The 1153433-nt window shown below is 42.4% G+C and overlaps 22 protein-coding genes and 8 long non-coding RNA genes across 62 annotated transcripts in view; 19 read left to right on the forward strand and 11 right to left on the reverse strand.

Annotated features, from left to right (window-relative positions):
- LOC309351066 overlaps nt 1–9518 on the forward strand; it is an 11851-nt gene extending 2333 nt beyond the window's left edge. Inside the window, exons 2-4 of the long non-coding RNA XR_014160680.1 lie at nt 5586–6025; nt 6254–6971; nt 8637–9518. This is a non-coding gene — a long non-coding RNA (uncharacterized lncRNA). The remainder of the gene's footprint in view (nt 1–5585; nt 6026–6253; nt 6972–8636) is intronic.
- A 4717-nt stretch (nt 9519–14235) lies between these two features.
- Nucleotides 14236–67429, reverse strand: NUAK1 (NUAK family kinase 1). The gene is made up of 7 exons (XM_081878384.1): nt 66379–67429; nt 41665–41785; nt 29148–29299; nt 28509–28574; nt 21617–21736; nt 21126–21258; nt 14236–18602 (listed from the first exon to the last, which is right to left on the reverse strand). The coding sequence occupies exons 1-7, from the start codon at nt 66799–66801 to the stop codon at nt 17458–17460; spliced, it is 2160 nt and encodes a 719-aa protein (XP_081734510.1). The 5' UTR covers nt 66802–67429; the 3' UTR covers nt 14236–17457.
- Nucleotides 67430–87238: 19809 nt separating this feature from the next.
- CKAP4 (cytoskeleton associated protein 4) lies at nt 87239–94879 on the reverse strand. Its single transcript, XM_081878364.1, has 2 exons — nt 94305–94879; nt 87239–90034 (listed from the first exon to the last, which is right to left on the reverse strand). The coding sequence occupies exons 1-2, from the start codon at nt 94686–94688 to the stop codon at nt 88709–88711; spliced, it is 1710 nt and encodes a 569-aa protein (XP_081734490.1). The 5' UTR covers nt 94689–94879; the 3' UTR covers nt 87239–88708.
- A 2735-nt stretch (nt 94880–97614) lies between these two features.
- On the forward strand, nt 97615–119451 carry TCP11L2 (t-complex 11 like 2). Of its 5 annotated transcripts, none has more exons than XM_081878385.1 (12): nt 97615–97759; nt 102108–102210; nt 107277–107340; nt 108147–108320; nt 109326–109461; nt 110559–110679; nt 110877–111097; nt 112302–112438; nt 113805–113995; nt 114857–115038; nt 115165–115337; nt 116951–119451. In XM_081878385.1, exons 4-12 carry the CDS (start codon nt 108182–108184, stop codon nt 117187–117189), a joined length of 1539 nt encoding a protein of 512 aa, XP_081734511.1. In that variant the 5' UTR covers nt 97615–97759; nt 102108–102210; nt 107277–107340; nt 108147–108181; the 3' UTR covers nt 117190–119451. The 5 variants fall into 5 exon arrangements, with proteins under 5 accessions (XP_081734511.1, XP_081734513.1, XP_081734514.1 ...); XM_081878387.1 differs by having other exon boundaries at nt 107277–107336; XM_081878386.1 differs by lacking the exon at nt 97615–97759 and adding an exon at nt 99944–100043.
- On the reverse strand, nt 110464–120994 carry LOC309351065. Its single transcript, XR_014160679.1, has 2 exons — nt 120871–120994; nt 110464–110658 (listed from the first exon to the last, which is right to left on the reverse strand). It is a non-coding gene; the product is annotated as an uncharacterized lncRNA (long non-coding RNA).
- Nucleotides 120995–121116: 122 nt separating this feature from the next.
- On the forward strand, nt 121117–181782 carry POLR3B (RNA polymerase III subunit B). Its single transcript, XM_081878371.1, has 28 exons — nt 121117–121252; nt 122886–122918; nt 123286–123342; nt 123442–123506; nt 124260–124335; nt 124816–124916; nt 125413–125504; nt 126075–126192; nt 127338–127446; nt 133996–134118; nt 135149–135265; nt 136195–136329; nt 140758–140919; nt 141503–141703; nt 142448–142610; nt 142935–143088; nt 144432–144506; nt 145001–145099; nt 146076–146203; nt 153463–153672; nt 155956–156114; nt 157314–157431; nt 158113–158255; nt 170278–170381; nt 171553–171719; nt 173619–173732; nt 174510–174683; nt 181168–181782. The coding sequence occupies exons 1-28, from the start codon at nt 121181–121183 to the stop codon at nt 181295–181297; spliced, it is 3399 nt and encodes a 1132-aa protein (XP_081734497.1). The 5' UTR covers nt 121117–121180; the 3' UTR covers nt 181298–181782.
- Nucleotides 181783–191577: 9795 nt separating this feature from the next.
- RFX4 (regulatory factor X4) lies at nt 191578–255333 on the forward strand. Of its 4 annotated transcripts, none has more exons than XM_081878382.1 (18): nt 191578–191729; nt 215508–215594; nt 219537–219597; nt 224189–224312; nt 228150–228211; nt 231142–231355; nt 232686–232763; nt 234163–234326; nt 235650–235750; nt 238204–238262; nt 240710–240854; nt 242115–242209; nt 243190–243307; nt 244107–244226; nt 245732–245893; nt 248283–248445; nt 250208–250346; nt 253974–255333. In XM_081878382.1, exons 1-18 carry the CDS (start codon nt 191687–191689, stop codon nt 254244–254246), a joined length of 2208 nt encoding a protein of 735 aa, XP_081734508.1. In that variant the 5' UTR covers nt 191578–191686; the 3' UTR covers nt 254247–255333. The 4 variants fall into 4 exon arrangements, with proteins under 4 accessions (XP_081734508.1, XP_081734507.1, XP_081734506.1 ...); XM_081878381.1 differs by lacking the exon at nt 191578–191729 and adding an exon at nt 193913–194019 and having other exon boundaries at nt 248331–248445; XM_081878380.1 differs by lacking the exon at nt 191578–191729 and adding an exon at nt 193914–194019.
- A 7437-nt stretch (nt 255334–262770) lies between these two features.
- Nucleotides 262771–290347, forward strand: RIC8B (RIC8 guanine nucleotide exchange factor B). 2 transcript variants are annotated; one of them, XM_081878390.1, is made up of 10 exons: nt 262771–262973; nt 265726–265768; nt 270672–271280; nt 272714–272808; nt 280699–280861; nt 282399–282494; nt 283153–283297; nt 283938–284082; nt 284886–285005; nt 289117–290347. In XM_081878390.1, exons 1-10 carry the CDS (start codon nt 262966–262968, stop codon nt 289226–289228), a joined length of 1536 nt encoding a protein of 511 aa, XP_081734516.1. In that variant the 5' UTR covers nt 262771–262965; the 3' UTR covers nt 289229–290347. The 2 variants fall into 2 exon arrangements, with proteins under 2 accessions (XP_081734516.1, XP_081734517.1); XM_081878391.1 differs by having other exon boundaries at nt 262774–262973; nt 265721–265768.
- A 16253-nt stretch (nt 290348–306600) lies between these two features.
- TMEM263 (transmembrane protein 263) lies at nt 306601–319125 on the forward strand. 4 transcript variants are annotated; one of them, XM_081878398.1, is made up of 5 exons: nt 306601–306816; nt 309596–309644; nt 311616–311706; nt 315020–315089; nt 317836–319125. In XM_081878398.1, exons 4-5 carry the CDS (start codon nt 315026–315028, stop codon nt 318120–318122), a joined length of 351 nt encoding a protein of 116 aa, XP_081734524.1. In that variant the 5' UTR covers nt 306601–306816; nt 309596–309644; nt 311616–311706; nt 315020–315025; the 3' UTR covers nt 318123–319125. The 4 variants fall into 4 exon arrangements, with proteins under 4 accessions (XP_081734524.1, XP_081734522.1, XP_081734525.1 ...); XM_081878396.1 differs by having other exon boundaries at nt 311631–311706; XM_081878399.1 differs by lacking the exon at nt 306601–306816 and adding an exon at nt 306969–307364.
- Nucleotides 319126–320950: 1825 nt separating this feature from the next.
- Nucleotides 320951–325294, reverse strand: MTERF2 (mitochondrial transcription termination factor 2). Its single transcript, XM_081878395.1, has 2 exons — nt 325010–325294; nt 320951–322501 (listed from the first exon to the last, which is right to left on the reverse strand). The coding sequence occupies exon 2, from the start codon at nt 322464–322466 to the stop codon at nt 321300–321302; it is 1167 nt and encodes a 388-aa protein (XP_081734521.1). The 5' UTR covers nt 322467–322501; nt 325010–325294; the 3' UTR covers nt 320951–321299.
- Nucleotides 325295–332525: 7231 nt separating this feature from the next.
- On the forward strand, nt 332526–363836 carry CRY1 (cryptochrome circadian regulator 1). 4 transcript variants are annotated; one of them, XM_081878609.1, is made up of 14 exons: nt 332527–333278; nt 349039–349147; nt 350262–350404; nt 351325–351509; nt 353403–353491; nt 354174–354314; nt 354414–354725; nt 356145–356296; nt 356400–356602; nt 357235–357336; nt 358501–358596; nt 359766–359837; nt 359919–360026; nt 363153–363836. In XM_081878609.1, the coding sequence occupies exons 1-13, from the start codon at nt 333121–333123 to the stop codon at nt 360020–360022; spliced, it is 1866 nt and encodes a 621-aa protein (XP_081734735.1). In that variant the 5' UTR covers nt 332527–333120; the 3' UTR covers nt 360023–360026; nt 363153–363836. The 4 variants fall into 4 exon arrangements, with proteins under 4 accessions (XP_081734736.1, XP_081734737.1, XP_081734735.1 ...); XM_081878608.1 differs by having other exon boundaries at nt 332528–333278; nt 359763–359837; XM_081878610.1 differs by lacking the exon at nt 359919–360026 and having other exon boundaries at nt 332526–333278; nt 359763–359837.
- A 33044-nt stretch (nt 363837–396880) lies between these two features.
- Nucleotides 396881–633739, forward strand: ABTB3 (ankyrin repeat and BTB domain containing 3). Of its 7 annotated transcripts, XR_014160678.1 has the most exons (20): nt 396881–400504; nt 540760–540909; nt 551998–552202; nt 567683–567835; nt 584777–584942; nt 586006–586095; nt 590769–590870; nt 595293–595386; nt 595476–595611; nt 598962–599000; nt 599364–599584; nt 602429–602607; nt 604886–604957; nt 609946–610051; nt 611703–611805; nt 613811–613892; nt 615094–615162; nt 616843–616956; nt 618105–628204; nt 630297–633739. XR_014160678.1 is itself a non-coding variant. In XM_081878365.1 (19 exons), the coding sequence occupies exons 1-19, from the start codon at nt 399286–399288 to the stop codon at nt 618312–618314; spliced, it is 3510 nt and encodes a 1169-aa protein (XP_081734491.1). In that variant the 5' UTR covers nt 396881–399285; the 3' UTR covers nt 618315–633739. The 7 variants fall into 7 exon arrangements, 6 of the variants coding, with proteins under 6 accessions (XP_081734491.1, XP_081734493.1, XP_081734492.1 ...); XM_081878365.1 differs by having other exon boundaries at nt 618105–633739; XM_081878367.1 differs by lacking the exon at nt 604886–604957 and having other exon boundaries at nt 618105–633739.
- Nucleotides 633740–636125: 2386 nt separating this feature from the next.
- On the forward strand, nt 636126–652780 carry PWP1 (PWP1 homolog, endonuclein). 3 transcript variants are annotated; one of them, XM_081878393.1, is made up of 16 exons: nt 636126–636291; nt 637418–637476; nt 638851–639026; nt 640054–640139; nt 641818–641914; nt 643057–643167; nt 644254–644384; nt 645842–645915; nt 647079–647175; nt 648715–648776; nt 649185–649296; nt 649766–649856; nt 650326–650447; nt 651046–651151; nt 651535–651651; nt 652743–652780. In XM_081878393.1, the coding sequence occupies exons 1-15, from the start codon at nt 636226–636228 to the stop codon at nt 651645–651647; spliced, it is 1503 nt and encodes a 500-aa protein (XP_081734519.1). In that variant the 5' UTR covers nt 636126–636225; the 3' UTR covers nt 651648–651651; nt 652743–652780. The 3 variants fall into 3 exon arrangements, with proteins under 3 accessions (XP_081734519.1, XP_081734518.1, XP_081734520.1); XM_081878392.1 differs by lacking the exon at nt 652743–652780 and having other exon boundaries at nt 651535–652657; XM_081878394.1 differs by lacking the exons at nt 636126–636291; nt 652743–652780 and adding an exon at nt 636358–636745 and having other exon boundaries at nt 651535–652657.
- Nucleotides 652007–669428, reverse strand: PRDM4 (PR/SET domain 4). 6 transcript variants are annotated; one of them, XM_081878374.1, is made up of 12 exons: nt 669408–669428; nt 664068–664201; nt 663432–663608; nt 661829–662617; nt 660435–660584; nt 659720–659767; nt 658546–658664; nt 657654–657739; nt 655645–655772; nt 654850–655164; nt 653902–654070; nt 652007–653004 (listed from the first exon to the last, which is right to left on the reverse strand). In XM_081878374.1, the coding sequence occupies exons 2-12, from the start codon at nt 664198–664200 to the stop codon at nt 652692–652694; spliced, it is 2427 nt and encodes an 808-aa protein (XP_081734500.1). In that variant the 5' UTR covers nt 664201; nt 669408–669428; the 3' UTR covers nt 652007–652691. The 6 variants fall into 6 exon arrangements, with proteins under 6 accessions (XP_081734500.1, XP_081734503.1, XP_081734498.1 ...); XM_081878377.1 differs by lacking the exon at nt 669408–669428 and adding an exon at nt 668878–669128 and having other exon boundaries at nt 661829–662512; XM_081878372.1 differs by lacking the exon at nt 669408–669428 and adding an exon at nt 668878–669128.
- Nucleotides 654081–654485, forward strand: LOC309351067. Its single transcript, XR_014160681.1, has 2 exons — nt 654081–654311; nt 654380–654485. It is a non-coding gene; the product is annotated as an uncharacterized lncRNA (long non-coding RNA).
- A 5189-nt stretch (nt 669429–674617) lies between the features above and the next one.
- On the reverse strand, nt 674618–692939 carry LOC309351587. 3 transcript variants are annotated; one of them, XR_014160917.1, is made up of 4 exons: nt 692769–692939; nt 685608–685782; nt 677003–677050; nt 674618–674717 (listed from the first exon to the last, which is right to left on the reverse strand). It is a non-coding gene; the product is annotated as an uncharacterized lncRNA (long non-coding RNA). The 3 variants fall into 3 exon arrangements; XR_014160918.1 differs by lacking the exon at nt 692769–692939 and adding an exon at nt 686824–686884; XR_014160919.1 differs by lacking the exon at nt 692769–692939 and having other exon boundaries at nt 685608–685855.
- ASCL4 (achaete-scute family bHLH transcription factor 4) lies at nt 675258–677091 on the forward strand. Its single transcript, XM_081879355.1, has one exon. It carries the CDS (start codon nt 676174–676176, stop codon nt 676738–676740), a length of 567 nt encoding a protein of 188 aa, XP_081735481.1. The 5' UTR covers nt 675258–676173; the 3' UTR covers nt 676741–677091.
- Nucleotides 692940–694361: 1422 nt separating the features above from the next.
- On the reverse strand, nt 694362–705316 carry RTCB (RNA 2',3'-cyclic phosphate and 5'-OH ligase). Its single transcript, XM_081877713.1, has 12 exons — nt 705119–705316; nt 703739–703817; nt 703096–703163; nt 702535–702634; nt 701210–701366; nt 700631–700787; nt 699501–699660; nt 699079–699254; nt 698393–698581; nt 697886–697996; nt 697352–697471; nt 694362–696248 (listed from the first exon to the last, which is right to left on the reverse strand). Exons 1-12 carry the CDS (start codon nt 705209–705211, stop codon nt 696141–696143), a joined length of 1518 nt encoding a protein of 505 aa, XP_081733839.1. The 5' UTR covers nt 705212–705316; the 3' UTR covers nt 694362–696140.
- A 175-nt stretch (nt 705317–705491) lies between these two features.
- Nucleotides 705492–709197, forward strand: LOC309351725. Its single transcript, XR_014160949.1, has 2 exons — nt 705492–705620; nt 708423–709197. It is a non-coding gene; the product is annotated as an uncharacterized lncRNA (long non-coding RNA).
- On the forward strand, nt 706239–707778 carry LOC309351724. Its single transcript, XR_014160948.1, has 2 exons — nt 706239–707052; nt 707716–707778. It is a non-coding gene; the product is annotated as an uncharacterized lncRNA (long non-coding RNA).
- On the reverse strand, nt 707959–729346 carry BPIFC (BPI fold containing family C). The gene is made up of 18 exons (XM_081879487.1): nt 728004–729346; nt 727647–727743; nt 725407–725541; nt 723675–723786; nt 722325–722453; nt 721075–721230; nt 719588–719651; nt 719432–719492; nt 717754–717845; nt 716270–716443; nt 715200–715253; nt 714850–715020; nt 713670–713737; nt 712948–712990; nt 711131–711194; nt 709757–709833; nt 708391–708534; nt 707959–708012 (listed from the first exon to the last, which is right to left on the reverse strand). The coding sequence occupies exons 3-17, from the start codon at nt 725507–725509 to the stop codon at nt 708448–708450; spliced, it is 1455 nt and encodes a 484-aa protein (XP_081735613.1). The 5' UTR covers nt 725510–725541; nt 727647–727743; nt 728004–729346; the 3' UTR covers nt 707959–708012; nt 708391–708447.
- Nucleotides 718379–721690, forward strand: LOC309351729. Its single transcript, XR_014160954.1, has 3 exons — nt 718379–718820; nt 721126–721278; nt 721386–721690. It is a non-coding gene; the product is annotated as an uncharacterized lncRNA (long non-coding RNA).
- A 2787-nt stretch (nt 729347–732133) lies between the features above and the next one.
- Nucleotides 732134–745112, forward strand: FBXO7 (F-box protein 7). 2 transcript variants are annotated; one of them, XM_081879473.1, is made up of 9 exons: nt 732134–732455; nt 734656–734959; nt 735834–736061; nt 737439–737580; nt 738410–738493; nt 740773–740865; nt 743267–743443; nt 743763–743800; nt 744423–745112. In XM_081879473.1, the coding sequence occupies exons 1-9, from the start codon at nt 732334–732336 to the stop codon at nt 744783–744785; spliced, it is 1551 nt and encodes a 516-aa protein (XP_081735599.1). In that variant the 5' UTR covers nt 732134–732333; the 3' UTR covers nt 744786–745112. The 2 variants fall into 2 exon arrangements, with proteins under 2 accessions (XP_081735599.1, XP_081735600.1); XM_081879474.1 differs by lacking the exon at nt 732134–732455 and adding an exon at nt 732535–732659.
- Nucleotides 745113–745956: 844 nt separating this feature from the next.
- SYN3 (synapsin III) lies at nt 745957–927369 on the reverse strand. Of its 3 annotated transcripts, none has more exons than XM_081879476.1 (15): nt 927051–927369; nt 908708–909175; nt 897864–897914; nt 897341–897398; nt 895732–895823; nt 882721–882877; nt 875715–875804; nt 776931–776993; nt 763328–763470; nt 762252–762326; nt 759920–760022; nt 754808–754942; nt 751722–751794; nt 750498–750795; nt 745957–748863 (listed from the first exon to the last, which is right to left on the reverse strand). In XM_081879476.1, the coding sequence occupies exons 2-15, from the start codon at nt 909019–909021 to the stop codon at nt 748731–748733; spliced, it is 1785 nt and encodes a 594-aa protein (XP_081735602.1). In that variant the 5' UTR covers nt 909022–909175; nt 927051–927369; the 3' UTR covers nt 745957–748730. The 3 variants fall into 3 exon arrangements, with proteins under 3 accessions (XP_081735602.1, XP_081735603.1, XP_081735604.1); XM_081879477.1 differs by having other exon boundaries at nt 926988–927369; XM_081879478.1 differs by lacking the exon at nt 897864–897914 and having other exon boundaries at nt 927051–927367.
- On the forward strand, nt 825071–867914 carry TIMP3 (TIMP metallopeptidase inhibitor 3). Its single transcript, XM_081879543.1, has 5 exons — nt 825071–825545; nt 859782–859864; nt 864290–864401; nt 865209–865330; nt 866610–867914. Exons 1-5 carry the CDS (start codon nt 825422–825424, stop codon nt 866805–866807), a joined length of 639 nt encoding a protein of 212 aa, XP_081735669.1. The 5' UTR covers nt 825071–825421; the 3' UTR covers nt 866808–867914.
- On the reverse strand, nt 867274–868315 carry LOC309351719. The gene is made up of 2 exons (XR_014160943.1): nt 868200–868315; nt 867274–868154 (listed from the first exon to the last, which is right to left on the reverse strand). It is a non-coding gene; the product is annotated as an uncharacterized lncRNA (long non-coding RNA).
- On the forward strand, nt 921324–934607 carry LOC309351713 (uncharacterized protein). The gene is made up of 4 exons (XM_081879549.1): nt 921324–921443; nt 925664–925820; nt 926760–926970; nt 934402–934607. The coding sequence occupies exons 1-4, from the start codon at nt 921367–921369 to the stop codon at nt 934440–934442; spliced, it is 486 nt and encodes a 161-aa protein (XP_081735675.1). The 5' UTR covers nt 921324–921366; the 3' UTR covers nt 934443–934607.
- A 14659-nt stretch (nt 934608–949266) lies between these two features.
- On the forward strand, nt 949267–991597 carry LOC309351705 (putative CENPB DNA-binding domain-containing protein 1). The gene is made up of 4 exons (XM_081879534.1): nt 949267–949302; nt 949486–949985; nt 950061–950646; nt 991094–991597. The coding sequence occupies exons 2-3, from the start codon at nt 949503–949505 to the stop codon at nt 950352–950354; spliced, it is 777 nt and encodes a 258-aa protein (XP_081735660.1). The 5' UTR covers nt 949267–949302; nt 949486–949502; the 3' UTR covers nt 950355–950646; nt 991094–991597.
- On the forward strand, nt 959478–963702 carry LOC309351706 (protein HP-25 homolog 2-like). Its single transcript, XM_081879535.1, has 3 exons — nt 959478–959648; nt 960614–960817; nt 962836–963702. The coding sequence occupies exons 1-3, from the start codon at nt 959606–959608 to the stop codon at nt 963285–963287; spliced, it is 699 nt and encodes a 232-aa protein (XP_081735661.1). The 5' UTR covers nt 959478–959605; the 3' UTR covers nt 963288–963702.
- LARGE1 (LARGE xylosyl- and glucuronyltransferase 1) overlaps nt 988846–1153433 on the reverse strand; it is a 328203-nt gene continuing 163615 nt past the window's right edge. The window contains exons 5-15 of the mRNA XM_081879465.1: nt 1142270–1142393; nt 1127875–1128046; nt 1071110–1071214; nt 1058218–1058330; nt 1056014–1056139; nt 1042050–1042205; nt 1021775–1021938; nt 1014115–1014393; nt 1004441–1004587; nt 998010–998205; nt 988846–990550 (exon numbers count right to left, since the gene is read on the reverse strand). Of these exons, the coding sequence (XP_081735591.1) occupies nt 990353–990550; nt 998010–998205; nt 1004441–1004587; nt 1014115–1014393; nt 1021775–1021938; nt 1042050–1042205; nt 1056014–1056139; nt 1058218–1058330; nt 1071110–1071214; nt 1127875–1128046; nt 1142270–1142393 (1780 nt within the window). The 3' untranslated portion in view covers nt 988846–990352. The remainder of the gene's footprint in view (nt 990551–998009; nt 998206–1004440; nt 1004588–1014114; nt 1014394–1021774; nt 1021939–1042049; nt 1042206–1056013; nt 1056140–1058217; nt 1058331–1071109; nt 1071215–1127874; nt 1128047–1142269; nt 1142394–1153433) is intronic.

A 1153433-nucleotide genomic window follows, 5' to 3' on the forward strand; every position in this document is an offset into this window, starting at 1 on the left:
TAGCAATCAGGCTGGGGGGGGGAAACCCTTCTGTTGTGATGAACCTAAAAGGAACAGCAGCAGAACCATGGCAAGGGCAAAGCTGTTCAGACACACCAGAAAGAGCAAACCTGGTGGTCCTACCAGTGTGTCTGTACAGCGCCAATTTAACTGCTGAAATTTCCAGGTACTCTGCAGCAATGCTAGCATCAAGAAGGTGGTACCACCCAACCCTGCTATGCTGCTATTGCTCTCTGGTCCAGTGTTCAAAATTAGCCAGGTGCTGTCATTTTGTACTTGGCTTTCAACCGCTTGTGACCATGTGAAGATGCCTGGGTGCCAGGGTGGTACCTGACATCTTCATCATCTGGGGATCCTTGGATCTTGACTGTTTTCCCACACTAGCAACACACCCTGTAGAATTCTATTGGTTATATTTTATCTGCACAATCAGAATGAATTTCTGGAACCAAATGGCTTTTTCTGTGCAGCTGGAGCAGGAGCGAAAGCAGGCACCATTAAGAAAAAGAGGTCGGAACAGGACAATATATATGGGGACTGTCGCTGGATCAAGTGATTTTCCCTCTTTAGGTTCTCAAAACTCTTAACCTAGCTCAAGGTTGTCATCTGAACTAGCCAGATGTCTAATGGAGAATCAATCACAGCCATCATTTGAGAAAGAAGTATTTAGAACCATCTTGCCCCCAAAGGGTAACTAGATACAGTGGTACCTCGGGTTACAGACTCCGCTAACCCAGAAATAGTACCTCGGGTTAGGAACTTTGCTTCAGGATGAGAACAGAAATCACACAGCAGCAGCAGGAGGCCCCATTGGCTAAAGTGGTACCTCAGGTTAAGAACAGTTTCAGGTTAAGAACGGATCTCCAGAACAAATTAAGTTCTTAACCTGAGGTACCACTGTATTCCATTTTGGCAAATGTAACCTTGGTTTAAAGAGCCATTTGGGGCCTAGCTTTTTTATCTGAGTTTCTAAAACTGCTCCAGTCATAGTCTAACACTCCAGCCGCTACACCACATTGACACATGTTAAAAGTACTTGGACCTCTTGCATTGCACCTGAGACTAAATTCCTTCCTTTGGAGACTGAGAAGCTTACAGCCCTGAAACAATGGTTGAGGTCTAGAATCCCAGAAACTTAAGCTGGAGCTGTTCGGATAGATCCTGTATGGGGAAACAGCAGGTCTCACTTTAACAACAAAAGCAACCTTGCCGGCGTGTGGCAGATCCATGGGTTGGGAAAACCAAGCAGGATGTTGAATTGCACAGGGACCTTCTTAGGGCTCAGCACGGATGTTCATCAAGAATACCAGTTTGGAATCTCAAAGAGAAAAGTTGGTGCTTCCTGCTTCTTTAGAATCAGGAACAATTTTGGAGTGTGTTTGGATATACCAGAAGCTTTTGCTGCTGCACATTGCAGACCCTCCAAGTGTCCCTATTTTCCAGGCACGTCCCTGATTTAGAGACGCCGTCCTAGTTTCCGATTTGATCCCAGAATGTCCCACTTTTCCTTAGGATGCCCCTATTTTCATTGGAGAAATGCTGGAGGGTATGGAGTTATCTGACCCCCAAGTTGTGTGAAGAAAATCCTGTATAGGGAAGTTTGTTTAATGTTTTATTGTGTTTTTATATATGTTAGAAGCTGCTGAGAGTGACTGGGGCAACCCAGTGAGATGTGTGAGGTATAAATAGTAAAATTATCATTATGGAATGGGACGTCCCTATTTTCATCAGAGAAATGTTGGAGGGTATGACATTGATGACATTAGTATGGATATTTCCTCCTTCAGGGAAAAGTACGTTTCTGTTTATTTCTCTGCCAATCAAAGGTAAACGAAATGGATGGATTGCCTTGGCTCTGTTGAGCATGCCTCTCCAAACTGTCATGTAAGGTGATAGGGGAGTTGTGAAACACAGGGATCAAACACATACATGCTTAGAACTGCCATAAAGGAATCTCTTTAAACATTTTATACCTTCACTCCCTTCCCCACCTCTCCCCAGCTCCCAGCAATATTTAGAGGCTTCCTGTCAGTCAATTTGTGGTTTAAAAGGAAGCAACCCCCCCACCCCCATTCAGCAAGCAAACATCATGTAAACACTTTCCCTTAAAGCTTTAACTAGTAAAAGCCTGAGGACCATACCAGCAATTTCTTCATTTTTGTTTAAAAGAGAGACAGAGAGAAACTTGTGTTTTTGATTTAGAGAAGCCAATGTAAAAAAACACACACACAAAAATACCAACTCTCAGATTGAGCTGCAAATTATAATTCTTCAAACATGTTCTAAACAAAATAATCATTTTGCTAAAAAGCCAACGTTTTTGCTAAAATCCTGAAGAACTGATGTTAATTGTGTCACAACCTGTTTCTGGAAAAAGGAGCTGATAATAGGAAGGAAGGAAGGAAGGAAGGAAGGAAGGAAGGAAGGAAGGAAGGAAGGATCAGTCTATTTATTTACCCAGCCTTCATCGACACAGACACTGAGGTATAAATAAAAAGAAAGGAATTACACCACATTCCATTTTAGCAAGTAGAGGGGTATGGTGTCTACTGGCTCATCAGTTACAATTTGATCCATATGCTCACACTTAGTTAACCTTATGGGGTTGTCCAGATTTGAATATGGGCAGGGGCAGAGTTTCTTGTGCAAGAAATTGGTGGAACATGGGATATATACATTAGATCAATGTTTACAGAAATGCATACGTTAGAAGAAAGTGTGCATTAAAATGAATATATTAGTGAAAAAAGCATGTAAAAAGTAAATTACATTGAGAAAATTTGCTTGCAAAAATGTGAGCAAAGGAATCTTCCTTGGATTTCAGATCAGATGGAGAAGGTAAAAAAATAAAAAATCTTATCACTTGATAGTACCATACTGATACCTGAATTACCAAGTGGTAATCAGAATATTAGCAGAGACATCACATTGCCTTGCCAACAAAGGCCCGTATAGTTAAAGCTATGGTTTTCCCAGTAGTGATGTATGGAAGTAAGAGCTGGACCATAAAGAAGGCTGATCGCCGAAGAATTGATGCTTTTGAATTATGATGCTGGTGGAGACTCTTGAGAGTCCCATAGACTGCAAGAAGATCAAACCTATCTATTCTGAAGGAAATCAGCCCTGAGTGCTCACTGGAAGGACAGATCGTGAAGCTGTGACTCCAATACTTTGGTCACCTCATGAGAAGAGAAGACTCCCTGGAAAAGACCCTGGTGTTGGGAAAGATGGAGGGCACAAGGAGAAGGGGACAACAGAGGACGAGATGGTTGGACAGTGTTCTCGAAGCTACCAGCATGAGTTTGACCAAACTGCGGGAGGCAGTGGAAGACAGGAGTGCCTGGCGTGCTCTGGTCCATGGGGTCACGAAGAGTCGGACACGACTAAACGACTAAACAACAACAACAATCAGAATATTGTGGTAAATTACCATTTGGTAAATCCATTCTGCCAGAATCCAAAGCCATCAGGGGTTTAGGGAAGCACTTCTAGTTCATTCACTGGGCAGCCTTGATGCCTGGCATCTTTTCCACACACACACACACACACACACCCCCATGAAGCACTGGGCACTCCTGCCCCAAGTGCGGAAACTGCTGTCTGGACAAGTCCTTATTCCTACTTCCTTTAAGAGGGACATTATGTTCCATACAAGATGGCAAACTCCCCGAGTTATTTAAAAACAAAAAAACCTCTCCAATATAACATTAGACGGAAGCAAACTTTACACGGGAAAGCATCGATTCTAAATTATTACACTGGCTTGTACACTTCCAGTATTTCCTCTCTGCTGGATTGAAACTGACACATGTTCTCCAGACTTGTTTTTTTTTTTTAAGAACACCATTCTTTCAGCCTTAGATTTACGGTAAATCAGTGTTGCTCAGAGGAAACTAGCAGAGAAACCTCTGTTTCCTTTGATGCATTCCTAAGTCTCTTACTTGGAGAACAAAATTGGTCTGGTATGTGATTCAAGCCAGCTTCCTCTGGTTGCCAGCCAAAAGATAAAAGCAGCACAACCTTGCATCGTGGAGATGTTGTGCTTTATGTTACAAGATGAAGTCCATTTTTCTTGCTGCCCTCTGTACAGTCATTAGATCAAAATTAATTGGAATCTCTTATCAGGCACAAAAGTGAGGAAGAATCTCTGGCTTCCACGTTTCTGTTCTGTGGTGCCAAATCAAAGAGCATCAATGAGCTATTGGACCTGGAAAGTCTTCAAGCCACTCTTTTTCTCTCAGCCTATCCTACTGTCAGGGACACAGGTGGCGCTGTGGGTTAAACCACAGAGCCTAGGACTTGCCGACCAGAAGGTCGGCGGTTCGAATCCCAGTGACGGGGTGAGCTCCCTTTGCTCAGTCCCTGCTCCTGCCAACCTAGCAGTTCGAAAGCACAAAGTGCAAGTAGATAAATAGGTACCGCTCCAGCGGGAAGGTAAACGGTGTTTCCGTGCGCTGCTCTGGTTCGCCAGAAGTGGCTTAGTCATGCTGGACACATGACCTGGAAGCTGTACGCCAGCTCCCTCGGCCAATAAAGCAAGATGAGCGCTGCAACCCCAGAGTCGGCCACGACTGGACCTAACGGTCAGGGGTCCCTTTACCTTTACTATCCTACTGTCAGAAGGAATCTGTGTGTAGGGCGCACATGTGGTGAACCACTGAACTGCAGGTGGCAGCCTTCTCAGTGGTTCCTGGATTGTTTCCAGGCCCAATCCAGGTTTCATTTTATTTATATCCCACATTTTTAATGACTGCAATAGTAGCAAACAATACAAATTAGACCATGGCAATAAAATCTAAAACCATCCAATAAAACGTAAGTGGCTTTGATCTCCAAAGCCAGTTTTGAAATATTAGACTGAGCTGTCTGGTCTGGTCTGGTCTGGTCTGGTCTGGTCTGGTCTGGTCTTGGAGCCCACTAGGCAAGGCTGGTCTTGTTCCAGCACCAAGGATACCTCCTAGTGAGCCGCTTGCTCTGACAAAGGTTGGAAGTGAACAGATTACCTTTGAGCTTTTGTCACCTCTCCTACATTCTGCCCCTTTTGGAGAACTACGGTAGTCTCTTAAAGTGTTGGCCTGAAGACAAGCATCATCAAGCATCCAAGACAGGGAAATCCAGACATAATTGCTGAGGATCCATCTTATTATTGCCATTTCCCTCAAATTGTTAAAATTGCATGGTTGATTTCAAACAAATGACTTCAGGGCTGCACCTAAGCAACTAGAAATTATGCCTTGGCCACAGAACAAATGTCAGTAACCCAAACCTACAAGAGAATAGAAGCTGACTGGTTCTGTGTATTGACAACTTCCAGATATAACGATGTGGGTTTGGCTTCTAAAACAAGTTAACCACTGCAACACAGTCTTCTGACAATACAAGAGATATTTCAGAAAAAGTATATTTTAGGCACGTTCTTTAAGTAGATAGCAAAAAGAGAGAGGAGGGAGGCCTGCTGCATCAGACTTAACAGATTTATTGTGGCAAATGTTTCTGCGGCTTTCGTCTAGGAAGGTTGATGCCGCTATAAATCTGATAAATCTTTACAGTAACACAATATTTTTTTCCTGTGTTTGTTGTAATAGACTAACTCGGCTACATTTCTGGAATTCGTTGATTAAGTACATACTTACTCAGCAAGTGCAAGAAGCAAAGAATCTCAGTTATGGTGCCATGTCTTCTGTTTATCTCCCATGCGGAAGGCCTTCAATCTTCTGCTGTCATTGCAATTACAGATGAGTATGTTTTCTGAATATGATTTAGCTCCGTAACTTAGGCTGAAATGCCAGCCCACATATCTGTGAGTAGACCTTGTTGTATTCAGTGGGATTTGCTTCTACGCAGACATGGTTAGGACTGCAAGCATATGCACATCCAAACATTCTCAGTAATTAGTGTGCTTCTCCTTAAGCCAGCAGACTTAAGGGAGGAACAGCATTGCAGAGGCAGAGAAGGTGAAGTCATGTTGCATCTGCTGGCATGGCATTGCATCTAACCCATTATGTCTTATGATGAATGTACAGTGGTACCTCGGGTTACATATGCTTCAAGTTACAGACTCTGCTAACCCAGAAATAGTGCTTCAGGTTAAGAACTTTGCTTCAGGATGAGAACAGAAATCGTGCTCCGGCGGTGTGGTGGCCGCAGGAGGCCCCATTAGCTAAAGTGGTTCTTCAGGTTAAGAACAGTTTCAGGTTAAGAACAGACCTCCGGAATGAATTAAGTACTTAACCCGAGGTACCACTGTATACAGCATTATTTGAGTTTTCTTTTTTTTAATTATTTTAATTTTTTATTGGTTTTAATATAAGCAAGAAAAAACAGAAGTAGTTATCCCTTTCTGCAACATCCTTGTTAAGAAAAAGAAACATTTCTCCCAAGGTGGGCATGCATAGCGAGTGGATGCCAGTTCTCTGTGTCATCAATAGAAAAGGATGTGAATGGATCCTAAATTTCAATAACATTGTCCGAGTCCTGGGTGTTATTTAACACCTTTATGTGTTTAGTCAATTTCTCCATCAGGGCTGTCATCCAGACCTTTTGCCTCCTTTGTGTGAGATGAAGATGGTCCAAACTTTTCCCGTTCTGTGGAGCTGTCTGGCCACTACCAGTAGGAATGTTATGAGTCCTTTATGCTGTAAGTCAGGGGTAGGCAACCTAAGGCCCGGGGGCTGGATGTGGCCCAAGCGCCTTCTAAATCTGGCCCGCAGACGGTCCAGGAATCAGCGTGTTTTTACATGAGTAAAATGTGTCCTTTTATTTAAAATGTATCTCTGGGTTCTTTGTAGGGCCTGCCTGGTGTTTTTACATGAGTAGAATGTGTGCTTTTATTTAAAATGCATCTCTGGGTTATTTGTGGGGCATAGGAATTCGTTCATTTTTTAAAAAAATTCGAAATATAGTCCGGCCCACCACACGGTCTGAGGGACAGTGGACCGGCCCAAGGCTGAAAATGGTTGCTGACCCCTGCTGTAAATCATAGAACTGTAGAGTTGGAAGGGACCCAAGGGTCATCTAGTCCAACCCCCTGCAACGCAGATATCTCAGCTAAAGCATCCATGACAGACGACCATCTAACCTCTGCTTAAAAACCTCCAAGAAAGGAGAGTCCACAGCCATACGAACGAGTTAAAAAATATGTATATGATTGGTTGCACTATCTTCAAATAAATGAAATGTTTAAAAAGGATTTTAAAGAGAGGGGATATATCGAAGGAGAGTCCAGATTTCAAACAGAGATAATAAATAATGATTGTAAAATATTGTCAAAAATGTATAAAATGTTATTGGAGTGGCAAACAAAGGACGAAGAAGTTAAATTGGTCATGATACATTGGGCCAGGGATTTTGGTTACAATATACAATTAGCAGATTGGGAAAAAGTATGGAATGAAAATATGAAATTCACTGCATGTATGACGATAAAGGAAAACATTATGAAAATGGTATATTACCCCGGTTAAACTTGCAAAAATGTTTAAAACATGCAATAATTGTTGGAAATGTAAAGAAAAGGAAGGGTCATTTTATCATATGTGGTGGGAATGTAAGAAGGTGAAGGGCTTCTGGGAAATGATATACAATGAGTTGAAAAAGATGTTTAAATATACATTTGTGAAGAAACCAGAAGCTTTTCTGTTAGCAATTACAGGAAGAGAAATTAACAGAAGTGATTATAAACTTTTCCAATATGCAGTGACTGCGGCAAGAATCCTAATGGCCCAAAAATGGAAACAAGAGGAACTACCAACATTGGAAGAGTGGAGGCTGAAACTTATGCACTTTGCAGAATTAGATAAAATGACTGGAAAAATTAGATACCAGAAAGATCACAAGTTCACTCAGGACTGGAGAAAGTTTACGATTTATCTGGAAAATATTTGTGATGAACAGACAACGCTAGTTGGATTTAAAGAGGCTTTGTGATGAGAAAGGGTATTGTAAAGAGAAAATGAGATGTAAGGATATTATAAACTGGCAATATATTATAAAGGAAATGCGGAACAAATATAAAAATATGAGGATTGTGGGATGAGCTGGTGGAAGTCAAAAAATTTTAAATTGTTGAATATGGTTGTGTTTGAATAATTTGTAAAGAAAAATCTTTTAAAAAATTAATTAAAAAAAAAAGAAAGGAGAGTCCACAACCTCCTGAGGGAGACAGTTCCACTGTCAAACAGCTCTTACTGTCTGAAAGTTTTTCCATACGTTTAGTCAGAATCTCCTTCTTGTCCTCATGGGAAATGTTCAACTGTGGTGAGCTTTGAACTGTTAGTTGTATTATAAGACTTATATTATATTCTAAATATTATATTCCAAAATTCCTCTATTATATCCCAAGTCCACGACATATGATACATAGTACCCTCTCCAACAGAGAGGAGAGGAGGCTGAATTGACCCGGCTACATCCCAGAGATGTAAGGTGCCATTTTAGGCAACAAGTTAACGATACTTTCTTGATTTTTAATTGATGAATCGTTTTTTCTCAATCAAGTTAGTGGATGTAACCAGCAATTCTGAATGTGATATATATTTAATACTAAACTTCTAAAACTTAAAAGAAGAAAATGGCGTGTGACCATTTTACTCCAAGAATAGCTGGAAATAGGTGCTGCATTCGTTTATGTATTTCAGATGCCCCACAGGCACAGGAAAGAGATGAGGAAGAGAAAGCTCATCAGCACCAGCAGAGGAGCACCAGCAGCAAAGCAAACTACAAGAGGCCAGCCATGGATAACTGAATGAGAGCAGCGCCTCAGCTGCATTCACTGACAGGCATTGAAGGAAAGGAAGAGGTCACAAAGCTCAGCAGGGGGCAGATGGTGTGAATGAGGGAATAGGAAATTTAGAAAAGTTTGCCAGAATTTAAAGGGTGAGGGGGCTAAGCAGTGAGATTTGGGAACCCCAGGTTCGGGGCAGGTGGAAGGGCACACATGCATATAAATACGTTTTTTGTTCGAGATACCAAAACACTAATGAGTGCCTCTACTCTAGGAAGCCACATTTGAAAACGTTGTTTGATAACTGGTTAAAAATCCCCACAAAAAAACCTAAACTCTGCCTGTCTTTGAAAGCACTGTCTGCAATAACATCTAAAAAAAAGGGGGGCAGGGGGTGTTGGGTGGGTTTTTCTTCTTCCACTTCACCCCGCTGCAACTACCAAAGCAAACTGAGATGACCTTTAAACAATTGTTTGCTTTTGCTCCACTGGATCCAAACAAAAGCTTTCTATTTCATATGCAAGTCTATGCAGCTGTAGATACTTCTATGGGGAAAGGTTAAGACATTTAGTGACCTTTGCAATGGATGACCTAATTGAAGAATCACCACAGCCTCTTCCTTTCTTTCTTTCTCTCTCTCTCTTTTTTTTTATTTTGGTTATTCCAGAGAAGGAACCAAAAGGCAGCCCAACTTGCAAAATGCTAGCTTTGTGGAAATTACTGGGATGCACTAAGCAGCTCTGAACTATTTAACTAACAAAATCTAGTCATTAATTAAAGTAATTGCACAATGTAAGCCTTGGGTGTGTTCATTGCAAAGCTGATCAACTTAAAGTAAGCACAATCTTGGTCAATCCATCTTTCTTTTTAGAGGATATTTGCCTTGGGAGAAACCAGCAAGGTAATTTACAGGCACCCACCCTACCATTCTGCTTTCTGGGAATTGCATCTCTGTGGGCAATGGCTTAGGAATCTCAGTGGCCTCCCACACAGAAACTACCCAGCTTCTTTGGGGTGTGGGATGAGAAAGGGCACCATATTTCAAAAGGACTGTAGGTCTGTGGTAAAAGTGTAACGTACACATGCACACATACCCATTGGAAGCATAAGCTGTTCAGTTGCATGGATTTGTCACCAAGTTCACTATTCAGTTCTGTGTTCCTGATAATAATCTGGTAGATCTTCAGCTAGGCTCAGTGTCAGGGACTAGCATTGTTGGGTAGCTCCCAAGGGTCTCCAGAAGAGCCAACAGCTGACCCCAAATCGTGGTCACATCTGTTTAAACCTGGAGTTGCTCTCTGTGCCACTGTTTGTTTTCTCCAGGCAATGGCAGCTGCCATTTTGATTTCCCCACAACGCAATTTAAGCCCTGACGGAGCATCATATTAGAGCAATGCTACATTGAAACCCTGAGGCATTGTGGCAAGATTAGCTGATGGGTACCTCTACCTGAAACCCAATGCTAGTCAGAATGGACAATATCAGGTGAGATGGACCCATAGTCTGACCCAGGGGTAAGCAACCTAAGGCCCGGGGGCCGGATGAGGCCCAATCGCCTTCTCAATCAGGCCCACAGACGGTCCAGGAATCGGCGTGTTTTTACATGAGTAGAATGTGTCCTTTTATTTAAAATGCATCTCTGGGTTATTTGTGGGGCATAGGAATTTGTTCATTTCCCCCCAAAAATATATTCCGGACCACCACATGGTCTGTGGGACGGTGGACCGGCCCATGGCTGAGAAAGGTTGCTAAACCCTCTGACCCGATCCAGCAGCTTCCTAACACCCTCCCATCACACAGCTATCCTACCTTGGGTATATTTATTGCATTATACAAAACCATTCCAAGAGTTAAATCAACCAACTGTGGTCCCCATTTTCGGATCAAAGTTCTGCTCTTTTACTGTATAAAATGTGAATTGTGAAGAGTGAAGTCTTCCATATATCCAGTATTTGTTGGCAGAAAGGACAGAAGTAGTGTAGTTATAGGTAAAAACTATTGCATGGGGAAGGACAGTAGTTCAGTGGTAGAGCAACTGCTTTCCAGGCAAAAGGTATCCCTGGTATCTCTAGATAGGGCTAGAGATGTCAAGGCCTGGTGGGGAGGAGAGACTGGAAAAATTTGGGGGAAAGGTAAAGGATCCCTGACAGTTAAGTCCAGTTGTGAATAACTCTGGGGTTGCGGCACTCATCTTGCTTTACTGGCCAAGGGAGCCAACGTTTGTCTGCAGACAGTTTTCTGGGTCATGTGGCCAGCATGACTAAGCCGCTTCTGGTGAAACCAGAGCAGCACATGGAAACGCCATTTACCTTCCCACTGGAGTGGTACCTACCTATTTATCTACTTGCACTTTGATGTGCTTTCGAACTGCTAGGTTGGCAGGAGCTGAGACAGAGCAACTGGAGCTCACCCCGTCGCAGGGATTCAAACCGCCAACCTTCCGATCGGCAAGCCCAAGAGGCTCAGTGGTTTAGACTCAGCGCCACCCGCGTCCCTAAAAAACAGGAGGGTTTTTTCCCCATTTTCCCCATACCTTCACAACTCCCGGTAGGACTGGGAAAGAATTCTGTCTGAAACTCTGGACAGCCATTGCTAAGTCAGTGTAACCAATACTGAGCTGCATGGACCAACAGTCTGACTTGGTATAACGCAGCTTCTTGTGCTGACACATAATTCTTAGATTTGTTGCTGTTTTCTTCAGTTTCTCAGGAAAAGAAGTATGTAAAAGCTAGACTGGATTGAATGTAAATTCAATTTAAAAATGGCTCACTTCTCATGCCTATACAGCATTAACAAATAATGCATGCCAAACAAAGGGACATTCTAAATCACGCTTTCGTAAAATACGAAGTCTTTCCCCAGTTTAGCAGGCGATGCGACAGTAGCTCCCTTCCTCCATTTTGTCCCAAGAGTTGATCCCTCCCAGAGCTCAAATTCATGGTCTTTTCAATAATTTGAGATTAACTCACTCTTTCTTTGTACTGAGTTTTCTGCAATTGCTGTGAGCAGAGAGTTTCATTATTTTTGCCTCCTGCCATTTGCAAAAGGAATGTATGTGTGTGGCAGGGAGATTCTATTTTTGCATGCAGGAGAACGAGGTTTCCGGATGCTCGTCCGCCTCTCTTGTCAGCATTTAGGCAGGCAGCAGAGCGAAGTCTTGTCTTCCTGCTGTGTTAATAAGCACTGTCCCCTCCCAGACATAGCTATGGGTTTGTAGAGGCTCAGAGTCCCTGCTGCGTTAATAAGCAGTATCCCATTCTGCACAAAATACACTGAGTGCATTTTTGAATGTACGTTCTGTAATTTTCTGTCGTCACCAGAGACTCACACGGATGTTGCATGCCTGCCTTAAGATGAGGGCAGTATGTGCTGCTAGAAAACACAATGGGATGCCTTTTTTAAAAAAAAAATGAAGTGTGTCAGGCCAAATGTGATTAAAAGTTGCTAAGCCTAAATTAAAAATGAGGAATGTGGCCAAAAAGAGACACAGGGCCTGTAAGGGAAAGGCTCATTGGTTTTACAAGGCCCCATGCAACTTCAAATGAATGTAATAGATGTCAGATGCAGCTTTCAGATGCCAGAGCTTTCTGAAGGCAGTGAAACCCACCTTAAGTGAAGAGGCGCCCATTTTGGATACTTTTTGCAAGTCACTTTTATGACATGAAATCTGCAATCCTAAGCATTCTTAGTGGCAAGTAATTTCACCAAAATTAAGAGAACACACTTAAGATCAGGATGCAAATGAGTCAGTGTAGCACAGCAGCCTGGGTGTTGAGGAAGCCACGTAGCATAAATTATAGTCCTTGGCTACATTATAGTTACTATGGTTCTGTCCAAATTACATGACCTGGTTGTTCCAAGGATCAAGTAAGATAAGCTTTGAGTTCAGTGGAGAAAATTATGGGAAGCAACTGAAAAGAGTTATTGGCATAGGCAAATTCGGCCCTCCAGATGTTTTGGGACTACAACTCCCATCATCCCTGACCACTGGTCCTGTTAGCTAGGGATGATGGGAGTTGTAGTCCCAAAACATCTGGAGGACTGAGTTTGCCTATGCCTGGGTTATTGGCTCTAGGCTGCTCATTCACCCTTATCAGTGTAAGCTGTCACTTAATGCAGTCATAGCTGTGGAACTGCCTCCTTCATTATGCTCTATCAGAAACTTCAAAACTAAGGGCTCGTCCAGACTTCTGCTTCTCCCACTGCTTTCCCCTGGGAAACCCGTTCTTTACTGCTAAATCGAAACAAACGGCAATCAGGTTTTCCACGGCTTGTCATTTGCTCCAATTCAGCACTAAAGAGTAGGTTTCTCCAGGGGAAACAGTGGAGCAAACAGAAGACCACTGGGACCCATGCTTTCTAGGCAAGGGACAAGCGGATGTGGGAACGAGTCTTTTAAAGCCATTTTATAATCGCTTATGGAACTTATCACTTATGGAACTTGTAATTGCTTATGGAATTATGTGTGATTTATTTCTGAGTAAACATCCATAGGATTGGGCTGTAAACTCTCTGGAAATACTTTTGTGCAAACCCGGAGAATGGTATTAAAAATGTGTGGTCTATCTTATGTGAAGCCCAAGCTAGAAGCTTTTCCAGAAGCTCAGCCCATCCTGTTTGAATTGAAATTGTAGGGCAAGTGGGGGTTTATTTTAAATTACTGCATTTTACTTCTGTAGTTCCAGTCCTTTAAAAAAAAAATGTTACTGGCAAATTATTCTTTATAATATAGGGAAGAACCTCAACAAAGTACATTTTTGATGAAATTCTTCTATTTGGATATATGAACAAGCACAAAAAATGGCTTCTAGGAATCAAAGACTTGATAATGCTTGGCCTATCAAAGTATTCTGTGATGAATTTAATAAATTGGAGGTCCATGTATATTTTTGTCTTCTCCCAGGCAACCTATCTGCAAGCTAAAGCAATATTCCTTAAATCACGACACATCTGATCACAGCAGATGGTGAACAGTCTTTTGCCTAATTAGCATTCGGATTCACATTCAGCTTTTTAAAAAGGAAAATACAAACTATCATTCCTTCTTTGCCTGTTCAGAGGATATTAGGATGTCCCCTGACTACAAAAGTGATAGATAAGGTTGCTCCTAAAATAATCAGTTTGGCTCTTGTTAGTAGCACTGCTTGCCTCCAAATGAGGAACTGGAAGTCTCTTAAGTTATTTTTTTTTTAGAATTCTAATTCTTATTTTACTCTGCTGGTGGTGGTTTAGAATTTCATTTTGCTAAGCTGCTTTGAACTGTTCACTGCAAAAGATGGGATATATATCCCTTAAATAAAGATGAAAATATTGGATCTTTTAGTATGCCAAATTGCTCATAGCATTCAAGTTCCAACAATTACCCACATCATCTCTCAGTATAGCTAGAAGACAAAAGCTCTGACTCAACACCATAGCACCTTTTGTAAGGAAGTGTTGCAATCCTGTTTAAAATAGTCATTAAATGGATGCCCAAAAGCCGATTCTTTAAAAGGATGGGGAAATCAACACCATTCACATTTTATTGACTTTTTATTTAATAAAAAAGACAGTATCAGATTAAAAATACAAACACTTTGGGTGATTATCCAGCTTTTTCCCCTGCCTCGTAGAGATAAAACCAAACAATGAGCAAAAGAAAAACAACAAATTATTATTTTTAAAGGTAACATTTTGGCCAGAGCTGTAAAATAATGCTGCACCAATTAAATTACACCAAAATATATTATTATACCTTTGAAATGGCTTTCAGACCAATAAATTAAAAGAGACAAATTCAAATAAAAAGTCAACTTTGAAATACAAAAAAGTCCCAAATTAAATAAGAGGAAAAAAATACACAACGCTAATAATAACAACAATGTGCAGTCAAGTGTTCTGCTTCTTCTAGGAATGGTAACATGCCAGTAAGTCCCTACAGAACATTTTCCAGTTTGGCAGCAATCAGTCAATCATTCACATTTGTACACAAGACGGCAGGCCTGGGCAACAGCCTCGGGCAGACATGAGGAACCCGGGGCCCTCTGAACGTTGGTGGACTCCAACTCCAACTCCCATCAGCCCCAGACAGCATGGCCAATGGAAAGGGATGATGTGAGTTGTAATACAGCAACATATGGAGGGCCACAGTTCTCCCTGTGGGCTAAGTAGAGCTCAGATGTACGGGTGATTCTTAGTTCCTCTCCGGGGCAGTTGAGTTCCCTTTTCTTCACTACATACATCAATTAAACATTTAATTCAGCCAGATGGGCAGGCATTGTAAGTCAGTATTGTTCCACTGAAATCAAACTCCATTAGGTCAACTGAGACCAGTCACAGCTGCCAAGGGAGCAAGGCTTACACGCCCGGATTAAAACATGATCTTCATGCTAATACAAAGTTTTATCCAAATTACTGCAGTACTGTTTCAAAAAAAGGCACAGCAAATCTTTTAGACTTCTGCATCCTTCCAAGGCTGCAATTCTATGCTTAATTACTTGACTTGTTTACTTCTTAGTAAACATGATATAGGACTGGGCTGCACATCACACATGGCATGAATATTAGAGTTGCAATTCCAAAGAAGGTATATTCCTTTGCTTCATACTGTGACATATATCAAACAGTAAACAGAGAATCCTAACTCAGCCACAGGGGATGGGTGGGTCAGGGGAAGAGATTCCATTCTCATGCCTGGGTATATGGATTTTATAAGGAATCGATGTCATTTTGACCAAGACTGGTTAATTAATTTGGTTCATTGCCTTGTAGAGAGATGCAGCTGTTCTGAAGAATTAGGAAACCTTTTCAGGAAACTGGAACTAAATAATTCACCCATCTGAATGGGAAGTGAAAGTGTTCTTACACAACATATAGGCAGTTCAGGCATACTTATGAGAAATATAAAACATTTCCCACCAGCTCAGGTATTTTCTTGTCTTTTACTCTGGAATCTCTTCAGTTTGGCACTAGTTCCCTGAAACATTTGGAGCCCCAAGGTAGAGTATGATAGTTTCTGCTTTCAGCTAAAGTCTTGAAGTTGGCACTGGTTAAACGCAGGAAAAGAATCTTGGACTATTTCCTGTAGTTATGTGTGCATGTTGACTTTGTTTTAAAGCTGCAAACAATTTGGTATTGTAAGCTAATACAGTAATGCAACTCTGTTTGAACTAAGAGCTGCTTACTGGAATAACCGTGACCAGAAGTTATTCTGAATTGCCCAGGCCTGTCAAACACATAGTGCCTATTTAAAAAGAGGCTTACATTCACGTAATCCAGTAGACCCAAGTGGTACCTTTATGGGAGTTGAAGCCTTTAACTCAAGGGTGGCTAATCTGTGTCCCTCCATGATAACCCCCATCACCCTTGATTACTGACCATGCTGGCTGGGGCGGAGGGGAACTAGAGTCCAACAAAACCTGGAGAGCCACAGGTTAGCTACCCCTGCTTTAGCTGCAATATTTAAATTCAACCCATTGGAAATAAATCTTTTGTCTTCTCTGATTTGACCCCACTGTCTATGAAACATCAACCCAAATACATACACATTCTTAAACTGAATCCCTCAAGTCTACTTTCCTATTACTTTCTTCCTACTCATAAACCATTCCCCCATTGTATTACATACTGACAAGGGCTCTGGAATTCTGTAAAACTCTTTGAAGTTTATAACTACAAGACTCAATTCATCCAATTAAAATTCTACCAGTTTATGGTATCATAAGTTTTGTTGATCTTTGTAGTTCACCTAAGTTTGCATAGATGCACACATGTCCCCCGCCCTTAGAATTCCTTATTCCTTTAGTAATGGGAGACTGTATTGTCTCATTTCCAGACTGCTGCTGAAAAATCTTCAATGAATTAAAGCTTGCCTGCATACTGCTTTATTCATTCTAGTTTCTCAGTAGCCATACATACATACACACAGGTATGTAGAGAGGCTACTGGCAAGTAGCTACTTCTCAGTGTGCTTGTCTGGTCTTTCCTTGGCATTTTATGTAGCCTTACAGCGATTATGCAATTTCCAGAGCCCCTGATGGAATTTATTTCATATTATTCTTTTGCTTGGAAGAAGAAATCTTCCTTACTCCCAACACTTCATCCTTTTACTACATTGCTATCTCTTCCTAGACTAACTTTTCTATGAATTCAAATAACTTCCACTCAAATTACTAATCACATTTCAGCAGGCGACACTGTCAAATGATAACTGGCAGTGTCAATCATTGGTTGGGCAAATCTGTGTGCAGCTGGCAGCCCTCTTCTGAATGTGCATATTCCTTAGGGCATATAGATATTGACAAATCTACCAGCAAATGATTTCTTATACTTAACAGTTGACTTTCTTTTTTAAAAAAAAATGTTTTGTTTTACTTTTAGCATTATAGCTTTTCCAGTGGTTAGTTACCTTCTCTAATATAAATATATGTACCCTTTTTCCAGTTTACATTTTGTCTAGCTTCAACTTACAGCCACTGCAATATGATCCTTTTCTGTCTGCCAGATTCCAGAGTTTCTGCTTCATACTTTATTGTAACTTCTTTGGATACTAGGTAGTATTTTGACTGAATGAGCTATAAGGTTGCATAATGAGCATGAGATGAATTTTTCCTCAACATAACTTAAGTATTTCTGCTCAGTCTGTCTGCTCAACATCATTTCAATAACGCTACCACTGTCAACAAATTGATACTGGGCCAACTCCATCATAAAGGTACCCAAAACCCTTTCCTTCCAGCCCTGCTATCTTCCCTCTGCTAGTTAAGTTTGTTACAGATCTCCAGAGCTTTCTTGTAGACCTGAGTGACATCATCCATGTCTGTAAGCAGAGAAAAACTGCTATCGCCTGTCCGATTCCGATAGCGCTTCAGATACTGTGGCCGTGAGCGATTTTGAAGTCCTTGGAAATCTTGGATCTGGAGGAAGTTTTCAGCAGACACACAGCTCCTTATCCTAAGCCTGTTCTCTTGCAAATCCACCAAGTCAAAAGAGTCACTGGACAGGATGCTGTCATCACTAATCACGCTGGAAGGGCGGCTATAACTTCGAGATAATCCATCTCCAGGCAGGATAGCTTCCTCCATGGCTTCCAGCATCGGTGTGTCGGGGGTGATCAAAGCAGAATCCGTGCTACTGGTGGAATACTTGCTATTATGTTTTAAAATACCTTTGCGCCTGTAGGAATGACTGTGAGACTCTATCCTTAGTGTTTCAATAATGCCTGGGGACGTATCGCTATTTCCTGCCTCCTCATTACGGTCCAAGAGTTCTGAAGATTCGCTCCGTTCTGGAGATGAGTAGTAGCCAGATTCTCTTTGCTGCGTCTTCTTAAGGATTCCTTTTTTTGGCATTAAGGAAGACTGCTTAGTGCTGTATTTACCCATGACCTCCCCCTCCACAACGTTCTTACTGGACATCCCTGTCCTGCATAACTCCTGCTCCATTTTAAAAGTGGAGGGTAATACTGGATTGACTACTCCTTCTATATATCCTGCACTATGAGAGCGATGTTCACTGTTGCTCCTTTTCTTTAAGATGCCTTTTGGCCTCTTGGAGTTCGGCTTGCATGCATTTTCAACTCCTCCTTCCTGGATAGACTGTGCAATGTCATTTTCCTTCTTTGATTTTTTCAGGGATCTCTGTCTCTCTAGTGTGACTTCAGATCCTTTTGGTTTGGAAAGGCACTTCATTTTGGTGTCAGTCTCTGGCTGCAAGCCGCTAGAACGATGATGCCAATCTATGAACCGAGACAGCAGGGGGGACTCAGAGTCTTGCAGGGCATCACAGTCACAAACACTGCTCTTGTAGCCCCAGTTAACCCACCAGTGGTTGGCTATGTCTTCAATAGTTGCTCTGCGCTCAGGATTCACCATCAGCATCCACCTGATCAGGCCTCGAGCATCTACAGGAAAAGAAAACCAATTTCAACCATTCTACCATGACTTTTTTAAACTTTAATTTTAAATTGGAAGCATGACATAGAAACAAGTGCAACAAAGCACTGCAACAGGTTAGCGTTATAGCTCTTTTGACAGCTATCTGCCTTCAGATATTCCCTAGCTGAAGACTCATGATAGAAGTTGCCACTGTGTTTTAGTAATCTGAGTAGCAACTCAGCGACAACTCGGTTAATGTGCATGGCAGATTCTCAGCACACCCATGTTCACCTTCCTACACATGGGATAGAAGGTTTTTTGTGTAATAGAAAACTGTTACTATTATCCAAATGTTCTGGACAGGCAGAGCCTTCCTTATCTTCCTATTGCCATCTTCAGGCATATTGAAGACTTTATCCTGTGTGAGCCGTGGTCTGCCCATTCCTTCGAGCTACTACCAATGCAGAAACCATGCAAGTAGATGTGTTGTGCACCACTATGCCCATAATAAAGGTGTAAATGGTAAAGTATGTCATGCAAACTATCTAACCTTCATTTGTATAGGGTTTACACAAAACAAGATTTCCCTCCACATGGGGGGGACTTGTCTCATGCTGCAATATTTGTGTGCTTCCAAACTCCCAAAACACACAAAATATTACAGTGCTCAGACTGCATTTTGCTAGAAGACATTAATATTATAGGAATTTTATTTCATGAGATATTTTATAATTCGGCCTCAACATTCTTCCTACAACTTTGCTTGAAGATTCAAGCCCAGAGTTCTCCTCCAATTATTCTAAACTTCAAATTATTTTAAAAGTTTATTGTAACAAAATATAATTGTAACATAATAAATAATAAGTAGTAAATAACAGAAAATGAACACCACATACAAAGATTCCTTGTCCCTTCTCTATCTACCTCCCCTTTGTCTTTTATACTTTCCCCCTCTTCTAGATTGGGTACCCCTTTCTGATTGCCTCTCCAAACTGCTATTGATAACCTTTTGCCCAGTATTTTGCTATTCCTGTCAGGCCTATAACCAGGCTTGCCCCGCTCCACACCACTAGATTTTCTATCCCCCCCCCCTAAATTTCCTACAAACAAAAAATGAAACCAACAGGAAAGCCTTTGTCCCCCCTCCCTTCCTTTCTTAAAGGTCCTTTTGTCATGTTTTTTCTCTCTCAGAGGCAAAGCAAGCCCCAAGGCACAAAAAACAAGCTGGTGGGTGAGGGGCTACACCAATCAGAACCATGCATTCTTCAAGTGGCTGTTTGCTCTTTCAAGTCTGAATACTTCATCAGTATGTATGGAGGGGGGAGAAGAGGAGAGAGAGAGTGAGTCAATTTTATTTCATTTTTTCATTACAAAGCAAAGGACAGGACCCACGGGCTTCCCTTGAGCAAGGCATCTTGAGAACCTATTTTTCCCCATTTGGGATGGAGACTTGCAAGGAGAGGAAGAGAGAATTCTGGAGGCTTCTGTTGAAATGCTTGGGAAATCCTTTGCAGCTGGAATGACTAGCAATCCAATACATTCTGGGTTGTGTTCAATCCTACTGAAAAGAAGATCCACTGAAATTAATTGGTTCTGAACTAATAGCCATGTCTATTAAGTCCAATGGGTCTGTTTTGAGTAGGACTAGCACTGAATACCACCCACTTATGCAGGAATACATGGGTATTGATAATGCTAATGAAATGGGTGGGTTGGGAGAATTTTGGAAGCTTTTGTTGAAATGCAATGAGTTGTTGGAGAGAGGGGGGATATTTATTAAGCCCTTTTCTCTTGTTGGCCTCTTTTACTCCTCTCTTCAGCCCAACTCTCAATTCAACCCATGATAAACACTGCAGATTATCAAGTCAAAGGCTACCACTGTGATCAAATTGTCAGTCTAAAATTAGTAAATTTGCCGTCATGTCATCAGCCACCTCCTATATACTACAAAGCTGGAGAACCTGTGGTCCTCCAGATGTTTGACTAAAACTCCCATAAATCCCTGGCTGCACTAGCAGGGGCTGTTGGGAGTGGGAAGTTCAACATCTGGAGGAGCACAGGTTCCCCTTCTCTGGGATTCTAGAAGCCATGCAATTATTGTTATTGATGGTAGACATGGGACCAAATTCTTGGGATAATGATTTGCTCCTCCAGGGCTATTCATCGTTTCCTTGGTATTTTTTTATGTATACTGCTGTGCAAAGTTACCAGGACTGATATGAATCACTACTGTGTATCATTTTACAGCTTGTCCCACCAATTCCATTTGCAAAAACAAAAAGACTGTCTGCTGTCTTAGATGTAGCTGAAGAAAGGGGGCAAAGTTTCCTGAAAACAATAAAATCTACTAACATAGAATTCTCTACGTTTCCCAGTCTTTTTTTTAAAAAAAATAATACGCTGAAATTAGGAAGTAAATTGAGAATCACCTGCCCTTTGTCATTTATCTTACCATTATCCTAAGACTTCCATAAACCAAAGACTAGAAAATAGGTAAAACAAATCATTATTATATCATTTTAATTCACTGTGCCAGATCTTTTTGATACCTGAGGGCTGTGTTGGCTCACGATATTCTCCACTGCTGATCTGCCTGATTAGATTTTTGTGATCAAAGCCATCAAAGGGCATGGTTCCATAAACAAGGGTATAAAGCAGTACACCGAGAGCCCAGCTGTCAACCTAAAGCAAAGAGACAAGAAACATAACAGACAGAAAAGTGGTCACCTGAAGTCTATGACATTCGAAGAAGCATTGAACATCCAGCAATGCTTAATATCCTACAGATATGACAGGATAGCTGCAAGATAATCTGGCATTGTACTTTGTACACAAAACTAATGAAAGCAATATTTTAACAGTTCCTCACGCTAAAGATGAAGAATCTATTTGATTTATCAAGGCCAAGGCTGTGATCATTTAATCAAATTCCAAGCAGTCAAATGCCCCAGACAGGTACCACATTGCAACGTTTTGTTGCAGGGTCTCTCATGTGTGATAATATTTTCATTTCACTTCCTTTCTTCCTCATTCTGCTTACCTCTGGGCCTCGGTAGGGTCTTCCATTGACAATTTCTGGAGATGCGTACAGTGGGCTTCCACAGAAAGTCTGAAGAAATTTGTCTTTCTGATAAAGATTTGAAAGTCCAAAGTCTGCAATCTGTGAAGACAAATGCAACCAATTCCTGTAGTGTAACTTACCAAAATGTAAGACAGGGAGTGTGATTTATTGATCACACCAACCTGGGCATTGAGTACCAATCTGGGGCCCTGGCTAATTAATCACTTTTCACTCTGATAAAAGCTTTCTCCTCGTTGTTCAATGTGTTTGCTTCTGCCCTGTATTCCACTTATTCTAAATTCAGTTTTAACTAAGAGATTTTCTAAAATAAATTCCAAGTTTCCCACAGTTTTCAGTTCCTTCTGTTCACCTGCATCTTTTCCCAACTCTACATTACCAATCTGCACATACATTGGAAAAAACAATGTTGATGTGACTGTTCATCCAATATTATTCTATTTTATTTTTTTTACTGATGTGCACATGTGGTCCTGTGCATTGGTAAAACACAAAAGATTCTTGGCACGCCTATATGATCAGTCACATCAAGTTTGCTTTTCTCTGCTATTTATGAATGACTAAAATGAACACAAGTGTTGGTAAAACCCCCACCCCCACCCCCAAAAAACCTGATGCAAACTTCAATACCGCTTTAAATACAGTATTTCAACAATACATATGTGAACTTTGGTAATAGTGGAAGAGAGACATGCAGCAAACTATGGATTCATGATGTGCTGTACAAAATTCAGAAATAAAAAACCGGAATGTTGATGGCTATCTAATGCATCAGTTATACTTCAAAAACACAACCAAGTATATGGAACTCCGTATCTGGGGAGAAAAATCAGGAAAGCAAAAACAGAATTTCAGAAGCATCCTTAGTAAAAGAATATGAGAATTCACATGAGTTTATTTGCAATATGTAAAGTTCTAGGCCTTAATCGTTTAGAAAGGATTTATTTTTCCTTGTGGTCTTGGTCTTTTTTCCTTCTCTAGGTCATCAGAGGTTGGTACAGCCCAAGAATCGTTCCTGAATGAGGTGGACTTGTACTAAAGAACAGTTTTATTTTGTTTTATCTTGGGTAAGATTAGCACATGGCTTTTGTTCCATACCCAGGAGTCAGGATCCAAGTGATCCCTACATTTCGATGAGGAAGTAATTCTCTATCTTGTCAACTAGCCAATGACCCCAAGGAATGTTGCCTTTCTTCTGCAGCATGCGGATGGACTGACTCATTTGCTTGAGTGGCTTGCATTTTTTATGAAATGATTCCCTGAACCTAGAAGGAATTTCTGGATAATCATTACCTGCTGTTGGCATGCTATTATCAGGATATTACCTAATCTGGAGAGGGTGACTACATGGGTTAAGGTACTACTTTAGAGCAGAGAATTGTACTTGGTGGCCAGTGAGACCCTTTTCACTGCTGTGGTTTATGACTCTTCATTGCCCTGTGCTCCATTATATGCAGTGTACATTACTGCCATTTTGACTTACATCACCTTTAAATACTATCTACTGTATGTAATCCAGTTATACATCTATGTACCAGTTTGTTGGCTGTCACATCTATATTTGTGGTGTATCTGTGATGTATCATCTCAAGTTCATTTGCAACAGGACTTTAAAAACAAACCTGGTATCTCAACCCATATTGTAGTAATCCTTTAGAGGAAAACTATGGGAAAACTGTGTTCTGTAAAACCTTCACTGACCTAGAATCTCATTAGAAGCAGCTGGTGTACAATTGCAGTCTGCAAATGCATTCTTGGGGCTCAGGTTGCGGTTAATTGTCTTAAATAAATTCCACTTTCTTATCAAATCACTCTGATTGGCTGGCAGGAATTCAGTCTTGAGCTAAAGAACAGTGGTTTGGTCAATCTAAATTTAATCGTTTCAGCATTAGAGATTGTGGAGTAGTCAGTGGAACTGACTTTACTTGGAGAGCATGCCACAGCTCGTGCTAATTCTGATACTGCATGGTACACTCTGCTTAGGACAATCTGTCCCCTAGCATAGTTTACAAAATGCATGAATATCTACATGCATATATAAATATATACCATGGGGGGGGGGGAGAGAGAGAGCCAACTCCTAACAGGTATCCATGTTTTCAATTCAGTCATTCAGGAAACAGTGTTTCTATCACGGCTAACTGCCAAAATCACAGACTGATGTTTATCAGCTTTTCCCATTAGAGCTGTCATTTTCCCTCTCCCCCAATATGGGAAAAAAAAAAACATAGTAGCCAAGATTCCTTCATGTTCCTGGCACTTAAATGGAGCCAAAGTATTAATTCAAAAATGGTTTCCAAACAGGGAGGGGTTGCTGCAAAGCCAGGCTTTGAATTCCCTTACCTTCGAGGAAATGACTGTTTCCACTACTTACAAAAAACATGATGAAATTTACTCATTCAGTATGAATCCTGCACTCCCGTCAAGTATTTGGGCTCAGTGTAAACTGACATTGCTCCTTTACTTCAGTTTGCACCAGCTAAGAAACTGGATCTTTTTCTATTGACTCACAGTCTAGCAAACATAGCTGAATTATTGACAAGCGTGTACAATGTTGATGAAACCCAAGATTTGTCTATGGAGGGCACGGTTCTAAACAAATAAAACAATACTTATAAACACACAGTCAGAGCCCGGTTGATTTCCTTACCAGGTTGATACATTTATCTTGCTTCCCCTTTCATTTTCCAACTTCCCATTGTTTTAATTAAATCTGCATTTTTGTCTTCTGTGGTTATTTAGGAGAGAGAGGTGGTAACTTGGTCAGTTGTTTAATTTAGGAAAAGATTATCATCCTTTGCCTTTGCATCCTTGGGCTTGCTAGCTTCCTAAGTGCCCATTGTATGTTATTGTAAATAACACTTTCAAGGTGCTGTGAGAACTTGTGGGAAACTGTTTAGAGCAAAAAAAAAAAAAAAAAAAAAAAAGGGCAGTTTGCTGTGGTAAATTCTTGCTGACTTCAAGTTAATAAGAAGTGTAGGAGTGCATCATAACATAGGCAGCAGTCATTTTTTGCACTACTGAAATTGAGATTAGGAAGATATTCATACCACAGGATTTTGCAAAGTTTAGGTATTTGTATTCCGGTTCCTGGTAATGTGGGGACTTCCCTTGCATGTAAGCTGGCACTTCCTACAATTATAGAAAAACAATGACATACCCTGATGTCATTGTGCAGTGCAGGAGTGTGTCTGCAAGTGAAAGCTCAACAGCAGCAGCGGCAAAGGGCTGGAAAACTTCATTTCCAGAGAAGGTGATAAGAGTCCCGCTCTTTCCACCACTTCACAAAAGATAAACTGAAAACTAAATCCTGTAAAGGGTTATTTAAATATTTAAAGTTTGATTTTAAATATTTTCATTTGATATTAAACATTTTCATTTGATACTAAATATTTTCATTTCCATATCTGCTTCAACTAATTGGTTAATTCTATCCTAAACATTTCTAATATGCTTTGAAAATAACTGGATAAACTGTATCATTTAAAACAAGTGATCAGGGTTAAATCTTTTACAAAGACAAAAGCAGCGCTATTAACTTGCAAAACAGTGCATTTCTAGTCTCCTAGAAATGTACACTTGCAAATGTTTTCGGAAATGAGGTCTTCCAGATTTACTTAACTGCACATCAATAATTTACAATCCCAGATGTGTTTCCTTGCCAACAAATATTGTTTAGTGAAACAGCAGGGAGGGGAAAGTCCCTGCGATTAATACAGAAACCACAAAAGCAAGATCTAAGCCTACAGTATCAAGGCTGATAGTGGAAGCTTGTTTGATATCAAACGCAGCAGACATGCCTCAGCGGTATGAGAAGATGGAAAGAAGAAGAAAATGAAGCGTCATTTGAGAAAATCCAAATTCTGTCACTGTAATGGGCTCAGTATGACTTTTCAGAAGCAGTTAGTTCAAGTTCAGTTGTATGAACTTTCTTCTTCACCATCAGTTCTTTTATATATATTTCACTGGCATTGCTGTGAGCCACTGATCTCACAGATGATAATAATAATAATAATAATAATAATAATAATAATAATAATAATAATAATAATTTATTATTTATACCCCGCCCATCTGGCTGGGCCTCCCCAGCCACTCTGGGCGGCTTCCATAAAAACCAAAAATACAGTAAGATATCACACGTTAAAAACTTCCCTGAACAGGGCTGCCTTAAGATGTCTTCTGAATGTCAGGTAGTTGTTTATCGCTTTGACATCTGCTGGAAGGGCGTTCCACAGGGCGGGCGCCACTACCGAGAAGGCCCTCTGCCTGGTTCCCTGTAGCTTTGCTTCTCGCAATGAGGGAACCGCCAGAAGGCCCTCGGCGCTGGACCTCAGCGTCCGGGCAGAATGATGGGGGTGGAGACGCCCCTTCAGGTATACTGGACCGAGGCCGTTTAGGGCTTTAAAGGTCAGCACCAACACTTTGAATTGTGCTCGGAAACGTACTGGGAGCCAATGTAGGTCTTTCAAGACCGGTGTTATATGGTCTCGGCGGCCGCTCCCAGTCACCAGTCTAGCCGCCACATTCTGGATTAGTTGTAGTTTCCGAGTCACCTTCAAAGGTAGCCCCACGTAGAGTGCATTGCAGTAGTCCAAGCGGGAGATAACCAGAGCATGCACCACTCTGGCGAGACAGTCCGCAGGCAGATAGGGTCTCAGCCTACGTACCAGATGGAGCTGGTAAACAGCTGCCCTGGACACAGATTTAACCTGTGCTTCCATGGACAGCTGTGAGTCCAAAATGACTCCCAGGCTGCGCACCTAGTCCTTCAGGGGCACAGTTACCCCATTCAGGACCAGGGAATCCTCCACACCTGCCCGCCTCCTGTCCCCCCAAAACAGTACTTCTATCTTGTCAGGATTCAGCCTCAATCTGTTAGCCGCCATCCATCCTCCAACCGCCTCCAGACACTCACACAGGACCTTCACCGCCCTCACTGGTTCTGATTTAAAAGAGAGGTAGAGCTGGGTATCATCCGCATACTGATGAACACCCAGCCCAAACCTCCTGATGATCTCTCCCAGCGGCTGCATGTAAATGTTGAAAAGCATGGGGGAGGGGACAGAACCCTGAGGCACCCCACAAGTGAGAGCCCAGGGGTCTGAACACTCATTCCCCACACCACTTTCTGAACACGGCCCAGGAGGAAGGAGCGGAACCACTGTATGACAGTGCCCCCAGCTCCCAGCCCTCAAGACGGTCCAGAAGGATGTTATGGTCAATGGTATCAAATGCCGCTGAGAGATCCAGCAGAACTAGGAAACAGCTCTCACCTTTGTCCCTAGCCCGCCGGAGATCATCAACCAGTGCGACCAAGACAGTTTCAGTCCCATGATGAGGCCTGAATCCCGACTGGAAGGGATCCAAATGGTCCGCTTCTTCCAGGCATGCCTGGAGTTGTTCGGCAACCGCTCGCTCAATCACCTTGCCCAAGAATGGAAGATTTGAGACTGGGCGATAGTTGGCCATCGTGGCCGCATCTAAAGATGGTTTTTTAAGAAGCGGTTTAATAACCGCCTCTTTCAGCGGGTCTGGGAAGGCTCCCTCACGGAGGGAAGCATTCACCACCCCACGAAGCCCATCGCCCAGTCCTTCCCGGCTAGCTTTTATAAGCCAGGATGGGCAAGGATCCAGGAGACAGATGACAAACGAGCACATGCTTAGGACTGTGTTGTTAACTATAAATGCCCCAATTACGTTATATGTCAGGAGCAAAGAATACACCAGGTGTTCATAAACACGAATCAAGGCTAAAGCGTGTATGACATGTAAAGAACTTTCAATTCTTTATTTGTATCTCATCTTCTCTTCTGCAAAAGTCAAAGTGGTTCATGTGGGGTTTCCTGGTGGTCCCCCTGTCTAGGCACCAACCAAACCCAGATCTGCTTTGTGTCACCAAGGTCACTGCTTTTCAGACCATACCATGGAAAATTTGGTACAGTGGTGCCCCACAAGACGAATGCCTCACAAGACGAAAAACTCGCTAGACGAAAGAGTTTTCTGTTTTTTGAGGTGCTTCGCAAGACGAATTTCCCTATGGGCTTGCTTCGCAAGATGAAAACGTCTTTGCGGGTTTGCTTCCTTTTTCTTAAAGCCGTTAATACCCGGGGAATCCGCGCTCCGCAAGACGAAAAAATCGCAAGACGAAGCAACTCGTGGAACGAATTAATTTCGTCTTGCGAGGCACCACTGTACCGATATAAGAAATGCTTGTATCATATGATTAAACACCATTTGAGTTTTAAATAGCTGAAGGTGAAACTTGGGAACAGCACTAATTTCCCAGAACAGCATCACACATCTTGTATTCTAGCCATTTTTTTTTCCTGGCAGAAAGCATGAAAAGGTCATTCCCATGCTTTCGCTAAGGATTTTTGACATAGTTATGACATCACCGAAAGCAAATCTGAAAGCTATCATTGTGCCTGGAGTTCCAATGAAGTCCTAATGAAGGACATGTGCTTTGCTTGAGTTTATTTTGTTACAGGGTTTGCTTATTTGTTAGATGTGATCAAAAGGATGTTCAGAGTGCTCTAGAGGATGCACTTGAACCTTGCAGACCAAGAACGTTTGTATATTCCCAGCAGCCAGCAAAAATACCACCTGTAAAGTCAATTGTATTCTATGGCGATTCTCCTGTTTCTCCTGTTAATTGCTGTTACTCATCTTGAAGTGAAAGAAACCGTTCCCTTAACTCCCATTAATACAAAAATGTAATACTGAAGTAGTCAGGAAAAAAATAGTCTCTGCATCTCACTTTTGCAGACACTGAATGAGTTTAGAAATAGCTCCTGGGATTTTTTTAAAAAAAGTTTTCAGACAATACACAGAGAACAGAAATGACCTTTACCTTAATATTACAGTTGTCGTCAAGAAGAATATTTTCCAGTTTTAGATCCCTATGGACAACACCATTCTGAAACAAGAAAGTAAGGGAAAGAAGATGAGGAGGGACAGAAAGGAGAATACTGTGTGGATTAAAAAAGCAAGACACCGGGGTGGTCTTTGCATTTACACTTCAGTCATAACACTTGCAGTCTAGTAACTAGTGACAGGAGATGTATTAGTCACTTGCTGTGTGGTTAAGGGAAGAATGACTGGAATCTATCCTCCCACAAAGCCTGTAAAACAGCAGGGGAACTCTTTTCGGAACTCAGTTCCAACCTCAGTTCTTCCCTCCTCATTCTTCTCAGGCACCAGAAAACAATATATCTCAATACTATAAGTTAGTCCATACAGAAAGTCTAGTTCTTCCAGCTTCTGGCTTTTAGGCAGGGTGAGTTATATCCCTAAAAGTGTGCTCTAGCTTTCAAATATTAATGTCTCAATCTATTCCCACATCACAGTTTTTAAAGATTTGTTAAAGCACTGTGGATTTTAAGTTGTCATGCGGGATTGCATGAACCTCCCCACTTTAAAAACAAACTCAATTAAGGTATTTAAAAGGGAATAAATGGAAATTTACAAAATAAGTTAATCCTTTGCTCACCTTGTGGCAGTAATGCACAGCAGAAACAATTTGCCGGAAGAAGTGCCTTGTCTCCCGTTCATTCAGCCTTCGTCTCTCACTGATATAATCATACAATTCCCCTTTGCTTGCATACTCCATGATGATCACAATTTTATCTTTGTTCTCAAACACTAGAGATAAAAAACGACAACTGCATTTTTAATTTTTTAGATTTAAGCATTGAACACACAAAACACACATAATCAGCCTTGAAAAGGGAGGGAGCATTGCTCTTTTCTGCTGAATTCCCATCTGCTTCAGACCAGTTTCTTCCATCCTGCTACCCTGGGGTGCCTTTCACTGCCCTTTGAACCTGGGTTTGGCAAGAAGGGTTGCTTTACACTGATTTTGCTAGAAAAATAGTGCGGTATTGTGGCAGCTGGAACTTCTGCGCATGCACTCTCCCTTGCACAAAGCACACACACTTTCTTCAATCAATTATCCTTTTAGCTAGGAGAGAGGAAGCAAGAAAGCAATGTAGACCCAGTTACCAGGAAGACTGAAGAAACTGATTGTTATTTATCCAAGGCAACGATGCATTGGTTCCAGAAGGGTTAGAGGAATATAGTGAACTATCCGTATAATATTTAATGTACTTCCAGTGTTTGAACGTGGTCTGGTACAGTCAAGTACCGGGATTTCCAACTGAGAGCAGCAAATGAGTTATTTAACATAGGTCAACTACAAATTTAAACTACCCCATCTTTACTTGGTCATGCTGTTGCAACAGGGGAAAACCTAAGTATTACAAGCACAGGCATGTAGTCCATACATGCAAGACATTGATTGATTGCTGATGCATTCCAAGAGCGGAAAAAGGCAAATTTCAAAATAATGGGTTTTTGCGGGTAATGCATAACACTTGAAAGGTACTTTGTGGAAGATCACATAATAACTGAGAATAATTAAAGACATTTCTTGAAAAGAACCTTTCATTTCTGAGTTTTTACATACTGTTATAATCTGGCTTTTACTGTTTTCTGCAGCTCCCGTTTTATTTATATGTGACTGATTATGACGTTTCTTTGTTGGTTTACTAGCTTAAATTTATGTTAGCCACTCCAACAGACTTTTGCCTGAAAGGGGGGGGGGTATAAATTCCCCATATAAATAAGCAATCTCAGACAGTCTTGCTCTGATCCATTCTGAATTGCTATAGCTGCCATAGAATACTTTTTCTTCTCTGTTCTCAATTCATTGGGTACATGGGAAACATTGTTCCATGGCATAAAGAAAAGACTGTTTACTTCTTCAAAGATTTCTTATTGATTCATACAATATACAGAAACATCTCCTTGAACCAAGTTCTTCCATGCTAGAATAATAATCCTAAAGTGATAGAATTAGTGATGCAACCAGTGCACAGCTTTATGACAACTGCAGGAAGGCTCAGCCAATGAACATTTAAAGAATGTGAAACAAAAAGTTCTCAACAATGAGCCTGTAGCTTCATGGGCTTTGGGCATATGTCTCTTCACACTTGTAGAAGACAAAGGATTGTAGTTTTTTTCTGCCCCATTACAATGTTCAGTAAAATTCTCTCTCTCTCTCTCTCTCTCTCTCTCTGTGTGTGTGTGTGTGTGTGTGTGTGTGTGTGTGTTAGGAAGCAGACAGATCAACACTGGCTGCTGACTAGAGGATTGTCTAACAGCTTGTGAAGCACTGATTCATTCCAGTGATTACATCCTCATTAACAATGAACTTTGGAAGCTATATGAGGTGACTGTGGACGGATTAGACTGCAGCATCAAAATTGATAGGCTAAAGTAATTTTATCACCCTACTCCAGTCCTTACTGACAAAAATGACTAAGGAACAGTTTTTAACAAAATTTCAAAAGCACGGAAAAAGTATATCACCTTCTAGATTTAGAACACCACATTAGCCACAAGGGACGCGGGTGGCGCTGTGGGTTAAACCACAGAGCCTAGGACTTGCCAATCAGAAGGTTAGCGGTTCGAATCCCCGCAACGGGGTGAGCTTCCGTTGCTCGGTCCCAGCTCCTGCCAACCTAGCAGTTTGAAAGCACGTCAAAGTGCAAGTAGATAAATAGGTACCGCTCTGGCGGGAAGGTAAACGGCGTTTCCATGCGCTGCTCTGGTTTGCCAGAAGCGGCTTAGTCATGCTGGCCACATGACCTGGAAGCTGTACGCCCTTGGCCAATAAAGCGAGATGAGCGCCACAACCCCAGCCAGCCACGACTGGACCTAATGGTCAGGGGTCCCTTTACCTTTACCTTTAGTCACTATACTGTACAGTAGTGCAACTGGCATTAACAGAACAGACTAAATGTATTGGGGCCACACGCTGAAATCTTTGTTGCCACTGAAGTTTACATTCTTTTTATTTTACTGGAGTGAATTAATTACTCCAAGATGCAAATACTCCAATACTATATAAGAATATACTAGGCACTGCACATATATGCAAATACTATCTATGCTGACTGACAACAGCATTCCAAGATTTCTGGCGGAGCTGGCCCTGCTACTTGAAATACTTTAATTAGTGCTACCCCTGATTTAACTTATTTATTTCAACATGTAAAGCAAGAGTTGTGTCACACAGCTATGGTCTCTTCTCAACAGATCTATAAGTACCTGGAGAAGGGCTTTCATCATGCTAAACATTTGTTCCATAAAATTTGAGATATCACTGCAATGGTCATATAATGCCATACTGTAATTTATAACACTACAATGAGAGATGTTCTGGTATTCCCCTAACACTTACATGCATTTGTTTAGACACAGTATTATTTATTCCAAATAATCATGAGATAAATAAATGCTATGCCCTTTTAAGACCTAATATTTAAGCTGATGATAGACTAATTGCTTCAGTATAACTATTTGGAATGCTTCTTTCCCTCTGTATTTTTACTACATTTGATTTATGACCTGCCATTCTAATGCAGGTAATTCGAAAGCTGGGACAGATTCTAAAGTAGTTCTGTACAGTTGCTGCCACCACCTTGCTCACAGAAACAAATTTAATGAGGAACGGCTGCTTGGCTTTCTCCCGCTTTTTCATTTGCTAAAATGGAAACGCCAGACAAAGAAAAACTACCTTGAACCATTCCACAACTGGGAGTCAGCAACTATGATGCACAGCATGTTATTCAGAATGGTACTATGAACCTGCTCACCTGAAAGAGTCTAATCACACTTTTCCCCATAGGATCCTGCAAGTTCTGACTAAAATCTCTATGAGACCCCTAGAGGCTACTCCTCCTCCAGGGGGTTCACTATTGGACAAGACTGCATAGGAAGGTGTGCTATTATGTCATGTCTGGAACGTCTTCTCCCTAGAAATATGTTTTTTCCACTGGGGCTTAAAGCAGGAACTCTCAGCTCTGTATGCAGTTTCCCTGCGGAGTGTGTATATGTACCTTTCAATGCCATGATGCTTTCCAGTAGAAAGTTATGCCTTTATACAACTAGAAGAAAGTGTTTTATGTTCAAACAATCAATATATTAACTTCCTCCCCTTAATTCTAAGAACAAATGTGTTTGTTTATTCTGATATTGGTATTTTTTTATTTTTAAAAAAATCTTGTTTGTGGCCAGGTGGTTTTGACTTGGGATTTTATTATAGGATAAAGAATGTAAAACTGGGTTAGAATTTCCATGCTCATTACCAAAGATGTGTCTGAACCAAAGTACATTTTGTAACCTCTCAATCCATTATTCTCCATCACATCTCCTTGTACTATCATAACTCCTGAATGCATTTTGTCAGCTATATTTAGAAGGCTTGAAATGATGAGTTCAACTTCTATTCAGAGCTCCAAACTTCGAAGGAAACCTTGCTAGTACACAGACTTCTCTTCTTGTTCAGAACTTTGGAATTTTACTGCATCCAGTGAGGCATAATTTTCCTCTTAAAAACATACTTGCTCATGAAAAAGTAGAAACTCTGGTGAGGCAAGCTGAAAATAGAGTTTATAAGTGAAAAGGTAGAAACAGTATGTGTATACTGATGGGACAAGCACGGGCTAAGAAAAACAAATAAAAAAGCTATACATTATTTTGGCTACATCTTTTACACACTGGCTAGGTTTTTTACAACTGTTTGTTTGTATATGTTTAAAATGGGAGTAAAACTATTCCCATGTCCCCCTTTATTTCTGTTTCTGGAATCCGAAATTGAGAATAAAAGCTGTAGTTGTACGGTATTTTTCTAAACCGACATCCACCTTGAGGACTGAATGCTTTCCGTTTACATGTAACCCCAGGATAAGAATTTTAGTTTGTTGTTTTAAGAGAGGCAGCCAATCTCTTCACATTGGAACCATCTGAATTCTCCTCATGCCTTTGCTCTATATCAGAGCAATCTCCTAAATTAGTTCCAGTATGTTGACATTCCTTCCATCTGGTGTCTTTCCATAAAGTGGTATTTTTATTACCCTCCTTACAGCAGCAGACAGAAGTACCTTTGCAATGATACAAAGTGCTCTTTTATTAAAGGTCAGCCAAATCAGAGCAGCAAGTGAGTTGGTCTTTAATTTCAGGGACAGATAATAGAATAACCTTCTCATTCAATAAAATCATCTGAAAACTATTCAGTTTAAAGTATATTTTTTTAAAAAAAATACATCTGAATAATGGAAAACCATTCATAAGATCTAAAATCAGTTGTATGCCATCTACTCAGATCTAAGTGGAAAGCATTTCTAGGCCTTTGCTTTAAATTAAAGGTAAAGGTAAAGGGATCCCTGACCGTTAAGTCCAGTCATAAATGACTCTGGGGTTGCGGCGCTCATCTCGCCTTACTGGCCGAGGGAGCCGGCGTACAGCTTCCAGGTCATGTGGCCAGCATCACTAAGCCGCTTCCGGCGAACCAGAGCAGCGCACGGAATCGCCGTTTACCTTCCCGCTGGAACGGTACCTTTTTATCTACTTGCACTTTGACATGCTTTAGAACTGCTAGGTTGGCAGAAGCTGGGACTGAACAACAAGAGCTCACCCTGTCGCAGGGATTTGAACCGCCGTCCTGATTGGCAAGCCCTAGGCTCTGTGGTTTAGACCACATTGCCACCCACGTCCCTTTGCTTTAAATTACACTGACATAAAAACAACAACCAAAAAAAACTTTGTTAAGTAAGTGATTAAATTGCAGGAGTCTTAAGTTAAAGACACACAGACAAATATTTTCCCTGTTAACACATACTATCCAAATCCAATAAAACATATTAAGTTTAAGCATAATTTTAGGGGGGAAATGAGAATGGTGATATTTAGCCAACCAAATCAAGCACAACACACAAACACACTTTTTTGTACTAGCATGATCTTTACCAGTTTACCCAATCATATAATCCAGTTTACTAGATTTAAGCTGGAAGCTATTAAAATTGCATTGCATGTGAAGTCCACCCCACTAAATCAGAGGATACCTGAGCTACAGTGTGGCTATTCTAATCTTTAATTGTGGCCAGAAAGGATATTCTCCTTACTGTGAGAATCAGAGACTGCCTCAACTAAATGCAGAATACTGTACTGGGTTGTATGGATTTTCCTGCCTCCCACCGCCCCCCCAAAAAGGCAGTTGGGAATGTTCCAGTGATTTATTTGGCCTAGTGCTGCAAATATTTTGAATTAATAATTAATGATGGATCCCATCATTACCCAGATCCTGTCTGGGTAATAGAAAAGATACCTTCTGCATTCTGTTATACTGCTTATTTCAGAGATTCCTGAAGCAAGAGAAATATGTGAATGGAGCCTAGCTCTAGGAGGCCCATGCTGGGTCACAGTGTATAACATAAAAAGTATATTTAGAAAAGAACACAAATTCTTTTGTGTTAGCTGTGTGTTGTGCTAGCTCCCCCCCCCCCCCCCACTTTCATAGCCTGGCCTCCTTACAACAAGCAAGTATTATTTAGGTGTTAAAGTATATTGAATGCAAGGAAGTCAAGGACTATGGAGCATGAGACTCTGGAGGTTAGTTTAGTTTATATTACTTCAATTCCCAATTACTACCCTCTAGGAAAATCTATATTATAATCTTGGGTGTTATCAAATGTAAACAATGGAAATAATATAGTTAAAGCCAAAGGCTGAAATAAAAAGGAAGTGGGTTAGATAACTGTAGTTAGATGGTGTTGCTAATGATAAAGTAACAAAATCAAACAATTGGCATTGTGCATTGAATACACTGAGGACGACGTCAAAAGTTTCCACATCTTTGCTGTTTTTATATGCACATTTTAGTCAGTTAGAGAAAGGACACTTCTGTATCAGACCATGAGCATTCAGAGTGGAACGGTATATGGTTTTTTCATTTTAAAAATATAGAATGGCAATAGAAAGAATTACGTTCAACATGCCATCCCCATATAAATTAACGAGCCTGGTATTTTATACGTACATTCCATTTATGCAAAGTAGTCTTCAGTCTGTTAAATGATCTGTTTCCACAGAGCGGCACCGTGTGACTTCTGCTCAGTTCCCTGGCAGTGATGCTGCAGGGTCCCGCCATGTTGCCCCCATTGTTATTTGACATCTAAGCCACTGGGTATGGTAATCATAGAGTTTGGAGATCAGTGATATCAGTCCCTGCACTCTATGGAGGGCTTCCCTTGAAGATGGTAAAGAAACTGCAGCTAGTCCAGAATACCACCCCGGGGTATGAAGGAGTCCTCCAGTGCAGAGCCATCTTACACTGGTTTTACATTATCTGCACTGGCTGCCTATGTTACCATGCCCAATTTAAGTTGTTAGTATTAACATACCAAGCCCTGAAGAACTTAGGACCTAGGTATTTGATGGAGTGCCTCTCTCCATATCAACCTGCTCTGGTGGGAAAGGGTGTGTGTGTGTGTGTGTGTGTGTGTGTGTGTGTGTGTGTATGCGCGCGCACGCTTCTTGCAGTCCCATTTGTTGCATGTTGCATGCTGTATTGGGACCAAAGACAGGGCATTTTTATTATCATGCCCTGACTCTAGAATGTGCTCCCTGAGAATGAGTGGCAACACTATTGAGGGTCTTCCATTGTCTAATCAACACGTTTCTTTTCATTCAGCACTTTGGAGATTCTGGTTGGCTTGCTCTGGTGGTTGTAATTTGCTTGCATTGCGATATTGTTATTTTATGGCTTTTAGTTGTATTTTGTTTTAATGGTTGGTGTTGTTGGTATTATCATATTATAAACTGCTTTGGGAACATCTTAGCAAAAAGTTGTCAATAAGCTTTAGAAATGAAATAAATTAAATCCCAACAATTTCAATGTGTTAATTAGTATGCCAGCTTTCTTCCAGTGTGGATCCCAAGACAATGTACATAGAGTTCCTAGGTAGACATTGCTTATTCTTTTCCAGGCATTGATCTGAGCCAGAGTACCTTAACCTTAGCAAGGTTGCTGCACCAAATGGTTTCAGACCATGCTTTGAGACTTACAAATTACTTCCAGATTTGGTCTTTGCCAAATCTGGCTTACACTCTTGCATTTACTCTTTTGCTCAAAGCATAAAGATTCAGATACAAAATTATGGGGGTATGCATTTCTGGCAATTTGGTTTCACATCTTCCTGTGCCAATAGAATACTGTATCTCGTATGGCGGATTACAGTGGTACCAAATCCAGCAAAGTGTGGTTTATTCATCATGTGAACGTAGGAGCAGGCTCACAATAGCAGGAATATTTATCAATCCACTACAAGGCCAGGACTTCAGATTTGAATTCATTTCTGCTGCACTATTTAGCACATATTAGCTTCTTTAAACATTTATTTTTCACACAGCCATCATACAATGGAACTAAGAAGGACATTTCCAGGGATGAAAGGATTCTAACTGCTAGTATGGCTGTGCAGGAACAAGGAACTTCAGGCTACATTTGTTTTCAGGTTTTAAACTTATATAAAGTGCTGCCAGATGGGACATTTTTCTGAGGTTAGCATGTCCACAGAATAATGTTTCCGCTCAAAAAAATTTAACTCTTGAACATAGGGATTTCAGGGGATAAAAGGTAAAAAGAGCTTTGCTTTTTAAGTTAAAATTTATGTTCTGAAAATCAGAACACTTCTGGAAAAGTCAGCTTAATCTACTCAGTCCTTAAAAAATTACTTGAAAGCACTTCCCTTCCAGCTGCAGTCAAAAGGCTGCCAATTAGAGTCCTGTGGAGAGGATGGAATTTCTCCTGATTCCAAACTGCGGATCTCCCTCTTGCAGATAATCCAGGAGATAAATTCATTTTGATCAAGTTACAAAAGGAATTCTGAAACAAGAAAGCCTGTTTACATACATGTGGATTTTGGCCACCATTGAAAACGGGTGGTTTGTATTGACACTGAGTTGACAAATGCAGAGGTTAATCACCTTTAGCCAAACAAGGTCAAAAGGGTATACCCAAACATGGATCCTGTTTAAGGAAAGCAAGTGTTTGGAATCTTGATATAAAAACCTTACAGCAAAAAATAGTGCTCACACCAGGAAGTCTCGATACATCCATTAACCAGTAGTCTTCAATGTTTCCAGATGCAGAACCAACCTTCAACCTATCCCATGCTGGGAGCTGAAGTCCAGTAGTACCTGAAGGGCCATAGATTCTTCATCTCCACCCAATGCCTTCTTAAACAAGGATGGGGAACCTTTGGCCTTCCAGATGTTAATGGGTCCTGTCTCCCATCATCCCTGGCCATTGTTCATACAGTTTAGGACTGATGGGAATGGGAGTCAAACAGCTGGAGGGTCAGTTTCTCCATTCCTGATGCAAGGGTTACATAAAAGCTCTCTCTAGAATAAACTACTGGCTGATGAATCAATGCAAAAAGATTATAGTATTGCTTCAAACGTTTAAAGGAAATAATGCTGCTTAAGAATTCAAGAGGAGTTGAGGCTGCTATATTTTGAAAATAATGAAATGTATGACAAAACTCACTCACTGTGTAAGAAGAAAGCTGTACTTCTGTACAGTTGTACAACCATATTTTCTGCTCCTGGGCTAATAATTAAGGTGGTGAGGAAAGGGTTTCTTCGACATGTGTTGTTTTATTTTTGCTTATCTTTAAATGTACAGCCATTTCCTATGTTGTTATGCACACCACTGAAATCAGTAAGACTGACCTAGTTTTGACCCTGCAGGAGCCAGAATCTAGTACGAAAAGAGTATTACAACTGATTCAGGATTTTGGTCGGGTGGCGGGATTTAAATTAAACAAACAGAAAACCAAGGTGCTGGGGAAAAATTTGACAGATACAGAGTCAGAACGGTTTCAGAGAGAAACAGAACTAACTATGGTTAAAAAAGTAAAGTACCTAGGGGTAAACATAACAGCAAAAAATCTGAGTCTATTCAAGGATAACTATGAAAAATGTTGGTCTGAAATTAAGAGAGACTTGGACAGTTGGACAAAATTGAAGCTTTCTTTGTTAGGCCGAATTGCTGCTATTAAGATGAATGTATTGCCAAAAATGTTATTTTTGTTTCAAACACTACAGATTGTGGACAAAACGGAGTGCTTCCGGAAGTGGCAGAAAGATATATCTAAATTTGTCTGGCAGGGCAAAAAGCCCAGAATTAAGTTTAAGATATTAACAGATGCGAAAGAAAGAGGGGGCTTTGCCCTGCCAGACTTAAAGTTGTACTATGAAGCCGCAGCTTTCTGCTGGCTAAAAGACTGGCTACTTCTCGAAGACACTGACGTACTGGACCTGGAAGGTTTTAACAATGCTTTTGGTTGGCATGCATACTTATGGTATGACAAAGTTAAGATCAATAAGGCCTTTAAGAACCATATTGTCAGGAAAGCAGTGTTTAATGTCTGGACAAAATATAAAGACTTATTGGAAAATAAAACTCCAAGGTGGCTTTCACCTCTGGAGGCTAAGGCCCGAAAAAGACCCAATATGGAGGCCAAATGGCCAAAATATTGGGAAATATTAGAAAAAGATGGAGACAATTGGAAATTGCAGAGTTTGGAGAAAATGAAGGATAAGGTGCGAGACTGGTTACATTATGCTCAGATTAAAGAAGTTTTTAAAAATGACAAAAAGTTAGGGTTCCAGGTGGAGAAATCGAAGCTAGAAACAGAATTGTTAGAACCAAAGACCAAGGTACTATCTAGAATGTATAACTTGCTGTTAAAGTGGAACACACAAGACGAAATGGTTAAATCGGCTATGATAAAGTGGGCACAGGACATTGGGCATAACATTATGTTTGAGGACTGGGAAAGGTTGTGGACCATTGGGCTGAACTTCACCGCATGTAATGCTCTGAAGGAAAATGTAATGAAAATGATATATAGATGGTACATGACCCCAGTTAAACTTGCCAAAATATACCATTCGTCTGATAATAAATGTTGGAAATGTAAAGAAAATGAAGGAACATTCTTTCACCTCTGGTGGACATGCCCTAAGGTGAAGGTCTTCTGGGAAATGATATATAATGAGCTGAAAAAGGTATTTAAGTATACCTTCACTAAGAAACCAGAGGCCTTCCTTCTGGGTATTGTCGGCCAGAAGGTGTTAAAGAAGGACCGAACATTCTTTATGTATGCAACAACGGCAGCAAGGATACTCATCGCAAAAAACTGGAAAACTCAAGATCTACCCACACTGGAAGAGTGGCAGATGCAACTGATGGACTATATGCAACTGGCCGAGATGACTGGCAGAATCCGTGATCTGGGAAAGGAGAAGATGGAGGAAGACTGGGAGAAATTCAAGAAGTATCTACAAAAACATTGTAATTTGGTTGAATGTTAAGAAGGATGCTAGATTATAAAAAATTGGCCACCACTAAATTAGATTTGAAATTTGATGATAAGTGAGACTAAAGAAAATATAAAATTTTTTGGAAGAAGTGCTAGATTATATTTGAATGAGTGGACATGAGATTGTAAACAAGTTGATAATTTGTTTGGAAAAAACTTTTAACGATGTAAATGGGAGCGGGAGACGCGAGGGAGTCCAAAGAAGTGATGAAATTATGTCTGTGATAGAAGTAAGATTGTTTATTATTTGTGCATTTATATTTAAAAACTTTAATAAATATTTATATAAAAAAAAATGAAATCAGTAAGACTGGCCATCCCCAACTCTGCATAGGTTCAGACTGTTCAGTAGTTTAACTGCACGGGAGAGACACACAGTTGCAGTGCTGTGTGTGTGTGTGTGTGTGTGTGTGTGTCTGTGTGTGTTTGGGTAGTTCCAGTCTACATTAAAAAAAATGTGCTCCATTTGCAACCCTTGTGCTGGTGCAGAAGTCCTCCCTTTCCCTGTTTAGAAATTCTATTAAGATTTTATTTAATAAAAAAGTCAGATATTCATCTCCTTTCAACTAACAGAACATGTATTTGACCAACTCAATATGTGATACTGCAACATGATTCCAAGCAATTCCTTGTTTAAATCATTGGCATCAGCTGTCAGAATAGGGTTTCCATTAAGGCTGTATGAGTTTTAACTGATTTACTTAATAGGTAAAGCTTTAATTGCTGGTTAAAATATGCCCCTTTCCCATTATTCATCAGTGTGGCTGAGTAACAAAAGTATACCTCCACAGAGGCCCAAAGACATGCCAATTCCCTCCTCAGTGCACCACATTTGATTAAAGAGAAACTTCATGGTGGCCTTTCTTCTCAATCTGCATCTAAAGCTAGCAGATTATTTCACACTTAATGGTATTTCTGGTCAGCAATGAATGACAGTTTTTGTTTATTAAATACTAGCAACTGCAGACTTGCTCAAGTCTAAGACATCAAAAAATCCATGCAGTTCTGAAAAGTTCAGTCTGCTATCTTGATTCAAAAGGATACTCAGCTGTACCCAGACTTAGATGAAAACTTGTTCTGTGATCTCAGGAACCATTAGGAAAATTTTGGTTACAATATCATCATCATCATCACCATCATATATTCATCATCATTTATGAAATTTATACGCCACCCTTCATCTGAAGTTCACAAGGCAGTTTACAACATAAACACAAAATAAAAACTCAAAATGCGTAACAATAATCCAGAGTGAGATCACCTCATTTACTTATGGGACAGTGAATACATAATCAGTGCCAGGTTTTGCATCACAGTTCCTCTGCCAGCTATATAGTGACAAGATGCTTCCATGACAACTACCTATTACACTTTTTCCTGAGTAACCTGACAAAATGGAAATGCAACAGTAATGGAATGGAATGCTTTTGAATGGAACATCCTGGTGGTGGAGCTGGCAAAAAGATCCTATTAACCTAGCCCCCCACCTCCTCAGGTAGAGAAGCAAAATGAGCACTTGATTTTCTTCCTACAGGTTCCCAAACACCATAACAACTGGTATATATCAACCATATCAACGCAGTGGGATGGAAAAGATTTTTTACATTATTATTCGTGTACAATGAACTTTTATGATATTAAACAAATAAGCACATTTTCTTACAAGTAGGTAGGAAAAAAGGTTTTAGAGAACCCCTGATGTAAAAGGATATAAGAAATTTAGAACTGAATGAGTAAATGGTACAGATGATGAAAAGAATACCAGTCACTAACCTTCATATATAGTGATGATATGAGGATGGCTGAGAGATGACATGATCTCAATCTCCCGTCTGATGTGAACCATATCTTGTTCATCCTTAATTTTGTCCTTACGGATGGATTTTATTGCAACCTATAAATTCAGGAAATTGAGTATTACTCTTGGAACAAAGCAGATGAAAGTAATCCATTAGGAGACCCCAGAAAATGAATACAGATGTCAGATGCTGGCAAAATATGGAATGAGCAAAATAAAGTTTACAATACATGCCCACAACCCTTTCCTTTCGTATCATGACAAATACAACCCACGTTTCTAGAGACTGCATTTTCAAAACACATGCAGAGTAAGTGTACTCATGGTCCAAACTGAGTTAGTGTTAGAAGATAATGCAGACAAATTTAGACCAAGCTAACTCTTGATGTAAACATATCAACCTAAGTGTGTTAGAAGTACTAAGAGCACATTATGATTTGCAGAGTATTAACTCTAAATGATGATAAATGCAGAATAAAAAGTGAAAATGAGACACTTTAAAATTAATTGTGCATTTTAACCAATGTGGAGCTTTATTCTGTCTACAAGAGTGGGGAATTGCAATGTCATTTGTGAAAATGCCCTAAGTTGGCTCCCAGTATGTTTCCGAGCACAATTCAAAGTGTTGGTGTTGACCTTTAAAGCCCTAAACGGCCTCGGCCCAGTATACATGAAGGAGTGTCTCCACCCCCATTGTTCTGCCCGGACATTGAGGTCCAGCGCCGAGGGCCTTCTGGCGGTTCCCTCATTGCGAGAAGCAAAGCTACAGGGAACCAGGCAAAGGGCCTTCTCGGTAGTGGCACCCACCCTGTGGAACGCCCTTCCAGCAGATGTCAAAGAGATAAACAACTACCTGACATTCAGAAGACATCTGAAGGCAGCCCTGTTCAGGGAAGCTTTTAATGTGTGACATTTTAGTGTATTTTTAGTCTTTGTTGGAAGCGGCCCAGAGTGGCTGGGGAAACCCAGCCAGATGGGTGGGGTACAAATAATAAATAATAAATTGTTGTTGTTGTTGTTGTTTTCAGAAACAATATTTTATAGAACAGTTACAGCATTTGATTACCGTAAATTGTTTTATCACCTGTTTTGCTCCTAGGTTATTCAAAGCTATTGCCCTTTTCAAAACTGGCAATTAGTTTGCACAAAACAGCTGAGTGGTAAGTGTTGGTCTGGAAAACCAACAAGATCTATTAAGGAAGATGGGCATGTATATCTATTGTCGGCTATCTTTAGAAACTACAACTGGTGCAAGATATTGCGATCAGGGTGCCGACAACAACCCGTATTTAGAGCAAACCAGTACTTTATAACCCTTGGCTCTTGGTTTCTCTTGGACACAATTCAAAGTGCTGGTTAACATATTTAAAATCTCCAGTTCCCACATTCTCCAAAATGCTCTTCACCTTAATTTCTCTTTGGATTTCTGAATTCGATTCATTCCAGTCGTATTACTGAAGTAGAACTGGTATATCAGGAATTATTCATAGTTTTGTTTATCAGAAGAAAAATCTTGGTGCACATAACATTCAAATTGCTTTTTAAAAGTATGTAACAAGTACAAGAGAACAAGTGCTGTTGTGTACATTGATTAAATACCACAAACATTAATGTGATTGTACATACAGCTGTATTAATATTATTTTGTGATATTTATTAACACATGTTCTTGCAATGAGCAGGGTGTTGGACCAGACAGCTGACATGTTCTCCTCCAGCCACATGGCTGCATCAGTAAAATACTGCATGAAAAGACTATTAATGTAGTCTTGCATACAATCACATCAAAAATGTCCCATCCCATCCCTCCACAATGCTTTATCCAAGTGTACAAGCACATCTGTAACACAAAATGGAGAAAAATGCAAGAGAACTAGAAGCTGGGGTAGACTCTGCATGCTCCAATTCCAAAATTAAGCTTGGACATTTTTCAAATTAAACCAGAATCAAGGAGGCGTGCCCCAGAGGGAGGAGGGAACTACAGGAACAACAAAGGATAGGAAAAATCCTATATTCCTAATTACTGTACAATGAAGCCTGGGTGCCTTGCAAATGCATGTGTATCTCTGGTTCTTACCCTGTCTCCATCATCACTCCCTCCCTCACTGCGAAAATTCAGACTGAAAGCTCCTTGTGACAGGACCTTTATTTGCATAACATCTTGTACAGTGATTATGCAGCGTAAGTAAAAATACAACAGCAATATGACCTACCAACTCAAGATCAATTTCCATCATAATCTTCTGCCCTTAACAAGCAACTCTCCCCCAAGCTAAAATAATTCTTTGCACTTATGATTCCAGAAGGAACTGAAAAAATTTCTAGATGCCATCATTGCTCTTTGAACCCTACATTTCATGTTCTCTGCATCACTTATGCAATCATTCAGTAGCCATATCCTTCCTGCATCCTTCCTAAATCATGGGAGTAGATGTCTTTCTAAAAGGAACTGTGGGAACAGAGGAAACAATAGCCAAACTTGAATCACAAATTCACAGTCTAAAAGCCACATGGGACTGTGTGTTCCCAGTGAAAGACAAGCTACAGAGATCAAATCAGGCAACATGATGGAACATGACCCATCCACATAGAGTATGAATGCTAGCAGGCATCCATCCCTATATGAAGTCCTTGCGTGTCTGATTTGCTTTAAATTGTAAAACGTTAAAATACAAAGATGTTATCTTTTTAAGACTGAATGAAAAGACTTTGGAGAAGCCTCACTATATCTTACAAGTCCAGCCTTCTATTTGGTCATGGAAATCATCCTATTACAAATATTTGTTTTGTTTACTACATTTCTATACGGTTTAATCATTGGCACTCCTAAGCAGTGCACATAAAAGCCTCTGTTGCATAACTCGAACAGCAGGATTTGTTGTTGGGATATATTGATTTATTGCATCTATTTAAAAAGCAATGCCAGATGTAGAACTTGGTTGCAAAAGAGTCACGGGCACCTATTGCATAAGATGTATGTGAAATAATATGTTTTATGATTTTTCAGTTTTATTTAATTTTTTTTTTTAAAGAAAAAAACCTTTAGATGTTAGTACAGTGGTACCTCGGGTTAAGTACTTAATTCGTTCTGGAGGTCTGTTCTTAACCTGAAACTGTTCTTAACCTGAAGCACCACTTTAGCCAATGGGGCCTCCTGCTGCCGCCATGCCGCCGGAGCCCGATTTCTGTTCTCATCCTGAAGCAAAGTTCTTAACCCGAGGTACTATTTCTGGGTTAGTGGAGTCTGCAACCTGAGGTACCACTGTACTGGCCTACTACATCAATGAAGCTCAGAAATTCACTAATGTACTCCTTCCATGTTGTTTTAAAAGTGGCAGATATTAACAAAGCTTGCTGCAATCCCCACCATAGGGCAAGCCTTACTTTTTAAAAGAGTTTTTAAGGCTGTATCTCCCCCCTCTTTAACACTAAAGTTGATCATCACATTTTTGAAAAGAAAGTGGCAAAGATTGAGTACTTTTATTTATTCCCAGCATAAATACAGTTATCCATCTTTAGCAAGATTCCCCCCGCCCTTGCTTCATGAGGAACTAATAGAAAACACCTAGTATTGCATTAGTACTAGAAATGCTAAGAGGAAAGTTGGGGGAGGAGTTTTCATATGGAAAGGTCTAAAAGTTAAGCTATTTCTTTCTTTCTTAAAGCAAAGCTTTGGCTTAAAGGATCTGCTGAGCAGCCTTCTTTTTAGCAAGGCTGGATGCAATTTTAATCATGGTAAGGAGGAGGAACAAATGCTTAAGAAATTCCAAAGGGTTGGAAGGCAGTTTCAGCTGGCAAACAAAGCTTGGCTTTTCTTTCTCTCATTTTGTTCCTCGGGAGAGGCTGCAAGTGCATATATGCTCTGCATGAAAGAAGGATGTGGGTGGCTTTTGGACCAGCACATGCATTCCTGGGAAAAATAAATATAGACATTGATAAAAATATGCTTAGTATTAAACAGCCCTGCATTTGGCTCTCGAAAAGAATTTCAAATGGACCTTGTTGTCAAACACATAAGGAGCAAATTCTTCACCATCTAGGGTCAGTGGGGGAATCATACCATCCAGTGAATGCAAAACAGTGCATTTGGATCCAGGCCAAATAGGACCAGCTTATAGGAGAAAGCTGCATAAACTGGATACTCTACCAAACACACATACACACAAAAACCAACCCTCGTTCTGAAAAGACATAATCAAAATGATATTCACATAACTGTTATTTTTACAAACCCTTCCTTTTTTAATGCAGTTGTGTTGTCGATGGTCCTGATTTTCATTAAGAGTAAGACTCATCCTTCAATAGAACCAAGGCAATACAGTACTTTAGTTTCCATTTTCAATAAATATATAAAACGTGTCTGTGACTGCTGAGGCTTTGATCCAACTATTTAAAATCACTTTTATTGAGACATGTAAGCATATTCACCTATAACTGTAATGGCTTCAGCTACACAAATAAAAATAATATTTGTAAGTGTAAGGGTGCCCTTCAGATTATTATGGTGCTTTTAACAGTCATAGAGCACTACAAGATCCAAATGTGTTTTATTACAATATCAAAACATTAAGGAACTTTCTTGTAAGCACCATAAATACCACTAACAGAATTCTGTTTATGAATGAATTTTAACACAAATACTTTCAGAATAAAGAATCCTTTCAAAAGTATGTTTATACTTTAATACCAGAGATTTTGCAACCTTCATTTGTTGACATCTCAGTGATGGGATTGATGCCAGGAGCTATGCATAATGGACGTGTATCATGTAAACCTAAGTAGCTATTATTGTCTTTAAGGAAGACATCTTGTGAAAGTGTTTGTTCATCAAGCAGATTCTTTCTTGGAGAACAATTAATTTAGACTATTCATCACAACTTTTAAAAAAAGATTGAAGTGGCAAGAAATTGCTTTTCTTGGGCCGCCCGTACTATCTACTCAAGCCTGTACAAGAAAAAGTGCTGTTCTGCACCTGCAGGAAGCACAGAATATTGCTTGCGTTCTTATTTACCACTGCCATAAGAAATTCTGTCCTCTAGAAACTCAAACATTAATCAGAACAGAATCACCAATGCGAATACTTTTTGACTCAGTGAAGGGCAAGAGCTTACAAGGTTCAATATCCTCCTATGCACTGAATAGCAAAAAAAAGACCAATCTTAAAGTGGTAAATAATAAGGTGGTTTTTTTCACTTTGATTTGTTTTCATTTTCATTTGTGATTTAGAGATAACTGGCTATATATCTGCACATTCTTAGAGCCGTTCTTGCATACGGTAGGATAACCCACTCACTCACACATACAACTGATCTCTAATCAAATCATGCAGTGAAGCTTTTTAAGAAGTTTGGGCTGTGACAGTAATAACCAAGAAACCTCAGGAACCATTTAATTACAGTCTCAAATTCATTTGTCTAGTCAAATAACAAAATTTCCATTTAGCCTCATCTGGGCATGGAATTTACTATTTTTGTCATTTCACTAATGGTGGGAGGATCTATTTATTTTGAGAGCAAACAGCTCATGCTAAACCACATGGTGGCTTCATTATGAATATCTTATGAACACAGGACAGGGAGGAGTCTGCTACCGCAGTGCCATTGTCCCCTCTGTGCATGTTCATTTTACTGTGGCTCAAAGTCTGAAAGGGGGTTTATGTCCCAACCTAACCTGCATCACAATATTAGATGCTTTCAAGCATTTACTTGAACATGCTGGGTGAACAAGAGGCAGGGGTGTGAATGCAAGCCCCATCCCCAATATACCTATGCAATATACCTCTTGCTTAGTCCCCAACTTTCCCCAGTTTGGGTGGGGTAGGTTTGCAGGGGACTTGTACTCACAATTCCTTGAATGTGAATAGAACTGTGCACAATCAGGCACACTGGCCTGATAAAGCAGGGTCCCCGACTGCACTCCACTCATGTTCGTGCAAGTGCAAGCCCCCACTCAACATGGGGAGACTGGAGACAGCGCGCACACAGAGATGTTGGGAAGAAGGTGGGTTTTGGGTCTTGCCCACGGGTCTTTGGGGCCCCCACAACAATGGTGTAGAATGGAAGGCGAGAAGCGGGGATGCAAAATTTTGGCATCACACAGGGTGCCATTGAAATTTGAGACACCAAGGTCTGCCACTGAATAGGGCTTGCAAGCATGCCCCCTGCCTCCTGAACACAGATACAGCATTTGTGTGTATGACAACCATAGGTCATATGATAACCCCATGGATATTGCCATGAAGAAAAATGGAATATAAACTGAAGCAACAATAATAACAGTGACAGATACAGATAGGTAGCCGTGTTGGTCTGCCACAGTCAAAACAAAACAAATTCCTTCCAGTAGCACCTTAAAGACCAACTAAGTCAGTTCTTGGTATGAGCTTTCGTGTGCATGCACACTTCTTCAGATACACATAATAATAACAGTGGTTACCTATCTGGGACGCTGTAGTAGAGGGTTTTCTGTCTCAGCAGTGATTTGACTAGATGACATCTATATCCCCCATCACTCCACAATTCTGATAAGTGAAGGCATACTGATGCAATGCCTCCGTATCATTTTGAATTTTTGGACTGAATGATTTCAATAAATTAACCAAGATAGTTATATTGTTTTTGTTTTGCTTGTTTGTTTTAGTTTATAAAAGAAATGTTGGAAAATATGAATACATTTCACACGGCTACATTTTTGTTTATGGCTACAAATGGTTTGCAGAGTTATAAATATTTCGTGGCTTGCTCAAGGCAATTCCAAAAGTTTATGCGCATTTAGTGCTATTGCAGTAAGAAACTTTCCTCTCCTTTTAGACTTTCCATCTTACGGGCCAGGAGTAAACAGAATTTAACCTTAAAGACACTACAGTGAAAAGGAAAATGGTTTAAACTTCCCTGTATTTCCCTAACACCCTACACAACTTCCCCTATGGAAGTTGTGGGTTTTAAGCCGATTTGTCTTGTTGTTGAAAAAATAGCGGTGGGATCTAAAGGGAATTTCAACCTGTTTGTGCTGCAGTAAATTAGCCTAGAAGGGAGTGGGATGAGGAAATGTAAGAGGAAGAACATAATCCCTTGACGGAGGAAAGTATGCAACTGTCAGTGTGAAACATGTTAAAAATGCATCATACAAAGAGCTTTAAAAAAACCTGATTAGTCTCATAGCAGCTCCTTCACCATATATAGATATTACTACTTATATATGTATGTTTATTTATAATCCTTGATTCTCTCATTAATTCACACTGCAGAAGTACGGCCATCCTAGCACTGAATGCCAAGCTGCGTTGAACCAAAAGTCACACAGGGCTGCCATACATCCGGAATTTCCCGGACATATCCGCGATTTGTTCATCAAAACTAGTGTCCAGGCAGAATTTATGAAAATTGGTAAAAATGTCTGGGGAAACCATGTATGTCAGTGTCCTTTAAAAAAAAGAAGAAGAAGAAGCTCAAAAACTTCTTTTTTCTTTTTGGAGTTTGTCCAAAGTTCACTCTTTAAAATATGGCAACCCTACTTTAAGGCCAAGAAGGTTTAAGGAGCTCTCTTTTACTAGGGAGAATAAAGATTTCAAGAGTTAAGGCCAAGATAGTTCAATCATTTAAAAATATTTACTGTTCAGACCATCTAAACCAGATCATCTCCATGGCAATGCAACCTCAGCAAGAATCATGCAGCTAAAGTCAAATTAGTTATTTATAAGTGGCCCAATCCCATTGTTTAGAGTAATAATCAAGAAAGTTACTATACAGTGTTTCACACCAAGCTATCAGTGGGGCAATTTGTAACCAAAAGATCCTGCTGATTTAAACCATGGGATCCTGTTTTTTAAAGACTTGCTGTTCCTTTCTTTTTCAAGTTACATACTGCATATTTGCTCTTTTTGTTACATTTGGTATCTTTTGTCTGATGAGGCCTACAACACTGAAGGGAAAGCACAGATGAAACTGCAGAGGAAATTGTACAATTATTATGTTTTCAAAGTTTTAAAGTGTCTTTTTTGTTGTTGAAGAACTGCAGATATATTTTTGAGTGTTGGAGCTAGACTTACAGTGCAATGCTAACCATGTCTACTCAGAAGGAAGCTCTATTGAATAAAGTGGTTCTTACTCTCAGGTAAGCAGGGATATGTTTGCAGCTTCCTAAGCTAGTTACATGGGACACGGGTGGTGCTGTTCTGTAAACCACTGAGCCTAGGGCTTGCTGGTCGGAAGGTCGGCAATTTGAATCCCCACGACGGGGTGAGCTCCCGTTGTTTGGTCCCAGCTCCTGCCAACCTAGTAGTTAGAAAGCATGTCAGTGCAAGTAAATAAATAGGTACCGCTCCAGCAGGAAGGTAAATGGCGTTTCCGTGCGCTGCTCTGGCTTCTCCAGAAGCGGCTTAGTCATGCTGGCTACATGACCTGCAGACAAACGTTGGCTCCCTCGGCCAGTAAAGCGAGATGAGTGCCGCAACCCCAGAGTCGTTTGTGACTGAACTTAACTGTCAGGGGTCCTTTACCTTTACCTTTAAGCTCTTTTTGTTACATTTGATATACACATACAACTGAAATCAGTGCAAAAAGCTAGTCTAGGTTATCTTAAACTCCACAATTTCAAGGGGAATTAAATACAACTAACTTAGTCTGTATCTCACCTAATAAATATAAATGAAACTGATGTTTCCAAAGATTGTTTGTAGCCCATGGCATCAACAAGCAATGAAAAAATAATATACGTACATGGGCCTGAGGAAAGTAATTCAGCCACCTTAGATTTTACTTGTATACCAGATGACTAGATACCGTATATTATCTTTCTTTTCAAATCACTGCAGATAATACATAGACACAACTACAAGAATCTGCTCCACAGTTTAGTTTCCCAATACACTGTTTTAAAAAGATCATTTCCTAAAACAAAAGCTAATTTACTGCTACCATGACACTGCTTGCAAAGGAAAGCTGCCTTCTCAGAAACCAAAAGGGCTGAATGAAGATGATAAATGTCAAATCAAAGTTTTATTTGCATTAACTGATACACTCTTGAGCTTGTGCCGAGAACTAAGATGCTTCTAAGTGTATGCATTTCACTTTTGCACTGCCAATTTCTCTGGCTGTAAGTAACATTATCCTATCAACAGTGGTGACTCAGCAACAGAAGAGGAATTAGTGAGTGAATAAGAGGGAGATTTTCCTCCCTGTTATACACAGATTCAAAAGCTATTCTGCGTAACTGAACCAGGCACTCGGAACAGAGGATTTATGCTGCACTCCCAAAGGATGGGAGGTACATTTGTAACTCCCTTCCTACCCTCTGCCCTCACCCTTAGGTGGTAACAGGATTTGAGTACGTACTTCCTAAGCATTGCCCTGCTGCCAGAATTACATCCCCTCATTGTTTGGTACTTGCCATATTTTGCAGACAGGCCGTTTTTTTTCCAGAACACACCCTCTAGGGAAAGGTTTAACTCACAAAAAATATGAATTGCAAGTAATCCCAGAAAGCCAAGCTCTGCCTAAACGACTCCTAAGAAACAATTGTCTTTATTGCTTATTTAGGTAAAGTATCCAGTCCTTTAAAGATGAGAATGGCCAAAGTGTTTTCTGTGTATTGTCAGCCTTATGGCTTGAAAGAGAAGGTATGATTCATTAGTTTTGAGTTGACATTATTAGTGGTGCTCCTCCAGGTGAGCTCAGTCTGGAGTCATCTTTATTGTGCTGTATGAGAAACACTGCCACTTCTTCCCATATTACATCTGTGCTTTAGATAAATCAGAGGCACAAGTCAGTACAGCTCTCAAACTAGCATTATTTCAAAGAAATAATCTCAGGTTTATTTGAGGGAAAGGAAGTGGTAGCAATTGAACAGTTGTCTGAACAGGGGGGTGCAGGCTTGTCACCTAGAACCAGGTGACCCCTTTGCAGATGGAAGCAGACCCATCTGCCCTGATGGAGTGTGCATGTTTGCAATCTCAACATTCCCAGAAGGCAAACGAGTACACACGTCATCTTTAAAGTCTTGGTGGGAGGGACAGGGTAACATGTTGGAACGTCTTTGTCACTTCTGCCCTGTTCCAAACATGCCCTGCTCCTGAACACTGATTCCTGAAAACTTTGTCTGCTACTGAGTCTGTACTGTTGGCTGCCTGAATAAGGTTCTCTTTTTTTACTTACAAATAAGAGAATCTGCTTGTGTGTTTTGGGGTGGGAATCTGGACAGTGGCCATCATTACATCTTGTGGGAATGAATTCTACTAACACTTCCGTTCTGGCAGGAGGTCAGTAGATGGGTGGGAGAGGTGCTTAACTCATCAACAAAGAAAGGAAAAATTTCAGGGGACAGTTAAGGGTAAAGAATAAGCAGCGTCTCACACCAGTCAATTCTCCCAGCCTCCACCTTAGCACTGGGAGGGTTAACACAGGTTTAGGAACTCCACATTTCCCTTGTAATATCCAGCTCTGCAAAAATAATGTTTGGAACATAAACAGGTTTACTTTAGTCTTGCATGACCTGTGTTGCTGATTTTTTTATGTAAGGCCCCATGGTCTACCAACGTATTTTAAATTTGCAAAGTAAGCATGCATACTCAATATCTTTTAACAGTTAAAGCTGATAGGCAATAAAGTTTGGGTCCTCTCAGAGATGGGCTCCTGCTTTATGAAATTCCCCACCACCAGCTCCCCCCCGCCAAAAAAAACCCCCAATACCCCATTATGTGGTTGGTTGCATTGGTTCAGGTTTTGAAGAAATGTTTGAATACTCGCCTCTTTTCTCTAGCTTTTAATTGAATATTTTATTGTATACGGTGCTGGAATTTTTATAGTATTTTCAAGTGTATTGTGCACAGCCTTGTTTCATTTTGTTTTATTTATTGGCTTATTTTTCTATATTAAGTTTTACATCTGCTGTACGCTGCCCCTCCTGAAGTGGCAAGAGGGAGGAGGTGGTGGAGGTGTGATTTGAGCAGCATGCACTAGCACATTTGCTTGATCCTAGTAAGCTATAGGCCGCTTAATGGTGGCTTAGCATTATTATCCAGGCCAATTTTATCAACGTGAGGCATTTGGACCTTCCAGCTGCATCTTCATCTCCATCCACATTGAACAAAGGCAGGCTTCCTAGAATGTATACACACACCATACTTAGTTGATGGGTTTTGTTCATGCTTTGCATCAGGCTGTCACCTTCCCCAGGTTTCATTAGCTATTGACCATAGTTTGCTTTTAATCTGCACCATGTGATGGTTTTATTTCCTTGCTTGAGTAAACTGTTGTACAAGCTTGACACTATAATGCAACTGTCTGCGGCAGTGTGGACTGATATGCAGGAAGGGTAATCCTGTTTTAAGGGGTTGGACATGATTTTATTGGTCCCTGCCAACCTTATTATTTATATGAATGGTAGAAGGTCACATTGATAGAATCCAGAGCTCCTTCTCTCTTCTAGTAGCTATTGGTGATGGGGGGGGGGGGGGCGGGCGTGCCGGGCTGCTGAAATTCTATGTACTTTGCTTAGTGCCAAGCTGGTAGGAGCACAAATTCAATATAAGTATGCTGGAAACTGCTGGTATATTTCCTAAGCCTGTAGCCAACAGGAAAGGGTTAGAAGACATTGTAATAATTTGAAAATATCTAATAGTTTATGCAGAGTCTTCTCTTCTGCTGTTACAAGACATCTCTGTCAGAACATCCAAAAATTGAACTACCATCTGTGATTCTGGGAAGAAGGGAAGAAGTCACCTGAAGCAGACAAAGTAGAGGTTCGGAGGAACTATGAATAGATTAAAAAGAAAGAGAGCAATTTCTTCTCAAACCTTTCTGACAAATTACATCTTTCAAAGCAAATTCACATTTGAATGAATACAATTCCTTTCAAAAGGAGGTGGAATTCAAAACTGGAATGGAATTGAAAACTGTTTCAAAACTTTTAACTATGAAGATGTAATTCTGACTTCAGCAAATGTTGACCAATACTGAGTGCAAGATCTGCTGAAAGGACAAAAGCTATAGTTATATTTAACTTCCTGCAAAATTGCCAAACAGATGTTTATGTTTGGCTTCCACACTTGCTGGGGCCAAATACAACATCAAACTAGGATTCCACAAGGTATAGGTTCTTTCCATCCAAATAAGTTCTTAAGAAAGTAAAAGCAATGGCTGACATGTTTTATAACCTGGGTAGGGCTGGGAGAATGATCATGCCCACCCTGTTCTTTATGCCTCTTTTCATTATTTAAATACATTTCTGGTTACAAAATGATTCTTAATGATCAGCTTCCTAATACATCAGACATTTTTATTCTTTTTTTTAAAACGAAATGCTTTCTAAGTTTCACAAAAATTAACACAAAAAATAAAATCTTGGCAAATCAGAGAAAAGAAAAGTGAAATAATTCTAAAGTCTCTGGAACAGTTTTGTTTTGCACAGTTGCAGCACATCTTCCTGCAAAAGTCAAAACATAATTTCCTGGGCAGTTATATACTCTAACTTTTCATCCACCATATAACAATGAACATAATGAAAAAAGAAAGAATAAGTAAAGAAGTAACTTTGTAGGATGTACTCATAACTCAGACTGGCCTATATATTCAGAAAAATGAGGTGGAAATGTGGACCTTTTAGTAATAGCATTATGGAATGTCCTTTCAAGGGAGGAATGCTTATCACCAACTTTTCTGTCTTTTACATGCCAGGAAAGAACCTTTCTAACTCATCCAAACTTTTATATTTTCTGACTACAGTGGTGCTCCGCAAGACGAACGCCTCGCAAGACGGAAAACCCGCTAGACGAAAGGGTTTTCCGTTTTGGAGGCACTTCGCAAAACGAATTTCCCTATGGGCTTGCTTCGCAAGACGAAAATGTCTTGCGAGTTCCTGCGGGGTTTTTTCCCTTTCCCCCCCCCCCTTTTCCTAAGCCCTAAGCCGCTTATCAGCTGATCCGCTAAAAGCCGCTAAACCGCTAATAGCGCTAATCCGCTAAGCTGTCAATGGGCTTGCTTTGCAAGACGAGAAAACCGGATTAATTTCGTCTTGCGAGGCACCACTGTATCAATTGGCTTTTATCTGCTGCTCTTTTGTGTCTATTATTTACTCTTGTTTTGCATGTTTTAATTCTCATTAACTGTCTGGAAATGATGGATTAAAATGTTTCACATAGAAAAATAAATGAATAAAATGGTATCTTCCCCCTTCTTCTGACCTGCAGTCTGAAGTGGTAAACTGTACCACAGGGGTAGGGAACCCTGTGGTTCTCCAGAAGTTGTTATAGATTCCAACTCTCATTAGCCCCAGCCAATGACCAACAGTCAAGGGCAATGAGTTGTAGTCAAGGGAGTTATAGCCAGCAACATCTAGGGGGCCACAGGTTCCCCACCCCAGACATACCATGTCAGTATTGTACCATCTTGTTCTACTGTGTAGACCAGGCCACATCAGGGAAGCTGTATCTGCACACTGTGGATTTCTACTGTTTTTAGTTTTAAAAGATTACTTTCTAAGAAACATTCATATGTCTGGATCATCTATCATTTTCTTAAAGAAGAAATCAAAAGAACATTACAAGGGCCACCTTGAAAATACCAGAAGGAATGTATGCCAGGAAGGGTACAGGAACAACCCACACCTACCTTTTGCAATATACAGTGGTACCTCAGGTTAAGTACTTAATTCCTTCCGGAGGTCCGTTCTTAATCTGAAACTGTTCTTAACCTGAAGCACCACTTTAGCTAATGGGGCCTCCTGCTGCCGCCACGCCGCCAGAGCACAATTTTTGTTCTCATCCTGTAGCAAAGTTCTTAACCTGAAGCACTATTTCTGGGTTAGCAGTGTCTGTAACCTGAAGTGTATGTAACCTGAAGCATATGTAACCTGAGGTACCACTGTATACCAAGGCCAAGCACAACTGGAGGAGACTCAATATTCTGAGTCTTAAAATCTCTTTGCCAATCCCCCCCCCCAAAAAAAAAAGTTAGGCAGAACAACAGCAGCAACTCAGGCTTCCCACTTCACCCTGCCAATGACCTTAACACAGACTTGGATGTACCACCTTCCCCTGAGTGCAGAACAATTCCCTGCTCCGGCTACTCCAGCCAGAATTTCATTTCAGCAAATACCACAAATCATGTCATACTGTGTAGAACTATTTAAAAGCAGGGTTGTGCAATGTGAACTGTTCACTGCATGGGAATGAACCGGAGTCTGCCTAAGCTAGCCTCTTTCACTTCTTTGTTTTTTATTTAAATTATCCTGAAGATGTGGCTGCATTGTTGTTCGGAACTTTAAACAATTTTTCCTCTAATTGGAGAGTCAGCCTAAACTGCAAAAGCAATTTAATGCTAAAATCAGCATCCTAACAAGAGAATAGTTTGGACATTTTTTTCCACATGTATTATCAGCTGTTTCCTAGAAATTGCAAGCCCCTGGCTCAGCTAAAATGAAACCAAATCCACTATGTGTAATGGAATTATAACACACTATACTAAGGAACTAATAGAACCTGGTAAAAACATATATTTTCATGCATTAACTTTTACATTCCTCTAACAAGCACATGGGATTAAGGCAAAAAAAATAAAAATAGACCATTTCCAATATAATCTTATCACCTTGGGGTTTTGGGTAGGAGGGATTAATAACTGATTTATTTCTACAGTGTCTTCTCTAATGTACACACCCGTTTAAAAGCATGCCATTATCTGAATTAGCTTATATAACAGGATATAAAATGTCATGGCAGGTTTTGTTGGAATGATAATGAGAAGAATTTGTGAGCTCAATGAAACAAAGATGCTCACTTCTGTGCCAAATATTCATTTGATGGCAATACTTCAAATAAATTATTCCTTATAACAACTAGACTGTCATATCCTACAACCACATCCCGAGCAACCACCCAGCTGGGCTCAATAAAGCTATTTTCCAATGTGCTGTACGTACACACACACACACACAAACACCCATACTTCCCAGATGTTTTCTGTGTAAAACATTTGGTTTCAAATGCATAGCAAGTCTTTCCAAAAAGCCATTACATTTGTTTAATGGACTCATACAGTTCAGCTAAAATATCCTGGAGCAGACATCTGACTGCATTTCTGCTATGAGCCCCATCTGCAAAAAGCACAAAGAGCAAATGAGAATGTTTTACATGATTTATGCTGCCTTTATGATCAGCCAGTTCATAAAGCACAAGCTTTGTTCAACAGACAATAACACAGACTGCTTTCAAGTGTGTCATTAAGTGTTGTTTTTTTCTGTTTTAAGAAATACTTTCCATTCAAACAACAGGCCCAATTCTAAAGCAGTGGGATCCGTGCAACTAGAATCAGAATTTTACTTACTGCACCACCGAAAAATTAATTTCCTGTTTTCTCTCCTGAGGATATCCAAGACAGATAAATTCATAATATCTATGGTGGCACATTTTTATTTTCAACAGAGGAAAACTAGAGGAAGGAAATTTATAAAATACATAAGAAATTATTAGTGTTAATCTCATTAATCCTCACAATAACTGTGAGGTAAATTACTACTTTTATTTTACAGCTGGGTTACTGAAATTTAAGGTTTATTCATTCCAGTGAACGTATGGATGAGTTTAATTTTAACTCTGCTCCCTGAACCATGTCTGACACCAGTCCCATGTTTATTTTAATTCTATATATATTTCACTGTAGATGGAAGACCTATGTGAAGAAATTCAAGTCCTTAATTATAACATCTTCCCCTCAAAAGCTTGAAAGAGATTACTAAGATAGTTCAGCTATCATGGCTGAACCATGGTTTACTGCAAAAGTAACCATGGTCAAATATTGGGCTTGTGTATTCCAGCACTTCCTTGCCAGTGCTGCCCCAAAGGAAGAGTTTGGAAATGTTCACTTCCATTTTTTAAATTAATACTAAATTATTTTATGAGACTTATATATCATCCTTCTTCACAAGACCAAGGGATGGCTATGAAAAACAAGTAACTTAAAACAGTCATCATCAAAATACAAAATCAATAAAATATAAAATAGCAACTTTTGCCAAGTTTCAGAGAAAAGCCACACCAAAGTTTCCTAGCTAGCTTTTGTTATCATAAAACAGCTATTAAATATTTTCAGCATACTGGTATAGGTCCAAATGTCTTCTCTTACAAGTATCTTAAAATATTTTTGTGGTCAGGCAGCAATATTGTATTTTAGATGTATTTTATGACTGAACTATGAAGTAGCATTCAACTGTACTGTACACAGATTTCTACAATGTTCTTCTCCTGGTCACTTTTTCTTTTGACAAATATTTTCTGCTCTGAACAGTTAAACACAGAATTGTTAAAGTGATTATGAGATATTTCTGCTTTCCAAGAATTATGGAAATGCAAGCAGTGCCCGTTCTAAGAGAAATTCAAATGTCATTTGCATACAATTGCCAAACTATAGACATTAAGCTTTGAAATGCAGAAACTGCACAGCACTCTCTGATTCTAGATCTCCAGTGCTGGATTTTGAGCTATTCAGATTTGGCCTCCAAATATGGGTCCCCTATTTCCTAAGCAACACTCACATTTAAGGAATGCGTATGAGGTTGCAATATCTTATGAACTCGAGTGGGACCAAGTCTCATTGAACTCAATGGAGCTTTTTGAGTAGACATGTATAGAATTGCTCCATGAGTTACCTAAAGCTAGAGGAGGGATATATACCTTTGGAAAATATAAAATTGTGTTGAAAATTTAATGCAGCTAGTGACAGTAAATTAGCTCTGCACAAAAATATTTTGATCATATCTACAGCTGTGAAATTATGGAAGAAATTGCCTATTTTCTGCAAACTGATTCTATCTTCAGATGGCTTTCTAGCCCAATCTTGTGACATTCCAATCCCACCAAGAACTTATCCCATAGCTCCTTTTTTCAAATAAAAAGTAACCAATAAAAACCATATTTTATTCTTATCCTCCAAAAGTATTAGAACAAGACCTGAATTGTATCATATTTAGGGCTTGTACTCAATCCTGGACCAGTGAAAAATTTAAAAGCCAGACATCAAAGCCCATGTATGTGCTCATCCTCAGACAGCTGAGATATCACCAATATTAAATAACATTAACAACTGTAGAAGAGGTTCATTGGTACACATGCTGGTTTCTTTATGTACTTTACTACAATTTGAACATCAAATAGCTTCATACTTAACTAGCCACATGGAGGTATTTTCTCCCACTTTAGACTGTAACGAAAGGTTACTGCAGGGTCTTTATATGTATTAAACATCTGGAAGTTTTGGTATGGATCCAAGATATCTGATCAGCATGGGCAGCCACTATACGTACTCCCATGGCATATCTCACCCAGCCCCCTAGTGTTCAGTGTCTAGGCTCTCCTAATTTATACAATGTACAGTGTTGTCTGTGCAGACATGGTGATAAATATGTGCTGCTTAAAAGCAGATATTTCACAAACTATAACTTACAGATGCTCTGGGCTTTCATGTGGGCAAGACAAATGAGAATCCTATGCCTGACTGAAAAAGCAGAGTTCAGAAAACAACAGCAAGAGAACACAAATGAAAACCTGGGTACATTTGAGGCGTAAATAAATTGGTCACCCAGTACTGCACAGATGCATTTATTTCACTTTGTAGTTCTTTCCACCTTAACTCAAGTATCTAGCAATAGGACAGGGCTGTTGTTGTTTTTTTAAAAAAATGTCCTGCCAAATGGACACACAAAATGTCGACATCTGTTAAAAAAAGATGGTTAAAGGCAGCATTTGGTATATATAATGGATAATTACAAGGAATCTGTGAGAAGAATTCTATGAACACTAAACAATCTTTAGCAGGAACTGTTTGTTCCAAACAGCTTTATCCAACATGTATGATACCAAAACATAATTTTATATATGCTTTCAGATATAATTTCCTCCATATGTCATACATAATATCCTAATCTTGAATTTAATGATACAAAAAACCCACACACATGGCTCAACACACAATGCTTTAATGTTACATACTCCCTCTATTATGATTTTTCTCAAATGATGTTTTGAAGCTGTTAGTAATAACACATTACAATGCAATTATGCTTTTGGTTGAAAGCAACTTGGCAAACAATGAACTAAATTCCACTCTGAATTGTACTTCAGGCAGCCAAATATTAGCCAGAGTTCCTCACCCTAAAAGCCACAATTCAAAGACCAAAACTTACATATCTGACCGCATCTGGCACCCACTATCCACAAACCCACCAGTCTCACCTTTCCTGTACGCATACTACACTCAGCCACAAATATTTCAGATATCTATATTCTTAGAGCCACTACCCACCCACAGATACTCAGACACATACATCCCTCATCCTCAACCAAGCCTTCCAAAGCTTTGGGTTTCAGTTCCCTTGAAACCTGCTAATGCCCATCCCATATTCCAACCTGTGCAAAGTATTGTTTTAATTAGGTGGCCAAAAAGGGCAACAACCCACCAAAAGCCACCAGTCTCCCCCTTAACTCCAGAGCTTGCACTCTCTCTCCTTCTCTTATAATCACTCACTCTCTGCCCATCATGGTGTCTGCACTGCTGTGACCTTATTTCAAGCAATTTCCCATAAAAATTAGCATTCGGGCAGGACGACAAGGCCCACCAATCCTCTAAGTAACCTTCTTTCCTTGAAAACAGAAACACCTAACCAATCAGGACAGAGTTATTTCCTGCAATTTGCATAAAGTGGTTCCTTCCAAACGTAAACCCACAATCAATCTGTTGTAAACACTTCAAAATATTCCTTCTAATGTTACTCTTGATTGGTGTCCATTGACCAATCAAAATTTGATCAGGATGTTTTCATATTATTGTTGCTGCAGTTCTGGTCCAACAGAGAGGAGATGATCAGCCACCACACCACTTTGGTGACTGGGCGAAAGCAGGTGCAAAGAACCATGACAAGACTGCTGGCTTCTGTCAGTAGGGGATAGTGGAGTGGGGTGGCAGCATTCACCTGACCTCCCAACAGCTGAGTCATTCCACATACCAGGAAGGAAAGGGGAAGGTCGTGGGAAGATTGACTCAGCGCAAACATACCAGCAAGAGTGCCAGATTGGCTCCATCTTTACATCTGTGCTGTGCCAACCATCCTGCTTCCTTGCTCGTACCCCTCTCCTTCCCAGTAAACAATGGCAAACCACCATGCACTCCACTATTTCCTTTCTTGCAACACAGTGGAGAAAAGCTCTCTCCACCTGTTAACCTCACTTTTTCTGTCCAGTCCCTTGCCTTACTTTTTCTCCCCACCACCAATTAAAACTTCTACCTAATGCAATCTTTTCACCTATCACAACCTCCGCCTGTCAGGGACTGGGTAGAGGAGTAATGGTGGAGACTGCCTCCCCAGCCTGATCCTTCCAGAGAAGAAGTAGACAGTTCAGAATTACAACAGGGGTTTGAGGGAGGTCACAGCTCAGAGGCAGATGAGGGGGAAAGCTGGGAAATAATGGGAGAGGAGGAGGAAGAGGAAGCAGCAGGAGGGCAACAGCTGACAGACACAGTGTCTTTAGAAAGCATTTCAGACCCTCCCTCCCAGAACCCGGTGAGCCTTGAAAGTAGGAGAGCAAAGGGCTCAGAAGCAAAGGGCCCTCAGTGCCACCCGTAGAGGAGATGATGACGAATGAGGAAGTGGGATAAAAAGGGGGTGGAGAGTCACATGGAACAAGGCCATTATTCCAAGAAGCTGCATTCCAAGCCTCTCTCTGTAAATATTGAATAAAAAGCAGATGCTAAGAACTTTCCTTGTCTTATCCATTCCTGGCAACCTGATGTTGCTTCCTCTGCTGCTTGACACCACCTGCTGCTAGCTGCCCTGGCCCTCACCCTACAGCCCCAGTGGGCAGCCATCATTGGTTTTAATAGAATTTATAATTGGGGACACACTTTTTATGGTGACCTTGGAATCATCCAACTCTGTCTCACCACGTATGAAATATAAATATATTTCAGTGCTGGCTATCAGAACAGACCAGACAAGTAAGAAAAGCTCCCACTAACCTGGTAAAAAAAACCACAACACATTAATTAGGCTGTAACCCTTTATACGCTTACCTAGGAATAAGTCTCATTGGACTAAATTATGCTTACTTCTGAGTAAACTTGCATAGGATTGCACTGTAAGTTGATGAAGACCTGAGATACATGAGAGACCGTGAACATGACTGTGTGAGAAAAGGAGAGTTAGATCATGGAGTAACTCAGGACACACATGAAACATTATATATGATCAATATGCTGTTCCTTTGTAACTGGAATGCTGCATCTACTTCCAAAACCAATATACAGTACAGTGGTACCTCTGGTTGCGAATGGGATCCGTTCCGGAGCCCCATTTGCATCATGAGCAGAACGCAACCCGCGTCTGCGCGGGTCGTGATTTGCTGCTTCTGCGCATGCGCGTGACATCATTCTGAGCGTCTGCGCATGCACAAGCGGCGAAACCCGGAAGTAACCTGTTCCGTTACTTCCGGGTCGCCACGGGACGCAACCTGAAAAGACATAACCTAAACCGAAAGTAAAAAGAGGAATGACTGTATAGACTATGCTTTGTTCCTACTATGTAACTTTGTTGTTATTACAGCACCTTCATCAGCCCACACCCCTTTTTGATTGTGATGACCAAGCACGTACATCTGTCTGTTTCTACAGGCAATAAGGTGCAACAGTGTCATAGAGGTTCTCCACAAGCACCATTCCAACTCTTCCTTTCTTTGTGTATCTCTCATATGCTTCACATTGAACATGTTTGCTTAATTTTGCTTATATCTTATTCAAGTCAGACTGCAGTATTAAAAAAAGTTTTGTTTGACTACATCTGAGCAACTAGATGGAACTCCCACAAAACTTTCAAAATACACTCTACTTTGCAAACTTCTTCTGTCATCTCTTTATCCTAGTACTTACAGCCATTTGCATGTAACATCTCCCAACAAATGTTTGGAAAGTTGGCTGCCCTTGTACAGGGTGATTGTGCTCTTACATTTCATGCATTACACAGCCCAGTCTCTAGCTGTTGTATTATTGAGTAAACATGTTTAAATAACAAGTTGTTGCCAACAACAAACTAAATATAACTAATCTATATTCCATCTAATAAGCTAAGGCCGGAAAAGTACTTCAGGTTTCTTTAAAAAATCATTTTTTGGCAATAGCCCTTTACAGAGTTGAAAAAATATTTCAAACTCCTAGATACTACTAAGACTTATTTTTTTAAGTTGTACATTGTGGCATCTGGGATTTTCCCAAGCCTGATAAGTGTATATATTGAGGAGGGGAAAAATAGAAGCTTCTAGTGCATGCAAGTTATAATGCTATATTCAAAAACACTTCTTTGTAAGACAATGCAATTTAAAGCCCTGCACTATTAAAATATAATGGAGAATATGTCATTATGTAGGCTTCATATTAGCATAGCTTCATGGACACTGGTGGAAATCCTTCAGATTCATACCAGGTTCAGATCACAATCCATCTGCCAACCCTGCAGATTTCACAATATCTGCCCCAGAAGCCAAAGAAAATTCAGTACCTCACATTTTATATGTCAACGTCTGATTAATCAGTCAAGAACGCCTAATAGTATGCTCTATACCTAAATTTCACTTGGTTAAAATATATACTCAAGGAAGGTATATATATATATATATATATATGCTTTCGTAGATTTTCACGGGTACAGGAATGCAGGTTTTGGTGTCCTCGGGTGTCTTCCCGTGTAAAAGTTGGGGTGTCTAGGCGACGTTTCGACGAGGTCTCACTCGTCATCTTCAGGCTGGTGCTTTCGGCTTCTTGTTACTGGAACAGAGCAGGATCTCAGTGTTTGAGTTCCTATAAATACTGTAGAGGGGGTGTGGTGTATAGCCTCCAATGTTCTGGGCAGAGAGGAAGTTCCCAGGTTAGTGTGCCTTTTCTTCTTTTGTTCCTTAATTACTTGAGAGATATCTTGAGTGATTTCTTGAGTGATATCCTGAGTACCACTTAGGTGGGTCATTAGGTGTGGATTAGTTGTTAAAGTCTTTGTGTCTTGACCTCTTGAACTTTGTGAAGAGTTTTCCTGAGAAGATGGCTGTACTGTACTTAGTTGTGCTCTGGCTTGGCTTCGTGTATAGGGGCGAGCTGTGGTTTTGTGGCTTGTGTCAGCCAGATCTGTGTAGGGATTGCAGGGGGGTGCACCTCCGGATTGCAGGGGGGTGCACCTCCGGATGCTGCACCCCCCTGCAATCCCTACACAGATCTGGCTGACACAAGCCACAAAACCACAGCTCGCCCCTATACACGAAGCCAAGCCAGAGCACAACTAAGTACAGTACAGCCATCTTCTCAGGAAAACTCTTCACAAAGTTCAAGAGGTCAAGACACAAAGACTTTAACAACTAATCCACACCTAATGACCCACCTAAGTGGTACTCAGGATATCACTCAAGAAATCACTCAAGATATCTCTCAAGTAATTAAGGAACAAAAGAAGAAAAGGCACACTAACCTGGGAACTTCCTCTCTGCCCAGAACATTGGAGGCTATACACCACACCCCCTCTACAGTATTTATAGGAACTCAAACACTGAGATCCTGCTCTGTTCCAGTAACAAGAAGCCGAAAGCACCAGCCTGAAGATGACGAGTGAGACCTCGTCGAAACGTCGCCTAGACACCCCAACTTTTACACGGGAAGACACCCGAGGACACCAAAACCTGCATATATATATATATATATATATATATATACACACACACACACATATATATATAACTTTGAGAGGGCAGAGTACTAGAGTTGTTTCTAGGCTGCAAGCTGTTGCCATATGGTTCCAAATATTTACATGCTGCTGCTGTGTAGGAAAAGGTTACCTAACCCAGTAATCTGACAGCAAGCAAATGACATAGGTGGGAGTGTGACCTGGGATTTCTAATACTTAGCTCCTCTTTATTTGACAATTTGCTGTGAAGTCATGATAGGAAATATGCCAGTCACTTTGCTTCAAGAACCCCCTCTGCTGGTCACAGTACAGAGTCTATTCAGAGCTTTTTAATGATGCCATAAATGCTGATGACTAAGGAGAACAGAAACAGAGCAAAGAAAGCAAAGGAAAAGCTAAATGAACTCCTGTGCCTCTGCTGGCCCAGACCTTTTCCACAACATTCTCCCCTAACGTATAAAGTGAAAAACTGAAGTTCTGCATTTTAAGAGCTTGGAGAAAAGGAAAAACTGTTCAAGAAGTCAATGTACATCTGGCATGGAGTCATAGCAACCAGTTATAATTCCTTGTAGTAGTAGACCCTAAAGAAATATGTATGTGCTTTTAGAGGTGAGAAAACAAAAGCACTTTGCCATATTTAATACAAGTAAACACTATCCTGAGCTAGTCAGTTTGTTTGAACAAATAAATTAAGCCAAGCATTTTAATCTTAAAATAAATAGAGATTATAAATAGCAATGCTGGTTTCCAATGAAGCTACAAAGTTACATCTGTTTCAAAGCAAATTTAAAAAGAATCAAAAGCATTCTTTTAAAAATAATAAATTTAGATGGATAATGTAAAAATGATGTAAAAAAATCTATAACTTAACCTAGATGCATGTAATATGACTCGGTGCTTATATCATGCATTTAAAGTCAGCATTTGCATTCATCTCTGCTTTGTTTAGCTGTCCTCTTAACAATTTAACAAAATGGAAGAATACATAACACAAGCTTATCTGCGTATAAAATCATTTATATATAATTTTCATACTGTATTAGAACTTTTTTTTTCACTCACAAATCACACTGCTGAAAAGCTGCAGTCTGCCTGGAATGCTTCAGAAAAATATCTGTACAGGCATAGCTGACTCAAATACAGAACCAACCCACATGAGCTGGAACATAGGTCCACTAATAGATATTAAATGGCAATGCAGAAAATAGCAATGCTTCTAGCTTATTGCACAAGCATTTCCCATCTGCCCATGAGATCTCCTGTGACAGAAGAAAAAGTTGGGCTGGAGTTACAGTACAATGCCACATCGGGACAGCTGTGTTTAAACTGTTAGCCGGCAGACACAGATGAGCCAAGGGGACTCTTAAGCTCACTGAGGTACAGGAGCAGCATCAATGTGTTTGTTTAAAGAGGTCAGTAAAGTTCAGGTCATAAAAACCAGCAATGAAGTGTTTTGGTTTAAAGGAACTCTAAGCTGAATAGCATTTTCTGTTTAGCTTACTAGAAAACACAATACATTCCAGGGAACTTCGTATGCCCACACTTTGAAAGAACAGTAAAAGGACTGATCAATTTGGAGGGGAGGGGAATGCCCATTTACAAACAATACTAAAAATTTCCTAAATGATCTGCACCTGACAGTTATGATTTAAGAGAGGATACAGTTCTAGGTGTAAATACTTTGGGAGAAATCAGACTTCACAAACACACACACCCCAAATCATGAATCGCATAACGGCGTGGCGGAGAGGTCTACATCAAGACACACACACACACACACACAAAAGTGGGAGCTCTAGAAAGCAAAAGTTAGAAAAAGTTGGAGGGCGGGGGGAGAATTCAGGTCCCAAGTTGTGAGGCCGGACACGCCATGAAGGGAAAAGCTCAGGAATGAGTGCAATGCACAGCAGCTCCCCCCCCCGCGCCGCCGCCCCCATGACATCTCTCCATCCGGAGCATCTCCAACAGCCTCCGCCTTCCGCAGCCCTTACCACTCTGCCGGAAAACCTCTCGATGGCCCTCTTGACTTTGCCGTAGGTGCCTTTGCCCAGCGTCTCCTGCAGCTCGTAGCGATGCTTCAGGTTGTGCTTGTGGTGGTGCCGCTTGACCCCTTGCTGCTGCTGCTTCTTCAGCTCCGGAGGGGCTGCTGCTGCTGCCGCTGCGCGGGGGGCGAGGGCGCTGCCGGCCGAGGCAGCGGGGGCAGCGGCGGAGCCCTCCCCGGCGGGCTCTTCCACCATGGCTGCTGCTGCTGCTGGCGGTGGTGGCTGTGCACTTGCTGCTGCGGCTGCTTGGTCGCCGGCCGGCTCCCCGGGAGCCCCAGCATCCGCCTGGCAGCAGCCTTGCGGAGGAGGAGGAGGAGGAGGAGGAGGAGGCACTTCTGCGCTGCTGCCGCCATCCAGCTCAGCCCCATCCATCTCCTGCTGGCGCGGCGTGTGCGCCGGGGAGGCACTTCTCGCCGCGCGGGAGGAGCCTCGGCGACCCTCCCTTCAGGCGGGCCAGCCCCACAACCACGGCCCTTTTCTTCTTTTCCCCCACCCCACCCCCACGAGGGGCGGGGAAGGGGAGAAGGCGGCGCCCCTCGGCTTCCCTCCTCACCCGCCGCGGCGACTAGAGCGCATGGAGGCGGGAATTTGGAGAGGGAGGAGGCGCCCCGCTTCGCGATAGCGGGCTGAGGAAGGGACCCGCTCCTAGGTCTTCTTCCCTTCCGCCGAGGTCGGAGAGAGGAGCCCGAGTCTCCCGCCGCCGCTCTGCCCGCGAAGCATGAGGCTCCCGAGGCCTTTCCGCCCCCCCCCCGCCTTTAAGTGTCCTCCTCCTCCTCCTCGGGGCTACATTTGGCGGCCGGCGCTGGTGTGTTGGGAGCGGCCGAGCGGAGCCCCCTCTCCGTGCTCCCCCTGCCAGCGAGGCCGCCGCGGTGGGCTCGCCTCCACCTGGCTCGCCCCATGCCCTCCTCAGCCAGCCCCTCGGAGCTGGGGGTGTCTTCTCGCTGGGTCTGGGCTGGCAAGGGGCCGGGCTTGGCTCGGAGGAGGAGCCGTTCCCCGAGACTAGCGGATCTCCCGCCCGCCCGCCCGCCCGCCTGCTTTTCGCCTCAGAATTGGGCGGGATCTCTCAGGGCAGCCGCCGCTGCCAGAATGGGGGGGGGGTGCGTCGGCTCGGGGGTGTGAGGTGCCAGATGGCCTTTATTGCGGCGCATTCCGCTTTATTCCACAGCGCGGCAGTTAATGGGCCTCCTTTCCTCCAGAGTAGGGAGCAGGCTGGACTCCCTTTGCGACGTGGGGGCAACAGAAAAAGTTGTGCGTGCTTAGAGCTCTCTCTCTCTCTTTTTCTTTCTCTCTCTGTGTCCTACGGTGTATTGCAGTGCTCACGATCCGTTATTTTTTAGGATGGATACAAATGCAAGCAGCAATTTGATGGTAGATTTAGGGGCAGCTATGTGTAAAAATAAATAAAATCACGAGGATCTCAACTTCTACCTTTTCTTGTTTCCCTTGCCAGAAGAAAACATCAGGTCGCCGTCTCTGGAATGGAGAGGCCATAAAGAGAGAATGTGCTACAAGTCGAAAAGGATCATGCCACGCTAGTGTACTCAATGGCGCAGGCGCATCCCCGTCCGCCTGTGTTCTGTTCTAAAGCACCAGATGGATACAGCAAGCCCTCAACTTAGGCAGGGGCTACATCCCGGGGTTGGCATCTAAAGCCAAAATTGCATATGGTCAAAACATTGGGTGCAGTGGCAGGTGGGAGTGCCAAAATCATTTTTCCCAGAACCCCCCCCTCTATATATATATATATTGCCAAATGTGTAAAGCTAAATGTGGATCTGCTTCTGCTGCTTGATCTCTCTGTGGCTTTTGATGCCCCTTACTATGAACCAGCTCTTTGGGGTGGGTATTGGAACCCTGTTGCCCACTGGTTCCACTCCTACACACAAGTTATGTACAAAGAGTAGTATCTGGAGACTATCCTGCAGTTATGATTTTCTCCCCGCTGCTTTTTAACATGAAGCCACTGGGTGCATTTGTTCAGAGGTTGGGGGTGGCAGAGTTGTGGTGTCATCAGTACACTAATCATAAACAGCTCTACTTCTCCATGGCATCGTAAGTCAAGAGAGATTGTGCATGGACCATTATCTGGCTGTGGTGGTGAAGTGGATGAGGTCCAGTAAGCTGAGCTTGAACCCTGGAAGATGGAGGCACTGTGGGTTTGTGGTTCCCATGTTCGGAAGATTGGCCAGTTGCCAGTTCTGGATGAGGAACTGCCTCTGAAAAAATAGGTGCATAGTCTATGGGTGCTCCTGGATCCATCTTTATTTCTGGAGGCGCAGGTAGCCTCAGTAGGTAGGAGTGCCTTTCACCAGCTACAATTCGTACCAGCTATGGCCGCTCTTAGACAAGATAGTCTAGCTGTGGTGATTCATGCACTGGCTACCTCAAAACATGGATTATTGTGGTGTGTTGATGTGGCAGATGAAAGTGGTTCTGCTGTTGCAGATACACAATGGCATTTCTTCTCTCTGCGCTCCTCCCAGCAGTCATTCCTCCTCTGGTCACTGCTATAGATACACAACGTCTGTCTCCAGGCACTGCAGTCGTCTGCAAGGGATTCCCGCAGCCTCCATTGTTGCCAGCCTCCATGTCACATTTGCAGAGCATAGCATCCTTATTTTAAATAAAACTGTTTTAGAGTTTAGGGCAACCAGCCAAGAATTTACTTGGTTATAAATGTTTAGTTTTAGTTTTTACTATCAATTTTTCCACAATAAAATTGTGCTTGTTTTCCAGTAAATGGGCTTAGCATCAGGTCAGCAGAAGCAAACTCCACTTTATTCCCATAGACAGGATGGTGTTATGATTTTAAAATATAAAAAGAGTCCTGATCAGTCAGGCCATAGGCCCATCTTGTCCAGCATCTTCTGAGAAGCCTGCGCTCTCCCTACTTGTGATTCCCAGCAATTGGCAGCACACAACCATCACAGTTAATAGCCATTGATAGCCTTATTCACCACGAACTTGTCTAATCCTCTTCTAAAGCTATGATTTAAATGAGATTTTAAAATGTGAAACTGCACATGGTCAGCATTTCTTTTTTTTAATTAAAGTTGGCAATGTATTGTTTCAGCATATCAGGAATGTACAAGCATGGCAGGAGGAGAGAAACGTTAATTGTGCGCCTCACACAAAAAAACAAAACATGGGCTTCACAGCTGAAGTGATACACACCTGGCCCTGCATAAAGCCATTAAGCCCAGAGTCCTAAATGACCTAGCTTCACCTCTGTGCATCAGGCAGTCCCCCTCTGGGTCTGCCCCGAATCTCCCACCAACCAGCTTCACTGAATGACCACGGGTTTTAGAGGAATAATCTCTATCCATTTTCTCTATATCATGAATAATTTTATACATTTATACATGTTCCCATTTGTTTGTTCATTTTAGCTAAAAATCCTGAAATGTAACCGTCCTTCTCAGGGGAGTTGCTCCATCTCCCTGAGTCTTATGAGTCAGACAGCAATGGCCTTTTGGGACCACTTTAAATAAAAACAAAAACTATATTGGTATGCTTATGAAATAGCTCACTTACCTCCTTCCCTTTGGTACTTCTTTTTATTTCCATTTATAGATGATCGTGATATTAAATACTAAATACAAGAAACAGAGTCCATGGGGATAATCAAGGCTTACAATTGTTTGTGTATATACACCTCTGTGTGTGTGTGTGCACGCTTGTGTGTGTGTGTGTGCGCGCGCATGTGTACACATACTGTATTCATGTAGACTGGATTTTTTAAAAATTAAAAAAATCCTTCATGGTTTCCTTGAATATTATATATTTTTCACACCAACACATCATTAGCTATAAGCTGAAGTTACAGGGCTTCCAGGCCTCCTAATACAAACTAAAAAGTGTGGAAATATCCAGTACAGTCATTCAGCACCCCATTTGCATTTTACTCATCACTCTCCTGCTTTAATTGCTTTCCTGGAACAGCGAACGAATCTGCCCAGGTCCTGAAGAAACACATTCTGTGGCATGCAGCAGAACACTTTTTCTTCTTGAGCCATCTTTTTGTTTCACTAAACATATTCCTTGCCTGCAAGCATCTTTGCCAGGCAGGATGGGCTACGTTTGCCCCAGATATCTACCGTATTTTTCGCCCTATAGGACACACTTTTCCCCCTCCAAAAATGAAGGGGAAATGTGTGCGCGTCCTATGGGGCGAATGCAGGCTTTCGCTGAAGCCTGGAGAGCAAGAGGGGTCGGTGCGCACCGACCCCTCTCGCTCTCCAGGCTTCAGGAAGCTATCCACAAGCCTTGGGAGCCCGCGGGAGTTCCCGCCAGGCTCCCATGGCTTGCGGAGAGCTGCCTGCACCCCGAAGCCTGGGCGTGTTGAGCAGTCGCGCCCGGGCTTCGGGTAGCTCTGCGCAAGCCGCGGGAGCCCTCCCACGGCTTGCGCAGAGCAGCCTGTTCTGGGGGCTGGGGTCAGAGGAAGCTCGGGCTTCCCCCGCCCCAGCCCCGCGCCTGGGGGGTAAATTTTTTTTTTTTCTTTATTTCCCCCCCAAAAAACTAGGTGCGCCCTATGGGGCGAAAAATACGGTACATCTGGTTCAAACATCAATGAGAGTTAAAACTGTAGGAGAGCTGGGCATGGGAATTCAACGTCAGCACAGGAAGTTGGATCAAGTGGCTGACCAAAGTATTTCCTGCTCTGTTAAGGCAGTTTAAGTCTGCAGTGTTGATACGGCCTAAGTATGGTCCAGTTGCATTTTCCTGCATTGTAGGAGGGTTGAATTAGATGATGCTCCTGGTTCCTTTCAACTCTACAATTCTGTGATTCCATAAGTGGTTGCAGCCTAATGGCAAATTCCCTAATGGCTTACACCCAACTTATGTGGGGTTTGGATTGCAGACACAGTATCTTTCCCCCATGTCTAACCAGTAAAGTACACAATGGCACACAGGGTTGGGTTTTGTAAACTTGTCCAGTGTAATCACGAAAGATCAGCCTTCTTCAACCTGGTACTTTCCAGACGTTTTGAACTACAACTCCCGTCAGCCTCAGCTAGCAGCTGAGTCCCATTGTGTGGGTACCATTTTGGCTACATAAGCAATGTTACTCACATCTTGAGCACTGGAAACAGAAATGATATAACATGATAAAAACAATGGAAACATTCTGTGCTGGGAGATTCATGCAGATAAGATATGGAAATAGGAGCAGCTAATGCGCACACAAATCTTGGAAGTGGTGGCACTCTGGCAACAAAGTTGAAAATAGCTGAGTGGTAAATTAATCTTGTGCATTTTTACATGCAAACTTGAGATGTAAATTTTTGTTCAAATCTTTCTAAACACTCATTTTCCATGTTTTAATTTTTGATTTGTTTCTAAGTTGTATTCATTCAACTTGTTTTTATTATTGCTTGTTAGCCGCCCTGAGCCCAGCCTTGGCTGGGGAGGGCAGGGTACAAATAAAAGTTGTTGTTGTTGTTGTTGTTGTTTAGCAAATCTACTATTTTAACTAATGGCTAACCTCATGGCACTGGTGCTGGTCCAGAAAAAAGCACAAAGTGGATTTGGAACAGAACTATACTTCTCTCTCTCTCTTTCTCTCTCTTTCTCTCTCTCTCTCTCTCTCTCTCTCTTTTGCAGTGTCCCAAGAGATTGGTTGCCTAAATAATGCATGGAGCAGAATCAATGCACGGGAGCAGAGAGGGTGCTTGGCTCCTAGCTGCTAGGGCCTAGCATCACCATATCTGCTTATTCTGCCTTGCAAATGTTTCTCTGAGACCTTTTCCCCCACCCCTCCTGATGGGCTTACTTCAAATCTTGTTTCAGGATATAACCACAAGCATGCTTTTATAAAGAAACTCTAATGTGCTTTCCCTACTCCAAAACAGAACTTATTGCGATAAGGAAGGCAATGGGGAAATGCACTGGGAAGCGTGGCATAATGATTGCTAGATGCAATTCCATATAACCTCCCTGTAAACAAATCAGAATGAATTCTTTGTAAAGAACTGGTGTTGTCTAAGCTCCCTGCAAACTTTGTGCAAACAAATCAGGTTGAATGCTCAATGAATACTTCTGAAAGCAATTCCCGAAACTGGCTGTTGTTGCGCGAGTGCAAAATCACAAACATATTGTTATGGTTTATATTGTCTCAGGTAGATGTACAGGTGCAAGTGTTTTGCATCCTGCTGCTATGGAAAGGCAGGCAGGTGAAGGAAGAATTATTTGTTGCTCATCAAACCGTAGTGGGGAAGGAAATGAACTCAACATGTTTCTTCCTCTAGCTCCACCAGGTGGTGGGAAACATTTTGTGCCAAGCAAAAATCACACCATTACAAATATTCTGACTTTTTTGTGGACCATGTCCTTTCTCTTTATAAACTGGAAATGGTTTCATTCAACTCAGAAGAATTAGAATGTTTTTAAGGGAGAAGTGTGTCCATTATCAGGGAATAAATAAATAATACCAGATGCAATGCTGAGAAAAGTGAACAAAGGAAATTTGTAATAAATAGCCTTGCAGGAGAGATTTGAACTCCAGTTTAAGAATCGTAAGACGGGAGAGAAGCAGGGGCCTTGAAGTTGCCCATCCCCAGTTAGAACATGGACAGCAGACTAATTTTTAAAAAATGCTATATAAAAACAGTATAGCTGATAATAGACAAAGAGTTCATAGATCCATCTTTGGATTGTCATTTATTATAATAAGCAAAAACCTCTACATATTTGTATCATTTCTCATAGCTTGATCTTGTAATTAAAAACCCCCAAAACTGATTTTTAAAAAATCTGATTGAGATACAAACCTGGAAAAGAGAAAGTGTTTGGAAGATAGTTGATCCCCCCAAGCAATAACAGAAGTGGGAAATTCAATTTATTAAAGGAACAGGTATGTAATTTCCTTGAGCACACAGCTATGACCTCATTATAGCTCTTAGCACATGTATGGAATCTGTGCTCAGTAAGGAAAAAGTAAGGCCCATTAGGTCATGTTAAACCAAACAAATGAAGTTCAGTAATGCCTCGAAATGGGGAAATATTTAACTAGAAGAACAGTTGCTCACCTTTGGGCATTACAAAACTCTGCCTAAGGCAGGCGTGAGGGAACTTTTCTAGTATGAGGGACTCACTGCTTCACAGGAACCTTCCAGGGGCCACAATCCCCACTGGTGGGGAGGGTGAGAGCAACACATGCTGCATTCCAGCCATGCAAAAATCAGATTCTACACACACCTCTCCATCCAGCAGGCAAGAGGCAATATCTTCAATGGCACAATCAAAGTGCTGGTTTTGACCTATAAAGCTTTTTACAGCTCAGGACCACAAGAACTTCTGGAAAACCTTTCCCGCATTCTACTGAGACCCATCTGCAGGTCCCCATGAAGCTCACTGAATGACTAGTCACAACCTCCTAGTCTAAACTACCTCACAGGATTGTTGTGATGATAAAATGTGGGAGGGGGGAATCATGCGCGTGCCACCTTCAGCTAGGAAGAAAGGCCAGATAAAAAGGTAAAAAATAAATAAAAATTGTGGTGGGTGTGTTACTATTTCTCATTGTATTTCAGTGTAGAAACCCAGCAGCTTATGTTTTGGGTGGCCCCATTTTCCTTTCGGAAAGGATAAGCACTCAACCATCTGCTTTTGTTTTTTTGAAGGAATGATAGCTGTATAAAGTTGGGGAAGAGGCAAGGTAGCTGTGGCCAGTGAGGCGTTTGAATCGGATAGCCCTACCAAATTTGAATTAGACACAGTAGTAATTTTGCCCACAAATTTTCTCAAACTTCTATAGAGGCTAAGGACACGTTGTACAAGGAGGGGGCTTCAGACACCAGGCAGACCATCTCAGCGTTACAAAAATGTCTGCAAGCAAGACATGAAGGCTGGCAGTATCAACCCCACTATGTGGGAATCCCTTGCAGACAACCGCAATGCCTGGAGGACAGACAGGTCATGAAGGAATGACTGCTGGGAGGAGTATACAGAGAAAATAAATGCCATGGTGCATCTGCAGCAGCCCAACCAGACGCCTTCATCTGCCCCACCAGCAACAAAACATGCCTCTTCCAAATCCGTTTCTACAGCCACAGCAGGTGCTGCAACTCTCCGATGGTTAGACTCCACCCCCAAAGGTGCACTCCTCCATTATCTCCCAAGACAGATGGACGCCAACAACTTTCTCAAATGGAAAATCAATTTGTGCCCCGGGGAGGTCATTTGGTGCTGCTAGCACAGTGGTTTGACTTCACCCCCAGAGGCAGACTCCATTGTCTCTCAAGACAGACAGATGTCAACAAAAATTTGCTCGTTGTTGTAGCTCCACAACAAACCCAAAGAATATGTTCTCCTTTATGTGGGGTAAACCAAGGCACAAATGGTATCATTTTTATGACATTGTGGCCATGACCATGTCAATGCAGCTATTAATATCCATTCAGCAGCTCTGTTAGCAGGTTTGTGATAAGGAAAAATTCAACAGGTACGGCTTTCTCCTGCCACTACTTCAAGAAAGACAATGACAGTTGAATGTCTCCCTTGCTCCTACCACTGTTAAAAGTACACAGCCTCCTTCCAGGGAAATATGTTTTTTTTAAAAAAAAAACACGTCAACCTTACTAATAATATATATAAATTCTTTAAGCCACAGTGTGTATACATGATTCTTTAAGAAAAATAATGAAGGGATGTAGAGCCGGGACAGAATGTTTACAGCAAAATGGCATCAAAAGTTCACTTTGAATTCACAAACGAATTCCAAGGAAATTGTTAATCACAGCATGCTTATGCTTTCTGCCCTGTCTCATAACTTTTAGGGTTTCATTCCACCGCAGACCATCGTGGCCTGGGTAAGAAAGAGTTCTCCACTGGAATTTTGTATATTTATGTCTAGCTTGCAGGAGAATTTTTTTCTAATGCTGACCTAGTTACAATAACCCACCCATTGTCATTATGGAGGAATGGAAGAGCGGGTGGGGATGACTAACACTTCAACCAGGCGACTCCCCTCCCCTGCCCTACAGTTCAGTCTGCTAAAATTGAAAGCTCTCCCTTTCATCTCCTCCGCAGCAAAGTCACAGAGGAACCGTCTTCCGAAACCAAATCTTCCCCTTCAACTTTGCCCACCTGAAAAGCCGGACACAAAATCTTGCATTCACTGTTAGTAATACTCAGAGTAGACCCACTGAAATCATGGACATCACATGACTAAGTTAAGAGAGTTTGTGTACTGGTCCAGTAAACGCTTCCGCTGCGCAACCAGCAACAGTTCTCTTTGCAGAGCATTAATTAAGTCCAGTGCAGAGATTCTTGTTGCAGTACAAGCTTCAGAGTCTCAGCAGCAAAGAAGTAACGACACAGGGAAGCCTGTCTTTCCAAAGACAGGTTTATTGCAGAAAGATAACAGAAACACCTCCGGAGCTTTCAGACATTTTTGCTTCACGCCCCACAGGCAGAGAAAACAAACACTCTTTATATACTGAGCAACTTAACAACTTAACGAGCTTGACTACTTAAAGTCACATGACATTGCTAACTTGCCAGCGTCTTAGGTTTCACACCCTAACACCCCCTCTCGCTGGCAATACAAAAACAAAATTACTTCAGACCCATTTCTTCACAAAAGTTTTCATGCCGCTGAAACCCAAGCGGTTTTGTAAAACCATCAGCTTGATTTTCATGACTGGGACAGTAATTTAATTTAACAATTCCCGCTTTTACCGTTTGACAAACATTTTGAAAGCGGATATCCAAATGTTTAGTACGACCTTTAAACTGCCCATTTTGTGCTAACTTAAGACACGGTTGATTATCACCCCATACAGTGATTGGAGTGATGGCCTTTTCATACATCTCTTGTGCCAAGCATTTGTAAAATTCCAGATCTCTACATAACTCAGATAAGGCACAGAACTCAGCTTCTGTTGACGACAAAGCAATCAGGTTCTGTTTCTTGGATCTCCACCCAATCAGAGAGTTACCAAATTTTATTACACAGCCAGACACTGATTTTCTATCCTTTAAATTTGCCCAATCACTATCTGCCCAACAAGTAATCTGTGCTTGTCCTTCAGAAGATAATTCAAGGCAAAAATCTTTGGTGTATTGTAAATATCTTAACACTCTTTGAATTCCTTTCCATGCATTTACACTAGGTTTTGAAGCTTCTCTGCTGAGTAAGTTAACAGCGTAAGCAATGTCTGGTCTACTCCATTGCGAAAGATGAAGTAAGCTTCCCAGTGCTGACTGAAAGATTTCAGCACGCTTGAATTCAGCACTATCCTTGAACTCATTGTCTTTTACAAAACCCATTTCCATTGGTGTTCTAACACCTGCACACTCCGTCATGCCAAACTTTTTCAACATTTGCAATATCTTGCCTTTTTGATTCAGTAGAAAACTGCCATTTTTGGTCCTATCTATCTGAACACCAAGATAGACCTTTACATCACCAAGATTATTAACTTTGAAGTGTTTATTTAACTCTTTGGCTAGTTTTTTTACTTGTTCTTGTGTCTTTGAAGTATAAATCAGGTCATCTACATAAACAAGCAAAGATTCTTGAGCATCTCCTGAACCTCTGAAATATAAGCAATTGTCAGCCTTGCTCCTGCTAAAACCAATGCCTACCAAAACGTCATTCAAACACTCATTCCAATTATGAGCAGATTGCTTGAGTCCATAAATAGATTTATGTAGTTTCCATACCTGATTTGATTTACCAACTTTCAATCCTGGCGGTAGCTCCATATAGAGCTCTTCAGCCAAGTCTGAATGAAGATAAGCTGTAGAGACATCAAATTGATTCACTTTGAACCCTTTCTGAGCAGCAACTGCTAATAGTGCCCGAAGGGTTTCACTCCTTGAAGTGGGTGCATAGACTTCGGAATAATGTAACCCCTTTCTTTGCGTAAAACCTCGAGCTACAAGCCTTGCTTTGTACTCTGGTTTCCCCATCGCTGTTGTCTTTATCCTGTACACCCACCTACAACTTACTGCCTTGGTACCTTCTGGCAGTTTGGTGATGGAAAACACACCCAGTTCTTTCATAGAATTCAACTCTTTTTGCATGGCCTCACGCCACCTACTGGCCTCCTCCTGGGGTAATTGCTCAACCTCCTCAAAACTTTGAGGTTCGCAATTTGCCAAACCAGCCCAAACACTAATAGCTTGGTACCTTTCAGGAGGTATACCTTTGTTGGCACGCTTGGAACGCCTTAACAGTTCCTGTGATGTTCCTTCAGTTTCCCCCTCTGACCCAGAATCACTAGTCGTCACCTGTTTGTCACTAGTAGTTGAAGAACTTTCTGATTCTGACTTTACACGTCTCTCTTGCTGTACGGGTGAACTTTTAGAGCTAGAAGATTCTGACTTCACAGACTTAGGTGAACTAGACGATTTCTCACCCTCGTCCTCAGACTCAAATTCCTCAGCCTGTTCTGGAACTAATACCTGCCATGGGGCCTGAGTTTCATTGTTACTGTTCACCACATCAAATAGTATGTCAGGATTTCCATGAATTTTATTCCAACCATCCTGTTCACAAAATTCTGCACTTCTGCTGATTGTGATTTTTGTTTGATTGCCTTCTACATTCACAAATCTCCAACCTTTTGTGTTTGCTTGATAACCACAGAAAAGCATCTCTTTAGATCTAGGATCGCCTTTCCTACGTTGTGCCCTAGGCACCAGCACATAAGCACGACATCCAAAAACTCTTAGATGATCAATTTTTGATTTTTTCCCAAATAGCATGAAGTAAGGAGTGTTGTCTACTGTGCTATTGTACACTCTGTTAAAAGTATAATTCGCATACAGTGCAGCCTCAGCCCAAAACCGCTGTGGAAGTCCAGAATCAAACAGCAAAGCAGCAATGGCTTCCTGTAATGTTCGAAATTTTCTTTCGGCAACTGCATTCTCTTGTGGTGAATAGGGATTGGTAAGTCTATGAACTATACCTTTCCTTTTTAACCACGTCTCCAGCGTGTGGTTCACATATTCCCCACCACGATCTGATTGTATTTTACGCACCCTGGTGTCAAATTTACATTCGACTTCTTCAATCCAATCCATCAGGATGGAAGCTGCTTGTGATTTTTCTTTCAGAAAGAAAACCCAACTAGCCCTTGAAAAATAATCCACCAAAATTTGCATAAATCTTGCACCTCCAAGCGATTTGACTGGCATAGGGCCACACACGTCTGTGTGCACAAGTTCAAAGGGTTTCTTGCTTACTCTATCAGATCTAGGATAGTTACATGTCTTAACCTTAGCATGTTTACAAGCACAACAATCCAGAAAATTTGGACAGGGTTTAATGTTACACTCCTCAGCTAAATCTGGCATCTTGCTTACATACTTAAAGCATATATGAGCTAACCTTCTGTGTAGTAGATGTGCACAACCTGTATGAGGAGCCTTATTTACACACTTAGCTTGCGCTTCACCTGTTGAACATCTACCTGCTGCTAACTGCTCTTCATCCAAAACAAAAAGCCCATCCTCACAGGGAATTTTAACTAGCTCCTTCCCCTGTTTCGAAATGGTGCACACATCATTTTCAAACTCAACCTTAAAACCACTTTTTACCAGGCATGACACACTCAAAAGTCCATTCTTCATTCCTGGAAGAACGAAAACAGGAAGGTTAGTTTGCAAACAATTAACATAAATTGTGCCTTTAAGGTTCATTTCTCGTTTACTATTGTCTGCTATAGTCACAGTTTTTGCAACTGGCAATGTCTTGCAGTTCATCAAGCTGCCACTAGATGTCGCTGGAACTAAACTGTGACTAGCTCCACTGTCAATAATCCACTTCAAGGTTTGTTGGCTCCTTTTAGGACTCTGTTGTGCTGCCATTGCAGATAGTCCCTTATCAGCACCTCCTCCCCCTCTGGATCGTTGATTCTTGTAGTTCTCACTTCGTCTTCCCCTGTAGCTCCGGAAACTGACCTTGGACTGTTGAAATTCCTGTTGCTTTTCTGGACACTTTGCTATCAAATGAAACCTGCTGCCACATCGAAAACATGACTTGCTGGCCATAGCAGACACTTGTGAGGCTTCCTTACAGCTCTGCCTGCTAGTTCCCCCACACTGGGAATTATCTGAACATCCAACCCTTGGGGTATTTGAATTATCAATACGTTTTCGATGATGTTGATATTCTTGCTCACACAATCTACCAGTCACATAATTCATATTCAGCTGGTCCTCTGGCAAAACTTGTAAAGTTAGTACTAAGTTTTCAAACCCTGCATGCAGACTGCTAAGCAGAGTATAAACTTTAATATTTTCAGGAAAATTCACACCTAGAGATGACAGTCGGTTGAAATACTCAGTCATCTGTGACGTGTGTTCAACCACACTATCCCCTGGCTTCAGTTTCAACTCATACAAAGCACGTATAATGTTCACCTTCTCTCCGGGCGTGGCTCTATGGTGAATTCGCCTAAGAGCTTCCCAAATTTCAAATGCGGACCTTAAATTTTCCACATGAGGTAATTGGGAATCGTCTATCGATACCATCAACATGCATCTAGCTTTAGTGTCCATTTTATCATGTTCCCTGTTCTGAGCATGTGCAGCAGCCTGTTGCTCTGCTGTGGCATCTGCTGCAACAGCCACAAACGGCTTTCGCCTCTGGACATAGTCAGCCCACACTTCTTTGGCTTCCTTTTTTTTTTTTTAATAATATTTTTATTAAGTTTCTTTTCTTATAATCAAAGAATTATAATCTTTTCTTATAATCACACTTCTTTGGCTTCCAACCAGACTTGAGCCCTCTTAGACCACTGCACGTAATTAGCAGAGTTCAACTTTGTAAAGGGAACCTGGAAATTTTCCACTGCCATTCTTGGGGTCGGCTGCTACTCCCTCTGTGTGCCCTTGCTTCTCTTTCCCCTTGGGATTTGTCTTACTCACTTTTCAGACGCCTCTCAGTTCCTTCTCTGAAGCCTTTAAGAGCTGGATTTACGACCAAGCTGGTCTTCTCTCATCCGAAAGCTGCTTTCACTTTCTCTGCACACAATACAGCTGTAGAAACATAGAAGGAGCCATAACCTAAGAGAGTTTGTGTACTGGTCCAGTAAACGCTTCCGCTGCGCAACCAGCAACAGTTCTCTTTGCAGAGCATTAATTAAGTCCAGTGCAGAGATTCTTGTTGCAGTACAAGCTTCAGAGTCTCAGCAGCAAAGAAGTAACGACACAGGGAAGCCTGTCTTTCCAAAGACAGGTTTATTGCAGAAAGATAACAGAAACACCTCCAGAGCTTTCAGACATTTTTGCTTCACGCCCCACAGGCAGAGAAAACAAACACTCTTTATATACTGAGCAACTTAACAACTTAACGAGCTTGACTACTTAAAGTCACATGACATTGCTAACTTGCCAGCGTCTTAGGTTTCACACCCTAACATAAGTTTGGCCTATTAACTTCAGTTGGTGTCTTCCATGTAGGACTTACTTGCACAAAAAAACCCTTGTATCAAACCTGAGCATTGCTAAATCTAGGGGTGTCCACCTGGTGCTGACCTTTACAATGATGGTTCCCTAGCTGCAGATTGCCCTCCCTAGTGAGGTGTGCCTGTCTTCATCATTATTAACTTTTAGGAGGAATTTTAACACATTCCTGTTTACCCGGGCATTTAGTGCCTAAAGAATACTGTCCCTGGCAACCTCAAGATCATTGGATGGAAGTATGTTTTAAATTGCCATCACTTTTAGAATGTTTGTAACTGGAACTGCTTTTAGATGTTTTAGTTGTACTTGTTGTCAGATTGTTTTGATCCATTTTCAATTTTTTTCAATATCTCCCTGGACTCCCCTTTGGGAGAAAGGCGGGATATGAATGCAATTCAATAAATAAATATACATTATCTTGGACAAGTAGATCAGCAGGAAATGGGGTCAGGGCTCCAGCAAGCCAGTGAACCACTTGAAGGTCTCTATAACCACCAGGTAACCACATCTGCTGTGAAGATGAAAGTGGTATAAAAGGAGGCTAACTTCCTGTTTGGGTTACTGCCTCTTTACTCTTTGCCTTTAACAAGGGCACTGTTAGCAGGAAGTTGTATGGCTGTAAGAGAAGCCTCGCTTCACCAGACCAAAAGCCTATCTAGCCCAGCATCTTATTCTAAAAGATGCCAACCAGATGCAGGAAGAAAGACCTGAGCGCAATAGCACAGTCCTCACCTGTGGTTCCCAACAACTGGTACGCAGAGGCATACTGTCTCTGATGCTGCAGGTAGAACATATGCTAGTAGCCACAGATAGCCTTGTCCTCTATGAATATACTGTATCTTTGAAGCTCTAAATGGCCTCGGTCCTGTATACCTGAAGGAGCGTCTCCACCCCCATCATCCAGCCCGGACTTTGAGGTCCAGCCCCGAGGGCCTTCTGGCGGTTCCCTCGCTGCGAGAAGTGAGGTTACAGGGAACCAGACAGAGGGCCTTCTTGGTAGGGGCACCTGCCCTGTGGAACGCCCTCCCAGCAGATGTCAAGGCAATAAACAACTATTTTACTTTTAAAAGACAACTGAAGGCTGTTTAGGGAAGTTTTTAATGTCTGATGCTGTATTGTTTTTAATATTCAGTTGGAAGCCGCCCAGAGTGGCTGGGGAAACCCAGCCAGATGGGCAGGGTATAAATAATAAATAATTCTTCTTCTTCTTCTCCTTCTCCTTCTTCTCCTTCTCCTTCTCCTTCTTCTTCTCCTTCTCCTCCTTCTTTTTAAAGCCATCCAGACTTGATGGCCATCACTACATCTTGTGTAAAAGGCAGGAATTCAGCAAGGGGTAGCTTCAGCCACTCTAGAAGCCATTGATGGAAAGGGTCACATAAAGTTAGTATAACTTTAAAATATAACCATTAGGAGAAGATAAAGCAAGTGTCTTGTGGCACTTAAAAGACTTACAGCACAAACTTTCATGGAATACAGTTCACGTCATCAGATGCATTTTTTTCTTCAGGGATGCAGATGCTGTGGTCCTCCAGATGTTGTTGGTCTCAAACCTCCACCAGCCGCAGCCAGTATGATCAATGGCTAGGAGTGATGGGAGTTGTGGTCCAGCAACATCTGGAGGGCCACAAATTCCCCACCTCTGAATTATATTGTGGATTCTAGTCTAGACCAGTAAATCGCATGCCGTAAGTGAATTTATTAGTCTTTAGGGTGCCACAAAACACTTTTGCTTTTCTTCAACAGACTAGCACAGCTTCCCAATGGAAGTCACCTTCAGAAAATTATGATGTTTTTCAGTTACAGATAGGTAGCCGTGTTGGTCTGCCATGGTCAAAACAAAATAAAAAAATTCCTTCCAGTAGCACCTTAAAGACCAACTGAGTTAGTTCTAGGTATGAGCTTTCGTGTGCATGCACACTTCTTCAGATACGAGTTAGCTTTCAGTTAGCTTACTATAGAGTCAACAAGTGCTTATGAAAACTTTGGATGTGTACGGAGAACTCTACATTCTCTAAGTCCGTATGTGTTTTCACATATTTTTATATGGTTTTCTATTTTCCATGTTTTCCTGCAATCTTTGGATGAAAGGTATTTTAGAAACATAATGAATACGCTTAGCAAAACCCAAGAATTATATTTTCAAATGCTGTTACAAATATTGCCACTGGATGGCAGACTTCAACTGTTCAATTCTCAAGTTATTTCTAAGGGCAGCCAGCACAAAGTTTGGCAGACTTCAGACTTGCTGGATTCTTCTTGTTGTTGTCGTCTTCATCTTTTGAAGCTCACCAACTGGTGCCAAACAGTAGCTCAAGGAACAGACATAGCATTAAGGAGCAGGGAGCACATGCTCCATCCAGGGATTTGTTACAGAATAGGCCATTGGTCCATCTAGTTCAGTATTGCCCACACTGACTGGCAGCAGCTCTTCAGAGTTTCAGAGATGTCCGTCAGCCCTAACTGGAGATGCCATGAATTAAACCTGGACTGTCTGCATGCAAAGCAGATGCTCTACCACTTTGCTACAGCCCTTCCCCAAGTTTAGGCCTAGAACTGTTCAGTACAGTGGTACCTTGGGTTAAGAATTTAATTCATTCTGGAGGTCCGTTCTTAACCTGAAACTGTTCTTAACCGGAAGCGCCACTTTAGCTAATGGGGCCTCCCACTGCCACCATGCCACCACCGCACGATTTCTGTTCTCATCCTGAAGTAAAGTTCTTAACCCAAGGTACTATTTCTGGCTTAGAGGAGTCTGTAACCTGAAGCGTTTGTAAACCGAGGTACCATTGTAATAGAACTGAGTAAAAGTAAAGGGACCCCTGACCATTAGGTCCAGTCGTGGCTGACTCTGGGGTTGCAGGACTCATCTCGCTTTATTGGCCGGAACTGCTTCTGGGTCATGTGGCCAGCATGACTAAGCCGCTTCTGGCAAACCAAAGCAGCGCACGGAAACACCGTTTACCTTCCCGCCAGAGCGGTACCTATTTATCTACTTGCTCTTTGACATGCTTTCGAACTGTTAGGTTGACAGGAGCAGGGACCGAGCAACGGGAGCTCACCCCGTCGCAGGGATTCAAACTGCCGACCTTCTGATCAGCAAGCCCTAGGCTCTGTGGTTTAACCCACAGCGCCACCCGCATCCCAAGGTATCATTGTACTAGAACTGAGCTCACAGTACTTTTCCACAAATATCCACTCCTGGTTTTATTCCAGACATTGTTTGTTTCAGGAGCCTGTTTTAGTGGGGAGAGGAGGGAGGGGAAAGAATATTTTATTATTGCTGCTGTTAAACAAAGGGAATTGGAAACCTTTGGCCATTACTGCCACGACAGGAAATGCCAGGCCTGGGGAAAGGGCAGATGTGGCCCTCCAGGACTCTGTATTTGGCCCTCAGGACTCTTTGTAGACCACACACCCTCCTGAGCCACACCCCTCACCAGTTATGCTTTGCACCGTCCTTAAGTGCTTTTGCTGGGCAGGGGGGGTGGGGCGCACATATTAAACTCTTGGTTGCCTCAGTGAAGAACTGAGGTGTGTGAATGTGAAGAAACAAGCCTATTGTACAAAGGTAAAATTCACATCTAGTTCTCCCCCCACCACTGACATGAGGCCCACATAAAGGAACATGGCCATTAATTTCCCACCCCACCCCCCACTCTACTGCACATCACCCAGAGATCTGACTTCTCCTCATCCCTAGCCTAACAGATTGAATTAACTGAAGTAACAAAAGAACAGAAATCCTATGCAGTCTTGCCAGGTCCAGATTAGAAATGCAAACGTTTTAATTTAAACTTGTCACTTAAACTGCTAGCACTGAGAAGGAACCCCATGGAAAAAAAGAAGCATCCAGACTCTTTAATTGGTTTATTTTTTTCCTTGCGACTTCCTTGTAGAAATAGCTGGGCATTATGTCGGAGGGGATGGATTTCCTTCATGAGCATAAATCACCTAACAGGATGGAAATGGAAGGTCAAATGAGCCAGTTGCTGTGGTAATAGCTAGTAGCTCTTGCTAGATCTGTGTAATTAATCAGTTAGTGTAGGTATTAGCGTTGCGGTTGAAGCCTTGGAAGAGATTGTATCTGTATCTGAAAAGCCTGCAAGCTGGGACTTGTTTTTCCTCATATGATTTCATCCAGAGCTGTTTGCTGTGTGTCTATTCCTTGTCATTAAAATTTGGACCCTGCTGACTTTACTCCTGTGTGGCGACTTTTACTGCAAGCGCAAGCTAGATCCACACTTCCTCTGCATGTGTGTCTTCTCTCAGATTCCCAACATCCCTTTATGGTAATCTGCCACAAACAACAGTAAACTTTTAAAACTTCATTAACACTTATGGATATCTGGGAGCAGGCCTTCAATGCCTTCTATGTCCAGCTTCCTTTTCCCTCATCACTTGCAGAGCACCCTCCCTTTTTGACGCAATGCTGCTTCATGTTTACAGTGTATACAGGCTACGTACATTACTTCAAGGCTGTTGTTTTCTAAAATGTACTCTTGACCAAGGCCAGCCCAAGACATTTTGCTGCCTAAGGCAAAGGATGATCCCTCCTCCTGCATTCCATCTGCAGAAGCTGATCAGCATGGCAGCTGAATCAGATTTCAGTACTCAGGACAGGACAGTGTCCTCCCCAATGTCAGAGGGCAGCTTAGATGGTGTGGGGCAGGTGATGGGGCACACACAGAACTATGTCCTCCACAGATAATAGCCAGGGGTCTGCCACCCACAGCCCCTAATATTTCCTACCTGCAGCAGCTGCCTAATGGTCAGGCCGGCCCTGATCTTGACAGCTTAAGATAGGTAAGGTTGCAGGCTGAACAAGATATATTCTCCCATTGCTTCTGTAGCAACCTTTCCATCAAAGTCTTGCTATCAGTCTAGTCTTACAACAGCATATGTATTGCGCTTTGACAACCCAGGCTGAGATTCACACATAGCAGGGAAGCTTGCTGAGTGACCCCACCCCAAAGCAAGTCGTTTTCAGTTTATCCAACCTCTCAGAATTTGTGGGTTCATGTACACCTGACTCGGCTCTTTGCACAGAGGTTGGGCTGAAAGTAGCAAATTGTTATAGGTAAACAGCACAGACTAGAACCAAGATTTGTATAACACAGGGGTCTGCAAATTTTTTCAGCAGGGGGCCGGTCCCCTGTCCCTCAGACCTTGTGGGGGGCCAGACTATATTTTGAAGAAAGAAAAAAAGAACGAATTCCTATGCCCCACAAATAACCCAGAGATGCATTTTAAATAAAAGCACACATTCTACTCATGTAAAAATACGCTGATTCCTGGACCATCCGTGGGCCAGATTTAGAAGGCGATTGGGCCAGATCCGGCCCCCAGGCCTTAGTTTGCTTACCCATGGTATAACATGAAGCAGGGCAAAAATGTAAAGGAGGATTTTTTTCCTGACATCTGGCTTCTTCAATGGATCTTATTCCAGAAAATATGTGCATTAGATTGCGTCCTCAATCAAGAAGTTATGCTTTTGAGCTTACCAAGACAAGCATTTAAAAGAAGAAACAAAACTGTGTAAAACACAACTGTGATTCATTTGTTTGCACACTTGCTGGGAGAGGGGAACCAGCAAAGTTATAAAGATCTGGACCCTGAAAGTGTGCAGTCTCACAGGTTGAGCTTCCAATTCGGAATCCACTTTCCCTTTTCAGATGTGTGCACAAATTTGATGAAAAGCCTTGAACAGCAGCCCAAAAAATGTTTTGAAAATTCCATTTCTGCTCTGGAATTCTTTCAGGAGGGACATGGAGGGCATTGAACATCCTGTCTTCCCCTTCAGGGCTAAATAATGACAGGAAAGAGATGAATTGATGTGATGAGGAGCAAGATGGGCTGGGGGAGGGAACTGAAAAACAAAGCACAGGCAAAATAGAAACATTTTCTATTGTGGTTATATAAACCACTTAGCTATTTCTGTTGACTATTGGAAACACTGGTAAGCAAAAGCTAGGCTGGAAGAATCTGAGCTGTGCTGATTCGGATGGAACTGGCCTGATCCACGGCTCTGGACTAATGGAGCAGACCGGAACTTATGATGTTCAGAAAGCACAAAAACCAGTGAACTGCAGTTCACAGTCCAAAGAAAGCATTATCAAAATACATTTAAAAGGGTGCATTTGGAGAGGAAAAGGCATTTAGGAATGAGTATTTAAATGTGAATTTTCATATACAGCTTTGAAAAGTTAGCAAAAATACTTAGGTCATACAAATGATATGATTTATTGCTTGTTTTGGGTGTTCACCCAGCCCCCCTTCTCCCAGTGCACACTCATCAGTGTCCTGCCAGTCCCTGACCAATTGCTATCCCCGCCTCCCACAAATTTGCAGAAGCACTTTCATATTGCATCCCAAAAAATGTTTGCGATATACATTAACAGAAATTCCAACTGTTTATTAGGCATTACAGATACTGGGAAAAGTTAATTTCACAGTCAACTATACCATTGTTCAAGACTCATAAAAGGAAAAATTGGTGAAGAGCAGCTTAGGAAAGTAACAGCTGATCTCAACACCGTGGATCTTCCTTGGCTTTTAAGGCTTAGGGTCCCTTGGAGGCAGTTTCTGAATACACACATTGCTGACAACATCCGGATATGGCCAGACATCTTCTTTGTCTCCATCACCCCGATGCTGTACTATTTCCAAAAGTAAGTGCTAACCTCTTTGTACACGAAGAGGTATTTATGTGCAGAACGCTTCCAAAAAAACAAAACAGCCTGTTCCTAAAATTAGGTACCTTTCTAAACATACAAATTTTTTAAAAAGTGAAAAACAAAAATGCAAACATTTTTTAACGGAAGTAAAACAAGGATCCAGTCCATGTTCAGTGGTTCTTAAAAATGAACAACAGTTTTTAATACTTCTCATTCTTTCAACATTTGGCCATGCCCAAAGTTATTTTTTATATATAAAAAAATCAGGCTGAGGTCCAATTCTATTTCATTGAAGTCAACAATAAGATCAGGCACTTCGTGTGGATCTTAGTAATACACATTATACTTTGCTGCAGCACAGAGGACATGTTAAAAACGAATTGGGGTTTGTGTGTGTGTGGAAACAATTATGTGTTCGCTACCCACTCTTTTTGGCATGACAATCAAAATGGCACGTTTTTATTTAGCTGGTTGGTTTCATCTCCCTGACTTGGTTCCTATAGCTCCCTGCAGAATGAATTAGGGCATCACAACTGAAAATAAATCCAGCCTTCAATCCAGAAATGGTCCCAACAAGACTGGTTGATGGCTAAGTTCTATCCATTATTGCCATTTTTTATCCACCTTGGACAATTCAAAAGCACCAGCAGAGGTGTGCTCTTTGGAATAGCAATACTGATTCTAAGAGCTTCAACCCAATTTCGGGGAGTCCACATCCTGAATTGGATTACACAATAACTTTTTTCTTCTTAACCGTGAGCAGAGCCCTGCACACACTCAGCTGTACGCACAAGGCTCCGGCACGCACCAACTGCTTTATTTGATTGGATGAAGAAAATCTGAATGTGCAACGCCAAGCACACTCGAGTCTACTTCCTTCATTCAAATAACAGAGCCCCCATGTTTGCCAATGGATCAAGGCGACAGTTGTCATAATTTGGCTTCCTCCTCTTGTACTGTGGATTAAACAGCAGAAGCAAAACGATTTGTCCTAGCAACTGAAACAAAAAAAAATCATGGGGGCCTAAACTAGAACGTGTTACAATTCTTATAACGGCACCGATAGATTTAAGTTTCAAACCCACCAATATTCCACTTCCCCCAACAACAGCAATAAAACTCTTTGGCCTATGAAAACTATTTTTGGTTTTGCAGTTCAATACTTACACATGCTCTACACTAGGTAGCTAAACCTTTTCATGTATCTTTTCTACTTTCACAAACAACCTGTCCAGGTCATTCTTTACATCCTCCAAGGAGCTCTTCAGCGACTGAACGTCATTCTCGTTGGTTTCTATTTTCACAGAGTAAGCAACCAGACTGTCAACTGCAGTCCTGAGCATTTTTAAGTCGGTTTCAGCCTGGCCGAGAGAAGATCGCAGCTCATCAACATAACCTATCACAGAAGAGAGTTCCCCTAGATTATCTCTGGATTGCCCTGCATCCATCTGAGGCTTTTCTTCATCCAGCAGAGCACGGACTTGTTTCTGGATGTTATCAAGTGCATCAGCGTTGTTTGGGAAGTCGCTCACGCTCCTCCTTAGCTCCTCAACATCACTGTACATGGAGAGCTGAGATTCACTCAGGCTCCTTACGGTATCTGTCACTGAACGCACCTCTTTCTCTAAATTACCCCGGATGGAGCCTAGCTCTTCCTCTAAAGCAGCTAGCTTGCTGTCATACTTAGAGAGAAGAGATTCCATTCCTTCGATGTCTTGTGCAGATGGTGACCTCAAAGCCTCAAGGCTCTCTTCTATAGACCTGAACCTGGATTCAAATCCTTCACTGTTCATTTGCAGAGTCGCTACGATGTCTCTGGGAAGAGCTTCACCTTCTTGCGCATCGGCAGAAGTCTTGATGTGCACGAGATCTTCCCGGAGTCTCTCAAGCTCACCAGGGAGATGTCCAATAGCCTCTTCTGCTTTAAGAACTTTATCTTGTAGAGCTTGCAATGAAATGTGCTCTGCGTCGGCCACCTCTTTGAACTTTTCGTGCTCCTGCTTGAGATTGACCAGTTCTTTGACTTCAGACAACACATCCGATTCCATCAAATCTATCATACTTTTCAAGGACTCTATTGTCTTCTCTTTTGCTTTCATGGATGTCTGCATCTCGTCAACGACGCCTTTCAAAGCCTGAAGTTCATGTTTGTACACCTCTGCTTCACCTAGGGAAGCCACCTTCATTTTCACTTCATTGATTTCTTCTTGGCTCCGTTTCTGAACATCTGTGAATTCGGCAATATTGTCGTTTATCGACCTAGTTAACTCAGTTAGCCTGTCTTCCACGGTGTTCTCCAGCGACGTGAAATCTCGCTCTCTGGCGTCTTTTACAACGTGGATGCCGTCAGACAGGTCTTTCAGAATTTCGTTTTGCAGTTTCTGAAGAACCTCACCAATGCGAGCAATCTCTCCCTCCCCTTGCCTAACAGCCTTCTCTGTGACTTCTTGTTTCTGCTGAGCATTTTTCAGCGTCAATTCAAAACCTCCAAATGCAGACTGAAGAGACTGCACCTAAAAGAGAAAAGCACATATAGATAAATATAGACATGGCGCACGCATCGCAGGAAGTTCTACAAGGCTCACAGGAAGCCAGATAGGGGGAAATGAGCAGTGGAATGGAACAAAGTGAGCAGAACTAGTGGACGAAAATTAATGTGAGTTCAACTGCACTTATCTGCACAAACCTATGTTGACGCACCCATGATTCAATCATTTAGACTGAGTAAGTTTCCAATTCAAATAATCATAGAATTGTAGTGTTGGAAGAGCCATGAGGACCATCTAGCCCAAATACAGGAATCGAGCCTGCGACCTTGGCATTATCAGCACCATGCTCCAACCAACTGACCTATCCAAACATGTTTTGTCTGGGGTGCTTATCCTTTCTAATCTTATACTCTGCAGTGCTTAGGTGCGGAACCAGAATCTAGCCTCAGAAATCAGATGTAGAACCATATGTCCATGTTAGGCCACATGATTTACATGCATATAAGGCTTTAACTTCCTCCATTCAGCAATTCTGAAGAATAGCAGAACAGGGACAGGAATTTTCTGCATTTAATGGCAAATCAGATCTATGGGGATGACTCTCCCCATGCATCTGTCTCCGCACATAAATTGGGTGCTAACGTATTGATTCGTGGTTCTCAAAGGATGTGGCACGCAACACTAGTGTGGCAAAAACGGAAGTGTTCTGTGTTATAAATCAAGAACTTCTTTGAGCTATTTCTTTTAGTTTTCCAATGTATTTCTTATCAATAAAAAAATTGGTGTGGCATGAGCAAATTTTTATTCTGAAAGTGTGGCCCAGAGAAAAAAGCTTGAGAACCGCTGGTCTCATTTCCGGGCCAGCTTTCCCGGGCGCCAGGCACGGGGCCAGCAGACATGCCAAGCTCCAGCCGAAGCCCCATCATGAAGCCCACAGCGCGGCCATGGACGGAGAGGCGGGCGGGCGGGTGGCAGGTCTGGGCCGTGCCTCAGCGCGCAGGCGGCGAGGCTTCAGATTGGCTGGGACCAATCAAAGCCCAGCTCCCTTCTTCCACAGGGCAGGGAGGAGAGAGGGAGGTGGTGCCGCCATGGGGGGGGGGGAGGCAGCCGAGGAAAAAAAATTGCAAAAAAAATGGCACAGCCCGAACGATTAGGCAGATCCAAGTGGCGATTTCAGGACCGCCCATGGGCCGGATCCAGAGGGCAATTGGGCCTGATCCAGCCCACGGACCTTAGTTTGCCAACCCATGTACTAGAGGCCCAAGTGGCCTATGTGGCTAGAAGTGCCTTTCATCAGATCTGTCTGGTTTGCCAGCTATGGCTGTTCCTTGACAGGGACAGCCTGACTGCTGTAGTCCATGCATAATCAAATCTGGATTACTGCAATGAGCTCTGGATGGGGCTGCCCTTGGGCTTGTTTCAGAAGCTCCAACTAGTGCAGAATGCAGCAGCCAGACTGTTGGTGGGAACACACAGCCGACGACATGTGACACCATTGTGAAAACATCTCCACCGGCTGCCCATCTATCACCAGGAAAACAGTAAAAACTTGAGTAGTAAAAATAATAATTAAAAAATTAAAAAGTTGCGATCCAAACAATCCCAAAATCCATGTTGGATTAAAATCTGCTGGGTTTTATATTTTCTCTGCAATTACACACACTACTCACAAGAATATCTGTGCGCAGCAAGGGATCATTGTCCTTCCCTTAATAAGCAGCAATACAACAGAATAATGGCCCCACTGGGTGTCACTCCAGCAGAATGCAGGCTTCCCTATCATAATATTTAGAATGCCATGCTGGCACAAAACAAGGCATTAATTTAGGAGCATTATGGATGTCATCAGCCTTAAAAATGCAAATTTATTCAGCCGCCCTTACTTTGTAGGAAGTAGATGTGGAGGACATTTAAAAAAAAAAAAACCAAAAACTAAACTATCCACTTTCACAGCCAGCATTTACCCCATGAGTCGGCAGAGTAAACTCTCTGCCAAGGGCATGTCTAAATTCGTTCTTGGTAATAGTTAACTATAATGCAGAGTTAAATGGTTTCTATTGAATGCTTTTAACTTTGCATCTAAACACTCTTAGGAGCCTGACCCCAAGGACAACTGGAGCTGCACCAACATAGGTATTCACACCATAAATTTAAGGCAACGTGATGCCACTTTTTTTCAGCTGGAACTTGCCAGAACTGTTCCAGCACCTCTTAGGTGGGCGCCCTTGCCATTATAAGAGAATAAGGGAGATGTTCATGGTGAGTTCTGGCACCTCTTTTTCTAGAAAAACAGCCCTGTTAAGACAGCTGTTAAGAGACCCCATTCCTCTCAAAGAGCTACAATTCCGAGTATATCCTACGAAGAGGGATTGTTTCTTTGTTTAACTATAATTCAGTGAAGGGAACACCAGTATCCTAAAAACTCTCAGCTCCTGAAAGGAGTTAATGTTATTAGAAATATGAATTTGGAGAACTGTTAAACAGGTGATATAATGAAATTCAGTTAGAGGGGACTTGAGGAAGTCAGTTATCAATGTAAAGAAATTAGGGATTTGAAGTAATAATTTTTTGTGGTTTTTGTGTGTGTGTTTTCTCTGTTCTGTGTTTTGTAATGTTTTTCTTTTTTCTTTGTGATAAATGTGAAACTCAATTAAAAAAATCGGGGGGAGGGAAACCTCTCAGCTCCCTTAACGAACTACAGTTCCCGGAATTATTTCGGAAATGCCGCTTTATGTATGGTGCAAATGTGTCCTACATGGTTAAAGCTCTATATAGCATATGAAGAACCTTATGTAGTATCCAACCATGTAGATTCTTTAGTGCAAGAATGTCTGCGTATGCAATGTAATTTCCCCCTGCAAAGGTGCTCAATTTAGGGGCACCCAGGGAGTGGGAAGGGAAGCTCCACTGCACCATCAGAAATCCTTGCCCTAGTGGATCTCCTTTGTTGGATACCACCCCTTAGGTTTCTTTTAACCAGCCTTTGCCCACTTGGTGCCTTCCAGATGCTTGGACTACAATTCCCAACAGCCAGTACAGCCATAGCCCAAAACATCTGGCAGACACCAGATTGGCAAAGGCTTCCCTTACCTAAAATATCATCTCACCCATTGCAGATGCCTTCTCATCAGAAGGTCCAGTCTGTACAATGTATGAATCAACCCTTTAACAGGCTGACCCTTTGGAATTCCCTCCTGTGACGTCTCAGACAAATGCTGCCCCTGTCATGTACATGATCAGCACTTACAAAATACCTTTCCTTTTAAGTCCGGAGTGGGGAACCATTAGCCATCCAGAGGTTACCAAACTACAATTGCCATCAGTCCCAGCAAGCTTGGCCCATGGACAGAGATGATGGGAGTTGTAGTTCAGCAACCTCTGGAGGTCCAAATGTTCCCCACACCCTGATTCTTATCCTGGTCTGCATCTATAAGGATTTTAATTGTTTTTATTATTGATGTTTTATTGTTAAGGGCTTACAGATGGTTCATGGAAAACAATTCATAAGTTAATGAAATAAAAAATAAATAAAACGGGTGCAAGGCAAAACTGAAGGCGGGGCCTAGACGTGTTCTAAGAGTCATGCCAAGGATCTTGCACGAGGGGCCATAAGTGCAACAGTTATGCAACAGGGTGGAAAGGCGAGACTGCAGTGGCTTGATACTCCGTGCATGAGGACAAGTTTTGGAAGATGCTAAACTGGATGACTGATTTAGGATGGAGATTTCCCAGGCCCGAAAGGAAACACGAAACATGGTGCAAACAGAATCCACAGGAAGATGAGAATTGGCTGCTGAGGCCTAAGTGCTTTCCCTCCCAGAATTTTCCTCACAAGGAATAAAAACACTCCCAGGCAAAAGTTGTTCACAATCCAAGCTATCCCCATGATTCCATTCAAATGAACAAATGGCACATCCAACTGGGGCGCCACAAGTGCCAGGTATTCTCCTGAACCAAGTCGCCCTTGCAAAGTTTGGAGGTCCTCGCCAACTTTCTCCCTCCTGGCTTACATCCCCACCCCATCGCATTCACCAGAGGCCTCCGAGGGGGCGGGGAGACCATTGCAAGGCCTTGCAAGACCCATAATTTGTAAGACTCTGGCTTTAATGGTCCTTTGGGGGAGAAGGAAGAGAACTCCAGGGGACGACGTCGATCACTCCACCTATTCCAAAATACAGAGCAAGGCCCTGGACTTCGGAGCCAAAGTCCCACCCCGACGGCACCCCTCACCCCCCTGCAACTTCGCAAAAAGTTTTAAGAAAATGCAGAGCCGGTGAGCCTCCTCCGCCAATACCTTTTGCACAGCCCCTTCCAAGACACGGGCCAACTCCTCCCGCTGGCTCCCGAAGCCTTCTTGCCGGACGCTGATCCGGTTCACTTCTTCGGAGAGGTGATGGACAAAGTAGCCCGAGAAAGCAGCCGCGGCTATGAGAGCGAGGGACAAGAGGAAGTTGAAAGCTTTGGCCAGGCTGCAGAAGGACGACGAGGACGAGGAGGCTTTGCCCCCTCCAGCAGCCGAGGCGCCTCCTTTGCTCCCCTTGGCGTGAGCCTGGTTTTGCTGCTGCTGCTGCTGCTGCTGCTGCTTCTTTGCCACGTCATCGGGGAGGTTTGAATGGGCTCCCTTGTCGGACGGCGCGGAGCTGCCGCCCTTGCCGCTCCTTTGTTTGGCCGAAGACATGCTGCGCTCGATGCTGCTGGGCGCCGCGAGCCGCCGGACTTCGCCGATGATGATGGAGGCGGAACGTCGGTGTCTCTCGACGGCGCGGGCGAGAATAGCAGGAGCGAGCGCACCGCAGCCGGCCTCGACGCTGCCTCTCCCATTCAATCCGAGGCACGAAGGAAGGAGGGAGGGGAGGAAGGAAGGAGGCAGGGGCTTCCAGCGCGCTTCTTCTTCCTGCCCGCCCCTCTCCCAGCACCGCCCCGAATTCCCTAAGGCGCCCGAGAGGGGGGGAGGCGTGGAGGCTGCCACGCATACTAGCAGGGGAAAGAAGCCCCCGCCCGAGGCGGCCACGCCACGGGAGGCAGTTCTGCGCTCGCTCTCTCCCCAGCGGGAGGCGGGCGTCGGCATGGGGAAAGGACTGCCATCCTAAGCAGGACCGCGGAGGAGAGCTGGGCTCGCAGGAGAAGCTCGGCTCGGGTCTCAAACCATCGCAGGAACGCGTTTCCAGGCGTGCTTAGCGCTGCTGCTGCTCCCCACCCCCGTTTAGTTCCGCGGGACTTGACAAAATTGTAGAGTTGGAAGGGATCACGTCGAGGGTCATCTAGTCCAACCCGCTGCAACCAGTCCAGGGTTCACATACGGGCTGCAGCCCAGGGCCTCATAATCTAGCGGGGCCTAGGCATTTTGCGGTAGGCAGGCAGACAGACAGACAGACAGATAGATATTAGAAACAGGCTGATTTTACTATATAGGTCCAGTTGCTTAGTAACATTAAACACGTGACAAATGAGTTAATGGCTGTTCTGACTTTGTATATGATGCAATGCAGCTGCTCACAAACTTTTTTATCTGGGCCACACTTTCAGAATAAACATTTACAGTGGTACCTTGGGTTAAGTACTTAATTTGTTCCGGAGGTCCGTTCTTAACCTGAAACTGTTCTTAACCTGAAGTGCCACTTTAGCTAATGGGGCCTCCTGCTGCCACCGCACAATTTCTGTTCTCATCCTGAAGCAAAGTTCTTAACCCGAGGTAATATTTCTGGGTTAGCAGAGTCTGTAACCTGAAGCGTATGTAACCTGAAGCGTATGTAACCCAAGGTACCACTGTACTTGTGCCACACTGAAATTTTTATTGATGAGAAGTAGATTGGAAAACACCCCCCCCCCAAAAAAAAAAATCCGAGCAGCACGTTATTTATAACATAAAACATGCTCTTATTTTGAAGAGATATCTATTCCCAAAAGTATATACTTAAAGAAGAAAACAGGTCGCCTGTATTTACTGTAATAGCTGTACTGGGAGGAAAAGAGAAACATCATATGGTGCTTCTGTGATACTGGAGTGTGTTTGAAGTCTTGGGTAACTCTGATAACTTAGTTTGGCATCCTGTCTTCCAAGTAGGTGGAGTCATAAGCTCATGACTCAGAGTTGATTCTAACAAGGAGTAGGTTGGTCATAACAACAAACACGTTGTTGATTGCATAATATAGTCCCTGTGCACATTTTTGATTGCACTAGGTTTTTTAAATAGTAGCAGAAACTATTCAAAACTTTCCACATGGAATGTCTTTCCCTGCAACATGGTGCTAAGTTTAAATTTAACTCTGCATTCCAGAAGCAGGATTTTTTCAAACTACATTTTGTTACCAAACAAATATTTCATCCTTGGATCACACAAAAACATTGACAGTTCTCCTGCAATACTGAAATGCTTAGCATGAGGAAACATGGAGAAGTATTGTTGATCAAACAAAAAAAAGTTCATTCAGTTTAGCATCCTGTTTCCATCAAAAATCGATCAGATTCCTCCAGCAAATCCACGCCTAGTGCTGCCAACAGCTGGTATTCAGTGATATGCCATCTCTCAACATTGAAGAGCCATTTAGCTATTGGGGCTACCTGGTGTGAAGGCACATGAAACCCCAAGTTTCAGCTAAGCAGGTCAGATGAGAGACTGCTTTGGAAGCCCATGCACACTGCCTTGTCCTGTAGGATCAAATCATGGCAGAATACAAAAATAAGAGTGGGATATTAGATCTTCTATTTCAAATTCTTCTTTTGCCATCCAGCTGGTGTCCATCCCCAATAGGGCGGGCGCAAGACATTTAGGTGAACCACAAAATGGTCCCCCCCCCCGCCCCCCGCCAAGGAAGAAGGTGTGATAAGAGCTACATCAGAGTCTGCTGTATCGGGATCTGCTGCCCGTGTGGATCCTGCCGCCAGAGGCAGTCACCTCAACCTTGTCTCATGAGTGGACCGGCCCTGATCCCCGGTCGAAAAACATGTTTTTATTTAGATAATTCCAAACCAGCTCACGCTTATTTTATGTAGAGAATCCGAAAGCCTTTGCCAAAGTGGCGCCCTCCAAGGCTCCCACGTCACTAAGCTGCCCTGGCTGGGGCTGACGGGAGTTGTGGTCCAAAACGTTTGGCGGACACCAGATTGGAGAAGGCTGAGCGGAGATAAAAGCAATATTAAGTGAGCATCCACATAGGCAGCGGCTCCTTGCTTGGCGCCGGCTTGGAAGCAGCAAAGGCTCGCGATGCCCGGACGGAGCGCGGGATGGCGAAGAGGAGAGAGGTCTGCGCTGGCCACAATGCTGGCAGCAGCCCAAGACCCGCGGCGGGAGGCGGGCGGGCTCGTAGGAAACCCACCATCCCAGCAGCCAAGGGAGAGCTGAGGACACGGCTCTCCTTCCGTAAACACCGCTCAGTCCCCTCCCCTCTGCCGGGAAAGCAGCATTTCACCCTACGGGGGTGTGGAAAGAGCCCTGCTTTTTGGACCCACTTTCCTCGTTCCCCACGATTTGCGTTATGCACCTTGCTTGATAATAACCTGAAATCCATTGTTTCTCCCCTTCTCTCTCTTCCGTGCCGACAGAGCTTTGCCACATACGGGAGTAAATCTCTTTCCTCCCCCCCCTCCCCAGGGAAGTGGAAGCGTCCAGGCAGCTTGCTAATAGACACCCGAGGACTATGTATAACTAAGTGAAGCGGGGGGAGGGAGTTAAAGCCCCGGTGAGAACGGCTGAGTAGCAGCAGGAGCAAAGGGGGGTTAAGGCTGACCCTGCCTGAGGCTCTCTTGGGGTGAGTGGATCGGGCGGGGTTTTTTTTGGGGGGGGGAGGCGGGAAGAAAGCAGGTCCCTTCCATCTCTTTCGCCTCTTTTCTCGCCTGCCCGGGGGAATTTATCTATAATCCGGTTCAGCTCCGCATTCTCTCTCCCCCCTCCCCGCACTTTAGTTCCCAGTGTGATGGAATCTTGGCTTGTAGAGGGAGATTCCAGAGCTGGTTTCAGCGCGGCTGGGAGGGGGGAGTTCAAGGTGACTTATTTTCTCTCTGTTTCAAGATTAAAACAAGCCCTGCCGCTCGATCCTATGACCGTCCTTTTGCAAGTGAGCCGTCCTGCTATTCAGTGCGCTTACACCTGAGTAATGGCGGTTAGGGCAGGAGGCTTTGCTCCGAGCGGTGGTGGTAAACAACCCCGCTGTCCTCTTGCAGAACCGGCGGCGGGGAGCGCTCGTGGTTTGCAAGCCTTATTGTGGTTGAGTGTGTTAAATAAAATAAAAATAGGCCCCTAAAGTTTCTCCTCTCGTCTCTCCCTTCCCCCCGATTTTCCTGGAGTGTATAATTAAGGAACCGGCAGATGCTTTTTGTTTTTGTTTTTTAAAGAACGGATTGTGTGTTTAACAAAGAAAACAAAACAGATGTTAGCAGAAGAGGCAACAGCGAAGGGGGTAGGAAGGGGGTAGATTGGAGGCTGTGTGTGTGTGTGTGTGTGTGTTTAAATGCTTTCCTTGGAAACGCTGCTTTTGTTTTGGTCGGTCAATGCCAAAGCACTCGTACCTCCGAGTAACTGCCAAAAATACATCTGTGGGGAGGGAATAACTGAAACAGATGGAGGAAGAGGAGGAGCTTCGGGCAGCTCGCCTAAATGGGGGCCAGCGAGAGCCGCTGTTGCTCGCGCAAATCTTGCTCGACGGCTGAGCGCTGGCGATTTCGGGGAGCAAGGCAGGAGAAGGCTGCTAAATTGTGCTGTCTGATCCTATGCGTGTTTTTTCTGAACTAAACCTCCGCTCGGATGGCCGAGTTCAGCGTATGGCCTTTTTTCTTTTTACGTTCTGCCTTTGCAGGCGTCTACAAACTTTCCTGCGCCTCAGCATTCATGAGGATGTCAAAAGATTAAGAATCGGGTTGACATAGGCTGGACTGATAGGAGGAGTGAAGATCCTGAATTGGGAGTGCGGGTAACTACCCCAGATGAGTGGTTAGACCCAGGGTACACCCCCCCCCCGCCCCAGAAATGTGGAGATGGAGGTGTTAACATTTGTATGCCCTTTACCTGTAGACCTCAGGGCAGTTCACAACGTAAAATTACAACATAAAATACATAATTTATGGATCAGAATTACTGTGTTCTGTTTAATAACACGAGAATGAACAACAGTGCTAGTTTGTGACTGCCATGATGATAGAATAAAAATGGCTAAGCAGTTTACATAAAAGTAATAAAAGCACAATAACATTCAGCGCAAATTCTTTAAAAGAAGATAAAAAGAATATATGCCTGTATGTCACAAATAAAGCTGAATACTGTACATGAAAGAAATAATTTTTTGTCGGAGTCTAGGAAGCTTGGGTTAAGTTTTTAAGAGGCATTTAAAAATCATTACTGTCTCCAATCAGTGTTGGAGAAATAAAAATGTTCTTTATTTCTCTGTACTGTATATGGGTAAAATAAAGTGATATAGACAAAAAAGCCCTTTGCGGTATGTCTTCCACGGCAGAACACTCAAAGGTCTCTTAAGCAGATTTGTGATTAGCTCAGCAAAGAGCAATGGGATGACGGGGATGTGCTATTAGTGGATCTAAGCTGAATTAGCCAATGTGACAAATCCAAACTATGCTTAATAGGTCACAAGGCTAGTAGGAATGGCAGGAGATGGGATGAGGCAGGCCTGGTTATCTGGGGAAACATATATGGGTTAAAAAGATCAAAAGGCATGTCGAATATCTCTTCCATCTAATAGTGTACTCAAGTGGTAACTGGTAACAGCAATGAAGCAAAACCACAGAGGAGAATGAAAGTAATAGACTTCCTCATACCAAGTCAAACCACCTAGATGGTCCATCTAGCTCAGTATTGTCTATATCAGCTCACAGAATCTCCCCCCCCAGTTTTGGCAGGGGTCTTTTCCAACCCTAGCCGGAGATGGCGGGGATTGAACCTGGGGTATTTTGTGCATGGGAAGCAGGCACTATAACCCTTCAGGAGACCCCTGAAGAAGTACAAAACAATTTTATACTGGGGTGGGGAGAGAAACTGCCAAAACAGCCCAATGAAGATGGAACATCCTCAGTAACTTGACAGTGGTGAGTATAATTTGGAAACATTAAATAGAAGACCATGGACGGCAGGGAGAGTGGAATGCATAGCTGTAAGGGAAAGGCTGGCTGGTTGGAATCCTGAGGGTTCTTCTCAGGAGGGGAGACCAACAGCAACATTTTGCTGCTGGTCCCTTACTGATGACAGCCAGCAAAATCATCTGCATTTTTATTTTTGCTCGGAAGCAAATCCCACTGGGTTCAATGGGCTTTACTCCCATGTAAGCATGTTTTGCAAGTTGCTAACACCAGGAGAGAGAAATTCCAAACCGAAAATCTGCAACAAATGTTGCAACATTGCATTTACAGAATTTTCTTGCATGAGGTTTTTCTACTCTTACATTTGCAGAGAATTACAGCTATTTTGTTTAAAATAACGTGTTTGTATTTTTTCTACTGGGGCCCCCAAGGCAGTGTTGGATAAACAATCTAGATGTAGAAAACAGTACTATGGGACAGGGAAGGAAGGGTTAAGCCTCCACTCTTCATGTACTGCTCAGTTTAAAATAGACACTGCTTTCTTGGGGGGGGGGGAGTGTCAGGCGATCCAGTTACTGATTACCCACACCTTGTCTGTTGCAGCCCTAAAAAAAACCAAGGGAAACCCCAGTAACAGCCTAAGCTTAGTAAACTGCATTAACTGGACAGAAGAACAAAGAATATAGGTTAAAAAATATACCAGAATCACCTATCTAAAAAACCTTGTAATTCAGTGTCGAATAATCCTTTTGCCTATACAGTCTTTTCCAAGGATGCTAATTTGTTTGTCAAATTAAGTCTCCCGAGTGCCATCAACCATTAGTGTGTCCCATTTTTAGAAAGACCCTTTCTGATGTTGACACGAATGTAGATCACCGAATTGAGTAGTAGACGTTTGAAGTGAAAATTGCACTTAATTATCAGTAGCTGTGGAATTATTGCAATATGGGATTAAGGTGCCAAGAGCTGCTGTCCAATTTCCATTCACTGGAGGGCTAGATTAGGTGTGATGGTGGCAGGGCAATCACTTTAAATGTGGGTCAATTTAAAGTATGTATCACAAGTGTGTGTGTTGTGATGGTGGTGTATGATATAAAGAGTAAAAACAGTGTACAGGTGAGAACTGCAGAACCCTTCCATGCCTACTGCTTACTTCCCCGCTAGTCTGTATCCCCTCGAGATGATCTGGCCCGCTTTCCAGACCAGGCTCACTTGGTTTATATGTACTTGGAGCAGACCTTTCTGTTGGGCCCTTCATAGCCTTTGCACAGAGGCCCGATGGAAATGAATGGAGGCCACGCTGCAGTAGCTCTTGGGTGGGTTTTGCTTGAAATTGATTGGTTTTTGTCTGCACCAAACATGAAAGCATGGAGCGCTGATAGTTGACGAAGTCATTGATTGAAGAGAGGGAAGAGTCGATTTGACTGGCAGTCCATTTACCCTAATGCCCATGATGAGCTGTTAATAACCAGGTCACACTAATAACGAGGCACAGGTCCCAAGAGGAGAAAGATGAGGGCTGATTGGAGTTCTGGGAGAATCCCCATGAGGAGGGCCAAGAGGCAGCCAAAACTCAGCAAAGGAGAAAGACATCTGATCTGGTCATCAAGTACCATGGAGAATTGGCAGGTCATGGGAAGAACCACAGCTCAAAAGTACAGCACCTGCTTTGATTGCAGAAGGTCCTAGATTTGATCCCCAGAATCTCTAGACAGGCTCCTGACTAAGACCTGGGAGAGCCACTGCAAGTCTGTGTACTGAACTATAATGGACCAATGAGAGTTATGCAAACATTAGCTACCAACCTTCTGCTCCTTCCCAGCGCACCCAAAGTAACTGCTTGGAACTCGCTAGAGATACAGGCTGCTATAGGAATAGATGGATGAATAGCATACAGAGGTACCCAAAACTGAATTTGTTCAAGGAAATCTCAGTGTTCAGGCTTAATGATCACAGAATCAGTCTCCTTATCTTCCCACGAAGACAAGGCAGCTCCTGCTCAGAAGGTGCATCACACAATTCAATTGCAGGCACTGATCATAAATCTCTTATTTTCTTTGTCTCCGTCTCTAGACCTGCTGGGCGTCTGATTAATGTTCTCAAATGCACCAAGTGTCGAAAACATTGCCTCCAATGAATTGCATCGGATTCTGTTTGCGGAACAACTCTTGAGCAGGTAGAATGGGCAAGCTAGCCCAAGTACATCTTCTACTGCAGACACACGCTGTAGATAAACATTATAACCTTACAGTTGTACCTCGGAAGTCGAACAGAATCCATTCTGGATGTCCGTTCGACTTCCAAAATGTTCGACTTTCAAAGCGCAGCTTCTACTTGGCTGCAGGAAGCTCCTGCAGCCAATCGGAAGCCGTGGAAGCCCCACCGGATGTTCAGCTTCCAAAAGAACGTTCAAAAACTGGAACAATCACTTCCGGTTTTCGATTGTTCGGGAGCCAGAACGTTTGACTCCCAAGGTGTTCGGGAGCCGAGGTACGACTTTACTATGGTTTGTTATGTTTCTCTTTCTACATTAAAAGTGGCTTATCTTTTTAAGTGTCAACTAGGCTTGATTAGCATGGTCCAGATATTTCAGCTGGTGTAAAACATCTGCCTCCAAACAGATGTTGGTGATTGCAAAGTGGTTGGAGCACATAACACCAATATTGTACAAGTTGCTCTGGTTGCCGGTACACTTCTGGGCACAGTTTAAGGTGGTGGTATTTACCTATGTAGTTTGGGACCAGATTACCTTAAGAAGCGCCTTCACATGTATGAATCTGCCCTTGCTTGAAGATCAGCTTTGGAGGCCCTTCACATACAACAGCCATTGAAGTAAGCATAAATGATGGGGCCTTTTCAGCAGTGGAACCACAGCTGGGGGACATGTGGCCCCTTCACCACAGACCTGTGAGCCTGTAATGACATATTTCAGGTTGCTTCCCCCTCAAACTCTAAGCTGGTTCTTTTGGTGTTAACTGCTGTTGAAATGTTTTGACTGGTTTTATTCTTCCAGCAGTGGTTTCATATTTTTGATACCTCTATGTTCGATTTAAGTACATTGTTGTTTTTCATGGAAGCTGCCATATGAGGACATTGCTCCTAAGAGATGGCCTGAAATGATATTAAATAAATATATTGGAGAAACATGAGTGCTGATTGCCATTTCACTGTCCATTCGAAAGAAAGAACGTGATGATAGGCTAGTGAGGCTGTATTTAGGTTAAGAGCTTATCCAGTATATCTTTTTTTTTGCTTTGGCGGAAGCTAAACCATATCCAGTATGTGTCTATTAGGATGAATGAATGAAACTCTTAGAGCTCTTGATCATATGCCTCTCCTTTCTTTTATTTTGGCCATGAGTCTTGACTCTATTTTTAGTCCCTCTCTAGGTCCCTGATATATCCCTGTGTCAAATTTGCACAGATTGCAAGTTTGCCCACTACAGTTTTCTGGCTGATGCTAGCCTTAGCAGTCAGCTGGTATCTGGTGTCCAAGATGCTGTACAGATTGTTCTGATAGATCTCTTTTAAAAATCTTACTCAAATCTAAAGTGATACCTATGGGAATCCAAAGAGTGCTTTGTCAATAATAAATTGTTTTTATATATGAAATTGCTTCATATATATGTTTTTAATCGTAGGTGTTAAATTGCTTTGAGATGTTTCACAGGAAGTGATTGATTTATTTAAAGATCATTTGTTTATTTATCAAATTGGAGTTGGAAGAGACCATGAGGGTCATCTAGTCAACCCCCTGTAGTGCAGGGATCTTTTGCCCAATGTGGGGCTCAAACCCATGAGCCTGAGACTGAGATGCGTTCTTTCTGTTTCTCTGTGCAGTGATTTGTAGCTTTTGAAAAAAAGGGGTTTTGTGTGCTCTAGGGTAGATGTGTGAAAACACAGGACACCCGAGTTGTGGCTTTCTGCTCTGCATATTGCCACATATATTTTAAAGGAAAGCTACATTCTGTGCATTCTGTAATGGTTTTTGTTTCAGAACAAAACAACTCAGGGATGTTCCTTAAAAGTAAGGGACACCTGGCAGATTTATTGCCTGTAAACAAGACACCTAACTCTGGCACTTCATGCAAGTATATGTTTGCTGGCTGGTTAGCTATGAAATAGCTTGAGTCATTTGCACCATGTGAAAATCTAAATTCCATTTGGTTGTTTTTAATGGGATGATGACATATTTGCTTCCTGTCTTACACGGGTTGACTCAGGTGCATGCTTGGAAATCTTTTTCGTTGTTGAGCTACCTGAGCCACATTGAAAATGATTGCTCTTCCTTGGCACAGGAAGTGATTTCACCACATTAAATCCTGAGATGCAGAAGCTTCTCCCTACTATCTGTGTGAAGTGTTTGGAGGTGCTCTTTCCATCACTGGCTCCCCAAAAATGAGAACAGGGGCCAAGTGAGCAGCTATGCTGGATAGTGGCTTGTCCAAATCTGTCCTTATTTTGAACTTTGGGCACATTCACAACATACATTTAAATTAGTATGATACCACTTTATACAGTCATGCCCCCCCCATAATAATTATGGGAGTTGCAGTATGTTGCAGAATTGGTAAAGGTAAAGGGACCCCTGACCATTAGGTCCAGTCGTGACCGACTCTGGGGTTGCGGCGCTCACCTTGCTTTATTGGCTGAGGAAGCCGGCGTACAGCTTCCGGGTCATGTGGCCAGCATGACTAAGCCGCTTCTGACGAACCAGAACAGCGCATGGAAACACTGTTTACCTTCCCGCCAGAGCAGTACCTGTTTATCTACTTGCACTTTGACGTGCTTTCGAACTGCTAGGTTGGCAGGAGCAGGGACTAAGCAACGGGAGCTCACTCCATAGCGGGGATTCAAACCGCCGAGCTTCTGATCAGCAAGTCCTAGGCTCTGTGGTTTAACCCACAGCGCCACCCACGTCCCTTGCAGAATTGTTAGGAGACCCCTATTCCCCTCCCAGAGCTACGGTACCCTGGAAAGAGGGTTTGCTTGTTAAACCGCTCTGAGAATTGTAGCTCTGTGAGGAGAACAGGGATCTTCTCGCAATCCTCAGCACCCTCAACAAACTACAGTTCCCAGTATTCTTTGGGGAAGCCATGGCTGCTTAAATGTACAGTGCTTTAAATGTATAATGTGAATGAGCCTTTAGTTAGGTGGTCTTCAAGTGGCCTGTCAATTAATTGACTGGTCTTTTGACTGCTTATTATTTGATTGTGCTTAAACATTGTCAAATATTTCACGAAGCTGATTGCTGTGTAGGTGCCAGCTTCAAAAAAAGAAAGCATTGTGGTGTCATTTGCTAGCCAGAGTAGGAGTGAGAGTTATTTGCTTTCAGCACAGCAGCAGTGGGGGCGGGGAGAGGCAAAGCCTCTCCTACTGGCCACCTGCTCTGAGTGCCAACATCTGCAAAGAGAAAAAGGAACAGAAACATCTCTCAGTCATTTTAAACAATAAAAAGCCTCAAGGTAACTTGACAGGATAAAATGCAAGACATAAAAGCAATGTCAGGAAACAATGCAAAAGGCTCATTCAGTAACATGTTTCATAACGGCAAGTCCTACCCACCAGGGTTTGAAATTCGCCAGGCACATTTTGCACCTGGCTACCAGCCACCTGCGACCAAGTGAAGATGCCCAGATGCCAAAGTGGCGCCTGATATCTCCATCATCTGGAGGTGCATTCCTGGAGATCCTTGGATCTTGACTATTTTCACACACTAGCAACACATCCTGTAGAATTATATTAATGATACTTTATCTGCCCAATCAGAATGAATTTCAGGAACCAAAAGGTTGTATTGAAAAATACGACTTTTGAGCCGTCTGGCCCAAAAATGGCAACTAGGCATACCGTTTTGGCGACTGTAACCCTGGTTTAAGGAGCCATTTGGCACCTAGCTTATATATCTGAGTTTCTAACCCACAACACAACATAGGAAAACCACCGTAGGAGGCAACATTAATTAGCCAAAGCCTGAGTAAATAAAAAGGATTTGGCCTGGCGCCTAAAGACTGGCAGGGATAGTGTCAGACATGTCTCCCTGAAAAGAACATTCCATAGATGGAGTCAACCCTGAAAAGGTCCATTCTCATGTGGCCACCATTCACACCTCCTTTGGGTGGGGAACACAGAGAAGGGCTTCTGTTGAAGACTGCAGGGTTTAGGTTGGTTCATATGGAAAGAAGCAGTCCCTGAGGTATTGTGGTCTTCAGCCCTATAACTTCCCAAACGTGAGTCTCCAGCTATTGTTGGACTAGAATTCCCATCATCCCTGGTTAGCAGGATCAGTGGTCAGGGGTGATGAGAACTGTAGTCAAAAACAGCTGGAAACCCACATTTGGGAAACCCTGCTGTAGGGATTTAAAGGTCAAAGCCAACACTTTGAATTGAGCCCAGAAACAAATTGGTAACCAGTGCAGTCAGGCTGGAGTCGATGTAATCTATTCAGGCCTTCTGGTCCCAGTCATTAACCTATGACCAGCTAGCCATGGTTGCTGGAGGAGCCATGGACATATAACCTATGGCTTCCATATTTCATTGGACTAGAACGCCCATGATTCCTCGCCATTGGCTATGCCGGCTGGGACAACGCTTGGAGGACCACATTTTCCCCATCCCCAAACTACCCTCTGCATATGATCTGAGCACAGGACTGCAGCATTAATGGGTTCCTGAACCTAGGAAGCTGACTTATACGGAGTCAGGCCATTGGCCTGTGCAGCACTTCTTCACCATTGGTCTTCCAGTGGTGGGTTAGGACTTGCTGTTAGGTTGTAGCCTGATCTAAGGTGGGTTGCAGCAGCAGCATTACTACCATATAAATCTCCAGGATTTCAGGTAGGGGTCTTTCGTAGTCCTACCTGGAGGTGCCAAGGGATGAAACTGGGACCCTCTGCATGCCAAGGAGGTGCTGTGCCCCTTTGCCACAGCCCTTCCCCAATGACTCTCTGATCTGTTAAATTCCTGGGAAGGGTTGAATTTGAGTTAACTCTCTTTCAAGTGAGACCATTATTTCACAATACACAAGCAGCCCAATGCCCAACCCTAACTTTGGCAAGCCATTGTGTTTGCCTTAGCCCTGCCTCTCCCAGCTGCAAAATAGATGGAATATCAGCACACTTAACAGTTTTGTTACAAGAATTACAACAATAACGTATGAACCTTTGAATCCTTGCATTACATAAATGTTCAGTATTTTATCTGGTAACTCCTGGGGGGGGGGTTCTGTTTTTTTGTTTTGCAGGAGAACTGCATCTATCTCTGCACAATTGTGAAAGTCACATTCTGTGAGCTGCTGGCCTAAGTAGGTTAGTCTGATGTTTTACTCGGTGACAAAGAATTCCCCTCACACACACCTTCAAAGTCCTCATTTAAAGTCCCCCCTCCCCCACTCCAAAGGACTAATTGCTTCTTATCAAACAAAATATATTGGTGGGGAGAAAAAGCTTTGATTGCATGGTGAGCTATGACCTTGCCCCATGGAGACAGCCGTTTTGTGTGCTTTTGTTTAAGAGCTATTTCTAAAACATCCAAGCTCTATACTGTATATGCTTGTTATGAAAACCAAAGGCCAAACAGGCTTAGTATGGCTTGATTCAGCTTCATACCAAAACTAAACTAAATTCAGTTTCAACAAGCAAGCACTGCTTGTTTTGTGCAATGACATCTGTGCGTAGTGACTTAGGGCACCATCCACTTGCGGCCCTGGTGCTTGTGGAAGGACTTTAGATCCAGTGAATGCCCTCTGCTAATGGAGAAGTGGGGAAAGGGGTTTTATTTGTGGCAGATTCCTTCTTCCTCTCCAGCTGCAATACTTTTTAAAAAAGAAGATTGACTTCAGAGGTTTGGGGGACCCCCTACAAACAGGGTGAAAGATGGAATGGGTCGCCTTGGAATGGGAAGCACATATTGGCAAAATCCTCATGCCTCTCCTTTGGGCAATGGCTTTGTCCATTGGATCAAAAGCACTTCTGTGAGTGGTGCAAGAGCACCAACCTGGATTCCACCTTCTAATAATAATAATTAAAAAAACTGAAGTGCGTTTTGTAAAAAAAAAAAAAAAAAAGTTCACCTAAACAGGTCTAGATGACTTCAGTATGCTTGCTCACCCCAGGTTCTGTGTACTGTATTGACAAAAGTGATCCCAAAATGCCTCTCAACGATGAGCAGAACGGTGACTGCGATTCTTCCCGGTTCTCCGAAAGCACAGCTTCTTCGTCCAGCGACTCTGAATATTCAAGGCAGAGTTTCACCAGTGACTCTTCAAGCAAGCCCAGCTCTCCAGCTTGTAAGCTAGCATGAGCTACTGGTGCATATGGCAGGAAATTTGAGAACCACTACCTTGTGTGCAAAATTGATGTTCATATTTGGTTTCCCCACCCCGCCCGCCCCCCCAGTTTCAAGGGTTTCATCTGCTGGCTTCACTGTACAAGAATATCCAAGCTGTAGGCCAGTGTGGGGAAGCAGTGGCTGTCTGGGTGTTGCTAGCCTTTATCTTCCATGAAGTCCATATTCTTTGATCTTTGTGGGCCACTGGCCTGATCCAGCAGGACTTTTCTTAGGTTCTTAACTCCCATCAGGTCCAGCTAGTGTGGCCAATGGTCAACAGGGATGGATGTTGTAGTCCTGCAACATCTAAGATAAAGGTAAAGGGTCCCCTGACCATTAGGTCCAGTCGTGGCCGACTCTGGGTTTGGGGCGCTCATCTCGCTTTATTGGCCAAGGGAGCCGGCGTACATGTGGCCAGCATGACTAAGCTGCTTCTGGTGAACCAGAGCAGCGCACGGAAACGCCGTTTACCTTCCTGCTGAAGTGGTACCTATTTATCTACTTGCACTTTGACGTGCTTTCAAACTGCTAGGTTGGCAGGAGCAGGGACCGAGCAACAGGAGCTCACCCTGTTGCGGGGATTCGAACCACTAACCTTCTGATCGGCAAGTCCTAGGCTCTGTAGTTTAACCCACAGCGCCACCTGCGCCCCTTCTCCTGCAACACCTAGAGGGCCACAAATCTAGATGTATGTTTTAGTTGAAATTCCTGCATTAGATTGGACTAAATGACCCTCGGGGTCCCTCTCTACTCTCCAATTCTAAGACTCTACGAAATTCTCCACCTTTGCTCCAAGCAGTTAACTACCATTATGGAAAAAGGGCTGAATGTTTATTTAAATTGAGTTTATGTATATTATTGGGTTCACTCCACTTACAAAGGACCCATTCAGAAATACTAAAGCTCTGAAGTGTTTGCATGTTAAGCTTTCATGCTAAACATGTTTTCCCTTCCTTTGTCCCAGCTACAAGCCCTCCCAAAGTGGTTACATTTGATGAAATGATGGCAGCAGCAAGAAACTTGTCAAACTTGACTCTGGCTCACGAAATTGCTGTAAACGAAAGCTTTCATTTGGAGCGCACTGAACATCCACCCAACAGGTAAGCAAGAGGGGTTTAGTAATTTCACAGAAGGGACTTTAGAAGAAGAAGAGGAAGAAGAGTTTGGATTTGATATCCCGCTTTATCACTACCCAAAGGAGTCTCAAAGCGGCTAACATTCTCCTTTCCCTTCCTCCCCCACAACAAACACTCTGTGAGGTGAGTGAGGCTGAGAGACTTCAGAGAAGTGTGACTGGCCCAAGGTCACCCAGCAGCTGCATATGGAGGAGCGGGGAATCGAACCCAGTTCCCCAGATTATGAATCTACCGCTCTTAACCACTACACCATACTGGCTCTCTTTAGGGCCCCAACCAAGTTTTTTTTACCATTTAGGGTTGGACAGGTATACTGAGATGTTTCAGTCTGGCCAACACAACAGGTAGAAATTAATAAGGGCAAAATGCAGTAAAACAATAAATTCAGTTTTAAAGCAAGAAAAGGCACTAGGGGCTCTTAAACCTAAAATGTATGAATCACTGCTGCTTGGCAGCTAAAAAAAACTTAAATCCACCAAGTGACTCCACACATTCTGATTTTCCTATGGACATGGAAACAGGATTGAGGGAGAGGTTTATATCCACGTTTAATTAAGAAGAAAACCTAAATATGCATAGAAACTTTCCAGTATTGCATATCCAATTCTATCTCTTTGGTAGATACAGGAACAATTTTTTCCTAGTTTTCTGTTCTAGCTGCAGTTGTTCTGGTGGGACCACTCCCACAACTTCAAATTATATAATCTGGCATAACACTCCTTGGCATCAACCCAAATGCCTCTCCCACAGGGATGTGAGGAGGCATCAGTTTTCATTCCAGCCTGTGTTTGTCACCAGCAGCGCTGTTTCCATCCTGCTGCAGCTCAGTTGCTAACAAAAAACACTTATTTGTCTCTGTGTCTGCTGTGGTGGAATTTTATGTAATTACATTATTTAAAAATTGATTGCTCATTGCTGTTGTTTTGACTCTCATGGTTGTAACCGCATGGGGAAAAAATACATATATATACTGATACAATGTGTGTTTTATTCAGCACCATTCATTTCAGTGCAAATGTTAACACTGTTAACTATTTACATTATTTTCCTGCCTGCCACAGCTCGACTAGAAGGGTGAAGCAAATTGTGCACCAGGCATTCTGGGATCGTTTGGAGGAAGACTTGAATGAAGATCCTCCTGAATATGAACATGCCATCAAGCTGTTTGAAGAAATTAAAGAGGTGAGTTAACCTTGGGTTTCTTTTTTTCTCTTTTTCCCTTGTCAGCTTAGGTCCAGCTATATAATTTTATCAGTACAGCAACACTTCTGTTCTAATCATGCTCACACAAGACCTGCATTACCACGGTGAGCCAGTTTAACTACAGCTGCTGCACCTTACTTGATTTGTGTGTGTGTGTGTGTGTTTAAATATTTCAGATTCTTCTTTCTTTCCTGAACCCTGGGGCTAACAGGATGCGAAGCCAAATCTGTGAAGTTCTCGATGCCGACCTCATAAGGCAGCAGGCCAGGCACAATGCAGTTGACATCCAGGGTCTCGCAAACTATGTCATTAGCACCATGGGGAAGCTGTGTGCTCCAATAAGGGATCATGACGTCAACCAGTTAAAAGCTACTGGGAACATTGTCGTATTGTTCAGGTTGGTGTGTGGTTTTCCTTTTTCACACTGTTCTTTAGCATTGTTCTTTTACCATTGTTCAAAGAATTGGAGAAAAACTTGGGATTTTCCAAATATAGTGATCTGGAGTGGGATCCAGAGTTTCCCAAACTTGGGTCTCCAGCTGTTTTTGGACTACATTTCCCATCATCACTGACCACTTTTCTTGCGAGCTAGGGATGCTGGGAGTTGTAGTCCAGAAACAACAGGAAACCCAAATTAAGGGCTGCCGAGAGGGTGCACCTAGGCCAGCAACCTTGTTGCATTTTATTTCCCTTCATGCTGCTTGTTTGTATTGATTCTAACATTTGTAGTTTTACTACTCAAACATGCTGCTCCATCTAGTAGTGCTTTCCATGAAGCAATCATTTCAGAGGGCTTGCCAATGTGGCACCCATGGACATTTTCCTCTGATGCCCACAAAGCCTCTGAATGCCCCACTTGCTACCCACTTGGTCATGAGGTGGTGAGAGTGGTTGCCTTTTTCCCCTTTGAAAAGTAGAGCTGAAGGAGGATGTTGCAAGAGTGATGCTTGTTCCTCCCTTCAGCTCTCCATGCTCTTCAAGATCAAAATTAATTCTACTGAATCCAGCTTCTACGCATATTCCTTGTGTGGGGCACACAAAAATACATCTGGGCCAAAGGGGTTTTGCAGGCACCTGCCAAGCCCTGCCCATAGTGCTTTGCAAGCACTGATCACCTGCTGTACCTCAAAGCGGGTCTGAGTTTGTATTAAGATGTTTGCTATCTTCCTATGTCTACTGAAGCCATTGTAACATGGTAAATCAAGCAGTGATGTGAAGGGGAGTACTTGGATCATTTTAGTGGGATTTTGCTGGCTTAACTGCAAATACACTATTTTAAGTAGGTTGTAAACCAGAATATTTTAATTGCATTGCTTGTGAGCATTTAGTAGAAGCTGTGCATTATATTAACACAGAGATACTACAAATGCACAGAGTAAGTTCATGAATTGCCATGGCAGTGTCTAATAATAGTTTGACTGTGTTGCAATTTATCTATGATGCTTGAGCAGTGGGGCGGTTGCCCTTTGCAAACTGGACTACTGGGGAATTAAGATAAGCCTGTGTCTCTGCATATGCTGCGTGGTGGGGAAAGGACAACGTAATCAAGTTTCCTATGATGACATGGCTGCAAACTATTTTTGTTTGTTGTATTCTTACAGGCAAATATTCCACGTTCTGGATCTCATGACAATGGATATGGCTAATTTTACTATTCGGAGCCTTCGACCTCATCTTCAGCGTAACTTGGTGGATTATGAAAGAGCAAAATTCCAAGATATACTTGAAGAAACGCCAAGTATGTCCTTTGTTTACATAGGCGGGTATATAGCCAATGGCCTGGCGATGCAGACAGCTGCCTGGGGCCCCTAGTTAAGAAGAGGTCCAAGTGGAGATTTAAATTTTCCTTCCTCCTCAATGAACTAAAAGCTCCATCAGGAAGAAATTTGATCTTTTAAGCGACCTTCTAAAACCTGTTCGTGGTGCTATACCAGAGAAGCAACCTTTAAACAATGCTTTTGGTCAGGAGTGTTAGCAAAGTCTCCTTATTCAGTATATGAGAGACCGGCAAGCTATACAATATTTGTGCAAATCCTTGGACTCCAACTTACTGACACAACTGATGAAGGGAATTAATAATAATGATAATGATAATGATGATAATGATGATAATAATAATATTAATAATTATTAATAATAATTTTATTATTTATACCCCGCCCATCTGGCTGGGTTTCCCCAGCCACTCTCGGCGGCTTCCAACAAAATATTAAAATACAGTAATCTTTTAAACATTAAAAGCTTCCCTAAACAGGGCTGCCTTCAGATGTCTTCTAAAAGTCTGGTAGTTGTTTTACTCTTTGACATCTGGTGGGAGGGCGTTCCACAGGGCGGGTGCCACTACCGAGAAGGCCCTCTGCCTGGTTCCCTGTAACTTGGCTTCTTGTAGCAAGGGAACCCCAGAAGGTCCTCGGCACTGGACCTCAGTGTCCAGGCTGGACGATGGGGGTGGAGACGCTCCTTCAGGTATACTGGGCCAAGGCTGTTTAGGGCTTTAAATGTCAACACCAACACTTTGAATTGTGCTTGGAAATGTTATATTCAGGCAGTGTTTTCATCAGGGGATGCTGTGAGTGCTGCACCATTTTGTCAGGGATGCGGGGAGCAGAGAAGTTGGGGGGTGTTGCTTTGTTTCTGGTTGAGAGCTAAAGCACATTCAAGGAACATGTCGTGTGGAGACTCAAATATAGTTAGGGGAAAGTCATGAAAAAAGAATAAACTGTCATGTGAATGCAGTTGCTCTTCCAGAAGAAGGCCCTGCCTTCCTGCTACACAGTCTGTTGTGATGTTATATGTCTTGTTGTGCAGGCAGAACTTGTGCTGACAGTGGCTACGGCACAAGACAGGCAGCTTCCTTCTTGCAGTGAGCACTACCTCCATTGCAATACACGCAGCGGCATTGTAATACAATGCAGGCAGAATTGCAACTGGTCTGCTATGATGTGATCTCCATCAAAGAGCACTGTAGCTGTTCTGTGCCTTTCTGCAGTTCTCTACTTCTACCTCCTTTTTGTGAGCAGGGCCTTGAGGTTTGCCTTCCTCCATAGAGTGTGCAATAATAAAACATGTACTACAGTTTCTGTTTTCTGTCTTGCAATGTTTAGGTGCCCTGGACTTGACCACAGAATGGATAAGGGAATCTATACAAGATGAACTGTCTTCTCTTTCCTGTGAAACATCTTCGCATGCTGGTGCTAATGGGATGTCCAAAACAAATCTGAGTCCTACTTCGGTGCTAACAAACAGCTACTTGAAACTCTTGCAGTGGGATTACCAGAAAAAGCCTATTCCTGAGGTAAAGCTCACTAAGACAGGGACAGGAAACCCGTGGGCCCTACAGGTGTTGGGGGACTACAACTCCCATCATCCCTGACCACTGGTCATCTTTGCCGGGGTTGATGGGAGTCCAACAACATCTGAAGGGCACAGGATCCCCAGCCCTGATTTAAGAGCTTCCTCCTCACCCACCATGACCAGTCCAAGAGCATAGTTCCCTATCTCCATGTGAAGAAAGTAGCCTTGCAGCAAGTTTGTGGGAAGGAAGGAAGGCTAAGTAGCCAAAGGAACTCTTATGTGCTGGAATGTGCACATTTAAAAATGAAGATGCAAAATAAACTATTAAAAAGGCCAAAATGCACACAAGAAAAGTGGTAAGTTGTCACATGGATGGTTAGTACAATTCACAGAGTTCTTTCAACATTCAATCCATCTGACAAAGGGCACATTCACACAATGCATTTAAAGCACCATGGTGGCACTTTATGCATCCCTCAAAGAATTCTGGGAGCTGCAGGTTGTTAAGGTTGCTGAGAATTGTTAGGAGGCCCTTGTTCCCCTCACAGAGCTACAATTCCCAAAGAGGTTTAACAATCAGCCCCTCTTCCCAGGGAACTGTGGGAATTGTAGCTCCGGGAAGGGGTAATAGGGGTCTTCTAACAATTATCAGAACCTGTAAAAATTTCAGAACACAGGTTTATTTGGAGAATGTCATGACTTATTTTAAAGTGGGATAACTTAAATGTATGATGTGAATGTGGTCTAAATTAACTCCTTTGACAATAAATTGAACTCCTGGTAAAATACATATCTTTTATATTCAGTCTCATTGGAGATTTGACTGTTTTGTTGACACTCTTTTCTAAACCTCTTATTCCAGACATTAATGACAGATGAAGGTCGTCTTCAGGAGTTAACAGAGAAACTGAATCAGTTGAAGGTTATAGCGTGTGTGTCTCTCATAACAAGCAACATGTTGGCTGCAGTTATTGAGGGCATTCCCGATTTTGTAGACAAACAAAAGCGTATTTCATTTGTGCTACTTGAAGGGATGAATAAGAAGTAAGTATTTAGACTTGAGTGTTGGAACTTACTGAAAACCTATATGAAAAGTCAATATGGGGGCAGGAATCAAAGGCAGTATCTGATAGAATTAACATGGTTTTCTCCTCACCCCCCTTTTTGCAGGAGTTTTGATCTGAAAGAAGCTCTTAATGCAATAGGTATTCGTACGTGTAGTGAAATAAATGAGTCGATGACTGAGAGAGGCTTCCCACCACTAAATAAGGAAGTGCAAACAAATTTAGTAGGGCAGCTCTGCAACATCGTTGAGGAAGACAATCCTATCAACTCCTTAATTGGTTAGTAACTTAACTTACTGGCTACAGGCATCTTAATGTGTTAAGTTATGCCATTGTCATGATTTCAAATAAAATTGTGATTTCCAGTCACTATTATCAAATACTGCGGCATGAAAAAGGCTGCCCTTATTGACCTAGTTCTCATGTAATGCTAAGCCATGGCTTAGTGTGGATGCTCAGGTTCCTAGAGAGATAATGGCTGCTTTGTTTCTCCTCTGGTCTTGCTGCTACTGCAGTGCTGTGAGCTAAACCATGGTTAGACTTAGTGTATCATCCAAATCAGGACTCATGGTTTGTCTTGACAAGCCAGGAGCTGTAGCCAAAACGTTTGTTCTATGTCTTATGCCTTGTGGGTTTATCTGGCTTCGGATGACACGCTAAGCTAAACCAGGGCTTAGCTTGCAGTGGCAGGACTGAAGCAGGAACACACTGGCTATGATATCCCGTCTAGGCTTAGGGCATTACATGTGAACTTAGCCACTGTGCAGTTCAAACTTAGTTTATAGTTCTTTGTATAACAGATAACTTCAAATGGATTGAAGTCTGGAATCAGTATATGTAAACCCCCATCTCTGCAATTGTGGAGGACAACAGACTTTGTACCTCTCTCTACACACATTCGTTTATGTGTCAACAGAACTTCCACACACTCAGCTGTGTGTGCAGAGGGATCTGTCCATGTGTTTGGTTGAAGGGTTTCTGACTGTAGATCAGGGGTAACTAAATCTGTGTGGTGGGGTTTGCTACTATTACTCTTTGGCCTTGCCTGCTCACCTTACCAGTTCTACAGAGGAAAAAGGCAGGGGTTATATAATAACTACAGGAGGTTAATCTCCCTAACTACTCCTTGGCTGATCTAGGCAACTGCACCCTGAAAATTCTTGTTCTCCCCGCCCTCTAAAACCGCCCCCACCATACCTAAATGCCACCCCTCCTGACTGGGGCAGAAGCGCAAGGAGTATGTTCAAAAGAGCAGAGGAAACAGCTTGCTGTAATAAGGACTGGCCTCCTGATTTCTGTCTCTGCCCCTTCAAGGCCTTGTTGGAAACATGCGAGCCCACACTTCAGTGCAGGAATTGAACGCAGATTTTAATTTATCTTCACAGGAAATGCAGAAACCTTCCAAAGGCTACTGTACTGTAGCAAAACAAGTTGCAATCCCAACCTTAAAATGGTTGATGAGAGATGTCCACAGCACTATATGTGGGTGTCTTGAGATAGTGACACCTATGTATGTAGACCTCCTCAGCAACTTGATCATACGGGGTTTCAATTCCTGGGAAGTCTGTCCACATAGATGGACATGGGTGTCAGCTGTCCACTCTTAGCACATGGGTTTGAGGGTGGAGTCTGTGCTGCTTCTTTCTATGTATGCATGGATGCTTTTTGTGCAGTTAAAACATGTAAGGGCCTACTTCATTCATATTTAGAACATTATGCTGTCTGTCTTCAATGATACAAGCCAAAGTTCAGTTGCGCTCAGGTTCTGTTTGTGGGTGTCCCATGAGCCTTTGGTTGACCACTCTCAGAACAGGATGCTGGGCTAGATTCACTACTGGCCAATTCTTACTTTCTTAAATTCTAATTATGTGATGTGTTTCCCCCCTCTCTAGATAAACGGATTCATTTGTACATGAGAAGCTTGCTTGCTTCTCCAGGCTTTCAAAAGTCTACGCCCACAATTCCAGGAGGCCTCGCTGTGATTCAGACTGAGATAGAGACCATTGGATCACAGTATGCCAACATTGTTAACCTGAATAAACAGGTGTATGGACCATTCTATGCAAGTATTTTCCGAAAACTGCTCTTCAGTGAAGCAAGCAAAGCAGAGCCTGAACCTTCTACTAACTGAAATATTTGGGTCTCTTTTGTTCCTTCCTGGTCACAGTATTTATATTGTGATTTGTATTCTTCTCAACATGCATGGCTTGCAAAGATGACTGTTACAGAGAGATAAATCTGTGTGTCTAAGTGGGCTAGACCAGAGATACTATATATAAATAAAATGTCCCTTGAATCTGCAAAGTTACTAAAAAAAATGTAAAGAAATAATTCTGTTTATAATGGCAGATTGTAACATTTATTGCACTTGCTTACTGTAAATGTATTCTCTTGCAAACCGTTGTGACATGTTGGAGAAATGCTTGCTGATGTTTTAGTACCATGCTTATTCCAATGCCTTCAGAGCAATAAAACTGAAGTTAGTGGTTCAGATTTGATCTGAATTAAAATATTAAGCTCTTAATCCCAACCCCACCACTCTTTTTCCAAATTGGCTTGTTAACAAAACCCTATTTTCATTCCTCCATATCCCTCCTTTGGTTCTGTGCTGGCAACTGTGGGGTGGGGTGGAAGGGGATGGCTCTCATCTGATTGCTCCTGAACTGCTGCCTGCTTCATGAGCAGTCTTCATAGCAGCCCAGTTCCAAACTGCTTAGAGGTATTAAAAAACAAACCCCCTGCATAGTCTAGCTGGCACATGGAAGGGTAATAAGTGCACATTTTTCAAGCAAGCCACAGGAATGTTTTGATGTAGTAGATTGCTTGAGAGCCTGCATTATTATATGCAAACTATATATTTATATATATTTGCATATCTCAAACTATTCAATATAGGAAAGCTTCATTACTTTGGTTATCTAATCATCCCTTTTATACCAGAAATGAATCATGACTTGAACAAAATTACTTCTAGGAAGTACAATTTATAATCCTAATTCACTGTGATCTTTTTCAATAACAAACTTTTTAAGTATATAAATTGGGAGTCTCTCAATACTCCCAATTCATATTTTATATCCCTAAAGTGTGTTTTTGGTAAGAATGAATCTTTATTCACTTTGGGAGTAAGGTTCAAAACCATTTGCCATACAATGTTTTTGATGTGTCTATCGCAGAGGACCTTGATATAAAAAGCATTGTAGTTTTATTGGCAATTTTGATTTTTTAAATAAAAAAAATGGAAATGTACAACCTTCTTTTTAAAATCCTTACCAAGTATATCTCAGCTATCTCAGATTAAGGCTGACTTCCTGCCTGAGGGTGGGGAGAGGCAGAATTATTTCTTTCCTTCCTACAAGTTTTGATTTCCCTGTGGGATTAAGCAAAATGACAAAATGCTGAATGCGTATTCAGTTATTGTTCAGTTCAATGAATTCAGTGGTGCTAGTGATAGCCATATGTGACTCTACAGACTACTCTCTCAAACCACACAATCCTTTTCAAGATGCCTTTGGAAGAGAGTGTTCCTTGCCCTGCACTTGCCTTGCACTAAGATAGCCTTCCCCAGGCTGCTGCTCTCCTGATGTTACAGGACTCCAGTTCCCTTAACCGCTGACCTGGCAGGACACGAAGCTGAGGAAGGCTGCTCTAAGATTTTATGTCCAGTTACAAGGAATAGGAATTTAATATATATTTTTCACGTTTTAAAATTGTTAGGCTGACTTGGAGAACCTCTGCTTTGTGGGAGCTATTGCAATATAAAGCGTATGTTAACAATAAATAATAAGACTTGATGCACAAACTATTTGTATCAAGAAGCCAATAGCACCCCAAATTCTGATAAAGGAACTCTATACTTTCTTAAATTTGAAAGGAAAATATATTAAATAGTCTAAACTAATATGTGTGACTTAGATATGGCTAGGTTATGTTATAAACATCCACAAGAAACCTTATTGTAATCATTTTATTGTGGTATATATCTTTTTCTGTTTTCTTAAGCACTCTGCCGGAGTCAAATGGAGCCACAGTCCCTCCACAAGATTCTAATTTACCTGGGAAACAATATTTATTAGAAAACACTCATGCAGAGGCCTAAGAGAAAGCAAGCTTTGTTTTGTGATTTTATAAATGACTTTAAAGGGCATTTTATATAGCATGGTATGTCCATTCAGCAATATTTGAATGTTTCTTAGCTAATGTTCACAGCCTTTTGGATGTTGAAATTAATCAGTTAACTTGTCCCTCCTGCATGTTGTTTGCTGAAATAATCCAAATATGTTTACTTTTGTTAGCTTAACGAAAGCAAGATAGTGTATGTAACTGGTTTGTGAGATGGGTTTTTCTGTGTGATAATATTTCGTATTCATTAAAATTTGTTTGTGATTTAAAATGTTGTGGAGATTCCCTCTCATTTAAAGTAGTAAAACAAAACAAAAAATGCAACTGCAGAGACCATTTATTCTTGGCTATTTTGAATGTGGACACTGCAGCCCAAGTTGGGAACAGGTCAACTGATGGCTAAATGAAGTTCAGCTCTGCACAGACCCATGAGAAGCCACCATTGCTGACAAATTCAAAATCGAGGGAGATTTAGAGCCAGGGAGGGCCATAGCTTTGCAACAGAGCATCTGATTTGCATGCAGATAATAGCATCCCTGGCATCTCCAAGCAGGGTTGTGAATGTCCCGTCTGAAATCCTAGGGATCTGCTCCAGTTTAAACAATATGGTAGATGGACCAATGGCAGCTTCTGATGTCCCTAATATGGATCGCCCACTGTGCTCCACTTTTGCCACTATTCACAATGGTGTGAACAGCTGTGGGCAGGGCATATCAAATGAAGGAAATAGGCTGCCAATGCAGTTCATAACCTCTCCTTTTGCCACTATTCACTATAGTGTGGGCAGGGCATATCAAGTTAAATAGCTGCATTTGTTTCCCGATGAGCTATCCCTATGAGCTGCCTATTGGGCACACTTGGCATCTTCATGTAAAAGCAATACTACTTTAGCCATGGCAGTGTGAGCATTTGTTTTTAATTTAAAATTACTATTAACAATAAGCAAAAAGGGGCCACTACAAGACATTAGTATGTACCTGTTGCCTTCATTGTTGTTGGGACTAAGGAATACTTAGCAGCAGAATGAAAACAAACTGCTGCCACCTAGACATATGCAACAGGTTGCAGTAGGTCCAAGCTGCCAGTTGGGTTGCCATCATATTGTTAAAAGCAGCATTAAACTGCTAACCCAACCACTGGTAGTGATCCAACATTTGAGGAAGGAGGAGACACCCAGAATCAGTCCAAGTGACTGCATATGATCACAATGGCAGTGCCTAGGTTGAATCAGGTTGCGTTTAAAAAATTCCTGGGTTAGTAGTTTATTTCTAAAGTCAGGTAGGTTCTGTTCTATGGATACCAATCTTTTTTTTTTTTCTATACAGTGCTGTCTGTGACATCTGCATGTCATAAATCCAACAGGTAAAACTCTTCCTGGCCGAGATGCAGAAATGGGCAACTATACATACACCTATTGTACTTCTGCCTATCATATAACTCTCAAAACATATATAATCAATTAGGAAAGAAGTGGCATGAACGTTAAGTATCTAATACTGTAGTGCAATCACAAAAGAAAGTTATATTTGTTGCATTTTACTCTATTGTGATGAACGGGGATGATTAGCAGATTCCTGGGGAATCTATACCAGTGGTTTGTGTTTCTATTGCTCCCATTCGAGCAATTTCACCAAAAAGCTTTTATGTTGTATTCCTCCATTTCGATGCTGATTGCCGCATTTACCTTTGCCTTACACCGGAACGTACTCGACGTGCCACAATTTCCTGTGTGTTCGGAAACGGGGGACAGGAAGACGCTTCCTCAGTTCAGGGATCGGTTTTGAGGAAAGCTGAGCTGTAAAACGAATTCCGGCGTTTCCACACTCGCTCCTGGCCAAGCATCGCTTGAGGCAAAGACGGATCACTTCTGCGGCGGAACCTCTGCGCTGCAGACCAAGTTGCATCAGGGGGCCGGTTTCACAGACGTACTCGGTGCGCTCTGCACAGTGTAGGCCGGGCTTTCGTCGCTTTCCCCCCCGGACTGGCTGGTTCTCTCTGCCATGGAGACGCTGGCGGCGGAGCTGGGAGCTTCAACTCCGGAGCAAGCGGCGGCTCCCGTAAACACGGTGGAGGTGAGAAGTTGGTAAAAGGAGAAGGAAGCAGGGGAGAGACGGGGGCGGCGCCTTGGGGGCCGAGGCGCCTCCTCGGTGTGGAAAACTAAGCACGACGTCTCGGTGCGGCTTCAGGGGGACGCGCGCTCCGGCTTCCCGCTCCGGCTCTTTCGGGCCTTTGTTTGGCCCCCCAGGCAGAGGGAGGGAGCGCATGCGCAGAGCTCCCCTTGCACTCACCTGATACACTTCCCCGTTTCAGGGACAAGGTTGGCGGGTCCCAGGGTAGTGATGGGATGGGGAACCTGTGGACCGCCAGGTGCTTGTTTTTAAAAGACTCCAGCTCCCATCTTCCCTGCCCGTTTGCCATGCTGGGTGGGGCTGATGGGAGTTGGAGTCCAATAGCCTATGGATGGTCACATGGTCCATATCCCTTGTGTATCTGCACATCAGATGAACTGGAGTTTCCCCATTCAGTATAACTGTAATAGTGATGAGTAGGACTTAGACTTCCTTAATCTTCTTTAAGCTATCTTGGCGAACTTGTTGGTGGGAAAGGGGGCATTGTCCTTGCTCCTAGGTAAAGGTAAAGGGACCCCTGACCATTAGGTCCAGTCACGGACGACTCTGGGGTTGCGGCGCTCATCTCGCTTTATTGGCCGAGGGAGCCAGCGTACAGCTTCCATGTCACGTGGCCAGCATGAGTAAGCCGCTTCTCGCGAACCAGAGCAGCGCACGGAAACGCTGTTTACCTTCCTGCCGGAGCGGTACCTATCTGCTTGCACTTTTGACGTGCTTTTGAACTGCTAGGTTGGCAGGAGCAGGGATCGAGCAACGGGCGCTCACCCCGTCGCGGGGATTCGAACCGCCAACCTTCTGATCGGCAAGTCCTAGGCTCTGTGGTTTAACCCACAGCCCCACCCGTGTCTACTTACCTGTTAATCCAAATGGCACAAGGCACTTCCACCCGCTCTTGTCACATGGACACTGTCTGGATAATGTTTGTTTGCTATCAACTAAAAAATGCACATTAAAAAAGAAAGAAACGTCACTGTAGCACACATAGACAAAAGCCTGCAAGCATTGCCATCTCTCTTTGTGTCTCTGCTGTTCTGGATCTCCTATGACCGATAGCTTCCTAGGTCTTGAGGTTTGATGAAAAGTTTCAGGGGCTCTAGAAAAGAGGAGCTAAAGTGCAAGGACTGAACTGGTTTCTCTTTGGCTTAATGGGTTATTTTGCGATTTATCAGGAGGGCCATAGCTCAGTGGTAGAGCATCTGCTTTGCATGCAGAATGTCCCAGGTTCGATCCCCAGAATCTCTAAGTAGAGCTGGGAGAAACCCTTGCCTGAAACCCTGGAGAGCTGCTGCCAGTAATGTAAGCTATGTACATTGCCTTGAATTCCATGATGGAAGAGAAGACGACACAGATGGACTTAATAAATAATTAAACCTCAGTCATCCACATCTGTGAGTTAGAGTTATTGACTTTAAGAGCTTGCTTGATGATCTAAAAAGTGTTATTACTACTAAGAAGATCAATATCACCCTAGAAGTGAACTAAGCATTTTACATAGAAGAGTATATACCTGCTTAGCTTCTTGAAAATTGATTCCCTATCTTTTAAAAGTTGTTTTATCCTATACCTTTGTTTTCAGGAAAAATGGAGATTACTTCCAGCATTTCTGAAGGTTAGTATATTTGTGCAGTTGCCATTGATGGCATTTACAGGTTTTAATAAATTGAAGTAAATTAGAAATGAAAATCTGAAATCATCTCATTGTTTTCATTAATGATAAGTACTGCAAGCACTGAATATAGCTGGTGCACATTTTCAGTCATGTAAGTGCCCTTCTTTTAGGAAGCATAAATTCATTCTTTGAGTTGGTTGAAAAATTGGTTTTCATGAGTGAGGTTTAAGATTTGGATGGTAAATTTTATTTTGAGTGCTAATTAAATGATGTCTATGCATTTGGATGTTTTTGTTCTGGGCTTTCGCGCCCCCCCCTTTTTTTTCTTTTTAATACCCCAGGTAATCTTCCTTTGTGATTATTTTAGGTGAAAGGTCTTGTAAAGCAGCACATAGATTCATTCAATTATTTCATCAATGTAGAGGTAAGATTTATTTTTAAAAGCAACATCAGAAAGATCAACATGTGTAATAAATTGCATGCCCTTCAGCAATGTGTAGACTTAGACTTCTTTTATTTCCAGATTAAGAAAATAATGAAAGCCAATGAGAAAATTACAAGTGATGCTGACCCAATGTGGTACTTAAAGTAAGTCTGACTTTGATTTTGGTGGTGGTGACAGAGAATGTGGGTGGACAGCTGATATATGAGCTTTGTGCTTGAATATCCTGATGTACTTTCTGTGTAGCCCTTAGTCCTTGGGTTAATCTATTTTAATTTAATAAAGCCCTTAAGGTAGTGGAAATCCTGTGTGGAGCAGCATAAATGTACAAAATGGTCTGTGATGTCACTGATCCAGCTGAATAGGATTCAGTTGCAATATGGTCCATTATGTCCTTTTCTGAAGTTTGGTTTAGGTTACATTTAGCTTTAGGCTTCATTCCTACTTACTGGTAGGCTGCCCATTCTGCTTCATGGACATGCATGCACCCCATCTTAAATGATACTCTTGCCTTACTGTTAACAGATATGGGGAACCTTTGGCCCTCCAGATGTTGCCGAACTGTAGCTCCCATCATCCCAGGCCATTGGCTGATGAGAGTTGCAGTTCAGGGATATCTGGAGGGCTATTAATTCCTCACATCTGCTGTTAAGAGGGTCCCCCCCTTTGGTTCTATACAAAGAAAGATGTCAGCCCAGGAATCTTCCCATTCTTCAAGCAGAATCTGGTGAGCACTTGTATAGCTGAGGGGAAACTATCCCTTTATTTGCTCCCATTAAGATTATGGTGGTTCTTATATATTTCTCATTGGTTTTTAGTAAACCAAAGGTTTAACAAAATGGAATGTGAGTTGGGCAACTGGGTTGTATCCCATTTTTAAGTTGGGTCTTTCATTGCAGATACCTCAATATATATGTTGGTACTCCAGATGTTGAAGAAAGCTTTAATGTAACAAGACCTGTTTCTCCTCATGAGGTATTTGCATCTACTCAGCCTTTTTGTACTTTTGTGTGAACCAGCTAATTGAGCTTCTTGTTGTAATTGATGACTATGAAAGAACTGTGACTGATTTTTCGTCATATTATGTCCCAAAGAGTATACTACTGTTGCATGGTGCATTTTTGTTACTCATATTTTGTCTTCAGTTGTTAATTGTATATTGATGTCTGAAGCACCTGCAAGACTAGGTTAGACTTTTCACTGCTGCAAATAGTCAGATCTTTGGAGAGAGAAGTTACCATGTCTCATCTGAGGGAGGACTTGCATGTGCTGTGTGTGTTGCAATATATAGACTTGCTTCTTTGCAGTAACTTAAGAAAAAAAAATCTAGCAAATAAATTTTAGTCTCTGGGATTTTTAATGATTGAGGATTGGAAAGAGAACAAATATGAGGACTGCAAAGGAGTGTTGCGTTCCACCTGAAAAATATTTAACCGTGTGGCTCTTCTCTTTAAGTGTCGCTTGAGAGATATGACGTATTCTGCCCCAATTACAGTAGACATTGAGTACACCCGAGGTAGCCAGAGAATTATTCGCAATGCATTACCTGTTGGCAGGTAAGATACCAATATAAAGATAAATACAGTGGTGCCCCGCAAGACGAACGCCTCGCAAGACGGAAAACCCGCTAGACGAAAGGGTTTTCCGTTTTGGAGGTGCTTCGCAAAACGAATTTCCCTATGGGCTTGCTTCGCAAGACGAAAATGTCTTGCGAGTTCCTGCGGGTTTTTCCCCCCTTTTTCCCCCTTTTCCTAAGCCCTAAGCCGCTTATCAGCTGATCCGCTAAAAGCCGCTAAACCACTAATAGCGCTAATCCGCTAAGCTGTCAATGGGCTTGCTTCGCAAGACGAAAAAACCGCTATACGAAGAGCCTCACGGAACGGATTAATTTCATCTTGTGAGGCACCACTGTACTACTTTTGTGTGTTGGTTACGTTCTGTGTTAATTGCTGTGATAAAATGTGAGAGACTTGTTTTGCTTTTAATCAAAGAGGGCAATCCAGTGTGTACTCTGAGCCTGCAAGGTTAATTTTTACTTTGGTGTTCTTGCAGGATGCCAGTAATGTTGCGCAGTTCCAATTGCGTCCTTACTGGAAAAACTCCAGCAGAATTTGCCAAGCTTAACGAATGCCCTTTAGATCCAGGTAACAACATTTTCTAATAGTGTTTGTTCCTTTTGAATGAGTTGCGATCGCTTTTACTATGTTACTCAATGGAGCCTTCTAACACGTGAGCCGCTACAGATTATGGAATGAGAGATTTTCAGACTGTAGAGGGGTCTTCGTGAAGTTTCTGCTTTGATTAGAGCAGTTTACTAAGGTTCCTACCCAGGGACAGGGAATTACCATTGGTAGCTACAAGCCTTGTCACCTACTTGCTGTACAGATTTCCCAAGTATTCCTGGAATCTTCCAAGACTTTGTCTGTGCTGCTTTTGGTTTCAGGAGGTCATGATAGCACAATGGAGAATTTCACTAGATAGCCATCTTAAGTTCATACTGAGGGAAGTAGGTCCATTCATTAAGGTGCCTTCTTCGGTTTACTGAAGGCATTGTATAGCAGTCTCTGCAATTACAAGTGGAATCAGAGATTTCCTCACTAAATACTGCAGGCCAGTGTAGCCGACAAAGCAAAAATGTACATTTCGGAGGTTTGCAAAGTCCATTAATGTTTAAAACTAATGTCAATTGAGATTTTCCATTTTCCACTGGACAGGTGGCTACTTCATTGTCAAAGGTGTAGAGAAGGTAATTCTTATTCAAGAGCAGTTATCGAAAAACAGAATAATTGTGGAAGCTGACAGAAAAGGGACGGTTGGCGCATCAGTTACCAGGTAAAAGAACTCGTTAGTAACTGCAGGCTGGTTTCCTATGATACCACGGCTGGGATCAAAATAATTACTTTAGGCACAGCCAGGAGTCTGGGCATGCCTAGTATGATGAGGGTGCTGTTTGTGCCCTACTTTTCCTCCAAAGTGGCATACACAGCTTTCTCCCTTCTCCATTTATCCTCACAGTCCTTACAACAACTACGTGAGGAAAGTTAGGCCGAGTGAGCATGATTGGCCCAAGGTCACTCAGTGAAGCTTCATGGCTGAGTGGGGATTTGAGTTTACACCTCCCTGGTCTTAGTCCAACGCATTAACCACTGCACCACACAGATTCCCCACTTTTTTTCTTTGAAAAAAGTGGCAGCCTGCTCAGTGCCATATAACAAACTGCTTTTGAACATTACTTAACTGAAAAGCGGCTTTCTATATTTCATTGTGGTGGCAGGGTGAGTTTGAGAAACATGAGTTCAAAGTTCCACTGAGTATACAGAACTAGTTGTACGCTCATACAAAGATCATGGAAAGAGCCTTGTGTTTGAATACGTTTTTCATGCACATTTGGTAACCATTTGTTAAACGTAATTCCAGATGTTTGCAACTTGGTCCTTAAAAATAACAGAGCAGAAGTTCAACCAAAGCTTTGTGGAAGGGGGAAACCACTTTGGTTAGTCTAAAATAAGTGGATCAGTAGAAAATGCAAAGTTTGCTGTGTTTTAAGTGCTCCGAAAAATGCAACATGCCTGTGTTCTGAAAACACCGGCAGATAGTCAGACAAAATTATTTATTTAATCCCTGCTAACCAAGAATTAAATATGGTACAAAAGACAGAATAGATAACCGCTTACAGGAGCAGTGGAGAACAGGTGGCCCTCCAGATCTTACTGGACTCCAGCTCCCTTCAGCCCCAGCCAGCATGGCCAGCAGCGTCTGGAGGATGATAGGTTCCCCTTCCCTGGCTTACAGGTTTGCAATCAAAGAAGACATGAATTGGAAGGAGGTTGGCACAGTAATAAGATCCCAGGTTTTATGCACAAAAAACCTTCGCAATCCTGTGTTCTGATGTACAAAGCCATGATAAGTTTCCCCCCTCGCTGTCAGGGTTTGTAGAATTAATGAGGTCTTTCCTTTTTCTTTTTACAAATGTGTAGTTCTACTCATGAAAAGAAGAGCAGAACTAATATAACCGTGAAGCAAGGAAGATTCTACCTTAAGCATAACACCCTGTCGGAAGATATTCCCATTGCAATAATCTTCAAGGTAATTTTTTAAAAGAACCATCTCCATTATCAGTGCTTGGAGTACAATCCTGTACGTGTCACTGAGTTCAGTGGGGCTTTCTCACAGGTAAGGCTGTATAAAATTACAGCCTAGAACAGTTTATAGAAGAACTTCAAATACTTAGTATAAAGGGGGAAATATTAGAATCGTAGAATTTTAGAGTTGGAAGCGGCCACAAGGGTCATTTAGTTTAGCCCTTGCAATGCAGAATTTTTTTTGCCCAACATGGACCTCAAACCCACAGCCCTGAGGTTAAGAGTCAATATTTATTTATCTTTGTTCTTTGTCTATGTTTCAAGTTTCTTTTAGCTGTTTGCTCTACACCGTAGGAAACTTTTATTTGCTAGTCTTGAAATGTTGGGTTATACCTTGACATAATGTGAGGTTCATCTTTGGCACAATTGCCATTACTTTTGCCTGGGGTTTTTTAAGCCAATAAAAATGGAAAAGGAGGAAAAGGCAGGGGGAGGGGAGATGGGGGGGGGAATAAAAGTGAGTTGCAGGCAGGGATGTTTGCGAATTTCAATTTGCAGGTTGGAACTTACCGTATTTTTCGCCCCACAGGGCGCACTGGCCCATAGGGCGCACCTAGTTTTTTTGGGGGGAAATAAAGAAAAAATATATATTTTCCCCCCAGGCACGGGGCTGGGGCGGGGGAAGCCCGAGCTTCCCCCGACCCCAGCCCCCAGAACAGGCTGCTATCCGCAAGCCTAGGGACCCTGGCGGGAAGTCGCGCCAGTCTCCCCAGGCTTGCAGATATCTGCCTGAAGCCCGGGGTGCACTCCGCTGCGCTCCCCGGGTTTCGGGCTGCAGACTGCTGTCCGCAAGCCGTGGGAGCCCGGTGCGACTTCCCGCCGGGCTCCCATGGCTTGCGGATATCTGCCCGAAGCCTGGAGAGCGAGAGGGGTTGATGCGCACCGACCCTTCTCGCTCTCCAGGCTTCAGCGAAAGCCTGCATTCGCCCCATAGGACGCACACACATTTCCCCTTCATTTTTGGAGGGGGGAAAGTACGTCCTATAGGGCAAAAAAATACGGTAATTTTTCAGTGCTTTCGCACTTCCTGAAATTTCCTACACAGTTCTTGGTTCAAAAATAGTATCAAAATGCCTTGAGAGAATGCGTGCCTTGAGAGAATGCAATTTTTCATGTGGATTTTTTTTCCTTTAAGATTTGATTGGAATCTTTCCCAGTGAGAGCATCAGCTATGGCCAGAATGTTGGCTTGGTCATATTGGTTCTATATTTAGTTCATTTCCTGTTTTATATAATGTATTCAGCTGCTAGAACAGCTTTAGGGATTGTGCCAAACGATACCCTAAAAAGATCGCAGAGCACTGCCAGAAGAGGGCAGCACTTGCTTGTAGCTTAAATGTGTAAATAATGCTGTGTGGATGTAACAGGGTGGGATTTGTGGACTGGGTTGCTACCTTATCTATTTTAAGGTAGAACATCTATAATAGTTAAGGGTCTACTGCACAGGATGCTAATTTGTGTCGCTTTCAATTACATTATACTTTAAAATAATTCTTCCCATTTATATATTTAATTAGGAATGTACCGCGTAGGGAAGAAATGTCTACTCTAACCCTTTCTCCTATTGCAATTGTAACCACACAACTGGTGGTACAAGTGGAATTATAAAAATGTTTCCATTGGTACCAAGTTGTGACTGCAAAAAAATTCTGCCAGAAGCAAGACTGGCATTTGGTACTGGATTTAAATCCAGTGCTGACAGCAAGCCCCACTCTTGACAGGGATTGGCTCTGATCAGGTACTGTTCACAGGAGCCAATCCTGTGGAGCTCTTCTTGCAAACATTGGCAGAATTTAAAGGACACAAAGTGTTCCCCATGCCTGCTTTAGAATGTCTGTAAACCATGAGGCTGGTGGAAGTAACACCCCCCACAGTGTGATTTTATTTCTGCAACACACTATAGTTGACCACTGTGGGAGGAGTTAAGAATAAACATTTTATTATTTTCTTGTACTTTTTTTGTTTGATATGGTGAGGATCAGCTGGAGCCCTGAGTAAAAATCTAGGGCCAGTTGCCACCGTTTTACACAGACTTCATGTGCACTTCTCCAAGACTTAACTAATGGAATAATCTCCAAAGCCTATGTGAGGCCGTTTCTCCCCTTACTTTAGAAAAAAGCATGAGTACCTTCTTGAGGATTCTGTAAGCAGGAATATATTCTATCAGTGGCAATTAAAGTTTAATTTTAATTCTTTGGGGGATTAGTTCAACTGAATTCACTTGGAAATGAATAAGTTTGTATCTAGTACAATTTGACTGATTAGTTGGGCTGCTGATTGGGTATACTGGGGAAATAAATGAATTAATGTTTATTTATAAATAAATGATCTTGTACAGCTTTTGAATAATGAATTGATCAGTGGGCATACCAGGGAAATAAATAAATAAATTTCTGTTTGTGAATAAATACATTTATATTTACTCTCTTTTGGAGATAACTACTTGGGTTGTTGATTGGTGGGTACATTGGGGTAATAACTCACGAACAGCAAATGCTACTCAGAACAACAGACAGCCCCAAAAATTACTTCCCCAAAACGAACTAAGCCATTCTTGTGTATGATGGAAGCCATCCAGAGTGGCTATGGTAACCCAGTCAGATGGGTGGAGTATAAATAATAAAATCATCATCATTATTAGAAAAAGGCCCCCCCCAAAATAACAAGACAACTCCCATCCACATAATTCATCCCAGTAAACCCCAGAAGCAATCCCCAATAATGCCAGGTGGCGCTGTGGGTTAAACCACAGAGCCTAGGACTTGCTGATCAAAAGGTCGGCGGTTCAAATCCCCATGATGGGGTGAGCTCCCGTTGCTCGGTCCCTGCTCCTGCCAACCTAGCAGTTCAAAAGCACGTCAAAGTGCAAGTAGATAAATAGGTACCGCTCTGGCGGGAAGGTATACGGCATTTCCGTGCGCTGCTCTGGTTCGCCAGAAACGGCTTAGTCATGCTGGCCACATGACCCAGAAGCTGTACGTTGGCTCCCTCGGTCAATAAAGTGAGATGAGCGCCGCAACCCCGGAGTCGGTCACGACTAGACCTAATGGTCAGGGGTCCCTTTACCTTTTTAAGGAACCTGAATGCAATCAGTAATTAGGAGGCAGTGGTTCTGGAGATGCTGTTGTGAAGAGGGCAGCAGAGGAAGTCAGTCACACACTGGCCAGAGGAGAGTTACTCACAAACCCCTTGAGATAACTCCACAGCCTTCCAGGGGTCTGCAGCCCACTGATCAATATCTAGTACTATTAGAAAGCTGTTATACTGGTGCATGTTTTCCAGTGTGGTGCTCAGCACATGCACTCCCACCCCAGGGTTCTTTTTTATGGCTGCAAATCAATTTGAGTGGTACATAATAGAAATATAAATAATATAAATAGAGCTGCTTCGTAAGCTGCACGCCTTTGGAATGGCAAGCCGTGTCTAAGCTATCACATTCATGTGCTGGAGGGAGCTGCAGTCTGCTGCTATTCCTTGTATATGCAACTGCTTCAAATGCAACTGAATACTCAGCATGTGTGTGCATGCAGTGTAATATGTGAAATGACCTTTAAAATTGTGACATTCTGCAGCAAGGACTATAGTTTTGTAGCTAGGGGGTCTGTGGAGTCTGGGACCAAGGGACTGGAAGCTTTCATCTAAAGCAGGGATGGAAAACCTGCTTGGGAAGCCAGATGGTATTGGACTCTCAGTTGCATGGTCATTGACCATTGGCAATGCTGGTTATTGGGAGTCCAGAAACATCTGGAGGACACAGAGATTCCTCGGCTTCTCTAAAGCAGCTAAAGCTGCCTGATGCCTCCTGCTCGTGTCTGTTATCTGGGGGAAGGAGTTGCAAGGGAGAGGGCAACACCATAGGCAGTACTATTTACTTCATACCATAGGCAGTACTTCATTGACATGCTTGGCTTGAGCATTAGGGACAACTTCTTCTACCCTCAACTACTAGCTGCATGGCCAGGGGTGTTGTAGGTGGAGTTGTTAGCAGTAAAACCAGCTGTTTAGAGCACCACTACTGTCACTTAGCTGTGTGGGGTCTAGAACATCTTCACGGCACTGGGAGTATGTATTTCAGAGCACTGCCATGTGCTGCCTTCTGTAATGTGTAATTTCCTAAACAACATTTTGTAGGGGCCAATGGCTGCAGCAAATGCTTTCTAAAAGGAATAGGCCCAGTGATCACATTTAATTAGGTAGGAATTTAATGCAGTTTAAAGAGAATGTGAGTTGGAGGTGCATTGTCTGTTTACAGTGAGCCCAAGAGTACACTGTGTGTTCGCTGGTGTATCTTTGTTATGCCTAGTTTAAAGAGAAATATTAATGCAAGGCATAGCTTTTCACCCTTCCAACTTCTGAGAAGCATATTGTAGCTCTGCCAAAAAGAGGTGTTATTGACTTTATTCCGTTTCTTGATATGGCAGAACTCCAGACAAATATGTGAAAGGAGAAGCTTTAGCATTATCTAGAATGTACAAAGGCCCGCACTGCTGGCTGCTGCCTTGAAACACTTTATTCACAGAGAGATTGGGGAGATTTTCCTTTCTAAACCTGTTAAACATTTTCTTAACGTATTAAGCCTCTTTTACAATATCAGCTATAACCTGGTGCTTAAGGATCTATGAAAAAAACCGAGATAAAATGGCTTTCAAGACTGCTTTCTGTGTGAAATCCTTTTTCTTTGCCTTCCCTTTCCCTCTCTCCAACCCATGAGAGGCAACTTGTGAGGCAATTTACCAGTGCCTGTGATTGAGTGCACCTGCCTGGGGATGGAGCAGAGCTGCTTCCAGGTTTGAGGGTTCCTGGACAAAGTGCCCTCTAGTGGGTCCCCTCCTGTGCCAGCTATCTCTGACAGGATTTTGTGACCTTGGCAAAAATTCTTTGGGCAGGCAGACATGTAGCCACTATTATGCCTTGCCGCCATTATACAGTGGTACCTTGGGTTACATACGCTTCAGGTTACATACACTTCAGGTTACAGACTCCGCTAACCTAGAAATAGTGCTTCAGGTTAAGAACTTTGCTTCAGGATGAGAACAGAAATCGTGCTCCGGCGGCGCAGCAGCAGCGGGAGGTCCCATTAGCTAAAGTGGTGCTTCAGGTTAAGAACAGTTTCAGGTTAAGAACGGACCTCTGGAATGAATTAAGTACTTAACCCGAGGTACCACTGTAATGCAATGCAGGGGGTTTGGCCCTTGGGGCCCCTTCCAACTCCATGATTCTATAATTTCCTACACTGTGTCATTGACACTGTAGGAAATTAAAACAATGGTTCCAAGTACCCTCACATGGGACCCAATGGAGCAGCTTTGACTCTTGGCTTGAGGGAGCAGACCTCAGCGCAGTTTTGGTGGGACCTGCCAGGGTGTTGGGACCCCAGCAGCTGCCTGAAGATGTCGTGTGCTGACATTGAGCTTGGTTGGGGAAATCTCACCAGAATGCATTTTGAGGCAATGGAAGAAATGTGGGGGAGGTTAATTCAGCACGGTACAGGTGCAAGTCTGCCGATTGGCTGGCAGCGTCCACATGATGTTCATGAGTTCCATGCACCTGCACAATGCATGCTGAAGGAGTGTCTCCACACCCCCCCCCCATCGTTCTTCCTGGACACTGAGGTCCAGCGCCAAGGGCCTTCTGGAGGTTCCCTCACTGCGAGAAACCAAGTTACAGGGAACCAGGCAGAGGGCCTTCTCGGTAGTGGCGCCTGCCCTGTGGAACGCCCTCCAATCAAATGTCAAAGAGAAAAACAACTACCAGACTTTTAGAAGACCTCTGAAGGCAGCCCTGTTTAGGGAAGCTTTTATGTTTGATGTATTACGGTATTTTAATATTTTGTTGGAAGCCGCCCAGAGTGGCTGGGGAAGCCCAGCCAGATGGGCAGGGTATAAATAATTTATTATTATTATATTATTATTACCCCCCCCCTTCTCTACTTCAATAGCACCAAGTCACCCCTCCTTCAGGCAGCAGTGTTCAGTGGCAAATGTTGGAAGCCTCCTGTGAACCACCTAACTGAGCAGCTACTGCTGAAAAAGGGAGCTAATCATCGCCAGTTATGCACAAAATCGTTAGCAAGTTTGCATAACTTGAGAGAGAGGGTGTGTGTATAAAAAGATACCATTCATTCCTTTCCTGTAGCTCTTCAACAGGCTTCCTCTGTTGCATTTGTCCCATACAAATACTGTAGCAGAGCATTGCTTCTTATTAAACTATATGAGGTTTCTTCTGCAAATGAGCTGCCATTAGCGTTACTCTGCTGCCTTCATTTGTGTTTCCTGCTGGTGCTGCTGCTTTGGCTTATCAAGATTTCCATTTCATAGTTTGAGTATGAGCTGTTGCCAGTGCCAGATGGCCCTGTTTCTGAGGAGAAGTCGCTTCGGGTTAGGAGTAATACTGACTACAATGACAAAATTAGCATAAGCAAATGTCAGCAAGTTAGCGCCAAGCCAACATTCTTTCTCTCCTTTTCTACCTTTTCTTCCCCTTCCCTCTTCTAGGCTATGGGCGTTGAGAGTGACCAGGAGATTGTGCAGATGATTGGTACAGAGGAGCATGTGATGGCTGCATTTGGTCCCAGCTTGGAGGAGTGCCAAAAAGCTCAGATTTTCACACAGATGCAGGTGTGTGACATTTCGAAAATGGCTTCTTAGTTTTGCTTGTTGTGAGCTGATGGAACGGCTCAGAGAATGCACTGGCCACAGTCTTCTGTCTGTCAAGCCCCTTTGCTTTCTGTAGATTAGAAAAGTTATTTTCCAAGTAAGAAAGTCCATCTCTGAGAGCTGATCTGTGCATTACTCAGGCTGATGTGGAAGAGTTTTGAGCAGGGCTAAAAGTGGACATAGAATGAACATTACGGTGCAAAAGATGGGGAAATTGTTTGGGAGGACTGTGTAAGTAAGCAGCAAAATTAGCATGACCTCAAGAGATCATTTTATACATTTTGACTCTAGCTGTTCTTTCCTGTTTCAGTCCTTCTCAGAGTCCAGTTCTTTATTAACAAAATTCTACTTTGGCTTGCATGATTAGCAGAAATGTTGGGTATTCTTGAGCCTTTCAGACAGGAGTTATTACAACAGTAGTCACTAGAGGACCACTGACCAGAACATGGGGTTTTTGTTCATGGAAGGTTAAAACCATACTAGGAAATATAATTATTGTTAGTATTGTTAGATGTGTACCTTTGGGCAGTATCCAAAGAGTAATTCCATTAGTGCAAGGACTCCTGGCTGTACAATGGAACTTCCTCCTCACTCCTCTCCCTGCATCCCTCCACATGCCCCCTAAACCAGTTTGAGGGGTGACCCCAACCTTCTGGAGCAGATTTGGGGGAGGTGCTGGGGGATTACTAGGAGCGGGGAGAGAGAGGAATATCCGTGGTGCAAACAGAAATCCTTGTGCTAATAGATCTTCCTCGTTAGATACCAGTCCCAGATTGGCCTAGTCCATTTTCACTGGTCATCTTATTAAAGAAGCATCTTACACTGCTGTCTTGTTTTACATTTTAAAAACTTAGGTTTTGGCATGCTGATTATCTTGTTAATACGCAGTCATCTGTTGTTAATATGCAATGTCATTCCTTGAAAGTGGAGACTTCCAAGAAGAGTTTTTAACTTGTACTATGCTAACTTGGATTTGGATTTCTCTTTACAGGCACTGAAGTATCTGGGAAATAAGGTCCGAAGGCAGAGAATGTGGGGAGGACCCAAAAAAACCAAGATGGAAGAAGCAAGAGAGCTGCTGGCAACAACCATTCTTGCCCATGTCCCTGTACGACTGTAAATCTTAGATTTTGGGGCAGGGCCCCGGGGTGTGTGGGCTGAAATAGGATTCTTGAATGTCCTCTGGCAGAGCACCTTCACTAATCCATGGTGAACTTGTGAGGGTGACTGCATCTTCACCTCTTGTTCATCATCCCAATCTTATTTAGGAAGGCACCTCAGGAAGAGCTGCTGCTTAGTTCTATCATTAGTTCTTTGTGTGTATTAGAGGAGAAGTCAGATACTTCCTGCTCCTGATCTAATGCCTGTGTTGATTAGTACAGTGGTTCCTCGGGTAAAGTACTTAATTTGTTCCGGAGGTCCATTCTTGACCCGAAACTGTTCTTAACCTGAAGCACCACTTTAGTTAATGGGGCCTCCTGCTGCCGCTGTGCCGCCGGAGCCCAGTTTCTGTTCTTATCCTGAAGCAAAGTTCTTAACCTGAAGCACTATTTCTGGGTTAGCGGAGTGTGTAACCTGAAGCGTATGTAACCCGAGGTACCACTGTATTCTGATTCATTATTTTTTGCATGCAGCAGTAGGGTATGTGCAGCTCTGTATGTGATTCTCTGCACACTAACCTGTGATTACTGGTGTTGGGCTGAGGGAACACTATGTAAAATTCATAAGCGGGTGTATCTCTCTGTGTATGAGTGTGTGTGTGTGATCTAGCCATAAACTGACCTAGTGATCTTCTTAAGCAAGGTGCTATTGCTTGATCTCTACTTTCTCTTCGTGAAATGAGAAGTATTGTGAAAGCCTAATAGGGCTTTTGGAAGGATGAATGCAATGAGAAAATGTTGCCACACTGTTCTGAGTCTGGGGAATATCGCAGAACTGCAAAATGAGTTTAACCTAAGCTGCATTTTGGACAAATGACTAGCTGTTCCTTACTAGAAACTGTTTACACCGCCCCCCGCCCCCTTTTCTGTGTTCCAGGTAAAAGAGTTCAATTTCCGCTCAAAGTGCATTTATACAGCTGTGATGGTCCGCAGAGTGATTTTAGCTCAGGGGGACAACAAAGTAGATGACAGAGACTACTATGGAAACAAACGATTGGAGTTGGCAGGACAGGTAAGTCCACCCTGGGGTTTTCTATACAACATGCAAACATTTATATGGAGTTACCATCTTATTTATTTATTTATTAAATTCGTTGGTTGCTTTACCTTGCCCAAGGCAACCCAAATGATGAATTAGAGAATTAGGCTGCAGCACAACAGGTTCAGTGTGGAAAAATAATTGTGTGTGTTGTGGTCCCCAGATGCTTCTGGTTCAGACACACTTTAAGCTTGTTGCAGTGGGTTCTGTTGATTAGTGATTCTGGAACGATAAAGGTTCATAAATACTGGCATATGCCTAATATGTTGAGAGTTGTTTAACGGTTTAAACTGTTTAGTCTAGCTTCCTAAAAATACATCTGAAAGCAGACTTCTATCCCTTATGTGTGTGTTTTTCTATTGTTGACATATGACTGACTGTATTTTGCAAATTGATAGAACACCTCACTTTAAGCCTATTGCTCAGTGTTTTCAGCTAGAGTTTCTTTCCAAATAGCCTATAACACACCACCCACCCACACCCACCCCTGGTTGTGTTTCTGAGCTAAAAATCCTGTTGCTTAAAAATTTGAATGAAAAAGACTGTTCCTGTATGAGGAGGAAAAGCATAGCAGTCCACACAATGTGAAGACATAAAAGGCATTGTGTCTATAAAAATGTGTGAAAACAATAGCAGCTAATTTCACACCCCATGGGACAAGGGAGTACAAAATGTGCTTTAGCTTTAGATAACAGTTGTTTCCGCTAGCCAAGCTGGTTTACAGAGCTTTCTCTTAGTCTTTCTGCCCACTAGAGGCTTGGCAGGCCAGGTGCCAGCAGAGGTGTTAGCGAAACCTACCGATTCCAAGCTTAATCTTTTCACCTACCTTTTCTCTTTCCTTAATGTGTTCATTATTTGCCGAGCATTTCCCTCGTCTTTGTCCTCAGGGTTTGTTTGGCATTTTCCCCCCTTTCTTTCTTTCTAATTCAGCTTGCTTTGTATGGGCGAGATATGGAACAGCACCAAAATCCGGCACCCTGGAAAGGAAGGGATTTTTACCCTGTGACAAAAGAAAACCGCCTTGACTTCAGAGATTGACTAATCCCAGCTGTTCTGATAATATAATTAAGGCTGCCTAATGTCTTTAATTTTGCAACCAGTTTGTGTGAAAAGGAGAATTTGGCACTCTAAAGCCTTAAACACTAAATGGCAATCTCAAGGCGCCTAATTAGAATTCTCTGACATTAAGCTAATTGGTGAAACTGTATTTCAGCAGCTTAACTACTTTATTAATTTTTTTCCTCAGGATTTTCAATGGAAATCAATTGATGAGCTGTCAGTTCCTCTCCCTTATGTTTCGCCACCACCACCCCTCAAATTTAATTTGCTCTTCAATGCTCCTGTCTGAAAGACCCTGGGTTCACTACAAAAATTAAATGAATATTATCACTGGCATTCCATCCCGTTCTCTCCTTAATCACTTACTCTTGACCTAAAAACGGGCTATTGTGAAACTTTGCTATGTTCTTAGAGAAAGCCTGTGGATGTACTGGAATTAGCCAAGGAATGCTTTAGACTAAAAAATGTCAAGAAGTTAGTGTATCCCCCTAACCTAACTTTATTATTTTGAACAGGAGGAGCCAGGAAAGGGTGTTCAGTGGTGACTTCTTCTGAAGTCAGTGTTGAAATTTTTAGTCACGTATATACTAATTATTTAATAATCTTTTATGCCATCAATGAAACAGCCCTTTTCTTAGTACTTGTTTAAAATATAGATAGAGAAAGATATGAGAAGGGCCATAACTCAGTGGTACTTTGTGTCGAAAGACCCCTATCTTGGTCAGTGTTGACAGTAGTGAGTTAGTTGGATCATAAGGCAAATTCCTGTTGCTTACCTAGGCTCATCCAGGGAAGATTCATTCTGATAGCATTCACATGGGTACCCAAGCCCCAAAGTAAACAGATATCTGCAATTACAGATAGGTAGCCGTGTTGGTCTGCCATAGTCAAAACAAAACAAATTCCTTCCAGTATCACCTTAAAGACCAACTAAGTCAGTTCTTGAAGAACTGACTTAGTTGGTCTTTAAGGTGCTACTGGAAGGAATTTGTTTTGTTTAGATATCTGCAAGTAATGTGTGAATGTCCAGGGCATTGCCATATTGGCCTCTTCCCAAAATTCACTTCAGAATCTGAGCATAAGAAGAGCCCTTCTGTATCAGACCAAAGGCTGATCTAACTCAAGGATCCTGTTCTAACAATATTGGAAGCCTACAGGCAGGAAATGACAAATGTGTTAGCACTCTCTCCATTTGTATTCCTGAGGCATGCTGCCTCTGAGACTGGAGGTAATACAGAGCAATAACGCCTAGCAGCCATTAAGAACCTTAACCTTGATGAATTTGCCTGAACCCCCTTTAAAGTCATCCAATTTGTGGGCTATTAGTGCATCCTGGGGTAGCTAATTTTTTGAGAGCCAGTGTGGTGTAGTGGTTAAGAGTGGTAGACTCGTAATCTGGTGAACCGGGTTCGCTTCCCCGCTCCTCCACATGCAGCTACTGGGTGACCTTGGGCTAGTCACACTTCTCCAAAGTCTCTCAGCCCCACTCACCTCACAGAGTGTTTGTTGTGGGGGAGGAAGGGAAAGGAGAATGTTAGCTGCTTTGAGACTCCTTCGGGTAGTGATAAAGCGGGATATCAAATCCAAACTCTTCTTCTTCTTACCTTTAACTGGGGGCTATACGAAGGATTGGGTATTTTTCTCTGTCCTGAATCTTCCAGTGTTCAACTTCATTGGATGACCTCATGTTCTAGTATTAGGGGAAGGGATCTAGAGCATCTGCATTGCACACAGAGGTTCTGCAGATGAATTCACATTAGTAGATTAATCTACATGACCATTTACTTGCCACTGTGTGATCCTTTAGGAACTATCTCATAGGAAACTCGGTTTTGCGTGATGTCAGGAAAGATTGACTTATCAAAGGGGAAAAGATTCCAGCGCCCAACGTTAGTTTTGAGTAGTCACTGATATGTGCAATTGACACAGAATCCCATCTACCCTTGACCCTTCATTGACCTCTGTGACAGTTCCCAACTAGATCATTATAGGTGACCTAAATTCAAGTTACTATCCCACATAAATGTCAACTTTAGTCATCAAATGAATTCTCACGATTATGTTATGCAATGGAAGGCAAAGAAAGGTCTGTGCTTTTTGCAAATCAGCAGGGAAATGATAATGATGAAAAGATGGCAAATACAGTGAGTGGAAATGTTCAGTGGGAGAGTAGATTCAGTTACTGGCCCAGGGCCAGTGGGGGGGGGGCACAGTAGTGTTAATGCGTCTTCGAAAATGGAGACAGTTTTAAATTGGTTTAATTCCATGGAGGAATTAAATAATGCAATAGACTCCAGAATGTCTTAACAGGGCCCGTTTGAATACCTAGTTTGTTTAGCAGTTAACAATGCTTTGTATACTGGGAACTTGTATTTTTGGCATTCGGTAGCTGCTGTATTTTTAGTCTTCCTGACAGAGCTGCTGTAAAAACCAAGAGTTAGAATAGAATTGCCAAGTTCTAGAGCTTATACTTCTTCTTTAGGGGATGCAGGAAAGGCTTTTCTTTGGAGCAGGGGTGGGTGGGGAGTGGGCATTCAATCCATGTGTAGCTTGCAGTGCAAAATTTTAGATGGATTAGGTTCCCACTAAAGTTCATTAGGCGAAGTTGGGTGAAATGTGAATGGGTTGATTGGAGAGCAAACCAAAAGACAAGTGTGATGTTAAAAATGATAATAAAGTGAAAGAAATAGTTAGAAGGAAGTAATTGGATAAAGAACAAATACAGAGTTACGAAACTAGAAAGGATCATCCTTTTCCCATGCTGATAGTTCTTCAAGGAGTTACTCCAGGTTCAATTTTCATAACATATTTTGGCTACTGAGACATTTACAGCTTATCTATAGGTTAGCAATTCTGAAAATGAAAAATGTGTTAGGGTAGTTCTTCTATAGTAATGTGAGATATCTATTTTAAAAGCTCTACATTTAAAATTTAAAAGATATCATTTGGTGAGCCAGAAGATGAGCAGTTAGGTTTATAGGATCCACGGTTTAAACAGGCTATTCTGGTGTTTTGTATATCTGTTTGTTATAGTTATTTTTACAGTAGAACCTCTCTGTGTCGTTTACATAGCAGTTTAGCCGTTTTATTTCAAGTGTTCTTAAGAACAGACTGAAGGAGTTCTGACCTTTGTCTTGTTGAAAATCAGATTACTACTTTACCCATAAACTAGAATCATTTGTTTATGTTGTAGTCGTTTGGTCAGATTGTGAAAAGTGCCATTCTTATTTCAGGATGAGCAACGTAAAGGAATGGCCCTCCAATTAATGCATCTCCAGTGTGGCTTCCATCGCTAAATGCATTGCTTGCTTCCCGCTGTAAATCTCCTTTTTTCTGTTGCAGCTTCTTTCCCTTCTGTTTGAAGACTTGTTCAAAAAATTTAACTCTGAATTGAAAAAGATCGCTGATCAAGTAATTCCCAAGCAGAGGGCAGCCCAGTTTGATGTAGTTAAGCACATGCGGCAGGATCAGATCACTAATGGCATGGTGAATGCCATCTCCACTGTAAGTGTTTCATTTGCTGTGAAAGGGGTAGGAGAGCAGTGGGGAATCTCTGGCCCATGGGCCTGATTAGGCTGGGCAGGGGGTCCTCATTTGGCCCATGAGAACATTTTCCCCAATCCATGCATGATGTCAGGAGTGGGGCAGGTAAATACATGGATGCAAAGCATCCTTCAGGAGTGCTTCCATTTGCCCTTGACAACCAGGCTTTCATTTGGCACCTTTTAAAGTTGGATCCCCTTGGTTGCTTCCAAGTGATGTCTATCACTGCCGAAAGTGTGGCTTGGAGTCTTTGCCAACCAGCTGACTGGTGGTTGCTGCAAACTCCACTTCCTGTTCTTGCACAGTTTGATTTCAGAATAGCACTGGCTTGTATTGTTTCTGTTTATGCAAATAGTCACCAGGCTTTTCTGCCCTAAAGTCTTGAGGACAGGCGGAAAGCTGGAGCTATTTTACCACCATAGTTAAGAATCATCCATGTTTTCAAATATGGATTGATCTGTTTTCATATACTATTTTACCACTTTTAAAAGTAGTTACAGTCTCTAATGCATTTTGACAGACTTGTGTCGTTCTTGACTTTTAGGGGAATTGGTCACTGAAGAGATTCAAGATGGATCGTCAGGGTGTGACTCAAGTATTGTCCCGCCTGTCCTATATTTCTGCTCTGGGGATGATGACAAGGATCTCTTCTCAATTTGAAAAGACTAGAAAAGTGAGTGGTCCCCGATCTCTGCAGCCATCTCAGTGGGGTATGCTGTGCCCATCAGACACTCCTGAAGGAGAGGTAAGAACCATGAACTTGTTTTATTTTCCACTATCACAGTCTGATATGCTGAACCATTAGTTGAACTTGAACAATTGCACTAGCGGCCAAAATAGTGGAAACCTTTTGCAAAATGTGTGTTTATGAGGTTTGATGGCTCATAACACCAGTCTTCTTTAGAATTATTCCATAACATAATACTGAAATATTGCATATCATTAGAAAGATTGTTTAATGCAGAATATAATGCAACAAGCTGTGTTGGATTGTCTTCATCCTATCAAAAGTTATAGCCAAATAAAATCAGTTATACACAGAAAACCACAAAGGATATTTTGTAACTTCTCACCATTTCTGTCAGAACTTAGCGTGGAAACCTTTTGCTGCAATTACAGCCCTAAAAACGGCATCCCATGAAATGAACCAAGGATTTTAGTTCGTCAGGTGTTATCATGTGAAACTAAGATTATATGATTGCTTCTATCAATTGTGCTTTATTCCTTGGTTGCTTCTGACTAACAAGTTTCTTTAATCGGTTCCAGATTTTCTGTTGGATTAAGGTCAAGGCAATTACGTCACTTTCTAAATGACCAGTCAACTCCTTAAACTCAGTTTGTCATTGGTCAGTTTTGAGTTAAGGAAATCCACTTCTCGTTACATAAGGCAGTTGAGCTGTCTTTTTCTGGTTATTTGGCTATAAATAAAATAATTTTATATGAATTAACTGTGTGTGTATTTTTTCATTATTATTTCTTTTCCTTTCAGGCCTGTGGCTTGGTTAAAAACCTAGCACTCATGACTCACATTACGACTGATATGGAAGATGGTCCTATAATTAAATTAGCTGGTAACCTGGGAGTAGAAGATGTAAACCTTTTGTGTGGAGAAGAACTTTCCTATCCAAATGTGTTCCTTGTTTTCCTTAACGGTATGGCACTTCTGAAATTTTCTGGGTCGTTTAGCTTAGAAGTATAGGTGGAAGATTAAAATTTTATTTTATTTGACAGAGTTTGTATGCCACTTCATTGCAAATGAAACTTCTATGTGGTTTACAAATGATAGCACTGCAGCTGTCAGAGCCATGAATTCTGAAGTCCTAGGAAAAATTGGGATTGAGCAGGATTGGCAGCAACATAGGCTGTTCACAACCATGGAGAGCCACGGTTGGCCCCTTCTGTCTGAAAGGTGGCAGAGTTGTGCAATAGCGGGTAATGGAGATGAGAATGCTTAACATAATTGCTTTATTGAACAGGCAACATCCTCGGGGTCATCCGAGACCATCAGAAGCTTGTCTACACATTTCGGCTAATGCGCAGAGCTGGTTATATCAACGAGTTTGTTTCAATCTCTACAAATCTTACCGACAGATGTGTGTATATTTCCTCCGATGGAGGACGATTATGCCGGTAAGGAACTTGAAATACACCTTCCCTGAATGACTGCAACTGCAGTTTCATGTTCTTTCAGCTCATTCTCAGGAACAGGTTTCGTATAAACTCACTTGACAAGGTGACTGCTAAACAATCCTTTTTTGTTCAGAAGGTCCAGCATGATGGATGCATGTTTCAGCAATAAAAGGCAGCACCAGTGTATTTTACATTGGACCAGTTTGGATGATTGTTCAAGGCTTTAAGCCAGAAATGAGCTCGACTCCTCCCATCACATGCCAGCTTCATTTTGAAGATCTGAGCTTGGAATTATAGCAAAGTTCCTCATTCGGCCCAAACGGGAAAAATCTATTTTTAACGGCAGTTGTTAAACCAATAAAATAAGCCAGTGTTAACAGAGTTAACCAGCTGACTGATATTTAGTCTAGTTCGGACATAACAGGAAACCCTGGCTTAATTTTAAGTCAAGATTTACAACCCTAAGCCAGCAAGTACTGGACGGAGGAGGGAAGGAGGACTGCTAAGTCTTAGTGCTCATTCCCAGCTTTGCAAACCATGTTTCATGAAGCCTTGAATAACTGTCTGAACTGGGCCACTGGGTGACTAATAAGTTTTGTCAGTTTTCCCCAACTCCCTTGTAATCCTTTTGCAGTGGTTCCTATATCCACTTCAACATTTAAAAGTGCTAATTAGCCTCTGAACTATTAGCATGGACTTAGAGTGGAATTCCCGAGTATATTGCAGTTATTTACTGCACACTGCGAGAGCGTCTTGTCCAAACAGAAACAGCCCTTGACGTTTTGATTGTGCATGCCATTCTTTGTGTTTCTGTGTGGTGGTTCTGGTAGAAGCCTTTTAGAAAAATCATTCCTGCTTGAAAGACATGCTGCCAAATAGGAAATAATTTTTTATACTTTTGTTCTCCAGCGTGGAGTTGGACGTAGGTAGGTGATATCAACGGAATGTTATATTCGCTGATCAATATATTATATGTAATACCCCTCCTATTCCCTTGCTAATGTTTCTTAGTTATTGCATTAGCTGCTGTATTTGTTTTGGTTTTTAGGTCTCCTGCATGGTATAATAAACTTGACTCGGCTCGTCCTTTTATATATAAGCTTAATGAATGTCGCGATACTCAGCGGCAAGCTTAAATAATACTGTTCCGTTAGAAGGAACACTGTACAAGGATTTGTTATGATGAACAGAAACCTTCATCTGAAATTAAAATATGGTCCCTGATTAAGGAGAGGATTGAGAAAAGTGAAAACTGTTTGGATCTACAGCTTTTGAGGCTCCTGAAGGATTTATCAACCAATATGCAACGTGTTGCTTAACTCTCTTCCTTTCCCCTAATGCAGGCCTTACATCATTGTAAAGAAGCAAAAACCTGCAGTTACAGGCAAGCACATGGAAGAACTTGCACAAGGTTATAGGTAAGGAACTGGGCAAGATGCAGTATGCTTGTTTCCTTGTCTAGGTATAGCTATGCAGAAATTAGGATAAATCACAGTATGATCCTGTAGCAATTAAAAAAGAAGATGCTTCTGTCAGTTTGGACCAGGGATGGGGAACCTGTCCCTCCAAATATTTTTCAGCTACTGCATCATCTCTGACCATTGGTCATGCTGGCTGAGGTTGATGGGATTTGGAGTCCAGTGACATGCGGAGGGCCACAGGCTTCCCCTCCCTGGTGTAGAAAATGCTGAGCTAGTGAGACCAGCAATCTGACCCTGTATCAGGCAGCCTCAAACCCCACTTTCATTTCATGATAGTATACGAGCCGGTTTTCAGAAGAATTGAGTTCACAGTAGTAGTAACAGTTCAGTTTCTACACAAATTGGCCATTCACTTTTTAAAATAGATGCAATAACACAGCCTTAATGTGGAATTTGTAAGTTATTTTTACACATTCATGCTCTGCCTTCAGGAATTTTGAAGACTTTTTACACGAAAGTCTGGTTGAATATTTGGATGTGAACGAGGAAAATGACTGCAACATTGCACTGTATGAACATACAATCACAAAGTAAGTGTTCTGCGTTAAGAAATTTGTGTGGTAAAGCTGGTAGTGGTATAGGAAGGAGTTCCTCATGTTGTGTTGAGTGGCCTACAGGAGTGAGAAAGCAGGGAATGATGCATATATATGCAGATATCTGAGATAAAGTATGCTATATATTTATGAAAAATGCTCCTCAGGGATATTTATGTTGTCTTTCATTTGTATACCTGATGGAACTATGAATGCACTCACAGGGTTCCTGAACAAGCGTGCTTCCCCATTTAGATCAGTCATATTATATTGTTATTATTTATTTAATTTGTACGCCTCCCTTCATCCAAAGGTCCCAGGGCAGCATATCTCTTTACATTTTCCCACTATGGAAACCCTTGGAGTGGGTGGGGGGTTTCTTGTACACCCTGGAGCTTCCAGCCTATAAGGCATCACTAGATTACTGACTTGTAAAATGCAATAGAGGAACGCTTTGTGTGATTTAGAATGCATGGTCACAGTCACACCATGATGATACTGTTTTGTCACAGAGCTACAATTCCCTGGACACTTGACAAGCTGCTGTCCCCAGGGTTCCCACCACCGCTAAAGTGGTATACTAGTGCTTCAGATGTATGGAGTGGATGCAGCCCTTATATTTGCCATTCTCTTCTTCGCTGTCTAACTGTGTGACTTTTCCATTATTTCCCTGGTTCATGAAAGCCCTGAAATACATATTTGAGCCTTCATGTTTGTCAATACAGTCAAACCTTGGTTGTTGAACGTAATCCGTTCCGGAAGACCGTTTGACTTCCGAAACGTTTGACAACCAAGGCTTGGTTGCAAGAGCTTCTTGCACTCAAGCAGAAGCTGTGTTGGAAATTCAGGTTCTGAAAAATGTTCAAAAACCGCAGCATTTACTTCCAGGTTTTCAGCATTTGGGAGCCGAAACGTAACGACATAATCATGATCTTTTTGTTTCTCTCCCCTTCCTCCCACCTCCGCTTAAAAGAGAGACAACACACCTGGAGATTGAACCTTTTACTCTTCTTGGCGTGTGTGCCGGCCTCATTCCTTACCCTCACCATAACCAGTCTCCAAGAAACACTTACCAGTGTGCTATGGGGAAGCAAGCTATGGGTAAGACCTGTGCCTCACATCTGAGTAGTTGCTTTGTTATGCAAGCTCTATAGTATTAAATTATTTTAAAACCATTGATAATAAGCCGATTTTTCCATAGTGGAATGTGAGATTCAAATTTGTTTTTAAAGATGCTTAAAACAGCATTGCTAGTATGAAAGTTACTGTACTTGCTTTTTCAGTGCTGGAGAGCTAGCAAGTGTCTTTATGTCACCTTGCACTGCAGCGTTCTGTGCTCTCTATATTTTTTTTATAAAATAAAAATAAAAACTGCACACAAAGACTGACAGAGAACATGGAGATTTCCTGTCAATCACTAATGTGTGTAACCTTTCAGTATTAATTGCTAGTTCTTTAACAACAAGATCTAGATATGGAAATGTAGTTACAATGAATTTTCCCTTTCTGAGAAAAGTTGGAATGCACTCGTTATCAGTGGCTTCTTAATGTGGTAACAAATAATACGAGCATTGAAATCTTAAGTACATTTACAGATCTGAGTTCAGTGGATGATACCTTTGAGCAAAGACACATAATACCAAACTACAACTGTGGAAAAGCAGCAGATTCTCATATATGCTAAATTTCAAATAGTAATGCATCGCTGTGCTATTTCACAAATGTTTTGCCATCTTTTGCTCGCTGGCAAAACCTTTCCCCATTAGTTATTTATTACAAATACATATAAAGTAGTGTATAAGGTTCACAAAAACAAACAAACCCACCTGCCAGTAGTTCATATTAGAGTGTGCTAGTTATGCAGTTCATAAGTCAATGCAGGAATACAATATCGCCTTCCAAAAAAGATATTTTGTCTCAATCTAGCAATCACTATTATTTCGTTAAATGAGCATGGTAATTCCAGGGGTGCAAATCCACCTCCCCAGTCTGTAGAACCTGTGGACACAAAACTTGCTCTTTCCATTGAAATGAATGGGGCAGTGCATGGGTGCATTGTGCGCATGTTGACCCCTGTATCATATGTTTGCTCATTTATGGTAACACACAAACACAAACACACACACACACACACACCCAAACTTTCAAGCCTTCATTAAAATAAACTTAGCACTTCCTGGTCTTACCAATTTGCATTGTATCATATAGCTTTAAACTGAGTCATTTACCCCTCCCCCCCCAAAAAAATATCTTTGTGAATAAATCTCTCCCATCCCATCCCATCCCCACTGTTGGACACTGTCCTTGAAAAATTTATCTGGAGCAGTTTCAGTTGCAAGCAGTGCCAGAGAGTTGTGTTCTTACTATCTCATGTTCAGTTATTAAGACTTACTCTTGAAAAGTTAACACCAAGTTGTGTTTAAAATATTTACTATTAATACTTTACTATTATGTATGTGTTATTTCTGGAAATCACATTTCCCTGAATAAATTTTTAAACTGAATTGTGTTCCTTCTCTGTCACTTCTTCTGGCAGAAATAAAAAGTTGGAGGAAAAAACTTATATATATGTGTACTTTTTATTTTATTTTTGTCTCTCTTTTTTTACTGTGATCCTCCCCGCCCCTGCCCCGGGGACTCTATTTTAGGACTATTAGCCTCAGAAGGTTTGGTTAGTTACCACACACAGTTAAGCAGGATCAGTGTGTACAGAAAGCCAATTCAGTATCTGTAGAGTTCTTTTGTAGTTTTCTGTGTGAAGGTCTTTTTTTCTCGTTTTGTTTTCAGTGTCATTTGCAATTCATTGTCTGTGTTTTCTGAGGTTGGTGTATTCAGCTGCTTTGACCCTGGGTCTTGCACATTTAGCTCCTTGGATACAATCCTCTGACGTTACTGCTGACGCTGGGAACACAAAAGCTGCTGAATATCTTTAGTAATATATTTTTTTTAAGGCTTTGTTTCTGTCTGCTATTGCAAAGCACCTGACTCTGAAGAAAGAGCAGGGAGACAAAACTGCATTTTTAAAGTTGGAATATTACAGATTTGTTTAAATTGAGTTTTTACATTGTGTGCGGAACGTTTGCGAAAAACCTATGGAATCTCCTCCCTCCCACCAGGAAAAAAACACCCCCTATGTGGTCATAGTTGCAATTACCTCCCAAGTCCTCCTATTTACTAGGATATTTGCTAAGTAATATCAGCACGGAGGAAATTTTGTGCTGAGTCTCATAAACTGACTGTTTTGAGTCTGTCTGCGGTGATTCATCGCATCAGATACGTTTGCCCTTTAAAAAAAAATCACCCCAGCCCTCTCTATAGTCGTCTTTGCCCACCCCCTGCTGCCACTAACTGTCTTTGTATTGTCCTGGAGGAGATCCATGTTCAAGTCCATTTAGTCACTTCCTGGGCTGTCAAGAGCTTGGGATTATTGAGATAGCATTTTAGCTTCCTGCTGAGAAGAAAGGACCCATTGCTCAGCCTTGCCCCATTCTGATCACTGAAATGCTTTCACTGCTTGCAAAAATTGCATCCTTAGGCTTAGCAGTCATTCAAGTGAAGGAAATGGGTGTGTCCCATAATATGCAGGTGCTGTAGATGTATTTTGGAAAGTATAGTGGGAATACTCAATAGCGAAAAATATGGTTTCAGGTTATAGGCTTGGGTGAGCTGTTGCAAGACTATTTAAGCATTTTACTTACAATGCTTATATCCTGGTTTTCCTTCAAGACGCTTAGAATGCAGCTGATCTGAGGCTCCCAGGTGGTGTTGCGTCCAGGCACTGAGCAGGGTGACACCATGCTGGGCTTCATCAATGTAATAGTATCATATTCCTCCAAGCAGTCTCTGGATGAATGATGACAGGGACTCCTGAGTAGCTTCTATATATGCAGCAGAACTTTAGAAGTTATGGAGAAGCTGCTCCAAATTCTGGAGGACCTTCAAGTCTCTTGTCTCATGCGGTGTGCGTTGTTTCAGTAGAACATAATTGGAGGAAGCTTTAGTGCACATGTGGAAATGCTTGGATGTGCAAGGCTATTGGATCCCAGCTATATAATATTAAAAGGAACTCAAAGAGATAAATTATCCATATAAATAATACATTCAGTAGCAGCAGCAGCAGCAGGAGGAGGAGTATATATTTATTTATATCCCATCTTTTCCCCAGTCCAGGACTAAAGGTAGCTTACACAGATAAAACAGAACAAGCTAAAAACATAAGATGTCACAGCAAACTATGGCTTGTTGTTACAAGAACATGCTGCAGCCAGTGTTTGCAACTCACACACCACCCTTCCCTTCCTCTCCGCTTTCCCACACAAAGAGAGGAAATGTTAACCTGCCATTTATGGTTTGTAACAAACTGCTGTTTCCTATTTTGTCTTATTACAGAAAACTAATTTGTGCAAACCATAGTTTAGCAAAGCAGGATATCAGATGAGGATTCATAACTATGGTTTACACAAATCAGTGTTTCTTGAATTGTGTTAAAAACACAAACTTATACTTTAGCATTCTTTCCTCTGTTTATGGAGGAGTGGGAAGAATGCATACAGTGGTACCTCGGGTTAAGTACTTAATTCGTTCCGGAGATCCGTTCTTAACCTGAAACTGTTCTTAACCTGAAGCACCACTTTAACTAATGGGGCCTCCTGCTGCTGCTGCGCTGCCAGGGCACGATCTCTGTTCTCATCCTGAAGCAAAGTTCTTAACCTGAAGCACTATTTCTGGTTACAGATAGGTAGCCGTGTTGGTCTGCCATAGTCAAAACAAAACAAATTCCTTCCAGTAGCACCTTAAAGACCAACTAAGTCAGTTCTTGGTATGAGCTTTCGTGTGCATGCACACTTCTTCAGATACACTGAAACAGAAGTTTCCAGACCCTTCTATATAGTGAGAAGGTGGGGAGGGGTATTACTCAGAAGGGTGGTGGGAATGGGTGATTGGCAGATAGCTGTGATGAGCCTGTTGACGACTCTTAACGACTGCAATAGGTCTTACAGGAAAAAGCAAGGGGTGAAAAGGTGAAAAATGGCTTTGTCATGTATAATGAGATAAGAATCCAAGGTCTTTGTTCAGACCAGGTTTTTCCATGGTTTTGAGTTTGGTGATAAGTTGTAATTCAGCAGCTTCTCTTTCCAGTCTATTTCTGAAATTCCTTTGTAGTAAAACAGCTACTTTGAGATCTTGTATAGAATGTCCTGGGAGATTGAAATGTTCTCCTACTGGTTTCTCTGTCTTGTGATTCCTGATGTCCGATTTATGTCCGTTTATTCTTTGGCGTAAGGTCTGGCCTGTTTGTCCAATATAGAGAGCTGAAGGACACTGTTGGCATTTTATGGCATACACAATGTTAGACGATGAGCAATTAAATAGTCCCGAGATGGTATGTGTGATGTTGTTGGGGCCAGTAATGGTGTTGTCCGGGTGTATGTGGCAGCAAAGTTGGCATCTGGGTTTATTGCAGGCTCTGGTGCCAGTGTCCGTGTTAGGTCTGGTTGTAGTATTATTGTGGGTTAGGAGTTGTTTAAGACTGGGTGGCTGTCTGTAGGCAATGAAAGGTCTTCCTCCCAGAGCTTGAGAAAGAGAACTGTCATTGTCCAGGAGAGGTTGTAGATCTCTGATGATGCGTTGTACTGTTTTAACTTGGGAGCTGTATGTGATGACTAGAGGTGTTCTGTTATTTTCTTTTTTGGGCCTGTCTTGCAGCAAGTTCTCTCTGGGTATCAGTCTGGCTCTGTTGATCTGTTGTCTAACTTCATCTGTTGGGTATTTTAGTTCTAAAAAGGTTTGCTGTAGATCTCTTAGGTGAGAGTCTCTGTCTGTAGAATTGGAACAGATGCGGCTGTAACGTAGTGCCTGGCTATATTCAATGGACTGTTTGGTATGTTTGGGATGGTAGCTAGAGGCATGTAGATATGTTTGTCGGTCAGTTGGTTTACGGTATAAGGTGGTGTCTATGTGCCCATCCTGTATTTTTATAGTAGTGTCCAAAAAATGTATTTCTTGCATAGATTGATTCATTGTTAGGTTGATTGTGGGGTGAAAATCATTGAATTTCTGGTGGAAGGTGTCCAGGGTCTGTTGACCATGTGTCCAGATGATAAAAATATCATCAATGTATCGCAGGTATAAGAGAGGTTTGAGCGGGTAGGAGTTTAGGAAACGTTGTTCTAAATCTGCCATGAAGATGTTGGCATACTGTGGGGCCATGCGGGTGCCCATTGCTGTGCCGCTGATCTGAAGGAACAGGTCATCACCGAATTTGAAGTTGTTGTGGGTAAGGACAAATTGGCAGAGTTTGGTGGCAAAGTCCGCTGTGGTTTTATCGTTAGATCCAAACTTAGTCATGCTTAGAATAAATGTATTGAAATCAATGGGAATGTGTCTGGATCCAGCTCTCTGTGCCTTGTTCATTAGTAAACTTCCAAACATACAGGAAAGGTTGGCCTTTTCAGGGAGCGATGTTCATACACTGATTGCTATCTAAAGGTTTTATGGAACCTCAGGAATGCACTCACCATTCATGTCTCTGAAAAGGGAAACTTTTACAGGCACAGCTCTGGATTGCAGCCATTATGCCTTGCCCCATGGCTAATCCACTGAAATAGCTGCTGTATTTCTAACTAGGTTGCTGCAAGCCCAGTTCTTGATAGAGAAATAGACTTTATAGTGGCTTTTGCAGCCTAGCTCTAGGATGGGTAACACAAGGGCTGACAGGTGATACCTTGAGGTAAAAAAATGTTGCCGAAAGTAGACTGATGCGCTCAGGCCTTTGGAGATACAGTGGTACCTCGGGTTACATATGCTTCAGGTTACATACGCTTCAGGTTACAGACTCCGCTAACCTAGAAATATTGCTTCAGGTTAAGAACTTTGCTTCAGGATGAGAACAGAAATCGTGCTCCAGCGGTACGGTGGCTCCAGGAGGCCCCATTAGCTAAAGTTGTGCTTCAGGTTAAGAACAGTTTCAGGTTAAGTATGGACCTCCGGAACGAATTAAGTACTTACCGCGAGGTACCACTGTACAGCCATGTTGTCCAAGCATTTCTTGATTTAGGTTTAGGTTTTTATGATGTTACTGTTTTAAAAAGAGAGAAGAGGGAGAAAGAAAAGTCATGTATTGTAAAATTTCGTTTGGTTAGTGAGGTTGAAAGAAACACTGAGGCAATGGTGAACCCAGGGTGGTTGGGGTTTTTTTTTAATATAAAAAGTTGTTTAGATGGATAGTTTTATTATGTTGTTGTTTAGTCCTTCCTGACTCTTCATGACCCCATGGACCAGAGCACGCCAGGCACTCCTGTCTTCCACAGTTTTAATAATAACATTTGCTTATTGGCATTATGACTGTGAGTTTTATTCAACTAAGTTCTACTCAGCATAGATCCATTAGGGTCTGAATTAGACCCACTGTCTCCAATACTAGTCATACTTGAAGTGGGCCCAAACTGATATTAATGAACATGACTAATTTAAGTCCATTAATATCCATGGGTCTACAAACATGAACTACAGTCCTTTTTAAACTGTGTATATATATTGCTGTTCATTTGATATGTGTGCCACTTTGGTACATTCTTCTATAAATGCTGCATACATAGACAGAGGAGGAGGACAGATGAGACTTAGCTGAAGGTAGATTGAAGAAGTGCTATATGGAGCACTCTTTAGCGCCTCTTATTTGAAAGCACTATCAGACAAATTATAGAGCCTGGGTACTTGCAGCTTTTTCTGATGACTTTTCCATACCATTTGCTAGTAGTTGGTATTGTAAAAAACAGTGTTTTCAAGAATCATCCAAGCTATTTTGCTGGTGATAATTGCCCAGCACAACTTGGGTCCAAGCTACCTGAAAGACTATTCCCTCATACGAGCCCATCTGGGTTTTGAGATCTTCAGGGGAGGCCTGCCTCTTGGTCCCACCACCCTCACAAGAACGCCTGGTGGGGATGCAGGACAGAGCCTTCTTAGTGGCTACTCCCAGACTCGAACTTCCTCCCTGGAGAAGCTAGATTGGCTCCCTCCTTGCCCTTCTACTGGCAGTTGAAGCCCTTGTTCCAACAGGCTTTGGGGAAACTGTCTGCTTTTAGTGAAAGGGCTGGTGCTGGGCTGTTTTTATTGCATTTATTTGTATGTCTTAAACATATGTTCTGTATGATTATAGTTTTAATTCTGTCAGTGTTTGCTTTTACTATTGTTTGCTTTTATTATTGTTTTTTCAATGTTTTTAGCAATTCTTGTTTTTATCTGTAGGCCACCTTGAGTCCTTACAGCAAAAAAAGTCAGTGTATAAATGAAATATTAATAATAACAATAACAATAATAATAATAATAATAATAATAATATCTGTTTTAAATTGCAGGTACCATTGGATATAATCAGAGAAACAGAATAGATACTCTTATGTATCTCTTGGCGTATCCCCAAAGACCAATGGTTAAAACAAAAACCATAGAACTCATAGATTTTGAGAAACTGCCGGCTGGACAGAATGCCACAGTTGCTGTGATGAGTTACAGTGGTTATGACATTGAAGATGCTCTTGTGTTAAACAAAGCTTCTTTAGACAGAGGTAAGAAGGACCTCATAATGCTCTGCCATTATCAGTGGATTGAGTGCTATGTTTCTTCAGCTCAATTCATTCAACCATGGTAAATAAATTTAACTGCAGTTCAGTGGAGAGGGTAGCCATTGTGGTATCCTTCAGACATTTTGCTGAACTACAAATCCCATCATCTCTGACTATTGGCCATGCTGTCTGAGGCTGATGGGGGCTGGAGTCCCAAAAGTACTGGAGGGCAGAACATTGGCTACCCCAGATTTAGGGTAATATTTCACTTAACAAGCCATGGTTTGTGACCTGTCATGTGTTTTTAAACCTGTGGTTTGTAAAAGCTATGGTTTGGTATGATTCCTGAACCAGAAAATCATAGTTGTGGCCATTGCTCTGATTTCAGAAGCCCCTGCAAGAGAAAACTGGGAATGCTGAGCTGATTGAAAACAAAAGGAAGCAGGCATCTCTGAACCCAATTGGCCTGTACATTTGAAGCCTCAAATTATGGTTTAGGGCTAAGCTATTACTATAGTTTGACTTCTTCCCATAACAATAGACCATCGTTTATCATTACACCTAATTGCAGCCACTGTGTTACAGCAAACAAAATGGGAAAAGGCAGTATAAAATTGCCTAGCAAATCTCCATACTTAATCCTGAACCAGAGTACTTTTTGAAAAGGAAGCAAGCTTTCTAAACCAATGTTTTTTAATGTGTACAATTGCAGTGTCATATATCCTTTAGCAGAGCTGGCATCTGACCAAAAGGAACGTACTAAATTTTGCCGGAGGTTGGTGTGTGTGTGTGTGTGTGTGTGTGTGTGTATGAATGTATCCTGCTGTCTTCACTTTGATGAAGCTTGTCTGGATGATCTGGTTTTAGTGTTGTGCTAACAATCGTTTTCAAAGTGCCATCTCCCTTGAGAAATGCCTAACATTTATTTTGCGTGGCCACAAAACTTTCCTGCCAGCTTCTGCTGATACATCCTAGCACACTTTCCCCAGCCTTTGCACCCCTCCTTGCTAGTTGCCAGGCAGCCATACTCGTATTCCTAGACATGTATCTTTGGCATTAATGTCTGCACACTTAATTTATTCTTTTTTTCTAAAACAATGGCAGACATGATTTAAAGCAGAATGTTTTCCTTCTTGCAGACTGCTAACATTGGGGAGAAATCAAAGACTGTTCAGAATTACTTCGTATCACTGAATAATGTAGATACGTCAAGCATAACTTACAGCTATTTTTGGGTTTTCAATCCAAAGTTTATTCAAAGGCATTCTACTTGTGTTTAGAAATATGTATGTGTTTTAGTCAGTTAGGGCTAAGGAAGGAAACTCAGTGCATTTGTATGTTTAGCTCTAACTTTTAGTTCTTACAAGCAAAAGTTATCAGTATCATTGACTGATATTTTTAGAAGGGCAAACTACAGGTGATACTTCTTTTTAAAAAATACTTTGAGGCCTTTATTAAAACTATTGAAAGTTTCTGGCCACTTTGAACTCACCGTTTTGACAAGAGTAGCCATATTAGCAATCTCTGATGCTTTAAAACTAACAATTTTATTGCATTATAAGGCCCATCACATTTTCATAGAACTTGTTAGAGACATTTTTAATTATTTTACAATGTTTTAAATGTGTTATTTTGTTTTATTTTTAATTGTGTTGTTTTTATCTTTGCTGCCCTTGGCTCTTCACGGAAAAAGAGGAGGATATAAATTTAATAAATAAATAAATGCCGGCTTTTGTAGCCTGCAGAGGTCCATGCCAAAATTGGTGCAGCCTGATCCTATACTTGCAATTACACATAGAATCTAGATATATGAAAGCTTAGGGAGGGGGACCAGAAAAATTGGGCAGGAGACCTACTCCCCACACCAATTTTTTCCATATATATTTTTTCAGGCCCTCTCTAGTAGGATCACAGCCCTACACTTATAAAGGTGTCCGGGAAATATATTTTTAGTTGCATTATCTTATAAATCAGTGCTACTCAAAGTGGTGGTCCACGGACCAGTGCCAGTTCACAAGCCACCAGCTGCCAAACCCCAGTGACTCCACCACAGCCCAGGTTGGGTGGGATGCTTCAGGGACTCAATAGGGTACCAGGCCCTGGTACCTTGGGATGGGAATTGCCGGTCTACCACATCAGATAGCTTGAGAAGCACTGTTATAAGTAACTTTTCAGAGGGCTCATTTCTGTACTGTAGAGGTAGATTGTGAACTTGCAACGTAATAGTCACTTAACTATCTAACTCTCATGGTAGGAATTTTGATCAACTTGTTTGCTTTCTCTGAGGTTTTGGAAGGTGTCTCGTGTACAAGAATGCCAAGTGTACTCTGAAGCGTTACACAAATCAGACATTTGACAAGGTGATGGGACCCATGCTGGATGCAGCTACACACAAGCCAATCTGGCGCCATGAAATTCTAGATGCTGATGGTATTTGCTCTCCAGGTATAAAGTGATGTTTTGTGTATTTTACGAAACTATCATTTTGCGCAAGTGTGCTAGGTACAATACAGAACACGGCAGCCCCATGCCCTGTGGCATTCCATCAGAGTAACAGTAAATATGAAGGGCTGAGGGATTAATAATAGTGGGCAAGCATTCAATGTAACAGAGAGTAAATGAAATTATAATGCATGCTTTGTCGAAGTTGAGTTTTAAGATGGAGTATAGCTAAACAAAGTGAAAACTTTGTGCCAGGCAAATAAGTTCTTGTTTGCCCTGGCATTTGGTTCTTAATTGGTGGGGTTGGCCCACCTATGAGGCAAGGTGAGGTAACTGCCTCAGGCGGTTGGAGTCACAGGGGCAGATCCTGATGACAATCTTTCTCCCCTCCCCGCCACCCTTGTTCCTGATGTAGATCTTCCTTCACCCCGTCTTCCCTGATGGGGAGGGGGCACCATTTTGGGGTCTGCCTCAGGTGCCAAGATGTTTTGGGCCAGCCCTATTAATTGGGATCAGATGATATGATGAAACCTTAGCCTGTATTGGTGTTTATCTTTTAGTATGATGGAGGAGGCACTGTCATTAAAATGATCACTTTTAGTAAATAATACTATGTGTTCATCCTTTAGTGGGATGGAACATGATTGTCCTTTTGTAACATTGCAGGATGAGCACTTTTAGTCATTGATGGGGGTTTAATGTTATTTAAAATTTTTGTATTTGATGTTCTTTTACAACTCTATGTCTTTTTGAGACATTTTATGTAATATTAACAGATAAGTGCAATAAATAATAATAATAAGCTTATTGGTACCTTTTTAAAACTGTCCACTTAGAATAATAAGACTCAGTAGTCTGTTCACTGCCAATTTTTTCTTTACTTGAAAACTTTTTTAAATACAGTGGTGCCTCGGGTTACATACGCTTCAGGTTACATATGCTTCAGGTTACAGAATCCGCTAACTCAGAAATATTACGGGGGTTAAGGACTTTGCTTCAGAATGAGAACAGAAATCGCGCTGCGGCGGCGGGAGGCCCCATTAGCTAAAGTGGTGCTTCAGGTTAAGAACAGTTTCAGGTTAAGAACGGACCTCCAGAACAAATTAAGTACGTAACCAGAGGTACCACTGTACTTCATAATTTTGATCAACTTGATGCATTAAAAAAGCACAACCTGTTTTCTTCTTCCTACATCCTTACAGGTGAAAAGGTAGAAAACAAGCAGGTGCTTGTGAACAAGTCAATGCCAACTGTGACCCAGACGCCTCTGGAAGGCAGCAGCATCCCGCAGCAACCACAATATAAAGATGTGCCCGTAACGTATGTCACACCATCATACTTTATTTCTAAAAGCCAGAGGGGGGGGAAAGGAAGAGTGGATAGTTCATGCTTAGTTCTGGAAAAGTGGGAAATAAGGCTGAGCAGCAGAAGGCAGGAAGGCCAGGTCAGGAACTTCATTGAATCACAGACAGTGAACTTAGTTTTCCAGGTTGTGCAGTGTAGAATAACTGTAGGCTAAAGTACACATTCCATTAATCATGCTGTTAAAGTGCTTAAGCTGGCCACTTTTATTCTGAAAGAAAACTAGCTCCATTCTGGAACATGCTGTATACCTCAAATATATAGAATCACAGAATTGTAGAGTTGTATATTATTTGAAGAGAACATCCAAAACTCATGTAACAATAAATGCAGAAGTTGTTCAGGTAAAAGTCATTTCTGTTATAATTTTCACTTATCGTGGAAGGGCTGGGCTGCAACTTATTCTTTATTTATCTGTTAATGTTCTTTTTTAATATTCAAGCACAGTGGTATCATTTTTAAATCAGGGTGTCTGTCATTCCTTTCCTTATAATTTAATTCCAAATGCGTTTTAGCAGTAGTTTTAGTATAAAAAAGTACATTTGCTGTCTGAGCTTAAAACTTGCAACCTGATGTCCCACAAACAATGTGGCTTTATTTCTGAGAAATGAAATATGTGTTTTCTCTCCTAATCGTTAGTTACAAAGGTGCAACTGATTCATACATTGAAAAAGTCATGATATCTTCAAATGCTGAGGATGCATTTTTGATCAAAATATTGCTGAGGCAAACGAGGCGGCCAGAAATTGGAGACAAATTTAGCAGTCGCCATGGGCAAAAAGGTATATACATTGTTATGTTTAATTTTTTTAATTTGCTGTCCTTGAAATAATGCAATATGCATTGCTTATTTTGTAGCATATGGGGGTATCTGCATAAAATTGGTATATACATATATGCTGCTCTCAGCTATTCATAAGTACATATGCTCATGTTACTAAAAATGTGTCAGTGGACGCAAATGACTGGGAGCCTAATACTGTAAAATATAGAATATAACAATGCTAACAAAGAATGGAAATTGCTCTGTTTTGAAATAACAATTCTGCACACAATTGGCCAAAATATTCCAATCTCTTTGTCTTTGTGCATGTACGTGTGTGTGTGTGTGAGAGAGAGAGAGAGAGAGAGAGAATGCATATACAGTGGTACCTCGGGTTAAGTACTTAATTTGTTCCTGAGGTCTGTACTTAACCTGAAATTGTACTTAACCTGAAGCACCACTTTAGCTAATGGGGCCTCCTGCTGCCCCCGCGCCGCTGGAGCACGATTTCTGTTCTTATCCTGAAGCAAAGTTCTTAACCTGAAGCACTATTTCTGGGTTAGCAGAGTCTGTAACCTGAAGCGTATGTAACCTGAAGCGTATGTAACCCGAGGAACCACTGTATCCAAGTGGAGATGGAATTGCAATCTTACTTATCACTGATCTGTTGAAACTTTAAAAGGGTTACTGGACTTTAAAGAACAACAGAGCTGAGTGCAACCACCATTGTGCTGCCTTTTGGTTTACTTTATGGGTGCGTGGCAAGCAGCAGTAGCAGGAGGTTGAAATAAAGCAATTGACTATCCCTTCATGATGTTCACGATGCTTCTAGCCAGCTCTGCCTATGAGGATTAGGAGTGTTTCAGCACTTCCAATCTGCTGTCCAGACCTTAGGTGGTATTTCATCCCGCTCTGGTCACTGCAGGGCCACTTGGCTAAAAGATGGTACAACATGCAGAGTTCATTTGCAGTGACGGATTGATGCTAACTGAATTTAGACCCCTTACTTATAATTCTCAATTGTGTAAAACTTATATCTTTTAACTTTTTATTAAAGAATATTTAGCTGATGAAAAACCTGCTTTTCAACAGCTTGGGCAATTGAATAAATTCTAATATTGCCAAGACCTTGATGGGGTTGCCTTTTGGAGCATGCCTAGAATTTTTATAAGCAGAAGCTACCAGCTATCTTTTTTGAAAGATCTTTAATGCTGCGGAGCTCAGTGGGTGTCCTTGGACCAGTCACCATCTTTCTGCCTAACCTACCTCACAGAGCGATTGTGACAATAACGTCTTAGAAGGCAGTGACCAGTATCATGTGAGTCAACTTTAGCTTCTGGAAGGAATGGCAGGTTGTAAATGAAACAAACAAACGATAAATAAATAAAAATCAAGTTAGGAATATTGTCACATAAGCGCCTCATTTGCTTTCTGTTATCAGGCATCAATCAAAGTGTGAAAATGAGGTTGTTACCTATAAACAAACCACTTGCTCAGATGCATTGCTGATAAGGCCTCAGTGTCTACCTCTTCCCTTAGCAACTCTGCAGCGAAATTAAGGTAGCAGACCTGCTTTTCAGAGAATCTAGGGGGAAACCAATAGGAATCCCCCAGGTGAAGTTTCTTCATAAGGACATCTCCTGCGTAAAGCATTCAGACTTGTTAATTTCCCCAAGTGCTCTACAAAATATATGCATTGTTTTCAGTGCACTTGGAATGGTATGCTTGACTGCTTTGCATACCGTGCCTAATTATGTTAATCATAGAAAAACGTGGAGCTGGAGCTTGCTAGATGCCTGACCACTTTCCAAGCAGCAGTTCTGCTGTTGGAAACAACTCCCAACAAATGCCCGTCAAGCCTTTCTTCTTCAAATGTTTCAGTGCAGGAGATGCCATAGCATACCTTGGAACTTTAGACCATTGCTTAGTCTGCATGACTGTTCCCCTGAACCCACCCCATAATGTCTAACCTAAAAAATATATCTTCTTGCAAGAGAAGGGTACAGTTGTCCTTAGCAGATAGGTTCAGTATTGGTTCCTCTTTGTTTTATGAGACCCTTTTGAAAACATACCACTCGCAATCTTCTCTTGCTCTGTGCGGCATGAGACAATATCGAGTACATTCAGAGCCTCAGTCAGTGCCCCCTGGGAGCTGAGTGTATGCTGTGAGGTGCCCCAGAATCTTCTGCAGCACCCACATTTCTGCAGTTGACAAAACAGAGTGGAAATTGTATTTACTGAAAGGAGGAAGCTGGGGAAAATACTGCCCAAAGTCATTAAAAAAAAAATGCTGCTTCAATAATATTTCAGAATTCTGTATCTTCTGAAAGTTGTGGATAAGCAGATGTAAAACCACACTCTATTCAGTAATGATGCACTTTGTTGCTGCTTCTCATTTTTACCCTTCTGTAAAGGGTGCAGTTTAGGGGATACTTGAAATTTTGCAAGGAACATCCTTGCATTCTTTTGGAGTGCAAACCTAAACCCATTTGAGATAATATTCCTGTTGTTATATCAGTAGCTTGACTTCCACCAGATATCTTTTGATTGAGCTCAAACAAAAGGAATGATTTAGCAGCCATGCTTCTTTTTTTTTTTCAAATTCACAAAAACTGAAATCAGTTCTTGATTCCACAGAGGGCTGGGAGAACACAGAAGTTCTAACTTCTATATTCACCAGATCATTATATTTCCAGATTTCCTCTTGCTTCTGTAAAAGTCCCAGTGAAGGGGGAAAGTTAGGCTCCTTTGATGTGAAAAAAGCAATATATCACTTCTCTGAAAGAAGGTTTTGCAGTCTCTCATGTGAAAAAGGATTAACACCTCCAACAATGGTCCTGCAGATCACAGAGCTAAGCAGCAATGCTGAGCAGTATTCCTGAAGTGGAAGAACTGTATTTAAGGAAGGAGGATTGAAATGGCAAACAGAAGCTGTTTTAATAGCTAAAGATCCCAGATAAAGGCTTAAACATTTCTTGAAGTATTTGCACTAAAATGCCTCTAAAGACAAGGAAATGACTACAAATTCATAAATGCTATCTTTAGCAAAACAAAGTTATGTGGCCCTAAGCATTGAGATAGTGCGTGTTCACTGTAGTGCAGAATAAAGATACATTATTCACAATATCCAGTACCTCTTACAGCCTTTTTCTTCTCTGGTATTATTTAATTAGTGTACACTATTAAAAGCACAGGTCTGACAAACTCAAACCCAGGATGGTAGACCTATTCCTTTAAAAATATATGGTGGCCTGAGGACCACATGAAGTATCTTTCTTAGTCTATTTTTGTCCTGCTTTTCAGCCAGCAGGCTTCTAAAGCAGCTTACATAAGCCAATCCAATTAACTGAGGAATCCTATGTATGTCTGCTCAGAAGTAAGCCCCAGTGAATTCAATGGGACTTTTCTAGGGAAGTATGTATAGGATTGCAGCCTAAAAGCGCAATAAAACTGCAATTAAAATGCTATTAAAGGCAGAACTCAAGTTAATCCATTGGAAGACAAATACATAATTCTAGTAGAAAGAATTAAAATCATACATGAAGCTCCAGTGAAGAGGCCTTGGACCGCTTTGGGGGAAAAAACAAAACCCAGCAATGAGTTAATTGGGCAAATATACAGAAGGAAGTTTTGAGGGCTGGGGGTGGGTGGGCAGGAAGCATTGCTCATAGTTTCTAAGCATAAGTGAATTCATTGTTTTTCTTTTTCTATTCTTGTCACTTTTGCCACACACAAGCGTCTTGTATAACTCCATGCAGTTTTGGAGCTTTAAGATTCCTTGTGAAAATGGGAGTCAATCCATTAAGTTCTAAATAATCTGGAGTAGTAGCAATATATTTTAGACCCGGGTAGCCCACATGGTGCCATCCAGATGTTGGGCTTCCACTCATTAGCCCTGCCCAGCAGTCGGAGTGATGGGAGTTGCAGTGCGACAACTGGGGAGCACCATGTGGATTAGCTCTGCTTGAAGAGAAACTGCCATTGATGCCTTAGTGGAACTCAGAGTTGGGGGACAGGTTGTTTTAACCATAACATCTGGTTCCATCTTGTTGGATCTCTTAACCAGTGGTGGCCAAACTTGGTCGTCCAGCTGTTTTGGGACTACAACTCCCATCATCCCTAGCTAACAGGACCAGTGGCCAGGGAAGATGGGAGTTGTAGTCCCAAAACAGCTGGAGGGCCAAGTTTGGCCACCACTGTCTTAACCCATCTCATCCCTTGGATCACAGCACTGAAAGCATTACAAAATTGTGTTGAATTAAAATGAAGCACAGAATTATCCCCCCTTTCCCCCCCCTTTCCACTTGAAGCATGTCCATACAAGACTCCCAACTTTCGTAACTTTTTTTTTTAAAACCACTGCTTAACTTGCTGTTCTGAGTGTCAAGTAAGCATTTTAACTCAAATAACAAACAGGTAACCTTCTGACCCTTTTCAGTAAATCTCCCCCCCCCCAATTTCCCCCCTCTCCTCCCTTCTCCCAAATTACGGTAGTTTAGCATTTTATGGCACAGAATAAAAATCTCCCAATTCTGTTTCCAAATAGTATATATCCTAAACACGATTTTTCTGAAGCTCTTGAGTCATTCAGCTATGTGTATTTTGTAAAGTTCCTATGGTTATTGTTTTACAATAGCTGCTTCCAGGAGCATTGTAGGGGTTTCAGTTAATCAGCTCTTTGTGTGCTTCAGACTATGCAAATTTATCACACCAGACCATTCAGCAGCTCATGGGAAACCAGTGTACAAGCTGCATTGTCTTCTAGCGCCTCCTCTAATTTAAAATGGTTTTAATAAAGAAGCTAATCAAGTTTGCTTATGTATTATTTATCTGTCAATTTTAATTCTGGCCATCTCGATGTCATATGAGAAGTACTAAGTGACAGGATAGATCCACAAATGATTCAGCAACGGAACAAAACTAAAATTAATTGGTGCTGCTTTGCCCTTGTACATATTTAAGCAAATAGTGTCTGCTAACTAGAAGACCATGTAGCTTTGGCATTTGCAATAATTTATTTTGCTATAGTGATAAACTGGATCTCCTAAATACTTCCATAAAATTCTGAATTAACAGAGGGTTGGGGGGGGTGAGGGGCGGGTTTAAATCACATTATCTGGGTCTCTTAATGCCAGGAATAGCATTGAATCGGTTCATTTATTTAAATCATCTTTATCCCACACCTTGAACATGTGGCTCATAGGTGAACTTTGAAAGCATACAGTTAAAAGCATTTTTGCACATTCTGAGATCTCCGCTTGAGCGGCATAGAACAGTAGAAGGTAAAATTCAAGATAAATTGTATTTATTTGCTTTGAATGGCCATCATAACGTCCTCTTTTTTGCTCTTTAAAATATGGCAACCCTACCCAACAGAAACTAGCAGCACTGCAGCTGTTGCTTCTGATCCAACTGTGTCATAGTTTGCACTCTGTATACTATGGGGCTGAATCAGACTTTAAGCATGATAGGATTATTTGCCTTATTTAGAACCTTAAGAGCTTTGTCATTATGAAAAGTATCTTATGCTTATGATTTTACTCCTACTGACAGATTTTTTTGATAGCTGAGCAGTATGGGATTATTATTATTATTATTATTATTATTATTATTATTATGAAAGCAACATATTCTGCTATAAATGACATGAATTCTTGGATTTTGTACATGGAGGGAAAACACAAAACTGGTGCAGGATATAACTGAAAGCTTCAGGATATCTGCCTAAGACTTTGGGCTTGAAAACTGGAACCTAATAGATACACAGCCCCATTCAGTCTGGGCTCTGATATTTACGGGGCCCTTCACATGGACCCTGGACACATGGAAACTGCTTCTTCATGAGCTACAGGATGCCATATCAGTGGATCAAGGCCCATGAGCCGAACACTCCCCATGTGATCATATCTCTCAATAATAGCTAAGCTATGTGGGAGCATCAACAAAAGCAGCCAGGGTAAAATTGTAAGGTCTTTATGTCTTAGAGCAAGATCTGAGGCCACTAACTCCGTGACCAGCAAAGCCCAAACAAAAGGCCCAAATACTTTTGCAAAGTATTCTAAAATATATGTGGTGCTTTTGATTTGTGCTACTCCCCGCTAAAATATTTTGAATGGGGCAAAATTATCAACAGTTGTCTGATTAAATCTGATGCCTAAAAAAAGAGATATATTTGTGCAAAACATGTACACTATCTTGCATGCTCCTTACAAAAAGTTACTTGATGTGTATTCCACGGAAAATGGGGCATATTGGATTATACTTTTTACTACGCAGACGCTATAGAGAAGACACAGATAAATGATATCTGATCTATAAAAAAACGTACCGGTATGTTGAAACATAAATTGGCAATGCCTTGCTGGTATCCATTTCTAATCACCTTGAATTATGAGCGAAAATAATACCAAAATATATTCTTAATTGCAGAATCCAATAATATAGCTATTGTGGTGCTAAGTGTGAGAGCTCACAGTATTCAGGATCATTGTATACTCTAGGAAGCTGCAATATACCTATTCAGCTCCGTAACTACACTGACTGGCACAAGCTCCCTAGAATTTCAAAAGGGTCATTCTCAGTCCTATCTGAAACGGCCAGGGTTTGATCTAGAGCCCTTCTGCATGCAAAGCAGATTCTCTACCACTGGGCTACACACATACTCAACAACTCCATCTAATCTGAGCATGTAGGTTTTCCCCCTTCATTCATTTGTAATCTGCCCAGAGGACTTTTATTATTGGGCAGCATCTAAGTAGCATAAATAAATAACATTTTAATTGTGCCCTCAATGACCCAATACCCTTTTTGTGAAATTCAAAAGAAAAGAAAAAGCAAACTCCATGTGATTGTATTTGAAACAGTACAGAATTGTTGAATCCCTTACCATAGGAAGAAAGCATCTATCTAGCTTGTCTGTCTAATGTTCATTCATTTGAGGATCTGTGTTTGGGGATAGATCTAAGCACGTCCAAATCACACAGATGAACTCCCATATGCCTGACTTAGCTTCCGGTCACCCTGCTGGGATAATATGTGAATTGTCCGCATTGATCTGATTTGGAACTATAATTTCTCTTCTAGAGGGGCTATGTTAGGGGCTGCCTTGTACACAATCCACTGGGATTGCCTCTTGGAAAGGAATTAAAATTCCGATTTGTGCTCTTGCGCCTCTTCTCGTGCAAGGATGGGGAACCACAGGCTTGGGAGGCAAACACAGCCCTCCAGGGCTCTCTTGCGGCTGTCCCCACCCACCACCAACGAGTACCCCTGGAGTTTGCCCAGATGACAGGGTGCCCCCCCCCCAAGTCCCTACCCCTATCATAATGGTTTCGGTAGGGCGTGTGAGGGCAAACCACCTTTTGAGTTACGTCCTATGCTAATCTTTACACAATGAGATCACTCATCTCTTAAGATGATCATGAAAGGTTCTTGTTTGGGGTGGGGGGCTTTCTTCTCCCCCACCTCTCACGTGTACTTTTTGCATGGGAGCCACTTCCTTCTTGCGCAATCCTGTACAGGAGGGAACATGACATCTGTGGGGGGGAAAACCCAGCCAAAATTTGTGCATCATGCGGCTTGCCAGCCCCATGGGACTGTACCCCATGCAACTGTCTCTTTGGACCGGAAATCTCAGATTGGTGTGTGTGGGTGTGTGTGGGTGTGTGTAGGGGTTTTCTCAGCTGTGGCTCCTTGTCTTGCGGAACTGCTTTGTTTCTTTTGCTAAATTCATACCCTGCTTTTCCTTGTAAAATGCCCAAGCTGACAAACGACAAAATGCAATTAAAATACGTGGTCTAAAAAAAGTGACCAATGATTATAATAATAAACACAATAAAGAATAACACAGTAAAAACAATGTGACAAGTAAGGGCCATTAAAAATAAATAAATCAGAAAATGACAGCTAGCTAAAAACATGTTAAACGTAAAAGAAAGTACAGCATGTATTAGAAGAAGTGAATATATATATATGTTTATGGAATACTCTCTCCAAGAAGGCACACCTGGCTTCATCACTGTTTATTTACAGGCACTAGGCAAAAACATTCTTCCTCATCCAGCCCTTTGGAGCTTCATTTTTTGCTTATCTTCTAGTTAGGTGGGTTTGAGATGGATTGGGTATATATGTGTGTATTGTATTTTAGGTTCTTTTACCCATGTTTTTAACGTGGCTTTTTTGGGGGGGGGGTTACAAGTTGCTTTGAGTTTCACTTATTTGGGGGGAGTGAGAAGTGGCTAATAAATACAATTAATAGTAATAACATTATCCATTATTACTATTATCAACAGCTCCACAGGTGGTGAATAGTTATAATCCTCTACCTACATTAGAGGATTGGTTATCTTAAGCGTGGCGAGTGGTGCAAATTATAAAGATACAGAGTAAGGGAAAGTAGGCAACTTACTGGTCATTTTATGGACAAGGGTTGCCTCTTTATAATATAGTTTGGCACCACAAAATGTAAGATAATGTTGAACTGCACACATTGTACTTTTTTTGTATATTTTATATACTGAGTTGTATCCAATACTAGTTCTCGGACCAGACCCGTTGAAATTAATAGTCATGTCAAACTGTGTTCCATTCATTGCCGTAGTAAAACTTCATTTGAATATAATTCATTTCACTTATCGTTTAACTGTATCCTTTGCTTTATATCTTTCTCACGTGGTTGTTTCTTATGTCTTCAGTTCTGTATGGTGTTTCCCCCTCCTAAACAAATAAGTAATTTTTAAATACAGTGCAGCAGAGCAAGACAAATTAGCTCAATGGGTCAAACACCTGTTTAAATACTAATTAAAAAAAGGTTTCTACTTGTCACTTGAAAAGAACCCGAAGGTTAAGCAGACCTTGCTCAATAGGGAATTCTGAAGTTTGTGCATACCTAGTGAGAAGGTCTTCTCTCAGGTTCCTGCCAAATGCACATCAGATGGTGCTGGGTGGGACAGAAAAAAATGAGTGAAGTCCTTTCTGAAGGACCTCATCACCCAAGCAGGCCGCTGATCTGTGGAAAGTCCACTTCCACTCTAATGCTTAGGAAGCAATACAAGGCATTTTTATTAAAGTGTATATCTGGTGATCTTCCATAAGCAAGTTTTATATTTTAGTAAGGTCAGGCTACTTGATGAAAAAGTGGTGTTTTGAAATAATTCTTAGTTTTGGATTGAGTCACTGTGCTGGATTTTTAATGTTTAAGCATGGTGGTTGTTTTTTTAACGTTGGAGACTTTTGTAAGCATTGTATATAACTAAATGGAATGTATCTTCAAATAAGGAGGACAATGTAATCCTATGCACATATATGCAAAAGGAAGTACTGTTGATTTCAGTAGGGTTTACTCCCAAGTAATGTGTGCAAAGGACAGCAGCCCCCCCCCTCCAAAAAAAAAAAAAAGTTTCTGGGAGATGTTGTCCTGCTTTGCATTATTCTGTTTTACTCAAAATACTTATTGTGTGGCTCATGAAATGAACCTTAAAACAGGTGGCATGGCAAATGTGTCAACAGTTTCTGTTTCTTTCTAGAACTTGAGAAAGACAGAAAGCTTGTTTTAAAATAGCCATGAACATTAAATTTAAAGTAATATGTAGACTGGCATTATTTATATATAAATAAATAAATAAATCTCTGATTAAAGAATAAATATATTAAAAAGGCTGAAAATAATTTAAAATAACTTCTAGCATTCACAGAAAAAAAAGAGTTTTTGCAGATGTACAGTTGTACTTTGTCAGGTCTTCACAGACCGATGCTGCTTTAGTTAGTTAGGCAGCTAATTAGTTATATTTACAAACAAGAGCGCTAAAAGATTTTTCTTGGAATTAAGAACTTTTAACTTATTTTGGAAAAAAGAACTTTCAAAGTTGCCCAATGAGTTGGATAGGGGTTCTCTCCACTTGCCCCATCTTCCAAATCTGTCTAAATATTTTGTTTTAACGTCTAATCTCATTATGCTCTCTTTGTGTTTAACTTGTATTAAAACCTGTCAGCTATGACTGGTCTCATAAGCACAGTCAGCGGACCAGAATAAGTTAATTATTTACTTGTGTCACTAGTACTCTTCATCTAATGAAATGCACAGCTGTGTTAGATCTGCAGTTGGACGTCTCGATTCCATTGTTATACAAGTCAGCAAAGGGTAGAAGCTGCTATGATGGAGGGGCCTCGGTTCTTTCTGCTGTTCTGCCTTTCTGTGTCGATTTCATGGATCTTTTATCATTCACTTTCACACAAAACAAACAACACAGCGCCTGTCTGCTATGGGAACCGTCTTGGCATATAAAAGGGTTTCCAGCGCCTGAAGTAATTTTAAGTTAGTGCAGATTTAATTTTTGGCTTACAGGTGCCCTTTCCTCCTCATGCAACCAAACATAATTTCCTCGTTTGGAGGAGGGGGAGGGATGTATGTTTGGCCAAACCCACAATTGAAGTGGGTGTAAATTTTACGTGTTATTCTTTTGTATATTTCTCACACGTGAGAAAATTACTAAAATGATTTTTGTCGGTATGGTGTTACCATCAAAAGATTGGTTTGGCTGGGTTTTTTTATGGAGTAGGAACCAGTAATAATGGTAAAAATCATGTGGTTTTTTAAATTGAAAAACACAAAATAAACTATAGAAATGCTTGATCTGCTTCTTTCATTGCACCTATCCTTCCAAATACTGTTAACAGCTATCCTATTCACCTAGGCCCTGTTCTTATTTTGTTTTGTGTATGTGTTTTTAATTGGGCAGTGGATGTTGGTGTTTTCTGACCAAGCCCTAGGATCACGATCTCTTCTTGCCCTTCCCCTCAAGTGCCTGGTTGAGTAAGCCCTTGTTTAGAGAGTGTGTAAACATTGCTTAACCTTCCCTAGTCCAAAACTCTTTTCTCCAATTATAAAATGTATTGCCCACTTTACTGTACAAATCTACAAACTCTAAAGTATTTTAAAACATTTTACTGTGCCACTCAACTAGTTTTTTGCCCACCTGTAATAAAGCCACCATACACAGTGAAAAAATTTGGTTTGCATAGACGTGGGAAAGAATAGATGATGTTTTGTTCTAAATGTTTGTGGTTCGATTGTATGCATCCTTGGTTTTTTTATAAACACATACGGTTTTCAAGTTATTTAGACGCATGTAATCCAGTATTGCAGGGACGCGGGTGGTGCTGTGGGTAAAACCTCAGTGCCTAGGACTTGCCGATCGTATGGTCGGTGGTTCGAATCCCCGCGGCGGGGTGAGCTCCCGTCTTTCGGTCCCGGCTCCTGCCCACCTAGCAGTTCGAAAGCACCCCTAAGTGCAAGTAGATAAATAGGTACCGCTTTATAGCGGGAAGGTAAACGGCGTTTCCGTGTGCTGCGCTGGTGCCGGCTCGCCATAGCAGCTTCGTCACGCTGGCCACGTGACCCGGAAGTGTCTCCGGACAGTGCTGGCTCCCGGCCTCTAGAGTGAGATGAGCGCACAACCCTAGAGTCGGACACGACTGGCCCGCACGGGCAGGGGTACCTTTACCTTTAATCCAATATTGCTAATGTTTCCCCAACCTTCTGCAGGGCAGGGAGGGAAGTTCCTTTTACAAGCAGAAGTCCTTCCCTCTGACAGGTGGACCAAAGTTGTACCCCACTCAGTAAATAAAGACAAGGAACATTAGAGGATTCCCCCACTCTCAGTTTCCTCAAACTTTCTGTGTTGGGCCTGAGTTTAGAAGGAATACATATTCTGGGGTCAGTAGCTCAGATAAAAGCCTCTGCAAAATAGCTTGACTCTCACAAAGTACAGAGTAGTCTGGATTGTAGGATGCTAAGTGGTGGTGTTAATCACTGCAAAATGATTTTTTTTTTAAGTCTGCATCTTTCATTTATCCTAGTCAGTATTGTTAGCTACATTTCCATGAACACCTTTAGTAAGGGAGTCTCTGTTTTTGAGTGAACTATTTTTAATTGGATAGGCTAAAATAACATCTAACTCTTGCCCAGAAGCATCATTTTGGCTCTGCAAAATGAATTGCTTGCTTCTGTCATTTGAAAAAGCTGCATATATTCTGTGTTTCAGGGGTTTGCGGCCTGATTATGCCCCAGGAGGACATGCCGTTTTGTGATTCAGGAATCTGTCCTGATATTATCATGAATCCCCACGGCTTCCCATCTCGCATGACGGTTTGTAACATTTTTATAGTACTTGACCTTAATGCATTATTAAAAAGTGCTATTTACCCTTTTGGGGTAAATATCTATTTACTGTTAATAAAAGAAAAATGCAAGTTTTTACACTGTGCATTATTCTTCACAGGGCAGAAGGTGGAATGGGAAAGTTGTGTATCTTGACAGGTAGTGCTCTCCAGTGCTGACAGACATTGGTCTGCGTGGGAATAACATGAAGAGGTTCAGGAGAACTGTTTGGCTAAGTGCCAGCTCAAAGGCATTTTGCAGCCTGAGGTGGAGCAACAAGTGGTGTAGAGGTTAAGAGTGGTGGACTCATAATCTGGGGAACCGGGTTCGTGTCCCCGCTCCTCCACATGCAGCTGCTGGGTGACCTTGGGCCAGTCACACTTCTCTGAAGTCTCTCAGCCCCACTCACCTCACAGAGTGTTTGTTGTGGGGGAGGAAGGGAAAGGAGAATGTTAGCCGCTTTGAGACTCCTTAAAGGGAGTGAAAGGCGGGATATCAAATCCAAACTACTACTACTACTACTACTCTTCTTCTTCTTCTTCTTCTTCTTCTTCTTCTTCTTCTTCTTCTTCTTCTTCTCCCTCATTCCCACAACTCAGGGTGCATAGTACCCAAAGCCAACCTAGTAATTTTGGTACCCGATGCTGAAAATTTCACAACCTCTTCTCCCCTTCCTTGACAAATTTATATACACATGCGCGCACACACACACATATATTGTAACAACAAGCTGCCTTTTTAAAATATCTAAATTCAATCTACCTGAAACAGCTCACTTGTTCTACCTGACATGGGCCATGCTTACAGAATATAGGATCAACTTCAGGTTTCTGTCTGGGATCTGAAAAGCTGCTTTAAGTATGCTCATGGGTTTGGGCCCACCCAGTGGGACATATTAATTGACTGATTAGAACGGCAGCCTCCCCTTCCACCTCACAGGCTGCTGCATGCAACAAGAGACACAAGCCCAATATCCCCTTGGATATGCGGGCCTAGTTGCCTGTCTTGTTTGGACTACTATTTGTCCACAGGATTTTGTTTATCCTCATCAGTTCCTTCTCTTTGCACCTTAGACAGATGTAGGGAGAAATCTCTAGAAGACTACAATATTTGGAGAGGTCTCGCCAAACTTAAAATATCTCTGCTTTCTGCTGCATAGGTGGGAAAACTAATTGAACTTCTGGCCGGAAAAGCTGGTGTCCTGGATGGCAGATTTCACTACGGAACTGCATTTGGCGGGAGTAAAGTGAAGGACGTGTGTGAAGATCTTGTGCGTCACGGGTATAACTACCTGGGGAAAGACTATGTAACATCTGGCATTACCGGGTAAGAACCTCCTGCAGGTGACTGTTGTGCCGTATACATGTTCCTGTTTCTAATATCTAATAGTGCCATATGTGCATAACTTTAATGTGAATAGCTGCCCATGGTTTTTTTTTATTATTAAAAAAGAACCCTGCCACTAGAGCTTCAAACAAAATTAAGAAGCTGGCTTCTTCTTGCAGTGAGGTTTTTTTTGTCACTTAAAATACAAAAAGTTCTAAGCAGTTTTGGCAGAGGTGCCGTGTGCTCCTGGAATATGATCAGCAGCCTTAAACCAAACGCAATAGCAAAATACGACATTGAAGGCAGGTGCTTGTCCGTTGGGAGTTTTTGTGAGCGGCTTTTGCCAATTGTGGAGTCGGTCTGGCATAGTTGGCTGGTCTGTTAACTTCCTGCTGTGTTGATCAGACTGTCTTCAGAGATGTGGAGTTCAAAGGAATATGAGAAGGTTTAGGAAGCAAGACAAGGCCATATGGCCCAACGCGTCTGTGTTTTTAAAATGTATCTTAATCCTACCTTTCTATTTTCTACCACATCCTCCCTCCCCCCCCACTCTAACACCAACATAATCTGGGCCACTAACCTGTTCCATCTGTCAATTCTTCCTCTTTCATAAACTATATCTTTGCTTGTCCTAAATCTGGTTTGCTACTCCAGTTAAGGATAGGAGAAAATACATCTATTTATCTTAATGAACTACAGGTGTTTTGTATGAATCTCTTAATGGTATAATGCATTTGCATTTTAAAATGTGTTGTAAGTCACTTGGAGACCTTTCAGTTACAAGGCTTAATAGATGAGGATGATCCTAGCTGAAAAACATGGGTAGTATGACTCCTTTAGGGAAATTATGCAGGGTGGAAAATGTTTTCTTTTGCCCCACAATGTGTTTTTTGAAATCCTCTAATTTGTCTACATTTGCTTTGGGTGCCTAAAACTGCTTCCCTTCTCCCACACTATCATTTTCGGTTCCAATAATTTTCTTGAAGGTCATGTAACAGCAATGGATTGCAATTGTACCTACCCATGACCTGGAGTCTTAATAGCTGGAGGAGCTCTCTTGAAGCTAGTTAACATTTTTGTTATTCTCGGATGTATCCACAGAGGTATCATCTTTCCCTGCCCCCATGAACTGCAGATCATTCCACTTCTTCCATAGAAATCAATGAAACACATGCTCCTCCAGTGAGCTGTATGGAAAGTGTTCTTTGATCACAGAGCAGTGAGTGAGAGGAAAAGAGAAGGCACTCGCCATACCCAAAATACCCCTTTTGTCCACAGAATCTAGGGCAGATGAGGAGGCAGGTGTACCAACCCCTGTCAGGTAATTTCCTGCTTCTGAGGCTACCACATTCCATTGTTCCTGCTTACTTTCCACTTCCGTTCCTCCCATCTTCCGGCTTTCTACCTCTAGTAACTGCATCAAAAGTCTTTGCTAGGAATTTCTACTGAAAGCTGGATTGGGTGGGGGGAAGGAGAGAGAGATTGGTTTGGCTGACTTGCTGTGTGTAGTGTGGTACCTGCTTGAAGTCCAGAGCTCCATGGCATTGAGATCCTGAAATAACAAGCTGTTTGTATTTGCAGTGCACCAGCTCTAGGGCTCTTATGCACCATGATCTGTGTTGAATCCTTTCATGTTTTGCAAGATCAAGTGTCTGGCTGAAGCTTCTCAGGTCTGCAAGGGATGGCTCCTGAAGTTCTCCGTGGGTTATTTCTGAAGGGGGTGCAGAGAATGTGGTCAACCAGAAGCCTAGTGGTTGGTGAAAGTGCAGGACTTGGGGAACTGGGATTTATCCTACTCACTCTCACAGTCACTAATACCTGTTTTCCTTTTTGTAATCTTAATTATATAAACAATACTTTCTTAGCTTCTCTGAAACAAACTTTCTTCTTCCCTCTCAGGGAGCCGTTAGAAGCCTACATCTATTTTGGACCAGTGTATTACCAGAAACTGAAGCACATGGTTTTGGATAAGATGCATGCAAGAGCTCGAGGGCCCAGAGCTGTCCTTACCAGGTATGGCAGAGACAGGATCACAAGCACAAATGCACAACACCAAAAGGCAGCCTTCAGGTCTGCTCCATTTCTCAACAGCTATACACTTGTAGAATCTTGCATAGAATGCAAAAGCTTCAACTATAGCTTGAAAATATGTAAACGGGTCATTTTGAAGCCAGGGAATGACGTGTTGGCGTTCTTTGATTTGAAAAGGGGAGTCAGATTGCTACTTAAAAAGAAAAATACACAATTCACATAGCAGGTGGAGAGACATTATTATATATATTTTTGGTTAGAAGCAGTAAGTGGTCTTCTAGTTGAATCGAAGCCTCTTCCCATTCTTCTACTTCTCCACACCCAGTCACCCTTTATAAGCCAAATGAATGAGGACCAGGGAGCAATGCATGCCCCGTTTCTGCTGTATGTGCCTCTTCCTAGGCCAGCCTCATTCCTTTTGGATCATTGGGCCTAACTACAGGCTTAAGTTAGACCATACATATGAGCCTTACATAGACTGGGGATAGCCAGTGTCATGCCCTCCAGATGTTGCCAAACTACAACACCCATCATCTGTCACTATTGATCGTGCTGGTTGGGGTTCATGGGAATCCATCGACATCTGGAGGGTCCCATGTTGGCTAATCCTGCTCTAGACTCCTGTAGTAGAGATAGACACTCTTTTGATGCTGAACATTTAGCAGCATTCTGGTGTGGTATATTTTTGGGGGTGGGGGGTGGGATTACCTGTTTCAGTGGGACAACATTCCCAAAAGTCTCTACCTGTTTGATTGAAAGGCAACCGACGGAAGGCCGCTCCCGTGATGGAGGCTTACGGCTGGGAGAAATGGAACGGGATTGCCTGATAGGCTATGGAGCTAGCATGCTACTGCTGGAAAGACTTATGATTTCGAGCGACGCATTTGAAGTGGATGTGTGTGGCCAGTGTGGATTGTTAGGCTACTCTGGCTGGTAAGCAGACAACTGAATTTTTAATGTTTCAATGTGGTTTACCCAGAAGCTTGCATATGTGTGTGGTCCCTGCTTTTACGTTAAGTGAGAGCTTTCCCTCGACAAATGAATGTAATATGGTGTTTTGCACAAGTTGCATTTTGACCTGTGACACAGAGGATACTTGTAATTCCAAACTCGAAGGAAGGTAGCTCTTTACAAGACTTTTTTTTAAAAAATGCTAATAATTTATTCTTGGTATTAATGTGATGCCTATGTTCTTCTTACAAAGCAAACCTCAAAGATTATTTAGTCCTTCTAGTCAGGGGTTTAGTGAAGTTTTTGTAGTGCCCGCAGAGCTTCTGGATTATGTCTTTACAGGACAAAAATCATTTAAATGGGAATTGGGCTCTCCCTTGTGTTTTTGGCAGAAGATTATCTACTTTTCTGGAGATATTCCAACCATATATATATATAAAAAGAAAAGCTACCATCTAAACTTAGGCAAACAAAAAGGGCTGAGTGTAGGAATTGAGACAAAGATGTGATTGCATGTATCACCCATGTTACAAATAGCTGACTTATCACAGTGCTTTCAGAAGAGAGGAGACCAGCTGTGTCAGTGTCCTTTTCTCATCTAAGATCCAAATTAGACCACACTGAAAAGGCTGGCAAAAGAACTTAGTGGGACTATACCTTTTGTTCAGTGGCTTGGACTCGTGCAGAGCAAAAGCAGAGGGAAGGGATGTAACCGAGATTGTGAGGGAGACTTTTTTTCCTCCCTGCAAATTTTGCTTGTAAAATCAAGTCGCCCTCCCTGGCCTTACCTGTGTGCATGGCTTTTCCTGTTTAACCTAGAAAATTCTTGAAGCTTTTCTTCTTTCTCATGGCACAGATGGAAAAGGACTTATAGACTGTTATTTGCACGGGGCAAGACTCCTATTGGCTTGCACAGTCCTAAAAGCTTTATTCAGTTACTCTTCTTTTAATCTTAAAAAACAACAACTATCAATTACAAACCACTTGCTAACCACTGGATGAATTGCTGTAGTGTAATGGAACGTCATGAGAATTTTCTCTATTGCGGGGGAAGGCACCTGCAATAGAATGTTGGTAAACACTGCTGCTTCTGTTAAAGATGTGAAAAGTCACTTCCTCTGGGAAGAAACCACTATACAAGGCCCAGAGGAAAGGAGTACAGAAGTAGTGGTACTAAGCTGAAAGATCAAAAGGGAGGTAGAGAGATTAGAAGCCCAGAAGTGACTGAATGGGGAACAGATTGCTACAAAGTGTACTCAAAACACTTAAGACCTGATAAATGGAGGCAGACACCTGAAGTATTACTAAGGTAATGGAAAGGGGAAAGGCTATGGGTTGTATCCAGTGCTGTGCAAACAAACTTCCACTCGAGCAACAGAACTCCTACTTCCCCAGAAATCTGCTCTAAAGGGCCTCCCAACCTCCTGAAGCAGAGTTTTGAGGGTGCATGGTGGGGGGTGGCTACAGGGTGAAGTCCCATTACATGAGCAGAAGTCTTCCCCCATTTGCACAACGGCAACATCGGCCCGAACCCAACTACCTTTTCCTTTAGGCAGAAAACATGTCAAACAATCGGTGGGCTTCCTTAAAGGACTGTATGCCACCATGCCCAGTTCTAACTCTGACAACCAGCTTTTCATGCCAAGACAAATTATACATATAAACCATCATCATGTGGCTTTTCAGGCACTGGGCATTTTGAATGTCATTTCGCTCTTTTCATAAAGCTTAAAGGCTTTAATTTAGACTCTCATATATATATTTTCCTTTGGTATTTGGTGGATGTAGAAAACTTAAAGGCTAGCATTATACACGACATATATTTATCTGCAAGTGCAGAAAGGTTTGGTTTTTTTCCTTGCAGCGAAGCAGAGAAGATTCTGCATCCTCAATATGCTTGCAGATGCTTTGCCAGGTGTAGTATAGCCTCAAAAGGAAGAAACGAGAACTAGAGGGTTTTAGAGGTCAGAGGAAAGCAGTTGAAGACTATAAAAAAGATGCATGTAGCCATGGAAGGGTGTAGGAGCTTTGCTTCTTGAACATTTGAATTTGGAATCTTTAGACTACTTTTCATACTTTCATAAGGATTATAAACTAGTTTTTGTTTTTTGTTTTTAACGCTGAGGTTCACATGATTGTGTCCGTTGTTGGGTTCCATTAAAAAAAATTAAATGATAAATATTCAGAAAATTACAATCCATAGCTATGGCCACTTACCGTATTTTTCGCCCTATAGGACGCACTTTTTCCCCTCCAAAAATGAAGGGGAAATGTGTGTGCGTCCTATGGGGCGAATGCAGGCTTTCACTGAAGCCTGGAGAGCGAGAGGGGTCGGTTCGCGGACCTCTCCCGCTCCCGCTGCTTGCGGAGAGTTGCCTGCGTGCTGAAGCCTGTGCGTGCTGAGCTCAGCGCGTCCAGGCTTTGCGGACCTCTCCGCAAGCAGCGGGAGCCAGCGCTGGGCTCCCACAGCTTGCGGAGAGCTGCCTGTTTGGGGGCTGGGGTCGGTGGAAGCTCGGGCGGGCCTCCCCTGCCCCAGCCCCGCGCCTGGGGGGGAAATAATATTTTCCCCTTTATTTCCCCCCCCCCAAAAAAACTAGGTGCGCCTTATGGGACGGTGCGTCCTATAGGGCGAAAAATACGGTACTACAGGAAAAGATTACAGTTTTAAGGGAAATATGAAGAATGGCATTTGCAATTTCACAAAACTTGTTCAAATGTTGTGATTTGCCCTATATAAACTCTGGAAAGGCATGCAATTCTGGTCTTCTAATGTATTTACTGGTTGGGGGAGCATAACCTGTAATTGGGTTTCTTATCCAGTTATTAGGTTCTTATTAGGTGATGATGTGTTCTGTCTGTCAATAGTGGGAGCCAAGCAGCCCTGTAATGAGCAACACAATAGAAACTAGGCAATTACAGCAGCTCCAGACCTCTGAAATGGTCTTGGCCAGCTTTAGTGAGGAATTGGTATATAAACAAGCTTATTGCACGACACGACTCTAAAAACTACATGGAAGACTGAAAAGGAAGGTGGCTATTTGAGTTGGACGTATCGCCAAGAACCATCAACCAGATAGCATTTCTAGTGCAACTTAACAATGGACAATTTTGTTGGCACTAGGACTGGGCTCCTTCAAGGAGGGAACAGCAGAGTAAAAACAATGCTATCCAGAATGTTTTTACTTTATGCAATCATCAGCTATGCATTGCCTTAGTCCAGAATTTCAAGCACTCAGCAAGGACGTTAACACCAGCCTTCCCCAACCTGGTGCCCCCAGACATTTTGGACTGCAATTCCTATCATCTCTGATCACTGGTCATGGTGGCAGGGGCTGATGGGAGTTGCAGTCTCAAACATCCAGAGGCCTCCAGGTTGTGGGAGGCTGCCTTGCCTTAAGCTGGAGTTTCTAAATGCTTATTTTGGAAAGCCATTCTGAGAGGGTTGGAATTGGTGACTATATGAATGCAGCTGCCAAGGCAGAAAATCCAGTAGAATGATGATGTGTTGAGCTAAACACATTTTTTATTTCACAGATCTGGAAGTATTTGGCTTTCTGGGAAGCCTTCAGCACAGCCTCTTGCTCCACATACCCTTTTGTAGGCAGGCCTAAGGGAAATAAGCCTTCATTCTTCACCTGCTGTCTTCCCTGTGTGGAATTATAGATTACAAGCCCCTTGGGGCAGAGACCTGTCTCATCATTTGTAAAACATCATGCACATAGATGGCGCTATATAATTCACAGGGAAGTAGGAAAGGGAATTGGATAAACAGTGTGGGCCCAAAAGAGTGCACACGACCTCTTGGTCTTTCTTTCCAGTCGGTCGAAAGTGCATTCTTCTTGACTCTGCGATCTTCGCATGAAGAAGCCCTGCAGTGGGAGGCAGGGCACATAGAGAGGCGATCTTGGAGTCTGCTGTACCACTAGCAAACTTCTAGGAACACAGGAAGTTGCCTGATACCAGGTCAGACCATTGGTCCATATATCTCAGCATTGTCCACACTGACTGGCAGCAGCTCTTCAGAGTCTGTCCCAGCCCTGCTTGGTCTTGCTGGGGATTGACTCTGGAACCGTCTGCATGCAAGTCAAATGCTCTACCACCAAGCCGCAGCCCTTGCCCAAAGCAGTTAGGTCTGTGCATTATCCAGAAATGCAACCAAACTGTATACAAGAGATGGTTGCGGTTGATAAATTTTATTATTTATATTTGTTTTAGAATCATAGAATTGTAGAGTTGGAAGGGACCGTGAGGGTCATCTAGTCTGACCCCCTGCAATGCAGGAATCTTTTGCCCAACAGGGGTCTCGAACCCATGACCTTAAGATTAAGAGTCTCATGCTCCCAACTGGGCTACTACACACTGAGCAAACAAGATCTGTTGTCTCATATATCCAAGCAACACTTGTTTTTTGTTTTTTTAGTCTTCAGGTTGCCATTTTCTCTTCCCAACATGCTGTGTAACCTGTTTTGGGTAGGCTCTAGGATGATGCCTATGGGCATTTCAAAGGCACGATAATGCCCAACTTAATGGTCTCCTTAGATGAAACCCCAGCTAAATATATGATCAACCCAGAGATTCAGGAAAACTGACATCCTGGAAGCTCTTTGGAAATTTTCTAGCCCCCTTGCTCTTCTACCTGCGGTGGGGGAAACAGGACTCAGGCACACACGCCTCCCCCCTCTATTGCCTCTGCTTCAATGTGATGCCAAATGACTTGTGGGAGGAAGATTTTAATCTCACTACACAGGTTAGGGAGTAAGATCCAAACAGCCCAAACCACCTTCTTTTTCTTTTTTAATCATCCCTAAAAATGTATGTGCTTGGCCTTAATGAAACCATGAGCAACTGAATTAGTGGGCTCCCTTTTGCTTTTGGACAGGCGTACTCGGGGAAACCTGTTAATTGTGGTGTGTGGGTGAACGTATTGTTGTCTTTCCTCTCAGCTCCAGCAAGTACAGGTCTGGCCATTCATTCAGCACACAAATTAGATTGAGGGGGCACCTCATTCTTCACCCCTAAATTGGAATACCACAATTAACATTTCTGTGCCTCTGACTGAAGGTTTCCTTGGTAATACAGGGCTGCAACAGAGGCTCGTACTGCAGTTAGGGGAGCACACCAGTTTACATTAAACATTTACAGCAGGTGGGCCAGTAGTGGAAGTAGGGTGGGAGAGGAAGGGAACTCGTACAGAATGACCCTTCTTTGTAGACTGGAATTAGCTCATTATAAGATAATGCTGACCTATATCATACTTAAAATGTAATTTGCAAAGAGGTATAAAAATAATTACTCAAAAGCGGCACTTTCAAAGCCACCAGTCGCCAAAGTGATACTATAATCCAGTTCCGAAATTGCAACACACAAGTTCAGCATCAGCACCAGGTGTCATCAGGCAGCTATTTGGGGTTCAGCACCCTGACAGGGAAGGACTGTCCTGGACCCCCCCTTTTTCTGGTGCTCAAGGGGAAGAGCGGAGTCACTGTTTAAAAATCCTACTATGTCCCTGAATGCTTCTATCGTAGCAGTTCTCCCTGGGATTGTGGGAAAATTAAATAGAACTGCTGTTGAAGTGGGGGAAGAGTTGGGGTCTTGGTTAGGTAAGATGCTATTCTGTTCCTTGACTGCAAAGGCAGCCATTCTGCCCTCTGTAGGGAAAGTAATGTAGTTTCCTTCTTCAGCTGTTCATCTACCATAGGAACAATTTGCCTGGCTTTATTTTACATTAGGTTCAGCTCTGTAGTGCCAGTACACAGAGTTTAGCTCATGGGTAGCCAACATGTTGCCCTCCATAGTTTTGTTGGACTACAACTCCCATCATCCCTGACCATTGGCCTTGGTGATGGGAGCTGTAGTCCAGCCACATCTGAAGGCACCACACTGGCTAACCCTGCCTTAGGTGACCACAACTGGATGACTTTGGGCAGAGCAGTAATTCTTCATAAATAGCAGTGATTAAGAGAGCATGGGTCTTATGATTTGCCACCTTCATTGGGGCAGCTACCCCAAGCTAAACATTTAAATAGCAGTTTCTACCTCATATCTGAGCACAATTTGAAGTGTTGCTGTTGACTTTTTAAAGCCCTGTGTACCTTGGGATCCTCTGTACCTGGAGGAACACCTGTTCCCATATAAACCTGCCTGTGTTTTGAGGTCACCAGCAGACTCTCTCCTACAAGTGCTTCACCATCATAGGTGAAGCAGGTAGCAACCAGGGACAAAGCCATTTGGGCGGTGATGCAAATACTCTCCCCTCTCTCCTAATTTAACATTTTGTAAATTAACCAATATAAAGGCTAATTGAATTTGAATTGTTTTTTTTCTGTATATATTTTATTGCAATTAACCAACTTGGGAGGAATTTAGCCAAGAGATGGTGATAAAATACAATAAAGAAATGGATATATCTCTTTGTCCCTTTTACGTAAATATACAATGACCTTGGTGTTTCTTTCCTATCTTTCAGGTGCCATTACTGCAAGTCTTCCTGTCATGTGTCTTCCCTGCGCATACCATATGCCTGTAAACTGTTATTCCAAGAACTCCAGTCTATGAACATTATACCCAGATTAAAACTGGCCAAGTATAATGAATGAAAGTGTTGAGGAATGAAGGGACAAAATGGCAAGCGGAAATATAATCGGAAAGAGCTTAAGTGGCTTCAGAAGTGCTAAAACCGAATTGGCCCCTAATTCCTTACTGTTTTTTTCTTCTCTCTTTGACTGCGGGACAATGCTGGAGAAGAACAGTTGGAAGCTGTTAGCGCAAAGACTCAGGCGGTGTTTATCTGTGGCACTAAGCTAGGTGCCCCCTTCCACCAAGGCACTGGGACTATGCAAACTCAGTTTCCACTTCAAATGGATGGAAGCACTGCAGATCAGCCATGCTTAGTGGATTGCTTCCTTTGTCAACACAGTATTTAAATATGTGCATTAACTTAAGAGTGGGAACACAGTATTGAAATCAATAGGATTTCAAGGAACAGTTTTGCAGAGTCTTAACTGGTGCACAGTTTGGGGTTAGTGTAATTGTTTTTGCACAATGTTTGGGTTTTTTTAATGAATAAAAAATTTCAGTTACATTTTTCAGGTCTTGAGCTTTTGTGGTGTAGCAATACTGAGATCCTATTAAGAGTGTCAGCCGTAGGTTCAAATCAGAAGGGGAATAGTTTTACAGAGCTCTCCAAATATAGTGCTTTAAGGAGGATATGTTGAAACAACTTATCATCTTGTTCTTGTCTGTTTTGTGATCTTATAGCTATTTGCTTGGAAATGCTGGACATTCAAGTCCTTCTGTGGCACATTCTCACACATTCATACCTATCAATAGGTGTCTGTGACAGCCGCCTCCCAGCACTCTGGGTCCCGTGCTTCCAGGGGAAAGAAGATCTGGCCACAGCAGAGTATGCACCCATGTCTTGCACTCTCCCTTTCCCCTTTTAATAACTTGCTGGGGGAAATTCTCTCTGCTAGTGTGCCCTTTCTCTACCAGCCTAAGCTCTAGCCTTGTGTCTCCCTGAAGTCTCTCAAAGTAGCACAGTTTATGGTTTCCAGACATGAGGTTGTTTACAATAAGCTGAGGCCACACAGGTTTATGAAACAAATCAACGGTATACTAAGATGGGGGGGAAATACAGAGTTTCAAGGAAAAATGCAAATTCAGCAAATTCCCCAGTGGAGCAAAATAAAGTAGATTAAAGTACCAGCCACTTTCCCTGAACATAAACCATCCCTCACTTTACCAGGCTCTCCTTTCTTCCAAGCTTACAGAGCATTTTCTTCTTATGCTAGATCCACCTCCAGCCTGGCTCCCTTTTCTATATCCTTTCTCTACCTGCTCCCTGCCAATCACATGCTCTGCCCTTGAGCTGCAGGCTTCAGGAAATTAGTGGCTTTTAATTTTCCCCACTCTTGGACAAGAGATCTCCCATTTCTCACATACGCAATGAAGTTCTGCTGAGCCCCAAAGCAGATCAGGCTTCTCGCGTTAACTCTAAACTCCTCAAATCAAGAAAGAGATGTAGCAGACAACAAAGACGCAAATTCCCATATGATTTGCATCAGTCCATCATACAAGGCCCATTCAAATAGTGCAGTAGGTTCCAATTCCTTCACAGGGCCAATTGAGCAGAACACCAGCTTGACGTTCCCCACACATTTATCATTACTCCTTTGTTATTGGACCCATGCTTCTGAAAATGCTACTTTTCCAGAGACATCTGCATGATGTATGCCGTATTCGTAATTAACCACAGAGAGTGAAGCAAATTTCTTACAGTTTTCCTGTCCGCACAAACTGAACTTTAAAGGTGCCTGGACCCATTTGCCTATAATTTGGCAGGTTTAGCCAGTTTGTAGGGGCTACTATGCCTGCAGATTGCATATACTTGTCAAAGGGGGGGGGAGAGCAGGGAGAGTTGCAGCTATGTTTGATTCCCCATAATAGTAAGGGGGGGCAATGCAGCAGATTCAGGCCCTGAGCCTCCAAAGTGTTTCGTACCAGAGCAAGCTGCTTTCCAAAGTGCTGAACTGATCTGAATCTTGTCATGTAGCTACTGCATACCCTGACTATCTGTGCTAGTGACATTAGGAAATATCTCTGTAAGGTCCTGGGAAACAAGTGTGGGTAAGAAGCTGACGCTGAGGACATTCTAAGATAGCATTTTTAGAATTGGTATCTGTTCTGTTCACTTTGTTGTTCTTTAGTCGTGTCCAACTCTTCGTGACCCCATGGACCAGAGCACGCCAGGCACTCCTGGCTTCCACTGCCTCCCGCAGTTTGGTCAAACTCATGCTGGTAGATTCGAGAACACTATCCAACCATCTCATCCACTGTCGTCCCCTTCTCCTTGTGCCCTCAATCTTTCCAAACATCAGGGTCTTTTCCAGGGAGTCTTCTCTTCTCATGAGGTGGCCAAAGTATTTGAGCCTCAGCTTCAGGATCTGATTTCCTTCAGAATGGATAGGTTTGATCTTCTTGCAGAGCCTGCTAAAACAGGTAGAGCGATGTAAATTAACTAGATAGGTGGTGTCAGGATGAAGAGTTCAGATCCGTAAGGCTGAGCATTTTGGGACCAGCTGGGTCTCTACAAAAAAGATGTGCTGTGGTGGAAATAGACTGTTGGCACTTAACTTCACAAAAGTCATTTGAAATGTTTTATATTTTTGTAAACCACTTCGAGGAGTGGGGTTTTTTATTTTAACAATGAAGCAGTATGTAAGTTTTGGTAAATAAATAAATGTGAAAGAAGAATAGAACCAGAGTCAGAAAAGATCTTAAAGATCATCCAGTCTGACTATTTATTGATGCAAGAAAACCAGTACTACGGTATTGCTACGGTATTGCTAATAGGTGGCTGCATTAAAACCTCTACCCAAGGAGAGCCTATCACTTTCTGCAGCAATTTGTTCCATTGTTGAGCAGCTTATACCATCAATAAGTCCCCCCCCCCCATGTTTAGTCTAAATCCTTTTTCTTTGTAATTTGAACCCACTGAGTAAGGGGCTGCCCACTCTGGAGCAAAAGAAAACAAACTTGCTCCATTATCTATGTGGCAGCCCTTCCAAATATTTGAAGACAGCTATGCTATGGCTTCTTAATCATCTCTACTCCAAGCTAAATACACCCAACTCCTTCAACCTATTCTCATAAGAGCTGGACTTCAGAACCCTCCTCTTTTGTTGACGTCACACTCCAGGCACAGAGATAAACTAGAGGAAGAGGTCCCTTAATAACACAAACATAATAACCAAGTTATGGATTAATAAAGTGAATGGTGAATTAATAAAATGTATATACAATAAAAGATTCAACCTAATATAAAAGAATGTAATGCAAATACATATAAATCCAAAACACACAACTAATTCTCAACAAGGTACAACAGCCAATATAATTAGTAAAGTTAATATCCATATATGAAACAAATTCCATGCATCAGTAGAGTTGAAATACAAATTTCATGCAGTAGTACAGTTAATATTGATGAAAACTCCAGAATGTATTTTTGTTTCAGTACTTCCTCAGAAACTACTGTAATAAATGGCAGCCAAGCTTGACTCTTCCCAAGATATCACTGAATACATAGCAATGTTAAAAAAAAAAAAAAGATTAATTAACAAAAACCAGGAAGCTACCCTCCAGACACCTTCCAGTTTGTTGATATTCTCCTTAAACTCTGGCATCCAGATCTGAACTCCAGCTGAGCAAAACAGAGAAGTGCTATTACAACTGGCAAGCTGGAAATTCAAAATTGCGCTAGCCTCTTTAGCTGCCACACCACACTGCTGGCTCACGTTTCATTTGTGGTCTACTAAGAAAGTGTTTTGAAACTGTCAGGAGCTGGAGAGCATCTGATGCAGCTAAATTCATCCCTAGTTACTCTTGAGCAGCTTGCAGCACATATAAAAAACAAAATATCAAACATTAAAAAACAGAATATCCTATACAGGCAACAAACAAACCAATAAATCAATAGAAACCAATAATAACAACAACAATAAACAGTTTAAAGTTATACCCAAATTAAAATAACTGCCAACCCCAACTAAACATTTAACTAGCCCCAGCCTGACAAAAACAAAACAGAGGAACCAAAATTAGAACTGTTTTAAAAACTGTAAAACATTTTAGCCAGTTTCCCCGACCCAAGGGTTGTTCCAGCAATGTCCCAGTGGTTTCCCAGGAGCCTCTTTTGGCTTTTCAGGATGAGTCTGGGACCCGTCCCCTAGGCCAGGTGGAAGTGGGCCTTGCAGCAGGGAGCAGTCTTCCTTCCAGCACTCATGGCAGCAGCAAAGTGTAAATGTTTTATATAATCAGGTTCAAGCTTAGAAACAATCATACAAAACAAATGACAATTCTTTAAAGAGACAGAAGAGTTAAAGGGAAAATGTGAGTGCTTACTAATACAGTGGTACCTCAGGTTACATATGCTTCAGGTTACATACGCTTCAGGTTACAGACTCCGCTAACCCAGAAATATTACCTCAGGTTAATAACTTTGCTTCAGGATAAGAACAGAAATCGTGCTCTGGCAGCGTGGCGATGGCAGCAGGAGGCCCCATTAGCTAAAGTGGTGTTTCAGGTTAAGAACAGTTTCAGGTTAAGAACAGACCTCCGGAACGAATTAAGTACTTATCCCAAGGTACCACTGTAGAATGTCAGAAACATGGTAAAATGCTGATGATTACTGAATGAGGATTGAACCAACTGTTTAGTCAGGCTAAACCAGCCTTTTACAGTGCAACCTTATAAAATTGAATAAGCTTTACGTCTGAACAGGCATGTATAAGATTGCACTGGGCGAATTTGTCAGTTTCAGTTTCAGTTTCTCATTTTTTCAATCTTAAATACAGTACAGTTCTGCACTTTTCCAGTCTGGGGACATTTTAAAGTTCTCATGAAAATCTATCAGCATTTTAGTTGCACACTTACCCTAATATACACATTTTTGCATGCAATTTTTCCTAATATGTATGTTTATGCAAAGCAGTCTTCCAAATAGAACTCCTTTTTGTATGTTATTTTCGTTAATCAATGCACTTTTATGCACTCTTCCCCCTACTATATGGATTTTTGTAGACATTACGTGGCTGGGGGACTGCATTTCAAATTCAGAGAGGTTAAAATGTCGAAGGAAAGTCGTGTTTCAGTTTGCGCAAAGTGTGAATCAGAGAGGTTCACCTATGACACTGAACGGAATCTCCTTTCTCCCCCATCCCTAACTGTTAATTATTTCCACGGTATGGTTGGATTTCTGTCCAGTGACTTTTCTCAGATAGTTGATGGAGATGGGATGGCCTGAAGAATGCTTCAGGATCTTGCGGTATCAACACAATGAGCTGTGGTCGACAAAATGTTGGCCACCAGAGTTTTTGTTCCCAGTCCAGCGTCTTTATCACTTTGTATTCCAGTGTCCAGGCAAAGCTGTTTACCAGAAATGTTATTCAATGTGAAGGTCACTAGGATGTTAGTCCAGCTGAGATGCTGAATGCAGTTTGTGTCCTGTCCTAGGCAAATCCTCATTTTGCTGTTGGAAGTAATGACCACCTTTATAAATTATTTTCCAAAGTGGTGCCCTTAGTCTGCAAACAGACTTTTTTTACTAGCTTGAATTACTGCACTAGAATAAAGAGGCTGTTGGCATTCCTGAATTTAATGTACTATAAATGTTGAGGAATTAAATGAGTTTATATTTTTTTAAAAAGAAAAGAAGGGAGGGGTGGGGTTGACAGTAAAAGCCTGAACACTCCTAACTCATTGCATGCAGGAGCAGCAGATATTATTCATAGGTGGGTTATTTTTATTAAATGCAGTACTTCACAAATGAAACGTTGGTAAGGGGGGGAAGCCATTAATGCAATGCTAATAATATATGCAAAAAATAGACAGAAGTTAAATATCATAAAAGCTATATTAAAAGCACCGCACAAAAGGTTATCAGGAAAAAATATATACAGTATAAAGCAAAAAAACAGAATATAGAAAAAGCTTTTAAATAACTTGATCCAATAATGAAACCTAAACTGATTTAATCTTAGGAGCATAGAGGGCTGCCGTATAAGAAGTCAGACTATTGGTCCATCTAGTTCAGTATTGCCTACCTACACAGGAGAGTTTCAGACAGGTGTCTTTCACAGCCTTAAGAGATGCTGGAGACTGAACGTAGTACCTTTTGCATGCAGATCAGGTGCTCTGCAGATCAGCTATGGGCCTTCCCCTGTTGATAAAGGAAAGCAGTAACTAGAAAATGACTACCCCCAATCACCCTATGTTACCTGCTCATCAAATTATCCATTGATATTATTAGGAGCATCTGATCTTCTGGGTGATTATGAAGTTCACCTGCTTTCCCCCCAGTGTTACACAGTCTGCAAAAATGTCTTTGCTGAGCTTGGTGTGTAAGCCTTCCTCTACAGCAGCATTGTTGAGATGGGGTGTTCTTCAAGAATGCTAGGTATTTGATGTGTGGGTAAGGTTGAGATGAAAATAACTTGTGGGCTCCCTTTGCTTCCCTGCAGCACTACAAGGCTGTCTGAACATATATCAGATGGCACAAGACCTGACAACTGACTTAGAGGCCTTTTCCCACACTTGAGGATGCAGAGTGGGTTCAGCTATGTTCTCATTTTATATGCACAACAGCTTTGCAGAATTTCAACAGGGTGGCCTGCCCACAGACACTGGGGACTCTGCTGGGAAATATTTTTCCCCCAGTTGCCACTTCCATGTAACTTTAGCAGCAATTCCTCACCCCACCAGCCATTCATAACGGATGCTCTGAGTGATACTACTTCATTGCTGTATCATAGCGCAAAATGTATTGGCAGAAGCTGCCAAGCTCAGTATTATAGTTGCCATTGTTGTTGCTGTTTAGTCATTTAGTTGTGTCTGACTCTTCGTGACCCCATGGACCAGAGCACACCAGGCACCCCTGTCTTCCACTGCCTCCCACAGTTTGGTCAGTTGAACTTGCCACAGATTGGGCAAATGCCCTCAGAAAGGCAGAACAAAATAAAGAATATTAAAAAATGCATTTGTGAGCTGTGTGTGCTACCAGGTTGATTGAGAACTGACACACACATACACACACACCTTCCAGAAGTTATTTCCCCATGCATTTGCATGGAGAGAGGAATGTGACCCTTGTCCCCACCAGAGGTGGGTTTAGGGGGGCGCAACCTAAAATCCACATTTCACTGGGCATGGATCCACAGGGGCACTGCAGGGGGCTCTGCAACTATTATGTAGAATGGAAGGCAAGGCAGGCAGTGCAGAATTTTTGTGTTGCACAGGGCACTGCTGAAATCCGAGACCCCAAGGTCCTCCACCACACCCATATCCTTATTTACATTGCTTCTACCCTCCAACCCACCCACTGGATGGAAGGTCTGAAGGGAATGTGTTCATCCAAGTTCATCTGAATATGCGCAGGTTCCTTCCTGTGGTCCAGAACTCTGCCAGGTCAGGCTGCCCAACCTTGTAAAAGAGCCTACATGCATTCAGCCAAAATGCATGTAGCCTGAGGTCCCTCTTTCAATGGTCGGGTTGAGATCCCACCACTCAGTGTGCAAAGGCTGGAGCCACAGGGATGCCACACTGGGAGCCCCATGCTTTCAGTTCCAGTTCCAGTCAGTAACTATCCCTCCCAAAGAGCCGGTCAGTGCTTTGAAGCAGAGGAGGCTTGTCCATTAGGGTGAATAGGGTGCTGCACAACCTTCAATCTGCCCTCAGCCAGTCCTGCCTCATGTACAACCAATCAGAGGATTGCTCTGCCTCCTTTTGGTTCTGGCTTCCCCTATTGGCTGATCTCCCTGGCTTTTACCCCACCAATCCCAATGGGCACCAGCCACTGCTGTTCTGAAGGGCTGCGGAAGGACTTCCAGAACTGCACTGAGAGCTTCAGCGGAGACCATGGCTAGCTACCAGCCAAGGGTGCTGATTGGCAGGTCTGTTCTTTGCCACTCTGGTTCTGGTATTTGGTGAATGCCCGATCATCTCCTGGTCATCACCCAACACTCACTCTATCACATCACACTGGTGATGTGATAAGGTGGCAGGAAGGTGGTGGCCTGCTTAGCTTGGTTATGACTTCCTGGGCCTACAGCAGAAGTAGGCAACCTTTTGCCTGTTTGACCCATCTTGGCACTGGGTGGGCCCTGAGCTGGTGCTGAGCAGGACCAAAGAAAACACACCCTCTTAAGTATATCAGGAAAGGAAGAGAGGAAAAAGAGTATGGGGTGGTGGTAATTCAAACTCCTTCCATCCCCCTTGTCATCTGCATGAAATCTGCTTGAGGGCCGCATGAGTCCCCAGGGGGCAGGGGCTGCCAACTCTTTGGCGCACAAGGTCCATTGAAAAAGATGACCAATGTAAGGTTACATGAGATGTTTTGGGAACTTAGGAAAACTCCTCCGTAAAGCTATTTGGATATATTATCATTCATGAATGGCTCCCTATTAAGCCCTGGGTCCAGGTCATTTCCTGCCTGTCCTACTGGGGCATTGCCCACCAATGCAGACATGTGCCTACCTAGCCAGGGTTCGACAACAGAGGGCACTTTGGGTGCCTTCTCCACCTGCATCAGCAGCTTCTGTTACTTTCAAAGCATTAATCCAACAGGAGACCCCCGGACCAGTCTGACATTTATTTTTCTCCTTGATCACAAGTGTTTTCTATCTCCTCCCTGTGATATCAGAGAGTTTGCTGCTGCTGCTGCTGCTTTTTCTGTTTTAAACCACCTCGTTGGAATTTATGATCCAGACATCCCTTCTGGCTTTTTCTTCCATTCTGACTCCAGCTTCTCTATTTAACTTTGCCCCCCAGGACTTTGATCTGCAAATTTCCACCGGCCTTTCTTTCCTACCCCTCCTTAGTTTTTTTTGGGTTTTTTACTTTCAAAATATTGTAAAAGCATGTAGTGAATTTGCTCCAAACCGTTTTGAATCCCTCCAAAGGTTTCCATATGCTGCATTTGGGGCATGTGGTGTGATGGGGGAATGTGGGCATGGTGTGTGTGTGTGTGTGTGTGTGTGTGTGTGTTCCTGCCTTAAAGAGAATATAGGGAGAGGAGAGGGAGGGAGGGAGGGAGGGAGGGAGTGGGGAGGAGAGGGTGGCTTCCTCCCTCCCTTTTTTAAACCATGTTGGCTCTGTCCATGGTCAAAGTAATTCAGCCGTAATCCCCTTTTCTCTTCCTCTCCTAGCCTTCCATTCATATTCTAATCACAGCTTTCCCTTCTCTCGAAACCAGCCACTTTATCAGAGCTCCAGTTTTGCTACTCGCTTGAGCCCTTCCCAGCACACAGAGAGACGCCTTCAGAAGAAACGGGCAACTTTTCTCCCATCTTCCCCCACCAGCCTGCACGCATCTCTGCCTCCAAACAACCCTGCGAGAGGGGGAAAAGTCTCTGGGAAATCTTCAGACCTCCGGAGGGATGGGATCAGCATCTATCTCTTCCCCTCCCGGGAACACACGCACTAACTTCTTCCTTACTCTAATAACCGAAAGAGAAGAAAAGAAGCGCTTAGATTTATCCCAGTGATGATGGGGAGACGGGTTTGTTTCCTGCTCCCGTGTGCATTTTAGGGCCTCTTCACACGTTACAACCCAGCAATACTTTAGTCTGGAAGCCTATTTCTGCTGATGATGTTTGAGAAAACAAATCTGTAGCGTTCACATTTCGATGGGTATCTTAAAAAAGATTGTAAATGTGTGAACAGTTTACACCTAGCATGGACTCCTTAGTCCAGAAACAACCTGCGCTTCCAAGATGCTCTGAGCGATTCCCTAAGAAGAGGTCTAACGTAGTCTTTACATGCCCCCAAACAGTGCCCGAGAGAGAGAGAGATCTAAGCCAATTTTGATCTCAGTCTGCAAGGAGCCAAAATCTGGGTGGTGGATGGGGGAGCAGTGGAAGAAGAGGGGGCGTCTCTCTCTCTCTCTCTCTCTGGAACTTTAACCAAGACAAACGTTCCCTAATGGCAAGTGGGGAGGAGGGAGAGGCAGCCGGGGAAGGGGGGGGGAGTGTCGGGCTTGCGTAGATCTGAAGCCCCCCTCGCTGGGGGAGCGCTTTTCTTATTCAAAACAGTGGCACAATGGGGTTCACATTGAGCCTTGCCACATCCCCATCTGACTAGCAGCCATTCATCAGGCTGGCCGGCCTATCAATGACATTTCTCCCATCAGGGCTCCTATAAAATGACGCTTTTTCCCATGAAACATCCGCAAACATTTTGACGGCTCTGGCGTTGCCCTGTTGGATTTACTGAGGATCTCTCCCTCTCTCTCTCTCTTCTCCCCCCTTCCTTCTCTCTCTCTCTTTCTCTCCCCCCTTTCCCCCCCTTTTCTATCCTCCACCCCCCACCACCCCCCACACCAGTACACCTCCTTCTCCCTCTTTTCTTTCGCCGGCATCTCTGAGCAAAAACAGGGGAACTCCACAAAACTTCAGGACTTTGGGGGCTCCTGCACTGTCCATGGGAACAGCATGCATTGTGGGTTGCTGGAGGAACCTGACATGGATTCCACAGGTCAGTCCGAAGCCGTCGGGGCGGCAGGGAAGAGACTCCGTCCGTCTTTTTTTGCGCCCAAAGTTTGGCAGAGATCAAGGCGAGAGAGGGATCCACAGGGAAGCGCGGCGCGCTGGCCTGGGGGCCATGGGATCCCTCCTAGGTTAGCCGCTTCCGCTCGAGGGGATGCGCCTGGGTGTGGACCCCGAGGGCTGGGGAAGGTTCACTGGTTGTCACTGGAAGGGGGGGGGGCGATCCGAGGCATGTGGACTCGGAAGACTTGCTCTCGAGGGAGGGTGCCTCGGCTTGCCGAAGCCCCCCATCTCCCAAATCCAGGTGGGCAGGATCGAGCTGGGCAGCCTCTCATTTGAAGGAATGCGAGCAGAATTGAATGAGCAGAATTGATTTATTTATTGAGAGATTGGCGAAGTTAAACTTTGGGGTCTGGAATGCAGCTTGCGAAGTGGGAGGTTAGTTTGGGGGTGTTCGTCTCAATTCAAACGTCTTGGGGCGCAGAGCTTTGAGATCAGCTGGAGGGGGGACTAGGAGGCTGTTTCATAACCGGGGACGATGAGGCCCGTTTTGATACTGAGCCCCTTCCCAAAGGGCTGAAATTCCGAGATTTTAGTCCTCGCCTCCTGCCATCGGCCTGGGACGGCTTTGGGGGATGGAAATTGCCCTAACTTTAAATAATGATAATGATATTATCATTATTAATTGTCATTACTATTTCTGGGTTGGATTTAAAATTTCTAGGCCTTCTAAACTCCCACCATCATCTGCACATCCCAAACTCCCCTCTGTTTTCCCTTGGAAGGGAAAGCCTCCGTCCTTGCTGTGCATCTTCCTCCCAGGGGAATGTGCTTAGAATTTCACCCTTAACCTCTCTCCCGGCCCCCTTTAATATCGACTGATGGTTCCTATCCAGTTTGAATTCTGTTTACACGGTAGGGGGGGGGTGTGGAATCCTTCTGGGCTCCCCCTGCGCTGCTCACGATCCTGGCAGTAGAGGTGAGGATCCCGCGCTTCACCTGTGGGGCGTCTCGCTGGAGAGACACCTGTGACTCGGCCGGGGCCTGTGCCGAGAGCGATGGGGGCTCCCTCGGGGCAGAAAGAGAAAGAGGCTGCACTGTGACTTACAGGCTGCAATCCTATGCAATACACACTGACCTGGAAGCCGGCTCCATGGTCCTCGATAGGGCTTACTTCCGAGTAGACCTCCCTAGGATCGCGCGGCCTCGTCCGAGGGCTGCGGAGTCCAAGAAGATCTGGAAACTGCAGGTGCCGCCTCGCCCAACAGATGGGGCGGCCATCGCCCTCCCTCCTCTCTTGAACTTAAAAAAAAAAGTTGCATCGAGGGCGGCACTTTTCTACTGCGGTGTTAATTTTTGTAGTATTTTTATAGCATTTATCAGTAATGAATAAATTACTTATTCATTACTACGAAATCAACACCCCCGCCCGCTCTCCTTGGATTGCTGACTTTGGAGGGACTCCCTAGAAGTCACCACGGGTCTGTCCTTCCACGAGGCCCTCGCAGTTTAGGGTTTGTTTAATATATATATATATATGATTTCTTTCCCTTTAAGCACTGAAGTTTAAAGTTGGGTCCAGCTGTGAACTTCTTTTTGGGGAGAAAAAGAGAGGTCAATCAAAACAAAACAAAAAGGCGCTTGAGCGACGGATTCTCTTGGAAAACGCGCCTGCTTGGAAGAAGCCGAGTAGGCCGGAGAGACTCGAGGAAAACTCGGGGGTCAGGCCCATGTCTCTCCCCTCCTCCAGGCGCTGCGAGGCCAAGCCGGCAGCCAACGTGCTCCCCAGAGACACGGGGGGGGGAAAGAGTTTTCGGCCCCCAGAAGCCAGCCGGGAGAGTGCGCGTGAGGAGGGGAGAAGCGAGGCACCCGGAGGGGCTGCTTGGCGAGCCCGGCCTCGGCCCTCTTGTTTTAGGGGTGGCGTCCCTAAAAGCTCGGCTCTCTAACTTAAAAGAAAAAAAAGGAAAGAAGGGTATAAGGGACAGTTTTGTTTTAAAGCATGTCCTATGTTAAAAAAATATACTTTGAACGGACTGAGTGGGAGCGAAGGAAGAAAAGTGTCTCCACTTAGGGGTTCCCCGTTTCTATTTTAACGTCGGAACCGGGAAGCTAGACCCTGGTGTTCTTAGGACCCTTTCGCGCGCGTTCAGCAATGCACGCGACACTTGGAAGCAGCGAGGCTTTCGGGGAAATGGGTGCGGAAAAGCGTGTTCCACGACGGGGCGCGCAGTGGTGGTTTGTGAGCCCTGAACTGAGCAGGGCTGAAGTGCGCCTTTCGCGTGTGTCTCTCCAAAGCCGACTGCCGGCCCGACTGCTCTAGTGTAAGGCAGCCTCCGGGCCGGGGGACTTGGCCGCGCTCCGGGCCTCGAGGTGGCGGCGGCGGCATGGGCTGCGTGGGCTCGCTCGGTGGCGGGGACGACCGACCCCCAAGCGAAGGCCCGGCCGCCCGCTGGCCTTGAAAGGCGCGCCGGGCGGCGCCAACCTTCCCGGGCGGCGCGCCTGATGGAGGGCAGCGGGTTTGATTAAGATAATATTAATCAGAAACCACTTTCGCCTTGCTCAGCAGATGGCAGGGAAAGTGGAGCCTTTGGCGTTGCCCCATTCAGACACCTTCACCTCCTTTTCAGGGGACTTAATCCAATTAGGCTTTCCTCGGACTTTTCAGTTGTTATGTAAAGAATCCCCTTTTTGCGTTTGGGGAGAAATATGGCTTCATTGGAAGCGAAGGGGCGGCGGCGGCTGTGTGTCTTGGGAGGCGGGGGGGGGGGAGTGTAGTCTCGTTTTAATTTTTCCTCGCCATTCACCTCTTCTCCTTAATCGCTTAATGAGGAAATCAGCTGGAACGACGAACTGCCCAGCATTTCTTGGGTTGTGTAAAACTCTAGGAACCCGTTTCAAAAAAAAACCCGTGTGTGTGATTGAAATAATAGAAAAAATAATCTGTCTCTAGATACGAAACCAGTTTTTCTGAAGCGACCCCTGCTCTAAACAAACCCTTTCTCTTTTCAAGAACATCTTCAGCAAGGTGCTAAGAGAGAGACCTTGAAACAGATTTAACCCAAATTTAGGTACAAAGTTGAAATCCATTGGGGAGAACATGCAACAGGTTGGTACTTGAAGTTTGCCCAACTCAAATGGATTTGTGGAAACACAATGAAAAGCCTGTGGCACTAAATAAAATGGGCATATCTTGCTTTTCATTTTTTAAAAATAGGAATGTAGAATCATAGAATTGTACAGTTGGAAGGAACCACGATAGATAGACGTACAAATTTAAAATAAGGAAGGCGGGGGATGGGGAGAGTTGATCCACATGCCCAAGTAAATCCCTAAATTAAATCTCTACCAAAGAAATTGTAGGGGAAGGGAGGGAGGGTCATTTTCTGTTGAGCAGCGGGGAGCGGGGAGCTGAAGACTAATTGAAATAGGCCAGTGGCGGGACTGAGCCCGGCAGTCCAACTGGTGGTCGTCCTCCACAATGCTCTGAAGCCTGTTCCCAGGATCCAGAAGCAAAAAAGGGAAAGTGCCATCAAGTTAATTCCAGTTATATCTCCTTCTGAGACACCAATTAGCCTCATAACCTATTTTTAACACTTAAGCTCCGCTCTGGAAATATTTGCACATTTGCAAACAAAGGCAAATACCTGTGTGCATGCCCAGAGTGCTCCCTAGTACCTGCCATGTAACAAAATATTGACCTCAAACACCAGTGATTAAAAGTTAGGGCCTTTAGGAGTGGGTCACCTTATGTGTCAGCACCCATCTTTTTAGAGCAGAATTGCTAAATATTTTTCTTTCTTTTCTTCAGTAGAGGGCCACATTGACCCTTGGCCAGCACTTTGAGGGTGACATGCCTGTGATGGGTGCAGCCACCCACAACTCTTGTGCATACACTCCCTCCCTGATCCATGCAGATCAGCTGAGGAGAGGGGTGCGATGCGCACCCCATCAGAGCGCTAGGTGCTGTCCACCCCATCACTCTGTCTACTTCCTCCCCTTGTATTTTTTTACAGTTGCTAAAAATAGGGCAAAAGGAATAAACTGCTTGGATCAGGCCCCAGAACTGGGGGTAGCCACCTCTATTTTGAAAGCATTAGCCATTCCTGCCCATGCTACATCCAGTGGGTATGATTCTGATGAGCTTGGGGATAGCAGTTTACCGGTAAGTCCTTTTAGCTGGTCCCTTTTTCTTTACCCTGTTTTCACCCAAGCAGAATTTACAACACTAAGGAAGAGAGAAAGTCTGTGCAACAGGACAAACAGCCAGGTTGGTGGTGATCATTCATTTGTTGACTTTCTAACTGGGGGTGAGATGAAGGCATTATACGCCATTCAAAGGGATGCAGCCCTCCGATCCTCTTTGTTTTAATTCGACAATGAAACCAATGGAAAACGAAGGTTGTCTGTGTGTTTGTAGGGCAGGGGGTTGTTTATAGCCCTAATTAGTGAGCTGGTCCCCCCTCCCCAAAGAGAGAGAGATGCTCATTAAACAAAGATCTTAGTCAGTCAACCCACCAGATGTAGAAGGGCAAGACACCTTTTTCCTTAATCCGGTCCTCTTATCAACCCTTCAACCTGTCAGGTAAGGGCCTAGTCCAGTTTCCTCATAGGTTATACCCTACCCTTCTTTCAGGAAGGAGGGGGGGTGTAATTCAGTGTCCAAATAAGGAAATACAGCCCTAGAATTCGCCATCTTAGAAGATGCTGAAGTTGGTGACTAGTTCCCAGTTACTTACTTGTTTCAAATTATTGCACAAATAAGTTGGTGGGAACCAAGTAGCCAACTTCAGCAGCATGTATAAAGGATTTTTTACAATGTCTGCAAGGGAAGAGGGGGCAGCTGTGGCTACAGAGGGTTGGGAGTCCCAAAGCGGTTAGCCTTGTCTATTGTGACAGTCCCAGGAATGGCAAAGGAGGCCATGGGCTTGGGGAGGCCTGTCCTTGTTTTACAGCACAGGGTTGTATCCTGTAACCTAGTACATCTTTTCACTTACAACTGAAGAGGCATACTTTCTTATAAAACCCCCTCCAGACTGGTTTTGTTTGCAGTTGTTTTACGCAACATGTAGTTGAAACAAGCATAGTGAATTAGTGGTGGTTTCATAATAGCTTGTCCGCATGTTGTTCTGCACTGCTTCCCTCAGCTGCCAACATGAAATACAGTGGTACCTCGGATTTAATACGCTTCAGGTTACAGACTCCGCTAACCCAGAAATAGTACCTCGGGTTAAGAACTTTGCTTCACGATGAGAACAGAAATCGTGCTTCGGCGGCGCAGCGGCAGCGGGAGGCCCCATTAGCTAAAGTGGTGCTTCAGGTTAAGAACAGTTTCAGGTTAAGAACAGACCTCCGGAACGAATTAAGTACTTAACCTGAGGTACCACTGTACCAATCGAGTTTCATTCGGCATTTAATGGGTGACCTGTTAACTGAGCATTCTGACTGATTCGTTTACAGGGAGGTTAGAAGTTGGTTAAACCAAGTGTCGCCTTGCACTTTCACAGCCTGATCCTGCAGGTGTGTTGCACAGACCTCACAATCAGCTAGAATTGCACAAGCTGGATTTACCCTTCTGTGGTTGAAAAATACCAAGAGTTTGGAAGCACCCACTGAGCCAAAATTGATCAAAAGGGAATTTTCTGAAACTGTTAGGTAAAATGCTCCCAATCAGCTTTGCCACCTACAGAATTTTGAGAGGTGATGAAGTCTACCAAGCTACTTTTCTGCAACCTGTTTCTTTTTAATGCAATCCCTGAGGAAGTGGGTGAGAGAGTTCTCTCTTTCATTGTGAAAGTACATCTCTTTCAGACCAGTTCCTGTTAATCTGCAAAATTATATTTAAAATCAGTATTCCTCCTCTCCCTCTCCCTCATCTTAGCCTGGAAAATTTGTCAGCAATTCATGTGGAAAAACGAGGGCCATTTCAAAAGTGTGAAATACTTGAATAATGAGATTTTTAAAAATTATATTTCAATATTTCAATGGTGTTTCTCCATTATTTTCCACCTGACAGGCTATTAGTTGTAAGTGAAAAGTATATGCTCTTCCTTAGCAATTATGAATTCCTGTTTACAGAAAGTGCTATATTTTAAAGCTGTAAATAAAAAAGTCATTGCAAAGTTTAATAATTTAAGTTTCACAATGAGGGAAATGCTTGTCATTAAAGAAGTTGTAACTTCGCATTTTCTGATCAGACCTCAAGAGTTGGTCATTATTTCTGCACCCCCAGTGTCCCTGATTCCATCTTGGCTCATTTAGGATTTTCTGTCATGTGGTTTCACGTGGGGTCATGTATGCATGCAGAATGGCTAAATGGAGAGCATTTCTGTCAAGCCAGTTGACATTTTGTGTGTCCTTGAGGCCCGTATTCTGCTTTTTCACCAGTTTGACTCAGAATGGGGTCAGCACCTGTTCTGTGGACCCTCCTGATTTGGTCTGAATGTTTGCCATTTATTCTGCCATCTACGGTGGCGCCAGCGAGACTCCACTGCTGTGTGTGTCCTTGGAGGAGACAGCGGGGTGTGAATGTTTGTCTATGTTCTAAAAAGGGGTTGTGGGTGTATGAAGGGAAAGCGCCGTCTCTTTTTTCTTTTATTTTTTTACCTTTTCCCACCTGCCAGAGCCTTAGGAGGGAAAAGTGAAAATCTGTGTTGCATAGATTTAGCAACAAGTGTCTTGGAAAAAAAGTAGTGGAAGAAACAAACAGGATATAATTGAGAGGGGGGATTTGGCTCTTAAATCATGGGCAATTCCTGCCACGTTTCGGAATATGCAGTGGGGATTAGCCTCCCAAAGAGATCTGGAAACAGAGATGGACCCGATAGTCTGATCCTGTTACTGCAAGTGCTTTATGCCAAATTGCCAGTGCTGGGATTTGAAACCAGCTTATATGTTCTGCAGAATGAGGGACCCTCCAGAGTCCAAATGGGTGTTTTATTGCCGGTTTGAGAACCAGTTGCGGGACAAGGTGGGCCATTTGCCTTATCCAGCAGGCTCTTCTTAGCACTACAAAAGCATGATTTGGACATTTGTGATACAGAAACCTAAGGGATTTCAGCAGGAAGATGCAGGATATGCATAGATTGGAAATGAAGCAGTCTGACTACCCCAAAACTATTGCAGGCACAAGTTGCATTGAAAGCAGGATTGTGATTTATTAATATTAATAATAATAATTGCCCTCCCTGCTAGCATCATGAGCCCAAATCATCTGGAAGAGCTGTGAGTACCCTGAGCTGGTAGAATTCTGAGTTTTACCAATTCAAACTTCAGAGTATGTGTTTGTGGTGTAGATGTGATATATTTTGAATACTCCCTCACATGAAGAAGCTTTCTGTAAATTAAAGCAGGGCTGGGCAAACTTCAGGCTTGTCAGATCGACTTTGTTTCTTGCTAGAAAACCTCTCCCCAAGACCTACCAGTGTGAACCAGGTGCAAAAGGCATGCACTTATAATTATAGAACAGAGTTCTGAACCCTTATACTTGCTTTCACTATTAGAACTGAACGGAATTGAACACATAGTCCTTTCACGCAAAAGGCAACTCCTGGTTAGCTTACTTTATCTCATCATCAGTCAAAACCCTTTGTGGAAGTCGCCCAGAGATGTACCTGTAGATCCCAATCTACCTTCTGCCTTAAAACACTATGAGAAAAGGTTTAGAAAAAACCCTTATGTGACATGCAGGGAGGTTCTTCTTAATGTGGCAGAGCATTTTAAAAAATGACACCCACACCCACACACCTGTAGCTTGAAGTGGTGCCATTCAGAATTCTACCCCTGCCTCCTGCGTAATGTGTAGAAAGAATAATGCCAGAACTCATGCAACCTTTGACCTGGAAGCAATTCCCACTAATGGCAAATGTGTGGAAATTGTTACCATCACCAAGGACCACTTTTCACCTTACTGACAGGCAGCAATGGTGTTTGCACCATGGTTTGAGCATCTGTTTCTCTCTTTTGCACTTTCTGTGTAACGGGCACAATGGTGAAAGGAGTGAATTTCAGTTGGGTGTAGCTTGGATGGGCATATTCTTGCTTCAGTAATTAAATAAGAAGTGGAAAAGGAGGAAGCTGCTTGTCCTCTGTCATTGCTGGCTAGTGATGTATGAAACTGCAAAGGAAAATTGTTCTTGGTGGTAAACTCTTTATTAAAATAGGCTCCAAGTCTGAGGGCTCATCCAGACTTCAGCTTAATGTGAATTGTGAACCCCTTGTGTCTCCTTTAATTCCCCTTTGTACATGTGGTGTTCTCCTCCAACTCCTTCTGTGCTTTCTCCTCCCTAATACCAGAGATTCCCTATGCTCTGAAAAATCCAAATCGGAGAGCTACATCAATTGCATAGGGAATATTGAGTTTTAGGGAGGACAAAGTATGGGAACAAGAGTAGTTGAAGGAGATCGCCATAGGGATGAGGGAAAATTAAAGGAAACACAAGGACGAGCCCTGAGACTTGGTTCAGATTAAGCCCTGCTGTTCAGTTTCAGTGATGACCAGTCCACAAAACTGATCACTTTCCTGCCAAGTGATATAGAGTGGTTAATTCACATACACATGAACATTTTGGCAGGTTTGTATCTGCAGTGGCGTCGCAAGGGGGGCGGGGGGCGGTGCACCCTGGGTGCCATGTCTGGAGGGGTGACAAGAAGGCCCCCTGCGGGGTGCTCGCCCCGCCACCCCTGGGCGCGGCGGCACAAGCAGCCATTGCGCCACCGCAGCCACACGTGGAGGGTCCCACCACTGTCCATACGGCGTTCGGGCGGTGCTGGCAGCAAACCTCTATGTAGCGACACCACACATGTGTCGTATGTAGCGACGCCACACATGCATCGTATGTAGCAGCGCAATGCATGTGCAGCCGGCAGTTTGCCCCGCCCCGGGTTTCGGTTACCGTTTGTTTGCCCCTGGGTATCTGAACTTACTTGGGGTGTCAATATGTTCCTGATGGCACAGTTCTTTGAGTTGTTCATCATCAAAATTCATTGAACTCCACATGGGCTCATTGACACTTCAGATTGTGTTGGGCTTCCCCTTCCATCAGCCTCAGCCAGCACAATGTTGCGAGTTGTAGACCAAAAACATCTGGAGGGCAACAGGTTATCAATTCCTCATCTAGCAAAATATTGCCACAACTAACCAGCCTAGATTTGATTGAAACAAGGATCGAGTTCATGCAACCACTTTGGGCCATCTTCCATCTGTTCTGGCAGATCGTACAATTCCTAAAGTTCCCTGGGAATAGGGATTGATTGTTAAACTACTCTGGAAGCTGTAGCCCTGGAAGAGGAACAGGGGTCTCTGAACAACTCTCAAACTACAGTTCCCAAGATTCTCTGGGGGAAGTCATGACTGTTTAAAGTGGTATTTTACTTCTTTAAATGTATAGTGCGGATAGGGCCCAATATTTGTTGGATCTTCCCCAAGACCTCTGTACAGCTAGATCTCAGAGGGCTTCAGAAATATTGACATGATAGGGGAGATGGAGAAGCACTATTCAAGTCTGATGCCTGTCCATAGTCAGAGTGCTCCCTATACCCTGACCAAGTGAGAAAAGTTTGCAAGGAAGAGTAACTACTAGCAGGTTTTCATAGCCACAGACTTACTCCTAGTAGTGACATCTCCATGGTGATTGCAGGGAGCCATATTTTCGGAGTGAGGTAGAGGGGTGCCCAGGGAAATAGCTGCTTGTAATTGTGGGAGGAAAGAAAGCAAAATATTATGAGTTTGCAGTTGTGCTTTAAGCAGCGATTGGAAGCAGGGGGCACCCGAAGAGAGGCCATGAGCCCACAACAAAGGGGGAAGGAGGGAGGTGGAGAGCAGGGATCCAGTGGAGCATGCGTTGCCCTCCTTCCTCGGACAATGAGGGAGCCCCTGCAGCTTGCTGTGAAATAAAAATCATCCAGAAGAGAAGGGAAAGGAAACCCCGCAGAACAGCTCCCAACAAATCATTCTTAATCACTCATTAACAGTCCTGTCCAAACAAACTTGGGAGGGGACCAGCAGCATCCCTCCGGCCACCTCAGAGAGAGAGAGAGAGAGAGAGAGCGCGCGCAATATTCACCCAGGCCAAATTATTACTGGTGTAGCTCATTTCTTTTCATTCATTCTCATGGCCCTGGTTTGATGTTCCAAAGCTCCTTTCATGGGAGCACATTGGTTGCTCTGAAATGCTTAATGGGGTTCCCTTTGATCAGGGTAGCACTGAAAGAAGCCAGAAAAGAAAGAGCAGTGTAAGGCGGAGGGACAACACACACACACACACACACACACACACACACACACGCCCTCAGGCAGCAGTCCTGTACACACGGACCTGAGAGCAAACCCTTTCTAGGTAGACACGCATAGGATGGGACTGCTACTTCTGCATTTAAAACAAGCCACGCTCGTGACATTACTGGGACAAAGTTGGCCTTAATGGCGCCAGAGCTAAACGCTTCCTTTCAATACGATGTTTTGAAGTCAGTCAGGAACTGGGGAGGCAAAGAGAGCAGTGATCTTTTGCCCGTTTGTTGAGCTGTGTCCGGGCAGTGCCAAGGCCGTCCCATGTGCATCTGTAGTGACAATTGTTTGCCTCTCTGAATCAAAGGGACTTAGAACCTGGCTAGTGGAAAGCAAATCCTTGACCTCCTTAAAACTCTTTGTGGCACCCTGGATCCCCTTCAAATGCCACACGCTTCTTTCGGAGATGGTGCAAAGCAGCCATTGGGTGGCAGAGTGCTGAACAGGGTCACATCCATACTGTGTGTTTAAAGTGCTCTTGTACCGCTTTAACAGGCATGGCTTTCACCCCCAGGAATTCTGGCAAGTTCGCGAAGGGAGTTGAGAGGCTCCTCACAGAGCTGCAATTCTCATTGCTGAAAATAAATGATGCTTCTGCTGAAAATGCTGGAGTTGGAAAGCAAGCATTTTGGGGAGGAAGCATCATCAGATACTTTAATAGCCATTCTGATACTGGTGTTTACAAAGCTGAGAAATGAACAGGTGAATGATGTGCTGCTGTTTTTATTTATAGTTTAGCAAAGGGGACCATAACTTAGTGATGGAGCATGTTTTGCATGTGAAAATTCCCATTCTCTAGTATCTCTTGTAGCAGGTGATATGTTAGGCCAGTGCTGGAGACCTGTTGTCAGTCAGAGTAGACAATTCTGGGTTAGATGGATAATTTAAGCATCCGACGGGGCATAAGGCAGCTTCCCTACGTTGTCCTACTGATATAGTAAGCAAAACCTATATTCCCATGTCAAGTGGAACAAATCATCTCTTTGTTTAGAACACATGAGTGCACCATCTGCACCTGTACATTGAAAGAGGATCAAACCACTTTGAAAAGTCATGGCTTCCCATGAAGAATTCTGGGAACTGTAGTTTCTTAATGGTTGCGAGCTGCCAATTCCTCTCACAGAGCCACAGTTCCCAGAGTTCTCTGGGAAGAGGGGTCGGTTATTAAACTGCTCTGAGAATTGCAGGTCTGGGAGGCGAATAAGGGCCTCCTAGCAACTCTCCGCACCAAAGAACAAAGTACAATTCCCAGGATTCTCTGGGGGAAGCTATGACTGCTTAAAGTGGTTTGATGCTGCTTTAAATCTAGAGTGCAAATAGGTCTGAGGCCTACATTTTTGCGTAGCCAACCAGCCATATCATAGCTTCCCATGTGCTTAGCAACACCCCACCCCACCCCCTGACTCTTTGCAGGCATTAAAAATGGGGAAGAAGGTTATAGTGTCTCTGATGGAGTAGTAGTATACGTTTTTGAGACATTCTATCACAGTTGTTGGGAATTGCTAGTGAGAAGATGCTGAGGTCCTGTTTGCGGGTTTCCCACAGGCACCTTGGCTGGCCACTGTGAGAACAGGATGCTGGACTAGATGGGCCATTGGCCTGATCCAGCAGGGCTTTCCTTATGGTCTTATGTCCATATTCCATACCTGATTAGTGACTGACTATGCTCAGCACTGTGGGTCATAAGTTGTGCAAGACTCCTTTAGAACCATTTAAACACAAGATTCTTTTGGCATATAAAGTAGAATATAATTGAGACAGCAGCATCACCACAGCTTACCTGGACAGGACTAGGCTGGGACAGGACCACAACAAGGCTGGGGCCACACAGGTGTACCAGCAGAGTCAAACTGGTGCTCCCACCAGTCTATCGACACAGCCCCAACCATGCTGCCATCCTACCCAGCACAAACCTTATTCAGGAAAGCTGCAGCAAAGCCAGTACTGGGAGGGCAACTCTGCCCAAACTTGAAGTTTACAAGCTGGCTTTCAGTGTTTTGAAGGAACATAAGAAGTTGCCTTATACTAAGTCCAGACTATTTGTCCATCTAGTCCAACAATTGCTGCCCCAGTCAGCAGGAGGTCTCTAGGGTCTTGGGTGGAGAGGGATCTTTCTCATTAACTGCTACCTAATCCTGTCCAATGGAAAGGCCTGGGACTGAACCAAGGCTCTTCAGCATGCCCAACATATGCTCTGCTACTAAGCTACGGCCTCTCCCATTCACTCAACCACATATTTTAAATCCGAGTTGATTTTGTACCATGTCAGCCTTCCATGTCTTCACTGAGGGTCTTCTCTGTGGTGGCACCCCAGTTGTGGAATGCCCTTTCCTCTGAGGCCCACCTGGCTCTGATAATATCTTTGTTTCCAGTGTCAGGTTGAAACCAGGCTGTTGATTCAGGCTTTGGGGTAATATTGATAATGTTGAACCTGAACTGTGATTAGCCTGATTTTTTAAGACTGCTGCTTTTTATTTGGGGGGGGGGGTGCGTGCACCTGCAGACCATTGATTGAAGATAGATGTTGGGTTAGAAATAGACAGACAGACAGACAGACCGAATATGAATAGTTCAAGGTATGTTCAGATCACAGGCCAACCTACCCTCAGAGCTTTTGCTTTAGGCCATGAATACGTTCAACTATTCAAAAGGTTGGGAGGAGTGTTCAATTTTATTTTATTTTGTGGACTGAATGTAAAAATAAGAGACAACCCAGACAAGCTGAACCAATAAAAGGAAAAGAAGAAGCTTGGTAGGGGAGGCTATTTGCTAATGTGGTTTATGGTAACACTATTCACAAGGTAAATGTGTATGCAGTGAGTACACTTGGAGGAATGTTCCCAACCACATGTAATTATGTACAGTTCAGTTTGGTCATGTGTAGTGACTAGACAGAAAGTTAAGTGAATGCACAGAGGTTGGGGATGGGACTTGCTGACATATGCCCACATCAGTACAGACACATACTTGACTTTACAGGTCTTGTATGATTGCAATGATTACCTGCTTTTTTTGTCTGTGTTTTATTTGTTTTCTGGTTCTGTGTGTGAGATAGGTGCATTGCTTGTTGTTGGTTATAGGGTTCTAAGCATTGTCAGCTTTTCTTCTGTGAAATGGGCTTTTTTGTGGTGCCGACAGTTGCTTAGAAGAGTTTGGATTTGATATCCCGCCTTTCACTCCCTTTAAGGAGTCTCAAAGTGGCTAACATTCTCCTTTCCCTTCCTCCCCCACAACAAACACTCTGTGAGGTGAGTGAGGCTGAGAGACTTCAGAGAAGTGTGACTGGCCCAAGGTCACCCAGCAGCTGCAAGTGAAGGAGCGGGGAAGTGAACCCGGTTCACCAGATTACGAGTCTACCACTCTTAACCACTACACCACACTGGCTCTCTCCACACTGCTTAGATTTCCACATGCGCCCCCTGGAGAACTTCTTGATGTACCTGCTGGACACATTTAACACCATATGGCCTCGACCTAGAGCATAGTACAGTACCAGCATTGTATAGTTTTAGCGACTGAAAGCCTTCTGAGCATTCCATCCTCAGAGCTCAATACCTGCCACATTGGAAACAGCACAATTTTTTACTGCTGCTGAAGGCAGAAGGCGAAATGTTTGCCATAAGAACTTAAAATTTCTGTATTGTTAATCACTGCAATACATTTATTTCTACAATTTGTATAATGTTTTTCAACCAAAGTTCTCTAGGTGACTTATAGGGGTTAAAGTAACCAAACTTGCAATGGGACGAACTAACCCACACAGCACCACAAATTACAAAACGCATCAAGGAACACAGGGAACTCAGCAGGAACAACCTTGAATGCAGAGGACTAAAAGCCACAGAACTATAACTTGTATATAACCATAATGTAATTTAAAATGCCTGGGGAGATAACAAGGTTATATTGGGACTGGCCCAAGAAAAGATAATCAGTGCAGGTGCTAGGAGGGTCTTGCTGCACGAGGCATTTCACAGCTGAAAGGATGCCGACAAAAGGTCCTTTCAATATGTAGCTAAAATAGGCCATCCACACAAAAGGGGGGCATCCTCAATTTTGGGGGAAGCTCCAAAGTTTGCAGAAGTTGGGGGGGGGAGATTTAGAGAGGGGAAAGCCCCATGAACTACCGTAACCCATAGAGAAGGTCACCAGTGAGGACTGAGCATGCTCAGTGAGCACGTAATGCTTGTGGATTGTTGAGAAGTAAAATGGAAAACTGGGTATGATGGAGAATGGACCATCCTGAACAGGAAGAGCCTTCCAAGTTCTTTAAAAATCCTTTTTTTTCCTCCCCATCCCATATTACATAATCCCACCAGAACCAAAATAGCTTCTAAAAATCAGCAAGCATAGCCTGAACTTGTTCTTTCTGACCCAGGTTGACCCCAGCCAGCTAACTAATCCATCAGTTCAAGCTGCACATCTTTAACTTGTGCTAAATTCAGCTAATTTCATATCCAGCAATGAAGGTCTTGATCCTCTGGATCACAATCTGCTTCCAGTATGCACAAGCTGGCTCGTAGTTTCAAAGCTGTTGCAATGCACCCTTGGGAGAAGCCCTATTAGTGAATATAGTAATATAGTACATTAAATTATAAATCTTTCCCCCATCTGTGCAAACAGTGAAGTATTGTTAATTCTCTGACTGCTTCCCACTTGTCTTTCCATTCGTCTGTACCGAATTATAACTGGAATGGAAGACACCATCGGCTTTGACACTGAAATCCGGAGCAGCTGAGTAAACTGCCTTTTAAAACGGTAGCTGGGATGAAAGCTGATATAATGGATGTTCTGTTATAAGGGGTGGAGGCAGCGTAATTGGTGGTAATTACAGCAATTGAGGTTTATGGACTGCTTTCCAATATATGTGTATGCAAGGATAGCCATTGTAGCACTACAACTTCCATCATCCTTGACCGTCGGTCATGCAGGCTGGAGCTGATGGGAGTTGTAGTCTGGAGGGCTCCACATCAGCTACCCCTTCTCTGATGTTTTGTGTGTGGATGCATAAGGGAGCATGAGCTTTCTGTTGTGGGAGATCTCACTAGTATGAATCTGCCTGAATACCAATTGTTTCCCCCTTGGTAGAGAAGGAGAAAGGATTATGTAATGTGCTTCCAGAATGCTTTGCCAGCAAGGCAGTTAAAATCAAAGTTGTTTAATACATTGTGCAACTCAGCAGGCGGCACCTTGTTGGTGGTGCCTGGTTGGCAATGACCCACGACAGGGCCTTTTCAGTGGTGGTTCCCAGTTGTGGAATACTTTTTAACTGTAACTGGTTTTAGCCGTAAAGGTAAAAGGTAAAGGTACCCCTGCCCGTACGGGCCAGTCTTGCCAGACGCCAGACTCTAGGGTTGTGCGCTCATCTCACTCTATAGGCTGGGAGCCAGCGCTGTCTGCAGACACTTCTGGGTCACGTGGCCAGCATGACAAGCTGCATCTGGCGAGCCAGCGCAGCACACAGAACGCCGTTTACCTTTCCGCTGGTAGGCGGTCCCTATTTATCTACTTGCACCCAAACTGCTAGGTTGGCAGGCGCTGGGACTGAATGACGGGAGCGCACCCCGCCGCGGGGATTCGAACTGCCGACCATGCGATCAGCAAGTCCTAGGCGCTGAGGTTTTACCCACAGCGCCACCCACGTCCCTGGTTTTAGCCATATTTATGTGTAATTGTTCTTAGAATAGTTTGTGAGTGTTTTAGTATGAAACTGCTTTAGTTTTTGTTTTTAAATTGTGTATCTGTTTGGGGGTACTTGGGGATTGGTGCTGCCACACTGAAAGACTATCAGTTGTTCAGATGCAGGTCAGCACACAAGATGCAAAGTTCAGCAGTGTAGTTAATTCTTTATTCAAGAAAACGGCATACAGCTCAGCAATACCTCCTGACCAGACTTGCCCTTATTAAGCAGCTGCCAGGACTGACGGTTCCTGCTTTCCACTAGATCTCCATCCCTGCAGGATGTTTCCCAAGCAGCTTCAAACTATGGCAGGGCACCTGTAATCTCTTTGTGTCCCTGGAGTCAAGGCGGGAGTGGAGCTTGTCACCGCAGGAGAGGCAGACTCCTGGGATTCTCCCTCAGCCTCTTGCTCCCACTCCTCTTCTTCAGCCTCTGAGTCTGAGCTGTTCCCTGTCACAGGCTCACCTTGTTCACTAGAGCCTATTGCTTCTTCTGCATCCAACCATTTCTCCCACCCTTCTCCCGCTGACCTCTCCTCAGTGTCCCGTCACCAATCCCTGGGCTCTGAGCCTTCCTCCTCGGGGGCTTCCCTTGGGGGTTCCCCAGCTGGTACCTTCCACCAGTCCTCGTCATCTAGCCTGTCCCTGACAAGGATCAACTCATTACAGATGCCTTACAAATGGGAAGTGTGTGGCACTTGGAGAAGTGTAAGTTCTGCAGATCGAAGAGTCGTAACCTGCCTAAGGCAAAGGACAAACCCACTCCCATCCCACCTACAGAAGGCTGACCAGACTGGCAGCTGACTCTTGCTTCAACACTTGCGGCAGGAGGACCGTGATGTCCAAAGCTGGCCTAAGGCATTTTGCCACCTGAGGTGAAGGACGATGTGGAGGCCCTCCTTCCAGAAGCTCACCAGACTGGCTGTCAAGTCTTATTCCAGCACTAGACAGTATCCTCCACCCCACCTGAGAGAAACAAGCTAGCTGTGTTGTACACTCGGCTCTGGCCTACAACACCTTGCTGCCACACCCCACACATCTTGGCCCCTGCTGCCTGGGGTGGTTGCCTCACTCTTCCCAAAGGTAGGGCCACTGCACTCAAGGGCTGCAGTCTATCTTAGGGATATGGGGGTGCTGCATGGCACCCACAGATCTGTCCTCCAACAGAGATGAGAGGCTGAGGGGCTCAGGAGTAATAACTGAAAGAGCTTGTATGGCTACTCGCCCCCACTGCCACATACTGGTACATAGTAGCACTTGCCGCCTGAGGCAGCCACTTCACCTTGCCCAATGATAGGGTCGGTTCTGAACTCGGTTGGTGTCATCTCTAGGATTCATCTCTGTGCATGCTCGGAATTAATATTTATTTTGCAATGTGAATGAGAACCTTGCTCAAGCACTTTCTAATTTAAGAAACTCATCCATTTTGTTGGGGGCTTTTTTGGAGGGGGGTTGCTGTCGTTTACCAGCATCACCTCTTATAATACCCCTCCACACCACACTTACTTTTCTGGGATGGCACATAGCTGTGCAATACTGTTAGCTGTTACATCCAGGTTCAAACCGGTAAACAATATTTAAAGCAACAAAGATTCCCCCCCCTTTATGATTTGCTTGATTACCTTCTTCCTTAATTTCTTCCACCTATTGCTCATGCATGGATGGACAGCTTGCTTAAGAATGGTCTGTTAGAAACAATCTTTTGCATTAACTTAGAATAAAAGCTTTGCACGTTTTAAAAAGGAACAGGAGTTCTGTCAATGGAAAGTTTTGGCTGACAGTTGAATGTCCGGGCTTTGCAAACTCTGTCTCAGCACTGCTGTCCTCAGACTGACAGAGACAATAAGCAGGCATCTCATAATCTAAACCATATATATATATATGAGAGAATGATGGTAAGGACAACAAAAAATGCTTTCAGTGCTGGGTGGCAATGTGGAGAACTGAATTTCAATCACATGGGTGGCCCAGTCTGCTCACCTCTCGCTTCTCTTTGTTGGATCATTTCCACTATGAGCCTTGGTACACAGACCATCTATTGAGCAACTTTGTATTCAGCGGCAAGTATTATTCAAGACTAGATGCTTGTTTTGTTGCATCTAAAGGAAAAGAGTAAGAAGACTCCCCCTCCCCCCTTTTATGTCCTCTAGGCTGTCTTCCACTTCCATCAGAGGAGAACTGAGCTCCACAGTTTTGAGACACGATAGCACAGAGCCTTTTCGGAGGGTGGGCCAAAGGACGGGGGGGGGGGGAGAGAGAGAGAGAATGTGAGATAGGACAAGAGAGAAAGAGAAACGCATCATTACTTTTGCATGAATCTTTTTGTATCTAATAGCAGTTTTTCTTTACAATAAAATAACCAGATTAAAAACTCTGCAAGTGTAGCAGAAGCAGAACGCTCCCTGGAATCATTTTTATAGCCCACCCTAAGTCATACAGCTGGAACGCTCTCGCTAGATCTCAGGGACATGTGATGAAGCTGAATTTTGGGAGAGTCTGACAAAAGAAAGCACTTCTTCCCGTAGCACATAGTTAAACGATGCCAGCATTAGCTCCCACAAGAGGCAGTGGTAGCCACCAACTGAGGTGGCTTTAAAAGAGGATAAGACATATTCATGGAGGAGAAGGTTATCAGTGACTACTAACCCTGATGGCTGTGTTCAGCCTCCCAAGGTCAGAGGCAGCAGGTTTCTCAATACCAGTTGCTGGAAACTGCAGGAGGAAATAGTGCTCTTATGAGAAGCTCCTGCTTGTGAGTTTCCCATAGGCATCTGGTTGGCCACTGTGAGAATGGTGGGTGAGGTGAGCTTGATTAGATGGGCCTTTGGCCTAATCCTGCAGGTTCTTCTTAACTTCTTATGAACAGCATCTGTGTGGTTGGTGCTTTGTATCATGATCCTTTTGTGTGCAACGGCTCGTTGTGCACATTGACTACTAGAGTAGTGAACTTCTTGCTACCTCCAAGCCACTGCCAGGAATGTTTTGTGGTGCTGCATGATGAGAAGGCACACCAGAGTGCTGAATGCAGCCAGTTCCCTCAGGCAGCCTGAGCTGTACTGATTTCTGTAGAACAGGGATGGGTTTTTTTCAGTCTGAGGGCCACATTCCTTCTTGGGAAGCCACCTGGGGACTGCATACCAGTGATGGACAGGCCAGAGACAAAAACTAGGTGGTGAAATTTATGTGGCTCTTACCTTTGAATGGTAGGCAACATTTCAGCTACTCAAAGGTCCAAGACTTCTGCAGACATCCACACTGTACACACGTCTTTTCATCTTCCACCCAGGCAAGAAGCGCCAGGAGACTTTGGTGTAGTTTGGGGAAAGGGAGCATGGACGGGAACATGGAGATTCAGCTCTTGGGCCTGAGGTTCCCCACTGCTGCTGTAGAATTTATAGGGACCTGCTAACTTCCTCTAGGACTCCTGGGAACTGTGGCTTGTTAAGGATGCTGAGAGACCCCTATTTCCCTCAGAGAATTACAGTTCCCAGAGTGGTACCATGGAACCTTGGTTGTCGAACACTTCGGATGTCAAATGTTTTGGCTTTTGAACACCAACAACCTGGAAGTGAATGCTTCTGTTTTCGAATGTACCTCAGAAGTTGAATAGCTTCCGAGGCGCATTTCTCCATTGTTTCAATGGATTTTACTGACCAGCAATTGCGCCTCAGTTGTCGAACGTTTTGGAAGTTGAACGGTCTTCCAGAGTTGATTACGTTCAACAACCGAGGTTCCACTGTATAACAATTAATCCTTTTTCAAAGGGAACTCTGGGAATTGTACCTCTCTGAGGAGAATAAGTGTCTCCTAACAATTCTCAGCACCCTAAACAAACCACAGCTCCCAGGATTCTTTGAGAGAAGACATCACTGTTTAAAGTGATATGATGCTTCTTTAAATGGATGGTTTGAATGTGGCCTTTGTCTGAATTATGTCCCCATGCAACCACGGTGCCAGTTGGCTTTGTAACCAGGATCTGCGCACATCAGAGAAAAGAAAGACCACATGAACCTCTAGTGAACCCCTTGGCCTTGTTTACTGACAGTGACAGATAGTGTGTGCACCCAGCCCATTCACAATAACATTTTGGGACTGTTCCTGCTTCCTTAAAAGAGTTGATCTATTTTGCCTGTGGAGGAATCCTGTGCCTTTAACCAAATTTGGAGTGCTGCTCCGTAATGTAATGTAACAGTAACATGGCAATGTACAGAAGAAGGCAACAGGTGGCAGTTAACCCTGTAGCCTTGGCAACCATGACAATAATTAGCAGGGGGTGGAAGAGTGAATAATGTGCTGGCTGGGGGGAAGGAAAGAAGAGGCAACAGAGCTAGAACCCAAGGAAGAATATGTTGGTTTCCTATATGAGACTGAGATTTCCTATGTGACATTGTCACCATGTTCTTAACAGAGAAATTCATCAGGTGCAGGGCTTAAGCTCTGCAGCTGTCCATTCTGTCTTTACTGGGGCCCTTGTCTCAGTACCATATTGGATATGGTACAGCTGCACATCAATATTATAAAAAGGAGTTTTTGTAGTAGAGGGAGTGAACCTAAGCTATGAATTCTCAGGTAAATGGAACTTTTTGTAACTTCAATCCATGGCCTTTGGATGGAACCAGCTGATGAAGCCTTCCATCTTTTGGAGGATAGTATAGTTAGACCAGACATGGCAGAAATTTAGAGGTGGTCAAAAGCAAATGGGCAGCCATGACCTTCTAGGCTGTATACTTGGAAAGGGGGGGGGGTCTTCCATTTGATTGCCTAGGTGATAGACAAAGTACTATACAATCCAAAAAAAAAGACAGACTTGCTCTGCTGATTCTCAGATTGAGTTTTGCCCTTTAAAAATGGCTGTATTTTCAAAAATGATAGTCAAATCATCTTGTTCACGTCACTTCATCGGCAATTTACTGTGGCTTGTAATAAAGCCAAAAAAAGCAGTCTTGAGTTAGAATGGAGTGTTGTTCATATCTTTCCACCACCCAGGCTAGATAACTGTACCTTGATGTTGAATTACATATGTGTACTTCTCTGCGGCTAAATCCCACTGACATCACTAAGTATACATAGTAATGGGGTACATCCCATTTCATGCTGGAGCCTGCAGAAGTGTACTAGCCAAGGACAGCAGAAGGTCACAGATGGTCAGGACCATAGACAGCTCACTGTGGTGCTGCTTATGGTTACAAGTCAGGCTAGATACAAACCAAAAGAAGCTAAGAACTTACTACTCCAGCAGCTGTTCAAAGTGGACCAGATCCAAGGGGGCCTCCATCCCCGTCAGTTCCCACCTTGCCCCTGTCCAAGATGAGCTGCATCAGAGCCCAGAAGCATACTGGCAAAATGGTGGCAGCTTCAGATGCAGCTGCTTTGCCCAGTGCTTCTCTTCACAGTGCTGGCCACCCGAAAACATACTTTAAAAATTTAAAGGGATGTTGGCAACTGGTACCAGCCACCATCAGGCCCAATGTCAGCATGCAGCACATTGAGGCAAATGCTGGGGTCCACTGTGGCCCTGGCCATGGGAGTGCATGCCAGCTTTATTAGTGATAATCTGCTTTGTTTGTATCAAAGTGTTTTTGGTGTTGCTCAGGGTTGCTCCAAAATGGATCCATTAATTAGTCAGACTGTATGTCCATTTAGCCCAGTACCCTCTGTTCGAACAGGATCCCCCTTTCACCTGCTTCTACGGTACCTTTTAACTGGGGAGACTAGTGGTTGCAACCATCCCCAGTCAATGCTTGTGCTCTCCTACTGAGCGACAATCCCTCCCTTAAAAAGAAACTCCCTTATACTATTGTCGTACTAGGAACTATGGTTTCTCCAAATCCCTGGTATGGGCAGTTTGAAAGAGGATCAAACAAATTCATGAAGATAATAGATCTAGAGTGGCTGTTAGTCATGGTCGCTAAATAGGATTGAAGCCCCGTCGCAGCAGTCCAGGACTGGAAGCAGTGTACTCCTAAATGCAAGGTTCTGGGAGTAAATAACTGGGAATAGCCATTACTATCATGCCCTGCCTACAAACTGCCTAGAGGTGTCTGACTGGTTGGAATGATGGACTCTCTAAACCCTGGGCTGATCTAGCAAAGCAGTGCTTATGTTCTAATGATGAAGGTGAACTGGCCCATAGTTTTGCCTAGTCATGTAACTCTGTGTGCGCATACAAGTGTGTGTGTGTATGTGTGTGTGTGTTGTGTGTACATACATGTACACAATCTTGTTAGAAAGAGTGTGTGTACATGTGTGAGTGAGATATCTCCCCCTGCCTTTTTTTAACTGGATGGTTTTAATGAGAACACAACCCTCCTGCAATGAGGTGAGCGGAAGTATGAAGATAGTAATTTTTTTATTTACTAATGTCTGCATTTCTTGCTTCCTCCTGTCTGTTTTGGGAAGTTGCCAGCCACTTTGCTGTCTCCTGTCAGTGATGGATTGAGGCTGAAAATGGGTAAACAAAGCTTGCATTTTGCAAGCATAGGCACGTGTTGGGAACTGCCTTAGGCTGAGTTAGACAACTGGGTCCATCAAGCTCAGTACTGCCCACACTGACTGTGGCAGCAGTTTCCTGGGACATTAAGCAGAGGACATTCCCAGTCCTGCCTGGGGCTACCAAGGATTGAACATGGAACTGTCTGCATGCAAAACATGTGCTCTGCCACTGACCTTCCTAGCTGGCTGTTTGTGAGACATGCCACCCCCAATTTACCCATATAAGCCTAATTAAAGATAGAGATGGGGGATGGAGTTTCCCACTGCCCAACATTTTATCCCATGCGTGTGGCTTGTTCCTTTTTCTGAGGTGGAACACAGGCTTCTGTTATGAGGTAAACTTGTAAGTGTCATGTGTGGAGTGTTAGATCCCATTTTCAGACTTTTATAATAATACGATGACTTGATTTGAACCATGTTCCTGTCAGATTCTAACTTGAAGGCTAATATTGAAGCACCGTAACAATTTCCAGAGAGAAATGTAGAAATTTTCTATTTTTAGACCCTTCTAGTAATGTTGGTTCATATATTACCAAGTGGAAACTTTTAAGTAACCTAACAGTTCTGACAACTCCCTGAGAAGGGTTAGTTGCAAGTGGTTTTATACCAATAATGGCATGTGCTGGAGTCTCTGTGTTTTATAATATATACACCAAATGAAATATACACCAGAGATTTTCCTTAAGAGAATTTGCATGGTACCCTGGCACCCTTCTTGAACATCGGTATAATAGCATTTGGTATATGTCAAATAAGTAGAAAAGGTGACCCAGTAACATCAGGTTCTGAAAGGGCAAAAAAGGACTAATCCTCTGCTGAGTAACAGGGTATTTATTATCTGCACAAATAAACAGTGTTACCTCAAACTGTAAAAATGGGGAATTTGTGACTCAAGATAGTTACAAATGCTACAAATGCTGGCACCTAGTCCTGCAGTTTTTGTTCAGTTCCTCATTGTAATCTGGGGAAGCACTTTGGGGCTCCTCAGTTCACCTTTTGTGGCCCATATTGGAAAAGAGAGGAAGAGCCAGGGCTTTTTTTCCCAGCCAGAACTCACCAGAACTCAGTTCTGGCACCTCTCAGGTTGGTGCCATTGCCATTATAAGAGAACAAGGGAGGTGTTCATGGTGAGTTCTGGTACCATGAGTTTCTAGAAAAATAGCACTGGGAAGAGCAAACTATTGATACACATACACTTGTTTGGTTTGTAACTGATAACATTATTTATTGTATAATAGTGAAATAAAAGGTTTGCTGTTCATGGGAAACATCCTGCCTTTTTAAAAAAATAAAAAAACCTTTGTTGTTTTGCAGAGAGTTGGATTGAAAGATGTCTCAGTGAAAGTGAAAACAAACGTTATTCCAGTCATACATCTCTGGGGAATGTTTCTAATGATGAAAGTAAGTATATGTCATTTTCAGTAGACTTGTATCGTCAGAAAGGACCCAAAAGCTGTACAGTAGTGTCCAGTTGCATCCATACATCTGATTGGGGCCATAGTTAGGATAAAATGACTGGTGTTGCTACCTACAACACAGCATTATTTTATTTAAACAGTTTATAGGCCAGAGTTCTCTGGAAGACTTAAGTCATGTTTTACACCATTATTCTAATGTACTATAATGCCACTTTATTTTTTTTAAAAAATATATTTATTAGGCTTTTATAGAATAAAAAACACATAACAACCAAAAAAGTAAAGGAAAACAAAACATAATCAAAAATACACATAAAACAGATCAGAAAAACAAAATACAAGAAAAATAAAATTCCACCCAACAAAAGGAAAAATAAAAACTCCAGCTTTCAAATTCATACTTAATTAACTTTCTTTCTTGACTTCCTCACGCCTCCCTTTTTTGTATTCCTCTTTACCCAATCAGATACAGCAAATCCTTACCCTCTTTACAATATTTTATCCTTACATTTTCTTACATTATCTTAATCTATTTTCATCTTGTCTTATAGCAGGCCTTAAAATTTAAAATTTAAATCTTATTTTTATCAACTTCTCATAGCCATATCATTAGCCTAATTCTTTAAAACATTTTTGCTAGAGCCAAATAATTCCATTTCAACATTTTTCTAACATTCATCAATTATTTTTAAATCAGTCTTAATAACAAAAGGGAAAAAAAGAATGTAGAAGAGTCCAATCTTCACCCAGCGTCCCTTCCTCCTGGCCCCGGATTTTGTCAGTCCTTTTTGTCCCATTAACCTAGCGCATTATAATGCCACTTTAAACAGTCAAAGCTTCCCCCTCCAAAAAATTTGGGAGCTGTAGTTTATTAAGGGTACTGATAGTTGTTAGGAAACTCTTGTTCCCTCCTCAGAACTACAGTGCCCAGTGTTCTCTGTGAAGAGGGATTGATTGTTAAACCACTCTGGCAATTGTTGCCCTGGGAGGGGAATAGGGGTCACCTAACAATTCTTCGCACTCTTAACAAAAAACAGCTTCCAGAATGCTTTGGGGAAAAACCCACGATTGTTTATAGTGGTATCATAGTGCTTTTCAGTGTGAAGTATGAATGTGGCCAACGATATATGCAACATGATATGTGTGTCTTTTGTCCTTTAGCTTAGTATTGTAACAGTTTTCTTTCCTGATACCACAGTCCAGTACTTATTTACTCCTAAGTAATTCCAACTGAATTCTGTGGTGCTTACTCCCAAGTCATTGTACATGGCATTATAGCTTTAGTGATGTGTGCATGAAGCTGAGATGAGGCAATTTATTAAGAGAAAATGGACAAACTGTAATTTATTTTTAAAAGGGCAGGGTCTTGAATCTGCTTTTTGCAACTATCTCAAGAGCCAGTTCACATCTGCATGTGCAACATTTGATGACTCACTGCAGAATGTGAACACTCCAGTAAGAAGGATGGACTTTCAGGCAATTTGAAAGTGGATATGAGCATTTTGTCTGTGGCACTGTCTCTGCGATGGCTCTTATTCACCATCTGTGATGGCTCATAGGAGACACATGTTTCTTACAGTTATTATGGGTGGGGGCAGATGAGACTTCCAGAATGGTCTCGGTAAAGTCTCTCAATGCAATCCTATGCATATCTACTCAGAAGTAGACTGATTCCAGGGTAGCTTAGTCCCTGGTATATGGCTGTGTTACATCTCCTAAGAGGATGATAAGGTTATCAGTGACTACTAGCTACGATGACTGTACTAGGAGGCAGTATGCTACTTGCTGGGAATCATGGTGAAAAGAATGCTGTTACACTCAAGCCTTCCTTCCCATAGACATCTGATCAGTGAGAATAGGATGTTGGACTAGATGGGCCTTTGGCTTGATCCAGCAGAGCTCTTCTTGTGTTCTTCTGAAAGGATATATTAGATGGCTTTGAAAGTGGAGGATAGATAATGGAGAATAAGGCTCTCAGTTGCTACTAGCCACCATTATTATTATTATTATTATTATTATTATTAGTCAACCTCCATGCCCACAGACAGTGTACAAATGAATAGCAGCTGGGGAGCAACAGTGGAAAGAGATCAATGGACTCCCCATCCTGCTTGTGTTTTAATACTTCTAAGTTTAATACTAGGTTTGTAGGTTTAGTACTTCTAGCATGTTGAAGTGGCCAGATCTGACTTGCTGGGCTTCTAAGGCAGATCATCCAAACCCTGTTGAGAAGCTCCCTTGAACCCATTCTTCTGCTTTGTTTGGCTGATGTCTAGCCATAGGCTGTTACGTGGCCACTGGGTGCAGCCTGCTGGCCAGCTTGGATGATGTCAAGACCTCTGTGAGGTAGTTTGATACACTCTACCTCACATTTGTTAAGCTGATGTCAACCCACTGTCCTTTGTGATATCATTGGCTCAGCAGTCTTAGCTCACTGAGCCCGATTTTAAGGTGCCGGCCTCTGTAAAGATTTTCACCTGGGTAATTCCAGTTTGATACGTGTTAATGACAAAGCCCCAGGCAAGTGAAACAGCCTTTCACTCCTCGATGGCTGTAAATGGAAAAGGAAAGCTAGCCATGAGGGAAGGGGATCAGATGCACCAATCAGAACCAGGTAACTCCGTTGTTCTGCCTCTGTAGCTCCTTCTCTCTTGCCACAGTACTTCTGTGAGGAAGGAAGGGGCCAGTGTTTGCTCATCAAACCTATCCTTAGGCTTCATAGGCCTCAGGAGGAGGTGGACCATTGCATCACAACCACCCCCTCAGCATCTGACCCACACACTCTTTGGATGGGCTCACCTCACCCATATATCAAATGGGAGAGGAATGGAACCCTCAAGTTGCCTGTGAACGAAATAAAATACTATCTGAAGAGTAAAAAAATAGAAAATAACCTGTAGTCCCATAGCCTTCTGACAAGTGGCTGAATCCATAGCAACGGCTGCTTAATACCAAGTCAGACTGATTGCCCAGTTCACCCATTATTGTCCACTCTGACTGGCAGCTCCATCAGGATTTTTCTGGGGATCCCTATCTTTGAAATAAATTCCATAGTGCCTGTCACACCTTTACAAGCTCAGTTTTCAGAGAGAAGGTGATGGTATCTTTCACTTACAGCTGTTGTTACCATCATATTAATTGATTAATTTCTAAATATAGGCCATCTATCTCTCTACATTGTTCATTTCAAAGAACAGGCATGACAAGGCCCCTAGCTGAAGTGACTTACATTCCGAAATAAGGGGAAACAATGGAGGAAGGGGGAAGCAGGAGATGAGTATATGATTATCTTGAATACTTGTACTTTGGTTCAGTTACAATAAGGTGTAGGGAGTGATACTAAGCTCCAGGTCAGCCTTTGCTGGTACCCTCCAGATGTTTTAGACTGCAATTCCTTTGGTTAGCAAAGTCACACAAATAACACAAATAGAATCCAGAGAGAAAAGTCTTGAAAACACTATAATCTCCTAAAACAGTATAATTTTAGGAGAAGCAAATGGAGATGTTTTGTCTTTCTTACTTCAGGTCTTGTACATTGCAGGATGACATTCAACCAAATGCACAGAGGAGAATCTCTCAGAACTATACAGCCAATCAGGGTACATGCTGCCTCAGTGCATCAAGGCAGAAACACTCAAGGAGGATGGAAAGTAGGGCTGGTGAAAGGAAGTGGCCAGGGAGAGCTCCGAGGGCCAGATAAGAGAGCCCCAGGGGTGGCATTTGACTCCAGATCTGAGGCTCTGCAGCCCTGTGTTAAACAAATGACATGCTGATTCACACTGACTCCAGCTACACTATGCAACTTTCAGAGTTTATCCTGGGAAGCATGAGATTTTATGTACAGTGGTTAATCCTGCATCCCCCTTGTCGGTGCTTTAGTGGTTTGACTGAAAGTCTCTTCTCTCGTATTGTTTTCTCGCAACAGATGAGGAGAAAGAGAATAACAGAGCATCCAAACCACATTCCACTCCAGCTACTCTGCAATGGTAAGATTTTTATTATTGTTTTTAAAGGATAAGATGTGAGCCTTTTGTATTTTCAAGCTACCTACATTGGCACTCAGAAAAGCAAGTGCAACTGAAAGGATGATAAGAAAAGAAAGGATGAATGAGGATGAATGTAATTGAAATCTTAGAGGAGGTATGGGGAACCTTTGGTCCTCCAAATGTTGCTGAACTAGAACTCCCCTCGTCCCTGACAATTGGCCATGCTTGCCGGCGCTGATGGGAGTTGTAGTTCAGCAACACCTGGAAGGCTAAAGAGTCCCCACACCTGGCTTATGGTAAACACTACTCCGAAAGCCAGACAAGAACTTTCTGTCTCTCCCTCCATCAAGAACAGAACAAAAAATTCCTTACTCCACCCAGATACAACTAATGCCATCTAAACCACATAAAAGCACTATCCATACCATGTTCATGGCAGCCTTCCCCAACCTGGTACCCTCCAGATGTTTCAGTTTTCAGCATCCACCAGCCCCAGCCAGTATAGGCATATTGGTTTGGGCTAATAGGAATTATAGTCAAAAACATCTGGTGATCGAGGAAGACTGGTCTGTGGTGAGCACAACTCCTGCCTCTCTCTAATAACCAGCAAAACCAACATAAACCAGGAAACTCCTCATTTCTGAAGACCGGGGCACCCAGAAAAGGCCCTCCAAAAAATAATAATTTTAAAAGTGAGCAGGGTTATATGGGCAAAAGTAGTCCTCTGAGACCCCACCCTCAAGCTGCGCTAACAGACTGCTAGCAGTTTCTACGCATTCAAACATCACTTGTCTTTTTTTCCTTTTTCTTTTTTTGTTAAATTTGATTTCCCCCACTGACTAGTGCTTCCAGTTATCCCACACCCATAGAGGAAAGACAGGCCTTCTGCGTCAGTCTCTCCCGTAATTTGATGGAGTCTGGAGATAGCTTGTTAGCCAGGACATCACCCCTAATTAGATCATAGAGCTCTGCTCCCAAAAGAAAACAACCAAATACTGGGAGCAGAGGACTGTGGGTGGTGTTGTTGGAGGTGTTAAGGGGAAGGGAAGAGAATTGAGATTGTACATGTTTGCATGGATAAAAGCACAAGAGAGGGATGTGATAACTATATATATTGTTGATTTGCTTATGCCTTGGCTTTGAATTGTCTTCATGGGTTGAGTGGATCTGAAGCATATAGTTTGGTTCGCTTCCTTGAGTGATGTTCTGGGCATGGTATTTTGAACTGGCTGCCATGGATTAACTGGATCTGGAACTTTGTTCATTTTTAAAAATCTGTTTTGCTTGGGTTTTTGTTTTCTGCAAGGATTCATTGGTTGTTTTGCAGCAGGACTTGCTTGTCTGAGTCACTCATTTTTATATTTGGCTTTATGGTGTTTGACACAGTTGGAATCCAGGATGTATTAAACTGATCTGGATTGGCCTGAATACAATAAATGCATATTGTGATGACAAAAGAAATAGCTGCACACGTTGGACTAACAGTGTTTATCCTGGACACAAAGACCTTTTGTGATTAAATTATGCAACTCCTGTGAACACTTAAAACGTTTGTGCAATATTTCTGCGTCTTGATGTATTCTTATATTCTCCTAAAGTCAGTGGCTTTTTTCTTTAGCACTTTATAGTAAAGATTTCCAAAGATAAGAGAAGGTGCAATAGAAATGTAAAGCCAGCGAAGTAAGCCCCATTCTTCACCTTCATAATATGAGATGTCGGCTTGCCTTTTATGGTGGGCGGTGTTGTGGCCAGGCATCCGGGCCCCCAGAGTGATCCGGCAGTGGACAGAGATTGACGTCCTCCTCATGCCGTCCCGGCCACATCACCAGCGCTGAGCGGGGCGATGCCCAGAGGTGGTCCCACCATCCAATCAGTGCTGGTAGGGGTCATGGCCATGGGAAATTTAAACCGTGGGGCAGCCAGGGGGCCCTCCTCTCTCACCCTTCACCGGGCAAAGTAAAACCACTGTAAAACCAGTGAAGTAAGCCCCATTCTTCATCTTCATAATATGAGATATGCTGCAATGCTATGAGTAGCCTCAAAATCTTATTGCAAGAGCTCATATTGCTTTATAAGGGCATTCCTCTACTACTTATAGGGACAATAGTCAAAGTTCATTATCTTTACACAATACTGTAGGCTAGAGCTGAATTCAACTTATGATGAAGGTTCCCTCCCCCCTTTTTTTTAAGAGGGGGCAAAAAATTGAAAGACATTCTGCAAGGTTGGATTTTTGATCATTAAAAAAAGAGTTCAGGTATAATGGAACATTGTCCAGTGTCAAACTAATGACTCTCTGTGAAAGACAGAGAGGGGAAAAGGAAGAAAAGAGAGGGGAAATTCATCAAATATATGATGAAGAGAAATAATTAACAGGCTTTTCTATCCTGTCTTGGTCAGAGAAACTGACATGCCAATTAGCAGTTATAGCATACAAGCAAAGTCTCCGCGCTTTGAAAAGAGGTTTTGTTGAGGTCCATGAATTTGGGGAAAGATGCAGAGATGATATTCCCATTGAAAGAAAGGAAGCATGGCTGCGGCACCCTTATTGAGTTTATTCATACCACCAAATATCTTATTGAAATAGTTTGCAGGGACAAATTACCACCATAACTTGAAGATAAGGGAGAAAATTCCTAAAACAAGCTAGCAGGACATAAATTAGTGTCTTCAAGATAGGTTGCTGCTTAGTAGGTTTGTGCTTAAACAGCTAACTTGGTATTTAAAGAGAGGTGTTTATTTTCAAATCCAGGTCTGTTGAACTAATATCATTTTGTTATGAGTATGGGGAGCGGTTAGGGTGCATGCCTGGATCCCTTTCTAATTTCTGGAAGAGCCAGGCTAGCTTCCTGTTGAGGTAATGGGTCTTTAAGGAAGCAAAGGGAGTGGCTCTATCCTAGATGGCAAATGGGTGGGCTCCCCACCCTTCAGTTGGCTGGTAGTTAGAAAGACAAAGGCCAGAGTTAAAAGTTGTGTGTGTTTGTAAGCTAGAAGTTGGAGCAAGAAGCAGACTGAAACCTGTGAGAGGAGGGAAAGATATGCTTGCTTTCTGCTCGCATCCAAGGCTGTGTCTGTGGGTGAAGCAAGACCCTTTATTTGGGGTGCTAATGCTGTGAACCAGCGAACCAGATCCAGATGTGTCCAGTCCTCCACAGGCCTCGTTGAGGGGTCAGCAGGGCTGTGATTCTTTTCCAGGCATCTGACACCATACAGGATATCAGATGTGGGGAAAGTGGGCATGGCTCACCAAAAAAACAGCTTTGCGGGCCACCTTTCAAGGCCAGGCAGAGGACTGTTTTATGATTAGTGATGAACTGGCGCTGTGGGTTATACCACAGAGCCTAGGACTTGCCGATCAGAAGGTTGGCAGTTTGAATCCCCGCGACGGGGTGAGCTCCCGTTGCTCAGTCCCTGCTCCTGCCAACCTAGCAGTTCGAAAGCACCTCAAAGTGCAAGTAGATAAATAGGTACCGCTCCAGCAGGAAGGTAAATGGCGTTTCCGTGTGCTGCTCTGGTTTGCCTGAAGTGGCTTAGTCATGCTGGCCACATGACCCAGAAGCTGTACGCTGGCTCCCTTGGCCAATAAAGCTAGATGAGTGCCGCAACCCCAGAGTCAGTCATGACTGGACCTAATGGTCAGGGGTCCCTTTACCTTTACCTAACACCAGTGCCCTGCTGACGAGTGCAAGAATACAAGGGGCTGAATCCAGCTCCCCATTTCTTCCTTAAATAGATAATTGGTGCTGTCAGAACAGACAGCATCAACCTACTTGAGTTGAAGGTAGCTCAGTGCAGTCAAGGCATGCAGAGCTTCCTGCATGCACACCTTGTTGCTGCTTTTAAATGATAAGAGATCAATATATGCATTGTCATTACCATGCAAACTGAAATATAACAAGGGAATTCTTGAGAGGCGACTGCGTTTCTTGTTTTCGCTGCAACAGACTCACAGTTCAATCCAGAGCATTCCTACTCAATGCTACCAAGCTCAGTGGCACTTTTCCACAGGAAGTTATGTACAGGATAGCAGCCTAAATCTTTTGGCACCTTAAAATACTAGCAGATTTATTGTGGCATAAGCTTTTGTGCGAAGGTCACATACAGAGTATGGCAGAACAATATTTTAGTGCTTGGTTTGGTCTCTGGTTGCATTCCTTTCACTCAAGATGCGTCATATCAGAAAATAGTTACAAAGTGCTGAAGGACATTTTAATGTTTGACTGCCTTTAAATGTGTGCAAATGTTTTATTTCAGCCTTTGGATCCTTAATTACTTAGTATTCTAGTGATGTAAGACATTTTGAAGTGTTACAGGAGTCTGACTGCAAGAATTTGTGGCACATTGCAGCATCACTGTTGATTTTCATCTATATTAGTATTATTTATATATTAATAGAATTGATGGTGGTGTTGGTGTGCAAAGTATGCTGTATTTCAGTACAGAAGAAATAGAACACATTTGGCTAATTTTTATGTATGAAAAAACAATGTCCTAGCATAGGGGCTGGCCCTTCAGTCTTCAGATTTGGAAGTTGAAATACAGAGCAGCCAACCTATTCGTAGTTTTCCATTGTTCGATCATTGTTTTTAAGGCTGGAGGAGAACTACGAAATCGCAGAAGGTGTCTGCATTCCTCGAAGCGCCCTTTATATGCACTATTTGGACTTCTGCGAGAAAAACGACACACAGCCAGTCAATGCTGCCAGCTTTGGAAAGGTGAGTGTCAACCAAACCTCACCTCAAGTGGGGTTTTGGGAATCTGAAATAATAATGGCTGTGAAATATACAATCTCCTACATGTGGACTGCAATCCAAAGCGGCAAACTGTCAGGAGAAAAACAGTAGAGGGAGGATATTCCTTTTGAAGTTTTCGATAGGAGGCAGTGCCATGATTGGATTATTAGTAGCATCAGTTTTAAGAAACATTTTGGTGAGCGTGAGACTTAAAAGTCAAAAAGTAGCTGAGTGAATTTGACTAGTGTTAATGAATTGTGTCACCAGTGCATGTGATGGTCTTCTATTCCAGATACAGTCACCCTGAATGACAGTATTGGGCTCCATCTGCTCTATACACTTAAAACAGTACCATACCAGTCATGGCTTTCCCCAGAGAATCATGGGAACTGTACTTTGTTAAGGGTGCTGCAAGTTGTGAGGAGACCCCTGTTCCTCTCACAGAGCTACAATTCTCAGAGTAGCTTAACAGTCAACCCCTCTTCCCAGGAAACTTTGAGAATTGTACCTCTGTGAGGGATGACTGTTTTTGTATTGTTTCAGAAAGTTAAAAAAAAATGCCAAATTTGACTTTAAATGCAAACTGAATTGAATTTCTTCCCCATCCCTGCTCACAAAACACAGCGCTCATTCCACTTAACGCGTGCACATCACACCCGGATTCTACCTTACATTTACACAAATCATACCATACCTGCTGCCCATTCAATATCACTCATCCCTTTCTATTCCCACACAACCCGCCCCCATCCACCAGTACAGTCAATCACCCAACAGTATCGGCACCTACTTCTTCCACCCCACAAAATATGCAGGAATCTTTTTCCTTTTTCCTTCCCCGTTCATAATGTGAGAAAAACAGCCTATATCTATCGGTGCTGGGCTGTGGCGAGCGCAAGTGTAGCTTTACGAGAGATCCAGGATTTTTTTTAAAAAATGAAATCATCTGGAACGTCACCAAAGGTGCATTTTGGTACACAGATAATTTTTTTGCTAAAGCCCTCTTGATTTGCTAGGGTTGAAACACTGGAAGTGTAAAGGAACTTGTTGGGTTTTGTTTGTTTCTCGTACTTCCGAAAGCGAGTTAAAGTGAGCTGGGATGTTTCATTTTGCTTTAGGTCTGTTGAGGTAATATTCTGCTTTGGGAGTACGTCCTGAATGACAACATGCACCCCTCCCCTCCCCCCAAAAAAGTCCAGAAAATGCTTTTTTTCCCACAGCCCCTAGGAACCCCCATCCCCGTCTGCACAAACTGAAAGAGAGAGGGGTGGGATTAATGTGTAATTAAAGAGAATTTGGAAGGCTGAGATGTTGCGGAATGTTAGATCAGTAGCTGGAACAGCATGTGGTGTTCTTTAGGTAGGCTTCATTGAACCCGCACAAAAAAGAGAGGGAGAAAGAGAGGCAGCTTGCCTGTCTGCTCATTTATCAAATAGCTAGCCTGAACTTTCACAGCTCAACAAAAGTGTTTTTCTGTTTGCTGATTTTTTTTCTCTTCGCTCCAGAAAATAAACCAGAAAGGCTAGTGAAATCCACACTTCTGTAACAAGTGTGGACTATTCTGGATAAGACTCATGAACCAATGCCAGGGTGGCTTCCTGTTATGAGAGAAAAAAAATAATAAGTAGTAAAATCAGAGGGAGGGTGGAAATTGTATGTAAATGGTGTGTAACCCCCCCCCCCATTTTTGCACAGCAGCTGTGATCCAAGTGTACATTACAGAATTTGGGGTGTGGGCACTTTGCCGCCATGATGGCATTTGCAACAGAAAGGTTTAAAAGCCAATGGAGGCAACAGATTATTTTAATCAGTTTCACGGATCTAAAATTTAAAAATGAACATAGTTTAGCAAGAATCTATATTTATTTTTGTAATTTTAATTCCCTGTCTGAAACATGGGATGGATTCTTTTTCATGCTTAACACATCTTGGCAAAATAATACTTTCCACTATTTGATTTTTACCTCTTTATTGCTTGTGGGGCCCTTGCTTCAACTGCAGTCTTGCCATCCATGCTAGAACTTAATAGGGATAGATCTTCCTCCACGTTGATGTTCTCAGTAAATTGACAAGTGTGTCCCATTTAAAATTCTGCTCCATTATTTTCAGTAAATATGGATGGGTTGTTGAGTATGGGGGAATTTCAAAATGTGGGAAATAGAATCATTTCAGGCAAAATAACGTAACATGTATCTCCTCTGTAAGAAGTATCTGCAATCAAGCTAATTTGAATAATAACTACAGGCAATCTACATGATTTGCATATTAGGAGAATAAAACTGGGATATATCAGAGGATGTATATGGGTGTTTTGCCCAAGTTTAAAAGATTGGTACCAGCCCTTTAATTTTTTTGCTATACTGTATATACTTAACATTTTTGCTCAGTGTTACCCATTTATCAAAACTATTGAAAAAGAATTAAGTCACATGAAATATTTAGCCCCCAACTAAATATTCCTCAAATGGAATTCTTTAAGTGCACCTTCCAAAGGTCTCATGCACTGTAAATAAACTTTTCCTTGTACGTCGCTGTCATGCCTGCTGCAAGATAAAATGAAAATTGACATTAAACGTGTTGGGTTCATTTGCCACACAGTTGTGTGAAATAATGTGTCAGGTATTTTGAAGTTTGTAGCTTTAAATGATTCCACCCCCAGTAAAATTAGTTTCAAAAACCAAAATCATACAGGCTTCAGCCTTACAAATCTTTAGCAGTTATTTTATCCGTCACATTTTCAAACCTATTTTTGCAACCACCTGGGACTACAAAAAGCAAATAAACGAAAGGGACACTCAGGATTCTAAGGATGCTTTTTAGCCAGAAGTGTTACTAAGGGCTGCCCAGCAACCCATAAGATAAAGGGGCACAGTACGAATCTGCCTGAAGATAATAACCCTCCATACACCCCATGCAAGAAAATTTATATTTGAAGTACTTTCTGTTCAGCTCACCTATGTTGGCACTACAATGACAGGAGAAGCAACTGTGGATAGGCTCACCATAACATGCTTCTGAATTTGCCTTAGATTTGAGATTTTCCTTGCAGCCCGTTCACACAATATGGATTCTGGAGGTACACTGCTGGTATCCCATGTATATTTGTAGGGATGCACAAGGAAACTAATAATTGTCTTCCAGGATCAGACCAAAGGTCCATCACTCTGTCTTCCATACAACTAGCCATTGAGGTGCTCCCAAGTAGGCAGGGCTGGCATCAGCAGTTGGCATCCCTGGTTACCTGTTCAGGCCCGCGCTCCAGTGTGAGGCTTTGGAGCCTCCTGGTCCTGTTTCTGCTCCTCCTCCTTGCTATTTCTGCCTGTTTAGCTACCATTTTTTCAGCAAAGGAACCTGCAGCAACTCTTAATAAATGGTGCATTCCTTGCCCTACCATTGAGGCATGTGCTCTTACATACACTGTCCCACAGTGGAAGCAAGGGACAGGGGCAACTATACAGCTACCAGAGCTACCAAGTGTTAAAGACCCACCTGCTAACCATGTTGGAGTGGTTCGTTGCTGATGCTGTTGTTTTATCTGTTTTAATTATTGATGCATTGTTTTATTGAACCTTATTTGATCTTTTAACTTTCTTGGTTATTCACCCTGGGTTTCTTTGGAGGAAGCAGGGAGGATGTAAATGTATTTACATAAATAAACAAAATCAAAATATTTGTATACTCTTGTTGCGGGTCTGAGTCAAAGACTGTGTTTTTAAGTTTCCAGCCTGTTTTACCTTTGCCCCCCCAAATAATCCATTGCTAAATTCTGAGCAGAGGGCTTTGTTTTTTAACTTGTTAACTCATGAATATTATTTGCAGATAATAAGGCAGCAATTTCCGCAGTTAACAACAAGAAGACTTGGAACCAGAGGCCAGTCAAAGTAAGCAATAATGTGTGTTTCATAATCACGGAAAGGCTAAGTATGGTCGTAGGTTATTCACTGGGAGCCTTTTTGTAATATGGCTTTTGTTGTGTGTTGGAGGGAGAAACACCAAACAAATCTGACCCTCTTTAGGTCCAGTAAAGGGCACTGGCTCTTTTGTTCGATATACTTTGTTCTGTGGGATCAGCAGTGCTACTGAGAGTCTGATATGCAACAGAGCGACGGAGCTCCTAAACTTCTAATAGTTGCAGAGAAGAGATTGTTTTAGCAGCAACCAAAACTCTTTTCCTCTCCAAGGCTGTTCAAGGTGTAGAAACGCTGCCTTCTGCTGCAGTGGGTCACCTTGGACTCAGATTTGGGCGGAAAGAATGCCAGGGCTTTACAATTCGCAAAAGATAACAAGATGCTTGCTTTCTCTTCATCAGAAGAAGAGATCAGTGGCCATCTTGCCAGTTTGCGCATGGGTGTGTCTGGATGCTTCCAGATTGGGAGAGGCCTTAATACTGTAAATGGGTCATCCATATATGACAAACAGGTCGTTGGCAGCAGGCTCTTTAATTGGATTTTCCTGGTTTATCAGATTACATTGGAGGGGGATATAGACTGGGATTTTTATGCCAACAACATGGTGTGGGTGGGAAAGAAATGCAATTCAGTTTGCATTTAAAGGTAAACCTAACTTATTCACACTTTCTGAAACACTGTGCAAACCAAAACACAGCCAGTCTTTGGAATTCACATTTTTCCAAATTAGCAGTGCACTTCTCCAGCCGAGTAATGTGTATAAAATGCATATACTAAGTTACAGGGTCACATAAATATGCATATATTTGTGAAAATATCATAGAGAAATGCATTATATTAGGCAAAAGTTCCATACAAAAATGTGTATAGTTGGAGGAATTTGTACTAAAATGCTGATGGCTTTTTTATGAGGATTAAAAAACAAACCCACAAACTTTTGTGGAAATGTGGACTAAATTTAAGATGGGGGGAGGGGCGGACTGGGAGAAATCAAAGTGGACATGATGGCCCATCCCTTGTATGGATGCTGTGAAAAATGTTAGCACATGAGAAGCACCCATCTCACAAGAAGCATCCGTCTGGAAGCACCCCATGTCACAACCGGGATAACATATGTGGGCTTTTTAAATTCCCCCAAAGCGGCCGGAGGAAGGACAGCTGCAGCTTCTCCCTCTCCTGTAATCTACCCTCTCCCCTGCCTGCCTGTTGGTACAACTGGAGTCCTCCCAGCAGACAAGGGAGTGGGCAGCATATGGCAGGTGAGAGGAGTAGCAGGTAAGAGAAGCTGTGTCCCTCCCTGTATTGGATATGTAAAGCTATATTTCATATTTCATACTCTCTAGATTGTTACTAAACTGCCTTCCTTCCATCCAACCTCAGACATGGAGGGAAGGCTGTAGCTTTGCAGTTTTTGCTTTTCCATTCTCACTTGATGCTTGTTCTGGACTGGAGGTACGCTAGAATCAATACCAGCTCCTCTCATGTGCTTTATCAGCTGCCTGACATCCAGAGATAGAGGAGGTCAAGTTTTTTCTAATGCTTCTCTCACCAGGCCAACCTGATGCATTGGGGCTGTTCCACACATTATGGCAAGGAAAACCTGGCTTTGCTGCCACATGTAAGCTGAACAGGCAGCTGCAGCCACTCACAGGTCCCTGATTTCTGCCCCCACCTATTTCTCACAACCACACATTTCATTTTAACATGTGCACCGATAGGGTTTGCATGAATGTTTGCTGGCAGCCTGAAAAGGAGTGGGGACCCAAGGTCTTTCCTAGAGGGCATCAGGAAGAAGCTCCAGGTGCACCGAGGCGCAGTATTTCAGGACGATGCAAGTTGCAGGAGGTTGAACTAGATGACCCTCCCAACTCTACAGTTAATGGGATGCAGGTGGCGCTGTGGTCTAAACCACTGAGCCTCTTAGGCTTGCCAATCATAAGGTCGGCAGTTCGAATCCATGCGACGGGGTGAGCTCCCATTGCTCGGTCCCAGCTCCTGCCAACCTAGCAGTTCAAAAGCACACCAGTGCAAGTAGATAAATAGGTACTGCTGTGGTGGGAAGGTAAATGGCGTTTCCATGTGCTCTGGTTTCCATCATGGTGTTCCCTTGCACCAGAAGCACTTTATTTATGCTGTCCACATGACCCAGAAAGCTGTCTGTGGACAAAGGCTGGCTCCCTCGGCCTGAAAGCGAGATGAGCGCCGCAACCCCATAGTCTCCTTTGATTGGACTTAACCGTTCAGGGGTCCTTTACCTTTTTCTTTGATTCTATGATGTGGTGTGGACAGGGAGCACAAAAAGAAATGAAACACTGGCCCTCTTGTTTAATGCAGTGCCCTGCTGCCATGGGGAAGGGGTAGCCAATGTTTTGCTCTACAGATGTTGCTGGACTTACCTTCCATAATCCATGATTATTGGTCACGTTGTCTGGGGCTGATGGGGGGTTTGAGTCTAACAACATCTGGAGGCCCCACTTTGGCTATCCTTGCATAAGTGGCTTTGTGAGACGCTGCTAGAAGCCATTCTCTCATGGCTGTTCCTTGTATCCTCCTAAGTAATTGTATAGACCATTTACCAGGACTTAAAGGGAGGTCTGTACATCTGTGGCTTAGTTTGCACTAAGCATCTGGGCAGGAGGCTTCCTTGGGCAGGAGGCAAAAGCACTGGGCTCTTCCACATTTGGCAGCCCTTAGGATACTTCTCCAGCTGGACTGGACTGTGAACTGCTTTGAGCATTGCAATTACATTCCGTTGCTGGATTTTCACTCGTGCATCAACTTGTAAATTGGCGTAAAATCTGCTTCGTTAGCAGTTTCCTTTTTAAAAACCATACTGAGTGAATAACTCCTTTCTGAGGGTCCCCACCCCCTCCCGCTAACAAATGTGTATTTCAACATTTCAGGTACCATTACTATGGGATTGCAGTAAAAGAAAGCTCCCAGTATTATGACGTGATGTATTCTAAGAAAGGAGCAGCCTGGGTCAATGAAACAGGAAAAAAGGAAGTCACCAAACAGACAGTGGCGTATTCACCACGATCCAAACTGGGGACGTTGCTGCCAGAGTTTCCAAATGTCAAAGATCTAAATCTGCCAGCCAGCTTGCCAGAGGAGAAGGTGACTCTAGTGAAATAGTCTCTGGCTTGCCTTTCCCCCAGCCCCTTTTGCTCCTCCGTTGAGGAATGGTTGGTCTATTATATGATGGGGGTCACCCTTTGAAAAGAGTGAGTTTAAGGATGCTCTGACTTTATTTATGGGGTGGAGACTTAACTGCTCGCTGCACCAGAAACAAGTATATCCTCCTCTTATCTTAAAGTGTTTGTTTTCCAATGTATATGTGGTGGGATGCTTGCCAATCTAGACATCATGTGGGAGATCTGTGGCTGTGTCTCCCAACGTGACTTATTTGGGTTAAGAACCAACCACAGGGAGTGGAGGAGGTATGTAGCTCAAGGCCAAAGGGCAGGGCGTTAATCCCCTCTGCCTATGCCATTTCCCTGACTTAAATTGCAACCGCATCACGTATCTCCCACATCATGTCTAGTTGGGCATATTGGTGATTGTGAAAAATACGTGTGTGTGTGTGTGTGTGTGTGTGTGTGTGTGTGTGTGTGTGTGATCCTTTTAATCATAAGGCTAGATAGATAGATAGATAGATAGATAGATAGATAGATAGACAGACAGACAGACAGATATAGCAGATAGCCCATGATTTGTTTCTATCTGGAGGAGGAGAAAGAGCCCCTTATCAATATATTTCCAGCACTCATCCTGTCTGCAAACAGAAGCCCATTTTGCCAGAGAAGATTATGGGCCAAAGTGGCAGAACCTCAAGCAGCTTCAAAGAGACAGTTTGCTCTGATGAGGTCCAGAGCCCAGCCAGACCCTCTCAGGCTCTGCTGATGTGCTGGGGAACACAGAGTTTTGAATGGGCCGCTCTTGCAACCTGGGCCCTAGCCTGGTTTTCTGTCACTTCTCCATTAGTTTCTCACTGGCTGTGTTCCATATATTGGTCAGCATAATTGGGGGAAATCTAATACAAGAGTCTTAGGCTTAGAGTTGTCTAGTGAAAGGTCTCCAGCTCAAGGCTTTTCTCTCTGTGTGACTTGGGCCTTCCATAGTCTGTGCCCCTGGCCAGACTCTCACTGTCTGTGTCACGGAGGAGGATCTTAGCTCAGTGGGAGAGCATCTGCTTAGCATGCACAAGGGCCCAGAATCAATCCCTGGAATTTCCAGGTAGGGTTGGAAATGTCTCGTGTCTGAAAGAGAGACAGCAGCTGCCAGTCAGTGTGGACAATACTGAGCTAGATGGAGCAGCCCAGTATAAGGCAGCCACTTCCTGTGTTCCTAATGGCCAAGTCGTTGCCTGGAGTCATGGCCATGATGATCTTAGATTATTGCTATAAAAAGAATATCTTTTAAAAATATTGTTTCCCTCCCTTGCCAGGTGTCCACTTTTATTATGATGTACAGAACACACTGTCAGAGGATACTCGACACTGTAATAAGAGCCAACTTTGACGAGGTTTGTAGGAAAATAATAATTAAAAATTTCATGGGTAACAGAGTACTTGTAGATAGTGGGGAAGCCTCTGGTATTTATTTGTTGGCTGAGCTGCTGTGATGGTTTAGAATGCTGAATTTCAAACACGGACCTGGTTGCACATCATGGTAAGCCACAGTTTGTTTTGAGCTATGGTTTAATCCTGAACATGCCTCCCACTGCCGCAAGGGCCTCCACACAGCTTCTCCCCCTCACCATGTGGCTCCTACATGGTTCAAATAAGCCATGATATGGCTTATCATGTTGTCTGAAGCCATGCCATTGCTTGTTTGCTTCAAACAAAAGCACAAGTGGTAAGCCAGAAATAAACCAAGGGACGTTCACAATTAAACAATGGTCTAAGATAAACAGTGTCTTACTGTGATGTGAGGATGAGGCCATTCTCAACTACAGAATCTTCTCCCTCCCAGTCAGCCCACCTAACCAGTATCTGTGCACCAGTATCAACACATTTTCCTAGAGTACGCTCTGTTGTTTAAAGGTATGAGAAATAGTTGGAGTTGTTTGCACAGGTTCAAGGTCTGATGCAAGGTCTTTAACGCACGCAGGAGTAGCCAATGTGGAGCCCTCCAGATGTTGTTGGGCTATACCTGTTGTCAACGCTGACCATTGCAATGCTGGCTGGGGCTAATGGGAATTGGAGTCCAGTGACATCTGGAATCCATATTGGCTACCTCTACCTAAACAGTTTGGGATCAGATCACATAAGGGATCACCTTGCCTCATGCATTTGACCACTTTGACCTGTGGAACATACACTTTTACAAGTGCCACATAATGTTCTGCATTTTAATGATTGTTATATGTATGTTTGGGTTTTTTTAAAAAAAAGTTTTGTGGATTTTCGCTGCATTTTATCTACAGTTTTATTATGTACGCTGCTTAGAGAGCTCTTTGACTAAGTGGCTTCTGAGTCTTTCTAAATAAATGAAATGCAATAAAAAATAGTCTGCGGCTGACAGTTGCACACGTGGGGTAAGCTAAACTGGGGGTGTGGGAGAATCTGATAGCTGTTTCTCTGTACCCTGAGTTCAACTACCTTCCTGCTGTGAAGTGATGTTATTGGTAGTGGTCGGCGGAGTAACAGCACTTAACCTGACCTCCCATTGCTGATGTCATTGAGGAAGAAGGAGAGGTGCGAGGGGACCACAAGGCTGATGCTGTGCAAATGCATTAGGGTGTGTCTGATCAGCTCCACTGGTGCATTTGCACTGCACTGACCTCTCTTGTCACCTTGTCCCTCTCCAAGTAAGGGCCACCACCCTGCCCTGCCGACCACTAGTGGATGTTGCTCGGTTATCTAGGCAATTAAAAAATATTACCAGTTCCATTTCTTCCTTATGTCTTGGCACACCTCTAGGTTCAAAGTTTTCTTCTGCACTTTTGGCAAGGGATGCCACCTCACATGCTTCCTGTATTGGGTTCTTCCACAGTAGTAAACATTGTTGGAGTTTGCGATTCAATATTGTACAAAGCTATTTCCGGAGTCTTGATGCCAACGGTGTTGCAGGCGTTACCTGATAGGTGAGTATGTTCTGATAGGCCGGTCTGTATGTGCATCTGTGTCCATACACATGCCTTTGAGTCAAAGAATGTTGCACTTACACAATGTTTAATAAAGAGGCTTTCCAGAAGTGGCTTGTCCCATGGGTCACAGCTGTAGGGTCATTGCTGCTTGACATTTTCCAGGAGGGGAAGGGGTGAGGTGGTAGGATGCTGGATTGATGGTGGGATACTGGATTTGCCCACACCGTGCTGACCTCCCAGCTGCATAGCTGCTCCGCTTTTTGGTAAGTGATGCCGCTACTGGAAAGCTGGCATTGCAGCTCCAGCCCACTTGTGAACAGCTTCTGGGGAAGTGTTGGTGCTGATTTTTAAAGCCCTAAATGGCCTCAGTCCAGTATACCTGAAGGAGCATCTCCACCTCCATCGTTCTGCCTGGACACTGAGGTCCAGCGCTGAGGGCCTTCTGGCGGTTCCCTCACTGCGAGAAGCCAAGTTACAGGGAACCAGGCAGAGGGCCTTCTTGGTAGTGGCGCCTGCCCTGTGGAACGCCCTCCCACCAGATGTCAGAGAGAAAAATAACTACCAAACTTTTAGAAGACATCTAAAGGCAGCCCTGTTTAGGGATGCTTTTAATGTTTAATAGGTTATTGTATTTTAGTGTTTTGTTGGAAGCCGCCCAGAGTGGCTGGGGGGACCCAGCCAGATGGGCGGGGTATAAATATATTATTATTATTATTATTATTATTATTATTATTATTATTAGGGAAACATACATTTATAAATAACATTAGCATTATTATAAAGAGCCACCCAAGTGTATCTGATACAGTATGTTGTTTCGGACTGAGTTCAAAGGGGAAGGAGGGGAAAGGTGGAAGTTGCACATACAGGAACATAGGGCAGAATAGCCTGGAAGAAACAACAACCTTTATATTCTGTGCAGATTTTACAAGCAGGAGAGTTATATGTTTTAAATACTAAACACTTGCATGTTTGAACTACCCCGTTTCCTGTCTTTGACTATTCTGACAAACTACTTGCCTGCCTTCCTTCAAGAATGAGTAGTTGATCGATGTTTTGTGTGCACTTCAGATTGCTCTTGTTTTGCAACACATTCTGGGTACAAACCTATACATGCATATTCAGAAGGAGCAAGTCTCACTGAGTTCAGTGGGGCTCCCCCAACCCTGCTAATTGTGTATGGGACTGCAGCATCAATAACTTAAAAGGTCATTGGGGCAAAGGGTAGATTAGGTGAGCCATTAGTTTTTCATGGCTGCAGGCATGAATGCAGAGAAAGAGGTTCAGCATAGATTTCTGAAGTGGTACTTTCCTTTTCAGCTTGACACAGGTGATACGCAAGTTTGCCAAACAACTGGACGAGTGGCTAAAAGTAGCTCTTCATGACTTGCCAGAAAACCTACGAAATATCAAGTTTGAGCGTATGTATTGTATAATTTCTTACTTTGGTCAGGAAAACAACATGGTGTTACCCGTTAATTGGTAACAAACATAGAAAATATTCCCCCCCCCCAAAAAAAAATTCTATTCCTTTTGGCAGGAGTTCCTTGCTCATTCATCTTTACATCATTTCATCAGACCATATGCCATCTCACATCAGTACAAGTCCCCAAATACTTATTTATTTCCATTTATTAATCACTTCCTGGAAAACACCTTGAAGGGGTTTAACAATTTAAAAAATCAACAATAAAAAAATGCAAAAAGTTCATATATAAAACAATTTTAAACATTTCATTTGAAGAACCATTTCAAATTTGACACAGGCTGGGGTAAAAAAATAAATCCACATAAAAGGCTTGTTGAAAAAGTAAAGTTTTCTGAAAGCGCCAAAAATGCAATAGAGATGGTAGCTATCTGATATGAAGCAGGAGTTCCAAAGGGAAGGTTCTTCCATGCTAAGGGCCAAATTCCAGCATTGTATAGGATAGATTTGAAGGAGTTCCTTTCTTACAGAGCACAGTGATCACGAACCCTCCAACATTTCTCCGATGAAAATAGGGACGTCCCATTCCATAATGATAATTTTTCTATTTATACCCCACACATTTTACTGAGTTGCCCCAGCCACTCTGGGCAGCTTCCAACATATATAAAAGCATAATAAAACATTAAACCTTAAACAAACTTCCCCATATAGGATTGCCTTCGGACAGCTCAGGGGTTGGATGACTCCATACCTTCCAACATTTCTCCAATGGAAATAGAGACATCCTAAGGAAAAGTGGGACATTCCGGGATTAAATCAGAAACCGGGATGGCTTCTCTAAATCAGGGATGTCCCTGGGAAATAGGGGCACTTGTAGGGTCTGTGATCATTCGGGTATATAAAGGGTTTGATAATCTTTTAGGTATAACACTTTTCACAGCACTGAGTCAAAATTAACTGATAATTCCTTTTGGCTGTGTGAACCAAGCTGAACTTTCTCTTCCGTGATGGCCTGGATGTAGTTTTAGCGAATCCAAAACCATTAAGCAACTCTCCAGATTTTCAGCTGTTTGAATACAGCTCGAGGCCTTTGCTCAGAAAAGGTGGCAGAGTTAAAAATGGAGGCGATCAAATTACCCTATCTCCACGGGAAAGGGCACCACACTCTTTTCAGGCATGCTTTGTAGATGCCTGCAGTGCACATCACCTATTGATGAAGTCTGCTTTATTTCATGGCTCTCAATTCTTCTCCTTTTATAAGTGCCAAATTCCACATCACAAAGTTAAAAAAGGGGGGGGGGAAGAATGAGAAGGAGATGAAAGGGGAGGGAAAACTAATTTAGGAAAAGGATTAGGCATTGATTAGCATGAAAAATTAAAATAACCTTTTGTCGAGGAGACTTGGGATATAAACTTCTCAATAATAGTTTTGTAATTTCATAATTTATTCAAATGTTATATGGTTCAGTCCTTCTCTCAAAATTAATTGTGGTTTGCTATTAGCTTTACTAAAGCAGAACTGCATCCAGAGAGAATTATTTGGAACGTTTCCCCCCTGGTTAAGTCAGTACTCAGTATATGATGTATTCTACATTTGTTTTACAGATGTGATTTTTATTGTTGATTTTTTGTCGTGCACTACCATGATGATATATATATTTAATGTCGATGGCATAGAAAACTTTGCAAGTAATAAATAAATAACTTGCTATAGAAAAAGGTTTTTTGTGACTCTAGGTCTGTGCAATTTATAAGCTTTGTTGTTGACCCTAATTAAGCATTTACTTTTTTTTGTACAACAATATTCAGTTGTAGATTACTGCAGTGATTCAGTATAAAAATACTCTTAACATGTTTAGTTTATTCTGCAGAGCTTTGGATGCATCAACAAGTTCATAAACATCAACAAATATTTGTTTACATTTTTCTTAAAAGAAAATGAAAGACCAATCATGTAAATTACATTATTTGGATTTATTCCTGAAAATAAAGATGTAAATTTATATACCAGTAATAAGCAAACACACACCCGCAAATAATGTGGATTTTGCTTGCATAAATGGACCCAGATTTCAGGTGATAAGTGTCCTACAGTTACTGGCCCCAAATCAGTCCCACCTAAGTCCACTGAAATCAACAGGACAGGATGGTCACATTGAATCCTGCAATCCTATACCTCGTTAACCTGAGGGTATGTCTCATTGTACTCAGCAGAACTTACTTCTGAGTAGATAGGATTGTGCTGTACCATGGATTTCAGTGGCAGATTGGCCTTGGTCCATAGAAAATTAATTGTGCTGATTTGGATTCCAAAAACAGGAATTTTAGTAAAAAGTCAAAAAGTACCACCCCAACTAAGATGCAAAAAAATATTATACATTTTGTTGTTTGGTAACAAAAATAACCAGTCTGGTTTGTTATAATAAATATCTTCTTCATTGGCAGTATCCAGAAGGTTTTCTCAAATTCTTCGGAGACAGACATCCTTAAATCATCTTTGTCAGGTATTTTGTCTGTTACAAGGTCGCTTTATCTGTGGTTTATTGATCCTTTGCTTTGGCAACTGTATAAATACCAGGGCTGAGTCAAATTTTCTCAGAAAACATTTTTCTGACATAATTTTCTTTTATGAGCTCCTCTCCCTTACTGGAGAAATTCAGACATCTCCAGGAGAATTTTTGGTAGAATAGCCTCTCCAACGCTGCCTTCCGTGGTCTCTGGACACAACTGTTTTAATATTGTTTAAAGTATATCTCTAGGTTCATAGTAGAATAGCCACTTAAATTTTGGTAAAAATGCTGCCACCTTCTTAAACTGTTCATCAGCCTGGATAGCTCAATGAGTTAGAGTGTGGTGCTGGTAACACCAAGGTTGCAGGTTCGATCCCAGCGTGGACCAGCTGCATATATCTTGCATGGCAAGGGGTTGGACTAGATAATTCTCCGGGTCCCTTCCAACTCTACAATTCTATGATCACTCAGAAAGACCTCTGATTATTCAGTGATTTAGGAATACAGAAAGAATACCCTTATTGATCTACTGTATCTGTACACTGTGTGAAAATTAACTAGAGGAGGAGGAGCAATAATAACAGGAGTAGCAGTAGTATCATCATGCTAGCAGCACTGGTAGCAATGTTATTTCAATATACGCACATCCTTCTGTTTTCCTCAGCCATTTCTTGCACCTGCTATACCAACAGGGTATCTGTGTGGAGTTCAAGGAAGTGGCATTGAGTTGACACCATACAACCAGTCCATTTAAGGAACGTGCGGCTCCTGCAGACTTTTCTACGAGGAGAGAGAAGGGACTGACGCGGCCAGTCAGTCCCTTCTCCCTCCTCGGGTAAAAGCCCCCAAGAGCCACGCGGAGTGTGTGTGCAGCTCTTCGGGGCTTTTCCCACCTGCCTCCCGCCCGCATTCTCTCCATAAGACGCACACATATTCCCCCTTACTTTTTAGGAGGGGGCAAGTGTGTCTTATGGAGCAAAAAAATACGGTGTTGAAGGCCTCATATGCAGTGGTGGAGCAAGCTGATCGGGCGCCTGGGGTGGCGCACGTGCCCTGCGCCCAGGGGCGGGGCCAGCCAGGGCAAGACGCTCCACGGGGCCTCCGAGGAGTCTGCCTTCCTCCTCCCACTCAGCCGCCCTACAGCTGAGGGGGAGGCGGTGGGCAGACCATTTGGGGCAGCATGGAGCCTGCAGCACCCAAACCACCGCGTCACTCCCAGGAGAGACACGTGGCTCAGGCACGCTGCAGGCCCCACGGTGAGTGCCGCTTGGCATTTTGTCACCCCCCCTCAGTGGTGACACCCGGAGTGGTTCGCCCCCACCGCCCCCCCTTCCTCCACCCCTGCTCACATGATGATGTTCATCGCTAAAAAGAGAAGTGCCAGGAGACAAGCACTCTGCGTTTTTCCATCCTCTTCCCTAAAAGCTGCCCTGCTCCCTGGAGCATCAGAGCTAGTTATGGTCATACTAGTCACTATTATTATTTCACATATGGGGCTGGAGTAGAGCTGCAAATATGTTTGTGCTATTGTGCCTGCAGCCTCAGTTTTATGTGGAAGGTGTGTGATTTCAGGTGCCTCTTTGCATGGAACTGAAGTAGCAAATTCATAGTGTGAGAATTTTGCTTTTGATATGATAAAAGGTATGGATTAGCCTTTGGTGTGTCCAAAGGAGTAAGCCTACCGACAGGGCCCTTGCAGGCACAGTTCAAGGGCGGCGATTCCGACTCCAGTGTGTGTTTGTTCTTCAACTGATGTGGAAAAAGAAACGGCATTTATTTGCAATTAAAAAACAACAACACTGTAGAGCAAACAACACTGTTACACAAACAAATGGAGGTAATCTGTGAGTAGAGATGGAGGGAAAATTCAATTCAGTTTGTATTTAAAGCCAAAGCTATCAAATTCTCACTTTTCAAAACAATTTGCAAGTCAAAACACAGCTATCCTTCAAAAGACATACCCAAATTTTGTGATGCAATTCTTCAACCAACCATTGTTTAGAAATACTCATAGATTAGGGGGAAGTGTGCAAGATGTTCATGAAAATAACATACAAAAATGCATTAAATTGGGGGGGAAATGCTTGCAAAAATGTGCACATTGGCTCAAACTGCATATAAACATGTGTTTATTAAGAGAAATTCAGACTTAAATGCTGTTGAATTTTCATGCAGATTAAAACAAAAATGCAAACCGTTGTAATGTGGAGAGCTCAATTTAGGATTGTAAAAATGAGAAACTGATGGAACCGAAATGGACCGACCCTTCCATCCCTAGTAGTGAGTAGATAGATGCCTGTTGTGACCCACAATGCTTCTAGATTAGAATCCATGAGAAAATCAATTTAGTGAGACTTGCCAAGGAAGCGTGTAAGGGGATAAAAGTCTATTTTTCAAGCTAATAAACCATGAGCTAATGAGTTGCTTGGACTGGATTATAGGCATCAAGAACCGTGATCCACAGTGCGGACATCACATTCCAAATGCTGGAAGACTGGAGGAATGTGGACCTTAACAGCATTACCAAACAAACGCTATACACCATGGAAGACTCGCGGGAGGAGCACAGGAAACTTATAATACAATGTAAGGATATAAAAACCCTCAACTCTGATGAGAGAGGGCAGCTCTGGACCTCATGGCAAATACAGAGCGTGCCAAAGTAGTTGCTCTTTGACATCAGCAAGACTCCTCTGTGCATCCTAATCTGTTGATTAAAAGCGCAAAAGACAACAAGTGGCTGGCAGTAGGAAGATCCTTGGGGAAAGAGCAGCTGCTTAACCCTTTCCCTCCCTGCCGTTGGTCCACTCAAATTTCCTCCCTACTTTCAGCAGCTATCCCACCTGCATGGCAGAAAGAGAAGAGGAAGTGAGTCAGTTACATAGGAGAGTCTAAAATGCTTTTATTCCTTCTGCCTCTTCTCATGCACTTGTTAAAATTTATGTAAACTAAGTACAGGACCCAGATACGAGATAGTGTCTTGGAAATGGCGCCAAATGCAAAATGGTGACTCAGGAGGTGGAGTTTAAGTTTTCTGGAAAACCATATTAAGCAAGTTCAGAGTAAGAATACGATGCAGTAACTCCCACTCTGTGCAATGGGGCCTACTCCCAGGCTGGTGTATTTAGAATTGCAGCTTTAATCACATTTTATTTTCCTGCTGTGTTTTAAATGGAATGTTGCTCTTGTTGGTTTTGAGCCTCTTCGATCCATTGCGAAAAGCAGCCTGGAACTTTTCATAAGCAAAGCCATTGCAAATACATATGTTTAAAGTTTACCTCCCTGTGGCAAATCTGAAAGAGGGCATTCGTCTTGTAGATAATATCCAGTAATCTCTTTGAAGTCATTAAATATGACAGTTTTGTGGATTTTGATAGGAAATAGCTTGCCTTTTAGCTATGGCAAATAAATAAATGTTGCTAGCATCAGTTACGTATTTGTGGAGCATTTACTGATGGGAAGGCCGTCAGCCGCTCTTGGGTTCCAATAGCATCTTGATGCATTTCTAAATCAATTTCATGCATGACCTTCTTTATCAAAAGGGTCAGAGCCTAGCTTTCGCTCTTGGAAGAAAGACGATCATTGCTGTGTCTCTAATTTACTTATAGGCAGGCACTGCTGGAAAAATGGGGGGGGGGGGAGAAAGAGTGAGGGAGATCAAACGCAGCAAATGTTTTTTGCTTTTCCATGTTTTTAAAGAAAGAACAGCACATGTTTTTATAAAGTGAAGAAACTGTCAAAAAATGGTGCGGAAAACAAGGAGAATGTTACCGATTTCCCCCTCCCCATTTTCCTTCAGTAAGAGGGCAACAGTAATATATTATTTGGATTTGGGTTTTCTTCCAGTATATCAAGAGTTCGATCACCTTCTGGAAGAGCAGTCGCCCATTGAATCCTACGTGGAATGGCTGGATTCCATGGTGGACAGATGCGTCGTAAAGGTCAGTAGGAAAAAAGAATGGAGAAGGTAACACTCAGAGTGTGGAGCTCTGTGTCCAGCCATTTCCTTTCTAAAAACAAAGCTACAGCACATGGTTAGCTAGGAGAACGCTTAACCATGTATCCTTGTTCAGACGACGTGCTAAGCCAGACCTTGGCTTAGGTTGGTGCAGCAGTAAAAATGACCAGGGGAGATGCAAAGCAGCTGTGAGCTCCTCTGTGACAGCTTGCATGTGCATTCTCACTAAGCCATAGTTTGGCTTATCTTGTTGTTCATGTCAGGTCTCTTATTATGTTGCATTGTACTGGTGGGCCAGAAAAGTAGCTCATGTGGGTGGCCTTGACTCTGAAAAGGCTAACGATAAAAAGTGATTACTAGTTGCCGGCTGTCAAGTGTTGATTTTTAGTTATTCTGCTAGCGAAAAGCCCACCAAACAGCTGGAATGTAGCTACGGCTGTTGCATATCTCTCTGTGCACATGCTAATTTTTGACCCTTTGCTTCCAGGCCTGGTAAGTATGGCAGTTTCCCCTTTCCTTGATGCAAGGTGTCCTGGTTGTTTGGCATGCAAATAGGTCTGAGATGAGCATGACAATTGGTGTAATGATTGTTGGTGTCATGGTGGCACTTCTGATACCCTCAAGGCAGGGGAAGGCAGAGGGAAGGGGCACTTGTGGTGCTCTCCTCCCCTGGATGAAAGATTGGAGGTCCCCCAAAGACAGGTTCTCTGTTCCCTCTCTGCTTTATGTTAGCATCTCTCCCACCCACACCAGTGAAATAATTCAAAAGGAGAAGGTAGACTTGCAGACTTTTATTTTTTTAAAAAAATCTTCTTTATAACTATTCATATGAAATTACAATTGGACATAGCTATCTAAGAAAGAAGATAGAAGAACACATGCAATGTTGTCCTTGTCTGGCCGTAAGTAAGTACAGTGAAGACGCATCTGATCTGAATCACATCCATTTCTTTTTATTGGCAGGTAGCTGCTAAGAGACAAGGCTCTTTGAAGAAAGTTGCTCAGCAATTCCTCTTGATGTGGTCCTGTTTTGGCACCAGGGTTATTCGGGACATGACGTTGCACAGTGCTCCCAGCTTCGGTACTTTCTCTTCCTATCAACAGTAAAAATATTTTTAGAGAACAATTTAAAAATAATAATAAAAACAGGAAGTGGAATTAAGATTTTCAAAATATGCAAGCTAGCTGTTTTGTTTTCCAGAGCAAAAACTCCCCCCCCCCCTTCATAAGGATCACCAATTACCAATATTTGGTCTGCTATCAAAACTGCTGCCGCTCAAATGGTTACCTGATTTGCTCATGGAACCCTAAGATTTAGACTACCATTGAATAGTGCCCCATACCCAATTTCTTTCTGCATTGCCACACACAGCCTGTTGAGTCAGCAAGCTTCAAACCACTGCTCATTCAGTTCTACTCAAAAGAAGAGACAGAGGACGAAAATGGCAATAAATGTCTAGTTCCCAGAGTTTCCATCTGTTTCCTCACCCTTTCTTTTTCTGGTAGTTGGTTGCAAAAAATTGCTTAGTGAGGCTAAAAGTAGATGTTTAACTGCTGTCAAAAGAACACAAGATGAGCCCTGCTGGATCAGGCCAGTATCTTCTTCTCACAGAAGGAACATAACACTCTGCAGATCTGGAGAGGTAGCTCTCTAGTAGCAACTACTAGTTACCCTTGCAGTTCAACTGAGTGGGGAAGGAAGCAGATGGGAGAAACCAAAGCAAAACAAAACAAAATTCCACTTCCTCTAGTCTGATCCCAATTGTGTTTGGGCTGCCCTTTCATAAAGTGGCCGATAGAAGGACTACATAGGACCAATGAGTTTCTAAATGCAATGGAGATTCCATTAACTGTTTTATGCTCATTTCTTTTGTCATCAGGATCTTTTCACCTTATTCACCTGATGTTTGATGACTACGTATTGTACCTGTTAGAATCGCTCCATTGCCAGGAAAGAGCCAATGAGCTCATGAGGGCAATGAAAGGAGAAGGAGGAACAGGTAAGCTTCTTCATTTGCGCTTAAGAACATAAGAGGAACCTGCTGAATGCTGCTGCCATTGGCCCCTCTAGTTCTGTATCCTGTTCTCCCAGTAGCCAACCAGATTCCTGTGGGAAGCCTGCAAGCAGGGCACTCTGCACACCTGCAGAGTTACCCACAACTGTTATTCAGAGGCATGCTGCCTCTGATGGAGGAGGTAAAGAAAAGTCATCAAGGCTAGTAGCCACTGAAAGCCTTGTCCTCCATGAATTGGTCCAGTCATTCTTTTAAGCCACCCAAGTTGGTCCCTGCCTCCTGTGGGAGTGTGTTCCATAGCTTATGTGCTGCGTGAAGAATTACTTCCTTTCATCTGTCCTGGATTCTCCATCATTCATGGTTGTCTACAAGTTCTAGAGTTAGGAGAGAGGGAGAGGAACTTTTCCCTTTCCACTATCTCCATGCCAGGCATATTTTTTTTTTAACTTCTATCATGTCACCTCTTACTTGCCTTTTCTTTAACCTAAAAAGTCCCAAATGCTCAACCTTTACTCACAGGGGAGTCGCTCCATCCCCTTTAACCTTTTAGGCTGCCGTATTCTGAACCTTCTCCAAATCTACTATACCCTTTTTGAGGCGGGGCAACTTGCATCACTATTAAGCACAAAGATAAACTAAGTGGTCCATTGGGGAAGGGCCTTAGGTCATTGGCAGAACATGTGTTTTGAATGTAGAAGGTCTCAGGTCCATCTCATGTTAGGGCTGGGAATGACTCCAGCCTGAAACTCAGGGGCCGGAGGCTGTTACCAGTCAGTGTCCACAATCCTGAGTGGGACAAATGATCTGACTCAGTAGAAGGAAAGCTTTCTATGTTCCTAAATGCATCTCCTCAACACTATTCTGGTGGGATGAGGGAAGCCACAACTAGGAAACCTACTTTCATTTGTGATACACATGCCCCATAGTTATTCTTCATTCATACCACCTACTTATTTTTTAAAATTGCAGTGTTGTAGTAGAAAAACTATAATAGTTGTCGTTGGTGTCAGATCTTACAGTATACAGTATTCAGTGCTTGGCAACCTTTCAACCCAACAATTGTGGATCCTGAGTAAATCCCTACTATTAGTAGTACAAGTAGTAGTAGTAGTACAATGTAGTACTGGTAGTAGTACGATTGAATTTTGAAGTCCATTGTCAAGGTACTCAGAGCTTCAGATTTTCCCTCTCTAAAGAGAAGCGCTGAGCCATAATCCTAAATGTATGTGGACAGGCCATGCTTGGTTTGTGATCAGACACTCCACATGGGCTTTGAGGAAATTTTCTTTCATTATGACTTCACAGGTTCTTGGTCTGATCTCTGAGGCAAACTAAGGGTCTTATTTAGAATCCGCTGGAAGAAGAATAGTAATCTAGACATTGTTATTGAAGTTTAACATCCTTTTAACAGAAAGGAAATAAAAAAGGAAAGGCGGCATGGTATTCAGCATCTGTTTCTTCCCCCCACCCCCACCCCCACTTCTTTGCAGTGGAAGTACGAGAAGAGATAATACTGGCAGAACCCATTCCTCCAAGTCCTTCCCCAGTGCCTTTCTCTCCAGCTAAATCTGCCACCTCAGTGGACGTCCCATCTGCACCCTCGCCTGTAAGCAACCAGTCTCCGGAGTATGTTGGCATAGCAACGACAACAGGTTGGTAAGGCTGAAGGTGTCCGATTGGTAGTTCACTTTTCGGGGGGGGGGTAACATTCAAAACCTGAAAAAGCGTGGTTGTGTGTTTGCTGCTCATTTACAGCGAATGAAGAAGATGGATCTTTCTTATGACGTCCAGGACAGGGCAATGCTCAAATTACAGGAGGGACAGGGGGAACTACATTATTTTTTTGGGGTGCCCTTAGCTACTGTCTTTGAAGGCCATGTGATGGGGGCATGATTTTGACTCAAGTCTCCCCCGCCATCATTTGAGTACTGGAATCCCATCAGAGGGGGAGCGTGTCTGGGAGGCTAGCTGAAACCGAAAAATGGCAGGCAAGGAAAGCATTAAGCACCCCTTCTCCACACCACTTCTTTGCTCCAAATTATCCCCTCCACAACCTGCTTTTTATTTGAAAAGCAGCTGCAGGAGTTCTGTTGCTGCACCTTTGAAATCTTCTCTTTCTGACCTTTAGCCCTTTATCTGTGCAATAGATCAATAATATAGAACAACTTTGCAGGACTGTTGTACCTCTTGTAGGGAAGGCCCACATCTCAGTGGTGGAGCACATGCTTTGTGTTTCATAAAGTCCCATATGCAATCACTCCTGGCATCACCACTTAATGGGTTTTTAGGTAGCAGCACTGAGAAAGTCTTCTGCCCAGAGCAGGCTTCCTCAACCTCGGCCCTCCAGATGTTTTGAGACTACAATTCCCATAATCCCTGACCACTGGTCCTGCTAGCTAGAGTTGTAGGCCGAAAACATCTGGAGGGCCAAGGTTGAAGAAGCCTGGCCCAGAGATTTGCCAATGCCAATCAGTTGGACCATTGATCTGACTGGGACTGAGAGAGCTTCATCATGGAAAAGAAATGAGCTGCGTAGACACCATACATTTCAAGCACTTGGCTTCTTCAAAGAATCCTGTAATTAGCCCCCTCATAGAGCTGCAATTTTCAGTACCTGTAACAAACTTAAAATCCCCAGGATTCTTTAGGGGAAGACATGTGATTGTTTGACATATACACAGCCTTGCTGAAAGAACATATATGAATCACTCTGAATGCATGCAAGTATTATATAATTGTCAGCATTATTAAGATTGGTTCCGGTAAATTTAAAACTGAATACCTTTGTATAACTCGGAAGCTAATCAGATTTTATTCCTAACAGATTGCTATTCCCTTCTTTCAGCTTCCATTAAGACATTGCTGCTTATTGGTAGCATGTTAACTCTAAAGCCCGGCAAAGTACAATTTCTGTGGACAATCAGTGACACACACAAAAAGGCAATTAAATCCTCTAGTTTTACATGACAGCAAACTCCCTAAAGGCAAGCCATCGCCAAATTGCTCCGTTGTAAAACATCTGGCAAGACCCAGCAACCTTTTCCCCTAAATCTTTTTGTTGAACTTCTGCATTCTGAAAAGGGATAATTAGGCCTTAATTCTTTTTTAAATTACAAAGCCTCGATTAATGATTGCTCAGACAACATCAATTCTGGAACAAAAGCAATGGCTATATGGTGTTCTATCACCCTGCTTTCTAAAGTCCTAGGATTACTCATTTGCCAGGTTCATTGTCCTTTGATGGGCCTGAACTCCTTTATAGAAATCATAAAACTTCATCAATGGATAACTAATAATTTTGCTGCCTACTTATCAGTGTGTCTTCTTGTAGTAGGCAGAATTGGGCTCAATATACATTACAGGTTGTGATCCTAGAAGCACACCTGGAAGTAAGTTCTACTAAAATCATTTGTAGATAAACCTTTACATTTCTTGTACAGGTGCTTAAGATTTGTATGTCACGAAGTGAAATCACTCCTCAAAAGGCATTGGGGGAGATGTTCAATTCAGTCCATATTTTAAATGCATATCTACCTATTTTGCACTTTCTGAAACAATGCATGAACCAAAACCTTCCACCTTTCGAAATTTGCACCTTTCTGAATTCTGAAGTGCAGTTATCCAGCCAAGTAATGTGTACAAAAATGCATAAAATTATATACACAAGTGCATTCCATTAGGGAAAATTGCTTTGCATGAATGTCTACACTAGGGGAAATGGCTAACAAAATAAAAAAGTGTGATTAAGAAAGATTCACACTAAAATGTTGATGAATTTTCAAAATTAGAAAAATGTGCAACTGGGAGAAACAGGAATTTGTATATTCAGTCATCCCTACTCATGAGGGGCAACAGGTAATTGGCTCCGTCTTCTAAGGCACTGTTTCATGTCTGGTTGCATATCCCAAGATAGTGGCTTGCACCAAGATCCCGGTTAGTTGACCCACACACCTGGCATCTGCCACATCTGTAGTGCTTGCATATTTTAGTGGAGGTTCACAAAATACATGAATGCTAACTGGATCTTTCTATTTTACGCAGGGGCCATGCAGTCTTATACATGGTCTCTCACATACACTGTAACAACAGCTGCTGGGTCACCTGCTGAAAACTCTCAACAACTTCCTTGTATGAGAAACCCTCATGTGCCTCCTTCATCGGTTACACACAGAATACCTGTTTATCCACACAGAGAAGAACACGGGTAGGTTGCTTAGCATCATGTTCATCCACTGCATTTTTCAGCATAGCTAGTGAATAGAGTAATTGAACAGCCATGCTTGCATTCCCAGGTTTGTTTCCTGGTGCAGCAGATACAAATATGTATGGGGGGGTAAAGAAAGCTATCTCTTTTGAAAACAGTAATATCTGTATTATCAGATATACCAAATGTTCACCCTAAATTAGACTGTATGTCTAAAGGGACAGATTTGTTGCATGTCTCTGTGTATTGTAGAGGGCCTCATCAATATTATTATCATCATCATCATCAATAATCACTTTCTGATATGTCATTGCTCATGTCAAAGTTCCATCTATTCCAGTATCTTGCTTTCTACAGTAGCCAAATACCTACACGAAGCCTATAAGCAGGAGATGAAGGCAATAGGCCCCTCCTGCTGTTGATACCCTGCAAATAGTATGCAAGCACAGAATAACTTGCTGGTGGATTGCGCCCCTGTTCCATTAGTGGATGGGGTGGAGATTTGGAACTTTCCACCTAAGGTACAACTGGGACCTCCAGTGGTGGTTGGACTACAATCACCATCATCCCTGACCATTGGCTGTGCTGGTGGGGGGGGGGGCGCTGATGAGAGTAATAAAAGGAATAAAAATGTCCTAAGGGCATTTGCTTCCAGGTTTCAGCCATGTTGTAAGGAGTACCATGAGTATTTGCAGGGCCAGGCCCTGAGCGCAGTGAGGAGTTGCAGAACCAGGCCCTTGCTGTGTTTGTCTTGGGGGAATCAGGTATGGCCTGGCAGGTGTGGCCAGATCAGGAGATGTGCAGTATCTGGAGATGTGCAGTATCTTTCCCCTGGTTCTTTGCCATAGCAACGTGGTTTATACCCTGCTGTTGCCAGTTCCTGCTTTCGCTCCTGATCTGCTCCAGTTCCTGATCCTGCTTAAACGCTCCTGTCCTTGCTCCAGTTCCTTCTCCTTTTCCAGTTTCTTTTCCTGCGTTCCAGCCTCATTGAGTTTCTGTCCTCCATTGAACTGCTACTACAGTGGTGCCCCGCAAGACGAACGCCTCGCAAGACGGAAAACCCACTAGACGAAAGGGTTTTCCGTTTTGGAGGCGCTTCGCAAAACGAATTTCCCTATGGGCTTGCTTTGCAAGACGAAAATGTCTTGCGAGTTCCTGCGGGGTTTTTTCCCTCCCCCCCCCCTTTTCCTAAGCCCTAAGCCGCTTATCAGCTGATCCGCTAAAAGCCGCTAAACCGCTAATAGCCCTAATCCGCTAAGCTGTCAATGGGCTTGCTTCGCAAGACGAAAAAACTGCTATACGAAGAGCCTCACGGAACAGATTAATTTCGTCTTGCGAGGCACCACTGTATTGTTACCATCCGTACCTTGGTCCCAGCATGTCATATCTGGACTGCTGCCACCTACAACCCAGACCGTGACACATGTGGTGCTGAAGCTGGCAAAGCCCTAGTCCTAGTGGAGTAAAAGTGATAGTAATGGATATGTTTTGAACATGGAGAAGGAAAAGATAAAAGATGGTTAAGAGAAAAGGAAGGGAGGAAATACCTTAAACACAAAACAACTACAAAGCTACACTATGCTCTGTTGTAAAAATGCAGTGCAGGTATCTTGAAGCCAACCCTAACCATGTCTACTCATGGCAGTAAGAACTACTAAATTCAATAAGACTTACTTCCAGGTCAGTGTGGTTAGGATTACAGCCTTTGTAGCACATGAGGCTTTTTAAAATATAATGCTAAGGATCTTCTGTTTCTTTTTAGGTACACAGGGAGCTATAACTACGGCAGCTATGGAAACCAGCACCCCCACCCAATGCAGAGCCAGTATCCATCCCTTCCCCATGACACCACTATTTCTGCACCCCTCCATTACTCTGCTTATCACAGAAGCTCTTCGCAGGTCAGTTCCGTGGTCCGAGTGCTGATCCTTTCATTATTGCTTAGGATTTCACAAACAACTCAAATAGACCAAGATTCAATATGATGGCTTTTATTTTTTTACAGGGGAGACAGTAAAGAATTCCCCATTTTTATTTATTTGAGCTTTTGTATCCCGCTTTCAAAAACCGGAATTCCGAAGACAGCTTACGGCTTTAGCATTTCCACATTTCCAAATCAGTTACTCTCCTTTTGTTGAGATAAAATATCACCTTCAGTTCAATAGGGCATGCGCAAGAGATCCTTCCCTCAGATTGTGTACCCTTCATCCTCTGCTCCCATCTGTAGGTAGGCATGGAGGAGAATTTTGTCCATTTTGCCTGCATTTTTAGGAACGTAAGAAAACCTCTGCTAGATCCCCTGCCAAAGGTCCATCTACCGGTAGTCTCTTTTCAGGGTGCCAATTGGAAGCATTCGAGCAAGACCTGAGCACAGTGGTGCTCTTTCCACTTGCGATTCCCAGCAGTTGGTATTCAGAAGCATCACTGCCCCCATCACTGGGGGGAGAATTTTTAAGTGAACCAATCTAATTCACACCACCTGGACTCATAAGCAAGCAAGCAAGGAGGTTGGGCCATGACAACATCAGGGCCTGCTCCACACAGATTATGTCTTCCCCACCGAAGGGCCAACCTTGTTTTATTTCAGTACTTTAACATTGTAAAATGCCTTGGGAGAAAGGCAATATATAAATGCAACAAATACGTCTTGTTAAGGCTGCTGTTAAATGCACCCAGGAGGAGATCCAGGTAGCGGTCCTGACACACAGGACAAAAAGATCCGGTGAAGCTGAAAAGGCTGTACTATATGTAACCCACATACACATCAATCCATAAGGATAGAAAAGAGGAAGGAGCTAAACATTGAGATCCTAGGCAATGAGAGAGACCATATTACCTGTGGATCCTAAAAGACCCACTGCTCAGGATGCTGAGAAACTATTGTGAAAGAGTTTTTGTTGGGGATCTAGATTTAATTTTGCAGGTGTTTAATTTATGCACTTATTGATATTATGTTTTTTTATCTTTATTGCTAGGCCTAATTATGAATTATGTGGGGTTGTGTAATCTCATTGCATATTGATATGTTTCATGTATTATTTATGGCTGCTTAAATTTTGCATTATTTTTGTAAGTCTTCTGATGTTGTAAACTGCCTTAAATATGGCTTAACTATCAAAAGATAGCAAACATCATCATGATCCAACATCACCCTGAGGTCACCAGCAGAGTTTTCATTGATTTTGATGGATGTGGGTTAGAGTCTATACTATTTTAAAAGCACTTTGAACACTTTTCAGTGGTTCCAACAAGGGACGAAGAAGCAATAGAGACAGAAATATGTTTATATGCATCCATCCATTTAAGATTTATCCTAAGTCTGTCCTGATTTTGCAGTGCAATTTTAAATGTAGTTAATAGACCTTTATTCTGAAGGTGGCTGGGTGCACGTTATAACACCACAACAAGACCAAGATGTTGAGCGTACATGTTGATGTACATTACAAGGGCAATAGCACGCTTTCCAAAGTATGAGTAAAATCAGCATAAAGTTAGAGCCGCATTCAGAAGGAAAATATTTTGCTGTTTGAACAGAGACACCTTTCACCTCTTTGCATAATCAGCCGGCAAGCTGAAGGACAAGAATAAAGGGATTATTATTCAGCCTGAAACTGAAGGAACTCAGGCTTCATTGGGTGGAGGAGACATTTAAAATAGTATTTTCTGAAATAATAACGGAAAGAAACAGAGCTAATTTTAATTTGGGGCGTAGGGGGAGAAAGAGCCTTAACAATAATCGGCTTAAAGTCACCCCAACTTAAAGGGGTTAGTGTTTCTTGTCAGGTCTCAGCAGCGTGGTGGTGGCAAGAGAGTTGACCCAGAAAATGGTAATTTCCTGTGAAGGGCTCTCCAACAAATGTCGCCTTTATATCTGGCAAAGATCACTAGGCCCCAGTGTTTTGAGATCAGCATGCTTAAGCACTCTTCATTAAACCGGATGCAAAGTGTGAAAGGTGATTCAGGCAGCATGGGCCGGCATCCGTGCAGATGGCGAAGCTTTGGACACTCCAACAAGGCTGAATAGATGCTTCATTGGTTGAGCTAATAGTCAGGCAGGGGCCAAGGCGGACTTGAAAAATATTGTCTCTCAATGGTCTCTTCACTGGAAGGAAAAAGAAGTCACTGACTCATTTGCAATTAGTTGACCCACCATTACAAATCTTTCCATGTTGGGGATTCAGCCGTCACAGATTTTATTGTAAAAATAGTCGATATTTGGAAGTCCGTATTATTTTTGAGCAATTATTCTTTTTTATATTCATGACACATTCATAAACACAGCTGCATCTGGGGGTATTTGGCCACACAGAGAAGCAACACACTGTATTCCTGTCGTCGCGCCCCCCCCCCCCTGTTTTTGCAGTCATTTATTAGCCCTTCCTTTCTGGTCAGGCATGCTCACATTGGAATGTTAATGAAAAGTGGAAAGGCAGATCAGCACACCCCACCAACAACGCATTAGGAAGTCTGTTCTTCTCTGTGCCAAATGGCACTGCCAACGAGACGAATGAAATGTGGCCCATGGCTAGTCATGGGCTTCATAGACTTAGGCTGCAGTCCTAACCATATCTGCTCAGGAGTAAGTCCTATGGAACTCAGTGAGACTGCTCCCGGGTAAGTGAGTTTAGGATTGCACTGAACTTGATGGGTCTTATGGGTAAATGGGGTTAGAACTGCATCTTAGACTGGAGCCACGTCTGAAACTGTGGTGCCAGGTGTCCTGCCTGCCAGAGGGCTGAGCACACTCCCATCTGATGAGCTCAGGAGTAGATTTGTGGTTCTTGCCTATGAGCATCTCTATAGATGTCTTGCCTTCGATGCTTTACAACCAGACCCAGACTCTTCCCTATTCAGTGGTTCCCCCTCGTGCAATTCCAGTTGTGTGATCACAGAGAGTGTGGGCATGCGCCTTGCCTTTATTCCTGTAGCCTTTCACATGTTCAAACTGAATTCCTTCAGAGGGGAGGCTGACCTGCTCATTCTGGCTTCCTGTGCAATTTGAAACCCTGTACCATCGGGGGTTCTAAATCGCATGGGGAGCCAGCACAGGTTAAGTAGAGATTTATTGTATATTAATCTATTATTATTAGTTAAAAATGCATTAGGCTAGCTTTGTAGTACCTGATTTTTGTTAGTGCAGGGGCTGTTGGTTGACAATAATCAGCTACACTACAGCTAAACATCAGGAAGAACTTTCTGACCGTAAAAGCTGTTTGACAGTGGAATGGTCTCCCTCGGGAGGTGGTGAACTCTCCTCCCTTGGAGGTTTTGAAGCAGAGGCTGGATGGCCATCTGTCGTGGATGCTTTAGCTGAGATTTCTGCATTTCAGGGAGGTTGGACTAGATGACCCTCGTAGTCCCTTCCAACTCTACAATTCTATTATGCTACTATGAACTACATGAAAATGGACACTGTGCTGACAAAATCTGTGAATCCCTCTTTGAGGCTTGTCATTAAAAGGGCTTGCATTTTCTTTTCCTCCAAAAAGTGTGCGTGCCTAACATTTTTACAATGTCATTTCATCTAGTACCCCTTCAACAGCCCGTCGTCCCGGATGGAGCCGTGCTTGATGGGCAGCACCCCAAGACTGCATCCAACCCCAGTGACTGCTCGCTGGCCAGAAGTGCCCTCCGCAAATGCTTGCTACACAAGCCCACCCATGCACTCCACGAGATACGGAAATTCCAGTGACATCTACACACCGTTGACCACACGGAGGAATTCCGAATATGAGCACATGCAACACTTTCCTGGCTTTGCCTATATCAATGGGGAAGCCACCACAGGATGGGCAAAATGAAAATGACTTGGTAAATAGTATCAGCCTTACATATTTAATAAAGACAGACACACAAAAACTTTTCAATGCCTGGCTTGTAGGTTAACAGAACTCCTACATGGGCCTTTTTAATGGCTATGAAGATTGAAAAGATCCTGGACACGAAAGTATAAGTAAAGTAGAAAGGTAAAGGACCCCCTGGATTGTTAAGTCCAGTCAAATTCAACTATGAGGTGCAGCGCTCATCTCCGCTTTCAGGCCGAGGAAGCCAGCGTTTGTCCACAGAGAGCTTTCCAGGTCATGTGGCCAGCATGACTAAACCGCTTCTGGTGCACGGAAACGCTGTTTACCTTCCCACCGCATTGGTACCTATTTATCTACTCATGCTAGTATGCTTTCTGTTATGTACTAAGCTTGGATCCTAGAACAATAGGCAGGTAGGGGTTCCTGGTTCTGGCTCTTGTTCCGGGGCTGCTGGCTGTTCTGGGGCTGTTGGGTCGGGCGCTGCTGGTCCACTCGGTCGTGGCTCTGGTTCCTGTGGCTGCTTGGCCTCGGGGGTCACCTCTGGACTTCCTAGTTCTGCCTCCCTTACCTGCTCCTTCTGCTCTATAGGCCTCACCCCTCTGCTGTCCCCTTGGGATTACTCTGTCCAGCCCTCTTCGCGGTTTCCCCCCAGGAATCGTCGCCGTAGTTTATCACAGTGGTGGCGCCAGGCTTGCCCCCCACAGTCGTCGCCAGTGAAATATACTCTGAGTCCTACAGTGATTTCATGCTCTTTATTGCAGCTTGTAAAACAGTGATTGAATTTCCCCCCAAACCTCAGGCTTTTATGTACAGTACATTATTTACACAATGAGACCCAACTGATTGGCTTACAGGAGAAGACCTGATCAGGCTCCAGGAGGAAGTTAATCAGCCTATTAGGCTGGTAGGATCGTAGAATGCAACAACTGATTGGCCTGCAGGAAAAGACCAATCAGGCTCCAGGAGGGAAGCAGAATCAGCCAATCAGACAGGACTCATTGTGTAAATAATGTACATAAAAGCCTGAGGTTTTGGGGGAAATTCAATCACTGTTTTACAAGCTGCAATAAAGAGCATGAAATCACTGCAGGACTCTGAATATATTTCATTTTTGAACTGCCAAGTTGGCAGGACCTGGGACAAAGCAATGGGTGCTCACACTGTCGTGCAGATTCGAACTGCTGATCTTCCAATCAGCAAGCCCAAGAGGCTTAGTGGTTTAGATCACAGCATGACCCGCATCCCTCTATGGAATACAAATGGGGTAGTATGGTGGGTTACTCCAACCAAGCAAGATCTTACTGCTGCTATAAAGCAGGGTTATTTTGGTGTTTTCTACAGGTGTCATGCAATTGCTCTAAATTAATTACAGCCTCACTAACCATTGAAAGTTGCTGTATCTGAACTGAGTTCCTGCTCCGTAAGCATAGCTGTTGCAATTTGCCAGCTTCACAAGAGCCAAAGCTCCTCAGAGAACGCCAGAGGTGTAACAGACTTGAAAACGATCCAATCTAACTCTCAGAAATAAATCTACAAACTCCTCCGCTCATTAACCCACATCTGCCCCAAATTACGATAAATCTTCTTCCCATTTTCCTGCTTGTGAGCCCCAATTTATAGTCGCAGCTGTATGGAGTCTGCATTTCTATAATCATACCACAGGAGTGCAGAAATGGATATTGAGTGGAGAAATAGGTATCCTGGGAAAAATTCATTTATTGTAAAAATAAGTTTCTAGCCCTTGAGAAATGGGCAGGCCTGGGAGTGTTGGAGAAATTACAGTGAGATCTCAGAGGTAGGAGAAGTGGATTTCCCAAGGCCAGAAATGAACACTTCAATGCCTTGTACATCACACTAGGAGTGTCAACTGGGTAGTAGCAACCTGGCCTCAGCTATTAATTCACTAAGGTGCATGGTAGGCTTGACTGCAGCAAGCCCATGCCTTAGTACTGAGTCATTGCCAATTTACCCTAAAGAGAGGTAGTTGAGGAATTAAATGCAGCATAGGTGTGTGGGAGAGGGGTGTTTATATTCTGCTCCCACCCATCGTTCCCCACCTACCCTGCAAAACACTTCCCTGTTGTTTTCCTTCCAGGGAGTGCTAAGGCTGGAAATAAGCCCCATTAGGAGAAAAACATCTGTGGAGAAGTACAGGATGTTGCACAGATGAGGGAAAGGTGCGGCGTGTCTGTCCTGCCTATGCTGTGCTTTAAGCCCCCTTCCTCGGCTTTGTGGGTGTTTGGCTGTGCCTGTGAGATAAGATGGCGCCCGGCACGCTTCCCCTGTGCCGATGGACGCCTGTGCCGATACAAAAAACCTGAGCTCTCTTAGCAAAGTCCTTAACAGAGTTTTTAGCAGCGGTAGGAAGTGTTGCCTTGTGTGTGGATAATAAATCAGACTGAATGCAGGCTTCTTGCTAATCTCCAACAGCCTTTAATGAGAAGAAAAACATCATAAATCAGCCCGGCGAGAGAGCGGACATCCTTTCGTCTCTCAGCCAAAAAACGAAAGGGAACTCACACACAAAGAAAGATTCTCATATGTGAACATAACCACGCCTCAGAATGTGAGACGTCACACAGAACTGTTTACCCTGTACCGTATTTTTCGCTCTATAACACGCACCTGACCATAACACGCACATCGTTTTTAGAGGAGGAAAACAAGGGGAAAAACATTCTGAATGAAACAGTGGATGTATCATTTTTGGGCTTCATGCTGTGGCCACAGACATGTGATCTGATGGTGAATTTGGGGTGACCCAATGCAAAAATCCTGAAAATTCCTGTGGATCCATGCTTTGTAACCACGTTTTTGCACCATTGCAGCCCCAGGCAACAGTGGGTGCGTGATTTTTTTGGTGCAGGCTGTAGCCATGGACATGCTATGTGATCTGATGGTGAATTTGGGGTGACCCAATGCAAAGATCCTGAGAATCCCTGTGGATCCATGCTTTGTAACCACGTTTTTGCACCACTGCAGCCCCAGGCAACAGTGGGTGCGTGATTTTTTGGGTGCAGGCTGTAGCCATGGACATGCTATGTGATCTGATGGTGAATTTGGGGTGACCCAATGCAAAGATCCTGAGGATCCATGTGGATCTATGCTTTGTAACCACATTTTAAGTGGGGAGCGAAGGAAAAACAAAGGGACATGAGAGGGGTGTGCAGAGAAGCAGCTGGCTAAGAATGCAGGAGAGGGATTTAACGGAGGGAGGAAAGAAAGGCAAAAGTTTTCCCCCACCCAAGCCAGCCATCTCTCTCTCTCTCTCTCCCTCCCCCCCTCTCTCTCTCCCTCCCCCTCTCTCTCTCTCCCTCCCCCTCCCCCCCTCTCCCCCAGCAGCACCGAAGCACAGAGAGGAATTCCCCTCTGCTTGCCTGGAGGGGAGGGGCTTTCCCTGCTCTTTGTTCCGTTTGAGCAAACACAGCAACGAAACAGAGGAGGGTGAGCAGTAAGACCCTGAGGCAGAATGCAGGAAAGCAGCCACTTCCTCTTTTCAGGTTTCCCTTCTAGGAGACGCACAATTTGATTTTTGCCTGCTTTTTCGGCTCCAGGGACCACACATTTGCTCTATAACACGCACAGACATTTCCCCTTCCTTTTTAGGAGAAAAAATCTGCGTGTTATAGAGGGAAAAATACAGTAAGTTCTAATTCTCCTCACAGTGCCTGCTACTAGGCTACCCACTCTCTCTCCACCAGCCTATCTCAGACAGCAGTGATATTAGCCTGCCTTTCCAAGCCTTGTAAGGACTACGGATAATATATGGGAAGTGTCTGAGCGCTTGATGTACAATATATACTTGCTAAATATTAGTAGCCTCAGAACAAATTATGCAAATTGAGAAACTATATGCGAATACAATTAATTTGCATAAGGGACTCAGATTGAACAGTGTTTTGTTTTCTTTGCACAGGTTTTGTTCTTGTTCTTGTTATTAGTGCAGCAGACACACAGCCCTAATTATTGTGCCCCTCCAAGCAGAGTGCAAATACAGAACGCAAGATGTGTCCTACACGGGGGTCCTGGTATGTTCAAAGAACGAAGCAAACCAAATAGAGCCAAGCTGTGACGTGAGGGGGAATGCAAGCCATGCCCTGCATCGCTAGCCAATGTGACCTGGTTCGTTCAAACACCTCAAAGCAGCTTTCTGAGCAGCAAGGAGATATCCCTCTTAAGCACTCTTTGGCAGTCTTTTGATTTAGTCGCGTCCTAAGTGCGCCATGTTTTAGTCCACCATTCTAATCTTATTCATAAATTTTACATGGTCTTTAAGGAAATGTGCTGGGGTGAGAAATCTAGTCCATATTTTTAACTAATGGCAGACGGATCCAAATTATTGCCTCCATTCTTTAACTTACCCGTATAGCTCCTTAAAGATGCTTTGTTGGGCTTCTTCTGTTGCCCTCAGTTTCCTCTTTGAGGCTTAAAACGGCATGTGGCAGTGCTCCAGTTTACATGTAACTTTGCATCCATGACACATCTTTCTATTGATCAAATAAATGTTAGTTTGCAAAGAGGAAGACATAGAGTACTGGGTGAATTGCTGACTTGTCGGCTGTGTTTCCGTGCTGCGTTATCACCATAAAGGTAATGGGCCCATAATGACAAGGAATGCCTTGCTACCTTGTGTGTGTCAAGAGCTCATTGGTACCAGCATACCTTCCCCCCAGTTGGCAGTTCCACAATTCCGGTGGGCAAGTAGCATTGGCCAAGCGGCTCACTCCAAGGTGAGGTCCTTCCACACATTCACATCCTTGGGAATATCCCAGAGATTGAGCTTCTCTAAGCCCCCCCCCCAATCTCTATTCCTGCCTTCCCTAGGAGTTGTCCGTGAGGTCTTGGGGAGCGCAAGATGCTGGAACTTTGGAAGGGTCTCATGGACTGAACATCTTGGTCTAAATGCACTCAGCAGGGTAGCAGCTGAGAAGAGGGAAAGCCTATACAAGCTCCTTTGAGGCACACTTCTCTTGGGGGGGGGGGACAAGTATTTTTGCAGCCAACCTAATGACACACAGGAAACCTCATGATCTGTATTGTCAAACTGCACAAATGTGTGAGAGTTGCAATGCAACACATACACACTTAAACAAATCCTCTACTTACCTACAGCTTAGAATGAACTTCATTCCCAGATCTCTTGCCAGGACAATTCCATACACTTGTACAGAACTCAAAGTTGTGCCTTTGAACCTATGTTGTGTTTTGTATGTGTGTGCAGGAAATTATTGTATTTGGGGGGGGTTTTCCCGTTGGTATTTTTTGTCAGATTCATAGCTCTTTGTCAATTTTTTTTTGTTTGTTTGTAGAAAATTATTAACATAGGGGTTTTTTGCTTCTGTATTATATATATAAAAAAGAAAAAGCAGCAAGCAATTATGGTGGACTTATTACCCTATGGGTAAGATATAATTACATGGAAATATGACATCAGGCATTTTAATAATTGTTTTGTAAATAAAATATTTGATAGCACTCAACAGTGGTGATAACCGTGTTTATGGTTAAAATGGAAATGTGTTATTTGTTACCCAAGGTATATGAAGGATTTTCACACTTAAATAATAAAAACAATCCCCCCAAAATGAAATCAAGGTTCTTAGCTTGATTAATAGGAGAAAGTTTGAGTTGCAAGCTGGTGATGTGTGAGGTGGTTTCCACAATGTAGACCAATTCCCAAATTGTGTTCCAGGGGACAGCAGGTAAACCGATTTGCAAAAATTGCGCTAAATTAGGCTTGGATCTTGGATAATTTAAGGACTTGAGATTTACAGAAAAAAATGGTGGTATCCAACTAAGATGTATCATTAGTGCAAAGATTAATGCCCAAAGGAACTTTCCCCCTGCACTCTCACTAATTATGAAGAGTTGGGGCGATCCCCAAGAACAGATTTAGGGGATACATGGACAGGGAAAAGAGAGAGGGAAGTTTCACTGCACAAGTGTAAATCCTTGAGATGACAGGGTGAGTTACTCATGCTATGTTAGATACAACCCATTGTTTCCCATTCTCCTTTCCCCTCAAGCTCTCTCTGTGCCTCATCCCACCCCTCGTCTCCAGGGTTTCCCCCCAAGCAATCAGAGAATGAGTCTGCACATTGCCACCAATCTCTCCTCCGTCCTTTTCATGCTTTTGATTCTAGGAAACGAGGGGGGAGGGGAGCTTTTTGCAGTTGGAGGGGGAGACACCCATGACTTTTCACCAGCCTGACTCATATCTGCCTCTTGGCCTCCCTCCTTACTTGCTTCATCCTCTGTCTCTGATTCTGGACTTCTCTGGCGCAGGCTCTCCCAGCTCACTATGCCCTGTTACCCCCCCCCCTTCAATTTCTGACACCTTCTCTTCCCCATCTTCTCCCGGTGACCAGTTATCATTGTCCCTGCTCTGAGCCTTCTTTCCTTGGTGGTTCCCCAGCTGGTTCCTTCCACCATTCCTCTATATCCAACCAGTCCCTCAAATAACTGTGATATGATGCCCCTACTGTTTACTCCCATTCCCACTTGCACCAGGTCTCCAGGCTCTGGAGCATTGGTGGGTGGGTGGGGACAGTCTACCTCTGGCTTTGAAGTTATTCACCTTTGACCAAAATGACCCCTGGCTTTCCCCAGTTCAGCAATTCCATTATGATTTACCCCGCCCCCCCCAAAAAAAAACTGCTTTCAGAAGCTGAGCTAAAGCTGTTTTTATTTATTTATTGTACAAATTTATAAACTGCTTCACAGCCTGAGGGCATCAAAGCAGTGTTTGCTAAGGGTTGTTGGGAATTGAGACTGTGTTTCAAAATGTGCTTTAAAGCTATAGCCTGTACACAGCTGAATGAGGCTTAGTTCAGCTCAGTGCAGCAGCAAAAAGATGGGAGGCTCTAAATTCCACTGTGGGAGCCTGCATGCCATGGTTTTGGCTTAGCAAGATGTGTGAACCAGGCCACTGAATCTAGGGACTAATACAAAAAAAAAATAAAAAAATTATTTGAGGACTTACTTGGATTGCTTTTGGGAATTCTGTGAAATGTTTTCCTTCTATCAAATTAGGATTGAGTGGCAAGATTTCCCATGGTCATTCAGAAAGTAAAGTGAGTATTTTTCAGTATTCAAGCTGTAGATTGTAAGCCCATACATTAGCCAGTAGGCTCTTTTATGTTTGATTTTTTAAAATATTGGTATGAGGGGTTATGCTATAAATTAAATTTACTGAGGGACTGTATTGAAGTTAAGGGCAAATGTCGTTTTGATGGCTGTGCTCTACCTCTGCAGCTGCAGGCAGCAATGCTTCCATATATCAGTTGCTGGAAACCACGTGAGGCAAGACCGCTCTTGTGCTGGGAAGCTGCTTGCTGGTTTTCTATAGGCATCTGGTTGGCCACTGTGAGAGCAGGCTGCTGGACAAGATGGGCCATTGGCCTGATCGAACAGGCTCTTGGGTGCTTATGATAAGCCCAGTCCAAATCTCACTGAAAGTGGCTAGGAAGGTGCAATATAGGTGCAAAGGTGTGCGGTTAGGCGGAGGCACTTCCCGCTGCAAAACACTTCTTACGTAGCCTGCAATCCGACATACACTTGTAGGTGATATTGAAATCAATGAGGGTTCCCTCCTTTCTTCTGAAGACACATACAGAACTGCACTAAATCAATGACAAACCTAGACCAGAGACATCACCTTGCCAACAAAGGCCCGTATAGTAAAAGCTATGGTTTTCCCAGTAGTGATGTATGGATGTGAGAGCTGGACCATAAAGAAGGCTGATCGCCGAAGAATTGATGCTTTTGAATTATGGTGCTGGAGGAGACTCTTGAGAGTCCCATGAACTGCAAGAAGATCAAACCTCTCCATTCTGAAGGAAATCAGCCCTGAGTGCTCACTGGAAGGACAGATCCTGAAGCTGAGGCTCCAATACTTTGGCCACCTCATGAGAAGAGAAGACTCCCTGGAAAAGACCCTGATGTTGGGACAGATGGAGGGCACAAGGAGAAGGGGACGACAGAGGACGAGATGGTTGGACAGTGTTCTCGAAGCTACCAGCATGCGTTTGACCAAACTGTGGGAGGCAGTGGAAGACAGGAGTGCCTGGCGTGCTCTGGTCCATGGGGTTACGAAGAGTCGGACACGACTAAACGACTAAACAACAACAAGAGTTTAAACTGGTCCGTCAACCCTAGAACAACAACGTCAGTCCACCAGATGAGCCTCCCGTAAGGAATTCTTTTGTCAAAGATGACCGCGCCCTAATCGGTAGCTAGGCAAGGTGCCCCACCATGCACTGCGCTCCGCCGGAGGGTTTGCAAAGCTCCTCGGGAAATGTAGTCTTCTCTAAAGAGCCGCCTCAGCGAAGCGCTCCCCGAGGTAAACAGAATCCAGCCAATAGAGAGTGGGCCGCCCGCCTACTCGGCCCTCTGCCAGCCAATCGGAGGGCCAACACTGCTCTCCGCGGGGCGGGGCTTGCTGATGTTGCTGCTGCTGCTTCTCCCACCGCGCGTGGCGTAATCTGAGGTGAAAGGTAGAAGGGTCAGGGGAGGCGGCCACGGAGGCTGTTGCCGTTGAAGCTGCCGCGCGCCGGCGAGGGAGGAGGGGGAGGAGGAGGCGGCGGCAGCGGAGCAGAAGAGGCGGGAGGGGCTGCCTGGCCGCGCCCTGCTTCAGGGATGGCGTTGGAAGCGGCGCTGGCGGCGCTCGGTGGGCGCGGCGGCGGCGGCGGGGCCGAGCGGGACCTGAGTCGCTTCAATGAGCAGGTAACGACGAGGCAGGCGGCTGGGCTCGGAGCGCCTTTCTTTGCTCATGGCCCCTCAGGAGAACGCCCACCCTTCTCTCGCCCCTCGGAGCGGCGCCGCGCCGGGGGGTCCGTTGGAATGCGGAGGGAGGGGCGGGACCCTCGCGCTGCGCCCCAAGTCGCCTCCCGCTGCTGCTCTTTCCCGGTGGGCTGCTACTTGCCGAGCACCGGGAGGCCCAGTTCTTGGGTCTCCGAAGCGATTCGGAGCCTTCTCTCCCCCCCCCCCCAAAAATCAGCTCTTCTCTAGCCATGGGGCATTTGGGCTGCATTTGGCACTGGCTTCCCAGCAGAATTGGGTCCTCGGTGCCCCCTTCGTGGCTGTGAGCAGATCTTTGCCGAATCTATCCAATCTGAAACAAAACAAAATTGAATAATTAAATAAATATTTGATTTTGTTTTGTTTTTGAAAATCAATAAAAAGCATTTAAAAAAACAAATCTATCCAATCTGATTAACCCAGATTAATTCTTGTAGCATTTACACCAGTATCTTAATATTTTGCTGGAAGCCGCCCAGAGTGTCTGGGGAAACCCAGCCAGATGGGCGGGGTATAAATAATATACTGTATTATTATTATTATTGTTATCAGCAGCAGCAGCCCTGTGCAGCCTTAGCATTTCTTTCCCTGTGGGAAGCATTATTTTTCTAATCTACTGCGTTTTGTATTGTAGGTAATCCTAATTATACTTGCCCTCCTTCCCCTGTCACCACCATTAGCAGCCTGCAGTTTCTCTTATATTTATTTAAATAGGGTTGTTTATGTTTTCCAATCATCTTCAGATCTGATCTTGACCACAGCAGAACGCACACCTTCCTAATAGATGTTATTTTTTCTTTTCTTTAGGATAATTGTCTCTTCCCTTTCTTAAATGGCTGTATAATACTGCAAAGATCTGTAACAAGTTCAAAGAGTGTGTTGTAGCAAATATGTGTGGCCATAAGCTATGCACATCTCTGAGTAGACTAAAGGGCACGTATTATAGCATGAGGAGGTTTGGAATCAAGGAATGCTTAAAAAAACCCCCAAGGTACATTAAAATAATGGCTATCTTCCTACAGTGTTGTGGCTACTAGAAGATCCCTCTCCCAAATTTGTAGTATTTCCTGTTAGTTAGATTATTATTATGTAGTATTTCCTGTTAGCTAGATTAGACAGCTGTTGTCGTCCCCTGTCCACCACCCCCTCTTGTGCTGTGGATTGATCCATTAAGCATCCATGCTGCTTTGAGTTGAAAGCTCTAAGCAAGGTTACCTTTGAAGCTTCAGTTGGCCCACCAAGCTGGTTGCTTAGTTACTGGAGTGCCAGCTATAGCAACATTGTTCCACTGATCTACATTGCTTTCTAGTGTATTGCAAAGGTAATTAAAATGTCTGATCTAAAGCCGACTGGTTGAAATATTTATTTCTTGATAGGTGTGTATTATATTCAAAGTGTATTATATCTGGGTTCAGATTTCAGGTTGCAGCCCATACCAGGAGATAAAGATACATGTTTAGTAGTTTTACATTTCTATATGGAGGTCAAATTGTCAGGCTCCTTACGCACTATGTTTAAAGGCCCTCTCTCTTGTTCTGGTCTAGCTGTGCATTCATCCTGGTAAAGGGACCCCTGACCATTAGGTCCAGTCGTGACTGAGTCGGTTGCGGTGGTCATCTCGCTTAATTGGCCGAGGGAGCCGGCGTACAGCTTCCAGGTCATGTGACCAGCATGACTAAGCCACTTCTGGCGAACCAGAGCAGTGCATGGAAACGCTGTTTACCTTCCCGCCGGAGCGGTACCTATTTATCTACTTGCACTTTGACGTGCTTTCAAACTGCTAGGTTGGCAGGAGCAGGGACCGAGCAACAGGAGCTCACCCTGTCGCGGGGATTCGAATCACCGACCTTCTGACCGGCAAGTCCTAGGCTCTGTGGCTTTACCCACAGCGCCACCGGGCCTCTCCTTCTGATCTCCGGGAGCAAGCAGGATAGGAGGAAGTGATCCTTAAAATATCCTTGTAAGCCAGGGGCCTCCAATCTTTTAAGACCAGGGGGCACATTTGGAATTTTGGGAGGTTGGGGTGGGTATATGTCACAAAAAATGACTGCTGAAGGGGTGTGGCATAATGGTTTCAACATAGGAGAGCTGGTGCAAACAGGAACTGAGCAGGACACACAAACAGTATCTCATAAATTTTCCAGAAAATTTCCCAGGGACTTTTTGTTTTTCTTTTCTTTCTTTAATAAATTTCAATACCACCCTTCATCCAAGGATCACAGAGGACGTGGGGGGTTACAATATAAAAACATAAAAAATAATTCTTCCCACACAGTTGAAAAGGTCATGCATAGATTGTTTAATTAGCCAAAAGCCTTGCAGAAGAGGAATTAACTGGTGCCCCCTGTCCTAAGCCATTTAGGGCTTTAAAGATAATAGCTGGATCGGTGTAATGTGATTAAAGGCCATCTTAGCAAGTGGTGTAACTATAGTCTTGGCAAGCATCACTTTGCTAATAAATTATCATAAATTGAGTAAATGCATATACTAGGGAGTAAGCCCCACTGTGCTCAGTGGAAGTAACTTGTGGGTAAATGTGCGTAGAGTTGCACTGTTGACATCCTAAGGTTAGCCTCTGAGGGGATGATAAAGCATTTCCTGACAAAATCAGAAAGCTTGTATGAGGACTATTAAAACATTTTTAAGAATGGATATTTGTTTTTTGTTTTCAGAATAGGTCCACCTTCAAATTTGAAGCATCAGATGAAGAGAAAAGAAAGGTAAGAAACACAGAAACAGGCGTGTGGGGGTGTTTCTTCATGGTACACTGAGATATAGGGTTCTTACGGGCTATAGGTAGTCTGCTTTTCCTCTCCCTGCTTTGCGTCTGTTATAACAATGCCAGGATTTGTTGGCGACCATTATACTTAGGGTTGTTTCTGTTGTGTATATTTGAGGTTTGTTGAATTTAATAACTTAAAATCAAACTTGGGCCTGGGCCTGTTGTTGTTCAACATCTTTATAAATGACTTGGATGAAGGTATTGAGGGAATGCTCATCAAATTTGCAGACGACACTAAGCTAGGAGGGGTAGCCAATGCGCTGAAGACAGAATCTGGTTTCAAGATGACCTTAACAGATTAGAGAACTTGGTCTAAACTAAAAAGAAAGAAAGAAAAAGAATTTCAATAGCTGCAAATGTAGGCAGGAAAAACCAGCTGCACAGATATAAAGTGGGGAATACCTGTATTGACAGTAGTATATGTGAAAAGGATCTAGGGATCTTAGAAGACCACAAGCTTAACATGAGCCAAAAGTGTGATACAGAAGCGGAAGCAGCTAGTGCTACAGTGGCATTGTACCATCAGCAGGTGTTCTCTTCCCTTAGATTAGAAGATGTCAGTGTGGAATCAGCCCCCCTTTTTTTTGTTTGTGTATATATAGGTTTCACCTTTTTTTTTTCTTTTTTTTTTTGGTATCATAATTTGTAAACACAAAGTTGCTGAAATTCATAACAATATTCATTGTTGGGCATTAGTAATTTTGGGCTTTTTAAAAGTCACATCTTCCAAATTGCAGTGAATCCAGAAAATAAGCATTAATATGTATAGAAGGGCTTATTTTTGCATGTGAAATTATACAGATAACTATATCATCATGTTTTATATACTCTGATTGCAGCAGTAGTAAATTTGTTCCTTCCGATCAATAATATAGCAGTTGAAAGCTGTGGGGAAATGGGCAAGAAGGTAAAATCTTTTCCCTCTTAAAATATGAAGAGACATAGTTGCCACATATTTAAAGAATTAACATTTCATATCAGTTGTCCCAATGCATACATCTGTAGTTAATGTCAATTGATCATTTTATTTTACTTTAGAAGATGTATTCGTAAAACTATTTGGATTTAAGAGATGATGAGTTATGTTTGTGACAGTACACTTTGTTTGGAAAAAAGGCTTCATGGGTCATGATAGTGACTCCGCCTTCTCACCTTATTTGTGGTGAAGTTTAACATAATGATATAGACAAATAGCTTTCTAATTTGTTACAATGGTAATTTGCTAGTACATGGAGATGTCTGTATCCACACTCTGTGACTTCCAAGGATTTTTAAAATTGTGCCTTGCGTTGCCTGTTCACCATAGTCTCTCTTTAGGGCAGGGATGTGAAAATCTGTGGCCCCCAGATATTATTATTATTATTATTATTATTATTATTATTATTATTATTATTATTAACAACAACAACAATAATAATTTTATACCCCGCCCATCTGGCTGGGTTTCCCCAGATGTTGCTGGTCTAGAACGCCCAACATGGCCACTTGTCAGGGATGATGGGTGCATCTGGAGGGCAACTGGTTTTTCATCTCTACTTCAGCACATCTAGGTTATGGGTCACATGGGGAGACACCATAGTATACCTAAAGTCAGTGGAAGATGCAGGTAAATTAGTGAATAATATTCACCTGCAAATTTCACATAAGCGCTAGTACTGTTGGCTGATAGAGGAGCCTTTTTGGCACTGCTAGTGTATGTATAATTACTGCCTAATGCATTAGAGACCTTTTTGTTGTTCCTCAGAGTCTGCTCTTCTCCCTTCTCTCTCCCCTCCCCCCTCGCCCCAGTAGATGAGTCATCAGTTGCAATGCAATCAGGGGTTTCTCTGGAGAACATGCTTTAAACCCCCCACACACACATATTACAAGCTGTCTTCTAACTGTAATAAGTACATATCAGATTCTTAAAAGATAGGTGAACGCTGATTGTCTAGGCCTGATTGCTTTTGCCTTAAGGTGGGGAAATGAAAGTAATTGGCAAAATAAACGCTAAAAACAGGAACTGAGTGTAAAGAGATGACTTATGGCTCCCTGAGAATGCTGGCAGTCTGGAACAATATGGAGGCAAGGCATATAATTCACTGACTCACTAAATGAACTTAATCTGCAACTTAATAGGGGTGGTTCAAATTCTGTTCTTTTAAATCCTTAATTGCTGGCTGTTCTAGTCACTAAGTTATTCAGCATAATTCATTTTCTCCATGACTAAAACGTTTGTCCTTGTTGTCTTCATCATTATCATACTATGCTGACAAAAGAACCCCTAAACAATGCAGATAAGAAAAAAGTGTAAATATTTTTTCCCCAACCCCAAATTGTGTTTTGCTAACCATAGGTAGCAGGAACAAATTATCCGTGTAGGGCTCCACACGATGTGACGTGCCTTCTTACCGTGTCTTGTTCCATTCTCATGCTATCGATACTCCCCCCGCCTCTCCAATTTAGCCACCCCAGGAGCACAGCATGCAAAAATATTTGACAGTGGACGCTATTATTAGATTCTGAATCACTAGCATGCAGCTTAAATTAAGGTGCCGTGGTTTCAGTGGCACCAGGGGTCAACAAAACCCACCTTTCCTGCTTGTCGTAGTAGATTAATGAATTTCTCTCTCTTTAATATATCTTAGGTCAGTGTTAGCTGGGTGTTGGCCATTATTTTAGATCACAATTTCCCACCATCCCTGGTCATTCACCATGTTGTCTGTGGTTGATGGGAATTGGAGGTCACCATGTTGGATACCCTCTGCACACCTGCTTTGGCAGCAGCTGCTATCCATATTGTGTGTAGCTGGGCAATTTCAGAAATATCTAGAATCCTCCTGCATCATAGAGACTTACGTGTTTTGTGGTATAAACTTTCACTTTGTCAGATATATTAGGTGATGTTTGTGTAGGTGTGGCTTGTTACGGACAATTGCCAGCTACAGTTTGCATGGCACAACAACTTGCTGGTCTGTGTTTGGCAGAATAGGATGTTTTGCCTCCCTTCCCCACCCTCCCAGGCCAACTTGGGTTCAACTTGAATAACACTTGCTATTCTCAGGGGCTATTTTCAGGTCAGATTTTAACTAGCCTCTTTATCCTGCATAGGCAACAGTAGGAATGCTATTAGCCCATACAAGAGTGGTGTGAGAATTATAGAGTAACTAGACAGAGATTCCAGCTTATTTATGGACTACTTTATTCCCAGAGTTCTCATTGACTTGATTATAGTCATTCTGACCAATGAAAGGCTGCAGAACTCAATTGAATTCAATAAATTAAGAACATGCCTATCTCATGAGCCCCCTAGGGAGGGCTTAATTAAAATCAACTGAGAATTTAAAATTGAGAAGACCCTGGGTCAAAAGACATAATGAACTGCAAAATCTTAAGGCCAGGCCAAGAGAAGGAAGCATGACATGATGCCAATTATTATTTGTTCGGGAGGCTAGGAACATCATGTACTTTAGTAAATAATCCCCAAGGAGACTAAAATACTAGGGGCTGCCAGTGGCCCTGTGTAGTGTGGTACGTGACACTTTTTTTCTGGCTGGGCAATTTTGTAGGGTGTTTTTTGTTTTGCTTCCCTGCTCTTTGTGCTTCCTAAGTGTTTCTAAAGCAAAAAAAAAAAAAAAACCCATGTAGAATTTTCAGTGGAAGCTTCCACAAAACTGTCCTTTTTGTATTGTTTGGTCTCTACATCGATGAAAACAAAATGGCTGCAAGGTTCAGTAAGATCTTTGCAATTCCAGAATGGCTAGATGAAGTATTTTACTTTGCTATATGTGGGAAACTGCATTTGGACAACCTCATGGGGGTTCTGCATTCCTGCATGCCTTTATCTGATCTGTTTACGGTAATGGATTTGGAGTTGATAGCAGAATGCTCTCTGGCCAACATAGTACTCACTGGTTTTAGAGTGATACTTGTTGCTTTATTTCTAGTCTCTTATTAAGCATTTACGAACCTAACACAAATCAATGTCTGAGTTAGTGCACCAAGCAAATAATAGAAAGTTCAGCTGCATAGGTGATAAATGTTGAAGAGAGAATTTTCTCATGTCTCAAAAATTATCTTTGTTGTACAGAGTACACACTATGCTTACATTTGTTAGCAACCTGGCACTGTTACTTCAAAATGACACAAGCCACTATACAGCTTTGTAGAGCTTTAATGTGGTCATTAGCCCTTGAACCTGACCATGATTTGTACATAAATGCTGTAGGTTTATGCCATGTAGTTGCAAGTTTGCGAGAGCTGTACCCTAAGAGGGAGTCTAAAAATGGTAATTTAAAAATAAACTACTTGATTTGATAACCACTTTATAATGTGGTGGTATATAAATTTTGTTAAATAAATAAAATATTTTGGTTTTTTAACCTAAGTTAAAGGATGCATCAGTAGTAGTAGTAGTAGCAGAGTAGTTACTGTAATCCAAAGTGCCTACAGCTATATGCATGGGTGCAACTTGCTTTTTACTTAAAAAACTCAGTTCCTGTGATTATATCCTCCTATCCAGAAGCATCCTATACTTTCTGTGGCACAACTGAAGACATTCCTGTATTTTGATGCTTTATATCAGAGCCAGCAATTGATATGCTAGAGAAAAGCCAAGTTGTACTATTCTTATTTGAATCCATTTGTTGACCAAATCAGACATAATCTAGTTCTGATTGGTGCAGCCTTCCTTTGATATAATTTCACAAACTGTGAGACACACAGCACACGATAAGCTGAAGCTAAAATATTTTTAATAGCATTGATACTCTATGACAAATCAGAGGTGGGGATGGGTTATGGGTGTGTTACATTGCAGGGCAGAATGGTAAAATCTCATTCCTTTTTTCCTGTATGTTCAGCAACTATGTGAAGGAATATTGCTTTTACTGGACAAAGATATAAAAACATCCTGTAAAGTCATTTGCCTGGAGGCTCTCCGCATACTCTCAAGAGACAAAAAAGTATTGGTTCCTGTAACAACAAAGAAAAATATGCAGATCTTGATGAAGCTGGCAAAGCTGGACACTATGGAGGATTCTTTGGAAGATGTGACAGATTTCCCTGTCATAGTGGAAGCTTTAAAATGCCTTTGCAACATTGTTTTTAATAGTCCGGCCGCACAGAAACTCAGTCTGGAATTGAACCTGGCAGCTATGCTTTGCAATCTCCTGAAAAAATGCAAGGATCAACAATTTGTCGAAGACATTAAATGCTTTGATTTGCGTCTCCTCTTCCTCCTCTCCCTTCTGCACACAGATATCAGGTCACAGTTGCGTTATGATCTCCAGGGATTGCCACTGTTGACTCAGGCCTTGGAAAGTGCATTTAGCATAAGATGGACAGATAAATACATCACAGCTGAAGACCAGGAAATGTCACCTTTGTCACTGCAAGAGACAGATTGTGCCGTCGAAGCACTGAAAGCTCTCTTTAATGTAACTCTTGACAGCTGGAATGTACACAGTGAGGTAAGATTTGAGTCCGACATATCTTGCCCAGGGTTATTTCTCTGCCAGACGATTGCAGCTGAAACTACAATTTTACATCCTTGTCATTGCAACAGTTGATTGGGAGTAGCATCCCAAATGCAGTGCAGAATGCAGCATAAATTTCAAAAGCAGAGTCATCTGTTTATCTGAAATTGAATTTTCCAGTTTCTGGAGTCCAAGCTCAAGTGTCCAGGACAATAGGATCTATGATTTAGCTAAGTGTTGCATAATGGTGCCCTCATTATATGGCACAGACTATTCTGTCCATATTATTTGATCTATTGTTTGGATGCAGTGTGGCTGACTAGAAAGTCCCCCCCCCCCCCACCAGGCAGAAAAGTACTTCTTCTTGGGAGATGTGGACACACCAAAAGAAACAGGAGTGACTTAATCTCCAATGTGCTGGCCTGCAAACAGTGCCAAAGAGAAGTACTACTCCTGTTTGAGTGTAAAAGAAAACACACCGTATGTAACTTTTAACAGTCAAGTTTTAATTGTAAGTGGACATTTCCAAAATATATTCAGCATGGCTCATTATGAAAGAAACCTTGTCTTACATTTCTAATAATCTAGAAGTACTGTAAATGGTACACTAACTACAGAATTGCAAGGTGTTGCAGATAAAATTCAGGATGGAAAGATGAAATCTGTAAGGGGAAAAAATTGAATTGGCCTTGATTTTCTTTTTTCCCTTTTTTTGTAGTAATTTTCAAAATTAGAATTTGGGCAAGAGTTTCAAAGGAGAGTATTGTTGTACTGTACTGATGGGAGAAAAGAATAATGAAGCTAGTAGTTCTGTGCCTATTTTTCACATTTCCACTATGTACAGTAATTCTAGTGAAACCTTACGTGATTAAGTACAATGGAGTTGTTATGGCAATACTATGACCTAATGAACTTTGCTCTTTGTGGGGCAAAATGAATGAAAGTAACATACTATTTCTTCCCATGGGCACAGTATTGCTTCTTGCATGTTCTGCCCCATCTTGTTTTGGCCCTTAGTAAGGAGAAGAGCAAGGAAGCTATGGGGAAGGGCAAGACTGAACCGTGAATGATCCGACTATGTATGTAAGAAGGCAGTGTTGCTGCGGTGGGGGAATTGTTTGTTTTAACAGATTTGAAGAACTGTCAAGAAGAGCCAATTCAGTTGTGGAGAAAATAATACCTGGCAAGAATGGCATGATTTTGCATGAATACTAATTGAAGCCTTACTTCTATTACTTATTTCGAAGACTGAGAAAACACGTGAACATATGAAGCAAAGTTCACACACCCATATGGGTTTTGTACCGTGCCAGGGTTTTGTACCCTTTATTTTAATTTAATCCCTATTCTAATTAGGACTCTTACAAGTCCCCATTTGCAGCCTTGATAATTAAATATGTTTCTCTTCATAATTTGTATGTCGACAGAACGATTCTCATGAATTTCGTTACATGACTGCCATTCTTCGTCACTGCTTATTAACTCTGGGTCCTACTGAAGACAAAACTGAAGAGTTGCACAGGTTAGTGAAATTGCAGGTCCATTTATTTTAGAGATAAATGCTTCTTGTTTGGCTAGGTCTGGGTTAGGGAACCGGTGGCCCAGGCATCTAGCAAAATCTGGAAGACCACAAGTTCCCCATCCTTGGGGTAAGTGCTTGTCTGCTTGATCTAATACATCTTTGCTTGCAGCACTCTGTTAACCTTTGGGTTGTTTTTTAAAGTGAAATCAAATACTTGTAAAATCTTTTTCTTTTTCTTTGAATAAGTAAAACATTAGGGTTGGTGCGGAATTATTGAAATAAGACTTTGCCAGTTGCCTCAAATGCAGTACTGTTCAATGGCAGTAGTTTTCTTAGCACTTGGACATGTTGCCAATCAAACGACTTACCTAACAAGTGTGTACATGTGTGCAGAAAAGTGAAGTGGATTACCTCTGCTGGAGCAAAGATGTATACTGAAAGCCCAGAAAGGTTGATGATTTGCTTTTTTTCTTGGCTTTGGATACTTATTGTCTAAGCCAGGATTAATTTCCATCCTTCCTGAAGCACTCACAGTGGTGAATCTAAGTAAAAGTGTGGATCTTAAGATACAACATTGTGTTGGAGGATATTTGAAAGCCTTTTCCTCTGTTGTACATATTAAATGGAAGATTAAATTTTGATTCAAAAGCTCTGGAAATATAAGACTGTGTTGTGTGGCCCTGTACATGCCATTGCAAAATTTCTTTGTACACCGGACCAGCGCATGGCTTCCAATGGTGGACTCTCCTTCATTAGAGGTTTTTAAGCAGAGGCTGGATGGCCATCTGTCATGGATGCTTTAGTTGAGATTCCTGCATTGCAGGGGGTTGGACTAGATGACCCTCTGTGTCCTTTCCAATTCTATGATTCTGCAGCCTTGACAAAATGATGGAAGGGCACACCTGAGTGAATTGGCCTTAAGGATAGATAGGTTTGGGGGGGGTGTTGGGCTGCTGCTTAAGGCACAGTCCGGTAAGAATTCTGGTTCTGGGGTCAACAACCTTAGCCAGCACAGTCAAGTCATTTGTGTATGGGCACACAAGCACTCCCCTTAATACTTTGGTCCTTAAGCTCTGAGCCTGCATATGTATGTATGGTACTTCAAGTAAAAGTCAGAATCTGCTGTAAATAAGAACATAAGAGCCTGCTGGGCTGGGCCAGTGGCCCACCTAATCCAACATCCTGTTCTCTAGGTGACCAACCAGTTGACTGTGGGAAACCCACAAGGAGGATTCGAGCTCGAGCTCCCCCCCCCAAACCCCATGGTTTCCAGCAGCTGATATAAATAAACAATGGCCTTCTGTATCAGGTACCATTGAGATACCTAGAACCTAATTAATTGCTCACTTGTTTCCCTTCTTCCCTGCCAATATCTCAAAACATTTGTGGGTTGGCCTTGGCATTAAAAGCATAACCTGAAGCAAAGCCTGCCAAAGGTGAGTTTCTTTATCTTGCTAATGCCTAGCTCTGCCTAATCCCTTATGTTAGGCATTTAACAGCTGCAGCCACAGTACCATGTTAGTAGCGCTCTGTGATCAACCCTGCTCCATTATTTCTGACTGCAGACCCAGTTCTGCAGTCTTCCCTGGCTCATCATAACCTAGTCTTTCTACCCTGCACTCTGTAGTTATCAGTTCCGTTCCTCGTTCTCCATAGCCCTATTCAGGCATTCTTAATGTCGCTTAAATTAACACATGAAGAGCATAGAGCGTGCATGAATGTGCTTAACTGTTGTCCCTCTGCATGTTCAAGGGCAACTGTCAGCAGTAGGGAGGCTTCCCTTCTGCAAAAAGTTGCCATTCAACACATGGAGATAGGAATGATGGAGCAGAGCTAACAAACATGTGCACTCTTTCCTTCTCATGTGTTCATTTAAGCCCCATTTACGTACACTTGAATACGGCCAATATGTTGTTGTTTTGTGCTGTTCCCTTACCTGCTCATATCTACCTTAAGACCTGTTCAGGCATTACTTTGCTCTTCCCCTACATGGTGAGTTCAGGGACAGTCCTCAAACTCATGCACTGCATCTCTGCTTCTTGTTCCTGTGCATATAGAGGGTGATGCCCAAACACTTGGTCTCTCTTGACCGGGATATCTAACACACACACACACACACCCCTACCTACACCTGCTGACAGTGAATGGGGAACAGAGAATGAACACAACCTCAAGGTTCATCTTGCTTGAAGGTGAGGACGGGGAGTAACATCTGAACAGGCCGTGGGATAACAAACCCTTTAGGATTCTCTCCTGTTTGGTACTATCCAGTGGTTGGTGCTGTAGTAGTAGTAGTAGTGTGTAGCCATTTTAGGATTTATATTTGGCTCTCACATGACTTGAAATTTCTTCATTTGGACCTTCTTTGGCTAAAAAGGCCAGATGTTTCTCGGCTTGTTCTGTTATGTCCCTGTTCTATATCATCCTGAAACATGTAGACCTGTTAATATATCCTGGAGGAGGCAATTTTCTTTCTTTTTGCCAATGCTCTCTTTCTTTTTGGTCAAAATCACTGTGCTTCTTGCTTGCTAAGCTCAAGCTGTCAGGAAGGCTCATGACTGTAGAATACCTAGACAACTACATGCCCTACCAGGTGTTTCCATGAGATTTGGTCAGGGGATGCTCCTTGCTGTTTGAAAATTTAATGGGAGAAATAACATTAAGCCTAGTTCTGATGTGATGACACGCCTGCCTTTTTTATTTAGGAAGTATAAGTAGTACTTACTCCACACTTTTGTTCAAGAGCAACTGTCTGAACTGAAGTTTTATGCTTGCTTCTAATGTATTTTTGAATGATCTGTTAATTGTTAGTATTGGAGTACATAACCATAAAAAGTTACTATGACTCTATTACAGACTGCTTATTTTAGTAAACTGCTTTGAGCACAAAAATGGTTTGTACTTTAGTATTTTTATTTTGCTTTCTATGTATTCCTTTGAAGGCCTATAAGGTGGAAAAGCAATCTAAAATCTAAAAAAATTTTGCGGTGGGTTTCTTTGCAACCATGGAGGACTGCAAACTTTATAATGAACACACAGATATTTGACTCATTGTGGTTAGCATGCAAATGATCAGCCTTGTCAACCCAATGAATTATATAAGATGGATGGAGGCTTATTTGTGGTATAGTCCTGTGCTCGAACAAAAATGTTAATGTGGGCAGAGGGGTGAGAGAGCACAGAACTGCTTCAGTCTCTTTCCATGGAAGATTTAGGTCTCTTAACAGAAGTGTATCAAAGTCCCCAAAGAGAAGGGTTGGTTTTATCAAATAAATTTATTGGTTGTTATAACAATTTAATTTTTTGTTAACAAATGTTGTCCCCTATTCACCCACCCCAAATTGCCCCAGAGGATTGGGGATCATATAGGAGGAGAGCAGGGAAGTTCTATTGCACTCGCAGACTGTGTTCCACATACACCAGGGGTCAGCAACCTTTCTCAACTGTAGGGTGGTCCACCGTCCCTCAGACCATGTGGTGGGCCGGACAATATTTTTTTGGGGGAAATGAACGCGTTCCTATGCCCCACAAATAACCCAGAGATGCATTTTAAATAAAAGCACACATTCTGCTCATGTAAAAACACCAGGCAAGCCCCACAAATAACCCACAGATGCATTTAAAATAAAAGGATACATTCTACTCTCATAAAAACATGCGTCCACAGGCCGGATTGAGAAGGCGATTGGGCCCCCGGGCCTTAGGTTGCCTACCACAGACATACACAATGATTTACTCAGATACAACCCAGAATATTTTCACTGTCCAGTAACACAATCCACACCCTTGATTATGCAGCCCTCAACTACTTATGAGTGCAATTGTGAAATTAAAAATTTATACCCATGTAAGAAACACGTGGGTGGTGCTGTGCTCTAAACCATAGAGCCTAGGACTTGCCGATCAATCAGAAGGTCGGCGGTTCGAATCCCCGCGACAGGGTGAGCTCCCGTTGCTCGGTCCCAGCTCCTGCCAACCTAGCAGTTTGAAAGTACGTCAAAGTGCAAGTAGATAAATAGGTACCACTCTGGCAGGAAGGTAAACAGTGTTTCCGTGCGCTGCTCTGGTTTGCCAGAAGCGGCTTAGTCATGCTGGCCACATGACCTGTACACTGAGCTGTACACTGGCTCCCTCGGCCAATAAAGCGAGATGAGCGCCGCAACCCCAGAGTCGGTCACAACTAGACCTAATGGTCAGGGTTCCCTTTACCTTTACTTTTAAGAAACTAAAGAACCGCCTGAAGTAGAATTTTCTATATGCGAAAACTGTTATTTATTTCAGAATAGTGTGTGTGCATGACATAGAAAGCAAATATCCATTCTATTTTATTGGCCTAGCCTGAAAATTCAACATTTTCAAAAAGAAGGACAATACAGTCATACCTTAGGTTAAAGTCGCTTCAGGTTGAGCGTTTTCAGGTTGCGCTCCGTGGTGATCCAGAGATAACGGAACGCGTTACTTCCAGGTTTCGCTGCTCACGCATGCACAGACGCTCAAAATGATGTCACACGCATGCACAGAAGCAGCAAATCGCGGCACGAGCAGATGCGGGTTGCGTTTTGCTTTGGATGCGAACGGGGCTCCGGAAAAGATCCCATTCGCATCCAGAGGTACCACTGTACATGCCATTTTATCATAAGTTGAATTCTTGACCTTTAAAAGTAGCAGGGGATGGAGAAGTCTACATGAGACCCCAGAGAGCTTCTTAGGCATATACTTTTTGCTTTATTCATTCTTCTACATAGAAAAGCAAGTTCTAATTCTGTGTACTTGTTAGATGGACATGGATTTAGTTTTAATAGACCGGGAATAGAAACCTAAATATATATTTTTGGAAACTTGGATATATATGTTTAAATTACATTTACATTTAGAAATCATTGTAAGGGGAAAAAATAAGGGACAAATGACTTTTTAAAATACTTATATAAATTGGTTGCCTTTAAATTATAGAATACTTTTTATTCCTCCCTGTTTCTAACAGGATGCATATGAGAAGCTTATATATCTTATAGTGGTGCTATCCATCATGTCACTTAAAATATTTGAAGGTACTTTTTAAATTATTGTATGCATTAAAGTAAATGCCATGTTTGCCAACTAACAAGATCTTAATCAAGGCTTTCAGTGGTGCCAAACAGTTGTTTGCTTTCACATTTGCATATCAGGAGGGGGCTGAGAGTGTGAGTAGGTGGATGTCATGTCCCAGTGATTAATGATCTCTAAGAAGCTGAGAGAGGGGATAATATACGCAGCATTTCTACCCCCTGGAGGAAGAATGCAAACACCATTGTGCAGATCTGTGCACAGTCACTGACTTCCTGGTAGCTGGAGAATTTCATACACTTCTTGGCCACAAATAAAACTGTCAGGCGGAGTGACAAAGATCAGAAAGCCAAGCTTTGGTTATTGAAAAGAATAGCTCGAGCACAGTGATCCAGAAAATTAATTTTGTAGGTGTTTGGGAACACCATTCTTATTAAGAAACCAGTAAAAAGGGGCCTTCTGTGGAAACTGTCCAAGCTGCCAGTCCCCGTCCCCACCCCTGATTTGATTTTGCTGTTTCTTACCAATTTTGCTGTTTCTTACTGAAAGCAAGTTACCTTGCAGAATGTGAGGTAGCTGCAGCAAAACCCAGCCTCCCATTTTGTGTTCTGCATCTCACTTTCTCTTGATGCTGCTTCCAGAAAGTAAAAAAGGAGAATGAGCTATACAGTACTGTGGTCACAGGGATGGTGAAGGATGTTGTGCAAAAAAGAACTTCTGATAACTACTTCTAAGTAAAATGTTTGCACAAAGTGAGATAAGAGACAAGAATTAGTGACTGAAGCCATTTGCTGACTTAGTTACACTAGAAATCAGTGGAACTTGCCTGTATGGTCTGTATGAATCAGAATAAAAGTGAGTGTATGTTTGCTCTTTGCCTGTGCTAATGTTGTGGCTTAAATGCTTTCTAGGTACATAATACAAGCAGTTTGTGAACTTCTAAATTTAATGCCAAGAAGAGCATACAGTGTTTTATCTTTCAGCCATCAAAATTGTAACACACTAATCTTTGGAAGTATGATCTTAAAATTAGCTTAAAACTACACAGGTAGTTTGGGTGGGGGTGGGGGTTGAGAGAATGGAGATTTTGAAAAACAAAGCTTATCAAAATTGCTTAAGAAAGCCTTTTGCAATGCTTTTCAAACTAACAACTTCCCAGAATTGAAATAAACCACAAAACGAGGAATACAAATGAGCTAGACTAGATAAGCCTAAATTGCAGTTCCCACTACATGATATCTAGTGGTGTGTATTAGAATAACAATGCAATTTTCTCCTAAAACCCTTCTCTAGGTTGAATCTTGCTATTCTAGAACATTATTTTTTCAACATGGGAACTTTTAATTTGCTTAATACATAGAAACCATAAAGTGCTGGGTCATAAAATTTATATACAACAGGAAAAGGAATGCAAATTATACACCAACAAGACAAAACCACTTATCAAAATGCAATATAAATCCTAACACAACTGCCAGTGCTGAGTAAGCATTGTAAAGATTTTTCTTCTTTTGCCAAAAACAAACCCAGAACAGACAAATTGGTATAAATTGCAATTCCCAGTGCATTTCAAGAAGCATCTCTTATCTAAGGAACTGAAGCCTGCAAACAATCTCCATGCTGCTGTTTACCAAAGCAGCTATTTCCTTTGTCTCCAAGCTATTGCTGTCATAATATTGTGGGATGACTCCTACTGAAGCAGGTCAAAGGCCCATCTAATCCAAAATCCTGTTCTCACAGTGGCCAACCAGAAGCCTGAATGGGTGGTAGGGTTATATGTATGACATCACTGGTACACAAATTCTAATGCAGACTGCTCACTTGTGTTCTTTCCCCCAGACTTCTCCTCACCACTTTCCCATAAGACTTTTCTCTCTACTGCCAGTTGCCTGTAGGATTGCCAGTTCTTGAAGTAAAAAATTATGGCTCCTAGGCAGGGCCCACCTAGGGGAGTGTGATCCTTTTGTGGCTTCACAACAGGGCTTGTTTGAGAGAAATGGCAAGATCTGGATTTATTTATTTATTTTTATCACATCATCTCAGGAAAGCCTCTATTTCATTTGAGTCCCTGACCACCAAGTAGTACTATCTGTGCATGCTGTTGGGCCCCTGCACAGACCACAACGCAATCCAGGCTATATATGTGGCAAAACACAGAATATATGCTTCAAATGGGCCAAACCCCAGACTATATGTAACATCACGTGTTCGTTATATGGCCAAAGACTTCAGTGTGTGTGAAAGAAACACAACAGGGGGGTTTTGTGTGTGCCCATGCATGGGAAGCTGTCACACCAGGGAGTAGCTTTCGGTCTCTTCAAACAAGCCTTTAAAGTAGAGATCTTTCCCAGTCCTCATCTGTATTGGAATTATTTGTAGATGTGTTATTCTTTGGGCATTTGCCACTCTTGGGCTCCTTTGAGAGGAAGTGTGGCACATAAATCTAATAAACAAATTTTAAAAAGGCTAAGAACTTGCTGCTGCTTAAAAATGCTAAGAATTTTAGGAATATGAATTCCGTACCTTCTTCTGCACTTTGTGCTTCCATTCCATCAAAGTATACCTGCCACCCTGTTGTTATTCAAACTTTGGAATTTACCTTTTCCTTTATTTGATAATCTCCCCAAAGTCTACCAAATCTCTGAAAATTCTTTGGAATCTAAGATGAAATCTTAGAATGGGGTGTACTGTGTGTTATACCAGTACAGCATTATAATCTGCTGTTATGCTAGTATTACATACAGGTTCTTCAACACAAATGCTTGGCATTCAGATGTGATATTTGCTGGCACTGTGTGAAGAAAATAGTGTCATGAATGAGAATGTTTTAAAAATCTGTTTCAGCAACGCAATCAACCTTTTAAGCAACGTTCCAGTTTCTTGTCTGGATGTCCTTATCAGTCCATCAACACAAGAGGATCCCGAGGACACAGATATCAAATACAATGGCATGAATATGGATGCAATTCAGGTGCTATTGAAGTTCATGGAGAAGAGAATTGACAAGGTTAGATTGTTTTATATAAGAGCTAACATCATTGTTTTTATACATTAATTAGATGTTTGTTGTCTTGTGACAAATGCCATCTTTTAAAACAGCTGTGCGTGGAAAAGCCACCTCTGGAAAGACTTTGGTTTGGAGAAAACCATTAAGCACCCCCCTCATCTCCTGGTCACTTCACTAATCACATTCACGGCCTTTTGTCACTTGAATAAAAGCATACATTGTTGTGAACCTGTTATATGATTTGCAGTATAATGTCTTGTTGGGCCTTAAAAGCTGACACGAGCTATCTCTTAATAACAAAAATGGGCCTGAATCAGAAATCCCCAAGTTTTTACCTATTCTTAACCATCTAATATTTTCAAGGTTGGAAGATGGCCTTGGGGAAATGAAAAATCAGGTAGTTGGGTCTACCTAGGTTTTTTATTTTAACAAATTGCGTTACATATTCAGTGTTTGCCTGCAAACTAAATCACATACAAGTGTGTAGAAAGATGAGTGTGATTGATATCAATATTTTGATTAGATACTAGGGGGGCATAAAAACAAATATTTATGCCATATTTGAGGGATCCTCTGTGCAGAGCAAACAAAACAGCACGTGCACACACAAACGTACAGCTATTTCTCACTGAAGCACTGCTTTTAATATCAAACCCACAAATGAAACATAGACTGATTAGTTTTATTAAAGTAAAAGCTATTTGTTGCTTCCCACAATCAACGGAAGTCCGTGTGTGTGTGTGTGTGTGTGTGTGCGCGCGCACCCCCCAACATATCATCACATAGCCATTAAAATAATACAGTACAGATGGAACACATCGTTCAACCAAAATCAGAAAATAGCATTTCCTCATCTAGACAAGAATGAACACCAAACAGCTATTGAAAGGCAGACCGCTAGTGCTGTCTAATGCATGGAAGGCAGTGTTGGGACCAAGTGAGCTTCCTTGTGCAAGGTGATCCATAATTGGGAGGCTACCACAGAAAAGGCCTGTTATCTTGTTGCTACCCTACAAGTATCTCTTGGTGGAGACACACAGGATGTCTTCAGATGATGATCTCAGTGTCTAGATAGGCTTATACAGGGGAAAGGAGGCCTTAAGGCATTGGTGTCTTGAATCATGCAGGTCAAAGGCAGCACTTCAGATTGGCAGCCAATGTAGTTTAGACTGCGTAGTCCCAGTTCATGTTTTGGCTGCTACATTCTGCAGTAGCTTTGATTTCCGAACCTTTTTCAGAGACAGCCCAATGTACAATGCATACATCATGATCAGGAATATTTGAAAATCATCCGCATGTCTGAAAGCATGTCATAAACACGCCTGGGAACATTAGCCAATCACAGCTCTGGAGGCATTCATTTGTGAATTTTCAGGTATGGAAATGCTCTTTAAATGGTATGGGAAAGACACGAGGGACCTGCTGTGGAAACTTGGTCACCTGTTTTGAGAAACACTAGAGCAGGAGTATGGAGTATGACAGAAAATCCCAGTGTTCTTGGAAGAAAAATGATGTGTCTTGTGATTTCTTATTCTAGGGGAGCAGCTATCGGGAAGGTCTCACTCCAGTTCTCAGTTTGCTAACAAGATGCTGCCGATCTCACCGGAACATAAGGAAGTTTATTAAAGCTCAGGTGAGATACCACAGAGATGAAGGTAACAAAGGAATGCAAACACTTGACAGGAAGGCTATTTTAAATATTAAGGGATCTTGTTTATATTTTCACAAGGTATATAATACCTTTATCTTGCTTTATAGCCCTGGGAAGCCCTTAGAGTTGCTTGCAAAATTATTGCTTGCAAAAAACTCACACTCAAATGGGGGAACCTTTGGCCCTTGAGATGGAGTTGGAATCTAGCAACCATCGTCCCTGCCCATTAGCCAGGCTGACTGAGACTGACAGGAGTTAAACACCAGCAGCTTCCATGGAGGAGGGGGGGAAGGTTTCCCATCCCTGGAGTACAGGAACGGAAGCTGCATTATGCCCATATGGAACCAAGATTATTCAGGCAGCATTTCTTGCTCTTATCCTTTTCCCTTGGTCTCCTACCTGGCACTGTCTCCCACTGATGACCTCTGAGGCAAGCGAGTGGGTCTGAGCCGCTGGGTCTCTTCCCTGTATTCTCTTACTAGTAGTTGCTCAGCAGCAACAAAGGAATGGGGCTAAGACCTCATTGTAGAGCTAGGCAGAGTGTTAAAGCAGAATTTTTACAAATACTTTTGAATAAGAAAGTGTGGTGAACACTTTCCACTGGAGATTAATTGCTCTTATTACTTGTTTTTGTCTTTAGGTGTTGCCTCCCTTGAGAGATGTATCTAATCGCCCTGAAGTTGGCACAACACTGAGAAACAAACTAGTGCGACTCATGACTCACGTTGACCTAGGAGTGAAGCAAATCGCTGCAGAATTCCTTTTTGTTCTTTGTAAGGAGAGAGGTACAGGCTGGTTCTTATAATGAATGTGGGTGGTTATTCCAGACTTCTGAACAATTGCTTGTCTGGTTATCTCTTGACAAATAGAATATGCTTCTGAACAAACACAAATGAAAGTTTTTTAAACTGGTAGAGAGTTTATTGAAGTTGTTAATATGTCACAAATGCCTACTTGAATATGGGCAGGTGGGACAATAAACCTAGTGGGTTTATTTTGCATGTCTGAATTAGAGGCAACTCTTTGACTCCCCCCCCCCCCCCCGGTTAACAGTGTTGTCATTTCACCAGTATGGACAGTTGTACTGTATAGTTATATATAAACATCTTGCATTTTATGTAAGAAATTGGAAATACAAGTATTTAGTTGCCACAAGAAGTGTAAAATTCTAAAATCAAGGTTTAAATTAGGTTATTTTAGGTGACAATATTTTCCTTTAGCCCTGCATATGCTGCTTTTCTTAGTTGAATAACTTTTTTCTTTTTCTCAACTCTTAAGTTCTGTAGAAAAGCAGAAGACATGCCATATTCACTGGCATCTTAAAAAGATCAGACAGGGAGCATTCAGACAATCGGAAGACTTTGTTTATGTTTGAATGTGACTTAAATTTAACAAACTTGTAGAACTCTCTCTCTCACTTTTCAGTTGACAGCTTACTGAAGTACACTGGCTATGGCAATGCAGCTGGGCTACTGGCAGCAAGGGGCCTATTAGCAGGAGGAAGAGGGGAAACCTGGTACTCGGATGACGAAGATACAGACACTGAAGAATACAAATCTGCAAAGCCAAAGTATGGTACTGCTTGGGTCTCTCACCTCAACCCCTCTCCCCTCCAGTGTATTAAGCTTAGACTAGTGGTAGCCAGCTTTGTATCCTCCAGATGTTTGGACTACAACTTGTATGACCTTTGCTGATGAGAGTTGTAGTCTACAACCTCTGGAGGGAGTACCGTGTTGGCCACCCCTGGTCTAGTCTCTTAAAGTTGTCTAAGATATGTTCTTTAATTTTTTGGACCTCTGTTTTATCGCAGAGGGCTGAACTGTGGACTAAAACTTTGATTACCGTATTTTTTGCTCTATAAGACGCACCTAGTTTTTAGACGAGGAAAACAAGAAAAAAAATATTCTGAATCAAATGTTGTTGAAGAGGCTTTGCCTCTTGCTGTTCTGGCTTCAGTGATAGTTGCACAGCCTGCATTCACTCCATAAGACGCACACACATTTCCTCTTACTTTTTAGTGCATCTTATAGAGCAAAAAATACGGTAGCTTCAAGTGACCTTGATTGTAATGGGTGCCCAAGGTAATCCTAGAATTGCCTGCCTGGTGAGCTTATTACTAAGGGTTCTTTGGTAGATAAGCCAAACTAGATAAGCCAATGTAGATTTGAAAGTTGGGGCTACTCACAGGTTTGGGTGCCATTAAGCATTTAGGTATGTTCATGTGTCTTAGATGTCAGCTGTCAAGTCAATAAAGAATAAGCTTTGTGAAGGAGTATTGGTTATATTTGGTTTTTTAAAGCTGCCTCATGGAAAAAAATCTTATTTTTTCTTATATTCTCTTTCTGCCTCCCTCCCCGCCCCCCTACCACAAAGCATTAACCTTATTACAGGTCATTTAGAAGAACCAATGCCCAACCCAATGGACGAAATGACTGAAGAACAAAAAGAATATGAAGCAATGAAACTTGTCAATATGTTTGATAAGCTTTCTAGGTAATGTAACTAAGTTGCTTTTCATTTCTGAGGGAGAAATTCTTTGGCTCTATAGATTGGGCTTGAAACTAAAATGGCCTGGGTAGCCCTGACAGATGATTTCTGAGATAGATGGAGTCTCTTATTAATTTTCCTGGACCTGTCAGTGGTTTTTAATACCATCAGCCATAGTATTTTACTGGACACACTCGGTGGGTTGGAAGCAGAAGGCACAGTTTTGCAGTGGTTCTGCAAACCAGGCCAGTTCCAGAGGATAGCACTGAGAGGCTTCTGTTTGACCCTGTGGAAGTTAATCCATGGGTTTCCTTGGGGTTCCATTCCATCTCCAATGCTGTTTGACATCTGTATGAAGCTGCTTGATGAGGTTACCTGGAGATTTGGAGGCTAGTTGGCATCCTTCTATTTCGAGAGACAAGGGAGGAGTGTGCTTTTGGGGGTGAGATCAAGCTGTTGGAAGGTTGTAGCACCTGCTGTGGCTGTAGAGACTGATATGGGAAAGATATGTTTTGTTGCAGCTGGGGCAGATGAAGACATCCAGCTGTGCTGCTGCAAATGCACAAACCCAAATATTCCTCAATAGCCCTATATGAGCATGAAGCTTTCCAAATAATTGGATAAATGTTTTGTATTCTTTTGGGCCTAGACACATTTTCTTCATAATTTAGATGTTATGAAGAACATCAAGGTTGTTTGACTTGGAGAGTCTTAGTAGGATTCCTTTTAAATGATGAATCATGTAAATACTCAAATGATGAATCATGAGTAAATACTCAAAGCTTTGCACAGTATTCCAAAAGAGTGCTAGATATCTAATGTTTAAGAATCTGTTTTTCCTAATCTGTCAGACACTGGCATTCCCAAAACTGCCCTCTGTTTTATAAAATGTAAAATATAGCTAAATTAAACAACTAGTCTGCAGTTGTTTGTGTTTGTACATCATGCATGCCTGGATGTTTTCCGTATTAATTAAAATGCTTATTAAATACTTTTTCCTGCAGTTATAAATTGGTGGCACAGTTATGAATTAATAGTCTGAATTAAAACGACAGAGTGCTTTTTCCAAGCCAATGTTGTATTAATGGCAGGAATGCTTTTGCTGATGAAACAGTCCCAATTACCATACTTTGGGTTTTGTTGTACATTGACACGAAGTCAACAAAACAAGTATGCAACAGAACTGGCCTAAGTAGCAGCCTTACTCATTAAAAATTCAGAATTAATCATGGCAGTGACTGAAGAAAGCAACGCTTCCATAGGTTTTTCCTCGCCTTTTCTAATTGTGGAACAAAATATTGTACATAAAAGGATCGGCACTATTATGTAGCACTCAATTATAGGGAGGTGAATAGGTCCCCAATACACTATTTTATCAAAGGAACAGGCCGGTGTTTGCAATGTGATTGTTTCATTACAGAGAACCGCCATTAGTTCCATGTGTTAACACTGACCTGTTGTGCACAGGGCAGGCAAGGAAGAAAGACCCTTGAAAACAAGGGAATGGTTTTGGAGTCGTTATCAAGCTAAATGGCAAGCAGGAGGCAGAAGCAAAGATTATGTAGGTGAATCTGAAGGGATTAATGGGATATCTGCTAACAGAGAAGGAGAATGCATCATGTTAAGGTTTTCATTATGGCATGTTTTCTAAGAATTGTTGAATATAATCCTTTTTTATTTATAAAAAAATCCTCCAAACCTATTTGGCAGTTCTCAGTCAAGGGTCAGTCAAACATGTTCATAAAATATATTAATACATGTGTCGCTGTTTGGAAAGAAATTATGAAAAGTGCCCCAGAAGTCATAATTCTGCCTTGCAAAATGTTTGGTTCTGATGGTTTCCCCTTTGCTTCATTTAGAAGATGAAAATATTCTGTGTGTGAAATAGTTTTCTTAGAGTGATGGATTATGGGCTGTACTTCATATTTTAGAGGACAGAGCTAAAATTTCTACCCTGTGGTGGTCAGGTTTTTGGAATGTGGCAAATAGTGTATTCCGGAAGTATTGCATAGGAATGAAGTCCACTATTCTCTTAATTTTCCTGTAATCTTCCTGCACCTGCATTACTCAGAACATGTGTTGCAGCGCTATTGGGTTTGTGGCTATATTTTATAATAAGTTGCTAGTTTTCCTGCTTCCCTGACATCACTCACTTACAGTGCACTCTGCTATATATGTTTAATCGGAAATGAGCTCCATTAAGCTCAATGGAACTTACAGCCAGGTAAGTATAGGGGTTGCAGCCTTAATTGGTGGAAGTTGTTTGGCTCAAAGTACCCTATTTCATGTGTCTCTCATAATCTTGGTGATTTCATTCTTTGTATAACCAATTTTGACACTGTGATGGGCCTCTCCTAAACCAGTTTTGAAACACCCGAGAGACACCTATGAAGAGTGATGTATTCTTTAAAAAATTATCTCTGAAAATATGGTGTGGGGGTGATGGGGTGTGGTGTGGTTTTTTTGAGTTTGGGTGTGTTTTTTTGGAGGATCAAAATGTTGCCCTCCTTGGCCTTTACAGCTTTTTCCATAATCCACATATAATAAACGAGATTATAATCAGATGTGAGGCAATGAAAGGCTTAAAAAAATCTTTGCTAATACTGTTTGATTGGCTTAATCAATAATTAATCATCTTTACATGAGGCTGTAGCTTGTGGAGTAGATATAATTGGATTAGCTGTGAGAGGCCTTCAGAGCTTTGAAGAGATTAAAATGGCTGTCAATCCTGTAATTAAACAGCTGCAAACAAAAGCAACAGTTTAAATAAGAAAAAGGAGGGGCGGCAGAGAGAGAGAGAGAAAGCTGACTGAATCTAAATGAATCCACAAGTCCTTAAGCACCACTAGAGGCTGGCTGTGTAGCCCAGATCTCTTTTCCTGACTGACTACTTTCACTCAGTGAAATGAATATGTATGCTGTTGTGGTTTTGAAGCAGGAGGGGTAGCTGCTCCCCACATGACAGGTGGGACATCGACAGCCATGTTAGCAGGATTTAAGAATTAACAAAGGCAGTTTCTTTATTTCCCTATTTTTACTTAAACAGAGAACCTGTTCTTTGTCCTTAGCCCATTAGTGGTTGACTTCTCTTTTTTTCATATTGGTCTTAATTGGCTCCATGAATGTGGCCTGCCTGAATTAGGTCTTTATTAGTGTTGTGCTCCTGTTTCCCCCACCAATCAATTTTGTATGAAGCTCTGTTCACTCTTTCATAGTAAGGATTTGAGCTCCCTCAAAAATGAGAACGACTTAATATCTGAATTTCCCCCCCCAATTAGTGTTGGCTTTTTCATTTAGATAATTATTCCTTATCTAATGAAAACATACAGTTCAGTATATACATAATTGGTTTATTTGCTAATGCTTTTATATACTTCTAAATATACATATTAAAATTATGACAAATTGTCAATAAATATAAAATATGTTATTACCTAATTATGCTTCAGAGCAAGAGAGGGTACTTCTTTTCATTCCTTTCCTTCTTTTAAATAAACAAATGATCTACCCCATGAGATTTTTAATCCTTTTTTGTACGTTGTGTTACTAAATTCAAACTCCTTATAACTTCTAAACATTTTTCTGTCTAGTCATTTCAGCTAATTTTACTAAAGTCATTTGTTCCCAGAGTTTCCTTAATAAATCCATTCTATTAGGTTTCTGGCTATTTTTCCAGGGTTTTTACCATTGTTATAATATACAGTGCTTGGTTCTGATGGTTTGGGTTTATTTGATTTGATTTTACTTACATAATTCAACAAAAACAAGAGGGGGTTCAATGAGATTTCACAGCAAAAAAAAAATATTTAAGAGTGTCGGTGACCATGGACCAGAAGAATATGCATCAGAAGACATTTTGAATTCTCTTTTTAATAAGGTCTGCTTTTTCAATAGGGAAATAGGGGGGAAATGAGGAGAAGAGATGGCAAATGTTGGCACTGTGGTAGAGATAAAAGTGATTTCATCCACCTATGGCGGAAGTTTGGAAAACCTATAGTTTTGTTGTAGGCCTACAATTAATCTGACACACAGAGTTACTGAAGTGAGGTGAATAGGCTAGTTCTCTCTGCTCTTTTTTTAATAATAAAAAAAACTTATATACTTGTCTTGTTTGCAGGGACAAAGTTATAACACCAATGGGAGTGCGCCCAGATGGCACAATGACGCCTTTGGAAGAAGTAGTCTGTCAGTATCAGACCAACGAGCAAGAGAGTTCAGACTCTGACTAGAATATCAGCTGCTTTTCTTTCTCACCCACCTTCCCTTCACCCACAGCATCTTTTATTATCTAAATATTAGACCCTTCAGTGTTGCAGCAAATGTTTTATCCATCAAAATGGATTGAATTATAAATTTTGTGGTGTAACTATACTAGCATTTCTAAGGCCTCGATTTATATAGCAACAAAACACCCCATTTATTAACTTAAAAGCTAATTGTATTTCAGTGGGATGAAAAGTGTAGTGTGAAATTTAAAAATAAATAAATGTTAATATTTATCTGATACACACCCCCCCTTTTTTAGATGCCTTACACCAGCCCTCTGTCAAAAGGCAGGAAATAGATTGCCTAATTAGATGGATAAATGTTAAATAAATGTTAGGGGAAATGTTAAATAAAAGTTGTCACAGTAAAATTGTCACTGGCTTAGGAACAAGCTACCCAAACGGCACAGCTTTTTAAATCTCCGGTCTGTGTGTGTGTGTGTGTGTGTGCGCGCGCGCGCCTGGCTGTCATAATTAAACAGTCTCTGAAGGATGGCCAAGTCTTTTTAAAGCATTCAGATTTAGATCAACTGAATATCTACTTTGTTAGAACACTTTCATTTGTCACCAGATCCAGATTAGATAACGGGCTTGAATCCTGTGACTGCAGAGGGGCTCTCTACATGGCCTAGGTCAGGCATGGCCAAACCTGGCCCTCTAGCTGTTTTGGGACTACAATTCCCATCATCCCTGACCACTGGGCCTGCTAGCTAGGGGTGATGGGAGTTGTAGTCCCAAAACAGCTGGAGGGCTGTTTGGCCATGCCTGCCTAGGTGAATATTTCTGTTAAAAAAACCACCTCATGGTCTTGGGGTGAAGGCTGGCCTGAAAACATGGGTTGACAAGGCTTGATAGAGGCTTAAACTAAAGAGTTGGGAAAATGCCGTGTTAAACATTCCTTTTTTGCTGCTCGGATGTCTTTATAAAGAATTATGTATGAAAATAGTCTCTAATGTATGAAGCAATGGAAATGGAGGGCAGATTGTGTTGAATTACGTTGCTTATGTGGAAAGAACCTAACTATAATAAATGCTCAGTGGAGGACGTGTTGCATTCTATCAATAAAACTTTATATAAATTAAATATGTAGCATTGTGAATTTTTAGAACTGAAATTCCCATGTCATTTCGCCACTCCTCCTTTCCTCCTTAATCTACCAAGTAGTGTTTGCTAACTTCAATGGGGTTTTCACTGTAGAACTTCCTAGTAGATTGTGTCCTTGCTCAATTCATTTCCCTGTCTGTAATAAGTTTGGGTTCAATACATTGAGGCAAGACTTAAAATAAAAATAAAAATAAAATAAATTTTATTTATACGCTGCCCTCCCCAGCCAAGACCGGGCTCAGGGCAGCTAACAACCAATAATAAAAACAAGTTGATTAAAATACAACTTAAAAAACAAGATTAAAACACAACATTAAAACATTAAGATGCAGCCTCTTCACAGGAGTTGAAAGGAAAAAAGAAAGAGGGAGAGGGAATCAAATCAATTCTAAGCCAAAGCCCAGGCAGAACAACTCTTACAGGCCCTGCGGAAAGAAATCAGATCCCGCAGGGCCCTGGTCTCATGAGACAGAACGTTCCACCAGGCTGGAGCCAGTGTTGAAAAGGCCCTGGCTCTGGTTGAGGCTAATCTAACTTCCTTAGGGCCTCTATGGTGTTGCTAACACAGTGAATTTCATGAATTTGCAGCCACAACTAGTTTTATGCTGAAGCCTCTTCAGCCAAACAGGCTTCATTCACCCCATTCTCCAGAGATCATCTTGACACTCCCATCCCAATGTTTCTTTTAAAGAAATGTCTTTAAATTACTACAATCACGACTCTCTAAATCACTTGATGGGATAATTCATGGTTCCAGTCACTGGGCTGTACCCAAAACTAGTTCTACAGACCCATGGAAGTTAATGGACATGACGGACTTTGGTCTATTAAGTTCAGTGGATCTGCTGTGAACTGAACTTTGATGGATACAACCCATTGTGTTTGTTCTTCACCCAACCACATATAGTATGGTTTGTATATTTATTTAGGAATACGTTGGTAAAATGTTTAAGTTGATGAAGTGATTGCTGTCCAATGGCTATTGCTTTGCATGGTTTGAGCACCAATAAGCCATTATTCTATGGGCTGGTTTTATACCAAGTAGCCCCCCCCCTCAGTCATCACTAGGAGTATGCAGCCTGCTATGGCAGTTGTGTGCAGTTGTCATTTGTGTGGATCGGTGCCACGTTGTGGGGAGTTTACATGGCGTTTAAGGACCTGGGATAGTTCAGTCAGTACAGCATGGGACTTTTAATCTCAGGTTTGTGGGTTCGAACTCCTCACTGGGCAAAAGATTCTGGCATTGCAAGGGTTTGGACTAGATGACTCTCATGGTTTTTTGCAGCTATGATTCTACGCTTAGCCATGATTTCCAGGGCAGACTGAAAAGAGGCCCCTGTACCAATTTTACCAATCCATGGTGAATCCATCACGTTCCTCCATCAGACCTATTCACAGTAGCCAACTAATAGTACAGTCTCTGGGCCTTTATTGGCCCAGATATTTCCCTTTGCACTTCTTACCCCAGCTCCATCAGATCTAATATCGTAGATGATGACTGTATGAGACTTCCTGCCTCAGGGGCAAAGGGCATGGAGAAAGTGAGTTAAGTTGTTGGTAGTTCTGCATTAAGATTCTCCAGCATACTTGAGGTTTTCCTGTTCTAAATCTCTCTTGTTTTTAAACAGTCTACAGGTGGGGTAACATGAATACAAGCTTTCCTTTTGTAAAGAGAGCTTATAGGAATTGCTCTAAAATATCACGGTTTGGAGGGGAACAGAGATCTTGCAGAAATCGTCTGTTGAAAAGGGAGTAGAAATGAAGCAAGGGAAATGAAATCAGCCTCTGCTTCTTGATACTGGCCCCCTTGGTATTCTTTGCAAAACAAGTGTGAACTCAAGGGATCCTATTATAACAAGTGTATAAATTTTGTGTCTGATGTAAGAGCACATGTGTATTCTTATACGCAACTATATATATGTTGCACGATTCTGTGATTTGCATGGTGCAGATGCTGTGTGCAGAATTCAGAAGCTTGACACCTTAAAAAAAACTTTTTAGCATTTGATGCTAGAATGAAAGTTAAGGATACAAAAGTGGGCTAAAAAACTGAAGCTGGAGGGCAGTGGTTTCCAGTGGTTTCCAGGCATATGCCTTCACTGTCTCCTGCAGCTCTATGCTGCTTCCCTTGACAGTCAGATAAGAAATGTGTGTGTGTCAGAACAATGCTCCTTTTTCTCCAGTGGGAACAGAAAAAAAAGAGATAGCAAAACTATTCTAGAAGGTGATGAACCTGCCTCAATTCCCCAATACTGCATGGACATCATTATTACGATGTTATGCAGTCACAGCAACACAGGCAAATCTGAGCTTTGGTGGAGCATCACAAACAGGACGGCACTTTCTAATATGTGGACCTGATGGAAATCATTGTTTTTTCCTCAGTTTTTCAACAACTGTGGATATTGATTTTTTTAATTAAAGAACCAAACCTTTAAAACTTTAAAAACATTTTTTTAAATGGATTCTCCTATCAAATCCTGACAACAAGAGGCCTACACAATGGTTTCTGCTTGTACAACGGGGATTTCCCCTAAAACTGGCTCTGGGTGAATCAGGAGAACACCAGAACAATCTTGCTTGAAGGAAATGTTTGTAATGGCGCAATGTTGAATTCTATCCATTATATTAATAATGCAAAGAAGCTGCCATTTTAAAAAACACATTTTCATGTGAGGCCATTTTTCTTTTTCTTTTTTACTTAATATGGATTTTGTATATGTAGACCTGCCAAAAGTTTTTAATGAGTTCTATTTAATCACTACCCAATTATCATTTTTTTAATTAATGGCTATGAGCTACCTCGCTAAAATAGTAAATACCCACAATGGTTTTAATGTACGACATTCCCTCCCCCCCCCCCCTTCTAGTAGAGCAAACATTACCATATTAATCCACCTCTTGCATCTTATTCAGAAAGAGCAAAGTAAACTGTAGTGTATGCAGAATTCTAAATGAGAATTCCATTGGATTCTCTTAGCACAAAACAGCTAATGAAATCCTGGACTTTAATAAGACAGGCTGTAAAAAGACTGTTCTACTGCTCAAACTGTGGAAAAACAGACTTTACAAATCTTCGATGAATAAAAAGTTAAACAAGCCAATGTGCAAGATTGAGTCTTTTCTAAGGCACCTGTGAAAGATACGCATTTTTATTTTATTACATTACATGTGTATACCACTCTTCATCCAAAGATCACAGGGCAGTTCACAACATAAAAATACAAAATACATATTAAAACAAAAAGAAACTAACAGCCCCCCCCCAGCACATTTTAAAATGCATAGATGTTAATCAGCCAAAGGCCTGGTTATAGAGAAACATTTTCACCTGGTGCCTAAAGATGTATAATGATGGTGCCAGGTGAGCCTCTCTGGAGAGAGCATTCCACAAATGAGCAGGTATGTCAGCATCTCCCTAGAATCTGTTAATGGAAAATACCATATTTTTCCGTGTATAAGTCTAGATTTTTTTTTACCAAAAATTAAGTTTAAAATTGGGGCTCATCTTATACACAGGTAGTGCTGAGGGGTGTTTTCTTAATTTGGAATCCCCCCAAATAGGGGGCGTCTTATACATGAGGGTGTCTTATACACGAAAAAATACAGTAATTGCTAATATTTGCTTAGGGATTTTTTTATTTTTTTAAAAAATATTTTTATTAATTTTCGTTAACCAATCAAACACAAACAGCAACAAAACAAAATCACCACAAAAAAGAAAACAAACAACAAAAAGCATCATACAAATAATTGACTTCCCTCCACCTCTGTTTTGGATTATATTTTAGATTTTTAGAAAAAGAAACTGATTTGTGCCAGCCAGGTATGCAGCCTTTGGATCAGCAAGTTCTGAAATTAATTTGACTTTTACACTGCTGTTACATCACACTGAAACCACTGTGATAGGAAGGCATGTCTATCAAAATTCACAAACCCCCAAAAGCAGACCCTCCAAGTGCCCCTAATTTCCAGGGATGTCCATTAATTAGAGAAGCCATCCCGGTTTCTGATTTGATTTCAGAATGTGTCGCTTTTCATTAGGAAGTCCCTATTTTCATTGGAGAAATGTTGGAGGGTATGGAATTATCCAACCCCTAAGCCATCTGAATGCAATCCTGTATAGGGAAGTTTTATTTATTTTTTTAATGCTTTTTATGTTTTTATATATGTTGGAAGCTGCCCAGAGTGGCTGGGGCAACCCAATAAGATGTAGTGTATAAATAGTAAAATTATCATTATGGAATGAGAAGTCCCTATTTTCATCAGAGAAACATTGGAGGGTATGTAAAAGTAAAGGAGCAGAACAGACCAACTGATCTCAAGTTTAGGTTCTCCTTATAACATATAAAAATCATTGAAGCACCATTCTATGGAAGAAACATTAACTTGATTAAAAGCAGACAGATTAAAATGTATTCCTCTACTAATTTAAAAGGCAAAAGTATGATAGTTTGTCATAATTTAAAATCTGCTAGAAAAGCATGGTTGTCGAATAATGATTTCAACGGTTCCATATGATAACTGCAACAGGTTGTAAAATTAACGGCTATGCCCTACGTAGTACTTCAGCATTCATGCCCATGAATTTGTAGGTGTGTCCTCTGTCCCATCACAGATAGATGTGCCAACCATATAATACTTACCTGAGAGTAAACTGCACTAAATAAAGTTTCTGAATAAATATGTGTGGGATCATACTGTTATCTTCTAATGCTGGAGTCCCCCCAGCACACCCAGACAAACACGCTTCCCTGCACCTGTCAAAGTCTCCTGCACCTCTAATAATAATAATAATGATGATGATGATGATGATGATGATGATGATGATGTTAAGAGTTCTTGACATTCTGCTGTTATTTGGGAGGAGTTTGTGTGAATTGGAGGTGTTCCCTGCTTTTTTGCCTGTTTTAATTTTTTTTTTGGGGGGGGAGGGCTTGCCTGTTTTGAGGGAGATTCTGAGCATTATCTATTTTTTTGTCTATTGTTTGAAAAATTCATCCTTCCTTCTTCCCAGAGAAGGCCAGAGGAACACAAACAACAAAGCGGCAAAACAATGCAATTTTTAAAAATAAACATTTCAAAACATTGGGTGGCATTCAACTAAGCTTTCTGCAGAGCAGGCCTATTTATATTAATAAATCTAACTCATTCATTTCAGTGAATCTGCTCTGAGTAATAGTTAGTTGAAGACCACTCATTAATAATATCTGTAAACATCTGCCTATCCAAACAGCTAATAATTTAAAGATTGCCCAGAACAATATCTGTCTCTCCTGTTGGATGAAGAGGAATGCTTTTAAATTCCGCCTCTAGGTTTATAATGAGGAAAGCAAGTGTGCCTCAGGGAGATTATTCCACAAATTGGGAGCTACCATCAAGAAGGCCTTGTCATGGGTCAGCACCACCAACTTCCCTGCTAATGGAAGGGCAAAGGTATTCAGTGGTGCCCATGACAGTTTGTTAGATTTTGAAAATCTAACCGCCAAAAGACTGGGGATTGTTTGAGAGAGGCTGGGGTGAGAGAGTGCTGAAAATGGATGAATAACAACACCAGAAACCTGCACTTACAAACATTTTAACAAACCATCCATAAAAGGCCAAACCAGGGACAATTTACCAGCAACAACTTCTAGAAATGTCAACCGTAAATAGGGAGAGTTGGGATGAATGCTTTCCTTCCAGATTTCTAGACCTCTTTAAGGGCAATTAGTACTTTTTTTTACAAAACACAAATGCTGTTCTTTTATTTATTGTTATTGAGCTGTCCTTAACTCCCAACTGGAGAAGAAAGGTTTGCTCATTCCAAATTGCTATATGCATGCTTTATACAAGGTGGAATTGGTGAGCACAGAGCCAAACAAACCCACATCTTCCTGGGCACACACCACACTGTTGTGTGTTTTGTACAAATTAGCATATTATGAAGCCTGATTGTTGCTTTCTTTTTTTATTCTTCAGAGAACTAATATCTGACAAGCTTTTCTCAAGCTCTGAACTCTTCCACACTTTTGCTTGATTACGGCCAAGTGACACATATTTTTAAAAAGCATTTACCAAAAAATTAATAGCTCTTGCTTTTGTTCTCCTGGCTTTCCCAGTGAAAAGCTAAAATGTTTTTAAATTGTCACTTTTTGACAGAGGTAATGGCTGTAATATATTTAGTCTCTTTCTCCTTCTTGTGCTTAGAATGACTATGCTAATAAAGGGCACAGCTGTAGATTCTTTATGGCTTGCTTTTGTGGGGTGGTGGTGATGGAGGACATGGGGGGGGGGGAGGAGAGAGAAACCTCAAGCCCAGAATGACTGTGTGTGTGTCAACAAATGCAGCTGGGAAAGAGAAAAAGAAGCCCCTTGCAGGCCTCTGCAACTTAAAGTCCAAGATAAATGATGTTCCCATTTAAAAAAAAAGAAAAAGAAAATGGAGGTTGGAATTCAATAAGAGGGAGGCTGAAAAAAAAGGAGAGAATTGCCTAAAACTAAAGCCTTTCTCCCTGTCCAGACAGCTTACAAGAGAAATGAGCAAAACTGAGCACAAAAAGAGGGGAGAAGCTCGGAAAAAGGGAAAACAAAGACTTATCTTGCAAAATATATTGCACTACCAAATTATCAGGAGTGCATTATCCCTTGTGGCTAGCGAGAATACAGTTAGATGGGGATGCAGTAGCCAACTTTTAGAACCTTATCTGCTGGCTAGGCGAGGAATAGACTTTATTTTTGGTCAACAAAAGCCAGTATTTCTGTGCACTATGAAATATGGTTTATTGCAACTGTAAAAGTGAGCTATGGAGTCAGTTCAAACATGTATTGAAGAGTTTCTGAAAATATGCAGCTCAAACATGGTTTTGCTTGGTGCCAGTTGGGGACTAATCCAGATTCTACATTTAAAGCACACCCAACACACATTTATTTCCCCCTAAGAATCCTGAGAACTGTAGCTTAAGGAGGCTGAGAATTGTAGCTCTCTGGGGAGAAAACTGATGTTGATCTGCCCATAGTGGGCATGAGGGAACTTAAAATTGAATTTGAGTTTTTAAATGAATTATTTGAAATACCTATTTTGGGGGGACACTTTCCACTAGAGTCACCTTTTGGGAATCACTATTTATATCTACCAGGTTCTAGCGCTTTGAATTGGGCCCTGAACCTAATACAGTAAGCAGCCAGTACAGTTGGGACAGAATTGGTCTCATAGGCTTGCCCCAGTGAGCGACCTAGCTGCTGAATTCTGCACCAGTTTAAGTTTCCAAACCGTCTTCAAAGTTTTGCCAGGGGAAAAGGTGAGGTATAAAATAATAATAATAAGGCAGTCCCATGTATAATGAGTTGTAATAATTTAATCTAGTTGATGGACTTTTCGGAGCTAGCCGACCTGACAGGAAGAGTCTGCGACCAGAAGGAGGAGGAGTACCAGGAGGAATGGATGAAATTTAAAGACTATTTAGTTAAATATGTTAAGATAACTTAATTGGAAAAAACTTGCAAACACCAGATTGGCTTAGGATTTAAATATGTGATGTTAGAGAATAATATGTTTAAAGTTAAAATGAAAAGAAAGAAAGATGTTAAGTGATTAAGTTAATTTTATGAGAAAATTGGTTTTGGAAAACTGTTACAATGATATACGGTACATTGAAATTCATCCAAAGGGATTAGAGGAAGTCACTTAACAATGTTACTAAGATTGGATTAAGTACAGTTAAGATTTATGTTTGTTTGTTTGTTGAAAAAATTTGGAAAATCAATATAAAAAATTGAAAATAATAATAATAATCGAATGTAGAGGTTACCAGAGCATAGACAACAGAAGTTAGGCTATCTCTGCCCTGTTAGGGGTACAGCTGGACCACCAGTTGAAGCTGATGGAAGGCATTCCCTGCAACTGAGGCCACCCGAGCCTTATGAGACAGCAATGGATCCAGGAGTACCCCAAGCTACGTACCTGCTCCTTCAGAGGGAGTGTAAACGTGTCAAGAGCAGGTCACCTCCCATCCATTCATTTTAGGGAACCACCCACTAACCGTTTCTCACTCTTATCTGGATTGAGCTCCCCCCACCCCCAAGACTGATATTTCTTTTGTGAAATGGTTAATTTCTCCACAAGCACAATGTCTCATACTTGCAAAATCCAGTCTTCAAAAATATTTGCATTACAAAATTTCCAATTTGTTGCAATTGCTAATCCAGCTGCATTTAATAAAAGGAGGATGACATCATTCTTGGTTATGTTCTTAATCTGAAGAGTGAAATAATATGGTAGAGCTAATTCTGGCAGTAGTGATTGTTCCATCATTTGATTGCATGTATACTGATAAATATTGATGTCGACATCGACCTTGTGTGGGTCTGTAATATATACATTTGTACTCCAAGCTAGCAATTTACATACTCAGTTTCATTTCAAGGGGTTAGGCCAACAACTGCTCACAAGACGCAGTGTATCTGATATCGGTGCCTTGTTCTTATTCATGCTTCCTCCTTCTTTGCGAAATCTTCTTGGTTTTGTTTTGTTTAAACCCCCAGGGGAGACTGTTTTTTAAGAAGCTACTCAGGCTGACACTCCCCCATTTTCATTTTGAAAGGTCAGGCTGAGAGTTGGCAGTTGTATAGGAGCCTGTCCTCTGTAAAGAAAGTCTTAACTAGCCAGGCAGGGACTTAACCCAGCCATCTAAAAACTAACATTGTCACTAGGATATGGAGAAACCATGGTGAAGAACTAGCAACAGCCCGGCCACGGCAGAGTGAGCGGTCGGCATCTGCTTGGCGGGCCTTTATCGTGTCGTGTTGTTTGTACGATTCAAAACGCGCAAGACAATTGTTGAGATGATGTAGACAAATTGACTCAAATTAGTTTAGCATGGGCCAAGCAAAGTTTAAACGCGCTGAGTCCAGACACATAGCAACAAGTCTGCTGCACTTTTGGAAGGGAGCGTATTGGAATTGCTAATTTAAGAGCGAGAGAGGAGATCGTTGGAAACGCAATGAGGGCTGCTGCTTTTTTGCTTTTTTAATACAATAATAATTACAGTGGAGTTTTCGTTTAAAATATTATCCATCTTACAGCTTTATCTCTAGCAGTAAATTAATTTGTAGGAGTACTTATGTGCTTGGACAGTTTTATCTCGGGAGTGTTATTTAATGGCAAACAAATTCACAAAGAACTACTCCCACAACCCCCCCCCAAAAAAAGATTAAAAGGATTTTGAGGGGGTTTTTTGGTTCTTTGCTTTCAATCAAACTTTCCCAAATCCTGCAGCATAATACTTTAGTGCCCTATGCCATCCATGGACCACCAGGGGTGAGCATCTTATAGTATTTACAGTAATCTAATTATACCAGGTCTTCAATTCACAGCCTGCTTTGGTATACAGGCTTTCAACTTCCAGTCAGGGTTTCAATTTTTTAATCTTTTAAAATAACAGGGTAACAGACAGAAGGGGAGTGAATTGGAAAAAGAATGGACACAGTCCTGCAGAAGTTAGTTGTGACTAATCCAATTCCATTGCTTTCATGACTAATGTTTATTGAATTGTGCCTAATGTGTGAATTGCCATATTACCGCTTTTCTATTTTTAAAAAAGACACTTTTTTATTAATGTTGCTTGGCCCTTAGATATATGGACATTTATTAACTTCTAAGAAGATACTCCACAGGTGAGAAAAAGTGAGAAATGTGTCCTCCTGAAATCAATGGGACTTAGATAAGCTTTGGCTGGATCTTTCCCAAACTGTCAAATGGAAAAAGCCATGTTGGTACTTCTAATTGTCTGTCTGCATGGCTACAGCAGGAGAACACAATGTTGAAATATTCTGATTGAATTAAAGAGTACAATTTTATTTTCTGTATTAACTTCTAGGAAAGCTTCAATATTCAAACTTGTTACTGATACCTACTTATTTTTTATTTCCTTTATATATAGGTTGGGAGAGATGAATGGAAGCCATGAATGGAAAATTGGCTCCCCCAATTTTCACCAATTCCTCCTTCCTGCTGCAGCCCCCCATGCTACATTCCACACCTTTCCAGAGGTTCCCCCAATCCAATTGAATAGTTTTTCAGGGTGCAATGAAGGCAGGAAAACCCTACCATGCAAGTGGAGTTTAATTTGCACATGTTTGGGTCCAGTCCTTAGAGCTTGACCCAAACAAAGCTGTATGTGTTGCAGTCCAAGCCTATTCACATTTACCCAGAAGTAAATTTAACAAGACTAATTCCCAAGGAATATAACTGTAGCATTAGTGCCACATAAAACCATTGAAGTAAAATATGCAGATACACCATTTAAGTCTCTTGAATAAGACTGTTATCTTCTTCTAGATTGCACACAGCGTTCCAAACTACAAATTCCACACCCAACAACAGCATCTAAAACCTAATGGGGGCACCTGGCATGCAACAAACATGCCAGATTTATGGGTTTTTATGTTTTTTGCACATGTGGTCCTCTATGCATCCAGAGCCATGTCTGCATGTATATTTCCAGTGAATGCACACACAGAGGTAATTTGGATATATATGTGTATATACAGTAGGGAACATACAAGTAGGGAACATCCCATCTACCTGAAATACTTAACTAGATATGCCAGTGATTGAATTTGGGATCTTTTGTATTCAAAACATGCGTTTTATGTGTTTATTTTAGCAAGATTTATATATCACTTTGTCTCCCAAAAAGTCATAAGTGGTTTACATAACGGTATTTTAAAGCAGAAATAAAAACAGACTTCTTTAAGAAAGCTTCAAGTAGTGGCACCAATGTGTGCTTCTCTTTCCCTCTTTCTTCTGCTTACCTTCATCTCAGCAAATTCACTTTGAGCCACTGTAATTGGGCATGAAGTTTTGCGTATTGGAGGGAAGAACTGTAGAGACCTTGTCAGCTCCAGAAGAGAGCCCCGCTCCTTATGAAATAGTTTGCTGGCATTGTTTCTGTCCCCTCTGCTGACAAGTGACCTTCTGCGTCAGCTATACTGGAAGAGGCCTGTGTGGACATAGGAGGTTTTTCTGTTTAGGTATTGAGATTTACCACCTGCCAAAGGGGTCCAGCAGACGAAGGGGAAGGAAAAATAGACAAGATCCGGAACAAACATGAAGGCATTGTTCCAGCTCCATCTATACAAACTTTGATCAAAGATACCCTTACTTTTATTGTAGATTGTAAAAAACAAAAGCCAATCCTTCAAGAAGCTACAAAAACTACCTACTAATTGGATGTGCCATTACTGCCATCTAGCTGTACAAGGAAATGATTCTTCCTTGAGGATAGTGTATTTATTTGGTTTTTAGCTATTCTAACCTGTCTCTCCAAATGAGCCCATGGAGGCTTACAATAAATGAAACTAATGTCATCTGAGACCACAAACCAGCAAACTAATGCAGCACAGAATGAAAAACCAAAACAGCAACAGCAGCAAAATCCAAAAACAAGAGAACTCCCAAAGATAGATTCTTCATTCCTCATAAGCCCACGACAGGGGAGCTTAGGATGCCCTTCTAAAACCAAAAAGGAAGTGCACTGATGGGCCTCCTTTCAAAATTTTATGAGATGGCACCACTGCTAAGCTATTTTATATCAGGTGAAACTGTCCATGTAGCCCAGTTTCGTCTACTCTGAGAGTTTTATGAGCCACATTGTTTAATTATTCTTTTCCCCTTACTAATCCCATCTATCTTCCAAGGAACATAAGGTGCCATACATCGTTCTGTCTCTCCACACCCGTTTAAATCTCACAACTGCCCCATTTTGAAGGTTAGGCTGACAGATGGTCACTCGATGGTCAAATGGGGATTTGAGCTTAGGTTTCCTGGACTGACGCTCCAACTGCTGTACCACATTGGCACCCAGGTGCCTCTTAGACGCTTACTGGCAAGGCATAAGGGAGGCAACCATATTGCTCAGCCTCTGGTAATATAACGATGTGGTTCATTGGGATCCATTTTTACATTCTTCTCGGTCAATTAAGGGTAATCGCATCCACTGGAATTGTGCAAGAAGAGGAAGACGCTAAATCTGGTCAACCTCCATTGAAAGCTATGCAGGTAATTTTGTCTTGCTGTGTGCTAAAGAAATTCCACTGAACAACATGGGGTTCAACAAATCCTTCACCCACCCACAAACTATGAATGCACATTTCTATCTTTACTATCTTATTAATCCAAAGCAACTATATGATTTAAATTCAAGTACATTGCTTTAAATATTTTGTGGATTGGCCTCATTGGATCTGTTTTTGTATTATTAATATTGTTAATTCATTTGACTTATTTTTAATTTGTTTAAAAAGCAGTTGCTTAGCAGGACAGAACACACTGCTCCAAGGAAATGTTGTTGCAAGAGCTCCACCTGCTGTCATTTTAAAAGCATTGCTTCTCAGCAAACACATTAACAATAGTGATGCTGGCAGATTCTTTTTAATTTGGGCTGGAGACAGACCAATAACATGTTTTCAGGGAGTTGAAGGTTGGTATGATAAAGGCATTATGGTTTATGCACTCACTTTTCATTCTTCAAACAGGTGTTGTATAGTTTTTGTAGTGTTCTGATAACTCAAGTTTGTTGTCAATTGCAAGAAAACGCGGATGAGCCAGAAAGAACAAGAAAATAAAACAGTCCAGGCCAAGGCACCAATTCACTTATTTCCCCCTGGCTGACTGTTGAACAAAAAATGAGGACGGGTGCCTAAGCATTGGCAATGCTCTCCTTGCTGGGATAGCAGGGCATAATGAGACATACGCTATCTTCTATGAGGCTAGCTATGAGGCTCGGAAGAGGGTCTCCAGAGCAGAGCAACTGTTCTGGTTGTCAGAACCAATAGCTGCTAAAGTGCAGAGAGACGTTTGGGAATGTGATGCTTCAATCTGAAGGAATCTGAAAAGTGTCATGGGCTTTGAAGATGCTCGAACTCAGGATGACACGGAGAAACGTGCTAAGAGGAAGGCACGCTTGGCAAACCCTCACCGTGATCAATTCCCGCCCAGAAACTTATGTCCCCACTATGGAAGGGCGTGTAGATCCAGAATTGGCCTCCACAGTCACGTACGGACTCACTGTTAAACTGTGTTCATGGAAGACAATCTTACTTGGCTATGAGTGATCACCAAAGAAGAAGAAGTCTGTCTGAAATATCTTGCATCTGGTAAGTAAACAGTTTTGCTGTCTATGTGCTTGCCTTTTGAATGGGACAATTTGAGGTTGGGATCATCTTGCCCTTCTAAAATAAAATCCATTGCATACTTATAATTTTTGCAGTACAGAGAGGGGATTGTGGTTCCGGCCTGTCATTCAAGGGACCAAAAATAGAATCACTGTATCCTTTAATTTTACTAGAATAGATGTGTTGATTCTGCTAGCATCTAAACTTCTTGCACTGAGAGCAGCAACATGCCGAGAACCCATCTAAAATTTGGCACTGAAGAATCTGTTAGCCAAGATTTGGCTTTTAGTTAACTGATGAGGAATCCATTAAATGCACATATGAATAAAACTCTATGATGATGCGTCCAGAATCCTCTTTCCCACAGTGGCCAACCAAACGTCTCCATGAAGTCCAAAAGCAGGCCATGAATGAGGGCAAGGCTCCATTGTTTACCTTCCCCCCACTATATGCTTCACCAGCTATTGCCTAAGAGAGATTTACTGCCTTTCACTCAGAGTAATGTATGCTGTTTTGCTGCATTTTTTTACTTTTACTTTTCCCCCCTGCTCAGTTGTTTTTTTTAAGTAATCTGCCAATCTTTAGGGCTGTTTTTGTTTTGTGCTTATAAACACTCGTGATGAAGCAGTATAAAAGTGCCTTAAATAATATAAACAAACACTAAAGGAGCAAAGTTCCATTTGTGTAATGGGACTTCCCCTTCCTCCCCATCCCCAAGCATTCCTAAAATCAGCACTAGATGGGCAGATTTTGAGGGTACACAGGAGGCTGTAGGGGGTGAGGGGAGTTGAAACAGAAGTGCGGGATGCAATATTTTTTTCTGCTGCATCAAGTTTTTTTAGGCAAAAGTGACTAGCAGCAATTTGGAAAGAAACAAATGGATTATGATAAAAACAAAGCACTGAGTCAAAGAAGAAATAATGAAATAAAAAATGGAGCAGCATAAAAAGTTATGAATATTAAGAGACAGGGTCTAAAGTGTTCAGTTACTCAGACCAAAGGCCCAAAGGAAAAATATGTTTAATTATGCATCAAAATGCAAAACAAGGGGCCATCTGAGCTTCTCAGGGAAAGGACTAAAATCTGGGTGTCACAACAAAAATATATCTGTCCCGCACTTTCACTTTAATGGAGTGTTGTTGTTGTTGGCATCCACCTGTCTCACTTCCAGGGGTGAAGTCAAACCGCTGTGTTAGTAGAACCAAAGTGACCTCCCCAGGCACAAGCCTCGACAGTGTGTATGGGAGGTCCTGGGCTGCCCAGACAACAAGGAAAGCAGAGCAATATGTTTGGCACCAGCTTGGCTGCAGGAGTTGCCAGAAGGAGGTGTACAAGGCACCATCAAGCCATCTTAGGAACTCCCTCCAGATTTATGTAGAGTTTACTCCTTAGCCTTTTCTTCTCCCAAAGATATCCCACAAGACAGCAGGGGTTTAGGATCAGTTTTCCTTCTCCTAGATGGGCTACCTTCTCAGGTTGACAAGCCTCATCTGCCCCTCACTTTCTGCTACACCACATGCAGAAACCACCTTCTTGACAATATTTGTCCACTCAATCTACCAGAGCCTGTCTTCGCATGCAGGGGAAATCCCTAACTCACTGAGGGTTTGAGACCCATTGACCATGGGCATAGCCAGCATTTTTGTGGGGGGGCAGGACTGACAGATTGGTCAGTTAGTTAAGTATTTCTATTGTTTTACTTGGTCTAGGGTGGCAGCTGCCCCCCTGCCCCCCCGGCTATGCCCATGCCATCGGCTAACCTCACCTGGTTTAGCCGGCCAGTAAACGCTGTTCCCAAGGTGTGGCAGCTGTTACATGCTGACAACTTCTAGGAACCCCCAGGTGGACAAACTACCCCAGAAGGAGCATGATACCAGAGATACTAACACCCCATACACCTACTCTGACTAGCAGTGGCTTTTCGGAATCACAGGCAGAGAACAGGCTTTCCCATTAGCTGCCTTCTGATCCTTTTAACAGGAGAGGTCAGGAATTGAACTCAGGACCTTGTGTATGCAAAGTATGCCGCTGAGCTATGGTCCCCTGCAACCATGTAACTGGACAACCTTCAAACATAGCTTTCACGTTACCTAGCTCATATATGTTATTCTGATATCTGAGGATACATTATCAATTGACATGTCTCTGGCTTTCTAGAGAGGCTTGTGAATGAAAATTATAGTTTAAAGATTATGGATTTTTTTCTCCAAGGCCAGCAACATTTTCCTTTTGTGGTATCTGAATATGGCAAAGTGTACACCTGTCTACGCTGCTGTGTACATGATGCAAAATATACAATTGCCATTTCATCAGTCCCTGAAATGAGTAATTGCTCAAGCATCCTGGGAGAAAGAAATCAGCGGCTGCTGAGCACAAACAAGGCACCACAATAATTAGCCATTAGAAGCCTGGGACAGGCTGCCAACTGCGCTTCCGTTATTGGGACTTTGTGCACATATTGTTGTGGATTTTGGCATGGCTGCTGGAATTCCTGTGCTCATGACTCAGATAGGTTGTACCTGCACAGAAGCCATTGGGTCGAGCCAACCTTTTGGGATCTGACTATGCCTAGGGCATAGTCTCCTTATTTCCAAACCCAACTGACAACTGCTGGCAAGAACCCCATGCATGTGAGCGGGTAGCAGCAATGCCACCTCTTTCTTTGTTTTGCTTTTTTCAGTGACAGGTGTTGTTTTCCCTGTGGTAGCCCCTTCTGGAGGAAAAGCCTTGGCCTCTCTTGCATTTCTGCCTGAAAGGCACAGGGTCGCTATCTTGAGGAAAGAAATGTTGGCAACTGTAATAATTAGCCAGGCAAATGCTGACTTTTGGACACATAAACCCGTCCTTAGTGACGGGGAAAATGGGGAGATGGGGGAAAGGTGTGTATGTGTGAACATAAGACGTATACGGTATATCTCTATCTCTATATGGCTGCTGTCCCTTTCATCCCTCCTCCTATTTGGTTCCTCAGCATCAGCGGGCGCCGAGGAGGCGCCGGTGGAGGAGCGAGGCGCCCGTGTAGACGGGCCTGGGCCTAGGCTGAAGCGCCTGCGCGCCCCTCCGAGCGGCGGGGGGCGCTGGGGGCCGGCCCGGGGCGGGTTCTCCGGGCGGAGACAGGGCGAGGTGCGTAGGTCGCCACGTCGGCAGGCGCCGAAGGAGCAGCTTCCACAGCAACGCGAGGGGAGCCCGAGTTCGCTCCGCGGTGGGGGAAGAAGCTGCTGCTGCCGCCGGAGAGGAGAGGGGCGAGCGGAAGATCCCTCGGCCAGGCGGAGCCGCGAGCTGGCAGGACGGAGGTGAGCCCGAGACGCGGCCTAGTCAGCCGCGGAAAGAGGGAGGCGAGGAGGGCTGGGCAAAAGCATCTCCCCCCTCTCTATGGGAGAAAAGAGGGGCGCCCCCCCCTCCACCTCGCCCTGTCGCCCTCCACCCGTGGACTCTGGGGAAGGGGGGACAAGGCAGGAGGGAAATGGGGGGCACTGAATGACACCCCCCCCAGGGTGGCTTTGGGAGGGGAGCTCGTAACTGAATGGCAGGGTGTAGACAAATGGCCAGAGGGAACCAGGTTTGAATAAGGACGCCCACAGACGCCGCCTCTTTTCCTCTGCTCCCCAAACTACAGCTTTTCGGGGTACGCGAGGAAAACGGGGGGGGGGCTCGGAGGAGCAGTCTGGAAAATAAAAGAATGTCCGTTTCGTTCCAAAATAAACAAATGCAGTTGAGTTTTTGCCTTGGAACGGTTGCTCTTCTTTCCTGCTCTGCATAAACGGTTTACAGGGCAGCCCCCCACCCTCCAAAACCGTGTTTTCTCCGAATTAAGTCCCGCTGTGTTCAGCTGACTCCCCAGGTAAGCGTGCACGGAATAGCAGCAGCCTTAAAAACTGACCTCCTAAAATGGCCAGATGTAGGTCGTCGTGGAGCAGGAGAACTTGTGATGCGTTTTGTGTGAGAGGGGGATCTGTGCAAGTATCAGAAGCTCCCAAGCTTGTCTTTGCATATAGACGTTTGCCATATATGATGTCCACCAGCCTTCCCTAGAGAGCCTGTTTGTGCAGTTCTGTTTACAGCTTGAATGGAGCGCGGGGAGGGGGAGGGGGATTTGAGGAAAGACATTAATTCACAGTAGAATTTGCTTCTGAGTGCAGATGGCATGAGAATCTGTAAATGGAGGAGGGGGTGGTGGTGTGGTGGGTTGTGGCAGGGGGGGAGAAGGCGGGGGTTTCCTGCCAGTGCTGTTCTGGCAGGAGACTTTGCGCACCTTCTCTATTAGAAAGGAGCACCCTGTTCAACGTGGAAGAGCCCTTTAGAGGGCGGGCAAAAGAATCCAGGCAGCAGCACGTCAACAGCTGCATGGTTCCAGGTTACATCTCTCTCTTTCTCCTGCCACGTCACTGCTGTGATATAGATCCGTGATTTTTTCCTTGTGTCTTCAGGGTTCCCATTTAAAGCTTTCTACAGCAGAAAGTAGTAATGCTCCCAATCTGCCATTTACAGGCCTGTTCTCAGCTTGTTTTTCTGCTTCTTTCTCTGCCAAGACTCCTTTGACTTGATGTACCTAATGCTATTCCTGAAAGTTTCTGCTTCATAAACCTTTAGTGCTAGATGCCTGGCCAGGCTTATTAAACTGTCTGACCATTCATGCAAGGCTCGGTTTGTGTGAGTCCCAGACCTAGAGAAGATTGATAGGGGACATGATCTTAAAATATCTGAAGGGCTGTCCCATAGACTGGAAAACAAAGATTTGACCTGCCTTCAGGGACAGCGTAGCACAAGCTCTAATTGGCTTAAGTTACTGGAAGGTAGATTTTGGTGGAACACTAAAGGAAACTTAATGATGTTAAGAGTGGTTTCACAATGAAACAAATTACTCAGAAACATGATGGGACTCCCTTTCTTTGAAACTATTCAAGCCCTCTAGACAGCCATTTGCTGAGGATTCTCTGATGGTGGATTTCCTGCATGAAACAGGTATTTGGACTAGATAGCCTACAATACCACATCTTACTCTATGATTATCTCACCATCTGGATAATGCCCTAGGATCACAGAATTGTAGAGTCGGATTGCACCCTGAGGGTCAGCTAACCCAACCCCTGCAATGCAAGAATCTCAACACACAATCCCTCATCCAATTTGAAACCATACTGGACCCTGCTTGGTTTGCAAGTGTGCTAGCAGTTATATGTCTGCACCACTAGGAGTTGCTTACTTCAGCTTTTGCTCTTCTAAACCCAGAATAGACAAGCTTTATTCTCCAGAAGGGTGTGGGATATAGAGCGGCTGGAAGTACATTCTGTTGCTCAACACCCCACACAGTGCTTTATTATAAAGTCTGAGTAAGTATTAGCCAAAGCGTTTCTTTGGGGGGAAGTGAGTAGAACTATGGAAATTTTTAATAATACATGTAATTTGTTTGGGTAGAATTCAGTGGGGAATTGAGGTGGTGGTGATTTGGCCAGCAGATTCTCCAGTTAGCAATAATTGCTAAACCACATTCTTCTAGACGGTTGCTATTTTCAGGTGCGATTCAGTCACATAACTGCACATTCAGGTTGCACAATTATAGTTTATTTGACTTTCTTGCCTAACAATCCCACTTATTCGACTTTTTGTGACAAGGGAAGTGATGGGAAAACCACAATTCTCCCCTCCCCCATTTGCTTTTCTTCCATTCCTTCTTTTCTGGGACACTAAAGTACATCATACACTTCAATGGTCATACAACCTCCCTTTTCTCTTGATTTTCCAGGCATGTGGGGAGGCTGAGTACTACTAACTGAACTGCCTGTGCTTCCTCATAGTTAAGCAGCTTGATAGATGCCCACAGAGATAGAGTGTAGGGACTTGTTTATTAAAGCAGTACATTTTAAATTATGGCTAAATGAAAAACTTGCTCTGGGGCATCCTGATTCGCCTTTCTTAGCAGTTCAAAGCTTTGCATTAATTATAGTTCTTTAAAAACCACATAAATTACTTGCATTTCTTCAGGCCATTGTGTGTTGCAGCTGAGATTTAATTGACATTCTGAGAAGTCTATTGTACAGTATATAAATGTTAATAAGCATGTTACTTTCCTAGGTTTTCATATAGGAAACCACAGTAGGACTTTTGAATACAGAAACAGTTGGTAAGTCTTGGTTTTTATATATATATTTAGATTTAAGTAATTGTAGGTGTACCGTAAATAGACACTGAGAAACCTAAATGGGGGCAGAGGGGATCAAGAGAGTACAGTCATACCTTGGGTTGAATATGCTTCATGTTGAGCGCGTTCGAGTTGCGCTCCGCAGCAACCTGGAAGTAACGGAGCGCATTACTTCCGGGTTTCGCCGCTTGTGCATGCGCAGACGCTCAAAATGACGTCACATGCATGCGCAGAAGCGGCAAAAAGCGACGCATGTGTGCGCAGACGTGCCATCACTAGTTACGTTTGCTTCTGGATGCGAACGGAGCTCCGGAACAAATCCCGTTTGCATCCCGAGGTACCACTGTATTTGCCTATGACAGATGCCGCCTAACTTTGCAGGAAAGCATTGGAGACAGGGTGATTCTGACCTCACTTCTGCATTTGCCACCACCAGCCCCCAAAACATGGCCTGCTGCAAGATTGCAAATGTGCACTTCTCTCAGCTGTTGGATAATATCCCATCAGTATAGGAAACTGCAAAGGCAGAAGACTAAAGCTGTGTGGGAAGTCCAGGGAATGCAAAGGCAGGGAATGTTCATAAAGGTGCAAGTCCATTCCAAACTTTGACATAGAATTAATGTTATGCATTTTCGTGTAGAATGTGGTCTTGTATTCAGCTGAATATTTGCAGGGAGGCAGTTTGCAGTGTAGTGATAATACATCAGTCCTGATTTCTTAATTTATTTCAGAATACTCTACTAATTAACCCGGTCAAAATAGTTTGTTATGCATGTTGTTGTGTTCACCTTACCTGTACATATGAAGAAAAGTACCCTACTGCAAACATTTAAGGTACTGAAAAATCTCTCATAAAACAATAATCTGGCCAGTTTGCTCACTTGTTTTACATGGTTGTTGTTTAAACCATATACTGTGAATGGGGAAAGGAACTGAGGATGGCTTGCCTCAGGTTGCATCTGGTGTAGGGATGAGGCTCTCCAGATGTTGCTGGACTACAACTCTCAACTCCCATCATTGGCTACACTGGCAGGGCTCACAGGAGAGTGGATTCTAACATCTGGACAGCTGCAGATTCCCCATCCCAGACCTCTTGTCATGGCAGAGGCAAGATTTGAACCAGGAACTCTCTGGCTCACAGCTTGGACTCTTAGCCTATACACTATACAAACTGAGGACCTATTTACGCATTTTTACTATATCAATATTGGGGAAATTGTTTTCAGTAAAATAACTGAGAGACAGATTTTGTATGGGATACCACTTCATGTCAGAAATGCCATTAAATCTGCTTTTATACTATCACACATGATGGATGGACACACATCTATTTATGGTGAAAGTCCCAGTAGATGGCAGAGTTCCCTGAAAAAATGGGCTTATGCACATTTGTTGCATATGGTGATGTGTAGATAGGCAACATGCAGCTTTCCACACCAGAAGGGCCATGAAGGACACATGTGCAGCAGCTCCAAAATGCTTATTTTTTAAGCTTTTGGTACAACCTTCCACCTTGTGCCTATACACTGATAGAAACTTGGATGATTGCAGGAGCCTTGACTCTTTTAGTATATGGTTCATTTGGCACCCCCAGAATAAGTATGAATCTACAAAATTTGTGGGTGTATGTGTTTTTACAATTTAGCGTCTGTCATTTCAGTTGAAATCTGAAGTTGCACAATAACAACAAGGGCACACATATTTATGTGTATCATCCATTAAAATGCTTGTCTTCCTCCTTTGGGTGGTTCTCAAAGATGTGGATACCTGTTTGTTAAACATAGACGATTTAAAGATTAGCCAGTGAAGTGTTGCCTCACTTGAAAAAGCACTTCAGAATGTCTTGGACATTTTTTTATAAGGACACACCAACCTTTCTTTTACTTCTGGAAATTTCTTATAATGTTAATCTCACTGGATACATGCTGTTTTTGTATCTGTTGATTTGACCAGTGTTTATAATTGTAGACTGCTGTTTAATAATAAGGGGAAACAAGGAACTTGTGCTGGTCATCTTGAAGCTACACAGCAAGGCGTTAAATAGGTATGTACATTATATGTGGTGTAAAATATTTATATTTAATACTACTTGTTTAATTCTAGTGCTGCATAATGCTTCGTAAACAAGCTTAGTGTACTTGACACTTATCTACGTGTTAGCTGCTTAATTTTGGTAATTTAATTATTTTTGTCCTGCATTTCTTCTAAAAGCCTAAAACGGAATGTTCAGTTCTGCTTAAATGATAAAAAATTGTCATTGACTTTGTGAAGTGAATTACATATACAATGAGAATAATAAGCCCTGTTATTCAGCACTGAATATGTACACTTCTAAAATGTGTACTACTTCCAAAATAGCAACTTTCAAAGAAGCTTTTTAATACTACAGTGGTACCTCGTGTTACATACGCTTCAGGTTACATACCCTTCAGGTTACAGACTCCGCTAACCCAGAAATAGTACCTCGGGTTAAGAACTTTGCTTCAGGATGAGAACAGAAATCGTGCTTTGGCGGCGCGGCGGCAGCGGGAGGTCCCATTAGCTAAAGTGGTGCTTCAGGTTAAGAACAGTTTCAGGTTAAGAATAGACCTCCAGAACGAATTAAGTACTTAACCCGAGGTACCACTATACTGTATTCTAAAGACAGGAAATAGAGATTAATGCTATATCCAATTAAAACTGTAGGAGATATGTGGCTGGAATCTGGCCAATACAGTAGTGTTAATACCACATCTCTTGGCAAAACTGTATCTGATCTCATTGACCCTAATTAAGGACTGGGAAATTAATAAGGCAACATGTCCTGCATGGCATTATTGAACTAACTCTGTTAGATGGTATTACTCGGCTGCCTTCCTTTTAAATGCTTCCGACTGGTAACCTTGTATGGTATGAGGGGGAGGCGTCTGACACATTTATTTTAAATTTACTTAATTGGAATTAAGACCTACTGACTTCCGCAGAACTTGTCTTAGCAGATATATTTAGCATCATGGTATAGTTCTGATCTCTCTCACACATTTAACTGTATGTTTCACATTAAAATAACAAGTAGCCATTTAAAAACTAGATAACTTAAAATGTGTCCCTTTTAATTAATTAAAGTCAACAAAATTTATATACCACTTACCGGTAATTGTAAATAAAACCTCTAATAATATTCATTTGTTAAAATTGTCAATAAAAATCAAAGTTAAAAAATCAAAATATGACTAAGACCCTCAGTTAAAAATATACATTATAAGTTAAAATTACAGATTAAAATACAGGTCTGGGTAGGCTCACCTAACAAAAAGGTTTTTAGCAGGTTATGAAAGGAATAGAGCACCTGCCTAATGTCAGTGGGAAGGAAATTTCAGAGTGCGGGAGTTGCCATGCCAAAATATTTTCTCCTTACAAGTGCAGAATGTATATTATTCCACAGATCAGAGTGGTTGAATGGGCATGTATGGGGTAAGGTCATCCTTTGAGTAAACTGCTACTAAGCTGTTAACACCTTGAACTTGGTCCAGTAACAAATCTGCATCTGGCGCAGACATCTGAGCAGGAATGTTATATATTCACAGAATCTCATTTCATCAGCAGTTGATAAATATTTGCACTTGAGGATGAGCTTCTCCTGGTGATTTTAATATTAATAGCTCATCAAAGTCCAAAAGTCAGTTCATTCATTAGTTCAGCATTTTTTAAAGGGTTGCAATGTAATCTACTACAATGGCATGCCATTGTTTTGTTTTTGCATTTTCTAATTGTTCAATATCCATGCAACCTCAACTCTTCACTATTTATTGAAAAACTATATAAATGGTTGGAATTAAGAACTGTGGGGTTCTGCTAGCGTCCAGTAGTCCATAACTTTTGCTGGGCTTGGTAACATTCATTGTATTTGGTTGCCAGCAAGACTGTCTCCTGTGTCCCTTTTGTACCCACTGCCTTCTGAGTGGACTTTACAGGGGAAGAGTAGCAGGAGCTTTGTGTATAGGAAACCCTTTCCCTCAAACCCATGACCCTGAAGATATGTTCAAGCACAGGGCAGCCTATTACCTATTTGGAAAACATGCACTTTGCCTCCAGTGGCTACCAATGTGTTTTGTTCTGGGGTGTTTTTTGTTTTGTTTTGAAAGCTTGCCATTGCTAGGGTAGAGTTTACCAGACGTTTTCAATTCTTGACTGTTCAAATCAAATTTATTGTTGCCCTGATAACCATATTTGAGGATCCCTGCCAATGTGGCTACCCACTGGATTTTCTTGCTGAAGAGAAACCTGTTCTCAGCATAATTCTTACATCATTTTTGTTAAGTTGTAGGGAAACATTATTTATTTATTTATTTAAAAGCATTTCTAAACCGTTTAAAATTTTAAATCTCCAAGTGAACAAAAATACACAAAAGCCCCCAGTAAAATAGTATCATAGATGCAAAACTCTAGTGAGGGCCCAATATTATTGGTCAGGGAAAGACTAAGCAAAAAAGTTTTATCATTACAAGATGCCTGAAGCAACTGATAGAAGATGTTTCATGTATGGTAGAACCTTTCTCCATGAACTAAAAAAATCAGCTTGCTGAACAGGAGATCTTGAATAGGGTGCCAATATCTGGGTTTGAGATAGACTTGTCTGAATGAATACAGTGGTACCTCGGGTTAAGATATTAATTCGTTCTGGAGGTCCGTTCTTAACCTGAAACTGTTCTTAACCTGAAGCACCACTTTAGCTAATGGGGCCTCCCGCTGCTGCTGCTGTGCCGCCGCCGTGCGATTTCTGTTCTCATCCTGAAGCAAAGTTCTTAACCCGGGGTACTATTTCTGGGTTAGTGGGGTCTGTAACCTGAAGCATCTGTAACCTGAGGTACCACTGTATTGCCTAAATCTGTAGTAAGGAAGGCTGACTCTTCAATTTGTGAAGTATAATTCTTGACAGTAAAGTACTGTTGTTAGAAAGTGAGACAAAGTTGCCTTTTCCTCAAGTATGGAGCTATTCTTGCAGTTTTGTGCTCTTTGAATGGCTGCCCGTGGTAGCTTTTTTTATACTGATTCAGTATATCATGTATTATTCTTTATTCCATTCAGTGATGTTTTTGTTTGTTTTTTAAACCAATGCAAGCTGGATTGGCAGGTTTGTGCTTAACTTAGCACAATGTGAAAACTGCCATTGCTGGCTCTTGGAACATCGGATTGTAGCACTCATATAATGTCATTATATTGGATTGGCATGGCAGTTGGTACAACCCAACTGGCTGTTGTAGCAAGTATTAGGATTAGGCTGTACATGATCTTTCCTATTTTAAAGGGAGATGAGTGAAAGATTGACTTGTGCCTATATTGCTAATGAGAACTCGGTTGTTGTTTTTCTCCCACAGGCAATAATGAATCAAACAGACAGAAATGAACAAGATGTTCCTGCATATCTTAATGAGGAGCCACCAGAAGGTAAATTTCAATAACAAGTTTACCATGGTTCTGTCAGCTTTAAGGTTTCGGCTACAAACCTGTTTGTCCCTGTGTTCCAGGGTGTAAGTGTCATTGAATCCAGTGAGACTTACTTCTGAGTAAACTTGTAAAAAGGAAGAAGAAATATTCGTACGTTACAGTGCTTGAAGGATTTCATCAAGCCTACTTTAGAAAATGATTGCTCTTAGTGCTGAGGAGCCAAGCGATACAATGTGGGGGCTGAAATGTAGTCCATCTATTCATTATTAATCAGTTATTTACTAAATTGTGAATAAGTTTCCCTCTTATGAACTTACAGTGGTACCTCGGGTTAAGTACTTAATTCATTCCGGAGGTCCGTACTTAACCTGAAACTGTTCTTAACCTGAAGCACCACTTTAGCTAATGGGGCCTCCTGCTGCTGCCGCGCCACCGGAGCACGATTTCTGTTCTCATCCTGAAGCAAAGTTCTTAACCCGAGGTACTATTTCTGGGTTAGCGGAGTCTGTAATCTGAAGCGTATGTAACCTGAAGTGTATGTAACCCGAGGTACCACTGTATTTCAATTTCAAGACTATAGATGACTCTGCATAGAAAATCACAAAAAAAAATATTTTTTTGATTAGTTTAAAATTGTGTTTGCCCATGCCTCCACAGTGTGCTTCACAGCTGAGGAGGCATTGGGTTTTTAACAACCAGGTCCAACTCTTAGCATCTTATCTTCCCCGGCATATGCTTTTTGGTAAATTCTGCAAACCTTTGTTTCCCAAAACACTGCTGATTCCTCCCTGCTATGTATGGATGGTGTTGTTTTGGCTGCATAAGGATCTACATTCAGAGAATGAGTTGCTGTTAGCGTATAGGACAGCACAGAAGCTGTACATGCTTATATGCCAATAAATCCTGTTTTATTTCTTGTGTACCTTGGCCTATTGGTTTCGCTTATGTTCCTGAATTTCTATTTTAGGCTGCGTATGTCTTGCTATTACCAGCTTATTGATTTAAATGAAATTTAGGAACTTATTTCTTGCATAGTTTGTCTTATCCAATAGGCATGAGTTTCACAGTGGTCAATTCCATTTTATTTCATGGACTTGTGTGCTTCATAGCACGTAGTTCAGAAATTCCGATAACTTATGGCACTTTTCACATAGAGAGCTAATCTTATAAAAACTGAAATTCACAGGCTTCTGAAATGAGTGACCATCTCACTGATCTGTCAACCACTGTTAGGCTTTCTCCTGTCTCCTCTGCAGTACTTAGATACACAGTCAGGTTTAAGTGGTTGTTAATACTGGACTGTGCAGTTTTTGAACATACTTTGACTTTAGTCACTCAGTAGCAACAGTTGAGTAATGCCTATCATCATCATCATCTACAGATAGGTAGCCGTGTTGGTCTGCCATGGTCAAAACAAAATAAAAAAAATTCCTTCCAGTAGCACCTTAAAGACCAACTGAGTTAGTTCTAGGTATGAGCTTTCGTGTGCATGCACACTTCTTCAGATACAACAGGATTTTTATCATCATCATCATCATCATCATCATATAACAAGGGTGTGGAAAGAGGTATCTCTCATTTCTTAGTGATTATTTTAGAGCTTACCGTCATTGTGTTGGCATGATGGCAGCCGTGTTCTCTGTACTACACGGACAAGCAGCTATCAGCATGGGAGCTGACAGTAGAAGTGAGACTTGTGGGTGCTCTGGAGAGCCAGTAATCTACAAAATGTTATGTCTGGAAGCATCCTATTATTCAATTGCTCTGAACCTGTTTAAGTCTGGTAAAACAAGAAAAAAATGGTGTTAATTCAGAGCTATTCAGAAGTAAGTCCCATTGAGTTCAGTGGAATTTACTCCCAATTAAGTGTGTACAGGATTCTAGCCTATTCTTTTCTAACATGGCATGCAGAGTTTGGTGCTTAGGGGGTTATCCAACATTAACCATACACAGAGTAGATCTTTTAAGGTCAAATGTGGCCCTCTAGCTGTTTTGGGACTACAATTCCCATCATCCCTGACCACTGGTCCTGTTAGCTAGGGGTGATGGGAGTTGTAGTCACAAAACAGCTAGAGGGCCATGTTTGGCCATCCCTGTTTTATATGCACTACTTCCCAGTGGGGAACTGGCATGCACATCTGGAAGCCTGGAAATGACACTGAGGCATTAAAAATAAGGAAACATCCTGGCTCCTGATTATCTGAGGGAATGTTCCTTCCTTACCATATTTTGAAAGGCGGGTCAAAACCTTTCTTTTCCAAAGAGAATTATGAAAATGGTTAAACCCTAGTTCTTCCCAAAGCATACACAATATGCAAGCAAATCATAACCAAAGGTTGCAGGATTCCTTAGAGAGGAAATCAAGGACGAGGCCATTTGTAAAAGTAGGTTTGGGTTAGACAGAATCTTCCATGTGCTCCTGAAAGGTTCTGAGACTCTGGAAATTTGTGTTATCCCCCCCCCCCCCAAAAAGCACTGCTCCAGTTTATTTACAAGACTGAACTAAAGAGACAACAGCTTGATAAAGGAAAAAGTGGTGTAAGTTTAACAATTACGCAAAATATTTTAATATCTTTTTTGAAAATGTTATCCTTTAAAAAAAAACTTGCAATGGCTTCTTCTAACAGCCATCCCATAGAATGCTTATAGTCCATGTGGTATATGTCATGTTAGAAGGATCTGCAATTGTTTGTCTTAAAAACATTAAAATATGATTTGAACATTTTACTATCTCTCTCCTTCTCAGATTCATTAAAAGATCATCCACAGCAGCAGCCCGGCATGCTTTCTCGTGTGACTGGTGGCCTCTTCAGCATAACAAAGGGAGCTGTTGGTGCCACAATTGGTGGTGTAGCATGGATAGGAGGGAAAAGCCTAGAAATGACCAAAACAGCAGTAACAGCCGTGCCTTCCATGGGAGTAGGATTGGTAAAAGGAAGTGTTTCTGCTGTGACAGGAGGTGTTACAGCTGTAGGATCTGCTATCACAAGCAAAGTGCCTTTAACAGGGAAGAAGAAGGATAAGTCTGACTAAAAGAGAGAGAAACTGAGGCCAAGGAAGTTGCTTCTGTGGTTGTGGAATCTGCAGAAATGGACTGCTACAAAGCCACAGGTCTTAAGACTCCTATAAAGAGCTGTGTGAATGACTTTCACCTGAAAGGGACAAGAGGCGTGTGATACCCCAGTGTCTGGAATTTCATTTAAAACGATAGATTTCTTCAAGCACTCATCTGTGAAATGTTACACTTGATGAACATGGAATCAAGTACATGGATCTGAAAGGGTAGCTCACATATGAATATTAATTCACTGTAGATTTTTTTTTTTGCAGTCTTGAACTAAAAATGTGAAAATAAAAATGGAGGGAATGACCTAGCAAAAGGTGAAGCACTTTGAAGTCCTGTTGGTCCAATGGGAGGGGCTAAAGCCTGTGCTTACCTGCCCCTTTAGTATCAGTTGAACATTAAAGTGCTTTAAATATTGGCTAGATCATGTCCTCAGTTGGTAACTTCTACAGTACCATAAATATATTGATGTTCTAGCTGCAAGCCTATGGCGTCTGTATTTTTTTTTATAAAGAATCATTGAACTGCTTAAAGGGTCTTCATATATCTTTGCTTTTTGAAACTATTTTTATACACACTATAAACTCTGAATGGTCACTGCATTCACTCTGTGTGTGCATGTGTATGCGTGCGCCTCTATATATATGTAGTTGTGTGGTATACCAATCTAATCATTCATGCCTTACGGTGAAAAACAATCTATTTTTTCTTAGTGACTGGAAGGATTTTGTAATTTCCCTCATTTCAATGCAGTCTGTGAAAGAAGCTTTACTTTTTTAACACTGTTCATACTGACTGAAGAGATGACTGCTAAATCTCAGGTGTAACTTGCTGGTTTCCAAACCCCCACCTCAAAATGAAAACTCCTTTGTGCTGTTAGTTTGTTTAAACTGAAGTGTATGTCCAAGTTTACAGTCCATACATTACTGGATAACTTCTAGCTTAGAATAAAAACACTTTTTGTGGCTTCTAGTCCAACAATACAAATGATTCTAAAACCCGCTTCTTAAACACTGCCATGAATTCAACAACAGCTGCTGCTATGCATCATTTGTTTCAGTGTTGCAGATGAAAATGAGTAGAGTCTGTGCAGGTTGATGGGTTAGACAATACCATTTTCACTATGAAAACACAGACCTTCCTAGAATTGGCAGCTCAGTAGGTAGTTTTGCTGAAAATTGGGGGGGGGGGGGCGGGACGACGACAAAATAGCACCGAAGACTGGCAATGATAAAATCCAAGTGATTAAAAATAATTAGGTGACTTGCATAGAAATTAATTTAACACATACATTTTCAAGGTTTCCTGAGCAACATGTAGATTTATCATTTGCTCTCTTGCTCCTAATTCATAATCCATTAACTCCAAAGTAGCCTTCAAATTAGTGGACTGTAATGCGGGTTAATGGGGTTCATGCCTTGCAAATTTCATTTGGAAACTCTTCAGCATGTTCTTGTTGACTTTGTAGTGTTTTTGGTAGTATAAAGATGGCTGAAGTACACATGAATATTCTGTATGCTGCATTTCCTAAAATGTATGTGTTAAAATCAAGAAAAAGCTAAGCACCTGCGCTTCATTGATTCTAATTCTAAATAGTGGATTCATGTTTTTCATTTTTGTTTTGTTTTGCTGACAGCCAAAAGCCATTGTTTGTCAAAAATCACTTATTCTAGTTTCTAGAATTTTGTGCATTAAACAGTCTGATATAAATGATCCGGCTGTTGCCATCTGTATTTCAGCTGCCAAGGGAAAGGACAATAGCTTAAGTGGTAGAACTCATGCTCTGCCTGCAGGTTTAACCCTGATTTCTCTCGTTAAAAAAATAAATTATGTAGCAAGGCTAGGAAACATCTGTACTCAAGACCATGGGAGGAGCTGTTGCCAGTCAGAGAAGACAATGCTGGAACAATGGTAAGCCAGCTTCCTAATATTTTACTTAAAATATTTCTATACATCAAACTTTTGTAAAGGGTGAGAGAACAGAATTCTTCAAACCCAGAATGTGATACACCAAACCATCCCAACATAATGATTTTATCACCGCTACTCTCTGAATAAGTGTTTTTCGGGGAGCTGAATTAAGACAGCAAAAGACTGTAAGAAGGCCATGGCTATATGAGAGCTTAAAAGGAGCTCTTCATCTGGGATACCTTGACTAGCATGATTGCAGATATTGAAAAATTTCAGTTTACTGCTCCATGCTGTTCAACCACTCTCTAACAAAGACTCCTAAAAGCATTTATTAAAGCAGAAACATCCAGTTCGTTTTTGTTAAGGATCTTTGTAAAAAAAATTCTGAGTGTCTTCCAGATGTTTGACTTTTAATTGGTTTGTATGTGGATATTATTTTTAGAATGAGTAGCCAGACTGAAACAAAGAGATAGAACAGAGAAATATTTAGACTTAAAATGCTGTAGAAATTAATTGCCATTCAAGGTGGCAACCCTCCACTGAGGGTCTTAAACTGTAAATGAGGTATTGTGATCACAGTGTTGTCTGGTTACATATGCTTAGTCCTACTGAGGATAAAAGAAATGTAACATTCAGAATTGATGTGGCTGATTTTAAAAGCATCCTCACTGATCCAAGCTTACTTAGTTCTCTCTGGTACTGAGTGCCTGCTTATTTTGTGTGCTTAGGTATAAAGCTTTCAAAAAAGTGAAAACCCAGGCTGGTTGATGGATAGGAAGAGGGGTGCTTAGAATCCAAGACTCCCAGCACTCTTAAGGAGTGAATCCTAATAAAAGGATGTTAAAATTATGCAACTGTGACACTACAGGGCTATTTCCTTAAGACATTGTTTTGAAAGCTTTTATTTGTCAACTTACTGAACACTCATACAGAATGACCTGGTGGGTTTATCTTTCTTTTGGTTAGTATATTGCACTCAGTATCAGCAACACTGTTAACAGCAGCATCTTCAAGTTAAGTTTCTGATAAGATGGTGTCCAATTTGGTGGAGAAACTTGCAATCCCATTACTCATTGAGTTCCATGTTTAAAAAAATTCATTTAAACTGAAAGAAGTAGGGTGTGAAAAAAAATCCATTTTGAGTATCAATTACATTGTGTTCTCCAAGTATAAAAAGTCACCCAACCTCTTTCATCTCAAACTCCCATGTGGCATTCTTAAATACATTCCAGAAATTAATCTTCAATGTTTAAAGGAGCAACTGGATTAAATATTGGCCTCTCCTTTTTTTCTTGTATCTTTCCGTAAGTAACTTCAAAATCCTTTTTTGTCCCATTCAGGTATTCTAGAGTTCTGCCTTTTAGACTGTATCCTATGGCATCTAGTTTTTTAATCCTATATTGCACTATTTCTGCTGACAGTTCTAACACTGCAGGTGTTTGTTTAATTTGGTCCACAGAAATTCCCACCTTCAATAGCCCCTCCAGTCTTTCTTCCAGAACTGGAACTGAGTAGTAGAGAAGGGCAGGGCATTTTATTATTAGCTCTTTTAACTCTTGATCACTGCATTTGAAGATGTTCTTGGAGAACAGCAGGCTATTCTGCATGCTACTAGGGTTAAGTTGAAAAACAAAGCCCTTCAGCTTGGATAGCAGACTCAAAACTTCAAAGTCAGTGAATTTGTTCTTCTGAAAAAAACCCAAATTTTCTTCAACAGCAGCCGAAGAATTTAACAAAATAAATGGGTTTTGACTCAGTAATTTCATCATCCAGTTCTTCATATTCTCCTGTGAACCTCCTAGCCTTATATAGTTACTTTGTAGGGTTTCTATCATATGCTTGTTCTTTGCAACAGGATTATAAAAAATATTTGATGCACTTGTTAGGAGCCGGCTGATAACCGCATTTTTCAGTCCCAGATCTTTGAAGAACCTAACATTGGCTTTCTGGTTTTCATAGTTTTTAACTGTAAAAAAGGAGTCTGGGAACCGTTTTATTAATTCAACTAGTTGTTTTTCATTTTGGCAGACTGATAACCACAATTCTCTCTGATAATGGATATCTGTAGGGCTACAAAGAATTGCCTCAGGACAACGTTCAAAAATATATGCCACAGAACTCTTGTCAGCTCCCATTTCTTGCAAAATCTTAGCTGTTTCATTGACGTGCGTCACCTCTTTTGAGAGCACCCATGGCTTTAGCCTACGGATCTTCTTGATATCCACAGATAGCTCATAGAGGCTTTGTACAGTGGCCTTGTTCTCTCCAGCAGCAACATCAGATGTATATCTAAAATGCAGTAAAAAGTTTCTGTTTTGTCTTTGATTCCATAAGGCTGAAAGAGCTGGCAACAGCAGGCGAGGCTGAGATCGCATAAATAGATTTGGAGCAACGTGGGTCATTTCAGTTTGTGATTTAGCACTATGTCTGAGAAGGCCTGAAAGAATGAAAGCATTTGAGATAATATTAATGCTGTGCCTGTTCAACTTTTTTTTTTGGGGGGGGGGGGAGAACAAGAAAACAACCTTTCGCCACTTAGGGGATTTCTGCTCCTGTTTAACAACAATCTTTCCAGGCTGTAATTATGCTCCACTCTGTGGCAGCTGCATTCAAATATTCATATTTAAATAATGGGCATGCTGTGAAGTACTTTGCACCTTCTGTCTCAGCCAGATATAAATGATAAACGACTGTTAATCTGTAGCAGAATTTATGTTAGTAGGTCAACAGAAACTTGCAATGCAAGAGGCTGGGTGCCTGTTGCTACACCTCCTGAGACCTAATAGGGGGTAAAATAAAACCACACGCTTTAACTGCCAGAGGAATTGATCAAGAGGACCAAGGAATGGATGGGAAAGCACAACCATCTGCTACATCTGTATTGTTAAGGTAAGTGCACCAGTCACCTTCACACACCCATGACAGTTAAATGTATTTGTTTTCATTTTTTTAAAGGTCCCATTTCACAACCTTACTCTCGCCTATTTTGCAAGGCCTCTATTTTTTCACCATCACAGAAGCAGGTGGAACTTCAGGAGACATGCACTATGTTTTTGGCAAAACTTGAAAAGAGCTTTGGTCCCTTGAAGTACCATGGAGGTAGCCATGTTACTGAAAAACCCTCCCCACAGAGGCTCCCCTATTGTACAACTTTCGTTATATGCTGAAGATTATGCTGAAGATCTTTTTTATATTGATAGGGAGTTTTTGGGGGGGTCAGTCTGGATGATGCCCAAGTCCCTTCTAATCCTTGAGATCCTGGATCTGTGCAAGCTTGCCAAACCAGTTCCTTTATCTTTAAGGTTGTAGCAGGAAACACCCCCCCAGTCATTCAGTTTGTACAAACTTCACACACACTCACACACTACATACGCTACGCTTCTTTATACATTCATAGAAAATCAACCATACATGGGATTTCCACTGTTCCACTTTTATTTTACTCCATGAAGGAAGGACTACAAAATGGGAAAGGTTTGATACAGGGCAGCCATAATCCTTGACCATACCAGTACATACACAGGAGCCCTGCCCAGTTGCTATGCCAACCCTGATGGTCTCAGACAGAAGACCATCAACACTGCATACACGAGTGGATTCAACACGGACTATAGCAAAAGAACAGTGATTGGATTCCCCCTCAGGGGGCAGGAAACTGCGACTACCTTCTGAAAATGACTCATGGGGAGGGGGAGAAGGGAACCAGTCAGGTGACAGGACACTCGGGTTACCACCACCACCCCTCCCTCAACCCTTCCTTTCTGTGATGTTTCAGTTACAGATAGGTAGCCGTGTTGGTCTGCCATAGTCAAAACAAAAAAAATTCCTTCCAGTAGCACCTTAAAGACCAACTAAGTCAGTTCTTGGTATGAGCTTTCGTGTGCATGCACACACTGGGTATCTGAAGAAGTGTGCATGCACACGAAAGCTCATACCACGAACTGACTTAGTTGGTCTTTAAGGTGCTACTGGAAGGAATTTTTTTTTTTTCTGTGATGTATGTATGATGTTTCTGGGGGTGGTCTTGATCTACAGGGTGGGAATTTCAAAAGTTTTTATAAGGCCTTGCACACCATTTTTCTGTGTCTTTCCTCTCTCCTGCAAGTGAGGGGAGCACCCTGTTGCAACAGTTCAATAAAGGCCAAGCCTACAGGCTGCTGATTTGCTCCAATTTACTCTGGTTGGTGTCTTTACTTTTTGTCCAAGGGAGCCCTCGGATTTTTCCGGTAACAAGGTAAAGATTTTGGCTAGCCATTTAAGCACCACAATCAGGACAACCAAATAAGTTACCATGCTTGGAAATTGGGGTGGCATGTATCAATATATTTAGGATGCATTCCAGTTGTGACTGCTATGGGAGGAATGCTAGAATCGGGCTGTAAAGTCCACTTCTTATTTATTTTTATTTTAAGGCTGGCATAAGCAGGACTGGATTTAGGTTTGATGAGGCCCTAAGCTACTGAAGGTAATGGGGCCCTTTATATGTCCAGCTGTCATTTGTCAACAAAAAATTGTCGCTGCTTTTTGTGTTGAATATATGCTATATGGTAATTTATGGACCTAACAGGTATCTAAAGCCATTTGCACATAACAGAATACGTATTTTATCAAAGTAATTGTTGAACTGAAATGCAATTAAGAATAAGCATATTAATAGTGAAATAATTATTAAGCCCTAACTTAAAATGATTGGGGGCCCATTACTTACATCACAGGAGCCTACACAACACAAAACACGGTTGCTGTATGTAGGTTTTATTTTATTTGTTTTTTGTCTTATATTTTGGAAATTTACATCCTGGATGTTTTTTCCATTTTGGGGGCCCCCCCAAGAGAGTGGGGCCCTAAGCTATAGCTTGTTTAGCTGATACGTAAATCCGGCACTGAACTGGTGGCCAGGTGTGTGCCAAACAACGGACTGTCCCTTCCAGCGAGAGATACTTACCAGGTCGGAGCTCAACCCACACACCGCCCTTGCTGGGTGACCGTCTGTTTCCCTTACGTAAAGCTGCTGCGGCCGGGCTTTGCTGCTGCCTCCGCCATTCCCTCCAGACCAGGCCTCGGCGATCCCTTGGACGCTTGACATTGCACTGCCCCGTCCGGGATCCCCATTGTCAGTGCAGACCCCGCGCGCGCGGCAGCTCCTCCGGGCCTAAAGCGCGAGGGGAAATCCGGAAGCGCAGCAAAGGGGCGTCTGCATTTCCACCAATAGAAAGGCGGCAGTAACAGCCACCCGGGCACGCTTCTTGGCCATACCATTCATTGTGCGAGGCAGAGGGAGGGGTGTAATGCTGGCGGAGCGAACCATTTCCACTTTTGCAACTCGGGTTGGTGACAAGCCAGAGGAGTGATTTGAAACGGATTTGTTGATGTTGTGATTTTTAAAAAAAGGAAAAATAAGCACAAGACGAACACACTGTTCCCTGCAACCACCACATTTCCATAATAACCGCAAAGGACAGAAACACTTGTTTGCAAAAGAGTGGGAGAAACTGAGATACTTATTCACAGCATATATTTTTAAAGCACATTTCTACCACTTTTAACACTCATGGCTTTCCCCCAAAGAGTGTTGGGAACTGTAGTGTATGTAATGCCCAGCACCCTCAAAAAGCTACCGTTCCCAGGACTCTTCTGGGAGAGCTGTTTAAGTGAGCATTGGCATGGACTGACATTTATTCAGCAGCAAGTTTTGAAATTTGAAATGGTGCAAAGTGGACAATGGCTTCACTTGGACCGGTTAATTGATGAAACTCCCTTCATCTGATTGTCAATCTTGACTGACACCAGCACAAACAGAATACATTCCTTTCTGAAGCCATGAAGCACACAGTTTAGTATGCAAACTAAACATAAAAGTAAATGTTAATATAACTGCCTAATTTTTAAGAAGTAGGAGAGGTTCTTTTTACATAATTTTAGGCTAGATCAGTAACGCAGTAGTCAAAATACTACAGGTATAGATTCTAATTATTATAAAAGCAACTTGCAGGAAACTGCATCACGTGAAAATCTTAAAAAGAAACAAAACTTTTCAGGTGTGGAAACATGTCATTAAAAGCACACTCAGGCAACACTAACAGCACCTTGCACTTAACGTCATAACAAGCACCATATGATTAGCAAATTACAGGGTTTGTTATACTCCTAGCTGTCAAAGACATTAGATGCTTTGGATTTCTTTCTTGCTTCATGGTACACAATGTTCTGCCAAGCCTTAGTACAGTACTTAGTGCAAAGAGAACTAGTGTGGTCAGGGCCGGATTTAGGTTTGATGAGGCCCTAAGCTACTGAAGGCAATGGGGCCCTTTATATGTCCAGCTGTCCAGCTGTCCTTTGGGAACAACAATTTGTCACTGTTTTTGAAATGCAATTAAGAAGAAGGCTATTAATAGTGAAATAATTATTAAGCTCTAACTGTATGTAGGTTTTATTTTATTTGTTTTTTATCTTATACAATATTTTGGAAATGTACACCCAGGGTTTTTTTCCCTTTAATTTTTTTTAGACCCCCAAGAGAGTGGGCCCCTAAACTATAGCTTGTTTAGCTTATATACGTAAATCTGGCACTGAGTGTGGTACAACTATGCTTCTTCAGGAGTTCTTTCACATTTTCCTATTATTTCCAATAGATTAGCATACAGGAAGTCAGGGAAATAAGGAAAGGTTGGATATATTTTCCCCCTTTTCTTTCATGGGGTTCCTACTAAGGGCTGCATTTCAGCTGGCTGAAGATCTTTTGTTAAATTTCAGTGAGTTTTGCGAGTTGAATTTATCCTATTAGTGTCTGTTCAATGACTGTCAGCAGACCTCAATGAATTGGGTGTTTTTCTATGTACAGTGGTACCTCGGGTTAAGAACTTAATTTGCTCTGGATGTCCGTTCCTAACCTGAAACTGTTCTTAATCTGAGGTATCACTTTAGCTAATGGGGCCTCTTGTTGCCGCTGCGAGATTTGTGTTCTTATCCTGAGGTAAAGTTCTTAACCCGAGGTACTACTTCCGGGTTAGCAGAGTCTGTAACCTGAAGCTTCTGTAACCTGAAGCGGCTGTAACCCGAGGTACCACTGTACTGCTGCTTTTCTTCCAGGGGTGGGAAGGTGCTTGTATTTGCTTATATATGGCTTAACACAGCTGCTTACATTTTTAGACTCTCCATAGGGGTGTGGATATGACAGACATCAAAAGGGGCAGAACTGCCAAGAGCAAGTGGTCGTGGATTGTAGCAGAAATATGGAAATCGCATTGTTGTTTTAACATGTAAATTTCATTATCAAACACTGCTATGTTGGGTGCTATTCCACTGCGCAGCTCTGAAATAATTTTGCACTGAGGAAAGAACCATGCATACAATCAGAACTTTGTTGTTCTTTTTGATCAGCAATTCCCTCTGTTCCTCAGTTTAACTAGTGGTGTGTCTTATCAGCAAGTATTCTATTGTTATTATGGGCTGCATGGGGTGTCCCACCAACTGTTGTTTCTTAGGAAAGGGAAGGCCTTTCCCCAAATGGTGGGTTCCCCAAATGTTGGGTTGTTTGAACAAATCACACATTAATACAGCCTAGGACCCTCCTATCTACAAGACCGCCTCTCCTGCTATGGTCCACGGAGGACCTTACGGTCTTCAAATAAAAACATATTAGAGATCCCGGGCCACAGGGAGGTTAGGCTGGCCTCAACCAGAGCCAGGGCTTTTTTGGCCGTGGCCCCAATCTGGTGGAACACTCTGTCGCAAGAGACTAGGGCCCTGCGGGGCTTGACATCTTTCCGCAGGGCCTGCAAGACAGAGCTGTTCCACCAGGCCTTTGGCCAGGGCACAGCCTGATCCCCTCCTTTGTTAACCCTCACAGAACTCTAGCCCAATGGTTGCCATTAATTTGATTTTGAATTGATTTTAGAATGAGTTGATTTTAGATTACATTTCAATTAATTGATTGGGATTTTATGTAAATTGTGTTTCTTTTATTGTTGTTAGCCACTCTGAGCTTGGCTTCGGCTGGGGAGGGCAGGATATAAATAAAATTTTATTATTATTTATTTTTATTATTAATCTGTGTGAATGAAGGCATAGTTGCAATTAGACCTCTCAAAGATCTAGCATTATTTGGGAGGGGTTTATTGTGGCAAAGATAACAATAAAAGGGATCTGAATTGTTTTGAAGAAGTGTATTGTGTCTGAGAAGTGCTCCAATTCCATTTGTATCAGTGATTCATTATACCACAGTTTGGACTTTTTTGAAGTGTGTTATGGCAAAAGACATTATGAAAAAATAAATTTTGAAAAAATAAATCACACTTACTTCATGCTCAGTGAAGTTCTGCAAGGCTGGCTGCCAGACATTTGCTTTAGTACTAACTGTTGGCATCTTAAAGACCTTCACACACATACGTGGTTTAAATTCTGCAACACACTGGTGAGTATTCAGCCTTCATTTTGGAATCCCTGGCCTATATTGAAGAAGTAACTTTCTCACCAAAGACTGTAATCTACCTTCTTTTGCATAAGGAAAGGAAAGGTATGGTAGCATTCTAGAACAAGTGTTATCCTCCCATCTACTTAAGCATCCCTCTGGACATCTTTTCTATTGTGCATTCATGATTATTTGTGCTTGTGATGGTATCTGGGTGGTTATTGTTAGTATTCAGGCTCGGTCAGAGGTATGTGCCTATCTTTCCAGGCACCGGCTGAATTCTTTCGACCTCCCTCCGGCGACTCCCAGCAGGAAAAACACATGAGGTCCGTTCCGGCGATTTTCCTCAGGCTGTGAGAAAAACACACCAACTGCTTCTCCTCCTTCTCCTCCTCCCTGCATATCCCCAGGGAGGGGAATGAGACTCAGACAGAAATGTATCTTACATGCTTTTATTCCTGTCTTCAGCAGCCATACAGTAAAGATGTCTGCTCTCTTCAACAAACAGAGAGAAACTCCAAACTCCACCCATGTACATCCTGTACAGGTCATATGACACACACTGAGCTCACATCCTGTGCTCAATAAGGAGAATGGACTGCCCCTTTGTTTCCATGGCAACAGTCACATACATCCTGTCTGGCTTTGCAGCCACAAGCAGCTGACTGAGCTGCTAGAGCCTTTGCTTGCTGCAGCATTGCTGCTTTAGAATAACAGTTATACCTGATCTTGCCTTGCATACTGTTTGCACCTGCAAACATTTTGAGGTAGACACACAGTGCTTCATTCACATTCCTCCACTGCGTTAGGCTTATGGAGAAACCCTTCCCTTGGCTATTAAAGGAATGTCTTTCAAGTAGAGGTCTACCCTTAAAGACAGTGGGCTATGCTCTCTCTCTTGAATTCCTCAGTTCCTTTTCTGTATCTGCATGGTACTTTTGAAGGGGATGGAGGTAGATTACATCTAGCACACATCTAACTCCAGTGGTCAGCCTGTGCCTGCAACTTCATCCTACTGTAGTGACACATGTGTCACTATTAATCCATGCCAACTGCAGAATGAGCAACCATAGGCTTTGCAGTCCATGATACCAGCAGCTAAGTCTCCGAACATGTGGAAAACTGCAAAACATTTTTTAAACTGCTGATGCAATTTGTTATTTGATTGTATTTACTGTATTTTATGCTGTACCTCACCCCGAGAGACAAAACTGAAGATCAGCTAATATTTTTTTCAATAAATAATGCAGTACCTACATTCTTAAGATACACAATCTTCATATGCCCCAGCTTCAAATTTAGCATAAAAGTGAAAGTGTAGGAAGCTGTGGTTGAAGAAGCCCTGAATTGTTAAAAATACAGGTCAGTCTTTTTATAGGATTAGTTTCCTATGAAAGAGGGAGCACTGGAGATTTGTGGTGTCTTTGTAGTAATCCACTTAATTGCAAGTGAATATGCTGAGCAGGTCAAGCACACAGTTAATACTAGATTCCCAGCGACATTATTTTGGCCCCATAAAACCTACACCACCTTATAGTGTATTAGACAGAAGCTGTCTGCAACCCCCTCCCTCTCCCAAGCCTCTTAGGTACTGTTAGACCAGGCATGCTTCCAAAGTGGGTGTGACCCAAGGTGGCTTGGATGTGAACACCTATATACCTCATTATCATGAAACCAAAGTCCCTAAGGCAAACTCTCTTCACATAATGTTAAAGATATTATTCTGTTGCACAATCATCTGGATGTGCCATAGGCTGTGTACACACTAAACCTAGAAAACACATTTGAAGGGTATTCTTTCCCTCAAAGAATTCTGACCACTGTAGTTTGTTAGGAGCTGCTGGGAATTGTAACTCTGTGAAGGGTAAACCAACAGTGCCCAAAATTCTTCGCAGAAAAGAATGTGTTTCAAATGCTTTGTGCGTATACAACCCTAGTCTTCAAATTCCCACTAAATCAGCACATCAACTTACCAGGGTCACATCCATGACATACATTTAAAGGTTCCCCCAAAGAATCCAGGCAACTGTTGTGTAGTAAGGGTACTGGAAATTGTAGTTTTGTGAGGGGCAAAACTACAGACTCCATGATTCTCTAAGTCTAATAAGGGAAGCCATGTGCTTAAATGCATGGTATCTTCAAGTGGCTTTGAAAGCAGATATTCTGAGAAAAAATGCACTCTGGGAAAAGTATGTGAATTAATAGTTTTGCTTGCAGCTACTTTCCAAATGGTGTACAGCAAGTTTTTTTTTTAAGGCTTCTGTGTGGTAAGAAATGACAGGGTATGGGCTTATTTTGGTGCAAAGTGGATGAAAATGCAGGATAGCCTTGACTAATCTAAAGTCTGTCTAATCTAATGTTGTTGGCATAGGAGATACTTCCTATTTCTGTCTAGCTTGTTTAGAGCAAGATTAGGGTATCCACTTTATCAAATATAGACTTTTTCATTTATGAAGTTAGGCTTTGGAGAGGGAATGAGCAATTTATCCCATCAAACTGGCTTTCTCCTGTCCCATTATGGAAGCTGTGAGGGGAGAAAGTAGGACAATGGTTCCACTCTTGCAACCACATTACTGTTATTTTATTATGTTGTAATTGTTTTTGTTGTACTCTTTGTCTCCCTTTCTCTGTGGAGTGTGAGAAAGAGGGAGAGCCATTAGATGCTCCAGATTACCGAGGCAGTGTAAACAGTACAGCTTCCAAACAGGAGCCATCAAATGTTCCCACACGAAAGTAATCTGCATGGGAGAAATAAGTACCAAAACCCGCCTTCCCATCTGTGTCTCCTCATTTGCCTCAGCATCTCCGTCAGTGCTGCAGGTCCTGGTTTAGAGGGAATCTCAGATGACATAATCTAGGTTATCGAGTAATGTGCGAGTAGTTTATACTTTTTGTTTAAAATATGCCAGCATATCGAAGGTCTTGAAACTATCTTCTGAGAAAGGTCTGCAAAAGTCCATTTCCAATCCACAATTACCAACACTCAATTACCAACAATTACCAAACACTATGATTCTATTCTATCCTCATATTGGCGGGCGAACCTTTAAGTGAACTGGCACTGGTAAATAAAACACGAGCAGAGGTGGGGTTTTATTTGCTCTTATGAAGAGGGTCTGGGTTTTTATTTGGCTACAGAGCGTGGCGAACTAAGTAAATTTAAATGCAGCGCATGACGCGGACCGTAACAGTAGCAGGGCGGAAGCACCACTGCGCGGTGACAGCGAGGCCGCAGCCGCCTCACGCACTTCAGTTACATAACACGACTTCTCAACAGTGGCGTAGCGTGGGTTGTCAGCACCCGGGGCAAGGCAAGTAATTTGCGCCCCTAACCCCCAGGTGTTGCGCCCGGTGCGGCCGGCCCCCCTGCACCCCCCACGCTACGCCACTGCTTCTCCAAGGTTCACAGCGCTGCCTCTTGCCGCCCGCGCGCTCCAGGCCGCCCCCGTCGCCATCCGTGCGAGCGGAAGGACCCGAACGGCGCGCTCGCTCGCCCACGCCTCACCCATGTGTTGCAAACACGAGCCGCGCACGAGCTGGCCCAGGCGGCTGCAATAAAAGCGGGGACGGGGCGGGGAGTAGAGACACCAGTGCGCGCACCCTGCACGTACGTGCACGCGCGCATATGTAACCCAGCGACTCCGGCGCCTGCCACGCGCTTAGCAGAAACCTCCACCGAAGCCCCGTGCTCATCCGGGACATTCGCGCCCGCCCTGAGGGCGTGGCCAGGAGGCCGTTTAGCCACGCCCCCTGACCTCATTTTGTATTTGTTTGTCCGTCGACTGAGGGCGGCTCGCGGCTGGAGCTTTGCCGTTTCAGACGAGCTCGTCCCTCTGTGTGTGTGTTGATAGTGCTTTAAAGGAAGCCGTTAAGTTTTGTGGCTTTGGTTCTCTCAACCCCGCGTGGCTCCCGAGCTCTGAGCTACGCGCGCGCGCGGAGACACCCGCTCCTTCCCTCCCTCCCTCCGCCAGAAACCCGTAAACACATTTCAGAAACGTGAGGCGGCCGCGCGGGCAGCCAGAAATGTGAGGTCACGTGCCGCGCGGGCAGCCAATGGGGAGGAGGGGGCGGCGCCGGGCGGCTCCTGTAGTGCAGGGTTGCTGCGTAGAGTCACAGGGCGGGCGGCGAGGAGAGCGGCGGCCGGTTTGTGGTTGCGTGTGAGGGGAAAAAAACATCCAGGAGGGGAACTAACCGCCGTCCGTTCAGCTCGAGCCGGGTCTGCGTCGAACTCCGCGGAGCTCTTCGCCCCCCCCTCCATCTTCTAACCGCCAACTGCGTGGAGCGGACGCGGGGCTGAGGAAAGAAGGGGTAATGCGTTTCTCGCTGGAGGCCATCGCCATTGCCACCGGAGCTGCTGCCGCCTCCACAGCCGCAGCTGCCGCCTCCACCGGGTCCTAAAGCCGCCGCTGCCTACGGCCCCCTGCTCCCCTTGGCTCCCCTGCTCCTTCTTCTGTATAACCCCCCCTGAGGGTGTTTTCCCTCAGTGGTGGGACCCCGGCTCGGCATGAGCCGCGACGCCGACTTCATTTATTCCTGAACAGCCGGTCTTCCCTCCGACTTATCTTCCCCCACCCGCCGCCTCAACACCCACCGGCCTCCGCCGCCAGGAGAACCTGTGAGGGGAGTAACCGGGCGCCCCTCGGAAGATGGGGGTGAACGCGGTGCACTGGTTCCGCAAGGGGCTCCGGCTCCACGACAACCCGGCGCTGAGGGAAGTCATCCAAGGCGCCGACACGGTGCGCTGCGTCTACATCCTGGACCCCTGGTTCGCGGGCTCCTCCAACGTGGGGATCAACCGGTGGAGGTCAGTGAATGAGTGGGCGCGAGGATGCGGCTCTTTTTATTTAGCCGGTCGTTTTTTATAAATCCCCATTCAGAATGTTCCCGGTTGCGGGGAGGAAAGGGGGGGGGAGGAGGAAATGGGAGAGGTTTGGGCGTCGTCTGCGCACGCGCGTCGGCTGCTGGTTATACAACGCCGTTTCAGGTACTATGTAATGCCGGTGAAATCAATCTTGACGTCCTGGCACTCGGAGCTAATGAAAGGACGGCGCACTTCGGCCACCCGCTTATGTTCTCAGCATGACTTGATTTTTAAAGCTTGCCATTTCCCATGGGAACGGATTGCGTCGCTAACTACTTAAGCAACTGCGCTTCTCTCACTGCATGCAAAAGAGTGCTGATTTAAAGCGATGAATAAATTCTAGCCCATGTTGGTGTTGTCAGAAGGATTTTTGGGTACTCAGAAAAATTGTATAGTTCAATACTTATACAAACAAAGCTGGCCCAATTAAAAAACAAAGCAAAACCCACTAAATCTTCCCTCTGTTTCCTGTTCTCCAGCCGAACAGGGTAACAAATATTTGTGAAAGGCTCCAAAAGTTATACCCATTACATGTTTGTCACTGTCCGCTTTAAAGATGTGATCTTGAGTCTTAGCTTTCACTTTAATGCCCTTGCTGTGCAACAGAGGCTTTGCCATCCTAGGTTATATATGTGTGGCCATGATGCTCACCTTCCTCTTGCTAGCTATGACCTACTCCTAATTATGCCCTTTCCAGCCTCTTCCTTATCCTGGCAGCACTGAGGTAGTTGCACTTGCAGTTCCTTCTGTTGCTGTGCAAAGCAAGACATAACCTCACTTGGATATTTCGCAAGCAGTGTTATGCTCATTTTCCAACCACAGACATTGTGAGGCTAAGAGGCCTACTAAAAGTTGCTTCAAATCAATAAAACATTGGGGAAACCTGTGTATATTTGTATGTAGCTGTTCCAAATGGTGCTGAAAAGTTAGGCAATGAGAGCTGTATCTGACTTTTTTTTGGTGAGTTCAAACTTAATAGGTTAGTTCTTGTCACATAAACACTGTTCAAAACTGGTGTCTGGTCAGTAGCAAAGGTAGACAAATGATATGGACTACTCTGACATTCGTGGAACACAATAAAGATGAAGAGGATTATCAATCACTGTAAGGAGTGTGCAGGTCTTTCAAAGGAAGCTTCTTAGTCAGTTGCATTCTGAACTAATTAAACCAGTTTATTGTGAACCAGAACTGCTAGATATCCACTTGTGTTCCATGGCTAATTCACAGATAACTAGAAAACTTGGTACAAAATGCTGCTGGGCAACTTTTACTTGAAGTAGAACTGGTGTGGCGGCAGGGACAGGAGTCTAGTCTAGTCTTCTAGTTTATATTATGCTACTTACTATGCAGTTTGGTTGGTAGCAATATCTTGGTCATGGCAGATAGTAAATATTTCTGCCAGGGCCTCTTTTGGGTCTGGATTTAAGCTGCTAAAGGTATGTTGTCATCTGTTCACCATTTTAAAAATTGTGATTTTAGAAGTCAAAAATAGGGTATTGAATGAATACTTGGTAAAATATATCAACATTGTATAGTAGGTACAAGGAAATACTAGCGGTGATGCTTAAAACTATACAGATGCTGTAAGATGTAAGGAAAATGCATAGTACGCTTGTGAATGTATTTTATTGATTGCTGACATGCCAGATGCCTTATGTGGTGTTACTGACCTCCTTTTTCTTGTCCCCATTCCTGGTGCATTTATTATAGTTCTCATAATGTAAAAGCTTGAAAGTTGAGTCTGAGTTTCTTTGTGTAATGTTTTTAATGCACCTTATTTCTTAGCTAACAAGTTGTTCAAGACGAAAGTGGTTCAGAATATTTGTGACAGATCCTGTAATGTGTTGTTGTAGTAAGACTTCTGTGAATTTTGCTTTGAATTAAGTGGCTAGCTTTTCATTTGGATGCTGTTGTGAGACTCAGAACAGTTTTAGAATTTCTCAAGTTTTGCATTAAATTAATATTGAGATAGTATATTAATTTAAAACTCTACTTTGAAACATATTAAGTGAAGTGATACATGGCAATAAATATTTCAAAAAATAAACCAATATTCATAATTTCAAAACTTTTTTTTGGTCCTGGGAGTTGGTTTGGTTTAAAATGGCGTATTGAATATGTGTCAGTTTTGATTATTTGCTGTCACTCCTTGAGTTGTTCTTAGATTTTCTTGGTTAATGTATGGCAAAATTCCTTTTGTAAATTGATTACATGTTCAGCAATACTTCATATGTATAATCTTAACCAACAAAACTTCACATGCTTTTATTGTCTCTTTGATTTGTCACTGTATACCCAAGGTAAGCATTATCATTATCAAAACTGAGTGCCTTGTGAATGTTGCCTTAGGTCCTGCAGTTGAGGAAAGTTGGAGTATAAATACCGTATTTTTTGCACCATAACACTCACTTTTTTCCTCCTAAAAAGTAAGGGGAAATGTCTGTGCATGTTATGGAGGGAATGCCTACGGGTGGCATGCCTACGGATTTTCCTCCTCTAAAAACTACGTTCGTGTTATGGTCGGGTGTGTGTTATAGAGCGAAAAATATGGTAAATAAAAGTTAACTGGTAGTGGCATTCCTAATTTGAGTTAAGGAAATTCATTGTGACAGAGTAACTGGAGCAAGTAGAACAGCCTTTCTTCAACATACTGCCCTCCAAATGTTTTGGATTCAGGTTTCATCATCCCAGACAATGTATCATGCTGATTGAGGCTGATGGGAGTTGGAATTTGAATCATTTGGAGGGCACCAGGTTGGGAAAGCTTAAATAGAACACTGGACTTCTGTCTCAGCTAGCCACAGATTCAGTGACTTGCCCATTTGTAAAATGAAGGGGGGGGGAGCATTTGCAGCGGGTGCTAAATATAAATTAAGAATGAGTTGAGAACTGAAACGTCCCACTACATAAATACAATATATTGTAACTTTGTGTAGTAGCAAACAAACATAACTGCTACTGCTGTATTACTTAAATTAGTCTTCTTGGAAGTGTGTGTATGCCTTGCTCTGGGCAATATAATCATTTGTAGACTTGTTTTAAAATTACAGTGGAACCTCGGGTTACGTACTGTCCTCCTTACGAACGCATCGGGTAACAAGCTCCGCTAATCCGGAATTAGATGCTCCTGGTAGCGAACTTTGCCCCAGGATGCAAGCGGAAGTTGTGGCATGGCTGCAGCAGGATGCCCATTAGAGAAAGCGCACCTCAGGTTAAGAACGGTTTCGGCTTAAGAACGGACCACTGTAAACAAATAAATGTTAACATTGATCAGATAGGTAATTTTATTTTTTGCATTTGGAACAAGAATCTTTCAAACATGTTTTTAATTGATTTACCTCTGCAAGAGTCATGTTGTGTTTTAACCCATGTTTTCTGAAATGGGTGCATAATTCTGGTGTAGAGCAGGGAGTATATTCACTATATTTTGATGACAATACATTAAATTAATGGCTTCCCTACTCGCCCTGAAAATTCCCTTGTAAGGCAAATAGTTCCTGGAATCCTCAGGAGGAAAGAGTGCTGTTGTGCTCAGGCTTCCCTATGCATTAGGATGGCCACTGTGAGAACAGGATGCTGGACTAGGTGGATCACTGGCCTTATCCAGCAGGGCTATTCTTACGTTCTTGTGTAAATATAGTGGGTATAAGAGGAATCTGGTGGAATGGGGATAATCAGTGTCCTTTCAATGCTCTCCTGAATACATAGAGCGAAGAAATGTGTCTTAAGGGTGGTATAGCACTGCATGTCAAAGAGGGCATAGAAACCAATCTAGAAAAGGTGCAGACTCCTCCACAGAAGCAGGATTTGAAAAATAATGTCATTACTGGAGACATAGTATCATACTGCCCCCCCCCATCAAGTTGAACTTGAAATGGAGAAATAAATCAGAGGGATCCAAAGTGTTAATAGTGGGTGACATTGCATAGAATGATATAATGACAAAGAGACAACGTTTCTAGATACCCTAAATGACTGTTTCTTAAAACAGTTGGCTAGGGAATGAATGGGGCATGGAGCTGGAATTAATTGTGTTGACCAGGACCTAGAGCAAGATGTAAGTGTTGCTAAACTAAGGGGAACAGTGACCACAGTGATACGAAATTCAGTATACATGTAACTGGGAAATTGCCAGTAGAAATCCAAGGTTCTGTATACGCTATATCTTTAAAGCACATTCTTTCCCTCAAAGAATTCTGGGCACTGTAATGAGGAGTTGATGGGAGTTGTAACTCTGTGAGGGCTGAGCTACAGCGCCCAGAATTCTTTGAGAGAAAGAATGTGTTTTGAACATTCTTTAAAACCAATGTTGTGTACACAGTTCAAAACAGTCACATTTGACTTTGAAAAGTAAACTTATTTTAAAAATGAGTATGACAGGGAGAGTCAAGAGAATCACAACTCTTTTAAAAGCTTGGAGTTTATTTGAAGCCATGGCAATAGAAGGTAAACTAGAACATATGCTACAGATTCAGGGGCAAGAAGGCATCCCCCCCTCGAATAAGAGAACATCAAAGCAAAAAGAAGCAAAAAATTATGAAAATGAGGGAAGCAGAGGGAAGGAATTGAGTATATTGTTAGATACATTAGCAGCACAATCCTACATGTGTCTGCTCAAAAGTGAGTCCCATTGAAACTGGCTATAGGGTTGAAGCCTAAAACAATAAAAACTGATATGTTTGAATATGTTGGAAACAGAAACTGTCCAAGACCTGTTTGGATCCTGATAAGAGATGGAAAGGTGTGCTAGGGAAAGATGGAGAGCTTGGAGAGAGAGTTCTAATACTAACTGACAGATCACTGGGGCAATAAATCCACTTGAGTTCTTAAGGAACCCAAATGTAAAATTGCTGATCTTCTTACAATAATGTATAACTTGTTCCTAACATTAGTTTCTATACTAGAGGGCTGGAAAGTAGCTAATTGAACATCCAGGAAGTTACCAGCTAATTATAACAACTGTTCTGTATAAATTGGTAGAAAGCACTATCAAATTATCAAACAAGCTTCTGCCCTGCTAACATTTTTTTGAGAGAATCAATAACAGAAAGGATAGGGAAGATCAAAATGATCAGGAGGCTGGAGCATAGTCCCCACAAGGAAATGTCACACTGGCCTGGTTTCCATGACATGGTAAAGCAGACGGACTTCCTGGAGTTGTATGGGCTCCTGGAGAGAAGCTCTAAACTGCATTGCTCCTCCCCAGGCTTGAATAGTCCCACGGTGAGCTAAGCAAAAGTTTGACTTAGCTAGCAGTTTTAATCCAGTGCTGTGGTTAAGCACTCAGCTCGCTAACCATGAATTGTAGCCTAGGGTTATTCCTGTATTGCATGTGCACAAGGCTGTTTTGGGAGGGAAGAATTGTTCAATATGGCTCTAAATTTGCGTACTGGCCCAGTCTAACATCATGCTATATTCTGAATATGAATGAGCTGACATGAACTGCAGGCCCACTTGCCAACCTCTTTCCCTTTTTACTCCATGAGAAATGATATAAAGCTTGTATTACTGGTTAGCAACATATTGTTTGTTGCTGCACCCAAACTGGCAAGGAGTTGTTTGTTCACACTACAGATTGCTAAAAAGCCAGAATACCAAACCAGGATTGAAGTCTGTCTTGTGTTATTTGCTTCCTACATTTTTATCTCTAGTGTTTTAACCCTTATCTTAAATTGCTTTCAGCACTCTTAAAATAGTCTACAAGTAAAACACATAACTGTTTAAATGTGGAACAGTATTCAGTAACCACAGATTTAATAGGTAGAAGCTTTTTACTTACAAGAATGTGTGGTCGCCTGTGGAATAGCCTGTTGTTAGGCCTTCTCTGCACTTATTTATTTATTTATACATACATACATGCATACATACATATAGCACTTGATTGGGAAAAAATATTAAAGTGGTTTAGAAAAATATAAAACAAATATGAGAAAAAATCATAACCATATTGAGTTACTCTGTTTCTGTCTGGTGGCACTGGTTTACTTTGCTTTCATATTGACTAGGCATCAGCAAAAAGGTCATTATGTGCTTCAGATTATAGTAACTGAAGGAATCCCTAAAATTCTAAGAAATTCTCATTGTGATTCACTCTCTAGGCTTCGGGCAAATTTCCATCTCTCTCTCCCCCCCCCCCACATTTATTAGTCACTTGCTACCCAAAGGTCGAGGGACGCGGGTGGTGCTGTGGGTTAAACCACAGAGCCTAGGACTTGCCGATCAGAAGGTCGACGGGTCGAATCCCCACAACAGGGTAAGCTCCCGTTGCTCAGTCCCTGCTCCTGCCAACCTAGCAGTTCGAAAGCACGACAAAGTGCAAGTAGATAAATAGGTACCGCTCCAGCAGGAAGGTAAACGGTGCTTCCGTGTGGTGCTCTGGTTTGCCAGAAGCGGCTTAGTCATGCTGCCTACATGACCAGGAAGCTGTACACTGTCTCCCTCGGCCAATAAAGCGAAATGAGCGCTGCAACTCCAGAGTCTGTCACAACTAAACCTAATGGTCAAGGGTCCCTTTACCTTTACCCAAAGGTCTCTAAGCTACTTACAGCCAAAAAAGATATACAATACAAAATACCATAAGAGGGAAATCATATAATACATCAATATTTCATATAACATAACATCTGGGAGGGGTAGCAAACAGCATTAACAATACTCAAATAACAAAGCCATACTCAGACCCATTCATTAGCAAATAAACAAAACCTCAAGCTTCCCCAGTCCAAAAATCATTCACATAAAAACAACACCCTCCTCCCCATTTTAACCGCTGTACTCCACTCAGAAGTATGGTGTCAGTGGGTGGGTCCAGTGTCTTCCAGGGGTGATCTGGCATCTGTCCTCTCCCTTCATGGGGAGAAAGGTAGAAAGCAAAGCAGGAAGATGGTAATGAGAGTTTAACCTGCTTTGCGGTTGACCGGGTCACTGCTCCTCTCCTGTTGTTGGTGAGGGAGTGGTGGGTGATTGTAATCATAACCACTATATAACTACAGGCCATGGAGGTCAGACGAATAGTTCATACAAGCACTACTTCTAGCTTGGGCAAGAGGGGACAGACAGTCATGGTGCTGTTGCACTTGTAAACTCTGTTCTTCTGGTACTCAAGCTACATAACTGTCACTTCAAGAAACAGATTCTGGCAGGTAGAATGTAGGTAGGTAGTTTTCTCTTTCTCTTGGTAATAAACTAACTAAGGTGCTGCCTTTTAGAAATTATTTTGTCTCTTAAGTTGGGATTTAATTTTACTGACTTTATTTCTGGACCAAAAATGTAAACAAATGTTTAGTTGATCAACAAAAGAGTGAAATAAGCCTGTTGAAATCAAAAGGAATTATTTTAGAACATCATACTTTATCAACCTTATACATGGTGAATGCTGACGAGAGCTTTTGACACTACAAGACTGACATTCTGAAGCATGTTAAAGCTCTTCATAGGACAGTTTGATACTGCTGTCTGGGATATCACTTTTAAAAAAAGAAAAATGGCTTCTGTGTAAGATGATAAAATGAACAAAAGCAGTAGCATCATTAGACCTTTATTTGCCTGAATACTTCAGCTAAGACACCATAGACCAATACAGTTGTATAACTAACTGAATGAGTCATCTGTTAAAGAAGCAAGTGTTTTGAGAACTAAATAATGTCAAGCAGTACATAAAGATTTGGTTATATCGGAGAAGACCAGTTTGTTCAGTTATGTATAAATACAGCATAGTTTGTACAATGATAGTGACACAATGGACTTTCCTTGCAATGAGCAAATGTGTTTACCTGCTATATTCAATGTGATATATAGATGATGGAAGAGTCTGTCCTAGAAACCTTTACCTGTTTATCTGGCATAAATTCTATTTATGATAAGCACATGTACGGTAAATAGACTTCACAACACTTTTTCTTCCATGAGTTCTTTCTACTGTTAGATCTCATTGCAATGGACATTCTTAAATAGCATTTTAATTTTCATTAATGGGAATCCAAATATGGAAGATTCTAACTTTAGTTATTGTGTTTGCTTTTAATTGCATGACTAGAGTAAATGTTCTCACTAGTTTAATTCTCATTCATTGAAGCAATATCAGTTCTGCTTTTCAGGATCATGGATCCTTCCAAGGCAATTTATACCGCATTTTTCGCTCCATAGGGTGCGCCGGACCATAGGGTGCACCTAGTTGTTGTTTTTTTGGGGGGGGAATAAAGGGGAAAAAATTATCCCCCCCCCAGCCCAAAAGAGCAAAGACAGCGAGCGGGATCCATCCCACTGCCAGTTTTGGCTTCCTCTTGAGGCTGCGCACTGCTTTGGCAGAAGCCAAGACAGCAAGCGGGATGGATCCCGCTCGCTGTCTTGGCTTCGTTTTTAGCCGCAGGGCTGGGGCGGGGGAAGCCCGAGCTTCCCCCGACCCCAGCCCCCAAAACAGGTCCAGGAGTGGCGGCAAGATTGCGCGCAACCTTGCCGCCACTCCCGGAGCTTGCGGGGCTGGGGAAGCCCGAGCCTCCCCCGATCCCAGCCCCCCAGAACAGGTCCAGGAGTGGTGGCAAGATTGCGCACAACCTTGCCACCGCTCCCAGGGTTTGCGGGGCTGGGGGCTGGGGAAGCCCAAGCTTCCCCCAACCCCAGCCCCTGGAACAGGCTGCTATCCGCAAGCCTTCTGAGTGCGGCGGGAACTCCCTCTGGGCTCCGAAGGCTTGCGGATAGCTGCCTGAAGCCTGAGGAGCGCAGCAGGAGTTGCCGCTGCGCTCCCCGGACTTCAGGCTTCTATCCACAAGCCTTCGGAGCCCGCGGGATCTGCCGCCGCGCTCAGAAGGCTTGCGGATAGCTGCCTGAAGCCTGGAGAACGAGAGGGGTCGGTGCGCACCGATCCCTCTCCCTCTCTAGGCTTCAGCGAAAGCCTGCGTTCACACACATTTCCCCTTCATTTTTGGAGGGGGAAAGTGTGTCCTATAGAGCGAAAAATACGGTTCTTAAAATAAAAGGTGACAGCAATAATGTTAACTACAGAATTGAAATCAATACAATGTTGATATTACTAAATAAAAACAAACCAACAGCAAATGATATAACCATATGTATTACAGCCTCCCCCTCACTCTTAGTACAGTGGTACCTCACGTTAAGTACTTAATTCGTTCCGGAGGTCCGTTCTTAACCTGAAACTGTTCTTAACCTGAAGCACCACTTTAGGTAATGGGGCCTCCTGCCACCGTGCCGCCAGAGCACGATTTCTGTTCTTGTCCTGAAGCAAAGTTCTTAACCCAAGGTACTATTTCTGGATTAGCGGAGTCTGTAACCTGAAGCATCTGTAACCCGAGATACCACTGTATAGGATACCAGCTTCACCAATTGGAAATGTAGTTTGTAGGATCTGTCTAAAACAAATCTGAACAGCTGTCAGAGAAGGAAGTTCTATAGACGGGACTGCCACCAAAAATCCTATTTTATATGTCTGCCAGGCTAATTGTACCCACAGCCTCCAAGGCTGATCTTAAGATCTAGGCAGCTTCCTATTTGTAGGTGATCCTTCAAGTATCCCAGTCCCAAACCATTAAGGGTTTCAAAGGTCATAACCATCACTTTGAATTGGACCTAAAAATGAACTTGCAACCATTGCAGCTGTTAAACTATTGTAGTTATATGCTCTGAGCACCTCATCCAACCAACATTTGGGCAATGGCATTTTACCCTAGGTGAAGTTTCTGAAATATCTCCAGAGGCAGCCCCACATGGAGTGCTTTGCAGTAGGCAGTCTCGATTTAACCAGGACATCACTAACTGATTCAAGATCTGTTTAATCTAAGTAGGGCTGTTGCTAGTACACCAGCTGAACTTGGTAAAAGGCACTCCTTGTCCCACCATCTGTGCTATAAATGTGCATTATGCTTACTCACCTAAATTCTATGTTATAATTACATTCTATCTAGTGGTGATTCATATTTTCCCAGGTTCAAAAAATAGTGTTTTGTCAGAACTGAAATATGTAATATTTAACTAGATGCTAACTACAGAAATTTATGTAGATAGTGTACAAAAATGAGTGTTTCTTACACACACAAAAGTGATTTTGTGGCACCACTGCCTTAGAGAAGTTGAGGGAATTTTGGTGAAAGTGGATTTCCTAGCTCAGTTGATAGACTGATAGACACCCCAATTGTATCAGATCCAAAAAGAGGTAATTAATAGGTAATAAAATTAACATTTTTTTGAAAATGGAAAAACTCTAATGACAAGCAATAAAAACATCTTAATTCGCAAGGTGAGCCCCCCCCCCCATTTTTTTCAAAATTGAAAAAAAGGGTGAAATTCCATGTCAGTCATACATTTCAGTAGGTGAGCATTAGTATGTCTTAAGTGGGTATTGCCTACTCTTTATATCAGGCACTTCCAAAGTCCGTTTCAGGTGCCTAATCCAGCCCTTCACTTAATCAAATCTGGCCCTCTTTGAAAAAAGTTTGGACACCACTGCTTTATATAAGTTGATTTTCAATATTCAGGTTTAACTTCTGTGCATCCAGACTTCTGAGCAAAGTTTTTGAGTCCTAGAACTTTCATGATAGAAAATCTGAACTATAGTTTTGTTGGGCACTTTGATCCATTATGCCATAAGAAAGGAAGAACTTCTTTAGTCTATACTGTAGCACTTTGGTCAGTAGCCCTATATAGATATTGTTCTGACTGCTGCCTATAAACGGTAAAAATTACTATTTGTGATACTAGTTTTGATCACATGCATTTGGGAGAATGGAAGAATACTAGATTGGTTGGCTTCCTTACACTTTATTATATTCCTTCATATTGTGGAAGGCTTTCTTATACTATTTCTTACACCTTTCATAGCACAGTTGCAATTTCAAAATAAGTCTTTTTGAAATTTGAATATTGTGTGTTCAAAGATGTAATTTTTCTGCAAATTATGGCAGATAGTTCAGCTGTGGTACCCTTTTTCTGTTTCAGCAAATGTCTGATTTATTTCTGGCTGGTAATGCAGCGTGATCTCTTCAAAACATTGCAGTGATTAACTTGAAATTCTAGTTATGAAACTGTGTTGTAGCATGATCCTTAAAGTAGGTCATTGTGACGGGAGTAGTCCAAACAGGCTGCTGGTTGCTAGAGCAACGACCTATTTAAGAAGCCCTTTCTGTTGATTCATATTGAAACAATCCTTTAGAAATCATATAAGGAAATGAATTAAAAGCTAACACAGATGGAGAGAAATATTAAGGGTTTGTTATACTGGGTGTCTTTCTCTTCCCCACTCCCTTTCCCCAATCTGTTGGGGACTTTGAAGATTAAATTGTATATGTTCTGTTCTCAAGAGGTTCTCTTTCCATTTAGGCCTCCTTTGCACACTTAGATTGATTATCATTTTTCTTAAAGCATGCATAGTATTGTTTCATTTAATTCTTAACTTGATAAACTGGTATTACAAATTATTCAGTGTGTCTGTATATTGAGTTTTCATGCAAAGTACTTTCATGCAAAGACATTTTAAATAGAACAATGTAATTCTGATTATGTGCTAGGAAACAGTTGAATATGATACATTAATAGCTTGCCTTTTCCTCTGGGAAAGTGAAAATGGCATTTTAACCTTAAAACAGTTCTGAAAGAAGTAGCTGAGGCTGAGAGATTTTATGTTTGTATCTGTAGTTAGTGAGGAGATTTGATTCTGGATTTCACACATCCAGACTCTAGTCATTGCCCTACACTGTAAGTGTATGCATGGATGTACACACAGAGTAACAAAAACGGATACATATGTATTTGAAAATCTTTGGTTGATCAGCAGAGGAATGCTTTGATCAGCTTTCAATGTAGCATTTGTCTACTCTGTAAAAGTTGAAAAGGTAGACGTGAGAGCAGGGTAGAAAATACTTCTAGAGTCTCAGAAGGGATTGTCAGTAGTGGCAGCGTCTTCCTTTCATCTGCATTAGGTGAACAGAAAAGCTAATAATTAGTTGTGTATTTTTTTCTTTGCTTATTTTTGCCCTCTAGATTCACAAACAAAGAACCAGTGTGATCTGAAGTTGAGAATCAGATCAAGATGGAGTGGGGGATCAAATTCTTAAAGCCAATAAGTTCACTTGTGGACCCTGGGCCAATCACTGTCTCGCAGCCTAACCTGTCTCACATGATTGTAGTGAGGATAATATGGAGGGAGGAACCAGTACCCTGCACATCTTCAAAATCTGCTCCTGTGTATTAGGGACCTTCTGGAGCAGATTTGGGGTGGGGGGTGGGGAGGAGGAGAAGAGAGTCCTGTTGCATAAACAGATCTTTACTGGTACAGCATTAGATACACCTGTCTGTGTGCTGCATCTTGAAGCATGTGCTTCTTGGAAGAAGAGGCAGGATATAAAAATTGCAAATGAATAATAAGTGCATAAAGAATATCAGTTGAGCTTGTGCAAATAATATTTTTCATAGCACAAGATATCTAAGAACTATAAGTTATGAATAATAGCTTTCACCATTCAAAAATTAGAGCTTATAATGGAAGTTTGGGGGGTAAATGGGGCTGGGAATGAGAGTCTAGGATCCAGCAGCTATGGACATCTCTGCCTCTGCTCTAGAAAAAGAACCACTTTTTGAGGTTGGCACTGTTTATTTGAAATGAGGTAATTTTGATCAGACTTGGGTGATAATTTTAGAACCGTTCTTTAAAATTGTTAATTTACATTTTAATAAATTCATAAAGTTGTATGGTTGCTATACAGATTATAGGTCACTTTTGACACTTAAGACTGCATACAGACCATCACTACTGTTGAATAAGAACAACTTCCTCTTCCACTTGACTGAAGTACTATGTTTGCAAATAAGATAGGTGTTACATACCGTATTTTCCGCCCTACAGGGCGCACCTAGGTTTTTTGGGGGGGAAATAAAGAAAAAATTTTTTATCCCCTCCCCCCTGGTGTGGGGGAAGCCCGAGCTTCCCCCGACCCCAGCCCCCAGAACAGCCTGCTATCCGCAAGCCTAGGGAGCCCGGCGGGAAGTTGCGCCGGTCTCCCCAGGCTTGCGGAGAGCTGCCCGAAGGCTTCAGCTCTCCAGGCTTCGGAATGCAAGGGTTGTGCAGAGCTTCCTGAAGCCTGGAGAGTGAGAGGGGTCGGTGCGCACCGACCCCTCTCGCTCTCCAGGCTTCAGAGAAAGCCTGCATTCGCCCCATAGGACACACACACATTTCCCCATCATTTTTGGAGGGGAAAAAGTGTGTCCTATAGGGCGAAAAATACGGTAAATATCTCCTATAGCTTCATCTCTGATTATATGGGCTAAGAGCACTCAGGTCATAATATCAGACTTGTAGTGTACATAATAGAAGTCCTCTAAGAATAAATTGTTGTTGAATTGTGGCTGTTCAACTGGTTGCCAGTCTGCTACTGGGCCCAAGTTCAAGGTGTTGCTATTATACAAAACCTTTAATAACTTGGGACCAGTTTACTTACGAGATTGCCTTACCCCACATGTGCCCACTTGACTGCTTCAATCAGCAGAACTGGCACTAGTATAGGTGCCACAAAATACCCATTCCACATTTGTGAGAACTCAGTTGTTTAGTGTGGCAGCACCTGCACCTTGGAACTCCCTGCTTATTGATATCTAGCAGGCATTTTCTTTGTATTCTTTTTGGCGTCTACTAAAAACATTCTTATTTAGGCAAGGCTACTGAGATGCTTAGAAATGCTGGTGTGAATTTTAATCTGTTTTAGTATTTTAATATTTTGTTGTTTTAAAGAAATTTATTTATCTTTTTGTAAACCATGGTGAGGTGTTTTTTGTTTTTGTTTTACAATCAAGCTGCTTATCACTTTTATGAAACAAACAAACAAACAAAAAATACTGATTGCTAGAAAGAAAGCATTCCAGTTTGCAGTTTTTTCTCTCTTTGCCACTCAGCTGCGTTTTTTTGGTCACAGTGAGTAGGTTTTAATGCAATCCTTTAAAACAATAGTTGAAATATAAGTCTGTCTTAAATATCAGTGCACATCTGTGTTTCTGAAAAATGAGAAACATACCAATCAAACTATAGGAATATTGCAGAAGACCTGTAGGATTAAGCAAGGCAGGCAGTTGACTTAGTATTGCTATTCTATAATTACAATTGTTCTAAGTCTGATAATTCAGTTTAATAAAGGAATTTAATTATGCAACAATGAACTATTAAACATTTTTAGGAATGCTACCATAAATATATGAGATGAATTAGAAAAAGCTTAAAGGTAAAGACTTATACATTTCTTAACAAAACTGCTGATCTCAGCCCCCTTCCCCTGGGGTTTGGCTATCTCATGCTTAATTGAAAGCAAAAAATAGGTTAGCAACTTTTTAATGCTTAAATTAAAATTGTTTCAGGAGAAAAATGCATTTTAAAGTGTATATCTAAATTCATTCTAGTTGACCCTGCTATTATAGCTCTACTTAAGCATTCTGCGTTGAACCAGACTCTGGTCCCTAAAAATTAATGGTGTGATAAATCTGTTATCATTAAGGTGCCATAGGGCTCTTTGTTTTTGCTGCAAAAGACTAACTTGGCTAACATTCTGGAATTTCTTACAATGTAAGATCACTCTTGCGCCATTCAGGAAAATGAAGCTAACTGTATTAACATTTCAAGGTAAAGGACCCCTGACAGTTAAGTCCAGTTGTGAACGACTCTGGGGTTGCGGCGCTCATCTCGCTTTATTGGCCAAGGCAGCTGGCGTACAGTTTCTGGGTCATGTGGCCAGCATGACTAAGCCGCTTCTGGCGAAACCAGAGCAGCACACGGAAACACCGTTTACCTTCCCGCCAGAGTGGTACCTATTTATCTACTTGCACTTTGACGTGCTTTCAAACTGCTAGGTTGGCAGGAGCTGGGACCAAGCAACGGGAGTTCACCCCATCGTGGAGAATTGAACCACCGACCTTCCAGTCGGCAAGCCCTAGGCTCAGTAGTTTAGACCATAGCGCCACCCGCATGTATTAGGCACATTTAGCAGCACATAAAATTCAGTAGTTTCCCATGAATTGTTGTACCTGAAATATAATATAATATGAAATTATAATTAATGTAGCAAAGTACCTGAATTTGCTTTGATGAAGAAAGCAAAGGTGTTTGACAGCTAATAGATTCTGTGGAAAACATTCTGTGCAAAACATTTAAATCCTGTCTGAGCTTAATCGTCTTAAGAGTTCCAAAAGTGCATATTGGTCCTGCTATTATTCCATTACAGATATCACCAGAGTAATACATCTCTGAATTTGCTGACATCTTTGGCACCACTGTAAACTGCTCTGTGATCCTCAGATGGGCAATATTTAAATTTATTTAATAATAATAATCTTGACTATTGATTTGTTTGGCAAATCATCTACACAGTGAGACTATGCACTGAGAAGATGTGAGCAGTTGCATGTTCCCCATCCTAGTGCCCATCTACTACATGCTGTTGGTCTGGAAATAATAATCTCTGACCATAAGATATGCTAGCCAAGACTGATGTAGTGCAGCAGTATCTAGGGGGTACAAGGTTTAGGGCTGCTAAAATGTGAGGTTTTATTATAACCCCAGTTTTTACACTATTAGAACATTAACATGAACCCTTGAATGTGGCATAATTGTGACAGTTGGGTCACAACTGTTCCTTCATGCAGAAAATCTTGTTAACTTCAGGGAGGCTTTTCAGAAAATAAATGTGTTTTTTTTCTTATATCTTCCTTACAGGTTTTTGCTTCAGTGTCTTGAAGATTTGGATGCCAACTTACGAAAGTTAAATTCTCGTTTATTTGTGATTCGAGGGCAGCCTGCAGATGTGTTTCCCAGGCTCTTTAAGGTAAAATCTGATGCTTTTCTCCAGTGCTGCTTCTGTGCAACTTCTATACATTTATCAAGTTGTTTCAACGTAATGTAACGTATTCACATTTGATTTGGAGAGCTCTTGAAGCTCACAGGAACATAAACAGATCCAGCTACTCTGGATCAATGTTCTTTTATTTGAGTGCTATGGCAAAATTTGAAAAGCAGTACACACAACAAGTTCAGGTGTGTAACTTTTCTCAGATATATATAAAAATGTTGAAAATTAAAACTCCCTTCAAAAAATGTTTATTTTCATTGTGATGCAATACTGTCACAATACACTGTACACAAACATTAAGATGTTTGTAGCTACAAACAAAAAGCTACTTAGGGTATGTTTCGGTAACAATTGTATCTGCTCATTCCTTTCTCCTTTGTTCTTCCTTCCTACAAAGCTGTCAAAAATTGGTAGATATTTTTCAAGTGAAACAAAGGTAGAGTGTGTGCAAACAGACTTATGAAAGAGGAAAGGCCTGCTTCCATATATTAATGATCCTGATAATCTGGATTATGCATCTGATCAGTTAGTCTTTTCAGGCAGTGGCTGAAAAAAGTGAATATTAGGAATATAGTTGTCAAAGTACAGTGGTAGCTTGGGTTACACTTCAGGTTACAGATGCTTCAGGTTACAGACTCCGCTAACCCAGAAATAGTACCTCGGGTTAAGAACTTTGCTTCAGGATGAGAACAGAAATTGTGCGGTGGTAGCTAAAGTGGTGCCTCAGGTTAAGAACAGTTTCAGGTTAAGAATGGACCTCCAGAACAAATTAAGTTCTTAACCCGAGGTACCACTGTACTCTTAAGGCCTTTGAGACTGCATTTGGGATATAGGTTCATTTTTCTGCCTGTGCTGTTACAGCTATAGCTTCCTGAGAGGAAGAGTTTGCTTAAATCTTTCATGGCAGAACTCTTGGCTCACATATTCTGTGCAGCCAACTACAGTTTCAGAAATTCAGAATTTTTTTGGCTGTCCATATGCAGTTGGCCACTTGTGTTTTTGGTTTGACTGTATTAATGTTCATATATGTTATCCCTATTTCTCCATGTTCTGAAACAACTATCCTTTTAACCCTTTTTCAAAACTGCAGGAATGGAACATTACAAAACTTTCTATTGAGTATGACTCTGAGCCATTTGGGAAGGAGAGAGATGCAGCAATTAAGAAGTTGGCTAGTGAAGCAGGAGTGGAAGTCATTGTACGAATTTCACATACTTTATATGACCTAGATAAGTAAGTTAATAGTTTTGTGAATTTAAAATGAGAAAGATAAGCTTCCTGGTAACATAATATGCAATATATATAAGTTTTAGCAATGATGTGAAAAAAATTCATTACCATATTTTCCATGAATATTTTCCTATTTATGAATGTATTGCTTCATAAATATTGTCACATAATGATTTGGTACCATACCAGTCAAATTTGGCAGTTTACTTACCAGTGTTTTCAGTGTTCTGTTTATTTTTCGCATCTTGGAATACTCAGTATTCACAAAATAATAATAATAATTTCCAGGAAAAAAAGCTGCCCCAAAAGCTGCCCTTTGAAAGCAGTGCATGGACACCAATCTTCTCTCTTTTGCGAAGCACTCCCAGGCATCGCTCCTTCCTCCTGTTTGAGCCCTAAGTCTCAATCACCTGATAGGGAGAGGAGCAAAGAAGGTACTTTTTGGGAAACTTCAGCTGCTGAGGGCGACAAAACCCTTGGACTCTGCACTTTCACCAGTCAGCTGACCTCATGAGAGGCATCAGCCGATGAATAGGTGGGCATAGTCTGGTGAAAAAGGCATTGCAGGCCAAAATTGGCTCTTCATTCCAGATGAAAACTGCAGTGTATGGCTTTCACTAGTTTTCCTGTCACCTTTTTATAAATATTTCTGGTCTAAATTATTTCTATCATTAATTCATAGGTTAGTTATTTGCCTGGGTGGTAATGCTTACACTTGCAGTCTAATACAACTACAGTAGTTGTCTCTTTAGGCCTTTCTGTGGACATTTGATAAAGGAATTTAAGCTCTGTAATTGCAATATAACGTGACTGTTATTTGTAGATATAAGAGAATTCATGTCAAGGGTAAGAAAAATATGCAGTTTCCTACAGTGTTTTGTAACAACATTACCTTAAGTTAAAATTTTCTTCCATGTTTTTAGGATTATAGAATTAAATGGAGGACAGCCACCCCTTACCTATAAGAGATTCCAGACTTTAATAAGTAGAATGGAGCCATTGGAGATGCCTGTAGAAACTATTACTGCAGAAGTAATGTCAAAGTGTACCACTCCAGTTTCTGATGACCATGATGAAAAATATGGTGTTCCATCTTTGGAAGAACTAGGTAATCCAAGAAACTTCATTAATATTCTTCCCACACTACAAAAATAAATGCCAGTATTTTTAATGGTCCTTCTGTTGTACTGTCTGTGTTTAATCGTAGAAAATTGACAATCAGGGCTGCACACAAAAAGTCTGTCCCTGGTTTTCCCTCAGCCTGTGACCAAAGGGATTATAAATCCCTGACACTGTAGGATACAATAGCTGACTTGAAGAATAATAATGAGCAAATGCTGTTGGTTAGTTAGTATCACATGTTGATAGAAATATCCTTAAATTAATTCATAGTTTGAATGTCAAGAGAAGCATTTTTCCTAATACAGTACACTTAATTTATTCTCCCAGTACCATATTCAAGGTGGAGTGTCTAAAGCTAGTAACTTTTACAAGAAGAATTAATAATCTCTCTTCAGATGACAGTAACAGTTTATTGACTTAAGAAAACTTTGATTATAACAGAAAATAGACTGGGTTTGTTTGACAAGAAATCTCTAGTATTAAGACTTTGTAGGGGATCACATACCTTTTATTTTAGTTAATTACAAACATTTGGTCAAAGGATATAAATCTAGATGCATGGGCATTAGAGACCAATTATGAATTCTGTATTCAGCAATCTCAGAATTGAGGTGGAAGGGATCCTGAGGGTCATCTAGGCCAACCCACTACTATGCACTGCATCCATAAGAGATGGCCATCCAACCTCTGCTTAAAAACCTCCAGGGAAAGAGAGTCCACCACCTTCCAAGGGAGTCTGTTCCACTGTTGAACAGCTCTTAGTACTACTACTACTTTTATTAATGCTATATCATATGGATATAAGCATTTTCTCCCATAGCAGGGTTACTTCTGAGATGATGAATGTAAAAATACTGTTATTAATCACCTTCCACATCCCTCTTAAGGAGATGTACAAAATATAATAAACAGCTAAAACAATTAAAAATAACAAGAAAATGTGTTTAAAAAGAAACCTAGTCAAAATACTTGAAGTTGATTGCTATTTTTTATCCTAAAAAATTCTAAGGGAAGCTGTTTTATTACTAAATGAAAACAGCTCTCTGTTGTTCACTTGCTAGACATTATTGCATTACAGCAAACGTTTCAGACACAGCAATAACAATTTGGGCTGTGTTCAGTGGAACCCTTCTATTTTCAGAAGCCCATTTCATCCCACAGAGACCTCTAATAGTGGTGGTGGTGGGGTGATTTTTGTAGATTTCTGCACCCTGTAAACCAGCTTTGGAGAGTTAAGAGACCTTTGGGGGTAGTGTGTTGAAAAACAGCTGAAGGGAAATGGGGAATCACCTTCTTTCTCCACATCAGCAGAGACCTGTGGTATTCAGAGAGTACAGTCCTACCTTGGTTGACAAATGCCTTGTGACTCAAACATTTTGGCTTCCAAACGCCGCAAACCCGGAAGTGAGTGTTCTGGTTTGCGAACGTTCTTTGGAACCCAAATGTCTGCCATAGTTTCCGATTGGCTGTAGGAGCTTCCTGCAGCCAATCAGAAGCCGTGCCTTGGTTTCCAAACATTTTAGAAGTCAAATGGACTTCCGTAACAGATTCCATTCGACTTCCGAGGTACCACTATATCTGCAAATGAAGGAATCATTCCATATGTTGAAGGGTATTTATGGATATAGCTACTTGTCTGTTAATTAGGAAAGGAAATAAATGATCTTTATTAATTTGGTGGGTAAATATATAGCACTTTTGAAGCCATGCACATCTTTGGAATCTTTTTGGAACTTAGAAGCTTGTAGTATTTGGATATTTCCCTCTCTGTTCCTTGATTCTTAGCATTGACATACTAGCAAACAATTTCTCACTTGGGAAAATGACATTCTTGACAAAATTGTTTGGCTGCTATATTTATAATTATTTTATCTTGCAGGTTTTGATACGGATGGATTGCCTTCTGCTGTTTGGCCAGGTGGAGAAACAGAAGCTCTTACAAGATTGGAAAGACATTTGGAAAGAAAGGTACATTCACTAGTCTTAACAGACATCGGTTAATCGTGGTTTATTACCTTGTACAGAGGTAAAAAGGTACTGACTAGCATCTGAGGATTTCTATGCTACCTTTCAAAACACAACACCGTGCCATGAAGGCTAAAGTTTGGTACAAAAACTTCTTAAAATAACATCAAATATTAAATACTAAAACACAAAGAGCAGCACAGAACAAAGTAGGCCAACAGACAAACAATTTAAATTGTACCCACCATTTCCCAGAAAGATGAACTGAAATAAAAAGCTCTTTCACACCTACCTAAAAAGCAGATTGAGAGGAGTGAAATGTATCTCCCTTGTAGAGGTGATCTTCCAAATATTCTTGTTAACTCTTCTAAAGAAAAATAATTCAGCTACTTGTTTATGCCTTTATTAACTGGCTCAAGCATATGGCCCTTGAGGGAGGAGTCAGTATTGTATTGTCGCTGTATTTTCACATAGAGTTCACCTTTTCTCAGTACCTTTTGATTGAAGAGCAATTGTTGCTTCTATAATTCACAGGTAAACAAACTGAAGCTGGTAAACATCAGTGGTTCCAAATTCTGAAATCTAGGTGTGCCGTTAGCTGTTCCCAAGTTTCCTTTTTAAAAAAAGTGATAATAAGGGAAAAAACTGAATGAAAAATGTACATAACCTTTTCATTTTCCTTAAGGCTTGGGTAGCGAACTTTGAACGACCACGAATGAATGCAAATTCTCTTCTTGCAAGTCCCACAGGACTTAGTCCTTACCTACGATTTGGCTGTTTGTCCTGCCGCCTGTTTTACTTCAAGTTAACAGACTTATACAAAAAGGTATGAACCAGCCAACTTGAACTGTCAAATACTCATTTAATAATAAAATAAAACTTTCGTTTTTTAAAAAATGAATAATTTATTGTGCTATCATTTCAGGTAAAAAAGAACAGCTCTCCTCCTCTTTCTCTCTATGGCCAGTTGTTGTGGCGTGAATTCTTCTACGCAGCAGCCACTAATAATCCACGCTTTGATAAAATGGAAGGCAATCCCATATGTGTGCAGATTCCATGGGACAGGAATCCTGAGGCTTTGGCAAAATGGGCAGAGGGCAGGACAGGATTCCCTTGGATTGATGCTATTATGACCCAGCTACGTCAGGAAGGCTGGATCCACCACTTGGCCAGGCATGCTGTAGCATGCTTCTTGACTCGAGGTGATCTGTGGATTAGTTGGGAAGAAGGGATGAAGGTACACTTCTTTGTTCCTTAATTGATTATTTTTCTTTTGTATTGGCATTTTAAGATTTTAGTTTGATATTTTAGTTATGCAGATATTCCTAAATTTCAGGCAGCCTTTGCTACACAGCCTATTTATACAGAATATGTTGTATCTAGTGCTGCATTGTTGGTTTTTCTGTTCATCAAATTACCGTATTTTTTGCTCTATAAGACTCACTTTTTCCTTCCTAAAAAGTAAGGGGAAATGTGTGTGCCTCTTATGGAGTGAATGCAGGCTGCTATCCCAGAAGCCAGAACAGCAAGAGGGATTGCTGATTTCACTGCGTAGCGATCCCTCTTGCTGTTCTGGCTTCTGAGATTCAGAATATTTTTTTCTTATTTTCCTCCTCCAAAAACTAGGTGTGTCTTGTGGTCTGGTGCGTCTTATAGAGCGAAAAATACGGTATATATAATGGTATTAGGCCATGGTATTTGTCAGTCCTAAACACATGTACTAGGAAATAAATCCCACTGATGATGGAATTTACTTCTGAGTAAACATGCTTAGGATTATACAGTAACGGTAGATATTGCTATGGCTTTAGAGTGGAATTTATAGCTCCTTAAAAAATAGTGAAGGCTATGTGCTACTTGTTATATAACTTAAGCAAGGCTAGGTAAATAGCATCATCTAGTGGAGAACAGGCATTATTACATGCAACGTTCAAAGCTTCCTATGTGAATTTTCCTTTTCTTTACACTGCCCACCTCCCTCAAACACAAATGCACAGCTCTAAAGCTGTTGAGAATAATACCATGAACATCTGATCCTGTGGATTGTCTGCATAGCTGCAACAATATGAGCAGTTGCTTGGCCCAGTGCTTCTAAATCAAGTTAAGACACTAGCGAAGGGGCAGCATCTCCCACTACTGTTTTGCTTTCAAAGAACTGAACAAACCTATTATGTTCACATTTGTTCAGTACAGTACGTATCTTATATTTAAGCCAGGTGAGCAGGCAACTGTGTCCAGACCAGCAGAACAGCCTAGGATCCCTTAGATCTCCTTTTGCAGTGATGCCCACCTTAAAATCTCCTTAGTTTTGTTTCTCATTTTTAGTCGATAAGTTTATGTATATGAGCCACTTTGTGCTTCTGGTGCAGATGAACTCACCTAGATAAAATTATGACTCCTGATTAAGCACAGTTTGGAATTCTGTTGGGCTCTGCTGTGTGTATCCTCATATGCCTTGCCTCAACAGGAATTTGGAACAAGAATTTACAGTATACCTCCCTCTGCATTATGTAAAGAGTAGGAGTTTTATGTGACTCGTCATAGTCATTTTAGCAGTCATGACTCTGATGGCTTTGTTTTAATGCTTCAAAACTGTACAGCATTGAAAAAGTATTTCTGAGAAACTGTTTGGGCTAACAGAGTGTTTGTTTTAAAGGTATTTGAAGAATTGCTCCTGGATGCTGACTGGAGTGTGAATGCAGGCAGTTGGATGTGGCTGTCCTGTAGCTCCTTCTTCCAGCAGTTTTTCCATTGCTATTGCCCTGTGGGCTTTGGCAGAAGAACTGACCCTAATGGGGACTATATCAGGTTAAGTACCATTTCCAATTATTAGAAAAATTAAAGGGTTAAACAAGCTGTTTAACTTTTAACTGTTTAACTGACTTAAACTTTTTCTTCTTTTCTTTATAAGGCGCTATCTGCCTGTACTCAGAGGGTTTCCTGCAAAGTACATCTACGACCCTTGGAATGCCCCTGAGGGTGTCCAAAAGGTTGCAAAATGTGTAATAGGAGTGAATTACCCTAAACCAATGGTAAATCATGCTGAGGCAAGTCGTTTGAATATTGAAAGGATGAAACAAATCTACCAGCAACTATCACGATACAGAGGATTAGGTATGGTAAAATGTTTTGATTTAGAGAAGTTCACTTCTTTCTGTACTTGACTGCTTCTCTATAGCCACAGGGCCCAGGCATAATGAGTGTAACTAGGTGATGGTATACTCTGAGTAGACCCATTGAAATTAATGGAATTACATAACTCAAATCAATTGATTTGGTGAGAGTACTCTGAGGATGACTTGACCGGATGCAAATCGGAATTTTTCAATGATCCATTGGATTAGATTTTTTGAAAACATGGGAGTTGGATCCATTTGTTAGTCATAGTAAGTGTCTAACTTAGTTGGATACAGCTCATTGCATTCTTCTATCTAGAAAGAGAAAATGAACATCCATATGAAACGAGAATTTGCTGCTTTTACATACTTTCCAGATACTGATCTTGGTGCTCCCTTTGCGCCCCCCCCCAGTTCATGCATTTTAAAAATCTTTGTATTCAAATTCAGACTATGTTCTCATGCCTGGATGTACATTCATAAATTTAACAATACTGCCAATCTTTGTAATTTTCTTCTATGATCTGTTTCTTGGAGGACCTAATTTTTGTTTTGGATGAAATACAGAAAGGCCACCAGCAGAATTGGTAAAGATAGTGACTAAACAAAAATGTATTTTGTTTTGATTAGGTCTGCTTGCATCAGTGCCTTCTAATGGGAATGGGAATGGAAATAGTGGCCTAATGGGATATTCACCAGGGGAAACCCTTCCTAGTTGTACCAATGCCAGTGGTAAGTTCTACCTATTCTTAATAAAAGTAGGCTGGGAAATAGAAAGTAGTAAAATCTACTTAAGACTCCAGTGACATTGTATTGTTTAGCAAATCTATCTTACCAGCTTTCCAAAATTAGAACTTCAACAGCATATATAGTCATTATTATTCATAATCACTCAGTTAATAGGTAAAGTGGACATCTACACACAGACTACAGATGGGATAGGGTTTAATTCACTCCACAGCTTTTGAGGGAGCATCATGCCTCTTATCTCAGCACCTGGACTGGAAGACAATTAGCCAATAGTCAATTACTGCATTTTCCACAAATAAATGCGTACTGAAGGCAGTTTAAGTAAGTAGTTTCCAATAAAGTACATAACCATAAAAGGTTAAAAGAACTCCAACACAACACTAACAGTCTAAAAAAACAAACCAGAAAGGCGAAATGCAATGTTTTCATTTTATTTGTACAGCATCCATTATACTGATAACCAGTTGCAGGTAGAGGTCCTTTCCACTACAAAAGGGGAACTCTTCAACTTTCTTAGTGTTTACATCTGAGTATGTAATATGTATATATAAATATTGATAGCATATATATTAATAATGTCATAAAATGCAGTTGTGATGACTAAATAGTTCTTTTCAAAATAATATGCAGATGTAGTTCTACAATACAGTATTTAGAAATCAGGATTAAGGCCTTTTCTATCTTGGTTACTTTGAACCTAGATGAAAGTACTTGCAAGTCATTGTTTGCATGTACTAAGATTCCTGTCCAAGTTCAGTTAACATGCGAAAGTAGAGATTGCACATGGATTTGGTTAAGAAAATGGGCTATGTAACTAGTACACAAAAACAGCTCAGGCAGTTTAGTATTTCACATGCTGAAGAAGTTCTCATAGCTTTCAGATTGTAATATTCAAAACCAAACAAAAATAGTTTGGGGGACAGACCAGAAAGTCTAATTTCTTGAATGGCAAAGGAATAAATGCTTCTTTCAGGCAGGATCATAAACGAATTGACAGTCTAGCCAGAAATTAATTTTATTGTGACTGTGGAAGTGTCTGCATTGCACTGGGACAGAGATACCATTAAAACAAATTAACTATTGATAGGAAACTTATACCTTCCCAGAAATGAGTAGAGCTAACCATACAGATTTGTGTTCTTCCAGGATCTCAAATGGGAACAAATGAAGCCCATACAGGAAGTGTTCAAACATGCACGTTAGGAGAATCTCATACAGGAACTAGTGGAATTCAGCAGCAAGGTAAGACAACATTGCTTCAGTTTTGCATTAAATTCCTCAGAAGTCTTACTTATTTCAATACTTTGGATTATACCAATTGAACAGGGGGAATGAGGGGTTTCCTGCCATGCCGCCTGTAATTATGTGCACCTTGTCTCTAAAAGACAGGTTCCTTTTAAACCTCCTTTAAGTGAAAATATCTGGCTCTCTCCAAGAACAACCAAAATAAAGTCAAGAGAACTTCATGCTGAAGTATCAGATTTTGTAAATCAAAGAAAAGTTTTTCTCCCACTTGCCCCTACAAAGTTTCAGATGTTTTTAGTACCAATTCCCTGGCTACCCCCTGTGTAAGTGTGTTGTTGAGGACCAAGGTGCAAGAGGAAGAATTCTAGAAAATAGGACTTTCTCAAGTGGGATTTGCATTGCATTGCCAGCAATCATACAGGTTGTCATTTAGAGAGAGCTAAGTATGCCTGAATAATTAAGCACTGAAATCTCACTGGCTTTAGAGAAAGTGAGATAGTTCTGTCAGTATTTATCCACCCATATGCTGGAGTTCTATCATTTTCAGCTATGAAAGTTAACCACAGATCCCAGCTGGAAAGGTGGAGAAGGAAGTAAGGCAGGAACACATGGGACTTCAAAATTTTAGCCTCTTAGGTATGCACACAGCCAAAAGCTATTCCTTGGGGCCAAGGGCATGGGCTGCAACATGACCTGCAACAAGACTAATTTTTAGATTTCCCTATGTCATGGGTAGGCAAACTAAGGCCTGGGGGCTGGATCCGGCCCAATTGCCTTCTAAATCCGGCCCACGGACAGTCCGGGAATCAGTGTGTTTTTACATGAGTAGAATGTGTGCTTTTATTTAAAATGCATCTCTGGGTTATTTGTGGGGCACAGAAATTTCTTCATCCCCCCCCCCCAATATAGTGTGCCTCCCCACAAGGTCTGAGGGATAGCAGACTGGCCCCCTGCTGAAAAAGTTTGCTGACCCCTGCACTATGTATTCACCAAGCCTAGACAACTACCTTTTAAGATTTATGTAGCTTACACAATTGACAGCCCAGTTGGAGGCACTTACATTATAATGTATTATAATTGTATGAAGAATTTCTAGAACTTTGATCAGAAATATTTATTGCAGATCTATTACACATTTCAAAAATATTTTAATGTGTTTTTAGCAGGTTACCCTCAAGGGAGTGGTATTTTGCATTACGCTCATGGGGAAGGCCAGAAAACACACTTAATTCAGCAAGGTAGGTTCTATAAACATGTGTGATGGCATTATCTGAAACTCAAATAGATTCTTAAAGTAGGTCTTTGGTTTCAATTTGCAGGAAGAGCATCTCTTGTTGCTGGAGTGTGCACTGGGAAACGTCCAAATCCAGAAGAGGAAACTCAGAGCATTGGTCCCAAAGTCCAGCGACAAAGCAGTAATTAATTGGGTAAAAATAAGAACTCTGAAGGAAGATATTAATGATAGAAAACCACATGCTGATGTCAGAAGGAAAAACTAAACATGCCTCCTGAATGGTTAAGAACATAGCTTCCATTAGAGGAGTGGACCAAATATCATTGAACCTAACATCCTGCGTGGCAGTGGCCAAGAGTCCTGACATTCAGTTTATGCTTTTAGCAGTTGCATGGGACTACCATATGACTTGTATTGCCAGTTCTGCTCCATTTAGCTTAACTTGCCCCCAGCCCTTAAAACTCTGCATTAGCTTTGTCTATTTTTTGAGCTTGCTGAGTGATGATAACCATCCACTTCAGTCATCAGGTATTTGTGTAACTTTCTTTGAGCAGGGAAAGGGTACGATTTTTTTTTATTTGACTCCACTCATTCTTATGCTCTTATGCATAGTTTCTGTACTGAGAAAGTGGAAGTTTCCTTTCATTTATTACCATTACATTATACAGTTGTCAGTCCTGCAACTTGGTTTTTTCCTCCCTAAGCTGCAGCAGGTCTAAGATACTGTCCCGTTGGCAGCTTCGAATCTGCACCCCCATAAATATTCATGTTCTGCTCTCCCCCTTTAGAGATAATATCCAAATGCATACCCAGTGTAAACACTGCACATAGATTTATCTAGGTTGGTTGCAGTATTTTTCTGTAGTTCTTGCACGTCTTTATGTTGCTGCAAATGTGCATCCGTAGGCCTATGAAGTGTGCATTTAGAATAAGTAGCCATGCCTGCTCTGAAGCATATTTTGTACTGAAGCAGTTACTCTGTTCTAGCCTGTTTAGAATAGCTGGGGCCATGTGTTTTCTTCTGCAGCTATAGAGCAGGGTTTGGAGCAGTTAACAGAAAATTATTCTGTACAACAAATTACTTAAATCTCACCTATCTTTCTATGACAACCATACCAAGAACCCTAAATATTCATATAACTGCTGAGTATTATCAGCTGACATAGAAGGGTTGAACAGTTTATTTTGCTGTATTTTTCTCTGTATGCCTGAAATATTTATTGTAAGTATGAAGAATTGCTCCAGCAATTATGTTTTGATGTGTCACCTTAGTTCTGAGTTTTGTTTAAAATATTGTGGCATTGTGATCTGAAATATGCCATATCGGTATTATGGATAAACATATTGTCAGACTTCACTTAACATTGTGCTTCCATCAAATTCAATCCATTTTACCACTCTACACACTCCTTTGCCTCAATCGGCAGCTTCTTGACTAATTTACACGATATAAAAACAGCCATCTATTTGCCCTGCACTATTTATATTCTGTTCAAGGTTTATTGACTCCCTCCTTTATTTTACACTTTGAGGCACACCAAAGGTTGTAGGGCTATACCTCAGCGGGAGAGCATCTGCTTTGTATACAGCAGGTCCCAAGTTCAATCTGGCATCTCCAGGTAGAGCTAGGAGAGAAACTGTGAAAAGCGGCTGCCAGTCTGTAAGCAATACTGAGCAAGATGACCAGGTGCTCCAAGTATAAGGCAGCTTTCTGTGTTCCTAAGATCTAGACTTATAGGTCAAGCTCTTATGGCTAATTTTGTCATATTATCTCTCCAATAGGCCTCTAGAAAAACTTTACTTTTGTGAGTTACTGAAAGTTTAACATAGCATTGTGTGGATCATGTAAAATTTGGTAGCTTACACAAGTACTGAAGATTGGGAAAAAAGACCAGTCTGCTCTTCTTAAAAACACAAAAAATGCATTCTGTAGCTGCCCATTATATTTGGAAATATTTTTTACCTACTCAGCTTTCACAGCAAATATTTGGCTGCAGTCCATCACACACTTCCCTGGGAGTATGCCCAGTTCAACTCAGGGGGGCTTATTTCTGAGAAGACATGCATGCAATTTCATTGTTACTTTGCAGTGCATGTATGTCTATGGACAGTTGTCTTTTGCCTCTTTTTCTTACCTGTTATTTTTTGACAGGACTGTTTACAATATAAAACACAAAAATGTATAGCATAATAATGATAAACATAATAATAATAATACACATAATTACACCCACCCATTTAATAAGCCACAGATCATTTAATTAGTCAAAGGTCTGGGAGAAGAGGAATGTTTTTAAAGATACATAACAAAAAAAGTGCCAGGGAAGCCTCCTTGGGGTGAGCATTCAACAAGTGGGGAGCCACCTCATAAAGGGCTCATTCTTGTGTTGCCGCCTCCAGACCTCTTGTGTAGGAGGCAGATGAAGAAGAGCCTCAGGTGATTACTGCAGGGTCTGGGTCAGGTCATACGGGGAGAGGCAGTCCTTGAGGTACTGTGGTCTTGAGCTGTTTATAACTATAGGTCAGAACCAGCACTTGGAATTGGGCCCAGAAACTATTTGACAGCCACTGCAGTCGGGTCAAGGCTGGTGTTATAGGCTCAAACCATCTTGTCCTCATGAACAACCTGGCCATTGAATTCTGCACCAAAACTGGGCCTAAACTGTGATTGAAATGGATGTAGAAAATTTGTTTCCTCCAAGAGTGCCTAGATCTGGTCTGCGACCACTCGTTGAATAACCTTGCCCAAGAAGGGGAGGTTGGTAACTGAGCAGTAATGACTTAGATTACATGAGTGGTTTTACCACTGCCTCCTTCAAGTCGTCAGGGACCACTCCCTCTCGCAAGGAGGCATTAATCACCTCCCTTGCCCAGCAAGCTGTCCCATCCCTGCTAGTTTTTATCGGCCAAGAGGGGCAAGGGTCCAGAACACAAGTAGCCACCCTGACTGATCCGAGCACCTTGCCCACAATTCATTGAACATAACAGGATTAGACAGTGCTCTGGACATCACTTACTTGTGTTCTGAAATTCCCAAATCACCATTCTTTTTTGTTTGGACTTCCACTGCTAGCAAGAAGCTACACATTGTAGTCTTATGGCACCTTACATGCAGCACAACTTATGCAAGTGATGAACCAGTCATTAAATTAAATTATGAACAGATAATGTATGCAGAAAATGTGATTCATTACATATAAAAACATGTTAACAAGTATTAAAATGTATGCAAGGTATGGTAACAAGTTTCAGAAAGAGAAAACATATAATATTTATTGAGAATTAATTCCTAATGGACTGATTCATTTTTGTCTTGCAGCTTTGCTGAAAGAGAAGGATCCACACCCTAAAATTTCAGGGCAAAATTATTTCACTTCATATTGGAATTAAAAGTTTTTGTGAGAGTACTTGTATTAAAATGTGCATTTTCATGCATTTATTTTCACACAGTCTGAATGGTTGTAAACAAGTATGTTTTTTAATGCATTGTTTCTAACTGGTATTTCTATGGTTTTTAAACTTTTAATGACTCACAAAGGGGAAATAGAGAATTGTAAATAAAGCATTTGGTGATGAATTTGGTAACTTACTGTAAATATAAGCATTCATGATTAGTGATAGACTCATCAATATATTTTTGATATTTCATGTATGGCTTTCAGAAAAGGCTTTAATTGGATGGATATAAAATGGAAACTGTCCAGACAATGATGACCTTGATCATTTTTAAATTTAATATTTTTAGATTCGGGGCAGGATTTTTGACCCCTTTATGAACCAAACTGTCTTTTCAAAATGGTCAGCTCTTATATGTCTGTGTATAAAATACAATAGAGATGTTACTCTATGAAAATACAGCTGTATATAAGTCTCATGCCAATATTTTGTTAAACTATGAAGTTGTCATGTCTGATGTTTTGTCCTTGTATTTCCCACTGCCTTGTTCAATCACAGTGAGGATGCCCTTGTTAATAAAAATGTTTATACAGGTTGTTTCATTTAAGTCTTGTTTTTGAGCAGATTTTGTATTGGTCTAGGCAATACAGTTTTTAAGAAGTGCTAGCATACAAGTTTTGAATTGCTTATACCTTGTGTTTATAGAATTTTATAGCTTCAAATAGCATTTGAAGAGTTTAATCACCCTCACTAGCTATTGTCCTAAGCACCGACAGCCAAGGAAGGCACATATCTGATAGCTAATCCTTTATTGACAAAAGTGCGTACTTAAAGCAACTCTCACAGTGCTCCAGAAGTCCAGTTACTGAACTTAAGTATGGAACATGTTTACTTCTGATATTTTGCCTCTTATCAGGGTAGTAGTTCCTGTTATTCCTTTTACAATGAGTCCCTCTGCATTTCTTTTCTGCATTCAGCTGGAAGCAGGTTTATCCCTGGTTCCATATGGCATTTGTGGCAATGCTATCTTCTACATTACTATCCTGCCAGTGGTACCTCGGGTTACATACACTTCAGGTTACAGACACTTCAGGTTACAGACTCCGCTAACCCAAAAATAGTGCTTCAGGTTAAGAACTTTGCTTCAGGATGAGAACAGAAGTCGTGCTCTGGTGGCACGGCAGCAGCAGGAGGCCCCATTAGCTTAAGTGGTGCTTCAGGTTAAGAACAGTTTCAGGTTAAGAACGGACCTCCGGAACGAATTAAGTTCTTAACCCGAGGTACCACTGTACTTGCTCTGGTTTTTAGTAGTAAATATTTGCTTTAGTACACAAAGAATTTAAACAGGATATAAAAAGAAAAGGACAAACATTGCCTGTTTAATTCCTGGGAACAGGTAACATATTACAAGAAATAAAATAGTAGCAATGCAGGTTGAAATGCTCCTGGTTAGTTCTATAGTAAGGAACAGGGAACTAGGCCTAAATCTGGTATGCAATTCCCAAGTAGCTGATTTTTTGAATTTAACTGTGACAGCAGTGCAGCAAAGTGCAACCATAAAAAATAGAGCAAGCATCATAGAAAGGTGGAGCTTTTCTCTGTCACCAACTGCTTCACAGTTCCACTCCTCCATGCAAGGTGAGTTAATACCACTTTCCCAGTTCCCACATTAGAGGTTAGCACTGCAGTTGCACTTAAAGTTAGAAAAAACACTGCAGCCCAGGTCTTGAAACATGGAGGACTCCCAGGAAAACCCTTGAATGCAGTAGTTTTTGCAACCATTTTGTCTAGATTCTCCAGAAAACCAGAATAAACTACTTAAACACCAGTTCTAGAGAAATGGTCCATATGAAAGCATTCTTTATGGTTTATTACTATCCATTTAAATCTTTAGGAACAATAAAAATCCAATGAATTTATTTGTTAATCTGAATGGTGAAAGTAATCAAGCTTTTTGCGGAGTTCTTTTTTTAAAAATAAAATAAAATCAAACCTCTGTTCTTGTCAAATTGACCTATAGAGGGTGCTCCAAGAGCTAAAGTATGATTTCTTCTTCTTCACCTCATACATCTCTGGGATAGCCAGCACTTTTGTAAACAGTATACAAACAATATGCCCAGCCAGTGCTCCATAATCTAGATTCAGAGAGTAACTTCAGTTCATCTCTTGTGAAGAGCGAAAGAGTGCATCTGATGGTCTGTAGCTACCTTTCTGAAGGGAATGTAAAAGCCTGCTTTCATCTTTAATATAAACAAGAATGGTGCCACAGGAGGAAACACTTTATTTCTGAGAACCGCAGGTCTCCCCCCCCCCCATCTGTCTTGCAGTGTGGTGAAGTGTTTTTTAAACCATTCTTAAATTGTAAGCCAGAAAGTGTTTTCTGTTCTGCACGGTAGTAGTTTATTCTACTAAAAGGGCACTTGTGCATCCCTATAAGTAATTGCTGATGGACTATATGCAACTGGCCGAGATGACCGGCAGAATCCGTGATCTGGGAGAAGAGAAAATGGAGGAAGACTGGGAGAAATTTAAGATGTATCTACAAAAACATTGTAATTTGGCTGAATGTTAAGAAGGATGCTAGATTATAAAAAATTGGCCACCACTAAACTAGATTTAAATTTGATGATAAGTGAGACTAAAGAAAATATAAAAATTTTTTGGAAGAAGTGCTAGATTATATTTGAATGAGTGGACATGAGATTGTAAACAAGTTGATAATTTGCTTGGAAAAAAATTTTAACGATGTAAATGGGAGCGGGAGACGTGAGGGAGTCCAAAGAAGTGTTGAAATTGTTGTAAAAGAAGTAAGATTGTTTATTATGTGTGCATTTATATTTAAAAACTTTAATAAATATTTATAAAAAAAAAAAAAGTAATTGCACACCGTACATGCAATTGGATCAACACTTACATCCCAGACCTGCTAACTGGATAGAGAGTTGACGCTTTTTGTTACCACCTAGAGAGAAATCCCTTATTGTAATGAGAACAGTTCCTTATAATTTGTTTTAATACATTTTTGTCCTGCTCTTCAGCCAGAAAGGGATCTCAAGTGACTTACATAAAAATAAGCAAGCTGCCTTTGGCCCTCCCTGCCCTCAGCCTTACCGTTAAATTAACAGACACAACACAAAAGGGGGAAAGATGAGGAGGGAGGAGGAAAAAAGTAATCTTTGGCACCAGGTCTTAAAAACTACTGTTCTTAGAATGTTCGGTTGGGGTGGGACAGTAAATAAAACGGATCCATTGTTGATTGTGTGGCAAGTGTCAGTTAACTGTTGCTCTTCAAATAGCAGCTTTTGACAGCTCCCCCCCCCCTCACTTTTGTTTTTTCTAATGTCTAGACACTTCCTCTCCTCCCTCAGGTCTCATTTGTACCCAGCATTCTATGCCCCTCCCTGCTACCTACACATTTGAATGAACAGTCAAGATGCATCTCTTTTAAAGTCTGTAGCATCCTGCTAAATGCTAATCCTAAAGCAGAAATCAAGGGAAGTAGTGAAGTTTTCACCTTTTGACAAGACCTTACAAGTGACCAATTTAGCAAGCAGTTTCATAACACGCGTGCTGTAGTCCCATTTTGTAGGTAACAATTTCAGGTTTCAGACTTCAGAAGAGGAATAGAAGCTGGATTACAGGGGACTCTGGTGTTCATGCATGCAGGTTCTGTACAACACCCACCCACTGTTCTCTTGAAAATACAGACCCATATTTCCCATTTAATTTAATTCCCATTTAATTTACCGTTGACACAAAATATCTGAAGTCAAACAAAAACAGCAAATACTGATTATTACATGGTGGAGGGAAAATATGAATGGCCTTTTGATGAAGGCAACACATGGACACTAAAAACCCCCACTGCATGCATGAATCTGAATACCCTTAAAGCAGTAGCAGCTCCCAACCTAAAGCAAAAACCAGTGTCCTCCCTTTTGTATTCCCCTCCAGGTGTGCTAGCAGTATGCTGATCTGGTTCCTGTTGTGCTACCAGGTCCTGCATTTCCCCCATTGCATTATTCGTTGTTCACTCTGCACAAGGAGAAGAAAAGCAAAGGGCTGGATCAAGAATACACAGATGCTTTTCTTTGGTGTTGGGAGAAGGTGCTTCATCATACTGATTATGGAAGGTAGAGATGAGTAACATTTTGCAATGGCCGCTTAAAACAAGTGAAGCCTGGGAAGATGGTAAAACACAGTGGGGAGTTTGTGAAATTTCCAAGTGTTCCCAATTACACTAGCAGAGCCTTAAAATAGTACAGTGATTGGTTCAGCATTTAGCTTTGATACTGATTTGCTACAGCATGCCTGCAGATTCCTTATTGAAGTGATGCTTAGAAGGTGAACCATGGGCAATGCCATAATCAATACAAAATAATTTAGGTTTGGGAAGTACAAAATGATGGAAGCATTAGTCTGGTCTTCCTTCTGTGCATCTGGTGCAGTAAGTAGTGGTGGTTAAAGATAGTAATTGAAATATTCAGCTAACTTCCATTGGATTTAGTTTAATGTACCAAAAAGCAGAAGACTGTAATATTTGCATTTGCAAAATTAAAGGCTGGAATAATTGACTTACCTGGGAGTGTGAGCCCTATCAAACTCAGTGGGACTTCTTTTTGATCAGACATGTCTTGGGTTGCACTGTCCGGCAGCTGTTGACAACCCAATTCATTAATGCAGGACAGAGGATGCAAGAATATCGGCAGCTACACACAGTAAGCATCCCTCCTTCCATCATTATCTCTAATATGTGCTAATGACTCTATAGCTAGATAGAGGAGACTGAGTAATTCTGATAGGCCCCTCTGGCCAAGTAAAACTCTTAAGATTTTCATAATTAAAATCCATACAGATTTCATTAATTGAAGAAAATGAATAGACTTCCCCTGTAATTAACTCCTTCACTCAAAAGGCTAAAAAAGAAAAAAAAAACAATCAAAAACATAAAAGCAGTTGTGGTCATGTGGTATCAAAGTTGAGCATAAGATAACGGTGTGCTGTTTCACTCTCACCAGTCCCCTCTAATTAGGACCACAATCTCACTTATTGTTCAAAGCCTTAAATGCGAATGGTATTCGAGAGATGTTTTACATTAACTCACAGCAGCCAAGGTTCACCTCATATGGTCTTCAGGTTGACACAGGGGCCATGGCAGTGGATTTTATTTTATTTAAATTATCTATTTCCAATGTTTGCTTTGAATACAGAATCCAGCATCCTTGATCATTGGCTATACCAGATGAGGATAATGGAAGTTGTAGTCCAACAAATTTTGGTTGCCCAAGATCAAGGAAGGTCGTTCTATGACATACTTATTTGGCAGTGTCCAGGCCAATGAAAGTGAACAGTAGACAACAGAGAGACTCAGAGAAGTTGCTGTGTTAAATGTAGGAAGGGGAGTGAATGAAAATGGCCAGCAGGGTTGGTGGAGGATCACAGGTTCCCCATCCATGTTTGCAGCAAGCAAAGGGGGCAGGAATCAAAGTTGCCCTAACAATTTGAGGGAGAGCAGCAGTGGCACATACCTAGTCCTTTCTCTGCTGTTGTCTACTCTCCACTTCCTCACTTCCAAGAGGGAACCCTCCAAGTTAGCACTGCTGTCCCAGTGTAGGCAGTATGGTTTCTCTAGATGAGGCCATAGTTCAGTGGTGCAACATTTTCCTTGCATGCAGGAGGTCCCTGATTCAGTCCCTAGCATCTCCATATGGAGTGGGGAATGTCCCTTTTTCTGAAACCCTGGGCAGCTGCTGCTAATCAATGCTGATCATACTGAGCTAGATGGACCAATACAGTCATACCTCATGTTACGGACGCTTCAGGTTACATGTTTTCAGGTTGCGGACCGCGGGAAACCCGGAAGTACCAGAACGGGTTACTTCCGGGTTTTGTCACTCGCGCATGCGCAGAAGCGCTAAATCACACTTTGTGCATGCGCAGAAGACCAAATCACGCCAGCATCTGCACAGATGCGGCAAATGCTGCGGGTTGTGGACGTGCCTCTGTCACGGATTACGTCCGCAACCCGAGGTTCCACTGTAGTCTAACTTGATATAAGGCAGCGCCCTGTGGGTTCTTCTTTTAAGAGCAGTGCTCAGACTTGCAGCCATATCATTTGTTTCATTTACTTGAGGCTCTCAGATCAGTGAGACAGTTCTCTCTTTTTATGATCAATTATTAATCAAAGCAGTCTAGATTTCACTGAAGACACACAACTTTATGCAGCAAGATACAGTCGCCCTGATCCAGGGAAATTAGGCTTTCACACACATATTGCAGTGATCAGATACTTACATGAATGTGGAAGTTGTGGAAGGAGAATTTCCTCCCTCCTCCCTCTAGCAGCCACCCCACCCTTTACTGCTCAGGAGGTCCCTCTGATGCCTTGGGGCTAGAGGTACGAATTCTAATGCATGCCCAGCTACATAGATCACTGAAAGGTGCATAGGTGACCTCCGTATTTGGGTTGGTATTCCATTTACTCTTTATTACTTACTTGATAATAGATGGCAAACAGAAGCACAGTGGCTAATTGCTGCTTAATTTCTACCTCCTCCCACCCAGAGGTCCTGTGCCTTTAAGAAGTCTAACAGGCAGAAATAGAACAGGTGAAGCTTTTCCAATCACTGCTTTTTCATGTCAGGAAGCTTAATGGGTTTCCTGTCTCATAGTGCTAGAATGATGCTGTGGCAGGAGAAGGTGAAATTTCACTGATCGGCAATTGCCAGTCAGGAAAATGGGTGACTCCACCCCTTTTCATTTAGTGAAGATGGGACCTAGCTGTTTGCGGGACTTGATAAACACTAGCAGCTCTATAGCACTAACCGCAGGCAGCACTTTGGAAAGGCAAGAGATACTGTATAGTGATGATGCTGGCAAAAAAAGAAAAAAAAGAAGAGAAATTGGGGTCAGGAATGAGAAATACAAAAGATGAAAGTGAAAAGACTAAGGCAAGTGAAAGAGGTATATTATAAAGAACATCTATTTTAAAAATATTAAAAAGGAAACTGATGCAAAGTCATACAGTGTTCCAGAAACACAAGGGAAAGAAAATTGGTAACACTAACAGGAGACAAAAAATGAAAGAGATGTTTTCAGAGTTATTATATGTGGCAAATATTTCCTTTCCTTTTTTACTCCCTTTATTCCTTAGAAAAATACCCATTTAGGTCACAGAGTCTGTAATGCACTTTCTCCTGCGGGTTAAGAGGAGAGGATCATCACTGAGGTCCACCTGGCCTTTGTGCTTTGTGTTAATTCAGATGAGACAACATAGCTCAATATAAGCGCATGCACAAACCTATAAGTGACCTGTTCACCTCCTTCTCAGTCCACCTCAGGCATGTATCATGTGGAGAGCTGGCCCTACCATGAGGCAGAATGAGGCCTTGGGCAGGAAATACTATGGGACAGAAAGTTGACAAGAGTTAATGCAACCATAAATGCAGCCTCATTTGCAGTAGAGACCATTGTCTTGGAAGCACAATAGCAGGGACCATTAAGAAAATAACTTAAGGAGTTAATTCTGTTATTGTTCTGGATGGCAGCTGATTCTAATTGGCTGGAGATTGTAGTCAGCTGGGAGTTAGCTGTGAGGAAGACTGTTATTTGATCGTTGGAACGAGGGAAAGAGAGTTCTAAAGCAGTTTTCCTCATTTATGTAGGCTTGACCTCTAGTTTACTTTTCCTCAAGTTTCTATTCAGATTATGAAGTATTATTAGTTTCTTTTTTTTCTCTGGACTGCCAGCTTTATTCCAGCCACCCTGCTAAGTGGGAGAACCAACTTGTCCTTCACCTCAGACAGCAAAAGGCCTTTGCCTGGCCTACAACTGAGAGGGCTGCTTTGTGAGTGGGGCTGCTGTTTCCTGTGAGGGAGAACATGGCTCTGAGCAAACTGAACTGATGGTTGACTAACAAAGCAACTTCTTCCAAGGTTTGTGGGCTGACTTGCCCTTCAGGTCAATAGTCGCCACGGCAGGGCCTGACTGGACTCGGAGTCCTCAGAGGATGAACCACACCACAGACCACAGGCCAAGGCTCTTGAGGAGCAGGCAGGACCCCCTGGAACCAGAGCTGAGGATCCCCTTAAGGGAGATCCCTGCTGAAGAAGGCTTGGGGTTGTCTGGGGAAGAGGTGGGCTCACCCCCCAGCCCTCCAGAACAGGAGTGGCAAAAGGACCAGGCTGCAGAACGATGGCCTAGCATGTGCCTACAGCCATTGTGCAGCTCGTGAGTAAGCAATCCCTGAAACACCTTCGCTACAAGCAGCTGGGTTTGGGGTTTGCTCTAGGAAGCCAGAGGTTTCCCTCTTGAGTCTTCCAGCTGTTGAAAATGACACAATCTTCTGGAACCTTGCTGCTTATTTCCGCTCACCTCTCCTTGCTGTGCTGTACCTTGCCTGAACTCCTCGTTACATGGACTTTGCCTCTGGATTATGTTTTGAACCAAGATGGTATTTCTGTGCTTCATCTTGGTTTGTTTGGCCTGGACTGTACCTGCAGCCCTCCTATCTCTGGGAGCGTTTTGCTAAGAGGCTTCCTTCCACCTCCTGAGACTGGGACCCTAGCACTTGAAGTCACCCACAAAAGTTTGATTTTGTGACACAGATTGGTGAGTACAATAAATAAATAAAGCTACAGCTGTATGCGTGTGTATTTTGCCCTATACTTCAGGGATGGGGAACCAGTGGCCTTCCTGATGTTGTTGGATTCCATCTCCCATCAGCTTCAGTCAGCTTTGCTCATGGGCCAGGAATGATGGGAGTTGGAGTCCAGCAACGTATGGAGGGCCACAGGCTCCCCATTCCTCCCTATAAATATTCTGGGAAGATTTAAAGCTGTATAAATCATCTTACAAGGATAAGTAGTTATCTCTCTTGACTCCTCCTCGGTCTACACAAATGTCCTATTTGTCCAATCTAATTAGTGTCAGCTTCTACAGGTGTATAGCATCTGGAGCATATCCAATTAAATGAGGGGACTTTTTACAAAAGAAAACAGACCAGGGCGGGAAATTCTGAGAAGACTGACTGAGAGCAGAGGCTGAGAAAAGGTTAGCTGAGTTTCCTGTTAAAAAGCTCCTAATTGGCATGAACACTGTTTGCTCTGAGGCAAATCCTTGAACAGGAGTGTGGTGGTCCTGTAACTGGGTTGTACGCTTGGGGAAAAGCATGTGGGGGGTTTTTTGACACCGGATGGGCTCTTAAACAAATTGAGGAACTGTAATCCTTTTACTTCGCTAGTTTGTAAAAGCAGTTTACCAAACTACAGTGGTACCTCGGGTTAAGAACTTAATTCGTTCTGGAGGTTAGCTCTTAACCTGAAACTGTTCTTAACTTGAAGTACCACTTTAGCTAATGGGGCCTCCTACTGCCGCCATGTTGCCGCCGCATGATTTCTGTTCTCATCCTGAAGCAAAGTTCTTAACCCAAGGTATTATTTCTGGGTTAGCGGAGTCTGTAACCTGAAGCATCTGTAACCCGAGGTACCACTGTACTAGCTTTTGTCTCTCTCTACTGAAATACACTTTTTGTGTCAGCTTTTGCCATATGTTTTCTGCACGGTTTGTCTGTGAAAAGTGGTGGACCAATAACCTCAACCTATGCAGTTTTGAATGGTTAGGGTGGCATGCTTGTGGCACTTGTTATATTTGTGTTATATGCTAAGGCATTTCTTCTAATAAATAGAATCTTACTGCTTAATAATAATAAATTACATAATTAAATACTTTGATATACTGATTAGTTATTTGCATTTCTAAGTGGTGTGTCCATAAAACCAATCCACAGAAAATGGGGAGATAAAATGATTTAAAAAAATCATTAAAAACTATTCCTTCAGTGATAGGTTTGATTTCCTGCACCTAAGCGGCTCATGCTGGCTGCACTAACCTATTTCCCCCCTTGCTGCTTCCCTGGCCTATGAGTACATTCCCACATACAGCACTATCTCTGCTAAACAGGAGCACTTCGTCAAAAGTAGAAGCTCTGATGAATAAACCTGTCCAAATACCTAAGACTTGTACTTAGATATGGGTGAACCTGTCAATTTTGGTTTCATCCAGTTTCTATTTTCCCCAGTTTTAAGTTCAGTTCTGCACATTTCTGCAACAGTGTACATTGAAAAAAAAGTTCTCATGAAAATTCACCAGCATTTTAGTGCAGATTTCTCCCAATGTACACATTTTTGTGTGCAGTTTCCCCTAATACAGTATTCATTTTTATATTATTTTCACTAATGTATTTTTATGCATTAATTTTTTTTATACATTATTTGTTTGAAGAACTGAATCGCAAAATTTGCAGAAGTGTGAGTTTCAAAGGATACCTGTGTTTTAGTTTGCAGATTGTTTCGGAAAACATGATTTAGGTAGATTCACATTAGAATTCAAGCAGAACTGAATTTCTCCCCTACTTGTACTATATCCATCTGCCTGCTTCTAGTGGCCCACATACTGCAAACCACCTGCAAAAACCTAAGCTGGATGAGTACAGGCTGTACTTGGTATATATGCTCAGTTGGTTAGAGAGCAGTGCTGATAATGCCAAGGTTGCAGGTTCGATCCCTGTGTATTCCTGCATTTTAGGGGGTTGGACTAGATGATAATCAGGGTCCCTCTAACTCTGTAATTGTCCTATGATTCTATGAAATAGGGAGCTTACGTACATCTTTCATGAATTCTATCCTTTCACATCTTCAAATACTGTACTTCAAACTCTTCCAAAGCAGATTTTCATGGCACAAAATTGCCTGATTATTTTGCACACTGCTCTCCCCCTTCCCAATCAGGTTATAGTGAAAATACAGAGAAAAGATAATGCCTTTGCAATACCAACTTCCTAAACATAATAAGTTCCATAAAGGGCTTAGGTATTAATATAAAACCTTATTTTAAAACTCTTAAATTCTAAGCCATTTAAAAGCGGTGGCAACTTAATTCTGTTTAATCTTAATGCTCTTCTGAATGTAATGTTTAACCGGGGTGTGTGTGTGTGTGTGTGTGTGTGTGTGTGTGTGTGTGGTACGTATGCATATGCAAAGCAAATACTCCAAGATAAAAAAAAGAACCTCACCAGGAAGCAGCCAAATAGATCCATTTTCTGTTTTATAGTGTTAAAACAGGGCCCTGCAGATACTGTTGTACTCCATGTCCCATCAGACCCAGTCAGCAAGGCTGGGGATGATGGGAGCTGAAAATGAACCACGTATGGAGGGCTGCTGTTTCTCCATCCCTGCATTGTGTTTGCATCACTGGAGTAATCCACTCTTCTTAGTGAGAATGCATGTTTCCGAGGTATTCTTTTATAGAGGACTCATGAGCTTGTGGCTCTCTGGGGCTGGTAGGAGTTGCAGTCCAACTGCACCAGGAGGACCACAGGTTCCCCATCCATGCCAATGCCAGTAGAGGCTGCTCCACTGGAGTAAATGGGGTGCCCCTTCCACCTCAGTCTTGATTCTTTCAAGCGCACCTGCCTTCTTGCTTACAACCAGTTCAGGGAGTGGCATTGGCTCCCAGCTTCCTCCTACTTAGTCTTAGTATTACTCTTTTCGAACTCAGCAGAAAGGAGGATGGCTGCAAAATAAGAACTAGTTGTGTCTGCCTGTCATGGGCTCTAGCTCCATCTGCTGTTAGTCTCCATGTCTTATACCCTACTAGTCACCACTGGCTAACTACCCCTCTCTGATGTGGATACCATGCAAATGTGGCTTGAAATGCAGCCGGGGAAATGTTATAAGCTGCTAATGTGAACATACTCTTAGAGTGACATTTGTAGGAGGAGGCAGATTAAATGAGTCAAGGTTGTTGGTTAAACCACAGAGCCTAGGACTTGCTGATCAGAAGGTTGGCAGTTTGAATCCCCGCAACGGGGTGAGCTCCCGTTGCTCGGTCCCTGCTCCTGCCAACCTAGCAAGTCAAAGTGCAAGTAGATAAATAGGTACCACCCTGGCGGGAAGGTAAATGTCGTTTCCGTGCGCTGCTCTGGTTCGCCAGAAGTGGCTTAGTCATGCTGGCCACATGACCCGAAAGCTGTACGCCGGCTCCCTCGGCCAATAAAGGGAGATGAGCGCTGCAACCCCAGAGTCGGCCACTACTGGACCTAATGGTCAGACCTTTACCTTTACCTTTACCTTTATGTTTTCACTGTTCCTCCTTTGGCATGTCCCTTTAAAGTACCTGGAAAAGTTCTTATTATCAGGCAAGCTTATCTGATGTAGCTTTTGCTTGTCGCCCATGGTTAAGCTTCAGTGGAAGCTAATCAAGATCAGAAAGGTTAAGTGTTCTGCTCTGTTCCTGTGGAATTCTATCTATGAGATGAGGCAACTCTCTGTGGTTTTTTACAAGACCCAACATGTCACATATATCGCCACCCCAAGAACCCAGCCAGCCCCAATGAGGACGGAATTCCAGTGAGCTTCCTCTCTGAACCAATGCTGAGTTTGACATGTCAAGAAAAGCTTCTTATTATGGATGCTTTAGTTTAGTTGATATTCCTACATTGCAGGGAGTTGGACTAGATGACCCTCAGGATTCTTTCCAACTCTACAATTCTATGATGAACAGCTGGTCCCAAGGGTCAGCATGGCTGGGCAACTGCCTTCAACCCAGCAGGGGCCACTAACAAGTCCCCTGGACTGGCTGCAGTGAGGCTGTAGACTCCCTGAGGGTGGATGGGTGGGGGTCCATAGAGGATGACTTGGCAAGGGCCCTAAAAAACCCGAGTTCAACTTACACTGCCAGCTGACACTATGGACCTTAAGCTTCCTGAATAAGAAGGATGGGGGATCAGGAGGAAGAAGCCAAGCTATTGTATGCAGTTGCCTCTTCTCTGCCCCGTTGTGCAAAAAACAAAACAGCTTCCCTTGTTCTTAAGTTCTTCCAATCCAGTCACACAGAAATTAATGGGAGATGTGCAAGACTGCCCAATAGACAAAATGGAGCCTCTTCACCTTGGCCTTTGATACCTGAAATATAGGATCCATTCTATCATTTACTGTAAAAACAACAACAGATATTTATATTGAATCTTTATATTGGTGTAAGTTGTCCCTTGGACCTTATGGTAAAGGGCGGGTAAGAAATCCAATAAATGATATTAGTAATAATCAATAAAGTTCATTAGACTAGATTGACAGATGGACTGTTCTTAAATTCCAACCACATTTTCGCTGATGCACTAAATTCTATGTAATTAATGTGAATATTTACAATGTGTTAGGCCCCTTCACATGTCTACAGGAAGATACATACCTGGAAAAAACAACAATCCCAGCGCCATCAGACAAACTTTTAAATTCTGTATTTTTTCCAACATGGGGTAACGTCAATGTTGATGGAAGGGATGGTGGAATGGGAAATGATCCTCGCTGTAAATGCAACTGTTTTTCCTAGAGGTTCTTTAGTGAGAATGGTAAATGGCTCACGTCCATGAGGCCCCAGTCCATTCCCAGTTACATAAAACAACAAATAGCCCTTGAGCATCCTTTACCTGGTGCCTCACCCATTTAGCTATAGCTTCCAACATTTCCAGCGGGCACATTCCCCAATCACTAGACTTGCCCAGTTCTGGAAAGTATCTGAAACTATGCCATATGCAACTGAGTTCCACTCTGTGGTTGTTCAAAGCAGGACATTTAGTGTGGTGGCACCCCTCTAGGTGGAATATTCGACACGCACCAATCATTTTTAGTCTTTGGCAAATGTTGAAAGCTCATTTGTTCACACAGATTTCCCAGAGCCATCTCTCTCTCTCTCTCTCTCTCTCTCTCTCTCTGTGTGTGTGTGTGTGTATGGGGCTAAGCAGGTTTTTTATATTGTGCTTTATGTTGCCTTACTAAGATTTATATTGTGTGCTTTGCAAATTTTGTACATGCCTTGGTGTTTCCCTAAATATAAATATTTGGAAATAATTCGAACATAAATATCCATTAGTATTGGCAGGAAGGGGAAGCACATGTGGGGTTTTCTACCTCGAGACTGGTTCAGTGCACAAGGGATGAGCAATTCTGTCCATTTCCATTTCTAATTTTTCCAGTATTAAATTCACTTTTTCATGTTTCCACATCAGTCTGCAAAGTTTGAAAAATTAACTTCCTGTGAAAATTCACCAGCATTTTCATCTGGATTTCTTCTAACATACACCTTTGCATGCAATTTTGCCTAATATACACATTTTTGCAGGGCAAGTTCCCTTAATATTTGCTTCATATGCATTTCTGTACTCATCATTAGGCTGGAGAACTGCACTGCAAAATTCTGAGATGTGTGAATTTGAAAGCATAACTGGGTTTCGGTTCTAGCCTGGAGAAGAGGAGGTTAAGGGGTGATATGATAGCCATGTTCAAATATATAAAAGGATGTCACATAGAGGAGGGAGAAAGGTTGTTTTCTGCTGCTCCAGAGAAGCGGACACGGAGCAATGGTTCCAAACTACAAGAAAAAAGATTCCACCTAAACATTAGGAAGAACTTCCTGACAGTAAGAGCTGTTCGACAGTGGAATTTGCTGCCAAGGAGTGTGGTGGAGTCTCCTTCTTTGGAGGTCTTTAAGCAGAGGCTTGACAACCATATGTCAGGAGTGCTCTGATGGTGTTTCCTGCTTGGCAGGGGGTTGGACTCGATGGCCCTTGTGGTCTCTTCCAACTCTATGATTCTATGATTCTTGTATCGTTTGGAAAAGTGTGAATTAGGTAAGTTTGTACTTAAATGCAAACTGAAGTGAATTTCTCTTCCATCTTGGAAGAGAATTGGTATGTGTTGGATGAGTGCACTTGGTATATGTGTGTCATTTCCTACTCCACCTCAGACAGCCAAATGTATTGGGCTGGCCCTCCATTGAGCTCATCATGTCAACTGGGCTCAGCTGAACACTAAGTGATCCACCCTTACACATAGGTCATAATCTTTCTCACAGGATGTTCATAAGCCAAATGAGGACCAGGGCCACAGAAGCAGTTCATATGTGCATGTAAGGTCCGTATAGTAAAAGCTATGATTTTCCCAGTAGTGATGTATGGAAGTGAGAGCTGGACCATAAAGAAGGCTGATCGCTGAAGAATTTATGCTTTTGAATTATGGTGCTGGAGGAGACTCTTGAGAGTCCCATGGACTGCAAGAAGATCAAACCTATCCATTCTTAAGGAAATCAAGCCTGAGTGCTCACTGGAAGGACAGATCCTGAAGCTGAGGCTCCAATACTCTGGCCACCTAATGAGAAGAGAAGACTCCCTGGAAAAGACCCTGATGTTGGGAGAGATGGAGGGCACAAGGAGAAGGGGACGACAGAGGACGAGATGGTTGGACAGTGTTCTCGAAGCTACCAGCATGAGTTTGACCACACTGCGGGAGGCAGTAGAAGACAGGAGTGCCTGGCGTGCTCTGGTCCATGGGGTCACGACTAAACGACTAAACAACAACAAATGTGCATGTAATAATGTACCTGGTCTACAGACAATATAAGTCAGATACAACCTTTTTGGACCAGTGGGCACACTTTGAATTTTGGGAGGGTGCTGTGGGCACCAGTTACCAAAAAACAAAAACAAAAAGCTGCTATGCTGGGGAAGGGCAGCATGTCATAACACAAACCTTCCCTCAGAACCTCATCCTTACCATAGGAAGTCAGCTATGTCCTGCTGGTTCTGATTTTGGACATCATACAATATTGGTTTTGTATACATTGATGCTGTTGCTCTTTAATAGCAACAAGGAGCATTACTCTGTACCAAGAAAAATATTCAAAGTGGCAGCCCCACACTCACTCTCATGTCACAGGAATTGCTTAGAGATTACCTGCACATTGTGCCCCATAACTTTCTTTCCACGAGGCCTAGAAACTTATTTGGTTTAAAATGAAGCTTAGAGTTTGGCCCACCTGCCCAGAGGCACCAGTGAAAGCTTTTGCAGGCATCAGGTTTGCAACCCCTGAGATACAATATAAGGTTATCATGACAATCACAGCAGAGAAGAACACAATATACATGCGCACAGATGGTGGATTTAGTTATACTTGTATTTCGAAAAGCACAATCAAAAATAGTTTTTAAAAGGCTTTAACTCAGAACTTATCTCCCCTTTAACATGAGTGGCCTAGTTTTGATGGTTACAGTGAGGAACTTGGCTATATGTTCCGTAGTTTTAGGATTGGATTTTTCCATTAAAATTGAAATGTCTGTAACAAATTATGCTTGTAAAACACCCTTCTGTGAGAGAAACCACAAAGCATGGTTCGCCTAAAACCCTAGAACAATATCTGTAATTAGTAACAATTAAAACCATAATTATCTATTTCTTTAGAACATTTTTGATGTCTCAACACAAGGCCACGATTGCAAATGGTGGCTGAGCAATGGCTGAGGGCATAATTATGGAAAGCACACTGGCTCTTCCCCCTCTGCCAGTTTTAATTAGGACAGATTAAAATATCTAGCCGATGCAGATCTTAATAAATCATTTATAAGCACACATGTGAGATAATTGCATGAAGCTGGTCACAGGCATCTTTCAGGGAAAGATAGGCATACTAAAGATGGAAAATTGAGCCCAATAAAATTCTCATTTTAGGTTTACTCCAAAAAGTGCCTGCATTCAGATATAATGGTTTATTTTTTTATGTAACTAAGATTAGCCTATCCCTGGGTTCATTAGCTCCTCCTTCCCCTCTTTCCCTTCAGCGTAGCCACAAAGAGAGTCTGCATAATGGAATCATAGAACTGTAGAATTGGAAGGGATTCCAAGGGTCATCTAGACCAACCCCCTGCAATGCAGAAATCCCAGACATATGGCCATCCAACCTCTGCTTGAAAACATCCAATAAAGGAGAGTCTACCACCTTCCAAGGTAGTCTGATCCACTGTTATGGTCAGAAAGTTCTTCCCAATTTTTGATGCTTTCACTTCAATTTTTGATGCATTATACATTGACATTTTGTCGGCATCTGACAAACTGGGATTAACTATGGCTTAATCTGTCTAGACTAGAGGCATCTATGCATACAAATTAGCATATGCAATTCTTTTTCATGGGCCTGTTTCCAACTAGTTTAGTTGCCTACCTAGAAATGCACCTGGTTGTAGTCACATTTTCAGATGTACAAAAATCATAACGTGATGCAGCACTGGGACAGGACTCTGCCCATAGAACCTGTCATTCTCTCCCTCTTACTATGAGAAAACTAGCCAGGATATGAGCAACAGGGGACTCAGCTACATTGGCAAAATAAAAGTGCTTTATATGCATTTTCTAACACTATGACGCCAGATGGCGCTGTGGAGTTCTGTTTTTGCCAACCTGATTTCTCATACAAAATTTAAAACACATTTAACTGAAACGCTTCTTTGATGTATCTGGATCCAGCCTGGGACTTTGCTGCAACAAACTACTGAAAAAAAAAGCTACAGTTTCAGGGTTTGTCATTCTGGTGCTGTTGGAGGGCAAGCAAAATGAAAGAACTCTGGTCACTGTAGTCCTGGAATTCACTGGTTATTTAGTGTAGTGTAATCAGTCTGTAGTGTAAATTAAAGGATTTTCCTGTCTTCACCTGCTCGTGTTGGTTGTCCATGGCCCCCAGGAACACCTTAGCCAGCTGTGAATATAAATAGTCTGACTTTACCTCCCAGCTCCCCTCAGAGAAGTTCTTACCCTTAGGAAGGGCACACCTCCATTTTGTAATCTTAACAAAATGGAGCTGTGCCTTTCCTGAGGGCAGGAAGCCTTTGTTAATAGTATCCTTGGTATGTCAGGGAAATGCATGGGGAGGCAGTTAAACCAACTCTCCTCCTACTTCATTGGTTTCCAAACTGTGTTTTTGAGCCCAGGCATTCCTCAATCATGGCAGACATCCTTTCTGGAGGGACAGCTTGTTCGGCACTACCTGTCTCCCCCTGCAGTGCATAGCCCAAGGGGCTTATCATCTCTGGGTGTGATCCTCACTCATGCAAGGCAACAGGGGAGCCTAATAAGCCTGGCCAGAGCGCCATGTTAATTGTGTGTACTCTAGAATATGCCCCCCCTCCAATACTCTGACACATATGCAAGTGTTCTTTGGAACACAAACTAAGAGAATCCCTGAAAGAAGAAAGTTTGGACACTATGGATCTATTGCAGGATAAACTGCACAGAAAAAGGAAAATGAGATGTGAACCCTGATATCCCCACCTGTGCTCACAGCTAAGGACTGATATCCCAGTTGCTTCAGAATAGCTAGGCAGCTTCCCCATTTCAACTTTTGGGGACCTGCATATCTGATTTGGGGCTAATCTATGCTGAGTTCCAACATCTGAATGGATGGCTTGAAGGGCAGTAAAGCCCACACTTGTCCTCCTTACCTGCGTTAATGTGTGAGTCCAGTGCCATTTGAGGTATATGCTGCTGTTCTGCAAAAAGTTGAATTGGGCTATCTAGTCCCGTAGTTTAAAACTGCCTGGATGGACCTGAGCATGCAGAATGTCCCAGGTTCAATCCCTGACATTTCCAACTGAAAAAATCAGGTAGCCGATAAGGTGGAAGACCCAATGTTTGAGAGCAGCTGCTAGTCAGAGCAGAGAATACAGGGAGAGAGACTGGCAAGGATCTGAGACAACACTGCTTTTTATGTTGCCTCCCCCAAAGAAGGAGTAAAAAAACCCAAAACAATGCATGAGCTTTCTTGATTGCCAGCCAATGCCATCGACCCCATGTGGCTTACAGGGAGTTGCTGTAGCATGAGCAAAGACAAGCTTAGCAACTGCTCTTCACGAACCAAATTTGGTTTGAAGTTTGGCAGTTGCTAACCATTATCTTATTTGACAGCTTCAGTATCTAGAACATGATTTACTTACTGTTCCTTTGTCACATGAAGGTGGATTCGTGCAAACTAGGATGGGATTCCTGCCAACCTAGCAGTTCGAAAGCACGTCAAAGTGCAAGTAGATAAATAGGTACCACTCCGGCGGGAAGGTAAACAGCGTTTCCATGTGCTGCTCTGGTTCGCCAGAAGTGGCTTAGTCATGCTGGCCACATGACCCAGAAGCTGTACCAATAAAGCGATATGAGCGCCGCAACCCCAGAGTCGGTCATGACTAGACATAATGGTAAGGGGTCCCTTTACCTTTACCTTTACCTTTACCTTTAAGGGATGGGAAGAAATTTATTTGAGTTCACATTTAAAGGTGACTTTATCAAATCCACACTTTCCAAAGCAACATGAGAACTGAAACAACCGTCCTTCGAAATCCACACTTTTCTGAATTTTGCAATGCGGTTCTTCAACCAAATAATGTTTACCAAAAATTCATATATTAGGGAAAAGTGCACATAAAAATGAATATATTAAGAGAAAATAAACACACAAAAATCAATCACTTGCAAAAATTAGTTTGATTTATAGATTTAAAATTTAGTTAAAACTGCATGCAAAAATCTGTTTGTTAGGAGAAATTTGCACTAAATGCTAATTTTCATGAGGATTTTGTTTTAAAAAATCTGCAGACCGCTTCAGAAATATGGAGAAGTGAATTTAAGATTGGAAAAATGAGAAAATGGGAGAACCAAAATTGACAGAGCCTTCTAGTCTTCCTAGTGCAAACCTTCCTTCCTCTCTACCCCAAAATGTCATCCTGGAGATTGGCATAAAAGAAGATCTTGTAAAGTGCTCAACACAGAATAGGATCATGGACTACCTGTATTCTGCAAGATTGATAATTTGGCCCTGAGCTGAAGTCTACTAGCCAATTGGAAAAGAGCCTAAGACTAACCAACACTTGACTAAGCTTTATGAACTAAAGCAGCTGAAGGGACAGCTCAGAATTAAAATAATAATAATTATTATTATTATGAAAGCTTCCAGGAGCGGTAAAGCCCTTTAGCTAAAAAGCTCAATGCTATGCATTGAGACACCTTAGGAAAATATAGATGAGCACACTGGAGATTTATGGTGACTTTGTAACACTATATTTTCTTAATAAGGGAACCGGTGGAGCAGGAATGGCAAGGTTGAAGGAGCAAGCACACAGGCAGTCTGTGTTATTCCCAAAGTAGCAGCAGTCAAGCATTCTGCCAAGCAAACCAGCTCACTGCTGGCCAGATCCAAGCTGCTGCTGTCCAGCTTTTCCAAACAAGCATCAGTACCAAAGGGAGATGATCAAGGCCTTAAGCTTAAGACTGGGTTTACAGAGCCAAGCCTGAATGCAGACCCAAGACCACGGAAGGCAGCACAAAGGAAAGCATAAAAACAAATGAGGGAGACGGTACACCTGGGGACATCAAAAGTCTCTGGGAGCCCCTCCAAATGTCCTTTTTATTGTGTGTTCATATTGATGGTGCTCGTTATGCTATTGGAGTGGTCATATGCAACCCAACCTTCAGCACTATTTATACCTGCAAGATTTTTTGTGTTGGTCATGCTGATTCATTTCAGGATAGCTCTGCTCTACTTCAGAAGAAATGCTTCTGAATATCAGTTGCTGGAAACTGCAGGAAGAGAGCGCTCTTGAGCTCAGGTCCTAATTGGAAGTTTCCCATAGGTGTCTGCTTGGCCACTGTGAAAACAGGATGGTGAACTAGATTAGACATTGGCCTAATCCAATGCCTTGATTTTCCCAATGGAAACACAACCCTTGGTTGAATGCCTGGAACCCCCTGAAATCCTGATACTACTCAGCAGAGTTTAGTGGTGGTGCATAACCTTTGTAACAGTATGAACCAAACTCTCCTATCCCTAGCTATGAGGTCCTCCATCCAGCACCATTTGGTCTTAGGCTGTAATTTTAAGAAAAGTATTATTCAAACATGGTGCAAATGAGTCCCCTGCAGTTATGTACAAAGACTGATCACTTTTGATTGTCTTTTCATCATTCAGTGCAATTGGTACCTTACATATTCAGAGATAATCTTGTCCTATCTAATATTTCACAAGTATTTTACACATGAAAACAGTATTACTGCTCTAACACTAATAATGAACCCAATTTACATTTTGCATTATTTTTAAAAACTCCAGGTATAATTTCCAAAGCAGTTCAGTTCAAATGCTTATTGACTAAAATAAAAATCAGAATGAAAATATTTGTGCAGTAGATGTAGATGTAGCAGTAGCAGAGGACAGGAGAATCTTCTGCTATACATTTTGGAAAAAAATGTGTTCTCCACACACTGGAAGTTTCCCATAGGTGTCTACGATACGTAAGATACCGTAAGACACCTCTAAGATAGGGTAACCAAATTTTGCATGATGATTGACTTATTGGTCCTTGTAGAATTAACATTGAACCACTATCTCTGTTTCAGCCCTCTTCATTGGAATGATAGCATGGGCCTACACTACAGAGCTTGTTGTGAAGGCTATTTACAGTGTATGAGAAGCATTTCAAGCACGTTGGAAAAAGTGGTGCACGAATGCTAAGTATAGTAATTAAATTAAACATCTATTAGGCAATACACTTTCTTAAACAGGTCCAGTGTTAGACAGCAGAAAGGCAGACACTGAATGTGTCAGTGACTTTCTTATTGCTGCAGGAATAAATTTTCAGAAGTACCAATCCCTTTAATATTTTCCCCCTCTTGATATAATTGACACTATCAATATCAGAGTTAATCTTTTAACTGCAATTTTAGTGGATTACTGTTGCATCTGGTAGGATGACCCATAGCTTACTCTTAAAATATTCATTATTCATTCATAATGCAAACCCTTAATATGTAAATCTTACATATTTGAATTGTATTAGGCAGTCTATCCATTGGTAAGTTGACAGTGATGGATTCCATTTTGATTCTTGCAGAATTTTGAAAATGTTACAAAATATTACTTTTGGTGGAATTCTGTTTCAGATAACTTATGCTTTTGGGGCAGCTATATAAATTCAGTAAATAAATACATAATAAATTCATATTGGGTTGCATCCAATACTAGTTCTACTCCGAGGAAACTTATTGAAATTAATGACTATGACTAACAGGTTGGATTTTTAAATTTAACTTATATCTAACTCAGTAGATGATCTCTATGTAGTTTACAAATAAAAATGTAAAAAACCGTTTCTTAAAAACTCTGATAAAAGCAATCAATAAAATCAAGATTTTTTTTAAAAAAAGTATATAAATTAAATCTGCCATTTTAAAGTATAATTACATGTCTGGGTAGGCTTGGTGAAACAAAAATAAAATAAAACGGCAGGTGCTAAAAACAATACAGTGAAGTCGTCTGTGTAATATAGATAGGCAGGGAGTTCCAAAGAGTAGGGGCTGCCGTACTGAAAGGTGGGTTCCTTCGCATGGATGGCAAGTTGTCCCATTTTTAAAAAACTGAGCGCTGCCACTTGCTCATCACAACCATAAAGCAGAACTTGTGTTTGATATGTGCCCATTCATATGTGGATGGATCGTTGGCACTGTAAGCTTCTATGTGCATGACCTACACAAATTAAAATTGTGTCTGGTTCCTTTATGGAATTTTTTGGGGGAAACTTTAAACTGCAAAAGTATGTGAAAAGTGACTGAGCAGTGATGTTCTAAGGAAGCTTGCCAGAACATTTCCCAGACAATGTAGCCTCCTTCTGCTTGTTGTTGTTGTTATGGTTCTTATTTGGGAATGCTATGAAAACTCTGGGATATTAGAGAGAATCAAGCAACAAAACCGTTAAGTGGAAACTTCACTCTGCTCCCTACATTAAAATTGACGCTTTGGTTAACTTTCACAAGCTGGTGTGGCAGCTGATTAATGAACAAGAGAGAGTGGCTGCTGGTGTCACAGTGGCTGGCTCCATTACTGCTTTTGCTCAAGCTGTGCCCTTGGGTTCTAAACATAAGCTGAATTGAGTGTTAACTTTGCTAAATTATTTTATTTCTTTGCAAAGGTTGCAAGCTTATTGCCCATTATCTTCTTAGATGGAGATCCTGCAGTAACTTGATTTGGGGCTTTATAATACCGCAAGAAGTGCAGGAAACTAATAATAACCACCAACAGGGATCAGTCAGAGAGTAGCCTAATAGGATGGATGAGAGAGCTCATTGTTAGCAGTAACTGCCTCCCTTCCTCCCAACTGAAATGTTGCATTGGTATATCTGATTAGGAATGGAAAAGAGACTGTGAATTTGTGGTTTCCCACAGGTATGTCTCCAACTTGGATGGGTTCAGTAAAGATCAGTTATGTTTAAGGAAGGTGATTACTATTTCGAAATGTGCAGCATTTACAGGGCCGGCCCAATATATTTTACTGCTTGAAGCAAATGACAAAATGGTGTCAACTTCTCTCCCCACTTCCTTATGCTGGAGTGGCAGTTGAATCTGACTTCAAAACTGGAGTAACATCCTCCACCACACCTAGAGCATCTAGCTATCTTAGGAGGCTTAGTGCGGGTCATGCCTTTGTCGTCTGTCTAAAACCATAAACTGCTGCCTGACTCTGCCTAATGGTAGAGCTGGCCCTAACCATTAGGTGAGAGATTGTATCCTGTTCTGCTGGGGCTTGAGGCCCTCAGGTTGTGAGTGGGTGTCATAATAAATACCAGAGCTGCTTCCAAGCCAGGCCAGTCAGTTCCCTGAGCAGCTCCTGGGCAGTCCTGCAAGCCGAATTTGGGAAGAAGTTGTCTCAGCTTAGAGTCATCTGAAGCCTTTGAAAGGCTGATAGGATTTGAACTTCCAGGGCTCTCCCCTTTAGACATCTCCTTCTGGCCCTTGGGACTTTCTGCAGGCCACACCCCTCACTGCCTTTGCTTTACACCATCCTAGAGTGTTTGTGCCAGGCTGGAATGTGTCCTCTGATGTCTCCTGCTTGCCTGAATGGAGGATGAAGAGGGGTGTGCATGATGATGTGCAGAAATGAGTGTACTGTGTACTGTGCAGTGCTAACATTTGTTCCCATTGCTCTGTCCACTTTTGCCTCTTGCCCCTGGAAGGTTGCCCAGTGTGGTGTAGTGGTTAAGAGCAGTAGACTCGTAATCTGGGGAACCGGGTTCGCGTCTCCGCTCCTCCACATGCAGCTGCTGGGTGACCTTGGGCTGGTCACACTTCTCTGAAGTCTCTCAGTCTCACTCACCTCACAGAGTGTTTGTTGCGGGGGAGGAAGGGAAAGGAGAATGTAGCCACTTTGAGACTCCTTCGGGAAGTGATAAAGCGGGATATCAAATCCAAACGCTTCAGAAAGGAATGGAATCCACAGAATGAGAAGGGTTCTCTCGCCGATGTAGAATTGGGGACATATTGTAACTATAACTGCCCCTCATCTTACACCTCATCTGCAATGCTTTTCTGCCCTGCTTCAGTTTGTTCTAGGTAGTCCCCCTTCCCCCCCAAGGTCCTGGTACAGAGGACATCCACATACTTCTCCTCTCCTCCCAATTTACCCTTGGGGATTAGAGTTGAGTGGGGAGGAAAAGGAAGGAGGGTTGTGGTAGCAGAAGGTGGAAGTTGGCTAACCATAAGTAAAGGCAGATCAGGCCAAATGTAGAGAAGAGGGGAATGTAGGTACATTATGGTTATCTTACACCTGCCCCAATTCCCTTCTTCTATGAAACTGTTACACAGGGATCTCGGCTTCCCTTAGGTTAAACTGGATGTTTCCCCTGATCCAGTCCAATACATAATTGCTCACTGTTGTAAGATTGTAAAAAGCATATTTACCTAACTATTATAGTGAATATTTCCAGTGCTAAACATATGTGAGTGGAGCTACTTTTCTCTTGATCTTGTCTCCTGAGCAATTCAGAATTCCCCTCGCCCCGGAATTATCAGTGAAAAAGGACCAGATTAGACAAGACAAATTAGTGTACCCAGCTCCTCTAAGCCCACCCAAAACCTTTTCCCTAGCTCTGCCATTCATGCATGTATAAATGGGGGTGGACCATCTGAATATTGTATACATGTGTACAGTTCAACACCTATAGGTGAAAAGCAGGTGTTTTCTTTAGTACATTAAAGCAACCAGACGTATGAATGGTGGAAATACGTTATGCTGCAGGATGAGAACTCAATGCAAGGCAGTGCCTGGATTTTTATCCCCCAAGCTTTGTGGCTGTGTGATACATGGGTGTGTGCAACAAATGCCATGGAAACCTAACATGGTGAGTCATCATACCTGTACAGTGGGCCACAGCACTCAACTGTGTGATCGTCACTTAAGCAATTTGCTCAATATAGGATACTGTACTGAAAAAAGAAGTTGCACATGCTAATGAAGAAACATCTATGAGGAAAGCTTGTGGGAAAGATTAGTATTGTGATTCTCTCTGATCTCCATTCCTTTGAAGTGAAGGTCTAGTTTGTTCAATAGATTCAAGTACTCCTCACTGGGGAACTGGGTGTATGCTATGGGAGACTCTTCCTGTTGCAATATGTATGTTCCTAATTGCTTGCAGCATTGTGCAAGGTGGAACCAGATTTTTTTCTTGTGAGCAAAAATGGTTCATTTCAGTTGTGAAGGTGCCATGTGTATGTCATCTGCTCTCAGCTGCTGTGAATATTCTGAATAGGACTGTGGAGCAAAAGTAGCTTCAGGCTCTGTCACTTTGAAAGCAGGTCTTGCTCTTGCTAGTGGGCATAAATCATAGTTGAACTGCACGAATACCTTTGTTTCCCCCCAGCTCCTTTAGAATAGTGGTGTGGAATTTCCAGCACATAGGTCTAATTAGGCCCACCAGGCTGTTTCGGTCAAGCCATGCCTACCTGTTCTACGCATGATGACATATATTTGCAAGCTCTGATTATCAGCTGGTCACTGGAGCTTACGTCTGCAGTGCCATGCAGGCCCTGACAATCAGCTTGCAGGGCACAGGGCAAGGTGCTTTGTAAACCTCCTTAGCTGCCCGAGACAAAGGACAAGGTGGCACCCCTCTCCCCAACTTTCTGATTTTTTGACAGTGGATTCTTAATTTAATTCTGATGATGGGGCATCTTCTCCCACTTGAGGGCTGCTTTTCAGGGTTCAGGACAGGCTATGTGGATGGGAGAAGAGAAAGCTTCAGTACCTTCCTGCAATTCGTTATTCTTTTGCATCTGCCCCATGACTTGGCAGCCTCATTTTGCCCTAATGGCAGGGCTTTCCTGGTGCACCTCAAACTCAAAGATGGAAGGTGCAAGTGATTCAATGTCCCATCCTTAAAAGATGCCATCAATAACTAGAATAGCCTCTAAGCCCCTCTTCACCCACCTCTAAGATCCCTAGGTTCATGGTAGACCTCAGCAGCATGACTAAAAATCCTTGGGAATTGTGTCAGTGAATGTAGCTCTGGGACTATTGCTTTGCCTGTAATGTATATATTAGGAGAAAAGCACACAAATATTTGTATAAATTCTCATGCAGACTTTAAAAATTATTATTTTTTAAAAAAACAACCTGCAAGTGTTGGTAGAAATTAGGGGAAGGGTGAACTGAACTTAAGACTGGAAAAATGAGAAACTGAAGAGTTCATCCCTTGTTGCAGCAAATAACAAAGTACAGTACTGATCAACTTGAAATGATAGAATTTTCAGGAGTAAATGAAGCAATAAGTATTAAATCACAATTAGGTTCAGTGCTCTGAGAACACCTTCTCCACCAGTCTTTTAAATCTACAGATTCTTTTTTTGGGGTGGGGTGGGTGTAACACTTACAGTTTGGAACAAGAGCTTTTTGGCAAAAGGAATTGCCACTGTCACACAGGTGGTGGGTGCCAAGAGACATGGAGCCAAAGCAGGGAGGTATCAGAATTCTTGAGGGAACTCCAAGGTTTGCAGAAGTAGAAAAATTTTGTTGAAACAAAAATGGGGGCGGGCACAGACCAATGAGCATATTGTCAGTAATCAGACACCGAGTCAGAAGCTGCAGAGGCACCAGATGGGGAGTCATTTCAGGGCACAGAGGTGATTGCTAATGATAGAGAGAGCATTGCACCTGAAGCTGTTAGGCAGAAGCTCCTAGAGGAAACTCCCAGGCCTATAGGGACAGAGACTGGGTGCCTTCTACCACATGTCAACAGTCCAGTGGTTCAAGGAGTTCACTGGGAGGAAGCCTATGGAACAGAGGAGGAGGACCCCATCTTCAGGCTAGAGAGCTGGCCCTTTAGGGCTCTGAAGGCCTCTACAAAGAGGTGGAGACTGAAAGAAGGCATCTAGAGACAGAGGCTTAAAAGGCCTCATTCTACTTCCAACCTTTGCTAGAGCAAGTTTCTCACTTACAGCTAACCATGGTCTGGCAAGCTTTGACCATGCCTCACCTTGTCCTTTGTGAAATCAGACCAGAACATGACAGATGTTGAATGTCAATTGGAAAAGAAAAATGGAAACTGAAGATATGGGAATAGAATGGCCTGCTGGAGGAAGGCATGTCTGGAACCATGAAGAGGAGAAATCCTATTATGAGTTTATCCTGTAACATATTGTTGCAGGTCACACTTGTAGAACAGGATCTTTGAGGTTTGCACCAGTCTTTATGTAATTTTGGTCAGCAGGTAACAACTTTTAGATATAAACAAGCATTTTTTTAAAAAAAATGCTTAAATCTCCACCTTTATGACTCCTTACTTGTTGTTACTAATGACAGTTTCCCTCTTAATTATTGTTTACTGTGATCTTATGCTTGTTTCATTGTGCTTACTTCCATTTTGACAGCCACCTTAAATCCTGTGAATGGCTGGGTAAAAATAGCCTTTTCACAAGACTGTCATTCCAATCCAGCAAGAGAGAGACCCTGAGCATCGGTGTGGCTGATGTGGTGGGTGTGCATTGTGTTGCTACTCCAGCCCCGCTGAACTTAATAGATGCTTCTGATGAGGATGCGGAAGTGAATTCCCCTGGGACCCTGGGTGGCATGTAAACAATAGAACCTATTCTGGTGGTGAAAGCCATTCCTGCAAATTTCAGTCTTGCTACATTGAACAGCGGTGAGCTCCTGCTGAAAAGCCTTTATTAAAACACTATCACTGAAGCATGGTTTGCAGGCTTTTATTTCAAATACAGCTCATTGGGGAGCCGTAGGGCTGCAAAGGAGAAAGTATATCCCCTCTCCCACTAGGACACACTCTGCCACTTTACTAGTCCTCTGTACTGCTAAGCCTTTAGGCATCTGCTGACTTGAAGGATATTTAAGTTACAAGAACTGGAAGTGGCAGCTTGGTGGATCATATTTCTCTTAAGTACACGAATCTCTGTTTAAGTCACCAGCTGTGCAAAGTGAATAAACCACACTCCATTCCCATACTCTAAATAGTTTGTCTAGTACTGGTATGTGAGGGTGGTGTGGTGTTTGGGATTGCCTGAGGGGGTTTTCAAAGGGACAGAATCTACCACCGTGTATAGCCTATTCCACACACCCCTCAATTTCTCCTTTGTTAAGGTGTCATAATTAACCTTCAAGCTATTATCTGAGATCAGGATGTTCAAGGGCAATTTGGGGTGGGGTGAGGGGGCTGGCGCCTTCTCAAAAGAAAACTCTGTTGGAAAATATATATATGGGTGTGTTCATGGAATGTACTGCTTGCACATTCCTCTAGGATCCTGATCCAGACTTATTAAGGATTGTGACAGAATGCAGGAAGCTGACTGAGCAACTATAATAACCCTGATCAGCTGGATAATGTGTGAGATTACCTTCTGTGCTCATGAACTACACACACACACACACCTCGTTTTAACTAGGGCTGGAACTTAATAATAACAATTAATTGCTTAATTGTGTGGATTTTAACTGACCATTCTGTTGAGTAAATGTGCCCATCTGGGTAAAAGCAATATTCTTTTGCTTTGAAAATTTAACAAAGAAAAGGATGGGAGAAGAGAAAAAAAAATTAAAGACAGTAAAATAAAGAATACAGTGTGTGTGTGTGTGTGTGTGTGTGTGTGTGTGTGTGTGTGAATGAATAGTAAAAAGCAACAACACACCACTCTACTATTCGATCCATGAAAACAATCCTAAAGCAAGAGGTATTGCCTCTTGTGTAAGAGAGAAATGAGTGCTCTTCTTTTAAGATGGTGCTTCTTGTCAAGCTTATTTTTATCAGCACTTGTATCAGGGACATAAGTAGTTGCCTTATGTGGATTAGGTGCACTGGTCGATCTAGTTCAGAATTGTTCACACTTACTGACAATGGCTTTCCAGAGTCTCAGGCAGGGGGCTATGTGATAGATAGATAAAATCTGCTGCTTCAATTGCAGTTAGTTGTTGAAATGTTTTAAAATTAATCTAGCCAATTATTACTCTATTAAATGTTGCAGCTCTAATTTTATCTACCACCAGCTCCTACACACCGGCCATGATACTGCGGCTACCAACTCAAATTAGCTTCCACTCAGTCCTTGTAGCACATATGACAGATGTGCAGCCTGACTTATGATCTATTGTGCCACCTTATGCATGTATAGGAGGGTTTGGATAGGTTCTGTGTCAGCAGTGTCAATGCACTGGTGCAGAATGTCATGTAGCCACAGCAGCACAGGACACTGTGCTACAACAATAGCAGTACCCCTGCTGCTGGAAATAAAGTAATGGCCTTGCACAAAGCAGTTGTATGATGCAGAATTGGACATAGAGGTATGTGGCATTTGGGATTCTTCATAGATTGCATTGATTTATGTTTAATGAATTTTGCTGCACTGAGAAGCCTGGAATAAATATATTTTATTGAACTAGCTCCAGGTTAAAAGGAAGGGAGCATATCCCCACTTCTCTCCCATACTAGACTAGGTACCTCCAGCAATGTGGCCCAGTGCAGGGACCAATGACCAAATGCATTCTATTTGCACCACTAGGGAGGCCACATTTAGAAACTGCAGATTGTCTCCTCCGCTCTTTTTCATTTAACCCTGAGAAGGAAGGAGGAAATTAGAAAGGAGGTTTGGGGTTGCTCAGTGCAGGCTATATGTGCACCTATACATTGCCAAAAGAGAGAAAATGCATCACTAAAGAAAGAGGACATTAAGAGGGCATGTAGTTGCAGAAAAATTGCATTTGCTGATTTATATGTATATATGCAAAATTAGAAATACTTGCTATCCTGTAAAACAGGAGTGAGGAACTTCTGGCCCACCAGGGGTTCAAATTTAACCTGTAAAGTTGTTTTCCCAAAAATATCCTGACCTCCCCAACACTTGACATCAAATGTGATGTCAGGTGCAGGGCAGTTAGAGATATGGCTGCAAATGCTCAGTTGGAGCCTTCAAGTGTGCTCCTGATTGTGCACTGGTAAATCAAAGCAGGTTTTGATTTTACCAACCAGTGCTGGAGTAATAGCACCAGCAAGTTTCCTAAGGGTGACATCAGGTGACTGACAAGTTGGCTTCTTTGCTTACCTGTCAAATTTGGCCCACGAGGCTGGGATCCAATAAGAATCTGGTCCATGGAGCCGAAAAGGTTCCCTCACTCTGATTTAAATAGAAATGCAATAGATCTCACCTAGAGGGAATACTGGGACCAGGTGACCTGCACCTTCTCAGTCTGCTGTCAATGTGCAAGTTGTAGAGGGGCAGCTTCAAGGCTTCTGCTGCTCTCCCTTCTTATGGTTCTTTATCTTGAAACCACACTTGGACCAGGAAACCCTTTGGACAGAGAACACATTCAAATGGATGACAGCCTCTAACAGTTCCTCAAAGAGGACTGTTCTCTGTCAGTTAAGATGCATGGCATCCTAGCGGCCAAGGAAAGATGTATTGAAATATGGAGTCATTCTTCTCCCAAGCTTAGGCCCTTTCTACTTTGCCATAGCAAGTGGAGAGGCCACAAGGAGTACAGCAGATTACTCCAAGGGCAGATTCACACTATACAGAGTTCCCTGTAAAGAGCGATTGATTGTTAAACCACTCTGGGAATTGTAGCTTTGTGAGAGGAGTAGGGTTCTCCTAACAACTCTCAGCACTCTTAACAAATGACAGCTCCCAGAATCATTTGGGGGTAAGCCATGAGTGTTTAAAGAGGTATCATAGTGCTTTAAATGCATGGTGTGAATGTGGTCTTAGTCTCTTACACAAAGCAGAATGAGTCTGTGGACCTGTTTTATGCCCCTAGTTTCACAAGAGGGCCATTTGTCACCCAGGGGACTACTAGCAAGTCCCAATGCCAAGGCCACCAGTCCTTTCACGCGCTTTCCTGGGCAGAGAGCCAGACCAACACTGTTTATTACATGAGGCAAAAGACAAGATGGCACCCCGTGCTCATTCCGTGTACAGAGGCTGACTAGACTTGTAGGTAAATCTTGTGTCAGCCCTGACAATGGAATGACATCTTCAAGGGCACCTGTGGGCAGCAGGCTAGTTTTGGAGGTGTATGACAGGGTTGTAGATGGCTAGGGTTCAAGAGGAGTTGGTGGGGTGTTGACCTTTAAAGCCCTGCATGGCTTCGGCCCTGTATACCCGAAGGAACATCTCCACCCATTGTTCAGCCTGGACACTGAGGTCCAACTCTGAGGGTCTTCTGGCGGTTCCTGCACTGCAAGAAGTGAGGTTACAGGGAACCAGACAGAAGGTTGTTTTGGTAGTCATACGCACCGTGTGGAATGCCCTCCTGGCAGATGTAAAAGAGTTTTAAAAACTGCATAATTTTTTGTAGACTTCTGTTTCAAGAAGCCTTTAGTGCTTGATGTTATTGTTGTGGTTGTTGTTTTTCCCATATTTTTATTGGAATCTTCCCAGATTGGCTGGGGCAACCCGGTCAGATAGGTGGAGTGTAAGGAATAAATAAATAATAGTTGTTGTTGTTGTTGTTGGTATGCTGCATCCCAGCACATGAGATCTGAGGTGATTGCCTCACTCTGCCTAATGGTTGGACCAGACTGACCTGGGCAGATGCAATTAAAAGTTAAGTCATGTGATCTTACTTTAGTTAATCACTGTAGTTTATATTGATGGTAATGAGAATAAGGTGAATGTTTATAAATGACTAAAAAGTGTTTCCACAAGAGTTATGAAAATATAACACCTTTGGTTAATAAAAACAGATCTCAATCAGAGGCTAGAGAAATGGGGGGGGAATAACTCTTGCATCAAAAGAGATATATGTTGGGCTTGTTCCATAGTATAAACTATGCTGACCTCTTACTGTTTTGTTTACAGTGATTTAGTTATTCTTGGGTGGAGAAGGGAGCTAACCTTTGGCTGAGTTCATTTTTACTCCCCTTTTAAGGGTGGGCCTCCACCCACAATCCGTTTCTCATTACCCTGACCAAATAATGATACATAAGGGGGGGAAACAGTGTCAGTGTTATGTTCCTCCTGGTATGGTTTGTGGAAGCTGCCTCTGTTTGCTGTCCAGATGGATGGATTGACTTTGAAATGCCTGGCTCACTTCTTTCTGACACCGGGCAAAATAAACTTTAGGAAATAATGTTGAGGTCAGCTACATCCTAGTTCTGCTCAGGCAGTTTGGGAGTGTCTAATATAGATGGAATCCATCATCATCATCAATAAAATAGCAACAACATCAGACTAGAAACCCAAAGTGTTTTTCCACCCCAGGAAACAGAGGCCCTCAAACATTTCTACTTTCTGACTTGTTATTTTGACCTTATTTGTTCCTGTTACGCAACAAAAGCTACAGTATCCACACTGGACTCTTGCTGTGAGAGTCAACAAAAGCCTTTCCATCAGTTCTAGTTGTTCCAGTATGTTGACTGTAATATCTAGTGTGTTCATTATTCATCTATTAATTGTAATTTTAAAAAATGGTTCTTGGACTCCCATTTTGGAATCCAACCCATTAGGAAGGGCCTTTGAAAAGCTCAGTGGCATTTCCTATTTGTGTGAACTTCCTGTCAGTTTCTTCTTTATCTACGTGTGCTGTGTGAAATCTAATCTATGTCGCTTCAGGTGAAATCTCATCTGAATTTCTTCAGGAAAATTATTGCATGTTATAATTAATATTTGCTCAGACATTTCCCCCTGGCAGATCAGTATGCTTGGGACAGGCATGACTAATTGCTGTCCCATAGAGGGAGACAAAATCTGCTACTTGTTTTCTTTATTTAAGACATTCTTTAAAAAAATAAACAGTAACAGAAAAAGGAGCAAACTTGAGAAAAGATGGACAAGAGAATGAATGCTGATGGTAACCATTGAGAGAGTAGCACATAAATCAGTAACAGAGTAGGAACCTGAAGTGTTTCAAATCATAAACATTTCCAAATAAAACTATATTTTAAAGGGATCTGCTGACTCACTGTCTCTGATGACAAATAGATTACAAATCCATTTCTGTTTCACCCTTCAAAAATATTGCCCCCGAAGATGCAGGGTATCTGTCCTGGTCTACACTGTTTGTCTCTGAGCTCTACCCTCTTGTCCTGCCACTGATCATTCCTTTACTTTCTGCAACCTCTTCTTAGTTCTGGACCTGGTCTCCTGAAGGTGCTGCAACCACTCCCACTGGCGAATTAGCTAATCCAGTGTGTCGAGAGCAGAAGAATTCCTGGGCAGCCAGTGTGCCAGGTTCAGGTGAAAGAAGAAGAAGAAGAAGAAGAGGAAGAGGAGGAGGAGGAGGAGTTTGGATTTGATATCCCACCTCCCTTTAAGGAGTCTCAAAGCGGCTAACATTCACCTTTCCCTTCCTCCCCCACAACAAACACTCTGTGAGGTGAGTGGGGCTGAGAGACTTCAAAGAAGTGTGACTAGCCCAAGGTCACCCAGCAGCTGCATGTGGAGGAGCGGAGACGCGAACCCGGTTCCCCAGATTACGAGACTACCGCTCTTAACCACTACACCACACTGGCTCTCAAAAGTTTGTGGGTGAAGCATGTCGCCTGCCAGGGCTGCCTCAAGGTTTTAGAAGGCGCTTGGCAAAGCGCCATCTTCTGGTGGCCTTTTTATGTCAGTGCCCCTCCAGTGTGGGCGAGCTTACCTGTGGCAGTGGAAGGCTGCTGTAAATGGTTATCTGTACTGCTTTCTCCCTTCTTGGAACTGCCTCTAAATGTGTTGCTTGCTGTGCTTTTAGCCCCTGGCTGTCTGAGTGTGTCTCACTCTCTTGTGGGACTTCCCTGCCCAGCCTCTTCTAGGCTGTTTGGCTCACCTCAGCAGCTGACTGTTGAGCTGACAGCGTGAGCAGGGAGCTGATGTACCAGCTGTTTCTGACAAACACACCAGTGTGGCTGGTGCTTTACAAAGTACAGGATGGCAGGTCCCTGCCCCAAGGTGCTTACAATCTAAAATCTTGAGTAAATGTACGGTTACAGTGGATCTTGGTGACACTGCAAGATCTTTTGCTGTTTAAATAGTGGGCTTTATAGGCAACCCCCCAAGTGGCCATGCAAGTGTCCTTCCTTTCCAAATGGTCACTGAAATACACTGAGATTGCTGAGTTTCTTTCCCAGCCATGTGGAAGCACCAGGAGTAGTAGATGCCATTGTTTTTAATGCCATTCCCATTTGGGGCTTCTTGGCTCTGAAATGGTTCCATTGTGTAGAGTGCACTGAGATGCTCTGTATCAAATCTGATAACCCAGCAGGGCCTGAGGTTTGACATCCTGGCTTAAAGGATAGATGACAGAAGGCTGGGGAAAACCTGCAGCCCTCTAGAGGTTGGGACTCCAACTCCAATCTGCCCCTGCTAGCAGGGGCAACAGTCAGGGACGGTGGGATTTGCAGCCAGCATCTGGAGGGCTACAGCTTCTGCATCCCAGTGCCAAGATATTTCTGGGAAGAGCTTCGTTTTCAGTTTAATGTAACCTGCATACAGTTTCCCCACAGTGAACTGCGTCCTCCAAGGAAGCTCAGGATTAAACATAAACTATCAATACACAGCATCATAATCATGATTGGGATATATGTGCATTACAACTAGGCACCTCGAGGGCTCGTGTTTTGAGTTGGCGTTAGATAATCTTAGGCTGGTTAGGAAAGGCTCGAGCAAATCCATTACTCTGTACCACGCAGAGGCTCTTTTTCTTCACCCTCCTCCTTGTTTTGAAGTACGTGTTGCTGCGCCATCTGGGCTCCCCTGTAACGATGCATTCTGTAGCCACTGCCAACGGTGCTCGGATCCCTTCACACACACCCCGCAGCCCCACAGCACACATTAAGGAAAACGCATGAGACTACAGATCCTCACCTGCAGAGGAGATGCCACACATCCCAAAAAGATTTCCTGGCTCTGAGCTGGAATGCTAATATTTCAGGGCTGTAGTGTGCAAAGCAACTTGAAGGGGGGAGACGACAGGCACTCCGGCAAGAATCTGCCGCTGCCGCTGCTGCAGCCTTCGTATCTTGGTTTCTAATTTCTACTACCTGCTTCAGAGAAATAAATGCATGCCAAGTCTGGAATTCGTAGGGCTGGTCCAGCAAACGAAAATCACTGCTGCTCATTCCCACCGTCTATTTTGGATCAGCTAAATATATCCTGCGGGTTCCTCTCTCTCTCTCACTTTTGGCCCTATTTTTCCTTCCCCTCATCTCTCTCTCTCTCTCTCCCCGCACTTCTCAACTGCAGAGAAAGACAAATAAAATCACCCTGGAGCGGGCTCGAGACAGCGACGAAGGAAACCCACCACCCACTTCCAGCTCAGCACACCCAAGCGAACGTGGGAGAGCGCGAGAGCGAGAAGGCTTGGAGAGCCTGTGGATCCCACTACGAATTCCAAAAAGAAGAGAGGGGGAGAAGGGGAGGGGAAAGTGACGCGAGGGGAGAGGGAGGGTTGGGTGGGAGAAAGGTAGCAATGAAATTAGCATCGGCGCTCCCATTGGATCTCTCTGCGTGCGATTTGCATTAGCCTCGCCTCTTCTCCCAGCCGCCCCTCCCGCCTCTGCCGTTCTTTGGTTGGCTTGGGTTTTGCGGGCTAGTGCAGTGCAGGAGTCAGGGAACCGAGGAGGAGACGAGCACCCGAGGCGGCCAGCGCTGCTGCTGCCGCCGGGAGTTGGGGAAGAGACCGAGGGACCTTCGACGCCGCGATCCTTTGGCCGCGCTCGCTCGCTCGCGCGCTCTCTCCCATGCCTGTGCGCATCGCGTTTGCGGGTGGCGGCGGCGGCGGCGGCATTTCTTTATTTTGATCGCCAAGGAGCTGCTCTGCGCGCGTGCCAAAGCGAGGAAGCTGCGAAATAAGTACGTGAGAGAGGAGGAGGAGGAGGAGGAGGAGGGCGCAGGTCTGTTACTTTCTCTTCTCAAAGTTTCCTGCTGGTGCAGTATGAAGTGCAGCGATGGCAAGGAGAGGTAAGACGGTGGTGAGGACGCTGGAAGATCTGACCCTCGACTCGGGTTATGGTGGTGCGGCAGACTCCGTCCGGTCCTCCAACTTGTCTCTGTGCTGCTCCGATTCCCCCCACGCGGCTCACCCCTATGGAGGAAACGGCTGGCAGCATCTAACTGACTCGATGCACAGTAGACACAACAGCTTTGACACCGTCAACACTGTCCTGGTGGAAGACTCCGAAGTGCTGGACTGCGCCGAGCAGCACTGCTCCAGGCTGCTGCCTGACCTTGAGGAGGTCCCCTGGAGCCTCGACGAGCTGGAGGCGGTTCTCCTCCTCCTGCAGCGCAAAGAGGCCAGGGGGCCGGTGGGGGTGGGCGCCGCCGCCAGCTCCAGCAGCGTCGCCAGCTCCACCACCACCATCAGCAGCAGCGGCGGCGGCGGCGCCCCCCCTTCCAAAGATGCCCTGGCCAGACTCTCCAGCTTGGTCAGCCGCGCGCTGGTCCGGCTGGCCCGGGAGGCTCAGCGCCTGAGCCTGCGCTTCGCCAAGTGCACCAGGTACGAGGTGCAGAGCGCCATGGAGATCGTCCTGGGCTGGAGCCTGGCTTCCAGCTGCACGGCGGCCGCCCTGGGCGCGCTCTCGCTCTACAACATGAGCAGCAGCGGCGGCGACCGCTTCAGCCGAGGCAAGTCGACCCGCTGCGGCCTCACCTTCTCGGTGGGCAAGTTCTACCGCTGGATGGTGGACAGCCGGGTGGCCGTGCGCATCCACGAGCACGCCGCCATCTACCTGACCGCCTGCATGGAGAACCTCTTCCGAGAGATCTACGCCCGGGTCCTGCAGCTGGGGGCCGGGCCCGCCGCGCCCCACCTCCACCCCCAGCCCCACCTGCACCACCTCCAGGCGCAGCAGCACCCAAACAACCCCCCGCAGCTGCCGCCCCCGCCGCCGCCCCCGCACCACCACCGGGGCCAGTGCTCGGGCGCCGCCGCCGCTCTGCCTCCTCCGGCTCCGGGAGCCGCTCCTGCCGCCGCTTCGGACAACAAGGACCGAGAGAGCAGCGGCAGCAGCAGCGCCGCCGCCGCCGCCGCCGCCACCAACCACCACCACAGCAACGAAGCGCCAAAGTTTACGCTGGAGTCCCTGGAGCAGACGGTCAACAACGACTCGGAGCTGTGGGGGCTGCTGCAGCCTTACCAGCACCTCATCTGCGGGAAAAACGCCAGCGGTGAGTCAGGCGGGCGATGCGCAGGGCCCTGCCCACCTGTTGTTGTTGGAGTGCCAGGGACGGGCGGGGGGGGGGAGGGGGAGAGGGCTGCAGGCGGGGCGCGCGCTTGGCTGGCGTGCGTGCGTGCGCGCAGCCTGCCCACTAGGGGTGGATGTCTGTGCACCTCCGAGGGCCACCCAGGAGGAGGGACATCACACAGTGTTTGCCCCTTACAGAAGAAGACCAAACATCTTGTGGGCGGGGAATGGCCAAAGGATGACTTGTATGGGAGTAGCACCTGCAAAGTTTGCTTGCCATTGTTAGACTGCAATCTATATGCGGAGCTGGTGGTCTTCTTGTTCCTTATGGGAGAGAAGCCTCAGTGAAGAGATGAGACTGGTGTCTAGAGTTGTGCTGTAAATCTGTACATGAACTTGGAGGCATCTCCAGGCACTTTTGTTGTTCTTACTTGGGAGTCAGCTCCCATTGAACTCATTATTTGCTTGTGAAAATTAATGGTATTTCCTGAGAGGTACCTTGGAGTTGTTGGGGTGGGGTGGGGAAGTGGCAGTGCAGTTGGGATGTTATTTCTCATCCACTGTTGTTGGTTTTACATCCATGCTTTTGATGCTAACGCTAAGTGGCTGAACTTGATTTCCACTTACCTGTAACAATGGAATAAGCTGCTCTCCCAAGGTTGCCAATTCACCCCTCTGACAGGGCTCCTGTGTAGCATGCCAGAGAGAAATGAGTTGCTGCTCATCACCGAATCTCCATACAGGGAAAAGCTTCAGTTTCTGCCTGCTGTGGAGCTGTTGAATAAGAAGGTCTCTTCCCTGCTCTGGAATGTGGCAGCTTCAGTCTACTGTTAATAGTGTTCTTGCATAAGGCTGTAATTGTGCCCAATTTTGATGGAGAGCTGTATTCTGTGGTTGTCTTTGGAGAAGGGCTGTACACTGTAAAGACAAGGTGTCAGGTGGTTCTAGAGAAGGTGGTATTCTGTTTCCTCTGATAGTATCTGTGTTGAGGTGGGCTGTGTGCTGCATACCTGTAATTGTTTTCAGTGGAGAGGTGTACACCGCAATGCTAGTGTTGAGGAGAAAGCTTGTGAACTATGCTTATCTAAACTGCTCGGAGCTAAGGGTTGTGTGCTGTGTCCAGACATTTCTTGTGCAGTGATGCTCATGGCCATGCTGAGTGTGGTTGTGCTTTGCACCTACTTGTGTAGTCACTAGGTAAAATGTAGTTCTGGTAAGAAATCTGAACAGAAGTGTTCCTGAAATATTGCCTCTTGCTCTGATAATGGTGTAGAAACGGTGAGACTGTGTTATAGATGGCTGCACTTCATGTCTACCTGTAGTGCATGGAGATGGGTAATAGGGAAGTGGTTTGTTGGGGGGTGGTAGGGATGCTCAAGAGGGCTGTCTTTCTCCTGTACCCTGTATGATGCATCGTTGGGCATTCTGGGGGAATTATTCCACCTAGGTTGGCTTCATCACCATCTTAGTTTTCTTGCATTCTTTTATTCACAATGCTTCAGGGATCTGCTTTAAAATCTACCCATCTGTAAACCTGGCTGGCTTCTAGAATAATAACCTACTTCTTAGGGGAAGGGCTGTAGCTCAGGGGCAGAGCATCTGCCTTGCATACAGAAGGGCCCAGGTTCAATCCCTGATATCTCCAGGCAGGGATAGTCTGAAATCCTGGAGAGCCCCTGCCAGTCAGTGTAGACAGGTTTGAGCAATGGTCTGACTCACTATAAGGCAGCTTCCTATGCTATTCTCCTCAGCCTCCCTCAAACCTTCAGTATGTTACATTTATTTATTCTCATTTTATATAGACCTCTGAATCATAAAACTGTCTTAAGTGGTGTACACACTAAAATTATCAGTAAAACACAAATAAAATCAGCAAAATATTTTTAAAAGGCCAAGCATACAGAAAGCAATTGCCAGTTGGATAAGACGGTTGGATAAAACAGTAAGTAAATAGTTGCATGAGCAACTGTTGGGGAGCTGGGCTCCTTAGTTTCACCAAATCCCACTGGACTTCGCACACTTTCCAGATGTGCCACAGCCAGTTAAGAAGCAGCTGGTTTGGCACGCTACAAAAGGGGAAGGAATCCTCAGCCCAGGTGATGGGAAAAGTGCCAGCTCCCAGCTTCCCAGAGACTTCAGATTAACGACTTCAAAATGGCTTTGGATATATCACTGATTAATCTTCGTTGCCACTACTCTAGTTCAGCCACGCGAGGCTCATCCATACTGTTGTTTGAAGTGGATTATAAGCTTCCTGCACCTCCATTAATTTGCCATTGTCCATATGACCTCCTCCAAATTGCTACCTGCACACATGTTCCTCTCCCTCAGTCTGGATTTTCTCATACCAAGGATACTCTGGAAAGGGGAGGGGATGTGCAAATTTGTGATCTTTCTTCAACAAAGGTAACCGCAGAGGTACCAGCTGCAGCGAGCGCGTTGGGTGGAACAGGGCACTGCCCCACTGAGCTCAGTCTTCCCTTAGTTAGCTCCCATCTGTCTACTTCCTCACTTACAACCAATCCAGGGAGTGGCTCTGGCTGCAGGTTTCCTCTTCCTTCATCTCAGTTGGGAGGAGGAAGGAGACAAATTAGCTGGCTCTGCCTGTCATTGGCTTTGGCATCACCTACTATAGGCTGCTCTGCCTTCTGTTTTACTAGTCCCAACGGGCACCAGCTACCACTGAGAGTTACTTTATGCTCCCTCTGTTCACAGCTGTGACGGTCACCATATTTCCTGCCAGCTAGTTTGGAAGAGTTTTCCTGCTTGCCTAGTCTGGGAAAGTTTGTGGCTGTAGGTTTTACATTGAACAATGGAGGGCTGACAGTGTGCTTCACATCAAACCTTTTGCACACGTGGCACTGAAAGCACACGAGGACACTGAAATACGAATGCGGCCCTTAACTGATCCTAAAAACTGGGTGCATGTGCATTCAAAAAGCCATTGCTGTTGTCCCCATGCATGTGTACACGCAGCTCAAGGAAAGCTCAAGGTGTCCTCCAGTTTGCAGGACAAGGCCTTTGAATCCCGTCCCATTTTTCCTTCCTCTCCTTAGTGGCACACCAAGGACAGGGCTTGGTGGTTGCCTTCAGGTTTGGGCTTGAGGCACTCATGAATAAGCCCCACCCTGCGGCTTCCTCATTCCAGTTCCTTCCTATGTCCTCTTCATTTTGAGACTGCTAAGTAGGTTTTTATTTTTTTTAATGTGAGGTAGCAGTATAATTATTTTAAGAAACCTATCTTTTTACATTCTCCAAGTCCTTTCCACCCCATAACTTCTAACAATTTTAATGGAACATGGAAAAGCTGAGAACCTGGGGTGGATACCAGCTTCTTCGTTGGATTTTGACCCTCTTTTCACTTTACCAGCCCCTTTCCCACTCATCCCTCTCCCCACCCCCATTTGTGAGCAAAGCACTGAACTGTTGGTGGCTCCCATAAGGTTTGAATCATACAGATCTAGGGATGTCTGGTGGGGGGAAGAGACGGGGACCAGGATTGTTATTATTATCTTCACTTGTGCATCTCCAGAAATGTGCACAGTTCTGTTAAGGACTGGTGGTGGAGACTTCCTGACATTCCTGGCTTTTCCTTTTCAGTAGGTATGTGTGTGGATAAGGATAAAAAACACATGTGGTACTCCCTCCCCTCCCCCAGAAACTGCAGCTACAGTGGATGGCATGGTGGGAGGGAGGAAAGAGATATTTGGGGAGGGGGACATCTCTGAGCATTATTTACTATAACATCTGCAGTGAACTCCAGGACCGAGTGTTTGGCTGAGTACCTCTGTTTTGTCTCCCTCTTCGCTGCTGTGTATATTTTTGTAGAGGCTTCTCATATGTTTGGGCTGCATATTGCGTACACACACACACACACACACACACACACACATACACACTTCAAAAGCCTTCATTTTTCCACAGGAAATGGTAGAACTGTAACTGAAGCTGAGAGACAGAGAGAGAGAAGAAATAAAATTTTGTTACGTGGGAGCTGCTCAACGCAGTCTTTTGCTGGGGAGATTTCATTCATGTCGCTGCTTGTTTACTGAAAGCTTCAGGCACAGAAGATGCAACAAAGCTGATGCATCAGCCTCCCTGGGATAGTTTTTCATCTTTTAAAAAAGGTGTCCAACCAAACTGTAATGCTTCTCCTCCCTGCCAACAAATCCAGACAGCTTCATAATGGGAAAGGCATTACAGTATGTTATTCAGATGCACGCATACTGTAGGTGCAGGGCTGCGGTATGAGCTTTCACGTTCAATGGGATCTAAGCTGTGTTTGCATTATTATGTGTGTCTCACCTCCACCAAGAGATGTACCCTTCTGATATAAACCTTGGGAGGCAAAACCAGAATCTGAACAAGCCAAGGTGCAGAATGCTGAAATCAAGGGAACCAAATTGAAGCAACTGATTGGAATCTCTTCTTCTGATACTCTGTTGTATTTTAAGATTCTTCTAAAGGGCACAAAAGGATATTTCATAATGACCGACTCATGTTGAACACTGTACAGTGTTAGCTTTCCTTTTGGTATTATGGTCCAGTTTGCACATAACACAAAGCCAAACCTAGCATGAATGAGTCAATGTTCAGGCTTCCAGTGAGGAGATTGCCGCTGCTTTGCTCCCCTCCAGTCATTCTGCTCCTGTGCTGATCTTAGACCATGATTTGGCTTAGTGTGTCACCTAAGCCAGGGCTTGTGGCTTAGCTTTGTCCAGACAGCTAAAAACAAGACCATCCATATACAGTTTAGCTTAGTTCGTAATGGCTCTGGTGGTGCAAGAGATAAACAGGTAGCATTATGAGACACAGCTGAAAGGAGGGCCTTCTCATTTTACATTCATGGATTACCAGGGCAAGGTTTAACTGTATCCCTTAGCTTAACCAAACACTGGAGAGACCTGTCAAGAGTAAGCATGGACCAATGGTACCAAATAGTATGGAAAACAGCCCTACTAGAAAAATTAACCAATAAACTGAAACTGACACGGGGTCAAACAGAAGAAGACACCTTTACCCCGGTATGGCACCCCTTTATCACGTACACAGCCCAACAACACAATGACAAGAATCCACCAACAGCATACAAATCAATATGGCTAACCTGATCCAAAACACCCACCCACCCCACTCACACATGAAAACAAAGATCACCACAGCCATTCCCAAACAAACAACCACACCCTAGGCCAACCCCAACCTCTCTCACCACCAAAGGAACACAAGTGAACAGCACAAGCAACGCTGACACCAAACCCTACATACATTAAGCATAATAGAAACATTGCCACCCGACCCCACCGCCACCCATCTTCCCTCCCTCCACCCCCTTTCCCCCCCCCTCCCCATAGTGTCTCAACAAATGAAATGGATTTGTAAAAATGTTACATGGAAAAAATACGAGAGATATTACACTTACTTCTGTAAAACAAGAAAATCTTTAATAATAATAAAAAACTGTATCCCTTAGCTCATGCCGTAAAAGTGAATGGTTAACATTCATTCCTATGGGGGAAATGAAAAAGCAGCATGTGACAAGATTATGCTTGCTAGCTCACCGTCCCAACCCTGCATGGCAATTCTAGGGCATGACTTCATTGATGGATGGGAGGGTGAGGGGTAGAGCAGAAGGATTCAGGTAAGGAGTAGAATCTTCCCATCCCTTCTAATCAAATTTAGCTAGTGTGAAATAATAGTGCATGCAATTAACAGTAAGAGTCCATCTGTCACTAGAATCAATGGCATGACTTCCACTGATTACAATGGACCATGATCACACCATCTCTGTTGCAGCTTACTCTAATATTTACGAATGGTCAGGAGTAATGCTCGCTGCTACTCAATGCACCTACCTGGTCATTGTCAATCTTCCCTTATTTGTAAGACAGAACCCTCCAGATGTTGTTGGACTACAATTTCCATTGGCCATGCCATTATATGTACATTCTAATTTTAACATACTTACCTCTTGCAAGATTTGATGATTTCATCATACAAAGAGTTCTCCTTCAATCTAGCAGCTCAGCTCATGCAAAGCTTATTGTTAGAATCACCAGATGCAATGAGACCAGAGATTCTGTACCTCTTAATCATTGTGCAGAAGTAGAGGAAAATTCAGCAGTCACAGCTTTCCTGATCCCTGCATGATGAGTTGCACTCACTGAAGCTCCCTTGTATAAAGTTACAAGAGCTCTTCTACCCTTTGGTATCTAAGCACACTATCTGTATTGCAGTGGCATGTTCTTGCAATGGAGGTTGCCTTGATCTGTCAGGCTTAGCATTTGCAAAGCTTTCTGTGCTATAGTGTTACTTAACATCACAACACTGGTGCATTAACCCTGGATTTTGGAGGCAACTGAGTCTTACAATCCTATGTGTGTTTACTCAGATACTGAACTGGTTCAATGAGTTTTGCGCCAATATAAGTGTGTATAGGATTGACAGCATGTTCATAGTAGAGCTAGTTAGTGGTTATAATAATGAATCTTGTCTTATTGGATACTCCTGCATTTGGCTTAGTTTATTGCCAAACAGCACAATGCTATCTTATGTTAAAAGAATAATAGTGTTTAGAAGGCTTGCATTAAGTGTAAACATCTTTTCAGAAGATAAGAACAAAACCTAAAAGCAAAGGAGGTAGATAAGATTATTTCCCTTTGTTGAAAGCTCGGACATACTCTGAATTTTTAGAATACCAAAAGGGAGGTTTCTGCCCCATATATCACCCTGATTCATGGCTGAATTCATACACCAGAAACTCTTCGGTTCAGGTACAGGTATGGAACATAAGGTAGTAGATCAAGGAATTGGCACAAAATTGGAATTGCATTAATCAAGGTTTCACCCCGAACAAGTATCTATCTTTTCCATTCAAATATCTGATGAAGGAATAAAGGTGTATTGCATCATAATGAAGATTCTGCCAAGGCAGTTCTTTATAAAATTAAAAACAGCTGCCCTCACTTGGTTGCTTCTGTTTAACCCATTTCAGTCTTTTTGGTTCCTGTCTCTCCACTTCTGTGCTGCTCTTTTGTGTACTACTGTTGTTAGTTTATTGTAGATGAGTGCTTTACTGTATTGTTTACAGCATTGGGTGCAATTGGTAGAAAGCCAGGATATAAACAGTAAGGAATAAAACAAAACACGAATTGATTTCATGAGCTGCCTAACAATTTTTGGGCACCATTCAAAGTGCTGATTATGACTTGGGACCAGTATATTTAAATGACTTATTGCTGATAAATGAAACCAACAGGACAGACCTTTCTGGTAGAAATACAAAATAGGCATACTTAGTAGCAGACTGTAGAGTTCTTGGTTTTTGGAGATCCATTTATCCATTTTAGTTTTGGGTAACTTGTTCTCCGCTTACCTTGATTTCCTTTGTTTGCACCGTCTGATACTTTTCTTTTTTTAAGGCGGCTGCTTTGCTGTTTTTGTGATGGTTGTTGTTGTTGTTGTTGCTGCTGTTGTTTTTATAACGGAGTATGGCAACCTTTGCTAACCTGTTGCCCTACTGAGGTTTTGGACTAAAGCGCCTATCAGCCTTAGCCCGGCATGTTGACTGCCTTCACCAGGCTGGTGCCCTCCAAATCTGCATGTTGATCAGGGCTGATGGGAGATGTAGTCCAAAACATTTGGAGGATACCGAGTTGAAGGCTGATGCATTTTTAATTGAGGTTAGTCAATAGCCACCTTGATGTATTTTTAATTGAGGTTAGTCAATTGCTATTGAGTGCTCTGTGCTTCAAACTGGAAAAGCAGGTTAACAGTCTCATAATACTTAAACAGCTGATGAAGTGGACTGTAGTCTCGAAATGCTTGTGCTCTAAAAAATAAAGTGCATTAATCTTTAGGGTGCTACAAAGACCAAGTCTCTTCATATTTAACCAGCTACTTCAAACCAACATGACTATGAACCTGGAAAGCATATAGTAACTTGTGTTCTTTGCCGACTATTGTTGCTGGAACTTGGGTCTATAAAGGTGTTATCCAGTATGAAACCTGCTAGATCACTGAAGGGTGCTCCAAGAGATGTTACATCCTGTGTCTCATACTATACCAGATATTATACTAATGATGGCATCTGGAGGATGAGACCAGTACTGTATGTGCATCAAATCCAAGATGTGCATTTATAGGTAATGCTTCCAGGTGAGGATTTGGAGCTTGTATTCTCTTGCTTTGGAAGATATGGAAGACAGGTGGATGGGTCTGTCATTACATTACATACCCCAGCTGTGGAAAATCTCCACTGCTTTGTTCTCTTATCATGTTTTTCTTTCCTTGGTCCTCCAGGAGTAATGAAGTCATAATAGCTTACAATTTTATTGGGCTGCTGCTAGTCCCCTAAGGTATAGCTGGGATTCTTTAAAGGTGAACATACCTATTTCACACTTTCCAAAACAACATGCGAACCGGAACACAAGCCCTCCTTCAAAATTGGCACTTAGCTGAATTTTGCAATGTAGTTCTCAGGCAAAATGTTGTTGTTGTTGTTGTTTAGTCGTTTAGTAGTGTCCGACTCTTCGTGACCCCATGGACCAGAGCACGCCAGGCACTCCTGTCTTCCACTGCCTCCCGCAGTTTGGTCAAACTCATGCTGGTAGCTTCGAGAACACTATCCAACCATCTCGTCCTCTGTCGTCCCCTTCTCCTTGTGCCCTCCATCTTTCCAAACATGAGGGTCTTTTCCAGGGAGTCTTCTCTTCTCATGAGGTGGCCAAAGTATTGGAGCCTCAGCTTCACGATCTGTCCTTTCAGTGAGCACTCAGGGCTGATTTCCTTAAGAATGGATAGGTTTGATCTTCTTGCAGTCCATGGGACTCTCAAGAGTCTCCTCCAGCACCATAATTCAAAAGCAGCAATTCTAGCAAAATAGAGCAAGCAAATATGCATCTACTAGCCATAAGTGTGCATATAGTACTACTACAAATATATTATATATGCATTATATTAGCAGGGAGTCCTTTGCAAAAGAAATGTGTAAATTAGGAGATGTTCACGCTAAAATGCTAATGAAATAATGCTGTAAAAATATCACAAAGGGAATACAGAGAACTAAAGAGTGGGGAAATGTGAAACAGAGAGAAACTGAAACTGACAGGTTTGCCCATCTCTGAGGACTAGCTATGTGCAACACGAGTGAGAGAAACAAGCATAGTGTGGGGTCTGATATCACTGAACTAGCATGACATCATGTGGGCTGAGCTGCCATATGGTGAAGCAGTAGCATGCTCACAAAACTGTGGTTAATAGCTTGGCTTGATGGAAAATATGACTCTGGTTGAAGCACATCTATGACTTGTGCACAGTCAAAATCTACCACTGCACAATATTCATTTGTGAAAGTAAGAGCGGTGTTTTTTCTATCAAGCCCTTAGCAAGGATATTAGACCTATAAACACTGGGATGCATGGGTGTGTGGAATCCATGGGGAAGTTCCTTTGCACAGTTTCCCGCTGAAGTGAATTGGTTTTGTGCAAAAATTGTTTTTTTTAAAAAATAAAAAACTTAGTCCTTATTAATTTCAGTGGGGCTTGCACACAGGGTGGATTGTTTTCAGAATGTTTGTGTATGAATGTTTGTGTATCCTGGGAATACAACTTGCAATCAATTTTCCCTTCGCACATTCTTAAGAAGGTCCACCTGGTAAGCTGCCTGAAGACGGGTAGCTTTTGTAACATTTGGGTGGTAGGATGAACATCTTTGGATGTGTGTCTGAGAAACACTTTAAAAGCTGTAAAATTATGCATAGTAGCTACCTCCTTGTATCATCGATGAGAACTGCACATGTCCCTGAAAAGTCACCAAGTGGCCTAATTCTGATTGGGACTGTAGCACATGGGGAAAGGCACGTAGAACTCTTCCACTTGCCCTGCCACTTTCTCCAGGAAAACCCCAATGTTTATCACTGAATTGGAACAAATGTCAATGGGATTGATGTTTGCTCTGATTTAGTGCTAGTGGACAAGCTGTTATGCCTTTCCTCCAGCACTATGGTTCTGATGAAAACCATTCCCTACAGAAGCTTTTATTTGACTTGGAAAGGAAGCTCCTTGGTGGTTCCTGATTTTGAGAAGCCCCTGTTGCTTCCACCCCTCCTGCACTCAATCCCACTAGGGCTGGCCGAACCGCCAGGCAGAGTGAGGTGGCTGCATGGGGTTGCAGATGCTGGGTGGTGATTGGAGCCCCTGTTCTTGATCTCCCTAACCTCCAGAGCCAGCACCCTGGAGTTGGCAGTGGCTGTTTATTGCTGACCTGGGCTAGGTTGCCTATCTTGCCTATCCATTTTCTCCCAATGCCTCACAGACTGTTAGAATTCCTGCTCCGTGATTGCAGTCATGGGATTTTTGTCTATCACATGACAGTGTATGTTTCGACTCCACAAAGTGGGAAGTGATGGAGACAGGATGTTTGTGTTACTGTGTTCCGTGAAGTGGTACTATTATCCTTCGTTCTTTCTCTTTGCTCTCTGATGCTAGAGAGAGAAGGAGCCATGTTGCAGTGTTCCGTTTGTGTTTATATGTAAATAAAGTAGATTAGCCAAAATGCTGAGTTGCTGAGGTCTGTCACGTGAACTGCGAAGACTCTGCAGATCCCTAAGAGTGCTGGTGTCTGTTGGCATTGGTCGCTGTGATGTTCGGGCAAAAGAAAGCTTTTGAAGCTCCTGAACGAACTACCAGGAGGGAGAGAACATGCCAGTCGGGCATGTGCCTCTGCCAGGGTCCTACTCAAGAGTAGGACGAGCTCCTGACACAGACATCACGGGGGGGGGGAGGTCCCTTGACCCAAGTGAGCAGGCATTGTGTCTGCCTGGTACTTAAAATGGCATTATCTGGTGACATGTTGTTATGCTGTTGCCAACCTGTTACAACATTTGTTTGAGCAGCCTGTGATCAGGTGCCATGTGGAGTAGCGAGTGAGTGGGTGCAAGAAATTGGAGGACAGAGGCACGTGTGTCATATGGCCTGCCATGGCCGCCTCCTCTCCCCTTCTAGGCTTCTACCCTCAGGTGTGGTGGAGGATGCTCTCCCATTGCCAGTGTTGAAGCAAGATTCAGTGGCCAGTCTGTTTGGCTCCTGGATGTGGAATTTGCTCTTTGCTTCAGTTAGCAAAATGCATTGGGGCGTGCCATGCCTCTCACACTGTCCAACAGAGCCCAGCAATCCTCCAGACATGCTCTTCTTATTTAAGGGTGTGTGTGTGTGTGTGTGTGTGCGTGCGTGCAGGTGGCAGCAGTGGAGTAGAGAGGATGGGAAAGTCCCCTTCTACAGGCTTTATTCTTCTTCAGCATCTCTGGATCCAAGCCATTGTATTATTTAAACCTTTGTTCAAAAATTAAGTTAACGTTTAAAAAATCAATTAATATTTAAAGCACTGCTTGATGGAAGTTCAAGCAGAGAGATTAATAGCAGTGCAAACTTAACAGTATATTGTTGGATTTGGCAGTTGCAAAATGAGAGGGTCTGAAAATCTCTCCTATCCTTCCAGCGTCCTTTGTAAGAGAGTGAATTATGCAAGCAAAGCATGTGAACTCGTGTGTACAAACACAAAATCTGAAAAATTGTACCTACTGCTTTACTTGTCAAATGATTTCCTGTCTATTGAGCCAGTCTGCTATGAAAAACGTAATAGATTGCATGTCTTTTCAGCTTGGTCGAGCCAAACTGATTTTCACAGAGGTAAGGAATTCCTAAGCTGTTCAGACAAATATCAGCGCAGACAGCTCATTTAAAGAAATCCTCTGCTTTGTTCATAACACATCATCAGCATTGTCCAGAGGATCTGAGGCCCCAAATAGCCCTCCATTGCTTTCCTAAAGCGACCTGGTCCAGTTGCACGGAGTTCTGAAAAATGACATGTTATATAAGGACCTTGTTAGGCGAAGAGAGGCAGCTAAATAGGGTGACAGGAAGGGACAGCAAACTGAGACTTGTTTAATGTATTGTTCTTGCATTTTTACTGCCAGGGAGGTGGAGATGTGCCTGTGGGATTTTTTTGCCTAAGGTGCCAAAGCAACCTTTCCTGTGCCTTGAAACTTTGCATTGTGACTTTGGGAAGGGGGTGCCATTTTGTGTTGTCTCTTTTAGTCCTGGTACCACCAATATGTTTCAAGGAGTGGCCCTGCATTGGTAGGGCATTTAAGAAAGGGGAAACTGGAGTCACTTACTGAAAATTGAGACCGGTGGGACGTAAAAAAACAATCACCATGGTGGAAGAAGAAAAAAGTAATTTAATTTTGCCCTGGGCACTCAGACTGTATAGCTGTTTCAGTGGTACTGGGCAGAAACCTAGGAAACCCTCTGAAGACAAAACATAATAAAAGTGCAAGCAAGCCGGTGTAGTAAAACAACTCAGACGTGCCTTCTTGGTGACCCCCACAAGTGGCATGTCTGATACTAAAGAAGTTCAAAGCATGAATACAGGCAGTGTTCCCCCCCCCCAAAAAATGGGTACTCTCATTTTGACTCAAGAAAACCACCATTTTATAGTTCAAATCGGGGAAAATAAATACAGTAAATAGACAAAAGTACAAAGATGCACAAAATGTTTAGAGGGATGCATACCCCTACGTCCCCCCAGAAAAAAGCACTGAATACAGGTCTGATGGCTGGTGAGGACTGTAGCTCAGTGGTAGAGCATATGTGTCACATTGAAAAGGTGCTCTATTCAGTTTGTGGCATCTCCACTTAAAAGCATCCAGTAGTAACAGATGATGCAAAATGTTTTTTTCCTAAGACCGCGGAGAACTGCTGTCAATCAGCATAGACAGTTTGACTATGACTCCCATCATATCTGGCCATTGGCCATGGTGTCTGGGGCTGATGGGAGCTGAAACTTGACATTAATTGGAGTGAACCACATTGGCAACTTCTAGTCTAGATGGAGAAATAATCTGTCCTGGTATAAGGCAGGTTCCTGTAATTCCTCAATATCTCAAACTTACATTCCCAGAAATTTGTGTGTGAAGATGGGCAGTGTCTGAGTGGGTGATTGAGTACCAGCCCCAGTTGCCCTTCCCAATTAAGTTTGCCCACCTTTCCCCCTTGGTCCACACTTCCTCTGTTCCTCCATTTCTTTAGATTCTTGTCTATGTATCTTCTTCATCCAAATCCTGTAATGCCACTCAGTTGCTCTCTAGACAGTGACTGTGTTAGTGCTACTGTGGTCCATCATGCATTGACAATATCACAGTTAGACTACTGTAAGGCACTGTATGTGGGGCTACTGTTGTTCTTGGTTTGGAAGCTGTAGCTAGTACAGAATGCAGCAGCTAGGGTGCTCAGTGAGACCCACAGTTATATACACACCACAGCTGTGCTGAAATAACTGCACTGGCTGCCTGTTAGGTATCAAGCCATGTTCAAGTTTTCATTACTGATGTGTAAAGCTCTAAATAGCTTGGGATCCGGAAACCTAACTGATCACCTTCCTCACCTTCCTTATTATCTCCCTGGCCAATTTCTCAGATACTTCAATGAGGCCTTGCTCATAATATCTGTAATTGGCAGAATGTCATCTAGGAGTCTTGGTTGACCACAAACTTGACATGAGCCAACAGTGTGACGCGGCAGCTAAAAAAGCCAATGCAATTCTGGGCTGCATCAATAGGAGTATTGCATCTAGATCAAGGGAAGTAATAGTGCCACTGTATTCTGCTCTGGTCAGACCCCACCTGGAGTACTGTGTCCAGTTCTGGGCACCACAGTTCAAGAAGGACACAGACAAACTGGAACGTGTCCAGAGGAGGGCAACCAAAATGGTCAAAGGCCTGGAAACGATGCCTTATGAAGATCGGCTAAGGGAGCTGGGCATGTTTAGCCTGGAGAAGAGGAGGTTAAGGGGTGATATGATAGCCATGTTCAAATATATAAAAGGATGTCACATAGAGGAGGGAGAAAGGTTGTTTTCTGCTGCTCCAGAGAAACGGACATGGAGCAATGGTTCCAAACTACAAGAAAAAAGATTCCACCTAAACATTAGGAATAACTTCCTGACAGTAAGAGCTGTTCGACAGTGGAATTTGCTGCCAAGGAGTGTGGTGGAGTCTCCTTCTTTGGAGGTCTTTAAGCAGAGGCTTGACAACCATATGTCAGGAGTGCTCTGATGGTGTTTCCTGCTTGGCAGGGGGTTGGACTTGATGGCCCTTGTGGTCTCTTCCAACTCTATGATTCTATGATTCTATGATAACTTGAAAGTGGGCCTTTTCAGTAGTGGCACCCACTCTCTGGGACACTCTCCTACATGGTGTTTATGAGGAGGAAACAGTGGCAAGTTTCAAATGCTTTTTGAAGATCCACCTAATTGTGAAGGATTTCTCTGGTTCACAAAATTCAGTGCACTGCTCTGTTTTAGTGATTTTTTTTTTTTACTAATGGATACTCTGCTTTTGTTGATGTTATTTCTTTCTTTGTTGTTCTAATGTGGTACAGACATTTCTTTTTCTTCTTTAAGCATTTTACTGTGTTTTATATAAACTACATAGAAATGTTGCATGTTAAACTGTGTGTGGGGTGTGTATGTAAATAAATAATCTGGTGCCCTCCAGATTTTTTTGTACCAGGTTGGCAAATGCTCCAGTAAGCTATGATGGCAGTAGTTTGTGAATTGCAGTGATATCTGTTAAAGCTGAATTCAAATCCCCACTCAGCCACATGTGCCATCTTCTTTTTTTATTAACAGAGCTAGAAACACAAGGTGGATGATTAGCAAAAATATATATTAAAAACCTGCTGAGCCACTTGCAATGCACTGCAAAGGCGATTGGCAAATCCTTGAAGAGTTGAGCAATGTTTCCCTTGCTAAGAGGATGCCAAGTTTTTCAGCAGCATCAGAAAGCTAAAAAGAAGAAAAAACATAGAAGGTCTGCTTGTGAATCTGAAATAAAATACAATACAGAAAACAACTGGAGAAGGTTTATTTTTCAAAACATATTCTAGAACCTATTTTATGTCATCAAATGCCATAATACCTGGTGGGTGGGGAAATAAATTACTAGGACTGGTGAATGTTTATGGACTAATTGGCACATGGCCTGAAGAGAGAGTGAGCAGATGCAACCTTGCACATGTTTTCCTGTGAGTAAGAGCTACTGAAGACAGGTGGACTCACTTCTGCTTAGGGCTGAGCTACCCAGGGTTCCAGTTATGACTGACCGGATGCTTATAAGACAGTCATCACAGAGCCTGTTTGATTTGATTTGTGTGCCCCCCCCCTTTAGAAGCCATTCCCGTGTTAATTTGAAATTATTTTTCTTTCTCTCTTGTATGTGTTTTGGTCTTGTGCTGGAATGACAAAGATGGGGCAGAAACAAGATTGCCCTTACAAATTGCTTTTGAGTTGTCAGCTAGCTCTTTTTCTTTATTTCTAGCTTAGACCTTTCTCTATTTGGGGAACCTGTAGTGCTCACCTCACAAGCTTCTCTGCGGGGGGGGGGGGGAGGAACAGGAAATTGTTAGACTGCATTGAAGGTCTCTGGTCCCCTCTGAGCAACCATGAACTTGGCAAACGGTATATGGTTGTGGCACAAATGTGGGCACATCCTAGGCCACAGCCTTTGGAACAGACTACATGCAGCTGTTCTTAACCTAGCCGAAAAGGCAGGTAGCTCATTCTGAACTTCTAAAAGGAGGGTTTGGACCAGTTCCTAGTGTAGCTATTAAAATTGAGGGGAAATGCTGATGACAAAAGATTATCTTAAAATGGGTATGTTTTTAAGATTCAGGGTGTTTTTCGCATATTTGTTTTGGGGAGGAACCTTCATTGAACTTTCAGTGAACAGCACCCAGCAGTGTCAAACAAAGCTATCAATGGCCACAAGCCATGGTGGCTGTGTGCAATCTTTGGTACTGGAAGTAGTATGCCTCTCAGTATCAGTGGCTGAAAATATTCACATGTGGGAAAGTGCTGTTGCATCCAGGTTCTGCTTGTAGGCTTTTGCATAGACATCTGGTTGGCCACCATGAGAACAGGATCCTGGACTAGATGAGCCACTAGCCTAGCAGGGTTCTTACATTCTTAGTAAAAGACACAGAATGGGCAATGGGGACTGGTCCTCAAAGCATCATTACAGAGCCATGTGAAGTAAGCCTCCCCTTCACCACAGGAAGTATACATCCTGACAATCTTGATGGGGGCAGATAGCGCATGAGTGAAAGGGAACCTCAGTGTTGGTGGAGAGATGAAGAGGAAGTATCCCACAAAACGGTCCGTGCGGACGTCAGTATGAAGCATGGGTACCACATATGAAATAGAAAGCAGGTGTTTATGGCAATTTGGACAGGAGCAAGGGAGCCCCTCAGAGGGATGGCACCCCATTAAGCTTATATACGGTACTTACCTACTGCTTCTCCAGCACTAGGGCAAAACTATCCTTAGGAAGTGGAGGAAATGGATGAGCAGTGATGATTATCAAGTGCATTCCTTCATGCTTTGGATTTGATGCAGCACACTTGCCAAAAATAAGGATGGTCACCACTGAGAGTTATGTTCTGTTTATCATTACAAAGCCACATGGTGCCTGTTTTCCAAGTTGTTAATTTACTTAACTGTTTTGCACAAGGTTAACCATGAAACCTCTAACCATGAATCAGAAAGCTCTAATCAACCAGCAGGCTGTTGGGTCCTTGGGAAAGAAAGCATTTTGCAAGCCCTATGCTTGGCACTTCCCAGCAAAACCCCTGCACAGCAGTTTCAAGCTGGTTGTAGGGCATTTGGGAGATGCTGTGCAAGGGACTTTGACAGCTGTCAGTAACCTGATGTCAATATGATATCAGGTAATTAACAGGTAGCTTGTTCTGCCCACCTGCCAAAGTTGGCCTGCAGGATGGGAAGAGATAAGAATCTTACCCCACTGGGCCAAAAAGTTCCCTCCTTCCACTCTAATGTGACATTATACCTCAGGATGGAATCAAGAAGCAGATTTCAACTTTAAGTGGGCAAAGCTCCTGCTGATTTCACATCAGTAGGCTTTGTCTGTCTCCTTCCTATCTTTAATAGAGAAATAACAGGAAGACATTTAAAACAGCATTTTGTAGTGTCCTTTCATAACGCACTTTGAAAATTGATCAGTCACTTTTCGAAAGGATTCCAAGTGGCACAGATCTGCTGGAGGGTAACTTTTTTCTTCCTTTAATGTTGAAATAATAGCTGAGTTTTAGCTTTTAATTTAAGTTTAAAAGCAACTGTGACACATTTAGCTGCATCGCGGACAGATATTTCTAAGGCATAATATTCTTCTGACTCTATTTGTAGGTGATGGCAACCTAGTACAAAACCTGGATACTTTCTGAGAATCTGATGTTAATTTCCTGACTTAAGCTGCTTCTTTCTTCAAAACTCAAAAGGAACTGAACGAGATAAAACACCTAGAATGTTCTCAAAAGCAGCTTGGGCACAGGTTACAAAAAGTACCTGTGTTTTGCATTTGGCAGCTATGGGGAATGCATCTTCACATCAGTGGAACAGGACTGTTCTTATTTGTGCATAGGAAATTGGTTTGTACCAGGGTCAGACTATCTATCCAGCTCAGTATTGTCTACCCTCCAGCATTATGTCTTCCCTACCTCAGTTACCAGGTCCTTTTAACTAGAGATGCCAGGGATTGAACCTTTTCTATGCCCAGCACTGGAGAGCCAGTGTAGTATAGTGGTTAGAGTGTTGGGCTAGCTGTGTTTCTTTAACTTGGAACTCCAGTTGTTGTTGGACTACAACTCCCATTATCCCTGACCACTGGTCCTGCTAGCTAGGGCTGGTGGGAGTTTTGTAGTCCCAGCAACATCTGACAACCCAAGTTTGAGAAACACTGGGCTTAGGGCCTAGGAGACCAGGGTTTAAATTTCCACTTAGTCATGAAGCTCACCTAAGTGACCCTCAGCCAGTGGCAGAATCTTAGCCTAAGCAAGATCACCAGGTTGTTGTGAGGATTAAATAGGGAAGAGAGAATGCTGTATGCCCCCTTGACTTCCTTGGGAATAAGGTGGGATATACCGGTATGTTTTAATACAATAAAGAAAAATGAGATTAAAAGCCTTTGCTCTGCTTACTAGTACATAGTTATACATGTATAATATAGTTTTGGTGTCTTTGCATGAATTTTGCTGCTTCAGCTATTTTAAAAGCTGTCATATTGAGCAGCTTTTCTAGAAACCCTCCCATAGTATCTCAGAGCAGGGCCTTTGGCGCTGCAAAACCAGACCTGCGGAAAATCTGACCTGGTGGACATTTGGCAGGCACCAGCTGTACTAGGTTTTTGATGCCCACGGAAGACTTTTAAAAAATTTAGACAAGCCTTCTTAGAGGATTGATCCCAGCTGTGCATACTGTTATTTTATGTGAATGGTAAGAACTGCTTTTTTATTGTATACAGATGTGTTAAATTCTTGTATACCACTTTGAAATGTTCTAAATTTAACACAATTAACTTTTAAAAAAATAAATATGCACATCATCTTAAAATTATGCCTTTTCCCTTCCAAACCATTGTTTAAGACATATGCAAATGTATGCAGATAATCTCATCCAATATTTATTTTTTTAAAATTGGGGAACAGTAACTCTAATATTTATTCCTATAACTTCCAGGATTGCCATCTGCTGAAAGTAAGGGAATGCTCAGAACAGCTCAAATACTTTACTGTTTCTGAGCTAACCAAATAAAACTAGCTTGACGATGTGTTCTCCATACATGGTGAGCAATCTGTCAGGCAGGGCAAAACTGTCCTGTATAACAGGAGTGGCTATTTACAAGGCTAGTACCAAACTTGAGAGGATCCTCAACACTGCGCTGCCACTGGGCTCCCAGTCCCCCAACACCCCCTCTATGTGGCTGTGCAGTATTTCCCCTCTCTGTCATTCCTGCTGCTGTGCAGGTGGAAGCATCATCATCACTGACCACCCACCCCCAGAGACCCCTGGTCATCTCTCTTTGATGGCTGGGTGGAGGTGCTGGTTTTGAATTGGATCTAATACTGGCTCCCATCTGCAGTGGATGCTTTCTGTTATGTACTGAGTTGAATAGGATCCAAACTGCAGCAGTCTGATTGGTCCTAGAACAATGCAGCAGTATGATTGGTCGGCAGGAGCCACCCAATCCAGCTCCAGATAGAAGTGAATCCACAACCTGATTGGCCTACAGGAGAATTCCGGAATTAGCCAATCACGTGCAGCCCATTGTGTATATAAAGCAGATACTTTGAGGGGACTTCCATTCCCTCCTCACCACTATGAGCTGAATAAAGAGCATGAAATCCACTCTCGACTCTGAGTATATTTCACTTTCCATCTTAATTTACCCTGAATGCAATACCCTACCCTTGTGAAATATGGTCTAGAGAGGGGCCCTTCTGAGTCTCTGAGGCTCAGATTATAGATTTTTTTGTAATAAGCACAAAAATATTCAAAATTTTAATTGAAAACTTGCTTCCTGATTAATTAGGAATTCCTTTTTATAATGCAGCCCTAAACATGTTTACTCAGGAGACAATCCTATTGAGTTCAGTGAAATTTAGTCTCTAGCCTAGAAAGTGTGTTTACAATTGTGTCTTTTAAAAAGGTTTTTAGTCTATTAATTTAACTGCACCCTAGTCAATGCTCACAGCAGCTCTGCCTCAACACTCGCAGTGTGAAAATCTGGAAGGCATCTGGGACTGTCAAGCAGAGACTATCAAGCAGATAATATCTAAAGAGTCCTCCAAGGGAATGTTTACAAAGTCTGGGGCTCTTTAAAACAGCCTTGTAAATAAGTCTACAAAAGTTACTAGCCTGCATTTTTTAAAATTAGCCTGTTGGGGGTTGACAGAGGTGGGATAAAAACTTGACCTCTTCTCCAACAGCCTGGTGGCTATTTGCATTGGTGTGGAGGAATGGAGGGCCAGCACCCCCCATCTGTCTTCTGCCAGCTTTTTCACTCATGGCATCCTGCAGGAAGGGCCATAGCTCTGTAGTAGAGCATCTGATTTACTTATGGAAGGTCCCAGGTTCAATGTCTGGTAGACAATATTGTGCTATATGGACCAATGGTGAGCACTTGAATCCCAGGCTCCTTTAACAAATGCATCTGTGAGACAGCTGTGGCTCCCTTTAACTAGATGAAGACCTTCTACAAGGCTGGGTTTGAGACCTGCTCAAACAAAGTTTGTGCCGGTGATTAAAGCAAAGGAGGCAGCCCATTTAAACCGATAAACGAGCAAAACTTTCAAGGAACTCGGCAAAAGAGTTCAGTGCTGAAAAGCAGCCAAGACTGCTGTGCAAGTAAGTACTGGACTGACCTGTTCAATAAATGCAAACGGTGTTTGGCTTTGCTTGATGTATGAGAGGAGTAAGGAAAAATCTTTGCACTTGTGCAGCTGATGTTGTCCCCACACCCTTTAAGGCACCAGACGCCAAGATGATCACAGAGAGGGACAAGCAAATGTCACAATGGAAGAGACTCTATCCTGAGCTGTGGGTTCATGGAACAAATGTCTCTCAAAATTTCCAGATACAGGTAGCTTGACATACAGCCCATGCAAACAAAAGTGTGCCATGAACCTTGGCAAGTGGGAAAACGATGCCATGGTAGTCAAAGGCCTATAGGCATTGAATGTGCACACTTTTTAATCTTTAAATAGCAGCCATGGGAGAGGGGTAGAGATTGTGACACATGGCTATTTCCCCTACTATTAGTGCCAGAAGGAAAAATTTCCATTGATGCCAGTGGAAATTTTCCTCCTGGGGCTATGCTACACAGCTCATAACAATTAGAAAACATGCTTCCGTAGCTGTGGTCCCTCCAAAATGAGATCAGACTGGCATCCTTGTTGAACTTCGGGTGCATGGCAACGACTTTCTTATTCCAGCAGCCATTTTAAAGTAGTGATCAGTTTTATATTTGGCTTTATGGTGAATGATTATTGTTTTACTATTTATGGTCTGTTTTTATGTACATTGCCTAGAAACGCTTATCTAAGGTATATAAATGACATAGAGCAATAGATAAATATGTACACATATTTAACATCGTGTGTAGTTTGGCACAGAGAAAAGTCTCAGCAATAACTAAAGGAGCCTTGAGAATAAGGAATAGTTGCCTATTGCCAGTGAATGCTTGTTATCAGACATGTACTTTTAAGAATCACATGTTGCATTTCTAAGGTGTGTCATAAAAACATAAAGTATGAGATTGTCTCAAGTGTGGACAGACCAACTTGTTATTACATTTCCATGGTTTCTTTTTTTTTATAATAATTTTTATTAAATTTTTAAACAATAAACAACAACATACATAAAAACATGTTCTTTTTCATTAGCCACATTTCATTCTCATCTTTGGACTTCCTCACATCTCTTGTTCCTGCACGCTAAACACATAAATTTTTCTAGCAAATTATTTACTTAGTTCAATTTATATTATATAATGGTCCAATATTGAATCTCAAATTTTAGAGTTTAAATAACTCTTATTCTTTAAAAGTTAATTCTAGGATATTTTTTATCCAAAATTTGTCTTATCTTTCAATTACATTTAAATTTATATCCCTTGTTACTAATTTATTGGAGCCATATTGTTACGAATCTTACATCTTTCTTAACATTCGTACAATTTACAGTATTTTTGTAAATAGTCCTTAAATTTCTTCCACTCCTCCTCCACCAGTTCCTCTCCGAGGTCTCAGATTCTGCCCGTCATTTCTGCCAGTTCCATATAGTCCATCAGTTGCATCTGCCATTCCATTTCCATGGTTTCAACTTGGTTACTGGAATAGAAGTAATCATTCTGAGGCCACACATTATACTAACATTGCATAATTTTATTTTCATTCCTTTCGTTTATATCTGCCTTTTTGCAATGCAACTTAAGATGGCATGGCATACATAGCACCCCCATATATTCTCGTAAGCACCATGCAATATAGTTTTTCTGAGAGTTAGTGACTGGCCCAGGGTCACTCAATGAAGTTTGTGACTGTGGGTCTCACTGATCCTAGATTGACACTTGTAACTACTATACCACACTGACTCTCAAAGATCAATGGTGACACTAGAGACTGCAGAGATTATCACAAAGCTAAGATAAATATTTGTGTAAAACTGCTTTCTCCATTGGAATTGAAGGGGAAAGTTCTATACCATAACTAGGGATGGGGAAGAAATTGTACTCAATTCATGTTTAATATGAACCTACCTAATCTTCCCTTTCCGAAACAATGTACAATTTGTACTTCTCTGAATTTCGCAATGCAGTTCTCTTAAAATGTAATGTATACAAAAATACATATACGAAGGTGCATAAAAATGCATGTCTTAGTGAAAAGAATAGACAAAAATTGATTATTTTAGAAAATGCTTTGCAAAATGAGTATATCAGGCAAGGTTGCATACAAAAATGTGTGTATGAGGAGAAATTCACACTAAAATGTCTACGAATGTTCATGAGAAACCCCCCCCCCTTTTTAATGCAAACTGGTATGGAAATGTGGAGAACTGTAGAGTAGAAAAATAACAAATTGAGAAAAACTGAAATTGACAGGTTCTCCCATCCTTGCCCTCAACAAATAGTTGAATCAGGGGCTGAATCCAGAAAAAAATGGCTGAATTACATGGAAGTGCCTCACAGGGACTGCTGCACTCTGCTGCCCAGGAGGACTCTCCTGTGTGAGTGTCTGAGGGCCCTGCTCCTTCCTGCCACTTACCACCTGGCCCAGGGCGGGGCCTGAAGCCTCACAGGGACTGCTGCGCTCTGCTGCCCAGGAGGACTCTCCTGTGTGAGTGTCTGAGGGCCCTGCTCTTGCCGCTTACCAGCTACGTGGCCCAGGGCAGGGCCTGAAGCCTCACAGGGACTGCTGTGCTCTGATGCCCAGGAGGACTCTCCTGTGTGAGTGTCTCAGGGCCCTGCTCTTGCCGCTTAGTGACGGGCCTCACTAGGACAGTTGCTGTTACTGCTGGAGGGGTGCAGAGTGCTTCTTAAATGTTTTAAAATATTTCTTTTGAATTTTTTGTATGTGGGGGGGTGGGGGGGATGGATGTTTATTGGGCCTGGGAATTTGTTTGATTTTATGTTTTTGTAATTTTTACTGTTATTTGTTTGTATTGTTTTATTGGTGTTTTTTTAAGGTGTTATTTTGTTCTTAAGGGGAGGGGTCAGGGCTGCCGGGGAGTAGGTCCCAGCCAACAAAATGGCTGGGGCATGTTCCACGGGGGGGGGGGGGGATGCACTGGGACAACCGATCTCAGTGATCACGGGGAGGAGGAGTTACGCTAAGACCAGACCATGTCATTACAGAGGAGGCAGGTTTAGTCGTTGTCTGAGGACTATCCCTGCCTCCGGGTCTGGTCCTGACCGGATGGATACTAGAATCAGCAAGGGATACCCACATGACCTGAAGGTGCTGCTGTGCAATGCCAGGTCAATGATTCATAAGACCACTGCCATCCATGACTTGATCATGGATGGAGGACTTGACCTGGCATGTGTAACAGAGACTTGGTTGGATGAAGCAGATGGGCCTGTCCTTGCCGCTGCTTGTCCACCAGGTTTCTCTTACGCACAGCAACCCAGGTCATGTGGGTGGGGAGGGGGGGTTGCAGTGATTTTTAGGAAGTCATTAGTTTGCACCAGGCGTCCTATTCTGGAAGTTGGGCAATAGGGGCAGTACAGGATTCCTTTTGGTGTACCGACCTCCCCGCTGCACCAAGGATTCCCTGCCTGAGCTGCTTCAGGTTGTGGCGGATATTCTCCTGGAGACACCTAGCTTGGTTGTCCTAGGGGATTTTAACATCCATGCCGACACGGCCTTACAAGGGGTCACTCAGGACTTCGTGGAAAGCATGGCCTCCATGGGGCTGTCCCTGAATAAGTCTAGCCCAATCCATAGCCGCGGACATTCCTTGGACCCAGTGGCGTAGCGTGGGGGGTGCAGGGGGGGCCGGCCGCACCGGGCGCAACATCTGGGGGTTAGGGTTAGGGATAGGGTTAAGGGGCGCAAATCCAGGGTTAGGGGGCGCAAATTACTTGCCTTGCCCCGGGTGCTGACAACCCATGCTACGCCACTGCTTGGACCTGGTGTTTACCTCTATGGATGTTGGTGATCTGACACTAAGTAAAAGCGAAATGAAAGAAGTGCCAGGGTCAGATCACTTCCTGGTGCAACTGGACTTCTCTGCGACCCATCCCCTCTGCAGGGAGGTGGGACCAATTTGGATGGTCCGCCCCCGCCACTTAATGGATCCAAATGGTTTCCATAGAGTGGTAGGGGATGCTTTATCCCATGTTGATGGCCTTTCAGCCGATTCCCTGGTGGCCCGCTGGAATGTGGAGTTAACCAGGGCTATTGACTGTTTGGCTCCGAAGCGCCCTCTCCGATTGGATGGAGCCCGGGCAGCCCCGTGGTTTTCCACGGATCTGAGGGCAATGAAACAATCGTTGAGACGGCTAGAGCGCCGGTGGCGGATAACTCATTCCGAATCTGACCAGACACAGGTTAGAGCTCAACATCAAGCCTACCAAGTGGCGATAGCGACAGTGACGAAGACTTTCTTTGCCGCCTCTATTGCATCTGCAGAAAACAGCAGCAGGAGACCTTTTCAGGTGGTTCACAATTTACCAGAAGCACCTGCGACATCGGGGCCCAGTACGGGCCACATGATCTCCTGCAATGATTTCACAAAGTTTTTTGCAGATAAAATCGCTCAGATTCGGGAAGAAGTAGACTCCAGTGTGGGAGCAGGGCTAGGGCGGGAGAGTGCTAGAGTCCTGTCTAGTCAAGTTGTGTGGGATCAATTCCAATCTGTTACCTCCGAGGATGTGGACAGGCTGCTTGGACGAGTGAAGCCAACCACCTGTCTCCTGGATCCTTGCCCATCCTGGCTTATAAAAGCTAGCCAGGAAGGACTGAGCGATGGGCTTCGTGGGGTGGTGAATGCTTCCCTCCATGAGGGAGCCTTCCCAGACCCGCTGAAAGAGGCGGTTATTAAACCGCTTCTTAAAAAACCATATTTAGATGCGGCCACGATGGCCAACTATCGCCCAGTCTCAAATCTTCCATTCTTGGGCAAGGTGATTGAGCGAGCGGTTGCCGAACAACTCCAGGCACGCCTGGAAGAAGTGGACCATTTGGATCCCTTCCAGTCGGGATTCAGGCCTCATCATGGGACTGAAACTGCCTTGGTCGCACTGGTTGATGATCTCCGGCGGGCTAGGGACAAAGGTGAGAGCTGTTTCCTAGTTCTGCTGGATCTCTCAGCGGCGTTTGATACCATTGACCATAACATCCTTCTGGACCGTCTTGAGGGGCTGGGAGCACTGTCATACAGTGGTTCCGCTCCTTCCTCCTGGGCCGTGTTCAGAAAGTGGTGTGGGGGATGAGTGTTCAGACCCCTGGGCTCTCACTTGTGGGGTGCCTCAGGGTTCTGTCCTCTCCCCCATGCTTTTCAACATTTACATGCAGCCGCTGGGAGAGATCATCAGGAGGTTTGGGCTGGGTGTTCATCAGTATGCGGATGATACCCAGCTCTACCTCTCTTAAATCAGAACCAGTGAAGGCGGTGAAGGTCCTGTGTGAGTGTCTGGAGGTGGTTGGAGGATGGATGGCGGCTAACAGATTGAGGTTGAATCCTGACAAGACAGAAGTACTGTTTTTGGGGGACAGGAGGCGGGCAGGTGTGGAGGATTCCCTGGTCCTGAATGGGGTAACTGTGCCCCTGAAGGACCAGGTGCGCAGCCTGGGAGTCATTTTGGACTCACAGCTGTCCATGGAGGCACATGTCAAATCTGTATCCAGGGCAGCTGTTTACCAGCTCCATCTGGTACGTAGGCTGAGACCCTATCTGCCTGCAGACTGTCTCGCCAGAGTGGTGCATGCTCTGGTTATCTCCTGCTTGGACTACTGCAATGCGCTCTACGTGGGGCTACCTTTGAAGGTGACCCGGAAACTACAACTAATCCAGAACGCGGCAGCTAGACTGGTGACTGGGAGCGGCCGCTGAGACCATATAACACCAGTCTTGAAAGACTTACATTGGCTCCCAGTACGTTTCCGAGCACAATTCAAAGTGTTGGTGCTGACCTTTAAAGCCCTAAACGGCCTCGGTCCAGTATATCTGAAGGAGCGTCTCCTCCCCCATCGTTCTGCCCGGACACTGAGGTCCCGCTCCGAGGGCCTTCTGGCGGTTCCCTCACTGCGAGAGGCCAAGTTACAGGGAACCAGGCAAAGGGCCTTCTCGGTAGTGGCACCCGCCCTGTGGAACACCCTCCCATCAGATGTCAAAGCGATAAACAACTACCTGACATTCAGAAGACATCTGAAGGCAGCCCTGTTCAGGGAAGTTTTTAATATGTGACATTTTAGTGTATTTTTCATCTTTGTTGGAAGCCGCCCAGAGTGGCTGGGGAAACCCAGCCGGATGGGCGGGGTACAAATAATAATAATAATTAATAATAATAATAATAATAATAATAATAATAATAGTTGTTGTTGTTGTTGTTGTTGTTGTTGTTGTTGTTGTTGTTGTTGTTGTTGTTGTCTTAGTAAAGGAACACGTTTCCTTTTGACAGTTAGAATGATCACTTATTGTTCCTGAATCTGTTGTGTACTCCGCAAATGTGATGCTTGCAGACATAAAAAATGATGCTTGAAAATTGTTTCCCCCCCCCCCAAGTTGATCTTCAGTTACTTTCTTCTTTGTTGTATTCTGAATGCCACTATTGAGGGAGGAGAGCTCTGGAGTGATATGCACTTAATCATCCACAAAGTGCACAACTGACACCAGATATAAGTACATATTATATCAAAAGCTTTAGTGTTTCACTCATCTGTAGCAAGCAATGCTGAGACGGATGCTCCCTTCACCTGGCAAATTTGCCATTCCCATCAAGTGGTACAATGACCTGTTGCTATCAGATTGCCTGGTACTTGCTGTCAGAAATAGCTGGCAAAATTCCTCTCCAGGTACTCATTTTTTTTTAAGGGCTCCTTGCCTTAGGGCAGTGTCCAGATCTTCAGCTAGTTAGGCATGAGTTTTGTCCTAAGGTGACTTAGTGTTGGATGGAGAAGCACAACACTGAACATGGGTGAATGTTGAGGTCATCCTCCATGAACTTTGTAGCTGTGCAATGATTTTACATTTCGGACTTTCAGGCAGTATGCAAGTCTCAACAACTTGGAGCAAGGTGAATTAATGGATCCACCTTGTCACATACAGTATATCCCTGTCTAGCAAGTGAACTCAGATGGGGCACTGCTCAGAGTATCACATGCCTCAAAGATGCAATTACTTTGTACTAGAAACTGACTTTTAAATGTCACAGTGCCAGCCCTCTGGAATAGATTACCAGCAGGAATTAGACAGGCACCCAGTGTTTAGGCACCTACTGAAGATGTTTTTGTTAAAAGGCTTTCCCAGAGTGTATACAATGCTGACCTAAATTGGGCCAACAGTCTGACTCCGTATATGGTGGCTTCCTATGTCCCCCTACGGCCTTCTTGCTTAAGCATGGCTCAGCTGAAACTGAAAGTCTTTGATACTCCTTTCTGCCCAGAAGGATCCAAGGGCCACCTTCAGCAGGCAGCCCAGGGCCAGAAGATTCTTCACTGTGAAGGCTGCCAGCTGTGGTTCAGTGACACAAGGCCGCTGCATACAGATCCAGCAGTTTCTGACAGGTCACCCTGTTAACAGATGGACAAAGCTTTCCCTCAAACGTGTCAGGTTCACTAGACTCTGGAGTGGGTTAGTGAGGGAGGAAATTGGCACTGAACAGACTTAGAAACCTTTTCCCTGGGCATGTCAGTTTCCCTGGGGACTGCAATGGTGAGGGAAAGCAACAGTGGAACTGGGAGGCAGACTGTGCAGAAAGACGGCACAGACCATTGACTGTAGCCTACCACATCATGCATTGGAGGCTAGCTGCAGCCATGGAAGCAGAAGAGGAAAGGGGACTGGCCTCTCCCCCCAGTAGCTGGAGGGGATGTAAAGGTAAAGGGACCCCTGACCATTAGGTCCAGTCGTGGCCGACTCTGGGGTTGCGGCGCTCATCTCGCTTTATTGGCCGAGGGAGCCGGCGTACAGCTTCCGGGTCATGTGGCCAGCATGACTAAACTGCTTCTGGCGAACCAGAGCAACACATGGAAACGCCGTTTACCTTCCCGCTGGAGTGGTACCTATTTATCTACTTGCACTTTGTGCTTTCGAACTGCTAGGTTGGCAGGAGCAGGGACCGAGCAACGGGAGCTCACCCTGTTGTGGGGATTCAAACCGCTGACCTTCTGATCGGCAAGTCCTAGGCTCAGTGGTTTAACCCACAGTGCCACCTGCGTCCCTTGGAGGGAATATGGTGACATTTAAAGTGAGAAAACCTGAATGGAGGTAGTGTGCATTAAACCTGGCGTTGATAAATATTACCAAGTGGCTATGAAAGGGTTTGAAAATGCACGTATGGTTTCAGCCATCTAGCAACACGTTTGATAGGCAGGGCTGATGTCTACATCCTGCTCTAAAAAGTGCATTGTCAAGCCCTTTAATATCAACTTAGTTCTCCTTTCCTTGTTTTTTGCCAACCCTGCTCAGATAAGGTTGTATTTCATTGTGCTGCTTTTTCTTTTACATCCCTTAAAGGAGCTCCCCGCCCTACCTTTTGTATGTAAAAGGGAATGGTTGCTGAATCTGCTTTTGGGAACTGACTGTGGAGTTGGTGCAGTCTTTGTCTTCATCTTAGCATAGACAGACCTAACACAACAGCAGGTTGCTGAAATGAGGAGTAGCTGGCTCAGGTTGTGCCTACAGCCTCCAGTGCAGTTTAGGCTCTAGAGATGCTCCTGCTGAATAATTTTATTTAAATGTAAATTTGGGTTACATCCACAGCAAATGGATGGTGTTGTCATGTATCCCATCTCCCTTGGTACTGGGCAACCTTGGGCCAGTTTACTTAATAGTAGCAATTTACTGTATTGTTTTACTGCTCGAGAGAAGCCAGATTTCTGTGCCTTGGAGCAGAGCAGATAATGGAAACCAAATGGAAATTAAACTGTGCTTGCTCTAGCTGCTTTATGCATGCAGAAACTGTAGGAGGAAAGAACATGTTCTTTCCAGTCCTATGAAATTGCTGGACAATACCCTGTCCAGCTGGCCTGTTTGGGAATTGGAGGTCAGGCAGAGGCTCCTTTTTAAATATGTTCTTCTCCTTCTGAAGATCTGTTTCTAGCACAGTCAGAAAGGCAACACAGGAAGCCAGACCAGGGAAAAATAAAATCCCATAATACCTTCAGGGACTTTATCAGAATCTTGCCAAGACAATTGGCCACATCCAGAAAATCCTGAACATATGATGTATGGGGGTGGGGACTACAATTTTTTTCAAGTTACTGTAGGGCCAGTCTCCCTAGTGAAGAAAGATTTATCTTGATGCAGTTATGCAAGCAACTTTTCTGGCATGCTGAAACAGGTGTCTCTTATTGGGTGTTTTGTACGTTCTAAACAGGTATATTATTCCAGTTTTAATCAGTATTAACTTTGCTGTGATTCAATGCTATGGAAACTTGTTAGTTAAACTATGGAGCTCGCTAGCACTTGGGTGACTTTAGGAAAATTCATGGAGGATAAAAAGGCATCGCTCACTACTAGGCATGATGGCTAGAGGCAGAATGTCTTTGAATACCATTTGCTGGGAATCACAAATAGAAATGGTGCAGTTGAACTTATATCCTGCTCATGGGCTTCCCATAAGCATCAGGCTGCCCACTACAAGAATAGAATGTTGGACTAGATCGGCCTTTGCTCTGACACAGGAGGGCTTTTTTTATGTTCTTAAATCCTAGCAGTTAAACAATGATCCAGGCTTTTGGCAACCACAATCCAGAAATTTCCCTGACCCTCAAATGAGAGCTTATATTTCGTGATGGCTTCTACAGTGAACAAGAAGCAGAGTTGGCAACGCTTCCATTGTAAGTGGGAACCATGACCCAGTTTTAAGGTTGATCCCCATCATGCTTTGCAATTTTGGCTATATTACTGCTTCATTAAAATCATTTTGCACCCTTAGCCTCTATTTCTATCAATCTTGTTGTCACTGAGATTTCCTAAAGCATATTAAAAGATATGCAGACTAACCTGACTGCTGTGGACTGAAAGCTGCTGCTTTGCATTATGCAGCCTTCATAGAATAACGTATGCAGCATTATGAATTATTCCACATAAGCAACAAGTATTCCTACTGCACACATTCTGCTTTCTGCTTGCCATTAATTAGAATACCTGCTGCCTCTAGATTCTGGGTTTCTCTGTATACCTACCAGGCCAGGTTGAAGGTTCTTTAGTTAATTCACAAAGACTTAAGCACCTTGGGTTCAAAGTAGCTTATACTCCATCTTGATTACTGAGATTCTCTGATGTGGCCATGAGGTTCAGTTGTCCTAAACAAGGGACCAAGCTTTTAGGGTGGCAGGTCCTGCCCTGTAGAACTCACTGTTAGAGGTTCAGCAGGAACCAGCCCTGCCTTCTTTCAAATGCCTTCTGAACGTGGTACTATTTAGGCCAGGTCTGCACACATATAAGATGGTGGATACCTGGCTTACTAGTAGTACATGTGAAAAGGATCTAGGGGTCTTAGTGGACCACAAGCTCAGCATGATTCAGCAGCAGCAGCAGCAGCAGCAAAATAGCTAATGCTATTCTAGATCCATCAATAGAAGTATAGTGTCCAGATCAAGGGAAGTCATAGTACCACTCTATTCTTTGGTCAGACTTCATCTGGAATACTGTGTCCAGTTCTGGGTGCCACAATTTAAGAAGGATGTTGACAAGCTGGGATGTTTGCTGAGAAGGGCAACCAAGATAATCAAAGATCTTGAAACCAAGCCTTATGAGGAATGGTTGAAGGGGCTGGGTATGGTTAGCATGGAAAAAAGGTGAGTGAGAGGAGATACGATAGCCATCTTCAAATATCTTAAGGGCTGTCACATGGAAGATGGAGCAAGCTTGTTTTCTTCTGCTCTGGAGGGTAGAACTCGAACCAGTGGCTTCAAGTTAAAGGAGATAGGAGATGCCAACTCAACATCAGGAAGAGCTTTCTGACAGTAAGAGCTGTTCAACAGTGGAACAGTCTTCCTTGGGAGGTTTTGGACTCTCCTTCATTGGAGGTTTTTAAGCAGAGATTGGGTGGTCATCTGTCATGGATGCTTTAGTTGAGATTCCTGCATTGCAGGGGGTTGGACTAGAGGCCCTTGGGTCTTCTCCCCAGCTCTACAATTCTTTGATTCTATGAATTTTTCTTTTAACCAACCAGTATTTGTTGATATTTTATTGCTGTTCTTATATTATGTTTTATATATATTTATAGACTGGTTGTATTGTATTTCCATGCCATGAGCTGCCTTGATATATTTTAGGAGTAGTAGTAATAATAATAATAATAATAATAATAATAATAATAGCAATAAAATATAGCTGATACAGGACAGGCATCTGTCAGCGAAAGGGATTTGCTCATACTGTCTTTTTCTTCTCTACCTGCACCCTGATCCAGTTCTGACTTCTGTCACTTTTGAGCTATCTGCAAAGAAGTCTTGCAAGCCCAGAAGTGGAAAATTACTAACAGCTGTTGTAGCTATGGTTCATCAAATTGATCCAAAGGAATGTCTGGAGCTCGAGACAGAAGACATCATCTTATCATAGCTAGGACTACTTACTTTTTGTTTTGTTTTTGCCTACTCTTTTGTTCTACTGTCTTAATGACAGCTCGACCTGCAGACCTTAGCAGGTGATGATGTTCTTTCCATGCCATGAAGTTTCATCTGCCGATTCCTGTTGATCGGTCTTCTGTAAAATGCACAAAAGTAAAGAAGTAAAGTTTGAGTCTTCCCTTGAGTCTTCCCAGCCCTAAGAAGGCACTGTGAATCACAGTCCTGTTGTGAAAGAAAGGTGCTACTGTAAAAGATTTCCTAGATGTGGCTCCCAACAAAAAATTAAAAACACAATAAAACCTCAAATATTAAAAACTTCCCTTCAGATGTCATCTAAAAGTCATATAATTGTTTATCTGTTTGACATCTGGTGGGAGGGTGTTCTACAGGGAAGATCCTCTGCCTGGTTCTCTGTAAATTCTCTTCTGCAATAAGAAATGGCCGAGGCTTTTGAAGGCTTTAAAAGTCAGCACTTTGAATTGTGTTCAGAAATGTACTGGGAGTCAATGCTGATCCTTTAGGACCAGTGTTATATATGGTCCCAGTGGACCACATATATATACTTGCCCAGGGGTGGCCTGCCCCATTTTGTTCCTTGGGGCAAAATGGGAGGGTGCAGAAGTTTCGCTTACTGGGGTTATGTGGTGGTTTCCTCAGTCTGCCTAATGGGCGGGCTGGCCCTGTGCTTGCCTCATCATTCTGTGACAGGTCATGATTTTTCTCCTTTTAAGAGATAGGGAAGAAAGATCGATCAATTAAAACTTGCCAAAGGCCATCCAAACTGTATTGTTGACAAGAATTGAGTTCTTCTAGGGCAGCCTTCAGTAGCCTGGTGCTCTTCAGATGTTTAAAGCTACAACTTCAAGCCCCAGCCAGCATCTGGTGGGCACCTGGGTGCTGAAGGCTGTTGCAGGCCCAAATGTAATCCTGTATACCATGGGTGCATTCTGCTTGCTGCCATTCCCCCTTCTATGCAGCATTCCTAACCTTTGCATGACAAGATATGCCTGCTGAAATTCTGTTTTTCATTTTTCTTAAAGCTATAGGATACCTTCCCTTTGTCCCTGATCACCCCTTTGACCCTCCTTCACTCAATTTGTTGAAATTAATTTAAAAACTTCATCAGTTGAGAAGTTGGGGGTGGGGAACCAGCTAAATATATTGAAACTTAATTAAATTGTGGGAGTTGCCAACCCTGTAGCATAGAAATAGGCATTTGGGAAGCAAATAATGATTAGCTGAATAATAATAATTTATGCAATACAACCAGGAGCAGCAGCAGAGGTAACTGGAGGACTGGGGTGTTTGTGTCATTGTTAACTACTCTTTTCGTATATAGAGCAAAGGAGACGGGTATTCACCAGTCATTCAGAAGCTCACACACCTGCTGTAAATGCTTTGCAACACTCTCAAAATGTCTATTGCAGTGTAATTTTCCACTATAAACAGCAGTTGTCCCAGGAGAACATGACAATATTTTCTCTCTTTTTAATGATGCACCACCTTCACACAGTCATGCCTGTGACAGCTTCTTTTTAAAGAAAAGTTTGGAAAACGTCAAATAATTTATAAAACTGTATTTTAATGTGTTGTAATGTTAAAGCAGGGATTGCCTTCTACATGTTGTTGAACTACAGCTCCTAGAATTCTTTATCGTTGGCCATATCCAACGCCTTCAACCTTTTCTTATAGGAGTTGGTCTCAAGTCCCTTCACCATCTTGGACACATTCCAGTTTACTGACATCCTTCTTAAATTAGAGTGCTCAGAACTATAGGTGTCAGATGAGGTCTGACTGACACAGAAAGGATAAAAGGGTGGCTTTTAGCCAAATGATTTTGCAGTTTGAAGAAGTTATCTTTCCTCCTGGTTTCCACTATCTAGAAAAGAGGAAGCACAAGGAGGGCCCTTGTAGCTTGGAGAATGGGTATTTCTAAAGCTAGCCCCAAAATTATCCTGCTTACATTGAATATTTCAGCGCTAAAAGATGTGTTCTGAGATCCAAGGCTACGAAAAAGTCACTTGAAATAATATATGGTTTAGTGAATGAAATACATGAAAATGAAGATGGCTTCATTTTGGGCTTCTGGGAAAGGGGACATTATGGACAATGTAGGCAGGAAGAAAAATTGATGGGTGATTGAGGATTTTTATCTTTAAATTTGCCCATACTGAGATGTTTGAGAATTGCTAAGATAAGGAGGGAAATGTGCACATTTTAATGGTGATTTCCATGAGGACTAGGGAACCTGAACAAAGAAAGAAGAAGTGCCCACACCGGTTTAGATAAATTTGATCTGCTTAAGGTTTTAAGACCCCTATTCCAATTAAGAAAAACAAACATATGTTTGCATCTGTTGGCCTTTTGACTTAAAACAATTATAATAGGGCACGCATAGCTTTTGTAACAGAATAATTGTAACTCATAAGTTGTGGGAGCTATAGAAATGAACCTTCAAGTTATAATTTCTAATGTCAAGCTTCTGCAATGCAATCAATATTTCCATACAACAGTAAATAGAAAGATGTTATGTGGATACAGTCTCCAGCTGTGTAGATTAGCTGCCAGCTGTCGCAAGGTAGCTATGCTGTTAGCTTGTTTTTATATGCTAATAATGCCTGTGACTTCTAAATCTATGATCTATTATTATGTTTTAATGCTCAGAAGGATCATAGTGGACTCCTTTGGTATCAAAACCTTTTGAAGAACATGAGGTGACATTCCCTGTGCTTTACTGTAGATTATTTCTTTTTAAAGAAGCTCTGTTCATAAGATTATGTTAAATATTCTGTTTTAATTTCTGAAATTAGCAATGGCTGCATTCACACACCGTGATAAAGTTTGCAGCTAAACCATAGTTTATTGTGATGTGAATGAGTCTAGGTGAGCCTTGGGCTTGCATGCTCCCCACCCCGTAAAACAAAATATAGTTAATCTTAATCACAGTTAGTTGAGTCTGATGAAATGACAAACCACAGTTAAACAAAAAAAAAAAAAAGGAGTGAAAGCTTCTGAACTCCTTCTCTGCAGGGAAAAAGAAAGGGGCAGGATGCAAGGCCAGGACCTGCTTAAGCCCAGTCACATAATGATAAACTGTGTGTGACATACAAACATGTCCATTTTCTCTCCTGCCCTTTTTTTGTAATGAAGCTACTGGAATTGTGTCTGTACAGGCATGTAGTTCTTAAATTGCCCTAACTTAAACAGTACAGCTCACTCCTTCTGCGTGTGCCTCATTTTATACATTGCAGACCAGCTTTTGCTTCACGGCTGCAGTGTAGTGAGCTTCGTTCCAATTTGCTATCCACTTATCGCTCCCCAAATTCTTCCCTGTTGTCTGAGCAAATGCCTTTCATTTTGCACTTGTGCTGTGATTTGTTTTCCCTAAATGTATTACTGTACATTTATCTAAATGAAATCTGATCCTATTTGAATTTGCCCATCTCCCTTAGATCTCTGGATCATTTTGTACTTTCAGTCTCTTTGCCACTGCGTTGGCAAATCCTTCTAGTTTAGCGTTATCTATAGTCTCGATCAAAGGACAGTATACTTTATCCTCTTGGATTTTAATGAAGGCATTGAATAGAAGCTGTACCAAGCACTCCCTCTGGTCATGCACTTCTTCTTTGAGGTCATTCAACCAACTTCACAGTAAAATATTTTTAACAAGGCAATATCTGGGATACTGAGGGCAAGAGTTACGCAAACATTTGAGCCCATGGTTGTGACAGGCTGGGTTGTTAGAGTAAAGGCTGATCATTACTTTCCATTACTGCCCATCATTTCCAGAGCTAAGCCAAGATCAGCTCTTTGAACTCACATCACACCTACAGATTTCCTCACAGTTTTGGTTTGTTTATTTACTATTATTCATTCATTCATTGTACTTCTACCCAATCCTTCATCTTAATGAACCCTAGGGCAGCTAACAAGAATCTTAAACCCATACAAATGTCATAACATCATACAAATATCATAAAACAACAATTAAAATGAGAACAAATCAACATCAACTTTTAAAAATACAGCAGCAAAGCAAGACCTACAGCTAGCCACCAAATGCCCAGCAAGTTTATATGTCTTTTAGCAATGCTGAAACCTCTGCAGTACTGAGGAAAATCTAATCTCAGCTGGAAGTTCTACAAGTGGCCCAAAATATCATATGAACAGCCTGTTTGGCTAGTTATGTTGTACAGATAGTTCTCCCCCAGATTTCTTCTATCCACCCTTATTCATTTGCCTTTAACATATGTCACAGAAGTGTTCAGACACTTAACAGATTTGCTCTGTGCTTGAAATTACGCAGTGCTGAGTCATGAGCGCACATTAAAGATAAGCCTAGTAACAGCCTTACTAGGAAAATTAAAGATAAGCCATGTAGCTTCTCAAACTTTGAAGTGGTTTGTTGAGTCAAACTGAACTACATTGAATTCATTGTCTTCCAGCTATGTTTATTCCCTGTTAATAGTGACTGAAAAGACCTATTGCTTTTTGTCTTTGTAGGACACATATGTACAAGTGTATAAAACCATGAGTTGGGGCTGATGGGAATTGGAATCCAACATTTGAAGGGGCACAGGTTCCCCATCCCAGCTATAAAAATAACCCTTTTGTGCTGTCTTTTTGCATTGTGCATGCCTTCAAGGTGGTGGGTGGGGTTTTGGTTGTGGGGAGTCAGCAAGAACAGAAAGATACAGGTTTATGATGGGCTTATTGGTCTCATGGTGGCTTGCCTGTAAGGATGCAGATTGACCTTAGCTGAGTAATACAGTACATTATTTGCATGCTTAATGTCCTGGCCTTAGCATCCTGATCTTTTCCACTGGGGAATAGTTCTGCCTGAGACCTAGGGAGCTGCTGTCTGTCAGAGAAAGCATTGTCATGATTGATAGGCAATTAGTAAGAATTGGTATAATGGTAACCTATGTTCCTTTCTTAAAGTTGCAAGTGTGCAGAGAGAACAAAAGTTAATAGAGCAGTTTTATGCATGTCTTATGCATCCTTCACAGAATTCCCCAAAACAAACTACAGTTCTCATGCTTCTTTGGGGGAGGCAATGTGATTGAATTGCATGGTGTGTGCACAGCCTTATTCTTAGTTAAGGGTGTACAGTTTTGTATCCTAAGATGAGTAACAGGGAGTTTGTTTTGTTCTCTGGCTACTGGGCAGTTTTTATGATCAATTCAATTCACTTGTCACATTTAGAAGCTGAACCATTTAGATTAGCCTCTGTTTTCATCTATACTGCTATATATACATATATATACACAAAATTAAGGTCGTAAGTATCCTATACATGCATGCACACACTCAGCAAGTCTTAGTGAACTTAGTAGTTTTACTTCTTTTTAATGTATTTTTATTAAAGATTTCTTGGTTTACAGTAGTATGTGCAATGTCTCTTTTTCAAGTTACATTTTCTACAGATCAGTTTCATTTGTTGAGACATTAGTGTTACATTAGGAAGAAAAGGGGGAAAGAGGTGGAATGGGGAATGGTGAGTGGGGTTGGGGTTGGGTGGCGATGTTTCTATTTTACTTAATGTATGTGTGGGGTTTTGTGTCAGCGTCGCTTGTGCAGGTTCTCTGCTGTTCACTTGTGTTCCTTTGGTGGTGAGAGAGGTTGGGGTTGGCCTAGGGTGTGGTTGTTTGTTTGTGATTGGCTGTGGTGATCTTTGTTTTCATGTGTGAGTGGGGTGGGGTGGGTGGGTGTTTTGGATCAGGTTAGCCATATTGATTTGTATGCTGTTGGTGGATTCTTGTCATTGTCTTGTTGGGCTGTGTATGTGATAAAGGGGAGCCATATGGGGTGAAGGCATCTTCTTCTATTTGTTCCCGTGTCAGTTTCAGTTTATTAGTTTATTTTTCTAGTAAGGCTGTTTCCCATACTGTTTGGTACTGTTGGTCCATGCTTACTCCTGACAGGTCTCTCCAGTGTCTGGTTATGATGTTTCTGGTTGCTGAAAGTATGTGGGTTGTGATGTGAGTGGGCATTATTGTCTTGGAAGATGTTTAATAGGGCCAGCTCTGGGGTTATTTCTAATACAGTACTTGCTTAATTATTTTGCATATTTCTTTTATGGCTGTTGTCCAGAATGGTTGGATTTTGGGGCATTCCCACCACATGTGGGAGTATGTGCCTGTGGAGGTGCACCCTTGCCAGCATTTTGTTGAGGTTCCTGGGTGTATTGGCGCTAATTTCCTTGGTGTTAGGTACCACCTGTAGGTGAGTTTTAGAGTGAATTCTTTCCTTTTTGTTGATATGGATTTAAAGGGGGTTTAGACCACATTCTGGTCCACTGAGTAGGGTTAATCTCATAACCTATGTCATTCTCCCATTGTTTTTTGATTACATCTAGGGAGTTCATGGGGTTTTGGAGTAGTATTTTGTATATTGCGGATACCATCCCTTTGCCGTGTCCCTTTGTTGTTAGGAGGAGGTTTTCAAAGGTTGTCAGGGGCCTAGTTGCTGCTGATTTTACTACTGGATTGTTTAAGAGGGCATGTAATTGGTGGTGTGTTAACCAGGGCATTTGGGTGTCTTCTAGTTTGTCTTGTATTTCTTGTGTTGATAAGGGTTTGTTATTTTTATAGAAGTCTGTTAGGCAATATAGGCCTTTGGTTTGCCAGGTTTATACAGTGGCACCTCGGGTTACATACGCTTCAGGTTACATAGGCTTCAGGTTACAGACTCCGCTAACCCAGAAATATTACCTCAGGTTAAGAGCTTTGCTTCAGGATAAGAACAGAAATCGTGTTCCAGCGGCGTGGCAGCAGCAGGAGGCCCCATTAGCTAAAGTGGTGCTTCAGGTTAAGAACAGTTTCAGGTTAAGAACAGACCTCCGGAACAAATTAAGTACTTAACCCGAGGTACTACTGTATTTGGAGGTTTTGTACTGCGTGATAGAATAATGGATGGTATGCCAGGGGAATTAGTGGGGATGGGGTTGGGGACAGTTTACCTATTTTTGCTTTTCATGCTTTAAGCATGGCCTGGGTGTACCTGTTATGTTTTGTGGGAATTTTCCTTTGTTTGGGAGGAATGGGTATGCTGTGGTGCAGGAGTTTTCAACTGTGTCCCTCTCTAGATGTATCCACTGTTTTGTCTCATCTTGTAGTATACATGGGATTATGTGGCACACTTGGTTGGCAATGTAATATGCTTCTATGTTGGGGATTCCCCATTTTCCCTCTGAGGAGGGGAGGTGCAGGTATTTGGGGCTTATTCTTGAGAAGATAAATAAGTGTAGTTTTTTCTGCCATTTATGGAATTGGGTTGGGGGAATCCAGATTGGGATGGTTTGGAATGGGTAGGTTAGTTTTTGGAGGGTGATCATTTTGATCTGCAGTCTTACTTCTCTGTAGATATGGGTAGGATTGCACTGCACGGCTATGGAGTTATTTTTCAACTCAGTCTGTATTTGTCTATTCAGATGTAAGCTTCACTGAGTTAAATGGAGCTTCATCCAGTGTAAATATAGGTGTGCAGCCTTATATTTCCATGGGGATAGAGTTTAAAGAACAGAATTTAATTAAGCGTTTTACCACTGACCTTGAGAAGGTTTACATAAAAAGCTATGCTCTTGTTTGTACACCTTTGCTGTTGTAGCAGCTACAACAATGTGACACTTTAATATATAACAAGTATTCCTAGAACCTTGATAAATCAAGCACTTTTCTAGTGCAGTACATTTGACCTACATAGCATTACTTCCTTTTGGAATCTCATCAATTCTCTGTGGATTTCAAGAAATGATAATTGATGGGTCAGAGTCCATACTATGCATTTCCTTTTGTCAGACAATCTTCATTCCAGCTTTAACAGGTTTGCTGGCTATATATTTAACAAAATATTAAAATGTGAAGCCTCCCCAGTCTTGAAGGTTATAATCTAAATAATATTATATATTCATATGGATTGATACATTAAAAGCAGATGAAGTGAAAGAATGGTAATTTGAAATTAGCTAGACATTTCTGGGTCACATTCATATATTGTGTCATGCCAGTATGTCACTGATTTTATTTGAGTTTCACAATGGGAGAAAATTGGCTCATTAATTTCAAACAGCTATCCTTTCACTTCTCTATTACTGATTGTTTATGCAGTTCTCATGCAGATTGATATCCACATCTCATCTGTAAGATCTGCTCTCTCAATTTCCCCTTCATCCTTCAAAGAGTTACTGGCTCTTTAAGGCTAGGAGGAAGACCACAGACTTCTACTGATATAAGAAGGGCTGCTGCAGTCCGTGTCCCCTTTGCATCATTTGGATTGTTAGAAGATCTAGGCCACATTGCAAGAGCCCAGGATGTGGGTCCAGCAGTGCCCTATTTCCTGCTGGAGTTGCAGCATTGGTATGGGAAGTAATTGCATAATGAACTTCTCATTACCAGAGTAGCACAGAAGGGACACATTCTGAATTGGTTCACATGCTGCAAAGTAACACCGGAAGAGGCCCAAAGACAGTTGTGCATGCAGGCTCCCTAGTGCAATCATGTGGGCAGCAATATGGAGGCTGCATGTGTTGTTTGATGCACATTGATGCACTGTCAGAGAGTAGCAATTATCCAGAGGAAGCTATTGGTGATTAAAAGCAACATTCAAATTTACATGCTGAGAATGAACTTCACGACGGCCTATTATGGAAGGATGTTTCAGAATTGGGGGCAGGGACACCACAAAGAACTCATAACCCACCTACTTTCAGCAGCCAGAAACACCATAACCAGACACTGGAGAGACCTGTCAGGAGTAAGCATGGACCAATGGTACTAAATAGTATGGGAAACAGCCTTACTAGGAAAATTAACCAATAAACTGAAACTGGCACGGGGACAAACAGAAGAAGACGCCTTCACCCCCGTATGGCTCCCCTTTATCACATACACAGCCCAACAAGACAATGACAATAATCCACCAACAGCATACAAATCAATATGGCTAACCTGATCCAAAACACCCACCTACCCCACCCCACTCACACATGAAAACAAAGATCACCACAGCCAATCACAAACAAACAACCACACCCTAGGCCAACCCCAACCTCTCTCACCACCAAAGGAACACAAGTGAACAGCAGAGAACCTGCACGAGCAACACTGACACAAAACCCCACACATACATTAAGCAAAACAGAAACATCACCATCCGACCCCACCCCCACCCATCTCTCCCTCTTTTCTTCCTAATGTCTCAACAAATGAAACTGATTTGTAAAAATGTTACATGGAAAAAATACAAGAGAGACATTACACATATTTCTGTAAATCAAGAAAAACTTTAATAAAAATACAAAAAAAAGGGATTGGGGGCAGGGGGGGGGCTGTGAACATGTTCTCTCTCCTATTTTATCCTCACATCAACCCTTCAAGGTAGGCTAGGCTGAGAAGGTCCCAAGGTCACCCAGTAAGCTTCACAACTGAGTGTGAAAAGGGCCACCCAAATGATCCAGGGGATGGAGTGAACCCTATGAAGAAAGGTTGCTGCGTTTGGAGCCTTTTAGGTTAAAGAACAGATGAGTAAGAGGTGAGCTAATAGAAGTTCATAAAACTGTGCATGGCATGGAGGAAATGGATAGAGTAAAGTTGTTCTCATAATGCTAGAACTCATGGACATCAAATGAAGCTGAATGTTGGAAGATTTAGGACAGATAAATGAAGATTTTTCATGCAGTGCATGGTCAAACTATGGAACTGGCTCCCTCCCAAGATGCACTGATGGCCATGAACTTGGATTGGCTTTAAAAGAAGATTAGGCAGTTTCATGTAGGACAGGCATAGGCAAACTCTGCCCTCCAGATGTTTTGGGACTACAACTCCCATCATCCCTGGCCACTGGCCCTGTTTGCTAGGGATGATGGGAGTTGTAGTCCCAAAACATCTGGAGGGCCGAGTTTGCCTCTGCCTGATGTAAGAGAACACTATCATTAGTACTAGTCATTATGGCTATGCTCTACCTCCACAGTTGGAGGCAGCAGCGCTTTCAAATACCAGTTGCTGGAAACTATGGGAGGGGAGAGTGCTGTTTTGCTTATGTTCTGTTCCCTGGTTTCCCACAGGCATCTGTTTGGCCACTGTGAAAACAGGATGCTGGACTACTTAGGCCATTGGCCTGATCCAGCAAGCTGTTCTTATGTTTTCATGATTTGAACCTGGGTCTTGCAAATCCTAGTCCAACATTCCAACCGCTACACTGCGCTGTCGGAGTTAATTACTGAAAGGTGGGCAGTCCATGTTTCCTTGTGTTTCTTGCTGAGCTTTTTTTTGTAAAAGGACTTCTGAAATAATGTCAGGTTGCTGAATCCCGACATTATGAGATTGTGAATACCAACAAGCTGGTCACCAAAAATTAATGTGCCCCTTTTCAATTAGCACATTATAAGCTGGTTGAGTGGTTTGCTTCTTGCCATAGGTGAAGTCTAATTTTGTTGATTGAGTCTCTAGTCCCATGGCCTTTTTACCTATTGATTTGCTTGTTGCCTCAGCATCTGCACGTCCCGTTCCTTGTCTGTGGAGATGACCTTGTGCCCATGAAATACCCAAGTGATAGCAATTTACAGCTGAATCAGTCACAGCCTCTGAAACCCTATCAGGGAATAACATGACTTGATAAAGGTTTGCCATGTACTCAGGGTTCTGTTTTCATTCTGCCAGAATTTAAATATCCTGAGACCTGCTCTAGGAAAACAGACTACTCATTAACAAGGAACATTTAAAGGTGCATAGACGCCTCAACTCAGGGATCCAGAATTATGCAAGGCTAGAAATGTCCCTGCCATGCATTAAGAAAAAGGGCTGGGGAATAAGTTTTATTTATTTATTTAGCCCCCCCCCATATTAATTAACGTATGCAAATAAATATATAATGAAATAATAAAAAGGACTAAAAATAAGTGATGTACAGCACACTAAAACAACAAATGTTACAAAAATACACACCATTAATGTAAATTACTACTGTAATAAAAAATACCATTTAAAATTCTTTTTTCTGACACACTTGCTCAGTCAACACCGCTCAGTCTCCTGATTCTCACCAAGGATGTCTGTCTATTTGTAGTTAGAACTGACATGTAAGATGATCTGTAGACAGAGATCTTGTAGCAGAGGAGTAATGGTAAAACAGTGGCCAGGCTTGAGGGACAATATGGGATGTTTGCTCACCTTACATGAGGAATCTATTTCATACTTCTTTAACATGACTTTCATGCAACAATCAATCAAGAAGTGAATCTCCCTTCAGGAATAGGAGTAGCATTGGTTGTTCCTGATATTTATAGGTATGTTTTTGTTTTGTTTTTAAACAGCTAGACATATCCTAGCCAGTGAGATAAAATGAGCCTGTGGAACTGAAGGGAGATGAGCCATCTGAAGGCTGCTCCTTCTTTTTGTTTACCATCAAGCCAACAAGTTGTTGGTTATTCTGGTGACACCCCCCTGAGCCTGATAATTCTGTTGCTTAAGGTCAGATTGGTAACTGGTAATATACCTCACCAACCAAGCATTAAATGCTGGAAGAGCATGCTGACCTGACTGGAAATCTGGTTGAGCAGGGAGAGAAAGTGGTTTATTGAGTCAAGAACTATGGAGGTCATGAACCCTCTTTGACCCAAGTTCTGCTCAAGTCCTACTTTTTTTTGGTCAGGTGTGGGCCAGGTGGGCATGGCTTAGGGAAAGCAGGCTGGTAGGCCAAATTGTGCTGGAGTTTCCCTAACCTGCCTTAGGGCTATGACTAGCAGCACCTATAGTAATGGATTGAATTAGCTGATTAAAACATACCTCTTTGCAAGAGCATTCTTGAACACTGCGTTTTAGTATTGCCTCTTTACCTTTAGTATTGCCGTTTACCTTCCCGCTATATAGCGGTACCTATTTATCTACTTGCACTTAGGGGTGCTTTTGAACTGCTAGGTGGGCAGGAGCTGGGACTGAAAGACGGGAGCTCACCCCGCCACGGGGATTCGAACCGCTGACCATGCGATCGGCAAGTCCTAGGCACTGAGGTTTTACCCACAGCGCCACCCGCGATGCTTTCTAGTGATGTATAATTAGGATAAATTTCAGACCTGTGTCAATAAAATTTGGAATAAAAAATGGACTTGAAGAAGTTGGATAACTGGGCAAGGGTCAACAATACTGGGATTTTAATAAAGCAGTGTGCAAACATCAGTTTGTTTGTGGAGAGCAGACGGAGACCGGTAATAACATCAGAGAGCAGTACAAAACGGAAGGGGGGAAAAGACTGAAGTGTTGCCATTGTAGACTTCCTCTCTGAAAACACCCCTTCAGAAACAGAACATGCATTGTGGTGCTATTGCAAAACAAGCATACGCAAGTTATTTTGCAAGTTCCTGGTGTGCCTTTTTAAAGCCTCTGTGTACAATAAAGAGGATTCTGTGGCTAGTGCTGCAAACCATTATTAATTTGACAGTACTTTTAATGCTCATAAATGAGTACATAAAATAATGCTTTGAAACAGGCCTGCACAAATCCCAAGAGTATGGCATTGATAGCCTACCAGAAGGCTTTTGTAAACAGAGCATAAACAGGCACCCTTAGAGGCTGCCTCAGCCATGATGCCTCACTCTGGCGGTGGTTTGTTGGAGTGAGGTCTTGTCAGATGTGAGGTCCTGGAGAGCCCCGCTGGGCTTTCAGGGCTGCAGCGAGGGAAAGAAAAACAGATAAACAAGTGGGTGGCAGGTGGGGGAAGGAGAAAGGGGGGGGCCAGCGTGTGGGGCAGGGAATGCAGTGACTGTCCCTCAGGCTTGTGCTAGGCCTGTTCTCTCCTGAGGCTGATCTTGAGGTAAGAGGAGCAAAATAAGGAAGTCACAGACCAATGAAAGCGAAAGAAATAAGGTGATAAAACACCCATACAGCAGTGGACTCAAACATCCAACATCATTTCATGTAACATAATACAGCTACGGATAGCAACCATTTATTTATTTATTGAATTTATATCCGGCCCTTCCTCCCCATGGAGCCCATGCGTCAATGTATCAAATACCCATGTGTCAATGAATATACAGTACAAAACTCTCAGTGGATAAACCAGTATGAAGGCTGTGCAAAACAAAAATAATAAACACTCCCGTACTTCTAATCTTGTTCTCGTGAGTGTTTATAAACACTCCCAAGAAAGCTGTATGTAACTTTCTGGTTTACTGTCTTGAGGTAAGAGAAGCAGGTGCTAGCTACAAAATGGACTCTCACATCAGCACCGTACAATTAAAGCACATTTATACCACTTTAACAGTCATGACTTCTCTCTAAGACTCATGGGAACTGTAGTTTAACACTCACAACTACAGTTCACAGGAATTTTTAGGGGTGGGAGAAAGCTTTAAATGTATGCTGTGGATATGACCTCAGAAACAAGGGGTGGTTATGATAAGAACTGCCTCTTGGATTCAGATTCTTCTGTGCAGGAATGAGAGGTCCAGACATCCCTAGAATTAGGAATTAACTGGATGCTATTGTGTGTTTGCTGTTGAATTGGGTGTGGAGACAAGTTTTTAATTCCTGTTCACATCCTGGCCTATTTCAAATACTCTTCAAAAAGATTAACTGGTAAATCTGCCCTCCTAAATTCCAAAATGCATACGGAGTGGTGGTGGGGTGGAGAGAGCTGGTGGTTCATCTGGAAGTCGTTTGTCATTTCCTGAAGGATAAACCACACCAGCCTTACCTAATCAGGTTTTGGATTAGAACTTCCCCTGTCCCTGACCATTGGCTATGATGGTTGGGGCAAATGGGAAATTGTTGTTCAAATAATCTAGAGGGCACCAGGTTTGGGAAGGCCGAACTACACATTACATACAAAAGCACATAGAGAAGCTCTGATGGGATTTTTTTTTTTAAAATGTTAATTATTTATTATTTGTATTTTTAACATGTCATACAGAAAATGAATATTGACCTTAGATAGCTGTCATCCTGAGTGAATGAGATGCTTAGATTTTCTCTCATGCATCTGTTCTTCTGCTCAAAATCAGTACCCAAGTTGTCTTTGTGCTCCTGTTGAGGTTCCAGATGGATGTTTAGGAAATCCTGTGGGTTGGAAAGCAGCTGTGGTGGAATTGTGAGTATTAAAATATCTGGCAAGGGAAATTTTGCACACCCCTTCAAAATTTCAGTCTTCCAAGTCTGTTGAAAACACATCAAACCGCTGAGGCCTTGTTACACATACCAATATGTAATTTGTAGCTTGCTTGTGAATGCATTATTTCCAATTTTCACGTATGTTATTTTAAAGGAAACCTGAGGAAATGAAGCTTCCTAAAGCCTTTAAGGGGCTTGTAATTTCAATTCCCATTAAAGTTAATATGTGAACAGAGCCACCAAACTCCTTAAGATGGGGTTGAAAACAAGCACTCAATATTATGTTTCCATGTTAACAGAAAAGTTGCCCTAGGGGTGTCATTTTAATAGATGATGGACAAGAGGGTAGTTAAGGGCTTCACAATAGTGAGAATGAACAGGAAGAGCCATGTCAACAGGAAGAGAGGACAGTCTCTCTGGAAAATACTCCTCCATGCTACAGAAGTGTTTGTAGCACCCACAAGTCCCTTTCTGGCTATTTAACTAGCTTTATGGAATGCATTTCCTCTTAATTTCTTCACCAAAATCAATCCGTTTGTTTTATGACATCTTTATACAAGCAAAGAGACTGACTGTCTTCTTATATAGCAACTTTGTCCCAGTCCCTAAAGCAATAGAAAGCTGGTTTCTTAATCCTTGCTAATGATTTAAACCCCCATTCGCTGAACATCAATCATCTCAGCCTCCAGTGCCTAATTTTTCAGTCACTTCCTCAAAAATATTATATAGTTTTCTACAGGCATCCTCTGCACTTTCTTGCACAACGTCTTGAAGCCCTCAGTTTCCCCGCTTCAAATAAATTACACACATTTCCAAAATTTCAGAACTGTGCTTTTCATGTTTGTTTGCAGACTCTTTAGATAGAATCTGGAAACTTATGAGGCCTTGAATAGCTGGTGGAGCCAATGGAATGATGGGACTTCAGAGCTATTGGTGGGCACAAATAGTTTCAGATAGTGCCTTGGGTCAAGGATAAAAACAGGGAATGTAGAGCACAGAACCCTCCTCTTTTGGGAACATGGCCCATGATACAGCTTTGGGGAAGCTTAGCAAATCCGTATTTGATAGGTTCCTGCATGGAAACCTACCAGGGAGGCCCATATATGGAATGATGTAGAGAGTATTGGTTTCAGGCAGTTTCCTATGTTTCTCTGTACAGTACCTTGGTTTAAGAACAGCTTAGTTTGTGAACAATTTGGATTAAGAACGCTTCAAACACAGAAGTAGCTGTTTTGGTTTGTGAACTTTGCCTTGGAAGCAGAACATGTTCTGCTTCCTATTGAGTGTGTTCCATTTGTAAATTGAGTCCCTTGCTGCTATGTGAAAGCATGCCTTGGTTTAAGAACGCCTTGGTTTAAGAACGCACTTCCGGAACGGATTAAGTTCATAAACCAAGGTACCACTGTATTTGCAAGTCTGTTCCATCCCCTTTCCACATTTATCTGGGATTTAAAGAAAAACTGCAAGATAATTTTGTATTGAAATGCTCTTTTATCACAAAAACACATATTTAAATGTATTTTATCTTAATGTACTTATTGTACTGTAAAATATGCATATGTAGCACATTTTAGTAGATTTTATTTTTTGAGCCAAGAACTGTGTGGCAAAATTAAGAAAAGCGCAGAATTCAAAGGATAATTATGTCCTGATTTGCACATTAGTCCAGAAGGCACAGATCTGGTTAGTTCACAGCAATCAAATTATTCCATAATGCCTATATTAATGCATATTTTCAAGCTATTATTATATAGAGCATGAATAAAAACTCATTGGGGGAAGAGAAGGGTTATTGGCTTTTTAAGTTTGCATGTTATCAGGCAAAATTGCACTAACCTCAAACCTAAATTCAGTATCTGCAGACATTGCTGATGAGAGAGAGGATATAATCCTATATCAAAGTAATGTAGCCACTGCTATCAGTTGAAGCTCATAGAGATTAGGCAGAGCAAATAGAAATTGGGAAAAGTTGGGTTCCAATGAGATGTGAAGTTTTTACAGAGCCCTGGAAGGTACTTGCAGTCATCTTAATGTGGAAAACAAATGTACAACCCAGAAATATGCTGAGTGAAGGGCTTTTGGTGGCTCTGAGCAGTGTGTGTCAATGCCCTCAGTCCACTCCCCAGAAGTAGCTATTTGTGTATGGTTGTGGGGCATTTCTGGGCTGTCACAATTAATCTTCAGCATTCCTTTTTGGAAAATTCAGAAATAGAAAAGAAATTATCTTGGTCTTCCCACCCTGTAATTCTGCAGCATCTGAATGCTACTGCAGTATGTCAAAGGGTGAGCGTGGAAATCAAATGTTTGAAGAAACATTGCTGCCCCAAACCTTTATGCCTTTCTCGGATTAGCTTTTTAAAAAAGCATTTGCTCCCACTAGCCCCCATCTTCAGTGATTTCATTATCACTTGAGATATAATGGAAAAAACTTTTTCATCCCTGCAGTAACATGAATTCCCTCGTGCTTGGAGCAGCCCCTTTATTGGGAAATGTCCTCTATAACCTTAACAAAAACAAAATAAAGCATACTGAAGTTTTATGCCTAATAATATGAGGCAGAAAAACTAAAAAGGGATATGAAAAGTGATACCCTTTTATTTTCAAAGGCAATTAATAGGAAAATCTGTATATTTAATGACATGTCCTTCCTTTCTGTTGGTCTGTTACCTGTTTCTTTCCACATGCCTGTACAAAGTATATGCAGGTTTGTGTCAGGTCAGTTGGCTTTGAATGGTGGTACTAATGTTGCATTCTTCACACTGTGTATGGAGAGAAGCATATTTTGTGCAGATGGTTTCAGGAGTACAATTTTTAATCTCAGTCTCAGTGTTGAAAAGCTTTCCACTGGAGTGAAAACCCCTAGTGTAGCTATTTCCTATTCTATAGAATACATGGGTCCTTGGGAACATGTATATGTGAAAATATAATGAGTGAATGCCACAAAATACAACTGGCTTTGCTATGGTGGAGTGTTATAGCTTGAGTCTCTAATAACCCTCTACATTCTTTGCCAAGACATTTGCATTTACTTGTCATTACACATGCAAGGAACTGGTATATTTGCTTCAGGAAATGTTCTTAATGACCTTTAAAATACCCCCCCCCCCCCCCAAGAATCACAGGATCTGGCTTTTTGTAAGCTTTTGCATTGGTTGAAGATTTATATTCCTAGATACACTCCTAGACCAGTGAACATTTCTGACTTTCAGTGGTGTTGCTTTTCTGCCTAGACAATTTTTATTTTATCTCCTCCTCCTCTGTTACTGTTGGATATGAATGTCTGAGTAGTCCTCAGGGTACCTTGTCTTAAATTGTCATGAAATCTTCTTCCCCAGTGAACTGAATGGTTTGCCTTCCAGAGATACTTTAGTTGAGTAGTCTTCAGGTTTTTCAGACCCGCTTTTGTCCATGAACTAATGGGACCTAGTTTTAATGTTTTTGTAAATGTATCATAGCAACATAAGAAGGTATTGTATTGTCAGCCTGTTTCACCATATAACCCATTGTTGTCTACTGAGCCTGGTAGCAGTTCCATAGGCCTGATCACTTTGCCATCACTTGCTATCGGATCCTTTTAACTAGAGATGTCAGGGATTGAACCATGGTCTTTCTGTGTTTTTCTCAATTTAACATAGTTTTCAATACTATAGGCAGGCTTGTTCAACCATCATTCTTTCCTTTTTTCTAAATATCCCTGAGAAACTGTTTGTGGGTAAGTGTAGAAATCCTGAAGAGAATTTTTGCTGCACAACTATATTGCAGTTCCTCATTGGTTGATTCTGTACCTGTACAATGGACTTTTCCCTCTTTTCCTCTCGTATGCCCCTACACCCCTGAAACTGGCTATGTGTCTTAAAAATCAGCAGCTTGTAGCTCCAACTGTAACAAAAATTCAATTTGTAATTGTTGTCTGAGTAAGCTGTAAAGTACTTTTAATATACCAGATATGACAATTCTATGGTAAACCATGCTACACATGATGCATTTTATATTGCTAAAGTATCAAAGTGAATTTTGGTATGTAAAGCATACTTAAGAAAAAAAAACCAAGCTTGGCACCCCCCCGCCAACAATTTTTCCAAGAATTTTCTGTTTCTCCGTAAAACACAATAGAAAAATTATATTATTATTATTATTATTATTATTATTAGAATTCATATACTGCCCTATACCCGGAGGTCCAGGAAGTGTTATAGTTCTCTTCATTATATTAGGTTTTGCTGGTAGGTGCCACAGAGGCAGCATGGTTCCAAGTGTTTTAAGAGCTTAGATTTTAAAAGTTCTTTTAAAAAATATTATTGTGGTTTGCTCAAATAATCCTGTGTGCAAATTGGTTATCTCATAGACCACAGGAGCAGAGCTGGAGAGACTTCTCAGTGGATTCTGAAGCTGAGAGATTCTTTGATTACATGGATAACTGAACTTTCAGTTTCTGCTATATGCTCAAAATAGATGCACCTTGCTTCCTGGTCTCCTCAGTTTTCATTTTCTTCTTTAGGCCAAGCTCTAGAAGGCAGTACAATAAGTATAATGACCAGGTTATAAGTACATTCTGGTCCTCTACAAATTTTTTCCCCCAATAGCAGTGCTGAAATACTTTTGGATGACTTCATCCTGAGCTGATATTATAGCAACTCAAACTTATGGATGTGTGTACGCTTTAAGAGCTTTTTATTTTAATTCAGTTAATTTGAAAATATTGAGTTTAAGTGCTTTGCTGGGGGGTGTGGAGCCACTAACACAATCTTCCAAGTTGAAGGCTAGCATTACAATTAGCATCAGCTTTTTGCTGGTGCAAATAGCAGCGGGAGGGGAAACCATGGCTGAAACTCCAATCTACTGTATTCCCCTTGCTGCAGCTGTTACCCGGTAAAGAAAAAACAAGTATGGGAGGGCCAGTCATGTTATTTGCATCTACTTTGGCATGTTTGTGATTATTATTGGAAATGCTAGCTACAAATAAGAATGCTGGAATCCCTGGTAGGAAATTGGAAACAGGGACAGATATATACTCTTTATATGTATTATGAACCTCCACATTTCACTGAATTGTAAACTAGTTTTCTCCTCTGTTAATATGCACAGATTGAGCAGGGTCTGAAGGTATAACAAATGTGGCCAGGTTGGCTGACTCCACCCCCACAGCCTCTTGACTCCTGTACATTTTCTATCTCGCTCTGGTAGCCATTGGCAAAATTGACAGCATTTTGCTCCTCACACTAAGGGCTCATCCACACGTTAGAGACGTTTTTATTTGGTCCCCGTGCTTTCCCTGGGAAAAGTAGCAGGTTTTCTGTGGGTTGATATTTGTTCTGATTCAGCAGTAAACTATGTTTTTCCAGTGAAAGCGGCAAGAAAATAGACCCATGCCTAGAAATCATGGGACCCAAACAGAAGAAATCATGGGACAAAGGGAAGTGTGGTTGATCCCAGAGCTGATTTCTAATATTCCACTGTTCTTTTCTTAGAAAGCTGAAGTGTGAAGTATGTTATCCTGAGAGGGCAAAAATCCAAAATAGCTGTTCTGTGTACTTTTTAGATCCTTATGTGCACACAAAAATACATTATGAATGGATTAGGATTAGGGAGGAAAAACCATCCAGACATCAGTTACTTTTATTAGATTACAACACATACAGTTTTACAAGGTTTTCTTTAGGCCTTCACTGATGCAGCAAATGGAATTAAACTGTCCAAACAAATTAAAACTATCAACATCATTATATTGTTAGAAAGTTTCCCCTTTCCATGTCATTCAAGATGATTCAGCCAAAGTTTTATCTTCCACAATCATCTGACCTGCATTCCTGCCACACCCTTGCGTTTAGAAGAGTTTTATTTTCTTTCGCTTAGAGACAGTGAACTCTTGACAGTGCATTCCTGAGCAAAGCTGGAGCCAGTGGGTAGGCTTTGGGAGGATATTTTAGACCAGTGGCGTAGCGTGGGGGGTGCAGGGGGGGCCGGCCGCACCGGGCGGCAACATCTGGGGGGGGGCGTGCTCGCACTCGCAGCTCTCTGCCCCTACCTGGCTCACTCAGGGGTAGGGGGCGCAAATTACTTGCCTTGCCCCGGGTGCTGACAACCCACGCTACGCCACTGTTTTAGACCACTCTTGTGCATCTTTCCCTTGAGTCATCATTGGCTATTGTGAATCCGTTGAACTCTGAATCCTAGTTCAATAAACGTCTTTGCATAAAAACTCCGGGTTTATATATTTAATTTCTATGCCGCCATTCATCCAAGGATCACAGGGCGGTTTATAATATGCTAGGCTTACTCAGAGTAAACCAGCTGGAGTTAAAGGACATGACTAATTTAGGTTCATAAATTCAGTGATTCAATTCTGAGTCTGTCTTAGTTGGATACAACCCACCATGCCTTGAGTTTTGCTTTTTGACTTCCTTCATCCCCACTGCTTCCACCAGCTCCATGCTTAGCTATCATAAACTGCGGGAGCCAATCCAGCACCTGCCAGTGCATCCACACATTGCCAGCCTCCCCACTGCCTGAGACATCCCAGTAACTACTAGCTATGCTGCTGGTGTGAGGTCAGGTATACAGCACCACCCTTCCCCATCAACCATATCTGCTGCTGGTATGTGACCTCTGATAGATTGCTCCCAAGGGAATGTGGCCCTCAACAGGAAAAGGTTGGGGTTTTTTTTGCTAATTTCTTTTGTTCTGTTTATATATCCATTGTAGGATTATTCTGATTACAGAGATGCATAAACCAAAGGCTATACAGTGGTACTTTGGGTTACATATGCTTCACGTTACATACGCTTCAGGTTACAAACTCCGCTAACCCAGAAATTGTGCTTCAGGTTAAGAACTTTGCTTCAGGATAAGAACAGAAATCAGGCTCTGATGGCGCGGCAGCAGCAGGAGGCCCCATTAGCTAAAGTTGTGCTTCAGGTTAAGAACAGTTTCAGGTTAAGTACGGACCTCCGGAACGAATTAAGTACTTAACCCAAGGTACCACTGTAAAATTCTTTCTGGGAGTGACCTGAAGGTTACAGATCCAAATAATACTATTATTTAAAGTAGCCTGGAAGAAAAAGGCAGGTGAATGGAAACTTTAAAAGTTGATGCCAGCACCTGGATTTTTATATTTTCCCAAGTTGGACAGGTTTGTGAATAACATTCATGGTGACGGCATTCTGGATTTCCTGTCTTCACTGAAACATATAGTTTTGACAATTGATACCTACAACATCCTATACAATTTTGGACCTGGTTGGCCAGTTTTATAAATGCAATGTAATAAAGCCTGATTGAAAGCCTCAATTAGTAAACAGGAAAATCCACATGGCTATCATAATGCCAAACTGTTATGGAATTCTGCAGCTTGCGTAAAATTTAAAATGCAGGTAGGTAGCCCTCATGGTAACAGAGACAGTGATGGAAGGAAATTCTGCTATTTTCTTTTTGCAGAAAAATCTCATATGGTCTATCCCCTAGTGCCCATTCTTCTCAGTCTTCCTGCTTTTAGAAATCTATTCTCTTTCTTTGGCTTTTCCCACGAGCCCAAATCCATTCTTTGAAGTACAGCACAAACATATGAATTCCAGGTTCTGAAAAACAGATGGATGGCTTGTACAAGAGTGAAAACACCAGAAAAAAATAGTTGGGGAAGCAAAGGGGTGACAAAAATGGAGAGCAGGGATTCTGCCACACAAACTAAATATAAAACTACTGTGACTGAAATCCAGGGGAAGCGATTGGGGTAGTGGGAGATACTTCGGGGTGGGGAGCCCCCAATTAAACATATATCTATCCCAGTAGATATCTGACATGCTTTTATTGGGTTAAAAGACATTCCAAAAAGGCATTGCAAGGATCAGTGCAATGAAGGCCTATTCATTATTATCTTAGGGCACACCCATCACCCCAAAGCATGGTAAATTGGTTTTGAAAATAATGAAAACCTTGTCTGAAGGAAGCATTCGGTGTCAGAGGCAAATCAGCAGATTCTAAAATATTTCTACATGTACCAGGGGTAACATAGTGCTAGACTATTTGAATATCCTACAAGCACTCATTGTTCACCCAACAGACATGTGCATCAGGCTACAGAGGGACCATTACTGCAGAGTTTGGCATTTTTCAATGGCATGCAAATGATCTAGTGAGTGCAGAAATCAGTGAATACCATAGTAGATTTAACTGCTTTGTGCCGTGCTCTTTTACACAAATCTACCATTGATTTTACTGGCAGCTTTGGATACTTTCTTCATAGAAATGTATGAGGCTACTTTATACTGAATCAGTATAAAGCTCAGCAACTTTGGAGTTTGTCTAAAAAAAGCTCAACAACTACTTTTGGGGTGTCCTGGTTCTTACTTTTTGAAATATGGCAACCCTATTGAAGCTAAAAGCCATACTCCATTTCTGGGGTGGTTTGAGGGGTAGGAAAGATGGGTTGTTTGGCACCACAATATTTTAAAGCCAAGCCAGAAAGTGTGTACTATTAGGAGAGGCCTTGATCTGCCTGTCTGTTCCCCTCCCACACCCAATGCATGCTGGGAGTTCAGAATCAGATTTGCAGCTGATGTCGTGGAAGGCTCGCAAACACCCTAATATTTGGGTGCATGAGGGCTATCAATATCAGTTGAGAGCCATTGTGGTGTAGTGTGGTGTAGTGGTTAAGAGTGGTAGTCTTGTAATCTGGGGAACCGGGTTCGCGTGTCCGCTCCTCCACATGCAGCTGCTGGGTGACCTTGGGCCAGTCACACTTCTCTGAAGTCTCTCAGCCCCACTCACCTCACAGAGTGTTTGTTGTAGGGGAGGAAGGGAAAGGAGAATGTTAGCCGCTTTGAGACTCCTTAAAGGGAGTGAAAGGCGGGATATCAAATCCAAACTCCTCTTCTTCTTCTTCAGTATAGGATAATTTGTGGCAGGCTTCATCTATAAATAAAATGGATTCTAGGCGTGCACAGATTTCCTTAAACAGCAGCCTCTTCCAGCGCACTTGAGTACTGTGGAGCAAGGCTTTTCAGGTAGCTGATATTGTGACAAGACAAGTGTGAGCCCCTTTGTAGTAATTAGAAGGTATGGGTGTTATCAATAGGATATTCAGAAATAGCTTATGTGAGGGAAGTGAAAGGTCAGTTGGTTCAGCTTTGCAAAAACTCTCACGGCCCAGGAGCCCGAGCAATTGTATTGGCAGGAAAAGCAACCAAATAGAAAGGGAAGCTGAGGGAGGCAGCTTACAGGCGGAATAATTGAATTAAGGGAGCATAGTGGACAATAGGCTGAGAGCACACACCTGAAGGCTGCAGAGGAAGAAGCAACTTGAAGCCTCAGGGAACTGTGCAACTGAGGAAATTAAGAGCAAGAATCTCTCACAGAAGGTTATTTTAGTATAATTCAAGTATAGAGGCTATACTTCCATTACTTATTTTGAAAATAGTGGGCTATCTCCCCTGCACCCCAGTGCATGTACATCTTCCTTGGTTGCATTGATACTTCAGCTGAACATTTGCTGAATTGCTGCTCTTGGTAGGAAAAAGAAATGTATGCACTGTGGTGCCTTCTCATTAGGAAATGTGCACATGGTTTGCCTGTAGTCATGAGAAAAAGTGTAGCAAAAGCAGTTGACTTGCTACTTGCCGTTGAGAAATATCACTAGCCTAAAAATGTGACCACTCAAAGAAGCCTTTTATTGCTAATGCTCTCTTACTGTCTGACCTTAAACAGGTTTATTCTGAAGTAAATACCAGTCAGTTCCGCAAGAGTTGCTTCCTGATTTGGGCCTAGTTAGTACATTGGTACCTTGGGTTAAGAACTTAATTCGTTCCAGAGGTCCGTTCTTAACCTGAAACTATTCTTAACCTGAAGCACCACTTTAGCTAATGGGGCTTCCTGCTGCTGCTGCGCCGCCGGAGCACGATTTCTGTTCTCATCCTGAAGCAAAGTTCTTAACCTGAGGTACTATTTCTGGGATAGTGGAGTCTGTAACCTGAAGCGTATGTAACCCGAGGTACCACTGTACTGGGAGTCACTGAACTGAATGGAGGGCTAGTTCTAACATTCACTTATCCTAGAATAAACTACCCATTTACTTGTAGATTCATGTGGAAGGAGAGGATGAGTTGAAGGAGAGGTGGAAGAAGCCCTGATAAAATGTGGAGCTCTTGACTTCCCTCACTTTCATCTTTGGGTAACCGACCCATGTAAGTCAGGTGTGGAAAGCCTCAGGCCTGGGACCAAATGGGGGCCCTCCAATGCTCTCTATCTGGCCTGTGGCCTTCTCTGAAGGCCACACCCCTTACAGACCCTACTCCATACACTGCTTGAGTGCTTGTGCCTGACTGGAATGTGTGCATGAGCTGTGATAAATGCACTTTGTTTGCCTGAATGGAGAGAAGTGTGTAGGGATGTGTGCATAGAAACCAGTGACTTGCATGGCTCTGAAAAAAGTTCTTCAGCCCTGTTGTATGCACTAACAGGGTTGCTATTAACCTCTATGAAGAGGTGACAAGAGTTTTACATCTAACACACAGTAACTGCTAAATGACTGTCCTTGGTTTTAATTGTGCTGTTTTCATTTTTGTAACTCTTATATGGTAGTATTGGGGCTGCTTTCTTGTAGCTTCTTCCCATGTATCTGAAGTGCCCAGCAGCCAATCACAGCATTGGCCTCGTTCTTACGGATCCTGGATGCAGATGTTACTGGAGTCGTGTGGGAAGAAGTCATAGTGAACCCACACTGCTGCTGGTAACATGTGAATTACTTTCTACTCAAAAGCAATGAGAAATCCATAAAATGGAATGGAACGAAGTGATTCAGTATGCTCTTTTTTTGCTCTCAACCCAACCAAGCAACTTTGTTTATACAGATTGTGTGTTCATTTCCCCCCAGGTCCATGGTAGCCAGCGTGTTGTCTTCTGGATGTTGTTGGACTCCAACTCCCATCCTCCCTCATCATTGGCCATGCTTGCTGTGGCTGATGCGAATTGGCATCCAACAGCATCCTGAGTACAACATGTTGGCTACCCCCTTCCGGGTGTTCCACACACAAACTAGCTAGCTTGTGCAACAAGCAAGCTAGCTGTGACATGTTGCCAGTAGCAAGCTTGTATATGTACCTAGAATATTTCTCTGTGAATAAATCTCTCACCCTGTTGCTGCTCATTAATGAACTGGGCACCGAGAATAGAGAGAATTAATTTGCAGAGCAGATGAGTCTGGAGTCTAAGCCCTTTCAGGCTTAAATTCCCCACCACCCTTGTTTTTAAATACAAAGCATAGGCTGTGAAACAGCCATTGGAAATCAACAGAAGCCTTGTATATCTGAGCAATACTATTAACATTAACAATATTAACCTTTGGTAAATAAAAGAAGAAAAGCTGTTCAGCACCTCAAGATATTTGCTCTGTCCGTGACAAAAAGAAGCATAATTAGCTATGAAATTAGACATGACATTGGAGAGAGCATTTTGGCACTTAGAAAAGTCAGCAGTGGCATCGGATGCAGTTTTGTGTGAAGCTCTTGCTGAGTGACGTAGAGCAACCAAATCCTCCCTTGAGGCTTCATCTCAAACAGAGCAATGATCTTCACCAGTAGTACGGCGCTGCAGGAAACTCAGACAGAATACTAATGATAGAGCAATGCACAAACAGAGCCTTACTTCAGCGTGGGGGGGGGGGAATCCCCTAAACAAATCAAGAACATCACCACCATGAATTTATTCAACAGAAGTTTTGTTGGTGAAGTTAATAATTTACAATTGTAGCTGATACCATCACACACAATAGCAATGTGCTCACAAGGCTCCTGATGCTATTAAATATGCATGGAACTGCTGGATGAGATTTCAGAGTAATTAGGGTGAGGAAAGAACGGGGCTATCAATATGTAGATGTGTGCACCATAACTCTTAACAGTCGCTCTAGCATTATAAGATTTTGTCAGGAAGCTGTTCTTCCCCAGCATCTTTCAAATTTAACTGTGTTGTTTTAAAGAGGGATGCTGCCTTCTGTTCCTTTGATGCTGGTGTACAAGAGAGATAAGGGCAAAGCAATAGAAACACCATCATTTAGCAGATTGGTTAGTTAAACACTAAAATAATGTGAGAATGGACTTCTTCAAATGCACACCTCCTGTTTTGCAAAAATAAATAAATCACAGCTCTGTTGACAGTGATGGCTGGAGCTTCTAAACAGAGCTATTTAATCTAGGGGTGAGGAACCTTGGGCCCTCCAGATGCTGTTAAACTACAAGTCCTATCGTCCCTGGCCATTGGCCATGTTTGCTGGGGCTGGTGGGGTTGTAGTTTAGCAAGATCAGGAAGGCCAAAGTTCCCCACCTCTGGTGTAATCTGATGCTGCAGGATACAGTTTTAGCAAGTGCTGCTTGGTGCACAATCAAGAAATACACACACAATGCCTGTTTTAAAATACAGTAGCTGCATTTGTTGCCGGTTTGTTTACTGGCTGACTTCATAGTGCTTACATTAGTATTTAAAGCCTTAAATGGCTTAGGGCTCAAATATCTCAAAGACTGCCTCCTGCTCTACAGATCCTCCTGGCAGAAGGGCCCTTTTGGTAGTTCCAACTCCTTCAGAAGTTGAGTGGGTGGCAACCTGGGAGAGGGCATTCTCTAAATGGCCCTCAAGATACACAGAGATACATCTGGTGCCTTCTTTATGTAGGGTTTTTTTAAGGTAGTTGCATGCTGAACATGCACCTTTTTACCCTTGCCTTTGACACCTGAGATACATATTTTAGGACCCTATTCTCTTGATTGTAATTTGTTTTAACTTTTATTAATATTGTGTTTTTAAAATGTTGTAACTTGCCCTGTGGTCTGTGAAGGTAAGAAATCTTAATAACAATAACAATAACAATAACAATAACAACAATATATAATTAATAATGGAATTGCACTGACCATTGATGTGGTAGTGGATGCATTGTAATCTCTGATGCACATGTGTATAAGGGCATGTGGATGGAAACCAAAGCATCATGCTGCACACTTGCTTAACATGAGGATATATTTTGAACTGGTCATAATCATGTAAGAGAACAGCATATCTATAACCCAAATAACAAACACTCTCAGGTTTTTGAACAGTGGAGGATGAAACTATTGCAAAGTAAATAAATGCAGTGCCTACCTTATGAGGTAGGGTCTTCAGCAATTATGTCAGGGTGGAGGAAGTCTGGGACGCAAACTGTCATAGGAAAAAACGGGTTGCAACAATGTGTGTTCCTATTTTCATTTGTAAAATGTTGAAGGGTATGTTATCGCCTGCTCCCCTTTAACAGACAAGACTTTTTCTAGTTGACTAGATAGGCTTCTTTAAACCATTGTGGTGTAGTGATTAGACTGTAGGGATTAGGAGCTGAGAGACCATGGTCTAAATGTCACTCAGTCATAAAGCTAGCTGGGTGACCTTGAGCCAGTCACTATCTCTCAGCATGACCTACCTAGCGGGGTTGTTTTGTGGATTAAATGGAGAAGGGGATCCCTGTACATCACCTTGAGCACCTTTGAGGAAAGGTGGGATATACCACAAATGCAATAATGATGGAAACAATGTGGAAAAGAGTTTGCATCGTCTGAAGGCATATGATGTAGCAACTATGATAAAGCTGAACATGCGTAGAGTCTCGTCAGTGCCTGAATGGAAGACCACCAGGGAACCCTTTGTATGATGCCTTGGGTTCCACAGAAGAAAGGCAGGACATAAACTTAGAAAATATGTTCCCCTTTTGGGCCACTGATGTGCCACATGAGAGTAGTGAAAATGTCTATGGGCTACTGCATTTTATGGACCTGTCTTCAAGCCTACATTAGCAGTCACTAGCTAAGGGACTATCCAGTAGTTTAAGACAGCTTCATGCAGTAGTATTCTGCTTCGTAGTCTTAATGATTCCAATTTGTGGTTTATTTTAAAGTCAAGGTGACCTGAAGAAGCTGCGTGCTGTTTTTAGGGTGGTGGGTAAATGAGTCGATCATGCAGTTACACAGGAAACTCCACAAAGCTTCAAACTGCACATCTTGAACATAAATGAAAATGTCCTTTATTTCTCATTGCTTTTTTGCTCACTACTTTGGCCAGGCTCTTCCCATTTTGGTTCTTTTACAGCACCTAGTGAGCATGGATTGGCACTGAGGGCACTTCCAGACTGTTGCTGCTTTGTGGGTGGGATTCAGTCAAATATTAGCAAATTCCATTTGCTCAGTTAAAGTGAGTATGTTGCTCTCACCAACAGACCCACTTCCTTCCTTTTGTGGTAAGGAAAGCAATGTGAACATACACTTTAAAGTGTGAGTAACAGTTGCTTGAAGGGATGTTGTGTAACCTCCCTGCAAACAAATCAGAATGAATGCTTAATAAACAGCTTATGTCATAAAACCTACCTGCAAACCAGTGGCGTAGCGTGGGTTGTCAGCACCCGGGGCAAGGCAAGTAATTTGCGCCCCCTAACCCATGGATTTGCGCCCCCTAACCCGTGGATTTGCGCCCCCTAACCCTAACCCCCAGATGTTGTGCCCGGTGTGGCCGGCCCCCCCTGCACCCCCCACGCTACGCCACTGCTGCAAACAACACAGGGTGAGTGCTAAAAATAAACAGGTCATCTGGAAGTGCCTGCCCTCCTCCAAAGCAATTTATGGATAGTTAGTTTTCAAGATGTTTGCTGAATTTTATCTCTAAGTATGATGTGAACTGCCTTGGTAGGGTTAATCCCTGAAAGGTGATCAATAAAAAGCAATAGATATTTTCTCAGGCTTTTAATTTTTCATTAAATTGTTTGACTGTTGTTGTTTTTTCTGTTGCTTTGATTACTGTTTTACTGATGCTTCTAAATTTTATTGTTATTTCGTAAGCTGGCCTGGAAATGTTTACCACCACTGAAGGCTGAAGTTTATAAAAAAAATGCAAAAATTTCTTCCCTGACTTCTAACTTGTATGCATTACTCAAGACAGGATACAACCTTTAAAATAACCATATCCCCGTAAAACAGCAGTACCAAATGAAATGGAATGCAGTGGAGGCAGGCACATCCCTTTAAAGCAAGTGGGAAAGGAGCAAGAACAGTCTCAGTTTCCCTTTAAGAATCTGAGATCACAGCATCCGAACTTAAGCGTACGCATGTGTAAAGAAGGGATGTGTGTTTGCCTCATGGGAGATTGGTAGGATCAAAAAGTGTTTGTTTGTGGGATGATCTGACAATAACTCAACCCTTCAACTTTTACATTGTTGGTTTTATTATTTGTGTTAGTTTGACTTCTGCTGCATGGAAAGATAAGTGTTCTTTGATGGAAAAGAATGCATTGTTCCAAGTGACTCTACCTGAAGTCTATCTAGCTCATTTTGACAAGGCTAACAAAACAGTGTGCCATCATTTCTTAGACCAGTTTTACAACTTTTTTCAGTTACAATCCAGCTAACTAGAGAACCACATGATAGATCAGCATTGCAACATTTGTCTTGTGCTAGAGTTGCAGCATTTTCTGGCACAAGGCAAGATTCTTAATGAAGTAACGAGCTTATCACATACTGCATTTTTCTCCAACTAATCCCTGAGTGGCAACATTCGTATAAAATAATGAATACTGTATGCCATAACTCCTAGTCCAAAGTATAAATGCTGAAAACCATCTCAGGCTGTATGTTGAGGGATCCCTTCCCTCCAGCTATGTCATTGAGCCACACAGCTAAAAATATAAAAGTTGGAAGAGGTGGGAGCCTGCACAGATAGAAATGGCTATCTGCTTCACAAGTCACCTTTCCACACATAAGGAGCTGGGATAAACTCCATGGCTTTGGGGTGGTGGTGGCAGTACTAAACATGTAGCCCCTTTGTATCCTTGTTGTTGCCTGTTTGCACGAGTAACACACAGAGAGGGCTTAATTCATGAGTAGTGCTGCTTTCATTGTCATCATTATCACTTTCATTTTCTTATGGCTCAATGCGCAAACTGCTGCATGCACACTCCTTTTTTTCTCATGGTATTGCTTCAGAAGAACAGTATTGTAGTGCAACACAAAGATGAAAGTTAGCTCCTACTAATCCAATTAATTTGTAGACTGTATGACTTTTTCCAGTGACTATAACTCCTTTCATTCTTATTCTCATTTTAATGCATGATGGGGTTGAGGATGAGTGGTAGAGGTTTAAACAAGGGCAACTTTAATGGTTAATAACTTATCGGGGATTTGAAGGCAGGGTTCTCAGGTCAAATCGGTCCATGCTATCTGCTAGGTCATTCTGGAAATTTAGTTAGAGATTACCAGACTAAAATCAGTATTAGGCTATGTTGGCCATTGAGAGTTCCCTTTTTGAACAGAAGATGGATCCAGACCAGAATTCCTAGTAATTTTTCATCTTGTCTCTCTCTGCTTTGACACTGGTTTTAACACTGTTTTACTTAGATTGCTCCTTGAAGAATTGTGAATGTGGGTTTTTAAATTTTCCCTTCCCAGGAATGCAGAAGTTGTCTAGTTCTACCTATCAAAACACTGATAAACATTCACTAAAAAATCAAAATAGAGAGCTGAGGCTTTGTTTGTTAAAATTAGATTAACAAGAACTGTATGCAATGATGTATATTCTCTCTGACCTGCCTCCTACCCATCCTGTGTCTACTCAATCTACTGATTTGGTTGGAAGGCAGAATATCAATCCAGCTCCCTGCTCCTGTTGTTGAGGAGTTGTCCATGAGGTTGTTTCCCACTTTTACCAATGATTAACTGTATTAAAGGATTCCTCTCAGAACCATGTGGTTCTGAGCTCTATCATTTGCTTTGATCTGCTTGTGTTCTTCTGAGGATAAGAGTGTGGGTTTTTGTGTCATGTCTTTTCTGAATGCTGTTACCTAGACTCATTCCACTGGAGTTTGGAAAACCTCTTCATAAATGGAAATTTCCTCACTGCATCATAAGGTATTGGGTGAATTCACATTCTGTAGGATCAGTTCATGGAGGTTCAATTTCATAATGTGTGAAGGCTGAAAGGGTTGGGATTTTGAAAGTAAAATGACATGTAAGCAGATTGGTCTGTGACTGCTGCAGTTTTTCAAAAGTTTGTACGTGCCATTTTGTTGAAACCACTATGTGGGGCAATCAAACCACACTGCTGAAACGTTTTATCTATCAAGATTCTCCCCTGACTAAGCCCCTCACCAGCCTACTCTGTTGAACTGCATTTAAACTGTGATAGACTCTCTTGCTTGCCTGGATGGTGGATTTGTGTGTGTTGTAGTAGTAGTAGCAGCAGCAGCAGCAGCAAGGGTTGTGTACAGCCCCCCAGATCCATTTTGTGACCTATTCCAGCACTTCAACCTGGGTCAATCGGGGTGATCTAACTTGGATGCAGACCACAAACCAAATTTTGTGCTTGCATAGTGTTTAAAATACTAATTAAAATGTGGTTCAGAGGAGAGGGAGGACTCCACCGAATCCTGGATCCCAATTCGGTTCAGGATCTAGGATTCATCTAGAATTGGTGCACAGCCCTATGACATCTGCATGGCTGGAATGTACACTACTGCACAAAGGTAAGAGTCATGCACATTGATCCCCTTGCTTTAGCCTTTGGCCCTTTCCACCCTTGACAGGTGTTGCACCTCCTGGAAGGTTGGTCATGAAGAAATCTTCTGCCCTCAGACTGAAGGGGTTCCCAACCCTGTTAGAGCCTTCCATCCTGTTGAATACCTTCTGAATTGGGGAGCACCACGCAGCGAAAAAGAAGCCCCCAAAATGTAGCAAAACCATGCAAAGTCCTACTGAATGCGTAAGTGTATTCTGGACTTGGTTTTTCAAATGATAGAATCACAGACCTGGCTGTTCTTCCTGACAATATTTGCATGTGGTTGAAGATTAGAATAATCACTAGTGACAACAGTTCTCTAGAAGAAAATGGCCATGAAATTTCCGAGTTCTTTACTAAGGGAATTTAATTACTTTGGACCAGTAATAGCTTTACAGAAAGACAATCCAGAGCCAAATAAATTGCTACAATGAAAATGGATTATTGTCTTTTAAGACAAGACTGTCCATATTATGCAAATTGCAGTGCTTAGCATGCATTGATGGAGAGATTAAAAAAAAACATTGCAATCAATTTATCATGGAGTTCAGGATACTCAGGAGAGCTAAGAGGAACGGAGCATTCCGCGTAACATATCTTCTAACATTCTTCAGCAAAGGGAATATGTAAATCATTTTTTCACTTAATTTTTAGCCAATGGGCTATTCAAGCAGGGTAAACTTATGGAGCTAATTTCCATACCTCAAAATGAGAAGTTCAGTTTCCATTGGGGAACATTGGTACGCAGGTCCTGTATATTTAATAACATTGCTGTAGAATTTGGAGGCATTCTTCAAAGAACGGAGTAGGAGGAACATAGATCTGTACTCTTTTATCCTATTATTATAAGAAGAAAACCATCTGGGTACATATCGGCATCTAGTAAATATTCTTTGTCCTCCAATCCACCCAGGACATGGCGATTTTATTAGTAAAGCATCATGGTGAGAGTTTTAGGTTTACAAAACATTTGCAGTTTAGTGCTGTATCCCTCCAAAGCTGGAGGGTGTTTTTGATTAACCAATTATCCTGAGCCCCTTGAGGGAGATTTTGAGAATTCAGAGTGGGAAGAGAGGATACTGTGAGTGGATGAATATACAAATCTGTTCGACTGCTGAGCCATCTAAGCAGCATTTGGGCTATAATCAACTCAATATGTAATGCAAATTAAAGGTCCATATGAAATGGACTCAAGTCAGGGGAATGTAATCGTATCTGTCTGTCTTTGAGGGTGAAAGCACAGTCTTCAGAGGCTACTTCTGGTATTGGATGCTATAAGAATTCCTTGACAAACAGAGTGGAAGTGGTGCATTAGAAGTAATTGTGGTTTAAAGGATGGGGAGTCTCCCCCCCTTTTTTTTGTTGAACCTTTCATCGCTTCCTGCTCTCACACAAACATCCCCCCCAGCTGTGGGTTTGCCAGTTCAGGTCTGGCAAACCCACAGCTCATGGGAAGAGGTGGGGTCAGGCAGTAATAATGAGACTGAACCAGAACCATCAGGCCTTATGGCATCCCGGCTTATGTTACCATCACCAATAGAGAGTCAGGACTCACAGGCAGAAGCTGAGCCACCTCCAAGCCCAAGAATAACTTCCATACAAGCTGTGAACCTGATTTCCCTGTGTGTATGGCATCTCTTGCTGATGTTCTCCGACCTCCACACATGATCTTGGACTGTGGCATGACCTTGCTCTCTGGACCATTCCATAAATGGGCTGTTACATGGCAGTCAGCTGCTCCTTCATTCTGTTTTAAGAACAGAAACAGAGTACCCTTACTCAATAAACTACTTTATTTTCATAGAATCCTAGAATTAGAGAGTTGGAGTGAATCACAAGGGTCATCTAGTCTAACCCCCTGCAGTGCAGGATTTTTCACCTGACATCGGGCTCAAACCCATGACCCTCAGGTTAACAGTCTCATGCTCTACCAACTGAGCTATGATCTGGATTTCATCTTCTTCCAGACTTCCCTTTCCCTTATTAATGTGTGTGTGTGTGTGTCTGTGTGTGTGTGTTTGTGTGTGTGTGTTCATTGGGAGTTCAGCTGGAGACTGCTCAGGGCCCACATACATAGTGGCTTAGAGTAGTTCAAATTCTGTGCTGAGAAAACTATGGAGATAAGTTAATGTGCATAGGTTTAGATAGTTTGATTTATTCTGTTTACAAAATTCAGGTTTTCAAGTCGGTTGCAACTTGAGCAGGAAGAAATCAAAATTGAATAATGTTATGCGGAGAGTTCAAGGAACTGTGCAGGGCACAAAAATCCCGTCTTTAGACCCCTGGAAAACAAACCCCCAAATTTGCTTCCTCTCTCTGTGTTTGAGACACATGGTCAACACTTTTAAAACACCAGTTTTTCAAGTTTTACATGAGCTTTCAAGTTTTGTACATTTTGAAGTTGTAACTTAAATTCTTAGGCTGACAGACATTATGTCCCATGTTTACGGAATAGATCTGCAGAGATTTTGTAGCCCCTGACTTTAATAGAGCGAATGTTACTCTTTTTAGATTTTTTAGATTTTTATGCATGGATTTTTGTTCAACTAAGCAGAGTCACTTTTGGAGATAAAGGGATTTATTTTACCCTTGCAAGATTAGAAGCTCTGTAAGACTCGCCTTACACTGTCAGGGATGCCCAAGGTGATTACTGAGGCTGTTGATTCACTATCTTTGGTTGCTGTCCGGGGTCACTGTTGGGTGATTTGCTCTGAATTCTAAACTGTGCACACCTCTGCATGCAAATACCAGATAATGGCCTAGAGTGCTTCTTACAACCATTAATCTTATACTGAAAGAGAGAAATGAAGCAAGAACCCACAAATTATCTGGGCATTTTTTCTTTAGCTTCCATCTCCAACTTGCTTCTTATTAACTCTCTGATAGGGTAAACTATTTGAACATGTGCTTAATCTCAGGTGTAAAAAAAAAATTGATTTCTAAATCACCACACAAAGCTTTTGTTTATACTTTTTATGTGTCGTATTTAGTGATAGGTAAATCTGTCAATTTCGGTTCCTATGAACAACATCCAAAGGGGAGAGATGTCTGATATATCTTCTTTATGGTTTTTTTATATTTAGTTCTCCACATTGGTTTGCAGTGTTTCTCTCTCTCAAAATTCATTAGAATTTGAGTGTGCGTGTCTTCTAATACACACATGTTTACATGCAATTTTGCCTAATATACATATCTGTGGAAAACAAGTTTCTCTACTATAATTTATTTTTATTTGATTTTTCACTAAATGCCCTTTTTGTTCACATTTCTTTGCTTACCCAAGTAATGGGTAACGTCAAAATGGGCATGTCAAACACTGAAATCCCTTGACAGAGAGATTTGATGCACCTCTGAGAGGATTCCTCCTCCTCCGTCTATTAGGTGATTCCCCCACCCTAAGGGGGAGGAAAGCTTAGCTTGGGGGCCATGCAAATGGTGACATTCCTGGCAGTATCCTGGCTTCTTAGATAGGAGGGCCCCCAACCTCTCCCTTCTTTCACTGTGCTTATGGTCAAAGTGGGGAGGAGCTCTCTCTTAATGCTTTGGCATCACCATCTGCTTGGTATCATGGCAGTACCTTGCCATTGACATTTCCCACTGGAGATTATGTATGCTGTAGGTCTACTGCCATGATTCCAAATAGAAGGAAGACACCACAGCATCAGGAAGTTCTACAGGCATTTCCTTTACTGCTGAAAGAAGCATGGAGAAAGATGAGTAGGACTCTACAAGAAGCAACTAGAATATTGATCCCCAAGCTAAGCTTTTCTTCCTAAGGGAGGGGATAGTGTGTGTGTTTGTGGGTACGTACCTGTCTAGAATTGGGTGGGTGGCCCGCTGGAGGTGTGCTATACTGCCTTACCTGGTTCTTCTCATAGGAATCAATCAGCAACAATTACCTGTGTAAGTACTCCTGCTCAGTTTCTTATGATAGCCCCAGTTAGTGGGATGTATCCCACCCCTACTCCCCAACCAACTGCTCCAGGGATCAAATACCTCTTGTAGTCTAGGAGGGAAAGTAAACTAAAAAAAGTCTTGTCTAGGTTGAGGACGTAGGAGACTGAATGTCATAAGCTCTAGAAATGTAGCAGAGCCACTCAGGTAATGCACCACTGATGATGCCTTGGTTCTTTGTGGGCATGGAAGCCTCTGTGTTGACTGTGTTGCAATTTGCTGGCTCTATTTGTTCTTCTTCAGACTGGCCCAGAGAGCACATAGGAAACTCTTCTGAAACGAAATATCAAAGCTTCTTTTATTAAAGTTAATTTAGCCTACAAAGCAGAAAGTGGTGGTTTGAGAGAAACAAACTAGAAAAAGAACATGTTACATAATTTCCAGCACCCTGTGAACAACATCCAAATTTGAACACACAAGAGGACAGAAGTCTGATATATCTTCTTTATGGATTTTTATATTATTTTATTATTTATTGAATTTATATATTGCCCTATACCCAGAGGTCTCAGGGTGGTTCACAGAATAATATCAAAATATAACAACACCCCAATAACCCCCCCACCCCATTTTAAAAGGGCATAGGATGTCAGTCAAATCAGCCAAAGGCCTGGTTAAAAAGGAACGTTTTTGCTTGGCGCCTAAAGGTGTATAATGAAGGTGCCAGGTGAACTTCTATGGGCAGAGCATTCCACAGACAGGGGGAGGGGGGCACTGCAGAGAAGGTCTGTTCTCGTGTTGATCCATTACAACATAAACTGAGCATTGCTAAAATCTTTCTGGCTTCAGGTGGATTGAAATACATTCTTAACTAAACAGATTTGGTTTGCAAAACCAGGAGGGGTAGGAGCGTATGTTTAAATGTTTAGACCATATTGTGTTGTGTTGTGTTGTGTTGTGTTGTGTTGTGTTAAATCACAGATACTTGAGTTTTGTTTTTTTAACGAGAGTGGATTTGCCAACATTAAAATAAGCAACTGGTAAATTTAGAATTGTTCCTGGCACACCTTCAGAAGAAAATATATTTCACTGAATGCAATAGCACACACAGACAGACAGACTAGTTATAACACTGGTTAAATAGCTCCATGGTTGGCAATACACTAGATAATGCAGGGCTAAATAATGCAGTTACAGTAGTTATACAGTAGTTATACAACTGTGAAGAATGTGCATATCAAATTATCACCATGACCAAAAGTACTGACATACATCTGTTGGTGAGGAAATGTTACAATGCACAAACCCAGTTACCTTATCCTACCAATACTCATAATGCCTGTCACAGAGGTTTTTAAAACCAATGCATCTGATTATCACTGGGGGTCTATCACTATAGTTAATCTTTCCACTGTTTGCCTGTTGGACCAAAGTGTCCTCTTATCAGCTACTTAAACTGGTACTTGGTTATGGCTTGAGAAATACTAAAAATACTTGATATTCACACGGTTTGTGCCCAGCATTTCTGGAAGCTAGATTTCTTAAAAGCTTCTTTGGATAACTGGCAGGGAGTTAATCTTTTTTTTTTAAAAAAATATACTTGTTAGTGAGTAGCAGCCAATGGGGCAGTGCAGGTGGGGCTCTGTTGCTCTTCCTGCTTCCCAACACTGCAGGTTGCTGCTGCTTACTGGGAGATATAGGATGCAGGGATCTTGATGCAGTGCAGCAAATGGGGGCAGCAGCATTGATTGGCTGCACTATGTGCTGCCACAAAACAACAGTGACCTGCAGTCTTGAGAAGCTGGAAGAGCAATGGAGCCCGAGCTGTGCTGCCAGCACCGGCTGCGGCTGTTGCTAGTCATAACCTGTAGTTGCAGCTTCAGTAGTTCATTCTGCACTTGTCAAAAATGCTGTGAGTCTTTTGAGGCATCTCTGCTTCAATAGGGAGACTTATTAGGGGAAGTTAAGCGGCAAATGATCAATACAAATTGCAAAAAATAAGGCTTTGGAAATGTAACATGTACCCAAAATGGGACTTTTGAAAGGGTGATACAAAGAGGATACTGATTGGGGTATAATTATCTCTAACTACATGATGAGAAATGATGGCGAACATAAACATAATATCAGTTGAAATGAATAGCAAAGGATTTAAGATATTTCTGGAGAGAACTAGAAGGCACTGAGAAAATAACCAGAAAAGGAACAAAATTTGACATTACCTTTCTGAGCATGTACATCCTTTAGTACTGCAAAAACTTCCGTTGGTAGTTGTATGTACAAGCTAATAGGCTTCTCATCTGGGGGGATTACGTCTTGCCCCACACTGTTTCTGCATCTCTATCATCTCCCTGTTTGCTGCTGCTCTGCTCAGCTGTACCTAAAGTGATATGAGGTGATTATTATTTTTTCCATTGGCATTTCTTAAATGATGTTGCTGCCAGTGGAGATAAGCAAAATAAACATAGTTGCTGCATTAAACCAGAATCCACTTAGAAGAGCATCAGTGCAAGTTACTGAAGCAAGTTGAGCTTTGTGAGACATCACTTTTAAGCTGAGATTTGTAGAAGTTGTCACATTGCCCCACCTCCCAAAGATTTAACTCACTTTTATAAAATGTGTACACTTCTTTTCATTGCAGTTGTCTTGAATTTTCACCAAATGAGTTGTCTTGGTTGGTTAGGCCCAAATTACAGTTAAGCATGGCTCTGCCCCAATTGTGTGTGGAGGGTGAGGGGTGGTGGTCCGGTTCAAAGAGCAGAAGTGTGGAGAAGGAGTGCTGTGCCCTCTCCATACCTCTTGCACCCCAGCATTTCTCTCTCAACTCTGCTGACATCTTCTGTGGTAGTGATGAGAGACATCCGGCCCTCCATATGTTGTTAGGCTCCAGATTCCAGCAGCCCCAGCCAGCATGACCAAAGGTCAGGGAGTTGCAGTCCAGCAGCAACTGGAGGGTTCCATATTGGGTAACTCTATTGTTAAGTTGTGGGTGAACACAGCAGTTCTTCAAACAGTTCTTGTTTATTCACAGGCCAGAACAGAACTGAACTGAAGGGTTCAGCCAGCCTGCTTATATAGAGCTCCAGTACAACGCAACTGTAACTACTTTCTGTAACTATACAATCACTGAATGTCACTTTCAATCCCCTATTTGCATATGTGGACCTGAGTGAAAACTATCTACAGTATCCCCCTGCTGACCCAGGGTGAGAACTTCAGTACATAACACCTATGCTATTGGATCCCATCTGAGGAGACAAATCATGTTGGCAGACAGTCTGCTGTGAAGGAAGTCACACGTTGGGGGGGGGGCAGTCTACCACTCCTCACTTGTGCACCCATATTGCTCTTAACATCTGACCTCTTACCCTGTTCTGTACATGACTGACCCAGGTTTAAAGACATGGCTGTGCTGCTGTTGTTGCTGGAGTCTTGTTTTTTCTTTTATAGTAAATGACTGTATCATTTGTGAAACAGGACATCATCATTTTTGTATTTTTCCAGCCTGGCTGCCAAGGGTGTGATTGAGGTATATCTAACAGATAAGGAACACACAGTTCTTTCTTTTGGGATTTCTTACGAAATATACACAACTTGAAATGAAAAGAAACATTGAAGGCTGGAATAATGACTGTTTACATGGCCAATGCTTCCTTCCAGCCTATAGGAGTACTGTAATTCCAAGAGTGAAGGGCTGAGTAGACTTACTGATTTAATTTATAAATCATTTTCTGTGAGAATCCCAAAACTGTACTTCCAGCCTCGGTCTTAAATAGAAATAAAAGTGCGTCAGCTGCTCGGCTCATTCCTGTATGTGAACCAAAGCACATGCATTCATTGAATAACTCAGGAGCCTAAGAAGAATTATTGACTATTCTTTGCTAGTGTGCACACTGGATAAGAAAACCTTTGCCCCGATTTCTTAGAATTGTAGAGTTGGAAGGGACCACAAGGGTCCTCTAGTCCAACTCTCTGCAATGCACATAACAAGGGTATAGCTCTGCCAAAGCCTGTCTGCTGCTGCTCCTCACACCACAGAGGAAGAGGTTAAAAAGCCCTTTATGTTTGTGTCAGTAGGGGAAGCAAATGTTGCTGCCCCATCAGCCCTCCCTCAATTAAAATACAGTCATACTTCATGTTATGTCCGCTTCATGTTACGTTCTTTCAGGTTACGTCCCACAGTGACCCGAAAGGGTTACTTTTGGGTTTTTCTGCTTGCGCATGCGCAGAAACACAAAATGACGTCACACGCATGCACAGAAGCGGCGAATCGCAACCTGCACGTGTGCAGACGCGCCACTGTGAGTTGCGTTCTTTTCATGTTGCAAATGGGCCTCCAGAACGGATCCCGCTCGCAACCAGAGGTACCACTGTATGGCCCCTGTGAACAAAAAGGACCAGAAGATGTGACATCAGCCTTGCCCAAACAGGGAGGAAATTGTCATGGAAATGTGATTACAGCCCACTCACACTATTCTCTAAATGGCATTGGTTTGAAGGCCAGTGACTGTCGGTGTACAATGAAACAAAAATGTGTGTGTGATTATGAATCTGACATTGCGACTGTCAGCTAAGGCTGGCGTCTTGTCATGTTGTTGTTCCTGATTCTCTATACTTTCCCTTAACCATGCTAGCTCTTTCAAAGGGCGTTGTTTACAAGATTTCTAAATGGGGGACTAAAATGGATAAGTCAATATGAACAAAGGTGTAGAAAATTATCCTTATTATTATTATGATGATGCTTATCACATGCTGGGGACAAAAACATGGAGGGCAGACATAATCCTGTCTTCTGATCTTCCTTGGTTGATCTGAAATCATAGAAGGGGTTGGGAGCAAGCCTAGATGAATCGTTACTCAGCATGGAAAGTCTTATGTTCTTAAAGAAGCTAACTGGACAGCTTAAAAACTCAGAACACCAAGTCTGCAACAATGAAACCACTTATTTTGAAGCCATGCCATTTTTTTTAAGTTAGCAAGGCCACCTTCAGAGTAAATTGTTATAGGTTGGGGTGATATAGTTTAAGATTAAGAGAAACATTTCTTTGTAGAAAAGATATCTAATAATGGGAGTGTTTAGACTTGAGAATTGCTGATTTATCCAAAAACAATTGGCTTAATCATGCTGCATTTATGAGGAACAGAGAAAGAGAAATTGGAAGATTAAACAACAGTAGTGAAAAATTTGTGCTGCAAAACAAAAAATGTTTCCTTCTATTCTGAGCGGAAGTCTGCAGTACAGATTTAGCTATGATTAAATCTTACATTTTGCAGAATGTATAAAAACCACCCATTTAAGTTATCAAGGATGATTGCTCCTCATGCATGATTTTGCTCTGAAAAGATGTCGAACAGCATCTTTTCATTCTGTCACAGCAAAGCTGCAGTTTCCCGTTTGTAAAAAACAGATGTTCAGGATTCTGCTTCTTTCCTTCCCAGCTCCAGCACCTGTTCAATTTTAACATTATCCCTCTACTTGGGGTGCTTTCAGATGTATGCTATGCAGGTGACTGGTGCTGTTATCCAGAACATCAGCTACCTGCATTGTACGCATTCATGGTGCTGGTGGTACAAACCAGTGCTGTGCCAAAAATATCTCCTGCAGGCTTTTCTTTTAACCATTCTACATCAATTAATGAGAAAAGAAATTGTATTTGAAACTTATTAAAGAGGAGAGAAGAGTTCAGTGAAATACTCATAAGTGGGGTGCAAGGGTGAGTTACAACGAGTCAGGTAAATTATAAATTCCCATATCCCTGTTGAATATGAATTATTCTTAGAGACCAACTAAGTTTGTTACTGGTATGAGCATTTGTGTGCATGCACATGAAAGCTCATACCAATAACAAACTTTGTTGGTCTCTAAGGTGCTACTGGAAGGAATTATTTTATTTTTTATTTTGTTTTGACTACGGCAGACCAACACGGCTACCTACCTATAACATGAAACATTCTTGTTGAATATGAAATACAGAGGCAATAGATCTTCTTCAAACAATAGAAAAGGAGGGGGGAATCTAGAGTTGCTGCAGGAGATTAAGGAATTATTTATTTCTTTAAAATGACCCCTGCATTTTTATTCAACAGCTCTTTGTTTTAACAACAGACTATGGCCTAAGGGTGGCTTGTAATCATAGTTAGTTGGGGATCCACAAATCATGATCCCTGTTTCAGAAGTAACAGAAAACCAAGTCTTCCTGATATATCTCACTCATGGCAGGGGAGGAGCAAAGTGGGAGTAATCAGGCAGTGTACACTAGCATGCTACTTATTCACAGTAAACCAGTGTGAGGAATCTTTGTTGATCCAGATACTGCTGAACTGCAACTCTCATTCACCCCAATGGCCAGGCACCACAGGGCTTGTAGTTCAGCAACATCCAAAGCGCCAAAGGCTCCCCACACATGTAGTAAACCACAATAAGCCAAAAAAACTGGCTTATATTGTTGATATGTGCAAAAATGGCAATTTGTGTGTGTGTGCAGTTCTAGCACATCTGCACAGGCAGCCAAGGAAAAGAACACTGGAAAAGAGCTGCTGTGCTGTTGAAAACAACAGCTAGTCTTTTGTAGGATCTTTGGATATCTTCCTCATCCTTTTGTTGAACACTCTTCCAAAAACTTGTGGTGGAAAGCTAGAAATATGTGTCTCTAACTTTCAGACTAGGTGCCTCTGTGCTTGAGATATATATGCTGGTGCAGCAGGCACATTAGCAGCAAGCAGATTTGACAGAATCACCTAGAAGGGTATTTGCAGTGAGATACAAGCCTAATTTCCTCTCTTGGGAGACCCTGACATATCTTCAATTGGTCCTAGAAAATTAGAGAGAGACGGGGAAAGAAAGCTTGTTTGGGGGCAAGGAAGCCTTGGCTGTTTCAGCCTTGGGAGAAATACAGTGTGAAGGAAGAATTTGTGCGGCGACAGTGTGTAATGCAGAAAGCCTGTAGGCCAGAGGCCTGAAAGAATGATCAAAATAAAGTGGAGAGATAACTGCCAGGGGGTGGGAGGTTGGAAAAAGTCTTAGACCTTCCTACAGGCTTAGCTTTCCAGGGCAGGATGGTCAAACACCCAGAATTCTCTTGGCCAGTATAGCAATTTACTGTCTTATCTGGAACAGTTCACCCTATGTGATTAATTGCCTGAAACCTAAGCTCACATACTGTTGTGTGAGGAAAGGACTCCAGGCCTCTGTGCTTCTTGCCTGTTGTTATTCTTCCCTAATGGCACCTCTTTCTAACTGGTCCAGGGGTAGGAAGCCTGGTGCCCTCCAGAGGCTACAACTTCCATCAGTTGTAGCTGTCATAGCCAATGGTCAGGGATAAGTTGCAGCCCACCCCCTCACCTGCTGTGTGTCACACCTGAAGCCCTGCTTGCTGCAGAAGTTGTGGGATCCTTTCTTTTTTCATTGACACACCAGTTTTACCAGCTTCAGGGATTTTTAAATATAAGAAGAACCTGTGGCCCATCTAGTCCAGTTCTCACACTGGCCAACCATATGCCTATGGGAAGCCCACAAACAGGATCTGTGCACAAGAATGCTCCCCTGCTCCTTTGGTTGCATTACTTCCTCCAACCATGGAGACAGAACATATTAGTAGCCATTGGTAGCCTTACCCTCCATAGATTTGTCCAATCCTCTTTTAAAGCCATACAAGTTGGAAGCCATCACTGCCTCCTGTGGTAGCAAATTCCATAGTTTTACTATGTGCTGTGTACAGAAGTGCTTTCTTTTGTCTGTTCTGCATCCTCTGCCCACCTGCAGTCTGAAGTGCTACAACCCAGATAAAAGTTTATCCATTCAGTGAGAATTAGGCCAGTAGTGTTCAGATTTTCAGGTGGCCACCCTGCATATGAGAATGTGGATAACACTGCCTGGAAATACAGCAGAGTACTAAGTCAGTAGGTTTCTGCTGTTGGCATTGTTGGAGTTAGGGGTTCATCCTTAGCAAATAATCATCAAAGCTTCTAGATCCTTGGATGAAAGGTACTGTAGATGCTTCAGATACCTCATGTACTTAATTAAATTCATGTTCCATGCAAAGAGATCTGGAGCTCATGTCCTAGATATACTGAAAACATTAATAATCAAAGATGAAAAAAGGTAGACATTTCTCTCTCTCTCTCTTTGCTTCCTGGTGTAATTCAAAGTAAGTATTCAACCCCTCCCAAACCTTTATGCTAGATTCTGACACTTGATTTTAGAGGATGAATATCTATTTCTCATATTACATTCAGAGACAAACACGAATTCTTGCTAGCTGCACAGGAGCCTTGCAGTGCAACCCTATATGTCTACTTGGAAGTAAGCACTGTTAAATATAGTGGGAGTTCTTCTCAGGTAAGTGTGTATTGGATTGTACTGTTAATGTGAATGAACATGTAATATGGTGTTTCAAATGTTACCCAACCTTTGCCAGTCAAGCCAACCATGTTCTTATGCCTATAGGATAAATGGAATGTAGCACCAGAAGAAGAGAAATTAGGGACAGGAATTACTCAAATCCAGAATTTCAATATGGAAGGGGAGGGTCAGGCTTGGAACATGACCCTCTTGCATTTGGGATTTACAAGCTAGAAGCTGCACAGTGATAACCCCAATGTAGCCTTCCCCATTCATATTAAGGCATTTTCCCTCCCTGCCTCTGGGGTTAAGTACAGATTCCTTATTGCGTGGCGGGTTCCCGCCCCCCACCAGGATAAATAAAGACGCAAGACACCATAATTTAAGGTTAAATGGGTGAATTAGGCCACAACTTTATTGAATTCAGGAATGAGAGGCATTGGCTTAGGCATTGGTCCTATCGACTATCCGGCTCCAGCCCATTTGATGGAGACACGAGAAGGCTTAACACCATGGGGGGGAGTCTCCTGCTGAGGCACGTCAACTAGGAGCTCCCCCGGGTCACCGCTCGGGGGCGTCCCTTTGGCCCACACCTCCATAGGCTTCGGACAGGGCCACGCCCCCCGGAGTCCTTTATCGGACCACCCTTCATTCACTGGGGGGAGGTGATGGCGTTCCTCCCCCCCCACATCCTCTTAACCCCTTCTTACCAATGCCTAACTGCCAATGCCGAGGAGTTGTGACGAGTTGCTACGAGGTAGGCGAAAACCAAATGGCTGTAAATTGCCAATTGGGAAAAATTCCTACCATGCCCCTTGTGGCGACAGACTGAAGTCCATAGCAAAGTCAGAGACCTACCTAAAGCCTACCTAAAGGGAGGGAGGGTGGGAAAACGTGGGTGCTAGCCGGCGAAAAGAGGGCGAGCCCCCTCTGCGCCGGCCCTAAATAGGGCAGGCCACGCCCGATTGGCTGGCTGGGGGGGAAGATGCGGCCGGGATTCCCCTGCTCTCGCGGGGGCTGAAACCAGCCCCCACTCACGTGGGGGTAGGCGTGAAGCCTGCAACCCCACCTCCTGGGCAGGCCGGAAGTGGCTTTGCGTGGTGAGTTCCCACCCCCCACCAGGATAAATAAAGACACAAGACACCATAATTTAAGGTTAAATGGGCGAATTAGGCCACAACTTTGTTGAATTCAGGAATGAGAGGCATTGGCTTAGACATTGGTCCTATCGACTATCCGGCTCCAGCCCATTTGATGGAGACACGAGAAGGCTTAACACCATGGGGGGGAGTCTCCTGCTGAGGCACGTCAACTAGGAGCTCCCCCGGGTCACCGCTCGGGGGCGTCCCTTTGGCCCACACCTCCATAGGCTTCGGACAGGGCCACGCCCCCCGGAGTCCTTTATCGGACCACCCTTCATTCACTGGGGGGAGGTGATGGCGTTCCTCCCCCCCCCACATCCTCTTAACCCCTTCTTACCAATGCCTAACCGCCACACGAGCAATCGCTCGCCGCCAATACTCTCATGCCTGAAACCAATCCCTTGTCCCCTTTGCTATATCCATCAGCTTTGCTATATCCATCATCCAAATGTCATTTCCCGCATCTGAAAGAAGCACGCCATCAAGCCAAATATCATTTCCCGCATCCGAACGATGCACGTCATCAAGCCGGTAGAGGGCCTCGCAGTTGCCCGGGTGGTCAATGACCCACCCACCCAGGGCTGCCACTCTACGCACCACCGCCCGATCCAAGGCTTTCCTAGCCCTATTTATGGCTATCGGGCACCTGCTATCTCTCCAAACCCGCCTTTCCATCAACAAGGCCCAAAGAATGGTGATGTTTGGATAAGAGGCCTTAAGTTCCTCAAAGTCACTAAAGATATGCCACATCAAGTCGACTGCCTTTCTGTAAGCTAAATCCTTTTCGCCTAATTGGATAACTAAAGCATCTGGGGGGCCCTCCGCTGCCGCTCTGGCCCTAATTGTGGGCAACATTTCGGCCCAGCGCATTCCCCTCCGAGAGATCCAAGATATATTGATGTAGTTAAGGTGCGGCCCGAGACCGGAATTGGTGGCACGGACCCTGGCCCAATGCACAATGCTGTGCCCGATTATCCAGATGCGCGCCCTCATAGCTCCTGCACCCTAGGTCCCCGTTAATGGCATGGTTTCTATCCCAGTGGACAGTGCAGGGCCTATAATCCAAATGTGCAGCACAACGTCACCTGAAAGCAAAAGAAGGTAATAAAGCCAGGTCAGGTATACTGTGAACAAGCACAAGGTCTTACGAATATATCCCTTAAATGCATCAGACTTCCACTGCCCCCAAGTCCTTCATCCTTTCAGCTGAGAGTCCCAAATGCATTGCTATGGTGGCGGCCCCAATCCTAAAGGAGTTAGCCGCAAATTTAGCTGAGGATAAACCGCAGGCAGCAATCTCCCTTCGCATAACGCGCGTGGACTGATGCCGTGCAAGGCAGGAGCCAACCAAATGTATAAGGAATGGACCTGAGACGGTTGGTCTCATGTACATGAAACGTTTAGTGTCCTTTACTGCTGATCGGTTTTGGGACATTGGACATGCAGGACTAAATTGGATCTGAACAAGGTCAGGTCTCTCAAACTACCCCAGGCAGCGGAATCTGGTTGGCCCTTACAAACCACTTCGCCAATGCGCATAGTGCCAAAGGCAATGGAGTATGCAGCTGAAAATAACTGGGCCTTGTCCTCGGACCAACAGATACTTATTTTTTAATAATAATAATAATAATATTATTATTTTAAATTTATTTATTTATTTAGGAATTGGCATAGAATGTCATAAGGGCCTTCTACCATCACTTCTAGGAGGCTGCAGCCTGCGCCAGCCCTACAATAATAATAATAATAATTTATTATTTGTACCCCGCCCATCTGGCTGTGTTTCCCCAGCCACTCTGGGCGGCTCCCATAGAAACATATCACACATTAAAAAACTTCCCTGAACAGCAGCCTTACAGTGCCCTTCACACTATGAAGTCCACACCAGGGTCTATGGATTAAACAACCTTACAGAAAAAAGGAGAGTCTTTGCTGCACGACCCAGCACCCTCCATTGTACCAAGTATTGCAGAGCTTCAGCCTTGGTAGGAGGTGTGTCAAGCATCGGATTTTTAATTTGCCTTGAGGCGTGTCAAGCCTAGCTTTTATTTAGTTTTTTTTAAGTTTTTTATTTTTTAGTATTTATTTATTTATTTATTTATTTATTTATTTATTTATTTATTTATAAATTTGCCTTGGAACTCCATAAAGTCCAACCAAGCCTTTTTATAAGATCTAAGCGTGGGTGGGGCTCCTGAAGTTAATACTCCCTTCAGGACATCACGTTCCCAAGGCTCCAAAGGTGCTCCCGGAATGGCTGTGGCAATTTGTTGCGCCTGGGCATCTGTGATGTCATTGTTAACCCTAGGGGTAAATTTGGTAGAGAAATAGATGTTTAATTCTAAGCACAAAAGGACAAAGGTCCGGGGCAGATTTGCCACTCTAGGAGAGTGCGATAATTGCTTTGACAGGACACTGACAACTGTTTGATTGTCGGTCCAGAAGCATACCTGGTGATTCCTGAACTCGTCAGCCCGCAAATGCCATTGCACTTTTCCAGGAACTTTAACCCAACCTTCAGGTCTGACTTGACCACTTTAGAGAGGCGCACTCAGTGTTGCGGAGCACACAGTCCCGCTGACAGCTTAGCCAATCGCCCACAAAAGGGGCGGCCAGGGGACACTACCCAGCATGCAAAGTTGAGGTGACTGAAGCGTGAATTGACTCTGACCAAGGGTGACCTTCTTGAGGGGAAGAAGTTACAGAATTAATTTTTTAAGTGCTGCTAGCCTCTCCCTTGGTAGGCGGGATGTCTGTGCAATTGTGTCCAATTCAATACCCAAGATAGGTTATGGTCAAAACTGGACCCTCTGTTTTGTCCACCACCAAAGGTACCCCAAGCGCCTTGGCCAGGGAGGTGAAAGCCTCTAAAAGAGAAGCGCAATCAGGGCTATTACTAATGATGGGGGGGGGGGAAGAGTTACCGAGGTAATGGGTAACCCCTTCAGACCAGTTCTAAAGCAAAGACCCCAGTCCAAAATTGCAATGAATGACTCAAAGGCTGCACAAGCTACTGAGCACCCTATCAGCATAGATTTGTCTATGGAATAAGCCCCCTCAAATCTAAAACCGAGCCATAGAAATTCCTCAGGGTGAATTGGCAGGAGATGGAAAGTCGACTCAAAGGCTGCACAAGCTACTGAGCACCCTATTGGCATAGATTTGTCTATGGAATAAGCCCCCTCAAATCTAAAACCTAGCCATAGAAATTCCTCAGGATGAATTGGCAGGAGACGGAAAGTCGACTCAATGTCGCACTTAGCCCAGAGCGCCCCCCTGCTGAACCTGTGCATAAGCTTTATAGCCTGATCAAAGGAGGCATATTTCCCAGAACAAGGCTTCTGTGGCATTGCATCATTGACTGAGCCACCTCTAGGGTAGGATAGGTTGTGGATCATAGGATACTCTCCTGGAGTCTATGGGGGGACAATGCCTAAAGGTGAAATGAGTAAACCCGCTATAGGTGGCTCTGAAGGGGCCGGCCACCCTCCCGGCCAGAAATTTCTTTAATTTCTTTTTGCAATAGCTGGCATTTCCCAAACTGATTCTTTGGTTTGGGGGGGGGTTCCCTGAGTTAGGGGGTAATGAAACATGGATCTTGAAGCCATAAGAGAAACTCTTTCCCAGGGTACTTTGCTGCCTCTATTTTGGGGTATTTATCAAGAAGGGTACTAAGAGGTGAGAGATTAACAGAAGAGAACATCACAGTCAAGGGCCAAATTCATAACAGTTTGTGGCTGTTCTTTTTGGCGGGTCTGTGAGCTTTTCATGACCCCTGGTGGAAATGCCCCCTGCTGCCCGGAAACGGCTGTTTACCTTTAAAACATGAAGACGCTGGGTGGTTACCTAGGCACTTCTCACATTCATGCGCATACTTGCAATTTGGCCCCTGGCACACACCCGTGTTGTACTCCCAGCAAACCTCATGGTGAGGGAGTCGCTTAGCTTCAAATTTTCCAACTTAGAGGGATCTGGCTGCTTCTTTTCCACATAGGGACCCATATGCTCCATCCAGTAATTCTGGTCGCTCAGGACCCAGCAGGTGGTGGGCAGCAGGAAAGCCTTTCTGAATCGTCCTCGGCATCAGAAGGCTTACTTCTTTTGCTCTTCTTGGCCGAATGCTTCTTCTTCCTTAGACTTCTTTCTCCCTTGCCCATCATTGGAGACTGGTGCTGTTCTGTAGCCGCTGACACTTCCTGTTGCCCCTGAGTCTCTTCCTCCGATGATGTTTCGGAGCCCCCTTCCGCGGTAAAGGCTGAGGTTGTGAATCCTGTAGAATACTGGGAAAGTCTGGGGTATACTGAGAGGCAGAAAGGTTATAATTGGAAGCATGAGTCCTACCACCCGAGGATCTGGCATCGGAAACCCAGGGACACGTAGACCGTAATTATGTGTGAGGATGCATAAATGGATTGCTACCCAAATGTGGAACCCTAAATAAGGAGGCCGAAGTGCAAGGGAGCTCCTCATTGCTGGATGGAAGTACTCACTATTTGGGAAGAGGCTGCAGTGACCATGGGCCTGAATTGTTGGTAAAAGGTTTCAAAAGCAGAGAAAACACTGACTAGGCCTGTGGGTTGCAGGGCACAGGAGGCTACCTTCCTCAGGGGAGTGTTCAGCTTGTGACCTTTAGCAAAAAATTAATTGGTATTGAACTCAATCATGAAGGATGCTTCTGGGCCATTTTGTAGAACCAAATTATCTTGTATAAAACCTGATGGCTCTTTCTTGTTTGTGTGATGCTCCTTTTGTGTGGGGGAGCAGGAAGGTTGCAAGTTAGGGAAGGTGAAACTGAGGAAAAGTGGACAATGTGGCTTATAAATACCCTACATTAGCAATACTTCAGACAGAGTACTTGCTGTTCACTCATCAGTAGATCCACTGGTGGAAAGGGCTCCTGTCCGCTGCTTAATCTTGGCTCCTAACAGTCAGCTGATCTACTACATCAGGGTTTCATTTATTTATTTCATAAAATTTATATACCACTTGATTGTAGGAAGTAGGTTACAAAAAAGAATGTCTGGCACGAGAGGTGGCAACCATGCTCAGAGGTAGGGCTGTAACCAAATGAAATACAATTTAATTGACAAATCATATGAGTCTTAGTCGATTAATCAAGTTACCTTTGCGTGTGAGTAAAACTATATTTTACACCAATTACATACTGGTATTTTCTTTGTTTTAGATAATGCACGTGAGCATCGTAGGAGGAGGCGTCTTAAGAAATGATCCTCCTGTGTGTGAGGAAACAAAGAATGCTTCTTTAAAGCTTGTGCTTGCCATCTGCATGTATTTTTTATTAGCACTTGCATTAACCCCTCCCTGCCCCCCAAAAACTTAAAATATGCTGCTGGATTTATCAGGGCACTTTAAAAACCAGTTAATGGTGTAAATCTAAGCAGTTAATCAACTGAATGTTGAAACAAAATAAAAAAATTCCTTCCAGTAGCACCTTAGAGACCAACTAAGTTTTTTATTGGTATGAGCTTTCGTGTGCATGCACACTTCTTCAGATACGCATGAAATGTATCTTCAGATACACACGAAAGCTCATACCAATAACAAACTTAGTTGGTCTCTAAGGTGCTACTGGAAGAATTTTTTAATTTTTTATTTTGTTTCGACTACGGCAGACCAACACGGCTACCTACCTGTAACTACAACTGAATGTTGGCAGCTCTACTCATGAGTAGTCCTGCTCTTTGTCTGCTTGGGCTGCACATCTGCAGCTTCATTACAGCTCCTGTTGGGAGGAGGAGATGGAACAAGGAGGGGCGACTTTTAGTTCCTTCTCCCTGGAAAAAGAGCTACTTGGTGCAATTGCAGCTTGAATTGCCAAGGATGCCCTTGGCCTGTTTGTCCATATTTTTCTTTTTAAAGCCTATGAGCCATTAATAGGTTGAGGTTGAGTTGTTGCGATGACCTTCTTTTTTCCAGCAAATAACAAGTGCCTTTCATTTGCTGTCCTTTGCACACCCCTTAGCCTGAGAGGGAGCAGAAAACGCCTGCAGTGATTCTCTGCTCAGCACTCTCTCCCATTAGTTGTCTGATTCTAATGTGGGACTCATTAACATAGAAAAGTCACCACTCTTTTGAGGCACCACTCTTTTATTCTGCCTCCCCCTCGCAGTAATGAATGACCTGAGGGAGGCAGTTTGCAAAGAAGACAGGCCTGCCTTGGGTCAGATGAGTGACCCAGTCAGGGATGTCAAGAGTTCTTCTTAAAAAAATTCCTTCCAGTAGCACCTTAAAGACCAACTGAGTTAGTTCTAGGTATGAGCTTTCGTGTGCATGCACACTTCTTCAGATACACTGAAACAGAAGTCACCGGACCTTTCTATATAGTGAGAAGGTGGGGAGGGGTATTACTCAGAAGGGTGGTGGGAATGGGTGATTGGCAGATAGCTGCGATGAGCCTGTTGACGACTCTTAACGACTGCAATAGGTCTAACAGGAAAAAGCAAGGGGTGAGAAGATGAAAAATGGCTTTGTCATGTATAATGAGATAAGAATCCAATGTCTTTATTCAAACCAGGTCTCTCCATAGTTTTAAGTTTGGTGATAAGTTGCAATTCAGCAGCTTCTCTTTCCAGTCTATTTCTGAAATTCCTTTGTAATAGAACAGCTACTTTGAGATCTTGTATAGAATGTCCTGGGAGATTGAAGTGTTCTCCTACTGGTTTTTCTGTCTTGTGGTTCCTGATGTCGGATTTATGTCCATTTATTCTTTGGCGTAAGGTCTGGCCTGTTTGTCCAATATAGAGAGCTGAAGGACACTGTTGGCATTTTATGGCATACACAATGTTAGACGATGAGCAATTAAATAGTCCCGAGATGGTATGTGTGATGTTGTTGGGGCCAGTAATGGTGTTGTCCGGGTGTATGTGGCAGCAAAGTTGGCATCTGGGTTTATTGCAGGCTCTGGTGCCAGTGTCCGTGTTAAGTCTGGTTATAGTATTATTGTGGGTTAGGAGTTGTTTAAGATTGGGGGGCTGTCTGGAGGCAATGAAAGGTCTTCCTCCCAGAGCTTGAGAAAGAGAACTGTCATTGTCCAGGAGAGGTTGTAGATCTCTGATGATGCGTTGTACTGTTTTAACTTGGGAGCTGTATGTGATGACAGCTCCCAAGTTAAAACAGTACAACGCATCATCAGAGATCTACAACCTCTCCTGGACAATGACAGTTCTCTTTCTCAAGCTCTGGGAGGAAGACCTTTCATTGCCTCCAGACAGCCCCCCAATCTTAAACAACTCCTAACCCACAATAATACTATAACCAGACTTAACACGGACACTGGCACCAGAGCCTGCAATAAACCCAGATGCCAACTTTGCTGCCACATACACCCGGACAACACCATTACTGGCCCCAACAACATCACACATACCATCTCGGGACTATTTAATTGCTCATCGTCTAACATTGTGTATGCCATAAAATGCCAACAGTGTCCTTCAGCTCTCTATATTGGACAAACAGGCCAGACCTTACGCCAAAGAATAAATGGACATAAATCCGACATCAGGAACCACAAGACAGAAAAACCAGTAGGAGAACACTTCAATCTCCCAGGACATTCTATACAAGATCTCAAAGTAGCTGTTCTATTACAAAGGAATTTCAGAAATAGACTGGAAAGAGAAGCTGCTGAATTGCAACTTATCACCAAACTTAAAACTATGGAGAGACCTGGTTTGAATAAAGACATTGGATTCTTATCTCATTATACATGACAAAGCCATTTTTCATCTTCTCACCCCTTGCTTTTTCCTGTTAGACCTATTGCAGTCGTTAAGAGTCGTCAACAGGCTCATCGCAGCTATCTGCCAATCACCCATTCCCACCACCCTTCTGAGTAATACCCCTCCCCACCTTCTCACTATATAGAAAGGTCCGGTGACTTCTGTTTCAGTGTATCTGAAGAAGTGTGCATGCACACGAAAGCTCATACCTAGAACTAACTCAGTTGGTCTTTAAGGTGCTACTGGAAGGAATTTTTTTATTTTGTTTTGACCATGGCAGACCAACACGGCTACCTATCTGTAACAAGAGTTCTTCTTGTTTATTTTTTTTTTTAAGAAAAAAATCCCCCCTGGGAGGAGAGGGGGGAAATCACTTGCTCATGGCTGGGGTTACAAAACTCCCTCGTGTAAATGCCAGCTAAAATCGATATATGCAAAATAAATAAAGCCCAAAGAACAAGGTCAAGCTAAAAGCAACAACTTAGTGTTGAACTGCTTGGAAGAATTCTGTTTCAGAGGAAAAATATTCCGTAATTTTATATCTATCCCCTTGTGATGTATAGGCATGGATAGGAGTCACATGCCTTTAAGGCATGCATACATATTCATTAAGAAGTGGGCAGCACCTTGACTGGGAAACAAAGGACTCGCTGGGGAGAAATTTGTCTTCTATGCAAATCTTTAAAGGTCCATGAGCTGAGTTCTCTTCATGTCTGGACTTTGCAACCCCATTTGTCACATTCCCAGAGTCGATAACCTATTCATAAATAAGAGATGTCTGTTTTTGACTAGGAAGTATGTCATTTGTCTAATTCCCTTTGACAATAAACACAGTGCCCAGATCCTTATATGAATGGAGCCAAAATGTAGTGGTGCACCTTGGTAATTTTAGACCCTGGACGTAGTGATCTTACACCCTCCACCCCCACTTTAGACAGCCATGTTTAGATGCAAAGTACATTGTTTGTACTTCATTCATGATATGTTAGAGGAGGGGTGGGCAATGTTAGAGCTGGCAGCCAAATGTGGTCCTCCAGGTCTCCTCCTCTCACTGGCCCATGGGACTCAGGCCACACCCCTTCATTGGCCCTGCTCCATACTTTCCTCAAGTCCTTTTTCCAACTGAAATGTGCCCCTGAACTCTCCCTACTTGTCTGTGGAGAATAGAAAGATGAATATGGGGGTGTGGGTGGTGTAGAAACCCCTGTGTTTAGTATGGCTGAAATGTAGCCTATTGGAGAAAGCTGTGAGTTGCTCTCATGCTCCATTCTCTGGCCCTGTCCACCATTGGTAGGCTGCTCAAGAGGGAGTTGTCTGTCTTTAAAAAGCAGGAGGGAAATACTCTGAGCATGTCCAATTTCACATTTGAAACTTGCTTAAACCATAGCACCATCATGAAAACAGGAATAAATTTGAACTTGCTTGTGTTGCCAGGATGCTAAATACATTTACTTGAGAATAAGCTCCATTTTGGAAGTAGAAAATGATAAAATATATGTTGTTAAAATGAAATATACTGTATATCCATGTTCATTCCTAGCCAACTTCCAACAAATTATGCTGGGTGGGGTGGTGGTGGATCTAACCTGTGGCTCTCTAGATGTTGATGGACAACAACATCAACCCTGGCCAGCAACAACTAGAGGGGCAAACACCAGCCACTCTTGGCCTAAGGCAAATGAGGGAAAGGCAACAGGAGACTCACCCAGACCTAGAATCTTCATAACAGAAGAAGACTATATGTGGCACTGCAAGACTTTCACCTGGAGGGGGAAAATGGGCCCCCCAAAGCTCCAAGGCACTTGAAAGAAGTATGACTTCACTATGAGGAAGAAGCACTTTTTAAAAAATTCACCTGTAATATTAATATTTTGCCATTTGTAAATGCCTACATTGAGACTGTCTGAATTGCTTAAGTGCAGTTATATGGGGGAAAAGAGTACTCAGCCATGCACTGAAAGGTTATATGTTTAATCTACGAAGTTAGCTTTCTTGAAGAATTAATAAGGATGTGTCTGCCTCCCTGCTTATCTGTCTTTTGACCAACAACAGCTTTGCAGATTGCTTCCCAAGCACAGTGCCCAAGTGACTGTGGATAGATAGTGCTGAGAAACCTCACACTGGGGGGAGAGTATATTGGTTTCGGTGAGTCATCCATTGCTGAAAACCTGATGACACATTATTGCAGTAACAGATTTGGGGAAACAAGTTTGTTTCCTTAAAACACAGGCTGCAATAGAATACATTCTTCCCTTTGCAATGGTGACCTGCGGTATGGCAACACTTAGTCAGCCTCATCAGGTGGTGGAATGTCATACATCAAACATAGATTTTATGGGACTACCTTTGCTGTGCCCTTAAAAGGTCATCTTTGTTTTTTCTTACCATTCCCCTAGTTGTGGTTTGATTTGATGTGTTCCCACCCATCTTGTTTCTTACCTTTAACTTTAGGTGCATGTTCTGACATCAGTGGCACTGGTCTGGTTTTCACATAACACGAAACCTTGGCTTATTAAACAGTGGCTTATGGTGTAGTGTAGTGTTGTGTGTGAGCCCTGTCCAGCAGCTTAACTATGGTTTGTTTACTGCTTAAAAAAAACCATGATATGAAGCCATGCTTTATTGTTTGAATACAACCTTTTGTTAGTTTTAACTATGGCTTGGTGTTATGTCTGACCCTAGCACTCTTTCTTAACCATGGTTTGTCTGACCACTCCCTCCCAGATGCCCACTAAACTAGAAAGACACAAGGCAAGAGCAGCTGGAAAACAAAGCAGACTTTGGAGAAGCTAGCCATGGTTTGCCTGTGAGACAAGTTGTGGTTGACTTGTGACTTGTTAAATGGAACATTGCTTAACTTAACATGTGAACCAGGCCATTATTTTTAGAATCCTTGCCTTAGGGTGGGTTGAGCCTAGTAACACATTTCAGACAATGATTAAACAATAATAAGCAAACAGGGAAGCAAATCAGCCTCCCCATAATAGCTGATTTGAATGGCTTGTGGTGGCAACAGAGACTCCCTCTTCACCACTGTCTTCTTCCATCTTATGGTGTTGGTTGCAACTAGTAAGCAGGTGTCTTTGACGAAGAGTAGCAGCCACAGCTGAAACTTCCCAAATACTCTTCTTAGATCTTTTTGGGGGTGGGGGTGGGAACAGAGTTTCTTCGCTTTGTTTTATACTTGCTTCTTATTAACACCTAGTGCCTGCTGTTACTACCACCACATTCCTCATTGTGCCTGCACACAGAAAACAGTGATGAGACTTTTGTGTGCTTGTGCTTCTTTTTGCTATTGTGGTAAGGATGAGCACCTGCAGCAGACTGCTCTGGTAGGTAGTAGGCCCCCTAAGGAGGCATGAACCTTGGTAGATGCTGTTCTGACCTTGAGCAGAAGCCTACAGGGCTTCAGCACCATGGAAAGGTCCAAGTGAGCAACTTGCTCATCAGTATCTGGGAGCTGACTGGAGCCTTTTATGACCCAGATCTAGATCTCCCACTTCCAGAAGTGGTTGGATTCACAGCTCTCATAATGTCTAACATTTGACCATGCTGGCTGAGGATGATAGAAATAGGAGTCCAACAACATCTAGAGAGCTGCAAGCTCCTTACCCTTGCTTTGCTAAGCTTAAAAGACAGCAGGGCTTCCATTTAACTCCCATCAATAGATTGATTGGGTCTCTTGCTTAACAAATACCATGACCCTGGTTAGTCCAAGGCTACTAGGCATTTTAAAATTGCCTGGTCACTGATATTGAAAAGAACTTATGGAGGCTGCTTTTCTAACTTAATGAGCCGAGCCATGCTTTGCAGGAATGGTTCAGCCTTCCACAGGCAGACTTCCATGGGAATGGACACATGTTCTTGCCTGAGATTTTCCATTCTAAATCAAGAGATTATAAATACGTTCAAAAAATTGATCTAAAGGCTGACCACCTGCTAGTGTTCCTCACCTCTTAACACAAAGAACAGACCAGCTTCTAGGTGCAAACCCCCCCATTCAGAGCTTCACACTTCTGTATCAAAGAGCTTATCTGAAATGTTGTTTCTGCAGGGGTAGGTAGGAATCATGCAAAGGGCACCCATATGTTATATGCCGAGTACAGCTTGGAACTTAGTATCACCTTAGCAGTGGGCTGTAGGTTTTGGACTGCTTCTGTATTCATATAAGAAATCTGATTAGCGGGTTGGCTAGCATGAATTAGTTTTGCAGAGACATTGCTGGTGGCTATCTGGCCATTTCTGTTAATGGTCAGCAATTTGTTGTAATTTGGCATGTTCTATACCTATTAACAGTTTCTCTTCTTGTTAGCACCTGGCATGTTGCCTCACTTAGCATCTTCATCAGATTAGTATTGGTTAACTTGAGAAATGGTGTGCTTGGACTTCTGTCTCTTTTTGATGCTTATTCTGCTTGGCCCACTGTGATTTCTCCCAGGGGATTGTCCAGCTTAATTTGTATTAGTCAATTTCTGCAGTAAGTAGAACTGCTTACTAGTAACTTTTGAGATTTAAAGATTAATTTGGGTTAGACTGGTGCCTAAAAAAAGCCCTGGTTAAATTCATGCATCTAGCAGAATCAAAACAGTTGATTGATGGAAACTTCCTTATCCCAGAATCCTATTTGTGTAACCTGATATCTCTAACACCTAGCCTAGACTTATTCAAACTGCAGTCTGAAAAGATTTTAATTAAATAAGCAAATGTGATGGTGAGATGATCTGTGAAGCCTTGTCTTCATTTATACAGTAATTAATTTTATACAAATAAAAATCTATATGCAACATCCCAAGATTTTCTTACTCCCTTCCAAAGGTGAATGCACTGGAAATTCTTCTGTGATGCTTTGTTTTTCTGCTTAATCTTATGCATCAAGAGAGGTACAGGACTAGGGATACAGTATAAGAAGGCATAAGTTTCTATCACAGCCCATGTTCATCATATGCAGTGCTGTTTTGGTTCTGCAGCAGTTTAGCTTCCAATAAAAACTATATAAAATTATGTTTTTATCATGTTACTCCATTTCATATTAGCGCAAAGGAAACACTTTGCAAATGGGAAAAACTGTTATCAATTACATATTGTTTGAGGACTAAAAACAACAGTGAATACGAATCATATTGACTGGATAACTAACATGGAACTATTCAGTGAACTTTGGTAATTCCTTCTTCCATTTCCATAGGAATTCTCCATCCTCTCTATACCAGACTCATGGGTTGTATTCAACATAGCACTAAGCAGTGCACAGAATGATTTCCCCCTCGCCTCCTCCCATGCCCCCCTCAGATCTGGAGTTTTCCCCAACCCTCCAGAGCAGATTGGGGGATGACACAGGTAGTGCATGGGAAGGGGTGAGGGGGAAGATGCTGCAAAAATGTCATTGAATGCACCTCATGTAAACAGAATATTTAAAAAACAAATAATGTCTATAATTTTACAAAAGTTTAGTAGATACTCAAGAATCCTTTTAAAGAAGCAGCATGTGGATGGCTTAGCTTATACATCAACTTTGAAAACTTTATTGTGTAGCTTTGGCAGAATTATTCAAGCCCTGTTAATTTAATTGATTGCCTGTATATTTTAAGTAGAGGGGAGTTCTTCGTGTTCATTGGGAAATCTTACAGCCTCAGATGCTCCTTGGCTAATTACTGGATCAAAGTGCGGCATGCAGAACATGAGCAGATGGGGAAAGGAAGATTAAATCCATGATGGACTCATTACATTTTTAGATCTAGAACACCAGAGGGTTGTCTCAGCAGTAGTATTCCAATTATGGAATACCCTCTCCTCTGGTGTTTAGGCTGGTGCCAACTTTGGTCATTTATCAGCATCAGCTGAAGATTCTCCTCTTCTGCCAGGCATGGTGAATGGGGCTTTATGAGCTTGAGAGACAGTATGCAGGCAAGTAAGTGATATAGTCGATAGATGGACATGGGTGTATTTTAAAGTATTTTTTATTAATATGCTTGTGTTTTACATTGTTGTGACCTGTCTTGAGATCACATGTGGTATGGGACAGGATATGAAATAAATTAACAATTAAAAAATATTTGTTTCAGCATCAGAACCAATAATTCAGAGAACATTTCCCCAGTACTGCTCCATCCCAACAGTACAGTAGCCCTATAACTGAATATGAACAACTGAGGCCAAGTCTGACTTTTCTCAGAAGTCTTAGATTTTTTGTTATGATGCAACAGATACAGATTTATTGTCATAATGTTAAAAATGTCAGAATGTGAACAAAGGATTTCACTCTATATTTTGTCTACTTGGGGACAGATGGATTTGTTTGTCTGAAGGAAGTTTATACTGAAATTCTTCCGTGTGTGTGTGTGTGTGTGTGTGTGTGTGTGTTTCATCTGCTTTCTTTCTGGACTTGGAACAATGCCTTCTGTATAACTTTGTTTTGTTTTGGTAGCTTTGGCTGAAAATAATTCATTTCTAAAAAGACAGTTTTAAAGGCTTCCATAAATTCTTTTGCCTGTTGGCATTTTGGATTTGTAAAAAGATTCAACATGAAGCTTTATTAACTGTAGCCATAGTAATTTCAGAGACACTGGTTATGCTGGAAGGCTTTTGGACACTTTGTATTCATAATGTTCTGAGAGTGTCTTAAGACAGTGTGATCTATAGCTTTTAATCAGCTAATGGGTTGTCTCCCTCGGAAAAAAATAACTGCATTCAATCTTGTTAGAACAGAAAGGGGTTTTCTTAACTTGGAGTAGGATTCCATATGTTCTAGAGCAGGGGTGGGGAATTCCTGGCCCTCCTGATGTTGGTGGACTCAAAGTCCCATCAGTGCCAAGAAGCATGGATGGCCAATGGTCAGGAGTGATAGTAATTGTAGACCAGCAGCCACAGGTTCATGTCCCTGTTCTCTACTCTCTGCTAAAGCTGCAAGTGTTGGGCCATTAGAGTGACACAGCAAGTAATACTAAGTTAAAAATAACATACCGTTTTGGTTAAAATACTGGTGTAGTGGCTGAAGCGAGTAGATGTTATGGCTGAACTGGGGTCTGGGAGACCAGGGCTTGAATTCCCCACTCAGTCATGAAGCTCGCTGTGTGATCTTGGGCCAGTCATGGTCTCTCAGTCTTTGAGCTCCTTGGAGAAAGTTGGGATATAAATGTAGTACATAAAACAGAACAAACCACCTTGGGATATTTTATTCTGCAGAGGTTTTAACTTTGGGGGGGGGGGTTATTCTGTCCTGCTTGCCAAGTAGAGAGATTTTCCGATGATGGTAAAAGAGCAGAGTTACATTAGTCAAGCAGAAAATTCATCTTTCATCTCTGGAATTGGAGATGGGGAAGGAGTGACAAGCATTTACTGGCTTCTAGCTACTCCTCATTGGTCAACGGCACAAAGTCATTCCATCTCACTGTTTACAATGCAATGTGCTTGACAGTCTCCCTCTCAGGGGGAGGGTGGACTGATGTGCTAGAACAGAAGGAGGAACAGGACAGGAGTGTCCTGCTAGGCAAAGCCTGCAGGGAGGAATGCACAAGCCAGCTGCCTGGTTAGTTAATTTCTGTGCTATCTGACCCAACATTTCATCTCGTTTTAAAAATAAAATAAAGGTAGAGTAGAGAAGATGCTTATACTGATGCAAGGCAATCTATATTTGAGGTATAGCTTGGATGGAAGCACCTTTTCAGTCATTTTATCCGCTGCATTTTTTCACATGTGTCAGTTTCTACAAATATGAAATGTAGGTACAGTATAAAGTGTGCCTTTTTATATTTTCTCTTTTTAAATGTAATAATACAGTGGTACCTCGGGTTACATACGCTTCAGGTTACATATGCTTCAGGTTACACACTCCGCTAACCCAGAAATCGTGCTTCAGGTTAAGAACTTTGCTTCAGGATTAGAACAGAAATTGTGCTCCGGTGGCGCAGCAGCAGGAGGCCCCATTAGTTAAAGTGGTGCTTCAGGTTAAGAACAGTTTCAGGTTAAGAACAGACCTCTGGAACGAATTAAGTACTTAACCTGAGGTACTAGTGTAATTAAATTTCCCCCTATTTTGTGCAAAAGAACTCCCTAGTGGATGTTAAGACATTTTCTACTAATATAATAATGCTGGAAAGACTGATTACAAAGGTGTAGGTACAAAATGCAAATTCTGTAAGGGTAGAATGTCATGATCCAGAAAAGATGATGTTGCACTGTAATGCAGCAAAGTCTGAAGATGTTTGTAGTCAATATGCAGATGACACTCAGCTCTGTCTCTCTGTTCCATCTGAATCAGTGCTTGGAGGCAAATATGGGCTGGATGTGGACCAGTAAGAAGCTTAATCCTGAGGTGTTATGTGTCCTGAGTTATCATGTCTGGGAGGTGAGGAGGCAGCCTGCCTCGGATGAAATTGCACTCCTCTGGAAGGAGCAGGTTCGGAGCTTGGGGATAGTCCTGATTTCAACACTGGAAGCTCAGGTGCCTTTCTTCAGCTCCAGTTGGTTCACAAGCTGGGCAGATATGACTTGGCCACTGTGCTCCATGTTCTGGTAACTTCTAGATTGGATTAGTATCATGGGGGTACTAAATGGGGCTGCCCTTTAGAAAGCAAAATCAACTAGTCCAAAATACAGCAGCTAGATTACTGGCTGGGGTTCCAGTTTTGTTTTGGGGGACTAATTCAAGGTGCTCACATTAATGTTTAAAGCCTCAAACCAAATCTGAAAGATCACCCCCTTACCTGCAGACCCATTCAGGTTCTAAAGTGGGCAAGGGCCCCCCTCTTGGTACTTCCTCTGCCCTCAGAAGCTCAGGGGGTGGTAGCCTAGGATTTGACATTTTCTGTGGCATCCCTAAGTTGTGGAATTTTCACAGAGGAGCGTCTGTTGTCCCCTTCATTATTCAGCTTCTGGTGGTTGCTTGAAGATGCACCTCTTTACCCTGCTTTTGACATTTTAAGGACCTACCTTATTTTTGTGATTGTAAGTTGTCTTAAACTGTTTCTAATACATGGATGTTGCAACCTGCCTTGAGACCTTAGGGTGAAGAGTCCCTGAACAAATATATGGATGGGAGGCCACTTAGGAACCTTAGGTACCATGCTTTGATCTCCTTGGAGGAACAGTGGAACGTATACACAACAAATGAATGCATTGATACCACCTGGAGATTTCATCTCTTCATAGGGTACTTTAGCCATTCTCCTCTGAGTAACACAAAAGATCAGCATTGCATTGCACCACTCACCAGCAGATCCACTGCTGAAGTCTTTTTATGACTCATGTGCAGGTGGGCAGGCTGGTAAAAATTAACCTGAGTCAACACTGTTCCCCCACCATCCCCTGTACATGTTGTGCTTAGTCTTCCAGAAAGGGATTTTATCTCAGACTTGCAGTCAATGGAATAAATTGAAGCCCTGGCTCCAGCTTTCAGATCAAGTCTGATTCCAAATCCTTCTCAGCCATACCGTCGATTAATTAAGTGTTGTTTTTGTTTTGTTGCTGCTGCTGCTGTAGTACTTGATTTATTTATTTATTTCATAACATTTATACACCGCTTGATTGTAAAAAACCTCAAAGCGGTTAACAAAAGACAAAATAGCAAATTCAATAAAATTTACAACTCTACTTTAAAACCAGCAAAAATTAAAATACTAAAATACTAAAATTACCCCCAAAATTAAAATACTAAAATACTAAAATTACCCCCAAAATTAAAATACTAAAATACTAAAATTACCCCCAAAATTAAAATACTAAAATACTAAAATTACCCCAGCTTTCTAAACATCTGGGTAGGCTTGCCTAAAGAGGAATGTTTTTAACAGGTCCCGAAAAGAGTACAGTAATAAAGGCACCTTCTTGATATCAATAGGTGAGGAGTTCCAAAGTGCAGGTGTTGCCACATTAAACAATTGAGTTCTTACAAATGTGGAATGGGTATTATGTGGCACCTGTAATAGTGCCAGTTTGCTGATCGAAGCAGTCGAGTGGGCACGTGGTGGGGTAAGGCAATCTCCCAGGTAAACTGGTCCCAAGTTGTTAAGGGCTTTATATGCTAATAGTAGCACCTTGAACTTGGCTCAGTACAGTGGAACCTCGGTTTTTGAACATAATCCATTCCAGAAGATCATTCGACTTCCGAAATGTTTGAAAACTGAGGAGCAATGGGTGGTCAGCAAAATCCATTGAGAAAAATGTAAAACACACAGCAGAAGCCATTCGACTTCCGAGATGCGTTTGAAAATGGAAGCAATTACTTCTGGGTTTTTGGCGTTTGGCTTCCAAAACGTTTGACTTACAAGACGCTCAAAAACCGAGGTTCCACTGTAGCAAATTGAAACCAGTGCAGATCTCTGAGCACAGGTGATATATGCTGGCAAGGCCTCACTTCTCTTCCAAGCAGTTCTGGTTCTGATCTGGAGACTGGGGGAAAGAGAAGCAATAGGTAAAATATAGTATCGGGCCATGTGGGATTTTTGGACCAGGGCAGGAACTTTCTTGGATAGGAGCTCTAACTATACAAAGCCCTCATCACTTACAATGTGTCTTTGTACCCCCTACTGATGCAAGCTCAGTGCTGTGCCATAAGGTGACTTATTTTGGTAACTCTCTTCTGAGTTTCAAAGTTGCTTTCATACCCTCAGAGTTTTGCATGCCGATGAAACAGAAGAGCCTTATTTCCATTATTAGTTCTGCCATCAGCTGTTTCCTTTCATCTTTGACATTACAGTTCTGATGCTGCGTTTTAAGCGTAAATAAATAAATAAATCAAATTGTGTGTTTTGAACTGAGTTCTAGGAAATGACAACTCAGTGGAGATAACAGAGTGTGTGCAGTGTTGGGCCAGGAGCCTGAGAAGAGGGTCTTTCCATGAACTACAGCTACTTAAGGAGTGACAGAAATATTTATGCTCTTCAAATGCCTTGGGTACAGTCAGTAGCTGGGCCATTCAGAGCATGCAGTAATGCATTAAGACAACTGTGGGTTTTTTTTTGGGGGGGGAGGAGAGATCTTGACCTCCAGACTGATTGGCTCCAAATTCTATGTGATGCTCCAGAGGTTTTGTATTGCTGACACAAGTGTGTTGGATGTTGAACTCTGTAAGACCAACACATATGACTTTCTAGAGATTCAGAATCATAGAATTTTAGAGATGGAAGGTCATCCAGTCCAACCCTCAGCTCCTTGCTATCCTCACGCAACTAGAGCATCCTTTCCAGATGGCACTCCAGACTCCGCATAAATACCATCAGCAAAAGAGAGCCCAACACTTGCCAAGGCAGCCTGATAACAATATTATCACAAGAATATAGGCTGCCGTTTACAGTTGCATTACATCTACCAAATTCACAGGCCAGGATTTCTCTGGCAGCAATAAAAACCAGACTTAACAGTGCATTCTGGGTAAATAAGATACTTTTACTGTCTCAAAAATTAGTTCCGGCTCATAGAAGATAAAATGAAGCGTGGGCAGTTGTGGGTGCCAGAACAAGAGCATACAGAAGTATTAGTGCCCAGGAATTGACTGCAGAAGCTTTGTGCTAAATGGTGCAGGTTCCCCAACAGGGTTCTGAAAATAGCAGGATTTGCAGGTGAGCTAGCTGTTTGGGGCATAGACACTTCACACAGTTGGATGAATATGTTTCTTAACTGGATTAAGCTACAACTGCAAGAGTTGAATTGCCATGCAGGAGGTGCTCTTTGGACAAAATGGGTTTCAGCTAAACAAAATAACATTGATTATTCCCTTGGTTACATATCCAAGTCTGGCAACCACATTCAAAGGAAATTGTTCAGCTAGATAAATTCAGTTAGCACAGCCCCGCAAAGAGTAGGCTCAGGAATCCAGGTGTCATCTTGGCAGAGATAGCTGGCTAGAATCTGTTTTTCATCCTGTCCTCCAGTGCATTCTTGCAGAATAATGTTTGAGCTATCTTAAAAATACTGTTGCATGCCAGGCCATTCTCCAAGTGTTGTGAGACTCCAGGGGTTTGGTTTCTTCAGAATGAGGGGCAGTAGAGGCTGAGGTATCTTTAGGATATATGTTTAGGATATATGAGTTATTTACCAACATATACAACCTGAGCATTAGCTCTCTCTTTGCCATTTCCCCTGCCCACCACCAAACCAAAAACAACAATCAGTGTTTTGTTTTTTTAAGTGCTCAAGAATTCAAACCTGAGAACCCACATCCTCTGGTGGTTGAGATCTTGTGACATAACAGAGGGCAGTGCAATTGTCATGGCATCAGAGGCGGAGGCAGCTGCACGCGCACCTGGAGTGGCGCACATGCTCCCTGCAGGGGCGCCACCTGCGTTGAGTGTCAAGCATCCCAGGGGGGCTGGGGGCGATGTCACCCCCTTCCTCCGCCAGTGCATGGCAGAAGGAACATCTCAATTCCACACATTCCTGGGTGAAGCAGATTTCCTTGAGCAGCCTTGGATGTTTGGGACTGCAACTTCCATGGCTGGGGCTGATGGGAGTTGCAGTCCAACAATATCGGGACTGCAGTTGGAGAAGCCTGAACTTGAGCCAGTGTGGTGTAGTGGTTAAGAGCGATAGTCTTGTAATCTGGGGAACCGGGTTCGCGTCTCCGCTCCTCCACATGCAGCTGCTGGGTGACCTTGGGCCAGTCACACTTCTTTGAAGTCTCTCAGCCCCACTCACCTCACAGAGTGTTTGTTGTGGGGGAGGAAGGGAAAGGAGAATGTTAGCCGCTTTGAGACTCCTTAAAGGGAGTGAAAGGCGGGATATCAAATCCAAACTCCTCTTCTTATTATTTATTACATTTTTGTGCTACTTTTCCTCCCAAGGTGCTCGGAGTGGACTACATGGTTCAATTCCTGCCCCTTTGATCCCTGCAACAAACACGCGAGCTTAATTACACAGAGAAATAGAGTGACTGACCTAAGTCAGTAGGAGAGTTTCATAGCTGTGAGAGATCTGGGTCTCCCTGCTCCTAGTCCAGCCATGTTACCAGAGGCCAGCTGATGACTTCATGCAAGAAGTGAGATGTGAATTGGAAACTTCATAGCTTGCTTGAAGCCACTCTTTTACACCAATTCCTCAAATATACACAATTTCCAAACTAACTAACTAACTAAAGCAAGCAAGCAAGCAAACAAACTTGTATCCAAATTGCATATTTAAAAAGACACCACTTCTTGCTGGGTATCTTGGACCTCATGCCCCATCCTTCCTCATGTAATAAATTATATCTCCACACATTCTCTGTCAATATACCTAGTTATCCTTTCTTGGGATTCACCTTTTGATCATCCCTTCTGCCCTGCACCCTTTCACTCCCCCTCCTCTCACACATGCTTCCTCATAGTTGAGCAGTTGTTGTTTTTTAAGGTACCAGTACCCACAATGAAGTTGTTACAATAAGTGCTGCATTTTTAACATGGGGGGAGAGGTGCTGGTTCTGCGTACCCTTGAGTACCTCCAGAAAAAAAGCACTGGTTCTGAGTCTGCTGGATTCATTGTCTGTTCCTCCTGGCTGCCAGCTGCCTCCCTTATCTGTCCCTTGCCTCCCTATGGTGTCAGGTTCTCCATCTTTCTTTCATTCCCTGAAGTCTCAAAATAACAGAAGCATGTGGACTGAGGTGATGCTGGGTAAGAGAGAGTTCCTTTTATTTCCTGCTGCTGCTGCTTTTGAAGCTTAAGTGCCTCTTCTTACAAAGTATGGCTCCAGGCAGCGGCTGCTATTGTAAACTACTTTGGGGGTTGTGATCATGGGGAAGCAGGATAGAAATACAAAAAGTCAAGTGGGACCAGAAATAAGAAGTCTCAGAGTGGTCCTCTTCAAAGTTCAAGCCACCCATGTCCTTTTCCAGCTCACTTAATTCCCTTCCTCCTCCTCCCCATTGTCACTTGTCAATAGTCACTCAATAGTTCGTGGCCACTAGGAATAGGGGAGCAATTTGATTTTGTCTTCATTTTAGTGAAAAACTACCAAATTCACACACCTTAAACCAATACACCAAATGAATACACAGCTATCCTTTGAAATTTGCACTTCTCTGAGTTTTGTGATGCAATTCTCCAATCAAAATGTACAAAAAGGTACATATTAGGAGAAAGTGTGCATTAAAATACTTATGTTTGTGGAAACAACGTTCAAAAAAATTAATGATATAAATTATTATTATTATTATTATTATTATTATCCTGCTCTGAAGGAACCATGGGAGTAGAAATGCATGGTAAGAGTTTCCTTTTGTCCTTCAACTTCTGTATTGCAAATTCAACTTCTCTGAATTTACAATGCAGCTTTCAGCTAAAAAAAAGATGCATATTTTAGGAAATCCCACTCTGAGCAGACCCACTGAAATTAATGGAAAGTTAGTCATGTCCATGAACTTACATTGGTCTACTCTTAGTAGGACTTGCACTGGATACAAACCATGCAAAATTGAAACAAACTGGAAATAGAATGGTCTCAGTTGAAGGAGTTCAGATTGAATGAAATTCATGACCAGCTCCTTCAGCCCATGTGTGTCTTCATGCCAAACTGGTCTCCTGCCTATCTCTCTCACTATCCAAACTGCAGGGGATTGCTATTCATTTTGCATGGTTAAAACTTTGAACCTGCAAAAAACCAAAACCAAAAATCAATCACTGACTCATTTAAGGTATTCCCCTTATCCTGCTTTCTACTCTGTTTTTCCTTGCAAGCACTGAATGAGAAATTGGGAAGCTGCCAACTGGGTTTGTGCCCACATTTGTTCCATGAATCATAGAGAGATTGATGTTAAATATGTCTGCCAAATCCATAAAACTTCAATGTATAAACAGAATTTTCTTCCAGAACTGAGTAGGTTTTGGCTGTACAATTAATGTACTTATGTGACCGACTTCAGATTCTCCCCGTCCCCTTAGTCTAGTCTATTTTTCCATATGTATAATGTGGAGTTTGTCCAGGTATACAAAAGGCTTGCTTTAGACCTTCTGTGCCATTTAAGTTCAGTTCAGGAGGAATCAATCTCAGCTGATACAAGTAAAACTTCTGCTTCGTTCCAATATAGTGGGTGTCATGGGTGAACAATGTCATTTTGTGTGTATTGTAATTGCTTTCGATTCTGTGGAAGTTAGATGAATAGCAAAATGGAATTTTCAGTATTTCTGTAGCAAGAGGTCAAGGGGGAAGGACAGCCCTGTTGCTGAATATATTATACTGAACCAAATCTATGTTGCCTTTTCTCAGCAGAGCCATCTGTTTTTATTGTACCAATTAGCTGGGCAGCAACATCTAATCCTCTAACTGGTTGGTGGAACATCTAATCCTCTAACTGGTTAGATTACTCAATCCAGTTAATTAATCCAATTAATCCAATTAAGCCAGTGGATTTGTAACTGGCTGACTGACTGAACCCAAAGGGTGCTCATCAATGGTTCCTCTTCATCCTGAAGAAGAGTGACTAGTGGGGTGCCACAGGGTTCTGTCTTGGGCCCGGTCTTATTCAACATCTTTATCAACGACTTGGATGATGGACTCAAGGGCATCCTGATCAAATTTGCAGATGACACCAAACTGGGAGGGGTGGCTAACACCCCAGAGGACAGGATCACACTTCAAAACGACCTTGACAGATTAGAGAACTGGGCCAAAACAAACAAGATGAATTTTAACAGGGAGAAATGTAAAGTATTGCACTTGGGCAAAAAAAAAATATGAGAGGCACAAATACAAGATGGGTGACACCTGGCTTGAGAGCAGTACATGTGAAAAGGATCTAGGAGTCTTGGTTGACCACAAACTTGACATGAGCCAACAGTGTGACGCGGCAGCTAAAAAAGCCAATGCAATTCTGGGCTGCATCAATAGGAGTATAGCATCTAGATCAAGGGAAGTAATAGTGCCACTGTATTCTGCTCTGGTCAGACCTCACCTGGAGTACTGTGTCCAGTTCTGGGCACCACAGTTCAAGAAGGACACTGACAAACTGGAACGTGTCCAGAGGAGGGCAACCAAAATGGTCAAAGGCCTGGAAACGATGCCTTATGAAGAACGGCTAAGGGAGCTGGGCATGTTTAGCCTGGAGAAGAGGAGGTTAAGGGGTGATATGATAGCCATGTTCAAATATATAAAAGGATGTCACATAGAGGAGGGAGAAAGGTTGTTTTCTGCTGCTTCAGAGAAGCGGACACGGAGCAATGAATCCAAACTACAAGAAAGAAGATTCCACCTAAACATTAGGAAGAACTTCCTGACAGTAAGAGCTGTTCGACAGTGGAATTTGCTGCCAAGGAGTGTGGTGGAGTCTCCTTCTTTGGAGGTCTTTAAGCAGAGGCTTGACAACCATATGTCAGGAGTGCTCTGATGGTGTTTCCTGCTTGGCAGGGGGTTGGACTCGATGGCCCTTGTGGTCTCTTCCAACTCTATGATTCTATGAGTCTATGATTCTAATCCGTTATAAATGTGCTCCCGGTTAAATCAAGAAGCAGATTTTTAATGTTTTGAATTTTATTTTTAGTGCAAGAATATGGCTACTGGTCTTATAACAGACATTCCTTCCTGTGTAAGAAATAATGATATGTGGTGCTTATTCTGAGATGGTGTTTGCTGTGACATATGCATTTTTCATCCAATAACAAAATAATTGTATTGTTTTATTTTAAATTGTTGGGCATTGTTTTTTCTCATCTGCAAGTGTTTGTGGAGTAAATTGATTGCTCAACTAAATTCACATGATTAGGCAAATTCATGGAAGATAAGGCTATTAATGGCTACTAGTCATTTTAGCTGTATATGACCTCCAGGATCAGAGGCACTTTGCCTCTGTGTGCTACTTGCTGGGGAACAACAAGAGAGGAGGGCTTTGTATGGGAATCTGGTTGACCACTGTGAGAAACAGGATGCTGGATTAAATAGACTTTTCTGATCCGGCAGAGTTCTTCTTATGCCTTTATACACAAGCATCTGGAACAATGTGCTTCCTGGGTTTCTCAAAATACTTCAGCTGGAAAGTCAGATACAGGTCTCTCTTTTTTTAAGCTGAAAGTGATTCTTCTGTTTGACTTACACAAAACTAAGTCTTCAGGTTTTGCAAATGAAGAGGCAGTAATAGTAACTCATTTTCCAGGTCAAAGAAGCTGGCGTCTGGCTTTATGGCTGAAGGTAGTTTTGTGGCAGAGGACATTTAATTGCAAAAGATCTTGCGCTCTCAGTTGGTGGCTCAAAATTCAGTCTGCCCTGAAGCAGATGCTGTAAAGCAGGTGTGGTGTGTCCATTTTTTTGTACAGTTGGCATATCAAAACCCTAGCTGAATAAACAGATGGTAGGAGACCGCAGGTACTATAGCTCTATGCTTAGGTATATATTCCATTGATAGGTAGAAGAAACATTGGGGCAGTCGTGTATGATCCCTTTAAGTTGCAATCAGCAAACCTTACATACAGCAATAGCATTCTTTGTGTTGCTGCTTATAATGCTACCACAACTAGTTGTTATATATCATCTATAGTATCTTCATCCTTAGTAAACATTAGCATTGCAACAAAGACTGGAGCTAGCAGCCAAAGTGTGGAAATTATGATAGCAAATACAATACCCAGTGCAAAATATGTAGTGTATGTATTACTAAGAATAGGGATTCAGATCTAGCATTGCCATCTGCAGTCGTGGATTATAAGAACATTAAAAAGAGCCATGCTGAATCAGACCAGGTGTCCACCTAGTATAGGAACTTAGACTTTGAACTTAGACAGATGATCTAGCTTCAAATCCTGAATGCACTTAATGGTTTCCTATATGACACATGCCTTACCTGCTAAGGCATTTGTGTTATTTAAATATACCCCTTTATCACAAAACACCAGACTTATTTACTACGCATATTATACATATAGTTGCTCGATTGTAGGGTGGTTGTGATACAAGGGGACATTCCTTCTTAAAAGGTGTTATGGGTTAGTGGCAGAAGTAGGATACTCTGATATGGGAGGATCTGACTGCCAACCACAACAGATACAATGACTGCAAAATTGATTAAAGATTCAGGTCATCATTTTCTGAGCTACTCTTCCTAAAAGTGACAGCACTATTAGAACACAGTATCTGCAAGTGTTTGTGAAAGTGTTGTCATTCCACACTACATTCCTGTAATCCCACATCCACCTGCAGAATACAAAAGGGTAACTTCCCTTTTGTTCCCCTGGCTGTGTAATATGTGCTCTAGAAAACAGCTTGATGTGTAGAGCATTTGGGGGGGAGGGGTTTGGTTGCATGGGGTTCTTTGCAGGTACTAGATTAGTGAGGAAACAATGGGGAATAAACAATGAAATATAGTGGCACAAAGCTGGTTAACTGTTTCCAATCTCACAAGCATAGTTTGGAGACTGGGAAAGTATTGGAGGCTCTGGTACTCCCTCCCCTCTCTTTCCTTTTCAGAGCTAACCATGGTTCAGCCTGGACCAGTGTTGATACAACTGGCCAGCTTCAAGCCAGAGTTTGCAACCATGATTAGAAGCCTGGTTACAGCTAGCCATGGCTAGTGATAACATCAGTGCTGATAAAATGCTGTATTTTGAATATGACTAAGAAGGGAAAGGGGAGAGAGTGTGCAAACCTGCAGCACAGACTCCATGCTGAAGCCATGGTTAAAAGATTGGGGACATAAGTAACAAGGAATCACTGTAATTTTATGGTCTGAGAAAAAAACCAGTATGCCCCTAATAGAAGGGCTATAGAGCGAATGGATGTATGTGCAAAGAGACTCTTAGGGCTTACACATTTTTAAAAGTGTAAATGTTCCTGGTTTTTCCTGGACCCTTTTGAATAGTGTTCTCTTTCATCTATGCTTAATGTTTTCTGACCTTACTGGAAGGTTATGGTGAAATGAGCTAAGGTTTGTATGAAGAAGGGTAAGATTCCCACGGCTGTAGTGTAGTTTCAGGCCTCCTGGAGCACCTAGAGGCACTGTGCATACCATAAGGATGCTCCTTCCCCCAGGAGAAAGCATTCCCAACGGCTGTGCACAGAACTACAAATAAGCCTTTAATTTGAAGTGCTAGTCAAGCTGCCTTTTGCATTTTGTATGAATAAGCTTGTTATAATAACCCATTTACTATGCACCAGTCTCTCCAGCTGCTCTCTTTACATTGAAGCATGTTGTTATTTTGACCACCTGGTCAAAGAGAGCATCTGCTTTAAATTAATTAGGTTCCACTTCTTCTCTCTTTTTTTTAGTTTTTAATTAAGAGGCTTCCTGATCCCTTCCTTTGCTTTCTTCCAAAATCCTCTCCAGCTCTTTGTATGTGCCGACAAAAAAGGAAGTAAATCATCATCATGATAAATAAAAAGCAATGTCATATTGGAGTCGAACTACAGTGAGCCCTGCCAAAAAGATGCACAGAGCACTGTCTGAATCCAGCTGATTTGCCCTCCAACTGATTTTGACAGCGTAGTTGCAAACAAAAATAGTAATAAAAAAGGGATCCTGCTTATACTGCAGTAAGCTTAATGAGCAAAGGAAAATATCTTATCTTGCAATAAGAGGATAGAAGGCAGAGAAGGCACTAGAAATAAGATGTGTACATCCTGTTGTGTTGAAGATTCTGGTCACCACAAGACTCAGTGTAGCAGACCCTGCCCACAAAACAATAATTGAGTATGAACGGTAGAGAAACAGACTTCCTCTCCTGTAATCTGTGACTCCTCATCTTGTCTACTTCTTGCTCTGTGCTTCAAAGGACTTGGTTTGTACAAAATACATTTTCAACAAGCTTGCAATACCTCTCAGTGACTCTAAGCTGCCATAGCTAATGCCCCACCCCAATAACTTCGGCAGCCTATGCAACAGATCATAGAATCATAGAGTTGGATGTGACCCTGAGGATAATTTAGTCCAGCATTTCCCAAACTTGGGCCTCCAGCTGTTTGTGGACTGCAACTCCCATCATCCCTAGCTAGAAAGACCAGTGGTCAGGGATGATGGGCAGCTGGAGACCCAAGTTTGGGAAGCACTGAACCCCCTGCAGTGCAGGAATATACAGCTGTCCCATATGGGAATCAGACCTGATGGAGTCATTACACATAAATAGATGAAGGCACCTGAGATGTACTATGAAGTTGCTTTAATTGATTAATTAAAGCAGAGTAACTTATGGATCAATAAAAACAAGGTATCCCCTACCCTGAGGCTCACAATCTAAAATACAAGGCAGAAAAGGGAAGAGATATGTGGGGAAAGAGGAACACAAAGAAATCCAGGCACCAGTTCTTCAAATGGCCAGCTGGAATGGAAATAGCTTTGGGGGAGGATGCAGCAAAAGGAGTTTGTCCCTAAGCAGAGCCAATGGAGTGGCCCCAGGGAGAATAAAAATCAATGTTGTTTTTGTGTTTTTTTTAAAAAGGGATTATTAAAATTTAAATTGGATTTTTACAATAAAATGCTTTTGGAGGAAAAATCTTTCTAAAGATAGTTTTCTATTTAAGTTACATTCTAGTCCAAAGGCTATTCATCAGGAAATAAAGATTTGTTTTAAGTTTTTCATGTGTGCTAAAACTCAGTGTAAGTTTTTATATATATAAAAAAAATCATTTAACCACATCAGTTAACAAATATGGGTACATATGCTATAATGTTATTCTTTTAGTTAAATAAATTGTTTAAATTGTTATTAAGGAAATGTTTGTTTTTCTCCTTCCAATAAAGTACAGCAGAAAAGTTGTCCAAATATAAACACTAATTTCATAATTATCTTTCTATGTGTTTCTAATGGTATAACCAAATCAGTAATTTTTGATATAACTGTAAAAACTACTCTGAACATTTATTATACCAAAAATGAAACCTTTATCTGGTTGTAAATATTAAGATTATATCATCCAGAACAATTCTTTCCGTAAAAAGAAGAAGATTTAAATCAAGTCTTACTGACTGGTGATTTAAATCGATTTGATTTAAATCAAATCCACCCTGAGTGGCCCTGCTTCCCTTCTCTCTTTCTGCTGCATCCTGATAGAATGGCTGCTGCCTGGATGAAGAGGGAAGGAGCCCCAGGAGAGGACTATCCCTCAGATACATCACAGTATTTCTGTACAGTATTTTATTTTATTTTGGGGTCTGGCATTTCCAGAGTCTGGGTTTGAGGGCAGAGTCATGGAAATAGTGCTTCTTTTGTGAAGTGAGGGCACTCTTTGTGTCTAACCTCACAGAATAGGAGGCCCAGGCAGCTTTCTAAGGCTTGATATGGTTTCTAGCAGGGCTTTCTTGACTCATGCCCTTCCAAGTAGTACAGACAGGACATTACGGAGTGTGGCAAAGGAAGGAGGAGCAATTATTCAAAGTACTTTTAATCTTTCTTTAATTAGGAGACATGCTAAATTAAAAGGCCCAAGAGTGATCCCGCAGATGTCAGCTTAGTTTGAGATATTAATTGGTATAAGGAGCTAATGTTGCGCTAAGCTGAATATCTGCATTGTTATGCTTGTACATACTGTATTAACATTTTAGCCAACTTGACCTATATACGGTTCACGCAGTGTATTGTCTCCTCTCCACCCCCCCTCCAGTTCTGATATTGGGGAAGTCTTATTTAGAAGTTAACAAACAACCTGGCATTTCATAATCCCTTCTCACCCCACCCCCCACTTTAGAGGCCAGATCCCCTTTGAACCCTTTGAAAAACAGTGTTCTATTGTGGCAGCTTTGTTGGGGAAGGTAATCAGGATGTATCTGAACTGTATACAATCACAGTTGGATGCTTACAGAAAAGCCATGCCCCTTGCTTTGAAAAATGGAACTTTGTGTGTATTTAGTTAGTATTTGTGCAGCCAGCAAAAAAGGAGGAGAAAGTCTCTCCTCTGGTGCTCTCGGCAAGAATCCAATGTGTAGAATTTCAAAGGCACTAGTGTAGATTCAACTGAATGTATTTTCCCCATCCCTCCCAAAAAAGAATCTTAAATTTTGTTCCAAGTCAGCTCAGGAAAAACTGCAGCTAATTTGGTATAGATGGCAGCTTGCTAAAATGAGACCCAAGATGGTTGTAATGCAGAGACTGAAGAAGGCAACGTTTGCTTCCCTGGAAGGTTATCTTTCTTAGGCAGATGGAGGAACATAGAAATGAGCAACTCTGTGTGCTTCTTACTGTAATTTATTTATGAATACAAATGACTCCAATATGTTCCTTGTCATTTTTTCCTTCCTCAGCAAGCACAAGACCCCTAGGTAACTGAGCATAGATGGAAAAGAGCTGGGCATATTGGATTCAGTTTTCACATGCCCTGTTTGGTTTATTTGTATCCAGCTTCCTCTTGGTTCATCCACAAAGCTAAGCCATGGTTTGTTAAACAATTGTTTAATGATCATGAACTATCCCATAGACAATCAAACAAGCCATGGTTTATTTCTCCCAAATTTGGATTGTTTTCCAGCTGCCTCTGTCAGTTGAGTGTCTCAAATGGGATAGCCAAACAAACCATGCTTAAAGGAAGGGTGTTATGTTTTTGCATAACTCCAGGCCCATAGTTAAAACAAACCAAGTTCATATGCCAAAAACAAACCATGGCTTCAGATGGTTGTTTGTTTACAGTAATCAGAAGGTAGCCAACTCTTTCTAGGCCATTTTGAAAAGTGAATGTAGCAACCAATCATATTGTTAGGAGCCATTCTGCAAAGAAACAGAACAGATGATTGTAACTTTAAGAATTGTTCTGTGAGTGGTTTTCTAGGCTGATTAGGTACTGCTGGTGATGAGTACAAAAGGAGGAGAAGTTGCAGTTTGAATTTGCCTGCAAAAGAGAACACCCACGTGCTTTCTGTTTGTAAGGTTGTAAATAAAACTCTTGCTTGAGTATTTTACACCTGTCTCACGGTTCTGTCATCTGCTGCCAGGAAGATACAGCGCCAATACATATGACTTCAGGTGACTGAAACTTCAAGTCACTACTGCAAATGAATACTGCATCAGGAGTGTAGTCTTAAATGTGCCCCCAATTCTTCCTTTGCAGCCATAGCTTGAATTTGGCGCTTTTATGGCACATTTTCCTGCCACTGTGCAGAAGCTCTTTTATGATTTTATTGTCTAAATTATGCCAATAAAGGCTGAATGAATGAATTCCCATGCCTGATGTCATATGACTTCAGGCATGAGAAAGGTGTGTCTGGTTCACCTGATACACACAATCTCTGAGGCCTAATGGGATACACGGGCCAGATGTTCCTCACTATTGCACTGAACGCTTCTGAATATCAGTTTCTGGAAACAGGAGAGTTGAGAATGCTGTTGTTATGCTAAGGTCCTGCTTGAGCATCATATTTCTGGATCTGCCTTGGTACACCTATTTTGTATTGCCACCAGTGCTTAAAATTAGGCACTTAGCACACAGCAACATTCTTAACAGCGCAGTGAATTTGCTCATGCACAGCTAAGGGTGACAATACGGGGGGACAGGGGACTGAGCAAGCTAAGCTCCACTCTAGAAGGGGGGAAAGACTTGGAGCACTGTCCTATGAATATAGATTTCTCTTTCATATGCAAGAGCATTGACACACACCTGGTTCTGAATAGTTAAATTGGCTTTTATCACTTGCATCTGTTAGGAGATCTTTCCCCATGCTCTGATGAACATTTCCTTCTGCTGATCAGAGCTCCAGTCACTTGTCACTCGAGTACTTCTGCACCTGACAAGCAGTGGCATAGCGTGGGGGGTGCAGGGGGGGGCGGCCGCACCGGGCGCAACATCTGGGGGTTAGGGGGCACAAATCCACGGGTTAGGGGGTGCAAATTACTTGCCTTGCCCCGGGTGCTGACAACCCACGCTACGCAACTGCTGACAAGTGAGTTCTTATATGAGCATATAACAAGCAGCAGTATGGGTGTTGAAATGACAATTGTGTGTGTATGTGGCACTTGGCAATCACAGTTCTCTGGATATTTATTTATTTACTTCTTTCATTTTGCCCAGCGCAGCCTAAAGCAATTTACAACCAAACAAAAAAACCCACATTGATACATTAAAACCAAGGGGGAAACTAATTAACACTAAAACCCACCCCACACTGTCTCATTCTCACATTTGAAATACATATTAGAAGATTTTGAATTTGTTCAAACAAATATATGGTAGCAACTGTATTCCTGTTAAGAGAAGTGTGGTTTCTTGGTAAGCTGAAATTAATTGCTAAGTGCAGTCAGTGAGACTTCTGATCCCTGTTGAATTAATGGGATTGGAAATATTCAAGGCTGCAATAAAAATGCTGTTAATAACATAGGAAGAGCCTGCTAGATCAGGACAGGCCTACTAGTCCTTCAAACCGTCCTCACAGTAGCCAACCAGGTGCCTATGGGAAGCCTGCAAGCAGGACCCAAGCACAACAGCACTCGCCCTGCGGTTTCCAGCAGCTGGTTTTCAGAAGCACGCTGCCTCCAACAGTGGGGGAAGAACATATCCATCAGAGTTGGCAACAGCTGATAATCCACAAATTTGTCTAATCCTCTTATAAAGTCATCAAGTTGGTGGCCACAATCACTGCCTCTTGTGGGAGCTAATTCCATAATTTAAGTATAAAGGTAAAGGTAAAGGGACCCTGACCATTAGGTCCAGTCGTGACCAACTCTGGGGTTGCGGCGCTCATCTCGCTTTATTGGCCGAGGGAGCCGGCGTACAGCTTCTGGGTCATGTGGCCAGGATGACTAAGCTGCTTCTGGTAAACCAGAGCAGCGCACGGAAATGCCGTTTACCTTCCCGCCGGAGCGGTACCTATTTATCTACTTGCACTTTGACATGCTTTCGAACTGCTAGGTTGGCAGGAGCTGGGACCGAAGAATGGGAGCTCACCCAGTCGCAGGGATTCGAACCACCGACCTTCTGATCAGCAAGCCCTAGGCTCTGTGGTTTAACCCACAGCGTCACCCGCGTCCCAATTTAAGTATGCGCTGTGTGAAAAAGAGCTTTCTTATGTCCCTTCTGAATCTTCCAACATTTAGTTCCGTTGGATGCCCTTGAGTTCTAGGGTTGTAAGAGAGGGAGTGAAACTTTTCTCTACTTTCTCCTTACCGTGCATAATTTTATACATTTCTATCATGTTGCCCCTTACTCACCTTTTCTGTGAACTGAAAAGCCCCCAGTGCTATAACCTTTCTTCATAGGGAAGTTGCTCCATCCCCTTAATCATTTTGGTTGCCCTTTTCTGAACTTATTCCAACTCCACAATGTCCTGTTTGATGTGAGGCAACCAGAGTTGTACATGGTATGCCAAATGGGGTCATATTGGCAATGACTCCAAGAATAGATAAAGAAAATTGAGAGAGGATGGGTGGGAATTAGTAATGTACATTTTCCAGTAATAATTTTTCTAACTTCAGCAGAGTTACTGCAAAAGTTAGGATATGGGGTCAGCAGGGAGAGAATGAAAGTAATATATTAGAATTCTTATCCTGTCTTCTAGGTGGATTTTGAAACTGTATGAATGAAGTGAAAATCTTGGCTATGAGGCATGTATGTGTGTGTCTTTTTTATTATTATTCCCTCTGTTGTGGTTTCAACCTTCTGTGATTTAACAGTGTGGTGTAACAGTCATCAAAATCCCCCCACCCTCTCACAGAAGGTTTTAAAAAGGTCTTTGTTTTATGGTTACTCCTCCAGCAATTCCTGTTCTGACACAGGGGAAAGGAGTGACTGAACATTTTTGCAAGCATTAGTGTCTGCACAAATCATGTTAAATCCACATTCAGAAGGTGATGAAAAGGCTTGGACATATGATTGCACACAATCTACATTGCTGATTTGCAGTGTATAAAGTAAGATTGGGTAAATCAAATAGAAGTGAAAAGTGATTACAGAACGCCAGCTGAACCTCCCCCCATGTTGTGGGGTGATGGAAAGGTGGATGTTGGGGTTAATTAGTAATTAGCAATAAGGTGTTGGGGAACAGCAATGCATTCTTGTGTGAGGTTGGCTTCAGTTATGTTTACTTGAGCATAGGGGCAAGCTAGCAGGAAAGCATAGAGAGTATAGTCAGGCTGTGTTTGCAGGTTATGCTAAATCATGGTGGATAAGCTTGAAGAAAATATTGGGCCCACATGCTCCCCTTTTCCACATGGTGAGAACGATGACTTCAGCTGAATTCAATTTCACATTTACAAAATCCCAGATTAACACACTTGAACCAGGAATCCTTGTTTAAAAGAAATTTGGGTTAGTTTAACAAATCATTGTTAACAGCTTCATAACCTATGGTTTGAAGTTGCGTTGATAAGACACTTACATTTGAACATAATACTATGCTGGGATTCTGTAAAAAGCAAAACTAAACTCTGCTCCACATGGGAGAAGGGAAGCTCAAGCTTGTCAGCATATAACACTACCTTCTGGGCACATCCCTGAGGATCCAAATGACTTAACTTCCTCTGATTGCACCCTGTTTCTCGAAACTCAAAGCCACCAAAGGAGGGGAGGATCATTGCCTAGTGCAGATAACTCTATAACAGTGGTGGCTACAGCCTTGTCAAAATTGTCTGCCCTGGAGGTTCTGGAATTTGAAAAGGAACTGAAAAGGAGTTCTGCAGAATATGGAAGAAGTGGACAGCGGTACGTTTCTCTCTCTCTCTTCAACCTGGAGCCATTCAGTGAAGGCTGGATGGTTTTAGGCAAATTCAGATTAGGCAAATTCATGGAGGATAAAGCTATCAGTGGCTATTCACCATGGTGGTTATGTATTACCTCTGGTGTTGGAGACAGAATGACTGTAAATACCATTTTCTGGGAATCACCTGTAAGAAGATTGCTGTGGATATTTGACCAGATGTGCCTTTGGCCTGATCCAGCAGGGCTCTTCCTAAGTTTTTTATGTTCCAGCAATTAACCAGTGTTAAAATGCCAGTGCTAACACACCCAAACTTGAGTCATTTTGCTCCCAATTTACTGCAATGAAACTAAAGCAAGTATCAGCCTGAGGGCAGCAACAGGTTGCATTTCCAGATAATGAGGCACTGAGGATCAAGGATGGTTTCAGAATTCCACATTTAAATAGCAAAAGATCAAATAAATGAAGTAGGGAATATCTTCAACTCTCAAGGAGGACAGACTGCCCTTAAGAAAAGGTTCCAGTAGGAACACCCTGTTGACTGCCTTTATATACTTAATTATTTCACCTTTTCTCCTCCGTTTCCTAAGATTGCATTCCTGTTAAAACAAGTTAGCTCTGTGCTTTCAGATTTGATCTAAGAACAGCCTCCCACCCCAAAAAAGAATGGCTTTGTTTTTAGGGAAAACACAATACTGAATTGCAAAAATTCCATAGACTTGAATTCGATTTGCATTTTGAGTTTTGGGAGGGTGAAAGTACATTTTTTTAAAAAACCATCTGTACATGAGGATTCACTTGCGATTGCTCATGTGATTCTGATTTACAATGTTAGCCATGTGCTTCCCCCACAGCAGTTTCCCAGCTTCAGGCTGGTACAGACATAGCGTCAGCTTGCCTGTTAACTAAGGTTAAGGAAGTAGGAAGAGTGAGCCAACAGAACATGATGTCCCTCTCCCAATCTCTGCCCTGCTGTGTACACATTCACCCCACCTACTCCTCCTTTATCACAGCAAGGCCATATTTGTGTCTGAATGTCCTTAACCCTGCTTACACATGGAAGTAAACTCTGAAAGCAGCCTTTGAAACCCATTGCTAATCCCTTGACCCTAGCTTAAATCGGAATTGCCTCTCTGCCACTGGTTTGTTTAAAAATGCTATTGTGATTATTGTGAGCTGCTTTGAGCTCAACATTTGTTGTTGGAAAAGCGGAATACAAATATTAAATCGAATCAAATCTATTGATTCCACTAGGATTTTTGCAGGGGTTTCAGGCGGAAAGGCCACAAATGCTTAATTACCCTCTGGTATGCCTATGCCACAGTCTCAAGACTGTGTTCTGACATATTGTTTAGCTTCCAAAACTGATGCATGACAAGTAACAAAGGTATGTATCTAACTTATAGCAATTTTCTTTCAACTGGCAAAGGCTGCAATCCTGCACATTGTTATGCTTCTTAAATCCCATTGAGGTGAAAAGCCGATTGATATTCTGTGCAGGGATATAGCAGAAGAACTAAGTATCTCAGCATCTTGTAAAGTAGCTAAAATGCACACAGAGGTTACACACACACACACACACACACACACACACACACACACACACACAAAAACACAGCCCAACATACGTTTTTCAGCATTAACACTGCAGTCATGCACTCTCTGCCTTGGGAGTAAGCTCATCTGAACTTGGCAGGAGGTAGTAAACAGGCATAGGATTGCACTGTAAAATGTTCAGAATCCTAGATACTGGATTTTAGGATTACTTTAGCTCCCCCCTGCTCCCCCCACCCATCCAAATTATACCGTGTAAAATCAATCTAATACAGAGGAAACAGTTCAGATCCTGTTTGAAGCCAGAGCCATAATCATCATAATTAGTCTATGTTTCTGTTTGCCTGCACTCTTCCTAGAGAGAGAGAGAGAGAGTGAGAGATGATATTCTGTCAAAATGGAATAAAACCCTTACATCTGTGGGTTCTTTTGGAAGGAATTGCATTCCACTGCAGCACACTGGTCTTCGTCCTCTCCCCCCCGCCCCCCCATCTCCACCCTTCAACAGTAATGACAGTAGAGATATGAAATACCTCCAGGAGATGCTGTGGCAGGGACTGGCAGGAAGGAAAACAAGAGGACAAACTCTCCAGCAAGTTCTACTGGGCAAGCCTTATTGAAAAGGGGAGTTGCACACCAGAGCACATAGTGGTAGTAAATCCAACTTTGACCCAGCCTGGGCTTTCTCAAAGGCATGGGAGCATTATACATGGTCAGAGCATTGGTCAATCTGGCTGAAGACTGTGTACACTGACTGGCCACAGCACTCCAGGGCTTTCGGCAACAGACTGTCCCTCACCCACCTAGAGATGCTGGGGATTGAATCTGGGACCACAGCCCATCATGTGGGCCTCAGAAGGGGGAGGTTTTCCACGCTTGCCCCTTTTGGAGACCTGGATCAGGGACAGCCACACAGAAAAAAGACTACCCAGAGTTTTGGGACTACAGCATTTCATTCACTTCTGTATTCTGGATTAAGAAAAAGGTGTTTGCAGAGAGAGAACCAATAGAAATTAGACAAATTTTGAGTTATAGATCAAGTTGAATTTATGACATACATGAAGAATTAACAAACAAGACTAATAAAATAAACTACTATTCCTTCAGTTTCTACAAAGGAAGGCGTCTTGTAAAGTTCCTACATATTTTTTATGGAATGACTGTATTTGAGTAGCTCTCTCTCTGTATGTTTGTGGTGTTAAAGCGTTGATTTCAGAACTATTCAAGTGTTTTCCCTGGGTCCCATAAGAAAAGAAGACAGAATCTCCAGTAAACTGAAAGAAGGATTTGGAAATGGAAATAACTGAGGAGGGACTAGGCAGATGTGGCAGAAAAAAATATGACTATTTAATTTTTTCCCTGTTAATATTCAGATTTGGAGCAGATGGTTTGCAACATCTGTGTAGATTCAACACATATGTAAAAAGGACAGTAGGGCATGTTGAAAAGGATGTGGAGAGGAAAGGCTGTCATGAGCATATGTGGCTGTGTTATGAATTTTTGCAAAAATGGACTAGAGAAGATTTAAAAGATCTCTAACCATGGTATTTCCCTATGCCTAAAATTAACCTTGTTAAATGGCATTTAGAGGTGTGTGGACTTTTTAAGTTGCAAAAACATTGGTAATTGATTTGCTTATAGTTGTAAAGTTATTTGTAGCTTTGTATTAGAAAATGTTCAGGTTCCTTACATGGCAAGCATTGATGCATTGTAGTTTTGCAAAAAACAAAACCAAACCCTATATGGACAGTTAATGGTGTTCAGAAGAAAATTGGCCCCCTTTTCTGACAAATAAGAATAATCTATTTCTGAAAGGTTCAAAATCATTTCTATTTTTTTAAAAGCAAAGGTTGTTTATTTTGGCAATCCATCATGGACTGTACATCTTTTAACACCCTAACTGGCTTGGAAACCAGATACCCTAAGTTCCAGTTTCTTGTGTGTGAACCTGCCCAAGTATTAACGCCATCTTTGGAAGCTTGCTTCTGGGCTCTCCATCATTACAGGTGAGGTGGTTGGTGAGGATAGAAGAAGGGTCTTCTCAGTTGTGGTGCCTCACTTTAGAAATCTCCTGCACCAGGCAACCCCCCCCCCTTTTGTCCAGGCCTTGTAGGTCTTTTAGTTCTGTTCTTTGTTGGTGCTGATATTAACATTTTATTGAAAAGTTTAATTTTATACATAAATTATTTCCACCTCCCCTTCTCCCATCTTCCACCCATAGACATACCGGTATATCTGCAGTGACTAAACAATATGGCAAGGTCTCTGCTAACTTCTTTGGTATTTTAATGTTCTTTACATATATATATATATATATATATATATATATATATATATAATCACTTAGCTTTTTTTGTAAGCTGTTCTAGAAGTCCTTTTTGATTGAAGTGTGATATTAAATGCTTTTAATAAATAAATAGAATTATCATGTAGTTTTAAACCTTTGAGTACAGGATGGGACAGTGTGGTTGAATAGGATGTTGCTGTTATTGTCATAATGCTCCTTCTCTGTTTGGAAGCACATTTTTCTTTAAAAATCAATTAACATAAGTATAAAAAAGAAGAAAAATACATTAGCCAATCTAAGTACTAGTGTAATGGGTGAAACCCATCTAAAGTAATGGATTTGCAAAGAAAAAAGTAAAAAGTTGTGTTAACAAATGTATTTATCCTCAATTAAAAAAGTTAAAAGTAAAGGAACCCCTGACAGTTAAGTCCAGTTTCGAACAACTGTAGGGTTGCAGAGCTCATCTCGCTTTACTGGCCGAGGGAGTCGACATTTGTCCATAGTTTTTCTGGGTCATGTGGCCAGCATGACTAAGCCGCTTCTGGCGAAACCAGAGCAGCGCACGGAAATGCCATTTACCTTCCCGCCAGAGCAGTACCTATTTATCTACTTGCACTTTGACGTGCTTTCAAACTGCTAGGTTGGCAGGAGCAGGGACCGAGCAACGGGAGCTCACCCTGTCATGGGGATTTGAACTGCTGACCTTCTGATTGGCAAGCCCAAGGCTCAGTGGTTTACATCACAGTGCCACCCGCGTCCCAATTTACATTTTAGTATTATCTCTCTCAAAAGACACTGAAGATCAAGACAGCCTTACAGAAATGAAGAGGTTTAGAAAGTGGGGCATGAAAATTATTTTGGACTGAATAGGTGCACTCCAAACCATGTGGAATCCAGATGTTTCTTAAGCTTTCTGGTAAGGTAACACATCCAGAGCTGATGACTAAACAAATGGGAATTTTGTTACTGAACACAGTAGGACTTTTGAGAAGAGGATGTGAATAGGCAGGGCAAATGCTACCCCCTCTTTTTTGCTAACTTTGATAGCAAACTGAAAGAATGACAAGGAAATGAAAGAAGATATAAAACAGAAAGCAAAATGTTGCCATCCTTCCCACTGTTTGTCACAGTGGTTTTGCTGAGTGCTGTTCTACGTGTCAGCTAGCCTGTCTTCTCTCCCACAATGTGCGCTAAATAAATCCTTCAAGGAGTATTGTCTCAGAATTACCAGTGCTAATTGTTCAGTGGCTTCAATTACTGGTAATTTGTACTGCAAAATTTGAGTGCTTTGGAAGGGAGTTAGGACGTGTTCCAACGTTGTGGCTCTAAGCCGGAATCCAAATTATTTATAATATTATAGCCATCATAGAGACAAATTTGAGCACTGTTCAGCCTCATTGGGAGAGTTGAAGGTTTGAAATAATCTGATAGGCCAAGGGCCAATGTGGGATTCCTTCGCAATGCAAATATCATCTGAAAATGGCTCTTCAGGGCTGCAGCAAGAGAGAAAAGGCTTAAATTCACCCTCCATGCCTCTTCCGATCCTGTTGGCTATCAGTCCCCACAGCCGAATCAGATTGTATTATTTTAAACTGTACGTTAAATGCAAAGATGTGGTTAACGTGACATCTAATGTGTTCCATAGATCATATATTTTTTCCTTTCCTAGTCTTTTCACAATGTCATAGTAAGAAATGTTGCTTGGCTGTAAAAGGAGACTGAAATGACATTCCAGGAATATTAGTAGCTGATATGGGTGTAGACAACAGATTTAGATAATGAAATTCTTTTTCGCCAAAAAGAAAAGGAGGAAAAAACAAAGATACACACTCCTGTTTGAGAATTAATGACACAGTTTCTAAATGTCACACTGTCAGCATCCTCATAAATTTCAGGCAAACCCTTTGTGCAGACTTCTGCACATTAATATTTGTAGGGTTCTTGGAAATCTGGTGCTGCTTATTATAGCAACGAACCTTTAAATTGACCTTAAAGCATATGATATAATGAGATGGCTTTTCATTACAAGAATATGTTTTAAACACCAGCAAAGTGGAGGGAGCAATGTATTTTCAGAATGTTTCCCAGTCTTTTAGCAGTTATTCAGCTGCCCTACTTAAGGGAGAGGAAGCTGTTGCCTTGGTTAGGCAGGATTTCACATAAGTCCTTTCTTGTGCACGCACACCCCTTTGCAATACAAAGCTTGAATCCTGGGAATTGAAAAAATGTTTTTACTACCCCACACCAGACAAATTTGCTCATTCCTTTCTTCTCAGGAAGGAAACTGGGATGAATGAAAGGCAGAAGAAAAACAACCACAATCTTCTCCAAAACAAAGCAAACCCCACCAGATTTGGGAGTAAAGTAGCAATGAGGTGCTTTGTCTCTGCCTTGAAGATCTATCAACTAATGCCTAGAAATCTTTGGGGGAATATGGCATGCATCTGTTTGATACCAAAAGTAGCAGGGCCATGCCTCTGTCTCCCTTTTCTCCCAGTAATTGCTCCCTGTAACAGCAAACTCATGGGGTGACACTGAGAAATGGAATATCCTGGAAACTGGCTGACTATAACCCTGAACAGGAGCACTCTTCTTAGGAGGTAAGGACTCACTGCAGCCTTTTGTTGCAGGTGGTTCAGTTTGTGCTTATAATACAAAACACATGACAGGATGTCATCACAGCCCATATTTCCCTGCTTCTACAAGTGGCAGCCATGAAGTGGAATGGAATGGAGCCAAGGAAACTTGCAATGCAATGATATCACCTCATGGCCATAATCCAGCACAGAGTTAGTTGCATTTATGCTATTAACTATGCCTAAGACTGCATTGGCCTGTGCATTTTGTATTATTAAATGTTACAGGCGAGGGAAGAAGAGGAGACATGTGGCAGTGCCAAGTGTGGAATTCAGTGCCAAATTGTCTAGTGCAGTGATGGCCAAACTTGGCCATCCAGCTGTTTTGGGACTACAACTCCCATCACCCCAGTGGTTAGGGATGATGGGAATTGTAGTCCCAAAACAGCTGGAGGGCCAAATTTGGCCATCACTGGTTTAGTGGAATGGGGGGTGGGGGTGGCAGGGATTGATAGAGCAAAAGCCCTCTGAATTGGGAATGCAGGTGGGCAAAGAGCATATTGCTTCCGTGCTTCAATTGTAAGCTTTGCCGAGGAATCTTCCTAGGAGTTTTTGGAAACAAAATGTTGGACTTTGCAAACCTGGTGTCTTCCAGATGTTTTGAACTACAGTTCCCTCAATCTCAGCCAGTACTGCCTGGGTCTGATAGGAACTGTAGTCCAAGACATCTTGAGAGCACCAAGCTGACAAAGACTGGACTAGATGGACCTGTGGTTTAATCCATCAGGGCTTTTCTTAATGCACTTAAGCGCTGGAAGAAAATAATAGTAATAAAACTAGTAATAATAGTAATAATAGTAATAAAATAAATAAAGTAATAAATAAAATAGTAATAATAGTAATAAAACAACGACAGCAGTTAAAAGCTTGACAGAAGCTGATATACAGTAAGCATCACATTGTAGTTATCAGTTAGGAAGATGAAACAGTAATAAGAATGAGAATTACTGTTTTTCTTCAAAACAAAATTCAGAAATGTTGTGTTAGTCTTTTTGCAGTAGCCATGGTAACAATGTCATAGTAGAAGATCAAGTCAAACTAAGAGAGAGATACCAGGTGATCTTTCTCCTAGATGAGGTGATGAAATGCACCAAGCACATGAAAAGCATGATTAAGATTCTTGCTGGATTTTTCTTACAGCAAAGCAAGTAACATTAAACAAAGCCAACTCAGCAAAATACAGGAACCTTGATAACACTTAAAACATGCAGGAAGAAATAATAAAAGTGACTTGAGCAACTTGGAGTCATTTCCCCCACAGAAATGTGTTTGTCATTTAAATGTTCCATGTACATTCTCATAAGCTGCTGAATTCTCAGTTCTGTTTAATGTGGGTCTTGGATGTTGTGCATGAATTATTTCCTCCCCATCAGACTGCATTGTGGGGTGCAAAATTGTAATAGGTTTTCTAGGAAGAGAGGAGAAATGATGAAGGGTGTGTGTGTGTCAGTGAAGAAAACTACAGGAGATGTAGTTACTATTTCGTGAATGTGCAGAACACTTGTTGCTTTGAAAGCATTGTATATGTTCAAGGCTGCCAGGCTGTTGCAAATAATTTAAAAACAGTCAGCTCTGCCTGAATTGCAGAAGAATTTTAGATACACCCTGAAGGTGTCTGGTTAGGTTGACATAGTTGCTTCTTGTAGGGTGACCATGTGTCTTTCTTGCTTCAGAGACGACAGTCTTCTATTTTGAAGGGCTGTCAAATGACTCTCATCTCTTTGAAAGAGGTGTTTGAAGGGCTCTCCACTCCAAGCCCAGTTTAATGATAAAGAATCATAAGAAGTAAGAGCAACCATTGCTCATCACACTTAACAGCACCTAGTCAGCAGACTGAGCAGGCCCACATGGTACCTGATGTCTTCCTCACTAGTGTGTGATGTATTGTATTTTTATTTAAATTATAATAATTGTTTCTGAATTTTCAAAAATTGTAGAAACTACCAAATGCAAATGTCATGCCAATTGGTGTCCTTATTTTTTGGGTGATGCAAATCCTCTTTTTTGCACTAATTAACTGGTTGCTTTAGCTCAGGGGTCAGCAAACTTTTTCAGCAAGGGGCCAGTCCACTGTCCCTCAGACCTTGGGGGGGGGGGGGCTGGACTATATTTTGGAAAGGAAAAAAAAGAACGAATTCCTATGCCTCACAAATAACCCAGAGATGCATTTTAAATAAAAGGACACATTCTACTCATGTAAAAACATGCTGATTCCTGGACCATCCCCGGGCCAGATTTAGAAGGTGATTAGGCCGGATCTGGCCCCTGGTTCTTAGTTTGCCTACCCGTGGTTTAGCTTCATGGTGGCCAAAATACCATTAATATTGTATCTGTTTCTTTTCTCTTCTTCTCAGACAACATTATGCCATTTCTTCTCTTCACTTACTTGGAGTTTGAATACCACTGCTATGTTGCCACTGGTATACTTCCTAAAAGGAAGGGTAGAAATCCATTTAATGATGATGATGTTGGCTGTTTCTAATGCAGTTGCATCAACCTGCATATTTGTGGTCGTCCTCTCTTTTTGCCGTACCCAGCTTCCTGAAACCCTTGATACAGCATTGTGCTGAGAGAGTCCACCTGTCAGATCCTATCTACTTATTGACTGATACGTTTGCAATCTTAGTATCACTTATGCTGGCTTAGTGAGAATATATATGAATTAATATGTGCAAGTAAAGATCCAAGGAGGCTGTGAACACATACAAAATGATTCTATGCACACTTCATACATCAGTATGTGTGTCTGTTTTCCTTCTCATGGGAACCATATAGGCATTATTATAGAGTCAGGAGCTACCAACTTTTCTGGTAGCTGAATAGTGAGCCCATGCAGAACTGTTTGGGTCCTTACCACAGTATTTAAAAGGTATGCTAGTACTTTATGGCTGTGATCTGTTATCTTGTGCATGTTTGCTGTTTTTGTAATGCTTACACATCCACAACATGTTTTCCTTGTAGTTCTATCATACAGAATCTGGGATAATTCCAACTCTGGTTTTCCTTGGCTGTGTTTCTACACCATACATATACAGCACATTCTCTCTCCACCCAGTTTCCCAGCAAAGAGCCCTGAGGACTGCAGTTTACCCCTCAAAGCACTACAATCCTCAACACCCTTAACAAATTGGATTTCCCAGGATTCTCTGGGAAGATGGAAGGAAATGTGTTTTATAAGTTCACAGTGCGTTTCTCTTTTTGTCTTCCCCCTCTGTCTAAAGTTAAACCTAGCCAGGCAGAAATGGAAGATTCTAGGAGGCTTCCCTCTTAAGCCACTGATTGCTTTAAAAAACCAAACGCTGCTGTAGAACACTTTGCTGCATTTTCTTGGATTTCTGAAGAATCTTACAACTCTTGTTTTTTAAAAGTATGAAGAACCAAATGCACTATTGCATTTTATTTTCTTGCTTCAGGGTTTAATACAATTACAGGGGTAGAGATTCAGTATCCTTTTAAATTTGGATTGACAAGTACAGCTTTAATCAGGAAGTTTCCTTTCCTCAGGAATTAGGTGTTAGTAGATGAGCTATGGATGAGATGCCTCTATTATCAGGCTAGGGTGGATTTATGGATTTATGCTGTTCTTTGTGTATTTCCACATTACTTTATTATGTAACTTTTACAAAATGTAAACTTACGCAAACCACTTGCAGAGAAGTATGATTTCAAGACATATTGTGACCTCAGAAGTTCTTGTGTTTCAGAATGATAGAACAAAGCAAAAAGGGCACTTTTAACTCCAGTGAAACCATGTTAGACATCCTTTCCAGAGATTAGCCTTTTCTTAGTGAATCACTTTAAAGTATTCCCCAGATTATCTGTTAAAAATATATTTTGCAGTATTCAAAATAGATCAAACTTGGGTAGCAAACAGATTTGTCTTGTTTCTTTGTCTTTTCATATTACATGCATTGTGATTACCTGTATTTGTGTAGATATGCAAAATAAGTATCAGGTTTAATGTTGAACTCACTAAAATATATGGTAGTATTGCCGATGACAGAGAAAACAGATTTGAAATCATATTATCTAAACTATGGCATGCTTACTCAAGCTGGATGTATAATAACCCAGTAAATGAGATTCTGTAGCTGTGCTCTTAGCACCTTCCAGAAGTGGCTCTTCCACTAGACAAAGTGAGACAACTGCCTCAGGCCCAGATGCTGAAGATAGCATTCTCTTCCATTGAGCTGTGTGTGTCACACAGCCTGGCCTGTGCCCCCATAAAGTACCCTGGTGCCCTCAGTTGCCATGGAAGATAATATCCCATTGCCACTGTTGAAGTAACATTCAATTGCCAGTCCAGTTGGCTTCTGTATGTGGAAAAGGGCCAATGTCTGCCCTTTACTGCAGGCAGCAGGAATTTTGGACTAGTCCTGTCATCTTTGTACACATACTCCATAGTTAATCTGTTGCCACAAAAACAAAGAAGAGTCCTGTGGCAACTTCAAAGACTATCAGATTTTGATGATGAGGGTTAGTCTTCAAGGTGCCACAAGTTTTCTGTACAGTCAAGGGCATATATGTGTATAGGTGTCCTTTGGGGTAATTGAATGCAAATCATGAGCTTCCACTTGAGATCCCAGGTTCATCCCCTCTGAGAGAGAGCTGAGGTCATTGCATGATCAGGTTCACATGGAAGATCCTATTATGGATAAAGGATCATGTATGCATGACTGCCCCGATTTCCATGATAGTGGTGATACTTTTTCAAACAACTGCCATCACAGGGATCAGGGTGGCCGTAGATACCTACACAGAGACAGTGGACAAGCTAATATCCTGGTGAAGTGGGCATGGTGATTAGCAGTAGATTCTGCATAGAATTCATTTATGGAGCAAGATGTGGTGACTACTAGCTCAGATGCCTTTAAAAGAGTAACTTAGCTTAGATGTCTTTAAAGGGGAATTAACCCAGCCCTGGAGGATTTAGTCATCATGATAGCTGTGTGGAATTTCCAGTTACAGAGGCGGTATGCTTCTGAACAGCACTCTGGGGAGCAACAGTTGGTGATAACTCATGCATTTGTACTCTGCTTATGGGCTTTGCAGAGGCATCTGGCCAACTACTGTGGGAAGCAGAACACTGAACTGTATGGACCTCAGGCCACATTCAGAAATACTCCCTTTATGTTCTTCTGTTGGTCGCTGCACATGTGAACCAAGCCTTAGCTTCCATTATGTTTAAAATGAAGCTGCTCTTGCTCCGCAAGAAAGATCTGCACGTGAAAAAAGCGTCCAATCCTAATTTTAGTGTGTGGGTGGACATTCTTGAATGCAGTAGTCTGGCTGCAAAAGATTTCAGTCTCTGCAAGAGGAATATGGCAACCACCCAGAAAGTAGTGCCTCCGGCTTTGGCTTTGGCCAAAGCCTGTGTAGACTTTGTTAATCTCATGTTTTGGATTGTGCATCTAACCTATACATCTTTTAATCTGCAAAAGCAGCGTGAGAGCCAGTGGGACATGTGTGAACACTGGTGGGTTTGTTCTACAAGAGCATCAAATCCACCTTGATTGTGTAACCTGAACTTACCAGGGTGCAACCAATAGGCAGTTGAATCCCACCTACAAAATAATGACTGACTGAAAGCAGCCCTGGTCCCAAACCATTCAGAGCAGCTTTTGCCAAGCTGGTGCTCTCCACTTGGTTTGAAGAAGAAGAAGAAGAGTTTGGATTTGATATCCTGTTTTATCGCTATCCGAAGGAGTCTCAAAGTGGCTAACATTCTCCTTTCCGTTCCTCCCCCACAACAAACACTCTGTGAGGTGAGTGGGGCTGAGAGACTTCAGAGAAGTGTGACTGGCCTAAGGTCACCCAGCAGCTGCATGTGGAGGAGCGGAGGCCCGAACCTGGTTCACCAGATTACAAGTCTATCGCTCTTAACCACTACACCACACTGGGAGTTAAGCTACAACTCCCCTCAGCCCCAGCCAGATTGTGCTGGCTGGGACTGAGGGAAGTCATAGTCCAAAACACCTGGAAGGCATCAGGTTGGCGATTGCTGATTTAGGACTTTAAAGGTCAATATTTTGATTTTAAGTTGGGCCCAGAAATGCACCGGCGCCCAGTGCAAGTGATGCAGTATAGATGTCGCATGTTCTGCCTTCCTGCCTCTCACCAGTGCCTGGGCAGCCACATTTTGCACCAGTTGACGTCCTTCAAGGCCGGATGTTGCATGACTGCTACTTCGTGCTTGTGTGAATGTAAGCTTCCCCCAAGGACATAACGACTACACAGATAATGCACCCATTTAGGAAATTGCACTTACTGGCTTCATGAACTGCCATGAATTAAACTGTACAAACAAGTCTTGTACGCTTCCAAGGTTAGGGAGAAAGTGGCAAGCCAGGAAGAAAGAAGGCTTATTTTTAAATGAACAATTTTCATTTTAAGTCAGATAACACTTCGGATTTGTCACCCATGACTGCGTCTCATTAATTATTTTTGTACAATTTCATGAAACGTTTTATTTGTTCTGATTATCAGTATTTTTCTTCAGTTGTGACCATTGAACTATATTCCATCTCCCCCTCTCCCTTTCTTTCTTTTTTAAATGGCCATTAGCAAGAGTTGAATGAGCTTTCCTCTAACGGGAGAGAAAAGTGATAAAGGGGTGCGCCAAAGTTTAAACAAAAGCAGATGACTGTGATAGATTCTCTGGCAGGGAATACAAAGAAGTGCCACTATGAATCTCTTGACTAAGTGGCTGAGAGATACTTAGGGAACAGCACAATAATAATTCCACTAGTAGGAATGTTCGTGAAGCAATGTTTTAAAACTAATAGACTGCTTCACTAAAGTACTTTAAGCCTCTGCTGAACAGTACGAGATGAATTAATCAAACTCATAACTTAGTTTAGAAAAATATGTCGTCCCCCTTATTTTATCAGCTTCTTCAGATTGCTCAGGGCCATTAGAGACACCCTTGTTTTATTGGGCACACTGCACAGCTGCCTCTAATCTTCCTGGGTAACATTACTGCAGCAAGCAATGTGGTTGTTTTCGGGAAACCAGTTTCTTACTTCAAACCACTCACTACATTTCTTAGCAATACTTGCCCAAGAAGGCACAAGTATTGTGCATACTTTACTGCAGGGGTAGTCAATATGGTGTCCTCAAGATGCTGTGGACTGCAACTCCCAGTTGTGATCCAACAGAATCCAGAGGACACAGTGTTGGCCATCCCTGCTTTACTGTATTGGTGGTAATTCCAGGGGTGTATTGGGTGTTAGCGGAGGGGTAGTACCTCTTGTGAGGGGCATGTGGTGCTCCTTCTGGGGTAGTTTGTCCACCTTTGTTCCCTACCCTACACTCAGCTCTCACTTGTAGTTCCTAGAAGCTGTCCACAAGCAACAGCAGCCACACCCCAGGAAATGGCTTCAACTGGCTGGATAAACCAGGTGAGGTTAGCTGATTGGATCTCAGAGTTATGGCTTCTTCTGCATGTGAAGAAAGGCTATGGCAGATTGTGTGGATAAGACCAATAGTGGGTCCGACAGTCAAGAACTGTCTTCTGCATGTGACTTCTTCTGCATGTGAAGAAAGGCTATGGCAGATTGTGTGGATAAGACCAATAGTGGGTCCGACAGTCAAGAAGGCAGTTTCTTCATGCTGTATTGAGGGGCAGATGGGGCTCATCAACCTGGGAAGGGAGCCCATCTTATAGAAGGAAAATTCTGGTCCTAAACCTCCTCTGCCTTGTTGGGATAGCTTTGGGAGAAGAAAAGGCTAAGGAGTAAACCCTACAGAAATCTGGAGTGGAGTCCCCAAGATGGTTGGATGGTGCCTTTTACACCTCCTTTTGGCAACTTATACAGCCAACCTGGAGCCAGATGTATTGCTCTTCTTTCCTTTGGACCAGGAAAGAAGGGCAGTCCGGGACCTCCATACATACTGCCTAGGCTTGTGCCCTGGGGAGGTCACTTAGGTGCTGCTAACACAGCAGTTTGACTTAACCCCTTGGAGGGGCACTCCATTGTTTCTTGAGACTGACTTACTGGGTAGTACCCATGAGATCTCCAATAGAAAAGTCTGAGGTTTCTTCCCTTTTGCCATTAAGAACACAAAAAAAGTCTTGTTGGATCAGGCCAAAGGAACCTATGGAATTATCCAACTGTTTTCAACTGTTTTCCAGCTTTCTTTCTTTCTTTCTTTCTTTCTTTCTTTCTTATGATGCTTTCCAGACTTTGTATACACATACACTACAGTGAAGCAAAACAGCAACATGTACACACCAAAGCAAAGCTATCCTTTACCCACTTCTATTCCATAAGGATATGGATATCACTTTCTGTGGTTTGCACTGCTAAAGACAGAAAAGTGTTATCATCACAGTAAGATAACTAATCTAGAAATGCAACCTCACTCGGTTCTGTTTTAAATTACTCACCAAATCACTTCCACGTTTATATTTTATAACAATAAAATTGCATTTTTGTGCTAAATTAAAGAAAGTTTGGCTAAATGTTTGTTTCAAACTCAAGCCCTAAAAAGCCAGAAAATGCAAATAGATACTTTTAGCATTTACTTCTTTTGCCCTGCCAGTCTTGTTATTGTGTGTGAGTTATGGACAAAATCTAGAGGTGAGGGCATATTGAAATTCACTAGGCTGAAATTAGATATGCTTCTTCCTCTGGGTGTATCTCTAGACATTATGGGGAAGAAGATGTATTTCTTGATTCTCTCAACTATGATGGGATTTTCAGAATGCTGTTGGGCTATTGGGATAGAGACATGCAAAGACTTATTTTTTTTTCAGCTGCCTTTCCAAATCTAGATATTATTTACTTCTTATGAGCACAGCAGGCAGATATTAAAAGGAAAGGATACATTTCTCCATCTGTCTAGTCAAATTTACTTCTCCCTCTTTATTTATTTTTACTACATCTAGGCTTGCACAGATTTGGCTACATCTAGATTTGCATTGTTTTGTCCCATGCAGCTGCCCCATTTTAAAACAACAATAGATCTTTTGCTGCATCTTGATTTGCAAAGGCAAATAGATAAATACCTGGGCATTTGCACAGAAGGAAGGAAGAAGACAAATAAATGCACAAGGGCAAATTGTGAAATGTTGTGGTTTCTGCTTCTGACTGATTTTGGGGGGGGGGTGTAGGGGCAATGCCTATAGATTTTGCATATTGAGAAATAATCTATTCCTGGTTCTCAGACTATGAGAGAAATATGTGGTTGCATTTGATATGTTTTCACCTGAAGTTCATTTGCAGGTGTGAAGGCGCCCAACAAAAATCACTCTACTTAAGCTATTTGCTGCATGAGGTAAATGACAACTGGAACTGAAAGTAGATTCTGGCCCTTAACAGATAACAGCTTTGGGAGATGGGGGTTGTCACTGAGGCTATGTGGAGGGACAGCTTAAGCCCCTGCATTATGGACCCCTAATCCTAAATGCCCCTTTGTTGCTGCTGCTTGAAAAGAAACCCAAGATATGTGAAATGCAATGGTAGATTTCACATATCATCTAATGTGAACACTGGGTTAGGAAGCCAGCATATATTGTAATTGTCCTTGCAACTGAGGACATTTTTTCATATGAGGAAACTTAAAACAGTTTTTCTTCTCCCTTGAATTAATCTGCAACACTACATGTTAAACTATTGGCTAGAATGTATGTTTGATTTACAAATGGCTCCCTTATGCTAGGAACTGCAGTTGATTGCAGGCAATTTTTCTTGTGTTTTCATTTAATCCCTTCTGCTTTCTAACATTCACATATGGCAGACATAGCCAAGGAGAGACTCGAAAGAACTTTGTACAGTCATGTGTGCAAACTATTTTTAAGAGAGCGTTTTTCTTGGGAGCAGTGCTTCTGTTCTGCAAGCTATATATATATATAAAATGAAATTGGGAGAGGGGGGTGTAGGAGCAGAGTATTATGATTTACCTTCTTTGGTATTGTATCACAGAGATTAATTGTGTAATTGTTGTTAATTGTTCTCAAGATGTATAGTACTATGTATCTCACAGTGTGTGTGAAGCATTTGTAATACTGCTTCCTTTATTGTAGTCATACATCTCACTTTATGGGTCTTATTTTCAAGTGAGATATTTAATCCTCTTGCAATAAAACCTACGGCACCAATGTACTCATCAAATGCAAGCACTGTACCAATTTAAATTAACAGACTAACAAACTATGAAGCACTTACCAACATACACAGCTGCTTCCACCCCATCCCATGTCCCCCAAGTTTTAATGCTGTTGTTTCTATTGTGCATTTAACTCTGGATATTTATATTTTAATGATTCAGTTTCTTCTGGTTTTTATATTTTGTAAACAGTTTAGAAGCCTATTGCAACATTAGGGCATGTTTAATTTTTTAGTTTTCAAATGTGAGGGGTACTAAAATGTTATAACAAGGCTTGGGAATTCAAAATATATTTTGGTTAAATTAATATAATTAAGTTTTGCTTCATATATATATATATATATATATATATATATATATATATATATATAATGTAAAATGTGTTTAAAATTGCATAGAAATAATTTAAAAGCATTGCCAAGTACTTGCATATATATATATATTGCATTACTTGACATTTTCAGAAGGCAAAATTAAAATTCTTTGGATTTCCAAAAGCAGTTTATGTGCTTTTTTTTATCAGATGTAGACTTTCCAAGCTAAATGTTGTCTAATCACAAAAATAATGGCAGATTTGAATTCTTCACACCCCAAAAAACATTTTTAAGATCCCTTACTGATAAAATTTGCAAATATTAAGTTTCTCTCCCTAAAATGACACATCTTACTCTGGCATTCACACATACATAAAGCACATACCCCAGTCATCAGCTAATCCCTCCCTCCCTCTCTCACACACAAAATCCACACACACAACCCATCCATTAACCAAAACAAAACAAAACCAAGCCAACCTGCTCATGCACAATTACCTATGCTGTGTGCTACTTTCTAGACTAAGGTTACCAGACGTCCCCGGATTTACAAATCTGTCCCCTGACAAAATCCATCTATTAAGTAGGAAGTTGAAAAGTGTCCCCCAATTCATTGAAAATAATCTGGTAACCTTTTTCTAGACTACTTTATTGCTTTGCGTCCCTCAGCTATGATAGTTCTTCAAAGAATTTAGTGCTGTTGCTGCTACTGCAGAGTTCACATTGTAATACATCCCTTCCGTACCTTGAACTACCTTGGTAGTTGTTTTCCCAGTGCCCATTGTAGTTTGTGCCTCTGCCCTGGGAAGAGAAGACCTGGCAAGCGGGAGACCGAAACACAGAGCACACAGAGCAGAGGGTTGTTCCAGCTACTACACTCTGTGATTTGATGGTGTGTGCGTATGACTGCCTACTAGACTAATTGCAGACTTGGGCAGTGGCATCAACTAAGGGGGTATTTGAAGGCACATGAGATGAGGTTCACAGGTTGTCCATCTCTGCTCTAGGGAGGCATAGGAAGGCCAACAATGAGCAAGGGATTCTAGTGAGAATGACAAGAGAGAAACAGAAAGTGGGTCAAGGGCTGAGAGCAAACTGCAGTTGAGTGTGTATCACTGCATGTGACACGTACACTTCATGGTCTTCATGCCACTAGGGACGCACAAGTATGATCAATTCACACAGACTTTAGTGTAGGAAACGCATCGTATGTGAAGAAAAGAGTTAATTTATTCAGTTTAGCCCTCCCTATGTGTCCACATGTCCACAATCTGCTCTGCTTCACTTTTAGAAAGCTTAGAGCAGTTTACTCCCTTCCAGTCACTGATCAAGTCTGCACCTCCTGAAGCTTTACCATTAATCTAGGCTAAGGTGCTCCAAGGCCACTGGGCAAACTGATGTTGAAGGCCATGGTTAGTGTAATGCACAAGGAAGGATGACACGCACCATACAGAAGAGGCCCAGGGCGGGTATGCCTTACAAGACAGAATGGATATGCACAAGTAGAGCTTTTTAAATTTGTTTTATGGAGGAGTCACCCCTCTTTAAGCTAGTATTTAAAGTGAACAGTGGCATGTTTCTTTAATAAATGGGAATGTTTTTGTAAAACTAGCTGGCAAAGATCCAAATACTCATTTGCATCATGGACCAAGATCTTTGGCTATGCAAAAAAATATATGAATACAGTGGTTGCTTCTCCTTCCTTTAACTTCTGTGACGTGCAGAAAGAGGGAACAATATTGTCCTTGCTTTTATATTTTTTCACCTTTCAAGCTGTGTGCATATTTGTGTTTGACTCCTTATCCTTTACCATGTGTGCAAAGAGAAAAGAGTGTGTTACTGTCTCCTTATCCTTTCCTTTCATAATACATTCTTTGGTGCTGACATTCCGGTTATGCGTCTCCGTAACAGCACCTCAATCATAATTGCATTCATCCATGAAAAACCTTCACCCAGCATATTTCCCAGGGTTCAGAAGAGATGTCAGAAAGCCTTTTTAAACTTGCTTTTCTCCTATGCTTTTCTACCATTACCTATATTAATCATATTCCCCCACTACATTCCCCTCTGCATAATAGTCTTGGCATCTGCCCCCCCCCCCCCCCGCTTCGTGAAATTATTTTCACATTGTCATTCATTTGCAATGTATGCTTCTGCCATTGTGGCCTGTTTCCATATCTCCTAATGTATCTTTCTTGCACTGAAAAGCAAATTTTGGGTGAATTGACAATACTACTCTTGGATATATACTGGAGACAATTGCATGCTACAGACAGGATTGCATTGGATGGAATTAACTTGTGTAATTTGGAGAAACCAGTCTGAGTATGCCTGCCCTGGGGAGCTAGTGATAACCAGTGTTGTTGAGATTGTAATATGAGTGTGCGTTATGTCTGTGTATTTAAGGGTAAAAGCTTGCCGATATAAAATGATTTGGGTATCACAAGAATGGCTTTTGTGGGTTGAGATTCCAGTACAGAGAAACAGAGTGGAAAGGGTTAGTAGATTACACAGACTTACCCACCCACCCATTACCTGTACCATATGCTCATTTAGTGTTGCAGAGATGAGGGTTGAGGATTGACTTTATATGCAGTCTTGTGGTGGAGTCTTAGAGAACCCCCCACTTGGGTGTAGAGAGAGAGGATGAACAAGGAAGGTGAAAGGTTACCTGCACAATAGTACCGGTAGTTTTTTCCGATCTCACAAGAGCAGATCAGGTAAATAGAGAATGGGGAAAAAAATATTACGTCTGGATTTGGTATTACTGTCTTACCATACTGGTGTATACATGTGTGGTAGTATCTTCATCCAACGCTTCATTTGTCATATTCTGTTATCCACTGCCTCTAGAGTTCCCAGACAGTAATATCCTCCTCTCTCTGCCTCTTGCCCCAGGCTCCATTCATTTTCAGGCAGTGGCCAGGTGCAAGTTATCCATAGGCAGTATCAAACAGCAAAGATAGCAGGAAGGAGGACTGGTGGGGTACATTTTTTTATTAGGAAGGCGGTTCAAGTTCAAGACCTCTCCATTAGCTTTCTCTGAAATTTTGCAATGTTCTACAAGGCAGGTAAAAATAGAACACTGCAACGTATCAGAGCCCCCAGATGTGCTTTGTGCACCTCTAAAAATAGCTTCAGTGACACTTTCTTCTGCCAATGGTCCTTGTAGGCAAGGATTAAAGTAACCACGGAGAAGTGGTAGACAAAAGACAGAAATACTAAAATAGAACAATGTTGGTGATACCCCAAATATAAATTCCTGGGTCCAATAATAGCTAGTAAATCACAGCACTGTAGAGAACTTGCTTCAGATTACAGCACTGTCTGCATCTTTGGATTTTGAAGTGGTATATTTGAACTTCAAATGGATAATTATGTCATAAATATGCATACCAAGTTCTGCTGCAAGATCTCACATATTCATATTACAGTGTCTTTGCCTAACAAGCTTCCCCTGAAAATGGGCGTGGGTAGTCAAGCTGATGTCTGAACTCAAATTGAGAGCACACAAGCTGACTTTCATTCCACTCTGTCAATCTTCAAGGGAGCTATCCCATTACGATACATTTTGCATCTGTCTCCCCCCCCCCCCCGCCTCCCAGGTCTTTAAACAGGTGCAAAAGTTGAGTTAGTATTCAAATAGCATTTCCCCCCACTCTGATCAAACTTTTTTATGGTATAAGGAATGACCCAATTGCAAAATACCATTTTAGTATAATAATGTAATATTGTTACAATAGTATAAAAATTGATTTTTATCTCTTTCATACCAATGAGCAATTTGTCTTCTTCCACTAATTAGTTCTTCGTTAGAATGACAGCATGTTTGAGTCTTTAGATAGGATTTGAAATAATAGGTACTTGATTGATGTACTTACTAGTTCATTAACTGCAGATACGTCTGCTATTGTGGAGCACTTTGATACTGTGTAGGGTTTCAAAGGTTTGTCAATCAACCACAATCCCAGAGTTCCATGATGCATGTATATTTTACTGGAGGGGAGTAGCTGAGTAACACATGTCCATAAACAGAGGCTTCTGTTCACAATGGATGAATTCGTTCCTGTTACTGGGTAAATCTTAAGACATTAAAAGAGAAATAGGGGCATACACAAGCTGAGCTGCTGCTATTCCCCCCACCCCAATGACAAACAAGTACTATATTGTGCTGTGATGAAACTACAATAGTAAAATAAAACAAAAGTGTTTAAGGACCAGAATGTACATCCTAGTTTCAGTGTGCATATAAATGCCTATATTAGTGAAAATAACATACAAAAATGCATTATATTAGTGGAAATTGCTGTGCAAAACCGTGTATATTAGGAAAAAATGCATACCAAATGAGTGTATTAGGATAAATTTGTACTAAAATGCTGATGAATTTTCACAACGACCTTTTATATATAAAAAATGCAATCTAATGTGGAAATGTGGATAACTGAATTTGAGAAAAACCAGAATTGACATATGTGCCCATCCCTAACTCACATAGCCACTATTTTGTACCTGACTCTGGTTGGTGTGTAGACTACAGTGTCCTAGTAAAAAACAAATCCAGTAAGCCTAAAGTCTGCCTGCCCCTAGTCTAGTGTAGCCCCTGAGCACTAAAGCCCTCTTAGAATCTGCAAGACCTTGTGTGTTATTAGCAACCCCAGCTGATGGCCAGACATGCTCTTAGCAAAAGGAAGGGTTAGCTTGGCCCCCCCCAAACGGTTGGGAGGGAGAAATTTCCAAATAATCTTCCTTTCTGCTGGAATATACTTTTGACTTTAGGAAAATCAGACTTGGTCCATAACATGTATTTATTTAAATATCATAGGAGCCATATCTTTTCCAATGCAATATTCTGCCGCAATTACATACAGTTTCAAGGGCACTGTAAGTAGGTATGTAATAGTTAATAGTACTTTACAAGAAAACTGAGGGGAGATTAGGGATAATTGTAAGTATTTGGGTGTGGAACTGGTGAAGTCTTTTTATTGCCTTATCTTTCTCAGCTTCCGTCTGTTTACGTGCAGAGAGGTGGGGGAATGATTTTCAAAAATGTAGAGGTCAGTTGTGTCATCAAGTTAATACTCCAAGTCATGCTTACTCACTTGTCAGTTGGGCAGATTTGTATTTACTATGTTCTTTCTTTATTGTTTTTTACACTCAGTTCTGCCTTTCTGATTCTCAGAATTGCCAGTTGTTAAGCAGGAAATAGTCACTTCTATGCCGGTAAACTAGGGGTCAAAATAAAAGTTCAGATTTAACAAAATTATTACATCATGTTCGAGACAGTTCCCTAAGATCATATATCTTCATTTTGAAATATTTGCCTCCTTGGCTCATATGTTGACCCAGTGCAGATGTTATCACCAATCTCTTTAAATATATTTATGAGATTGGGAGTGGGCCACAGACTTGTATATTCCTTTCCCTTCCCATGTCTCCTATCCAAAAACCAATTTCTCCACTTAGCATTTATTTCCTTGTCATTAACCATGGTTTCCCATTGCATGTGCACAGATACAGCTTCTACTCTGGAGCATTAAACCATGCAAACCATGGTGTGGAGACATTGCTCCAGATGAGGAACAGCCAACATGGTGTTCTCCAGATGTTGTTTGACTCCGAACTCACACCAGTCCCTGAAAGCATGGCCAATGGCCAGTGATGATGGGAATTGTAGCACCAACAACATCTGAAGGGTGCCATGTTGGCTACCCCTTCTTCAGACAGAGAGAAAGGAGGGTGAAGGTAAATATTCACTCAGTTTACATATTTTGACTCAAATAGATTTGTTGTGTTGCATCTGCACTGAAGCTCCCTAAACAGAACATCTGGTTGACATTAAACTTAAATTATCTTTGTATGATTTAACAATATGTTGTTGTACTTTTGTTGTTTTACCATTGAGGGTGATGGTCGGGTTCTCCTTTGCTATTCCATCTTCTTCATAGAATCATGGAATTGTAGAGTTGGAAGGGACCCTGAGGATCATCTAGTCCAACCCCCTGCAATGTAGGAATCTCAACTAAAACATCCATAACAGATGGCCATCAACATATACTTAAAAACCTCCAAGGAAGGAGAATCCACCACCTTCCAAGGGAGTCCATTCCACTGTGAAACAGCTCTTACCATCAGAAAGTTCTTCCTGATGCTAAGTTGAAATCTCATTTCTTGTAACTAGAATCCATTGGTTTGGATCCTGCCCTCCAGAACAGGAGAAAACAAGCTTGTTCCATCTTCCATGTGGCAACCCTTGAAGATGACTATCATATCTCCTCTCTGTCTCCTCTAATTCAGGCTAAACATACCCAACTCCCTCAACTGCTCCTCAGCTGCTCTTTGCTTATCATCCTGGTCACCCTTCTCTGCACCCTCCTGGCTAGTTAATAACCTTCTTATATTATGGTTCCTGGAACTGGACACAGTATTCCAAGTATGGTCTGACCAAAGCAGAACACAGCGGTACTATTACTTCCCTTGATCGGGGACACTATAATTTTGTTGTTGCAGCCTAAAATAGCAAAATATAACCACTCAAGTTCATTTTGATTCTTCCTCAGAAACTGGTTCTTCCAAACACATCCCTTATATTCAACTACTTCAAATTTATCTGCATCTCCTGAACACTGAGATAAAAAGATACTTCCTATTACAGTGGATGTTCGGGTTGCAAATGTGATCTGTGGGGGAGGCACGTTCGCAACCCGCACTGCCGTGTCTGCGCACGCGCGGGTCGCGATTCAGTGCTTCTGCACATGTGCAACGTGCCGAAATCTGGAAGTAACCCGTTCTGGTACTTCTGGGTTCGGCACGGTGCACAACCCGAAAACACGCAACCTGAAGCATCTGTAATCTCAGTGCGGTTTAGAGAAGAAAAATAATATTGATCATTGCTTCAGCATCTCAGCTTGAAAGAAAATTGCTGTTATAATAGAATTTTATTGACTTTGTCCCGTATACGTTAACAAAATAAACTACATTTAAACCTCTACATAAAAGTGTACATAAAACGAAATTCTCATTGTAAAAACACTTCAAAATCAGGCATTAAAATAAAATATTGAAATAAGGAAGACTGTAGTTGTCTAAAATAAAATACACATACCTTTTCCTAAAACTGGAGGCTTTTACTGCAAAAGAGGCTACCTTCCAAGTTACATATTGATCACTTCCTTGTAACAGAAAGCTTAATTCTTAGGTTACTCTCTAATAGTTCATGTTCTTTCTTAAGGACTCTGAACAGCAACTATAAAGAACCTTATAGATCCTTATAATCCTCTGGGCCGTTCTATCTGGCCTTCATTACTCTCTGCAGGCCACACCCTTTCCTGGTTCTGTTTTGTACCTTCCTTGATAATTTATGCTTGGGTTATGTGTCCTTAGACACATTCATTTTGCTTGCTTGGCTTGAGGGATGTGTCCCTCTGTCCTCCTGTACAAAAGGAAAACAAACATTCATTGCTCCACCCTCTTTGCATTTGGCCCCGCCCACCCCTGACCTACAGCCCCTGCGGGTGGCCTAGAAGGGAATGTGGCCCTTGGGCTAAAAAGGCTATAGGGTGTTCTCTAATATCAGAATAAAGCTGACATCCAAGAATATAATGAGGCAAATAGAATTGCTGTTGAATTATGCAGAGTTGCATCCATGAGTACCTTTTATATAATCACATCAGAAGTTTATTTACAGTTAATAGCAGTAACCTCTGATTCCATTCTAACAACTGAAGTGCAAGTCTTCCATTAAACAGAACACTTTGACCTTCTTCTTCCTTCTTTCTGGGCTTGTCACTCTTTCATCCCCTCCTCCCATTCTCATTTTCACTTCAAGGAAGGCAAATAATAATAATCTTGTGGCTCTGTCTTTTGCTGTATTTGTCAAGTGGTGGGAAATGTACCTTTGAGAGTGGGAAGGGCTGGTCGTGTCTTCTGGCTAATTCATATAATCAGCAAAAGGGTGAGCTTTTGCATACCCTCCAACATTCCTCAGCTGAAAATTGGGACGCGGCTTGCGCTGCTGCGTGAGTCATGTAACCACCTCACCTGCCACAGCAGTCCTTACCTGGCAGCGGCTCACTCCCTTTCCTCCTCACTCGCTTCCTCCACCCGCTCTTTACCTCAGATCATGACAGCAGTGGCAGCTTTAGCGGCAGCAGAGAGGGTCTGGTAAGAGCGTCGCATGTGTCTCCCACCTCCGCTCTAGTGGTGAACTGCTTCCCCTGTGCACAAGGGTTCTGCTTCAGAAGGGTTCCTCAAGCACCGGCTCATCATCCTCACCAAGTTTGGCAGCAGCGGTGCTGGAGGGATAAAATGGGACTATATAGATCAACAGACAAAACAAAGTGCCAGGCTCTCTAGCATGCTTTAGAAAAGCTGTGCTTCTTTTTAGCACTTTTGCAAAGAAGAAGACGAGTGCATGGCTTTTACTACATTACGATGTGAGTTCTGATAGTAGGATGGCAGAACTTCCCAAGCAGATTGAGAACATTCACTTTCCACTGCTAATAACCAGAAGGTTCAAGTTGTGCAAGGTTCAAGTTGTTTCTACCCTTTGGGAGTTATTGACTGGAATCCAGACTTAGTCATGCCTGGAGTAGAGTCATTGAAATCAATGGAACTTAAGTTAGTCAGGGTGAGTCTGCTCTGAGCACGATTAAGTCTGTATCCTACCCACTATGTCATTGCTGCTGTACTAAAAGGTTTGCTTTTAATCATTGCAAGCCAGTTCTAAACTAAAAGTAATTGGATATATGAAGCTATTGTGTATCACAGCACCTAAATAGTCCATTTAACCCAGTTTATTAATTGCCTGCCCTGATTGATAGTGGCTAATCATGGTCTCAAGCAGATTGAATGTAAGGGTTTGTCCACATTTCTGCTTGTCCTGCCACTTTCCCCTGGGAAAACCCGCTCTCTGCTGAATCGAAGCAAATGTCAGTTGGGTTTTCTGCATATTGATGTTTGCTCTGATTCAGCTGTAAAGAGTGGGTTTTCCTGGGGAAAGTGGCAGGGCAAACTGAAAACTGCTCAGATCCATGCCTAGAAAGCATGGGACAAGCAGAAAACCTCAGAAATTTTCTAGGCACTGGACAATTGAAGTGTAAATGAGCCCAAAGGTTTTATAAATACACAAAAACATAAGAAAAGGCTTGATGGACCCTGAACCAGAGTCCATCTAGTCTAGCAGCCTGTTCATAGCCATGGTCAGCAAGATGCTTTTAGAAAGTACACAAGTAGGGGAGATGGCAATTGTATTCCCCTCATTGTATTCCCCACATGCGCAATTGTATTCCCCGCATACGCCAGTGTGGTGTAGTGGTTAAGAGCAGTAGACTTGTAATCTGGGGGACCGGGTTCGCGTCTCCGCTCCTCCACATGCAGCTGCTGGGTGACCTTGGGCCAGTCACACTTCTCTGAAGTCTCTCAGCCCCACTCACCTCAAAGAGTGTTTCTTGTGGGGGAGGAAGGGAAAGGAGAATGTTAGCCGCTTTGAGACTCCTTCGGATAGTGATAAAGTGGGATATCAAATCCAAACTCTTCTTCATTGTTTGTTCCTAGGATTTGTTACTAAAAGCTATACTACTCATGAACATGGAGGCTCTATTTAACTATTTACTATTGAGCCTTTCTCACACTCTCAGAGCTCAGCACAAATCCACTGAGGATTATGGAAGCTTATCATTTCCATCACACATGGACAGACACTAGCCTTGCAAGGGGGTCTATAGAAATTGGTAGTCCACAGTAGGTGCCGAGATACACTTGTGTTAGTAATTTCTGGCACATCATCAGTTGTCAAGGACTGTCTGAATGAAGAGGAGTGGTGGAAGGCACCAGCTGGGGAACCTCCAAGGGAAATCCCAGAGGAGGAATGCTCAGAGCCCGGGAATTGGTAGTGGGACACTGAGGAGAGGTCAGAGGAGTAGCTGGATGCTGAAGGGACAGCAAGGTTTAGCGAGCAGGAGGAACCCGTGAGAGGGAGCAGTTCAGACTCTGAGGCTGAAGCGGAGGAGGTGGGTCAAGAGACTGCTGGAGAACCTGTGGCACTCTAGATATTGTTGGACTTTAGTTCCCATCACCCTGCCAATTCATCATGCTGTATTGCCAAAGGTTTCCTACCCCTGGCATAGGCTTTCCTTTGATAGCTTGAGGGGAATGGGTGTCTGAGTCCTGGGCCATGACTGTAAATATATGTATGTACAATTAAGCCTCCAGAGTTTCAGGATCCTCAACCAGGTTCATCATCTATATGTCACTGGAACAGCACGGAGATTCTGGAGAAAACTGAACTGGACCCAGCTTCTGCTATGTAATATAGTCATGTGCAGAGTGGAAGTAATGAGGCTGATTGACAGGAGCCAGGCATATCAGGAAACATGCAAGTAACAGGGCAGTACAAAGAAAGGACATTTATTAGCATAATTTTCCAGTGACACATGAGAACAGATTCTGCAGTTAGAGTTTATAGAGATGTTGTGCAGGAGTCTTTGATTCAGAATGACAGGCAAAAAATATGGCAGTAATAGCCAGCAAAACAGAAGACTTCTCTTGCATATTCAGACTATAGAAGCCTGACATGCCTACCTACTTGTCAGATTTAAACAGTGTGACTGAAGCAGAAAAAATACACAACTCATTAAGACTGTATTGAAATAAGAAGACCTTGATCTGAGTGGGGGCATATGGAGTGATTGCTTCTTCAGGGATGCTAGGCTTTTCAATTAGAACGGGTCATTTTCAACCTTAACATTTTCTAAATAGAGCTAATGTGGTCTCAGAGCTTGGATAGAAGTGGGCTCACATTTTGGCCCCTTACTCAGCCCCTTTTGCTGAGTGGCTGGTAAACTGGCCCAATACACTGGATTTATGTGCATACCCTTGCTTTCCTGTATAAGCGGTGTATAATAAGTCTAACTAATTCACATAACAACTTTAAATCTGGTCCCCCCCCCAAAAAAAAGCTGAGTGGATATATGTTGGCTTGGCTTACCAACCAGTCACTATCTGTGTCACCACTCACTTCCTTTGCCATCTCCCGAGGCCTCTGACATGCACAAAAGGCTTGGGAGAAATGCAAGGTCTTCTCTCGTGTGTTGGAGTATGGAGAAGGCAAGAAATATTGTAAGTCTCTCTTGTTGGTCAGAAAGGACTTGTGCTGCTCTTACCTTATTGAATACAACGGTATATATATAAAAAAGCAAATTATAGGATAGTTTTATACACAGTTCACCTTTGTCCCTCAAAAGTATTGCAGCAGCTATATAGAAGCAAGCTTAGCCGGTGTCCTGCCCAAGCTGTGAATGTTTCCTAAAACACTTTTCTACAACTCTTTGCAAAGCACAGGAATTCTGTGTCCCACACCCTGGGATTCCTTCTCAGCAGATTAAACTCTGTCAAAAAGATTCCCTGAAGGCAGGATTTTTGAAAAACACAATGATGCATGATGCTGAATTTCTGGAGTGGCTGGACATAAGTAGGACATTCAGCTACCGAACATGTCACTGCCTGCAGGTAACTGGAGAAACTGCTTCCAGAGTCCTGATTAATTCAGCACAGTCTCCAAAACCTTATCCTCTGCTATCTGTGTGGCAACTACTATTCAGAGCATCAGCAACTTTCCTTTATTCCCAGAGGTATCCTCACAAGTACAACTGAGTTTGTCACAGGCATCAGTATTGGCATTCTCATCAGAGAAAGGCCAATTATTTAATGGGGTAGGGAAAACAAAGTGGTCCTCCATTTATCAATAACAAGATTGGGATACATTAGGACCTATTATTAGGCAAAAGGGGTTTGAGGGGACTTGCTGGATTTGCTTTCAGATGTGTATTTAGGTGTATATTCTTTGGTGATGAACATTAGGGCCAGTTTATTGGCGTTATTTATTTACCAACCACTTTGTGCCCCATCTTTTTAACCAAAAGTTTTATGATGACTTGGTTAGCTTCCATGCTGTTTTTCTTCACATATGTTCTTAAGATGTTGCGTTGTAGGAAAGTGACTAGAAGATGAGGAAATTTGTAATTTGGACATCTAGACACATGGTCCTGGTGTACACATTCTACTTGTTGAGCGATTCATACAGGAGAAATGATGTGAGACTAGACAGGGGCCATGGCTTGGTGACAGAGCAAGTGCTCTTCATGCAGAAGCACCCCCAGTTGACACATGGACACCTTTGGTTTAAAACGGGTCCCAGGATTCAGTGCTGGGAAATATATCTGCTTAAGCTGAAAGGTCACTGAGTAGATAGGAGTAGATAGAATTGGGGTAGGTGGACCAATGGCTGTGATGCATTACAATGTAGCTTCACGTGTTTGAACAGACCTTTAAAATGTCCTTTAAAAAGGAATAATGAAAAGCTGCAGTAGCCTTGATTTTAAAAATTGCACTTTCCTTCTGTTTTAACTCCAGGTGTCCCTTGCTTGCCAGAAAGTCTGAATCTTCACAAAGACCAGCAAAGGTCAAATAAGCCAGGGGAAGTCCAGATGTTTAGCCAATCAGAGTTACGGACCATCGAGCAATCTTTGCTTGCAACGCGTGTGGGAAGTATTGCAGAACTCAGTAAGTACAAAATCATTCCTAACCTTTCCCTCCATTACTTTTTATGAGCAATTATGTTCCGGTTTACATAGAAAAACACATCAGGGTTGTGGAGGGAACCTGCTGTGGCAGGAAGAAGCAGAGTGACTTTTATACCCTGCCGGTGGAGCAGCTTGTAACTCAAGTTTGAATAATGGTTAAACACTTTGCAACGTAAGATCCAGGGAAGAAGCCAGCCATTTCAAGCTTGTTCACAGATTTTCTAGAATATTGCATTTTTGTATTTCCAGAGATGGAGAATCAGCTATTGTTTGTTTCTCCTTCAGAAAAGGCTTTGGTGCAGGCCTGAGACCTGCCACAGCACCTGTCAAAGCCAGTGTTCGAAACTCCCATTGTTCTAGGCGCATTTTGCAACAGGGAATTTCATTACCGCAAGCAGCTTCTGAGTTCTGGGAGCAGTACCGCACCTAAGATTTCAGATTAAAACTGCAGAGTGGAAGGAAAGGAGGACCTTTTTCTGCCTCCCCACTTCCAGCTACTCTCTGAAAACTGGAGAAGAGACCCTCTTAAGAGGGCCGGGGAAGGACTCGATCATGTGAAAAATGAACATAATATTTTAGCTGCAGTTCATTCATTTTCATCTTTGTATTCTTGTTATAAAAAAAGCGTGCCTAGACATTCCATTGTTGCACCCATAACCCAGGTTTAAGGTGCAATTTAGCTCCTAGCTTTCATATCTCAGTTTCTGACACTGGTCAAAGCCTTTGCATGTCTGCTGCCTCCTCCCATGTTCTAATACTCTTATGAGGTGCCAGTGGCGTGTGGTCATTGGACCAAGGGGACTAAGATTGTTCTCTAAATGTTCCCCAGGTGCCTCATTCCCATAGCCTGGGAAGCTTCTGCCCAACTTAGGGAGGGAGGTGCGAGGCTCTGATGGGTCCAAGATCCATCCTGCTATCTTCCCAAACCTCATCCAGCTTTTGGAAGGAGGCAAGAGGGCTCTAACATCTTGTCTGAGCTTGGACACCTCCTTCACAAAACCCAGGAAGCTTCTGCCCGGCTTAGGGAGGGGCACGATGCTCAGGTGCAAGACATCAGGAGGTCACAATGTCACAAGCATGAAATCAACCTCCCACACCCCTCACAAGTTAGCATCTCTGGCCCTAACTGTTCCCCTATGAAAAAAATCACCGCATGCCACTGTGAGGTGCAGGCTTATGGCTTCACAGCCAGCCAATATCACACCCCCCATTTTTTAAAAAAATATTTACCACACAGCCTGATTAAGAGTTCTGGAGAATTCAGAAACTTGCTTGCTATTTGTGACATTTTGATCACTGAATGTTAGCAAACATACTTTTTGAATGTTATGGATGGAAATGCACATGCATGAGGAATCTGCGTGATTTGGCTGTGGGCTTGAAAAGGGTTACACGTCTAAACTTCCCTCTCTCAATTCTGCTTTCACTTTATAAAAAACAGCATTGCAACTAACATAAAGAAGTTTGCACCTAACTTGCAGTTAGCCCATTAATCCCTGCTCTGCACTTATTCATTCGTAGAGCACTGTTAATCAAGAATGTGTTTTCCTGCTTTTGCACTTTAGTTGTTGCCCTTGTTGCTCCATTGCCTGCACTTCTCCATGGGTGGGGAACCTTTTTCAGCTCAAGGGCCACTGTCTGCCCTGTGGAACATTCTGAGGGTCACATACCAGTGGTGGGCTGGGCCAGAGAGAAAAGGTGGGTGAGTAATGTATGTGACTTTTAACCTTTATGTGTGGCTGGAATGCAGCCTACTCTTGGCTGGCCCAATACATTTTGGCCCTTGAGGCAAACCACAAAATGGCATCCCCATCTCCACTGGTGAAGAAGGGATGAGTGAATATCTAAATCAGAAACAAGGGGTGGGGGACTAAAGACTTACATCGGGATCTGCTGCCCCTTTGGATCCTGCCGCCTGAGGCTGTCTCCTCACCTTGCCTCATGCGAGGGCTAGCCCTGAGCCTACTCTACAAGTCAGAGGTTTCGACACACACGAATCTTTCGATCCTCCATCCAGACAAAGCTGAGGTTAAGTACTCAAGTAGGAGTGGAACAGGGCCACAGAATGGTGTGGCCTGTGGAGGGGGCATGGCCAGGGGGGGCGTGTCCCAGGGGCCCTGCATCGATGTCTTGGCTTCACTAAAAGGGAGTGAGCAACTAAAACCTATTGTGTTAGCTGTCCAAGCGAGTGCCCAAGACAGGTCATAGACAGAAAAGTTGGTAGAGTCATGTAAGCACTCCCCTAGTGGCATTTGGAAACTCTGCTGCTTCATTACTCTTCAGAGGCAGGCCATCCTAACAACTCCATCACTGTGGGGTTGGAGTGAGCAGCAAGCAACATTGTGATCTGTCCATGACAAGTATAGACTCCCTTTCCCCCACTGGTCACTCCTGTCTTACCCGATACAGAAACCCAGACTCAGCCATGTGATCTGACATATTTGCAAGAGTATGCATATGAAGGCAGTGAGAAGCAAGGCGGGGAAGCAGCTTAGAAAATTGCTGTGATGGAAACTTACGGGAGATTTGACATTATTTTGTGTTTGGCAGCTTATTAAAAAAAATACGAGAAAGAAAAACTAACTAACTGTGAACCAAAAGTCCTCATATAAAACCTAACACAGACAATGAAATAGGGGGTGGAGAACCCTCAAAAACTGTTACAAATTCTGGGGATGGAGCAGGGAAATCTAAGAAGCAGGACTTACTTCCCCTACTAGGGATTTATCTTTGTGGCCACCATTTCTTCCCCTAGTGGCCCTTGTAAACAACACTATGTGATATACAGTACTGTTGCTCTTGAGGGTTTTGGAGACAGGAAAGTGGCACCTACCAGTCAGAGGTTGTCTGCAGGAGGTCCAGGTGGTGACAGTAAGTCTCTCCCCCCCCCCCACTTAGTCCCCACTGATATAGTGGTAAATTTTGACGTGCAAGACAGAGCCACACACACACACAAAAGAATGAGCTGGTGAGGGGTGGTACAGTGGTCAGTATATTGAACTTTGATTGGAGGGACCTCAGTTCACATTTCTCAGCGATGAAGTTCAGTGGGTGGCCTTGAGTAAGTCCTCCTAACACAGACCTGTTGTCTATTCCCCACCCTACCCAAAGCTTAGACTATTAGCAATTACCACTCTGGCAGAAGACATTATCAGTTGCTCTTGTTGTGCTCTCCTGTGTTCCTTCTCCACTACCCCACAGTTACCCTCTTGCCCCTGAAAGCATCAGTCAGAGTATACCTCCCCTCAAATTCACGGCATGTTCACTCAGCCCTAAAAAGAATGCACCAAGTGAAAAAATAAAACAGCTTTGTTTGCACCTCTATAAATGGAGAAGCAAAATGGAGTATTTGTCTAGTCTTTCACCCAACCCTGCTGCTCCTAATTGTCATTGAAGGACTTCTAAAGACTCCCTTCATCACTGAGCCACCTATTCACTGATGTGCTGATTCTACATTTCCTAAAATAGGCAAATGAATCGGCATGTTCTGTCAGAAGCTTCTTCTGCTGCTGCTGTCTCCTGACATGCTGATAATAGCACCACTATTTATTCAGAATGTGTTTACGGGCTCTTGCATTCTTGGAGAGCTTTTGTTCCTTCAGGCATGGTTAATCAACTGAACTAGAGACCCTGGCACAGGGAGGGGGCAACAGGAATCCATGGACCTCTTTCTCTTCTGACATGTCCTCCAGCTGGGGCTGCAACTTCTTGAACTAGCTGTGTATCCATGACTTTAACACAGCTGGGTACATGGAAATTTAGCAGTGGAAACTCTCCCTGGCATGGCTATGGGTTGATGGTGGTTGTGGGAAATTAACATGGCAGCTCCCAGCCACCCACTGGAATGCTTCCCACCACTGCTGCTATGTAATTCCACCAGGGTTTATCAGCAGAGGATGGAGCCCACTGGAGGGCATTTTCCCCAACCTGGAGCAGGCTTTAATGGACAGCATAAGGAAGCTGCTAGGGCCACTTTTCCAAACACCCCACCAAAGTCATTCTCTTCTCCTAAATTTGTCAAGCTGCCAGCTTTCACACTTCCTCAACCAGATTTCACCCAAGCATCTGATAAGTAGAATTTTCCCCACCACCCAACTGTCCACAGCAGCTGATCCCTTCTCTACTCTGCCAGAGCCTAGTTTTGCTTCTGTACTGTAGTAGGGAATGGGGCTTCCTCACCGCAGACACAGATTACATCAAGTAATTTAAACAAGACGTTAAACCTGGGTTTGGAAACAAAGGTGCTTGCCTGAGGATGATTGGCAGTTTCTAGCATCCTCCTTGACATGCAGTTTTCATGTCCATTTACGGCTGTTTCCAAAGTAACGTAGTTTCTTGGAATTAGAATATCACTTCTCAAGAAATACACCACAATAAAACATCATGTTCGGATGCAAGATCTGTCAAAGATGCATTTTCTTCCATGGAGGAAAACAATGAAAGCTGAACGGCATGTTCAGAAATACAGCATGGCAGATCCCTCCTGGGAACATACCACTTCAAATTGAAGGTGGAAGCCTGTATTCCTGAATGTTTTTTTGCAGTAAACAAACTCCCAGCTTGTTGAAGCTAAGGACCTTGGTAGTACAGGGATTCTGGCAAAGGCAAAATTTTAGGTTCGGGCAAAGCAGGACAAGGTAAAACAAAGCAGGACAAGGTCTAGATTCTGGTAGATGATCAAGAGATTGAGGACCAACATAACAGTAGTTTATCATTTTTTGAACTGGGTGAAATGTATAAAGAGACCTTCAAAAACATAAATTCAGTCTATCCCAAAGCTACTTAAAGACAGCCTCAAAGTAGAATCATATCACCCAATCTCACTGATAAACCAAGACTACAAAATATTAACATCAATCTTGGCCAACTGCCTAAAATGCTTCCTACACAAACTAATTGCCCCAGACCAGACTGGCTTTGTTCCCGATCGCAATATAACAGACCTCGTTAGGAAACTACTGAATTTGAACACAGCTAAACAACCAAATCCACACTGACGATCATGTCCCTTAAAGCTTTTGACTGCATAGAATGGAAATGCCTAATAGAAGTACCGTGGTACCTCGGGTTACAGACGCTTCAGGTTACAGACGCTTCAGGTTACAGACTCCGCTAACCCAGAAATAGTACCTTGGGTTAAGAATTTTACTTCAGGATGAGAACAGAAATCGTGCGGCGGTGGCAGCGGTAGGCCACATTATCTAAAATGGTACCTCAGGTTAAGAACATTTTCAGGTTAAGAACGGACCTCCAGAACGAATTAAGTTCTTAACCTGAGGTACCGTACCACTGTATTAACCAACAAGACACTGCAGGGACCTGTTGGGTGTCCATGAACCACTGGTACCAAGCCATAAGGAAACCACCCTACTAGAAAAGCTCACAAGCAAACTGAAACTATAACAGGGACAAACAAAGGAGGACACTTTCACCCCTCTGTGGCTCCCCTTTATCACATACACAACCCAACAAGAAAATGACTGATTCCCCCCTGCCATTAACATATGAATCAATATGGCTAATGTAACCTGACAATGACACTCTCACACAAACAAAACATTCTTCTACCAATCAGACACAACCAGCCATACCTTAGGCTCTCTGACCTCACGCTCAGCCAACAAATAAGACACCAGACATGTGACCCTGACAAAAAAGCTCCACTCAAATATTCTCCCTCATCTCTCCCTTCCCCCTCCTAAAATTTTTCTCTCTACTTTCTCCCCCTCCCCCTCTCTTTCCGCCTCAACTTGACATCGTCTACAACAAAAATTGTTTCAAACTGACTGTAATTTGTTTGTATGATGGGTTCTACAATTTAAAAACAGAGACACTGAATATACTTTTGTTACTTATGGAAAATCAATAAAAGCATATTTTAAGAAAATATAAATTCAGTAAATAAAGTACAATTGAAGCTTAACAATCAATAAGAAAGCAGAACTTAGCTAAGAAAATTCAAAACAGAACCATTTATGTTTTAATGGGCAACATGATTGCTTTAATTCTGTCTGCACTTCTAGATGATACCATAAAAGAAAACAAGACTTGAAGATAAGTTGCTTTAGAAGCGCATAAGGATAAGCTAGGAACAATTAAGCCAAAACCCATGTGATTAATATTGTATATTAATATTAACCAGGTATTTAATATTTTGCAGCAAAAAAAGTTGAAAAAGAAATTGCAAACTTGCAACCATTACTTAATCATTTGTGAACCTTTAATATGATGTACAACTAATTAATGGTTAAAACTCAATCCCTTTTATCACCTCATCCCTCAAGTCAGAGTTAAAGCTATTGTGCTAAAAATTAGAAATTGCTTAGAAATTAGAAATGCTTAATATTGAATTCTTTTGCTTTTGGTCAGTTTACTTGTCTTATCCTTACACCAGCTTAACTTTGCACCCCCTCTTTATTTTGGCCATTGAATGATGATTTTGTTGATGCATTACAAATTTCAGTTATTATTGGGAATAGTAATCAGAGTAACAGATGGGCATCAAGAAAGATACACAACAATAATAATTTACTCTTTGTATTTCAGTATTTCATTCTGATATGCTCCATCCTTGATTGAGGACCTGCTGTTGCTAGGCAACTCATAAGAAATGGTCCCTTGTTTAGATTGCTTTGGTTCCAAACAAAACAAGGCAAAGCATTGAAAGGGAAACAGAGGCACAACATCTGGATTAGGAATAACAGCCAGGACTCTTAGGCCCAGCACAATGTTCTCCAGTGTTGCATCTCAAATGAAAACTGCCTACCACCTAACATCTTCAAGATACTGAATCATGCTAATGTTAGAATGGTGTGCCTATGCATCCATGATTGGTGGTTTCAAGTATATGCACCTAAAAAGAGAGGAAAGATTAATTTCCCCCACTTGTATACTGCCTAAAAGGGTCATTTCAAGGTGGTACATAATTTCATAGACATATGCATTAAAACAATACAATCATAATACACTAAGTGAAGTGCAGCTGATTACTCAAATAGTTGGAGGGTTAGCTTTCTATGTGCACAAATCATATAAAAAAATGCATGGTGTGGTTTGCATGGTGTGGAGGTACTGTAAATTACAAGGCACTGTATTTCCAAAAGGTTTGTTTCTGGCAGTGCAGTGAGCTGGTTTTCACAACACACTAGGACATGTCCTTTTAGGGGGTGAAACTTAATTTTTGCAAATTTATTCAGTGAGGGGTCTTAAAAATATGTTTTTGGGTGTGAGGAATTCAAATCTGCTATTTTTGTGATTAGACAAAATTTAGCTTGATAAGTCTATGTTTGATGAAGAAGCACATAAACTGCTTTTGGAAAACCAAAGAATTTCAATTTTGTCTTTTGAAAATGTCAGGTAATTGGTCCATATCCCATATAAATTATAAAGGGTTTAAACAATAATTCACCTGAACTGAGTAATCTTAGGGTAAGCATCCTGATTCAGGTAGTAGCAGCTCTCAATTTGTCTTCATTTTTTCCTCTATATTTTGATGAAAGTTGGCTAACCAAACTTTTCTACAAAATATTACATGGTTTCAAGGGATTGGTATGCAATGGAGCACACATCCATTTGGCCCTGATTCTACAGGATGACTGCACACAGAATCCATTCTCCCTTTTTCAATCTCTTGGGGAATTATAAACATCTGAGGGATGTAGGATTCATTCTGATCATAGTCATTTCCTAACAGCAGGAAAAGCGGGTGGGGAGTTGTTAAAATTAAAGGTTTGAGTCATAAGAATATTGTAAAGTAAGCAAAAATTGCAATACTCTGAAATCATGGTGGCTGCAGTTTGTTGGTTTATTCCTCCTGCGCCAGCGGTCATCTTCTGTTTTTGGTTTTAAGACTATATTTTTCTGGATGATTAGTCTGTGCCTTTTTGTATTCTTGCAAGTTACTGCAGCAACAGTTCTCTTGCATGCAGGGACACACTTGTGTGTGTGTGTGTGTTTGTACTTACCGGACTGCGCTAATTGATTAATTTAGTGATGACGGCTACATCACACATGTACTTACAGCTATGGTGTCCTTTTGCAAGAATCCTTCTTAGTAGCAAGCCCACAATTTGTGATATCTTTCCTACTTGATTTATTGCCAAATTCCAGCCTGAGTTTTCTACTAATACCCCTTATTAAACCTAAGAAATCTTCATGGCTCCTCCAAATTTTACAGTGCAGCTGTCCAGCAAAACAGCAAAAAATGAAAACATACATGCACAAGAGGAAGGTGTTTATAAAAATGCATATATTGGTGAAAATAACTTATACAAAATTATTATATGGGGGCAGAACTGCTTTGCAAAATGTGAACACTGAGCAAAAGTGCATACAAAAATGTATACACAAATGCGCTACAATGATGATGAAGTTTCATGGGAACTTTATAAAAAAATATGGAAATACAGAGACACCGAGAAACCAAAATGGATACATTTGCCCAACTCTACTTGTAACAGGGTGTAATAATATAAAAATAAGAATCCATGAAAATCTCTCTCTCTTCTCTCTCTCTTACACACACACACACACACACACACACACACACACACACACTACCATCATCAGCAGTCCTTTGTCCACTGGCTGCTGCATGAAGCCAGGTTGACTTTCTCCTTGCCACCATCTTTATAACTGGTTGGCAGGAGACTGTCATTCCATATGAGGCTGAGACTCCAAAACCACAATTCTAGTAAATGAATGTTGCCAGTGGAGTTTTACTCCCAGTCTCCACACCTACTCCTTTAACTGTAGGTATTTATATTAAAATCGTGGTTATTCTGAAGCGTATTCCAGCTCCACATATGTTCCTATTCAATACTGCATGAATACCAGGAAATCTTGGTTATGCAATCATAGGTCTCCAACAGAAGATTAGCAGATGTAGGAAGAAAGAAGAGAGTTTCTGCTTCTTGAAATAGAGGTGGAATTTGACCATATGCTTTCAGTCACAAGGAAAACAAATACTGTGTGCTGAAATGAATTTCTTGCCAGGAGCAACATATTGGAATGTGTCTGGCTCCTTTTGCCAAAGGAAGTCATCTGATTCAGAAACTGTGGCTTCAGATTTGGGTATAACATATGTTCCATGTGCGATAGCGCTATTTCCTAGTGAGAAAATAGCAGCAGCCTTTTCCATTGGTGGGGGTGCCTTTGAGATATTTCCTGAAGGGAATATGTAGATTTGTCAATTTGTTTGTGTAGTGCCACTTACTACACATTATTTTGTTTTAATTGTATTCCATTCTCAGCCCAATATAATGTGCTGCTTCCCCCCACCCCCTTATACATTACTGAAATTGCAAGATACTCACTACCCTGGGCATATTGTTCAGCAACCAACTGGTGCTTGGACATCATGGGTATATGTAGATGACAGTATCTGTGTGATTGGCACCGAATAACAAAAGGGGTTCATGCATTTTCCCTAAGGATTTTCTGTATTTTCTTTTCTGTATTAAAAAAAGGATGTAGGAAATAGTACTGAGTTAAATCACAGGCAGAGCAGGAGTGCCAAGTCTTCATAATATTAAGCTGCCTTGTACTGACCAGGTGGAATAAAACATGTCTCTCCTACATCGGTCTCTACAGCCATAGCAGGCACTGTTACCTTCCAACAGCTTGACCTCACCCCCAAAGGCATACTACTTCATTGTCTCCCGAGGCAGACGGATGCCAGAGATACTGACTGGCCTTTGACTGGTGCCACATCTAACCTGGCATTGTCTACTCAACCGGCACCAGCTCTCCAGGGTCTAGGACAGAATCTTTCCCATCGTCTGCTACCTGATCCTACCTGGGGTTGCCAGGGATTAAGCCTGTGTGCAATGCATGTTCTGTACCACTGAGCTACAGATCCTTGGTAAAGCTCTCTAGAGCAGGCATCCCCCAACTCGGCCCTCCAACTGTTTTGGGACTACAACTTCCATTATCCCTAGCTAACAGGACCAGTGGTCAGGGATGGTGGGAATTGTAGCCCCAAAACATCTGGAGGGCTGAGTTTGGGGATGCCTGCTCTAGAGTCTCGGGCAGGGGTCCTTCCCCTTCTCTCCCACTGAGCCATGGTTCCTTCTTGCTCTTTAAAGTGAACTGAACCTGTACCCTGAGATCATCATCTGTGGCCCTTCTTCCTGCACCCCCTCCACAAGAAGTCCAGAGGGTGGCAACACAAGAACTGGCCTTTTCTGCAGTGGCTCCCTCTCTGTGGAGTGGTCTCCCCAGAGATGTTCATCTGGCACCTTCATTATACACCTTTAGGTCCCAGGCAAAAACCTTCCCCTTCAACCAGGCCTTGGGCTGATTAACATATGATGCCTTTTAATTGTGTTGTGGGGTGCGGATTATTGGTTTGTTTTTATTATGTGTTTTGTGGGGGGGGGGTTTCTTTTGTTTTCATGTTGTGAATTGCCCTGAGATTTATGGATGAAGGGCATTATACAATTATATATATATATATAGAGAGAGAGAGAGAGAGAGAGAGTGCCCGTACTTCTGAGCTGAGCTGTTTGTATGAACATCACCACAGCTTCCCAGAATGCCTTAGTCCATTATAAAGAGAGAATAATTACTTCCTGGCTGCATAATATTGTTGGATGTTGTTGTGCCTTCCCATTACTACTTTCACTAATACAAAATGGATAGAAATTGAAATAATAAATAACTCTTTCTTGGAAATGTATTGTTTTGCCTTGGGAGTGTGTGAACAAGCCTGGTATTAGGGGTCAGCATGGTTGGGCACCTGCCCGTGGTCTGGAGTTGATCCTGCTAAGCCTGTAGCATGCCACACAGGGGCTGTGATGGTGGCAGGATGGCAGAGGCACCACCACCAAGTAGGTGGTGTTGGGCAGGGGCTCAGTGGTAGCACCATGCAGCGGATCTAAAGCCTTGCGCCAACGGTACATCAGTAATGTTTGCTCTTCTGAATAAATCTTACAACCTAACATGAATTGCCACTCTTGATGCAACCACAGCCTCTATATTTCAGAATGGTGCTTAAACAAAAGAAGGCCTGAGGCTGAGATATAATTACACCCAGCCATAGCAATGATCCTGACTTCTCCCTTTCCAGGCGATCTGGTGTCTCGAGCAATGCATCACCTCCAGCCGCTCAGTGCGAAGCAACATAGCAACAGCACCCCCATGCACCACAAGCAGGGCTCGCTCTACTGGGAACCGGAGGCCTTGTACACGCTCTGTTATTTTATGCACTGCCCACAGATGGAATGGGAGAACCCGAACGTGGAACCCTCCAAAGTAACGCTACAGACGGAAAGGTAATGATCTCCTTTACCAACAGATCCACAGTTTTCTTATTAGTTACCGAACGCAGGCTAGGCACTGTAGATTTCTCCATTAAGTCTATTTTGGTTATGATTGCTTTTTCTTCCTGGAATAAATTTCGCCTGCCATTAAGTGCTCTGTGGCTGACCCAGAATATATCAAAAATGACACCCAGTGGCTACATACTGCAGATTGGTTCCAGATGTCTATTTTGGAGAGATCTCTTTCACCCCCACCCCCCAAACTTTGTTCTCTTTTTGTCTCTTGGCCGTGCCTGTGATTTTGGAAAGGAAAATTAGAGGTTCTGTTTGTAGCTTAACAGGTTTGGTTTTAAATGTGTTTTTTTACAAATTTAATGGGCTTCAGCAACTGTAATTTGGGACTCAGGGACTGAGTAGAATATACACAGTATGTGAAGAACAAGTTGTGGAGTCTATTACATTGCTAGTAATGCCTGTTGACATTCAGAGGTGACTTTGAAACATGTTCATTATTTAAGCCCTAGTTTTCTGGTTTTAGCCAGACTTAGGAGTCCAAAGAAGAGCCAGGATAAGAGTTGCATGCGTACAAAGTGTGTATGTGTGAAATAAAATGTCCTAACTTGAGAAATTTGTTTGAAATAAGGGGAAATCTTTTGGAAGATGTTAAAGATCCGCATGACAGAGGACTCTGGTATAACCTGGGTTGACCAAAAGTCAATCATGCTTCTGTTGCCTTCCAGTAGCCCATGAATAGATTTTGGATCAGTAACAGCTGTTTGCAGTAAAGCATCTTGTGGGATCTGTGGCTGAGTGTATCTCAAGAAGTCAGTGTATTTTGTTATGGGAGAGCTGCATAACCTGTAATCCATGAAGCCCAACTGAGTCCACCAACAAGGCTGGCTCCATATATGAGGGGCCTCTCACCTACATGTCATCTAGAGTGCAGCACTACTCCAGCTCAGCTCACCCACTTCTTTGCAGACTTGCCCTAGAATGGGCTTGCTTTTAGTACAGTGGGTGACAGCAGCAGAAATCTGCAGCACCAACCTGCCATCTCGATTTTCCCCACAATACCTCTACATCACAGATGTTGCGGAACTACAGTTCCCATAATTCCCACTTATTGGCCATGGTTGGTGTTCATGTGAGTCCAATAACATCTGAAGGTCCACAGATTCATCATCCCTGCCCTACATAGCATAACTGTGGGGCATTGTAGGAATGTCAGGGTGCTTCCCCCTTCTTGCTGCTCTCACACAGTAAATTTGAGGCAAGTAACACAGTTAAGCAGGAGGGACGACCTGAAACACTACTGGACCCTCAATAGCTGCTCAACTATGTTGGGTACTGCTTTGGGAGAAGGGTTATAGTTCAGTGGTGAAGCATCTGCTTTGCTTAAAAAGGGGCCCAGTTTCAGTCCCAGGTAAGCTGGGAGAGACCCCTGCCTGAAACCCTGGAGAGCTACTGCCAATCATTGTTGAATATACTGAACTAGATGGGCCCATTTTCATAGAATCATAGAATCATAGAATCATAGAGTTGGAAGAGACCACAGGGCCCATCGAGTCCAACCCCCTGCCAAGCAGGAAACACCATCAGAGCACTCCTGACATATGGTTGTCAAGCCTCTGCTTAAAGACCTCCAAAGAAGGAGACTCCACCACACTCCTTGGCAGCAAATTCCACTGTTGAACAGCTTAAGTTCTTCCTAATGTTTAGGTGGAATCTTTTTTCTTGTAGTTTGGAACCATTGCTCCGTGTCCACTTCTCCGGAGCAGCAGAAAACAACCTTTCTCCCTCCTCTATGTGACATCCTTTTATATATTTGAACATGGCTATCATATCACCCCTTAACCTCCTCTTCTCCAGGCTAAACATGCCCAGCTCCCTTAGCCGTTCCTCATAAGGCATCGTTTCCAGGCCTTTGACCATTTTGGTTGCCCTCCTCTGGACACGTTCCAGTTTGTCAGTGTCCTTCTTGAACTGTGGTGCCCAGAACTGGACACAGTACTCCAGGTGAGGTCTGACCAGAGCAGAATACAGTGGCACTATTACAGGGAGAGACCCCTGCCTGAAACCCTGGAGAGCCACTGCCAATCATTGTTGAATATTCTGAACTAGATGGGCCAGTGGTCTGACAGGCAGCTTCCTGTTCTACTTCCTAGTGGTTCAGTTAAGCTTCTGTTTTTGCTGCAGACTTTCATACATGGCTGAAGGGCTGCATTTGGTTTGGTGAGTCACAATTGTGCAATCCTGGGTTATGGGTTAGGTCAGTTTGACATGTTTCACCTGAGTTCTCTGTTCAAGTGCTCTCAAATTGATAAAATAAGAAAAGGAAAGGAGTTTTGATATATTTAAGTATACTGCTAATATGATCTACTATTTATTCAGTAGTTATTAATTTATATGCTGTACAATGATAGGGATGGGCAGGCATCAAGCTTGAGGGATCTATTTTGTTTTTCTCAGGACCCCCAAAGTCCACCAGTTGCAGCCAAGTGCAAAACGGTGGCTTAGAAAGGGAAGGCAGATTTAGAAATAAAGATCAGGGTGCCTCTGAGTATATATTAGGACAGGAATTAGTTTTCAGTACCAAAACTGAACTCACTGGTTTTTTTGTACAAACACTCTTTCCTTGTGTCCCTACCCTCCCACCAAGTTTCCATTTCAACAACCTAATCCGGGTGGGTGGGGTGGTAGTGGAAGTTGTTGATAATACTAAACAATTGGGAATTAAGAAATCCTTGGTGATCTCCTGAAAATCACCTAGAGATCCCAAGCTACTTTTTTCCTGCCTTTGCCATACAGAATGTGGAAGTGGCACAGCCACTGCTAAAAGGACTTAAAATCTACTTTGGACAAACAAAATTACCGTATTTTTTTGCTCTATAAGACTCACTTTTTTCCCTCCTAAAGCATAAGGGGAAATGTGTGTGCGTCTTATGGAGTGAATGCAGGCTGCGCAGCTATCACTGAAGCCAGAACAGCAAGAGGGATTGCTGCTTTCACTGCGCAGTAATCCCTCTTGCTGTTCTGGCTTCTGAGATTCAGAAGAAGTGTGCATGCACACGAAAGCTCATACCTAGAACTAACTCAGTTGGTCTTTAAGGTGCTACTGGAAGGAATTTTTTTATTTTGTTTTGACCATGGCAGACCAACACGGCTACCTATCTGTAACTGGATATATTTTTCTTGTTTTCCTCCTCCAAAAACTAGGTGCGTCTTGTGGTCTGGTGCGTCTTATAGAGTGAAAAATACAGTAGATGAAAGAAGTAGAGTTGCCAGGTTGCCACCCAGAGCTGCTCTCCTTCACATGTCATCCTTTGTTTGGTCCCTTCACAGGCCTTCCTCCCTCGTCTGTAGTAGCAAGCAGAAAAAATACAGCTTTTTAACATGGCAGATAGGGCAGGAGTGGGGCAGACGATGCCCCAGCTGGATCCCACCCCCTCCTTGCCCTCTTCAAGATTTATGAAGCATTTCTTGGTTGCAAACTGGCACCTTTACAAAGAAGGGAACAGAACTTAGGGTATATATAGCCAGGTGCATAGAACAATGTGACAAGCAGGCAAGAAGGATTAATGGTGATTCACACAAGGTCATGTTTAGTTGTATATATTATATTTTCCCATCCCTGCTTTCAATAATGAATCTTAGTTTGTCTATTCTCATTCCTTTGCACTGATGCACATTTCAAATAGCATGAAAATAATAATAAGGAATAAAAATAATAAAAGGTAATAAAATGCAGGCTAGTTTTGACATTTGTCAACAACTGCCCCATCCCCTAATTTAGTTACGCTGCTGCACTTATTAAATTGTTAGTATTCTTGAAGCAGTTGGACTGTATTGAAATCAGACAAAGGTCTGTTCCTTTTTAAGCCCTATTTGACAAATTTTCTTTCCCTGGAAAACCACTTTAGGAACTGTGGTAATGTGGTAAAGGCCAGAGTAAGCTTTCTGTATTGTTGCCAGGACCTTGTGGTTGGCTTTGGAAGGAACAAAGATACCTTCTGCTGCATAATCAGATGTGCTGTGGTGTTTAGCAACAGAAATCTCAAGTGCAAAGGATATTATAGAGGCCCAGATCTTTCCATGGACTGAGTTATGTAATCTGCTTTTTCTGATCCAGTTTTCATGCTGCCTCACAAAAGCAGTTGGTTAATGTGGCTTTCAAAAGTTTTCTTTTGTATTTTAATTTCCACCAAAGGGATACTGGTGGTATTCCCTATTGTAAGTCATCCTTTTTAGTGTGTGATTTATTGGAAGCATTTCCCCTTGTGAATCTCCCTCTCCCTCTCTCTGATGCTTGAAAGAAAAATGAAATTATTCTTAGTCACATTTGTTTCTAAGCATTTTGCTTTATCTTATCTGACTTCAAGGTGTTTTTCTCTATTCTTATTAACTTTGCTCTCATATTTGCATTTTGTTTTGTTTATAATGGAAAGAGTTAGATTGTTTCTCATTCCCTGGCTGTTTTATCCTGGCTTTCTAAATTTGACGCTCTGTAATTCAAAGTGAGATGTCCTTGGATGTTGTCACTGTAAGTGGCTTCCCTGCTTTATAAACACACACTGCTTTATAAACAGACACACTTCTTCCCAGGGCCGGCCCACCCATGAGGCAAAGTGAGATGACAGCCTCAGCCATCAGAATCGACAGGAGCAACAGACCTCAATGTACAGTAGATCTTTATTCCCTGCTTGTTCCTGATACAGATCTTCATTCACCACTTCTTCCCTGACAGGGAGGGGGCGCCATTTTGTGGTTCACCTTAGGTACCAAAATGTCTTGTGCCAACCCTCCACCCTCAGACAGAATCTTAAAAATAAGAGCACAGTTGTGCAGATTATTTAAATGGTGGAACATGAATAGCAAAAATCTATTGCAGGGACGGCTAATCCATCTGTCACATGCACCCCTCATATTGTTTGTGCTCCCCAAGTTCTCCTTCCAAATTTGTCATTTTTTAAAAAAAAGTTTTGACAGGCCCTCTGCTGTGACATCAACAATTTATCACCCCAATTTTATCCATTTAAAACAAAAAAATAAACAAACATATTTTCCCCTGACTTTTGTGCCCCCTCAATGCCCTCCAAGATGTGTCAGCCTTAGGAGGAAGGAGAAGAGGAAGGAGAGGAAGATTAACTATTTTGCTGAGCACTTCAACAGGTTCCCTCCTTTAAGTAATGCCAAAAGGTTTTGTGGCTTCCCAAATGTGTCCTTAAAAATAAAGCCACACCCATTTTTACGCTTTGGCCATACCAGAGAGAATGTCACTGGTGAGGTGCTATAGCATTGTATTTTTCAATATCCATACAAGTTGATAAGGATCTGGGAGTGTTTGCCTCCAAATAATCTACACCCTCTCAGCCTTTCAAGTCTGCTATTGGTTTTGTTCCTCTCCATTCTCCGTGTGCTTGTCAATATGATATATCCCCCCCCCCCCAAAAAAAAATTTACAGTCACATTTCAGGGGGTGAGGGTAGTGTCTTCTCAGTCTTGCTGCTCCGCCCTTTTGAGCAAACGGCATCACTCCTGGGGTGAGGAAAGTGAGTGCGGCATCACTCCTGTTCTCTACTGCTTCCGCATTGTGGTGTTCCCTACTGACATAGTTTATTTCTGAGCATTATGTCCTATGGGTTTTCTGGATGTTAAACAAGATGTATAAGTCAGCCCTCCTTCTCTGGGCCTACCTACATTTATCTTTAAATGCCTACTGTTGCTTTACACCTGAAGCCACTTTTTATAGTCCCAACAGGATTGGCAGGACTAAATCAAATTCAGTGGCATGCTTCCTCCTTCTTAAGTGTGCTAACTCAGTAGAGGTGCTACATTGATTGCTGGGGGTTCCTTGCAAGAGCTGGTTGGCGCATTGTCTCTGCTTGCTAATTTGTGTGGGCTCCCTTTCCTTGATAGCACCTCACTTGCCAACTATATTGGCACAACCCTTATCATTTCCCTCAAACTTGCTGTACAGTATTTCTTTTCCTATTATTCTGACTGAAAGTGTAGTTTTAACTGTCTTGGAATCCACATTAATTTTATTTGGCAGCATACTGGAATTCCTCTCTGATGTTTGGGCTGTTTTTTGGGTTCATCCTATGGCCTTAGGGTGAAATTTTTATTATACCATTTCTGCTGCCCCCCCCCACTTTTCTTTTTCCCTTGAAGCCTTAAATGATTTGAAAGAGTCTGTCAACCATCCCCATTTCCTACCCTGCCTTTTAATTTCCAGTCTGAGTTGTGTGTGTTTGTCTCATATTGTTGAATGTTGTAGCAGGTGTAGCCTCATTTTGCATATGTGTTTTCCAGCCAATGTATAGTGGGACCTGTTAAGAAGTAAAATGGAGTTGGGGCGGTGGGAATGAAGACACATTAAATTAACGATAAACCACCAGAGGGCTTTGTGTATGGCCTATTTTTTTGTTTTAAAACTCTGGGAATATATCACTAATATTGCTGGCTCCTATCAGGAGTGTTTTCCTGACTAGGTGTCATAGCACATGTCTGCAGTAGTTATAACTATTGTTGTACATAGGAAATTTCCATAAGCACAAATGCTTATAAAACAAAACAATTATTTCTTTATTAAATTGATATGACCCCTTTTGTGCAAAGACCACAGGGTGGCTTACAACACAGAACACAAATTTCAGTAGGTGGCATAATATCTGTACAACATAAAAATCAAAGCAGTTCTATAAATACTACTATAATAATAAGGAAACATAATAAGATACATGTTCTCATAATAGCAACGGCATAAAATAGGAGAGGAGCAGTGGGGTGTCTAAGTTACAAAAACAGTGCACAGCAACAAAAATCTTCTGTCTATCCATGTATTTGTTGTTTAGTCGTGTCCGACTCTTCGTGACCCCATGGACCAGAGCACGCCAGGCATTCCTGTCTTCCACTGCCTCCCGCAGTTTGGTCAAACTCATGCTGGTAGCTTCGAGAACAGTATCCAACCATCTCGTCCTCTGTTGTCCCCTTCTCCTTGTGCCCTCCATCTTTCCCAACATCAGGGTCTTTTCCAGGGAGTCTTCTCTTCTCATGAGGTGGCCAAAATATTGGAGCCTCAGCTTCATGATCTGTCTTTCCAGTGAGCACTCAGGGCTGATTTCCTTAAGAATGGAGAGGTTTGATCTTCTTGCAGTCCATGGGACTCTCAAGAGTCTCCTCCAGCACCATAATTCAAAAGCATCAATTCTTCGGCGATCAGCCTTCTTTATGGTCCAGCTCTCACTTCCATACATCACTACTGGGAATACCATAGCTTTTACTATACGGACCCTGTCTATCCATAGGTAGCTCTTATTTCTGACCCCCACGGAAAATGGACAGGACCCCACCCCCAGCTCTCATCTGGGAGCTTTCCTCTCCTCTCCAGTCTGTTATCCTCGACTTCACTTCCTGCCTTTTCACCATCTATCTGCCACTTTCAGGTACCACATATACCAGAGGTTGAGAATCTTTTCTTTTTTCTACTGAGGGCCAGAATCCCTCAGGGGCAATTTGTTGGAAATTTATCATATGCTAATATGTTCATGTGCAAATCTAGAAATAATTCCTACAATTCAAATAGGAAAACAATGCATCTTACCACGGTGGGAAAGGCTTGTGATCTGGTGCATTGTGTACCTTCTCAGTTTCCAGGCCAAGTGCTAGCTTTTCATGGACCACTTAAAGCCCCCTGCTTCCCCTCCTTAGGGTTTATTATCTTTAAACCAGGCCTGCTGCAGACAGGCCTTCAAACAGAGGAGTGTCTCCTGTAAAATAGGGCATATGGCCACCTTTTTTTTAATTTCCCCTATCAGTCAGGTTAAAAAAAAATGCTATGTGAGACTGTAAATCTTTTTTTCTGAGAAATTTTTATTTTTTTTCCAGTTGGCAAACATTTCCCACAGCCTTTCAGCTCTTCCTTTTGGGTAGCTTTAATGCCTTACTTGTTGAATTAGGGAAGTGCATGAATGTTATAAAACTTGCAGTTTATAAGTATAAACAAAAAACGCACACACCTGATTAATTCTTACAGGCTCAGACTTGCTAAACAAATTACAGGTATAGCCCCAGATGCAATACCCCACCCCCGCAGCACATTAGACATTGGGGTCACATTTTTCATCCTTCTTTAGTACTCTATTTTTCAACTCCCCCCCCCCCCACCTTTAACGTTACAGGTTCATTATTTGCTTGAGAAGGCATAAAATAAGAAAGAGGTTTCAAGTCTCTTAACGATGTCAGGAAACAGAGAGTGGAACACACTGTATATCACACTGAATGGCTACGTGGGATATGCCCAATTGGGTCGTTTTTTTTCTCTGAAATTTGAGCTACAAGAAGGTATGGAGAAACTCCAGGTCCTGGGACTTGCCACCTTTTGTGCTCTATTGAGCAGGTTTCGGTTTGGGTTTATTTTTACAAAACCATGTAAAAGAGGTACAAGTGTGTGTTTTATTTACTTTAATTGTTTAGAAATTATATTGTGCTTTTGTGAACACATGCACCCATGAGTTCTCAAGACAGCTGATAAGAAGACTCAAATGATACATGACCGCAGTGGCTCTGCCCCTTTCATGCATACTGCTCCATTTTGCGTGGTTTTACTTGTTTTGTAATTGTTAATGGTTGTATCTGTTTTATAGCTGTATAGTATATTACTGTAACCCACACTGGGACCTTATGGTGAAGAATAGGTAAGAAATCTAAACAAACAAAATACAGCATGAGCATGAAGGATATGATTCAGAGGACATTAAAGTCAGGTAAAATATGTCATTTTCAACACATCTAAAATTTGTGGTAGGGACTTTTAGCAACCATTAGCATCAAATTTCTGAATTTTTATATGGTCACCTAGAAGAGAAAATCTTGATGTGTTCCTCTCTCTGGCCATTGCCCTCCTTCCATTTTCAGTGGCTTTTTTGTGGTGACTATGTACCATTAGGGCTGGATTTTGGAGCCTGGGAGAGAAAAGGAAAATGGAGGGACCTCTTAGGTGCCACCATCATTGAGATATCGCTTTGCCACTTGCATGATCGGTATTAGTCCTGCACTCACTGATGCTTTGGTGTTCACTGCCAGGGGCAGGCTGCCTTTCAGATTTGCAATGGATGAACATCTCTCCTTTCCTATTTTGGATGCATCCTAAAAACCAGAAATACACTCACAGATATTTTAGAAGCTTAGCATTTTGTTTACAGTACTTACATTTTTAATGTTTATATTGTTTAGCTTTTTAAGAGATTATATATGGTTATTTTATACAGAGCTCCTAATTAATACGTAAAGTGCTTTAAAAATAATTTTTTTTAATGCAATCATTTAGAGCAACTAAACTTTTCTGGTTGTAAGTTCAGTTGTGTGGTGAAGAGAAACCAATTAATGCATGCTGCTAATGCAGTGTCGGATTACAGTGTTATCCCACAAAAAGCGATCTCTAGTTTATTTTTATCCTACTGCCTTTCAAATTACCGCACCGCTTTAATTTTGCCTTCCTTATTTTCTTCACAAGATTACACAAACATTTAAAGAAATCCCTGTTGGTGCTCCATGTTGATTCTACACACATATGTACCCAATCAAGACATTTCACATATAATTCTGTCCTGCACAATCTGTGACTCACACAACCTATGTGTAAGACCACAACCCACCAGCCATGGATTCATAGTTTGACAACCAGTAAGCCAACAGCTTGGTGGGGCTGTGCTACTTCCCTGACCTCCCTCTGACTGAGGGAGTATTCCCCAGCTGATCTGCTGCAAAGAGGACGCTCCTCTGCTGCGCTTGCCTTAAATGCAGCAAGCCACACCCCCTGAGCCAGCCGATTGGCTGGCCAGGGGGATGGTGCGGCAGAGGATTCCCCTGATCGCTTGGGGCTGGGGGTGTGAAGCCTGCAACACCACCACCTCCCGAGGTCGGAAGTGGCTTTCTGGGACAGAGGAGGGAGGTGGCAGTGGGGACAGCATGGTACAAATGCGCCAATGAAAGCCATTCTGTGCACCGGCCAGAGTGTTTGCACCTCACCACCACCTTGCCCCTCCTTATCCACCCTGATATGCAGCAGCAACTCAGTTGGAAGGAGGTCAGGTAAGTGCCATTATCCCACCATGCCACCCACTACTGATTGACAACCCCACTGCTTTTGTTATATGAGATTGGCAGCAAAAACAGGAGGTTTATCAAGCTCCGGGTGGGTTGCTTGTGGAATGCCCTCCCTTAGGAAGGCTTGCCTAGTGCCAAAGCTGGTATCTTTCTGGCCCCAGGGGAATATCTTTTCATTTGCCTGGGTCTAACATTATATCAACGTCTCTCGTTTAAATTAGTTGATTTTATTGATTCTGCTTCTTCTCTGCTGTGCTGTGCTGCTTCCTGTGGTTTTAGTGGTTTTTTTTGTTGTGAGGGCAGAGGGAGCATAGCATAGTGCCAGAGAAAATCCTCTGCTTGCAGAACATCCCAAGTCCAGGTCCTGGTATCTCCAGTTAAAACGAGCTTAGGTAACAGCTGATGTGAAAGAACTATGCCCTTGACCCTAGAGAGCTGCTATCAGTCAGGATAGACAGCAGGAATGGAGGAGAAATTTGGTCAGTTCAAATTTCACATCTTCAAGGTAGTCCTGATTCAGAAACAGCAGAGCAAAATTACATAATTTTATTTCTTAAAAGACCCTGATGTTGGGAAAGATGGAGGGCACAAGGAGAAGGGGATGCCAGAGGACGAGATGGTTGGACAGTGTTCTCGAAGCTACCAGCATGAGTTTGACCAAACTGCGGGAGGCAGGGGAAGACAGGAGTGCCTGGTGTGCTCTGGTCCATGGGGTCACGAAGAGTCGGACATGACTAAACGACTAAACAACGACAACAATTTCTTAATGGTTGAGCATCAGCCATGTTGCATGGGCAGAGCATAGCTTTGTTGCTGACCCTTTAAAAAAAAGAAGAAATAAAAAAGGCTCAATGCTGTGTGCTCCAGCACATAAGAAGGGAAATGCAAAGCCTGCAGAGAGAGATTTTTTCCTGAGAGCTAACACTGATCTTCCGAAGCCAAAGCCTGGAGAAGCTGTTTGACAGTTTCATCTCAGCAGCAAGTCCAGCAGAAGTCTTGAGGCAAAGTCTGAAAGGAGGTTGCAGTGGATGAAACAATTGTATTTCTTCACATTGTGCCTATAAAATTTTCATCTTGCCCAAAATGAATGGGTACCATATTTGAGGCTTTTTAATCTAGAAAAAGAAATGGCCAGCATAGCTATCCTAACCATGGCCACAACTGCACAGTACATTTTAAACAGTATCGTATCACTTTAAACAGTCATGGCTTCTCCCAAAGAATACTGGGAACTGTAGTTTCTTCAGGATGTTGGGAGTTGTTTGAACACCTCATTCCCCTCACAGAGAGGTTTAACCCTCTTCCTAGACACAGGGCATTGAGATCCATGCTATTGGAGCTTCAGGATGTGTGTGTTGTCATCTGAGGGACCAGCTTTTGGCCTTGTCTCTGTAGACACTGACTCCTCAGTATCCTGCTCTACCTCAGCAGAGGATGCCTCCTCCAGTTTGAAATCCAAATAAAAGTGGATCCTGACAGGGAGGAATGCTCCATCTCCCTAAGGACTGGATCCCGCTCTGGACCTTCATGTATTCCCTTCAGGTGTCTTGTGCCCCCAAGGAAGTCTTACCCCAGAATTTGAGATGGCCACAATACCACAATATTGTACAGGCACGGAGAAATCAGTTGCGCTGCTCGTTATCAGTGATGTCATGGAGCAGATATGCTTTCCAAAAGACTCCTGTGATACTTGCATAGACTTTGGTCTTTCGCCTGGGGAAATAATTCCATTGTCAACACTGGACGTTGCACTGAGATATCCTGTGTTCTTACCTGTGAATAAGTCCCAGCAGACATGCATAGGATTGCACTGAAAGCTTTATTTATTTATCATTGTTGCTTCAGTTGGAATAAAATGTCAATATATATCTTCCTTTTTGTGCCTAGAGAGTCTACGCTTTCTCCCTTTACTTCTCTCTTCTGTCCCCAAGGCAAAGCCTTGTTCTAGCTGCTTGTTCATCTATCATTTATGCATTTCTTTGATTGCATGGTTTAAATATCATACCAAACATGTCCTGCCCGTCTTTTTGGCTGGAAGCATACATACTAATCAGAGGCTCTGTGGTGGACCAAGGGACTTCTCTCCCCAAATCATATCTCCATCAGTTTTTTTAAAAAAAAACACTCAGAAACTGTATTCCTAAAGGCACTTTTCCCAGCACTGACCACCACCACTGTCAATGTAGATTAAGTTGCTCATGGAGCAATCATGGAAGACAGAAGAGTACTTCCCTATCAGTCCACTTTGGATTGGTAGCCATTGGATTTTGGGCTGCCTATAGGCCTCTAAAGCTATATATAGTGAGTATGGAGTAGTGACAGACATTCAGCAGGTGATAAATAATCTTGCAGATTTTTTTAAAAGCCATGCATAGTTTAAGGTGCCTGTGAATGCTTCCCATCATGCCCTGAGCAGGTGCTCCAGAATCTTGAGCTTCTTTTTCAGTAAGTCTGTAGCCCTCCTAGAAAGAAAGTAATGGGGCAATCTGTGCAGATAATTTCTAAGTGATTTATGTGAGGGTGGTGGGGTTACCTTGTATGTTTTTTCTGGTTTTGAGGAATTCTCCCTGCTGTTATTAGACAGCAGCAGCAGCAGCAGCAGCAGCAGTGTTTGTGTGTATTCGTGAGATCACCATAATCAAGACCAACAGGACCTAGCTGACTTCTTATGGTAAACATGAAGATGATGATGATATTTGTACTCCAACCATCTGACTGGGTTTCCCCAGCCACTCCGGGGGGGTGGTGTCCTTCTGATTTTGTTTTATGCCTCACCATCTTCATGGCTGCCATTTTGTGACTGGCACTTCCAGCACTCTTTCACAATTCAAAATGTGTTTGGTAGTCCAAAAAGGATGGCAACCCTTGGTTTGTGTGGGGGTGGGGGTGGCTATTTTTCAAACTTTGAAGATGGGCAGCATATTGAATGTTTATGAACATCCCATAGCATCACAGGAGCTCAGCCACTTGGTGGCAAAAATGGTCCTTTCAGCAATGTAGCTTTCTGCTGCTTCTGCCTTAGAAAACAATGATGAGAGACAAAGAACCAAAGTGAAGGCTCACCAAGACCATCATAGTGACACTTCTTGCTAGCAACTGGTGTAATCTGCTGTTTTGCCATCCTCATCTTCCCAGTTCAGGTCATATTTGTTCAGGACCTCATCCAAAACTGCAGTTGCTTTCTATGTGGGGTAATCCCCCTTTGTCCTTACACACATTTTCCTTTTGGAAATGTTATACCAAGCAATACCTGTAAGAAGCCTAGTGAGGTCATCATTTTTGTACACATTGTGTCATAAACCTGAGCATACCTTTCCCCAGAACTCTGCATCTTTGTCTTCGGTTTGTGTATGTGGGGCAAGAGGAGCACCCTTTAGCCTAGACTACAAAGAAGATTGCCTAAGGCAACCTGTGACTCTCCCCAACCTCCTGGTGATGTTTTTTTGTAGGGAGCAGGATAATAAAATCCAATTCAACCAAATAAGTGCTCCGCTCTTCCTTTGCTGGCTCAGAAAACAAAACCTGGTCTAGTCAGTTTAAAGTATGCAAGGGTAATTATTATGAGGGGAGGCTTGTGGGATAGGGCACCCAGCCAGGTTCAGAACACCTTTCATACAAAAAGGGGGGAAAATTGAATAGACCAAGAGCTGTGATGAGCTGAGAAACTAAGAATTCAAAATAAGATGGGCCTACCAGAGAATCTGAATAAAAAATGAGTCCTTCAGGGTGACTGAGGCTGGTGATTATGAGCAGAATTGACTGAGAATGGTTTTGAACAAGCCATGGTGGGTTGAATGGGAGTTTCTTGAAAGCTTTCTTATTATTTTGAATGGCTGCAGTGATCATATATAACTCTTGAAAATAAGGGGGAAGGAAATCTACCCAATTTTCTCCTTGTATCTATGAGGTTTTCGCACTGCAACTGCTTGAAAATAAAGATGACAACAAAGGATTGCAGTGTGGAGTGGAATTGTTCTAAAGTGGTATCAAATATGTCTCTTTTTATGAGATATAAATGTAAGAAATCAATAAAATAAATAAAAACAAAATAAATAAGTTTCAAGAGCTGCAGTGGTAGGAAAATAGAGTAAGAAGTTCGGGCTCAGCTCATAGTTAGCCCAGATATTTCAAACTGATGAAGTTAGTCCTCCAAACACCCCAATTCCAAACTTCAGTTGCATTGCTACCTATAACAGGAGAGACCATTCAGGTGTATGCATAGTTTTGTGTGTGCACAGCAAGGTTTCTACTGGGTTTCCCAAACTGCATTATTTATCCTGTATGTTCATTTCCCCAGTAGATTTTACTGTATTTTTGGTTTTTATGTAAGCCGCCCAGAGTCGCTGGGGAGGCCCAGCCAGATGGGCGGGGTATAAATAATAAATTATTATTATTATTATTATTATTATTATTATTATTATTATTATTATTATTATTATTATTCACAGGCATCAGATGCTCTTTTCATGATGAGAGTTGGAAGTGCTCACCTTGCTGCAATGCACTGGGCATGCTACAATGTTAGAATTACAGTAAGAGACCCCATTACATTCCTGGATCTTCCTGCTCAAAATCAGTGGTTGTCATCCTGAAAAACATTCTCTTGATAGCAGCCTGAAAAGAAACATACTGGTTTTTCATGAAAACTGTAACGGGGTCATCCTTCTTGGTAATTTAACTGTATTTTTAATATTGGGCAGACTTAAGTTCAATCATATTCTGGACCAGGTCTGGCATTACACTAGTTTTGAAATTAAAATTTCATAATGTCATTTTTTAAGCTTCTGTTGCCTTTTATTCAAGAAGGGGGAGTGAATGGTCTTCCCTCTCACCCTGTTTTGATCTGGGGTTGGGCAGATAGAGCTTTAGCAAAAAGGTACTTTAATGATTTTAAAGAAATCCGGTGGCTGTTTTCATTGTGATTGTGGGTCTGAAGGTTTTAATAAGACAGGCTGATACAGAAGCGTGCAAATCTCTCCCTGCAATGTATATGTTCTAGAAAAGAGCACTGACCTGTGAGCAAAGTTTGGGGACTTGCTGTCTAAGTGAAGCCAATTCAACCCTTCCAATTACAGTTCCTTACAAATTCTCTGCAATAATTTTCATTGCCTCTAGTATAGATATGGATATCATTACCCTGGCTTTTAAGATGTTTTGTTCTGTGAAACCTACTTCTTTTGTTGAATCTATACTGTTCTGTTTGGATTAGAAAGCTTTTTACTGTTTCACTTGTTTTTATCATTGTAAACTGTTTAACTTCTTTTTTTAGTAACTGTTTGATTATATTATTGTAACAACGTTGAAGGGCAGGTACGAAATATTCTATGCAGCACACAATATACTGCAATGGGAGGAAAAATAGCTTCTTTGTCTTGTTCTTCCTAGGCCGTTCATTGTGCTGCCACCTCTGATGGAATGGATCAGAGTAGCTTTGGCTCATGCAGGGCACCGTCGCAGTTTCTCCCTGGACAGTGATGATGTACGGCAAGCGGCCAGGCTGTTGCTACCAGGAGTTGACTGTGAACCTCGCCAGTTAAAGTAAGTCTGTGCAAAAAAACAACAACCCCAAAAAAAACCCCAACCTCAATGTGATTCGTTAAAGAGATTGCTGTGTTTTAACAAGCTGAGCAAGGGTTCAGTTACATACTCTATCTGCTGATTTGCAAGTCGCTTTCTAATCTCCCCCACCCCCTTACCATTTAGCTTTTTTAAAAAAACCTGTATCTCCTTCACATGGAGGTTGAGCCAGTTTTGGAATCTGCAAGGCTTACGTGCCTGCATGTTTAAATAGCTAGATCAAGCCCCCTAAGCCTTTTCTTTTGAATTCTGTTTGTATTTCCCCTTCTTTCCCATCAGATGCTGTTTCCGTAATGAGAGAGTGAAGTGCTCACCTAATTAGCTCGGTCTTGCTGTGTTCCTTTGCAAAATTCAGAGGTGTTATCTAAAAGGCATCTCCCCTTCTTTGCAGCAGCCATGGTTTAAATAGCATATTTTTCACTGAGAAGTACTTCCAGCTCCTGCTGTAAGATTTCTGTTTTTCATGCTGAATTTCTGTTTCTGGAAAAGAGGTTGCTAAGAGGTTGCATTGCATATTTTTAAAATAGAAAAAGTATGCAGCGGTATTGCAGCTAGTGATTTCCAAATGCCGCTGTCAATATGTAAGTTATGCATACATTTTATATTTTTAAAGAGCTTGTTGCCATTGTGCTCATGTATGTGAAGGTACAAAAGTGTTGGGTTTTGATGTATCCTTCATTGTGGGAGATTTTATTTAGATTCGCTTTTTATATGGAATGACTTATGCTTCAGCATTATGAGCCTGTAAAGGCAGAAATTCGTCATCTAGTTGCTTAGTAGCTTCAGAGGAGAGTGAAGCTGACAGTCCTTGGGCTATTCCTCAGAGACCAGTAGATTCAAACCCATGTGTACATATTATTATTATTATTATTATTATTATTATTTATTAATTATTGTTTATTATTTTCAGCAGCTTCACAGTGAGTTATAAAAGACTCCCTTCTTATATGTGGAAAGGATTATATGTATATCCCTTGAGACAGCAGCCGCTGTGTTGGCAGGGTCTGATGTTACTTGCTGCAATGCAAAAACAAGTCTATGCATCTCAGATTGTTTAGAACCATGAGAGACTGTGCATGGTAGTAGCTTATGGGGAAATGACATCACTGATTAATTTATCAGAAGCCCCTTATTAACGAGCCAGATTAATGAGTTGCCCCTTTTTTGTATGTTAAATCTCCAAGGAAGAGAATAGACATGTTTCTGTATGCCTTCCTCTTATTTCTGTAACTTTGCCCTGGTGATTGTGTTGTTGTTGTTGTTTAGTCATGTCTGACTCTTCGTGACCACATGAACCAGAGCACGCCAGGCACGCCTGTCTTCCACAGGAGTGTGATTGTGTTATGAACAGGTTTTTGCTACCCTGCTTATTACATACTTATGTGTACAGTGATACCTCAGGTTACATATGCTTCAGGTTACATACGCTTCAGGTTACAGACTCCGCTAACCCAGAAATAGTGCTTCAGGTTAAAAACTTTGCTTCAGGATAAGAACAGAAATCGTGCTCTGGCGGTGCGGCGGCAGCAGGAGGCCCCATTAGCTAAAGTGGTGCTTCAGGTTAAGAACAGTTTCAGGTTAAGTACGGACCTCCGGAATGAATTAAGTACTTAACCCGAGGTAGCACTGTATTTCACTGAGCATAATAACATACCACTGTTTGATCAAACTGAAGGCTTATCTAGTCCAGCCTCAGGACCAGCCCTATCATTAGGCATAGACTGAGGTGGCTGCCTCAGGTAACAGAAGGGAAGCAGGGCGTGGTGCAACGTGTTGGGATGCGGCCTGCCTCTGCCCCCTAAACTAGGCTGCTGCCCTCAGGAGGATGCCAGTGTTAAAATAAGAATGGACTGGCAGTTCTGTCAGCTTATTTTATGTGAAATAAGGGTGGCATGTTGTCCTTCGCCTCAGGCATTGCAGTGTCTTGGGCCAGTCCTGAATCCAGCATCCTGTTTATCACACTGGCCTACCAGATACTTATTGTAAACCCACAAAACAGGGTATGAATGCAAGAGCACTCTCCCACTGTTGTTCCCCAGCAATTGATATTGAGACTTGCTGCTTCTGAATAAGTGCTTAGGGCTAAACAAATATTTGTCGCCGTTCCGTCCCCCCCCCCATATTACGGATCACTCAGCATTTTCTCCACTTTTGCGTCAAATGTGAATTTGAGTGAATTGGATCTTGCCTTCTCTTCCCAGAGCAGCTGTATCACACCCACTGGTGTAGTTGGGTAGTAGGATGAACTTGCAAAAAAAGTGGTAGCGCCCCCAATAATGTGTAAAGTAAATTGTAGCTCCAGTGGTAGCTTGCAGCGGAAGAAAAGAACAAAGATTTATTAGCGCTAGGAGCCAGCGACACAGCATTATCATTTTCACATAAAGACATGATAAATTTGTGTATATATATATATTGCCACAACATAGCCAAGAGGCCAGATTTCTGTTATCAGAGAGCAAATACTTGAGGAATAGGGGCAAAAGCAATTTAAGAAGTAATAAGACCAAGTGTCTTTCAGGCCATCGCTAGAAGCATCAAAGCAAAAAATATTACAGAGATCAACTATGAAAAATGACTCTCTCTCTCTCTCTCTCTCTCTCTCTCTCTCTCCATGTGCACATGTGCACAAACACACACTTAGGGTAGATATATATTCATGTGTGTAGGCATACACACATAAATACACATATCTTACATAGTATTAAACAGTATTTAACAGAATTTGCCCTTCAGGTAGGTTTGGGTAAGACAATAAGGCTGTTGTATAAGGGGCAACAAGAACCCATAGATTACCTGGAAATTTTTCTAGAAGTGCAGGATGCAAGTTAGTCCTGTCTCTGTCTGCTCAAGAGAAACATATATGCAATGCAAACTTTCTTTTGTGCCACATTTCTAGGCGCAGGTCTGCACTTTAAAGCTCCAAGTCCAATTGGTTTGTTGTTGTTTTTTGCCCCAAAGGTCCATCTAGCCCAGCAACCTCTTTCTTACAGTGGCCCACCAGATGCAAAGAGGTTATAATTCATTGGCAGAACACATGTTTGTACAGTGGTACCTCGGGTTACATACGCTTCAGGTTACATACGCTTCAGGTTACAGACTCCGCTAACCCAGAAGTAGTACCTCGGGTTAAGAACTTTGCTTCAGGATGAGAACAGAAATCGTGCTCCAGCGGCGCGGCGGCCCCATTAGCTAAAGTGGTGCTTCAGGTTAAGAACAGTTTCAGGTTAAGAATGGACCTCCGGAACAAATTACTTAACCCGAAGTAAGTACTTAACCACTGTATAAAGAAGGTTCTGTCCCTGGCATCTCCAGCTACAAAAATCAGATGATAAGTGATGGGAAAGAACTTGTCAGAGCTGTTTCCCCTCCTTAAGAAGACCTCCCTGGACCATGAAATGCTAAATGACTATTGCCCAATGGTGAATGTTCCCTTTCTGGGCAAGGTGTTGTGAGTATGTGGTATTGGTGGTCTGGCTTCAGGCATGTTTGGAGGAAACAGATTACTAGGATCCATTTCTGTCTGGCTTCAGGCCAGGTCATGGCACTGAAACTGCCTTAGTCATCCTGGTTGATGACATTTGTCGTGAGAGAGATGGGGTGGGAGTGTGACTCTGCTCGTTCTTCTCAATCACTCAATGGCTTTTGATACTGTTAAGCACAGTATCAGATCCTGGAGCATCTCAGCGAGGTGGAGGTTTTGGGCACTGTGTTTTGGTGAATCCGCTCCTGCCTTCACAGCCTCAGAAGAAAGTTCAGTTGGGGCTTGCTCCCACGATTGCAGTCTTAATGTATCATTATTGTTTTGGTATTGCCAAAGAGGAGGAAGGTGCTTGTGGTTTTTTCAAAATAACATGGCCACTACCGGGCAATATGCACCTTGACTTTGGGGCAGTAGGGAACTTTGCTGCTTTACCTCCTGCTAGTTCTGCTTCCAGCTTAAAAGATGCTAGAAAGAGTAGGAAAGCAGGAGGTCTTTTCAGAGCCAGCTAATAATACAAAATAAGTTACCCGTCTAATGAGATACAGCACCCTTTTCATATGCCTCTCTCCTTGAGTGTCCTTGTCCTCATCCCAAATTTTGAATAATCCTCTAATTCCAGCTATGACTGCTGCAATAATTAGGTATGGAAACACTAACCCAGCATGCAGCTGCAAACAAACTCCTTGACAAACATACAGCAGTCCCTTGGTACGGATGATTCCAGAGGATAAAGAGGATTTGAATACTTACAAGGTCATATTCAGGTTTCCTGATGGGAATCTCATCCTCTTTTGCTAACCTTGGCGTCTAACACCAGTAATGAGGAATTATTGAAGTGTTGTCTCTTCTCCCCTCTAGTTCACTTCAACTCTTAATGCTATGGGAGATACAACTTCAAACATTACAGAATGTATGATTTCCTCTCTTATTCTCTTATGTACATGTCATGTTTAAGGTAAAGGGACCCCTGACCATTAGGTCCAGTCGTGACCGACTCTGGGGTTGCGGTGCTCATCTTGCTTTATTGGCCAAGGGAGCCGGCGTACAGCTTCCGGGTCATGTGGCCAGCATGACTAAGCCACTTCTGGCGAACCAGAGCAGCGCATGGAAACACCGTTTACCTTCCCGCCAGAGTGGTTCCTATTTATCTACTTGCACTTTGACGTGCTTTCGAACTGCTAGGTTGGCAGGAGCAGGGACCGAACAATGGGAGCTCACCCTATTGTGGGGATTCGAACCGCCGACCTTCTGATCGGCAAGTCCTAGGCTCTGTGGTTTAACCCACAGTGCCACCTGCGTCCCTACATGTCATGTTTACTCAAGGCCAAACTGTATGAGACATGAATGGGGCTCCTGAATTAGATCAGCACTGGAAGAGAGGTAGTTAGTTCACCCTCCTCATGCCATTTCTCTGACCTAGTTTGCTTCCCCAAAACTAACTGCCGTAGTGGGGAAAATGTGCAAGTACCTTCATATTTTCTCCAGAAAAATAAATAGTAACTTTGGGGAAGAATCAAGGGAAATGTTGCAGGAAAAATACAAAACTCCCAGCTAGCCCAGCATTCAGCTTTGATCCAATTTCCCCCCTCCTATGGTTGAGCAGTCAGGCCTGTGTCAAAGAGACCCTCCGCTTCGTTTTCAAATTTTCAGCCACTTCCAGGTCTGCTCTAAAGCTGCTGCAGAGATTGGATCTCTCACTCACTCACTAAAGTTGCATCCTTCTGGCTTTTCTGATGTACTGTGTACCTTGAGGCTGAGCAACATGACTGTAGACCAACTGCAAGCTTTGCATATGCAAAGAGCCTCCTGGAACTTGGCATACATCTCAGATTTCCCGCTGATTGCCTCCTACTCCCAAATAAGGAGGGAGGTGTTGGTTTAAATCACTGATTTCCTGTTTGGGATTTAAAGATCAGAGAAGAGGAATATAGGAAGCCACCTTGCACTAGGTCAGACCATTTGTTCATCTAGCTAAGTATGGCTTGAACTGTCTGGCAGCAGCTCCCCAGGATTTCAGACAGGGAACATTTGCAGACATACCTGGAATTGATCCTGGGACTTAACTTGCATGCAAAGCAGTTGAGCTAAGCTGCCCTACTGAAAATAAAGCAAATAGATGCAAATTCGTAGCATTTTTAGTTAAACATAGTTACTCAGAAGTAGGTCCTGTTGATTGCAGTGTGGCTTATTCCTGGGTGCGTAGATACAGGACTGCAGCCTAAATATATGATTTAAACTACTCAGCCAGTGCTGTTATTGGGAATCCTGCTCCCTGCCTGTTTCCCCCCTCTCTTGTTTTTAGAACCTACTCCTGATTCTCTTCAAAGGTCAGTTTGCATTTCACAAATGGCTCTCTTTAAAATGAAATTCTACACACCAGACAAAACTTTTGTCTGATTGCAATCTCTTTTCCTGTAGGTGGGAGCCAAGTGTTGATCTTTCGGCAAAGATCTTTCCCCCTGCCCGCCCTTGCCTTCCACTGTTGCCCAGCACTCTGCCCCTTCCATTAGTAAAAACAAAAATCTTCTCTACGCCTTTTTCATCAGGCAGGAGAGGAGGCCACTGGGGTAAATGGAATGCAAACACTGTGAGACAGATTCCCTTCATGTTGAGTACCTTCAGTTGCCATTCAGCAAGGATAGGAGAACTTGGGGCTCTCCAGATGGTTGCTAGGTTTTTCTAGGGACTGGTGTGCCACCTGCCGTGGCTTGGTGGGCAGAATCTGGCCTGTTGGTAGTGGGCTCACCACTGCTCCCTTTGACCATTGCCAGCTGTGCTTCTGCGGAGGGGATGCTTTCAAGTTTGTACTATTACCTCTGGGTTGCAAAGATAGCAGGCAAAGCAGTTTGAGGCTAAGATGCAAGTGGTTCATACTGTCTGAATAGTGCTCTAGTCTGAATGAAATACAGTGGTACCTCAGGTTACAGATGCTTCAGGTTACAGGCTCGGCTAACCCAGAAATAGTACCTCGGGTTAAGAACTTTGCTTCAGAATGAGAACAGAAATCATGTGGCGGCGGCGCAGTGGCAGCGGGAGGCCCCATTAGCTAAAGTGGTACCTCAGGTTAAGAACAGTTTCAGGTTAAGAATGAACCTCTAGAATGAATTAAGTTCTTAACCCGAGGTACCACTGTACTGTATTTTGCTACTGGTTTTGGATTTTTCTTAATCAAAGAAGATAAATATTCAGCTGTTGATATTGTTGAGAATTAAGTGCTCCTATCTTTTTGCATACAAGTGCCATTGTTGTTTGATCAAAGGAAATCTGTTTGATTGCTTTTGCGCTAGAATTTAAATCACAAACAAGAAGGAAGAATACATATACTGTAAAACAACAGGGCATAAATAGCTAATCACAATCCCAGGAGAGGTAGCTGTGTTAGCCTGCTGCAGCAAAAACAACAAAGTCTTAGCTTCTTAAAGTCTTAGTCTTGTAGCTTCTTAAAGACTAACAAATGTTGCTCCAATAAATTTTTTAGTCTTCAAGCTGCTGCAAAGGTCTTTATTGTTTAATTATAAATTACTTTCCTAAGTTGAAATGAATTGAGATTCTGCTGTTATCCATGCAACCTGAACAACTTAAGAGGGTGCTGGCATGGGAGCACGTGTTGATAGAAAAACTGTCTTTTTCCAAGTAATTTCTTTCACATGAGAAGCTGTGATGGGCGGCTATGTGCTTTTTCAAACTTTTCCTGGAGCTTGCTCCTTTCCAAAACCTGGAGCTGAACTCTGACAACATGGACAGGTTCTCACTACATCCGTTAGGGTTTAAGGATCACTCCTCTATAGTTCACCACAATGAATCACAGGGTAGATGCCCTCATGCACATTGCTGAGATTTCCCTGACTAACGTGTGTTCAGTCAACTAATGGTGCCTGGGAAGGGGGATCCTTTTAGTCTGAACAGTGTGCAGATTTCCAGCAGTTACCTGAGCAATGCACATTTGATTGTTCTGCCAGATGTGCAGGGTGGTCACTAGGGTTGAGATACATTAGGCACCCACTAGCTGTACTTTCCGGGGCTGGGGGGAATGGAATACATTTTTCTTTTCAAGAGCTTCTCTAGCTGGATGAAAAGGTTGCTGCCTTAGGTGTTCATTGTGCATAATTTTTAACCTAATTCCAGATGATCATGGCGATTATAACTATTTTAGCTGCTTTTTTAAATGATGAGATTGTAAATTGCCTTAAGACATATATGTAAAAGGTGATCCATTAATTAGTTGCATGATACAAAAGAGGACAAGAGTCCTGCACTTTTTAATAGCTGCATCTCTTCTGCACAACAGATAAAAGTGAAAGTGTCCTCTCCTCTTTTGCATCTGGTCACCATAAATGTTGCAGCACCTTTTCTCCTCTCCCCCAGGCATTCACAGATATTTAATTCTTGCTGTTTCTGTGCTGTTTTTTGTTTGTTTTGTTAAAATAATAGATTTTAAAACTGCGTTGCAGTGATAGCTTCTAGTTTGATTTGCAAGCTGCCCTGGAAACCTTATGGTCAGAATGCAAGATCATCACATTATTCGTATGTTCTATGTTCGTATGTTTCTATGTCTATTCGTATGTTTCTATGCTCAAAATGGCTTACAACAATACAAACCAAAATCAACTGTCACAAGTACAATATCATAATAACAGCAATAATAAAATAAAATGCAGCAGCAGAAAAAGCACATTTCAGTAGCATACAACGTCTAGCATCAGCAAAAAATAGTGTTAGAAGCATTTTAAACAAATAATTTGGATAGCATTTGGTTCATGAGAATCTCAGTTTTCCTTAATGCAAAAAAGGCAGAACATTTGTTTCTGACAGTGTGTTTCCTTAGAACTGCATGGGTTGCGTTTCTGATCCACAGTCATATGGCTTTAGAAAAAGACTAGTGTGGTGAAATCTCTGAAAGAGGCTCCCCTGTTCTGAAATACACCTGAATATTCCTTGTGACCAGCACACAACACATGCACACAACTCAGTGCCTCATCAGGGGATGACTAGCACATAAACTGTCTCGCCAGAAAGGGTTGTGTAGGAGGTGAGGTGTAATCTGTCTGGGCTGCTTGATTGTGGTAGCTGTTTCATACAAGAACGTCATCCATTGATAAAAGTCATTAGCTGATGTGCTAATGGATGATTTCAACATACCCATATCTTTCTCCCTGACATCACACAACTTCTTGCAACAACAATAAAATATTGCACACCAAAAAAAATGGGGAAAGATGGGAAATGAAGCATATAAATGTTGAGCACACCTCTTGGAACAGACCATAGCTCAGTATGAAATGATGAATATGAAAATGATGCATCACTACATTGGCTACCTCTGAGTAGACTGAGAAACAGCACAAGGTCAAGTGGTGAGCTTCATGGTTCAGTGTCAATTTAAACTTACAATGTCCGTTGCTCTAGTCCGGGTTCAACGCTTGTCTCCCCTATAAACCACTGCTTTTCCAGTTCCATTTTCACAATTTATAAGGTAAGCGGTGGAGCCTCAAACTTATTTATTTTAAATAAATACCGTAAGTTTGAGTGAGTGCCTGAGTGAGTGCCTGAGGGCCCTGCTCCTTCCTGTCACTTACCATCTGGCCTGGGGCGGGGCCTGAAGCCTCACAAGGACTGCTTGCTGCTTGCTGCCTGCTGCCCAGGAAGCCTCTCCTGTGTGAGTGCCTGGGGGCCCTGCTCCTTCCTGCCACTTACCATCTGGCCCAGAGCGGGACAGTTGTTGTTACTGCCGGGGGGGCACAGAGTTTTTTTAAAATGTTTTTTAAAAATTTCTTTTGGATTTTTTGTATGTGGGGGGTGGGGTGGGGGTGGGATGGATGTTTGGTTGGGCTTGGGGAATTTTTTATTTTATTTTGATGTTTTTGTAATTTTTACATTTTTTTGTTTGTATTGTTTTATTGGTTTTGTTTGTTTGTTTAAGGTGTTATTTTGTTCTTAGGGGGAGGGGTCAGGGCTGCCAGGGAGTGGGCCCCAGCCCACAAAATGGCTGGGGCATGTTCCACGGGGGGGATGCACTGGGACAACCGATCTCAGTGATCACGGGTAGGAGGAGGAGTTACGCTAAGACCAGACCATGTCATTACAGAGGAGGCAGGTTTAGTCGTTGTCTGAGGACTATCCCTTCCTCCAGGTCTGGTCCTGACCGGATGGATACTAGAATCAGCAAGGGATACCCACATGACCTGAAGGTGCTGCTGTGCAATGCCAGGTCAATGATTCATAAGACCACTGCCATCCATGACTAACAGAGACTTGGTTGGATGAAGCAGATGGGCCTGTCCTTGCCGCTGCTTGTCCACCAGGTTTCTCTTACGCACAGCAACCCAGGTCATGTGGGCGGGGAGGGGGGGTTGCAGTGATTTTTAGGAAGTCATTAGTTTGCACCAGGCGTCCTATTGGGAAGACCCAGTTTTCCGAGTGCATGTTCTGGAAGTTGGGCAATAGGGGCAGTACAGGATTCCTTTTGGTGTACCGACCTCTCCGCTGCACCAAGGATTCCCTGCCCGAGCTGCTTCAGGTTGTGGCGGATGTTCTCCTGGAGACACCTAGCTTGGTCGTCCTAGGGGATTTTAACATCCATGCCGACACGACCTTACAAGGGGCCGCTCGGGACTACGGGGAAAGCATGGCCTCCATGGGGCTGTCCCTGAATAAGTCTGGCCCAACCCATAGCCGCAGACATGCCTTGGACCTGGTGTTTACCTCTATGGATGTTGGTGATCTGACACTAAGTAAAAGCGAAACGAAAGAAGTGCCATGGTCAGATCACTTCCTGGTGCAACTGGACTTCTCTGCGACCCATCCCCTCTGCAGGGAGGTGGGACAAATTCGGATGGTCCGCCCCCGCCACTTAATGGATCCAAATGGTTTCCAGAGAGTGGTAGGGGATGCTTTATCCCATGTTGATGGCCTTTCAGCTGATTCCCTGGTGGCCCGCTGGAATGTGGAGTTAACCAGGGCTATTGACTGTTTGGCTCCGAAGCGCCCTCTCCAATTGCATGGAGCCCGGACAGCCCCGTGGTTTTCCACGGATCTGAGGGCAATGAAACAATCGTTGAGATGGCTAGAGCACCGGTGGCGGATAACTCATTCCGAATCTGACCGGACACAGGTTAGAGCTCAACGTCGAGCCTACCAAGTGGCGATAGCGACGGCGAAGAAGAATTTCTTCACCGCATCTATTGCATCTGCAGAAAACAGCAGCAGGAGACTTTTTCAGGTGGTTCACAATTTAGCGGAACCACCTGCAACATCGGGGCCCAGTACAGGCCACATGTTCTCCTGCAATGATTTTGCAAAGTTTTTTGCAGATAAAATCGCTCAGATTCGGGAAGAAGTAGACTCCACCGTGGGAGCAGTGCCGGGGCGGGAGAGTGCTAGAGTTCTGTCTAGTCAAGTTGAGTGGGATCAATTCCAATCTGTTACCTCCGAGGATGTGGACAGGCTGCTTGGAGGAGTGAAACCAACCACCTGTCTCCTGGATCCTGGCTTATAAAAGCTAGCCGGGAAGCACTGGGCGATGGGCTTCGTGGGGTGGTGAATGCTTCCCTCCGTGAGGGAGCCTTCCCAGACCCGCTGAAAGAGGCGGTTATTAAACCGCTTCTTAAAAAACCATCTTTAGATGCGGCCACGATGGCCAACTATCGCCCAGTCTCAAATCTTCCATTCTTGGGCAAGGTGATTGAGCGAGCGGTTGCCGAACAACTCCAGGCACGCCTGGAAGAAGCGGACCATTTGGATCCCTTCCAGTCGGGATTCAGGCCTCATCATGGGACTGAAACTGCCTTGGTCGCACTGGTTGATGATCTCCGGCGAGCTAGGGACAAAGGTGAGAGCTGTTTCCTAGTTCTGCTGGATCTCTCAGCGGCGTTTGATACCATTGACCATAACATCCTTCTGGACCGTCTTGAAGGGCTGGGAGCTGGGGGCACTGTCAGACAGTGGTTCCGCTCCTTCCTCCTGGGCCGTGTTCAGAAAGTGGTAGTGGGGGATGAGTGTTCAGACCACTGGGCTCTCACTTGTGGGGTGCCTCAGGGTTCTGTCCTCTCCCCCATGCTTTTCAACATTTACATGCAGCCGCTGGGAGAGATCATCAGGAGGTTTGGGCTGGGTGTTCATCAGTATGCGGATGATACCCAGCTCTACCTCTCTTTTAAATCAGAACCAGTGAGGGCAGTGAAGGTCTTGTGTGAGTGTCTGGAGGCGGTTGGAGGATGGATGGCGGCTAACAGATTGAGGTTGAATCCTGACAAGACAGAAGTACTGTTTTTGGGGGACAGGAGGCGGGCAGGTGTGGAGGATTCCCTGGTCCTGAATGGGGTAACTGTGCCCCTGAAGGACCAGGTGCGCAGCCTGGGAGTCATTTTGGACTCACAGCTGTCCATGGAGGCACAGGTCAAATCTGTGTCTAGGGCAGCTGTTTACCAGCTCCATCTGGTACGTAGGCTGAGACCCTATCTGCCTGCGGACTGTCTCGCCAGAGTGGTGCATGCTCTGGTTATCTCCCGCTTGGACTACTGCAATGCACTCTACGTGGGGCTACCTTTGAAGGTGACTCAGAAACTACAACTAATCCAGAATGCGGCAGCTAGACTGGTGACTGGGGGCGGCCACCGAGACCATATAACACCGGTCTTGAAAAACCTACATTGGCTCCCAGTACGTTTCCGAGCACAATTCAAAGTGTTGGTGCCGACCTTTAAAGCCCTAAACGGCCTTGGTCCAGTATACCTGAAGGAGCGTCTCCACCCCCATCATTCTGCCCGGACGCTGAGGTCCAGCGCCGAGGGCCTTCTGGCGGTTCCCTCATTGCGAGAAGCAAAGCTACAGGGAACCAGGCAGAGGGCCTTCTCGGTAGTGGCGCCCGCCCTGTGGAACGCCCTTCCAGCAGATGTCAAAGCGATAAACAACTACCTGACATTCAGAAGACATCTTAAGGCAGCCCTGTTCAGGGAAGTTTTTAACGTGTGATATTTTACTGTATTTTTTGTTTCTATGGAGGCCGCCCAGAGTGGCTGGGGAGGCCCAGCCAGATGGGCGGGGTATAAATAATATATTATTATTATTATTATTATTATTATTATTATTATTATTATAAAAAATTAAAAGGAAAATGAACACTAGCTGATTATCTACTTCTTCACTTTTACAGGCTACACAGCCACAGAAAACAGTAGATTCAGATACACATGTATGGTAGAGGTGAAGGGGGAAATTTCACAGTTCTTTGATGTCATCTGTCTTTTCTTGCGAAGACATATGTGTTTCTTGCAAAGGATTGGCATTATCTTTGGACACATAGTTCTAGCATGGAGCCAGTCCTGTTTTGTGGGTATGTGTGTGGCACTTCAAAACCTGCAAGCAATCTCTTAGGAGAAGATCTGTAAATCTAGACTGCTGCATTTGAGTAACTTAGCTGTATTTGCATTGGCCGATGTTCTTAAGGGTCACCTGTACTGAAGTTTCAACTTCAGTTGTAGAAATAGTTCTCCTTTGCGGTACCAACTTCACACGCCAATGCTTCAACATATAGTCCTACAGGTTAACCTTCCCTAACTGTTCCTTGCAGGCCTTTCAATTTGTTCATCTTTTTGGCTTCTTTATTTCTTGTTGTGCCACATTGGCCTAGTGCAAACACAATGGTCTCAGTCTTAGATTGTGAAAGGTGCAGGTCTGTGTGCTGTTCTTTTGTGTCACTGGAACAAATTATCTTCTCCCCTTTAGTCACAGAAGAGAGACCTAACCAAGTTCAAATCTTGGTTAGCTCGAATTTTAGATTATGGTGGCCAACCATTCAGGCATGGGAAGAGAATTCACTTCAGGAAAGGAGTGCAGTCTTGCAGCTCACATTGAGTTGTACCCAAAAGTGGCCTAACAGTGTAAGCCTCTCCCTTCCTCCAGACCTGATCTCAGATGACTGAAATAGGTAGGTGATAATCAGGTACCTTGGATTGTGCAAGCAAAACTATTTGCTACTATGAGAATTCAGCACTGGCTACAACCCTCCACCTATAAACTATTGAGCACAGTGAAGGAATTCATCCCATTCCCATCTGTACTTGCCCTGTATAATAGTATAAATGCACTGCTGCATAATCATAAATAAACTGCTTGCTTTGTACTTTCAAATCCACTTTTTCTGGTGAAATAAGTTCTCAAACTTCGCTTTCCAGAGCAAAATTGTTCAATGCTCCTTATATTCAGTGTGGTATGCCGTGGCTGTCAAACTGCTCCTTCAAAGTGATATTGCACTGAATGGTTGTTGTTGTTTTAAACAGTGCAGCTGCTTAGCAATAAAAACAACAGCACAACACTTGGTATATAGAAAGGATACTCGATGAAGCCCAGATTAAGAAAGGAAGGCATTCCTAATATTCTCAAAATTCCAAATGACTAATTGTGTAACTAGTTGGGGATAGTTATAAATAGCCCAATGATTATCTCAGATCCTGTGGGCCTGATTTACATTTTATCATTCAGAGTGAGTGGCTGATTTGTAACTAGTTGGGGGCAGTTATAAATAATGCTATATAAGCATCATAAACCCTTTATGCTCTCAGGTTCTGTGGGTTTGATTTGCATTTTCTTTATGGCAGCATAAAGAGCGCTAACTGGGCAGGAATTTAATCTGCAATTATTAATTAAGCTATCTGCAACTGAATTTAATGGAATTCTTGGAGGCCTCCTGTAATTATTAGCATGTTTTAATATCAAATCCTCATTCAGAGATGGCAACCCACAGAACTATTTTTAATTATTATTTTTTTGAAATCACAGGTTTTCACCTGCACATATTGAACGTGCCTAGAGTGTCATTCAAATGATCTTGGCCCTGTCCCCATAAACAAGTGGAGAGGAGAAGAGGCAGAGCTTGTGCACCAGATGGGTGAAAATGAGCTCCTCTTTGCTTATTTGACCAGATTGCTTATTGGACAATTGCTTATTGGACAAACCAGCAATTAAATGATAACGAGGCAGAGCATTTCATTGTGTGGAATATAATATAATTAATAAATTGCTCATCATCTAGCCCATGAGTAGGAAACCTCAGGTCCAGGGTGAGGCACAAATATGGCCCTTCAGGGATTTCTCTGTGGCCCTCGGGACTCTCCTTGGCCAAGCCCTCCCCCCAGCCGCACACCTCACCAGCTCTGCACTAAAGTGTTCTCTCCTGCTGGAATATGGCTTCAAACTGTGGGGGTGCCTTTTGCTTGCTTTGATGGGCTATGGAAATATGTGTTTGCTTGCATATAGAAACCTCTGTGTTTATCTGGGTTCAATGTAGCCTACTGAACAAAGACAAGAGTCAAAATAATTGTTCTGGCCACTTTTGGCCTTGGCCCCATCCACCCCTGACATGAGGCCCCTGGAAGGTTCCCCATGAAGAAATGAGGCCCCTGGGCTAAAAAATTAAAACGTTTCCCCGTTCTTGAGCTTGTCCAACCTCTGCTCAGTGCAGAATGCAGCCATAGCATTCCTAACAAATGGCTAGGATGGTCAGATGAAAAGAGGGATATGGGGTTCCTACACATTTAATTATTGTGCAGTATTGATACTAAAGATGTAGGAGCCCATTCCTCTTTCACCTGGACACCATACAAAGGATGTCCAGCAAAGGAGAGAGCCCACTACCTGCAAAGGCAGTTTTGTTGCACCATCAAACAGCTCTTATGATACACAGATAAATACCAAAAGTTCAAGGATTGGGAGGACATAGGCATTTACACAATCCGTTACCTGCCTCCCAGAGGGAAAGCAATTCCAAAGAGAAACTGCAAGGTCAGTTAAAAGTCCTACCTGGTTTCAGGTAGCTCAGGCTCATTCATTTGCACTTCATTTGGAGCACAGGGGAGAGGGCCTACGCATACTTACCTTGTTTGAATCCTTATGCAGCAGGCCAGCATATGACCTGAAAAGTGCTGCTTCCCTAATATACAGCAAAATTGTACGGGAATCAGATTTAGGCCACCCAATTGGGCATAGATGCCACCCTGCACCACAGAGAACTAGTAGGCTTCCTACTGACTGCAGCATAGTTAGCGATAGCTCAGCAATGGAAAAACCAGACTGAAATACCCCATAACATATGGAAAATAATATCTGGGATGCAGCAATGTCTGAGCGCCTCACCAGACACAGGAGGGCAATTAACGGCATTACAAATGGGACACCTTCCGAGAAAGGTGGACGCCTTTCTTTAACTATGTTAATTACCAAAATCAAGACCTTGCTATACCAACCATTCAGTATTCTCAGCGGAGAGGTTATGTTAAGTAATATGTTTGAATGTTGAATGTGTAAGTGTATGTCTAAAGACAATGGATAAAACAAATACCATTAGATGTACTGCTGGATAAGTGTTTAATGGTTTTTGTTTTTGTGTTTGTATTTTGTTTAAAAACCAAAATAAATTGTATTAATTTTTTTAAAAAAACCCAGCTCTTTACCTTTAAGAAGTTTCCATTGATTGATTGATTGATTGATTGTACTCCTAGCTTGTCCTTCACCAAATGGTCCCAAGGCACGATGCAAAACATGTCACAAGTACAATTTACATTAAGATCATAAAATAATCTCCCCAAACAACCAAAGCCGGGCAAAAACGTTTCTCTATGATTAGGCCTTTGGCTGATTAAACATTCTATGGCCTTTTAAATGTGCTTGTGGAAGGGAGGTTGTTGGGTTTGTTTTTATTTTTTATTTTGTTACATACTTGGTGTTCTTATTTTGTATTTTTATGCTGTGAACTGCCCTGTGGACTTTGGGTGTAGGGTGGTATTCCAATTTAATTGATTGACTGATTAATAATAAAGCAGCATAGAACAGCAATGCAAGATGTCTAATTAAAGCATCTAGCTAAAATCTGCTTCCCTGAGATTTCTACCCATTGATTCTATTCCTGGTTGCTACCTGAGAGGTGCTGGTAAGAGCTGCATGACAGGCAAATTTCCAACACGTGCTGGTTTTGCCATCACTTCATCTCTATCCTGGAAACATCTACCTAGTCTTGGGTTCCTTCTTGCTGCATAAATGACAGAACCCCCACCAGTCCCTGTTTGGCAAACATAGCTAGAAGAATCTGCACATACACCATACATTTGGAGCAACCCCCCCCCCCACTCCCTGAAATTCTGGAAACTGTAATTTACCCCTCACAGAACTGCTGTTCCCAGCACCCTTAGGAAATGCCAGTTCCCATGATTCTTTATGGGAACTCATATGCTTTAAATGCATGGTTTGTATGCAACTGTGGTGAGGTAGGATTCATTGCATATAAGCTTTCATTGACAAATTGTCATAAAGGATGTTTGTAGCTACGATGGTCTTTATAGTTCATAGACAAAACGTGGTAGTGGTCAAATGAATGGTGGAAGTCTGCTTTCAGATTATTTCCTAACATAACTGTTTTCTTCAATTTGCAGAATTGACGACTGCTTCTGTGCTTCTCGGAAGCTGGATGCAGTAGCCACAGAAGCCAAATTCAAGCAGGACCTTGGGTTCCGAATGTTGACCTGTGGCCGTACAGATCTGGTCAAACAGGCCATATCTTTGTTGGGGCCTGATGGGATTAACAGCATGAGTGATCAGGTAAAAAGAAGGAAAGAAACTTACTGATTTTTTTGAACAATGGGTTGACAATTTGAAATTGTAAAATGGGTTTTAATTTTTTTATATATAGACTATTGAAGAAAATATGCATGGGATTCTTCTCAAAGAAGAACCCATCAGAGTTCCACACACACTTTTCTCTTTCTTACAGTCTGGTTAAACCTTTTTCTGAGATGCAATTTGGAATGTGGACTGTGGAATATGGACTGGGCATGTACTCCCATGTGTGGGGTGAAATAACATCTCTCTTCCACATCCACCTATTTTCTCGCCCATCCTCAAGTTAAGAATGTGGTTGTTTTCCCCTGTGACTCTTGTGCTGCACATAACTATTCTTTCCTAACTGCATCTGTGTCTAATGCCATTGTGAAAGTTAACACTAATCACAAGGGATATGTGTTGATCAGCTGCAGTGGGCATTTCAGATTAATACAGATTGCAGCCAGGAAGTCTTTGTAGTGAAGGGTCAGTTAATCTAATTTTCCTCCAAACAGGGCAGCATTTCCCTAGAGCTAGCATCTTTCAACAGTGCTGTCTGGCATTTCATTTAAAATTAAGTCACTGTGTATCATGGACAATTGTACAAAAGCATCTACTCCTCCAACCGTTAGCAATATTGGCAGTCAGTATAAAGTGCCCGAGTGTTTCCTGCTTGGCAGGGGGTTGGACTCGATGGCCCTTGTGGTCTCTTCCAACTCTATGATTCTATGTGTCAAAAAGAAGCTCATTAAATTGCTAGAGGAACATTTTCACAAACGAAGGGCCCAATATTCTGATTTTTATACAAGAGAAGTGTAACACAATGGATTCATGACACTGCAGAAGACAATGGAGTTTAATGTTTATCTTGAGGAAGGCAAGGCAGTGTTCACAAAAACTGAGCAAAGGATTTTTGCAGATAATTCTTAAAATTATCCACACTTTTATTGAAAACGTCCTACACCATAAGTGGCATGCCTTCTTATGACATCTACGAATCAAGCCTTAAATAAAACCATCCCATTAGAAGCTGATCAATGTGTTGACTTTAATGTTCCCACAGGGCATGACTCCACTGATGTACGCTTGTGTGAGGGGCGATGAGGCCATGGTCCAGATGCTACTGGATGCTGGAGCAGATCTAAATGCAGAGGTGAGGCCGTTTTTGTGATTACATGTGTTTAGCTCACATTTTCATGAACATGTCAAATTTATGGGGAGCTGCAGCTATCTGAAATCAAGGATGCGAACCTCTTTGAGTCTTCCCAGAGCAACTTGGTATTGAAATAAAATCTATTTAAGAAGACTAAAAGAAAAAAGAAAAAAGGTTTTCTTTAGTGTCAAATCCAGATTAAATGTCATAGGGCTCCCATCCTGAACCATATTCAGGAGCTTCAGAGCTCTCATCCATCTACCACATTTTCTCCTCTGCAACGTATGATACATGGATTTGGTGAAGAGGAGAGAAGCAGCACCCTCTGGAGTCAGGGCTCACTGATATGAGCTGTAGTGGTCAGCTGTCAACACCATCAAAGACCTAGCTCTTTCAAGGTGGTGGTAAATCTGTGTCTGTGCTGTACCACTTCCAACTGTTGTCAGGAATTGCGTAACATGAATGTTCTTCCTTTAAAACCAAAACGAAAAGCCTCCACATAGCAGACTATGCATCAAAGAGAAGAGTAGCTAGGCTAGCCTTCTACCTAATGTGCTAGTTTCCTAAGTTCAGGAAAGCATTTTGTTTAGAGGAATATTTGGCTATCTGAGCCCCCACCTGCATTCTGCAGTGATACAGTCCAGACACAACTTAGCCACTTCAGGAGAAACGGGCCAACAAATGACTTGTCGGTTCAAATCATAGAGCAGTGTGGAGAAGCAAAAATTACAAGGGACAGAATTTGATCCATAAGAGATCTTTGCCTTTGTAGAGGCAGCTGTTTATATATGGTCTTGCCTCTGCTTGGGAACATAAAATACTGTGTGGTTGGGATGATGTTGTTAGTTATTCTTATGCTGGCAACATGAAGCAACTGTGTCAACCTACCTACCCACAATTTAGGGCTTGCCCCATACTTTCTAGGCACAGGTCTGAGCAACTTGATTTTGAAAAACCAGTATATGAATTCTGTAAAATGTGCCTGGAATGCATTTGGTAACCAGGTTTGATTTGGACAGTCTTACAGCACAATCCTATGCATGTTTGCCTGGAAGGAAGTCTAACTGTATTCATTTGGCCTAACTTGCTGGTAAGTGTGTATAGGATGGCAGCTATGCAGTGCTCTACTATGCATACCTACTTAGAAGTAAGTCCCATTAAGTTAAATTGGTCTTTCTCCCACGTAACTTTGTGTGCACACATAGTTGAGATTAAGGCCAACTGAACTCAATGTGACACACTTTGAGTAGACCTGTACAGGATTGTGCTCCACAGCTACAGACTTACTGTACTGTTAATGAAGGAAAGCTTATTTATTATATTGAATAAATCTGGGATTTTTTTATTGTGATCATGGTCTGACAGACTCAGTATGCCAGTTTCATTGACTATATTGTGATTATTGTGATAAGAGTGTTTGTATAATATTCTTGGTTAAAGACCAACTTCTTTTTCTGTTTACGCCAAAAAATTGTAGGTTATCCATCAAAGAGACTCTGCCTGTAACTATCAATATAGAAAAATAGTGTGTTTTATATAGCTGTCAAGAATAATAATTTCAGTATATGTTGTCTGAACATACTGGTGTATATTTGGTTCATTATTTGTATTCCATTTGAATCATGGCATCTATCAAGTTAATTTGTCTAAATTAGCATACAAGTTTATAATATAAGAAAAAATGTGCTAAACAAACCAAGTCATTGTTTCCACAAAGATTGATATAATTACAGTACAGTGACTGAAAAATTGAGATTTGAGGCTGCAGTCTTTATACACCCTTTCTAGGGAGATTGCTCTGTTGAAAGCGGTGGGACATAATTCTGAGTAGGCATGCAAAAGGATTGCATTGCAAATGAGTCCTTTTACCATCCTTACCAAAGCAGGTGCATATGAGAGAGAATCTGCATTTTGCAAAGTTCCAAAATACGTTAAGTCAGTTTGGTTTGTTAGCAAGTGAAATCCACTATTGTCTGGTTACTGTTCGCTGAAATGTGTGGTTGGTTGTTAACTTCCGTTCTCAGGATGTTCTCACCTATGATGCTAAGAGGTCTTCAAGCCTGCAGTGCTTCACTTGAGTATGTTGCCAGAGTGGAATAGACAGGAGAGAGCCATTTACACATAGAATGTATTTTCTTAACACAGTCGGCTTTGCCATTCATAACAGAGGTGCAGGAAATGCACAAAGCAATTTAAAAAGCATCATTTCTGAAACTTGCCTTGGAGTCGATTTGCACACAAAAAAAATGCTTGGCTGTGGGTGAAACAGTTGTCACACATTAACAATCACAGACCCTTTTTAGTTATGCACTAATAGAATGCAATCCGCTTACCATATAGAAACAGCATTAATTGCATGTAAGCAATTAACATGAACATGCTTTCAGATTAAAAACAAAATACAGCATCGCCGGTGGGGCCCAAGCAGGATTGGAACTACAACGTGCTGAGAAGGGTGTGTGTGTTTTAACCCTTCAACCTCTGTAGCAGTTCTAATAAAACACGTGTATCCCTCCCAAAGTCCAGGAGGGAGCTTCCTTATGAGCCTCTCTCTCCCTATACACTACAGTCCCAATTCTGCTCTCCCTGCAGCAGCTATTTAATTTTTATAAAATGTGCACATTAAAAAAAAAATGTATTCTGTTGGTTTTCATAGGTGCACGCTAACTGTTCATACACAATTAACCTCAAACTTCATTTGGTCCCAGGTTTCTATTCACACTTTCCAGAGGGGCAGCCATATCACAGCAAAAACAAGCTTATTGTGGCATAAGCTGTTGTGGGCCAGAACCAAATTGTGAGATGTAGTAGTCAGACTTCAGCACATGTCTTTCCCCTGATTTTTATGTTTTATTTTTACCTTGTGCCAAGGAAAAAGAAATGTACTCCTGTTGAAGCTAAGGGATATATATCCCATCTGCTTTCATACAGTCTGAGCATGAGAACTGCAAATATAGAAAGTACATTGCCGAGATTTTGCTGTCCTTTCAATTTCCTTGCTTACCCTCAAACCTCGCAAAGTGGCCTAGCATGGGAGTGCTCAGAGCTGAAATTGAGATTCATGGACATTCTTTGTTATACATGAAACAAAAGCATGATTGGGTTGGCAACTGCTATGGCACGCTCAGGAGCAATCAACTGCAACTACTCTTATGAATCCCGAATTCTTACTGTATTTGGCCACTTTAGAAGCTATAGTTATTGCCATAGGGATATCTGTTTCCCTTGTGAAGAGAAAGTGCATCTCCAAAGGGAAAACAGTTCCTTTAAAATGATAGATGGATTTCTTTGCTGTCAAATCATCAGTGGAAGAGAAAATAATGCAGGGCTCAATTCAGTGTGTGTGTGTGTGTGTCTGTACCTAATCAAAATCCACTGTAGTCAATTAAAAAAGAACATGGTGTAATTTTAGGGCTGAAAATGGCATTTAAACATTAAATCTAAATGAGTGATTTTTTCACACCATCTTCCTTCAGGGATCTGTTTGCTTTCATTTGTTTCACATTTTTTAGAAAAGTGACCTCATTTGTACCTCTTGGCTTAATTAATGCTCGGATTGGAACATAATTATTTTCACATTCACACTTCTCCATATTTTGCAATACAGTTCTCGGTTCAAAAAGTGTACCAAAATGTTAAAAAAATCATATTGTAGCATAAACGAACATTTAGTAATGCACATGAAGATACAAAATGCATAGTTAAATACAAATTTTGGTGCAGATTTTTTTATTACTAGATATCTCACATATGAATTTGGAAACAGGACAGAAAAGATTTATGGATGAACACAGCAATCTCTTTCTGAGAAGTGCATCAGAAAGGGAACCCTAGGAATCTGGAGAGTGTTTGGGGGCATATTTTATGGTGCTTACTAAATTATAGTGGGGTGTTGGCCCTGTATTTGGGTTTCAACATTGCCTTGTGAACTGAAAGTACTCCATAGGACATACAGTACTGACTGTTCCCCTTCATCTCCTTACTATAGGGGGAGCTGTGATCAAGTTGTCTTTCAGGGACGATTGTCCACCATTCCTGATCTTCTCATTCAAGAATCTCCATAAAGCTTCCAATGAAGCACATTGTTCTTTGGAATGCAATTTAAAAACCATGGATCTAGATGGTTATTAGCTAATAAACTAATAGCAATCAGGTACAATACAAGTGGCATAGGCCTCAGTTAAAGGCACAGAATAAAGTTAAGGAAGTGTGTTGATTTGCTAAGTAACATTTTGATTAGATAAAAGGGGGATGGGAATGCAGAGGGTTGTATCCAGTGATGACTTTGCCTTTGGTGGAAAGGGGTTCCATTAGCCAAAGTTGGAGAAACTGATTTTTTGCTGACCACCCCTCCTTGCCTATTTGCAGCTCTCCACCCTGTATCCTGTTCTGTTACAGAAGGTCCTTAGGAACTGCTTCCAGCAGGGGTGAGCTGTAGGGTTCAAGTGGGTAGCAAAACGTGTGCGAAGAAGCACTTTTCCACAAAGGCACCAGCACTGTTGGATGCAACCCAGAGACAATAATGGTCTAGAGTGCCTTTTGCATGCTTGCTTGCTTTTTCCTCTGTACCAAAGTGTGCCTGGCATTCTGACGAGCTTGTTTTGTTTAGATATAGCCTTTTTCCCTCCCCTCAAGAGCCATTTATGAAAGAAAACTCCTTTATCTGTTTATAGGTTATCAGTACTCCTCATAAATATCCATCCGTCCACCCCGAGACCCGCCATTGGACCGCTCTGACATTTGCTGTGTTGCATGGACATATTCCTGTAGTTCAGGTATTGCTGTATTTCCCTCTGCTCCATCTCATATTTTCTTTCCCATTTGTTAGGTTTTAATTGGCGTTCATCCCCATAATTGGCAGCCATTCTCATATTGGTTCCTCCTGCTTCTTCTTTGTTTGCTGTATAGATATAGATAGAGATAGATTATATATATATAATAGCATTATTATATATAGTTATCATATAGTTATATATAGGACTGCAATCCTAAGCATGTTTACTAGGGAGTAATCCCTAGTGGACACAATGGGACGTACTTCCAAGTAAACATCTGTAGGATTGCACTGTAAGCCAATATGAAGCATAAACAGGGCAATTTTAAAATGAAGCTGTACCTGTTATGTCCTGCCAACTCGTTCTTGGCCATGTGTTTTGTGTTTCTCTGTATTTGTGTTTTTCTGTTTCTTTTTCTAATTTTACTGAAAGTAAAAACTCTGTTCCTTTTTTTCTAATGTTAGTGAACATAATGTTAATCTGGTTTCTTCTCCCCCGTCCCTGCAGTCCTTTGTTATGTTCCAAAGCTAAAAAGACTGATTCAACTCATAGACAAGAATAATGCTAAATAAAGAAAAGGTAGAGCAGTCATTGCCAACCTGGTGCCAACTTGGACTGCAGCTCCCATCAGCCTCAGCCAGGACGTGCTATTCCTCTCTCAGAACACCCATCCAATGAATTCTGATAAGTCAACAAACAAAAAGAAGCATTCCTTTGTGCACTGCATAATTAACAGTGGCATTCATGGCCGTGTGATGCTGGTTATTATCACAAGCTTGGATGGAAGATGGATATATCAGTGGTTATAAAGCCTTGACAGCTGAAACTAGAACCTCCACATTAAGGGATGCTATACCTCTGATGGACCATTTGCTGGCCACAAACATAGTGACTACTTCTATCACGCCCAGCTTATGAGCTTTGCAGGGGTATCTGATGGGTTTTTCTCAGCTAACTGTGATCCAGGAAGGCTGTTTTTATGTTGACTGTTTCTAATATGATTTTCATGATTTTCTAATATGATGCAGCACATCATCTAATGCCCTGTCTGTTTGTGCAGCTCCTATGGGTCCATGACCAATACAGTCAGCCCAATACATTCTTCCAGTGCTATCTGTTGCCACTTTCACAATTTCCTTGGGTCAGTCATTGAAAGCATTTTCATTGTTTCTAGAGAAGTGTGGCATTTTTCAGCCACACCACATCACTTTTATCTAAGCAAATTACATACACCAGATTGATCTCTCAGGTGCTTGCCAGTGTGGCTGGGCTGCAAGGTAAAAATTGCACACCTTAATCTAGAGCCCTGCTAAATTGTTATGCTGCTACTTTTGTTGAATAGAGAATGAGGAGATACCCAGAATGAGGCGTAGAGGGCACACATCTGACCTGTTCTGTCTCTCTCCCCTCCCCCATAGTAACAATATGCATTTCCAATTCTTTCTCACTAGATATACCAGTCGGGATTTATTTAATTTTCCTTGAAAAAGTGGCTATGTAATACTTCTGAAGAGTTTAATTTGCTGATGCTTATATATTGTACGGGACGCGGGTGGCGCTGTGGGTAAAAGCCTCAGCTCCTAGGGCTTGCCGATCGAAAGGTCGGCGGTTCGAATCCCCGCGGCGGGGTGCGCTCCCGCTGCTCGGTCCCAGCGCCTGCCAACCTAGCAGTTCGAAAGCACCCCCGGGTGCAAGTAGATAAATAGGGACCGCTTACTGGTGGGAAGGTAAACAGCGTTCCGTGTGCTGCGCTGGCTCGCCAGATGCAGCTTTGTCACGCTGGCCACGTGACCCGGAAGTGTCTCCGGACAGCGCTAGCCCCCGGCCTCTTGATTGAGATGGGCGCATCAACCCCAGAGTCTGTCAAGACTGGCCCGTACGGGCAGGGGTACCTTTACCTTTACCTATATATTGTACAATTTACAAACATCTTAGTTACTCTGACAGACAGACAGACAAAAATAATTATTTGCATTTAGAAGGTCCCTGGTTTAGTCCCTGGAACCTTCAGTGAAATGGATCTTGGAAGACTGATCTGGGAGAAATAACTGCCTGATAAACAACATTTTGTTTATTTTTGTTTATTCATTATTGCATTAATACCCCAACTTCCCTCGAAGAATATCAAGGTGCCGTATGTGGCTCTCTCCCTTTCACAACAACGCTGGGAAGGTAGCTTAGGCTCAGCACTAGTGACTGGCCCAAGGTCACACAGTGAGCTTCATGGCTAAGTAGGGATTTGAACTTTGGTCTCCTAAGGTCCTAGGCTGATACTCTAACCAATACACAACACTGGCTTTCTGGAGAATTGCTGCCATTGTGCACAGTACTGGGCTTGATAGACCAATGGTCAAAAGTCAGTAGAAGTTCACATGACTATACTGATCTTAAATAAACTAAGGCTGACCTTTAGGTGAAAGGTTTCCCCAAACCCTTAGCTCTTTTTTTACTGCATCTTTGCCCAACTCCGAGAAACCCATTAAAGTGAGGGTGGAAGGTGTTTCCCTCAATCTGATGAGCTTCAGAATGATGTTATGAGATGCTTCCCTTATAACATCTATTTCAGTGAAATCGTTGGAGTTTTTAAGTGCACAAATTAGTCATGTCCCATTGATTGCTAGTTCGCATAGCCTTCAGGCATGTACATGACAATTAGGTGCACTGTGCAGGGAATTGTGAATGGTCCACACTTGTTTAAATGGCCAGGTATTTCTGCAATGAACTTAATGATTGAAAAAAATAAGGTGTGCAGGTTCTTTCCATCTGAGCTGAACTTTTTACAAGCCTTAATTTAGGTGTGCCCAAAGAATTTGCTCCATCACTGGCGTAGGCTGCCATTTTGTATTGCTTTATTTTATCAACATGTTTTTTAACAACTTTCAAGGTAAAAAAATTTTCAAGGCACGAAAACGTAATTCACCAAAACATCTGCATAAAACATTCCACTTGGGTGCTACACAAGCCAAAAAATATTGTGTCAGTAACAGTTAATACTACAACTCATGAAGTGTAGGTTAAATGTCATTAATCAATTAAAAGCAGTTTGAAACATCGAGGTATTTAAGGCTCATTTAAAAACAGATCCAGTTCACATACTACATTAAACCACAGTTTTGCTGTTCTCCTGCTTCTCCTGTTACTGAGTGGAAGCTATGGTTTAATGCAGACTTTGCCAATCTGGCACCCTCCATATGTTTTGTACTACCACTCTCGCAGATGAAGCCAGCAGATGCTGACAGAGGCTGATAGAGTTGTAGTCCAGAACATCTGGAGAGCACCAGGTTGGTAAGACTGATTTAATGAGATGAGCTACCCAGGTGTGCTCAGGGGGCTGCTACCCTGCAGACTTGGGCAACATGAAACATGTTGCACTTCTCAAAACCCTTTAAGCTCCAGCTCTGTTAGAGTTTGTCATTCCAATACAAACAACCCCATGCCTAAAGCATATACTACTCTTAACCTACATATGCTGTCTGTAGAACATTTCCCCAAACCCACACCTTTTTTAATGCCTGTAACATATAAACCTGGTTTATTGCATGAAAATCAAATGAAAAGTTATATAGAAAAAAGTGGAACTTTCAAGAAGCCTCAAGCAGGGCAATTGCAATGCTGGCCTCAGATATCCTGTGAGAGCGTAGCAGGCAGGAGGATATTTGAGAGCAAGTAGGCGTCTGGCTGAAACCAAATAGCAAGCCAGCTGGTGATGTATCACAGGACAACCCCCCAGAGAAAGCTGGCAGGCCAAATAAACTTTTGGAACAAGGGTGGAGAACCTTTGTCCTCCGAGTGCTGTTAGACCCAAACTTCCATCATGCATGATCATTGACCATGATGGCTGGGACCGATGGGAGTGAGGAGTCCCACAGCTTGTGGATGATCACAGGTTCCCCACCCATGTTTTGGAACATTTTGAGGGAGAACAAAGAGCACGTGGCTGTTGTTAGGAAAGATGGCTGCCAGGGCAGTTTAGTGGCTGTGGAATTCAGAGGCCTAGCTTCACTTTTCCAGCACCAGGGTTTTTCCAATGGTGGTGCAATATACTTTTTATAGGGAGTCAAGAGAAAACAAGGAAAGGAGCTTACTGGCACCCAGAAATGAAGCACTAAAGAAGTTGGGTTAGGTGAGCTTAAATGCATGGAACATGACATCTCATTCCATCCAATGCCTTCTTCTTTCCTACTTGTCCGCATTCCTCCCTTTATTGAAGATGAATGAAATACTGTCTGAATAACCAACAACAGAAGTGGGGTGGACAAAAACATCCCTGGGTGGTCAATTGGCAACCAGTTGTTGTGTAACTTGGCCCTGAATTGGGTGGCCTTTAAGCCAGTTAAACTTCCTTCTGCATCAGTGGAGCCTCCCAAATTCTTACTGTCACATTTAAATCATCAGCTTTAAATGGTGAATTTCCTTTTGTAGCTGTTGCTGGATGCAGGAGCCAAAGTAGAAGGTTCTTTGGAACATGGTGATGAAAACTATTCAGAAACTCCCTTGCAACTGGCAGCAGCTGCAGGTAAGGATTTTTCTGATCATGAACATTCCTTAGCTTTAAAAAAATGTGGCTAAAGGGAGTGAAAAGCACTCACTTTTATTGATTTACAGGAAATTTTGAACTCGTTAGTTTGCTTTTGGAGCGAGGTGCTGACCCCATGATTGGAACCATGTACAGGAATGGCATTTCCATGACTCCTCAAGGTGATATGAACTCCTTTAGCCAGGCTGCTGCACATGGACACAGGTAGAGTTGGAACTGCTAATTTAAATATTTTTAATGTTCTCTTTGTGTCATGATGCAAAAATTGCAAACTGTGCTTCTGTGTTGTACATATGTTTTTACATACGTAAGCATGCTACCAGATATGTGAATAGATATTAGCCACAGCAGCTAGATGGAACCTAGCTGTATTTCTGGGGCAGTATTTCTGAGTGCCAAAAACATTGCTAGAAACAGACAATGGGGGAAGGGCCTTCTGTCATTGCTGAGCTATAGGTGGCTGTCGAGAGGGGAGACAAGTCAGCACGGGGAGATCAGTACAAAGAAAACAAGCCAGGAGTCCCAAAAAGAGGAGGAGAGAGAATATCATTGCCTAGACAAAGTTCCAGCCTGAACAGGAAGCCTTTATAGCTATTCAAGACAAGGAGGACTAATGGTCACATATATTATCTAGGGAGATGCTCCAAGCTATAGCTCTGATGGCTCAGCACATGGTGTAGCTGTCTGGAGCAACTCTTGACACCCTCCCACCCTGCTTGTAATCTCCCAGAAGCATCTGACTGCCCACTGTTCAAAAAGAGCAATGTAACTTTGGTCTAATCTTGGAGGATCCTTATGTTCTTAGTAAAATGTCTGTGAAAGGCAGTCTGCCTGTTTTCTTTTGAAATCTCCTGGAAATAGAAGTTCATCATCATCAAACCTTTTATTGGCATCACGTACAAACATCCGAAACAATCAATACAGAATTACCACTTCCCCAGTGGCACAAAACATTTGCTAAAAGAAAGGAGGCAGAGCAGTCTGTCGTCACATCTCTAGGTCTCCAGGGAGATCAGATGTCTGCAGTATATTTCGACAACAAAAAACCAAATAGAGATATTTAGCCACTAACTTGGTGAGCTCCTGATCATTCCCCAGTAATAGAAAATGTATGACCTCCAACTCTGGTTTCCATTTGGGGATACAGAGTTGATCTAGAAATTACTGACGGAGATCAGCATATAGTTTACAATTAAGAACCATACGTGTAAGGGTTTCCACCAGGTGGTCTTCACATGGGCAAGTTCTTTCTCCTTCCACCCTGCCTGAGAACCCTCCCCAAAGGAGGTTGAGGAAATAGAAGTTAAGGCACTGGCTGCAGTCCCATGATCCACAGATGCAGCTTAACTAGATTTCCTCCTTAGTTTTTCTAGGCAGCAGATCTCAGTGTGGCTTTCAGGATTACATGTTTATGAAAAATGGACTTTGGAAGGGGGTTCACTGGGAGGTGGTTATGTAGTCCTGTCCATTGCAGAATTGAAAGATCTCAACTATGGTCCCTGTGCACAGATGAGGAGCTTGGTAAATAGTGGGAAGCTTTGGGAGAGGTCTGTGAGAATGACCTCTCCCCGCTTAAAACGGGGGGCGCCCTTTGCATGGACGCGCACAGCCCCTAGATCTGGAGCGGCTCCATCAGCATAGGCTTGGCTTTGCCTTCCCTCGGGTGGGATACCTGGAGGTCTCCGCCTACCTCAGTCAGTTGTCCAATCCCACCTGGGGGAAGCGTTGCCAAGGAGACCAGGCCAGGTAGGGGGAGGGATTACCTGCCCACACAATAGAGGGAGGATCTTATCAAAGCTGAGCGCAGGAAGCAATCCAAGAGCTGTTCAGTCTGAAGGACTAGTGAGGACTGCAGGCCCAGAACTATCGATCTGCCAAGTCTGGAGAAAGCAGCCATGGCAAGGCAAGGGGGGTAAAGAACCACAGGAGGTCAGCCCTAAAGGGCATGATTTAGAGGCTGGGCAAGAGGGGTCTAAGGACAGAAGAAAGGTCACGAGAAATGAAAGTGATTTTAAGGTGGGAAAGAGAGGTGGAATAAGCATGCCAGATACACATATCTACCAATGTATGAGATAGAAAGATTGAGGCCTGGTTCATACAAGCACGTGAATCACTGAAAGGCTGATAACTCTGAATGTTTAAATAGTTCCACTGAAAATAATTACCTCTGAGGTGTCATGAGGTGACAAACAAGCTCTCTATGGTGTTAGATCAGCGATGACCCACTTTCACAGCTACGTCCTACCTTGGTGTTGCAGTGACCAAACATGCAAATGTGGTCTCTCTCTTAGAAGGGAAGGGTCTGTATGTCTGTGCAAGAAGGCAAGGATTGCAAGGAGTTAAGGTGGAAAAGGGAGACAACAGAAATGCAGTTTCTCCCAATCCACAGTACAAAACCCTGAAGAGTTATCTTTGCCACCAGTCTTGCTTTACTGTTCTCTGAGCCCTTCCAGCAAAGTTCTACTCCCACTCCCTCATTTCCTTCCTGAGTTTTATTAATTCAGGGGCTGAACTGATACCCTTCTATAGAGGGAGCTTAGCTCTCAAAGCTTGCACTTACTTATCTATTTAGATTTTTATATATATATACCACTGTATCAAATATATATATCACCACGGTTTACAATAATATAAATATGATCCTCCAGATATTGTTGGAGGGCCAACTCCCATCAGCCCAAGCCAACATGGCGAGTGGTCATGATAGGAGCTGGAATCTAACAGCATCAGAAAGGCCACAGACTCCCTACCTGTGACTTAATGCATTGTCACCTTCAGGATCTACAAATGGCAACAGTTGTAACTGAGCACAGAGTACACTTGAGATTCTCAGGAATCTGAATTATCTGCCAGATACCCAATTCTGCCCTAAATTCTATAAAGATGTGCTGGAAAATATCAACATCTCTAGCTGTAATGTGGAGTAAGAATTTGCTGCAGCCTCATATTGGCTAAGGATGAATGCAGATGTAACATCTGGATAGCAGTGGGCTTGTTTGTTAAGCTAGCAGTGCAAGCATACCTTTCCCCTGTTGAGGGTTGAGCTCTGAATAAACAGATTCTGCATGCTTGTAATCAAATCTGATAAGCTAGTGTGTGCAATGTCACCAAAGAGCCTCTCCCCCACCCAGAACAGTTTGCAACTGTTTATTTTAGTTTTTTTCATTTTTAAAAAAGGTGGATGAATGTATAAACAAATAAATGTACAATTGGTTCTTTAAATGAGAAGAGATGTAGCTTCCTTGAAGCTTTCGGTGGTGGCCCCAGGATTCATTTTGATGGAATTTCTATTGGGCAAATTGTACACCCAGCCAGGCAGCCAGGTCCATCAGTGAGCATCTCTTTAAATACCACATCTGTCTTCACCCTGAGAGCTGTGGATTGTGCTATCGACTGGAAATATTGAATATGTACCCCCTTTATTTCATTGCATGGCATAACACACACCCGTGCTCTTGACTAACAGGGGAAATATCTTTCCTCCCTCTATAAATACATACACACACTCGTTAGCCCATCTGCTCTGGAAACATTGCTTATTCTATCCCCCACAGGACTGAACATGCGCAGCTAGCAAGATCTAAGCATATAAGGTAGGTGGGAGGTAAGGGAGAAGATGCACCCTGGTTTTGATTGATTGTTTCTAACAGTTCATCAATTGGGAGTGTCTCCATTGAAGATGAATGGCATCACACAGGTGTAAGCCTGTTGATGAGCAGAGGATGAGAGTCTCTGTCCTGGATGCTGGACTTGCAGCTGCAAGCCCAAATAAGTTATACTGCACCAAGAAAGGCATTGCTTGAAAGCTGATTTGCTAGAGGATCTAGTTAGGTGAACTAACTAGATTTAGCATTTGCTAGATAGCTAGTTGGCTCTGGCTTAAACTGTTAAGAGTTCCAACCCAATGGCCTTTCTCCTCCCCCACCCCCACTCTCTTTTTGCCCTCTGATTGACAGGAACGTGTTTCGTAAGCTGCTTGCTCAGCCGGAGAAGGAGAAGAGTGATATCCTGTCCCTGGAGGAGATACTGGCTGAGGGAACTGACTTGGCAGACAGTGCGCCAGCTCCTTTGTGCGCCAGCCGCAACAGCAAAGCCAGACTTAAAGCTCTGAAAGAGGCTATGTATCACAGTGCTGAACACGGATATGTGGATGTAACCATTGACATCAGGAGCATAGGTCAGTTTTGGTTTCCTCCGTGCTTTTCTCTCCCATGAGCAATGATTGTCAGAAATCTGGTTTGATGGCCTCTGTCAGCTGAGCTGACCATTTTTTATTTGTCCCAGAGTTCTTGTCAAGGCAGAAATTGGGTAACTTTCAGATGTGCCTGGGAATTCAGGAGAGAATTTTAATATTAAAAAGGGTTTAAATGCATGGCTAGAGGTTTTTATTCTTCCTATCTTTGGCATTTTTGTGGATTAGATAGTAAATTGGGATTGTCTCTATCTGGACTAGATTACCTTTTAAATATGCTAAATGATATAAGTCTGACCATATTAAAGCACTTGTTTAAGTCATGTCATCAGAAGCATCTCTTTGGATGTGCCCCATCTGTGCTTCTTCCCCTACTCCCACCTCCTGCCATCTCTCTTACTAAGGAGCTGCAATTTCTGTGAATTTTCCTATTTCTGTGATCATGTCCCGGTAGACTTTTGTGCTGTACTTTGGGTATTTGTAGTCCGTACATACACAAAGCAGCACAGGCATTACTTTTAAGCAGGGCAGTCACTCTGTTGAAGGAATCATATCCACTTAATTGTTTGGGAGCTAATTGATTAAATCTAGATACACTTGCATGTGAATAAACCATCATTCAAAAGAAAAACAATGCCTTCTTTGATTTTACACCTAGGCACCTTTTCAATTGATTAAATGATTATTGATTTGATTAGAATGACATGCAACCCTCCTCTTAAGTGAGCACACTTTCATAACAAGAGACTGGTTGGGGGGTACTTACTCATGAACAGATCCTTGGGTGAGAAGGGCTCTGTTTGACATTGCAGGCCAGAATCCTTTGCATGCCAGAAACTCAAAAGCAACTATCTTCTGGTCCTAGTCAATTTTCCACTTTAAAGACTAGGAAGGTCTTTTCTACCTTAGGAGTGAAATTGAGTAGATTAAGAACTACTTGTTCTGGCATTGAAAAGGGAAGCTGAAGGCCTGTGCCAAAAAAGAGAGAGAGTTAAGAGCAGCAGTATCAAAGGCCAAAGCAAAACAAAAACATGTGTAAATAAGGAAGGCTACTTTATTCCCATTTCAAGAGCAACGCTTTTTCAAGAGAGGAGTTCACACACCTGCAATTAATAAATACATAAATAAAAAATATGTGAAAATAGTGTTATTCTACAACATCAATAGCTGCTTATTTATAAAAAATAATTATTATTTATGTTGTGGATTTGAGGCATGAAAATATTTAAAATAGAGGTCAGTGTGAAATCTCTAATACTAATATCAAATAAATCTTTAATTACTCAAAAACAGCTTACTAAATATCATCGTCTCTCAGTATTAAGTATGTTAGCTTATAAGGCATAGGTAGGGAACTTGTGGCTCTCCAGATGTTGGACAGCAACCCTCTAAGCAACAACATCTGGAGGACCACAGCATTCCCATCCCTGTTATAAAGTAAATAGCAAAACAATGCAGGGGAGAGGACAGGTTCAAGGCAACCTCTGTGTAACGGAAGAAACACTTAGTAGGTTCCTTTCTATGCTAAATGCTTACATCCAGAATAAGGATAGGGATAAATTTAGTTCAGTTCAAATGTTAATGCGAACCTACGGAATTCCCCCTTTCCAAAACAATATTCAAACCGAAGCACAGTCATCCATCAAAACTTGCCCTTCTCCAAATGTTGTGATGCAGTTCTCCAACCCAGTAATGTGTACCAAAAAATCACCCATCCCTACTAGACTGCTATGGCAGCATATCTGTCATGCTGTTATTTCTTGGTTAAAACTAAAAACACTTTGTCAGCTATATTTTTAAAAGCAAAATTCTACTAAAATGAAAGTGTCATAATGCTATGCTGCTAATTTTTAACAAATAAAGTGGGCAGGGGAATCCACTCGATCACTCCCACTTTAGCAGTGTGTCCCCCCCCCCCAATAATCCCTTCAAATCTATACATCAGATCTAAAAGAAACATGAAATACCATGGGGTTGTTGGTTTCTTTGGTTATTTCATAGGTTGTAAGGAGAAACCCCATTTAAACGAATAAGTACTTACCACCAAAAAACTAATTGATTTATTGTGTTTTATGATCACTTGTAATTGTTTTCCAAGTGGCTACCAAAGGAAATTGGACTTTGCATACCCATGGGTGTCTATGCCATACCCATTGGTGCAGCTGATGCCTAGCAAGATGAAATTATTGGGGGGGGGGAGTGCTGTATAGCATGGCAAGCCAGTTGCAGTTCTGCTTGCAGCTTTCTTACTGCAGAAAAGCAATGATTTATTAGTACTAGGAGTCACCAATCTGAAAGCAGCTGAGACATAAAAAACATATGGGGGTTTATAGCTCATGGGAGAATGTTGACGAGTGTCAGTTCCAGGTGGGGGTTTTTTGTATGTGCGTGCAAGATGCTGTCAGTGTGCCCACCTCCCACTGAGTTTGTACACTTCCTTCTCACCATCACTGTTGTCGCTGCCTGTTCACTTGCCTCTTCCACTCAACATCCTCTCCCCAAGGGAGAGGTGGGTCTTTCTGCATGTTCTTTTTTCTCATTTTTCTGCTTGTTTGCTTGGAAAGGCCAATTGAAAACAGTAGCAACAGTAAAAAAGAGGAGCGACAGGCCCAGGAGGTTCTAAGGCTTGACAGTGGGCCCCCAAATGAGGTGTGGGCTTTGACAGGTGCCCAGTGAGGCCAACTGCTAATGGTGATCCCAGCAGAGGAAACAGAATAGGTGGGATGGAATTCAAAATGTAGTCCAGCATAAGATCTCCATGTCGTTAATCTAAACCTGGGTATTTAAGATATGTGCAAATCTTTAAGATAACTTTAAATTTTTATACAGGTGTCCCATGGACTCTGCATACATGGTTAGAGTCCTTGCGAACTGCCTTTCAGCAACACAGAAGACCACTCATACAATGCTTGCTGAAAGAATTTAAATCTATTCAAGAGGAAGAATACACTGAAGAACTTGTCACGCAAGGGTTGCCTTTGATGTTTGAGATCTTGAAGGCAAGCAAGGTGGGTGAAACTGGCATTATTACGCCACAATTGGGATATATTACTGTTATTATTTATTACTGCACTGCTCTTCTGTACGTAAAACACTCAAAAGTGGCTTAGAAAACAAAATGCCCAGATAAAAATATTAAACTATAATAAGAACATTACATCACTAAAACCATCACAATTTGAGTGCAGAACAGTCTTTACATTAGCAAATGATCAAATGTTCAATGCTTGTTGAAATAAAAAAAGTTTTCAGCTGAAGTCGCCCTGCTAAGATAGTATGCAGATCCATGTAGGACTGGGAGCAACTGTTAGCCAGTGTCAGCAATACTGGGCTGGATGGACCCATATTCTGGCTCCATGGAAGGCAGCTTTCTGTGTCCCTAATTCAGTGAAGGGCACAAGAAGAGGAAGGAGTAGGGAGGGAAGAACATGCGAACACAGCTGTCTTTCTCATAATGCTAAGCCATAGATTCGGGTCTGAGCCACTAAGGACAGATCTACACCATACATTTCAAGCACATGCAGTTCACATCTAAAGCTCATGGCTTCCCCTAAAGGATGCTGGGAACTATAATGTTTTAAGGGGGTTAATGATTGTAGCTCTGCCAGAGGGAACTTTCAGTTCCCAGTATTCTCTGGGGGGAGTAATGTGCTTTAAATGTGTATTGCATATGCTTTAACTGTATGGTGTGGAGCTGCCCTTAGACATAGTCAATTTCGCGAATGCATAAAAGCAACACTGTCGCTTTAAAAAGAGAGAGCCAGTGCTCTCCATCCACTGCAAGGATAGCTTAATGTTCACACTCATGGTGAGCTCAAGAGCCGACAGAAGCCAAGTCCTTGCGGTAAAAGTGAGAGTCATGCAGGTCAGGCAATAAAATACAGGCAAGGGAGGCTGATATCCAAAGGAGCTGAGATGTTAGTTTAATCTAGCTGACTACTTAGAATGGTCCAAGAAGGGAATTGTGTGTGTGTGTGTGTGAGAGAGAGAGTTTTCAGATCAAATGAATTACTTTCCCCATATTTGTTTTCCTCCCTTTAAGGTTTTTGAGATGAGTTGATATGACCTATTTGGCTTTTAAAAACACTCCTTACATGTTTACTAGGAATTTTTTTCCAGGCCCATTTTGAATTTCATGCCAAAGAGTTTGATACAGGCGTATGTTCACAAATTTTGAATATTTCCTTTAAACAAATACTAAATAGTTGTTTTTTTTAAATGCAGTAATTTGACAAGGGTATGTATAAGTATTGTTAGAGATATGAAACACACACACATATACACACACGTAGGGAAATTGGAGATAAACTTTGTTTCACTATATATAAACTAAAAAAAAGGGGGGTAAAGGACCCCTGACAGTTAAGGGCAGTCACAGATGACTCTGGGATTGCGGCACTCATCTCGCTCTATAGGCTGAGAGAGCTGGTGTTTGTCCACAGGCAGTTTTTCTGGGTCATGTGGCCAGCATGACTAAGCCGTTTCTTGCGCAACAGAACATCGAAACTAGAGCAGCGCATGGAAACGCCATTTACCTTCCCACCAGAGCGGTGGCTGATATCTACTTGCACTTTTTGGTGTGCTTTCAAATTGCTAGGTTGGCAGGAGCTGGATCTGAGCAACGGGAGCTCACCCCGGTGTGGGGATTCGAACCACCGACCTTCTGACCGGCAAGCCCAAGAGGCTCAGTGGTTTAGACCACAGCACCACCCGTGTTCCTTATATATATAAAAACTAGGTAACACAATACAGTGGAATCTTGGCTTTCAAGCATCTTGGAAGCTGAACAATTCGGAACCTGAATGCCTAAAACCCAGAAGTGAATGTTTCTGTTTTCGAACGTGCCTCGGAAGTCGAATGGCTTCTGAGGTGCATTTCTCCAATCTCTCGATGGAATTTTCCGACCACCCATTGTGCTTCGGTTGTCAAACGTTTTGGAAGTCGAACAGTCTTCCAGAATGGATTACATTCGACAGCAGAGGCACTGCTGTAGAATAGAAGATAAGGAAAGGCTTCATTAAGTTCTGTGCATGTGGAAGGAAATAAATTGTGCCAGGAGGAGGGGGATGAGTAGCATTTTTTCTGAGCTTTTGCATCTCTATTTACCAAATCAAATAAAAAAGACAAGTTTATAAAATTTCAGTGAACAGGGAAGGATGGATTGAACCCCTTCCCTCTGCTTAAGGTGTGAATTCTCCCCTGAGGTAGATTTATTCTAAATGCTGGTGACTGTTGTGGCGTGTAGCATTACCTTTCATCACTTTCAGTACCTCTGTGTTAAAACAGTTCAGAATAACCTGGACCCGAAGTCTCCATAAATGTGCATCTTGCATTCTCCATATGAGAAGTGAACATCAGGTACACCAATGTGGCATGCTAATATAACATGCAATTAACTTCTGTCACAGAAAATATAGTGCAGCAGCATGGATTTATCTGGAAACTAACCTTGGATTACCCTGCACTTAAATCCTTAATCATAATATCTCCCAAAGGGATATTTCAACAGTGGTTTCACGAAGACCCCTGCTGTTTTTCATAACAAGGAAATGCTTGCTGAGACTTCCTGTGTTGGAATAAGAATGTACTTATTCTAGGACTTGTATGCCCTCTTCTGGTCTGATACTCATAGACCTCAGACTATGTTCTTAAATCTGAGCTTTTGCTACACAGGTTTTAAAAATCCTTTCAAAAGAGAGTCATGTCATTCCTCCCAGCAACAATTTATGCATCACCTCTGATTAATCGTGCTTTGTTGTGGAAGACCCTTAGCTCAACTCTAACTAACATAAAAAGAAATAAATCAATTTTGTCAAACTATTCATTGCGTCTAGCTGTTACTACCAACCTCTTGGTGTTCCCTCGCTCACAAATGTTGACTAACGTTAATGATGTATGTGCTTCTTAATAATGTACAAGTAATCTTACAAAGCGACGCTTAATCAGTTTTCATGGAGCTCATACATGATTTGAACCCGAAGAAAACCCAGCGCAAAGAGAACTAGAGGGAATCAGGGCAGGCTGCCTTTTTAGAACTAAAAAAATGTCCGGGGTAGAGAAGGATGATGTGACGCCATCTGTAGAAACCTAGGATGCTTCCAGACTACCACTGTTTTCAGGTGGGATTCAATTATATACCAGCAAATTCAGGTTAAACAGTTATAGATGATTGGGAGATCCTTGATAATACACCCATGTCCCCAAAATATTGGTATTTGGGGTGATAAGAAATGTGGCAAGAAAATGCAGTGGAAAGTGTGTGATGGTGCTTGATGCAACATCATATGCAACATCATATAATCTTCCTGGAAGCAAATCGGGATGGATGCTCATTAAATAGCCAGTGGCATCTAATCTCCCTGCAAACAGGTCAGAATGAATGCTCAAGAAAGAGGTTATCTGGAAGCACCGTCAGCAACAGGATATTGCTCAAGTGTTGAATGAGTTACCGCTGGATAAGGAAAAGATTGTCATCCGAAGAGTCTTACACAAGGGCGGGGGAATGACAATAATAATCCCACATTTGTTGGTATTGTTTAATCTTACAAGAATAAGCTGGAAAAGCTAAATAGATACTTTGTGTGATAGCTGTTCAAAGATCAAACTATGGAGTGTCTTATATTTAGGACAATACATTTCCTAGCCTTGTGCCATGTTTGTTAGCATTACCAATTTCTCAACATCTCTTCACTTCAGACTTCAGTCTAGACACTTTACCCATTCATTTTTAAGTAAGCAGGGACCATCAGCCAGTGGTGGACCATGTCCAAAGATCCTAGTTTCAAATACTCTCAGACAGTAGGGCTGCCAAAGACCTCTGTAGCCGAGAGGAACTTGCCTTGGAGTCCTGCTGCCTGTTGAAGCAGACAGTATGATTTGGCTTAAGGCAAGCTGCACAATAAGAATTCATGTGCAGTTCATATATTTTCTCACACTGAACATTGGATAAACCTGGGACAGGAAGATGGGAATCTGCCTTAAACTGAATTATTTGGTCCATATAGTACAGTATAGTTTGCACTGGCTGGCACAGGTCTCCGTGATTTCAGACTGGGGCCCTTTGTGGCTGTGGCCCGGGCCCCTGGCTTGAAAATTGGGGGAGCCTTGTCCCACCCACCCCTGCCACCCCAGATGGCATCCCTGATGCACAGTCTCCTTCTTTCCTTTCTGTAATGTATTTAAAACATTTGACTGCCTCTTCCTCTTGGCAGAAAAGGCAGAAAAGAACCAATGTGGGAATGAGAAGGCAGCACCTCCAAGGCAGGCACCAATTCTAATTTATTCTCTGTTACAAAGTGTTGGATTTTTATTTTTTACTGTGCCATTAAAGGATTGCAATTAAAATACATTAGGTGAAATAAATTAGAATTTAGTGCTTCTCAGAGACTCTCCCTTCCTCTCCAATTAGGTAACCTTTTGCTTTGGCTGGCGCCCAAGCCTTGGATTACTTAACCTGGAGCAGGTCTACCAACAAGCTCGGCAGAGAGGAGCAAAGTGATCACAAGCTTCCTGACTTACCTTATCTTGTGGCAGTCTGTTTCTTTAAGCCAGGGATAGCCGACATGATGGTGTTGCGGGACTCCAACTCCCATCATGCATCACCATTTGTCATGTTGGCTGGGCCAGATGGGAGTTGGAGTTCAATAACATCTGGAGGTCACTCCAGATTTCTTTATTTTTACTGCAGCTTCCCTTATCCTCAGCCAGCATGGCCAAGTGACTGGGGATTAGGGGAGTTGTTGTCCAAAACATTTGGAGGGGACACCAAATTGGGAATGAATGCTTAAAGCAGTGGAGTGCAGCAAGGTAAGGTAGGCAAGAAGGTATCATTTTCCATCCTTCTTTAAATATGAATGGGGCAGAGGATGGTGCTGCCCCATCACATATAGTTTGGCTCCTTAGCTGGACACTAACTTAACTGGGGTAGTTTTTTTTAATGCTTCTCACTGTTAAGCATGTGACACTTGACATATAAAATAGAGGGCTGGGTAGGAACCTTTCTCTCTTAAAGATTCATTTTCCACAAGTGAGGATATTTTATGTGGGCGAGTATTTCAGCAGCAGACTCTGTGACTTGGAATCTGAAGTGGAACAATCACTCTACTATGTGATTTTCTGGCCCCTGTAAGAGTCATACATGTTTCTGTTCTTCATGTACACTGGCTCAGCCTCATCACCAAATCTAACTGCATTCACAATGGCATGCACATTTTTGTTTTGTTTTAAATTTGATGGTTTGTACAAATCACCCATTTAATGGTTTGTATTTTGCTTAGAGCAATTATTTTATGAGGCAACTAATAAATATACATTTAAAAGCATGCAATTCATCTAGCATTTTTGTGGTTTTCTTCCCTGATTTCCTAAACATACATTATGGTCATTTTACAGTATCCTCTTTCATTACACACTTCCAGGTGACAGAATGCTAACCATTTTCTCATCTTTCCCAGGAGCAGTCAGTTCCTTTGTATTCAACTTTTTCTATCCAGTCTTAGTTCATATCAGTAGATTTCTTTACAGAGTGTTCTCTTAGCTTTTAATTTCAAGATCACCATTTGATTTCAAAATGTTCCTAGCACATGGAGTCTAATTTAGTGTTTGCTCTGTAAGTGAAACTGAATATCTTTCTGCCTATTCCTAACAATCCCTGTGCAGGATTACTGTGTGTTAGGTGACCTTTTCTAGCTGTAAGTCTTGCTTGCTTCAAGATTCCTCTGAAGGAAAATGTAGAAGATACTGGATTTCTGGTGGCATTATATCAGGAGAAAGTATGACTAAAAGTCTGCCCTTGGCTCTGTGTGATCAGTTCCCATTGATGTCAAGTTACATATACTTCCTCCACAAAAGACTACAATTTGGCCTTTCTTTTTAACACCTGCAGATTTTCTGGGCTTCTCAGGAGCCCATGGCAATACACTTCAGTTTTATTTTATCGTTTCTCATAACTAGAAACCATTGTTTTGTTGTTTCTCATAGCTAGAAACCATTGTTTGATTATCAGGCACCAATATGTCCTCAGGTGCTCACCTAGACCATGGGTAGGCAAACTAAGGTCCAGGGGGCCGGATCCGTCCCAGTCACCTTCTAAATCTGGCCTGTGGACGGTCTGGGAATCAGCGTGTTTTTACATGAGTAGAATGTGTCCTTTTATTTGAAATTCAACTCTGGGTTATTTGCGAGGCATAGGAATTCGTTCTTTTCCCCCCTTCAAAATGTAGTCCAGCCCCCCACAAGATCTGAGGGACAGTGGACCGGCCCCCTGCTGAAAAAGTTTGCTGACCCCTGCCCTATTCCATTGCAGTAGCACATTTAGAAAACATGGTCATAGGCCTTTCTGGACAGGTTGGGTTTCTCTACCCAGAGCAGTGGCATGTCCTTTTTGGCTTATGAACATAGGAAGCTATCCATTTGTCCCAGAATTGCCTATATCAGTGTCTCCCCACCTGTGAGTCATGACTTGCAAGTAGGCCGTGTAGCCTGTGCAGATGGGTTGCAAGCTTTATAAGTAAATTCAATATAATTATAGCTTGTAATCCCTAATTGGTATGATAAATACCTCTTAACAGCTTTTTGTTTTGTTGGCATATTATAATGTTGTGTTGACACCTATAACCAAACTTCGGAAATGCTTGAGTCTTACATTTTAATGCTTGGGGACTGCTCTTTGGTGGCAGAAAAGTCCAAAATTCATGTGACAGTAAATTGATGGGCGACCATACCAAGTAAATTTGGACTTGTGGGTTACCATACCAAAAAAGTTGGAAGCCTTTGGTCTACACTAACTGACAATGGCTGCCTAGGGCCTTAGATTCAGACAAAGGTCTTTCACATCACCCTTGAATGGAGACATCTGGAATTAAAGCATAAACCATACCATTAACTTATGATCCTGTCCAGGTAGGTTTTCTCAGTTAATGCCTTCAGGGATGTAGCCTTGAATACGTAGGCTTCACATGCTGCAGTTTCAGTACACTTATCTGAGAGTACACAGACCTTTACAGCCTCTACAGGAAGTGTAGGATAATTCAGAAATCCTACAATTCTCTGCAGCCTTGTCATGTTTTAACCGAGTGCCACTCTAGATATTCTAGAGTCTAGATATAACCACTGTTATATGGATTAGTTGATTTTAGGAGCAGCGGGGGAACCTAATAATGTCCCAGAGCAGTTGTTTGAGATGATGACAGAGAAAGTTAGAATATCAGCAAAGGTTTGCATGCTCACATTTTCTGGAATCCATGAGCATATGCTAGTCATTCAGCTAACTCCCCAAAGTGACTCTTCTGATCTTCAAGTTATATTTGCATTTAGTGTTTATTTTGTTGTATTGTTGTTTGTTTTAGAATGAAGTGATTAGTCAACAACTGGCTGTCATATTCACTCATTGCTATGGACCCTATCCTATTCCTAAGCTTGTTGAAATCAAACGCAAGCAGACATCTCGTTTAGGTAAGTGTACTGTGAGTTGTAGAACATGTGTGGCACGGTCTGTTGATCCGCACTGTTTTGCAACGCACATTTGGTTCATTGAGGTTTGGTCACTGGGGGAAACCAAGATAAATAACAGAAGTATAGGATCATATAGACATGCTTAATCATGATGGACATCGCATACAGTTAGAAATCAGAAGGGACCATTAAATCAGAAGGACCATCTGCACTCAGCCACATGCATACATAAGGGACAGCATCCATTCATGATCATGCCTTTATACATGAAATACACATGGTTTGGCTAGACAGAAAGGCACACCAGTTGTTCTGCAGCTGTCCTTTCCTTCGGAGGTCACCAAAGCTTGAGGATTGATGTCTTCCAGAAAACTGAAATTTTGTCATCTAGACATTGCCACCCAAAATTTAGAATTTCACACCAAAATCCAAGTTTTGAAATGTGCAATATTTGGAATGCAGATAGCTAGGTTTTTTTCATTGTTATGAATGGTGGAGGTGGTAGAGAGAAAGAAAATGTCCTTGTCATTATACCCTAGAACCTGATGTCCTCTGATACAATTGTTAGGCAGTAAGTTCAGAATTGACAACACGTAACTTGTGGAATTCACTGACACATGCTGTGGTCGTAGCTACTAGCTTAAACTGATTTTTAACAGAGTAATCCTGTACTCACAACATGCTGGGATCAGAGCAATGCTACCACTACACTGGAATTCGTATTGTAAGAGCATTGTGCTTTGTGTTGTTACCTTGTTGTGGATCTGAGGGCTCTCCCATACTTCCGCTTGTCCCATGCCGAAAACACAGTTTTCCACTTGACCCACACTTTCTAGGCATGGGTCTGAGCTATTTACCCCTTTCCCAAGGAAAACTCACTCTTTAGTGCTAAATTGGAGCAAATGTCAATCTGGAGAAAACCCGAGTTGCTGTTTGCTCCAATTGCACACTAAAGAGCAATTTTCCCCAGGGGAAAGCAGTGGGGCAAGAGGAAGTATGGCTAAGCCCTGAGATAGAACATTGGATATATAAGGAAGAAAATCTTTAACCAGGAAGCCTAGTACTTTTCATTTAACACTCTCATTACAATCAGTGAAGGTGATGGTTATGACTGCGGTCCTATTTTGGGTCTTTGTCAATTATGACACCACTGTGTTGTCAAACAGAACAAATTAAAGCAATTGTCCATGCTAATGTGGGCACAAGTGGGCACAGTCTTGTTAATGATGGAAAGGTGCATCAGATTTAAAGATCTGTTTACATAGCTGTGGACGTTTAAAGATAATGGTCTAAAAAGGAACCCAAATCTTCCCTAGATTGTCACTATTTTGCCTGAGGGACTTAGTTGCATACCAGCAAATTTAGGTTTGTACAGTTACAGGGGATTAAAGTACTCTGATACAAACTCACTTGTAAATATATATATATTAGAATTGATTTTTTTTATTATTAAAAAGTGACAAGAAAATGGATGACAAAGTGTGGGATAACAATTGATAGAAAGTTATCCAAACTCCACACAGACAAATCAGAATGAATCTCAATAAAGGCACATGCCTCTCTCAGGCAGCTATCAGGATCAAGCACACCTGTGTTTTACCTTACTCCCAACTAAAATGTCTTCCCACTCATTTTTGTTTTGTGATTCCAGATCCTCATTTTCTTAACAATAAGGAAATGTCAGATGTTACGTTCCTTGTAGAAGGAAGACCCTTTTATGCGCACAGAGTATTATTATTTACTGCATCCCCAAGGTAAATATATGTATTTGTAAATAAACCTGATGAAACCTAATTTGAGTATCAGGGAGAATACAAAGCAGGAAGCATTTATAGGTTATACAACAGGAGCTTGCAGTGAAAGTTGTATTTTAGCAAGAGAGAACGCATCATAAGCTGCAGAGGTTCCCTGCGGATGGTACCTTGGAAGTTCAGAAAGGGACAAGCTTTGGGGCTGTAAATGTATAGGCTAGTAGAAAGATCTGTTGGGAACAAGAATTGGACTTCAAAGTAGGGGAGGAAAGTTTGCATAGAGGAGAGGTGGGTTATATATGTTATTCAGAGTTGCCAAACTGTTTTCCTGCAGCAGAAAGTACATCTGCTGAAATCCCCTCATTTACACAACTGTTTATGGTGCAGAGGACCTGTCTTCTATTCTATCTGACCAACAGTGCAGGAGCCTAGCTTCCAGTGGCTTGTCAAAATAAAAGAGTGCTGGCTGGTCTCTAAATGGAGATGTAAGCTTGAGCAGAAAGCCTCTAGGGCCATCCCAGAGGAAGCCCTGCTCCTAGGGGATAGCAATCAACCACCCAAGAGGTCTTTGGTGGCTGACCTTTCATTGTGTAGAGGGAAACGTAAGGGACTCATAGCATAAATATGTAAAATGTCATATTTCCCAGGCTGCCTTTTTGTTCCCCCTGTATAATCTCCCCCCCCCAAAAAAAAAGAAATTGGACAGCTTCAGTAAAACATATTAGACCTAGAATGCAAATACTTTTCTTGCTGGATTTGCCAAATCTCTTGTTTCTGACAGCCTTGTATTTTAATCATGCAGCTGGCAACTTAGGCAGGAAGGAACTGCATGCAAGGGAGTGCATGGAATGTAGGTGCATCAGCAGGCTGGTGGGGTAGGACAGTGTTCCACCCCTTCTCTGTGCCCAGCTTAGAAACCCAACAGGACTCCCAGAGAAGGGAAGCCCCCTCTGCCTTGCCCAGACTGGAAATGCAGCAGAGCGCTGCTGGAGAGGCTGAGCTCTCTTTTTCTCCTTTGCAAACCTACAGCAAGCCAGTATTTTTTTATTTTTTTGGCAGGCCAGTAACTTTTATAGGCAGTTTTACAAGGCTGTTTTAAAGCTTTCTGCCTGCCAATAAGTTTCATATGGGCAGAGCTCAAAAACATTAACAGTTTGTAGGCAATATAAACAAGTCTAAGCTACTGGGGTTTTTCCAGCCTTGCATATCAGCCTCTTCTGACGTTGCCGCTTTGCTACCACTGCCAAGTGGCTGTTCCTCTGCCTTTAAGAGACACTTGATAAAGGTATGCAGAAATCAGCAAATGAGACTTTTCATGATTCTTAAATAAACATAACCACTTGCTGGTTGCTATGGATCACACTCTTACTAAAAGGGCAGCTGCAGGATACCTCAGGGACCACCTTAGCACTTAAACGTTCCTGTCCCGTTGCTGCAATTTTTAGGAGGGACACTATTTCTGGTTCCCCACATGCCTGAGGGCTGCTTCACTTCCACTAGGAAGTAAGGGTTTAAGTCCAGTAGAACCTACCCTCCGGAAGTGCCTTCCTATGGTAAGCAGCAGCAACCATGTGCTTTTGACAGTTAATTGAAAACCTTTCCATTTAAGCAGGCTTCCCTTCGTATGTGACCCTGCCATTTATAACTCACTTTGGATTTTTTAAAAATGTTATATTTTAAGTATTTTTTATTATTTCTTGCATTATATACTACTTGATGTGTGCCTCTCTGGTGTTCTTTCGAAGTTTGTCCATATAAATAAATGCAGGGAGCAGCTCAAGAACTGACAACCATCAGCTTGGTACAATTTTTTTGAATTGCGTTTAGTACCCCAATCCTAGAATGCTGTCACTGTGTACTTGAGTGACATCTTTGTTATGCTGACATAATATTGTGCTGGCGTTCAAGCTGGTAGCCGCCAGCCCATGAATTTTTTTGATGGCATATTATTCTCACAATCTGTCCTGAAAAATAACAAAAATCAGTGTGTTTGAATATTTTTGCGTAGGTTTAAAGCCCTCTTGTCCAGCAAACCTGCATCTGACAGCACTTGCATTGAAATCAGTTATGTGAAGTATCCCATTTTCCAGGTAAAGTTCAATACACTGCGGTGTCTTTGTATAATAAGCCAATGGTAATTTGCGGGAGAGAAAAAACATAACCAGTTGGAAGCCAGATCACAAGTGAATGGTGATTAACTATTTTATGGCCTATGTATGTAATCTGTGTTGCAGTGTGATATTGTGAAGAGCCAAATAAATATGAATTTTATACCAGTGTCACCCAGAGCTAAGGAAATTCTCAAACCTGAAATGATGACGATCAAGCAAACTAGAAGGGCTAGTTGCACAGGACCCTGGAGTACCCCTCCCCTGACCAGTACACCTCCTTCTCAGAGATCTGTGTAGTTCCAGAAATTTCACTAAGTAGGGGGTGATTCACACAGATTCAGGCTTATCTTTACAGCTTTCATTATAGTGGTTTCCACCCTCCTTTTCTGATATTCTAGTTCCATTGCGCTTGTTGTCTCATGGCAGGAGAAATCTGCATCTGAGTTTGACATTCCTTTTATCCCTTGCTTGTGCCTGCTCTACATTCACCAGCTTGCTAGATGTTAAGGATGCATCTAGTTCTTTTCTGTATGGAATAGACAAAGGGTGCTTTTCAGACAGGGGCTTAATTTGCAAATAGGTCATTGGTAAAAGTCTGTATTTTTTATGTACCACAAAGGGTAACTCTGGATTAAGGAAAGGAAATATGGGGTGACATTTTGATGCCAGTGATATCATGTGGACAACAAACATCTGTCTTAGAAGCACCCTTGGTCCTCACTAAGCCACAAGGATCTCCCGTCTGAGCTTGTCTTAATACCCTGCTTGTATGCACGGCAGAAGTGGGTCACAAAGATTTCCATTCAGAGACAAAAGCCCTCAGGAGCCAAAGTCTGATGTCAATAAAGGACTCCCATGTGATCCATTGCTGGCTGAGGTGCTACCTTCCTGGCCATTGTCTTGCCAAAGTAGTACATGCTCTGGTTATCTTCCACCTAGACTACTGCAATGGGATCTATGTGGGGCTACCTTTGAAGGTGACTCGGAAACTACAATTAATCCAGAATGCGGCAGCTAGACTAGTTACTAGGAGTGGCTGCCGGGACCACATAACACTGGTCCTAAAGACCTTACCACTTATTTTATCTTGTGTGCAGTAGCCCATAAATGGGGTGGGAAGAAGAAATGCAGAAACTACGCTTGCATTTTTTGTGATCTATCAATCTCTTTGTTATTTCAGCTCATAATGCAGTATCTGTACTATGGAGGTGCAGAGTCACTTCTCATTAAAAACAATGAAATAATGGAGGTAAGAGGCAGCTTGCTCTACTGGTTCATTATAAATATGCAAAGAAATAGTAAAATAAAAAAGTAGACTTCACCAATTGTGAAAGGGCTGTGATTCCACATGAAATAAATTAATGAATCAATCAATTGTCGGAAATATGAAACTGGGAGGGAATAGAAAAAGGAGAAGTTCATTCACCAGATCAAAATTCAAAGTGTAGTTCAAAGCAGGCACAAAGCCCAGTTAGTCCTCCTGTTATGTTGCCTGTGTATTTAGCCAGCATAAGAACAATAGTTTTCAAAGACTTGAAAACAGTAAGATAACATAGAAAACTGCCTTATACAAATCAGGCCAATAGTTCACATAGCCTAGTAGTTTCCCCTCTGCAGTGGTCGTGGTTTCATACAGGGTTTTAGTTTCCAACCCTTTCTGAAGATTCCTGAAATATGAACCCGGGGCCTTGTGGCCCTTCCCTTCTGCCTCTCATTCTGTCATTGCACACATATGCAGCCATATATTTTTGACCCACGGTGATCAAACAGGTTTTTCAAGCACTATAAAAATCAATGCACTATTTTTTAGCAGTGACCACGTTTTCATAGGGGGCAGGGGATAAACATGAGATTGCAGAAAGGCAGTAGACCCTGTCATTTCTGGGGTCATCTTATTTTATGCATTCATTTTGAAACCTCCACGTTTTCCTCAGTGAAGTCTGACATTTGATCTGACTGGTTTTGTAGCTTGCCATTCACCGGCAATGAGCCCTCTAGGTTTGGTCTCATCACCTCCTTTCCTCTTTGCGGTGGTCAGAGGTAAAATAGCAAGAAGAATTATCTGAATAATATGATGCAAATTTGCCTTAATTCAGCTGAGCTTCAGTTTGGGCAGCATAAAACATTTGAAAGAAAAAGAACAGGAAATGAGGTGAGGGATGAAAAAACTTAACTGCTAATTCACTCCCCTCTTGTTCCCCTCCCTCCCTCGCCCCCTCCCTTCCTCCCAGGACTCTGGTATATATTGCCACATGGCACCCATATCTCCACAGCAGTGTGAGATTTCAGGGGTTCCAGGCACTTATCCAGGGTCTGTGTTTCCGTTGGAAATGAGGCAGAGCAGAGACTGTGGTGTCTTTATGATATATGGTTTTATTTACACACATATACAACCTTAGTCTATATGGAGGGAGTGCAGAGCTTTCACATCCTGAGGGTCTTGTCTTCTCCATAAGTACAGCATTAGATTCAAAGAACAGAAAAAAGCCATCCTCTGTGTCTCTTTGTTCCAGCCTGTCATCTCCAGCTCACATGGTGTTCCGCCCCTCCTTCTTCCTCTCACTGCTAACCCTGTTTCCTCCTACATATGTCATCCAGACTTGAAATCCGAACCCTTCTTGTCCACCAACACATAGCTGGAGCAGGCACCCCATCCCTCCTTTGCCTGGCAGTCTTCACCTTCTGTTGGTGTCCTTGATGGGCCATCACTGGCCTTTGTCACCTGCTAATGGTCTATTTTAGTGACTATGGCAAGCTGTCCTGGTTTGTTAGCATAAATTAAATCCAGGGGGTTTCAGCATTTGGCACAGTTTAATCAAATATTGTTTAGTTCTAACTTTTACTAAGTTCAAGGATTATGGGTGCCCTTGCACCCACAAACTCTGGAACCAAAGCACATAACAATATTTTCTTTTCTCCTGTTTTTCAGCTTCTGTCTGCTGCTAAATTTTTCCAGCTTGAGGCATTGCAACGACACTGTGAGATCATCTGTGCAAAAAGTATCAACACAGAAAACTGTGTGGATATTTATAATCACGCCAAGGTAAAACTGCATTACTCATTTTTTAAAAGCGTTTTTATACCACCATTCATATGGTATCACAGTGTGGTGTACAATCAAATGTGGTACACTTTTTTTTTTTTTTTTTAAAGCATGCCCAACTGACAACTGAGCAGAGGATTTCTACCTCCGTGTAAATAGTGACTTTGTAGCCTAGCCAGGAACATGCTCACAAGACTGTAATGGCACGTTCCCTCCTGGCATTCACCAGGAGTGGTGTTCTAGGCAGATATACTCAAGAGTCTCTCCAGGTGTCATTGAAGAACAACATGGGCGTCTTGTATGTGATATTTTCATGTGTTGCTCTTCAATTGCAGCTCCCACAACTCCTTAAGAGTCTTCACACGACTGCCTAATTTGTCCATACACATCCCTTCTTGATTTATCTAGACAGCCATCTTTCAAATTCCTTAACTGTGTGTGAGCCTTGAGTGGGAAATCACAGCCATCGCTTTTATCATTCATGGCTTGGAGCAACAGAGCAACTGAGCTTAGGCAGGCCTAATAGAATTTCTGGTGTTTTTGTCATTGAAGGGCAAGCCTCCATTCTAAACTGCACACTTACATCCAAAGGTCCCTTCCATTTCAGCAGCAGAAATGGAAGTGTAAGTTACTGTTGAAGAAAAACAAGTCCAAATCTCTTGTCTTGCCTGCAGAACTACTTCCATGGAGGGTGGACAAACAGAAGTACACACACACACACACACACACACACACACACCACATTGCTAGACTATGGAACTTGGGACCATACCTTATAGTGATGGCCACCAGTTTTAATGGCTTTAAAAGGGAAACAGGCAAACTCATGGCGGAGAAAACTATCAATGACTGCCTGTCAGGGTGGCTGTGTTACTTCCAGTATCTGGGGCAGTATGTTTCTGAATATCAGCCCTGAGTGGGAAGAGTACTGTTGCACCCATATTCTACTTGTGGGTTTCTCATGTGCTTCTGGCTGGCCACTCTAAGAACAGAAGAATTGTTTGGTTTTCTTGGTCTGAACCAACAGGGCTCTTCTTAAGTTCTTAGGATTTCTGGCCTATAACTGTGTATAAATTTCACTAATTTTTTTTCCCTTTTCCTTTTCTTTTCTTTCTCCCCGCCCTGGGCCTCATTTCCTCTGTCTTCAGTTTCTTGGAGTAACAGAACTAGCTTCCTATTGTGAGGGTTACTTTCTAAAAAACATGATGGTCCTCATAGAAAATGAAGCTTTCAAACAGCTGCTGTACGACAAGAACGGAGACTCGTCTGGCCAAAACGTACTACAAGATTTACAGAGGACGTTGGCATCACGGATCCAGTCGATTCATTTGTCGTCTTCAAAAGGCTCCATTGTATAAAGTTCAGGAAGAGCCTGATGTTTCTGATGGGGGGGAGGGGAAGCACTGCAAATGAAAATGTTGCTGGTGCAGTTTCTTAAGAGAATATACAACGCTATTTTTTCCTATGGGAGTATTACATTGCGGTTGTGGGCCAGAGGTGCTGTCACTTGCTTGAAACTTCCTTTGGGCAAAAGGTTATGGTACATGTGACTCCTATGCATTTTTGGAACTACAAGGATGTATTGCTGTTCTGTGAATTGCTGTTCAGATTCTGAACACGGAAGTGCTGTCGTGCAGCTAATGCCAACTGAAGCTGGGCCATGCACCCGTACGTAGCAGAAGCCCGTCCTAGACCAAGAATGCCACGAAACAATTATTTGACAAAACCAACACATCAGGTTGTTTTTGTAACACAGTGTCATACTACTTCTTCTTTTTGAGACCTGCACTCTCCCTGCCCCATAGTCCATTGTATTGTGCATTTGAGAAACAAGATCTGGTAGTATGGCGAATTTTTAGTGATGGGAACTTTTTAAAAATGTTCATTAAAAAATGGGGTGGCCTCTTAGGGTTCCCTCCCACTTTATTTTCTTAAGCTCCAAATTTTGTTTTCAACGTGTTTGAGAATGTATGTTACATGTTAAGTTTGGGGTTCATTTTTTTTCTATTTTTTTTTTTATATGCTAAGATGTACACTGTGTGAACATACATCTGAAAAGGTTCTGCTCATACACTTTACTTTTAAAAGTGGTATAATCTTGCCCCAATGGCTCACGGTTACACCAAAGAGGTGCATTACCAAGGACTCAGTAGTTGGGGTGGGGGAAATTGCATGCTAACTGTGGTTTGGGGTTTAAAACAGCAATGAAATTTTAACATGCATTTGCATGGTAACGGTACCTGTGAAATGTTACGTTTGTGCTTAATTTTGCCAAGAAAAAGAAAACAATGCAATGTTAGTTCTTTGTCAAACTCCATTTGTGAAATATATTTCAGAGTTTCGTTTTCTGGGGGTTCACAATTCCCATGGAGAATAATTTTAGAGAAGATGATTTGTAGTTATTATATGAGAGAGGTCAATACTGGGTCAACAATTCATGGGAAATGTTGGTGGTATTTTGCTACTGGGAAGAGGTTATGAAGAAGATGATTTATTTTAATTATATATTAAATATGTACTATAGACTGATTCCTTGCCGTATAATGAGAATGTGTAGGTTATGTGCTCATGGAAGCCTGTAGCAGGCCTCAAGTTGTTTAGCAGCATATTTTTAGCAAGTCGAACCTATTAAGTGCCACACAGATTCCTGACCATTTAGTTTTGCAGGGACCATAGTAAAAGATCATTTCCATCAGAATGTTTATCAAGCTACCTTTTCCTTAATGAAGTTGTGTCAATTTGCTTGCCCTGCCTCGCCCCACCCTGTTGTGCCCCTGGGAAAATTATGTCTGGTTCTTAAACTTTGGAAATTTTCATAATGCCAGTTCAAAGTAAATCCTAGGTCTTTTCTATAAGGTGCTAATTCACTCTGACAGATTTTTTTAAATGTTCAGGAATCCAGTTTTTTTTTATATTGGACAACAAGAAAACAAGGGGCTGTTCTGTGGCTCTAAACGTCAAATCCTCCTTTTTTTGTTTTATACCATTCCTGCAGCAACACTGCAAAATTGCCTAAACTACCGGTAATGTTACAGAGGCACAGCATGGCAATTGAATAATGGAGTAATGCTCACCCCGGACCCATTGTCTGTAATGGGCAACTTGGCTTACTGTGAATTTTGCACTGCAGTGCTGACAGGGACAATAACCTGACCAGTGTGATTACTGTTCCCTTGGGTGCTTCCTTGCCGTGCTTCCTTGGTCACCGCAAACAGCCGTACACAAGGGATGGGTTGCTGTAACCTTTCTATGACATTTGAAGGGCCTCCTGGGTGTTAACTGCTGAGCTGCCAAATAGTGAGTGTTGGGGATCAATGCAGCAGGGAAAAGACTCTTGAAGGATGTTTTTCACAAGCAATACCAGGAGTCATCATTTGTGAATGTTGTTAATATGGGGATAGTAAGCAGGGGTTGTTGGTTGTTGTTGTTTTTAAATTGAATGCATGTTCTATTCAATGCAACTGGTTGTGCAATTTTCAAATGCCAAAAGCAATTTTATGCTTTATGGTATGTGATGCAAGGCCACGGTCAAATTGTGGCTTCTTGTAGGCCATCATTCAGCATTAACTACTTGTGAAAACAACCAGAGGCTATTGCTACTCATAGACCAGTTCAACTCTAATAATATAAGGGGCAGCCGACCTGGCAGCCTCCATACATCAGTGGACTACAACTCCCATCAGCCCTAGTCAGCATGGCCAATGGTCAAGGATGATGGAATTTGAAGTCTGCTGACATCTGGATGGCACCACATTGGCTACCCCTGACCTAAGGCATACTTTTGTAGCTGAACTGGGTGGGGGAATAGAGGATTATATTCAACTAAGTTTTTTCCATAGCTTTTGAGTTCATTGGGTCTGCTCTGAGTAGGACTAGCATTGGGCTACAACCCAAGTTGTAGTCTTGGCTATTAATTCAGAAACTATATAGCACAATGGTTTGGATCTTAAGATAACGGAAGAAAGTTATTCCCTCCCAACTGCCTGCACCCCATCCTACATTATTCAGGAGGTTTCCTCCTTTGCAGAGGGCTGCAGGCAGGAGTGGAAATCTAGCTCAAAAAGACAGAAGGCCCCCAGCAGGAGATATGAAGCGGTGGTCAAATTGGGGCCCCTTGCAAGTCAAACCTACACGTTAAGCACCTCAGCCAAGAGACAAGCCAAACAAACATATGACTATATAAAAAAAATGAGGTGTTCTAAAGTTTGCTGTAGTCTGTTTAATGGTGTGAATGTATATAAAAATCTTTTGATTAAAATGCCATTTAAAAATAACTGAAAATTAATTTTCTAGGTATTTCAATTTCATTCTGTTGAGCTAACAGAAGTAAACGGTTAAATAGGGAAAACCTGACAGAAGTAAGAAGTTAACACCGGGACCTCAGTAATAGTTAAGTGGGCTGGGACTGTAGGTAAGCTGGCTGTAAAGGTGAATGGGAAACCTTCCTTGTGTGGAATTTCCTTTCTTAGGATTCCAAGCCAATGATGGGGTTGCAAATGGAAATATTGACAAGAAGTGATCGCTTCCTTGCTACAGCAACGCCTTCTACTTTTGGTTATCCTTCCAGATGTTTTTGCTGTGTTCTTCAAAAAGAAGATTGAAGCAGGTCTGCCATGTCCCTCAAATGTCTGAGCTTTACAGGTATATCACTGTCAATGCATCTTGGATTAGTGTCATGGAACCAATTTAGGTAACCTCCCCTCCTCTCCTCACTCCCTCCTTCCTCACTTCTCCCTCTAAATCTAAAATCCCTCCATAGATTCCATCCTTTATAGCATTCGAGAAAGGGTCTTAAGGATACAGTATATGATTCTGAGTCAGTGAAGTATTACAGTGCGATCCCCAGACGGCATCATGTGAGAGTGAGGCTGTGATTTAGCTGAAACCAGAACACAAGCCTTGCTGGATCAGACCTGTGATCTGTCTAGTCCAGCCTCCTGATTCCCACAGTGTCCAGCCAGATGCTGCCAGGAAGCCTAAAAGTGAGCCATGAAGGCAGCCGTCCTACCGCATTGTATACCCCTGGCACCTGGTATTTAGAGGTGCACTGTTTCTGAAAGCGCACACCCATTTAGCTGTCCTAGTTCGTAGACTTTGAGAGGCTTATCCTCCATGAATGTGACTCATTTTTCTATTTCCTCAATTACATAAATATCAAGAAATGAGTAAGCAATCCAGTCATCTCCCCACCCCCAAATAAGCCATATAATCCTAGCTGGGGATTGTTATACACTTTTTTTTATTTTTTTAAAAATTAAATAATTAAAGGTTTATTGGCATGAACATGTACAGAATAAAAATGATGGATATGACCAAAAAAAAAAAAATGTAAAAGTCGAAAATAAAACACCGATATAGAGGAGGGCTAAAAAAGAAATCAAATCTAGCACAACGATATGAAACATTCTTTGTCTGAAAGATCAACTGTTGGGATTCTTGAAACTTTTCTTTATCATATCTATCCAGGTGGACTGTTTGCTGCATCTTAATGTTTATAACCAAGTTTTATATCCGATATCTAAATATTTCTCTGAATTTCTGACTCACAGTTAATATTTCCAACAGACCCTTATGCCTTTAAGAGCAGTGTAGGAAGTTTAAATTCAGTGGGTGCAACCTTTACCCTATGATAGAGATACATAGCTAAGAAAGCCTGCACCTGCACCTTTTGAATATATCTTAATTACACAGTTTGTAAATGTTACCATTTCATCAGCTTCCATTTAGCTCTTCTGCAGTGTGATCCTATACCTGCCTGTTCCAAAGTAAGTCCCCCTGATTCCATTGGGGCTTACTCCCAGGTAGGTGGGTATAGGATTGCTGCCTAACTCACCTCCAAAAACCTAAAAATGACTCTTTTCACTAATAAGTTGGTAATTTTTCACTCTCCCCACTTTTTCCTAAAATTTCCTTTAGGCCTCTGCAGCCAGCTCCACAATAAAACAGCTCTCATCTTCCTTTTCTGTAAATTATTTTAAAATGGTTAGGTAGAGAACTATCCTTAGGTATGACTCTTAAAGGGTGATATTTTCTCTCAAGAGCCTAAAACAGGGCCTTCCAGGGAAGGGGGTGGAATCACACAACTTGTTCTGTATTTCAGAACTTTTCTATATCCTTTTATAAGAGCTAATTTCCATATGTTTTCCAGTAGGAAAATGATCAGTTGCCTAAGGATTATACTGCGTTAGGCAAAGCCGTATGGTGAAGTTTATTGCCCATAGACTTGAAAAACTGAAACAGGATCATAGGTGGCCATGTGTTTGTACTGAAAACAAAACAAAAAAAATATTCAAAAGGAATAAAATCTGAAGCAAGAGAAGGAGGATGAGGGCTGGATACAGAATGCTAACTGCACTGGACAATTTTTTGAAAAAGGTGACCATGGTGACCTTGAAACATTTTTTTTCAAAGACAGGTGTAATACTTATAGAGCAGTGAAGGCAGGTTTGGAAGGACCCTCACTGTGTTCAATGCTGCTTTGTTTTGTTCTTTCCGGGGTCAAGGGGAAACAGCTATGGCAATGAATTGGCTAGTTCCAATGACATCACCAAAATACAACCACAATCCTGTAACTTTCTTTTTAACATGCTGATGGAGAAATGTATATGTGTGCCAATAAAGTTACATGTGTGACAGACAGCTTAAAGAATAAAAAGGCAGGAAGTCTGCATGGAAACAAGGGAGGGGAAAACTGACAAGCAAATAACAAGGACATTCTTTTTGTACAACTTCATAAGCAAGGACACAGAACCTGCTGTGACTCCTCTTCAGATGTTACAACTGCCTTTGTTCTTAAAGATGTGAAATAGATCAAGAGTTTCTAAGGTAAAAAGGGAGATTGGTAGTCGGGAGATTTTTACATCAAATATTACCATAGTCCCTGAATAAGTCACTTAGCTGTTATTTATGGGGGTTTAGCGGTTTCCCATTTGTCCACAGTGCCTGTTACAGAATAATTTGCTCTCATTCTGATTCCAATAACTAATCCAGGGATAGGGGATCTCTGGCCCTCCAGATATTGTTGAACTGTAGCTCCAGTCATCCCTGTCCATTGGCATCCTCATTGAGGCTGATGGCAATTGGAGTCCAGCAACATCTGGAGGGCCATAGGTTCACCATCCCTGGCCATAGATGGAGGAAATGGAATAGGGACGTAGAGCACTTCCCTCCTCAGGCTGCCAAGCCCCAACCTTGTGCCTGTTTTTCTCTGTTAGAGAAGTAGAAAGTGTTGCATATGGACATCAACATGAAATGAAAATTCAGCTTTAACAGAGTTTAAATAGTTACATTGTGTAGGCTGATGTGAATTTGTCTGAATGTACTTTTCTGATCAAATTTGATTGTCTTCATTCAGGCCACAATCTTTTATCCAGTAAGCCCCATTGAATTCAGTGGGACTTACTTCTGAGTGGGCACATATAGGCTTGCATTGACACCTTTCTTCCTTTAGTACTGATACATTCCTATTGAAAGGTTTGTGGGAACATCAGCTACATTCTCCTTAGCACTTTTCTGAAGCATGTGCAGAAGAATTCTTCAGTCTTCTAAGAAATAATGTGCGTGTAGAAGTATACACATGCTGGGGAGTAAAAGAGGAACATGACTGTATCATTTTATTTTGATTTCTTTTTTAAAGTCACATTTGAGCCTGAAAATGTCTGGGTTTGGAAATGATTGGAGCGCCAAAGTACACCTAGTAATGACAATCCTAAAGCTAAAGTCCAGTATATAATGTTATATTTTTAGGAGCATGCCCAATATATTTTAAATTTACATGTAGAAATATGAAGTGTGAACGCAACAAACACAAATTATATACAGTGCAATCCTATACATGTCTATCCAAAAGGAAGCCCCATTGAGTCAACTGGGACTCACTCTCAAGTAAGTGGGTCTAGAACTGCAGTCATATGCCAAGTTATCTTCTAATTGCACTCAATGGCAACCCCATGTTTGCCCCTCTGTGTTGGCCTGAAGCCAGAAATGGAGAGTTTGTGGCCCTCCAGAGTTGGTGGATTCCCATCAGCCCCAGCCAGCCAATAACCAGGGATGGTGAAAACTCTTAATCCAGTCACATCTGAAGGTCACAGGTTCCCTATCCCTGCCTTGAGCTTTCAAGCTACTAAAATCAAATCCAAATTTTGAGTCATGGCAATGTTTATTCATCCTGCAACCCTTCTTTGGGGGATAAATTAAATATCCGGCCATTTATTATTCTGGGTTCCTTAAATGAATCCTTTCTTTTTTTACTTTCCGTTCAACTGTTAAAACACTCTCCACCCCCCACCCTGCACACACATATACCCTTGGCCAAATATTCCCGTCCTGTGTTTCGGCTGCCCACAGGCCACAAGCCACTTAACATTTGTGCCACTTCAAAGTAAACAGTCTGTGAACTGCAGCTGTTCTCTTTCTCAATAGTGCCATTAAGCGTTGCAGTATAGGAGCCCCATTAAGTTTCCTCCACAATGAAACCATTATGTAAAGGCAAAAGGATCTCATAACCCAGTTTGTTTTGTCAGAAACCTGAGGCTAGCCAACTGCCAGAGAACACAGGCATTCTTCAGGTTCAGTGTGGGTAACTTTGAAGGTGGCATCCCGACCCCCCCCCCGCCACTTACCCACCCACCTTTGCAACAGCATCAGGTCTTGGCATGCCAGTTGCTGAAGGCAACACCTTTCAAAGACTTTACACCATTAAAGTACCTCTGTTTCTGCTCTCTCCCCTCCCCCCCCTCTTTTTAACTGGAATAGGTTAAAGCTGTCAAAGTAAAGCCCTTGCCAGATTATCACTGAAGTAGTTACACCGTGCTCAGCAAAATTCCACAGAGAATGTATTTATTTCCTGCCTTTAACTTCTGTGTTGTGCTGTGGGATATTAAACTCCTTATTGTGGCTGTATTCCAAATTAGGTTTTCATCTCAAAATGCCCTTTTTTTAAAGGACACAAAGGAGCTATGAAGTTCACTTTCCAGGGAGTTCTATAGAGCAAAGATGCTTTGACAGTGTGATCAGCTGAATTCCGTCTCCATTGTTCCATTGGCCTATAGGGGGTTCAGTTAGGGATTTCACAGTGCTGTGGTGAAATTCTCTTTCATGAAAATGCACAGAGCAGTACTATGCATGGTTCTCTGGAAGCCTTTCCCAACCTAGTGGCCTCTGGATATTCTTGGACTCCAACTCCAATTACTCCCAGCCAGCATGGCCAATGGTCAGGGTCTATGGCAGTTGTAGTCCAATATCACCTGAAGGCTAGAGGTAGGGCTAGATCACTGGTATGTTCTGTGGAGGTGAGGATTATTTGTATTCTGTTGGGTTCTATGTTGTCTGGTGAACTATCTAGAATTCTGAGAAACTTCTGTTGTACAAAAAAGACCTGTTCGACTACGTTGCTCTCTGGAATACCCTGTTTCAAGGTTCTGATGAATGGGTGTATAGTTCTATTAACTCAGGGGTGTTCTCTGACAAAGATACGGGGTATTCTTTATTATGTATCCATTTGTGTGTTTGTCCGCATACACATACATGAGATCTAATAGATAAATACAGGCATATAAGTAAATTGGGGGAGATATAACCCTCCCTGGCTTTCATTCAGGTTCATTTACACAATGGCAGAGACAGAGATTTAAAAGCTCCTGAGTCCTAGAACAGTTGTAAGTCACTTTGGATTGCCTTGGGCAAGATAAAGCAACTGATAAATTTTAATAATAGTGCTGGTGGTCGTGATGGAGAACCTGTAGTCCTCCATATGGTTTTGAACTGCAGCTGAGGTTGATGGGAGTTGGAGACTAATAACAGGTACCCTATCCCTGTCTTTGAAGAAGGCCAAGCCAATTGACTGTGCTCATGTTTTAAATATTATTCTTCACTCCAGTTCTGTCTTTGCTAGCAAATCAGTGGCAAATTAGAGGTGATCAGAATCTGCTTCTTGACAGCAAGCAATGAGAAAAGGTTGTGCACCTCTTGAGATCTCTGTAAGGCCTTCTAGCCATCACAAAGTAGCCTGGGATCAGCCCAGGGACTGGGGGCACATGCTGTAAGTTCCCATGGGCTCCTATGGGAGGAAGCAGGGTATAGAAACAATGGCAGCCACAACAACATTGTGATGATTAACGCACTAGATGAAATTGTGACTGGGAAGTGCATCATTTGATCTGCTGCCTGCTAGAGATAGCCACTTCTAAAGTTCCATTTCTGCCATGAGGTCATGTGGTTTCCTTGAGCTAGCCACCTCTGAACACCTAGCCTTGATTTTGCTGTACTTGCTTCAGTGGCCTGATAGATAAAAGAGTTGGATTTGAATCTGGGAGATCTGGTCAGAGGTTCTGTCTTCTGTCGTGGAGGCATGCTGTTCCCTTGCACAAGGCGCGATCTCTTTGCCTCAGTTCCCTGAACCTACCTCACTAGCTAGTGTGACTTGTGCCTATTTGGGGCATACCCAGTGTTTGATAGGTGGGCGCCTTAAACTCCACCCCAACAAGCAACCCCTTGGCCATTCAAAAGAAGCACAGTACATGTGCATGTGGTCCTATCTTGGTCTGGCAAAATGCCCAGAGGAAGAGAGTGGGCGTTACGCTGCCAGGCATCTCTGCAGGGCCATCACTTGCATTACAATAGTAGTTCCATGTGTATTATGCAGTTGTGACCAATCTTTTTTGATGAGTACGCCACCAAATCCAATCTAAAACTGAGAGGGTGCCACATCCCAAATGAATGCAGCTGTTTCACCTTCATCCCACTTATGACTCAGTGTGGTTTTGCTTCTGGGCCTGATGAGATGAAAAGTGTTGGAGAAGCAAGCACAACTGTAAATATGGCTTTTCGCTGTGACCTTTCCAGGAGTGCCACACTTCCCTGCTACTCATGCCACAGGTTGCTCAGCTGTGATGGTTAATGGGCGATCCTGAACTTCATGATTTGCAACTTCATGAACTGATTTGCAATTGAGAAGGAGATTCTGCATTAGCCATATGGTGGCTGTTTGCTCCTTCTGTCTCCCAAAATACGACCTGTGAACACACACCAAAATTGATGCCCTGTGTGTGTGCGCGCTTTTTTTTAAAGTGCATAGACGATGCATAGACTGGTGACTAGAGCTGTGCTGCTTTTCATGGGACCTGGTTACTTTTGGAGGAGAAAGCACTGGGGAACTGTTCTATAATCAGTTTGTTTTCAGATTCATAGAGCAGATATGGCAGGGATCCCAGAACAAACAGCTTTAGATGTGTATCAACCCAGAGCAAATGTAAGTAAACTCCAAACAGATCCCCCACCTTTGAAATCTTTCTGTAACTTTCCTAATTAGCTCAAAACTCAAAAATGGTTGTTTCAAGCTGTCTGTTTTCTGCACCTTTTGCTCTAATGGGTCGAATTAGTTTCACAGTTTATTCCCACCTTAGCCAAGATGATTCTCATCTGTCATGAGGTTAGGTCCAGCTTCTGTGCTTAAATTTGGGAGAAGAGTGGGGGACATTGGGGAATGTCATAAACCCGAGTGGTTTATGGAAAGATACAATTGTTTTTGCCAAGAATGGTGAAATCATGAGTGTGGGTATGTTGTCACAAACCACCTTGGAAGCTGCAAAGGCAGAATGTGTAGTTGTTCCCATTAGTTTGGGTTTCTTGAATGCTGCTGATGCATTTTGGCATCTGAAAGATGAATTTCCCAAATTCGACAAAATGTTAGCACCTGCTGTTAGGAATCAGTCAAGCCGTGTCAAAACTAAAAGGAATAATAGGACTGCATGCCTTAGTCATCTCTTCCTCTATGACATAGATAGTCTGTGTGAATATAGGCAAACAATGGCTGTTTCAGGAAGTTATGTGTTCCAGGGAGACTGCCTCTCAATTACAGTTAGCTCGCCCTGATGACAAGCACTAATTAGCCATGATACCCAAAAGATTTATCTTTGTGCAACACTTGAATATCCACAAATATTTAATACAAAACTCTAAATAGGAATTGGTATATCACATGCACGTCATAGATTTAAAGCACATTTATACAATTTTAACACTCATGGCTTCCCTCAAAGAATCCTGGGAACTGCCATTTATCCCTCACAGAGCTACAGTTCCCAGCATCCTTAATGGACTATTATTGTTCCCAGCATTCTTTGGGGGAAGCCATGTACTTTAAATGTATGAGCACCAGTGGAAGATTTCTGCCCAGGCAGAGTGGGGGCCAATTTCATTTGAGCCCAAAGTGGTGGCAAATAGTTAAAACTCCCCTTTCCCCCATGTCATGGTTCTGACCTGATTTGAGGCCCTCCATACTAGCTATTGGTTACAGAAAAAACGACTACTCAAGGGCGACTTAGATCACATCCTTAGATTTTAATCCTAAGAACTGCTTTGTAGCATGTGGGAAACTGCAAAGCTTTCTTCCAGGTAAATATGTTTACTATTTTGGCATGCAAGTTATTGAGCAGTAATGTCCATTGTGCAGATGGCAATTAAGTAGAGGCAAATTATTTGGAAGACAGCATTATGAATAGAAAAGGGTTTTTGGTTTTTTTTCAAATAGTGTAATGGAACAAGTTTCCTGCACTAAGGAAATAAACATGCAAGGACAGCAATTTATTTTACTCATCCCTCGGAAGCAGAAAAAGAGGATGCCATGTACACAATGCTAGCAGCCTATCATATGAATGTCGGTTTGCTAATGTGCTACCATTTTGACGTTTGCATTGAACTGGCTTTTTTTAACTGTCAAAACAAAAGGTTTTGTTTTCAGCATAATATATTCAGTAGGCGGCATGGAGTGAATCACATATGTTCAATCACGCAATTAAATGCTGAATGTCTCATGTAATTTTCCAAGAGCACACCTTAGAATATTTTAAGCACCAGTCTTCCTCTTGCTCATTCTCTTAAACCATCTCAACGAGATTAGGATCCATACTTTTGCCAAATGTAATTTTGCAAATCTGTTTTGCACATTGTATTAGACACACAGCAACATTTGAGACAAGCAAGTTGTCATTTTAATTGTGTTACTCAAAAACGGGCTAATCTGATTTGCTCTTCAAGCGTAAAATCATTAGCTCTTTCCCGGGAGCCAACTGTACGTGACTTGGTTGATCTAAAGCCAAGAAGCTGGTAGCACAAGAAGATAATTGAGACAGGTTTAACTGATACTATACAGTCATTAAAAGATGAATCCTGCCTCCCATACAGATCTTCTTATTACTGACTTGACTTGGAGAGGGATAGGGCTCATAGTAGGACAAAATGTATCACCATCACATATAATCTCTTTAAATTTTCACAGGTCTGTATGAATTCTCAATTAGAATTAGAAGTTTCAATATGAAAATGTTTTATATGTCCTCCAGATTGTATGGCATGTTCTAGGACCCTGCAAATTTCTGAGCCATAAAGCCCATTGCTCTCTGCTACACTAGAGGCCACTTTGCACAATTAGCCATTGAACTCCCCATCAACCTCTTTTGCTTATAATTTCAAGAAGTAGAGTGCGAAGAGCCCTGGAAAGATCTTGATTTAGCACTTCTTCTTTGTGGAATTAAAGACCCTTGAAACATTATCTGAACTGTGTGGGAGTGAACAAGTTAGATGAGTACTGCTCTACAATGTTTAAATGACCCCCCCCCCCCCCGCAATGTCGGCTGTGACTGAACTCATGGGTCTTTCCCATGGAAACTGTACTCACCTGGTATGATTTTCTAGGTTGGTCCTTGGTCTAGAGAAAAAATTGAAAGGTATGGAGTTGTTAGTGCAACTTGCCTGGGGTCCAGTATAGGTATTTTTCTACAACAGCCTTATGGGACTTATAATTCATAACATCTGAAGGGAACAAGGTTGAAGAAGCCTGGTGTAGAAGACTCTGGAAAGTCTTATGTGTGTATTTTGACTTGGATAATAACCCCTAAGTGCTTGTCAGTAAACAAGCCCTGTGTTAAATCTACCCTAATGCCTGGGTAGGTACATACACAGAGCTTATTTGTCCCATCCTGTCTTGCCCTAAAACATTCTGCTATAGTTTCCTGGACTTGTTAATTTTTTGTTCTAACTGACCTGTTCCCGTGGCTGTTTTCAGAAGGAGCAACTACTCTGCTTTCCCAAATATGTCAGATTCCATAGGGGTCCCCTCATTGGTTCTGTCTCCTTGCCTGCCCTGGCTGAAATCCCTGGGCCTGAGTTGGCTTCATCTCCTAGACCTGTTCAGGGGCCCCGTGTCATTGAATGAACCCTCCTCATGGCTTGATGGAGACAGTAAAAAATGCAAACATAGGTTTTGCCTGGTTGCAAACATCAACATTCAGGCCATAGGCTATTAAAATTCATGGGGGGGGGGAACTGGGGCAAAGAAGAAAATGGAAATTGATAGGAAGGTCCTGTTTATGCCTTACAAATCCAAATTATATACCTCTTTTGAAAGGGATAGATCTTGATTCATGATGTGATTGGAATTTTCCCTGTATTATCCGTAGCAAATCAGGACACCTAGCAATGTGTGTGTTTTTGTGTGGCTTTGTGAGAGAGGACGTTATTGAAATGCTTAAAACAATAGCAATTGCAATGTTCAGGCTTATTGACATGATGTTAGGAGATTGCAGATCTGGTCCATCTGCTAATCAACATTTAGATTGGTATATGGATGTAGACCACCTATATCAAGAGAGCGTGGAAATGACACTCAATGCTTTAGTTTTTTTGTGTGTGTATGTTTTTAAAGGGATTCACTGAGGTCATATCTTACTTGCCTTACTCCAAGGTTCAAGATTTCAGTGAGCAAGATTTGGTGTCTATAGTTCAGTCATCACAGTCTGAATGCAGGCACATCAGTTAGTTCCAGTTAAATCAATTCCTTCCGACAAAAAAATCGTTTTTGTGCCAATTCAGCCTACTTTGTATACATCTGAAAGTCAGCTGAGTGACATTAGAGGTGACTGTAGCCCATTCAATCTACCATTATACTGGGTGAGTTTTGTTGCTTCACAAGGATTGCATTGGTAGGTAGCCAACAAGTGGCTGTATTTGTATTCTGTAAAATGGTCTTGCAGCACAAACAAGTTAAGCCTCTATAGCTGGACTCAAGCTACATTAGCCTTGTCTGCTTTAACTGCCAGCACTCTGGCTTAACTGCTATGTGGATCATGGCTATAGCGACTTTGCAATAAAATAAGGTAAAGAACATTCTTTGGAGCATACCAGGGTAAATAAAGTAGTAAAATGTGTTGCATCTTGATTTTTTTTTTAATGAAGCTTGTTTGTATATATTAATATGCACATTTAAACACCAGAGGATACATTACAAGTCCTCCTCTATTCATACTGGATTAGTTTGTTGATGGTGCTGTGCACTACTGCATTAAAGGGATCCAGATTCTTGAGGATGTGGTTCTAAAGCTGTGGTTTTCAACTTTTCTACCTTTAGGGAAGCCTTTTCACATGAGCTTGTGTACTGAAGGGTTCCTGGTCACCTGCCATTGGCCTGGTTTACATTTAACATTAAGCCATTGTTTGTTTAGCCACCAGTTTGTTCCACAGATGATTAAATAAACCATGGCTTGATTCTCCAAAGCTTGATTTGTTTTCCAGCTGCTCTTGCTGTTGTAGATTAGTGTCGGGGTTTGGGGGAGGGAGAAACCATGGTTAAGGCAGAGTGCTTGGTTTGCATATAACACCAAGCCATAGTTAAAACAAACCAAGATTCATAACCCAACAACAAACTATGGCTGTGGTTTCTGGGTAGTAAACAAACCATAGGCAGGCTTCAGGTTATCAAATAAACAATGGATTAAGAAACTATGGTTTTATTAACCATAACTTAGTCTTGTGTGTGAACTAGGCCATTATTGCAGAGGATCTGGGGGCATTTTCTTGGGAACACTACTAAAGGTTGAGGCAACCTACTACTCCCCATCAACTAAGAGTGCCCTTTGGAAAACAGACAACACTCCCCTGCAACTCCAGATTGAGAGAGCAAATTATAGTGGTGGGCAACCTTTCAGGTAAGCTTCTTTGTCATAATTGTGCTAATCAAGGATTCCTTGCTGAAAAAATCAGCTGTGGTGGACAAGTTCTACTGGAAAGCTTGCCCATCACTGTGCTATCATTCCCTGGAACAGAGTTTGAAAACCATTGTTTAAAGGGTGTTAGAACCAGACTACAGCATGCTTGGCATCAAGCAAAATGAGGATGTATGTGGCAACCTCTCACTTCAAATGATCCAAGGACTATGGATTAGAATCAATATTGGCTTTGGAGGTGGACACTTGTGTTGCTGACTCCTGCCCCAACTCCCAGCCAATGGTTAAGTGCCTCATTTACAGGGATCTAAGGTAGAAATCTCAAAGAGTTTATATTGGTGGTCTGTATCGGTAGTTAAATACTCCAAATCCTATTTTTGGACGTCTATAATAAGGACCCCGTAGGGTAGAGTGGGGTGCTTCAACGGAACACAGAAGGGACCACACAAACAGCAACAAAAATATAAGTGTATGTATATATTTATCTATAGCCTAATGTTTCTGTATTTGAATGGTTTTTGGAAATGTCAACAAGTGATTGTTCCTATTGTGCTTACTGCTCTGAAATTCTTTGCATGACTTCTGGCATAATAAAATTCTTTAATAAGGAAGTTATCTACCGGTACATCTATATACATATATCTATATATATTGTTAGCCTGCGAAACATTCTTGTCAGATCAGCCATGTTTTGTGCAAATTGTATATTTCTGTTGTAAGAGCACCATTGGAATTTGACTTTGAATTAGTTGTTGGCATTAAAATATGTTTTTATGGATAATAAACTTGTCATTTAGTGTGCTGGGGCTGGCGAAATGCCACAGTCATCCTTACAATTTCACAAAGCCACTAGGAAGTGGTGAGTAAATAGGTTAGTATGTATGCAGTGATAGTCTCTTTGCACTTGGTACTGTATGTGTGCAAAGTGAGGTATATCTCTCTTGGCTTAATCAATTCTTCTCATCTTGTTTTCTCTCTTAGCCCAAATCCTCATTAAGAAGTCAAATCAGTGCAGCAGCATGCCCCCAATATTAGACAAAGGAAATTATGTATATACTTCTGCTATTATTAATTTCTACAGTACCTTGAAGTGGGTGAAATGTTTTGCCACACAGCTTAATTTACCCTTCCAAGGCCCCTGTGAAGTAGGTTAAGGTGAGAGATGATGACTTGCCCAAAGCTGTCCAGTGAGCTTCATGCAGTGAGTTCGGATTTGAAGCTGTATCTCCTGTTAGCAAATTAAGCCTTCAGCAATGGCATCAGCCTTCACCAACGTTTCTGGAATGTGAGACAATTTGTTGATTTTGCTGTTATAGCCATTTATTTCACAGATTTCTAGCCTGCGTTTCTGGCAAAACCTCTACAGTGCGAATTACAACACACTAAATAATACAGGCTAAATAATCAGTCCATTAAGTGCCTCAATAATTAAAATAACAAATAAGATAGCAGCATATAAAACTTCAATTCAAAGTGCAGTAACCAAGTAAGTATTTAGAACCTCCTAAAGGGGACGCGGGTGGCGCTGTGGGTAAAACCTCAGCGCCTAGGGCTTGCTGATCGCATGGTCGGCGGTTCGAATCCCCGCGGCGGGGTGAGCTCCCGTCTTTCGGTCCCAGCTCCTGCCCACCTAGCAGTTCGAAAGCACCCCCAAGTGCAAGTAGATAAATAGGTATCGCTTTATAGCGGGAAGGTAAACGGCGTTTCCGTGTGCTGCGCTGGTGCTGGCTCGCCATAGCAGCTTCGTCACGCTGGCCACGTGACCCGGAAGTGTCTCTGGACAGCGCTGGCCCCCGGCCTCTTAAGTGAGATGGGTGCACAACCCTAGAGTCGGACACGACTGGCCCGTACGGGCAGGGGTACCTTTACCTTTTTAAAGGTATTGCATGGGACACGGGTGGCGCTGTGGGTTAAACCACAGAGCCTAGGACTTGCCGACCAGAAGGTCGGCAGTTCAAATCCCCGCAATGGGATGAGCTCCCGTTGCTCGGTCCCTGCTCCTGCAAACCTAGCAGTTCAAAAGCACGTCAAAGTGCAAGTAGATAAATAGGTACCGCTCCGGCGGGAAGGTCAACGGCGTTTCCGTGTGCTGCTCTGGTTCGCCAGAAGCGGCTTAGTCATGTTGGCCACATGACCCAGAAGCTGTATGGCGGCTCCCTTGGCCAATAAAGTGAGATGAGCGCCGCAACCCCAGTGTCGGTCACGACTGGACCTAATGGTCAGGGGTCCCTTTACCTTTACCCTTAAAGGTATTGCATACATGGAAAGGGCTATACAGTACTAACTTCCCAGGGCAGTTTCCCAAAGATGTGGGGCCACAAACGTTTCAAGACTTATCTTAAAATATGCAGATTTGGGGGGGGGGGGCGAGAGGACATGACATGTTGATTTTCTGTCTGTCATTCAACTGTGCTAAGAGACACAAAACCTCCATGGGGGAGAGGTCTGGAACCCTAGATGTTTGTCTGACTCATACATTAAACTACCCTCACCATAGTGCTCTTCAGATCCGCCACAGATTACCCCCACCCGCCTGAAGATGGCAAAATTGCCACTAGAGAATCGGGAAGAGCGACTCTGTATGTGTGTATGTTTACCTGGAATTAAATCATGTTGAGTTCAATGCTCCTTGCTTCCTAATAAATGCGCAAGGGAGATACGGTAAACCTGTAATCCTTCGGGGATTTTTTATATTATATTAATATGCATAGGTAATAGAATTATACTGTATGTACACACGTGTGTGTATTTATGTAATTGCCGGACCACAACTCCCATCACTCCTCACGATCGGCCATGCTGACTGGGGCTGATGGGAATTGGAGTCCATCAGAGCAACACCCCCCTCTCGCTCCCCACCTCAGCGTCGCCTCACAAAACGAAAGAACCGGAGTGACGCAAGCACAGCTCGTGCCCTATCAGCAACTGCCCCACTCCTTCCATAGCGTCTGCGGGTGACGTTGCAAGAGTGGGAGGGGCCGGCGTCACCCCGCCCACGAGAGAGGGAGGAGCTGGGAGGGTGAAGGAATCTGCGTCTCGGGTGCTTGGCGCGTACTGATGACATCAAGGCCTTTAGCTAAGGCCCTCTCCTGCCGGAGAAAGCGATAGGTCGTGCGCCTGCCGTAATGATGGGAACGCCGGCAGCTGATAGGGTGGAGGCGGAACGGGAGGCGGGGCGAAGCGGGCCCTTGCCGGAAAAAGCTCGCGCGTGTCCAAGCGGGGGACGGTTCCTACGGGGTCGCGTGGCTTCTCCCTTTCGCCAGCTGAGGCCATGAGCTGCCCCGTCACCTGCGCTGCTTGGGTTCCTCGCGGCGTCGCCAAGGAGACGCCCGACAAGGTGAGCGTGGAAGCGGCAAGCGGCTTTCCTGCCTGGCACCAGCTGCCTCTGAGCGTCTCTCTCGTTAGTCCGAAGCGGCAGCGGTGCAACCACTTACAGGGCTACCAATGCAGCGAGGGAGCTTTATCAGTGCTCAGGCAGGAAAATGGTCGAGAGAGAGGGCGAAGCCAGTTCTGGTCTGCAGTTTGTAACAGCAGCAGCGCTGTGGAATTTTTCAGCGCAAGTCCTGCACGAGTCTGTTCAGTAATAAGACCGTCGAGCTAAGCAGGGCTTACTCCCAGGTGTGTGTGTTTGTATTGGGAGCTTAAGTAGGCTTGGGCGTGTTAAAGTGTCGGAAAGGGTGTTGGATGGCAACAAAGACCGTACGAATAGAGAAGCCATATCTCCTGTCTCCTGGAAAATATAAAAGGCAACATTTATTAGGATCTGCTTCTTGGATTGTAGTGCCCTCCCGGTGAGACATGTCCTGATTAATACATTGTGGTATATATTATTATACAATGTTTATATCCTGCCTTTCATTCTAAAGTTTATAACGTGACTTAGAACAACTTCTGTTTTCATGTAAAATCAATCTAAACCCCAGCAAGGGAATAGTCATAAAAAAACCTGTTGCCTCTTTTTCTTTTGCCCCTAATGGAGCCATGTTGCTACTTTTACCATTTTTGCCCCTTTTCTTTTGTGTAACATCCCTCACCCACCAAGCCTTGGCCCAGTATTTACTTGTAGCATTCAGCAGCCTTCTTGGTTTTGCTTGAGGATTGCTGATGGAGCCTTCTTTGAGAAGTCTCTAGTCATAATGAAAAGTTGCATAGAATGTGGATACCTGTTACTTTGGGACACTCCGATTCCAGCTTGTCCACCCAGTGCCTCTCATTGTTGAAAATATTGTTCTAAGGTTACTGCACAGCTGCGTGGTGTTATTGATGATCAGTTTGCATTTGTTTTCAATGGCTTATTTGATTGGGCTGAATAAAAGCATACTTTTTAAGAAGTCAAGGATGCTACTGTCTGCTAGACTGTGTTGATAGAACTTCTTTACAAACCTATTCAAATGTCCTTTTAAAGAAAAACTACCTGACATGAATTAAATTGTAATTCTGTATTCTGTGCGTCCACTTTGCAGGTTCATCTTGAAACAGATGAATTGAAACGCTTGGTCTCTGAAGCCAAAGAGAGACTGCAGTAAGTCTTTGTAATATTGAAGCAGAAATTCGGGAAAAGTTAATATATTGTAGGCCATATCTATGTGAAGGTTTAATTTGTTGCAAAACCCCTGGTGTTTTTAATCCTAGACAGGTTAATCTAGGAACTCGGCTGGATTTGTAAAGAAAAAGCGTTTTATATGTGTTGTATATATGATATAACACTGTGACATCAGGTGACGCTGTGGAGTCCTGTCTTTCCCTACCAGATTTCCCTATATGAGTTTGTAATACGTTTAACTGAATCGCTGCTTTGATGTGCCTAGATAAACTGTAAATTTACCTCATTCCAGCACCTGTCAGGTGGACAGGTTAACAGAGTGAGTTGAATAAGAACGTAATAAGAGCTTGCTGGATCAGACCAGTGACCCAACTAATCCAGTATCCTGTTCTCACTGTGGCCAACCAGATGCCGGTGAGAAACCTCCAAGCAGCAACTGAGCACATGAGCCTTCTTCCCTGCCGTGGTCTCTAGAAACTGGTATTCAGAAGCATTACTGCTTCCAGCTGTGGGGGCAGAACATAGCCTTCATGGCTGGTAGCCATTGACATCTTATTCTACATGAATGGTGAAGAAGCATAGAATTGTATAAGCAAGAATATAAAAGAAAACCGTTTCTTGTGTATTTTTAGGTTTGTTCTCTGTTACACCTTTGCTTGCACATGTTCAAAAGACATAATAATTTTAAAAGATTATTGCTCATGTGTTACATTTTTGTACTTGATTTCCGCAGAACATCTCTCAGCCCAGGATAGGAAAATAATACTGTCTTCTGCATCTGCAGGAGTAAACCTGCCAAGAGCAAGGATATGAATGTTAACTTTCACATCCCTGCTTTGTAACTTTTTTGGTCCATAAAGGAAGCAAAACATTTGAAAATAGTATGGGAGGGGAATAAAATAAAGCTGCACAAGCTGAGCATGCCACTGTGTATAAGGTCATAGTGAACCTATGAACTTGAGTGAGGAGGTGGCTTATATGGAGGGTATTTGGTTCAGTTTAGGTGCACACAGGTTCCCTCATGTTAGGAGAAGAGTAAAAGCTGCAGCTTTGGCACTGCGATGTGTGGCCTGTTCATTTCTGCCATTAAGGTGGTTGCTGCTGCTACTCAGTACTAATACACCAGTGAACCTCAAGGAAGCAGGTGTGAGACTTACAACTGAATCCTTTCCATATGAATGCTTACTTGGGAGAACATTGCACTGAGTTCAATGCGATTTGCTCCACAAGAAGTGTGTTTAAGACTTGCAAAGTCAGTGGCAAAGAAGTGATATGGAATTGTGTCTTAGTGATTAAAAACTAAGTTGTGACATTCAGTTGTGCAAAGTATGTTGTACTTTTTCTTACATAAAGAGATGCTAGTGGTGATGATGATGATGAGGAAGAGGCTTCAGGAGGCACCATGGATGTTGCTGATGCTGAGGCAACTAGCTCAGCTCCCAACGATGAGGACCATGAAGAAAATGAAAAGCTGGATGACGATGAACTGGCAGAATATGACCTGGATAATTATGATGAGGAAGATGAAGGTAACATTAGACTTGTTTCTGTGTTTCCTACCATCCACCAGCAAATTCTTCACAAGATGTTGTAATATGTTTGCTCTGAGTATTGGAAGATAGATCACAAAGGGTCAGTGTTGCAAAGGAAAGAGTATAGAGTTGAAAACACCTCACAGGAATTAGTACTTTTTTAGGAAGTCAAGGGAAATGGATTTATACATTTTATGGGCAAGGAGCTTCATTTGAAGTGCCACTTGACTTTCATCTGTTTTTGATAATGCAAAGGAGGTTTGGGCTTCACAGGGTTTGGAAGATCAGAAAGGGCTTCGTGGACAGGATAATCTGCCTTGGGGAAGGATCCTCCAGTCCCAGGATCCAAAAACTAAGAATCTATCTGGGAATAAGGCACATTGAACTAAATGGGACTTATTTCTGAAGGCATGTATATGATTACATTTCAAAACTCTTACCACTAAGCCTGTCAATTATTTAAACCCCGAGAGCGGAGGAAAACTTGATCCACCAAATCTTTTTAAAAAGCAATCACTCTTCCCCATTAGGACAGGATGTGGAAAATTTCTAATAAATAGTGAAAAAAAGCTACTGCAACTGAAGCACCAGAATAAAAATAACTAGGTATCCATTATCAATTTATTCGGTTTGGACTTGAACCCAGATGCTCTGTGCTCTAAACACTTTTTTTGTAGCTAGATGTCCCTGCAATAGGTGGATATTTTCTCCTCTTTACACTTTAATTGGTTCATAGTAAATATATTTCAGTGAATTTTCATTAAGCTCCAGCTTTTAAAGCCTTGTGGTGAAGGAGAGCTGTGCTTTTTTTGCTAAAATGTTGTTTTTTTAAAGGCAGACAGTTTTATGACAATTCAAATAGCATTTGATTGTTCCATCATAAAACCTTTTATGTTCTCTCTTGTGCTTCATTTTGACCAATAATTTTACTAAGGAAACTGTTGCTTGCTAAGGTTTCACTTTGATGTAAGTTTGACTTACTTAGCACAATCTGCCATGTGAAATTTTGAATATTCTTTTACAGGCACTGAGAGTCTTGGAAAGACCCTAGCAGGTCTCACAGTGTATGGAAGCAATGAAAATGATCCTTACGTCACTCTTAAAAATACAGTGAGTACTTTTGTTGAACAAAAGTGGAAGCAAAACCTTCTAAACTCCTCCTAGCTGTTTGATCTATTCACATCATGCAGTGATACCCTTAGGGTTACAAGTGCATGTAGCCTGCATATTTGTGTATTGGGTTTTGTCTTACTTCATATGGTGTCTAGTTATTTAACCCACGTCCCTTGTTACAGAAATATTTAAATTTATAAAGAATTAGTTGAGTTTGTTCCTTCACTTATAAGTATAGCCTCATTTGGAACTCCTGACACTCAAGACCAGCTTTTTGAGGTGGCTGATTTCTCACCTTCATTTGTATTCTGTGTTCAGGGTTCCTTAAATTGACGTCTGTTGATGGTTTTCTCTAAGTGTGAAGTTAGAGTGATGGTCTTCTGGTCCTTTTCAACACTGTGACTTACTTTAATCTGACTGCATTTCCTGCTTAAAGTAAAGATACCCCTGACCGTTAGGTCCAGTCACGGACGACTCTGGGGTTTGCGTGCTCATCTCGCTCTATAGGCTGAGGGACCAGGCATTTGTCCGCAGACAGCTTCCGGGTCATGTGGCCAGCATGACAAAGCCGCTTCTGGCAAACCAGAGCAGCGCACAGAAACGCTGTTTACCTTCCCACCAGAGTGGTACCTATTTATCTACTTGCACTTTGACATGCTTTTGAACTGCTAGGTGGACAGGAGCTGGGACCGAACAATGGGATCTCACCCCGTAGCGGGGGGGTTTGAACTGACAACCTTCCGATCGGCAAGCCCTAGGCTCTGTGGTTTAGATCACCTGTGTCCCTGCATTTCCTACTTATTTGGGTCTAAATCCCAGTGAAGTCAGTCAATCAGGAAATCCCACTAACCACGCATATTAAATTTATATACTGCTCTTCATCGCATAATAAAAGCAAGGCAAACACACGCATGTGCATGCACACACAAAGAATCATATTTTTGTATGATTCTTTGACAGTTTTGTCTGAAGGCATTCTGCTTTATCCTCTGGGAGGCTAGGAGTGAGGTGGATTATCTTGCTACTCTTTTTGTATGCTCTGTGGTGGTGCTGTTCTGAAATAGGGGGAAGAGGAAGGGATGGCGGGGATGAAATGTAATGGTGCATCTTGACTTTATTATGATGAAATGCATATCTAATCTGTATATGTAGTAATTTTGTTAGGTATGTGATAATCACAACGATATTACTTGAGGTTTCAGTTTTGGGCACTGATATCCCAGTTCTTCCTGCTAATCTTCAAGCTCTTTCTGAATGTTTAGACTGCAATCCTAACCCCACTTACTTGTGGGTAAGGCCCATTGTATTCATTAGGACTTAAATCTGAGAGAGCATGGTTAGGATTGCACCCTTATTTATCCCATCAGGCACAGTGCTATTTTTGAATGCTTATTGACCCCTATATTCATAGAAGCTTAAGCTGATATCCAAAGAATCAAGCCACTAATTTAGTGCCCAAAGCAATTGAGATTTTGTTCCCTTGGGCAGCAGTTCACTATCACATGGCAACTGATTTTGAAACAGTGGGGAATTTCAAGAGTAAGTAGTTATGTGGAAGGGGAAGTGGGTGGGGGCATACTGGTCATTCCCAAGTGTTTGAACGCACCTAAAATAGCCTTTTATTCTGACCATTGTGTACAGCAATGTTCTAACACTACTGAGCATTCTCTTTTAGGAGCAATATGAGCATGAAGACTTCATGATTAAGCCCAGTGACAACTTTGTCGTTTGTGGCAGAGTTGATAAGGACCACTGCAGTCTAGAAGTTCACGGTGGGTAAAGCCGCCTTGCTTTTAATACAGTGATAACAAATATTTGGTTTATCTGGTATTACGGTCAACTGCTTCTTTCGCCTATTGATTTCCATCATTTGAAAACGAGTTAACTTCAGACATTGCCTTTTACAGTTGCAGCAGGGCTAGGGAATGTTTTTGGCTTGGTGGGCCAGATCCGCATCTGTTCCCACCCTTGCGAGCTGACTTTGGCAGATGAGAATCGCCTAATGTCCTCATGAGTCAGGGTGGTTGATGGGTTGGAGTCTGCAGACCAACCGTCAGAGTCCAGCGAGAGAGGTGTTTCCTTGCAGCTCAGGATACTCTGATGTCCAAACCCATTTGGCATGAACCACAGAGTGGATCCATCTCTTCTTTCTAGCTGCAGTTGCCAGAGGAATCTTCCTTTGAGGAATCCTGGTCTAGGGCCACAACGCCCCTGAGTTGTTATCTTTCGCCTTTGCTTGCACTGTTGTTTGCCCAATGTGTTTCTTGTTCGGGGTGGTTAAACTTACTAAATGCATAAGACAAACTGTTGCTGCTGACAACTCAACTTTGTGTCTCGCTAACGACACTAGGAGACTTTGTCAGCAACTCTGCAATACATCAGTTTCCCCCTCCTCCTACAAGGGACTATAGAAAGAGGGAACTTGTCAGGCCACAGTTCATGCCTGTCAGGCTTTAGTTGAAAATTGTGTGGGCCTGACCTAAAGAAATTATACTGTGGTGCTGAAGGATCTTGCAAAGTGCTTTCACATACCTAACATTTGGTGTTTTCAGTACTTGGTGCACACGGGCATAACTGCATGTTTGGTTCATATTCAAGGCTCTGCTTTGTTAACCAGTCTACTTTTTTTTTTCTCCACAAGAGGTTTTTATTATTATTATTATTATTATTATTATTATTATTATTATTATTATTTATTAATATTATCTTTAAGCAACATACTTATGAAAGCTTTCCCAGCAGAATGGTCTCTACCATGGGTGTTTCTCTTTCATTTGCTGCTGTTTTCTGTGTTTTTAGCTGTTATTTAAAGGTGTTTTTTATCATATTGTGTGTCACCTTGACACATGTCGAAGAAGTTTAAGATGATATTATCAACAAAAAGTATATAAATTACAAAATTTTATTCATACAGTTTATAACCATGAAGAGGACTCGTTTTACGTCCATCATGATATCCTCTTATCAGCATATCCTTTGAGTGCAGAATGGCTGAACTTTGATCCTAACCCAGAGGATTCTGCAGGTAAGTTAATTGCAAGATTTTTCTAAATTCCATTTGGTGCTTTTTGGGTAGAAGTTTTGGCACATCCAGCCAGCACACATCCCTGTCTCTCCCCCCCCCCCAAAAAAATCTTGTTTTAAAAGACTAACGGCTCAGGAATTGTATTTATTTATACATTTCTATACCATCCTTCAACATGCAGTCACCATGCGGTGTACAGCATATTAAAACACACTGGAACAAATCCTAAAGGAAAAAATATGCAGTAAATGCAAGATAAAATAAAATAGAGGGTGCAATTTCAGACAGAGTATACAGCTCTTTACCTCCCAAAGCCTATTGAAAGAGGAATATCTTCACCTTCCTTCTAAAAGAGTACAATGCTGAGGTATGTTGCATCTTAGTGGGGAGACTGTTCCATAGTTTAGATCTGCCAGTAAAAAAGCCCTATTATGCACCCCTATACTGCTGATACGGTCCCTCATTTTTTATCTTGTGCAAGCTTGATAACTGCTACTTATTTTGTTCTGAGAATTTCTGATAATTCTTCCAAATAGCTTTTAAATGTGTGATTTTTCACCTTATATTTATATTGAGAAATGTGTGCTGGATTTGGATGTAGGCAACCTAGGTTCAGATTTCCAATTGCCTGTGAAGTTCGCTAAGTGTCTTTTGGCAGATTATTGTGTCTCTGAAGGCATGCAGGATACAAAGACAGTGATTAAAATCCCACTCTGTCTCACAGCACATTTTAATTGAAATATATTATGACAATGCTATAGGGCTGGGGAACATGTGTATGTTATATATGTGCATATTTGGTGGTATATAATATGTGTGTGTGCCACAGAAAAATGAACAAGTATCTTTATTTTCAATGAGAAGTGGTTTATTTACTTAGACATTTGTATCCTACTTACCTATAGTAAAATCAATCTCAAGACAGCGTACCAATAGAAATCTAACATTGTGAATTCATGAGATGACCTGATTTAAAAATTGCAATCCTATTGAGGTAGTTCCATGAGGAAATAGCAGACACCAGCAATGTGTTAAAAATGTGCAGGATTCATGAAGTAATTCCTGATTATCTTGGGTATTCATCAGGGAATTATGTTGCCGTGGGCACAATGAGTCCTGTTATTGAAGTGTGGGACCTTGACGTAGTGGATAGTTTAGAGCCAGTCTTTTCCCTCGGAAGCAAGAAAGCAAAAACGAAGAAGAAGAAAGGGAAAAAGGTAAGTAAGCTGACTTTATTATCAATATCATAGTCAGTAGTAACCTTTTGGGATGAAGGCCAAAAAGAGCTGCTCACTTTCTGTGCTTACACATTGCATTTTCAAACCACTGGATATATTTGTTATTTACAGACCCGCCAGGAAGTGGTTTTGTTTCTTTTGGAAACAGTTTACAGATACCCAAGGAGGGGAGGAATTGATTGATCATGTTTGGAACTCAGTATTGGAGAATTGTCGTAACTCATTAGGAGTGTCTCTATGCATAGGTCTGAACAGAGAGAGGTAACTTGGATTTACCGTATTTTTCGCCCCATAGGGCGCACCGCCCCATAGGACGCACCTAGTTTTTTTGGGGGGGGTAAATAAAGGAAAAAAATTATTTCCCCCCCAGGGGTGGGGCTGGCGCGGGGGAAGCCCGAGCTTCCCCCGACCCCAGCCCCAAGAACAGCCTGCTATTCAGCCTGCGGGAAGTCGCGCCGGTCTCCCCAGGCTTGCGGAGAGCTGTGCGAAGCCCGGGCATGCTCTTCAGCGTGCCCCAGGCTTTGGAATGCAGGCAGCTCTGCGCAGCCCTCGGGAGCCCGGCACGACTTCGCACCGGGCTCCCTATGGCTGCACAGAGCTTCCTGAAGCCTGCATTTGCCCCATAGGACGCACACACATTTTCCCTTCATTTTTGGAGGGGAAAAAGTGCGTCCTATAGGGCGAAAAATACGGTAATTCAGAAGAGTTTGGGTGGGACTAGTTCCCAGTAGACTGTTCCCAGTGATGGTAGCCACATTGAGAAAGATGAAAAGTGGGGATTGGGGGCACTGTGGTTGGAATCAGGCGGGGGCGGGCAGCATCTTGTGGGATCTTCAGCTAGTCCAAAAGTATTTCCTTGAGACATCTAGCCTCTCTTCTTTGCGCTTCAGTTTGTGAAGGGGCTTCACAGAATGGGGGAAAGAGACCGAGGATTTAGGTTGCAAGTTCTGCCCATGGAAAGAGTCTGGCTGTATCTTGGGAAGGGCTGTAGCTCAATGGTGGAGCATGTGGTATGTGTGCAGAAGGCCTAGCGTTCAATTCCTGGCACCTCCAGGTCGGACTGGGATAGACTTATGTCTGAATCCCTGCACAGCTGCTGCCATTCAGCATAGGCAACAGTGAACTAGATGGTGGACAACTGGTCTGACTTGGTTTAAGGCAGATTGCCATGTTCCTAAGTGGGGCAAGAGAATATAAACTGGAATTGCCTCAGAAGCTGTAGGAACTCTCTGGACCAGGGCTGCGTGTCTTGAAATGATTGGGCCTAGGTTATTCATGTTAATATCGGTGGGCCAGCTCCGAGTAGGATCAGCACTGGCTACAACCCTGTGCTTTTTCCATGTTTGCTCCATGGAGCATTAGAATTGGCTGCTTGAGCTTGCTTATTGAAGTAAATGTTGAAGCTATAAAGGACTTCTTAATGTTTTTATATAAAGAATGCGTCTAAAGAAGACCATCAAGAAGGGCATACCGATGCAGTGCTTGACCTTTCATGGAATAAGCAACTCAGGTAAGTAAAAATTAAGGTAACACAGTGTAAAGATAATTTGTAGAAATATTTTTGTGTGTGTATTCGCATACTTGCGCACAATTCTTCAATATCTGTTATTGGAAATATGGTAGAAAATAGATTTCTGCCCTTGCTGTGCCATAGATATTTAAGGGGAAAATTAATCTATGTGTGAAAGAGAGATTTGCACCAATTTCTGGTGTAGATATGTATTTTAAACTTCTATATTTCTCTGGGGCTCCATTTTAAGTCCTTTTCAGATATTAGGTCTAGTCCTCTGCGCATAAAAGGCCACACAGGGGGTGAGGGGCAGACTCTGCAGATCTGCAGTGCCCATGTGCTGAGGCATGTACAAGCCTGTGCTTGTAGATGTACATTTTAATGTAGAGGTAGTACCTGCTGCCGTGTGGGTGTGGGTGGGTGGGTGGGTGGGTGGGTGGGTGTAAGATTAGATCTAATGTCTAAACAAGGCTTTTGTGTTTCTTTTTGCTAGGAGTTCACCGACAACTTTAATTGCTTTAGTTTTTTTAGTGTCGCCACTCTCCAGAGGTTCCCATTCCAGTCTGACAGTCTGGTTTATTAGGAATCATGGTTATTAGTTGCTCCAGGACAATTGCAGCAGATGGCTCTTAGCTCAAATGCTTATTAGTCAGCAAACCACAGGGCCTTGCCCTTTTAATATTCTAGCTGTTGGCTGTGAGACTAGGTAGTGTTGGGTAAGTAGTTGAAACCTCTGCCAGGTAGGCAGCAGCAGCAGCAGGCTGGCCGTCTTCCTCCTTAGCACCAGCTTGCCCCTGGAATCGCCTACCTTTTGTGGAGGTTAATTAAATAGTTTAGGAAACAGAACTACATTACCCATTAAGATAGGATGCTGGGATCAGGAAGCAAATTGCATCCAGCCTTTGCCAATCTTCGTTTACCTTTGTAATGCAGTGAGCACACCTTTCAAATACTAATGTAAGCTATTAAAAACGCATACGCATTTCAGTGGCTGGAATGACTGCTTAAAACGATATGCACCCGTTTTTTGTATTTAGGCAGCGCTGTTTTGTATCTCTGAGCCTACAGCAGAGTTGAAAAGAGACCAAAATGGGTATGGAAGGGGTCTACACTTGGGCCACTGGGCCTTCACTTTGTTCATATGAATCACCTCTTTCCTTCAGATCTGTGTTGGCGAGTGCATCAGCTGACCACTCCGTAATTCTTTGGGATATGTCGAGGGGCACACCAGCAGCAACGCTTTCTCTTCACACAGACAAGGTATGTTGACGATTCCAGAACCATCAACTGTAGTATTTCTACAACAACAAAACAAAAGCAATGTGTGGCGCATTTAAAGTCTAGCTATAGGCATAAACTGCCATGGACTTGGTAACCCATCCCCCCCCCCCGTGTTAACTTTTTACCAGTAAACAGCAAAGAGAGTGCCCACCAGCCAGTTGGCTTCATGGAAAATTTGTGTGACCACTTTACTGGTAACTAGCTTAATCAGCTTCTCACTGCTTTGCTGGCAGTACATTTAGCACCTGTGTGGCAAATTAGAGTTTATTAAGGCCCCCAGCACAGAGGAAGTTTTACCTGCTGCATTATTTCAGTCTTGTAGTTCTTAAGGACAGGAGCCTGCCTGAAAAAGCAGTTAGAACTCTGGGTGTATATCAAAAGCAAGCTCTGGTGGTGTATTCCTGCTCTTCTCCCTTCTGGGAGTTGGTAAGATGAATAGTGCCTTTCCAGGCACACTGTTAATAGCAGAGTCTTCCAGGTGTAAGCAAGATAATGGTAGAAAGGTTTTTATAAGCACTTAATGTAATTGAAGGGACACGTTTATTCCGTTGAGTTTTCATTAGTTCTTGATTTAGATGAAAAAAGAAATAACAGATTAGAAGAGGTATGGAACATGAGGCACTAGTCAAGCAAGGTTTTATGACCTGAGAGAAATGTTGTCTGCCAGTTGTAAAACTGAAATGAAACAGATTTTGAAAGAGTTGTTTTTGTAAAAATAATCAGATTTGAATGTCAGCAGCCAAAGATGAAGATGGAAAAAGCAGCTTTGGGTTCAAAACCTCAAATTCACACTTTGGTCACACCACTTCTAACAAGAGTAATCAAATCCAAAGGTGGCTGTAGCTCATTCCTTTAATAATGGCTGTGTAGATAGGGGTGTTTCAGCAGGTGCTCTTGTCTTAATGTTGCTGCAAGGATGAAAAACCGCCTCTACTGCCATTTTCTGTTCTGCTGTTTAAAATCACAGCAGGCCTGCCATCCCTTGCCTCTGGTAATGCTAAGTGCAAATACCACTGAGACAGGTTTTAGCAGTATACAAAACAACTTAAGTTTCACAACCAAAATATAACACAAAGGAAAATGCCTCTTGGATTTCACCTTTAGCTACAATTTTCTTAGAAGGGCAGGTGATGGCAGCTCCGTGGTAGAAATTGAGGTCAACTACCAAATTTGATTAATCAGGTGAAACACCATCAGGATGTCTAGACTGCAGAGAGATGAGTGCTGTAGGAATGCCTGCTTGCTACTGTCAGAAACTGTAAATAATAAAAGTAAATAAAATTCTTGGCCATGCACCAGGGCTCTCCTTTTTCTTTCTCCAACATCCGCAACTTTGATCCAATATTTATTTTGCATGCTAAGGAATGGATCTATTTTGTTTAAACGTAGCAGGTAACCAGATTTCCAGAAACCTGGCTGTTTGTAGAAAAATTCCATGTATCAGGAATTACACAAAATGAGATCATATACAATATATTTCAGTTGAACTGTGTTTCTCAAATCTAATGTTCTTTGCAGGTGCAGACACTGCAGTTTCATCCTTTTGAAACACAGACTCTCGTCTCTGGTTCTTACGACAAGTAAGGAAGGGCATGTTATACTTTCCCTGCTCTACTTGTACAGTGTAGGAGCTGCATGATTGTAACAGGAGTACAGAAATCATAATGTGGCACTAAAATCACTTTTTGTTTCAGCGTAGGGTAGGGTTTGGCTTATTCTTTTGTTAACCTTATGTTGTCTGATACACTGGTTTGGTTACACTTTCTTCCTCGGTGATCTCTGAACGGTAGTGTTCAGTCTGATTTTCTTACTGTTACAACCTCTGGGGCATGCTATGCTTTTCTCAATTACTTAACCTAGAATTAAAGAGATTTTGAAAAGTTTGGCACGGGTGTGGAGGGAGAAGGTTGAACAAAAACTCTCCGCATTTAATCAAATAAAAGAACTTGATACCCTGCTTGAGTCAATGCTCTGATTCCGCTTTCCAGATCAGCAATTTTGTATGACTGCAGAAGTCCACAGGATAACCATCGAACCTGGCGCTTCAGTGGGCAGGTTGAAAGAGTGACTTGGAATCATTTTTCCCCTCACCACTTCTTGGCAAGTACAAGGTTCCCTGTTACCTTTTTCTGCCTTGTGTTTTCCCCTCTATTTATGTATTTACACCTCACCTAATGAAGGTCCTTGAGGCTATTTTTAACATACAAAATGAATGGACAGCAAATACTAAATTGGAACATAATGCCACCCACAAAAATTAAACTAATCAGCAGGCTTGAGGTCTGCTATCTATTGCTGTTCCACTGTACCTGCTACCAACAGGCTCTGCCAAAAACAAACTTCCACCAAGGGTGATGGGCCAGACACAGTCCCCAATTTCTCCCAGAGACCGTGCCGAGTCCTTACTGCCGCAGATGCTGCTCATCCGCACCCCTCTTTTGCTTCTGAGTATGGCTTGTGTGAGGCCTGATGGCATCATTTGTGGGGCTGAGCTTGACCCACGCATTTCCAGATATTGTCGTATTGATTCCTTCTGCTTTTTAACAGTGCTTGGAACTGTTTTCTCTAGGCCAGCACAGAAGATGGATTTGTATACTGTCTGGATGCTCGTTCACATAAACCAGTATTTACAATGAAAGCTCATAACGAAGAAGTATCTGGTAAATTTTCTGTTTCTGCCCCAAACAAATGCTAGGTCTCATTTCTATATACAGTATATCCAATATAAACCGGGATGGGGGTTAGTTATCCTGTATAGACATGCCTGAGACAAACACGTACTTGCCATTGTGCAGTGTATAAGAGATGACAGATGAAATAGGAAATCTAAGATACCTTGTTTTTACCAGAGGAAGGGGAAGCAGTGATTGTTTGGTTGGTACTGCTAACCAAGGACTTTGAGAGTCCTCAGTGTGTGCCCTTAACTTGAAAAGGAGAGAAGGGTGTGTGTTCAAGACAGTAATTGCTCTTACTGGGTCCCAAACTCCAATGTTTTTTATTGGGTCAGTAGGTCCTCTGGCAAATATCCAGCCCTTGCCAACCTCTAGGCCTGCCCTTGTTATAATTTTAGCTCATTGTGATTTCTTTTTAAAAAGTGCTACAGTAGAAATGTATGCTTGTGTTTTGCAGGACTACAGTTAAGCAGCCAGATTAAAGGATGTCTTGTGACAGCATCTGCAGACAAATATGTGAAAATTTGGGACATATTGGGAGATAAACCTAGTTTGGTTCATTCCAGGGACATGAAAATGGTAATTTCAATCTTTCTAAAATAAAATAACCAGTCTTCTCTTTTTAGGATTGTCTGGCATATGGTCATTCAAATGAACCAGGTGCAGATCAGTCTTAAGATTTATCTAATGTATCAAGAGTTTCAGAGTTTTAATTATTGCACACTCAGAACACCCGTGGAAGATTTGGAAGTGGGTGTAGAATAAAATATCAAATAAAATATCAAATAAGTAGTACACGTCCACCCAAAAAGGATTGTAAAACAAATGCTAGTATTATATAAAGCACATGTATTAAATATGAACATTCAAAATACTGAAAGATCAGTAACTGCATTTAGTGGAGAATACGTTGGCCCCAGGGCAATGCGTCCAAAGATTATGCAAGTTGTAGTCCAGCAGCCTCTGGAAGCCTATAGGTTCCTCATTCCTCCTTTCAACTATTGATACTATGATTCCTATGCAAAGTTTTATACACTAGCTTGAGACTGGATATGTAGCAGGAACCTGTAGCAGCACCTGTCCATATTAAGCATACATTCTCAGTTCTCTCTTAGGAAAGGTAGGTAGCTGAGTTTCCAGGGGATCATAAACTAATTATGCTTTTTTTTGCCCACAGGGTGTCCTCTTCTGTGCAGCATCTTGCCCAGACTTACCATTTGTTTATGCCTTTGGAGGAGAGAAACAAGGATTACGTGTTTGGGACATAAGCACAATTTCTGCAGGTGAGATTGTTGGTTTTATCTGCATTTAGTTCTAGTTAGCATGTTCAATCCAGAAAGCAGTGTTTTGACTAAGCAAACTGCCACAGGAAAATAGGGTATAAAATGTCAGAGAAATGATCAACTTAGCATCCCCTACCATCTATTACCAGACAGCACAGAGATTACGCCAGCTGCTCCCAAGTGTGGTAGAGAATACTCCCAAGGCTTCCTGAATTTCTTTTGTAAATGAGGGAAGGGATTGTCAAAGGTGTACTGCATCTGTGGATGTCATTGGATTATTTCCTGGTTTAAAAGAAGTGTGCAGCAAACACATTAAGATGGCTTGCAAGGCCAGAATGTATGTAGTAGTACTAACAGAACTACTTTTCTTATTTGTGTTACAGTGAATGAAGTGTTTGGAAACCGACAGAGGCTGGTAGTTGCCACATCAAGTTCTGAAGCAAAAAATTCTGCTAGTGGCTGCAGCAGTGACCCAGATGCTGTAATGGAACCGTGATCTGGTATTACATTTTGCACTGTATCATATAAAGTGAATATTGATACCATGACTGTGCCAAAATGATTTATCTACACCTTGGAGGATATTGGGCAAATCTAATCTTACAATCTGTTAATGTAAAAGCTTGAGCTGCCCATATAAGCTTTTCTCTCTAATGAGAAGTGAACATAAAACGGAAATTACACAAAAAACTGGCCTCAGCACGTGGTTTTCATGCAGTGTATTCATTCTTTAGGAAGTGAAGATTTTAAAGTATGTATCTAACTTCATCAAGAAGTCTTAAGTGGTTCTAGGGGGGGAGAAAAGATTCCTACATGAGCAGAAAAGGTTTGAGGAAAAGAATGGTAATTAATGCATGCGTTAAAAAGCAGTGTTTTAATTTTTCCATAAGGAAACAGATTTTAAATGAATCTTCATTCCATAAATATATTAGCAGCAGAACTCCCCAAAATACATGGTTATTAGTAACCATACAGGTAATACCATATGGCACTATATACAGCAAATTGCTGGCTCATGCTAAAACCAAATCTGCATTATAAGCATGCTTTCCTGTATTGATCCCATACTGTATATTAACAGTCTCATCTGCAAATACTAGTTGTCTTAACACATGGGCAATTCATTGGCGTACAATGAATATTGATTTAAGTAAGTTCATATTGAGCCCAAACTAATGTATACATCACTTGGGGTGGGGGAGTAGTCAGGGCACTGTTCTGCTGTGATGGCATACAAATCAAATTTATTAACTGTAAAAGAGGGTATCTGCTCTTGTTCCAAGCAGCTGACTAGAATACAGAGGTGTATCTGCCAGTTTTTCTTAAGTCATGCATTGCACTTCAACCAAATCACCAGTAGCAGTTTCCACACTTGAAGTGGATAGGTGATAAGTTTGTTTTTACCCTTCTTGGAAACCTCTGAGTGCATACGCCACTTTCATAAGGGGGTGAGATCTGGTCCTTGCCCAGAAATTCACTGTAGTGTAATAAACATGATTTTAGGAAGTCGAGTCGATTTATATTTTAAGTCCTCCATTTCTTATTTGTGGCAAGAGAGTGCGTCATTTGTCACATACATGTTTGTATTAAGCCTACAGGTGTCACTCCTTACAGAGTTTATCAATTCCTCTTCCTCTGAAGAATCATCCTCGTCATCTTCCTGGGCTGAGAGACTGGAGGTTGGTCCTTTACAGATTTTTAGGTGACGAGTGAGATGATATTTTGTTAAATAAGCCTTGGAGCATTTTTCACAGACATAGTCCCGCTTCCCTTCATGAGAATTTAAGTGTTTCTTTAGATGGTTTGTCCTCAAGAACAGCTTCTCACATTGGGGACATTTAAGCTGGCGTTCTCTAAACAAGGAAGAAAATAAGCATTTGTAATTATGATTGAATATCTATTTAAAAAAAACAACACTTATTGATCTGGTTTCCATGTCACCAGTTGAGCTAAGCTGTGGTTTAAAGTAGGGCTGGGTGATAGCAGATTTTAAACACAGCAATACACAGTGATAGTGAAACAAGCAGCTGCATTGGCCCCAGCACTGCGAGGCACCAGGGTGAAACTGCCGCTACTCTTAACAAAGGAGCTGAGATGGTTTCACCCCAGCACCACATGGGGCTGGGGACGAAGCAGCTTGTTCCCAACACTGGGAACAGGCTGCCCCACCCCCCTGGCTCCTAGCCTGAACTGCCTTCTGCTGCGGGGGCGGGTAGGAGCAGTTTAATGGAGCCCCCACAGGGCCAGAGTTGGGGCTTTAAACTGCTCTGCTGAGGAGCAGTTTAAAGAAGCCAGGGATGAACAAGCTGTATTGGCCTGGTGGTACAGCCAGTGGCATACTTAAATTTCTTCATTAAGAGGCGCCTGGATGCCTGCCCCTCAGCGGAGAAGTCTTAAGCTAGCTCCACCTCCAGCCTGCACAAGCCGAGTGGAGGCTTTGTTAGAATTCTCCTCTCGCCCATGCAAAGGCAGGTCTGTGCGCTTGCCTCAACCACCTCTGCCTTGGCACAGGTGGGCTACCTCTTTCTCCCAGGAGAAGTGGTAGCCCACCTGTGCAAAGGCAGCCTTGTGAACAGAGCCTGAGAGGCTTTTGTGCACTTGGCTGCCGTTGCCTGGGAATAAAGACACAGCACTATTGAACAATCACACCCCCTCTGTTCTGCGCAGAGGAGAGGTGTGTAAGAGACAACACCGGCATTTCTGTAGAAAATCTGGTGTTCTAAATTATCTTTCCCCTGCAAGTTACCTACTGGGTATGTGTGAGCACATGCTGTTTGAGATCCTGCCGTCGCATGAACAGTTTGTCACAGTAATCACACTTGAGGTTTTTCTCCCCTGTATGGATAACCATGTGAGACTCCAGGTGGGCCTTCTGAGTAAAGGACTTTTCACAGAGAGCACAGCGATAATTCTTCTGACCTGGAATTGGTTAAACAAAGGCTATAAGACCATTTTACACTGCTCCTTCTACCTAATTATATGAACACTTTAAAACCTAAGCCAGCACCCAGTTTGATTATGTGGGGCATGTTCACATGCCAGGGAGTATGTATCCCTGAGCTCTCCTCAAATTTTACTACTGACAGGACACTGCATCATCCTGCACCCAGTGTGATCCATCACAATGCCACGCAATGGTCCTTCCCATCATAATATAAGAGTCTGGCTGATCTCCCTGTGTTTCCTCTTTGGAAAAATGTTTCAAATCTGGCTAAAGGCTAAAAACAGAGCATTTAGTCAAATACGTATTGAACAGAAATGGTAAACTGGGATAGAAGGATCTACAGAAAAGGCATGCAAGCAGGTTAATAAAGCTCATTTCCATATGTTCCTTCTATTTTGTGCAGGGGACTTTAAGCAGGGCTCTGGGGCACAGTATGCAACAGCTGGAACTTTGCATACAATGCTCATTTCTAGTGAAAGAGGCTTGGTAGGAAGGAGGAGACCCTGCAGCCCACAGATGCTGCCAAATACCTTGGACTTTCTGACAAAGGCAAAAAAGAATGCTAATATAATAAAAAATTAACCAAGTCACTCAGAAACAAATTTACAGTTTCTTTCACAGAAATAAAAAACTATATTGAGAGCTCATACTGAGTTTGCCTGTGGAAATTTGTCCACAGCAATACAGTTCATTAACAACCCAGGCAACTCAAGTCTCACGTTATCAACTCCAGAACTTTAAGGTCTTCACTTACCTGTGTGTATTTTGAGGTGTGTACGGAGATTGCTAGGGTCACTAAAGGCTTTGCTACAGAAATCACACTTGTGTGGCTTCATGCCCATGTGCCCCATGAAGTGAACATGAAGCTTAGAAGGTGAGATGAAAGCTTGAGGACACATGGAGCACTTCCACTTTCTCTCCTTACTGTGGCCTGGTCCATGGTTGCTGCTGTGGCCCTGGCTGGGGAAGTGGCTGTGGATGTGACTACTCAGGTGGGCCTTGAATTCTGTGTAGGAAGCACATTCTTTTCCACAGTGACAAGTGTGCACATCAGGATGCTCAGGAACACCTTTAACGCAAAAACAAGATCTCAGAGTTTCAAGCACCACAGCTCTCGTATACTTGCAAGCTTGGCTCTGCTTAAAGGTGACTGGTCTTCCCTTTTTATTCAGTGCATTTTGCAGGAACAAAAGACAAGAAAACCATCCTGACTAAAAAGAAGGCACAGAAAAAGTTACAAACTTGTAGCTTTGTGCAAATAAATGGTCAGATAGTGTTGTAAAGCCAATAATGTGCGAATTGGGCATTACAGAGTTTCTGTTCCTTGGTAACTGATTTTGCACAAGCTTCAAAGCTCATAACTGAGCTTCCCATCCTGCAAAATAACCCAGCTTGGCAAACATTTTGTAAAATACCTAGAATTAGAACATGAATAAAATTAACAATATGGAGCTAAATCCATTCAAGCATAGCTCTGATAAGAGGCAAACTGAACACAAGTGGATGCTTTCTAAAGGATACATTCAATTAAGTTCATCAAACTGCTTACCAATCTGTCTGGCATAATCTCGACTATAGTAAAATAGAAGCTCATGCTCTGGAGGGATATCACGTGAGGTGCAGAAGTAAATCTTTCCATCATGAGGATAAGCCACCAGATTTTGTTCTTCACGATTCCTGTTATATGCAGAGAGGAAACCAATTTAAATGTGACATAGTATTTATATTTATTCTATCAATATTTCTGGAATGTTTAACATTCTTAGTACAAGCTAATTCAAAACAGTAACTGACTACTTTTGTAGCTGTCAGAAAAAAAATATTTATTCTGAGTGAAGAAGTGGAGCTGTGGACCTTTCTGAAATTCAGCTTTGTAATACTACTCAATTCTATCCAGTGGTCACACAGTGGGTGACTTCCATTCCTGGAGCAGACAGCTTCTTTAGAACAGGGATGGGGAATGTGTCTCCTTTCAGATGTTGTTGGACTCCAACTCCCATCAGCTCTAGGCAGCATGACCAATAGTCACATTATTCCATTGCAAGATTCAGATGTCACTGTTTTACTTTTAAGCTTTCCCAATGTCCACCTCTGGACTCTGGATCCTATGTCTTTGACACCCTGCATATTTTACTCCCCGTGACTTACATCCAAACTTACTGCAGCCCATTTCAGGAAAGTTTGCTGTGAATATGCACCAAAACTTTTGACCCTTTTTGCCACGAACCTCTGTGCCAAACAATACAGCCGGAAGCTTAGAAGTGGAGGTTAACTAGTTGTACAGTGGTACCTCTGGTTGCAGACGGAACCCATTCCGGAGCTCTGGTCAGATTCTGAGGTTTCCGCAACTGGAGGGACTGCTGCGCATGCGTGCAGTGAAACACTTCTGGGTTTGCCGTTCATGTTACCCAAAGGTAACGTAAGCCGAGGTGCTACTGTACTGGTGAAAGGTTTAAGTGGGCCTAAAGAAGGGCAGAGCAATCCTATTGAGGAATAGGTGAAGAATCCATAGCAGAGCTACTGCACTACAGCCTATGCCCTGCTTCCAACTATGACCAAGGCAGGAGGGGAAGCTGTCTCTGTCCCCTTCCATTTGATCACAGTAGGAGGGTATTAACTAACCCAGCCCCAGAGCTGGCATATTTTTGGGACATGTCAGGGCAACAAAGGGGCTTAGGATCTTGTAATATATAGTTACTGACTCACACCTGTGTGCATGAAAGGTGAACCTGAGCTGAAGTTGCCAGTGTGGGTGTGTTAGTATTATTTTTATTATTATGATTTAAACCTTAGCGGGGAACCTATTTCAGTCTGAGGGCTGCATTTCTTTCTGGGGACCTGTGGTAGGTCAAGAGTGGGCAGAGCAGTGAATGTAAAGTTCACCTTTCTACAGTAGGCTAGTTTCTATATACACACACAAACACACCCCTACCTCTATCCTCCATTTATATAAATGATATGGGAGTTCAAGTATACAATGTAGTCAAGCAAAATCACTCAAGGGTGAGAAGCAAGGCAAGTAGGGGATGTAGCTGGGGACAGTCCCAGGGACTAGACAGCAAGGCTTTGAGGACCACATTTGATCCCTAAGCCTAAAAGTTACATTGCTCTAAGTGCCCCGAATTCATATAGTGTCTCAGAAGCCAGAACAGCATTTTCAGTTGGGTCCAGAAATCATCTGATAACCAGTGTAGTTCTATGAGAACACGTATGGTTGGAACAAGTTTTTTTGAATTACACTTTTGACTCCAAAATATTGGACTAAAGCAGGCATAGGCAAACTCGGCCCTCCAGATGTTTTCAGACTACAATTCCCATCATTCCTGACCACTGGTCCTGTTAGCTAGGGATGGTGGGAGTTGTAGTCCTAAAAACATCTGGAGGGCCAAGTTTGCCTATGCCTGGACTAAAGAGTGCTATTTCAAGTAAAAATGGGGGCAGAGAAAAGAGAGATAGAATGATAAGGTTCTGATGCAATACATGGAGGAATGCATATCATACCAGTATGACTGTTCCACTAAGGTACCTAACCCTGTCTAAAGTGTATCGTTTTCTCACCTGGCTTTCCGCACAAACATCATCCAGTTACATTCATTTTCATCAGTTGTGATGATATAGAACTCCAGGACATTGTTGTGGTACATCTGATGAGAGAAAAGTAAGACAGACGTGCCAGTTGAAATGTTTGGAAAATCTCTCCACAGAGACTGTCGCTGCAGCAGCATGGAGGAAATATTACAGCCAGGACTTTCCTGCAGCAAATTTCTTAAGTGCTGGAAACAGTCTAAAAAGATGGGGTAAACTAAGCATGAAGACATCATCCTATGGACCATCCTTTATTAGAAAATAGCTTCATTTCTAGAAGCACATTCTCCCTCCCACCCCGATTTCCAAGACGCCATGATCTGAACCTTTGTAAGGCACTATGTGCTAGAGCTCCCTGACAGGGCTTCAGTTCACAAGGATGAAAGGAAAGAAGGACGAGGCAGCTATAAAGCCCATGGTGGTAAACTCAATTTTGCCTGCTGTGCAGACAAGCCTTAAACAGGTGTAGGGAACTTTTGGCCCTCCAGATGTTGCTGTACTAGAATTCCCTAGTCCCTAGTCATTGGCCATGCTTGCTGGGACTGATGGGAGTTGTAGTTCAGCAACATTCGGAGAGCCAAAAGCTCCACACACCTTTCTTAAGAGAACATTATATTTCTTAAGAGAAGCATTATAGCTGGGGAAAAGGAAGGCAAGTCTCTCAAGCACTTTTTCAAATCTGAAAATGGAGTATTATACATACAGATACCACTTAATTCAGGATAACTTGCCACTTTTCTCACCATACCCAATGTCATGTTGCCATTTTTTGTGCATGTGCGCAAAAGAAGACAAGGCAAACCCAAGTTGTCTTTTTTGCACAAGGTTCAATAATGAAGAGGAGGACATGACAACACAAACTGACCTTCCAAATGTGATTGGCAGCTTTGTCTGTCCAATCTGCTACTTCCATGGAGTGGCTCTGCTGCCCAATGAGGGGTCCAAAGCAAGTGCGTACAGGAATAGTTTCTCTAGCCAACACACCTGCCAACAGGTTTAAAAACAACAATCCACTGATTACACCTAACAAATTCCAATACCACCACTGCAAAGATGTAATGTTGTATAGCACTCAGAGGACTACTGCTAAGCATCAGCCCATGAAAGCATCTACAAAATGAGATAGTCACAGGAACAACTACTATCACATAACACTCTTGGGAGTACGCTCAACTGTTAATCACTGCATCAATCTATTTTTCTTCTAATATCAAATCATTTACTTTCAGTCGAGTTGTGAAAGTGAGGTCCTGACCTCCTGCGCTCATTTAAGTTTTCAAGGCACTTCCTGCAAAAATAGAAAATGTTTATTTCAGAAACTGCAGAAGCAGCTAGGAATATAGCAAGCATCTCAGGTTGCCAATTCTTTGCACAGTTAGAATAACTAGGTTCTCCATAATCTCCCCAGTTACTCCACTAAACATCTCTGTCCAGGCTGTTAATTCTCACTCCAAGAGAGTGATGCCTTAAGGCAGAGGGCTTTCAACAAAGGGGTTCCAAATGTACTGCTGTAGGAGAGAGAGAGGTCATACTATCAGTTCAAGAAGACAAACCCACCAGACCTGGATGGTGTGGCACATAAATTGAATGTAAGCTCTTAGAAGATACCCCAAGATCTCCTGAAAGCCATAAGAGACATACAAGGGTTCTGTAACAAGTTAGTCATTGCAGAAAGTGTCTCCTGAAGATATAAAGTCTGAAAGTCATTGGCCTGAAGGCTTTCAAGCCCTTTATGAACATTGCAGCAACAATGTCATGGCAGTTTTAGACTCAAGCATCACTCCTCCCACTGACTTATCTTTGAGTTTAATTAAACCCTTGCAAAACAGAGAAGATTAGGCCAAATAAAAGTTGCTACTTTAGCAGATCTGGAGCTGCGTTTTCAAAAGCACAAGTAACTATAATGTCACAGGGCTTAAATGAAACATGTAAAGACATGGATACAAATACAACCAATAAGTTTCTATGAATGCCCAGGCCTAATTCCACTAACTGACTGAGTCAGAGTTTCATTGCCAAAGTTTATCTAGTGGCCATACCCAAGGAGGAAGATCCAAGACATGTTGATAACTGACAATACTGCCCACCTGAAGAGAAAAGGTGACAATCTCTATTAGTGTAAACTAATGTACCTTTGCAGACATAAAAAATACGCTACAGAGAATACTACCTATTAAGAATCTTGCATTGAGTGGGAGTGAAATGACTCTTGATCTTCTAATTATCAACCCCTGCCTCCAGATCAACTACCTTCCTTAAGGAGCTGTGAGGCACTAAAATTTCATAGGGCTATATAACAGTTGCTGCAGCTAGGTTAACTGTTCTACATAAGAAAATGCAAACATGGTGGGGAAGCAGATGTTGTTAGACCCCAACTCCCATCAGCCCCAGCCAGCATGGTCAAGAGTCACAGTTGATGGTAATCCAGCAACATCTCAAGGGCCAGTGTAGCCACCCCTGATCTCGGCAACAAGTCTCGACAATGTTATTGCTTTCCTCATTAATCACTTAATAATGAGAACTGGCACAATATAAAAATACCTCCCACCATTCTCTGACCACAAAACAGATATTCTTGTCTTGTACACCCATTTACAAATGAACTGCCCAGACCCAATTTCTTTCCAAATGCCACCTTTTAATTATCTTGTTTTCCACTATTACCAGATGAGGTTTTATTCACTTGGGATTTCCTTTTCTCTCCCCAGCCAACCATACCCCACCGCATAAAAATCTAGTTAACGGTATCCTTACCAACTTCGGCTCCCATGAGAGACTGGCGGATGACAAGCTGTTTCGGGAGAGAAAGCCTGGCTCGGCTCTCGATTGGGGTGTCTGAAACAAAGGTCACAGGCCCGTGATCTGGACAATCAGATGGGTAGGCCTTGTCACAGAGTGTGCACCCTGCAGTTGAGGGAGGACACAGAACATTGGGGATATTGTTACTGTAGCAAGTCAGGCAAGATGAGGGTGTCACAAATACAAAAAGTCGTTACAAATAGTTAACGCAAAGAGCCTGCAGTCTTCTTTTTCTAATCCTGCACATTTGTAAATACAGTAATGACTTGCCCAGCTCTTTGTGGAAATTAAAAATTGCCTTCAAGTGACCAGGGCAAAAAATATTGCAGAAGTTGGGTTTGCTCCATTTTTAATTTATTTAGTTGAGGGAGGAAATACACATCATTAACATACTGTAGGTCTGCATGGACAAGACCAATTTACACTAAATTAAAATGTGATGGAAAGACAGGTTCTTTATTCTGAGTAGCAGGTGGAGGTGAATTATTCCTATGTGCAGCAGGGATGGGGAAACACATGGAAGGGTGCTTACAAATAGACATAGTTTTAGTTAGAGGAAAGCCTGTTGTGGGAACATAGCCACTTAAAAGTCAAGACACACCAACTTGATCAAGTTTTTCTTCCAGTTTCTAGCCCAACAGCACTAACTGGCAAAAGGGTCCACCAAACAGGAAACCACCTTGTACCTTTCTTTGGGCAGAGCAGATTTTCAAGGGACCTACTTCTATTGTCTTCTATTCTGTTTCGATTTTAACTTTGCAAGATAATATTGCAACCTGCCCTGGGCCATTATGGTGAAGTGTGGCTAAGAATGTCTCCAAATAAACATAAATAAGTGCTAAAAAGGGAAACAGGGCTGGTGTTCTTTTTTTAATAATGAAGATAACAAAACACCAAACAAACATGTAAGCAGGGAAAACACTTGGGACAATTAGAAAGCAGGGGGAGGGGCAAAGAACAATTGAGCTGCATTCACTTTAGAGCCTGTATGTATAGACGTGAAGGAATGAACAGTGACAGTGGGACAACCCACACCCACTCCTGTGTCTAGGTATGTCTGTATGCACTATGAGCTGAAAAAACTTGTTGTTTTTTGTAATCTGGAAGGGAGAAATCAACTGGGCTGACAAAAAAGGAAAAAATGCACACCAAAGTGTTGGTTTCTTTAAATGACAGTTCTGTACAATGTAAGATTTAGCCCAGTTTTCCCCAACTTCTGTTAGATTTATTTTATGGTTCAGCTGGACTCTGCCACCAGAAGTAAATACGTTTACTGCAAGAAACGTTCTACCTTGCAATGCAAAAAAATACCTAGAGACTGAGGCAAGCATACACTGACAAGCACTCACATATGGTAAACAAGGTAGCCATGTTCTCCTTGTTTGAATTGGAGTCCTCCATCTGCAGCGATGACGGCACAAAGGAAAGGTTGTCCGGGGAGACATCCACATGAGTTTGTCCCATGGCTACTTCCTGGCTTATGGAAGTCACAGGCTCCAAACTGAGACCCACTTCATGTAAGGAGACAGATTCCAGGGATGTGAGGTTGTGTGAGGTAGAAAGTGCCACACTCACAGAATTGCTGCTCATGGCCACCGCATGAATGGAGTCGCCAAGCGTCCTGTCAGATAGACCACTGACACGGCCTGCAATGTGGTCAGGCTCCATAACAACAGGAAGCTCCAAGCTGCTACCATGAATAGGGAGGACGCCATTATGACCTACAGTGTCCGTGGCTAAGCTGCTACCCACAGCATCCACAGCTAGAGGCTCATGACTATGGCTTCCATTTGCAATCTGTGAATGATCCCCAGCCACATCACCCATTGTAAGTTCCTCAGCCATCCTGTCAGTAGAGATTGGGCTGGTAACCCTCGGAACACTTTCCATGGAGATTGTGGTATCCAGAGCTACCTCATGGGTGTCGCTGGGATGCAAGCTTTGGGTGCTGTGTGTGTTCACTGAGCGGGAATCCATGGAGACAATGCCTGGTTCGAGACCCACCGTTCCATTGGGCTGGTAGGGATCTAGGCCTGAAGGGTTGTTGGAGACAGATAAAGCTGGATTACTATCAACATTTATATTGTTGGGGTGGATGTACTGAGGTGGAGGTCTGTCAGCTAAATAAGATAAAAGACCTGAAGAAGAGGAGAAAAGAAAAAGAGAGGGGAGAAAAAGAGAAGAGAAAGTGAGAAGAGTATCAGTTTGCAATAAAAAGTCAAGTTTCAAGTGGCTGAACCTAACAGCAATCTATATATACAAATAAAAATCCAACAGTTCTAGATCTCTAATAGCCAACATGGTGAATTCCAGATGTTTTGGACTTCAAACCCATCATCCCTGATCACTTGGCAGCATCTGCTGGGGCCCAATGGGAGTGTAGTCGAAACATGTGGAGGGCGCCATGTTGTCTACTCCTGTTCTAGAGGCTGTTGCTCTTTGAAGCCACCCTGAACTCCTTTGGGATGAAGGGCAATATATAAATTTAATAAATAAAAACCCCAAATCATGAAAAAGTTCAGACTCACAAACAGCAATTCTATGAAGTTCCAAGATTTCTCAAGCCATGAGAAAAAGAAAGCAAGACATATGACTACAATTCTGTGAAAAGCCTGCTTCTGTAAATGACTAATGGTTAAACATTTTTTTAAAAATGGGAGAGACTTACCAAGTTTTTTTTTTATATATATAAATATTTATTAAAGTTTTTAAATATAAATGCACACATAATAAACGATCTTACTTCTATCACAACAATTTCATCACTTCTTTGGACTCCCTCACCAAGTTTTTAACCCTTTCCCTGAAATATATATCCTGCTATCTAACCCACAGGGGCTTTCAGGGCCAACATTATTACTCATTCCCCCTGCAAGAGGTTCTCCCATAAACCTTCCTGCTGAATAAAGACTTCAATCTCAACACATGTCTCCATCCAGCCGCAGTACTCACCAGGTAGAATGTGTCTGAAGTAGCTGCTCTCCAGGTGAGGGTATGGCGGTGGAGGTAGGGTATAGTTTCTCTCTGGTATTCCACACATCACTCCCCGATCCCCAATGCCCATTGGAAGCATCAGGGACAAAGCAGAGGGTAAGGAGGGCCCCAAATTTGGAATTGCAACTGGTAATCCTAGCAGAAACAAAATGCAAATTAAAATGCAATTATACTGCCAATAAATTAAGAAGAAGCATTGGGGGCGGGGTTAAAATGAGGAGGATCATTGAAAGTATTGGTTTCTAACCACAATGGGGGAAATGCTGTTCTTGGGAGTTGCTTCACAGCAGAACTCTGCACTGTGGGTGGTCATTGTATTTTTGGTAACATTTCAAAAATGCTCATATAACTGAAAGTATGTGGAATTGCCACCAGGATCCCCAGATGCCAAGCTTTGGTGGCAGGAGCACCATAATATGAGACAAAGGACCAAAGTAAGAGCAATTTCTGCTGAATAGAGGAATGCAGGCCTCCAACCTTTCCTAGGCCTGGTAAGCTACACAACTTCCCCTAGTCTAAACAGCACAAAGATATACATAACACAAAAAAGAGGTGTGTGTCGTGTCCCCCCCCCCCCTTAGCTTGCTATGTTACCTGGTGCTGGTATGGCATTGTGTGTTGGTGAGGAAGCCAACCCTAAGTGGCTTCCCGAGACAGTCAGGGCATTGCTCACAGAGGAAGCCGTCAGCTGCTCCATCCCTACAGGGTTCAGGCTCATTTCATTCATCCTAGACAAAAGAAAACGTTACAGATAGGTAGCCGTGTTGGTCTGCCATAGTCAAAACAAAACAAATTCCTTCCAGTAGCACCTTAAAGACCAACTAAGTCAGTTCTTGGTATGAGCTTTCGTGTGCATGCACACTTCTTCAGAAGAAGTGTACTGACTTAGTTGGTCTTTAAGGTGCTACTAAAAGAAAACGTGTAACATATGCAGATAAAATTCCAGCCAAGCAAGTTTTCAGACCTGCTCCTTATCTTGCCCAAAGTTTTCCACTTAATATACATACATTCACTGATGCAAACAGTACACTACATAGTTAGGCAACAATGTGTTATGTTCTCAAGGGGCTTACAAACCATTCCCAACAGAGATTAGATCAGAGATGAGGAACTGTTGGGTGCCCCCAGATGCTGTTGGGTCCTGGCATGTGTCCAGTGATCATGGATGATGAGAACTCAAATCACACAGCAACTGGTTCCTATCCCTGGATCAGGTCAAGCCTCAGCATGTCATTTATTGATTGTGTTCTTCAATGGTAAAAGATTCCGAATTATTAATATTTTGATTTCTTCTCTAGACTTTTACAATATGTGTTTTTGCACATTTTGACAGGATAAATCAAGGGACATATATCAGGTCTACAGAAAAAAAAACTTATTTATGCAGAACATTTCTGTGTACAGCACAATGCAACTCAAAAACTTAAGAGAAGCCTTGCTAGATCAGACCAAAGATTAATCTAGTCCAACATATTTTCCATGGTGGTCATCCACATGCCTATGAGAAGCTCACAAGTTCAATTATTGTAATTTATTTAAAAGAATTTTCAGCCATCTAAAATCATCATCAATACAGTGGTATCTCGGGTTACATACGCTTCAGGTTACAGACTCCGCTAATCCAGAAATAATATCTCAGGTTAAGAACTTTGCTTCAGGACGAGAACAGAAATCGGGCGGTGGCGGCATGGTGGCAGCGGGAGGCCCCATTAGCTAAAGTGGTGCTTCAGGTTAAGAACAGTTTCAGCTTAAGAACGGACCTCCGGAACAAATTAAGTACTTAATCTGAGGTACCACTGTATTGGCAGCATACAATTGCCATTGGATGTACGGGGGGTTTTGCATAATCAATGTTGTATGTGTAGCAGGACCTAGAAATCACATTTAATATTGGGTGCCTGTCCAGTGATGTCCTTCTGTGGGCAGAAGGCACTTTGATCCAATGAAGGCTTCTCTCAGCAGAATGGGAAAGGAGGCCATCTTCACCAATTCACCTTCCTCCCCTCCAGCTTCTTGCTGCTCCAAGATTTTCTCAATCCTCTGGACCAGATTCCATTTTTTCCTCTTTCCCCCCAATTCCCCTCCCCCTTCACACCATTTTTGGCCATTTCTTTTTTTTCTGTGCACACCATTTTTGCATCACAAAAAAGCCAAACGTGTATGTTAAATAAGCGCAAGTTGCAAGTTATCTGTATCTGCATGGACAGCTTTTTGCTACATATTAGAAAGTGCAACAATTCTATCACTGAATGATAGAATAGTAGGGGAGTTAGCTTAACAAGGTGTAGATACTGATTAAGCTAAATTAATAACACTAGCAGTATCGTCCTTTTGTATTTACACAGAAGTCCTTGTGGGTTCATTTGGGACCTTTGCCTAGTTAAGTGTGCTTAGGTCTATGGCATTTATTTGGAATATTTATGAACTGCTTAATATTACAAAATACCATAGTGGTGTACAATAATAAAACAATAAAAACGTAACAAGTAAGAACAGTTATAAAAAGAAATTAGATACTACCCACAATTCAACTCCTTCTCCTGGGAAAGCCAGTAAAAATTAAGTTTATGGCATTTGAGAAGTATGGAGCCCAGGTGTATAACACACGTAATGGCCCAATATTCTTTTACAGTGGTACCTCGGGTTAAGAACTTAATTCGTTCTGGAGGTCCGTTCTTAACCTGAAACTGTTCTTAACCTGAGGTACCACTTTAGCTTATTGGGGCTCCCACTGCCGCCACGCCGCTGGGCGATTTCTGTTCTCATCCTGAAGCAAAGTTCTTAGCCCAAGGTACTACTTCTGGGTTAGCGGAGTCTGTAACCTGAAGCGTCTGTAACCCGAGGTACCGCTGTACAGGTTTTGAAGAAATGAAGCATATGAGAATTTTACTGTTCAACAAACAAAAGTAACTGTGCAGCGCAAAAAGGAAAAGACATCTTTACTTTTTCTCCTTTTCATCCTTTATTACCTGAACACATCAGAAACAGGTAGGTGGCCGTGTTGGTTTGCTGTAGTTGAAACAAAACAAAAAAAATCCTTCCAGTAGCACCTTAGAGACCAACTAAGTTTGTTATTGGTATGAGCTTATGTGTGCATGCACACTTCTTCAGTATCTGAAGTATCTGAAGAAGTGTGTATGCACAAGAAAGCTCATACCAATAACAAACTTAGTTGGTCTCTAAGGTGCTACTGGAAGGATTTTTTTTGTTTCAACATCAGAAACAATGTTCTATCAATTGTTAACACAAAGTGAGTTTACAAGACAAAACGATTACAAAATTGGCCCTCATTTTAAGCTGATTAATCAGCTAATTAAAGTTTTCAACTTTAATTATTACCTAACTAGACATACACACTTTATTATTTTCCTTCTTCCATCTCTTTGCTCATGTAACTGAATATTTAACTCTGTTACAAATGCTCAGTCACTCAAGACATTACACAGAGAAGCACTCTAGTTGCTTAGAAAACTGAGGTAATTTTAATCTGTTTTAGTATTTTAACTTCTCTGTGTTTTAAAGTATGGTTGCAATTTTTTCTCAGTGTTATTGTCTTGTAAACCGCTTTGTGTGTTTTTTAGAAGCAACTGGTGTAGAAATTTTAAGAAATGATTTTTTAAAAAGAGAACAGAAGCAAGGAACCCCCTCAAGACAAATATTTACCTTTCCTTTGAATGCTGTCAGACAATTCTGACAAATAATTAAATACTTCTTACTGTTTCCTACACAGTTTTCTCCAGTTTGCTCTAAAACTCCCTGCATCTGCATAATCTCTGTAATAATCTTGAAAAGAAAACAATGCTCTTCACTTGCCTTCACAAAAACATGAAGATGTATCACATCCATCCACAGCTCTTCAAAACTGCTGATATGGACAAGGATCAATGACTTAACAGTATCCACAAAGTATCCACTTTTTTGTGTCCTTAAGGTCATAGTTTGCATCACCAACATACTGTATGTCTTTAATGAACTTTTTGTTTCCAGTGTTGAACTGTTTCTTGTGAAAGTTGTAAACTGCTCTAAGCAATGCTTTTTTCAGGGGGTACTCAAGGGTACACAGTACCCTTTTTGTTGTTGTTAAAAAACTGTGGCACTTAATGTAACAACTTCATGGTGAGTACCGGCACCTATTTTCTAGGGGAAAAAACACTGGCTCTAAGCAATATAAGGCAAAAAAATCATGCAAAAATAAATGCCTTTAGACAGTGTTTTTTTCAGCCAGAACTCGCCAGAATTCAGTTCTGGCACCTCTCAGGTGAGTGCCATTGCTATTCTAAGAAAACAATTATTCTTTTCTGTACATTACGGGTGACGTTCTTTCCCTCCACCACCCTTAAAATGAATGGTGAATTATGTAAAAGTGACATAAAAGTGCTTGAAGTGCATGGCATGGGTGCAACCTAATTTGTAAACATCCTGTGTAGGGACCAAAGCAGCAAGTCCATCAATCAGGCAACTTAACTACAACTTTAACAGCAAATATGAGAAGCAGACTGCACTTCCAAAAGGGATTGTGAAGCCTGAGGTGGGGTGAACACTCTGTGGGAAGGCACTGTTACAGCTGAAAGGCATAACATCTTTAGTGTGTTGTGTGAATTAGCATGTTGTGCATGCTGAGACCCAGCTATGCATACCTCTTGATACAGACTAGGGAGAGTGCTAGAAATTATAGTGAATAAAAAGCCAACAGGCAAAATTGAATGACTGTACTGCCAGCTTCTGCTTTTCAAACCACAAATTCTTTTAATTATTCTCACACCTCGTCTCTCAACATAGTGCTGCAATATTACAGCAATGAAAAAGAGCATCAGTTATCACCTTTTGTTTGGCATTCCAATAAAGTTAAGCATATTTCTACTCTACACTAAACCCATCAGTATCACATATACGTTACACCATGTTATCATATATGATCCTGGCAACTCCCAGTGTTTAATGTACCATCCTCTCCCGTTGGGAAGCAGTTTAATAAATACATAGCTGCCTTAAACCAAGTCCCTTCTAGTTCACTATGTGTTTCAGCAGAAATCTTCTCCAACACCTGAAAACGCCAGGGATTGAGAACCTGGAAGCATCTGCGTGCAAAGCAGACTCTGAGCTTCAATGCCTGCCTTCGACCCTTCCTAAGACTTAGCATGCTAAAAATCCTGGCTCCTACTGCGACTATCCCGTGAAATCTCCGTCTCTGGAGCGCTTTCCCTCCTTGGACACAAATGCCTGCTGCAAAATCGCCGTCTGCTCCGCAGCCTGAGGGATTATCCGTCTAGCGGCACTCTGGACGCGCCCAGAGGCACCCCACTCCACATAACCCAAGGCTCAACTTCGCGGGCTGGAAACGAGGCTCGGCAACCGGCGCACACTCGGCCCCGACACACACAAATGCACCTGTGAGCCCTCTCACCTGTGATGCATTTACCTGGCGAGGCCGGTGGGGCTGAGGGGGACCCGGCGGCGGCGGCGGCGGCAGCAGCAGCGGCCTCCTCCTCCGCCTCCTCATCTGGCCTCCCCGCTCAGCCGCCGCCCTTCTGCGCCCCAGGCAGGCGAGCAAGCGAGCAGGCATCGACCTAAGGCAGCAGCAACAGCCGCCGCGGCCACGGCCGCCTCCCGCCCCACCTCAGCGCAGGCCCCGGCCTCCGCCAGGGGAGCCTCAGGGGAGGAGGCGCGGCGAGGCGAACACAGCGCGCCAGCAAAAGGAACAGCGCCCCCTTCCGGAAGGGGAGGTGGCGCAGCTCCACAGAACAGCCGCTCCCTGAGGGGACGAGGCGCGCGAGAGGGGGGGGGGGAGAGCGCGCGCGCGCTGGCAAAAGCTGGGATGGGGAGGGAGGGGGAGCCGTGCTCAGAACGGCGATGGCTTCCGCTCCGTTCCGCGTCCAGGAAGCGACCCCCCCCCCTCTCCTCAGCCCGCGCGCCGCCGCTCTTCTCTAGATTGGCCTGTTCGCCCTTCGCTGCAACGGCTGCCCTTTCGCTCAGGAGTCCTTGCGCGCGCCGGCTCCGTCCTGACGAGAAAGGGCTTCTCCGGCCGCTGCACCTTCGCGCATGCTCAGCAGTGCTTCTCTCTCTCTCTCGTGCTCTCCATTCCTGCCGCGATTGGGCGGGGGCGAGCGAGCGGGGTGGGGGAGCAGGGACAGCTAGTAATACGCGTGCCTGGTGGTCGACCCTCGTGCTGCCTAATGCGCAGCGTAGTTACCTCGGAAGTAACACCTCCCCTCAAAACACACACATAACTAGGAAGGGGCTTAGAATCATAGAATCATAGAGTTGGAAGAGACCACAAGGGCCATCGAGTCCAACCCCCTGCCAAGCAGGAAACACCATCAGAGCACTCCTGACATGTGGTTGTCAAGCCTCTGCTTAAAGACCTCCAAAGAAGGAGACTCCACCACACTCCTTGGCAGCAAATTCCACTGTCGAACAGCTCTCACTGTTAGGACGTTCCTCCTAATGTTTAGGTGGAATCTTTTTTCTTGTAGTTTGGAACCATTGCTCCGTGTCCGCTTCTCTGGAGCAGCAGAAAACACCTTTCTCCCTCCTCTATGTGACATCCTTTTATATATTGGAACATGGCTATCATATCACCCCTTAACCTCCTCTTCTCCAGGCTAAACATGCCCAGCTCCCTTAGCCGTTCCTCATAAGGCATTGTTTCCAGGCCTTTGACCATTTTGGTTGCCCTCCTCTGGACACGTTCCAGTTTGTCAGTGTCCTCCTTGAACTGTGGTGCCCAGAACTGGACACAGTACTCCAGGTGAGGTCTGACCAGAGCAGATTACAGTGGCACTATTACTTCCCTTGATCTAGGCTTGCTTGCAGGCAAGCGGGTGATAACAATGCAGCTTGTTTTATAATCAGTTTATGACAGGGAAGTGATCGCCTAATAAAACCTGTGTGTATTTGCCACTACGCGTCGGATATTTTCTTCGCGCAACTCTGATCTCTTCAGCTTCTCCCCCCCCCCCAAAAAAGCGATATATTTGGAGAAGGCAATGCAAAACGACCAAGGGCATGGAAAATTTTTCCCCATGTACGGTACTTTAAAAAAAAGAAAAAAAATTCCCCATGAGTATGGTATCTGGAGCTCTTTAAGAACAGGACAAGGGATGGAGGGGAGCCCGTTAAAGGTCCTCGATTACCCAAAGAAAGGGTTGGGGGACATGATGGAGGTTTGTAAGATGACGTGCGGAGAAAATGGGTAGGGAGACGTTTCTCTCCATAAGACTAGATGCGCACAATGAAGCTGAGTGCTGGCACACTTAAAAACTATGGAATTCGCTCCCATGGGATGTAGTGATGGCTACAAACTTCCACGACTTTGAAAGATTAGGCAAATCCACAGCTACTGGCCATGGTGGGCTGTGTTTTCCTCTGTTGGCCTCTGGGCTCCCTTTGCTGGGAATTGCAAGTGGGGAGTATGCTGTCACACTTCATTCCTTGTAAGGCTTCCCAGGGGCATCTGGTTAGCCACTGTGAGGACAGGATACTGGATTAGATGGGCCTGTGGTCCAGCACGGCTCCCCTCAGATTCTTAAGTAAACCCTGTTAATCTTTGTGAGGTTTACTTCTGATTTAGATGCACATGGGATTGTGCTGATTAGGGGTGGGATGGAGGACATTAATGTCGCATCTTAAGAGACTGAAGAGGCATATTTCTTTGTCTGATATATTGGCTGATTTCTGCCCCAGCTTTTCATCCAGAAGGAGTGCTCAAGCGACTTGAATGTACCTTAATTAATTATTTCTTGCCAGTAAAACAGAAACCAATGAACTTATAATAAAAAGAAGATGCACTATAATCAACAACAAAATAGAATACCTCAGGAAGAAACAGAGCAACAGCAGTAAAACATCAGTAGTAACACACTGTGAGTGGGCCGTACTAAAATTTCCTTGAGAACATAATAAAACAGCAAGCTAGTGGTAAATAAAAGTTTTTATCATCTTTGAAAGTGTGCATTCATTTAACATGTCCTGCTTTTACATTAAAAATTAGAGTCTCCAGGATTTCCAACCAGGAATGAAACCACATGGAGAGTGGTTTGTTTGTTTATTGCATTTATGGTTCTCCCCTTCCTCATTTTATCCTTGCAACAACCCTGTGAGGTAGGTTAGGCTAAGAGGCAGTGACTGGCCCAAGGTCACCCAGTGCTCTTCATGCCTGAGTGGGAGTTTGAACCCTGGTCTCCCAACTCCTAGACCAATACTAAATGCTATATCACACAGTCCCTTTCCCTCCTGTTGTGATTCCATTGAAATCACTCCCCACTTCCAAGCTGTTATTTCCCCCAGGAGGTAATCTGCCATTGGTGGTCTGTTGCAGGAAGCATGGAGACGGATTCCTATTGCTTACCTGCTGGATCAGAGCAGGGAATTCCCAGGCCCAAGGTAGCTTGGATGGAGTCTGCTGGAATAAGCAATGCAGGATAATTTTTCAAGCTTTATGCTCAGGGCTACGTTAACATCAAATGTGTATTTTGACCTTAAAAGGCTACTTTTTGTTTCTGGTGATTTTGTCATCCATTGTCACTCAAGTACTAAGAAGAAAAGAAATATATTATTCAGTTCACAGAGGCTGTTATAGGTTCCTGTACATTTCAAACAAAGATGACATTGGTGGAGCATCATAGATTCTGTTTCAGTATCGTATTTCCCCAGCTCCGTTCTTTAGAGCCAGAAAGCTGCCAAAATTTAAAACACCAACTCAAAAGATAGTGACTAAATTGTTATTCACAGACTATCCTTAGAAAAGTATGTCATGTTATTTCTTGCAATCAGCTGTCATGGTGGTGTTGTATGAACTGTAAGCTACCCACACAATCACCTACTGTACTACCAGTTGACAACACATGCATGCAAGTTGCAAATGCTACTTAAATCAATCCACAAATTTCTCCCAGACCGTAACAGCAAATCCTGCAAAATGTGGTGGCGTGTGCTTTTGTAATCTGATAAATTTGCGGCCACTGCAGTATTGAAAGGAAGTGCCAGAGGAGAATGTCACTGCAGAAAGAAACTTGTAGGCATTCGGCTGTCTGCACCTCTACCTTTTGCTCTTATAACAGGAAACACGGGAAAAAGAGCAAAACATTTTCAGAACTCAACAGATTATTTGGTGCCAACCTATCAGTTCCCTATAGTGCATCATCATGCTTTGAAAATGTTCATGCACCTACACATTCCAGAGATAGTCCTGTTCTCAGTCACCTCCATTGGTTTCTTCATAGATATGACAAAGTTTTCCTCAAATGAATACAGAGTTAAAACACTATACAGCAAACAAAGTCATAATATGAATAGGAATGCTTGAATCTGGAGTGTTGATAGCCTGCTTTTCATTTAATATTTTCAGTCCCAGAGTGGGGAACAAAGTAATAAAGAAAATATATACACACAAAAATTACAAAAGTATATAAACAAGCCCAATAAACAACAAATTGACAATTCTTTAATTAATGCAGGAGCATCTCATGCTCTCTGCATTTGCCTCAAGGAATACATCAACCCCTTACTCAAATGAGTTTGGGGAGTCTGTTTTCTAAATCGGAAATCTCTATGGCTGCAATCCTAACCCCATTTACTTGGAAGCGAGCCACATTGAATTCAATATTCTGAGTAAACAGGGTTAGCACTGTGCTGTAAATGACCCAAGCTAGCTCTGGTCTATGCCTTGCGGTAGCCATTTGAAGCAGTATTTGCATGCTCCATTGACAGCTCTGCCATGTGGCACCTGCAATATGTACCCTGGTTTACTGTGCAGATCTCTACCATCACATGGGGTTTCCATGCCATGATCGGAAGCTGGCAGCTGGGATGCCTGATGTTGGCATCTTAATTTTCCCTATAACGGCAGCAATTCTCAAAGTGTTGTCATAATATCAATAAAGGGGCAGCCTGGATTCTCCCATGAGGAAAACGATCTACTCAGTATAGTATAATTCAAAACTTCCAGAAAGTTGGCCTGAACATGTGTATTTTTGTGTGCGTAAAGCCTGATTAAGTTTTTTTTAAAAAATGCAAAAGATAAATATAACAACAAAATAAATGTAAGATTTACAATCAAAGTAGGGAAGGAAATCCGAAAATTTACACTTGGGAGCTCCCAACAACATACTTTGATCCTTCCCTGTTAATGAATTTTTGTTGCCAAAGCTCATAATTACCTGGTATGGAATGTGAATTTGCTCAGCTAAATAATGCTCAGGCACAGTAGGAATCAAATGTTACTTCCCTCAACGGTTTGTTGCAGTATAATGCAGCTTTCCTATCTTTAACCACTTTGGTTAACAACTAAATAACCATTTACTCTTCTTTCCAGGTGTGGCTTGATGAAGTTAATTATGATTTATATTGCTGTGTGAAAGGATTCCACTGCTAAGAATTTACTAGGATTAGGAACAGAGGCAGCAGCCTTATGCTGGCTCAGTACTGAGATGTCTGCACTGGATGGCAACATCTCTGTGTCTGGGGATTCAGGCAGGAATCTTTCCCATCGCTACCTGGAGATGCCGGGGACTGAACTGGGACCCTCTGCACGCAAATCATGTGCTCTGCCGCTACTGAGCCATGACATCATATATATATGAAAGGGGTTGAGTTGTGAAACCTAGCTCTACTAAAATAAAGCAATGGAAGTTCCTCGCCCTCCCTCTCTCATCATATTTTGTTAAGCACAGCTAGGATTTCATCCAAAAAGGAAACTAGGGTATTAGGAACACAGAAGAATGTGGGGGCCAAGATACAATGCAATGCATATTTGCTCAGAAATGTGCCTGCTAACTTCAGAGAGAAGTTAGTCCTTGGTAAGTATTGCCTATTCTGAAACAGGACTAGCCTTGTTCAGATTAATATCTGGCACAATGAAATTGCTTGTGGGTTTTCTTTTTCTATATTACAGCCTGAACAGTCGGTTCTTGCTCTCCCCCACCCCGCTTCATAAGCAAGAGATGACATGCCCAATGGGGCATTTTACACTCCAAAGTAATTACTTTCATTTCTTGGGGGTGATAGAGCGCTCCGCAAACCTTTTCAAGACTATTTTCTTTGTACCGCTTGCAAAAAGAAGAATACCATATCATTTTCTCTAATCTCACAAGATGACACCTTTATGCTTACATTAATTTTCTTGCAAACATTTACAGTATAAATCTTTTTTTAATGGAAAATGTAATCATCTTGATCGTGGGCTAGAATTCAGCTCAGGAGTAGCAGGTGAGTGTACAGTGTATACTGAAGTAGGGCGTCTAATATCTAGAGGAAGAGTTTACACTACGATAATGAAATTCTGTAAATGTAATTCTGGCAATTGACTACCGGCTGAAAGGTCTGGAGAACATGGCCTCACTCCAGCTTAAGTTATTTGCACTATTAACCAGCAGCTACTACTAGACTGTGTATGGGTATACTCTCTACAGTATCAGAGCTGTATACCTTTAAATACCGGTAACTGGGGATCACGAGTGGGAGAGTGCTTTTGTGCTCATGTCCTCCTCCTGGACTTCCCATAACCCCATAACCGCCCACTGTGCTTCCATATTTCCTTTGTAGCTGTTTCACAAACACACCAGAATACAAAACAATCCCTGACTTTGTACACATTATCGCCTTAAAATGCAGCGAGGTAATTTCCCTCTGCTGTGTTTCAAACTTTTGCATGATGTGTTGTACACATCCATCCAGAGGGATGTGTTTTCAACTCACCTGTCTGTCCACACCAGCGGATGGAGAGGTGGCGTGGATGTCTTCATATGGCTTGTGTTTTCAAATTGGGTTGAAGCTGGTTTGGGGAGAAACGCATCAAAATGCAGCATTTCTCAAGAAATTGCAGCAAAGATGTGGATTATGGTTAACACTGTGTGTTCACAGCTTCACAAACCAGTGGTAAGAATGCATTGGATGTAGAGTAAACCAGATTGTGTTCACAGCCCCTTTGGTGTTTGCAAAGCACATGCTTCACCTGACAGCTTTCAACCACAAGGGAGCACTCTTTCCCTTGATTTTCTATATCTCCGAATCCTACTACCCCCCCCCCCACTCTTCTCCCCAAAGTAGTCAGATAATGGTATAAGTTTGCAAACTTTTCTATAAGCTTCTTCAGTTTCTTTAGAACAGCGGAAGCCAGAAAAGCTGACCTTACCCCCTTTGGATTTTTGGTATCGAAAGCCCTTGGCTAATTTTTCAGCAGACAGGAGATCCTTGCTTCTTGAGAAGGAGGAGCTCTGGCAACACTTGGCAGCTGCCTGTAAATTTTTCAAGTTACCCATCCTTTTGGAGACGGGTAATATCAAAGGGCACTATGGATTACAATACATGAGGAGTGTTTACAGCCTGGAAGATTATTTATGTTTGGCTTTGCCTCTATAGTCACACATCCAAGCTAGGAGAAAAGGAACACAGGAACCCTCTCATTATCTTTTGAAATATGAAGATCAGAGGAAAACCTGGGTTTAACGTGTGGAGTGATGGTCCTAGAAGCCTGCTTATAAATTAGAAGCCATCCTACCTCTATAATAACAGATCCAGGAGCAGAGCTGATATCCAGACACAACAGTGGCTTTCTGGAATTGTTACTGCTGCTACAAAAGAAACCTTGGACGTATACTACTGCTCTGACCACCACAAAGATATATCTGGTCCATTTGGCCTTCTCATCAATGGATTAACTCCATAGAGCCCGTGTTGGACGTTGGCACAGCATCACTTCAAAATGGGAAGTAATAGCGACGAGGGGCTACTGAACAGGATCTCATTCTCAGGGCCAGCATCCCTCGGAAACGGCCACCCCAACCCTCATGGGTTACCACTCCGAGAACCATTTGGTGTTCCTTTCCATTTTGACCCAGCATACTGGGACCACCAAGCCTACGGTGGATATTCAGGAAGGTTCTCTTACTTGCCCTTTTCTGGGTACGTAGGAGTCTATGACTACTCTTTTGAGCCTGCCTTCATTCGAAAGAGGAACGAGAGGGAAAGGCAACGGGTTCGTTGTGTGAATGAGGGCTACACGCGCCTCCGAGACCACCTGCCCAAGGAGTTTGCTGACAAGCGTCTCAGCAAGGTGGAGACTTTGAGAGCTGCCATCACTTATATCAAACACCTCCAGAACTTGCTGGACCATCAGCCTTTAGGGACAATTCCTAAAATAGCAGTCCCAGCTGCGGAGGCCACTGGTGCTTCTGATCTTAGCTTAAGAAGGGAATGCAACAGTGATGGAGAATCGAAAACTTCATTAGCTTCATCGCCCTATAGCGAATTTGAAGAAGTCTGCAGTTAAGAAAACATCTTCAGAAATGGACACCTTCTTCAAGCCTGCCTTTTAACTATTATTATTAAAGAGCTACATTATTTTTCAAAGGACAAAACTAGTCCCCAGCAAAGGGATGAAAAAGGTATCTTCATTACTTGTTCTGGTCAGTTTTTGGCCATAGGGAGAAAAAAATCTGTATTCTTCCTAATGTTTCCTTTTTGTTCCCAGTGTTTTCTTATTTATGCTATTAACTGTGTGTGAGAGAGCAGAGAGGGAAATAATAACTGACCTTGTTTTTTGAAATCTGAAATATTCCTCACTTTCTGTGACCTTTGTTCTGTTTGTCAGCCAAAGGGAACAATAAAACCAAGTGAAAGAGTTGGTTTCAAGATATCTATATGTGGGTATTCATATATGATAAATAATTAGTAGGGCATTTTTTCCTAAATACAAGTGAACATATTGACCCCGACCCAGAGAAAGTTAGTTGAGCTTGAGCCTCATTGAAATCCATGGGACTAAAGTCACATATATCATGATTTCAATGGGACTTAAATTCATTGTGATATACTTGTTCCATTAGAATGGCATTGAAAGACATTCAGTCCCACTCACATCGGGGCATTTTCATCCAAGGTGTTTGGAGGCTGGGAAATGAGAACAGAAATTCCATTATGTTTCGTCAGGCTGTGATTTCAATGAATGTCATAATAATAGTAATGATGTCATCCTTACAGACACTTATTTAAGTAATAAGTCAGTTAATAACCAACTCGAAGTCCCTTTAGAATCAGTGAACGTTTTATCATTAACATACGTTTAGCCATTATTTCATTATAGATATAATTCTAGTTTAGAAGCATGATACATTTTGCTTCTGCTGCGGCTCCTCGGGAAAATAGGAGCACATAACATCAGTTACTGTGACACGGATTCCATGTGCATGTGTGTCAAATATTGAGGCAGATCTACTATGAAACTAATTAAGCTTAAGCTTTAGGGTCCCTAATCCCAGAGGGGCCCCAGAAACGACCTTAGTTGCTTAAAAAATCTTATTCACACCAGTGACTTTGACATGTGAGATAATCCAGAGCACCAATTTTAATCAAAATCTGAGATGTAATAGTTTTGTTCTTTTAATGTGGTGGTCTGTTGTGGAACAACCCTACTGAAGCAGGTAACAGTGATTACCCAGACCTCACTGCTGGTTGTGAAGCCCCCCCCCGACAGTTCAAGTTTCAGGGCCCCCCAAAATATAGGTTTGCCACTGTGAAATATGCCAACACGCTAGCATGTAAGAGTGAGAGAAGGAAAACAGGAAGAAAAAAACACTCTATTTGGTGTGGCTTGTTGGTGGATGATATCCAAAATAAATAGGTGATCAGAAGTCTAAACAAACAAGCAACTTGTATGTGATTAACTAATGGGAGTTGTTCTATTGGGGAGGGTCACAAAGTGAATTTGAATAAATAATTATTCTGCGTAATTAAAATTTCACCAATGGAATTCTGAAGGAAAAACCCCCACATCTTCTGTATGAAAATGTGGGCATTTTAAAGATTAGAAATACTTGCTAAAATATAAAGCCTAAACGTGCTATGGTTGAAGTTTAGATTTAATGTTTTGGCCCTTCAAAGTCATGACTTAGATAACTGAGAATCTACCATGGGCTCATGCCCTCTCAAATGCCCCCTCCTGCTCTCTTCTTTCATTGTGTGCTCAGATTAAATTATTTACCTTTCAGCACCAGCTATACTTTGTTGTTCCATCCACATCACCAAACTGTGATTATCACTTGCCATGCAACCCTAAACTGCAAACCAGGATCAAGCCAGTCATTCTGGAGGGCAAGCACAAACCCCAGTTTACCGGTTGTTGTGTTACAGTGCACTATGGTTTGCATCCCAGAGCCGGTGCACTGAGCAGGCCTTGCTCTCAAGCAAGGTAGAGAGCTTAAAACCTCTTGCCAGGTAACCCCAAGCAAACCAGGTGCAAAAAGAGCTTTTAAGATATCTACCTTGCCTTGGATTTAGCTTGTACAATTTCAACCAGCCTGCCTTCAACCAAGTTTTGTTGAAATTGTGCAACTAAGATGCAATCATACTGTATTTTAAATGTGCTTTAACTGTATGTGTGTGTGTGTGTGTGTGTGTGTGTGTATATATATATATATATATATATATATATATATATATATATATGGTAAAAAGCCCCTGGACGGCTAAGTCCAGTCAAAGGTGACTTGGGGGCTGCAGCACTCATATCGCTTTTCAGGCTGAGGGAGCCGGTGTTTGTCCACAGACAGCTTTCTGGGTCATGTGGCCAACATGACTAAACCGCCTCTGGGGCAATGGGACACCATGACAGAAGCCAGAGCACATGGAAACGTTGTTTACCTTCCTGCCGCAGCGGTACCTATTTATCTACTTGCACTGGGGTGCTTCTGAACTGCTGGGTTGGCAGAAGCTGAGACAGAGCAAACTGTATGGTGTGTGTGCAGCCTCAGTGGTGCTCTCTGTACAACTCAGCAAAGAGGAGGATGGGAACAAAACTAGATTTAGGGCATGGACATGTTAGTGGCTTAAAGCTCAGTGAGGTCGCTTCCTCCTGCTGCATTTCAAGTCGCGTTTTACTGAGCTGTACACACATTACCCAATTTGTTTCCCTACGCCTTTCTATTGAATGAAGTTGTCACCTGATGCCTGAAATGCGTACACCTCCGCTTTTTAATTGGATGGAAGCTAGTTTGAGGAGAAACGCTTCAAATGCCGCCATGGGAATGCACTGGAGCCAGGGTAATGTGTAACGGCCTTAGCTGGATCTGCCTGTCATTAGCTCTGGCTCCACCTACTGCTGGTCTTCTGCCCTACCAGTTCCAATAGGTGCCAGCCATCACTGGGAAGGCGCTCTCTAAAACCATTACGTCCAGAGTCTAAGGGTTCATCCACACTTCCGCTTGTCCTATGCTTGGAAAGCACAGATCCAAGCAGTTTTGCCTTTGCCCAACTTCTTCTCCCCGGAAAACCGCTCAGAACAAAGACAATCCATGGGAAACTTGACTGCCGTTTGCTCCAATTCAGTGCTAAATTGCAGGTTTTCCCAGGGGAAAGCAGTGGGACAAACTGTGTGGATAAGCCCTAAAATTACCTCACTGTGCCCTCTTGTATCCGTAAGCAGTGTAGCTCAAGAGTGGGTTTCTACCACTGTTTTGTTGCATTATACCTAAAGTGAGGATTCCAAGTCACACCCGCAATTTTGTGTACAATGCTAAGGGCAGTGTTTATCCTGGATTAACGTGGACTACCTGGGAGTGAGGTTGTGTGTGTGGCGCAAATCACATTTTACACTTAAACAACCGTGCTGAAACTGCCTTTCATCGCCTATGACTAATGGACATTTACATTCAGAAGCACAACAGGAACGTTCTGAAGCAAAATTGGTAGCTAAGTGCCATAAAGATGAAAAGCCTTAGACAAGTATAATTATCTTCGTTATTAGCTGTAGTAGTAGTAACAGCAGCAGCAGCAGCAGCAGCAACAGAGTCACTGGAAGAAGCAAACCACTAAGCATCATGGTAGTGGAAGCTCTTGAAAAGAGCCCCTTTTGGGGCTGCCTCCTTTCTGGGCAGCTTCTGGGGACCCAGTGGGTGGGACAATGAATGTAAATGTTGCCTTTGTACAGCACTCTCACACTCCTCTGTCCTCCATCCAGGCAATACAGTGGTACCTCGGGTTACATACGCTTCAGGTTACATACACTTCAGGTTACAGATTCCGCTTACCCAGAAATAGTACCTCAGGTTAAGAACTTTGCTTCAGGATGAGAACAGAAATCGTGCTCCAGCCGCACGGCAGCAGCGGAGCACCCCATTAGTTAAAGTGGTGCTTCAGGTTAAGAACAGTTTCAGGTTAAGAATGGCCCTCCGGAACGAATTAAGTACTTAACCCGAGGTACCACTGTATCAGAATTCAAGGACCCACAATGAGGGATCAAAGCAGAGTTGGTGAGGGATATGGTTTAGGGAGAGGGTGTGCAGAGGAGGCATGGAGAGAATTCTGGGGGCCAGAGAGAGAGGCATTTGGCCCCAGGGATAGGATTCCCCAGACCTACTCTTGAAGATGGCTATAGGAAATAATCCTGGCTACATCATTCAGAAGCCAACTTGCCTTACTACTGTTCATTTGTTTCCTAAAAATTATACACTGCTGGATTGCAAAAAGTGCAATATTACCTCTTAGCCACATGAAAGGAAGTCACTGACCTTTTCTGGGTGTCTTTTTGGTTACTTTTAACGCCTTATGATTATTATTACAATTTACCCGCCTTTCACCCTAGAGTCCTAGTGTGGGTTACATCAATTAAAGCACAACATTAAAAACAGTTTAAAACAACTCACTGTCATAGAAATAAGGGGGGTCCTAAAATATAAATCTCAAGTGTCAAAAGCCAGACTAAAGAGGTGTTGTGGGTGGGCCAGCCTGAGCACCGTTTCTTAGCCTGCAGACCTAAATCTGGAAGGAGCGAACTGCTTTGTCCAACCCCAGCAGGGCTGATACCCGTAGGACAGGTGTGTGGGTGGATTAGCATTATTGTGCTTCTTCAACCTTCCCATTAAAAAAACAAATAAATTATTTTAAATAATAATACATTGGAAGAAACTGCACTAGCCCCTGGGCTGGTGTCAATACCTGGTTTGGAGGCATGCTGGGGGACTGAGAAGACTATGGAGCCAAACCATCCTCTGGCCTTCCCCCTTATTCTGCCCCACCAATGTTGCAATGTCAGAGCAGGGGCCTTGGAATGGTGGGGAGGGGAAACCAAAGCCCAATCTCAGTCTCCAAGTTCAGAGCTATCTCTTTGGCCCCCACTCTCCCTAATTCAGATCAAAGCTGGTTTGGGGGGAAAATACGTCAAAACACATAACAAACAACAGGCTAGATAAAAGATAGATTTGGATTGTGGCTTATCTCATGTGGGAGCACAGTGAGGGTGTGCTAGATTCAGAGTAAACAGGAGTATGAACTTCTGTTACTTTCAATGGGGCCATGGCTGCATTCATACCATACATTTAAAGCACATTTCCTCTCCCAAAGAATATTGGGAACTGTAGTTTGTTGAGTGTGATTGGAATTAAAGCTCCAAACAGTAAACTACAGTTCCCACGATTCTTTGTGGGAGGGGAAATGCGCTTTAAATGTATGGTGTGTTAAGCCAAGGTTAAGACTAACTTTTGGTAGATTGCATTTTGTCAATTTGATCTGCTTTCTTGCAGTTCAAATGCCAAAACCCTGAGAAAGCACAGTATATTGGCCCTTAAATATCTCCCAAATACAGATAATTCCAGCCATAAATGCAATGAAGTCAGCAGAGGTTTCAAATAAACTATACATTTTGAAATCTTTCCTAAGTTGTCTTTTGTCTAGACAAAGGTTTTCTTCAAAGTCTGCAGAGCATATCATTACCAAACTCTGAAAGATAGTGATCCAACTTGTCACTCTTGGAATTAATGTTTTAATAAAAACAGACCAGGAGATGTTTCTCCATGTGGTGTGATTACTGGTTACCATAAAAATACTTCACGGATATTCTTAGACACATGCTCAAGAATTTTATCAGCTTTCTGCACACTTTATCTATCAAACATGGGTAAAAAAGAAAAAGAAATCCCCATTAAATTACAAATCAACCAGCACTTTGATACTATCACTATTTTAAAGATGTATAATCCGAGCCACGAGATTGTTTGGAAACCCCTAATAGCTTATAAAGTTGACTTCCCCCTCAGGAATAACTAGCTCCTTTCAAGTTGCATTACTCAGTGTCAGTAAACGGCCAAAGAAAAACAGAAGGAGTCGTAATAAAGCACTCAAAAGTAATTAGTCACTCAATATCTATTTAGAACTTGGGAATGAGCAGGGTAAGCTTCAAAAGGAATTCCTTTTTGTATCCACACAGAACGTATGTCCCTGGAAATCTGAAATAAGGCTTGAAGAATCTTTTTCATGCGAGACAGATCTGCTCCCCAAAAATTTGTTTGCCAGATTTTTTTTTACACTAACTTCATTCCCCCCCCACAACTAGAAGACAAAAGAATACTGCTATGAAGAAACCCCTCTATCTATCTATCTATCTATCTATCTATCTATCTATCTATCTATCTATCTTATATGAATGTGGTCTCAATTCCCCAAGTGCCAGTAGGCAAGAAAGCATCACTCACATGAAAGAGGGAGTATCAGCAGGTTTTGGGGGAGTACAAAGCTTGCAGAACTATGACCAAACTTTGGAGGTAGGGGAGCTCAATGAAGACTGAGCATGTTCAGTAGACCTGTAATGCCGATTGATGGCATGGAGAACCAAGAGGGAGGGAGTAATGAAATGGAGTAGTCTGGAAGATGGCTGGAACTCTGAACTCTGCACGGCAACTGTTTCTTCCAGTTCCACTTTGCACCTCCATATTGAATAGTGCAGGAGGTACCTTGTTTCAGACAGAACCTTGAGACGACACCCAAATGGGAAAATCAAACCCATCCATTCTTTTCTTCTTCCCTTTCTTCTACGGTTTCTCCATGGGAGGGATTCATTCTCTCATGAAAGACCTGGCAGCTCCTCTAAGACCTGAACCTCATCCAAGTGATAATTACATCCGTTTGAAATTCCATGAACTGAGAACCAGCCTCCAGCTATTCAACGAACGCTCCTGCAGACCGCATGCTTTTGCAACATGCCCCTTCTCTCTCTGCATTCCTGGCAACCACAAGTTCTGGGCTACCACTGGTTGCCCTCTATTCCTTGGGGCCACTATGGCAACTGCATCTCCTTGAGTCCTTCAGCATGTGCAGCTCAGGTCAGTCTTTCCGTTTGCACTGGACTTTGGAAACACTGACCAAGTATACACAGAATCATTTAATTGTAGAGATGGAAGGGACCCTGGGGATCATCTAGTCCATCTCCCTTCAATGCAGCTGTCCATATGGGGATCAAACCTGCAACCCTGGTGTTATCCTCACCATGCTTTAACCAGCTGAGCTATCTACAGAGACACTCTCTTGCTGCTTTGAGGCACAAAGGAAGCTGGCGTATACCAAGTCAGTCCACTGTGTCATCAAGCTCAGTATCTGCCTATGCTGACTGGCAAAGGCCATCCAGGGTTTCAGACAACAATTCTCCCAGCTCTACCTAAGGATGCCAGGGAGTGACTGAACCTGAGATCTTCTGCATGCAAAGCAGATGCTCTAACACTGAACTACTGCCCTTACTCCTAAAGTTAGATTCCAGTACTCATGGTTCTAAATGAAGGAAAGAGGAACTATGGAAGCCACCTTACAATGAGTCAGACCCACAGTATCATCTGAACTGACTGGCAGTGGCAGTCCAGGGTTTCAAACATGTGTCTCTGCCAGCTCTACCTGGAGATGCCAGGGACTGAACCCTGGCATTTCTGCATACAAACCCATGAGCTATAGCCCTTCCCACCACTTCTGGATGTCTCCGATTAGCCCAGTAGTGCTCATAGGTCTGACTTAATGGTCTTGCAGTGGAGGAACTCTAGATGGCAATGAATATTGCTTCCCTTCAAAATTGGGTGATCCAACTCTGCAGTGTTTAGGAGCCCTTCTACTGAAAGAGTCATTGGACCTCTACCCTGAGTGTACCTCTGCAAAGACCCTTGCAGAACTGAGGCCGACCCATTCCCTGAGTCCTGCCTTGAGCTTGCCAAAGGTATTGGAGGCCAAGGCAGGCTCTGTCTCTCCCACCTGACAGGAAGTGAGAAGTCCTGCATTCTTTTGTGACGTGTGGGAAAGTGTCTCAATTCACAATGGGCTTTTAGGGGCAGAGAGTCCATTTCAAGGAGGGTTATCATTACTGCTGGTGACCAGAATTGTTGCTCCCTCTCTCAGCAAGCTCATACACAAGGCCAGCCTAAGACATTTTACTTCCTGAAGTAAACAGGTTGGTACCCTGATGTTGCATTTGCATGTGCTTATACATCTGAATACTAACCATGCTGGGCATGAGGGAGCTATTGCAATGCATAAATATGGCTCAGAAACTAGATTAAGGTCTCCTTCAGGATGACATTTTATGTGGGTGCATTCTGCAACCTGTTCTTGACACAATAACGGTGCAATAGTGGTGGGTTCATTCTGGTTTGTACTGCAATGCTTTCCAAATGCTACCACATTGTTGCTGCCGGGAGGGGTTATATCGCAACAAAAGGAGGACAAAAATGAAACATTTTTAATGTTTTACAGTCATACCGTTGCTTCAGGTTGCATTTTTTTGGGTTACGGATGCACCAAAACCTAGAAGTACCGGAACGGGTTACTTCCGGGTTTCAGTGGCCGCGCATGCGCAGAAGTGCTAAATCGCACTTTGAGCATGCGCAGAAATGCTGAATCGCAACCTGCACATGCCACTGCGGGTTGCGAACGCTGCGGGTTGCAAACGTGCCTCCTGCCCGGATCACATTCGCAACCTGAGCATCCACTGTATTACCAAACATTTGTGGTATAAAAAGTTATGGCATTTGAGCAGGGTGTTATGGGATATGCACTGACGCGGTGTGACCACCCCAAACATTTGCAGGTGCCAGGAGTACTGAACATGGGGTTGTGTGGGGCTGCCCAGATAGCATCATGAGAACAAGGAATCACAAATGCACAACAAGAATCTCTGGAGGAAGCCCAACATGTCAAACTATCATGCGAATCCTGCAGTGGCTACAAGCTCATCCCGTATACTCAGCAGTGTGGAACATTAGTAGGTATTTTCCTCTGCCACTTCCAGACTGTAAACAGTAACAGATCATTTACTCACGAATGAAAGCAAGCTATCTACTTACTTGGGGGTGTGGGTTGTTTTTTTAAAAAGGAGAGAGATGAAAAGAAAACTCACTTCAAAAAGGGAAATTTCCATTTGATGTACTGACAATTCAAAGCAAAGGTGAAGTTCCTTCTCCAAAGCAGCTCTTTCTCCTTGGCACCTCCCGTATCAGTTTCTTCTGACAACATCATGGCTTCAGGTCAGGATAAACAAACACCACTTTGCTGGTATTATGTATTATCACTAGCATCAAATGAGTGAAAATTAAGACAATGAGTCACTAAGGAGTAGACAGAACGTGGCCGCAGAACACAGCTTGATCTAAATAAAAACAGATATACTGTTCTAAGGTGTGGTGGAAAGGCAGCATGTCTTGTTAGTGGCAACACCACTTGTGGGAACACCACTTGTGTGGATTCCTGTAATGCACTCTGTGTGGGTCTGCCTTTGAAACCTGACTGGCAACTGCAGGGGGAATTCAAAGGAGATCGCTCCGTCAGCACAAGTGTTTCTGCTTGTCTGATGGAAGGACTTCCCCTCTTCTCCCTCTTGTGCACTGTTCTGGGAGGTTCCCCCACCCTGCCATTGAGCCTCTTTTGGAGTGCACAAGGCGAGGAGAAGGGGCAAAAGCCGATTGCACTAGTGGGACTCATTGCCCTGGCTTCTGCTAGAGCAACTATCTACTTGAATCTGACCCTGCAGCTGGAAATGGGCTCCTCTGGGCTCCTCCAGATGACCTGCTCATTCAACATTCTTCCCGATTTGCTTGCACAATGCTTACAGGGTGGTTAGACTTTGCCTGGTCTTTAATGAGCATTTCTTCTGCTTGTGTTTATGGAGCAGTTATACAGTGACAAACGTTTGCATGGGTAGGGCAGGGCAGGTGGAAAGGTTTGTCCCTTGATTGTTCCAGCAGTATTCCTCCCCACACCGTAGCAATGTTTCCCAGGAAATTCTAGTGTTGCCCCCTGCTCCTCCCTATGGTGTTCTCTGATGGCAATGCTGAACCTGAGGAGGAGGAAGCTTGTGGGATGGGTTTCAATAGGTAGGAGAGGATATATTAATTGCAATTTATCTCTCCAGGCGTGCATGTGTGTAGGTTGAACAGTTTTAAAACCCCATACTTGGAAGAAAAAAATAAAAGCATAGGAATTAAGCTGCAAAGCCTTGTTTTGAGCAAGCACAGCTAATGAAGTAAGCTGGCTTCCCCCTTCTTATCCCGCGTAACAAATAATCAGCCAGCAACTTGTAAAGTAAGTTTAAAAATAAGATTTATTTACTTACCAGCATCCAAAGCTGGTCAAAGGAAGAGAAAAAGGAACAGGAAGTACTATGTGCTCCTTCCTCTCCAGGAGAGATGGGGAAATGACATCACGGGGAACCCTCTCTACCAATTGTATTTTTATGGTCTGAGTAGCTGCCTATCAGCAAGACAGCACTGTGTTATTAGCTCTTTCTCATGAATTTGTTAGGCTTGGCTGCTAATCTTCCACAAAACCAGGGTCCCCCCCCCCCAATCAGCTGGAACTCACTGGAACTCAGCCCTGCCCCTCTCAGGTGGGTGTCATAAGAGAACAAGAGAGGCATTTGTGGTAAGTTCAGGCACCTCTTTTTCTAGAAAAATAGCATTGCACAAAACTGAGAGTCAGGACCACTCCTTGGCCTGGTTAAAAGGAATAAGGCAGGCAGGTTTGGCAGGGCAAACTGTACTTGGTGGGTAGCTGCCCCCTTTGCCCCAGTGGGCCAGCCTCCATTGCTGATATTCAGATAAGAGATTATTGTCTGAAAAAGAATGATTTCTTCTTCAGACAAGAAGACTAGAATTCCCCAAGTGACAGGAAGGATTGGAGGAAAGGAAGGGACATATTCAGAAGGAAGTCAACTATATTAGCAGGGAAAATATATCCATTGTTCTCCCCCTCCATGGTGTTTTTTTTTTAACTGCATTTTTAAAAATGACGTGTCTCTGAACAATGTGCTTCATGTGTCTTTTTCAGGAATTGAAGCTGGCCAGGGACAGCATTGCTCTGAGGAGCTGCCCCTGGCAAACTCTTATGGAAAACAGAGGGTAGTCTGGTTTATTTTCCACCAGGAGCATTATTATTGCTTTGAATTTTAAAATGAAAGTTTCTCCAGGGTGGGGCAGGGGGAACCCAAACTGGAACACAGCAGGATGTGAGGTGGGGGCTTCTTCAAATATGAAGCAGGAGCTGATGGGAAGAGTGGTTTGCCTGGAATCTGAACCGTTTAGGTTTGTTGTTTTAGGCTGCAGGATGCACATGGATCGATCCAAATTAATGCCACTTCTCCAAATGCATTATTTATTGCATCCCTAACCTTAACTACCAAGACCATGCATAACTCTTAAGAAAACGGCCATCAATTCCCGGGGATGTGGGGGAATCTGTATCTTCCCTCGGAGACATCCCTGGAGGTAATTTTTGTTATTGCTGATAGTTATCAGAAAGTTCTAATGCACGTGTTTTTTAATGGAAAGGAGGCCATGTGCTTCTCACTGAAGATCTTGTCTATTTCTGGTCTGGTAACCATTAACGGAAGAACTATGAGCTCCAGCCTGAGGATTCCATGGAAGGAGGATGTGACTGTTTTCAAAACACAAGTGCTTGGGGTTCTGACTTTCATTTGATGTTTTCTGAAACCAGAAAACAATTGAAAATTATTCTAATCCAATTTATTCTGTAATAGGATTGGAGCTATTTTTGCTCTGATCTCTGATCAAGGGTTTTCCAGCTCCCCCATCTTCCAGCTTCCTTGACATGTTCTCATTTATCTGACTCTCAGAGTATAAAGGGAACAGGCACTGATCTGTCATTATCACCAACTATTATATTTTCCCTTCCACTAAACTGCTGATACAAGAGTGAAATAACAAGTTTTACCCTGTTTTTAGTGTGTGTAGTACTTTATAAAAAACTGCCTTTATTCCTATGATGGACTAGGGAATCTGTGGCACTCCATATGTTGATGGACTACATATTCCATTGGTCATATTGGCTGGGGCTGATGGGAGTTGTAGTCAAACAACAGCTGGAGGGCCTATTAGCTCATGAGTCAGAAGGGATTTGAAGCTCAACGTTCCCTACAAGCAAGGATGGGGAACCGGCAGGGAACCAACCTCTAGGGCTTGGTGGACTACCACTCCCATCAGCTTCAGCCAGTATGACCAGTGAGGATGAGAATTGCAGTTCTGCAGCATCTGTAAAGTTTCTGATTTCTCACCCCTGCCTTTAAAGGGCTGCAATGAAGGCCATAAAGCTGTCATTGCCGTAAATCTTAAATATGGTGACAGCTTCCTTCCCAAGTTTTCAGAATAAAAAATGTTACTCTCTTGCTGAATAAGACACTTACGTTTTTCATTTTGTAAATTTGGGAAGGAAACTTGTGATGCATTTCCTCTTTTTTTACTGCTAAATAAGTTTCCAGTCTAGAAGCAATAGTTCAGTGGCAAATTACCAAAGGAATCCAGTTCTCCTTTGGAATATTCCAGGCCCTTTCACTGAATTATCACCTTATTAAAAAAAGTCTCTAGCCCGTTATATATACAGATAGGCAACAAAATGTGTTGTCAAAATTCTTGTCAATTGTTCACTAAGAAGGAAGTCTGTTTCTGCCTTCTGGGATAAATGATGAGCATTTCTTTATAAAAATTACAGAATTAAAAGTTTATTTTATAATTAATATTTAATGCAATTAACTTGCAACCTATTATGCTGATGGTCACAATATGTCCTACTATACAGTGGTTGGTTCTCCATGTTGAAGGGCTGTCAGAGGACATTACTTGAGGGGATTCTCGGTTTCAGGGCTACCTGGTCCAAATCTGGTTGAAAGATATGGAACCATAAGAAGGGAGAGCAGGAGCCTTAAAGCTGCCCATCCATAATTAGCAGAACCTGGTCAGCAGCCTGAGCAGGCACACAGATCACCTGATGTCTTACCCACAACAGTCCTCCCTTCTAAATTTGCATCTATATATAAAAATGACTACATGCAAATTTGTGTCCTTTTTTTGTGATGCAACCCACCTTTTTTGTTTTTTGTCAATGCATAACTGACATCCCTAATTAGGCTGTGTGTATGACCTTAGAACTCTACATGCATACATGTTTGGCATGCATAATGCTCCAGGTTTGCTCCAGTTTAAGGATTTAAGGTCCCAGACCTAAGGCAGTGAGGACAGGGAATAACAAGCTGCTGAATGGCCCTTTGGATCTGCTGATTACAAGGCAGCTGAGCTCCTTCTGTTCCTGTTTAGGATGAAAAGACTTCTGTGTTAAAGTTACGGCAGTCTCTGAGCCCAAATTGTTTTTCTGCACCATTAAAAAAAGAAGCCCAAACCAACAGTTTGGTGCTTAGCATAATCCCCCGTAATGATCAGTGGCAGCTAAGCATGCAGCTTGCAAGATGACAATTAGAAAGTTCAAAATTATCACTTTTATGTTCTACTCTAGGAAGGAAGGGGCAAAGGATATTGTTTGTGGGTGGCAAAAGCCCTGTAATAAAAATATGTGCAACTTATATTTGGCTTCTAGCAGGTAAAAAAAATAAAAAAATCATAACACTTTTTTCGTTCCTTTGCATGGCTCATGTGTGGTGACCAAAAAAACCTAGCCCTTAGAACTGGTTCGTTCAGCAATGTTAGGAGTAAAGGAGACGTTATATGAAGGGACAGTTGGGTCTTGGCCTCCAAGCAGTGTAAAAGATGGAAGATAGCCATCTGTATCTGAAGCACAGGAGCAGCACTGGGTAAAGACATTTTGGTGTCCGAGACTGACCAACCAATGAATCTCACCACCATGCTGGAGTCAAGGTGCATACTACCAAAGGCCAGCCAAGTTATTTTGACACCTGGGGCACTCTTCTTCTCTTAACACCCTTGTAGCAAGCATTGCTTGGGAATTCTAATAAACCATTAAAAAAAAATCAGTGGTTGGAAATCAGCAGTTAAAATGAGTGCAGTTTTGAAATATTCCACCTACCATCTTGATTTCTAACGACATCTCATTGTATCCAAGCACAGACAAAAAAACCACTCCTTGATCTCAGGAACCTGTATGTAAAATTTGGTTGTGACATCTTAAAGGTAAAGGTAAAGGGACCCCTGACCATTAGGTCCAGTCGTGACCGACTCTGGGGTTGCGGCGCTCATCTCGCTTTATTGCCCGAGGGAGCTGGCGTACAGCTTCCAGGTCATGTGGCCAGCATGACTAAGCCGCTTCTGGCGAACAGAGCAGCGCACGGAAACGCCGTTTACCTTCCCGCCGGAGCGGTACCTATTTATCTACTTGCACTTTGAACTGCTAGGTTGGCAGGAGCAGGGACCGAGCAACGGGAGCTCACCCCGTCGCGGGGATTCGCACCGCCAACCTTCTGATCGGCAAGCCCTAGGCTCTGTGGTTTAACCCACAGCGCCATCCAAATTCAGAGAACAGGACAGACAGGCAACTTTCCAAAATATATAGATTTGCCTTGTACCGTTGGGTCATATAATTATATCACACTTGAAACATGCCAGGCTATAACATAGCACACTTCTCCCCTCAATTAATTTCTCAGCACCTCATCATGTTTCCTTTTTCCTTCTTTTTTGCATTGAAGCTAAACTCGTGGCCGGTTCAGTTTTAAAAACCGCTTTGAGGATGCTAGCAGCTTTGGGTCTCCGCCATGCCTTAACGCATCACCGGAAAAGGACAAAGGGAAAGAAATACCAGCTACAAACTAGGCTCTCGCTCTCTCTTTAATGGAAGGTTTCCGGCTGAAGCCTTGCACTTGTTGATACATGCTTGAGGCAGGCTCTCTCTTTGAAGAGAGCAGGGAGCTAGTTAAGCATATTTATAATATAGAAGAACAAAGGCAACAGCGCAGCTGCCTTTGCCAAGGAGGAGTAACTGCACACTCCTAAAAAGGACCGTGCAGAAGGACCACCAGCTTAGAGGCAGGTGGTATGTGGGCTTGGGAAAGTGTCTAGGATGGCCTGACCTGTGGAAAAATATCCCCTTGAAGAGCTGGAACGGAGGGAAGGGGCACATGGTGGACACACCAACAGAATTGCTTTCTTCCCTTTCTCAGAATACAGGCTTGAGATTGGCCACGGTAACGGTAAAGGTTCAGGTGTATTGGGATCTACTGGAGATTAAGGCTTTCCAACTGGCAACAATTATTTAACAACTGGCAAGGGAGCCATTTTTTGTTCTTGCTGAACTGGGCTGTTGGAACCCCTGCCTGTAATAACTCAAATATAGATTTGTTTTTAATATTCATCTGACGTATGGATCACGGGGTGCAGTAAGCCTTGGCTCCCTAAGCTACCATTTGGCATCTGGTTTTCTTCCCTCCTGAGCTACACTTTGCACTTGGCTTTGGTTGATTGGTAGACTTCAAGTCTCTAGCAAAGACAAACACACACAAAAGAGGTCCCACAAGCCTGAAGTCTGTTCAGTCCTATTTTACACAACGCACGATTCTCCGCAGAACTCTCATGTAGAATCTACATTTGGGGGCCCTGAAGCTTGAACTGATATGGGGGCCCCTTCGCAACCAGCAACAAGGTCTGGAACGAGGTCTTCAGTGGGGTTGTTCCACAACAGATCACCACTTAAAAAACAAAAAACAACACCTGCTCCATGGCACAATGGGTCAGTGCATCTGGATGTTAACCAGAAGGTTGGTGGTTCAAGCCCACCCAGGGACAGCTGTGATTGCAAGGGATTGGACTAGTTGCCCCTTTAGGTCCCTTCCAACTTCACAATATAATGATTCCATGATCTCAGATTTTGATTAAAATGGATATACAGTCATTGCCTCAGGTTGAAGTAGCTTCGGGTTGAGTGTTTTCGTGTTGCGCTCCGCGGCAACTCAGAAGTAACAGAACGTGTCACTTCCGGGTTTCACTGCTCGCGCATGCGTAGACGCTCAAAATGACGTCACGCGCGGAAGCGGCAAATCGCGACGCGGGTTGCGTTCACTTCAGGATGCGAATAGGGCTCTGGAATGGATCCCATTCGCATCCAGAGGTACCACTGTACTGGATTTCCTCACGTCAAAGTCACTGGTGTGAATAAATATTTCCTATGCCTCAAGAGTTTTCAAGTTTTGTGGGGGATGCATGAGTAAAGCCACTCCTGGGGACCCACCAGGATTAGGGACTGTAAAGCTGAAGCTTTGTGAGTTTCATAGTGCATCCGCCCCTGCCTACAATGGATCCTCACCTCCTGCTAAGAGCGCTCCTGTGCAGAGTTCCAACCAGCCATGCCATCCTGTAGTAGTAGACTGTTTAACCTCCATTTTCCTGCTCTCATTTCCCTTTTGCAATGGAGCCTTAGTGTTAGTCCTGAGCAACCTCAGTCCCTGTAGCAGACAGCAAGTTGAGCCACCAGTGCAGTCTCTGCCAGGAGGAATAGGTGGAAGTCAGCGCAGTGCAAACGCACCAGGGGAGCTGTAATTGGATCTGTTTAAAAGCCCATCTAATTCATCCCTTTGAGATACAAGCTTGTAGGGCAAGCGGGCTAGGCGCCAGTGTCACAGAATCGTAGATCTGAAAGGGACCCCAAGGGTCATATAGTCCAACCCCCTGCAAGACAGGCTCCCCCCCAATGTGGGGCTTGAACTCACGACCCAGAGATTAAGAGTCTCATGCTCTACCATCTGAGCTATCCCAGCAGATACGTATTCATGGTTTACTGCAAAGGTGGTGAACAGTTTTTTCAGCCCAAGGGCCACCTTCCCTTCTACATAACCTTCTGGGGGCCACATGCCAGCGCTGGGCAGAGCTGGAGGCAGAAGGGGACCAAGTAATGAATGTGCATTTCACTTCTGCCCAGCAGGCTAGTTGATTCACACTCACCCCTGCTTCCCCATCCTCCATCCAGGAAAGCAGGAGGTATTGCCAGACTTCAAGAACGTATTCCAGCCAGGTGAAAGCAGGGCCGACAAAGGGTGTAACTCAGGAAGGTGTGTGGCCTGGGGAGAGGCCCAACGGCTAGATAAAAAGCCACGCTTGGTCCCTGGCCCCAAGGTCTCCCATCCCCAGAGAATGGACAGGATATGTAAGTCTTAGTGAAGATTTCACACTAGCGTAGGGCAGAACTGCTTTCACCAAGTTGTCAGCATGCCACGTTTGCTAGGCTTCTTCTGCCTTCTTAAGTATGAGAATGTGCTCAACGCCACTCTTAAATAGTAGTGCTAAGCCAACATAAGGGGTGAGGCAATTCAGCTCGCACGTGAGTCATCCTAGTGCCCTGGAGGATAGATTTTATATAGCCATTACAACCATTTTGTTGTTGTTTTGGCCTGCGTTTCAGCAATATTGCATTTTATTACCCCCTTTTAAGTTAATTCCAAGTCACTGCTGACATCAGCAAGCATCAGTTAGAACAACCTTTTCCAGAGGAATCCACGGAACAAGAAAGGGCCAGGTTGGATTCTTTACCAAGCGGCTTGTTTCAAGCTCTCCTAGAGAAGTTACTCCACAGCTTCTGCATTTCTTGCATTTCCCTTTAGCTAGATGCCCCCTATTGACTGTAGTTGGATTTACACCATTTAGCTGGGGGAAAATCACAGTGAAATCCTACACAGGTCTACACCCCACTGAGTACACTGGAACTTATATATAAATATAAACAAGTATTGCATTGCAGTCTCAGATAAGTAAAATGCAAAGAGGTGATTTGCAAAGTTCAAGGTTAACTATTTTTCCACAGCATCTGAGGTAAGTGTGAGGATCACCAGGTTACTCAAGCCATGTTATCTGTAAATTAAATGTAATTTTCTTTACAAGAAATATAAATAATGACACTTTGCAGTGATTTTCGTGCATTCTCTGTTTATTTGTCGGTTTTGAGACCTATGTAGAAAATCACTTCCAGAATGTCAATAAAATTCAAACAATGACTTTGCAAATCATGCTTATTGTGGAATAGAGCAGCCATCACTGTTACTTCATGAGAGGATGGCAATAGTGTTTTCAAAATCTAACCATCCAGCAGATCAAGTACTGGAGCACTTTAATGTAAACAGAAAACAACAGCGCCAGAAGGGGAAAAATAACCTATGCTGGTCCTGCTGAAATCATCCTAATCTGTACCCAAACAGAGGTAGCTTTGCTGCTTCCCCACCCATCTGCAATGTGCATGTGCGAACAGCAGCCCATGAGATGAGGAGTTAACAATTCCCCCTTTTACATAGTGAGCCAGTTCACACATAAAGGAAAGTCAAACCATGGTGAGAACACGTGAGTATTCCCAGGGAGGAACATATGTCTCTACTTCTGCTGTGAGCTAAACCATGGTTTGGCTTAGCATGTCACCTGAACCTAGGATCATGCTTTGTCTCCTTTAGACAAACCATGAGCTGTGAACTCAAGAATGAACCCCGGTTACAGCTTGTTGTTTATGTGAAGTGAGACAAACCACAAGCTTGTGTACAGACAACACTAAGCCATGCCCAGGTTTAGCTCACAGCAGCAGGACTTGGAGGAAGGAGTGAAGTGGCTTCAATCTCCTCTCTGGGAACCCACATTTTTGTGGTAAGTGGTTTAGCTTTGCATTTTATGCGCACAGCTAACTGACATGCTCCTTTGCAGTTTTAAAGAGTAATCTAAAGCTTTACTCACTAAAAAGGAGCAAGACTGCTGGGTAAGTTCTCCAGCTTGCAGCTTTAAGAGGCAGTGTTCCTTACCTTTTGAATGACCAGGTGCAGTGGAAAACAGGACTTATGTACCTCGAATGGTTGCTCAGCTTATGTTTCTCATTTTTCTAGTGCCAGGACACAATCTGTCCATGCCAAAGCAATTACAGCTTCTATAGCATCAGGATGCCCTGATTCATGAGGGACATCAAGGGAAAGTTGGCTTCTCTTCAAGGAATACCAAATTTTCTCTAACAAAGTTTTCCAACTGAGCTGTAATCAGGGATTCCAGTAAACATACATACACAGAAAACCATGGGCAACACAGCTTGTGCAAACCTACCACCTCTTATTCAACAGAACCACCATGCTAGTGCACTTATGGGAGCAACTATTTGATCATAGACTTTTAAAGTAGAGTACTTGTGACAGTAGATGCCACATATATGAATGATATTGTTCAGGCTTTATTGCAAATCACAGTGCAAAAAAAGATTCCCTTTCTATCTCCAATAGTACAGATTGGTACATTATAAAGGAGATCAAACAACTCATGTCAGGAGAAAAATACAAAAACAACCAAGTGAGAACAGTAGTATTTGTACTTGGTCTACACCAGAGAAAGCCTCCTTGCAGATTGGTGGCTATCAAATCAAAATTGTCAGAATCTCACCATGAAGGGCACAGATAATTTATTAAGAGCGAAGAATCTTCTGAACAAGGTTGCTTTTAGATTCTGCTAAAAGAAATTCACCTAATTTTAGATACCACTCTAGAAACGAAGGGCTATGTGTCTTGATTTAGCTCCCCTTAGCAAAGAGAGCCCCTCACCCCCAGGCACAAACTTACTTTAATGAGTTCTAACATAGAGTCTGTGTCAGTTTGTATTCTAGATGGAAACAACCTTCAAAGGTCTTCAGCAAGAACAGTGCTGGCCAGTTCAGGGAAAGACTTCCTTAGCCTTTGATCACTGCTATGGGTCTCAGTTTAATGGCTTTCTTGCTGATGCCAGCTGCATGGCAGGTGTTAACCACATCTGTGACATTCTTGTAAGATTCAGGTGCCTGGGATAAATGAGATGTAAAAGGAGAGTTAAGAATATGTTTTGACGTCTTTTTCTAATAATAATAATAATAATAATAATAATAATAATAATAATAATAATACTATGAATTTCTATTCCACATCATTCAAAAAGCTACCAGGCAGCTTACAATACACTAGGCTCTCAATACATGCATACATTCATAGGATTAATACAATGTTAGAATAAAAATCATTTTATTCTTTTGTACTGTTTTATTGTTGTTAGCCGCCCTGAGCCCGGCTTCGGCTGGGGAGGGCGGGATATAAATAAAATTTATTATTATTATTATTATTATTATTATTATTATTATTAATTTCAAAAATCATCTAAGCAAAATCACTTAGGCTTTCCTTGATACAAGGCAAGAAATCTCAGATAAACTCTCCAAAATGTGTGCTTAAAAGAGTAATGCCTTTCTTTGATTTCTCAAGACTTGGATTAAGGCGAGGTTCTTAAAGAATAATTAAGCAAGATTGGTGCTACCACTGAAAAGGCCCTTCTTCCTCCTACAGTAACTCCCTTAAAAAAAAAAAAGGGGGGGGGCTTTCACCAGATCCCATATTACCAAGCTTAAAAAGACAGGAGAGCACCTATTTCCCACCCCCACCCCCCATTATTCAGTTTATGAAGGACTATATTAAGTCCTTTCGAACAGGTGTACTGTAAACCACCCTGTGATTCTCCGATGAAGGGTGGTATAGAAATGTAGTAGTAGTACTGGTAGTAGTAATAACAATAATTTTCAACAAGCTTCCCTCAATCTTTAGGGGGGGAAATGTTTTTTGGGCATCAGAAGAAATAACTGAAATGAAATGTACAACATTCGCTTGCCTTTCAGACTCTATTAAGTGATACAAAAGGAATGTTCTGAACAGTGACATGGGACACTGGATGTTCCCAAATGAGGGAGGGGGAGAGAAAAGGAAACCATTTAAGCCTGGAAGAGGTTTAAGGTTCCTAGAATGGCAGAGTCCAATAAAGTGTTGTGTCACCTTGTTGCTGGCAGACGTTAATACTTCACCAGGAGAGGAAGCTCACCCCAGAAGTAAATTCCCACAAAGAAGTTTATAAATCACTTACTTCTTCCATAACCAGTTTGGGGGATGCAACCCGGATTGCAATCCCCATGTCCGCCAGCTTGTCCAATACGTCCTGGAAATCCAAGTTGCGCCGAGATTTTGCACGTGACAATGCACGGCCCTAAAAACGACAATCACTGTTTCAGTTACTGCCATATCCTTGGGGGAAACGCCCCCAAGAGCCGCACACACTCTCTGCGAGCTCTTTAAAGGGAGCGCTGAGCAGAGCCTGGGATACATACATTTTTAGGAGGGAAAGTGCGTCTTATGGAGCAAAAAATATGGTAAATGTGAAGCGAGGGAGCAGTTGAGTAAGAGCAGTGATGGGCAAAGTAAATCTGGATCTACCAGTAAATCACTGGGTGTTGGAAATCTACTTGGAAGTATTTCATTGGAAGTATTTCATTGGAAACATATGGGTTCTGCACAAGGCTCCAGTTGATGGAACTTGGGGTTCTGGTAATAAACAAAATATATCCCACTAGATGGAAGGCTGCCCATCCCCAAGCTAGATGAAAGTTGCTTTGTTACTCACCGCTCCATGGCAGGTGGTACCAAAGGTTTCAGTCATGCCTTGTTCGGTACCAGTAAGGACATAGCTACAAGTTCCCATTGTTCCACCAATCAGAACAGGCTGGCCAGTTAGCTGCAGAGGCAAAAAGAAGGGTGCAGAATCAAGATGACACGTCCCCTCAAGCTGTAAGCATATGCTGTTCAGCAAGGGTCCACTGAAGGTCACTACTGATCCACTCAGGGTCAAGCTTCCATAGTCAATCAAGGAAATGTCAGACAGGAGACATGCAAAATTTGACCAATCGGGATGTTTTGATTGCAATACAGCAGTACAGCAGACATTGAGAAATATAAGTCTTGACAGCCAGAAGGTTGCATGGTTGCATGAAAAGGAATAAGGTAGAAAAGTGCACCAACACAATTGTAGGAACATGAGCTGTTAGGTGTGGAAGTCCACGAGGAGTAACAAATATACTATTTGCAGGACCTGTTGGCATTGGTAAGAAAGAAAAGGGCAACAAATTCATACCTGGTAATCAACCGCAATGAGGGGGTGGTGGGGAGGGAAAGCCCTGGTTGTTCCTTTCCGGTGCACCAGCAGGGTCCGTTCTTTTCCATCTACCACATGCTGCTCTACTTTGGCAATGTTGTGAGATACATCATAGATCACATGCAGATCCAGATCATCAGGGGTGGTATTGAAGACTTTAGCAAAAGCCTAGAAAACATTATAGACATAAGGAGAAGTCCTCTGAATTAAAAAAAAAATTTTTTTTAGAGCTGTTAAGAGCCCAAATCATCTGATGAACATATAACTTATGGCTGTTACCATGATGACAGTGGTGGAACCACACCTCCAGCATCTACTCTCCGCAGTGCCCTCACATTATTCTACTGAACATAACTCAGCAGTTTAAAGTTCAAGGGGAAAGTCCATTTTCCTCCCAAGAAAGACAAAACTCATTAATAGGGCCCAGCCCCGTTCATACATCCTGTTTATGAGGAAGATGACAAGACACTGCGCCACCAATCCACAATCCAGTTAAGCCAACCTCTTCCTACCAACATGGAATGATATGGATTAACTTCTGGAACAAAATAATTTAATCATTCCAGAAATGTTACCCAGGTGTCAATCAATCAGAATGCAGCTGAATAGATCCCACTGGGGCTTAAAGAGACAGAAGTGAACAAGTTCATGCTCTTTCTTCTCACCTGTCTGGTGAGGAAAGTCATGGAAGAACGATTGACCCATGCATAGTTTCCAGCTGCTGCCATTCCCTTCAAGTAGTCCTGTCCCTCCTGGGAAGCAATCCTGGCACATGCCAGCTGGCGGTCATTCACTATGATCTTGTCTCGTTTCATAGCTTTTTCCATAGCCACTAGGGCATCTGTAAAAGGGGTGGGTGGTGGGGAAGAGAGACAAAAAGCAAATTCAGTGTAGGTCTCCATTAAGCCCATCTGAACTAGCACACCCAGAAACTGGCCATATCTGAGGCTTCCACAAATGCCAATGACATGCATGAAGACTGGGAGGAAATAATGCATAAAGCAGTAACTGGAGTCTGTGGATACCTGCAATAAGGGGGGAAAGTTTCAAGGGCAAAGAAGAAGAAAGGAAGAAAAAGCCTAGATACCTGTAGCTACTTGGTGGCCAAGGCCTCTGCTGCCACTGTGGATCATCACACAAACTTGGCCCTTGTGGTCTATGCCCATCTTCTTGGCAGCATATTCGTTAAAAATTTCATCTACAACCTGGATCTCAGCATAATGGTTTCCTGCTCCCAAAGTCCCCAGCTGTCAAATAAAACAAGAAAGCTTAGCAGATACTGAAATGGGAAGCAAAATGGAAGACAACTGGTTGAGGCAATGGCCTCCCAGTCTTTGATGCCATGTGGCATCTCGCTAGAGGAAGAGATACTGCTGAGAGCAAAGGTTTCAGCTATAAGCCTGAAATCTACCTGAGTGTTACAGTTTACTGAACTGTAAAATATTTGCCTCAGTTTAGAACTGTGGGAATATAAATTTCCTTGTTGTGTTCACACTAGAAAGCCCATGTAGTCAATGCCCAGTGCTTATCTTAATCTGCAGCCAGACACCTCTGCAAAGCTCAAACCCAAGACATTGATGACATGACCTCTATTGATCAGATGCTAAGGAAGGGTTCCTGTATCTGTACATGGAAGTTTATTTTTTAGCTATTATTCTCCTACTTGATATTTCTTGTTACTGTTTGTTTCATAGGTTCATCATATATTGGACAATGCAAAAATTGTCCAATTTTTTTACATGGCAGCTCAGAGATGAGGAACTTACTGCCTTCAGATTATTGTGGGACTCTTAACTCCCATCAGCTCTAGCCAGCATGGCCAGGGATGAAGGGAATTACATTTCAACAGGATCTGGAGCAGCATTGGTTTCACATCCTTGTCCTAACAAAGCAGCATGCCAAGACATTGGTTTTCAGGAAATTCCTTGAGCTTACTCAGAATTGAATGATACTTGAACATAGATTCTGCCCTCCCTGGCTACCAGCAAATCCAGCACCTTTAGTCAGTGTAAGTTGTTTTAAACTGTTTTTAATATTGTGTCTTAATTGCTGTAACCCCCTGTGGGATCTTGTGATTGTGATAGCAATAGCAATAATAATAATCCTCTCATCAAGACTTATTTTTTCCTTGCATATTCTCACTCTGCTGAAATGTACCCAAGAAGTTAGCATGAAGTTCTAAGTGGTAATGCAACATCATCTCAGAAGACCAATTACCTGGGGCAAACCCCTTTTCTTAGCCCTCGCAGAGACTTTATTTGGATCAGCTTGCAGCATCCTCCCATATTCTTCACAGTGCTCTTTATCCTCAGCCCAGGCATAGCCTTCTCGGAGGGACCAATCTACCCCCATCTCCAGAGCCTCCTCTAAATCCCTGGGGCAACACACAGAGAGATTGACTTCTAGTAATTGACACAACTGATTGGTATTGTTGTACTGATTACATAAGAAAAACAATCCTGAACTTTTGCAGATATCCAGATTTCTTTGGTTGCTCTCAGTTAAATAATTTCAGACTGCTGACTGTGGATTCTTACTGTGTATTTTCACTATATACATTGTGATTTTGGTTAAGGGGTGCTATTTTTAAAAACCAATTAAAAAAATACAGGGCCGAATTAACAATGACACATGGCTCTTTATTTCCTACTACAACATGGCTAGATACCTGACTGTTAAGGTACAGTTAGGGCTTATTAAATTTATACATTGCTTCTCACACAAAAAGACAAGGGTGGAGGGAAGACACCCTTCCAGTATGGAGATGCTGCTGGAGAAAGGAAAGTTAACACTTACTTGGCGTTCATAGGAATGACACCCTTGGACCCCACACCAACAGGAATGTGGTCAAACATGGCCTGAGCAAGCTGCTCCTTCACAGGTTGGACATCACTCTCATCAAGATTGGTGCGCAAGAGCCGTACGCCACAGTTAATGTCGAATCCGACACCACCTGCATGAGTAAAATAAATACAAATACACCCTTCAAAATTCATACATGCAATTGCAGGACCAACTCATCACCACAATCAAATGTTCTTCAAGAGAAGTTATAGTTAAATATTTTTCAGCAAACGTCCCCTGACTTGGACAAGTAAAAACATCAACCCCTCAATTTTGTTAGTCAGAAGGAACACAACTAATCTGCACTGGTTTGGAAGGCACAGATTACAAAAAGATAGCACTTCATGGAACTTCTGCTCAAGGAGCCTGAATATGCAGAATTCATAAGGGCTATTTTAGTATTAAAAACAAATACAGTGGTGCCTCGCAAGACGAAAAGAATCCGTTCCGCGATTCTCTTCGTCTAGCGGTTTTTTCGTCTTGCGAAGCAAGCCCATTGACAGCTTAGCGGATTAGCACTATTAGCAGCTTAGCGGCTTTTAGCGGCTTATTGGCTTATCGGATAAGTGGCTTAGCGGCTTAGAAAAGGGGGGGGGGGAACCCGCAGGAACTCGCAAGACATTTTCGTCTTGCGAAGCAAGCCCATAGGAAATTCGTTTTGCGAAGCACCTCCAAAACGGAAAACTCTTTCGTCTAGCGAGTTTTCCGTCTTGCGAGGCAATCGTCTTGCGGGGCACCACTTCTTACTCCTTCTTACTCCAAAACAAGCATTCCTAAATTGTATTTGTTTTAAGTTTGCTTCAAGGTGGATGTCTTCATTGCTACATTACATTACAGTTAATAATGTCCTAGGCATGGATTTCAGAGAGTCCAGTGGGACAATAACTGTAAGTTAATTGACATTTTACATATTCATCTGCAATGTACCTCCATCTGAATGAATACAGTGGTACCTCCAGTTGTGGACAGGATCTGTTCTGGAGCTCCCGTCGGATCCCGAGGTTTCCGCAACCGGAGGGACTGCTTCTGCGTGTGCATGCACATGCGGCAGTAGACCGCTTCTGCGAATGCGTGCACAGCAAAAACCCAGAAATATACTTCTGGGTTTGCTGCTTACATATCCTGAAGTTTACGTAAGTGGAAGGATACGTAAGCAGAGGTACGACTGTACTGTGAAACACATTTTGTTTTCCCATCTGGTTTCGATACATTGCATAGATCTGCAGAATAAGGGTTCTCTCCCTGCACAGAGAACATCACATTCAAACTGCTCATACCTGGTGATACCACTGCTTCTGGGTCATTCATATCAAAGGCAGCCATGTTACCAATGGCAAACCCATAGCCTGAGTGGACATCCGGAAGTCCTATAGATCTCTGAAATTCATTTTTAAAATAAACAAAAGAAAGGCAATCAGTCATAAGATGTGAACAAATGAGGATTCTATGACAGCATGGACTCAAGTTCTACTTGCCCTGCCACACAGTCACTGCAAAATGGGCATTTCTTTAAAAAAATCCTTTGATCCTAGCCAAAAACTCAGCAGATTCATGAAGGGCAGCTCACAAATTTAGAAATTGGCCAGAATAAGTTGCATGTAGGCCCCCTTCAAAAGTAAGTGGTGAATGTTAACAACTGTCATCTTGCCCTGGATTGCTGGTGTTTAAATGTCAGGAAATTGTTGTGATGGGTCAATTTAGTGAAGGCTGAATTATTTCAAAATTATTTTTGGAATAATTAAGAGGGCAATGCTACAAATGCTGACAACACATATGGGGCTTCTATTTTGAAACACTGGGTCAACAGGATATAGGGACAACTCTTTAAAATCACTCACATGAACAATGCCAGGCAGTGCAGCTACATTTCCGATTTGTTTCATGGCTGGGAGGAAGCCACCAGCTCCTAAAAAAGATGGATGATGAGAAGAACAGTCATCCTCCTTTCATACAAATTTGTGTTTGATGACATCACACCATTACATCAACTTTCCTTTAAATTTGCATGACCATGTTACACAGGTGAAAACTTCACTGTGAAGCACATCTACTTAGAGCTGGCATAAGACAAGCTGTGACCAAGAACACAGATGTTTCAAAGCCAAGATTAAGGGGTATTTGGTTTCATTTCAGTGCAGTTAAGATCCCTTTTGACAGACCAGAAAGTACTAGCTTAAATTAAGCAAGCAAAATTATGCAGCATGTTCTACTTCTAAATGAAGTCTAAGTCTTAAAACAAATTGTGTTTCACCATAGTCTGACAAGTGGCAGATTAATTATAGAGAGAACATTTTCATGAAGGCTTAGAATATTTTTCATCAATTAAGAATTGCTCTATGGTTCCTGAACATATAGGCAGTCCTAAACTCTAAATGCATTGGTTGAATCTATGTGAATTCTGGATTCATCAAAAGTGAATCTGGAGCTATGATTCCACACACAACAAACCAGTGAGATTGGGTGACAACAACACATACTAACCTCCACCTCTGCATGAATTTCTTAACTCTTCAAACATTAACTTCTCTAAAGGATCATTCACGTAGAAGACACCTTCCACCTACAGACAGAAGAATGAGGAAAAAGGGAAACAAAATGCATCAGTTCTTACATAAGGCCTGTGACAAAGATTTACCATTCAAGCAGAAGCTGGAATGTAGCTGCATCTAAGCAGGCTACAAGGCTTAGCCACAATTAGGGAAACTTTAGACACTTCTAGTAAAAGTTTAGATGGACTAAAACTTGGAATATAATAAGCTTGGCTGAATACTTGTTACAGAAGCTGTTGAGTTTCAGTAAGAATTTCACATATCTTGAATCATGGAACAAAATGTATCTTCTGACCCATGAATGACACCAATGCTGTAGTTAGCAATCTTCAGTTAGAGATCAAAAGTGAGAACTTCCTTGAGCAGTCCTAGAGACTCTCATCTAGTTGTGACAAAATGAGAGGTAGCTTCTCAGAAGTACTTGAAGCCCTAAACATTTCTAAAATACAGTTTCCTTCTTATGGGGCAATCTAGGAAAGTCTGTATCTTGGCTCTAGGCCACAGAAGCATCCCAGACCACTTCTGAGAACATGAAAGAAGCCAAGACCCAAATACTGACTGCTGGTAGCCCTTTTTTAACGCGGCAAGAATACAGCAACACCCAGCAATGATGGAAACCTGCTTCAGGAGGCATTTTTTAAAAAAAAGATTTTATCATGCATATAAAATTTTACTTTCAAGCGGTTTTAAAGCCAGTTGAATACCACATTCATCTCACTAGAGAAAGGTTTCAGCAGTGCTTTAACGCTCCACATGCATAAGTAGTGCAATCATAATGCTACTAATAATCCGAATGTAGCATAAACTAACTTCAAACCGGTATTTGACACAATGTACTGAAGGATGATGTACGTCAGAAGGCCCAACCAGGTACGGAAAGCAGTTGGCAATGCGGTACTTAAATCTTGAGGGAGCGGCACTCTGCACATGCGTGGGGGAAGTTTTAACCATTACAGTGGTACCTCGGGTTAAGTACTTAATTCGTCCTGGAGGTCCGTTCTTAACCTGAAACTGTTCTTAACCTGAAGCACCACTTTAGATAATGGGGGCTCCCGCTGTTGCCGCGCCGCCGGAGCACGATTTTTGTTCTCATCCTGAAGCAAAGTTCTTAACCCGAAGTACTATTTCTGGGTTAGCGGAGTCTGTAACCTGAAGCGTCTGTAACCTGAGGTACCACTGTACTTCGCGCGTTCCTTCACTTCAGCAATAAAGGCGAGCCTGGAGGGGGGGGGGGCTAAGCACCGGCTCAGACTGAACACGCCCCTACGTGCCTGTCCCCACACAGACCCCCACCGTCCTCCGACCCACTCACGTTCATGTTGGGCACGAAGCCCTTCTTGATACGCCAGCAGTGCTTGTCCAGCTTGTCCAGGTACTGCAGCTCATCGTTGTAGCTTCGGCTCATGGCGGCGGCGGCGATTCCGAGCAAGCTCCGCTCTCTGCCGTGGCTCCGTGTCACTGAAGTCCGCCAACGGCGCGCACACGCTCCTCTTCAGCGCCGCTACGGAAGCCGAGGAGGCCGCGCGCAGCCTCCCTAAGGCAGAAGCTGAGTTAGGACTAAAGGACTGGACGGCGCCCGCAGAGGCACAAACTTCGTTCGCCTTTCGCGAACCAACCAGTGGCTTTCCTCTTCTTTTTTTCCTACTGTACCTCCTTTGCAGCGCCGCCTAGTGTCCAAAGCGTTGAATTAAGCTGGTTGTGGAAGGGACCGCGCTTGGTGTGGGTCAAATATCAAAAGAAGGGAAGATCACCAGAGCGGCCAAGGGTCTTCTTGGGCCGCTTTAAAGGCTGCAGTTCTTAACCCTGCTTTCCTGGTGAGTAAGCCCCACTGGATTCAGCAGGGCTTGCTTCTGAGTAGACATGGTTAGGGCTGCGCTGTAGCACATTTTTTTAAGGCATGAGATGTTTACTGCAAAAGATGGATGGACTGGACAAAACCTTTGAAACCTCTCTGGTGCTTTATTGTGGGTATATTCTGCAACATATTCTTGACACAACTGTAGTATGTTAGTCGTACGTTTCTTCTGCTTATGCAGGGTGGATTTGATTTAAATCAAATCAATTTAAATCACAATTTAAATCACTAGTCAGTAAGACTTGGTTTAAATCATTTTATTTATTTTTTTACAGAAAAAAAAATTCTTGCTGGTATAATCTTAATATTTACAACCTGATGAAGGTTTCATTTTTGGAATAATAAATTTTCAGAGTAGTTTTTACAGTTATATCAAAAATTGCTGATTTGGTTATACTATTATAATTATAAATTATAAATTATAACTATGACATTATTGTGAGGTTTAATAAAACTGTTTATATTTGGACAACTTCTCTGCTGTACTTTACTGGAAGGAGAAAAATAATCATTAGTAACAATTTAAACAATTTATTTAACTAAAACAACTAATATTATAGCATACATATCCATGTTTGTTAACTGATGTGGTTAAACATTTTTTTTAAAAAAAACTTTGTGTTTTAGCACACACAAAAAACTTAAAACAAATCCTTATTTCCTGATGAATATCCTTTGGACTATAATGCAACTTAAATAGAAAACTATCTTTAAAAAGATTTTTCCTCCAAAAGCATTTTATTTTAAAAATCCAATTTAAATTTAAAAAATTCTGATTTTTTTATTATTTTAAAAAAATCATTGAGTTTTATCCACCCTGTAGTTTTGTGATCCTTCTCCAATGCTCCCCCATTATTGCTGTCCAGAGGGACTATAATGCACAACATGGAAGACATAGCCTGTATGGATCAAAGTATTATGCAGGCATGAAGTTTGGAATACTAAGATAATCCTACTTTTCCAATAACTATAATGCTAAAGTGGGACTATGCGGGGGGGGGGGGTGCTTCGGCATTAAAGGCAGATTCAAAGAGATTAGGACAAGTGTCCCATTACAAACAACACCTGGTGATGCCTCAGAGAACCCACAACTTGACTAATATCTTTTAAGAGGCTCTTATTACTTTGAATACCTAATCATTTAGGTCTTAACACTGTCCCTGCAGAGGGCATTAAAATAGACATTTGTATAATTTTTAAATTTGTTTTTATTCTGAAAAAGTACAATACAAAATTGCATATAAAATTGTGTGTAAAAGATCAATACATAACAGTATACTGACATTCTGAGAAACCTCTCTCTCATTCCTTCAATTACTCAGTAATGAATGTAATATCTACAGCATCACTGAATCAATTCCCAATTCACTCTTGATGTAACACACAACTGTGTTCAAACTATTTAATGTGTGATGTAATATAATTTTCATGATTTTTAAAACTTCCCTGTAAATTGAACAGTTATTAGGTGTTCCCACAAAATCCCAAACAACTAAGCTTTACCAGGTTTCCAAGTTTCTTTCAAACACTCAGTTAATGTAATTCTGGCCATTGTAAATATATGTAACACCTGTTTCTAGCATGCCCATGGAAAACACTGATTAATATAGTTCAGTATACAAATGAAGACAAACTAGTATGGTATCTGTTTGTAAAAGATAGTGCCAATTACCATATACCATAAACTTACTACAATATTTTGGGACATTCCCACCACATAATAGAAGTGTCCTTTAGCCTTCTTACAAAATGCAATGTTTACCGTCCCTTTTTACCTACTATGTTATTCTTCCATAATATCCAGTGCCACTGTGTGGCCATCTTTAGTGTTTTCTTTACAGTTCATTGCAACTGAAAGGGATGGTCTCCTGCTGAGTACCTGTATTGCAACTTTCTGAACTCCCTAAGAAGTGTGCAGTGAGTTACATGCAGAAGGGAATATCCTACCACGAGGCTTCCCTTGCAACACTGTTCTTGGTTATATATAGGAATCAGAAAACAGTCCTGGCTTCCTACATCCGGACTGGGGCTGCTGCCATCTTCCAGCAGTGCAGTTAGGAAGGCTCCCACCATCTGCTTTGCATGCAGAAGGTTCAATGACTGACATCTCCAGATTGGGCTGGGAATGTCCTCTGTCTGACACCCTGGAGAGCCTCTGACAGTACTGAGCTAGATGAGGAAGTATATGGCAACTTCCTATGTTCCATGTCTGCATTCCTTTCTGAATGGTTTGCTGGCCCATTAACAGATATTACTTCACCTATTCAATGTCTTTCTAAGGCACTTTTACACACACACACACACACACACACACACACAGGCGACCACACAGAATGTTTTCAATCATTATCATTCACTTTCTTGTTACAGATAGGTAGCCGTGTTGGTCTGCCATGGTCAAAACAAAATAAAAAAATTCCTTCCAGTAGCACCTTAAAGACCAACTGAGTTAGTTCTAGGTATGAGCTTTCGTGTGCATGCACACTTCTTCAGATACCTGGACTTCCATTTCATGCGGCTCAATGTGGTGCCTTCCATAGTTCCAGTTACAGATAGGTAGCCGTGTTGGTCTGCCATGGTCAAAACAAAATAAAAAAATTCCTTCCAGTAGCACCTTAAAGACCAACTGAGTTAGTTCTAGGTATGAGCATGCACACGAAAGCTCATACCTAGAACTAACTCAGTTGGTCTTTAAGGTGCTACTGGAAGGAATTTTTTTATTTTGTTTTATTCACTTTCTTGTTACATCTTCCCGCTTGAGACACAACAGAAGAAATTTTGAGGTTTCATGCATCTATAACGAAAAAGCCTTCAGAATCTGCTTGGTCTCCTTCTTCATCATACTCCAGGTCGGTGGAAATCAGCAAATAGCCCTGAGAAGATATACAAACATTTATTTGAAGTTGCCACAAGCTGCAGCTTGCTAATGGCTTGGCCATGGCTAATATACCTTCAGAGGTATTGTGAACTGAATGTTAAACATACATTGTCATTTAACAGAAAGAGAGTAAGCACTGCTGATGCGCAACTGGCATGGATGTCAATAAAGTGGAAGGATGTTGCACAGCAGCTGTGCTTTGTAGATTGCTCTGAGAGGGAGAAAATATATTAAAAAGCCAGTTGTCAATTGTTCAGCCATGCTGAGCCAAACAAATCAGGTGGGGTGGTGGATGTTTCCCTTCCATCTACTGCTTGCAGTCCCTTCCCTCTTTGCTAAGCCTTCCCTAACTTGTATGGTCCAAGTGAAACCTGGAAGTTTGCAGGAGTCGAAAAAGACTTCTATTAAACACACAAAGGTCTATAATCAATGTTTACTTTAGCTAGGGTTACTGGTTGCTCAGAAAGTATTCTAGGGTTCTTGTGAAGATACCGTCATGAAGAAACTAAGAAATTCTCTTTAGGTTATGTGATGATCAGAGAAACAATGTAAAACAGCTAATCAACTAACAAGAGTGGAGAAGTCAAGATGTAAATATGGTGGTCATCAGAAACTGTTGATCAGGCTTTTTGCTAACAATACACTGCTTATTTGGTAATTATTATTTTTAGTGTGTATTGCTTGTTTCCTTACAGTTCATATGGATTTTAAAATACGAATTATAAACATTGACTTGTTTACACCAGGATACCAACAAATACAAAAGCACAGGAAAGTGTTTGTCTTTACTCCACAATGAGTCACTTTGAAAAATGCTGGCCAACCTTTCTCTGAACTACAAAGAGTTCATTGAAATGATTGTCTTTATGTAAAACCTTTTTTTTCTTTTATTTAAAGGGACTCTCTTCAGCCTGTGAGTCAGGCAGCCTGAAGACCCTAGGACAGGCATGACCAAAGTCCGTTTCAGGGGCCTAATTTGGCCCCTGTGGCCCCTTTGGGGTTAAATCCTTAAAAAAGCTCAACAACTTTGGTCAGCCCTCAGTTCATCAAATCTGGCTCTCTTTGAAAAAACTTTGGGCACCCTTGCCCTAGGATGTGAGAACACAGCAACATTCTGATGACAAGTCCCACCAGGATTCAGAACTTGCATCACATCACCCTAACCGACTCTCTCTCGGCACACAGGACAGACAGGTGTGGGCACTGCAGAATCTCACCTGGTGAACTGTAACAACAGGTTCCACAAGCATCATGCTGTCCATTTTAGAGAGAGGAAGTCCTTCCTTCAGTTTACCTTAATAAAAAAGAGAAGAGATTCTAAGCACTATTGTTTTTTAACAGCAGGCCCTGCAGTTATGTGTGCAGTAATACTTTATTATTATTACTATTAGCCTTGTACCCCATCCTGCCTCCAAGGACCTAAAGGTGGCATAATGTGGTTCTCCTCCATTGATTTTATCCTCACAACAACCCTGTGAGGTAGGTTAGGCTGAGAGAAAAATACTGACCCAAGGTTATTCAGTGAGCTTCATGGCTAAGTAGGGATTTGAACACTGGTTCCCCAAGCCCTAGTCCAACACTCTAACCATGCTGGCTACACAGTTTAATCCATTGCTTTCATTTAAAATCTGATCACAAGTCATATATTACTACTGAAGAAAGGGCATTTTAAAACATCTTTATTTTATTTTGGGGTTCTTTATCTTGCTGGGAAGCAGAGCAGTACCGTTATCCTGATTTTACACTTTATATGCCCAGTACAATTTTGTTATTCTGTAAATGCTGTATAAACCATAAATGGTTGTTAGAAATGCAATACAGACAAGAACTGCAGGAGTTATCTCTTGTCACGTAACTACATACTCATCAGAATATTACAGTATTAAGTGTACAAAGAGTCTCCAGGGCCAATGCCTCCAGTCATTAACCAGTGATAACTTTATTGCCTTACTCTGAAAGGAAATATACACCAAATCCATTGAAGGAAAGGAAAGAAGAAGAAGAGGAGGAGTAGGAGGAGTTTGGATTTGATATCCCGCCTTTCACTCCCTTTAAGGAGTCTCAAAACGGCTAACACTCTCCTTCCCTTCTTCCCCCACAACAAACACTCTGTGAGGTGAGTGGGGCTGAGAGACTTCAGAGAAGTGTGACTGGCCCAAGGTCACCCAGCAGCTGCATGTGGAGGAGCGGAGACGCGAACCCGGTTCACCAGATTACGAGTCTACTGCTCTTAACCACTACACCACACTGGCTCTCCTTTATCAGCAGTTGTATGTGGATATGTTCACATGGTCTTGTAAATCCAAATTACCACTAGTTGACAGTGTGTACTGGGTCTGCTGACAAGACAACCGGATTGACCTTCTAGTGCAAAGCATCAAGCATCTTATAATCTTATTGGAGCAGTATGTTCCTTAAAGTATTTGCCATAAAGAATGTGATACCAATCACGACACGTCACGCCAAGTGACGAAAATACAAGCTCTATTATACTACTTCTCATTTTCCAAAACAGATTTTCTGTAATTTCCAGAGACTGGGACCATTAAGTAACAGTGGTGATGGGGAAACAATCCAAACACAACACTTACCATTGGCTGCTGGTATTACTCCATTCCGTAAAATGTAAGACATGAAGTTCTTCAAAAGCGAAACCTGCCATGTGAGAGAATTTGGATTTAGTGGCACAGGCTGCCTCTACACTTGAGATTTATTGTGGATTTATCACACTTTTGTCCTCTGTTTTTTGTGAAGCATCTGCTTGACACCATGAGCAAAACACCCTCTTTCCACGTTTCTCCTGTTCAGTTTCTGTTATTTCCTCCCAGTCTCTCAAAATTTGACATTTTAACACAAAAAAGCAGCTGCACTGCCTAGAGATGACTGATTCAGTGGTATACAAATTGTTGAAATAATAATAATAAAAATTCATCAGGTGGAGATGACCTATCACACAGCTGTTCTGGCAGATATAGGCCAATAAAGACCTGTGCTCCAGATATTTCATTTTCTTTGGTCTCTCTCTCTCTAGGAACCAGCTCTATTGCCTTCCCATTTCGAATTGCATTGCCTTCCTATCAATTTTCTTGCCCCTCTCCTCCAAAATTGCAGGCAGCAAGGAAAAGGGGGAATTCTTAACAGCAGTTCAGTTGGGGGGGGGCACATTTAACCCTTTCTCCACACACAATAGTTCCAAGGATAGTTGATTTGCTTTCAAAAAATGCAATGATTAGGTGCTGCTATGAATATTCTATACCTTTGAAGCACCTGCTTTCCCTCAGAGAACTCTGGACACCGTAGTTTGTCCCTCACAGAGTTAAAATTCTTAGTAACCCTCAATAAACTACAGCAACCAGAATTCTCTGAAGGACATAATGTGCTTTGAATGTGCTTTAAAGGTATAGCGTGTACTCAGCCTGAATCATCCATATTTGGAAGCACCCAGAGTAAGAACAACAAAGATAAATGTTATGTCAGTTCCAGTTAGAGAACTGCTAAGAGATAATTTTACAAGGCCCACTCTTGTTTTTCTTATTGATACAGTGGTACCTCAGGTTAAGAACTTAATTTGTTCCAGAGGTCCGTTCTTAGCCTGAAACTGTTTTTAACCTGAGGTACCACTTTAGCTAATGGGGCCTCCTGCTACCTTCACGCGATTTCTGTTCTCATCCTGAGGTAAAGGTCTTAACCCCAGGTACTATTTCTGGGTTAACCTGAAGCATCTGTAACCTGAGGTACCACTGTATTGTATTATGATGGCTGTGACCCACCCCCTAGGAAGTTTTGTAAACTGAAGACAGCATCTAGATGTAAGAAAGAGAGAGGGGGACTGGTTCCTATGTTATGATTTTAAGCCATTTATGATGGGGATCTAATCATTAGTGCCTAAGCACTGCAAGACATGTTATGTTCACTGTGCACCTCCTGCTTTCAAAATCATGCCCTCATTCACCACACAGATCAGGCCATTTTATTTGTGCTATTGCAGGTCTTGAGTGCAGTGAATTTTGGCAAAGACAGAAAAACACAGTCAGTCTCCGCAGCAAAGAGCAGCTGCACACCAACAGCTCAGCCAATGGTTATGGCCGCCCTGTGGAACCATTTAAAAGCAGGAGATTTGTGATCGTGTCTCCTGACACTTCTTTTTCTTTGTCGAAAGCAGCTCTGGAACTGGTTCTGGGGGGGAGGGCTATCTTACCCTTTCCCTCTGTGCTGTTTTCCTGAACTAAATCACACATACCCCACACAATGAAGCTATTTGCCCCTTTGGGGAAAGCCTATTTTCTCCAGAAGGACAACCACGGCTTCAGGAAAGAGGTTTAGATCAGAACAATGGCATGGACAATTCAGCTCTATCTACAAGCTGAGTCTGATTTGTTCTCTTTAACTCCCCGCCCTCTTTATTTACCTTGAAGAAGCCAACATTGGAGTTGGTCAAGGACAGGTGGAAACTGTGAAAGGGAAAGGAAATATTGGAAAAAACATTATTTATTTGTACATATATACCCCACCTACACGCCGCTCAAGATGGCATTCTTGGATCTGCCCCTCCTCTTTTTTCCCCTCACAGCAACCCTGTGAGGTAGGTTAGGCTGAAAGGCTGACTGGCCCAATTCCCAAAGTTTCCTTGGAAGAAGGAATAATTGTTAAACCACTCTGGGAATTGTAGTTCTGTGAGGGGAATAGGGGTCACCTAACAAATCTCAGCACCCTTAACAAACTACAGATGCCAGGATTTTTTATAGGAACCATGTGATCAAGATGGATTACTCAAACACGCACAGATACAAATATTTAAAAACCACCACAATTTTAGACCCGCAACCCCACTAATTTACAATAATTCAGATGCTGTTGGACTCCAGCTCCCATCAGTCACAACCAGCATAGCCAATGGTCAGGGATGATGGGAGTAATAGTCCAGCAACATCATCTTCTTTTTACCTGTAATAAAGCAATGCCAACATTTTAGCTAGAATAGTTGTTATTTTTACATAATTGCTTTTTAAAAAATTACTTATTGTTTTAAATGGAGTCACAAATTTAATTAGTGGTTTCAGCAACTCAAGAGGCCTTTGGGGGATAAAGTGGGGTTAAAAACAAAACAAAAAACCATTCAAATTTTATTACCTGTCCAGACATAGAGAAGGTATCAGTTTCTGTTCAAATATATTCAGGCTGGCATGGGTTTTGGCATTCTGTGTGAAAGAAATGTCTCTGTTTACCACCTAGAGTATTCCTGTTGTATAGACAGGTAAAAATGCAAGGCCTTTTTGAAAGGTAAAAAAGGGAAGGTCAGTTACTCTACCTGCTTCTTCCAACTCCCCACCCCAATGCTATCTCTCTTGCTATTCCAAACAGAGCTCAGGTGTCTAAAAGTTTTGCAAAGCCTATCCTGCAGATGGCATTTGTACTTAGAAAGTCTGAGCACCAATTTGTACTCAGGTTTTTTGGTTTCTGCTATGATTTAAGATAAGGAGCCATTAAAAGGGGAGAGCAGGAGCTTTGATTTTGCCCAACCAGGTGAGCAGAGGGAGGTGCCACACAAGGCACCTGCTTTCTTTCCCACTGTGGTGAGATGTATTGCATTTCTATTTAAATTACACACTAGTGGTCAAAATTGTAGAAACCTTATGGAAAAAGTGTGTTTCCGAGGTTTGATGGCTCATAACACCTGATTGGCTCTCTGAACACTCATGCTCATTGGCTACATTCAAATGAAGGAAAGCTACTGAACCTAAGCAAGCTGTGCTTCCTTTTCCTAATTATTTGGCTATAACTTTTGATAGAATACAGATAATTCAACAAATTTTGTTGCATTGCATTCTTCGTTAAATTATCTTTCCATTGATGTATAATTTTATGGTGTTACGGCAAAAAAAGTGGTGTTATGAGCCATCAAACCTCAGAAATACACTTTTCCCAAAAGGTTTCCACAATTTTGGCCACTAGTGTAGAAATATTTCTAAATTTGCATTTATACATGTAAGTTAACATGTGTATTTTTATGCAAATTACCCCCTCCCCCTTTGTCCACTTCTTTGGTGATGCAAACCTTTTCTGGCAATGCATAGCTGATGGAATAAATAAAGGTTTGAGGCTGTTTTGATTTTGCTATTTTTTTAATCAGTTAGGAGACCCAAGTCCTTGCCAGTTTACTGCAGATCACTCAGATCCTGATCAACATTCTGCACACCCCTTGCTTGTGGTGCCAATTTCTGACGTTGACCCAAAACAGCAAGAGGTCATGGCAGATAGGGGGGGAAAGCCTATGGCTTGAACATTATTCTGCCTGCTTTGTGGCACTTACTATGCTCAAGGTGAACATGGATTGGGTGGTTGAATTCTTCAGGACTACCAACACCTCCATGGAACCAGCTATCTCCAGAACAGCACTGCCATTATGCAGTCTGATCACAGGGGCTGCCGTTGGTTTTAGATCCAGGATTACTGGGCGTGGTGTTTTGTAAGAACGCGCAATCTGTAGAAGTTTAAAAGCAACCAAGAGTTTGAGAGCAGGATTAGATTGAATTAACAGAATTACATAGCAAATAAATTCTTTGGCAGAACAGTTGTTTTGAGGCAGGCATTCTCTGTTGCAGAAGAACTCCCACAAAACATTTCCCTTAAAATAACGGTTATAGATATAAAGGTGCTTACCTTAGGGATAATGGTGCCAAAAGAATTTGTAGTTAATCTGAAGTAAGAGGAAAGCTGTGGAAAAGAGAATAAAATTAGGCTACCTAATTAGAACTTTGTGACAAACAAGTACTGTAGTATTATTATTATTATTATTATTATTATTATTAAAAGAAGCAACTATGGTACTAAATCAGTTTTCTTACTATACAGATAATATTCATGTTTGCAAAAGGAGCTCCATTGCTGCTTTGTCCCTCCCGGCATAATCAGCTTCAATATGTGAATCAAGCACATTGTATGGCCATAACCTAATCATGGTCTGGGCTATTACTATTGTGCAGCATTTTTTGCCCCCATCCTGACAGTTTCAGACTTTCCTAGGATCAAAATACCCTCATTCAAAGGGGGAAGGTCTGGGACAACCCTGGGATAGGGATGGCATCACTTCCCTACAGTCCGGTGTGAATCCATATTTTATTCCAGTGTGGATAAGGAGCTAGTTCCATGTGGAGTGAATTTCTTTTAAACTGATGAACATTCAATTATACAAACCCCTTACCTGCTATCGGGATAAAAATGGTAAAAGGGGAGTGGGTGGTGCTGTGGTCGAAACCACTGAGCCTCTTGGGCTTGCTGATCAGGAGGTCAGCAGTTCGAATCTGCTCGACGGGGTGAGCTCCTGTTGCTCTATCCCAGCTTCTGCCAACCAAGCAGTTCAAAAGCACATCAGTGCGAGTAGATAATAGGTACTGCTGCGGCAGGAAGGTAAACGGCATTTCTGTGCACTCTGGTTTCCGTCACGGTGTTTCATTGTGCTGGAAGCGGTTTAGTCATGCTAGCCACATGACCCGGAAAGCTGTCTGTGGACAAACACCGGCTCCCTCAGCCTGAAGTGAGATGAGCGCCACAACCCCATAGTCGCCTTTGACTGGACTTAACTCTCCAGGGGTCCTTTACCTTTTTACCTTATCTGGATATAGGTTCTCATCACCATAGTTAGATCTAGTAAGTCACAGACTATATAAACAGTCTTTCAAAAGACAACAGTTGGTGCCTTTGAAATACCAACTTCTACAACTTGCTCTCACCTCCTTTGCAATAGAGACATCAAAGGCCCCAGCAGCGTAATAAACAAGTGAAGCAGATTGCAAGAAATATTCTGAGATTCCTATTTGGAGCATGGAGTTATTCTCATCCGGGATATTGAATGGTTCAGGCTTGAAGGGAGTCTCCAGGTCATTTCCCACTGGGGAGATTGTTCCCTGCAAAGAATTGCATGAATGACAAAATAATAACAACAACTCTCAGACTTTGGATTTCAAAAGCTATCAGAGCATGGATCATCAGTGACCCTTGCACATAGGGACACACTGGCTGAATCATTGCTAGCTGAAGGATTAATATAGGTCAAGCACAGGAAACCTGTGTAGCCCTCCAGGTGTTCCTGTCCCATCATCCCTCATCACTTTCTGGAGCTGATGGGAGCTGGTACCTGGGAAAGGTAATGCCATCATTGTCATTATAGGTTGCTTGTGCATGTAGATGCTTGAAATGATAGCAATCACAAGAGGGGACTCAATGCACAAGCATTGCTTACTGTGAGTAGTCCAGAGGGTACTGTATTTTTCGCTCTATAGGATGCACTTTTTCCTTTCCAAAAATTAAGGGGAAATGTGTGTGCGTCCTATGGAGTGAATGCAGGCTCCTTGGCTTCAGCGATAGCAATGCAAAGCCTCCGAAGTGCAGAGGGAGCACTCCCTCCGCGCTCCAGAGGCTTTGTGTTGCTTTCGCTGAAGCCTGGAGAGTGAGAGGCGTTGGTGCGCACCGACCCCTCAGGGATAGCCGCCTGAAGCCTTCGGAGCGCAGCGCGAGTTCCCGCTGCGTTCTGGAGGCTTCAGGTTCCTTTCGCTGAAGCCAGGAGAGTCTTGCTCTCCCAGCTTCAGCAAAAGGAACCCGGAGCCTGAGGAGCGCAGCGGGAACTTGCGCTGCACTCCAAAGGCTTCAGAGGTAGCCGCGCGCAGCCCCTCCGGCAGGGAGAGGCTGCATGCGGCTATGGCTTCTTTAGCCCAGCGTAGCCTCTCCCTGCCGGAGGGGTTGCGCATGGCTATGGCACAAGCCAAGACAGCGAGCGGGATGGAGCGGCAGGGAGAGGTTGTGCAGGGCTAAAGAGGAAGCCGAAACAGTGAGCGGGATCCATCCCGCTCGCTGTCTTGGCTTGCGCCATAGCCGCGGGCAACCCCTCCGGCAGGGGAGGTTGCGTGCAGCCTGTACGCTGCTCTTTGGGGCTGGGGAGGAAATAAGATTTTTTTTCTTGATTTCCCCCTCTAAAAACAAGGTGAGCCCAATGGTCCGGTGCGCCTTATGGAGTGAAAAATACGGTAGTTCTTTCTGCTAACGCTCTGTACTTTGTTTCTGCTGCTGGCAGCCTTCTCTCCATCACACTCAAAGAAGTGTTTTAAAAAATAATTATTTAACTAAAGCCATCACACCCATTCATTCAAGAACAGAGATGTCTCAATGCAATACCGCCCAAAAATAAAAATAAATAAAAAATAGCAGCCAGTTGTGTTACCTTTATATCAAAGTTAATAGATGTGTCAGAGATCACCGGAGAGTTCACCAGTGAGTAGTCTACTTGTGCAAAAGAATCAATCTGGGCTTGAACTGTTAGAACAGGGGGCAAAACAGCCATGATGAGATAGTGAAACAAATACCTCTATTAACTTGATAAGCAGGATCCAAAATGGTTTTGACAATACCTTTTAAAAGTAACTTTATAAGGACTGTCTTCAAATTATATTTCCTTCCAGTGGGAAGGCACACGGTTCTTGTACGTACACAGCCCCACTAAGCTTATCCAAGTTTACTCCTAAGTGTGTGAAGGACTGCAGCCACAGCTACTCAAACATTAGCACATGAATAAATTTTGCTGTTATCTGTAGAATTATTATTATTATTAGACAAGAGTAATACAATCATGGGTAAGGAAGCTGAGACCCAGGGGCCAAATCTGGCCCTCCAGGCCTGTATATCTGGGCCTTGAGACTTTTTCCAGGTCACACCCCTTATGGCCCTGCTTTGCTCCCTCTGTAGGTGTTTTTGCCAGGATGGATTGTGTCCTTGAATTGAAACTAGCTTACTGTACTTAGAAACTAGCTTACTGTACAAAGGTAAAATTGGCATGTGTCGATCTGCCCATTCCGCCTCTGGCCCCGCCCTCTGCTAGCATGTAGCCCCTGGAAGGTCACCTCAAGGGGAATGTGGCCTCAATCTGGGGAAAAAGTTTCCCAACTCTAAGTTGGCTGTACAAAACACCTTACTATAGCTTTTAGAGGAGGGAAAAGCAAAGCAGAGCATGAAACTCTGAAGTCTGTCTGTGCACCGTATTTTTCGCTCCATAAGACACACTTTTTTCCCCCTAAAAAGTAAGGGGCAGAGTCTGTGCGTCTTATGGAGCGAATGTGTGGACGCTCGCTGGCTCCCTTTCCAGCCCCACCCCCTTGCCCAGGCCTCCATTGTTGAATGTTCTGCAGACAGAGGCTGTTTGTTTCCCCAGTGACATGTGACTGGCTGATTAGATTATCTGTCTGGAAACTGTAGAAAGGGCTCCCTTTCCTTTCCTAAAGAAGCTGCAGAACTGTGAGTTGAATCCCATAAAAACAGGATTTTTTCCCTTTGCAAAGTAAGCTCAACAACTTTGAGCTGATCCTCAAAAATGGGGCTTTTCCCCTTTGCAAAAGAAGCTGCACAACTTTGAGCTGATACTCAAAAAAACGGGGCTTTTCCCCTTTGCAAAAGAAGCTGCACAACTGTGAGCTGATCCCCCCCAAAACAGGGCTTTCCCTATTTCTTCCTCTAAAAATTAGGTGTGTCTTATGGAGCGAAAAATACGGCATATGTAGGTTCTAGATATCCCATATGCAGGGACATACTGTGAGATCTCCTCACACATACCTTGCACTGCTGTTGAAACTGAGAGCTAGGAACATGCAATATCTTTTAAGAGAACATGCCGAGACCTCCTGCAACAATTTCATAAGCATGTGACCAGGGGCTTTCCTGTGCAGTCTGCACTGGTCATTTGTTGTGCAGACCTTAAGTTGCTACTTGAATTAGTATTGCTTGAAACTGTGCAATATTGTTCCTGGGGAAATGTGGTTATCACTTAAAAGCTCCTTTGTCATTGGGATACTCTTTAGCTTCTTTTAATGAGCCGTGGAAGTAGCAAGGATGAAGCATTTGCAACCTACCTTTGTGTTCTTTCAGTTCTGCATTAATTTTTTCGATCTCAGAACCAATGAATGGGCAAATCTGTATAAATACATGTAGCAGTTATTGTTCTGGCCAACAGTTACTGAAGGAGTGATGGTGATGGAAGGACACTATAGTAATACTTGAAGACTTACATTCTTGCTCAGACTGTCACAGATAGGCTTTTCCAGATGATTAACAAAGTATTTGTACAGCCAGCTGGGGGGGAATAAAAGAAATAATATTGTTACAAAATCCCGGTGCCCGCCCCTCTCTCCACCAAGCAGTGGCCAGAGCGCATGGGGTCACAGGCACATACAGGGTCTGTGTCCCTTTGGAGAAGAGAAGACACATTGGTGGAGACTATCAGATGGTTGGCGGTTCGAATCCCCGCAACAGGGTGAGCTCCTGTTGCTCGGTCCCTGCTCCTGCCAACCTAGCAGTTTGAAAGCATGTCAAAGTGCAAGTAGATAAATAGGTACCACTCTGGCGGGAAGGTAAACAGCGTTTCCGTGTGCTGCTCTCGTTCACCAGAAGTGGCTTAGTCATGCTGGCCACATGACCCGGAAGCTGTATGCCAGCTCCCTCGGCCAATAAAGCAAGATGAGCACTGCAACCCCAGAGTCGGTCACGACTGGACCTGATGGTCATGGGTCCCTTTACCCTTTACCTTTATGTATTTATACCTTCAGTCTGCATGGCGGGGGTCCAGATCTTACAGCATGGCCCAAAGCATTGCAATCTCAAACTTTCTTCCTCTCTCTTCTTCCCAGAAGCACCTTGCCCTCCCCCCAGAGCAGTTACCCTGACAACCTTCCAAATCTCCAGTCTCTGGTCACACCTGGACAATAAGTTCTGTTGTCTTGTTGATGACCCTCAATGGCTCTCTATTATAATGCTAACAGTCAGCCAGCCAGACTGGTTTGCATAAGTCAGCCCAGGAATTCCCTGTCTGCCACAGCCCTGCAGTTTATGTTTTAGTCCATTCCCCAATTAATCAAAACTCTGGCATTTATTAATTTCTAGGGTTTACCCCCAAATCTCTAACAATATTACTGTCTATCAGTTATTAAATCACTCTAGCCATTTCTTTCTTTATGGTCCATCTCTCCTCTCAAGGAATCAGTATCACTTTAATGCTTCTCTTTCCAAACAGCATTGCCTTATTTCTTTTTCTCTCCCCTCCCCCTCCCTGCACCTGCCAATAAGAAATACAAGTAGGGTGTTGTCGTTTAGTCATATCCGACTCTTCATGACCCCATGGACCAGAGCACACCAGACCTGAGCCCACTAGGAAGGAACAGTGGGTTATGAATTTAACTAATTAATAAATACATATTTACATTTTTCTCCTCACACCAAGATCCCAATGAAAATAGCTGCTTCACCATTTGAGGCTGGAAAATAGGGGGGTGGGGTTTTTTTGATGAATTGGCTGCCAAATGTCCTCTGGATTCCAGAAGCCTGGGAGCAGAGATGTTCTTCCACTTCCAGATTAAGGCAGAACAGCCAAGAATGGGCTGTTGCCTTTATCATCTGCAGCTGGAAGAACCTCTAAAACAGGCACATTTCTGTTTTGTTCACATATTAAACTGAACACAGGTACAAGGTGAACACCCCGAAAATCCTTTTTCTACCTTACCTAGCATCTTTATCCAGTTCGATGTTAATACTGTCAACTTTTGCCTCGCAGCTTTCAATCAACAGCACTGCATGACTTGCATTGTCCCGAGACACTGAAAAAACAGCTGCGAGCGATACACCCGAAATGAGGACTGTCAGTGTTCCAGAATTTCTGCTGACAAGAATGGAACATAATGCATCTGCTTGAACTTTTTCCTTTCAGGTACGTGCCAGCGCTGCTAAAGTTTCATGCTCAAATGGACACAGATTCTTTGACCAAGGATGAAGTGACACACAAATGACAACATTTTGGAGGTCCTAGGTCGCAAGGTGGTTAGGTTGGTCTCAGCTAGGGCCAGGGCCTTTTCAGTACTGGCCCCAACTTGGTGGAACACTCTGTCACAGGAGACTAGGGCCCTGCGGGACTTGATATCTTTCCGCAGGGCCTGCAAGACGGAGCTTTTCCGCCTGACCTTTGGCTTGGACTCAGTCTGACCCTTATGTTTCCCTCCCCTTGTGGTTTTGACTTTTAAAATGAGGCTGCATTTTAAATTGCATTTTAACCTGTATTTTAAATTATTTTTTTCTTTTTTCTTTTTCTTATTATGTTTTTACTGAAATTTTATTGGTGTTAGCTGCCCTGAGCCCGCCTCTGGCTGGGAAGGGCGGGGTATAAATAATTTATTATTATTATTATTATTATTATTATTATTATTATTATTATTATTCCCCTGCTTTCAGTAAATCCCTGTATGTTTCATGTAAACCGCCCCACATCCATATCTCACCCTATCTCCAAGGAGCTCAGGGTGCCATACACTGGGGGCTGTCTCCCTTTAATCTTATTATCAGCCTATGAGAAAGGATAGGAAGCGGCTTGGCCAAAGTTTCCCAATAAGATTCAAGGCTGCAGGAATTTTTTTTGTGGCCAAAAAACCCCCACAAGCGTTAACTGCATGACAGCATATGCATGCATGTTCTTATGTTCACTCATTTGTAAAATTGCAAATTTCATCAGCACTATACTGGCAAGGAAAGGGTTAAACACTTCCTCTCCTCTTCTTCCACCTCGGTGGTTTCACTGCTGCTTGGGGTTTCCTGGAGTGAAGCTTTTCCAGATAGAGGATCATATTAGACCAGTAGAAAGCTATTTGATTGGGGTTTCCTGAAGCCTGCTGCCTACTTTTCTTTCCTTTATTAAAGCCCATTTTTATTTGGATTACTGCAGTTAACATCACCACCTCCAGCGCCCTGCACAACTGTACTTACAACAGCCAGGACCTTACTCTCCAGTGTGCCGAGACCGTTGCTGCAGCATCCTTGATCTCTAGGTTAATCCCAGTCCCAGGTATCAGAGACACCGATGCATTTGGGAATTCAACAGCATCAAATTTTATCCTGCAAAACACAAAATACATGTTAGCCATGGCTACGTTCCAGGAAAATCTAGGAACATAAATCTTACATGTTTGAACTGAAGGTACATCAAGGGTAGGGAACCTTTTTCAGTCTGAGGGACACATTCCCTTGCGGGCAACCTTCTGGGAGCCACATATCAATAGTTGGTGTGGCCACATTTTCCATACAGACAAGCAAGAGACATTTATCACCTTTCCAAGACATATTACAGTCATTAGAGAAGTGGCACAGCAGAGCCAGTGAGAGATGTGGATTATGCAGAGGTCCCAAGGTCTGACATTTCCTGCCCTGAGGTAGATCATGCATAATGCCCTCCAACATTCCCAGGGACACCCTGGGAAAGATGGGAAGCACTCAATTTTAAATTGCTGGCTTCATTAGCGCCCCCTCTTTATGGTAAAATAACACTCTTTTGCTAGAAATGAAAGAACAGAAAGTAATAATATCATTTTCCCTCTCCAATGGGAAATAAAAGATGATTAAAGCACTCTTCATATCCCCCATTGGTGTAGTAATAAATGTGGTAGAGGATTGGCAGGATTTTGCACCTTAGCTGTGCCTCCTGCAAACTAATGTGCATACAGTCCTATGCCCACAGTGCTATGTTAGGCAATAGTGAGAAGGAAACCTATGCGTGTACAGATAGATGCATGCCCAAAGGCTCCCTGACCCTGAACATATGGTCACTGGGAGTCATGGCTGGCATTGTGTTGGTGTGCCAGATGTGTGGCTAGTGGTTACAAACCAGGTACTTTCCCCATCCCCATTTTAAACAATGGGGGCAAAGGCTTAATTAAGGGGTAAAAGACATCACCAACCCGGAGGAAGCTACTAACTAACATTGCAGGAGCCTTCATTAAATGGGACCTACGTGTGAATAAACATTACAGAGGAACTTAAGCACAAGGGAGGGCAATGATGGATAATAGTAAGTGCTGTGTATTGTAAACAAAAATCTGCCCTTTTCCCCTTATGGGGTATCCAAGAGCCCATATAGAGTCCTTACATGGGTTCCCTGCTGGTAGGAGAAAATAACAGAGGCCAACCAGAGAATATTGAGAAGCAAAGCAGCTAGTAAGCCTGATCTTTATTGATCTGTTGCAATCACATGTGCAAAACTACTATTTTAATTTTCTGAATGCAGAAAAGCAATAGTTCAGCTGTGCTAAAGGGGCTTAGTGTGGAAGCAACCTTTCTTACTCTGAAAGCGTGTAGTCGACGCCACTATATCCATATGTCTCTTGACCGCTCACATTCGCAAAGGTTTGCTCCTTTAATCTTTGCTCCAGGAAATCTATTCCAAGCTGTTTTCCTACAAAGCACAGAATATATTTCACTTACTTTCTATTTGGCTGGAAAGATGCGTAGAATACAGAACAAAGAAAGCTAAGTTTTTGATGTCTGTTTTGCCATCTCCTGCTCTGCAGATCAGTTTGGAGTGGTTGCGAGCAATTACTTCTTTCATCCAAGGTTAATATGGAGGCTTTCTCTCCCCCCACCCCCCGCGGGATATATCTGTCCTTTGCTATGTTAAGCCAAGCGCCTGTAACTTCCAGACTTGATTAGTGCAGCACTCTGCCCTTGAAGATGATTCAGATGCTCTCATGCTGCTGAATGCTGCTGTATATCTTTTATCACACACTGAGAGTCATGCATTGTTCCCCACAAGATACAATGGTTACCAATTTACTTCTTGATCCAATTAAGGGAGTTTTAGCTTTTAAAATAGGAACTGGAGGCTTGCGGCACTCTAGACATTCCTGAACTACAACTCCTATCAGCCCCAGCCAACTGGGCAAGGGTCATGGGTGATCAGGAGTGGCTCACCGCCAACTGGTGCGGGGAAGCTGCAACAAGAGCCTCCCAGTAGCAGCAGTACTGCTGTTGGCCAGAAGGTTAATTCGGACACTTTCTCCCCCTGCGGGATATATTTGCCATCTTATCCCTTCCCCTCTAGGTGAATGACAGTGTGAACGCTACAAGGAGATTATTGCTGCACCACAGGGCAATCTGCTCCTGGGAATGGGCAGCAAAACACTGCAAGGTGGAAGCAACAAAAAAGTGATCAACTGTACATTTTGCTTTGTATCTTGGGTTCTACAAATGCCTAGGAACTTTCATTTAAAAGCTAGGAATCCAGGGATTATGGTTCATGCATGCACCCATGGAAGATGCCCATACCCCTGGGAAAGACGGAAGTAGTACAACATCATCTAGAGGAACAACAGGTTCTCTAACCCTGTTTTAAAGCCTTTCATGGCCTGAGACCTTCACAGGTTAAGGATCATCTCCCCCAACCCCATGGGTGCACTTGCGGACTGAGGTTTAATCAGGAACTTCTGTTGTTCCAGGTTAGGATATTTACCAACTAGATGCCAAGCTTTCTCAGTTATGACTCCCAAATTATAGAACGTTCTTCGTTTAAAGAGGTACCTTTTTACTGAGCTTGGGAGAGTGAAAGGAGCCTGGAGCTTGTGACCCTCCAGATGCTTTTGAACTACAACTCTCACAATCCCTGATTTGCTTGCACAAAGGTTGTGTGGAGACATCCACTCTTTAATGAGCTCACAGCAATGAACATCTTGATTTTTCTGTGCATATGCTATTCTTTATTCCGCCAATCAATCATTATCCCACACCTTTAAGTATACTTCCTCATCATTTTGTTAACTGCAAAAAAGTCAGTGTGTTAAACACACACACACACACACACACACACACACACGTGTTGTGTTGTGTTAACAACACAGACAACCTGGCATTGGCAAGCAAATAAACATGATTTAAAAAGCAAACAAACCATTGTGCTGATTAATGAGGGTCATTTCCTTTTTGTTCTCAAAATGTATTTGGTTCCTTCTAAATTTTTATTTTAATAATGAATAGGGGCATGGAAGAATAATAAGTCTGAACCTGTATATTTCAAACTCACCATAGTCCAAACCTTTCTGAGTGATCTTCACTTTGATTCCAGGCTTAGCATCAAGCCAGGGAGTGAACAAGCTCAACAGGAACAAAAAGCCACAAACTTTCATTGTCTCCTTCTCTTTTCTTAGTTTATAGAAACCTGTTAAGACACATGGGACCAAATATGGGTTTTAGATCCTATGTCAAGTGAGTGCGAGATGAACTTGAGCAATAGATGTTCCTGTCCCGTCTGCCCCACGCGTCCCGGCTGTATTCCTCCCCAGCTCTCCATAGGGAGGGCGGGATGACCAGGCATGCATTGAGAACATGCAAGCCTGCAATGGGAGGGGGAGAATCCTCCAAACTCAGATTTCCAGGCTCTTGTATGGCATTCTGTGTGTGCTGAATATAATAAGGGAGCAGAGCAGCATGGACTAGGACATTAATCCAGTAAATAGGGAATGGACCTAGGGTGAGTTAACCTTCACAATAATTATACAGTGCCACATGACCTGGAAGCTGTACGCCGACTACCTCGGCCAATAAAGCGAGATGAGCGCTGCAACCCCAGAGTCAGCCATGACTGGACCTAATGGTCAGGGGTCCCTTTACCTTTACCTTTTTACCTCAGGTTAAGAACTTAATTCATTCTGGAGGTCTGTTTTTAACCTGAAACTGTTCTTAACCTGAGGTACCACTTTAGCTAATGGGGCCTCCTGCTGCCACTGCGCTGCTGCCGCACAATTTCCGTTCTCATCCTGAAGCAAAGTTCTTAACCCGAGGTACTATTTCTGGCTTAGCGGAGTCTGTAACCTGAAGCGTCTATAACCCGAGGTACCACTGTAATTAACTAATTGTATTTATATTCTTCTTGGAACAATCTACCTAAAAACTAAAAATCCTTCCTGCACTATCATCTGTGCAGAAATGAATGCTCTTACTGTCAGTGGAGCAGCTGGAGTTGGACTTGGGGCCACGGCATGTTTACTGTTCAGACCGAGGAAGCAAGCCTCCTTTTATTCCTGTGGTCATGATGGTGCTATGATTTAAGTGAAATTAAAATACAAAGCTGCACATGCCCATAATTCCCCACCCCCCAGTCACGTTTGGCAAACTTGTTTGCTAACATATCAGGAATGCAGAAGCATGGAATGGTGGGAGTGAAGGGGAGGAGAAGGGGAATGCTGTTCCTCATAGCCATCTAACATGGGACCCCATATGACTATGTTGTACATTGTTAAGGACCTAAATTTAGCTGGAAGCACCACTGGATATTGCAGGTATCTATAGCCACAACCGTACACACACATCATGCACAACAGTACCGTACATAGCTACTTTGGATTCCTGTCCAACTAAGTGGATGTGTGTGTAATGTGTTGCTCAGGTTCAGCACACATAGGATTGCACTGTAATTGAACTCAATGGGACTAACTCTGGGTAAACATGCTTAGGATCACATTGTATTTCCACTCAGTTCTAGAATGAAAGAGTTATAATAGGTTAAATATTCATCTACATCCTATTATAAGAATTCTAAGGGACTTCAATAGGCATGTAATGGTTTTATTTTAAAATCTCTCTCTCACACACAACTCCACATATACACACAAAGCACCTTTTCAGAAGACGGCGACTGTCCAGGAGTCAAGACACAACCACAGTTGGCATATCAAATTAGCCTACATCTTCAACGTGCTCCACAAATGTTACTTAACACTAGAAGAGTAAATTATCAACCTGTGCAAAACCATTTGGCTGTTTCATTGCCTACTGTTTTCAGAACTCAACAATGTTTGCTTTTTGCCTGCCAGGTTAGCATCTTGTCAGACAATATTAATTATCCATTCAGTAGCTCATGATGAATTGGCTTAATATTTAGAAACAAATGAGTACACATTGTGATCCATTTGTCTCAAGAGGCATGCTTCTCTGAACAGAAATAGCAGTGGTCAACTAGTGGGCAAAAAGAAAGCTGTGATTTTCACAGGACTTTCCCACAGGACTTTTCAGAGAAGAAACCAACCAAAAATTCACAACACACACATACTTTCATGCACACCAATTTCCTAGCAGCTACTGAAAGGCAATAGTCTTCTAAGCTCTTGTTCACTTTTGTTCCCTAATTAAGCAAGCAGATGTATTTCCCTTGAAATGAATAGTTATTGTCCCACAATTTCAGATATTTTCAGGAATCATTGGACCCACCCAGCTATCCACCAGCTTGTGGTGGATATAATCACCAAACCAGTTGATTGCCATTACCTCAGTTCTGTCAGGCTAAGTCTTGGTGGGCTGCAGACAACTCTCACTTGAACCCAGCCGAGCTAGACACTTATAGAGCTGGACATCATTAGGGGGTCTTCAAGGAACCTTTAATTATGTTCAAGCTAAACATTAACCATCCCTTAGGACACACAGAATTGATCAGATCATCAAATGACGTATATGCCAAGGATAGAAGATGACTCCTTTATTTCCATGCAAGTGGTAGATATCTTGTGGTGGCTAACTTGGACAGACTCTTCACTATCTCAGTGATACTTGATTGTTCCTTGGAGGAAGTGTTAGATAAAACTTCTAGTAAATCAGTTTCATTGAAACCAGTGCTCTACCACTCACCTGTGACCCTCATGACTGTGCTGTAAGGAGCAACCTAAATAAATCACAACCTTATCAGAATGAAAGGTCCTTCCAGACAAAGGCTTCTGGAAGACCAATAAGCATGTTTGACTCCTACAGTGCCCAGATGGACTCTACAGACCCCTAAAATGTTTGCTGTTGGTCCAAAGGGACTAGGAGTTACAGTATATAAACCGGAGTGCCAAAGCAGCAATGGCAGCAGCAAACATTTGCACTACTTATGCTCCCCTTTCCACAATATGACACTGCCATTGCTGACAGAAGTGGTTGTCTCAGAAGATTGTAAAGAAGAGTTGAGCTCCAGATATTAAACCAACAATTAATAATGACCAGATACAGCAGCATCTATGAATGGCATGTGTTATAAAAGAAACAAAACAAAATGAACTAATTGGAAGGAACTGACACAATGTGCCAGTTACGTAGTCCAATTATGCAGTCACTTCATCCTGTTGCACTTGGGCTGCAAATACTGTAGACTATAATGTTAAAGCACATTCCCCACCACCACCAAAGAATTATGGGCATGGTAGTTTGCTAAGGGCTGATAGGAACTCGAACCCTATGAGGGGTTAACTACAGTACCCAGAATTATTGTGGGGGGAACACGCTTTGAATGCGCTTTAAAGGTAAATTGTGTACACAGCCATAGTCCTTAGTTTTATAGTTTCTAAACCCACAAAAAATGTAAATAAATGTAAATAATGAGACGGACACAGAGCAATCTTGCGTGTTTGCAACACTTCCACGCACAAGGGTCCCTGAGTCTGACTTTTAAGCATTACTACAATGACAAATGATAAGACAATCAGTGAGCATGTGCGTTTCCTGAACGGGAACTTCCCATCATCCTGAATGTCACAATCACGGGTCACAACCTAATCCTTTGCCGAAACTTTAAAGATGGCATCTTGGGCAGAAGCACGTATGGGTTGTGTCAGGCTGCTCTTGGTTAATGGGTGACAAGATAAGGGTGTGGTCCGAAGACCGAGGCTGGATCAAACAGATCAGGGTCCATGGGGCCAGAGACAGGGTTGTGATCCAAATAAGGCAAGGCCAAGGATCCATTTTCAGAGACAGCATGGTGCGGCGGGGCAAAGCAAGCCGAGACATCAATAAGCTACAGTTCTTGTTGCAGCAATGAATCTCTGAAGTCAAGGCTTTGTATATGATCTTTCTACATCTTCCTTTTCTGTCCCCATACCCATTTGTGTTTGTGTGTGCACATACATGTTAATGTATGCATCCCTGAACAACTGAGGGCAATACTTCATGTATCAGATGAAGTGGATACTAGGACACAATTCTGCCACAATAAATATATTCTTCTACAAGAAAGAAGATTCCACCTAAACATTAGGAAGAACTTCCTGACAGTAAGAGCTGTTCGACAGTGGAATTTGCTGCCAAGGAGTGTGGTGGAGTCTCCTTCTTTGGAGGTCTTTAAGCAGAGGCTTGACAACCATATGTCAGGAGTGCTCTGATGGTGTTTCCTGCTTGGCAGGGGGTTGGACTCGATGGCCCTTGTGGTCTCTTCCAACTCTATGATTCTATGATTCTATATATATTTTTAAGATGCTCCAGGAGTCTTTAGTTGATTTTGTGGCAATATCTAACATAGAATTTTTATCTAGCATAGAACTTTCCCCACCACATAGAAAGGAGTGGGTACCAGTGAAAGAAGTGTGTGAATAAAGTGTTGAACCTTCCCCTGCCTGCACCTGATTTCCCCACAGTCTTCTCCCTCTGGCCCTATAGTTCAGCCCTGACCACCGCTGAATATGCCATTTCAGCTGGAAGAAAAGCTCACGGCAAAGGACTATGGAGATGTAAGCAACAGATTAGGGGAGGTTTCAGTGTCCCTCAAAACTATACCCAATTTGCTCTTATGAGTACAAATTGTTAGGGCTCCGCCAGATTTGTTTACTGAACATGCATCTTGAAAAGGTTACACTAAGCTAGATCCACATGATACATTTAAAGCACATCCAATGCACATTTAAAGCAGTCTTCCCCTAAGACTCCTGGGAACTGTTGCACTGCGAGGGGGAAAGCCGAAGTTCCCAAGATACTTTGGAGAAAGCCATGTGCTTTAAATGTATGCTATAGAATGGCCCTATGTCTGGCCATTATTGAACATTCAGTCATATTTGTCTGTGAGTTATATGACAATGAGCATTCATTCTGATTTGCTTGTTAGCTTCTCATTTTTCAGGGCCTATCCTGTCACTTTCCTAACCATATAAAGGCTGCGGCTTAAAAAAAACCTGGGATTTGTTGTGATAGGACTACAGAATGTTCTAATCCACTTTAATTGCACAAACCTAAATTTCCAGTATGTGCTTGAATTCCTCCTGCAAAAGAGTGACACCCTGAGGCATTCCCATGTCCCTCTTTCTGCACATTTGGAGTTGACCCCCACTCTTTTCATTATCTTTTTTAAAAATTTAATTAAAGATTTTATTGGTTTAGAAAAGTACATGCCTTGTCTCTTTTTTCAGGTTGTACAGTCTTTCTTACAGGTCATTTACATTTGTTATGAGACATTAGTATTGAGTACAGTATAAGGTTGAGGGGAAAGTTCCACAACAGATATGCAAAATAACTAAACAGGTATTAGAACTCACCCCTTTACTGGCCCTACTGAACATTTGCCAAGATCATAATCACTCACATTATACAAAGCTTATAACCCACCTCCTCTCAGCAGCCAGTAGCCTCATAGCCAGACACTGGAGAAACCTGTCAGGAGTAAACATGGACCAGTGGTACCAGATCCCCCCCACCTTTTAAGGTGCAAATCTACTGCAGGCACATTTCCTTTGGCCCAGAGGTGACTCAGATTTCTTAACAAAAGATCTCTGGGCAGATTGTTAAAGGAGTTTACACAGCGATAGTGTTTTGAGTACTTTAGGGATGGGGGGAATCGAGACATTTTGATTTCCATTGTTTTAGTAAGCCCCCTTGCCCCACCTGGAAGTAAACATTTCAATTTTTCTGTTCGAAGATGAGAGGATGCTCATCAATAAATAGCTAAATCCCTTTGTATTGAGAAAATGTTACATGTAAATGCTAACAAACTGATGGTCTACAAACCACATTTATCAATTAAAAGAGCTGCTTGTTCATTGAAGAGGAGTTAATTCTGCTCTCTAGAGGGTTTTGATTGCTCTCATATGCAGTGTGGGTTCAAGTCCAGGAAGTTCTCTCTCTTTTGCCCCTGATGTGACTCATGTTCTCCTACGGGGAGAACATATTGGGGTCATATTCACCTCTTGCCCCTTGTGGGGCTGCAACTCCCGCCTCCTGCTTCCCAATCCCCTGCCCTATGCAGTGAGCCAGTAGAGGTTGCTGCTGTCATATTCATGTCTGTGGCTCTCCTGGTTACAGTATCCATTGGGCCTGACCCTAGGCAATAGAACATATACCAGGGTTTCCCAAACTTGGCTTGCCAGCTGTTTTTTTGGACTACAACTCCCATCATCTCTAGCTAGCAGGATTAGTGGTCAGGGATGATGGGAACTGTAGTCCACAAGGGAGACCAAAGTCTGGGAAACCCTGTGTGGCCTACTGAGATGAATGTGAACTGATGAGGCCATGTCTGTACTATCCATTTAAAGCAATTTCATGCCACTTTTAAGTGATGCCTTCCTGCAAGGAATCCTGGGAAGTGCAGATCCTCACACAGCTAGAATTCTGTGAGTTCCATGGGAAGCGGTGCAAAACAGCTTTAAATGTATAGTGCAAATGGGGCTTCGAAAAGTTCCAGAGGCTCAGCGCTTAAAGCAGATTTGATTGCATTTGAAGGAGATTACTGGAGAGTTGGTTGGTTTTATTTATTTCTTAATATTTGAGTTTATATACAAATATAAAAGTTGCTTAAAACCCTCTTCAACGTATTGCACATGTACAGCCGTCAGAGAACTGAACACAAGTACTTGAAAGAGCACAGAATACAGATGTTATCGATCGACGGGAAGGCAGACTTTCCCCATGCCCTGTTACTGAGGCAGGGCAAACGGGTGTTCCGAAGAAAACCGAGAAGTCGATGGAGCATCGTTGGCTTCCGAGGTCGTTCGACTGCCGCGGCTGGCGAGGCCGGGAAGGCCAAGGGGCGGGCCCTCGCGGCGTCTCGGGGGCGGGGCGGCGGCTGAAGGAGGCGGCGCTTCAACCAACCAAAACCACGAACAACAACAACGGCACCCAGAAGCCCCCGCGCCCGCAGCGGCTTCTTCCTCCGTCGCTGCCGCCGTCGCTGAGGGCCCTGGTTCGTCTCCTGCGGGGAGGCGGCGGGGAAAGGCTCGCCGCCATGAAGCTCCGCGTGCGGATGCTGAAGCGAACGGTTCTGCTGGAGTTGCCAGGGGAGGAGCCAACTCTGGGGGACCTGCGCGCGCACATCTGCCAGACGCTCTTGCCCTCTTGCGGTTACAGGTAACGTGTGAACCGTGGCGGGGAGGTGTGTGTGTGAGAAGGGAGTAGACGCACGAGCGGACGCCTCTGCTGGGCTCCCTCGAAGGCACCTGTGGGCCCAGGGGAGGAGGACGGCGGCTAGAAACGGGGAAGAGCAGCTTCTTTGCGGCCGGGAAGGTCCTGGGTTCCCCCGTTTCTGGGCATGGTGAAGGCGTCTAATTTGGGGTACATAAGGCATATTTATCTTACTGAAAAACTCTGGCGCGCTGCGCTGCTTACAGAAGAACGGTAAAATTGTCCAATGCGATACAGTGGCGATGGCAAAGAGTGGAGGCTGTATATCCATTTGTCAAAAGGAAATAATGGAGGCTAACAACGTGTGCGTGTGTCTATATGTATATATACAGTATATATATGTATATATGTATATGTAGTACACCCTGTCAGACTTTTTGGGAGTCATGTATAGATGCAGGAATAAAATAATGGGTGAGAGTTTCCATTCACTTCTCTCTTCGATTGGCTTTACCTTTATCACAAATCAGACCCAAACTGAAGGCCCAGAATGCAAGGCCCCTGTGCTGCTTCACCTTCCTTCCCTTATAGAACTTTTAACCGCTTGTCTTTCTTCTCTTATCTGCTCTAAGTTTATGTGAGTTATAATCACTTTTAACTGTTCGTTTTTATCCCTCTCTTCTAAGTCTTATCTGCTTTCTTTTCTTCACACGTTTGTATCTTATGCTGGTCTGCGACTGTAATAGTTTGTTGTTGTATCTTATTGCATTTATACAATGTTAATTTGCCAGTACTGAGATAAGGGAAGAGTTACTGAAACTGACCTGTAGAAAAATGAGGCCTTGCAGAGCTGATTGGCACATGTGAAACTGAAAGCCAAGAGCACAGTTTCGTTTATTGACTACAGCAGAAATAACAACACTATCGCTGCTTATTACTGTGTGTGTGCAAGTGAATGATAAGTGAAACAGCTGTGGTTCCTGGAGGTGGAATACTGCAGGCAGCTGGCTTTGAGAGAACTTGGTTGCATTTAAAGTATAACTTGAATTAGAAGACAGAACCGTTACATTTGCTACAGCTGTGTTATTAACAAAACATGCATTGCTGATTCCTTCCTCCATTATTTTGGAACTAATAATTTACCTGCTGCAATTACTAATGAACTGTGGTTGATTCTAAAGTGAAAGTGGAAGTTCTCTGTCACCTGTTTTTGCATGTAGAGGGGGAATGTGTGACCCTGATGCTCACTATGACTTGTTCACAGTTGCCCAAACCATAGCTCTGGTTCACTTCCCACCCATCAGTGGTTTTCAGTGGAGAGCAGTTGTGCAATTGAAGCACATTCCTTTGCAGGAAGGAAACAGAGGGGTATATGTCTCAGCAGAGAGATAGATCTTTGTTCCTTGCAAACATGCAAAAAGCAAGCCACACATTGCACAGTGGCACACATGCCATTTTCAGGATACACTTGCGTTATGTTAGAGACTTTGAATAGCCTTAAAGCAAGGCTTGCAGTTTCAGCACACAGTGATGTGTATAACTGGAATTAGGGAGTTATTTTTGTCTTCTGCACAGTCTGGATAATTCAAAGGTGTTGGAGAACTTTTTCCTTAAAAATTAACTTCATAAAAAAGTGAAGAAAGTGGAAGGTGACATCTTCAATTCTTAGTAATTACACTCAATATTTGTCCCTGTTTTCATGGGGAATAATTAGCATATGTGAATCTGTGTAAGAAGGGTGTGTGATTCTGTGTGGGTCTGGAATGTACTCCCCCATGACCTTGGGCTACTCTCAGCTTAACCTGCCTCACAGGGTACTTGTGTTGGAAAATAATGGGGAGGAAGAGAACTGTATGTCATCATGAGCTCCTTGGAGCAAAGGTGGGATGTAAACATAAAAATCAAATAGCTTTCTGCTGGTCTAATATGATCCTCTATCTGGAAAAGCTTCACTCCAGTGTGTCTGGTCCCATCCATATGGGATGCTTATGACCATATGCATGCTGGCAATGGGCTACAGTAACCATAACAGACATGGGAGAAACAACACGACACAGGTTTCACACATTATCTGCTGTTTGCATTGTGGTGGTGGTGTAGCTGATAGAGTTGGGTATTTAGAAATAGCCTGGTTTGCAGAATGGTGTGTATGCCTCAATACATGTTCCTCATGCAGTTAATTTTTTGTTTCTTTTTTTTTTTGCAGTTCTGATTCCAAGGTTGTGATAACCTTGAACAAGAAAGACTCCCTCACAGGAGAGCAGGAAACCCTAACATCGTTGGGGGTTGTTTCAGGAGACTTGATATGTTTGGTGTTGGAAGAGGCCGATGCTGCACCCAGATTACCTGCATCTAGTTCCTCATCTGTGCATCCATCACAGAATCATGAATCATCATCATCTACTTCAGATCCATGCCAAAGCCAGCCCAGGAGCCCAGATAGTGAAAAAAGCAGCAGGCACGTAGCAGACCATGAAGTCCAAGATGATGTCCAAATGAGTGACAGTACGGTAAGTCCATAGGAACTAAAGACGCTCTCACTTAATTTTTCTTTTTTTAAAAAATAAATGCTGTGTCTTGTGTGAAAATAATAGAGGAGAAATGTGTAGCGGCTTAAACCACATTAGAGTGGCCACCTGTGTTATGGAAAGCCACCCATTATTAATTTTTCTCTTGGTCACTTCCCACAACTGGGTATACATACATCATTTTATTTGTATGCTGCCTGTCCAGAGTTAAAACCATGCTCAAGACGGCTTATAACATCAGGAACGTGACATAACTGCAAACATAACAAGAGAAGTCATACGCTTCTCAATAAATAAATAAATATCAATAAATAAAACATCAAAAAGTGTACAACAAAGTTGAACCAAAGATACAAAAAAAAATTATTCTCAATAACAGCAACAACTCTCCTCCCAGCAATGCCCCCTCCCAACAATACCACAACCCAATAGTATGTTCAGCAGCCTTTGTTTTTGTAGCCACAGTCAGTCAGGGCCCCACTCTCGCAGGCCAGGCAGAAAAAGGCCAGCAAGGCAGAGGGAGCCAGTCTTCCAGGACTCGCAGCAAAGCTGATCAATCCCAAATAATGACAGGGCTTCCTGGTCTATAGGGAGGGAGCCTTTGGTTGTTCAAGGTTATTACAAACTTGGTATCAGAACTGCAAGAAAAGCAAAGTTAACTGCATGGGTTACATATTTATACTGAGGCATACACATCATTTTACGGACCAGGCTTTTTCCAAATACCCAACTGTATTGGCAGCATTACTACCACAAACAGCAGATAGTCTGAAACCTAGATCATGTTGTTTCACTTTCTCCCATGCTTATTATGGCTACTTTTTGAATCCCCTGTTTCTGCTGCTCTCCTTTCAAGGCAGAATCCAGCCAGGAGTTTGCTCCAGAGACTGTCTCAGGTGACCTTGATATTCCTGAAGCTGTTGGTTCCTACCCTTCAGAGCCAATGCTTTGCTCTGAAGCTACAGACGGGCAAGTGCCGCACTCACTTCAGACCCTTTACCACGCTGCAGAGTGTACCAGTGCCAACGATGCCTTGATTGTTTTGATACATCTTATCATGATGGAGACGGGTTACATACCTCAAGTAAGCAAAAAAAGTGAAAGACCAGCTTCCTCTGAAACTCAATGGGGAGGGGGGGATAGTAATGTTGCACTGTGCTAGTTGATCCTGGTAGCTTCATCTCCTCTCCCATCTACTGATTAACAGAGGCCACGCTCTCTTGTCCCCACAGTATACCAACTCAGGTTCAAGCCATAGTTTGTGTCTGATGTGTGAAGAACCATGACTTGCGTTAGATGTGTCGGTAATGTGAGGAAGTACACATTCATGAGGCTAACTCCTAATTTACAAACTTGTCTTTCCAGGGAGCTACCTTGAAGTTTACACTGGGGCCCTGTGTGCTTGCATATTAGGAGATTTTTGTGGATTTTATTTTGGGCTGGATACTAGTGAAGATAACTTGCAGGTTATAATTGAGGTGGTAAGGCAGGGAGCATGTGAATATAAGCTTGTGGGTGGAGAGAAAGTGTCTAAAGGGATTTTTGGTTAAGAGCTCTGCCTTCATTAAGCAAAGATTATTGGAACTGGAAAAGTTTTTTTTTTATTCCCCGTCCCCATATTTTGCTCCTTTCCATCTAGAAAGCTTGGGGTGGGCAGCACTTCTTTAAAGTAAAGTAATATCCCCAGAAAAATGTAAAATTATCAACATTTTAAAAAAAATATCCTTCCTACATGCAGAATCTTTGAATTTTATTTTAAATGTCTTATTTTTTGTATTTGATGCTAGTTGTCTTGGACATGGTTGATGGATATATAAATATTTATAGTAAACTATGAAATCACGTCCATGTACCATCACAACAAGTATTATAAACTCTGTAAAGTCCCCACATAAGAAACCAAATTGAGAAGTTTCAAAACATCTGTAAAGTAGGTTAAACACAAAATACACTGGCTTTGATTTGATGGAGCCTACTGAATTTTTTGGTATGATAGTTTTAATTTGCATTCAGTTCAATGTCTTGAATTTAAAAAAAAAAAGCTCTTTGAAAGCCCCCACCACCAAATATTTGCTTGACAGTCAGATGAGAAATCCTAAGAAAAGGTTTTTTTCAGACTAAATCAACATGCGAGACTGACTTATGTAAGACCATTTGAATTGGTGGATTTAGATGTGTCTTGCTGTCTGTCTAAATTTAGGCCCTGAGAACGTCTGCTCCCTACCTGAGTCTCTTCTGTTCCAGCCCAGCTTGGATTGTACAGTACAAGACAGGGCAGTATAAATTGTACTGCTGTGATATCCTGACCCCTACAGTGTCAGCTACAAACATTGCAGAATTCAAACGTTCAGAATAAAAGTCTTTGGCCTAGTCAGTCTCTAGTTTTATGGAAATATCACTTTTCAGGAAGAGAGGAGGGTGGGGACTGTCACAGTAACTGTTTTTTCCCCTCCATTTCCAGGGGACAGAAGCAAAGGCAACATCAATGCCTGAGAACTGGAGAAGCAAAGGTGTCTATAAGCTGCAGTATACCCACCCCCTCTGTGAAAATGGCTTTGCTGCACTTACTTGTGTGACTTTGGGGAACCTTATTGTTGTCAATGGTAAGAGTGTTCTTGAAAATACTCTGGTTGAAAGCTACCTTGTGACCTCTCAAGTTTCTTCCAATGCTAGCAGAAGCCTGAAATGAGCTTCCATTGAGTCTGAATATTTTCTGCTATGGCATCAGCACCTGTGGGCTATCAAGCACAACCAAGGTGCTTTTCTGTATTGAAATACAGGACATCTTAAATAAATGTCTCTGTAACTTTACCTCTGGGATGGAAATTGGATATTTTTATTAAGATATGTGACTCACTTCTGAGCTAGTGAATTCTCATTGGTATAGTAATGCAACTATTCAGTATAATTCTATAATAGAAAAGCTGACTTGTACAGATGCTGCTGACTATGTCCATTTCTGCTGGCACTAAGTGCTTCTAGCAAATGCCTCTTTTACAGTAATTTGTTTGGTGTAAACTAAAATAATCAGTTAAGCATAAATAAGTTATCAAATCATCCCCACAACAGAAAATGAAGCTGGGCTGCATCTTCAACACTTGTTCCAGTACGTAACAGAGCCTCTGCTTCCCAGTAAATCAAATCGTTTTGCTGTTTCCTTTCCTTTTACCATTTTAGTAATCTTGATTATACATGCCATATTCCAAAATCTCAAACTATTCATCAACAGATTAATATTTTTCCATCTCATGGACCTGACTCGCAGTCAATAAATGTAAAATTTCAGTGTCATTGAATTCCAATGGACCTTTAACATAAGCAGATAAAGATTGGATTCAGAATAAGGCTTTCTTTGGCAACTAAATGTTGATTCTTATTTTGAGGATGACCCCCCCCCTTATGTTTTCTCATTGTCCTCTTTGTCTCTTGCAGTAATGTTAAAGATTGCTGATGACATCAAAAGTGTGAAGAGGCTGCAGCTTCTGCCAACATCATTCATTTGTTTTGAGAACTCGGGTACTTTTTATATATAACTTTTCAATACATAATTTAATGTGCTCCTGACTTTCAGGTGGTCAGTCTTGCTCTTCAGTGAAATGAAGCATCAATGGGCTTGGGCAAATTTGACAGATGAGTGGGGAATGCCTGCCGAAGCAGGGCAGCAGATATTTTCCAAGTTTGTAACTGTGTTGTCTTTTCACAGTTTGCTGAAACTGTGTTTGAGATTCCAGAAGACCTTGGGGGCTCCAGGCAGAGGTCCCTGAAAGATGATACTACAAAGAAAAAGATAATTGGCTGCCAGTTGTGCAGAAGAGATTCCTTGTGTGTTGCAAGCAGGGGGAACTGACAACTGCTTGCCACAAAACCTTTCTGAGCATGCAGTGGAATATAATCCTTTATTAATGATGTTATCCACTATAATTATCAAGTTAGTCAAGAAATGGCAAGATGTCTGTAGCAGGCAATCCTTTCATATTCCAAAAATATTTTTGTGTAGGGCAATGACTCCCGCTCCTGGATAACCTCATAAGTTTGAGGATTTAAAAGATAAAACACAGTACAGTGGACGCTCTGGTTGCGAACGTGGTCCGTGTGGGATGCACGTTCGCAACCCGCAGCGGCGTGTCTGCGCACGTACGGGCTGCGATTTAGCGCTTCTGCGCATGCGCGACCCCCGAAACGCTGGAAGTAACCCGTTCCAGTACTTCCGGGTTTAGGCAGGTCCGTAGCCCAAAAAAACGCAACCTGAAGCGTCTGTAACCTGAGGTATGACTGTAGTGCTGTTTAAGTCTTCATTGATGCTGAAATGGTGGGTAGGTATATGTGTAAACACCACTTTACAGGCCTTGCTCCTGACATCCATGAGTCTGCAGATAGACCATGCAAATACACATAGGCTTCTGTATATACGCTCTGTATCTTTCCATCTATCCAGGGCACAAACGGGAAATCTTGTACTCGTGGCTATGTAGAGACGTAGTCTGTGAAAAGGTGGAGGTTAGGGCTGGAGTGGGTGGTGCAGTGCTGATCTTCCTCTCCCGTCCCACCCTCTGCTACACATTTCTGGAAGGCTGAACTCTGAGCATAACTGGTGTCAATCTAGAAGTCTTCAAGTCAGCCTGCTAGCTTGGTTTAGTCTTGTGTAATGATGGACATTTGGCCAGCAGAGGGAGTTGCAGCATTGAAACTATGGCAGCGTTTTCACATAGGGCTTCATATAACTAGCTCTTGTATTAAAATACTTAAAAGACTCCCTCAGTGTTTATTATTTTATATAACTGCTCTAATGGGTTATAGCCAGTGAAGTCATCCTATTGGCACAAGGGCTTCTGTCTGTGGATCAGAGCTGGTGTAGTGGTTAAGAGCGGTAGTCTCATAATCTGGGGAACCGGGTTCGCGTCTCCGCTCCTCCACCTGCAGCTGCAGCTGCTGGGTGACCTTGGGCCAGTCACACTTCTCTGAAGTCTCTCAGGCTCACTCACCTCACAGAGTTTGTTGTGGGGGAGGAAGGGAAAGGAGAATGTTAGCCGCTTTGAGACTCCTTCGGGTAGTGATAAAGCGGGATATCAAATCCAAACTCTGCACTCCCAGATTTGTTCTGGGAGTTCCCCCAACCCTCTGGAACAGATTTGGGAGGAGCAGAAGTCACATAAAGATAGAGAGAGGAATCCTGTTGTGCAAGCGGAAGTCATTGCACTGATGGGACACCTTCATTGTATACAGCTCCATATTTTCTACCCTCCCCTCCCCTCCAACGGCAGGACCTTGAATTTGTAGTCAAAGCAGACTCTTTTCACCTAGATGTGCTACTACAGGGGTAGCTAACGTTAGCCAACAATACATGGGGAGCGCTAATTCCCACCACCCCCAGCCAGCATGGCCAGTGGTCAGGAGTGATGGGAGTTGTAGTCCAGCAACATCTGAAGGGTACCATGTTAGCTACCCTTGCTCTATAATCATTCAACCTTGCAAATACTATCCCAGAGAAACACTGCATTTTTCTGTGTATAACATGCCCCCGTGTATAAGACGCCCCCTGTTTTTGTGGACTCAAAATTAAGAAAATGGGGGGCAATTGTATCTGTGTATAAGATGACACTGATTTTAAACATATTTTTAAAAGGAAAAAAACTAGTCTTATACACGGAAAAATACGGTAATTGTTGTGGTATATCACATTTGGAATAAGATCAGCTCCTTTTCTGCTTAATTGTTTAAAGGTGACATTTGCTGTAGAAAATAGGGTGAATGGGAATTTGCAAACCTATGATGATCAAACTTTTTTTTTTTTTAAGCGAATGTTGCAGGAATATATAAGGATCTTCAGAAGCTATCACGTCTCTTTAAAGATCGGCTGGTGTACCCTCTTCTGGCTTTTACCCGGCAAGGTAAGAAAAGCACTGAAGGAAGCATATTGTGAATCCTTTGTGAAAACATTGCTTTGTCATAGAGGCTAAAGAATATATTAAGAGTGCACTGCCAATTCTCTTTCTCCGACTTCTCCATTAGTTTCCATGGAACTCACCACTGAGACGCATTGCATACTTCTGGTATGCTAAACTGTCTTTGCTTACAGACTCTGTAGCCTTGTATCTGTGTTCATGGGCATGTGAGTGTGTGAATCCTTGGCTTCTAAGGTCTGATGCTCCTGCTTAGGATTCACCCCATTCTCTAATCTCAAGTGATTAAGATGGGTCCCAGCACTGGAAGGATCCAGTTCCTACGGGTGATTGGGTAGCCAGCCTCCAGTGTCGGATTGCTTTCCAGTATTCATAAATCAATATATTTCTACCCCTCAAGTATAGTCATGGTTGCAGTGAATGACCTACAAAACTGAATAAGTACCAATTGCTAATTTGGGAAATGTTAATAAAATAGATAAAAATCTGAAACTGCCTTTTGAAGTCTAAAAGAGATTCATGTTTCATGTAAGGGGCAAAGACCTCTTCTGTTGAGCCAGCTGGAGAGTCTGTTTCCTCTGTGGCTTGAGAATATAGAAAGCAATAAAAGGCTGGCTTTGATCTGTATGGGTTCTCTCCCCCCACCATCCCTGGACTGATGAAAAACTATAGAATGCAGCATACTGAGCAGAGCTAATGTCATGTTGTAGTTGCCTGAGATTTAGGTTCCCAGACCTGGGATGTGGCGGTGGTCCAGTGTGTATATTTCTGAAGCCATAGAGGAGTTTGGTGGTTAGGACCAAATTAGATGTGATGTTTGGTGTTGCATAGGTGATTTAATTGCAACCCCCCCCCCCAAATGGTGGCCAGTTTGTGTGTGTATGTAGAGGCATAGAGAGAAGAGATGGGCTCTAGCCTTTTGCTTCTGCCATAGTCCTGGTTGGAACTGGAGCCCCTGCCCCAGCCACACATACTATTCCCACAATGGAATTTCCAGTTGTGGCAGAGTGTAAAACTTCCCTCCCATTCAACTGCCCCAATCTGCCTCAGCAGCCCTTCCTTTCAGGTCGGCAACTTGGTTTCACATATACAGTGCCAAACCTCAGGCCAAATGTCTCACCTGGTTTGTCCCATAGCAGACAACCATTCACACTGCCCATTTTTCCCAGAGAAGCTTGGTCTCTTTAATATTAGCCGGCCATATGATTATAATGGGACTAGCTGAGAGGCAGAATTATTTTTCTTAAGTGCCGCCCCCTCCCCCCACCCGCACACCTATTTTCTGAGTGTATGTGAGATGCCTTAGTGAAGTTCCTTGGCCAGGCTGTTAGCTGGACCTGATACTGAAACAACACATAGCTTACCCTGAGATCCTTCACTCCCTTTAGAACATCAGTTTTTGCCTTAGAAATTTAGGTGTCGCTTGTGGTGGTAGAGCTTGTAAGTCACTTGGACAAATTACTGACTTCTGTCTTTTGAACTCTAGCCACTAGTAGCATTGAACATGTACAGCTGACCATTGGAGACCCCCCCCCATAGAGGACCAACCAAACACTACTACTAATAAATCAGACTGTTGGTCTGCCTTTTCCAGTTGTAACCATCCTGAAAGGGTCTTGGAGAGACAGTTTTCCTGTATTTCTGTTAAGGATATTCTACTGATGATATTAAGGATTGAAACTGAGATCCTCCCCATGCAAAATCATGTATTTTACTGGCACGTCACCAGACACATTAGTGATGGAGCCTAAAGGATGGGCATTAGATGTGGGCTGAATATATTACAGTGGTACCTCAATTTAAGAACAGTCCAGTTTAGGAACAATTCTGTTTACAAACTCCGCAAAACCGGAAATAGTGTCCTGGTTTGAGAACTTTACCTCAGTCTAAGAATGGAATCTGAACGATGGAAGGGCACTGGTGGCAGGAGGCCTCATTAGGTTAAGCACGCCTTGGTTTAAGAACGGTTTTGGTTTAAGAACTGACTTCTGGAACGGATTCAGTTCGTAAACTGAGGTACCATTGTACTCTGCTTAAATTGCATTTGAACTGGGGGTGCTTTACTGTACCAGCTTGTATTAAGTGGTGGCTTTATTGTCTCTCAAGCACTGTCATCATTTAAAAAATGAGGCCTGTCAACCAGTTTGTAGTCCATTACTAAGTCATAAAAGAGGGCATGGTACTGTATTGTTCACTCCCTTGATAAACAATTATTTTCATTTTGAGGTTTTTGTTCTGAAAGCTACTGTTTTCTAGCTGCATTCTAACAGCAAGCCTTGTATCTGACAGCAGTTTGTGATTGTATAAACCATATTATAATAAACTATATTTTATTACAGCAGCACTGTGGATAATGCCATTTTCTCCACTCCCATTCTGTCTTAACTAGCTTTGAACCTCCCAGATGTGTTTGGCTTGGTGGTTCTTCCACTGGAACTGAAACTAAGGATTCTCCGACTCCTGGATTTCCGCTCACTTTTATCTTTGTCTGCTGTTTGCCATGACCTCTATGCTGCTTCAAATGATCAACTACTGTGGAGATTTGTGTACCTGCGGGATTTTAGAGGTGAATTCCTACTCACTTCCTCTTATGATGCTTTGAGGTGAAATGGCAGGCTTGATCGCAAACCTAGTGGTATTAAGTGGAGGGCACTGGCAAATATAGCTATAACTATTCAAGGAATAGTTACTGGATAAAAGGGTGCACCCACCAGAGGGACTTGTGGTATTGTATCTGCTGGAAGGTTTTTAATTTTTTTAAAAAAATTAATATAAAACACAGTACCAACTTCCTGAATTAACTGGAGTATGTTTTCTGCGGTACAGAAATGTCTTATGGGATTGCTGTATTAGAAACTGATTTCTAATTTGTGATTTCTGCTTAGATTCTGTTACCAGGCCCCGAGATACAGACTGGAAGGAAGTGAGTGACTTTCTTGATTTTAAAAAATTCTAATACAGTGGTGTCTCTGGTTATGAACTTAATCAGTTCCAGAGGTTTGTTCTTAACCTGAAACCATCCTTAACCTGAGGTACCACTTTAGCTAATGGGGCCTCCCGCTGTCCTTACGCCGCCAGCATGCGATTTCTGTTCTCATCCTGAGGTAAAGCTCTTAACCCAAGGTACTACTTCCGGGTTAGCGGAGTCTGTAACCCGAAGTGTGTGTAAGCTGAGGTACCACTGTACATGTTTTTAAGAATAGGCATAGCCTTAGCTTCTAAGCTAAATAAAAGTGCAATCAGTACAGGATACAAACTTGTACTTGAATACTCAGTTGATGCCAACCTGTATAATCTGTGGAATCTGAGTCCTACAATCTCTGGTCTCCTTTGTGGGGGTTGGGGAATTTTATTTAAAGAAAAGAAAGGGAGGCCAGCCTAGTTGGACATCTTCCTCTAAAACTAGGAAGTTGTTCAGAACACCCTTTGATTTGGGGGCAGTTGTGTTGGGGAGTGTGATACTTTGAATAATGTTTGGACTTAAATGCATATTGTATTTATCATTATAGGTAGGTTAAGCCTTTTTCATTTGTTTTTTTCCACAGCTCTACAAGAAAAAATGGAAGCAGAAGAAGGAAGCCCTGAGGTGGCGACACATGATGTTTCTACCCCCCCTCCTTCCTGTGCCACTTCATCCTAACTCGATATATCCCAATCCTTTCCTTCCCAATCCTCTTTATCCCCCAATGATCATTGGTGGTGAACATGATGAAAGGCCATCAGCTCCATATATTGCAGACCCGATCCACTCCCTCTTTTCTGGAGCTAGGGAGCTTCCTCAGCTTTCTCCCTTAGATCCATTCCTTACTTTCAGGCAACACATTGATTCACTTCCAGATCCTTGCCCCACACTCCGAGGAAGAGGCAGTCGGGTCCGTCCGATTGATAACCGCCGTGCATTCATATGACTGCAGCTTGGTTTTTAGGGCTTTAAACATATCTGCTCATGGGTTTGCTTTCACACCGTAGGATATTTCAGCCACAGGGTTCAGGTGTCTGGTTGTTGTCGTTTTTAATTATGGCAGTGCATATGTACTAGGAGATCTTGATTCTGGGGGTTTGGGCTCCACACCATGCAAATGACCAGTGCTGCCTCCCTTGGAACTGGAGAGACTTTTCTGAAAAAACTTTGGGGAAAACTTTAATTCTTTTCGTTACCATCTGCAAACTGCTTCTTAGAAAGCAAAAGGTGGCTGGCTTTAGCTACATCAGATAAAGAGCACTTTAAACACAAAGTATTATGTTGGTCTGGACTGTCTTTTTCTTTAAATAGGTCTATTAAATGAATGTGGTGGTGATTTTCCCTGAATAGCTGGCCTGATTAGATTTCTCTTCCATGAGAGAACTTCCTGTTCTATGCAACATCTGACATATGGAAAGCCCATGGCCCCCAAAATGTATCTGATTTGATTCGCTTTCAGATACCACCTGTTGCTAAGTCTTTTTCTCTTTTTTATTACTTGAAAAGCAAACTTGGTGTTCAGGACTTCAATGCACAAACAATACAAGGTAAAAATGTTTTTTTGTTTACACTTGAAAGAATAAAACATTGAACAGTTTCAACTACAGACAGTTGAATAACATCATGCTACAATGCAACCCAGAAACTAACCATGAGTAAGAAAGAATGCCAAAAACTGACAATAAGACATTGCCTTTGTGCCTTGAATGATTTTTCTACTAGGAAAGAACATTTAAGGGCATTATAAAATAAGATGACAGAACTGACTCTGTACAATCAAATATGGTGAGCACTGTGTACTAGAGGTGAATGAGCCCAAGACTTATTTTCACCAATTGTAAGCAAGGGATATTTGCAAAAATACTTAGTTGTGGCTTGTTCTATATGTTTGCATACACAACTGACAGGAAGTAAAAGATGTAACTATCCATAGAGCCAGTCAACCTGATTTGTGTTCAAAGAATCCAAGAGTAAAGAGGGGGTATGGCTGGAAAAAAGGATTGGCTGGTAAGGGGGAATTAATTACAGGTGATTGGTTTTTCTTAATCTAATGTTTTCAGCTGATTCAGATGTACTGATTAATAAGTGAATTTACTGTAAAGTCCCAAGTTTCTTTTGTTTGATGGGGTTTAAATAAGGCTTCACATAATGCTGTGGGAGATAAAGAAAGCATTTTTTTTTTTTTTTTTTTTACTGATTGCAGCTTTAGATACACATCCCCAAATGGTATGATTTCTGGGTGTGTATAGAATGTGTACTCTGTTAAGAATGAGGTTTCTAGTTTAGTTGTATTGCTTTTCACTTCACTAAGCTTGCTCAAGCAATCGCCCAATTAAGGTTTAGGGATGTCACAGTATTTCCAAGCATGCTGTGTTAAAGGTTAGAAGTGGCCCTTGATACTTGTACAGCTTTGGTGAGGCAGAGTGCTACTGGGTTGTTAAACTTGTGAGCACAGATTTAAACTTAATTTTAGCTTACAATGGGGTAAAGTGCCATAAGCAACTTAAAATGTTTTCAGTTGAGAACATGCCCAAACCAGTGCTTAAATATAGCAGTATAGTTCTGATGTGCTACCAAACAACAAATGCCTTCTAGATACACTTCTAAGAGTCTTCTGGTACTGTATAGTGGCAGGTTTCCACCAGGCCCATCTGCAGCTCCATACACTGGGTGTAGAAAAAATAGGGCTTTCTCCTAAGCAATACTATTCCACTGGTGTAGTTTGCCCCCCCCCCTTTTTGATAAGGTGGCCTATTGGTGGCCCTCATTTCTATAGCAGCCCTTTCTGCACTGAATAATATGTGAATTATTGTATCGTTTTGAGGTAGGTTAAAATGCAGTAACTTGCTTGCAATGGATCTTAACACTCCCATGTAGCGGTGCAGGAAAAGCCCCGCGCTAGCAATCTCCAGAGGACAAGACTGTTCTGATTTCGGCTTCTGTATTCATAAAATTTTTGAGGTCAAAAGGTCCAAGCAGCTCAGTCAAGGGATAGAATAGTCAGAGTTATATTGCTGTGCTTCATGACATTGCAAAGTTGGAGTTTAACATGGCTTTGTTGGAAAGACATTTTGAAGAAAATAAAAGCCTTTGAGATCAGGTCATTATGAACATTGAGCCCAGCATAACATGGGCTAGTGCTGTGCCTAACGAGACAACACAAAACCTTCTTTTATAAACAGCAAGTTTCTGGATCGTAGCCATTAGTATTTTCAAATGCTGAATTATTCTTCAAAGTCTCAATGCAATCCAGATTGCTGTTAAAATTAAAATGCTTGTGATGTCTGTTGCTTTGTTTAGTGTTTCCCCAAAGTAATGTGATGCACCATATGGCAGACTTTGCAGAGTGCATGAAAAGTAGCACCAGGACTGAGATCTGTGGGCTTGGCTATTAGTAATGCTCTGCAGGAGAATTGCATATTCAGCTTGTTTTAAAACTGAGTGAACCACACGTTAGGATTAGCGAGCTGGGTACATGGTGTGACTTCATGCAACTTCAATCTAATTTAGAGTGCTGAAATGGGAAGTGATCTACTTCATGATAGCCACATCATAGAACTCAGTTGTTGTAGTTACAGGAATGACTATTCCAGGTGTGGTTCAAAGATTTCCAGTTGCTCCCTATCTTAAAATACATTATGACTGTTTTTACATTGTAGTGAACTGGAAATGCACTTTAAATTACAGCTGTAAGCAAGCAAAGACTTGCATATTTTCCCCCACCTGTGGATGGTCCACTAACATGAAATTGCATTTAGGTATTTTAACTCATTCCCTGGGATCCATCCAAAGAAGCTGTCTGTTCTAGCTCCAATTTGAGAAGCTTGCAATGCTAATATGCTAGGTCCATTGATGTGTTGGATCTCCCATCCAAAGGTTTGACAGCCATTAAATTACAGATGGCTGTCAACCACTTTAGCAGGGCCCTGAAAATTGCTCTGCCTCTTTTTAATAATGTGTTTGGGACATGGTTAACAATTCTGTAAGGTTTGTTTTTTAAAAAATCTGCCAGCCAAGAAGATTTCACTTCTGTGTCAAAAAAAGCTTGCTTTGCAATAATATATAAAAATTATACACTGAAAAGTTATCACTTTTGGGCGTGGAGCGATGGTTCTGGTTCCATTGGGGTTTATGTAGGAAAGCTTGTTGCATAGCAGAGGTTCTTTTAAAAAAAAAATCAGTGCTGTGATCCTTCAAACTGATTAAACTAAAACACTGATGCTTAAGGTGCTGTGAAAAGGACACCCAGAAAGACAGCTTCAAGGGATTCTGTTTGCAGAATCTGAACTTGTTTGCACACGCAGTGCCATTCGTAAGGTGAATGAACAGCAGCAGTTCACCCCACCTGCCACAGGCTCTCATCCATACATACGTCTGCTGGGAAACCTGTGGCCGAAGGTCCATGTTCAGACCTTGGCCTAAATGTGGCTGCTAAGGGGTGGGAGTAGGGGGAGGAATCAGCAAAAAGGGTGGCAGAGAAAAGGACAACAGTGCTATTATTAATACTGCCTCCAACGGAATGTGGCTCTTGATGAAAAAAATGTTCCTCACCCCTGGCCTAAATAGCAGTTTTAGAAGTCTGAAGAACTTCACATGTACTGCAAGATTTCAGCCTTTACTCCTCAAACCTGAGGTAGGGAGTAAAGAATGTGCATAGCAGGCCTTTGTTCTGATGTTATAGGGAATGGGTGCAGTCGGGAGGGGGGCCTGGAGTATGGGTGGGTGCACAAGATCCCCCCCTTTTTTTGCTGTCCATGTGAATAGGTTTTACAAGAAACTACTCTAGATGCTCCTGGGCAAGTTCAAGGTAAACACAGAAAAAAATGAATCCGCAAAAGTAACTCTCCTCCCCCCCACCTGCCCACAATTGCTCTCACTTGATGTGCAGAGATTAATCGGAAAAGAGGCTAGCAAAGGACTTCCTCAGGTTGCGGATGGTTTCAGCTTTTGCCTCGTCTTCATTGGCTATTCCCCGCTGTGAGGATTCTGAGAGGCTGAAAGTGTTTGTCAGGGACTGTGACTTGCTGAAAGAGAGAGAGGGGGTGGGTTAAAGAGAAGAATGAAGATCTGGCCAATTCTCTCACAAGGGCAAACAGGAGAGGGCTGAAAGCTAGACATTTAGGCAGCTATGGAGGCTCCAGGGCCCAGCAGGCTTCAGTTTCAACCCTTGCCCTTCTGCTGCTGAAAATAACAGCAGAAGCCACCATTGCCTGTTCCTCCTGAGTGTTACACTAAAGCATCCAATCTTGTAATAGACATGGGCAGTGTGTGCAAAGGGCAGGAACTTCATCTGTCAATTTTTGCTCTCAGTTTCTCATTTCCCCAATCTTTAAATACAGTTCTACACATTTCTGCAGCAAGGTGAGATTATTATCATTAAAATCCTCAAGAAAGCAAGCACATTCGTATGCAGTTTGCATTTTTGCAAGCAATGTTCCCTAATAGGCATGATTGTAGGCTATTTTCACAAATGCATGCATTTTTAGGCACACTTTGCCCTAGAACAGCGGTTTTCAACCAGGGAGCCGTGGACTGATAGTCAGGGCGGGCATGGGCAGCACCAGCCTCCATCCTTCCCTCCTGCTTGCCCAGAGAGCAGCTCAGAAGTGCGAGTGAGCAAACAGGCAGACAGGCAGTGTGAGTGGTGCCGTTTCCCTGGGCAAAATGCTGCCTGTTCGTCAGTGGCAAGTGGGTTGACTTCCTCTCCTTTCCTTTCCCCCTATGCCCTCCCTCCTCCCAGCAGGCAGCAGCAGCCTGGATCCCCTGAGCCATGGCACTCTGAGAAGCAGCTGCAGCTGCTATGAGCCCCTCCCACTACCCCCCATGACTCCCCCCTGAAGCCCAAGCAACCTGCCCTAGGTTAGTTGGGTAACAATGGCCACACTTCCCACCCTGCAACTCTGCTCCTGTTTTGCCCAGTTTCAGTTAGGGAAGTTTGCCTTCAAATGTGAACTATCCCTACAGAGTGGTCATGAAGATTGGGTTCCTCTTCCTTAGCGCTGTACTATTAGGTACACCACTGAGCTTTTCGTATCCCTTGCAACAATCCTTGTGCGTCTTGGTCTGCCTGTGCACAAAAAATGCGTCCGCTCCTGCCACAGGTGGGCAGATGTACATTGACTAAGAAGCTGCCGCTGCCACCTGCTGTCTCCCTCTTTCTGCAGTGTACAAACACTACATGGAAGGGCTCCTAAAAGCAGCTGTGTGATTTATGCAAAGTACAGAATCATATTTCTGTCATGGAGCAGCCACAGCCTTGTGAATATGTTTGGTAAATTTGAAAAGGGGAAGATGAGAGTTCTCCACTGGTTAAGCTTCCTCTTAATGGACCTTTTGCAGTTTGTGTTGGGGGCTTTTTAGCGTTACAGTGCCAGAATCTTGTTAGCAAGCTGGGTGAAGGTACCAGCACAACAATGGTGGAGGTAGTAGAGGGCTTCAACTCCACACAAATGCCCCCTTTATGGAATTGATAGTTGGGTTTGATGATTAAACTATTGCCACTTGAGAGAGAGGGTTGTTGCCTTCACTACTCAGTTGCACGAGTTCCTCAGGGCTTTCTGACCCCTTCTGTACACCTTGTTTGGACTCGCTCTCATGCTGATCTGAGCGCACCACTCCAATAGTCATGTTAAGTATATTCACTGTAAAAGGCACCTACTTTAGATGAGGATGAGGAGGAGCCTGCTGCCTGGCTGGTTCGCTGGAGCCTTGCTGGCTGGGAGCCCGTCCTTGGGCTGGAGGTCTAGGCTGCTGTGGGGGGAAGGTGCCTGGTTTGGAAGGCTGGCTTGGTGAGCTTCCGGCGGATGATCTAGTTTGCTGGGGAGATCCAGGAGACCTCTGTTGCTGTGGTGAGGTGGACAGGGGGCTCAGAGGTTGCTGACCCTGGGGAGAGAGCCTTTGCTGGGGTGGAGTTCCTGTCCGGGCTGGCTGTGATCCCTGAGGCTGGCGTGGACCCCCTAAAGCAAAGAGGGACACTTAAATAAAACATCAAGTGCTATATGTTGGAAGCAAGAACAATCTCCCTTAAGGTAATCAGACTCCTTGCTGTTAGCATTACAGACCTTCCTTCGGTACAGTTTCCCATTCGTCTGCATGGCTGAATGCTAAGGGCTCCCTGCTTTGCATCAAATTTCCTTTTCAAAATCTGAATATAGAATTCGCATTCCTCGCAGACAGTACAAAAGACCAGACCAGACCAGACCCAGATCATGCGGAAACCAATCTCCAGATGCTGCAGTGTTCGATATCCACGCTCCCCATCCCCTGCTTGCCTCTCCTTCAGGAATGTCATGCAAAATTATATTGGCCCATTATCTTTTCAAGATCATCCATTCCTGCAACTTAACAATACAGAGCTTGCCTTAAAAAACTATTTATTATCCTTCTCTTTTCTAATCACTCCCCACTAATAAAATATCTGTACCCTCCATTTTAGGTATCTGATCCTCGGCTCTTAAAATCCATCACTTTGGTTGGTTTGTTTTTAATCATCAGTGTTTTTTAAGTCTTTTTTTTCTGAAACAAAATACCATTTATGACATCAAAAGCTATTTTTGGTATTTTTTACTGTTCTGTGAGTCTCTGATATTGAATCCAACTGATTCCAGAATATGTTGTCTAGGAATAAAGATGTTTTAAAAATCCTCTGCCCTCCCCTCCCCCCCACCAAATAAAATTTGGTGCTTGGTTTGTACTTTCCAGCTGTGATTCTTGCATTTCAGGAGGTTGGACTAGATGACCCTGGGGTGCCTTCTAACTCTACAGTTCTAGGATTCTATACTTATAGCCCTGGAATTCCTTACTTCTATTCTGCATTCCTAGAGGATTCCATTATATTCTCTTGCAGAACTTACAAGCGAGTAAAGTGTAGTATGACTAGTACCTTGAGGAGGTGGTCGGGGTTGGGAAAGTGGTCCAAGCTGGGGTCCTGCCTGAATCTGCATCTGTGACTTTGGCTGGAGGTAAAAATTGTTTTTAAAAAATCAGGTTGTATAGGTGTGCAAATAAAAACATATACTCCAAAGACACTACATTCCTCAATGACCATCGTTCCAAGGAAGCTGAACTCTGGATTGGTGTAGAAATCCCTAAATACTTTCTCACTGCATGGAAATTGGGGTGCATGCTGCAATATGTTTCTCTAGACTTCATTCAGAAACTTGGGCTTGGTCACCTCAGGTGATATCAGCTTTGACAGTGCCATAAAACACCTGTTTAGGGGGGATGGGCACGTGATCAGGGCATTCAAAAGTGATGGTGCTGTGTATTTGAACCGCTTGAAGGAACATCGCCTGCAACCAGGTGCCGTATTGGCCTGAGTATAAGCTGCACCTTTCCCCCCCCCCAAACTCTGATTGTGAAAAGTTAAAGTGCGGCTTATATTTGCGACCTTATGCCACAGTCAAAGTGGTGTGGCTCCACCTCCCCCCCTCAAGAACAGCTCAGAGCAACGGCGCATGTCCCATCCATGGCTCCCAAGCAGCCAAATTTTAAAGGTGTGGCATATTTGCGGGCGCAGCTTATAATCAGGCCAATACAGTAATTAGATGCAGGGATAATCCATCACCACAGATGTTTGTAGTGCAGAGCTTGTGCAGGTAGAGTCTGCTTTCTTTGTTTAATTGGGGCATGTGCCCCAGAACCTGTCAAGTAGGGTGTATTCATGTGCATCTGTAACACCCCACCCCCCACTCCATGTGCTTCGGCAACTGTGCATAGAGATATAAATAGGAAAGGATCATTTCCAGATGTTTCCACCACTTTTCTTGGCATAGTTCCCTTTTATATTATGGGAAAGCATCCCATCCAAGTTAGGGGTAGGAGGCACTGGTTCCAGTCCTACTTGGATTAACATTTCCAGCGAGTGATGATTGGGGTGTGCTGTTTGGCCCTGTGGAGCCGTCAATGTGGAGTTCCTCAGCATTTGATTTTATCCCCCATGCTGCTTAACATCTCCGTGAAACCGCTGAGGGGGTTATCCAGAGGTTTGGAGTACATTGTCAGCAATATGCTGATGATACACAGCTCAACTTCTCCTTTACATCTGCAGGTGGGGCAGTGGGTGTATTGCATTGCCTCTGTAGTGCATTGCCTCTGTAGTGGACTGGATGAGAACCAAGAAAATGGAGCTCAATCCTGACAAGACTAAGGCACTGTTAGTGGGTGGGTCCCTAGATTGAATGGATGGGAGGTTGTCTGCTCTTGATGGGGTTACACTCCCTCTGAAGAAGGTAGTACATAGCTTGGGGGTCCTTCTGCTGTTGTTTGAGGCTTCCATCAGCTTCAGCTGGTGGCCCAGTTGACACCTATTACAGGCCTAATCACTGTTGTCTATGCTATGTTGTTGTTTATTTGTGTCTGACTCTTCGTGACCCCATGGGCCAGGGCATACCAGGTACTCCTGTCTTCTACTGCCTCCCGCAGCTTGGTCAAACTCATGTTTGTAGCTTCGAGAACACTGTCCAACCACCTCGTCCTCTGTCGTCCCCTTCTCCTTGTGCCCTCCATCTTTCCCAACATCAGGGTCTTTTCCAGGGAGTCTTCTCTTCTCATGAGGTCGCCAAAGTATTGGAACCTCAGCTTCACAATCTGTCCTTCCAGTGAGCACTCAGGGCTGATTTCCTTCAGAATTGATAGGTTTGATCTTGTAGTCCTTGGGACTCTCAAGAGTCTCCTCCAGCACCATAATTCAAAAGCACCATGATTCTTCGGTGATCAGCCTTCTTTATGGTCCAGCTCCCACTTCCATACATCACTACTGGGAAAACCATAGCTTTAACTATACAGACCTTTGTCGGCAAGGTGATTTCTCTGCTTTTTAAGATGTTGTCTAGGTTTGTCATTGCTTTTCTCCCAAGAAGCAGGTGTCTTTTAATTTGGTGACTGCTGTCATGGAGCCCAAGTAAGTAAAATCTTTCACTGCCTCCATTTCTTCCCCTTCTAAGTTAGATTGCTGCAACGTATAGGGCTGCCTCTGAAGACTGTTCAGAAGCTTCAGCTGGTGCAGAATTCAGCATGCAGGTTGCTTGCGGGGGCAAGATGGTTTGAACATATTACACCAATCCTGACCCAAGTGCACTCGCTGCCAATTAGTTTCCAGGCCCAATTCAAAGTGTTGGTTTTAACATATAAAGCCTTAAACGGCTCAGGACCACAATAACTCGAGGACCACTTCTCTTCATATGAACCTACCCAGACCCTGTGATCATTTTCTGAGGTCCTTCTTTGCAAAATATAGTAGTAGTAGTAGTAGTAGTAGTAGTAGTAATGGAAAAACAGCATATGCAAATCAATCAAAGTCTTCCAACATTCTTTGAATATATTGTAGGTAGTACTATATGTAGCTGTACCTTTTTGTTAGCAGGTAGAAGTGGGGTTCAAAGCTGTTCGGAAGGGAATTTCAGGGGACAAAGAGTTAATTCAGGAGTAGGGAACTTTCTTCAGTGCTTGGGCTCATGTGCCCTCATGTGTAACTTTCTAGGGTGGCAAAGCCAAAGACAAAAGTGGGTTGAGCATTGGTTGTGACCTTTACCTCTGAACAGTTGGCGACATTCTAAACACATCCAAGTCAGAGGTTTCTAGCCCTCCCTCCTTAATGCATCTCTCAATCTTTCATCCAGAGAATCAAAAAACATGGTTGCTATTCAAGGCTACATTTCAGCCAGGCAAAAAGCCTCAGGAAAAGAGCAGAGCAGGACTGATGAGAGGACTGCATTGGACAGCTGAGGTGCTCAGCCCTAGGCTTAAGAGAAGCCACTCCTCACTAGTTTTCCCCTTCAAACTACAGCCTACATGCAGAACTACATGCAGGATTTATATGTTAGTATCACTAACCACTAAGTTATAGAGCACCATTTTGTTTTCTGATGTCATTGGAAAAAACTCCATTTAGAAATATTTTTTGGTCACCTGAGCTTTTGTTAGGACTGTGAGAAAATGCAGGCTTTGGGGCAGACTGTCTGATCTTACCCAAGGCCGCAGAGGGGAAGGGGACAACCCCACACTCAGGCAGGCTTGCGTCATTCTGGAGATAACCAGGTCCACAATTAGCTGTCTGTCTTCCTCCACATGCTCCCCAATCAGAGGCATTGAGCTGTCCATCACCTGCACAAAGAGATGAAATGAGTCCTTTTATATCAGTGGCAGCCAGATCCTCACCTTCAGACCACCTTTAGCTAATGGGGCAAATGCAGAACCCAAGAGTTGGGAAAATGTGGACAGATAAGATGCAGGACCATCATTGCATACCTTCATGATTGCCAATTGGTAATGCTTAAGGTAAGCATTCACTTAAGCATAGTGTTAGGCTTTTCAGCCTGTCTAAAAAAGGGAGGGGGGAGCAGCACATCAGGGAGCCATTGGAGCCCTGTGAATCAACCTGAATTAGCTTACCTGAGCCACAGGCAATTCTCTTGGGCAACCCCTCTGCCCACCTGTTATCTAACCTGGCAGCTTCTGATTCCATGTGGAAATAGAAGCCTTATTTACATCTAATGGCACAGGCTGATTTGTGATCACTAGATGGGGCTATTGTACCCTGCAAACTCTGTACTCAAAGCATCATAATAATTATTAAACTTATTTAGGGCTGCCATATTGGGATTTGAAAGGCGGAATTGATGCCCGGCAGTGGGGGGATTTCTGAAATGTGGCCCTTTGTCAATTGAAAAATTGCATCTTTACTTTTTGAAATATGGCAACCCTAATTATAATAATAGCAAATTTATTCTCTGAGTGTAGATCCTTACACAGTCAAAATGGCAACATCCACACACGAGGGAAGTTCTCAGTAGGGGGGTGGGGGTGGGGGTGGGGGTGGGGGACTCCAGGGCTTGCAGAAGTATAAAAATTAGAATAAAGTAAAGGAAGGGGTGCTTCAAAAACAGCCCAATAGTTTGCTCGGTGGCCTTGAAATACTGGGTGTTCATCGAGAAGTGAGTGGGTGGGTGGGGGGAGGAAAATGGGGTGCTGGTGGAATGGAATGGAGTATCTTAGAAAAGGACTTGCCTGGCACCCCAAACAGGAGCCCTCTATAGTCCACAGAATGTAGTAGGCAGCAACAGTGCTGTCCCCAATTGTGATTCCCAGCACATTTAGAAACATGTATACTTTAAATAGAAATTCAATGCATGTCACTATAGCAGGCTACCAGATTATGACCAGGTGGTGTTTATGCCTGCCTGCCTGCCTGCCTGCCTGCCTGCCTGGTCTAGGTGTCAGTTGCCGATAGGCAACTTTAAGGTCTTTCTTCTAAAGTTTATTTCTCTTTAAACCAAACGTGGACTGGACAGCCCTTCAGACAGAGGACTGTCCTCTGTAAAGTAGGGCACACTGATAGGCTGTGCCATTGTTGCGTATTTGAACCACCCACCAAAGGTGGGGCTATTTTGCTAGTGAGCTCCAATAGCGGTAATGTAAAGCAGGAATGGGCAGTCTGCGGCTGTCGCACTCCAACTCCCATCAGCCTCCCCAGCCAGCATGACTAATGGTAAGGGATGATGGGATTTGTAGTCCAGCAATGTCTGGAGGGCTACAGGCTCCCCACCCCTGAAATAAAGGAAGCCACAGGTCCCTAATGAGAATGGAGGCTACTTTGGTTATTTCTGCCACATCACCACAAAAGTTTTCTTTGTTGCCAGATAGTAAATAAAATCTGACCTTACAATGCTGAGATAAACATGTGAAGCTAGACACAAAGCTGGCATTTACAAAGCAGAAACATTTTCCCTCCTTCCCTGAAAATAAGACTTCCATGTAACGGCTGAGACAAAACAGAGGCAGGCGTCCCATGTGGCTCCAGCCTTCACCACTGTGCAAGGTCAGCAGCTGTGTCCTGCTGGTACAGCTGCTCTCTCCTGATAAGGTATCTCGGAGGGAGAGGGAGGGAGATGGGCAAAGGATGGGGGGGGGGAACCCATACCCCTTTCCCTAGCTATCTCCTCAACCTCTGTGTACTGTGGTGAGACACGAAGGCTAAACTTGTTGCTGTTCTCAGGAGTTAAGAAGAGCAGGGAGGTCGGCTGAGCGGAAGGAAGGAAAGAAAGCGCCAATTCCATCACATCAGAGGGATGGTGGGTTCATGCAATGGCAAAATGATAAGTGGGTTTACACACACAAAGCTCTTGGGAGGCCAGCGAAGTCCAAACAGTGGCAAGATGGCAATTCTGGCTATTGGGGTTGCCAACTGATCAGAAAAAAAGTGCCCCGGCCTTTTTCTGTGCTTTGAACCTCAGTTTGGAGCAGCCTTAGACTGGCTCCAAGCTCAGCATGGTTGACCCTGACTGGTAGTGGTTTCCTAAGGCTTTAGACCCAGTCCTACCCGGAGGCAGAATCCCTCTGCCTCTTCTTTACTTTCTTCTCCCTTCCAACGTTTTAAGACAATGATTATGATATTATTATACCATAATTCTGGATCTACGTTGTCCCCTACCCCAATTCATACTGAATTTTCTACCAGGGCACTAGTGGGACAGCTTTTTCTGGCCGCCCTTGAAAGTGTCCCAGCAGCAACCGTGCCAGTAACTGGTCTCGGATGATTTGCAAGAAAAGGAGGGACATCAGAGAAGCCTAAAGCAAACATATTTTCCTCTCCTGGCAGCACACTTGTCTCACACAACCTTTGACCTGCCACCGATTCCTACAGGATACTTGCGCAGCGCAAGAATGTGCCATCGCCACGGGGCTCATGTGGTTCTCATCAGCTTCCCCAAACTCAGTGGGTGGGAGAGTGCTCTCCCACGTACAGCTCTCTGGATGTGTCAGTGGCCCTGGATGTAGCTCTCAGTTGGCTTTGCTCATCTTCCTGCGTTGGTGGAGTTTACAGCAGGGCAGACACCGTGTCTCCGTTCCAGCATCCTCACACAGTAACCAAGGACACTTGCTCATTCTTCCGCACAGTCGCCTTGATGATCTCCTCCCCCCACTGAGCAGGTCTCCAATTTCAGCTTTGAGAAATTTCAACAATATATACAAAAAAAGATCTCTCTTTTTCAAATGCCCACCCCTTTCTCCAGTGGCCTGACCGACCCGACTCCCACCAGCAAGGACCCCCTTGGCACGGCAGGCCTCACTTCAAAAGGCTAGCTTTTCCAGCCATGGTTTGTCCCAGCTGGTGTGTGTTCCTGGGACACAGCAGTTCATTATTCATGCCACCCACAGACTCCTTGGGGAGTTCCTCTTTCATTTTAGTTACCATCTCAAATAAGTTGCACCTCCAGTTCAAGAGTTCAGAGGTTTCATTTCAGCAGGACAACAGGGGAGCAAAATTAACACATAGGGCCAAAGGCACCTGTTAATGCTCCCCACAAGTCCCACTGAAGAGCCTTTAATAATCATTTCATTTGTAGCCAATGCAGGTATCAAAAGATAAAGCAAAGACACACCATAAATCTTTGTTTTGACACCCACATTTTGTTCCTTTTGTGCTGCTATCTTTTACAGCAGCTTTGGGGAGCCTGTGGTCCTCCAAATGTGGCTGGACTGCAATTCCCATCAGTTCCTGCCAGTGTCCAGGGCTAATGGGAGCTATAGTATGACATCTGGAGGGCCACAGGTTGGCCATCTCTGTTTTACAGGCACCTGGTACTGCTGATTTCTACCTATCTGCTGATGTTAAACATACAGGAGCAGGCCAGAGTAATTTATTTGGCCAGGTGGCAATCAGTAATGCTGTTCTTTGGACTCAGCCAGCCTCCTGTGAGAGTTGTGCTACTGCTCTGTGTTTATCCTTTCTGCCATTCTACCCACCACTCCTTTGATGTGATTAATCAGCTCTTTCCTTCCTTCCTTCCTGCCAGCATCCTTGTTCAGTTGAAAATGGCAACAAGTTTAGCCTTGTCTTAATGCAGAAGTGGAGGAGACGGTGGGAGAAAAGGGATGGGGTTCTCTGTTCTCTTTTCCCCACTCTCATCTTTCTGATCACTGCAGGGCAGGCGAGGGACAACGATGACATGGACAGATGTATTTCACATATCTGGAAACATTATTTTAGAGGTGCTTGCTGAAAATATTACGCTTTCTTCAGGTCAACACAGAGCTTTTTCATTTAGTATTTCCATTCATAGCATTCCCCACTCCTAACTGATAGACATATCAAGTTGACTCATGTTCCTAAGAGGCTTGCATGGTCTTGAGAACATAAAAATCTAAGCATTACCTGGATGGGCCATGGCAAGGTCCTGCTAAGGTTCAAATATGTGTCCTGCAGAAGACATGTCATATTATTGCTCCAGAGGGCAGGACTAGAACCATTGGATGGAAATTTCCAGGAAGCAGATTTTGCCTAAACCTTAGAAGAAGTTTCCCACAGCTTGTTTTACAGTGGTACAGACAGCCATGGTGAGCTTTCCTTTGCTGGAGGTATTTAACAGGATTGATGGCTATTAGGGATACTGTAGTTGTATCCTGCATTGGAGATCCTGCACTGAGCAGAGGGGTTGGACCTCAAAGATTCCTTCCTGATAAATGATTCCTTGACAATTGAGTGTTCTGTTTCTCAAACACCTGGAGAGGACTCTCAAGAGGGGAGGGACATTCCCTGTTGTTTCTCCCCAGCATGTGGGTCTCCCCAAGGCAGAATGCCTCTGAACATGGAAGTTTCATTTTGCTATCACTGCTAATAGCATCTCAGGCCAGCTAATTTCTGAGAGATCTGCTAGTTACAGACCCAGAGATACATGGCTTGAGAACAGCCTGAAGTCATCTGAGATACCTATGAGTCTGTGATCAAGCCATTTGTTCTGATTCAGCATTAAAGAGTGAGCTTTCCTGGGGAAAGCGGTGTGTGTGTGTGTGTGGGGGGGAGCACTCAGATACAGACCAGGAAAGTGCTGACCTGTGCCTAGAAAGCACAGGGCAAAAGTTAAGTGTGGATAAGTCATTGTCAGATATACTCTGTGCTTCTGTTAAATGAATGTGCATTGAATATATGGAGCGTGGTTGAATAAATGAATGAGGGGCACTTGCCATGCACAGGAGTTTCTACATACATGCATGCCTCTGTGTGTGTCAAATAATGTAATATATACTTTGTTACACATCCTTTTTGAATGATGCTTACATGCCACTCATTCAACCTCTCACCTCAATTATATAATCTTTTCCATCCTTGCTGTGGACAGCTTTGACTGCGCAGATGTCAAGGCCTCCAAACATCTCTGCAACGGAATCTGCCCAGAGTCGATATCTGCAAAAACCACATAAGATTGCTTGTAGAAACTGCAAAAAAAATAACCCCAAATAGCCCCCTCTTCAGAGATATCAGTTTTCTTAACTTCCAGCCAAATATATAAACATCTTAGGAGGCTTGGAATGCATGGTTGACCCCATAGATTAATTCTGCAGCTGATTTCCTAGGCATTCAAGTCATCACTTTTATGGCCATCGCCAACAGCTCTGCAACCTAGTGAGAGAGCAGGAAGCATTCCTGGGCAAACACAAAGAGAAATTGGCCTGTTTATTTGTCTAGAGTTGTTACCTATCTATTGTGATAATCAAAATGTCTTCTCTCAATATAGTGCTTCTGTTTGAAGGGCATGGTGTTCTATGCAGCACTCAAAGCACACAATTAGTCATCCAGCCAGTTAGCACCATAGTTGTTAAAACAAATGTGTTGTACACAGGACTGTGAAAGTATGTGGTCATATAGTGGGTTGGTCAGAAGACAAGAGCAGCCCTGCAGGATCAGACCAAAGGCTTATCTAGTCCAATATCCAGTTTCCCACAGTAGTCAAACTCACTAACAGGATGTGAGGGCAAATGTCTCTTGCTGTTGTTCGCCAGTGCCTTGCATTCTGAGGCATGATGCTTCTAGTTCTGGATGCAGAACACAGCACCACGGCTATTAGCTGTGGACAACCTTTTCTTCCGTGAAGTTGCCTAATTCTATTTTTTAAAGCCACATTATCTGGCAGTGAATTCCATAGTTTGACAATGCTGATGTGTGCGTATGTTCTTACTTTTGCTTGTCCTGAATCTCTCAACATTCAGCTCTTTATTGGCTAGCCCTAGGTTCTCATATTATAAGAGATGGAGAAAAATATCTCTCTTTTTCACTTTTCCCACACCTTGTGTAACTTTAATTATGCACCCTCACCAATTTGCCTGATCATTTTAGGCTGCCCTTTTCTGCACCTTTCCCAGCTCTACAATATCCTTTCTGAGAGATGGCCTGAGATACAGAAGTCCTCTTTTGCATCTGGTTGCCTTAGCTGAGGCAGGAGGCATACCTCCGACAACTGCAGCTCATGTGTGATAGAGAGAGAAAGAAGGAGATCTCGATACCATTTCTGAATAATACCACCCTACCCACAATGTTGTTGCCGTTGCATAATGAGGCAACAAAGCCCTTGGAGAAGGCAGAAAGAAAGGGGCCAGAGGTGATCATCTGAATACCTTTCTTGGCAGGGAAGTGGCGAAGTATAAATATATTCATACCGGTGAGCTAATTCTTTCCCACACTGGGTATGTATGAGGAGAGGGGTGCCAGGAATGGGTTGTTTACATTGAGGATTAACCCCATGAATCAGGCAGGTTCTCCATGCTAATACACAAGGCACTGCAAGGCCAGTGCAGCAGGGAGGACCGCATGAAACGGATAACAAGGATGCAGTTCAGTGCAAACTACAGCTTCTTTCTGTGGCTGTGTACATAGGAATTGGCCCTGTATCAAATCAAATCAAATCAAATCATCCCATCTACAGTAGCTCAATGCTCTTTGCACTAGTGGTACTCAATGTGGGCTACAGCTCCCATCATTCCTGTCCATTGGCCATGCTGGCTGGGCCCAATGGGAGTTGGAGACCAACAACATTGGGAGGTCACTATTCATGACCTACGCTGACTGGCAACCATCCTGTGGGGTTTTGCATGGTTCTCCAGCCCTGCTTGGAAATGATAGGGACTGAACCTGGTCTTCTGCATGCAAAGCACATCCTGTACCACTGAGCTGCAGCCCTTCCCCTGAGACATTTGAAATATACAGTGTCAATTAAAAAAGATCACATATGACTATTGTCATGTGGGTTGAACCCTGGAAGCTTTCTGTGTAGGAGTCTCATCATTATGTGACCTGAGTCTGAGAAAGAACAGTTTAGGCTTATTGTGGCTGCCTCTTTTGGCTTTAAGATTAGGGATGGGGAACAGCCACCCCTCTTGTGCCCACCCCATCTGGGCAAAATAATGTTTAGCTGGGGGAAGTAGGCAGGTAGGTGTCTGAGGTGGAAAGGCATGCACAGGTGTAATGCTCTATTTTTTCTGAGTGCCAACTGCTGCTCACCCCAGTCAAGAATGCAAAATGCAAACAGAACCTCTGTGCTACAGTGTATTTGGGATAATGGTTAATGAAGCCCAAGGCCCAAGCCTATCAGATTGACCCAAATATTGCATTTTGGCTGCAGCCCCTCCTGCTCATTACCTCTCAGTCATGGCGATCTGTTCCAACATGGCAGAACCTGTGTTTGCTTTCCAGTTTCCAGAGATCGATGTCCTCCTGGGAAAAACAAACACACCACATGCGGACAATAAATTCCCCCAAACACTGTGATTTCCTCTCCATATTAAAGAAAGGAGGGTGGGAATGAGGGAGGGTGTTGGCAGGGAACCCTTTCTCAGCCCTGTGCTCCTCTTTGCTCTTAAGCCATTGCCGACGCCCTAGTCAATGTGTAACTCCATCTGGAGGCTGGGAAGTTCTCTCTGTGTGCTGGCATCCTCCTGCTTAGTTACATCTTCATCCAAATGCTGGCTGAGTAGTCTTATATTGGCCTTATGAACTCTCTTCTGGGTATGTCAGGCTTTGTACAGTAGAAGAGTCTGTGAAAAGCCTGTGGAATAATTAACCTCATGCTCTGTAGTGTAGAATTTAAGCGGCACAGGAGGCTCCATGCCAGACGAGCTGAGAGAAAGCTTCCCACAGACATCAGTGGGCTTTAGAGCTGGTTGTGAAAAGGGGGCGATGTGAAACTCTAAAGAAAAGGGAAACACTGGCTTTCATTGAGCCTGTTTTCCATTGTAATGGCAGCCTGCTGGAAATGCAGCTATCTCTGCCACCATAAAGTCAATGGTTCTAAAAGCCACCCACCAGCTTCTCCCGGTGACTTCTCAAGAGTTATTAAAGGGCACGAGTCTCCTTTCTCCTAACTAGCTGTTGATGTCTGCTCATGCTCCTTGTGCCGCTGGCAAACATGGTCTTCCGGGCTTTGCGTTCAGGAGGAGCGCAGCAGTCACAAAGCCTGCCCAGACATAGGATCAGACATTGCACTTGTCAGATCTCACAGGCCACAGCTGAGCAGCATCAGGACTGATCTGTGTCACAGAATGGGGATCAGAAGAATATTTTTGTTTAAGACACGTTGTTCTCCACAATTAGCATTTAGGAGAAGAAATACGGTAAGTGCATTCAATTTTGAACATGAATACCTTTAAAAATAAACAAACCAATAGAGCAGCTTTGCTTCCTGCCCCACCCAGTCCCAAACTTGACAGCAAACTCACATGTAAGCTTTGTAATTGTTGCCAATTTTCTGGATTCGAATATCATATTTGGAATCAATGAAAGTCTCCGTCGTGACGTATGTTTTGGCCATGGCTACCACGCTTGCGATGTCTTGGAAGTCAAGCTGGTTCTCAACTTTCACCTTTGGTTGATGAAAGGTAGAAAAAGAATATGTGTGAGAGTGTGTAAGAAGGTGCAGCAATAGTGTATGAGTACTACAAACTAGCAAAATATTGATCATAATAATATTCTTGCTTATTAAGATTATAAGACAATGGCGCTTATGGGTAAATGAACATGGTTGTTGTTCATTAGCAAATTCTGGAAGTGGAGAAAAAAAGCAACAAAACTATGCTTTTAAGTGTCTTCCAGGAGGTTAGAAGAAAGCTGCCTTCGATCAAGTCAGACTGAAATATACTCGGAGTCGAGTGTGAATTTCATGCTCATAGTAGCAATGAATGAAACTTTCCCCGAAACGTCTAGCTATATATACATTATTTACACAATGGGCCCCGCGTGATTGGCTAATTCCAGGCTGCTCCTGTAGGCCAATCAGGTTGCGAATTCACCTCCTCCAGAAGCCTGATTGGCTGCTCCTGCAGGCCAATCAGGTTGCTGATTTACTTCATCCAGGAGCCTGACTGGCTGCTCCTGCAGGCCAATCAGATCGCGGATTCACTTCCACCTGGAGTTGGATTGGGTGGCTCCTGCGGACGAATCAGTTTGCTGCATTCTGGATCCTACTGGATTCTAGCTTGGTAGTATCGGCTGAGCTCCCCAGGCTTTCAGACAGGGGACTTGCCCACCCCCATACCTGGAGATGTTGGCGATTGAACCCTGGGACCTTCTGCTTGCAAAGCAGATGTTTGTTCCATTTATACAACCTAAAGCACCACCCATGCACAGGGAGAAAGCCCAAGGTTTGTAGAAGTATAAAAAAAATATTTAGGGGGAAATTCAAAATGTGTGTGAAGGTGGGTGATTGTATGGGGTGACTCTCCCAAACAGTCTACTGGTGATTGAGTACTCTCAGTGGCCATGGATGACTACTGGGATGAGAAAAATGGGAAACTGAGGGCGAGGTAGACTTGAACAGAGTGCCTGGAAGCCTGAACAAAAGTACTCTATACTGCAGCATTGTTGTTGTTGTTTTAGTTATTCTTTTACATGTGCTAAGGATGGGGCAGGAATATGTTTGGTCCATTTTTTTCAGCAGTTGATGTGAACCAATGATCCTGGATTTGCTTATGGGTTGTAATGCATCTCCCAGTCTCATTAAATACTTCCCAGGATTTTGCAGTGGATTTTTGATGCAGAAAAAGGGTGCATGAAAGCACAGGTTGGTATCCAATGAAGTGCTTCCACTAGGCACATGGTCTTTTGGCTACACAACGGAACTTCCCATCCCCCTCCTCCAACTGTGTGCCTTCTACACCCTAACCATATCAGATCCAAGATGGTAGAAAACCCAGAACATATTTAGGGAATGGAGCAGGTAAGGAGAGAAGAGAGAGGGAGAGTTTCGTTGCTGAGAAATAAATCCTTGCATTAGTGGAAGTAGTTAGATAGCTATCACTCTTACAGTTTACATTTTTAAAAAATAATTCAAGATTCACATTCTACTGGTGACTGTATTGAAAAGCATGCATTTTATGTAACATTTAATTTTAATTTTTTTTAAGAAAAAGGTGCAAAAATGCACACAATGGGACCGAGAAGACCTGTGACTCAGTATCAGTGTGAACAAAACAGAATGGAATTAGCAGCTCAGCCCATCCCTATTATTTCCCCATAAATGCTTACAATCCAGCTGCCTCCACTAGCATCTATTACACAGATAGGGACATAGGAGATCTGGAACTTGTGTCTTTAGAAGGGAATGATGTGGGCCTAAGAATAGTGTCTCTCACATACAAGTGAATCTCATGTCCAGGCCACTGTAAGATCTAAATTGGGTTCTGCTTTATCTGTCAGGCCATTTATTTTATGGGATAGACAGATGGTTGTCACGGAAACCAAGAAGTCCTAAGCTAGTCATCATGAGTCAGCCTTGATCTGTAGCTCTGCAAAACTCTGAGAACAATGAGTCTCTTGTGAACATAATTATTATCTGGCCTGGTACCACACCTATAATTCAAGCTCTAGCACTCCCTAGTATTCCATACTTCTTAAGGGGGTGCATCAGATCTCAGATACTAGCATAAACACACAACTTTATCTTCAGCTCCACTTAGTGGACTCCCCTATTCTCCAGTGTGTAGCTTATTTGGAAATTTTGATCTGGTGGGTGTTACTACCAGCTGATAGAAGTGTAGCTTCTCTGTGGAAACAAAATGATAAGCAACAGATGTATTGATGTCAATTAGAGTTTATTTAGAGTCAGTCTGATGCAGAGCGTGCGAGTGTGTTTTTTTTTAAAAAAGCTACCACTGATTTGTTGTTGTATTTATATCAGGCCTATTTAAGTTGAAGCACTTTATAAAACTAATAAATCTCATGTCGTTTTGGCAGAATGCCTCTACAGAATCTCGCAGCTGAAGTCCTGTCTCCATTAAATGAGGCACAGGCATGAAATGAAAGGGGCAAAATGCAGTCAGTCAGAAAGGATGAGAAAGAGAGCATGCAAAAGCATAAATTAGAAGCTGCATTTTTGAAATCATCATCAATAATAATCATGTATGAGTTCAACTCTTACTCTAAGGAGCAAAGATGTCAGGGATTGAACCTGGGACCTTAGGCTCATGCTCTATCACAGAATGACTGCTCTTTCCTAGGTCTGAACAGGGCCACCATCTCATAGAAAGAAGCAGTGTGAGTGTGTGTGTGTACATCCATGTTTCAATACTTTTAAAAGAGCACATTTATTTTGACTCCTATTAAGAACGAATTCAGTCTCCCTCAAATGGAACAGACGTCTTGCAAAATCGCAAATGTACAATTTACCATCTATTTGCTAAACTGTGTGATGTCCGTTTGCTCAGCAATGTACTCTTTCTAAAACTATCAGCTGCAGCTTCCTACAGAGATTGCATGACAAGTTGTGAAAGCTTCAGACACTTGTATTGACAAATGCCTTCCAATCAGCACAAAAAGTTTCACCAGGAAGGTGCAAAGAATACATGGCTGGCCCCAAGGGAGGCTTCCCTTGGAATGCAAACAATAACTTTGGGGAGGCCATTTTTGATGGGACAGTGGCAGAGTTAAGATCCTCCCTCTCATCCCAAGGCTGTACTCAGGCTCCCCTCCCTCCCCCTGTTATTTACATAACAAAAATGTGCATGTGGTTAAATACATCCAAGCATTAACCTCATGTTTAGTTTGGGCCTGAGTTTCATCTTTGATCTTTATTTAGCTTGAGCACCAGTGCAGCTCCTGCTAACTCAGTACTTGTACACGGTTGCAGTCAATGTTATGGTAAGCTAAAAATCATTTAGCGGTATTCTTGTTCCACTGCCAAAACGTTTTTGCACCAGTGGAATGTTATTGTGCAAGACAAAGCACAAGGAGGTTGCCGGTAACTTTGTCGTACAATAGATTGTGCTGCCTGTTCTGCAACAAGTTTCCACTAGTGCAACTGTTGCACTGGATTTCTCTGTTGCACAACATGAAAAGTCACCCGTCTAGTAGCGCAAGACTCCTTGTGCTAGTGGATAGAGAATGTGGGATTCAGTCCTAAGCAACTAAGGGTAGGAACCCATGATCCCTGGGAGAGCATGCATTTCCAGGTGCCATGGGATAGAATGGATCTACCCCTTCAGTGTTGGAGACAGAGGCCTGATAATGGAGAAGAAGATATGGTGGATACTCTCTCTTGACCTTCACTGGATCCTCCAACTTCAACTGATGTTTTAACATTAAAAGGTAAAGGGACCCCTGACCATTAGGTCCAGTTGTGACCGACTCTGGGGTTGCGGCGCTCATCTCGCTTTATTGGCCGAGGGAGCCGGTGTACAGCTTCCGGATCATGTGGCCAGCATGACTAAGCTGCTTCTGGCAAACCAGAGCAGCACACGGAAACGCCGTTTACCTTCCCGCTGGAGAGGTACCTATTTATCTACTTGCACTTTGACGTGCTTTCAAACTGCTAGGTTGGCAGGAGCAGGGACCGAGCAATGGGACCTCACCCTGTTACAGGGATTCGAACTGCCAACCTTCTGATCGGCAAGTCCTAGGCTCTGTGGTTTAGACCACAGCGCCACCTGCATCCCTTGGACAACTTTAGGTACCTGCTAAAACCATTTTATCTTCTGGCAAACCTACCCAGACACATTTATTATAAAATTCTGTTGATTTTATCTGTATTTTTAATCATTTTATTATGTGTACTTGTTTTTAAATTTTGTTAATTTTATTTGTATTTTTTTTGAGAAATATTTTACACCAATTTTTTTTGTAAACCACCAAAGGAATTTCCTTTCTTGAATAAGAAGCTTATATATTATGTTGTGTGTATGTGTGTGTTAAATTGTTTGCAATGGGAGAGAAGCTGGTTTGCAATGGGAGAGAGGACCACTAGAGCATTCCTGTGCCCTCATTTCTGAAGGAATTTCCGTGCACTGCTCGAGTTTGCCAGAAGTGGCTTAGTCATGCTGGCCTCATGACCCGGAAGCTGTCTGTGGACAAATGCCGGCTCCCTCGGTCTATAGAACGAGATGAGCGCGCAACCCCAAAATCGTCCACGACTGGACCTAATGGTCAGGGGTACCTTTACCTTTACTATCCAGGTATGATAGTTAAACCACTTTTGGATCCCCTCCCTCTAGAACACTGAGGGTGGTCACTTATGCATTGCCAAAAAAAGGGGGTGTTGATTTGCATAAAAGTGCATGTAATAATTTAGGTGCATATGTACAAATTTAGAAATAATTCAAGTAGAAATGCAAGACATCTCACCATACCAGGGACCACCAACCAGATGGCCTGTGTGTCCGCTCAGTATGCTGTTCAGGTGTTAGCAGTTGGTGGACAAACTTCAAGGCTGGCTGCTGCTTTCTCTTCTTATGGCTTTTTAGCTTTAAACCAAATTAGGACCGGACAGCCCTTTAAACAGAGGACAGTCCGCTGTAAAGTAGGACAGACTGTTATCCTACAAAAACTTGTGTGTGGTGCAAACCAACACATATACCACACCTCCAATCTCCTCTTAAGGGCCTAGGGAGGGGTAAAGGTGGAATTGCCTTCCCTTATACAGTGGTACCTCAGTTTAAGAACAGCCCTGTTTACAAAATATTCGGTATAAGAACTCCGCAAAACCAGAAGTATTGTTCCAGTTAGTGAACTTTACCTCGGTCTATGAACGTAAGTCAAACGGAAGCCAGGAGGCCTCATTAGGAAAAGCGTGCCTCAGGTTAAGAACGGACCTCCAGAACGAATTAAGTTTGTAAACCGAGGTACCACTGTACAGGATTTCCCAGATTAGTCTGAGGGCAAGGGTGGGAGGGTGTCCTTGCAATTTTGCTGACATATGCAACCACTTATATTGGTATTTTGCCCAAATTGGCTCAACCCATTTTATTAGATTTTGGTGGCTCTTGTACTATTTCAGATTCTCTATGGGGAGGGAAAACCAAAAGGGTTTTGTGCTGGGGGAGAAAATTCAGCGAAGTCCAAAAGTCCACTCTTGAATATACTGAAGAGTAAATGGTGAAAAAGCAGAGTGCTGAATTTTTAAAAGAATAACCTTGCTGAGCTTCTTTTCATCAAGACAGAAGAGAGAGGAAGATCAGACATATCTCAGGACTCAGGAAATTAGGTTCATGTGTCCCTTATGGCTTTAATTCCTGTGTCACTGCCCTCCTTGCACATCATTCCATCACCCTTCAATTCCATTAACCTCTCCTTTTTGGGGAGTGAAGTTGTACTATAAATGAAAAGTGAAAGTATCTGGAGAACAGATGTATATTTTGGCTTCTTTACAAACAGAAGGTAATGGAAATTTCAAGAGACTGTTCCCATGGAACACATTTTGTTGGGTTTGTGTGTGTGTGTTTTTGTCTCAAGGGGTTTGAATTAAGGAGACAATATGGGTGCTGCTAATTCAGTGTTTAATAAACTTTTCTGAAGTTCATGTCACGTATTTGGCCCTTGGTGGGTGGGAGTTGCTACAGCTGTAATTGTGAAACTAGTTTCAGACTAGACATGATTCCTTCCTCTTTTAAAATATAAGCAAAGCTATATTGGGCCAGACCTTTGATTTCACTTAGCTTAGTAGCCCAATTCAGATAAGAGCCAGAAAGTCTGTAAGGAACTGAGGAAAAGTTGCTGATTTCGGCAATAAAGTCTAACTTTCCACCTCCTTAGTATCAACAATGCCCCTTATAGAACTCAGCAGGGATGAGAATGGGGATAAAATAGAATTAGTTGGCTCTGCCTGTCATTGGTTCTGGATCAACCTACTGTTGATCTCTCTGCTTTCCACCCTACCAGTCTTACTGGGCACCAGCCACCATGGGTAAAGGGTCATGTTGTTTGTTGACACTTGCTCACAGAATTCAGGCTCTAGGTATAGATGCTGGGAACATAACTGCTTTAGGGTTTTATGTAGCTCCCTAGCTGTTGACATCCATCTGTCTTGGGAGACAGTGGAAGAGTGTGCCTTCGGGGGTGAAGTCAAACCGCTGCAGAGGCAGGAATGTGCTTAAGGGGACATTACACTCTTAGTTCACTGAACTGAGCACAAGGATGCCATGAATAATGAAAAGAAACTACAACACACTAGTACTCAGACTAAAGACTCAATGCTGAACTGTAGGTTCTTGTGGGTCAGTGCTTGTTACATGACCCACTTCAGCCTATATGCTACTAAAATACTTAAAACCATTTTGTAGCATAGATATGCCCATGGTCAATTACTGATTTTATCAAAGAGGAAATGGTACGTTTCTATTCACTAAGTTTTTAAAAAATCTCTGCTCATAAGGAATAATATTTTGATTTACTTAATCGCTTTTATATATACTCTCATTCTATATTTAGATTGCTGCTCAATAGTACACAATAAAACAAAATATTTGTGCTGTAATGCTTGATGTGTAGATTCCAATAACCATATATTACAAATGTTTGAAATGAGTTTTGGGGGTTTCAAGTAAAACATAGCATAGTAAATCACTGAAACATTTTCAAAGTATACTTGGAGATGGGCCAAAGTGTCTCCAATGATGAAACTCCCAAGACATGTTGAATCCTGCATTCTAACCTTTCTCTGTCTTCACTCAACTCCTTGAATCTGCAGCCGAGGGTACAGAATTTCCTTGGCCATCATCCTGATGTTTTCTGGATATATTTAGTGCCCATATGTGTTCAAACCACCCCTTCCCTCCCCTTTCTTATTATGGTCTCTCTGATGACGACAGAGATATGAGTCGGTCTACCCAGATCATCTTGATTTCAATGGGTCTACTCTGAGCACAACTAAATCGGAATCCATCCAATTAGGATTTCATGTTTGACAGTATCCTTCTAAGAATGTGCTTGCAGTGGAGTTAATTTCAAGATTGCATATTTTATACACACAAACGCAAGGCAGATTCCTATGTTTCTTTACATTCAAGGCATTTTACAAATGAAATCTAAGCAGTTAACAGTAAGACCACTGAGCTTACTCCCCAGTAACCGTGCATAGGCTGTAGTCAAGCCACATTGTTCATAGGGATGTGAACTCAGATTTTCCTAGCCAAATCCAGACATGCTAACCACTACACCATCCTTTGCCAGTTCCTTATTCTGTGACTGTCAGCAGCTACCCCACTGCTTATTATGCTTCTCAGCTACCTCCATCTAAAACATGGGTGTTCTCAACAACCCACATTACTGGTACTTGCCAGATATTGACATTGTGACACAGTGTTTTTGTATCCAGAAAAAGGCAGCATAAAGACGTTCATTACTTGGGATGCCTCCGCTATTTCCAGCAATGAGTGGCTGCTGCTGATATGAGTCAGAATGTGAATGAATGGTACACTTCACAGTGTGTTACCATCTGAAGTTATTTGTTGTCCTCTCTCTTTAAGAAAATATTTGTCCCTTGTCAAGTGAAGACCTTTTGGTCTTTTGCCTTCATCTTGAAAAGCAACAACCAGTTTTTTCATGCTCTTAGTTTCAGAACATTCTTCTTTTCATTTTCATTTCCAGTCTTGGAAAAGTCATGGTGATGAGTTGGGCCAACCCCTCTAAAAGGCTGCTGATGTTTTAACAAGACATAGTGACTTTGTTTATTTTTGGCTTTATATGGTGGTTGTTGTTGTTTTTTAAATGCCCACATCCTGCACAAGAAAAATAATGTTGACTGTGGCATTTTGGACAACAAGGTTTTAGTTTCCATTGCTGTAAAACCATTTGATCCATGAATTAAATTGGGAAAGTTCAAAAAAAGAAATTCTGGGCCTGGTATGGACCTGAAGGGAACTCTTTTAACAGGTCTAATTAGAGAGGCCTAAAAATAAAGCACAAGTAATAAAAAAAATACATAACCCATAAATAGGAGCTGTTCTTTTCCTTCACTGTAGTTCAAACACTTATCTCCTTCCCCTGATCTGGTCAAGGAGAGGTGAAAGTTCTATTTTTCACTTGAGATCTGTCCCTGTGTCACCTGGGCAGTCAGGTTACCACATAAGTAGCACACAGTGAGTACTTTATGTTTTGTAGAAAGCCCAGAGAAAGCTGGGGGGAGGGGGAGATGGTGCCCTCTTGGTCTTCCCTGCTTTTCTCTGTAGCAAGGCTGATAAACAACTCTCTATGAGGCCTCCGTTTTACTGGGTAACCACCAGAAGTTCTATTCTGGGTTTTGGAAAGAAGCAGTTGCCAATAATCCTTTGGCCATGATTTTCAGTGCCTTTGATCCCTGAACTTCCATCCATGTTCTGACTGTCTTACTGTTCCACACAGATCAGTGCTAAAGAAATAGCCCAGCAAAGTCCTAAGATGTAAGGTCTCCTGGCTATTGCCTTTCTTACTAAGCCAAGACCCAAAGTCTATCTTTCAACCAGATTTGGTTCCACACCCCTGCTCTACAGGAACCATGGGGATATTATTTTATTGAGTCTAGTCTTCAGTTGTAGAGGTCAGGCTTGTAAGAATTTTTCCTCAAGTGATAGAGTGGTTTAAAAGAAGTGCTTACTTATGATTAGCAACTACTTGTTGTTCATCATTTGAAACTTTTAAAGCTGCCTTGTCCTATTCATAATTCCAAAATTGGAGTTGCTCGTTTTAGATGTGCAATTTGTTGCTTGAAGTCTCTTGGTATGGGTGGAAGGGTGTGTAAATTTTGGTTCTCTTAGTTTCCCCCAGTCATACATTCAGTTCTTCACATTTTGCAGCAATAATAATAATAAAAACCTATTGAAAGTTTTTCAGCATTTTAGTGCAAAACTATCCTAACAGATTCTTATATGAGGTTTTCACTAATGTACACATTTTTGTGACCAATTTTCCCTAATAAAATTCATTACTGTATATTATTTTCACTAATATAGTCATACCTCAAGTTGCGTCTGCTTCAGGCAACCTGGAAGCATGGGAACGGTTACTTCCGGGTTTCGCCAGTCGCACATGCGCAGAAGCACTAAATCATGCTTTGTGCATGTGCAGAAGTGCTAAATTGCACCGTGTGTGTGCGCAGATGTGGCACTTTTAGATGCGAACGTTTCGAGTTGCAGATGTGCCTCCAGGACGGATTACGTCCACAACTCGAAGTTCCACTGTATTTGCATTTTTTTGCACGCTTTCCTCTAAGATATACATTTTTGTAAGTGCTGTTTGGTTGGAGAAGTGCAATGCGAAATTCAGATGAGTAAGAACTCTGAAGGATAGCTGAGTTTCAGATCACATATTATTTCAGAAAGTGTGAATTTGTGAGATTAGGCTTTAAATGCATACTGAATTGAATTTCTTCTCCATCACTATTTGTTGGTAGCTGTTCAAAGTGTGGACGCTCCAAGTGGCAGCATTCATATGGAGTTATTGACCTCTTAATGTCTACCAGTTTCAATCAGTGAAGGAAGTGGAAACAGTGAAGGGAGTTTCATTGGTGTCTTTGGAATTGCTAGCTTTGCATGTTGCTGAGTGGCTTTGTGCAAGTGGCTTTCCACATACTCAAGTCTCCATGTGGTAATGTTTCACATGGTGACCCATTCAACATGTTCAGTGTATGAATTGGGTCAAAGAGGGTGGCATTTCAACATTTCCAGTGCATATGTTTGGGTGGAGAACAGATTCTAACATGGTAATGAGGATGATTTATTTTATTCAAGGCCAAAATAGACTTCTAAGCAGTTTACAAAAATAAAAACCAATTAAAGAAACATTTTTAAAAATGTGAAATTAAAATGCAAAACAAAACATAAAAAGATAGTGAGGGTAGAGCTAGGAACTGTTAATTGTTCTAGCTTAATTCATCTATAGTTAAAGGATCTTGGTTATGTGATGTAAACAAAGAAACAAACAGGGATGAAAGGAGTCTGGAATAAAGATGTGCTAAGGATACAGCTGTCCTCCAAGAAATGTCATGCAACCACAAGGTAGTCTACAAATGGACTTTTCATCTTGTTTGCAAGACTAGCTTCCTTTTAACATAAACAGGACACAGTTAAGGTCCACACATCACAGAAAGCAACAGAGCAACATGAAAGGAAATCTAGGGTGTGATTTGATCCCCAAATTCCTCCCTACCCAAAGGATAGCACAGCTGGAAAGCTTGGCTTTCAGATCAGAGTATAATGAATTCACCTGATTTCTGCTTTGCAGTAATGTGGTTGGCAGTGGCCAAACAGATTTCAAATTCATATCTGCTGGCTCTGCTCAAAGTTGGCATTAGATAAACAAAATTTGTACAACTATAATATATTAACATCTCTCTCTCTCTCTCTCTCTCTCTCTCTCTCTCTCTCTCTCTCTCACACACACACACACACACACACACACACTCCCTTCCTTGTACAGAGTAAAATGAAATTTTGTATATATTCAACATTTCAGCATTTAAATGTTTTAAGGATTTCAGAAATTTGGAAGTTTGGCTTTGTGAGTTAATTTTACAGGGAGTGTCTGATAAGTCAAAGATAATACCTTATCAACAACTTTCTGCCTTAAGAAAATCTTGGGGCGTCTATAACTGAGGAGGTTGAAACTAATTTAAGTTTAGAATTTGCACACATTTGAATTTCTGGGAGCATTTCCAAGATTGGGAAAGAATTATCAATCAAATTTTCCTTTCTTAATTTAATTTCAGCACTATTTTCTTTTTGTTTAACAAGTTGTTTCTTTTAAAAATATATATTCATTGAAATTTTCAGAACGAGGAAAGGAGATGTAGATCACAACAGGCCATCAAAAATGATTATAATAATACTGGATTGGGCTCAGCTCTCTTTGTGAGAGCTGCAAGGAGCTTCTCAATGCAAGGCAGGCATCTAGAAATGTTTGGAGAAAAAGAAGCTTCCTGTTATGACTTTATATGCTCTTGTAATCCTGAATTTTGCATATGAAGAAAGAATTGGTTTATTTCAGTCCACACTATGGTATTTGAGGGAAAGGGCAGAGAGAAGAAGGTGGCAATGATGATGGTATTGAATGGATATTGATGTGGAGATAAAAAATCATTTAAGTGTAGGAGGGGGAATCATATCAGATCCTAAATTTCTGAGTAACTGGCAGATAATATTCAGACAAACATTACTTGTCCTAGTGCTAGTAACAACAGTATACATGACCAGAAGCCAAAATGCAGATAGTGTTCCATTGGCAGAGGGGAATGCTGCTTCCACTTCCCAAAGTAAAAGAAGCTGCTAATCCATTGAATGCAGAACGATCCCAGAGAGTCTGGGAAAAACAAACAGGTTTGGAAGAAAACTGTTTTTAGGATTTCTCCCTTGGCAAGCTCCCAAACAAAAAGGCAGGAAACTTCTTTCCTTCTCTGTGAAATCCCAGTACATGAATGCCTATATTTCCTTTAGGGGGAAAAGAGCAAATAACAGGAGGCTGTCATTCAGTAGGATCAAACAGTGGGGCCAGTTACTGATGGTGACCACTCTTTGTGGGCAAGAATACACACAGAGAGGGCCCATGAGCCCCTTGGGGTACAAGTTAACAACACTTTGAAAGATCACTACCCAATTTTCATTCAATGAAGAGCATGACAAAAGCCTCATAGTTGCTAAAGAAACTCTCAAGCAGGTATCCACTCTGCACTCAGTACACTCCAGTTCAGCATAAGCTTTCCATATACACAATCCTATTTATGTTTCACTGTCAGATGGAAAGCCCTGATCTTAAATGGATCAGTCAATGTTTTTAATGTCCCCTTCCCCCAATGTCATAACTGTATAATACCACGTGGTGAAAATTTCCAATATATTTTGTTGCAATACCATTATTTTCAATTATTCATTTTATACATCCTATAAGGATCCTGGGACATGATGTACTATTGTATTAACATATTATAACAATTGTTGCTAATATCCAGGTCCTGGATTTTCAGCGGTGGACATTCTACTGTGCTACTAGTGAATTTCTATGAGCTGGACCTGGGGCACTGCAGCAAAACACCTGTTCGTATTGAAAATACAGAACCTTTGTGGACAGTAATGCAATCACACTTCGGCTCACTTTCCAGGTTTTGAGGAGAAATCTGATTACCCACCCTGTGCATTCTCTCCCCCAACTGACTTCTATCCTAGCACTCTATAGCCTTTCTCTCCCATTTTCATGTAGTATGGCCTCCGGTTTATGTCCAACTATATGGACTTGCCCCTCTAAACTGAGAGTTGACATGAATCACAGAATCACAGGTTTATGTTTTTGTTCAATCCCCTTCTTGGCATATTCTAGTTGCTAGAAGAAAAGAAGGGCAATGGGAGACAAGGGGAATTCTGGAAGGTCTTTAAAACTACAGAGATTCTAAGGATTAGGCAGAAGCAGGAAGAAAAAGTGCGCTAAAGAGGAGGGGGAAAGCAGCATTTTAGTACTCCAAGGATTCCTGTAGCCTAGTGTCCAAACTATTTACTCAGCACTCAGTCACAGCTCAGACGTCACTCATTGGCTAGAAACACTGAAATGCCAAAGCAGCCAGGCTGGTTCAATTTACACTTAGAAGGTTGCCTGCACATTTTGCTTTGTAACTTTCCTTTTGGGAAGGTCAGAAACTTCTTTTTTAAATTGTGAAAGGTCAGAGTCTGTGCCCCCTTGCAGGCATGGGTTCTGGTACACTTGTGCCAATTGCACCATCATAATTTAGCCCTGCAACCTCCTGCTCAGTGCAAAATCTGCAACAAAAATGGTTGTCCATCCTCTGCTTAAATACCTAAATTTAGACAAAATCTACTCCCCCAAAATGTCCATCCATTGGTTCTAGTCATATCTTCTGGAGCAAAAGATAACAGGTCTGCTCCATCTTCTGTGTGGCAGCCCTTCAGATATTTGAACACTGCTATCATGTCTCCCCCCCCATTCCCCCCTTCTCTTTTTGAGGCTTTGTCGTGGTGGTGCTGGGAAGATGTGGGAAATTCACTTTGTTCCAGTGAAAGGACTGTATGCTGTTTTGCACACCAAAGGGTACAGAGCATATATGTCATTCTCAAAGTGAGGATATTGTCTCTTGCTTACCTTCCCCATTCCAGCATGAGCATGTCCCAGCTTGACGACAACAGGGAAAGCTGGAGTTGTGAGCTGAAAGGCAAAGGAAGAAATCAGTCAGAAATGGTACATGACAAGCACCTTTTTCAATCTTAGGGCTCTCAATTGTGTTTCACACGCAGATATAACCACCACAATGTGGTAATGTGACTAGTGGCTACATGCAGAACAGGGCTTTTAGTAAAGCACTTCTCTATAGTATTTCTCAATGTATGTTGAAAGGAAAATCATGTGCGGAGAGCATGTCCATATGGCTGACTTTCCATGCACTGATGTCCAACATGTGCAGATTTTCCACGCAGCTAGAATTTCACTCAGCTCATCATGCACAGAGGCCCGCAGACATTTCCCAATGCAAAACCAACACAAATTATTGTGGAATTCTAAAATATATGCTAAATTAGCTGTCACCTGTCTACTGGCTGAGCTGCTGTGATACCATTGAATGTCCACACACTCTGACTTCTGAAGGAGGATCACCAGTCCTGTCATATGCAACAAGGATGAAACATCAGCTGGACTAAGGGAAAAACATCCCAGGGGGCTTAGGGACATAAATAACTCTGCCAGTAGGAAGGGGTGCAGTATGAACATTTTGGCTCAGAACAATTAGCCATATCTCTGGCTACAGGTTTAGCAAGAGAAGGGGTGTGTGTGGGTGTGGGTGTGACCACAGATTTCTATGGATAGTTAAAGAGAGTTCATCGGAAACAAGATTTTTATTGGACTTTTCAGGAGAAGCAGCTTCTGAAAACAATTTGGAAATAAAGCCTTTTGCCCCTTATTTTTCCTGACTCACACTTTCTTCATTATATTCTTCTTCTTTAAGTCTCTGCAATTTTACCCCATACTGTACATGAAATTTTCCTTCTCTTCCTCCCCACAAACTGTTAGAGCACATTTTAAAATGAGAGCTATATGTCACCATCATCATCAGTTAAATTTATATACTGCCCTTCATATGAGGATTTTTACATACTAGGAACCATCCTCTAAACTTAATGAACTGGAAACAAGTCATTCCCATTTTTCCTGATAATAGCTGAATGGTAGGGAGGAGGAATAGCTGGGGCTGGGGCTGGGGCTGATGGGGGTTGCAGTCCAACATGCCCGGAAGGCGCCAACAGGATAGCGAAGGATGCACTAGTCTACATGTAGCTCAAATGAACAGTTCATAAAGCCATAGTGTATTTTCTCTTTCTCTAATGAGGATGATGAGAAAGGCTGTGATTACTAGTAACATTAATTCATCCATGCTTGCATAGTTTAAGACTAATGCTAAAAATAATTACAAGAACAAGAATGACTGATTCAGTGACTCATAAATGATCCTTCTACATATTTATCACTATTCCACAAAAACCCTACCACTTGCCACATGCAATACTCAACATGCAGACTATGCATGTTTACTCAGAAGTAACTCCCACCAGGGCACAGCACCTCACAGAGCCTCGTTAGACTCCATCTCAAATCTGTGAGCCCAGATGCAGACTCTGACTTCACCACCAGCCAGCCTTTCCCCTCCTCTACTCAGCTTTGGTTTGTTTAGCCTGATAAAGAGTCCTAGAGAACTTGAAAGCTTTCACACTATTTTGGGATGTGTCATCTGTCCTAATAAAGGTGTTACCCAAATAATGTATGCTAAATGTAGTTATCCAATCTCTCTCATATCCCAATACATTAATATGAAAAAGCATTTGCTAGACAGTTGCACAGGTAGACGGGCCTCTGCCCCTAAATATTGCTGCTTACCCAGGAAGGAAAACAGCAGCATTTTCATCTGTGAACCCAGGTGATTCAGATGGGCAGGGTACAAATAAAATAAAATAAAATAAAATCATCATCATCATCATCATCATCATGGCAAAATGAGACTGGATTACACTGGAAATGTTTTTGAATGGCTCTTAAGAAGGAATTTTGGCAGATGCAGCTTGTTTTGCAGGTGTGAGAAAGACTGAACCTGAAAAAAATCCCTTTTCTACCCAACTGAGCTTCAGCTTTCTTTGAAGTTAGCCACGAAGATAAATACCAAAGTTTAATGCAATGGAATCATTAAACAGTTAACATGTGATGATGCATTACCATTTATAGCTGATAAACCAGAACTTTCCAGGTGGAAAAATTGCTATTGTTCCAATTATCAATTATCTCTAAGGAAAAGAACCTGGCATGACTTAAATATAGATGAGGGTTGTTATCTCCATCTGTGGCAGTTTTATATATAAACACATTTCAGTACATTGTTTTTTGGGGGACGTGTGTGCGTGTGTTGGCGTGTTTCCTTTGCATCAAGAGATGTTGGGTACTGGGAAGATACTTATACAACTAACATGTCATATTTCCCTTGAGACCAGGCATACCTCCTGGATAGAAACATACATAGTAAGTATAGTTTCTGGACTCTGGTGGCACAATTTCAGCCCTGGTAGTCTGAAGCCTAGGAAAGTGTGGCTACATGCAGGGCTGGATTAACCATTAAGCAAAATAAGCACGTGCTTAGGAGGTCTCAGAGTGGTTCACAGAATTAAATCAAGCTATAAAACGACAAAACACATAATCAAAATAAGAACAACAACTCAATAAAACTCCCCCCAATGCATTTTAAAAGGGCATAGGAATACATATGCATTTTGATGCATTTTGGTAAGTTCTTTGAGCTGAAAATGCTATTACAAAATTTGGAGAGGTATAGAATTTAAAAGGAGAATTGGGTTCCAATTAGGTTCCATTAAACTAGGCAGTGCAGATTAGGTCAGTTCATATCATAATTCCCAGAAATGGAATTCCTTAACCTCTTCCTTATACCTTGGGGTGCTGCTCATAGAACAGGCAATTCTGGCTAGCTCAGGGGTGGAAAACCAATGAAATGAGAAACGGCTGCCTATTTATTGCCCTATATCTGGGGTGGAAAACCTGTAGCCCTTCAGATGTTGTTGGACTACAACTCCCATCTTCCCTGATTGTTGGCTACACTGGCTGGGACTGATGGGAGTTGGAAGTCCAACAACATCCTTTTGCACTCAGCATTAGGAACACTAAACACTGCCATATATTCAATCAGACCATCTGGCCAGTGGAAGTTAGTTCATTAGGCAGTGCCCCACCTAGGAAGGAGGATGGGGCAACCCACAGCTATATCTATGGTGGGAAATCTGTGGCCCTCCACATGTTGCTGTACTACAATGCCCGCCCCGCCCCCCCCACTTCCGACTATTGGTCATGGTCTGATCCAGCAGGGCTCTGCTTATGCTCTTATGTTCTTAGAATGCCCAGGCAACATCTGATATAGCCATTCAGCCTGTCAGCTTCAGACAAAGTGAGATGAGGCAGCAAGACCTTCTCCACTGGTTTGGCTGGGACCAGAGGCAATTTGGCTCCAGCCTTCCCATAACTGCCTCCACAAGAAGTCATTCTACTTCGTCATTATGTATGAAACAAATGTGCATAGAATTTCAGTCTCACTGATTGTTTGGCTATATAAACGCAGCAAGGGGATATGACAGCCACAAGAGTGAAGCTAGAATTGCTGGAACCAAGTGTGGTATATTTATATAACCTCAGTCACAATTCTCATGGGAGAGTGTTGAATATAATTAAGAGAGGGCATTGCAAGAGTTTAACCAGAACAAACATGTTTGTACTGAAATCATGGACAAAATAAACCAGTGAACTTCAGAGTATTTGTTTTGTTAAGATTTGCTTTCTTAAGAGAAACAGGAAAACAAACAGGATGAAATCATTTGAATTTTTCAAATTGCCTGCGTTGATCACGCAGACAGAGAACAGTGGGCTTGTGGATTAAGGAGTGAGGCTGTCACATCAGAGATGAATGAGCCACGGTCGGTACAACTAAAGCAATGCAGTCAAGTCCCCAAACTTCAGTTCCACAAAATGACTTGTCATTTGAATGTACAATGTTTCTTTCTATGACCAGTGTATGTATATAGTGCCAGCTCAAGACATTTACTGCTGGAAGCAGAGTTCCAAAGCCCATGTCCATAGGGGGTTACAACTGGGGAGCGAGTGTGGTGTAACAGTTAAAAGTGTTTGACTAGGATCTGGAAGACCAGGCTTTGAATTCCTACTCAGCCAATGAAGCTCACGGGGAGATCAGACACTGTCTCTCACAGGATTTTTTGAGCATAAAATGGGGAGGAGAGAACCACGTATACCACCTTGATCTCCTTGGAGGTAAATGCACAAAAATACAATGCATCATAGTGGGGTAGACTGCAACCAAGTGACCTGTGTGCCTGCTCAGTCTGCTGTCCAGCTCCTAATTATCGTTAAGAACAGCACAGCTAGATAAGGTCAGTGGCCCATCTAGTCCAACATTCTGTTGCCAGGCAGATGCCTCTAGGAATCCTGAAAATAGGACCTGGGTACAACAGCACCCTCCCCATTTGTGATTCTCTGCAAGTAGCATTCAGATACATATTGTTGATGAACAACTTCAATGCTCCTGCTGTTCTCCTTTCTACTTCTGGTTCTTTATCTTTAAACCGGACGTGAACTGAACAGCCCTTTAAATAGAAGATACCTTCAAATACTGTCCTCTCTAAAGTAGGTTACATGCCCACCCCAAGCCTCACTCTGCTTCATGGCAGTGGGGTGCCCCCTTCTCCACACTATATATAGGGTAGAGTTTCCTGGATGGTTGACAACTTGCTACCTGACATACTAGATTCTCTTTCTAACCGTTGACAGGACATGAGGATGTCCTTTGTTACTGAGTGGTATATCTGCATAGAAATCAAATGTTACTAATGTTCCTACTAGATGGTGGGCCATTTGGTCAACACGGTAAACCACAAGTGTGGTTGATTCCTTAAAACACCCACCTAGCACTTTGATGATTGTTTTTCAACAGCAATTATGGCAACAATGTGGAGTCACTTGCATTCTGGAAGAAACAAACCACAGACCACAGGCCCCTGCTCACAATACGTGTCGTGGTTAGAGCATGCCATTGTAGTGGTTGGTGGAGTCCCAGGCTAGACACAGAGCTTTTAAACTTTTCCCTCTGACTTTCCAAGTTCTCGTCATTTTAACCAGCTTTTATATATGACTCAAGCGCCTTTCCCCAATGGTCAAATGAGAGCAAGACATAGTTCAGGTTCACTATAAAAGCTTTTTTTTTTTCTTTTAAAAAGTTTTTTCTTTTCATTTTGTCAGCATTTCGGCCATGAGAATTGTAAAAACAAATCCAGACGGGTAGAAGAACAGCAAAGAAATCATATATTCAAAGAGCTGCTCAGGCAGTGGTGAACTTGGGCCAATAAGTCCCCAGCTGCCACCTGTCTAAACACAGGAATCTTTTTTAAAGGCAGTACTGAGGGCAGAGAAAAACGTATCATTTCTTCATGAGCAGAATTTGTGTATAGAACAGACCATGATGAAAGCATGTTGACTAGAAAACAAGCAGGGAATGTTGTTTAAAAATCAAGAAACCTAAGGGCAGCTGTGCCAGCCCATAAGGAAAAAAACCCCCATATTAGGGCAATATCATTATTAGGCTAACCAAAATGTGGCAAAGTAGTGTGAGAGCTTTTGAGTTCTGCAGAGCTTTTCATCAGGCTAGATGATAAGCAAAGAAAGGGGATAGGGAAAAACAGAAAAAAGGCTGGTAGTGAAGACTCATGTCTTCACAGCCAGCTAATCTCTCTCTCACCCACACCCCTGCCAACCTCAAGCCTGATGAAGAGTTCTGGAGAACTCAAAAGATTGCACACTGTTCTGTTACATTTTAGTTGACCTAGTAAAGAAACAGCTTTATTTAAGCAGGTGAAGCAATAGTGTACTCGTGAATTTGAAGTGTAGGCATGCCCTCAAGGAGAATAAAAAAATGCAGACAGCTAGATATATCCTCAAACAGCAAAGTACAGAGCTGAATACACAATTTATTAGGATCACCAGGCAGTCATATAATAGTAAGCTGCCGAAAGGGTAGTGTTGTGGTTAGCGTGCTGGACTCTGTCTGGGGAGATTTGGGTTCACATCCACGGTCACCATACTGGGAACCCCACTAGACTACAGAGCCTGTTGATGCAGGTAGGTCTTCCATTGCTGGCAGATGACAACTAACAGGCAACAATAGCTCCCACTGATGTCCTCTGAGGCAAGGAAGTGGGGATGAACAGCTGGAACTCACCCAGCCCACAGACGAGGCAAGTCATCCCTTGCTGCAGTTGCCATTACAGTATTAAAAAAATAAAATAAAATAAAGGCTTGTCAAGACACTCACCAAACACTATCCCCCCACCCCACCCCTGCCCCTTACTGCAACCACTACCGTAACTAGAGTCATTATTTTCTTTCTTAAATAATCATGTTTGCACACTGAAGAGGACAGAGGCCGGGAATTGCAAGCAGCAGGAACTTGAGAAATTCTTTTGGGAATAACACACAGGTCTCCTTCTTTCCTTGGGCATGTCTGGGGTTGTACAGAGGAGGCTGTGGTCTGTTTAAATCCACTCCATCAGTCATTCCTGTCTATGGAGGGGGAGGGCAAATCCCCTCCTTTTACTGGAAAGTAAAAGGCGGGGGTCGGAGCTGATTTCATCTCTGAGGCAATGCTTCATCACACAAGACTAAATGAGACAAATGTGAACTAGCTGCTCTGCATGTAAGGCAGCAAAACATCTGCTTCTTTCTCCCTGTTGATGCTTTGCTTTTTCGAAGACAACCTGTACTAGGGTTGCCATACCTTGAAGAGCAAAAAAGAGGACAGCCCGAGCCACTGCTAACCCGAGCCTGCGACAAACGAACGAACGAACGAACGAACGAACAAACAAACAAACAAACAAACAAACAAACCCCAAATCCCACACATTTCCTTTAAAATGTAAAAATCCCCCCCAGATGGGCATGTTGCTCCCCCCAAAAGTACATGCCTGGGATTTCCCAAATGTATGGCAACCCTTACCTGCACCTCTCAAGGGAAAATATCTAATGGGTTTAGGGTGCAATCCTATACTGTACACAGAATGATCTGGGAGTAAGTTACATTGAACTCAATGGGTCTTACCTCTGATATGTATAGGACTGCACAGCTTGATACTGTTATTTCCTGTGGAACGTGGGCCTCCTTATTGTAATTTATATTCCCTAATTAATTGTGTGCTTTGCATCTCAAGGAAAGCTTTTATAAGACTCAATACTGATAACCTCACCCTACGGAGATTGCGTAAAGTTGGGAGCTGGGAGCTAATCATGATTTTTGAACTGCCCCAAGCATGTCTCATGCCATAAATCAGATTCAAGTTGCATCAGATAAATGAGTGTTTGCGGCACCCCAATTGGATCCTTTTCTGGTTCTCTCTGAATATCGAAAATTGCTTCTGATGCATTGAATGGCTATTTAGAATAGGGGATGTGGTAAATCCCAATCAGGGTGATCACGCATCCCTAACAGAAACTGAGACAATTCAAGGAAGAAGAAGAAGAGTTTGGATTTGATATCCCGCTTTATCACTACCCGAAGGAGTCTCAAAGCGGCTAACATTCTCCTTTCCCTTCCTCCCCCACTGGGGTTTGAAGCCCCCTTTACCACTTAAGACACATTACCAAGAAGTTTTAGTGGGCCAGCCAAGGGAAGGAAGGACAGACAGCAAGGCACAGTACATCTTATTGTGGAAGGGGTCATAATATGGTTTACTAGCAAGATGACACTGGACTTTGTTGCATCTGGGTGGAGTCAGGAGTTCTCCGAGCCTGCTGTTGTTGAAGACAGACAACATAGTTCTTGCTTAGCTTCCTTACGGGTGGGCCCTCTAAAGCCCAATTCAGGCCTTCAAAGGAATTTTTGAGTAGGCTGTGAGCCCCAACTCCCGCAGTGTCCTGGTGCATGCCAGCCTTCCCTCCTTGACCTCCAACCTTTGCAAACTGAGTGGGAAGATCTGAAGGGTGATTCTGAATGTCTCAGCTGAGCATGCTTAGAATCCTCCCTGTAACTTGGAACTCTGCATTTAGAATTACTCTTCAGCCCTCCTGCTCAATGCCGTGGGTGGGCTTGAAGTGTTAGTACTGTCATGTAATCTAATGGGTTTGCTTTTGTTCTTGTTTTGATTATGTATTTTGCGTTTTTATCTTGTATTTTTATGTTATGAACTGCCCTGAGATTTACAGATGAAGGGTGGTATACAAATTTAACTAATAAGAATCATAAGAATAATAAAGAATTCTACAATCTGACATATTGTGCTTCCTTGCAGCTTAGCTCTTCTGCATCTTCATATTGGGTCTTTCCACCCAAACCCTTTTTCTGTATTGGTGACAGGAGCTCCCACAGCTCCATAATATAGATGCTAAGCATTAATATGCAGAACTGTTTTTTGCAGGGCCTCTTCTTTGGCTTGGTTCTCACAAGATAAGTGGTTTTTTCCTTTTAATTTTCATATTTTTTTTCATACAGGAAGATTACAAGACGAACGATAAATTTCCTGGTCCAATTTGTTTTCCTGAATGAATGTTCCAAAATTGGATAAATAAAGTATGTTCCTTGGGAAATGATCAGAGCTTTTGTCCTTCCAATGCCCTTACTATATTTGTCACTTACACTAATTCAGCAGCCTGCCAAATTCTTAATATCCGACCATACATTCTTGGCGCTTCCAAACATTTCCATTTCATTGCTATTTCCATCCTTGCAATAGTCAATAAATTCATCATCTATTCTATATTAGATTCTTGCACCGCCACTCCTGCCCAGTATCTTTTAAGGATCAAGTAGAAATATTGCATAAAACTTGCTGCATCAGACCAAGGTCAATATAGTCCAGCATTCCACTCTAGACAGCAGCCAGCTATATCTCTCAGAAAAGATGACTTGAAGATGGTATATTTACCCTGTTTAACTCCAGCATATAGTATTCAGGAGAAACTGGCTTTCCATTTCCGCTGCTACATAAGACTGATATATGAAAACAAACTAAAAACTAAGAGAAAATAGCCAGGGTCTTCCCTGTCTAAGGCCTCAGACTCCTCCTACTCAGGGTCTGACCAGCCTCTCATTGAGACTCAGGATATATATGGACCAACTGTATGCTTCAGAATAAGACAGCTTCCTATGTAATTTCACCACAAGTGGATCAAATTTGTCCCCACTCTGCCACATTTTCATGATGAATCCATTTTATGCTGTGGTGTTAAATCACTCATTATAATAACAAACACAGGTGGTAAATGCTACCGGGTATCTGTAACCAATAAAGTTGTGGCCTAAATTTGCCCAGTAAACATTAACTTAATATCTGTGTCCTTGTGTCTTATTCATCAATGAGGGGGTGGTCTTGGGGGTCTCAACACGCAACCCTGGGTGCTCTCAATAGGAGAGAGAATAGAATCGTAGAATTGTAAAATTGGAAGGGACCACAAGGGTCATCTAGTCCAACCCACTGCAATGAAGGAATCTTTTGTCCAACATGGAGGTTGAATCCATGACCCTGAGGTTAAGAGTCTCAAGCTGGGACTCTGGGGGCGCATTGGAAGATGGCCGACAATACCATCTCTCCGGCTCACACGAGGTAATTAAGAGGCTAATATGGGAGTAATTAGCCTCCCGAGTTTTCTCAGGGAGAATGGGAAAACACTGCCTCGTCTGCGGTTGCCTATAAATCACCCCCGAGTTCGAAAGAAGGAGGGGTTGAGGGCACTAGACGGAAAGCCCTTGTGTCAGTTTTTCACTCTCCCGGACGCTACTTCTGATCGCGACTTGGTTGCAGGAGCTCAAGACAAATAATTAGAGAAGAGCAAATGCACATGTTTCGAGTGAAGAAAGGGATTATTGATTGCTAACTGAATTGACCTCTGTGAAGCTGAGCGACGGGTTGGACTGAACAGGAAAATATATCAAAGAAGACTACATCAAAGATGTCGGTATGTCGGAACGGGGCGGAAAGGGGGGGACTTTTTCTTTTTTTTCTCTATGTGATTACCTAACAATGCCCCCCCTAAGAAGAACCGTTGCAATGACTGATAACAAGTGAGAAGGAATAATGAACTGTGTGGAAATAAATCATTAACTAAAGACTTTGCTTTGTGGAAGATCTGGAAAGGAAATGGAAGGCTTTTGGGATGACGCAGTTCTAAAAGAGAACCGCCATGACAAGACAGGCTCTGTTGCAGGATTGACGGTCAAGAGGGGGAGGAAGCCACGGCTTTGTTATCATATTTGACTCTGCGTTTGATCTGGCAGAACCCCCTGAGAAGATTGATGTCGGAGCAACAGGTCTGGGAAAGCTAATGAGCAGACGCTGAGACTGTATTTTTTGGAAATGCTGAAATGGCGCCTGCTGTTCGAATACGACTTTTGGATTAATGTAAAAATCCACACAGGACTATAACAATGTTTGTTTCAACTCGCTTGTGGAGACTTTCAGAGGTTATAAAGAAAGGAAAAAAATACGATAACAACAAGAAAATTGAAAGATGGCATTTGTAAAGGAAAACAACAAAGAGATGAATGGACAGAACTGTGAACATCAAAGCAGCAGAAATAAGAGATGATTGGACCCTTTCTGAGCTCGAAGCATGGGTACCCCCAACAAAAATTTAAAAATTCGGTTTTATAATTTGGAACTAATGTGATTTGATTCATCTGTTAATAATTTTTTTTTTTTTAAAAAAGAGTCTCAAGCTTTACCAACAAAGTCTAAACTGCAACATGTTGTTTCAGCCTTCTATTGTATTGCCTACTTTTAATCATGTAATAACTCTCCTTCATATTCAGAGATATTTAATACAATTAACAACTGATTAAAAGAAATTGTATACCCTCTCTGACAGCTGGGCATTACGGTTTGCAATTTTCAGAGGAGAAATCCCAAACTCTGCTGTGACTTTATCACATTTTGTTACCATGTCAGATCGTACATCCCAAGCAAACAACAGGATTCTGGAAGTAATGTGGTGTGAGGCTGTGGCAGCCTTTTCTCATGCTTGAACTGGAGATTCAAACAGTGGCGGCTGGTCCATTAGGGTAAATGGGGAACTGCTCCACCAACATCAGTTTGCCCTTGGCCAACCTAGTTGCCTCTCTTCTTAATTACAACCAATTGGGTTGGCGCTGTTTGTAATTAGGTCTGGCTTCACCTACTGTTGGCCTCCCTGCCTTCTGCACTACTGGTTGGTCCCAATGGACACCAGCCACCAATGGAATTCAAGGGTGCCATGAAAAGCTTAGAGGATATACCAGCCAGGAAGCTAGGAAAGCACTTTGCTGTCTCCCTTAAACAAGAAAGAACAGCAACAGGGAACTCCACCCAGATACCAATCAGTCCAGTGCCACCTTGTGCTTAACCCCCATAATGGCATTCTTTATTTACGCAAAAGGCAACGATTCACTGGTTTCAGGTTAAAAGATGGCAAGTTGCCACTGGCTGCTCCAGTTTTCTAATTTGCCTGAAACACACAGTGAAGATAAAATCACCTTTGTAGCATTTTGAAAACTACAGAAGTGAAGTTGTATAAATATCTTAGGAAGAAGACAGAACTGCGTGTCCTTCAATACATGTTGTTTGAGGCAGGAGACACCAGGGTTGGTTTTTTCCATTGTTTGTGAACCCAAACAACACTTCTGTGTTGTTCTGTGACTGGAATGTTCTCGTCAGACCCTTTCCTCAGCTGATAGCTATCTGAGGGCATTTTTTTTTGTCTGAAGCAAAAATGTCCCATAGTAAAAGAGGCCTACAGACAAAAACTATCTCACCCTCTGTAAATAGTAGTAGGCGGACAGATTGTGCTGTTTGTGTGTTTGGACACCGCCTGGAATATATTTTGAATGTGGCATGTCTAGGCTGTTCTACAAATTCATAAATACTTTGTACCACAGTTCTAACAAATGAGGCTACTAGTCTGCATCACAAACATAAAACAAGAATGTGTTGGGCCTCTAGTCAGGGGCACAGCCTTGAGCAGGCAGTGAAGAGGCTCAGTGTTTTCTGAAAGGCACATCCTCTGCCACAGAAACATTTTCTTGTAATCCCAGATGTGTGGGACTGGCTATGTTCATCACTGTTAAAGGGAAGGCTCTGCATGGGTGCTTTCTTCTTGATTTTTGTCTCACATCTTATTATTCATTTTATTTTAAAAAATGTATACAGTGGTACCTCGGGTTACAGACACTTCAGGTTACAGACTCCGTTAACCCAGAAATACTACCCTGGGTTAAGAACTTTGCTTCAGGATGAGAACAGAAATCGCGCGGCAGCAGGATGCCCTATTAGCTAAAGTGGTACCTCAGATTAAGAACAGACCTCCAGAACGAATTAAGTTCTTAACCCAAGGTACCACTGTATTGCAGCCAAACCTTTAAGTAGTTTGCAATAAAGCTAATTGGTTTACTAGAAAGTCTAAACAGTTCACAATCTTCCAAGGTTAAGCCTTGATATGTGTCACGGACTGGCTGGATACAGGGGAGTGGTGGGAGGCACCAGCTGGAGAAACCCCCAACAAAAGAAGGCTCAGAGCCAGGGGACTGGTGGTGGGGAAACAATGAGTGGTCAGAGGGGGAAGAGGAGGTGGGAGGAGGAGGTGTCAGAAGCTGAAGAGTGAACAGGGTTTAGTGAGCAGAAGAGGCTGTGGCAGAGAGCAGTTCAGAAGCAGAGGTAGAAGCAGAGGCTGGAGAGGAGGGGGGCCAAGAGGCAGAGATGAGACAGGCTACTGAAGAAGCTGGGGTGTGTGTCTCCCCCTGCTGCTGTGACTAGCTCCCCTCCCCCCAGTCTCCCAGAACCCTCAGGTGTATGAAGAGGGTAGAGCAGAGACAGACAAGGAGCTGGAGTCTCTGATTGCTTGGGAGGGACTTGAGGGAGGAGGAGCCTTAGAGAGCTGTAGAAAGGTGGGGACCTGCAGTTTCCAGTTAGCACTGAAACCTGGGTAGCATTTCTGGGTTTAATTATGGGAAGGGATGGGTGAATTTGTCAACTTCATTTTATGTCTAGTTTCTCATTTTTTGCAGTAATCCACACTTCCATTTCAGTTTGCATTTGCGTTTGAAAAAAGCCCTCACGAAAATTCACCAGCATTTTAGTGTGGATTTTGCCTAATATACACATTTTTGTGAAACAATTTCCATATAATATTTTAAGTGCTATTTTTATGAATATGTTCATTTTAATGCATGCATTACCCAAGGACACAATTTTTGGCTGGAGAATTGCACTGTAAAATTCAGATTAGTGCAAATTACAAAGGATGCATTTCAGTTTGGGCATTGTTCCAGAAAGTGTCAATTAGGTAGGTTCACCTTTAAATGCGAACTGAATTTAAAATCTCTTTCATCCTTAATCTGCAGAAAAGTCAGGATCACAACCAACTTCCTACCAATAACCCTGCACTGACAATCAATATGTTGACAACAGATATCATGAGGAATATTGTTCCTTAGTTGAGATAGCAGTCTACGACACTGACAGAGCAGTCTTATCCATGCATTTGGAAGTAAGTCCCACTTTGTCAATGTGGTTTACTTTCACCTAAGTTTGCACAAGTTTGCAGCTTTACGCATGAGCAGATCTACTGGCAGAGAGGCATGCTGCCATGCCATTTCAAAATGTAGACTGCAGTCGTTACTTCAGAGTAGATCTGATTTCAAACAGCAAGCTGGCATGCCTTCTTATATGTCCTGCCTGCAAGTAAGCTCCTTGGACTGCTATTTGCACGTGGAGCCACCTGCTTGTGAGTAGAGAGGGCCCAGCCCGTTAACATCAAAAACATATTGACATAGAAGACTGAAAGGCAGCATGTTGCTAATGCTGTCAAGGGATGACTATTTCTGCTACTTGTTATCAGTTCTTGTATGGTTTCAGTTCCAAATGCTGACACTGAGCAGTTCCTTTGACATAGAGTAATAACTAAGGGCACAGTTGTAAGACCTGCTGCAGCCAAAGCCTGCCTCCTGTGCCAGCCAGTGTGGAAGGCTTGGGGCAGTAAAACTGCTGATTTCCCTGTGCCAGCTCTAGGCTGGTGCAGCAGAGATGGCCAAATAAACTCTACCACTGGTAGGTGGCCCTCCTCACCCCGTTTCCCCGTTTATGCTGGTTACCTTCAGCAGGGATAACTCCTAACTCTACTTTTGGCAGCTGCAGCATATACATTCATGGCAGACACTTCCCCCCAACCCTGTGAGTGGAAAGAGGAAAACCTCCACAACATTCTAACCTCTAACGTGATGGATCAGGGCTTATGATGGTTCTGTAAGGTGTTAATGTAAAACCAATTCTACATGTGGGCATTTAATTTCCTTTGGAAATGAAAGCATTACAGCAAGCAACAAATAAGCATGTGTAAAAATGGCAGAGTTTGGCTGCTTAGTTATGCCAACCCTAGGTGCATAAAAATATAAATATATTAAGCTAGGTTTTAATTACAAAATCAAAGTTTGTTGGGTTGAAGTTAGGGCTGGTTATACATTCAGGGATTATGAATATATTCATTTCAGTTTCTGAACTGAATAATCACGGAGTTTGGATGCATTTCCTGGGATAAATGCAAGCCAGAGGTTTGCTCTCATGCTTTACTACTCGACAGCCTTTCAGGGAAGGACTGCAGCTCAGTATTGATGCATCTCCTTTTTATGGCAGTGCATTAGTAGCAGTACTAGTAAGGTAATTGCCTCAGACAACTGATTTTGTGTATCATGAAAGTGGGGCAAATCGTTTGTTATTTAATTGGATGCTGAAGGTCCCAGGTTCAGTGTCTGGCATGTCCAGGTGGGACTGGAAATGTCTCTGGTCTGAAACCCTGGAGAACTACTGCTGGTCATTGTAGACCCTACTGAGCTAAAGTGACCAAGTATACTGTAGTTTCTATATCCCGAGCCTTTTTTGAACCAGCCCTGAGTCTGCAGCCAAATTGTGTTAGGTTTTTTTTGTTAACACAGACAACAGATCTCTGGATGATTGAAAGACAAGTTCAGGATTTACATTTTTTTTTTTTGCAAGTCTTAGAGAGGAAGCTAAAGAGGAAATGTCTTTATAATAAGAAACCAGACAAGAACAGAAGTAGCTATCTGAGAGTCTAGCTCCATTTCTGCTATTGCTCTGCGAATGTCATCAGAAAAGCAACAACCTCCTCTCCTTTCCTTTTTTCTTGGCTCTCATTCTGTTTCCTGATGTATGTTCTACATTTTGCAGCTTACTGATGGGAACCAGAGACTTGATGAATTTAAATATCCAGGTGCAAACCAAGCAACCACTGAACTACAGTAACCTTCATTTCATGCTCATTATTCTCGTCCAACTTGGGAGTTTCAGCTGGTGGCCGGAGCTGTGCACTTGGAGTTGGGATGGTGAACTTGGTGTGTGTATTGGCTGATGACATTATCAGGCACCAGAGTTTTTTGTGGGGGGTGGGGAAAGAGTGGAAATGCAGACCGCTGAATATACATCAGTATGAGCAAAGTGGTGCACTAGTCTGATTAGACTGGTGCATAGAATGTTCAGGCTGAAACAGGCTATGCAATATTGTCCTGCTTCTCTTGTGCTGCCACAGGTTTGCAGAAGAGAGAAGTGATTTCCTGATGTGTAATGCCTCCTTCTCCAATTCTGTTGCTCCAGTAGGAAAGTAAACAAATGGAACGGTTATGGAAAGAGAGAGAAGGACTGCCCCATCATGCACTACACCTTATGATGATGAACAGACTGCTGAGTGACATGGAATAGAATTGAACTGTGACATATGCAAAGGAAGTGTATTGCTTCATAAGATTCCCCAAAAGAGCAGGCATTGGCATATAAGAGACAGCCCATCATCCAGATTATGGCAGGTTTCCCATGGAAATTTCTTTCTTAATGAATGCATATTATGTAACCCTTCCACTAACAGTTGTAGGGACAGCTAACAGCACTCTGTGTGTATGTTTTTGGTGTTTTTTTTTGAAAATTACTATTATGTCTGGTAAGTTTTTGATGCAGGGTGTAAATAAAATTGATGTAGACATTGTCTTCCTTCTTAATTTGACATGAATCCCAATAGAGAAACATACTAGTGCCCAGGTAGGCAATTGTTTGTGTTCTTTAGAAGCTCAGATCTTAGCTTAAAAGCATTAGAAGTTTGTTCAGTTAAAGGAAAAAAACTGGAATGGAAAAAAAACCCCATTTATTACTTATGAAGGAAATTGAAAGATAGATGCATTCAAAGTTTTACTAGAGACATGTTACATTTCTTCACATGCATTTAAGCCAACTTTCCCAAAATTTCTCAGTGTCCTTCCAGACTGTTGGTTTTTTGCATGCTTGTATTCTGCAACATGTGGTTGACACAATTATAGTGCTTTAGTGGTGTATTTATTCCAGATAGTCCAAACATCATTTTGCTATATTAATTGTTCTGTAATGCTTCCCCAATGTTATTGCATGATTGCCATCTGAAGGGGCACTCATGTGCTATGGAGCAACAAAAGTAGGGCCAATAAATAAATAAACAAACCTGGAACATTTGTAGATTAATGAAATTATGGAATTTTGGTAGGAAGTTACAGGACATACAGTGACTGGAAATGAAGCAGTATGTCTGCCTCAAAGCTTGTGCAGGTGCAGGCAATATAGAAAGCATGACCACACATAATGCGTTCATGAGCACAATCATTACGAATGCACAATATAAAGGATTTCTGGAGGGGCCTTGAATCTGAGGGTCACTGCTGCTGAAACAACACCCAAGTCCTGTCCTTATGGAAATGCCAACTTGAGCTCTGCCCAGCACTGTCCAAGGTACCAATGATGTGTTACATCTCTTCCATCAAAACTGTGGAAAATGACTGTGCTTAAATAGGTTTCTTAACCTGAAACCTATTTAACTCAAGAGTTATCTCATCTTTTGTTGAGGTATTATCATCAGGGACTGCTATGGGTAACAATAAAGACAAAAAGAAAAGCAGCTGTAAGGAGAAAGAGTAGGTAGGTATAGAAGTAAAATGATCTCCAGGGACCTTACAGGAGGCCTGTGTGGCAGGATCAGTTGTTCAATTTATCACCCTCTGTACCCTGACCTCTGGTGGAGTTCTTCAAGCACAAAACAGAATAGATCTCTGTTCTTCAGCACTAATACAAAACAAAGTGTTTGCATGTGACACATTTGTCACTGTAGTGTGCAATCAAAAAATAAATGGACACACATATGTCTCCCATTTAGAAACAGGTTGGTATACAAGTTTGAACATTTGGATTTTTCTTTATTTTTTGCCAACAGAAGGTAGTTCAATAAATATTTTCTCACCTGGCGTATCTCTCCCACCCCGACTCTCTCTCCTAAAACCAGCCCTCTGACAGCCATATTTGTTTTGCTTTTTTCATTGACCTGGTGGGAAAATTGCATCTGCTGATACAATGCTAATGCCACTTGTATCCTGACAACCTGAGACTCAAAGAACAAAGGAGCCCATAAACTTGTCCATAAACTTAAGTAAGATACTCACAGCTGGCGCAAGAGACCACTTAATACTGGATGCATGTAAGAGCTACAATTGAGCATAAGAACAAATAAACCTCCAGCTCAGTCTAACTAATTAGCTGTCTGCTAATTGATAACCCAAACACAGGTTGCATTCCTTGACCCATTACCTGGCACAATTTGTATAACATTCAGCCAACTAAGGGTAGAGTCCCCGTCATATCTAAGAGGCCAGAATGACTGCATTTTTCCTCCTCACACTTTGTGCTTGTAGAATTCAGCATGATTAGGTGACTGGTTTGCATCATGTTTTAGGCATGGCTGCACCCACCTTGTATGCTGTGTCTGCAGCGGGTATGATATTTCCATTACTGGAAAATGTAATGGGCAGCCAACAAAATCCAGTGAACCAAATCCTGGGAATGGTACTAAGCGCTTCAAGTTACCCTATTAAAAAAAGGGAACATGTACGTGAACAAGGCCTCAGATGTAATTCCAGATGGTTAGGTCTATGCTAGAAAAAAAAGAAAGAAAATGAAGGATCAATGTGTTTCAAACATGTCATTGTGCTTATGGTGAGTTGGGGCAAAATGGTTATTTTGTGATTCTACTATGGATATACAAAACAGGTTACCTCCACTCAGCTAAGCTGTAAAATCTAGCTTGCAACCAAAGGAGAAACAAGACAGGATAAATCACAGCTACATCCTCTGTTACAGCTATGGGGCTATTAAAAAGGTAGGGAAATTCTCCAGATTAGGACTTGGCAACTAGGAATGGGTGTGACCTTTTAGAATGCATCTATCTGAAGCTGGGGCCCTCCAGATGGAGTTGGACGCCAACTCCTCTAAGCCCCAGTCAGCATGACCCATGGTCAGGGATGATGGGAGCTGGAGTCCAACAACATATCGAAGGCTGCAGATTCCCTACCCCTGACATGGATTAAGGCAAGCATCCCCAAACTTGGCCCTCCAGCTGCTTCAGGATTACAACTCCCATCATCCCTAGCTAACAGGACCAGTGGCTAGGGATGGTGGGAATTGTAGTGGAATTGTAATCCCAAAACAGCTGGAGGTTTGGGGATGCCTGGATTAAGGTAAGGGCTGCAGCTCAAAGGAAGAACACACACTGTCCCTACAAAAGATCTCAGGTTCAATTCCTGGTGTCATCCAGGTCAGTCTGGAAGAGACTCCTGCTTGAAACCCCAGTTATGGTAAGTACAAGGTAGACCAATGGTCTGACTCTGTATAAGGCAGCTTCCTATGCAAGTGCTCACTGTGTGGCACAAGCTTGCACTGCTCAATGGCTCTTAGCAGTGGTGGAGGGAGCCCAGTGGCTTGAGGCAGTAGGGTTGCCAGATAATAACCTGGAGAATGAGAGTCAGTTGCACTGATAAAACAGGAGACAAAAGTCACTTTAGCTGCTGCTAGGGTTTTCGCTTCTGGTGCAATGGGACACCGTGACGAGTGCCAGAGTGCACTGAAACACTACAGTAGTACCTCTGGTTACGTACTTAATTCATTCTGGAGGTCCGTTCTTAACCTGAAACTGTTCTTAACCTGAAGCACCACTTTAGCTAATTGCTGCTGCCACGCGATTTCTGTTCTCATCCTGAAGCAAAGTTCTTAACCCGAGGTACTATTTCTGGGTTAGCGGAGTCTGTAACCTGAAGCGTATGTAACCCGCGGTACCACTGTATTACCTTCCTGCCACAGCAGTACCTATTCATCTATATGCACTGATATACTTTTGAACTCCTAGGTTGGCAGAAGCTGGGACAGAGCAACAGGAGCTCACCCCGTTGTGTGTATTTGAACTGCCGACCTTCTGATCGGCAAGCTCAAGAGGCTCAGGGGTTTAGACCACTGTCACCCGCATCCATATAAGTAATAAAAACAATAGTAATAAATTGTGGACATAGGGAGGCAGAAAGGGTATCAAGTTGATTTTAGGTATTATTGAACATAATTAAGACACCTTCACTTATTCTGCCACTTGTTTCTCTTGCAGAGGGAGTTTGTTAATGAAAGTCACATTTTCCCCCTTAAAATAAAACACTGAAATTTTCCTTCTGGTAATCCTATCAGGTCCTCTCCCAGCTCCAGAGGTCTTGGTATGAGAAGGGTGACATCAGTCCATGGTGTCAGCCCTCTGAGTCACTCAGTCGGATTGCATGAGAACGATTTTTAAAAGCCACGAGAAAAGCACTTGGAGCAAGTCCGTAGGGTTTCAGCCCACAGCTTGCCTGCTGAGCGTACAGCCTCTGGAACCAGCCAAGGAATCCCTTACACAGGACGTGATTCAGTAACAGACAATAGAACTGCTTGCAGTGACTCACAAGGCCCCTTGTTTTCTCCGGGGATTGAGTAACAGTGATATGCCCCAAAACATGTGTTTCCCATCATTAAAGGAAACCTCAAACCTTACTCTTGTGGACTGTGGGAGTGTGTGCATGTGTGTGCCCACGTGCCAGGAGGAAAATAGCAGCAGCCCTGCATGCGGGTGGGGGGTGCTGTTTGTTCAGAAATGTGGGATTTGGGGTTTTGCTGGAGAGGAGCAGTTTTAGATTGCACCTCACGCTGTCAAAGACACCACAGCAGCACATGGAGTTGTTGGCTCCATGTCATGTTGACATTCTCGGAAAACAAATTGGATGGAAATTCCTCTGTGCAATTACAGAATTGTAGGGCTGAAAATAAGCAAGACTCAAAAATAAGGCAAGGATGATGCCCCTGTACTACTTGAGTAGAAAACAACATCTTAGCAGGTTCAGCTTCTCTCATCACCATGGCAACAGAAGTGACATCTTTGGAAAGTTTTTCTTTCTCTGCAACTATAAGTAGTACCACAGCTGCATCTTAGGGCTTGTCCCATGCCTAGAATGCATGGGCCTGAGCAGTTTTCCCTTTGCCCCTCCATTTCGCCAGGAAAAACTTGCTCTTCAGTGCTGAATCGGAGCAAACATCAATCTGTGGAAAACCTGATTGGCGTTTGCTCTGATTTAGCACTAAAGAGCTGGTTTTTCCCTGGGGAAAGCAATATAGACAAACAGAAGTCTGGATGTCCCTCAGATTACATTCCGTTCATGTAATCACTTAGTGTGGCAGGATTCTGCACAACTAGATTAGCTTTTTATAAGATGATGGTGGGTTCTAGAGAGCAATAGTAGCCCTGATTTACAATGTCAGAGGTGCCTGCAGTTAAAACAACAACAAAATCCAAACGTTTCAGGACAGTGAGCTGGCATGGAACATACACTGCAGCTAAACACTGATCCATCTAGCTCAGTACCATTGACACCAGGTTGCAGGGGCTCTCCAGGGTTTCAGGCACCCTACCTGGAAATGCTGGGAGATTGCACCAGGCAGCTTCTGAATGCAAAGCAGATGCTGCCAGTGAGCTTATCTTCCTCAAGCCCTTAAACCACTTAGTTCTAGAAGAAAACAGAAAAGTGCAAGGGCTCAGTGTCCTGAACCTCTGGCCTACCTGGTCAGTCCAAAGTTCAAAGTCTGAGGGTCAATCCACACAAGCAAAGTCCAAAATCCAACACAGTCCAGGGTCAATCCAAGTAGCCAAGCCTGAAGTCCAGCAGTCAAGATACAGTCCAGTCAAACCTAAAGCACAGTCCCTTGGAGACCCAGGAGCATCCAAGTCAGCTTCTATCAACATGAACAGTTGAGCAGACACAACATCTCAGCTCTGCTTCCTTTTTGTACTTTGCATGCTTATTGCAGCATCTAGGCTTGACAAGGCATGTGACCCTCACCTGTTCTATGCCTACTTCAGCTGAGGAATCACATCCCTCCTCCCAGAGCTAGCAAGACCCACCTGGCCAGCAAGGCACCTGGGCTGTGGCCCTTGCTTGCCTTGGCCTTCTAGTGCACCCCTTCCACTGCTCCCTACATCTCAGAGCTTGCTGTGTTCATGAAGACAGGGGCCCCTCTAGCTCTGGTGATGAGTACTTCCTTCCCCATCCCCTGCTTGCCCTGTTGTGTCCCAGACCCAGCTACACCATTCGCCAGGGTCCTCTTCCTCCTCCCTGTCATCCTGCCGGATCATGACACCCAGACACAATGTAAATGGAGCTTCAGATTGGACCTCAATGCTAATATGGGATCACCTGTCCCTTAGCACTGCCAGGGTATCCCAAAATGTGAGCTGAGATGTGCCTAGGAAAGGCTTGTGTCTTCCCCCAAAATAATTTTACTTGCCTTTGGGAAGAGGCTTGCCTGTCACTTTGATAACCACAACTGTGGCAATGAGTCACCAGGCTGCAGGTGGGGAAGGTCTGGGCCAAAGGAATAGGAAAGAAACTAGCAGAAGCTGCAGCTGCTATATGCCCTGTTTAATCTTTCAGCAGCTTAAAGCTATGGTGCAATATCTAGGTTGCATTTTAGTAAAATCACAATAAAATACTTGGAAGAGTCTCTGTCTAAGTTTCAGGGCCACAAGCACAACTGGTTGCAGACCAAAGGGGGCCCTCAGCAAAGTGGATCTTCTCCCCTGCTAGTGACTGCCTGGCAATTTCATCCAGCGGCAGCAATGCTCTGAATAAAACTGAATGGTTGTTTCTCCAGATAGTACAGGGGGCCTTAGCAGCTGCCCATAGATGCTGAGTGCTGATGCTAGTCTGACCACGAGAAAGAGATGCTGGGCATGCTACATTTGTTACATTTGTAAAGGATAAGAAAACCCACTTGGACGAGGAGGTAAGGATTATCCTGCCGATAACAGCCTTCTCTCTAGATGGAAATAAACACGAAATGAACCCCAGACTGCAGTGGAAGCCATGAGTGATTTGCCTTGGAATCCAAGTGTCAGGTGTTGCAAAACAAGAGCAGATTTAGCCAGGATTCAGAGAGCCAACTGTGGTTAGGCAAGAGGAAGATGCTAGCCTAAATGAGCTAAGCTGCTTTTGCCCAACCAAAACAAGAGCTTGATCAGCAGCCTGGCAGTGTGTTCCTGCAGATTTAGGCAGAAGGAATGACATCACCTTCAGAAACCAGCCAACAGTATTAGCAATCACAATGCCCACCCTGTGCCAAAAGTACTTGATGTCTTGTGCATGACGCCCAAAGCATGAGGTAAAATATATTGTCTGGTTAGATGCAGAGAGTGGCCTACCAATTAATCAACAATTAACTTGAATCCATTTGATTCCATTCAAACATATTTTAAGATCATGACCTACACCAGCAATATGGTTTTAAGCTCACACATGTTTTGAATCACTGGGTATTTATAATATCTAACGTTAGATAATAATATCTAAAGCAAACCTCTGCTTTGAAGGTCATACTGCGTAATATTGAGGCAGAACTCCAAAATCAGAAAGGGCCTGGCAAGTGTGCTGCACTTAAAAGCTAGACACATCTATTAAGATTACTGCAAAACTAGTGGCATCTAGCTTGTGGGAGGTACCAGTGACTTTGTCCTAAAAGTACTTAGCAAACAAATTGCAGTGGACTTCCTTAATAGGCTAAGGTGAAAAAGGTCTTGATCCACTCAGAAAAAGATTCACTGGATGGCTCTGTGTGGATGCAATGGTGGTAGCAAAGTGCTGATAAAGAGACCAGCTTTGTCTTAGTCAACTCTAAAGTCTCTTATAGTTGTTTGGCTTCAGGCTTTTTGCATGTAAAGCAGGATGGCTGCATATATCCAGTGTCCTGCCTCCCAAGTCATTTCGTGAGTGCTACAACATGCATTTCACCAGATGTGATAGAGCATTACTAATAGTTACTGCTGCCCTGACACTGGGAGAAGTGTTGGCTTTCAGTCTAGCACAGAGTTCCGGAACCTTTTTCAATCTGTGGCCCACATTCCCTTGAGGGGGCCATATGCCAGTGGTCGGTGGGGTCAGAGGGCAAAGTGGGTGGAGCAATGGCTGCAACTCATGCTTTTGTACAGGAAGGCCACATTCCAGCCATGCAAAACGTCAAAGGTTTCTACACACACCCCCCCCCTCTGCATCCTCCATCCAGACAAGCAAGCAGCATGACCACAGTTCAAGAACACACTCGAGCCAGGCAAAAAGCACTCAAGGAGGGTATGGAGCAGGGCTGGTGTCCTGGGGAAAAGTCTTGTGGGTCAGATAGAGAGGCCTGGAGGGTCCATATGGGTCTGAGGTTCCCTGCTTCTGATTTACCATACAACCCATGGTTAGCCAATCTGGTGTCCTGCAGACATTAGGAACTACAAGTTTTGATATCCCTGACTATTGGCCATTTATGTTCATGCTGTTCCTTGGCATAGATAAAATAATTGCCTTGCCACAAGACATGCCATTTCTCTTTCCTGCATTGGGGCCTGATAAGGAATAGCTAGGAGGAAGCATAGGTATTAATAGCAAGGCTTCAGGGTTGTTCTAACAGAGGAGGTAGGGAAGGGGTGGAACAGAGAGGAGTTAACAAGAGTTCTAGTTGAACTAAAGGAAGAAGGGGCTGGGAAGGAGTTTGATGGTATGGCCCTTAATAACAATACCCAACTGGAGCTCTAATAAGGGACTGCTGAAGTGTATTCAGTGGGAGAATAGTGTGTGATGTTAACACCCTGTTCCTAATGAAAAAACTCTAAACTGAACAATCCAGTGGTTGTGGCGATTTGTGCACAGAAAGAGAGGGACCAAAGACATGGAAACGGGGACTTTTGGTGTGCCCTTGTCCATGGAAACCCAACAGAGCTATATGTGGTAGAGTCACTGCTAGCAGGTTGGGCTTTGGTTTAGGAAGCGCAAGTTCAAATCTGAACTTGGCTACACAGCTTACCAGGTAGCCTTGTGCTGGTCATATTCTCTCAGCATATGGGGTTTATAAGATTACAATGCTACTCCTTTCTGAGAATTGTTCAAACACAAATAATTATGTAGGCAAATGAACCACATCTGAATGAGAGACACTGAAATGGTACAATACACAGCTGTGAGTGAAGACAATACAATTTCTGATCTGAAGGCAGATTATTCAACGAAGCAAATGTGTGCTTCTGTTGGTTGTACACTTTGTTCTATATGCATGTGTGTTTTTGGCATGGTGAATCTGTAGAAACATGGAATTCACACAGCCCCAAGCATCACCTGGCAAGCTCCATCAATATAATCACAAACCCACCTTTCTACAGTGTTTTCCACCTTTCAGTCAGAGTTTCGGCATACATATTTATTTTCCATTCAGTCATTATAATATTCAGCAGACGGGGAAAGGCTTCATTGAATGATTGGCTCTTTGTACTGTGTCCAAGAGTTTTAAAAGCCAGTTCGGTTTTCCTAGAACATATGCCATTTCCCATTAATTCTAACCCTTGCTTTCTTTTTTCTTTTGCCTTTTTGAAAAAAGAAATACTTTTCCGCAGTTTGTACACTGGAGAGGGGGAAAGAAACTTAACAGCTAAACTGCATTAATGAAGTCAATTTCTCCCAATCCTTTTCACCCAGTAGTATATCCAGGGTTTGAAAAAGAGCACCTGTCTGTAATCTAGGCAGGGGTACAACATGGCTTTTAAAAAAATGCAAAACAGGCTGTAATATATGGACTAGTTACCTGCATCGTTTCCCCAAATTAGTGACACGAATTTATTTATATTTTCAAAAGCTCTCCCTAAACATAGGCTGCAAAACTGTGGATACTTTCTTGGAAGTCAGATTATTATCAGTAATAATGATTGAATTTGTTAATCACTTGTTACTCAAGGGTCTCCAAGCAACTTACATTTAAAAACAAAAAGATTGTGAATAGTGTTAATGGAGCTTAGCCCACTTTTATGGTTGTTTGAAATGGACTTGGACCAGGCAGTCTTTCAAATAGGATATTTCTTCCAAAAGGGTATTGTCCTCTGACAGCCCTACAGAGAACTATCTCCTGCAAAGTAGGGTACATGGCCACCATGGTTATAAGACCAATTTTTCAAAACAGACCAAAGGGGTTTGTGGAAGTTCACTATTCTGTTATTATTTGCTACTCCCTTGACTGAGTTATCATCTGCTTAAATATCCCTAGCAACTTCTCTAAGATTTTCCAGACGCTTCTTAGAATAAATGCCAACACCTTCAAAGGCATCCTCTCTGTTAATGATGTACAGTGTACTAATAACTCTCCGTCAGTGCTTCCAATATGTTTTCCAATATGTTTTCCCACCAGGATCTACAGGTTTTTTAAAAAATAATATTTATTGGTGTTTCAAAAAGTTACAAGAATAAAAAAGAAAGAAAAAGAAAAACAGAAAATACAAAATACAGGAAAAAAACAATTAAAAACAAATCCATCTTTCCATATGTTATCTATCATTTGCTTGTTTCCTTGACCTCCTCACACCTCCCTTTTTTGTATTCTAGTTCATTAGTTGTTTCAGCAAATCCTTTCCTTCTTTGTTTTTATCTTACTAATTTATCTTAATATATTTTAACTTTACATTCTGACCTGTTAACAATCCATTTTTACTTAATCCTTTATAACATTACTGCTAAAACCACATAGCTTCATTCCAGCATCCTTCTAACATTCCTTAATTTTACAATGTTTCTGTAGATAGACTTTAAATTTCTTCCAGTCTTCTTCTACCGACTCTTCTCCCTGGTCTCGGATTCTGCCAGTCATTTCCGCCAGTTCCATGTAATCCGTCACCTTCATCTGCCATTCTTCCCGGGTGGGTAGATCTTGTGTCTTCCAATACTTTGCAATAAGTATCCTTGCTGCTATTGTAGCATAAATAAAAAAATTTCTATCCTTCTTTGGCACCAATTGGCCGACCATGCCCAGGAGAAAGGCCTCTGGTTTCTTCAGGAAGGTATATTTAAATACCTTTTTCATTTCATTATAGATCATCTCCCAGAAAGCCTTAATCTTTGGGCACGTCCACCAAAGGTGAAAGAATGTTCCTTCAGTCTCTTTACATTTCCAACATTTATTATCAGACAAATGATATATTTTAGCAAGCTTGACTGGTGTCATGTACCACCTGTATATCATTTTAATAATATTCTCTCTTAAGGCATTACATGCCGTGAACTTCATACCTGTGGTCCATAACTGTTCCCAGTCAGCCAACATAATGTTGTGTCCAACATCTTGAGCCCATTTAATCATAGCAGATTTCACCGTTTCATCTTGAGTGTTCCATTTCAACAGCAAGTTATACATTCTTGACAAAATCTTAGTTTTGGGATCTAGCAGTTCTGTTTCTAATTTTGATTTTTCCACCTGGAAGCCAATTTTCTTATCCAAATTATATGCCTCCATTATTTGATAATAATGAAGCCAATCTCGCACTTTGTTTTTTAGTTTTTCAAAGCTCTGCCAGGATCTACAGTTTTTGATGGCACTGCATTCTTTAAAATGGGCAAACCATGGAGCACCTGCAGTTTGGCATTCCATTTAACTCGCCTCCATGGCCCACCTTCTTTTGCTGAACCCCTTTTTCATTACAAGAATTAAAACTTTGTTATGAGCGTATGAAGAACAAATGAATGCTGCTCACTCATCCTTGACTGCCAAAGAATTTACAAGGGAAACACAACATTGAAGAGGGACGCAAAGATGCTAGGCTTCCTCATCCTTTAGCAGCTCATTACCCTCCATGGACTTTAGCGTTGGCCCCTTTGAGAAAAGAGAACAAAAATGTCTGGCCACTGGATTCCTTCTCCAGCTCCGAACATCCCACTTCAGGAACTTCCTGCGGTCCCAGGAGTAAAGGAGAGGAAGTTCCCCTTCAGTTCATTAAATGGCCCTGGGTCTAGCTAGCTCTTGCTTTTTCTCTAGGAGTTTGGGGAGAGCCAGGCAATCTGTTTTCCATTTGCTGTACTTTCACTGGAGCCTGTAATTGCTCTTTGAACCTACAGGAGCAGGAAACCCATTAAAACGCTGACAGGACAGGGACTTCGTTTGGAGCCAGCACATTCCACAATGCCTTTCATCTTGCAAGGCAAATAACTGGGTGAGTTCTCAGGGACTGGGGTGGCATCAGATTTCATGCTGATTTGAAAAATATATTTTGTCACTGGAGTTATTAATGCAAGCTACTGTTATTCTAAGGAGCTGTCATCTAGGGCAGGGATACTCAATTACCTTGTCTGGCAGAGGAGCCCAACTTCCTGCTCTATCATCTCAGGGCCATCTCCTTGTTTTTAAACTTGCTGCTCCCAGCAGCTGTCAACTCACCTGTCTTGACCATTCTGTTTTGTAACATTCCTGTGCATGCACCACTTTTTTATTTTTTTCAGTAGCTGCCACATATAAATTAAGGTGGCTCATGGGTTGCCAAAGAGCCAGGTTTTTGCAGGTTTGACCAGAATTTCTAGTGTCAGGTCTGAGCTGTATGCAGTCATCAGGTGGTAGCCAGAGAACAAGCCAAGAATAGGAATAAGCCAGAGCTGGGATATACTATTATTATGCAAAGTCACAACCATACTGGAAGCCTTTATAGCAGGGGTGGAGAACTTCTGACCCGGGGGCAGAATGCAGCTCTTCAGATCTCTCTATCTGACCTTGTCCAGCCCTTAATTGAGTGCTTTTACCTGGCTGGAATGTGTCCTTAAGCTGTAATAATGCACCTTGCTTGCCTGGATGCAGGATGGAAAGATACAAGGGTAGTAGTGTAAAACCTCTGGCTTTTTCATGGCTGGAATGTAGTCTACTGTACCAAAGTAAGATTCACACCCACTGCCCTGTCCACTTTGGCATCTGGCTCCACCCCTGGAAGGTTGCTCATGAATGAATGCAGCCCTCAGGCTGAAAAAAGATTTCTCTTCGCTGCTTCATACCATGTCTGGTTGAGGAAAGCCAGTGGCCAGCCTGGGTGAGCAGAACCACTGCAGTTCTTGGGGATGAATTTCTGCCCAGGCAGATTCTTCTGACTGTAGCTCTGGTGATTCATCAAAGGGTACAGCTATACAGAGAGGAAGTGGTGGGTTCCTAGTTCTAGACCCAGCAGTTCCTGATGCCCAGTCAGTACATGACAGCACCTTGTAGTTGCTATGCATGTGCATGAGTTGTGAAATAAATATATTTTCAGCCCAATATATTTTACTGGCCCAACTTGCACGGCCCTTCAAGAAGTGCCACCCATGATTCTTTGCAATTTCATATATGTATATCTCAGATTATAGATAACTGTGTGTTGTCCAAGGACTGTGCCCCCACACCCTCTGTGGATGCAACACTGCTTAGCTCACACATGGCTTCACTGGTGCTCCTAAAACTATTGTGCCCTGTGCAGCAATCGGAAAGGGGCAGCTCAGAGTGGCACCAAGCTTATTTAGAGCTGAACTGAAATTAGAAAAAGATTTTGGCTCAGAACTTAAGAAGTTTATGTCTAAACTGTGTGCATGTCCACCCAAATCTTGACTAACTTACTGTCCGTTTGAAGGAAGAGTAGTGCAAAGGAGCAGCATGGCTTGAGATGACTATGATGGAAAGAAATCACCCATTGCTAGGATTGTCAGTCCTTTGGAAAAACCACTTTCTACTAATTCATTTCATGCTGCAATGGCTGTGGCTCAGTTTGGAGTCTAAGCAACCCATTTACTAGTGTAAATCATGCCAAGGAGTTTGTGAACTTTACTGTGCTCAAACCTCTGCTCTTATTTTCTTTCTTTTAAATAAAGCAAAACAAAACAAAGGCTAATTGTGTAACAAATGGAAGTTCTATCCCAGAAGCTCTCCTGTCTTATCTGCCACATGCCAACCTTGCGTCTTGTAAGCTGACCCTGGAGTAAATGACAGTGCTTGGCATACAACCTCTGCAGAGCTGGCAAGGAAGCCCAGGAGAGGACGAGATGAGCATTCCTACAAAGTGTTTAATGAGCAGGGTCAATACAGAAAGGTAGCTTTACAAATTACGTACTACTGAGACTGGTGAGTCATCGCCACTCACAGTATATTCCACATTGTCCCTGTGCAGAAGGACTTAATGACTGATTACTTCTAGAGATTGCTTTTACGCTGTGCATGTGACTTGCACACCAAGTCAACATTGATGATGGCATCATATCCGTTTTAAGCTGGAGCAACAGAACTCCAGCAATAGGTAGCAGGGAAATGCCCTTTGCAACTGAGAGGGCAATGACATTGTACACTGAAGTCTCAGTAGAGGTGGGGAATGTGACATATTGCTTCATATATCGCTTCACTCTCTAATTGCACACTACAAAGAACATGCAGATGAAAATGGTAGTCAAGTTTTCCCATGACCTTCCAGTTCCACTTGACCTATGTCTCACATTGTTATGAGGTGTGTTTTTCCTGACTTCACCAGCCACTGTTGGAGCATGGAGCCAAGGAATCATGCATTGTAATGCTCTCAGGAGACAAGGTAAGGCAAGCGAGATATGATATGATATAGGGCCTAGCAGGAGTGGATCAACACAGGATTGCCATTTTTGGCTTCAGTACCATGGACATCTGCTCATAGTATTACTTAGGGAAAACTCACATCAGCCAGGCTACTACAGGACAAGGGCAGGGTAGTGACAAGGTTGGGGCAGTGCAGGAGTGCTGGTGGAGGCGATCTGTCTCCCTCACTGATGGGCCCACATCACCTCAGCCCCACCACTACTGTGTCCTGTCCCATCCCTGTACTATTTCAGTTAAGGAGCAGCAAAGCTGTGGCTGGAAGGCTGGCACCATGCTACCACTCATTCCTGAAGTTATGGCAAGTGTCATTTTGCCTAGTCTGCTGTCCGCACTAAGCCTCCCAACAAACAGGTAACAAGCAGAGCTATTCCTCTATGAAAACTGCATTATATCAATAACTGTGAATATATTACATGACCTTTGAAGTCCATTGGTGCCTCTGCCTGGGTTGCCTGTGAAGCAGGTGACCCTATTGCCCTGCTATGTAACTACACTGCTAGCTCTGCATCTGATCAGACTGGCTTCCTGTGTTTGTTGCAGGGAATCTCGAGAGGAAAAGGCACCTGGAACACTGTGTGCAATATAGCTCTGGACCAGGAGCACGGGAAAATCCTGGATAAAGATACATAGATAAGATGGAGCATGACAACTAGCTGTGGTTCTGAGCTATTTAGTATACACCTTAATTCAATGCTACCCTTGGAAAAATAACTAATGAAGGGCACAGCTCTACATGAAGGGTGCAACAAGCAAGCAACCTTTCTGCCTTCTCCTGTTTCCTGGTAGTTTCATGGCATGCAATCTGCTCTGATGTTACCTAATATGATGTTGAAATTGCAGCTAACCTCCTCTTCACACTGCTCCACCCTCCAACATCATGCCAGAAGTATTTCTTCCCCACCCTCTAGCCAAACAAGCACTTGAAGGCGGAGGGATTGCTGGACAGTGCTTCAGGCCTCACTTAATGGCAATCCATTTGTGGCCTCTTTATGGGGTTGCTGTTTTTGGGAGAAGCATCAGACCCGACACCAGCCCTCATTTCCTGATGGCCACAGTTGTATCTCATGAAGCAGTGATAAGATGACATTGGTATGAGAAAATAGTCTGGACTAGGAAAGATAGGGTGCTGGGATATGGACGCAGTGTTCTGCCCAGGGATCCCGTATCTGCTTCTTTACTAGCCATGAGAAAAATATTCCACTCAGGGTTGCCAGTTTCTCTTATTTTGTGAGGTTGTCCCTACTGATTCCACTGCATTAAAGCTGCATTGGATAAATGGAAAAAGGATATCCTTCATTTCAAAACAACCAGCCATCCAGAGCAGTGTAGATTAGAGACCCATGCTCAAAAGTAATGATCAAGCTTTGGTCTTGCTTTACTAATTGACATTAAGCAACCCAGAATAGCTCTTCATGCAAAAATTCAGATTCAGGTAGAGGTACCTGGGTATAATGCACACAAGTCTGCACCGGCTATGAAGAGTGTGTGTGCATGACAATGTATTCCCCACCACATTTCTTTTAAAATATTTTTTTCTGGAGTTGCTGACCAGAAAAAAACCTAAGCAGACAAATGCTACCCACATGTGTGGAGTAGGGATGAGTGAGAAGTTTGGTTAAGTTAATTTGCATTTCCCAAAGCACTACAGGAACCAAAACACAGCTATCCTTCAAAATGCATACTTCTCTTAATGTCACAATACAGTTATCCAACAAAAAAGGTTAATTCATGTTAAGCTTGTGGACCCACTACTGGAAAACCAGTTGTCCTCCATCTTATATTTGCGCAGCTGGTTACTCCTGCCTAACTGTAGAACCTTTATGATAGGCTAGCAGACTGATGGGCAGCATAGAAGGATGGACTTTTCTCCATTTAGCTTCTATAGAATGCTGCCTGTACTGTAGCTACATCAGTGGAAGCCATAGAATTGAGGTGCATCTGGCGGTGGAAGGAAGGTTTTAAGAGACGAAGAATGATGGAAGTGAAAGAAGTTCCTTTGCTTCAACATAACAAAACTCCCACAGCATTGTTTAGCTGTGGATTAGTTTGTGCAGGGAAGAAAATAAACGAGAACTTCCTCTGTAGGCTTTTGCAATAGTTGCAGGGTTTCCACTCTTGAGACCAATGAACAAAATTAATTTATCAGCGTGACTTGCACAGTCCCAGCGGAACTGAACCAAAAGGCCTTCCAAAATCCCCTCCATCTTATCTAGCCACATCTCTGACAATTTATGCAGCTGGCCTAGCCAGGGATGGAAACCCCCCATTAACAGGAAGAGTTTTTCTTCATTATTCAGACTTTGAAACCATGTAAAGAATGGGGTATGTACTGAGCAACACTAATTGCTTTGTTCAGCATGGAATTATAATGGTTCCCATGAGCCTTCTCCATTGGCAAAAAAATTGGCATAAAAGTGGGGATAGGGTTGAAGTTTCATATCTTTTGCTTTTTGCAGTATGTAATGCACTCCCTTTTTAGAATGTGTATTTCTTCACAATCCTGATATATATGGTTATACCCTCTAACTAGGGACGTGGGTGGCACTGTGGGTTAAACCACAGAGCCTAAGGCTTGCCGATCAGAAGATCGGCGGTTTGAATCCCTGTGATGGGGTAAGCTCCCGTTGCTCGGTCCCTGCTCCTGACAACCTAGCCGTTCGAAAGCACGTTAAAGTGCAAGTAGATAAATAGGTACCGCTCCGGCGGGAAGGTAAACGGCGTTTCTGTGTGCTGCTCTGGTTCGCCAGAAGCGGCTTAGTCATGCTGGCCACATGACTCGGAAGTAGTACGCCGGCTCCCTCGGCCAATAAAGTGAGATGAGCGCCACAACCTCAGAGTCAGCCATGACTGGACCTAATGGTCAGGGGTCCCTTTACCTTTACCTTTTTTACCCTCTAACTAATTGCAACATAAAGGTTCGCATCAGTTGTCTGATTGTTTTTTTTATCAATATGTTTGTCTCATAATGATAAAAATAGAGAGCTTTTATGTATAATCTTCAGGCATAGTAATCTTAACTGTTTCAGGAAAGCAGTAAGAGAAGGAGGTTTATCAAGTTTCTGGTGGGCCACCCAACATGGGCAATGTGAGTTGTGCTCCATTTGGTGATTACTTGTAGAAGTTTAGACTATGGTAATATCCTGATCATGACACAAAGGTCAACCTACCGGCACCCTTAGTTCCTCCTCTGAGGGAGATTCAGAGGATGATGACAAGACAGAAGGACTTTGGGGCTGTGGCTCCTCATCTGTGGAATGCTCTTGGCAGTGGCATCTGGCGGGCCCCTTCACTCACTTTTTTATTTGGGGCCAGGTAATGCCTTAACCCCTCCTGAAGCTTTTGGTGGGTTACAATAATGTTGTATGCTGTTAGTTGTGCTGCCGAAGCTTCTGGCTGCTGTTTGGAGCTTGTTTGGTGGATTTTTAAATGTTGCAGGTATTTTTATTATAATGTATTTTTACCTAAGCTTATGCTCTTCAATATGTTATAATCTGATTGGATACCCTTCTTTGTGTAACAATTAATCATAATAATTTTGGAAAGTAGGGAGATGTCTTATACTGAGTTATACTAGCTCAGTATTGGCCACACTCTCAGAGCAACTCTCCAGTGTTTCAGACAGGTGCCTTTCCCAGACATATCTGTGGATGCTGGGAATTGAACTTGCGCAAAGCATGTGCTCCACAGGCACGAAAGGACAGATATATTTCCATCCTGTGTCAGTTTCACACATGTTTGTTTTTAAGTCCCTTCTGTCCTGTTCCTGTGCCAATTTGTGCTTTTTGAAATAAAAAGAAATGAAAATTCCAATTTAAAGACATGTTTTATCACAAAATAAATATTTAAAGATTATTTTATCTCAATTTATAAATGTATTTTGTGGCAAAATGCACATTTTATGCATTTCATATTATTATTTATTACATTTATCAGTTGCTTTATGCAATGAGATGTCTCAAAATGACTTGGCAAAATAAAATACAACACATAAAATCAATCAAAAACCAGAAAGATAAAACCATAATGATCATCCATCAATGTTTTAATAAGAAACAAGTCCTACCCACCCCACTAAAAGATGAGCACAACTGAAGGATGGTGCCAAGTGCACCTCTCTGGGAAGAGTATTCCACAGACAACTTTTTCCATTGGGAACTTTATCACAAAATCCAGATAAACATATGTTCTGACCTGAGGATTCATCCAGAGGGTACGAATTAGGTGGGCTCAGTTAAAAGTGCAGAACATAATTTTCCTCCATCACTGTCTGCCAATGAGCTACAGTTGTTCCCCTAAACAGAAACTATACCCCCAAACTATGTCCTTGCTTTGACGAGGCATTTTTAAAGAATACAGTGGTACCTTGGGTTACATACGCTTCAGGATACATACGCTTCAGGTTACAGACTCCGCTAACCCAGAAATAGTACCTTGGGTAAAGAACTTTGCTTCAGGATGAGAACAAAAATTGTGCTCCGGTGGCGTGGCAGCAGCGGGAGGCCCCATTAGCTAAAGTGGTGCTTTAGATTAAGAACAGTTTCAGGTTAAGGACGGACCTCCGGAACAAATTAAGTACGTAATCCGAGGTACCACTGTAATTAAATTGCTCTCTTTGATTTAGTTTTCGGTTCAAACAGGGCATTGCTGCTGGGGATTTTGCATGTGAAAACATATACTCCCTTATTTGGCATCGAGCGACGGCAAGTCCTGCCCCTCAGCTTCCTGCTTTTTCTTCAATTTTACATCTAGCTGTGTTGGTTACTTTAATACAGAGCAGGGTTGCCTCTCTCATCATCTCTCACCCTCACCCACATAGATGTTCCTTGAGGCTTGAGTTCACTGGTGGGTGTGAGAGATAAATGTTGGAGGAAGAAAGAGAGTCAGAGGGGGCCAGTTACACATGACTAAAATTAGCAGGGAGAAGAAGAATGTTGAAGTCTCTGAGGAACATTTGATAAAGGATTCTTTTTATTTATTTTTAAAAAGGAACTCAACGCCCACTTGTGCTCTTCTTTCCAAGGAACTCTCCTCCACCCAGAATATCTTGAGCTATACACATGGATCTAGCCAGAAGGAATTTCCTTCGTCATATGCATGTTGTCATTTTCTTCTTTTGCAACTGCATACAATGTGGCCAGGAATTCCTGATATAGCTGTAGGGTTTCCAACTGGAAACAGGAAAGCAAGAACAGAGTTCACAGCCCCTCTTGATAACACAAACGTCGCACCTATGCTAAGGGATGCTTACCCCATATGGTAACAATTTTGTATTCTCTCCTAAATAAGGATGTGGGAAGGCTTACTGGATTCCGAAAGCGAAATTAGATACGACTTCTCCTTTCCAGTCCAGGCCTTGAGCACCGGAGATAACGTTTTCTTAAATAAACTTATGGATTCTGAAAGACCAGTAAATTTAAGGCAATAAATCTTCGTGTGACTAGAACATATGGCCTTAGAATAAGAAAAGGTAGAGCAAACAATAGGCAGGAAGCTGATCTGTTTCAAAATATGTCGAAGAGAATCCTCTGAGAACTAACCCTAGCAAGGCATTTTTCTCCGCCAAGATGACCCGTTGCTTCCTAGAAGTGCCCAATGGAAATAAAATACACTTACTGCACCTGCTTCCCCCATCCCACCCCCACCTTTCCGAGCACAGTGAGCCTTTGTAGAAGGCCATTTGTTATAGAAAGTATTTTCTTGTGTAATCCCACTGGATTTAGGACTCTGGTTGCTTAAAGTTCTTTGGATTGCATTTGAAGCAGACAACACTCCAAAGTGGAACAGGCCACATTTGAACAGTCTGAATATGAGAATAATACGGCAAATCCCTCCCTCCCTTGAACATCTCTTCTTTGACTGCAAGGCTTGGCTGACCTATGCAGCAGGCAGTGCCAGAAGACCAACAAGGTTGTAAAGTGGACTGCACTGGGTAATCTTCCAGGGTGGTGGTTACCTACCAGTGATGGGTGAGGCCTAGGGATGTCACTTTAATTTTATTTTCATTTCTCATTATCCCAGTCATAAGTTTAGTTCTCGACATTTCCATACTAGTTGGTGGGTTTTTAAAATAGAAATCCTAAGGATAATTCATAAGCATTTTAATGCAAATTTGTATTAATATATACACTTTTGAAAATCAATTTCCCTTATATAATGCATTTTCTAGTGGTATCTTGGTTTAAGAACAGCTTAGTTTATGAACAACTTGGATTAAGAATGCTGCAAACCTGGAAGTAGGTGTTTTGGTTTGTGAACTTTGCCTTGGAAGTAGAACATGTTCCGCTTCCTCTTGAGTGTGTTCCATTTGTAAATTGAGTCCCCCGCTGCTATGGGAAAGCACGCCTTGGTTTAAGAACACTTCCAGAACGGATTAAGTTTGTAAACCAAGGTACCACTGTAAACATTATTTGACTAAAGATTTGGCTGTGTTTCGGTTCATGTATTATTTTGGAATGTAGGCAAATTAGGTAAAATTGGCCTTTAGAAGTGAAATGAATCAAATTTTCCCCACATCCCTAGGGGGCTCAGAGGCAAAAATGGATGGACCAAGAAATGGAAATTGCACTTTTATACAGTAGGGCAATTACAACATACACTCATACCTCTCTCTAGACCCCATCCAGGCAAGCAAGAGGCATTATCAGAGTTCAAGGACACATTCCAGTGAGGCAAAAACATCAAGAGAAGGTTCAAAATATGGCTGGTGAGAGGCATAACTTGGGGGAGAGAATGGGATATGTACTGCACAACTCTAATTGCTCTATTCAGCATGGAATAATCATGGTTCCTATGAGCCTTCCTCATTGGCACAAATGTTGGAAAAATATCGGGTTGAAATTTCATATCTTTTGCTTTTGGCAGTGTGGGACGCACTCCTTTTTATAATTTGTACGCAAAAATACAAACAGGCTGTAGCTGGGAAGGGGTGTGGTATGGAGGGAGTCCCAAGGGTCAGATAGAGAATTTGGAGGGCCACATATGACCCCTGGGTCTGAGGTTCCCCATCCCTGCATTTTTTAATTTTGTACCATAGTTATACAGTATTACTATCTGCCAAGAAGATGTTACGATTACAGACATTTTTTTTATAAGGAATGGAAGTCCTGAAACTCTGCCATAGCTCCCTTTGGTGCCTTTGAGCTGGTAAACTAAAAATTCTATCTAGGAGTCCAAAACAACCAACCACCATAAGTCCAGAAATATCTATGATCTGAGAACCTACCAATATTCAGTTCTGAAATTGAGAAAGGATTTCAGCATGTAAGTGTGGAACATACAGCAGGTCCTCCAACTTCTGGCATTAATATGGAATATTTGAAGCTCAAAGTAATGGGTTTTCAGTTTTCTCTTGAAGAATTTACTACTCTTGATGTAAGAACAGCGGGGGTTGGGATGAGTGAGACAATCTGTGCTTCGGGCCATATATCTGCCACCCTCTTGTCAACTTTCTAAGACTATGCTTGAAAAATGTATGAGGGAAAATTCCACAACACTGAGGAAACAGAAGCCTTGATATATTTGCATCAACAGCACTAGAATTTAACTACCCACTTCAGAAATTAGATTGACTGTGGATCTGTATTGGAAGGGATGGCCTTTTTGTACTGGAAGTGGGACATGATGAGGTATGCTTTTTTTTACTTTGGGCTATCAGGAAATAGATAGTACAGCTTAAAGCAAATCCACTCATACATGTACACAGAAGGTTGATCTTATATGGAGAACTGCCAGCAGATTACTGAAGGCTCAGTTTCCTGTGGTGACTGGATGCAAACTGTTGAAAGAGGAACTTTCCCCCAGTGAATGCATTGTTGCACACATTACCTGTCTGGAGAGCTGCATTGCAAAATTTGGAGAAATGTGAATTTCAAGGGATGACCGTGTTTCAATTTGTGTTTTGTTTCAAAAAGCACAAATTCAGTACATTTGCCTTTAAATGTGTTTCTCTCCCATTCCTAATCCTTATTGGGCTGTTTTGGGTTCCCGCCCCCGCCCTTAGGGTTCCTTTTTCCTCTCGAAATATATTTTTGTACTTCTGCAAACTTTGGGGTTTCCCTGAGCCTGCTGCTACCTTCCCTGCCCTTTCTCCTACATAAGGATTCATTCCTTGTATGTTGTATGTTCCTTGGAAGAATGTCAGAATGTGAAAGACAGATACCAACACACTTCTTCAAATATCATTCATGCCCTGTTCGTCTTAGTGTATCCGACAGCATCTCTTTCAAGATATGCCAATAAGACACTTCAACCGCAATTACAGCTACATCTGCTCCTGAACTCCACCAGCATGCAGCCACAATGCCACTGAGCTGCTTTAAAGTACCCTTAAAAATGCGAAGCATTCCAGACATTTTAATTGCAGTGCATTGCATAAGCCAGGAGCTGGTTCACACAAAGGAACAATTGGGGGGGGGGAGGTAATTTTGATTTTTAACCACTCTATCCCTTATTCAATGCCAGACACAAAAGCACAGAGAATTCCACTCCCTGTTGCCTTTCTGAAGTACCTCATTTTTCTGAAATCTGTTTGTTTCATTTTTAAAAATCTACTAATGCCTTTCAGAATTGAATGGTAAACACTTGAAGTTGAAACTGGCTCTCCCGGAATGAAAAGGAGGATCAAAGAAAAAGAAGGGGAATGGGTGGTTGGACTAGCTCTCATCACCATTCCCAAGGCTTTTCATTGGGGACTTGTGTGCTAGGCTGAAAAATGGGGTCTCCAGTACTAAGAACCTAGACTGGACCAGCATCCTCTTTCCCACAGTGGCAAACTGTATGCTTCGGTGAAGCCCATGAAGACTAGTAAATAGCCCAAGGTTGGCCATGTACTTTACAAAGGACTGCCCTCTCATTCAAGAGGACAGTTCTCTGTTTGATAGTATCCTATATATGAAAGCTATTTCGCTCCTGGTTGAGATTTCTTAAGATGAAACTGCAATTGACCTAGTGTATAAAGGAATTTCCCAGTGATAGTGTAGCTGACTATTGCTTTGCAAAGCAGCTCTTCTACCACTGAAGATAAGCAACAAAACCTCCTTTACACACCAGAGGATTTCCCAAATAAGGGGCTTCTGAAACCATGCCAACTTTGTTACAAGCAGAACTCCATTCATCTCAGCAGCTAGGCAGCCCCTCAATGTGTGCTCTGTAGCACAACCAGATAACTTCTAAACAGTATCTTAGTGTCAATTTGGAAGCAAAAAGGTGACACTGTAGGGACTTCTTAGGTCTCAGGGAGCCCCCAAGCACATAAAAACTGCTAACTTATTTTTGGTGTCCCCATTTCCCTCCCAAACTGATAGGCACACAACCCCTTAAGTGTGCTATTGGAGAGACTGATGATAAGCAATAGATATGGGTTAAGCCCTAAGCCTGACTGACTTGGAATGAATTTTGGTTTTGCCGATGTGTTGTTAACAGCATTCTAATCTCGGGTCAAGTGCTCGTGTCCTCCATAACTTTTCATGTAAGATCCTTCTGGGATGAGAGTAACTAGAAAAAATTAGGAATTCTATCTACATAATTTATCTGTAATGTGAAGCATGGGGAAATGGTGCAGACCCACCTGCCTCTGACAAGCAGACAGGAAGGTGGATTGACTCCTCTCTAACCTCCTAGAAGAAGTTGAGAAGTTGTTGAAATGTTATATGCATGTTGAGGAGTTAGAAAGAGCCATAGATGCAGCTTTCAAAGAAACCACAAGGAAGCAATTTTCTCCCTAAGCATAATGTATGAAGAACGCCGACACAAGGAAGGAATTTATGGAGGCTTTATTCTCAGCCTTTCTAAGTGCAAATAAATTGTAGCTCACAAACACAAATGGCTTTTTAACGTCTCAGAAAAGGTGTCTTGTAAGAGTACAGAGAATTAGATCCTTGTGTTAGAGAATCAACGAAAGGTATGACTCCTGCTTTAAATGTAGCCTGAAATGGTTACAGCGGGATTTCTGACGCCAGGGCACAGTGTGAGGCAAGGGGAGTTCTATAGTTGAGCTGAGGGGAAACAGCTTCATTTCAGCAAGAAGGTGTCTGCTTCCTGCCACTGAAAACATGGGGCTTAGTTACTAGCTGGCATATAGCAGAGAAAGACAGCCTCAAGCCTTAGGTGGGTTAAAAGCAAGTTCTTAGAGGATGCACATTTTGGCATTGCACTGGTAACGACGATCAGTTGTCTAGTTATTTGTTTCAAATAATCAAAGTTGCTCCCAAATCCCCAAAAATAAATATCCTGGAAGAAAGGCTCACAGCAACACCTTTGAAGAAAGTTCAAATACTTGGTTCAAAGAAAGCTTCTGCCAGACTGCTGACTGGGACCAGTCGTTTGGAACACTGTATTCTGGTCCATTTTTAAGTACATGCTTAAAGCACTACATGGCTTAGGATGCAGGTAGCTGAAGGAAGGCCTGCTCCTATACCAATATGCCTGTACATTGAGAGGCTCTCCTCCAGGTCCCCCACCATTTGAAGGGAGGCGGGTGGAGACCAGAGAAAGTGCCTTCTCAGAGGTTGCACTTCATATTTTTATCTGTTTTTTAAAAATTCTATCCCACCCAATTCTTGGAAGGAACCTAAGGCAACTAACAAATAAGATAATAATAACACGGTATAAAAACAAATAGTCAGCCCAGAATTAAGCCCAATTTAAAAAAAATCAAAAGAGAAACCATAAAAAGCTAAAATAAATTTCACAAAATTCAGAATGACAGAGGAGTCTTCCAAATGCTGAATTTAAGCCAGCAAAAGATAATTCAGTCAAAGGCCCTTGCGAAAAGCTATGTCTTCACCCAGGACTTTCCCAGAGAGGCCCACCTGATGCTAACGTTATTATCTTTTCAAGCCCCCAGGAAAAGACTTTTATCTCCCCAAATTTTAAAATGCATTAAAATGTATTAATGATGATGCCATTTGAGTTTTATTTGCATTTTATCTTGTTTTCGTAAGGCACCTTGGAAGGTTGTTCTGAAGGGCAGGATGTAATTAATTAAATAAAACAAGCACATTTCCCCCCTCCCTTAAAACATCAGAAATCAAATAGAATGTACTGTCAGAATAAAAAGTTTTTCAAAATTTGCCTGGGTCTCTCTCTTGGGAGTTCTGGAACTGTGGGGCCACTACTGAGAGGGCCCTGCCTCTTATACCTGCCAATCAATAGCCACTGTAGGTGGTGAGAGAGCAGAGTCTAAAACCAATCCTAGGACTCAAGCAGGTTCACATGATACACTGAAACAGAAGTCATCAGACCCTTCTATATAGTGAGAAGGTGGGGAGGGGTATTATTCAGAAGGGTGGTGGGATTGGGTGATTGACAGATAGCTGTGATGAGCCTGTTGACGACTCTTAACGACTGCAATAGGTCTTGCAGGAAAAAGCAAGGGGTGAGAAGGTGAAAAATGGCTTTGTCATGTATAATGAGGTAAGAATCCAATGTCTCTGTTCAGACCAGGTCTCTCCATGGTTTTGAGTTTGGTAATAAGTTGCAATTCAGCAGCTTCTTCTCTAATACCCCTCCCCACCTTCTCACTATATAGAAGGGTCTGGTGACTTCTGTTTCAGTGTATCTGAAGAAGTGTGCATGCACACGAAAGCTCATGCCAAGAACTAACTTAGTTGGTCTTTAAGGTGCTACTGGAAGGAATTTTTTTATTTGGTTTTGACTATGGCAGACCAACACGGCTACCTATCTGTAAGGTTCACATGAGTGAAAGATAACCTAGTCTTAGGCCACTCAGAGGTCTAAAGGTTAAGATGAGCACTTTAAATTAAGCACAGAGATGAACAGACAGTTGGTATAAGAGCCATATAGATCCTACCAGCTTTCTGGCGGTTACATTTTACACCATTTGCAGTTTCTTAATAGTTTGTTTTTAAAGAAAGCTACATGCTTATGTCTTTATAAATACAGTCCTATGTTTAGAATATTGCAATAGTCAAACCTAGTAATTCAGGGAAGGAAGAGCTAATCTTTTTGCTAGTGCCGTAGCTGGATGCCATGCTTGTGAGTTGTGCCTGATTTTTACTGAATGCTTAAAAAAAAATGTTCTGCAAGGACGTTTAAAACCGTCGGATAATAAAAAGTTCAGACAAATGGGAACACTATTTATAGACTGCTACATTGACGTAAGGCTTCATTGTGGACGCACAGTGAATTGAGATAAGTAGAAACTTATAATAGTAAAGGCTTGTTAAAAAGGGATACCATTACACACAGACACACACACACACACACACACGACTTATAGCTGATATCTACTAATAGAACCATGCTGATAAAGCCAAGTAAGACCATGGTATTTATAGAAAGCAGGGGTATGTTTACAGGTGAGTAGATTATCTCCTCTTTGCAGCTGCTCCCCAACAATGGCTGTCGACCAGAGTTCTCCCTCCTTGCTCACTAAGCAGTAGCCCCCTATTGTAACAGCACATAGCCCTGCATAAGCTACTTCCCCCAGCAAACTATAGAAAGGATAAGCGACTGGCAAGAACCAGAGATCTGCAGCCAAGGATTTGGTTGGTTATTGTATCAAGATATAAAACATAGTGCAGCCGTGTTGTGTTCTATGAGGCCAAGTCCATCCCCACCAACAGCTCTCCTGCTCCCGGTCAGTGACTGAGGATTTGTTTAAGCCAAACCTTTATGGGTGGCAATATCTCTCTCACATTTCTGCCTTTTCCCTTCTTTCTTTGGCCACTCAGCATCCTCCGCCTGCTTTCTGACTTGGACTAACTAGCCCAGAGCCTCATGCACCACTCACTGTCCATGGCACAAACAGCACTCACCAAACTGAGCTTTTTTGGGGTTTTATTTTTTTGTAGCTGCACTCATTTGTGAATACTGTATGACTTGACCCTTCCCCTCAGCGGTTAGAATATCCATGATTTTTTTTTTCCTGACAGAAGTTCTGCCACTGGGAGGAAATAACAACAATAATAATATTATTAATTATATGTTGCCCGTCTGACTTTGTTGTCCCAGCCACTCAACTGTTCCCAACAAAATATTTTAAAATACAATAAGACATCAAACATTTAAAAATTCCCTAGACAAGGCTTACTTCAGATGTCTTCCAAGTCTGCATGTTTGTAAGCAGGGGCTGGTTAGAGCTAATTTTTAACTAGCTAGCTGTATGAAAATGAGAATCCTGCATTCTCATCACCCTCCAGTGTTACCAAGAAACAGAAGCCAGGTAGATGAAGGAGTGGAGCTAAGAATTCAACATCAAGCTTGATTCTCAATGGCCAGTTGAGAATGCCAATGAGATTTAGCCCTTACCAACGGTGTCTCCAAGAGCACCCCTTTACATTTCCCCCAAAAGTGAATACAGTGGTACCTCGGGTTACATACGCTTCAGGTTACAGACTCCGCTAACCCAGAAATAGTGCTTCAGGTTAAGAACTTTGCTTCAGGATGAGAACAGAAATCGTGCTCCGGCGGCGCGGCGGCAGCACAAGGCCCCATTAGCTAAAGTGGTGCTTCAGGTTAAGAACAGTTTCAGGTTAAGTACGGACCTCTGGAACGAATTAAGTACTTAACCCGAGGTACCACTGTAGTTGCTTCTGACTTCTATCTTATTCTGCCTGTGGAGGCACACTGACATTGGGGAAAACAGGAGAGAAGGGGAGGTGTGATGCTGATGTTAAGAATGGGCTTTTCTTTAGTTTTGGGTGTGAAAGCAATATAGGATGGGGAAAGAAGTATGCATGGTCTATTCTATGTGTGTTAGACTGGAACAGGAAAGTTATGAATAAGATGACTCAAGCAGTGGAGAAATGTGGCCAGTTGCCAATACAATTACATTCACAGGGTTCTGTTGTTTCAGAAGCAGTTACCTTTAGGATTCTAGAGCTCCCTTTCTATTAACTGATAATCCCATTTAAAAATTGAGTAATAGTGTCTTGAAGATACCAGAGCCTTTTTAGCTCCTGTCTAGAGACAGTTCACCCTCTTCAGGCATCTTTTGGGAATGGCATCTCAGATATTCCTTGTTGGGAAGAGAAGTCAGGAGTGAACAACCAAGATGGACTTGGGAATTTGACACATGGAGAACAGAGGGATCTTAATTGGAATGTAGCAAAGGCAGACCTCAAGAAGCACTGGAAACCCGAGCCATGCAAATAAAAGATCAATTGAATCTTTAATGATCTCAAATGACGAGCAACATATTTTCTTCTTCTCTCCAATAAATCCCCAAAGCCCCAGTCTCTTGGAACACAGTGCCCTCTAGCATAATTCTCAGACACATTCCAAACTGACTTGGGAAGGGAAATATGTTCTAAAGGAAACTTCTGCTCTGGTAGTGTTGGCAGCCTACTTCAGAAATAACTTATCACCTTTTGAGAGTTGCAAGGTACACATATTTCTTACTCTATGTTTATCTGTGTACTAATTACAACATAGCATAGATAGAGCTGTGAATGGAAAAGTCTACAATTCAAAAATTTCATCTCCACTATGAACCCACTAGGTGGCCATAGGCAGGCAAGTGTATTCTGCTCTCATCTGTAATATAATAAAATAACGATGGTCTCCCTTGCCAGGGTGAATGGGTTAAAGGATTAATAAATTTACATCCATCACCACCGTATATTGAAAGCACTATTATACCACTTTAACTGTCATGGAAAATCCTGGCAACTGTAGTTTGTTAAGGGTGCTGGGAATTTTAGCTCTGTGAGGATAGCACCCTTAACAAATTACAGTTCCCAGATTTCTACATTGACTGTGAAAGTAGTTGAATAGAGCTTTAAATGTATGGTGTGGGTGTGACCTAATATAGTGTATGGGAAGCACTTTGAATGCTAAAAGTACTACATACGTAAATACTGAGTATTATTGAGGCAGCTGTCTTAAGCACACTTACTTGGAAGGGAGCCTCACTGAGCTTGGCAGGAGACTGAGTAAACATGCTTATGATTGTTCTAAAGGGCTTGGGCAAGCACCTAGCTGAGATAAACAGTAGGCAAGTGTGGCCCCTTGGGAAAAATACCCCACATCTTTTAGGTTTCATGTCCTCTGTACAATTTCATAGCAAAGCATATATATCCCCAAGAACTGCACTAGAGGGTTTTCAATTAATTATATAAGGCTTGTTTCAGATTATAGTCTAAGCAGGCCAGATAAGAGCTCATTATGCACTATGGGTTACTTTATCCTGGGGTGCAACCTCTTAGCCTCATCCGAGCAAGAACAAAGATAACTAGGGCTTCATTATTTGATGATACAGCACTATTTTAATTTTCTTACAAAGGATATATTTCATGTGACATGGTACACTCTAATTACAGGGTTTCTCCATCCTCCTGAAGGAGGTTGGAGAGGGGAAAATTGATCTGGGAGTTAAGCAATTGGTTCAAAGTCTACACAGAAAGGTAACACAGAGAGGGAATTGCAATTTTGTTCTCGACTGATCCTGCCCCTATTGCAAAACATTAAGTGTGGATATAATGCTAACTTTTCTTGTTGTTACCATAGCTAATAGATTGGGGCAGGCTGAAAAAATTATATGCTCCTTCACTGCACACCCTGGCACCTCTGGAGCAATATCAAGCACACACCTTATCATGCCAGTTTCAAAGGACTGGTCTCATTTTCATTAAGGTTTATTAGATTTCTTACGTTCACTGTAAATGCCAAATGCAGGTTAGAACAATGTAAAAATACAATATTAAAGCCTATATTATCACACATATACAATATTAAACTTAAATCCTAATTGTGGCGTTTTGGGTGATGCTGCGATAATGCAGCTGTGAAAGTCCCCCCCTCAAAAAAGAAAAGAAAAAAGCCCCCTGCACTGCAATCAAACTTCAGTTGCGGTCTTGGGTATGTGGTGCCTATGGCAGTTTCTCGAGTTTGCGAATGTGCTCGTGGGCCATAAAAGGTTGGTGACCCCAGTTTTAGCAGCACAATGTAGGGCTAGCAATGCCTAAATCTTCTAAATCCCAATAATAGAGTTCTGACATCACACACAGTGGTCTAATGTGATTAATCACCCTGCCCTGTCTTTCCAGGATAATAAGGTTGCCTTGTTACATCTTGCATCTGACACAGTTTCCTTTGCTGTGATTCTGTCTCTGCCATATGACCCCACAGGCTTTGAGTGGAACTTTTTTGAGCATTACACAACTCAACATCAAATAATGGTTTTCCAGAGCCAAGACAACATGCCATCATTTCCCCACTAGCACATTTGTTTATTGAGGAAAGAAATGTGACATTAATGTGTTGCGGCACTTTTTCCTTACATAAAAAGATAAAAAGGCACTTAAAATGGAATTCCTTTCTACTATTTCTAATTCAGAATTAGCTTGCACCCCATGAACATATCCACACATATAGGATTTAGCTATTTTCTCAAGGCACTCCTTGAGCTGTAAGGTTGTCATAGGTATCGCAAAGCAGAATTATTTGCATCTTCACTATATTTCAGTCCCCAGGATGCTTTAGGAGTAAACATGAGTTAAATTTAAACGAAAAGAACCAAAGTTGGTACATAGCATATACCATTCTTCTTGTGGCTTCCAGCCTGTTTCAAAGAAAACCAGGTTTGACTAAGATGACCTGCATTAGCCCAGTTTTGACAGGATCCAGTTTCCACATGAAGGAAACTAAGTCAAAGCCTGGTGTGTGAAACATCCACCATGAATGGGGGATTCCCACTTGAGTTTTTCTTTAAAAACAAAAAGAAAAAAATCATAGACTTGGATTGCTAGAATAGGTTTCGTAGGAAAATAAACAAAATTAGACAGGTGCTCCGTCCAACCCCCACAAGAATGTAAGAAAAGCCCCATTGGATCAGGCCAATGGCCTGTCCAGCCAACAATCCTGTTCTCACAGTGGCCAACCAGGTTGAAATATACTCGGAGTCCTGTAGTGATTTCATGCTCTTCTTTGCAGCTTGTAAAACAGTGATTTAATTGCCCCCCCAAACCTCAGGCTTTTATATACATTATTTACACAATGAGTTCCATCTGACTGGCTGATTCTGCTTCCCTCCTGGAGCCTGATTGGTCTTTTCCTGCAGGCCAATCAGTTGTTGCATTCTGCAATCCTACCAGCCTAATAGGCTGATTAACTTCCTCCTGGAGCCTGATTGGTCTTCTCCTGCAAGCCAATCAGTTGTTGCATTCTAGGATCCTACTTGCCTATTGTTCTAGGATCCAAGCTTAGTACATAACACAGGTGCCCGCAGGAAGCCCGCAAGTGAGACATGAGCTCAATGGTACGCTGCCCACATGTGATTTCCAGCCACTGGTACTCAGAAGCACAGGGCCTCTGACAGTGGAGGCAGAACACAGTCCTTATGGGCAGTATACGTTGGTAACGTTGCAATCCATGGCTTTGTCTAATCCTCCATTAAAGTCCTCCAAGTTGGTGGCAGCCATTGCCTTCTGGGGGAGTGAGTTCCAAGCAGGACATGAGTGCATCAGCACTCTCAACCACTTGTGATTCCCAGCAACTGGCATTCAAAAGCTATTTATCTGTTTATTGATTAATATCCCACCTTCCTCCCCAAAGGAGGAAGAAGTGATAAACAATCTCTTTAAAACAATTTTCTTTAAACACAGAGCCTCCCAGAGCAGGGGGTGCCAATCTGAAAATATTGCTGGGGAGGTGGGCCCCACTCCACATATTCAATCAAAAGATGCTGTGCACACACACTATTTGAATGTCAGTTTCCATCAACTTAGCTGGGACCCCCTTAAATATTTTACACTGGGGGGATAATGATGAAGGGACCTTGGCCCCTAGGATTTGGCTCTTATGTCCCAGGGTGGCTTGCAAAGCATGTCCTATGGGGTGGGATGGGCAGCACTGTGGACTAGTTATGGGAGCAGTCATAGGTGCCACTCCCTGGGGCCCTGGGTGCCCGAGCACCCAGAAAATTCTCCATAAAGAGGCCAGGCACCCACGAATTTCGGTGCCAGGGCATGCATGTTGCGTGGCCCTCACAGCCCCAGGCACCCATGGTCGCAGGGCAAGCTGGGAGCAGTTCTGTGCCCACTTGGCTCGGTCTTTGGGACGCACAGACAGTCCTGCTGCCTCTTGGCAGCCTCTCCTTCCAGCAGTTCTTGGCGACCTGTTGGGTGGGGATGAGGCGGCGGTGGCCGGAGGCTCCTTTGCAGCGACAGGTAGCAAGAAGCACGTCCCGATTAACCTATTCTCCTCCTCCCCGTTCCTTTTCCGCGCGCACCAGGCGGCTCCTCTTGCCAGAAATCCCGTTCGCAGCCCCCCAGCCAGCGCATACAGTGAACGCACACATTATTCCCTATATGGAGCTGAATGCCTTGCTGCGACCCCGCCTCCAGCGAGGTTGAGTGGTGGTGCTTTTTTTTTTTTTTTGGGTAGCCGCTCCCCTTTTCCTGAGGGATGAGGTAATGCGGGGCTCCGATTGGTCCGGGGGGCGGCACCCCAAGAGCCCGAGAGGGGCGCGATCAAGGCTATAACTCCCCGCAGCGGCCGAGAGCGGAGAAGGCAGAGAGGCGCTCAGCGGGGTTCGAACTCGTGCAGGAGAGAATCGAATTTCTGTTGAGAAGGGGTGGAAGGAAACGCAGCAACAGAAAGTCCCGCAAGATCCAGCGTGCAGTCTCTTCTTCGCCGCCGCCGCCGCCGCCGAAAAGTAGAAGAGGGAGGCAGGGGGCTGCAGAAAACGCAACAGTTTTGCAGAGACCCTCCACCCTTTCCCGGTCCGTGTGAGAGAGTAACTGTTCGGGCAAGAGCATCAGCAGCATGTCCGGGTGCGTGCTGAGCCTTCTCATGCTGCTCTGCAGCTGGAGCCTGAGTGACTTGCTGGTGGAAGCTTGTACCTGCGTCCCAATTCATCCTCAGGATGCTTTCTGCAACTCTGACATTGGTAAGTGTACAGTTCCCTCTGCAGTCGTCCTGCCCCCCCCCCCCCCCCGCCGCTAACGGGCAGCATTATTGGCTCCTGGGGACTTCTTAAACTCCCTGGTGCCATAGATTTGAAGAACCGGTGGTTGCTTTTGGAAAACGCACGCAGGTGTGCCTGTGTGTTGATGCCCATCGTTTTAACTTTAAGCACTGCACAGTACTGAACCGGTGGGAGCCTCAAAGCAAAGCCATTTGACTGAGACGTGGTGTCGGAACTCTCAGTGACACAGACCTGCTTTGCAAGAGAGCTAGGCGGTTTTGCAAAATTCTAAGCCAAACCTCCCCGCTGCGTTTCCTTTTCTTCCTCCTCTCTTGTATGCTCTCTTTCTTATACATTGTACGAGTGGAGTTCACGGTTGCTTGCGGTGTTATGAAGTTTAGTGATATTCAGAAAGTTCTCTGATCCAGTGTGAGCTGATTATGTCAGGGCTCAGTTTCCGGAAGAATTAGGAAGGAAAGCAGCTTCAGAGTATACCAGAGGGAGCCTAGCACATTTGATAGATTTCAGCAGTTCCAGAGAAGGAGAATGAATAATGCACTTCCGGATGTGCCAATCCTTTGATGTTCTACCCAACCTGACTTCAATTAAACTATGAAATGCAGTTAAAAATAAAGGGGAGAACTGATCTAGATTTCAGTGATGTATGTTTACACTTCTCTCTGTGTTGGCATATTCTTGAAGAAATATTGTAGATAAGTATTTAAAAAACACACCTTAAGGTACAATGCTTCTCATAATCACAGAGTCTTTTAGGGCGGGAGGAAAAGTACAGCATGGATTTATAGGCTATAGTAACAGACTGTGAAACTGGCTTCTTTCCTACATAGACAAAAACAAAACTGAAGGTGTGTGTGCAGCCAAAATGTCCTTTATACTTGCTCAAGTAGCTGGGTTAGTGTCAAGCAAATACTAAAACAAGAACACGGGACAAATTCTCCTTCTCGAAGGGCCTGTGCCCAGCAACTTGAAAATAGTGTTATTCACAGCAATTAGTCACAACTGTATTTATGGGCTCCTCATTCTCATAATGTTGAGCGCTGTGTCAAGGAAAAGACATTGCAGGCTTTCTGTGCAGTGTGATTTGAACTGGGCAGGTTCATAAATTGTGTTGTGTTTTCAGGCAATCAAAACAAAAGAAGTGTGGTACTTGGCTTTCTGAAATCACTATGTGTATTCTGTATATATGCACAATTGTCACAAGGGAGAGAGGAACAAGTTAAAATGGCTCATTTGTAAATGCTTTGCGTAGTTTTCCTTCTGAAATATGTAGTTCATAAGCACCCTGACTTTTTACAGTCAACCAGTGGAGTAACAGTGCACTCCTCCTCCGTCTGATGTGGTGCTATTAACTGACCACATATAGCCACACTTGGTCTCTCATACTCTATTGCAACAGTTTTGAAACTTTTTCTTCTGGATACTCACAAGACAATTCTGTGCTTAGCATCCCCCTTAGCGGCTTGAAATGGATCTCAGTAGTCCCCTAGCTCCTTGTGCTGCACTGTTATCCCAGAACAATTACATGAGAGGCTCATCCCAAGACTTTTGTGATGCTCATGGTTGCAGTTTGACCCATAGTGATAGTGGCCAATGTGGTGCCCTCCAAATGTTATTTAACTATGACCCCAATCATTGACCATGTTGGCTGGGGCTGATGGGGCTCCGCGTTGGCTACTCCTGAAAATAGCTTGAAAATGGCATGTCTAGTATATATGCCCACGGTCATTATGTCCAGATAATAACAGGCAAAGGTTGTGATCTCTGAGTGACATTTACTGCCGAGTTGGGGATTATGTGGCCCTCCATATGTTGTTGGAATACAGCTCTCATTGGCCTCGGCCAACATGGTCAGTGATCAAGGATGATGAAGAGTATTGCAGTAATCTCACAACATCTGGAGGGCTGCGGGTTACACCCCCCTCCCACTTTACAGAAAGGCAAAAAGCTGTATGATAAAAGTGGTGCCCTCTCTAGATCCGTTCTGGTAGTGCGGATCCCTTTATACTGCAGATCCAGATAGCTGTAGGGTGAGTGGCTGTGCAAAGGCATCCATCCATGTGGTGGTTTGACAATATGTTTAATACTCCACATAAGTGCTGCCACTTCCTTTGGGGGGGTGAATTACTTGCATGGTATGCTAAACATGCTGGTGGAGCAACCAAGTGGTGAAAGCATTTACATGGACCTGAACAGGCATGGAGGTGATACTACCTCCACTTTAAGCTTTTCACACCTGAAGGTGAAATGATGCTCCTTCTGTGTACTGGAGCGTTCTCTCTCTCTCTCTCTCTCTCTCTCTCTCTCTCTCTCTCTCTCTCTCTTTCTCTCTCTTTCTCTCTCTCATGACACACACAAAGAGGGAGGCAGGAAAATGGCCTCTCTTCCAAACTATGCTGTAACTGCTTCATATTGTTTCCTAGTAAAGCTGGCCCTGAATGCTGAGATGGAAAAGGTTTTATAGATATGGATTGATATGGAAAACTCTGCTTTTTTCTCTCTGAATGTCATTCTAAGTAGTTAGCCTATAACTCCCACTGAAAGTTAAAAATAAAAAAAAATAAAACTAAAGAACGAGGGTTAGAGATTTTAGCCAAGTCCATTTATTCATGTCTAGTTTAGGTACTATGTTGGGAATGGAAAGCCAAGAAAAACTTTGCATGTTAAAAAAGTGCTGGGAGAGTTGCAATTTTACTTAAATAATTTTAGATTGGAAAATCCTGCAAATGGGCAGCTCAAAGTTCACTGGAAGATTTTTAATGCTGCTCCTTTCTTTGTGTTGTAGGAGTAGGCAGATCAATTTAGAGGCCACTGCCATTGAGGGTTTGCATTTTTCTGAAAATGGGAATACTTTCAAAGCTCATTTGTGTGCTCTTTCACGTGCTTCTAATGTACTGTGATGCATGAGATTGTATTGTTCTCTTAATCATAAATGCTGTGATTTCTCAGCGTACTATAAATACTGGTGTTTACGTGGGAGCAAAGAGGGTAGAATTGAGAAGGTGCATCTGGAAGTGTGAATAACAAGCGTGATTTTGGCTGAAGTGAAAAATAATAAGTACCGTATTTTTCGCTCTATAGCACGCACCCGACCATAACACGCACATAGTTTTTAGAGGAGGAAAATCCGTAGGCATGCCACCCATAGGCATTCCCTCCATAACACGCACAGACATTTCCCCTTACTTTTTTGGAGGAAAAAAGTGAGTGTTATGGTGCAAAAAATACGGTATGTTTTGGATTAGCTCTACTGCTGGGTTTGCTTTCACAGTAAAGGGGTTGGGACAAGACACAGGGAACAATCCAAACTCAAGTTCTGCCAGGATGAGCGAAGTGTGGAATAGATGGACCTCTGGCTGAGCTGGAAAACCACTCCAACTCATACTTTCTAGGCATGGGACAAGCAGAAGTGGGGACGAGCCCTGAATTTTTTATGGCATATCAATAGATATGTGTTTTAAACTCACTCTGTTAAATGAAGCATGAATCTGCTCCAGCCATAGTAACAAATTATTCTAGTGACTCAAAGATAACACAGTCTCTTAATTGTTGATGGTGTGAATAAGCTCCTAGTAGGCAGACTCTTTGTGCTAATTCAGTGTCAAATTCTGAATTATCTACATTTTATTTTTAAATCATAGCTTCAGAATTGGAGTTAGTTGCAAGCTGAACTGAAACTGGGGCAGAGTGTAACATTTACCACAAAGTGTAAACACTAGAGAACAGCATATAAAGTGGAAGATTAACAGGATTTCCAATACTAAGAGTCTATTTTTTGTTTTAAACATGTCTTATCCACAATGCTGAGAAGCACACTGTGGTCTGTGAAGGGCCAAGTCCTTCGGTCAACTACCAGCCCTGCCAGCATCTCTTTAGTAAACACTGCCATGCTCCTGAAGAGCCAAAAGAGGAAGAATTGGATCCAAACTTCTAGCTGACGAAGACATAAGTGTTTCCATGGAGACTTGTAGCAGTGTACCAGAGCAGGGTTTAGGCAGACTAAACTACATGCTGGTTGATAAAACAAATTGTGTATGTGTAATAGAGTGGGGAGAAGAAGGTTTTTTAGGCTTGGCAGCGACTCTGTACAGCTCTTCAGATTCCTGGCAAAAATGCATGTCTTAGGGAGGAGTCAGTGCTGCAAGAACAGGTGCTTCAGAAAAGGCTGCCAGGACAGATCTGTTCACATTGTCCCTGTGACTCTGCAAGTCAATGAAGTGGTTAGGAAGCATCCTGGAAAACGTTTTCTTTTTCTTTTAAAAAAGGAAATGCTAATGTGGTTTCAGAAGGAGCTGGATAATGCTTGCATCTTGTAAACACACACACACACACACACACACACACACTTGCTTGAATTCAGGTACTAGGGTGAGCTCATTCATTTCTTTGTACTGGTGTATGACAGCATAAGAGGGCAGTTGTGATGGCGGTTCAAGTGGTGAAAGGCAGTTCAAGTTCTATGGAGTCATAGTGACACCAGCATCAGAGGAAGGGAAAAGGTGATTTTGGATGCAAGACAAGGGAGGAACAGGAAGTATCCAGCCTAGCCAAGGTCGTCTCCTCCCTCAGAGCAAAATCTTGCCTCTCCTCTAACCATACTTAAATTAGGATGGCAACAGGACTGTCATAAATAAAAATATATCCATAGTTGGGACTCTCTATGGAGAGTCCATGTTGCCACAACGGAGTACCAGACTGGACAAGAGCTAGTTATGACAGTCTAAGGTTCACCATAGCCATCTTAAATTGTATCATAGATTTACTCTTGTTTGCTACCATATTTGGGCCAAACTGTCCTACAGGAAATTGCCAATTTAAGTTCAGACTGGGCTTTTTAATTGGATGCTTGCAGCTTATTTTGACTAACAAGTTATTATTGTTTGCTCCTAAATTATGTCCTAAATAGGGCAAAATAGAAACAGTGATTTACAGAGAACAATAAGAAGATCAGAAGGGACCATGCCTGGGAAATGAGGAAAGTTGTAGTTATGATACCACAGGTAATTTCCTATATGGAAGGACTTTCACTGAGGGAGCATTCAGAAATGGGACCCTTCATTACAGTCTAATACTGTATAGGCCAGAAAGCAATGTTTGCTCTTTATATGGTTTTACACTATGGTTTTATACCAGTCTTGTGTGCGTTTATTTGGAAGTAGGGATGGGTGAAACTGCCAATTTCAGTTTCTCTCAGATTCTTATTTTTCTAATCATAGGGTTGCCTTCGACTATGTTTGACTCAGAGTAGACCCATTGAAATTAATGGACCCAAGGTAGTGATAGCTTGAAAAAGAAGAGAGGACATGACATGAGAGTATTCTGTGAGCCTGACAAAATAGCTTTGCTGCTTTTGCCCCTCAAAGGACACACATTTTGATTCCCCTTTTTGTTATTGTATGTGGAATAATGGAGACAATTGCTTTGTCTCCCCTTACAAAGCTGTGATCATTCCAGCAGGCATGTTGTGCTTTTCGTTGCACTTTTTAAAACCTTTTTTTGCATGAGAAGCAAGAATTATTCAGATTGCTAAATGCAGCATATCTGTATGTTTGGAGAGACCCTCCCCACTCCCTTCTTTCTGATAAAATGCTACAAGTATCTCACTTCACTATTCCACCTGCTACCAACACCCCAATTACACTTAGATAGAAAAATGTCCTACGGCTACACCCTTTCCCCAGCCTTTTCTGACTAAAACTTAACCAGTTTTAATAAACGCATGAGCATATGTCTCATGTTATGCAAGGAATTATCTGATGTAATGGGTGGATACTATTGGTCCCTGTTCATCTCAAGAGTTTTGATGTCTAAAATCTTAACTCTTCTTCCTCTTGAAATAGACTTACCCCATCTGCATGAGTTTGCTGTTGTATAATGCAGACACCACACCCTTCTATATTGCCCTGCAACTCAGTTCAGCACCCCTGTTGACATTGTTTAGCAGGGAGCCCAAGTAATCCTAGTGGAGGCTCGTACTCAGTGGAGAACAGGATGCTGGATCAAATGGCCATTGGCCTGATCAAGTAGGTTCCTAATTTCTTAAGTTAACCTCCATCTGCCCTTAGCCAGCCCCACTTGCCTGCCAGGGAGTGGAACTACCTGTCAACCTCCTCCTCCTTACTCACAGAATTACTTCTGTGAGTTCTACAAACTCAGCAGGGAAAAGGGTGGGGACTGGACTAAAATTAGTTGCCTCTGCATTGCCATTGGCTCTAGCTCCACCTGCTGTTGGTATTCTTGCCTTCTGCCCCTCTATTCCTAATGGGCACCAACCATCACTAATGCACTTCCAATTATATGTACATACTTCTGTTAGTTTGGAGTTATTTGCTTCCTGAAAAAAAAGCTCTCAAATGATATTTCTGTTAAATCTTCAGGAGCTAATTAGTCAACCAACTTCCCAGGCAGAATTCTGGGTCACAATCAGCTGGTGTCTTTAGATGTGTTACAAGGTATTTATTTATTTTACAAATTGGCAAACTGCTTCCCAGCCTGAGGCTATCAAAGTGCTGTACAACAGGCTATTCCATTCAACAGCAAAGTATTCTGTGGAAGAGAAGGATACAACCTTCCCCAACCTGGTGCTCTCCAGATGTTTGGGACTACAACTCACATCAGCCCCAGCCAACATGGCAACGTTGTAGTAAAACATCTGGAAGATACCAGGTTATTGAAGGCTGGTTTAGCAGCCAAGAGAAGTGGTTGAGTGACAGCTACAGAGGCTGGCCTGGGGATTTGAGAATACTTGGTGCCTTGTGGAATTTGGCTTGTAATTTGTTACTAGTCCAAATGTTTTTCTTCCAAAAATGCGATAGAAGATTGTGTGTATTACAGTATTTCATAATGCAATTCTGAAGGGTTCTGTTAGTATCTAGTTACCACGGCACATGCTTACTCCAGATCTCCTGTGGGCAGTAAACTCCTCAAAACCTCAACATGTGCAGAAAGACAAATGTTCTAGTTTTGACTCAGGGTTCTTAGTTCCAACTGAGAAAGAGTTTTCTTCCATTTCCTTCTTCTGTGCTCTCCCTGACTGCTCCCTAGTTGGCACTGACTTCTGTCATACTAAATGAGACTAACTATGAAAGTGTGTGTGCAATGTATGTACAATAAATGTCTATTGATTTCATTAGCTAGTTTTATTTACCTCCATAGGGAACCTTCACTGTTTCCCCTACATGTGTGTGAGAGTAATCCTTACAATAGCCCAGTGAAGCAAGTCACTATTATCTCATTAATGCCACCTAGTGAATACATGACAGAGATGAGATTTGAACCAAAGATTTCCTGGTTCCCATCTCACTTTTGAGCTACACCAGCTTCTCATATCCTTTTTCCTTATTGCAAGAAACCAATTGCAACTGCCTTGTAGGATACATTTATTTGTGTGGAAAACCTGTTTTTGCCTAACTGGATTTTGTCCTTGAATTCTGATAATGCCTCTTGCCTGTCAGAATATAGCATAGATAGGTGTATGTGTAGAAAACTAGCCTATTATGCAAATATAAAATTAACACTTGTTGCTGCACCCATTTTTGCCTCTGTCCCCAACTCTGCCATGTGGCCCTCAGAAGGTTGCCCAGAGGGAAATGTGGCCCGTGGACTGATCAAGGTTTCCCAACCTTGCCTTTATGGAGTCCCTCCTTGCAACACATGGAGATTTTCCAAACTGACTGTGAATGTGGAGGCACTTGTTCCTTGAGAATAGGCAAAACTGGTTTGATCAGGCCTGCAGAAGCTATGGTCCCCCAGATGTTGCTGGAGCACAACTCCCATCATCAGTGGCAATCAGCCATGTTGGCTGGCACTGATGGGAGTTGGAGTTGCTCCAAAGTGATGTGAAGAATGGGCAACAGAAGTGGGATTAAAATAAAATATAGTATATGGAATCAACAGCAGATCTCTTAGAATATCTAGGAAATAGAAACATAGGTAAAGGTAAAGGGACCCCTGACCATTAGGTCTAGTCGTGACCGACTCTGGGGTTGCGGCGCTCATCTCGCTTTAATGGCCGAGGGAGCCGGCGTACAGCTTCCGGGTCATGTGGCCAGCATGACTAAGCCGCTTCTGGCGAACCAGAGCAGTGCACGGAAACGCCGTTTACCTTCCCGCCGGAGCAGTACCTATTTATCTACTTGCACTTTTGTGCTTTTGAACTGCTAGGTTGGCAGGAGCAGGGACCAAGCAACGGGAGCTCACCCCATCGCAGGGATTCAAACTGCCAACCTTCTGATTGGCAAATCCTAGGCTCTGTGGTTTAACCCACAGCGCCACCTGCGTCCCTAATAGGAACATAGAAAGCTGCAAAATACAGAATCAGGCCACTGGCACATTCAGGCAAACTACTGCCAACTAACAGCACCCCTGCCTCCATAGGCCTTCATGCAGAGGCTTTCCCAGCTACCTGGGAGCCTTTAATTGGAGACACCTGGACCTTCTACTTGCAAACATGTCTATTGCAATCTCCCATAAAGGTAAAAAACCCACCCCAACTTATTTTATGCAGATGTGTTTCCAAAAGCAAAACTGGATAAGCAAAGATGGCATTTTCAAGGCAGCATGTTCCATACTGAGCCTGCCCTAGCAAAGCTCTGATCACCTACTTCCTTAAGACATCTCTCTGTGGAAGGCTCGCCTTACATTCCCTTTTTAATGTGTTCATAATTGCTTTAATTAAAACAAACAGTTTGAAATAAGTCCGTTTTGCCCCAGTTGAACTAAGTCTGTTTGAAGTTGATTTTCCTGTCTGCACACGACTTCAAAAAGTTCAAGGACAAGAACCCAAAATATGACAGCATCTGTTTTATACCTGCTGATCCCCCAAACAACCCTAGCAACCAGTAACAGATCAAGGAGGGAAGTTTCTGCATACTGCCTCCAGTATCGCAGCATGAGAATTGCAGCATAGGAAGAACCCCTACTGGATCAGGCCCAAAGCCCATCCAGTCCAACATCCTGTTCTCGCAGTGGCCAATCAGATGCCTATAGGGAGTCTACGAACCTGCCACGAACACAGTAGTGCTCTCCTGCTTGGTTTTGTTCCCCAGCTACAGGTGTTCAGTGGAATGCTAAATAGCTTTTCTTCTTTTAATGCACACCACTTAGACATGCTAATGATTATGCAGTATATAAATGCCTTAACCAACCAACCAAATAAAATGATGCCTCTGATACTGGACTTAGTACATAGCCACCAGGAACAGTAACCATTAAGAGTCTTAACCTCCCATGAGGTCTTTCCAATAGGGGTCAGTAACTCTGGTGGTGTGCCCTGCCTCCCAGTTACCAATGCAGAATATGTACGGTGTGCGAAGGGAATGGTGGCTGTACCAATCTGTCATGCTGGCTGTCAACTTTGGGTGACCGGGGAAGCTTTGACCCTCCCATTACCCTCCATCATCTGTAAAACTAGTCAATGACTGAACATCATTTTACTCTTACTAGAGATCTGCAGGTAAAGAAGTGCTCAGTTAGTTCAAATCCATTTGTGTACTTTAGCATCCCACACAGATGTAGCATGGGATACACTACATCTTGGCACTCACTGCCCCTTTCAGATTGCCTGGTCACTAGTCTGGGATAATAAATAAAACCACAGATGGGAGAGTTCTATGTAATTCCTAGAGACCCCTCATGGCCTTATGCCCTTTGCTTCCCTACGATCCCCTAGCTTTCCCCTCATGCCTCTGTTTCTTCCTCTTTCCCTTAGACTTCTGCACTGCACTCCACTGGATACGCTGCCATTTTCTTCTACTATTGTACCTGGGAGTACATCGCACTGAACTGACTGGGGCTTACTTCCCAGTAGACATTGTAAAGCGTCACACAGTAACTCTCTTTTCTGTCATTTGCCCCTTGAGGCTACAAGGCTCAGTGCACGAAGTGACGCTTAGCTAAAAACAGCACAATATTTTTCACAATGCTGATGATTTTCTATACTCAGCAGTCCTGCTGCTGACTGGGTGAGATTCCAGGACATGCTTAGAAATGAGACAGAGGCCTCTTGAGTTCTGTAGCAGTAAAATTAATGTTGACCATGAATATTCCAAATTCCTGATGCTGTTTACACAAGCCCTTTCTAGAGAGAAACAGTACTCGGAGAGTGAGACACGTTAAATATATTGCACAGAGAAGGTTGTGATTTTTTTTAAAAAAAAGAACTTTGCAGAAGTCTGCATTAATAAATGACATGCAATTCCCCTTAATCTTGTTTGTTTCGCAACATACAAGGTGGGAGGTTTCAGTGCTAGCTTGAATGTTCCTCTGTCATTCCATGTGAGCATGATAATCATGCACATTCCCCTCTTAAATACATCACACCTGTAATACATATCCAATGCATGTATTATCTTATGAGGAATACCAAGCATAATCACTTAGGTAACCCTTGGTTCTGTGGAGGAGCGGTATATAAGTAACATGACATATCATAAAATTCACATTTAGTCCCACTAATTCAATTGCTCCCACCAATTAACCAAAACTTCAGATCAATCTACTGTAGGACTACAAGCTTGAATTTCTACTTTTAAACCTATTGTAGCAGCATCTGTCCCATGGTAGAACCGTAGCTATTTCTGGTAAATAACTTCAGGCTGCAATTTAGAGGAATGACCATTTGCTGGTCATATGGCTAGTCTTAATTCTAGCGACCTGTGTCATGAGGCTGTTAGTTTTCCTGCAGCTTATCTGCCTCATAAAACCACAAGATGCTGTTTGTTCCCCAAGGATATTCAATAAGCGCCAACATGGAACATGGATTAGCACCAAGGCCTGGTGGCCTGACAGCATTGTGTGTGCCTTTCTAACACTAGACCGGAGCTCTAGCCGGGGCTTCCTTTCATTCTCATGAACGCTAATCTCACTTAAGTAATCCTTTTAAGAAATGGAGCTGAAAGAAAAAACTCCTTAATGCCTGTTCCCCAGCAAGATGCAGAGGAAAAAAACACATTTGGCTGAAAGTGGTGCAGACCTAATTGTGGGGAAACTAGGCTGAAAAGAATTAGCATGTCATATTCCTGAAAAGGAAAGCAGCCAAGATGTTTTCAGCAACTGCAAAAGGCAAAAAATAAGAAGAATCTACCTACCCAAGGGGTATCTGTGTGCAGAGTTTCTAGATTTTCTGTCCAGTACAAGGAATGCTGTGAAAGAGTCACATTTGGGGGGTTATTTCTTCATTAAGACTTGAATCTCACTGACTGTGGGACAACCACATGTTAAATTTGCTACACAGCTATGTTTCAAGTGCATTTTAAAAACATAAATATGGGACGCAGGTGGCGCTGTGGGTTAAACCACAAAGCCTAGGGCTTGCCGATCAGAAGGTCGGTGGTTTGAATCCCCGTGACGGGGTGAGCTCCTGTTGTTCAGTCCCAGCTCCTGCCAACCTAGCAGTTCGAAAACACGTCAAAAGTGCAAGTAGATAAATAGGTACCACTCCGGTGGGAAGGTGAACGGCGTTTCCGTGCGCTGCTCTGGTTCGCCAGAAGCGGCTTAGTCATGCTGGCCACATGACCTAGAAGTTGTACGCCGGCTCCCTCGGCCAATAAAGCAAGATGAGTGCCGCAACCCCAGAGTCCGAGACTGGACCTAACAGTCAGGGGTCCCTTTACCTTAAAAACATAAATAGCCAGTGTCTCTCCCCGCCCCCAATCTTGTTTGGGACCCTAGCACAGTTCAGTGCAGGATGCATATGCAACATACCTGATAGATGGCTGTCCAATATCTGCTTAAATACCTCCACAAAGGGGAGTTTAGCCACAATGTCCTAAGGCAGTCAGTTTCACTGTCAAACCGTTCTTACCATTAGGATGTTTAACCAACCGTTTAGCTGAAATCTGCTTCCCTGCGGCTTTCATAAGTTGGTTCTAGTTCTGCCCTCTTGTCAGGGATCGTGCTGAGGAGGGCTGTACTGAGGAGGAATGGTGGGAGTCTCTCCCTCCCCCAATCAGAATCCTGAATTTTCTCAGGACAGTACAGTGGTACCTCTGGTTACGGATTTAATTCTATGCGCACCTCGAAAAATCCATAACTAGAGGCACCGTTTCTGCGCACATGCATAGTGTGATAGAGGACTTCTGTGCATGAGCACGGTTCACAGAGCGCTTCTGCGCATGCGTGAGCGGTGAAGCCCGGATGTATGCACTTCCGGGTTTGCCGTGGCCGTAACCTGGAGGTTACGCAACACGAGGTAGCACTGTACAGTGGAACCTCGGGTTGTGAACATGATCCATGCAGGAGGCACATTCGCAACCCGCAGCGCTGCACCTGCGCATGCGCAGGTTGCAAACCGGCGCTTCTGCACATGCGCAAAGCACGATATAGTGCTCCTGCGCATGTGTGAGTGCCGAAACCCAGAAGTAACCTGTTCTGGTACTTCCGGGTTCGGTGCGGTGCGCAACCCGAAAATGCGTAACCTGAAGCGTCTGTAACCTGAGGTACCACTGTATAGATTTGGAACAGTGGTTTGCAAAGGGACATAGTTCAGAAGACAGAAGTTGGGAAGAACTGGGTGGTGACCACCTAGGAGAAGAAGAACTGGGAGAGAGAGAGAGAGTTAACACTCTCTTTCACTGGAAAGCGTCCAGCCTCTCAGCCTAAGGTCAAGGAGAGCAGATAAGGTGGAAGCACAGAAAGCAAAGTGGTTGTGAGAGCAGGTTGCAAGACGCAGAAGTGACGTAGATGACAAAGGGGGGGGGAGTGGGTGGAATCCTTAATTGGGAGCACCTTCATTCCTAGAAATAGATTCTTTGTTCTCTCACTATGATCATTAAAATTTCTAACTGGTAAGAGACTCCTTTCACTTTGTCCTGCTTATCTACTGCTAAAGGGGGAGGGGGAGGAAGCCAATTTCCTGACACCCCTGGAACAAGAGAGATCAACCCTTCTCTAAGTTGATTCCTTCAGATATCTAACGATTGCTCTCATGTCTCTCCTTAATTTTCTTTTCTGTGATAAACACACCCCGCTCTTTCAGTTATTCCTCATGGGAATCATAACAGCAAAATGTTTAAGGCTAAACTATTCCCAGGAACACCAGTGCCTTGTAAGATGGCTGAGTAAGAGAACAATCCCCTTCCAAACAAGTTTTTTCCATGCTCAAGGAATCTCAGATAAAGTGGTCTTGGTAACAGCACTCTTAGGGATTCTGCTGGTCTTTCTGGTATCTCCAAACAAAAGTGTACAGGAGTATCAGTGCACAAAACAAGAAAATCTCATGTATTCAAAGATGGGCCTAAACCTAGGGGAGAAACAATAGCATTGTTCTATTCATATTTTATGTTCTTCAGACTCGGGGTCAGGTAATTGCATCAGTTCTAGGAGTGAATATAGGCCTATGTGTGCTGCCACATATCACATAATTTCAGGATAACTGAAAACCTGCTCCGAATTATCCTTGAAAACCATGGTATTTCCCACCCCCACCCTGCCAGTGCCAACAAGTTTAATTTGTGCTCATTTTGTTTGCAGTAACAGTACCTGCGTGAAAGGTGTGCAAAATTTAAGAGACGTGCCCCGAAAAAAGTCAGTTTAACACACATCCTACATTCTCGAATTTACCAGGACTTGTGCAAAGGCATGAGACAGGGCTTTCGCATGATTAAATATGTCTCATTCCAGCATTTAAGCAGTTAAAAACAGCAAGAAGGAGGAGATTTGCTGGTGGCCGGACAGAGGAAAACCACCAGATGTAGAAAAATAAATACTTCTACCTGACTTTGCAAGAGGGGAAGTGACTAGTATGAAAAGGTAACAGATATTTGAGTTGGAGAGCTAAGCGGATATCTGGGTTAAAGCAACTATTTTCTGTGACATTGCTACATCCCCTCTCAGGGAAAAAAATATTCCAGGCTTGGCCTTGTGGTTTGGCCCCTTTTGGACTTTCCAAGTCCCCTCTCCCAATTTCCTACTTCCTGCCTTCCTATTCTAACAGTGCTAAAAATACCTTCTTTTGCTTTGCTTGTAACTTGAAATATGTACTTGGTAGTTTAAAGCTGTGATTCTATATATGCTTATTTGGGAGAAGCCCTATGGAACAAAATTGCATAGGACTGGGCTGCGCGCGCACACACACCTCTTTTAAAAAAACATACTCTGAGCCTTTAGGATCAAATTAGATGTAGTGCATTTCTTTTCACATGTCTGCCCTGCTTATTTTACTTTTTTAATGACTATACCTCCCTTCAGCCAATGACTCCCAGGGAGGTTCATAATAACAGTCCAATGAAGTAATACACAATGCAATGTAACAAGAAATAGCATAGCTGAAAGGAGAAGATTTGAAAACACCAGTGCTTAAAACTTAGAAAGACCTGGGAGAGTTAAATGGATTGTCACCTGGCACCTAAAATATAACAAAGACAATGTCAGGCGAGACTACTTGGGGAAGGAACTCCATAAACAGGTTCCACCACTGAAAACGCCCTGTCTCCACCTTGAGATGGTGAGGGCACTGAGTGGACAGCCTCTTGAGGATCCTGATGAATGAATAGAGTGATATGGAAACATACCTGCAATATTCTATCTAGGCCAGCAGGGTTTGAAGGTCAACAGAAAGGGACTGGCAAAGCAAAGTTGGTCTAACATTAGTAGTGAAATTAGCAGTAAAATGAGCATCTACGAATAGGGATGGACAAATCTGTCCATTTCAGTTTCTCATTTTCCAACCGTAAGTTTGGTTTGCCCTATGGAACAGACTCATTTGAGAGGTGGTGGACTCTGCATTACACGGGGTTGGACTAGATGGATTCCCATCTCTACAATTATATGATTCTATATATTTGTGAATTTCTTTTAAGTTTACATGATAATTCAGATATATTTTCATGTGGATTTATCCTAATGTATGCATCTCCCTCCCTAATTTTACCCTAGCAGAATGAATCTTTATATGTTAATTTCACGAAGACTGCATTCTTTGCATGCATTTGTCATGGATGTGCACATTTTTAAAGTGTTATTTGGCTGCAGAGTCACACTGTATAATTTGGAGTTGAAAATTTTGAAGGAGAGGTGCGTTTTGGTGTGCATATTGGCTTGGGAACCCCACCCCTATCTTGGAGATGAATACTTTGCCCCTCCCTCACCATATTTCCCCTCAGTGCCCACTTTCCCCCACTGCAGTTCCAGGATCAGAGCTAAGAATGGAGAAGAGTATTTATTGTGGAGACTTTATATGTGAACAGGGTGGGCAAGTGAATGATGTCCCTATTCTTTTTAGTTGGGCCTTTAGATCCCTTTTATAGCTAAAGGTTTTCTTGCAGTGCATTGAACTAACCTGGAGACTAGATTTCAGATTGTCTCACCAGCAGCTGCTTTTGCTAAGTAGTTCGTAAATTTGTAAGCAACACCCCTCCTTCTGCAAATAATGTAATATTATAGACACTCCCAGTCATCATACTTAAATATGCATGTGAATCATTCAACCTCCAGGTGTGGGAACATTTTTCAGATTCTCAGGCACCATTCAACAGTTTGTGTGTGTGTTTTTTGAGAGACAGAGAGAGAGAGATTGGCATCCAGGTTCCTGGGATTTTTCCAGCCTTGAAAATTATTTACAAATGCAACAAGATAGTGACCTAGTCACATAGTTCTTTACATCCAAGTGTAAAAGATATTCTCCAGGAGAGGATTGGAAACAGTTTCAACGGCCCAAGGTCTCTATTCAATTCATAATCTTTTGTTTTAATGTACTTTTTGTTAAAGTCATAGGTTTTCTTTTAGGGCAAAGATGAGAAGATCAGTGGGGAGAAATTTAAAGAGTAATAAATTTGCTATGGCATAAGCTTTCATGTACTACATCAGATGCATTGTGTTATCCTTAGTTGCAACTGCAAGTGCACATACATGGCAGGGCAAGGGGATTTTAAAAAGTACAGACAGTGCTAATTCAATGAGAGCTTGAATGTATGGAAAATAAATTCATAACAGTGCTGGTAGGTGGTAATACAATCAATTTAGTAATGTTGAAACTGACATCGGTAGTGGGACAGCAAACCATTGATTCTGTTCAGACCTCAATGAAAAGAAATGAACTTGATAAATTGTAATTCCATAGTAGATTTGGAGACAGAGTAGGCATCTGCATCTGTTGCACTGTCTGCTTCCTGTCTATTACACAATTGTCATTATCTATACTTTTTGCATTTCATTTCTCTCTTTTTGCTGTTTATATATACCTCCATTCATATACCTGCTACTGAGGATAGCACATATATTTCTGATGAAGTGAAATCTAGTCCATAAAAATGTATAACCATAACAAACTTGAGAAATCTTGGTATCTGAAGAAGTGTGCATGCACACGAAAGCTCATACCAAGAACTGACTTAGTTGGTCTTTAAGGTGCTACTGGAAGGAATTTGTTTTGTTTAAACTTGAGAAATGTTTAAGGTACAAGATTCTTTGATGGTTTTGCAACAACAACAAAGAAACAACACAGCTACCCACTTGCAAATTGCTTTTTTGGCCAGGGGTGGGTTAGGGTTAACCCCCAAGAGTGAAGCTGATTTTTTTCCTGGTCAGCTTTGCTGGAAACTAAATTATTTACAGAACTGTGGAAACAGTGTTTATCTTGTTTATTGTCAAATACATTTTCTGAAGCTTAGCAGAATGCTCAGAAAGCAAGATACATCAACACTTTTGGGAACTCTGCACAACATAAAGCACCTGCATGTACGCACACAGCCTGCCTTTCAGGGTCAGATGTGTTCTCAAAATCGCTGCATTCCTTTCATTTTGCAAAACAGCAGTCTAACACTTTGACAATACTCAGTAAATACTTAGTGACAGAGTCTGTCTTGGGCCATTCAGATGCCTCATTTAGGTCCTTCCACGGACCATTTCAAGCACGGTATTAATAGCACTAGCAGACAGCACCTGTGTGTATGTCTGGATGGGAATGGTGTAGTAGTCAGAAAAAACACACCCAAATAGATAGGTTCCTTCCTCTGGGATATTCCTGATATGCCTGCTTCCTTCTGCACACTATAGTCTGGAAGGTAAGCTATAAATGAGGAATGCCTTGTCTCCCCACATTGGTGAATATTTCCAGCCTGTCCTCTATAATTCATTTAATTATAATTGTACACATTAATTAATTCATTTTATTTATGCCCCTTTCTTCCTCTAGAAGACTTTCCTGGTTGTCCCTTGTGCTGTTAAACAGCTCTATAATTTGAAGATATCAGCAAGGAGAGCTTTTCATGACATGGTGAAATGCCTTCTCATCCTTTGCCAGTGACTGCAGGTCAAGGTGCATGGCAGCAGGGGCTAATAAAAATGTGGGCATCTATAGCCAAGGAGCTCAGAGCATCCTGCCTCAAATTCTACCATAGCCCAATTTCTCCCACTATTTTCTTCAAAAACATCCTATTCCCACCACTCAATTTTTGATTCAATGTATCTCTACATCCACTGTGTTCCTTTATTCCATCGCTCTCCTTCATGTGTTTAGTTAGATTTGAAGCCTGCAAATAGGGAGGAGACATTTCTCTTTGACTCTTATGTTATAAAGTGCCTTAAGTATCTTTCAGATGCTTATAGCTGCCTCTCATTCAAGCAGCTTACAAGGTCAGATCTGCTAAGCCTCAATGGCAGAACCAAACTTAGGGTGCCAAAATGGAGGACACAAGAGGATAGCCATATGTCCGTACTTTCCCTGAAATTAAGCACCTGTGGTGATCCAGTACATTACTATACAGGGATTCCACTGTTGTAAAAGGTTGGGGTTAGGCAGTGCTGTTTTTCTACAAAAAGAGGTGCCAGAGCACACCATGAACCCCTCTCTCGTTCTCTTAGAACGGCAATGACACCCACTGGAGAGGTGCTGGAACTGAGTTCCTGCGAGTTCCCCCTGAAAAAGCCCTGGGGTTATATAAAAATAGGGTTCATTGGCATTTGTTACTATTACAGAAAAATCAGAATCTGACATGTACAGTATTGTGCAGGTAATAATAGTTTAGGCTGCAATTCTTTACACACTTAACTTGTAGTTACGTTCCACAGAACATAATGGGACTTACTTCTGAGTGGACATGGATAGGTGGGCATGGTTAGTAATGGAACTAACCATGCCCACCTTTGAATACTTGTTACCACTGGTATTCTGGATCAAATCCTGTAGTTCCACCATTCAAATCCTGATTTGGAATTTTATGAAGGTGCGGTATAGAGTATGTCTTATGATAATGACATTCTTTGAATATTTGAGCCTTTCTGTACCAAACCATCTGCATTCCTGCAGCATTTCTGGCATCTTTGTGCTATAGTTTAACCCTTCATGCTGAAGCAGAACAATTTTCATAAGAACCAAACTACCTGTAGTTTTCCTGCAAACCATTTTCATTATCAAGAGACAGATGCACATGTGCAGGAATGACGATTTATAAACCTCAGAAATGGGGGGGGGGACCCAACAACACCCTATGCTATAGTATGAGCCTGAGCACAACACATGTGTGTTTTGTGGGGTGGGGTGGGGTGGGGTGGGGTGTGGGATGGAATTCCAAAAGCAAGCAATTGGCAAATGGGAACAGCCAAAACTCAAAGAGGCAGAAGGAGTTTCTGAGGATATCTGCCATTTAGGGTTGGGAAATTGCAATACTGCATGAGGGGCTTACAAATGCTGTATCCATACATACATGCTTGTGCGTACACACACGCACACACACGTGTACACACGCATGCATGTGCGTATACACACGCACACACAGTGTGTGCTCTGTGCAGTACATTTTATTCCTTCCTAGTCTGTCTTTTGAAATTAACACTGCCAAGTTCTCCTTTTTACCCTATTAAATCATGCTATCCTCTCCAAATGCCACTTTATCTTAGTTTCTGCACCAGTTTTGTGAGGTTTGTATGGGGCAGGAGTGTCATTATTTTTCTGCCCTCTGTGTTTATTTATGGAAACTATTTTGTTTTTGGCTTTTGAGAGCCCCAGCGCTTGGAAAAATGCAGGCAGTCTGATCCTCAATGTATTTTGCTCTATTGGGCACACTGCAAGTGAAAGCAGCTCTGTTCTGGCCCCAATGCCAGTGTCCCATGACACAAGTTGCATGTTCAAGGATCATATTTCCCAATAATATATGAAAGGATCTTATTCAATGTTACTTACTCAAATCTTCTGATAAACTGAATTCACTCTGCTCTACCAGGCAGACCTTTGTAACTATAACCAGATGTAAATTACCCTCCCATTAACATTTTAAACATGTTGAAGTCACCACCACTTGGGGATAAGTTAGACTTTTTAGTACAGGAATGTTGGCTCAGGATTACTAGAACTTAAACACAGGGTTTAAGACAGTAGTGTTTGCTCTCAGTTGCCAACATTTTTCTTGCAGAACTCCTCTGCTTTTCATAGTACAGGCGAAACAATTCTGATGCCTTCTTCCTGACACCAAAAAACAAAACAAAAAAACCACCTCAAGACTATTTTCTCCAATCAGTGTCATAGCCCGAATTGACTAGGATTGAAGTAAGAAAATGAAGTATTTGCATTTCTTGTGTAAATCTTTTTTTCTGATCAGTCAAGCACCATCTCTTGGTTAACAGTGAATTCTGTTTAGCATTGCCAATTTTCTGTTTGCCTTTTTTCTGCTTTTAAAATGTGCACGTTAACCAGACATTCAGCAGCTAAAGCTTCCCTATCACTCAGTGTCTATGCCGACACAAGCTGCACCTGTTGGATTTCTGCCTGCCATTAGGCTTGCCAGCCTCTCCCACCCACGCATATGCACCTATATGATGAATGGCGTGGTGGTGGAGAAATAAGCTGGTGTAATTTTCCCTGACATGCAGATATAGCAATAGAAAAGCTTTATCTACTAAATTTCTGCTTTTCTTACACAGCTGTTAAGATGCACAGGAGCTCTGCCAGACAGAAAATAAAAGGTAGAAACCTGATGTGTCTTGTAGCAGTATAGGAACCTTGCCAGCAATGAGGAAAATCCAGCAATATTAGCTCTTATGTTTTGGCTTGTCTTAGTGACACAGAGTTACACTCAGACTTTTATTTCTTGGGTGAGTGAGGTTTTCTAAGGTCCTTGTGGTGGCAGCTTATCAGCTACATCAAGGAAGTTGGAGAGGACAGTAAGAAAAATCCATGGGGGTATGTAGGTAAGGCAACTCACCTAGATGCTCTTTCATAGCTATCCAAACTGCCTTTAACCTGGGTTGTTGTCCAAGCCCTGGGGCTATTTTCCATGGCCTTGGCATGCTTGTTGAACATGCTAGCCTGGGTGCAGGTATTGTCATCACTCGGCAATGACCTTGATGACTTCCTGAACTGCTCAGCTGTCTGTTTCGCTGTCTGATCATATTGCTAATTAACTGGAACGCTGATCCCCCCTCCCCACAACACACACCCCTTTATGCTGTGCACGGTATGTGAATGCAACCAGGAAACTTTTCCCGTGCCCTGGAAGGTGCTTGAGCGCCACGACCATGACCCCTGGCTGAGTAGGAGTGAAAGAGTCGCTGTGCAATGGCTTAGCCAGCTTTTTATTTTTGTTAATAGGTTAATTAAAATTCCGCCTTCCTCTTCACCCTATAGTTATACTTCAGCCTTGGAAGGGAGGGTGCTTCGGAGGGCACAGCTGCAGGGCAACCTTTGCTGGTTTCCATGGGAAGACTGCAAGGGCCAAGTCTTACTTTACTTTTGTGTGTGCGCGTGCGCACGTGCACGCTCTGTTATGCATATCCAAAGAGGGGAAAAATTAATGTGTGTGCCACATTAGATGCGATGTGCACATTAATGCATTTCTGGGAACAGATCCCTTTAAACTCCATGAATAGGATGAGGTGAGGAAGAAGTCACATATATTTTAAAGGAATGACCCCATACGTGAATTTGCACTATGTCTGATGCAGCATGCACCTTTGAGAACTCACAACTACTCAGCTAAAAGACACCTGAGATATATATTAGGGACCCATTCTGCTCTGTTGGCTGCAATTTGTTTTAGCTGGTATTTAACTTTGATTTATTTTAAATTTTTATTGGTGAACAGCAGATCATAAATCTTTGCTGTAAATTGACCTGGGTTCTATAAAAAACGGGAATACCGACTTGTTCTGAGGCGTTTTGTAAGAACTGGTAAAACACACACACATTCTGCATAGCAAATTGCAGCAAACAAGCAACAAACAAACAAACAAATAAATTCTGCACACTGAGGATGTAGCTACGTGGCAACCTTTAGTTCAGCACATTAGTGGAAAACTAGAAGGAGGGGGGGGAATGCATGTTCCTGGGAAAAGGGATAGTTCCTCACTCCATACACCTACAGAATCTAGCCTGCACAACTAATTTAGGGTTGCCAGTTTAGCATCACAAAAAGAGGACAAACACTGGGGGGGGGGGATGTGCAAATGCTAATATATATGTATAGATGCAAATTTAGAAATAATTACTAGAACTGAAATTGAAATATATCATGCTATAGCAGGCCAAGACTGACTAGCTGACCCTTGTGCTGGCTTAGTTTTCATGGGCAACTTCAAGGTCCCTGTTGCTCTCCCTTCTTCTTTGGGATGGCCTCTGTAAAGTGGGACACATGGCCACCCTATACTCAGTGATTCACTTGCTACTCCCAACTGAGATAGTTGGGGATTGGCAAAGGACCGGCACCAACTGAAATGGTCATTTGTAAAGACAGGAGGAATTGAAGGTCTTTAGACAGAGGCTGAAATGCTGCTACCTGTTAGGGATGCTCTAGCAGGGGGTTGAGCTGAATGGGAAAGGTGTGTGTAAACCAGCAGTACAGCTTAAGAAGAAACAACAGCATCTATTAGAGCTGAAAGTAGATTAAAAAGTAAGATACATGATTTAGTCATAGGCTAACTCTCGGGGGGGGGGGGAGAGTTCCACAGATGGGTGCCACCACTGAGAAGGTAATCTCTGAATGAAAGGACTTTGTACACACGGAAGTACCAAGACTGGTGGCATGTCACAATATGAGTCACAGGGCTTGCGACAAACATTTTATCCAGCACCAAAAATGCTCAGCTGATATCTTTATCTTGAGCCCAGATTGTCATGTCGCCAATTGTTAGGGATGCGTTTTAGTAGGCGTGTGGTGATTCACAGTCTGGGTGTTCTGAAAATTCAAACTTTCTGCCTGTCAAGCGGATTCTCTGGTAATAATTACCCAGATGTGCAGACATTCAGGAAATGCACCTAGAAGGTTTCCCTGTTTTAGAAAAGTTAATGATCCTTGTAACCTGCATTCTCATCCACCAAGACTCAGAGACAGTCTTACGTGCTATGTAAAGATTATTTTCTTATAGCAATGTAAGGGACATTTCCCACTGGAGCCAAGAAAGCACAGCTTCCTAATGGAATAAAGGGGCCTCCAGACTGTCCGTATTTGACAGGAGGGATTCAAGCTCATGACAGAACCTTAGGTTTTCACAATTAAAACTGATTAAAGGGCTTTGTTGCCCTAGATCACACCATACATTTAAAGCACATCACTCCCCCCAAAGAATTCTGGGAACTGTACCCACCACAGAGCTAAATTCCCAGCACCCTTTAAAAACTACGGTTCCCAGGATTCTTTGGGAGAAGCGATGTGCTTTAAATGTATGGTGTGAGCAACAAATCTACTTTAAAAGAAGGATTGGACTTTTGCAGTTTAGAATGTGTGGGATGCACAGAAATCAGGATAAATGCTTGACAAATAGGTATTAGAAATCAGGATAAATTTATAGCAAAAGCAACAAGAGTCCATCAAAAGGTAATTGCACACGGCCCTCTTTAAGCTAGTAAGCTTTGGTGTGTCCAGTTAATTCCATTTGTTGTAAAACAATAACCACCAGATAGGAATGTACTGGCACAAGGATGTTTGAAGTGACGTCTGAAGCCAATAACTATTTAAAGTTGCAAAGCATGTACACTCTCCCTTTCCAATGCTGGAGTACATAATGGTTATGACTCTCTCTCTCTGTTCATTTAAAACAGGAATGGGTAACCTATGGCCCGCCTGATGTTGTTGAATTCCAACTCCCATCAGCCCAGCCAGCATGACCAATGGTCTGGGATGATGGAAGGAGTCTGTCAACATTTGGCAGGCCACAGGTTCCCCATTTCTGGTTTAAAAAGTGAGACCAAACAGGTTGTTTTCCTCTTGCAGCCAGACCACTCTGTATAATAATCCACTTGTTATTTCTGTAAATTTAGTATTTAGGGGAAAGGGTGGTAGGACAGGGTTGGTAACCATCTAGATAAGCCCACAGCGTGTTTAAGTGCTAGCCTATTCTCAGGTCCCGTGCAAATAGAAAATGCAGAGCAGGGTGTGCATAAGTTGTGTTCTAGTTAAAGATATATATGTATGTGTTCCTTATGGCTTGGACAGCTGCTTAATCTATCAACTTGGGCAGGTTTTCTAATATGCAGGAAGGAATTTGTGGGGCCCACCCAATCCCCCTGAAGTCCTTACATGTTTCCAAACACCTCTTCGGCTAACCGCTGTAGATGCTACGTGCAAAAATGTGTGCAAAACATGTGATCAGTAAAGTCTAGTCTCTTTCCAGAAATCCTGGCACTCTTCCCAGTGGGGTGAGGTTTTGGAGAAAGGAGAGATGGCCCTCTGACATGCCAGTGAAGAACTACTCGGAGCTTGGGACTCTGACACTTTCTCTTGGAAAAGGTCATACTGGAAAGGTCAAGAAGATGGCCCGGTTTCTTGGGTTTTGTGGGAAATTCACTCCCAGTGAGCTGGTGCAGAACCTTTACTTAGATACCTACCCATTTAGATCTAGGCATACGGTAGGACTGCAGGTGGTATTATACGTTTGGGAACGGAAGTAAGCAGAGGAAATCAACAGTTTATATGAGAGAATTACAGGTTTCCTATAAAGAGAGCCAATGAGACAGGGAATAACTGGTATTTAGAACACTATTCAAAACCCAGCACCCTGCAATTTAAATACTGGTTTGTTAAAATGAAAGTTTTGTCTTACTTGCTCTGCATGTTATAATAAACCTGTAATTCTTCTATAAGGAAAAAGTGATGCCTCTTAAGTAGTTAAATACCTTCTTGCGGCATCATTACCCTACACACTCTTTACTGCCTTGCCACTTGCTTTGATGTTTAGTCTATAGTTTATGGTTAGAGGGGCAATGTGGTATTTTACTTAAATAATGTACATGGAACATGTTACCCTTTCTGCACACTTTTCCTTCCAAATTACACTTCACTGAAAAGAAGAAGAAGCAATCTTTGTTTATATGCTCCAATTTGTTTGCCATATAATGGCTCACTGGATGGCTTGGGTAACAATCAATACCAGATGCACGTTTCAGGAAGGCAATAAGTGATCCCACAGTAGTAAGTTCTCGGTGCACCAGCTCATTTCATTGAAACGGCATATGGTTTTTGTTGGCCTTAATTGGTCTTCCTATTGGCTCTTGAAATGAAACACTTAGGTATGTGGGTGCCTTGCAACAAGTGTGAGAATATGCATCATGTACATCAGGCCGAATCCAGTCTCTTTGCTGCTTTTTTCCTTCCCAGTAAATGGGGGGGGGGCACTTTGATGGAATGAAGAAGAGGCTGTTAGCTGTGTTAAAAGACGCAATGGTTTGTGAATTTACTGAAATGTGGTAAATGGATAGGATCCAATAGAACAGTGGGTCACATTGACATGAAACTGATTCAAATACACAGGTGGAAGCACATACTAAATATTCTCATTGGTCTGTATCATAATGAAGTGCATACAGAGGATCACTTGTTTGGAAAGCTGCCTTAAACTAAGATGTCCATGCATGTCAAAAATGTACACATTGAGGAGAAATCACCACACATATCCCCCCATATTTAAATTTAGCTCTGTCTGTTGAAAGGCTAAGTCTAAGTTTTGACCAAAGCACAACAACATAGGTTATTTGTTGTTAAGAGGCGCCGGCTTGATTTTGTATCCTGCATCAGGGCAAGACTGGGCTGGCAGCACTCAGAAGACAGTTGGACCTGAAGAGCACACTGAAATATTATTTATTGACCTTATGTCCCACACCTCCCTCTAGAAGGAGCCCTGGGTGGCAATACACAAGAATACACCAGAACTGGGAAAACAGCTGCTTCTCATGCAAAGTTGTACCCCAAACAGGAAACCTTCCTGTCTAGGAGGGTCCTGTGGCTAGTCTGGGTGTGGCCAGTCCAAAGTCTGAGAATACCCCACTGCTTGGGGAGATGCTCCAACCTCGAGATTTGTGACTCAGTTACAAGGGACTGTTGCACACAGAACCAGGGGTTCTAGCCATGGTAGTTCCAGTCATACTGTATACCCTATGAATCTTATCTTCTTCATCTCTTTACCCAGAGGTTTTACCTGCTCACTTTATGAATCTTATCACAAACATACTTTTCATCTTTGATGAAGGCCAACAGCTGTAGCCCTTCCCCTTGTTTGACACTTCAAACTTCATGAAGAAGCACGTTTTTTAATGCATTTCCTGGCAAAGTCCAAATAGGAAAATGTAATATCAGAAGTGCAGAGAGGCAACTTTTTGAACTGACAGCCTTCCCTCTGTTTTTTTTTTTAAAATACTGCCAACTCAGTATGCCAATTATCTAGATTCTTCCCAGCATACACAACACATTTTTGTTTGAGTCTGTCTTCCCATCCATCGTACTTGGACACTTTCCTTTCATTCTGCCCAAATCATGCTCCTTTTCATACTGTTCTGGTTAAATCCATAGTTAGTTCAGGATACTTGGAATAGACATGCTCTGGCTAACAACAAATGTTTTACTTTTATGGCCCAGGTAGCTCCCTCCTATGTGCTGTTCTCTCAAACAGGCTCAGAGTATTTTCTGTTCCCTGTAGAATGAAGGAAAGCTTTTATACAGCTTACAATAAGACCCCTCTCATTTGTCTTAGCCTGGTTTTACTGCTTCCTTTATCTCTGCCACCTGTGTACCACAAAGCATTCACAGCAAATACCCTTCTTCAGACACAAACCAAGCTGCATGCAGAAATTAAAGCCTTAAGTTAGCAGGCTGTTATGGGGAGCTCCATTGAAGAACTCACTGGGTGGATGAGTTCACACAATGATTTAATTGCATCTAGAACCTGCTTATGTGAAATCATTATTATGGATCAGATCAGTCTCTCTCTTTTTTAGCACCAGCTAAAAGCAGTTGTATTTTGCTTTAGTTTTATATTGCCATTTTTGTTTTAATAAATATGCATTTTCTGCCCTGGGACCTTTGTGTGAAAGGTGTACTATGAATGTTCTAAATAAAATAAAAGTTAAAATAAACTTACAATATAAGATAAATCATGCAGGACCTTCACAATTAGGTCTCATTTTTTTTTGTTTCTTTTTAACTTAAAAAGGGTTATAAACAGTGGCAGCGGAGGACAGGGTCTTTAACCTTTTCCCCATAATACAGTACTTTTTCCGATCCAAATCCCCCCCAATATTCTCTTAGCACAACAGACAAATATAGGGGCACACAGAGTACACAGCTACTAAAAGAAAGGTTAACACAGAGAGAATTTTTGAGCTATATTCCCAATGCTGTGGTTCTGTTTGCGCAACAGATTTCCATGCGCAAAACAGAGCTTCCACTTCCTCTCCTGCTCTGCACACCTCAAAATTTGCTCCAGGGTGTTGGGAAATACTCTGGAGGAGATTGGGGGGGGGCATGAGGGAGGAAAGAAGGGGAAATGGTGTTGCACAAGCAAAAGTCCTCTCACACAGTGTTGGATACAACTCTCTCCATCTTCATTTATCAACAAACTATTGCAATATAATTCTATTCCAGTATGCAAGTGCTTTGATAATACCTTGCTTCCTAACCCATTATATTCTGTAAAAGTATACATGGTGTGGAAAAGGCCAATAGGGAAGACAGACAAGAGCAAGTACTAGTTTACACAACCCTTTATTACACTACACAATTTACTACCACAGGGTATATTGATGGCCACCACATCTCCCATCAGCCGCCTCCCATCTGTTTTTTTTAAAGCTGTATTTATGATAAATTAACAGTTAACCATGGATGACAGGAGCTATTGTCCAAACATCTAGAAGTTTAATTTAATATAAATACAGCTTTTATAAAACCATGCCTTTCAGGAACTTCTGATATAGATCTCTAGCTACAGAAGTGAGGTCACATTAGAGTCTCTAATGAAAACTGCAGGGAGTGTAAAAAAACACACCCTTGGCATTTGTTAACTAGTGTTTAACTGTTCACCGATTCTTTAAAAAAAAGTATTTAATTTCCCCCCTAGAAATAGTATAGATAAACTAAACAAAATGTAAACATAAATCAAAGAAGACAAAAAATAACCACAACCATGCATATTAGAATCCCAGCTGGGTACTTGTTTTTTCAAACCAAATTGGAGGCATGGGGCCCCAATCCAGACCACAACAGGGGGTGGGGACTCAGGGTAAAGCCTTCTGCTTGCACAGCAGGGTCCTCATCCAGACTGGACCCCCTGTACTTGCAAGTGATAAAAATAAAAGCTTGCACTCAGTGGCAAACTATGTGATTAGTGTCACATAGAATTTGGCCCTTAGTGACAGTTTTCACCAATTTTGGGCAGGGACCATACTTATTGTTGGGCATTATGGGACTCTTATCAGGGTGAGCCGGAATACACATGCACAGAATTGCCATCTGATGAACAAGGCTTATCAGAATGATCACTATAATGGATTTCTTTTTGCCAAAACAGTGCATTAGCCACACTGATTCTTCAGAAATATGAGAACTTTTCAGTGGCTTTTCGCGACCTCTGGTCATAGGTGCTTCTAAAAACAGAGCTTGCCCCAGATGTTTTGCTGGTTGAGGTGGAGCAACAACTGGTACCCATAATCCGCACTCACCAAAACCAAGGTGTGTAAAACCCAAGACCAGCTAAGTTATTTTGGCACCTGTGGTAGTAAATCCTAGAAGCCCCATTTCCGCCCTTTCCCTGGCAGTAAAATATAACGATAACAAATTAAATAACCAACAATTTGCTGTCCTTTCAGGACACCTGAAATCTGCTTCCTTACTGTGCCTAATGGCAGGGCCGGTGCTATCCAAAAATGTGCTCAGTTGCAACCCTTTTCTTAGGTAAGCCTTTAAAAAATGGTATGGTCTGAGCAGTTCAGTCCTATGTAGGTTTTTAAGGCTTCCACCTGTACCTTCCTTCGCAGAAGTTACATTATGTGCCTGGCAAGAACACAGCTGGCTTTGCCTCCTGCCAGTGCACACCTTTCACAGGATCGAGCAGTTAGTGTTACTGACAGCTAAAGGCATTATCCATTCAACTTTGAACAAAAGAATCCCGGTCACTTGCAATAATACATCCACCTCCCCAGCTGTGCAAATGATACTAACCGTCACTGAACATCATTCTGCTTCTCTCATAAACTATTGAGGCTTGTTCTCCTGTCAGAATAGAATTCCCCTCTGCTCTTTTTGTACAGCCACAAGCTATGGAGTCAACTCAACATGGTATTCCCTGCAGGCCATTTTTGTTATGTCTCTAATCTTACCCCCAAAAGCTGTTAGAAATCAGTAAATATGGAAAGATTGCAATCCACACTTGATGGGTCATAAGAGAACGCCATTCCAATTGCAAGACAGCTGCAACATAGCTTCCCCCTCACCTTCCTGCTCCCAAGCTGGGCTGATCAGGGGTCCAATCTTTGATATACAAATATATCTGAAGATGTAATACTCGAGAGCACCACACCTTGGAGCAATCCACACTCAAGCTCCTTTGGTTTGCAAAACATCCCTGTACTGGTATTTTTCACAAATACAACTATCATCCATGAGAAACAACTCTGTATCTCCCTTGTTTGCAAAACCATTCCATGCTGCATGCCAATTTGAAGTGCAATAAAAAGTATGTGTGTGTGTGTCTTAAGTCATGTGCACTGTTACATCTTTATCACACAATATGGGAACTGGGTAGTACTTGAAAGTTCACCTTTTTAAAAAACAAAACAAAAACAACAACACCTCCATGCATGCACACCTCCTTAGTTGATCCAATTTAATGGAAAAAGTGATTTATGGGTAGGTGGGGCATGGAAGTCTCAACACCCTGTTAACCCAAGGGTCCTTTCTGTATGTGTGTGGGAGGGGTCTCTCCTAGCCTGTTCTGGGAATGTAGCCTTTTCTCCCCTGCTCCTCCCCTAAGTTAATGGAGAGACCACAATAAGTAAATGGGATTGTTTTTATATATGAAATTGTTTTATGTATGCTTTGAGGAATCGATTAATGAAAGAATGAATGAATGAATGAAAGAAAACTATGAGAAGAAATAAAATCTCATTGGTTAGCCCAAAAATGTCGAACTCCAGGCAGGCAGAGATTGAAAGTCTGCCTGCCTTGAGCTCTGCACGCGCATTGGCAACAACCCTGCAGATGTTGGCTGCTAATGCAAAACCCACAGTAAAAGATCAGATTCAAGGCCTAAAGTATTGCTATATTTATCTGCTGTTTTAAAATTGCAAGCAGAATTGCAAAGATATATACGTACTTTCTTTTTGGCACCCAGGCTTTATAGCTCTGACTTGGAGGGTTGACTGAGACAGTCAACCTTTTTTGTGTGTGAATGTGTGTGGACTATTAATTTCCAACAAAAAACAAAACACTTCTTTTTTTAATATCTGCCCAAGCATATGGAAAATGTATATTTTCAATGTAAATAACTGCAACTATATTTTTCAGTGACAATCAGTTATTATTAAGAGTTGGCCTGTTGGGGTTGTTTTTGGACCAAAGCATAGCTGCCACGCTTATCTTATCTGAGATTTATACGCCTATCCAATTTAATATTACATAATAATTACAAATCATCCGTGAGACCTTGTCAGCTGCTCTGATCCCACAAAATGACTCGACCCGAAACCCCAAAGTACTCAGAAACATTCTTCACAGAATGTTTTCATAGGCACCACTTCAAAGTGGCTGCGGTTTAAAAATATGCTGCTATTTTGGTGTCCACTTGTGTGGGATAAAATTTCCCATCAGTAATAGTAGGACTGTAATAGGACTCCAGAGGAAATGAGAGAGTTAAGAAGGGTGTTCAAGGTGTCTTTTTACTGGTTAGAATGCAGTATGTTGATGAAATAATATTTAGGAGCCTCTCTTTTTTCTTGAGGTAACTGTGACTAACTGCAAATAAAGTCACAAAACACAGCAGAAGTTAATGCAAATTCAGAACCCAAATGAGTTGTTAGAGCAGATCTTATATTTGATTCAGTATGCTCTTTCTTATTTATTTTTTACATTTATATCTCACCTTTCTTCCAAGGAGCTCAATGTAACATGCATATCCTCACAATAACTCTAATGTAAGTTGGGCTGAGAGCCTGTGACTAGCCCTCAGTTTTATGACTGAGCAGTGATTTGAACCCTGCTCTCCCAGGTCCGAGCCCAAACCTCTAACCACTGCACCACCCCGGCTCTCTTATGGAAATTCTTTGAGGCTTTAGTGAACCACCATGCACGAGTAACAGACTACTGCTGGCTCACAAGCTATGTGGATCAGTCTAATGCACTTACTGTCTCTTGTTAGTTTTGCGATGTTACATAAATCTATACATTTGCATACATTGATTGCTGTTGGATTTTACGTAAGAACTCAAAAAAGCCTTATTCAGACATCCTATTACACATTAAGTGGTCCTTGCCTAATGGCAGCCAGACATGCCCTTCAGAGGTCACAATTTCAGTGGTAGTGTAGAGACCTACACACTTGCAACTTGGATGAGTGTAGTCCTCCTCCAAGGAAATTCTGGCCACTTGCTTGTGTAGAGGAGGCCAACTTATGCACATCTGCTCAATGGGCCTCTTCACATTGCCACCAAATTCATAGCCAGTGAGTGGGTGTTGCAGTGATTGGGTTGTGGCCAACAGGTGAGTTCTCATTACCCCCTCACAAGTTAATAATGTGGGGCAGGGGGTTTGAAGAGGGCTTACGTAAATATATTTTGGAAATAAACTTCTGTATGTGAGCAAAGAAGGATGTTTGAAATATCTCCTGATAGCAGGTGATTGGTTTTGCAAGAGAAACTGTGCCTGCATGTGCACAACTATCTGCTAAAAATGTATAGAGAGTTTATTTTTCGTGTCCTAAGTACTATGTGTAAATGCAAGGCAGTCATTTCGAAGTAACCACTTAGTTAAGAATAGCTCCTGTGACTTCTATGGAATTATTCTGGATTAAGTGGTTTGTGGATTAGAGCTCTGACCATTTACAACCTCCTCCTAGAATACCCTTTTGCTGTGGCCTTACAAATCAACAAATTGCATTTCTATCAGGTGCAACAGAGGCAATGAGCCTTGGTTCCTACCAGAGATCCCATGAGTGCCAGGCACTTAGTACTGGAATGCCAGGAGTGGCACCTTCTTCCTTCATAGCATTCTATGCCACCTCTGTACCAGCTCAGCAGCACTAGTGGCTTCACTGTGGGATTTAGGAAGATTTATTTACTTGCTCAATTATGCCCTTGTGTCCCATTTTGGTACCCTTAAAAGACCAGTTCTGGCGACAAACTGATCCAAATCACGTTTAGACTTGCTTTCAGGGATGGATGAACATATTTTTGAAGACTACACACTAGTATTTATGCAGTCACTTAAATGAAGACGAAACAAAGGAAGAGCCCCATATTAATCAGTACTTATTTAACTTGCTTTAGCCTACCTGAACTGCTACATTCTTTATTTTAATTGGTGTGTCTGTGTTCGTGTGGTAGGTTTTTACAGAATTCAATAAGAAGTGAGACTTCTTAGCTCTCCTGTAACCTAGAAGGGAAAATTTAGGCAGGCACAATTTCTCCCCCTCTTCCTCTTCTTCTACAAACCCAAATAGCTGCACCTGCAAGAATCTTTCTTTTCTTTACCACTTTTAAAGACAAAGAGCATGATTCCATATTGTGTTTGACATCTCAAACTGAGGCAAGACTAGTCTGCAAAATATGGGTGACATAGGGAAATACTGCTGTTGTTCATCTGTAAGAAAGCTGATCTCTGTGTCTCTGTCATTTTTGGCATGAGAATCCCTGGCACCTCTCAGAACACAAAGTCTAAGACTTGTGTAAATATCAGGATATGCCTTTTGAAATTCACACTCTCTGCACAAACATTATTGTCCCAAAGAGAAACTTTCCTAAAGCCCAGGTCACATTCTGAACCAACTTCCATTCTTTTCAGTTCTGAGTAAAAGCAATAGAATTGCATAACATTGAAACACTATGTTGGTTTTCATTTGTTTGTAGGACAGGGATGAGGGTAACCAGCAGTTGAATCTAGGATTGCCACAGAAATGGAATTGTGCTTGAAATGTGTGTTTCCATGGGATAAGACTTGGGTGCTGGCAGAGCTGACCAATCTGTCAGAATCCGAAAACTTAATACAAAACTAGTCCTCCAAGCAGAACTATGGGTCGGTAACATCACCATGCTGGGACTCATCTGTGCCCAAGCACGGCACACAGAATTCTAGCTATGGATTCATATTGGGCCATAGTTGATTTCCTAGATAATGCTGCAAACTCATTTCTTAGGTCAGGAAGAATAAAGACGACAGTAGCTGTTTCATAAGGCAGATTATTTTGCTTCAAAGCTGTCACTAAATTAAATATAAAAGCTTGGCTTTTGTTTTAGGCTGTGTATATATTGCTTACAGTCACTTTGGCACTGAAAAATGAATTTGTGTCATGTTCCCTAGGCAATCGGGTGAATGTCTCCTTTAGTAATAAATAAACTTCACCATTATCCCTCTTTTTAAAGGAAAAGGTCAAAAGCCTGCATTTGAGCCAAAGCAAATTCTAATCATATTCCTTGCTTCCCTTGGGTAAATATTTATGAACAATTAAAATCTGGGTCAGTACAATTCACCCATGACTGATGGAATCTGAAGATAATATTTGCAGGAAAGGAGAAATTGTAAAAGCATTTTGTTACCATTTATTAAAGTTACAGAGAAGTAGTCTAATTTGGCCCCTATCCTGCCCTCACCCTTGCATATATATTGTGGCTTTGGCTTATCTGTATTTGCAGAAGGAATTTGAAATGACAGAATGTGCATCCCTCTCTGAGAAATTCTACTAGTCTAGAAACTCACTAAAACTCCTTAGATGTCCTGGCTTAGAAGGAACCTTTCAATCTGACTTTAGGTGAAATTAGGTGACAAATCTTAATTTACACAATTTGTTTGATAAAAGCCAACACGCTTATTTCAAAGTAGCAGGCCTTAGTGGGCCATCTTCCTGTTTAAGAAATAAATTCTCTCCCTTCTCCAGCAGTAAATGGTTTCCCATCTCATCAGCAGAGTCTCATCCCATCTCATCAGCAGAGTCAAGTCTGCCTCTCACTGGTCTGTGAACGAAACTTGTTAAAGGTGCTTGGCAGACGAGACCTGTTGAGGGAAGGGATCAATAAAACATGCTGATTCAAGACATCTATGGTATTTGGGGTGAATCCATCTTAGCATATCCATTTACTGGGAGTATGGCTCTCTAGCACTACCAATGGAACAGTATAGCCACATAGTAGAGGGGAAAACTTCTGCAAGGAATTTTCTCTATTTCAAATGTAAGCTAAGTAATCGTAAAAACCACACCTTGGAAACTTGGTTGTTAATGATAATTTTCAAATTTCCTTTGATATCTGACATGTACAATTATGCACTTGGACACACAGAGAGAGAGAGAGAGAGAAAGAGAGAGAGAGAAAGAGAGGAGAGAGAGAGAGAGAGAGAGAAATCTTCCCATCCCTGTAGCTTATGTTATTCATTAAACAGTTTTGGTTGGTTGTTTCTAAGATCATTTATAAATCACCAACTTGTAAGAAAATATCATGGCAGTGTTCTGTAAATCTTTTAAACATTGTAAGATTATAAAATAATAAGATACAGAACAAAAGACCAACACTGAATTAAATTAATTACATAAAAATACTTGGTGAAACAAAAATGTTTTCAGAAGCTGATGAAATATTAAATTGTAGGGGCCTGTACGATTTCAATAGGAACAGTGTTCCAAAATACTGGTGCCACTATGCTAAAAGTCTAAGTTTGCATAGAAATTAAATAAATATGAGACAACTCTGGGACAGTTGATACATTTTGTTGATACATACTGTCTTCAGTGCTGAACTAGAGGCCAGAGATGCTATTGACCTGGAGCCAGCGTTGTTCATAAACCCTTCTCTTCTCATTACAGTCATCCGAGCCAAGGTAGTGGGCAAGAAGCTTATGAAGGATGGACCTTTTGGGACGATGCAATATACTGTCAAACAAATGAAGGTATGTACACAATCATACTGGATTGATACAGTAAAACATTTCAAATTGTGGTAGAAATGCCATTATCTGAGAATAGATCTCATGAAACTCCATGATATGCTAACTACGGATGAATGGATTGGTCTAGTTTTGAAACAGTTTCATATATGTGAACTCATAAATTTGTTAGCATCAATTTGCTAATTATTTTTTTATAGAACATGCAAATTTTCCCAGTACTTTTTAATGTGTTGCTTCTCAAAACGCGTATTTTCCTACTTATTTTACCCTATTAGCACTGGAATAAAATCTTCCTTTGGTGTGAATGGGAGCTCTTTTTCCAGTGCAAATAGCTTGTGTGGTCGGGGGTGGGTGGATCTGGCCTGGGGCTTCAGTGAGATAGCAAAGGGTTAAAGCTTATCTACCCTGTGGGTCCTGGTGCAAATAGTCCCACTCATCATGAACACATACCTGCTATTGTTAATTGTGTGAATAGTGTCTCACAATGGTTTGGCCCACAGCCTCTCAAAACACAAAGCCAACACATGCATGTGCGACAGTCCTTAGAAATAACTTCCCATTCTACTCCCGGTGCTACAGAACAGAATATTATTTGCCTTCTGGGCTTTCTCTCAGTTGTGAGTTGCTGCTCCCTATGCAGGAGGGGTAGTTGTCACTCTGACAACCTAGTTTAGAGACCATTTCAGTCTGCAGCCAGGGCATACCATGAAAACAGTTCATGCACGTCACCTTTTTATGTAGGAAACCAGTTGTGTGATCATGCCAATATTTATTTAGACTATTTATAGCCTGTTACTAATTCTTTACCCAGTTTCAGAACAAGAAACAACATTAAATTACAAGAAAACAATATTTCATTTCAATACAACTTAATGTAAAAACCAACAGTATGCTATAACTATGTAAACAAACAAACAAATAACTGCATCAGCCAAGTGAGGGACACAACTTTATCAAATGCCTGGTGACCTGATGTCGAAATGCCATCAGTGTTGGTGCTTGATTGTACCTGAGAGGTGAGGACATCCCAGAGTTGGGGAGTCACTACTGTTGAGGCAGTTGTGAGTATTATTGTTATCCCATTTATATCCCACCTTCCTCCAAGGAGCTCAAGGTTGCCCCCCTCTCCATTTTATCCTCACATCAACCCTGTTAAGTAGGTGAGGCTGAGACTGGTCCAAGGTCACCCAGTGAGTTTCAAGGCTGAGGCAGGAGCTGAACCTTGGTTTCCCACATCCTGTTCTGACTGAGAGCAGCACCAGCCTATTTAAATGCCCCGGGAGTGGACCAGAGAGAAAACTTCAGCAGCCAGGTCTACTCCCTGGCCCCACCCCCCAAGTGGCCATGGATTAGTGCAAATTCAAACCTGGGTCCTGTGGGAACCCAGAGAGCACCACGGCAAACAGGGGAAGGGACCAGTGTCCGAAACAAACATTGCATGGGTCTGGGGGGAGGAAGGAGCCACTGTGCTGCTGGGTGGCAAGTGCCGCCTACCCTTGGACCGGGTAAGTGGCCATTGCAGCATAAGGGCCTTTTTTTACTCATTTTCAATATATTTGTTTGAAATGGAGATGCATCTTGACACAGCCACCTGACTTGCCCCGCCTCCACATGTTACTTTGCCACATGAAATATCAGTTCAAGATCATGAACTCCAAATCTCTTGCTTTCTTAGCTGACAGTGCCAATAAATGCCCACATCCCCCAGAGTGAGCTTAAGCAAGGCAGTGACGTATCTGATAATTATATAGGGGCAACTAATTCTTGGACCCTTTGAACCTGGTTAGATTTTGCCTGCTGACTGTGGAGAGAGAGGGAGGGAGAAATAAAAGCGGCCTCATTGCCTTCACTTGTGCTCTCTCCTGAACTTTCTAGCCATGAGCAGCTTTTCCTTAAACCTGTTGCTCTGGACATTCCTTTGCTAACTGACCTCTTGTTATGTAATGTTAAAAATCTGCTCTGGTTTGTTTTTCTTGGCTGCAACATCTCAATCATAAGACTGGTTAAAATATCTTTAGAAGAGGGAGAAAAAAGGAACAAATAGAGACTCTGGCAGTGCTTGCAGAAATCTGAAACATATTAGACAAAGCAATGGTTTAGAAAAACAACCACTTGCCTGCTTCCTAATAACAGTAATTCTCTTTATAAGGCATCATCCAGCTAAGTATAAAAGCTGTGCAGCACCAAAGCCATTGCAAACTATACTTGCTGCCAAAACCAACCTTGACACACCTCCTTCCCTGGAGTGGAATTTTTGCTTGAAATCTCAGTTTCCCTTACTTTATTTAAAGCTGTGTAGCTCCATTGGTCTTTCTTTCTTAAAAAATCAAATCGCTTGTGGGTATTGTGCTTATGGCAGTGGTTGATAACAGCTAGGGTCTGCATTTATTTGAGTAAAGGCAAATGACATCAATAACTTTTGTACAGGCTACATAGGAGCAAGCTAGAGGTTTTGGCAGCCCAACCCATGTGTTAAAACGTAGGCTGTGCTGAATTCCTATAAAGCAGAGATTGATCTGGTAATATAAAGCACCACAAGGTGTAAATAGATTGGATCCCAAGGGTTTGGACACATCCCTGTGCCAAACCTAAAATCTGCCAGGTGAATCCAGTGGTGAAACTTTTTGGTCAGCTAAGGATTGTTTCTCCCACATGATCATATTCAGAGAAGTGATGTGTGAGATTATTCCCAGAATTCTGCTCTCCTTTAACTTTTACTGAGGAAGATTCAATTCCCTGTATGTTGTGAGAATGAGACATTTTGCCACTATCTGGCTACAGGACACAATGACTTATACTCACCCAGACACAGAGATTTGTTGATAAATATAGGAGACTGGGCTACGGTTGACTTCAACCTACTTAGCCTTACCGAGCAAATAGAAAATATGAAAGCAGTGGCATAGTTGCTTTAACAAATTTAGCTGTTACAATCTACATAACTGTAGATTCCAATTTGGGCCTGACAGATTTCAGGGTGAGCTTTATCCTCCATAAATTTATCTAAACCTCTTGTAAAGCTGTCCCAGTTGGTGGACCTCATTACATTACAATGTATTCCACGGTTTAACTATATGTTGAAACTGTACAGTTGCATGAGTAAACCTTTTGAGTTTGTGTTATGAAATATTATTTTCTTTCCCAACTGCATACTAAAGAGAACTAAAGAGAATATTTCTGATATGGCTTCAGTCCATGATGTTTTGTTATTGCTTGGGAATATAAAGGCAGCGTGTTCTGGGAATTTTCCAAAAGTACTGTAGCTGACCGTGCAACAAAGGAGGTCAGCATTACTACTGACACTGTTGGCGTCTCTACTCAATTTGAAAGGCACACAGCACATGCAGCTGCTAATATCTTCACTCCAGCCCATTCTAAGGCAGAGGATAGGAAAGTTTTTATAGCTGTAAGGGAAAGCAGTTAGTATTTAAACTATGAATTAAAACTCATGAAGTGGCAGCAACCATTCTGTCTCGTGACATCCGTCTTAAGGCCACTGTAAAATGAGATGGACCACATGATTTGTACGTAGATTTTTCCTGCACAGTCTCACCTAATCCCCAGGAATGGAGGATTGCTTAATGGAATGCTGAGTCAGTGGGAACTGGTGCTGTTCTAGCAGGCGCTACCAGGCAATGCTCATTAATACTTTGTTCTCTAACATTCATTTCCTAAAATACAGGACTGTGGAGACAGAAAGATTCTAAGAGTAGTAATGTCGCCTTCTTGACAAAACCAACAGTTTATTCAGAATTACTCCTGTGTTGGAGTGGGTGCAGGTTACGAAAGATCACACGGGATTGTGCCCTGAACTAATAAAAGCTGCAGGATATTCTGTGTGTGTTTTTAAGAACAAAAAAAAACAATGATTAGAGCTTTCTTTTCAGGAGACTTTCCTTGTTTCCACAGGCTGCCCTTGTTCATTGTACAAGGTAGCAAAACATGCCCATCCATCTCTGAAAAAGAGTTTCAGCATGCCTTACATTACTATCCCAAACCAGAACCAGTTAACTATCATAAGCGCTCCCTTCCCAGCAACTTTGGGAGCTGTAGTTCTGTGAGAGGCACAAACATCTGGAAACATGAGGGGCATGCATTATAATATAGTTTTTAACTTCTGGAGCTGAGGAAGTCATTCAGTAATGGAAAAGGGACATTACTGTGCTCTAATATTAGTGGTCCATTGAGTACACACACTTATGCTTGATGCTGTACAAACCCACCATCTGCCAAATTTCCTGGGGCCACCATGCTAGAAAATGTACTGCAACATATTAAAATGAATATACAGGGTTGCCATCCTGGAGTTAGCTGTTTGAATACTCAGAGCTAAGAAATTCCAAGCTCAGTTATTTTTTGGTTGCATGATATTTTATTAAAAATTCTCTCTCTCTCTCTCTCTCTCTCTCTCTCTCCTTTTTAAAGATGTACAGGGGTTTTGACAAGATGCCACATGTTCAATATATCTACACAGAGGCCTCTGAAAGCCTTTGCGGGGTCAAGCTGGAGGTCAACAAGTACCAGTATTTGATTACAGGTAAAGAAACAGCAGAGTTGTCTGTCACAGCGTGCTTGCAGGGTGTATTTGTTTCAACTGTATTTTTAGAGGAGTTGCAGCTTAGTGCTAGTGGATGTGGATTACAAGTATTTAACCCACAAGTCTCAAAAACTAAAGTTTTGATTTAACTCTGCTTCCAAAATTATCTGTGCCAATCAGGTGTCGTCTGACTGGAACAGGTGCAGGAGAAGTGGCTGTTAGTTTTACATTGTAGAAGACAGTATCTTATTAATGAAAATTCACACAAATTTGGGAATTATCAACATTTCAAAATTCAAAGTCAATTTTATTCTGAACATTTTCCAGTTGAACTTTGAGAGCTATTTTTTTTTTTTTAAAGAATTTTCAATCTTGATGAATACCAAATTCAGGTCTTCTACTAACTGGTATTCTTTTCTTAATCTACCATCATTCAGAATTGGAAATATTGGGCAATATTGAAATATTGACACATGTGAAATTGAATTTTTTGCAGTCATATTCAGATTAGCATAATTGCCTAGGGAATTCCTCCCACCCACCTCATCTTCTCAGTGCTAATTATATAGGTGTTGAAGGCACAAGCCCTGCATGAAAATAAGCAGGCATGACATAGTAGGATACAGTTCCTTACTATATTTCAAAAGATAGCTATGCTGTTGCTAATTCCTTGCATGTGGGAGGGACTTTTGTAGCTGGTATCAACTTCCAAACTGCAGAAATACTGGCACTACGGATATTTTCCACATGTGGGAATTTAACAAATTATTTACACTTGAATGGCTCATTTGCAGTTTTATTTTCTAGGCCGAGTTTATGATGGAAAGGTTTACACAGGACTGTGTAACCTGAATGAGAAGTGGGATCGACTGACTCTCTCCCAGCGCAAAGGACTCAACCATCGTTACCACCTCGGTTGTGGCTGCAAGGTGTGTGCTGTCTACGGTGACCACTCCTTGAGTTGTCAACAACTTCATATATTGGGGATGGACTGGGAAGGGAGAGGCAATAGAAGGGGAACTTTGGAATTTTATTCCCTGTGAAAATCTGGGAAGAAAAGAGCAAAATGAAAGCTCTGCAAGGGCTAGGAGCTCAGTCACACAGCATGCATCTCCCACAGGCTTAAGCAGAAGTAAGGAACCAAAGGGCCAGATTCCCTTCTGGGCAATCTTCTGGGGGCCACATACCAGTAGTAGGTGGGACCAGCAGCAAAACTGAGTGGTGCAACAAATGTAAATTTTATATTATCAGCAGACTAGTTTCTACATACACATTTCATGGTATCTTCAATCCAGGCAAGCAAGCAAGAGGTATTATCAGAGTCCATGGACACATTCCAGCCACACAGAAATGTTCAAGGACAGTGCACAGCAGGGACAGTGAGGGATGTGGCTGAGGATAGGATGTTGCCTGGGAAGAGTCCTGAGGGCCCAATAGAGAGGCCAGGAGGGCTGCATTTGGCTCCCTGAGGTTCCCTGCCAGGGACTGGGGCTTAGGGTAGTTCCATTAATCAAGGCACAGGTCAAGTTCAAGAATATGATTTATGGACCGGCTCATTACAAAAATACTAGAAATATACTTTTCAGCTTTACAATTCGGTTGAATTTCCCTGCAACCCATGATCTGAACTCAGAGGTTTCCATATTGACGTGTTACTTTTCAAAGGAAACAAAACAAACTAATATAGGCACAGGACTTAAGTAAAGGTAAAGGGACCCCTGACCATTAGGTGCAGTCGTGGCCGACTCTGGGGTTGTGGCGCTCATCTCGCTTTATTGGCTGAGGGAGCCGGTGTACAGCTTCCGGGTCATGTGGCCAGCATGACTAAGCCACTTCTGGCGAACCAGAGCAGCACATTCCTGCTGGAGCGGTACCTATTTATCTACTTGCACTTGACGTGCTTTCGAACTGCTAGGTTGGCAGGAGCAGGGACTGAACTGAGCAACGGGAGCTCACCCCGTTGCGGGGATTCGAACCGCCGACCTTCTGATCGGCAAGTCCTAGGCTCTGTGGTTTAACCCACAGCGCCACCCGCGTCCCCAGGCACAGGACTTACCAGGCAGTAAATCAAATCAAACTCAAATGGGGTTTAATTCTGAGCGGGCAAGTATAGCAACGCAACCTTAAGAGAAAAAGCTGCAAAGCGCCTGACTCTTCTTAAACCATTTTAGCCAACCCCCATCACTTGTTTTCTTTTTGAAACTACAGATTAAGCCCTGCTACTACCTTCCGTGCTTTGTGACCTCCAAGAATGAGTGCCTGTGGACAGACATGCTTTCCAGCTTCGGCCAGCCAGGGTACCAGTCAAAGCATTATGCCTGCATCAAGCAGAAGGAGGGCTACTGCAGCTGGTACAGAGGATGGGCACCTCCTGATAAAACTACCATCAATGCCACAGACCCCTGAACACCCTCTTTTCTTTGTTCCTTCCCTCCCATGCGGCTGAGCATTCTTTGGACACTAACTCATATCAGATCATGATGACAACCATGATATTAGTGCCTGTTTCTTGCGAATTTTAGCACTTCGAACTTTGGTGTTTGTTTGTTTTTTAAATCTATGCTGTCTTAACTGATTATCTTTTTGTTTTTTGTTTTAAATCACTTAAAAACAACAACACAATCGCTGTCACCCATTTTTGGTCAGAAGAGATTTATCTGGGAACTTCTGTTTGCACACCAGATAAATAAGGGAGCTTTGGCTCTCAGTTATGTATCACTCTCTATATAGCAATATAATCTATATTTTTGTAGGAAAACAAAAATCTCAAAAAATTCCCAGATGGGTATTGTATCACAATTCCAGCCCCTTCCCCAAGCTGCTTCTTCACTTACACATTCACTCATCAGACCATGTAGATACTCTTTTTAAAAATAAATAATGCAACCAGTTAGGATTAACAGTGTGAGCAAATTTAAGCCATACACCGGATGGATGAAAAGAAAGTGATGATGTTTGAACTGGATGGAGCACTGGGGGGATTCAGCTGTCATGTGCATTAAAAGCACTACATCAAAATGCCTGTCTCGTTTGAAATGTGAATGTAAAAGCTCCATTGTAGTGCTGGGTTGTGCAAGAGCATAAATAACAGCTTTTAAAAATAAACACCAATTAATGGGAGCGAATCCCTCTTCTAAGTACGGAGCAAACAAGTTCAGAACCAAATCAACACCAGGCATTTTGGGGTTTTTAGCCAGGCTTCCAAGAGGCCTTTTCAACATAAACCCCTAATACATGCAAACGTATCAATACAAAATAAAACAAATAAATACACTTAAACAAAGATACTTGGAAAGAGAGGCAAAGGGAAGTCTGGAGAAAAGAAAAGAAAAGTAATCTAATTAAGGCTATTGGCATTAAGAAATTAGATGCCAAAACACTGTTTTGTTGAATGGAAATGTATATAGATATGATGATATAAGCTATTTTTGACAGGACATGGAATTGTTTCATGCTATAAGCAATGACAAGTTTGAATCTTCACATTCCAAGTCACTGGATACTATTTTATTATTTTGTTTAAAACTAAAGAGGTTGACTTTCCGGTGTTTCTGCAGTAGTGACAATAATGGGTGTTTATTCCCCATGCTATGTGCTTCCCTCCTCTCCTTTTAGCTGCAATAAGGGCCAACGCACACAGCTATTCGAAGACTGAAAAGTCACTATGTTTTCTCCTCTCCACCAGTCATTAACAAAGCAGTCTTGGGAAAGTGCCCTGGTTAATCAAAGTGAAAAACAATTCTGTTTCTAGGACTTTTCATTGTGTGGCGATTATACTACACAGGAGTCTTTTCACACTACCACATTGCCATATGAATTCTATGCGGAGAAACACTCCTTGGTCATTCTTTTTCCTCCTCTGAAATGATCTGCATCAGTCTGCATAGTAGCCAGAAAAATACGCTAGATAGGTACCAGAGAAATACTTAGGAAGTACAGAATTTCTTAAGGCTCTAGAAATCACCTTCTTGCAATGCAATCCTATGCATGTCTTCACAGAAGTATGTCCCGTTGAGTTCAGTGGGACTTACTCCTAGGTAAGTATGTATAGGATTGTAGCCTAAAGGAACATTTTAGTGATGTATTACCTTGCTGGCTATGATTAAGCGGAGCTATGCTTGTGGACTCAGTAAACCTTCTGGCAATAGGGATGAAGGAGGAGGTTGTCCCACCTTCACTGTGGACTTGGTAATTTGTTTGTTTTTATTATGAAAAAGTATAATATAAAAATATTGTAATAAAAGTATTTTACATTATAATGTTGTCAAGAAGCAGGGTTACTGATGGGATGGGCAACTACCGTATTTTTCGCCCCATAGGACGCACTTTTTCCCCTCCAAAAATGAAGGGGAAACGTGTGTGCGTCCTATGGGGCGAATGCAGGCTTTCGCTGAAGCCTGGAGAGCGAGAGGCATCGGTGCGCACCGACCCCTCTTGCTCTCCAGGCTTCAGGAAGCTATCCGCAAGCCTTGCAAGCCCGGCGGGAGTTCCTGCGGGCTCACAAGGCTTGGGGGCAGCAGCCTGCAGCCCCAGCGAGTGTCTGCAAGCGATGCGCACCAGGCGGGAGGTCCCGCTGAGCACGCAAGGCTTGGGGCGGCAGCCTGCAGCCCGAAGCACGCGGAGCCCTCCAGAGGGTGCCCCATGCTTCAGGCAGGTGTGCACAAGGCTTGGGGCGGCAGCCGCGGCTGGGGGGGGGGGAAATAATTTTTTTTTATTCATTTCCCCCCCCCAAAAAAACCGAGGTGCGTCCTATGGGCCGGTGCGCCCTATAGGACGAAAAATACGGTATATACTTTGCGGAGGCTGTGGAATGGGGTGAAATATTGACAATGAACACAAGTTTTCTTTACAGTACTTTTTAAAAGTTGGTTTTTTGTGTGTCTTAATTTGCTATCTGTCTTCAATTCATTCCAGTGTAGAAAACAGAGCTGTCATAAGCTGGAAAGCGATCAACTTAAGCATGTGCCTAGCTACCTTCTTACAGGCAGGGAGAACTTCATGTGTGCATTGGAGCTCCCACAACCACGAGAGTCATGACCTGGGGTTCATAATCCCTGTACTGTACACAGAAAACCAGCATATCCCAGAGAAATCTAAGCTAGGCCCCTTTTTGCTGATGTCATATTTTTCTGTAGGAAGTTATTTTAACACGAGGGAGCATTCAGTCATGCAATCTGTAGTCTGTAGACTGAAGTGGTTTTATCACGTGGTCTGCTGGTTGTGCATATTCGTCCTAATCTCAAGGCTGCACCCTATGTTCTTGCTTGCTACACTAGGCCAGTAGCAAAGTTCATCCAGTGTTCCCTCTGGCAGCAGAGTTGGTCCCTGAGGCAGTGCTGGATTTAGGGCGGTGCTGACAGTTCTCCACGTAGGGTGCTGAGCTGAGGGGGTGCAAAATTGAGAAGATCCATTTAAGGGTGCTAAATTTTGGCCTCACACAGGGTGCCATATTATGAAAGATTACCAAAGTCCACCCCTGTCTGGAGCTGGGCTTTTTGTACAACGAGCGGGCATCCATAGCAAGAAGTGAGAAAGAGCAAGTTTTGCCAATTGTAAGATAGTACTCAGTGTGTCTGGTTTTGTACTGGTTTCCAGGGAGGAAATATCGACCCTTTAGGGCACTTATTTAAAGCCATCATTGTGATGGAATTGCTGACACTTTCACAGAGCTATTGGCAGCAGAAGCGTTCTTGAACTGATACTTCTGAAGAGCTACAATGGTGATAACTGCAGCACTAACATACTTCTAATCTAGCCAAAATCAATGTCATTGTTCTAAAGGTGTATCCATTTTAGTATTGAACCACAGGGGTGGATCCCTCTCCATACTTTGGAAATTAAAAGCTGCACAGTGGGCACTGATAATACAGCTTTTCTTTAATGTCATACAGAGGATTGTATGGGCACAAAATAGTGCACTTCACTACAATATACGAAGACATATGAGAAGTGTTTTAATATTTTGAACTTGTCAAAACCTCTGCGCAGATTCGCTGTCCCACATAAGGTTTGAGGACAGTAGCTCATTCATAGCCAGTAGGATGCACCCTCCAGACCTGTCTACGTACCTATAAATCAGATCTTGAAAAATTGCCAAGGCCACATAAAATCATATTGAGACTTGAGTTAATCCTGTCTCCACCAAGCCTTCACCCTTCTGAAATGGAAGTTAACAAGTCTAGCTTAAGTTGCAGCAGGCCAAATTCAGTGAAGCCATTGTTATGACTGATGTGGGTAGGGAGAGTATTTCAGTGTTTCTAGCAGTGGTTGTTATTTATCAGCTTGCTGGAGATAAGGTGGCCTAAGTTCAGTTTGGGTCGTTTCTGAGATAAACCTAACATGAATTCAGATCTTGAAAGGCAAGAAGGGGAAGCAGCTTCCTGTTGACTGGGTTGTTAAAAAATGTGATCTGTATTTCCACTGAATGGCAGCTCCGCATTTGTATTATTTTCACTGACTGTAGAATTTTAAGATCATAGCTGAGACTTTACAGCTCTGCTATCAAGCTATTGTAGAAATCTCTTTAATTGCCAAGAAGGTATGTGTCTTTATACAGGCTATAATATATGTGTGTGCTTTGTAGGAAAACAAACAAAAAAACAAACAGGCCCCCCCATCGGGGGGAAAAGTAAGTTCTTTTTGTATACAGATTTCCATTGTACATTACAGAAAGTAAAGAGTTGTTGGAGGGCATGCAACACAGCTAAGAAGGCAAGGCAAGAAGAGAACAACCTTTCACCACGCTGATAATCAAGCCATCAAAGAGGGTTGTTTGGGGTTTTGTTTTGTTTTAATAAGGAGTCAAATGGAGGGTAAAGATTGAGGGGGAAGAACCCAGCAAAAAATACATTTCTTTTGGGAGATCTCCACATTTTTTAGTGTTACTAATAATCAGTAGTGGATGTTGGGGTGGGGTAGTTGCTGCTGCTTACTGGGAGGGAGGGTGGGGGGCAACGGGGTAGGGGGGAAGCTTGGTGCTGTGCAAATGCACTGGCAGGAGCGCCATATTTGCTGCATCTGAACAGCATCAAAATCCCCTGCTACCTTGGCTTTCCCACCCTTCATCCCGGTAAGCAGTAATGACTCTGCTGCCAGGAAGTCAGGTAAGCACCACTCCCCCATCCTACTGTCTGCTACTGCTAACAATTTTTTTTATAAATCATTAAAAATAAAACAAAATTGCAAACTGCTTTATAATCTTTGCTTCATTCCCTTGCACAACAACCCTTGCCATCATTCCCATTTTGCAGGTTGCCAGGACAATAGCGGGACTTGAAACAGGTAACCCTGACCCAAGTGCAACTCTCTATCCACCACACTGGCTTCTCAGCATTATAGCTATTAAGCTGTGCTTTGCACTTGGTGCATGGGCCTGAGCCATACCTGTTGAAGTCAACTGGCACCTTTCCATTGATTCCAGAGGTTTTGAGATGTAGGTCTGTGCAAGCCCAATGAAGAACCCTTATTCATTTCAAAGAAAGCTTAATCCTATGCCTTTCCGAATAAAGGAACCCCACTGAGTTCAACGGAACTTACTCCCAGGCAAGTATGCACAGGATTGCAGCCTTCTGCAGTCTTAGTATGTCCCATCAAACTTAGTGGGGGTCTCTTGTGAACATACAGGCACTGGGTTGGGATGTAAATCTGCATTCTTTTATCTTCTCCATTACTATCAGTCTGGGAGAAAACGTCTCCCCAGAAGGAATGTAATTTTTGCTTAGTTTTGTAGCACTGTTTACAGTTTTCCTCCTTGTTTTTGTTATTTATAAATTTTATATTCAATGAATGTATATTGTCTTTTAAGGTAATAATGTTCACTTTTTATAGTGTCCTTTTATTCTAAAACAATAAAGTGTTTTATTTCTATCACAGACATTTTCCCTTCTTTAATTTGGTTGACAGTTTTGAGCTATCTGACTGGCTATTGTTGGTTGGTGGCAGAATGCTGATGACTCATGTTTTTCAGACACTTAGGGTATGCTCACATTACCACTTACTCCGCAACCATATTGATCCTTTACAAATACTTCTGTTTGATGTGCTTTTTCTCAAACCGGCTTCAATCCAACTAGAAAACTTAAGCCACATTCACTTAATGCTTAAGAATAGTGTGTGCATTTAAGACAGCCATCGTGCCTTTGCAGATAAGTGTGCATACACAGAATACAGCTTCATAAATAAAGTTCTGGGGTGTGGGTTGCAGGGGGCGGGAAAACCCAAAAGGTAATGTATATTGAATGAAGACATCCCTGCCCCCACTCTGATGTGAACAACACTATACAAATGTGGCTTGAAACCCAGTGCGGAAAAACAACCTTGCTGCATTTTAAGCCACTAATGTGAACATGACCTTAAGCTCCACAGCTTTCAATGGGTCTTATTCCTAATTCCTTAGAATTCCCACTTTGACTTCTGCGTCATCCCTGGGAATTCTCATTTCCTCTTTCTCTGTGCCAAAGCTAGGAACAAAATCTAGCGTGTGTTGGTCACATAGCTTTCTCATAATTATTATGCATGAAAATTGATTTTTATTTTTTATTTGGAGGAGAAGATAACGATCATATGGGGATCACTGGCCATGTGCAAACGCAAGCAAGATTTGCATTCATTTACATTAGTTCAAGTTCATTTTGCTACTTTCAAAACTGTATCCAGTAATCAAAACAATATATGGCGCGTCATTTGTGAGGTTCTGCTTTATCCATCTTGAACTGCGAACAGAGTTCAGAAGATTAACAAGTGCAAAACAAAGCTCTAGTTACATGATAAGCTGAAATTCTATACCAAGTCAGACAATCAGTCCATCCAGCTCAGAATCCACACTGACTGGTAGCAACTCAGTCTATCTCAGTCCTACCCAATGATGCAAGGGAATAGAATGAGAATCCTTCACCGAGAGCAGCTGGAGTAATCTAGTACAGTGTCCTCTCCTACAGCAGCTCAGATCCAAGGGAGATTATGGCACTCACACTTTGAATAGTAGCATCCTCACTTCTTCTCATGCAAGAGGGTTCCCCCTCTGCTCTCCTTACACCTCATAAATTATCAGCAACTCTTGATGCCTCAGCCCTGGCTGCTTATAATTCTACAAACGCAGATGTTTTAGGCCCATACACAGTATAATAATTAAACAACCACTTAGAGGTTTTATTTACAGTTAAGCATTATACAGCATTTGTTACATTACTAGAAACAAGCTGGTTCCCAACTGGGGTTTTTGAATGTTATTGCCCTAAGGCTATGTAGAACAAAAGAAAAAGTTCCCCAGAAAAAGTATGGGATGGTTGGTGTTTTTTGTATACTGCTTTAATAACCTCTGCATTTCTTTTGTGGATTAAGTTCTTTCTTTCAAAAGAAAAAGTACTTTTGCTATGCATATCCAGACCTCTTTTTAGATGTATAAAAATAAATGCACCAAATCCTTTTCATGTTATAAGAGAAGATACCTGGACTTCCATGTAAATAGTTATAGTCCTTATTGAGATTTTAAATGAATAACAAGCAGTTCTTTTCTGTGAACCGCCCTGAGACCTCCAGTATAGGGTGGTATATAAAGTCTATTATTATTATTATTATTATTATTATTATTATTATTATTAATTCTAGAGTCCACTGGATCACTGACAAAACCAAAGCTCCCAAAAGGAAAACTTGGGTGAGAGATGGGAAAATAATTTTATAACGAAAGTTTGGGTCACATTTTTCAAACAGACTTCACAGAGTAATCCTGATGTAAATGTTTATTAGCAATGGTATCACAGCTTTTTAAGTACTGTGTAGTTCTCATCACTGAAAAGTTCAGACCAGTTGTAATGCTGAATGCAAACCCACACATCTTTCCAAGTACTGTACCACACAGTCTGCTTTATTTGTCCAAACAGGAGGAACAAATTCCTGCAGAAACAGCTGCATTTACTCTGAATGCAGTCCTGCACAGCAAAAATGATACTGATGGCACCAAGGCATGCAGATAGAAATGGCTATGACTTATGGCCATAGGAAAGACTAGCATAATCAGGCCACATGCACAGCCTCTTCAGACAAACTTCTGACGCATCCCACGTTGCCTGCCCCTCCCATTGCTACTGCATCTTTCTCTGCAGTGCATGGAAGATGCCAACACCCTAGTCATGAATGTTATACTGTTATACTTTGTGTGTAGACAGGTACAAATGCACAAGTATGATAAGGAAGCATGGTCATCAGGACTGGGGCACCAGCAGCCATCATGAACACTGCACACATGAGGGAGGAATAACCTTCAAGGCACCAAGCCTGAAGGTGTAAAACTGACCAAATGGGATGGGCATATCTGTTGACAGACACAATGTCACACCCATCAATACTGGCAAACTTGAAGACACAAAAAGATACATATGGAATGCATCCTTGTAGTGATGGATTTACGTATAAGCTAAACAAGCTATAGCTTAGGACCCCACTCTCTTGGGGCCCCCCCGAAAAATTAAAGGAAAAATAACCACTGGATGTACATTTCCAAAATAGAAGATAAAAAACAAATAAAACCTACATACAGCAAAAGTATTTTGTGTTGTGTAGGCTCCTATTTGTTATGTGCAAATGGCTTTAGATACCTATTAGGTCCATAAATTACCATATAGCATATATTCAACACAAAAAACAGCGACAATTTGTTGTTGATAAAGGACAGCTGGACATATAAAGGGTCCCATTACCTTCAGTAGCTTAGGACCTCATCAAACCTAAATCCAGCCCTCCATCCTTGTATGAACCAATTACTGTCAAGATCCAGAAATCTTTATGCATCAGTCAAATATTACTTCACTTTTCTAATGTCCTCTTCCCAGAACCAGGGGGAAAATGGGAATGGGACTTTTAAAAAATGCCATCACATCGCTGCTGCTTTTCTGTTAGGTGTCACTGGGCCCCTCCAGACATGCTTTTTATTGTGCATTCGTTATGATTCTGGGGCGGCCACACTGCATTATTTCTAATAAGTGCATTTTATGTAAATTCCTGCTGAAATTCCACAGCTTTTTATGCCACAAATGCTCCAGTTTATTTTTGCCCCACTTTTGTGGCAGTATAGCCCCTCTGGACAGCAATAACGTGGTGGCATCAGGGAACCATCACACACAAAAACACTAAAGTGGAATAAATTCACCACAAATCCACTCTTCTTGTTTCAAGAACATGTTGTGGAGTACACCCGTAATAAAACATTAGTCTGGAAGGGCCCACATAATAGTTTTCTTGTTCTCTCCAGAGTCACAGTCCAATTCTCTATATATCATAGCACACCATCAAAGAAAATAAACCCAAGGTACTTACCATCTGTTTATGGCTTGGAAAGAAGGTTTGCTCCACAAGAGGGAACTTCTCAGGACCCAGAGAGTTGAAGATTTTAATTAGCTGAGAGAACTAAAATGGAAAGAAAAAGGATTCATACAACTTAACAAGCACATACATATAACAATTCCTATCCTCAGGGGTGGACTTTGGCAATATGGCAACCTGAGGAAGGACAAAATCTGCTCCCCTCCCATTTCTTATTTTTACAATAACTTCTTTTGGTACATTTGCTTTTAAAATGGATATTCTGAATATTATTATTATTTTGTGCCCCCTCATCTCAGCACCCTATGGGGAACTGCCCACACCACCCTAAATCCAGCACTGTTGTCCTGCCCAAGGCCATCATCTTCTGCCCCAAAGAGCAAGAGCAAGAGCAAGAAATGGAACCTGCGGTAGGGGCATAAAGATTCCTAAACCACTCCTACTGAGTTCTATGTGGAAGCACAACCTTGGGACAACTTGGGACATAACTGAGATGCACAAAACCAAATATTCACAATAGATATTGGCAATTCCAGGAGCAAATTTATGCCCCCCCAATGTCAAGGCAAACTCCTTGACAAGCTCCCCAGTGAATGGATCCTACAGATAAAAGTAAAGTTCATTTGGGAACAATACTTTGCAAGGGGCAAAAATTTAGAGGCCAATTATGGGCAGCAGCAGGAGAAGCATTGCTTTCCTTTCCTGCTTGTGCTCCAAAAAATCCCACCTGTCATAATGAAAGGGCTTTTAACTTAGGGTGCTTCTTAGAAAATTAAAGTGCACATACTCTTCGACCCCAAAGAAGTGCAAAAATTATATGGCATGGTTGTATGCCTCTCAGATATTGATGGTCTTCACCATTTGTCTAAATTAACAAAACTATTCCTTCAGGGGGGAAATTAAATATTTGAGAAAATCCAGAAATCTTCCAACAGCATGTGACAGTGCAAAAAGTTACCAGCAAGCCCAGTCAGAGATCAGTGCATGCAGATAAATAAAATAGCCTGCCATTTCCCCCTGCGATTATTGTTGGCAACACAGGTTGTTGACCCAGCATAAAGAAGCGAGATTGCCTCTCCTAACTACTTACACTAACCCTGAACACTGATGAGAAAAGCAAAATAAAACTGTTTTGACTAGCTCAGTGAGCAAACATAAGAAGTTACAGCTGTGTGTTTAAGTGTGTGTATATGAGAGAGAGAGGATAGACACAACAAGCAAAAGAGGAGTGTATGTTAGTCACTGTACAATTATGTAGCACATTCAAAGATAAAAACATGTGTGATCTATCTTTTATATGCATGCTGCAGTTCACATGGGGGCAATCTGCCATTCCTTCACCAGGTTATGCCAATCCCTGGGTCCCAAACTTGTACAGAGCAGCAGCACACACAAAAAATGTTTATTTATTGGCTTCCAAAAAGTATACCCTGCTTTTCAAATGCATTTGCATTGCTCAGGGCAGCTGTGTTGCATTGCCCACAACCTGGTCACAGGTAGAGAAGGCGCTTTCTTTTTCATTCTGACCCCATCATGCTTTAGACACTGGTGTGACACAGAGAAAGGCCTCTCCAAGAGATCAAAGAGAACAAATAGGCTGATAGGGGAGGACCTCACAGCATATCATTTATATATTACGTATTTGTAAATGCTTTTAGCCTGCACTGGAATGCATGCTACCACATACCAATAATGGTGCATGAAATGCACTTCACATGGGTGACCTATAGTAGCTTTCCTACTTCGCTTTGGAAAAAAAGATATAAAGAAAAAAAATAAGGAAAGGTAATTAAACTTTCACTGTCTCTGGAGGGCCAGTAGAGAAAACAACATAGAATCATAGAATCATAGAATCATAGAATCATAGAGTTGGAAGAGACCACAAGGGCCATCGAGTCCAACCCCCTGCCAAGCAGGAAACACCATCAGAGCACTCCTGACATATGGTTGTCAAGCCTCTGCTTAAAGACCTCCAAAGAAGGAGACTCCACCACACTCCTTGGCAGCAAATTCCACTGTCCAACAGCTCTTACTGTCAGGAAGTTCTTCCTAATGTTTAGGTGGAATCTTTTTTCTTGTAGTTTGGAACCATTGCTCCGTGTCCGCTTCTCTGGAGCAGCAGAAAACAACCTTTCTCCCTCCTCTCTGTGACATCCTTTTATATATTTGAACATGGCTATCATATCACCCCTTAACCTCCTCTTCTCCAGGCTAAACATGCCCAGCTCCCTTAGCCGTTCCTAATAAGGCATCGTTTCCAGGCCTTTGACCATTTTGGTTGCCCTCCTCTGGACACGTTCCAGTTTGTCAGTGTCTTTCTTGAACTGTGGTGCCCAGAACTGGACACAGTACTCCAGGTGAGGTCTGACCAGAGCAGAATACAGTGGCACTATTACTTCCCTTGATCTAGATGCTATACTCCTATTGATGCAGCCCAGAATTGCATTGGCTTTTTTAGCTGCCGCGTCACACTGTTGGCTCATGTCAAGTTTGTGGTCAACCAAGACTCCTAGATCCTTTTCACATGTACTGCTCTCAAGCCAGGCGTCACCCATCTTGTATTTGTGCCTCTCATTTTTTTTGCCCAAGTGCAATACTTTACATTTCTCCCTGTTAAAATTCATTTTGTTTGTTTTGGCCCAGTTCTCTAATCTGTCAAGGTCGTTTTGAAGTGTGATCCTGTCCTCTGGGGTGTTAGCCACCCCTCCCAGTTTGGTGTCATCTGCAAATTTGATCAGGATGCCCTTGAGTCCATCATCCAAGTCGTTGATAAAGATGTTGAATAAGACCGGGCCCAAGACAGAACCCTGTGGCACCCCACTAGTCACTCTTCTCCACGATGAAGAGGAACCATTGATGAGCACCCTTTGGGTTCGGTCAGTCAGCCAGTTACAAATCCACTGAGTGGATTTAAGAGAGAATATTTTATACATCTATGGTGGTACTAGTTTGCTCTCCCAGCTGCTTCTCTTTGTCAGCGTACATTGTAGCCTTCTTTATCTTTGAACTCTGAAGCCTTAGTTTTAACGGGCATCTTTAGAATGTACTTGTGCCCACCTGAAACAAGTTAATGGGGAATAATAACCTTTTGCTGAATAGTTTTCCTTGCTTGCTTTGCATACCTCAGCCAAATATACTAATTAATTAATTAATTAATTAATTAATTGTTATGTTTGTGTGACCACAATAAGTGAGCTAACATCATCTGATGGTTTTAGCACCAGCATCTAGATAGGTATCAGGGAAATGAATCTTCCAACCATCTTAGCACCAGCTGCCCTGTGGGAAGGATCCTGGTGGCTTTTAATAAGTTGATGCTGTTTATTGCCATTTTAAAGAACATATTTTAATGTATCCTGGAAGGTGGGATATAAATAATTGTCATAATAAGTAACATTGGTAGGGTGCTTTGCTAATTCCAAGTAGCATGAAATACCATCACACTGTGGACAATCTAGTACCATATGGGAAGGTTAAATTCTGACATGGAAGTAAAATAAATAAACAAAGGAAAACATGCTAATCTGAGTGAAAATAAAGAAATAATCTTGTTCTGCAACTCAAGACTTGTTTATTTCTATGTTGTATATGTAGCACATTTTCAGCAAAACATTGATGAGCAGATGCCTAATTTCAAATATTTACTTTGTAGCTTACATATCTTCAGCAGAGTAATATTAATTCCCAAAGTTTGCTGTATCAATTTCTCAATAGTCTGCTATAATTTCAGGTCGGTATTCCTTGCCAGAGATGACCTCAGCAATGTAAGTTGTGCTTGAAATGCATTTCTGACCCATATCCAATCAAGTAAGCCAAAAACTGTTGCCAATGCCAATTTGACCTCTTTGATTTTATTAAGCAGTAGTGGGAGAAAGTAGAGTCTATGAGCTCATCAGGACTTAAAGAATCTGGGCAGCCCAATACCATAAATCACCTTATGATTACACAGTACAAATACTGTATGCCGCACATCCTAGGGGACAATGTAAAGGCACCTGGGACTACCACCTTGCTGAAGCAAAGCAAGTCTGGCTTGGATCATTGCCTAAATGGCTAGCCACCTGGGAACCAACTATATCTACATTTACTTGAGTCCCATGATGGAAAAATACAGGATATAAATGTAATAAAATATACAAAAATCCTGCACTTGGCAAGCCATGCTTTTCTGCCCCCATCCTGATATGATTAGGGGGAAATGGCACACTGCTGTGTTGTGATCCCTGCTTTCCATTCATTTTTCAGAATTTAAAATCTGCTCTGGAGGATTGGGGAAACAGGTTGGGGGGGGCACAAGGGAAAGAAAGGGGGGCAAGTTCCACTGTGTAAGCAGTAATGCTTGTGCTGAAGGGACCATGGCCTTGTAGTACTTTGAATGCCACCCCATGGATCTCTGGAGAGAATGGAATGTTTTAGTCAGACCCTGACACCTGCAGGATGGATCAGTGCCAGAAGTCTAAGCCTTTATCAGGTAAACTATTTGCACATGACAATCCTCCACTCTTCCAGATTACAGTGGTACCTCAGGTTACATACGCTTCAGGTTACATACACTTCAGGTTACAGACTCTGCTAACCCAGAAATAGTGCTTCAGGTTAAGAACTTTGCTTCAGGATGAGAACAGAAATCGTGCTCCGGCAGCGCAGCAGCAGCAGGAGGCCCTATTAGCTTTTTTTAAAAAAATGATATTTATTGTAGTTTCACATAATATACAAAAAACCAAAAACAACTTTCCAGAGAAAATATAAAGAGAAAAAAAAGAAAAGACAGAAAAAAAGACAAAAATTAAAAAGGAAAAAGAACATTCCTCATTTATAATCCTGATTTTCAGTAACTTTTTTCCGCGACTTCCCCTCGCCTCCCTTTCTTGTATTCCATGTCCAAATATTAGTTCAACAAGTTCTTATCCCTAATTTTTTAACCCTGATTTATTAATTATACTTAATACAATTTATGTATCAAATTTCAACTTATAAACATTGGTCATTGTGCTTAAAAACTTTTACTAAGATCGACCCAGTTTCCCTTCCACGGATTCCCCATCTTTGTATTGTATTGTATTGTATTGTTGTTGTTGTTGTATTGATAACAAAGCAAAAAAGAAGAAACATTAGAAAAAATCAAAATATATTTGTACACCCTTCGGATTCCCAAACCCCACCCTCCCTTTCCCGGTTTCGATCCCTAAATCATTATTTATTAGTCCATCTGGTATCAGCCTGGATTCCTCACATCAGAGGCTCTTAATCCTCTCTCAGTTCCTATCTGCCGGTTTTTTTTGATAGTCCTTTGTATTAACCACCAAATCTCGGAAGGGCTCTGTCCCAAAAATAACCATGTTCCTTCCAGCCGGGCCTCCATATTTAAAGGAGGGACTCAGAACTTGTTTCTTAATCCTTTTAGGTCCAAATGTCCCAAACTCTTCAGATCTCCACAATAGGAGGTCTTTCCATTCCTCCTTCTTCAATTCAAACCAAATTTTCATCACCCAGTCCTTTTTTTCTTTTATATCCATCTTGACAGGCCTCCGGCTCTCCTTTGCCTTCTGCAGCATTTCAGCCCCTCCTTCCTGCTGCTCCTGTTCAACCAATATCTATTTCTCCACTTCCTTAGGTTTCTCAAGTTTCCTTTCTTGTTCAGCTGCCTGGACTGTAGACAAAACATGACTTTGCTCTACCAATTTTCTCACGAGAAAGGCAACCTCATCCAGATCAGCTAGTATTTTCCGGCCTATTTCCATTCTTGTAGTGTCCCTGAACCCCCTCTAGAGGGATTCCGGTTATTAAGTATTCCTTACGCTTCCAGCCCAACAGTCCAGTTAACTTGTTTCAATTTCTTCTTTATTTTCAACAATTTATCACTATATTGTAGCAAATGTAACCAGCAAAAACATCAGAAACAAAGTTCTCTGTTTTTCCCCACTTTGACAGCTAATTTGACAGCTGTCAAAGTCTTCTATGTCTCCTCAGCAGGCTCCTCTCACGGATCACTCCCGGGTCCCGGGGGGGGGGGAAACTTTAACTCTCAAAGTTAGCTCTTATCCTCCAGCACGATTACTTATACTGTCAATCCATGTAGTTAATAGTTTAGTCCAATAAAAAGGAGATATTCTCTCGACCTTAATTATTTAGTCCTTGCTCCAGATTGTTTACAAGAAAGGGAAGACGGACTTCCTTTTTGCGTCTTCCCCGATCGTGCCAAATTCAATAAAATTTTTCCTTTTAGAAATCCAATTTCCGTATTACTCACGGGTTGTTGCTTTTAGGCCGAATGTTCCCAGGAAAAAGTCAGCGCTCTCCGTCCATGGCATGCGGCTTCACTCAGCAGGGGAAGCAGAGGACTCTCAGCACCACGCCGCTGCCCGTCCCCCGTTCCGGAGCCTTTAAAAATGCTCCTTCGCAGGTCGGGGGGCCGCAAATGGTGCCCGCCGAGTCACCAGGTCCACAGGCTTCCGCGCCTGTGGTTTTTTAGGGTCCCCGCGTCGCCGCCGCGGCAGGACCCGACCCCTGCTAAGCCGATTCCCTCCGGAGCTCGGAGGGAATCCGCCATTCGGCGATGGCGCTAACCCGGAAGTCTCCTGTTAGCTAAAGTAGTGCTTCAGGTTAAGAACAGTTTTAGGTTAAGTACAGACCTCCGGAACGAATTAAGTACTTAACCCGAGGTACCACTGTACTTAATTCCAGGCCAGTGGAAAATCCAGTGTGTGGTTGCCACATGCCAGACAAACAACACTTATAAAGTCCTGAGTTGCCTGTGACAGTGTTCTCTCAGCAAAAGCCAAAGGCCTGCTTTCCTCAGTTCAGCTATTTGGCCTATTAGGTATTGAGTTGGGCAGAATCCTCAGTCTCACAGCCCACCTGGTGTGCTTGAAACAAAATAACAACAAAATAATTTAGATTTACCAAAACAACCAAAGTATTAAATTGGGAGCTTTTTGCAGTACGGGGATCCTCAACTCCCCTCTCATTTCATGTAAGGAAGCTTAAGAATGACACCTACCACCCAGGGCTTGCTGCAAAAATTGTAGATGGAGAAAAGAGAATTGACACTGTGGACTCCGCCATATTGGAGGCCGATGATGAGGCTGCGGAAGTCCTCTCCTAGTGCCATGCTGTAAGCATGCTGCCGGATGAGAACAAAGTCAGGCTTGAAGGATCTAGAAGACATAATCAGAGGACAATTCTTAAAAGTCAGTCAAGTCATCCACTTCCTATCAGTTATTTCTTTTTTTGCTTCCAATACTTTTCCTTCCTATAAGTCTAAGATTTCAAAAAAGCACCAGTTATTGTTATAACTAGAGCCTCGACTAGAGCCAGGGCCTTCTCGGCTGCGGCTCCAATCTGGTGGAACGCTCTGTCACAAGAGACTAGGGCCCTGCGGGACCTGACATCCTTCCGCAGGGCCTGCAAGACAGAGTTGTTCCACCAGGCCTTTGGTCAGGGCGCAGCCTGACTCCCTCCTCTGGCAACCTGCTTAGAATCTTGCTTAATTAGTTGCCATTAATTTGATTTTAATTGATTTTATAATGTAATATTTTTAGAATGTGTGAATATTTGATTGTTTGATTGTTGATTGTTGTTAGCCGCCCTGAGCCCGGCTTCGGCTGGGGAGGGCGGGATATAAATAAAATTTATTATTATTATTATTATTATTATATTAAAGACACCAATAAATAAAATCCTTCATTTTAGGATTTACGAAACAGAACTGAGAGGACTCCAGGTACATTTCTCACAGTTTCCATTATGGGCTCAGACAGGAAGGCTCATACAGGAATGATCTACAACAAGAACTAAAGATAATAAATTAGGAATGGAAAAGTGTCTTTCCAGCCGTTCTCATATGAAAACTTTGGATGGCTTTGGTGGCAATTTTTTGCAATGTGCTGCACAGATGACAGAGCAAAAGCAGTTGCTGAATTCTTAAAGACCAATTTAAAGATCACCACATGGCATTTATGAATGAAAATATCTATCCATTAAAGACATATGGTCACTTTTTAGAGAATGTTTTCCCACAGAGAACACAAAGTGAGCATTGTCTGTTTTGTCATAGGCTGCATATATACCATACATTTAAAGCATAACCCCCCGAAACCTGTTGTTTGTTAAGGGTACTGGGGATTATAGTTTTGTGAAGAGTAAACTACAGCTCCCATAATTCTTTGGGAGGGGAAGTACCTTAAATGTGCGGGGTATATGCAGACACAGACTCCCTAGTTGATAGAAGAGTTCTCCTTTTGAGGTTTGCTTATTTATTAACTAAAACATTTATATACCGCTGTATCACAAAAATACATAGCAACAGTTTATACCTACCTACCTATCTACACCCCCACCAAACTTTTTATCATAAAAAGTTAAGAACAAGTTAAAAACAAAAAGAAGTTAAAATCAAGCACCAATAGACTATTGTGGGAAGGTTGCTGGTCTGAATCTTCCTTGGATAGAATAGACAAGTATAGAGGAGCTGCTTCTCACCTCTTGAATTCCCCTCCCTTGTAGATTAAATCTAAACATTTTAAAGCAGTTTTATAACTGGAGCTGTTTATTATTCAGGGTGTTTTCTGATGAATTGGGTTCAAACTTGGGAAAGTGTTTTAATATTTATTGGGTTACTTTTATTTCATTTCACTGAATTACTTTTTAGGCACAGTTTTTCATCACAAGAAGAGCTCTGCTGGATCAGACCCAATATCAAACCAGTCCAGTATCCTGATTCGTACAGCAGCCAGCCATGTCTTCAGGATGCCCACAAGCCAAAAGCAGTGTCCGGGGTGAGGCAGAGCCACTGCGCTAGCTTCCCACCAGGTGAGTCGCCATTGCCTACTGAGAGACAGACGGGTGAGGTGGTGGGTTGTCCAGCGCATTTGCTTCCTGCTGATTCCCCTGCTGCCTCACCCCTCTCCCTCCTGGTAGGCAACAGGCCCCCAACTGCTAGGAACCTAGCATAGAGGCTTAGCCCCACCTGGCAAAAGCTATACGCCTTCGAGAGATTATTTTCGCATCTGTTGTGGGACACCTGAGAATTGTAGAACACGAGTGAGCAGTATTTAGATCAGAAGCTACTGATATATCTTGGGGTGATTTGCAGTGTTTCTTATTTATTTTGACTTCATAAAATGTATTTACTGCTTGATTGTTATAACAAACGAATCACACAAACCAGTTTACAAAATAATAATAATGAATAACAATCAAGACATTCAACAAAATTAAACCAGCAACCAATTAACTAGCTGCTGTTTCCCTTTTATTATAGGTCCTTTGATATTAATGTTAGCTCTTAATGTCTCTGCCATATAGGACATCAGGCCAAATGGGAAGGCCTAGCATGCTGAACTAGGCCCAGGGGTGAGGTTCCCCATAACTGCCTCACACAGGCAAGATTCAGGTAGGTAGGCATGTTGGTCTGACGCATTCTAAATAAATAAATAAAAATTAAAAAAATTGTCCAGTAGCACCTTAGAGACCAACTAAGTTTTTTCTGGGTATAAGCTTTCGTGTGCATGCACACTTCTTCAGATACACTGAAACAGAAGTCACCAGACCCTTATATATAGTGGGACAGTGGGATGGGGTTTTTCTCAGAAGGGTAGTAGGAGATGGGTGATTGACTCAATGGGTATGGCAAACCTGTTGACGACTGTTAACAACCGCAATTAGTCCTACAGGAAAAAGCAAGGGATAGTATTCAGGTGACCAAAAATAGCTTTAGCATATGTAATAATCCAATATCTCTATTCAAACCAGGTCTGAATAGCTTATACCTGAAAGCTTATACCCAGAACAAACTTAGTTGGTCTCTAAGGTGCTACTGGACAATTTTTTCTTTTTTATTTATTCACACAGGCAAAAAAGAGAGGCCCCCACATTCAAGAATCCCTGCTTGGCTGTCCGGGTTCAGGACCTGCTGTGGGCTTGAACCCTGACAAGCACCATGCTCAGCTGACCAGCATGTTGTGACTAAAGAGGAGATTTGGAACTGAACTGTTTTCTCAGGACTCAGGGCAAAGAAGGGAGAATAAATAATTAGGCAATAAGATGTGACAGGCTGCACACTGCTGTGGTATTATTGGCCTCCTCAGGCAAAGTTCTGAGGCATAAATCCAGCATATATGTCACTTCAGCTAGCTGAGAAGAACGATAATCTCCCAAAGAATTTCCTTTTTCAGGTGTGCCTGAGCTAATAGGAAACAACAGTGATTACCTTAGAACAAACCCTGCGATGCACTGCAGCACCTCATGGACAGTCATTCACATGGGTCTTATTGAAGTAACAGGGCAGCATTGCTTTATCCTTTAGTGTAAATAGCTGAAATCATATTACAGTCATATGTGACAGAGACTTCAGGTGTAATATCCTTAGTGTTCTCTGGTTCAAGTAATTGCTGTGATGGCTAAATAAAAACCCAAGACTACAGTGAATCTGAGTCAACTATTCAGTTTCACAAACAGTGGTCAGCCAAAATTGGCAGCTGCCACAACTCTCTATATTTTCTGACATACAAAGGCTTGTCTCTGACTTGCTGAGCTTTGGAGACATTCACAGTATCCCAGATGCAAATTATAGCTTTAGTCCCCCTAACTTGAGCCCCCTGCAATCTTTTTTCTTTTCTTTTTTTGGTAGGAGGCGAAGTTTTAAAACTTCCTTCTCCCTGTGATTCCCCTTGTGCTGCTCAGCTGAATGGACTTTCAAGAAGGAAGGAAGGGAAGTAGGAGAAAGGAGGAAGGAAAGTGGGGGAAGGTAACCTTTTTTTGGGGGGAGCTGCATCCCTTCTTAACTGATCTGTGGGAGAGTATGCTATGGGCCATGTGTGATTAAGCAGTGGGTCAGAAGCAGGTCAGGGAGTGCAGATTGCAAACTGCTGAATTAGGGATAGGGGGGAAAGCATGTTCCATGGAGACTATGCATACTGACTGGAGAATGTGCATATTGCCCGAAAAATACACAAAAGCAGTTGAGATATGCATATTCATGAAGACCTGTTGGAGATTATGCATATTGGCCAGAGAATGTACAGAACTCAGTCAAGATGTGCGCATTCCCCAAAGCTTTTGGGAATTATGGATAATGGTTGTGAGAATGTACAAAAATCCTCCCCCCCCCCATATGTAGGAGAAGAAAAGATCTCATTGAATGTAAATGATATGTACAACTCTAAATAAAAAGAAATGTATATCATGTAAATACTATTACCAATATAAATATAACATAAATACGATTACTAATAAGTTATTTTCTAACAATGTTCCTATGCTATGTAGGTGACTATCTTTTTGTGCCTTATGGTGCAGATACATGACACACATTCTACAATCTTCAAACTGTATGCCTTCCCTCACCTTTTTTATACTGGCTAGTTTTATCATATTTACCAGCTCTCAGATCCTCAAAATCCAGTCTTTTATGGTACGAGTTCTTTTTTCCAGTGGGAACCTTTTTTTTTTTTTTACATAAGCAAACAATTTAACAAGTGGGTTTGTAAGTAAATCATGATTTAAGCAATGGGTCTGTAAGTAAATTGTATCTGGTTATAGTGTTAATTTTGTTTCTTACAAACCCCCAAAAGGGCCTGATTTGGGGGCTGATGCCCTCCTATTTCATCACTATTTTCCCTTTGTTTTAAACATCCTGCCCTCAAATATACTATTTATCTTAATCAGCCCATTACTATACCTGCTGATAGATTGTCTAACAAAGATGTATCTCCTATTTCCTCATTATAACAGACCATTAAAAATGGTGACTCAATTTTCTCTTGTATACCTGTTCTCAACATTAACCATATTCTTTGACTTTTATCAGTTTTTTGTGTATAAATACTATTTTTTTCTTGCATGAAGAATAAGTAGTTTTCTTAAATCTATGCACTAAATACAAATAAAACAGGATTCTCCAGGGAATCCTTCCTTGATCTCAAGGTAAAGGTAAAAGGTAAAGGACCCCTGGACGGTTAAGTCCAGTCAAAGGCGACTATGGGGTTGCGGCACTCATCTTGCTTTCAGGCCGAGGGAGCCAGTGTTTGTCCACAGACAGCTTTCCAGGTCATGTGGCCAGCATGACTAAACTGCTTCTGGTGCATAAAGGACCGTGACAGAAGCCAGAGCGCATGGAAACACCATTTATCTTCCTGCCGCAGCGGTACCTGTTTATCTACTTGCACTGGTGTGCTTTTGAACTGATAGGTTGGCAGGAGCTGGGACAGAGCAACCGAAGCTCACCCCATTGTGCGGATTCAAACTGCCAACCTTACGATCGGCAAGCCCAAGAGGCCCGCTCCCTTATATATCAAGGTAGCATACATAAGACACTCTCATTTTACCTCCACAACAATGTGAGTTAGGCTGAGAGATGGTGCAAACCTAGTCACAAAGTGAGCTTCATGACTGGACAAGGATTTGAACCCTATATATATATATATATGCACCAAGGTGGATTTTATGTACATCTTTATAACAACTGTTCACAGTTATATCTCAGGATAATGTTCAGATGTTATTTGGAAAGGGTGTGTGTGATTAAAAATGAACCAGAAGGGAAAAGGGGGCTTGGAAAGTGGATTGTTTCCCAGGATCAAGTGAAAGTCATATGGAGTTCCATATGTGAACAACAGAGTAGAATCAGAACCTCAAATGCTGACCTTTGTCCCCCCCTTTAAAACTAGACTCAATAAAAGGCCATGATGAAAGGAGGCAAATTATGATAAGAATGATACATGACCAAAAACAAAACAAATTTAAATAGGGCTTTCATCTTTCCTGTGATTTAACTATCAAAAACCTGGGTCCTGGTGGGCGATAACTCCTTCAGATAAGGAATATGGGATGTGAAAGAACTTTGGAAGGTATTAATACCCCCAATCTTTCCCTGCCCTTGTCTGCTAACAGTATTTTTTATTTTTATTTTCTGGCAGCTGCCTCCACTCCAAATGTTTTCCCAATAACTGTCAGCATCTTTCTCACACATAGGCTGGACGCCAGCTGCTGAGGAGTTAAAGAGGGACATTATTCATCCAGAAGATAAGCAAACCCACAACGAGAGTAACCCCCCTGCCCCAAGCAGCTGTTTAATAGCAGCAACTGGAGAAGAGACGGCAAAAGGCTGAGAAAAAGAGAGAACTTTCTATCCCCCCCACCACTTTTAAAAGAAATCATGGTGATGGTGACAGATTAAGTCAAAGTAATTTGTATAACTGCATAATTTCTAGACCTTATATATATCAATCTGTCTGGGATGCTTATAGCCAGATCCCATGAGCCACCCTATTGTCAAGTAAGAGTTTTAACATGGGATGAAACGGCTGCTGTGTCATGACTAGCAATATAGCACTCATATTTATCCAGAAAAGAACATTTCAAGGCGGGTAACGGCATTTGTACACTACCAATAGTCATCATTGTCAGGTGCAATATAGATGCGAGGCTGCTGAAGAAATCCCGGTCTTCTGACAAGCAATATTTCAGTTACATTGGCACCTAATTTGTTTCCTGCCTCAAGGTGTTGGTGATGCCATTTAAAGCCCCCAAACACTTTGGGACTCGGATAAATGAAAGATCATATGTTTCCACATGAACCTACCTGCATTCTATAGTCATCAGAACAGGCCCTCTTACCTCTTCCTGCCACTCCATGATGGCAAGACATAGTTAATGGTTTACTGTAAATGCACAGGTACCTGCAGGTTCAATCCTCCCTAGTGTAAGCAGGAGCTGCAAATCATAATCCCTGTTATAGTGCTATGTCTGAACCTGGGATTCTGGCATGTTTTGTCTTGGCTTCTGGCCATGATATGTTTGAGCAAAACAAACCATGGTTTCTGATTTGGACATTACAAAACTGGTCATTTGAAATCAACATCTACATCTCCCCCTTCCTCACTTCTTCAGCTTCAGGCCACATGCATCTCTCATCTCTTCCATCTTTTTTCCAGCTTTTGTCGCATTTCCCCATTCCCCTGAGTTAATCCATCCCTCCTTTTCAAACCTATACCATCTCTTGTTTCCCTTGGCCTGCTGCCTTCTCACCAAGCTACTGATTTATGCTTCCAGGCAGGGTTGAGAAGACTTCAGAGTTGCAGGATCTACTTCAATTTAGTTTTTTGCTAGAGCCCCAAGATCCACCACCTAGAGCCAGTTGCACAACACATACACTTAGAATGGAAGAATGCTGAGCCCAGGAATTTGTTTTGTGTAACCATTTGGGATGAAGCCCACAAGCCTTCCACCCAAAAATGCATTCCTAGTTACCTCCCCCCTCAACATTCTCACCCTTTAGGCTGGTGTTTTATGGCAGGTGTCTTCTGCAACATGCAATCAACAGAATAATAGTTTGTTTGTAGAGGATCCATTCTGCTTCATTACTTATTCTGCAATGTTTCCCCGATGCTACTGCATGATTGCTACCCGTAGGTGTTATAATGCATCCAAAGTGCACAATGATGGAGGGACATGTATTGCAACAAAATGTGACAATAATAAACTGGAATATTTGTTACAGAATTTCCGCAGGAAGTCACAGGGTGTGCACTAATTGGAATTCAAGAACTGAGAGTGCCTTAAAACTTTTGCGGGAGCAAACAGTATTGAGAGCGGGACTACGTATGTCTGCTCCAATAGCATCACAAGCACAAATCACAATGAACGTGCAATCAAAAGAAGTGTGCATGCACACAAAAGCTCATACCTAGAACTAACTTAGCTGGTCTTTAAGGTGCTACTGGAAGGAATTTTCTGTTTTGACTATGGCAGACCAACACAGCTACCTATCTGTAAGTGCAATCAAAAGGATACCTTCTTGATTTCAGCAATATAACTGGGGGCAATTGTGTTAAATGGGAATGCAAAATCCTTGCTGATCAACTTTAAATCACTCAAAGATCTACAGGTAGATCCTATTCTGCCTTCTGCCCACCCTAGGCTCATGTTTCTCTCCCTTCCCACGCACCACCCCTCCTTCCTTATGGCTCCAATTTGCTCTGCTCCTTCTAGGATATTATAAGCAGTTCAGCCAATGGCAGCCAGAGAATGTCTTCTGCTCCTCCCTCTCTTTTTCAGTCACTTCCATCGCAAAAGCTCTATAGTGTGTTTCAGTACAGAGTAATACAATCTGGGCTAACACTGTGCAAAATGTGGATTTGTTTTCTGTTTTTATACACAGCCCTGTTGGAAATATAGACACATGCTATGAAAAAGGAAGGTAACTTCCTTTAATATAGCAGGTTTCCCCAGCCTGCAGAGTAAGAGAAGGCAGTGAATATGGTTTTATTGCATGTATTTTATTAATGTGGACTGTTTCAAGAATTGTTTTAACTACCACTATTTATATATTACTGTTGCATTTGCTTGTCTTATCACTCTAATAATATTGTGAGCTGCCATGAGTACATTTTCTTGGCAGGAAGGTGTGGTAGAAAGCCTAGCAATAAATATTTTTTTTAAACATCATGAAGTTGTCATAAGGCCGTGTATATTCAGGCCACAGACAATCTGGAATTCCTGTGCAACAGGTCACAACTGTGTCAACATCACACACTAGGACTGGCCAACCAGAATCGATAGGAAAGTCACTTTTAATTAAAGGATGAATAGATTTATACCAAGGAAACAGAACAACCCTTGACCTCTCCATAGTTCTGACAGGGGAATTTTAGCCAACCACCATGGTAAGAATGAATGCATTTATACAAAAGCATTGAAATACAAACAGAGACCACAGCATTAAACCACTCCCTCCTGGCACTAAGAATCCCTTTAGGGGCTTTGCTCTTCTCCAGGGCTTGACTCATTGCCCTCTCAGCTTTTGTTATCTCCTCTTGATCAGGCAGGAAAACTTGGTTCTTTATACCAAGCCAGGTCACTGGTCCATCTAGCTCAGCATTATTTACACTGACGGACAGTAGTTCTCCAGGTTTCAGGTGGAGGTCTCTCCCAACCCTACCTGGAGATGCCAAGGATTGAACTTGGGAACTTCTACACTAAGCTACCACTAAGATATATTGATCTACAATGACTACTACTCTTGTGTTTGATCTGTATCTTGCTTCCCATTATCTCTACCTTTATTGAAAAAGGCTAGACATCACCTTGCCAACAAAGGTCTGTATAGTTAAAGCCATGGTTTTCCCAGTAGTGATGTATGGAAGTGAGAGCTGGACCATAAAGATGGCTGATCACCGTAGAATTGATGCTTTTGAATTATGGTGCTGGAGGAGACTCTTGAGAGTCCCATGGACTGCAAGAAGATCAAACGTATCCATTCTGAAGGAAATCAGCCCTGAGTGTTCACTGGAAGAACGGATCCTGAAGCTGAGGCTCCAGTACTTTGGCCACCTCATGAGAAGAGAAGACTCCCTGGAAAAGACCCTGATGTTGGGAAAGATGGAGGGTACAAGGAGAAGGGGATGACAGAGGACGAGATGGTTGGACAGTGTTCTTGAAGCTACAAACATGAGTTTGACCAAACTGCGGGAGGCAGTGGAAGACAGGAGTGCCTGGCGTGCCCTGGTCCATGGGGTCATGAAGAGTCGGACATGACTAAATGACTAAACAACTAAACAACAACAACAACAACATAGAGCCCCATAGGTGGTTCTCTAGATCAATCTTTGTGGTATATCCATTCTGGTATATCTGGGCTTTATCATACTAAATGCATTATATTAAATGGTGGTCCCCACAGCAGGAGAGATTTAGCTTAAAATGGTACTGAAGTTAGCTGCTAACTTATAAACACGGGTTAACTCACAGTTGTGCAAGGAATAAATTAACCAAGAGATCACCGACAGAACTTTATTAAATTCTCATACTCAGGGTTGGATTTAGGTTTGATGAGGCCCTAAGCTACTGAAGGTAATGGGGCCTTTTATATGTCCAGCTGTCCTTTGTCAACAAAAAATTGTCACTGTTTTTTTGTGTTGAATATATGCTATATGGTAATTTATGAGCAAATAAGCAAAGTAGTGATATTTTAGGGAGCTGGCTAGCAGGCGGGGCCCATTACTTACATCATAGGAGCCTACACAACGCAAAACACTGTTGCTGTGTGTAGGTTTTATTTTATTTGTTTTTTAGCTTATATTTTGGAAATGTACATCCAGTTTTCCCCCTTTTAATTTTTTGGGGCCCCCCCAAGAGAGTGGGACCCTAAGCTATAGCTTGTTTAGCTTCTAAGTAAATCCGGCACTGCTCATACTATATTTTTGGCCTGAAATAATAATAATACCACAATATCGAATTCAGTGTTTCTATCTTTTGGCTGATAGGTACAAGTTTATTTTTACACAAAGGTTTAAAAGGGGGCTTGTGTGAAGGGCAGTGTTTTCAGGTCATTTTCAATTCCAGTTGTCCACACATGAGGACAGCTTCAGCCCATAATGCCCCAATGGGCATCAACCTAATAGATGTACAAAAGAACGTGTTCAAAAGCATCTTCAAGTTATATTTTACGATGAATATTATGTAAGGTATGATAGATGCCTGCCTGCTCTTGACTTGCCTAGGACTCTGGACAATGAGAGGTAGGAGTTCAGTCTGGAACACTGGACGGAAATCTGTTTCCTGCCTCCGCACAGATTAATTTGAAGGCTATGGGAATGCTTTCTTTTTTTCTGAATGAAGTTATAGAGGAGGATAAATTAGGGATCCTTTCCAACAGACCCATTAAAAGCATGCTTTCATGCTGACACTGGAAAGCGTGTGAATCTCTTTTCACTCCCCCACCCAGTATCTTCTAAATTACTCCAAGGGTGGTAACACAAGACGGTCGTGCTGTGTTTCCCAAGGGCCAAACTGGCACATGTGTTGAACAAATGCTGAGTGTTTGCAGCAGTATGTCAGAGCAGATATATGTCAAAACACATGCCTTGGGCCACATATGCAAGAATGTCATCCTGAGCACACCTACGCGCTCATTAACAGCCAGATCCACAACACTACTAAGGTGAAGTAACTGGAGTTCATTTTTTCCTACCTCAGTGAGTCCGATGGGTCTGAACTGGGTTAAATTTTGGATTCTGGACTGGGCTGCTATGCTCCACAACACACACATCATACACCCCCATGTGCTGTCAGACAGAGAAGTTGTATACAGCCCCTTGTAATTGCTGTGAGGAGGTTTATCACTTGTTCAGGATGGAGAAAATAAAATAACCCCAGAGGGAACAAGGAGATGTGAAGTGGGAAGTTATTGGTTTGTGGGGTTTTTGTTCTTGTTTTTATTATGCATTTTGTGTTTTTATCTTGTATTTTTATGTCATGAACCACCCTGAGATCTACAGATTAAGGGTGGTATACAAATTTGAAGAAGAAGAAGAAGACGAAATGTAAGGGATGAGTTGAGTACAAATTCTAAGTACAGATTCTAACCCACCCCCCTCTCGGCTAAGGGTCTAGGAATTCAGACAAGAAAAAAGACAACTGTATCCAAAATGAACAGACTGAGAAAAATTAAATGAGTTCAGCAGCTAGCATTGCTGTGCACACCCAGACATCAATAAGTTTTTGTGTCTCAGAAAAATAATAGTTGCTCTGTGTCCCTGGATGTACCGTAACACTAAATTCATCCATATGTACTTTTCCTTTGCTATGTTTTTCCCATTCTCGTTGCATTACAATGCATGCCTGTGAAAAGCAGGCACAACCCTGAGGAAATTGCTTTCATGCTAATCAAAATTGTGGTGCAGACTCCTGTAATTTGAATAGAATTGTGTCTTGTGAACATCATTCATGGTCCCAACTCCCCATCAACACCCACAGCCTCTTCTTCCCCTGCACATTCCCAGGGAGTTTGCTCACATAGAGATGCTTGTATTTGCATTTTGTGTTATAAAGAAATAAATAAAACTTAATTGTTATCCTGTTAGAATCACAGAAACTGAAACTTTATACCAAGTTGGACCAGCAGTCAATCTTGCTCAGTACTGCTTACAGTGACTGGCCTGGCAGTCATGGTTTCAGAGAGGTGCAAAAGCCCTACCTGGAAATATCAGCGTTTGAACCTGAGACCTTTGCATGTGATCCACAACTGAAACACATGCTTTCTTAAAGCAGGCACTTGAGATCATATAGCGTTGAGGTGGTTACATTTTGCAAGAATCCTTTTAAAATACTGGTTCACAAAAGGAATGGCCATAAAATGCAAGGGACAATCTGTTGGTTTCTGCTTTCTTCACTGTGCAGCGAAATGCTTGTCACAAGACATTGTTTACATTCCACAGTCAGAGTTGCTGTTGGGTTTCCCACGGGAATGGGAGACTGGATGTGACGTACACTGGTTTCCTGTTTTTCACAGTTCTCTCGGTGTTTCCGAGGAGAGAGGAGTTGCCTCTCTGCTCTCGCAGAGGCAAGATGCATGTTTGTAATCTCTCAGCATTGAAGTGTAAATAAAGTAAAGTAAAGTATGTGGCACGTACTGCTCATCCTTCCGCTGTGTAGAGGAGCCTGCTAATACAACACAATCCACATATATTTTATAAGTTTATACATACACATTTTTTTGACCCAGGGAATGAGAATGGGGTGGGCTAAGGTAAGATGGCAATGCATTTTGGATATTTGTGGATAGAATTTTCTAGCAGTATGGACACACTCCAAAGTAACACTGCTCCGCTTTTCCAAGATCCAGATTACTATGAAAAACTGCTTCCAAAAGAATCCCTTTCATCAATTAACAAATACACAAACCAAATCAGCCCTTGCTTCCTGAAGTCCTGACTTTGAATAAACTTCACATTCCATCAGGCTGGTCAGCCCATAACAGGTTGCTCATAATTATCCATCCCAGATAGTAAGAAAACACAGAGGGTGGAATTCAGTGTTGGACTATTACAAATGCTCCATGGGTCATGGAAGGTGTGCAGAGGGACTGGGGAAGCTCTGTTGCACAAGCAGAGGTCCTTGTGCAGGGCTTCCACTGATGTGGTTTATTAGGTGAATCCCACCCAGATTGGTTTTTTAAAACAGCAACAAGATTGAGATTAATTGTAAAGGGAAAAAAGTTAATTTCAATCACCTGACCACTTTGGTGCCATTCCTTATGACTTGCATGTCCACCATACAGCCAGTGCCTACATATGAAGCCAAGTTCAGTTCTGAAAACTCTGCCTAGAGTGGAAAAATAAAAATAAATGAGATTATTTGATAACAGCAGAAAACACATGAAATAAAACTGACCTATTCCTGGATTTCACTTTCAAACAGAATGTTTGTCTTAACAAGATTTCTACCAGGTAGCAGCATATTTAATTAGTAGTGATTTGTTTGGCAGATGTAAACTGTTTATGGTACAGCATTGGCGAGAATGTAAGCAAGTGAGGGAACTGGGCTGAAGCAATTGTTGTTTATTATATTTTTACCCAAGTGTTTGATCTGAATCAGAGATGAGGAATCAGTGGCGTTGCAGATGTTGGTGGACTACAACTCCCATAAGCCTTTATCACTGGTTGTGCTGGCTAGTGCTGATGGAAGCTGAAGCCCAACAACATTTGGAGGATCTATTGGACTCTGCCTCCTCCGAGGCACACAGATGATGACTGGCACTAAAATCACAAAACCACACTTATACACATCTGGTTTCTCTGTATTGAAAGCACCAGTTGATTTGTAAATTAGGGGAATCAGGCTCATGCCTACTTGCCTAGAAACCTTTCCAAGAAATCAAGGAAATGGGAAGATTTGGGAGTGGGGGATGCAGACGGTTACATAGTGATAGGGGAATGACACAGTCCTCAAGTTATGTGCTGTTGTGTTGCAACTTGCAAATAAACAAGGTGTACTAGGGTGGGGTGGCGAATGGTTTATACCATTTGGAAAACTGCTGGGAGTTTAGGAGATAAAAAAGGTAGAGCCAGGAAGAAATTGTATATTTTCCAAGCAGATAACTAAAAAGAAAGCCTGACCTTTTTTCACACCAAGTGTGAAATCCGGTGTGTCAGGAAAGAAGTGGAAGCAACAGATCAAAAGCTAGCCATGGTGTGTGGTGTGAGAGCTTATACAGAAAGTGATGGAAAAGAAGAACCAGTGCTGAAGGCCTTCTTTTCCAAAGCCAATAACTTGCAGAGGGGAAACAAACACTATGCGTCCTTCTTTGCCTTCTGCACAAAGCAAGCCATAGTAGAAAATTAGAATGCGCCAAGGGGGAACTGAGATGTTATAAGAATTAAGAAGGCAAACATGTTAATACATTTCAGAATTGTTCTGGGGTGTCTTGAGAAGGTGTCTGTGGATGCACCTTTGCATTAATACTTAATGCACTCTGACAAGAAAACAGGTGGAAAGTGATGTTGTTTGCAGAAGTGTTAAATTGTTCTGACGTTTTCTTCTAAAATATTCTACTATTTTTGCTTTTTAAAAAAACCTCAAACAGCAGCAACTTTCTCCCCTCAGAAAGGCCATGTTTTCACCTACAGCAAGCAAAGTATGAAAATCTGCAGCGTGATTCAGCAGGCACCTGGAAAAACACTCCAGGCCTAACAGAAAACCAAATTAAATCTGATGTAAGCCAGCTCAAAATGCTTCCTTAATTTCAGCTGCCTCCTAGCTGAAATGCTCAGGCACCTGCAAAACAAGTACTGAGTTGCGTGCCTGAGCCAATTTTTGACAGATTTTCATTGCCCACTAACCTGTTCCACTCGGATTTCAAATTCCCCATTCACCTTCTTCCCTTGAAAATATTTAGACCTATGGAGAAAACAAGAGAGAGAGGGAGAGAGAGGGAAAGAGAGACTGTTAAGTAGATATAAATGATGCTTTTGACTGCTTTTTTGTGCTGCTGTTTTTTCCTTGATGCTGAAAAATGTGAGCCTCAACTTTGGAGCCAGTTCAGACATAGAGGTGGGTCCAGACTAAAGTACAATCCTAACTATGCCTATTCAGAAGTAGGGATGGGCAAATCTGTCAGTATCTGTTCTCCAAGTTTCTCATTGTCCCAAACTTAAATTCAGAAATTCACCTTTCTGCAAAAAGTTGACTAAATAAAAATCCTCATGAAAATGCAACTTTCTCCTAGTAAACATTTTTGTATGCAGTTTTGACTAATATACATATTTTTGCAAACCTTTCCTCCTAATATAATCCATTTTTGTATGTTATTTGCAAACTGAAGCGATTCCCCCACATCCCTATGTAGAATTCAATGGGGCTTACTTCCAGATATGTGAGGTTAGGACTGCAGTCTTAGTCAGGCTTAGAGGGGTCCTGTGGAAATCAATGGGACTTAAGTTAGCTGTCATTTCAATGGCTCTCTAAGCACGAGTAAGTCCATGTCATATTTGGAATCACAAAGTGATTTTTCGAAATTGATTCTCTGTAAATGGATGGGCATAAAAAAGGCAGCACACATTTACAATATCTGTGCTTGGGGCTGATTGTTTTTGGCTGTAAGAATTCTTTCTGTGGAGGGGAAACATGTTTGTAGTTATCTATCCTGTTTCATGAGGGACCACCAAAGATAATAACAATTCCTGAAGAGGAAGCATATCAGTAAATAAACTAGTATTACAACTGATCTTTTTCCTCTATATTTTTCCAGGGCCTGACCTCTTGGTTCTACCCACCCTGCTTCCCCTCCCCCACTCCACCCTTCTGCAGAGCCATATTCCTCCCAGCCACAAAATGTTGGCTGCCACTCTCCCAGATGCTCCTTAAGGGCTTTTGTATAACATGCAGCAACAATTTTGCTTTACACATTATTCAAATTAGTTTATTGTTGGCCTGTCCCCTGTTACTAAGGCCAGACAGCATGCCAGAGATACACGCAAGAGGGTATCCGTTTGTTGCAACAGCATGGAAATGCTTATTACAGGCTTGTTTTCAATGGAAACCATCCATATGAACTTTGGGAACAGGTTAACTTGAAAGCCACATGAGATCCATAAATCAGGCCATGTTTCCTGACGGTCAGCCCAGGTTCACTCACGGGTCCCAGCAAACCTTGCCGTGTTTCCTCTACAACTGTACCTGTTTTCTCATTATGGCTGACATCCACGAACCATTTTAGCAGGTGTTCAGTCCTATAAATCCACTTTAGTTGTAAAGGGTGCACAGAATGCTGTGCACTGCCACAGCTAAAGCAGCTCATTTCCTGGAGCTATGCCATCTGCAACTGCAAACACTTAATTATAAGATATTCAGCCTTCCTTTGAGCCAGCCTTCCTTTAAGCCTTGTGGTACCCAACATGGTGTCTTCCAGATGGCTGGTGCAGTCAACAGGTGTTAATCAGGGTAGTCAACACAGTGCAGTCCAAGCCAGCATTCCCAAATGGTCAGGGACGACGGGAGTCTAACAAAACCTGAAGGGCACTACGTTGGCTGTCCTTGCTCTAAGTAATCACAGACTTTTCTCCAGTCACCTATGAACCATTGTCATGTTTCTGGCCTGTCAGAAGCAGGCCAATGCCATTTTGGCTTCTATAACAATATCTCTCTGGTGGTTCAAGAGAAATGCAGAACCCTAGGCAATTGATCTTCTCAATAATGTTTTATCTTAAGTGTTTGGTTTCATTTTGACATCATTTTATGATGTCTCACAAACAGGCATATACACCCAGGATACCACCTTGGTCTTTTAAACAACAGGCAAAGAGTCTGGAGCAAACACCAGCAATCACTCTCATAGTTGGAAGAGAATGCACTCCTGGTCCTGCTTATATGTTAAATTTACCCTCCCTATGCTCATTCCTAATCTCTGCCACTTCCATGAAGGCATTTTATTTGTTCATATATCAGAATTTGTATAACTGCTTAGTTGCAGGAATGTGTAAGGGGGAGTATATAAAATAGAAACTATACACTAAAAATTGATTTTTTTTTGTTATTCATATAAATAAATACATAAATGAAATCTGCAGTTAAAATACACATTATAAAATAAAATTGCAAGTCAAAATACATATCCGCTTTACATGTCTGGATAGGCTTGTTAAACAAAAATGTTTTTAGCAGGCATCTAAAACAGTACAGTGAAGGCTCAATTCACCTTTCTACAGCAGATTGGTTTCAACACACACACACACACACACACACACACACCCATCTTGGTCCTCCAACTAGGCAACCACTCCAGCTAGGAAAAAAACTCCACTTGGGATACAAATCGGGGCAGTGAGGGGTGTGCATTGGCACGAGTGCCAAGGACTAGAAAGAAAGGTCTGGGGGTTCACATTTGGCCCCTGTGCCTGAGGTTTCCCACCCCTGCCCTAATGAGAAACCTGCATGCAGGACCTGAGTGCAACAGCACCATATTGTGGTGTGGGGCATGTTGAGCACAGCCCTGCTATCAAGTCATGTGATGTTAACCACATGGAGATGGATTCTCTGAACAAGGCTGCCATTGTGGTTAGAAGAGTTAATGTGCAACTAATCCATATTTAAGTGCTCCTGAATATATGTCCTAAAGATATTTAAAAACATAATGGTGTTAAACTCAAATTCTTGATCACACCAGCTGTTTAAAAGTTGAAGCATACTAAATTTATAACTAATGGAAACCAAATCCACATCTACCCCCAGGGACCTATTTGCTCGATTTAATACTCATGTCTTTATTTCGTATTGTTCTTACAATTTTGCTACTTTGTGGTGTGTTTTGCAAATGTTCGTTTTTGGATTTAGGAAGTAAGATTTGTTGTATGATAGAATATCAAATGAGCTGATTTGTGGTATCAACATTTAAATGGTTTGTAAGACTGTAAGAAATTCAGATTTAGAGTAGACCCAGCAATATCAGTGGCACATGTCAGTGGGCTTACTGTGAACATGCCTACGTCTGGATCCAGTTCTGTTTTCGAAGATAGTATTTTAGAATTCTTGGGGCAGAACATCTGCCACTTTGCTTAATAATACACTATGAATCTAGGCATTGTCTGCTGAAGGCACAAGACAAAGCCCCTTCGCTGAACCTAAATGGGTCTGGAACTGGTCAGTGCTTGGAAAGGAGACCACCTGCGAACTCCCATGTACAGTACACAGACTTGGGTTCCATGATATACATAAGGAATATTAATGTACGAAATAAAAAACCCAAATGCTTGCTTAGTGTAAAATGAGTGTATCTATTTTCATCTATCAAAAGTTGGAAAGTATGTCACTGGGCCATTCCAAACAAGAATCTATAGGGTTAAACACAGTACATTTAAGGAGACTCTGCTAAAGTAATTAAGGCTACCAAATTTGACTCGCATGACTGTATTTATAACCTAGGAGGGAATATTTTCCAGACCCCTTATGTCTATTTTTGCATCAATGCTAATCCTTCAAATTTCTTGGTCACCTTTCTGCCAGGAGGACTGGATCCCCAAGGTGCTTTAAGTATACACTACAAAAATATAAATACAAGTGGCAGCAGCAGACCTGTGAAACACTACACAGCTATGTGAGAAGTGTTATTTATCATGTTGCTTTGACAGCCTTACCTGAACTCTCCGCCACAATTGGATGACGTCCAGAGTTTTCATTCATACCTAACCCCCCTATGCAGCTGTCATTTGCTGTAATCCTGCATACAGCTCACTCTGTGCAGGATTGCAGCCAGTTTGTTTTTATTTATGTTGTAATAAGGGAGCATGAGCTACTAAGGGCATTTCACACATGGGGCTTAAATTGGCTTTATTTTAAATCTGCTCCTGATGTGCTTATAAAACCTGGCCAGCCACAGCATACATTGAATTTCACTTCTGAATTCTCCCCCATGTTAACATTATTTGTAAGTGATGCTAATAGTATAAAAGAAGCTCAAATCCACTATGTATGAAAAATGGCAAGAGAACCAAGTCTTTCTGTTGACTATTTCAAAGGAAGTCCAGAAAGGGTTGCTGCTGCTGGAATCTTGTGGTGTCAGAACACTGGTATACATTAAGTATTTACAAGGATTCCAAGGCATCATGTAGTAATGTGGTATAACTCAGGATTCCCCCAACATGTATCACAGATATTAGTGTACAATTAGTAAATTTCAGCTGCCATATTATTCTTCAGTCTCCTAGCGTTGCATGATCTTTGTGCATCTCTGCACAGTCTAATTTGCAAGTAACTATTATGGGAAGGAAATGTGTTTTGTTTGCATGTTTTCTCTCTCCTCTGTTTAAAACAATCAAAATGTGGATATGTGGGATGTGTAGCTGTTAACCCTTTAGCAATCTTCCAAAACTAATGAGGGGCGGCAGCATTTGTATTCTTCATCACAATAGGGCTTGAAGATCCTCCTTCCTTCCCACCCACCCCCTTTAATGGAAATTCTTTTTTAGGTGTTACACCTAAGCAAGAATCTCCAAATTTGCCTTGAATTTTGGTTTCACTGGAATTCAGAGGCAACCTAAGGATGCATAAGCACCCCTACCTTACCCACAGGAATTTTGCAATATTTATTTCAGTGTTTCTATTTTCTGATTTGAACTATTAAAAGTAACTTAAAGGAGATATCAAATCTTTATCTTCTGATAGCATGGCACCATCAGGAGTTGGGGAACAGTGAAGCAGCTGTGATTTTTCACTGTATACCAACACACTTGCTCATTCATGCAAAACTATAGTTTGATTTAGTGTTCCATCAAAACCAGGCCACCATGCAGAAAGTATCATTGCACCTCACACTGACTGGAACCACATTATAAAGTATAAACTGAGGGAATGATCCAGCCAAAGTTAAGCACTTTTTAGTCCCACTTATTTTAATCTTTTGATTTGAAAACGATACATTGTGAAAGCCATTATGTTGTGGAGGAATGTTAAGCAAGTCATCTGGTGACTGTGGAATAATCTGAACATCATTTAGACAAAACACTGCTTTTGTTTTGAAGACTGGTGGAGTAACTGATCAATGCATGCAAAATATTTATTTTCTGTAATACGTTGCGTCTGAAAATGTGGCAACAATAGAGACAGCTTTCCCTCTCTCTCTCTCTCTCTCTCTCTCTCTCTCTCTCTCTCCCAAAACTGAAGGAGCACAGCCTTTTCTTGCTGCTGAAAGGGTTAACAATATATATCCCTACTTTGTATTTGAGAAATTCACTCCAGCAAGAGCAAGATTTTACTTAGAAGTGATTTGGGCAAGGAAGTTGCCAGAGGTGGGACGTTTTCCTCCTGGGTGAGGTCATGTGTTCAGATTTGGCCGACTTACAGTAACATGGAGTTCTGCCACTCCGTTTCCTCATGTCCTCATACTGTGAATAAATACACTGCTATAGTCTTCTCTCCACCCACCAGCCAATCCTTTCCCATGTTTGTGGACTCTGCATTTCCACAGGTGTCCTTGGGAAGTTAAACAGTTTTCAAAAATGCACATCCCCGAGGGAGAAAAGCAAGGAATTTTCTGCAGTATCAGCTAGATACACCAGCCTTCTAGGTAGTTAAACTACTTTGTTTTGACAAGCAGGAAGAGAAGACTAAATGAACAATCTGGTTAGGCTGCCCCACCTGTCACCCAAAAGTGCACTCGGACTGTATGAACAAACATCCTCTTCTTTCTGTCACAAGCAGAAAATGATCTTTCCCAAAATTCTACCTAAACAAACAGAAGCACACACATACACACGAGCCAAGTCCCCATTTTTCTGGCACATGGTGCATCCCTCTTCCTGAGCCAAGCACTCCACAGAGCTCCTAAAACTAGGTTATTCTTTATTTAAGGAGTGCCACAAGCTCCCTGCCACAAATCTATTTCCAACCAGGAACATAGCACAAACTACCTTGAAACTAAAGCACTAATCACCTCACTTCCAAGGACTCATGTGCACCCAGGGATAGTTGTGATTTGTATTCAAGGGCAGCCCACCAGCTTTATATTTCAGTACAAACTGCTTCTGAATAACCCTTGCATCTCAGAAATGACTTGCTGCTACACAGCCCAATGGGATACCATCGGAGGAAGAAGAAGAAGAAGAAGAAAAGGCTCCATCTGCACTGTACATTTAAAGCAGTATCTTACTTCTCTAAGCAGTCACGGCTTCCCCCAAAGAATCCTGGGGACTGCATCCCTAACAAAACTAATTCCAAAGATTCTTTTGGAAAAGCCATGATTTTTAAGGCGGTATGCTACTGCTTTAAATGTATAGTGCAGGTGGTGCCTAAATCTCCTGGCATTTGGAATTAGTTGCATGGGATTACAAAAAAGCCTGAAATCTAGTTTGTTGTTATATGGCTGAGAAAAGGGGTGCAATGGCACACATATGGAGGATGCATTTAAATGCTCTGATGATGGGGATGTTGCAGTAGTATTGGATGCTATAAGTAGCAGGCTTCAGCAGGGGGTTGGACTACTGTAGATGTGCCTTTCAGCTCTGTTGATTACACAAAAGAAGCATGGGGAAATGGCTGGAAAGTTGTACAGTTCAAGACTGTTGTCCTCCAGTCCAATCACAGATGTTCTGACCCGATAAAAGTTTGAGCACATGACTTACATGTGCAAAGAAGCTCATCTGGTCATGCTTCCTGCTGATTCATTTCTGAACCAACCACATGGCTAGCAGGTGTTTGTGAATATACTACTCAAGATTGGGTCATCATGATGACCCCTGGAGATGCATGTGTAGCTCCTGTTGAAGGACTGGGCCCTGGATGCATAGATTCAGTTTCATGGTTGTCACTTCGATCTTGACTAGCTTTGATTGCCTGGTGTATCCCTCTTGGGGGGAAAATGAACTGTACCCTAGATTATTAAAAGCTGAGCATTTGACTGGTGCACAGGCAGAACCTGTGTTTTAAACGTGTTTTTATTGCTTATTTTGTTGTACCACCATGAATGGTGGTTTTTATCTATGTATTCTTGTTTTGTTCTATCTTGTTCTGTTTTGGGGTGGGATATTGAGTGGGGTGGGGATTGGTTTTTGTTTGGGCACAATTGTTTTTGGTTGTTTTGTTTTTCGATTTTGTAAATGGAGGTTACTATGAGGCTTGGGATTGCTACCGTGGAGGGGCGAGGGAGGTATGGCGGTGGGGGCAGATGTTATAAGCGAAGGGGATCGAGATACGGATATGCTCGTACCCCTTCCAATCTGCGCCCCATCCCGAGAGACGAGGGTAGGGTGAGCAAGGATTACTCACCTCCTTCACTGGTGTTGTGCAATGCCAGGTCTATAGGCAACAAAACCGCCACCCTGCGAGATTTCTTTACCTCGCAGGGGGTCGACCTGGCTTGTGTGACGGAGACCTGGGTGCGCGAAGGGGTAACTGTTACCTTACGAGAGATGGCGCCCCCGGGTTTCTCTGTCCTCCACCAGTCACGGACTGTGGGCCGGGGGGGAGGGGTGGCATTATTAATCCGGGAAGATTGTTCTTTCAGGGCTCTACCATCGCCATCGATCCCCGGCATTGAATGTGTTGGCCTAGTGTGGGGCTCCGAGGAGAGCTTGGCTGTCTGGCTGGTGTACCGGCCACCTAGCGCACCAGCAGCCACCCTGTCAGGCCTGCTGGAGGCGGTGACCGGCTGGGCCTTGGAGTTCCCTAACCTATTGGTATTGGGAGACTTCAACTTCCATGCTGATGCCGCTCCCTCCTCACAGGCTCTGGACCTGGTGTCTTCCATGGCGACACTAGGGCTCTCCCAGTTTGTTTCGGGCCCCACACATCAAGCAGGCCACACGCTGGATTTGATCTTTGGTGCCGGTATAGATGTGATCATGTCTCCTTCGATGAAGGTGCCATGGTCTGATCACTACGCTCTGAAAGCCAGGATTGACTTTCCACCCACACCCTGCTTAGGTGGCGAGCCGATTTGGGCTCGCCCGCAGAGGCTGATGGACCCTGATAGATTCCGTCAAGCCTTGCGGGACCTTGCTCTCCCTGGCGACTCATTGACTGAGCTTGTTGAGGGCTGGAATACCCAGCTCCTGGCAGCCATCGATGAGATCGCACCTAAGCGCCCTCTGCGACCCCGCAGAAACCGGGCTCCCTGGTTTACTGAGGAGCTTCGGAAAATGAAGCGGGACCTCAGACGGCTAGAGCGAGTATGGCGGGGTGCCCGTGACGGAGCCTCAAGAACATCTTATAGGGTTTTTATGAAAACCTATGAGATGGCTGTGAAGGCCGCTAAGAAGTCTTACTTCTCGGCCTCCATTGCATCCGCTAGCTCTCGCCCGGCGCAATTATTTAGTATAATTCGGTCTTTAACGTCCCTTGATGGACAGCCAAATTTAAATAACAATCTGACACACAGCTGTGAGGCATTTGCGAGCTTTTTTGCGGAGAAGGTCCTGTTGCTCCGCCATGACCTCCCTGCCAATTTGGATACAATAAAGGAACTGGAGGCCCCTCGACTGTCCTCGGGTCCAGTATTGGACCATTTTGACCGGATATCTCCAGCCGATGTGGACAGACTCCTCCAAGCTGGAAAGCCCACCACCTGTCCTCTTGACCCGTGCCCGTCATGGCTGATTAGAGCGTGTCCAGACGAGGTGCGGGCCCCCCTGGGGGATATCATCAATTTGTCCCTTGGCACCGGGATATTCCCAGGGGAACTGAAGGAGGCAGTGGTGCGTCCGCTCTTAAAGAAAACATCATTAGATCCCTTAGATCTATCCAATTACCGCCCGGTCTCGAATCTTCCATTCCTGGGTAAGGTGATTGAGAGAGCGGTTGCTGAACAGCTTGGTAGGTTTCTGGATGAAACATCTGCTCTGGATCCATTCCAGTCCGGCTTCCGTGCTGGTCATGGGACCGAGACGGCTCTGGTCGCCCTAACAGATGATCTCCGTAGGCAGCTGGATCGAGGCGGGTCGGGGCTGCTGATTCTTCTAGATCTGTCAGCAGCCTTCGACATGGTCGATCACGAACTCCTGGACCACCGCCTTGCCAACGTGGGAATCCAGGGCACAGTCCTTCAATGGCTGTGCTCGTTTCTCTCTGGTCGGGGACAGAGGGTGGCGCTCGGGGGGGAATTGTCATCGCGCCACTCCTTGGTGTGTGGAGTGCCTCAGGGTGCGATTCTCTCCCCGATGCTTTTTAACATCTTTATGCGCCCCCTCGCCCAGCTTGTCCGGAGTTTTGGGCTGGATTGCCATCAGTATGCCGATGACACCCAACTCTATCTGTTGATGGATGGCCATCCTGACTCGGCCCCCGATACACTGGCGAGATGCCTGGAAGCTGTGGCTGGATGGTTACGTGGGAGCCGGTTGAAGTTAAATCCTTCGAAGACAGAGGTCCTCTGGCTGGGGCGGGATGATATGGGATTGAGGGGGCAACTCCCATCTCTTGCGGGGGTGCAATTAGTGCCAGCACCGTCCGTTAAGAGTTTGGGTGTAATCTTCGATACCTCCCTCTCTATGGAGGCGCAGATTACAGCTATAACAAAGGCGGCATTTTTTCATCTCCGCCAAGCTAAGCAGTTGGCCCCTTATCTCTCTCGCCCTGACCTAGCCACTGTGATCCATGCAACGGTCACCTCCAGACTGGATTATTGTAACTCGCTCTACGTGGGGCTGCCCTTAAGACTGACCCAGAAACTCCAGCGGGTGCAGAATGCCGCGGCGAGACTCCTTATGGGGTCTTCGCTGCGAGATCACATTCAACCGGTACTATACCAGCTGCACTGGCTCCCGGTGGAGTACAGGATCAGGTTTAAGGTGCTGGTTTTAACCTTTAAAGCCCTATACGGCCTAGGACCCTCGTACCTACGGGACCGCCTCTCCTGGTATGCCCCACAGAGAAACCTACGGTCTGCAAATAATAACATCCTCAAGGTCCCAGGCCTCAGAGAGGTTAGGCTGGCCTCAACTAGAGCCAGGGCCTTCTCGGCTGCGGCTCCAATCTGGTGGAACGCTCTGTCACAAGAGACTAGGGCCCTGCGGGACCTGACATCCTTCCGCAGGGCCTGCAAGACAGAGTTGTTCCACCAGGCCTTTGGTCAGGGCGCAGCCTGACTCCCTCCTCTGGCAACCTGCTTAGAATCTTGCTTAATTAGTTGCCATTAATTTGATTTTAATTGATTTTTATAATGTAATATTTTTAGAATGTGTGAATATCTGATGGTTTGATTGTTGATTGTTGTTAGCCGCCCTGAGCCCGGCTTCGGCTGGGGAGGGCGGGATATAAATAAAATTTATTATTATTATTATTATTATTATATGCACAACTTTTAGAGTAAAGTCCTTTGCTGCATATCCATATCTGGAGCCAAGGCTCTTTATATCTTGTTATTTAAATAAAGCTTTTTGGGGGGGCGGCGGGTGTCCCCAGGAAGTGGAACTCTGAACAGTGACAGGTCCAGATGTGTGGTTCTGACATCACTTTTTCTGTGAGGTCAGATACAGGTTGAAAAAACTTCTGGTCTGGATGCAACAAGCTATTGAAATCTGTGAATGTATGCATGTTCTGGAAAGACTATCAACCATGAAGAAAAGCTGTGAATGAAATGTTTACTCTAGAAAAAACAATGGAGCCGGAGATGGGGGCCATTCCATTCTTTAGTTTCCTCCAGGACTAAAAGTCACAAGCAGGAATGCCAATGACTTCTTGGTTGTGGCTAAAGAAGACTGTGGAATTAGATCTGCATGGGTGGCAACAGGCACGGAGGTCCATAAAGAGAGAAAAAGTGAGTTTAGGTTTTAATTTGCAATACTGAATCACTAAATACACCCTGTACTCTAATTACTTCCAACCATTGCCAACCCCATTCAGAATCCTGAACACTATAGTGTCATATTTCTATAATACATTAATTGTACAGCTCTATTTGGAGTTCCTCGGGAGAAGCAGTGATGAGATTCTGACATCTAGTGTCCTTCGGATGCCATTACAGGAGGCATAAAATTCATACAGAAGCAGGTTAGTAGAGAAAACAGAAGGTGGTATTGGACCCCACCCCCGTTACAGAAGAAGAAGGGAAATCAATCCTTTTTTATTTAACAACATTTATACACCACCTGACAGTAATAAAACCCAAATCCCATTAGCCCCAGCCACCATGGCCAATGCTCATGGATGATGGGAGTTGTAGTCTAACAAATATCTGGAATTCATTGTGTTGTCTACCCCTGTAAGAAAGTATGGCTACTTACCAATCAGTGTGTGGATCGTCAATTACCAAGAGGATTTGGGGTTTCTGCTGGACTACAGGGGTAGGGCTTGCTGTGTGCTCCATGAGCCCCGCAGCTGCTTGCGTGGTCTGCTTCATGGCACTGGAGATGGAACTAAAGATGCTGGTACCAGAAGAGACAGAAGCAGGTTGCTGTACAGGCTGCTGCCTCCTCTCTGTTGCTGGGGAAACAGGATTGCTGGTGGAATTATCGGGACGCTGAAGGTCCATCATGTAACCATTTGGCAAGTTGGCCACAAAACTACTATCTGAGAGGCGCCTTCGCAGGAAATTCATTGTGGCTGTTTCCCGAATACCCAGTTAAGACAAAACAACACAGTGGAAGAGTCTAAAGAGCCTTTGGGGTTCTTGCTGCCTTGTTGGAAGAGATGTTCTGTCACCAGTTGTACAGTGGGGAGAAGGACACTTGCTTTCCTCAAGGTAGTTTTACCTGTAAAAACCCCACAAAAACCCCACAGTAAAACACAGCTCATTCGAATGGATCCCTATCCATAACCAATTCATGAAAAACTACACAAGGCAACCTCTGTTTTTATAATGCCAGGCAGGCCACAAAAGCATGATGCTGATGGAGTCCAACATGTTTGTGGGAGCAGCTGGGCAGCCCTAGCCCTGAGACTATACATAGTTGTCCATGATATTTCTATGACAGCTTGATAGTTTACGGATCACTCTAGAGATGTCGCAAGGGGCATCAAAAGCCCAACCTTGAAACGGAAAGGATTGTCAGTGCTGGCATTGCACATCATGTCCCTTTGTTTGAAAAAGAGACCCTTTGGATATTAAAACTGTGATTTATAATTTTGAATTTCACAATGCTATTCTTTCTGGCAATGGGAACAATCACATGGCTTGTCGCCTGACCATGGCAGAGTCTTATCGTGGCAACTCCATGGGTTGCAAAGGCCTTTTGTGATGCCTGCTTATCAGGGGAGCCAGAGGCAGCTCAGCAAAAGCCTGCAATGCTGGGGAAATAAATCCAGTGCTAATCCTTGGAAATTACAGAAGCCATCTCAATCTTCAAAGTCCTCCTGTGCAACATATTACTTATTTCCCCCTTCCCCTGCAGTAAAGGCCTTTCAAATGAAAGCCTGCCTTTGCACATTCTTGACACAAACACCTCCGCTATCATTAAGATTAAGTCTGCGCATAAATGTCACAGGCATTCCTGCTCTATCAAAGATTCAAATGAAGGCGGGTGACGTCAGTGCAAACTAAGGGCACAGATAAAAAAAATAAAAACTACAGATTTACTGAATAATGCCAAGAGAGTGGTCTGGCTCTTTTCTTTTTGAAGCCCTGAAAATAATGGTGTTCTTTTGTTTGTCTATTTCTCTTCCCCACTTTTCTGTAGTCCAGTTCTGGGATCTAATGAGAGATGGGCAAATCTATCAGTCTCGGCTCCTTTCAGCTTCTCATTTTTCATGTCTTAAATTCAGTTTCCCAACATCAGTGGTTTGTTTGTTTTTTATAAAAAGGTTCTTGTGGAAATGCATCGGCATTTTAGTGTACACTTCTAATATACACGTTTGTATGAAATTTTCCCCAATATACACATTTTTGCAAAGAGAAGTACAGATTTCAAAGGCTGGCTGTGTTTCATTTCTCCTATTGTTTTGGAAAGTGCAAATTAGGTGGATTCACCTTTAAATGCAAATTGAATCAAATTTCTCCCCCAGCCCTAGGCCTGATGGTACATGATGTTATCTGTGTTTGCAAAAGTCTAGTCTCCCACCAAATGACAGGAGACTATATGGCATCATGACTGGCATTAATAGAGCAGAGCCTTCCTCTACTGAGAGAGATATGGCTTTGAAGTGCACTGATCTGAATAAAATAAGCTGGGTGTATTTAATTTGCAGGGCCTGGCAAGATGCATTAAGGATCAGCTGAGATATAAAAATGCCTATGGGAACAGTTGGAAAGCAACTTGCTGGTTCTCTCACAACAGAGGAGAGCTTTTCTAGTCTCAGCCTGCCCTGTGCTCTGATGTATATAAAATAGAACTCTTCTCACATCATCTCAAGGCTCTCTCTACCATGTGTTTTTATAGCTGTCACAACAGATCCATGTTTTTAAAGCCAGGGTTAAACTGAGCTGTTTTCTTGCTATGGAGCTAAAATGGCCACCTCCGCAAAAGGCAGTCCAAATTTGTACCCTACAAAGAAGATGAGAAAAGGCAGCAGGCTAAGGGAGATGTGTTGTGTTTGTATAAAAGATCCTGTCTGAGAGTGCCTTCATATATTATAATCTTGTGAAGAGCCTTAGTACAAATCTGATGATTATTTTTTTGTGAATATACAAATCTTATATAATACTATTAATAAAAGATCAACAACATGAAAATTTTATAAACACATGCAAAATCCCCAAACAATGAATGCTAGTAAGCACCAATTACAGATCACTGGTCAAACATATTTTTTTCAACAGTGGGTTTCTCTCAAGATAAAGCTGGAAGGTTTATATTTGATTTGTTAAAACTGAGCATATTGAACTACTGAATGCTAACTGTGACAGACAGACTTTGATACTTACATTTGTGTGTGCACTACATAAATACACAGTCACTTTAGGCATGTGCTCCCAATGTATGCATGTACAAAGTGCACATGTCTTGGCTCTCTTTCCCATTCATAATTTAAACAATCATAAGATGGACTGAATTGGCCTCAGAAGATGCACTTCATCTAAGGCCAGTTTCTCTACTATACCAGGATTGCCCTCCCCATAGATCCTAATGTACTGAATATTGTTAAATCTGGATCAGTTTTTCATATAATTATGCCATTGTAGACATAGGGTGGTATCCAAATAAGTTCTACTCAGAGCTGACCTATTGAAATGTCTGACTAAAATTGGAAATAATCCATAAGAACTAACATGTAAACTGTCTTACTTTTATTGTTGTTAGCCACTCTGAGCTCGGCTTCGGCTGGGGAAGACAGGATATAAATAAAAATTATTATTATTATTATTATTATTATTATGCTGGGCCAGATCAATGGTCAAGATTTTTTTCTAATGAGAATGATCAAACTGGAGATGCACTTTTGGCATTTGGTCCATCTCTGGGTACCAACTGTATCTTCCATCAACTCAATTTTCAAAAACGTTTATACTGGTTGTGATAAAAATGGCCACCTGAGCCAATAAAGTTCATGGGATGTTGTTGTTGTTGTTATTGTTGTTCTTCTTCTTATTATTATTAGGATTTGTTTTTAACCTTGGGCCAGTCACACTTCTTTGAAGTCTCTCAGCCCCACTCACCTCACAGTGTTTGTTGTGGGGGAGGAGGGGAAAGGAGAATGTTAGCCGCTTTGAGACTCCTGAAGGGGAGTGAAAGGCGGGATATCAAATCCAAACTCTTCTTCTTCTTCTTCTTCTTCTTCTTAATCTGCTGCCACCTGTCAGTTCCAGTGCCTGTCCAGTTATGATGATTAACCATTTGTCACCATGCATTTTCTTATGTTTATATCCCATCTTCCTTCCATCATGGAACCAAAGGAAGCATACATCTGGTTCCTAGGTCAGGCACTGCCCCAGACTCTGACCTAGTTAGCAAGATGGTGACCTCCTGTGCCTTCAGACCATACCCAGCAGCCATAAGCCCCTAGGAATGTATCAGTAAGAACAAATTACTACATTGAAGCCTTGTGCGAATTAAGCTTGCAGGTGACTTTTCTGTTGCTTTTTTTGTAGCAAGGACACATTACACCATTGTATAAAACCAGCTGCTTCCCCCAGGTTCATTAACCCATTGAGAAAGAAAATGTCCAGGTCAATTTTGGAGGCATCAGAAAGGACTCTGACTGAAAAATCCTCTGGCCTTGTTCTCCTAAAGTTTCTTTTTGTCTTTATTATATCCCAGCTGCTGGGCTGACTATTTCATACAGTTTGGTTGGCCTCTGGGAGAACAGAATGCTGTACTAGAATGCTGGCTTGGTCCAGCACGTTCTTTTTATGTGCTTATGTTAACATGGTTATAGTGTATGGTTCCTTCTAATTTACAGTTTTACTCTTAATGAATTGTGTCTCATCCTGCTACAGAAATCCAATGAAAAACAGGGTGAACATTAATACCCTCCCCCCCATAGTAAATTCACTGATAAAAAAGAAGTAATGGATTTGCTTCCATATGCTATTCTATATGTATAAATGCATATTTTAAAATTATTCTTATTTTTACATGGAAATACAATACATACACAGTGTGGAAGTCTGTAACCAGGTGTCATGTGCCTAGTAAGTCAGCTAACCAGGTACCAACTGTTGGTAGGTAACTTCAAGGCTCCTGGTCTCCCTCCTTAGGGATCTTAAACTGGACTTGGACCAAACAGCTATTCAGATTCCTTCACAAAGAGGATTCTGAGACACCATTAATTAAAAAACTGCTCTCCGTAAAGGATTTAACTACTCTGGGATTTAAGCATACTTGAAAGTCTTTGATATTTCATCCAGCAGGCTGAACTCATTTGAATAGTTATGTGGTTCAAACGATGTGTTATGTTAATTTCATGAAAGCAACAAATGTGCTTCTTTTAAAGAATGTAAACAGCTGCTGTCAGGGGTGGGATGTGGCATATGCCAACCCTACCAAAATGACAGTGGTACCTCTGGTTATGAACTTCATTTGTTTCAGAGGTCCGTTCTTAACCTGAAACTGTTCTTAACCTGAGGCAGGGCCTTGAAGAGCCAGGCAGAGGCCTGGGCCTGGTAGATAATATGCCCCCCTTTTTTACCCTGGGGATAACTGAAGTCTTATAAATCCCCTGTGATTGTGAATATGCTGGCTGAGGCCCCCTTTGGAATTGGAGGCCTGGGCCTAGTGCCCCACATGCCCCCCCCCCCGTCTGGGCCTGACCTGAGGTACCACTTCAGCTAATGGGGCCTCCTGCTGCTGCCGTGCCGACGCTGCACGATTTCTGTTCTCATCCTGAGGTAAAGTTCTTAACCTGAGGTACTACTTCCGGGTTAGCAGAGTCTGTAACCTGAAGTAGCACTGTACAACAAAAAAGCCACACTTTCAAAGCTGTTATTAGTCCCTGAAGGGAAGCTTCCATTGGTGTTGAATGCCTGGAAATTTGATCAGAGAGTTACCAGGCACCAAGGCACATGCCCATTTTTAGGTGAGAAAATTTATCATGACATCATTTCCCCCATGAGTATAGTTCACAGCCTTATCATGTACAGGCTCTTTCCATAGTCCTATTTAATTTGAAAATGGCTGTGCAAGAACATTAGACTTAGGCTGAAAGGGTTGAAGTTCCAATCTTTGTTCAATACATGGCCTCAGGTTTGCCTGCCTCAGTTTTCCACCTGTAAATTGGGAACATGTACTCATCTCATGGTGGGGATGACTATGAAAAGCAAGTAAGACAAAAGAAAATTCGCCCCACGGTTTGAACATACTTAGTGGAATGAGCATTTTTTCTTTGAGCGGCTGTCCTCCAAGCTACATCAGAAACTGCTTGCAAAAAAGTCTCAATTTCAAAAGTGGTTTGCAGCACAGGAGAAATGGCAATCTGCAACATTCAAGTTAGAAGCTGCATAATTTTTTCACTGAGTAAAAAGATGTTGATAGCTGATCTGGAAATGCTATGATTTATGTCCTCCTTTAATCTGTAAATCGCCACATGCTCACAATAAGACGGTATACATAAAAGTTGGGGGAAAACACACACACAAACAACTCTCTCCGCCCCAAGGAACTTACAATTTAAATTTTGAAAAGTGTGTGTGTGGCAAGGGGAGAGACAAGGAAGGATAAGAAGGAAGTGAAGGAAAAAACACAACAGAGAACAAGAAAAAGGGGAAAGTTGAAGGTAATGGGGAATGAATGGGAGCAAAGTTCCATTACAAGTACCTGGGGTTTGTTTTATTATAAGCTACAACTTTGCTGCCTAAACCAGTAAACAACCACTTCCCTCTTGTAGCCTTGCTAATAAAGATAAAAGGGAGAGGTCACAAAAGTGGGCTGGACTGAGGAGACCATTGGTTGGAAGCCATTAGCCATATTACAGAGCGTTTAGCATTTGAATGAATACATTCACAATCCTACCAACAGCTTTGGCTATTACTGTATAGTCTTTCATGAGAATGGAAAGTCTATATCTTTCTTCAAATCCCTAGGGAAAAGTATACCCCCAATGAAATTAGCACACATATATTTGAGGTATTATATAGGCAGGTAGGATATTCACTTATGTAAGACAATAAAGCATTTTATTTTTCCACCTAGCTATCACACCTTACATGGTGGAGGCCTCTGGAAGCAGCCCTGGGTAGGGCAGACAAGAGTACCCTGGACATAATTTCTCTAGGCCTGGTATCCATTTCTAACACAGCCCCCACCCTCCGCCTACCCAATAATCTCTTGACATTTTTTGGCAAGTTTGGGGGTGGGGTGGAGGATTGATCAGTGCTCTTTAGCTCCCCCCCCCTTTCTTGTTTAAGCTCCTTATGTTTCTGGCTGCCTGATTTAGGTATTTACAGGCGTAAACCGCAGTATGGCAAATATATATATATATATCAATACATAATATTATAGACTTAAATATATGTTAAGAAATGCCCTTTAGGAATTCTTCCTTGTTCCTGGGATCTAATGACATGAATTTTCTTCAGTGCGCAACGATGCTAGAGGCCTAGCTTATTTACTCACATACCTTCTGACGCCCATAAACCTATTCGCAGCCCCAGCTCACAGTCCCTGGGATGTCAGTGTCGCTGCTTATTATGGTGCTTATTCCTCTTTCCTGTTGCCTGTCAGCTCCCACACTGGGCCAATCCATCCCCTCTGCCTGCAGAAACCAAAGATCTGTGGAGCTTGTAGGGGACCCACATTTCTCAAGTCTCTCAGACTGCAAGGCCTACAGTTTCTTGTATTACCAGGCTGTTTTCCTGTACATATCTATGCAGAAAAAAGTACCACTGAGTTCAGTGGGGTTTACTCCCAGTTAAGTAGGTACTGGATTGCAGGCTTTCATTCTGTTCGGGCGCTACTTCTGATTGGCTCCAGCATATCTCACAAGCTCTGGACATTCCATACATATATCAGCTTGTTTGGGCCCTAAATTCTTCTGACAAAAGGGCCCTCCTCTGTGGCCTAGCTATGGTGGAGTCTTGGTTGGTGGGGAGGAGATCAAGGGTGTTCTCTGTGATCCCACCTAAATTGTGGAATTCTGTGCCTTGTGAGACTCCACTAGTGAATTTTCCGTACTTCAAAAAAACTTTTTTAGGCAGGCTTTTCTGGGTAGGTATTAAATCTAATGCCTTCGTTTGTTGCATCTGTCTCTGTTTATATTGTATCTATTTTTTAATATTGTGTTTTTGGAACATTATGATACTTTGTAATTGATTTTATGTGGCGCATAAGCACTAGAAGTGTGGGATATAAATATTTGTGTAAGTAGGTAGATAGATCCAAAATGCAGATATAGGAAAATGAATCTGCTTAAGTATCCTCAAGCATGGTCTACAATTTAGACCAAGGGCAGTGAATATTTTTCAGCCCACGGTGACTTTCCTGGGGTCACATGCCAGTGGTGGGCAGGATTGGAGCAAAAGGGGTGTTGGCTGGGTAGTTTCAAGAGACTTGGCTGTGTTTGGCCCCCAAGCCTGAGGTTACTTGCGCCTGGTTTAGTCATGGTTATGGGCCCCCTTGGGCCTCCTAGCTCAGGTAATTCCCACCCTCAGATAATCTGGATCCTGTGTGAACAGCATTTTCTGTTGAGATGGATCCTGTGTGTGTTTTGCCACCAGCAAGTGGAGAAGAACAGAACAAACAGAAGTGAGAAATAATAAATGGAATCAGAGATAAGCTTTGGCAGATGGGCACATGTTACTAGCTTTTCAGGAACCATTACTGTGAAACAAATAAAGTAATTATAATGCATAATATAAAATGGAGCTTGCAGGGAAGCAGCATGCAACACTGCCATTGAAAGGTTTGTCTAAATTATTAACACTGCAGAGGGTAAATCAGGTTATCCTTCATGGCAAATTGCGGGTGGGTGGGGGGTCCCTCCAATTCTCTTTACCTCATACTGCTTCTTCTATTCTGAGGAATACCACATAGTGATCGGAACATTGTTCTTCAGTGCTACCTGCAAACCACATCAAGCCTCTTGAGGCATCTCTGTATTACAGCCTAAAACTGTCTTGAATGTCATCCATTCTTCCCTATATAATCTTGGGAGTTGCAGTTTAATAAGAATTATAGGCTTTGTGTCCTCACAGAACTATTGTGCCAAAGGTGCCCTGTCAAGAATGAGTGACTTATATATTTTTGTTGCTCGATTAAGCAGCTATGGCCTGGTCTATACACTCAGCAGAAAAATGTGGTGGTACTATGCCAGGGTGTGCAGAGTGGGCTGTACCACTTTAGACTGCGGACCTGAGAGATTTCCCATGTTAAAAAAAAAAGTCATTCAGCATGTAAAAGAACAAAGCACGTAAAAGCACCTAAGGGAGAGATTATTCTCCAGCCTGACCTTTGCTGTGCTACTTTTCTGCTCGTAGACAGTTTTAATTTTTTTTTAATGTGGCAAAATAGAATAGATCATGAAACACTTTCAGAATTCTACCATTGCATTCCCACTTCATTCTTCTTATATGTGTGGCCAATAGTACTATAGAGGCTATTCCTGAGACAGTACTGAGATGTTGCACAATGCTGACTCCGTCTCCTCTCAAAGAACTGTACAGCAATCTCGTGGCCAACAGGACCTATACTTTCTTGCCTTGTCTGACTGCTCTGCTCCCTTCCATTTTCCTCTTAACTGTTCTGCTTCTGGCTGTAGAAACCATAGAGAACATGCAGAGTTATGAAATTCCATCAGCATGCCTCTGATTTACAGTACTCCTTTCCTGACACCTATCTCCTTTCTGTTTAGATTGACTATCGTATTTTGCAGAGCAAAGCAAAAGCTGGACTGTAAAGTCAGGGTAGCATGATCCTATCCTGGATTTACAACTGTGCTGCTAATTCTCTTCCTCTGTCTAGCACAGGTGAGTAAATTTAAGAGGGAAGCAAGGGAGAGTTTATGGCATATGATAACACCTTTGTATCTTGTCCATAAGCTACAACCAGTGCACAATGCAGTGGTTAGACTGCTCACAAGAGCTGGTTACTGGCAACATGCTACTCCTTGGCTAAGAGAGCTGCACTGGCTGCTGATTTGCTGCTAGGCCAGGTTCAAGGCTCTTGTATTAATTTAAACAACTTGGGCCCAAAGTGCCTCATGGACGACTTCATTCCCTATGCTTCACCTAGATCACTGAGATCTTCTGATGGTGCAATTTTCCGTGGTCTCCAACATCCCCAAGGTTTAGTCAGCCTTTGTCAGAGACCAGCCCTGTAGTGAGGCATGTCCTGCACTGTGGAACTCCTTGCTGTTATTTTTATTGATTATAGGTTGGTAATTATTTCTTGTCAATGTTAAGAGTGAATTTTTTTGTTTAATTATTGTTTGCTCGTGGTTAATTTCATTGTGTACTATTATATTCTAATGGATTAATGAATATTAGTTTATTTGATATAAGTTGTTTATTTTAAAGTTACATTTTTATTATGACTTTTTTTTGTACCGTATCAGATTGTTATAAGGTGTGTGATCTTTATTGTTTCTTCAGCTTGTAAACGGCCTTGCCTGTAGTAATAGTTGCTGTAGTACAGCACTGTAGCCACATTTCAATAACATCTCTTAAAGTTCTTGCCTTAAGATACTGAAAGCAAACTAATTGCAACCTCCTCCCACTGTCTCACGATGCTGTTGGTGGAAGGCAATTTGATTCTCTACCATCCAAAAAACATTTCAGCCACCACTGAGCCATCTGACACAAAACTAAGCACCTAAAATTGGGTGGTAAACTACAACAATTTATTGAAAAAGAACTTTAAAATGATACGTGTTATCCTAAAACCACATACCGGTACATATGTATGTATTTAAGTCTTAAATCTTCTTATCATTATTTTCTACAAAAAAGATTTTTTTTTATCATGACAGGCATTGAACTTCATTTGTTCTGTTTTGTCTTAGGCTAGCATCAGTTCAATATGCAGACTTTCTTAGCAATAATTGCTTCCTGCTTGGAGTTGTAGCCCAAATGTGCACCTGAGATTTTTCAGTGAGGAGAGTTTAAGCTCTGGAGACAGGAGCTTTGTGTGAGTTGAATTTTGTAATTGCAGGGAGCAACCTTCAAGCTTCAGAAATGTTCCACCTGAGAGAAAAGGTCAAGCTGCTTCCGGTTTTCATCAAAGTCACCAAAAATATTTTGAATTTTTGCATTGTTAGCATGGGGAAGACAATAATGATTGAGCCAAGTGGTAAAGCAGATTCAAAGACTGCATTACAGTGAGGGTGGGGGTGGGAAGGGAGTCCCTGCATAATTCTGCAATTACAGGACTTTCAGAAAAACAAGCCATTTGTTAAATGAGCAGTTCAGTGCACAGCTATTAAATATTGAGCTCGTGCTGATGTCCATATGTATGCACATACTAGTTTATCACGGAAACAACTTGTACATATCATTTCTATGTAGATGCAGTAACTGATATCGCTGAGTGATCTATTATTCATAACACAGAGTAATCTAAACTAATCCATGATTTTCCATGGTGCTAGCAATATAAAGTCTTGTCGCTTACTATCATTTTTCTATTGGTATACAGGGAGGAAGATTACCAAAAGGAGTTACGGTATGAATTAGGCAAATTCTCCAGAAGATACAACAGCATAGTGTGCTACAGTAAGTCAGCTGCAGCCATACAGCTCAGCACAGCCACAGTAATAAACATGCTCAATACTATTCCCCATTAGTTAGCTCTACTAAACATAGCTAGAATAAAGAGCTTCACATAGACGGAAGAGATTTCATCAGCCTATGTCCCAGTTATAAAAGGGTGGCTTGGTGTGTACTACCTGGGTGTAACACTGTAGTTTGCAATTTTGTCTAGGCATTGCTATTAGCAGGTCCCACATCCTAAACAAATTTAGAATTAAGCTATGGGTCTAATTATGGATTAAAAGTATAGCAATCCACAGTACTTTTTTCTGGGGGCATGCAGGGGTACGCATACCCCAGAACATTTTGTGAATCTAAGTTTGGCCTCATTGAGGGGCAATATTTCAATATGAGTAGGAAAATGAGAGTACCCCTAAACATTTTTTTTTAAGAAAAAAAGCACTGGCTATCCATATAAGCCCAACTTTCCATCTAAGACACAGCTGAGAGGAGGCTATTGCTGCCCCTTCCCCCAAAGGTCATGAACAGGTTTAGTCCTTGCTCTAATGGTGTCCCTGAGGAGACCAATCCTCTTTTTCTTCAGGGGTTCACAATTCTGTCCACTGTCTTCTCTGCAGAGAGTGTCTCATTGTCTTGTAGCAAGTCTAATAAGAAGAGCCCCAATCTTCCTCTGTGGGTTAGGACAGGGATCTCCCTTCCACAGCTCCACTGAACTACAGAGGGCTCATCACCGTGATGGAGAAGCTCTATGCCCCTGCCCATCTCCAGGCTAGAGAAGGACGTCAGGGTGGCCATTTTGTACAGAAACAGCCTTTAGCCCCCAAACAAGTTCATTCTCCTCTCTCCCAGCTGAGAATGTTTGGATCAAAGGAATGCTTAGCCCTTGTTTTGACCCCCCCCCCGAACTCTTACTCCTGGAGCCATTGTAATACATCTGTTGTTGTCTATAACTGTTCTTTCCCCTTCCTCTCTAATACTGTATGTTGAGATTTTTTCCTAGTGCATGGATAGCTGGAATGATTATAGTAAGAGTGCAGGTTGGGGAAGGGGGAGGACCCATTCTCTGGATAATAACCAACATCTTAGTTCGTAAAATCTTGACTATAAATATGCAAATCTCTATTCAGGGATCAGCTACTATAAGCTCTCTTCTCTGATTGAGTCCTTAAGTCACTATGTTTTTCCAGCGGTTTCTAATGTGAAGGCTTACTGCGTATCAAAAATGAACATGACATAAAAGTCGGGTTGGAGTGGGACTTAATCTATACCATAAGGGAAACTGGGCTACCAAAGGATGATCCATGACTCCTTGCAAGTAATATATTTGTACACATTAGGAGAACAAGAACACACACACACACACACACACACACACACACACACACACCCCTCTTCTGTTCAGTGTGTGTGTGAGAGAGAGAGGGGGAGTGCAGAACTGCCTCAACCAGTCCTTGAGGAGTCAGGGAAACTAGCCCCTCTCCTTATCTTTTTTTGTTTTTCACTCCTGAGGCTGTAAAGCAATAGAAGCATTTATATCAATAGGATCTCTGGGTAGAGTGTGAAAATAGCACTGACGTTGGAAACTTCTCTCTTGGAGTTTGTGACAGGTAATGCCTAAAAGAAGAGGAGAGTGTTTGGGGAGTAGGAAGAACAGACACAGGTGCTTCTCTATTTAGTCTTTGCTCTGCCTCCACTTGCATTGGGGAGGCACTTGACCAGTGCTCTGCTCATGATGTGTGACCTGAGGGCATACTCCCTAGTCTGAGGATGGAGCTTCCCTTCATCCGTTCTCTTTCCTCTCTGTTAGTTCCTAGGCAGGGCAGCCTGTATGCAGAATGGTGCAGAAGATCCTATCTTTGATCCCATAATATGAGGCAAGTGTGCACAGTCAGCAGCTCCCTTCTCTCTCCTCTAGTCCAAAGGAGAATTCTTTTCAGTAGCCACAGGTAAGGGGAAAACATGCCCGCCACACCTTGATTTCCCTTTTGCTCCCCAACCCAGCACTGCACACTGGCTGGCAGGTGAAAACATCATTGTGTGCAGACTCAGAGGCACCCTCTGAAGCAAGGTTGGGGCTGCCAATAATCGGCAGTGTGTGGGGGATGCAAGCCCTGGTACAATACCTAAAATGGACACAGTTGTTAGAACTGCCTGCCCTCCTGCTGCCACAGTTCATGATCTAGCCAGTGCAGGGAAGCAACATTTCATTAATTAATCAATTCAGCTACCAGGGGGAGAGCTTGGTTGTAGAGCATCTAGAATTCCCCAAGTTCAATTCCCGTCATTGGGACTGGGAACATTTCCTGTCTGAAACCCTGGAGAGCTGCTGCCAGACAGTGCTGACAGTACTGATGTAGATGGACCAATGGCCTGACTCAGTAGAAAGCAGAGCCCTATGTTCCTAACAAGAAAAGCTACCTCAAATTTCACCTCCACAATGCCAGTGGACGGGCAATGAGATTATATGTCCTGAGGAGTGCTTGGCATTTTGCCCCAGTTTCCAAATCAAAATGTTAATGCCAAGGATGGCGCAAACAATGGATTCAACCAACCAGGGAGAAAGGCTGTAACTGCATCCCATTCCCTGTCTCCTATTGCAGCTGTGTTCCTGAGAACAGACACCTAATAAGCTTTATTAGTGCACTTTTCAAGGGGGAAAGCAGCAGTTCAGTTTTACTAATAACCCTGAAGAACCTCTGCCAGTCAGTGTATACAGTACTGAACTAGATGAACCAATTTTCTGACTCAGTAGAAGGCAGCTTCCTATTCTTACGTACTAAAAAATCAAAGCAATGGTTACGACAGCTGTATTGAAAGAGCCTCCAGCCTTTTGCAGTATATATAACATAAATGTGTTTGCTGTTGTTAACTGTCATTATTGCTGCTATTATTTGCACCCATTTAAGAAGCAAAAAGCCAGACATCTTCTGCAAGGAGCTTATGTTCTATCTAGAATTTGACATGAGGGAGATAACAAAGGATGTGGAGAAAGAGAAAAAGAAAGCAGGGGTAAACTGGGGAAGAAAATGTGCTATTCCTTAGATAAGGAAAACATTGCTTCAGTTCCAGGAATTGCACCTCTGCTTCATTCATGTACTTCAGCAATGAAGCAATATTGTGCTGCCTGTCATTTCAGTGTAAGTACATGACCTTACATTTTGTGAAGCCACCCTGTTACGAGTCGAATATGGTCCCAATCCTATTTATTCAGAAGTAGACTCGGCTGTGTTCAATTGGACTTCCAAGGATGTACACATAGGCTTGCTGCTTCAGTTAATTTGATTTCAATATGCCTAAATTGCATTTGCAATGAGTGTGTATAACTTTTTGTTACCTGCCTCAAGCTCTTGCAATTAGGCACAGCTAATTAGGTCACACTTCTGTCTCTGTAACTGTTACACCTGCCAAGCAGAAAATGTGGCTGGGGGAAATGGGTTTCCACCTGTTGACCCTTGCAAAGAAACTGTTGCTTTAACACCCCGCAGGCAGCAATATATTTATGAGAATATTACGTCCGTTACACTAGTGATGCAGCCCATTCTCTGGCTCTGGCTCCCACCAACAGGGCGGTACTTGCTATAATCCAGCTAGGATTGAGAGAGGAGCTGGGAAGGGACAGGGGGAGCCTATACCAGAGGCAGTTTTAGGGTAGCCCAACCACTCAGCTATACTGGGTGCTCGCACCACAATAATAATGTAGAACAGAGTGCAAGAGATGGGGGGCACTAAATTTTTGTGTCCCAATGAAATTTGAGAACCAAAAGTCTGCCATTGCTACATGGGCAGAGAGCCATTATTTCTGAATAATATCTTGCTCACTACCTAGGAGTTATTCAATGGGAAGCCCCATTGATCACAAACCGACTCCAGAAAATTAGCAGAGAGGGTTTTGCTCTGGAGGCTCATTTTCCAAAAATGAGAGCCTTAGCCTCTCACCAGCCACCTGTCCCACTTACAGCCAGTCCAGGTTGTGGCACTGCCTAATAGCATCCTCCTCCTCATTAGTCTCATTATTGCCCTTGTAGAACTCAGCAGGGGAAAGGATGGGGACAAAACTAGAGTTAGTTGGCTTTGCCTGTCATTAGTTTCGGCTCTAGTTACTGTTTGGGCTCCCTGCCAGTCACAATGGGCACCAGCCACCAGTAGAGTTTGGGTGGTACTTTTTTCCTTTCACAAGTAAGATTTATAAGAGTGATAGCAAGTGCAGGGTTTCTGTTGGAATGCTCTGTGCATGTGCAAGCCACCATAACTCTGCGTAAGCCCATGAAATCCACATCACTTGAACTGCGATAAATATTTAGAAACGCAAGCCTTACTAAATTACCACCTAGAACGACTACACGGTATAGCTAGACTAGCAGCTGCCAGAAATAAATCCTGGTGTTAGTCATTCACACTTTCTCCCCCATGCTATGGAATCTGATTACACAGAGCACTTAGCATTGATTTCTGCTTGCCAAGACACAAAGCCCGGGCTTGCCTGCCCCCTACTCATTACCATCTCTCACCACAGAGGAGAGATTCTCAATCTATATCACACTGAGGCTTTCCAAAATGAGCACAACAGTGTTCAAGTCCTTCCACTAAGCCTGTTTTCTTTTGGTAATGTAGGAGTGATAAGTTCTATATAATAATATGTTTGAAAGAGAAGTGAACAGCTAAATCCTCTGCTTAAAAGACAGGAAGCCTATAGAAATGCACAATGAATGTAAAAGGTTTCTGTTTTCTTTAAAAAAACAATCTTTAGGACTTCCCCAGGTTCTATAACAATATAGTGCAAAGCTTAACTTGTAAACAGAGGCACTGAGATCCACTTCCTACACTCAGGTAAAGTTTAGGCACGGATGGGAAATGGGAAATGGGTTGCTATTATGCCTTCTATAGTGCAAAGCACAGCTTCCAAGTGGGTTTTAGGCTTGTGTGTTGCCATCTGACCAACAATATAACATGTTATGCATCTGTATATATAGATCATAGTACAATAGAATTGTAGAGTTGGAAGGGGCTGCATGGGACATCTGGTCCCACCTCCTGCAATGCAGGAATCTCAACTAAAGCATCCATGACAGATGGACCACCCAACCTCTGCTAAAAAACCTCCAAGGGAGGAGAGCCTAACCTCTTGAGGGAGTCCATTCATTCCACTGTCGAGGAGCTCTTACTGTCAGAAACTTTTTTCCTGATGTTCCATGCAATCATCAAAAAGAAGGGGGCAAAGACTGAGTGACAGGGTGAGACATGCCAATCTTTTTCAGGGCCATATATGCTAATCGCCAACATCTCTCTCCCTTTCCCCCCTTCTTTTAGGAACTGTGTGCATTGTCTGTGCATACAGATGCATTACATGCTATATTGTAGGTGTAGTGGGAGCATGGAAGCATTTGTGCTTCCCCACCGAAACTATGCAGGGGTTGTAACTCCCACTATCCCTGGCCATTGGCCAAGCTTATTATTTGAGATCCAGGATGGATATAAGGGCAAATCTGAGACCATACATGTTGAATTAGCCAAAAATGCATGCATCCCACTGTTTCCAACGATGGCCAGCCAAATGCCTTTGGGAAGCTCACAAGTGGAGTGTGAAGGCAACAGCCTTCCCATGTTGCTGGTCTGCAGGATTCAGAAGCATGTTGCTTGTGAGGGTAGAAGTTGCATTTATTTTCTGTTGCTGATAGCTCTTAATGGACCTATCCGGTGTCCAGTTTCTCTAATCTTTTTTTCAAAAGCCTACAGAACTAATGGCTATTACCACTGTTTGCAGCATTGAAGTTTGCAAGCTAAGGTAAGTTTCTTCTATATGTCCCAGGCCTACTGCTAATCAATAATACTACTTCTATGGGTCACCCAGTAATAATTTATTAAATTTGTATATTTCCCTATACCCGCAGGTCTCAGGCCAGTTCACAACATAAAATCCCATTATATGAACACAAAATACATAATAAAAACAAAAACAACTCAACAATCCCCCTCCTTCCCATGTAGTATTGTAAGGTGACAACTTTTCCCAGATCTTCTTATGCCCTTACCATGCCAAGTGCATAGTTTCTCCTAGGTGTGGTAGGAGAATCACCCCATACACAGGCCTATATACAAGGGGAACAGAGCTGCCCTGTCGCTGAAAAAAGCACCTTGCATCAATGTTTAAATCATGCGATTTTTCTAGGGTGACTATGCATTCTTCTGAGAGGACCACCCTCTATCTGAAGGGCTGTCTGATCCAAGTCTGCTTTAGAGATTATAAACCAAAAGAAGGGAGAGCAGAAGCAGCTTTGAACCTGCTCACCAGCACGGGTCACCTGGTCCCAGCCTTCCCCACTATGGTCAGTTGTCTTGCGATCCTATGTAACTATGTGAATTATTTCTAAATTTGCATTTGTACATGAACCAATGCAAATTGTATGCAAATATGTGCCTGCTTTTATCCCCCGCTTTGGTGGTGCATTTCCTCTATTCCCCCCCCCCCGTGATGTGCCATCAGGTGCCCTGTGCCTCTCTATATGCTATCTGTGAAGGTTACATGCACCTACATAAGGGACAGGGTGCTACAGGTAGGCTCTTGCCTATGCCACAATATAGTTGTTGATCTTCAAGTTGCCATAGAACTCTTTTTTGCTACAACCGACTGATGGCTACAGACACGCTCTTCAGGAATTTGCCTCAACACTGGAAGACAGCACTTGTAAGGAATAAACATTGCCTTTGGTCTTGTCACATGCAAATCTGTACTCATCCTAAGCACATGCCACATACTAGGATGTAAGGCTCCAATCCTGTGCACACTTTCTCAGGAGTGTGAATAGAATGGGAACAAACATGCATAGGCTTGTATTCTGTATCCATTTGAAACCCATTGGACTGACCTCTGAGTACATATGCTTAGGATGGGGGCAGAAAGAGTTGATTCATGATTTTAAGATACCTACAACTTCAGAAAGGTGGTTTTTTTGGGGGGGAAACACCTTGCCTCGCTTGCTCCTTTTCTGGTCCTCTTCTCTTTTCAGTCTCTCTCAGTTTCTTTCTTTAAACCACTTCCCTTTACCCCCTTTTCTTAATTTATTCTATGCCTCTGCTTGTACAGTCATGCCTCCAGAGGGAGGTTTGTCTCACACTTCAGATGGAAGCCATTCGAGCTTTTAAAGATGCGTACCACTTTAAAAAGAATAATTACAATACTACCGGGTGCCTTCTGATTCCATTAGCCCCCAAGGGCTGGTCTGTGTGTCCTTTCTTAATTGGTTTTTGTTCCTTTGATTTTACAGACACAAATGCAACGTGCCACTGATTATGTAGCATACGGAATGCACAATGGAAACAGCTATTTGTACAACAGCTATTCGGTTACAGATATTGACAGCGGGTGCATGCAGACAAAAGACACAAAAGCAGTGCAAGCCTACATGCCAGCTGCATGTGTTAGGCTTTCACACACCCATGGTTCCCTCCCCCATAAATCGGAAAATACGTCCTTAGGTAAGGAGAATTCTTACACACAAGGTCTGCATTGTGCTGCTTAATCCTCTGGACAATCCAGATCCGCACTTGAATCTTACCTTCTGGCCAGTCTCTTAATCCAATGGCTCCCCTGGATCCAATCCTTTCCCCTTAACCCACACACGGAACTGCTTCTCTTTCACATTCACAGCATACAAGCAGGGTTTGCTGTCACCCGGTTCTACTGCAGCCTTACCGCCCGATTGGCTTGAAGCAGGCAGTAAATTAAATCAAGCCCCTCCTTATACTTCAGTTATCATGGGAGCATAATGAATTATTTAGTAAAACTACTGGTGGGCAGGCTTGGATATCACACAGCCCTGCTGGAGAGGGCAGGAGTAGTCTTTTCCCGAAAGGCTGCTGCATTGAAGTAGCACCCAGAGACAGATTCAGTGACTCACCCTATCAGCTTCCTAGGCAGAGAGGCAGAGAGAGAGGAGAGGATTTGGTTTGAGGGCAGAATTCTCTATCTGTAACCTTTCCTCCCCTGCCAGCACCAAACCTTCATTAGAGATTGTTTCAGAGGAGACCAAATAATGCTTGGGGCTAGGAGACAGGAAATGTTCCCTTCCACATTCGCCATTGGTACTGGCTCAAAATAATATGGGTCAGTTCTAGGTTTGGGGCTGTGTGTATTCTGCAGTTTTCACAGCTGTGAGCACTGAAATCAGCATTCAAAGTCTCTGCTTTCCTTTAAAAACAAACCCAAACATTTTATGGAATTGGGGGGGGGGGAGGGAAACAGACAATTTTTGCAAGTAAAGAAATGAACACCCAAAATATAACATTTGGAGCTTGACAGGAAAGATACACAGTCATTACATTTCTGTAGCTGGACTTAGTTTGGAATTGAGTTACACAGCACCAACAAGTTTCTAGCTTCTACAATTGAGGGTGTGACATTAAACGTGTGATTGTATTTAACTTGTTTCCCCTGTAAATAACAGCTATGTGAGTGAGTGTGTGTGTGTGTGTGTGTGAGAGAGAGAGAGAGAGAGAGAGAGAGAGAATTATGATTAGGACTGTGGTGCATACAAACAAAGTACTTTTTTCTCTTACGGCACATTGTTAAAACTGTGGAGTTTTCTCCCATATGCTATAGTGTTGGCCCCCAATGAGAATGTGTCTAATTCTCTTTAAAAGATAATTACCGTATTTTTTGCACCATAACACTCACTTTTTTCCTCCTATAAAGTAAGGGGAAATGTCTGTACGTGTTATGGAGGGAATGCCTACGGGTGGCGGGGAGGATCTGCTGCAGTCGTGAGCAGAGGATCCATGGTTCCCCTTCCTTCCCTCCTCCGTGGCTCGCTTTGAAACAGCAAAGTGGGAGAAGAGCCGCTGAGTGGGGAGAAGAGAGGGACAGAGAGCCTGCTTCTTTAAAGGAGCAAAGTGGGAGAGGAGAGGAGCCGCTTACACGAGTGTAAGCGGCTCCTGTCCGGTTGGCTCCTTTAAAGCAAGCAGGCTCTCTGTCCCTCTCTCCTCCCCACTCAGCTCGCTACATAGCAGCAAAGTTTTTCAGCTCACTAAGCCTGGGATGAGCGGGAAGGAGGGAGAAAAGCAGAGCCTGCTTGCTTTAAAGGAGCAAAGTGGGAGAGGAGAGGAGCCTTCTCCTCTTATACCCCTCTCCTGCATTATTAGCAGCATCCTTCTCCACACACCCCACACGTGCTCCTTGTCCCTTGAGTGCTTTTCCATACCTCCCCACTTAAAACGTGGTTACAAAGCACGGATCCACATGGATCCTCAGGATTTTTGCACTGGGTCACCCCAAATTCACCATCAGATCACATAGCATGTCCATGGCTACATCTTGCACCAAAAAAATCACACACCCACTGTTGCCTGGGGCCGCAGTGGTGCAAAAACGTGGTTACAAAGCATGGATCCACATGGATCCCCAGGATTTTTGCATTGGGCTACTCCAAACTCACTGTCAGATCACATGTCTGTGGCCACAGCATGAACCACAAAAATCATACATCCACTATTTTTTTTCTTTTTTTCTTTTCTTGTTTTCCTCCTCTAAAAACTATGTGCGTGTTATGGTCGGGTGCGTGTTATAGAGCAAAAAATACGGTAAACACATTCACAGAGGATGAAGCTATCCAGTGGCAGACTTTGGGCTCTCAAATTTCAGAGGTGCCCTGTATGACGCTAAAATTTGGCACCCCCTGCCTCTTGTGCTCCATTCTACAGCATTGTTGTGGCACTCCCTGCAGCACAGCACCTAACCAGTTGTGCTACCCTAAAACCACCTCTGGGCTACCACTGGCTACTAGCTGTGGATGGATAAGGTTTAACTCCACTGTCAGAGGAAGTATGCCCCCGAATGCCAGTTGTTGGGAGCCATATATGACAATGCTGCTGCGGCACTCAGGTCTTGCTTGTGGGATTCTCTTGGGCATCCTGGCCAGTCACTGTGAAAACAGGATGTTGGATTTCGCCTGATCCAGCAGACCTCTTCTCATGTTCACAGAGTCTTGATAGAAACCACCACTTCAAGCTGCTTTTCTTCCAGCACAGAAGCTTCCATTCAATCCAAATTGGTACAAAAACCACAATCTCTAATTGTAATGATGGGAAGCTAATATTGCCAATTGTGTGTATCACGCTTTGCGTCATGGTGCAAAAAGTTTATCTAGATACACACCACAGATATTGTTTCACTATTGTATCTACTTACCTGCGTTTTTCTACAATCAAGCAGTATATATAAGCCGTTTCAAGAGTTTAGAGCAGGCATCCCCAACCTTCAGCCCTCCAGATGTTTTGGACTACAATTCGCATCATCCCTAACCACTGGTCCTGTTAGCTAGGGATCATGGGAGTTGAAGGCCAAAACATCTGGAGGGGATGCCTGGTTTAGAGGTTTTACTACAATCAAGCCGGATATATAATTTTTTAAAATGCACAAATAAGCCCTGCTGAACTCAGTCAAACTTCATACCTGGGCATGCATGTGCATAGGATTACAATGAGCCATCTAAGTAGCAAGTCCTATTCAAATCAATGGGACTCCACCTTCTGTCCAGGTATCACCCCATTGCTTGCAAGACGACATGGTTTGCAAGGCATTTCCCTGAATTGTGTCCCTTGTATTTATGAGGTTATGATAACCGCACCACCTCCTCAAGAGCAAGAGGTGATTTTACTGATTCTGTAGTCCTTCCCTGTCCATGGTACTGAAACCCTTTGAACTGTTTGATCTTATTTGCTGTTTCCTCTCTGGAAATTGTTTTCAGTAACTCCAGAGCTGCCCCTAGCAGCAGCAGCAGCAGCAACAACAATGTAATATCATGTTAAGCTGTTGTTGGTAATATGCTGTTGTTATATGACATTGTTGTTTACAGTCCTTTGTGGTTTTCCCCCAGCAGCCTTGTAAAGTAGGTTGCAAGAGGGAAACTGGCAGCTGAATCTGCTCGGAAAAACATGTGGCACAGCCTTCTTGGGACTGTACCATTTCAGAATAGGGATGCGGGATTGCATCTTTGAAAGCTCCCTACCTTGCCCCACCCCCTAGTAAAGAATTTAATATATAGGTGATTTTTTTGATTTGCCACTTTTTGTCAAGGGAACATCTGCCCAACTTCCCTTTAAAAAATGAGATAAAATGAGAACTTCTAGAACAGTGAAACTAGGGTGCAAACACTGAGCAAATGTCCCAGAAAACCAAAACAAATCAACATTCTTTTCTCAGACTTTGTTTTCCTTTTTTGTATTCAGCTATGGTCTTACCAGAGGACAAACACGTGTCTAAAGACAAAAAAGGTCTCTTGCTGCAGGCTGTTTTCCCTTTCCAATTAAGAGGTCATGACGACTATGCTTGTTATCATGGTTACTTCATAGCTGTGCTAATAAGAATCCTAGAGGCCCTAATCAGCATCCAGGCTCCATTGTGTTAGACGGAACAAAAACAGGCATAAGTACAAAAGGAGGCCTAATCTGTTGCCGATTATGCAACAGGGGATTACTGAAAATTTAACAAGGATATCAGCATGATGTGCAGATAAAGAGAAGAGAGACAGGACAAAAGGGAAATTCCATCTGATTGGTTATGAGTATGATAGGTGCACATTTTATGGGCTATATATGGGACATGAAAGGATCCATCTCATTTGATTGTTGGGCTACTGGAACAAATTCACTGATAGGATATCTATGGATTTAAGTCCGTTTATTTCAAGGGGCTACTTTGAGTATGACGAATGTTGGATAGCCACCCATTATCATTATTCTCCAGCAATTGTACATACATAAGCAGAGCCATACTGGATCAGAGCAAAGGCCACATCTCATTCTCGAAAATACGGTAAATGAAATCCCTCCCAAATTCACATCATGTGAATAGTGGTTGAAAATTTTGGGAGGCTGTTTACACCCCACCCTAATATTACACAGAACTATGCTAAAACCCGTCTTCCTGACATCTATTTTTCTATGTTCAAGGAGCTTTTGTTGATTGGAGGAGCATTCAGCCATATGACCTCTTCTCCCTTAAATCTCAAGTGGTACAACTGAGACACAAGTTTATCATATCACCTATTTGTTCATTGCTTGTTTTTTGGAACTAGGTCAAAGATAATAATACCAGGCCAGCCAGCCAGCCAGCCAGCTCATACTGAAGACAAGCTCTCTCCACTGTGACACTGATAGGAACCCTTATCTCCTTAGGCTCATCTGCAGTCTCATACTATGCACCCTTTGGTTGGTTGCCAGGCAACTATTTAAGAAAAACCACCACATTATTTTTGCAAGGGATCTTCCAATACAGACTCCTTTGGAAGTCAGTCTCTTACTGTTACATTTGAACACACACAAGATCGAGATAGGCACATCTCATTAATGAATTGCTGCCTATCAGTATCAATGGCGGAATTGCTCAGGTCTCCGTCATGAATGCCAGGACATGCTAGCTGTTGCTAGTACTACTGATGGACTGATTAACATTTGTCTACTCTTGAGTGGTTTGAAGCTATGATAATCCTTTCTTTAGTGATCTTAACTAAATAATTATTTACCTTTTAATGCTTTGGGTTTTTTATTATACAAAAACATCTCAAAAGTACACTATGTAAACAATAATTATACATAATTATAAATAAATGCATGTTAAATTATTAATCAGGGCTCTTAATGGTACAAGATGATGCTTTTTATTTCTATCCACATTACATTGTTGTTTTGTATAATAAAAAAGGCACCCAAAATTGTTCATAAAAGTTGTCCTTCATTTAAACGAGACCACAAGATTTGCCATATATCTGCCTCTAGAGCATTTAGAAGCAGCCCAATCCATTTGGAATCTACTTTGGGTTATTCTAATTAGATTATTTGTTTGAGTCCTAATGTGATTCCTTTTTTGGGGGGTGCAGAAGGGGTAGATTCTGCTGTTCTTCTCACTTTGGAAAGATAAAGTCAGAAGAGGGTCTTAACTGAGGAGCCATTTCATGCATTCTGAAGTTGCTACAAGGAAATGTCTCTCATCTATGATGATACACACACAACTATTTACTGAATTTCCATTTGTTGGGATGTTGTGGCCAACAGCAACTTTCTAGCATGTGTCCACAGAGCAAAAGGGTCATTAACACACGCTTGGCATGCCTTTTATTTGTATGGATGCATTTGCTTGCTTGCTTGTTTTGTATTTATGTACAGTGGTACCTTGGTTTAAAAACAGTCCTGTTTGCGAACTATTCGGTATAAGAACTCTGCAAAACTGGAAGTAGTTAGCTCGGTCTATGAATGGAAGCCGAACAGTGGAAGGGCACCGGCAGTGGGAGACCTCATTAGGGAAAGCACGCCTCGGTTTAAGAATGGCTTTGGTTTAAGAACAGACTTCCGGAACAGATTAAGTTCGCAAACTGAGTTACCACTGTATTGTGTTTGCTGTAATTGGTTTTAGTATTTCTTTTGCAAGTCACTCTTGAGTCATTTTTATGACCAAAGCAATAATCATCATAATAATGAGCTGTGTGCTTTCAGTCAAGGAACAACCCTTAATGGGTTCCCAGAGACTGCAGAATTATAGGACTATGCAGAAAAAAAGTGTGTGTAAGGATACATTTACCTCTTTCTCTTCTCTTTTTGTAATATGGACTCACCTTTCCTGCTCATCAGACGCTAACACATTTCTGGATATTCTAGTCTGAACTGAATACATAGTGTTGCTGCTGCACCAGGCACCTGTCACTCCGTTCAGATTGATGGATGCAACCTAGCAGCAGGAGAGCCAGTAGAAAAGAGTCATGTCTTAGCTTTGAGCTCAGGAAGGCTGCAAACAATAGGAAGCAATCCCAGTGTGTGTAGAACCTCTAATTAAACAGAGTTTGCAAAGTTCATGCATAATTAAAGGATAGGAGAATTCGGTTCCAGAATTACTCATTTTGTTTTCAACCGAGGTACGATTTACAATCTCTTCCATATACCATTGCTCCTTTTTATACACATGCACTTCTTTATAATTATGTTCATAATCAAATAGGCTAGGGGCAGAGTCCAGCTACCAGTGACCATATGAATCATGCTTCTGCTAGGGGCAATATGCCACGCTCCGCCGTGTGTTTTCTTGTGAAACAGATTTCACCGTTTAGGGTAGGAGGGATGGAATCCACCTCCATATGTTTTGCTAAATGTGTCTGTTGAGTACTAGCAATGGGGAATATTAGCTTTGAAATGTGTGAGGCCCCAGAAAAAATGGTTACTATACATGTCTGTCCTTGCTAGTTTGTGCAAGCTATAATTCATCCTTGGTTGCTGTTTTTGTTTATTGGGTGTTTCAACTTAGAAAATGAAGTTGTTAAATATCAGCAGTGGAGTTGACAACTTTGGTCTTTCCACAGGGGATAAGTCAGCTGTCCATTTAACTCTTTACCTTGCTGCAGTGTTGAGATGCTTCATGACCTGGGGCTCCCCCCATGCTCATATACTTAAAGATTCTTGATCAGGAATGCATAAAATCTTACAGGCAATTTTTATATCCTGAGAATTTCCATATTAATTAGCAGAGAGGAAAAATAAGCCACCACTTAATACATGTTTCAGCAAGGCATTAGTATAAACCAGAAGGTAGCAAGAAAAGAAGGAAAAGAACTATGGTAATTTTAAAAACAGGACAAAAACTGGAGCCCTTTGTACTGGGCATTGCTCTAATTAATATGATGGAGCACCGATCTGTTTAGAAGCAAAACAGGGCCCTTCAAAAATTATAGTTCAGGGAACTTCCTATATCTGCAGAAGTGCATGCTTGTAAATCAAAGTTTTGGTTTTTTTAATTATAAATTAACACACACACACACCCCCCAATAATAATCCCAAACTGACAAGAACCTGTGAGCTTTCAGGAAGTAGGGAATGCTGATGGTAGTTGACCCTGACCTTAACTCAGAAAACTTTATTCTCCTGCAGAAAGACTGGACAGCTCCATAAAGCTCCTGTTACAAGCTTAGGGGATGGAAAGAGAATGAAACAGTCCCACTTGTCATCCGTAAGCATCAAGCCAGGCTCTAGGCTAAGTGATTTTTCCAAGGTAAAGGCTGTTAATGACTGGGAGGAACTCAATTCTCAAGTGGATGCAGGCAATTTATCAGGTTATAATTAGGATCTTGGAGCTTTCTCCAGAAGGAATAAGTCAATCAGCATTTTACCCTGGCCTTCTAGAGAATAATGGAAGGGGATGGGGGAATAAACAGAAAAATAAAAGAAGATTTACTCATATTAAACATTGCCGTAAACTGGGGGTGGTCAGTATCTCCAATCTTGAGGGGCCAACTCAAGTCTCCAAACACCAGTAGTGCATTTTGCTGTACAGTTTAAACGGCTCACAAATGGCCTGGCTGCCACAATAAATTTCCCACCATCCAGTTGTGAGGGCTTCACAGTTCTAGAGAACATGCCCCCAGACACAAATGTGCTCGTGAATTGTGCTGCTGAAATGATCAGGGATGCACGGTTCAAACCAAGCCATCTATTCTCTCTCCTTTTTAATCCCCAGTTCCAATAATGTTGTAAAGACCTGAACATTTGGAAGCAAAACAGGCTATTTAACGTGTGTATGTGGCACGTGCTCGAGAGTGCTCATAGAGTTTCAGTTAACACCTTTGCATATAACAAACTTTGTTACACTTAAATGAAACTGAGTTGGAAAAGGGCTTTTTAAAAAGTTGGTGTAGACTTCATGAGAAATGAATCTCCCACTCTGCTGTGCCATTTTTTTCTGCTTCAACTGAATAAAAAGTCAGTGAAAAATGATTGTGGTAGGCAATGATGACAGAGAGATAAGAACATAATTTATCTTTGCTGATGGATGAAAATACATCACAGGTTGTTGAGGTGGGGGGAATACACAAAGATAGAGTACAATCCAGCCAAAGTTAATTATTTGCATGTCACATTGTTATAAAGATGAGAGATTTAAGCACCTGCCTAATTCTCCCATTGAAATAAATGGAGCTCAAAGTGTTTAGCTTTGGCTGGGCCCTGCCCAATGTAGCTTGCATCTTTAGGTGCCTGCATTGAAAGATGGACTAGCACCATGCATTGTCCATCAAGGATCAAGAAGATATTGTGCACCTGCATAGCTACAGCCCCTAAGATAGGATGAGCAGGGCATCATCATCTCACCCCCACAACTTAAACCATTCGTTCCATAGTCAGGAAGAACCAACACATTGAACTGTCTCCTAGTCCTACTGCCCAGTCCCATTTTATCTGCTTTTTCTTCCCAGGCTGCCTGATGAAGCTGGACTTTAACCATGGTCTGTGGTTAAAAAGTCTGCAGGTACTCTTTCCATCCCTCTGTCACCAAACCTGATAGCACTTTCACGAATAGAACAAATGGCCTCTGCCTGTGCCTTGGTTGCTTGCAGACAAACATTCTCTGCTATTATTTGCGGCATCGCTTCTCCCTCCCATCCCATCTCCCTCTCTGGCAGGTGTCTCTGTTCAGCCTTCTACTTATTTATATGGAAGAGCAGATGGTTTGAGGGCTGGGTTCTCTTAGACACTCTTTGCGTGCCAGCATATGCACGTGTGCCATTTTGCATGGGTAGGTTAACTCTTGCAGCAGCAATATGGGGAGAGAATGCCAAGTACAGAAGAAAATGGGAAGCCTTAGAGATCCAGTCCAGTCTTCTCCTGCCTACCTTCTGCTCAGCTAGTCAAATGAACATATTTCAAGTGCTACTGTTTAGTTGTCAGCATGGCCTAGAACCACTTGCCGCTTCTGTATTTCTCTTTGCTCATTTTGTGTTCCTATGACTGAATAAAATGCATTTGCTGAGATCACTACAAATTATTTATAAAAGTGGCTTGTTTCATTTACTTGTGATGCATGTTCAATCAACTCTTCCCCACCCTTGTTGACATTTCTAAGTAGCATCACTGTTAGGGCCAGATGTGGGGAGCAGGTCTGCCCCCCCAGACTGCCAACCCAAATACCCCACAGTAGTAACTTGCTGCTAGCTTGCAAGGAAGCAAACAGGGGGCAGACTCTGGCACAGGAAGGCAGATTCTTCTCACACATACAACATACACTCTCTGCAAGGAGCATCTTGGTGCAGGACACCGAACTGGGAAGCTCTGAGCTTTGGGTATTCTGTTGCCTACCTCTTCCTTTCACTGAGACCTTACTCAGAACAACTAAATGTCAGGGCTCATGATTCTGAGCTGAAATAATGCAAGAACCGGAGGCATAGGATCTTTGGCCTGGGCACTTAGTGCTGGCATTGACATACAGATACACACATCTATCTACAGCTGCAGCAGTTCATCTAAGCCCTGGATAAGTAAGCTGTTCACCCCTTCCTTGTCTTCCAGAATCCCATGCCAAATTGACACGCTCCCTTCCCGTCTTTTTTCTTCTGCTCTTTTTAGCCTAGAACTCTCTCTCTTCTTCACTTTAGGGTTCTGAATGAAGTAGGATATTAGACAAGAGGCACTAGTGGATTTATGTTTTATATACCGTACCGAATTGTAATTAATATTCACATGTTAAATGTGCATACATTTGAGTTTCCAGAGAGATGTGTAACAGAGTTCCTACTAAGAGTCTGGGCTGTGAATCAATAAGTCACCAGTGAATCTTAATTCTGCCATGAATTCACTACTTGGCCTTAGGCGAGGCTCATTTTCCACATCTGCAATATGGGGGATACTAATACTGACTGTCATGAACTGGCAGGACAATGGGGAGGAGAAAGAGGATCCCGGTGAGGGGTGTAGCTGGGACTAGGACACAAGCTGGGGATGGGGAAGGAGAGGTTGGTGTAGGAAGTACTCACAGATTGATGGAAGATGATTAAGGACTTGGGGGGGGTGGTAGTGCACAGGAACCAGAGCAGCAGGACCCATCACAAGAGCCACCTGTCTCCACAGACATGGTGGACTCTGAGATGTAGGAAGTAGCAGGTGGGGTGCTCCAGGAGTCTGAGGCAGGCAAGGGCCACAGCCCAGCTCTCTAGCTGGCCAGGTGGGACTCACTAGCTCTGGGAGGACGTGTGTGATTCCTCAGCTGGAGTAGGCTTGGAGCAGGTGAGGGTCACATGTCTCATCAAGCCCAGATACGGCAATCAGCAGTCAAAGTACAAAAGGGAAGCAGAGCTGAGGTGCTGTGTCTGCTCAACAGCCCATGCTGAGGGACCTCGGTTTGGAAGCCTAGGATCAATGCAGGACTTTGGACATGCGGATTGACCCTGCACTGGGGACTTGACATACTGACTTGCCACCTGGTAGGTCAGGGGCTCAGGACACTGACTGACCTTTCAGGGTTGTTGGAAGGATTACCAATAGCTGCATGTGGAGTACAATGAATGTTTGAAAGCACTAGCCAAAGTCAAGTATTATTAATGGCCACACTGAGCAGAGGGTTTAGAATAAAAACCCTCCAACTCTAAAATTATTATTTGCTGTCATTGCAGGCAAATTACTGCACATAAGACATGTGAATTTATCTGTTTTGGCACTTGGAGAACATACATCTGCCTCAGTCAGTACTAATGATGAGGATTAAGAATTTAACAGCATGCTTGCAAACCAAGCTGTGAGCACAAGAGTCTTTAAATGGTGGAATAATGTTGGATAAACCCCCCTTTTTAAAAAAGCATGCATCATACTCCAGGAGTGTGTGGGCAAACCTGCACACACATTTAAACTCCCTCTTTTTAAATTTGGTATGATTCCTTCACACATGCTGCTTGAAATATAAATAATGACACAGGGGTCAGGATCAGGGCACAAGAAGCAGAGGTAAAGCTGAAGGGGGGGGGCGGCAAGTAGGGGAAATTTTTGTCCACAAAGAGAGAGAATACCCTTCATTCCCTAGGCAACAATGATGATGTTTCCTCTTTTCACACTATTAGCCAGCTTTTAGTGGCTACATAGTGATGTGATATCACATTTATTATGTAATCCCCAATTGTGTAGTGAGGGAGGAGCTGCAGAAGGCAAGAACATTAGCTGAAAAATGGCCTTGAAGCAGAATAACATGTTTGTGTGTGTGTGGTTTTGCAAGTAACCTTTTGCATTCCAAACTTCGCGCCCCTTTAGCCCCTCAAAAGTTAATTGCTAATAATTCAGCCACTGGTTACAATCAATCTGGCTTGCCGATAGGTTCAGACAAAGCATGCACATTTCAGCACATTGGTCAGATTGGAAATTCAAATCTGCATTTTCCTAGACTCAGTTGATATATGAATGTGCCGCTGAAGCATTGCCTGTTTGATTCTGTATTAAAATATACAAAAATTATCTCTTTCTCTTTGACTCAAGTCTGATCTTACTGACTGTGGTTCTCATTGTTAGATTTAGAAAGAAACAGCTGAAGCCATCCTTTCATCCATAAAGGCTTTTAGTGCCTAGAACTTAATACTAGTCTAACACACCATATCCCTGTTCCTTAGCACGCCAACTGCACCATGTTAGGTTGAGATCAATCACTAAGCCGTCTCTTTATGATATCAGAAATGGCATATGGCATGACAATCGCAACGCTGGTCCCTCCTGCCCTGCCATGTGTTCGTGACACAGAATCTGGCCAATTCCAGAGTATCTCTGCTTTAGAGCCACTGAGAATGCAGATAGGCTGAGCTATTTATGTCAGTTGAGCAGAACAGTTGCTGATTTCCCCAACGACTAATACAGCAATGTTCCAAGCAGCCTTCATTTCTGACACAGTCTTCCTAGCTCAACACTTCCCGGAGACCAGATGCTTTCTTCATTAGAGGGAAGAGCTGGAATGTTTACTAAACACCAGCTGGCATGGGCTTAGTGCCCTGTTGCATCCACCGCTTTCACCTTCATCAGCAATGGCTTAGATCCCATTATCCCCATGCATGAATGGAGAGCATATCCACATGCAGATGGTGGACTGACAGTTCTCTCTTGGTTGCAGTCCCTTGCTCCCATTGTATGCATGCCACTTTGGAAGGTCATTTGACTCTCTGGACTGGGACAGAATAAAGGGTTATAACCAGGGCAAATGTTGGTGGACACTCTCTGTACAAACATGAGGATGTTGGGATTCAAGGCAATGTGTGGGTCCAAGTTACTATTTGGTCCACAAATTTTAAAAGGAGGGCAATGAGCAATTCATGTCTATTCACTTAGTACAACAGATTGATTGTGATGTTGTTAAAATTTGAATCTTTCCATGCAAACCAACTGAGCTGCACAGCCAAACAGCCTAGCCAGTTTGGAATATTACCTAATTCAATGCACTTAATTGCAAACCACTTTCATATGGTGGAATTCTGCGTGATCTCTAATTGCTGTTGACCAGGAAGCAACTGCATTCAAAAGGCTGCCATTTCAGTTCTGTGTTCTGTATGGCACTTCAGGTTATCATCATTTGTTACAGCTATCTTATGTATGATTGAATAAAACAATGCATGAAGTGTCATTTCCTTTAACAAGCAATCTATCTATCATCTATCTATCATCTATCTATCTATCTATCTATCTATCTATCTATCTATCATCTATCATCTATCTATCATCTATCATAATTTGTGGGGCGGGAAACATTTTAAATGTTCTTGCTAAACAGGTGAAAGTCAGAGACCATGGCCAATATAGGCAAATCATCCAAAGATCTTTCAGCGCATCCCAATCTACCTTATGGCCACACCCAACTCATTGCATTTTCTAGCATCTTGACATTGTGCGTTTCCCAGTCTCTGCTGCTCATCATTGCTGGTAGAATAAGGTAGGTTGAGCAAATGCCCCAATGTCACAACATGGGGTAAGTGGTAACAGCATGTTGTGTAGACAGGGGCCTGGAGCTCTTGCTTCACAGCCTATACCCTTCTTGTATTGTCTAGTTCCACCCTTCAGGTACAAAGTTCAAACCTATAGATCAAAATCCTATTACAGCCAGAAGGATGCATACTTAGGTATTTTCTCTCTCCTGCTTCCTACAAAGCACTGCACAGATGACAGCAATATGTAGCAAGAGCAGAAGAGGGTGGAAGAAGGAACTATTTAGCCTCTCAGCAAATGATGGATATATCAGAAGGGTAATGGCACAGTTTGCTCCTTTTGTTTCATTTCCCTCCATGGAACTCATCAGGAACAATTCATATTCCACCTTGGAACAAGATAGATCCTTTGACTTACCTCCCGAGAAATCTTCACTCTGATTCTGAGATTCTTTTTCACGAGGTTGCAGGGTATCTGGGGCCCCTCCAGACTGGCGTGTTGTTGTTTTGTGTGCGTATTCTGCAACATGTCAAAGCAATAAGAGTTTATTAAGTGGGGGATTTATTCTGAACTGTACACATATCACTTTGCTTTATTAGTTTTTTGTGATGCTTCCGCAATGGTACTGCGTTATCTAAACCACTTTGAGGTTTCTTTCTTACAGTCAAGTGGTATATAAGTTTTATGAAATAAATAAAATTAAAGGATTGCGGCTGGGATTTAATTCCATTTATTTCAATGGGGCTACTATGAGTATGAAGAATGTTGGCTATCCAACCATTTTTCTGTGAACTGCCCTGAGACCTCTGGGTATAGGGCAATATATAAATTCAATCAATCAATCAATCAATCAATCAATTAAAAAAAAATCACTATTCTCCAGCAGGCCTTTGGCTCACTGACATCCTATACCATTTAAATGTTTTTGCAGTAGGGGAGAGTTTTGTTCTTGTTTTGGTTTTTCTCTTTATTATGTATTTTGTGTTTTTATTTTGTATTTCTATGCTGTAACCTTCCCTGAGATCTATAGATGAAGGGTGGTATACAAATTTAATTAATTAAATTAATTAATTAATTAATAATAGAAGCTCACCGCTTCCCCAGTGGGTGTCGGTTGCGGACATTTCTTTGTTTGCCTCCTTCCCAGTTGGCTGGACCGGCATGGTTGTTGGGCAAGGGTGGGGGGTTCCCCATGGCCATTGCGACTGTGGGGGGTTTTACCTCGTGGCCAGTAGGATGGCTCTGTGACTGGGCCCGCAATAAAGAAGAAGAAAAAGAAGGAGAAGGAGAAGGAGAAGGAGAAGGAGAAGGAGAAGGAGAAGGAGAAGGAGAAGAAGCTGCTGCAGGATTTCAGCAGAAACCTGTGGGGCTGATTGGAAACGAAGCAGTATGTTTGCCATGAATCTTCTGCAGGCACAGACAGTATTGCAAGGGTATAGAAGTGGCCCCACACAAAGAATCAAGACTGCAGAATAAAAAGTATACCTGAAGGGGCCCGTGGGTGTCTCTTGCTGCAGACCAACCAGCTTCTGTCCCTTACTTTTCTGCCTTTTGATCCAGGCTCAATATTGCTCTTTCTCCTTGCATGGGGATGGGGCATAGCTTGGTGGTAGAGTATTTGCCTGGGACAGAAGGTCCCCGTTTCAATTCCCAGCACCTTCAGCTAGGGCTGGAAATGTTCCATGTCCGAAATCCTGGAGCACTGATGCCAAAGGAGACAATTCTGATCTAGATTATACCAAAGCTTGAAGGTTTGACTGTGCCAATTCTGAATGTATTGGATTTGTGACCATTATGTTCAGTTGCCTTCAGTAGCAGTAAAGCTCTGCTGGATGAAGTACAATTGCTTCTGGTCTATTTTTGGGGAACTCTGCAATGTGTTTAAGTTTTTTTCTCCTCTGGACGACAGTAGGCAGCAATGCTTTGCACAGTTACCTGGTAGTAAATCCCACGGAATTCCGTGGGAGTTACTTCTGAGGCACAGGATCAGGCATAGTAGATTCCTGCAAAAACTGAAACGTGCAGGTCCAGACTTCTTTTTCTTTGCTTTAGAAAATCTATTAATGAAGCATTCAGGGATGCAGAAAAGCCTTTACTTCCTGGCGCTCTAATATATTTCATTGGGCTCTGCTGAACTTCTGACCTGCCCACAGCTTTTTCTCTGGTATCTCTTACAACTGCTTGATTGAATTACTGTCTTGTCAATGGTGAAGCTACAACTGCGCAGTTCTTCTTGGATGCAGCATGCCCTGGGAACAAAGGGAACAATGACTCAGAACCCTCCATTTTCTGATCAGCTCATCGTCATCAGTAACCATTTCTGGATGTAATATTTTTGTGTGACTTGGATCAAGGCTCTTAGTTCTATATGCTTTTATTTCAGATCAAATTAACCTTTGCATAGCATTTAAAGGATTTCCAGGGAGATTCCCCTACCCAGGAAGTCTGAAGTGACTGAATCATAACAGAAGACTATAATAGAGAGAGAAAGGACATCAAAGATCTAGCAAGGTGTCATCTGCACTACATATTTAAAGCAGTATCAAATCACTTTAAACAGTTAGTGTCCCTCAAAGAATCATGGGAACTGTAGTTTATTAAAGGTGCTGAGGGCTGTAAGCAGACTCCTATTCCCCTCAGAGAGTGACAATGCTCAGAATTCCCTGAGAAGAGGGACTGACTGTTAAATCACTCGGAGAACTGTGGCTCTGTGAGAGAAATAGCACTCCCCTAACATCAGTGGCGCTGTGGGTTAAACCACAGAGCCTAGGATTTGACAATCAGAAGGTCGGCGGTTCGAATCCCTGTGACGGGGTGAGCTCCCGTTGCTCAGTCCCTGCTCCTGCCAACCTAGCAGTTCGAAAGCACATCAAAGTGCAAGTAGATAAGTAGGTACTGCTCTGGCAGGAAGGTAAACAGCGTTTCCGTGTGCTGCTCTGGTTCGCCACATGACCTGGAAGCTGGCCACATGACCGGAAGCTGTATGCCGGCTCCCTCAGCCAATAAAGCAAGATGAGCACTGTAATCCCAGAGTCGGTCACGACTGGACCTAATGGTCAGGGGTCCCTTTACCTTTACTAACATCAGTGGCATGCTGTTGCTTTTAATGTATAGGACTATTCTGTTTTTATTATTGGTATTTTAATAGAATAGTTTTAATCAGGGGTGCCAACTTAAATAAATTTTTTTTGGGGGGGCAGCCTGCATAATCAATCACATGACATGATGCAGACACACCATTTGAATGGCAATGCGCATTAACTTGAGGGGCCCCGGCCCCTTCAAATATTCTATTGGGTGCCCAAAACTCCCTCAGCCCCTAGGAGTTGGCTCCTATGGTTTTAATTTAATTAGTTTAATTACTTTTAAACTATTATCTCTTATATGTTTTCAGCTTTCTATATTTTATCTGAGTTGTTGTTCCTGGTCTGAGGAAAAAGGTAGGATATAAATAAATACAATAACAATAATAAATAATAAATAATGGAGTTGTGCTGTAATGAGATTTATGCACTGGTAAGTATGCTTACAGTTCAGCCTTAGATTCAGTATTTTGGGTGAAATGAATTGTATTTAATTTATGCCAGAGCTAGTGGCATACGGACTGTGAACTGGACGTTACTTAATCTTTTTCTTTAGTCATCCAACTAGCTGACTAAAGAACTGGCTGTGTCCAGTCCCTCAAGAGCAGAGCCATGATTAAAATCAGAAGTTAAGTGGCATGCCCTAACTGTCCAAACCGAGGGCTAAGGGATGATCACACGCAAGGAAGCTGATACTGTTGTACAAGGCAAGGCTAAACGGAGATGCTTAAGAGAGAAGCATGAGGAGCTGAATGGGATCAACAGCTCCAATGGCAGCTGCTTTTGTTCCTGGAAAGGAAATGCTCTGAATTATTCATGCTCGGCTTAAACTGCCAATGCGCCCAGCTTCAGCCGAGCATTTCTCCTCTATTATTCATACGATCCAGCCAGTGGAGACGCAGCAGGAGATTTCCGCAAATGGATGAATGGGACCTGTAAAGGGCTTGCTGCCGCCTCCGGAGTTGAGACTGGCTGTTTATTGAATGGAAGCAGGATGAGCTCTTGTGGTTCCACCCCATGCCAAAGCTAGCAAACACTGCAGGATAGGCATGTATGGTCATGTTGCCTTCCCAATTGTTCATCCTACTTAGGCGTGCAAGTCCGTAATAATACATAGCATTTAAGGCAGCACTTTGCATGCATTGTTTTGGTCACAGAATCATAAGAGTTAGCAGTTACGTTTGAAGTTATCTAAGGCTGCAGTCCAGCACTCCTGCTGGCCTCTGAAGGCAAAGTGATGCCAGAATCTCCACTGCCACAGAGCTCCCTGTTCTACCCATCAAATGTAATGAAACATGGCTTCAGGCTGGCACAGCAATTTGCTTGCCCCCTTGGCTTTCACCCCAGATGCTGCCCTGTTTGGGATTGGATTGTCCTGTAATGTAAATCCCTGCCAGTTAAGGAACCCCACTGCTACAGCATCCTTGAAGGGTTCTTCTTAAAAATCTGGAACAAAGGAGCATTCACTACCTTCCAAGACAGTCTGCCTCACAACCTAGTAGCTTGTTTTTTGGGGGGAGTTATTCCTAATACAATATATTCCTTCCTTCCTTCCTTCCTTCCTTCCTTCCTTCCTTCCTTCCTTCCTTCCACTGGAACTCAGGATGGCAGACACAGCAATTATGTATCTGTAGAAACACAACTAAAAGCAGTTAAAACATTCTTGCCAACTGATTTCTGGCTTGCCAGGAACAATAATGAGGGAGACAGACACACCTCACTATGGACAGCATTCCAGAAACAGAGAACCACCATTGAAAAGTCCCTATCAAGGCCTCACCTGAGATGATTGATATTGGGGAAGGCACTCTTTTAGAAACTTGAGACTCAGCTTTATAGCTGCAAATAAAACATTTTTAGTGTGTTGTAAAGTGCATTATACTAATGTGACACCAGGTGGCGATGGAGAGCTATGGCAAATGCAATATTTTTCAAAACTTTTTTTTTTTTTTAAAAAAAGCATTTTCACAACGTTTTTTATTTGTGTCTAAATTCCACCTAGGGCCCTAAGCCGTTTATGGCTCTGTACCTTGAATTTGGCCTGGTAACTCACTGGCAGCCAGTGCAGTGCTTTCAGGACCCATTGGGCTCCCCCACTTAACAAACCTAGCAGCCACATTCAGCATTATCTGCAGCTTCTGGACAGTAGTCCAGACAGGAGGTCACTGGAGCATGGTCAACTGAGGCCAGGCTGGCCAGATAATCACAATTCTTTGTAATTGGTTCAGGTTTGGGGCAACAGAAACCAAAGGTGCTCCATCAGCTATATGGCAGCTTTGCAACTATTTGAAGATGGCTGTTGCCTCTTAAAAATCCCTTTTCCAGGTTTACAACAAGGTAGGCCCCCATTAGTATCTCCATGGAAGGCGATGTGTTTAACTCCAATCCCTTTTTCTGGCCATGACCATATCATTTGCAATTCAGCAAGCTCAGCCTTCCTCTAAGATCCATCAGATGACCAAGCCCACATGTCTGGATAAGTAAGTTCTCCCAAATCTGGGAGGTGTATGTGTGTGTGTCAGCATGCTTGCAAACAGGATGGGTTCAAACTTGGGAGAGGAGTCAGAGTGGGAGCTGGGTCTGACACTACTTCCCTTAGGATGGGGAACTTTCGGCCTTTTTGATGTTGGTGAACTACAACTCCCACCATCTCTGGCCACTGGTTAGGTTGGTTGGGGCTGATGGGAGCTATAGTCTAACAACATAGGAGGACCACTGGTTCCCCATCCCTGTCTTAAAGGATACAAATGTGTTTGCTTCCATTTAGAAGATATTTTTAACATCCTGTGCAAACAGAGCTTGTAAAACAGCAGTGATAAGGTGCAGATGGTGTTCCCCTCTTGGGGCCCAAGGAAGGCAGCAAGGATTAGGCCTATCTAAGCATCTCATCTTAAAGCAGATTCAGTGATCTGGATCCAAGATCCAGCAATCTGAATTTAGCTTGAAATTGTGCAGATAGCCCAAGTGGGAAATCCTGTCTCTTTACACTGACGATCCACCTTGCAGTTTCTGCATTAGACAACAATCTTACAGGAGCAATAGAAAGCATTGCATTCATTTGCAAAAACACCACTGCTTGAGATAATAAAACATGACTTCCCTCTTGGGCCATATCACTGTTTCTATTTATTTAGCACGAAACGCGAGAGCTTGTCTAGAAACGTGTTATCATTGCCTTTGGGTATAGTGATTCATCCTCACTGGTGTGCAATTTGACCCCACCAGGGAGGTGGCCAATTGTTTAACTCAGAACAGCTATTCCCTTCCAAATAACAAGATGGCATTTCCACAAGTGATTAAACACTTGCTCCCAATGCTCATGACATCACAAATGCATTTGCATGGGGGCTTTGAATGACTACAGGAATGTACAGCACACATAGTGACCCAAGCTCCCGGTAGGGTTGGAAAGGGGAACCTCTACTGAATTGTGGAGAGGCACTGCCTGTCAGTGGTCTTATTCATAGAAGGCAGCTTCCCAAAGAGTTACATCAGGGGCCAGCAAACTTTTTCAGCAGACAGCCAGTCCACTGTCCCTCAGACCTTGTAGGGGACTGGACTATATTTTGAAAAAATATATATGAATGAATTCCTATGCCCCACAAATAACCCAGAGGTGCATTTTAAATAAAAGAACACATTCTACTCATGTAAAGACACGCTGATTCCCGGACCATCCGCGGGTCAGATTTAGAAAGCGATTGGGCTGGATCCGGCCCCTGGGCCTTAGTTTGCCTACTCATGAGTTACATGGTTTTATTTATCATAGCCTACCATAGGCTGACCTCTATTGGCAGAAAAATATATAAGGGGGGGGGGAGAGTACAGCCTCAAAGCCTGTAATGGATTTTGAATACTCTTTGGTAAGTATACTTGTTTAATTGTACATTGAAATGGAAAATGACTCTCAATACGTATTGCGAAAGATAACACTGAGGAAATTCCATTAAAGCTAGGAAGAGCTCTCTGAGTACCTGGTGGGTTGATAATTAACTGTTGATGTGTCTCTCTGCTAGCTCTGATGTGGTGTTTAACTTATATCATATGAGAGGTATTCTGTTGCAAATCACCATTTTGAGGGTTTCTTTTTTTTTTTTTTTTTGTTCTCTCAAGCCAACAAAGAAAGGTCTGCTAATGATTCTCTCTAGGAGGAACAGTCTTGGGCTGGAATGAAGGCTAATGGAATCTGTGTGGAGAGAGAGACCTTTGATTTCAGGTCTGTTTAGAGTTATGTCATATTTGTAAGAAGCTGAGCCTATGCTTGGACAAGCATATGACGTTTTGCAACTGTCTTGATATATCATTTATTGTTTTGTGTCTGTTGAAGAACGTTTTGTTAGTAAAGCTTTAAAACCATATTTTGGGTCTGGACAATTTTTATTCCAAGAGGAGTTAGTTTTTATTCATCCTATATTGTTTCAATCTATGCAATCTGCAATATTCTCCTGGGTCAAGCAGCCATTTTCATGAATGTGCCAGTGTTTCAGTGCATTGTGCTTGGTGGCTACTTTCCTTTTCTGCACCAAAAGTTTAGACATTTGTCTCAATAGGAAGCTGCCTTACATCAAGTCGGACCATGTGGGGAAAGAGCTGTGGCTTAGTGGTAAGTCAATTGCTTTGCATGCAGAAGATACCAGGTTCAATTTCCTGGCATCTTCAGGTCGGGCTGGGTTAGAACCTTGAAATTCTGATGAGCCACCATCTGTAAGACTATAACAACATAGATAGACCTATGGTCTGACTCTGTATAAGTCTGCTTCCTATGTGCATTGGTTCATCTAGCTCAATGTTGTTTATGCTGCTGTCTGGCAACAGAACTCCAAAGTTTTTCAGATGGGCATGTTTACTGGATGCCATGCAATGAAGCTCTAGAACCTTTCACCAATTATCTGCTCTACAAGGTTGATTACAAGAGGAAATATACAATTGAACATAACACAGTAAGGACACTTCCCAAGTAGTCCTGCTGATACCCTTGAGGTCTATTGACATCAGGTAGGTCCCTTCATTGTGTTCTTTTCAGTGCCTGCAAACCCAGCATGTAGAATGTTGACATGTGTTTTAATCTGGTTTTCATCTCATTGTTGATCTCCCCCGACTAAAAAAAAAAAATTTTAATAGTTGTTTTCAAACTGTTTCTTTGCTGATAATTTTATGGTTCTTTTTCTTTTTATAAATTGCTTTGAGGTTTTATTACCATCAAGTGTGAATAAAATAAATAAATACAGTAGTGCCCCGCAAGACGAATGCCTCGCAAGACAAAAAACTCGCTAGACGAAAGGTTTTTTCGCCCGCGATTTGCCTCGCAAGACGAATTCCCCTATGGGCTTGCTTCGCAAAACGAAAACGTCTCGCGACTTTGTTTCCTTTGTGTAAAAACCGTTAAAACCAAGGGTGCTTAGCTTGAGCAGCTGCAGTTGCGACTTGACTTCGAGGAGCAACTGTTAGCACGTGGTTTGGTAGCCTTTTCTCAGACTTTGCTCACTTTTGAAGATTTTCCAAAACTTTTCCAGAACTTTTCCAGAACTTCTCTTTCATCCATTTGGTAAGTTAAACTTTTAAAACTTTTTTGGGGGGTTTTGGATTTTGGGTTGGGGTGTTTGGGATTCAAGGACTTGGTGTTGGGAAGGGGTTTGCGATAATCTGGGGGCTTGTGGGCCTTTTTTGGGAATTTTTATGATTTTCTGTGACCACTGGGCCAGGTTGATTTTTTTTGAAAAATTTTCTGAGTTTGAATTTCTGAGTGCTGGCCATGTTGTTATTTTTTGAAATTTTTTTTTGTCTGGGTGGGGAAGCAGTTGGGGAGGGGTTTGCAGCAGTTGGGGAGGGGCTGGGGGAGCAGTTGGGGAGGGCTTTGCAATTTCTGTGTTGTGGGTGGGTTGGTGCGTGTCTGTGGGAGCAGTTGAGGTTTTTGAAGACATTGGTGATTTTTGAAGCTTTTCCTAAACTTATTTTGCAGCCATTTGAGGTTTCTGAGGACGTCGGTGGTTGATTGTTGAAGCTTTTCCAGAACTTCTCTTTCATCCATTTGGTAAGCTAAACTTTTAAAACTTTTTTGGGGGGTTTTGGATTTTGGATTTGGGGTTGGGGTGCTTGGGATTCAAGGCCTTGGTTCTGGGTTTTAATTTCTGTGTGGTGGATGGCTGGCTGCTTTTGTATTTTTTGGGTTTGAAGCACATCACTGATTTTTTTTTCTGTTTCTGAGTTTACGAAGGTAGGAGCTGTGCTGCCATGGGACCCAAGAAGACTGCTGCTGCGGTGGCCGGCGAGAGGAAGAAGGAGAAGGTGACGCTGGAAATGAAGAAGGAGATCATCTGGAAGCACGACGGCGGAATGCGTGTGACGGACATCGCCAGGGAGTACGGCAGGAACCCATCGACCATCGGGACCATCCTGAAGATGAGGGAGAAGATCCTGGTGACTGATGCAGCCAAGGGAGTCACCAGGATCGTGAAGAACCGCCCAGCTGTCCTGGAGGAGGTCGAGAAGTTGCTGCTCATCTGGATAGAAGAGAAGCAGCGTGCAGGGGACACAGTGTCTGAGGCCGTCATTTGTGAGAAGGCCAAGGCCTTGCACGCTGACCTCATCCGGGAACAGCCAGGAACCTCAGCCGAGCCAGAAGTCTTCAAGGCTAGCAGAGGTTGGTTTGACCGGTTCAAGACAAGATCTGGCATCCACAGTGTGGTCAGGCATGGAGAGGCTGCCAGTTCTGATGTTCCTGCGGCTGAAGACTTTGCAGCGGAGTTCCTGGAGGTTGTGACGACGGAGGGCTACGTTCTGCAGGCAGAGGCTGCGCAGGAGCAGGCCTCACTGGAAGAGGAGGAAGCAACTGAGGAACGGCTGTCCTCCGAAAGACTGAGGGACATTTGCCAGAAGTGGAAGGAGGTGCAGACTTTTGCAGATCTACACCACCATGAGAAGCACGTGGCACATGACGCTGGGAACTTTTATGATACGAGGGTCATGTCGTCTTTCAGGGAGCTGCTGAAAAGGCGGATAAAGCAGCAGACTATGGACAGGTTCTTGACCAAGAAGCAAAGAGTGGAAGAGGAGCCTTCTTCGAGTGGTCCCCCAGAGTCTTAGAAAATGTACTGTACACTTTGTTGATTTTTAAATGTTTTTCTGTCATGTTTATAAAGTTAATTTATTTTCCCTTCAATTTTTGAACTGCTCTTTACAGTATGTGTGACTTTAAAGAGCAGTTAATAAACTGTTGTTGTACCAAATTTGGCTTTGTTTGGACTTTTTTTGACCATAGGAACGCATTAATTGATTTTCAATGCATTCCTATGGGATTTCGTGCTTCGCAAGACGAAAAATTCGCTAGACGACAAAAATTGCGGAACGAATTAATTTCGTCTTGTGGGGCACCACTGTATGCTTGGCTCAGCTGTTGTATCCATATGAACTATACACTAATTGAGCATTACACATATTAGTATGCAGTTCAGCTATTTGTGTGCACAGGTACACAGATTGTACAGTCATTGAATGTAACTTGTGAACACCTCATGTATCATTCTACCTGTCTCTGTTTTACATACCAGTCAATTCGTGAAAAAAAAATCTGTCTCTATTTTAGCATATCCTGGGCTGACATCTAGTGGCAGTTTAAGGGAACAAATAGAGATAGAAGGATCTGTCAGTTTCTCACCTTAAATTCAGTTCCACACATTTCTGCAGCAATTTCTGATTTATTTATTTTTTAACTCACATGAAAATTCTTCAGCATTTTAGTAAGAGAAAGGCCAGAGTTACGAGTTGAGTGATCTGAGCTAGGAACAAAGAAGCAGGTTGGTAAACCAGAGTGAGAGATGCTTGATTTCTGCTCACATCCAAGGCTGTGGCTATGGGTGAAACAGGACCCTCTTGGGGTGCTACTGCTGTGAACCCCTTCATTATAGGCTCAGGTTGTATATATGTGTGTAAATAAACCATATATCTCAAAGACACCACAGTCTTCAATGTGCCAGCATGAACCCTGGGTAAGTGCCTGGAACCCCTGGAAACCTTCACTGTTCAGAGTTTGGGGTGGCGTGCAACAATATTTTTGAATGCTTTGACTAATATGCACATTTTTGTAAGCAGTTTCTCCTAATATAAAAGGGAAAAGGACCCCTGACAATTAAGTTCAGTCACAAATGACTCTGGGGTTGCAGCGCTCATCTTGCTTTACAGGCCAAGGGAGCTGGCATTTGTCCACTTCCGCAGACAGTTTTTCCAGGTCACGTGGCCAGCATGACTAAGCCGCTTCTGGCAAAACCAGAGCAGTGCACAGAAACCCCGTTTACCTTCCCGCCAGAGTGGTACCTATTTATCTACCTGCACTTTGATGTGCTTTCCAACTGGTAGGTTGGCAGGAGCAGGGACCGAGCAACGGGAGCTCACCCCATTGCTGGGATTAGAGCCGCTGACCTTTTGATCAGCAAGCCCAAGCGGCACAGTGGTTTAACCCACAGCGCCACCCACGTCCCATTCTCCTAATATAGCACATTTAAATGCTATTTTCATTAATAAATTTATTTTATGCACACTTTCACTTAAAATATGAATTTTTGTGAACATTGTTTGCCTAGAGAACTGCATCACAAAAATTGGGATGAGTTAGAGTTCGGAAGGGGGGCTATGTTTTGGCTCTCATATGGTTTCAGAAAGTGAATTTGACAGAGCTGCTTTTAAACCTGAATTGACTTGAGCTTTGCAAACAAAGTATTTGCAAGTCCAGAGGACATGCTGTGCCTTACAGCAAAAAAATATTTCTGGCTCCACCCAAGTTCTTTGGAATTTGGTGGTGGTAGAAGGGCATATATTCAGCCCTATGGGAAGAACAGGCATCATCATGTGGCTTGTGTTTGTTTTACTGGCTGCCCTCATCTAAAATGTTTCTTTGAAGCCAATTTGATGTATCCTTGGGGGGAGGAATTGTTTGCTGCTCTGGCTCAGGCAGCAAAAAATATTGGGCTAATGACCCTGTGACCCAGGGCACCCAGATAGAGTGCATGGCCTTCAGCAGCTGCCATTCAGAGGAATGCTGATTCTGTACCTATTGCACATAACTGAATCAATAATGGTTCAGGATTTCTACACCACTCCATCCTGCAGCACCAAAACAGAAAGGATTTCATATGTGGATAGATCTCCTGCTTAAAAGAAACGGAAGAGAACTGCAAATAATCAGGCCACCAGTATGGCTTGTCTGTTGAAATATGAATATATCAAATGTAAAGAGGAAACTGTGGCTGGTCTAACACGTTTCTTTCCGCAATGCAGCTATACTGTTACATTTTCCCATTTTCTCCTGTCTGACTCTTCTGGCTTAATTAAATGAATACATTGCATTTGTTCACTATTCAAAGTTTAAGGAGTTACTTTACAAGGTTAAACTATCGGTCCACTACCAGAATTTTCACTAGGGTAAGATGATGATGATGATTATTATTATTTAATCAGGGTTGTGGGGAGAGGGAGGGTTGGAGCACAGGTATTTTAGAGCAGCACCCAGGCCCATGCAGAGCTTGTCTGAGCTTGGGGTAGGCCCATTAAATCCTTGGTTGGCTGGGAAGACCCTGGTGCTTCTCTCCAGCCAACTTAGCCCTCTGAGGCCCGGGGCAAGTATACTGCCCCACCCTGCCCTGCACAGTGCTGGCAGCACCCTTAGTAAAAATTGAGCAAGCCTGATAGGAAATCTTAGACCACCAATGATGTAAGCATGAGGGACTATGTAAAAGTTTAAAGGAAACAAGTCATTCAATCATACAGCAGCTGGGGAAAAAGAGAGATTTCAAGAGGCAGATCACATCCAAGCACTCGAGACAATGCAAAATATCTAACAAGTTCTTTTGGCTGGGTTAGGTTTTCTATTTTCAGAATTATTGTTAATAATTGAACAATGGGTTTAATTCTACTGCTGGGGCAAGGATAGTGGAGGTTATGTGGGGCAGAATGTTGAAGTGGAAGGTAAAATTTAAGGGAGCATGACATTTCCTCCAAAACAGCAGCACTCCTAGCTCTACCAGCCATTTGCTAGGCTCAGCCTAACTGTTGGCCTCCCTCCTTTCCTTCCTTCCTACCAGTTCTAATGAGCACCAACCTCCACTGGTGAGAAGGAGAGAGGCAGGTAAGCAGGCAAGCAACAAAATCAGGGCTTGGTCCAGTCAGTCTGTCCTCCTTCCACCTGCAGGACCAACTTTATAGCATTTTCTTTTCTTTTCAAAATTGTAAACCACTGTGTGTGCCTTGGCAGAAAGGCAGTCTGCAAGTGCAATACAATAAATAAATAAAGGAGTTTGCTTCCAATAAAGTGGGGATATAGGATTGCAGCCATGAAGTTATTCTTCATCGCTATTTATTGGACTGATATTCTGCTGCCTTTCAGCCCAAAAGTTCCCAGGGCAGTACATGACAGGCTATAACATGCATAAATCCATGCAAAAGCTATACCACAATATAAACCACAATATAAACCAGATAAAGGATGGAAACATCCACAGAGCAAGAGTTAAAAATCACAGTCCACCAGCAAGTTCAAAAACCCTTTCAACCAGTACCCTAAGGCCAGAGAGAACAGGTATGTTGTGAGCTAATGCCTAGAATTAATCAATTCAGAGGACAACTGAATCTCTGGGGAGGGAATTCCACATATGGGGTGCCATAACAGGGAAGGTCCTGCTCCATGTCACTGTGCTACTAACTCTATTTGTTGGTGGGACAATGGGCAGGGCTTCTTCTGCAGATGTCCATGCTGGGGAAGTTAGACTGGTGACTTCCATGTCTGAAATGTTTACATAAAATATGTAAAGTGGAGTTGGAAGGGCTTATTTAACCAGGCAAGCTCTAATTTGTTTTTCTTCCAAGATCAACTATAGTATTCTCACAGCCTGCTATGACCATCTGCCCTACTTTTCAGTGTCAATCAAGCAAACATGTTGCATTTGCCCCTTATGAAAATGTTCTAATTGCAATAAATTGAGATGTACAAAGTTCAGACCTAGGATAAGTCAAGCTTAGTTTCTGGGACAATGTTGATTTGTCTTTTGGCAATGGCGGTTGGAATCCATGTACTTTTGGGCAGCATGAAATAAATATTAGAGGCGAGAAATGCTGGGAATGTTGGGTATTTGATTTGTGGATAATATGATTACTGATTTTTTTAAAGTAGGCAAAGGGATATATGGAAGCATTTAAGTGACAAAGCCAGTTGACCACACTTGATCCTGTTCAGAGGAACAAAGTTGGAAGTGGGAACATTTGGGACATCCAGATTTGAAAGGTTTAAGAAATAAAATTGGAGTTTTTACTCCCAAGTATATAAAAATCTGGATGGAAAAAATGGGCCTTTTTGAGATAGACTCCTTCCAAGATTGGACATTTAAAATTAAAGAAGACTGGTAAAGGACTATGGTTTAAATAAATGTGGGAGCTCCAGGAAGACATCAGATGTTGATCAATATGGGGAACGCAACCAGGAAAAGAGGGAGGGAAATTTGGAATCCAAAGGCTGTAAAACCATATTTTATTTTATTATATTTTAATCTATTATGTATATTAAAGGGGGGAACGCGCGGAAGGGAATAGGTCGATCTTAGGAGATGGGAAAATATTTTTAAATTGGGTTAATGATAATAAGGTTAAAATTTGGGATAATAAATTGCTGAATTTATTTGTAAGAATTGGAATATAAGAGGGGGAGGGGAGGGGAAGTCCTGGAAAGATGTTACGGAAAATAAGATCTTAAATTTGGATGTTTTGTTTTTTTTATATTGTTATAATTGGAAACTCTTAATAAATATTATTAAAAAAAAAAAAAAAGATCCTGTTCAGAGGAATTGAGGGAAGAACACAGATTCCAGTGATAGATCACTTCCAAGCACATGTCATGAACTGGTTGGAAGCAGAGGAATGGTGGGAGGAACCAGCTGGGGAACCCCCAAGGGAAGAAGGCTCAAAGCCCAGGGATTGGTGGTGGGATGACAATGAGTGGTCACAGGGAGAAGGAGAAGACGGGGAAGAGGAGGTGTCAGAAGTTGATGAGGTAACAGGACTTAGTGAGCTGGGAGAGTCTGTGGCAGAGAGAAGTCCGGAATCAGAGGCAGAAGCTGAAACAGGAGGGAGGCCAAGAGCAGAGATGAGTCAAGCTGGTGAAGAGTCCTGGGTGTCTCCCCTTCCAACTGCAAAAAGCTCCCTTCCCTACTGAAACCTAGAGCCAAAAGAAGTATGAAACAGGAGGAGCAAAGAGAGGTACACAGGTGCAGTCTCCGATTGTTTAGAAAAAGCCATGAAGAGGAGCAGACATAGATGGCTGTGAGGAGACAGGGACCTTTAGTCTCTGCAACTGATTTCATGGAGTAAGACCTACAGGGAGTGAGCTTCTGTGCTCCATTAGACCTGGAACTCTGCCAAGTCTGCAAAGATAGTGGGGTTTTTTTTGCCAATAAAGGGTTAATTCCAACTTTGATCTGTGTGATTTACCGTAGGCTAACTCTGTGGCCGCACATGAGATGATGCTGGGAACATGCCAGTCTCACAGCTTCTTTCATCCAGGTTAGTTTTTCTTTCTGAGAATGGGTTTAATTCTATAGAAATGACACGATAGTTCAAAACCAGTGCAAGACTTGTTTACTTTCTTCCCTGACCTTCAACTTTATTCTGACACTCTGGCATGACCATCTGGAAGATTTTTCCACAGAAGAAATTAAATAAACATGCCGTATTTATTTACTATGTAAAAGTTCAACTTTCAATAACTCAACGGCCTCATCTGCTCCACTATCTGAAGTGTCATTTGCAGGAAACTGATGTTGAAATAGGCTGAGGTGATCGTCCCCACCCCAGCTCCTGCTCTTTGAAAGAGGCACCAGACAAGGATGTCCTCTATCCCCACTTTTGTTCATTGTGACGCTGGAAACACTCCTAATAGCAATAAGAAAGGACCCAAAAATTAAGGGGATTAGTCTAGGTAATAGACAATATAAAGTTAAAGCATTTTCGGACAATGTAATTATTACTACAGAAAATCCAGAAGAAAGTGTACAAGAAGCCTTAAAGAAATTGACTGAGTACGGCGGAGCATCAGGCTTCAAGTTAAATAAAGAAAAATCTAAATTATTAAAGAAAAATATGGGGGTAAAGGAACAGGAAGAATTGGACAGTAACAGGCCTTAAAATCACCACGAAAGCTATTTAGGGATCTGGATTACAAATAAAAATACCAATTTGTACAAGGATAATTATGTGAAGAAGTGGAAGGAAATAAAAGGATATTTAAATAAATGGAATAAATTGAACTTATCTTTATGGGGTAGGGTATCCTTGATAAAAATGTCAATTCTCCCAAAAATGCTCTTTCTTTTCTAGATGATCCTAATAATTATTGGGACAAAATGTTTTAAAGGCTGGCAAAGGGATCTTTCTAATTTTATCTGGTAGGGTAAGAAGCCAAGAGTAAGGTTCAAAGTATTGATGGAGCCCAGAGAAAGGGGCAGGTTCGCGGTCCCGGACCACAAGCTGTATTTTGAGGCTGCATGCATGATGTGGCTGAAAGATTGGATGTTACTGACAGATACGGAAATCCTAGACCTGGAGGGCTAGGACAAAGTTTTCGAGTGGCATGGCTACCTGGGCCATGATAAAATAAAAGCACATAGAGGATTTACTAATAATTTGGTGAGAAAGGCCCTATTTGAAGTTTGGGAAAGAAATAAAACAACAGTAACAGCCAAAACTCCCTAGTGGCTATTGCCTATAGAGTCATCAGCCATGCATAGAATAATATGAAAGACAGTTGGCTAACATATAGGGAACTCGTAAAAGAGATAAAGGATTGCCCGACAGTACAGAAGTTTGAAGAATTAAAAGAGAGGGGGGGTGAATTGGTTAGAATATTTCCAATTAAAAACAATATTTGAGAAGGATAATAAACTTAAGGGGTTTGATAAAAAAATATCGGTATGGGAGAAGGAAATCTTATATAACAACCAACAGACTCTCTCAAAAAATATATAAATTGTTACAAAATGGGAAAATAGAAAAGGAGGAAAAAGGTGACACTATTAAAAAATGGGAACAAGATCTGGGCCATTCAATTGAATATAATGAATGGGAAAAACTATGGATAAAAAAATATAAATTTCACAACATGTTACCTAATAAGAGAGAACTACATGAAAATGCATCATAGGTGATACCTGGTGCCAGAAAGGCTGGCAAAAATGAATAAAACTGTCAGGGAACTGCCATCTGAGAGGCAGGTGGTGGAAGGGCTCAAGGAGGCTAGGAGACCCTCGGATGCTGAGGAAGGAACCAGCAGGGGGAGAGGGAGAGTTCCTGCAGAAACTCAGTCGGAGGAACGGCTCCAAGACGCTTCCAGTGAGAACAGTGGGGAGGGCTCAGGACCTCCGCTGGGGACGCCTACTCCGCGCAGGAAACTGTCACGTAGAGAATCCAGAAGGAGAGTTTCCGTCAAGGAACTCTTATGTTGGCGTAAATTCCGGAAGCGCCCACTGACGGATTCTGCCAGCGATTGAGGGGGCCATGCACCCATGGCTCCGTGGACTGGGAGAGTTTAGAAGCTGATTGCGAAGCTTTGAGGGCTTAAACGCTTACGCACAAGCAGCCCCCTTATCCCATTACAAAAACATATAATAATAAGTGCTGGAGATGTAAGAAACAAAAAGGAACTGTCCATATGTGGTGGACATGCCCCTAAATTGGGAAATTTTGGAGCATGATCCATGAAGAAATAAAGAAAATACTGAGAATATCATATAGTAAAATGCCAGAGGCATTCCTTTTAGGAATTTTAAATGGTGATATTCCAAAAGACAAAAGTAAATTTTTCTTATACGCGACATCTGCAGCAAGAATCCTAGTGGCAAAGTATTGGAAAGGGAATCAGTTACCCACTAGGGGAGAATGGTTATGTAAGCTTTCAGAATATTTAGAATTAGCCAAATTGACAGATATAATAAGACAAAAACCAAAAAGTGAAGTGAAAAAGGAATGGAAGTGCCTAAATGAATATCTTAAAAGCCAAGGTTCGAGGACAGAAATCTGACTGAGTCTGGAATAACCTTGTGAAGTGAAAGGATAAGAAAGAGGGATTTATATCTAGATGTTAGGATAGAGATTATCAGGAAAACAGGAAGATACAATGAGAGGTAAAGGAGGTGCTGGAAATCAATGTTTGTTTTCCTTTTTAGTGTTTATATTATTAATTTGTAAGATTTGGATTTGTTTTTTATATGCTTGTTTTTGTGTATTGTTATTTTTCATTTGTTGTTGTTGTTGTTGTTGTGTGGAAAATACTAATACAATTTACTATTTAAAAAGAAAGAAAGAAAGAAAGAAAGAAAGAAAGAAAGAAAGAAAGAAAGAAAGAAAGAAATGGCATGATAGTTCAAAACCAGTACAAGACACCTGGATTTTCTTTCAATGCCTCTGAAGGCAATGTTGAGGATGTTGCCCATAGTTTGAGACCAGAGCCCTGGAAGAACCACCTTCTGCCACTTCCGACATTACTTTTTCCACTGCTTGGCGGTTATCTGCTGATTTTTGAATGATTTTTATAAGTGACATTGTTTTAATTTTTTTATACAGAAGAAAACCCTCAGCATCCCAAAATGTTTTACATGTCATTCCTATCCATACTCAGTAGAAGACAACTTCCTATGTTCCTACGGTTCTACATTACCTGACAGCTGTCTATGTTCTGCTGTGATGTAACTAAAAAAAATCCAAAGGATGATTTATTTTGAATTTCCTGTTGTTTGAAAAAAGATAGAGAAATGTAATCACAAAGGCTACCAAGTCCATCTCTGTGTTGAAATGTAATGTTTGCATATAGTGGGTAAAGAGAAGGGAATTTGCTTGGATAGAAACTTGGCAAGACTTACTTTCCTCCCTGACCTTCAACTTTATTCTGACACTCTGGCATGACCATATGGAAGATTTTTCCACAGAAGAAATTAAATAAACATACCGTATTTATTTACTATGTAAAAGTTCAGCTTTCAATAACTCAACGGCCTCATCTGTTCCACTATCTGAAGTGTCATTTGCAGGCAACTGATGTTGAAATAGGCTGAGGTGATCGTCCCCACCCCAGCCCCTGCTCTTTCGGGAGCAGAGGAGAATGGAGCTCAGGTCTTTTACACAAAGAGTAAATATTAGAGAAGTAGAAATGTTGGGAAATTCCTTCCTGGATACAAAAACTGCAGCCACCCATTAAAGAGCTATAAATGTGACAAAGCTGTTCAAACACACTTAAACCTCAGAGGGTCCTAAGGAGGAATTGAGAGACGAACTGAGATCAGTTAAAGAACCCCAAAAACATCAAGATGATGCTGGGAACATCAAGACCCTGCAGCTTCCTTTGTCCAGGTAGGTTTTTTCATTTCTGATAATAGGTTTAATTCTCTTCCCAAAACCATGACAAGCATGCAAAGTGGTGCTGATTAGCTGGCATTTCAACCAGGGCTTGTAAGAGCAATACTGGGAACACACAAAGCTTGGGGCCAGGGCACACTAAGAATGCTCTTGTGTCACGTTTGCCCTTACATCCAGACACCCCAGATGTTGAACTCCGTCTCTGTCAGCTCTCAGCCAGCTTGGCCAGTCACCTCATGAAAGCTGTAGTCCAGTAACATCTGGAGGGCAAGAGGCTCGCAACCTTGGCCCAACCAATTTTAAGATCATCTAAGGATGCCCCACTTAAAATGCTTCCAGGTTCTGAAATGTGCTACAGGTTATCCCATTCTCCTCATGCACGATCCTTTGCAGAAGAGGCAGCTAAGCTCACTTTTGTTTTCTGAGCCTCCTGAACATTACTGTTAAGGCTTGACTATTGAGATGGGTGTTTGCTGCTGGATAAGGTGACTGCTTCAAGTGTCAGGATCTACAGGGGCAGCCAATCTGTCCTCTGAGGAATGTATTGCCTCCTGCTGCATGCTCCTTGGAGACCTCCTTCACAGCCCTTCCCCAATAGGGAGAAATTTATAATTCTGTCTTTTTTTTTTTTAGCAGCCTCCCTGAGACCTCTCTCAAGATAATTATATTATTCTCCTCAATGCAAAGCCTTCTTTTAAAATTAGTTTGTAATATTCTATCTCTGAGAGCTACAGAGTTCAGACATACTAAACAGTCACCTAGCCTTTATTCGCCTTTGCTATAGTAGAATTGACTCTAAAAAAGATTTTATCAATCTTTCTGCCCACTTTCATGAGTAATGTAATCAAGTAGAAATTAAACACATGTAGTCCAAATGTGACTGCCTATGTGGCTATCTCTTTAGCTATCTACAATATCAAAATGCTAAGGTAGTTTATTTCTTTTATCTTTTGCTTCAGGTGTCTGGATTTTGACCATAGTTTTGGCCAGAGCTGGAGGAGTTCAAGCAGATTCTTCTGGTATTCCTGGTCCACCTGGTCCACCTGGTCTACCTGGTCTACCTGGTCCACCTGGTCCACCTGGTCCTCGTGGTGTTCCTGGTTTCACTGGTCCTCGTGGTCCACCTGGTCCTATAGGTGCTCCTGGACCACAGGGGGAACCAGGTATGATCTCTAGCTTAATTCTCAGCAAATTTTTTACTACTATTACTTCTACTAATACCTTTATTGTCAATGTACAACCTGTGTACAATGAAATTAACCGAGCCTCCCCCCCCAAACACTCAATCTCATTGCACTCTGTGTGCTTGTCGCACAACACACCAACCCCGAAAGTCAGTTGCACTATATTATTTTCCATTCAACCCACGGATAGAAACGGTTTTTTAGCCTGTTGGTACGACTGATTATACTTCTATATCTCCTGCTCGAGGGTAGAAGATTAACGAGGTGCTGCCTGGGGTGTGAATCATCCCTGAGAATTTTTCTTGCTCTCCTAAGGCAATGATCCCTTGCGATGTCATATAGCGGGCTCAAGGGACAGCCCATGATACTACACTTTGCATGGAAGACAGAACACTTCAGAAACCAAGCAACAGAAATCAAGTTCTTGGTTATGTTTACCAAATAAACAAAGCAGGTGCTGGGTTTAATCCTGGATTGCAGATAGAAACACTTCATCAATAATGCTCAAAACAGCTTACGGCATTAACATTTTGCACTGGGAATTTCAGGGAGAGTAAGTGTGGTTGACACTGAAGGTATTCTGTGCATGAGCCTACAGAGCAGCTGGTTTGGGGTACCTGCTCTGTTGCTAAGGCCATGCGGGTGCAGAACCCTGTTTTACCTTCCCAGCTGGCCAAGACCTTTGTGGGGAAATGTTGCTAGATTCATAATACAACTAAGCATTGCAAGCTGAACAAATTTGAATTCCAAACCAGGAAATCACAACCTTTGGCAACATCTTGGTGCCACAACAGCAGGAGATGGATAAATGTGAATATCCAAACAACTTCTTCTCCCTTCTCTATTCTCCCACTACTTTTCCTCTGTAAAATCACCCCTCACTCCAGTGCATTGGTAGAGGAAAAATCAGGCATGAGTGTTGCAATACCTAATGCCATTTAATCCTATATACATCATTTTATCTGTATGCTATCTTCCCACATTTAAAGCCATGCTCATTACAAGCCATTACAAACATAGCAAAAGTACCGTATTTTTCGTCCTATAGGGCGCACCGGCCCATAGGACGCACCTCGGGTGTTTTTTTGGGGGGAAAATGAATAAAAAAATTATCCCCCCCCCAGCCGCGGCTGCTGCCCCAAGCCTTGCACACACCTGCCCGAAGCACGGGGAGCCCTCCGCCGGGCTTGCAAGGCTTGCGGATAGCTTCCTGAAGCCTGGAGAGCGAGAGGGGTCGGTGCGCACCGATGCCTCTCGCTCTCCAGGCTTCAGCGAAAGCGTGCATTCGCTCCATAGGACGCACACACATTTCCCCTTCATTTTTGGAGGGGAAAAAGTGCGTCCTATGGGGCGAAAAATACAGTAGTCATAAACAATAAATAAAACACATCAGAAAGCACACAGTTGAATCGAAATATTTCCGCATAACTCATTATAATACAGATAAAGACACACACACACACAAAAAAACCAACAAAAAAACCCCACACCAATGACAGCAACACCAACTTCACAACAATGTCCTCCTTAAACAATACGTCAAGCGGTGGAAAACCAGGTCAGGTGGAAAACGGCCTGCAAGGCAGAGAGTGGGTCTTCCAGGACTCAAAGCCAAGATGGTTTAGACCAGATGTTGATGAACTACAGCTCCATCATTCCTGACTACTGAACATGCTGGCTGGGACTGATAGCAATTGGGGGTCCAACATTTGGGGGGCAGCAGGAATCTCATCTCAGCTCTAGAGATTCTGAGAAAGAAATTATTTCTACAGTATTTGGATGACAACTTCAATGCACTGCTAACTTCTTTTTTAACAGCCAAAGCTGAGTACCTGTGAAGACTCTGTCATTCAAACACTGCTTTTGTGCCTGGGCCCTATGAGTGGTTAGAAGAGTCTGTACCCAAACAGCTGCAGGCTATTTTGATTTGAGACAGACATTTGTCACTGCTTTTTCTGCTAAATTGTTTCCCCCCTCTCTCTTCAATTTTTAAAAAGGTTTGCCAGGGACTCCAGAATTGATATGCCCTCATGGATTGCCAGCAGCTGATGGTCAACCAGGCCTAAGAGCACCACCAAAATCTGCATTTTCTGCAAAAGTGGGCAAAAGCTATCCAGCACCTAATCAGCCCATGGGATTTCAAAATATTCTATACAACGAGCAGCAAGTCTTTGATGAGTCATCTGGCATATTCACCTGCCAAATCCCAGGAGTATATTATTGCACCTACAACCTGGAGGGACACCAGAATTCACATATGATCCTGGCAAGGAATGGTACAGAGGTGAAAGCATCTGATCAGATTACCTTGGATGCGTATGAAAACCTGCCGCAAAGTGCAATCCTTAAATTAGAGAAAGGAGATAGGGTGTGGTTGGATGCAAAAAAGGCTCATGATGGGATAACAGAAGGAAGCTATTTTTTGTGCTATCTCATATATGACTCTTAGATGATGCAGTACTCTGGATCCAAATGGCTCGTGTCATAATTTGTCCTGCAAACATTCGGCTAGATGGTTTGTTCTGATTTGCAACAAGTACACCTAATCTATAATAGGTACACTTAGGGATGGGGAAGAATTCTAAATGGGAAGCTAGGAAATGGGACTCATTGGACATCTGAGTAAACATGCCTAGGATGCAGTTGGGTTCTGGCACACCAATGGCTCAGAAGCATTGTTTTACAATTTTCATAGAAACATGAAAGCAGAACATGAAGTGTGCATTGATTTCCATGACGTTTATTAGAAGGCTACTGCTTCTATATTTATGAATCAAAAGGATGTGCTTCACATTGTTTCCACATCTGCATAAGTGCATGCATGTAATCATTTGTTTAAAATTAAAGGTTGTGTCATAAAACAACTGACTGCTACGGAATATTTATATGGGGAAACTAAGTGCTTTAAATAGGTTTTGGTGTTTTTTTTTAATATAAACAAAAAAGACAGTCAGGGATAGAGGAATGGAGGAGCAGATGGGCAGGGATGGGAATAAATGTGTTTATTTGGACAATGTATAAATATTGGGGGCAATCACAGCCTTTCCGTGCTAACAGCACAGTGGAGGTGCAAGTGGAAGTGCAGAGATGACTTTATGGATTCATGGATAAGTACCCAGGGTTATCAACAGACAGAGGATTAATCTGAAGAATAATGAATACAAATCCACAGTAAACCAAAGTCAGGGCTGAATGGGATTAAGAGCACTAATATCCTAAACACATTCCTGTAACTTCACTATTTACTGAACATAATGTTCAGGAAGATTATTCAGTTATTATCTACTGCCCTTCTTCCAGCTATCAACAGTCATCCCATGCTCCCTTGAACTCCTCCTCCACCTAGATTATTCAGTATCCCAAGCAAGCACTCTCTCCTGCTTCTAAATCAAACACAAACACCAACCATTGTCCATTACAGTTCCATGGCTGGGCCAAGATAGACGTGCCCACTAAGTCTTAATTATTTTGACAGATGCAAGGTGTTAATCATACTGACAGATATATATATATATATATATATATATATATATATATATATATATATATATAATATTATATTGACATCTTTATGGTTGCATCTGGCTCATTATAACTGCTCATAATAAGTTATATATAATAAAGCTGCATTGAAACCAGGAAGCTCCGCCTACCGGCCATATCTGGTCTAGCAATACACAGGGATGCTGAACCCATTGCCCACTGGCTGGATGCAGCCTGCCAAGCCACTCCAAGTGGCCTGCCAGCTCCTGGCAAAATCAAGCACCTCAAAGTTATGTAAATTCACCACAGAGGACAGCAAGATGAATAGTGTAATTTTGGTGGAAGGCAAACTTCAGCAGAATGGAACCAGTGCTGCGTGCAACAAACACAGAGTGGAACGGAAAAGGTTGCCTTATTACAGCTCTGCTCCATACATCCACATGTGTAGTTTTAGACTGTCTCACTTTCATTTCCACCACTGGAAGTAACAACAGTTAAAGCAAAAACACACTAAAACTACATGCAACCCATGGATATAAAAACAGAACAAAGGGAAACACTCTGAAAGTCACTGCAAACATTGTGGTGGAACTAGGCGTCAGTTTTAGAAAAGGCCTCAAAGAACTGGAGGGAGTTATTTATCATTCCGCATGCCCCGTTTCAAAAAGTCAGTGCACATTTTTGTGTGTGTGTGTAAATTTCACTGCACAAATATGCACCTTGAAACCTTCTTTGAGGGCTTTTTAGTACCTTCCACTTGGTGACAGGCAAAACATTTCCAAAAAGGTAGCAATCTCATCAGACAGAAGATCTGGGAAAACGCGCACACAAAGCAACACAACCCAGAACTGTCAGAACTGATGCCCCAAACAAGCTGGTGACATTTCCTGTGACCTAAAAGAATGTCCTTGGTTTCATTTCCGAGAAAAATAAAATGACATGAACTAAAGTAAAAAGTGGCTTTGATGCAAAGCTAGGATGGATCTGTTCCCCTAGTGCTAAATCGTACTGGGGGGAAAATGTGGATTTTGCATCTTTTGATGTGTGTCCCATGCTTGACACTGGCTTGCCATTTTCTCCGGTTCCTGGGGTGATTACTTTGATGAAGTGTTTACATAAATCATGTCCCTGCTGGAATCTAATTGGCAGGAAGGTGCAGGAGAACAGGCAGAAGAAACCTGCGCTGCAGCAGGAGCTAAAGATATATGAGACCTGCTTACAAGCCCCGGTGAAAAATGAGAGAATAATGGCACCAGTTTTACACGGGACTTGATGTATGGTTCCATACATCTTAAAGTCTTGGCAAACGTGCACTCAAATGACTTAGAAATATGAGAAATTTACTGCACGCTAAACACTATCTCCCTGCTACCACCAGCAACTTCATCCCCCTATGGAAAGCAAGACTCTGTCCCCCGCCCCTCTTCCCCTGTTCTTATCATTCATCTATCAGTGAGGGAAATTCACAGAGAGCACTTAGAAAAATATGCTCCTTCCTCTCTGTTTTATGCCTTATTCTGCTCCTTATTTCAGCAAAGGCTGTTTTACATTAACGGCCAACCAGATAGCCTGATTCATGAGATCCCCAACAGTAGTATGAACGAGAGACAGGCGTCTGTGGCCAAATAAGACATGACATAAATATATGAAGTGCAAAAGCCTCCTGCTTTTCAACTCCTTGACATGTCCTGAGTGGTAATGTGTGAACCTGCTCAGGTTTTCTGTGTATGCAAGAACGGGATTATGAGAATGGTGTAAAACTAGGGTCTGCAAACTCTTTACAGCACATGCGTGAATGGGTTCTGTGAAACAGGGGTGAGAGGGAATAAAATGTCCCCGAAAAAGCAGTGCTTTTCAACGCATTTCTTTGGCTGTTTACAAACCAAAGCAGCAAATCATTTACTAAACCACAGTGTGGGAAGAAGGGGCAGCTTGCCTAAACCAGGCTGAAGGACCACATAGCCCTCATGAGCAAGACTTGCGAAGTGACTCTGTGTCACTTGGTAAGTTGCTTCTGGCATCAATGTGCAGGCAGCCACTGAGAAGCTAGGATTCCAGCGTAGCTCTGCTCTTCATACAAATGAAAGGAAGGAAGCCTTAAGTGCTTTGTGGATTTGACAAACCTCCCATCCACAAGTGTTATAAACAAAAAACCAGAGTGCTGGGAAAGTTTCTGCTTCCTTTGAATGAAACCTGTCAATCTACTTTTGTACCCCCATAGCAAATCTTCAGGTTTTGCCCTCCCCCTTTTCTTGCCCTCACCACCAGCAGCCTCACCTAATTGTTACTCTCCCATCCTTACCCTACTCCCAACAGAATACTTTCCAATCTTATTGCAGTGGCTCTCTGACAAGAATCTGCTTCCATAGCAACAGACCAACATCATGTTGTGATTTCACTGTGGGAAAGAGCAAGGAAATGTGGGGGAAATGCCAGAGAAAGCCACCAGTTATGTGTCACTTTGGCCCAGCTTTGCTTTGGAAGGTGAGGGTGAAAGTACACATTACACCCAAACAGGTGTCACAAAGCTCCAACGGAATGTTTCATTGAGAAAAGCAACTTTTTTTGGGGGGGGGAGGGCGTGTTGTGTGGAAAACTGACAGGGTGAAGTGGTGCACAATCCTTTCCCCAATTACCATATTTTTCCGTCTATAAGACGCCCCCTATTTTGGGGGACTCCGATTTAAGAAAATGGGGGGAGATGGCCTCCGTGTTTAAGACACCCCCACATTTTTGATATTATTTTTAAGGGGGGAAACCCTAATCTTATACACGGAAAAATATGGTATTTTGTTCTCATTGCACCTGGTGTGAGTGTTTTAGGATTCCAGTTACATGTTGGGATCCTACAGGGTGGAAAGCAGCTTGGCCAGGGGATGGGTGGATCTGTCCGTTTGGGTTTAACAGTTTCTCATGCTTCCAGTCTTAGGTTCAGTTCTTTATATTTCCACATCTGTTTGTGATTCCCCCCTCCCCCTCATGAACATGCACAAGCATTTTACTGAAAATTTCTTGCAATATGCACGCTTTTGTGTGCGCTTTTGCCTAATACACTTTTTTAAAAAATAACTTTTCCTAATATAATGTGTTTTGGTATGTTTTTTCCATGAATATGTGTGGTTTTTGTACACGTTACTTGGCTTGAGAACTTCACTGCAAAATTTGGAGAAGAATTGTGAATTTTGAAGGATGTCTGTGTTTGGTTTGCATCTTGTTTTGGGAAGTACTGATTTGGTAGGTTCACGTTTAAAACCAGCCATCAAGTTTCTCTCACATCCCATTCAGCAGAATAATAGTAGGCAGGAGAAGGGTTAAGCATTCCCTCCAAATCACTACTTCTCCATGCGAAAAACCTCTTCCCAATACTACTACACATTGCGACATTACGACATGCACTGTGTAATGTGGCGTTTATCCCAAGAACCCATAGTTCTATTAACCTAATTCAGAGGTTGCTGACCTGTGGCTCACCAGATGTTGTTGGACTCCAACTCCCAAAAGCCCCAGTCACCATAGCCAATGGTCAGAGATGTTGGGATTTGAGGTCCAGGAACATTGGGAAGGGTGGAAGACACAGGTTCCCTTGGGAGACTGTGGACTCTCCTTCCTCGGAGGTTTTTAAGCAGATGTTGGATGGCCATCTGTCATGGATGCTTTAGCTGAGATTCCTGCGTTGCGGGGGGTGGGGCGGTGGTTTGGACTTGATGGCTCTTTGGGTCCCTTCCAGATCTACAATTCTGTGATTCTATGGTTCCTCTGTCCCATCTCTAAAGCAATACTAATTTTTAAGTCCAAACAAGCTCACATCATTCCAGGGTGTTTTTACTACACATTTTTGCCACCAACCACCTTACGTTATTCACAGCTTGCGAAGTGTCTGCTCAGAATGGTGACCTCCACCCTGGCACTGCAGTACCAAGACAGATGTAATCACATCGTGTTCTCTTTATTTTCACAACACAGTACATAATAACATTCATAAAAACATGGAGAACTTTGAAGGTTTTATAGTATTGTTGCTGAGTATGCCTGAGAGTGGCAGCACGGGGGTGGGGGAACCAAACAGGAACTAAGGCAAAAAAATCATTGCAGCTATTATTTTATCTTATTTATTATTTTGTTTGGACAACAGCTCTCTTGGCCCTGCAGTTTAGCATCTCATGATTTCTAGCCTGGCAGACCTCCTCTGCTAACGTCCAGAACAATCATTAACCATAGACGCCAGTACAACTTTCTTAAAAGGAACATATGAGGTGTTTTCTTTTAAGGTAGTCTTTTTAGCACACAGTTTAATTGCCAGTGGTTCCAGGTTTGGGAGTCCCTTGGATATTATGTCCTCAAAGGCCCTTTTCCTGATTAGTCTCATCATTTTCTCATCAGTGCTTTTATTACTTATTTATTAATATGCCGCTTACTGCCAAAATAGACTTTTAAGTAGTTTACAAGGTGTAAAAACCTGCGACACAAACATTAAATATATATACAGCCATAATTAAAACACACAATAAGCCCATTATAATATCCATGAGTAAGATATGCAATAAATCAAGCACGTTAAAACAACTCAGTGCCTCTAATGCAGGGGTCTGCAACCTTTAAGACAAAAAGAGCCACTTGGACCTGTTTCCGAAGAAAAAAAACCTGGGAGCCGCAAAACCGGGAAGGTGACGTCGGGACGGTGCGTGACTAACGCATGCACCGCCCCCATACGACATCACAGCCAGTACAGCGTCCGCCACAGTGGGGAGTGTCGGGGCGCACAATGAGCCTCCTCCCCTCGCTAGTATCCGCCCCGAAACCGCGGCAAAGGTGTAAAAGAGCCACATGCAGCTCCGGAGCCGCAGGTTGCACACCCCTGCTCTAATGGAACAGTCTCCATTGGCATTGTTCATACTGGCTGAAGCTGATGGAAGTTGGAGTCCAACAACATCTGGAGGGCCTAGGTTCCCCATCCCCGCTTTACAGAAACTTCAGAATGACAAGGGGGGATGCAGAAAGGGCCCAACCTCAGGCCACCCAGCGCAGGTCACAGACTGCTCAGTGGTCCCAAGTTTTCCATCGACTCCATCCAACCTCATGCAAAACAGTATCCAGAGTGCAAAACAGACACTCATGCTAAACAGTATCCAGAGTGAACAACTCCAAAAGCAGCATGCTGGGTGTGAAGAGAGCTGACAAAATCTGGAGGAAACATCTTAAAAGAGGAAGCAACATTTACAACCAGGAAAAAGTAATGGCTGGGAATTTAAGGGGTCTGGAAATTTTTCTTGGCTCTCCTTTTGTGACCATTTCTCTAAGGAACTCCAAGGTACAAATGTGACATTACATTGTTGTCAGATTTATTGCCCACCCTTCACCCTAAGGCAGGTTACAACAATTTTTAAAACAACATTAAAGCCGTTTAAAATATTTCACAACCACAACAATAGGGTGGTTCCTAAAATTATACCTATCAGGTGACAAAGGCCAGGGTAAAGAGTCATTCACCGAAAAGTGTATAGTGAAATTGTCAGACGCAGCTCTGTAGGGGCTACCATAGAAAATGGTCTCTCTCGGGCCACACACACCCGCTTCTGAGGGTGCTGCACTACCGAAAAGGCCCCCTCCACTGATCCTAACACCCTAGAGGGTTTGCAGGGAAGGAAGTGGTCTCTCAGATGCCACTATTGCTTTTGCAAATCTTATTAATTTCTTCAGAAGCCACATATCATTTTTGCTGCAGAAGTGAATCCTGTCACAATGGCTTGGTTATATTCATACATTTTGCCAGCCTCTGACAAAAGTGCCAAGGGATTTGAGACCCTGTGCCCCCAAAATCAGCTGCACAAGCCCAACCCTTGACCTACCTTCTCACACCACCCTGTGTTCTAGCACGACCAAAAACCAAGTGGGAATCAACTGGGAAACTACCAGCAGGAAGGTCAGCAGAAAACAATGGGATGACCCTGAGGTCCTGCATTTTGCCCGCACAAATAAGCTACTTAAAAATATCTATCAATCTAAACAGTAGAGGGCAGCAATGGTACATGATACAACTGTCTGTAGAACACTTTCTGTTTTAAAGACTCAGGAATGTCTATGTGAGAAGTCTTAAAAATAAAAAAATAAAAAAATAGTTGTTTCAGCCTCAGCACCCTGTCACATGGATAGGCATATGAAGCAGACCAGGCACCTATTTTATCACTGTGTGGCATAGAGTCAGGGCCAAGCTTAACACAATGCTAAGTTAGGGAACAATTTGGCTTCACCCCCAGAGGCGCACTCCATTGTCTCTCGAAACAGATGGATGCCACCTCCACTAGATTCTCTAATGTTATAAACATCCTAGGAAAGAGGAGGATAGCTTTAGATTCCTAAATGTGGCAGGTACACTAAGGTAATCTCCAGCACCTTTTGCTTCCAGAGACATTCAGGAATGTTTGTGGGTGAGGGTGTGGAATTAAGGGGCATAGCAAGGGTATTGAGAAAGGGCTTAAAATGTGAATTTGGCTTCCAGGTCAAGGAAGATAGTTACAATCAGAGACTCATGGGAGATACAGCTAGTACTGTAGTACATACAGAGATAAGAGGTCTTGACAATCTTGTGATAATATTAATTTCGGGGGGGGGGAATGTGAACATAATGCATCCCCCCCCCCCCCCGGTTTTAATAGATCTATGTGGGGATGTTTATTTGGTTGTAGGGTTGTAAGTTGCTTTGGTTGCAATGGGCAAGAAAAAGTGAAGAATACATTTAATAAATAATAATAATAACAATAATAATAACAATAACAATAATAATAAATTTCTAACTAAGTGTGTAATATAGGGGCAGGCAAAGTAGTGCCCCCTAGATGTTATTAGACTGCACATCTAGAGGGCACTACAGTGGCTACCCATGTTGTTGTATTGCTGCGCAGAAGCCAGTAAGGGTTTACTTTACGTAAAATGTAGCAGCATTATACAGATGAAAGCATCAAGCTGCTAGTAGGATTTGATGTGGTTGCACATCAAAATAATGAAAATAATATCACACTGACAGGCCTCAGACAGTTCTTTCTGAAGTCAGTCAGCCACAGAATGAGCAAGTACATTGTATTCCTTTCAGATAGTGATCAAACACCTTCATGAAAACCAGAGGAGGGAAAGCTCTCTTTTATAAATTGCAAACTGGCTCGTCATGGTGACGTTGGTTCCTGAATTCATTATGAGGGCCTGCTTTATGTTGTCCCAAACCCCTGGCCTACCTGGAAGCAAGTCAATATGTCAAGCCTCCCATCCAGGGTCAATCTGTGTGTCCAAAGTTCAAACTGAATCATAATCTCACAGAGCTCCTGGAGCATCCAAGCTGAGGTCCTTCAACATGGGCAGTTGAGCAAACACAGCACCTCAACTCTGCTTCCCTTTTGCCTGGGCTTGACGAGGCCTGTGACCCTCACCTGTTCCAAGCCTAATCCAGCTAAGGAATCACACACCTCCTCCCAGAGCTAATGAGTCTCACCTGGCCAGCAAGGGAGCTAGGCTGTGGACCCTTGCCTGCCTCAGCTTCCTAGAGCATGGGTAGGCAGACTAAGGCCCGGGGGCTGGATCCGGCCCAATCGCCTTCTCAATCCGGCCCGCAGATAGTCCGGGAATCAGTGTGTTTTTACATGAGGAGAATGTGTCCTTTTATTTAAAATGCATCTCTGGGTTATTTGTGGGGCATAGGAATTCATTCATTCCCCCCACAAGGTCTGAGGGACAGTGGACTGGCCCCCTGTTGAAAACGTTTGCTGACCCCTGTCCTAGAGCACCCCTCCTGCTGTTCTGTACATCTCAGTGCCTGCCGTGTTCATGGAGAAAGGTGCTCCTCTGCCTCTGGTGATGGGTCCTGCTGCTTTGGCTCCTGTGCATTGACTCTCATTCCCTTGCCTTTCTCCATCACCCTGTGAGTACTTCCTTCCCCATCTCTTGCTTGCCCTGGTGTATCCTGGTCCCAGCCACATCCCTCGTTGGGATCCATTTTCTCCTCCCCATTGTCCTGCCTGTTTGTCACATATGTTGCCAAAAATGAGGATTCACCTCACTAAAAAAAGAGGGGTGGGACAAAAGAGAGCCACAATTTGCATAAAGCTTAGTGCCTGACGATTCAGTTATAGACACACATTAATGAAAAATTATTATAACTGAAATAGAAATGTGACACATCTTACTGTGGCAGGCAAGACGCCAGGTGATTGACATGCGCCTGCCCTGTTGGCTGACCAGGTGTTGCTCAGTGTAGATGGGCAATTTCATGGCTCCTGCTCTCTCTTTTTATGGCTCCTTGTCTCTAAACCAGCCTTGGACTGGACAGCTTTCAAATAGAGGACACCTTGTAAAACAGAACACTGTTTTCTGACAGCCTTTCAAAGCTGCCCTTAGTTCATTAGGGCACATGGTCACCCCATGCCATCTTTACTGGAGACAAAGCGCACTTGTGATGCTGCACACACCTATAAATGGATCAAGTCCTTGTTAAGGAATGCCATTAATGGGTTAATTTCATTAGTGAGGAAAGAGCTGACTCATTCCTGAGATGTACCTGGCTGAATCTGGTGATTTCATTAGCAGTGTTACTGGGCAGATTAGGCATGTAACTTTATGTATATAGGGGCTTAGATTACAGCCGTGGGTTCTTGGTTGTTGATCATGGGTTGTTATCAGGAAGGAGTGGATTGTTGTGGAACTGTGGAGTTATCTGAACACTTTGAGAAGAGCATGTCTGAGACTTTGAGAATTGCCTCAGGACTCAGCTGTTACAGGACTATGTGAAAATTGGCTTAGAACTTATGTGTGGACTTTGTTCAGTAAGGACATTGAAGTACAGAAACCCCTCTGGGACCAGAGGGAGAAAAGTATTGGTGTAACTTGTATATGGGACGCGGGTGGCACTGTGGGCAGAGCCTAGGACTTGCCGATCAGAAGGTTGGCGGTTTGAATCCCCGCAACGGGGTGAGCTCCTGTTGCTCAGTCCCTGCTCCTGCCAACCTAGCAGTTCGAAAGCACGTCAGGTACCGCTCCGGCGGGAAGGTAAACAGCGTTTCCGTGCGCTGCTCTGGTTCGCCAGAAGCGGCTTAGTCATGCTGGCCACATGACCTGGAAGCTGTACGCCGGCTCCCTCGGCCAGTAAAGCGAGATGAGCACCGCAACCCCAGAGTCATCTGCGACTGGACCTAATCGTCAGGGGTCCCTTTACCTTAACTTGTATATAGTGTGTAAATGTAGAGTATGCTGTTTTGTGTGTGCCAAGGAAAACAACTTTGCTTAAAACAGCCACGGTTTCATGTTGAAAGAGCACAAAAAGAGCAAGAGTTACAAGTTGAAGACCAACAGCTGAGTGGCAGGAATGCAGGAAACTGCCAGCCCATTGGTGGCCTAACTGGCCATGATCTCTGGGGTTTCAGACTAGGGTCTCACCCAGACCTTTCTGAAGATGCCAGGGCTTGAATCTGGGACCTTCTGCATGCAAGGCACATGCTTCACCACTGTCTGCAGATGATGAAAATAATTACAATGCATACTTTTGCCACTTGGTACTTCTGTCTTTGAAGTGGATCATTCCAATTCTTTTTTAAAAATCCAAAACTAGGGAACTGTGGGTGGGAGGCATCTACAGGAAGCGAGAGGAACTTACTCCAGCCCATTGGAAAACTAGTTAACTGCAACCATTGCAAAAGCCATTCCCTCTGCATATAATGCAAGTACTCTGTACCACTCAGGTTTGGCCTCTCCCCATAACTACATATGGAACAAGTGAATTTATATGAGGTGGTGGTGGAATCATTGTCATCTCTGACTGGCAGTGGTTTTCCAGGGTCTCAGTCTTTTCACATCACCTACTTCACCTTTTAGGGACGCGGGTGGCGCTGTGGGTTAAACCACAGAGCCTAGGACTTGCCGATCAGAAGGTTGGCAGTTCGAATCCCCGCAACGGGGTGAGCTCCTGTTGCTCGGTCCATGCTCCTGCCAACCTAGCAGTTCGAAAGCACGTCAAAGTGCAAGTAGATAAATAGGTACCACTCCAGTGGGAAGGTAAACGGCGTTTTCGTGCGCTGCTCTGGTTTGCCAGAAGCAGCTTAGTCGTGCTGGCCACATGACCTGGAAGCTGTACGCCAGCTCCCTCGGCCAATAAAGCGAGATGAGCGCCGCAACCCCAGAGTCGGCCACGAATGGACCTAATGGTCAGGGGTCCCTTTACCTTTACCTTTACTTCACCTAAAGCATGCGAAAAGTCAGAGGTTTCTGCATGCCTACACCCAGCTCTCCATCATGCAAGCTGGAGGAAGTACCACTGTCCAAGGACACCTTCTAGGCAGACAAAAGCACTTCAAGAGGGTGCAGAGCAGGGCCAATAAGGGAGGCTGGCCAGGGGAGGGTGGCATAGCCTGGAGGACCTGATTTGGCCCCTAGGCCTGAGGTACCCCACCCCAACTTTACATAATCAAAATTATTTTTAAAGAAAAACTGGTGGTGCCTGGGGCAGAGGGTTTCTTTTGCCCCTGAGCCATGGCAGCCCAGTAGACTTGGCTCCTCTCAGGAGGTGCTCAGGAAGGTGGCAGTCAAGAAAGCTGCACTCTGGAGATGAGTTTCTCTCAAAAAGGTGCTTGTAAAACAAAGCAGGCGTGTGAGTTCCTTCTCACCCCCCTTTCCCAAAGCGTAGTCTCCAGGTTCATCCACAGTGGGTAAGTGAGTGAGAAAAGGGTTCACCGATAGTTCAGGCCACTAGGCTGCCGCATAATTTTAAAATTTAAATTCCTCGGTGAGATGTAACTCGCAAGTAAATGACAAACATAATTTCATGCACCGTTCACCAAAAGGCTCGTGAAACTGTAGGTTCTCCCCCTAAAGAATGTAAACACCACATGTGTCACGACTAAACAGAGTGCAATTCCGGAGCAAACCAGGCTAAAACGAAAATGCAACATGGGCTCATTCGTTTGTTGGTAATGCTTTTAACCCTGAAATATTCTTGTGCTGTATTGTACATGATGCCTTCTTCACCTTCTTCAGAGTCCAGGTGGCAAAGGCATGTCGTGCATCATTTCCCACAATGCTTTCCCAAGTATCTAGCTCAAGTGTTGTCTACACGGTGACTAACAGAGGCTCCTTGGGAGTTCACACCAGGGTTTCACCCAGCCACATCTGGGGTTGAACCTAGGACCTTCTGCATACAAAGTAGTTGCACATTCCTTCCCCAAATGAAGGAAAGGACCTCTATTCATATTCTTGCCTTTTTTGATACTTACCGGTATGTCTTTTTATTGGCTCATTCTGAGTCCTTTTTTAAGCCAGGGAATTGTGGATGGGAGATGTCTGCAGGAAGCTAGAAAAAATTACTCCAGCCTACTGCAAAAACCAGCTAGTTGTACACTATTAACCTGTTCCAGCTGCATTTAAGACTTCCAATAAACAGTAGTAAGAAGTGCTGTGATCATGTATGCAGGTCATGTCATGTCTGGCCACAACGTCATCCCTTCTCTCTTGCTTTCCATTTAAGGCTAAGGCAGCTCCTCATGTTTAGCGAGCCCAAGAGCCACATTTTGCAATATTGGCAGCAGCAGGATTAATATGCAGTTCTAGGTTTCAGGGGACAGCTCTGATAGGGAAAAGACAGTTGTGGTCAAAATGCAGATATTATTTCACGGAAACTTCAAAAAATATATACTGCACTGAAACCCCAACTTCATGCCTATATTAATCATAAAAGTCAGAACAGAACAGTTATTTAGAGGACCAGTTATGATTTCTTACATCGCAGTAAAGCTACATTTAGCAACTGTCACGGGCATATAGATTTACCTTACTTCCTTGACAGTGTGTCTGATAACAATTTGTAAAAGACTTCCCAGGGATAATTGACTATCCATCTGCTTGCCTCTTCCCATTGACCAGGTGCACAGTGGGAGCTTTCCCTATCTCTTCGTTCCATTATGACTAGGTAATTAAGTAGGGTTTTCTCCTGGCTGATTGGGGATTGAGCCAAACTCTGGGGTAAAGGGCAGGGAATATGGGTGTATGTAGCCCATGATGAACCCCCATGACCCATATTTGCAGTCTAGAACATGGGTAGGCAAACTAAGGCCCGGGGGCCGGATCCAGCCCAATCATCTTCTAAATCCGGCCAGTGGACGGTCCAGGAATCAGCGTGTTTTTACATGAGTAGAATGTGTTCTTTTATTTTAAATGCATTTCTGGGTTATTTGTGGGGCATAGGAATTCATTCATTCCCCACCCCAAATATAGTCTGGCCCTCCACAAGGTTTGAGGGACAGTGGACCGGCCCCCTGCTGAAAAAGTTTGCTGACCCCTGGTCTAGAGCATTTCAGTTCAGAGTTCTGTCACCCATTTCTGCATATTGTAGAGCACGTGTGGGAATGCTGTGGCCCTTCAAATCTTGCTCGACCATGGCTTTCTTCTTCCCTGACAATTGGCTGTGCAATCTCACACCTCTAGGAATTGGAATCCAACAACATATGGAGGGTCACAGCTTCCCCATCCCTGATGTAGAGAAGGACTCCCAGCCAAGAACAAGGACTCTCCAATTGTCACTCAGCAGTAGACATGGCTCCTTGTCCCAAGCCAAGCAAGGAAAGAATAGGGATATGGCACCATTCAGGCTTCTTCCTAGCTTTTCCTAGACTGTTCCTGCTGGGAACAAGGAATAATGTTATCTGCTGGGTAACCATGGAAAGAGTCTTTGGCTCGGTGAAGAGACATTTAAAATGTATCCAGCAGAAGTTACAGGAGCAACATTGGGGTAGTTGAAAGGAGGATGCGTAGTTGGGGCATAGAAGGAAGGTCTGGGCACATTCAAGAAAGTATACTGGCTTGCTAACACCAATCCAAGGTGATAAAATCAGCATCTCCATTTTCACTGGCTGAGCCTGCAAGCAACCACTGCATCCTAGCACATTCCTAGGATGTCTAGAGTCCATGAGATGTACCGCTGGTCACTGTGGTGCTAGCTCCATAATACTTGCAATAATTTGCAGTAGCTACCACCCATGGTGCCCACCCATCATGGAGACACAAGTGGGGACCTCAACATGGCATGGTCCCAAATGAAGCTCAGAGTGAGGAAGAGGGCCAGCCAAGCCTGGGGCTGCTGTGTCACTGGCTGGAGAACTGAATAAAGTTCTGAGGCCAGTGGATGGGAGGTTGCAGATCCTGAGTCAGAACTCTCACTGAGCTTCTTCTGAGCTAGACCTGGTAGAAGAGTCAAGTGTCTCCCATACTTCCCATGCTGTGGTACCTGGATCAGGCTCCTGATGGTCCGAGCCTGGTGGTCGAGTCTGGGCCCTCATAGATGTTTTCCCCCTGAGCCTGACTTCCTGGCTTCCATTAGCATGTCTGCATAATGACACTGGGCAAACACAAGGCAGGAGGGCACTGAAAGGCAAAGTAATCATCACCTTCAGGCTGGGGAATCAACACTTTAAGATCCACATGCCCCATGGCAGCAGAGCTTGGGAAGAGTGGATTGGAGACCTTAGGCCGTTTCTCTTTGTTGGAGGAACTTGAGCACTTGAGGCCTGCCTTGCCAGAAGGCGGCAGCCCTGCAGATCAAAACATGATGTGCAGATAGAACTCTGTGCAAACAATGGTTTCTCCAGTCATTTCAGTGTCGGGTAAAGCTCTGCATTTACAAACACAGTTAAGCACCTTTAAGTCCCATTGATTCCCAATGTCATAAACATTTAAATCGTGAAGGCTTTGAAAAGGTCATTATGTATTTAAAGTAACGAGTTTGAAAGTTGATCATTACAGCTTTGGGAAAGGCTCTTATTATTGTACACTGATAACACTTGCTTTTAGAGACTCGGATTCCCCCAAGCTTTTTTCCAGTTCTTTCCAAGGGCAGGCATTGAAATAACATTCACTTCTAAAGGAAGTGACTGTGTGGCTTACCATGGTTTTATCTTACGAGGAAGAAATTCTATTTTAGATTAGCCAGAGTTTAGTATAGGGTAGTGTAGGGGTGGCTCATCTGTGGCCTTCCAGATGTTGATGGCTAGTCTAATAACATCTGGAGAGCCATAGGTTAGTCATCCTTGTTTTAATGGTGTGCCTGAATTCTAAATATTAGTTAATCTTAACTATGATTGGTGAAAATAAGCCAGCTTCATAACTCGTAATTTGGTATTGGCTTATTTACACTAAACATTGATGTTAAAGGACATTACTAACAGTTTCATGCTTTTCAAGGGGTTTACCCGGTGCATCACTTAGTTGGATATACAGTGGTAACTCAGTTTTCTAATGTAATCCATTCCAGAAGATGGAAACGTTTGAAAACAGAAGCATGCATTTCCGGAAGCATTTATGTCTGGAAACATTATGGCACATCTGGCTTCCGAAAAGCAGTTACTTCCAGGTTTTCGGCGTTCAAAAGTCGAAACGTTCGACTCCCAAGACGTTCGAAAACTGAGGTACCATTGTAAACCCATGATCCTGGGCACAACTGTAATAGGAAGTCAAAGTTAACTGTTACTTCCATTTGTGCCATACTAGGAATGAAACGGGGACGCGCGTGGCGCTGTGGGTAAAACCTCAGCGCCTAGGACTTGCTGATCGCATGGTCGGCAGTTCGAATCCCTGCGGCGGGGTGCGCTCCCGTCGTTCGGTCCCAGCGCCTGCCAACCTAGCAGTTCGAAAGCACCCCTGGGTGCAAGTAGATAAATAGGGACCGCTTACCAGCGGGAAGGTAAACGGCGTTCCGTGTGCTGCGCTGGCTCGCCAGATGCAGCTTGTCACGCTGGCCACGTGACCCGGAAGTGTCTGCAGACAGCGCTGGCTCCCGGCCTATAGAGTGAGATGAGCGCACAACCCTGGAGTCTGGCAAGACTGGCCCGTACGGGCAGGGGTACCTTTACCTTTACCTAGGAATGAAACAGTATTGCAGACCAAACGCTGCTCAGTTACAGCAAACCAAGATAAGTCAGAAACCATGGTTTATTGTGAGTACAAAGGCAGCTGTTATGTTTGATAAGAGTGCAAAAACATTTTGGGCTCAATAATTGCCTTAATATTTGTGCTTGCTCAACCAAGTAGTGTTGTTATGGTCAGTTGAAGAAATAATGCATGTGCTATTAGAAAAAAAGGAACAAACATTTATTTAGCAGATAAAACCAGATCAGTCTGTTTATCCGCCTATAATGAGCTTGTTAAAGTCAATTGGTCAAGAATACGTATGGAGCTTTCTAAAACTCATCTTATTAATGTCACTTCCATTACCCAGCTTTGAAATTTCTTTTCTTGGGTTTGGTTCACATAATTATTAACTGCAAAACCTGTAAATTCAGTGTAAAAACTATATAGATCCAAAGAAAGCTGCAGGATACTTGCCTTGCATGCAAAATGATGTGTGACATGTGTTCTGTGAACTGGGCAGGCAATGGCTTTGTGAACTGGTCCTATGAGTTCCACTGATATCTCTCTCTCTCTCTCTCTCTCTCTCTCTCTCTCTCTCATCTGAACTCTCTGACACTCCAGAAATATTAGTTGTAGGATTGCTAAAGCCAGTGTTGATGCTGCCAAGGCTAATTCATATCTACTATATATTTTGAAAATGTGTTTGTTGACTTTGCATTTGGACATCTCTTAAGATGTCCACACCTTGCATGGTGGTCCCTGAGTTCATGGAGCAAGTTTTTGTCTGTTTGGATACAGTTGGCTGTCATTTTGGATCAATATGATGGACTGACCTTTTCAAAACTGCACCACTTATAACCACATTTTGCATGATTCTTCCTGAGATCAAGGAGCGGGTTTTCCTTTATGTTTATATACAACTGGATGCCATTTTTAATCAAGATGGTGAACAGAATTTTCAAACGGTGGCAATTTTTTTGTTTCTTAGAATTCCTATGCAACACCCAGGCATGAGGCTGCTTGTTTTTCATTTAAAACATTTGTATATAATCTGTTTAAGTATTTAACCACACCACATACCGGTACATTACCTTGGTGTGATCTGCACAACCACTGCTGTAAGAAGAGGGCAGAGCTGAGGCTGAGAGAATAGCGGAGTTTGCACAAGGCCACTAAGTGAATTCATGGCAGATGGAAGATTCAACTCAGAAACTTCATAAATAATCCCCTTAGCAAATATACTGTATCTGATGTTACAAATCATTTCACTCCAAAGGAAATTTGGGGGAGGGGTGTCATGAGAGGACTATGAAGTTCAGATAAGTAACCAGACATTTTTTTAAGTGCTCAATATACAGAAATGCATGTTTGGGGGGGGGGAATGTTGAGTCAAATAGTGAACCCACTTGTCAGTCCAGTGTATGCCCAGAGTTCACTGTTCAAGCTTGGGCTTCCCTATTCAGTTCACTCTGCTTGATTAGGCGTGATTAGCCAGCAATGCTTGGATCTGAGTATTTTGGAGTGCAGAAAGATGCCGTGTATTGAATCAGACCAGAGATCCATTATGACCAATGCTATGTTCTCTGCTTAGACTAGCAGCAGTTCTCCAAGGTCTCAGGCAGAATTTCCCCCCATCACTTGCTACCTGATTCTCTTTGAAATGGGTTATTTGGAGGCTCTTGCTGGCCGTGTTCAGGATGCCTGGATATTAATTCCTCAGAGCTTGTGACTGCACAGGCATCCATTTCTCATCTGCCTAAACATGGGTCATGAGTGATCTCTAATAGGTGATGCAACCTTAAGCATATCAGAGACAAATGATGGATTGCCAGATACTGTATATATTTATGTTATTTAGGCTTCCATCTATGAATTTCAGTCAAATAGTCATTCTTGTTAATCCACATCAGGCACACAATTGAAGATATATTAGACTGGACCTCACATTTCTTCTTTTCTTTTTGTTAATTTTACTCTTTAAACGCCTACTAATGTTTATCCATAAGTTTCTCCTTCACTTTCTAAGATGCTGCTTAAAATATTAATACATTAGTCAGCTCAAATCTTGTAAGCTCTTAAATTACTTCAATGCAACCCTCAATTTAAATTTGCTGACACATTTAACCTCCAGAGTGGTTAGATAAATGGATGCTGAGTGCAAAATATATCTCACGGAATACGACATTTGCCTCTTGAAAAGCTTTGTGATAAATACCAGTTGCGAACGTGCTCCGGTTATGAGGGTCCTGCAGGATAATGGTAAATCGCACATCACAGGATGCACGGAATGCCATTTTAAGCAATATTCTGATGCTAAAAATAATGGGAGTCGATCCAAAAAGCTGCATGGAGAGCATGCAGCAGTGTCAAGGGTGTGGAATCGGTGACCTTCCAAATGCTGGTGAATGCCATTGGCCGTGTTGGCTAGGGCCGATAGAAGACCAATAACACCTGGAAGGCCACAGACTCCACACCCTTCCATAGGGCTCCTATGCTATCTTTGGCCCCTTCAAAGCCAGATGGCAAACTTTAGAAGCAGCCTCCAAGACAGCCAAGGACGTCTGTGGTGGGAAACACTGGGCACCTGGGCAAACGTTGAAGTTCTTTCTGTTTGACTTAGCTGTTCATTCAAATAGATTCCAAGTGCAAAACATGATGTCACGTGGCTGATAAAGTACGAGAAACTATACACTGACTGGGAGGATCAAAGGTTGAAACTCACTTCTGATTATCTTTCCTAGATAAGCTGAGAGTTTGGCACATCCTGTTACTTCCAGAATATTTGAGAACATTTGAACCCTGGTCTCCCAGGCCCTAGTCTGACATTCTAACCACAACCCCACACGCACTTAGAAAAACCAGTGCATTTAGAAATGCAGCCATGGTGTCTGGGACTGAAGGGAGTTCTGATCTATAACTTCATGAAAGCACCAGGCTAGCGAAGGCTGTATAACTGAATGCATGCTGCGTTTTAATGATGAATGGACAGGCCTTTGGAAAAACAAAACAACCCCCCTTGGTCTTGTGAATTGGCGCAGATGGGACTTGTTACCCTTTTTGGCCTGTGATATACAGATGCCATCTATAGTAAGGATGAACACTGAAAGTTCCATGCAGTGGCTTTCAAAAAGGATTTGACTAGCTTCCTTGCAGGGACATCTACATGGAAAGGAAACTAATTATTCAAAGGATGGAGGAGTAAATTACTGTCATGGTTTATTAAACACTAGCTAAAAGTTGGCAGAGTCAATTTTCAACTTGGCCTGAAGCGTGTGTGCTGGGGTCCAGTGCTGCTGGATGCATCTATTAATTATCAGGCAAAGCAGGGGATAGCCATTCAGGTGCCAGCATCTGGATGGAGTGGTACAAAGCTATTAAGGTGGGCAGACTTGGTGCGTGTCTGTGAACCCATTGGGAAAAAATTGAACAAAGGTATCTCATTGGGCTTGTAGATGAAGGTAAGAAAACTCATAAAACATGAGCAGTGCAATTCTATGCATGTTTACTCAGAAGAAGAAGAAGAAATCTCATTGTGTTCAGTGGAGCTTATTGTCATGGTAAGTGTACACAGGATTGTGGCCTTAGGCCATCCTTCCCCATCCTGGTACCCTCTAGATATTTTTGATTACAATTTACCATTGGTTACGCTGGCTGAGGCTGATGGATATGGTAAGCTAAAACATCTGGACGGCATCAGGTTGGGGAAGACAGGTAGTGCAGAAGAGGGAAAATTCAGCAGACATGGCTTGCATGACAAGCTACACCAGCTGAAATCCCCTCTTCTGCACAACTATGAAAGGTGTTGGAGCCCGGGCCACCCCACGCCTTAGGCCAGGGGTAGAAAATGTGGTGTCCTCCAGATGTTGTGGGGGTATAACTCAACTCCAGCCAGCGAGGTAATTGGTCATGAAGGGAGTTGTACTATGGCAACATCTAGAAGATACTATGTTGGCAAGACTTCCTGGAGATGCGATAAATTGACTGTGTCCAAATTGTTACCAAAAAGGAGCAATGCAGCAGCGAGCAGCAGCTTCTTCAGCTGCAGGTGGCTGGAAAGCCAAACAGGATGTTGATGTTTGTGACTGTTGCCATGGGAAGAAAGGGGCAGTCCATTCACTGTACTGAGCACCGGACGTTAGCTCAGTGTGTCATCTGACCTGTACTGGAAGTACATGGGAGGAGTTATATTCTCTCTGCTGTTGATGTAAAGAGAGTGCAGACATGTTTATCTGTACTGCTGCAAAAGACAGAAATAAAAGCATGTAAATACATTTCTGTCTGTCTCTTTCCCCTCCCTGGGGATAGCAGGGAGGAGAGTGAAGGAGTGGTGTGTTCTTCTCACATCTGGGAAGGATCGCCGATTACAGACCTCGCCTGTTTTCCTGCCGGGAGTCGCAGGGGGAGGTCAGTGGGGAATTCAGCCGGTGCCTGGAGAGTGGCACATTCCTCTGACTAGGCTCGGATTCCAACACAAATTACAGCTAAAGTTATTCACTTTCAAATGTGATTGCTGTTAATGGGAGAAACATATATTTATGTAACAGTAGCCTTGTCTGGGTGCTCTCCCTCAGAGGCAGAGAGCAGGGTGTCTGCTGGCCTTGCTCTGCTGGATGTGCCATCCAGCCCCACTGTCCCCATGTTGGGGGAGGGATGCTTGTGTGTGTGTGAACCCTGTTCTACTGTGTGTGGCAGGGGCGGGCAGCAGTGTTAGGGGCAGAGGCCAAGCACCCACAGCAAAAGTTTTGTGGGTACCCCGCTCTGGAGTTGGCGCATGGGTCCGAGTGGTTTATTGTTTTCCCCAGGAAATCCTGCTGAATTGGAGCAAACATTTTGCAGAAAACTTGATTGGCGTTTGCTCCAATTCGGTGGTAAAGAGTGAGTTTTCTCAGGGGGAAGCAGAAGTGTGGCTGAGCCCTACAATGGATCTACTTTCATTATTTGTGAAGCAGGCAACACACTCTGAGGTTTGTGAGTTGAATTGCTGATTAAGAGCTGAAGTGAAGGGCACTCTGCTTTTGTCCTCCCACTCAATTAGTATTTTTCAACCATTATTTAAAGGGCACTAGCTTGTTAATATCAACAAGAGTGTAGAGATGTGAACAAGCTTCCCCTCCATATCAGCAGTCTAAAACCCCTTCACTTTTCACTGATATGGATGGGATAGATAGCTCTCTTTCCTTTGTCTCCATATTTCTTCCTTCAAGTAAGGGCATTTGCGCAACAGAATATCATTATTAAATTATGTGTTCCACCAGGCTAGTGGTTTTCCCAATTAACCGGTACAATACTCATAATCCCTCTGATTAACCAATTTAAGCTTCTTATCCTAATGACACATGGCTCTGGTTATTATTCAGGGCCTAATTTCAGTCAGATTCTGATGGTTATCCTGTTGTATGCAATCACTTGATCAAATAGCTGATATGAGACTGACAGGAGCTAAAACTATGGCCCTGGATATTTCAGGGGTACATTTCTTTGAGTTCGTTGCAGTTTGACATTGCTGACTGCAGAGTTTTGTGGAATGCACAATTAGCAAGAAATGTTATCTGAAGTTGACTTGTGATGGTGACCTTTCCTTCTTGATATTAATGCACAAAGATCTATGATCTTATAAAAACTTCTCATTAGGCAGTATGATTCAACACTTCCATTAGAAAGCTACGTAAGAGTGAACCTTAGTTTTGACTTATTTTATATACTGGCCGGGTGTGGGGGAGGAGCCACATTAAATAGTGTTAGAGAAGCTATGCACTAACTTGATTTAGGCCAGGGGTGGGAAACTTTTCTGCCCATGGGCCAAATTCCCTTCTGGGAAACCCTTCTTGTTTACAACTTACCTGTATCCTGATGGCTCTGGGGGAACCAGGTGCTTGCTTTGGTTGTAGCCATATGCATGTTAAAACACCCAGTTTTTCCCAGTTATAAAGTGGCACATCTAAAAGTAGCCAGCAGTTCAGCGATGAGGTTTGGATGCAACAGTGAACTATGCTCCTACCCTCTCCTTCTCCAACATGGCTGCAAGATTGGAAGTATTCACTTCTGCTTTCAGTTCATCATGGTTAATAGGCGTATTCAGATATTCACCAAAATGCAGAGTTATTGAAAGTGTGCACAGGGAAAGGGGTATGTACGCAAGCTCTGCCTCCATGCCCAACCTTCTCGATGTTGCATGGTGAAGATCTGCAGGAGGCTCTGTCTCATGTTTGCTTGAATGCAGCTGGGGGGCTTTGCTTTAACAGGATCTCCAATCACACAGAGAATCCAACTCACCTTCAAGTGAATGCGACTAGAAGCCCTCTGCTGAATTTTCCTATGTAAAACAAGTAAGACTTCAGATTGAGCAGCGGGTGGAGCATCTGCATTATGTCTGACTCCAGAACTGTGGTTCACCTTAATTCTGCTTTGCAGTCCTCATCTACATGCTTTGGCCCAAGACAGTATGGCAGAGTGTCAGAGATTATGGGAGATGTAGTTCAAAACATCTGAAGGGAACCAGGTTGGGAAAGGGTAGTTTAGAGAAAGAAGCCAATTACAGTTTGAAGTTGGCTTGTTTCTCTAAATCATTGTTAAGACACACCACAGTTTGTCTGGATTTAGACATGACAATAAATTGTGGTTAATTAAAAGTAGAAGCAACAGTTTCAATTGTCTTGTGGCTGTGCTAGAGGAGAGGGGATCTCACAAGCCCAAGGCTCATTTATCTTAATGTTTAACCTTAATTTAGCATTACATCTGAATAAGGCCACTCTAGCATAGTCACTGAAGAGTCATACTGAGATGTATGGTAGCCAAAACCAGTGTCTTAACCACATCTCCAGGCAGCTACTTGCTCAAGATGTTAATGATTCTCTGAAAAAATACATCTCATTCATCCGACTGCAAATTAATATCTAGATCCATTCCACCTGAGATGCAGAGATACTGGCCTCTTTTGTGTCTCAATCTGTAGTAATTGAATTGTTTTGTTTCTGATGTTGTACTGACCAAGACTTCCTTGAGCAAAAGCAAACAGAGTTTTGTATAGTTTAAAATAATTTAAACCGGAGTGTGATGGATCTCTCACACAGAGACTCTCACCGGCTAGCAAATTAGATTAGAAATGTAGAATCAGCCCAGAACTGTATGATTCCCCTGTAATCCCTTCTCTTAACTTTCTAGTACATTACCCAATAGAACAATAGGGATCCATAATACCTAAATGTGAATTTTATATTTCTAGGTACATTCTAAACATTCCTTAGACATTTACCAGAGAATTCTTAATGGGAAAATAAATAATGGCAGTAGTACACATGAAAAGAATCTCAGAATTGCAGCTGACCACAAGCTGAACATGAGTCAGCAGTGTGACATGGCTGCAAAACAATTGCTAATGCTATTTTTTTTTGCTGTTTTATTAGAACTATTGTTTCCAAGTCACAAGAAATAATAGTTCCACTTTATTCTGTACTATTGAGGCTCATCTGGAAAATAGCATGCAGACACAGAAGAATTGGAATGGGTTCAGACGACAGCAATGAAAATGGCCAGGGGATATGGAAAACAAAACAAGTTATATGATTATAGGTTGAAGGAACTATGTTAAGCCTGGAAGAGACGGTTGCTGGGGCAATATAACATTCTTCGGATACCTGAGGGGCTGTAACACAGTTGCACAGAGATGCCTGCTCTCTTGTGCCTCAAGTTGCAGCTGTGTTTTCTGTATTTGGGAATCTTATAGCTGTCAGTACACTTGGAGAGCAATGGATGAGCTTCACCTTGGGAAAACCACTTTCATGACCATGTTGTCTCCCCTGACAGGGGAACATAGATCTAATGGCCTTGGTGTTAAGAACCTCAAAGCACGGTCGGGATCAGGCTTGGATTGGTAGGATCAGACAGTAGGAAGAAACATAGGGAAGGAAGGAGTTTGGAATTGTGGGAACCTGGGTGAGGTGATCTTTCCTTTTTGCCCTGACTTCAGCTACATTAGAAGGGGAAGCAGGGCTGCTGTCTCTCCTATCTGACCCTCCTGCGATTGAGGAGCCATAGATGAGGCTAGGGAAGGCTTTGATCAGCTGATGGGGGAGCCTGAACAGGAAATGGTGGTGTCTGAACAGAAGGGTGCAGTTTTGTTGCCTAGATCTGGATGCTGCCTTCGCAGGACCTCCCCACCCCCATGGAGTACACACTTGCAAACTCAATATTCCCATAAGGCAAGAGCCTTGTGAGTGAGCGTCCCATGCCTCATCTTTAAAAGCTTGGCAGGAATGGTGCAGAAACTTGTTGGGCCATCTTTTGTCACTTCTGTCCAGTTCTGAACTTCTTGCCCTGCTCCTGAACTGCTGAGTTATGACTCCTGGGCCCTATGTCAACTGTTGAGCTTGTACTGCTATTTCCCTAAAGCCACTTGCTTGTATATTTTGGGTGGGAAACAGAGCGCTTAAGTTATAGGACGGTAGATTTTGGTTGAACATTAAGAAAACCTTCAAATTGTTTGACAGTGGAACCGATTTCCTGTGTGTGTTCTCTTACTTACTGGAGGTCTTCAACCAGAGGCTGGACAGCCATCTGTTAGGGATGCTGTAGCTCCAAATTCCCTCTATTGAGCAGTGAGTTGGTCCAGATGGCATGCAAGTCTCCCTCTAATGCGATGATCCTAATGGCAGCCGAACTTCCTCCAGGGAACACCAGCTTTCTGTCGTAGCATTACTGTGCATTGCAGAGGATTCTGGAAAATGCTCTAAGGCACACTTGGTTTATGCAAGGCCCATTTGTGGAACCTACAACATAGCTAACTCTCTCTTGCAGCTGCATGTCACAGGGGAAGATGAATAGTGATGGACAACTTGTGTTTCAGTTCAGCTGCAGTTAGCCCTCTTTGTTTTCGTCATTTTCCCCTGACATGTACAAAGGAGTGAGTATTCAGGGGTTAAATGTCTCCCAATGACTTGTGATACATCCACCATGCACAGTACATTTGGCAAACTATCCCTGGAGTTGGCAAAAGGGTACACGCATGTGGCTGCCTCTTCCGATCTTGGTTATTTATGGAGTAAGGCAGTGCTTATGTTGGAAGCTGACCAGTGCACCATATGTGGTTTCATCCAGCAGCTCCTCTAGAGCTTCTCATCACTTTTCATGCAGTTTGTTAACCCAAAGCCACCTCTCTTACTCCCAGAATGAGTCAAGTCATCTCTTAGGAGCCAATTGACATATCACCCATTAGTGGAGATGGATGCATCTGGGCTAGCAATTTAATCTTTGATCTCCAGATAGCTCTTGTGTCTCATAGATTTTGCTGGCGGGGAGAAGTCCCAAATATACATGTTACATTAGAAGAATACAGGAATAGGACACAACTGTATTTGTCTCTTGCAAACAGGGAACTCTTCCAGTTTCTTGATCAGGAGCTGCAATTTTGCTTGTTTTTTTATGATGTAGCTGTCACTCATTAGCCTCTGAAGCATGGGACACAGAAAACCACCACACACTCAAGTAACTTAAAACAACAGATGGGAGAACTCACATAGGGCAATGAAGAAGCCAGGAGGGCATACCTGGCAGCAGCCAAACAACTAGCCCATAAAGCAAACTACTAAGACACAGTGACTTGTATAGGGTGGGTAAGTGGTAGCAAGACCTTTTGCATTGTCAGGGGAAGGAAGAAAGACATGTTTCTCATTTATTCAAATTCTGCTCTCTCAATAACATTGCAACCAAATACAAGTAGCCCCAAGTAAGGGTAGTGCATTAATCTTCATCTCCTCCATCCATGTAAACACAACATTAATTCCAAAGAAATAACGAAAATAATAATAATAATAACAAAATGTCCAGTGTCTGGTTTTGTGTGTGTTTCTATGTGTTGCTTGTTCGCACTCCTTGCCTACCCTCACCAAGTATTCCTACATGTAATAGTGGCTGTGAATTGAATCAGTTTCCATCCAAACAAAAGCCGTCAATATTTCCTGCTTCTCCCTACCTCAAATGGGGAGCTATTTCCTTTTAGCTCCTAATAAACTCCTTTACTGAAGCAATCTCTCAAGAGTCTGTAGCGCCCCATGGCTACTGAAGCTAAACTTGCTTGCTCCGTGACAACGTCCACTTACAGCCAAAGGTACAGAGTCTTTTTTGCAAGCAGGTGTGCTGTGGAAGAGCCAATGGTCTGCGATTTTCCCTAATAATAATAATAATAATAATAAAATGACCTGTATGTATGCCAACACTAATACTTAAACTTCTTTTTTTTTTGAAAAATAACTCCCACCCCACCAATGGTAGTCAGAAATCCACTTTGGCCACTTGTTTCATGAAAGGTGCATGAAAAAGCTCTCAAGTGGAAGCAGAGCTTAAACAGTGCGGTAAAAGCACAGACCTTCCGGCATGAATGGCCAGAGCTGGAGATGAACATGGAGTGCAAAAGGGTGCAATTTGGATTTAAAGGAAGGTAGATGGCCAGAGTAGGTGGCAGCAGTGAGGAGCTGGAGGAGAGTCCATCGTTGCAGCATTAGAGAAAAATGACTGTGTGATGCCACAGAAATGCTTACACAGTAATACTGCGTATATTCAATATATAATAAACCACAAATCCTGTTATGTTAGATATAGCTCCCCTTCATCTGACAGGCAGAATTTGGTTCATCCTGCTCTATAGCATTCTTCTGTGGGTAGACAACAGCTGTTTTACAGATGCAAATTCAGTTTCTAGAAGGGACTTTCCCCCCTGTTTTGTTTTAATTCACCGGACAGTGACCTGAAGATCTTCCTTTACATATTTTTTAAAAATGTGGAATTATTAAATAGCAACATGAAAGCCTATATTTCAAAGAAGATCGTTTTTGTTTTTTTGCTGTGCGATTTTAAGAACAAATGCCCACTCCCTCCACTGTTCCTGCCACCCTGGGTGCTGCCCATAGATGCAGGCACTGCTGTTCTCTGCACATTTACCCACTAAAGGCCTTAGAGAGGCAGGTGGGTGGCAGCTCATGAGCACAGTCTGGAGAGATCTTGTTCCAAATCTCTACGGTTAGAACTGCTTGATGCGTTTTTCCTTTTTTTAAAAAAAACAAATCCCCAAAACAAAGGTGTCTCTCAGTTCCAGGCTAAAAGACTGGGCCGCACACATTCAATGGCTCCTCCTTTCAGTCTCTGTTTTCCACAGCAGTCCAAGTGGTGCTAGCTGTTGTTCTCTGCCGTGAGATATTTCAGCGCTGCAAAGCCATAGCGACGTGACATATCCTGCTGGAACTCTTCCTTGAGGGTCTTGAGACAGATACGGTATTGCTTGTTTGAGCGGAATTTGGTGATGTCAAAGCTGGGAGCATGCGGCATGTGGATCATGTAGGCGTTGGGCAGCACCGTGAATTCATACTCCTGAGAACACAGACAAAATAATAATAATAATAATAATAATAATAATAATGATGATGTTTTTTTATACCCCGCCCTCCCTGGCCAGAGCCAGGCTCAGGGCAGCTAACACCAGTAAAATTACAGTAAAAACATAATTGGGGGGGGGCAATTTAAAATACAGGTTAAAATGCAATTTAAAATGCCTCCTTTTTTACTAAAAGGATAAAAAAGTGGGTTTCCAGGTGGAAAAATCAAAGTTAGAGACAGAATTGTTAGAACCCAATGCTAAGATATTATCAAGAATGTACAATTTGCTGTTGAAATGGAACACTGAGGAAGAAACGGTAAAATCTGCTATGATAAAATGGGCACAAGATATAGGATATAACATTATGTTTGCTGACTGGGAGAAGTTGTGGACCACCGGGATTAAATTTACGGCATGTAATGCCTTAAGAGAGAATATTATGAAAATGATGTATAGGTGGTACATGACCCCAGTCAAGCTTGCAAAAATATATCATTTGCCCGATAACAAATGTTGGAAATGTAAAGAAACAGAAGGTACATTCTTTCACCTTTGGTGGACGTGCCCAAGGATTAAGGCTTTCTGGGAGATGATATATAATGAACTAAAAAAGGTACTTAAGTACACCTTTCCTAAGAAACCAGAGGCCTTTCTCCTGGGCATAGTCGGCCAATTGGTGTTAAAGAAGGATAGAATCTTTTTTATGTATGCAACAGCAGCAGCAAGAATACTCATCGCAAAGCATTGGAAGACACAAGATCTACCCACTCTGGAAGAATGGCAGATACAAGTAATGGAATATATGGAGATGGCGGAAATGACTGGCAGAATCCGAGACCAGGGAGAAGAGTCGGTGGAAGAAGATTGGAAGAAATTTAAAATTTACTTACAGAAATATTGTAAATTTTTTGAATGCTAATGGCATTGAAATGAATTGAAGGGGTTCTAGCAACGAGGCTAAAAATAAGATTGGATGGATAATTAGACAAATTAATTGGATATGAATTTGCTGAATTAATTTTTAACAGGGATACAAAAAAGGGAGATGTGAGGAAGTCAAGAAAATAAGTGAATCAAAGATGAGAAGTAAAAAGAGAGATTTTTGTGGGGGGGTTTTGTTTTTTTTAAAATGTGTTTTTCCTTTTCTTTTTTGAAACTATTTTTCTTTTTTATGTATTTTATAACTTTGTATTTTTGTGTATTTGTTTTTCTTTTTCTTGTTTGTTGTCATCTCTAAAACTTAATAAAAAATATTTATTAAAAAAAGAAAAGAAAAAAAATGCAATTTAAAATGCAGCCTCATTTAAAAAGTAGCCCATAGATCAAAACCATAAGTGGAGGGAAACATAAGGGTCAGACTGAGTCCAAACCAAAGGCCAGGTGGAACAGCTCTGTCTTGTAGGCCCTGTGGAAAGATGTCAAGTCCCGCAGGGCCCTAGTCTCTTGTGACAGAGCATTCCACCAAGTTAGGGCCAGCACTGAAAAGGCCCTGGCCCTAGTTGAGACCAATCTAACCACCTTGCGACCTCCAAAATGTTGTCATTTGTGGATCTTAAGGTCCTCCGCGGGGCATACCAGGAGAGGCGGTCCTGTAGGTACGTGGGTCCTAGGCCGCATAGGGCTTTAAAGGTCAAAACCAGCACCTTAAATCTGACCCTGTACTCCACTGGGAGCCAGTGCAGTTGGTAAAGCACTGGATGAATGTGATCCCGCAGCTAGGGCCCCGTAAGGATCCTCACCGCGGCATTCTGCATCCACTGGAGTTTCTGGGTCAGCTTCAAGGGCAGCCCCGCGTAGAGCAAGTTACAATAATCAAGCCTGGAGTTGACCGTCACATGGATTAAGAGTGAGCATCATAGCCAAGGTCTCTGAAATAACCCTCTTCGTTCCTCGCTTCCTATCCTGACACATAAACACACACACACACACACACACACACCAGGGTCTTCAGTAGCGCAGCTGCCCTGAAGCTGAACGTTGGAAGATTCAGGACAGACAAAACGAAGCACTTCTTCACACAGCATATGATTAAATTATGGAATCTGCTCCCAAAAGACACAGTGGTGGTCACCAACTTGGATGGCTTTCAAAGAAACTTAGATTCATAGAGGAGAAGGCTATCCATGGCTAACAACAATGATGGCTAGACTCTTCCTCCACTGTTGGAGGGAGTATGGATACCAGGAGGGGAGAGTGTGCAGTTGCACTCAGTTCCTGCTTGTGCGCTTCCTATAGGCATCTGGTCAGCCACCGTGAAAACAGAAACCTCCCGATTCAGCAGGCTGTTTTATGACATTGTTATGCTATAATTATAGAGTGGAGCTGATACAGATGCAATGCTGGTTTTACTTTAGTTTAGCACAGGGGTTGTCAGCCTGGTCCCTACCGCCCACTGGTGAGTGTTTCAGGATTCCAGGTGGGCAGTAGGGGGTTTCATGGCACAAGCTGAATCCTCCTTCCATCGAGCACTGGTGGGTGGTAAGGAAGTTTTACCATCAGTAAAGATGCATTAGTGGGTGGTAGGGATAAGGTTGACTACTCCTGGTTTAGCATTATATCTGCTCCCAATTTAAGCATGCGGATTGACTGTTCAGGATTCCCATCTTAATCAAGACTCTATAAACTATATGCTGGGCTGTGCATATTCTGCAATAAAAACAAGTTCATACCACAGCTGCACGAAATCCTGCAACTCGTATTAGGCTGTTCTGTCAGTATGCTTTTTATTATGTTTTTATTATGCTATACATTGTTCCCCGATCAAGGATTCTGAGTTCAATCATTCTGGAAATTGTTGCTAAACCACCTGAATTACATCTAGCTTATCTACTCCAGGACATTGACTCTTATAGAACATTACAGGTTGCCAGATTCCTTATTTCAGTTCTTTCATATAAAAGACTTCATGGAATGCTGCATGACTACTAAAAATCTAGTAAACTCTATGCACCATCTTTATCTTCAAGGCCATAATACGGTACATCTGAATTATGCTTAATAATAATAATAATAATAATAATAATAATAATAATAGTATCTACCCCTCAGATTTAACTAAATAACTGCTGGTCCAACACTAGATGTTGTTTTTGGAATTAATTAATATTTTTATAATATACTTGCATATTTCCCCCGTGTAGCTCTTGTCTGTTGTCTGGTTGCTAAACTCCTATCGGATGAGTATAATTTGCCCCAATCCACACCATGACTCTCAGTTAATAACTTCAAAACCATGTGGATTGGATACAAGTGCACACCTGTTTACACATGCAGATGAGGATGTGTAGTTACACTGTGTATGCTGGTGTAAAACTAAGGTGAAGCCTGACAAAGGAAGGGTTGAAAGAGAGGAAGGAGGAAATGCACTTTCACAAGCCTGGTACCTGATTTGCAAACTATGGTTTTCTAAAAGCTAGCATTATGACCGCATAAAACTGCAAATGAAAGCATATGTGGGAATTCCCGTTTTGGAATCTTAGAGAATGCCAGAATAAAACTGTTAAGTTCTGCCCATTTCTTCTCTGTTTTTGGTACTGAAGTAGGAGGCAGCACATTTCTGAGCTGCATCCAAAGACATGGGGCATTAAATCTTGGGATTTTGCCATCACTAAAGAATGACAGCTGAAATGCTGCTCAAGTCACTCAGGGCTGCTATTTCAAAGAATTACAGCTTTGCAACCCAGGGCCACCTGAGCTGCTCACAAAAGCCTCCTCTCCACAGACAACTGAACCTCCAAATTAATTGCTCTGCATTTATTGCAGGGTCTGGGTGGAAGGGCTGGCATCTGAAAGGATCTGAAATCTGTGTTTACATCAAATGCACCAGCCTCCTAGTGAAACAGTACTAGCATAGCATTATAGAATTCTTAGTGGTGGGGTTCGTCCTCACTTATCACAGAAATTCAGAAAAAGGTATAGCCCCTTTCCCCATCACACTTGTTCTGCTCCTGCAACCCCAGGATTAATGTTGACCACCACAAAATAACGTGTAAATCCTTCCTTAAAATGTGCACCCAAACATTATTGATACATTACGGTAGACTGAAGAGAGGGAGCCTGTATCCTTCCAGCTGTAGTTGGACTTCAGCTACCATCAATCCATCAGTATTGCCAATGGCCAGGGATGATGGGAGTTGTAGTCCAGCAATTTCTGGAGGGCCACAGCTTCTCCACCCTGTACTATTAGTTCTGGTATTAAAAATGAGCAGTAATGTCTTTGTAGTATTTGGTCTGGATACATTGCACATGGCAAAGGTGAATCCATATGCTTAATCAATGTTCGTTTTCTTTTAATGATGAATTTATTATACACATATATGTTAGTTTACAGTCAGATCTACTTATTCCCAGCTCTGCTGGAGAATTTTGCAGCCTTTATGAAGATTAATGTCTCCTCCTGCATGAGGGCTATGGGCTTTAACTGTCATCAACATCCTCCTCGGCTGCCCTTTCATCCATCCTCTTTATTCAGCAGTGTTGCTGTTACACCTCATCAACCCCATCCTTTCTAGGAGCAGTTATTTCTCTCCATTGCTTATATATCTTATGGCAAGAAGAAAGCTCTTCATGATAAAAACCTCCACACCTTATATCTTAGGAATCTCAAGCTTAAACCCATTGAGAATTTTGGAGCCCATTCAAAGGCAAAGAATCTGCCTGTTCCTGGCCGATTTAGACTATGGATACTTCTACACAAGAGTCTTTTAGAGCTGCTGAAGTGTTCTTTCCTGCAATCCACCGGAAGAAAAAATATAAGTGCATCTTCAAAACATTTAATACAGTGTTATATTACCAGGCACTGTCCATTTCCATGGCCAAGGCCTTTTTGTAATGCATATGCCAATCAGCAAAAGTTCCCCACAACTTCAGTTAGAAGCTTCCTTCTTGCACCTTCTGCCTTGTGGTTCTCCAGATATTGTTGGACTACAGCTCCCGATATCCCTGACCACTGGCAATACTGGCAGGGACTAATGGAGTTAAGAGTCCAGCAACATCTGGAGGACCACAGGTTCCCTATTCCTAATCTAATTCCTTTCTGTTCAAGAGACATGGCATTAGTGATGAATTGTCCGTAACCTGACCTTTAATTAGGTAGTTCTTGAACTCCAATGGGGGACTTTAAGTATAGGTTTTATCTCATTTTTCTTTCCTTTTTTAAAAAGCAAAATAGCATCTTTTCATAATAATAAAGGTGACAATGAGGGCAGATCAGTAATTCAGTGCCTCATCAGGAACTAGAATTCACTAATTAAAAGGGATTTCATCAATAATAACACAGCACACTGAACTGGAAACAATTATAGACAGAAGCCACAAAGAGGAAGTTTCTAATTAAAGGCACAGTAGTCTTGGAAAAAAAAATCCAGTAATGTGATGATAGGCTACAGTGAACTGGCTGAATATGCAGTTGTGGGGAAATTGCATAAAGCAGGTCTGGAGAAAAGCAATAGAACAGAGAAAATCAGGAATGCAGTAAGTAGGCTGAGAACAACACTGTCAGAGTTGTCTATAAAAAGTGAGTAGACAGAGTTTGGCAAATCCAGGTAGCTGCAAAAAGGAGATGGTTAACCCCATGTGGAAGGTTTTCAATTCCTCTGTTGTTCTAGAGCAGCAGTTTTCTCCAAAAAGCTTCCTGAACCATAGTTCAGTGGTAGAGCAAAAAAGGTACATGCAAAATTCCCACATTGTTAATATCAGAAGCCTAAAGAGCCATGGTCAACTCGTATAGACAGTACTAAGTACTAGATGGACCAGTGGGGCTTGACTTAGTAGAATACATCTTTCTGTGCTCCTGCTACTTTTCCCAGGTATGGGCATAGAATGTAGAGTGGGAGCTCCAAGGTTGCCATGTGACTCCAGAAACAAACTTTCAAATATGCTGTGATTAAACAGAAGATGTGCCCTCGCTGACTAAATGACCAAATTGCCATCCAAGACAAAGACTCCTTGAACAAGGCTGTTACATGTCAACATTAGGAGGATAAATTTTGACAAGAAGGATGCTTAGGTAAAGGAAGTTCTCCTGTATTTAATAATAGGTCAGTTAGCAAAGCACAGGGCCTTATAGATTGACAGATTATGGAACAAGATGACATATTTACAGGCAAGATCAAAATTGACCTTCTCTGATAACAATCACCCAGGCTGGCAGAGATCTGAAACTGCTGAGGAATAGCAAGTGGGAAGGGAAGTAAAATAAATCATAAAACCAGGCCTGGGGTTTATAGGGGCCAGACTGATTTCAGGACCTGATAACCAAGGGCAGCATTAGCAGAAGTAAACATTTGTCACCTTGCAGTGTTTGGTGGAGAACCAGGTTGGCTTTTTGGAACCCACCATTCTTTACATTGCAACTTAAGAAATTCCCGTGTGGGATTTCCCAGTCTCCCTCTTCACTGGCTTCGGGAGCTTAAGCAGTAAAAAGCAAATAGCAGTAAAAAGAGAAGCAATCAAGAAAACTATCCCCTGACCTAGCTTGGCAAACTGCTTTGCCATGAGAGAAACACAGATGTTGCTTGTGGATCTGACCTCCAGCTTTAAAATGCTAGGTGCAAATTTAAATAAGGTGACTTGGAACATGTATGGTTTAACCCAACCCCCCCCCCCCCGCTTTTTTGGGCAAGTGGGAGGCGGGGAGTGACTGTCTGCACTATGCACTGCTTGGCACAAAAAAACAATTTTTGTTTGTGTGGAGGGTGCCTCTTTCTTTTTTTATTTTGGCGGGAGGTTAATTCCTCTCCCCAAATAACAACTTTTACACTGTAAAGAGAATTAAGATGAAAATTTAGTGCAGCATTATTCTTAATGGCAAAGAGCTATGCTACATGGTCAGCAGATGGACATGATGTATTTGTTGCTGGACGGCACTGACTTCAGGCTACCTTATTTTGGGGTCTGAATGTCTCCCCCTAACAGAAGAGCTCCTCACACATCCTAATGGCAGAATAGAACAAGGAGAAAAAATTCAGACTTGCAGTAAACCAAAAGTTCAGAAGCGATCTGATAGGTAGTCTTAAAGCAACTGAGGTGGTGTATCTTCACACAACATCTCTGAGCACAGTTGCATTAGGACTAGCATCCAGCAGGAACAAGCGATAAGGAGAGATTGTAATGTGTCTCCTGTCAACAATGATGATTAGCTACCTTTTAGCTGTGACAGCTTATGTAAAGCTCACATCTCTTATTTCCAGTGAATTCTAAGCAAGAATGTTCCTTCAGTAACAGCAATAGGAAACTTGTGGCCCCACAAATATTCCTGGACTGCAACTCCCAACATCCATGAGCATTAGCAATGCTGGCTGGAGCCAATGAGAGTTGGAATTCAACAACATCTGGAGGGTCACAGGTTCCTCACCCCTGATCAACAGTTTGTACTACAACCTGGAGAGGAGCAGGCCTCTTTTAAACTGCCTGCACATACATGCCATATTGGAGCAAAGATTTCCTCCTCACCTGTGCATCCAATTCCATGATGTGGGCAACTTTGTTCCAGCCAAATCCGACAAATCTTCGGTCATACTCTGGACAGTCCTGCCTTACCACGACATATGGCTCAAAATCTGCTTCCCATTCAACTCGATATGGTGTGGTGGCTGTTCGCCACTTGGCAAAATTGGTTGGTGCATGCCCTTTTGTCCAGACATGATACCTTGAACAGATGTAAAATCATTGGTCAGACAATTCACTGAAATGGGGCAAACACTAGAAACTACCTTACATTGACTGCTCATGGAATAGCTGGAAACATGGACATTAGGGCTATAGCATCAAGCACACGGTTCTAATGAGCAAAAGGCAAACCATGACTGACTAGGGGAGCATTCTTGAACTATGACACTTCACTTCTGTATTTTAAAGTAATTCCAGTCCTGGAAGATAGCTATGAGATGTTGACTTTGAGATAAAGCAACTGAAAATGAGCTAACACATTGTTCCTAGTAATGATAAAGGCTTGTTTTTCATTCTGCAGCTTGTTTCCAAGGCATGCAGAATTCTGAAGTGGCACTTCTTTGATATCATGACAGAAATTCAGATCGATAAACACATTAAACAAAGCCTTGATAAATACTTTCAGTGCCATCACAGTTCTCATTTTGTTGCTATGTGCCATCTACACAATTCCATCTAAGACAATCAATTCAATTTACAGGAAGGCATCCTTTTATATTTTCTTAATCTTATTCACGTCACAGCAAGGCCTATTCAAGCACAGCTTGAGCTCACCCTATTAAGACAACGATCAATAATTTTCTCTTGCACTTGTGCCTTTCCTGAAATCACTGACATGGGCCCTCGCCACATGATTATTGATTAAACCAAGAAATAATTACATCACAGGCAGCATGTATTACAGTGCGCTCAAATGTTTATCATAAGAACCAGTGCAGTCAAGTCAACTTGACATGTTCCTGTCAGACATCTCAGTTCACCCACACACTCTCTAAAAATGTTGGGCTTGACATGGAGATTTGGCTTAACCTAGGAATCCTTGGGATATTTTGCATGTTCCACAGAACTAGGTAGTGAATAAGGACAGATGAGTTGCATCTTTGTAGCAGCAGGTTCTGCTGTAGCCATGTTTTGCTAGGAATTGAAGAAACAGCAATAACAAATTACAACAAAGCAAACTCCTAGTTGTATAGATCCCAAACCATCTAGACATTTTCCAGAAGATATCCAGAATCTGTGCACTAAAAATCATTGTCCTTGCCTTTTCATGGAGATGGTTCATGGAGATGCTTTTTTCTGGGTGTGAAATATTGGAAAAAAGAGTGTGTGTGATAGGAAAAATCACTTTCTTGTTTTCTGGGACTACAATGTTCATCTATATGGAGTGGTCACACATGAAGCATTGGACATCATGGAGGACCAGCAAGGACTGACCCATGGCCCTCTGCTTTTCGTCCCTGAAAGGATGCAGGATCATGGCCCTAGTCAACAGGGCTTGGTGGAGAAGGCTAGGATGCAAGCCTGCAGCCAGACAAGACATCCAATTCTCCCCTGTGCAGTGTGACTTTATAAAGCAGATAAGGAACAGTTGGGGAGAGACAGCTGTTGACAGTGGGCCTTCAAAGTACCTGATAACTGAGGAGGAAGGGAAGAGGCAGAGAATTCCAGACTTGAATTCCAGCTGAGCCAAAGTAGGGAGAAGCTTGAGGGGCTGACAAGTCACACCTCACCAGTGCCCCAACAAGGAAATTGCCAGATTGTGTTCAGTGTGGAAACAGAGTATGATGTCGCACCCTGTCCCTAATAAACCACTGTGAACTGAATAATCCAGTGGTTACAGCTATGCAAAGAAAGGGGGCCTCAACCAGGGCCTTTTGACGTACTCCTGCTCATGTAAGCCTAACAGACATGGGTGGAATCTACACACATATAAAAAAACGTGAAAATGCTTTTTTTAAAAAAAGTTTTAAAAATATATATATTGAATTTGCCATAGCTCACAATTGCCATCTAGTGTCACATTTGTATAATGCACTTTACAACACACTTAAAAGGCTTTATTAGCAGTTGTATAGCTGAGTCCATGGACAGGCCATTGTTGCTATACATGAGAATCAGAACAAAAGACTCTGCTTAGTACATAAGCTCCCTGGGATGAGGGAGTGTGTTGAATAATAAGAAAACACTCTACAGTGCCTCTCCAGGTGTCTTAGCCCCAGATAGAACAGTTACAACTCCTTCAACAGCATAAATTGCACTGATGCGCTTGTAACCATGGAAAAGGGAGAATGTGCCACCCCAGCATGAAGGTGATGCATGTAGTTTGGTAGCAACTTAGTATGTGGACCTAGGAGGAGCAGCAGCAGCAACACACTTGGTTGGACTTTCATTGTGCTGAAGAGCCTAACCACCTGGATGTCCCCTTTAGCCGGCTAAAGCTTAATAGCTTGACTCTTCCTGCTGCAAGGGAGCTGGTCACTTTTAATATGAATGGCTTGGTACAAAAGGCAGAATGGAGTCATACATTAATCTCCAGTTATGGAATTCTTAGAATAGCCAGGCAACCACAGAATTTGCTGAGAAGTGGACTGAAAGGGTGGGGAGGAATTTACAAGGGAGAAGTACTTTATATTTCTCTGCTGCCCAAAGGCAGGAAAGGTCATGAATTTGGGAAAGAGGTGACAAAAGCAATTTCACTGAGGGAAAGATTGCAATCTAGCACTTGGTGAGAGGGTTTGGGATGCTGCAGGCATGATCAGCAATCATTGTCACGGAAGCCCTCCCTCATCAACTTGGCCTCAATGGCTACTAATGACTTATTAAGCCAATCTGAAAATAGAGGTGGAAATTGTCAGCTGCTTTTTGGGCAGGGTGGGTGTGGGTGAATAGAACTTGGAAGAATTAGACAGGCCAATAAAAGTGGGAGAACTAACTGTGCAATGATGGTAATAGCCCAGAAGCCCAGCCCACCTTTGTTCTCTGTAGTTAATTAGAAAAAAGAGGCAAGCCCCTAATGGGAAAATAAATACTATGCAAGCGGAAAATTTGATTGATGAGGGATCATAAAAGTGAGGTCAACACTTAGAGGTTTTATTTCCCAGTAGATTTCTTTTTAGCTAGGAAAGATTCAGTTATTTTCCTAATTACAAAAAAAATTAAATCTGTTAAATTATTACACAATTTAGGAAACAGAAGAGGCAAGAGTATTTTTGGCACATACTATATTCTTTTGTGGGACACAGGTGGCACTGTGGGTTAAACCACAGAGTCTAGGACTTGCTGATCAGAAGGTCGGCAGTTTGAATCCCCGCAACAGGGTGAGCTCCCATTGCTCGGTCCCTGCTCCTGCCAACCTAGCAGTTCGAAAGCACATCAAAGTGCAAGTAGATAAATAGGTACCACTCCGGCGGGAAGGTAAACAGCGTTTCCTTGCCGCTGCTCTGGTTTGCCAGAAGTGGCTCTGGTTTGCCAGAAGCGGCTTAGTCATGCTGGCCACATGACCTTGAAGCTGTACGCCGGCTCCCTTGGCCAATAAAGCGAGATGAGTGCCGCAACCCCAGAGTCGGTCACAACTGGACCTAATGGTCAGGGGTCCCGTTATCTTTTATGTTATTTTGTATCAACACACAATCTTACTCCTCACATTCCTCAATTGTTCAGTTTGGACTTGTTAAGTGTTTGAAGATGAAGCTATGTGGAATGGGAGCACTCCACTGAACACTAAAACCAGTAAGCCCTCGTGTATGTCAGCAAGGCTTGAAAAGGCCCCATCATCAAAAACGGGTTAGAAAACACACACCCTACTCATAAGGGGTCAATAATGTTCCAGGTCTTTTATGTAGGACTCAACAGGAACCATCAAAAGAGGACACTTAATTATTGTGCTTTTGCCAGAGGAACTATTTAAAGAATTTATGTTTTAAAGAATTTAAAGCCCCAAGTCCTGAGCAGTCCCAAGCAGATGTTGAAGTCTCCCTGAGCGATCAACGAGGGAGTCCCCAACACCAAGGCCAAGGCCACCTGCAAAAACTCTGGATGGGAGGCTTCAGGATAGTGGGGTGGGTGGTACACAAATTGGTGATAGCACCCTCCATTTGCCCCAGGTGACAAACATAAGATACACACACTCCAAATCAGTACTCACTTGGCTCAGAGGCCCGGAGAGGGATACAGAATTCCCAAGGATGACAGCAATCTCCCCTCCCTGATACTCCAGCCTCTGTTGCTGTTGTCCTAAATTCCCAGGCAGGCACAACTGGGAGAGACTAACTCATCCCATTGCCTGGTCCCAGTAATGCAAACCAGGCAAAACCCCTCATTCATTTTTTAAATAATAGAAGTATGAGATTTTGTAACAACCTAACTGGCAAAGAACAGTGCTGGCAAATGCTAAAGCTCCATATTCAGTACAATTTATGCAGCTCCATATGGCTTGGACCTTTCATGCTTGTGTACATCTCATTTTGTATATACTCCACTGAAATCACTAAGGCTGAGTGATCTTCACAGTCTTCCCAAGTTTGTACCAAGTTTGAACAAGAAAAATACAAAGGCATTCCCAGGGGTCATTGTCCAGTTGTTATTGACTCCCTTGTCTGCAGAACCTCCTATATCGCAGGAAAAGAGATGAGTTTTGCTGGTTGAGATGAAGCAATAAAAAGGGTGGGGAATCTATAGCCTCCAGGTAAAGGGTAAAGGGACCCCTGACCATTAGATCCAGTCGTGACCGACTCTGGGGTTTATTCTTTTTCCTGCCATATCTGGGACTGCATTGGAGGAAGCGGGAAGTGGAGTCCCAGAGTGCTCACATCAGGAAAAGCCCAAACTGTATTTGGATGTTCTACAGTACACAATGGACTTAAGAGAGAGGAAACTCATTCTACCATACATGCCTATGCTCATCCAAATCTCAGCATTAGAGATGGAATATATTTATTGTCCTCTGGTCTGTCAGATTATATAAAATGATACTATCTTAATGAGCCGGAATAGCAAATATAGATTTATTTGGAAGTAATCACTTCATGCAGATTTTATGGGCTTTCCTTTTTTTACAGATGTCATCTGCAATGGTCAGGTGAGGGGTGTGTCATTTAGCTGATAAGAGATGACAGCAGGTATTAATTGGAAGCTGTCTGGGAAGATATGAAGACTATATCGAGAGAAGGACCCTATTTCTTGGCTTGGCTAAGGTCACCGATACTTCAGGGTGGATTATTGCTTTTGTACAGAACATTTTTTTTTCTGTCAACAGAGAAGCATATTGCATTATTGAGGAGAATGTCCACCTTTTGCATAGTTCATGTGGTTGTTGATGATAGGCCTTCAAAGGGGCAGCAGTTTTAGTTACCGGCAGAATTGATTATCAGTATCAATTGTCTACAAAAAAATTAATCACCAACTTCTGATCGATTGGGAGAAAAAATCAGCATAGCTGAAGATAAAGTGGGAGATTCTTACTGGAACACCTGAACATGGCTCCAGTTGCAAGGAAAATTTGTGGAATCTCCCTCATTAGAGGTTATAAAGGGCTATTTCCAACATTAGATGGCAGTTAACCTTTGCTGTGGGATGCGGGTGGTGCTGTGGGTTAAACCACAGAGCCTAGGACTTGCCGATCAGAAGGTCGGCGGTTCGAATCCCTGCGATGCGGTGAGCTCCCATTGCTCGGTCCCTGCTCCTGCCAACCTAGCAGTCTGAAAGCACATTGAAGTGCAAGTAGATAAATAGGTACTGCTCCTGCGGGAAGGTAAACGGTGTTTCCATGCGCTGCTCTGGTTCGCCAGAAGTGGCTTAGTCATGCTGGCCACATGACCCGGACTCCCTGTGCGCCGACTCCCTTGGCCAATAAAGCGAGATGAGCGCTGCAACCCCAGAGTCAGTCACAACTAGACCTAATGGTCAGGGGTCCCTTTACCTTTTAACTGGCAAAGAACAGTGCTGGCAAATGCTAAAGCTCCATATTCAGTACAATTTATGCTGCTCCATATGGCTTGGACCTTTCATGCTTGTGTATATCTCATTCTGTATATACTCCACTGAAATCACTCAGGCTGAGTGATCTTCACAGTCTTCCCAAGTTTGTACCAAGTTTGTACAAGAAAAATACAAAGGAATTCCCAGGGGTCATTGTGCAATTGTTATAGACTCCCTCGTTTGGAGAACCTTCTATACTGCAGAAAAAGGGATGAGTTTTGGTGGTTGAGATGAAGCAATAAAAAGGGTGGGGAAGCTATAGCCTCCAGCCAGCATAGCCAATGATAATAAAGGATAGGCCTTGCAGTCTAACTAGGGAGGGTCACAGGCTCCCCACCCCTGCAATAAAGCGTGGGAGTCAGTTTTCACAAACCTTTATATGTTTTTAACAAAGCCTTAGTTCTCCTTGACTGTGGGTGAGTGGTTGAGTGTTGTTTTTAAAAAGATGCATGCAGTACCTGAATGTGAAGAGGGTCCCCATGTCCAACATAGACAACAGCTCTGCTTTTGACTTGGGAAAAGAGAGGCGATAGCGGAGGGTCTCAAAAGCAGGTACAATGAGAGCCTTTTTTGTATTGGCTAAGTCCAGTTGGACAACAGATTTCCTGGAGGAGAAAAATGAAAAGAAAAACCAAAACCAATTAGCAAAATTTTTAATTAGCTTTTTAAAGACTTACCTGAACAAATACAGTTGAGAGGTATTAGCTCCCAGTGAGTACATTGCATGTGTTATAGTCACCCATTGTCTAAATTGCAAGTTCTCATTTGCATTTGGAGCTTTTGCGGATAAGTGGTGGAAAAAAGGCATCACTGGAGGCATGTACTTCCAATTCTCCAGGCTTCCCTGTTATGGCTAAAAAGTGGTTTCCATATTTCCCCTGTGAAGAGGTGCACAGCCTCTGCTCTGCCACATAGCTCATATGCACTAGCAAAATCACTGCTCAAAGAGGAAATGTTAGGAAGACTATTAATTTTGCCATTCGGATTTGTAAAAGTACACAATTTCTTAGTTGCTGAGGTCTGCGGAAGCCACATTAGAAATAAACAAGCATTAGTGTTCAACATTTCTACACTCTAATAATTCCTGAGTTATTTCTGAAAGATTTTCTTTGTACAGTTTTCTCTCCCAGTCGGGGGGGGGGATTACCAATCAAACTTTATTTTGTACATTAATAAAACTGGAGCTCATTGAGCTGTTATTTCATGCCTGAGGTCATACATTGTGAGATGATTCTCCACTGCTTTGAGTCTGAGCTCAAACCCCATAGTCTGGATATCTTTAAACCTGTGACTCTCCAGATGTTGCCGGACTCTTTCATCAGCCCCAGCCACCACGGCCAATGGTCAGGAATGATGGAAGCTGTAGTCCAACCATGTCTGGAAGGTCACAGATTCTTCATTCCTGCTTGAAGACTTTTGTCCTGCTTCTCTTCAGATTCTTCAAAGAAGACAGGCCTGCTAGTGGGATATTCATTGCAACAGCTGGAAAGGAAACCTTCACTCAGGGAGGTCGATTGTGGGGGCAGACAGCATGGGTTGCCTATCACTTTCTTGTATGGTTTTGAACATCTCATGGTCTTCTTCAGGGTACTGGAGACAAGAAGTCAAACAGACAGACAACTGCACAACTTTCCGAAGACATCTGAAGGCAGCTCTGTATCAATAAGATTTTATGTTTGGCATTTTGCTGTGTTTTTATTATGTTGGAAGATGGGTAGGGTATAAATAAAAAATGCTTGTTGTTATAAAACACATGTTCAACAACTGAGTTATTTCTTCTTGAATGGCCATTCAAATGTCTCCTGCAGATTGGGATATTTTATTTTATTCATTATGTTTATATTCTACAATTCCTTCAGGATGGCACATATGGTTCTTTCTCTCCCCATTGTATGCTCACAGCAAGCCTGTGAGGTAGGGGCGATGTGAGGCAAAATGGGAATGTGTTACAGTGCCACCTCCCTTACCTGGGTTGTGTGGCATCACCCATGAAGTGGTGGTGGCAGCAGTGGCAGCTTCTGGTGAGATCTCACTGAAATGTTGCAAGATCTTGCTGAATTCTCATGAGATCTTGTGTGTGTGTTGTGATATCTTGCAAGATTTCAGTGAGCTCTCCCTGCTGCCAGCAGTGGCTAGATGTCTGCAGGGGAACTGCCTCTTGGGTTTCCACCACCCAAAGTAGCTACCTCACTCTGCCTCATGAGTGTGCAGCCCTGGAGGTAGGTTAAGTTGAGAGAAAAGGAGTGTGACAGGCCCAAGATCACCTACTGAGCTTCATGGCCGAGTGGAGATTTGAAACTAGGTCACCCCAATCTTAGTCCAACACTTTAACCAGTACACCACATATATTGCATTATAGACACATATTCTGCTCACACAGGTGGCTGACAGAACATCTGCATGGGTCTGACTGCTGTTGTCAGAAGAAGCAGTGCAGCATCATTTTTTTTAAAAAAACCATTTCCTTAATAAAGTCTCATTCTCCACTTATGTCAAATACGGCTCCCCTTAACAGGATTAACTGTAATGATGTTTATGATACTGCTGTGAGCCTCCAAGGGAAATATTAGCAAACTCAAGAGCTCCAAGTTCAAGATTCTGATTATTACAAATGAAAGGGAGCCACATCCTAGGATTTGCTGTCACATCTGCTGTGGGGTTGGGAAGTAAATTGTCTGAATAAACTTTAAGTTTTGGGGATTTCATAATAGTTACCAATCAAAGATTTCCCCTCAGGCCTCTCTGTGTGGATGTTCCATAAAATGAGGTAACTCTTGGGAAACTTTTCTGAAAGTTGTTTGAAGAGTCTGCATCAAATTTCCTTGTCAGTGTGCAAAGGTTATTGAATTTTATCAGCTTCCCATTATAAGTTTTGGGTACTTTTTCTCTATTTCTTCTCCCCCTACCTTCCATCAATTCTAATTGACCCAGGCAACTGCTTCTAAATAGAAAGTTCTTTTACAACCAGCCTCCTCCAGCTGCCAGAATTATTCAGCGTTCGTGACACTCTTAATGATTCCACCCACTGCTTTAACTTGTGCCTTCTTCTGTAGATCTGGCACAGAACTTGGCAAGACCCACAAAGTACTGAAGCAGGAAGAAGGTGCACTGAAGCCATTTGCATCTCATTAAATGCAGTGGGGCTAAACTAGTTAAAATGCTTTCATATTGGCCTAATCTGTAGATCATTATCTTGACTTTCTCTGCTATTACTGTAGGCCTCCCTCAGCTTTACTGTGCAAACAGGAGACAGAACTGGATTCCTACAAGTGCTGATAGGTTTTGCAGGACATTTCCAGGGAATCAGTTTTCCAGGTGATCCAGCTGACACCCAGAAGCTACACTGCAACTGTACGTTGATCACTGTGTGATGACTGATGTTGGTCCAAATGACAAATCAGGGCACTGCAAGATCTGTCTGCGTGCATGGCCAAAACAACTGTAGCACACATATCAGAAGAGTTGGTATTTGTGGTTCGAGGACCCGATCCCCGCGTAGTGTAATGAAAACACATGGACACGTGATGTAAGGTTAATGGGCAAGAAAAGGCCACAACTTTATTGATTACAGCAAGTGAAAAGGTATTGGCTTAGGCATTGGATCACGTCAGTTGACTCCACCCACTCGGAGAGGGGTGAGCCTAAAAGGGGGGTTTATTCACCAGTAGGTGGAGCCTGTTGATGCTAATCCAACTATAAACTCTCCCCTGATGTCACCGAGGGTCGTGCCATGGACTCCCGCCACACAGGCATCGGACAGAATACACAACCGCCAGATTCCTTTAACGGAATACCCAAAAGGTATTCCGTTAAATATACCTTTTGGCCACACCTAGCCCTTCCACACATCACAAACACATTATTCCAATGCCTAACCGCCACCCGAGCCCAAAAAGGCTTGCCGCCAATACCCTCACAGCTGTAACCAATCTTTCTACCTGGCAGTACTATTACTGCACCCGCTCTCCTCCAGTTTACCATTAATCTAAAGCATCTGAAGGCAGCGTAAGTAGTATTTTGGAAATAGCATCTTCTGTTTGATGCTGTTTTTGGAATTGTGGGACTACTTTGAAAAGGTTAAGACATTTGTTGCATTAGTAGCATAAAAAGACCCTGCCCTGCCCCTTTCTTGTCCTTTGTAAAAAGGAAGATGCAACCAATGGTTAAGAAGAAATGGGAGACAAAGTACCACTAGAGTGGCAGTCAAATGGCTACAGGTATATGACTAGGATGCTCTTAATATGCTTGGTACATGAAACATATGGATGATGATTAATAATCACAGCATTATTCAACAGCTCTGATTTCTGCCCTGCTGCAGAAAGACTGCAGTAATGCTGGATCTTCAGATTGCTACTCTAGGCACGTGTCTCATCTATAAGCCACACAGCTGTGGAGAACAGCTTTAAAAATGCACATAGTGTGTGGCACTGGCACCAGTGGAAGCCTGAGCTTTCTTTCCAATGGTGAGCAGGTTGGTCATGTCCCTCTCCTGGTAACCACTTCAGCTGCTGCCATGACCAAGTTCCCAATAGACCACTCTCCCATATAGTCCCTACTATTCCTCTCCTAAAGTTCTACAAATTGTGATAATCTAGATGAGCTAAACAAACTAGGGTGGTGAATCTGTCAGTGAGCACCACTGGGAGCAGTGGGACATTGACTCCTTCCTTCCTTCCTTCCTTCCTTTTCCTGCTGTTCCTCGTAATAGTAACAACAGAGACCCTGTGGCAAGAGCCCACTTGCCATTTTGCTTTGGCCACAGTGCCCCAGATCAGGGGCAGACCTTGGTAATATGTCACCCTCTGCAAGGCCAAGATTTGACACCCACCCCAGCCCTCATGGTGCCTTCCCAAAGCTGGATAAGGGAGGGGCTGGGCAGAGGGGTGAGGCTCTGGTAGGGTCCTGGAGACCTCCCTCCTCCTTCCTAATCTTGGGCAAGCGCTAGCTAGGCTTTGGGAAGGACGACTCTATGATCTGGTCAGAGCCTTCAGATGTTGCATCATCTGAGGACATTGTGTGTTAATGTGGGAAATGAAGGCTACTACACAAAAAAGTGATTTCCTGCAGCTATCAGGAACCCCCCCTAAAGTTCAGAAAGAATGAGTTACTCTGTTGCTATTAACGAGCCACCCACAAACTCCACCCCAGTCCCACCCTCTAATCAGCAAAGCAGGGTAGACTTAGTTTTGTCTTCCCCCCAAGTTGAGCCAAAAGTTCTCGTAGCTATAGCGTGGGACAGGAATCTCTAAGAGAATTCTTAGCCCCTCACCCAACTATAATTCTCAGAGTTCTTAGGGCAAGGCCATGACAGTTGCAAGTGGTAAATGACTAACTAATTTTGCAATGCAGATAATAGTAATAATAATAATAATAATAATAATAATAATAATAATAATAATAATAATTTATTTACGGCTATTAGCCCATAAAATATGTACAAACATAAAAGCACAGAAACATAAAAACCAATACATCTAACAACAGAAGGGGAACACCACGATGCAAGGGTGGGTCATTGAGCAGTGACAAATAACAGCTTGAGGCCCGGAAAGATCCAAGGGACGGTTCACAGAAAAAGGAGAACTGGAGACGAGATCCGTCATGCACTCTCATCATAACTGTCCGATTAGTTTTTGTTGTTGATGTTGTTTTTTGGTGGTTTTTGTGTGTGAGATAACCGCATTCAGGAATCTCGCCACCTGCAGAGTTACAGAAGGATCTGTATCCTACAAAAGCAGTGCGGCATGTGACTCACTGGGTAGCTTGGTTGGTTAGACCATAGTGCTGATTATGTCAAAGTTGCAGGTTCGATCCAGCTGCACATTCCTGCATTGTGGGGGGTTGGACTAGATGATCCTCAGGGTCCCTTCCAACTCTACAATTCTATGATTCTATGTCCAAAGTGCCAAAATGAGAGGTGTAAGCTAAGGAAGATAAGCCTCACCCAGAAATGGGAAGTGAGCAGTATGTGAACTTTGTTATTCCTTGGGCCGAAGAGCTGCCTGGTTCCATTACTAGGCAGCACTGGAATGTCAACAGTATACGAGCTTCATAATGGGAAAGGATCTATGTTAAGACTCAGGATATTATATCTGAATTTGAGGCTTCATGCTGAGGATCTATATAAACTCATTTAGTGGACGTTTCTTTCCAGTTTGCTCAATTAAGGACAGTTTTGGTCGATCGCACTTGCATTAAACGTAGTGCTTCCGTAAGCTGACTCAAGTGTGACTCAGTACTTCTAATATATTTATATTATGTGCCGGGGTGTTTGAAGTAGAAAGATTTGTGCAGGCTACGTATTTATTTCTATACAATGCCTGAACAGATTGGTTCAGGTTTCACACATAAATATCTGCTTTCCAGCACCTACTTCTCACCCACATTCTAAAGACAAAGAAAGAGCATGTGGAAAATCATATTTATGATTTTTCAGAACAACAACACGCCCCCTGCAATCCCAAGGCATGCTTGTAACAATCCTTCAGCAAAGAGCTACGTATTGACCAGACTGCAGATCATGAGCTAAATGATGAAGCGATAAGCAATAATAATGACTATGCAATGACTCAGTGAAGTGGTGACTCATCCTCCAGAATTTGCATCATTGGATGGGAACCTGAGGTTCTCCACTTGTCTTTGGACTACAGGTCCCATCATCCCTGACCATTGGAATTGCTGGCTGGTACTGATGGGAACTGGAGTGCAACAGCATACAGAGGACCACATGAAGAGTTCTCCATCCCTGATCTAGAGTGCAAAAGACTGAAGGTGGAAAAGGTCTCTGCCTGAGACCTCAGAGAGCTGCTGCCTGTTGGGCTGGAAGGAAAAGTGATCTGACTTAGTAGAAGACAACTTTGTAAGTCCATGTAGTCAAACCAGATTGTAAAAGATCATTGAATTATAACAGAGTTTATTTTCAAGTGGAATTGTTCCTTAATTTTCTGCCAGGCTAGGCTAGGACAAATAGGGATTTCATTTCTTGGTATTAGGATCTACTATGATATTTTGAACGCAGTATTTGTTATGCTATTTTGTGTATGCTGATTTGTATATTTTTGTACTGTGTCCTTGTAAACCACTTAGAGGCCATCATAGTTCAGCAGTATACAAATTGTGGACATAACTAAGAAACTGGATACAATGCTAAACTGTTTCACTGTTACCTAAATTCAGTTAAAAATGAAAGCAGGAGCTTCCAATTTCCTCCTCACACCTGCAGTGGACAGAGGGGTGCAGGAGACCCAAAGTGTAACTTAATTATTCAAGAATAACCCATCAAATATATATTTTATATTATCCCCTCAGAACTGTTTCACCAGTGGTATGTCATCTGTCAGGGGAAGGGAATCCTTCTATTTTAGGGCATAAGCAATGGAGCAAAAGAGAGGGCAATGTCACAAATTGACATGTAATAACTACATTTGAAAATGTGACTTTAAAGGACCAAAGTGGAGCGTGGAGTCCTAAAATTAGATGGTTTTTCTATTCAGTATCTATTTTCTAATCAATAAGTTGGTTTGCCTGTTCAACACCTTGAACTGAAAGACTTTTCTAAAACTTTGCAAGGCACAAAACACAGCTCACCTTTCACTTTCCAGAGCCAACATAAACATGTGTGTGCTTGCACACAAATATGCAGAAATTGCTGGCTCTAAGCACTTGCAACAGTTCCTGAGCAGGGCCTGTTGCAAGGACTGTAGATTCTGCTCAGCTGAGTTTGAGAATGCACACATTGTCCTTGGCCAAGGTGGTCTGGAACATGGAATCCAAAACTGGAGAAAGTGAAGTGGTTCATAAAACTTTCAGCTAAACTGCAGGCAGCAAATAAGGAATGGAAAGTATCTACCAGGATAATCTATCACATGTATTAAAATGGATATGGGCAGAAAAAGAAGATGTGATAGGAGTAAAAATGGGTTTGGTGATAGTTGGGTAAAAACAACAACATCCTTTTCTAAAAGAAGCAGCTCATGAAAATCAAGGATATTGGATCCTTTTTCTGACCACATGGTGTCCTCCTTGTTCCATGTATTGGAAGAAGGTAAAGGGTGGGGGGAATCTTCATTAAGAGAAGCCATGTAAATAGAGCAGAGGTCTGAAGACCACGAAACCCAAATTGTTCATATTTATTGCTATACTACCGTACACATTGAAGTCACTCCCCCCCACCTCCAAAGTTCAGTGTAGTAATTATTCTGCTTTGACAAGATCTTATCTTTCAATCACTTATCTAACCTGCTTGGATCACAGCTCCATTTTCAAGGTACAGTGCTGGGTTAACAGTATGTCAGGGAGATAACAACTTCAATAACATTTTTCACATCCCCTCTTGTTAAAGACATCCTAGAAGAATAGATATCAGAGATGGGAGAGACCTATGGGGCACTCGGTCCATTTCCATGCCATTTCAGGATGTGATTGTACATTTAGTATAGCTTTTGAGCATTTTTATGTTTAAAAGTGCCTCATGGTAGAGACTTTCACAATCTCCCTTTAGAGTATATTATCTAGATTCAAAATTGTGAACACAATTTCATGTTTTGTAATATTTAAGTTTGACCATTTCTACTATCACAAACTGTTCTGTGTGATGGAGCATTCAGTATTCTATAATATCCCTGTTTCCTGGTGGCTGCAGGATGGGTGGGACACAAGGTAATTTAATTATGCTTTATGGAAATTAATCAACTGATTTTATTATATTTTGTATGCTGCAAGCCACTTCTACATATTTTATGGAAGTGCCCATTATGAATGAATGAATAAATAAATAAATAAATCCTCAGTAGCACAGATTGCCTTGCATCAGCTTTGGCTGGTGGCCCAGCTGCACCCTTATGTGGACAGGGATAGACTAACTTATGTTGTCTATGCTCTGGTAACCTCTAGGTTAGATGACTGCAATGTGTCATACACAGGGCTGCCTCTGAAGGCTAAGAAACTTCAGCTAGTATAGAATTTGGCGAGCAGATTGCTTAAGAGAGTTTGAGCATATTGCACTGATCCTGGTCTGACTGCACTGGCTGCCAATTAGTTTCCGGGTCCAATTCTAAGTGCTGTTTTTGACCTATAAAGCCTTAAACGGCTCAGGAGCGCAATACCTAAAGGACCACCTCTCTCCATATGAACCTACCCTGAGAGCATTCTCTGAGGCCCTTCTTTGTGTGCCTCTTCCACGAGATGTTTGGAGAGTCGGGGATGGAGGAAGGGGGGACGGTCCACCCCAGGTGTCATCACTGGGGGTGTGTGTGTGACATTTGGCGTGCTGCCCGCCTGCTACTCCCAAGCCTACCCTGAGCCATCGGAGGAAGGGGTAGAGCTGTGACGCCTTGCTGGCGGCCTTCCCCCCTTCTCCCTTCATTTCGACAGCTTGGGGGAAGCTTGGGAGTTGGGGGTGGGCGGCACGCCATTGCCCCCTGCTCCCAGGCTGCTTCCGGGGGGGGGGGAGCCTCCCCTGAGCTGTCAAAAGGAAGAGGGAAGGGAGGAAGGCTGCTGGCAAAGCGGCTCAGCTCCCTCTACCCCCTCGCCCAGGAAGCAGCCCGACATGGGCAGCTCGCTACACTCCCCATGGGCAGCTTGCTCCGCCCCCCATGGGCATCTCACCCCCTGGGACGTTCACCCTGCACCCACCACTGGGTGCAAAGCATGTGTGCCGCTCTGGGTGCTGAAGCAACTATCTCTGCCTCTGTGGAGAGTATCAACATGAGAATGGACCTTTACTGCAGTAGCTCCCTGTTTGTGCAATGCTCTTCTCAGGAAGGTTCAGCTGGCACCTTCATTATACATCTTTAATCACCAGACAAAGATGTTCCTCTTTAACTAGGCCATTAGCTTATTGTGTTGCGGAAGGGGGAGATTATTGGTTTGGGTTGTTTTTTTCTTATTTTTCTTACGTATTTTGTGTTTTTTTATATTGTAATTTTATGTTGTGAACTGTCCTGAGATCTACGGATGAAGGGCGGCAGATTTAATAAAAATAAGTAATAAATGAAATGAAATGTAGGGCCGAGAGAGACTCACTTTCTGAAAGCCCGGAGAGCTGCTTCCAGTCACTATAGAAAATACTGAGTTAGATGGACCAATGGCTTGGCTCTTGTGACCCTGCCAGAACAATTCATGTGCTTACCTGAGGTACTCGTAGAGTCCATACATAGGCAAGAAGTCAATGTCTGACAGGAACATGTATGGCGTGCTGATATGTTTCATTGCCACATTCCGTAGGAGGTTCACCGGATAAAATTGGCCCTCCTTGTACACTATGTGGTATCCAACGTTGTGACGGCTCATGAGGACCTCAGAGCCTTGAGCGTAGCGCAGAAACTGCTGTGCCTCTGCATCAGAAAGGTAGAGTGCCAAGCTGATTGGTCCTTCCCAGTGTTTGCAGATAGCTTCAAGCATCTGGAGTCTAAGAGAAGAAAGGAAGGGTTAGAACAGAGAATTTTTTACCACCAGGATGTCCCCCTTTTCTGTTTAAACTCTTGTACTGGGTAACCTCCATGTCGAAAGATCACTTGGAGATCCATCTCCGAAATGGGAGCTTCAAAGACTAACTAAAAATTGGTACATTTTACATCTTCTCTAGAATAAAAGAAACACTAATTTTAAAGATTTTGTTCCATCACAGAGAACAAGGAAGGGGGAGATGCAGCAGATGAGGGCCTTTGGAATCATTGGAGAGGCAAAAATCACCTTCAATATTTTGAAAGAATGAAACCATTTAAGTAATAAAATAGGTAATTGTTTGTTACGTCTTCCCAAACCTGGTGCTGTGCTGATTAGCTGACAGAAGTTGTAATCCTCAACAATCCAGGTTGGGGAAGGCAATGGTATACTCAAGAGTAAGTGCCTACCACTACATTGTATTGCTTCATTCATTGCTGTTGTATTTTCTGCTAAGGAAAGAAATGTTAGCTATGCTGCTTTTATATATATATAAGGTTTCCTAGCTGTGGGAAGCTGCAGTACTTCAGGGAGCCCTACTCAGGTTACTAATATTTACTTAGGACATTTATTGGTTGTTATTAAGTGGTAAATTCACAAGGAGTTGAATTTATATTGAATTTCTGTTTCAACATTCATTCCCGCAGTTTATCACTTATTTAGCTCCGTGAACTACAGTTGGATGTGTCCATAGTGTTGTTGAGTTTTTATTTGGTCAGCCATACTTCGCTGTTGAATGCAGATGGCTTGGTTGCTCTTTATTGCTTTGAAAAGTCACGGTGGGGATTGTGGTAGAGTGTAACAACTTCTGCCCTCTTTGATAAAAAGTGGTAGAGTGCTCTTTCCAAATAACACCCTTTGATGCTCTTGCTTCTCTGTGGAGTTTGCAAAGTAGTTGCAGTAATAATAATGATATTATAGAATTGTGAACTACCTTTCCAACTGTAGACAACATACAATAAAAACAAAAATTTAAAAATCCCAGATAACCTTAAAACAACTGTGTTTTTTTAACCCAGCATTGTTCAATAGCAACTAGAACCACACTGATGTGGCTGCATAGAATTGAAGTACTTAGCTGCTGATGTTAATGCAAATTAAGCCTTTCTGTTTTTTGAAATCATGTGCATGTGCTGGGGTAGAGATGTAGGAAGAATCTTTTGAAATCAAGACTAGACTTTCAAGTGGATTTCTTTCCACCTGCCCATTTGACCCCCATCATGGCACAGATTCTTGCTATGAATGATGCTTGCCTCAGTTCTTTTTAACATATTCACATTATACATAAATAGATGCATAAATTGCTTTGCAATATACACTATTTACATATTCATTGATGTATAATTGCTGCTGTCCTGACAGGTGCCTCAGCAACTTTCTTTTTTTTTTTTAGAAGTGTTGTTTTTTTGACTGCATATACCGTAAGTTGTTTGTTGTGAGAGACAGTCAACATGGACTAAAATCCGCTTCTTACTGTGAATTTTTAAAAAATTGAATGCATTATGGCTCTTTTAATATGGGAAGACGTGATCTCTTTTGCTTCATCTGTGGACACACTTCATCTTTTAATATGGGAAGACGTGATCTCTTTTGCTTCATCTGTGGACACACTTCATCTGTGTTCCTCGATTAAAGTCTCTTTGTCAAAGTAGGGGGGAACCAACTGGATTTTACTGCTCATTTTGCACCCTCCATCCATCCCCTAAATCTTTGTTTTAAAATATTAAGTGTCCTTACCCCAGCCACAGACAAATTTCACCCCCCCACTGAAGTTGTTGACTTATAACTTCTAGTTATTTGCTAGTGGCAGCCTATACAGACCTATTCTATCCCCTTTGTACTGTGGATTTAAAAACCAAAGGAACACATCATCATTATTGTTCTTTTCTACATGGCACAAAAACAGATTTCAAGCTGTCAAACACAAAATCATGTTTAGTATAAACATTTAAAACATAAATTGAGTTTTATGTTTTAGCAGATAAATGCATGCAACCATTTTCTGTATAAAATATGTATTTATGAAATAAAATGTTGCAATTAAATGATCTATGTGTAATTAAGTGGCATTGCACTGAGTGAAGAGGAGTGCCTGTAAAACATTTAATATGTCAACAGGAATCCATACAATCTAGAACAGAAAGAGCAAAATATCAACAGGGTGCTAAATTGTCTCTCCCAGATGTCGGAGTGAGGAAAACAGTGCAGGGTGACAAGTTTATATTGAACTATGGAATCAAGATAGGGAGACAGGCTGCAAAGCTACTCCATTTGCCTTGGAGTAAGCCTCATTGAATTCAATGGGGATTGCTTTTGAGTAGACATGGTTAGGATTGCATGGTTAGGATTTCAGTCATAGACCCACTTTGTTTTTACGGTGCCACAAGTCCACTTTGAAATGGAACACACATAAGATAACTGATCTGTAGACATTGCTGAGATATGTGTGTCTATCATACTGTATGACATATGTATAATAAAAGGATATTTATGCATCAGCTGATGACAAAACGGAAGAACCACTTGTGCAAAATTAAAACAATTGCAGCAGAATGGAAAATACCAGACAAAAGTGCAAGTGAACATTGGAATGGATTGAGGCAAATTAATTATTCTTTACCCAGGGGTCAGTAAGTGGCCATCAGTGAACCTAATCTCAGCTCTGGAAATCCCTGTGGTCTTCCAGTTGCCAAGCTGAAGGTGAAAAGTTTGGGGAATGGCATTTGTGGCAACTGAACTTGCTGGCAGGCTGCTCTCAAGGGTGACTTGAGGCTCCGCTATTTTTTTCCTCTTTGGTAAATGTTCAGGAAAACTAGCCACTGATTACATGTGTGAATCCTAAGTAAACACACTCCAAAGGGGCAGAGTGTGGTGGGATGCAGAAGTCTTCTATCACATAAGGAAGTTCTTCTGTATGTGTAGCTGAATAGTGTTTTAGATTAAAATGAAAAACAAATGTAAAGCCAATAGCTGTTACAGAAGTTGGGTGCTACCCTTACTTCTGTAGCAAGATACCAGGGGGCTCCAGGCACTCACTCGGGGTCTGTGTTGCTTTGGAGAATTGAGACACGGTAGAGACTGCCATAGCTTTAAGAAATATGATTTATTCACCTATTTACACCTTCAGTCTGCATGGAGAGATTTCAGATCTTTTAGCATGGTCATTTCAAGAGGGACTTGCAGCAGTGCAGCCCTGGAGTCAAAGACATCTCTCCTAGCCAGCCTTCAACCAACCTGCCCAAGATGGATCCCAGTCTTTTCTCTCCCTCCTTCTTCCCAGCACACCTTGCTCCAAAGACTCTCTTTTCCCGACACCCCCCATCACCATTGCAACCTCTGTCCAGGTCGGAGAATTCCCTTTGATGGGCCATCAACACCTTTTGTCATGTTAATGCTTCTATCCCAAGTAAGGCCCTGGCTTGGATAGGAAGCTTAGCCTGCAATCTTCCCACTGGCCTGTAATCTTCCCTTCAAATAATCAAAATCCTACCAATTATTAAATTTCAGGGTTTTCTTTGGAGGGGGTCCCCCCTAAATCTACAACATAACATTTTCCATGTATATCGCTGAATTAAATCTTGCCTAGTCACGGTCCTCATCCTCTGTAGCAAGAATAACTAGAGCAGCCATAAGGATGTGAACAAGTGTTTGCTAAACCAAACCTCTTATTTCATTAATCTAAAGAGAAAGCAGAGAAACTACAAAAAAAAATAAATAAAAAAATGCCAATCTCCCTAAAATATCAAGACATGGCAGTTAGATTTTCTTCTGCATTTTCCAAATCCCTACTACTATAACCTCCCTATTAATGTTTCTATGAGGCAAAAGAATCTTTTTTTCTTCATTACAGTAATCAATAATAATAATAATTGTTTTCTTCTCCCGCCATCTTTCCTAAGCTGTGCAGCAGAAAGAAATAACATTTTCAAACTGGCAAATATAAATTCTGATTTCAACATTAATAGCTTTTCCCTGCAGTTCTGAATGATCCTGATGACATCCAAGAAGCTTTGCTTCCCTGGATACCAGAGATTACGTTTGCTAGTCTATACCTGAATCATTATTTTCTCCTTTTTTAATCTATTATTGAAATGATGGTTATTATTGGGTGTAACACACACTTAAATTAGAAATAGGGATCGATACAAACAAAAACACCCCCAAAGGTATGTACAAAGCTTTACCTAGCCCGTGATAGGAATCATAAATAAAACATATGATGCTGTTAAAAAATATACAGTAAAAAGCACAGTGGATTTCTCTTCCCTATTATGCAACAAAAAGCAGACAATCAGCACAGATGGATGGAACTGATTTCAGATAAAGCTCCCAATTGCTTCAGTGTGGTCATGGAAAAGTCTAGCAGGGTCCCTGGGCCCTTTCAGGGTGTCTGACATACTGCAAAAGTTTACCTGTGGGAGTGGAAGGATATAGGATTACTACCTGGCTAGTATTTTATTGGCCTGCTTAGCGATTCAATGCCTAGGCAGATTGTTGGTCCTCTAAATGCTATCGTTCAGCAACCACCATCTCTGGGCTTGTGGAGAGGGCCATAGAGATTTGTTGCGGACTGCAAGAATTCAAGTTGACACTCTGTCTCCTCCACAACAGCTGATCAGCGGTACAGTATGGCTGCTTCTAGGGATGGTATTTTGCAGCAATGGTGTCTCGCTGGAATGGGTAGGTTAAACATGCCTTTATAGGTGAATCTACCAAATCTGCATTTTTTGAAACCATCTGGGAACCACAGCACAGTCCATCCTTCAAAACTCACACCTTCCCAAATGTTTCAATGCAGTCCTCCAGTCAAACAATGTGTACAGAAGTGCATATACTAGAGTAAAATGTGCATGGAAATGTATATATCGGTGAAAATAAGATACAAAAATGCATTATATTAAGAAGCATTACTTCGTAAAACTGCATACAGGCATGTATTTTAGGAAAAATTCACACTTAAATGCTGATAATTTACATGAGGTTGTTGTTTTTTTAAATCACAAATTGTTGCAGAAGTGTGGAAAACTGAATTTAGGATTAGAAAAATGAGAAAGTCTTCTCTCAGGTCTGCACCCCAAAGCATTGCCCCCATAGACCTAGCATGTTGCTGATTTGCCCTCTAGATGAGGCCAGCACAGTGACATCAACTGACCAGGGAGCAGCAACACTCCCAGGGATCATGCTGCACGAGCACTGCAAAATAGCTCTGCTACGGATGGTGGTGAGGAGTGACATTTCAAAGCATCTAGCCCACTCTCTTCACAGCATTCACTGAAAGAACAAATGCTATAGCCTCATCTATTACTAGTATTTGCACCTCTCCTTGCCAATGACAATAACACACAATACAAGTGTTGTGGGAGGAATGTAATAAAGAAAAACAGTTTAAAAAAGATAGTGAAAAACAACTGAAAGGTGCAAGAGGAAATAAAATGGCTAAAAGCTTCTTTGGTAGGGATATTATTTATTGATTTTAGCTGAAAGAGAGAATCTCCAACCCGAATCAATGAATAACAACAACTTACTAACAGTGCGTGGAAAGATTATTTTTTCTCATGTCAGGCCAATTGCTTTCTCCTTTGTGAATAAAGATGGGCATCCCTGTCTATCAATAAAGCGTGTTCCCTGAATGGATCCAAAAAAGCGAAACAGATGCTCAACTGCTGCATTGTTGCCAGCAGAACAGTGCTGAGCTGCAATTCACTCCTTTGAATTAAAATCCTGGAGGGAAAACATACACAGCCTCATTTCCTTCTCTAATTCATTGTGGCATTCACACAGGATTTGTGTGAGATTCTTTTCTTCGTCTTTGTTTAACTCAAAAGGCATGCATGAAAGCCCCAAACCCCACCACCCCAAGAAATGTTTTCCAAATTAAAAATCAATAGAACAGGCGCTGGTGAACGTGGCGAATGATGACTGAATGTGCTAGATGCATAAGCTAGCAGCCAAACAGTGCAGTGGTTTTTGTGGGCTTATGCTCATTTCTACAGCAAATCAGCATGCATTTAGTCAGCCTAAGTTCCTAGGGTCTCCCTGTGGAGGAACACTGACCTTTCTGTGTAGTCAACTAGAGGGACAGAGGTGTTACACATGCCTCATGTTCTGCTAGGTATGTGCTCTGCCTAATGCAGTGCTGACTGCTTGCTTCTTTTGAAGACGGGCCTCTTCCTTCCTAGAACTAACTCTACCAAAAGCAGGGAGGAAGGAGGGCCTCAGGTATTGGGATGTGGGGATTCTGATGTTGCAATTCAGATGAGATGCTCTTGGTTTCTGAACAGAAGTGATGCACATTTTACAGGCTGCTCGAAATCTCTGTGAATGCACATTCCGGGTTTATCCAGGCTCTCGGGATGCAGCCGCTTAAAAACCAAATTTGACAGGATAAAAATTGCCAGCTCAATACAGCTTCTGCTCAAAGAAAATTATGAGTGTGCCCAAAGCAAAAGCAAGACAGAGAAAGCATGGGCTATCAAGGACAGCAGTAGCTCTAGGACAGGAGCATGGAAGAGGATCTAGCTAGTGGGCCAGAACTTGATTTCCACCTCCACCCCTGCAGTACAAGTGTGCATCTTTCCTTGAGAAGAACTATTCCCCTGAGAAGCACGACTCAAGAGGCTTTGCAAGCATCAAAACCCCTTTAATCCAAGACTCACCTTTGACTATCCCACTCCTAACATCATATATGGCACCAGGGTGGGCATGGCTTGGCCTAAACACCCTTATGGACCAAATGGAGAGGTCCACATATGCTGTAGAACAAAGAACCTATTTTGTAAAATCCCCAGCAAAGCAAGTATGTCATATGGTACAGAAGGTATGGGAGAACTAACAAAAACCCTCTGCTTGAGTCAACAATCAACGTTATCTAGGTTCTTTCCTTTCCTGACTCACCACATGTTTTTTTATGCTCATTTACACTTTTGATGTATTTTAAATGAACTATAATGGCTGGATTGACATTGTTATACAGCATTGTCATGTACCATAAGTATGAATTGCTGTGCCTATGTTGCCTGTCCTGCATAGCACTTTGAACATGGGGAAATGATGATGATGATCAGTTAACTACCAATAGGGTAGATCAGGCCATTTCCGGGGTCGTAACTTCCTACCCTGCACCTGAGCACTGAAGTCTCTGACTCATCATGTCCCTCTTCTGTACAAAACAACTGTTGGAGCTTTCCACAAGAAGAAAAGAAAATGGCACTCATTTACTGTCAGTGAATCCCAAATGTTCTTTTCCCCACCGACATAAGACCTTGTGAAATTTTCTTGAACTCATTAGCGGGTGCTAATTGCATTTTCCAGAGTTCTTGGTGGGATAATAAAAGGGCATTTCTTACCTGTCCATTGAGAGTTGAGCCACCAGAGTTACATCAGTGTTGTCTGGAGCAGACTCACACTCGTAGTGTAAAAAATACAAGTGGGTGCGATGGACAGTGAAACGCTCCCGTCTAAACTCATAGCACAGGTCATCTTCATCCAACTCAGACAGCTGTTTCTGGAGCTGTAGTGGGGGTAGGGTGGTGGAGGGGAAACCACAAGTATATATATTACTAAATCTCTTTTAGTGAAGGGTAGTTGTTTGTTAAGATTAGGTACCTCACTAGCATCTTGTCACTTTCATTCATTGCATGTATGAACTTTCTCGCAGACCCCAAAGTCATCTCACTTACAGACCCTAAAAGAAATAGAAGGCCTACTTCACACAATGCATAATTAACTTACAGAACTCCTTAACCAAGTATATTTTTATAGTGGCCATCAGCACAAATAAACTTTTTAAAAGGAACATGGGAAGTTGCCTTATACTGAATCAGATTCAGCTAATTCAGTAGTTCACATGGGTAGTGACTCTCCAGGTTTTCAAACAGGAAACATTCCCAGCCCTACCTCGAGATGCCAGGGATTGAACCTGGAACCATCTGCATGCAAAGTAAAGCCCTTCCAGAAGCACTGGGTATGTCAGTGGAAACTAGCCAGGATAGGGAAACAACAACAACAACAACAACAACAACTCATCTAAGGTTTTTGAGAGAAGCTAAAGATTAACCACTGGGAGGGGAATACATGTGTCAGGGTTTTAGGGAGAGAGGAGACAGAGAGCGAGGGCGAGGAGGAAGAGGACGACAACGAGCCGAGGTTGTCCCAAAGTCCGTCTAGCGAATCAGAGGATTCCCAGAAGGGAGCCCCCCTGGTCAGGCCAAGGGGCAATAGAGAGGGAATCAGTCAGAAAGAGGGGAACGAAGAGGGAATCCCCAGTGGGAGTGGCAAAGCGGGACCAGCTCCCCCGTCGGAACGGAGTGGAGGGGGGGGAGTTGCCAGTGTGTCAGAAAGAGCAGGACAGGAAGGAGGAAGGGGGAGGAGTTCGGAGCAAGACGTCCTGCCTGAAAGGGAGGAGTGTAGTACCGAGAGCAGCGTAACTGTAGAAAGGAAGGTCAGAGGCAACGTACGCGCGCCAAGTTCAAATATAGAGGCGCGCGGAAATGAGGAGAGCTCTGAGGAGGAGCCTGGTGCCAAAGCACGAAGGAGGGGGGAGCAGGCGGGAGAAGACTCAGCCTCTGGGGAGTCCCGGAAAGAGGGAAGACAGGGGGGCAGGAAGACCCTGCGGAAAAGGAAAGAGAGGAAAAGGTGGAGCAGTACAAGCCTCTTAAATTGGTGCAGGGGAGGGACGGACTCAGAGGGGACTTCTAACATCTAAGGGTAACAGATGCGGAGCCACGGAGTTTGGATGTAATGACGACAATGATCTTCAATAAAACCTTTTGTATATAGCTTGGACTGGACTTTGGTCTCTTGTGAGCTGGGACCCAGGGTGGCTCTGACAGAAAGTCCCCTCCAAAGAACGCAAAAATTTTTTTTTGCAAAGCTCACGAACGGTGACAGCCATGAGTGCGGAGGAGCAGTTGACAGCGCTGCGAACTACAGTTTCCGAACTCACTGCTGCAGTCCTTGCGTCTCAGAAGAAGCATGACGAAATGGAGAAGCGCTGCCAGGACCTGCAAACAAGGTGGGAACGTGCAAGCAGGGAAGGGTTCCCAGGGTCCAGATCAGAGGGGATTGGACTTGGACGGAGGGGGGGCAGCCTAGTCACCCACTTCGATGGGAACCTGAAGCACTACCCCAGTTTCAGAGCAGACGTTTTGTATGCATTGCACTTGCTTCGTCATGACTTTAAAGATGAGGAGGAGAAAGTGGGGTTTATTGTTTCTCACTTGCATGGGCCGGCCAGAGACTGGTTGCGCAATTTGTGGCGTGAAGATGGCCCTGCCCGCCGCGATGCAGATGAATTCATTAAAGCGATGGATGCCTGCTTCCAGTCTACTGTAGATGTGGATCTTGCACGCAGGGAAATTTTTGGATTGCGGCAAGGCAAAGCCACTGTGCGTCAGTACCATTCTAGATTTTTTGCTTTACTGACTGCGCTAAGCTGGGAGAAGGATTGTGCACCTGTGAGGGATTTGTTCTGGGAGGGGCTCAGCGGTCCCATTAAGGATGAACTTGCCAGGGGAGACAGACCCCAGACCCTGGAGGAGCTTGTGCAGAGGGCTTTGGCGATTGGGATACGGCACGAGGGACGTCCTTGGCACACTGAGGAAGAACGTCAGGTGCGTCCACCAGCGAGGACGTCTTCTTTCATCCCCAGGGAGTTCAGTCAGTCACATCCTTCGCCACTGGGAAGGCAGGGGGAGGAGCCCATGGAACTTGGTGGTGCTAAGGCTCAAGCAACAGCCAGAGCCCCAGCTTCCGGTGCAGTGAAGGCAAAGCCTCCTAGAGGGACCAGGAAGTGTTACATTTGCGACAGTGCACAGCACATGGCGAAAGAGTGTCCCCAGAGGCTGCAGAAACACACTGCAGCTTTAGCAACTGTTGCAGCAGAAATGATGCAAGCAGGGCAGCCTCAGGGAAACGACAGTGCCTGGCTGGAAGCAGAGCTGCTGGGGCTCAGCCAGGCGAATCTGTAGAGCAGTCCCCAGCGCTTTTGCAACGCACAGACCCTTTACCACCCAAGCCAGCGGTGCAGCTCACTGCAACACTTCAGTTGCCGAATGGAACCACCCTGGAAGTCCCCATCACGATTGATTCTGGGAGCAACGCAGATTTTGTGGGGACGCACTTTGTCAAGCAGCATCGCATAGCGCTTCTGCCAGCGACAACACCTCTGAACGTAGTCACGGTGGATGGCAGGAAATTGCTAGGAGGACAAGTTGTGCAACAGACGCCTCCCATGGTGATGAGGATTGGAAATCATCGAGAAGTCATCAGCTTCAATGTCACCCGCCTTTCAGACACGCCTATAGTATTAGGCATGAGTTGGCTGGAGAGACACAGTCCTGCTGTAGCGTGGTACCAACGGCAGATCACCTTTTGCTCATCGTACTGTGCTCAACATTGCATCCAGTCCAGCCAGGAGGAGGGAGCTGAGCAGCAGTTGCAACTTGGCATGGTGCAGGCAGTACCCCGCAAGTACGAGGGGTTCCTGGAGGTTTTCTGCGAGAAGGAAGCTGACCAGTTGCCGCCCCACAGGCCTTATGATTGTGCCATCGACCTGGTGCCAGGGGCGCAGTTGCCGACTGCAAAGCTGTATTCCATGTCTGAGGACGAGATGCAAGAACTCAGGGAGTTCATAGAGCACAATTTGAAGCGCGGATTCATCCGAGAATCGAAAGCGGTGGGGGGCAGTCCTGTTTTCTTTGTAAAGAAGAAAGACACGCCCCAGAAAAGACTCATTGTGGACTATCGATTCATAAACAGTAAGACCAAACCCAAGGCCTTCCCCATGCCCAAGATAGATGATCTCCTGGCAACCGTAAGGAAGGGGAAGATCTTCACCAAATTGGATCTGCGTGGAGCGTATAACCTCATACGCATCCGGGAGGGCGATGAGTGGAAGACGGCCATGTTCACGCCTCTGGGCACGTACGAATACAGAGTTATGCCATTTGGTCTCCAAAATGGATCTCACGTCTTCCAAGCATTTATGCATCACGTGCTAGCGGGACTTCTCTACAAGAAATGCGTGTGTTTCCTCGACGACATCCTGATCTTTTCGGAAACGGAGGAGGCCCATGAGAAGGACGTAAAGGAAGTCCTGCAGAGACTACGGGAGAACAAGCTCTACGCCAAGTTAGAGAAGTGCCAGTTTGATGTGACGGACGTGGATTTCCTAGGCTACAAGCTGTCCGACAAGGGGCTGGCCATGGACAGCGCCAAGGTCCGCGCGGTGTTGGACTGGAAGAGCCCTCGCAATCGGAAGGAAGTCCAAAGATTCATCGGCTTCGCCAACTTCTACCGCAAATTCATCAGAGGTTTTGCAAAGGAGACGGCAGCGATCACGGACACTCTCAGTTCCAAGAAAAAGAGGTTCGTGTGGACGGAACAGGCGGAGCACTCTTTTCAGAAGCTTAAAAGCCTTTTCGCCTCCGAGGAGCAGCTGCTGCACGTGAATCCAGGCAAGCCCATACGACTAGAGACCGACGCGTCAGACAGAGCGGTTGGAGCCGTACTCCTGCAAGAAGATCCACATGGAAACTGGAGACCCGGTGCCTTTTACTCCAGAAAGCTCAGCAAAGCGGAGCAAAACTACACCATATGGGACAGGGAGCTGTTAGCCATTCACGCAGCTTTCAAAGCGTGGCGACACTTCCTCATAGGAGCCAAGCACACAGTACAGGTCCGCACGGATCACAAGAACCTAGAGTATTGGCGCACGGCGAAGCTCCAAAGCCAGAGGCACATGCGCTGGGCGGAATTCTTCGCGGATTTCGACTTTCGGATAGAGTACGTCCCAGGAGATTCCAACGTTATAGCCGATGCGCTATCCAGGAAACCGCAATATCTCGATGAAGCGGCGCCTGTAGCAGCCAAGCACATTTTCGCACCGCAGGCGTGGTCGTGCGCTGCCGCCACAGTAGATCTGGACGCGGTGCGACGCGCGTTGCAAGTGGATCAGTTCGCACAGTCCAAGATGGAGGAATTGCGCAGAGGTGTGCAGAGTGGCGAAGAGTTCCAACTACGCGACGGGCTGCTAACTCGCAAAGGTGCCCTCTACGTGCCAAGCGACGAGCTTCGCGCAAAGGTTCTGCAGCAGTTGCACGACGCCCCCAGTGCGGGCCACTTCGGTAAGGAGAAGACAATAGAACGGGTGGCAAGAGACTTTTGGTGGCCCCGGATGCGTGGAGAGGTAGCGGATTACGTCGCCAGGTGTGACACTTGTCAGAGGTTCAAGCCAGTACACCAGAAGCCAGCGGGGCTGTTGGAACCGCTGGAAACGCCACAGCAACCGTGGGAGAGGGTAGCTCTGGACTTCGTTACTGACCTGCCCAGCTCCAGGGGGAAGACGGCGGTACTGGTGGTTGTGGACCTGTTCACCAAGATGGCGCACTTCATTCCATGCGCAAAGGTGGCGACGGCGGAACAGACTGCCAAACTCTTCATCGATCACGTGTTCAAGGTGCATGGGCTGCCGCAGTCCATCCTGTCCGACAGGGGGCGCCAGTTTGTTTCCAATTTTTGGCAGAAGCTTTTGGGTATCCTGAACGTCAAGATCAACCTCACGTCGGCGAGACACCCACAAACCAACGGCCAAGCTGAGAGGGTCAACGCGATCATGCAGCAGTACCTGAGATGTTACGCCAACCAGCGACCAGCAGTTTGGGTGGACTACCTGCCGATGGCAGAGTTTGCCTATAACAACACGAAGCACGCGTCCACGGGGGTGACGCCGTTTTTCGCGAACAATGGTCGTCATCCCAGAACCTTCCCGGGGTTCGTGGCACCGGGAGAGGGGGTGCCGCAAGGAGCCGACCAGTTTGCAGCGGAGCTGCAGGAGGTGCACGAAGAGTTGCGGAGACATTTAGAGCTGGCCAAGCAAGCATATAAGGTGCAGGCTGACAAAAACAGGAGAGAGGGAGAGGAGATCCAGGTGGGGGACTGGGTGTGGTTAGCGGCCCAAGCGATGCCAGCCAAGTCGTTGGCCAAGAAGAAGCTGGGGCACAGGCAGTTAGGGCCGTACCAGGTGGAGGCTAAAATCAACCCTGTAGCCTTTCGACTAGCCCTCCCCGAAGGTTCCAGAGTGCACCCGGTCTTTCATAGATCGGTGCTCACTCCCTACAAGGCACCGCACAGGTTTCAGGAGTCTGACACAGTCACGCAGCAACACACTAAGTCACAGGAGAGGGAGAGGGCGCCTAGGGCCGAACCACTCAACGAGGTCACAGAGATCCTGGACTCGAGATGGGGGCAAGAGGGAGTAGAATATTTTCTAGTCAGAGAGGGTGCCCCAGTCAGTGCCAATGGTTGGGTGCCGGGCTACGCTTTAGACGAACCTCTTTTAAAAGACGAGTTCCATGCCCTTTTCCCTCATAGACCCATGCCAGCCGAGTACTTTGATGACTGGCTCTTTACGCCCACATGTTCAGGCAGCACTTTCCACGGCTTTTCTTCAGCTGAAGAAAGGTCGCCGGACTCCAACTCGCCCAGGGGATCGTGTTCGGGGGTGGACACAGAACCCTCTTATTGGTGGGACGAGCAACCAGAGGAGGACTGGTGCAGGAAATGGCTGACGGGAGCTTGGCAGGCAGCACCGGACCAGGTACCAATGGAGGAGGGAGAAGAGAACACCTTGGGTCAAGAACCCGAATTCGAACACTCGTACAACGAACTGCAAACAGAGGAGATGGAGGTGCAGAATCTGTATCCTGCGTCCGCCTCCGAAGAGCGGCAGCTTCCACAACCTGCACCCGATGAGCGGAAGGGGGGAAGGGGGGGCTTCGAGGGGGGGATGGATGTCAGGGTTTTAGGGAGAGAGGAGACAGAGAGCGAGGGCGAGGAGGAAGAGGACGACAACGAGCCGAGGTTGTCCCAAAGTCCGTCTAGCGAATCAGAGGATTCCCAGAAGGGAGCCCCCCTGGTCAGGCCAAGGGGCAATAGAGAGGGAATCAGTCAGAAAGAGGGGAACGAAGAGGGAATCCCCAGTGGGAGTGGCAAAGCGGGACCAGCTCCCCCGTCGGAACGGAGTGGAGGGGGGGGAGTTGCCAGTGTGTCAGAAAGAGCAGGACAGGAAGGAGGAAGGGGGAGGAGTTCGGAGCAAGACGTCCTGCCTGAAAGGGAGGAGTGTAGTACCGAGAGCAGCGTAACTGTAGAAAGGAAGGTCAGAGGCAACGTACGCGCGCCAAGTTCAAATATAGAGGCGCGCGGAAATGAGGAGAGCTCTGAGGAGGAGCCTGGTGCCAAAGCACGAAGGAGGGGGGAGCAGGCGGGAGAAGACTCAGCCTCTGGGGAGTCCCGGAAAGAGGGAAGACAGGGGGGCAGGAAGACCCTGCGGAAAAGGAAAGAGAGGAAAAGGTGGAGCAGTACAAGCCTCTTAAATTGGTGCAGGGGAGGGACGGACTCAGAGGGGACTTCTAACATCTAAGGGTAACAGATGCGGAGCCACGGAGTTTGGATGTAATGACGACAATGATCTTCAATAAAACCTTTTGTATATAGCTTGGACTGGACTTTGGTCTCTTGTGAGCTGGGACCCAGGGTGGCTCTGACAACATGTATATCAACATGTATTTCTATGAACTTTCTATGAACTTTCTGAAGACATTTGTGCTGGCAAAATTCTGCCTCTGTCTCTGTATATGCCATTCTGGATCCAGCCTTGTTGCAGCAGTGATATAACAAGACTTACTTTTAGGCAGTGTACCAAATACTCCAGTTTCTGTCAGTGGTACCTCAGGTTAAGTACTTAATTCGTTCCGGAGGTCCGTTCTTAACCTGAAACTGTTCTTAACCTGAGGTACCACTTTAGCTAATGGGGCCTCCCGCTGCCACCACTGGGCAATTTCTGTTCTCATCCTGAAGCAAAGTTCTTAACCAAAGGTACTATTTCTGGGTTAGCGGAGTCTGTAACCTGATGCGTCTGTAACCTGAAGCATCTGTAACCTGAGGTACCACTGTACTTGAAAGCTATGCCATTGCCATTCCGGAAAAAAACACATCAAGGGTTCCTACTGTTGCAGGTATGTTTTCTTTCGAAGAGCCATCAAAATTCATGCATGACTAAATGGCTCACCAAACAAAACAGAAGAATTGATTATAGTTTGGGGGTTGCATTTGCTCTTGGCCAACCTTCCAAGGGCCCTGTGCCAGTGGTGGGTGTGGTCACCTCACACCTTCTCATGCACGAACAGAGGACATACCCACCAGCAGACACATTCAGCACAGACCCCCTCTTCCCATTCTCAGCTGCGGATCAGCCGAGCAGGGGCATTATTGTCCTCTCTCCAGTCATCAAATGATCAACTGATGGCCAGAGATGCATCCTTATCTTCCTTTTAAAAAAGTCTTTGAGTTGCACACACATCCCCACCCACCACACCATTGGCCATGCCCAGATATTATGAAAGCTGTAGTCTATAAAGTGATGACTGATTTTATCCAATCCTTGTCTCCATGTGTCTCTTCCTCTCTTCCTCTGCCCTACTCTAGTCACCACTGTGGGCACAAATTCTCCATCATCTTACATTTCATTCACCACTGAAAACCTCAGTTCATCACACCCTCGTTCATTTCATTCCCCCTAAGCACAAATAACATTTTAAATAAAGCCAGAAATGACTAGATGAAACATCTTAATTTCCTTCCATGGAAAGACATTAGCATTCTCCCCTTATCAGTTCTATTTATCAGCCTAAGTAGAAATGGTTAGAAGAGCTGTACCATACCACTCCTTCGAGATATCATAGCATCTTCTTCTTTTTTTAATTTCACAAATAGCCAAGCTATAAGTTGGTAATTGCAAAGTAGCCATTATCTAGGTAGTCACTGAGTGATTATCAGATTACTTCAGGCTTCTAAGATAAAAGGATATAACAACTTAATTATGAGCTATGGAATAGCACTATGGACTAAATTATGTCTCTGACTACTGCTGAGGAATGGAATAAAGAAAGATCGCATTTCATGCCCTAGTATTTTAACCGGGGGTGGGATGAAGCCAGAAGGGGACCAAATGCAAGTTTAATATTTATGTAACATCTTTCCACAGTGGAAATGTTACATTATATTAATTAATTAATTAAATTTATATCCTGCCCTTCCTCTCAAAGGAGCCCAGGATGCAAAAAAAGAGGGGGGAATTGTCTCTTAGGGACAATTCCAATACAAAGCTGGCCAGATTCTGTATATATGACCCCCCACTTTGATCTGCAGATGGTGGCCCAGAAATGTATTTTTGTCCAGCAGAAACCCTTCATTAGTGTTCAAGCTTGACCATAAAGTTTGCGCTGTCTTTCAATGAGAACTTCTCATTTAAGGAGCACATATGCTCAAATATTATCAGGGCATCACATATGAAATCCAGGAGAAGGAATGTAATTAACAACATGTAGTGAAAGCGTGTGTGTCGTTGCCACATCTGCTGGCCCTGCATTGTCTCTCTTGCCAGCCAGCCCCATACTACCCAAGTCTGCAAAAGTTTTAATGGGCATGCTTCACATTTAAGTTTCCGGAACACAATTTATGACAAGCCAATACATTTTTGACCAGAGTATTACTAATTTCAAATATGCTAGTCAGTTTCTCAATGATCTAGAGATAAGCAAGAAATCATAAAGTTTGATAAAAGTTAAGATGTCTGTGTTTGTGTGCCTCCTTGGTATCTTAGGCTTCAGCACATTTAACTTCCAAATACCTCAGCAACTTTTTCGACTCAAGGCCTAAAGCCTCAGACGCTGCTTCTGCTCACTCTGCTGAAGAGGATCCTTGTATTCTCTTTAAATTATGCCAAAGAGCAAGTAATAATGCAACTCATATTTTGAATAATTATAGCCTAATCTATGTGAAAGATGCATGCAATTAGTCTGTATCCTCAGTGTGTCTACAGTGTTATTAAATTACAATGCATGACCAGAAAACTGGAAGGACATGAACAAATTTGCCGAATTATACACATATTAGTTATATACCCAAATTTATAATGAAATGCAGGTTCCAACCTATGCATTTGACTTGCCCTTTAAATGCTGTGTTTAGGCAAACATCTTCGTAACTTCTGTTCATGATATAAAGAAGTGTAAGAAGATTTCGATTTACAGTAGTACCTCAGGTTAAGTACTTAATTCGTTCCGGAGGTCCTTAACCTGAAACTGTTCTTAACCTGAAGCACCACTTTAGCTAATGGGGCCTCCTGCTGCCACCGCGCTGACAGAGCACAATTTCTGTTCTCATCCTGAAGCAAAGTACCTGAGGTACTATTTCTGGGTTAGCGGAGTCTGTAACCTGAAGCGTATGTAACCTGAAGCATATGTAACCCGAGGTACCACTGTATAAGAACAAGCTTTAGATAAAGGGGACTGTGCAGCTGTCCAAGTAGTCAGTTTCTTCCTGATTGTACATATTAAGCTGGAATAATTTTAAAAGCCCTTGCAATCCTCCTTCAAGAATCTCCCTCCCCCCGAGAATGGTTCCACAGATACAGGTAGCAACTACTTTCATTAGATTTTGAATAAAATAATGTAGAAGGTGTAAGAAAAACAAAACAAAAAACTACCAAAGAGATACAGATTTCTACCAGCTCAAAAATAAAATAAGAGGAGATAAAGGATATTTTCTAACTTAGTTATTTGGACAGTGAACTGGGGCACGCGTCTCAACTTCAGATCAGAGGAAACTGCTTTTGAGGTGGACCTAGACTAGGGATGGGGAATTTGTGGACTTCTAGGTGTCGTCCAACCATCTCGGGACGACAGAGGACGAGATGGTTGGACGGTGTTCTCGAAGCTACAAACATGAGTCTGGCCAAACTGCGGGAGGCAGTGGAAGACAGGAGGGCCTGGCGTGCTCTGGTCCATGGGGTCACGAAGAGTTGGACACGACTAAACGACTAAACAACAACAGGTGTTGTTGGACTCCATTTTTGTGAATCCCAGCCAGCTTGGTCAATGAACAGAGACATTAGAAACTGTAACCTAACAACATCAGTGGTGGAGGGTGACTCCCTGTCTGTGGCTTAGACAGACAGAATCCATCTACCTAGACAGTTGATTAGCTGCTCCTTGCTGTCTATCACAAAAAAACTTAAAGAATAAGACACGATAGTCCGTGAAACAAATTCTACTGCATGAGGGCTGGTTTGCTGTACATGCAATCAACTGAAAGCTGATGTGACAAATTGCATACGTTCACCTTTTGACTGGTAGTCGCCTGCTGCATTTGTTCTTCTATAGCCGGTTTCTAGCCTTTCAAAGTTCTCCAAGCAGCTTCATGATATATTAATATTTACACAAGCCATAAGGGAAAATGGGCCAAACGATTGCGCAGCTAATTCTGAATATTCAAGGGGACTTTGGGTCTTCTACCTCCAGACAGCAGGTCCTTGTGCATCATGCCACAAACTGAGGTGGTCTTTCAAATGCAGATTATAACACAACACAGCTTTCTCCTATTCAAAGGAGGAGGAGAAGAAATTTGCACTAGACATGCCCAAGTCAAAGGACAAGATAAGCCTACCATGGCCAACCTTCTGTTTTAGAATTCTCAGTACGTTAATTAGCTACTAAAGCTGAAAACAACAACTCCTCAAAGAAATATTTATAGCCTGGGGGTCTTGTACAGAGTGGGCCCTACCATTAGGCTGAAGGAGGCAGCTGCCTTAGGCAGCTAGTTTTAGGTGACATGAAAGGGCAGCAAACTGATGGTTATTTAACTTATTACTGTACTGCATTTGTACTGCTGGGAAGGGAGAAAGGTGCTTGTGGGATTTTGTGCCTCAGGTGCCAAAATAACTTGACCAGCCTTGGGAACTGTGCACCCTGACACGGGAGGAAAAAGCTATCTGCTGCTCTGCCTCAGGCAGCAAAATGTCTTGAGCTGGCTTGCTTGTCCACATGGACCTAATTGTGAGATTAAAGGCTGTCCTTGATGGATACCGTTATCTTTCAGTGCACAGTAACTTCCAACTTCTTTTGCAAATGGATTTTTTTAATTAGGGGAAGAAAAGCTTAAAACTCTCCCCCAACATCTCATAACAGCAATGAGCACAAATCTCCTTCTAAACCAGTTTAAGGTCTTGCACTTGCAGAGCTGCTCTTACTGCTCTAATTAACATGGCTCCCTCTTTTGAAAGGAGGATTATTATTAATGCCAGTAGGCGGTCATAGTTTTACAGCTGGTGAAATACCAGGGAGGACAAGGTTTCTGAACCTTTCTGAATCTTCAGTAACTGCACAGAAGAGGGGCTGTTGACAGGTCTGGTATTTCTCTCCCCCAAAACACTGAGGCAGGACAAGTGCATCATCCGAAATTATCTCTTCCCAACAATTTACAAGCACAGGAACCCTGCTCTCTAGTCAACACTTCTGTCTCCTTCCCAACTTCCAGTACAGTTCAAACCACTGCATCCACAGCCCTGCTATGCAGGGTGAAGAACACAGGGAGCTGCCCAGTACTGTGTCAGATCACTGGTCCATCTAGGTCAGTATTGTCAACACGAATTGGCAGTGGCTCTCCAGGGTTTCAAAGAAGAGTCTCTCCTACCCTACACGGAGAAGCTGATGATTGAACTCAGGACATTCTGCATGCAAGGCAGGTACTCTACCACTGAGCTACAGCTGTTGGGGTAGAAGGTGGGTGGCATGAAGATTGCTGCACCAGCCTAGAAGTGGTGCAGTGACTGGGCTCATATCAGGCCTGGTGGCATCTTGTCACATCAGTGAAACTGGTTTGGGATCTAGGCTATTTTTGTCCCTCCCACTCAACATCCCCATAATGGCCTGTTCCAAGCTCATAATGGCCTGTTCCAAGCTCTTCCACTTCCAGTGAGAATCTGGCTGGTGGAATTTTTTACCCACTGGAAAGGGAAGTGCTGTACTGATGGCGTGTCCCTTTGGCCACTCAGTTGGCAGTGACTGGATGGAGGCTGGATTAGCTAGCACAGCTGTGTAGGGAAACACCTCTGCCCAATCCAACCCCCCACCTCAAACAACAGGGCTTGGATTGCTCTGATAGCCACAGAACTCTGTGTTCCATGTTCTGCATGGTTATAAACTTTCTCTCTCACACAGCAAGCATGCTGTGCTTTGCCTTTACAGCTTTCACTGTTTCCCCCCCCCCCCCCATGGCTAGCCAAAATACATACCTGCTGTGGCTATCCATTTAGGGGAAAGGGGACTTTTTTGTATGTGTGCCCATATACAAATAGTAGTGTCGGTTGTCTGCTTATATCACTTTACTTTAACTTATGTGGTTCTATGCTGTGTTTTTTATTTTTTTTTTAAACTTCAGCTTGCTGAAAGCAAACAAACCTTTGAATCAAGTTGAGCAATTTAGAAGTGCATATACAACCTTAGCTTTAAAAGCAAGTCTCCATTTGGGCTGCATTATTCCGAAGGAATTGTCCAGGAACTTCTATGGAGGAGCTGTTAAAATGTTCTGCATTCCAAAACAGGCTCTAGATAGGCAATGCTATTCCACTGGTGTGCAGAGACTAATTGCAACAGTATTTTTCGTCTTGTTGATCATGCGCTCCCAGGCACAGCAGTTAGCTGGTCTGAATTTATAATCGGAGTGGTTTCAGCAGCTTTTAATTTTCCTGCTGTTTCCTGCCCTCAGCTGCTGTGCTTTTAGTTCAGTCTCTGCTCTGAGTATCCCTACAGTACATTCTAAAGTTAAAGGATCTACCCTGCCTCATCCACATTTTCCAGGCTGCTCTTTGGAGACACTGAAAAGGAACCGTGAGGGGACCCCCATTTTGTGTGCCATTTCCAGGCCTAACTTCATGTTGTGCTTTGGTGGTTCTGCCTCTGGAACATATTTTGAAGTATGTGTTATGAGAAGTGATGCTAATCAGGAAGGGTGGTTGCCATGGTGACCGTGACATGAGTATTTGTGGATCCTGTTTTTGACCCCTGCCCACTAGCTACTATTCTACCACACAAGACTTTGGGGACAGAAAAAGTGACGTGAACAGCGACTTCAACCAATTATTATATGATTATATTACATCCTTATTTACAGGTTATCTTGTAGGACACAGCCCTCACAAGAAGGCTTACATAATCAATCAGTATTTCCCCGTCAGCTATTCCTTACTCAGGACAGGAAAGTTCCTCAAATGCCTACATTTTGGCAATTGTTCCCCCCCCCCCAAAAAAGCTACCATCCAACCTGTTTGCACTAGACTTGAACAGAACTGAATAAATCCTCAAAACTCCATGTATAAAAATCGGATCCCTCAGTGGCTGGGCAATCAAGTGGCTGGGATTTTTTCCCCTGGCACAGCTCTTTCTGGAGGTAATTAAGCATTTTTTGTTACTGGCAGGGTAATTCCCTTAAAACTGGTAACATGCAAGTTCTTTCAGTCACAAAACTGCTCTACCCTGCACCACAGCTTTTATCACTGCCACTGCTCTCGGTAGTTTTGGTGCTTCATCATATGAATGCCCCTGACAGAAGTCGCTGCAAAAAGAACAAAAGTGAATATGGAATGAATATGAGGCCTTTACCAGAGAAATTATATCTCGCCTTACAGCTTTTGCTGTGAAGTCACAACTGGGTATACTAAACATACTACAGAACAACCCTGTGCTTTACAAGTAGGTCCTCTGATAATGGAATGCTGGACATAAACATTAAAGGCCTATAGAAAGCTCATAAATAAGATATTATAGTGTGCATTGCTTTTATGACTTTCATTGGAAACTTACTTTCAACATTAAAATAAGAAGAGGAGGGGAAGAGGAGGATGAGACAGGCAACAATGCTTGATCTAAAGGCCACTAATCCTGCTGAGGTCCTTTCCACTTACTTCAAGGGCTGTAAATTCCCCCTTCCACGTTTCATGCCATGCATGAGATATGGAGCAAATTAGTGCAGAACCCTTGTTAAATCTGGTGGCTCATTTAGCAACTGTGAAAGCAAAGTCACCAGATGACACGGATGGTGCATCACATATATTAGGGAGCATAAAAAAACCCTTCAATAGTTTCCATTTTACAGGCCCTGCACTTAGCACAAAACACTTCTTTTTCTTACCATAATTTCCCTTTTTGTACCAAATGTGCTCCCCTGTTGCATTTGAACTAATGGTATCAGATCTCTCCCCTTCCCTCCATCTGTCCAAACCCAAGCACGCAAGTTCAGTTGCCACAACAGAGATTAAAAATATATATTTAATGTCGGGATACTCATATCGCTCCTCTATAGAAAGCAACTAAGCAGTAGAATAACCAAACATGAGGAAGGAAAGAAAACTTTACGAAGCCTGATAACAGTCACATGTTACAATAAGCTACCATTGACAAACATTTCCAGCATTTCAGCTCTGGAGTCAAGTATGTCATGTTCTTGGGCTTCTTCCCTTGATAATCTCTGCCATCTGTGTGCTTGTTATAACTAAAATGAATTCTTCAAGCAAGCTTTTCAGGACATTCCATCACATTAACTCCCAGTTCTCAATCTCTCCTTATGTGTTGCTATGATCAGGTACTGGCAACTTCACACAGGGGGATGCTGAATTGTGTTTTCCCAAAGAAAGCTTGGTTTAAAAAATGTTAAACAGAGGGAATAACTGTTTTGACATATAGGAATCTGTTGTTGTTGTTGTTGACGACGACCAGCCCTTCACTATGAGGTCCCAGGGTGGGTTACAACATTAAAACACAGTATCAAAAACAGTGTAAAACAACTTACAGTCACAAAAACAACGTGGGTATTAAAAATTTCCACGCCAAGTATCAAAAGCCAGGGTAAAGAGGCGCCTCTTCAGCATTTGCCAGTAGCTGTGCAATGAAATGCCTATTTCTTGTAAGGAAGAATGTTTCAGAACAGGAAGGGGGAATTGGTGGCCCTCCAGATGTTGTTGGAAAAGAACCCTCATCAGTTCTGACTACCTGTGATGCTGGCTGGGGCTAATGGAAACTGCATCCCAACAGCACCTAGAGGGCCAGAGGGTCCCCATCCTATTTTAGATCTCAAATTTTACTGACAGGAAGAATGTACAAATTTAATACATAATAATAATAATGCTGAAGACAGCGTGAGACTTTGCTCTGCCCACCAAAATCAAGAAACATATTTCAATGGTAAGCAAAAGACTTGGTTTCAGAAATTAGGCCCCTGTTTCCCCTGTTGTTGTTTTTTCAATATTTACTTAAACTTCCAGCCTATCCTGTTTCAAATGCTTCTGATGTCAAACCATTACGTGAAAATGGTGTTCTATCCCTGGAGCAACTACAAAATCATTTTAGCATCTGTGAATGATCTCCTTCACCACAACCCACAGTACAAAAACTCAAACTAGGGAAGGAAATCACAAAAAGAAGAAACCACCAGCATGCAGCAGAATGCATAATATACAGGAGAAATGAGCTACTTTGCATACAGGCAAAAAACAAGGAGCATAAGGAAAAAACTATAAATCTAATTTATGCTCTCTGTAATGCCTCTTCTTAACACTAGTGTGCTGTAATGAGGCCAAAGCATAACTGAGGGCAGTATAAAACCTATTGAACTCCATTAGGTATTTAACAGATATTTGCATTCCAAACAAGCTCTCTTAATTACAAATTAAATTCTAAATGCAATACCTCTAATAACATGGAGTTGCTAAGTTGTAATAGCTTACATATTGAAATGACCCCTTGAGGGTAAATTCTGACACAGCCAGATTGCAAGTGACAGGCATAAGCCATTGATCTTGTAAACAATGAAAGCTACCATTCAACCAACCCTCAAATTATCTGAGGCAGAGCTGTTTTAAATCCTGTACTAGTATTTTCTCTTGTGTGGGGCTAGCCTGCCCACTGGGCAAATGTAATTTCCACCCCTCCCAGCACCAGAACTACAAGGAATGCCGAGCAGAACATTTTGGCGAATTGGCACTAACATTCCCAGCGGGAACATAGGAAGTGCCTTATTATCCTGGTTCCCACCCAGATCATGATGAGAGAGGCTCTTACTTGAGAGTAAGGAAGAGATCTTCATTGAGACAAACAAGATATACAAGCTCAGCAAAATTTAGTGATCACAATAGCAGCTACGCTCAGGTTAGCTTCCAGGAAATGAAAGGTTAGCCAGGCTAGAAGCAGCAGGTCAAGTCCAAGGAGTCAAAGATCAGGGAAAGGAGGCCAGAACTGCACAGGAAAAATGGAGTTGTCCCAATGGGGTGCAATGCCCACCTGCCAAGCTTTTAAAGGTGGGCCAAGGGTGCCCACTTGCAAGGCTCTTGTTCCCAGGTCTCAGCCCCCCCGGTCATTCTCCTGGTTTTCCTTCTTGTCCATCTTAGTCTGCCATTCCCGAGCCTGGCGATGCCTCAAGACTCATGACAGGACATTGGTCTATCAATCTCAGTATTGTCTACACTGACTGGGAGGTGCAAACCAGGGTGTTAAACAGGAGATATTCCTCACCCATCCCTGGAGATGCCAGGGACTTTTTGCAGGCAAAGCAAAACAGAATGACAGCCCTTCTCTTGTAAGGAGCAGCCTCCATATGTGCTGCTGCCATCTATCTCTGAGTGTATCCTTTATTGTCTTACCTCCCCCAACTCAACTTGATCGTTTGCTTTTTGGAAAAGGGAAATATTACAATGAATGAATGAATGACATTTGTATTCCATTCCATTCCATTCCATTCCATTCCATAAAGTTACCTCTGTGCTAAGGTATGCTATATAAGAGTGCTGTTAGCCAAGCTTTTGAAACATGGGGACAACTGACTTCAACTGGAAGTAGAGCATTCTGTGTCACTGGTCCCATGCTGAGGAATACTCTTCCAGCAAAGATTCGGCCAGCATCCTTGCTGCTAATTTTCAGACTTCTCTTCAAGCCTATCCAGTTGTGCTAAGTTTCTCAAGGTGAGCTAGTCATTTTTATCTTGTACTTGCCTATTTTGTTGATATTTTATATGAGAGGGCTATCTGTATATGTTTTAAAATAAATGAAATAAAAATAAATACATTGCAAGGCTTCCCTACTTGGTACACTGGTAGTCTGTGTTAACAATTTATGGCAAGTGACACAGTGGAGACTATAGGCTCACAACTAGAATTGCCGTTTAAAGGAACAGCCCCTCCTTTCTCTCCGTGGTTTTCAGATGTTAAGTTTTCAGACTTGTATTCTAAATGTTGTTCACGTAGTTGGAAAGATTTCTTTTAAAATTGCAGGTTTTGTAAGGTATTTTGAAATATCTACTTAATTTCTTCTCTGTGTTGTTAGGAACACCTTTTAAGATATAAATAAAACTCCTCCTCACTTTATTGCAACTAAGAAAGGAGTACATTTATTGCTGGAATGCACTGAGCAGAAACTGAAAGGAACTAGTGAGCGAAAATAAACTTAGAATAAAAATAATGATGAACTACAGAGGCCTCATTGGAATGTATTGCGATAAAAATGAGATTTTGCTTCCAATTTTAACCAACCACAGCAATGGAGGATTACGTCCAAACCTAGCCAGATTATGGTTAGTCTTCATGGAGTGAGGAAATAAGCCAGCTTCAAACCATGGTATGTGAAGCTGGCTTGCTTCCATAAACAATAGCTAAAATCAACTGCAATTTATGGTTTGGAGACATTAAGATAAACAGTAGTTAACTGAAACTGGAAAGAAAAGTTTATAATCTTGTTCTCATGGTCACACTGACATAGGAGAAGGGAGCATACGAGCTCCAGGCTTGTATATTTTACGTCTAAACTGGGCCAGTGTGTTTGAGGGTTTAGTGAGAAACTGTAGTTCTATCTCGTAAGTTACAGTTGTGTGTGTGTGGTGTGATGCTTGAACTGGGGGAGTATATCTAGAGGTATATGTAATTACCCTTGATTTTCAGATATGAAATTATGCACAATAGTTAGCTTCATGAGTTCTAAAGCAACATGACTGTCTCTTTAAGAAGTCCAGAAGAGAAGGAAAATAACTCCAAAGGGGGTAGTGGTGGTGGAGAATCAACAGTGCTCCCTCCAATTGCAAGTACAGATGCCTGGCCAGACTGGCATCTGTCTGGCTACTGCTTCCCAATTCCCAGCATCTGCTGCTGCTGGAGGCATCCACCTCACTTTGCCTAATGATAAGGCTGGCCCTGGCACAGAGTAATACATCTTCACTCTGTGGTTGGTAAGAACCTTTTCATTTTCGTTTTGCTGAGAGTTGTGAAACTCCACATGCTCAGAGTAGTGCTCGTAGTCCACAAAAGGTTATGCCATAAAATTTTGTTAACTTTTAAGATCCTACAGGACTTAATTTGTGGCACCTAATTTCATTGGGGGTGTGTGTGTCCTATTTTGGGAACTGCACCAGGACCCCCAACCACCCTAATTCAGCCTTGCATTTATTCACCATTTGTTTGAAGTGTGGCCAGCTATATACATAGAGGAAGCCTAAAAGTAATTGTTCAGTATGTATTCCTCTGCCACCAGCAAAGCCCTCTTCCTCACAGGGTGGTTGTGAGCATAACACAAACAACAGTTATAAACTATCATGCATATTAAATTGCAGAATTTAGGTAATGAGGAATTTTGGGGTGCCCAAACTCCTTTTCTTATAGGGGCACCTAAAATTATCTGCCTACCTTGTTTCTGCTAGTGAATTCTCTTGTAGGTGGCTTTGCAAAAGTCTGATTTAAATGCATCATGCAGTAAATCCTGCCTCTAACATTTTAAACAAATTGATACTGCATACAAAAAAGAACACACCTTTATATATAAATATCCCCGCATTTAACTTAAAAAGGACCACTTTGCCTGAGGGATTTGAATTGCAAGTTTTGTTCTACTTGTCCTGAACACTGCTATTGTGCTTCATAGGTACATGGAAGGAGGAAGAACTCAGCATATAGCTATTACGGAAGGAAACTAGCTGTAATTTCAAACAATTTCCCACAATAATTGCACCTTCAAATGCTTTCCCATTATACAGCTTGCAATATATATGCAGAAATACGAAGACACATAACTTTTCAAAAGTATAGGTCTAGCTACTTCCATCTCTTCATCATTTCAACAATGTAGACTATTGAGATTGGGGGATGTTTTGTGAATCCAGTCTCTTTTCCATTGCATTTCTACTTGGGAGTGGGCAGGGAAAGAATCATAACTTAATGACAGATCACATGCTCTGTGTGCAGAAGGTCCCTGGTTTAATTCCCAGCCTCCCCCATTAGAAGAATTTCAGGTATTAGGGCTGGAAAAGTCCTTGAATAGCTTGTGCCAGTCAGAGGGAAAGGAGGGTGGTAGAAAGTGAGAAACAGAGAAAAGAGAATGCCTCACCTACTATTGGCTTTGGCTTGGCAGTCACCAACAAATTACCCACGAAGACACAAGGCCCATGGCAGAAAAGGGTTCCCCACACCTGCTTAAGGATACTGGAGATTCTACCCCTTTTCTTGATAAATTTGTAAAATAATCTGTGGGAGTCAAGTCTGAATGACTGTTATGAACCAGTCTGTCGGTATCTGGGAAAGCTATCTTCTGAAAGTTGAGAGAGAGAGAGAGAGAGAGAAAGAAAGGCAACGGACTCTACAACAACAAACCTGTACTCTTTCACCTGGGATACAAGCCTCCCTCCCTCCAAGTTGCACAGGTCCATGCAAAACAAAAGCCCATCCCCATCTTAAACCACACGCTTCCAACTTACATTTTCGCTGTTGACATCAGCCTCACTGGGGCATCCAAAGAGTTCCCGCCTCAATAAATTCCCGTCATACTCTAGAAATGTCAGGTAGAGGTTGCGGAAAAATTCAACGTGCTTGTTCTTTACTCTCAGCTTTTTGGGTGAGTTCCAATGGATCACCTAGGAGAAAAAAACAAAGCAGGCATTCCCGTCGTGAAAACGCAGCCACATTTGCCTGCTGGCTTTAAGGAACATCTTTCTCACTATTGTTACAATCAGTTTACTTCGTCCTTTCTCAGTGTTGGAATCTGAATGAGGATTGGAGTAGGTGGGCACTATTTAGGGTCTTCCACAATTACCTTTTCTTCAAGGAAGCTGGAGAACATGAAGCAATGGGAAAACATTCCTATCGAAGAAGGACATACAATAGGACTCTATCTCATACTCCTGCATCCTTACAAACAGGGATGCATAACTTGAAGGCTTACTGGGATGTGAATTTTCTGGAAAAGTTTGAATTTGAAAATTCAATATTAGTTTGCACTGGAAATATTTTTTTTCTCTGAGTGATATAACTTAGCATGCTTATTTTACTTGTATTGAGTAAACAAAGCCAAAACTTTTGAAACTGTCAAGCTTGCCTAATGTTTAGTTGCAGTTGGCAGCCATCCCCTGCTACTAATGAACTTATGAATTGGAAAAACTTTCTGCAGGGAAAAAAATTAAGCACTGGGAAATTTTCTTCTCCACACCGCTGAAGTCTTGTGCTGCATTGTGCATGAATACTGTGTCCTGCCAGCTTCAACAGCTCACCTACTGTGTCTTCAATAGAGGCCAGGCAGCCCATTTAAAAGGTGTCACCCCACCATTCCCTACCCCCAGCCCAATCAACAAGCCACCATTCATTCTGCTTTGATAACGTAATGGGGAGATGATAATAGGGTGAGAATTAAAGGCCCTGAAGAAAAACCTCCAGTGGGGATCAAGAAGTGACAGATTGGAACAAATTCATTTTATGGAGATTACATTTTAGGCATAAAATGGATTCTTTGTTTCAAGCATTCCAAAGAGGCCAAGATGTGTGTATGCATGGAGGAAGGGAGAGAGAGAGGATTTTGTTGGGAACGCTTCCAAACTGGGGCTCCTGAAGGCTTTGTACATCCATTAGAGAAATTACATGTAGGGGCGGCAGCACTCTGAGCAGCAAAAAAATTGCCAAGAGCTGAGTAAGCAGTGGCTGCAGTGCTGTATCACAGCTTTATTTAACTTCCTCATGGCACTTCTTATTACTAATCTGAAAGCATCTTCCTTAGGCAATGAGACCAAACCTATTTGGAATTTCAGAGTGCCGACTATGCAGCAAGGCCAAAACCAACCGCTGAGGGATAAAAAGAGCTATATAAACAAAAACAAGAAGAAATGAAGTCATCTCAAATCACTTAGGATCATACGCTACTTCATATTCTCCAGTTTCCTTGAAGAAAGGGTTTAACTGTGGAAGACCCTAAATGGTGCCTCCCTACTCCAATCCTCATTCAGAATGTGATGCTGGCTAAAACTTTGTCTGCTTGTAAAAAGGGATGATTTTTGCTGCTTATGTGGAGTGTCTAGTTTTAGCTCCAAAATACCAAGTCTCCGAGTGGTGCAGTGGGATGGTCATGTAATAAGGCACAGTGAAATTGTTTGCTGGTCTGCACTACATTCAAATCCTTCCATGTGAATCACCCCTGGAGAAATAGGCTCACCTTCTTTTTTAGCCCATTGCATAAAACCTAAAAAGCAGAGTGTGTTAAAGTATTACTGAAATCATAGAATCATAGAGTTGGAAGAAACCACAAGGGCCATCGAGTCCAACCCCCTGCCAAGCAGGAAACACCATCAGAGCACTCCTGACATATGGTTGTCAAGCCTCTGCTTAAAGACCTCCAAAGAAGGAGACTCCACCACACTCCTTGGCAGCAAATTCCACTGTCAAACAGCTCTTACTGTCAGGAAGTTCTTCCTAATGTTTAGGTGGAATCTTCTTTCTTGTAGTTTGGAACCATTGTTCCGTGTCCGCTTCTCTGGAGCAGCAGAAAACACATTTCTCCCTCCTCTATGTGATATCCTTTTATATATTTGAACATGGCTATCATATCACCCCTTAACCTCCTCTTCTCCAGGCTAAACATGCCCAGCTCCCTTAGCCGTTCCTCATAAGGCATCGTTTCCAGGCCTCTGACCATTTTGGTTGCCCTCCTCTGGACACGTTCCAGTTTGTCAGTGTCCTTCTTGAACTGTGGTGCCCAGAACTGGACACAGTACTCCAGGTGAGGTCTGATCAGAGCAGAATACAGTGGCACTATTACTTCCCTTGATCTAGATGCTATACTCCTATTGATGCAGCCCAGAATTGCATTGGCTTTTTTAGCTGCCGCGTCACACTGTTGGCTCATGTCAAGTTTGTGGTCAACCAAGACTCCTAGATCCTTTTCACATGTACTGCTCTCAAGCCAGGTGTCACCCATCTTGTATTTGTGCCTCTCATTTTTTTTGCCCAAGTGCAATACTTTACATTTCTCCCTGTTAAAATTCATCTTGTTTGTTTTGGCCCAGTTCTCTAATCTGTCAAGGTCGTTTTGAAGTGTGATCCTGTCCTCTGGGGTGTTAGCCACCCCTCCCAGTTTGGTGTCATCTGCAAATTTGATCAGGATGCCCTTGAGTCCATCATCCAAGTCGTTGATAAAGATGTTGAATAAGACCGGGCCCAAGACAGAACCCTGTGGCACCCCACTAGTCACTCTTCTCCAGGATGAAGAGGAACCATTGATGAGCACCCTTTGGGTTCGGTCAGCCAGCCAGTTACAAATCCACTGAGTGGTAGCATAGTCAAGACCGCATTTTACCAGCTTCTTTACAAGAATATCATGGGGCACCTTGTCAAATGCCTTGCTGAAATCAAGGTAGGCTACATCCACTGCGTTCCCTTCATCTACCAGGCTTGTAATTCTGTCAAAAAACGAGATCAGGTTAGTCTGACATGACTTATTTTTCAGAAATCCATGCTGACTATTGGTGATCACAGCATTCCTTTCTAGGTGCTCACAGACTGTTTGCTTAATGATCTGCTCCAGAATCTTCCCTGGTATTGATGTCAGACTGACTGGGCGGTAATTATTTGGGTCCTCTCTTTTCCCCTTTTTGAAAATAGGGACAACATTTGCCCTCCTCCAGTCTGCCGGGACTTCGCCTGTTCTCCAGGAATTCTCGAAGATGACTGCCAGTGGTTCTGAGATCACATCTGCCAGTTCTTTTAATACTCTTGGATGCAGTTCATCTGGCCCTGGAGACTTGAATACATCTAAACTAGCCAAGTATTCTTGTACTATCTCCTTAGTTATTCTGGGCTGTGTTTCCTCTGCTGAATCATAAATGAAGTTGCCTTCCTTGGTGGAAGCAGAAAAATAAGTGAATGCAAGCAAACAGCTTTAGAAGGATGCAAGTAAGTGATTTTGCCCAAATGGCAAAGGATGGGAATTATTGATCACCTAAACGGTGGGGAGGAAGACTATTTTAAGAACACAAAGGAGAAAACGAGGAAGGGAAAAGTAAGAACATTGCTATCATTTCAAGCTATAGTCCTCAAAACTAGAAGATAATTTCCTTTTCCAGTGTTCTCAGTAGAGCCTGACTGACTGCCACAAATTTTCAACCTGGGATTCGGAACTGAGCCAGTACGTAGCTATTACTAATTATGATCAAAACAGCCATTCCTAAAACCAGTCTTTTAAAGAGCAATTATTGGAGCAAACTGGGTTTCAACCCTGAAAAATAAATTCTGGCAGTTTATTTGTTCAGAACTTTGAATGTTGCTAGAGCGGATTTGGCAAGCTCTACAGGAAAACCAGCCATCAGACAAGAAGAGGAGAATGGTAGAAAAATAAAGGTTTTCATTCAGTTGGATCCATCCACTCCACTCTTCTTGCTTCAGTAGAGTAGATCTAGAACCCATTTTTCTGACCTTGCAGGCAGCTACAATCAGAGCTGTGCACACATGGCCTTCCAAAAACTCACCGCCATCTTTGCAGGCAGAGAAATTGTGGGGATCATTTCACTGAGTTTCTCCAAGGGAGTAGAACTTATACAATAGTTTCTAGGGGTTGGGCCTCACCATTAGCAGAGGCATTAACGCTGTTGGTGTAGCATTATGCTAGGGCACTCTGTGTGGGGGGAGAAATTGCAGGGGAGTGAGAAAAAGAAAAAGAGAGACAGAATTTTTCCTCAACTCAGCTCTAAACAGATTGTATTTATTTGGGGTCTGGAAATCCATTCGTAGTGCATACCTCTGAGGACCAAAATGGTCTCTGGAAGCATGAAGCCCAAACTGAGTTACAGATACTGTAAGCCCTGAACGGTTGGCATCTTTTAGATTTGTGGGTGTACTATGGCCAGTCTAGATATTTGTATTTGTCAACCTCAACTCTCCAGGCAGCTGTAAATTGAAAAGTTTTCGCATTTCCAAAAGCTAGTGGGTATCAAGAACTTGATATTCATGATTTAATTGGAGCTGAAATGTGTGTCAGGAATCTGTATGTGAACAGATGTCCAAGAGAGCCTAGACTGGGTTGAATGAAAGTTGAATGGAATTGAATAGTGTCCAGAATTCTTTTCTTTGAAGGATAGGCAGGTGTTAACATGATTAAAGGACAGAAGGAAACAACCAAATTTTTAGTAGTGCAGGGGCTGTTGTTGTACAATGACAAAAATCAAGATATAATAAATGCTGCAAAATCATTTAGTGCTTGAGGTGCTCAGTTCAACCAATAAAAATAAGTGATCTAGCTGGAAAGATAGCTGAGAAAGTGCAGTTCATTCTTTTGTATGGAGAAAGACTGGCAGGCTAGACTACAGGGATGGGAAACTGTGGGCCTTTGGATATTGTTGGATTCCAGCTCCCAACATTCCTGACCATTGGTTATACTGCCTGAGATGGATGGGAGTTATAGTCCAACAACCAACACACCCTTAATCTTTAACACTGGACATGTCTTGCTATACCTGCAAGTTGTGTGGATATTACAACAAAGCATGAAGTGGTCCTGAATCATTCCAATCAGATTCCAGTTTCCAATCCATCAGAAAAAGATTTCCCAGAATTAGAAATCAATGATGCATGGATTTGGGAAAAAGAAAGAAAGATTGCATGGAAATGGCTCATTGCTGGTACTCCATTGTTCAGGATTACTGTATGTTTTGTTGTAACAACCACTTGAGTTATATTTTTCAGGCTAATTTTGTATAACCTACTATAACTGTTGCAGGGAGTGGGGTATTGATCTGTTCTGTTCTTGTTTTACTGTGTATTATGTGTTTCTTATTTTTATGTAGTGGACCGCCCTGAGATCTATGGATGGAGGGCGGTATAGAAATGTAATAAATAAATAAAATAAATAAATATGTACTTGTGAGTCCAATATAGCACTATTTTGTATGTACTCTGCTCTTGTATTTGTGTTGGGCTTGTTGAAAAAAAGATAGTTATCATGCAGATAACTATTGGAGAAACACATGTTCAGCATTTGTGTGCTGTGTGTGGTTCTTTGCATTCTGGCCTACAGTCCTGTGTATATCCTTGTAAACTTCTCTGAGCAACTGGAAATTTACACTTTTTGTAAATTCATTAAGCACCCCACTGCACAGGTTATTGGGCTGGACCCAAATGCAAATTAAGAGCTGTTCATGAGTAACTGCACAGAACTCAAATGCATTTATTTACAAATGAATGTGCTGTAGAACTGCAGCCTATTTGAAACCAATATACATAATTAAATCCTAATTCGGCTGAAGTCAATACTACAGTTACACATTTCAAATTCAAGAACTCTCAGTACTGGAGGACACTGAATTTTAACTCAGCATTTCCATCTTAAACCCACAGAATCACAAGCCCTTTACTACTAAATGCTCAAATAGAGATTGGGAATACTTGCTTCCCAGATCATGGCAGGCTCATGCACATTTCTGAACTAACACTGTCTATTTTATTTTTGTTTATTTACTGCATTTATATCCCACCCTTTTCACCAATGAGCTTAAAGTGGCACACTTGGTTCTCTTCCTCCTCATTTAATCCTCACAACAACCCTGAAAGGTAGGTTAGGGTGGGAGGCAGTGACTGGCCCAAGGTCACCAAGTGAGCTTCCTGCCTGAGTGGGAATTTGAACCTGGTCTCCCATGCTGTGCCGTGCTGGCTCTCTCATATATAATATGACATTAAATATCAAACACCACCTATCTACAGATACATATAAGACCAAAACTGTAATGTGTTATTTTTCACTTATAAAACCCCAACTCAGCTAGCCTTACCTTCTGAGAAATTCAAAAAAATACAGCTAATTTCTATTTGTATTTTTCATGTTAACTGCCTTAAAGGGCAAATACTTCTTAAAGGTCACATGCTACTTAATTTGAGAAAATAAGATGGCCTTTTCAATACTATTGTTTTCCCCTCGCTTAGGTTTTATCAGAGAATATGCAGTTATTCTTTTAGTTTGTCTACTTCTTTTTTGAAATGTTAAGGCTGAAATCGTATACCCACTTGCTTGGGAGTTACTCAATGAGGCTTACTTCCAAGTAGACATGTAAGGTGAATTACAGTTGCATTGTAAGTTGAATATGAATTTCCCACAGACTGACATAAATATAGTATACTGTCTACCACTGATAAATTGTATAGTACAGTGGTGGTAATTATGTTTTGGTAACTATGAAACTGGAATAGTGTAGCAGTCAAGAGAATGAGTGGAGAGTCTTAAATTCATATTTCAGCTCAGCTGTTAATTTGCTGGTGGCCTCCCCAAAAAGCCTGGCCATGGAAATGCTGTCAATTGAAAATATACCTTGTATGAAGAGAGCAGTCCTTCATTGAGGAAATGAGCTTATCACGGTGCTTGGATCAAAGACATGAGGAGCCCAGTTTTGGACAGAAGGGCTCCATTAACATTTTTCAGCTGCCACGATTGTTTTGCTAAGCTAGAGAGTTTCCAGGACACCATTGCAATGAGTCAGCTCGGTCTTGACTTGCAGTTGGACTTGCAGGAGGTTCAGCAGGTGAAAAATGTTTGAGGTGAATCTGAAATGACTGTTTTGGGTTAAGGCCTCTGAAAAATGCAAATATTAGCAGACAAGTTTCACCAGGTTGTTCCAGTTTGGAAAACATGGCCTAGGAAGACAGGGTGACTCACATCCAGCTAGTTCATTTTTCATATGGAGAGATTTGATTAGGATCACAATCCAAGCATCTGTTGGTTCAACATAGATTACATTCAAACTGATTGCAAATGCCAGGCAATGTATTTCTGGGGCAATTTCTTTTTGTTTTTATAAAAATAAGAAGTTAAATGAATTTCTGTTGAACCATCCATTCTTCTTACCCCCCACAAAAGAAAACTATGTCTTCTCTCATGATTTTGAATGTCCAGAATATCTATGTTGTATCCTTGACAACCAGCAAATTCTCTTGCCTGACTCACTCAGTGAGGTCACAACTCATTGTTGGGGAAAATCACAATTCATTAACTTGTTGTATAGGATTTCAGTGCCGTGTGGTCTTTGTCAAAATGCTGCAACTGAAAATTCATTGCACAGAGAAAAACACATTATTGCTTGAAATGTAAAGAATCTAATCTGAATGTAGTCTCTATCCAAAAGTGCTGTTGACTGAGAATTAAATAGGACCTGCTGTATCCTACTGTATACACTACAGCAGGGGTAGCCAAGTTGGTGCTTTCCCTATGTTGCTAGACTACAACTCCCATCATCCATGGTCATTGGTCATGCTGGTTAGCGTTGCTGGGATTTGGAGTTCAGCAATATCTGCAGGGCATCACATTGGCTAATCCTGCCCTCTATCAATGTACATAGTATGAGTTTCATGTACCGAATTGGACTGAATATAAGCCACACTTTTTTTTCCAAATTCCGATCGTGAAATGTTAAAGTGTGGCTTATATTCACGACCTTACGCCGCTGTCAAAGCGGTGCGGCTCCCCCCTAAAAAGCAGCCCAGGAGCACGGGGCAACGGCGCATGTCCTGTCCGCCACTCCCAAGCCTCCCCCAAGCCGCCAAATTTTAAAGGTGCAGCTTATTTGTGGGTGTGGCTTATATTTGGGGCAATATGGTAGATCATTTTAATGTTTTCATTTTCTTTTGTAAACTACTTAGAGGTTTTATTATAGTCAAGTGGTATGCAAATGTTGTTAAATGACTAAACTAAAATAAAAATTATCTCAACACCTCCTGCCAGCTATTATGCTAATCTCACCATTCCCTAAGATGTGAAATACAGTCATACCTTGGGTTGAATACGCTTCGAGTTAAGCACGTTTGAGTTGCGCTCCACGGCAACCCGGAAGTAACGGAGCGCATTACTTCCGGGTTTCGCCGCTTGCGCATGCGCAGATGCTCAAAATGATGTCACGCGCATGCACAGAAGCGATGAAAAGCGACGCGTGCGTGCGCAGATGTGCCGTCGCTAGTTACGTTTGCTTCTAGTTGCGAACAGGGCTCCGGAACGGATCCTGTTTGTATCTAGAGGTACCACTGTACTGGAAGCTATGTCTACGCCAGCCTTCAGCAACTTCCTCCAAATAACTATAGCTCCCATCACCTGCATTGGGTGACAGCCCCATATTGAATACAGTGTCTAGTCCTGCTCTGGGAAACGGCAGGGGGAAAGTGTGTCTCTTCATTCAAAATAAGACAGCTGTTGTCAGAGTAAATGCAAAAGATGGCAGTACATGGTGTGTCAACAATGGCAGTAAAGACCAGGAAGCTCCCTTTGCCAGGAGTGCTGGGCAAGGTGAGCAGGGGGTGGGTAGTTTGTGCCTGTGTCCTTGGTAGCATTCTCCAGATGCTGGTCAGCGGAACTGACTGCTGGAGAAAGAAGTCTACTTGCTGCTTCAACATTAGGACAATGTATCAATCAGATCTTGAGTTGGGAGCACAGAGGAAATTGTTTCCAAGGTAAGGTGAAAAAGACTATAAATCTGATGACAGATGACAAAAAAGAGGGGGTAATATTTTAATTTACTTGGTTGGTTGATCACTACAAATTAACAGACTGTCTTAATTATCCATATCTCCTGTTTGCTGTGATCTAATAAATATTTTCCGCATGCAACAACCCACTCACTCCCATTCAAGTGGAGCATTTTAAATCAGATGTTCAAGATAAGTTTGACTCATCTGAATTGAAAAGTTTCTCTACTCCTCATATATGGGGAGCCTCCAGTTTTATAACTCCTGCTGGGTACAGAACAGCTGTGATACTCCTAAAGCACACACGCAAGGCTATTTTCTTCTACCACCACTGGGGGCAACAGGAGAGACCTGTTAAAACGTGGAGTCCACTTCACTACTTAGCAGCTACATAGGTCTATCACCCAAGATTGTGAACAGAGCAGCAGAGAAGTGCACCCATAGCAGAACAACAGCCACTGACTTCACCACCTGAAGTCTGAAACATAAAGTTGGGTCAGTGCAATGATGACAAATCCCCAAACCTCAGTGACTTCTGGGTCAAATGGAATTAAATGGATGCCTTTTCAGTTTGATAGGAATAATTTGGTTCCATCTGATTTGAGGAATGCAAAGGCCAGGTCCAGCTTAGTTTGGAATTTAAAATCTCCTTCTGTGTTTCCTTCTTCCCACACCATTCTTCTTAATCCTCTAACACCAATGTATACAATTCATCTTTTTCTCTTCCACCCACTGGAGGCTTCTGCTACATTTTTCTTCACTCCAGTCCTATTCAGTATAAAATACATAATGTGCCAAATATACTGTATTGTGCCATTTATTTTAAATGTCACTGGAACTTCCTAATTTCCAGGTTGTTGTTTTTTAAAATCCACCCTGTGCTAAATATGCCAGCCACATTTTCTCCCTAAGGACTACATGCATAGGCTGCTAATATGTGTTTGAACCAGGGGTCCTGACTTAAAACAAACTCTGGTTTCATAAACCATCGTTTGACAATGGCTTGTTAAAAAAAACACCATAGCCAAGTTTGCTTTAAAGTAAAACACTGATATGAATTAAATGCTAAGCCAGGATTCTTTACAAATTAGACTAAATTCTGCCAAAGTCCTCCTCTCGGCTATGCAGGATGAGCAGAAGGGATGGGGAAAGCACATGTATCTGATGCTTCGTTCTGGCTTGTCTAGGTATGTCCACAAAGCACTAAACCATCAACATTATGTGAGAATCAGCCACTGCCTCGGCTGCAGATTTTGAAGGGTCCATAGGACCACTCCCACAGTGAGTCCTGCTCCTTCTCATCTTGATTATTGATGCCACTTGCTTACTGTTAGGCAGTGAGCCAATGATCAAGCAGGCAGTGGCATCTACTGATCTTCCTTCATCCACTGCTCCAGCACTGACTGAGGCAGAATAAGCAGCTGGTGAACAACCAGGCTGCAGTGGTAAAGAGGAGATACAGGTTGAGATGGCTTTTATTAATGGGTCCTCTGCTGGGCTGTTGGCCCTTGGCAGATGCCTGACCATGCCAATTCTGGTCCTGACATTGGCCCTGAAACCAGGTAGTGACAGGTAGAATTTGCTTCGCAAGTTGGAAGTAGGGCAATCAAAGAGTGAGATCTGTCTCAAATGCAACAATCAATCCAACTTAAAGTAGTCAACAGGAATCATTCCTTAAGCATTAAGAATTTTAGACTTTAGCTATCTATTTTGGAAATAGTCTATGACCTGTTTTTGTTTTTTTAAATCAAGGACCCAGATTTTGTAGGCGCAAACTGCAGGACTGCTCATACATTAGCCTACCATTCACTAAACTGTCACTATGATGCCGAGACAGAGCTGCTTGCCTAGCTGCACCATTAGTTCATAGTACAAACAAGGAAGAAGTCATTCCACTCCCCCCCCACAGCAACAGAATACAGGAAGGGCAGGAATTATGTTAGCTGTTAGAGGCTTCACTTAGAAAGAGGCGGCATTTGTTTTAGAGACCATTTGGCTGTGAGTCCTGGAAGACCTGCTCCCTGCCTTGTAGGCCCTTTTCCACCTGGCCTGGGAAGGCTGGGACTGGACTGACTCCAGCTACAAAAGCTGAGGCTGCTGAACAGACTCTTGGGCTGGACTATTGTTTAGGGTTTGTTGTTGCTGTTATTGATATTATTATTTGTTGTATCTTTATTTTAGATCTTATTATGATTTGTGTGGAAATTGTTTCAATTTGGTTGTGTATGTGATTATTGTTTGTGACTACTTTTGTTATGTTTGCAATTATGTGATTTTTTTCATGTTGTAAGCTGCCTTGGGGACGCGGGTGGTGCTGTGGGTTAAACCACAGAGCCTAGGGCTTGCCGATCAGAAGGTCGGCGGTTTGAATCACCGTGACGGCGTGAGCTCCTGTTGTTCGGTCCCTGCTCCTTCCCACCTAGCAGTTCGAAAGCACGTTAAAGTGCAAGTAGATAAATAGGTACCACTCCAGTGGGAAGGTAAATGGCATTTCAGTGCCCTGCTCTGGTTCACCAGAAGCGGCTTAGTCATGCTGGCCACATGACCCAGAAGCTGTACGCCGGCTCCCTCGGCCAATAAAGCAAGATGAGCGCTGCAACCCCAGAGTTGGTCACGACTGAACCTAATGGTCAGAGGTCCCTTTACCTTTAAGCTGCCTTGAGCATGGTTTTAACTATGGAAAGGCAGCATACAAATAAAATGATGGAAGGATGAAGGATGTATTTTATCCATGCAAGTGCCAATGGGTTTGCTTGTGCAAAGCAGCATTCCCACAATGGTTTGCATGCACCAAACATTTCTTTTCTGCATTTGGGAAGCCCTACTGCAGATGGCACCCTATTGCTGCTTGGGAAAATTCCCTGCATAAAACAACTGTGCTTTTATGCTAAATACAGTACATTTTATTTAATCCTTTCTACCCATTTCCAGAAGGCAGAAGTGCAACAGGCTGGGTCCATTCACCTGAAAAGGCTGAAGGTGATAACAGGTTCAAGATAGTTCTGTTTCATCTCTACATGTAGCCTCTTTTAAGTGACTGAGGCTGTGACCCTATGCAGGCTTACAGGGAAGTGAACCCCACTGACTGACAAATTCTGAGTAAAGGTGTATAGAATTGTGCATTAATGTGTCCAAAGCCCAAGTGTTGGCATTTACAGTATATTTGCAATTTCCTCAGCAAACGAAACTACAAAGTAGCTGGCAATCATTAAAATGAACATTTTCTCCCTCCACTCCCAGTGGCATTTATTGTAGGATACATCTCGGGTGCTTAATACCATGAATATGTCGAGGGCAGCCTGGGCACTGTGGCATCAGATGCCTGCTCGTTCTGAATGCACAGAAAGGTGCTTTATGAGTGTATAGATGCATGTTTATAAAGCCACTCTATGCAAGGAGTGACCTATGGAGATCTTTGCACATGTACATCAGGACACATGTAGCGCTTCATCCTGCATATTTTGAATGTGTGGACATTAGTTGTGGTGCACAACTGCAAGAGGTGGGGAGTGGGGTTTCCTGCTTTCTTTCAACATGTGGAGTGATTTGTCTGAACATGCTGTTATGTGCATTGTTTATATCATTACCCAGTTGCTTAAAGGGGCATCCCTTAAGTTGCATTGTGGGAAAACATCCATTTCGTTCTCTCTAACTTCATGCAGGATTAGGTAAAGGTAAAGGTACCCCTGCCCGTACGGGCCAGTCGTGTCTGACTCTAGGGTTGTGCGCCCATCTCACTTAAGAGGCCGGGGGCCAGCGCTGTCCGGAGACACTTCCGGGTCACGTGGCCAGCGTGACGAAGCTGCTCCGACGAGCCAGCACCAGCGCAGCACACGGAAACGCCGTTTACCTTCCCACTATAAAGCGGTACCTATTTACAGTGGTGCCTCACAAGACGAAATTAATTCGTTCCACAAGTTTTTTCTTCTTGCGAGTTTTTCGTCTTGCGAAGCACGGTTTCCCATAGGAATGCATTAAAAATCAATTAATGCGTTCCTAGGGAGACCGCCTTCAGACCAGGTCCGGGGACAGTCTGTCCCCGGACCTCGTCTGAAGGCTGGCGGGGGGGGGGGGAGAAGGACTTTTCTCCCCACCGCCAGCCTTCAGAACAGCCTTCTGAAGGCTGGCGGTGGGAAGAAAAGCCCTTCTCCCGCCGCCAGCCTTCAGAAGAGTTCCTGCAGGGCTGCCTAGGCTGCGGATAGCAGCCTGCTGCCCGGTGCGAGGGACGCTCTGAAGCAGAGCGCCCCTCGCGCGGGGCAGACATCTGCAGCTTGGGGAGCCCTGCAGGACTTCCCCGCAGGGCTCTCCAAGCTGCGGATAGGGGCAGCAGGCTGCTATCCGCAGCTTGGAGAGCCCTGCGGGGAACTCTTCTGAAGGCTGGCGGTGGGAAGAAAAGCCCTTCTCCCGCTGCCAGCCTTCAGAAGAGTTCCTGCAGGGCTGCTGAAGCAGAGCGCCCCTCGCACGGGGCAGACATCTGCAGCTTGGGGAGCCCTGCAGGACTTCCCCGCAGGGCTCTCCAAGCTGCAGATAGGGGCAGCAGGCTGCTATCCGCAGCTTGGAGAGCCCTGCGGGGAACTCTTCTGGAGGCTGGCGGGGGAGAAGGGCTTTTCTTCCCACCGCCAGCCTTCAGAACAGCCTTCTGAATGTTGGCGGTGGGGACGAAAAACCCTCCTCCCACCGCAAGCCTTCAGGACAGGTCCGGGAACAGAGGAGAAGGCGCGCTGCGCTTCCCCGCTGTCCCCGGAGATTTCCCTATGGGCTTTTGTCTTGCGAAGCAAGCCCATAGGGAAATTCGTCTTGCGAAGCCGCTAAAAAATCGGAAAACCCTTTCGTCTTGCGGGTTTTTCGTTTAGCGAGGCATTCGTCTTGCGGGGCACCACTGTATCTACTTGCACTTAGGGGTGCTTTCAAACTGCGTCCCCTTAGGATTAGTTAGTCATAATTAAGCAGTTTTGTTCAACCTTACCTTTAGATCAGACACATCCCGGTAGCACTGTTCAGAGCGGGTGTGGTCTGACAGCTGCACATTCCAGAAACAAGGAAGCTGGTAGACAAGAAAGGGGTTCTGTTTGATGACTGCATTGAAGATGTCCTGCCAGACAAGAGAAGAAAAAATTGGCACTTTGTAAAAAACACACACAAAGTTTTCAGCCTTTGGAAAACAAGTAAAAGTGCTGACATCTTTTTTGTTGTTTTAGTAAAGACTAATGGATACTATGATGCTTCCCCAAAAGCCCACATAATCATACTTCAGACCTAACATTTCATGCATTATAAGATGCCAGGTGGCAGTTCAGTCCCAATAGCATTCAACAAAAAGGAAGGATGGAATGCAGACAACCTTGCCTTTGAAGTCCTAGGTTGAATAGTGTCTCTTTTGGTCAAAGAATTTCAATCTAAACTCAATCTAAAGCTGTAGACCCGAAACAATAGGCACTCTGGAGTAGTCCCAGTGGTTTTCAGCATACCGTTCTTAAGAAAATTGGCTTCAGAATGGCAGCCAAACTTGGCAGGAGTTTTAAAATGGACTTTGATAGGTTTTGAATCAGAACATTAATCGCTCCACATCTCTGCATCCCTTCTGCAAAATGGGGGGTAATGAGTCTTCTCTAACTCCCAGCTGTGCTGCGAGGATAATATCCTTAATGTCTGTGAGGTGCTCAGATTGTATGGCAAGGGATGGAAGAGAGGGAGGTGGTTGCAATTGCTGGAGTCAGATGAAATCATAATGACTGCTGAACTGAGAATGACAAAACCAGTAGAGAAGGAAATGGTATTTCCAGGCTTCGTAGAAGCCTGTAGCCTTTTGTTTCAAAGAAAGAAAATGACATGCATCTCTTTAAAAAGAAAAATGTGCGTGCGCAGTAGTGGCGAAAATGTTAGTTTTATGAAATCACAGGATAAACAACCACCAACAGCATTCCTCAAATGCTCAAGAGCTAGTTCTCCATTTTTTTAAAACCATCTTTTCTGTTTTAGTTGAACTGGGTAAAATAGACAACACTGGGGCTGCCAGTGCAAACCATCATTCCTCTCCATCCCCAGGATGCTCATTGGAATGAAACAATGTCATGATGTAGTTCTGGGCCATTCTTTGGAGGTGGTGGAGAATAGCAACAGTAATAATAATAATAATAATAATAATAATAATAATAATAATAATATTTATTATTTATACCCCACCCATCTGGCTGGGTTTCCCCAGCCACTGGGAGAGTTCCAACAAAATATTAAAATACAATAGTATTTCATTCCTCCCATCTCCCATTGTGAACCAAAAATTAGCAACCAAAGACTTTCAGCTGAGCTCAGCACTATCTTAGCAGGCAGCAAAATCATGAGATTTATGGAAAGCTACCCTATATGACTAGTAGGCTGCCTTTGGCTTGATGGGTTAGAGCTGCATGTGTCTAAGTGCACAAGAGACATCTGGCTACCACAAGCTGTAAATGGCCCAGAAGTTGCTAACTTCTAGTAGGGCCTCCTCTCATATGTAGCTCCTCAGTTCCTTTGATCTGTGCTCCATGATAGTCCTACAGGATTGAGGATGGTAAGGGCAATGGGTTTGGCTTTTTCCATAATGACATTCATTCTGCATGGAAAGCTCTCCATGGCAAGGTTCAATTTGCTGCTGACTGGTTTTGGCTTTTTCAGAATGTTTTCTGCGCAGGCTTCCAATTACAGGTTTTTAAAATCCAGTGTTTTTCATTGTAGAGGTGCCATGGATCTGCAAACTTCTATTTCATTTGTAAAGCCGTTTCAAGATTCAAGTGAACGGCTGAAAATATGGCACATAAATAGGTAAATAAACTACAGAGCCTCCGCATGTACAATACTCATTTTGAAAGTTCTCACTCTGAACACCTGCAGTCTGACAAAGGGTGTGATTCTTGAAAGCTCACTTCTAGTATTTATTTATTTTTATAAATATGTTAATCCAATGAAGGGTACTCATTCATTTATTTGATGTTTACAAGCAACCCCACATCTTGGAAAGTTGGTGTACCTTTTCCATGCTTCTATGTACCTAATTCCCAACATGTTTCCAGGGGAATCTTTGCAGCAAAGAATCATCATTGGTTAGGGAAGTTGTGTCAATTTTCTATCTCCCCACCCCTTACTTACTCTCAGGAGCAACCTCTGTGCCATTACCTTGGACTTCACACTCACCTGGTCAGCCAACGAGGTGGAGAGCATGCTCATTAGCTCTCTTTCAGCAGTGAGCCTCCACATCTGCTCCCACTTCATCTTGCGCAATTTATCCAGAAGTAGCAGAATGACCCCTGGAAATAACAAGAGCAAAAACAATAAATGCAAAGAAAAGAAAATGAAAACAGGGAGAGCAAAGGCTTTCATGTTTCAGTGCTGCACTGGGATGATGATGATGATGATGATGATGATGATGATAATGATAATAATAATAATAATAATTTATTATTTGTACCCCGCCCATCTGGCTGGGTTTCCCCAGCCACTCTGGGCAGCTTCCAACAAAGACCAAAAATACACTAAGATGTCACACATTAAAAACTTCCCTGAACAGGGCTGCTTTCAGATGTCTTCTAAATGTCAGGTAGTTATTTATCTCTTTGACATCTGATGGGAGGGCGTTCCACAGGGCGGGCGCCACTACCGAGAAGGCCCTCTGCCTGGTTCCCTGTAACTTGGCTTCTCACAGTGAGGGAACTGTCAGAAGGCCCTTGGCGCTGGACCTCAACATACGGGCAGAACGATGGGGGTGGAGACGCTCCTTCAGGTATCCTGGGCCAAGGTCGTTTAAGGCTTTAAAGGTCAAAACCAACACTTTGAATTGTGTTAAAAGCAAGCACTTTCTTTAAAAATGGGAACCAGCCCATCATTTTGCAGAAAACAATTAATGGAGGAAGAGAAAGAAACTATCCTGATCAGAACACAACCAGTTTTATTGCTGTTGTTTTGTTTTAAAAAATAAAGAATTAGCTTGATAATTGTGAAACTTTGGACCAAACTTGTTAAGTTAAAGACATTGTTTGCCAATGTATGTGTTTCCTTTTAAAAGAAGCAGGTGAGGGGTAGGAGCTACTAACTGCCATAGACTGGTTGGATGCAGCAAAGTGGTTGAAAGCATCAGTGGGGGAACCCCCAGGGGAAGATGGCTCAGAGCCAGGGGATTGGTGGTGGGATGATGATCAGGGGTGAGAGGGAGAAGAAGGAGCAGACTGGGAGGAGGAGATGCTGACAGAAGAGGTAACAGGCTGTGGCAGAGAGCAGTTCAGATTCTGAGGCAAAAGTGGGGACTGGAGAGGAGTAGGGTCAAGAGGCAGAGAGACAGGCTGCTGAAGAAGCCAGGGAAGTCTCCCCTTCCAGCTGAGACCAGCTCTCCTCCCCTCCCTACTGGTGTTCTAGAACACACAGAGAAATGAAACGGGCAGAGCAGAGGGGGGTTGTGCGCAGGCACAGCCTGAGACTGTGTGGGAAGGACCCTGGAGAGGAGGACTCCTAAGTGGGCACTGGGAAGGTTGGGACCTTCAGTCCTCACAACTGCTTCATTGGGGTAAGACCTCCTAGAAAGAGTTGCTAGCTGTGGTTTGTTTCCTTGAATAAAGAGTTAATTCCACTGGCACCATGGGCACCATGTTGTTGTTGTGTTGTTGTTTTTTTGCAGCTGACATATACATGACTCCGGCTCCTGATATTAACCATTTCCCCCTGCACAGGACCGATCTCGAAACATTTTCCTGCTTGAGACAGAGCACTTAATGACATTCCTGACCCCTGCCACTCAATCTAGGTGCCAAGGCCAGAGAGGGGTTGTTTTGGCACCTGAAGCAGAAAATCCCATAAATGTCTTTCCCCCTGACAGCTCGACTGGAATAATGATCAATTAAACAAGTTACAGTTTGCTGTTATTTCATGACAATTGGCAGCAGTTTCGCCTAATGGTAGGGCTGATCCCCCCACACCATGGTCCCAGTGAAAACCCCCAAATTCAAAGCTGCAACTTGCCTCCAAAATGAAGCTGTCACTAAGCAACCCACTTTCTCTTCTTCTCCCCTTATCACCCCCATTACAAAGGCTTTCGAGAATGAAGCACCTTCCCATTGTATTATTATTATTTATTATTATTATTTATTGAATTTATATGCCGCCCTGTACCCAGAGGCCTCAGGGTGGTTCACAGAAAAGATCAACATAAAAACCACAATATGAAGTGCAAATGAGGACAAACGGAGAAGACTAAAGTAGTTAAAATCTATTATGGTGGCCTGTTGCAGTGATGACAGGGTTAACACAGAAATCAGCATGCAAAACAGGCTGCAGTCTATTCATTATACTCCAGTGGGTCTCCTCCCTCCCAGCTGTTCCATACATAACTGAAAACCAAACTTCAAAAAGCAGTGGATGAAGGTGATGTAGTACAAACCCTGTATCTGCTTTCAGTGAAACCTTTAAGATAGAGTCTCAGGGGACTGCCTCAATAAGAAATACCAGTGGACATAGATAAGAACCTCATTTTGGGGAACTGCTTGTAAGTTGCTAAACAAAAAATGGTCCTGATAATGGCAGCCTCTAATGCAAGCAGGAACCGTCTAGAGGGATCAGCGATAGGCCCTCTCTCGCTTAACATCCTCATTACTGCAACAAAGGAGCGATAAGAAACAGAATATAGTTAAACTTGGAGATGTCGTAAAATTAACACATCAGGATAATAACCAAGGAGCAAGACAGGGGCTATAAGCTGCAATCACCTGCAATAGGTGAAATACCAAGGGTAGGGGGGAAGAACAAAAGCAGAAACCAAAGGGGAATGCTAAATAAACAACTCCTACCGAAAAGGGCAGAAGACATCCAGAAAGGGTAAGTGTGACTTAAGACAATCAAAAAGGCTTCCTAGGTAGGTTGTAAAATTATATTCAAAGGCACTTAATGCAACCTCCATTTCATGTCCTGTCTCAAACTACATTGATTAAGAAATATGTATTCTGAACCAGCCAATCCACTGGCTGGGTGAACCACAGGTGGTTTTTACAGAGCAATCCTAGACATGTATACTCGGAGGTATGTCCTATTCAGTTCAGTGTGACTTACTCCTACGTAAGTGTGCACAGGATTGCAGCCTTATTGACTCATCCTATTGCTAAAAGTTAAGGTGTTGTTGTTCGCTCGCTTTTTTATTATAAAGATTGACATCTAGTAGGGTAGATTTTTTTTTTTTGTCCAGGAGAGAAAAATGTTCCCAAAATTGGGGGAGAAAGGTTATGGATTTAACCTGGCACTACTACTCAACCAGAATCTATTGCCAACAGAAGAATTTGTACAATAAAAAAGTGCATTTAAGTCACCTCCCCAAGTGCATTTGAATGACATTTTTCACAATGATGCATCTGGTATTGAAGCATTCCATTATATCTTCTTTGCTTTCCTGCTGCAAGAAGTCATCAGAGGAGGAAAAGGTCATCACCATGCCCAAAATCTGTATTGATGAAATGCTAGCCAACCTCTTTTCTAACTGGCATAACTGATTTTCCTTTTTCCCTTTTTAATCCCCAGAAACATTTGCCTGGAAAAAAGAGCTTTAATCCTTTCAGGGGTTTGCGTGTGTGACTTAGAGTGAGAAAAAGTATTTGTGGCCAGGAATACGACCAAGGAATGATTGGCTGAGGCTGAAGGTCTGTGTAAAGTAGAATCTTCCCATCATTCATAGATAGATAGATAGATAGATAGATTAGATAGATTATATACTAAAGTAACAACTCGCCTCCCTGTTGTGGATTACCTCCAGACAGCAAGGACTTTGGTTATAAGAATAAGGTATAGAGAGAGGAATAAAATAAACCATCCCTCACTCATACCCTTAGGATGTGTAAAACTGGTTTTACATTTACATTTGAAAAACAGGAAAAATGATCTAATAAATACTTATTTAAGAGAGTGCTGTGGGGGTGGCATTTATTGTTATTTCCCCCCTCTGTTTCCCCATTCTTCTCCCAGGCTGGCAGATTATGGTGTCACAACTAAAGAGATTAAGGGGTTATCAACAGTGGCAGCTGAGAGGCAAAGACTGGAAGGAGACTAAACACAAAGGCTGAAAAATGCAACACTATAAGATATTTGACTCAAGAGCATCTAAAATAATTTCAGAATCATTATTACTATTACTATTACTACACAGTGGCATGGACATTCATTTAAAATCATCCTGGAATGGATGTGTAAATGATTCCCACTTTTAATACAAAGGGATGCGGGTGGCGCTGTGGGTAAAAGCCTCAGCGCCTAGGGCTTGCCGATCGAAAGGTCGGTGGTTCGAATCCCCGCGGCGGGGTGCGCTCCCGTTGCTCGGTCCCAGCGCCTGCCAACCTAGCAGTTCGAAAGCACCCCTGGGTGCAAGTAGATAAATAGGGACCGCTTACTGGCGGGAAGGTAAACGGCGTTTCCGTGTGCTGTGCTGGCTCGCCAGATGCAGCTTTGTCACACTGGCCACGTGACCCGGAAGTGTCTGCAGACAGCGCTGGCCCCCGGCCTCTTAAGTGAGATGGGCGCACAACCCTAGAGTCTGTCAAGACTGGCCTGTACGGGCAGGGGTACCTTTACCTTTTTTTACCTTTAATACAAAGAAAGGATATTTTTGAAAATATTGCTGAACCATCCAGGGTTTGAACACCAAAAAAGACAGAGATGCAATAAAGGGCAGCTCAGCCTGTTGCAGTTTGCAATGTTTACTTCTAAAAAGGGCACAATTTCTATCAGTGTTAGCAAGATGAAGGAGTGTATGCCACGGGGATGAATTTATTCTATTCATTTCATATTAGCAGCATCAAAAAAGACCCTCCAAAACTGAAGTAGGCAATAAAGGAGTTTTTGCTTTCTAGAAGCCAGGGCTCCAACTGGCATTCTCTCCAAGATTCATGACCCTCACATTCGTTAAGAACTGCATTCAGCTGTGGGAGTGTATGTGACAAGAGAGTTGCCTCACAAAGTCCTTCCTTCCCCCAGAGTCATGCTGAGTGCAATTCAGGCTAGATTCAAGATGACAAACAGCAGAATGCAGGGCAGAAAGGGATTTGTCCTCATCTGTTTGTGCTGGGGGAGAGAGAGATGGGAGGTGGGAGAACAGGGGAAATCAAAGGATTTCCCCCCCCTTCCTTGCACATCTGGTTCCAGTTGTGATCCTTTCATCTTCCACTGACAGCGTAGCAGCATATTTTCCCTTATTCTCCCACCCAGAAGGAAAAGGGGGAAAGTTTGCCAGCACATAAGCACAAAAGAGTGAAAGGTAGATACAAGCAGATCTTCTTGAATTAGCAGGGTGACAACTAGTCAGACAAGACTCATCTAACAAATAAGGAGCAATGTTATAAAGGCATGGAGGTCTCCTGTAATTCATGTTCAGGCCTGTTGTTTGGGGCTATGGAAATGTCGTTACTTAGAGACACTCTGCTTTTTAAAAAAACCTTTCTGTTTCTTGGCTCACTCTCCCAGCCTATTTTAGGAACTACATTAGTATTAGTCTCACCAGTGTGAAAGGCAGGAAAAGGTCTTGCCCATCCTCAGATATAATTAATCAACCCAACCCTTAACAAAATAAAATAGATTATTTTGCTTTTTGTATCACAGACTGTGCCTACATTTTCCACCTAGAGGAGAACTTAATGGGCTTCTTTATCACTGCAAATCAAAACTGAATTTGTGCCCCAATCCAAAGTTCTCAAAAGAAGCTATAACAGACCCAAAGGACAGCTGTTTGTGTTACAAACCTACCAAGTAGTTGTAAATGTTTACCCCTGTAAATGAATTATACCTTTTGGGGATTCAGCCCCTAGTGGATGTTGCTGCAGCTGAAGAACTAAGTAGATTCAATGAGTTTCTATCAGAAATCTAGAATCTACTGTGTGCTTTTGTTTTATTGCTGGTCTGTTGACTGTAATGGATCGATTGATCTCAGTGAGAGCAGGCTGCTGCCTTCATGCCCTGCTTGTGGGCTTTACATAGGCATCTGGCTGGCGACTGTATGAAATACGATGCTGGACTAGCTAGGTCTTTAGTCTGATCCAGCAGGATACTTCTTCTGCTTTCACTTAGGCTCTCTCTTGCTCTCATCTCTGCCCCCACCTATTATGTAGGGATATTATTATTTAATCAATGTAGGGAAGCAACATGGGTAAAGGGGATGAAAGCATTCAGTAAGTGAGAATCATCGCCACTAGTACCGCTACTACTATGTAGTTTCATGGAATCCCCATTATCTATTATAGGGCTTTTGTTCAGTTTAGTCACCAGGACAGCAACGCTTGGCTTTGATGTGCAATTCTTCTGTCTGGGCTAAAATTACTGATGAGAGGCCTCCCATCACTAGAAAGGGAAGAGCACTCCTGAGATTGGAGCAGCATAATTAGTTATATTCTTTGGTTCTTACTTCAAAACATATGCTTCCTTCAGTGTCCACAGCAGGATGGAGGGAAACAAGAATTCTTTTGTACAAGCAATTTAGAGTGCAACATACACATCTCCATACATTTATGCTCTGATAATGGGGTCTTAAATCAAACTACAGTGGCATTATTTCCTCATTTAAAAGTGGGAATTGAGACGTGTCCTCCTCCTTAATGGGATTACTTTATATTCTTCAGAAAAAAACAAGGAATGCCAAGAAGTGGACCAGAGCAAAAAAAACAGTTATTAACAAAGCTTAAGGTAAAAGGGCCCCAGTGCTTATTGCTTCAAATAAACGAGGCATTATTGTGTTCTAGATCAGGGATGGTGAACTTTGTTTTCTTGGGTGTTGCTCTATGCTCCAGACAATGGTCTGTACAGTGGTACAGAAGTGTACACTGGTTACGTACTTAATTTGTTCCGGAGGTCCGTTCTTAACCCGAAACCATTCTTAACCTGAGGCACGCTTTTGCTAATGGGGCCTCCCGCTACCGCAGCACAATTTCTATTCTCATCCTGGGGCAAAGTTCTCAACCCGAGGTACTACTTCTGGGTTAGCGGAGTTTGTAACTCGAAGTGTTTGTAACCTGAAGTGTTTGTAACCCAAGATACCACTGTACTTTATTAAACAAACTGGCATTCTCATAAGTGGCCATGTCTCCCTTTCTTACAACCTGGAGTCATTATATATTTTCCTTAATGAAACAGTAGGAAAGGTTTTTTATGTCTCGTTGATTTAGCTGGAAAAGTTCCTTAGGGGGACACAATCTGGCCTATGGCTGCCTAGCTGGCCACCTCTCTTGTAAATAATTTAGCTACACGAGTAATTACATTAACTGCTAAAAAAAACAACGGTTGCCATGTCAGCTTTCCCCAGACTCGAAACCTCCAAACATCATGGACTACAGCTCCCATCATTTCTGACCATTGGCCATGCTGGCTGGGGCTGATGGGAGTTGTAGTTCAAAACATCTGGAGAGTACCAGGTTAGAGAAGGCTGCAATACATATGAGAATGTTAGAAAGAGAGGACTAATTTTTCCACCGCAATGCCAATTTACTCACTGTAGGTCTATTTTTTTTCAGAGTAGGCAATGGCTATTCCATATTTAATGGTCATAGAATCACAGAGTTGTAGAATTGGAAGGGACACCGAGCTTCATCTAGTCCAATCTTCTGCAATGCAAGAATTAAATGAATTCCTCCTGGACTTCCATACCTAAAGTGTCAGACACATTGCATAAACTAGTATAAGCTGATAACGAGATGTGGGGAGGATGTGCAGGGGGGGGGGGACCTGAAGTTCGCTTGCTGGGTTAAAGCCAGTTTTGGGACATCTAATATGTAAATGTTGTCAGTGGCTCATGACAAACATTATGAGAGGAGGCAGACATTAAAAAACTCATCTGCTTCATTAGTGTTCCACTGCTGTCAAAATGCATAAAGCTTTCTCTCAAAGCAAAGTTGATCATCACATTGTCCTGATGCACTCAGACCTCTAGTAAGTTCCATATATTCACCAGCATTTTAAAACAAATCAAAATCAATTAAGTTTTGTGCACAAGCATATGTGTTAGCAATATGCATGCCTACATGCCATGGTATGCAAATGAAAAGAGGTTTCAGAAAGGCCACTAGCATGGATTCATTAAACAAAGATGTGTATTGTTTAATTACTGTAATAGGGATCTTCAGCTATCACTGCCACTTTCGCAGTTGCTCTTGCCTGGCTATAGACCTATAACCTGATCTATTCCACTAGTGGAAACCTCAATGGCATAAATAGGGCCTAGGGCAGAGGAGTCCATAGAAGATCAAACTGCCTTTTGATGAAGCAGCATACTGTGTCTTAGTGGAATATTGGCTCAAATACTACAAGTAAAGAGCGGCTGTCAGTGGATTTTGACTTCAACCTGGTTTGTTTTTTTAAGATAAAAGACAGCTAATGATGTGTGCCATCCTGTGAAATTTTAATTCCAGACAAGAATCTAGCTTTCGAGCTCTCCAGAACTCTCTGTCATGCTAGACATTAAACATGGCAGGAGAGAATGGGGTGGAGAAAAAAACTTGGCAGGTGGCGAGTCCATGAGTCTGCATTGGGTAAGTTCTAGCCTACACAATTGTATCTAAATTACATATTTCATCAATTTAAATCCCCAAATCCATTATTAAGGCAATACCTGTGCCACGAAATAGCATGCAAGCCTTCAAACCCACCAGAACACCATCTAACTAGAGAGAGAGAAAAACAATGGCTGGCAGTGAATCCATGAATGTGTAGCCTGCCCTGGGACTAATATTATAGAGCAAAAGCAGGGACAGTTTTCCTTGGGGAAGTTTTGTAAACTGTTAAATTCATTTAATTGTGCTGATCTAACTTCACTCATGCTTTATTGAAGAGGCAAATAGTCCTTCCTTCCTTCCTTCCTTCCTTCCTTCCTTCCTTCCTTCCTTCTCTATTTCTTCAGTAACCATTAGGCTTGACAGTTTCTTTAAAGCTTACTTTTCCATTCTAGTCTAAATAGTTCCAGAGCTTGGTCCATTTGCTTCTCCATTATGGCACCATGATTGATTTGCCTGTGGCTTTCATCTTCCCTCTGCCATTTTCTAGAGATTTCTGCCCCCCCGTCCCGCCACCAGTTGTGTTATTTGACAGCTGCTGTAATTTACTGAGCTGGTATCTGATAAGACTTGAGTTTCCTTCACTACTTCTTTACCTTCCTCAAGAGATTTATGTCTTTGTTCTCCTCTGGGAGCATTGAGTCAAATAATACATTTCAATTTTTACTGGATTTCTTTATGGCAGGGTATGCTGACTCTGTCAATAATCCATCCTTCGCTGTCTTCAAGAGGTTGAGTGTCTCACTCAATGACCTCTTGTTCCACATTTTTGAAAAATGTTGTTCCATTTACGGCAACCTCCTATCCAATCTTCTTTCCTTTCACCGGCTTTCCATTCACCTCTCCACCCACTTTTTAGATTCTCCTAATCATACAAGCTGAAAAAGGGCGAGGTTTAATAGATCTGTCAGATACAACTGAAAAAGTAGAAGTATGAGTAGACTAAGACCTATAAGAATGATAATGCATGGGTATGTAAATTTGCAAACACAGAAGAACCACTATTCAAAGTGCACATCAACTATTCTAACATGCAGTGAAGATGCTGCACACAAAAGTACTTAGACACAAAGGTCCAATTTGCTTGAATCTTCTTCTTTTCCTTAAATGAGATATTCCACAAATGGGGCCTCTATGGCTACACTTTACCCTATGTGCAATGGTGCATGCCAGTTCCTCTGCCATGGGGAAAATACTGTTGACCAGCTATGTAAATGGGCCCAGCAATGAAGGGACATGAGTCCATCACCCTGTCATAATCTTATTTTTATATATTTTACCATTGTTCAGAATACCAGCTACAGAACTGGAGAAAGCAAAGTCGTTCTCGTTCAATTACCTTGTCGAAATGTAGCACACCACCCATCACTCAATGCTGCCTATACAATCCTTTTCGTAACATGATGCAATCAGAAAGTAAATGATGTTCAGCAAATTTGCCCCTTGTGTCAGACTTTTCTGTCCCCACCTGTTGCTGGCAACTTCTAGATTAGGCTTCCCTGACCAGGTGCCCTCCAGATGTTCTAGGCCACCATTTCCATCACCCCGGCAGTTAGCAATGTTGGCTGGGGGTGATGTCTAAAACATCTGGAGGCGGCCAGGTTGGTTAAGCATGTTCTAGGTCTACAAGTCTTCCACAACCACTCCAGATCATGGATTTGAATCTGGCTCTCCCTATATTAAGACCAGCACTCTAGCCTGCTATTAGGAAGATCACTGTGATTGAGAAGATCAGTTTAATATGCTCAAGAAGTAGGTGCTACTTTCTCTTTGCTCTGTGCAATGAGCGTGGTGCTATTGCAAAGTAACAGAGGAAGCAAACCTTGGCTTAAGTGGACTGACTTGCATGGGCATGGGATTGAACAGTAACTTCAGAAGCCATGAACAGAAAAAAAAGTTTAGTTAATTAATTATCTAATGTAAACATATGTCCTTGTTTGGCCCTACAGACTTCCTCCAGCAAGCATATTCCACTGGTAATCATGCTTAGTCTAAATTTACCCTTCCTGGGAAAGTACCACTGACTTTCCCCATGGGGAACACCTCAGTCATCTGGATGTGAATTCTGATTGGCTTGGTAATGACCATGCCATTCTGCAGTAGTGAAATTATATTGATACGTCTGGTAATGACTTAGTATTTGAATTAATTAACATTTAATGAACCCTCTTTCCAGTACTATCATTAAGGTAATCATCCTTTGTGTTAGAGCTAATGTCCATCAGGAAGCTTCTCTCCTATAACTGTGCTTTCCACACATCCCCAAACTATCCAGCCATCTGGATACTCCAGAGAGCTGCTCTACATTCCTTCTCCAAGCCTGCTTTGTCCCGTGGATGGTTACGGGAGCACACCTGCCTTTCACTTAGGTAGATACTGTCCCCCTGCCTCCTCACCTCTCAGATATGTTTGCTACTTTCTTCAGGTTCACTAGGACTCTTGTGTCATCATCATCATCTCATCTTTTCCTCCAAGTATCGCAAAGTGGTGTACAAGGTTCTCCCCTTCCTCAGTTAATCCCTACAACAAACCTGTGAGGTAGGTTGGGGCTGAGAGGCAGTGAATTGGCCCAAGATCACCCAGTGAGCTTCATGTCCAAAAGAGGATTTGAACCCTGGTCTCCCAGGTCCTAGTCCAACACTCCAACCACTACACCTCTATTAAAAAAAAAAGTAGGAAACAAAAGCTAGTAATATCCCTTCATGGAAATTGCTTCTGGTTTTTTGTTTTTTGTTTAATTACATTAGGAGACTTCTCAGGAACCCAGGGTGACTTCCCAGGAACCCAGGGTGATAGCCATACTTTGACTTGAGGCCCCCCTTTTTGCCTGAGCCTGTGGTGTCTGTTCAGGAAGCAGGAAGCTGATATGCTGAGTCTCTGTACTGGAAGGACAGGGCGCCTAGTCAACTGAACTGCTGTAAGGAATCCATATGCTGCAACAATATCAAATAAGCAGGTCACGTTGAAACTCAGGAAACAATAGCTCCTTACTCTCCCTTCCTTGGTGTTCATCTTTTCCTCTAATCTTTACCTTTCTTAGTTTCCAAATCTTTATATCTTTATATCTTTCTGTCTTTGCGTTATCCAAACCCCAGCCACCTGCATTTGAGCATTCCCTTGTAGCCATCCTGCTCTATATATTACAACTCCATCTTTTCCTACTGCTCTCATAGAAACAGTTTTAAGCTACTGGCCCAGACAAATGTGGGTTTGGGTAGCTTGTGTAACAACTAACCATCTTGTTATTTTAAATGACTGAATTGGAGCTTCAAGCCACAAAGCCCTTTTACTCACTGCCCACAATTTTGTGTAAATAAATATTTTGCCTGAATTCATCTTGACATGTGTTATTCTTTGCTAATCCCCTCTAGTAAATGTAATTGACATTTATAAATTGGTAATGGCACATGGTGCCATAACCACCGTGGCATGAATTCATCTTCAGATTAAAGATCCTCAAAGGTTTTGCTTCCTTGAACTCGTGTGTAACATAGGTATTCAGGTACATGTGTAAACAGAAACATGAGCAGTCCTGTTAACAAGATGCTCTCCCACACATCATTGCTTTACTAGCTTAGCCCAGACTATCGAAGTCCAAACAAGAAGAGCAACCTTACAGTGGTTCTGAACATAACCAAGCTCTAAGGAATGGTTGGCTCCAGAGTTGAGAGAGAGCTCACAGAACACTTTTCTAGATATCCTTGCAGTATCGACTAACAACTAAGGTTAAGACTAACAACTAAAGTATAAAACTAAAGGGCACCCTCATTTCATGTTGCAAATTATGAAGGGGCATGGAAACAATCTGAACAAATTAATGTAGACCAGAAGTAAAATATTAAAAATATGAATGTCAATTTGGATGTAGAAACATGTGGCAAACAATCAAGAGGGGAACAGCTGTTAAAATTGAAAGTGAGTGATTTTTTTAAAGTGATATTGAGATGGGGAAGGAAATGACAGAGAAAATATAAATGGTAGTTTTTGAGTATTCATAATTTTTAAATTTCAGCTGGAACTTTCAAATCTAGGAATGCAGATACTTATATTTCACCAAGTGAATCCCCCTCTCCAGTAACTGAGTGCAGGAGGAGGGAAAAACCCCAACCAAAGTGCTGTGAAATGAACTAGCATATAGTTTGGACAAGTTATAATGCCATTAAGTACAGGTTTAGGTAGAAATGCAAGAGAGGATTTGGGCAGCCCTCTCTGTCAAATACTTTCTAGCTTACATCTGTCTGGCTATGATGGTCTTCAGGTGGGATACATTCTCCTGTTTTTCAGACACTGCTCATAAATTGGAAGAGTCAATGTTAAAAGTCAATGTTAACTTGAGGGCAGAGGGTCTCTCCCTCTAAATCACCTGATAAGAGGCATTGCCAGGAGCTGTGGGAAGGAGGCATCCTGTTCTCTCAACATGGTCCAACATGCCCCTGATGGCAGGGATTCATAGCCCTTCCCTCATTTCATTTCATTTCATTTCACTAATCAGAGTTATTCAGTTAGTTCCATGTTGCAATTTGGCCTACCTGTGTTGTAACCTCTCCCAAGTGCTGGCCAGGGACGGTGGTTCTTCCAGAGGTTCCCAAGGTACCAGTCACTCTGGTTCTCCACTAAACCAAGAACCTGCTGGCCTGGAAAACAAAAAAACAAGGACAAACTCTTAGGAAAGACAGGCAAGCACACAAATGCCAGAGGGACATAATGCACATAGAATGAAAACAGGTTGCATGGCATTGTACCCTACACAAGCCAATCCTCCTGTTTAGGAACCAAATCAGCCCTGTTCAGAGGCTTCTCTGAATGCACCCAGCTAGTCCTGTCCCTTAGACACTAATGCAAAAGACTAAGCCGCTTCTGGTGAACCAGAGCAGTGCACAGAAATGCCATTTACTTTCCCGCTGGAGTGATACCTATTTATCTACTTGCACTTTGACATGCTTTCAAACTGCTAGGTTGGCAGGAGGAGGGACCGAGCAATGGGAGCTCACCCCGTCGCAGGGATTCGACCTTCTGATCGGCAAGTCCTAGGCTCTGTGGTTTAACCCTCAGCGCCACCCACGTGCCTGAGACCTTGGCTTAGGAAGGGCTTAATCATCACAGAACACAAAGCTTTCATTATATTTACTCCCCTGCCCAGTAAGCCTGCTTTTCTAGCTCCACAACCTCCTTCTGAATCCATAGATAACAAAGGTCCCCTTACCTTGGTCCCCATTATTCCTCATATCACACTCACAACCTTTGCCACTCTTTTGCTGGTCTCTCCTACATCTTATAGCTGCTGCTGAGGTTGGGTGTCCTGGCACCTTGCCCACAGATATTTCCTCAATGCCAAAATCATGTTCTAGTGAATCAACATCAGAACCAAACTTTGCAGAATTTCCATTCCAGTCCCATATAGGCTGTATGTACGTAGGGCTCCCTCCTCAGGGACATGAATCCTGATCAACCAGGAGTGCAATCAGTGCATGAGTTGGTATCTGGGGGTGAAGGTAGCCAATTGGGTATTGAATGCCTAACCAGTTCTATCATGAGACACTTTTTGTTTCAAGTTTTATTTACTTATGTTTATATGACACATATATGACACATATTCAACAGAATGAAATGCAAGCTGCCCTGGAAAAGGTTCAAAAGGTGAGATATATAAACTCTTTGAATGAATCCATAAAATAGAAGTAAGTTTTACACATATGCCCTCCAACCAGACTAAAAGTTAATACTTTGATTTTAACCAAACCTGTAAAATCTCTCAGTCCAATAGCATCTAAAAGTGTTCTTTCATCATCTCTCAAACATTTCCCTAGTAGGATCATTCATATCTGTATCTAGACACATATATGTAATTCTCCCATATGTATGTGAAAAAAAAGTCAGTATTAACTGTCTCATTTTGCCTTGGAGGCATTATTATGTCTTAGTCCAAACTACCTCACAGGGTTTTTGTATGGATAAAGTAGGATACACTCATGGGGGAAGGTCCAAGGCATATCATTTTCTGAGGCAAATATGGTGCCTGTCGCATTCTATATGTACAAAAGCAAATCAGACTGGCAACTGAATCCTACATAAACTATGCTGATGGGGTGGCATCCTCCACTGTACTGGAGGCACCTGTCTTCCAAGAGAGCAGAATGACTAAGGGATTTAGGAGGAACAACCTGGCAGCTGCCACTGTTGTCCTACTGCCTTCCCACAGCAAACTGTTGCCTGAGGCGGTTGTCTCACTTTGCCTAATAGTAGGGGCCAGCTTCGAAGTTCATATCCACTGTCATGAGCTCCATGAAAGAAGAGCAGAACAGCAATGAGACAAACAAAAAAGAGAAGGGAGAAAGGTTGTTTTCTGCTGCTCCAGAGAAGCGGACACGGAGCAATGGTTCCAAACTACAAGAAAAAAGATTCCACCTAAACATTAGGAAGAACTTCCTGACAGTAAGAGCTGTTTGACAGTGGAATTTGCTGCCAAGGTGTGTGGTGGAGTCTCCTTCTTTGGAGGTCTTTAAACAGAGGCTTGACAACCATATGTCAGGAGTGCTCTGATGGTGTTTCCTGCTTGGCAGGGGGTTGGACTCGATGGCCCTTGTGGTCTCTTCCAACTCTATGATTCTATGATTCTATGATTCTATGATTCTATGATTCTATGAAAAAACCTTAGACTTATGTCTGGCTGGCCTATGGTATCAATGATTTTCATTAGAAAATATCCCCCAAGGCAAATATGGTAAGATGAAAAAACAGCAAAGGCAGCAGTGCCTTTATGAAGACGAACTGAAATGCCACAGGATTATGGTAAGTTTTCAATTTCTCTACAATTTTTCATCAGGCAAGATGTTACACAAAAGCAGGGGCTTTGTGGTGGTGGGGGAATGAGAAAAAGAAAACCGGGTGAGTAACACTTTTTAAAACATGCAAAAAAACAGCTTCCTTCCAAATCCTACCCCCACATTATTTTTACTTTGCGCTTTGTATCTTCCAACCCTTGAAGTAATTTATCAATGCTAGATAGTCACCCCTTATTGGTCCCTGAAAACTGCCACTGGCTAATGCCTTAATCCCCCCTTCGCCATTTAAACGTTTATTACAAAGGATTTAACTTGAAAATATTGACATTTAGAAGGTTTCCTCACAGCTTTCTATTTTATTTCAGAGAGAGGAATCATATGGCTGCTTATTATAACGTCACACAGTTATGTTAGGTTATGTTGTTCTCTAAAAGAAGCCTCCCATTGATTTTGCTGTCTTAAACTCAGCATGGTAAATAATTGGCAACAGTGGTGAAACGCCTGGACTTAATTTATTTCTATAAGCATCCCAGACTCTTAATAAGTGTGGGATTAATATTTTATCTTTAATTGAACTTGTTTCTTTCTTTTCATGTTTGCCAACAGGATATGCTGAATGAGAAGTTTGTTTTAACATTGTTCTAAACTATGGAACACTTTTGAACTTCAAGGTCAAATAAATGTGTTCATGCTACCAACTGTGATTTGTATTTGGACGGAAGGCACAAAACATAGTTGAACTGCTCAGGGTAAAGAAGGTTTGGCAATATAAGATGCCTAGATAGGTTATCACTAAGGAACTGTTTGTAAGCTATTTTCTTTTTGAGCTTTTCAAAGGAAGAATGTAGAATAGAGTGTGTGTGTTTGACGACAAATTCTTGGTCTAATCCATGTTGATTTTAAACAAGATTATTTTGCTTTCTTTTGCTTTTTGAAAAAGGAAAAAACAGTTCTGGAAGAACATAAGACCTGTAAGATTGTAATTACCTCTAGATGCATAGATTAGTTCAACCACCACGAACCATTTTGCTTATTTCTGTGATTATAAATTGCTTTAAACTATTTTTAATATTGTGTTTTAATGTTGCAATCTGCCCTGGGATCTTAGGGTTAAGGGCACGTAAATAACAACAACAATGTCACCATATGAATATAAACAGCCTGTTTAAAATATACAATATAATTAGTTAGTGAAAACACTGGGTGGATCTAGAAATAGGTCAAAAGTGCTATAAATAAGTCAGAAGTTAATTTGTTACAACAAAAGGGGGGAAAAGCCTATGTAAAAAACATTAGAAACTATTTTTTGCTCTCTGGTGCCATCTGGTGTTAGATGTTTATAACACATTCAAAATGTATTTTGACGACTGTAACTGAGCCCACCATGTATTATTTCTTAAAGCTATATGAGAAAAGCTCATGCAGGCAGGTTTACTATCACAATGGAATGGTCAATATCAAGGGTGTATATCACCTTTTGATGAAGCCCACACACTCTGGATGCATCTGGATCACCTCCAAGGTAAAGTGGGCTGATCCCAAAGCTTCAGACCAGCTTCAGTGCACGGTTTTCAATTACAATTTGGTAAGCCAAAAAGTAAAATTATTTTGAACGTCCCACAGAAAAGCTAAGATATTTATCACCAGGCACAGAGGAGGAGAGGAAGGGGGTATACTTTTGTCACTTCCAGCTTTAAATGGAGAAGGACTTGACTAGGGTTCTCCTATTGTAGCTCCTTTGGGAGCAACATTGAAGTGACATCATAAACTGTTCATTGTTTCTCACTGTTCTTTGCAAGCTGACTCTCTGAAAAGAAGCAACATCTAACAACTTTGTGGAGTTATCACTAGTTGTATTTTGCTTTTGTGACCTAACCGTTTATTCCTTTCCATACCAATCCCATCTCTTGTAGCCCCCCCTTTTTTTGTAAGATCAAACTCACTTGTTTGTCTGCCTTGCATGTTATTATTACTAGGTAAATCATTTCCCTTCTCTAGCAGCATTTAATTTCATTTCAGTGTTATTTGTAAGTCTGCATTTGACTGATTGTCTGTGAACATAATATAGTAGCTGTCTGTCTCTATCTCTGTGTTTTGTGCTGTGCGTCTTCACTGTGCGACTGTCAATTGTGCAGAAAACAAAGAAGACTCAAACTGTTTTTCATTCATCAAAACTCATTAAAACCTACAGTGTGTAGAGCCTTCACTTATCCTTCTGTAATTTTACAAGGCAGGAAGCTTACCTAGGGATTACTTCTTGCTGCTCTGCATGTTAGGGCATCCTTTTCGGGAACACACATACACTACCCTTAAAGACTCTCTACCAAAACCCCTTGCATATTTGTCTGAAATCTGGCAGGCTTCAGCCCCTCTGAAAAAGATTCCATGCCTGTAACTTTCATCCCATTCTCTCTCTGTTTGTGGACTACTGGGCAAAGGTAAGGTGTACACCCTTTCATCTTCCCACTTTTGCCTCTGGTCTCACCTATTTGCTTTATATTTAAATTTTTATATATTGCTCCCTCACAAAATACAAAGGCAGTGCACAGCAATATAAAAACATTTTAAAAAATAAATAAACAAAATAAAAGCAGTGCAGTACTATGACTGGCATGCAGCCCCACAGACAATTTTCCATAAAGGAATGTGGTCCTTGGGTTGAAAACCATTCCCCATACTAGGTTATTGGCCGGACAATGATTTGGTTGCCTTAGTAGTTGATGACCTTTGTGTCATGAATTCTGCTCATATTGACCCAGAGCAGACTCCAACGTGTAGTTAGCAGAGTCAAAACTTAAAACACGTTGTAGGATTCCCCCAAAATAAACCAGAGGCAAATTAGCTTTCTCCAACAGAGTTTATTGAAGACAAATGAGCTTATCGGTCACAAATCTTCAGGATTGGCACAGTTCATAAGAGATCCAGTTGCAGCAGACTTAACTTACAATAGGACTGAAACCTTAACGCTAAGCATAGAATCATAGAATCATAGAATCATAGAGTTGGGAGAGACCACAAGGGCCATCGAGTCCAACCCCCTGCCAAGCAGAAAACACCATCAGAGCACTCCTGACATATGGTTGTCAAGCATACTATATACAGAACACCACACCAGAAGGAAAGAGAGACAGAAAGTGAAACTTAGGCTCCTTGACAGAAAGAGATAACAGAACCAGTTTCAACCAGCTGTTCTGCTTCTCTGAAAGAATAACCAAAACATTAGGAACCTTCTGCCTGTTTCTAGGCTGAATAGAAGCTTCTTTGTTAGCTAGAAATTTCCAGCTTGTATCACCCAGAGAAGCTTCCAGAAGCCTCTTGAATTAATCAGAATAGGAAAGATCTCTACACTTTAGACCAATACATCTTGCACCAAAAAATGCAAACTGACACTTTGTTGGGGACTGGACAAGGGAAGTGCACCTTGCTCACACTTCAGGACCTCTTAGTGGCTTCTGATACCATCAACCATGAGATCACTCTGGACTGGCTGCTGCAATGGAACTGTTGAAGTGGTTCCAGTCCTTCTTGGAGGAGTTGTTTCAGAAGACGGAGCTGGGGTGGCCATTAGCCTATTGTGTCCCAAAGGGTGGTTCTGTTCCATCCACTGTGTGTGCTGTTTAGCATCTACATGGAACTGCTGGTGGAGGCTGTCCAGGTCTTTGGTGTCATCAGTATTCAGACAACATCCAATTTTGTCTCACTGTCACAAAGAAAACTGCTGATGTCCTGATACAATTTCTGGACTAGTTGAGGCTGGGCTAATTGGGACTTAATCCACCTAAGACAGAGGTGTTCCTGGCTGGTAGAATGGCAAATCAGAGAATAGGAGTTCAACTGGCACTGTATTTGAAGAATGTTTGGGAAGTGCAACTGGTTCAGAATGCTACAGCCAGGCTATGGGAGCAAGTGGCTCCAGGGTTAAAACAGTTACAGCTGCACTTGCTGCATGCCCAGCTCCAAGCAAAATTCCATGCACTGGTTATTATCTATAAAGCCCCAGATGACTTTGGAGAAGGCTACCTGAAGGGCTGCCCACCGTGTAAACTTGCCTGAGCATTAAGATCTTCAAGGAGGCCTTGGCTCTCTGTTCTGTCAGCTTCTGAAGTGTTTGGTTGTTTTTGTTTAGTCGTGTCCGACTCTTCGTGACCCCATGGACCAGAACACGCCAGGCACTCCTGTCTTCCACTGCCTCCCGCAGTTTGGTCAGACTCATGTTTGTAGCTTCGAGAACACTATCCAACCATCGAAGTGTTTGGTAGGAACCCCCAAAAAGGTCATTTGCAGTCACTGCACACAGACTTTGGAACTCCCTGCCAAGGGAAGCATGTTAAGTCCCCTCATTGGTGCCCTTTTGGCTGTAGGCAAAAACCTTTTCATTTAAGTACACGCTTGTCCTACTTAGCAGATTTGTTCTTCCCTGCTAGTTTCTGTTTTGATCAGTATTTAATGTGTTTTTAACTAACATTTCTTTTTTACTTTTATTTTCTCACATATGCCCAATATACTTTTATTGGGCTATTGCTTATTGCATTATATGGAATGACAACTTTCTATTGTAGTTTTTATTGTTGCTAGCCATCTTGGGCATTTTAGCCGGGTGAAAATGTAATAAAAAAGAATAAAGACAGAATCAAGTCCTAATTAGCAATCCTAGAACTTGGCTCAGGTGGAACCAAATATTACTGGTGAGAAGAACAAGCTGACCTCGTCTAATGTCCAGCAAGGGATTTCATAACTCAGCAGTCTAGAGAGTCTTCTCAAGTAGTTACAAACTGCATTAAAAGAAAAATGTGAAAATCCTATCTGCAAAAAGTCAATATTGGATTCCCTCTCTATAGACTACCCATCTGCTTTCATTTTACTCTCTCAAACTCAAGGCACACAGGTCAGTCCTCAGACTGACTCATAATTGATAATGCACAAACCTTGTTGGTTGCTAATGGATTTCTTCTCTCACTTGGAAGCCGTATCTAGGTTTGTTTGTTTTTTAAACACCCGTATCACCCAATTTGCAGAGGTGGAGCTAGCTGCTCTGGCACCCAGAGCGGCACAAATGCGGTGTACCCGGGGGTGGGGTGAGCATCGCAGGGGGGCGGGGCAGTGATGTCACCCCCTTCAGGGATGACACCCAGGGCGTCCCGCACCCACCGCACCCCCTCCCCTGCCAGTGCCGATCTGAGCCCATTTTGCCATCCATTAAAAATGATGACAAAACAGACAGACAGGTAGAACCTGTGACAAAATGTTGCAGGATGAAGTGTTCCTGTTCACTGATCCAGTCAGTCAGTCCTGTGCTCTTCCATGACACTCCATTTCATTCTCCTTTCAACTCAGTTTTGAGGAACCTCACTCAATAATCAGCCAGAATTTGTGGCCACTGAATGTACATAGTTCACACTGAGCTGCTTCCTCCCCGCCAAATAATTTGTACTTCTGCAAATGTTGGCATCTCCCAAGTCTGCTGATACCTCTACTCTTGCATGTGGTTGGTGCCATTTTGACTATATAAGCAACATCACTAAGTGACTGGATTTTAGAAACAGAAGGGATGATTGAAATGGAACTATACCTTTACAGACTTTTATTTAGATTTGGTTTCCTTCTCAGCAAGCAGCTCTCAGGCAGAGTTGTTAGTTTGAACAGTGGGGAACAAATTACCCCTTTATAAGAAATAAAAAACAGTCTTCTAGAAAACACAATTTGAATGCCCTGATGAATGAAGAGCCCTGTTTTCAGCTCAAATTACACTGGCTACTTTTCATTAAAAAGACTTTCCCCTACTTAAGTAAGGGACTGTTATTCTGTGTGGTTGTGTTGTTGTTGTTTTTTTGGTATGACACTATTGAGATTATCCCTTCTTTTCTGCAGTTGTAGTGGTAAAGCACTTATTGTCATTTCTATCAAATAATAAAGGCAAATTGTACCACATAGACCTCATTGCAGTCCTGTTTTATGTTGTTTGATAGAACCATGCCACAAGGTTAACACCACTTTGTGACTGTGTCTTTCTGCTCAAAGTGAATGGAGCAGGATCTTATGACACAGCTCAAACATAATGTAAAATCAATAAAACATCGTTATCGTTATCGTTATCATCATCATCATCATCATCAACACGACACATAGATCCATTTAGGGCAGGTATTTCCCATCTCCACCAATGAATGCTAATAACCAAAGGTCTAATACTGTATTAAAGGTAAAGGTACCCCTGCCCGTACGGGCCAGTCGTGTCCGACTCTAGGGTTGCGCGCTCATCTTGCTTAAGAGGCCGGGAGCCAGCGCCGTCTGAAGACACTTCCGGGTCACGTGGACAGCGTGACGAAGCTGCAGCTGGCGAGCCAGCACCAGCGCCGCAGACGGAAACGCTGTTTACCTTCCCGCTATAAGCGGTACCTATTTATCTACTTGCATTTAGGGGTGCTTTCGAACTGCTGGGTTGGCAGGAGCTGGGACCGAATGACGGGAGCTCACCCCGCTGCGGGGATTTGAACCGCCGACCTTACGATCAGCAAGTCTTAGGCACTGAGGTTTTACCCACAGTGCCACCCGCGTCCCCAAATACTGTATTAGTTGATACTTAAAACCCAGCATGATTGTCATTGGTCAAACTTGAGAGGTGTGGGTATTCCATAACCAGGGGCACTATTATAACAACAACACCCTCTCATGTGCTGCCACATAACAAATGCTCGATCAGTGTTAAGCAGGCTTTGTAACAATCAATTACTGCTGCCATTGGTAGTTTCCTGAAAAGTCAAACTATCTCTTTCTTCCCTCATGAAACCCAAGGTCATGTACATGTGATTCTCACGTGACCACCCATCAAGGCAGTGACCAGACCCAGTCCTGTTCAGCTTCAGCAAGCTGGTGGCCTGATGCTCCTTCTGGCTGTGCCCTGGGATCTAACTAGTTTCCTGTCAAGATAGTATGGACTCACTGGTGGAGGAAGAGAAGTGTGTGTGGGGGAGCGCACTGCCCCCAGCAGCGTGATCCCGGTGGGGTGCCATTGTGGCTGCCGCCCCCCACACTGGGAGCCATGCCCCCAGGATGTGCACAAGCCCCCCACCTGCTCTCCACCCCCCCGGTGCCGGAGCATGAAGCTCCGCCACTGTATGGACTTCCAGCCTCAGTCACTGACACATAGTTCTTCCAGAAGCAGCATCTACCTTTGGGTCTCTCCAGAGAAGAAATCACAGTGCCAAGCCCTCTGGGAGCTCTGTTCTATTATGATCAATCCTCCAACTGGGCACTTTACCAACTCATTTCACTTCTCACTGTGTGCTGGCATTTCAAACCTAGATCTCCTGAGGTGAAGAATTAGCTCCTCTAATCTTTTGCGCCCCTGGAAAAGGGAATGGATCCCTTTTTTGAAAGACAAAGCAAACATCACGATTCTTTGCTAGATGAGAACATAGCAGCGACCACAATGCATTTCAATTGCTCTGTACTCTGCTCTGCCTATCTCTCCTTCTTAAGAGTTATTATAGTAAAACACCGTGACTAACAGCAAAAGCTTTGTCATTGTTTTCTGCTCTAGACCCACAGTTATGATTAAGTGCACTCCACTCACTCCTTGCTACTCCAGGCACAAGTTTAGCTTATGAAAATGAAGATGTCTTCTTTACTTATACATACATCATCATTAATAGCCAGACAACAGGGGCGGGGGGCGGGGGAGAGAACCCACAAACACCAAGGTTGTGACGCCAGCCATGACCACAGAGAAAATTTATCAAGTTGGGCAGAATTAGAACAGGATTATTCCAAACATTGTAGCACCCTGAAAGAGGTTTCGGTCATAAAACAGATTGGGGAACCCTCTGGATTTTGCAAAGAGCAGCCTTCTAATATCTTTAGTTATGAACAGTTTTGCTCAGAATGTAAGCTCTACTGAAGTTAGGACTAGAGGATACAATTGAGAAACAGCATAGCAAAGCTATGCTGACCTTACACCCAAGACATATGTTAGTATTTCATAAGAATAAGGTTATTGGACTAGGTCTCAGGAAAATTATGCCAATGTGGTGCAGTAGCTAAAACACTAGCTTTGGATGTAAGAAACAAGTCTCTAGTTTGCTATATTTTTCAGCCTTTTGCAGCTCATAGGGCTCTTTCTTGCCATTTTTGGAGTTAAGATCATTGGAATATGCCCCAAGTTAACACCCACCTGTCCCAGAGGGTAGAAGGAGGCTAAAATATGTTTTCCTCATCTGAATATGAGAGTGCAGAGACAAGGTAAATTGCCAAGAGACAACCTGGATTTGGATGTAAGAAGATGCCTTTGGATTTTCAAGCTAATATTATTTTGCAGCTAGTAATGCTACTCTGTGTGCTTGTTCCCGCACCCTATGATTTGTAGGCTGTTATCTTTGAAAAGCCATGCACATGCACATGCACCTGCACCTGCACACACACACAAAATTACAAGAAATGTAAGTCTTCGGTCTTTTCTCTTCCTAACATAAGATGTATCCTGTGCATTGCTGTACTACATAAGGAGCAACGTTCTTGTTTCAATAAAATGTGAGAGCAAGTTCCTGGTATAGTCATAACCAACTCAAATGGGCAAGATGTGGAGCACATAAACATTAACTTCAAAATAAGCATTGCCCTACGACAGAGAAAGCACAATGAGATGTCGTATTTGCCACCCCACTTAAATATTTGGGATTTTGAAATTCAGGAAATGCTAGAAGGATTGTAAAGGTGCAATTTTTATTTTGCCTGCAGATTGTCTCAGTTGTAGGTCCACCTTTAAAACATGCCATAGTTGGGTAAGTACTGGGTGCCCCAGAGAGCTCATCCTTAGTTTTCCCTCTGCCTCAAAGTAGCATCCTTTGGTAAAATATTGATGGTTGGAAGCATATGGTGGCGACTGCAGCTGCCCAGCTTGGCACTTCTCCACTCAGTGCCATGCCAACGATAAGAGAAAAGTGGGGCCAGCTTCACAGTCTCAGGAACAGAGGAAGCTGCCTTATCCTTAATCAAACCAACAGTCCATCTAGCTCAGGCAGGGTTTCAGACAGAGGGCTTTCCCTACCTCAGTGTAGATGGTGGGGATTGAAACTGGGACCTCCTGCATGCAAAGCAGATTTTCTTCCACTGAGTTGCAGCTATAACCTCACTGGGAGGAGCTGGAAGAGACACTTTGAGAGGCCTCTTCAGACCTGCTCAATTGGTGAGACAGCTCACTTGTTAGATAGAAACTGTGGGGCAGCAACCTGTACTCTTAAACAAGGCAGAAAGTGTCATTAGAAGGTGTGTTCACCAACTTCGATGGTGTGAGGGTCAAGTGGCCATAAATCCCTTGGTTTTCATTCAAGCCTTCATCCTTGCAGTGTAATTCACCTTGAACTTGGCTGCCCTTAATACAGTTTCTGCAGTCCTTCTGGACACCACTCAAACTACCCCCCCCCCCAAAAAAAAGATGTTGCCTTATAGGACAGAAAAACCTCCCTTTCTTGTACCACCTAAGTTCCAGGCATCAGCCAGCCAAGTGTGATGTCATTTAGAACTGTTGCTACTTCCAGTCCAAAAGGAGAACGCTTGGTGACCTTTCTGCCAATAAAGTTGAAAATCCATTTCCACAGCAGTGAGATTCAGTTTTATTACCAAATGCAGTTCTCCATGATGAATTATAATTCATATCTACTTCCCAGCCTTAAGAACAAGAACTGAAATGTGAAGGTTTCTAGTGGTAATAACAAACCACCCACAAATATCACAGATTCACTATCTTTATCCCAATACTTTATGCTGCAACAATTGCATCACAAAGTAACAAGCAATCGTATTTCCTTCTAGCTCACAATGGATATTATTTCCCAGATAGGTCATTAATATGAAGAAGCAATTCAGAAGATAGCTTGTTTTCCTCATTGTGCAAGTGGACTTCAGTTGGGCTTGCCCTGTGTCATAGGATCCTGTCCTTAAAAAGCATTTTTAAACATGCATAAATATCATGTTAAAAAAGACAACCCACAGTGATCCCCTTCCCTTCCCTTCTCTTCTCACTTTCTCTTCAAACAGGCTTTATCCTCGCTGTTTGGTCTGTCTGCAGCATTCAGCTTGTACGACTTTGGGGCAGAGACCATCCTTCCATGTCCTGCACACCACCCAGCATACGTGCAGTGCAAACCGGATATAAAGTAATGCAAGGAAAGCTGAATTTTCGATGTGTAACGGGTTTAGGAGCACAAGTCCATTAAAAAGCACAGGGAACAATTTACCTGGCACAGCAAATGCGTGACTACTATCCATTTCAAAGGATTTCATCAGGACCCCTGCGTTAAGCCCTTTGCAGTGAATGAAGGCTGCGTAGGAGTAACACGCTGTGTATTGTGGGGACAGTATGAATCAGTACCGTGAAGAAATGCACTTATGGGATAAAGGTTCTTTTTTCCCTTCATGCCTCTAAGTGATAACGTAGTGAAATGATCTTGAAGGAATGTGATGAATGCATGAAAGTAATTGCTCATGCACCATGACCGTGTCTTTCACAGATGCATTATTTTATTATTCAAGGGGATAAGGCTCTGTGATAAGGCAGGTAGCTAGCACGAGTCCTGCCAGAAGAGTGCATCCATGTAATGGAGAATAGTAAAATCAGCTAGTGGCTGGACTGTGATACATTTACCAGGGCTGGGCTCCATAAGCTCAAGCCTATTTCTTTCAGGGGTGTAGCGATCAATTCTGAAGTGCAGGTGTTCTTTGTGACAACCTGCAAAGCTGTGCCACTTCTAAGACTACGCCACAAAGATGAATTTTTGACCAATACAGATATTTTGGTTTCAGTTGCAAGACACTTGAAAAAACCCCAAATCTCTGGAATTTTTCAAGATAAAAGTCACAATTTAGCCTTAGTCATGCATGCTAATGCAACCTACCTCTTCCTCTGCTTTGCTGCTTAGCTTATTTTGGCAGACTTCTCTCCCTGAGAAAAGCTTATTTTTCTGGCATGAAGAGGATTGGCAAATCACGATGCAGGAGATGATGTCATCCCTGCTGTGAAATGAGAGGCTGCGCTTGGTCCCTGACCATCCCTGCTCTACTACACCACTGAACACAACCCTGGAAAAGGTGGAGCATGTGAAGCAAGAAAGCAGCTTCGGGGGGAGGGGGAGAGAGAGGGCACTGAAATCAGAAAGTTTGTACAGCAACCAGTGAGATACATAGCTATGGCTCCCAAACAAGAGGGAGGTCCCAAAATTGTTCTGGTTATTACTGGCAGGAAGCAGCCAATTTAATTGGGGGAAATCACCTGATCATTCTAGTGCAGGTGTGTGGTTATAAATGCATGAAGGCCTCAGCTAATGCCATCAGCTTACACAAGCTATTGGAGGTCTCAGCACAGGAACAATGTGGCTAGAATGTGCCACCTTAGCCACTGCTCAGGAATGGCTATTAGTACACCAGTACACTCACCCAGCTCTTTGCCACCACCCACCCAGTCTTGGTGGATTGAGTGGCTGACAGCCAGTGTGGTATAGTGGGAGACTAGGATTCAAATCCCCACTCAGCCATAAAGTTCACCAGGTGACCTTGGGCCAGTCCTTACCTCTTAGTCTAATATGATTGGGAAAGAGGAGAAGTATGTACATAATCTTAAACAATTTGGAGGAAAAGTTGGGCTATACAGTGGTACCTCGGGTTACATACGCTTCAGGTTACAGACTCCGCTAACCCAGAAATAGTACCTTGGGTTAAGAACTTTGCTTCAGGATGAGAACAGAAATCGCACAGCGGTGGCGTGGTGGCAGCAGGAGGCCCCATTAGCTAAAGTGGTGCTTCAGGTTAAGAACAGTTTCAGGTTAAGAACGGACCTCCGGAACGAATTAAGTACTAAACCCAAGGTACCACTGTATATGCAAATAAATAATAATAATAATAATAATAATAATAATAATAATAATAATAATAATAGATTCCTAGTTGAGGTTGGAGATCAGGCTGCGTGAAGACTGTGCAGCCTATTTGCAGCACTTGCAAGTACAAAATGTGTGGCAACTGGCTGGCTTCAGACATATCGTTAACTGATTTGATGTTTCCGTCCTTCTTTGGAGATGCAAAATAAAATGTGAAGGGCCTATTTCTCTAGGGGTACTAATGAACCTGCCGAGATGAAAACATAAAATACTCCTGCTTCCAGCAGACTCAGACTGCTGTTTGTAAACATATATACCTATTGCTTCTTACAGGGGCGATTGATTTGTTTTTATGCAGAAGCCAATTCACATTGTCAACGTTAGGCTTCCAGACAAGTTATAGATCCAAATCGTTCTTACAGAGAAAGATTTAAAAGCTGGGAGTAGAAGGTACTAACAATTCCGAAGGTGTAAATGACAGTCCATTAATAAGGCTCAGACAATGAGCTAGTCATGTAGCACGTAGGAACGATGACAAATCTTCATGTTTTGAGTAGAATTCAGCCAGATGTTTACCTTGAATAACCCTGTATCCCAACAGGACATCCAGCTTGGATAAGGAAATACTCTGTGTCTTACGGAGGAATCAGGGTTTTTGTAAAACAGTGTTATAAGTCACCCACAATGAAGTGGCTAGGGAGTAGATACTGTATGCACTGGGCAGGAAACATTATGTCATTATGTTCGCATCCAGGCTTTTGGTTTTATTTCTGCAACAAACCATGAATGATAGGACAAAAACAAACAATGGCTTCTGCTCATGGTTCTGTCCATGATCCTGGGTTCAAACATAGCATCACCACTATGGATTACTCACTCACCAGGGCAGCATGAGCCGAGAAAGAAGAAATTGGGAACTTTTGAGCAGCATGTACCAACCCGCTGTTCATTCACATTAAACCATAGTTTATTTTGACTATGGTTTAATGTGATGTGTGAACCAGGTCATTGCATTTTCCTGAAGAAGTCTTTATTCTTTAGCCTCAGAATGCTACCTGACCTACTTCCCAGGGTTCTTAGGAGGGCAAGAAAAGGGAAACATTGCAAAGCACTTTGCAGATGAGAAGTGTTATATAAATGTGATAAAACAGCAGCAGACGTATATTGCAGCCATGGCATAAGGGTTTATATTGATGACCTTCACATTTCTGCCAGTTCTTCAATTCTATGATTCTTTATAAGCCACCACCCAAGAGAAAATACCAGGTCTGAGAAAACACTATTAGAAAAAATATTCCCCAAAGAGAATGAAACTTATTTGCTGATAAAAAGAATAAGAAAGCATTTTTCCAACCTTTGCCGATAAGAAATGTTTTTTTAAGGGGATTAACAGAAGTCCATTCTATTGCAGGCATTTTTCATTCCTCACCATTTATTGACTTGTGGCTGAGGATTTCCCCTCATCTTGAAGAATATCATTGCAAGGAAAGGGAGGGCATAACAGACAATACAGAGGAAAGTGTAGGGGGAGCCATTAAATGCTATGTTCATCTCTTTGGCCTCTCACTCATTCACTCAGTTAACACCATATGTGCTTTAATTATGACAAATATCTAACTAGTTCAGAGGGTTCCAAAATCATTGACATGAGCCAGAGGCATTCTGAAGGGGTGCAAAAAGGTTGAGGTTGAAAAGCAACTAGCTAGGAGATTAGCAGGAGGTTTTCATTAGGTAAATCTAAGTTGGGTGATAATGGAAAGAAGGATGGAGAGGAGACAAGACTCTGCCAGAACACAAACAGCCCCCATTATGAATTCTGTGCACCATCTCCTTCAGTTCTATAATATTTCATTCATTGATTTTATTGTCAAATGAAAAGGCGCTTGTTCCAAGTGGCATTTAGTGAGACAGATGGGGGAGAGACTCAGACTTCATTACTTGGAGTTTGCACACTGGATAATGTTGGTATTATATGGGCAGAAGGCAACAGGGTGCAAAAAGTCTACATGCTTTGACATCGACAGAGCCTCTGCGGTTCACTTCCCAGCAGATGAAGAGCTCCTTCTCCTTCCCTGCCCTCCTTCAGAGACCTACTGCAAATGTCCCTCTTAGTATGGGTCCTCAAATTATAATTGAAAAGATTGCAAGAGAAAAATTTCAGCGGCACATTTTCTGCACCTGTTTTGGTGTAATGCTTTCCAGATTGCATAAGGCTCTCTACAAACCTAGTGACATGGGTGTTATCCTACATTGCTGGTACATGTGTGGTGTGTGGTATGCCTGTGAAAACAATTTCAAATGTATGGATGGGGCCAATGACATGGGTTTATCCTATGCCTTCAGGAGGGAGAGTGCCAAGGTGAGAAACATGCACAGCTTAAAGTAACTGCTGTCTGAATAGAGTATATGGTGTTGCTAGTACCCTATCTAGGGGAGTGGTGAGTCATCCATATTCCACAATGAGGAACTCATCAGTCTTGCAGCCATGAGTGCTAGAAAGATGCAGAACAAAGGGGGAAAATGGGTTGCAATCAGCACTCAGAAGTTTAAACTGACATGCCCCTCCCCAACAAAGACAACATTCCACTTGTGAAGTTTATTAAAAAGCCATATAGCTAATGCACCACTAGGAGGAAGAAGAGAGATTTCTGAATTAGATAGCAATGTGATTAGCATGTTAACTAAGCACATAAAGGAAGCGCTTTATGGAGCAGGCTGAATATTCATCTAGTTGAGCGCCCTGATTTCACAGGAGCCAACCAGATGCCTCTAATGAAGACCAGAAGCGGGGCATGGAGGCAACACCCCTGTCCTACTGTGCTCCTCAGTGCACAGTTAGTATTCAGTGACATACTATCTTTGAATGTAGCTATCATGACAAACAGCTACTGACAGCCATGCCCTCCATGAATGCCTCCACCTATATTGTTACTACTATATATACTATATTGTTCCTACTCAGATCTCAGGATGAGACCCTCTTGGCTGAGAAAATATACCTTGAATCAATCAGGGGGAGGCATTTCTCTGCCACGGTGCCTAGTTTATGGAGCAATCTCTTCCCCCTAAGGAATATGGCAGACACCAACCTTGTTGAGTTTTTGGTGCCTTCTTAAAAACATTTATTAATCCAGGCCTCTGGGAATTACAGATAACTGGGTTTGATCACTGTTCTAGTTACTGAACTAATTTGCATTTATTTTGATGTCTTAAATTGGTTTGAGGTCACCGAATTATCTTTTAAGGTTGTAAACCACCTTAGAACTGGTATGGACAGTGGTGTGTGTGTTTATACAGGTTCTTCAACCCTCTGATAATTTTGGTTGTACTTTTTGACACTTTTCCCAACTCAACAATTTTTTTTTTGGAGTTGCTCTAGCTAGAACCAAATGTAGTCACAATGCCAATTTGCATAAAGCCATTACAATACTGCAAATTGTATCTACAGTTCCTTTCCTAATTATATCTAGCATAAAATTTGCCTTTTTTCACAGCTACCACATGCAGAGTTGACATTTTCATTGAACTATACACCCAACCCCAAGATTTCTTTCCTGGCTAGTTATCACTGCTTCAGATGTGAAGTTAGGCATTTTAGCCCTAACATGCATCATTTCCCACATATTGAACCTTATTTGCCATTTTGTTACACATTTATTCTTTGCAGTCTGACTTGAATAATTTTGGGAGATTGTAAACTTGGGCTCCTCACTGCTCACTGCTCAGCTTAACAACAGATCATTGACGAAGATGTGAAGTAGTACCAGTCCCAGTACAGAACCTTGAGGAGCCCAATTCTTGCTCCTCTCATTTGTCTTCCCCTCTGTTTCTTGCCATGTAACCGGTTATTAATCCACAAGAAGACCCGCCCTCTTATTTCAGATTTACTCGGGAATCTTTATCAAAAGTGTTTGAGAAATTCCAGCATATACTTTCATCCAGTCTTATTCACATTCTTGTTGAATTCTCAAACTTCAAAAAGTTTGGTGAAACATGACTTAAACATTGCACAGGCCATGCTGATATTCTTAATATCACAGTTTATCCAGAGCTAATATTTATCTAATCTGCCCAGAATTTCCTGGACCTATCCAGGATATTTTTTTTTAATTAAAAAAAAAAGTGTTGTGTTGACTACTTCCCATTCTTCTGATAGAGGCCTGTTTAGGGACAAGGTGCATATTTTGACTACAAGTCTAACAACCTCAACTGCACATTTCCATTCCTTCAAAATTCTGGAACCTGCATACAGTTTTTGCAAATAAAAAAAATCTTAATAGGAGAGAGCTACTTTATCAATTAATCCTCTCTTTCTGTACTAATGCATGCAATGGAAGCAGAATTCCCCTTTATAGTGCAGTAAAACCATTTTTATGGGTGTTCTAGCCATCTCATATCTTGATGTATTTTTTAATCAAAATGTATAAGAACAAAAAGTCAAGTGAGCATAAATCTCTCTTTGCTTACTAAGACAGAGAAACCCTTTTTGGATATATTTTAATACGCAAGCTTTCTATAAATTATAACTTGTCTTAAGATTTACATGAAAGCGAGATAGTCAGGCTGCAATCCTATGCCTACTTACCTAGGATTAAGCCCATTGAACACCACCAGATTTACTTCTAAGTAGATACAGATGAGCCTCAGGGTCCCTTCCAACTCTACATTTCTATGATTATATGATTTCTAGGATTGCATAGTTTTCAGAAAACAATCAGTGCATTGAAGTAAAAGTCTTACTTCAAAGTCTAATTCCTACATCATTTTTATATGACAAATTCAGCAGGATTTGAGTAAACTTTCATTGATCTCATGAAGGAAGTAGCACTGGCTTCCTCCAAACCATAGTTTGCATTTTGGGAGCCAGTCCAAGTGAAAAACATGTGCCCCTTTCCGCTCCCTGTAGCAATTTTCCTCATCTCAGCACTAGCCACAGTTTCATGTGCACTGTTATAAACTATGGTTAGAACAAAACACAGGTCTGATTTTTATTTTTATTCTACTTTGGTTTGCAACATACTTAAAACATGGTTTCTGTCTCTGGTTCATGAAAGAACTATGAGTTGTGTAGGTGCAATGCAAAACCACAGTTAATGATGGGAAAGTGTTCCGGAAGACAGAAGGGGAGAGAAGAGTATATTGCCAATGTTCCATGTGCACTAGGACATTTTTACATGTGTGTTTTCTCACTCTCAAGGCAGACTATAAAACTAAACAGTTGAGAAGAAATTCACACACTATTTTCTGGAAAGGCAAAAATGACTGCTACAGCAATTCGACTTTTAACTTGGAATTTTACAAAAAATGTAAGAAATTGAGAAGAGTCCTGCTAGGCCCATTTGCACCACCATTCTGTTCCCACAGGGGCCAACCAGATGCTTATGGGAAACCCACAAGTAGGCACTACCTCGCTGTTCCCTGGCAACTGGTAATCAGAGGCATATTGCCTCTCATATGGTATGATATATTATACAGCCATCATGTCTATTGAAAGACAAACCAAGCACTAATGCTGCATATTAGCTTATTGACCTTAGCTGCCACCTTGGAAAAAACCTCAAGGACCTGGATCTAGAATTCCCTGGTCCTATTAATTAACAAGCACATAACACAAGGTTTATATTCATGGACCATATACAGAGGCAAACTGTGGACAAAAAAAAAAAGAGAGAGAGATAGAGAGAACAAAAGCACTGGATCTGTGGCAGCCTGGACAGTCATCTTGATGAAGGTAGTTAAGAAGATTAATGTATACTCTAAACTCAACTCCCCCAGCTGGCCAGCACTCAATAATTTTAGAAGACAACATCAGAGCCTTCATTTCAAGGTGATAGAAAATTCTGATGATGAAAGAGGCGGCTGAAAACTTACTTTTAATTAAAGAGCAAGCAGGCTGGAACTCCCCTGTGCCTTTGCAGGATGCAAAAGCATTTAGGCTATAGTAGTGGGACATGATTATTTATTTAGTTGGTTTTATTAACTTAGCAAATAAAAAAGATCCAATCAATACGGTTCCTTCACAAGATCCCTAATAATACAAGGCTATTACTCACCAACATAATGAGAAAATAAAAGGAATGAGATTAGGGACAAGAAAGAGCACAATTAGGTAGACAGATATGCAGCTAGAAGGCAAGGGTGTAATGACCCACAGAATGAACGGGATGGATGGGCAAGAGTGCCCAAATACCTTGTAAAAGATTATGTCGGGTGGGTGGGGAAACACAAACGGCAGGCAAACGAATGAGTAGTCAAGGTAAGAAATATGAGGAGAGATGAATGGAAAGTAACAGAGAAGACAAATTACTTATAGAAGAGGGAAAACACAAAACAGTGTAAAATAGGGAGATGATCAGATGGACTACCTACAGGGCAGTGCGGTGCATGGCAGCATGTGTTTAGTTTAGCAGGGAGCAATACATTTAGCTCAGTAAATCTGGTCTCATGTTGTAAAAGTATAAGGAGTTACAAGCAGCAAGGCAAAAAAAATGTTTCTTTACAGGGCTCCGTGTGGCCTCAGAAAAGCTTCCATTGCCAATGGAGAATTGCAGTTCACCATCATCATGATCAGCCATGAAATTCTGCTGACTTCCTTTGTCCTTCCTCTGCTGCTACGAGTCAGCAATAGCAATATTATGGTAATGGCAGAGGAATTCATGTATACAGGCCTCCTTTCACTTTCTGTTGAGGAACTGAGAATCCCATAGGCACAGGAGGTCAGAAATTATGTCTAATAAAGTTTATGTCAGATGCAGCCCTTGTACAACTGACCTTTATTTTGTCCCTGTGTAGGGAAAATGAGGGGTGGGTGATGTCAGTTGTGATCTCTGACATCTCATTTAAGATTGAACACTCATGTTTCTGGCCAATTCATTACGTTTGCACAGAGTAACTGTTTTTAGAAATAATTACTTTTACCTGTTATATCAGTATTATATCACTTATATTATATTATATTATATTATATTATATTATATTATATTATATTATTGAAAGGAACAAAACCCTTTGGTTTGAAAATGGGGATTCTTGTTTCCCTGCATCATTGATTATATCACTAGAGTTATTTGTGTGTGTGTGTGTTTAATATACCGTATATATCATAGAATTGTAGAGTTGGAAGGGACCCTGAGGGTCATCTAGTCCAAACCCTTACAATGCTGGAATCCTGCCCACAGCTGTCCCTGGCTGGGCTCGAACCACCAACCTTCTGGTTAACAGCATTTTTATATATTCTTGAAATATGCAGGTTTTTTGCCATTAAAATATGAAGGTACCCAATATGAGCCTCTAGATCTTAATGACTGTCCTGAAACTCTCTGTCCTGTTACATGGAGTCTTTTAGTCTTAAATTCTGAAGGACTCTTTTTGTTCGCTTTATTTTTCACCCAAGTAAAAGTGAAAGGATTAAGGTCTAAGAAGACAGAAACCATCATGCAATTTGGGCACAACCTGACAGCAACTGATAACGTGAGTTCTTAAAGGGCAATGAAGTCCTGATGGTTGTTGCCCTTTGAGAATGAGTGTCGGTAATCGCTGCCAAGTGTTGGAATTTCTGAAACAAGAGACAGTATCTGCTTTGACCTGCTTGAATGTTGCTAAGTATACACTTTTAGAAAATTTATCCCCTTTCTTTTGGCCCACTATTATATGGTTACAGACTAATGTATTATAAGTGCTGGGGTAGTAAGCTCTGTGTACGGTGGTTGGACTAAATGTTCTTCACCCCTATGATTCAAGGATTCTACAAAACCTCCAAAATATATTAGATTGTTTCTTGGCACACAGTTTGTGGAAATTGGTATATATTCAGCCAGAAAGCAAGATGGGTAAGAAAAGGGAAAGACACAGACACAGCAGTTACCAGAGTATTAGCTAAGAAGGTTTCCTTTATTCCTCTCCACAGCTTGAACAACTAACACTAGTCCTCCCCCGCTGTTTCAGAAGCCTGAACAAGCCCATCAATCGTACAGCAGAGGTTTAATGTGGAAAACAGTCCATTAAAGACTCAGATAAGGCTACTAAACACATTTCATTAATCACACCACAATCTAGATCTGAACCCACACCTTCCAAGGCCTAGGAGGTTTATAATGGTAGCTGTGTGCTTATCTTCAACAGTTATCACTGAATGAAGAATTCTTGGGCAGCACCATGGGGTTATTTTCCTTATCTGTTCAAGAGAACTAGACAGGCCTCTGAGCACCTGCATTCTGTGTACTGGATTACTAGAGAGTCGCACAAAGCATTATTGGTTTACCAGGTTCAAGGGTGTTCTATACAGGGAACCAAGCTATAAGGAAAATATCAGATAGCACAAGCTCTAACTGTTCAACTCTCACTGAATAACAAACACACAATTCCACACTTATTCCCCAATTTATTTTGTCCCTTTAAGCCTATATATTTCCTCCCAAACATTCTCCATCCTTGTTTTGTGGTGGCTACCATCCTCAGCAATACACTGTGCAGGATGCAAAATGGTGACCAAGGTGCCAAAACAATTGTTGCTTGCAGTGGCAGCAGCAACCACCATCAACATCTACTTAGGAGACAAGAAAAGAAAAATGTTTAACTTCACCCCTAAGAAAGTGTTGGATAGTTACTCCTCCCATTGGAGAAATTGTCTTCCCATTTTTTTCTGCCCACAAATATGGTGACAAATTTCCAGTGGCCATTTGCTCACAGCTCTAGTTTCAATGTTTCAGTCTCTTTAAATGTAAGTGTGTGAGAGTGCAGGAGAAGCAAGACAGAGCATGAGCCTAACTTTGGGGAAACTGACGAGGGCAGGTGCATTTCTTCAGCCACCATTACTCTAAATAAGCTGCTTTTGGAGGTGCATATGGGTGAGGGTACCAGTATTTCCAATTTACGGAGCTCCAGCACTGGATACGATCACTCCTACATGTCCTCTCCTACCTTGAGAACTTGCTCAGTTCCATGGATGATCAGAGAGAGCTGGGGGTGATGAAACAGACCGGGAGGTGATTACAGTACTAGTGACAAAATGTCACTCTGACTAAATACATGAGAGCCCTAACTTATTCTACTCTGTGGCAGCCAGGGTAGCAAAGAAGCAACACTTCATCACTACCATTACATCTTGGGTGAGATGTCCAGCAATACCTTCTGAGGGGGTAAGTACTGGCTGGGACTGCTCTAAACTGGCCCTTATTTTGCTGAGTAGGGATTTTTGGAAGTATGCTGTAATATGTTTACTAAGTATATAGAGGAAAATATTGCTTTCATTTGACTTGAATTGGATTGTCACTAAGTATGCAGGCCAGTTAAGATCCCTAGAGCACTCTCTACTCCTCTTCTATGGGATTATTTCCATTGTCACAGCTTTTCCATTGTTGCAGCCTGAGGGTGTGGACATGGTGCTCATCGTGAAAACCAAATGTGGGAGCCCTAAGATGGCAGGAACAGCAAGAAGGTGGCCTGATATGCTCCTTTATTGATCTGATCCTGTGTATGTTTTCAGGAGGGGAGTTGGGATTGACCCTCATAGCAGTAGTCTGCTCCCATCAAGCATTGGCTAAGATGCACCATGGGATTTTTCCACCAATAGATCAGCTGAAGCATGGAAAATTCTTAATAAGAAGCTAAAAGTAAATAGCATCTCCCTTTCCCTACATTATCCTTTTTAATGAATTGTTGGGCTTTAGTATTTATCAGCTGTTTCCCAGCCCATAACCAAGGAAAGCCAGCAAGCCCTTTCCTTCCTGCTGAGTAATTGGCAGGTTAAGGTAGTTACACACCAAACATATCTGTTTAACCCCTGCTGACCCAGCATGCCTCTCTGCAGCTGATACACAGATGGCATGTTTTCTTTCTAGGAAACAAGGTGGGGAGGCACACTTTCAACTTGATTCTTTTCCTAAACACAGCTGGGCATGCAGCCGCACTGCCAAAGTAGCTCCTGGATACCCAGCATTTAAATCTACTTGAAAATATCACAGCTCAACTTAATGCATTGCAGGCAGCCTGGTCACAAGAGGCTTTAAATTAAAACAGAATTCAAGGAAGTGAGTGTAGGCCATAAGCACAGCATAAGTACAAAAGGAGGATTAACTTTGAATTTAGTGGCACTGATCAAAAGGATCTTGAGATTGTGGCAGGAAGCAAAATAAACTTGGAGGAAGGTATTAGTCTGGCCATATCCCAACTAGTTATCATTTTACTCAGAATTGTCCTTTAGCAAGACAGACACATTTTCCATGCTGAGGATAAGAATTTGAGGTTAAAAACAGCCAAGCCTAAATTCCAAAACAAACACCAACTGCAGCGTGACACCCGCCATGGGAATAGTTTGTGCACTGTTACTTGCATCTAGAACAGGAAATTAGACACATTTCTACAGCCCAAATGTGACTTCAAATTTGAAGTGAGGCAAAGAGCCCTCAAATGTGTTCCCATCCAATTCTGATCACAGCTGTGTGTCTCTAGTGTGAATCTGTAGAATTCTCGTCTCTGCACCCAAGGTCACAAAAATCTGCAAAATTTGGCTTTGCTGACATGCCAAGCTAGAGGTCAGAAAAATCATTTGCTAACTTAGAGCTCCCCAAGTTCCTGTAACTTATGGGGAAATAGAAATAAAACATTCACTTAGGGCGCCTTGCTATTTAATGCATGTCTTGTTCCAACACCTCCAACTCTTGCTCAGGTCTAGCTAAGAAAAGGAACTAGTTTCATAGAAACAAAAGATTTCCTGCTATATTTATGCCCAATAATGTGCAGAGAACTCTGACCTCAGCATACAATTTCATGAGCATGCTGTGTCTTGTGGCAAAGGTTGAAAATGCACCTTAGAATTGGAAGAATGAAATTGTTTTAAGATGAATTCAGTGTGCTTCATCTGTGCTGACCACTTAACACAAGTCAATGCAGTAGATATAGAAGAAAGCATACAGCCTGTGTGTGTGTGTGTTCACACCATCCTTTGTCTTACAAATCTCACAGATCTGTAACATAATGAATAATGATATGTGTTGACCAAGCTATAATGATGTCCTATGGAAATCAAGTAAACTCAGGGCAGCTGCCTGGCAGTTTCACTTCTATTATAAACTTTTAGCTTGTTACAATGCAAAAGGTGATTAAGATTGCACTAGTTTGGGATTTTGCCATGGCAGACCAAAGGCCTTTGGTATTAGTGCACAATCTCTATTCTCATCACACCTACTATTCTTATGCTGCATACATTTTGTTTGATAGCCATTGATGACATAGTAGCACAAAGCATGTTGTAGCCCTAGTAAAATGTCACATGGTTGGGGAACCATGTGTTGAGATTCTTATAGTCCAGGGGTTTGAACTAAATGACTCTTGGGGTCCCTTCCAACTCTACAATTCTATGATTCTAAGTTGTGATTTTAACAATGACAGAGCAGGACCTTATCACTAATTCCTATGCATTTTTCTATCAGTGCAACATCTTACACAATTAAGCCATCATCAATATCTAAACTGGAACTATCCATTCTTTACTTGAAATTGATTAGGCATCATTTATTAACTATTTAAGAAAATTTTCTATTTTGTGTAAAGTCCAGTTCTTATGATCAAAATATTGATCAAAACATTCTTCCACATCAATGTGGTTAGTATTTCTTTTCCATGTACCACCGCATGGCAAAATCTGGTATCTAGCACACAAGGAGTCCCCTTGAAAATGTGTTTCCCTTGACAGAATACAAACTACTTTTGACAATATGGCAGCCTCTGCAAATGAGATATTTAGAGTGCTAGTCTATGCATGTCTGTCTATACAAATTGAAGTCCCACTTAATTCAGTAACATTTACCTCCAAGTAGGTATGTGTAGGATTTCAGCCTGTTGCGGCTACGAAAACAGGGAGACCTAGTAAGCCATAATACCCTGCTAGTTTGCTGTGCCTCATTAGGTGGGTCAGAAGTTGTGGAGGCCTGGTCTATGAAAAACAAAGCACTGGTAATTTGAAAAACCCATTTATGCTCTCTATAGGGCCAATAAAAGCCATTGTTATTATCTTGAACGGCAAATAAATTTCTCATTCAGAGCTCTCTGCCGTCTGCTCCTAGCCGTTCAGGGTAGCTGACGCTCTTATGTAAGAGTGATGGCTGCAAACTGGCTGAAATTCATCATCCACTTTATAAGGACATAACATTCCTGAAAACAGACTGGCAAGCTTGGGGCAAAACAAGGCTCTGGTTGTTGTTGTGTTGGGAGTTATGCTATGATTAAATAGATAGAAAAGAGCTGTTCATTTGAGCTCCTACTCATTTAAAAGGTAGAAGAAGAATACATTAACAATAGATATCTGGCTGCACTTGAACTCACCTAATACCTGAATGTGGAATAATGCTTTGATGCAGGGTTTGCTGACAGAGGGAAGATGATTTGGCTCTAGGTCTCCAAAGAGAACTCCATGTCTAAGTGGAAAGTTGAACACAAGTTTCTGATGTTCGTACCAAATGCTTTGTCCAGTGTTTCACACTCTCCCTGCATGGATTAAGACCATTAGCTGCTACTACGTCTTATCTAGAAATGTCAATGTGTTTCTTAAGTATAACACTGGAATCCTAACCATGCAAACTCAGAACTAAGTCATACTGAATTCAGTGGTTCTTGCTCCCTGGTAAGTGGAGTTAGGATCACAGCCTTAGTTGTTAACTTCGGTGCCTTTCTCAACCATTAAACTCAATATTACTCCAAAAATGGAAGGCTAGTATTTTTCTTTCTGGATTCTTTCAGTGAATGCATTCCAGTTCTAGATTCCAGTATAGTTAAACTACCAGAAATGGGGGCAATGATATAAAAGCTGCAATTAGCAAGGTAATTTTAAACTTTTTACATTACTGTGATCTTGTGGAGGTGTGAGGAGCAGGATCACACTGTCCTGTTCTGGCCAGGCTCCACGATCAGAAGGGAAGCATATTGAACAGTAGTGCCTGCTAGCAGGGCAGAATAACAGCAGATAATCAGAGTCACATCTGGTAAGGTCAGACCATGGTTGGAAGGAAGGGCAGAGACAGGTGTGGTAAGGTGAGATATAGCAGCTATAGCAGATTCACATCAGTTAAGGGGAAACTGTAGCAAAATCAGCCAGGTCTGACTTAGAGAAGGCCAGGTACTGTCACTGTCAGGACCTTGGACAGAGCACTATGAGAAAGCTGACCAGATCTACTGAGCGAAACTGTGCTTCTGCAATAAGGCCTTTGGGAAATTGGCCAGATTAGTCCTGCTGTAGACTTTGTCTGCTCTGAGGAGCAGTCTGTGCCCTGATATAGGCTACTGACTTAATCTGCAACCATTTGTTACTATGGCATGGGACTAGCAAGAGCTGCCCTAGGAAGGAGTCTTCTGAACTGGAGAATTCTGGCAAATAAACATCATGTGGCCTGGAAGGACTCAGGAGTGTGCGGCAGAAACCCCTCCCTTAGGAATTAGTGGTGGCTACTAATCTGAAAGACAGTGAAAACAAAGCAACCATTGGCCTCCACATACCTTACCCTATAAACCAAACAGGGCGTTGCTTTCAAACATATCAATAAGTGACACAGAATAAGAACTATAAAAGTTTTCAGATCAGATCATTCTGACCTGGGTACCCTGTTCCTCATCTCTATATAAAGGAAGGTCTATTGCAATTACATTTCTACTTGTTCCCTTTGCCTTTTAGTCGTCTACTCTCCACCCCACATGCATGGATTTGAAAAGGTTCTGGCACTCGGTGGAGCCGAGTGCACGTGGCTCACCAATTAGTGTGATCAGAAAGGGCCACTTCAATAAGAGCTAGTCATGAATATTCCACCAGCATTTTCTCAAGGCCAAGGGAAATACAATAACTCTTCATTTAATCCCACTGGGCCAGTCCTGAAGGTACGCTTTACTTGAAACTAACTGAATTTTTAGTAGGTAAGAATGGAGTCAGGTGCAATTCTGCATATTCATAGGTATCAGAATCTGATCCATTGTGAGCCCCAGTCCCCAAGCAAATCATATCCTCTTCGCTTTCATTTCGTTTCAGCAAGTACTGCTGGGTGGAGGGAGGATTACGATACCGATGTAAATGGCAGAGGCCTGTAAAGTATTGCAAAGATAAGTGCTAAGTACAGTATTATTTGATAGCGGAGGGCAAATTAGCCATGAATTTGCAATGGGATATAAAAACAAAAAAGCCAGTACATCCTCTTGCATGGATAAGCATAGCATTGGCCTTATAGAATGAGACAAGAGGGCTTTAAGTATCTCTAGGGTGGAAAATGTTTATGTAGCAGGATCGGATTTTAGGTGCTGCATGGGGAATAAGGATTCTCCCCCGCTTCACCACTCTATCTTGCTGTGCTGTGGAATTTTTGCCTGACCCTGGACAAGTTTATCCTGCCTCTTTCACTGCCAACAAAATGTGAGCAATAATATGTCCTGGGCTTGTGCTAATTAATTCATTAATATCCCTGAAGTGCCACTGGCTCCCTGGAGAAATAGTGCTTATACAACTGCACAACTTATTTTATTATTAATTTGAGAAGCATTGTATCAGGATCAAGCAGAGAGATGAGATTGTCTTCTCCTTAGTACAGAGGTAAGAAAAGTAACCTTGTTAGACTAGGCTATTCATTATTGGGGTAACTGCAATAAGATATACATTAAGGTCAACAGAACCCTTTGCAAACACCTCCTTTTTCCAGATTTCCCATCTTTCATGTACACTTTTTCTTCTCCCTCCTTTTTATATGGGGAAGGGAGATTTAAAAAGGCAAACTACTCTTCCTAGAAAGGGCTCTTGAAAATGAGTGAAGCGTCCAGGTGTGGTTTTATATTCACTCCAGCCTAGCTTTGCAAAAGTGCGCTTTCAGTAACAGAAATTAGAAATGCCAGAATTTTCTCTGTCTTAGAGCTGTTGGCAACTGCAGTGTGAATACTTTTGGTTGCAGCTCTGAATTGTTGGGCTTAGCTGCAAAAGAAGCTTCAGTCCCACCAATGCAGATAATTGATAATTGACGCTCTACAGAGGCAGTGTTTGCATGTTGCAGGAGGTTGCAGGCTTGTATACCACCCCTGTCCTCTCCTCCCATGTGGCCAGGACAACTTCAGAAACTTTCACTTTCTGTTTCCATTAAAATGGGACCTGCCATTGCATCTGAAGTGGGGATCGTGCTGTAGCACTGACATCTCAAAGCCTTTAAGACCGTCTTTTGGAACTGAAGATCTAAATAGGGGAAGCCTGGAGAATCCACACAGTGGCCTCACACATCTTACTCTCTTCTAATTGTTAGTGGGAAGCAACTCACTATTAGGTCCCTGACCTAAATCTAATGATCATAGCAGTTATGAATATGGTCCTCAGCAGCTGTAGAGTTCACTTCCAAGTTCACTCTGAGGTTGAGGCATTGAGACTTGAGGTTCAGACCAGCTTCCTTCCAAGGAATATATAGGGCTGGTGCCAACATCCTTGAGCAAAGGCTGGACCCTCGGCATGGCCCACCAGCCACTGATGCCAGACCATTGGGGAGGGGGCTATGCAAGATAATACACCTTTACTGAAATATCTAGGCAACTTTAACATGTTTTTCACTGACATGATACACACAGCAAAGAATGGCACAGTGCATACAGATTTAACTCTTTCTTTTCAAATCATAAAGGTTTACTTCAGAAAGTGTGTGCTTTGCGTTTGGAAGGAAAAGGAGCTGTGAGTGCATGTTTAATCCACTGCTATTTTCCTTCATAAAGTCATCATTAGTGCTAATTACATCTTCATTAAGACACTGAACAGTAACTGACAGTTATTGAACTACTAATTGCTTTTAATTTAGACTCCCTGTTTGTGCCAAAGCATGCAGGACCTTATAGGGTTTTAGAGAATCATTCCTGAGCAAGAGGAGAAAAGGACGGTGTTTCTGAATCCTGCTTAGAGAAATTATGTCTCCTATTCCCTGATGGGGGGAAAAGTGATGCCTCCTTTTTTACATATCAGTTCCCTTTCCCTCAAAGGAAAAAAAAAAAGATCCAGCTAGCAATCCAAATCCAAAACAAAAGGCAACAAGAACCCTGTCATTGTCATTCTATACCCAGAAATCTATTAGGACACAGGATATGAAATTCATTTGAATTCTCATGTTAGATTTCCATGGTTTATCTGAGGCCCACTTCACAGCTTATTTGGAATAGTAATTAATTCAGTCTTGTGACAATGAAAATTAATATTTGCTGGTTCTAAAATAAAAGCAGCTCTATCATCAGGACAGCTTGATAGGCACATGGGTTCCCAGTCCATGAGGAGAGCACACAGGAGTTTGAACAATGGAGAAAAGATCATTGGACAGCTGAATAATTCCCCCACCCTCCCCATGGTCACAATGAACCTGGGAAGTGTCCAGATATGGAGATGATATTTTATTGGATAACCTGGCAGTACGCAGAATGCATTCTCTAGAGCAGGAGTTACCCAATGTGGTATCCTTCTGGGTATCATTAACTACAGCTCCCATCATTCCTGCTCACTGGCCTTGCTGGCTGAATTCCTGCTCTAGATAATGAGGTCAAATTCTGAAGTTGTTATTCTCTAAGTTAATCAGATCTCCAAGCCCTTGGCGGTATATAATTATGACAAAACAGTTTTGGCACACACCCAGTTAGTGCTGAATATACCGAACTATTTCTGGATTGTGTCACTTTCAAATGTGTTCAGTAATAAGTCCATTCAATCCAATTTTTTCATTAAATTGCACAAACTTTAAAGAGATATATCTACAAAATGTACATTTTAATATGCATTGAAATACTTACCTTTGAACATATCCCCCCCCCTCAAATATGCATTTTTAAAGCATTTCGAGGCTTTTGATCCCAGAACTACATTGCAATATTTGAAAGAAGAAGAAAAAAGCACCACCTTATAGATAGCTATGCTCTGACCCACCCATTACTCCAGGAGATTCAGGTAAGGTCAGTTCACAATTGTAAACTCACAAATATGAAATTCCTTGAGCGTTACTGCCAGGTACAACCTCGGCTTTTGTACCGGAGTGCTTTTGATTCAGGGAGAAAATTCACACAGTGACTTGGACTTAACAAATGGGATGTCTAATCCAATAGCTCCATAGAAGGCCACAGCTGCACCAAATAAATGCTGAATAAAATAAGCCAATCATTTTCCACTGCTCGGTCTCCAAATTGCTCTCACCTTGGTTTTTATATTACAACTGAAGGTGGCATTTCAACAATCTCTCCACAGATGCGTGCATCCCACAGCATGCCCATCAACGTCTATTCCGATATGATTATATGGATGGGAAGAGTGGAAAATAACTATCAGGATTTGTGCCTAACTGTCCACTAAATAAAGATCTACGGCTGCCAGCGAGAAAACACCAGTCACTTATAACAAATTAAAGTGTAAGGAAGGCGATTGCTAATAGAATGCAAGAATGGGCTGACACAGGCAGTTCCAAATTATAGGTGGGAGGACAACACTCGGAAAGGATTTGTATTGAATGCAGCCAGTTAGTAAGATTAATGAGGGCAGAAATCACATTGCACGGTGGTCAATCTTCAATAATTTAAGGGTAATAGAAACTAATTTCAAGGTGATGGTATTTTTTTTTTTTTAAAAAAAACTCCTTTCCCTTTGTCTGAAATTAGGATGAGGCTACTTCATGCTTCAGAGTTCACCCAGTGTGAAGTCAGAATGCTGCCAACTATGAAGGGAACTGAGAAACACTGCATCAATAATAATTAGTATTAACTTCTATCCTAGGCAGTGTTATAGCCAGGGACACTGGTTGAGATGGAAGATGGGAGCAAAATGGAATGTGATTTCTGTTTTTTGTTTTGGTGGAAGGAACCATTTCCAGCAAGGTTAAAGGCCACATTCCTAGATATATTCAAGAAAAAACACACACCAAATGCCCAGTTCTCTTGACTGGTGTGGCTTCTTTCTGTCTTTAGGCTGAAATCCTATGCACATTTGCCCAGGGGTAAGCCACAGTGGGGCCTACTTCAAAGTAAACCTGCATAGGATTGCATTATATAGCAATATTATCAACAAAGGATAAAGAGTATCACACCAAATATACAACACAAATGGGTTTTCACCTTTAGCATGCACACAATGGTCTGTTGTAGTACAATACTCATTCAGTGACCTGGTTTGCACATAATGCCAAGTGTGAACCAGCAAGCGTAAAAACAAGAAGCATGGCCATTTCGCTCCTCTCCATGGTCCTGCTACCATTATGTTACTTGGAACTAAGCTATGGTTTGGTTAAGTGTTATGTGTGAACCAAGGCTTATGTCTTGCTCTAAACAAACCACAATCTGATGGGAGAGTACATATGACATCAAAACTCCTTTGAGCAGAGTTATTACACTTTTTATTTTTTAAAAAATAAGCTTGTAGACATCAGAGTTGTTGGACAAATGGTCGTACTGCCCATCACTGCTAAGGACTGAAATTGTCTTGGCACTCATACATTTTTAAACATTGCTGTGGCTCATCAGTAAACAGGGAACAGCTTCTTGATGCTGTGCTCTGGATGAATAATAAAAAACAACAACATGAGACATCCTATTGGCATTATTTGTGGCTGAAGCCCATGTTCAAAAATATTAGGAGGTTGTCTCATGCAGCAGAGTTTTGAAATCCTATGTTTAATTGTTTCATTACTGATTTGTTATACTGATTTGTTATTCTGTAGGTGACATGCAAATCTTAACATAAAACAGAAATTTAAAAAAGAAGACAAATCAAAATACAAAACAATTCATATGCTCAAATGGCCCTACCATTAGAAACAGTTAAGCAACTGCTCCAGGTGACAGATGTGGCAGAAGAGGCAACAACAGTAATCCCCTGCTATTCTTTCTGAGTCACATAGTTGTTCCTTTCTGTTGAAGGACAAAACTGTGTTGCACAGCCAGCTGTGTGTCCCTTAAGCTAGACTGTTACCCTCAGGTGCAGCAAAGTATTCACTCACGCCCAGTTTTAAAGTAAGACTCAACTGCTAGGCCAGTTGGCTTCTGCACATAGAATGGGGGACATCTTGTTCTTTGCCTTAGAGAGCAAATGTCTTGGGCTGGCTTTGTTCACACATAAAAATAAGTAAGTATCAGAACCAGCAAAAATCATTTGATCATATAAAAGAGTTAAAACACTACAAACAACTTAAACCAACTAATTGCCACCAACGTTGCAGAGGCTAATATGAAATAACTATGACCTAACATTGAAAAGTGTTTAAAAGGTCTTGAAAAATACAAAAGGATTTGCCTGGCATCAAAAAGGACAATAAAGTGGACATGTGGCAGGGTTATTAAACATTGTTTTAGGCTGCAGCATTAGTCCCATTGACCTCAACTACTTCTCTGAGTCAATATGCATAGCATAGAACTGCACTGTCAAATTATGTGAGCTACCATGGAAGCACTAGGAAGGGAAAAATGGGATAACATTAAACTCCTTGAACAAGGAAAGATGGGGTATAAATATTTAGATAATTAAAAAATAACCTGAAATGGCTGCTTGATTTCTATTATTGACTTCTTATTAATATAGATGTTTATATGTAGGGCTGAGCTGAAATCCACACTTTTTTCATGAGCATCTTTGCAAACACAGAGAGTGACCCTCCTTTTTGGTGCCTGCTTAAGGTGCTCTCCAGAAGTTTAGGACTCCCATCAGCCCCAACCAGCAAAAAAAGACTGGAGTTAGACTCTAAAATACCTGGCAAGCACTAGGTTGCAGGAGGCTGCCTTAGCAAGCATTTGATTAATTCAGGAAGGATTGTCTGCCCTCTAAATCAGGAGTGCTTTGTGGACCTTCAGTGGTCCATGAGCTTCATTCAGCTGGTACATGGCATGTCTTCATTAAATAATCTTCTTAATTATTTGTTGTATTTTCTTACTTCTTTTTATTTCATTTAATCATATTACAAATTCAGTTCTATACAACTTATTTATAAGAAATAAAAGCTATGAAAAAGTACAATTTAAAAACATACAGAATCCAGCATGTTGCAGTATAATTGCTATAAGAAGCAGAACTAATATTTAAGTGCTCCACCAAGACCATCAGCAAGTGGTTCATGGAGAGAAAAGTTTAAAAACTCTGCTGTAAATTTATTTCATTTGCCTTCAGTGACATTGGGTAGCGAAATCTAATCAATACAGAATTATGGCAGTATCCTGTTGACTCTGTGAGCCCTGACTGGTTGTAATCACCCATATGACTAATCTAGAAAGAAGGAATAGGCATAATTAGGAGGATGGTATCAAAGCAGCAGCAGAGAATAGAAAACAAAGGCAGTGAACAGGATTGGAAAGGTGAATATTGTCATGATGAAAGTCTCAAGAAATTCTGTCCTAGAAAGCAGCATTTTCAACACAAAATCAAAATGAGTCTGCATTTGTACAGTCTTAATTAAGATTTTTTTTCTACTCACAAGCCAAGTTTTCTTTTTCATGACTATATCAATAACCTGATTTTTTCCTCTTCTGTTATATATGACCAAAATCTTATGAAACATCTACAGCGATGTGGTACATTTGCAAAAAAGGTCGTTATATAAAAACAAGTAATGTGCTGTCACAAAGCCAAAAAAGAAATAAAACTGAAAAGTGGGGAGGGGACACCCATGATAGCAGCCTGTTCCTATGGCAATATAAAAGAATGTTTCCTGTTGTTATGGAAACTAGTCCTTTAAAAAGCAATCATATAAACTCAAAAGGAAAGAGCCCAGACATCACTATTCTGAGTGATTCCAAGTTATGCAACAAATCTAATTCTTCCTTCCAGCTAAGCCATAACACATATTTGGTGAAATTATGGGGTATATGACCATAATGTGCAAAGTAGGTGAATCCATATGCTTGACTATCAACATAACTTCTAACACTGCAACCTGACGGTGCACAGCACTGCGTGAAAAATGAATTCATATTAGTATAACAATATTCTTTAGGTAGGACTTAGGTAGAATCCTATTCTTGCTCAGAGCAAGTCTCAGCTTTCTGCAGGAGTGCAAAGTTATGCCTGAAAAATAGGTGACCAGAATCAAAACATTCCTACTAAAGTTAGTAACCATTTCTTGCAACCATCTTTTATCTATTTCCAGGGAAACCCTTCAAAAGATGCAGGGGCAGTGCCGTCCTCCAAACGTAGTGCAATTCAAACCACAAACAGGTCTTCTAGCAACAGAAGGGACCATTAGAAAACCACCTGTTTCCATGTGAACTTCTTGAATTTTTTTGTGCTCCTGGGTTCTTGTGCTTCTGAAGAATACACGACAGATGGCAATGCACAAATTCAGGGCTTATCCCCACTCACCTTTAGCCATGCTTTTTTCAGGCACAGGTCTGCTCTTAAAATCTCTGATTTATTTATGTTTTGCCCTGGAGCTTTCCCTGAAAAAACCTGCCTTTCAGTGGTCAATCTGAAGAAACATCAGTTGGGGTTTTCACACAGATTGCCGTTTGCTCTGATTGAGCTTTAAAGAGCAGGTTTCAAGGGGGAAAGCTCTGGAACAAAAGAAAAAATGGGGCTGGGGGCACTTGAACACGGAGCTTTAAAGTAGAGACCATGCATGGAAAGAGCGGAGGAAAGGTATGTGTGGAGAAGCCTGCAGTGGTACTCAACAATATGGGTTATGTTCTATTTGTTGTTCTTTTGCCATCTTGAAATTTTAGTGATTCAAAGTTCCTGCATAAGTAGAAAGGATGGCAACTCCATTCTGTTGTGAGGCTCTCCAGCTCATTCTGCCATGTGTGTGATTTGAAAAAAGCTGGAATTGTATCAGCTGTTTTCATCATAATCAGCAGATTCCTCTCCCCATTTGTGACTTGTCTTCTGGATAGGGCATAGGCTAGGATCCTCCACTGCCCCCTCCACCAGGTGTGAAAGTCTCCAACTTGCCCTGAGCCTTTAGAGCAACAGGTAAGGTGACAGGGCGAGCCCCAACAGCTCACTGTCTTCTTGATTCCTAGTTTACTGATTTTGTGTGATAACAGACCAAGCAGTGGATGACAGGCATTAATGAGGCAAGCCCTACTGGGGCAATAACCAGCAGGCACAGACAATGAATGTGGGGAGATGTGGCAGGGTGGGGTGAAGAGGGATGGGCAAAATGACAGGCATTTCCACTGTTATTCTTGAGTTTTTCATGTTGTGGCTGGGAGTGTCATATGAATAACGCAAATGCATCAGCCTTATACTAGTATATTCATGGCGCAGCAGCTGCCAGCATTGTTGGACCATAGGATTGGGTGCCAGATCTTGATGGAATGATCTTGTTTATATGAAGGAATGTAAAAGGCATAGCATTTTGTACATCACCTTTAAATCCAAACAAAACCAATAGTAAGATCTTTTTAAAAAGGCTTCCTAGAACAAGTAAAAGGAAAGAAAATTGGGGAGATAGAGGACATCCATTGTTAACGTACATTTCTCTTTGAAGTTCTTTTTTAAATTTTGGCATCCTGTTTTGTATGTCTGAATGAATTATTTAATACTGTTATTACTGAAAATAGAAAAAAGAGAGATATATTTTTTTAATCTCCGAATAAACAAACACTTTTATTTAGCTGTGACATAAACTACAGTGAGAAATGAAGAAAATGTGGTGGTGTTGCCAGTCAGCCTCTGCAGCCCCAGACCTAAGGATTTCTGGAGCCAATTGTACAAAACCTGCTATGTCTAAGCTATGCTCATCATGTTTCTTTTACTTAAACCAGCTATCTGGGAAGGAAGAGAGACAATGTGATGAAAAGTTGATTGCCTTAGTCACAGTGCACCACCTTCACATTTTGACTGTCTTAGATCTTCCTGCATGTTGAAAAATGTCCCTGTTGTGTCTGGTATACCCAAAGGTCTTTCCAGGACCACTTTACCAGTTGTCTGTATTTTTACTGCCCCCCCCCAAAAAAACTCATAAAGAAGGATCAAAGTCAGGGTAAGGTTATTACAGTCACTTGTCAAAAACGTCTGGGTTCAATCCTCATAGTTTTGAACTTGGATCCCTGGCAACAGATGATAGGAAACATTCATAGCTCCTTTTTCTTCTGAACTTTTCTGCAGGTGAATTTAAATTATTTATGATGTATTTATTTTAAGCATGTTTACTCCACTTTTCAGCCGACAAAGCTCCCAGAGCAGCTTATGTAAGATCAGGAAAAATAATAAAAAGTGGCTAAAACAGTAAAAAGTGCATATGGTCTTTAAATTGCCAATTTAGAAGAGTGGGGGTGATGACGACAATTCACTTAGCTGACTGGTATTTTGGTCACCTCCAGACTGTTGGTATTTTGCAAGAGCAATTCAAGAGCATACTGGAACTTTAGCTTTCTGCGATTAAAGTGGATTAAAGTGCTCTGGCTGTTCCTACACCATACATTCAAAGCATATGGCTTCCCCCAAAGGATCCTGGGAACTGTAGCTTCACACTACTGCAATTCCCAGCACCCTTAACAAACTACAGTTCCCACAATTCTTTGGAGGGGAAAATGTGTTTTAAATGTATGGTGTGTATGCAAGTGCTGGTGCAACAAATCCACTTTACAGTTAGGAAAGTGATGAGAAGAAGAAGAAGAAAAGTTTGGATTTGATATCCCGCCTTTCACTCCCTTTAAGGAGTCTCAAAGCGGCTAACATTCTCCTTTCCCTTCCTCCCCCACAACAAACACTCTGTGAGGTGAGTGGGGCTGAGAGACTTCAAAGAAGTGTGACTGGCCCAAGGTCACCCAACAGCTGCATGTGGAGGAGCGGAGACGCGAACCCGGTTCCCCAGATTAGGAAACTACTGCTCTTAAGCACTACACCACAAACATGTTGAAAAGTGTGGGGTGAATGAACAATGGGATGACATGTAATCGCCATGCAAGCAAATCAGAGTGGATATGCAGGATGAATGACCACTGCTGTATATCTTCCTCACAAACCAATGAGAATCATTGCTGAGTAATGGTAATGCTGAATAATACAGCCTAAACTCCTAATAAGCTTTCTAGAAGAGTTAGTTCTCTCTCTCTTGAAAATTAGCTCTCCTTGCCTCTGTGAAGGAAAAGGAGGCTCAGTCCCAGCTGGTGAAGCAGCAGCAGCATGTTATGTTGCAAAAGTTATTATGGCAACTCAACTCTTTACATTCAACGGTGGTGCACCTTCCTTATGAATGAACACTCTACAATCCGAAGGTCAGTTTTTTTATCATTCCTCAGGAGGTGACTAACCATAAATTTCACCATGTCAGGATACTTTCACAAGAAAGCTTCCTTAAGGGAGAATAAAGGAGAAAAAATGATCAAGTAGTGGCCCTTTCCTATAATAAATTACTATATACACTCAGGGGCAAACTAGACATGATGTTTGTCATGTAGGTTGCCCTTGCTTAGTTTATTTTTTAAATGAAAAAATAAACTCTTGCTGGAGTGGGACTGTGGGAGGGGTCTTTAACTCTTTCCTGCTACCTGGGTTCCAACAGGAATAATGCCCCATCCCTGCCAGCTGCAGGGGCAGGAAAGCTCTCCTTAGCGCCAGTAGGTAAACAGTCATTTCTCCTGTTGCTGCATGGCAGTAATTTTTTTTTTAAAGAAATATTTATTAAAGTTTTCAAAAATAATAAAAAAACAACAACAACAATACAGAAATACAGAAATAAAAACAATTTAAAAACACATAAAATTTCCATCCACTTATTTTCTTTTAACTTATTTTCCCGACCTCCTCACACCTCCCTTTCTTATATTCCAATTCCAATTGTTTGTTCAGCAAATCCTCCACTAATTCTTTTAATTATTTCAAATCCTTATTTTCCCTATCTCTTAAGCTTTACAGCTGAAAACCACTTAATTACTCTCCAACATCATTCTAACATTCCTTAATTTTACAATATTTCTGAAGATAGTCTTTAAACTTTATCCAGTCTTCTTCCGCCGCCTCTTTTCCCTGGTCTCGGATTCTGCCGGTCATTTCTGCCAGTCCCATATAGTCGGTCATCTTCATCTGCCATTCTTCCAGAGTGGGTAAATCTTGCGTCTTCCAGTAGCATGGCAGTAATTTTAAGTAGGATAATGAAGGACGTTATCCAACTACATTCCCAATTTGCTCCCTGCCCCACAGTAATAGTTATTTCTTTTGTTTGTTTTTTAATTCAACTATATGGCAATACTCACATCTCATCTGGTTCTCAAACTAAGAGTGCTTAGCAACACAGGCCATTTCCAGATGACCCATTTACTGAACATTTATCTTGGTTCATTTGCACCAAGTTTGCAGGAAAAGATGTGAGCTCAGGACACAAATGTAGAGAAGGACAAGGGAAGCATTTAGGATGATATCGCGGTGGGGGGGATCAAATCTGGATTGCTAGGTGCTGCTTCCCCCTGGAGACCCAAACCCGAGAGGTCATTATCCCACACTTTCCAGTGTGTTTTGCCCATCACTTTCCTTATTGCAAAAAGTCCAATTTTAGGGGGAAGGAGGTTTATGGTGCAATGGCAAATCAACTTTCACTGTGGAACCTGCATTTGCTGGTATATCAATGACTCTGATCTGAAAATAGCAACAGTGGTGGCAACTGTGGTGGCAAACCTATGGCACATGTGCCAGAAAGGGCACTCAGAGCCCTCTCTGTGGGCATGTGTGCCATCGTCCCAGCAGGGCCGTAGCTTCCATGCTGGGGGTGGGGTGGGAGGAGGAGGAGGGCTTGCGTGCAAGCAGGAGTGGAGGCGGGGATTTCTCAGAAGTGGAGTGGAGGCTTCATGCTGAGAGATCCCTGCCTCCACTCCTGCTTGCATGCAAGTAGGAGCGGGATCGGGCAGCTCAGCTGAGGAGCGCCTGGCTGCCTTCAGGTGGTACAGGGGCTCTCAGATGCAGCTTCTGGGCTGCCTCGGCCTTCCCCATCCCCAGCAACTATTCAGCCTGGCTGCCTTCACGGGGTTGCAGGGGATCTGATGCGGAGGTGGGGGCTCCTTCAAACTTCTCCTTTGAGGGGAGTGCAGCCGTGAACCCCTCAATGGAAAGTGTGATGGAGCCTGCACCTCCCCAGCTGAGCAGCCACAATCCAGCTCCTGTTCCCATGCAAGCAGCAACGCTGCCTACCGGAGCAGCTGGATCCCACTTCTACTCGCCTGCAAGCGGGAGCAGGGTGGTGGTGCCGACATCCCTTGCCTGCTCGCTTGCTGCCCCGGCCCAGCCTTCCCTCACTCAGCGCTTGGGCCGCCAGAGCTGAGGAGGGGGTGGTTGCTGTTGTGGCGGCGGTGGAGGGACCTAGCGCTGGAGGGCAGCAGGTGTCTGCTCGCTTGCCGCCCAGCCCGCCTTCCCTCACTAGGAAAATGGAAGTGTGGCACTCAAAACTAAAGTTATACTCAGAACAGAGCATGTTCGGCTTCCGAAAAATGTTCCAAAACCAGAACACTCATTTCCGGGTTTGAAGTGTTTAGGTTCCAAGTAGTCTGAGAACTAAGCTGTTTGAAAACTGAGGTACCACTATATTTATTTTTCTCTCTTTTTTTTTTTTAATTCTTTTTATTGAGTGACTTTCATCATAACACAAACATCACCAAAACAGAAAAACGAAAAAACATTTAAAGGAAAAACAAAAAGAAAAAAAGAAAACACATAGTGCGACTATTCACTATCCCAGTAACAAGTGAGTTTAGAAAGAAAACAAACACACACACACAAAAAAAAAGGCAAAAAGGCAAAAAGGCCTAGAAAAATACAGAAAAGAAACTTAGAATATATAACAATTGACACATATCGCCTGACCTCCTTCCCTGCTGATTTCGGGTTTCCAGTTTTACTAGATTCCTTTTTACCGCTGGTGTTGGTATTTATCTTGTACACCGGAAGTTTTAAACCATACCTGCTATAGTTGGTAAGTTTTTAAAATTACCTTCAATATATACCATAAATTTGTTCCAATCGTCATTTAACTTTGCATTTTTTTGATTTCTAATTCTTTGCGTCATTTTTGCCAATTCGATGAAGTCATATAATTTGGTTTGCCAATCCCTCACTGTTGGTATGTTTATACCTTTCCAGTTTTGGGCGATTAGCATTCTGGCCGCTGCTGTTGAATATTGGAATAAGGTTTTGTCTTCATTTTTTATCTCATCTCCAACCATCCCAAGTAAAAAGGCCTCTGGTTTTTTTGGGAATGTGTATCTGAGTATTTTTTTTAACTCGTCATATATTTGATTCCAGAATTTTTTCGTTGCCTCACATGCCCACCACATATGTATAAAATTGCCTTCTTTTATTTTACATCTCCAACAGGCCTTATTTCCAGTCTTGTACATTCTACTTAGTTTTTCTGGTGTTAAGTACCATCGGTATATCATCTTTTCTATGTTTTCTCTAATTGCAGCGCTTGCCGTGAATTTTATACCCTCACTCCACAATTTTGACCACTTCTCGTATTCTATGTTATGCCCCAGATCTATCGCCCACTTGACCATGACTTCCTTAATTTCTTCGTCTTTTGTATCCCACTCTAATAATATATTGTACATTTTAGACAATAATTTAGAATTACTTTCAATTATTTCAATCTGAAATTTTGATTTCTTTTCACTCATTCCTGCTTTTTTATCTTGCGTCCATCTTGCGTTGATCTGATGATACTGTATCCAACCCGTCAGCTTCTCTTTTAACTCCTCATATGGTCTTAGTTTCCAGCCGTTTTGGGATTTGACTAGTAGGTCTTCATACGTCAGTCTCTGATCTTCCTGATTTATTTTTTTAATTGTCAAGATATTTATTGGGGATAGCCACCAGGGTGTTTTCCCTTCCAGCAATTTTTTGTTTTTTCCCCAGACTTCATACAGGGGTCCCCTGATGATGTGGTTCGAGAAACCTTTATGGGCTTTCTCTTTATTCGACCAAAGGTAGGCATGCCAGCCAAACCTATTGTCTGCCCCTTCGAGGGCTAATAAGTCTGTGTTTTCCAAGGTTATCCAATCTTTAACCCAGCACAAACTAGCCGCTTCGTAATATAGTTTCATGTTAGGGACAGCCAGCCCTCCTCTCTCTTTTCGATCCGTGAGTAATTTAAACCTAATCCTTGGTCTTCTTCCCTGCCATATGAATCTCGAGAGAGTTTTCTATATTTATTTTTTTACTATATTTACTATATTTATTTTTCTCAATTTGAACTGTATTTATTCTGTCCCCCCGTTGTGATTTTCTTAAGTCAAAATGAGAGTACCCCTAAACATTTTTTAGAAAAAAAGCACTGAGTTATACCATAAAACTATATATCAATAGAAAGATAATTTAATGAAGAATGTAATGCAATAAGTTTTATGAAGGATTATTTATTACAACAGCATTCATAAAGAAGAAACGTGAAACACACAGAAAAAATGAGATATACAGGTTAAATTGCAGTGTTGGCACTTTGTGATAAATAATAATAAGTGGGTTTTGGGTTGCAGTTTGGGCACTCGGTCTCACATGGACTCTCCGTTAATAAACTTGACTCTCCATTCATTAGAGCGAAATTGCTTAGTGGCATATAGCAAGAGGCAGCTTAAGTCATACAATCTCACAAACTCCCTGTCTCCTCCAGGCTGACTTGTCATACTATTTGCCTTAGTCCAGGTAGTGTTCTGTCTGACCCAAATCCTGCCTATCATGCCAAAATGGAAATAACGACAGCCTCTCTTCCCAATCTACCACACAGTTTGGAGGTCTTCATTGTTCAGAGCTCAGAAAGGAAGAGAGAAAGAGAGAGAGGTTGTGATATGCTTCTACCTTAGACCAATATGCCTGCTTTTGGAGTAGAAGAACCAAATGCATTCCAAGGCTGCTGCTATTGCAGAAAGTGCTTTGAGAGCCGAACCTTGCAGATAATCTTGCTCACCAGCTGTCAGTTTTAAAGATTATGCCACAAGTCTCCTGTTGTGAATTTTATGAACAGCCTTTAGTTGCAGTATTTGAAGTGACCAGTACTTAAAAAAAATCTACTGGCACAGAAAAGTAAAAATCTAAAACAAATTTTAAAACATAAAATTGGAAAATAAAAACTCCTCCATTTAACTGAGCTATATGGGCATATGCTCAAGATCACTATAAAGGGAACATGGTAGGAATGTGTGAGGCCTCTGTGAATACAAACAACAAGAGAAATAATGAGGAATTGGTGCTAATTCCATCACCATGCATTTCTCTTCTTTCACGGGATGCATGGATGTGGAGCTCAAGGAAACATACTTCTCAGGGACACACTGCATTTCAAAAGCAAGGGTATTTCTTCCCTTTCACAGATTAACAGCAGCGTATTCACCACCTCATAACTGGGGACAGTCAGGTCACTGAACTCTGTGCAGTGCATCTCACCTTTAGTCCTGGGTCTGCAACTGAAAGGCAGATGTGCCCCTATGCCATTGTGTACCTTGTGGAAATTGGTCTGCTGCCAAGCACAGCATTGCAGACATGATTTGTAGCATCAACCTCCAAGGTAAAACCTCAGACGAGAGCTTTGTAATTGGAAATGGGGCCTTAGGTCCTTAGAAGTATGGTTGTTACTATCATGGCCCAGGTGCTGTCGACAGTGAGCCAGGCATGTTCTGAGAGGGTAGGATATCAAGCGATTACCATGAAAAGCCAATGTGTTTGACAGATTGCATGTGAACAGTACAAGGGCCTTAGGCAATGAAGTCTTAGGTTTGAGTTTATAAACTCCCTGCCTTCCTTTATGCAACTATCAAACCTAAGAGTAAACTTCCTTAGTGACATAACGGACCCTGGAGTCCCATTCCTTAGGGTCATTTCTGTGTATTCTGAGCCAGATCAACATTACAGATGTAAACTTAAACATTGCTGAAATGATGGGCTGGTGGCTCCTCTGTCCACGTACACCATTTGTTTATTCATCTACTCTGTTTACTATCAATTAATATATTTTGAGCTATTAGCACATGTGAGCTAATGAGCAAACTGCCCTAACAGAACTTTAAAAAAGGGTGGTGGTGGAAGGTTGTACATATAATTTTTTAAAAATATTGTATTTGTATGCCACTCTTAAACAGCCCTCCAAGTGCTTTCCCATCTAATGAAGAACTAATAAAGTTTACACCAGCTTTGTGTATAGCATGAGCATGTGCCCTATTTTACAGAGGGCATTCCTCTATATGAAGGAATACTTACTTTGTCATCCAATCCAGTTTAAATAAAAAGATCCATAAAAAGGAGTGCAGGGGCCTTGAAGTTGCCCATCAAACAGTCAGCACCTTGACAGCAGCAGAAGCAGGCACACAAGCCACAGTCTTCCCAACTATGTTGATAAGTATTGCATTTCTATTTAAATTGCAAACATTCTTTTTTGCATTTGCATCTATACAGATAAATCAAAACAGTGTCCTCTTTTGTCCCTGGTGTTGGTCTCTCTATTTTTGGGTAAGGCATAAAATCACCTCCTCATTTGCATTGGGCACCAGAGGAAGTGAGTGTATTTCTCAAACCAGATCGTCCAGATAGCCAGCTACTCCTATGCTACTGGTATTTTGACTTCTTGGCAAATCTGGCTGGTTAATCACAGCCTCTCTGAACACTACCAATTGACCTCAGAGGACAACCCTTAATCATTCAGGCTCCTGTCTGAGCAGCCTATCTTGAGTGCAAGTACTCTGCTTGCTCTTCTCCTGTCTTCGATCATGACTCGCGCAGGATGCAATCTGATACCCAATTTCTGCCCTTCAGCACCTCCCTTGCTACAACTATTGCTCTTGTCCCCTGTCTCATTCCTGTCTGTGGCTCCTCTGATCCTGAACTGCCTTTTGGGAAGTTAGACCTTCTAACTGGCTATGAGGAAACCCATGCCACTGGACTCTGGTCTATGTTCTCTCAAAGTTGACTGTACCTGTTTTGGACCAGGCTCCCATTTCCTGCCCTCAGCTTCCCTAAGTCTGGAGCAGTGCTATAGTATCAGGTATCTTAAGGCAACACACTGTGCTCAAAGGTGGAAATATTATCTTGAGGAATAGTGTATGTATTTTTTTTTTTAAAAAAAATTTGGCCATCTTAACTTTCACCTGTTCTTCAATATACTTCTAAAATGTTTACTATCATATTTCTTTGAGAACTGCCATCTAAACATATATATTTGAAGTTTTTATATCCATAGTTTTCCCTGTGCAAACGTCTCCAAACCAAATATAAGAAGTATTGAAAAGTTTGTAGGCTTTGCAAGCAAAATCTTTCATAGATTTTTTTTTTAATGGTGAAATGTAATAAAAGGGTACGGTTGAAAAACAAAACCTATGTATAAGGGACTGGCTGCAATCTAGTTTACTTATTGATGCATTTAACACTTTTATGCTCCACCTCTCCCATTTTGGCCAGATAAATGCATTTGCCAGGCCAGTGATCCTCTTTTCAAGGTCAAAGACTAGGTAAATGTTCCCCTGCTACACTCACAGCTTAATGTGTAATGAAAATATTTCATGTGGCAAGATCGATTTGTCCCCCATTTTTATTTAGTTTTAATGAGGATGAATTTCCCAGATTAAGACTCTAGTTACACTCTGTATGTAGCACCTGCCGTATGTTATATTCTATTACTTGGTTTGCACATCATGGTAAACCATGAACATGCTGACTCCAAGGAAGAAGCTCACGTCAACTTTGCTTTTCCCTGGGCTTTTCAGCTTAGTGCAAGATGGCAGCTAAACCAGTGTTTGGCTTATCATGTCACCTAAACTCAGGATCATGGTTAGCGTCTTCTCTACTTAAAACATGAACTGTAGTCACCATAGGACAAATCATACTGTGCAAAAGGAGTAGAGAGCATAACCACAATACCTGGTTTGCACAATATGCTAAGCCCGACCTTGGTTTATCTGCCATGGTGTGGCAAGCTAAAAAGCTTGGGGATGAAAAAAGTAGCTGCAATCTCTTTCCCGGATCCAGTGCATTTGCATAGGCATAAGCCATCGTCTAGAGTGGCATAACATGCAAACATGGCCTATGAGTGCAACAGGGAAAGATGTTTGGCTGTTCCTCTAACACACCAGGAGAATTACTGACCCACCAACAGGAGAATATTTAACTGCAGATAACTACATACATGAATGCAGAATCTGAACTCTTAAAAGCAATTAAAAATTAACTTACTGAAAAACCCACTTGAAATAATTTTTCAGTGCCGTGAAATTCACACATCCTAGTCACAGTGGTTAGGAAGCTGAGTTTCGCTGTTAATTTCATTTTGTCCAGCTTGGTCCTAAGTACAAGAAGTGAGGGCTCCCCACTTATACTCATGTCATCCTGGACCTTGGAGTACACTTTGAGAGACATGTGCTGTCTCTTACCTGCTCTAAAGTCCAGCAAGCTGTGAGACAGTCCCCTGGATCCTGTAGCATACTGAGTATACAGACACAAGGTGGGTGAAAGGAGTCAGTGGCAAGCACAAATCATGACTTGCACACGCTAACATTTGTAGAACCCTAAACACTGGACCACAGAAATAATCAATCTCTGAATAACAAGCAATGGCTGTGAGATAACACATGCTGAAGAATACTTTGCAATATCTTTACTTAACTCACTCCAATACACCATGGCTTCCTTTTTCTTGGAAAAAGACACACAAGGATGCTGGGCTGTAAGACCCCCATGCTACAAGACTCAATATGTTAGATGGCAACATGTAAAAAGCCACAGATGTTTTCCACATGCTGAGCATTATCAGTGAAATAAATCAAATGCAATAACTGGTAGGTGGTATTTTTGAAAACAGTAAAAGGGAACACATTTGCAATGCAGTTTTCAGGCGCCTGAAAGCTTAAATAAGCAGAGTCCCCAAAGGAACCTTTAAGTCAAAGTGTAGCACAATTTTGCATCTGAGCATTTTGTAGCCCAACTATTAGACATTTATACAGGTCCAGCAGAAAGGAGCAGATGTTCTTTTTATAGAGTGAAGACAAGTGTTATTCAACCTTTCAACATATCTATAAAAATTCAGACACTTTAAAACTATTTTAATAGCTGCCTGACAATTTTATTAATGCACTCTGTGGTCCCATTTCCTCCTTAAACTGGCTAGCCCATATTGCGGATTTTCACACATAACAAAGATGAGAGTCACTGATGCTGTGTCTTAATTAGCAGGAACATGAAAACCTATTATGTAGCCTGCTAAATTAATGAGAATGATCACTGCAGGATTTGAAAAGAGATGCTTCTACTTGTACAGGCCTTGAGTTAGAATGCTCTAGGCAAGCACAAATAATTCAGGTACGCAGCACAAACGCAGAAGCTGCGTGTATCAGGGATGGAATTGCTGCTTAATATCACTCCAGTTGGGGGAGAGAAAAAAAATACTTTTTTTCTTTGAAGGGCATGAGGGTTGCCATCTTTCAGCCTGATAAATTATGGATAGCCTGACCCTTCATTGCTTACCACAGAATTAGCAATCTGTGGTATCCTAAAAAATCAGAGCAAGAGCCCTGTCACATTGGACCAAAAGTTTGCCCAGTCTACCATCCTGCTTCCCACAGTGGCCAAACAGATGCCCAAGGAATACCACGTAGGGCATGTGCTGTTGCTTTCCACCTACCAGTGTTTCTGCACGTGAATCTGAAGGTCCTATATAAGCACCATAGCCAATAGCCACTGATAGACCAATCCTCCATGAATGTGTCCAATCTGCTTTGGAATTCTAAGGTATGTCCACCAACACATATTGTGGCAATGAGTTTGCCTAGCCTTTGACACTTGAAATGTTTATTTTTTAGGACCCACCCTATTCTTGTAACTTGTTTTAAACTGCTTTTGATGTTGTGTCTTAAATTGTTGTGACCAGCCCTGGCATATTAGTTCCTGTAGTAAATTAATAACAACAATATCTGTGCACTGTCAAAGTTCTTTCTTTTGCTTATTGTTTTGCTTGCCTAGACACATTGTTTAACATATTAAATTCGGATCTCAGAATGGATATCAGAGATCATATGAAACACTATGCTTTCTATATGCCTTCCTATGTCAAGGTTTTTAAGTAACAACTGTATCTGCTATTGCATTTTGCTGCCTCTCAAAATCCTTTTTAATTAAACCCCAAGAAGAAGAGGAGGAGGAGGAGGAGGAAGAGGAAGAAGAGGAAGATAAAAGCTGATCAGGACACACAATTCTCTGTTCTCAAATAGATGGACAGGTTTATCCATAGCAAGTGCTCCTGAACAACCCATAACAATTATGGCAATGTGGCAACTGAAAGATGCATTGCTACCAGCAGACTTCCTTTGCCCGATATCGTCCAGGTGTCCTGGATTGTAGTTCCCATTTGTAGCTGGAGGGCACCAGGTTAGGGTAGGATGAGTTACAATACTGAAAACAGATTAAAGTTTACATTAGCTTTCTAAGCGTTTGGGGAGGCTTGTCTAAACAAGAATGTTTTTAGCAGTGAATATGGTGAAGGTGCCTACTTGTGATGCCTCCCCTATATATTTTTGGACTACAATTCCCATCAGCCCCAGCCAGCATGGGCAATTGTGAGGGATGATAGGAACTGTAGTCCTCAACATCTGGAAGGCAGCAGGTTGGTTATTAGTATGCGAAACACATGGCATTGCATTTTTTCCCCTTTGATAGTCTTCCAGGAGTTTTGAAACTTAAACATTCCTCAGTCATGGAGTTCTCTAAGCAGATGTGAAGTGGCATAAGGTGAATTCTGTTATTGTACACCCAGGACTGGCTGGTCAAAATGATTCAGTTACAGTTTGTCTGCTACAGAAGATGCCTTATATTACTTTTCTCTCTTTTCTTGCCAGTTAAATGCAAAAAATTCTGTTCAGTGTTCAGAAAGGCACTGCAAAGCATACAATATTTAAATTAAAGCAAAAATGACAATCCATTAGTGAATTGTAAAGTACACAGGCATAGTCAATTCCATTTCATTTTGGCCACCTTACTTAGCCTCTCACAACAAACCTGGCCCCAAATCCTAACGGCACACTGCCCTGTGTAGACTACTTCAAAACAAATCAGGCCTGGAAGCTCCCATGTGGACCTGGAGCCAAGTTCTGAACATCTGAAAGTACTTAGCAGAGCTCCTTGAAGAAAATGAATTTTATCTTGTCAAAACTATGGCGGATTGTATTTAAATCACCAGTTTTAACTGTGATTTAAATAACCAATTAAAATCCTTGATGGTATCCATCTGTGCTTCTTAGCAATTTTCGTAAAGAAAGATTGCATTCTCACTGAAGGTTAGAGCCTTTAAACATGCACAATGAATTATTTACAACTGAAAACAACCTATTTCTGACTAATTTTGTATTACAGGAGGCTAGGTAAGCTATTATTGCTCATATTTTCCCCAGTAATAGAATTTAATACACAAAGTGATTGCTCTGGTTAGAAACTATTTATATACTAAATTACTAAATTTCAGTCCATTTATTTATATGTGATCTTAGATGGAAACTGAAGTTCAGTTCACAGGCACAGAAGTCGCATTATAAGGTTGTTGAAAAATTATTTGTATGAGATTATAGTAAACACACTGAAATTACTTTAAAAGGGAAAGAATTGCTAGTTATTTACCTAAATGGCACTTTGGCTGAATTGAAACTATCTTATAATTAACTTCAGTCATGCAAGAGCAAGATCGAAGGGATGTATTATATGAAGATTTTCTCAAATGTGAAGTGCTACTAATTTCCTTAATGGGGCTACTTATTATGCTGATCTGTACAGTTGCACCTTTCAGAGGCAGGAGTGCTGATGGTACAAAGATGTACCAGTGTACTTAGGGCCCTGAATGGTAAAAGCCCTAACTACAGTCAAGAGCGGAGTCTCCTTCTTTGGAGGTCTTTAAGCAGAGGCTTGACAACCATATGTCAGGAGTGCTCTGATGGTGTTTCCTGCTTGGCAGGGGGTTGGACTCGATGGCCCTTGTGGTCTCTTCCAACTCTATGATTCTATGATTCTAAGAGCTGTTCCAGGAGTCTATGACCAGGATACTTAATGGACTGCCTTACCTCATATAAGCCTGTTCAATTATTACAATATGCCAGAGATGCTCTGCTTCACATGCCACCACTACCCGAGTTTTGTCTTGTTGGAACATGGGAGGAGGACCTTTTCAGTAGCAGCTTGAAGGTTTTGGAACTACTTCCTGATTGAAGTTTTTTTTTTTTGCATGCGTGCCTGCGTGTGTGTGCGCACACACACACACAGCTCATAACATTAAAAAGCCATAATTTATCTTTTCTTTTGTATTGCTATTATTGGCTAGTTTTACTGTTGAGCTACCTTGGGTGGTGTGCTTATTACTGTACAAACAGGAGACAAATATTTTCAATAAACAATCTCTCTACGTCAGTTCAGAGGGCAATGAAGGAACTGTTCCATTCATCTCACTCTGAAGAAAACACCTCCTTTTTTAATGTTTATAATTATTCACAAATAAAATACAATTGATCACGTAAAGTCAACTTCCCTCCCACCCTTCTGTGGTTTTCTCGTGATAATCTTTTGCTGTTGCATATTATAAGTAATCTATACCTTCTTTTTTTCTCAGCTTTATTCTCAAAATAACTTGTACTGCTGAACTTACTCCAAACCTGCTAGCGTGCTAACATATTTACAGTAATTTTTAAAATAATCTACAAGCATTTCCCATTCCTCCTTGAAAACTTTCATTAACTGATTTTACCAGATAGACTTGCTAATGCTGCAAATCTCATCATTGAAGAAAACACCTCCTAAGGAGTTTCTTATTGCTGAGGAAAATATAGCGTTGATACCTCTAGCCTAGAGTGCAATCTTATTCATGTCTACTCAGAAGCAGAGTAGAGCCAAGGAGGCTCACCTGGCACCTTCATTACCTATCATTAGGCACTAGGCAAAAAAGCTTCTCTTCAACCAGGGATTTGGCTGATTAACATTCAATGGTTTTTCGAATGTGTTTGTGGGAAGTCTGTTTGCCCTCCTAGGCAGGCGGTTTTGCAGATGGGCTCCGAGCAGCTCCAGTGAACCAATGAATGGCCGGCTGGATCATCTGCCTGCCACATATTGACCTATGGTGGTGGCAAATATTGGGTGTTCCCCTGGGAGAGGGGCCAACTGACCAATGAGGGCACTTGGCCCCACGCCCAGGGACAGGATAAATTGCACATTGCCAGGCCAATTGTAAATTTCATTGACCAATGGACTTACACTTTATATAGTTAAATGAAAATACTTGCAGAATCACAGTCACATGATACATGGATCATGGATTTGTTCTTCATTGCAGGGGTCTGAACCATTCTGCGTGCCCAACAAGCTCCCGTGGGCCCTGTTCTTAGTTCTTCCCTGTCTGTCTACCTAGAGCCAGACCCGACACAGTGCTGCTTACTGCTTGCTGTCTGATAGATCTGATCCTGCTGGAACTTTTCTCTAGGCAGATCCAATTGTACAAGTCGGCCATTAACACAATTGGTGTCAAATTCCCAGGGGCAAATGTATGACCTTCTTTGTAGAGATGAATTTATTTTGCAGAGGTCGTTTCACAGCAACTTTCATGCCAGTAATGCTCCCTGTAAGAATACCATCAAGCAGGCTTTAAAAATGTGCTTTATTCCTTCCAAAAGAGCTGCAAAAACTTCACATAGTGAGATTGTTACCTTAGGCACTCTGAAGAGCAATATACCAATGCCCCCACATGCTGGGAGCTTAAGGATTTAAAGTTCCAGACTGACTATGTGCCAATCCTTCCTCAGCTTTGGGCACTTGTGCCTGCACCCAAATCGCTGGTGACCTTTTCTGGTATTTATGATGTCAGTACAGATTTTTATTACTGTTTGAGCTGCTGCGCAAAGCAAACAGGTTCTGTAGCCTGTGTTTATCCAGGGAAGATAGAAGCACTGAGATGTCAGTACTTTTGTCTTTAAGACAACAACAACACCAACCTGCATCACCAGCTGTGTAGATGAACTTAAATCTAATTTTTTTTTTAAGTGGGTGTGGGGGAAGGTTTTCAATACATAGGAGTTAAATAGAAATTTATGTATAAAAGCTTCGGAAGGGTATTTAAATAGCCTTGAGTCTACTATTAAAATGGAGAGCCTGGATTGTCTGGGACTCCCTTGAATGTTCACTTGGTGCCATGTTGCTGCGTAATGTCCACTGCCACGCATATGGGTTTGTTTGTTTGTTTTTAATGCTGCTTTTTCTCTCTGTTCTTCTGGTCTATTTCACAAAAATTTTAATTATTGTCACTTGTTATGTTTATTAGTGCCTTTTTTCACAAACTCAAAGTGACCTACAAAATAATGAACATTAAGAATATTAAGAAGTAGGATAAAACCACCTAAAATATGCAAGTAACATACAGATGAAAAACATAGCAATATTTACAGCAGGGAAGCTACAGAACTGGGCCAGGGCAGTGCAGCCCTTTGCCTTAAAAAACCCCAATTCAAAATAAAAGCTGTTTTTGTCCTGACACATTGGCCAAGAATGGCATATAGTGTCACCTTAACAATAAATCATATCCATGCTGCAAGTTTGATGAGGGTGAAGACAGATATTCACAGTTGCTCTTGAACTTCCTCTCTATTTTAAACTCACCAGATTCATAGTTATCTTCTTGAAACACCGAAAAGCATTCCTTTTTTGCAACAGAAATTCACCAGCCTGGTACACTTCCAGATGTTTTGGACTTCAGCTCCCATTAGCAGCCCCAGCCAGGAGTACCAGGAGGGATTATAGGTTGGTGAAAGCTAATTTTGTAGCTAAGATTCAAAATTACTAGGGGTGTATAGAGCTACTTAGGATTAATTTTGAAACCTACTAGTGTTTATGCAATTACACTGACACATTACGAATTTGAAGGTTCGACTTTTACTTTTTATATATGCTGCAGCATCATCTACAAATGCAACCGATTTCAAAACATTATACCCTGCCCCCCACAACTCAAGAACTAAGGTTATTTAGGCTATATGGCCGTAGGTTTCCTGAATAGCATGGGTGTAATATTTCTCCACCTCTCTATTTAATATTACAGCATGTAGACTAAAGCTGGCTCTTCTGCACTTGCCATCTATAATAGTTCCTTTCTCTCATGTGTTTCTGGAATGCTGCTCTCATATAAAAATGGCTGTAATCCCGTCAGTCTCTGTCAGCTGGCAAACTGGAGCAAGGGTAACATATGTCAGCTGCCACTAGACAACTGGGAGTGATTAAACAGACTTCTATATGAGGCTCAGAGGAACAGAAATATGGGTTGCCCATGCAAATCACACCAGCACAAAGAAAACCCACAGATCCATTAGTTTTGTGGCTTAGAACCTCAGTATCTGCCGGAGGATTTTATCCATCTACAATTGCAGCTCCTGTAAAGTACACAGTGGATCCTACTGTGCAATGACCTTCTCAATGACAGTAGAAACACCACCTGCTCCTCAAAAACAAATTGTACAGTAAAATATTTGGAGAAAAGTCTGTTCTCCCATAAAGCACTGCAGAAATTAGCACAGGTGTGCATGATCAGAGCTTGATGAATTTCTTTGCCTTATGCCAATGCAGTATCGATATCTACATTATAGCACTGGACACCAACCTATTCTCTTACTCAGACCTATATCCACAGCTAAAAACCAACAATTCACACAAGGAATGGGCCCAGGGTGACATGCTTAACTGGCTTGGAAGCAAACATTCAAAAATACTGTGAGTATGCAGAAGTAAGCAGCTATTAGAAAGTCATGTATATACCTTTCTACCACTTGATGGAGTTGCAACTTAGAGGAATTCGGTCCACACAAATTGTGCAACACATGTGCATTAGGTGATCTCATTCATTCATTATCACAAGATCACCAAAACTAAATTATTAAACATACATATGTATGCATGTACACACAAATAAACAAAGATTTCTGCTTCTTATACCATCTTAAGAAAAGATCCCAAATCTTCTCTGCACAAACATCTCAGAAAGTGAACCACCATCATGGACTAATTCTGCCTTATTTCTTCAATAAATCCTGAAATATTTTAGAGAAAGCCCACCTGATGCCCTCCATATGTTGTTGGATACCAACTCCCATCAACCCCAGCTAACAAAGCCAATGGTCAGGGATGACTGGAGTTGTAGTCCAGCAACATCTGAAGGACACTTGGTTTGCCATCCTCACTTTAGTGGATTGAAAAACAATTTCAACATGATCTTAAGTAACAGGAAAGTGTGAAGGGGGAATGGCCTTTTCAGCAGTGGTGCCCACAGAATGCTCTCCCATAAGAAGCTCACTTGGCATCAACTTTATTTATGCCCTTTTGATGTCAAGAGAAGTCTCCACACAAACATACAGTCTTTTTAATCTGAAGAGAATTATTCTTTTTTTTTTTTTTTTGCTGCTCTTTTAAAATTGGAATAAAAAACCAAACCCTTTAAATCTTGATGTTTTTATAAACCAGTCTATGACCTTGTTTAAAGGGAGGCTATAAATCTCTAAAACAGACAAACAGCTTCATAAACAATAGTTAGTGCCTGTGTTTGCTTTCCATCCACCCTTACAATCCCTTTTCAAGGCTGTAAGATGCCTTGCAGCCCTACTGGCTGAAGGATGGGTTAAAAGTGTTTTAAAGAAAGGTAGTGGTGGCCACCAATTTGGATAGCTTTAAAAGAAGATTAGACAAATTTATGTAGGGTAAGGCTATCAATGACTACTAGTTATGATGGATAGGTTCTACCACCACTGCTGGAGGCAATGTGCCTCCAAAAATACATTGTTGGGAGACACAAGTGACAAGAGTGTTGTGTTAGGTTCCAAAGGCATCTGATTGGCCAATGTAAGAACAAGATGTTAAGACTAGAGGGGCCTTTAGCCTGGTGCAACAGGACTCTCTTTATATTTGAGGATGGGCAAAATCTAGGGGATTACTAAATTCTGGTCACTGCATTAGTTCAAGAAGTGTGTATCAGGCTTTTTCATATAGGAATCTGCAAAGTACAAATTCCTTAAGCATGCCTAAGATTAACTATAAGGGAGCTTGCCACTGCCGAGGGGGGAATGGTAGCTGTTAGTTCCGGCTAACATTAGCTCCATCATCGACACTCTCAAGCAAAACGCAAGTTATTCCCATCCCAAATCATAATTTGCAGTTGGATTATTTAGGATGATTTGCAAGCATTCAAATGCCAAAGAGCATGAGTCTTTCATGTAAATCTGAGCAGGCTGAGCAAAAATTGCTTCTTCTTAGCATCTCAGAAGACATTCTATTCCTCCTTGCACTACCTGCTGTGAAAATTATTTTATCTGCTCAAACAATATCAAATCCGACAAGGGTTTTGTACAAGACAATTCTAGCCAGCAATTGGGTGCCTGAACAATTCTGGTAAGAAAGTCAATGATTTCAAAACTACCCTGAAGGATGGAGCAGAATATGGAGTCAGGCTCCTACAGAGGAGGAGCTCTCTTTTAAGGACAGTATTACTACCCTTGTGTTAAGTACTTTTCATGAAGCACTTTGTCCCAAAGAGGTTCTTTTAAACCTGCTATGAGATGTTATAATAGGAAAGCAGAGGAAGGACTAAAGAAACAAAAAATAATCACTAAAAGATAGATTCTTTCATGTGATGTTCCAGGGATGGACAGAATTCATATCTGTATTATGGAATCAAATGTAATGAGAGTGTCAGACATTGTAATAAGAAGAAGGAAAAAATGAAAGCAAGCAAAGTGTGAATATTAAAATAGCTGAGAGGAGGATGGGATGAACAGCCTAGTACCTACAAAAACAGAAACAATGAGATATATGTTTCACAATGTTAATATGAGTTCCAGCAACTCCATGCAGACTCCTGCTGAAGCTAAAATATGCGGTCAGTAAGCAGCTAAATTTGGGAAATGATGGGAAACTTGCTTGAACATGAACATTATTACCTGCAGATGCCTTCACCATTAAGTTAACAGAAGCAGTACATGCTAAATGACTGGATCTGTTTCAATCAAAGCTGCATTCATAACTTACGTTAGCTAAGCCAGGTTCTCAGTCTAATCTACTCTGTAGAAATGCATGTAGGAATATACACATAAGAGATTCAGCCTAGCTTTTCCAACACAAATAAAATTGAACTCTTAAAAAAATTGCCACGTGATACCTGCTCCATAACTCTGGTTATTTTTGAACTGTGTTTTCAATACACATTATTGCTGTTAACATACTCTGAAAGTTACTTTGAAAAACTCTACTGATTTGTTTTGCAAGGCCACAACAGGAAACAACATTAAGCTTCTTTTAAGAAACCGCTGCCCTGCTAACACTGATGCACTCACTGCATTTTGAGTACATGTTGCCATTTTGATTTTGCTATGGGATTTCTTGGCTGTGCCTTAGTTGGTAGCCCTGTATTCCGCTATAGCCTCTTCCTCCTGCATCAGCAATTAATTCTCTCTTTGTAAAGTTCCACTGACCTAGTCCCTAATGTACACCAACAGCAATGCAACCCCCACCACACATTCACACCTTACCACTTATCCTGTACTACAATATAATATTGTATGCAGAACCACCCCCAAAATGGTACTCTAATTTACCATTGGCAGTAAATGAATAGGCAGCAGACTATGAAAGGAAAGTAACAGCAGGCAGAGAATAGTCATCTCAAACAACAGAGTTCTCTATGCGTCCTGGATGGTTAACAAAAAGTATGAAAACGTAAGGCATTACAATACCTTTGAACTTGTGAAAGACAGCCCAGAGCTCAGCAATGTCTGTAGCAAAGGTAATATCTGTATCGAGTACAATGACTCGTTCGAGGTTGGCAGGCAGAGTCTTTGTCAGAACCAGCTTCATCAGCCCATATATCCCAGAATAGTGTTTGTTGGGTATCCAGGACACTTCAGACTAATAGACAGAAAGGACAAGGAAGAGAGAAGGAAGGAAAGGAAAAGACAAGCTTTATTAGAGATAGTAGTTCTTATAAAAAACAGGTTTCTCAGCATTCTTCCTAATGCTTGCCCTTGAAATTGAAAAAAGTGCTGCTCAGTCACCCTTGATTAATACAGATAATTGTTTGGAGGAACAAGGGCTCTGTGCACACTCCAAAGGTCTCAAAAATAGCCAGAGTTGCACATAAGCAGAACCACAAACTGTCACATTGACACGATCTGAGCCAAAGGTGCTAAGATAAGGGGTGGGGTATTGTTTTTGTTTGTTATTATGTTGTGTATTTTTGTGTTTTATGTTGTAAGATGCCCTGTGATCCTCGGGTGAAGGACAGTACAGAAATTTAATTAAATAAATAAATAAATAAATAAATAAATAAATAAGCCAAATGCAACATTCTGTGCCTTTACTACTCAAACACACTTTGAGGGGGAAAAAATAAATAAAGCTTGAATACTGAAGCCCAAATTCAAAATAGTGTGGTGGTGGCTGCTGACTCTTTGAGTTCCACTGGCCTCTGGTGACATCAGTATCAGCTTCTCACATAGGTTAGCCCAGATTTGTATGCCTGAGCTTTGCAGGTTTCACTACAGTGACAACATCTAAAGGTGGGTTAAAAGACTTGTTAACAAGAAGATCCACATGGAATGTGAGAGGACATGAGTTTCAGAAGAAGATTCCAAAGCCCGTCTTGAAGTGATCCAGCAATGAGAGTTTAAGTAAAATAAGGAGTAATCTCATATTTTATGGATTGGTCCACAAAGCTATATGCCAGTGGAGGCAGCAACCACCGTAAGCCTCTTGTCACCCCCTTCATAGGTCTCAGTGGCAGCAGGATGAACTCAGGGGGGTAATAAGAATAGCTGGCTGAAAGTCAGGGCACGAAATGTAGAATTGCAAGGGGAAAGGGGCTAATGAACATTCCCCAGAAGGTGTAAACTCTCCTTACCACTGCCCCCCCCATCCCTGAAGCTTCTTTTGGGTTCCATCTGTCAAACATGCAAAAGCCATAGGTCCCATCTGCATCACACTTTTGAAGCACTATGATGCTACTTTAAACAGTCATGAGTTTTTGGGAACATGGACTGATTGTGAAACAGTTCTAGGGACTATAAAGACCAACTAAGTCAGTTCTTGGTATGAGCTTTCGTGTGCATGCACACTTCTTCAGATACCATGCACACGAAAGCTCATACCAAGAACTGACTTAGTTGGTCTTTAAGGTGCTACTGGAAGGAATTTGTTTTGTTTTGACTATGGCAGACCAACACGGCTACCTATCTGTAACTAGTTCTAGGGACTGTAGCTCTTTAAGTGACTATGAGTCACCTGAAAACTTTCAGAACCCCTAACAAAGTACAGCTCCCAGAATTCTTTAGGGGAAGCCATAACTATTTCAAGTGGTATGATTGTGCTTTAAATGTATAGTGCAGATTGGGCCCTGGTCCCACCCCTGAACCCAAATAGTTATCTGAAATTCATGCCGATTTTATGGTCTGAAACACAACTGAATTCCTAAAAGCAAGAATAATTTCTTATAACTGAATTACTCTGTCTACCCTTCCAAGATGTAAACTGACTTTGTAGCCATGTAGTGTGCTGAATTATCATCATGAAAGCATCGTGCTTGTAGACCACTGGAAATTAAATACACCATTATGCCAAAGTCATATATCCACTATAGTCTGCCCTGGAATTTGAACTAGAGGAAAACAACGAGGTTTAAACATTTATTCTGAGGACACAGAATAAATCATTTGCATTGCAATGCTTTTTGGATGCTAACTGAAAACCAAAGCGCTTTAAATTAGGGAAGGGTGCTGGTGCTACATTTAAAAATGAAAAGGGAAAGGTTAATTATTTAAGGAAAAGACAAGCAGGGTCACCTTTTCAGTACAGACCTTATCTCAACGGGATAAGAATGGTTATATTTTGAGACCAGGCACTAACCTATATCAGCAAATGTTTACTGCTTTTAAGTACATTATAGATTATGTCAATGTTATAACACCCAAAGCCTAATTTTACTGACACAATGTTCCATTGTCAGACTTCAGTTTTGACACTTCCCACAAGGTAGTTTTGAGGTACTATCTTGTGTATTTATACTATGGAGAACATAACTGAGAAAATCAGTAATTCTTAATTGCAGGATTTGCTAAGCAGATGCAGAGTTGACATACTTGTATCCTATCTATACCCATCCATTTAGTATAGTTCCAAACATCTTCCTCAACCTCCTTACCCTCATTTTTCCTTCAACATCTCTGCTCTCTCTCATTAAAAGCTACCACTGGTGTCCAGAGTTTATTTAGACAAAAGGGTCAGGAAAAGGCTAAGAGTCGCTGACTGTAGGGATTTCACTCTGTACTCTTGAACAAGGTCTGCCTTTTATCTTGTACTCTATTTTAGCTCCAAGCATAGAACTTTATTGCACCATGAACAGGTTGTCCACTAAGAACAATGTAAGTGGCAGACCTCTTCATTACAGCTTTAGGGACCAAAGCAGAGCACAGAACCATACAGTTGTTGTTGTTTTGTTTAAAAGGAGGACTTTCTAAAATGAAAGAAATGTGAGCTTTGCAAAAAGAAAGTGAAAAATGGTCTGTATCGAAATGGTGAAGTCTGCTATGATTAAATGGGCACAGGATGTTGGACATAATATTATGTTTGCTGACTGGGAACAGTTATGGACCACTGGTATGAAATTTACGGCATGTAATGCCTTAAGAGAGAATATTATGAAAATGATCTACAGGTGGTACATGACCCCAGTCAAGCTTGTAAAAATTTATCATTTGCCCGATAATAAATGTTGGAAATGTAAAGAGACTGAAGGTACATTCTTTCACCTTTGGTGGACGTGCCCAAGGATCAAGGCTTTCTGGGAAATGATCTATAATGAAATGAAAAAGGTATTTAAATATACCTTCTCGAAGAAACCAGAGGCCTTTCTCCTAGGCATGGTTGGCCAATTGGTGCCAAAGAAGGACAGAACTTTTTTTATGTATGCGACAACAGCAGCAAGAATACTCATCGCAAAATATTGGAAGACACAAGATTTACCCACTCTGGAAGAACGGCAGATGAAGATGATCGACTATATGGGACTGGCAGAAATGACTGGCAGAATCCGAGACCAGGGAAAAGAGTCGGCAGAAGAAGACTGGAAGAAGTTTAAAGACTATTTGCGGAAATATTGTAAAATTAATGAATGTTAAAATGATGTTAGACAGAAATTAAGTGGTTTCCAGCTGTAATGCTTAAGAGATATGAAAAATAAGGTTTAGAAATAAGTAAAAACTAATGGAGAGGATTTGCTGAACTAACAATTTGAATTGGAATATAAGAAAGGGAGGTATGAGGAGGTCTGGAAAATAAGTTAAAAGAAAATAAGTAAATGGAAATTCTATGTGTTTTTAATTGTTTTTATTTTTGTATTTTTGTATTTTTGTTGTTTTTTCTTTTTGTTCTATATTGTATCATTTTTGAAAATTTTAATAAATATTCTATATAAAAAAAAGAAAAATGGTCTGTATATACACATACAGTGTGATTGAAGTTCACAAAAGGGCTCCAAACCAGAGGCAGCACAGCTATGCAAATTCACTCATAGCCAAATGCTGCCTGTTGGAAGGGGAGGGGTACCCCCACATGGATGACCTCTCTGCATTTCCACTGCCAGAGGAAGAAGAAATCCAGCTCTCTGGGCTACAAAATTAGTGGGGGAGCAGCAGAGGCAGATGAAGAAAGGAGAAATCTAGTTCCATTGGCTATGGAAGGGAGGAGAAATAAAGCTCCATTCTGGCTTTTTTCTTCTGCCTGCATCTCTCTCTATCAGCCTCTGTCCTCCCTTCCACAGCTGGGGTTTCTTCTTCCTCCAGAAAAGGATGGGAGCCGGGTATCTTCTTCCTCCATCTCCCTCTGCTGCAACATGCAACTCATCTTTGCAACTGTTGCCCGGAATGCTGTGGCTGCCATCAGAGTTGAGCTGGTATAACTGAATTTGCACAAGTAAAATGTGCGTAAGATGCAATTATACTGTTTGCGAAAAGATTTGTATGCACAATCAGCTCCATTTCATACGCTGCAGCAATATAAGGGCTATATATTTAAAGAAATGACCACAAGGAGACATGTTTAATAGTTACAGCAGGAATTACATGCACTCCCGTTTCAGCAAAGTCAGCTTCTGAATACCACTGGACGTGGGTGGCAAAGAGCAAGAGAGGTGTTGGCTTCATGCCCTGCTTGGAGGCTTCCTGAAAGCACATAGCTCACCATTACTGGAAACAGGAGGCTTGGCTACTTAGATCCTGGGTGTCGTCAAGAAAGGCTGTTCTTACAGTATTACTATCCAGATCTTCCTGCTTGCTTTGCTTGGCAATCCTTCACTTGTACCAATACCCCCTCCCCAAACCCCTCCTTTTAATCCTCACCAAACCTTTGGATTCAGGTAGGTAGCCAAGTTGGTCTGACACAGTCAATATATATATATATAAAATTGTCCAGTAGCACCTTAGAGACCAACTAAATTTGTTCTTGGTATGAGCTTTTGTGTGCATGCACACTTCTTCAGACACACTGAAACAGAAGTCACCAGACCCTTACATATAGTGGGAGGGTGGGGTGGGTTTCCCCTCCCCCCCCCAGGAGGGTAGTAGGAGATGGGTGATTGACTCAATGGGTATGGTAAACCTGTTGACGACTGTTAATGACTGCAAGGGATAGTATACAGGAAAAAGCAAGGGATAGTATACAGATGATTAGCATGTGTAATGAGACAGGAATCCAATATCTCTGTTAAGACCAGGTCTCTCCATAGTTTTCAGTTTAGTGATAAGTTGTAATTCAGCAACTTCTCTTTCAAGTCTGTTTCTGAAATTCTTTTGTAAAAAGCCAGCTGCTTTGAGATCCTGTATTGAATTTCCTGGGAGACTGAAGTGTTCTCCTACTGGCTTCTCTGTCTTGTGATTCCTGATGTCAGATTTATGTCCATTTATCCTTTGGCATGGGACGCGGGTGGCGCTGTGGGTTAAACCACAGAGCCCAGGACATGCCGATCAGAAGGTCGGCGGTTTGAATCCCCACGACGGGCTGAGCTCCCGTTGCTCAGTCCCTGCTCCTGCCCACCTAGCAGTTCAAAAGCACGTCAAAGTGCAAGTAGATAAATAGGTAGCGCTCCAGCGGGAAGGTAAACGGCATTTCCGTGCGCTGCTCTGGTTTGCCAGAAGCGGCTTAGTCATGCTGGCCACATGACCCAGAAGCTGTACATCGGCTCCCTCGGCAATAAAGCAAGATGAGACCACAACCCCAGAGTCGGCCACGACTGGACCTAATGGTCAGGGGTCCGTTTACCTTTTTATCCTTTGGCATAGGGTTTGGCCTGTTTGTCCAATATAGAGAGCTGAAGGGCACTGCTGGCATTTGATGGCATACACAATGTTAGAAGATGAGCAATTAAATAGGCCTGAGATGGTATGTTTGATGATGTTGGGTCCTTTGGAGTTTGCCCATAGTGACACTCTCATTCTATTTGCCTGCAGCAAACCCCAGATCACTTTCCTATTTCATGCCACACAACCCTTTCTTGCTCGACCTGCCCCACTACTGCAAGCCCAACTCACACACCTGCTTTGCTTCCTGCTTGCTCACCCATGCCACTGCAATGCCCTCACTCTCAGCACTTTCACCATTGCAGGTCCAGCACATTCTTGCTCCAAACTCTTGCTGGAGGTCCCTCCCCCCATTGCTTGCCTGCTCCGTCCCCTCTGCCCCCCCCCACTTGCTTGTCTCACCACTGCAAGTTCAGCTTGCTTGCCCCACTGCCTGCCTACCTGGGATGCTTCCTTCATCCTGGAGCATGTGCTGTCTGTCACCACCAGTGTGACAGTGGACTGGTACAAATATAGTAGAGAGATAAATACTGTCATTTGCAAATGAATAATTGTGTAAAAGTGGCAAGAGAAGATCTTGGGGAAACTAAGAAAAGTGCAAGGCACTGAATATTGTCAGCATCAGCTACTCCAGCAGAAGTGATAATAGCAGACTATTAATGAGCACACACACAAATGCATTTTTAAATGAAGTGTCCTTGAAGCTCACTTTAATTTATCCTTCCCTGTCTCTTTATCATAGATGTATTATTTGGCTACTTTGAAATAAATTTGGGGGTAGCTCTCAGAGGTTCCTGGTTATCATTACTTTCTCTGAATAGAAATGAGAACAAAAGAAATGCAATTTAATATTGGATAATAAATTGTACCCATGTATGCAATCAAGAAAACAAGTATTGTATTTGGCAAAACCTATAAGAAAATAAATAAAAGTGCCTCCAGTTTCAGGACACCCAGGGCTCAGGCATTAAATGCTTCTCTTGCAAGCCTTTTTTTGGAAATATTTATTCATGCTAAACATTACATTAACCTATAGACATCTTGATCCTGAAACCAAGCAATCATATTGTTGCACACCACTAGAAGCTCAGAGCAGGGCAAGATTCCAGGGGTTCCAGGCACTCAACACCCAGGGTACATTAACTCTCTGAGAAACTTAACTCACTGAAATAAAGGCTGATAAGTCATTGTAATAATTGCTTTATATGTTTTTTATGTGAAAGAATTCCAAGTTGAAGTATTTCTTAAAACAGAGGGAATCTCTTTTCTTTTTCACAAGTAAGAGTCATTTGGATGGATTCAGGAAGGATGTTAAGGACCCAAATTTGATTTTAGAACCAGATTGACAAATGATATTGGTTCAGGCAAGAAAGTTGCTTGTATACTATGCATTTGGACACCTCTTAAGTTAGCATAACCAATTTTTGCATGATGGTTCCTGATGTCAAGGAGAAGGTTTTCACTGATGTTTATACAGTGGTATCTTGGGTTACATATGCTTCAGGTTACATACGCTTCAGGTTACACACTCCGCTAACCCAGAAATAGTGCTTCAGGTTAAGAACTTTGCTTCAGGATGAGAACAGAAATCGCACAGCGGTGGCGTGGTGGCAGCAGGAGGCCCCATTAGCTAAAGTGGTGCTTCAGGTTAAGAACAGTTTCAGGTTAAGTATGGACCTCCGGAATGAATTAAGTACTTAACCCGAGGTACCACTGTATATGACTGGATGGTGGGCTGAAACTTTCAAAATTGCACTGATTTTAACTACTGGTTTCAAAACCAATTCTTTAGTTTCCTAGAAATCGCAAGCAAAGTGGGATACAAGGTTGCTAGTTATACAATGTGTTAAGTTTAAGTTTATAATCACACACACACACTATATATTGTTCTTACATATTACATGGGTTCAATATCTTTATGCATTTTTGTATTTTAAGATCATGCTTGTGGAAAAAAATCATTTGAAGACTCTGTCTGTGTATGAATACACTTTAGGACTACATTTTGCTTATTAATTTTAGATAGCATTCCCTAGTCTATTAAATGAAAAGACAATATTGCGTGACAATACCACCTGCAGTGGAAGATTCATGCACAAAGCAGAGAAAGCTGCGAAAATGATACCTGCCCTGAATTAGAAGAGTCACCTTCAAACAGCTACTAATTCCTTTGCTCTCAGGCTATTACCCATGGCAATATGTCAATGCATGGCTGAGAGTCACTTCTGATTGTTCTTTTAGGTATGTCAATCACTGTTGTGAAACCAGACACTTTTTTCTGAGGTTAACCTTGAACTTATTATGGAAGTTCTCTAGGCCAAATGGCCCCTTGGGAACATGTTCATAATGCCGAATTCATCTCTGCAATCTAAGCCAGCCGTGAACTACAAAGCTGTGTCAATTCTAATTCTTTTTAATGACACAAATGGGAATCAAACAATTCATCACAATTTTGTCCCAGTTTGTGTAAGGTGCCGGAGGGTGTGATCTGGGGGATTTAGCAGAAGGACCTAGCCAACTTGCTTCCTGCACTACAAGTAAACTCATGGGTAGAGAGTACTCTTTTTGACCTTTGAATCGAAAGGTCAAAAGCCTCTTCCCACATATATCAACCCTGAGGTCACTCTTTAGCAGATTTCCCTTCTCCAACTACCTCTACCAAATATCTTTTCAGTGGTGGCACCCCAATTATGGAATGTGTTCTCCCCATTGAGGCGCATCTGGCACCATCTTTATACTTTCTTTGCTGCCAACTGAAGCTCTCTTTTTTATATTTTCATACTTTTTATATCTGTGCCTTTTTTATTCGGCTTTTACTGATGCTGTGTTTATATTATTCTCCTGTTTTACTTGCTACTGCTGTGATTTTCACATACAGACAAGGTTCACATACAGACAGCTGAGCTAGGCAGCTGCAGTTCAAAGGGCTCCATAATTTAGAGGTGCTGAAAATTTCAGAGAGGGATGGTCTCCCTGTAAGCATTTCATTCCTCTGTTGCTGGATGTGTGATTGTTACATCACATGCCTGTGTTTACTTTCTAGGCCTTTTAGTAAGATGTTTCCTACGGTTCAAAAGATGACATGGCAAACAATAAAACAGGTGTGGCTAAACTGTGACTGTTCAAACATTGATGAACCACAACTTCCATTGACCCTGATCATTGACCATGCTGAGTGAGGTTGATGGAAGTTGGAAGTCCAAAGCATTTAGAGGGCTACAGATAAATCAGTGCACAAAAAGAACAATGACAGATGAAAGGATTTGGTAGGGACATGATTCAGTGTACATTAATACGTATGTGCATCACATATTCTTTTTTCTTGGGGCTCTATCCTAATATTTCCAAGAGTTAATAAGCAAGGAGTTTAAGGATTCAGAACTGCATAATAAGGGCTCCCTAGGTCACCACTAGTCTATTTCAAATCTGATATCGTGTAACTTCATCCCTTCACTCCCAGTATAACTGCATTTACAGAAACTAGGCTATACAGAAAATAAATAAGAAATAATAAAAAGACCTCAAACTAAGCTTGAAAGAACAAGCAGCAACACAATTACTGAGAGAAGTGCTACTGACAAACACAGAGGAATGCCAGAGTCAACTGTACATGCTAATCATGTTCCTGTCAGATTTTTCTTTCTACAATGCCTGTCTTGGGAATAAGAGTTGCAGATTCAGCAAGCGAAACCTTCAACCTGTCCTGATCTTCAGTTTCAGGGAAAGTGTACTCAAGCAAGTCCTTAAGCGTGGCATTTAGTCTTTCCACCTGCTAGCCAGATGAAGTTAGGGGCTGGAATTCTATTCCTCTGCCCAGACAACCTTAGCTGATTTCCACATTCTCCCACAACCTAGGATATTATACAACCAATTTTCGTACTAAGGATATTGTACAACCAATTTTTGTTATCATGTGTGAAATCTGAGAGCCTTTCTATATACCTTATTGGGTCACAAGCCTCAACTTACAGCCCACTGCTACATAAGCAGGCCCATAATGCTGCAGAGAACAGACTTTCACAGCTGCATAAATGGGCCTTTACCATGATTGTCAATTTGTTAGGGTTTTAGTTTAAATGTATTTGTTGTTGGGTTTTTTTGCATTTTTAATTATTTTATGTGTCAATCACCTTGAGTTGGTGGCTTTGAAGGTGATTAAAAAAATTATTTGTTGTAAGAACAACAACAACAGCAGCAGCAGCAGCAGCAGCAGCAGCAACAACTCTCATTATCTCTGACCATTGGTGATGCTGACTGGGGCTGAAGGACGTGGAGTCCAACAACATCTGGAGGGTCACATCTCCACACACTTCCACCCCCAGCCAACATGATGTGAATGTCTAACTCACAGCAATATATTTGCAGCTCCCCAGCAGCAAGTACGAAGATTCTTTTAATTATGGTAACAGCTGATGACATCATTTGATGCAGATTACAGAAGTCTTTACAGAAGCTAAATGATAGCCATGTTCAAATATATAAAAGGATGTCACATAGAGGAGGGAGAAAGGTTGTTTTCTGCTGCTCCAGAGAAGAAGACACGGAGCAATGGCTCCAAACTACAAGAAAGAAGATTCCACCTAAACATTAGGAAGAACTTCCTGACAGTAAGAGCTGTTCAACAGTGGAATTTGCTGCCAAGGAGTGTGGTGGAGCCTCCTTCTTTGGAGGTCTTTAAGCAGAGGCTTGACAACCATATGTCAGGAGTGCTCTGATGGTGTTTCCTGCTTGTCAGGGGGTTGGACTCGATGGCCCTTGCGGTCTCTTCCAACTCTATGATTCTATGGAACAAAGAAAGGTATGCACAAGGTACCACCAACTGAACGTGGTGGACCCTCGTGGAGCTCTTCCCAGGCTACCTGTGATTTTTCTCCAAAAGTGCACTGGAGAAAGTGAATAAGACTGCAAAAATCCAGTTCACCCTTCAATTAATACTGGAATATTATGGAATTGCAGGGAGACCTCTTCTGCTTGCTAGATATCAGCAGACAGCTCCATTTTGTGAACATTTTCAGATTGTTAAGAATGTGGCCAGTTGCTCACAATCATTTAATATTTATAAAGCACCTACAGTATGCTAGTAATACAATATAAATGAGTTGTAGGCTAATGCTCCCAACTTTAGGGTGACCCTTTAGGACGACCTTTCAATATGATTCATTCCAGCTATTTCAGTGCAGAAGCAATTCCAATATATGAGTTAATGACATTTCTAGAAAGCTCAACACCAAGGAGCAGTCTCTGTTGAGAAGGGGAGGAAGTGACAGCTTCAGTAGAAACCACCATGTTTAGCAAAAAAACTTTTTAGTGGATAAGCTATAAGACGCTGTAAGACAATAAGCAGTGGTACACCTAAATTTCTGTTTCACATACTGACCATAGATGCTTGGTCAAAAGTAAAAAAGAGACATTAACCTGAATGCTTCCTCAAAATGATATATAATTAGAGATGTCCTAGAGCTCTCAGGGTATTGGCTGGGCAGTAGGAAATCCTTTCACAATAAAGCTTCTATATTTTAGTTACAGATAGGTAGCCGTGTTGGTCTGCCATAGTCCAAACAAAAAATTCCTTCCAGTAGCACCTTAAAGACCAACTAAGTTAGTTCTAGGTATGAGCTTTCGTGTGCATGCACACTTCTCATACCTAGAACTAACTTAGTTGGTCTTTAAGGTGCTACTGGAAGGAATTTTTGGTATCTGAAGAAGTGTGCATGCACACGAAAGCTCATACCTAGAACTAACTTAGTTGGTCTTTAAGGTGCTTCTATATTTTGTTATTGAAAACAAGATTCTACAGTTACCTCTATCTGATTCCTAGACCTACTAGTAATAGTTTTACTATGGCTATAACTATTTATATGAATGGTTGTCAAGGAAACCAGGTATCAGGCATAAACGTGGAACTTATGTACAATACATTCTGACTGTCAGAAGTGCATGCAGGAGCCAGGCCCTGTGACCAGTAGGGCTTCACAGGATTGGGGCTTTCCTAAGTTTGTTCTGAAGAGGCAAGGTGCAGCCGCACAGATGAGGCCAATTGGTAACTCACAGCACCTGGTGGCAAGAGCCGGGAAGGGATATAAGGTCAGCATTTCCCTTTGGCTGTTTGCCGCAGCAACACACATCCTGACTTGCTGTGTTTGGCTTCTTGACTCCTGGTTTCATGACCCTCGGACCCTTGGCTTCTTGACTCCCGGCTCTCAGACCCTTGGCTTCCTGACTCCTGGCTTCCGGACTCCCATTTCTGCTCCCACCCTGCTGTCTTGCCCCACGTCCCGACGTCCTCAGCCGAGACTTCAACCACCCATAAACTGGACTGACTCTATACAAGGAGAAAACAAACCACCCCAAGAAAGGAGCTGATGGACTTTGCACAATATTATTTTTGTAACCCATATAATAACATAATTTGGCAGGAGATGTTGTTTCGTGGAAAGCTGAACACTTGGCCTTATTGCCTTAACCATGTAAAACGGTTTAAATGTATGAGTGTATCTGAAGAAGTGTGCATGCACACGAAAGCTCATACCTAGAACTAACTTAGTTGGTCTTTAAGGTGCTACTGGAAGGAATTTTTTTATTTTGTTCATGTAAAACGGTGCAAGACTAGAATTAAAAATACAACTACTACTGAGAACTTCTGCCCAAACTGATTAAAACAACTCTGGAAAAAACCACACATTTTTTCTTGTTTCAGTATACAACATGCTGTGCTATGTACTGTACCTTTGCCTCCACAAGATAACTGAGACAGAAGCTGCAACCACTCTACTCTCAACACCTCTCAAACACAACCTTCGCAATCTTCAACATACCATATGTATGTTGATTGTGAACTAGTTTTATGTCTAGCGGTGCACAAATATTTTTTATAATAACAAGCAAATGTACAATCCTCAATCTGAAACATTCGACCATCCATACCCACACAACACAGCTAATGCCTAGCCAACCATTTGCCACAAAAATCACTGAATGCATTAACCATAATTTGCAACCAGCACATTAAGGGCAGTATAGTATCAAGGAAACAGCAACATAAACACTCCCTCCCTGTCTCCCACTCACATAAGGCCTTACTCTACACCAAGTCTCTCACACAGGGTAGGATCCTTCAAGCTAAACTAAAATGGTTGAGTAGAAGTGGCTTAACAGGCCACAAAGAGGTGCGTAAAGAGATTGTTAGAGGTCAGACATGACAGACATGTATAGGACAATGCTGCAGTCGGTGGAAAAAAATGGTATTGAAGTGTTGCAGATCTGCCTTTATTTGCTCAAGGTGACAGGACATGAAGATGTGCTACTGCAACAAATCAGAACTCAAAATTTACTGGTGTCACGTTCCCTCCTTGGGCCCTTGAAACAAAGTCACATTGTCAGATACTGAGGGTACCTTTCTCATTGAACTTCCAGAAATAAAACAGGAACAGATGTATCCTTCATCAGCAGTAGCTCAGGGGTGAGCATCCATATACAGAGAAGATGTCCCAGAGCATACAAAGGATTCTTGAAAGGTTCAAGAGCACTTGATAAAAAAGCTAATTCACTTTCTCAAATTTGGTTTTCTGCTGAACAGCAAATCATAAGCATCTGCTCTGTTTATCTGCTCTACAGTGTCCTGCATGGAAGCAATTTGTCCAACCATTTGACTATATGAAGTTTGTGAGCAAATTGACTGCCATCTGGATAGAAAAGCAACCTGGAAAGAACTTAAGCTTCTTAAAAGCATGGTACTCTCCAGATTTTTCAGACTACAAGTCTCCTCATCCCTGATCACTGGGTAGGTAGGCAGGCTGGGGTGGATGAGAGTTGTAGGCCAAAATATCTGGAAGGCACCACATTGGCTAGGATGAGTGGCAGCCGCCATCACAAGCAAGATACTAGCAAAGCCACCTCAAACAATGGAATAAAGTCTCTCTTGAAGTTGTGAAAATGAAGAGAAAGGAAGAAACTCTGAAGGAAAAGTTTGCAGTTTTAATTAATTAAATAATCTCTTGTGTATGGATTCTGTGTTTTAAATAATAATGAAGCCTCAATTTTTCTCAAAATGCAGTCCTTGGCAGGAAGATACATCTAGGTCAATATTTGTCTGCTGCTTAATATGTGAAACATCCTGAAGTAATCTCTTTCAATTTTTTTAAGTGAGAGTATTTTCTGACATATGATCCTTCCCCTTTGCCATTTCTTCTAATTATAATCTGTTTTCACTTCCTCCTAACACATGGAGTGGTTTGAAATTTCCTTAATTAGCAGAGCAATTTGCTAAATTTTGTTTCTACCTTTTTACGGGATTTTAATCAAGTTTAGCATGGAACTGATTTGATATGGCATACAAATTACTGCCACAACCTTCAGATGCCTCTGTCTTCAGATGCCAAGTTTCTAAACATTTTCATACAAACTGGAAATTTTTTTTTCCGGCTGCTTCAAATCATTTCCCTGTCCGGAGTATGACTACTTGGGTGTGGCTTTTGTCACTCAAACCTTGTAACTGGGTTGGGTGAGTCATGTGGCACCTCTTATGACCATAATTGGCCCCCAAGCCTCTAGTGCAGGCATAGGCAAATGCTGCCCTCCAAATGTTTTGGGACTACAGCTCCCATCATCCCTGACCACTGGTCCTGTTAGCTAGGGATGGTGGGAGTTGTAGTCCCAAAACATCTGGAGAGCCGAGTTTGCCTGTGCCCGCTCTAGTTGCTGATTCTTCAATTATATACAATTATGAACAGGGTGAACAGACAACAAAACAGCCTTTGGATTATGATGGCATTTTGTTTTACTTTACCTTCAGCTCATCTGCATCATAGAAGTCTATGCGCACTGCAGGCACCATCCAGGTCTGGAAGAGAGTTGCCAGGATCTGTTTTGCAATGGCATCTGCAATGAGGTGGAAGTGAAGAGGGTTCCGTCTGATGGAAACAAAAGAGAAGGAAATAACACTGGTAAGAGCTTCGAGCTCTGTTTATATAAGGAGCTCTCCCCATTTACAACCCGTGCTCTTTTATAATAGGTGTGTGCAGCTGTATAATGAGCTGGGATTATATATATATATATATATATATATATATATATATATATATATATATTTTCCATTTTAGTTCAGTTGTGGTCTAAAGCTCTCTCATGCATTTGCTCCTTCAAAGGCTATTAATTCTCTCTCTCTTTTGTGTACTGAAAGTGCTAGTCTGATTTGCTTTGAAGTTTCTGAATTACCTTGTGCCGACTTGGTGTAATAAGAATGTCTCTCCCCCAGCTCCCGAAAAAATAGAATAGAGGATAAAGAATTTTTTATTTTTATTTTTGGTCAATAACCAACACTGTCACGTCTATGCACTTAGTGACAAACTTACTTCTAGAGTAGCATGGAGATATCTTATGTGACCCTTATGTCCCTTGGGATATGATGGAATTATAAACATCAGGTTTGCACTCCCCTCATATGCTTCCCTTTTTAGGAGAAGCAGAACATTCCACAGACAATCTCAAAGGGAACAGATGGGAAGAGATAAACCTGTGTCTGAAATGCACCACTGCAGGCAAGGGCTCAGATGACTGAATACTACTTACACCCTGCAAACAACCACCACTGACTTGCACCGTTCTAGCCTATTGTTCTTCCTGACATATTACTACTAATATTATTATTATTATTATTATTATTATTATTATTATTATTATTATTATTTATACCCTGCCCATCTGGCTGGGTTTCCCCAGCCACTCTGGGCAGCTTCCAGAGAAATATAAAAACATAATAATACATCAACCATTAAAAACCTCCTGATATTAGTTTTAAGCGTGCAGATTTGGTTCCTCTCTGCTCTTCGAGAACTAGACCTTAGTCAGTCTGTGTGATTAAGTTGCATGGTAGGACGAATACTGCAATTTATCTACCATTGTGCAACTTCCTACTAAGCATGGAAGAACAGAAAGAAAAAGCCACTAAAACAGCAGATGGTCCAATTAGCCTTTAGCATCCTTCTCAAACCTTTTCCAGTCTTCTGAATGGCACAATGTGCCCTCATTTACTTGGAATTTATAAAGTTAAATAGTTGTATCTGTCAAGTGCCATTCTTCATCCATGATGGGATGCTTTATAAGGTGCTGCAATAAGAGTGTGTTTGGCATGATTGCGTAATCCTAGTACACTTTAATTTGGCTGACCCAAAGTACTGCTCTCTTTCCTAATGTCTAACTCAATATAATAATTTAGAAATGTCTGTCTGGTCCTTTTTGGTTCCTCCTTAAGTGTTCTATGGACATTTAAAAGCAAACAATGAATAAGGTCAACTAGAAACAAATGGGGGCAAGGAAAACAGAGAACCATTATGACAGTATTCACCATAAGGAGTGCATATCTTCAGTATTCAGGATGTAAAGGACATAAGCAAAGGTTCACAGATCTTCAGTGAGCATGCGAACTACAAGCAAAAAGATGCTTGCTCACTGATATCAATGCACACTGAAAGCACTTTTTTGATGCTGAAATGAACAAGGCAGTTCCTTGGGGCCACACAGCTCTGCATATGCATTGCAACCCTACATGTGTTCATATAGCCATTGTAAGAGAGCCAAGAGGGTTATTTTTGTTGCAAGCTCTAATTCTGCAACAACAGCAAATTCCAATAGTTGTTTTGTGTGACCCTAAAGGTTCTACCAAATTCAAGGTCTTTGACCAAAGTAGTGGATACAGACACAGAAAACACAGTAATAAAGTCAAAGGGACACAAGAAAAACCCACAATTCAAACCTTCCTGCTGTTAATTCCTATATGAAAGGGGTGTGTGTGGAGAGATCTCAGTGCAAACCACATTATTACTATGATGCATATGGCAAAGCATTTAGATTTGGCTGAGTGTTTCAAAAACCTCTACAGTCCAACCACTGTTGTCCATGCGCTGGTAACCTCCAGACTGCATTACTGCAGCGTGCTCTGTGAGGTTGACCCAGAAGCTGCAACTAATGCAAAATCTGGGCGCATGGATGCTCACTGGGTACATATTATGCTGCTGCTGAAAGAATTACACTGGCTGTCAACGAGCTACTGGGCTAAGTTCAAGGGGCTGGTACTGGTGAAGTCCTATACAGCTTGGGACCAGGATACCTAATAGATCAAATCTTTTATATACCCAGCCAATCACTGTGAGCTGCAAGAGAACATTTTGCAGACACCATCTTCTCAGGGGGTCTGTTCTGCATAATGTCTGAATCAGGCCTTTAGTATGGATTGGATCATCACAGATCAGACAGGGACCATCTCTACTGCCTTTTCGGTGCCTGCAGAAGACCTTCCCCTTTCAGCAAGTCTTTGAAATGGAGGCTTTTATCTCAGTCAAGCATCGGGATTGGATTTCAAACTGTTTTTATACATGCAATCATTTTAACAGTTTTTTATATTTGCAATTGTTTTACAGATGCTTTCTTCTATTGTGAAATTAATTTGAGGTGCTTCATAGGAAGCAATTCATAAGTGAAATAAATAAGAGCGATAACTGGATGGAACAGACCAAGCCAGCAGCCCAATGTCCCTCTATGGGTAACCTCAGGGAATGGCAGCTTTTGCTGACCAACAGGTATGAACTGAGTGCCATGTCATTAAAGAGAATTCAGGCATTTCACCAAGACTGCAGAAAAGAGAATGTCATTAAGTTGGAAATGTTACATACTCTCATAGGAGAGATTAGAAAAAAAACATTTCACTTGAAGACAAAAGGTCAGGAGAAACAAAGTACAAAAATCAGTGAATTGGAAAACACAAGTATTAGAGTGCAAGGCCTTCAATTCCTTCCTTCAAAGAGGGAAAACAGCTAAGGATTATGTGTAACCTCTTGGGAATATGGTTGCACAACAAACACTGTCAAAAATAGAAGAGGAAGGGGGGAAAACCCAGATCTTTTGCTGGTGTCAGTCAGTGAAGTTGTATTGATTTGTTCCAATTGAGCAGTTGATATTATGGAGTTCTAAAAGTAGAGCACACCACAAATATGTGGTATTTTTGCTTCCAAAAATCTGGAACACAATATTGTTATTGGCAGTTGTCTGCCATTGGCAGAAGCATGTCTGCACAGCTCTCCCCGAATGTGACCTTGTCTCTGAATCCCTTGAATAATTATCTGCAACTCTATATTCATCTAAACCAATTAAAACTTAAAGATCAGACTCAAGAACACTAACAAAAAGCCTGATCAAAACACTTGAGGTATTTGTTTTAAAAAGGATTTCTACCTACACAGCAGGTAAGCAAAAAGCAGGAACATTATTTTTGCACCATATATATATTTGCTACCCTGCAGACACTTTAAAATTAGCCCAGATTAGCAACCACTTCATATATTCTGGAGGTTTCCCGGGGGAAGTTTTGCGACAACTTGTTGATAAATAAGAAATGGTTCTTTGGTTATCAAACAATTACACTTCAACCTTATACTCCCTTAACCTGGGAGTAAGCCCCATTGAATTGTAAATGTCATTCATTCACTCATTTATTAAATTTACATTTTACCTTTTAGTGATTGCCTTCAAAACTCAGAAATACAATTAAAAACACAATGTTAAACTGGTTTTAAACCGATAATGCTTTAAACAGACTGGGTGACAGCAGGAAAAACCTGTCAAAAAGGCTTTACAGAACAATGATGTTTTCAGCTGTCCTAAAAGGAAACAAGTGTTGTTGTCAGGCAAGCTTTCTGGGAGGCAAGAATTGCACAGCATCAAGCAATTACTGAAAAATCCCTTCTCCTGGTGGAGGCTAGTTTTGAACATGATGTTACTCTGACATATCTTAAAGCACAGGTAAGCAACAAGGTGCTTTGCTGATGTTGCTGGACTTCAACTCACATCAGATCTAGCTGGCAAAGCCAATGGTCGGAAGCACTGGAAGCTGTAGTCAAACAGTCTCAACAGATTCACTACTCCATCGCCCCTACTCAGAATTTAAACTTTTAAAATGAGCAACATAAAATTGTGCTTTTGGAATGTTTTGTTTTGTTTTGTTTGGATACTGCATTAGCAAGAACATATTTCAAGGTGACTTCTCCCCACCTGCCTCTCTCTCTTTCTCTCTCCCTCTTTTGGAAGATTGAAAATCCTAAAGGTACCAAACAGAAATAGAAACTCTCCAGATAAAATGTTGTGGGAGATCATGTAGTTGTACTTGTTTTCTAGGCCTTTCAAGATAATTTATTCATATAATTCTTATCTGGGGGGAAAATGAAATGTTAAGATAAGAACAACAAAAGGCTCCCATCACCTAAAAACCATAGGGGAGTTAAGTATCAAGTATGCTAAATATTAACAAATGAAATTAGCCACATAAAATGGAAAGCAAATTGGGAAATAAAGACGTTATTGATGTTTCTGGCTCATTTCTTAGTCCCTGAACAGATGGAATGTAAATGGCAGTCTGTGGATGGGTTTCCTACAAGGATATAAATAAATAAATAAATAATTGTATTTCTGCACAAGCACTGCTTTCAAGGTTTTTGATAATGGTGCAAATGGAGTAAACTTTGAATTAGGGTGAGATAGAGCCACAGATATGAACAATTATAAATTCAATCCATACAAGTCAGTGAGGAGTACTACTAAATGTATTATGTATGTGTTCCAACTGTTTAGCTGTCATAGGTAAGCACACCTAATTGACATCCCATTTCATTTCCGTATTCTTAATACAAATATATACAAGAATTGTAATGGTCATCATGTTGGACAGCGTGAGAAGTCGGGTCTTTCAAGTCGGATGAGCAATAGCTCTGAAATTATCAACTGCAACATTTTCATAAATCACAATCCAGAGTGCCATGCAATTTTTTTTTAAAAAAAAATGGCTTTGAGGCTAACATTTTACCTTTAAAAATCTTTGCCTGCATTTCTAGATTAGAATAAACTGCAAGTTCTTGAGACACAGCCATGTTGCTGTATCTGTTATGGGGGAACCTAGGGGAAGAATATTGAGCCCTATGACACTGAGCTGCCCCCTGCCAAGTCCTGATCCTGTGCCACACAGCATGAGAGAAGCATACGTTCACTTCTGAATTAAGTGACAGGAAAATCAGAAATATTTGCCTAACAGTGGCACAGGTGAAAACTCTAATGCATTTGCACCACTAATTTTAAATGAAGAAAACATATGGAATAGGTTGCAACAGTTGTAACACTTAAAGGCTATGGATGTCCCAGGAGCATTTGCAAAATGGATTTAGAGAGGATCTATTATAAACCACCACCTACTGGCAGAATGAATGGTTTGAACTCTAAACTCCTTTCATATCACAGCGATGCTATTGTTCTCTCTGATCAGCTAAAGGTGCTGCTAAATCGCCAGCAGTAAGAATCACAGTTAGCAACCAGAAACAGAAACAGGTAGGTAGCCTTTCTCTCTTGAGCCATAAACTGTGTAAGCCTTTTGAAGCAAATCTATTCCATTAGCCTGTGCTAATTATTTGTAATTTACATAATAATTGTAATGTGCAATGGGCTTTTCATTTCCTGGCAAAAAAACAATTGTTATAATACTCAGTTTGAAGATAGTCTTGTGACCTCTTGAAGCTCATAGAGGTTTCCATGTCCAGGAGATTAGCCAGTTGTGTGCTTTGAACACAGTTGCATTCCTTCTTGAAAGAACAGGATCAAAGTCTGGGGGATGCTCCTAGATAAATCTTTGTCATTTGAGCCTCAGGCAGCCTCGGTGGCTAGGAGTGCCTTTGACCACTTACTGCTAGCACACCAACTACTAGGTGGCATTGAATTGGGATAGCCTGGCCATATTTATTTATGCTTTGGTAACCTCAATGTGGGGCTGCTATTGAGGCCTAGTCTGGAGGCTTCAGCTGGTGCAGAGTTCTGCTGTTAAGACTGTTGGTGGTGTTTAGGAGCTTCAACTGGTTGCGAGATGCTACCAGGGTCAGGTTCAAGGTTCTTGTACAGTATTAATTTACAAGGCCATTAATAACTTGAGTCCCGGATATCTTAAGAACTTCCTGGTTCCTTATATCCCTGCCCAACCACTGAGATCTTCAGGGGAGTCTCTGTTAGTGGTTCCCTGTGACTAAGATGCATGGTTCATAGCCACCAGAAGCTGTGCATTTAGTACTGTGGGTGGAGTGCATGAAGTGGTTCACTGCAGTTTATTTGTGTAACGGGTTAGAACTATGGTTTAGTATTCTATTCAAATCAGGCCCATGTCTGACAATGACTATGGGAAGTTCACATGTGCATTTTCCCTTTCCCAATGACTGCAACAGCTATCGCAGGTTCAATATCACAGGTACATAGAACTCCTTGCTAAGCTTCCAAGAAAGCAACATATACATTTAGATAAGAAAAATCCAGTAGCCTCACTGAGTAAGGACATATTGTGTGACTTATGGGCACGAGTGAATCAGGGGGATCACAATGACATGCTAAAGGTACTAGGCAAGGTGTGCAGAAAGACAGCTGGGAAACAGATACCTCAGTTAGTATGAGTTTGCATCAGGTGGCCTGGGAGATGGTATAGGCAGATCTCTGCAGAGATAAAACTGAAAGGACTACAAATCCACCCCTTACAGAAAATGATGCATCGCGGTCTGAAACAGTATTTTCTGCAGTGGGAGGAGGAGGACAATGCCAAACCTACATCTCAGAGCACACCAGGATTCTTATTCTTGGAAGAGAAGCTGCAAAGAAATCTGTGGACGAGGAGAGGATATACACATTAAAACTGGGTATAGCGCAGATATACACAGAGAGGATAGGCTAGCCCTACGGATAATTCACTGGAAAGATAAAAACAAACAAAGAACAGAGGATGAGTTAGTGCTGTTCTATGCTACACGAGGTCCAGTCCTTGGTGGCACACTTACAAATGCTAGCCTAGTTTGTATTGGGAAAATATCTGCATCACTTCAGAGACCAGAGATTGATGAGGGGTTGTTCAAGCTTCCATCTATGCAGCAGTACCAATGAATATTTATTGCAGCTTGCAAGCACTCGAGAGCTATTCTATTTCTCCTGCTCAGTTGTGTCAAACTGACTTAAAAGTGCTAAGGATTTCTACAGAGTGGGCACATACGTTCACACATCTAGAGATACTAAACTTCTTTTTTTCATCTGAAACCTCAAGTGCAGTTTTGAAACATTTTGCTGGGGCAAAGCAAAATAAAGATGCAGACGTTATCTACTGCAGCTTTTGGAATGATAAATAAATAAAAATGGGAGGAGGAAACTAATTCAAATACTGAGAGAGGTTCTGAATTATATAAACTATGTTTCTAGAATATGTGTGGTTTTAGAGATTGCAGCCCATGGAATTTTACTGTATGACAGTGGATACTGGCTACTATTGTGCAGTCACTTGTGTGGTACACTCCTTGTAAGACTCTGTTGGAGTTTGCCTCAGCCCTGGCAGATCCCACAATGCCATTCCCTTCAAAAGTGAGAAGAGACCCAGCTGCAAGTTAAGGAGAACCCAGAAGACTTATAAAAGCAACCCCAACAGGTGGTACAGGGAAAAGAGAACCAGAAAACAGGTGGTACAGGGAAAAGAGAACCAGGTTTATGATTTATTTTCTAGTTGTTGTGTTTTAATGTTTTGCTTGCAAACCAGTTTTTTCCAATATGTCTTCATTGCTAATGTTGGGCCTGATTGTCAAACCTAGAATTCATAATCAGAAGAGCCATTTTGGAATATATATATATGCTGGTACAGTCAAATCTCAGTTCTCAAACAGCTCCGTTTTTGAACATTTCGGTTCCCAAACACCAAAACCCCAGACGTAAATGCTCCGGTTTTCAAACGTTCCTCAGAACTTGAACATCGATGCAGCTTCCGCTTGAGTGCAAGAAGCTCTTGCAACCAATCGGAAGCCATGCCTCAGTTGTCGAACATTTCGGAAGTCGAATGGTCTTCCGGAATGGATTACGTTCGACAACTGAGGTTTGACTGTAATACTTCTGACAGTGCATTTCTCCTGCCATATATGTTGTACACATGGGAATTAATATGGCAACCATGAAAGCCAAGAGCTAAGAGCATCTCAAAAGTTAAAGAATGTAGAATGGGCAAACTTGCATAACCCTGCACTACCCTTGTCTCTCATTCATACAGCTTCACTTTTCACCATCATTCCAGCTATCTAAACACACCAGCTATTTAGCAGCCTGCTGCCTACCAATCCCAAAGCCTACTAATTATACTGAATTACACGGTTGCTGTATGATGTGCCCTAGTCAAGTGGAGGATGAGACCTCTCTAAAGCAATCTTCCCTTTAAAATCACAACTAAAATGATAACATATTCAACCTCTGAGCCAATCATTTTCAAGTGCAGTTCAAGGCTGCATCAGGAAGATCCACATGAGTGTTTGGTTCTGGCTTGGCAGCAGGATCGTTCTTGCTAATCGAAAAGTCCTTTGCTTCCTGTCACCTTGATTACAATTTTCAAGAAAAATATTGTTCCACTTGCAGGGAAGGCATTTGGTTATGCAATTGGTTGCCTGCACGGATACATGTGGAGTGCAGAGGGCACATCATACCCCTGCCTGGGGTCAAAAAGGGGGGCCTGGGAACCAAAGGAGAGAGCCAGGAATTCCCTGGGACCTCAGAAAACATATGCATATATTCTGTGAAAACTAACATTTACATTTTGTGTAAGCTTACATAAAACACCAGAATATTTCTTCCCCTGGCCACTTTGTCTTCTGCCAACGTGCTGCCACCTACTTCTCCTAAGATATCCAGAGAGGTGGCACTGAAGTCCCAGTGAAAGATGACATGAGTGGGCGAAGCGAGAAGACAGGCTTGACTTGGTTCTCCTGCAGGTGACAAGCTCCACCTACAGAGGGGACTGCTGTCTGCCAGTGAAGGGCAGTGGGTGATGTCACTGACAGCAGTCCATCTTCAAGCAGGGGAGGGCAAAACAGCTCATTGCCACCACTATCATCACGAACTGATGAAGAACTGACTACAACCGGTAAAACTATATTTTCCAAATAACTCCAATAAAAACCAGGAGGTAGTTAATATTTGTAAAGGTATAATAAGAGCAACAACAAAAAGTCCCTTGAAAAACCCCTACCTAAGATATTTAATTGTGCTTTGATTTATTAATATTATGAATAGAGGATTAGATGATTATTCATCTCTGTGTATTTTAATTTGGGCTTTTGCTGACAAAAGGTGCTGTTAATTTGGAATTATTGCTTAACCTGAGAAACAAAGTTGCTCAGATATAATTAATAAGGAATTGTAAAGTCTTTTTACAACTCAAGTTATTTTTTGGCCAACCTGCAACAAGCTGCAAAGTTTGCAGGTGAGCTCTTGCTACTTTGTTGTTGTTTTGATCAAGCAAGCACAGCTGTACCTTTTACTTCCCAACAGTCACAGAGAATAATAATAATAATAATAATAATAATAATAATAATAATAATAATTTATTATTTATACCCCGCCCATCTGGCTGGGCCTCCCCAGCCACTCTGGGCGGCTTCCATAAAAACCAAAAATACAGTAAAATATCACACATTAAAAACTTCCCTGAACAGGGCTGCCTTAAGATGTCTTCTGAATGTCAGGTAGTTGTTTATCGCTTTGACATCTGCTGGAAGGGCGTTCCACAGGGCGGGCGCCACTACCGAGAAGGCCCTCTGCCTGGTTCCCTGTAGCTTTGCTTCTCGTAATGAGGGAACCGCCAGAAGGCCCTTGGCGCTGGACCTAGCTTGGTGAGAACTAGAATGGTGCCCTGCTGTCTGAGGGAGGAGTTGACATCATCTTAGAAGCATCAATCAAAACTGAAGCTGTGAAATGGTACAACCCATAGCTGTTAACTTTCCCCCTTTTTAAAGGGAAATTCCCTTATTCCGAACAGGATTCCTCGCAAGAAAAGGGAAAAGTTGACAGCTATGGTATAACCTTTTAAAGCATTTCATCAGTGCTGTACTCTTCTTGGGAGAGCATGGTCTACCATTTAATGGTTCACCCATCAAAATGGTGATTCCAACAATGGAAACTTTTTTAGGAATCATTGAACTGTTCTCCAGGTGGAACACCATCCTCCAAGAACACATGCTAAGTGTAGAGGAAAAGGAGTAAGAGGCTTCAAGTTCATTATCTGTCCACAGACTCACAAAATGAATTTATTGCAGAATGCTCGAATCTTGTGAAACAAGACATTTTGCTACAAAGTAGTTTGTAGTAATAGTAGATTCCACACTAGATTCTTCCCATTTTGAACAAACAACATTTCTTCTGTGATATGTACTTTTAAGACAAACAGGGTAGGAGATTCAAGAAGGATTTCTCAAGTTTACAGATTGTAGCAACAAAAGAGGAGAAGAAATGGCTCAGTTGCTAATGTATAGATTGAAGGAATATGCTATTTCTCCCAGTGATTGTAGAGCTCAAGCCTATGATAATGGGGCAAATATGGCCACAAAATACAATGGCACACAAGCAGAAATACAGGAACAATTCTCAACAGCATTTTTTTTCACCTTGTGGTTGTCATACACTCATCTTATTTGGAAATTATGCTGCTGAATTCATATCTGAAGCAATAGCCTTTTTCAGAACAATTCAAACTGTGTACCACCTTGTTCAGCTCCCATTCTAAGTGGTGGAAATTACTACAAAAATGTATTGGTTGTGCTCTTCATGGTATGTCTGAAACAAGGCGGTCAGATCATGCTGAATGTGTAAAGCCCTTTGCAGCTCACTTGCCTGCCATTAAATTACCACTAGAAGACCTCCTAGGACTAAATGTGATGGCCAAAACAACAAATGAAGTCCATGGAGTTTTATTATATGCGGCATCTTTTGCATCAAACATAAATATAGAAATAAAACTCTCCTGTATATATGATGGAGTTAGGCACAAGAGGGCAAGGTTGCATGATGACAGCACATCTGATGCTAACTTGGAATAAGTGAATGGCAGAGGTGATACTCCAGAAGAGGCCTACTTCACAAAG

This window comes from Podarcis erhardii, assembly GCF_964252035.2.
Source record: "Podarcis erhardii genome assembly, chromosome: 10".
Lineage (NCBI taxonomy): Eukaryota > Metazoa > Chordata > Lepidosauria > Squamata > Lacertidae > Podarcis > Podarcis erhardii.

What these genes read in the sequence shown, in the direction of transcription:
- NUAK1 (XM_081878384.1), bottom strand. Translation starts at nt 66,801, where the DNA reads ATGGATGGGGCTGAGCTGGATGGCGGCAGCAGCGCAGAAGTGCCTCCT. An exon ending in AGAGGTTTTCCGGCAGAGTG is followed by an intron (nt 41,786 to 66,378) that starts GTAAGGGCTGCG and finishes CTGAATTTATAG; the next exon opens with GTTGCAATAAAATCCATCCG. An exon ending in GACCCTACCGAGGCCCAGAG is followed by an intron (nt 21,259 to 21,616) that starts GTAAGCAGAATG and finishes TCTTTGCTTTAG; the next exon opens with GTTGACAGCTGGGCTCTCGG.
- CKAP4 (XM_081878364.1), bottom strand. Translation starts at nt 94,688, where the DNA reads ATGTCTTCGGCCAAACAAAGGAGCGGCAAGGGCGGCAGCTCCGCGCCG. An exon ending in TGGAAGGGGCTGTGCAAAAG is followed by an intron (nt 90,035 to 94,304) that starts GTATTGGCGGAG and finishes TTTCTCTTTTAG; the next exon opens with GTGCAGTCTCTTCAGTCTGC.
- TCP11L2 (XM_081878385.1), top strand. Translation starts at nt 108,182, where the DNA reads ATGCCTCTCAACGATGAGCAGAACGGTGACTGCGATTCTTCCCGGTTC. An exon ending in CAAGCCCAGCTCTCCAGCTT is followed by an intron (nt 108,321 to 109,325) that starts GTAAGCTAGCAT and finishes CCTTTGTCCCAG; the next exon opens with CTACAAGCCCTCCCAAAGTG. An exon ending in CTTGAAGGGATGAATAAGAA is followed by an intron (nt 115,039 to 115,164) that starts GTAAGTATTTAG and finishes CCCTTTTTGCAG; the next exon opens with GAGTTTTGATCTGAAAGAAG.
- POLR3B (XM_081878371.1), top strand. Translation starts at nt 121,181, where the DNA reads ATGGAGACGCTGGCGGCGGAGCTGGGAGCTTCAACTCCGGAGCAAGCG. An exon ending in GACCCAATGTGGTACTTAAA is followed by an intron (nt 123,507 to 124,259) that starts GTAAGTCTGACT and finishes CTTTCATTGCAG; the next exon opens with ATACCTCAATATATATGTTG. An exon ending in GATTGGAGTTGGCAGGACAG is followed by an intron (nt 136,330 to 140,757) that starts GTAAGTCCACCC and finishes TTTCTGTTGCAG; the next exon opens with CTTCTTTCCCTTCTGTTTGA.
- RFX4 (XM_081878380.1), top strand. Translation starts at nt 193,932, where the DNA reads ATGGGTGCGGAAAAGCGTGTTCCACGACGGGGCGCGCAGTGGTGGTTT. An exon ending in ACTCCAGCTACTCTGCAATG is followed by an intron (nt 219,598 to 224,188) that starts GTAAGATTTTTA and finishes ATTGTTTTTAAG; the next exon opens with GCTGGAGGAGAACTACGAAA. An exon ending in TGGCATAGCAACGACAACAG is followed by an intron (nt 245,894 to 248,282) that starts GTTGGTAAGGCT and finishes TATTTTACGCAG; the next exon opens with GGGCCATGCAGTCTTATACA.
- RIC8B (XM_081878391.1), top strand. Translation starts at nt 262,887, where the DNA reads ATGGCGTTGGAAGCGGCGCTGGCGGCGCTCGGTGGGCGCGGCGGCGGC. An exon ending in TGAGTCGCTTCAATGAGCAG is followed by an intron (nt 262,974 to 265,720) that starts GTAACGACGAGG and finishes TTTTGTTTTCAG; the next exon opens with AATAGGTCCACCTTCAAATT. An exon ending in GCTGGAATGTACACAGTGAG is followed by an intron (nt 271,281 to 272,713) that starts GTAAGATTTGAG and finishes GTATGTCGACAG; the next exon opens with AACGATTCTCATGAATTTCG.
- TMEM263 (XM_081878398.1), top strand. Translation starts at nt 315,026, where the DNA reads ATGAATCAAACAGACAGAAATGAACAAGATGTTCCTGCATATCTTAAT. An exon ending in TAATGAGGAGCCACCAGAAG is followed by an intron (nt 315,090 to 317,835) that starts GTAAATTTCAAT and finishes TCTCCTTCTCAG; the next exon opens with ATTCATTAAAAGATCATCCA.
- MTERF2 (XM_081878395.1), bottom strand. Translation starts at nt 322,466, where the DNA reads ATGACCCACGTTGCTCCAAATCTATTTATGCGATCTCAGCCTCGCCTG.
- CRY1 (XM_081878608.1), top strand. Translation starts at nt 333,121, where the DNA reads ATGGGGGTGAACGCGGTGCACTGGTTCCGCAAGGGGCTCCGGCTCCAC. An exon ending in ATCACGATACAGAGGATTAG is followed by an intron (nt 356,603 to 357,234) that starts GTATGGTAAAAT and finishes TGTTTTGATTAG; the next exon opens with GTCTGCTTGCATCAGTGCCT. An exon ending in TAGTTGTACCAATGCCAGTG is followed by an intron (nt 357,337 to 358,500) that starts GTAAGTTCTACC and finishes GTGTTCTTCCAG; the next exon opens with GATCTCAAATGGGAACAAAT.
- ABTB3 (XM_081878365.1), top strand. Translation starts at nt 399,286, where the DNA reads ATGGCAAGGAGAGGTAAGACGGTGGTGAGGACGCTGGAAGATCTGACC. An exon ending in TGTGAACCTCGCCAGTTAAA is followed by an intron (nt 567,836 to 584,776) that starts GTAAGTCTGTGC and finishes TTCAATTTGCAG; the next exon opens with AATTGACGACTGCTTCTGTG. An exon ending in GAGCAGATCTAAATGCAGAG is followed by an intron (nt 586,096 to 590,768) that starts GTGAGGCCGTTT and finishes ATCTGTTTATAG; the next exon opens with GTTATCAGTACTCCTCATAA.
- PWP1 (XM_081878393.1), top strand. Translation starts at nt 636,226, where the DNA reads ATGAGCTGCCCCGTCACCTGCGCTGCTTGGGTTCCTCGCGGCGTCGCC. An exon ending in GAAGCCAAAGAGAGACTGCA is followed by an intron (nt 637,477 to 638,850) that starts GTAAGTCTTTGT and finishes TCTTACATAAAG; the next exon opens with AGATGCTAGTGGTGATGATG. An exon ending in ATTCCAGGGACATGAAAATG is followed by an intron (nt 650,448 to 651,045) that starts GTAATTTCAATC and finishes TTTTGCCCACAG; the next exon opens with GGTGTCCTCTTCTGTGCAGC.
- PRDM4 (XM_081878372.1), bottom strand. An exon ending in CAATGCCATACCAGCACCAG is followed by an intron (nt 663,609 to 664,067) that starts GTAACATAGCAA and finishes TGTTTCTGCTAG; the next exon opens with GATTACCAGTTGCAATTCCA. An exon ending in TCTCATGGGAGCCGAAGTTG is followed by an intron (nt 659,768 to 660,434) that starts GTAAGGATACCG and finishes TTTTCTCTTCAG; the next exon opens with GTGGGCAGTATTGTCAGTTA.
- ASCL4 (XM_081879355.1), top strand. Translation starts at nt 676,174, where the DNA reads ATGGGAAGTAATAGCGACGAGGGGCTACTGAACAGGATCTCATTCTCA.
- RTCB (XM_081877713.1), bottom strand. Translation starts at nt 705,211, where the DNA reads ATGAGCCGAAGCTACAACGATGAGCTGCAGTACCTGGACAAGCTGGAC. An exon ending in TGACTTTCCTCACCAGACAG is followed by an intron (nt 698,582 to 699,078) that starts GTGAGAAGAAAG and finishes AATGTTTTCTAG; the next exon opens with GCTTTTGCTAAAGTCTTCAA. An exon ending in GTACCACCTGCCATGGAGCG is followed by an intron (nt 697,472 to 697,885) that starts GTGAGTAACAAA and finishes TGTCGTTTTTAG; the next exon opens with GGCCGTGCATTGTCACGTGC.
- BPIFC (XM_081879487.1), bottom strand. Translation starts at nt 725,509, where the DNA reads ATGAAAGTTTGTGGCTTTTTGTTCCTGTTGAGCTTGTTCACTCCCTGG. An exon ending in GAACTGGATAAAGATGCTAG is followed by an intron (nt 719,652 to 721,074) that starts GTAAGGTAGAAA and finishes ATTCCCCCCCAG; the next exon opens with CTGGCTGTACAAATACTTTG. An exon ending in AGAACTGAAAGAACACAAAG is followed by an intron (nt 717,846 to 719,431) that starts GTAGGTTGCAAA and finishes CTGTTCTAACAG; the next exon opens with TTCAAGCCCAGATTGATTCT.
- FBXO7 (XM_081879473.1), top strand. Translation starts at nt 732,334, where the DNA reads ATGAAGCTCCGCGTGCGGATGCTGAAGCGAACGGTTCTGCTGGAGTTG. An exon ending in TTGCCCTCTTGCGGTTACAG is followed by an intron (nt 732,456 to 734,655) that starts GTAACGTGTGAA and finishes TTTTTTTTGCAG; the next exon opens with TTCTGATTCCAAGGTTGTGA. An exon ending in GTACCTGCGGGATTTTAGAG is followed by an intron (nt 743,444 to 743,762) that starts GTGAATTCCTAC and finishes ATTTCTGCTTAG; the next exon opens with ATTCTGTTACCAGGCCCCGA.
- TIMP3 (XM_081879543.1), top strand. Translation starts at nt 825,422, where the DNA reads ATGTCCGGGTGCGTGCTGAGCCTTCTCATGCTGCTCTGCAGCTGGAGC. An exon ending in ATACTGTCAAACAAATGAAG is followed by an intron (nt 859,865 to 864,289) that starts GTATGTACACAA and finishes TCCTTTTTAAAG; the next exon opens with ATGTACAGGGGTTTTGACAA. An exon ending in GTACCAGTATTTGATTACAG is followed by an intron (nt 864,402 to 865,208) that starts GTAAAGAAACAG and finishes TTTATTTTCTAG; the next exon opens with GCCGAGTTTATGATGGAAAG.
- SYN3 (XM_081879476.1), bottom strand. Translation starts at nt 909,021, where the DNA reads ATGAATTTCCTGCGAAGGCGCCTCTCAGATAGTAGTTTTGTGGCCAAC. An exon ending in CAGATCGCCATGACTGAGAG is followed by an intron (nt 760,023 to 762,251) that starts GTAATGAGCAGG and finishes TGGTTTTTGCAG; the next exon opens with ATATCGACTCTGGGCAGATT. An exon ending in CCTCCTCATCCTCATCTAAA is followed by an intron (nt 748,864 to 750,497) that starts GTAGGTGCCTTT and finishes TCTCTCTTTCAG; the next exon opens with CAAGTCACAGTCCCTGACAA.
- LOC309351713 (XM_081879549.1), top strand. Translation starts at nt 921,367, where the DNA reads ATGAGGCAAGTGTGCACAGTCAGCAGCTCCCTTCTCTCTCCTCTAGTC. An exon ending in ATTCTTTTCAGTAGCCACAG is followed by an intron (nt 921,444 to 925,663) that starts GTAAGGGGAAAA and finishes CGATTTTTCTAG; the next exon opens with GGTGACTATGCATTCTTCTG. An exon ending in TCCCAGCCTTCCCCACTATG is followed by an intron (nt 925,821 to 926,759) that starts GTCAGTTGTCTT and finishes TTGATTTTACAG; the next exon opens with ACACAAATGCAACGTGCCAC.
- LOC309351705 (XM_081879534.1), top strand. Translation starts at nt 949,503, where the DNA reads ATGGGACCCAAGAAGACTGCTGCTGCGGTGGCCGGCGAGAGGAAGAAG. An exon ending in GAGAGGCTGCCAGTTCTGAT is followed by an intron (nt 949,986 to 950,060) that starts GTTCCTGCGGCT and finishes CTGCAGGCAGAG; the next exon opens with GCTGCGCAGGAGCAGGCCTC.
- LOC309351706 (XM_081879535.1), top strand. Translation starts at nt 959,606, where the DNA reads ATGATGCTGGGAACATCAAGACCCTGCAGCTTCCTTTGTCCAG. An exon ending in CTGCAGCTTCCTTTGTCCAG is followed by an intron (nt 959,649 to 960,613) that starts GTAGGTTTTTTC and finishes CTTTTGCTTCAG; the next exon opens with GTGTCTGGATTTTGACCATA. An exon ending in TGGACCACAGGGGGAACCAG is followed by an intron (nt 960,818 to 962,835) that starts GTATGATCTCTA and finishes ATTTTTAAAAAG; the next exon opens with GTTTGCCAGGGACTCCAGAA.